Source organism: Bombyx mandarina, chromosome 03 (genome assembly GCF_030267445.1).
Source record: "Bombyx mandarina strain Sakado chromosome 03, ASM3026744v2".
Lineage (NCBI taxonomy): Eukaryota > Metazoa > Arthropoda > Insecta > Lepidoptera > Bombycidae > Bombyx > Bombyx mandarina.
Window position 1 is genome coordinate 5,571,733 of NC_143210.1, and position 848,659 is coordinate 6,420,391.

At 36.8% G+C, this 848,659-nt stretch overlaps 15 protein-coding genes, 3 long non-coding RNA genes and 1 pseudogene across 38 annotated transcripts; 10 read left to right on the top strand and 9 right to left on the bottom strand.

The window, feature by feature from the left end:
• Positions 1–4,214: 4,214 nt before the first annotated feature.
• AGO3 (Argonaute 3) lies at positions 4,215–19,624 on the bottom strand. The gene is made up of 17 exons (XM_028186005.2): positions 19,359–19,624; positions 18,709–18,892; positions 18,142–18,226; positions 17,505–17,580; positions 16,454–16,598; positions 15,867–16,038; positions 15,327–15,454; positions 13,085–13,248; positions 12,197–12,394; positions 11,894–12,043; positions 11,600–11,777; positions 10,798–11,055; positions 9,689–9,916; positions 9,177–9,360; positions 8,025–8,190; positions 7,258–7,476; positions 4,215–5,389 (listed from the first exon to the last, which is right to left on the bottom strand). Exons 2-17 carry the CDS (start codon positions 18,871–18,873, stop codon positions 5,125–5,127), a joined length of 2,781 nt encoding a protein of 926 aa, XP_028041806.2. The 5' UTR covers positions 18,874–18,892; positions 19,359–19,624; the 3' UTR covers positions 4,215–5,124.
• Positions 19,625–20,655: 1,031 nt separating this feature from the next.
• LOC114251062 (NFU1 iron-sulfur cluster scaffold homolog, mitochondrial) lies at positions 20,656–25,192 on the top strand. The gene is made up of 5 exons (XM_028185244.2): positions 20,656–20,986; positions 21,127–21,341; positions 22,003–22,188; positions 23,570–23,757; positions 24,978–25,192. Exons 1-5 carry the CDS (start codon positions 20,910–20,912, stop codon positions 25,113–25,115), a joined length of 804 nt encoding a protein of 267 aa, XP_028041045.1. The 5' UTR covers positions 20,656–20,909; the 3' UTR covers positions 25,116–25,192.
• Positions 25,193–25,603: 411 nt separating this feature from the next.
• spz3 (Spaetzle domain-containing protein 3) lies at positions 25,604–68,589 on the bottom strand. The gene is made up of 7 exons (XM_028186535.2): positions 68,369–68,589; positions 49,835–50,782; positions 36,484–36,599; positions 29,059–29,183; positions 28,238–28,444; positions 27,410–27,535; positions 25,604–26,604 (listed from the first exon to the last, which is right to left on the bottom strand). The coding sequence occupies exons 2-7, from the start codon at positions 50,586–50,588 to the stop codon at positions 26,448–26,450; spliced, it is 1,485 nt and encodes a 494-aa protein (XP_028042336.2). The 5' UTR covers positions 50,589–50,782; positions 68,369–68,589; the 3' UTR covers positions 25,604–26,447.
• A 50,694-nt stretch (positions 68,590–119,283) lies between these two features.
• Positions 119,284–132,574, top strand: LOC114250825 (UPAR/Ly6 domain-containing protein CG9338). The gene is made up of 4 exons (XM_028184865.2): positions 119,284–119,445; positions 128,100–128,182; positions 130,289–130,406; positions 131,639–132,574. Exons 1-4 carry the CDS (start codon positions 119,391–119,393, stop codon positions 131,863–131,865), a joined length of 483 nt encoding a protein of 160 aa, XP_028040666.2. The 5' UTR covers positions 119,284–119,390; the 3' UTR covers positions 131,866–132,574.
• Positions 132,575–146,708: 14,134 nt separating this feature from the next.
• On the top strand, positions 146,709–153,830 carry LOC114252270 (uncharacterized). The gene is made up of 4 exons (XM_028186775.2): positions 146,709–146,851; positions 149,281–150,554; positions 151,683–151,770; positions 151,982–153,830. The coding sequence occupies exons 1-4, from the start codon at positions 146,785–146,787 to the stop codon at positions 152,188–152,190; spliced, it is 1,638 nt and encodes a 545-aa protein (XP_028042576.2). The 5' UTR covers positions 146,709–146,784; the 3' UTR covers positions 152,191–153,830.
• Positions 153,831–165,174: 11,344 nt separating this feature from the next.
• LOC114251250 (uncharacterized) lies at positions 165,175–166,395 on the bottom strand (annotated as a pseudogene).
• Positions 166,396–167,400: 1,005 nt separating this feature from the next.
• Positions 167,401–170,846, top strand: LOC114251784 (uncharacterized). Its single transcript, XM_028186174.2, has 3 exons — positions 167,401–167,607; positions 168,557–168,763; positions 170,532–170,846. Exons 1-3 carry the CDS (start codon positions 167,538–167,540, stop codon positions 170,744–170,746), a joined length of 492 nt encoding a protein of 163 aa, XP_028041975.2. The 5' UTR covers positions 167,401–167,537; the 3' UTR covers positions 170,747–170,846.
• An 8,901-nt stretch (positions 170,847–179,747) lies between these two features.
• LOC114250462 (UPAR/Ly6 domain-containing protein crok) lies at positions 179,748–197,982 on the top strand. Its single transcript, XM_028184345.2, has 3 exons — positions 179,748–179,969; positions 193,750–193,935; positions 196,721–197,982. The coding sequence occupies exons 1-3, from the start codon at positions 179,912–179,914 to the stop codon at positions 196,924–196,926; spliced, it is 450 nt and encodes a 149-aa protein (XP_028040146.2). The 5' UTR covers positions 179,748–179,911; the 3' UTR covers positions 196,927–197,982.
• A 1,169-nt stretch (positions 197,983–199,151) lies between these two features.
• On the bottom strand, positions 199,152–202,284 carry crok (crooked). Its single transcript, XM_028186416.2, has 3 exons — positions 202,115–202,284; positions 201,860–202,021; positions 199,152–201,451 (listed from the first exon to the last, which is right to left on the bottom strand). Exons 1-3 carry the CDS (start codon positions 202,176–202,178, stop codon positions 201,228–201,230), a joined length of 450 nt encoding a protein of 149 aa, XP_028042217.2. The 5' UTR covers positions 202,179–202,284; the 3' UTR covers positions 199,152–201,227.
• Positions 202,285–204,895: 2,611 nt separating this feature from the next.
• Positions 204,896–207,298, bottom strand: LOC149503270 (uncharacterized). The gene is made up of 3 exons (XR_016325369.1): positions 207,057–207,298; positions 206,480–206,600; positions 204,896–206,388 (listed from the first exon to the last, which is right to left on the bottom strand). It is a non-coding gene; the product is annotated as an uncharacterized LOC149503270 (long non-coding RNA).
• A 367-nt stretch (positions 207,299–207,665) lies between these two features.
• On the bottom strand, positions 207,666–210,204 carry LOC149503271 (uncharacterized). The gene is made up of 4 exons (XR_016325648.1): positions 210,089–210,204; positions 209,841–209,912; positions 209,264–209,384; positions 207,666–209,172 (listed from the first exon to the last, which is right to left on the bottom strand). It is a non-coding gene; the product is annotated as an uncharacterized LOC149503271 (long non-coding RNA).
• A 3,231-nt stretch (positions 210,205–213,435) lies between these two features.
• On the top strand, positions 213,436–216,576 carry LOC114251775 (UPAR/Ly6 domain-containing protein crok). The gene is made up of 3 exons (XM_028186161.2): positions 213,436–213,674; positions 213,764–213,946; positions 214,399–216,576. The coding sequence occupies exons 1-3, from the start codon at positions 213,626–213,628 to the stop codon at positions 214,611–214,613; spliced, it is 447 nt and encodes a 148-aa protein (XP_028041962.2). The 5' UTR covers positions 213,436–213,625; the 3' UTR covers positions 214,614–216,576.
• Positions 216,577–222,751: 6,175 nt separating this feature from the next.
• LOC114250646 (putative G protein-coupled receptor CG31760) lies at positions 222,752–296,804 on the top strand. 2 transcript variants are annotated; one of them, XM_089739637.1, is made up of 18 exons: positions 222,752–223,758; positions 247,214–247,239; positions 262,862–262,986; positions 277,270–277,453; positions 279,999–280,194; positions 281,462–281,620; positions 285,443–285,581; positions 285,952–286,084; positions 286,643–286,775; positions 287,325–287,478; positions 287,771–287,880; positions 288,596–288,740; positions 289,286–289,355; positions 289,878–290,016; positions 290,219–290,324; positions 290,851–290,994; positions 291,875–292,027; positions 293,347–296,804. In XM_089739637.1, the coding sequence occupies exons 3-18, from the start codon at positions 262,891–262,893 to the stop codon at positions 293,374–293,376; spliced, it is 2,091 nt and encodes a 696-aa protein (XP_089595763.1). In that variant the 5' UTR covers positions 222,752–223,758; positions 247,214–247,239; positions 262,862–262,890; the 3' UTR covers positions 293,377–296,804. The 2 variants fall into 2 exon arrangements, with proteins under 2 accessions (XP_089595763.1, XP_028040414.1); XM_028184613.2 differs by having other exon boundaries at positions 222,754–223,758; positions 262,859–262,986.
• LOC114250661 (uncharacterized) lies at positions 238,051–239,856 on the bottom strand. The gene has a single exon (XM_028184632.2). It carries the CDS (start codon positions 239,285–239,287, stop codon positions 238,505–238,507), a length of 783 nt encoding a protein of 260 aa, XP_028040433.2. The 5' UTR covers positions 239,288–239,856; the 3' UTR covers positions 238,051–238,504.
• On the bottom strand, positions 295,507–297,733 carry LOC114251792 (uncharacterized). Its single transcript, XM_028186185.2, has one exon. It carries the CDS (start codon positions 297,731–297,733, stop codon positions 297,119–297,121), a length of 615 nt encoding a protein of 204 aa, XP_028041986.2. The 3' UTR covers positions 295,507–297,118.
• A 3,162-nt stretch (positions 297,734–300,895) lies between these two features.
• Pde11 (Phosphodiesterase 11) lies at positions 300,896–588,055 on the top strand. Of its 7 annotated transcripts, none has more exons than XM_089739681.1 (20): positions 300,896–301,207; positions 358,957–359,037; positions 429,362–429,683; positions 483,687–483,828; positions 495,699–495,815; positions 502,351–502,528; positions 509,537–509,682; positions 525,558–525,708; positions 540,808–540,915; positions 543,891–544,139; positions 567,566–567,724; positions 570,386–570,520; positions 577,563–577,712; positions 579,128–579,178; positions 581,058–581,324; positions 581,838–581,947; positions 582,515–582,703; positions 583,381–583,609; positions 584,692–584,775; positions 585,554–588,055. In XM_089739681.1, exons 3-20 carry the CDS (start codon positions 429,548–429,550, stop codon positions 585,890–585,892), a joined length of 2,940 nt encoding a protein of 979 aa, XP_089595807.1. In that variant the 5' UTR covers positions 300,896–301,207; positions 358,957–359,037; positions 429,362–429,547; the 3' UTR covers positions 585,893–588,055. The 7 variants fall into 7 exon arrangements, with proteins under 7 accessions (XP_089595807.1, XP_089595815.1, XP_028040026.1 ...); XM_089739689.1 differs by having other exon boundaries at positions 581,070–581,324; XM_028184225.2 differs by lacking the exon at positions 429,362–429,683.
• LOC149503272 (uncharacterized) lies at positions 329,279–723,367 on the bottom strand. Its single transcript, XR_016325692.1, has 2 exons — positions 723,175–723,367; positions 329,279–329,406 (listed from the first exon to the last, which is right to left on the bottom strand). It is a non-coding gene; the product is annotated as an uncharacterized LOC149503272 (long non-coding RNA).
• Positions 592,806–666,461, top strand: LOC114250692 (long-chain-fatty-acid--CoA ligase 5). Of its 8 annotated transcripts, none has more exons than XM_028184683.2 (15): positions 592,806–593,046; positions 598,212–598,264; positions 639,955–640,109; positions 649,669–649,792; positions 650,528–650,671; positions 650,745–650,870; positions 651,117–651,316; positions 652,917–653,117; positions 653,623–653,840; positions 653,914–654,064; positions 656,820–656,930; positions 659,284–659,451; positions 660,583–660,726; positions 661,209–661,382; positions 664,589–666,461. In XM_028184683.2, the coding sequence occupies exons 2-15, from the start codon at positions 598,252–598,254 to the stop codon at positions 664,724–664,726; spliced, it is 2,067 nt and encodes a 688-aa protein (XP_028040484.2). In that variant the 5' UTR covers positions 592,806–593,046; positions 598,212–598,251; the 3' UTR covers positions 664,727–666,461. The 8 variants fall into 8 exon arrangements, with proteins under 8 accessions (XP_028040484.2, XP_028040475.2, XP_089595713.1 ...); XM_028184674.2 differs by lacking the exons at positions 592,806–593,046; positions 598,212–598,264 and adding exons at positions 627,693–627,846; positions 636,443–636,714; XM_089739587.1 differs by lacking the exons at positions 592,806–593,046; positions 598,212–598,264 and adding exons at positions 627,698–627,850; positions 636,435–636,714.
• On the top strand, positions 676,884–837,603 carry for (cGMP-dependent protein kinase for). Of its 7 annotated transcripts, none has more exons than XM_028184743.2 (12): positions 676,884–677,271; positions 732,903–733,648; positions 779,478–779,644; positions 810,505–810,724; positions 819,022–819,163; positions 825,811–825,905; positions 828,455–828,601; positions 830,987–831,306; positions 832,033–832,120; positions 833,165–833,349; positions 834,634–834,850; positions 835,451–837,603. In XM_028184743.2, the coding sequence occupies exons 2-12, from the start codon at positions 733,161–733,163 to the stop codon at positions 835,614–835,616; spliced, it is 2,235 nt and encodes a 744-aa protein (XP_028040544.2). In that variant the 5' UTR covers positions 676,884–677,271; positions 732,903–733,160; the 3' UTR covers positions 835,617–837,603. The 7 variants fall into 7 exon arrangements, with proteins under 7 accessions (XP_028040544.2, XP_028040550.2, XP_089595786.1 ...); XM_028184749.2 differs by lacking the exon at positions 676,884–677,271 and adding an exon at positions 704,678–704,916; XM_089739660.1 differs by lacking the exons at positions 676,884–677,271; positions 732,903–733,648 and adding exons at positions 763,862–763,987; positions 777,187–777,743.
• Positions 837,604–848,659: the final 11,056 nt, after the last annotated feature.

An 848,659-nucleotide genomic window follows, 5' to 3' on the forward strand; every position in this document is an offset into this window, starting at 1 on the left:
TTATTACTTTGTTTACAATGACGCAAACTATGTAGATACATAAATAGATGTTAAATGCCCAGACAAAGAAACATGCACTGTTCAAAACACGTATGTTGCCTGCAGTGCGAGTCGAATTCACGACTCTCGATCCAAAAATCAAGGGGCGCGGGGAAAGCAGGCGTATAGAAGATATTCCAAACTATTTAAGTTTAAAAGATATATAATTATCTTCAAACATACAATTCGATCGATTAGTTCATTGTTAAAGTTCGTATCTGTGAAATTTTCTGCAGTGATAACTTGTTATGAGAAGTAAAGCGCATCGTTACGTAACGCGTTACGGCGCCAGTCTATCTAGCTTCCCTTTCTCTCACGCATACGACATCGGTAGGCATTGAGAACGTATGTAACTCCTAATTATTGATATATATCTTGCAATTTATGTTACTTTCCTTACATTATCATTTGATATGTGCAAAATGAAGGTAAGTAAAAATCTAAGCTTTTCTCAAGTTAAACAATTCCAATATTAAATAGTAATTTAAGTTATCACTTCACACTTCTGTCGGTGCATCCCGAGACGCACATGTTTTTTTTTTAATTGACTCACGCAATTCTTTCCATATCTCTGTTCTTTCTCGTTTCAATAAATGCCTCAAGTAGGTATACCTGTTAGGGATTTCATTTTCTTTGGTCAATACAAAGCGTTGGAGGTAGACCTTATTGGGACAGTACGCGACCGAGCCAAGTTCTTACTCGGTCGACTGTCCCATTAGTGTCCCATGATTTACAAGCGAAGTAAATTGTCCCTTCATAGCAAGGTGACACTTTACAGGACTTGCATACGTTCCGTCATGACCTATGCAAGTGTAGTGTTCGCTTACGCGACTCGTACACATCTTAACTCTCTCCACGTCATCCAATCCAGTTTCTGCGGGATAGCCGCCAGAGCAAAATGGTATGTGAGGAATGTAGATCTTGACGACGACCTAAATCTAAAACCGATACAAAAGTATCTTATGGAAGCGTCAGAACGCTACTTTTAAAAAGCGACGCGACTCGATAACCCTCTTATTGTGGCTATCGCTAATTACATATCCGACCCAAGCGACGGAGTAAAGCAAAGCTGCCGTCGTCCAATATATGTCTGGTCGCATCCCCCGGATCCATTCTCGGTGCTTTTAAGCTTCTCAAGCACCGGTCATCGTCCTCGTCGAACTCGTCGATTAGAGTTCGAAGTACGAACTAGACCATAGACACAACCCACTGAATTTCTCACCGGATCTTCTCAATGAGCCGTAATTCCGATCCGGTGGTAGATTCAGCGAAGCACTGCTCTTGCTAGGGCTAGTGTTAGCAATTCTCGCAGATTGAGCCCATGAACGCACCTATTGGTCCGTTCGAAGTTGGAATAGCCCCTTAGGCTAACAACGATTAGGTAGGAAAAAAAGTCGAAGATCGACCGTGAGATCTCCCGTCATTTCACCGAACAAAATAAGAATTCCTAGTTTATATATTTACGTGATACATAATATCAATACTAAAGTAATAACGTAAACGATATCATAGGTAGTATATTTCACGTATAGCCTCGGAGTGGGTACCGATTTCTCTAAGTTAATACGTGCCTACTTAGAATTGGTCCCGAAAAATTATAACCATAAAAAGATTAACGTTTTCGTTTATATTCGTCGTCATCAGGAATAAAATTTAATTAATATAATGGAAAGTAGAAATGTGTGTGTTTTGTAATTAATAATAACGATGTGCAAATAAATAATGTGATAAAGAGGAAATTAACGGCGAAATGGAAGACAAACAATTGGCTTTGCGAGAGGGAGACGACAGCGGTAGGCAGCGGCTTGGCTCTGCCCCTGGCATTGCTGAAGTCCATGGGCGACGGTAACCACTCACCATCAGGTGGGCCGTATGCTCGTCTGCCTACAAGGGCAATAAAAAATTAAAAAAAAGACATTTCGCATCTAACAATGAATATTTTTAACTCTGTGAGGAGAAACTAGACTAAACTTCTTCCGAATACCCTATTTCAGAATAAAAATAGATAATAGCTTAATATTTTATAGGACGTTTGACTAATTTTACAACACTTTACGGTAAAGGCATGTAATATAAAACTTCTTTTTGCTATTTTTCAATACGTTTGTCCGATAATGCTAAATACCCGGGATGTCTTGTAAGCTTGAAATAACTTGACTTTGTTAATACTCTACTAGACTCCTAGTTTCAGAATACTGATAAGAGATGTCGCTACACGAACATAAAGTACCTACCCAGTTTCGTTGTACTAAACCCGGGATTCTTAAACGGGTCCATGTCGACGATGACGTAACCTATTTTTTTTTAATTATAAACTATTTTGTATCAATATGAATCTTATCTATTATTTAGGAATCCCCGTGCTATCCTAAATTTGTTGAAAAAAAAAAGAAAAAACTACAAACAGAACAGCTTATCGACTAAAACGTCAGACGGCTGCGCGTGCACGTACTGTCCCACTAGATACGACAGTTAGGATTTTTAAAGAAATATCATTTCAGAGGTAAGTATCTTGTCTATTATTTGGGAATCCCCGTGCTAAATTAACTTAGTTGAGAAAAAAAAAACTACAAAAAGAACAGCTTATCGACTAAAACGTCAAGACGGCTGCGCGTGCACGCACTGTCCCACTAGATACGACAGTTAGGATTTTTAAAGAAATATCACTTTCGTACCTTGTCTATTATTTGGGAATCCCCGTGCTAAACTAATTTAGTTGAGAAAAAAAAAAACTACAAGAAGAACAGCTTATCGACTAAAACGTCAAGACGGCTGCGCGTGCACGCACTGTCCCACTAGATACGACAGTTAGGATTTTTAAAGAAATATCATTTCAGAGGTAAGTATCTTGTCTATTATTTGGGAATCCCCGTGCTAAATTAACTTAGTTGAGAAAAAAAAAACTACAAAAAGAACAGCTTATCGACTAAAACGTCAAGACGGCTGCGCGTGCACGCACTGTCCCACTAGATACGACAGTTAGGATTTTTAAAGAAATATCACTTTCGTACCTTGTCTATTATTTGGGAATCCCCGTGCTAAACTAATTTAGTTGAGAAAAAAAAAAACTACAAGAAGAACAGCTTATCGACTAAAACGTCAAGACGGCTGCGCGTGCACGCACTGTCCCACTAGATACGACAGTTAGGATTTTTAAAGAAATATCATTTCAGAGGTAAGTATCTTGTCTATTATTTGGGAATCCCCGTGCTAAATTAACTTAGTTGAGAAAAAAAAAACTACAAAAAGAACAGCTTATCGACTAAAACGTCAAGACGGCTGCGCGTGCACGCACTGTCCCACTAGATACGACAGTTAGGATTTTTAAAGAAATATCACTTTCGTACCTTGTCTATTATTTGGGAATCCCCGTGCTAAACTAATTTAGTTGAGAAAAAAAAAAACTACAAGAAGAACAGCTTATCGACTAAAACGTCAAGACGGCTGCGCGTGCACGCACTGTCCCACTAGATACGACAGTTAGGATTTTTAAAGAAATATCATTTCAGAGGTAAGTATCTTGTCTATTATTTGGGAATCCCCGTGCTAAATTAACTTAGTTGAGAAAAAAAAAACTACAAAAAGAACAGCTTATCGACTAAAACGTCAAGACGGCTGCGCGTGCACGCACTGTCCCACTAGATACGACAGTTAGGATTTTTGAAGAAATATCACTTTCGTACCTTGTCTATTATTTGGGAATCCCCGTGCTAAACTAATTTAGTTGAGAGAAAAAAAAAACTACAAGAAGAACAGCTTATCGACTAAAACGTCAAGACGGCTGCGCGTGCACGCACTGTCCCACTAGATACGACAGTTAGGATTTTTAAAGAAATATCATTTCAGAGGTAAGTATCTTGTCTATTATTTGGGAATCCCCGTGCTAAATTAACTTAGTTGAGAAAAAAAAACTACAAAAAGAACAGCTTATCGACTAAAACGTCAAGACGGCTGCGCGTGCACGCACTGTCCCACTAGATACGACAGTTAGGATTTTTAAAGAAATATCACTTTCGTACCTTGTCTATTATTTGGGAACCCCCGTGCTAAACTAATTTAGTTGAGAAAAAAAAAAACTACAAGAAGAACAGATTATCGACTAAAACGTCAAGACGGCTGCGCGTGCACGCACTGTCCCACTAGATACGACAGTTAGGATTTTTAAAGAAATATCATTTCAGAGGTAAGTATCTTGTCTATTATTTGGGAATCCCCGTGCTAAATTAACTTAGTTGAGAAAAAAAAAAACTACAAAAAGAACAGCTTATCGACTAAAACGTCAAGACGGCTGCGCGTGCACGCACTGTCCCACTAGATACGACAGTTAGGATTTTTAAAGAAATATCACTTTCGTACCTTGTCTATTATTTGGGAATCCCCGTGCTAAACTAATTTAGTTGAGAAAAAAAAAAACTACAAGAAGAACAGCTTATCGACTAAAACGTCAAGACGGCTGCGCGTGCACGCACTGTCCCACTAGATACGACAGTTAGGATTTTTAAAGAAATATCACTTTCGTACCTTGTCTATTATTTGGGAATCCCCGTGCTAAACTAATTTAGTTGAGAAAAAAAAAAACTACAAGAAGAACAGCTTATCGACTAAAACGTCAAGACGGCTGCGCGTGCACGCACTGTCCCACTAGATACGACAGTTAGGATTTTTAAAGAAATATCACTTTCGTACCTTGTCTATTATTTGGGAATCCCCGTGCTAAACTAATTTAGTTGAGAAAAAAAAAAAACTACAAGAAGAACAGCTTATCGACTAAAACGTCAAGACGGCTGCGCGTGCACGCACTGTCCCACTAGATACGACAGTTAGGATTTTTAAAGAAATATCACTTTCGTACCTTGTCTATTATTTGGGAATCCCCGTGCTAAACTAACTTAGTTGAGAAAAAAAAAAAAACTACAAAAAGAACAGCTTATCGACTAAAACGTCAAGACGGCTGCGCGTGCACGCACTGTCCCACTAGATACGACAGTTAGGATTTTTAAAGAAATATCATTTTCAGAGGTATCTATCTTGTCTATTATTTTGGAAATCCCCTGTGCTAAACTAATTTAGATGAGAAAAAAAAAACTACAAAAAGAACAGCTTATCGACTAAAACGTCAGACGGCTGCGCGTGCACGCACTGTCCTACTAGATACGACAGCTTGTGCGCGTACTGACATGGCGCCGGCACGCGCACCGTCCCCGGCCAGTTGTAGTACAAGTGACACATCTTGTACGTCAAACGCTGACACTGGTCCGGGGTGATCCCGCTGTCGTCGTAGACCACCACGTAATGGGTCGGGGTGACAGTGCCCTGGGTCACTTTCTGCGAGACGATCAGGAAATCGTACCTGGAATCGAACGAATACGACTTAGATTATTTTTTAACTTTTATTTGTCTACTAGCGACCCGCCCTCTCTTCGCTTCGGAAACTGTGATTTATTATTGATTTCTCCACTATTTAATGGGTGTTATTATACATATAAACCTTCCTCTTCAATCACTCTATTTATTAAAAAAACCGCATCAAAATCCGTTGCGTAGTTTTAAAGATTTAAGCATACATAGGGACAGAGAAAGCTTTTTACCTCTTTTTAAGAAAATTGCGCGGACGGTGGAGTATAAAAAGACAATGCCCAAAAGTGGGCCAACTTTATGTCTAAACTATTTGTACTTGAAAATGCCTTATTTTTTCACGTTGTTTAGTTTATGTATCAACATTTTTTTCAACCTGGCATTGTTTTACATAAAAATAACTACTTATTTACATAATTACTTTTTGATAACATCCCAAAACTGAGTGCCATAGTTTTTTAATTCGCCAATAGGCAAATGGCTTAGCCCATAGAGCCTTATAGTAAACCTTTAAGCTGCCAAACGAAAGAGTTGTCTGTGACTTGAACAACAAATTAAAAAAAAATAGCTAATGGTTATAATTCAGACTTTTTAGTTTATTTTTGTTCAATTCAATACTTATATATTGTAATAATAATTATTACTTAAAACCATGAATTATTTAATATTTTTAGATATTATTGATTCCATTAGTAAAAATCTCAATGGCCTACCATTACTCTATTCTTATTATATATGATCAGAGAGTTTTGGCAGCAACTGTGGCTAACATAGCAGTGAGTGTTTTTTTTTTTTTCTTTCAAAATAAAAGGTCTGCCGAAATTCACGCTCACTCAATGTGCTATTCATCGAGTTGACGTCAAACTCCCAAAAAGCAATAAAAAGAGATACACTGGCTTTTTATTGACATAAAAAAATATAACTACGACAGACTAGGCTGTATAGGCTACGCTCTTTGCCTGCTTGTTGGCGGCTTCCGGATTTAATTTCATTTTACTATTATTATGAGGATATAATAACAATAAAATGTACGTAAGGGCTTATTTCTAGCAACATTAACCACAATTAACTTATTTAATACTGTAAATAATGATGAGAACGATTATTGATTTCGAAGAAAACAATTAACAACTTAATTTTAGCTGCAGAAAAAAACAGATTTCTCTTAAACCTGGGTGAGAATATAAAAATCGTTTTCTGAATATGAAACGATATTTCTTTGTCTATCAAATTAAGTTAAAACCATCATGACCCGACAACTTTTTTTAGGGGCCCAAACGCCCTTAGAAAATGGGCATTGTCCTTTCCCACACTTATAGAGAACATAGAGAAGAAGTGCAGATGCTAATATTTTTTTAAATTATGCACCAAAAATATGTACATTAAATCAATAAAAAAAACATTACACACACTGTATTTGACACAACACTAGATATTTTATACTCTGCGCTTATTGCCAAACTTTTGTTATTCTTTAAGGTCTGTTGTCAAATTGAGAATATATTAATATTGTTTGTCTTTAATATTATTTGTCTAGAGTGTAGCCTTGGCAATATCTGTGATTAGAAATATAAATCTTTGACAATAAAACCATGACATGTGATGAGACGAAATGAAAATGAGGTTGGTAAGAGAGTGTTGACTATGAATATGTAAGGAAATAAAGGAAGAGGTAGGCCTAAGAAGAAATGGATGGATTGCGTGAAAGACGATATGTGTAAGAGGGGAGTCAGCAAAGAAATGGTATATGATAGAGGAGTATGGAAGGAGAAAACATGTTGCACCGACCCCAGGTGACTGGGAGAAGGGCAGGAGAATGATGAATTAGCATGAAGTGTAAACAATATGAATAATAAAACTGACCAGTCCCGTCTCGTTATACAGTGATCGACCACGGTCCCGGGGTTCGGATTGTCGTAGCCGTCTCTCGACTTCAGGAAGATCCTTGTGTTGATACGTTTTTGTACGACAACATAGGTCAGGGTGGGCTGGTAGTTCGATCCCAATATCGTGAAGCAAATCTTCATTTGAGGTATCTCGTACTGCTGCAATAACTTCAGCTGCCCGTCGCCTACACCGTCTCTGTTGAAGAATCATTGTAAAAATCAATGGAATTCAATCCAATACATTAGTCTTACATCTGTTTTCGCAATCTGTCTTCCCCCGCCTATTTCTGCCGTGAAGCAGTAATGCGTTTCGGTTTGAAGGGTGGGGCAGCCGTTGTAATTATACTTGAGAACTTATATCTCAAGGTGGGAGGCGCATTTACGTTGTAGATGTCTATAGGTTCCGGTAACCACTTAACACCAGGTGGGATGTGAGCTCGTCCAACGACTCAGCAACAAAAAAAAATTTTTTTTTAAAGTGTTATAAGCTGGAACACCAATGGGTAGTGATCAATGGATTTCAACAAAACATTTATCATAACATGTCAGATTCATTAAAAATAACTATTTCTATATAGCACAAAGCATTGTTTTATATTAGAAATATGCAGAATTGGCTCACACTATACTTATTAACTTTGCCAACATAATATAATTCCAGTGAATCACCACAAATCACAATTATACTCAAACTACAGTTTCTTCAGTAAATATTACTGTCGAAGACTAGCCCCAACCGATTACCTGTATATGATGATCCTGTCCGGAAGCTGTCCGTTTGATCTCAAATAATGCGTTAACGCATCAACGAGACAACATTTCAAGCCATCAACTATTTCTTGACCCTTCTCTTGGAAGATCACCTTCGAATACCAAAGCGTCATGCTTTGATTATACGATGCTACAAAACCTGTAATAATTAAAAATTACAAGTTTTTGAATGAATAAATGAAGATTTTTGTTTTTGGAACAAAGTTCCTTATGGGACAATGCGGAGGGGTACCCTAACCGGGAAAAAACGTCCGTAACGTAAGATTTTTATTAGTAATGCACACATTGTACGACTTAACTTTTAATAACGTTCCAAAAATAGAATATCTTTTTAACATTCATTGACCACGATCTCAGAGGGTTCGTTTGCGCAATACACTAACTCTTATGCAAACAACCGTGAATGAAGTGTATCACAATAAGTTCGCACGTTACCGAATGACCGTGGGTTGTTGCGAAACCTCCAGTTTTATTTTCTTTATACCTCGAATAGAACTTAAAATTAAGATTTTTATAATAAGGAACTTCGTTCCTATCCGGTGTCCCACGACACCACAAATCTTTTTTTATTCTAGTTTTAATGAGACTTCGATCACCTTAAGTGACTATACCAGCCTGTAAGATAACAGACATTTTATAGAGAAGAACAAAGAAAACAATATATGTAAAGGTATTGGCCTGTACAGTTCAATACAAGTTCAGCCAACCAGCAGTTCATCGGATCGCCACAGACACTTACTGTGCCCATATATCTGGATCTCAGGTCTGCGTTCCTGTCACGCTCTAACATCACCAGATGAAACTTAAAGTAAACTTTACAAGTAAACACTGAGTACTTCAAATTTATATAAATATACAAACCGTACTCGCCCGCTTCGCTGGGCATTTGAAATTAACATTATTATTTACTGTCATTATTATTAGGGAGTCCCAACACTCAGATAAATATTAGCCTATCCATTAAGTACATGTATTTTCTACATGGATACCGAGTTTCAAGTCAATCGGATGCACGGTTCAGTAGTTATAACGGAACATCCGTAAAAACCACTGTAGATTTATATACATATTAGTATAGATAACTCAGTTTTCAGAAGGACAGCTTAGCGTTTATAGTGCACTCACTGCAAACGCTCCGGTTCCTCCTGGACGGGTCGTGATACGAATCGATGCCAACAATCATTGCGCTTTTAAACGGTATACTGATGCTCCAAAGCGTGCCGCCCAGTTTGCAATTCAACTGAAGCAAAATCTTCTGCGTAATCGATCTGATCTTGTTCGTGTTCATTAACGTACGTGCGTTTATAACCTGTTGAAAATCATTTTTTTTTATTAATCTTCTAATAATAAAAAAATATTACTGGAGTCCGCGCGGGTAGGTGCCACCACCCTGCCTATTTCTGCCGTGAAGCAGTAATGCGTTTCGGTTTGAAGGGTGGGGCAGCCGTTGTTACTATACTGAGACCTTAGAACTTAAATCTAAAGGTTGGTGGCGCATTTACGTTGTAGATGTCTATGGGCTCCAGTAACCACTTAACACCAGATGGGCTATGAGTTAACCACCATGTAAGCAATAAAAAAAAACTCAAATATTCATTACTACTGAGATTTCGCAAAAAAAGTGTTGCCAGCATTACCTGTGAAGGCACGGGGTTGTCAGCACAACAAACTTTCTTTATGGCCGCATATCTGTCGTCTCTCTTCGTAGAACATATTGCAACGACTAATTGTACAGACGACGTTATGCACTTCTTCAATGCCAGTACGTACGTATCTGTTCTATCATTGGCGAGGGGTACCAATTCAGCGTCAGAAACCATAATACCCATTGGACGACAATTTCGTTTGAGTGTACTAAGAAAGTCCTGTGAATCAATACAAAAAAATGACTTCAAAAGTAGTATATTTAAAAAATTATTTAAACAATTCGGCTTAGACTGACAAAAGTGTGCTTAATGTTGTTATGACTCAAACCAGAAAAGAAACAAAAACCGATTAATCTATTTATTATAACTAGTAGTCCCACTATAGTTGAAATTATAAGTTTAGACATTATTACGGTTCTATTATATTTATATTATCTCTATTATACTTCTGTTATCACAGATTTCGCCAAGACTACAATATGGACAAATTACATTAAAGACAAACAATATTAATCTATTCTCAATTTGACCAGATTTTCAAAATAAACACAGTATATGTGTGTATATGTGTTGTGTCAAATACATGATAGTGTGAGTAATGTTTTTTTTATTGATTTAATATAATATTATTAAAACATAATTTTAAAAAATATTAGCACTATGCACTCCTTCTCTATATTCTCTATAAGTGTGGGAAATTTCATACTCCTCCGTCCGCGCAATTTTCGTAAAAAGGGGTACAAAGTTTTTGCTTCACATATTAATATATAGATAGTTGTGTGTTCGAGTTTCCTCTAACTTTGATATGAAAAACAGACAGCAGTCTAGCTTATCTGGGGTTTTTTTTTTAAAAAATAATCATATATAGATTTAGAAATCGGTAAAGGCAATTGCATACATTTGCATGCATGCAAAAATGCATACATTTCAATATCTTTTTCTAATATTGGTCAAGCAATTTTCTTCATTTTAACATGCTTTTATTAGGTCGACCTGTATCCATCAATCTAACATTACAGAATCTTTTGTATTTCAAATGGATTTACATAGCTAAGAACAAGTAGTTCCAACATTGCCTACCAATATTTCAATTCACTCACCATAGCAACCTGCTTATCCCTCTGAGTGAACAACAGAACCCATCTCATGATATCCACAGCTTGCATCACACTGTGTTTAGTCACCTCAGAGTTCCACTCTGCATTCGGTTTGCCGGGAACTCTAACATTGTCTCCAAAATACAGTGTCTCTGGTGGCAGGGTACGAGCTGTTAGGTTCACAGTTTCCGGTGCTATACTGAGACCCCAACCCGCTAGACGACTCTTGGCAGTTTCGTTTTTCATTACACTTTCTATGTACTAAGGTTTAATAAAAAAAAACATACTATTAAATAATCTCACTTGGTAGGTAGGGATAGGTTTTTTAAAATAGCAACCTCTATTAAGATAGAAACCTCTAATAACATCCTCTATTAAGAAGTAATTGAAGACATGAGTGGATGAAGGGGTTAAGTACAATTTTTTAGATTTTTGAGGTTTTACACTGAATGAAGGTGTTATGTGCCTATAAGCCATATTAGACCTTAAAACTCCGGGTTTAAAGGCTATTTTTAAAAACTGCATGTGATGAAACTCCTTCAGAGAATTTAGGAAGAAAAGTACAAGAACAAAAGTTTGTTGCCCGTTTTCTCAAAATTAACAAATTGTATCATACCCCCCTCATCCACTCATGTCTTCAATTGTGTATTACAGCTAAATACAGGCACAATACTTTTTGTACTTTTAAATATCTAAATAACAATTTATCCATTAAGACTGAATCAACCCAATCAAATATGTTTGAAGAAATTTTTGTTTTAGATACTTTTTAAAAGTCAATCAATTTAAGATATCAAGATAATACCTTCTTAAAAGCGGCATGACGCTGATTTGGAGTGATCCTCGTGTAAGTAGCTACATCTTTCATTAATCTAAAGTTACTGCGTTGATCATCTGTTAAACCAGTCAATTGACATAACTCCGGAATGAGGCATATCATGAAATCCGTTGGAGTGTCTGATCCGGGCATACGTTTTGTGTCTCTGTAAAATTATCACAAATCGATGATTACTTTACTTCATTTTGGTTTAACTAATTATGATTTGATTTAAAGATTAGCGAATGTCTAAATAGGCCGAAAATTCAAAAAAAAAACTACCTTGAAATGAGTAAGGGTTGATCCCAGTCCATTATCTCGATACCATAATTCTTCTTATAATAATCTATAAAACTAATCTGTACAGTTTCGCCTTTCTCTGTTTTCTCAAATGTTGATCTCGGACTCATTTTATCGTCAATTGTATCAACTCTGAAAAAATGATTAATCAATGATATTTATAAAAATTGAATTGCTGTTCGTTAGTCTCGCTAAAACTCGAGAATGTTATGTCTGTGCATCTGCATAAATCAAAATAAATGCCTTGAACGCTTCCTCATCATTTTGACTAAGCCAACAACTCACCTAAACAATTTCTTGTTATAAGTAGTCATAACAGAGGCTCCTATTAGTATATCTGTCATCTTACGTTTCCAATTAGCTCCTTCAGTTTGCACAACCTCTTTGATCAGAGAGAGAACGGTTTGCGTTCGTAATACACGATGCGTCGAATCTAATGTTAACATCAGACCGCCTTCGTATTCGTCTACTGCTGTTACGTATCTAAAATAAAATTATTATATTTTGTATCATTAATTAAATTAGATTTTTTTCAACCTCTATTGCACCTTTTTCATATCGATGGGTCATTATTTAAGTGTTATTGTTTACAGGGTGGTATTAGTTTAAGCGACATTTTTTGAAACTTTACAGGAGGACGATTTAATGTTTAAAATTTAGAAAAAATATCATAACAAAAAATTTAGAGAAAAATATCTTAACAAAAAACTTCAAAAAACTTAATTGAAGTTTAATTAAAACATCGAATTGTTGATACTAATACCAAATAAAATGTGCCTTTAATTACAAAGATAAGTGTCGTGTATTAAGCGAAATGTCGCCTTTCACCCCTTGATAATAATTAAATAAATAAGAAATTTTCCAAATAGAAAAAATAAATTTGAACACACTAATATTTTAATCCAAACAAATTTGCAATGAAAAATATAGTTCTCGCATTGATCAAATTAGAAAATGCTTAAAACACATAGCAAAACAGAAAGAAAATCTTTAGGGAATGGATGGTAAGCAATGACTCTTTTAAGATGTTTCGGTAAGCATTTTGAAAGTTTCAATTTCTTTTATAAAATTTAATTGTTTCACATCAAAATATGAATTTTGCCTTCGTGAAATATACGTAATATTTTATTATTATTTATCATATTAATTTATATAAAATTAATAATCGATTACCCAGGCCAAACTTCTAATTTATGCTGAGGTATCTGTATGGCTGCGTGCTCATTGTAATGTTGGCGTCCGAAGCGAATCAATTTCAAATCCTTCATTATACATTTGAACATCACATTGTATATGTGAATCATTTCGCTCAAACGACGTGTGCGACGAAATATAATCTAGATGAAAAGAGAAATTAATAAAATTTAATAATGATTTTATAACACTGCTATCTCGAAGCCACGCCACATTAGTATCTAATTCATCATAATGAAATACATGATGATAATTTACGAAATACATCATTTTATCTATTTTATTTACTATATTATAATTTATATAAAAAATAAAAGAATGAAGTGAACTATCTACTGATATTTCAGACTATTTGTCATTCAAAACAACCAAAGAATGAAGTTTTTTAGTATAGTTTTGGTGTTAACTAAAATTTCATGGCAGTGTGGAATATTTTCATATGTATTTATAACCATGTGAGAGCATTCCCCTTTTTTATTATTGCCCTTGTAGGCAGACAAACATACGGCCCACCTGATGGTGAGTGGTTACCGTCGCCCATGTACTTCAGCAATGCCAGGGGCAGAGCCAAGCCGCTGCCTACATTATTTATATTAACGTAATAAACATTACAATAATTGCATTTATCTAAAACAGTGACAGATGTCTAAAATAATGAGAGTAATAGGAAACATCAAAAAAGTAAATTAACCCTTTTCACTCGAGTGATGATTGCAAGAATCATCACCATTTTGTTTGGTGTGAAAATTAAATGCACAATGTTGCAAACTTTATTATACAGGGTGGCCCATAAGTCCTTTGATATGAAAAAAAAATTATTAAAATAAAACTAATTACATTATGAATTAAATTTTTATTTACATAAAAAGCTTAAAAAACGGGAATTATTTTTTGAAAATAACATCTCCTAAATGTAATCCGTTGCGATCACGGCACTCTTGCAAACGACGTCTAAAATTGTCGATGACTGCGCGGCACGTCACTGCTGAAATGCTTGTCATTTCTCTGCGGATGTTTTCTTTTAGGGCCTCAATTGACCGCGGGTTTGTGTCGTATACTTTAGCCTTAAGGTAGCCCCACAAAAAAAATTCCATCGGGGTCAGATCTGGACTACGTGGAGGCCAGGAAATGTCTCCTCTCTTAGAGATAACTTTGCCAGGAAAAAGTTGACGGATAACGGGCATAGCAGTGTTAGAGGTGTGAGAAGTGGCCCCATCCTGTTGAAACCACGTCCTGGCATTAAAGCCTGAAAAGTTTTGCAATTCTGGTATGAAAAACTCTTCGATCATAGCCACATATCGCTCCGACGTAACAGTAACTGCGCGCCCTCTGCCATCCTCAAAGAAGTAAGGCCCTAGGATACCATGGGCTGACATAGCGGCCCAAACAGTCACTTTCGGACTATGTAAGGGCTTCTGATGCTTAAGTTTTGGATTGATGGGGCTCCAATAGCGGCAATTTTGTTTACTAACATGCCCGTTAAGATGGAAATGAGCCTCGTCAGAGAACATTATGTTATTGAAGGAAGTAAACCGATTCAACATTTCATTCGCATAATTTTGTCTTTGAATACCGTCAGTTTCCTTTAATTCTTGAACCAACTGAATTTTGTAAGGGTGCATATGTAAATCTTTCTTCAAATTCCGTTGTAACGATGTCCTGGATACGTTTAATGCTCTGGCGCGCTTACGAGTTGACTGTGTCGGATTTTCGCGAATAGACTGTGTCACTGTGTCTATGTTTTGTTCCGTACGTGACGTCCTTGGGCGACCCAACCGCGGTTTATCTAACGTCGAACCGGTCTCCTCGAACTTAGCAACCCAGTTCTTAATCGTTTGAAGAGTTGGAGTGTCGTCAAAGTTGTGTAAACCTTTGTGTTCTCGAAATTTACGCCGCGCAACGGTTGCCGAATTGTCGTTTTTATAAAACTCGCGCACACAAAACGCACGGTCCGCTCCGGTAAAACGCTCCATCGCGACTAAATTCCCAGAAACCGAAGTTACTCCCCCCGCTTCCCCTGCACCGCTCACGCGCGCCCTGTTCGTTTTATTCAAATTTTACTTTTCAAAGGACTTATGGGCCACCCTGTATTTATGTTATTTTATTTGATGATTGATATTTTTGTTTTTAATATCTGTTCTTGTTGTTTGTAATTAAATCATATGGTGAGCGATACTTCACTCACCTCTCGAGTGCAAAGGGTTAATCTATAAATACTTACAGAAACGTTTACTTTGCTTTGGTCATATGGGTTTGTAGATACTAAATTACGGACTGCATCGGGCAGTTCGTGTGGCACGTAGAGGGTGGTACCATCGAATGTTTTCTCCTTAAAGTATTCAATGTGCTCTGAAAAAAAAGACAAAAGAATATTCAATTTCTCTGCAGTAATTTCTTCAGTTTTATTTTTTTTATTTCCCAGACGGGCGAACGAGCTCGTAGTCCGCCGGTTTGTAAGCAGTTACTCATAGATATTATAGATCACTATAGGAGCTCATAGATATTAACAACATGAATGCCACCTCCCATCATGAAACATGATGTCTAAACCTCAATTACGTAGTACAATAACATTGTCCCAGTGTTTAATACTATATTTAAAATAAATCTTTCCCAATGGTAAAATTTTTGAACATTTTGTCTGTTATTGCATGTAGCTTCGTTGTTTGTGTGATAAAGAAATAACAATATGTTTATTCATTAATCAATTTTGCTCAATGTAAAGAGATTTTAGACAACCAAAAACAGATAATATAATTACCATTGAGCAATTTGAATCGCAAATGCTTATAGTCTTGATCTGGTTCAAACTTCACTTCATACTCAAAAACAATGTTCTCTTTGAAATTGAGATAAATGTAGTTACAGGTCACTTCTATAGGCACACCCGTTTCACCTTTCTTTACGACTGGAGGAGTGTCTTTCACCTCCCTCTGGAAAATATGGTTTTTTTAATTACTGCTTACAATTTTTTTTTATTGCTTAGATGGGTGGACGAGCTCACACCCCACCCGGTGTTAAGTGGTTACTGGAACCCATAGACATCCACAACGTAAATGCGCCACCCACCTTGAGATATAAGTTCTAAGGTCTCAAGTATAGTTACAAGGGCTACCCCACCCTTCAAACCGAAACGCATTACTGCTTCACGGCAGAAATAGGCAGGGTGATGGTAGCCACCCGCGCAGACTCACAAGAGGTCCTACCACCAGTAAAAGCTAACAAGCTAAATGAAATAAAGTACATATATAATTTTAATCACAAAAATCATGTTCTAACTTGTTTTAAAAAAAATAAGGATAGATTTTTGTATTTAGAGCATTTTGTTTATCAGTCAATTATGCTTACGAAATACTTGTTCTTGGCAACTGAAGATGTCTGTGCTGAAACTGAAGTTTCAGACATTTTTTCAGTCAAATCTTTAATATCGCTTTGTGCACTGCTCGTTACTTGACTGCTTGCTACTTGACTGCTTGCTTTTTGACTGGCTTGCCTGAAATAATAAATTGCGATTTTTCTACAATAAAAAACACTCAAAAAATATATATACCTAATACATTACAATTCAGTTTTACAAGGAGTTATATTCTAGATAATTTTTTTTAAAGACAATTCTTCATTTTTTGATTATTAACAATAGAATTTGATTAAAAGCTTACAAATATTTATGTGACATATACATATTATTATGATAAATAATGCATATTTTACTGCAAATTCGGGGCTTGCGAGATAAGGTGCCCGGTACATTCTAGAGATGCGACTGTGCTGGTATTCAAACCCCAGAGATAGGTATCATTTTTTCTGATGAAATGCATAAATAGCAAATGTGCACAAATAACTTCCACCAAGGAATGACATTATGTAATAAGAATCAAACCCAGAAAAATTATAATTTCGTAATTACTGATGATAGAACGTTTTTTGAGCTTTCACAGTTGGTTACCACCACCCTCCCTATTTCTACCATGAAACAGTACTGCGGTCCAATTTAAAGGGTGGGGCAGTTATTGAACTATAAACTGAGTCTTAGTAGTTAGATGAGTGTCGGCATTTGCGTTGTTGATATCTATAGGCTCCAGTGACCATATAATACCAGGTGGGACATGAGCTTGACTGCGAATCTCAGCAAGGCATCAGGTATTGAAAGATTAAGGTTTAACTTTTGAGATTATTACTTTCATAGGACTATCGAAATAAGTACAAGATGTTTATTGGTTTTTCAATACAATCATTATAATTTGACACTATGCTATTAATTTCATTTTTAATAGTAAGAATTGATAGGTATGGTGCGAAATTATTAACATAAATACATACATATACCAAGGCATATTTGTGATTTTAATGTTTTTTTTTAATAATATTTATGATATAAAAATGTATTAATTAAACTCACAAGTTCTGAAGCAATTTGAATCCACGTCCAGTTCCAGCTGTTGGTGCAGAAGTTGATGAAGGTGGCACAAAAATTGCTGAAATAAGGAAATGATAATTAGTTCACTTTCATATCCCATACCCTCATGGATGAAATTGAGACGGCTTGTATTTGGAAAAAAATACATATTTGACTAGATGTAGATCACTCATCTGGTGAATTGAACACTTGGACATGAGATAGGAGTTAATTACATAGACTAGCTAGCGACAAAAAAAAAGTATCTTCACATCATGTCTGGATAGGTAATTTTCTAACTCTTATTTCATGTTTGGTAATGCTAACAAGTGTGTTATTTTATTTATTTATATAATATATTTTGTACACACAGCTGTTAGGAGAAAAACGACAATAAGGATAAAGAGTACAAGGGCACTACTTATTTCATATTGAAATCTCTTCCAGTAGGCCCGCAAAAGGAAAGAAGAATTAGGAACACAAACCTAGTGCATACAGTAAACATTACATATAATAATATATACATATTACAAGATACAAAACAATTTATATACATAAAAATACACACACACACACATATATATATATATTTTACTACAAAGGATGCTGTGAGTACTTAATTGAAATTTCCGCTATATACCTGGAGTTGTGGAGCCTGGTTTCTGCTGCATTTTAGCCAGCATCAATGCTGCTGCGCGTCCTCTACCGCCTATACTCACTCCTGACTAAAAATATTTTAAGTATCTTTTTATTTTTTATCAACGCTAATAATTGGAGCATATCGTTAGCAACAAATCAAAGTTGATTACAATCATTAATAGTTTTTCTATAAACTATATAAAAATAAAAATATCACAGGACTAAAATTTTATCAGAAAGAGAGAACATATAAAAATGGAAAACAGATATGACTATTCCTGTTGAGTTCAAACTTTGACCATATATATATAGAATTGAAGCTAATGAGTTTGTCCCTATTAGAAGACATTATTTTTCAGTGAATATATTGAATTCTTTAATGAAATTTACTTAACCATATTTTTAGAGAATCACACATAAAGAGCATTTAATTGATAACTTTTCAGTAAAGATTTCAAATCAATCATAACCCTGACAGAGCATTTTTAAAGTAATTTCTTATTCACTGCAGTCAGAGCTGTAAATAAGAAATTACTATTAAAAAGGCACCTAAAATATTACTACTTACAGTACTAGGAGTTGCACTTGCAATGGTACTTGGAGCTGTACTCTGTTCTGGTGTACTTTCAGGAGACTGACTCTCAGATTGTGAGGGAGAGTCCATCATTTGTGACTTCTTCAGTGCCTGTAAAAGGGCTAAGCTTCGCCCCCGGCCTTTGCCTGGGTCTGCCATCGCTAACAATCTCCAATAGCTACAAATAAATCATAACATTAAACAAATATCTCAATAATTGTTCATTAATAAAATTATTAAACAGCTTGCTTCGTTTTTAATGTTATTGATATTGTTTTATAAGTATGGTTATGTTAAATATTGTAAAAGTATACAATATTATTTGTGTACGCTTTCCAATTGATAAAATACAAAATGTCATGTGCAATACATCTTGATAAGTTGGGTAGTTATACGCAATTTAATTCACTTAATGCAATCCATTGTTAGGTTAAAACGTTATTTGTTATTGTTTTAATTGAAAAAATCAGTGGAGACATTTAGAAAACGTATTTTACTTTGCAACGAACCCACTAATGTTTTATGCTAAATAAGCGATTTCTAAGTTCGACTAAGGGCGCGCAATCATTCAGAGTATTTTTGAATAATATAATAACTTGAAGGCTTATATTTCTATACACCTACGGCTTTTAAAGTATACCTACCGGGATCACCTAAAAATACGGCTAGCAGACGTATCTGAATGTGGTAAAATTATTTAAATATCGATGAAGAAATGTTTGAAACTTCTTGGTTGCTAATAATATTTCAGCTTGCGCGAAGTTGTTTGACATTTTTTATTTAATTCGTCAAGTGGACAGGCAAAGGGCTATTATAGGGTTTCTTCGGGCTTAAACGTGTAATAAAAGTGGTTTAATAACTGTTTATCACGTGTAAAAGTACTTAATTGTGGGAAAATGAAACAGTCACTGGTTCCATGTGTTTTTCCAAAATGTCCAGCAAAGTCTTTGTAAGTAGCCACTATTTTATTAAGACTTTATTTTATCCTATATCATCTCTTACATATAACTTCATCCCTATTAATGTCTCAAATTCAATAACTTTCTTTCATTTCGTTCCAAATAATTTTGCATAAAACAGCACAAATAAAAGAAGTCTGTATGGTGCGATACTTTCGCCTTTCCAGTTGAAAAAATGAAGCTACTGCTACCTTGAATTTGACAAAGCATGTGTTAACTGTAGCGATGTGAACCGATTACAATTTCTGGCTCCGGTTTATTACCGGTTTTTTTCTCAAAAAACCGGTTTTTTAAAGGTATTTTTAGGTTTTTTCCATAAAGGCTAAATAATCACTAAATTTACGTGCAAACGAAGAGTTTTCTTCATACAATTAATTAGGTGAGCATATTTTATATGGGCTTTTAACGATCATATTAAATTATCCAATAATAAAAAGCTTTTTATTTTTGATCTAATACTATTGTATTAAATCAAAATTGTGATGCCAGAAGCATAGTTGGCCAACTGCGTCATCCAGAAGCCTGCTCCTACTGGATGTTAGCACGTACCCCGACGTCGAAAACAAACGTTGGGAAGGCACAGAAGTTGCTGGGACTGATAGGTATTTAAATGCTATTTTGTTTAAAGGCCTTAAATGACTATTGCTCATCCAAAAAGTGCCAGCAATTTCGGTGTGGTTTCCTATGGCGGCTTCAGTCTCAATATACATTCGCACTATATTCACTGCGGCCGCCGCGCCGTGGCGTTCGGAATAATGTAATGTACTGTTTTGTCAATGTAATGCACGGTAATTTGAGTCTGAAACACGGTTTTTAGGTAGCTTGTATATTTGATCTGGTAGCACTGGTATGAACTGTGAATGTCACACGTAATTAAAAACCGGTATTCTTAAATAAAAACCGGTGTTTATCGGTATGTTTCAAAACCGGTTTTTCTCCGGTTTTCTTCGAACCGGTTTACATCCCTAGTTGACTGTTGTTGACAATTGATAATTTCATCTTAAAATTTTATTTGTGATTTCACCAACTACTTAAATTCAAACACATTAACCATACTTGATTAATTTAAATAATTGATAATTAAAGGCAGATTTAATTTTTAAAATTTTTACTTGGCAACGTATTTTAATTACTATATTTCTTACTCTTACCAATTTACTTTGAAACAATAACATTAATATTGAATCGTTGCTGATAACAGTTTGATAACTTCAAATAACTTAAACAATTGAAACTATGCTACGAACGCCACTACGCTTTTTAAAAAGTAGTAAACAGTGCAACCGTGTACTATTCGCATCAACTTTACAAAGGTGAAATAAAAAAGTTATGCAATTGTACATAAATCATTAACTCCTTAATGTTTAATTAGCAGCGTTTATTATTTAAAAAGAAAATAGTTAAAAATCCAAAGGAAATGTAGTCTAGACTGAAACTGTGTCTTATCTTTCAGGCAGACAAGAAAGTACCATGGACTATCAGGTATTTTAAAGTCTGACATTCCACAAAAGAGTCCAGCTATTTTTGCATGCTTCCGTACGATGTTCATACAAACTCAAGACACACCAAATCCAAATAGCTTGAAGTTTTTACCTGGTACTAAAGTTCTGGAGCCGGGTCAAACTTTGGACTTTCCTAATATTGGAGCTGCACACTGCAGTCCACTTGGTAAGTCATTATTGTGTATTTGAATATAGGCTGGTTACACACCAGTATATCTTACTGGTGGTATGACATCTTGTGAGTCCGCAGGGGTAGGTACCACCACCCTGCCTATTTCTGCCATGAAGCAGTAATGCGTTTCGGTTTGAAGGCTGAGGCAGCCGTTGTAACTATACTGAGACCTTAGAACTCATATCTCAAGGATGTTGGTGACATTTACTTTGTACATGTCTAAGGGCTTTGGTAATCACTTAACACCAGGTGGGCTGTGAGCTCGTCCACCAATCTAAGCAATAAATAAAAAAGGCTTAAACTGAAAAGTGAAAAGTTTGCTAGTGGCAATAAGTTTTAAATCTATGCTCAAATATGTGTTTTGCACTAAAAGTTTCATTAAGAATGCACTGAGTAATTCTTGAGATTATCTTGGCCTCTCTGCCAAATCACCAATTGGTTTTAAAGAATGCAACAACATAAATGGCTGTGGCTCTATCTAGAACCCTGGATACTGAAATTTAGCCTTAAGAATGTTACTCCTAACGAGGTTCTTATTACAGTACAATTTTTTTTATCTTGTACTATAAAAACGAAACTACTATTTCTAAATACAAAAGACACTTAGCACCACATTATAGAAGAGACTAGTGAAAACTTTGAAATTTTGTTTCAGCCAAAATGTTATTCCGCATTGATGGAGTGAAAGCAGTCTTCTTTGGACCAGAATTCATTACTGTAACAAAACAGGACGATGATGTTGATTGGAAGCTATTAAAACCTGAAATATTTGGTACAATAATGGATTTCTTTGCCAGCGGACTGCCTGTGGTAACAGATGCTAAACCTTCGGGTGATACTCGTAAGTACTTTCATTCAAGTTATTTTAAAAACAAAGTGTAATTTTAATTCATGAAACTGTCCAATACTATATGTATAATTTTGTAGAATTCAAAATGCCTTGCCTTCCTTTTATAAGTTGAAGCCTTTTGAATCCATTTTGTAAGGAATAAATGTACTGAATTGGCTTTAATGTTCAATAGACTGCAGCGTAATTGATTTCTGAAGGTCGCTTGTTTATGTCTATGTTCTCCAGTTATTAACCACACACTCACCAGTTGTTGATCTTAAATTCTTCACCAGTGGAAACCAAAATAATTCAGAAGGATAATATCAAAAGCTGTCCAAACACTGACACATTTTTTTTTATTTCCATTGAAGGCAAGCAAGTTTATAGCCCATTGAATGGTGAGTGGTTTCTGCCACTTATGGGAATATGCGTAAGCAATGTCAGGGCTAAATACTCCAACACAAGTCCTGAGGTTAAATCGAATTGAACTAGTCTTACATGTCAATCTGTTAACTGATGAACAATACAGACTACAAGATGATGATAATGTCGTGAGAAAATAAATACAGAAATAGACATTGGGAGAAACAAGAAAGTGTGTAGGCTTATAGAGAAGGTTTTCACCCTTAAAAGGATAATTCTAAAATGACCAACAGCCTAACTCTTAATTTTAAATGTATTTATTACTCATCTATAAGCAAATAAAGCAGCATCCATCCAGTTATTTAATGGTAATGTCACTTGTGTATCATCACTACATAGTATAAAACAGTCGCTTTCTCTGACCCCATATCCCTATTAATGCTTAAATCTTTAAAACTACGCAACGGATTTTGTTGCGGTTTTTTTAATAGATAGAGTGATTGAAGAGGAAGGTTTATATGTATAATAACATCCATTAAATAGTGAAAAATCAATAATAAATTACAGTTTCCGAAGCGAAACGAGGGCGGGTCGCTAGTATATAAGTCAACAACACCTATTATAATTGTTATTATTTGGAATAATATAATTAAATGTCTACTAAATATGTAGGTAATAATTTTGGGGGAATGTTACATACAAATATGTTTAATTAAATAAAATAAAATAAAATAAAAGGAAACTGACATTGAAGTAACCACATTAAAGCATGAGGTAGAAGTCTTTATAGGAATGTAATACAGATACCACAATCTTCATACCAGAACACCAATATTTTGCAGCACAAATATTCAGGATGATGATGGCGATGTGAGATGTTTGTAGAAGTATTTACGTCTATGTATCTGGGCAGACAAGTCAAGCGAAACAGTACCAAGAATTAGGCAAATAAAAAATTAAAAAATACCATGTACTAAGTATATTGTTTCACTTACTTTTTGCTTTATTTGCATACTTTTCTAATTAACAGAGATAAACGAAGATGATGATGAAATAGTTCAGATGATAAAAGAATTGCTAGACACAAGGATTCGTCCTACTGTACAAGAAGATGGTGGCGATGTACTGTTTGTTGATTTTAAAGATGGAATCCTGAGGTTAAAGATGCAAGGATCATGCTCTTCTTGTCCAAGCTCTATTGTAACTTTAAAAAATGGGGTAAGGATCAGTTTTCACTATTTATTAATTAACAACAATAATAAAAAATTTAATATAAAAAGTCTACTAATCATATACCTAGTTCGTCTTATATGTATACATTTTTTTTTTAATATTACCCCTAAAGCTAACAATTAGTTTAAAAAAACAAAAAGAAAATCTAAAATGTCCTATGTGATTCATACAAATATTTTTAAAGGGTGTCTGACAAAGAGCGCTCTATTTATGATGAAGCACGGAATAATATATCCAAAAAATGACCATTGCGTCTTTGATAACAGCTCAATGACCTTTTCATGACAGTTTGGTAATATGATGACGTTTTCACAAAGACACAATATGTCACCAGTTGGATCTCGGCAGTTCGTTCACTTCGTAATGGTACAAAGAGAAGTGAAAGCCATTTTTTTCCCACAAATTTTTCTTCACCAATGAAATATACATATTTCCTCACGCGAACCTTTTCTTTTTCTCCTTACTCCTACCACCTTATCCGACTAGGGTTGCCACAGCTAATTTTTCTATTCCATTCTCTTCTATCAGCCGTCATCTCAATACTCACTCATATCTCTCTCTCTCTTCTCCTTCCACCTTGCATTACTATTTCCATACATCTTCTAGTCCCCGTCCATCATTCCTCACGCGATCTGGCGTTTACTGGTAGTAGGACCTCTTGTGAGTCCGCACGGGTAGGTACCACCACCCTGCCTATTTCTGCCGTGAAGCAGTAATGCGTTTCGGTTTGAAGGGTGAGGCAGCCGTCGTAACTATACTGAGACCTTAGAACTTATATCTCAAGGTGGGTGGCGCATTTACGTCGTAGATGTCTATGGGCTCCAGTAACCACTTAGCACCAGGTGGGCTGTGGGCTCGTTCGCCCATTTAAGCAATAAAAAAAACGATATATAATATCCATAACGAGCATCACGCGTTTCGGTTTAAAGGCCTTGAGAACTTGGTACAGTACTAATGACACTTCGTCTTTATATCTCAAGGAGGGTGGTGTCAATCACGTTGTTGGCTTTGGACTCCTCAGCACCAGTTGGGCCGTGATATCATGGACATTTCTATACAATAATAAAAATTTAAAAAAATCGTGCGTTGTTTGTACTGTTATAAAAATCTGTAGTGTCAACTGTGTAAACTTCAAACAGATATTTTTATTACTAGATTAAGAGAATTATAGGTAATAATTTTGAGAGAATTTACGTGAATTACAGGTACAGAATATGATGCAATTTTACATACCAGAAGTTTTGGCTGTCGAACAAATAGACGATGAAGGCGAAAAGCTAAGCGAAAAAATCTTCCGGGAATTCGAGCAAAGTAAAGCCAAGGATGCAAACAAAGATACATAAATGTGTTATTTAAATTTTAATGTAATTAGATTTAAGTGTTTGTGATCGTTTTTAGTTCAATAAATTTTGTAATTAAATTGTTTTTGTATGTTGTTTGATGTTTCTCTGTTGCGTCCTAGAGAAGACCCATCACTTCAATAGGTCGTATTTAGCGCGTATGGGTAGCGTTTTCCTGTCATTTTTTTTGCGAAGCAGTCGCACGTTTCAATATATTTTCGGACAGCTATTATTGAGACTTTAAACCCATGTAAATAAACGGGCAGTTACGTTGTGATATCTTGATAAGTACTTAACAACAGGTAACCCTTGAACTTATCAACCTGTCTAAACTAAACACGGCAGCTTCCTACGGCCTAACCTGGCAACACATCTTGTCTAATACGTGTAATGGTTTCGAAAATGAAAACATAAATAATACGCATAATATTTAAGAAATTAACATTCGAACGCCATTAAACTTTTATGATGATTGAAATAAAAGATGAAACTAAATTTTATTGCACGTTTAATATCGAGAAATACTTATTTGAGTATCGACACAGTTGAATTAAGAATATATTCCGTCAAGGGAATGAAAATTACAAATCTGGTATTAACATTAACATCGTTCTATTACGAAAACATTAAACAATTATTAATTAACCTATACAAAAAAAAAAATTAAATACGAATTGACTCGAACACTAGTTTTTTCTTCTTCATAACTTTAAATTACTCAAATTTTGCTGTACATTTTAGTTTATGATTAAAATTCGAACATATGAAATACATTGATTATAAAGACGATTTTATGAACCTTAACTAGCTTATAAATAGATATATGTTCCTTGTTCGTAACAATACAATGGCAGTGTTCTATATAAATCTAATAGAATGAAACGACATAATAATCTGACTTTAGAATAATAGTTAAAAAGAAATAGCTTCTAAATTTACGAGCTTGATTTGCTCGCTAATACAAAATAATGATAAATTAATACGTTAATTTCACTTTTAATTTGGGAGTTTTTTTGTTAATGCTTTGATTTGCGGAGAGTGAAGTGAGTTTAAGTGAGTTTTTAAATAACATTAGTTTAATAAAATAATGTTAGCCGAATTAATTTTTGGCCTCCAACAAGTTTTGGTACTGATTTGATATTCGATTTTCGCGAATCGTAGGCTTATTTGCAAGTATTTTTACGGTTGAATCCGAGGTTTCGGATAATTTACAGTTTTGTGGTCACGTCCGTAAACGAGGTCAATGAACGAGTACGTACTCTCAAATTCTACTTCTAATAATTCTACAATAACTCCCAGTGAAATTCTATATAGTTGAGGATGGAACAAAAATTATCAAGGCTTACACCTGCAAACGCAGCAGGACGGAAATAGGAACCAGTCCATGAAGATTCCGGCGCAGTCGTCTGACGGATCGTAGGCGAGCAGCCGGTGCCATTTGTATTTTTGCTCGCAACCACAGTCTCTGTTGCAACGGCCGGTCGTGGTTTTGCTGCAAAAAAGGTTTTTGTTGAGTCGAAATATATTTTAAAAAAGATGTGTGGGCAACAACCTACGGTCATTCGGTAACGTGCGAACTTATTGTGGTACACTTCATTCACGGTTGTTTGCTTAAGAGTTAGTGTATTGTGCAAACGAACGCTCTGAGATCGTGGTCAATCAATGATAAAAAAATATGTCATTTTTTGTACGTTATTACAAAGTTAAGTCGTACACTGTGTGCATTATTAATAAAAATCTTACGTTACGGACGGTTTTTCCCGGTTAGGGTACCCCTCCGCATCGTCCCATAAGGAACTTCGTTCCAAAAAAACACAATCTACGCGGGAAATCGTTTATTGGGCAAATCAAATAGTGGATTAATCGCATGAAAATCTACCTTCGGATGACTATTCCGAGTCGAGTTTAAATAGTTGACCCCTTGTCACAGATTACCACGATGAAGGAATAATAGAAAAAATACAACCTGCGATGGAGTGTACTACTATAAACCCCCCTACAGGCCACTATTCTGCGTATTTCTGAAGATAGCCGTTATATTAAACAATTAAGACTTAGGCTTCGTGTCTCATAGCTTGTGACTGCATTTCCATTATGGGGTCAACTAGTTCCGATAATAGCACCAGATGGACTGTGATTTTGTTCATCCGTCTATGAAATTAAAACAGTTCGACTTCTGGTCAGAGACCGTTTCTTTGTAAAATCTATCAACCAATGTGGGTATAGGTATTCCTTCTGTTTGTGAGCTGATTTTTGTTTTGGATTCCTAAAGGAAATTTTATCTAATTCATAATCACCTGCAAGTTTCCTGATGTATGGCCTGTTCAAAGTGCATAGTGTTCACAATAGCACGGAGTTTCCTTGCCGAGTTGAGGGCCCAGTATGGTGTCATGATTTCCGTTTTGCTCTCGCACGCATCCACCCTGAAATTAAGTCAGTTACTTTAAGGATTTGTTTGTTACACACAGAAGTTAAACAATAGTTCGTTAAATTATATTTTTTAGGCAGACGAGCATACGGCCCGCCTGATGGTAAGAGGTTACCGTCGCTCATGGTCGTCAGCAATTCCAGGGGCAGAGCCAAGCGGCTGTCGAAAATATTTTTTATTTTTATTGCTTAGATGGGTGGACGATCTCACAACCCACCTGTTAAGTGGTGACTAGAGCCCATAGACATCTACAACGTTAATGCGCCACCCACCTTGAGATATACCACTATAAGTTCTAAGGTATCAGTATAGTTACAATGGCTGCCCCGCCCTTCAAACCGAAACGCATTACTGCTTCACGACAGAAATAGGCGGAGTGGTGGTACCTACCCGTGCGGACTCACAACAGATCCTACCACCAGTAATTATGCAAATTATAATTTGGCGGGTTCGAATTTTACTACACGATGTTATTCCTTCCCCGTGGAAGTCAATCGTGAACATTTGTTAAGTACGTATTCCATTAGAAAAATTGGTACCCGCCTGCGAGATTCGAACACCGTTGCATCGTTGGATACGAATGCACCGGACGTCTTATCCTTTAGGCCACGACGACTTATAAAATTCAAAATTCAAAATTCAAAATTTCAAAAATACTCGTGGAATGTGTTCCAATCTATCAATCAATAAGTCGCACCTGCCGGTACTGTTGACGGCCTGCGCGTCAGGCAATTGTGTGTTCGAGGCCTGTCTGGCGTGACGGAAGTACGAATCCCCAGATGCGTCATGCATATCCGGAACTCCGGGTGCTCTCTTCACTCGGCTGCCGGGCGGCGTCGAAAACGAACCGTACATCCGTTTTATCAACGCTTTGTTCTCGTCTATGAAGGTTTCGATTTGTTCCCTGTAATACGAAATCGTAGTTAATGGATTTTTTTTCTTTATTGCCTAGATGGGTTGACGATCTCACAGCCCATATGTTGTTAAGTGGTTACTGGAGCCCATAGACATCTACAACGTTAATGCGCCACCCACCTTGAGATATAAGTTCTCAAGTATAATTACAACGGCTGCCCCACCCTTCAAACCGAAACACATTACTGCTTCACGGCAAAAATAGGCAGGGTGGTGGTACCTACCCGCGCGGACTCACAAAAGGTCTTTACCACCAGTAAAATGATGAATGAGCTCGGACTGGCAAATTGTGGATAACGTTGGTTAAAGTTTCATGAGAGAGAGAGAGAGCGAGAGAGAGAGAGAGAGAGAGAGAGAGAGAAAGCGAGAGCGAGAGCGAGAGAATATACTTTATTACACACCAAAACATTTAAAAAACAATCAACAAGCAGATATTGTTATAATAGGATAGGTCTTATACCTAAAAGCGATCACTTCCCGACAACCGTATTATCTAAAGAAATTCTGAAAAGATAAAGATACAGCAAGGTATGTTGCGGTATAGTATAATTCATTATTAAATAAATGAAATTACACAAACGAAAATTCGTTGCTTCAACTTACAAAGGATATGAGTTTCCAGCCGTTGGGCAATACAACTGGTAGTTTCTCTTAACGCACGGCACACCTCTGATTATTTGACCCTGGAGCTCGTATCCGAGAGCTAAAGATAGTGCTGTCCATAAAATCTGGAAAGAGGTTATAACGATTTAGTTCATACTCAAGATTTTCACTCCCACCTCCCTAGCCTAAAGTCTCTGTCAAAAAAAAATACTGTGGCTGGTCAGAATTTGTTTTTCATATAGATATTATGTTTTAACTATTTCGAAATAACCAATGCGGTTTAACCAAAGAACTTTACGTTAAATTTTTCTTAAAGAATGAAAGGATTACAAATGCTATTTTTGGTTCATTTAATTTCATTTTAGGTATAATATAAATAACGTTTGAAAACTATAAAACCTGTAAAATGAAAAGGAACTCTAGAACACTTAATAAATTATTAAAAACAGTCCAACACGTTTTTTCCTACACTAATCATACGGCAGTTTGGAAATCCCCTGTTGTATTGTGGTGTAGAAAATCTGAAATTCAATTTTCATAATTTGATGCTAACAAAAACATAACCTCTCCTTTTGCGTTTTCTGAGAGATTAACGTAATAAATGCATTCCGTTTTAGTTTATATCATGACATTTATTCAAAATCCTTATTTTTTATTTTTTTTATTGCTTAGATGGGTGGACGAGCTCACAGTCCACCTGGTGTTAAGTGGTTACTGGAGCCCATAGACATCTACAACGTTAACCCGCCACCCACCTTGAGATACAAGTTCTAAGGTCTCAGTGTAGTTACAGCGGCTGCCCCACCCTTCAAACCAAAACGCATTACTGCTTCACGGCAGAAATAGGCAGGGCGGTGGTACCTACCCGTGCGGACTCACAAGAGGTCCTACCACCAGTAATTACGCTAATTATAATTTTGCGGGTTTGATTACGTATTGGATCCGGGGCTTCATAGTCATGAGTATAGGAAGACATAAAACACCGGCACAATTTGTTACAGTTACGTGATGTTAACGTGATGATGACGAACCAAAAGGAAGTACCTTTCTGACAATGCACAATGAAACAATAGATGTACACAGCTAAACTAACAAGTAATTAACTTACACGGTTATTGAGTTGGATCGACAATAAACGGGTTTTGATTAAGATCTCTCATTATGTTAAGTGAGAAGTTTAAAAAAAGTGGGTTAATTTTAATACTATATATTCTGTGCAAATTTTTTTAAACTGTAGTGCAACCTTGTGGCTTCGTGGCTTCTCTATATTCAACAAGGTACACTACTAGAAACTAAAGACTGTGCTTAAAATAGTACCGACTATTTTAACTAGATATTTTACATCAAGACTTTCAGTTATGTTCAGCATAAGAACAAATATTCTCCAAATAAAAAGCTTTCGAAGATCTACTTTTTAAAATTTTGTTGTAACTGTATAATATACTAGCGACCCGCCCTCGCTTCGCTTCGGAAACATTAAAACACACATGAAACCAAAAAAAATAAATAAAAAAAAGTAGCCTATGTTCATCAGGGACAATGTCGGCTTTTAATGGAAAAAGAATTTTTCAAATCAGTCCAGTAGTTTCGGAGCCTATTCAAAACAAACAAACAAACAAATCTTTCCTCTTTATAATATTATTATAGTATAGACTAGGCAATTTTCAATAAAGTTTTTGCAAAGTTTTTTTTTTTATTATATTAAATGTAATCTTATCATGTATGTAACCTATACATACTTACACTGAAGCGACTCAATCCAAACAATATATCCGACAAAAACCGAAATTAACTATTATTAATCCACTCACGTTAAACCAGAACAAATCCATGTCCGCCAAACAATTTGCTTAATTAACACGTCCTGCTTCTCAAAGGTGCGCTAATTAACTGAATGTTCACAAAACAAAAACAATTGACTACCGAAATGAGAGAAAAAAAAAACACTTAACGCAACTCTGACGCACGACGATTTTATATTAGCTGGATAACCGCTGTGAGGGACAAACTTTTTCAGTATACACATTTATTATAATGTAATTCGTATTTAAAGCCTTAGGCCTTGCATAGATAAAAATAAATAAAATCTTTGCTCATATAGCTGAGGGAAACGCAAAACGACAATTGCGATTCATAATGGCATACACTACAAAACATATACTCGTTTTGAATATAGAATCTTAAGGTGGAGGGAACGCTTTATCATTTTTTTTTTATTGCCCTTGTAGGCAGACGAGCATACGGCCCACCTGATGGTGAGTGGTTACCGTTGCCCATGGACTTCAGCAATGCCAGGGGCAGAGCCAAGCCGCTGCCTACCGCTAAAATATTTAAACGTTGTTAGCTCGTAAGTGTATTTCAAGTGAATTAAAAGAGGATTTACGTTACGCAATGCCAAACGGAAAACTGGATCGGGTCATTAATAATTTAGCAAGCGCTTGTTATTTAGCAATACAAAAGCCATACAGTATATTTTAGAGGCAACTGTGTCAATAACCTTGCATGAAACGAAACATATTTACATATTTTTGTCGACAAAAAAATATAATTGAGAAGCGTGAAGGCGTCCGCAGTTGACTCCTGGCGCCGTATCTTGATAATGTGATTTATGAACTTCGATGTTGATAATATGATATTTGATATTATGCACATTTCAATTCTCGATTTGCAATAACAATTCCAGTGAGTAACTTGAAATTGCTGAAGGCTTATTGCGATTCTGATGATAATTGATTTATTTTATTAAGTCGTTTTATCGATCTCTTACCCCATCTGGGTCAGTTAAGATATTTTTTCGCGTTAACGATCGTAAGGACAAAACCAATTAAATTCTTCTTTTCTTTTTCTCCACCTTATCCTACTAGGTGGGGTTGGCATAGCTAATTTTTCTCTTTCATTCTCTTCTATCAGCTGTTATCTCAACACTCCTCTCTCTCTCATATCGTCATTCACACACTCCATCCATGTCTTCTTCGGTCGACCTCTTCCCCCTCTACCTCTAAACCTCTAAAACCAATTAAATTATCAACAAACATTACTTTATTGCCATTAATATTACTATATTTATTAAAATCTTATTAATCAAATATACATATATTTAAATATGGATTGAAAATATTATTTTTCAAAAACTTATAAAAAAATAGATTGCTGCCGGTGGCGGTGTCTACTACACAAGCCACCAGTGGTTAGGGATCCAGGGTGAAAAGCCTCCTCACAATACGCGACCTATCAAGGATAGCTACTTTCTGTACAACACACATATCCCAGATGGATAACGAAAGTTTCTGAGGTGTTGGTTGAAATCTTTCGCTATCAAACCTTTCACGGACACGACTGTCGGAACAATGATGGTTGAATCAGCATACCAGACGGCGGTATTATCGTAGGCCAGGCTGAAGTTCTCGTCATTGGTGACATCAACCAATACTGCTCGACGCGCAGATCGTTTTATGTATTATAATTACAATAACAGACTTATTGCCAACAGTAGACGTATCCTTAATTTGTTTATTACTAATATTTGTAATGTAGATAAATGTTATATAAATAATTGATTTAAATTACAATTATTAGTTCCTTGGCAACATTAATGTTACAACATCAATAGACGCGATCACGTATATTTGCGGTTTTCGCTCACTTATTTATTGGCAAGCGTACGAACCGATAAGTGAATCGTTAAGAATCATTTTACATATTTACATAACGTGTTCATGGTTTGACCGAAATTCATGCGATGCGATGCTCTCTTTCCTTTTCGCAATAAGAGGATCAGATTCCAAATACCAACAAACCTCGTCTTGTCTTGTAATACATATTAGCATACACGCAAACAACCATTATCAATTCACACGTTTTAGGTTCCACACTTAGCAACTGCGAAATTTATAAGTATTGCAAATGCGTTTATGAACTGAGATCTTTAAAAGCTCAGCACAGTTTGTACCTACAAAATCTGCAGAATTATATTTTCAATAAATCATTGGCTTGCTCGAATTAGGTTCTAAAATATCGAGATGCACTTAGGAGCAATCGGCAACAAGGTGTAAAATTAAAATGGAGTGGGAAAATTAAATTACTGGTGGTAGGTAGAAAAAAAAACCTCGAGACGAGAGTTCTAAGTCTCAGTATTAAACCCTTCAAACCGTTATGCATGATTGCTTCGCGATCGAAATAGGCAGGAAGGATTGTACAATAAATACATCTTATCCGTAAACACAATTAGTTCCCCTCTAAGACGTACATAATGAAACGCTATTTTGACTATCCGATTATGTAAATATTTGATTTTACGAAACTGTATCTCAAAGTTCCTAAAATTATTATTGGTTAATATAAATTGTTGACAAGTTAAAAGATCGCGCTTCAGTCCTGACAGCAACCACGAATTTTAATGAATCTGCGTAGAAACCAGTCGTTCTGCGGCTAATTGGTTACTTCGAATGCAGTGGGCGAAACCGCGAATGCTCTGTATCGACCGTCTGTTACAAATTATGCGTCGATTCACTCCACGTAGTCGTAAAACGTGACATTTTCTGAGTTGAGAACTTAGCTTTAGCCGAACTCGTAATCTCCACGTGTACACTGCAGTGTCACTGTTTATTTATTTATTTTTTTGACAATTTGTTTGTACCGCGATATTAGTAGATCGTTTTGTAACCTTTTTACAGCAATTTCACAATTAATGATCGAGAATCCTATCGAAAATGTTTATGCACACAGAATAAAAAATTATAATGCATTGCAATTCCCGGTTCCCACAATACGCTCATAATGGAATAACTAAACAGCGTCACGAACGTCCAACTTCATGTGAAAGAGAAATTTTAATAATATTAAAATTCTAAACCTACGTGTGCATTTACCTAACAATCGAGGTGAATGTTCGGAGACTTCACGGCAGTTAGAATTATAAGGCGCAGTGACAGCGAGAATCTTAAAATTCGATCACGTTCAGAATCATCTGGCCTACGCGTGTGAGTCAGTTAAGTTTGATCGGGCGTTTCCTGCGGGCCTACGCTGTCGCAATGCTAATCAGGCTTCGATTCTATGATAATACTAGCTGTCGGAAATGTAGTGCGAATTATACGGCCATTATCGTTGTACGTTTTAACAGTTGACAAAATTAAGAATCATCACATTTAAAGTTGGTTATTTGAAATTATTAAACAAAAATGTCTATACTGTTTTCAATGTTTTTGAGACCGGTTGTGGGAAGTTTTACACTCCGATTTTTATATTCGAAACTTTTATGTTGATTCGTTTTGATTGGTGGCTTTGAGTTAAACATACCTAAAATGGTAGACTATCATACTTAGAGTGGCCATAAGGAAAAACGCGGTGTCGCGAAATATGGAACTTGAAAGAAAAATATTTCTTCTCGTAGACAATGCTGATATTTTTTGAGGTGTTTTATGTAAATTTAATGATATTCCAGTTTGAAGTAAAATGTGGGATAATTATGATGAAGTAATCAATTTCGCAAGCGAATGAAATTGTCAAAGTCGCGACGTATAAACAAAAAATCGTAAACGCTTATTTGTCGATGATTTGTACAGAATGTCATAAATACGCTTTGATCGCGGCGCTGGCTACGTTGTGTAATTCATCAACACTACTTTACTTGCAATCAAAGATAATATTATTATAATCACGGCGTTCTACCTACAATGAATACTATGACTTAAGAAATAATATATTTTTGTTGGTTATATGAGCATTCTAAATTTGAAAATATTAAAATATATTCTTACTTAACCTATTTGTTTCGTCCACAGCCTTACTAGTAAATCAAGTTAAATTGAACACAGGCTTTGTTCATTTTGGTAAATCTCGAGCCTACGCATTATTTTAAAGTGGCAACAGCACTTAAGTTTTGTGAATTCCTAAACCGACTTGCTGACCTGTTTGGTCCTTTATCCATATTTGACATTTCGTAGAATTAATGACATTTGATTTCATAGTAATCGGCTTAGCATCGATCGCATCAGGAAGTTGTAATTCAAATGTACATTTGACACAAACGACTCGGGGTCAGAATGTTTTAAAAAAATATATAAATAAATACATTTGAATACGAATGCACACCTGGTGTTTTAATTAGGAAAAATCTTGATTTAATATTAAAATAGCCGAGCAATAAATACTTTGATTTTGCCGGTATATGAATTTGCGAAATAAAGTTACGTTTGTTTTGTTTCTGTATTTAACTATTGCTCGCGAAAAATAGGATTACATAAACAAATTAATAGATAAAAATTATTAACCATTTTACCCTGTTTTTGCCGCAAAGTAACACTGCTCTCGAATTTGATCGGAGAGAGGCTATATGTCACACAAGTGAGTGGTCGTATTCACATTTTTATGTCTATGGTTTCCGATAACGACTTAAGCACCAGGTGGGCAGTGAATTAGTGCCCATCAACAATATATAGAGCATAAAAAACAATTCTGTTTCGTAATCTAATAGTGTCTACCTAGTATATCAATTTTGAATGTGGCGGTCGCCATTATATAACGCAAGATATTTGACAGATGCCTGAATTTCGCTTACGACATTTTCAAGATAAGCTTGCATGTACATACATATGTATGCGATTTCCGAATAACAACATTTGGACCGTCGATCTACTGAGCAATATCACCCACTTGGCGGAAGATCTTCCCTTTGTCATAAAAACTACCACATTGAATTTAATTTATATCAGTGATTAGTTATTAGCTTAATTATAGGTATTTAGGGTTAGACTTGTTTTGCATGAAACCGTATCGTTATTTGTTTTCTATATTACTGAAAATTATTTTATAACTATACTTAACTACGGGCTCATTTATATCTACTCGTACATATAAGCTAATCATTTGTATGTATGTGTAGAGTATATAATGGAAGACATTTTCAGCTTACATAACAATAATATGTTTAGTAGGTATTTCATTAAAAAAAGGAATATCTGCCTGCGGGATTCGAACACCGGTACAGTCAAATCGTTTGATACGAATGCACCGGGTCTCTTATCTTTGAAGTCACTTTTTTTCCTTTTTTTTTTTCTGCCTAAGCTGATGGTCTAGAGAGACCATGTCAGCGTCACCGGGCTAGTCAGAGCCGTGCTTCGCAGAATCTACCACTAGATCGGAAACCTGGCCCACTTAGAAGATCAGGCGAGAAACTCAGTGGGCTAATGTAAGTCACGAAGATTTCACACGACTCACTACGTTGTAAGCTGTTATCAGAATTAATAAATAGCATCGGCTGATCTACCAATGGCATAACAATACGAAGCCAGACGCAGGCCTATACAGTTTTGCGTCCCCGTTCCTATCGATTCATCATCATCATCATTATCTCAGCCTGTCTACTGTCCTCCAACTGATGTCCAGTGCGGCCGGTCCTATCGATTAATGATATGAATATAATCTCACCGGTATTTGGTAGAAGGATCCATTGTTGACTGTCTTATAGGAGGTTAGGGGAACAACCGGCACTGATCCGTTTCGTAGAAGTATCGGACCTTGCAGCGGCGTCACAGCAGGTTGACCTGAAATAGAAAATATAATTTTATTGCCACCGAATTTCTGGTAAGTGGTTTTTTACTGGTAGCAGGACCTCTTGTGAGTCCGCACGGGTAGGTACCACCGCCCTGCCTATTTCTGCCGTGAAGCAGTAATGCGTTTCGGTTTGAAGGGTGGGGCAGCCGTTGTAACTATAGTTGAGACCTTAGAACTTATATCTCAGGGTGGGTGGCGGCATTTACTATAAAGATGTCTATGAGCTTCAGTAGCCACTTAACACTAGGTGGGCTGTGAGCTCGTCCGTCCATCTAAGCAATAAAAAAAAACTGAAAACATTTAACCCGAGAGAGAGATTTGACTGGCTAGCAATCATATGACTCCAACTCTTCAGGCCGACTGGTATTACATTCTCGTGATAGATAGTACACCTCAGTCTTCTCTTTGTTTTACAATAAAATACGTCCTCCTCAAACTCATTGAGTTTCACGTCAGATGCTCTCAGTGAGTCGTGATTTCGATTGAGTGGTAGATTCAGCACTGCTATTACTAGGGCAGATGCTAACACATTCTTTCAGGCTTAGTCTCGTGAACTCGCCCATCAGTCTTTGAGAAACCAGAATAGCCTCTCGAGGCTCCTCGACAGAGGCAATGACGTTGTTTTGTCAGTTGGCAGTATCATAACAACAGATTAATTATGATCTTGCCCGCCATTCTAGACTACGACTAATACAAGAAAAAAACAACTGCCCTTAGTTCTGTTCTTTAGTAAAGGTTGTCAATAATCACGAATGTTCATATCCTTTCTACGGCAGTGTGATCCTTCTTGTCGTTCTAAAGGCGTGAAGGCGGCTATTCCGGTGTAACTAAGGATTCGACCCAACAGTGTGGTTTGTGTGAGTTTTTTAACGTACTCCATAGCGTAAAAGTTAAATTGGTATGCAGTTGCAATAGCGCCCCTAGCGGCAAACCTATGCAAACGTTCCAACTGCATACAAATTTGAGTTAACTTTTACGCTATCGAGAACGTTTAAAAAAAGCTCGCACTAAGCAAACAGAGAGTCTTTTTTACTTTCATTTATCTATAGTTAACCAAACGTCAGTCTTGAGCACGTCAGTCTGTTTGTCGAAACTAATAATGAAAACGTAAGTGATTCAAGAAACGCACGTCGGCTTTCTGATTTGAATATTTTTGCACTCCGCAGTGAGAACGCTGCAGTATTATCAACGAGTCTGTTACCTTTATCTCACCTACATAACGTTACGCAATACGTTCAACTCGAAACACAATGCGTCACCCTTAAGAAGCCGATTGCGAAATCGCTTGTCTCCCAAGCTGATAGGTGAAACCTTTTTTATATTCTGCGACATACCCACGCAAGTTACGGCCCTACCATTTGTTTATTAGCTTTCGAGTTTATTTTTGCATCAAATAATCGTGCTTATCTTTCCAGGTGTCACAATACAATGTTTTAAGCTTCGAAAATTCTCCAGTCGATACCTAGTGTCGTTCCTACTAGGAAATGTTGGTCCGGTTGCATCGGAATAGAACAAATTCCTATTCCGACTCAGACTCAAAAGTCAAGATATAATGGCGGAGACGGCGAGCCAATCGATACATCGTTACTGCTAGTTGCCGTCAAAGATTCCGTAATATTTAAAAAAAATGGTATTTAGAATTTAAATAAAAAATAATGCTATATTCAAATAAAAAGTTTAGAAATTATCTACGTTTTTCTCTTCGTTTTTATTTGAAGTCGTCGTGGCTTAAGGGATAAGACGTCCGGTGCATTCGTGTTGAGCGATGCACCGGTGTTCGAATCTCAGGCGGGTACCAATTTTTCTAATGAAATAGGTACTCAACAAATGTTCACGATAGATTTCCACGGTGAAGGAATAACATCGTGTAATAAAAATCAAACCCGCAAAAATTCTAATTTGCGTAACTACTGGTGGTAGGACCTCTTGTGAGTCCGCGCGGGTGGGTACCACCACCCTGCCTATTTCTGCCGTGAAGCAGTAATGCGTTTCGGTTTGAAGGGTGGGGCAGCCGTTGTAACTTACTTGAGACCTTAGAACTTATATCTCAAGGTGGGTGGCGCATTTACGTTGTGGATGTCTATGGGTTCCAGTAACCACTTAACTTCAGGTGGGCTGTGAGCTCGTCCACCCATCTAAGCAATAAAAAAAAAAGATTCAACTGCATCACATATTTTAAACTAATTTCGCAAATATTTGCATTTTGTTTTAAAACTATTTAAAAAATACAAATGAGCTTTGTACGTAGCATTCCATAGCAATTAGATTTGTTATAGATTTTATGGTAGCATTATGCTAAAATTACTTTGTTGTTATGATATGGAAGTTGGAAATAAAATCGACAAACAAACGGTAGGGGTAAGTTCAACGCACTATTTGCAGCTGTGAACTGACATTGACATAATAACTATGATTAAAATCTTTTTGGGTTAAGTCGTGAATTTAAATTTAATGCCATGTCAGTAATTTAGCCTGAAACATTAAAGTGTTTAGAGCAAGATCTTGTTATTTAATTTGCATAGCAAAATTCGCAATTGGCTACCAATTTTACGAATAACTGTTTAATCACTTTTTTTCTAGTTAGTTAGTTGGGAAAGGAGCTGGGATTCGCCTAATGAAAAGTGGTTATCGCCACCGTGGACATTGGAATTTTGAATACCACCTCTTAAGTCTCGTTAAGGGAAAGCTATGCCATGGCATGCACTAAGTGTCAAAAAAAAAACACCAGTTCACATCAGTTTTATTGACGTGGAAGAAAATACCTCTGGAATTAACATATAGTCATAATAATATACCTAATAATTATATTCTTTTTATTATTTCCGACTTTTTGAACTCTTCAGTTTTTGCGGCCACGGAAGTGTAAGGGTATGTAAACATTTGTTTATTGTGTTAGCTACCCTCAAAATTTTACAAAATTATTTATTTACACAGAAACATAGCATTGAGGTCTGGCATTTTGTTTTATTGGCGCTTCATCTTCACGATCAGAGGATCCCAGTGGCAAATAAGAGCTAACCATTTTAGAATCTTTTTAATTCATTTCAATGGCCTCTCATACCATACGCGGAATTAGTTTAAGTGAGCATTTGGATTTTGTGAAATCATACAAACATATTGGCGCCACTGTGAGTTTTTGTTAGTCGCATTGCCTAAGGCCATAGGTTAGCTGTTGAACCAAGGTTTAACCAGCATGATTACCGTATAATCCATTTTTCATCGCAAGTGGTCATCGCAAGTGGCAATGCGGTTCAATAACCCCTTTGCCTCTGAAGCATTCTAAGTATACCTTAACACGTTTTATTTTTGATAGAGCAAGCATTGAACGATTGATACTATTCAAAGAACACATAAAAGAGCATAACGTGGTCTTTAAAATCGTACCTGTGATTGTACAGTGCATTTTATTATTAGATCATAGTATGAGGCTGCACGATAAGATACCATGATCCTTCACATTTCCGAAAAGCAGACATGTTTTAGAATTAGACGAATCATTCGAATCGTCGAATAAACGCTTCGTCAAACAGAACGCTCTGTCGCGGCGTTAGGACGCTTTGACGTCAGGCGTTGTAATGTTTTTACAAATTTTATTTTAGCGTCCGAGTGAATGTGTATTAAAATACTGGATAATGCCCGAAAATCTGAATTACTCGACATCTTAATACTTTTAAATTTTCACACTGCTATCGAAAGGCACTATGATTTGGCGTTACGTTGCGTCAAGGAGCATTGGACTCGTCTAGTCAATTTGTGTGACATGTACCTAAAGAGCGCGACGTTAAAACGCAGCGCTAAGTACGCGTTCTGTTTGACGAAGCCTTTAAAGATTTTATGATCACAGCCGAACGCCGACCTCGTTTCTGCTAATGACTCAATTTATTTAATATTTACTCATCGCGCTCATTAAAATTTAAATCTAAATACGTGTTCTTTTAGTAGTCACGTATATTAATCCTTGATTTAAATAAATTCGCATTACAGACACTCGGTCTAATGTTCATGTTTTTGATGCATACGTAAAGTTGGAGTAATGATTAAAAATCCTATTCTGTCCCGTGAGCCCATTTTTAAATAAAAGACGTATGAAATGGTCTCTCTTATAACCACATCATTTTTTTTTTCTCAAGGAAAATATCTAGAATTCACCACGAGAACTACAAATAGTTACATATTTAAATGCTTTCGGAAATACATACATACGAAACACGAGCGAGTATACCCGACGATCGAATTCCGAACGGAAATGAAATCCTGATATAAATATAAACACGGTATTATATATACTTCATAATATTATAACTTATGCTTGTCGTGCGTTTTTTTAATTTTATTTATTGCTTAGATGTTTGGACGAGCTCGCAGCCCACCTGGCGTTAAGTGGTTACCGGTGCCCATAGTCATCTACAAATCCGCCACCCCTCTCGAGATATAAGTTCTAAGGTCTCAGTATAGTTGCCTCACCCTTCAAACCAAAACGCATTACTGCTTCACGGCAAAAATGGGCACGTTGGTGGTACCTACCCGTGCGGACTCACAAGAGATCCTACCATCAGTAAAAAGTGTTTTAATGTTGTATAAAGTTAATAAAATAACCGGACATCTCCTCGTCGAACACGTCGTAGTTCGACGAAGAGTTCGACGAGCGACTTAGGTTCGACTCATAGACATAGCCCACTTAGTTTCTTGTGGGATATTCTCTGTGGGTCGCGATTCCGATCCGGTGGTAGATTCTGCAAAACATTGTTCTTGCTAGGGCTAATGTTAACAAATTCTCTCAGGCTGAGCCCGTGAGGTCACTTACCCGTCCGGGCGTAGCTAGATTAGGCTACTAGCGACTAGCTAGGAAAAAAAATACGATTGTATTAACACAGTATGTAACGAAAGAGCATGATCAATGTTAAAGTTAAAAATAAAGTAACCATAATGCGATGCGATGATGATATTCTAGAAAAATAAGATAATTAGTCGTGTAATCCACAGTTTAAAAGCTGTAATGGAAATGAATGAATAGAAAAAAGATAAGGTTGTACTTGTTGATTTTCATCATATTCTTAACTTCCAAAAAAAAAAAATTGGATCTTTAAATAAATCTCGTCAAATTTCAATACACCACAAACCAATGTTGTATTAAATATTACGCAACATTAATTCCGACTTTTAGTCTAGACCGGAAGATGAGAAAGACACATTTACATGTGCTTACGACATTAGGTGTTTTTGTAATTAATTACGTAATGTCTCGCAAACCAAAACCGTATATGGGTCAATTGTTTAATACAAAAACTTTTAGTCATGTTGTTTTTAAAATCTAAGCGTTGTTTGATATACTACAGGACGCTTATCCTGAACAATAGAATATCGAGGCGTACTGGTAAGCGCTCTATCCACACATTTTGTATTGGACCCATTCCTAAGCCGCTCCGAGCTTCACAGATCTTTAGAGGTTTTTATAAAGTACACAAGTTACAAGGCATCTACTTCTAATTTAATCTAAAGTACTTTTTCCCTCTAATTTTTTTTTTTTCTGAAATGCTATGATATTTTTTGTATTAATCAAAACGAATCAGAACTGGCTGTACAAAACACATAGTATTATTTTCTTAATAAACCTTTTATTTATTATAACAATAAAAATCAACGGAATGACTCGGACGGAACTCTCTTAATATTTTGTAACCAATTCGGAAGTGACGAAAAATATTTAAATTGAAATGTGTCATTTAATATGTAAATGCGTGACGGCACATTGACCTATTTCACGGGAGGGGTTAATGTCTTAAATCCAATTTTTGTAATGAAATAGGTACTTAACAAATGTTCACGATTGACTTCCACGGTGAAGGAATAACATCGTGTAATAAAAATCAAATCTGCAAAATTATAATTTGCGTAATTACTGGTGGTAGGACCTCTTGAGAGTCCGCACGGGTAGGTACCACCACCCTGCCTATTTTTGCCGTGAAGCAGCAATGCGTTTCTGTTTGAAGGGTGAGGCAGCCGTTGTAACTATACTGAGACCTTAGAACTCATATCTCAAGGTGGGTGGTGGCATTTACGTTCTATATGTCTATGGGCTCCGATAACCACTTAACACCAGGTGGGGCGTGAGTTCGTCCACAAACCTAAGCAATAAAAAAAGAGAGGCAATTATTTTTGCATATAATAAAACAATTTATACGGCTGAATTCAACTTTTATTATAATTATTTGATACAATCTGTTGATGTGGTTATACTTTGTACTTTGGTCGCCGATGAACCAACATAATACCGTCACGTGTTCAAAAAAAGCCTATCGATACTGTCGGGAGTCAGAACCTACTAAAATATTTCAACCCCTACCAATTGGGACTCTTTTATGACGTCACATAGTTCAAAAACTGAGAAAACAACTACCGGAATTTTCCCGGAACGAAAGAGTCTCCTTCTTCGATTTTAGCGGATACCATATCTATATTTATTTTAATTTACAGCACACGGCGGGTGACGACATTGACGTTGTGGTGTCTATAGTTTCTGGTATTCACTTATGCACACCACTACGTAGATCGTACGTTATCTACTTAAATATGGTGAAATAGATATTTTTCTTAATATTAAAATTTTTTGATTTTCGACTCACCACAGCAGACAATAGCACACATTATCACGATAACACAAAAATGAAATGAAACTAATTTTTAAATCACGAAGTTACACTAACTATAAATAATACATTATTAATTTGTACGTAAAACGGGACACTTTTCGTTCACTTTCCGATAAGTTTTTCTTATTTTTTTTCTCTTCGAAAATGATGATATTATATTATCGCACAAGAATCGTATAGGTCCGACTGCAAATAAACGATCGGCTGTGGCCCCTCTTACGTGCGTTGCGATATTTTACAATTTCTACAGTTCGTTGCAAAACAAGCACGCTTACATAAACAAAGTCAACAGCTCGATGAGATGATTTTTATTCGTCGCTCGAGACGGCTGTCGATTGCTAATACACATTTACCAAACCCGTCGGACATTAGTGTGTGCTTAAAACGAAAGAAAGCGACAATCTTGATATATCTGTAGCAATTAACATTTAGTTGTCGACCCGCTTGAAGAAAAGCCACAATCCATAGAACACAGAAGGTATAGACTATGCATTTTTTTTTTATGTGAAACATCTATAGCCGCACGTAAAACCGACTTCTGGCGTGGCGACGCATGCCGTGGCGACTCGTCGCCATGTGCAATCGACTGTGCGATTCTTTCCCACTCGATCCGGCGTTAAGCCATCTCTCTCGCTTCACTGAGCTCGGATACCTATAGTGTATACTCCGTAGTGTATACAGTGTTGTTTACTACAGTACACATAGCTTGTGTTTTACTTGAAAACAAATAATTTTTTCGTAATATTTTATTTAATCATTATGACATATTTAGTTCCTATCACAATCTTTTCTTTTCTGCATATTACTTTTACAAAATAATGTCGATGTTTCACATCTGCCAGGCGTCCCGTGACGGCTCACATTTTTTTTTTGTTAAAGTTTTATCACGTTCTCTGTGTTAGCCGCGACCCGGAATACTGAACGCTGACAATGAGACCATGTAAAGACTACAACAGTACTTTTGCAAAATAATTTGTGGAGTCAATAAGGTGTCATAAATTTCCAATACGTCCGCTTCTTGAGTAGCATTCTTGAAGCTTAACTATTAATAATATAATTATCGTGTCTCAACGCTTGTTAAACAGTGAATACCTTGCTAATTTAGTATCTAACAATAAAGTGACTGTTAATACACACTAAATTTAACACTGAGTTTTATTATAGTATTTTATTTGAAACACGTGAACCACGCGTTTTTTATACTCACTATATTATTTCCGACGTATTTTTTTATTGCTTAAATGGGTGGACAATCTCATAGCCCACCTGGTGTTAAATGGTTACTGGAGCCCATAGACATCTACAACGTAAATGCGCCACCCACCTTCAGATATAAGTTCTAATATCTCAATATAGTTACAACGGCTGCCTTACCCTTCAAACCGAAACGCATTACTACTTCACGGCAGAAATAGGCAGGGTGGCGGTACCTACCCGTGCGGACTCAAAAAACATCCTGCCACCAGTAATTACGTAAATTATAATTTTGCGGGTTTGATTTTTATCACACGGTGTTATTCCTTCACGGTGATGTTATGTTCTTTAACGTCATGTTAAGTAGAGATTTGAGAAGACTTTTATGGATAAAATTTATATTGAGAAAAAAACAATTTATGAATTTCTAAAGGCTGTCTTAAATAACGTAAGACCATACGTGAATCTCAAAAAGATCCACGTGGGCTTCGTTTTATTAATACTCTCCGTGACAACAGAACGGGTTATTTAAAACACGAACTACACAAGTTATGTGGTGCTAGGCTATTTTTATTGCCCTATATGGGCTGATGATCTGATATTAAGTGGTTTCGGAAGCCCTTAGACATCTTAACATGATTGCCGGCACCGACCTTGAGAAATTAGACTGAGATTGCTTCTGAAGCTGTTTAGCCTTTTTGCCATCCAGAAATTCAAGTCAGATTTTTGTTGAAATAAATAAGAAAACTTCCAAAGAACTTTTTTTTCTAAACTTAATAGTTTAGTTATACTACTAATTTAGTTAATATTAATAATTATGTAATATGTCATTCGAAGGTTTGGTTGAAAAATAAAAATCAAAATTTATATTTTCACCGGACTTATGATATATGTATGTAAATACTATATCTCAGTCTCTTGACTAAGTGCGGTTTGTATCACAGAACACTTACAATTAGGTTTTCTAATATAGGCGCATAAAATTTGCGATATACAGTTCAACTTAGAAACATGTACCTACATATTATCATATTATAATATCAATTTTATAGGAAACCATGTATAAGACTAGTCTCAAATGAGTATATTAAAAGTCCTGTAGTATATTTGTTTAAAATCAATTTGCTAAAATTATTAAATTACATAATAAGTCTTCACAAACATATCACAAAAATCAGATACATTAATTTAAAAATACGATTTAAAAAATGGTCTCAATTGGCAATAAAAATAAAGGTGCGGCTACCTAATTTTTCTGAGCCGTTTTGTTTGTCATTATGTAGGCTTTATCAAGCTATGTTTAAAAAATTAAATTTGATTTTAGAGAAGAGAGAGAGAGAGAACATAATTTATTGCACACGTTTTTTCCCGCTACTTATGCTGGATAGCCTTGAAAGGCTATTTTAGCTTCTCCTTGACGTGTACGTGAGCTCACGCGGCTCAAGCCGGGAGTGTTGCTAACAGTAGCCCTAGCAAAAGCAGTGCTTCGCAGAATCTACCACCGGTCGGAAACGCAACCAACTGAGAACATCCGGCGGTGGGCAGTGTCTGTGGGTTTATTTACTCGCCGAACCCTTCGTCGCAAGCGACGGGTTTGACGGGAACGGTGACCGGTGCTTGGGTACCTAAAAGCACTGCTAGTGGATCGGGAGGATCCGAAATGACGTGCATTGCACATCAAAACACAATTAACATTAAAAAACAGTCTACAAGCAGATACATTTGCACAATAGGCGGTCTTATCACTAAAAACGATCTCTTCCAGACAGCCATTTAATTAACAGAAATTCTGGAAGAGATAAAAATATAGCAGGTATGTTGCGGTGTACTATTAACAATATATTATTAAATAGAATACATACAATAAACCTCAAAATGAATAGATATTTATTAAGTTTAAAATTTGTAAACGTGAGGAAATAAAAAAGAAACTAACTTTAAAAAAGTAAGTAGGCTCGTTTTCATTACAGGTTCTCTCATTCGAGCCACGAAACGAAGGTATCTGAGAAAAACGCTGTACACAAAGGAAATAAATCCAAAGCCGTCATTTGGAGTTTCTCTTCCGTTCCAACGTGACAATGGCGATAATGACGTCAGAGATGATGACGTCATTATTTTAAAACACACCTGCTCTCGTTATGTCAAATAAAGGCACCGTTACACAGCTTGAGATACGAGTTTTTTTTTATATTATTACTAGCTGACCCGGCAGACTTCTTAGTGCCTCAATCGATAAATAAAAGCCCTTAACTTTTGTATAAAATAAACTTACAACAAACAAAAAGAATCCGTCCGACGGGGGCCACAACAAAGGGAAAACAAAATTGTTATTTTTATTTGATTCCGAGCATTTTCTTAATTATCTATCTTTTAAACCTTCTCTGGATTTCCACAAATAATTCAAGACCAAAATTAGCCAAATCGGTCCAGCCGTTCTCGTGTTTTAGCGAGACTAACGAACAGCAATTCATTTATATATATATATAGATTACAAAGGGCAATATAAAGAATTACTCTTACCAATTGTGATATATGAGTGTGAAGACAGATTCACTATAATAATGTTTATTCTTCCTTTCAGTGCAGAATTAACAGGTATTCAAATCACACGACGACTTTGGAACTTGTTTTATTTGTTAAAATTTTCATAGGGTCTTAAAATAGCTGCAATTTTTTTTTTGTAAAACAATTGTCAATTGCGGGTAGGCTCTTAATCTAATCTATACTAATATAATATATAAATCTGTAGTGGTTTTTACGGATGTTCCGTTATAACTACTGAACCATGCATCCGATTGACTTGAAACTTGGTATCCATGTAGAAAATACATGTACTTTATGGATAGGCTAATATTTATATGAGTGTTGGACTCCCTACACCAGTTGCGGGGGCGTTTATGATGAGAATCTTTGTGGGGGTGAGAAATAATAATGTTTATTTTAAATGCCAGCGAAGCGGACGGGTACAGCTAGTAAATGATAATATTAAAATTTCTTATTCTTTATGATAACGAAAGTAAAAGGAAACGTAATGCCGACGTAACCAGCCGATTCGAGACGAGTGCTCCGACCTCTGTGGCTACGAAAGCGAAACCAAGGTTAGGCCAATAGCCATGTTTACGGGCGCATATTGTCCTTCCGGTAATGACCGGCAAATACGTTTTTCTGACGCGATCATTATTTTTTCACAGCCCACCTGGTGTTAGGTGGTTATTGGAGCCCATAGACGTCTACGGCGTAAATGCGCCACCCACCTTGAGATATAAGTTCTAAGGTTCTCAAGTATAGTTACAACGGCTGCCTTAATTTCACTTAAATTCACAGCATTAATTTTTAACACGATTTTATTAGCTTGACCGGTATTGAACTGGGAATCCTTCATCGTAATTTTCATTAACCCGAAAGCGTTGTTACTTAGGTCGAATGTTCAGGATCGCTATTCAGTTCATCTTTATGTAGTTTTTGTCTATATTCGCTTGTTTTATATTTTATATATCTACTTACATAGCGAAGGCTATTTGGCTAAAGCGACATTTTTGCAAATTAACAGAAGAGCCATTTAATGTTTAAATTTAGGAAAAAATATATACAAAAAAAGCTTCTTCAGCTATTTGAATGGAGTAAACTTAATTGAAGTTCAATTAAAAACATCGAAATGTTGACGCCAATACCAAATAAAACGCACCTTTAATTACAAAGATAAATGTCGTGAAGCGAAATGTCCCTTAAACCAAATAGCCTGACACCGTTCGATAAATGACTAACTGACGTCTCAGCCGGTGGTAAAACGTTTTTCTTTTTGGGCAGTAGAAAATCGCATGGAATCGAACATGCTCCGCCCGCCCTCCACAGGGGATGGCGGGCGGAGCATGTCGGAGTCGAACCGACTAAAATCTCCTGTTGCTCAACAACCAACGTCCAAATATCCGCATGAGACAGAACTCATGTAAAGGGAAAGGGGGGAAAGTGAAGCGTTTAGTGCGGAGCACATCTCTCCCATCACCCTCCCCCTCGGGACGCTGGACGGGCGGTCGTTGGCGCCACGACCACTAGTCCTCTCGGTCGGCGTAAAATGGCTATCCTGTATACGCAACAACGCAACAACCTGAAACCTCTCTTGAAACTTTGTAAAACAAGATCAACCTTCAATACAGTCGAGTCGTGTATATTTTACGACTCAAACTCGAACGTTAAAATTGCTTCAGACCAGAAATAGACTGGAATAGAAGGGTATTAGTCAGAAATAATCCTAACTCGACCTATTACCAACGTTTACAATTGCAAATTGTATTGTTAATGTATTTGTAAATTAGAAAAAACTTTGACAAAAATGTAACAAACAAAAAGTAATTCCGCATATAATAACAGCTTAAATATATTATTGTAACACATGTTATTATGCTACCATTCAATTCTAATTTTAATTCGTGTTCTACGTGCAAAACGACTGTCTATTACAATTTCAACAAAAGGTTTGACTGAGACTGCTAAATCCCTCACCTTAACACTGAACGCAGTTGGCATTGCGATAATGACATGCTACAAAGTCAGATAGTAATATTTATTGTCGGTTTCGACCACGTTTTAGTACGAAAATGGTCGTCTTCGCCATTAAATTTTAATGTAAGTGAAACCTTTTTCTAGGACGCTACATGCAGGTAGACCAAGCATTATCCGTTGGCATTGGCGATTAGTCAGTACCGACAGCTTTACGGCCATTGTTTGGTATGTGTTTTAGCATACAGCGCTATGAAAGAAGAGAATAAGTTATTAATAACTAAGTATAGAAATTGATTATGTTATTAAGTTAAAAATTCCATGACAGCAGGTAATTTGGTACGCAGCGGCTTGGCTCTGCTCCTGGCATTGCTGAAGTCCATAGGCGACGGTAACCACTCACTATCAGGTGGGCCGTATGCTGCTCATTTGCCTACAAGGGAAATAAAAAAAGACAGTAGCAAAAATTCACGGTTTATTTTCATGAGATTAAAGAAGGGCTTTAATAATATATTTTTCGCTCTCAATATAAAACTCTACATAAAAGCCAAGGCTATGACTGTCTGCTGTCGACTGATAATGGATGTAATTGGTTCGAACGTGCACCTCAGAACTGCGTCGTATGTATTGAGTTGGGTCGATAATGATCTACTTGAGCTTTTGTCTGTCTCGATTACTAAATATTGTACACGAATCTGGGTGAATGTTACCCAGGATTACTGGTGTGGCCTTTGTAGTACTGTAATGTTTACTCATTGCTCGATCTGCGACAATGAACGTCCATCTGATGAAGTTAAATTATGAGATGAACGCCACCACCCTTAACACATAAGATTGAGGCCTGAAATATATACCTAAAAGAATAAAAGTAACAAATAAATTACCTGCTCCGGAGAGATCATCGTAATATTCATCGTCGTCGTCATAGTCCAGTACCGCATGGAGCTGTGTTTTGCCTCCCGGACTTCCTTGTTCCACTTTGGTGAAGCCGCGCGGTCGATCTGTGGGAGGCTGTCCGCTCGTGCTAACACCAATATTCTTTACTTCATTAGGAGAATGAGTCGAAACAGGTCTGTTTAAAAAGTTGAAATTGTGCACGTTCTGATTCGAATTTCCATCGAACTTACGACTAGAAGAGCTTGGCGTCGAAGCCGGGCTGAAGCCTTCCGCGTATCCAGGATTGTATGCGGGAGGTTGACCGTTCTGACCTAATCTTCGCTGTTCATAGTCATAATCCCCTGTGGGATCATGAACATATTGGCCAGTATTATCAAACTGTGTATTCACTTCTTGTACCCGTTGATGGTCTATTTGTATATCTAGCCTCGAATTCTGCTGGTATAACTGTGTGTGCATCTGCGCGCCGTAAGGATTATGAGGCATGCTCGGGTAGCGTGTGTATTGATTTGGCGGTGGCAGATATGTAGAGCCTGCCCGTTTTCTAATCTTAGATCGTTTTTGATTCGAAGGGGGACTAAAGGGTTCATTGCTTCCTTCCTGTGCTACGTAGTCTGGCTGTTGGCCCTCCGGAGAGTAGAGCAGGTCGTCGAGGTCAACGCGCAGTGGTGATGGTGACGTTGCATCAAGCACTGGCGCCACCGCCTCGGGTGCGGCGAGCGTAAAATTTACCAAAGCCATTGCCTACACGCTCGGCATTGGAACGAAATGTCAACGCTCTATGTCAATACGACAGGCAAGATGATTAAAGTCGCTTGCATAACACCGAGTGGCGTGGGATCGTCTACACCGAACGGGTTTTCATGGTACAACTTTTTAAATCGCACCGATGCCACATACACTCTGCTTTAACACTTTCCGCTCGTGACGTCCGTCTGTAACAATGAAAGGAGTTTTTTTTTAGTTTTACATCGAGAGTTTTATCTTATGAACACTGAAACTGAACCAGTCGTATCGTATTGTCGTGGCATCGTTTATGGACGGATTTCCCCCAGTTTCGTGATATCCTTGCCACTTTACAAATGGCATCGATTTGAAAGGCGAATCGTGATTCCATTCGACAAACGACTCGAGTCACTTTGGAGCTAAAACAGGGGAAATCCAACACCAAACTCGAAGGTGTGTTGCTCAAAAGATTTTATCTTACATCAATTGTGATTATGCTCATAATAACAATGATATGAATTACAAATAATAATGACGAGCGTTATTTATGTGATCGCTCTATTTTTACTGAAATTGAAGGTTCTGATTGTAGCTCACACGCTTTTGTAATACCGTCCAGTTTATTTCTGCCGCGAAATAATGATGTTTTTAGTTTGAAGTTACTTATAATTCCAATGCAATTACAACTGCCATCACAAAGATAGATGAAAGCAATAAGGCTGTAGTATCTTTATGCTCCGGTGACCACTTAAAACCAGATGATACGCACGAAAAAATGTAACTACCAGTTGGAAGGGTGGGGCAGACATTGTACTGTAGAACTAAGACATAAATCACTTATGTTTCCAAGTAGATGTGGTAACCGCCTAAAACCAAGTGGGTCATGAGCTCGTTCAGCCGTATTAGAACTAATCTGCCTAACTACATCAAAAGACAAAAGTTCCAACTATAGTCTGTGATCGTCAATCACAACAAAGTCAAGTAAGATCCAACTGAATTAAATGGTGAAAACTTAGAAGATAACATATTATGCCTCTTGCTATCATCGGCCTTACCATTACAAACATACAGCCACATTTTAAAAACAGTATAACCAATTTTTTTTTAAACAAGACATCGTCTAAGGTAATTTCGTGCTATTATACGAATTACCAGTTTAAAAACCTGCTTGCTTATACTATTTGTTAGTTTATATTTATACTGTTGCTTTATGCCTTTTATAGAGATGGTGAATCACTAGTATTCGACTAATCTTTATTAAAAATAAATATATAAAATTTATTTGTAAAGAAAAAGAGAGATTTTTATCATTGTATGTTTTATTTGGTTCGACATTTACTGTCACAATTATTTGGCACGTTGCTCATCCCTGATCTAAACAACACTACAATTAATGATTTCCTTGATTTAGCTTGTCACTAGAGTTTTGTTATTTTTATTGCTTAGATAGATGAACGAGCTCAGAGCCCACCTCGTGTTAAGTGGTTACGGGTGCCCATGGACATCTACAACGTAAATGTGCCACCCACCTTGAGATATAAGTTCTAAGATCTCAGTATAGTTACAACGGCTGCCCTACCCTTCAAACCGAAATGCATTATTGCTTCACGGCAGAAATAGACAGGGTGGTGGTACCTACAAGCGCATACTCACAAGGCGTCCTACCACCAGTAAATCCCATCACAGTTAGATGATGTTTCTCACATACTGTTTCCCATCACAGTTAAATTACTAACTATATACAAGCTCTGTGCATATTTCTAGGGATATGACAACTGCTTAAAATTAAGCGGGTTGCCGATAATCATGTCAATGCACGGTTTGATAGCGAAAAGTTTCGATCAGCACCTTAAAAATGTTCGTTATCCGGGGATTCGAGGATAAGGTTATTTTACAGAAAGAAGTTTTCTTTGATACGGCGCGTATCGTGAGGAAGTTTCTCACTCTGGAGTCCTAACCACTGGTGGCTTGTGACTACGCAATTATATTTTTTATATAGTGTTTTAAATACATTTTCTTAAATCTATATATATATAAATGAAATGCTGTTCGTTAGTCTCGCTAAAACTCGAGAACGGCTGGAACGATTTGGCTAATTTTGGTCTTGAACTATTTGTCGAAGTCCAGAGAAGGTTTAAAAGGTAGATAAATATAAAAATTCTCGGAATGAAATAAAGTTTAGGTCTTTTATTTATCGGTTGAGGCACTACGAAATTTGCCGGGTCAGCTAGTATTAGATATTTTATATGAATTTAACAAATTTAGTATAAAAAGGAACTAAAAGTAAAATACCTGCAGACCCTTCTCCACAATTTTAATGTCGGCCTTTATTAATTGGTTTGTTTTACGCTGAAGTTTATAATAATATTATGCACTCAAAAGTCCAAGTTACCGAAACGTGCAAAATCTTGGCCCTTCACTCTAAGAATTTCCACGAAATGTGAACGGAGTACAGATTTAATATTTCCTTAACGACAATTTATGCTAATGCTGCAACATAGTAAAGCAAAGCCGCTTTTGTTCCATACAAATAGGTATAAAGTTAATCAATGCAAAACATGACTTATTTCTTGTTCGAAACATTCAGTGTATTATTAAACGTTTGAATGTGTTAAGTAAAGTTTAATCTAAATCTATATATTAATACGTGAAGCAAAAACTTTGTCTCCCTTTTTACGAAAATTGCGCGGACAGAGTAGTAGTAAAATTTCCACACTTATAGAGAAGAAGTGCACAATGCTAATATTTTTTAAGATAATGCATAAAAGATACATTAAATCAATAAAGAAAACATTACACACACTACCATGTATTTGACACAACACATACGTATAAATATACTCTTTGTAAATAGTCAATTGTGAAACTTTTTTTATTCTTTAAAGTCTGTGGTCAAATTGAGATTAAATTAATATTGTTTGTCTTTAAAAATATTTATCTATAGTGTAGTCTTGGCGAAATCTGTGAATATAGAAGTATAATATATAGTCTTTAACAATAGAACCAATATGAATGTTCAAACTTATAATTTCAATTAAATAAAGACGAATTTCGACTACTGCGGGGACCACTAGTAAACCGTATTGGTTAATAGCTGTAACGTTACGGAATTCTATCGACATTACAAGTTGAACGGAGTCAGTTTCCATTGTATAAAAACTATCCCATCATCCTAGTGCAGTCGGCATCCCGCGGTTCGCTGTTTGACTCCTCGGCTACGGTTCTTCTGTGAAATATTACCTATTATCTTGCCTTTTAAGAGACTAATCTATACTAATATATAAATCTACAGTGCTTTTTAGGGATGTTCCGTTATAACCACTGAACTGTGCATCCGATTGACTTGAAACTTGGTATCCATGTAGAAAATACATGTACTTAATAGATAGGCTAATATTTATATGAGTGTTGGACTCCCTAATAATAATGACAATAAATAATGATGTTAATTTTAAATGAGCAGCGTAGCGGGTTAGTACGGCTAGTATACATTTTCCAAGCACCAGCCTCAAAATGTTAAAGAAAATAAATGGCTCATTGAATAAATTTCATGTGTGTGTTATCTATATTTGGCTCTTTTGGTTGACAAGGTTGCCGACCACTGGAACGCTGGACTGTTTCGCCTTAGAAATAGTAGAACGGTGGTATTATACATACCAATTGGTTCTCACGATAATTATGTAAATTTATCAATATCGAGTGTTTTAATTTGTTCTACATGTGTGTATCATTTCATGTGTATTTAAACAGGGAAATACGGTATTCGGTACCTTTAATCTGTAGTGTTTTGGAGTATGTCAAAATAAAAAAAGAACTAATACAACAAATGAATCTAAGCCTTAAGGCGACAGTGATTACAGTCGAATTTCGTTCACTGACCGAACTAGTTCTTACAACACGATCGACCATCTGCTAAGATATGCACGATTATTAAAATTTGTCACTTACTCTTCTGACGCAACTCCATTTTTTTTTCCTACCTAAGCTGATAGCCTTTAGAGGCTATATCAGCGAAACCTTAACTAGTAGGTGAGCTCACGGGGCTCAAACCTGTCGACGTTGCTAACACAAACCCTAGCAAGAGCCGTGCTTCGCAGAATCTACCACCGGATCGGAAAAGCGACCCACTGAGAAGATCCGGCGAGAAACTCAGTGGGCTGTGTCTGAGGGTTAACTTACTCGTCGAGTCCTTCGTCGCAAGCGACGGGTCCGACAAGAACGGTGACCGGTGCTTGAGGTACCTAAAAGCACCGTTAGTGGATCGGGAGGATCCGAAATGACCGCAACTCCACTCGCGCGGTCTACAATTTTTATATTTATATTGCGTGGGCAGAAACCCGTTCGAATCGCTTCCATACCGAATTACGTCACAATCGGTTCATTGATTTCGGCGCGAAAACGTACCAGACAGATACTGTAGATCTACTGAATATTTGTATATGACAACGATCGCAAGATATGAATTTCAAAATGTTTTTAATATATTTAGTATTTGTTACAGGTGTAACTCGTTTAATAAGAATCTAAAAAAATAATATATATAAGACCCCGAAAACGGTTACCAATTAGTCTCAGTATAATCATAATCAGAATATTATATTTTGAATAGTAATGAAGCTTATTTAAATGCCTATGACTCACTGAATGCTATAAAGGAATATAGCAATCATATAAATGCTATTATAACTATCAAATAGTGCACGCAAGCAGGTTTTTAAAGTAGTAATTTGTATAATAATATGAAATTGCCTAACACAGATGTTTTATTTCAATAATTATTAATTATAGTTTTTTTTTTATTGCTTAGATGGGTGGATGAGCTCACGGCCCACCTGCTGTTGAGTATTTACCGAAGCCCATAGACATCTACAACGTAAATTCCGCCACCCACCTTGAGATATGAGTTGTAAGGACTCACTTTTAATAGTACAATACAGTACAGTAACTCACTTTTAATAGTACAATACAGTACAGTAACTCACTTTTAATAGTACAATACAGTACAGTAAATTTGTTTATATCAATATAGAAGGAAAGCTCATTGAAATGAGGCTTGAAAAGCCTAATATGGGTCACCCACAAACTGCATGTTTTCAACGAAGCTTAAAGACATCAAAACGTGAAAGATATTGACGGTTTCAAGAGATGAGGTCGTAATCTCGATTGCATTGTAATAAAGCCTGTTCCACACTTTAAATCGTAATACATAATCGCTTCTCAGCAGATATAAGCAGAAAAGCAGTCCTATGTTTGTAACCATACGTATTTTCACGGATCTCCAAATTGACTTGTAATTTATTGATCAAAGAATGACATAAGCAACTCTTTATTCCTAAAAATTTGTTTAATTCCTCGTTAAATCAAAATTTGCCACGAATAAAATGCCCGCCACGACTTGTCGAAGTCATAAGCTACAGATTTTATTATGATTAATTAAGAATGTTTTCAGTTATTCATCAGAAGACCTAGTGAGGTGAGTTTTTTGCAGCTAAAAATGTATATTAGTTTTTTTGTCTGAATTGATAGTTTTAACATGCACAAATTAACAGAAGGACTCTAATTTTTATGTGTGTGGGGGCATAAGTTTCCTCCTATTTTCTTCAATGCTTTCCGGTCAGCTGTTACTCTCGTCCAGTAATGTTAAAAAGTCCTCCCATCTTTTTATCGATTTCAACTTCTGTTGCCATTTCTGAGATTTAAGTGTGTCACTCTTTCCTTTGATTTTTCTTTGCTACAGCGAAACAAGTGACTAGTAAACTACTTTCCAATTGGTAAATACACATTAGAACATCAATCACTTTTATTCTCTGTATGTAATATTGATGTTTCTGATTTTGTCTTTTAGTTTTACTTCCAAGATGTCCCATCATTTGGTATTTTCTTAATTTGTCTGTGATACTTTATCAGTAACTATAACCCAACAGTAAATTATAAAGGGGAGGACATAGGTGTCAAAAGTATTTTTCTTATATTCGAATTTTTTTTTTGGTTTTTACTGTTTCTTTCAGAAATCACCGCCAGGCAAGAACCCCGTGAGCTCACCTACTTACCCGGTGAATATATTAGGACCCTTGAGGTCCATATTTAGATCAATTTCTATCTTGACTCCGTATTTTACAACTAAAATAAAAGTTCTGTTGTAAATTCAAAAGCTTTTAAAAATCATCGATCAAAAGAGACTTTCCTATCTAGCATGTATTGCCGGCGTAGGTGAACTTGTACAAAAAAAAATTCATTTGTCTCATCTTATGGTTTCGCGATCGAGGGTCATTAGCATATTGCGGAGCATCACAGTATTAACCGGAACTCGAATTAGTAAGGTTTTCTTCTATTTACTTGGTTGATTGGTTAATGAGAAATTGGATCTGAGGTACAGCATAATCAACTGACATCCGACGGATTAGGTATATTAAAGTGAAACGCAATCTACATGCTAGATGAGCTTAAAGCCCATAACCGAAATACCCCTAAATAAAATGTTTTTACATGTAAGTTAAGTTTTACACGAATGTACAAGTAAGTTACCAGCCGATAGGAACTTAGCTCATACGTAGTATATGCCTAAAGGATTGTTCATCCAATTCGTAGAACTAGGGGGGACTTCCGGGGGGGACTTCCGGACTTCGACTATAATTAATTTAAATTATAAGTTTGTACATTGTTATGATTCTATTGTCAAAGACTATTATACTTCTATAATCACAAATTACGGCAAGACTATACTTTAGAGAAATATCAATAAAGACAAACATATGTAATTAATCTATTCTCAATTTGCCATAGGCTATAAGCAATAAGAAAAGTTTGAAATAAACAAATAATATGCATGCGTGTGTGTCAAATACATGGTAGTGTGTTTAATGTTTTTTATTGATTTAACGTATTTTTTATGCATAATTTAAAAAATATTAACATTCTGCACTCCTTCACTATATTCTCTATAAGTGTGGGAAATGTCATACTCCTCCGTCCGCGCAATTTTCGTAAAAAAGGGGTACAAAGTTTTTGCTTCACGTATTCATTTAAAGTTATGCCCCCAAGTTAGGGCTGTAGGCTGTAGTCAATACCGTCTTTACCATAAGGGCACATGGGGCCCGTGCCCAGGGCCCCCATTCTCAGGGGGCCCCGAAAGACCGACAATTTCTCTCACACGCTTATTCTCAAAGCATTTTTGTCGGGCACATTACACTTTTTTTCACAAATCAGTAATCAGAAGGTATCTACAAGGCATATACTATGCCTATAATAGAAGATTTTGCTCAACAGACATCCCGAAAGAAACCGTTATCGAAATCGTAACCAAAAAACCAGCAGCGTTCTAATATCATTATGACATATTATATCATACTGTATTTGATTACCTATAAATGGTCACACTCAGTAAAAAATGTTATTATAATTCCCTTTTTTTTCTTTTTTTTTTTATTGCTGAGATAATGGACGAGCTCACAGCCCACCTGGTGTTAAGTGGTTACTGGAGCCCACAGACATCCACAACGTAAATGCGCCACCCACCTCGAGATATAAGTTCTAAGATCTCAGTATAGTTACAACGGCTACCCCACCCTTCGAACCGAAACGCCTTACTGCTTCACGGCGGAAATAGGCGGGGTGGTGGTACCTACCCGTGCGGACTCCCAAGAGGTCCTACCACCAGTGATAACGCAAATTATAATTTTACGGGTTTGATTTTTACTACACGATGTTATTCCTTCACCGTGGAAGTCAATTGTGAACATTTGTTGAGTACGTATTTCATTAGAAAAATTGGTACCCGCCTGCGGGATTCGAACACCGGTGCATCGCTACACACGAATGCACCGGATGTCTTATCCTTTAGGCCACAACGACGATAATCCGACTTTCCAAAAGGGCCTCAAATTCTTGTGTGCCCAAGGGCCCCATCCTAGTTTAAGACGACCCTGGCTGTAGTACTAGACCTAGATCCTTTGGGAGCCCAGTGCTTACTATTAAACGGATTTGTTCAAAGTTCGAAATCAAATTACATAATGTAAACGGTTTGCGCTAAATCTTTACAAGCCCACGTCTGGCGACCTTGCCGGCCACAATTCGAGCAGTCCAATGGAATGTAAGTGGCCGTGAATGCGTATCAGTTGCTCCAATTTTTTTTTTACCTATAAAATATAAATGTAAATACATAAAGGATTCCGTAATAGGTCGTTATTTATGATTTTTTTAATTTAACTAATTTATGACTATAATAAAATCTTATCGTGGGCATTGATGGTGTTGTCGATTATTTACGATTTCGATGTTATTTAGTAAAATATTGATCAGTACTGGGCAAGTGTTATGTATCTTAATACCAAAATCAGACATGTGTTAAATAACGATTAATATTGTTCACCGACTTTTCGCACTTCTGTTAATTCTTAACAAATTAGATGAGAAGATACTTAGAAGTTTTTAAATTTGGAATAGGAGAAAATTAACGAAATCATCGAGATTTTAATTTGAAAATACAAAATCGTTTTAAGTGTCAGATGTCGGATGACATATAACTTGACATTTCAGTTCATTTAGAGCAGGGCTGTCAAAACTACATACCTTTGCGGGCTAATTAAATTTACCACAAGAGCCAGAGGGCCGCATAAAATATAATTTTCAAAAACAAAATACTTTTCTGACAAAAATATTTTCATAAAAACAATAGTAAAAGATAGCTTCACTTTTAAATGATGTCATGGGAATGGAATGTTACAAGAATAAAGATAAATTATACCAAATATTGATTATATGTTTGTATAAGAATTCTATACTCCAAACTATGTATTAATATCTAAAACTATTCTCTGACGAAAACAAGCCGCGGGCCGCTTTTCTGGATAGTCCTGAGTTAGAGTATACCATACTATATGGTAGAGAGTAAATTATAGTATATTCCGGTCACCGTCCTCGTCGAACCCGTCGCTTGCGACGAAGGGCTCGACGAGCGAATTAACCCACAGACACAGCCCACTGAGTTTCTCGTCGGATCTTCTCAGTGGATCGCGTTTCCAATCCGGTGGTAGATTCTGCGAAGCACTGCTCTTGCCAGGGCCAGTGCTAGCAGCACTCCGGTTTGAGCCCCGTGAGCTCACCTACACGTTAGGGCGAAGCTGAAATAAAAACAGTATATCCTATTTCCATCGTTTTAGAAAGCTGATTCTTTATAGAATGTTACGAGTTTATTACTAATTAAGTTTCAAATTTTTTGCTGACTTATCAAATGTTATGTCAAGAAACCAATCAGATATTATTTTCAAAAAGAAATATTTTGGTGTTGAAATGAACTTATTATATTACTCCGAAATCTAAACAAAAAGTATTATTTAATTTAAGCCGACCTTTACAGACGCTATTTAAGAGTCACATTACCACCGCTACGGAATGTAGTTTTACCACTGAAAAGAATCGTAAATCTTAATTTAATATATAAAAGAACGTTTCAGTACATTAAACCAACTTATGTTATTTAGTTGGCTACTGGTTTATACCATGGTTGATAAAATCAACTCGAGTAATATTCAATTTATTTGAAACAATTATAATATTAAATCAGTTTATATTCCGGAACACTGTATAACAAAGCGCAGCCGCTCATACAATACCGTATTATCTAATAGTTGGCTGCAACTTTAAATACACTATTTATGTTTATGTTTTATAATATGAATACGTATAAATGAATACTCTAACACTAATATTATATAAAAGGTTCATGTATTGTATTTCACTTTCAATGATCGCCCTGTTGCCATGATCGCGGGTAAACTGAAGACCGCAGGTAGAATGTTAGGACTAGAAAAATCTGTTTTTTTATGCTTCGATTCGTGGACGAGCTCACAGCCCACCTGGTGTTAAGTGGTTACTGGAGCGTATAGACATTTACAACGTAAATGCGCCACCCACCTTGAGATATAAGTTCTAAGGTCTCAAGTATAGTTACAATGGCTGTCCCACCCTTCAAGCCGAAACGCATTACTGCTTCACGGCAGAAATAGGCTGAGTGATGGTACCTACCCGTGCGGACTCACAAAAGTCCTACCTCCAGTCATTACGCAAATTATAATTTTATTTTGTCTCCACGCATCAGACAGTAAAATATTCATGTCGTCAATTACGTGTCGCGGTATAAGTCTGCGTGGGTAGTTATTACATAGATTTATTAAACGTTTGTTTGTATTTTTAAACGTCATTTTAAATAAGGATTTTGTTGTAAAAATGTTGTGTTTCGAAATTCAGTTACATCTAAAAGCGGTCAAGAACTCTTTTGCACTAGAATCATTCAAAGTCAATCGAATAAGTGAGATGAGATTATACCCTAATAATATTATGACTTACGTCTACAACTTGCCAAATCCTCTAAAGCTCTAGAAAATATGTACTATCATTGTAGTGCGCGCAAGTATATCATAAAACTCGAAAAATCTTTAAAAATAAAATAATATCTATTATTAGGTATCATCATTATCCTGCGCTTTTCCCAGTCACCTGGGGTCGGCGCAACATGTTTTCTCCTTCCATACTCTTCTATCATATACCATTTCTTCGCTCACTCCCCTCTTACCCATATCGTCTTTCACACAATCTATCCATTTCTTCTTAGGTCTACCTCTTCCTCTATATCCTTCCACATTCATAGTTAACCCTCTCTTACCAACCTCATTTTCATTTCGTCTCATCACATGTCCATACCATCCCAAACGCGCACTCCTCAGCTTCTCTGTCACAGGTGCCACTTTCAGACTTCCTCTAACATATTCATTCCGTATTCTATCCATTTTCGTTACTCCACACATCCATCGCAACATTCGCATCTCTGCTGCATGCAATCGCCTTTAGGTATATGGATTAATTTCAGAATTTTGGTTATGTTCATAAAGCTTATATGGTTGACAGAAGCGTAATTGCTAAAGCATCAAAGTCTCTACCTGTCAGCTGTGAACAGCACCACCATCGAAACAAGTACGTTAATGACTACAACATCCGTTTGCGACGATGGGGTTCAATCGAAATCGTACGACCGTAGACTACATCCACAGCCTTCATTAAAACTTCGAATTTCACAGTACTTTTTTAACACAATTCCTTCAGTCTACTTTGAATAACAAATTTTGGACGAAGTCTGGGTGGTTGTTGGATTCTTTCAGAATATTTTTTAGATTTTGAGTGAACCCTAATTTGGAGCTAATTTATTTTTATTTCTTGTTGGTTTCTATCAATTTTAATACTTTATGAGATAGAACATCTCATGATCATCGGTCTGCATAATGGTTATAGCCACAAAGAGTCAGAATTTTTAAATAATTTACTAATTTGACTTGGTCACGTGGATAAACTGGTTTACACTAATTAAATTTTTAAGTTTTATGATCGAAAATTTGAGTTTAAAACATAACAATACCTTAATATCGCTGCATTTCACCACAAAATCTCCATAACTGTGCATATTTAGTTGACTTATTAGCATGTTTGGTTTATAAAGCTGTTGATGAAACACGCTAATCGATTTTACGTCATTTGCGAAAAAAGAAACAGGCTGAGGCGCTTAGGTAAGCGAATAATTTGAAACGTACTCAAGACGCCAAATTTAATTAGGTATATTCCTGTAGGAAGATCTCCAAATTCACAGAGAAACAAATGTGTAGCTTAATCCAGGATTTAAAACCATTGAGTTAATTATGAAAATTAAAAAGTGACTAGTACTTTGGACTCTGAATTCCTGCATTAATCCGTGATATCTGCACTTTTACACAATAAACTCTAAATACATAGAAGAAATCGAGAAAGAGAAAGAGATAATTAAATAAATAAATATTTTTACTAACGATCACGCCACGTTAACTGGTCCCGTGCTAAGTTCGTAAAGAACTTGTGTTACAGGTACTAGATAACGGAAATAAATGTAAGATTTTATTATACACATACATGTGTTTAATATTTAATATAATATACATCCATAACCCTGGAAAAGACATATATATTTATCATACAAATATCTTCCCTTGGTGGGATTCGAACCCGCGACCCCCTTGTGTAGTGACCATGTCACTTACCACTACACCAGACGGCCCTAGAAACGAGAACAAGAGAGATGTTTTTTTTTAATATTGTCTCAGGCATGTGGTGTTAAGGAAAAAAGAGCTTCAATGTTTTGATAAGATAAAACTACTGAACCTACCTATATATTACCAAATAACATTTTATTTTTCAATTCAGATAATTAACAGTACTTACAACAGTTGTGAATAAGTCATCTACGAACAAAGGCCAAGAAACACAAAAGTCAGTGTTTTTGTTTCAATAAAGTTCAACGTGTTCGTAACCTTATCAAATTTCTATTACCATTCTAATGTTGTTGATGCTCACTGCACTAGATTTATTACGACTCGGAGTTATTAGCACTTCGATCATCGTAATACCATAAACGTTGAGATATACTAATGGCGCATTAAGAGAGCCATAAAGCGATATTTCCACATGAGTTTTTAGACCCGATCTGACCTGCTTCTGTCAATCACAGATCTGGTTTCGTAATGTGAATGAATAAATTCATAGTTATCTTGATCGTTAGCTAAAGAAGTATACGTAAATCTAAAAATTGTTGTAAGTTCAAAGACTCTCTGAAGTTAAGCGTCTACTGAAGTCCCCGGACGTCACTAGGAAACAAAAACTCAATTATCTTGCAATACTGTTTGTCTTGGCCTTGAAAAAGGAAGGCATGATTGTTTTATGGTAGAAATGGGTATATTGGACTTTCGGCAAAGAATAAGGAATACCTCGAGACTAAAACAGTTTCTTCAGCCTTCAAATCAATTATTGTATTCAATTTAAAATACGCCGTTTGATAACTCTAAGCATTTTGCGAGTTAGGCTAATTGGCAGTGTAAATTATTACATGAATATGTATATTGAAATTGTTAATTTTTGGCTTGAAAATTGAGAAAAAACACCCTTTTATTGTAAATAACTCGATAACTCATTTTCTGAAGAAAAAAAAATTCTTACTACAAATTACTTATTCCCGTGTCAACGACTTGACAAGGCCACCCGGAAAAATGTACACGTAACGATATATGTATTATTCTCCCCTATTAAAACTCGTTTTAATTGATTGCGGACTTTCGATTTGAGGTCGTTGATAAGAAAAAAAAATGTATCGTATTTCCGGGTAGGGCAAAAAGAATTAAAGCACTGTCTTGCTCTGTTGTATCAAATATTCATATCTAGCGATTTTTATAAAATAACTGGAAAAACCTATTTTCACAAATGAACCAAATTTTATTTTCAAATCACCGAATGATAAAATTTCAGTTTTATTATCATTTGCAATATGTATCTGATTGAATATAAAAGGTAATTTGAAATGTTCAATGTCAAAATTAGTAACAGGATTGTTACAAAAAAAAAATCAGTATTCCTTAATGTTGTTTATTTTAAAATATCGTTTTTAACATTCCGACTAAAATGAAATTAACTGTTTTATCGTTTATCGTGGAACGACACCTTTAATTCGGTATTTGCGCTTAAACAAAGACCTTTAGTGACAATTCCGAGTACCGCTTGTGGACATTTGCTAATTACATTCAAAGTACTGACTACATTACATGTTGATTATATTATCGTTTGTTATAAATCGATTAATTGGCTTTTAGCACGCGATCTAGGCACGACGTATTTCAATATAAGACAGATTAATATAATTATAGAAGAAAAAAAAATTGATTAGCGACTTTTCTTTTACCTTAATATCGTGTTGAAAATTTAAAGTTTGTCCATTATTATTAAAAAGGTTTCATAAATATTATATAACATAACACGAAAAAATGACATCGGAGAAAATAATAGACTTCTTATCACCAACGGTTTTTTTTTATGATTGAAAGATTACTGCTGGACCGAAGGCCTTTCCAATTTCACCAGGACAGATGGGCGAGCAAATGCTCAGCCAGGAGGGGTGGGATTTTCTAACAACTGCCCGAGCGCCTCCGAAGGAGACCTAACAGGTCAAGAGCAATTGCTTCGCGAATTAATCTACTGCCGGATCCAGCGAGAAGATCCAGCGAGAAACTCAGTGGGCTGATGCATGGGTTAGGTTGCACGTCGACCTCTTTGCCGAGTTCGACGAGTACGGTTACCGAGGTCCCTAAGCCTGCTCCTAGAGCTGAAGGCGTCTAGTGCAAACGTTATTGGATCTGAGGGATCCGTAAGGACGTGTCTAGGGCGTCGACGGTGACTGGCTCCTGCATGATCAGGATTCGGGGAGTAGTCAGCGGCGGCTACGATAAGGCGATTATCATGACGCATAGCCTTATCGAAGTACCGTTCCGACGCTGACTTCATGTATTTCTGGATAGATTCGAGGCCCAGGTCGTCGTGTAGGTCAACGTTCCTCACGAACCACGGAGCTCCGACGGCTAACCTGCAAAAGCGGGATTGTAGAGATTGAAGGGTGTCTATGTGTGTGCGGGCCGCGTGAGCGAACACCACACTCGCGTAAGTCATGACGGGCCTTATGCAAGTTTTGTAAAGTGTCACCTTGTTCCGAAGGGACATTTTACTCCGCTTACAGATCATGGGGTAGAGTCTACCGAGAATAAACGCGGCACGGTCACGGACTGATTTTATATGCGGGCGGAATGTCATCGATGCATCCAGGGTAACGCCCAGGTACTTGACCTTCCTGGCCCAGGGTATGGATTGACTAAAGAGAGTAATCGGGGGTGTGAGATTCCTCCTCCTAATACGGGAGGAAATCCGTGTGGAGCTTCCCCTCTGAAATAGCACCGCAGTACTTTTCGCTGGGTTGATGTCTATGCGCCATTTTCGGAACCACTGTCCTAGGGCTAGGGCTGCGCTCTGAAGCTTCTTCGCGATTAGGGACTTGTTTCTACTGGAATAGTAAACAGTCGTGTCGTCGGCGAATAAAGCTAAATGGGTCGGCGGCGACCGGGGAATATCGTTAACGAATAAGCTAAATAGGAGGGGTGAGAGGACAGAGCCTTGCGGGACTCCAGCTGTGAGAGGTCGTGGGGAGGAGCGGGTTCCCTCGACTCGATATCGAAAAGAGCGGTTCGACAAGAAGTCCCGTATGATGAGCACGAGACTATCCGGCACGCCCATGTTGAATAGTTTGAAAATCAAACCGTTGTGCCAGGAGGACGTATCTAGGGCGTCGACGGTGACTAACAGATGCTGAAGAACTTGTGACCTACTAATATAACTAAGTAGTGTTCATTACCCTCCAAAGACGGAGTAATGTTGGCAGGAGCATAACACAGCAACAATACAACATCTATATTAACTCTTTATAAAGAAGCCATATATCCCGGAAGAGTGAGAGATAATTCATTTTACGAATGTAAGTTAGATTATTAAAAGATTTCATCTGGAAATTTACTAAAGTAAAGAAAAATGATTCGCTCTAGCTAGAGAGTGTATTCTTCTTACTTTTTCGGAATACTCCCAATGGTAGAGATTGGAGAACGTATATATGTATTCCCAAACGTTATATTTCACCGTGCACGGTGAGACAGCATCCATGTTAGGATGCCTAAGGACTTGGATCCATCGGTCGCGTGTTCAGCACGTCAAAGGAATTTAAAAAAAAACTATTTTATGGAACTAATAAAAGTAATATTCACATAACGTCAATTTCAAGATGACATCAACACTGTTTGCTATTGTATGTGTGAATTTGTTACTTTTTTTTTATCATTACCTTTATGTCACAACTCGTTGATGATACAGTAATAACGAAATCTATGAGCAAATCGAGTTCATAGCCCGGTTTTTTTGCTAGGAAACCTCATCTAATGATTCATTAGATGTGTAATACAAATAATCGTTGTTGAGAAACATTTGAGAAAAATATTTGCAATGTTTGTATAAGCACAAAAAAAAGCAAATAACTTAATACTTTCAAATGTTGTGTTATGTCTGACAGGTAAACATTTATAAAACGCCATTAAGATGTTACTAACATTTTTATCACTACATGTAATTTATCAACATAAGAGATTGCGCTAGATCTTCATTATTATTTTAAGAAAGAAGAAGTCTTTCTTTTTCAAGTTACATATATCTGTTATTGTTATTAAGTATTATTTCGTGGTGTTCGAGTGAGAATCGTGTCAGCATAAATGGATTGACTTCTTCTTTGAATCTCAAATTAAATATATGATATAATAGAATAAATTATCGGTAGAAGAGTGGTCACTTTTGACCAACTTGTATCAAACCAAGCAACGGAATTTGCATAAAGATGTTAAAGGCTCCGATAACAACTTAAATACAAGACGTGACAAGATCGGCGACAAACACTTCTTGCATTTTACAAAATGAAATTAGTGACAATACATTATTCCATAATTTCGATAATTTTACACTTTTCTACTTGTTTTTTCTACCTAAACTCCTTAGCCTTGAGAACCTATGTCAGCGTAACCTATCAATCAAGTAGGTGAGCTCACGGGGCTCAAACCTGACGACGTTGCTAACACTAACCTTAGCAAGAGCAGTGCTTCGCAGAATCTACCAACGGATCGGAAACGCGACCCACTGAGAAGATCCGGCAAGAAACTCACTAGGCTGTCTGTGCGTTTCTTTTCAAATATGGGCAAAATCAGGAATGAGTATATCAGGGGAAGTGTGAAAGTAACAACAGATAACGTAGAGACAAAGAAGAATATTACGTGTCAATCAACTTTACATCCTATTATATCAAGTCACAGATATGTTAATATCTTTTAACAAAATTGAGTTATTGTTGACGACAAATTAGATACTTTATACATTTACCTATTCATAAATAATTCGAAATATTTTTTGGATTATCATCTGTATGATCGTTTTATTCGTATGTTATTTGAATTCGGGAGATCATGCTTCCTTTGTTACACTCATATATGTATCATATAGTACCGTATAGTACATATAGTACCGTAAATTTTGAATTGTATATGTTTCAATCGCTTTATTCATCATTAACATAGAACCTCATTCCAATACCGGTTCGTTTCCCGTTAACACAATAATAATAAGCCCGCCCTATATTAAATCTACGTCACATTCGCCCTAGTTATATTTTGTATGATCAGTATAATCAATCTATTAACTTTAAAAAAAACTTACTTATCAGGAAGTGTGAATTAATTAATGGAAGCGACGTTTATTTTCACACATTACCAGCTCCACATTTAGTGAATTCAAATTCTATCTATCGTAAACATAATATAATATCTACTCGCACTTTCTAAAACTTAACAAACATTAAATACAGATTATACTGACAACACACCATACAAACTTAACACGGCAAAATAACTTTTAGATTACGAACTCATTTGAATATTTAAATGAGATTATATGCACATACTTATGAACATTTGTATTATTTAATCCGTATTACGGCGACAAATTCGCGTAAATAAACCTCAAGGTTGTCCCAATCCCAATAGGCCTGCCACAAATAAAAGAAGAATAATAAACAAGACAAGCGCAGAATCTTAATTATATTACGGAAATCCAAATGTGTTCATTAGGTACACCGATAATAAATAAATAAATTTATAAAAGACAAACTCAATTTAACGGAATTCAGACAATAATTACGAGAAACCCAGGCGAAACTATTGTCAATAAAGTAATTAAATTACAATTGTTTCACAAATTTAATGTTATAAACTCACGCGTGCTGTGTTTTGATTAGCAATAAAAACATATTATATTCGAAGAAGAATTAAAAAAATGGTTTTTATTTTCACAAATTCAAAATAATTTGTAAGATTTACCTTGTTCTACGATTACACGAAACAAGAGTCCACAGATAAAATATAACTGTCACGTTTCAATTTCAATAACACATGAAAACTTTTTTTAATAATGGCGGGTTAATTTTGTTTGTTATGGCGGCAAGACATGACATGCGCACACGCCGCCGTACTCGCGCGCGACCACTACTGACTGAATGAAGTTGAAACTTGAAGTGGCCATTCCCTTTACTCGACAGACCTCAGCTGTCACTATGGGCACTCTAGAATAAATCAATGTAAACTTCCGATGATGTATGTGTTCCGGTTGGACTTTCATTGGGTATTGTGTGCTGGTAAAAAGAAATACGGTTTTGTGTTTAACTTTTTAGAATTCGATCATTATCACTTGATCTGAATCCTGATTCATTTCTCGGTAGGTAAACGGCAAATAGAAGGAACTAACGGTAATCCCCATCTAAGGTCTCTTCGGCCGAGCGATGTATGCCGATACTATGATAAAAGTTTCTCAGAGTAAATAATTATCTTTTTAGTACTTTTAATCAAATCAATCATTACCAAAATTTCGAAGGCGAAATAATGGACTACATTTAATAATCATTTTTCGGGCTAAAACATTGTACATTACCTTTATTATACTAGAAAATATTCAACTTTCTACTGCAATATTAATTTCGAATATTACAATTGTCTTGATGTTATGCCATCAATAAATAATTATTATATTAATGCAATTTTAAAATCTACAATATAAGAGTACACTGCAATTTACATAATTATCTTTATTCTAGTTCATACAACGGTTGTCTAGTACTAATCGTATTAAACTATAGGTACTGATACAATTTTGGATATGTTCTTTTTATGAATTACTTTGGTATACCTACAACTAAACATGCTCTATCTCTATTATGTCTAAATAACTATGATTTTATTTGCACTCTATTTCAATCATATTGTTTTACATTATTTACGTAAGCTTTTTTGTAGGGTTGCCGTTTTATCAAAATTTAATTTCACAGATGGATATTTTTCCTTACGTAAAATTTTTAATAGCCACGATTTGAGATTTGTGTAAGTTGTTGTCGTTCCCATATGAGTATAGATCAACTATCAAATAATAGATTTGAAGATAGAATTGAAGCTTCGATCTGATGACCCAAGATGGGTACATTTACATCGTGATAATTACTATAGACTCTAATTAATACTAATATAAAAGTAAATTAAAAAGTACATAACAGATAGGTCGGAGCTTGCCTCCTTTCGCCTCATTGGTGTTACTTAATGACAGTAATGACTCTAGACAGTAAGTAAATTAAAACTTTACAACACAATTCCGTCAGTCTACTTTGATTACAAAATGTTGGACAAGGTCTGGTTGGTTGTTGGATTCTTTCAGATTTTTTTTTTTTAAATTTGATTGAACCCTATTTTTGGGCTACAATTTTTTTTTCTTGATGGTTTCTATTAGTTTTAATACTTTATGAGATAGAACATCTCATGATCGTCAGTCTTGACTCTAGTTTTTTTTTTCATTCTTACTCGTTGGTAAGCTAAAGAGTCTATTCCAGCTACACGAACGCCTATGGTAGACGGGTAGGCCCTAGTCCTAGCAAGAGCAGTGCTTCACAGAATTTACCACCGGACCAGAATCACGACCCACTGAGAATATCCGTCGAGAAACTGAGTGGGTTAGACTCTAATTGAGGCTGTCAGCGCAAAGGTGGCCTAAGTCTACCATAATGTAGAGATAATAAGGTATGAATTTACTTTTACACTGCTTCGTGGAAAAAAATAATACGTGAAAAAATAATGTTTACAAAGCCATCTGTTATCTATGGGTGATACTAGGGATAGGCCGCTTTTGCATCAACATTTATTACTTACATTTTAAATAAATTGCAATATATAAGCACGAATATGAAAAATTGTCGGTTAGGTCACTTTTGCGCTGACGGCCTCAATTATCTTTGTGGATAGCCATTCGAGGTTTGGCTGTAGCTGTTCTCGTTTCGTAGGTATGTGGAAATTTATGCTAGTCAATATGAAATGACAGGTGAACGACGTCAGGATCAGTACAGGCATTTTATTCAAAACTGAATCTATTTAATTAATATCAGTAAAACATTTTATTTTATCCAATTATTCAACCCTAAGTGGTTAGCCCGCGCTATTCGCCTTATAAATTATGAACACACTATTTTAAGGTTTTGCTAATATGCATATATTAAAGAATCTCTTTTAGATTTTCAATGAAAAAAATACGGAGCTTCTGATTTTGTTTGCAAATTTGAGACAAAGCTTAAATCGTGTTAACCAAAGTTCGGACTTGGCAACTGACAACTGGCAAGAACGACGGTTATATTCGCAAAAAATCAAATCATATAGTACAAATAGCCCGCGAAGTGAATGAAATAGTTTATTTACACTTCAGTTTTTAAACCTTATACAACGAGACCGAACAAAAGTAACGATTTTTCGTATAATTATCATGAGCGAGAATAAGCTAATTTTTTTTTTCGACGACGGCTAGTTTTATTGCCTAGACAATGCTTGATTACTTACTAACGTCGTGTCATCTCTGCAACGCTTTTATAGTCGATACGACATCTCCACAATTATCGAGAACATTCTTGACAGGTCCAGTAGCTTCGATATGTGTTTCCGCTATCTGACAATAGACGGCGTTGTACTTCTCGAGCGTTCTCGATTTTACTAGTTCCTTTGATATTCGATTCCGCCATTCGACGACAGATGGTGTTGCTCTTACAGGCGTAACCATAATAAGCTTATACAATTTCTAGCCATAATAGTTTCTTGGTTCGAGAGTACGTACTACATAGACGACCTTACCCTGCTATAGAGACTTCAACATCATTTCTCCAGGTGAGTCTCAGAGAGCAGTAGAAAAGGACGTTATAGCAGCCTTTATAAATCCGCATCACTGTTCTGGCTCGTTCCTGGCGAGCTAGTCACGTTCCAATGCAATTGAGATACATAAAATGCTTAGTCAATAGTTAATCTTTGGGCTTTGCAAGTCTAATAAAAACAGATGAGACCGATTTCGTTCTATGTCGATAAAATAGCGAATTAATCAATTGATCATAAATTTTTTGTCGTTATGAGATCGAAATGTGTTAAAATCGTAATTAAGATTTTTTATAATTGTGAAAATATGTAAATGTCGATGAAGGCAAATTAAAAGTTGGTCACACTCAAGGTTGTCGTTTTTATGTTTTGCATGTCATAATATTATGACATGCAAAACATAAAAAAATAGTATTTACTATGTAAAGAGATATCGGAGGTAAGCGTTGGTAAAAGTTCAACTTCAACGCTAATTTTTAACAGCATTATCTTGTGAGTCCGCATGGTTAAGTACCACCACTACCACCACTTATTTCTACCGCGAATCAGTAATGCGTTTTGGTTTGAGCGTGGAAGCCATTGTACTGTTAAAATTGAGACCTTAGAACTCTTGTTTTAAGGTAGGTGAAAGAATTTACGTTGTAGATTTCTATGGGCCCCGGTAACCACTTAGCACCAGGTTAGCCGTGAGCTCATCCACACATGTAAGTAATAAATTTTTTAAAAGTAGACTAAAAATGATGTGTTAATCGAAAAACAAAAGTTCAATGAAATGCGAACGCTTAAAAACAGTAGACTAGCACGATAGAAGGGATTATAAGGTATTCTATGAATATTTGGTTCCACAATAGAGGCTTACGCTCATACAAAACAACACAACAACTCGTACGCAAAAACACCAAAAACCACATAATAAGTGTTGCATTATTTATCACTTTTTGCCCCTACCTATTCGCGAGTAACCTAAGAGGCTATCCCAGCTACGCCCAAATGGGTAGGTGAGCTCACGGACCCAACCTAATAGAATTTGCTGACACTAGCCCTAGTAAGACGACCGAGAGGGCTGGTGGTCGTGGCGCCGACGACCGCCAGTCCGGCGTCCCGAGGGGGAGGGTGATGGGAGAGATGTGCTCCGCACTAAACGCTTCACTTTCCCCCCTTTGCCTTTTCATGAGTTTTGTCTCATGCGAGGTTTGGACGTTGGTTGTTGAGAGACAGGAGGTTTTAGTCGGTTCGACTCCGACATGCCCCGCCCTCCATCCCCAGTGAAGGGCGGAAGTCCGGCGATTTCCTCCTGACAAAAAAAAAAAGCCCTAGTAAGAGCAGAATCTACCACCGGATCGAAATCGCGGCTCACTGAGAAGATCCGGCGAGAAACTCAGTGGGCGTTTATCACTGTTAAATAAGTCTACAAAGATAATCGATTTGTCAGATTTCATTTATAAATAATTTAATATACTTTATTATCTTTCATTGTATACCACGATTTTATTAGTTATTCTTTAAATATTTATTAAACATACTTGCTTTTATACAGAATCAAAACAGACATATATTTTCAATTTAAATGTATCTAAATTACTTAAGATACGAAAACTACCTTGACAATACACTTGTAAGTATGGCAACCCTGTGCTGTGCGTATTTGGTGAAACTTAATTTAAACGACTTATTTGGTAACTTGCTGTACTTAAGAAACGATAAAAGTCGTCTGAGCGATGGCTTTGAAATTTCCAAACAACTTAAATATATTTATCGCTTTTTAGGCTTTTTGAGTTTAAAATTAATTTTTATAGAGAATATTCAACAAGACATTTTGATATAAGAATTTTCTTATATTCAAACAAAAATATTATTAATGTATATAGCTTCTTCTCCACACGTTTTAAGTTAATACTCTCTTTTCTGAGCCTAACTATTATAACTATACAATAAGTTTAAAAAGTTTCCGAATGGTATTTTAGACTGTTTCTGTTACTTTTTTTTATTGCTTAATTGGGTGGTCGAGCTCACAGCCCACCTGGTGTTAAGTGGTTACTCGAGCCCATAGACATCTACAACGTAAAAGCGCCACCCACCTTGAGATATAAGTTCTAAGGTCTCAAGTATAGTTACAAACTGATCCCAATGCCTACCCGAAGGCTACAGGCGCTCTGAGTCATAGTAGAACTCTTTAGAATTTTTATAGGTTGATGGAAATTTCAGTGTATGTTTATTGATCACGACATCCCTTCGATAAGGATTGTTCTCGACCTCGAGACATAAAGGACATCAATACGTGAAGAACAACATTAAACAAAATTATTATTTCCCGAATCCGTATTTTCCGAAATGGTACCATGATATCAAAACGAATCCCTTTATTCGTTTTCTCTGTTGCTACGTCCTAGTCCTTATTACATGATTAGAGATTAGCACTAGATCTCAATTTACGGTAACATGTTCAGGGAAATATTTTGTGTAACAGTTTCCTTTAAAAATGAATATTACACGTGGTTACCAAATTATATCATTAAGAACTTGTATATGTATTTAGGTGTCACGATTCTTTTTAACTATTATTTGTTTGACCAGATTCCGTCAGACTTGTTTTGTTTTGGCAGTAAATACAGGATACATTAACTAAAAACATAATGAAATCTAGAATAACTTGATGTAAATTGATGTGTGTTTAATGATTGCCCATTAAAAAACTGAATGAGCAGGAAAAGAAAAGTTCAGATGCATTAAAAAATATCCACGCATCGTAAGATGAAACCTGAAGCCCATTTCAGTATTTAAGTGTCGCCAACCAAGAGTCCTTTTCGTTTCCATTCAAAATTTTCAAAATTCGCCGTATATTTTACTTCATGTAATGGTAATATCAAATGATATGATTTTTTTATGAATGAGGGATTACCGGAGGCCGAGTTTCATTAGGATAGGTGGGCGAGCAAAGGCTCAGGTAGGCGCCAAGAGGGGTGGGATTTGCTAACAGCTACCCGAGATCCTCCAAAGGAGACCTAACAACTCAAGAGCAGCTGCTTCGCAAATGAATCTACCGCCGGATCGGAATCGCGACCCGCCGAGAAGATCCGGCGAGAAACTCAGCGATGACACGACATACGAAACGATGCGGTGTCGTCATTGAGAAAAATGAGTCATTCCGTTACATGTGTCGGTCAACACATTTTTATTTACCCAAATACTAAACCTTAAAAGTGACAACACAGTTTTTGTGTGGTTATATGTTTGCGTGAATGTCCAATACCAGTTTTTTGATACCGTCCTTATTACTGCTACACTATCAATCCCTACTCTGGAACAATATGTTCATAAGACAGCAAACTCCCTGCTCGAATGAATTTCCTACTACGTCCAACTTCAGGGAGGCGGGGGTGTGGTGAGGAGTGGGGGATAGTAAGCGTTCTTCAGATTAGGCTAGCCTTTATCCCGGCATGATGACCATACACCATCAGTTAGAGCGCATGCTTGTCTGGAGAAAAAGATGAACAAATTTAACATTTAACATTGTAATTATTGTGTAATTATTCTAAGTTATTATTATACTTAAGTCCGTTCTAAAAGTGATTTTAAATTGGCCATTGAAATCGCGGACAGACGCTTTTTGGGTGTAACGTTGCGGTTGTCTAGGTGTTGTAAATTAAAACAACTTAATTATAACAAAATAAATTATATATGTAATATATTATGCAAATTAAATTTGATTTATATATTTTGAATACTAATTTAAGTTGAGTTTGAATTTTAGATTGACTTGTGGGAATTTTGAGATTCTTAATTAAACTGATATAAGCTTTTTAACTTTTTTTCTCTCTCTCTCTCTCTCTTCAATCGGTCCCTCATTGCTGAGGATCGTGATTCCGTCCGATTCCGTCAACGAGCTGTCTCCATCGATCCCGTTCTGTAGCTTGGTGGAGTGCGTCGCTGACAGGCATTTTCAGTTCCTTCGCTATTTGGTCCTTTTTTTTATTGCCCTTGTAGGCAGACGAGCACACGGCCCACCTGATGGTGAGTGGTTGTAGTTGCCCATGGACGTCCGCAATGCCAGGGGCAGAGCCAAGCCGCTGCCAGTAGCTAGCCAGTAGGGCCGGAACGGATAGTCACTGTTATCCTGCCTATTTCTGCCGCAAAGCACTGCATGGCTGCATTCCAGTTGGAAAATTATAATTAACTATATAATAAATGGACATTAATCCATTTTATATTTCGATCTCATATTTTTTGTGGGTATCGTTATTTAAATTTTGTTATCTAAAGACTCCGATATCCAATTAGCAATAGGTTCGTTGCCTATTCCCAGAAATATCAATATTTATATAAATAATAAATTTTAAAAATAACATAACATAAAGTTAAAACTTCACTTCTCATTTGTAGGACTTTACGGTTGACTATTTTATTTAATTAATATTTATATTTAATTAATTTAATATTTAAATAGCATATTATATTTCAAATAAGCCCAGCCAAAAATAGTGTTTTGACTGAAATATTGACACATAGGAAACTATCATAAATCTTTAACGAATCAGGCTAATAACTCGTGACAAACATGTAATATATGCAAATCTATGGCTTCTATTAGTAAACGTCGAAAGTATTGGATGCTTTTTACGCCCGAAGCCTCTGTTTTGAAACAATAAATGAACCATGGATTTTTTTTTATAACTGTATAAAATAAAATAAACTCACCGTAGAGGTATTATTTTCTTATTATAATTTTGGAAATACCAAATGTGTTCATAGTTATTCCTAATAGGATCTAATGTCGCGTGATTATGATCACAACGTGTCCTGGCTGAGCTCTTGAGTTCGTTGTCCTAGTCAAACGGTGTTCGGGTTTAAAAGTCGTCGTGACCTAAAGAATAAGCAGACCGATATACTCGTATCGAGCGATGCGACTTTGCCAGTAAAAAAAAAACAAGCAGACGACAGCACGGCGCCAGTGGGAGCTTGCTGCCGGGCGTCACTCCTGGCAGGATTCGAGCCATCGTATTATGTATGTCAATGTAGGTGTGCTGAGCGCGCTACGAACTTCCCCCCCCCTCCCCCCATCTCACCATTCACACACTTCACCCCTGCCCTAAGTGGTAGGGAGCGTCTGCCCGGGTAATGGGGTTTGCCCCGAGGCCCGTTCCGTGCCCCCGTAACGGGGTACGACGGCCCCTCTTGTCTTGTTTTCACTTCGCCAGTGATCTATTCGCAGGCAGGCATTTCTTATTATTATTAAATACGTATTTAACTTATGTACAAAAAATAGCTTTCACGGCGAAGGAATAACATCGTGTAATAAAAATCAACGCACAAAATATGATTTGCGTAATTAACTACTCTACAACCGAGACGTAGTACTCAAGTGTCAAGGTAGGTGGCGACATTCACGTTGTGATGTCTATAAGCTCTGAATTTACACTAGCTGGGCTATAAGCTGGTTTTTTTTCCGCAGGGGTAGTGACCACCACCCTGCCTATTTCTGCCGCGTAATGCGTTTGGGTATGAAGGGTGGGGCAGTCGTTCTAACTATACTTGAAACTTTAGAGCTTATATCTCAAGGTGGGTGGCGCATTTACGTTGTAGAGGTCTTTGGGCTCCAGTAACCACTTAACACCAGGTGGGCTGTGAGCTTGTAGATTGGGAGAGGCCTATGTCCAGCAGTGGACGACTGTGGGCTGTTGATGATGATGATGATGATGGGCTGTGAGCTCGTCCACCCATCTAAGCAATAATTAAAAAAAAGCAAAAAAAAAGCGGGGAGGTCTCTGGAATTGCGCGATCCTTCCCACAACAAATGAACATAAAGCGAAACTTATTGGTTCCATTCCTGTTTCTAAAATTACAAGCTGTCCCAATAAATGACTGTCAAATCTGTCAAATGATGTCATAGGTCATGCATACAATTGATTCGCACTTCATCAGTAAGTAAGATGTACAGTCATTAAGCCTTCAGTAGCATACGTATTCTGGGAAACGAGAAAAACGCAATTATTTTGTAACCACGTAAATATGTATGCGTAATATTTAAAGTCAGTCAACTGAACAGACGGCGTTCGAAAAAATAAATGAGACCGTGTAATGAGTTCGGACACGCCAATATAAAGCTTTTGAATGTATCCTACTTTGAAATGCGATGTGCTGAAGTGTAGGGTTAGCAAATCAAAAAAATTTTTTTTTTTCTAACTAATAAATCAAATCTGTTTATTGAATTCGGTCTTTTTATTTTGATAGATCCAGTTCGTCTAAGCATGTGTGTTGTCATCTTAAGTTACATTATTTCCAGTCGTTTTCACAGTTAATTTTTACTTAAACAGAAAATCGTTGATTTAAAATGTTGTTTTTTATAAATTATCTCATAATTTTTTTTTCACAATGATTTACCAAGCTATGAAACACTAAGCTCAGTATTTTCACACATAAACAGATTTTTAATTAACGTTAAAAAATATATATATTTTAATAATAAATTTTAGTTAACGTTTCAACCCTACAAACATCGAGTCTACGCAGTATTAACATCCGCGAAGCACTACACACAGCTCTGTACCAGACTTGGGAAATCCGTAGCGAAATAAAAGTCATTGTTTGGTCTCGTCGTCGACGCATTCTGTACACTTGACCTTTAAGTTGTGTAATTTTATGTGGATCGATCGAAATTTAATATAACTTTTTCTGTTGATGCGCAATTCAAATTCTTTTGTTCTAATTTCTTCTTCTTTTTCTCCACCTTATCCCACTAGCCGGGGTCGGCACAGCTAATTTTTCTCTTCCATTCTCTTCTATCAGCCGTTATTTCAACATTCACTCCTCTCTCTCATATCGTCATTCACACACTCCATCCATGTCTTCTTCGTTCGACCTCTTCCCATTCTACCTTGCATTACCATTTCCGTACATCTCCTAGTCACAAGCATCTCCTCTCTACGCATCATATGTTCTTCAAGCTAACCTTATCTTGTCCATTCTAATTTAATATTACAAATAGGCCTGCAAGTGAGTAGCAAGTTACCATTGTCCACCCATCTTCTACGTCTTCCGTATTTACTTTAGTCTCGGAAAATATCGAAGTAGGAAGAGCTCGTTCGATTCAACTGAACCCATTCCCGAAGCCATATACATTAGAATTTAAAACACCGTCAACGTGTCGTCACGAGACCTGGAAATATTGATACTGCCACATGATTTAAGTCCGGAGAGAAGTTAAGTAAATTGCATCACTCCTTACGAATACATCGGGCGTTTTATTCCTCTTTTCCCATGAACACTATGATGAGTGAAAATATTCATTTTTAGAACACAAAATACTTCAAGTGCGTGATTATAGTGTTGCACATTAATTCTGCAGACTATCCTAAATATCACCCAGCGATAGATACCTTAAAATATTAAAATATTTTAAGCCAAATAATTTTAAATTTTCTTGAAATAGTTGTGTAAAAATGGTGGTGTCGCACGAACTGAATGATCGCCATCGTGACGAACGCGTTAAGTTATGCCTTGCGTTGCTAAACAGATACAGAAACAAAGGAATTTGGAGCCGCATCGTCACTTGCAATGAAAACAAGATTCTTTTCATAATCATAAGCGGTCAACGTGTTGGTTGACCCTGATTCAGTACCTAGACAATGCCCCAAACGAAAACTTACCCATAAAAAAACCATGGTCACTGTTTGGCGGTCTATTACCGGTATAATCATTACAGGCTCTTACCAAATGGCACCAGCATTACTGTGATAGTGTGTATTGTGAGGAATTGGACACAATGATGTAAAAGCAGGCGAATCTCCGGCCATCCATGGTTAATCATTCATCTACTCTATTCCTACACGACAACGTAGGTCTTCATATGGCACAATAGACGGTCTCTAAGCTGCAAGAGCTAGGGTTTAAAGTATTGCTTTATCTACTGTGATCACCAGACATTGCGTCGACAGACTTCTACTTTTTCAAGTATAGAGAATTTCTTGGTAGGGAAAAAATCAATACCCCGAGAGGCGTTTGAGGAGTTTGTTGCCTCACGTACACTTCTTCACACAGGGCCTTGGAATATTATCACTGCGCTGGCATCAATAAATATACATCCTTAGCATCAGGGCATATTTGAATTGACACAAATAAAAAAGATTTATAAAAAATGACTTTAATTTTCGGTATACCAAACGACATTTATTCAGATTAATATCTAATATTTAATTCATTCAACTCACGATAGTAGTATATATTTTATAATAAATAATAAAATAGTGTAATATTTTTTTTACTAGGTAATATTCCAGAAATTTATCTGCAATACCAATTCCATTTGCATTTATTCACATTTTTAATTTAATTATTCAAATTCCCTCCTACTATTTAGACGCTTACGGCCCACCTGATGTTAAGTGGTACCGGAACCCATAGACGTCACCAACGTAAATGCCGCCGCCTCCCATAGGAAATGGGTTCTAAGTCTCAGTTCTACAGTACAAGACCTGCCTTCAAACTGCTTCTCAGAAGAAATAGGCGGATTGGCAGTACCTACCCGTGTGTATCAATTAATTTAGTGTAGGCCTAAGTGAAGCGTGATTCATTCTGCAACTATTAAGGACAATATTCAATTAGTTCACAGCTGAATTATAATGAGACCGACAATCGGAATCCATTCAATATCTGTTTCACGCAAGAATTTACGACATGTTCTAACAAATTCAATCTATTAATCAATCATAGTTAACGTAAGAACATTGGACGCTTTATAAAGTCACTATTACGACAATATCAGTCTCAGTCTTAACAATATTTTATTTTCATATCTTTAAAGGGAGTTACCTCAGTAGTTGCAGTACCATACTTTATACCACATTAATAGCGCGGTAGACTAATTACGTAGTCAAATGTAGTTTTTTTTTTTTGCTTAAATTATGTAAACTCCTCTGACCTCAAGTGATTCAATTAAACTTCAATATTTCAAATTACGTCATGCCTCTGAAGATAAATCAAACGCTGAGTGGCGGTTTATAAATCTATTTAATTGTAACAAAAAAAAAAAACAAAAAAAAATGAGTATCCGGCTTCAGAAATCGGACGTCTCATAAAAAATCCGTGTATGTCATTTAGGGAGTTGGAAAAGCCCGTACTGATGATATAATGTAAAATTTCACAGTTCAATGTGTCTAATTGTCACCATAGCGAGATAATGAAAAACTAGTGATTGTTGAACTCTTTTGTTCTCCAAGAACCGGTTATACGCTGTTTACTTTTTTTATCCTAGTACATATTAACATTAGTAGAGTATTTTGAGTGTTCTATTTTTATCCCAAATGTACTCTTAATATAATTATGTTTGTAAAGAGAACTTATCATGTTCGGTTGGAAGAAAGAATGTGAACTGATAAATAAATAATACATAAATTAGAGGTTGGTATGCCGGTACGTGGCAAAAAGATCTCTGGAAATGCACTGTGGATGAACGAAGTTGCTCCAGGTAGTATGGATGAACTCTACTCCGATGGCGGGCGGTGCGATAGTAAAAACGAGATGAGGGTATCATCTCAATCAATTCCTCAGAGCGCTCCATCATAATCAATTGATATGCTAGATAGCATCATAATTCAATAAAGTTTAAAAAAATAATTCTTTCATCAGAATTTGTCAGCAAAAAAAAATGTTTTATGTTTTAAATAATTATATTATGTTATAGTTCAGTCAGTGTTTTGTTTTCTACAATGACTCAATCTATGACTGACAACAAGTCGACTCACTATACCCACGCCTTTCTAAAGAAAATTAAAACTCAGCAAGGTTAAGTATGTTATGATTCACTACTGAAATATCCAAAGGACTGTATTGTGTTGAATTTATTTTCAAACTAGTATTCGACTTAAGTATTCTTCGACAGCAAGTTAAGGCAATCTTAAGGTGATTTGACTGCTCAATTTTTATTTATTTATTGCATTGATGTTGTGTATTGCTCCCAAAATTTATTTTATTGCATTTTTGGGCGAGCTCACAGCCCACCTGGTATTAAGTGATTACATCTACGTGGTGTTAAGTGGTTATATCTGACATCTACAACGTAAATGCACCACCCACCTTGAGATATAAGTTCTAAGGTCTCAAGTATAGTTACAGCGGCTGCCCCACCCTTCAAACCGAAACGCATTACTGCTTCACGGCAGATATAGGCAGGGCGGTGGTACCTACCCGCGCGGACTCACAAGAGGTCCTGCCATTAGTAAATAACTCAAATGGCTGGACTAGCCCACGTTCAATCTGATAATAAATAATAACTAAAGATCATAAATTTCACATTATGAATTGAAGTCCATTACCTTCAGAAAGCGGCGCGAGACAGCGGCTTCGCTGTGCCTCATGCATTATTGATGTCCACGTGACCACTCACCATCTGGTGGGCTGTTAGCTCGTCCACCCATCTAAGCAATATAAAAAATAAAAAAACTTCTTCAGCTACGTTACTGAGGCAAACTTAATTGAAGTTTAATTAAAAACATCGAATTTTTGATGCTAAAATCAAATAAAACGGACCTTTAATTACAAAAGATAAATGTCGCGTATTCATTGAAATATCGCCTAAACTAAATAGCCTTTCACCATTCGAATTATTGAATCTTACGTCTAAAATTTAGTCAAGTAAAAGCAACGCAGGTTTTTTCTGTGACGGCGTGACAATATTAGAATTACGCGTCTCTGGTCACTCTTATTTCATAAGTAGACGTCCGCGTCAATACTTAGCAACTATTTATCTATTAATCAACAGGCCAAAAAAAATTTAACTGAATATGCAATTTCGAAAAGGGCACATCTCTGAAAATGTAAAATGTTTAGGAAATGAAAAAAAATCTGATTATTTTCTAAAGCAGTGTAAAATTTAAAATATTAACTTTTGAGATATATTTTAGTGTTAATTAGCAATTGAAAATTACTGGAATTATTATAAAATGGCTGTAGGTAAGCCTCAAAACTACATTTTTTCACTGGTGGTAGGACCTCTTGTGAGTCCGCACGGGTAGTTACCACCACCCCGCCTATTTCTGCCGTGAAGTAGTAATGCGTTTCGGTTCGAAGGGTGGGGTAGCCGTTGTAACTATACTGAGACCTTAGAACTTATATCTCGAGGTGGGTGGCGCATTTACGTTGTAGATGCCTACGGGCTCCAGTAACCACTTAACACCAGGTGGGCTGTGAGCTCGTCCATTCATCTAAGCAATAAAAAAAAAAAAAAGGACATGTATATGAAAAAACGTATTTGACAAAATATGCGACATGTGCCCTTTTCGAAATTGCATACCTATTCAATTATAATAGAAGTTCCTGTCGGATGGTCCAGTCTCCAGCTTAATACCAATTTCAATGACCGCCACATTACCTCGTTTGCCAGACAACGTCAAAAAAAAAACCTCCACGTGCCTCATAAGTCGCCAAAGTCGTGAACAAAGCACCAGTCATAATTCAGAACAATGTTTTCGTTAACATTTCACGTCGACTTTTGTCGACAGTTGTAATCCATTGATCACGAAGTTGCGTATCCGGCTCTGATTATGTTAATAATTATTGGTTTATAAATAAGTGCTCAATAAAACTTGACCAGTGTACGTGAGGCTTGTAGCTTGCATTGCAGATAAGGTAACGCTCTAACCAAAGTATCTTGAAATATAGATCGTACATGGTATCAAGAATATTGGAGGTCACGGAATTTGTACAGACCAGTGCTATCCTTATGCTTTCCGAGCTCTTTCACGGCTCTGAGATGATCGGGCGATAAGGTTGTATGGTAAGGTGAGTCTTGAACTAAGACAACTCTCTCCGACAAACCACTCCACAGTCGCAAAATGTAGTAGGATAGCTGAATATTCCGTCAAAAAAAGTATTTAAAGCAATTGTTTTATGACCAAAAATGCACTGTCTACGTTTTCGTTTTTATTGCTTAGATGGGTGGAAGAGCTCACAGCCCACCTGGGGTTAAGTGGTCACTGGAGCCCATAGACATCTACAACGTATATACGCCACCCACCTTGAGATATAAATTCTAAGGTCTCAGTATACAACAGTTATAGTTTACATAAAACAATATTAATGCGCTAAACTGAGCGTAAATAAAAATAAAAAAGTAATAATTCATGAATCTGAAATCTCAAGTAAAGAAGGTGGACGTTTGGTTAGCAAATTGTATTTCATTGCGTTAAAAAAATATTTTGTAATATACCTAGTAAGTATTCTTCAAGCAGATTGCTTTAATGTATGTACATTTATTTACCATTCTTTTTTAAAGTCGGGTTAAAAATACAACATCATATTAAGTAACATGGTTTTTTTGTAACTTCTTCAGTTTTTGTTAGTCTTCCGTAACCGTAAAGTATCTGAAACGTCGAAAATAATAAAATGAAAAGAACAAACTCGAGCAAAAAAATATTTGTATGTATAATTAAGATTTTTTTTTCAAAATTGTGACAATAAACTAAACTAGGCAAATCAATTAATGTCCGATATCTTTGTATGCAAATGGCATTTACAATTTATAAAGCTGATGAACATAATCCGGCACTTGATAACGCAGTCTTGTTTCTTATAGTTAAAGTTCTTATAGTTTATGAAGTCGGCGCCGCGGCGTGGCCTAACAGATAAGACGTGCATTCATGTTGAGCGATGCACCGGTGTTCGAATCTCAGGCGGGTACCAATTTTTCTAATGAAATACGTACTCAACAAATGCTCACGATTGATTTCCACGGTGAAGGAATAACATCGTGTAATAAAAATTAAACCCGCAAAATTATAATTTGCGTAATTACTGGTGGTAGGACCTCTTGTGAGTCCGCGCGGGTGGGTACCACCACTCCGCCTATTTCTGCCGTGAAGCAATAATGCGTTTCGGTTTGAAGGGTGGGGCAGTCGTTGTAACTTACTTGAGACCTTAGAACTTATATCTCAAGGTAGGTGGCGTATTTACGTTGTGGATGTATATGGGCTCCAGTAACCACTTAACACCAGGTGGGCGGTGAGGTCGTCCACCCATCTAAGCAATAAAAAAAAAGTTCTCTTTATCATAAAACAAATATTAGCTTTGCAATTATGAAAGAATTGCACATTTTCCTATTAATGCTAATAATTAACAACTATTAGCGTTAACAAAAAGCACATTATCATTAAAATTTATTTATTTATAAATAAAAAAACAAATCAAGTTTCTGCTAGCTGTACTTGCTTTCGAAAACCAATAAAATTTAAGTGACCAACTTCGATTCTATAAATCAAATGCGACTTAGCTTGAACCACGCCTTAACGACAACCGGCAGGTCTCTGTAAGGGCGGGGCTGCACGATCACATTGTCGACCTGTTCAGGAATTCGTTGTCCACCACACAAACGGATTATCGAACGCTGGACATTGCTTTGTTCGAATGAATCGAGTTGGCACAGAAATGCCGACGTAATATAGCGAACAAATCGCCTTAACACCGTTGAATTAATTGACAAAACAAAAACAAACAAATAAATAGTAGGCAGCGGCTTGGCTCTGCCCCTGGCATTGCTGAAGTCCATGGGCGACGGTAACCACTCACTATCAGGTGGGCCATGTGCTCGTCTGCCTACAAGGGCAATAAAATACAGTACATATTTTTCTTTAAAAAAATCTAGTCCAGACTTTGGCCGTATTTGCTCCGGCACTCTGACATATAATGACATGGTGACACGCAGCCGATAAACGCAGAATGCTCCTTATTCCTATTTTCGTAAAGAAAAATAAAGTAAAACTTTCGTTACCTACTGGAAGATGTTCTACCCGTATGAGTGTGTTAAATTTTTCTGTCTAGAAATCAATTATGCAACGTTATCTAAAGAATTTTAGACAAAGAAATCATGGCTACTACTGCCTAAAAGGAGACACTCATCAAAATCGTCATGATCCGCCATCGGCAATTGGTCTAGACATGTAGGTATGGGTATTCGGTAGCCACTTTAAGCCGTAGACACTCCTCGTGTACTCATAGTGCTATGATGACCTTTATATGCTATAGCTATAACAAATAATAGTTTTAAAAAACTAACAAAATACGCTTTTATAGAAAATCCAACTAAAAAATAGAAAATAAATATTAATAAATTAGAATAAAAAATAGTGTAAGAAAAAATGATTTTATTGTAAAAAAAAGCGTGGTTTGCGTGGTGTCAGTAGTTATGAACAGATAAGAGTAAAATGGTTAATTTGATAATATCCTGAAAAGCACCTCACGCTTTTCACCATAAAATATTTTTTTATAAATTCTTAGTGTTTTGTTTCAAACATTAGCCAATTGTGTTCGTTGACATATCGACTCACTAACTAGTGCTATGAATAAGCAGTAGCGCCTCGGGGTAAACTAGTCAAAGCATGACTATTCGTACAAAGGAATTCTATGTTGTAACAATTAACGAGAAGTCAACTTAGTCAACAAAGCGGCGTGGCATTAGGAAATGGCGTCTTTTAATCATTAAATTTATGAACCTTTTCGGTACCACGTTTTCTTCCTTCCTTATTATGCTGATTTTTAGTGCTGATTTAGCTCACAGGTTATTAAATGTATTATTAGTTACTGATTTAGCTCGAACGCACAATGTACGTGGAAACTTTCGGGTACATTTTGTCTCTTTCTTATACGAAGATTAAAAGAGGACGGAGCATTAGTAAAATTTGCAGCAATTTATGGGATAGAGTGTAAAAGTTTGCACAATGTCATCCGGCGCATTTGGAGAACTTACTCTAAACTTAATTTTACTCTAAAATTATCGAGTACGAGAATTATAGAGAATGAAAGAACCATCAAATTTTTTTATGGGTTGCAATTTTTTATTTTTATTATTTACATGCCCATATAGGCTTTTGTTTTGAAACACACTAATAAGAAGCTGTATAATGAATTATTTTAATCGTAGTATACGAATAAGCTTTTTGGACAGGCATGTTCAGTAATGTTTCACGCTCAATTACTCGATTCCACCTCAACGGTTCAATGAACAATGTATTGGTAATTGTCAAAATAAATTAATACCTAATATTAAATCTGATTAGTTTTCCTGTCAGAAAATAATTTCACTAACACTACCGGCGTGTATTATAAACTAACCTTGATTGTGTTCGAATATTTTTTATCTTTTGATGAACGGAAAGCGTTTAATATCCATGTCACTTTGAACGGATTAATTATAAACACGACTAGTCTAAGAAAGGGATACCTTTTCAAAACATATCACCGTATAAAACATATCGTATATTTATCAGACGAGAATTCTATCTTGCTGTGGTACTAGTGGTGTGTTTTTTTTTTATTGAAGGATTACTGGTGGTCCTGAGGCCTTTCCAGTTTCACCAGGACAGGTGAGCGAACAAACGCTCAGCCAGAAGGGGTGGGATTTGCTAACAGCTGCCCGAGCGCCTCCGAAGGAGACCTAACAGCTCAAGAGCAGCTGCTTCGCGAATGAATCTACTACCAGATCGGAATCGCGACCCGCTGAGAAGATCCGGCGAGAAACTCAGCGAGCCGATTCATGGGTTAGATTGCACGTCGAACTCTTTGTCGAGTTCGACGAGTACGGTTACCGGGGTCCCTAAGCCTGCTCCTAGTGTTAGAGCTGAAGGTGTCTAGTGCAAAGGTTATTGAATCTGATGGATCCGTAAGCACGTGTGGTGTTTGATGGCTTGTGTTGAAGTATGATAATTCGAGATGGATGTTAATCGACGTTGTGAGGTACTCATCATATGAATATGGGCCTAGTACAATTGTTCCGTTCTGAGTTAGCAGTTTACAGTTTGAAGATCTTCGCAGTTTCAAGAACTTTGAAGATACCCCACAGACACAACGCACTGAGTTTCTCGCCGAATATTCTCAGTTGGACGCGATTCTGATCCGGTAATAGATTATTCTTTTGCTTAGATGGGTGGACGAACTCACAGCCCACCTGATGTCAAGTGGTTACCGGAGCCCATAGACATCTACAACACAAATGCGCCACCACCATGAGATATAAGTTCTGAGGTCTCAATATAGTTACAACGGCGACCCAACCCTTCAAACCGTAACGCATTACTGCTTTACGGTAGAAATAAGTAGGGCGGTGGTACCTACCCGTGCGGACTCACAAATGGTCCTACCACCAGTAAAAGCAGAGCACTTACTAAAGCAGATGTTAGCGTATTCTTTCATACTGGGCTCCGTGAGTTCGTCCATCAATCATAATGAGGCTAGCACAACTTTTCGGGGCTACAGGCCGATAGGTAGACAAAAAAGACAAGCAAGTCATATGGACCGGAACTAGTTTACACAAAAACTTATTTTGTAAATATCATTAGATTTTTTGTCACATATCTCATAGTCTATGAAACCACAACAAATATATCCAAATATATCTTACCGATGGTAGGACCTCTTCTGGGTCAGCACGGGTAGGTACGCAATCCATCCTGCCTATTTCTGCCGTGGAGCAGTAATGCGTTTCGGTTTGAAGGGCGAAGCAGCCGTTGTAACTATACCGAGACCTTAGTACTCATATGCCATGGTGGGTGGCGCATGTGCGCTGTAGATGTCTATGGGCTCCAGTAACCACTAAGCACCAAGTAAGCTGTGAACTCTTCCACTAATATAAGCGAGAAAAAAAATTTTTTTTTCGTTGAAGCAATTGTACTCTGTTCAGTACCTACATATTAAAACAAAAAATAGAAAGTCCATAAACAAACAAAGGATAAAATCGTAATTAACTCTTTTGTATCTGCCTGTTCATATAATTATAGATATTAGAGTGGAGCGTGAGTGGTTCGCGATTATATAGTTCGTTTGCGGGCCGCGTGAACCGAAATGATTAATCGCTCTCAGATCTAGATTTAAATGATTAAAACGAAGTATTTCTTACTGTCGCATGCTTTATTAAATTAATTAAAGTATAGTAAGTTGTAACGTAAAACATTAGTGCTGTGACAAATTAAATGCCGCTTACATTTTTAGCGGTAGGCAGCGGTTTGGCTCTGCGCCTGGCATTGCTGAAGTCCATGGGCAACGGTAACCACTCACCATCAGGTGGGCCGTATGCTCATCTGCCTACAAGGGCAATAATAAAAAAAAAAAAAACATAGATTCAATGTACTCGTAATTTTTGCGTATTTTTTTTAACAAATTTATTAACTCTTATGTTAGTAATCTTATTTCCGATATAAACGAATACCAGAAAAACTTTTTTTTTTAATTTGTGGACAGACGAATAGACGTGATGAGTGATGTCGATCGGTCACGGATATCGGCAATATCAGGAGCACCACCAAGTCGTAGCCCACTGAGTTTATAGCCGGATCTTCTCAATGGGTCGCGTTTCCGATCCGGCGGTAGATTCTGCGAAGCACTGCTCTTGCTAGGGTCAGTGTTAGCAACACTCCGGCTTGAGTCCCGTGAGCTTAACTACACACGTTAGGGTGAAGCTGAAATAGCCTCTCAAGGCTATCAGCATAGGTAGGGAAAAAAAAACCAAGTCGCTGTCTGCCGAATATTGCTTAATACTTGCAATAATTACGTAAGCGCACCATACTGAGGGTCCGCACGAACAGGCACCACGATCTTGCATTCCGATTTGAAGGATAGGACAGTCGTTATAGAATACAATTGAGACATCGACCTCATGTCTCAAGGCGGGTCCACGTTGTGCTTTGTGTGGCTTTCTAATATACCTCTCCGACGGTACGCCAGTCTTACTATCCTTAGTTAATTCAATTTGTAATTTCCGACATTGCGTCGATAGTTCCTATTGACTTCCTTGATTCGGCGTTCCTCCTTTATTTATAATTTCAAAACTTTATTTCTTATAAACTTCCGTGACAATGAAAACCGTGTATAACATTCTAAACGTAAGGGAAAAGTTTTGAAATTATTATTACCGTTATTTTCTCTTTCAGTTATATAGAACTTATTTTTTGGTGTTTGTACACCGCTAACGTAATGCAAAATGCTATTTTTTCTATCGCGGTGACCGAATTGAGGGTCTATCTAATGTAAAGATTTTACTGGAGCCCATAGACAATAACCACGTGAATGCCTCCGCCCACCCACACGGTTTCATTTTACCGAAATAGTTGAAGAAGTAACTTGGCTCTGCATCTACCACACATAATCCATTCTCATAAACATACGATAGTGTAACAGTGTGTTAGTGCGAGCTTTTTAACGTTCTCTTTTTTTTCCTTTTTTTTCCTACCTATGCTGATAGCCTTGAGAGGCTATTTCCGCTTCGCCCTAACGTTTGTAGGTGAGCTCACGGGGCTCAAACCGGAGAGTTGCTAACACTGACCCTAGCAAGAGCAGTGCTTCGCAGAATCTACCACCGGATCGGAAACGCGACCCACTGAGAAGATCCGGCGAGAAACTCAGTGGGCGAACATTCTCGATAAACGTAAAAGTTGACTCAAATTTGTATGCAGTTGGAACAGCGCCTCTAGCGGCAAACGTAGGCAAACATTCCAACTCCATACAAATTTGATTTAACTTATACATTATCGAGAACGTTACAAAACTCGCACTAAGCACACTGAACTTAGACTTTGGCCACTCAAGTATTCGCTACGAATGTAACTATGCTCACTTTCCGGTTAGTCCTATTCAATTTAATTATCAATAGATCAAACAAAACCGTATTGTGGTCACTACACATCAAGTTCAAGAAGTTGTAATACAATAGAATAGGCCTCCAGGCTGCGAAAAGTTATCGCTGGCCGGATCAAAATAGTTATGATAGCGTACCGGTATTAATTACATTTAATAATTCTGAATCGAGACGGAACCTCGGACGCTGGCCTGCCTCATATGCATATCTGAGTTCCATTGTCATTGGTCTGTTTAAATTATTACTGTTTAAACTGACAATTGTAATTTATGGCGTGCTAGACGTGTTCATTCAAGATACAAAAGTAAATAAGTTTTATCTTAATGACCGTTTTGATTTCCTTAGTCTTGGTCAATAAGGATAACCTAATGGAAAGGAAGAAGACCACGAAGTAAAAGCCCGACAATTTGGACTGACCAGATCCGCACTACTCTCGACACCACAGCACACGATGCTCTACACTTGGTGGCAGATAGGAGCAAATAGCGTAGAATGACCCTGAATAAGCTCTTGTTGCGGGGAGGGGGTCACGACTCTCATTATTGAGGAAACTGAAGCGAGAAGAAGAAAAATGGAACGGAATGAGGAATTGATCGAAAATTCTGATAAGTGTGATGGACCACATGGTCCATACGAATTGAACAAACACTGCCTATATGGCTCTCGCTTTTCTTCTTGAGATTACTTCTCCTACTGGAGACAGCTTAAGATGATTACTATATTTTTCCTAAGGAAATTATTGCACGTAACATGCATTTCCGGCTTTAGGCAAGTCACATTTCTTCCTCCTCTTACCTTCCACTATGTGTAGTTTTTTTTTCCTACCTACGCTGATTGCCTTGAGAGTCTATTTCAGTTTCACCCTAATGTGTGGGTGACCTCACGGGGCGCACACCGGGAGAGTTGCTAACACTGGCCCTAGCAAGAGTGCTTCACAGAATCTACCACCGGATCGGAAACGCGATCCACTGAGAAGATCCGGCGAGAAACTTTTTGGGCTGTGTCTATAGGTTAATTCATTCGTCGAGCCCTTCGTCGCAAGCGCCGGGTTCGACGAGGACGGTGACCGGTGCTTGTAGTGCCTAAAAGCACCGTTAATGGATCGGGAGAATCCCTAATGACGTGTTTAGGGCGACGTCAACTATATTATGTAGTAGTGCACAGTAGTAATACACGGTGTTTGGAGTAAAAGTCAAATTTAAGTGCACTACACTGAACTATTAAGTGAACTATTAAACAAAAACCTACCTTAATGAGTCTGAAGTAGGTCTAAACTCAACCAGATAAAATAATTAATAAATGCAGTATTAAACTGGTAGACGTACTTTTAAATACTGGAGTTCATACAATCACAGTGTTGTCTCCTTATTACCGTTATCTAGAGCAGGGTAAAATATAATTGGTCAGTTCTTAATTTGTTTTATGAGAAATATATCTTGTTTTTTGGATTACAAAAAAACAACAACAAGAAAACAGTTTTTAGATTGATTATTATGTACGGTTCTAATAATACGAGGAGTAGTACTGTGTAATAAAAATTACGCAATTACCTAATAGTTCTTACAGAATAAAACTGTCTATGATAATTAGAGATATTTCTTAACAAACATTTGATTTGTGGTTTTTCTTAAATTCAAATTAATAGTCCTTTTAAAAGCAGAAATAAATGTTAGAGATCACCCGTTCTAACTTTGATTAAGTCAATATAGCATCTCAAAATCTACCTATTTAGAAGTTCGATTTGTCAAAACAATAACTTGAATGAAATTCCTGACCAAATATTTTTGGAATCAAACAGAGTCCATATCGATCATTAAATATATTTATATTTTTCTCTCAACGCAAAAACAAGGTTTCAAGGCTATCACAGAAAAAAGACAATCCTTTTAATTATCATAAAATCACGTACATTTAATTAAATTTAATTACGTCTCGGATAATGGCAGTCCTTGCAAAATAAAAATCACTTCATACAACAGCATTCCCGGCTCGTTCGACTACCTAAATCCTTTCACTGTTTGACATTTAATAGTCCTAAACTTATTCTTGGAACAATATCAAGGCTTATGCAGGCAATCTGAAATGTGCGACCATGAAGATTCTCAATATGAAAATGTTCTTGATATCTCTATTGTTTCCTGCTATTAATTTACATATTAGATAAATAATACTTATATCTCGTGTTATGAAACCGCAGGGGTACCTTTTAGATGCATTTTCAAATATATATATTTTTTTATTTTTTTATTACACTTCATGTAAAATTTACATTGGCGGACTTAATGCCTAAGGCATTCTCTACCAGTCAACCAAAGGTAGTGCAGAGTAAATAGTGGTAGGTGCAATGAAATTTATATTAGGTTACGAATACATACAAAAAAAAGTATATCTACATTATATACAAAATCACATATAGATATACATATACATACATACATATATACACACATACATACATATAATAGTTTATACAGTATTAAAAGGAATATATTAATAAATTTCCTTAACAAATAACTTCATCTTAATAAGTTCATGACGATTCCGCTAATTTTTCCAACAGCATTCGCCGAACCCTTAACTTGAACGTGTAGCGGTTAGTAATAGTCCTGATCTCGAGAGGAAGCGCATTCCATAGCAGAACAGATTGCACGACGAAAGAGTTACGAACATAACTACAACTATGTGTGGGACAACGAATTAATAGGCTATTGGGAGAACGTAGTGCCCGCTCATGGCTGGAGTGAAGATATTGAAAATAGGAAGTTAGATAGGAAGGAGGTTAAATATCAATTTAACAATACAATAATTACTTCTGCTTCGTGTTTTAATGTGGAACTCATTCATGTTGCTATAGACTACTTTAAGCTAGTAAAAAATACATTATATCTAAAGTAATATATTACTCGTATTTACAAATTATTGGACGGTATTTTGCAAGATGTACGAATTTTTCGGCGCACTATCAAGTACTAGAACTATCTATAGGATATTGTAATATGAATATCATAAACTCAATAATAAAAGTAGCTTAAACTATATGGCGACTTGAAAATACTTAATGCGGATTTATGTTGACAGCCAAGTGCACTTATTAGTGTTTGTAAATTTTTCTTAATATTTTTATTAGATTTTTTTCCATATTTTTTTTGTCACATAATTAAAAATCGTAAAAATTTACACTAAAATTGGAAAATAAATTTAGTCGTTCCACAGATAAAAGCTTGTCTGTGTCTGTTCAATCATAATATATATAAGCAATAATGACGGCCTATGATTAGGGACAATGATATTATATTACCTATATTACTATTTTGGTAACGTAGAATGTTTTTTTATTGCTTAGATGGGTGGACGAGCTCACAGCTCACCTGGTGTTAAGTGGTTACTGGAGCCCATAGACATCTATAACGTAAATACGCCACCCACCTTGAGATATAAGTTCGAAGGTCTCAAGTATAGTTGCAACGGCTGCCCCACCCTTCAAACCGAAACGCATTACTGCTTCATGGCAGAAATAGGCAGGGTGGTGGTACCTACCCGCGCGGACTCACAAGGGGTCTTACCACCATTAAAAAATATAGAAAATATAGAGGTAGAAAATATTTTAAAAAGTTATATATTCGAAAACATGTTAGTTAGTCATTTCACGAAACAGATCCGAGACGATCGGCGCGGCGTTCTGTCGCTGTAGATATTTCGAAATGCCTTCGTAAAGGTCGTCAGAATACCGAACGCGAACGACTCATATTCAAACCGCTAACAGCAACCATGAACTTTCCACGGCGCATTAGAGCACGACTCTCCAAAAAAACTATTAGGTGTCCTCTCTAAAAAAAAACGACTCATATTGACATAAAGATAAAGAAGCCTTTATTAACAACCTTAATTCATATTTAGGTACATTTTTCTTTTCATTTGACATCGGCTAAGATTGTTTTGCTTTCGCATAGGCCTCCCCCAATTCCTGCCATAAGTTCCGGTCGTGGCATTTCCTCTTCCACGTAGAGCCTGCAACAGCTTTTATATCGTCTACCCACCTTTGGAACGGTCGTCCTTTTAATCTTTTCCCTTTCGACATGCCAACATAGTATGGAGAGAAGCATGCTACATGCTAAAAGAAAATTAAAAGATATCCGTATGAAAACAAAAGTAACGGATGTATCATACACAATTAAAAAATTAAAGTGGAAATGGATAGGTCATTTAATAAGAAGCAAAACAGAAAAATGGGCTAAATTAGTAACTGAATGGTACCCTCGAGAGGGGAAAAGACATATTGACATAATATGTCTTAAATATGTCATGTCATGATTAACGTATCAACTGTTATGTAAATTAAGTATACTTTTTTTTATTGCTTAGATGGGTGGACGAGCTCACAACTCACCCGGTGTTAAGTGGTCACTGGAGCCCATAGACATCTACAACGTAAATGCGCCACCCACCTTGAGATATAATTTCTAAGGTCTCAGTATAGTTACAACGGCTACCCCACCCTTCAAACCGAAATGCATTGCTGCTTCACGGCAGAAATAGGCAGGGTGGTGGTACCTACCCGTGCAGACTCACAAGAGGTCCTACCACCAGTAATTACGCAAATTAAAAATTTTGCGGGTTTGATTTTTATTACACGATGTTATTCCTTCACCGTGGAAGTCAATCGTGAACATTTGTTGAGTACGTATTTCATTAGAAAAATTGGTACCCGCCTGAGATTCGAACACCGGTGCATCGCTCCACACGTATGCACCGGGCGTCTTATCCTTTAGGCCACGACGACACTAAACGCCACAAGGTGGATGGCAGAATTCAGATGTGATGTCTACGTGCTCCAGTAACCACTTAAGTAAAAATGTTAACTTTGAGGACGACAGACCTTGTTGAATATACCTAAAACGTTTTTCGAACTAGGATTTTCTTCTGTGTTATGGTTGTAAGAACCATACTTGACAAGAAGAAGTTAATGGAATCGTTAACAAGGCACTCTGATCGGAAATTAAAAAGTAATGGTAAACAAATCAGGCCCACTAGATAAACGATGAAATTGTTGAAGTGTTTTCCAGAAGCCAAGTCCGTCTTCCTGGCTCTTAGAATCCTTGGCGCTAAAAATCATTTTTCTGCATCCCTACTACCTATTGTCGAAGTCCTAAAGCGAATTACGAAATGCTATAGTAGTTCAATGTTTCCGATACTCATAAAGCACATCAAAATGTTTCTACTTAAAAAAATCTCGACGGCATCATGTCGCGACAAATTACTTGCCGTATTAAAAACGAAACGTGTTGCTGATTAACCACTAGTTTTTTGTGTGTGTGTGTTTTTTTCCTGGCTATGGGAAATTTGGCGAACCCAATTATGTTGATTGAATTTGCAAACACGAATTAGTTCGGTATTACGTGCGTGACTGTACATTTGTGCGACAGTTAAATACAGAAGATCTTGTTTCTATTTGAGTTTCGAAAAATTTTGATATTTTTAATTCAATCGTAAAGATGAAGGAAGGGCTTAGAAATGCGACACCTTACCTCACCTCACCTCACCTGACGAGGGCGTTATTAAAGGCTGAAGGGTTAAGCAGCGATCGACATCCGGCTTTATAGTGGTAACCATTCGGCATAGATTTGTATAAGCTCGTATGCTCATCTTAGCTGATTGAGATGCCAAACCCTCCAGTCGCCGTGGTCGGTATTAAAAATGATTTTCATTTTAACAGGTTCTCTAGATATTCTTATCTCTTATGATGACTGTCGCTGTAATAATTTCGAATTTACAATTTACCCTAACCTGCCAACCTATGATACAGATTAAAATTTCGACTTCTGCGAGCTCAAGGTGGGTGGCGCATTTACGTTGTGGATGTCTATGGGCTCCAGTAACCACTTAACACCAGGAGGGCTTTCTTAGTATGAGTCGTTCCTATGTTAGAGGAAGTCTGAAAGTGGCACCTGTCACAGAGAAGTTGAGAAGTGCGCGTTTGGGATGGTATGGACATGTGATTAGGCGAAATGAAAATGAGGTTGGTAAGTGTTAACTATGAATGTAGAAGGATATAGAGGAAGAGGTAGACCTAATAAGAAATGGATGGATTGCGTGAAAGACGATATGTGTAAAAGGGGAGTGAGTGAAGAAATGGTATATGATAAAGGAGTGTGGAAGGAGAAAACATGTTACGCCGACCCCAGGTGACTGGGAGAAGTATAGGAGAGTTTTGATGAGTATGAGCCGTTCCTCAGTTTCTTCGAGTGGTTTTCTTCACTAATGTGTAATGATGCGACAAGGTCAATGAACGCAAATCCACAAACGCATATTCTATGCGAGTGGAACACTGCCTTAGTTTAATCTTGTGAACTGAATATGGGTCGATGGTTGGATGCATAGATCTACTCTTAAATAGTGTGTTATGACTTTCGTAACTACCCTCCGTCGATTTAACAAAAGTATTAAAATCCCCCTTGAACTACAGCCTACAAATAAGTGTTGCACATTACAAGCTTCATGACGATGAACCTGATGATTTTTATTCCTGTTAGAAATCGTGTTGGCTTATTATATGACTTCGATAAATTAAGTCTAAAGCAGGCTCGCGGAATCCACAACACCACACGAATTATCATATTAGTTGATAAATAATATGATTAATTGAGCAAAATTTATTTCTCAAACGATCATGTCTACTGTCGCTAGTTTTCTAAAGAAAGTTAACAAGGCAGTAGGTATTTCATTGGTCTTAAAGAAAATAAGATGTGTGATGTGGTGGGACACCGGATAGCAACGAAGTTCCTTATTATAAAAATAATAAGTTCTGTTCGAAAAATAAAGAAAATAATTATTCGGGTATACATTTATTATTATGATTTTTTTATTGATAAAAATAAAATAAAAAAGATATTCCAAAACAAATTAATATACACTAAAAACAATAATCATCGAAATCGGTTGGCGTGATAGTGAGTTATTTATCTATTTGTCGCGCACGTACTTAATGCAAATTTAAGGCTTATATGGTTTTCTCATGGATACCATTATCAGAACTGGACTAAATTGAGACCACACGGAAAGCTTTCTAATAAAAAAGTATCATCAAAATCGATTAACCTAGTCAAAAGGTAACAAACCTAGGTAACAAACATAAAATCTTACGTTACGGACGTTTTTTCCCGGTTAGGGTACCCTTCCGCATCGTCGTTAGGAACTTTGTTCCAAAAAGTAAGTAATGGATTACTTCTGTTCCACTGACGCCACAATTATAACAATAAAGAAAAAATTACTACTCACATTTGCCGATTTCTATATCAGTCAACTTAAAAGAAAAATAAGCCGTTAATACAATGTCAATTCTGTACAAACACTTTCCAACGCAACTGTATGCAAAATTGCCTTACGGGAACTTATTACCGATCATTATGAATTAATTAGAAAGGCAATTGCTGAATAATGTACATTTTATTGTCGCATTATTGATTCGGATCTAATTTTGTGTCCTTGATTTCTCGGTATTTGTACAGAAAGAACTGAATTTGTGCTCCGACCGTTCCTTAAATGATGCAGACGCTAGTGCCACGTACCTTTTTAAGTAAATAATTGGCTTGATTAATTTGATCAAGGAGACCTCGTTACGGAGCTCGGTAAATTTAATTCTATTCTCGATACAGCTTTTTGTGTAATCACTCTAATTAATTTATTATTATTATTATAATACAAATCTACGTGACATTCGTTATGTATGATACGTGTACAAATGTTTTTTTGCTATTTTAAAATTCAAAGGTTCGAACCAGAGTGAAGTACGATATACAATTCATTTGAATATGATATAAATTCAGTATAATTAAACACACAAAAAACATTAGACGTCTTTTGAAAGCATGATGAATTTGTTATGTTAAATTTGTGTGTGACGTAAAATTGTAATTCATTATACTTCACTTCAAACTATTATTTGTAGGAAAATAAATTAAGTTAAAAAAAGGTCAAATCATTTCAGACTTATTTTAATATAAATGCACTTGAATACTGATGGTAAGTTAATTAAGTATAGTCTATGATTTAATAAATTGTGCTTTTAAAATCTTAGAAAAAAGAGATTTCATAAGAGATAGATTTACGATTCGATGATGTTCTTTATCGTCAAGTTTCAATATTTTAGAATTTTCATGAAGCATCACTGACCTTCTTTATCCAATATTCCGTGTTTTTTTCGATCGCCTCATGTGCCTCATTTGGAGGAAATATGAATTAAAGTTTTCCTTTTTTAATTTATCGAAAGCAAAAACATTTCAGTATACCTAGTCAGGTCATAAATTCTGTCACATGTTTAATGTAAAATAATTGAAACAAGTTTATTCATTATGTAACCATTCATATATCAAAATGAACTTAACAAAACATAGATTCTTATGACACTAAAGTTTATTCAAAATGACCTCCGTGATTTTGAATACAGGCCTTCAATCTGCGCGGCCAGTCGTCTATCGCAGCACGAACGAGGTCCATGTCAATATCGGCGGCTGCCTTAATCAAGGATGTCTTGAGTGACTCCAAATTGGGATGAGGCTTTGAGCACGCCTTTTCCTCCAATTGTTGCCATATCTTGTAATCTAACGGATTCAAATCTGGACTGGAGGAGGGCCAGTCTTCGTGCCGGATGAAGTCGATTTCACGGGCCGCCAGACAGTCTTGTGTGCTCTTCGCTCTATGAGCTGGCGCCGAATCTTGTTGGAATACCCAGTGCCTGTTATTGAACATGGTATGAGAAACAGGTTCCACAAGGCTCGTCAGGACTGTATTTTGATACACAACTGCATTCGTTTTTACACCTTTCTCACAAAAATGTACCTCTGTTAAGCCCCAATAAGAAACTCCCAACCATACCATGAGCGAGGATGGAAAATGACCTCGTTGGACACGCGGAATACGGTTGCTCGCTTCTTCACTACTGTGTGCGTACACCTTATCATTTTGTTTGTTGTAGCTCTCTTCTACGGTAAAAATTTTTTCATCCGAAAAAAGAATTTCCCGATATTTTTTTCCCGCGTACCGCTTCAACAAAGCGCGGCATCTCTTCAGTCTCAGGTCCATTAGACGAGCATTCAAACGATGTCCTGTTTTTCTTCGATATGCCCGAAGCCCTAAGTCTTCATTAACACCCTTTTCACCGTGGTTCTGCTTAACCCCATCTGAAGGGCCAACAGTTTCTGCTTACGTTTGGGATTTCTTTGAATTCGCGCCTTCACAGCTTATATCACAGCTGGAGTCCTAACAGACAGAGGGCGACCACTTCTTGACCTGTCATCTACACTAGAGTCTTCATTGTATCGTTTGATGGTACGATAAACGAATCTTTTGGTTATATTCAAATTTTTCAGTATGTTAAAAATTTGAATTGGCGCGTAACCGCAACGATGCAACGCAATAACTGCAACACGGTCTTCTTTAAGCGTCCACTCCATATTTAAAAATGAGTAAAATTCTAAAAGTATACATTTTTTCTTTCATGAACAATTCGACATTCGAATTCAATAAACTTTTTTGTGGCCAGCATTCTAAAAGAAAAGTTTTTACTGTGTGACAATACTTATGACCTGACTAGTTATATTACAATAGTTTTGCAACTTCGATAAAGACATTCTTTTTAAAATGCGTATGTAATATTTAGAACCTCTTGTCAATTCATTTACTGTTCTGCCTTTCTTCTAATGCATTGGGTTCGCTGTCGCATGCAAAAGGGAAGAACAAAGGATATTGTAGCAGATTTGGACTTTTATTTTACTATTTAACGACGAACTCACGGCCCATAAAAAACTAAATGGCTACCCAAGTCATAATTATTACAATGTCAATGTCCTTCCACCTTAAGATATGAGAACAGAGTCTCCAATCTATTCAAGCTGGAAAGTATGACTACACCGCGTCAGAAAGATGGTTGATGGGGCCTACTCATGCACCCTTCGTGGCTGAGCCTCGGCTCGCCCACCTATCCTGGTGAAACTGGAAAGGCCCCTGGACCACCAATAACCGATTTGTACCACCGATTTGAAGGCTTAAAGAGGCATCTGTTGTACTGTAAAACTGAGACTTAAATATCAAAATGAGTAGTGGCGTTGTCGATTTATATGGGCTCCGGTAATCATTAATATCAGGTGGGCTGTGTGATCATCCACCCAGCTAAGTAAAAAAAAACCTCACGACTGAGATAAACCAATGTGAATAGTATTTATTATCTATTCAGTCATTGATTAGTTTTCGGCTTTTCTCGCGGCAACAATGGTGATTGACCTCGTTCTAAGCAGGAAGCGAGTGAAATGATCAATGAGCTTGACCTCGGGACCACCGTCCACTTCCGGTCTCGAACGAATGAACTGGATGTGTAACGCCATGCTCTTTGTTAACGTTGTGACAATGGTAAACGCTTGTAAATTTAATATGTCCACTTTATACTACTAGAGTATAAGGGCTATTAAAAGAAACCCAAATTGAATTATTTTTTTTGCTATAAAATATAGAGGAGAGAGTGCCGCCACGTTTTTTTTATCCGATTACTTTGTTACTAAATGTTTTAGAGTCACAAATCGGAAAAAGGCCTTGAAGTCGTCGTGGCCTAACAGATAAGACGTCCGGTGCATTTGTGTTGAGCGATGCACCGGTGTTCGAATCTCAGGCGGGTACCAATTTTTCTAATGAAATACGTACTCAACAAATGTTCACGATTGATTCGTCTTGATTGAGCTCGTCCACTCACCTAGCAATAAAAAAAAAAAAAAAAAAATTCTTCGGTGAAGGAATAACATCGTGTAATAAAAATGAAACCCGCAAAATTATAATTTGCGTAATTACTGGTGGTAGGACCTCTTGTAAGTCCGCGCGGGTGGGTACCACCACTCTGCCTATTTCTGCCGTGAAACAATAATGCGTTTCGGTTTGAAGGGTGGGGCACCCGTTGTAACTTAAGTACTTGAGACCTTAGAACTTATATCTCAAGATGGGTGGCGCATTTACGTTGTGGATGTCTATGGGCTCCAGTAACCACTAAACACCAGGGGGCTCGTCCACCCATCTAAGCAATAAAAAAAAAGGGCTTCCCAAAACAGATAGGTACGCAATAATTTAATTGAGGAAAGCGACGTAATCCTGTCCTCGAAGAAATGCATTAAATATTTATTACCTATAGCTATTAATTTGTAACAAACTGGACCACTTATTTCATCAGCGTGGCCTGCATTTTAATCCTAATCTCAGTTACTATTAAACGCGATATCATATAGAGACGTTATTCGCTAAAGAAATTATGTAACATTGCGAAGATGTTGATTGCATATTATATTTCTAAAAAGGGTGTTTATTTTATTTTTATTGTATGCTAGTGTTGAAATATTAGTTTGTGCATAAAAGATAATTAAAGCTGAATTCAGCGCCATCTATTAAAATCATCAATTACTACTATGAAATAAACTAAATGTAGAAAATACGTGTATTCTCGGAAATTACTCCCTCTAGCGATCAATAATCTACTCTATTTTCGAGTTGATCAATTGTGGTAAGAGATGGCAGCACTTTCATGAAACTTTTATTTAAAGATTAAAGAAACGACAAATAATGCGGCACATATCTATGTTTAGGAATTTATGAATAATGTTTAGAATCATCGTGTTACCATATTTAATATACAATACTAAAACAGGTTTTGCCCTCTTAATATAATGTCAATGTCGGTTTATACTTGTTTTGTTACAAGCAGGTGACGATACGACGGTGACATCATAATGTCGGTTGGGCTGGGCTTGAGGTTGAGACAAGGCTGTATTCCACGTGATTAAAATAATAAAACATTATATTGCTTTAGTAACACGTGCAATGGTTACTAAAACTAGAAGACCAACGACATAACCCTAATATATCTGCACAGTTAGACACACGTCAACATTAGTTCAAACAATATTATTATGTCCCGTATACATTTTGCTTTCCCTACCTCCGGGTCGGAATGGCGACCCGCTGAAAAGATCCAGCGAGAAAATCAGTAGGTTTTTCGTGGGTAAAGGTAAAGTCGAATTCTTGAACCTTCGAAGAGTTCGACGAGAACTGTAACCGGTGCTTGAAATGCCTAAAAGCACTGACAGTGGATCATGAGGATCCGACCTAACATGTTTAGGGCAGCGGCGCTTTGTGCCTTGCTTTGCCCGTACACCTGATCGGAAAAGCTATTTGAGGCGGCCACGATAAGAGGGCTATCGTGCCGCGCCGCTTTCTCAAAGTAGCGTGCTGACGCAGTCTTCAGTTACTTAGTTAACAATTCTAGTTCTAAGTCGTGAAGATCTACATTCCTCGTTGCTTCGATGGCTGTCCTGAAGCAACGGGATTCGATGACCTGGTACCTAATTAATTTAAGTGCGGGCCGCGTGCGCGAACACCGTTCTTGCACACATACATATATGCAAGTTTTGTATACAATAGTGACATCTTGTCACGAAGAGTCTGCGTATAAGAAAAGGACAACAATACAATCTAGATTACATAGTACATACACAACATTCAATGGAGACCTACAAAATTTAACGTATTATTTAATTCAAACCTTTGTCGTGTAATAAATAATATTATGTATTTTATCATGTTGAAAATGTAATTTCAAAACTATTGTATTTAGTAGGTTTCCTGGTATGCGTAAGTCTTGGTTTTTCCGGTTTTTCCTTGTTGTTGTAAAATAATTGATGTGTATTTTATTAGCGCTATTGTCTCAATTCGTAGGCTTCAATGAGTTGAATATCATTCAGTACCTCTTAATTTTTTTTTTATTGCCCTTGTAGGCAGACGTGCATACGACCCACCTAATGGTGAATGGTTACCGTCGCCCATGGACTTCAACAATGCCAGGGGCAGAGCCAAGCCGCTGCCTACCGTTAAAAAGTACATATCTAGCCATTGGATCTGCTACATATATACCGATTTAAATGTTGCAGGCCATCTAAACGGAATCGAAGGATCTGTTGTACTGGTAAGTATTCCAGGCCCATGGTCCGTCGACAAGGTACCCCAAGTTTTCGGGAACTGTGTGAATCGCATCCGAAGATGCTTCATCCTCTGGCTGGTTCGCTGACGTAAGCACGGATCGTTCACTGATATGAACAGCGGAAAGGGTCGAACTTGTTTGACCACCTATTAATGAACTATGGCGTTCTGTATTTCAGATTGGTGGTGATTTTGCATTCAACTAGTCTATACTAATATTATAAAGAGGAAAGATTTGTTTGTTTGTTTGTTTCGAATAGGCTCCGAAACTACTGGACCGATTTGAAAAATTATTTTTCCATTAGAAGCCGACATTGTCCCTCATGAACATAGGATAATTTTTTAAATTTTTTTTTTTTTTGGTTTCATGTGTGTTTTAATGTTTCCGAAGCGAAGCGAGGGCGGGTCGCTAGTACTTTTATATTTTCTTTTCCATCTAGTCAGGGACTGGGATAGGGATCTGATCTGACCCAGATCGTGAACCCGTTCTGGGTTACATGCGAGGCAATGATAAGATAGAAAGAACTAAGAAGACGAATTGTAAGCTGCTAGACACGCGTTTTGTAACAGGGCATCCCGGTGATGAAAGACCTGACTCTGCGAACCACGTTGGTTCAAACTCAGTAGGATATCTATCACATTTGGCATTGCCATCCAGGCGGACCCATCGACCGAGAAGCCTTTGGTCGTGATCGACCTGTCGTCTTGTGGGAGCTCTGTGGGGGAAGAAATATTTATTCTTAATCTTACTTACTCTTTACTCTTAATCTTTACTGGTGGTAGGACGCTTTGTGAGTCCGCACGGGTAGGTATCACCACCCTGACTATTTCTGCCGTGAAGCAGCTTGCGTTTCGGATTGAAGGGTGGGGTAGTCGCTGTACTGTAAAAACGGAGACCTTAGAACTATTATCTCAAGATAGGTCGCGGCATTTACGTTGCAGATGTCATGGGCTCCGGTAACCACTTAACATCAGTTGAGCCGTGAGCTCGTCCACCCACCAAAACAATACGAATAAAAACCACTCTTCGCATTGGCAGAAGTTTAGCCACTTTCTCCAGATTAAAAAAATAATCTTGCTATCCTAGTCACTAACCCAAAATATTTGACATTTGCGAAGTTTCGACATTTTCTATAAGGTTAAAACGGTACGGTCACTATGCGGAAATGGGGTCGTTTCCTACGCTGTACATATTATTATTTTGTTCCATTAACAGAGTGACTAATGGGCACAACAATGACACATTTAACGGAAACTTAAGGAATAATGGTTGAAACCGTCGAAGCGATAATTTGTCAAGAGGCTTCGATCAACAATGTTACTATTGTTGATCGAAGTCAAGAGGTAAGCCAATTATAATTATTTCGTTTAAACTATAAACACAATAATCACCAGCACAGTAAACATGAAACACGGAAATTCACGAATTTATTTAATAATGGTTCGATTATAATTAAAATTATTTTTAGGCTCTAATCTCGCGTTTTAATAAAGTATTTAAAAGTTGGAAATATTGTAGGTAATAAAAATAAATATAAAACGCGAAATTAAGCCGTAAAAGTATAAGTATAATAACATCGTCTGTCGTCAGATAGCATAAAAGGATATTGAAAAAACTAGAAGATTCTCGAATGTTCCAGCTGTATCTATCTAAGCAATAAAAAAATAAATAAATAAAAAGTTGTATGGGGTGTTCTAATAGCCTCGAGAATTTTCTCAACATTCTAGTAGGGGACCCCAGGGGGGGATTTCGGGATTTACTAAAGCGAAGCAGATTAATATACAGGGGGATACCTTTTACCCGGTTAAGTACCTCGACCAAATATGAACCTCATAAATAAGGTCCCGCGTCCAGGATAAAGGATCAGATTAGTAAAAAAAATTGATCATCTGAAATTTTCGCGCGTCAGGTTAAAGTAGGGTGAGTTAATTACCGTGCCGCCGCCGTCGGGCCGGGGGGTCGGAGGAGGGCGTTTGTCCAGCTCCAGCCCCTATGAGGAGGCAGTCTCCTCCCGGTGATGGTCACGGGGCGACCTAAGGGGGTTGAGGCTGCGCCGCACGCTACCGTCACTCTAGCGCGCTGGCACCAGGAGGACGGGACGGCGCGTCGGCAGCTGCGGACTGCGATGCGGTCCGCATTTTCGTCGTCGCTGTCGTCGCCGAGCATACTGTTGAAGAGCAACCCGGTCGGCGGTGTATCGCGTTCCGACCCGGCAGGCTGGTTCTGGCCCAGCGGGGTATCCCAGAACACTAGCGGCACCGCCCGGGCGGCCTGGTAGGGCCGCCGTACCGCGGAGACCGACGTCGTTGGTCGTCGACTATCGCCTCGACGACCCGTCGGTCGGGCGTCCTTGGGGTGGCGCCGCGTGTCTGGTTGTAGTGTTGACCGCGGGAACCCCCCTACTCTGACCGGGTTTTGACCCCGGACGGAGATCGGACGTCGGGTGTAAGAGTGCAGGGGAGTCGTTTAGTGGGTGGGCCCTAAAATCCTTGGACCCGCGGTCTGCTCTCAACACCTGCAGACCGTTAAGTCTCACATACCCCGCGCGCCCCCTAGGCGCGGGGACCTCGTAGGAGGTTCGGCCCCCGGCCCGAAAAAAAAAAGGGTGAGTTAATTAAGTACATGCTAAAAAGTGTATATTCCACTAATCTGACAATTTGAGAGTGACGTAAAGAAAGGGGAGGGCTACAAAGTTGTAAAAAAAACGTCATCTGGACATTCTCGACCGTGGCTCAAATTTTTTTTATTTTGAAGGAAATAATTCAAGGATAACGATAAATATATAATTTAACGATTTCCACAAGCCGCAATAACAAAAATTCGTCGATAAAGTTGAATGTGTGCAGCTGCGTAATGCCTATGTTCCCAAATTCAAATTCAAAATCATTTATTTCAACTTGGATGTCAGCATAACACACTTGTTGAATGTCAAAATATAAATGAAAATGTTAACTCTACCACCGGTTCCAAAAAAAGCCACAGTCCTGAGAAGAGCCGGCGAAACAAACTCAGCGGGCTTTTTTCTTGTTTTTCTCAAATTTTTTTTTTTAATAATTAAAAATATTTACAGTATACGAAAAAACAAGTCAAAAATACAATTTAAAAAAAATAATAATGAAAAATTGAAATGAAAATGAAAAGGCCAGGAGCTAACGCCTTATTCCCACGTAGTGCCATCTAGTAAAAAATCCTTAACTTTATAATATGCCTTGTTGCACAAACGTTCCTTGACAGTTTTCTTAAGTCTATGAACAGGTAGTAGTTGAACGTTTTGTGGGATCTTGTTGAAAAGTTGTACACCCAGCCCCCTATCCGCGTTTCTATTCCTCTCTCACTATTTCTCTATTAAAAAAAATATATAAATATAAATATATATTTAATTAAATTAAATTTCATATAAATAATATAAATAGTTATTTATTATTTAAGGTTCACTTACCCGCGGTACGACAATAACCGCGGGTAACACCGCAGGACTCAGCTAGTTATAAATAAAGTTGCCTACATAATTAGTAAAATAATGACAAACATTAAATATAAATATTTCATTCTGATAGTATTGTTTTTAATTGTATGATAAGTCTTAGGCTTATTAAATGTGTTAAATTTGTATAATACAGTTCCTTCTATGACCAATTTTGCTTAGTATTGGGAATTTCATAAATGAAAACTCAAGGATCTCAATATCTGAGCGCACGCAAAACTGAAATTTATTTAAAATAAGATGACAGAGTAGGCTGAGAGCCCATTTATCGGACCTCAATTTTTTTTTCAACTGTACAACACACTCTTTAATTGTAAATATTGATTTAGGGCATTTTCTGGTCATCGACAGACGAAGTGTTGTGGTATCTGTTGATGGTACGATATACGAACATACGGCTGATACCAAACTTTTGAAGTAGAAGCGTAATTACTGGTGGTAGGACCTCTCGTGAGTCCGCGCGGGTAGGTACCACCATCCTGCCTATTTCTGCCATGAAGCAGTAATGCGTTTCGGCTTGAAGGGTAGGGCAACCGTTGCAACTATACTTAAGACCTTAGAACTTATATCTCAAGATGTGTGGCGCATTTACGTTGTAGATGTCTATGGGCTCCAGTAACCACTTAACACCAGGTGGGCTGTGAGCTCGTCCACCCATCTAAGCAATAAAAAAAAGGGTCTGGAATATAACCGACGGCTTCATACCCACTTTGTACAAGGCGATCGCTGCAATCCTATTTTCTTTAACACCCCATTCACGAAAAAATATGTGAAATGGCGCAAAATCGAAAGAAGTTTTTAAAATAATATTTTATACTTGTTCCAAATTCACAATAATAAAAAACTTGAAAAAAAGAAAAGTTTTTATTTAACAGTATTTTATTTTATGGCCAGACTAGTTATATACATTATTTTAATTATTTTACAAATGCTAATTCGGATGACGCAATATCTGAAGAATATAGCCGGTGGGGTAGAACGGCCCGTTTGAGCGTTTCCATGAAGATTGTAAAGGGCTTGGCAACGTGAAGCCGAGCATTGGCTTCGACTCATAAGAAAGCCAAGAACTTTTCCTTAGATCATTCCCAATGGCTTGGCGAGTTACTCCTAATCCTCATCCTCCTCCCAAGTTGATCTTACGTTTTACACGGATCCGCATCAAACAATGCCTCCAATTCATCGTCTTCGAAGGATTTCGTATCAACCGGGGCGCGTTGTTTCGCTTAGAACAGCATCGCCGTAATTTGGGGGTTGGTGCTTCCCGCTTTCGTAGGTTTAACCCGCGATTCCCTACAAGTGACCCCTGGGTGGTGCAAAACGGGAGCCGAATACATAATCGGTGGTAGGACTTGTCCGACTGGCTGGCGACCACCCTCCAACTAGAGTCCGCCGCCAAATAGCCTAGCTGTGTTCCGGCGTGTGGGTTGGAGAGCCAGTTCTATTCCTTCCCTTTCCCCTTCCTTGCTGGGGGTGAGTCTTGGTGACGCCTGGAACATGCGGAGCAGACGTGCGTGCGAGCTCACGGGGCGTGATTGTTTGACAGGGGTATAGGGAGACCTAGTGAAACGGTATCCGCTGCCGCCCGCCGGTCAGTAGGGGACCTGAACCCGGGTGTCTCTACTAAACTCCGCCCCGGGAAGCTGTCCCGCCAACCGGTGTAAAATCCTGTCGTGCGGTCGTCGTGCCGGAGTCGGAGACCGGAGTGGATCCCGGCGATCGTACGCAGGGTGGACTGGGGGCCCTTCCATGCCCTGCGTCAGTCTCTCACGCAACCCGTGGTCGAGCACGTACTATGTTCCGCGCTTCATTCACGTGTTGCCTCGATCTCACCTCCAACATCCTACCTCTCCTAATCCTACTCTCCAGAAATATAATTTATGAAGTCGAAAAAAAAGAAAAGGGTTTTACAGGCGGTTCCCCATTCCACATTTAATGTGGATTTCAGCAATGTCAGGGGCCTACATAGCAACCTTGACGCCGTACACCATCACCTTGAGACGGCGCAGCCTGCCCTGCTTTTTTTAACGGAGACGCAGATATCTGCTCCGGACGATACCTCATACCTTGAATACCCCGGCTACGTATTGGAGCACAACTTCCTACGTAAAGCCGGGGTGTGCGTCTTCGTCCGGGCGGATGTCTGTTGTCGCCGTCTTCGGGGCCTCGAACAACGGGACCTGTCCCTATTGTGGCTGCGCGTGGATCACGGGGGCTGTATCCTAATCTACGCGTGCCTGTACAGGTCCCACAGCAGTGATGCAGGTTCAGCTCTGTTTGAGCATGTGCAAGAGGGGACTAACCGCGTGCTTGAGCAGTACCCATCTGCGGAGGTGGTGGTTCTTGGAGACTTTAACGCTCACCACCAAGAGTGGTTGGGGTCCAGAACCACTGACCTCCCGGGTCGGACTGCCTACGATTTCGCCTTGGCCTACGGCTTCTCCCAGCTGGTTACACAGCCCACCCGTGTCCCAGATATCGAGGGGCACGAACCTTCTTTGTTGGACCTTCTGCTGACCACAGATCCGGCCGGATACAGTGTGGTGGTCGACGCTCCGCTTGGATCGTCTGATCACTGCCTTATTCGTGCTGCCGTACCACTCTCTCGTAGAGTTTGGCGGTATATGTCAGCAGATTGGGATGGATTGCGTGAATTTTACGCATCCTACCCATGGGGGCGGTTCTGCTTTTCCTCTGCTGATCCTGACGTCTGTGCGGACCGGACCGTCTTAAAGACGTGGTGCTCCGGGGGATGGAATTGTTTATTCCCTCCTCTGAAGTGCCCGTTGGGGGTCGCAGCAGACCCTGGTATAACAATGCCAGTAGGGATGCTGCACACCTAAAGCGGTCCGCATACGTGGCATGGGATAATGCCAGGAGACGTCGGGATCCTAACATCTCAGAGGAAAGGCGGAAATATAACGCCGCTTCCAGGTCCTACAAGAAGGTAATTGCCAAGGCGAAGTCGGAGCACGTTGCTAGAGTTGGCGAGCGATTAAAGAGCTATGCCTCTGGGAGCCGTGCTTTTTGGTCGCTCGCCAAAGCTGCAGAAGGAAACTTTTGCAGGTCTAGTCTCCCACCACTGCGCAAGTCCGATGACACTCTGGCCCACAGCGCGAAAGAGAAGGCTGACCTTCTGGTCAAACTCTTCGCCTCGAACTCGACTGTGGACGACGGGGGTGCCATACCACCGAACATCCCCCGGTGTGATAGCTCCCTGCCGGATATCTGCTTCACACAATGTGCAGTTAGGCGGGAGCTCCGACTCCTGGACGTCCATAAGTCGAGTGGGCCAGACGGCATCCCCGCAGTGGTTCTGAAAACGTGCGCCCCTGAGCTGACACCTGCGCTAACGCGTTTGTATCGCCTCTCTTATTGCGCTAACAGGGTTCCGTCTTCATGGAAGACCGCCCACGTCCACCCTATCCCCAAGAAGGGTGACCGGTCGGACCCGTCGAGCTATAGGCCTATCGCGAGAACTTCCTTGCTTTCCAAGGTGATGGAGCGAATAATAAATACACAACTACTGAAGTATCTTGAGGATCGCCAGCTGATCAGTGACCGACAGTACGGTTTCCGTCACGGTCGCTCAGCTGGCGATCTTCTTGTATACCTTACTCACAGGTGGGCTGAAGCCTTGGAGAGCAAGGGCGAGGCTCTTGCTGTGAGCCTTGATATCGCGAAGGCCTTCGACAGGGTCTGGCATAGGGCACTTCTATCGAAGCTACCATCTTACGGAATCCCCGAGGGTCTCTGCAAGTGGATCGCTAGCTTTTTGGATGGGCGGAGCATCACGGTCGTTGTAGACGGTGACTGTTCTGATACCATGACCATTAACGCTGGCGTTCCACAAGGTTCGGTGCTCTCCCCCACGCTTTTCATCCTGTATATCAATGACATGCTGTCTATTGATGGCATGCATTGCTATGCGGATGACAGCACGGGGGATGCGCGATATATCAGCCATCAGAGTCTCTCTCGGAGCGCTGTGCAAGAGAGACGATCAAAACGTGTGTCTGAAGTGGAGAACTCTCTGGGGCGAGTCTCCGAATGGGGTGAATTGAACTTGGTTCAATTCAACCCGATAAAGACACAAGTTTGCGCGTTCACTGCGAAGAAGAACCCCTTTGTCATGGCGCCGCAATTCCAAGGAGTATCCCTGCAACCTTCCGAGAGTATCGGGATACTTGGGGTCGACATTTCGAGCGATGTCCAGTTTCGGAGTCATTTGGAAGGTAAAGCCAAGTTGGCGTCCAAAATGCTGGGAGTCCTCAACAGAGCAAAGCGGTACTTCACGCCTGGACAAAGACTTTTGCTTTATAAAGCACAAGTCCGGCCTCGCGTGGAGTACTGCTCCCATCTCTGGGCCGGGGCTCCCAAATACCAGCTTCTTCCATTTGACTCCATACAGAGGAGGGCCGTTCGGATTGTCGATAATCCCATTCTCACGGATCGTTTGGAGCCTCTGGGTCTGCGGAGGGACTTCGGTTCCCTCTGTATTTTGTACCGTATGTTCCATGGGGAGTGCTCTGAGGAATTGTTCGAGATAATACCGGCATCTCGTTTTTACCATCGCACCGCCCGCCACCGGAGTAGAGTTCATCCATACTACCTGGAGCCACTCCGGTCATCCACAGTGCGTTTCCAGAGATCTTTTTTGCCACGTACCATCCGGCTATGGAATGAGCTCCCCTCCACGGTGTTTCCCGAGCGCTATGACATGTCCTTCTTCAAACGAGGCTTGTGAAGAGTATTAAGCAGTAGGCAGCGGCTTGGCTCTGCCCCTGGCATTGCTGAAGTCCATGGGCGACGGTAACCACTCACCATCAGGTGGGCCGTATGCTCGTCTGCCTACAAGGGCAATAAAAAAAAAAAAAAGCTTTTCGAAGCTCTCGATGCGTTTTAGCCACCGTTTTCTTTTCAAATAATGGTTTTCTGTTATCAGCTAGCCTATTCCTCGAAATGATTTTTTAAACAAAGAAAAAGGATCAGTATATCTTAAAACCTGTCTATTTCAGCCACTGTGGAGTTCTGCGTTCTGGTTTGAAGGGAGGAACAGGCGTTAGCAAAAGCAAATAAGCAGAGGCGTTAGCAAATACAACGGAGAAACTGACCTCATGCCCGTGAGTGGTGTGGCATTCACGATATAAAGTCTATGAGCTCCAATAACCCTATACAGTATATGGGCCGTAATTTCTTTCACTTATACATACAATAAAATAAATAAAAACAGTGAAGAGTCGATTCAAACTTTTAGTAAAAAATAAAATTATTCAGCTATTTCCGTAGTTTCAAAATAGGCTCGAACACGTCATTCTTGCTCGTCCTGATGTCTTCAAAGCACGCAAAGTACTTTTGAAGTTATTTACATCATTTCTCCCCCGACAGAATCGCCATAAAAACCATAAAATATACGCCTTATCTGACTACGGAACCGTTAATTAATAACGGAGTCACGGGAGCCTTAGAGGTCAAAGTTCGTAGTTCCCCTTACTAGCAGTGACGTCAGCATGTCTGGAGGAGTAGAAGAACAACAAGACTATAAATAATTTGAGGATACATTTATGTCAACTTCGGAAACGGAACTTCTGTATCGTAACAAGGCTAGTTTAGATCCATGCTTTCACTGAATTAAAATCAGCCATTGTATATATCTTATACCTTTAAACGAGCAATTCTTGTATATTAAAATATATATTTATAATCTGAATCTCGGTAACGGCTCCAACGATTTTCATAAACTTTGGTATACAGGGGATTTCGGGGGCGATAAATCGATCTAGCTACAATTTATTTTCAGAAAATGTTGTTTTATTCGTGTTTTCAATAATCAACTCTTCCCGACATCTATTGGCGAATAATAATACTATTTTTCTTAATTGAGGGCAACTAACCGCTTTAAAGACACAACAAGATGGCGTTATCAAAAAAAAACCATAATCGTCTAGTATTATTTAAGAATCATCCATCGTGCGGTCAAAAGCCACTCGTAACGTAAGAACGATTTTCTTCGGAAATTTTGTCAACAATATAAATTTAATTAATTGGACAGCAGTGAAACGTTGCCACACCTTACTGAGACCAACGCTCAGTATTTGAGTTACACTAATTTTGTTAAAACCATTGGTGCGTCACCGTTTTTTATCTCGATAGAACTGTATGAAAAACCTTCCTTGTACTGCCGAATGTTTAAGTAAAAAGTTTGAACTCAACCGAGAAAACACTAACATTTATTAAGCGGTTTCTTTGTGGCCCTGGTATGACCGACTTCACGAGCGTGGAGGCCACTCATGATGTGGGCTGCATGCTCGTCTGCCTTGGAAAGCTATAAAAGAGATAATACAACAAACAAACCCATGTATACAGCTATTATTTTTTAATGTACGTAAGTAATATCGTAGCATATATGTACATATATTGACGCAAAAGCTCCCAAAATGCGAAGACCGACTTAAATTTATGTCACTTATTATAATTTTGTTATGATTTTGGTTTTCCTCAACATAAAATAATTAATTATGTTGTTTTCATGTAACTGGTTATAGGCAGTAATTAGTAGAGCAAATCTATGACGCAGTATTTGAAAAACAATAGACGATTAAATAGAACAATACATCTGCCTTCGCGCACATAATTCAGGGACAGTATTAAATATAATAAAGTCGTGCATGGAGCAACAGTGAAATTGATACCTGATTGTATATAGGTAGGTATATGTAGATTCGCCATCGGATAGACTGCCGGGAAAGACTTTTACTGATGTTAGGGCTTGTAAGCCCGCACTGGTGGTAAAACCATCTTGCTTATTACTTGTCGGGAAACAGTCGCATTCCGGCTTAGAGGAGGCAGCAGTTATACCATAAAACTTAGATTTGGAACTCAGGTCTCGAAGTGGGTGGCGGCATTTACGTTGTCAATATCGTAATTGGTACCGTAGTTGGTACCCGTAATTGAAGAAAGAAAACAAAGGTTACGGTTTTTTGCAATAATTATCTAAAGTAATTATAGTTTTTTTTTCCTTTTTTTTTCTTGTTTTCCTGATTAACTGTGTGCAAAAATCGATGTGAGTGATAAACCAACCATTATACTTCTCTGTGTTACCCGTATGCTTGTAATTTATTTCTTTTGGTGTGCACATGCTTCAAACGAGGCTTGCGGAGAGTACTTTATGATAGGCAGCGGCTTGGCTCTGCCCCTGGCATTGCTGACATCCATGAGCGACGGTAACCACTTACCATTAGGTGGGCCGTATGCTCGTCTACCTAAAAAGGCAAAAAAAAAAAGCATAAAGAATCTTATACTCAACGCTCTTGAAATTGAATCCTAGCATAGTATTTCAGACAAAAAGGCGAAAGACACTGGAAATACTGATAACATTAAACTGTATAATATGAAAACAATAAAAACACGCGAGATTGAAATATAAAAGTAGATTTAATTATGTCTATGACTAGCAAAAACCGAAGACAGTATAGTATATTACGAAAAAACTTCTATCAAGAATTAGAGTCGAAAAGTCTGTTCGTCCAACATATTTTGATAATACAACTTAAATTTCTCCCTGGTAGTCTACGTGTGATAGTTTCAGGTTAAAAAAATATGCTGTAAATGACTTGAAATTTTCGTGCTATTTTATTTTTATTTTTATTAATTAGATGGGTGGACGAGCTCACAGCCCACCTGGTGTTAAGCGGTAACTGGAGTCCAGACAAATCTACAACGTAAATGTGCCACCCACCTTGAGATATAAGTTCTAAGGTCTCAGTACAGTTACAACGGCTGCCCCACCCTTCAAACCGAAACGCATTACTGCTTCACTTTAGAAATAGGCAGGGCGGTGGTACCTACCCGTGCGGACTCACAAGAGGTCTTACCACCAGTAAATAAATAGGTAGATATGGATCAAGCTAATAAAAAATGATAACAATAATTTTAGATTTACAATTTATAACCTCATAGTAGGTATTCATGATCTAAACCGTCTTTCGAATACTGAGATACTACTTCTTATACTACTTCCAATTTCGTATACGCCAGTCGAATGAGGCCATTGCTGTGCTATTAGCGAAGTGTCGTAAAAGTAACTGACGGCAAACATATTAACAGGCTACGGGAGGTCGACCTAGTTTCTTTATACTCCGATATCTGGGGTCAACTATAGAATCAATGTGAAGAGACCAACCCTATTTTGTTAGTTTTTTTTACGTAGTAGACGTAATTAGAATTACCTAGATATACCATAAAATAAATTCGAAATTTCCCTTGAAAACGGAACGGAAGAAATGGGCTGGGGCTCACAATAAAATTAACAGATTTAATTTATAAGACACAATAGATATATCATGAAAGCTCGTTCCAGTGCATTTCATGTACGTTTTTATTTCTTCATATCTATATATATAATTCAACTGTACGTGTATATGTCACTGAACTCCTCCTAAACGGCTGGACCGATTTGAATGAATTTTTGTGTGTGCCTTCCTGTGACGTCTGTCTGGTCCGCTGGTTTTATATAATTATTTAGGATTTGAAACGTCATATACGAACACAAGAAGTTTTTTTTTTTCTTAGATGGTTGGATGAGCTCACAGCCCACCTGGTGTTAAGTGTTTACTGGAGCCCATAGACATCTACAACGAAATGCGCCACCCACCTTGAGATATAGGTTCTAAGGGTCTCAGTATAGTTACAACGGCTGCCCCGCCCTTCAAACCGAAACGCATTACTGCTTCACGGCAGAAATAGGCAGGGCGGTGGTACCTATCCGCGCGGACTCACAATAGGTCCTACCACCAGTAATTACGCAAATTATAATTTGTTCGATAATAATGCCTATTCTTGTATTTTAAACAGTTCAAATAGTTCGTTCACTCCTGAACATCTGGATGGGCAAGTTTTTCCTATCAATTTTACAAATACGGGTACAAATTAAATGTATTTAAGTTATAGTGAGTATCGTATATAATGTATTAGGTAAAACTGCCACGAAAATGACAACTTTGAAAACTGCCCACTAAGTATCATTATTGATGATTTGTCGCCGTTCCAAACGACTAAGGGCACAGTTCAGTGCACAGTTGGAGAGCAAGTTTTTGTCGTACATTAAAGTAATACTTACCATTGGCAGTACTAATCATACCCAGTACTCATACTTCACGGTTGAGCGGAATACGTACTTATTAACCACCTATGTCGTGGCGCTGTTTTCCACTAACCCCCGCGTGCATTGACCTTTGAATCTCGTTCGATGTAGACTGCGGGCTCTCGAAAGACGAAACTATTATATTAAAATATGTACTACTACTTAAATTTTCATTAACTCTTCTTAACTCAAATTCAAAGTAAACAATCTAAATAGACGACATTGTCGTGACAGATAAGTTCACCAGCTCAACCAGATCACGAACGATGCGCTCAAGCGGACAAATAATTATGTGGCAGCAAACAAACAAAATGACATTAATTGTGCATATGTATAGAGTTCATTATTTTCAAATCATATTTCAAAGTTTTGATAAATAAGTTGATAAATAAAAAAATGTACTCCTATCGAGCATACGAGATACGTTTTTATATTGATAACGGCCACAATTGTTCGAACTAATGACAAATGGGAAAGTATTATGAATAATTTATTTGTAGATCAGGTTGTGATCTGGCGATTGATCAGAAATATGAGAACTTGGGACACTTGTATGTTGACGCCACTCCACGGATATTTCTGTCATAGGGACAACTCGCAACATAAGAAATGAGGGCGCTGAAGATGAAGAGAGAGACATTATACTTTATAGCACACTAAAATAAATTAACATATAAGAGCCAGTCCACACAGCCCTGTAGACTGGTTCTAAGATCACCCAACAGACAGGTATAATTATATAGACAGTAGAAGCAAATAGCAATATCTTTGCACACAGCCGTTTTTATCCCTAGAAATTTTGAAAAAAACACGGCACGTGTGTTGCCCTGTATTATTACTAAGAATATTCAGAGTGATCTATTCAAATGGATGATCAAAGTTTTATATACTTTATTAAATAAGTAAAAAAATAATGATACATAAATACCTGCAATACACATTTAATATTAAATCACTTTATCACTTACATACCAACGTACTATACATGAATTTGTTGACTTAAATCTTTGCTTGCGATAGAAAATTTTATTCCAAAGAGGCGATGTGACGCCACAAGCGTCTAAACTCTAAATTCAAAACTGTGTTAAAGAAAAGATGGCGCTCAGCCATTATTATTATGCATTAATATGTAGTATTTAGTAATAATTATAGCAAAATTATGTACTAGTAGTATAAACCATTGAGGATTTTAGTGCCACAGAGAATGAAAACGCAAATCCCACCCCTCCTGGGCAAATTCCGCCCCTCCTGTCTGAGCCTTTGCTCGCCCACCTATCCTGGTGAAACTGGAAAGGCCTACGGGCCACCAGTAATCTTTCAATCATAAAAAAAAGAATGAAAACTTGGAGAACTTCAGGTGAGTCACAAATCTAACTAACACATGATGTTGTACCTCTTTACATGTCACACCTAATTATTTCAATATTAATTTTATCTACTTGTAGAGGGTAATGTCAAGATTTTAAGATATCTCCGATTCTCTTTTTTTGCTCTAATGAATGTAATACCTAGTTAAACATTTTATGTAGGTATATAACACGCGTGATATCATTAGAGTAGATCGGACATACATCGCGGCTCGAGTCCCTTGCTAGTTGGATGATAGGGTGACCACAAAAAAAATTATAACAATAATTTACCAACACAAATATGTATTATAATTCTATTTGTTTTTTTTTATTGCTCTTGTAGACAGAATTGATGGTGGCTATCGACACCCACATACGTCAACAATGCCGGGGGCACAGCCAAGTCGCTGCCTACCGTTAAGTACCCGTCACCAGTCTTGTTTCAAGAAGGATATGTCATAGCGCTCGGGAAACACCGTGGAGGAGAACTCAGTCTAAAGCCGGATAATACGTGGCAAAAATATCTCTAAAAACGCACTGTCCGAAGGTCTGTCCGAAAGAGATCCGAAGTCCCTCCGAAGACCCAGAGGCTCCAAATGTTTGTAGTCCCTACAAGGTGAAATTAATGAAAATTGTCCCTAAATACGGTTATAATACGAATGTTTGTGGAAACTTAGTAACACCCGGTATTGAGGGTATTCTAATCGAAAATGAAGACAAATGGTAGTGCACTGTATAGAAACGAAGTACTATGTATGATAATTACAGACTATAGATTAGGAAGTATTCTTATATTGGTGATGATGAATACCATATTATGACGAGAGACAAGTGACAGTGACAGGACGGGGCCGCCTCGCAAAAATTTTAACCCATGTTGCAAATCATGTGACAATAAAAACCAGCAGCGTAACGACAAGTTCTTTTATTTGTGCGAGAATGTAGAAAAGCAGGTAGAAATGGCTGGCACGGCTTGTTTTATTAACACTATCCCCCCTTCGTTGGCTTTGGCTGGCGGCGGCGGCGGTGGCTGTGGCGGAAGGGGGCGTGTTAACATGGCTTGGCGGCTTGGCTGGCGGCAGGGCATGACAGCTGACGTCACATCCGTTACACCCAGGACTCAACTAGCGTGAATCGTCACAAATAAAGCAGAGGTCCGGGAGGAGAGCTTGTTTCGTACCAAGGAAAAAATATACAGTAAAAATATTATACAATATGAGTAATTGTGTTTACTGGTGGGTAAGATGTATTGTGAGTCCGCACGGGTAGGTACCACCACCCTCCCTATTTCTGCCGTAAAGCATTATTAAGCTATTGCAAAGCTTTTATCGCGGGCTTTGAGCGCGGCGACCGAATCAAGTAATTCCGTAACGAACATAAAACCTAACACCCCCACTCCGTCTACTTTGTAGCTGGCGTTCAACACATTCACACGTTGCGCTTGTGTAGTGTTTGTGAATAAGCGCGTGGCGTGACGTCGTACTGCATGCGCATTATGAAAAGTCTGCAATTTATAATTTTGTGAGTTTGATTTTTATTACACGGTGTTATTTCTTCACCGTGGAAGTCAATCGTGAACATTCGTTAAGTACATATTTCATTACGAAAATTGGTACCCGCCTGCGGGATTCGAACACCGGTGCATCGCTAATGCACCAGACGTCTTATAATTTAGCCCACGACGACTTCGCAGTAATGCGTTTCGGTTTGAAGAGTGGGGCAGCCATTGTACTGTAAAAACTGAGACCTTAGAAGGTCTTGTCTCAAGGTAGGTGGCGGAATTTACTTTGTAAATGTCTATGGGCTCCGATAACCGCTTAAGATCAGGTGGGCCGTGAGCTCGACCACCCACCTAAGCAATAAAAAAATAATTAAGATATATGTTCTAAAACATGATCCGATAATTAGATCATATTATTATGTATAGACTAAAACATAATTATGTCGATTTACAAATGTTCACAATTCACACATCCATTTGTTACTGAGCAAAACATTTGACAAGTGTGCAAAAAACTGAAGTGTGCTTATCAGTAAAACGGTGTGACATTGAAATAGCCTTTAAAGAAACATGGAGTGCAGTGACTCACGGTTAGTTTTGATCGAGCAATGTAAACATGTATTATTGTTTTCCTACCTTAACTATGCTGATAGCCTTGAGAGGCTATTTCAGCTTCTCCTTGACGTGTAGGTGAGCTCACGGGGCTCAAACCGGGAGTGCTGCTAACACTGGCCCTAGCAAGGGCAGTGCTTCGCATAATCTACCACCGGATCGGAATCGCGACCCCCTGAGAAGATCCGCCGAGAAACTCAACGGGCTGATGTTTAGGTTAGGTTGCACGTCGAACTCTTTGCCGAGTTTGACGAGTACGGTTACCGGGTTCTCTACTCTCCTACTGTTAGAGCGGAAGACGTCTGCTTTATGTTATTGAAACATGGTCACCCTATATGTGTGCGTTGGTCGGCGTCGGGGTGTCGGGCGGGCGCGTAGTTTGCTTTGCTCGACTCGACTCAGTATCGCCTTGCCTTGTCGAGCACGAAGCACGCCTGTACACGACGACTGAAAAATAATTATAAAATAAACATGGCAAAAAGTGTAGCATTCGCCTTCGCTGTTCTACTGGCGCTGTTCGAAACAGGTATGTTTGTTTTTAAATCACTTATACGATGTATTTTGTTTTCGATAATGTAGGTGTAGCGTTTTTAAAGAAAGATTTCTTAGCCGACTAATTGAAATGATTCTTTGTTTGCATTAATCGAAAAATGGGATTTCGTAATGTGGGTATTTCTGATTAGCGCTGTTTCTGCTTTTTTTCTCTCTCTCTCGGAACGGGAACAACAGGTTAACACGTTTTCAGAGTATAGTTTTTAACTAGCTATTCCGTTACCTGTCAACTTCGCGTCGACTATAAAAACAATTTTAAAGCAATGGCTATCACATAACCTTGATCGTTCATGAAGGCATTGAACCGTAATGTTTGTGTTAAAAATATTGTACTTTTCCTCAATCACGGGACAATGTTAGCAGATTATAATGTTCTTATTTATTAAATTGGGATAACAGCTTTAGTTTTAGTTAAATGAGAATTCAATTGGAATATTAAACACAACGAGAAGTTTTTTTTTTTCCTACCTAAGCTGGTAGCTTTGAGAGGTTATTCAACCGTAACCTTAACTAGTAGGTGAGCTCATGGGGCTCAAACCTGACGACGTTGCTAACACGAACCCTAGCAAAATAACGAGAACAAGAAACACGCAATGAACGTAAAATTATATGTCTACCCGCTGAAAATGGCGCTTGCATGTATCCAGCAACAATAGGCTTGTTAATTGATATTGCCGGATCTTCTCAGTGGGTCGCGATTCCGATCTGGTAGTAGATTCATTCGCGAAGCAATTGCTCTTGAGTTGTTAGGTCTCCTTCGGAGGCGCTCGAGCAGTTGTTAGCAAATCCCACCCCTCCTGGCTAAGCCTATGTTCGCTCACCTGACTTGGTGAAGCTGGAAAGGCCTACGGGCCACCAGTAATCGTTCAATAAAAAAAAAAAAATTGATATTGATAAAAAGTGATAATTGTGGAACGTGTTCACTAGGTATGGGAGGCAAGTTTGTGTCAGTCCGGCAGTTTAGGATCTACTTAGTACAAGACTAAGCAACCTTACAGAAACGTTCCAGATAGTTGAACACATTCTAACGCACGCGTTAGAGAGAGACAGACACACATTCCGGAACTTAATAGTATATCACAGAGACCAGTGTGCTTAGTGCGAGTTTTTTAACGTTCTCGATACCGTAAAAGTTAACTCGTATGCAGTTTGAACAGCGCCCCTAGCGGCAAATGTTCCAACTGCATACAAATTTAAATTAACTTTTACACTATCGAGAACGTTAAAAAAAGCTCGCACTAAGCACACAGAGCTTATACCATTAGGCATATTATTCCATAATAGATACATTATATGTACAGTCTATACTTGAGTCGTCTATTATCAAAGGTGGCAATCTGTGCATTTGGACAAAAAAAATATTATTGATATGTCAATACAGATTGATTTGAATATAATCGTCTCCTTCAAAGAATACGGTTCAAAACCTGCATTAAATAAAGGTTAATACTTAACCTGTTATTTATCTAAGATGTCGTTCAGAACAGTTTTGTGACTGCCAATGGAATACAAAGTCAATAATTCGTTTTTCTGATTTACCACTAATTGTCCACAAGTCACATTGCCGGCTTTGATAATAGTCGACTCACTTAGTCGCCTATTTCGAAAATATCAAACCAAAGTTAATAGTTTACGCAGTCAATTTCCACCTTTAAATAAGGTGGTTTCATTTAATTAAACCTCTAATACGTAGTTTTGTAACTTAGTTATTTTAGTTCTTGCTTAACCGTCTCGCCTTATGCTTAGTGGCTTTTGGCCTAAAGACATTACAACGTGCGAGGCAGCAGCAGTTGAGATTGAGGTATCAATCGTAATGGCTGTCCATGGACCCTTCAAATTGGAACACATGCTGAAATGAGCAGATTCTTATGATTTTAAAAATACAAAGAGAGAGTTAAATGATACTAAGCAAAGAACATTCGCTTGCTATAATAAATAAAATTACATACAAATGATTTAATCTAAACGAAAAAAATTGCAATTAACTTCTCATTATACGATATCCGTTTAAAAACAAGAAACCAAAACTATAGTCTATTAGTTAACTATTGAAATATTTAATGCAATATAGAACTTATTGTTTTACCAATAAGTAAGGTTCTTCCGTAAAAGTATTCGAATTTATTTATACCTATTCTTCTTTTATTTAGTTTCAAAATGTTGTATCTCTTGCACATTAATGTGGACGTTTTGTTGAAGGTTGTTTGCCGTCATTACTACGTGAGTTTTATAGTTTCTAACTGACGACCGACCATACATTGTGTTAGGTGTTGTTCCATTTTTCCCGTTACAATATCATATCTGCTCGGCAAAGACACTTTCTGAATGCTCTCAAGCCTTTACGCTTTTGCCCGCATTTAATTACACCAAAAAAAATTTGTATGTCGGATTGTGAGTCATCGCTTAACGATATATCTGACGCGAAGCGTTAATCCAGCTTAAAAGGCGAAACAGCGATCATGCAATACAACTAAGATTTCAACCTCATATCTCCAGTGGATACCTAGCAGCATTTATATGCAATCTCTCCCTCTACAATAAACATAATATATATTATACTGATGTAAACTTTAAGCCAGCTAGGTGTCATCATCTTGCCCGTTTCTACGGTATAGCTGTTATATGTTGAGTTCGTCCGCCACGCGTCTGAAATCTATACTAATATTATAAAGAGGAAAGATTTGTTTGTTTGTTTGTTTCGAATAGGCTCCGAAACTACTGGACCGATTTGAAAAATTCTTTTTCCATTAGAAGCCGAAACTGTCCCTGATGAACATAGGCTACTTTTTTTTAATTTTTTTTTTTTGGTTTCATGTGTATGTTTCCGAAGCGAAGCGAGGGCGGGTCGCTAGTTAAACAATAAAGTCGTAATTTTCGATGTAAGATACCTTATTTTCATCGATATTAATTCCTGGAGTGCGCCTGACTTGCCACGCCTTGTGTACCCACACAGCAGCTGGGTTTACTATTTTCGCTAGCTCCTCGATAACTGTGAGAAATTTTGCTCTTTCTGTAATATGTATTCGACGGAGTAGAAAACAGTTTTCTTTAAAAAAATAATTACTGTATTACAATTATTCCTTTACTAAAATCATAGAAATGCCTCTAGACCTACATCAAATACTTTAGCAGTAAAACAACAGTGGGGCATAAAGAATGTTTTCTGAAACTTTTGTTTGTTTAATAATCGCTAACTTGGAACCAGACCCGGAGTGTTAAAAACAAATAACTTAATGTCATCTATACTAATATTATAAAGAGGAAAGATTTGTTTGTTTGTTTGTTTCGAATAGGCTCCGAAACTACGGGACCGATTTGAAAAATTCTTTTTCCATTAGAAGCCGACATTGTCCCTGATGAACATAGGCTACTTTTTTTAAATATTTTTTTTTGGTTTCATGTGTGTTTTAATGTTTCCGAAGCGAAGCGAGGGCGGGTCGCTAGTTAGTGATAATGATATAAATCCACACACCTACAACTCTATGTATATTAAGAAAGCAAAAGAAAACAATTTAATACTTTATGTTGTTATTCCTAAGAAGACATTCTTGTTTCTCGCGTTTTGTACAAACACACATATAAGGTCTCGTAAAAACAATGACATTGTATGTAAGAGATAAAACATTACAACCTTAAAATAGTTGGAAGAATGCCAAAGAAGCTACAAATTAAGTTGAAAAAAAAGACCTAAAACCACCTAATATGGAAGCAATATTTCTATTGCTGTAAACTCGTATATAATCATTAGACATTTTAATATTTCTGTCGATTATACCAAATAAGAAATTCACTTTTCCACGTTCCTATTTACAATCGATTGACAAAATTATATTAAAACTGGTCTCTTCCTTAGTCAGATAATACAATATGAATTTAACGTAGCTGTGTGCTGCGTACTAATTGAAACCGGTTTCATTCGTCGCGTCCAAGGTTGTTTGTGTTCGTAGTGCTCATGGCCTAAATATGTAAATGGCAATGGGTGACATCATCAACGCTACAAGTACTCGTTAAATCTGATAGTTCATATTTACGCTTGTTTTGGTTTTCAAATGACGTGATGTGACAAATCGGTAAGTAGCGGCTTGGCTCTGCCCCTGGCATTGTTGAAGTCCATGGGCGACGGTAACCACTCACCATCAGGTGGGCCGTATGCTCGTCTGCCTACAAGGGCAATCAAAAATATATTTATATATATATAACATAAAAACATTAGCATTAGCAGCTGACGTAATTATGGATAGGACTGGTGCCGCATGAAGCTACCCGTCCTCTGTTTTTCATTTGATAGAATTGGAATTCTATTGATGGAAACTTACTGACATTACTTCATTTGATAGAATTCAATGGAGCGGAATTTTATTGATGGAAACTTACTGTTGCTAACTATATCATAAGACGGTAATATTTTCCAATTGATTCCCATAAAATTGCTACTAACGATTTGGAACTAAGGCGAAAATATCACTCTGGGCTTAGTGGGTTTTCGCTGGACAAATAATATGTTTTATAGTACGTAATTATTCTTCATCTCTCAATTAACTGAATTCAAAAGTTTTTTACCAGTGTAATATCAAACAACTTCAACATTTCAGACTGATCTACATGTCTTATGCTAGTGTTTCAAAAGATTCTATCTTGAAGGACAAAAAGAAGTAACATATCTGAATTATTTTTCCCTAATATTCGAAAATCCCATCGGCAATGCTTATGAAAACAACTTACGTAAGCATAATCAGTATTCGTCGTTATTATATACCATGTAGCTGTTGGTATATAGCCTTTGTTTCCTGGCTCCAATGATATTCGATCCGCAAAAACATTCCCATAAATATCTTCGGAGTTGTAATAAAATTGTTTTTGTCCGCCCGAGCGAGAGACATCCTTAAATACGCAATAAAACTCTCCCTAAGAAGTATTTTTCCTTGAAACTACGTATATCTTATATCTGAGGGTGTGGAGATTTTTCATTTTTACGATTTAACAATTGTTATCTTGATTTTATAGTTCGATTGATCGAGTCTTCTGCATCATTTTATGTTTAAATGAAGCTCAACAACACTAAATTATATTTGGACGTGAGTCAGAGTTGTGATATGATTTTAAAGGTCATTCATTTAACATAACAAACGTTTTATTATCGGACATATTATTCTGAAATAAAAAAAAAAAAAAACTTCAAAGAATTAACCTATCCCTATCTATAAAATATGTTATATCTATGTTTTTGCAAGATATATTGTGTCGATTTTGGATTCAAAAATGTAGATAATATTATTAAAATTATATTATTTTATAGTACGGCTTCATGGATGCAAAATACGGAACAGTGTCATTATCGTACCTCTAAAGGTCAAATGCGAACTTCAATGTAAATCAGAATTTATTTTCTAATCGGACTGGACGCAACGGGCCAAAACTGAACCTACACTTTATTTATTTAAAAGTTAAATTCAAACAGAAGATGGTACTCAATTTATCTAGGCTAATCATTTTTATATTAACGACGTAATAATGACTTATTCAGTTACAGTCCATAAAATGTTTAATATACGATAATGACATAGTTGTTTACCTATGAGGGAATTTTGGATTTTCCGAACTCGATATTACTTTTTTCATGTGAGTTCGACTCTCTGTATCGTCATTATTTTGAAAGGAATTTTATTTCAACTGCTCCATGTCATTGTGTCACTTAACTCTGCCGCCTCGTGAATTAATCCAATTTGCCACTTGTCAGCTATTAAGATGTGTGTATGACTTGTTTGTTGAGTAATAAAGGAAACTGGGATAGGAATGGGTTTTTTTAATACATTTATTTCTTAAACTGCTCAGCTTATAACCTTATCAACCGCTGATCCTTTAAAAAACTGTTTGCTATACAAAAGAAAAGTTATAGATCCTCACTAATATTATGTTAAAATTTTCTTTTACTTCGAAGTTTTATTTGCATGTTTCAAGATCATTTTAGATGAATATAATGGTTGTGAATGAATCAAATCGAAGTTACGTAATACATACAATGAACAATGAATACAATTACAATTACTGAGAATTCTCGTTTCACATTGTCAGGTGTTATCCTACTTTGACTAAGCGATTGTTTCGCTTGTTTCTGCTATAGTGATTTAGTAGAATAACAATTCGATTCTTAACTCAGCGGCTGACTGCAGATCAGCACATGGTTTGGTTGGCATGAGTATAATGAATGTGTGCAACAACGCAGACTTCGTTAATTGAATGAAACTTAGCTGCAGCAACGTTTGAAATCCTTCCTTTAACAAACTTGTCGAATCAATTTCAAGAATGTTTTTACACGCTTTATATTAGCTTCACTTGTATGTTCGTATGTTTGTAACTGCATCCTTTAGACGCGATTTTGACCGATTTTAAACGGCCAGATTTCATTCAAACTTTGTAGATTTATCGAGGATCGACGACAATTCAAAATTAAAAAAAAAATGAAAAATTGCAATTCAACTAAAAAATGAAAGATAAATAATAGTTTAAAAAAAAAACAAAAAAATAGAAAATAAATTTTAATAAATTTAAATTGAAAATAGTGTAAAAAAAATATATATTTTATTGTAAAAAAAGCGTGGGGTGCATGGTGTTATTAGTTATAAATATTTTTCTGACAGATATGAGTAGAAGAATTATTATTTCAATAATATCTTAAAAAGCTTAATTTTAATTTTATTATCTTAATTTTATATAAAGCGTGTTTTTTAATATTTTTTTACTATAATTTTTTCGTTCCAAGTTTAAACCGGTCTGATAATATTCTGTTATCTAATTCGAGCAAAAAAAACACTATATGTTTCCGCCAGCTTATCTGAATGCATATTGAAAATAATTGGTAACGGCATAAAATTATTCAATCTTTGCACGGAATTTTTCGTGTGCATTTAATATGAAAAAACGCTCAAACAAATAGATCAAAACTGTTTACGATTCTATTTAAGAATAGGTAGAAGACTAGATACTCTGTTAACTACAGAGCAAGCGGCTTTGTTTGCTGTGTAAATCCAATCTATAAATACTCGTATAGCTTTATCTCGCTTCATAGATGACGTAAGACTTCGCCCAGAATTTTCGAATATTTTTACACTGTAATTCATTTCTACAATATGTTGACTGTTTTAATTATCAACGTAATTTATAAATGGCCAATCGTGATCATACATACATACAAGATATATTCAATAGGATTAATTTCCAAAAACGGAGGAGACTATATTAATGGGGATTCCTGATACCTAACCCTCGGTCGTAAAACAATATGATACCAAAATATTTAAAACGCCATATATTTCGACTTAATTACTCGTAGATATGATTTAGTCTCCTTTCTTTCATATTGCGGGTACAAAGATGAACTCTCTTATGCTATAGGTGTAAATAAATGAAACTAAGTTCGTAAACTAACTATCGTAAATATTGACACCTAGATTAACATTCCTACTACGTGTTAAGGTTTCCCTTTTTTTATATAATACTATTGATGTTTTGTGAACATGGAAATAAGTGAACTGTTTAGCTTTTTTTAATCAATAACGCTAAAGCTCATCGAAGAAAGAAATATAAGTGAAACCCGTTGACAAAATGTTACAAGACAAGACTAAAATGTTTCAAGACAAACAAGGATATTTCAATGCTGAACTTAAAATACTGGATACGCAACAATCATCTATATAACTCGCACATACGGTGCTATAAAGTCACTTAAGCAATTTTTTTACTGGTGGTAGGACCTCTTGTGAGTCCGCACCGGTAGGTACCACCGCCCCGCCTATTTCTGCCGTGAAGCAGTAATGCGTTTCGGTTTGAAGGGTGTGGCAGCCGTTGCAACTATACTGAGACCTTAGAACTTATATCTCAAGGTGTGTGGCGCATTTACGTTGTAGATGCCTATGGGTTCCAGTAACCACTTAACACCAGGTGGGCTGTGAGCTCGTACATCCATCTAAGCAATAAAATAAAAAAATTTTTTTTGTTAAAACTGAACTAAGTATGAGAAAATACATTTTTTAATAGTTATCAGCGAGATGTTTGCTTTTACTGATGAAGTTTAAAGTTTTAGTTTAAATATTATCGTTTTTTATTTCTTTAGTCTAGCAAAAATATATAAGAACTACATATAATAAAATGTCGAATTTTCTAACGTTTCTCCTGAAAAATTACATAATTTGCATAAGTGACGTTATCGCACCGTCTGTGCGTATGTACATATTCTACGCGAACACTAGAAACTATGCTTCTATTGACATTAACAATATTTTCGATCAATGTATACGAATAGCAGTTGCAGCATCTATATATTAATACGTGAAGCAAAAACTTTGTATCCCTTTTTACGAAAATTGCGTGGACGGAGGAGTATGAAATTTTCCACACTTATAGAGAATATAGAGAAGAAGTACACAATGCAAATATTACACACACTACATACCATGTATTTGACGCACACACGCATGCATACTATTTATTGTCAAACTTTTGTTCTTGACGTCTGTTGTCAAATTGAGAATAGATTAAATATTGTTTGTCTTTGTTAATATCTTTAAAATTGTAGTCGAATTTCGACTACTGCGGGACCTCTAGTATTGATAAACCTACTTTCGATTTCAGGTTATTGCATCAAGTGCTACCAATGTAACAGTGAACAGGATAAGAACTGCGGGGACCCGTTCAAGAGCGCCAAACCCCCAGTAGTAAGTATTCTGAAATAAGACCTTACAGTCATAGAGAAATACCAGAGCGTGGTAAAAAATTATGATATTGATGCTGGGACAGAATGCTATGCGAGTTGAGATGAGGTTGTTACTACCGTAGATGATGGGACAGCGGTTGATGTGCAGTAAAGCTTGCGGTTGTTTCCGCTGATCATTATTCGTCGAAAGCCTAAAAAAGCGAAAGGAATTTCAAACTTTTAATAGAAAAAAAGCAAACGAATTATTCAATGAAAAAAAAAGTACGCTGAATTACTTCTACTAGACGATGTCATCTTGTTGTGTCTTTAAAGCGCTTAGTTACCCTCAATTAAGAAAAATAGTTTTATTATTCGCCAATAGGTGTCGGGAAGAGTTGATTATTGAAAACACGAATAAAGCAACATTTTCTGAAAATAAATCGTAGCTAGATCGATTTATCGCCCCCAAAATCCCCTGTACACTAAATTTTATGAAAATCGTTGGAGCCGTTTCCGAGATTCAGATTATATATATATTAATATACAAGAATTGCTCGCTTAAAGGTATAAGATAAGATAAGATAAATCGTGTTATTATGCATTTTTCATAACCGGAAGTAATGGAAAATTTCATCATAAAGTATTGAAAATCTGCATTTACTAATTCTCTAGAAAATTAATATATCGTGAAACCGCTATCAAATTATGCGGTTGGAAATTTGACGGTAGCTAGTACATTATTAAATTTACAACGAAATTATATTAAATGTGGTATTTAACCCACAATCACGACCCGGTGAGTTTCTCGTGTGATCTTCTCAGTTGGTCACTATTCGGAACCGGTGTTAAAATTCAGCGAAGGATTGCTATTGCTAGGGTAGAAGCTAGCAACCTCTCTCAGACTAAGCCCCGTGAGCTTTTTTTAAATATGTTTAAATGGCTCAACGAGCTGATAAGCACCTCTTGTTAAGTAGTTAGCGGAAACCATAGACATCAAATAAGTCCATCGACCATCAACAAGGGACACTTAACCGTGCGGGCTCACAAGACGTCCTACTATCTATATCTTCTATATATGTATATATAAATGAATTGCTGTTCGTTAGTATCGCTAAAACTCGAGAACGGCTCGACCGATTTAGCTAATTTTGGTCTTGAATTATTTGTGGAAGTCCAGAGAAGGTTTAAAAGGTACATAAATATGAAAATGCTCAAAATTGAAAAAAAAAATGTTTTTCCTTTGATGTGTCTCCCATCGGACGGATTTCTTTTGTTTGTTTTAAGTTTATTTTATAAAAAAGTTTAGGTCTTTCATTTATCGATTAGGGCACTACGAAGTCTGCCGGGTCAGCTAATCAGTAATAAAAGTCTCTCCCACCAACCAAAGGCAAGGCCAGAATAGGCCGACAAAGCGACCAACAGTAAGGTAGGCAAAAAAATAAGCGTCCTACAAGTACTTTGACCTCGCACAGAAAATCAGTTTTACTTAAATAATATTTTTCATTTTCGCTTGCATTGGTCACACCAATCTATATTGTGATTGACAAATTAAAGAGCGTGGTATGGAGATGTATGGAAATGGTAGTGCAAGGGTAGGTAGGGAGGAAGAGGTCGACCGAAGCTGACATGGATAGAGTGTGTGAATGACGATATGAGAGAGAGAGAAGTGAGTGTTGAGATTACGGCTGATAGAAGAGAATGGAATAGAAAAGTCGTCGTGGCCTAAAGGATAAGATGTCCGGTGCATTCATATCCAGCGATGCAACGGTGTTCTAATCCCGCAGACAAGTACCAATTTTTCTAATGAAATACGTACTTGACAAATGTTCACGATTGACTTCCACGGTGAAGGAATAACATCGTGTAATAAAAATCAAACCCGCAAAATTATAATTTGCGTAATTACTGGTGGTAGGAGTGGTGTGAGTCCGCACGGGCAGGTACCACCACCCCGCCTATTTCTGCCGTAAAGCAGTAATGCGTTTCAGTTTGAAGGGTGGGGCAGGGGTGGGCTGTGAGCTCGTCCTCGAAAATTCGCTGTTCCGACACCACCTAATGGGATAAAGTGGGGACAAAGAAGAAGAATCAATATTGAGGACCAGCTACATTTTTATGAATACCTTTTCAGGAATGCAACACCCAGGATTCGATTAACTTCAACACGCTCTACCTGCGCAACATTCTGCCTGTCGAAGTCTTGAACAGCGTTACGGGAGCTCCTAGATACTGTCACAAGATCGTCATGAGTGAGTTTTTTGAACTGAATTTTTTTTAAACCATTTTGATTTGAAACTCTTTACTAAAAGGAGACATTAAAAAGTAACATATGTACCTATATGTGTTCAGGATTTGGTCTGTAAGAGAACCTCTTAACTTTTCGCTTCTATCCCTTGTAAGCAGTGCTGTTTTTTTCATAGTACCAGTTGGGGTACCGGAAACTTAATACAAGAACGTCTTCCTATTTTTAAGCTCTAGAAAGGCATTCTACCAACTGATAGACATCGCAATCTGAATAGCGTCACACATCTTGAAACGTGTGGTCGAAGTTAGAATTAAATACATATTGCATGACGGCTGTTAATTCATCCCAACGGCGGATCCAGGGGGGGTCATGGGGGTCATGACCCCCCCTGAGCTAGTTCCAGGACTTGAACTAACTTGGACTAATTGAAGAACATCATGATGTATTTATTATCTATTGTTATCAAAATTAAATTATAAGTTCTTAATTTGCCCACGACTATGTGACCCCCTCCTGGCGCCAAAGCTGGATCCGCCCTTGATTCATCCCTTGGTTGACGAAACTACGTACGAAATACACACTACATCGTCTCGTACGGAATAACAATACTACCAATAGGTTGGCATACTTAACTGTCGATGCGGGCTTTTATATTTTAACGTGTTGTTTATGTTAGATATAAAGAAATATGTGACCAGTATATAAACGTTGGTTTTTAAAAGTAAACGGAACTATGCATGCTTTCTAATAAAAGAAATGACGAACAAGAAATATACTGCCGTGAAGCAGTAATGCGTTTCGGTTTGAAGGGTGGGGCAACCGTTGTAACTATACTTGAGACATTAAAACTGATATCTCAAGGTGGGTGACAGCATTTACGTTCTAGATGTCTATGGTCTCCAGTAATCACTTAACGCCAGTGGGCTGTGAACTAGTGCACGTAAAATTTCTCGACGTCGCTTAACATTATTTTTTGTTAATAATAGAATATTCCTAAAGAAATAATGATTTATAGTATATAATTACGTACTTCATTAATGTACTCATTTTACTCTATAAATTCTTGATCAATATACGCTTTAATAGATAGAAGACTTATAATAGTAATTATATACGAAGGGTTTTTATAATCGCCGATTTCAAATCATGCGTATTTTGGGGTTCCGACCCTTTTTTCCGAGTCGAACGGTGTTCAAAGATTCAAGGTTAAATTCGAATAACTGTTCACTTTTACAGAGAGCGGAACTGTTGTCCGTACTTGCTTGGATGTCAACCCCAACGATTCCCAGCACACCTGCCGAGTTGTCGAGCTCGCCTCCAACACCGCGATCGCCGACAGCGCGAAGGTCAAGTCCTGCGCTGTGTGCAACAAGGACAACTGTAACGGAGCTGGATCTATTTCCTTCTCTCTCCCACTGGCCACATTCGCTCTGATCGCTACGTATTTCGTTTTCAAACAATAATTTCGATTCTATATATATTTTTACTTTTAATTTAACGCACCAAAACATAGGTAATGAATGTCGGTTTGGGCGTGCCAAACAGCGTTCTCTCAGCCTCTAATCTAGTACTCACTGAAAAGAATTCTAAAGAATTTATTGTGAATCTCAGTTCATTTTCATACATCTGTCCCCGTCTACACGAACGAAAATGTTGTTCATTAAAGAACTGATTTAAAAAAAAACCTGGTAGAATTCGCAGTATTGTTTGAAACAGTAACGAAAATTCCATTTTAATTTACGAATAAAAAATGTTTCATAAATTTATCCAATATACCAAATAAACCTAAAAAAGTTGTTAACAGTTTTTTTTGTTTATGTAAAATACTTTTTAAAACAGTGTACTTGTACTAAAGTAATTTTACGTGTTTACGTATTGTTATATAATATATACTTGTTGTATTAATGTATCGGGCTTATTCTTAGATGACAGAGTGCCTAAGTATTTCATATTAAATTGTTATAAAAGTTGTTGTTAGTACTTACTTCTTTTGTAGGTGCATTGGAAGATATTAAGAGAATCATTAGATACAAGAATACTATCAACGTGCACATTTAATTTGTTAAAAATAATGAGAATGGTTTATTTACTTTTAAAGCATTTATTTGTGTATTCATATTTATGTGAACTCTTTGAGTTGTAAGTTTTATTTGTAATAAAAAATAATGAAAATTGTGTTTTTTTTTTTTTCAGAATTATATCGGCAGTAATGTTATTTATCCTCTAACCTAGCGTCGATCTAATTAGGATTGATAACTCTTAAATAATTAGATTCGTAGGAATTTGCTGTTTAAACGATATCAAATTCCTTTTCACGATGCATCAAAATTCGTACCCATATGAATTAACTACATTAAAATATAACTTACGGCATAAACATAATGTTGCTGTATAGTTTGGTGGCGACACTTTCGATTTTACTGTGACACTTTCCTTCCACTAGATTCATCTAACATGTAGGCGAGTTCACGGACTCTCATTCTGGTGAATTTGCTACAGTAGCTCTTGCTTAGGCAGTGCTTTGCTGAAACTATCACCGGATCGGAATCGCGATCTACTGAAAAGATCCGGCGAGAAACTCTGGGGCCCAACCGTGACACCTTTTTTTTTTTTTATTGCTTAGATGGGTGGACGAGCTCACAGCCCACCTGGTTTTAAGTGTTTACTGGAGCCCATAGATATCCACAACGTAAATGCGCCACCCACCTTGAGATATAAGTTCTAAAGTCTCAAGTATAGTTACAACGGCTGCCGCACCCTTCAAACCGAAACGCATTACTGATCCGTGGCGTGATCTCGCAAGGTCTCACCAGTCTTACAAAGTAGAGGCGTTGTAGTTACTGGCCTTGGTTTGTTGCTGATACAAGGAACGATCCAGTCATAGTAAGTGAATCTTTAGTCTTCGATTCTTGACATTAACCCAAACCACTGGTGGCAGTCTTGGATACAAGTAACAAGGTCAACAATATTTATTGGTAGTCTGTATTTTGTATTTTTAATTGTTTCTATATCATCTACTTAATTGATCAATTTAAGTTTTTATTTTATTTTATTTATTACCTTTGTAGGCAGACGAGCGTACGGCCCACCTGATGGTAAGTGGTTACCGTCGTCCATAGACTTCAGCAATGCCAGGAGCAGAGCCAAGCCGCTGCCTACTGCTTAATACTCTCCACAAGCCTCGTTTGAAGCAGGACATGTCATAGCGCTCGGGAAACACCGTGGAGGGGAGCTCATTCCATAGCCGGATGGTACGTGGCAAAAAAGATCTCTGGAAACGCACTGTGGATGACCGCAGTGGCTCCAGGTAGTATGGATGAACTCTACTCCGGTGGCGGGCGGTGCGATGGTAAAAACGAGACGTTGGTATCATCTCGAACAATTCCTCAGAGCACTCCCTATGGAACATGCGGTACAAAATACAGAGGGAACCGAAATATATGTTTTCGTAAATAATAATAATGCCTGTGCAGTGGTGTATTTACACTAAGGGCAGTCGTTTTACTGGTGGTAGGACCTCTTGTGAGTCCGCGAGGCTGGGTACCACAACCTTACCTATTTCTGCCGTGAAGCAGTAATGCGTTTCGGTTTGAAGGGCGGGGCAGCCGTTGTAAATATACTTGAGACCTTAGAACTTATATCTCAAGGTGGGTGGCGCATTTACATTGTAGATGTCTATGGGCTCCAGTAACCACTTAACACCAGGTGGGCTGTGAGCTCGTCCACCCATCTAAGCAATAAAAAAAAATTAATTCTAATAATTCATGATTTTCTTTTTTATTGATAATTCAAGAAATTCAATTCATCCATTATTTGTGAATTATAATTTTGGCACTTTTGGTAAATATTTATAATCAAAATGATTTAATCAATTTATTTCCTTGGAGATTTAAAATAATAATTGTTTTTCTATTTTCTGTAATTAAAGAAATTTAATTAAGTATAATTATGAGTCACCCTTAGTCAAAATTTATAATTGTTAGAAAAAAAAAACAATTTTTATTTATGTTTTTTGGAATATATGACATAATATGATAGTTTCCGCAATAGATTAGTTATTTTAATTTTGAAAAATAAAATACATAAACTATAAGTTTAGATAAAATTCCAGTATTGGGGCGGATTAGTTCCGGTGCCCAGAAGCGGCATTAAGCTTAAATCCGGCCCTGTGCCTGTGTCACAAACTTTAATGTGTGCAACGAAAGGTCTTCTATTACAAAGTAAGATTATGTCTCTGACAGCTATGCTTCGTTTCTAAGAATGCACATGCGTTTTGTACTGGTGGTAGGACCTCTTGTGAGTCCGCACGGGTAGGTACCACCGCCCTCACTATTTTTGCCATGAAGCAGTAATGCGTTTCGGTTTGAAGGATGGGGCAGCCGTTGTAACTATATTGAGACCTTAGAACTTATATCTCAAGGTGGGTTTACGTTGTAGATGTCTATGTGCTCCAGTAACCACTTAAAACCAGGTGGGCTGTGAGCTCGTCCACCCAGATAAACAAAAAAAAAAGTACTCATTATAATCATTATCCTGCCCTTCTCCCAGTCACCCGCGGGTCGGCGCAACATGTTTTCTCCTTCCATACTCTTTTATCATATACCATTTCTTCGCTCACTCCCCTCTTACTCATATCGTCTTTCACGCAATCCATCCATTTCTTATTAGGTCTACCTCTTCCTCTATATCCTTCCACATTCATAGTTAACATTCTCTTACCAACCTCATTTTCATTTCGTCTCATCACATGTCCATACCATCCCAAACGCGCACTTCTCAGCTTCTCTGTCACAGGTGCCACCCTCAGACTTCCTCTAACATATTCATTCCGTATTCTATCCATTCTCGGTACTCCACTCATCCATCGCAACATTCGCATCTCTGCTCCATGCAATGGCCTTTCTATTATGTACTTTAAAAAAAAAAATTTACAATTATTGGGTATTTCTTTGCTATCTAGCCTAGATTCATTCGCGATGCAGCTGCTCTTGAGTTGTTAGGTCTTCGAAGGCGCTCGAACAGCTGTTAGCTAATCCCATCGCTCCTAGGAAAAAAAACACAAAAATAGAAAACATTGAAAAAAAATCCAAAACGGTCACCAAAAAAGTAAATCATTCACGAGTAATATTGAGAGGAATTACTTCATCGAGAAGAGTGAATTTTGCAAATTAACTTTACTATTGATTTTCTAATATTCATTCATCACATTCTCAATCATATTGTACATTGGATTATAATATGTTAGTGGATTTCATTAGTGTAAATGATTTTTTTTTATTGCCCGAGCAGGCAGACGAGCATACGGCCCACCTGATGGTAAGTGGTTACCGTCGCTCATGGACGTCAGCAATGCCAGGGGCAGAGCCAAGCCGCTGCCTACCAAAATGAGCTCACAGTCCAGCTGGATGGGTATCGTCGATAAAACAAATCAAATGGCGACAATCACTTTGAAACATGCCGAGGAAGTCTCAAAAGAATTGTAAAACGACTATCCTAAATCCCAACCCCTCAAAAATTAGGAGTATAAACCATTGTGCACTAAAATATACCAAAACAGTTTGGCACAAAACGACTTTCTGCACAAAAATACATGTTTACAATTTACGATGCCAAAAAATTTAAGTTAAACGCCTCAATCTCGCATTTTTTTTAATTACATTTTCCGAGGTTTACGGTTTTCGTAGTCACATACTAATTCCATGGACGCAGAAGAAAATACTCGATGGACAGAATTACAGTTGGACTTCCGGCTACGCGTTGGGGACAATAGGGCATGTCGGAGTTTAAGGAAACTAAAACTCGACGTCGCTTAACAACCGACGTCTGAGCCTCAGACGAGGCAGAACCCATCCAAGACAGACAGAAGCAAGAAGTTTCGTGAAGAACGCATGTATGGAAAGGCTCAAAAATATTGAAAAAAAGTCGGATGCAATGCAATTAAATTAGGTCTAACTTATTGCGATAACAACGAATCAACTATTATTAGGTTTTTAACAAATAAGTTCTCAACGTTGGCACCGATTCCTCGAAATAAATACGTATCAGTGTGGATGATTGTTTACTTAGGTATTCAAAATATATAGTATGCGATGCACAGTTCTTGCTAGAGACAGATGCGAGAGACCTAATCGCCAGTCAGGTTCATTTCGCGAATAAAACTGCTAAATGAACTTGTCATAAATAATGAAATCTAGAAAAGTCCGCGATGCTCGTAAAATTGAGTTCACCGATTCAATCGGCATGACGTTATAAAAAACGACCTCAACCTCGATCCATCGAGTTGTTTGTTGCGATGTTTACGGTGTGACAAAAACCATTTTAATGTCGGCTTCATTTGATAATTGCTATTGACCGGTAATATCAAAATACGCTAGATTGTTTTAGTAACTTGTAAAAAATAAGTAGTTTAGTAGCAATAATAGGCAAACGGACACAAATATGAAAATGACTAGAACGATTATGTAACATCTTGTTTACATAACGTGTTCTTCTCGTAATGTATGACGTCATAAGTGGCTATTTTTTGGGGTTTAGTATCTATTCTATATCAATACATAGTATAAAGTAAAGCTTTCTTTCTTTCTCTGTCCCTATATCTGTCTGTCCCTATGTATGCTTAAATCTTTAAAACTACGCAACGGATTTTGATGGGGTTTTTTTTAATAGATAAAGTGATGATTGAAGAGGATGATTTATGTGTATAATAACATCCATTAAATAGTGGAGAAATCAATAATAAATTACAGTTTCCGAAGCGAAGCGAGGGCGGGTCGCTAGTTTATTTTTATATTGTATAGGCATCATTAATCACTTATTAGCGAAGAAGGTCGCCGTTGTCAAAGCTTCAACGGAATGCAGAATCATCATCATTCTATCTGTAATAATTAGTCAATCGTTGTATATTTTGACGTCACACCTTTCTTTGGACAGGTTGAAATCGTCGGGTTTCTGCCGCCCGTTGGCATTGATAGGCGGAGCATGACAGAATTGAGCCGACTGAGACCCCTGTAGCTTAATAAGCGACCTTGAATAAGATAGAACTCGACCGAAGCAGGCGGTAGGCTAAATGACGCGTTTCACATACATTTGACGGCCGTCTGGTGTAGTGGTAAGTGACATGGTCACTACACAAGGGGGTCGCGGGTTCGAATCCCGCCAAGGGGAGATATTTGTATGATAAATATAAATGTCTTTTCCAGGGTTATGGATGTTTATTAAATATATGTATGTATATAACAAAAATCTTACATTTATTTCCGTTATCTGGTACCTGTAACACAAGTTATTTACGAACTTACCACGGGACCAGTTAACGTGGCGTGATTGTTTGTAAATATTTATTTACTATTTATTATTTATATTTATTTTATTAAACGTTACTTTCAAACAAATATTTTAGTAAACGCCCTAGACTAAATCACCCTAGTCAATTATAACGCATTATCGTAATGCAACTGAACATAATCATTTGAAAAAATGTGTGCGTAAGGTAACTATTCCAAAATAACTGTACATAGAGAATTGAGAATTTTTTCAAGTACAGTGCTCCAAATAAAATTTCTTATGTTGTCAGTGTTACAATAGCATTATTGTCAATGTAATTTCGAAGTACCTATGTCATCACTTCACTGCTATCTGCTACTATCACTTCATCACTACTTAGTTAAAGTAAATACGATGCGGCAACATATCGACAATTGCCATGAGAAAAGTGGGTCGAAGTAGGTACCATTTGTACTGAATAACCCAATTTAGAATCAAGAACCCATGACCACTTTGCGACTGAATTTGGTAGGATGTTACCTATCCATGCCGACATGTGGCTCAGCACCTGTTATATTTTTTGATGCGATGATGAATTAAGGCGATGAAAGTTTTTTTTTTCCTACCTATTCGCTTCGGTAGTTTAAGGTGCTATTTCAGCTACGTTCGTACGGGTAGGTGAGTTCACGGGCTGAATCTGAAATAATTTGCTAGCACTAGCCCTAACAAGAGCAGTGCTTGCTAAATCTACCACCGGATTGGAGTCGCGACCCACTGAGAGCATCCGGCGAGAAACTCAGTGGGCTGTGTCTATGGGTTAGAATCGGTTAGATGAAAGAATCATCTCGGATACTACCTCAACTCGTCAGATGCAAATTCTTAAATTCACTACGCATGATTACAAATATTAACAACGTTTCAGGCATTGCATAGAATAAGCGAATAGTTTAAAACATAAATAAAAATCAGTTTTAAAAAGTTTGACTCAAACATTAAATTTTTTACTTAATGCACATTTATCAATTTTCAATATTATTGTGCAATTATTAAATTCATTTTGCTGCGTTCATAAAATTGTATCGCGATAAAAGCCATGTAATAGGAATCGCGGTGAATGAAGTGGAATACAATAATATAAATTAAATTGAATTTTACAATTGTTTATAACCAAAAGTATGTCAGGTATATGTGTTACATAAAAATATTCTGTCCGGCTTTTAATCAGGACTAGTGGCCCGCCGGTAGTCGAAATTCGACTATAATGAATTGAGCTTAATTATTATAAGTTTTTACACTTTAATGATTCTATTGTCAAATACTATATATTCACTTCTATAATCACGGATTTCGGCAAGTCTGCACTTTAGACAAATACTCGAATTAATAAAGACAGTAGTGTTTTTCTCGAAGATTAATAAAGACAAACAATATAGTAGCAATAGTAGTGGTACGAGGGCGGCACTGAAATTTTCGGAAATTAACGAAGTGACACAACATTACTATTTAAAAATGTATTTATTGCTTTTCGAAGTATTCTCCGCGAAATTTGACACATTTTTCCATACGATGGAACCAATCATTGAAGCAACCATTCCATTCGGAAGTTGGGGTCTCCAAAATGGCCGTTTTGTAGGCGTCCACAGCTTCTTCAGGTGATGAAAATCTCTGTCCACGCAATTTATTCTTTATTTTAGGGAAAGTATAGAAATCATTAGGGCTTAGGTCGGGACTGTACGGCGGATGGTCTAATAATTCTATGTTTTCCTACTCTAAAAACTCTTTTGTTCTGTGCGCGGTGTGAGAACTCGCATTGTCGTGATGGAGGATGATGCGGCGGTTGCAGTTCTCTTTACGGAGTTCAGAAACGACCTGTGGCAAACAAATGCTAGCATACCATTCTGCATTAACCGTTCTTTGTCCCTCAGGAGGAATAGTCGTAACGTGGCCGGTTTTGGAGACAAACGTGGCCACCATTTTTTTTGCAACACTCCGTGAACGAACAATTTTTGTTGGCTTTAACTCATTTTCGAACACCCAAACTCGTGACTGTTTTTTTGTTTCGGGTTCGTACGCGTATATCCAGGATTCGGCACCTGATACAATGTTTTATACACAGCATTTGAGGATCCTGCGTGGAATCTTTCGAGAGTTCTGACGCACCAAGTAACGCGAGCCGCTTTTTGCTCTTCACAGAGCGAATGCGGTATCCATCGGGAAAACAACTTTTTTACACCTAATTGTTCATGCAAGATTATTTGTATTTGACTCATGCCAATGTCTAAAGTTGCCTGAATTTCGCGGTATGTCACAAGTCAATCTTCCTCAATCAGCTTACGCACAGCATCAACGTTTTCTTGGGTGACTGCAGTTTTTGGACGACCTTGACGGGGATCATCACCGAGCTTGACACGTTCACGTTGAAACTAAGCAAACCAGCGATAAATTGTGGTTTTGGATGGGGCTTCATCACCAAATGCAGAAATCATCCGGTCAACACACTGTTTTTGTGTTAAACCACTTCGAAAGTCATAATAAATCATCGCTCTTGAATTTTCTCGAGTCAATTCCATTTTCTCAACGACTAAACAAGTTTGACAAAACCTCGTGACAAGACCGAGAATCTTTTTTTAAATAAATAAATGGTATTCGATTTTTAAAACCAAGGAGTTTTCAATTAAAAAGATTTTAATATGACAGGAACAGTGGAAATATTCCATTCCCGATACTTTTAGTGCAGCCTATGTAGTAGGTGAGCTTTGAGCAGGTGAACTTTCCGAACCGTACCGAGAATTACCGAATTTATACGATGTCAAGAAAAGGGATGTCCAATATGCGTGTTTGAGGATGTTGCTTAATCGATTTTTTTCAAATTGATTAAAATTTAAATAAAAAAAAAGAAATTAATTTAATAAAAATAAAGTATAACTTCTTACGCGCGTACATAAGTACACGCAACCTTTTTTTTTAATTTTTATGCCTAATTATAAAAATATTAGCATTCTGCACTCCTTTTCTATATTCTCTAGTTCACAAGTGTGGAAAATTTCATACTCCGCCGACGGCGCAATATTCGTAAAAAAAAGGATACAAAATTTTTGTTTCACATATTAATATATAGATATACTAGTATGTTGCCTAATTAATTTTATTTATATTCAAATAATTTTCTATGTTTCTTCCTCTCGACTGCTCTGGTATTGCTTACATCCATGAATGACGGTAGGAACTGCCTGCAGAAGCAATATCGACTAAAAAAATAATAAGATTATAATATTTTAAACTAGTTTTGTGTTTTGTTACATAGCTTAAGTAATACAGTGTAAGCAAGATGTCATGTATGTCAGCTTCGGTATATAACATCTTAATAATAGGTATTATTAAATTCCAGAGATGTGGCATTGTAATTCAGTATGAATACTGAAAAGTATTTTTTTTTTTATTGCTTAGATGGATGGACGAGCTCACAGCCCACCTGGTGTTAAGTGGTTACTGGAGCCCATAGACATCTACAACGTAAATGCGCCAACCACCTCGAGATATAAGTTCTAAGTTCTCTGTATAGTTACAACGGCTACCCCACCCTTCGAACCGAAACGCATTACTGCTTCACGGCGGAAATAGGCGGGGTGGTGATACCTACCCGTGCGGACTCCCAAGAGGTCCTACCACCAGTGATTACGCAAATTATAATTTTGCAGGTTTGGTTTTTATTACACGATGTTATTCCTTCACCGTGGAAGTCAATCGTGAACATTTGTTGAGTACGTATTTTATTATAAAAATTGGTACCCGCCTGCGGGATTCGAACATCGGTGCATCGCTACACACGAATGCACCGGACGTCTTATCCTTTAGGCCATGACGACTTCAAAGTGTTATTAGTTGTATGTGACGATTTTCTTACACTATTGTAATTACAATTTCTTTTTTATATCATGTAGGTGATTATGGTATCAATCTTACTCAATATTTACTTACATTATTTACAGTACACATTCACCCAGATTATCAATACAATTGAGTGATTGCAATATTTACCGCACTGCATATTTTTAATAAAGAGGATTGTAAGCTATGTTCAGTAATTTATTACTCCGTGGCTCCGTGGGATTTTTTCAACGGCTGACTGATCGTCAGTGGTTATGGACAATAGCAATAGGAGAGGAATACTCAAGCAGTTGTCTACCGAAACGGTAGGCAGCGGCTTGACTCTGCCCCTGGCATTGCTGAAGCCCATGGCGACGGTAACAACTCACCATCAGGTGGGCGATATGCTCGTCTCAAATAAAAAAAAAACCAATGCGATTGTCTGATTATTGTGCGAATCTGTGTTTTGTTATATTTTGTAATGGAATAAACCAAAATATCAAGTGCATTCAAAAAACAACATTTAGAATATTTCTCTAGTGTACTCTATGTATGATTTGAATGCTATTCAAGGTACATATTCCATTACAAACACCGATCAGCGTTCTCATTGAAATAGTTGAATACTATGAAGAAGTTCTATGTGAAACTTAACCAAAAGGCACAATCCACCGAGTTTCTCGCCGGATTCTCTCAGTGGGATGCGATTCCCGGCCAGTGGTAGATTCAGGAAACACTGCTATTGCTAGGGCTAGTGTTAGTGAATTCTTACAGGCTCCCCCGTGAGCTCGCCTACTAAACCGGTAAGCTGGAATAGCCTCTCGAATCTACTAGTGATTATGTAAAAAAAAGGTTATTACAACTTTAAATTACATACAAGTATGTTTTAATTATTATTATGTATTTATTATTATTAATTAATTATTACTTCACCAACTGAAACGAATTTAACGATACCTCATTGCCTGAATCCATTAAAAGATTTAGGCTGTAGAGCGTGCCGAATTTTTTTTTGTATGAAGGAAGGATTTCTTGTGGCCCGGAGTTATTTCCAGTTTCACCGGGACAGGTGGGCGAGCAAAGGCTCAGCCAGGAAGGGTGGAATTTGCTAACAGCTGCCCGAGCGCCTTCGAAAGAGACCTAACAGCTCAAGGACAGCTGCTTCGCAAATGCATCTACTACCAGATCGGAATCGCGACCCGCTGAGAAGATCCGCCGAGAAACTGTGCGGGCTGATTTATGGATTAAGTTGCATGTCGAACCCTTTGCCGAGTTCGATGGGTACGGCTACCAAAGCTCCTAAGTCTGCTCCTAGTGTTAGAGCCGAAGCCGTCTAACGCCAGGGTTATTGAATCTGATGTATCCGTAAGGACTAGTCTAGGGCGCCGACGGTGACTGGCTCCTGCGTGGTCAGGATTCGGAAAGTAGTCAGCGGCGCCAACGGTAAGGCGATTATCATGACGCATATCCCGACGCATTCGTACACTCAAAAAACATTTTGTTTGTACACTTGGGTAAAAAGTAGCTCGTTATTATTAAACAGTGATTTTAAATAACACAAATGCCCTTTGGCTAGAATATAATGTAGGATAATAAAAAAAGGCCGACGCAATCTCAACGGCTTCACGGATCCAACTCAGTTTTATGAACTAGGTAGGTATGTATGTACGTGTTATTCTAACAACGTCAATACTTTTCATTTTCATTACGAAATTAAAAATAATAAGTCTATAATACAATATACATAATACTCCAAAATAGAGTGCTAGAACTTGGTGTAAGTCCACATGTATTCAAGGGCGGATCCAGCTTTGGCGCCAGGAGGGGGTCACATAGTCGTGGGCAAGTTAAGAACTTATTATTTAATTTTGAAAACAATAGATAATAAATAAATCATGATGTTCTTCAATTAGTCCAAGTTAGTTCAAGTCCTGGAACTAGCTCAGGGGGGGGGGGGGGTCATGACCCCCATGACCCCCCTGGATCCACCGTTGCATGTATTAGAATGTCTATCTGGCCCATTTACTGTCATGAATCTGTAGCAAGCGGTACAGTCGTTGTTCTTCTTGCCCTGGATTCCATTGGAAACGCGAATGCAGCTCTCAGATATACCCACCCGCGCGCCATGCAACCGTTTTATTTGCGTCACATTACTAAACTTTCGCTAAAATTTAAAATTTGCATACTATCAATGATACCATATCAAGAATCACAGCTCCACACCTGTCATTTTTGAGACCAAAGCCTTATAATACTAGATAGTTATAAATCCACATACCCGTCGAGTACGTGTGTAAATTAGATTTTAATACAAACTGATTAGAGACCTTCGTCAGCAGTCATGTTTTATACATTATCGGTTCGTTATCCTGCCCTATCGATTAGAAATGACGCCGCAACGCCAAATTAATTAAATTGTGCACGTGGGCCTTTTTTTGTCCGGTTTTTTAGATAATAAAATAATAAACTTATAAATATTGAAAACAAACAAAAAATGATCTAAAATTTCAGTGCAACTAGAATTTGTTTATAATAATAATTAAATACTTAAGATAGGGGTGAAATATTTTTTGTTTAACTTTCCTTTCGTATTGGTATTAAAACGTGTTTTTTAAGTTTATTTTTTGTATTTTACTCTTGGAAAAGATATTGATGCGTCCATTTATTCTAGTTACTCTGATTTTAATATAAAAGTAAATTACGGTAGGTAATAATGGTAACGACAGTTGTAAGTTAAAAAAATATATTAAGTAGATTTGCATATTTAAATAGACAAAACGACGTAGTTAAATAGATAGCCGAGTCTAGTTGTCATCTGTATTTCTAGAGACTGTCAAGTTATGTACCAAGGTTGCCTTTGTCGCCTTTTTTCAATAAGATGGTATGAAAAGTATTGGAATCAACCATGGTTTTGGTGGCTTTTTTGTCTAGTATAACGAGACCCCGCAGATGTGACTTACCAGGCCCATTATTCTTAAATGTCGATAGACAAACTTGTCTTGATGGTTTTGACGATCTTAATATTGAACACATCTGATTAGGGTATCTATATATTAATACGTGAAGCAAAAACTTTGTATATCTTTTTACGAAAATTGCGCGGACGGAGGAGTATGAAATTTTCCAAACTTATAGAGAATATAGAGAAGAAGTGCACAATGCTAATATTTTTTTTAAATAATGCATAAAAGATACATTAAATCAATAAAGAAAACATTACACACACTACATACCATGTATTTGACGCACACACGCATGCATACTATTTATTGTCAAACTTTTGTTCTTGACGTCTGGGGTCAAATTGAGAATACATAGATTAAATATTGTTTGTCATATTAATATTTTTTTAAAGTGTAGCCTTGGCGAAATTTGTGGTTATAGAAGTATAAAATACAATCATAATAGTGTACAAGCTTACAATTCCAATTATAGTCGAATTTCAACTTCTGCGGGACCTCTAGTTTATAAGTAATTATGTCATAATGTATTTGTATTTATGAAATGAACGATTTCAGCTTTAAATTAGCTTGTAATAAACAAGTTTCCATTTTGTGCTCATACTTTCATCTTTAATGAACTTACGATGCGAATAACAAGTGCAGCCTGATCAGATCTCAGGAGTCGGACGTCGGGCGAGAGTGTACAATAACCGTTTAGTGGGTTTCCCTTTAACATCTTCGGACTGAGTCTCACACACATCCCGCGGGAACCTCGAAGGTGGTTCGGCCCTCGGCAACGTCGTCAGGTTCTAGCCCCGTGAGCTCACCTACTAATTTGGCGACTCTAGTATAACCTCTCGAGGTTACTACGAGTAGAATAGGTTTTTTTTTTGGTATAAAAGCTAATAGATACTTTTATTAAATTTCGACGCTTTCGACTTCGAAATTTAACAAGATGCATAGGTATTTTAATATTTCAATATAATTATTATAATGAGAGGTAAAATAATAAATGATAAGGGGGTTTTGAGTAAAACAGTATATAAATATAATATATAACTTTATATGTAAATGAAAGTAACTAAGATGTCATGTAAATTTGTAAATGGTTAATATAATGCTTTGTAAAATAGTAAATACAATATAAATGTGTTAAAAAAATAATTGTATAATAAATGTAAAACACAGTGCATTAAATTATATTTAAGTGATATTAAATTTTTTGAGGCTATAAATAATTTCATTTAAATGTATCATTATTCAATGTTTCCTCTTTTTTATAATTTCATTGCAAGAGTAGAATAACAAGGTAAAACAACGGCCCTCGGCCCAAAAAAAATGCTGGTCAGACTTGATCAGATCTTATGCTCTAGAGCTTGGTTTCGTTTGCAATTTTTTTCAACAATTTTTTTTTTAAACTTGCCTAATTTAAAATTTATACATTTCGCCTATAGATTCAGTTAAGTAACTTTTTATTTTAGCTGTTGCACAATAATTCTTGCGAGTTTATACATTTTATTACTTTCGATCCGCTTCTAAAGCTACAAGACAATCACAATAAACAGTTCTTAGTTTAAGATAAACTTAATACCTAGTTGACGGTATAATTCTCGGCACGGAAATCCCCTTAATTTGAAAATTTTATATTTTTTGTACGATCACTTTGTGTGTGTTTATTTATTTTATTGCATTATACATGTATAATCTGGCTAACTAGCTTAGCCACATCTGATGTTAAATAAGTCGACTATTATCAAAGCCGGCAATGTGACTTTTGGACAATTATTGGTAAATCAAAAAAACGAATTATTGACTTTGTATTCCATTGGCAGTCACAAAACTCTTCTGAACGACATCTTAAATAAATAATAGGTTAAGTATTAACCTTTATTTAATGCAGGTTTTGAACCGTATTCTTTGAAGGAGACGATTATATTCAAATCAATCTGTATTGACATATCAATAACATTTTTTTGTCCAAATGCACAGATTGCCACCTTTGATAATAGACGACTCAAATGTTTACTAGAGCCCATAGGCATCACCACATGATCACGACCTCGCACATTAGGACATGAGGTCGGAAAATCAATTGTATTTTATAACAGCCATCTCATTCTTCAAACGGGAACTTATGACCGCTCCGTGATAGCGACATTCAGTGGTTTCCCGAACTACGACCATCCTTTATCAGCATTTTCTTTCACAGATAATCAACTGGTATAAAATTACTATCGAAATGCTCTGTCGGCATTTCGTTCAGTGGAGTGACGGCGCTTGCGGCTTGCGACAAAAAAGTTAATCAAAAAAATGTTCGGTCCGCGCCGATACAGTTCTGTGTTAGTGTTATTTGTAGTGATTTTTCTAAACGTGAAATGTGAGTAATGTTCTTAATAAAAATAATATGTAAATGTAAGTTGGGCAATTTTATATATTAGTCGGGAATATCGGCAATAAACATTTTCTAAGATTTTTCATTATTCACTTCTGTCTGCCATGTCACCGTACACATATTTATCGAACACCTGTGTCTACAATATATATACTTTTTTTATTTAAAATTAATAATAAGTTAAAAATAAATATTCAATATTATTAGAATTAAAACAACAAGGTAATTTGATAAAATAGAAAATAAAATTAAGTAAGTGTTTCAAAATAATGAAAATTAATAAAATTTACTTATATGAGCGTACTTTACAATTGAGTGATTGGATTTATTTTAGCAGTTTCTCGAGTTCAGAATATAATCTGCATCTATAAACAAACAAACAAACGCAAAGCCGAATTTGCTGGATAATTTGAATTATAATTAGCAATTAAAATGCCCCAAACTACAAAAAAAAACGTATCAAATCTGAATGAATAGACAGCCCTAATCGATATTAATATCATTTTGAACTTTAATAGTTTATTACTAAGTGAACAAAATTTGATTGCAATATTTATATACTTTATGTACCGAAAACAATGTAAACCAAGAAAATGATTAAGTGATTTGCAATTTCCGATAGTAGTAATCAAATAGTACTGTTAATAACGCGTATTGTGAAATCGCATGAGTAGGTACCACCACTCCACCTACTCCTGCCGCTAAGCATTTAATTCTTCTATTTAAAGGACAACCGCTAGTGTCTACATTAAAATTCATACTTCACGTCTCAAGGTAGATGGCAGAATTCAGATGTGATGTCTACGTCCTCCAGTTACCACTTAACACAAGATAGATCGTGAGCTTGTTAATCCTATGCATCAAAAAAAAAAAAACCGCTACTATAACTTTTTTTTCTTCATTTTATTGCTTAGATGGGTGGTCAAGCTCACAGCCCACCTGGTATTAAGTGGCTACTGGAGCCCATAGACATCTACAACGTAAATGCACCACCCACCTTGAGATATAAGTTCTAAGGTACCAAGTATAGTTACAACGGCTACCCCACCCTTCAAACCAAAACGCATTACTGCTTCACGCCGGAAATAGGCAAGGTGGTGGTACCTAACCGCGCGGACTCACAAGAGGTCCTACCACCAGAATGTTAGGGACTTATTTTAAGTTGTATGTGTTCTTTACTTTTTATTGGCGTTAACAGATATCAATTTCTCGAGATGTTAATTTTCTTTCTTGCTAGGCCGCAACATTGACAGGGTACATATGCGATGCACAGCTCTTGCTAGAGACAGATGCGGGAGACTTAATCGTCAGTCAGGTTCATTTCACGAATAAAACTGCTACCAGCTAAACCAGTAATTACGCAAATTATAATTTTGCGGGTGTTGCGCTAGTAATACATATATGCATATGCATGCATATACATATGCATATATGTTTGTATGCATGCATACTTGTAGTTTTTATTATTTTAAGACGCGATATGTGATAAATTCTTGAAATCAATATTGATTATTTGCATGTACCGAAAACTGTTTATAACATTACAATTAGATATAGCTCAAAAGTACAATTCGAGTTGAATGTTAAGTGAAGAAAATTAACAGTCTCATGGGGGTTTCACCGAGCGCGTACAGCCTTCAATAATAACACCAGAAAACTGGAAAAATAAAATAAAGATACAGTCGAGCGATATATGACGTATTCACGTAGCGATAATCCACTATCTATTGTGGTACATGCTTAAACGGCACTATGTAATTTTGCAATGCGTTTAGGTACTCCGTTTGGGCCTGATAATTTTCAGCTTATCGTATGTAAAAACTATATGGTATAATTATAAAATCGTGATTATCCAGAATATTAGTTACACTGGCAAAACTAAACGATAGGGCTTTAAGATAGAACTTTTTTTTGCATTACCAGCCAACACATACAAAATATTTCATAAAAATGGCCCTAAGCAAAAAATATGATATGAGGTTTCATTTACGAAAGAGTGGCTTACTAGTTGAATTGTAGAATATCGTAAGCTATATGAAATGGGATTTTTTTTAATTCAGTTTGCTCTAGATGAAAAATGCAGTCATCTACCTTGAGATACGTGATCAGTATCAAATCTTTCGTATTACAGCTAACCTACCCTTTGTGAAAAGAAACATTTACTTCACAGCAAATTTGCTGCTAATATTCACAATCATACATGTCAGTTGTAGTATTTAAATCAACAAAGTAATAAAAAAGAATTCAACAAATTCGAGATCGCTTGCAGCAACAGTGAAAACAGCTCAGTAGAATGCGTCTGAGGTAGCCTTGAATGTCTGCTTCACAATCTGTTACAGCGAACTAGGGTTGACATTTGTTCATTTCCTAAGTTATTTTGTTTGACTATAGTGTATATATATTTTAATCCTCAGCCTATGCACAGCAGTGCTACGTGTGTCGGGACTGCAACGTGGTCTCATCAGAACACATTCAAACCTGTAGTCCCAGAACGACAAACTCCCCACAAGAAACAGATGCAACTTCTACCCTAAAAGCTGAAACAACCACTAACAGCTATAATACAGCAGATCCTGTTACAACATCTACAACGGCTTCTCCTACTGAACCTACACAATCCACAACACCACCAAATATTTACACCGTTATTACTTCTTTGCCAGAATTTACAACAACTACCTCAGAACAATCTCCAACAAAAATTACTGTACCAACTGACACATTATCAACTGATGTCTCTCAAACTATAACGGAAAGCCTGCCTGTAATAACAAATACTATTTCATTGCAAACGACGTCTCAGTTACCTATTGAAACAACTTCAGCAGTATCTCAAACAACAACGAATTCAGCAAGCGAAATAACGGCTGCTACAACTGCTATGCCGTCCGAAGCGACAACATCAGCACCACCTCAAACAACTAATAATATCCAAACTGAAAGAACAACAACTGATGTGCCTCAAACAACTTCTGATATACCAATCGATATAACAACTACTATAGCACCTCAAACAACTACTGATGCACCAAACGAAATAGTAACAACTGAACCGTCTGAAACTACCACTAATGTGCCAAGGGAAGCAACGACAATTGCAACCCAAACACCTACTGATGTTCCAACCGAGATAGTAACTGAACAGCAACCAATAACAACCGCTGCAATTTCGGCAGAAACTACCATCGCACCGAATACAATTATTTCGGTTGATACTACGATAATTCCGGCAGAATCTACACAATCTGAAATGACAACATCAGAATCTATTAACATTAGTCCCGAAACAACAACTTTATCATATCCAGAAATAACGATTGACGTAACAAGCAGTACACTTTTGCCTGAAGAAACAACAGCTAACTCAGCGCTTCCATCCACAATACCACCAGCGACAATTGCACCTATTGTAACCACGACTACTGCACCAATTGAGTTCACAAGCACAGTCATTTCAGCTTCAACAACCAACCCCCCACCCATAACAACGGACGGCAATACAGAAATATCAACAAATTTACCAACAACAGTAATTCCACAAACTACAGATTTGCCTACGACGGAATTTAGTGTAACAACAGGTTCTCCCAATCACATAGTAACTGAAAGAAATCCTGAGACTCGCAGTGGGCCACTAATAACTAGGGATGATTCAGATATTCAAACGACCGAATCACAATTACCTCAAGTACGTATACTTATTTAAGTTATATAATTCTCCATGTACATCATCTTTAAAATTTCTAATATCTTTAAAAGCAACTCGAAACAAATTCAATTTCATTAGGCATTTACGATCTAATAAGATAATAAACAAATCAATGATATAAAGAATCGTAAAATTTATTTTCATATAAAACTTATGAATGAATACGTGATAATAAAATTAATTAATAATAGTCATTGTTTTATGTGCTTGCCATCGAAAAAACGTAATGAGATTAGATTATGTGTTGATTAGCTGGGTAGATGAACAAATACATCTTAAGGAAGTGGTTACTGGCATTATTATTTAAAAAGCATCCGTAGTTAATCTAGGTGAATTTGACACCCCATTCTGAGGTTTAACCTGTGTACAAAATTCTTCTAACCAAGCGCATACAAAGGAATGGTTCACGAACGAATTCAACCCTCAGACACAGCGCACTGAGTTTCTCGCCGGATCTTCTCAGTGGGTGGCGTTTCCGATCCGGTGGTAGATTCTGCGAAGCACGGCTCTTGCTAGGGTTCGTGTTAGCAAAGTCGTCAGGTTTGAGCCCCGTGAGCTTACCTACTAGTTAAGGCTACGCTGATACAGCCTCTCAAGGCTCTCAACATAGGTAGGAAAAAAAAACAAAAAAAAAGAACGAATTCCATGAAAAAATGCGAAATTACTGTTGATCGGATATATTGTGAGATCGCGCCGGTCGATACCATCATGTCTATTTCCAGCTTAAAGCTTTGGTTTGAAGAATGGAACAGCCGTAAAATATTACATGAATTATATTGTACATTGTTACATATTATTGTATTGTATAAAAGCTCGTGGCAGAACTTACTTTGCTGTGCATATGCAATATGGGTTCCTGTAACTATTTCACACTAGATCAAATCGTAGCCCATTTAGAAGTATAGAAAGAAGAAAACCGAGATCGCATATACCGATCAAAAGCTGAAAAAATTATCTGTAATTATGGATAAACAGTATATTTAATATGTAGTGTAGTGTATGTAGTGTAGTATGACGTGATAATAAAAATATATTTTAATTAAATACAAAGATAATTCAGCTTCTATATCTTTCTTCGTCTTTAACTATATAATTGGTTTGGTGCAGGATACGAATGCTCGTGTTGGATTTTTGAGAACCATTAGATCCTTGAAAAGTGGTTCAGAAATTGGCTGCGTCACGACAACGTATGAAGGTAAAATGGACTTGGTATTCATCTATCATCCAACGGTTTAACTCAGCATTATTTTAAACACATCGATGTTACTTGATAATTATGTTTCAGCGAAGGCTTATTTATTTCAATGTACAAATTGTTTGGTATCACCTATTATTCATAATTACATGTTTGATCAACCATAAACAAGGCCGCATAAACAATATTCATAATAAAGTTTCTTATACAGAAAACGGAAGATTGACTACTGTTAGAGGTTGTACCCACACCAGTGACGATCCTGAGGTCAGCTGCCGTGAGGTCATCGGCGACAATTTCAGTGGAGCATTATCGTCTTGTAAAGTATGCACTGGCAACTTATGCAACTCCTCCAACAAATCTACAGTAACTGTTATATTACTGATAGCTAGCTTAAGCTTAGTTAAGTTTAATGTGTAGAACCGTCCTTTTTAAAGAGGACCACAATATTTATCAGTATACAAACTGTGAACAAAAAGTACGTATTTACGTATTCGAAAACTGACTTTTTATAAACTGTTATTGGCAACGATATTTTTGAAAAACTTAATGTTGGGACTTCCTTTTCCTTATTCCTTCCTCAATCACCTATCCACGCCATCTGTTGACACTACAAGAAAAACTACGCGCGTATGAAAATGGCGCGAAGAAGTGAGTAAAAAAAACTAAAACATAGTGCCGGTGCAAAAACAATAAAATTGTGATTTGTTGATCAATTAGCACATAATAATATAACTCTCGCCAGTGAGAAAATGGAATAGTGCATCAACGAAATACAGAGTGAGTCCTAAAACTTATCCTTTTCTCAGTCCCAAACATATCTAAATACAAAACACTTAAAAAGTGATCAATGATTTTAATAGGATCAAATTAGAGGTGCATAATTTTTACGTGATATAATTTGTTTCTGCTAAAACTTTAAAAGATATATAATATTTAATATAAAAGTAAATTAATTCAGCTTCGCACACTAAGTTATGACAATAAGAAAAGAATGGAGTTTTTATAAAAACCCATAAATGAGTTAAAAATATGATGTAAAATATTATGTAACGAATTGTTTGATAGTTCACGGTCGTTATATATAGTTTATTTTGATGCAATTTCGAATGATTGGCACTTACTTCTCAAGTGCGTTTGCAGCGGTCTTAGCTTCCACGTAGTAGTTTGAAGTAATAATAATAATTATAACACTTTATTTAACACCATATGTATATACAGAGTGAGCAAATAAAACAAATAATAGTCGGTGACATAAATTGGCGGTGAAGTAATTATATTACTGGCTACGTCAAATTACAGAATGCTAATATCAGTTTTCCTATAAACAAAGGTGAAGAAGATTATAACATTGACATAGCTGAAACTTTCGAGTCACATCACATATTAAGGCGGCAACTTTGAAAAAAAAACTGACAACCGTTTGAGTGAAATAAATATAAACACATTGTAATCTTATTATAACACTAAATCCAAATTGAAGAATAGCTCACAAAAAACATAGAGAGGATTCTCTGTTTTCACTGTTTTTCAATTAGCGATTTGATTATCTCCAATGAAAAGGCTAAAACGGCAACAAAGTGTTAACCTGACGTAAATGAAACAAGATTCACTGGTTAAGTTAAGCATAAATATTTGTCGTTCAATTACGTTCATATTTCGTGAATCCGCAATGTAATGTGTCCGCTCTCATAATTCAAACGGGAACATTGACGCCTTCTTCATGCATACGTCAGCTTATTTCCAAGTGTGATACATTGCGTGTAATGCAAGAGCATTGGAATAAAAAAATATTAGCGCGATTGCTATTTTGTACGTGATTCCGCCTTCCAATTGTCAGGTTTTGCATACAGTTTCTTAAATAGTAAATTTAGCTGGGTTTTTTTTTCTGTTGTACTGTAAATCAACACGCACAGCTCTTTATGACAGAGGGTATAAAATAAATATATTTATTGAAAAAAGTTAGTATGCATTATTATTTCGTGCGATATTTATGAATTGTGTTTGAATGTCTCTTAAGTAACTTTTGTATAAATTCATTAAAAATAATTTTCCCCAAATTTTTCGTTTCATTAGTACTTTAAAGATTCCCAGCATTGTATACTTTCAGATTTTTATCAAATCATATTTACTTGTGAAAGCCGGTCAAATTTTTTTAACACCATCATTGAATATAAGACGTACGACCGTTTATTGAAACGATTCAGTTATATAATGTTGTTGGTAATATACCATTTATACCAAAACCAACCAAAGTTCTAAGAGCTGGTGAAAGGCTAGCAGCGACTTGACTGAACGCTACCATGCTGACGTGCACGGTTGACGGTGACTTCGCACCATCAGGCGGGCGGTATGCTGATCAGCTTATAGTGACAATGAAAAAAACTATCCTTACAATCAGTTGATACTAATGTACGAGTTTTATTTTACCAATGACACCACTAGCGTAACCCAGCGTGAAGGTATATTATACGAAGCTAGAGCCTTTTTTTTTTTTTGCAGTTTACTTTTTTTTATTGCTTAGGTGGGTAGACGAGCTCACGGCCCACTTGATGTTAAGTGGTTACCGGATAGACATCTACAACGTAAATGCCGCCACCCACCTTGAGACATGAGTTGTAAGGTCTCACTTTTACAGTACAACGGCTGCCCCGCCCTTCAAATCAAAACGCATTACTGCTTCACTTCAGAAATAGGCAGGGTGGTGGTACCTACCCGTGCGGACTCACAAAACATCCTACCACCAGTCATTACGCAGATTATAATTTTTTCGGGTTTGATTTTTATTACACGATGTTATTCCTTCACCGTGGAAGTAAATCGTGAACATTTGTTAAGTACGTATTTCATTGGAAAAATTGATACCCACCGGCGGGAATCGAATACCGATGCATCGCTACATACGAATGCACCAGATGTCTTATGCTTTAGGCTACGACGACTTTTACCTGGATTATGTACGCACTTAAAGTGATAGAGTAAGATCCCAGGGCCACCAGACGTCACGTATTCTCTGACGAACGAAATATGGCCGATTGCGTAGTGTTAGTATGTACTAAGAACGCATGCCTACCTGCTAGCTTGCTTAGACGGCCAATTTTCAGGTAGGCATGCGTTCTTAGTACATACTAACACTACGCAATCGGCCACATTTCGTTCGTCAGAAAATACGTGACGTCTGGTGGCCCTGGGATCTTGGACTATGAGTATATTCACAAATGTATGTTTTTGAATGCTCAAGATTGTCAATAGCATAGGCGTGAAGCACTATTACTATCTTAACTTCTCGTTTCTTAGGAATATTTTGTGTCACGTCCCTCAAACTAATATTTTTTGCTTTAATTTCGTGACAATGAGGAGGAATATGATTTCGTAAATATTTGGTTGACCGGCATCTAAATTGCTGTTAGGCTAGCAACGCTCTTTAAAAATTAGTGTTTATAGATAAATAATGAATTAAGGATGATAGATTTTTTTTTCAAAGTGTTTGGCTTTTCTCTTTCTTTTTCTTTTCTTTTTTTTCCTCTTTTCCTCTTTGGAAATTGTTCAATCCGCTGAATAATCAATGGTATGTACCATTTTTATATGACTTTCAATGAATTTTGTTTCTTTGGAATATACGACATATTCGACAACGATTATTATATTACAGATATGCTTTTTTTTCTGTCAATGTAACTGAAATGTGCATGAAAATGTTATGCAATCTTGATTGATATTTTCGTTAACTTTTTTATTGATTTCGATCATTATTAATAAAACAAAGAGATACCAAACTGAAATAAATTGATAAAAAAGAAATTGGAATACCTACGTAAAATAAGTTGATTCAATTATTGAATTATGAGTTAGATGAATGAGGAAATGGTATCATATGTGGTGGAAGCCAACATACAATACAAGATATTTGACAGATGCCTCAATCTCGCAAACGATATTTTCAGGGTAAGCTTCCATATATTTTAGTTCCGAATAACAACATTCGGGCTTCTATCTGATGATTTGAAAGCGAAGTAAATTTTCCCATCGTAATAAGGTGACACTCTACAAAACTAGCATACGCCCGGTCATGACCTATGCAAGTGTAATCTTCGCTCACGCGGCCCGCGCTATTTTGAAACCCCTTCAAATCAGCAGGATAGCCGTCGGAGCACCGTGGTTTGTGATTAACGTGGATCTCCCCGACGACATGGACCTAGACTCCATCAGTATGTATTTTCAGTCGGAATCAGTGCGCCATTGACACGAAAGCGCTATTGTCGTGGCCGCCCGAAACTACATACCTGATTCTGTAGATCTAATTTACAATTTATGTTTTATTTTTGCAGAATTCGATTCAATGGATGATGAAGACGAGTCACTTTTTTTTTCTTTTTTTCCTACCTATGCTGATAGCCTTGAGAGGCTATTTCAGCTTTGTAGATTTAATGGTAAACAGTCGACGCGACGTCGCCCTTAGCACGTCATTTCGGATCCTCCCGATCCATTATCGGTGCTGAGGGACCTAACCTCGAGCACCCGTCACCGTTCTCGTCGAACCCGTCGTTTGCGACGAAGAGTTCGGCGAGTTAATTAACCCACCGACACAGCCCACTGAAAAAAAAACCATTGGGCCGCCGGTCTACCGAGCAATTTCACTCGTTCGGTGGAACATTTTCCCTTTGTCGTTAACCCCAAACGTATTATCGCTTCGCGTCGAAACATATGAGAAAGATGACGGTACCCATGTGGACTACCGAACTATCGAAACCAGAGATTAGGTTACCGGTAGCAGGGCGTATACTGATCCCGCACGCGTAGATACTACCGTCGCGTCCGTTGCAATTGACAACACTTAAAAAAATTAACATGCATAAAATAAAAATACCGTTTCTTTATTTTTCAATTCTGTGCTAAAATATGTAATTCTTATAATTTTATATTACTTAATTTGGGAGTAAATAATTAAAAACTAAAAATGTTGTGGTGACGTCATGTTTACGACTGTCTGAAAATATTCTTTTGCCTTTCCGACATTGCTGATACTCTGTGGCGAAAATGTCAAAATATGTCATTATGATTACAAAACAAATGCGTCAGGGTTCCAAATAACAAACAAAAATAAACAAAGAAACTTAATGAAACCATAGACCTATATAGTAGGGACACGACATATTGTTCTATACGTACAATTGCTTATATAAATAGCACCCATTTTGAAGGCACACACATAAACATATACCTATCTCGTTCTTACTCAGCACTTTAACTCGCAGGAAAACAATATAACAGTATTTCAGTGCGTACATAAAATGAAACATGAATATACGTAAATGTCTCCGTCTCCGTCTAATGAGGCCGAAAATCCGCCATGTTTAGCGCGCCAAATGTCATTGTCACGTCAGTTCGGCCGTCTGTTTTGGGTTGTACATTATTTATTGACTTTGATATCGATTTAATATGATTGCTTATATAAAATTTCTAATTTTATCATGCTTAAAACATACAAAAATAATAATTAAAACATATTTTATAGGATCTCAAGAAGGTCGATGCCCCAAAACTATTATCTATATATATTTAAATTCATTATGGAGCCCTCATCCGAAACATAGATTATACACTTAATAATATATTTGAATCCGAAATATCGGACACCATTTTTCGGTCGGAATCTATTCATCATGACACTAATCATAAAAACCTCTTTAAAATATGTCATCAAAACATATTTAGACATTCTGTTTAGATATTTCGGGAAAAAGGCTACCGACAAAATCTCTTCGGAACTATTTAAATAAAATAGTTTTATTCCGTAGTGAGTAAAACACTATTGTAAATTCGTTAAATATTTAATAATTAAGTGATTTTAGAGAGGAAGTCACAAGGAATTACGTTTTTAATAATGAATAAATGTTCTGTAGGTGTTTTTTTTTCACGCGGTCCCTTGATAAGTTTAAAATTTGAATCACTCTCAAGTGAGAGTGATTCAAATGGTGCGGTGCACCTTCCTTGAGGTGCACTGCGGTAGTCTGTTACGGACTTTAGAGTCAGCAAAACAATTAAAATAGATTGTAATAGTTTAAGAAAAACACGTACTCAAAATACGATAACATTCAGCATGCTAAAAATGGGCCGATGGCACTGTACTATGCCATATCTTTTTTTTATTTTTTTTTTATTGCTTAGATGGGTGGATGAGCTCACAGCCCACCTGGTGTTAAGTGGTTACTGGAGCCCATAGACATCCACAACGTAAATGCGCCACCTACCTTGAGATACAAGTTCTAAAGTTTCCCGTATAGTTACAACGGCTGCCCCACCCTTCAAACCGAAACGCATTACTGCTTCACGGCAGAAATAGGCAGGGTGGTGGTACCCACCCGCGCGGACTCACAAGAGGTCCTACCACCAGTAATTACGCAAATTATAATTTTGCGGGTTTCATTTTTATTACACGATGTTATTCCTTCACCGTGGAAGTCAATCGTGAACATTTGTTGAGTACGTATTTCATTAGAAAAATTGGTACCCGCCTGCGGGATTCGAACGCCGGTGCATCGCTCAACACGAATGCACCGGACGTCTTATCCGTTAGGCCACGACGACTTATGTTTTGCGGCAAACGACAACTTTATAAAATCAGTGTAGCAAATTTAAAAAATCGTCATATCGTTTACTTGGAAAATTTGAAGCACGAACTCGTCTTAGATTTCATATAATATCTAAATCACATCATCTTTGCAAATAACAATATACTTAATTAATTCCTATTAAAGTATAAATTCTACAAATACATTCATACTCAACAATATTTAAAATAAAATAAGCCAAGAACGTTTATCGATAAAACCTACTAACATTAAAATCTTCTGGGCAGCACTAAAACCGCCATGTTTTGTGGCCAGATGACGTCATAGTGGCACGAATTTTTTGTGACGTTTCATTTCCATAGGTTTCCTACTTCAGTGAATGAAACAGTGAATATCAACAAGTATACATGACAACATTGACAACGCTATATTGAATGACGCTAATCGTGAATGTCATGTCAGCTGTCAAGTATTTTTTAATTTAAAAGCAAAGTTTTTTTTTTTTATGTTTGTAGGATTACTGGTGGCCCGGAGACCTTTCCAGTTTCACCAGGACAGGTGGGCGAGCAAAGGCTCAGCCAGGAGGGGTGGGATTTGCTAACAGCTACCCGAGCGCCTCCGAAGGAGACCTAACAGCTCAAGAGTAGCTGCTTCGCGAATGAATCTACTACCGGATCGAATTCGCGACCCGCTGGGAAGATCCGGCGAGAAACTCAGCGAGCTGATTCATGGGTTAGGTTGCACGGCGAACTTTTTGTCGAGTTCGACGAGTACGGTTACCGAAGCAAATTTGTCGAAGGCAGCGCAGTGTTCCGTAATCGTGACGTCACTCACTTGGCGCTTACGTCTATTTAGAATAAAACGAAATTCAAAACCAAATTCATGAATGAAAACTATCGAATTTCCAAAATATCTATACTAATACTAATACTAATCTATACTAATATTATAAAGAGGAAAGATTTGTTTGTTTGTTTCGAATAGGCTCCGAAACTACTGGACCGATTTGAAAAATTCTTTTTCCATTAGAAGCCGACATTGTCCCTGATGAACATAGGCTACTTTTTTTAAAAAAAAATTAAATTTTTTTTGGTTTCATGTGTGTTTTAATGTTTCCGAAGCGAAGCGAGGGCGGGTCGTAATAATAATATTATAAAGAGGAAAGATTTGTTTGTTTGTTTGTTTCGAATAGGCTCTGAAACTACTGGACCGATTTGAAAAATTCTTTTTCCATTAGAAGCCGACATTGTCCTTGATGAACATAGGCTACTTTTTTAATTTTTTTTTTAAATATTTTTTTTGTTTCATGTGTGATTTAATGTTTCCGAAGCGAAGCGAGGGCGGGTCGCTAGTAAATTATAAGGGTCTGCTTATTTTGCATCTACATAGTATCAATTAAGATAATAATATGAGTATGTCAAAAAATAATAATGAAATGTTGTCAATTTACATAGGAGGGTCGTTATACGATCAATTAAAAATAAATAAAACCCATCAAAACCCTTAGCTTCGCCTCATATTAAGACGGTACGCGATCGTGCCGCCTTCATTCTAGGACGTCTCTACCCGATGATATGCAGGCGAAGTAAAATGTCCCTTAGAAATAAGGTGACACTCTACAAAACTTGCATACGCCCCGTCATGACCTATGCAAGTGTAGTGTTCGCTCACGCGGCCCGCACTCACTTAAAATCCTTCCAAGTTATTCAATCCCGTTTTTGCAGGATAGCCGTCGGAGCCCCGTGGTTCGTCAGGAACGTCGACCTCCATGACGACCTGGACTTAGAGTCCACCAGTAAGTATATGCAGTCGGCGTCGATGCGCCACTTCGATAAAGCGGCACGACACGAGAACCCTCTCATCGTGGCCCCCGGTAACTACATTCCCGATCCTGCGGACAGAATGGAAAGCAGTCGACGTCTCCCAAAACACGTCATCTCGGATCCTCCCGATCCACTAACGGTGCTTCTAAGAGTAGGTACTTCAAGCACCGGTCACCGTTCTCGTCGAACCCGTCGCTTGCGACGAAGGGCTCGACGAGTAAATTAACTCTCAGACACAGCCCACTGAGTTTCTCGCCGGATCTTCTCAGTGGGTCGCGATTCCGATCCGGTGGTAGATTCTGCAAAGCACGACTCTTGCTAGGGTTCGTGTTAGCATCGTCGTCAGGTTTGAGCCCCGTGAGCTCACCTACTAGTTACGGTTACGCTGGAATAGCCGCTCCAGGCTACCAGCTTAGGTAGGAAAAAAAAAAACCTTAGCTTCGACTGTTTTTGACTGATTTGTCTTTGAAGTGGACAGTGTTGTTTAGGCATAGCTCTGTCTAATAAAATTCGCTTTAGCCACAGATTAGTGAGAACTAATTGAGAACTTGTCGCGACCACAACTAAGTAATTACGCTAGATCCTGAGCTTAAGATCAATTGTCAACTGTGTACGTTATCTGCCTTTCTTCATTATATTTCTCAAACAGTCTGATTTTTCGAATGTACCAAAATCCGTTCGAAAAGGCTTAAGAAATAAGTTTAATTGTCAAACTAAAACAATTGCTTATAATGCCGCTGTATAAATTGTAATATACTAAAGGGATTGGCAAAACCCTATTTACCAAAAATCAGGAAAATCCATCTTAAAAAATGTCACGTTATTTTAAAACTGTTTCCGTACGGCTTAAACAAAACCGTTTCTACTTAAGCACCATCTATACTAATATTATAAAGCTGAAGAGTTTGTTTGTTTGAACGCGCTAATCTCAGGAACTACTGGTCTGATTTGAAAAATTATTTCAGTTTTAGATAGCCCATTTATCTAGGAAGGCTATATAACATCACGCTAAGACCAATACAAGCGGAGCACCAACAAAGAATGTTTCAAAATCGGGATTTTTTTCCCTTTTGAGAGCTTCCACTGCGTGCGCTGCGGAAACGGTTAAAGTTTCGCTAAAATAATGTATGAGAGAATTGTTCGCCTTCAAAGGATCTAAAAAAAAGTCCACGACAGCCTATGTCTATATATTAAGGTTGGAAGGTATATATTAAGGTTGGATTAAGGTAAGGAATTATCAGAATCGGTTCAATTATTCTCGAGAAATCGGTGAACATACATATATAAAAAATTATGGTCGAATTGATAACTTCCTCTTTTGAAGTCGGTTAAAAAGCGTGATTTTGGTACCTTAAATAACTCCTTAACATTCTATTATTCAAAAATATTTTCACTTTCTACGTAAATGAAGAGGCGAGTAAAATTTAGCGTTATGCCAAAGTAACTATTCCACGCGGACGAAGTCGCGGGCAAAAGTTAATCACATATAAAATAGTACACGGAATCGATCATAGGAAATAAGCATTATAAATTAAGAAAAACATTAATTATAGTGGATCAAATGGATCAAAAGATAAAAACTTCCATGGAATTTTGGAACGGTCTATACTTTATGAATTTATTGGGTTGGTTGATTATCCTATTAGCCCTTTTCCGCTATAATATAAACATTATGATAATTAATTTGGGTGAACAAATACATTTTCAGAAACTAAAGAATACGCCGTTGTCGGAAACTATAGAACTAATCAATAGTGTTATCGTGGTTATAAATGTGTGATAAGCAACTCAAACCTAATCCTCATCTCTATAATTGCATATTGTTTGATCGTAAAACAAATGTATCAGGGAAATAGTACGTGGAAACACATCAAGTTGTAGTAGTTGCCTTGAGGAGGGGTCACAAAACCGTATTTAGGGTCAGGAGATCATATAAGGATAAAACTATAAAAACTCAAGTGAACCAAAATTTGCAAGTCACACAATTAATTAGGATGGTGCACTAAGACCGTATTTCATCAGATACCTATTATCTTACTTTGACATTGCGCTCTGTTGATAATTATCTATGGATATTAATCGATTTGTTAATTGTTTATTGTCATCGACCCTGATTTGAATATTTATTTTATAATTGAGGTCAGATTATTTTTACTGTATGCACTTATAGGTAAACTTATTACTACCAGAGCAATAATATGTACCAGATTAGTGATTATTCATTGTATTCGTGGTCCAGGATACGACATCATGTATAAGTCGTATCGGGCAAGGCGACTTTCTAACGTGTCACAAAAACAGAACATATACCTAACACATTTTCAGAAAGGTGTTGTAATAAAACCAGCATTTTATGAATTGCTTTTCCGTTTTTATTAAAAACTAGCTGACCCGGCAGACTTCATAGTGCCCCGATCAATAAATAAAAGACCTAAACTTTTGTATAAAATAAACTTAAAACAAACAAAAGGAATCCGTCCGACGTGGGACACATCAGAGGAAAAACAAAATTGTTATTTTTATTTAATTCCAAGCATTTTCATATTTATCTACCTTTCAAATCTTCTCTGGACTTCCACAAATAATTCTAGACCAAAATTAGCCAAATCGATCCAGCCGTTCTCGAGTTTTAGCGAGACTAACGAACAGCAATTCATTTATATATATATATAGATAATAGGGTGCAACAATGGTACCACCATCCTGTCTCATCATCATTCTCCTGCCCTTCTCCCAGTCACCTGGGGTGGGCGCAACATGTTTTCTCCATCAATTTCTACGCTCACTTCCCTCTTACATATATCGTCTTTCACGCAATCCATCCATTTCTTCTTAGGTCTACCTCTTCCTCCTCCACCAGCCTGTCTATTTCTGCTCTAATGCAGTCCCAATTACAGTTTATAAGGGCTAAAACAATACAATAGAGACTTCAATCTCGTGGCCCGAAGGAAACACGTAGCACGACGTGTTCATTATATTGACATCTACATATTAGTAAAGTCCTCTATTTTCTTTTCAATGAATTAATTCCTAATTGGTGTTATAATATCAGAAATTTTTGTTCGCGTCAGAATAACATGAGCACAAAAATGAATCTTACGACCTAGATAAAAAAAAAATAGAAGTCATAACTACGACTTATTGGTCCCATCGAACTGAAGGTGAATTTCAAATATATATTAACTGTATCTTTAAGCGTTCAAATAACGCTTGGTACCAATGCTATTAATTAAAATAATCAACTTTAATGACGCACTTATCACTTAAACAATTTTATGTTTATCACAAAATATAGGTACCACGTTAGAGCGATGTAGATAAAAATTATTTTTGTTTACTTAACAGGTCTAATTGACTTCTCCCATAGGTTTACCTAATCGTACTCTAGAGCGACTATTGCCTGGTTTGTAGACTGAGGCTAAGTACCATTTTATCTGTATAAATGTTTTTTTTTTTAAGAGGCCTGTTAAAAGGTTATTGGAGTCCGTAGTAATTACGTGAATACCGCTACGCACTTTAAGACGTGGGGTTGAAATCCCAAATTTAAATGTAAAACGAATGTGCCACCCTTCAAATCGTAATGCACGATTGCTTCTTATCTGTTGAAATAGGCACAATGGTGATAAGCAGCTGTGCGGACTCACCATATCCCCTACCACCAGAAGATGCTGATTTGCGATCGCTGTAAGCTTGTATGGTAGTGTGAAACCGGTGCTGCCCATTATTTGGTACGCAACCCAAGAATACGTGGTACTGTTATGGACCACCCTACACAGCCAAAGAATGCATCTAGCACGTGTTCTAAGGCGTCACACTTTTTAATACGCTTTTATTAGTTTCAGATGTATGTATGTTAGTATGTAACGGAATCTTTGAACATGATTTTGACCCCTTCAAAACATCGGATTAACTCGAAATTTGTTATACTTATTAAGGTCCGATGACAATTCAACATAAAAAAAAAAAAAAAAATATTGAAAAAATTGAAATTCAGCTAAAAAATGAAAAATAGTTTAAAAAAACTAAATATAAATATAAATAAAATATAAACGTAAAAATAGAAAAAAAAAATTAAAAAAATTTGACGGTAATATTTTATGAACAGATATGAGTAGAAGGGTTATTTTGATAATATCCTGAAAAGCACCCCACGCTTTTTTTTACAATAAAATCATTTTTTCTTACACTATTTTTAATTCAAATTTATTGAAATTTATTTTCTATTTTTTAGTTGAATTTTCTATAAAAGCGTATTTTGTTAGTTTTTTAAACTATTATTTATTTCTTTACAGTACAACGCCTGCGCCGACCTTAAACTGAAACGCATTACTGCTTCACGGCAGAAATAAGCGGGGGGGTTCCCATAGGTACGTCCTATCAGCAGTAATTACACAAATTATAATTTTGCGGGTTTGATTTTTTTTTTTTCCTGCATAAGCTGATAGCCTTGAGAGGCTATTTCAGCGTAACCGTGGCTAGTAGGTGAGCTCACGGGGCTCAAACCTGACGACGATGCTAACACGAACCCTAGCAAGAGCCGTGCTTCGCAGAATCTACCACCGGATCGGAAACACGACCCACTGAGAAGATCCGGCGAGAAACTCAGTGGGCTGTGTCTGAGAATTAATTTACTCGTCGAGCCCTTCGTCGCAAGCGACGGGTTCGACGGGAACGGTGACCGGTGCTTGAAGTACCTAAAAGCACCAATGATTTTTAATACACGATATTTCCTTTATACTCCGTACCACGAGTCGTGTCTCGCAGACGGGGCGCTACAGGCGCGCCATAGAGTGTTGCCAGCTTGCACTATTAGATTCTTTATAATTTAATTTCCAAGAAATTTAAAATTGAACTGATTTTATAGTAACAGGTAATAGTAATAATATTTAAACACAATAAAAATTATTATTTTTTGATATCGGCCTAACCTATCTATATCTATACTAATATTATATTTCCAAACGCTATGGTACTAAATAAAGAAAAAAAAAAAAATTGTCTAATTATGGTCATATTGGGGTTATTCCAGACATACTGCAAGGACTATTCGGATCATCTACATTCATATCACTATCGTTATCAGATTCTGTTTCGCTATCACTTGCTGTAAATATTATAAATCGGTCCATTTCTTCGTCTATAAGACCGTCGTTTTTAAAATATTCATCTTCTAGATGCTCCACGTGCTTACATTGAATAGACCAATCTTCTGGTGTTACACTTGCAAACGCATCTTCTGTAAGTTTCACAATGTTTTTTTTGGGTTTTGTTCCAAATTTTTCTCTGCCACACGTCTTTTAACAAGGCTCCATATCTTTGCAATTAGGTTTAGATCGCAATGATACGGTGGAAGTTTTAAATCTTCGTTATTGTGACTTTTTAAAAGTTCATTTACAGCATAAGTAGGCGGTCCTTTATTTTGTATTATAAGTTTATATAATACCGGTTTTGTCCAGTCTCTTCAAAATAAATACCCATTTCTCGTAACCACCTACGCATTTCGTCTTTTAAAGTTGACATGGTTGGAGCTTTATTTATTTGGGTACAGTGGTATGGAACATTATTCATAACCACAAGAGACCTTGCTGGCAAACTTGGAATTAATTTTTCATTCATCCACTTGAGGAAATTGGTTGAACTCATGTGATCATGGTAATCAGAAGACTTTGATTGAAATTTAAAGATAAGTAAAGCATTACTAATAAAACCATTTTCTGTACTAGCATGTGCGATTATCTATCTACTTCCAACAGAATGTGAAGTGAAAAGTCCTGGCTCTTCCTCACTTTGCCAACAACTTTTAGAATGGTATGTGCTGTGGATATGAGTCTCATCTACGAATATGACGGGTCTTTTTTCGTTGGTTCGATTCTTGCGCATTTTTTCTATATATTTAGCGCGCCAACCAATGATGTCAGAGCGCTCCATTAATATTTTTCTTTTGGACTGGCACCGTTTGTATTTAAATCCAATTTTTTTCAATATTCTATGCAATGTGGTACGACTTCCTTTAAAGTTAATGTCTTGTTTCAACACTGCAAGTAATTTGTTTAATGTCAGCAGTTCCTTTTTTACAGCATAAAATTGGTGAATTTTATGGCGAATAGCACAAATATCAAAATCATCTATAATGATCTTATTTGGACGTGGACGACTCTTCCCTGGTGTGACAATGTTTTTTGAAGTACTTGCAGCAGTCTTTCCTTCTTGTACTATTCTTGATACGGTTTTCTCAGACACACCTGGATTTTTTTTAAACCATATTAGTCTTTATTTAGTAAACTAACTTAGTTTTTATCGGTGGTAGTTAGCTGTATATGCCGTTTGTATGTCGTGTATGTCGTCTGCTCGTTTGTCTTCCTTTGCTCAATAAAAAGTCTAGTGTCCTAGATTAATGATAAAATTTAAGAAACAAATGATAAAATTTGAATAAATAAAATCCTAAGATCATCATTTGTGTAGTAAAATAGTATACAAAGTGATGATTGTAATAGCAAGAAATCTAAATTTCAAAAATCAAAATTTTAAATATTCTTACAAAATAAAATCCAAACCGAATGGCAAAACACTTCGATCAACAATTGTACTATTGTTGATCGAAGGCAAAACACATTAACTAGCAACACTAAATATGTACCTGTAATGGCAGCAACTCTCTTGCGTACATTGTCTAATGGTATCAAAAGTCCTTGATTATGCTGTTCTGCTTCACAAAACGCCATTTATGTAGTATGCAGTATCATTTCTCGGCCACCACTTTTTATCACTTTAGACATTGTATAGAACACTTTATATCAAGGAAATAAATAGAAATCTTGACAACAACCGAACACAGTAACAGCATTTGACAGTAACAACAACAAACAACATGGCAGACCAAAATAATTGGTTCTATTTTTGGCCGCGGGACAGGACTCGTGGTACGGAGTATACCGTGGAAGTCAATCGTGAACATTAATTGTTAAGTACGTATTTCATTGGAAAAAATTGTATCTGCCGGTAGGATTCGAACACTGTTGCATCGTTACATACGAATGCACCGACGAATGAATCCTTTAGGCCATGACGACTTAGATTGTGATGTCTTTTTCGGTATATCTGGTAATCATTTAATGTCAAAAATACTATAATTGCCTTTAATTAAAGGTCCGATGTTTGTAGCTTACGTCGCTGCATTAGCACGAATAGATATAGGTACTTGGATATCAAAATAATTAGTATTGAAGCGCAGTGAGCATCGCTTCGCTGAATGCATACAATTCAAGGGAACTTGCAAAACGTATTGTTTTCCTCCGATTATATGCGATTATACTGCATTTTGCATAGCGAACTTTCAGTTTTATTTCAGTGTTTGATAAATGCTTGAAACAGCATGATTAGACTTATTCTGTTCGTTGGTCGTGTAGTAGCTGTGGTATTCATTGCCGGTGTCGAATCAAATGGTATTTCTTATTTATTTCTTCTTCTTTTTTATTGCTTAGATGGGTGGACGAGCTCACAGCCCACCTGGTGTTTAATGGTTACTGGAGCCCATAGACGACAACGTAAATGCCGCCACCCACCTTGAGACATGACATGTAAGGTATCACTTTTAACAGTATAACAGCTGCCCCGCCCTTCAAACCAAAACGCATTACTGCTTCACTTCAGAAATAGACAGGGTGGTGGTACTTATCCGTGCGAACTCACAAGACATCCTACCACCAGTAATTACGCAAATTATAATTTTTGCGGGTTTGTGTTTTATTACACGATGTTATTCCTTCACCGTGGAAGTCACATTTGTCGAGTACGTATTTCATTAGAAAAATTGGTACCCGCCTAAGATTCGAACACCGGTGCATCGCTCAACACGAATGCACCGGACGTCTTATCCGTTAGGCCACGACGACTTCATTCCTTAACTTATTTCCAATTATTTAATTGAATGCAGTTTATTCATTATACACAATTGTGATATGTGTCTGTCGATACATACTTAAAACAAAAGGCTGAAGTCTATGTTGTATGACAGCAGACTATTGCTCAAATAGCATTAGCATCAAAACTCATTAGGTCATCCTGATGTTTTTGCCTAATGAGGCAGGATGGTGGTACCTATGTTTGTTAAAGCTTCATGTACGTGTTCATGCCAGGCCCTGTTAATCTGTTAGCTATTTTATAAATACGAGTATGCAACCCATCCATAATGGCCTGCTAGATAGATCCCAATAAATGTTAGCTTTGTCAAGCTCAGGTTTTTCGGTACTCTTTTCGAGTTTTGACACGACCAGCAGCTTGTTTGATCAGCAGCTTAGTTATCGTAAGAATGGCGTAGTAAATGAACAAGAACATCGCCAAATTAAAATTGTAAGAGTTTCCTTCATCAAAATACGTATACTGCTTCTGTAGATGATATCCAGGATCCAGGTGTACAAAATAAAAATTGGAGTCAACGTTCAGAGGTTTACTCTTCGGAAGGCCGTGTACGGGTAAACCAATGTTATTCGTGTATTGACTGCCCAGTGGTCTTTAGAAACACAACATTCAAGACCTGCCTTTCAACAAATGACAGATGGAAGAACAAAAAATGCATTGTGTATTCGGAACTTTATAGTGGTACGTAGCTACGGGGTCGAATTTATGTCGAAAAACTTCCTGTGTGCTTAGTCCGAGTTTTTAACGTTCTCGATAGCGTAAAAGTTAGGTCATATTTGTATGGAATGGAATCGTTACCGCTAAGGGCGCTGTTTCAACTGCATACAAAATTGGGCTAACTTTTACGCTATCGAGAACGTTAAAAAACACGCACTAAGCACACGGCTTAATTCAATTTAAGTATGTTTTAAAAATGAATTCTCTTTTTTTCAAGTTATTTTAACGTGTAATTTTATTCTCTCAAACGGCTTTGTCTTTTTAACGCGGTACTAGTGTCGTCTCTGAATTCTATATTGTTACTTCGGAACGACGCGAAAGCAGTGTCGATTCAAACGATACAATATCTCCCTTTATTTTTTAAACTCGTGCCCAATTCCAACAAAAAAAAATGTTGATTTTTAAAACTTAACACTGTGTTATGTTTTTTTGTTATAGTTCAAAAAGCATTTAAATTATTCAAATCAAGATTTTTAATTATTTCGTTTTTTTAAATAATGGACAATTTTATTGACAGCATAACAAAGAGCCATGAAGGTTATGACCTTAGCGTTTTTACGTACAATATCCGAGTTATAACTTCTTTTGAAGATCGAACAATAGCTTTTCGTATTTTATTACCAATTTGAAATTGGAACCTGAAAACGTATGACAATAAAAGAGAGATAAATAATTTAACGTTTTTTTAGCTGGCATTATTTCTAGAATAATTTCGTGAGTTGAAACAACAAGAAGATTGAAACAGAAATTTACAACTCGACCAAGCTAAGTTTGCGCCTCGCTGGAATGCGGCGCCCCGCCCGCTTCTCCGCTGATCTTCCCGCGATCGCCCTGCCGCGTCAGTACGGTTAGCATCTTTGTCGCCGACACGCGTCATACATGTTTTCGTCTCCCTATACGTTGAATTTAAATTTTTTTAGCTGTTCTTGTTAGGTTTTTTGTTGAAGTTTAGTTATATTATTGGACTATTTTTGTCAAGATTTGTTGAATTGTTGTTACTGAACGCTTAACGTTGATTTTTTTTTACTTCGAGAGGATTGTTGTGGGCAACAAAAATGAAAGGAAAGGTGATACGCAGCGAAGGGAGAAACATAATCCTGAAAAAGAAACATAAAGAAAAATTATTACAGAGCAATTGGGATACAAATTTAAAAAGTGCAAGAACGCCCGTGTGGTCTTAATACAAAAACCCGATATCGCTATATTCTAATGTACCTATGTATAATATATTGTTAAAAACAATAAATCCAAAGTAAAATCTAACAAACATTTGTTTACATTTTTAAAGTCATAGTGAATCCTTTTTTCAGACCATACTTAAGCGGCAGTGTGACGTAATCGGTGCATGATGCAAACTTAGCTTGGTCGAGTTGTACATTTAAAATAAATTGTCTTCTCAAGGACTTGTTCACTGTTAGAGTTTGATTGTTGATTGAACTTGTCTATTATATCAAGCCAATCAACTTCCGTACCTACTCTGCAGATTTTTATCCAATTTCTGATATTACTTAGGCACGATTCGTCACATCTTCCACTTGTCTCTTGTTTCTTTAACTCTGCCCACCATGATCAGTTATATTGTAGGTTCGCTTGCACTTGCTAGTCGACCAGAGTAGATTATAAAATGTTTAAACCAGAAGAAAATATTTTGCGATGCTTTTATAAACAATTAAGAAAAGCAGAATGTAATTTTGTACTCTTAAAGCAGTAAAAATCCACATTTTCGTTTCAGATATGAAAATGCCTTGGTACATTCGTGACTGCGTTTCCGAACGTGGTACTTGTGCTGATTTAAAGAGCGTGCACGACGCTTACAACAACATAGTGAAGCTCGACTTTTGCTTCGAGTGCGACGGAGACAGATGCAATAGGGTGTCCCGTTCTCTTACCGTCACCTTCTTTGTCGTATTTGTTGTACCGGTGGTTACGAAACATACACTCTCATAGTTACGCAACGCCGCCAAAACATTCTAATTTCACTTCGGAACACGTTAGCAATAACCAAGTTTATTGAATTGATTTCTAAAAGAATAAAATTAACGACGAAGCGCCATCCGTTTGTTTTGTAGTTTTCTATTAGCCTACATTTCAATATCATCGAATTTGGTACCTACCATCGAGATATTACATACTAATATAATCTCGATGGTACCTACTCAATTAATACAAAATTTCCACAGATTCAACCAGAATTTTTTTAAAGCATCTGCCATAATTCATTAGTTCTGTCCATCTACGCCAAAATATAGACTAATATATTATTAACTTTGTGACCCCCTGTTGTACCTATAGCGATAAAAATCCCATTACACTCGGATATGAGAATTGTCTAGAGGTATGATCGATTCAAGTCGCTTGAAATAAACGGTTTATTGTAATGACCTCACTTCACTTCAAATTTTGGATAAGTTTCACTCAAGCTTATCCAAAATTTGTCAAAGTTTAAATTTAGGACGACTCTAAATTTGGAATCTCATCATTGCGTCATTTAATTACACGTGCCTGCTATTAACTCACAATTTCAATATTCCTAGATTCTTAATTCTTACCTACGTATGCAATGTAATAAGTTTAATACATCCAATGAAATACAATAATCCTAATAGGTGAGTAGAAGGTAGGTACACGTTTAAATTTGATATAGGTATTACAACAAAGAAATGGTGTGGGATTTCAAAACAAAGGTATGAAAATTATTAAATACCATGATGGAGACGAAATTATTAAACTGTTTTATTTAAAGACATAATTGGGACACAATTCTGTCGTAATTGCCCACAACCAGGAAGTAGTCGATGAGTCAGAATCACTGTCATTCTTCAACTAAAATAGAATAGTTTACGTATTATATACTACTTCTTTTATACGCTGTCCGTAATAAAATTGGAATATTTATAGGTACAGTAGTATATTTCTAGGTAGAATAGGTTTATAGGTATTTATAGGTAGATTCTACCTATATTCATTAAATTCTCTAGTTTCTTATCTTCTTCATATATTCTATATTATCATTCTACTTCATCTAATTCATTAAATATTCCTTTATAGGTAGGTATGTAGAATTGGTAAGAATGGAACGTATGAAAAGAGTGTGGAACGGAGCGGTAAGATGCAAGTGAGGGAAAGCGGTAAGAAAGGGAAAAGAGAATGACAGAGAAAAGAAAGATGACGAAAGCGGTTGAATGAGCAAGGCGTAAAAAGTGTCAGTTGATTTTTAATTTTAATTAATTATATTATAGAAGATTTTAGAAAAGACGAATAAAAGCTTAGTTAAGAGTAGAAAGAAATTTTCGTATCAGGAAATCCAAATCGCAATTTACATTTCACATTTCTTTCGAGATCTAGGAACATATTTACATACAGCATGTGCGCTATGTAGGTCATTTTATATGAAATTTAATGTTTGGGTTGCCGAAACATATCTCTGATACCCAAAACTTATTTAGTGTCATTTATTGCAACTATCATCGTGTTTTGTCCCCTTCGATAATGTTTGGACTTGTATATCGATCCAAATCTAAAATCTAAAAAACATTATTAAAATAAAATTAAAATTAAATTATTATTTTTAAGATTAGAGAAGATAAGATTAGATTTAATGTAAAATTTTAAATTAAATCATTATTAATGGGGTTTATGAACATAGTATTATTTAATGACCTCTTACCACGATTATTAGTTTGATCATGATCACGGGTAGACTGGACTAGGACTTCGGGTAGGGTATTTGTGGTAAATGGCAATTGGCATACAGCGCCAAAATATCGAAAACTCATTAATACTACAAATTATGTTAAGAACCCGTAATATTAGTACGAGTATTCATAGTATAAATATGCGCGATGATAAAATAATTAATAGGGTTTTCTTCTTAGCTTGTAGCCCATTAAAATTACCCGTCACCAATCCTAACCACTAATGAAGGTAACGCTTAAGGAAATTTCGAGAATCATAAGTGGCTAACAACTTGTCTTTGTTCTACAATGAATTAAGGTACGCATTTAACACACTTTTAAAACATTTCAATTAAGAGAACATTAAACTTTAACGATCTAACCTATATTACATTTTATATTAGTGTGAGAAGCGAAATCAAAAATTAAATTTATGACAAATTTTTAGGTTCCTCAGAGCAACTAAAATCTACTTTTACCAAAATACTTTTCGACTTCTAATTTTATCAATAATCTGTTTTTAAAGAAAAATATTTATTCGATTTAAAATTTAAATCATTCAACATTGCATTATTAAAAGCAATTACAATTTGAATGGATATACGATCTCATGCTTTTTTTTTGTTTGCACACGTAGGAACAACTGTAGGTGGTAAGCTTTGTAAAGCCTAGCATAGCCATAGATAACAATTTTGGCCAGTGAATAATTCGAAATGTTACCTTTTTTTTTTTTTTTTGTATCGGTGGGGAATCCTAGTCTTTACGGATACCCTGCCGACGGGGGTCGGATCGGGTTATGTTGGACTCCGCGCCTCCGGTGGAAGAAAGAGGAAGAAGTCGCGAACCGAGGTCCGCGCCCTCAATCAATTCTCCTCCCGCAGAGCAAGAGGTACCCTCCTGGGGTAATAACTTTTTCAGGCTGGATATGCTCATGCTTTTTTATTTTTATTTACCTAGGGTGCGGTCCCCTGGAACGCCCTCGCGACTGGTCTCCCACCAGCCATTCGTCCCGTTGCCGGGCGTCAAAACTTGGGATTGGGTGAGAATAAAGAAAGAAAGAAGTGGAAAATATAACAAAATCTAACATAAAAATGTAACCAACAGTACAAGAGTGAAGATAGTAAACAAACAAAACACAAAGAACAAAATAATAACGAAGATAAGGACAGACAAACTCAACATAAATAAAATCAAAAATATAAAGAAAACAAAAAGACAGTAAAAACAAACTCAAAATAAAAAGGAAGAAGTCGGAGTCGCATCCCCGGAAGAAACACCCTTCAACTAGGTGAAGGGCGCAGAGAGCCCAGAACCCCCCCTGCTGGTTTTGGTCCACATCGCTCAATCTCTCCAGCCATAACACGACGAGAGAGAAGGAGCGAACATGGTCAGGAACAACAGGCTCTCTGCTCGTGGTGGTGGTACCGTCATTTACTATAGAAGAGCCCTGCATTGCGTCCCGCTCGATCCACCCGCGCTCGCTAATATCGAAGCATCAGTGTGCCGAATCTCACTGACGGGACACGCGCCGATCGTTATCGCGTCCGTTTATCTTCCACCGGATAAGATCGTTCTAAGCAGTGATATCGAGGCGCTGCTCGGCATGGGGAGCTCTGTGATTCTGGCGGGCGACCTAAATTGTAAACACATCAGGTGAAACTCACACACCACAACCCCGAATGGCAGGCGGCTTGACGCGTTAGTCGATGATCTCGCCTTCGATATCGTCGCTCCGCTAACACCGACTCACTACCCGCTAAATATCGCGCATCGCCCGTATATACTCGACATAGCGTTATTAAAAAACGTAACTCTGAGCTTACACTCGATCGAAGTAGTTTCAGAGTTAGATTCAGACCACCGTCCCGTCGTTATGAAGCTCGGTCGCGCTCCCGACTCCGTTCCCGTCACGAGGACTGTGGTGGATTGGCACACGCTGGGCATCAGCCTGGCTGAATCTGATCCACCATCGCTCCCGTTTAACCCGGACTCTACCCCGTCTCCTCAGGATACCGCTGAAGCCATAGACATCTTAACGTCACACATCACCTCAACATTAGATAGATCATCGAAACAAGTTGTAGCGGAGGACTTCCTTCACCGCTTCAAATTGTCCGATGATATTAGGGAACTCCTTAGAGCTAAGAACGCCTCGATACGCGCCTACGACAGGTATCATACCGCGGAAAATCGTATTCGAATGCGTGCCCTACAACGCGACGTAAAGTCTCGCATCGCCGAAGTCCGAGATGCCAGATGGTCTGATTTCTTAGAAGGACTCGCGCCCTCCCAAAGGTCTTACTACCGCTTAGCTCGTACTCTCAAATCGGATACGGTAGTAACTATGCCCCCCCTCGTAGACCCCTCAGGCCGACTCGCGGCGTTTGATGATGACGAAAAAGCAGAGTTGCTGGCCGATACATTGCAAACCCAGTGCACGCCCAGCACTCAATCCGTGGACCCTGTTCATGTAGAATTAGTAGACAGTGAGGTAGAACGCAGAGTCTCCTTGCCACCCTCGGATGCGTTACCACCCGTCACCCCGATGGAAGTTAAAGACTTGATCAAAGACCTACGTCCTCGCAAGGCTCCCGGTTCCGACGGTATATCTAACCGCGTTATTAAACTTCTACCCGTCCAACTCATCGTGATGTTGGCATCTATTTTCAATGCCGCTATGGCGAACTGTATCTTTTCCGCGGTGTGGAAAGAAGCGGACGTTATCGGCATACATAAACCCGGTAAACCAAAAAATCATCCGACGAGCTACCGCCCGATTAGCCTCCTCATGTCTCTAGGCAAACTGTATGAGCGTCTGCTCTACAACCGCCTCAGAGACTTCGTCTCATCCAAGGGCATTCTCATCGATGAACAATTCGGATTCCGTACAAATCACTCATGCGTTCAACAGGTGCACCGCCTCACGGAGCACATTCTTGTGGGGCTTAATCGACCAAAACCGTTATACACGGGAGCTCTTTTCTTCGACGTCGCAAAGCGTTCGACAAAGTCTGGCACAACGGTTTGATTTTCAAACTATTCAACATGGGTGTGCCGGATAGTCTCGTGCTCATCATACGGGACTTCTTGTCGAACCGCTCTTTTCGATATCGAGTCGAGGGAACCCGCTCCTCCCCACGACCTCTCACAGCTGGAGTCCCGCAAGGCTCTGTTCTTTCACCCCTCCTATTTAGCTTATTCGTTAACGATATTCCCCGGTCGCCGCCGACCCATTTAGCTTTATTCGCCGACGACACGACTGTTTACTATTCCAGTAGAAACAAGTCCCTAATCGCGAAGAAGCTTCAGAGCGCAGCCCTAGCCCTAGGACAGTGGTTCCGAAAATGGCGCATAGACATCAACCCAGCGAAAAGTACTGCAGTGCTATTTCAGAGGGGAAGCTCCACACGGATTTCCTCCCGTATTAGGAGGAGGAATCTCACACCCCCGATTACTCTCTTTAGTCAATCCATACCCTGGGCCAGGAAGGTCAAGTACCTGGGCGTTACCCTGGATGCATCGATGACATTCCGCCCGCATATAAAATCAGTTCGTGACCGTGCCGCGTTTATTCTCGGTAGACTCTACCCCATGATCTGTAAGCGGAGTAAAATGTCCCTTCGGAACAAGGTGACACTTTACAAAACTTGCATAAGGCCCGTCATGACTTACGCGAGTGTGGTGTTCGCTCACGCGGCCCGCACACACATAGACACCCTTCAATCTCTACAATCCCGCTTTTGCAGGTTAGCCGTCGGAGCTCCGTGGTTCGTGAGGAACTTTGACCTACACGACGACCTGGGCCTCGAATCTATACAGAAATACATGAAATCAGCGTCGGAACGGTACTTCGATAAGGCTATGCGTCATGATAATCGCCTTATCGTAGCCGCCGCTGACTACTGCCCGAATCCTGATCATGCAGGAGCCAGTCACCGTCGACGCCCTAGACACGTCCTTACGGATCCATCAGATCCAATAACCTTTACACTAGACGCCTTCAGCTCTAGGAGCAGGCTTAGGGACCTCGGTAACCGTACTCGTCGAACTCGACAAAGAGTTCGCCGTGCAACCTAACCCATGAATCAGCTCGCTGAGTTTCTCGCCGGATCTTCTCAGCGGGTGGCGATTCCGATCCGGTAGTAGATTCATTCGCGAAGCAGCTACTCTTGAGTTGTTAGGTCTCCTTCGGAGGCGCTCGGGCAGCTGTTAGCAAATCCCACCCCTCCTGGCTGAGCCTTTGCTCGCCCACCTGTCCTGGTGAAACTGGAAAGGTCTCCGGGCCACCAGTAATCCTTCAATAATAAAAAAAAAAAAAAAAGAAGGAGCGATACCCCTGGGAGTATGACTGCTCCCAGAGGCCCGTTATCCGCCACCTACGGACGCGCCCGGTGGAAGTCCAGCAAAACTCCCCCACCAACGGAACCCACGGCACGCAGAGTGCGCATTGGGGGCCCGCCCAGGTCCCGGGCAACCAGTGAATAATTCTAAATGTTACCTGCGAAACATTAACATTTACTTTGACTTTCAGAGATCCTGAATATTTAGAAATACGGATAAAATGTAACATTAATTATTAAAAACAGTAATATTAGATTCGATAGAACTTAAATTGTTATATTCAGTTTGCAGTTTGAAGCGTTATTTTCAACTTTCTTATGATCATGGGCTGTGATGAATACCTAATCTGCCGTTTATTATTTATCAATAATAAATAGCTGGATGATAATAGTAATAACTACTTTTGTGTTGTCCAGCTGGAGCACTGGGCATAAATACTCCAGAGGGTCCCACTAACAAGTTCGAAAAGGAATGGTAGCGAACGAGGTGCGGACGTATTCTCGTGGGTATGCTTCGGTGGTTGCGGGTGAACCCGGTGAACTGTCGGCAGTGTCGGCGCCCGAAAAAGCGCGCGCGCGGCTTGCCGAAGGGAAAGCCCTTCGGTCGCTACTCTTTGAGTCGCGCCGGGAGCCGACAACGAGAGTCCCTGATTGGTCGCGGCGCGCGATCAGACGCGGCCGGCGTTTGGGTTGCTATACTACCTAGGTACCTATATTTTTTAGGAAACTAAGTTATGCTACTAAAATATATTGAATGACAACAACATAGCGGCTTTAGGTCGTTGACTGTTGAAAATCGGCCAGTTACAATGTGATGTACATACATATGCATATGCTGAAACCATAAAACTACGTCCCTGACAAATATTAGTAAACCAAACCCGCCCAAATTCTATCTCGTCATAGATTAAAATAGACTGTATACATCAATGCTTTTTGTTGATGGTACATTTTTAAATAAATTAATTCGGTCAGTATTTTTCTGGCCTCGTAATAAGCATTTACCGAACCCTGGGGACATGATGAATATATTGATTTTTTTTATTCCTTAGATGGATGGACGAGCTCACAGCCCACCTGGTGTTAAGTGGTTACTGGAGCCCATAGACATCTACAACGTCAATGCGCATCCCACCTTGAGATATAAGTTGTAAGGTCTCGGTATACAACAGCTGCCCCACCCTTCAATCCGAAACGCATTCACGGCACTACTGCTTCACGGCTGAGATAAGCAAGGCGGTGGTGGTAACCTACCCATGCGGACTCACAAGAGGTCCTACCACCAGTAAAAAAATTCTCATTCTCATTTTAGTGCTATTGAAGACCGATGGTTCTACGGCCTACCACTCCCTCGGTCGTAGCCAACTCCTTTCGGCGTTTAATTAAAACAATTTAATTTCAATAAATAGTAATTGATTCGGTGTTAAAGAATATCCTTAATATTTACTATTTTTAATTGTTTAGTTTCTCATAATATCGTTCTGTCGCTCTGTGTACAGGTCAAGGAAACATAATATAGTTCATAGTGTTCATACAATGAAATCTTGTATCAATATTGTCTTGTGCGGGCGTGTTTGTTTTTGGTACAAGCATATAGCAAGCAAGCAAGCATATATAAGCAATACATGAACAAAATTCAACAAAATAAGAGAAAAGATTAGCTTACACCAGAAAACCTTAAGGCGCTAGTTTTATTCTTGCTTATATATTATTATCTTACAGATAGTGACTTTGAACGTTGGCTATCTATTATAAAGACTTTGTAATCTTTGACATAAACATACACAAGTACCACAACATTACCGTACCTCAATAGTATTGAGGACAGCCAAAAGACGCGGCATAGGATGGCCACACGCGTGCGTTTTAACCGCTGTGTACCTTATATGTACAAATTGCAAACCACTGTGTTTGTGTGGGAGTGCAGTAGTTGATAATTTTATTGATAATAATTAGGTTGTACTCGCATGTCTGAATTGTGCTCAGATCAATGATTACTGTAAATTAATACCGTCAAAAGCCGCGAGAGTTAGGCCGTCCAAGTTTAACAAAACTATTTATTGTCAAACTTTTGTTCTTGACGTCTGTGGTCAAATTGAGAATAGATTAAATATTGTTTGTCTTTAATATATTTTTATAGTGTAGCCTTGGCGAAATTTGTGATAGAAGTATAAAATACAATCATAATAGTGTACAAACTTACAATTCCAATTATAGTCGAATTTCGACTACTGCGGGACCTCTAGTTTTTCTAATAAATACTGTCAAAAGAGCCACGCTCTTTTTTTTAGTTTTAATTTTTTTTTAGTTTACCTATGTTTTGACTACTACTAACAAAATTAATACATAATTTTATCTTACTTTAAAAGACAGAAAATATAACTGGTAAAAAAAAGTGTGTGTGTCCGCTCCGACGCACGACTGGAGTTTACTGGATATAAAAAATTAAACGAAACAATACGAGAAATAGTTCTATATTACGACAACACGATACACTACAGATTATTAACAAATTAACGAGACACAAAACAAACGACTAACAAATATATGAAAATACAATAATGAGAGAAACGCGCGATCAGTACGAGGCTTTGTGGCGGACTGCCGGCGCATGTACTAGCATGTCACACGAAATGCGCATAACGCATTTCGTGTGACATGCTAGTACGATTTTGGTCCCCATAATTTTCATACCCCGGGCCTATATATGTAAATCGATTCTAAAGGAGTAAACTCCAATAAAAAAATAACGTTGCAGAGATGATTACTATTAAAAATATCACATGTTAAACCTTTAACTCCTTTAAAATAGTAAGTTTTGAGATTATACAGTTCTAATGCGAGAAGACGATATTATGTAACGCAGCGTTTTTGCCGCTAAATAGTGGAATATTTACGCACTGGCTGAAAGCGCGATGCTATGCACCGAGTCACTATCACTACCAACGATAGCGAACCAAAGCGATTGAAGCGACTGCGGTCGGCATTCAGACTCAGCCAACTGGATCACTCGTTTCGGTCATTCGTTCGCAATTTCGTGCAAACGATAGACGTCTTTCGTGTTTTCAGATAACCTAGTGAGTTTATTGTGCATCATAATGGCAAAACTATCGTTTCTTGTGCCCGTTTTACTTCTTGCGCTATTCGTGAAGGACAGTAAGTAATGAATTAAAGTATTTTAATTAATATTTACGTATTTTTTGGTCTGCACTTTAAAAGTATTTTTTTTATTTTGCTTGTTTGTGAACTGGTTTTTGATACAAAAATAAACATTACACCACTTCACTTTTTTTAAATAACAATATGCATAGATGTGTGATTAAAAGTGAATGAATATATTAGCTAATTGTTAAATACCTAGATATTATATCGTTTTGACAAAATGTAGTAGTATTAATAACAGTGTTGACTTTTTACGTCACTCTAAGGTATTATTGACTTTTGCTATTTACCCAAAACCAGTTTCCTCTGGTAAACTTGCAACTAAATGATGATAGTACACTTAATGTTAACCGTTAATTACAATAAAAATTAAAATCTCCACGCCTACTAAATTCCGGTTCTAAAATAATTCCGTTTTGGCGGGCTCCACGATTACTCGGGGGAGGTGAAGAGGGCTACATATTAGTGATTTTAAATTTATGGCGGGAAAATAATAATCAAAATCGTACAATAGTTATGGTAATGTAACGTCTGCTAGTAATTTTTTTTAAGTTTCTTTTGCAGAATAATATAATAAATGGAGTAATAATATTAACATCCAGCCAGCGTTCAATTAAAAAAATGATTTGGTAGAGAAGGACCAATGAAAGTTATGTTTATTCAAATAAGACAACAGTAATCATTGTAACTATCTTAAACGGAAACATAATCTTCAGTTGAAAAGCGTGATTTAAGCCTATTATGTAAAAAACTACAGGTCCTTGAACATAACTAAACAATTGTCTGCGCGTTGTCAATGCGTGTTGCACGTCAATATTTCTCTCACTCATCTACGATTCTGATTTCAAATAATGAAAAATTACGTAGCGCGACTAGCAACGTCCATCCATTATTTTGGAACCAGTTTAAAATGGATTCTTAGTATTTCGTTTGAAAAAAGAAAATATTCACAGAGCTGTGGCGGGTAGCCATCATACAACGCAAGATATTTGACAGATGCCTGAATCTCAATTACATTTTCAAGACAAGCTTGCATATTATTCCGAACAACAACATACGGACCGTCGGTCTACCGAGCAAATATCACCCGCTCGGTGGATGATCTTCCTTCCGTCGTTAAGCCTCCCCAAATTAATAATAATATATTTATGATGTTATTACACGAGTCGAAGAGTTTAAGAATTTTGTTTAGAAAGAAAAACGTCTTACGTATCTAGTTTAAAGTTTTTATTGCCTATTCGATATTAGGATGTAATTATTGCCAAAATATAAAATAAAATATTCTACATTCGTATTTGTTTAAATTTTAATGTGAACGAAACTTTCATTCCAGCCAGCACGACGTGCGTTCACAAATAGCTTAGATTATGTATGTATGTTGTTTCCGCTTTCACTTTTCACTTTATAGTTTGACACACTTTTAAATGCCCTTTAGATTATGTACCCAAGTACAAAATTTCGTGCAGCTTTCGAATGTTACTAAAAATACGATTAATAATAATAAGTTTGCTAGTTTTTTTTACGTTACGTTATAGATACACGCGTTTATTATAATCATTAAAGTGTACATCGAAAATAGGCACTTGTAATGTCTAATCATAGACAATCAACATGTATTTATGTTACAATAGCTAGGAGTGAAATTTATTTTCTTACGTGAAAACGCAGATGTGAATTGTAAAATAATTATTTTATTTATGTCCAGTATTTTGTTTCTCTAGGTGATTAATCAATTATTTTAAAGTATATCGTAAAATCATCACGAAAGGCAAAAAAATGTTTTAAATACCTATGTAATTTCTTTTTTTAGTTTGTTTAAATGAAAAAATAGCTTTATTAGCATTACAAAACATATCCAGAAATTTCCTTGACGTCTTATTATTAGGCAATCATTTATACTCTAAAACCGGCTTTGCAACAATAGAATGTTATAGTTTCATCTCGAATATATTAAAATTGTAATAAAGTAGGTAGGTATATATTATTATATTTTAACTCAGGTATTTTATTTTTATTTCGGCGAGTCGTAGACATTAAGAAACTGCTCTTTGCGATTTAATTTGAATATCGTCTGTCGTCAAAGTCCAGTGACCACGGAAACTGTAAAGTATTTAAAACTTATGTAATGATAGTAAAAAACATGAGATTAAAACGTAAAAAGAGTTTTAATTAGATTAAATTTTAGGCAATAATGTATTTATAAGTTGTTAAAAATTTATATTACTTGATTAGATTCATTGATTCAGCGAGTATACTTCATTGTACACTAATTAAAAAAACATCAAATTTAAAATTGTACACAAAGCGGTCTAATCGATAAGAGCGATCTTTTCCGGACAACCATCAGCTGCACAAGATTCATCTAAGGAAAAGTAATGGATGCATTTCACATAAATATCAACATTCAAAAAAATGCTGACTTAAATGAATAGATATTATTATTTTATGTATAAAAATAATAATATCTATTTTATTCTAATATATATTTTAACGGCCGTCTGGTGTAGTGGTAAGTGACATGGTCATTACACAAGGGGGTCGCGGGTTCGAATCCCGTCAAGGGAAGATATTTGTATGATAAATATAAAATGTCTTTTCCAGGGTTATGGATGTATATTAAATATGTGTATAATAAAAATCTTACATTTATTTCCGTTATCTGGTACCTGTAACACAAGTTCTTTACGAACTTACCACGGGACCAGTTAACGTGGAGTGATTGTTAGTAAATATTTATTATTCATTTATTATTATAAAAATAAATGAATATACACGTAACAACAAAAATTCATGAAGGAAAACGTTTTTGATCAGTTCTGTTCGACCAATCTGTAATTTGTCTGAAAATGCTTGCATGACACGTTATTACCAATTTACGGTCGTGGATGAGTGTCCCAAAACGGACCAAAATTTTAATGTTTTCATGATTGCTCACTGTTAAGACGCTATGAATTAGCCACGGCTCATCCCAGTTAGGTTAAGTTTAAGTCGTTTTCATACTAGCCAGCGTCAAATATAAGACTCCAATTATAAGTTACGAAATATCAACTTACATGAATTACAACATTGAATTAATTTAATAAGCAAGCATTCAACCCCTATAATGTGTCCGAGAATTGATAGTCATCGAAGACCCGCATGTTATATTGAGAAACTATTGATAGAAAAAAAACTCCCCAGGATGACCACAGCTATTGTATTCGTGACGAAGCGATGGCAAATCACGCCATTAGTAGTTATTGATAGATTTATATGAGAATTTGGTTCCATTTACAGGACAATGACCTTGTTGGCCCTTGTCATCAATTTCGAGTGTACGGTCTGTTATGATAATTTCTTCAAATGTTATCACTTGAACCACTAGTTCAGTAGTTTGGGGATTTATTTATTATACCTACATCCACTCCACTGCCGAAGAGTTTCTGTGTTATAAGAAGTTTTCGGAGATGTCATTATCGATTTTATTTTATTACTGGTGGTAGGACCTCTTGTGAGTCCGCACGGGTAGGTACCACCACCCCGTCTATTTCTGTCGTGAAGCAGTAATGCGTTTCGGCTTGAAAGGTGGGGTAGCCGTTGTAACTATACTAAGACCTTAGAACTTATATCTCAAGGCGGGTGGCGCATTTACGTTGTAGATGTCTATGGGCTCCAGTAACCACTTAACACCATGTGGGCTGTGAGCACGTCCACGCGTGGAAGCGATAAAGAAAAAAAATCGAATTGTTATGATTAAACATAAAAATACAATAACGGGCTTCGAAATTTTCGTACCTAAGGAGGTTCGTGAGTAAAATAACAAAACTAAAAACTCAATTGTTATTAAAGAACAATTCGCAGTTTGTAACATTTGATGCGTAATGTTTGCCTTAATTTAAATTTTTATTTCTTACAACGATTTTAATGTTCAAAGAGCCCAATCAAACTAATTTACCGAATCATCCGTATAGTTAATAGGGTAGATTAAGTGGGCTGGTTCTCTAGATCCCTGACCTTAGTTAGTAATGTCAATAGGCCACAAGGATCCTAGTCACCTAACTCTACTGTCCAGGCGTTAAGGTTAAATAATATTTATTACTCATAAGAACATACAATTCACTCATAATAGGATACATTGAAATTATACTTAAATACTTAAAGTTATATTATTCAAAGTTCTTGCTAGTAATCTTGTTCATATCTATTCTATTACCGGTGGTTAAGAGTATAATTAAATGTTTAGCTCAGTTGTGTGGATGTCTTAAAAAGAAACAAATGTCATATATTAAAAAGTTTTGGTCATATTTGATTTTAAAAGCGGGTTTAGGTGATGATTTAGTCTTTTTTTCTGCTTCATAAGCTGACCTTGTTCTAAAAGATTCGAATATTGAAAATACTTTTGCTTCATCAACGCTATTTCATTGTATATACAAGCGATCTTTTCTTTGGAACGATGACGCGTATTTTTCGCGTTGCAAACAAATTTCGTGAGGTAGTCTGCCAAACTCCGGTACAATATTATAAAGGTACCGACGGGTCCGATTGTTGTGGGCAATGAGTTCACGTGATTAATAGTGCTATACGAAGCTAACCTTATCTAAATACATAGGTACGGTGAGTCAGTCAATACAATGACAAATTATGGAAAAACAAATAAGACCTGACACGTGAACGGGTGATGAAATAAAAATTTACTTGATTTTTGCCAACAATTTATATTGCTCAAGTTTGGTAAAAGAACTTGCTGGTCATCTGGTGCTAAGATGTTGTGTTACTGAAAGTCATAATATGTCTATCTCGAAAAATTAAGTAGAACGATAAAGTGAATAAAATAGTATAAATCTTTTACAGATACCTTCAAAACAGTATTTAAAGTTCAAATACTTTAGATCACCACACAAACTGACATGACGTGAAAGACATTGTTGTGATATAATAAAGTAGAACGTTGCCAAAATTTTAATTTTTATTACAATCGGTAGGCAGCGGCTTGGCTCTGCCCCTGGCATTGCTGAAGTCCATGGGCGACGGTAACGACTCAACATCAGGTGGGCCGTATGATCGTCTGCAAACAAATGAAAAAAAAAAATAGTTATAAGAATGCACATTTGTCCATATAAAAACTAATGAAAGTATTTAATATCGGAACTAGGTTTCCGTTCATTATATCTATATATACGAACGCACGTATAAAATGATGTCATGGTTTATGGTGGTCCCTAAATACTAAAGGAAACAGCGATGACATCACAACCCCGTCAACTGTACAGCAAATTCAACCGTATTTTGTGCGCAACACAGACTATTTGCGTATTCATTGCGACCATGGCGAGAGGCACTAAGGTCACTGGGTGTGCTCACAAGATTGTTTTTATAGATGATTTACGGCCTTCCTAGACATTGTTACACCGTGTAAATCTCTTGCACTGACTTTGCTATCAATAGAAAAAAAATCGGTGTGAGCTAAGCTTAGTTCGCTCGGCTTGAAGATAAAAAAAAAATACGGCTTAATCACGTTTTTTTTTTTATATTTTTATTGCTTTGATGTGTGGACGAGCTCACAGCCCACCTGGTGTTAAGTGGTAACTGGAGCCCATAGACATCTACAACGTAAATGCACCACGCACCTTGAAATATAAGTTCTAAGGTCTCAGTATAGTTACAACGGCTGCCCCACCCTTCAAACCGAAACGCATTACTGCTTCACGGCTGAAATTGGCAGGGAGGTGGTACCTACCCGTGCGGACTCACAAGAGGTCCTACCACCAGTAATTACACAATTTATAATTTTGCGGGTTTGATTTTTATTACACGATGTTATTCCTTCACCGTGGAAGTCAATCGTGAACATTTGTTAAGTACGTATTTCATTACAAAAATTGGTACCCGGTGCATCGCTACATACGAATGCACCGGACTTCTTATCCTTTAGGCCACGACGACTTTGTCACTAAACTATTTCCGAAGTATCGAATGCTTTACAGTTATTGTGGTGAGGTTAAAAGTAGTCTAAGGCTCAAGGAAATCGATGAAAATACGATAAGCATAAGTACTATCAATTATTTTCCTTCATACTTAGCTTCGCAATTCCAACAGGGCGTCGATCCGACCTGGTGACCCATTTCCGAACACAACGCCACGAAATCTACACGACTAATAAATTTGATATAAAAGTATCTTTACCTGTGTAGGTACTATAGGTACATTGTACAGGGTGGCCCATAAGTCCTTTGAAAAGTAAAATTTGAATAAAACGAACAGGGCGCGCGTGAGCGGTGCAGGGGAAACGGGGGGAGTAACTTCGGTTTCTGGGAATTTAGTCGCGATGGAGCGTTTTACCGGAGCGGACCGTGCGTTTTGTGTGCGCGAGTTTTATAAAAACGACAATTCGGCAACCGTTGCGCATCGTAAATTTCGAGAACACAAAGGTTTACACAACTTTGACGACACTCCAACTCTTCAAACGATTAAGAACTGGGTTGCTAAGTTCGAGGAGACCGGTTCGACGTTAGATAAACCGCGGTTGGGTCGCCCAAGGACGTCACGTACGGAACAAAACATAGACACAGTGACACAGTCTATTCGCGAAAATCCGACACAGTCAACTCGTAAGCGATATGTGGCTATGATCGAAGAGTTTTTCATACCAGAATTGCAAAACTTTTCAGGCTTTAATGCCAGGACGTGGTTTCAACAGGATGGGGCCACTTCTCACACCTCTAACACTGCTATGCCCGTTATCCGTCAACTTTTTCCTGGCAAAGTTATCTCTAAGAGAGGAGACATTTCCTGGCCTCCACGTAGTCCAGATCTGACCCCGATGGATTTTTTTTTGTGGGGCTACCTTAAGGCTAAAGTATACGACACAAACCCGCGGTCAATTAAGGCCCTAAAAGAAAACATCCGCAGAGAAATGACAAGCATTTCAGCAGTGACGTGCCGCGCAGTCATCGACAATTTTAGACGTCGTTTGCAAGAGTGCCGTGATCGCAACGGATTACATTTAGGAGATGTTATTTTCAAAAAATAATTCCCGTTTTTTAAGCTTTTTATGTAAATAAAAATTTAATTCATAATGTAATTAGTTTTATTTTAATAATTTTTTTTCATATCAAAGGACTTATGGGCCACCCGTTATATCAAACAATAAAAAGAAAATTGATCTCTAAAGATCTAAAAAGACAATTCATGAAATATTGCGATAGATATTTACACAGTGGTCGATGTACTCCATGATGTACCCTACTAAACCTCAATATGAATTGAGGTTTGTTGTGAGACCGCACGTCTTGAAAATTTTTGCCGCAAAGGCGTCCTGTATTTCGGCTCGAGTGGTGATGTAACCGATATGCAAATATGTAGGATTTCGAACTCAATATTCTCAATATCTTATATCACTTAACACCAGACCGTGAACAATTTGTCTTTCTCAAGGCGTAGTCTTGTAGGATGAATTCGAGGACGAAGAGGAGAACTTCTTCCTCTTGCTCTTATTTTTATTTGAAGGCACCGGAGTCCGACATAACTCGGCCCGTAAGTACTTCTCATAGCCGGGTGTCCGTAAAGTGAGATTCCCCGGCGTTAAAAAAAAGACCATGAACTCTCCTACATATTTACGGAGATACAAAAAATCGAACAATTGACACATTTAAAGATAACCGAGAAACTCATTAACTTAAAATTAACAACTTCTGTTTTAATTGACTATAGTCTTTGAGTTAGCATTAATTGATGGTCATGCATGAAATTAAAGTAAGTACATTGACCATGAATAAAGAATTATTATTTGGCTTCATGAATGTACTTCGTACATACAGTTGACGGCTAAGACAAACGTAACGTTATACTCGTATAGTTTATAGTATGATGACAGTCACATGAAGGTCAAAAAAATATTGTACTTTATGTTATCTTAACTTAATGGTTTGTTTTCCATTACACTCATTTGCTAAGTTAAACATAATCACTTGATGGTTTAGTATGTAGAGATTTTTGAACGATCCTTGTAAAGCGAATATGAGTCACACGAGTCCGAGGAACTAGGATTTTAAATGTGATACATTGCGGCGCACCCAGTGAAAAATCATCAGTTTTAGGGTTGTCGTATAATGAGTGCCTATATTTTTGGTATTTCTACTAAATCATTTATAAACATTTTTATTTTTAGCCCAAGCACGACAAGGATACTTGAATGATTACAGGAATTAGTGTTTTATGTGTGGGCATACCTTGATAAAACGAAATTGTAATGTAACTGTACACGCTCATCTCTATTATGATTGTAGCAATTCAGATGAATCGTTTGCAAAATAAACTATACCTATATTTTTTAAGATCATCATTTGACTCAACGCATGTATAAATTGACAAAAAGGCTTCGGACTTGGAAACGACGGCAATCATTGCACCACGAAATCCTATAATGTTTTCATTCATTGATCCAGTAGTAGTAAACAATAGCATATAATAGTATGTTAACCTTTTAATAATTTTAATATAATCCATGTTATTTGATTATTAGATAGTTATTCTTCTATGGTGTTGAACCGAAATGAATTGACTTTATTTTTTATAAAATCTACGCGTCTCTAATAGTCTCCACAGCTCGTATTTACTTAAGATAATAAAAATAAATGCTTGTGGCTTTTTACATCATAATAACCTGTGTGTAGCTACGTGGCACGAGAACAGTTTGATAAATTCGTGTATTTCATATAAACGCGATAGTCGGAGCGAACAGCGATTATTAGTTAGTGTTTATATCTATCTATATTAAAACAAACCTTCATAGTTTTGAAGGTTTGTTTTTACTTGTTCGATGCGTTCGCGTGAATAAATGGCGTCCGTATTATTTAAACAAATGGGTGGTATATACCTACCTACCCACATTTTTTTACGAAAATTGCGCGGACGGAGGAGTATGTAAGAGAGGGAGTGCAGAATGCCATTTTTTTTTATTATGCCTAAAAATACATTAAATCAATAAAAGAAACATGACACACACACACGCTTAAATACTCTTCGTTTATAGTTAAACTTTGTTATTCTTTAAAATCTGTGGTCAAATTGAGAATAGATTATATTGTATACATTTATATTACTATATTTTGATAATATTGTTTATCTTTAATTATATTTATCTATAATATTGTCTTGGCGAAATCTGTGAATATAAGAAGTAAAATAATAGTATTTGACAATAGAACCATGATAATGTTCAAACTTATAATTTCAATTAATTATAGTCGAATTTCGACTACCGGCGACCACATGTTTAATGAAATTTCGCTTTTGGTAATCTGAGTGACGACATTCCTCTTAACTTCGTTCTCATTATTTACGATGATCGTACAAAACAACCTTGGATCCAGCAGTACACAATGCAATGTTCAATGAATAATTATAACAGAATTCATGTCGATATACCTAAGACTCTTAGCATAATATGACTACGTGTAACATAATAAATGCAAAAAATTATTAATAAATAATATCGTGTTTGTTTTCCTGTTTGAATTTAGTGATAGCTTTAACAGCGTGGTATATAATACTAGTATATATAATACTACTGCTATAATGTAGTAGTGTTTGATATAATTGCTCCACATGGGTGGGTAGTCGATCATACGGTCCACCCAAGTTGAAGTGGTTACCTGAGTCGATAGACATCTCAACGTGAATGCCACACCTAGGGGCATGAAGTCGAAAAATCTCAACTGGATTATAAAAGACCTACCCTTCAAGCCCAAACCCAGTAATAACGTCCAGGGACTACATCCTTATGGGCTTGCAATACGGCCTAGTACCGGTTATCACGCAAATTTATTTTAATTAGATATACGATGTTATTACATCATCGTCGAAGTCGCACACTAGAATGTGTACAACTCGTTTTTAACTTATGACATAGTAATACCCTTATTGGTAAAATCGATTCAACATTTTTTTTATCTATGTCTTAATCGTCGGTAGATGCATCGAACATGGAAGCGTCACGTGAGTGGTCAGATCCACCACGTGAATAGGTATATCTGTTTTCAATATAAGTGAATTTGTAATTTAAATTTTAATTTGCGTAATTACTGGTGGTAGAAACTCTTGAGAGGCCGCGCGGTTAGGTAACACCACCCCGCCTATTTTGCTGTCAAGCAGTAATAATGCGTTTCGGTTCGAAGGTTTGGGCAGCCGTTGTAATTATACTTGAGACCTTAGAACTTACATCTCAAGGTGGGTGGCGCATTTATTTATTTATTTATTTATAACTTCTTATACTAGAAAGTATAAAGGTATAAATGCCTATGGCATTAAGTGCGCCGCATTTACGTCGTAGATGTCCTATGGGCTCTAGTAACCACTTAACACCAGGTGGGCTGTGAGCTCGTCCACCCATCTAAGCAATAAAAAAAATAAAAAAGTGGCCAGTAAAATTTAAATATATCAAAGATGAAAAGTTTCTTGGGAGAATTAATAGAATCGATAAGGACGGTAAGCAAAGAGCTTAAAATGTGTTATTCTTTGACGCTATTATAGTTTGGAAAGATGATCATTTTGAAGAATCCTTTATTTAGCGTAACATGTGGATACTGCGGACCATTTAGCTAATAAATGTAAAGTTTCCACTATTTGAATTTTTCATCATAAAAGCAAGCAAATGCTTAATACAGTTTAGAAGTGCGCAACTGCGTAGTAGATTCTGTGTAGAACCGGCTTTGAGTATAACATTTTCCTTTGCTCAATGCACGAATGTTGTGTAAGCTGGTACCATCGAAGGTCAGCATATACTCGCTGAGCGATCTCAACGATTTAAAACTTTAAATATTTTGAAAGTTTAAATTGAGTAGTATACATAACAAAGTCTTTAAAATTAACTAAATTAACTAATAAAACTTAATTAATAAGAAAACTTTTTCGCCATAATAACCATTATCTATTTTAATGTTTTTTTTTTAACATTATAATGATCGAACAAAAAATAACTAAAATTCACAAAAAACAGTTTTGACTCGATACGTTTTTTTAAATCATTACTGAAGCGTTATTACATGCTAGACGCACACGTGCCTCGTGCGCAATTGACAATAACAATGCCAATTAATAAGTAGATAGTTCTAGAATAAGCACGCCTACTTTACCTACCGTGGGACGAACGTTTCATGTTAATTGTTATCATTGCCATTCATTGTAGGAACTACTTACGACTAATATACAGTTAGTATTCCCAGGATGTTATCGTGAAGAATTGTGATATTGTTTTTGAAATTAATTGACTGACTGATCAATTTTTCTACACAAATACGTTTAGAATGATTAGTTTTTTATTGGTATCAACGCATTTTTAACCGACTTCAAAAAAGGAAAAGGTTCTCAATTCGACTGTATGTTTTTTTATGTTTGTTACCTCATAACTTTTGAGTGGGTGAATCGATTTTTAAGGTTTTTTTTTATTAGAAAGCTGACGCTTCCCGTGTCGTCCCATTTCAATTTAGTCCAGTTCTGATAATGGTATCCGTGAGAAAACCACATAAGTCTTAAATCTGCATTAAGTACGTGCTCGACAAATAAATAAATAACTCAATATCACGCCAACCGATTTCGATGATTATTGGTTTTAGTGCATATTAATTTGTTTTGGAATATCTTTTTTTTTTCTATTTGAAGTCAGTTTTTGTTAAAGCATGTCTATTTACAATTATAATTGGATAACTATTAGGAATTTGGAAATTTATTGAGACCAATGGAGTTTTTAGGAAAACCCGAGTCGTATCATGCCTTAATTTTCTTAATTTATTCTACACTTGTATGCGTTCGCAGATAACAAATGCTTCATTATACCCGTCATTGTACGTTCTGATGAAACACTAAATATGCAAATTAAAACAATTCACACAATCTTATTCTTCCGGATTCCGCAAAAAGTACTATGTTTTTAAAAGGTAGCTGTCCACGTCACGGCGTCGGTTGACATAAGCCAGTGTATTGATGTGATACATGTAATCTGTATCTGAGTAATCAAATATAACCATTTAGATGTATATTTTGAAGGTATGTGTGGCTTGAGTGTGATTGTTTGATTGTGTAATTTACTACACCGTCCTAATCTTATTGTAAGTACATAAATAAAACAGAATTCTAACTTAGTATTTTATTGGCTTTTCACGAGTCGTAGGCTTGTCAAACACGTAAGTGAGAACCTTCATTCAGTGTGCTTAGTGCGAGTTTTTATTAACTTTCTCGATAGCGTAAAAGTTAACTCAAATTTGTATGGACTTGGAGCGTTTGCCTAGGTTTGCCGCTACGGGCGATGTTCCAACTGCATAAAAAATCGAGTAAACTTTTACGCTATCGAGAACATTAAAAAACACAACACTTTTCCTGGTTCCGACCAAACCTCTGTCGAGGTAGGCCGTGCAAAAAATGTTATCGTTATTAAGGAAAAAAAAAAACATTTCCTCAATCAATAAATTGAACACAATGCAATGATTTGTTCATTTTTCTCAATCCTTTAATATCTTAGAATAGACGCGTGAAGATATGCATAAATATCAAAATCCATACAACAAACTGGAGTTATCTTCGTTAGGTACGGACTCATTTCTAAAGTACACTTTCAATAAAATTATTTCACATTTTTCTAAGAAGCTTGGAAAAAACGTTTCTACGCTACATGCATCGTTCGATTACTCATTCCAGTATTAGTAAACAATTGAACGACTTAATGGTTACCGTACGAATAATACGTGTTCTTTGTGACTATTATTGTGACAAACGTGTAACGTTACTGTGAAACATTAGTTGACACCAATTTAAATAAGATATGTGAAAAAACAAACACGAAAACTACATTCAAATGCGCCAAAATTGTTTTGTGGTCGATTCCCAATCCTTCAGCTACGTCTTAACTACGGATATGCCGATCTTGCTCCACTTTTTCAAAAATGGCATCCATTTTATCCGTAATACCGGGCGACCAGAGCGACGTGCATCTTTGACATCAAAATTTCCGGATTGAAACCGCTTAAACTAAATTTGTGCTACTCTCACAGACACTGCACTATAAACATCGCAAAGTTTTTTGGCGACTTGCGTTGCATTTTTAACTTTTTTGTAGTAAAATTTTAAAATGTATCGAATTTCTTCATTAGATTCACTCATCTTGACAGTATGTACGAAAAATGAATAAAAATCACACATTTTCCTAATTTGAATTTGAAATTATCTACTTTAAAATTTAAACTTTTAATGATACCAAAACCAGCCAGATACAAATAGTATAGCCAAAGAGATTTTATTACAAGTTCATACATACTCTAATGCGAAAAGACTTTTTCCCCAACCTATTATTTGTAGTAACTGTTCGCGTGGCGGTAGGGTGTTCTGCCTGATCTTCTCGGTAGGTCGCGATTGCGATCCAGTGGTAGATTCTGAGAAGGTCAGCTCTTGCTAGGGCTAGTGTTAGCAAATACTCTCAGGTTGAGCCCGTGAGCTCACCTACCTGAACGGGCGTAGCTGGAATAGCCCCTTAGGCAACTAACCAATAGGAAGGACAAAAAAAAGTTCGGCCGCATAGCAGTCATCCGTTCGGGCTTGAAATGTCATGTTTTTTGGTGGGAATGGGGAGGTATTCATCTAGTCGTCTAGACATATTTTATGTCTCTCGTACCCACTTAAGGCCAGATCGTAAGCTTATTCATCCATGTATACCTAATAAAAAATATCTCCTCTTACGAACACAAAACCCGGGTTTTTTGTCTGTTTCATAAATAAAAAATTAAATCAAAATTTTCACTTATTTCAGGTGAACCAGTGAATTGTTGGGCGTGTTCGTCTAACCTGAATCCGCTGTGCAACGATCCTTTTAATGTCCGTATCGACACCGGGAATTCTTATTTGTTCCGCCTCGAAAACTGCGACAAGAATGCTGGAGCTACCTTTCCTTATTTGACAGCTTCGAAGTCTGTATGCAAGAAAGAAAAGAAATACGGTAAGTAGATAGCATTGCATTCAGATACTGCCGACATTATGTGTCTTGAGAGTCGTCGTGGCCTAAAGGATAAGACGTCCGGTGCATTCATGTTGAGCGATGCACCGGTGTTCGAATCTCAGGCGGGTACCAATTTTTCTAATGAAATATGTACTCAACAAATGTTCACGATTGACTTCCACGGTGAAGGAATAACATCGTGTAATAAAAATCAAACCCGCAAAATTATAATTTGCGTAATTACTGGTGGCAGGACCTCTTGAGAGTCCGCGCGGGTAGGTACCACCACCCTGCCTATTTCTGCCGTGAAGCAATAATGCGTTTCAGTTTGAAGGGTGGGGCAGCCTTTGTAACTATACTTGAGACCTTAGAACTTATATCTCAAGGTGGGTGGCGCATTTACGTTGTAGATGTCTATGGGCTCCAGTAACCACTTAACACCAGGTGGGCTGTTAGCTCGTCCAACTACCTAAGCAATAAAAAAAATTTATCTATGACTGCCGATAAAAAGATAAATGTGTATTTTCTGGTCAAACGTTATACGTAGATAAATTATACTCAATGATTGAAGTAAATTATGACTTAAATTTAAAAGAGGCGCGTAGTAATAGTAGATTAAATTCCAAATCATTTATTATTCGCCTAACAAAATATCGATTATGAATTAATAACCCTAGTACAGTTGCGAAGAAAAGTTAAGCATTAAAAATATAATTTTTATTTAAAAAGCTATTTCAAACAAATTAATGCAACGGTTTTATTTAAATATGACCAGTAAGTAGTCTTGAAGGGCGTATAAAAAAGAAAGATTATCAAATTATTTACGAATTGACCCCATTCATTTACACAATAAAATGTGGTCAAATAAAACAGTAATTGCGGATATTTGTGAGTTTTGTGTTCATTTAAAGTAATGCATCTGCTTAATTAGTGATTACTACAAAAAGCAAATGAGGCGCATAGACGACCCATATAAACAAACAACCAGTTTATGAAACTTATGCTTGTTAATAAATGACCTTACATCATAATTTCCAATTAGTAAGTAGTATAGTAAGTAAAGTAGTAGTAATTATAAGTAGTAAAGTTATTAGTAGTAGTATTATGGTAGTCTGTACCATGCGGTCCATGCCACCCATGACCGAACATAGTGGAAGAACGTCACATGTGGTCAAGATCCTCACTAGTGAGGGAACGATATAGAAGAAGTATCCGCACACGATTTTCTATCTTAAGCCCTTCTCTTAAGTTTTGAGTTAACAGGGAAATTCAAAGCCTACCTTTCCTACTGAGGGGTCCATAGGAAAGGTAGGCTTTGAATTTCCCTAACCTTTAATCAGATAGGCCGTCGGCCGTATACCAAAGTCAAATCAAACTGTAGCATGGATATAGTATAATATTGTGTCAGCCCTGTAGATTGATGTCAGGACCTAATAAAGAATTGCACTCCGAAAATTAGAATAGTCAGGGCAAAAACTCACAATGTGAATCTTAGGTAAATTGCAACGCTCAGAGTCGAGATTGGTTGTATAGTATTTAAAATGAGTGTCTAGAAGCGCATATAAATGAAAATAGTTGAATAAACATTCACTATTCAACTCTTGAATTTCACCTCACTATTGTTGTTGAACAATAATGTTTACGAAGATAAGCCAGAAACGCTAATCATAATGGCTTGACATACATATTATTATCCAACGTCTAGCAATAGTAGCTAGTTATCTATGTTCCCCCTTATTGTTCTATTGTACCATTATTCAACGTGCGCTAATTAGTGACGTAATTACAATTTGTTACACATCCCACGCCCTTTTAACTCCGTATCTACCTAACGTATATTCATAATAAGGTCTTCTGCGATGCGTTTAATTTTTATGTAGATTTTTTCTTTCTTCTTCGTTTTTTTTTTATTGCTTAGATGGGTGGCGACCTCACAGCCAACCTGGTGTTAAGTGGTTACCGGAGCCCATAGACATCTACAACGTAAATGCACCACCCACCTTGAAATATAAGTTCTATAGTCTCAGTTACAACGGCTGCCACACCCTTCAATCCGAAACGCATTACTGCTTCACGGCAGAAATAGGCAGGGTGGTGGTATGAACCCGTGCGAACTCACAAGAGGTCCTACCACCAGTAATTACGCAAATTATAATTTTATCTTCTTCTATATATATAAAAATGAATTGCTGTTCGTTAGTCTCGCTAAAACTCGAGAACGGCTGGACCGATTTGGCTAATTTTGGTCTTGAATGATTTATGGAAGTCCAGAGAAGGTTTAAAAGGTAGATAAATATGAAGATGCTCCAAATTAAATAAAAATAACAATTTTGATTTTCCTTTGATGTGTCCCCGTCGGACGGATTCCTTTTGTTTGTTTTAAGTTTATTTTATACAAAAGTTTAGGTCTTTTATTTATCGATTGAGGCACTACGAAGGGGTCAGCTAGTATATATACATATATAAAAATGAATTGCTGTTCGTTAGTCTCGCTAAAACTCGAGAACGGCTGGACCGATTTGGCTAATTTTGGTCTTGAATTATTTGTGGAAATCCAGAGAAGGTTTAAAAGGTTGATAAATATGAAAATGTTCGGAATTAAATAAAAATAACAATTTTGTTTTCCCTTTGATGTGTCTCCCGTCGGACGGTTTCCTTTGTTTGTTTTAAGTTTATTTTATACAAAAGCTTAGGTCTTTTATTTATCGATTGAGGCACTACGAAGTCTGCCGGGTCAGCTAGTTTTATATAAATTTAGCAATGTTAAGCTACTTTTCCTTTTCAGTTGATGGTGAATTAGTTGTGAGTCGTGGTTGCACCTGGAAACGCCAGGATGACTTCGAAGTCGGTTGCCCTACTTCCACAAACGAAGCAAACGAAGTGAATCTCTTCTGTCAGACCTGTGACTACGACGGATGCAACGGAGCCGCCACCATCGGCAGGACGATCGCTCTATTGCTCGCACCTCTCAGCCTCCTCCTGTTGAAGTAAATCCAACTCCTTATCACCACCGTACATTTTAAATTTCGTTTCAAATAAAACATTAAAAATAAAAATTGTTCATATCACTATTCTAACATTGTTAACGTAATCAGCTGTTTGAAAAAACTCATCATACCTGAACCTTATTGAAGCAAATCATTTACAAAACGACCAGTCTCCTAAAAGTCAACTAACTTTAGAATTGTTTCGCTACATTAATACTTTACGGTTTGGTTTTGAAGATATGTATCTGGAATAGTACAAAGTATTTTATAATATTGTATTTAGCTATAACGTGGGACAAAAACCCATCTAGATGTGCCCACCGCAATTAATAATGCATAATAATTGACAACAGCAATAGCCTACGAAATACAAATTTGTAGATACTAAAGATGTACATTTCATTAATAGATAATCATTCTTTTAACGGTAACTTTCATTTCAAATAATTTACTGTTAACGTAAATGTAAGTAGGCATAGATAATAAGCAAAAAAATAACCTTTATTAAATTTCCTCTTTTCACTTCTTTATAACTAAATAAATGCACATACTTTTTTCTTCATCTATTTTAATTGTTAACGATTTTAGAGCTTTTGGTATTTCTCTTTATTTTAATTTTATATTCATAGAAATCCTTCAGTAACTTAAACTTAGTTTTTTTTTTGTAGTAAGTACCTAGTTACTTTTAACAACAGCACTTTCTTAGTGTAGTTATCGACTAAGCTTCTCAGAGAAAACCGGATAAGCACTCCGCATTAAATCACACAAAGATAGGATTTTCTCCTGTATGTGCATTACAGTATCGGAAACGCGCACAAGCAGCAAAAACTTTAACAAAAATCCTGAATTTGACCGGGACAAAGTCACTAACCATTGAATTTGACCGGGACAAAGTCACTAACCATTCGAGCAACGAAGCCACCAAAACTTAGAATGTTGTCATTAAATTTATTAAATACTTAGGTACATGATATTCTGTGAAAAAATACGTTCACCCACCTCATTTATGAAAATGTTAATTAAATGCATCTAATCTCGAATAAAGATATTTACGAAATAATGTGGTGTTTATTCTATGAAATGTATAATATCCATTCCTGCTTAATGAAATTGTCTTCGTTTTTCGATATATTTTTTTTTATTGCTTTTGTAGGCAGACGAGCATACGGCCCACCTGATGGTGAGTGGTTACCGTCGCCCATGGACTTCAGCAATGCCAAGGGCAGAACCAAGCCGCTGCCTACCGCTTAATACTCTCCACAAGCCTCGTTTGAAGAAGGACATGTCATAGCGCTCGGGAAACACCGTGGAGGGGAGCTCATTCCATAGCCGGATGGTACGTGGCAAAAAAGATCTCTGGAAACGCACTGTGGATGACCGCAGTGGCTCCAGGTAGTATGGATGAACTCTACTCCGGTGGCGGGCGGTGCGATGGTAAAAACGAGACGTTGGTATCATCTCGAACAATTCCTCAGAGCACTCCCCATGGAACATGCGGTACAAAATACAGAGGGAACCGAAGGCCATCCGCAAACCCAGAGGCTCCAAACGCAGCTGTAGTTTTAATTATATACGTTATAGAAATTAGCGCAACAAAACAGTTAAGCACCATTTCTTTGCCCTGTTTTTGAAATAGTAGCCTAAAGGATATGACGCTCGATGTAGGTACTAGTATCGATCGATGCTAGTTTGCTGGTTTTCAAATCCCGCAGGCAAGTATCACTTTTAATAGTGAAATATGTTTTTATTTTTTAGATGGAGCTCACGACCCACCTGCAGTTAAGTGGCAACCGGAGCTCATAGACATCTACAACGTAAATGCCGTCACCTACCTTGAGATACGAATTCTAAGATCTCAGTTTTTACAGTACAACGGCTGTCCTAGCCTTTGAACCGAAACGCATTTCTGCTTCACGGCAGAAATAGGCAGAGCAGTGGTACATACCCGTGCGAATTCACAAAGCGTCCTACCACCAGTAATTACGCAGTATTTTACGGGTTTGATTTTTATTACACGATGTCATTCCTTCACCGTGGAAATCAGCATTTGTTAGGTACGTATATCATTTAAAAAATTGATATCTGATTCGAACACCGGCACAATCACCTGGCATCTTATCCTTTAGGCCACGACGAGTTCATCTATATGTAGATAAAACAAGTCTAAGAATTACTTTCAACTTTGAATATCCAATTTTAAGTCGTACCTACGCAAATAAAACACAACGGTAAATTCTAAGTACTTTATTTCATTAAAAAGAGTCATATAAGATTTGATTTAATCATAAAATATATAAAAATTAATTACATGGACGGATTTCATTCAGTCTTTAATATTAAATCAATACGGTTATCAATGTTTAACAATATTTATGAATTCTATTTCGAAGATACAACTATCTTTAGTTTTGATTCAGAGCTCCAGAGTTGGCAGTGTCATCTTTCCGTTACTATATGAAAGCTCTTACAACGGCTTAAACTCATCACTTTTTCGCATCAAAAAACAACAAAAATGTAGCCTGTGCTTTTTACATTCATTCATTATGTACAAAGAACAAACGTCTTAAAACCCAGCTCGGGTTCAGAAATGGTAAATAACTATATGCTGCTCAAGTCTTGTAAATCTCTTGTCTTCGTCATAAAAAGACGAATTTCTCAAACAAAAATCAGGAAAACGCATTTTTTTTTACTTGATTTTCCAATTGTTATTGTGTATTAAGATATAAGCAATATCTAATTGTTTTCGTAACTACAACTAGTATTTTAATCTCTCGTTTATTATTTTAGTTATTACTAGTGACTATTAGATTTCGAATGAAATAATTTCGTTCGCACTTGATTAATATCCTATCGTGCCTAACCCTCGTTTTTTCACACAGAAAGAACAACTAGTAGGTACCTTGAAGTCTGGTCGTTTTTTTGACTTACGACTTCCAACTTTATGACGAGAGGACCTCAAATATTTGATCCAATGCAAATGATGCACCAATCATTTGCTGTATTCAAATTAGCGTATTTTGTTTTTCATACCTACTCTATACGAACCACACGTGTAATTAACTTGTTTTCTTCAGTATTACGATTTTATCAAATCTAAAAATATGTTTCACAAACAAATTTCAAACAAAATTGACTTAGTTTTCTACTGTAATTTAATAAAGTTTATTTTATTCTAATAAAATTAAAATAAGAAACGCGAGATTAAAACGACTCGTGAAAACAAAAATCCAGGACATCAGTTTAAATTTCTGAAATTGTATTACGAGGGAATTGTTTATCATTCAGTAACATGCGTACAAAATACAAGTAAATTATTTTATCATCTATTTCGACCTATTATTTAGTTTTAAGCAATAGTTCTGCTTCTTATCAGTTTAGGTTATTATTGTTTAGGGTTGTATAAGTTCATGGCCTGTCGTATCGGATAGGTGGTCACTAGAGCTTATAAATATCACAACATAAATGCTGCTAGTCACTTGATATGAGTATGAAGCCTCAATAATAATGGCTGCCCCTCCTTTTTAACTGGAACATAGAACTGCTTAACAGCGAAAATAATTAATTTAGGGACGTAACAATACTAGTTTACAATTAATATAGCCTACCAATAAGTATTTGCTATTAGTATGAAAAAATCTGCATTCTCCAATCAAATTAAATTTTAGTGCACAAAGTAAAATTAATATAAAATAGACATAGAACTGCTTAACAGCGAAAATAAGTAATTTAGGGACGTAACAATACTGGTTTACAATTAATATATCCTACCAATAAGTATTTGCTATTAGTATGAAAAAATCTGCATTCTCCGATCAAATTAAATTTTAGTGCACAAAGTAAAATTAATATAAAATAGACAGCATTGACTTAGGTGATAGGTAGTAAGCATATTATATTAATCTCTTTTAGCCTCACACCCTTCTGAAACTACCCTTAAACTGTTTTAGTGTAGAATTAGATGAAATAAAATGTGTGCCTGTCATTATTGCTTTACCTGAATTTTCTAAAGACCCTTTAAAACTGAAATGTACATTATTTCGAGGTAAGGAATTGATGTATGTATTTAATGAATTGTATCTTTATTTATTTTCCATAATTAATCTACTATTTTGAGAGCTAACTGATGTTCAATGAAAATTGTAGTTTATATACATCACTTTAACTTATTAACATTATTTTTAGTTTAATTTGTGCCAAGTATTATTTAACAAACACCTAGTGATTTGCATGCTTATTATTGTCAAAAAAATACATATTTACCCACTTTCCCTTAACCCTTTACCACTTTCAACAACCAATTTTTTTTTAGAGCCCTATCTTAAAAGAGCTTAACGCAACTAATACAACTAGAAATATAGGTAAAGGACTGATGACTGAAGAAGAATTACAACCATCTTTACTGTTACAAGTACAGTATTCTACAAATATATTGTATGTACCAGTCCTCATGAGACAAAACCTTTCATCTCCTTGAATGCCAACTTCACCCAAATAAGCACAGTCACGGAAGTACCTCCATTCACCATTAACTGTAATAAAAACACATTTTTACAATGCAATTTATTTATACTCATAATTAATGGTAAATTTTAAGATATTGTTAGAAAAATTTCATAGCAAAGGATGTTTTGGTGAATTTGTGATAATAGCTCAATATCTTTCGCGAGTAAGTAACGTATCATGGAGATAATCGATTTTCAAAAACTTTTTCCATATATTTTTGGGTGTTTGATATGATAAAGTTTAAAAGTATTCGTGTTGTTAGAAGTATTTAAGTGGTTTAAGCAGTAACTACGTCTTTGTTTTCCAAGGTCACATGCTTTAAAGTTATAGACATACTTGTAGCCAACATAATACAATTTATGAACATTAATGTTTTTTCTATTCAATGTGGTTTTCAATACTTTTCGTACTATCAAAGTAATATTTTCATTTACCTTTTTGTCTTATTTTGCGGCACATGCTTGGTTTCATTCCCGGCAAATGCGAAAGTCCCTTTTCTTGATTGCAATCAGTTATCGGTACTGTACTATTATCGAAAGGATCTGCGCATTTGGGATCGGTGCTGGATCTGCAGTTCCAACATTTTATACTTAGAGCTAAAATAAACGGTTGAAATAAATTAAAAGTTTTTAAAGTACCTATACCGATAAGGGCGTGACCAAGTTTTGTGAATGAAATAGTAATCTTACCGAGAGGTATTAAACTAAAAATAATAAAAAAACCAACAAAATTACTAAGTTTGTTAATTTCCATGATATAATTGGCTTGAAAATGTCGTAAACAATTTACAAAAATATTTGATGATGATTAGTTCCGTAAAATTATGTTTGAAATTCATCGAGAGAGTTTTTTTTGTTCAATCATCCCATAACAGGCAAAGGTATTTTAGTCCATACGTTACCAAAACTAAACAAAAACTGCTGTACATACGGAAAGTAAAATGTAACGAAAGACTTTGATAATGCATTAAAATTAGGGGAGATGTAATAACATTAAGTAAGCATTGGATGGAGTTAAATGAAATTACCTCTTAATAAAATGGTGTAAATTTATTTAGTTCTATAACCTATTTGGCAGAATCCCAGTAGTAAACTCCAGAGATTCTGATCTAACAGATCGAAATTTATATATTACACTTCGGAAACTATTTACATTGGCAGACTTAATGCCTAACGTATTCTCTACTAGTGAACCAAAAGTAGTGCAGAGTAAATAATGGTAGGTGCATTAAGTAATGGTAGGTGCATTAGGTAGTGGTATGTGCATTAAACATAAACAAATATATATATATATATATATATATTTCTTTTCATTTTTTCCCTACCTAAGCTGATAGCCTTGAGAGGCTATTTCAGCGTAACCTTAACTAGTAGGTGAGCTCGCGGGGCTCAAACCTGACGACGTTGCTAACACGAACCCTAGTAAAAGCCGTGCTTCGCAGAATCTACCACCGGATCGGAAACGCGACAGTGGGCTGTGTCTGAAGGTTAATTTACTCGTCGAGCCCTTCGTCGCAAGCGACGGGTTCGACGAGAACGGTGACCGGTGCTTGAGGTACCTAAAAGCACCGTTAGTGGATCGGGAGGATCCGAGACGACGTGTTTGGGGCGACGTCGACTGCTTTCCATTCTGTCCGCAGAATCGGGAATGTAGTTACCGACGGCCACGATGAGAGGGTTCTCGTGTCGTGCCGCTTTATCGAAGTGGCGCATCGACGCCGACTGCATATACTTACTGATGGGCTCTAAGTCCAGGTCGTCATGGAGGTCGACTTTCCTGACGACTCCGACGGCTATCCTGCAAAAACGGGATTGAATAACTTGAAATGATTTTAGGTGAGTACGGGCCGCGTGAGCGAACACTACACTTGCATAGGTCATGACGGGGCGTATGCAAGTTTCGTAGAGTGTCACCTTATTTCTAAGGGATATTTTACTGCAGTTTTTGGACGACCTTGACGGGGATCATCACTGAGCTTGACACGTCCACGTTGAAACTCAGCAAACCAGCGATAAATTGTGGTTTTGGATGGGGCTTCATCACCAAATGCAGAAATCATCCGGTCAACACACTGTTTTTGTGTTTAACCACTTCGAAAGTCATAATAAATCATCGCTCTTGAATTTTCTCAAGTCAATTCCATTTTCTCAACGACTAAACAAGTTTGACAAAACCTCGTGACAAGACCGAGAATATTTTTTTAAATAAATAAATGGTATTCGATTTTTAAAACCAAGGAGTTTTCAATTAAAAAGATTTTAATATGACAGGAACAGTGTAAATATTCCATTCCCGATACTTTTAGTGCAGCCCTCGTATAAGGAATATATTAACAAACATTTCAATTCATGACGATACGGTTAACTTCTCCAATAACATTCCCTGAACTTGAACACGCAGCAGTCAGTAATGGATAATACCGAGAGGGAGTGTAATTGAGTGCATTCCATAGCAGAACAGACTGCACAACAAAAGAATTACAAACATAACTAGAACTATGTGTGGGACAACGAATTAATAGGCTATAGGGAACCTAGGGCCCGCTCATAGCTGGAGCTGGCTCATATTGAAAATAGGAAGTTATATAGGAATCGAAATCACGTACAAAATCGACGAAATCATGTACCTACGAAAAGCAATAAGGAACGGATGGGGGAGAGATTTTTTTTGAAATAATGAAATAAAGTAAGGTGATATGAAATTACCTCTTTTTTAACTTAAGGACAACGAGGTCTAGTGAAAAACTAAGCAAGCTGCTGCCATGGCCTAAATATACGTTGGTCGCTGCTAGTGTTAGAAATAATAGCATCCAACAGCACTGTGATTAAATCAGGCAAATCCGTAAGTAGTTCTAGGTGTTGCACTCATTCCCGCTCGACCACAAAGTCTTACAAAAAATGTAAATAAATATATTATGGCTCAAAGTCCCTTATACCAGGACTTAAAATGAAATAAAAAATAATTACGTAAATTAAATTATTTTTCTATCACGAATTTGAAAAAGACAAATGAAGAATATTAAAGAATTGGCTTTTTTGCCTTAAAATGTAAAATTATATATCAAAATATAAAACTTAAGAATTGGCTGTATGGCTAACTTTCATTGCCTTTCTCTTCGAGAAAAACCCTACTATTACTAAATTACTATTCTTGTCATAGATTATACACTTAATATATTTGAGATAGATGCGCAACTCTCATTTTTATTTTTGCTTTAGTTAGAGCCCAGGACAGCAGACGTCGCTGCTGTCGATTATTAATCTCCCTACCCCCCACCAGGTGGCTTTTTTAGTAATTTTAATATTTTTTATAATTAACTCTCTTTATGAAAAAATCTTATCGTTTAGAATCGCTGAAATTCCCGGTAGTACTTATGAAATATTAAAGAACGTTTGATTGTGTTCAGCATTCTAATCGATAAGACCTTTTCATACAGAGAGAAAACAGTTTTTTTAAATAAAAAGCTGTAATTCTCTGTAAGCTATTTAATTTCCCTATATTACAAACAATTTACTGTTAAAAGATAGTATGAACGTACAATTGTATAAAATTTCGAATAACAATAACTCCTCTAGATTAATCCTACTAGAGTACTTAATAACATTAAATCGAAAGTTATCTAAAAGTTAATTAAGTCTAGATAATCAAATCATTCAATGTCACTTAAGTCATTTGTGCGAAATATAAACATGTCAGCTTTCCATTACAAACATAGTAGACAATTTGAATTAAATTTAATATATTTGTTTCTTAACTATAGCAGTTCTTGCTTAAAGTTGATCGTGACAGATCATGACCTTGTATGAAAATATTACATCTATAAACACTACCTATGCTTCGTCATACAATAATTGTCATTTATACTAGCATTGTAGAGATAATACACACACTAAAGTGAATACTAAATTATTCTTAGCATTCTTATAAACATTTAGAAATTTAAGAAACGATTAACCCACAATCATGTTCATAACATGTGACATTTTGTTCTGCACAAACGTTTTATTACATGATTTGAAAAACAAAAAATGTTTAAAAAATGTAATGATGATTTAAAGTACTCTTAAATATTGATAGTTTGTACTTAATGACGCTTATAGTAATCTTAGACATGATTACATTAGTTATACTTTTATTCCCTATCTAAATTATTTCTATTCTGACGTTTCTGATGCTTTAGCTTTGGTAATACTAGATGAAACAAACAGCAGATTGAAAGAAAATCATCTTAAAGTTAATTACATTCATTACAAACCATTAGTTTACATTTTGTTAAAAAAGAAACTGGTGTACGTTACATGCAAATGAATTATAAACATAAAATGTAAATTTATCTTTTAATCCAAATTAAATGTACACTAATATTACATCTAAATAATAGAAAGGGTTTCGAAAATTTTTATTGCACTCAACAGCAGACGAGCACGCAACCCGGCCCGTGATAAGTGGTCACCAGTGCTTATAAACTTCAGCAGTGCCATAGGGGTTGCTGTATATCACTTAAGTTTTAATAAATTATTAATATACTCAGTCACAAGCATATTGATTTCACATAATGAAAATGTAAGAAACATAATCATGTTTGGGCATTTTCATTTATATCTGCTCATACAGAAAACACAACTTAGCAAATATATTCCACAGTAAATCTAAATAATTGCAAATAATGCTTTTAAAGACCGTTGACTTTTGATCATTAATTAAAATCATCTTCTCGTAGAATTTACAAAAGGTTATTTACAAAAATTTATATCAGTATTTTCATATATCACTAACTTACTAATTACAACTATTCAAACGTAATACTATAACTATAAGAACTAAACAACCTATTTTAAAACAAAATTGGCATCAATTTAGTTCTTATGAACTATTTCAATTATTAATTTATCAATTATAAACATATTTAAAAAAAATTAAGATCCCTTGAGAGTTCACGTTCCTTGCTGAATCAGTTTCTCTTCTGAAACGGAGAAACAAAGTATCTTAAGTATGTAACAAATATTGAAAAAATACGACCATGAAAAATTTAGTGTTAATGTAATCTTACTTACAAATTAATATATTACATAACACGTTCTGGTTCAAATATAGTGCATCAATATTTTCATGTTTCAGACATTTTAGTGCTCCTTATAATTTTTCCATAAAATTTTGTCATTATCAAACCTTTGTCTACAAAAATAAAAACATTATTTTATATTGGGTAGAAGGATGAACGTGGTCACAGGCCACTTGGTGTAACTTAGTTATCAAACACCAGGAAACAAAACGTGAATGCCATCATCTAACTTTGGATGTGAGATCAATTGTGCTGTATTTTATTTAAACAGGAAAGCATGACTGATTGATCATTCCAAAAAACTAGTTCGGGCCCACTTGACAATAAGCATATAATACGCTGAGTTGCAAAACATAAATACTTCCACCCACTCGAGACAATTTTATTATCTGAGGTGTGTGTGTGATAGTACGAGAATTAATACCGACTGTTTTGATCAAAACTTAACATATATGATAGCTAGGCAGCAGAAATAGGAAGGACCATTAGTTGGTGCTAATTCATTTAATTATATTATGAATAATAATTATGTTAGCAAATAATATACCGGGAAAATAGTGTCAACTCACCGTTATCAAGGCATCCGAAATAGCATTTCATTTTCGATCTTCGAGGCATGCTGATTTTTAATAATAAACATTCTGTAAGAAATGAAAATAGTTACACAGGCTTACGAAACGCTAACGAAGAAAAAAGTATTGGAGCCAAGTTATGTCTAAAGAGAATTCAAAACAGAGTTTCTCAATGTCTAATCGTCTAATATTCTCATAAAGCTAAAAGTTGCTCTAAATTAATACTACAACGTAAAATAACTCACACCAAGACCAAAAAAAAACGATTTAAAAAATTAAATCGTTACGACCATAGATTATACACTTAATATATTTGAGATAGATGCGCAACTCTCATTTTTATTTTTGCTTTAGTTAGAGCCCAGGACAGCAGGCGTCGCTGCTGTCGATTATTAATCTCCCTACCCCCCACCAGGTGGCTTTTTTAGTAATTTTAATATTTTTTATAATTAACTCTCTTTATGAAAAAATCTTATCGTTTAGAATCGCTGAAATTCCCGGTAGTACTTATGAAATATTAAAGAACGTTTGATTGTGTTCAGCATTCTAATCGATAAGACCTTTTCATACAGAGAGAAAACAGTTTTTTTAAATAAAAAGCTGTAATTCTCTGTAAGCTATTTAATTTCCCTATATTACAAACAATTTACTGTTAAAAGATAGTATGAACGTACAATTGTATAAAATTTCGAATAACAATAACTCCTCTAGATTAATCCTACTAGAGTACTTAATAACATTAAATCGAAAGTTATCTAAAAGTTAATTAAGTCTAGATAATCAAATCATTCAATGTCACTTAAGTCATTTGTGCGAAATATAAACATGTCAGCTTTCCATTACAAACATAGTAGACAATTTGAATTAAATTTAATAAATTTGTTTCTTAACTATAGCAGTTCTTGCTTAAAGTTGATCGTGACAGATCATGACCTTGTATGAAAATATTACATCTATAAACACTACCTATGCTTCGTCATACAATAATTGTCATTTATACTAGCATTGTAGAGATAATACACACACTAAAGTGAATACTAAATTATTCTTAGCATTCTTATAAACATTTAGAAATTTAAGAAACGATTAACCCACAATCATGTTCATAACATGTGACATTTTGTTCTGCACAAACGTTTTATTACATGATTTGAAAAACAAAAAATGTTTAAAAAATGTAATGATGATTTAAAGTACTCTTAAATATTGATAGTTTGTACTTAATGACGCTTATAGTAATCTTAGACATGATTACATTAGTTATACTTTTATTCCCTATCTAAATTATTTCTATTCTGACGTTTCTGATGCTTTAGCTTTGGTAATACTAGATGAAACAAACAGCAGATTGAAAGAAAATCATCTTAAAGTTAATTACATTCATTACAAACCAATAGTTTACATTTTGTTAAAAAAGAAACTGGTGTTCGTTACATGCAAATGAATTATAAACATACACATGCAAACATAAAACGTAAATTTATCTTTTAATCCAAATTAAATGTACACTAATATTACATCTAAATAATAGAAAGGGTTTCGAAAATTTTTATTGCACTCAACAGCAGACGAGCACGCAACCCGGCCTGTGATAAGTGGTCACCAGTGCTTATAAACTTCAGCAGTGCCATAGGGGTTGCTGTCTATCACTTAAGTTTTAATAAATTATTAATATACTCAGTCACAAGCATATTGATTTCACATAATGAAAATGTAAGAAACATAATCATGTTTGGGCATTTTCATTTATATCTGCTCATACAGAAAACACAACTTAGCAAATATATTCCACAGTAAATCTAAATAATTGCAAATAATGCTTTTAAAGACCGTTGACTTTTGATCATTAATTAAAATCATCTTCTCGTAGAATTTACAAAAGGTTATTTACAAAAATTTATATCAGTATTTTCATATATTACTAACTTACTAATTACAACTATTCAAACGTAATACTATAACTATAAGAACTAAACAACCTATTTTAAAACAAAATTGGCATCAATTTAGTTCTTATGAACTATTTCAATTATTAATTTATCAATTATAAACATATTTAAAAAAAATTAAGATCCCTTGAGAGTTCACGTTCCTTGCTGAATCAGTTTCTCTTCTGAAACGGAGAAACAAAGTATCTTAAGTATGTAACAAATATTGAAAAAATACGACCATGAAAAATTTAGTGTTAATGTAATCTTACTTACAAATTAATATATTACATAACACGTTCTGGTTCAAATATAGTGCATCAATATTTTCATGTTTCAGACATTTTAGTGCTCCTTATAATTTTTCCATAAAATTTTGTCATTATCAAACCTTTGTCTACAAAAATAAAAACATTATTTTATATTGGGTAGAAGGATGAACGTGGTCACAGGCCACTTGGTGTAACTTAGTTATCAAACACCAGGAAACAAAACGTGAATGCCATCATCTAACTTTGGATGTGAGATCAATTGTGCTGTATTTTATTTAAACAGGAAAGCATGACTGATTGATCATTCCAAAAAACTAGTTCGGGCCCACTTGACAATAAGCATATAATACGCTGAGTTGCAAAACATAAATACTTCCACCCACTCGAGACAATTTTATTATCTGAGGTGTGTGTGTGATAGTACGAGACTTAATACCGACTGTTTTGATCAAAACTTAACATATATGATAGCTAGGCAGCAGAAATAGGAAGGACCATTAGTTGGTGCTAATTCATTTAATTATATTATGAATAATAATTATGTTAGCAAATAATATACCGGGAAAATAGTGTAAACTCACCGTTATCAAGGCATCCGAAATAGCATTTCATTTTCGATCTTCGAGGCATGCTGATTTTTAATAATAAACATTCTGTAAGAAATGAAAATAGTTACACAGGCTTACGAAACGCTAACGAAGAAAAAAGTATTGGAGCCAAGTTATGTCTAAAGAGAATTCAAAACAGAATTTCTCAATGTCTAATCGTCTAATATTCTCATAAAGCTAAAAGTTGCTCTAAATTAATACTACAACGTAAAATAACTCACACCAAGACCAAAAAAAAACGATTTAAAAAATTAAATCGTTACGACATTTTGAAAACTTTTTTTTTTTTTTGAGATTGTTTTACGGCCCTGGAATTTTGAAAACTTCAAAGCAGTGTTTCCACTTACGTTTTTTTTAACACATTTTACCCTAGTTTCTTTTGAATTTACCCTAAAATTTCCTAGACAACTTTCATAAATCCTTTATATGAGTCGACTATTATCAAAGCCGGCAATCTGACTTTTGGACAATGATTGGTAAATCAGAAAAACGAATTATTGACTTTATATTCCATTGGCAGTCACAAAACTCTTCGGAACGACATCTTAGATAAATAACAGGTTAACTATTAACCTTTATTTAATGCAGGTTTTGAACCGTATTCTTTGAAGGAGACGATTATATTCAAATAAATCTGTATTGACATATCAATAAATTTTTTTTGTCCAAATGCACAGATTGCCACCTTTGATAATAGACGACTCATATAGAAAGCGTAAATAAAATACAGAAAATAAACCACAGCATATTATTTAATGTAGGTATATATAATATAAACGCCCCCAGAAGATCATAGATCTATAGGATTAGAATTTTCAAGGAAGTCGACGCATTGCTTTTATATTCTTTTGCTGCACAACCTAACACTGTTCGGTTCTAAAATTGAGCAATTGTTTGCTGGCAAAGTTGGGAACTTTCTATGAAGCAAGCCGTTCAGGGTTTCATTAGAAAGCCTGTTTCTTTTGTCAGTTTTTAAATTTGAGAACACTGAATAATCTTTCCACCTCAGTCTTTGAAGAAGGAACTGCTAGCAAAAGTGAAATGACAATTACAAGGTTTTCGTAAATGAAATTACCATGATAATCTTTCATGGTACATGAAGTACCTGTATATTACAATACAAGTAAGTTCTGGTGACATCAACGAAAATAGGTAAATAAAAATTTGGCGGATTATACTTATTGGGATTCTGGGGAATCCCTAAGAAAAAGCAGTGGCTTAATCTATGATTTACTTTACTAGAGGGTTACTGTTGAATCAAACCTTTATAGTTTTTATACACAACTCTGTTTTATTCTTTTACTTGTCAACTCGACTTAATGTCATTCTCTCTCCATAAAATAAAATGTTCATTGTTTTACTTTAATTATCGTTTATTTTAAAATTCACAACAGTTACTAGTATAGGCTTTGCTTTTTACCCCGAAATATCCTAAATCCTGGTATTTTTTAAATTGTCTTTATCATCCAAAATATCAGCTATTTTTCCCTAAAAAAGGGAGAATTCCCTAAAAGTGGAAGCACTGCTTCAAAGTACGCTATAGTCGGATTTTTAATTAGACGAAGCCAGCTGACAGTAGCTAATGTCACTTTGTGAAATAATGTTGCTATATTTAAAGTAATAGTGATGCGTTCAGTTCTCGTTCAATCACATAAATGAACAATGAGTGTGAAGAGTTAATCATTAATTTCAAACTATAAAAGAATATTATTTATATTTTACAATAAAATTGTATTAAAGTGATCCAATATAATAATATGTTACTAGTAGTATGTAACTACAATCAGTTTTTTTTATTTTCATTACCTATGTACCTATAATTGTTATATTTTATACATCTATAGTTTCAACTATATGATGCATTGGAAATAGGACAGTCTTACAAACTTCCTCGCAATGTTTTTCTTAATGTTTAAAACACTCGGTATTTAGTACAGGTAGATACCATAGGAACATAATGTTTCGTCGAAAACTCGTTGGTATGTACAAAACACGGCTAAAATTCGAACCCCGTGCCCGATATCGGCAGTTCGGCACACTAACTATTCACTAGACAATCGAGGCAATTTCATTAATTCAGGAGTTTTTTCAATCGTTCACTTTGTTACAACACTATTTTTATTTCATCAAAAACTGACAACACAGTAAACGTCAGTTTACTTCGTCTAATAAAAAATCCGACTATACATTTTTTATTGAGTCAGAACTCATATCTGCCATCTAGTGAGTTTATTAGATCATTAATGCCTAAAAGTTACAAAAATGACGTCGCCACAGGAGTAAGATGACGCTAGTTGTATGTTATTTTCCTTTGTATGGGAGTTGAGGTGACTGAAGTTAGCCCCTCAAAAAAATTTTTCTTTCCTGTTTTCTACTTATTTTCTATTAATTCGTTTGTTCATAATTTGTTCTTGATTGTTCACTGTTAATAATTGTTTGTTCTGCATTTATTTATTTTAAAAAAATTATAAAAAATATATGTACAAGTTAGCCCCTCTAATGCAATTTTTAATATTTTTTCGTCCTTAATGACTCGTAAATATTCATTTTCGATTGTTCTTAAATAAAACACGTTTGTTCTCTTTCGAAATTATTCGTTTTTTGTTTAATTTACTATTTTTATTAGTTGAATAAATGTATGCAAAATATGTGTACTGCGCATGCGTCAATTATAATGCCTAAACTTTCTACACGGTTTTAATCGTGAAAAAAAAACAAATATAAATCCTGAAGGAGCAATTAATTGGTATACAGTTTAATTAAAAAAATTAAAAAATAAATAAATGAAGTAATGTGCATTGGCGTTAAGTTAGACCAAATACATTTTTTCCATCCTCTTACCTATCGTATTAAAATGTTATTTTCCTAATGTTAGGAATATAATTTCGACTGTGTAAAAAAGTTATTATAATGTATACCTATATTATCTCTTGAAAGATAAATAATGAACATATTTACTTATTTGTTTATATTACCTATGTGAACTCCCTATCTTTTTTATACCTTCATAACAATAAGTAGGAGGATGGAAAAAATATATTTGGTCTAACTTAACGCCAATGCACATTACTTCATTTATTTATTTTTAATTTTTTTTAATTAAACTGTATACCAACTAATTGCTCCTTCAGGATTTATATTTGTTTTTTTTTCACGATTAAAACCGTGTAGAAAGTTTAGGCATTATAGTTAACGCATGCGCAGTACACATATTTTGCATACATTTATTCAACTAATAAAAATAGTAAATTAAACAAAAAACGAGTAATTTCGAAAGAGAACAAACATGTTTTATATAAGAACAATCGAAAATGAATATTTACGAGTCATTAAGGATCAAAAAGTATTAAAAATTGCATTAGAGGGGCTAACTTGTAGGTATATTTTTAAATATTTTTTTTAAATAAATAAATGCAGAACAAACAATTATTAACAGTGAACAATCATGAACAAATGATGAACAAACGAATTAATAGAAAATAAGTATAAAATAGGAAAAAAAAATTATTTTGAGGGGCTAACTTCATTCACCTTGGGAGTTGCACCCCCCTGATTCTTGTGTTTGTTTGCTTGTTTGAAAAAGAAACGGCGGATGGGTGTGTAGTTGTGTGTACCTACTTACTGTATACAGATAACTAAATAACTAATATTACTGTGTATTCTGAACGTTGAAACATTAATTGTATGTCACACCCAAAATATTCGATTTAATTCCAAGTTGGGTTCATATCTTTTATGAAAAATTACAAACCGTCACAATGTATGTAAAACTAATGTTTGTTTCCCTTTTATGTACCTTTCAAACAGGTAAGATCGTAAATCAAATCTGGTATTTAAACGCATAAATATATATACATCAATATGTACATTTCTAAAGATTGTTACATTAATTTTAGTTGTTTCGATAAAATGCTACCAATGCGCGTCTTCTCAAGATCACAAGGGGGAAGATACATGCGGAGCATACAGGAAATTCGATAGAGAAAGTCACATAGCTGTAGACTGTGGTAGCGATGAATCTCACATGCCAGGAGCATTTTGTATGAAGTTAACTCAACAAGGACCCAAAGGGTTCATTTGTAAGTACATGCTATATCCTTTCAAATTAATACTAAATTAATATTTACACAAAACAGGCCCTGTCTGCTCAAACAAGTAAATCAAATAAATTGTAACTACCTAATTGTATAAATTGTATCTGGTTTGTTATAAAAATATAATTTATTTTTGAAAGAATCCATTAAAATCATTGTCAGTATATTATTTTCTATATTTTATGTCTTGAAATCATGCATTTATATCTGACTCTTAATAAAGTGTTTCATAAGTCCAATCACATGCATGTCATTCTTTCACCGAAGCTTAATAAAATTAACGATGTCAGTAAGCAATAGTGACCACTACTATAGCATATGCCAACATTTGAAGCCAAAAAAAATAAACCAAAGAGAAATGTTGATCATTTGGTATTTTCATTTTTATATTATAAGTGAATGTTTATTAAGATTAATAAAATAAATAATGCTTTCAGGGGATGGCAGATGGCGTCAAGTTATAAGACGATGCGCATCTGTAGCTGAGACTGGAGTGACCGGTGTCTGTAACTGGGGTGTCTATGACAATGGTGTGTACTGGGAAGAATGTTACTGTACCTCAGATGAATGCAATGGTTCTACGAGTGTATCTCTCTCAATTGCATTATTCGTGGGCTCATTGAGCATATTCTTTGGCTTGTATAAGGTCTAGAATATATTTTTTTATCTACGTTTTCAATTAAAGGAGGCAGTATGTACTATGGTAGATTTTGCGTTCGAAAGTTTAACAGTACTCTTTTATTATTAATACTGAATCCCCGCTCTATATAATATCATGTAAAAAAGGCATACTTATATCGAGTCATACTCTTATTGTTTTTAAATAAATTCCAAAAATTTAGAACAACAAAATGAACATTTCTAGGTAAACTATTAACAAAACAAATGCAATTACAGTATAAAATTCCATAAATGTCAAGATCTCTCTATTAAATCTGTGGAGCTATTATTTAGTATAAAATTACATAAATAGACTCAATAATTGAGGAACTAATATTTTTAACTTGCTCAGTTATACAAGTTAAGCATTTTTTTTAAATAACTTAGTTAAAGCCTATATTTTAAAAAAAAGAACCTCCTTTATTTTAAATTTACTTGAATCTATTTGTTTTTAAATACCTATTATTATTATATATTATTATCACATGATATATTTTGCATTTTTAAGATTTAAGTAACATATTGCCTAATAAAGTGTCTTACATAATTTCTCTAGTGTAGTATGAATCATATAAGTGAATCACAAAGAGACTATTGTCCAACTTATTATGATAAGTATGTTAGTTTTAATTATATCAGTTCTAACAAAATGTTATACGTCCATTATAAGACATAATTATTTCTTTATTTTTGTGGCATATATAATAAAACTCTTTAAAATATGAAATAGTATATCAGGGTATAAGAGAATCACAAATAACAGAAAAAAATTATTGGAGATTAAAACATTCATTATCTTTTGCACTGTAATATTCAATAATTAGAAATTAGCTAATGCTTGAGGTCGACGAACCTGTGTGATCTGAAGTGAAATCATTACTTAGATTACAGATTACAAAATCCAATGTTGCTAAAAGAAAATTGTTTATGTTCAAATTAGATTTTTTTTTCCATTTAAATTGAGATAGTTACCATTATGACAATAGTTCTTATGCTCTGTATGTTGAGTTTAATTATAATTATACTATTTGCATTGTAAGGGATATTGTCAGTACTTTCTTGTACGATAACCGTTTTTTAGCTATGTAAAGAACATAGATTTTTTTAAGCACAAAAAATGTAGGTTCTAAATTGTAACCAAGTCCGTCCAGTATAGTATAAGATAAAATTAATTGAGAAACACCTTATCAATTGTAATTAAGCATATGTTAGGGTCTTTTGTGAAAGGATATTTTTTTCTAATATGAGCGTGTGAATAAAGTTGTGTGTGATTATTAGGCATCACACATGTCGTCTTCTCGCATTAAAACTGTATAATCTTAAAAATCTTACTACTTTTACAGGAGAGTGTTTTAAAGGTTTAACATGTAATATTTTTCATATTAATTTTATTTGGAACATTTATTTTTTATTTTTTACCAGTTACATTATCTGTCTTAAAGTAACATAAAATAATGTATTAATTTTGTTAATAGTAGTCAAAACATAGGTAGACTAAAAAAAAACTCAAAACTAAACTACGCTCTTTTGACAGTATTTATTAGAAAAATACGTACTCATATTAACTCAATATCGCATATTTTTGGAAATTGTAAATTTTTAATGCGAAAAGGCGATATAATATATAATTACATAAATAATATGGAAAGTAGAGATAAAGAGCACACTCTTTGTCTATGAAAAAGTGTCTGCCGAAAAACAACCAAAGGTATTGGCACCATAGCAAGTGGTGTAATTTAGTGATAGATAGTGCCAAAACTGGTATTAATTTTTTCAACTTTGCACACTACTCCTTTTACAACTGCTACCTTCATGTCACACCACTTGCTTTGCTTACACTATGTTGAAGAATTTTTGAGTTGTAATTTTCTACTCACAACTCTATATTTTTTTCAATTTGTCCCCTCATTTAAGATGGTTCTCCTTACCTCTACCCTCCATTATTCATAACATAATAATCATCATAATTAAATTAGTATATTAATATTGTTGTGAAAGGTAATCTAGGGCGCACGTGATTGCAATTTCTTCCATCTTTCATGGATAAAACCGCAATGGCAGCTAAATACTTCGAGTGTTAACATTCTATATATATATGTATATCGACGCTTGAAAGGCAAACGTGACTAAGCGACAATGCGTGAACTTTACAGTAGACTAATTGAAAGTTGGAATACCTGAAAAAAAAACTATTTTAACGAATCTAGCTGTAGGATTGAAATGATTTTAATAGACCTAGAAATAAATTTTTTTTGCGCCTCGAATATGGTTATTGCCTATCATTTATGTACAAAGCAGTTATTGTCGCTTAGTCACGTTTGCCTTTCAAGCGTCGATACAGAACTTAGTATACGGAATACAATGATTATAAATTATCGACGATCGGAATGGCGGTCTTATGTGCGGAGTCAAGTAGGGTATTCCAGAACACGTGGTCGAGCCTCGCTGTGCTGTGTATCACGAGTCTGGCCAGGCGTGAAGTCCTAGCCTATGTTGAATGCTCCGGACTTTTTTTATTTATTTTGATTTGTTTTTGTTTTTTTTTTTATTGCTTAGATGGGTGGGCGAGCTCACAGCCCACCTGGTGTTAAGTGGTTACTGGAGCCCATAGACTTCTAAAACGTAAATGCGTCACCCACCTTGAGATATCAGTTCTAAGGTCTCAGTATAGTTACAACGGCTGCCCCACCCTTCAAACCGAAACGCATTACTGCTTCACGGCAGAAATAGGCAGGGTGGTGGTACCTACCCGTGCGGATTCCTAAGAAGTCCTACCACCAGTAATACAGTTGTGTAAACAGTTGAAGGTGGTCTAGAGTGCTTTCCACCACTAAATCGCTCACGACAATCACGTCTGATCGTATTCAAGAAACTAACTATACTTACTATCCTTGAGACCTTAGAACTTATATCTCAAGGTGGGTGGCGCATTTACGTCGTAGATGTCTATGGGCTCCAATAACCTCTTAACACCAGGTGGGCTGTGAGCTCGTCCACACATCTAAGCAATAAAAAAAAACTCATTAATATTTGTAACGCAATAAATTTTATTATATAGGAATCTCTTAAGCTGACTGCATTCTAAATTGACGAATTAATGAATGAATATTGTAATTTTGTAATCATCATCAATAACAACAAATAAACATTCTATTTTGTACACAAATTGAAGGTAGTTTTTTTAGCTAATTCTAATTTAGACCACAGAAATTTCAATTTTTTTTTTCTTTAAGAATTCCGTTCGTTCTGTAAGTTCGGGATTCAGTCGATCGAGCCCGTGTAAATTTTGGTCGAAATTCAGCGGCTGATTTAGTTGAGTAATTTCTGTCTCATAAAACAGCGAAACATAGACACAGCCGATTAATAAAAACATACTTCAAAAATGAGAAATTTAATTGTTTCAAAGAACTCACGATTAGAAATGAGACCTCATCCGATTTCAACTCCACAAAAACTTAAAGCACTGTCTTTGGGAAAAAAAAAACATTTCCCCAAACTGCTAGTCGTAGCATGATATGACGCCGGAGTACTCGTACCGAGTGATGCGATTGCTTATGTTAAAAAAGTAGAAGCAGGTGCCAATGTTTTATATCATTATGGATCCTCCCGATCTATTAACGGTGTTGTTAGGTACCACAAGCACCGGTCACTGTCCTCGTCGAACCCGTCGCTCGACCAGCGATTTAACCCATAGCCACAACCCACTGAGTTTCTCGCCGGATCTTCTCAGTGGGTCGCGTTTCCGATCCGGTGGTAGGTTCTGCGAAGCACTGCTCTTGTTAGGGCCAATGTTAGTAACACTCCAGTTTGCGCCCCGTGAGCTCACCTACATGTTAGGGCGAAGCTGAAATAGCCTCTCAAGGCTATCAGTATAGGTATTGAATATATAAATATATATAGAATAGAATTTATATTTATATGATATATATTCACGAATGGCATATGTCATCGTTCTTGTTGAACTTGTGGAAGAGTTCAACGTACAACCTAGCCCATAGATACAGTCCATTGAGTTTCTCGCCGGTACTTTTCAGTAAGTCGCAATTCCGTTTTGGTGGTAGATTCAGCGAAGCACTGCTCTTGCTAGGGCTAGTGTTAGCAAGGTATTTCAGGTTGAGGCTGGTCGTTGGAATAGCCCTTTAGGCTGCTAACGATTAGGTAGGAGAAAAAAGGAACTAGTTTTACACAGATAGAATATTAAATTTAATTTACATAGGTACTAGTCAAACACGGCCCGCCGTGCTAGTCGATCTTTTATTTTACTTTGATTCGATCTCCACCAAACTTCACAAGATTATCCGCTCCGGCCGGTTCGGGGTCCCTAAGGAACATATGTATGTACGTACAATCGGCTTTTAGATACATACATGTGTAGGTACATATGGAATCTTACAGGGGTTAACAAATTTTCTGCTCCCGATAAGTTAGGTAGTATATTCCGCGTGTTTCTACTAATACGTTATGTTTTTAAGAGTACAATAGTCGCTATACAATTGAGATCTAGTCCTCGCGTCTCAAGCTTGGCAGCAGTGATATCCACGGCCTCAGTCAATCACTATACCAAGCCTCTGCATTTTTACAATTTTTAGTTAATTATCTGTATAGTTCGAAACAAGTTCCTTTGCAAGACTGTTATTTTCGAAAACACTCACCCACTCACACTCACTCACTTATCACTGGTGGTAGGACCTCTTGTGAGTCCGCACGGGTAGGTACCACCGCCCTGCCTATTTCTGCCGTGAAGCAGTAATGCGTTTCGGTTTGAAGGGTGGGGTAGCCGTTGTAACTATACTGAGACCTAAGAACTTATATCTCAAGGTGGGTGGCGCATTTACGTTGTAGATATCTATGGGCTCCAGTAACCACTTAACACCAGGTGGGCTGTGAGCTCGTCCACCCATCTAAGCAATAAAAAAAAAAAAAAAAACACTCGACTGTTTTGACTCAAGTTGCGTAAATGTCGAATTTTGTGCTCACGTCGAGCTAAATATTTTAATAAAAATAAGTTGTCCGTTAAAAACCATACAAAGATACAGACTTGCAATTTAATTATGTCCATATGAGACATCTAAATTATCGGTAGTACCTACCAAGACCCTTAATGTGACTTCTGATTTTAGAATAAAATTATTAAGAGTTTAAGTAAAAATAGAAACACGCACCTACCTATGTAATGAATGAGCAGGCTACTCGTGTGTTATAATGTACATATAAGCTATAAATGTTTAGATCTGTCCCGCTAACGCTTCAATAAAGAAACGACCTTCTTCAATTAACACGTGAACATTTATTGATTTATAAGAACAAACGAACTGGTTATATTTTTCACGGAATTTCTGAAGCTGCTGAACATAGCTATTTTAAACAGAATTGCTTATTGTAGGTTCCTACTTAAGTAACCTACATCAAACTTTCATAAAATTATATTCAATGACCTACATATTGCAAACACGTGTATTGGCAGCAATTATATTTTCCTCTATTCTGAATAGCATAGCTTTGATTGGCCATTCATCCATTTCAAATAATACGATCATGTTCATAATTGTAAAACGTCGGTCTATAAATTAAGTTGTTTAATTGTCTCTATTAATAGTTTCAGGTTTAGAATTGGCTATCTCCGTGTTGCAGTCGCATCGATAATTATCGAAACCACCGAACGGTAATAGCTCTTCTAACTAACATAGTTGGTAAACGACGGGTGCCAGGGCCGCCATTAAAGGAGTCTAATATACTAAAAAGTACAACTAAAGATTAGAGATAAAAACATGTTAATTCTGTCTTCTAACTTTAAACATAGATTAATAAAATATAAATAAAATAAATACTCCTAAATACGATTGGCAATCGAAATAATTGTTTTAAAACATAAATAAAGAACAAAATTAGTTTAATTTTGCATTTCAATAAGTTAAAACCTACAACATGCTTTGGATGCTTGGAAAGGCCATCCCGCTCGGGTTTACTTACACCACCTCGTGCCTACCTGTACTATCGATTAAATTAAAAATAACACTATGGTTATCCCGAACATTAAGATCATAGTAGACGTGACTTTTTTTTTAATAACACATATATTTGCACATATTACTTTAAATACATTAAAACAAATAAACGATAGAGTGTTAGCACGTTTAATCGCGCACCCTTGCTAAATTAAATCGAATTAATTTTCGTGGTTTTAATCTTATCTTATTTTTATTTCATAATCTCCCAAACAAGTCACTGAAAAAATCAACTCATACAGTTGTGAAAGTTTTTACTTGAAGTTTTCAATTTAAGAAAATTAATAAGTCTAAAATCGTAACCCGCGATCTTATGTCATCAATCAAATTAATGGTTTCAAGGAAGCAATTTGATTCTGGTTGCGCTCCTGTCACTTTGGTTATACATTAATTATTCAATACGGACTCAGCCCTGCCGGAGGCTACATATTTCAATGAAATTCTCTTTCGGCCTTCGAGCGTGAATAGCGGAATATATGTTTAATTGGGCGTATAAATTTAACATGTACCTAAGTACATAAAGCAATGATATGTAAAAATTTTTTGGGTACTTCGTAGACAGCTGCAGGCAGCGGCTTGGCTCTGCTCCTGGTATTGCTGAAGTCCATGGGCGACGGTAACCACTCACCATCAGGGTGCCGTATGCTCGTCTGCCTACAAGAGCAATAAAAAAAAAGACCAGCGTAGGTACTGCCCACCTCATAGTCCGTGGTCACGGCCTCTCGGAATAACTTACTACAAAATAACTGACTTTGGAATGAAATTCCAACCACGGTGTTTCCTGAGGACTATATTTTTATTATGTGCTTCTTCAAACGAGGTTTAAGCAGTTGTCTGTGTTCTAAGCAGCGGCTTGACTGTCCCTGTGACATTGACGATGAGGTTCACTGTATACCTACTATTATACCTACAAGAGAAAAACATATTTGGGCACGTGACTAATATTATAACTTCTTTGTTATTTGAACTATTCCTGGCTCTCGTATTAGTAGCAATCGTCTAAATCCCCGACGCCAAGAATCCTCCCCTTCCTTCTACTTCGGCTCGTAACAGTTACGTTTTTCTATTTAAATGGTAGCAGAGCTATTTATTGTACCATTGCCATTGAAACTTTAATTTATGTAAACGCTTAACATTAGATGGACCGCTAACTCTCCTAATGATCGACGAAAAGGGTCATTTTAGCTGTTAAGTAGGGTCAATTTTAAAACCCTTTTTTTTTCATAACATTGATGTTAATTTTGGGGCGGCCTTTGTACTGTATTACTGTAGGTAAAATTGACAGCTAGAACTCATGTTTCAAGGGGGGATGAGGCATAGGGATGAGACATGGGGATGAAACATATAATGTCAATTGCTTAAATAGTCAAATAGTTGTGTTAGGTTTTTAACTTAACATAGATTATAATTAATTAATACTTACTAACAAAATGATATGGTTTATTTACTGAAATAAAGATACAATATAATAATAATAAACACTCTTGATGTCACAGTTAACATTAGGTGGGTCGTGAGTCCGAACATTAAATATCTAAAAATACTATCGGGCTACTTAGAAAGAAAACTGCCGAGTATTTTAAAGTTTTGTTTATGATATTTAAACAATATATTGTTCAGCCAACAACATTAATTTGTTGTACCGACAGATTATTTTTAAATACCAGTTGACATCGATATTATTGTGTTCACTAAGTACTAATAAGCCGTTAACAAATTTAGAATGAATTCCGTGTACTTTCCAATCAACCTACATTCGTGTTTAGTTAAGTACAACACTCAATTAATTAGCTTTAATTACCAACGAAGTACTATTATAATTGTGGATCGTCATCATGTTGGAAATAACCACAAGAAACTGTTTCGTGATAAAAGGTCTGGTTGTCTAAAAACAACTATCTAAAGCAAAATTTATTTAAAATACACTGGTGGTAGGACCTCTTGTGAGTCCGCGCGGGTAGGTACCACGGCCCTGCCTATTTCTGCCGTGAAGCAGTAATGCGTTTCGGTTTGAAGGGTGGGGTAGCCGTTGTAACTATACTGAGATCTTAGAACTTATATCTCAAGGTGGGTGGCGCATTTACGTCGTAGATGTCTATGGGCTCCAGTAATCACTTAACACCAGCTGGGCTGTGAGTTCGTCCATTCATCTGTCTCATTGCAATAAAAAAAAAATACAAAACACACTGGAGTGTGATGAAATCAAGGAAAAGGTTTTTGATACAAACAATAAAATTATATAGGCGCTAATAAATAGTAGAGGAGTAGTAATAATATTGTTTTTAATAAAACAGGAAAACAGTTTCGTTTGCTGCTTTAGATGGCATTCGAATTATAAGCCACCATCCTCAAAGCAATTTGTAGTTTCTTATAAAGTTTACCTCAATTTGTTATTCAGTTTGGTTTTTGATAAATAAAAACAGCTAAGAATTGAAACGTAAAAAAATACGTTCTAATTTAAGGACCGCGCAATTTCTTAATTAAATAACTACACAGTTTCGCTAAATATTCATTGCACAGGAATTATATTCGTCTAATCTAACCATAAGAATTGCGGCAAATATCTGAGGAACCTTAGGCTTGTGGAAATTGGAAAATGTTATTTTTTTGCAATTATCATCGTTGCTCGTTGAGCTTTCAGCGGTGATCGTCGCGTCGTCTGTCCTCGACAGCCATCGGGAGAGCTCGCCTGGACCCGAGTAAATGTGACAACAGCGACAATGATCTCACCTACCCTTTCTGACTCAACCGTGAATCATAGTCGAGAAAGAGAAGGAAGATCTCCGCCGCCTCTCTCGATCGCATTATTTCCATCCAAATCCCGGTCGAGGCTTGATATTTTCCCGTAGGCTTCAGGCTTCAGTCCCTTGAATAGCGCAGGGGGAATTTCACATTTCACGTCGCGCACTCGTACAGATAACGACTTTCTCAGGAATGATTGAGTAACCATTTGTTAGTGGCCTCGCGTTACGCGCTATTTTCAATTAACACGATGCGGAAATTTTAGTACGTGCATCTCTTGTGCTAATGTGAAGTTCATTTCATTCAGTAAATACAAAATTGTAAATTGATCGTGAGTATTGACTCAAGGTGAAGTGGTCGTCGGTCGAATGGCCGTAACAGGTTGATCTGGTGAGTATATAGTTTGTTTTTTGCTTAAATTTATTATTGATTTGCGTTTCATTTGTTTACGAAGGACGCGAGAAAGTGGTTAAAGGTTATGACCCCTCGCGCGTATTCAGAGGCTGGAGGGAGGGAACTCGTCATGTTACCTAACTATACTCCAGGATTGAAATACCTATATTCAACTATTAATAACGCAAGCCAATTTTTTTTAATAGTATGTTTAAAGTAAGTAAACATTTAAAAGACTTAGAACGAATCTGTTTACAAAATAACTACAACAGCATTTTTAATATTTAAATTATTTAATACATGTTTAATTCGTAAATAGTAAGGTACATGTCTAAAAAAATAATCAATGTAAATCCAATAGATATTAAATCTAATTCTTTCAAAATAATTAAAATATCTATATTATGAAATTTTTATTTAAACATATACAGACAATATGCAAGAAAGCTGTATTTCAACTTAAAGATTACAATTCAGATAAATGTTTGTGTTTATTTTTTTTGCATAAATTTGTTAGAACATCTTACGTGATTCTAATACTACAGATATGTCATTCCGATTACCTAGAAATACTATTATAGTTTGGCATCTATCCGTCTGTAGTTGTACTTTCCAGATCATATCTTTCTACGCAGCTGTATTTTACATATTGATTGCTGGTGAAATGTTTTATATGGGTTTGTATTTTATTTTTGCCACCGGGTTGCACTTGCAATACGTATTCACTATAACCGTTTTCTAATGGAACTAAGACCTCAATGAAATGTTTCAATGCATTTAGCGGATTTGTTGTTCTGATTTCAACAGCTTATCGTCGTTTGGCCCTCAAAAGCATCTACCTAAATTCTACGTTGATTAATAAAATGTTAACTGATCGATTGGGTTTGCATTAATATTTTCTAACAAAAGATTCATGTTAAGTTTTTCGCCTTTTCCGATAAATCGTCTTAAGCGGCTTTACTAACAATGAAATTGTATTTCAGCCCGTCCCTACGGGGATATAAAAATATACCTACATAGGTAACTGCAAAGTTCCTTGAAGTTTATATAATTAAATTTAATGTAAATATTGAATTTCGTAACAATTAGAACCTTTGAACAATAAATTAAGCATAAATAAAGACCGATATTCACTATATTTAGTTCTACATTTTATCTTTATTTATCAAGACTAGATAATTGAAAAGAAATAATCTGATCACTATGACGAATGAAATAATAACTAATAATAATAATAATAATTCATTTTGAATTTGAAGGTGCCCGGTATGAGCTATAACTGAACCCAATGATCCATTCCTCATATTTACGGTAGGCGATGATTCATGCTTAAGACTATGAGCCTTAATGAAGACTTAGCACCAGATGGGCCGTGGAAATTATTTACCATAAAGCGCTGTAAGCGTCGTGTTCTTGTGCTCATTCGTGCTCAAATAATTAAAGCACGTATTATCGGTCGCTAAGGGTTCAATATCAAAGTGTTTATTGGGTGGTTAGAAAGAGTTCACAATCCGATAACTCTCTAAGGAGCAGACGGGTCTCTTCAGATGGAATGACACGGCTAAGCCGTCTTTAAAAATAGGGGACAAGTGCCGATTAATAAAAAAAAACTCAGCTTTCATAGTATGGTATGACAACGTAAATTCCGCGGTGTTATTATTAAGTTCTCGTTTGGCGACTGCTCAGTGCTAAGTAAGTGATTTTCGCGGCAGAAATGCCCAGGAGGTAGACATCAATAGGCGTGACTTTAAAACCCAGATGAAACTAAGTCAAAACCCCGATCAAATATTTATTTGAAACGTTTCAGTTTTCATGTAGGTATTTCGTTTCAGTTGGTAGGTTGTCCCTAAGGTTTTTAACAGCGAATTAGCAACCGGTTACGGTCACTGGAAAAGATATTTGTTGAGTAAATTGTGACGCAATTAACTTAATTCGTCCGTATAGCGTATTTCAAATGAAGATATGAATTTATATCGATCAAAATAATTTTTCATTGCCCTTGTAGGCAGCCCACCTGATGGTGAGTGGTTACCGTCGCTCACGGACGTCAGCAATGCCAGGGGCAGAGCCAAGCCACTGCCTACCGTTTAATACCCTCCACAAGACTCGTTTGAAGAAGGACATGTCATAGCGGTGCTCGGGAAACACTATAGAGGGGAGCTTATTCAAGCCGGATGGTGCGTGGCAAAAAGATCTCTGGAGCCGCACTGTGGATGAACGCAGTGGCTCCGGGTTGTAAGGATGAACTCTGCTCCGGTGGCGGGCGGCGCGATGGTAACAACGAGATGATGGAATCATCTCAAATAATTCCTCAGAGCACTCCCTATGGAATATCCGGTACAAAATGCAAAGAGAAGCGAAGTCCTTCCGCAGACCCAGAGGTTCCAAATGATTCGTGAGAATAGGATTATCAACAATCCGAACGGATCGAATCAAATGGAAGTAGCTGGTATTTGGGAGCCCGGTCTAGAGGTGAGAGCAACATTCTACGCGAGGCCAGACTTGTGGTTTGTAAAGCAAATTTCTTTGCCTATTTTGGACGCCAACTTTGTTTTGCCCTCCAAATGACTCCAAAATTGGACATCGCTCAAAATGTCGACCCCAATTATCCCAATACTAGTGGAAGGTTGCAGGGGAACTCCTTGGAATTTTAGCACCATAACAAAGGGGTCCTTCTTGGCAGTGAACGCACAACCTTGTATCTTCAACGGGCTCATCTCCAAACACCGGCCGCCTGAGTTTTGTAGCGCTTAAACAACAGACGTTGATCCGGGTAGCCATTCCATTCCATCTTGTCATTGCTAGAGCGTCTCACTCACCAAGCTTGTGACTTAGAATTACACCTTCGTCCATACAAAGTCTGTAGATTACGTCGTCAAGTTCATCTTAGATAGGAGCCGAAATGTCCTGAGGAACGCTCCAAGTAAATGTCTGATCTGACTTCTACAGACTTCTTTTTTAGTCTTTTAAAGTCCATGCGGGTGTAATTCGGCTATGAAGTATTCTCTCAATGAATTATGGACGTTAGGATAGTGCTAAGCAAATGTTAGCCAAGTCTCTCAGACTGCGCCCCGTGAAACTCGCCTACACTTTCGATGAAACTAGGTTAACCCCTTGAGGTTACTAGCAGCAGGCAAGCAAAAAAAAGTAGTGCTCAATTTATTCCAGCAACGCTTTTTAATATCCTTTGTAATTGAAATGATATCAATGGGAGATCCTTTTTCTTCGGTTTTCGTAATTAATTAAAACGGTAACATACCTATTTTTACGTAAAAATAGGTATTAAAAATAGGTATGTTACCGTTTACAATTATAAACTTGAGGATTACCTACCTCATAATTGTCAGTATATTATTTCCGAGGTTTCGACCACTTTACGGTATTCATGGTCACGAGCGGCTGGCCGTTTTAATTACTCTTTTACATACTTAAGAATGCACCGTTTTTTTCTGTATTATTGAGAATTCAGCTTGACTGAAACAAGATTTATAATTAATTAATTAATTAATTGGTGCGTAATTATTTCTATCTGTGAATATATAACGTTCTTTTTTATCGTCTTTTACAGCAATAAAATTGATACGTATATATAAATTTTTATACTATCAGCCCACTGACATCCACTGTTGGACTTGGGCCTCCCCCAGGCCCCGCCGCAAATGTCGGTCCAGCGCCATATATCAATAGGCAAAGACAAAACAACTACGTACCATTTTCTCCGCTATTTGTCATTCAAATTTTTTTTTGTTTTTGCTCAATAACTGTGATCGAATTTAAGGGTTACCAAAAATAAAATTGGGTATGACTATTCAGTTAATTTTTTTCATTTTTATGTCAATAGCGAAGCTTTTTTTCTTTGTAAACCTAAGCTGATAGCCTTGAGAGGCTATATCAGCGTAACCTTAACTAGTAGGTGAGCTCACGGGGCTCAAACCTGACGACGTTGCTTACACGAACCCTAGCAAGAGCCGTGCTTCGCAGAATCTACCACCGGATCGGAAACGCGACCCACTGAGAAGGTCCGGCGAGAAACTCAGTGGGCTGTGTCTGAGGGTTAATTTACTCGTCGAGCCCTTCGTCGCAAGCGACGGATTCGACGAGAACGATGACAGGGCGAAGCTGTAAGAGAACATGTATTACATAAAATGAATTAAATTTTTCAAGGATGAGCAATTTTGATGGAATTTCGATGATTGAGTGAACACAAATAAAATCAAAAGGATTGTGGTAGTTATTTTTTAGACATTTGGTCCCGTATCGGATGTTTCATTTGCACCAAAATAACAATATCCTATATTTAAAATACAATTCTTATTTATTATTTAACTACTTCAGTAGGTACTATTGTGGATCGGACATTATTGGTACCAACAAGAGATAGGCAATAGGGGCAGGTATCAGATGTGGCAATATTGTGACCCCAAAATAAGTACTATTATTCTGCCTAAATATTATGCTAGTCAGATATTTCGGTTTCATGGTAAGAATACAACTGAAATGAATTTTCAAGTTCATCATTCATGACGGGCTTATCCATACACACTGTGATGTCCATGGACTCTGTAACCGCTTAACAACAAGAGTGCAATAGATAGGTGCAATAGATATCGGTATAAATCTTTAGAACGCGGATACTAAGTTATAAGAATACTTATTATGATCCAAGAACGTTTATATTTTACGTGTAGAAGAAGACAGCGCCGCGCCGCTTCTTTGAAGACTCTCACGTAACCGTTGCTAAGCACACTAGTTATCTGATCCCCTACGAGTCTGACGCGTCCATTACTAACTCTCGACTATATTTTACATGAATATTAGGCATTAAACGTTGTTTGAGACGCGTTAAATGTAATTCTTATAATATAATATCGAGGGGGGAAAGGTGGTGTTTAAGCGCTTAATACGCAAAAGCTATCTTTGTAATTAAAGGAAAAAAATATTTGGTATTAGCATCAACAATTCGATGTTTTTAACCGAACTTCAATTATATTTACCCCATTTAAACAGTCGAAGAATATTTTTTTTGTCATGGTTTGTTTTTTCAAATTTTAAACTTTAAATGGCTCTCCTGTAAAGTTGCAAAAATGTCACTCAAACGAAATACCTTTCACCCTTCGATATACTCTATGACCCGTAAACTTATTTAAATTCTATATTCTAAGCACCGCAGTAGTTGTCATCATAAAGATTTACTATATGCCGTGTGTATTGTAATGACTATTCTGTGACTATCAAACTGAATAAAAATTCGGAAAATTCTTGAAATTCGTCCAAAGGAATAGGAAATCGAAGCTCAACCCTTGAAACACTTCGAGGCACGGACAATATTAATTTCAGTCGAGCCCCTACAAATACCATTAATAAACAGAAAGAAATTCTCAATTTTCCGCTCTGTAGAATATTTTAATTTAAAATTCCGTTAGTGCACACCCGTTCATCACTGTCAACAGATGTTCGGTGCCAATGAAATCCACCGTATCGATATCTCGAACATAAAGAAAGAAGGGTTTATGTAAATAATGTTTGTACTCTGACGCGCCGGTTTTGCGATTCTTGAAGGCTTTCGATTTTACATTCTGATACTAAAATGTATTATTGAAATACTAGATATGTATGTAGTATGTATGTAGCTCGCGAATAGATACGCTTATTTGTTTCTTCGTTGTTTGTGAGTATTTATTGCTTACTGTTTTTTTTTGACGTAAATACGTGTATCCCACCAAACAGTAAAATAGATATTATTAAACAAAAAACTACATTTTTTTTTTATAATTATGAATTATTTAATTTAAATGAATAAATTGGAACATCCAGCTGCTTAGTGGCTAGTGAACTTTATTGATGTCCAAGTTCGGCCGGCTACGGTACCCGGCCGGAATCAACCTTTGTTAAAAATGTCTGGTGAAACATTCAAAAATTTAAATCAACAAAGGTCACGTCTGCTAAACATAATCAGTAAAATTCAATATTGTTAACACCCACAGCATTCACGCTGAGACTGATATTATTAGGCATGTGTTACTATACTTATTGCGAATATTCAAATATACGGTGCTCTGAACAATATTTAATAGGTACAAGGATCTAACGGAGCTAATAATTAAATATTCAACGGCTCAATGGACATCTAAGCTTGTGTTAAACAAGCCACTGAAATGTTATGGAACAAGAGAAATGAAAGAATGAAGTTTATATAAATTTTAGGCTTTATATTCGCCCTTTAATTTTTAGTCTTGGAACAATTCCTGAAATCTGTGTAGAATAATGATGTATTCAAATTGTAATTCGTGGCGTATGCCAGGAATTGGCACGGGCCCTGTCAATATTGGATGATTGGAGGTAGTGCAATGGGAATGGTGGGCTCTCACGGATATGAAATGACTCCTTTATCTATGCCACGAAAAGTTCGCGCGTTCCAGTTTGAAGCTTACAAGAGCCTTAGAACAATGCAACTCAGACTTCGACATCACGTGAACACAGTACAGCTTTTGGGCTCTAGTAACGTCTGTGTCGTGAACACGTTTGCTTATGAAAACTGAAAAAAGTAAAAGCTGAAAAAAGAAGAAAAAAAAGTAATAAAACGGTATTCTCAAATCACCGCAAAATTATAATTTGCGTAATTACTGGTGGTAGGAACTCTTGTGAGTACGCACGGGTAGGTACCACCACCTCGCCTATTTCTGCCGTGAAGCAGTAATGTGTTTCGGTTTGAAGGGTGGGGTAGCCGTTGTAATTATACTTGAGACCTTAGAACTTATATCTCAAGGTGGGTGGCGCATTTACGTTGTAGATGTCTATGGGCTCCAGTAACCACTTAACACCGGGTGGGCTGTGAGTTCGTCCACCCATCTAAGCAATAAAAAAAATAATTAAGTTGTATAAATACTTAATAAACTGCTGCGAACAGTCTACACTAATTGTTATTGCGTAACATCGACTTACCAGGAAAAATCGACTTTCTAGGCAAAACAAACGTACAGAATAAACAAACTAATCAAAACATCCTAAAGTGCTGAGCCGTGCTTACTCGCCAACGTCCATTTTAGTTGATTCTACTAGAGGCACATAAACAATAATGGAAACATTCGTGTTAACGCCGCTTTGTCATGGACAAATTGTATTTGATTGTTTATAGCGAACATAATCGGTGTATTCGGTACAACGACGGGCTATTCTTATTCTGTCCATGTCATAAACTCTCAACCACCGCGGTTGTTAGTTGACCATTTCTCGACTACAACTCTTCCTAGTTTTTGGCTAGGCGCCATTACAGTATTATCATCTGCTTTATCGGAAGGGAAGTCGTAACCATATTCCTATGCCGCGTTAGAATAATTTTCGAAAGGTATCGGTGAGAATGAGAGAATAACCTAATCAAAAATTCTTATTTTGTGGACTGTATGTATGTACAGTTATTAAAATTAATTAATAAAAAGATTTTCTATATTGAATATAGTTTTAATTCTGGCATGTTTATTTATCACAACAAGATATATGAGTCGTCTATTATATCAAAGGTGGCAATCTGTGCATTTGGACAAAAAAATGTTATTGATATGTCAATACAGATTGATTTGAATATAATCGTCTCCTTCAAAGAATACGGTTCAAAACCTGCATTAAATAAAGGTTAATAGTTAACCTGTTATTTATCTAAGATGTCGTTCCGAAGAGTTTTGTGACTGCCAATGGAATACAAAGTCAATAATTCGTTTTTCTGATTTACCAATAATTGTCCAAAAGTCAGATTGCCGGCTTTGATAATAGTCGACTCATATATTGTTGTAAGTTTTAATAAAATCGTTAAATCGATTTCAGGGTAATTACCGTGCCAGATAAAGTAAATAAGTACAATGTTGAAAATAAAAACTTATTCATTAAATACTCATCTAGGACTTTTTTCCTTTACATTAACAATGACAAGAAATTGGCGGCTTCTTACGTAGTCGCCTTCGAGGATCTTCGAGTTGCAAGTGCAAAGACTACAAAACGTCATCTTGTCACTTCATCTTGGCTTGAGATATTTCAACTCCACCATGTTTCTGCCTAATTCCAGCGCGAGCCAATAATACTTTATTGTACGAAGTGTATAAAGACAAGGCGGCTAGCGATATTTTCATTGTAGTGTGTATGGGATAGGATAACAGCTTAATAACGGGTAAATGGTCTTAGCGAATCGAAAATAAAGTTCCTAAAATCGATACGTGACCTCTGACATATTCTAGAATAGCGGTCACGGAGGGATTATTAGCGTCCGAATCATTAGAAGGTGTCTTTGTTGAGATCTCCACTAGTACATTCAATTGTACTTAGCGTCATTGGAACTCTTGGTGTACTTTCCACTGATTAATCCCAGATATTGTATATATATTAAATTATCCACATTCTGTGTTTACAGGGGTGGCATTAATTATTTACATAGGTGTTTTATTTATTTCAAGGAGTAACAACTGTCAAAGATTTTATAAAACTCTTACACTGCAACATATTAAAGCAATGGTGTTGATAGATTAACAATCTGTTAAAAACGTAAAGTGGACAGGGAGTTCGTGGGTGTAGACATCGTACCTCAAAGGCTAAGACGTCAGGTATACTTGTATTGAACGATGCGACTGTGCCGCAGTTCAAACCTCGCAGGCGGGTACTAATTTTTCATTAAAACATAATATATTCACGAATACTTTCTCGACGAAGGAACTATATTGTATAAGTAAAAATTATATCAGCAAAAATTATAATTTGCATAATTACTGGTGGTAATTATTATGAATAGTAATAATAATTTATTGCTGAATTAGTATGAAAATTCAAAGCAGGAACTATTCTTTTAGAAGAACATATTTTGACCTATTTTTTTCATCTTCATAAATTTATTAGAAAAACGTAGTGACTTTAAGAACATTTTCATTAACATAAATCAAATTAAAATGATTATCAAGAAGATTATTCTATACCCATCTCGGTTTCAAAGGTAATGTGAGAGAGCCAGCCAATTATGTCGTTTATTCAACCCGCCTGTCAACCAGTCGTGTATCAAAAGGAAATGTTTAAGACAGGTATTCAAACGCACCTTATACTAAGGATCGTATAGTCTTTAGCACCCTTCAAGTTAAAGTTAAACACACGTACGTGCCGTGATATCGGTTGAATACCCCAAGTATTCCGCTCAAGTCGACTAACAATGCAAAACTTTTGACTATCATGTTATTCTGTGACTGACAGCTAATAATAAGTGCGTTTTTGCGACACCAGTACACAATCACCGACAATGGGGCAGAGAAGTGAAATGAAATTAATATTGATGTATACATCAAAAGTTATAACTTTTTTGACTCTCTTTTTTTTATTGCTTTAATGGGTGAACGAGATCACAGTCCATCTGGTGGTAAGTGGTTACTGGAGCCCATAGAAATCTACAATCTAAATACCGCCACTCACGTTGAGATATGCGTTCTAAGGCTGCCTCACCCTTCATATCGAAACGCATTACTATTTCACAGCAGAAATAGGCAGGGTGCTGGTACCTACACGTGCGAACTCACAAGACGTCCTACCACCAGTACCTCGTCTAATCGTTGCCAGATATATCGTTCTCGAAACGTTCAAGAACTAACATGACTACATAGTATAAAACAAAGGCGCTTTCTCTGTCCCTATATCCCTATGTATGCTTAAATCTTTAAAACTATGCTACGGATTTTGATGCAGTTTTTTTAATAGATAGAGTGATTGAAGAGGAAGTTTTATATGTATAATAACATCCATTAAATAGCGGAGAAATCAATAATAAATTACAGTTTCCGAAGCGAAGCGAGGGCGGGTCGCTAGTAACGTATATTAAACAGAATAGGAATTTGACCCATTTTCAATAAAAAACCGTGAGTTGACGAGTTTTATAATGAGTAATATTTTACAACCCATTAAAATATGTATACATACCATATGGCCCTTCCTATTTACCACTTTTGAGGGAATTTCGATGGGATGTCGCCTTGGGACAGGTGAATTTGAATATCGAAGCGACCAATTCATGTTAGTTGGCTAAGTGACGCAGACGCGTAGACGGGTACTGGCGTACACCTAGTTGCTGTAAGGGAGCCAGTGGCGGAATGCTTCCTTGGCAGCACACAATCACTGTTTGCCTCGCATAAAAGAACAATACGTAGCATCCCAACAAAGTAGCATCTACACGTTGACCTCTCACTGCTGGTCATGTTTGTCAACAACGAAAGCGTGATGGGCTTTACAACACACTGGATTTTTTCCAAGTACCGTCCGGTTCTGGAATAATTTCCTTTGTATAGTGCTTCCTGGGTGCTATGACATATTATTTATCGAATTAGTTTTGAAAAAAGTTATCGGGATGGGATTCAGCAGTGTCCTTAGCGTTGCTGATGTCTTGCGATGAAGGGCTCGACGAGTGAATTAACCCATAGACACAGCCCACTGAGTTTTTGCCGGGTCTTCTCAGTGGGTCCCGTTTCCGATCCAGTGGTAGATTCTGCGAATCACTGCTCTTGTTAGGGTCAGTGTTAGCAACACATCCGGTTTGAGCCCCGTAAGCTCACCTACACGTCAAGGAGGAGCTGAAATAGCCTTTCAAGGCTATCAGCATAGGTAGGGAAAAAAAAAGGGTGCGTGTACTTATGTACGCGCGTAAGAAGTTATACTTTATTTTTATTAAATTTATTTCTTTTTTATTTAAATTTTAATCAATTTGAAAAAAAATCGATTAAACAACATCCTCAAACACGCATATTGGACATTCCTTTTCGTCGTATCGTATAAATTCGGTAATTCTCGGTACGGTTCGGAAAATTCACCTGCGGCTATAGGTATTCAGACTCGCCAAGTTACGTCGGTCGTATTGTAATGAGCGATTTAGTGGGCAACTTCATTCTGTTAATTTTAATTGTCACGGTGCGCGCGCATCGTAAAATTTCACTCTCATCACTTTTTCATAACGCGCCTAAAAAAGTATAACTTCAAAAAGTGACATTAATTCCCACATATCTACGCGCCAATGCCTGACATAATCATGTCATAAACACTTATCTTACTAAAAATAATAAGAAAAAATATGTATCTATTCAGAAATTAAATCTAAATATAAATTAAAATGTAATAACAGTCGTCGTGGCCTAAAGGATAAGGCGTCCGGTGCATTCGTATCGAGCGATGCACTGGTGTTCGAATCTCTCTGGCGGGTACCAATTTTTCTAATGAAATACGTACTCAACAAATGTTCACGATTGACTTCCACGGTGAAGGAATAACACCGTGCAATAAAAATCAAAAACCCGCAACAAATTATAATTTGCGTAATTACTGGTGGTAGGACCTCTTGAGAGTCCGCGCGGGTAGGTACCACCGCCCCGCCTATTTCTGCCGTGAAGCAGTAATGCGTTTCGGTTTGAAGGGTGGGGCAGCCGTTGTGACTATACTGAGACCTTAGAACTATATCTCAAGGTGTGTGGCGCATTTACGTTGTAGATGTCTATGGGCTCCAGTAACCACTTAACACCAGGTGGGCTGTGAGCTCGTCCACCCATATAAGCAATAAAAAAAAAGAACAACCTTCGCAATTCAAGCAATAGCTTCATTGTACTTTCCCAAAATCCAAAATATTGGGATTGTCAAAGTTTATATTCAAACGATGTTCAACATACAATCAGTTGCATTGTAAAGCTAAATTCGCTTGTAAATCGGTTGGTTTCGAAGCGGCACTTCACGCCTGGCTTAAAAATAATTATGAAAAAGATATAATTTTTTTTTTTTTATTGCTTAGATAAGAAAAAAAAAATTACAAAGTACAGGTATCGCGTACTGCTCCGATATCTGAACCGGGGCTTCGAATTAGATAAATCTATTAAATTTTTTACCTTAAAAAAAAGAGCTCAGGTTTGTGATTTTTTTTTATTGCCCTTGTAGGCAGACGAGTATACGGCTCACCTGATGGTGAGTGGTTACCGTCGCGCATGGACTTCAGCGATGCCAGGGGCAGAGCCAAGCCGCTGCCTACCATTAAGTACTCTCCACAAGCCTCGTTTGAAGAAGGACAAGTCAAAGCGCTCGGGAAACACCGTGGAGGGGAACTCATTCCAAAGCCGGATGGCAAAAAAGATCTCTGGAAACGCACTTTGGATGACCGCGGTGGCTCCAGGTAGTATGGATGAACTCTACTCCGGTGGCGGGCGGTGTGATAGTAAAAACGAGCTGATGGAATCATCTCAAACAATTCCTCAGAGCACTCACTTGTGTACATGTCATTTGCCAATTATTTATGAAATTTAAATTGATTTCTATCATATATTCTAGAACGTGTTAGTTTATACATACTGGTTCTAGTCTATACTATATTAGTAGACAGCGGCTTGGCTCTGCCCCTGGCATTGCTGAAGTCCATGGGCGACGGTAACCACTCACCATCAGGTGAGCCGTATGCTCGTCTGTCTACAACACGGAATAGATAAATAAGGTTATTTATCTTATTTATCTAATCCGTGGTCTACAATATTGCCCTTGTAAAAAAAATCGTTTATTACAGAATTATATGCTATAATGCTTTTGTTTTTTTTATGTATAAATACGAATATGCGATGCCTTGGTGGCTCTAGTAAGAGCAATACCGCGCTGAATCTATCACCGGATTGGAATCGCGACCCACTGAGAAGATCCGGCTTAAAACTCAATGTATTGTATGTTATGGATTAAGTTGCACTCAATGGATTGTATATTATGGGCTAAGTTGCCCGTCGAATTCTCGAGTTCGATAAGACCAAAGAACTAAAGTCGCCTAAAATATCGAGAGCAGATCGAAAGGATCCGAGAGGGCTTGTTTGGGGAAGCGGCGGTTGTTTTCTATCCCGTCGTCTGGGTCAAAGATATAACTTACTCTCTTATCCGCCGTCGGACGGCAGTATTTTTACTACAACTAAAGTCCGTACAAATAATGTTCTGAAATGTCACTAGCAGTTATTTGTGGGAAGCTCGAGTTTTACGTTTAACAGCTTACCCTCCAATAGTCCAGACATTAACGTACCATTTAAATAATTTAACCTTTCGTCTTTTTTTCCTACCCATGCTGATAGCCTTGAGAGGCTATTTTAGCTTCTCCTTGACGTGTAGGTGAGCTCACGGGGCTCAAACCGGGAGTGTTACTAACACTGGCCCTAGCAAGAGCAGTGCTTCGCAGAATCTACCACCGGATCGGAAACTCGACCCACTGAGAAGATACGGCGAGAAACTCAGTGGGCTGTGTCTATGGATTAATTCACCTGTCGAGCCCTTCGTCGCAAGCGACGGTTTCGACGAGGACAGTGACGGACCTTTCGTCGTCACGTCGACATATGTACATAAATCATGATTCTATCAAAAATTATAGTTATAAACCAAAACAGTTTTATTTTTAAAATAAATAAAAAGAGTGCAGTTTCTGCAGCTTTGAAATCGATTTATGACAAACGATTGTATAGTTTCCTATAATATTATTATCTACTATATTTACTTACTACCTGTTATCTAATTCAGCCATCCATCTAGAACAGTAAGTACCATTTAGCCATTATTTCGAGAAAAAAACAATTTCACTGGTGGTAGAACGTCTTGGGAGTCCGCACGGATAGGTTTCACCGCCCTGCCTATTTCCGCCGTGAAGCAGTAATGCGTTTCGGTTCGAAGGGTGGGGTAGCCGTTGTAACTATACTGAGATCTTATATCCCGAGGTGGGTGGCGCATTTACGTTGTAGATGTCTATGGGCTCCAGTAACCACTTAACACCAGGTGGGCTGTGAGCTCGTCCATCCATCTAAGCAATACAAAAAAAAAATTAACTTGTAAGTAATTAATCAACCTGTCTTTTATGACTATGTTCCAGCGCTTGAATGAAAAAAGTAGACGATATAAGGTTTATTAAGGACGTACTTACTTCATTATATTTCCGATAGAAAATAACTATCATTGAGGTAATGTAGTTTTAGCTTAGTTTAGTGACTAAGCAAACAAGCGTTAATCTGATTGATGCAACTTGGTTTTCATCGCACCATTCCCAAACGGTAATCACATCTACTTCCTGAGACAAAATCTGAAAAAGTCTGAACGGAAAGCGTTAAGGTTAGAGAGAGAAAGAGAGAGGGAGAGGGAGAGAAAGAGAGAGAAAGAGAAAGCTTAACATGCAGGTTTCATTTTCTTTGCAGATCGACATCACTCAAAAGCTTAATATAGTCTCATATTTGTTCGATTACAATGACAACCGTTCAAGGTTAAATAAGTAGCCAAAGTTAAATAAGTAGTATTAATTGTATTTATTTATCTTTTTACACAATAATGTTATCGTCCATTATCTAAGGCGATTCCTTGATTGGAGATTACTAAATGATTCCGGGTTTTATTTAAATTTCTGTCTTGTATTAATTATGAACGGTAGCTAGATAATATTTTTAGTAAACTATGTATATAGGGATGGGTAGCATACATCGTTCCTAAAGTCATCAAAGAAATTGCTTAATTGTTTTTATAGATTCAATGAGAGGTGAAATATATTTATACTACCGTAGAAAATAGTCAGCTAAAATGTTAATACATTTATTAAATTATACTAAAGCTATCTGAATTTAAAGATAGGAACATTTATTAAACCTAAAATATAATACAGTATATTATTTGCATAAACTGTAGGACAATAAATTCTTAAAATAACACATGTAATTGTAGTTGAATCATGAAAAAAGAATCATATAATTGCTTATTCTGCAGGCATCAAACCTTTCAAAAGGGCTCCATTATCAGAAACATATATCGATCCCGTAATACTTCTAGCTTTGTCACTTGCTAAAAACAAAACAATATCAGCAATTTCCTCGGGTTCAGCAATTCTGTCAAGAGCCGTTCCTTTCTTCATGATATTCCAAATCTTTTCTTGGTACGATTCTGATACTCCCATATTAGATATTATATCTGTTTTAACAGGTCCAGGGTTCACGGAATTGACTCGTACTCCTTTTCCTGCTAATTCCAGTGCTATGCATCTAGTAAAGTGATCCAAGCCGGCTTTTGATGCTCCGTAAATAAAATTATTTGGTGATAGCACACCCAAGCTTGCTATACTAGAAATGTTAATGATATTACCTTTAGTTTTCACAAGATGGGGTGCAGCTAAGTTTGTTATACACACGGCGGATCGGAGGTTCGTAGATATAACCTTATCGAATATTTCCAAAGCATTTTCAGCTAGGATGCTTGCAGATGCCCCAATACCAGCATTGTTCACTAAGACATCAATTTTTCCGAAACGGTTAATGGTTTCATCTACAATTCTCTTGATGTCCTCGTCTTTGTTCATATCAGCTGTGACACTCAAGGTCTGGTTTCCATGTTTCTCGCATTGCCCGAAAACTGTTTTAAGTTTCACTTCATTTCTACCAACAATAACCACTTTAGCTCCTTCAGCTGCGAACTGTATGGCAATCGATGCTCCTATCCCAGAACTAGATCCTGTCACAACAACCACTTTCTCGTTGAAACTCATGTCTAAATTTGATGTTCACCTCTTCAAATTCGAACACTGAATACAAATTTCAACCATGTAGGTAACTTATACTGAGTTGTGCGATTAGATAATGTTATCCAATTTAGTTACGCTAGAACTATAGGCACAGTGGACAAAAAAACAATAAAATAATTTAAATTTGATTTATCATTCAGATAGGTAGTATAAATCGCGATTTTGATATTTTTAAACATTTATTATTATTATTCTGGTGTATTCTCGCTACGTGATGTAAATATGCGATAGTTTTAATCCTGGTGCTAGTAGTAGGTGATATACTTGGTTCCGCATTTATTTGATGTAGAGCGTTCGCTGAGAGATTCCAGCACTGGCTTCTGACTGAATTTGTGTTACAGTTCAGTGACGCACAAACAAAGGAAAAATCGTATATAAATAGGCATTCTTACTTATAAAAGTTTATAAATATCGGATGGATAATTATTAGAGATTTATTAATTACATAAAACTCTAAATGTACATTCATCGATATTCAATCTGAAAAAAATATTGAGTAATTTTTGAGATAATGAATACATTTAATTTTGTGATAACACCCTATTTATTATTTACTTTTTGTTTTAACGTTGCACGTTCTTCGTGACTACGGAAAACTTTAAGTATCCTTTAGTCATGGTTTATTTTGCATGTTAACGGTACTAGCTTAATTACATTGAATAGTCGTCAGCATGATAACATCACATTTTTGTTTACAAGTATCTCGGATAGACTTTGATTCCATTAAGTGGTAGCTTTGTTATTACTTGTTGTTATGTAACCATGAATAAAAATAATATGACTTAAGGGTGACGTAATCGAAACAGGTTTAAGTAATGTACAATAGGAAGCGTTTCTGAAATTCTTTGGTCAATTGATACAAATTACACACAAGAAATTTAAGCACAAGTACCATTCCATATCCATACCAATAGAACAACAAAAGATAGATTGTTAAGGTCTAATTTCGAATGATGGAGCGTTTTTTTTTATTGTCCTTGCAAGCAGACGAGTATACGGCCAACCTGATGACGAGTACTCACTGTCAGGCGTCACTCATGGACGTCAGAGGTACAACCAAGCTGCTGCTTACCGCTGGGTACTTTCTGCAAGCCTCGTTTGAAGAAAGACATGTCATAACGATCAGGAAACACCGGTGAGAGGGAATTCATACCGGAAGGTATAAGATAAAAAATTATTCTCGAATCATACTACGGATCAACGCAGTCATTCTAGGTAGTATGCATTTTACTCCGGTGCGGTAATAAAAACAAGATGACAGTATCATCTCGAACAATTCCTCAGAGCATTCGCCATGGAACATACGGTACAAAGCAGAGAGAGAACCGAAATTAATCGTAGACCCAGAGGCTCCTAACCAAATATTTAAGTTTCTAGTACTGACAGTATAGTAAATTGAGTCGCTACGATGAATCTACGAGAAGGATGCTGCTGTAAGTAATTTTAGGAGTACGCGATGAAAATTCCTTAATTTTTACAATACGATATCCACTATCGTATAAGCCGATTACAAAAATGATTATTTTTACAAAATCGATAATTTATCTATAGTTTTATTTCGGCTTAGAGTCGCATTTATGCAGACCGACGGCACGACATTAAGAATGGATTTTTATGCGTTTGATCTCGTTAAAAATTTCGTTAATTTCTCGTTTAACGGAACTATTTCCTTAATGACTTTTCATTAACGTAGGAAACTTTGGATTATGTTCGTCACCGCCAAAAGTGTTTTCACTTAAAAAACTTGGCGGCAAGAAGTGTTTTCAGTCTAAAAGCTTTTAATTAAAGTTGGAAAATCCTGAAAATTTTAATGTGGGCGAACAATTAAAAAATTTCCTCGGCGCGTATTTAGCTCGTGTCTGGAGTTTTAGTTTTCAATTAGTACGATATTATGAAAGGCTTCTGAAGGTTTGAAATTGGAAGGTAGCAAATACAAATATTTAATGTAATTTAACATAATTCTAGTCTCAAAAGGTGTCACCTAGAGCTTAAGTAATAAGGTCATGTCTATTTAATTTATGCCTTCCCATTGAGCATTACAACCAGGGACGTGTTAAACTAGGATGGGGCCCTTGGGCACACAAGAATTTGAGGCTCTTTTGGAAAGTAAAAAAAATGAATTATAATAACATTTTTTTACTGAGATGACCATTTATTATAGGTAATCAAATACAGTATGATATAATATGTCATTAATGATATTAGAATGCTGCTGGTTTTTTGGTTACGATTTCGATAACGGTTTCTTTCGGGATGTCTGTTGAGCAAAATCTTCTATTATAGGCATAGTATATCTTGTAATTCTGATTACTGATTCTGATTACTAATTTGTGAAAAAAGTGTAATGTGCCCGAGAAAAATGTTTTGAGAATAAGCGTGTGAGATAAATTTTCTGTCTTTCAGGGCCCACTGAGAATGGGGGCCCTGGGCACGGGCCCCGTGTGCCCTTATGGTAAAGACGGTATTGATTACAACAATTCTAGCCACATGAATATTTCGTTACACTATTTTAAAATTCTAGCTTCAGTTAACAATTTTCGAATATCGAACACTCATAAATCACCTTGGAATTTTGAAAACGATACTAATGTCCACAACGTCTTTTAAGAAAAAAAAACAAAATGTCAAATGTGCAATTCACACGTGGTAGAAGTGAAACCTTCCAAAATTAAAATACAATTATCCTAAACGTCTTAAAATTTTGTCATTAGTAAATAATTGTAAGGTAGCGCCCTCTGTGAATTGATATTTTAATTTCACGTATAATCCTAAATTAAAATTCACTACAAGAGCTTTCATACACACGTTAGTATTAAAAAATCTCACAGATGGCGCTGTATTAAATAGTATGTATATTTCTGTCTCATTCTTTTGTATTTGTGTCTCTTACCTGTCGTTTTTTCCGTTGCATCCGGTTTGAAATCACAACGATTCTAAAGAAGTTTTCACTTCAAAAACTAGCATCGTCGCCTCCTAAAGTTCAAACGTCGTTTGCGTCTTTACTTATACAAATTGCTCAAAATTAAATAGCTCTGTAGTTCATCAAAACATTACACACCAAACCGTTATACGAAAACTTAACTATCTCGCATGCAGAATCAAATCGCTAACCAATTCAGTTAGGGGCGCGGCGCGGAAAACACGATTTGTACTCAATTTCTGGTTATTTTTTCCGTTTTCGTTTGTAAGTGATTTTCGCTTTAGGAATATTGATTTAACGACAATGAATTCAGCACGTGAGCATCAAATAATGAAACGTGCTCCGTATTAATTAAACAAGTGATCTACAATGCGAAATAGTGATTTATGAGGAGGTCCTTAATATTTAATGACAAACATAAAACGTATGAAAAGTTTTGAATAATATAATTTACTAAGCTATCGTGTACTAGATGTAAGCTAGGATAGACGAGCTCACGACTTGCCTGGTGTTAAGTGGAAACCGGAGTCAAACACCCAGCACGAGGTTGTAATCTAAAGAGTATCGCCATTGTCAAACTCAAGCTAACGAAACTGAGTTAAAAAGTAAAATTCAATTTATCGTAATGTGTTGTTTGTCTCAAGGAACAGCACTGGAATTAAATTTTATTGTAAGCTCCTTTGCTTTACTTAAACCACATATTCTACGATACAGTTTAAAATTCTTCAGAACTCATACCTCAAAATGAATTGTAAATGAGCTAGTCTATAACGCAGCGAGTGAGTTTGCTTTTTACGTTTTACCCTGCATGAGTAAAAAGCATTTACATAATAATAGGTTTTGAATAATGCATGGAGACTTTGAAGACTAGCAGGCTGTGTGAGGTGTGCTCTGACGAATTGTTTGAGATGATACCATCATCTCGTTTTTACCATCGCACCGCCCGCCACCGGAGTAAAGTTCATCCATGGAACCTACTCCATGGAACTACCTGGAACCACTGCGGTCATACACAGTGCGTTTCCAGAGATATTTTTTGTTACGTACCATCCGGCTTTGGAATGAGCTCCCCTCCACGGTGTTTCCCGAGCGCTATGACATATCCATCTTTAAACGAGGCTTGTGGAGAGTACTTAACGGTAGGCAGCAGCTTGGCTCTGCTCCTGGCATTGCGACGGTAACCACTCACCATCAGGTGGGCCGTATGATCGTCTGCTTACAAGAGCAAAAAAAAGGTGTTAGTGCATTGCGAAGCATACCTTTACTATGATTAGAGGACTAAACATTCGAAAACTGTTAATTCGATAATTCGATGTAATCTCGTGGTAGACAACACTGTGAGGAACCCTAATTCAGTCTATTCATGCCGCAGAGCATTCATGAAGGCATGATTTCCGTTTTGAAGGGTCTGGGACAGACGTCAATAAAACAATTGAGTCTTCGACTTCAAGTCTCGAGGTGAGTGGCAGTAATTAAGTTATGCTGTCTGGGCTGTGGGTTACAGTACTTATAAACAACAAGTCTAGAGCAGTGGTCTTTAACCATGTCAATCAAAAGAGCAAAATATAGAAAACACAGCAGAAATGTATTATAAAACTAGCTGAGTCGGCAGACTTCGTAGTACCTCAATCGACAAATAAAAGACCTAAACTTTTGTATTAAATTAACTTAAAACTAACAAAAGGAATCCGTCCGACGTGACGGGGGACACATCAAAGGAAAAACAAAATTGTTCTTTTTATTTAATTCCGAGCATTTTCATATTTATCTACCTTTTAAACCTTCTCTGGACTTCCACAAATAATTCAAGACCAAAATTAGCCAAATCGGTCCAGCCGTTCTCAAGTTTTAGCGAGACTAACGGACAGCAATTAATTTTTATATATAAGTATATATATAGAAGATAGAAGATAACAATTTTTTAACATTTATTTATGTAGCCTTGTCTTTCAAAAATGTTTAATCGTGTTTTATAAGGCATGATAATAAGTAATATTCCGTGCCTGAACTAAACATGTCGGACAAGCCGTAGCCGAGAAGTCAAAGAGCCGCATGCGGCTCGTGAGCCGTATTTTGTCAACCGCTGATCTAGAGCAATTTACAACAACGCGCGAGGCATGACCTTTTTAAGGACTTTTTCCACATGTTGCCTTGAATTATTTAACAATTTTATGAAAAAGCACGTTAATTATGAATTATTTAACATCCGTCTACCCTCATAACTGCATTGTTACATAACTATTAAATTATAAAACATATTTTCTGTAAAATAACATCACTATGTAAGATCTAAACAGGCAATTTGTCGGTGCGAACAAATTACTCGAGAAGGAAATATTAAACAGATGTTTTGGAACTTTAGCCGCTCGTGATCACAATTTGTGAGCGAGAACGCGCAGTAAATTCACTTTATTGTTAGTTGTAAATAAAGTTTCTTTTAAAAATATTGAACTTCGTCCAGACCTCGAAGAATAATTCAGATTTCGAACGTTAAGTTTTTCAGTATCATCAACAAAAGCTTAAAGGCATTAATTTAGACCATTAAAGGGAATAAATCTTTATGATCGCAGTTCGATTAAACTCCACGATAGTTAAAGTAAGATCAAATACGGAAAGTGTTATGATTAAGTATTATAATACAAAAAATGTATCTACTTATATCGCCGTTTTGTAGGCGTCCACAGCTTCTGCAGGTGATGAAAATCTCTGTCCACGCAATTTATTCTTTATTTTAGGGAAAGTATAGAAATCATTAGGGCTTAGGTCGGGGCTGTACGGCGGATGGTCTAATAATTCTATGTTTACTTGCTCTAAAAACTCTTTTGTTCTGTGCGCGGTGTGAGAACTCGCATTGTCGTGATGGAGGATGATGGGGCGGTTGCAGTTCTCTTTACGGAGTTCAGAAACGACCTGTGGCAAACAAATGCTAGCATACCATTCTGCATTAACCGTTTTTTGTCCCTCAAGAGGAATAGTCGTAACATGGCCGGTTTTGGAGACAAACGTGGCCACCATTTTTTTTGAAACACTCCGTGAACGAACAATTTTTGTTGGCTTTAACTCATTTTCGAACACCCAAACTCGTGACTGGTTTTTTTGTTTCGGGTTCGTACGCGTATATCCAGGATTCGTCACCTGATACAATGTTGTATACAGCATTTAAGGATCCTGCGTGGAATCTTTCGAGAGTTCTGACGCACCAAGTAACGCGAGCCGCTTTTTGCTCTTCACAGAGCGAATGCGCTATCCATCGGGAAAACAACTTTTTTACACCTAATTGTTCATGCAAGATTATTTGTATTTGACTCATGCCAATGTCTAAAGTTGCCTGAATTTCGCGGTATGTCACATGTCGATCTTCCTCAATAAGCTTTCGCACAGCATCAACGTTTTCTTGGGTGACTGCAGTTTTTGGACGACCTTGACGGGGATCATCACTGAGCTTGACACGTCCACGTTGAAACTCAGCAAACCAGCGATAAATTGTGGTTTTGGATGGGGCTTCATCACCAAATGCAGAAATCATCCGGTCAACACACTGTTTTAGTGTTAAACCACTTCGAAAGTCATAATAAATCATCGCTCTTGAATTTTCTCGAATCAATTCCATTTTCTCAACGACTAAACAAGTTTGACAAAACCTCGTGACAAGACCGAGAATCTTTTTTTAAATAAATAAATGGTATTCGATTTTTAAAACCAAGGAGTTTTCAATTAAAAAGATTTTAATATGACAGGAACAGTGGAAATATTCCATTCCCGATACTTTTAGTGCAGCCCTCGTACCCAAAAAAATTCAAGTTCATCTTTTTATTTATTTATTGCTTAGATGGGTGGACGAGCTCACAGCCTGATGTTAAGTGGTTACTGGAGCCCATAGACATCTACAACGTAGACGCGCCACCGACCTTGGGATACAAGTTCTAAAGTCTCATTATAGTTACAACGGCTGCCCCACCCTTCAAACCGAAACGCATTACTCCTTCACGGCAGAAATAGGCAGGGCGGTGGTACGTATCCGCGCGGACTCACAAGTGGTCCTACAACCACTTATATATGCAATAAAAAAAAGTTGTGTATGTATTTAAACGTATATAATTAACTATGTAAATGTGGTATGTATCTGGTTCCCATTACACGGGGACTCATAATTTCGGGACGAATGACTATTTTGTGTGACTTGCACCCGGTTTTTATTGTATGCAAATGGAAATCAACTTTAGAAAGGTATAATTTAAAAAAGACTAAGTACATTAAATAAGCTTACTCTGAAACATTGGCCATCTGTTTGTCGTCTATTTACCGTTTCAATATATTCTTCAACTATTTAATGTGGTACAATTGAATCTCTCTTTGTCTCTCTTTGAAGAGGGAGTCTCTCTCAATTTGTGTATCGTTTCAGACGATTTACATGTAGCGTTCTTTCTTTTCATTCTATTTCAATAACTATTGAACTTATTGTTAGACAGTGTGCAGAATTTCGACAGTTCATATAAAAAAAATATATTTTATTTTTTATAATTATTTTATGTTTTCATTTCTACTTGGTACTTTGTTTACAATAATAAAACTTTGGTAACGAAGTTTTGATGACATTTATTCGACAAGCTTTCCCTTTTAAATATTACGACGTAGCTTAAAGTTACAAATGCAAATAAAATAAATTGGAAAGTGTACTAAATTCTTACTACCGACTTAAGTTTACTAAATAAACTTGTAGTTTTTAGAAGTATGTACATTAAAATTTAGTGATGAACAGATAAATTCTAATTGACAGTATTACGATCTGCAGGGTGTAAAGTTTAATTCTTGGTATCGACAGAAAAATGAAACAAAACCCGCTGAAAAAATTTATATCTATATTTTTTATCTAACTACAGTAGAAAGAATTTTCCTTTTCAACTCGTATATTTTATTCCTAAGATATGCAGACAACGAGCTCTTATTAATTAAGCACGTCTTTGTTTCAGGTCTAAGCATGATTTGAATTAATCAGGTGAGTTAAAATGGTTTAGTAATTTCTTTATTTCTTATTAAAGAAGGGGTGTACTGGTAGCCCTGAGGCCTTTCTAGTTTCACCAGGACAGGCGGGCGAGCAAAGGCTCAGCCTGGAAGGGTGGGATTTGCTCACAGCTGCCCGAGCGCCTCGCCTTCGCGAATGCATCTACTGCCGGATCGCGACCCGCTAAGAAGATCCGGCGAGAAACTCAGCGGGCTGATGTATGGATTACTTATACATCGCGCCTTTCTCAAGGCGTAGTCTCCCGGTAAGAATTGGAAGAAGAGGAGGACTTTGGTCTTCCTCTTCTCCCTCTTCTTCTCTGGAGGCGCCGGAGTCCGACATAACCCGGTCTGTTACCCCTCTCGGCCGGGTATCCGTAAACGGATTACTTATACATGGTTGCACTCTTGTCAAGTTCGATGAGTACGGCTCACTAATTTCTTAATGATTGAGGATGCCAGCAGTTTAATATTGCGTTTATTATGTGATATGAAATTAACAGACGCAAAATCAAACAGTCCTAAAAGATTTCAACGTATTTTTTTTCAAATTACACCCTATTGCATACAGTTATCTTTACGTAAATAAAATAATCAAACTTTGTGAATGATGGTTCAGAAAGGAAAATAACATTAGGTCTAAAAGTTTTTCTCTGAAGTCTTTTGTTTGAAATTCATAACAAATAATTGAATCTATAAAAATTTTAGAGAACGCGAATCAAAGAAGGCTTTTTAAGCACTTGAACATTATTATGATCTGTCGAAGTAAAAACAGTTCTCTGCCTACCCAAAATCCTAATGAATAAATGCGTGAATTATATAAAATTTAATTTATATTCATGAAAGGCAGAGATATAACCAACCTACCGACTGTTCTTATAGCCCTTTGATGTATTCACGATCTCAAACACAACTCTAGTTATAACGAAGTATGGGAATGTGAAAGCGAACCTTTGCTCCCATTTTCGTTGGTTCCGAAGTTGATAACAGCTTTCCGAACAAAAAAAGAGGTCGGATCCGCGTGTGCGTAGGATATGCAATATCCATTGAGATTGATAGTGACTTCATATTATTTTGTCATTGTTTCGCACGCACACACAAAGTCAACGACGAGATAGAAATATGGAAACGAATGCTTATCAATCGCAATTGCTTAAAAGTCGACTGTTAAACACCCTCAATGAAAGTAGGTATCTTATACCCAGATATTATGAATGTAAAAAGGCATCGTTTAGCTGTTTACGGCATTTGCCGAATACATATCGACTTCATGAAATAAATGTGTTTTATTTTCACTTGTTCTTGATTTGAATACTTCCCGGTATTTATTGTCATGGATAACTGGATACATTAAGTACCGATTCAGTGACTGCACTAACCATTAGAAGCAAATAGTGGGTGCGGAGCGCTCATGACTTGAACATGAAAAATAATGAGTGGCTTTGAGTAATGCCTCTATCAACGCACCACACCTCACGGCAAGACTTTTGCACCACTTGTGTATACTCTATGTTTGCGACGCACACAAGCATCACAGAGAACAGCAGGGGTCACTACTTAACCTCAATTAATGCAAACCGATTCTTTAACATTTAATAATCGATTATCTTCTAATAATCGATTCTATTCTAGCGAATGTTCATTTTCGGGTTCTTCGTGATCTAATTTTCTTATCTTCCATTAAAATAAAAATAAACGTCGTCACTATCAATTCAAATTCAAATACAAGTTACACTAGGACCTTAAATGAAATCAAATGAGATTTAAAATAATATAGCGAAAAAGAATCGATTTGACGTTACTGAGTAAAATCTGAAAACAAAAGAGGTCGACATTTCTGATAAAATGAATTCGAGTGAGATCTGACAACATCCGCATTATCAACCATTCGAATATTCCCAGATCCTATTTGCATAACGAGATTATGTCTTATGGAATTTTGTAACGGTTGACATCCGAACATGCTCCTGCAAATGCAGAGTAATGAGGTTGTTATGTGCGTGGGTCAGACCGCAAATGGAAGGGTTCGCGTTTCAAAACCAGTAAAACGACAGTACGATGTGAATGCCTATTTTACGGTTTACGAACCTCTGGAATAGGCCAAAACAGATCGCACTCTTCAAACTATACCTCTGTTAAAAATGATTAAGTATGGCAAATCATTTATTAATTGATAGCTCTATGGCACTTTGCCTTTGGCACGCTACCTGTCAATAAAAAGAATACATCGGAAACAGATTTCACAATCAAAATAAGTAGCTGTATTGTAGAAATTATGTTGCGAGGTGGCCTTATTCGATTGGTCGGGATTGGTTCCTTTTGACCCTCTAAGAGTTGAAGCTTTTATTGATAAGACTGAAAGATTTTTATTGGAAAACGAATTTAATTTGAATAGTTTTAAACGCTAGATTTACAGTCTAATAATTTTCTAATACTATTACATACACTAGCAACTCTGAGAATCTTGTGATGTAATTCCCAATTTATTGAAAAATACGATTTAAAATCGGTCAAGGAGCTTATAAATACTCATTAGCTTGTTCAGGTCAAACACAGTAGGCTATAAAATAATAGCTTCGCTCTAAGGTCAGAGGAACCATGACCCTGGTGACTTCCGCTCGTCTCCGTCCTCGTTAACATACATAACAATTGTTATATCTCTAAAGTAAAACTATATAAAGATATTTAGATAGACAAACTGTGGTTCGTTAAAGTTACCTTCGTTGACAATCTATACTAATATTATAAAGCTGAAAAGTTTATTTGTTTGAACGCGCTAATCTCAGAAACTACTGGTCCGATTTGAAAAATTATTTCTGTGTTAGATAGCCCATTTATCGAGGAAGACTATAAGCTATATAACATCACGCTAAGACTAATACAAGCGGAGCACCAATAAAGGGTGTTTCAAAATCGGGGTTTTTTTCCCTTTTGAGAGCTTCCGCTGCGTGCGCTGTAGAAACGGTTAAAGTTTCGCTAAAATAATGTATGACAGAATTGTTTAAAAGATCTAAAAAAAAGTCCGCGACAGCATATGTCTATATGTTAAAGTTGGCTCACTATAACGTTTTTTATGCTAACCAAATTTGTTCTAAAATTAAGCATAATTTGTGAACTATTCCACGCGGACGAAGTCGCGGGCAAAAGCTGGTCCTTTTATATTTGAAGCCCGCTTTTCTATTACGTAAGAAAAGCGTACGTAAGTTATTAAAGTAAGCAAATACATTAATTTTAATCCACTATGTAATTAAGAAACCTTATGATCTAATAATTTAAAGGTAGTTTTTAATTATATCGTTACAAGATGTCTAGCCTTTGATTTACAGATGATAAGGCATATTAAGAGCCCATTCGAATCCGAACTGCCATACTGCCTGTTACTGCAGAGCGCTTCAGAAACAACAGAGCTCATTGCAGAGTTTGATGCTAGGTAGTGGTTCTGTCATGAAGGTTTTTTTATTGTTCTAGTAGGCAAATGAACATACCGTCCTGATGATGAGTGGTTTCCGTGGAGTCAAGCCGCTATCTACCGCAGCTGTTGCGTCATAATATACTTATTGCATAGGTAAACAAGCTCACGGCCCAGCAAGTTTTAAGTAGTAACCAGAACCAATTGACCTCATGATGTAGATGCCACCTCTCACTTCAATACATTGGGTCAAAGGGCCAATTGTATATAACGGCTGTCTAAAACATTAACGCCTATAACAGTATCATTGTACCATTTGTAATAAACCAAATTAGAAAATTTCTGGGTTCTTTTTTATTAAACTGTGTGATTACATCACCATCGAAGTCTTTCCGTATTTCTTTAGAAAAATTGCTACCTACCTGCTGGGTTCTAAGACCGACATTGTCAGATCGCTTATCACGGGTACACCGGGCGTATTATCTTTTAGCGATGACATCGAAAAGGAAATGACGGGATTGTCTCGAATTAATTGAGCAATTTTATGGAAACCGTTGGTCAGACCAGGTAACTGCGCTCACTGGACTCTCTGTTGCGACCGCCCTGAGAGAAGCCGAAAATCGAAGGAAATGGTGGCTGATGGTGCAAAGAGCCACCAAGGGCTTTCAGGGACTCGACCTTCAGCAATGAAGTAAGCGACTAAGAAGAAGAAGAAGGGAATATACAACACCCAAAAATCACAAATTAACTGTGACATTAGAATTTTTGGTAATCCCATCGGTTCTTCTATCTATAAAGTCAAATAGAAGTAGCCGAAATTGGGAACTATTCTCGATTCGAATAATAATAGTTTTTATAAAATAAGTATTTCACCAAAGCATGAAGTATCACAAGTCAAACTGGAAATTTTCCATAACATTTTATACAATTAGTCTTCTTATTCAGAAAGGCAATTTGTTAAAACAAAATAACGATATTCATGGAAGTCATCCAGTGTTCTTGTTAACAACGTTATCTGCTTCGCTGGATAGTGGAAATGTGCGGAGGAAATTGAGTTATACCACTCCCGGAACTAGCTTTCATGAGGAATAACTAAAACTAGACTACAGGTCTACGTAAAGTTTCGATATTTTTGTGAATATTCTTTTATGAAACTTTTCCACCTAAATTCCAAATACATTTTAATTTTTTTTGATAATATTATTATTATTACATTAAAGGTGCATTAACTTAGGATAGCATTTTTTTGTCTCTTATAATAAATTGTCTGATATTATGTGTTTAACCAGACGTGGTACAATCTCAATTCCGTCATCTACTTTATGAGATGAGGCTGTCGTCTCAATTGTGTTGTAAGAACGGATGCTCTACCCTTCAAGCCGAGACCGCTTCACGGGAGATATAATAATGACATAGTATTAACTTCGCGGCAACGTTGTCGATTATTCAACAGTTTTTAATTGCTTAAACTTATGATTGAGTGAATGAATGAACAGCCCACCTTGTGTTACGCTAAATAACGCAATATCAAGCTTAGTGTTTCAGAACATAGTTTCAGTCTCAGTTACGTGGCAACTAAAGTTGGATTATTCTAAGTGTGTTGTTACTTAATCACCTCTCCGTGTCAACTTACTCAGAAATCGTAGTTATTAGTTGAATATCCAACTCATTAGAATATCAAACTAGTAGTAGTAGTAGTAACTAGTAGTAGTTAGTTATATTTAAAAATCTCTTGCTTTGATTTTGTTATGTGAACGCTTGGAATCCCTCAATCAACCAAAGGTTTTCATTCCAACAAACCTTTGTCACTTTTGAAATGATGATTAGTAAAAGCCAAAAAAAATCTAAGCCGAAAAATTACTGTGACCTACGCATTGAAAATTCGTAGAAAAACATTTATGGGTTGCGAAGACATAACCCAAATAAAGTAAAAAAGATTGTATTTTGAACTAGCTTTTGCCCGCGACTTCGTCCGCGTGGAACAGTTAGTTTGGGCATAACGCTAAATTTTACACGTCTCTTCATTTACGTAGAATATCATTTTTATAAAAACACCTTCACAAATAATGCTTTATTTTAGAACAAATTTGGTTAGCATAAAAAACGTTATAGAGAGCCAACCTTAACATATAGACATATGCTGTCGCGGACTTATTTTTGGATCTTTTGATGGGGAACAATTCAATGGGAAACAAACTGTTCAGCTTTATACTATTAGTATAGATTTCAGCCCTACAGAAATTTCAGATCCAACAGGAGAAATGTCACGAGGCGTATGATATCTGCGAATAACGCTTACTTGCGACGACTACGAGCGATCTGAGCACAATGACAAATTAGAAACTACATTATATTAAATTAGATAAAGTACAAGTATCCGTTTAATGCTGTCACACAAAGCAATTATACGACTTGAGGAATAGTACTGCCGTACAGTGCAACCAGGACTTACATTTTGCCTTTCTACAAAAGTAGAGAGTTTCAAGTTGTCTTGTATACTGGCTGTGGTTTTTGCCGGGAGCTTCTGCGCCGATAATACTTGGAAAAAAGTTGGCATTTTTCATGAATTTCCGTATGTAGTACGGTATCAGCCTCGGATAGTTCACCGGTCACCGTTCTCGTCGAACCCACCACTTGTCAAATTAAAACACGTTTCTCGCTGGATCTTCTCAGTGGGTCGCATTTCCGATCCGGTGGTTGATTCTGCGAAGCATTTCTTTTGCTAAGGCCAGTGTTAGCAACACACCCGGTTTGACTCACTCACCACTACCCGTTTTTGTCATAAAAGGTGATTTCATCCAATGAGCAGCAGCGTTCTCTGAGCAATTTTTTAGCGGACTGCGCTCATCCAACTGAAATTGACTGGTGGTAGACGTGTTATCATCTACATTGTCAAAGATACTGTTACTGACTCGGACTAGTCACGCGTTTCAGTCTGAAGGGTGGGACAACCGTTATTACTTATGTTCTTACGTACAATGTGGATTGCAGAATTCCCGTTTTGATGTTATGAGCTAGTTTAAATATGTTAGGATTTAAAAAAAGAGGAAATATATAACAGAACTCGACTGAGAATCAAACACAGAAATAATAAACGAGGCAATCATACCAACACTTCTAAGTAGAAAATTTAACACGCTATGATTCCGAGACGATATACCATTAAAAACAAATTAGCTTGAACTAAGTAACAAGAGAGTTAACTTAAAGGAAACTTAATAATATAAAGTTATCCGACGTAGAGGATAATTAATTATTAAACTTAAAAAAAGAACAAACAAACTTAACCCAACAGAAATCAAGTTAATGGAGTTATGAATTTGCATGGAATAAAACTTAGATCTGAATGAGATATAGATCTCAGGTAAGCAACATTAGGTCAAAAGGTGAAGAGAGACAGATAAAATTCTAAATGGACTCTATCAAAATTCTGTAACATTTGATGTTACTAAAGTTGCAAGTTTCGATAGCATTATTTCTTCAACTTCTTATTCCTTTAACGATATCCTAAGTAGTGGGGTTAGTTAATTTCTTCTTTTTTTTTTATTGCTTAGATGGGTGGACGAGCTCACAGCCCACCTGGTGTTAAGTGGTTACTGGAGCCCATGGACGTCTACAACGTAAATGCGCCACCCACCTTGAGATATAAGTTCTAAGATCTCAGTATAGTTACAATGGCTGCCCCACCCTTCAAACCGAAACGCATTACTGCTTCACGGAAGAAATAGGCAGGGCGGTGGTACCTACCTACCCGCGCGGACTCACAAGCGGTCCTACCACCAGTCTTCTCTGAGATAGTATCGTCATGCCGGTTAGACGGGCATGCAGACAGCTTATAACGCGATGCAATCGTTCGTTTGAAGTAAAAAAAGTTAAAATATTGGAAAAGTTCAGACAACTATTTTAATAATATAATTTATACTTCACATCTTACGTCTTAGGATGGATTGCGGTAAACATGCACATGATACCTCATTGTCTATGTACTCCAATGACAGTTTAACATCATTTATTATCTACTCACCATATTGCCATTTCATTTAAGAATTATCTTTTACTTTATGACATTTTGGAAATATGTTTTCTTTACTATCCCACATACTCTATCTACCTCGTATACCACCAATTAAGATAGGCACGTTTTGATTGATTTTAAGGTTGGATCCACTGATATTTATCTCACATAGACTGAAATCTAAAAAAATTTCGAAAATAATAAAGTCTTACTAACTATCTAAAGTCAGAATAGTTCGTTGTATAGAATAACAGTTAAAATTTGTTTCATAGATACTCCGAATCTCGTAAGATTCGTAATCTCGTAAGATCGTAATCTTATTATTACGACCATGATTTTGTTGACAACAATAAGATTACGTTGTCGTTGACAACAAAAGAATGATATTGTTGTCAACAAAAGAAATTCGTAATTTTTGAGGGTCTATTTTTAATTTCCATCGAAACACGACGAGCTTATAAATGTATAAATATAATGAATACAATGAAAATATAGGAAAAGCCCTTATTTACTAAAACTTTCAGGATTGAACGAAGGGCGTTTGTTCCACATCAAATGTCGCTTTACCCCAAATATTGTAACTATACTTGAGAACTTAGAACTTATATCTCAAGGTGGGTGGCGGGCTTACCTTGTAGCTGTCTATGGGCTCCAGTAACCACTTAACAGCAGGTGGGCTGTGAGCTCGTTCACCCATCTAAGAAAAAGAAAAAATAATAGCAATAGGAGTCATCAATGAAAATACTATTTGTAGTTCTAAATCTCGTTATTTCAAATAAATACATTTCTGCATTGAACAGTGCCTTTTTTTTTTCCTGCCTAAGCTGGTAGCCTGGAGCGGCTATTCCAGCGTAACCGTGGCTAGTAGGTGAGCTCACGGGGCTCAAACCTGACGACGATGCTAACACGAACCCTAGCAAGAGCCGTGCTTCGCAGAATCTACCACCGAATCGGAGACGCGACCCACTGAGAAGATCCGGTGAGAAACTCAGTGGGCTGTGTCTGAGAGTTAATTTACTCGTCGAGCCCTTCGTCGCAAGCGACGGGTTCGACGAGAACGGTGACCGGTGCTTGAAGTACCTAAAAGCATCGTTAGTGGATCCTGAGGATCCGAGATGACGTGTTTTGGGCGACGTCGACTGCTTTCCATTCTGTCCGCAGGATCGGGAATGTAGTTACCGGCGGCCACGATGAGAGGGTTCTCGTGTCGTGCCGCTTTATCGAAGTGGAAACAGTGCCAAGCTAGCTTCTATGTATGCCGTAAATACACACGAGGCTAACACAAAAAATCTTACCCGAAATATCAAATTTAAGAGTGTATTATAAAAGGTGACCCCGGAAAACCAGTCCATAACTTGTAGTATAGTAAGTAGTCAGTAATCCTCCGAACAGCGGTTGAGACAGATAAATTTCCTAAGTGTATCGGTGAAAGGAATCGTGGAAAATTCATTTTTACGACTTCATGGTCGATATAAACTGCGTCATTATAGTTAGATGCCTGTCAATAGCACCGTAAAGGCTCTATAAACCTTACCGCAAGCAAGGTTTCGTTACATTGAAAAAGGTAATAAATTTATTTATTGAAAAGGAAACTAAACAGACTGATAAAAGAATATATAAATGAAGATAACGTTAAGATAAAAAATCCTTTCTTTGTTTTAATTAAAACACACTAACAACTCTCATTTTTTGTGTTTTCATAGTAATTAACAATAATGATTAACATGCAATGCAAAAAAAGCTTTGGTTTTTTTATTTATTAAACATCATTTTCGTTTTTATTATCTCTGTATTTAGAATTTTCAACAAACAGCGACAAAAATAGTCGTTTTAATTTTTCCTCCTCATTTCAAGAAGGCATTTCGTTAAATTCTGACTTAAGAAATTATGGCAATTATATTGAAAACAAGGACGTGTCAGGCAGCGTATCTCATGAAATTACTGAGATGTCGCGCACTCTTATTTAAACAAAAAGGTACGATAAAAATTGGCCTTCAAAAATTTCTTTATTTATTTTTATTGCCTAGTTGTGTGTACGAGCTCACCTGGTGTTAAGTGGTTACTGGAACCCATAGACATCTAGAACGTAAATGCGCCATCCACCTTGAGATATAAGTTCTAAGGTCTCAGTATAGTTACAACTGCTGCCCCACCCTTCAAACCGAAACGCATTACTGCTTCACGGCAGAAATAGGCGGGGTGGTGGTACCTACCCGTGCAGACTCACAAGAGGTCCTACCACCACTAATTACGCAAATCATAATTTTGCAGGTTCATTTTTATTACACGATGTTATATCCTTCACCGTGGAAGTCAATCGTGAACAATTGTTAAGTACGTATTTGATTAGAAAAATTGGTACCTGCCTGAGATTCGAACACCGCTGCATCGCTCAACACGAATGCACCGGACGTCTTATCCTTTAGGCCACGACGACGACTTACAAGACATTTAAACAATATGATTAGAAATTGAAAAATTTTATCGGATAAGAGAATCTTTTAAAATCTCGCAGGCCTCGTACAGTTATACTTTGCTTTGTCTAGTTTCGGGCAGTCTTCCAACAAAGTTGAATAAAGTGCCGTTCTAGATACATCCGTCGTTGCACGCCGCAAACTTAATGCGATCCGACATTCGATAAAGCGCGGGAGTTGAGAGAGTTTACAGATTTATTTAACGAGTTCTTCTCGTATAGAAATTCACAAAGTTGCTTTGAAGTTGAAATTATATTATTATTCGCAAAGATTAGATTGCGGGTCCTACGCACATATACGACTTTGTCGGCATAAAATAAGATGCTTATTTTTTTATTTATTTTTTTATTGCTTAGATGGGTGGACGAGCTCACAGCCCACCTGGTGTTAAGTGGTTACTGTAGCCCATAGACATCCACAACGTAAATGTGCCACCCACCTTGAGATATAAGTTCTAAGGTCTCAAGTATAGTTACATGTTTCCCCTGAAATTTTAGGTACATTTTTTTTTTGTTATTGTTTAGATGTGTGGGCGAGCTCACAGCCCACCTGGTGTTAAGTGGTTACTGGAGCCCATAGACATCTACAACGTAAATGCGCCACACACCTTGAGATCTAGTTCTAAGGTCTCAGTATAGTCACAACGGCTGCCCCACCCTACAAACCGAAACGCATTACTGCTTCACGGCAGAAATAGGCGGGGCGGTGGTACCTACCCGTGCGGACTTACATTACATGCATTGACGACTTCAAACATATAAGTTATTAGTTATCACGGGTCGTGGATGTAATCAAGAGCACTTTTAGCGTTAACTCGAGGTTAAACCGTAAAAGCAGTTTTAACTGTACTTTTATTTGCGTTTCTTTGCCCTTGGAAAGAACTAACAGTATCTTCAAATCCGGCAGTTTCTTTGACTTATAGCTTCATTATCACTATAAGAAAATCTCAGATGATAGATAAACAGTGTTTTATATTTATTTATGAGACAATTTCTTTAATCAAATCGCACTTAACATAATGCTTTCTGTTGTTGTTAAAGCTGTAAAGATCTCTCCAGTCTCTTCTAATCGGCTTTAACTATAAGCTCAAGTCAGAAGATTCATTTTGAAAATTTGCAACCGCTTTTCCTTGCTCTCATGGTCGGCGCAACATGTTCTCTTATGATGCTGTATAGGGAATTGGAATGAGTTTTACGACCTGGCACCAGCTTGGCGTCAACCTCCTTAGGTTTTATCTCCACTAGTAGGTATATCAACGTTTCTCCTGTGTCTTCTCAACGTGTTCTGTTTCTCCTTTTTTCTTTCTTTTCATTAATCTGTTTTTGGTTTTATGAATTGCATTGTGAAACATAAAATAAAACTTATCGCGTTATCTATAACATTCTAGTGCATGACGTCATCCGAAATTTACATCCAATGACACATCCTTGGATGACAAGCCCAAGTATTATTGGTGGCCTGGAGGCCTTTCATGGAGGGTTAGCATCGATGCGCCATTTCCGGAGCCATTATCCAAGGGTTATGGCTGCGGTCGAGAATTTATTCGTGACTAGCTGACCCGGCAGACTTCGTAGTGCTTCAATCGATAAATAAAGGACCTAAACGTTTGTATAAAATAAACTTAAAACAAACAAAAGGAATCCGTCTGACGGGGGACATATCAAAAGAAAAACAAAATTGTATTTTTTTTCCCTTGTAAACCTTCTCTGGACTTCCACAAATAATTCAAGACCAAAGTTAGCCAAATCGGTCCAGCCGTTCTCGTGTTTTAGCGTGACTAACGGACAGCAATTCATTTTTATATATACTTAGTCTGGCCATACTTAAATACTGTTACAATTAAAAATAAAAATAAAATCTATTGCTAATAACATTTATTACTTTTACAGTGTGTTAGTTTAATACATAAATATAAAACAATTTAAAGTATAAAAAGCTTATTCGAAGTGGTCTCCATTGGTTGCAATACAGTCCTTTAAACGTTGAGGCCAGTTATCAATAGAAGCACGCACTCTTTCCATGGAAAAATTCTTCACTGCCATTCGTACGGATTGTTTTAGGGACTCCAAATTATCATGGCGTTTAGAGCAAGCCGTACTCTCTAAAACTGACCATAAATCATAATCCAGCGGATTAAGATCGGGACTAGACGACGGCCAGTCTTCAGCTCTGATGAAGTCCGAAGCGTTCGTTTCCAACCAAGACTGCGTAGACCGAGCTTTATGACCTGGCGCCGAGTCTTGCTGGAAGGACCATTCTTGATTATTGAACATGGTGTTGTTAAGGGGCTTCACTACCTTCTCAAGAATGGTATCTTGATACACTTGTGCCGATGTTTTGATACCTTTTTCACAAAAGTATGGCTCAGTCACTCCTTCATAGACCCCACCAAACCATCACTGAAGTCGGATAGTGCCCACGTTGCACTCTGTCGACTAATTGGGAAGCTTCCTTAGAGCTTTGAGCATAAATACGGTTTTGTTTGTTAAAATGTTGCTCAATTGTAAAAATTTTCTCATCCGTAAAGAAAATTTTTCTATGACCTCCCTTTGCGTACCGCTTCAGTAGTTTTTTCGATTTTACCACCCTATTCTCTTTTAAATTATCAGTTAAGAAATGACTAGTACGTCTCTTATAGGCTGCAAGTCCTAAGTCATCTTTTAAAATACGCGACATGGTTCTAGGTGCTATCTTCATCTCCCGAGATAAAATCTTTTGCTATCGGTCAGGATTTCTTCGAATTCTTTCCCTTACTGCTTTGACCACCTTTTTCGTACGAACACTACGTGGACGGCCAGATCTTTTTCTGTCACCAACAGAAGAGGTCTCATTGCACCTATTAATAGCCCGGTACACAAACATTTTACTAATACCAAGCGTATGGAGTTTTATAAATTGCATTTGGCTCCATACCTACTTTGTCGAATGCAATCACAGCGGTTCGGTTCTCTTTATCTCCCCACTCCATTTTAATATCGCAAAATATTGTACAAAGTATTGGCGGCAAAATGAGAAAACTCAATGAGCAATCATATAAAAATGACAGATTCCAAATTCAAATGTAATATTTTGTTTATTTTTAATTGTAACAGTATTTATGGCCAGACTAAGTATAGATTTGTTGATATTGCTTCTACTCGATTAACAAACAAGCGTATCATCGTCAAAGAGGACTAGACTAGGACTAGAATAAATCCGGTACGCCCAAGTCGTACAGTTTGAAAATTCAAACCGTACTACCAGTTCGTCGAATTTTAACAAAAATGAAAATTGACTTTAGTAAAGTCGAATGAGCGAAAATTGATGATTTAAAATACTTTTTCACCTTACCATATTATTACGTTTTTTGTATTCTCGTGAAATAAGGAATGAACTGATTTTACATGTATACATAATAATATAATTATTTAGTTTCTAGATATTAATACCCACTTACAAGTGATGCGAATATTTATAACCACCCTTATACGCTTGCATGACACTCGGCATAAATTTGATTTTTGACTTACATTATTCTTTCAATAAATTGCCTGTCAGATGAAAACCTAACATGCCTGTTGCCTAACCCTACTCATATGATCCCCTGAGCCGATACCGCTCTGTTACTGAACAAGGTCGCACTAGTTGAAATGCAAACATTTTATTTCTTATTCCAACGGAGCGAGACAGAAAATCTGGTCAAATTTTCTAACCAATTCAAATTCGGTGTAATTAAATACATAATTCCGCCAAAACATCTAAAACATAGGTAGACGTCGCGCATATTAGTTATTTTACTGTAATTTAATATTTGTTATCGGATATTGAAAGAACAAATCCACATATAAAATGAATATATGTTTAAATATGCAGCTCAGTGCCTTTTTATCTTTTGTGTTTGAAGACAATCTCTTTTTAGCAAACTTTAGTGTTTCAAATAATAAAAATTCTATGTAAAAATTCTCCAACCTATTACAAGAAAAAATCAATAACAAAATCATAGCGAAAATGGTTGTGGTCGAATTCCGATCTCACCAGTATGAAATAAATTGTTTAAAACTAATAATTGTTCATAATATACTTTCCGTGGAATCCAGATAATAAAGAGAATTTATAAAATTCTAATAGCTATCGTAATTTTATAACATCAAACTCGAACGACAGCTTCCGTAAAAGTTCAGGAAGGAAAGCTGTGAGTGCCTATAATAGTGAGCGGTCCGCTTCTACAGCGTGACCTGGAAACCTGTAACCTCTTCGCCTCAGGGCATTGCCATTTTCTTTATTTAACGTGTTTCCTCTCCCATATTGTTTACTTTCTTTGATTACTATTCAGTATTATCTTGAGGCGAGCATCCGGTTGCCGTAATGATAAGTTAGACTTTCATATACTGAATTCATTTAAGCAGGGTTCGCGATTCCCAATTCTAGTGATATATATAACCGCCAATTATAAAAATTTATGATATTATACATTATTAATAAAAATCATAATAGTAAGTTTTTTTCAAATTGCCACTAATAATATAATACATATATAGTTAGTTAATAAATTGCATCCCAGAAGATTCAGTTAAAAGAAACACGACTTCTTTTAAGTATTAATGATGCTGTAAACATTGGTAAATGTGCCGAATAGAAAAAAATCTTTCCTTTAAACAGTTTTGATCAAATAACCCTAACAATGTAACTATTTGAAACGGTATTTCAGCAACCAGCTAAGTATGAGACTTCTATGGGTTTCTGTACTTTGATTGTTGCTTGTATAAAACCTAGTAGCGTCCAACAATACAACAGTACCGTCCTTCAGGACAAGTCTAGGGTGTCGACATTCGTCGATTGCTTCGTGAGCAGGTTTAGCGGCGAATACGACCCTATTGCTGGTGCAAAATAGCGGTCTACGCTGTATTTAAAATGTTATGATACCTAAATGAATAGGATAGGATGAGTTTAACACCTAAATCATCGTGAAAATCTGCATTCCTTACGTACTTCAACGGCTAAGCTAAGAAAGCTGGGTTGTAATATTTAACGAAAACTTTGGTTACGGGCCACATGAGCTCATTCTAAACTCGCATACGGCACGATGTGGCGAATGGAAGATTTGTAAATTGTCACCTCATTACGTAGGTAGCACTTACTCCAATTACATGTGATAGGGGAGAGCATGCCCAGATTAAAAGCGATCGCGGACGGGATTTACATTAGGGAAGTCGACTAAGTGAAATTATTATTATTATTTTTTATTCATTTTTTATGCTTAGATGGGTGAACGAGCTCCCAGCCCACCTGGTGTTAAGTGGTTACTGGAGCCCATAGACATCTGCGACGTGCGCCACCCACCTTGAGATATAAGTTCTAAGGTTTCAAGTATAGTTACAACGGCTGCCACACCCTTCAAACCGAAACGCATTACTGCTTCACGGCAGAAATAGGCAGGGTGGTGAAATAAGAAATAAGAAAGAAATGAGAAATGAGAAATTAAATAACTGGGAATGAATCACGCACGGTCATCCGGCCCCAATTTAGGATCCCCTGTGTTATGGGTACCAGAGACTGCCATATATACATTTAAATATATACATAATATAAAGATATTAACACCCAGACGAAGAGCAAACAAACCTGTTCATCACACGAATGTTTGCCCGATGCGGGAATCGAACCCACGACCCTAGGCGCAACAGTCAGGGCCGCTAACTACCGCACCACCGAGTCAGTCAGTCTGTTTTCTCTCCAGAAGGCGCCTTCGCAGACGCATGGTGCGCGATAATGGGGGGGCCGCGGCGCATGTCAAGTGCGCTGCTGCTACCCTTTGCGTTGCTGTCGCTACCGCACACGAACGCCGCAAATGCAACCTCCTATCGGGTGAGTTTACTAGTTTCAGTACTAAATTAAAAACACCAATGTTCCCTGTAAGAGTTATGTTCAAAATCTTATTTTTATGAGCATTGTAGCAGATTTTTACTGATGGTAGGACCTCTTGTGAGTCCGCACGGGTAGGTACCACCGCCCTGCCTATTTCTGCCGTGAAGCAGTAATGCGTTTCGGTCTGAAGGGCAGCCGTTGTAACTATACTGAGATCTTAGAACTTCTATCTCAAGGTGGATGACGCATTTACGTTGTAGATGTCTATGGGCTTCAGTAATCACTTAAGACTAGGTGGGCTGTGAGATCGTCCATCCATCTAAGAACAAAAAAAAAAGACGAGCTTGCTGCATGTATGATTGTGAGTGGTTACGGTCGCTTATGGGCGCTAATATTGCTAAGAGCATAGTTATGTCGCTGCCTACCGCTGAATGCTCCCTAGCTTCCGCTGAAGAAGGATGTGTTATACCGCTCAGGATATGTTGTAGAAGGGGAGTTCATGCCAGAGCCTCATGTACATGGCAAAAAAATCTGGCAACGAACTATCGATGAACGCAGCGGCTCTTAATAATATGAATGAACTCTGCTCCGGTAGCGGACGGTGTGATGGAAAAAAAAGAAGATGAAAGAATCATCTCGAATAATTCTTAAATGTGACGTAGTCGTAAATGAAATAAGGGATGAATGGTGAACTAAGAAATGATGGTTTTTTTACTGGTGGTAGGACGTCTTGTGAGTTCGCACGGGTAGGTACCACCACTCTGGCGGCATTTACAATGTGGATGTCGATGGGCTCCGGTAACACTGAACACCAGGTTAGCCGTGAGCTCGATTAACAATATTAGCAATAAAAACGTTTTTTTTTTTATTGCTTAGGTGGGTGGACGAGCTCACAGCCCACCTGGTGTTAAGTGGTTACTGGAGCCCATGGACATTTACAACGTAAATACGCCACCCGCCTTGAGATGTAAGTTCTAAGATCTCAGTATAGTTACAACGCCTGCCCCACCCTTCAGACCGAAACGCATTACTGCTTCACAGCAGAAATAGGCAGGGCGGTGGTACCTACCCGCACGGACTCACAAGAGGTCCTACCACCAGTAATTACGCAAATAATAATTTCAGGGTTTCACTTTTATTACACGATGTTATTTTTTCACCGTGGAAGTCAATCGTGAACATTTGTTGAGTACGTAATTCATTAGAAAAATTGGTACCTGCCTGGGAGTCGAACACAGGTGCATCGCTCAACACGAATGCACCGGACGTCTTATCTCTTAGGCCACGACGACTTCAATAAAAAAAGTCACAAAACCGGGTAATTTCATGTATATGTACATTGTACATGCTAAAATGTAAACGAAACAACTGAACTTATTTAAGAGGTACTTAAAATAAATTCATCATATTAGTAAGCTGAATTCATTGATGAAATTTAGGAGTGAACTTAGAGAAAGCACTCACACAAAAATACCCATTTACCAATGCGATGAACGGAATTGATTTCCTAGTCTCAGTATAATGTTACAAACAATTGACAACTAAACTCCAAATGCATAAGGATGTTTAATAAGTTTATCGATTTTAAACAACCATTGTTGATTAGAAAATTTTTCTACATAATATATTACTAAAATTTATTTTCATTGCACCTCCACCTAAATTAACTCCGCTGAATCCGCTGAAATATGCTTTGAGTAGCTGGTACTGAAAATTTAATCTATCCTTATTTATCCTCACTCGAATATTCCATTCCGTTGCCTTAAGTTTCAATATTACATGTTGTGGTATGTTGTAGTTATTGTTGTAGACAAATAACAAATAATGAAAATAATTACACTCCGAAACACAAAGGATAGAACACTTTTAGTGCATGTCGGCGAGTAGTGAGTTTCTTTATAGCAATAATAAAAAAAACTTCAACCTTAAGCTTTTCAATGCTGAAAGATGTCTCTTCGCCATATTTCCGGCTTTTAAGGTCTTGGGCTATACTCCGCTGGTTATCCATCGTAGCTCTGACCTAATTATAATTCCATCTTATCTGTTCCACGATAAACAGAGTAAATTGATTTGCGTAGACACGGAGTTCGACTTTGTAGATATATTTATAATCTACTAGCCGTACTCGCCCGCTTCGCTGGGCATTTAAAATTAACATTATTATTTATTGTCATTATTATTACGGAGTCCAACACTCATATAAATATTAGCCTATCCATTAAGTACATGTATTTTCTACATGGATACCAAGTTTCAAGTCAATCGGATGCATGGTTCAGTAGTTATAACGGAACATCCGTAAAAACCACTGTAGATTTATAAATTACTAGCTGTACCCGTCCGCTTCGCTGGGCATTTAAAATTAACATTATTATTTCTCATCCCCACAAAGATTCTCATCATTATCATAGTTTTATTATAATATATTATAATATAATATATTTAAATTAAGGCATATTAATACGCTTTTATTAGCTTCAGACGTATGTATGTTTGTAACGGAATCTCTGAGCATGATTTTGACCACCTTCAAAACGTCGGATTAACTCGAAATTTGGTATACTTATTAAGGGCCTATGACAATTCAATATTAAAAAAAAGATTGAAAAAAATAATTTAAAAAATTGAAATTCAATTGAAAAATGAAACACAAATAACAGTTAAAAAAACTAACAAAATACGCTTTTATACAACTAAAAAAACAGAAAATAAATTTTAATAAATTTGAATTAAAAATAGTGTAAGAAAAAATTATTTTATTGTAAAAAAGCGTGGGGTGCTTTTCAGGATATAATCAAAATAGGACTTTACACAATTTTTAATTCAAATTTATTAAAATTTATTTTATTCCTAACAACGGAATACCGTTATATTACTTAGACCTCGTTAAATATGTTTATTTATTCTAGTAATAATGGATGAAGTAAAAGGAATCCATCACGGACGGATCCCACGCAAGGTCAAGGGTACTCAAGGACTTATCGGTAATTTGTATGCAGCTCAAACCGGAATTTGTGCTCCATGGCGAGGCAACGAGGAAATTATCCTGTCAACTTTGGAATTCCGCTGTAGTTTATTATCTAGCTTTATAGATAGTCTCTCACGCGGAGGTTATTGTTTTATTAAACTTCTATTCTAATTAACTTACTTAAACTGAAGTAAATGCCCAACACAATATTTCTAAAACTATCAAACATGAAATATCTATAAATAATTACAAAAACAAAATTGTGTGAATATCTTTAGAGCATAATAATCGTTTATTATTTTCATTGCTTCATCATCTTTTATACCAATAAAAATTTTATAACTATGTACATTTACGTTTTAATCTTGCGTACGAGTGCTTTGAAATTTTTGTTATAGTCGTCCGTGACCACGTCGTAGGATCGATTATGTCTATGACTCGCAAAAAACCGAAGAATATCTTATACCTTGAAACGAGCCATTCTTGTATATATAATCTGAATCTCGGAAATGGCTCCAACGATTTTCATAAAATTTTGTATACAGAGTATTTCGGGGGCGATAAATCGATCTAGCTACGATTTATTTTCAGAAAATGTTGTTTTATTCGTGTTTTCACTAACCTACTTTATCGATAATCAACTTTATGACTCTTCCCGACATCTATTGGCGAATAATAATACTATTTTTCTTAATTGAGAGCAACTAACTGCTTTAAAGACACAACAAGATGGCGTTATCAAAAAAATCATCATCTATTTATTCTTTAACATAATAACTAATTTTAATGAATAACAAACTTGTGTAATAGTTTAAGTTCACCCATATTCTACGGTTTCACATACAATAACGCCGCCTATTTCTGCCACGATTGTTGTTTGTACATACAAATTGGACTTAGGATTCGTGCCTCTGAGCACTCACATACAGCGTCATTTGCGTTGTTGATGTATCAATCTGTTCTTAAGTGGTCCGATGCCACTTAAGAACAGATGGGTCGCTCGTTCAGCCGACTAAGCAATAATAACATACACAAGAAAAAAAAGATGCAAAAGTAAACTCAGTATCTAATTGCAATGAATGCAACCTAAAGAAAATAATTACGTAGTAAACATATTCAGCCACAAAAATATACATGTATAGGCAACAAGGAAGGAAATGGAAGAAAATAACGATGCTACTCCTACAAACTTATGATCGGTGATGTATTTATAAAGAGTAGGTACATATGTAATTTTGTAAAGTTTTGTTTGTCATTGTTGTAAATTTGTGATGACGAAAATAGGAATAGCAGCACGACCCTTATGTTTAGACAGACTATATTATTCATTATGCTATTATATATTATATACCTGTTACTACGAGTATTTTACTAGTGAATTCTAATAACTATATATATTAACACTTTTTAATTACTACAAAAATTATGTATGTTCTATAAAGTCTTTACATTTTATAGTGAGATAATTATATTCGGATAGTACATTAAAACTTAAAACCAATCATTTTTCTTTTTCTGAATGAAACATACGATCATGTTTTTCTTGAGCAGCAGATACTAAGTTCGCTTCTCCCGGAATAGGGTCCTATCGTGTACCTATTTAGGTCGATTGCTTTCAATGTTCTACAGGATACGTCAATAATTATCCTTCGTCATGGAAGGGCGAGTACATCAAAATATACGCCATCATTTGTCTTATATATAAAAGATCCCGTGTTAGAAAACAATGTAAAACAAAATTAATGTTGGTTCTACATCTGAATATAATCTGAATTGGTTGAGCAAATATTTTTGGCGTAGCTTCTTCAGGGATAATAAACTATATGCATTGTCTTTTTTTTTCAATATTTAATATAATATCAGTCCTTAATGTAATCTATAATCCTTTAGACAAATAATTAATTGAATTTAAGAAAATTTTAACACAGTAAAAAAATTTAGTAGCGATATTAGAAAATCGCATTTTTCTTGGGTTCATCTCTGAACTACATTCTTAGAATATTTATTGTACTTAGCAAAATCTTATCCTGAAAGTATTCACATAGAAGGTATTCGTGTAATAAATCCAAAAATGGGCCCGACAGACGTTGTCCTGGTCTAACAAAACTTGCTTTTTGATCGTGGGGACACCTACCAGGTCGAATCGTAGATCCAGTATATTCAAAAGCATAGAGTCCGCTTCTAACGCTAGCCACAGGTCCTAACCCATACATCAGTCCGCTGAGTTTCTCGCCGGATCTTCTCAGCGGGACGCGATTCCGATACGGCAGTAGATTCATTCGCGAAGTTGTTAGGTCTCCTTCGGAGGCGCTCGGGCAGCTGTTAGCAAATATCTCTCCTCCTGGCTGAACCTTTGCTCGCCCACCTGCCCTGTGTAGCTGGAAAGGCCACACGGGCAGCAGTAATCCTTCAATCATAAAAAACAGCCACAGGTTCGAATTGTAAGACTAATCCTACCCAAGGACCCACTCAAACACATAAATTTATCAAATTCTCCGGTGAATCCCTTAGTCGCCTTTTACGATTCCACAAGAGATGGGTTTGTGCTATTAATATATTGATATTATATTATTAATTACAATTTGGAACGAACATTTGGAATTATGTATATCATAATTTTGCTATGATTCCGAGATTAATTTAATCTAATACATACTTTTGGTTATAAATCAGTGTTGTAATTCTGAGATTTATATGCATATGTCTTTCTAGGCCAAGGTATCTAGACCAACGTTGCACTAACACAGATATATTTCAATTTAAAATTCAATCTCCACAAAGCAAAGGCTTCATTTCAATCAGTGATCAAACAATTTTCTTTCATACTATTTTCTTCGGTTTTCGCAGATCGTAGACTAATTAAAACTATTTTACTGTTTAAGTCTTGCCTTTTCACTGTTATTTATCGATTTTTTTCAACATAAAATAAACAATAATGACGCAATCGCAATAAGAACAGCGTCGGTAAACAAAATAAAATGGCAAAGGGTTCTTGTGACAACACATAAAGCCAGTTGTGCAAACTAAGGATCGTATCCAAATATCATTTCGAACGTTAGGAGACATCTGTGGTCTTACAATTACAGAACTATACATTGAAATTTACATATTCATATCATCAATAATCTTATTCTAATGTTTCGAAATGTTAAGGTGTCGGTTATTACGATTGACTTTCAATAATTCGTCAAATTAATAATTAGAAGTTTCATCGAAGTCCCTACCTGAAAACCCGATGTATTCAATCCCAAGTAATGCTTGAAAAAACTTACATAATTTTCACCACCAAATTTCCTTAGATTCAGGGAAATATTTTTTCTCTTATTTTACGAATTATCACAACGTGACCTGATTTAATAAAATTAGGTCAGGTGTCGTAAATTGTACGTTTGTTTCGTATTACACGATATTTACGATAGAAGTAACGCACTTTCGTCTTGGATATTGTTATGAAAATATACTACAGATAACTAAAGGAAAATTTCGTTTTTTTTATATATACAAAATATAGCCAGCCCGCAAAAGCGATTACAACCTTTTTGTACAACGTAGGTATTGGTACGAGCTAGGCCTCGTTATAGATAAACTCGTAACTGAAATACTAATTAAAACTCATTCTAATTATTACGACAACTAAAATAGATTTTACTATCACAATTCACTTCTCGCTTCGCTTCTGTCTGACTTTCCTCTGAACTGCTTTCATCAGTCACCTATATCACGCTTTTATTTCAAAATTTGGGAACATTCTCGATAGAACATTTAGAACATTCTAGAATATTTAAGAATCGTCTTGTGAACATTCGGGAGACGTTCTAGTTTCGATACCAATTTCTGCTACCTGATGACGGTTAGCTTTAAACATTCCGGAAGAACACTGATAGCATTAACACAAATCTTAAAAATACAAACAAATCTTACGTCTAGTTTAAACGTAACACATGGCCCAGAATACAGCACCTAAAATCCTTCTGTGGGTTGGATAGGCGAAAGCGGGATTCACCGCAGGCTGGGAAGCAGGGTATGCATTATAACAGCAAACAATGTTAACCAAGTAGGGCTAACTAGTAGGACATATTATGCAATCATATGAATGCGTAAAATAATGCATATCTCTTCAGTTTTTTTCTTCCTACCAATGCTGATAGCCTTAAGAGGCTGTATCAGTGTTACCATAGCGTGTAGGTGAGCTCTCGGGGCTCAACCCGGAGGTGTTGCTAACACCGGCCCTAGCAAGAGCGGTGCTTCGCAGAATCTACCACCGGATCGGAAACGAGACCCACTGAGAAGATCCGGCGAGAAACTCAGTGGGCTGTGTCTAGTGACCTAGTGGTTAATTTACTCGTGGAAGCATTCGTCGCGAGCGGTGGGTTCGCGAGGAAGGTGACCGGAACTTCTTCAGTGAAGGAATCATACGTTTTGTTTTGAAGGGTGAAACAATCGTTATGCAACACAATTTGGACTTCGACACTCTAAAAATGTGTCGCGGAATACCTATTGTGATCTAAGGTACATACTCCGTTAATCATATGAACCAAGCAGGTCATTCATCTATAGCAGTACAAAATTAATTGAAATTATTGATGCATATTCCTAATAGTACTAGTGAATATAATCATTGAATCGAATATGCGAAAATATAAGCGCATCCTTTGAGAGCAAAGGGTTACTTTGAGTGTCTCCCTTGATATACAGCCAGGAACTTAACAAAGAATACCATAAAGTACTCTTGTTTTAAATTAAGATATTCCTCTCGCATATTTTAGTTTCTCTTATTAAGTCATACCTTGAAAGATCTTTTAGGTCAAGGAAAGTGACGTTTATTACGCCTTCGACGAAATTCTTGCTGAAGTTTCGCAGAGTTTGGTGCTTGGTCCCGATCCGTATTATTTTTTCACTTTTGAGGTTCCACGAACAGAAGACGTTGTAATAGCTAGATATGCCGAAAATACACAAATCCTTACGACTTCAAGAAAGAATTATTAAGTAAAATATTATACGGAATTGTTTCAATACCTTGTGCATTAAAGTTAGTCGTTCCAAACCCAATCTGATAGGGGAACTGCGCTCCGGTGATTCTTGCAGTTGATATTCTGATTCGGTTATATATTATTATATTTGGGCATGCGTTTGAATTACGATTCGTTTAATGAATGTTTCAAGTTAACTTTACTTGTTATCGCTGCAAAAATTGTAGGTCATGGACATTGCAAATATAGAGTACCTATTCTTCCCGTTAATATCGATATTTACGCCTCATTGGAAAATGACATTACTGAGGGGACTTTATTTTATGCCTTTTGTGCAATGAAGTAAAAAAATTATTAAATATGCTGATGTTACTTTAACCTTTTAGTGCCTGGCTTATTTTTTCATATTTCACAGATATTGCTAAACGAATTTTGTAAAAAAGCACTGTAAAACATACTAATAGATAAAAATTAATGCCTAATTCATAGCTAAATAATCTTAAATAGTTATTCAATAATGTTATTAACTTATTCAATACGTTATAAATACGCGCGCTAAGATTCGTCTGTACAGCATACCTAATACGTATTATCAAACTGTGCAAATAATCAGTATTCCGACGCTCCGCACTTTATACGCATTAACAGAGAGTCAATCTATCGACGGTTCGCGCTCAAAAGGATAAGGAGACCGGTACTCGTTGTCTGGTAGGTGCCTTTAGTCGCCTTTACGACACACGCCGGATAATATGGGGTATTCTTGCTTTGATGGTGGCATTGCTATTCTAGCCAAAAAGTACACCCAAATGAGTACCACGATGTAATAATAAGTTGATGTTGATTGATGATGTAAATTGAAAATGTAATAACCACCAAGATTTAATTACATTTATTTGCTTTATAACCCGTTCTTTGTTTTGAAATTTAAATTCATAATTCAAATGTACCTATCATTGTTGTTACCTAACCAGTGACCCATTTACAGCCACAACAGCACAGCAGGCAGTTTGCGACCTACAACGCAATTCATACATTTGAGAATTTCTGTTATTTTAACGATCGTGGTGTCCATAACAACGGTTGCAAAATTCAATTTGTTAATTAAATTTGAGTTCTATTTCGAACGAGATTACTAATAATAAAGGTATAAGTAATAAAACACGCTTAAATAGCAAACCGAGGTAACCATACATCACATTTTTGGAACGAAGTTCCTTATGGGACGATGCGGAGGGATACCCTAACCGGGAAAAAACGTCCGTAACGTAAGATTTTTATTAGTAATGCACACAGTGTACAACTTAACTTTGTAATAATGTACAAAAAATACTATATTTTTTTATCATTAATTGACCACGATCCCAGAGCGTTCGTTTGCGCAATACGCTGACTCTTATGCAAACAACCGTGAATGAAGTGTACCACAATAAGTTCGCACGTTACCGAATGACCGTGTGTTGTTGCGAAACCTCCAGTTTTATTTTCTTTATACTTCGAATATAACTTAAAATTAATATTTTTATAATAAGGAACTTAGTTCCGATCCGGTGTACCACAACACCACACATCTTTTTTTAACCTGTTGACACTGGTCAGTAAATTAGAGCGAAATTATAATATTGCATTGTCATCAGCTATTAATCCATGTGTGTAATTTTCACTTTAATCTGACATTTGCAGTCAGTAAAAATTAAGTCTAAGTATTAGTTAATCTTACTTAATTTAAGTTACTTACAAACAAATATGCGTCTATACCAAGCTACTAAAAGCGTGCAAAAAAATCAGGACATTTCTAAAAGTATGGTCGTATCAAGTATCATTAGATACAAGACGTGCCTCGCGATTTCAATCGCGTATTAAAAATTGATATTTTGTATTTTCGGAATAATAAAACACGTTGCATTTTCCCGGGATAAAGAGTTGCTGGTGTCATTATCAAACCAGGGAACATTATGCCATATCTATTACTGTGCTACCATACAGATAAGTATTTTAATGCCATAATTTATTATAAATAAAGTTTCCGTCGTAATAACTTTTAATTTCTTAAATTAATGCATCGATGGTACTTGAAAACCCAAATTTATTGCGCAATAATTTGATATGAAAAAATAATTTGACCACTCTAACTATATTTAATGAAAATTCAATTTAAGAACTTACTTAAGACTACAATAATTTGGACTCTCAGATTATTGAGCCAAGCAGTTTTATAATGAAAATGTAATCGAGTTCCTTGGTTACTTAACAGGCCTGTCTACGAGTCAGCAGTGTAAGTATATTTACTCGTCCTTGTCATTTTAAATCATAACGATACCACATTTTATATAGCGGTTTCGTTAATGTACAAAAAACTTCAATTCCCGGGAAGAGCACTTTATTAGATGAGAGCTTCTATGTCCTTTTCTATACCCCTTGCAACGTGACTTCAGTTTCATGATGATCTACTGAGTAGTTAAAACGTAAAAGCGTTATAAAAAAATAACATACTCACTTTCACATATATTTTATTACCACATATTTATTCTGGAAAGGCTTTGGATAAAATTCGTTCTAATTGAACTACTTTTGAACAGGAGTAACTATCTCAAATTCAAAGTCTGTTGGAGAGATCGTTTCGGAGATTTGATGATAAGTGAGTGGTATTTCGCATGTTTATATAGAATATATAAATTTTGTATAGGCTTCTCGACATTCATGCCGACCCCACAAAATGGGATAAGGGCAAAATTAAGACATGCTTATATTATTATTATAACTTGAAGCTACGCAAACGAATATCATCTTATATCACGTTTTCCTGATATTATCGAACAATTGTACAATTATGTAGCAGTGGCAAACAAATAACCATAGATACAATTGGCTACGATTATCCACCAAAAACTTACCCTGAGATGTGGTCTCGTCGATTGTACCTTATAACCCGTAACCGAGCATTACAAGTTCATGGAAATTGTCATATCGTCGCTGTCAAACCAAAATTTGCTATGTGCAAAAACTCTATTTTGAATTAACGAGTAAAAACATTTTCGTATAAAATTTTACATGAAGGTGATTTTTTAAGAACTATATCAAATGAAAGCTATAGATAAATATTAAAGCTATAGACACAACAGTTTTTTTATACGATAGATAGGGCTGTGAACTATACGAAAAGGTCAAAAAGTAAAAATCTCAAAAAATGCACATAATAGATTTTGGTTTGACAACGACGATATGCTCTACTGAGACCGATTTATCATTATAGGACTATTACTATAGTCGCCGATAAGTCTCATATCGTGATAATGGACCGGTTTACACGTTGAATAGTTGTTGGTTAATTTCACAATTTCTCAGGAGGAGAACTTCGTTCAAGCAGAAAAGGATTAACTAAAAAAATATTTAAAATATCTGGCCCACGAGATTACCGCCAAGCGTCATATTGATACAACTATTATTGGGCCGGTAATTATACCGGTTGAAGGCTTGATAATAAAAAACTTCGACCAACACCTCAAGAAAATTTCGCTATAGAGTTTGTTAAAGAGTCTGATACAGAAAGCGGTAATTCTTGACACATCCCGTATCGTGAGGAGGCTTCTTATTTTGAAGCCACAACATTAGTAGTTCGAGTCGCTGATACCGCTATTAATGGCAACTTATACTTAGTATGATGTTTTTTTTAAATTACATTTTCATATCCATATTATTGTAACTAACAAGCTATTTAATTAATATATTGTTAACAAATAAAATATATAGACGCTAAGATCGTCTTGCGATTTTCATTTCACATAAAGTTTTGCTGCTCGTGCTATTTATAGCGTTTAACTCTGAGAATCATTCAGACTGAAAATGTTAATGACCCATCTCGTGTTGCGTATTAACTGGAGCCCACAGATCTCACAATTCGAATGGCACGTTCTACCTTAGAACAAAAGGTTGAAGTCTCATTTCTATTGTATACCTCCTATCACAATATGTTTCCTGCACATACATATACATATTTATTGTAACTATTGAACTGTTTAGTGTTGGTTTAAGGTCTTTTGATTTAGTAATTGTTGTGAATATAGTTTCCAGCTATCATGCTATGCTATCAGCTATCATGTCATTTTGTCAACAAGTTAGTACGAGGTCTGTGTCTTCACATTGCAATATTGGCCAAAATCCATAAGCGAGTTAGGACTCTTTACCTAAAACATTTTCCAACACTGTTGAAGTTTTTCGCTGTGCACATTCCTTAAAGATTCGACTAGAACCATTGTAAAATAGAATTTCGAATGTTGGATATAGATTTTCGTGACAAAAAATTCAAGCGCGTTCCTTGAACATCTTAGGACTTTGCTTTTTTTCGGTTAAAAGAAGCCGCTGCATTAAATCGGTAACTTTATGCTTCAGATCCTTTTCACATATGCACAACCAAGGTGATTTAAGCATATCAGTAATGTCTAATAACATACGTAGCTAAGCGATGCTATGACCGAAAATCACAAAAATTTTGTTATATGATCGCGTAACAAAATCACGCAAATTTGTAACAAAACTGCAATCTAATAAACATTCCGCGAGTACCCTTTTGTGTAGTGGACGGATAACGCACACAAAGGCTTTGCGTTTGTCAATTTGGAGGACAGCCTGTGAATTTCAACTACGAATTTCAATTGTTTACATTGGCTATTCGAACCGAATACGAAGCATTATAGAATGAAGCTTTGAAATAATAGTTCAACATTAATCTATACTAATAATATAAAGCTGAAGAGCTTGTTTGTTTGAACGCGCTAATCTCAGGAACTACTGGTCCGATTTGAAAAATTATTTCAGTGTTAGATAGACCATTTATTGAGGAAGGTTAAAGGCTATATAACATCATCATTAACGGTAAGATACAAGTGGAGTTCCAATAAAGAATGTTTCAAAATAGGGGTTTAAATAGCTCTTTAACATTTTATAATTCAAAAATATTTTCACTTTCTACGTAAATTAAGCGGGGGGGTAAAACTTAGCATTATGCCAAAGTAATTATTCCACGCGGACGGAGTCGCGGGCAAAAGCTAGTATAATATATCACCAAAACAGAAAACAACTTTTGGGAAGAAAACAGTTTTTTATTCTTAATTAATTAAAAAATTATTTAATAATACAAAATTACGAAATCATAAATTTTCAAACTCGTTAAAGTTTTACATTGTTTTCTGATTAGCCACGACGATCTAAATTGGTTTCATTGGTACGATTACATAATTCGCCTCGAACTTTAATATCGTTTGTATTTCAAAACTCGAATCAAATCCAATCAATACTTTATCGACTCTCAGATGGATGGCCGCTTACGAATTATTAATAGGAAAATTTTCCGTCGTCATAAATGTATCAGGGACAAATTTAAGAGTAATCGTTATGTTTATGATGAAATAAACCTTCAAATATTTGCGGTTTTATTTGTTTCTTTTCGTTCTATTCTTACACGCGTTGCTTATCTATTAATTAAAATGTTAAGTTAAATTGTCACTTCGAGGAAATTTTTCTCATAGTTCCATCACAACGTGAATTCAATCTATACTAATATACATATAAATCTACAGTGGTTTTTACGGATGTTCCGTTATAACTACTGAACCATGCATCCGATTCACTTGAAACTTGGTATCCATGTAGAAAATACATGTATTTAAAGGATAGGCTAATATTTATATAATTGTTGGCCTTCCTAATAATAATTACAATAAATAATAATGTTATTTTAAATGCCCAGCGAAGCGGGAGAGTACGACTAGTACATTATACAATTACTGAAAGTTACAACAAAGGATGATAGACGTTTAGAAGTTATCAATAAAGTATAGTTGAAGTCGTCGTGGCCTAAAGGATAAGAGGTCCGGTGCATTCGTATCTAGCGATGCACTGGTGTTCGAATCCCGCAGGCGGGTACCAATTTTTCTAATGAAATACGTACTTAACAGAATGTTCACGATTGACTTCCACGGTGAAGGAATAACATCGTGTAATAAAAATCAAACCCGCAAAATTATAATTTGCGTAATTACTGGTGGTAGGACCTCTTGTGAGTCCGCACGGGTAGGTACCACCGCGCCTATTTCTGCCGTGATTCAGCAGTAATGCGTTTCGGTTTGAAGGGTGGGGCAGCCGTTATAACTATACTGAGACCTTAGAACTTATATCTCAAGGTGTGTGGCGCATTTACGCTGTAGATGTCTATGGGCTCCAGTAACCACTTAACACCAGGTAGGCTGTGAGCTCGTCCACAAATCTAAGTAATAAAAAATAAAAGAATAAAAATAGTTCAGGTTGTTGGCGTATGTCCTTGTTGGATATTAAATCTATTTATTTTTACAGGAAGAGGTAGAATCATCATTGCGACTTGTGCACGCGGTGGCTACAGGAGCGACCGGCGCGCTTTGCGTGACACACCGCTACGGTCGTCTACGAGCACCGCTACACACGACACGATGGGACACGGCGCGGGCCCGAGCCGACTTGGCTGCCAGTTTATTGCATCAGCTCGGATTGGAAACGGCTGGTACGCGTGATCTTTATTTCATTTTATTTTTAATTCCATTTTCAAATTATGTCGATGGTTGATTTAGAAACGTTTACATAAAACCTGATGTTAGGATTCTATAGTAAAACATTATCTTGCATTAATATGCCGTGCGACATTTAACACACACAGAAACGAAGGGATTCTGAATCCCATTATAACTTGCGTTAAAAAATAGATTATTTTTGATAATCAATTATCCAAAATAATCCATTTTTCAACGCAAGTGATAATCGATTAACAAAAATAATCCATTTTTCATCATTCATCTTCGTTTCTGTGTGTGTTAAATGTCGCCGCATTTGAATGCGGTCATCGTGTTGGTTAACATGATCGTTTTTGGCTTGGAAGTATTGCTTAATCCACCGTAGTACTTGCCAGACCGTGTGCCGACAGACTTCTTCTTTTTCCAAAGTTTGGATAACTTCTTGGCAGGGTAATATCCGAGAGGCAGAACAAAATACCTTTAAATAATTGTAGGCTCCGGTACACTTGACTTATTTAAGAAGAGCATTGAAAAGCTACCATTGTACTGGCAGAAATGTATCGATACCATGGGTGCATATTTTTATTAATAGAAATAAAAAATGTTTCTAAAAAAATATTTTAACGTTCTGTGTACTAAACGGCAATTTCGTAGCTAAAGCGTAGGTAAACCTAATATCGAACATCGCACATCGAACGCTTGATAAAATCTTCACTCAAAACGGTTTGATAAGATGCGAAAGTTGAAACTCTGTTTTACATAATTATTTATTGACCTAGATCGTAGTTCTTTAGAAAAAACTCAGCAAATCTTCATTATTATTACATACTTAGCTTTTGAGTCGAAAGAAATGAAGCTTATTTATATGAAATTTATTCTAGGACGAAATTTAATCAAGTGAAGTACAATAAAATGAGACGAGATAAAATTAAAAATGTCTTAATAAAATTTACTTGGACGTTAATTTATGACGTCCAGCGGTTTTGTTCCGTTTTCCCACATTAGTGTACTTTTAAAATAATAAATTAAAAAAAAACGTATGCGAAACAGTACTCTTCCCGTAAGGCCCCTAATCATCCCGAAAAGAGAAGATGGGAAACACCAAGACACATGTTAATACGCGTGCCGTCGCTAAAGACTTTTTAGGAGATTCAGGCCCCTCTCGAAAAAATAATGGGCTCAAACACTCCGCATATCGTTATTTGTGATTCCGCTGATAGACAAACTACATGAACCCGGGATAGCATACTCGTATCTGCTAATTTTAAATTAACAGTTAATTAACTAATTAATATAAAAATAACTAATTAAATAAAAATTAACAGATTTTCATTTCTACAAATGAAATTTTAGATACGGACGTGACATAAAATTTCCAAAAAAGAAATTTCGATTGTAAACCTCCAATTCGATTCACACATCTTTCAACTGCCATTCTAACGTGTTACATTTAAAGAGTTTTTATAATATTTTATGGGGGATTGTTGTTTGCTGTGTATTGAATAAAATTTGTTTTCGTTTCAAAATGTATACACAGTATGTATATAATATTGCGCAAACCTGTTGAAATAGCTGTAATCATATGGTACAGCTATCATATGAAATACTTTAAGCCGACTTTCATTCGTTTCTTACCTAATCAAACTTCTCCGTTTCAACTTACAGCTTTATTTAAACTTTTACGTGTAAACGTGCATCAACATCTTTTAACATTATATTAAAAAACAGAACCCAAGACTCTGTAAAAAAATTCTTTCGGATTAACAACTTGGTTAATTAGTATATTTTAGCCTTTGTTGTGGTTGATATTTTTAGAAATGTTTGTTAGAGAACCATTTGTTAGAGAAGTAAGAGAGCGTTCGCACGATTACATTTTTAATAATTCAATTATAAGTTGTAGGGCTTTTTTTTTCTGGCAAAATTTTTCATTATTAATCAGTTCTTGCTATTAAAGTCGTGGTGTACTTTGTATGACTGTGTAGTTGAACTAATTTTAAATTAAATGACTTTTTTTCCTTTTGATTTACCTTTAATTCCGGTTAAAAGTAAAATGAGTTAATTGTATTAATAAAAAAATAATTAAAATTCCACCATTGAAGGTCGTGGGAATCATCTGGATGCAGGCAGCGCAGGAAACCGGGCATTGTGGCGAGACTTGAAAATTTATTAAAGTTACACTGTACCCTGTAATTTATAAATAATCAGAATTAATGATAAAGTACACTGATAATTCATTAGTGGTGGTAGGACCTCTTGTGAGTCCGCACGGGTGGGTACCACCACCCTATTTCTGCCGTGAAGCAGTAATGCGTTTCGGTTTGAAGGGCGGGGTAGCCGTTGTAACTATACTGAGAACTTAGACCTTATATCTCAAGGTAGGTGGCGCATTTACATTGTAGATGTCTATGGGCTCCAGTAACCACTTAGCATCAGGTTGGCTGTGAACTTGTCCAACCATCTAAGCAATAAATAAATAAATATTAAGGCTAAAAATAACTAAAATATGACTTTGACTTTCAAAAAAATGTTTTTTTTTAGAAGTACTCATGGCGGTTTCAAAAGGCTTAGTTTTGGGAGCTAGCCCGACCGAACGTGCTGTTGGATCGAGGGCATTAGCTCTGAGAAGCGATGGTGTTGTAAACAGTGCGGTCGCTTGGGAAAGATATGGAACCGCTGAGCCTGTTGCAGTTGTTTCACCGCAGTTGGAGAAGCCTCCGGACCCTGAATATCCATGGTAATTGTCGATTAAATATGACGTAAATAATTTAATATTATTCTAATGTGAAGAAGAATCGATCTTCTAGCTTTTCTTGGCATTGATTCGGCAGTTTCTTTTACAATCCGAATCTCACTAGACTTTTGGCTCTAATCTTTAAAGGTCTGATAACGTGTAGTAAAGACCAGATTCTGTAAAGAACCAGTAGGTAGGCAGCGGCTTGGCTCGGTAGGCAGCGGCTTGGCTCGGTAGGCAGCGGCTTGGCTCTGCCCCTGGCATTGCTGAAGTCCATGGGCAACAATAACCACTCACCATCAGGTGGGCCGTATGCTCATCTGCCTACAAGGGCAATAAAAAAAATGGTAGGTATATCTATGTTGAATTGCTGAATCTTTAATCTTTCCTGTGCGAGTTCTGAGCCTAGGCTACAAGGCTTCCACCTCATCACATAGACATTATTCCATTTGGCAATACGCAGAAGAAGAAAGTGGGAAAAGTAAATAATCTTCCTTTTTTTTTTTCCTACCTAAGCTGATAGCCTTGAGAGGCCATTTCAGCGTAACCGTGGCTAGTAGGTGAGCTCACGGGGCTCAAACCTGACGACGATGCTAACACGAACCCTAGCAAGAGCCGTGCTTCGCATAATCTACCACCGGATCGGAAACGCGACCCACTGAGAAGATCCGGCGAGAAACTCAGTGGGCTGTGTCTGAGAGTTAATTTACTCGTCGAGCCCTTCGTCGCAGGCGACGGGTTCGACGAGAACGGTGACCGGTGCTTCAAGTACGTAAAAGCACCGTTAGTGGATCGGGAAATAATCTTGCCAAATGTCAGTAGAGCAATTAGCATTGTTATACTGATAGACGTCGGCAACGACTTTTATGCTTCGACCATCAACAAGGCTGATCCACTTGCAAAGTCCCATAGGGTTTCCATACAGTAGTAGATTTGATAGAAAAGCCTCGTCATTTTAACAATATTAATGCTTAACATAACGACAGTTAAAACCGCAAAATTAAACCGTAAATTAGTTTTAGTTACGACTATCAAAAACCAAAGGAAGTACTTTAACGCATAACATTTATTAGGTACATCATAATCGCATATAATTAACGAAAGTGATATAATATTCATCATCATCATCATCATCATCATCGGCCTTTATCTGCCCACTGCTGGACATAGGCCTTCCCCAATGCCTTCCACATAATGCGGTCCTGATAGTGATATAACTAAAAGTAATATAATAGTGATAATTAGTGATGAAAAATTGGCGCATTACCAGGTATGTCTCAGCACACGAGAGCGAATCTCTTCGCTCGCCAAAGTTCATGCCTTCTTCTCCCGGTGCCACAATGGAAGGATGGTGGACTTATCCATACTACAGTTGCGGGGCGAAACGGTGGCTCTTATCTTATACCGTACCCGTCTCCACTATACGAGGGTGAGTCATTGCATCCAGACGTTCAATGGACAACCAGACAGCAATAAATATCAATCATATAAAATAGATTTTTTTTATTTTTTATAAAGCCTTGTTCAGACAGAGTACTTAAATTTTACATGCACAATTAATATTTCATTTGATTAATTATTTAATGTTTATATTATACGTTTAAAACAGTGGTATTAATATTAATTGAATCTCAACATTTTTCTTCATAAATTAATTTTTGAATTAGTTAAATTACTAATATTTATGTCTGTTTGTCTATTATAAACATACGCCTCCCCCACCTGCCTCCATAGACTCCTGTTTTCAGCTGTGTAAAATAGCTATAAGGACTACATATTAATTATAATAAAAATACCTGATTTTAGTTCTAATGGAAATCATCATAATTTTATGATTAGCTCATCGCAAATTTTGATATCGAAATAGTCACACGTAATTACGACAATTAAAAAAACTAAGAGTTGTCTGTCTAACTTGCTGCGGCATTATTATTTTTTTCATTTTGTAAAAATATATATTTGATAAAATTGCGCGGTAGTACAAAAAAGTAGGCAATATTAAGCATAACTGCTATGAATTGTAACAGGCTACTGTATCATTTCTCTTCTTCAGCTCGTTTCCACCCAATGCTGAGTGTAAGTCTCTCCTGCACACCATTTCCTTCGGTCTCTTGTCTTTCGCATCCAGTCCTTACCAGCTATTTTGATCAGGTCGTCGGTCCACCTCATTGGTTGTCTGCCCAGGTCACCATATCCAGTACCAGGTCTCCACTCCAATACTTTTACCATCTAAGCAATAAAAAAATAAAAATAAAACTTTTATGTCCCATCGACAGCCACATTGTTATATTTTAAAAGAAATTAGTTAATGACTTGTTTCAGCAACTACAGACCAACTGCGTTTGGCATGATAATCAATCCCGCATTACTCTTATGTAATAAAATTCACACACATCAAACACCTAGAGTTTGTTTGAAATCCGCGAAAACATATTTACGATGCCGGAAGCGTTACATCGCTGGTTGAGAAAGCACTTTGTGTTTCGAACATCTAATTAAATTAAGTGCCGGTAACATCTGCTATTATCAGAACAATAATTTCAGTTGTGCCCTTAGCGGTTTGGATTTGTATTTATTATTCAATTCATATCAGACGCTTATAGTTGGATGTCCATGATTTCTAATTTGCAAACTGTAATTCGTTCTAATGAGGTATCATAAATATCGTAGCGATAATTTTTAGGATAATGTTTAAAACTATGAATCTAAACAATTAAATTACAAGTTAAGGTCCTTAGTATAAAAAATATATACAAAACCATATACGATTTTTGAAAAAAAAATCGTACTTAAATAATTCTGACTTCAATTTTTTTTATTTCTATTGCATAATAATAAATAATTATACCGGGAAAGTTAAAAATATATTACATAAACAGTGAAAAATGTTTATCGGTTTCATTTACAATTAATGCCTTTGTGCCAATAACCTTAAGTCGACTAATTGTTTTTAAGCTTTTTGCCTTTGAATATTTTGCCAAAAGAATAAAACTACGTATTTCACGTCGCATCACGAGAGCATCGGTATCGCAGGATCCGACTGATGCATGACCACGACCACTCTGTCAAGGGTGTACGAATAGGAAGAAGAAGACGTATTTCACTGTCATCGATTATGATAACAGTGCAAATTTTCAAGTTAATCGGATTTCTTGAATTAATAAAAAATGCATTAAAAGTTTCCATTAATACCTATCCTGTGTATCATGGCAAAAAAAAAGATGTTTTCCTTGTTATAATATAGGCAGGACTATTCGATCTAAAAATAATCGCAGAAACCGTTCTTTAATATTGGATTTTTAAAGGTACACTCTTTCTAATGTGAATTCAATCGACAGTATCAAAAGAACAGTTATGTTGCAATAAATTGTACATAAATCTTGTCGCAATCGACAATACACAACTCATATATAGGTACATACGTATTTATATTCGGGTCTCAAATAAAATTTTAGGATTATTAGGTAGACATTTTTGGCGAAAACCTAAACCCTCATAACTTCTTAAGTTCGCATTCCACAGACATTTTAGTCGAAAAATATTACCGCTTAATATGGCATAAACTGTTGAACTAAGCATAGATGAAGTTGAGAAGCTATATTTATTTTATAGACCTTATCGAACTGAAAACCGAAATATGAAACCACAAACTGAGATTTAGCATGTAGGATGTCTTAAGATGACTTTTGACTAAAAATGTCTTAATCCATAGCTGTTAATCGTTGAAGTCCGTTGAACCCGTTCCCATTATCTGTATTTTCTAACAGGAACAATGCAATTTTAGTAGTTCAAGTAAACTTTCAACAAAAATCATTAGTTAATCTTGTTTATTTGAGAAAGTCTCCAGTTCGCGATCGGAAAGTCGATCGGAAAGATGTGAAGAAGCGGTGGTGGTCTCAAGCAAGGACTCCGATGGTAGATGCGAAGCACGGCTCTTGCTAGGGTTCGTGTTAGCAACGTTGTCAGGTTTGAGCCCCGTGAGCTCACCTACTAGTTAAGGTTACGTTGAAATAGCCTCTTATGTAGAAAAAAAAAAGCAAGGGCAGACGAGGGCTCCAGACCTGTGAGTCAGATATTTAGCATGGAGCCGATTTCCCGCATGATTAGCTACAAGCATCGCTCCTCTTCCTCGTCCCGGGACGGGATGATAGCAGACGACACTCGTCGACACGAACACTGCGCCAAGTGTGACATTTCCGCTCGCACCTTTCTGAGCTGCAGGATCTCGGCCTCCTGCCTCTCGCTGAGAGCCTGCAGTCTGAGGTTTTCGTCGATGAATTCTGGTCGCCAGCTCTTCAGTCGCCTTGTGAATAATGGCCAGCATTTAAGGGCGGGCTGGTAAGTGCCCTTAAGTTTGCTGGATTTAGCGGCTATCATGAGTGTCATTTTGTTGCTTTCGTCGTATCTACGGGGGAAGTCTGTTGATGTGTACTCTTGTGTATTTTTAGACGTCGTCCTTTTATCGTTTAGGCGTTTAGTTTAGGCGTTAAGTTAGTTAGTTAGTCTTCCTTAGCGACCGCCAGGCCAACGTATTGGCCGGAGGTGGGCGATCGCCCGCGATCTCTCTTCGAGGGTGTCTTAGTCTTAGTTTTTCCTGGATTACACCGCAAAGCCTTCCGAGTCTGAACTGCTCGATGCATTGGTGCTCGATTCTTTGACCTGCTTGCGTAGTCTGCGCGTCAGCGACGAACAAGCGGAACCAACAGTGACTATACTGTCATCCGACATAGGGTTATCCGCCTCATCTCCGCTGTTCTTCATGGACCCTCCTCGGCCTCTGAACACTCCTCCTCCGGCATTCACGGACCTTCCGTTCGAATAGAGACTAATTTTGGTCCACGTCGCTCGGTCTCTCTTGCCATGAAAACGACGAGAGAAACTGTGCGATACCCCTAAGTATGGTGCCCAGGATGGGCCCTTATCCCTTATCCGCCCGCTACAGACGTGGTCGGTGAAAGTTCGACAACTCTCCTAAAAGGAAACCTATGGCAACGTAAAGATTGCGCGCTGAATATCCGTTTAAGAAGGGTTCTCATTTTCCCTACACTCCACTTTTCTTGTACCGTCCTAAAGACACTTACAAACGATAATTAGTCTGAAATATAGCCGTGGTCACGGTACACTTGGTGTAATGTGGTTTCCGGTTCCTTAGACATCACAAATAGGCAAAGTTAATATATATTATAACTGACATTTTATGTAAAGATGTTTTATTGAAGTTATTGACATATTTTGTTTTTATTTGTTTAAGGTTGAAAGGTATTGTTTCACTGGACATAGACATATCCAATTTGGAAATAAACCAGTGCGAGACAGATATATTTGATGAAAATGATAACCAAATATATTCCTTTCACGGAACTCATAAATGTCCCAATGAAACTACATACGTAAGTAATGAACTACTTTTAAAACCGACAATTATATTATTATTACCTACCTTTATTTTAAACTATCTCAAATGGACTAACAATATCGCTCATTCATCAAATCCCAAGACAAAGCCACATGATTTTAAAATGTCATGGACGACAGAAGTTCCACCCAGACCCTTTTACTTTTAAACTTTTTTTAATATTTCATTAAGCATTTGCAATATGATGGGTAACTACAATGCTTGATAGTTAACGGTGTATCGGGTACCTATACCGTTATTTAAATAAAAAGTATTCCTATATAAATAGTGAGAGAAACTATCAACAACTATATACCTATCTAGTATTTTTTTAACTTATTTATCATGAATCTTTGCTCTACCAGTGCGAATACAAACAGAGTCGTGAAATGAACGTTCGTCACACTGGTTGGGCGAGAGGATCATATGTTTGTAGATGCAGACCTGGCTTCTATTCAATTCATCATCCCGAAGGGTACAATGGATCTGTCATTGAAGGTATTTAACAATTTGATAATCAGGGTGCTTGCATATAATCCCGAAAGCATTTTGATACGTCTCGTCTGACATTATTCGATTTTATTTCATTCCATTAATTTCATTTTAATAACATGATATAAGTTCCATTTCACTTTTTTTATTACACTTCTTGTATTCGACTTATATCGACATCTGCGGACTTAATGCCTAAGGCATTCTCTAACAGTCAACCAAAGATATATAAGAGTAAATAATGATAATAAAAGATAGCATTTTTCATAGGAAAGACATAGCTTCAGGCTTTTGTCACAAAAATTTGGCTGTATGAGTTTTGGTCTCATTACCTATCCAATAAACGAAACAAAAAGTGTAAACAAAAACACGCAAGTCCTTACGATTCTTACGAAAATATCAATAAATTTGTATAGATCTTCCTAATGCAGCTTAGTTACGTGAACGTTTAATTACATGCATTTATGTTTTAGTTTTACTATAGGTAGTCTAACGTCCAGTTGATAAATTTATATTATATCCAATCGTTTCAAACTGTAACAAAATATATTTGTTTATACTCAGTCGCTTACCAAGAATACGAAGAGAACGGATTAGAGAACTGGAGTGCACCATACGAATGCCTGAAATGTCAACCAGGATGTATTACATGCCGAGGCCCCGAACCATGCCTTGCCACCTACAACTGGCCATTTCGGTAAGTCTACTATGCTTTTCACACTCAAAAAACTAATATTAGAAAACCACGACATCTAAATCATGTTTAAGCAAAAAAAAAAACTGACCATAACAATCAAAACTTCATTAGAATAAAGGTATTATATTTGGTTGTTTGGGTTTAAAAATCAATTTTATTCAGAAGATGTAAAAACTATGTAAAAATAATATAAAATCGAGATATTATATAGATATACATAGTGAAAAATCACCAATAACTTTCATGTTTGAAAAGGGTACTCTGTCAGTATTCAAATTATAATTCTTTGCAAAGAGTACTATTATTACTTTTCAAAATTTTTATTATTAATTTTGTAGTTATTTTTGTATTATTATCTGACATGTATGGGCTAATGCGACTACAATGGATTCATAGATTAGTTTAAAATCTCAATTGCTTTAGATCAATACCCTCTTATACCCTGAGCCTGAGCCTGAGCTCGTGATCTGTGATTGGTAGTGTAACCCTATTGGGTGATGCCCTTGATACCAGTAACCTTTTCAGCAAATTGATTTTATTATGTTTCAGGATATCTTTGCTAGTAATATCAATGAGCTGTGTAGTGATGACTGTATGTCTTACAATATACACACGTCACCATCGCCGAGTAAAGGTGTTCCGAGTAGCCAGTCCTGTTTTTCTCTCAATTACTCTTCTTGGATGTGCCATTATGTACATGGAGGTAATATCTGAAATTGAAATACATCATAATGATTAAATTATAATATAAGAAGTTCTTGGAATATAAGTTATGTAGTTAACTACATAACTGTTAAGATATTCCTAACAGATCCATACTTATATGTAACCTCCAGTGATTAAAATTTATGATAAGTTTCTGAGAAATGAATAAAATAACGAAAATGAGAAATGAATACAATCATGAATAAGGAATAATATTTCTATACTCTTGTCAAGATTAATAATACACAAGTGTCATTTTTATATTTATACAGTGTGTGCTCTTTTTATAGATGGCTGCTATTTTCCCAGTTCTTGATAGGTACTCCTGTATTGCAACAAAATGGACTCGACACATGGGATTTTGTATTACATACACAGCACTTCTCATGAAGACTTGGAGGTACTCATTATGTGAAATCAATTTATTGAAACACATTTTCAAAAATAATATTTTTGTATTTGCAATTTCCTGCAAATTATGTAATACAATTGATTTGATAAAAAAAATGTTCCAAAAATTTTTATTTTTATTTTATTAATTTATTTCAATTGTGGATTTAGTTAAATAATCAAAAATGTTCTAGATTCATCCTATTATATTTAAGTGCATTATATCCCACACTACCCAATAAAAGTATCAGTTCATCTTTCAATAACAAAATATATTTCAGTATTACGAAGATATCGTGAAAAACAAACAATATTTGAAAAAATCAATCAATCTTTAAAAATAAGCACTCTGATCACCTAATACTATATGAGTAGTTATAAATATTATGACTATCATGTAGCTGCTTACTAAGAACACTGGTGGTAGGACCACTTGTGAGTCCGCGCGGGTAGGTACCACCGCCCTGCCTATTTCTGCCGTGAAGCAGTAATGCGTTTCGGTTTGAAGGGTGGGGCACCTGTTGTAACTATACTGAGACTTTAGAACTTGTATCTCAAGGTGGGTGGCGCGTCTACGTTGTAGATGTCTATGGGCTCCAGTAACCACCTAACACCAGGTGGGCTGTGAGCTCGTCCACCCATATAAGCAATAAAAAAAAAACTATAAATTTTAAAAATAAAATGTAATTATTTGAATATATGCCAATGTCAAAATATCTTTGCAGAGTATCCCTCACATATCGGGTGAAATCAGCACACAAGTTGAAATTAACGGATAAACAATTATTGCAATGGATGGCTCCTATATTACTTATCATGTTGGTATACCTTTGTACATGGACATTGTCTTCGCCGCCTGATGCCGAAGTCGTAAGTTAATGTAATTTGCTGTTTCCATGCCATAAAAATCAAATACAATATGTTGTGTAAGGCCACTAGATCCAAAGTACTAACAATAATAAATAATTTAAATATAAACGGAATGGAGTGGAGGATTTATTTTTAAGCTGATATTAAGATTTACTATATATACAATGTTTATTTTTAAAATTGTTTGGGGCCTAAAAACACCCAGTATAATTTCAACTAAGTTATTCAAATCCCAGAAGCAATATCTAACTGTACGTAAATTCGATATGGAAATTGGAAATCCTGCTGAACTTTGAACTGAGGGAAAAAATATAGACCCACCCCACAAGTGTTCACTACTGATCAAATGTAAAAAAATCTAAACATTTAAACTCTCAATTTAATGCAAAGGCAGTCCTGTTAATGTAATTACGAGAAGTAGGTACACAAAAAAAAGAAAATTTACCAAAAAGTTTCTTATTTTTTCGATTGCGGTTTATCAAATATCATATATCAATAACAGTATACTAATTGTCTTAGTGTTTCAAGATTTATTTATTTTTTAGATAATGGACAATAAAGGATTGAAATTCAAGCAGTGTGTATATAATTGGTGGGATCATAGTTTAGCTATAGGTAAGAATGTACATATGTACTTAATATTAAAATTTATATGTACTAGAGGTATTCATGGTAACATTTAGTTTTACTACCAATGTCAATGTCAACCAGTCGCAGCCAATGCCGAAAAATTCATAAACTGAGTAGGTATTGTCGCTCGTGGACATCAAAAATTCTGGGGGTACTGCTTACCTCTGATGATTGAGATGACCCAAGAGGGAATTGTAGATTCTTATCACTTAGATCAACAAAGTTATTACAGGTGATTAGGGCTTATGTCTGCACCATTAAAATTAAACTGACAGAATCATTTCAAATAATATCCACGTGCAGTGTGCTTAGTGCGAGTTTTTTAACGTTCTCGATAGCGTAAAAGTTAACTCAAATTTGTATGCAGTTGGAACGTTTGCCTACGTTTGCCGCTAGGGGCGTTGTTCCAACTGCATACAAATTTGAGTTAACTTTTACACTATCGAGAACGTTAAAAAACTCTCACTGGTCACACAGGACCAGCATGAACGTTGTTAATAATTACAGGTGAAATCCTTTTCCTGCTATGGGGTGTTCGTGTTTGTTACCGTGTACGTCACGCGGAGAGCTTGTACAATGAAGCTAAGCTAATCTCCTTTGCAATCTACAACATATTCACTGTAAATTCCTTGATGATTGCCTTCCAGTAAGTTTAATTCATTGTTGTCATTTAAAAAAATTATAGGGTACACCTTTTTTTCTATTGATTAACAAGTGTGCCTGTAATGTAAGTATTTATTTTATCAATCTTCGGAACTGACAGTTTAGTAAGGAATTAATGATACTTTTAAGTAGCTTTTAGTAAGAGATATGGAGCTGTCGCAGCAAAATTCTTTCTTTTTTTTTAGTTTACTGATACTACCACAAGCCGGTCCTGACATAAAATATTTGCTGGGATTCATAAGAACGCAACTGTCGACTTCGACTACGGTTTTGCTCGTATTTCTACCAAAAGTGAGTTCATTAATTTCGTAAAATTTGTTTAGGGCGATATTAAAAATATGTTTCGTGATGTAATCGCCGCGCTTTCTCGTAATGATCTATTTTTAAACGAAGATTAAAAATATGTTATGTATTATCATCGACACGTTTTCTTGTGATCAATTTTTTTTAAAACGAATTTTGAATGATATACTGTCCACTATTTCATACTTGATGATGAGCGGTCACACTCGCTCATGGACATAAAGGTCGCTTTTTTCCCCTAAGCTGATAGTCTTGAGAGGCTATTTCAGCGTACCCTTAACTAGTAGGTGTGCTCACGGGGCTCAAACCTGATGACGTTGCTAACACGTACCCTAGCAAGAGCCGTACTTCGCAGAATCTACCACCGGATCGGGAAACGCGACCCACTGAAAAGATCCGGTGAGAAACTCAGCGGGCTGAAGGTCGCTATGACGCAGCCAAGCTGCCATTTTCAGTATGATGTGCAAAGCAGTTTTCAGGACCAAATAACTGACGATAACATAAATATCTACAGGTTTTACGCGTAGTTCGTGGTACGGGCGATACGTGGGATAGCAGGGCTCGCGCCCGAGGTGCTCCGGCTTCCTCGTCTCTAAATGGCATCGGGCTGGTGCCAGACGAACCCCCGGATTTGTACCAGGAGAATGAAGAACTTAAGGTGAGAAACTATGGTGTTTATTCTTTCAGGCATGGATGTTCAAGCAGCATGGATGCCAAGCCAAGCATCGATGTTCCACTAACAATATCTAGCTAATCGAAATAACTTTCAATTGATTTCACCTCTTCTCCTCCCGGTTGACACTGGTGGTAGGACCTCTTGTGAGTCCACGCGGGTAGGTATCACCACCCTCCCTATTTCTGTCGTGAAGAAGTAATGCGTTTCGGTATCAAAGGTGGGGCAGCCGTTGTAACTTGAGACCTTAGAACTTATATCTCAAGGTGAGTGGCGCATTTACGTAGTAGATGTCTATGGGCTCCAGTAACCACTTAACACTAGGTAGACCGTGAGCTCGTCCACTCATCTAAGCAATAAAAAATAAAAAAATATTAAAGCGAAATAATAAAATAAATTATTAAATACAGATTTATATTGTCATCGGTCCTTGATGCGTGTGTTAATTTTCAAGATAATTGAAATTGTTGAATTCGGTGAAAATGAGGTTCAGAGATTTCGTTACGTATAAGCTAATAAAAGCATGTTAGAAATACCTTGATTTTATTTTATATCATTTTATATTTTATATCAACTAACAATATTGAAAACAAGATCCTAAATAGTTGATCAGTGTAGCAAATGTGTATAAACAACGACTACATTACCTTTCAAACCAGTGTGCTTAGTGCGAGGCTTTTAACATCAAATTTGTATGGAGTTGGAACAGCGCCCCTATGTTTGCCGCTACTAACTCCATACAAATTTGAGTTGACTTTTACGCAATCGAGAAGTTAAAAAACTCGCACTAAGCTCACTGAACACGTGCTCACATGTTCGGCAAATACTGGATATGGATTTAACACAATACTTTAATTACTTTCAGGAGGAAGTACAGAAACTGGCAGCCCAAATTGAATACATGAAAATAGTACAAATGGAGAAGAACAATCGACATCTGAGACCGCGGCCCGGCGGCTACTTCACGTCCAATACCCAAGCGCCGCAGAGCCCCATGCACCCAAAGACCGTTTCTCAGGTGTGTGGTCAACATCAGACATTCTCTTCTCCTTGCCCTTATTCGACTATGTGGGGTCAGCGCAGCATGTCGTCTTTTTACATTCAGGCCTATCATTTTCTCAGTCAACACACATTTACTGAAACTTTTTCAGTGGACTTTTTGGAGGATCCCAAGAAGTTACGTTCAGCGGCTTTCGTTGATTTTCCCACATTTGCGCACTTTCAAAGATACTAAACAGTTATTCATGTATATTAATATAAATAAATAAATAAATATTTACTCACAATCACGCCACGTTAACTGGTCCCGTGATAAGTTCGTAAAGAACTTGTGTTACAGGTACCAGATAACTGAAATAAATGTAAGATTTTTATTATACACATACATATATTTAATATATATCCATAACCCTGGAAAAGACATTTATATTTATCATACTATTTATATTTATCATTTTCCCTTGGCGGGGTTCGAACCCGCGACCCCCTTGTGTAGTGACTATGCCACTTACCACTACTCCAGGCGGCCGTTATATAATCTGAATCTCGGAAACGGCTCCAACGATTTTCATAAAATTTAGTATACAGGGGATTTCGGGGGCGATAAATCGATCTAGCTACGATTTATTTTCAGAAAATGTTGTTTTATTCGTGTTTTCAATAATCAACTCTTCCCGACATCTATTGGCGAATAATAATACTATTTTTCTTAATTGAGGGCAACTAACCAAGATGGCGTTATCAAAAAAAAAACCGAGCAAGGCTCGATCATCGTCTAGTTACACATTTAAACCTGAACTTACATTAAATAGACAAAATAAAGCAAATCACACAACTTCGTTCCTCGCGTTCCCGCCAAAAAGTCCGTTAATTTCTTGTTTTTTTTAAAGGGATTTTATGACCTGTTAACTAAGACCTTTAAGTCATATCTTATTTTAATTTATATTCTTATTTTTATGAAAAATGATAATATGGAGTGAAATTAAATGAAAGGAGATGATATGGGATGAAATATAATCTCGGTAAAATGATGGTCATCTACTGAGACTTTTTCAGTGGACTTTTTCAGTGGACTTTTTGGAGGATCCCGAGAAGTTACGTTCAGCGGCTTTGGTTGATTTTCCCACATTTGCGCACTTTCACAGATACTAAACAGTTAATAAACCACCGTTATTACACATTTAAACCTGAACAAACACTAAATACACAAAATAAAACAAATCATACAACTTCACTGCTCGCGTTCCCGCCAAAAAGTCCGTTAGTTTGTTGTTTTTTTTTTTAATTTGTGGCCTGGTATCTAGACCTTTAGGCCAATTAGTTTCTTGTTATTTCCAGGACAGTACAGAATACCCGGGACCGGTGTGACGTGTGGCTCTGAGCGAGAGCGGCTGGCTGTGGCCCGGGCCCGCGGCGCACAACGTGCTCACTGCACTCGACTGCCGTCCGCCCGCGTTTGTTTGAACACGCAACACTCCACCGCCGCAACATGAACACACGCACGAACATCACGAAATGAGGGATTCACTCACTGTAAAATACCAACCCGAATAGTGGTGCCTGTAAGGACGTAAATTCACTTTTGTTTTATGCATCGGTACACTTTGCTCCATTTTCCATACCAGAAATTTTCGGAATTATTGGGCCAGCCATTCGACGGATTTCGCATCACGTCTACAACATACGGCTACCGATTAATAATCATTTGATCTAAACTATAAGCAAACGGAATAATTAACTAAAAGTGGTACCGTGGTACCTGTAAGTACGTAAATTCACTTTTGTTTTAAGCATCGGTACACTTGGCTCCATTTTCCATGCCGGAAATTTGCGGAATTATTGGGCCAGCCATTCGCGAATCCGATTTCGGATCACGTCTACAACATACGGCTACCGATTGATAATCATTTGATATAAACTTTAAGCAAACGGAATAACTAACTAAAAGATATAATATGTCATGTACAAAGACGAGCCTAGCTCACATGTATCTTTCCAATAAACATATAGTATATTCTTAATGAAACAAAAACCATGTAAAGCATACAAAATTAATAATAAATAGATTAGACAAAACAAACGTACATAAACAATTAAATATCAGGATAATTTTGTAAACCATATCAAAAAAAGGTCAGTGTTATTGAATAATTAAAATAATGTTAAATTAAAATAACAATTATCGTCGTATTGCCGTCTACAAAAATAAGTCACCTCATTTCTTCAAATCATTGAGTGAAATTATTTTGCGTGTAAAAACTTTGATTGTTGTAATGCCGATCTCGCCTGCGCTTTCTTTTTATTGGCGAATATTTTGCTTGTAAAAAAAACCTGTATAACTATTAAACAGTGTAATTTACGCTAATTATGTTAATTGAATATACATATCGTCTTCAACGTACTAATCTTGTTGTTAATATTGTATTTTGTACTATAGCCAATCATTATTTAAATTTTCTGCTAGTCACAAAATCAAAGATTAATTAAGTAAGTGTTCAGTAGTTGTCAGTAAATATAACCAGTATGCTTAATTATGATATTATTATTAATCAATAGGTATATTTGATGCAGTGCATCAAAATTAGAAAAGTTAATTTATTCTATAGGACCATCAGTGTGGGTTGTTTGTTCTGGTTTTTGTCAGTTGAGTCACTATATAAAATGGTTTGTTACGTGCTTTTTTTTATTGCTTAGATGGGTGGACGAGCTCCCAGCCCACCTGTTGTTAAGTGGTTATTGGAGCCCATAGACATCTACAACGTAAATGCGCCACCCACCTTGAGATATGAGTTCTAAGGTCTTAGTTTTCACAGTACAACGGCTGCCTCAAACCGAAACGCATTACTGCTTCACGGCAGAAATAGGCAGTGTGGTGGTACCTACCCGCGCGGACTCACAATACCACCAGTAATTACGCAAATTATAATTTTACGGGTTTGATTTTTATTACAAGATGTTATTCCTTCACCGTGGAAGCCAATCGTGAACATTTGTTGAGTACGTATTTCATTAGAAAAATTGGTATCCGCCTGAGATTCGAACACCGATGCATTGCTCAACACGAATGCACCGGATGTCTTATCCTTTAGACCACGACTTCAAATCTTAAATGTTATCGGAAACTTTAAATTTCTAATAGATCATACACATGAAATGAGAAAAAATAGTATAATTACCCTTTTCTTAGGAATGTTGCATTTTTACTTTTAAAAAATCTGTCAGTATTATTGATTTCTTTTAAATGATGTTTTAAATTACTCTAATGAATTTGTAATTGGAAAATATATGAATTCTTAAGCAATTTGATTACCTATATTTAATATTATGAATGTTTAGTTAAATAGAAAAAAATAAGAAAAATAGTTATTATTTTTGCTATATTAATCTATTTAATATGGGGAATGGCTAGTGTACGTTATTAGAACAGACAATAAGGTTAAAAATATTTAATGTATTGATAAAATTTATTTGGAGTGTTATTAACAAAGTCATTTGGAATATTTTTTAAGGACTTTATTAATGAATGAAATACAAATTGAGTCTTAATTAACTAGGAAAATATAATATTCACCTAAATCATAAATTATAAACTAATTAATTAGCAGACAAGGATGTAAATATAAGAAAAAAACATATAAAGCAGCAATTCTAAAGCATTGTATATAATATCTCAATTTTTCTTTGTTAATCAATGCATAATGTGTTTGTAAAGTAATCTGTATTAGCAATATTAAATATGTATCATATTTATTAGTAAAACTAATAATTTTGTTATATGTCTTAAACTATTAACATTATTGTGTGTTTTGAAGTGTGGTTGCATTCATTTCCAATTGACTTAAAAGAACAAAATGGTTTGTCGTATTGTTTTTTGGGCCTGGTTTTTTATTTACTATAAAACATCATCTTACGTATTAGAACCATAGAGTGGAATAGGCTCCAAAACATTTACGAGGGCTAGCTAGAACATGAATCTGCTTCCTCATGGTAAATCACTGCTCAGAGTAAGGAATTCACACTCGATCACCTGTTGTGAACTTGTGAGATAGCAGACTTATATAAGTATTGAATCACCTACAAGCTGTCATTTTCAATCCTCATAGTCAGCATGGTAGGCAATCAATCAAATGCTATTTGTGTGATTGCCTATGCCCATAGGCAGCAGTGGCAGCTTATTATAACCTAATCTGCTATTGTTGACAATAAAAAATGTTCTCATTCTCATTATATATAAGATTATATTTAAAAATTCAAATAAGTAATATAAAAGATGAAAATAAACAAGGTGCTTAGAAAGTACACCGTTTGTTATAAATGCTATTTAATGATATATCATAAGTAAACCTGGTGTAGTAATATCTGTTAAATTTGTTATAATAACAATAAAACAGTCCAACACTGTAGCCCATAAACTATCTCCGCAAAAAGATTTTCCATTGCTTCATTTCTATGTGATAAAAAGAAAAACAATAAAAGATAATATTGTTATAATTTTAACCAGTAACTTCTATAAAAAGTTTTAGTGAAAACAAGCTGTGTCATAGACGTGTTGTATTTAAAATTTTGTTTATTAAATTATATTAATGTGATAATTAAATTTTAGTGTTGTGTGCAAGATTATTTCATTGAATTATTGTAAAAAATATTATTATATTTTTCAGTAGTCTATATCTGAATTATATTATTATAACAGCTTAAAACGTATTTTTAGTCTGTAATACTCAAATTGTAATTATTAATTTTACGTAATTTTTGTTTTTACAATTAAATAAACCTGACTGTTGTGTGCTATTTTATTTTAACATATTTTCTATAATATATACCTACTATACATATGTAGCATAAATCAGTTTCTATATTATCCGTACGTAAGAATATCCATACCTACTTTAAACATAATATTTACTGACAATAACCACAAAAAATTCTGTGTTCTTATATTTCTCCACATAGTATAATAAATTGGTAAAATTTGGTCAAAACAAATATTTTTTAGATCTTGCATTAGTCTTTTCTTCATCAAAAAGGATGAAGTTGTGGAATAGCAAAGTTCAAGCAAACCTTGACAACATAGCCACACAAGTTAATGACAGCATGCTTTATTAACACATCATTTAAAAATATTATTATCGTTTTCTTTCATAAACGATGTACTTGCACACAGAAATCGTGTTTCATTTTGAATTTGTTTCAACGACTCACTATTATCCGCATTTTTAAATACAAGATCCAATGCTTCCATGTCTTTTTTTGCTGATTCACAAACCTTTTCCACAGTACATAATTCTTCTTCTTCTGCAGTTAATAAAGCTTCCATTAATGCTCCTCTTTCTACACGTTTTCTAAGCAATGCAACTTCGTCTTTTAATTGTGCATAATTTGCGTCTGTCATTTGTTCGACCTGACATTCATCGCCCGGTAAGAGTACATTTTCAGGCACTTTTAAAATTCGTTCAATTTCACTATCTATTACTTCTAATGAAGGACTAGCCCTTTCACAATAAAGGCGCACCAATTTATCACACGCTTTTGTTAATGTTGATTTATCAGTTTCATTCAAATCTAAGGACTCGCGCAAGTAAGCCTCCATATCCTTTATTCCTAATGTTATTTTCTGTTCTATCATTTGTCGTGTTGCAATTTTCAATCTTTGTGCTCCAAAACTAAAGAGCTGTGTTTCATATTCCTCATCCGTTCCCCCGCTCCATGGAAGTGTTCTGATCATTTTCAATCTGGGATTTTTACAAATCAAATAAAAATTCTAATTTCCCAAACCGATTACTGAAAAACTCACATTTATTGATATTAATTACTGAATAAATTGAATATTGTTCATTTAATAGTAAGATATTAACAGCACTTTGTTATTTTTAGCTGTTATGAATTTCAAAATTGGTTTTGGTTTGCTAGGTCCAACTCTTTTGGAAAGGCAAAGGGAACTTGGCTCGTGGAGCCATTATTTTATTACAAGAAGTAAAAGCCATTTGTGTTAAAAACGAAAGATAATGAATTAAACTTATTATTATGAAATGGATGAATACATAAAGTGAACTGGAATGAGAAAAGATTAGATGAGATGAGCTGAACCAAAGCTTAGGACTCCTGTTCTCTGTGTCCGGACTATCTTGATTAATTAATTTTGATTATGGCTGGAAAAATTCCCTGTTAACCTATGGCTAAATCTTCAAAGCAATCAGCAAAAGACTTTTTGGCGGGAACGTGAGGAGTGAAGTTATGTGATTTGTTTTATTTTGTCTATTTAGTGTTTCTTCGGGTATAAATGTGTAATAATGGTGGTTTATTAACTGTTTAATATCTGTGAAAGTGCACAAAGGTGGGAAAATGAAACAAAGCAGCTGGACGTAACTTCTCGGGACCCTCAAAAAAACCACTGAAAAAATCTTAGTAAATGACCACCATTTTATTGAGATTATATTTCATCCCATTTCGTTTCATTTCATTTCATTCCAGTTGATTAATGTCTCAAATTAATCATCTTCATATCATTTCACTCCATAATATCATTTTTCATAAAAATATGAATATAAATTCAAATAAGACATGACTTAAAGGTCTCAGTTACCAGGTCATAAAATCCCTTAAAAAATAGTATTTATGAATCATAGGGATGCACCGTAGGTGAGTGAATCATTCTAGAAAATGAAAGAAATGAACTTTTCATGACAACTTCAAATTTCTAACTAGTTTAAAATAAAATAAACATTTTACTGTGCTTTTGGAAGTTTTAACTGAATAAAACGTCTCTATTATAAAGGTTTGTATAGGCAATGCCATACCGTAATAACACTAAGTAAATGAAATATTGAAATGCACTACGTGTGAATATTCAACTTATTATACATAAACTAAAAGATGTTGCAAACAATCAAAAGCTCATATCATCATTTTTATAAAAAAATTATTACTCAGCGAACACGTTTACTTTTATTAACATAAATTATATAATAAAATATGTTTCAAAATCTCGATATCAAAGAGTCAATAGCCCCCAAATATTAATTTATCGAATCAGTCAAACCGGTTTTCACATTATTTTGAGTATTTCAACATACATGTTATTAAGAGTGGATAATAGCGCTTTTGCCGCGTATGAAATCGAAACTATATATTGATTTCGGGTATTTGATTTACAAACCATATATTTTCTGAAACCATATATTTCTGCATTCATATATTGACTGATACAAATTGCTATAGACACTCCAGCCCAGAGTGTCTTAATACATGTATTCGAATCTGAAAGTGATTCCCAAAGAACAAATATTTTCTTCAAAAATCAGTTAAATGATCCATAGACACAATGGCCGACAATCGAAGCCAAAAAAACGCTTTGCCCAATCAGTATTTTTACTATTTTAATATCTGCAAAAACACATACATTTATATTACCTCTTATGGTACCACTGTCTACATTATATATATTGATGATATTGTCTTCTTTGGTTAAGATAATAATTTACTTACTGAGCTAAAGAATAAATTTTATAATGGGAAAAATATATTTTATAATGGGAACTAGTTCATTATTTTACATTTGCGGCCTATCCTAGCCATTCATTTGGTCATTCTATGATTTCCCAACACTATACACTGTCTTTGGTTACTTGTCGGCCATTGTTGTTTACTACTACATAATTACAATAAACTACTATGATTGGAAAACATAGATACTACACAAAGACCATTAATTAATATTAATAAAAATGAGAAATTTGTAGGATAAAGTTTGACGTGGCCGCTTAAATTGAATAAATGATCCCTTTTCGGTAAATAGTATTGTCTGTAACGTTTACCAATAGTACAAAATAAATATAGTTGTATTCTGAAGTCCTATTTCATAAGTATAACGAAAAACAAGTTTTCCTTAAATTAAAGTTCCGATTTTCATGTGAGTCTCCGTTTTAATTTTGTAAGGATCATTTTATATCTAAGATGAACAGGCGTTCTCGCGATTCACTTGATGTCATATTTAAACAAGTTTACAAGAGACACAAGTTTTGAAGCCTCCATTGCAATATAGTTCTACTCTTTTAACCGAAGCTTATGATTGCTTCACAGCTGGAATAAATAGGACGGTAGATTTACGCAGACTGTGTGCATTAGCGTCACGGCCTTCTTCCTGTGCGTAGTTAAAAAAGGAATTTGAAATTTAGGTGTTAAAAATATGAAGATACTGATGCTACTCTTCTAAGAAAACGGCCTCGCGTTTATGTGTAGGTGTCAGATTCCTATTCTGGCCATTTTTGGCTTATTGTCGGACCTAATTAGCACTTTTTATATTTTTTGTTTTTAAAACTAAAACACTTATTTGGGGGATGCAGTCCCTAAACGTTTTTCGAATATTACCTGATGTAATAATTTCTAAAATATATATTAATATAAAGCAGTTGCCAAATTATTGAAATGTATACAATGCAGAATAGTGTATTCTATTATGAATGAAGCTAATATAAAGCGTGTAAAATAAGAATGATGATGCTAAGGCGCCTTCTAGATTGTATTAAGAATCATCTTCATGAATTTCGGTTTTTCAAAAAGTTTTCAAAAAGCTTTTCTTTTGAGAAATAACAATAGTGATTGAATATAGTGACCAAACAATAACTTTCTGTAATAAAAAAAATCAAACATTGTTTATCATTTATAAAGTACCTATAAATATGTTTAAAATACACATTTGCTCCTGTAAACGTCGATATGCCGATTCCTATTGTAAACTAGATTGTAAACAGAATTTACTAAAAACAAAGACACCATGCAACCAACTGAACTAACACGAATTACACGATTCACGATCCGTTTTGTTCACTACTTTCAGTTCACTCAGCGGCAGTACTCAGTCAGTCAGTCGCTTATTCAGTTCAAGTCAGTTCAGTAACTTCGCAGAGTCCACGTTGTGTTGACGTTTCGCGCTATCACAACAATAACATAACCTCCCGATTGTTAATGAAATTAATTTGTCAACGTTTTAACTTTTTTAGATTTCGTACAAAATTAAGGTGTAATGTTTTATGCTTCGCAATTGCAGTCTGATTAAATATTACTCCAAGTTTTCAGTGTGTGTCGTGTATGCAACTTGTTTTTCAGTGTTTATAAAGTTAGCTTGTTGAATGGTGGTGTTGAGTTCATAGTTTTTTTTCTTGGTCTTGACCGTGAACTTGTTGCTCGCCGACTGACTGAGGTAATGATATTCTGGATTGCTATGTTACACATACCTACTTTTAAAACCTTTAACCTTGAATAATGCTAATTACCAAATACTTTTGTTTTGTTGCTCTATATCCGTATCATTTTATTATCTACAGTCATTTCATAACAAATACTTTGCCTAAAATGTAGTCAAGGTTGTATCTGGATGTGATAATTAAAAACCTACGAAAAAATAACGTGCTACTAAACTATTTTTAGAAGCAATCTCATTTAAACTATCACGTAAATTTAAAATATTGTATTTATTTGAAAATACGGGAGTAATTTCTTTACCACATTTTAAATTAGCGTCTGAAGACAGAATTCCCGTTACTATTTTTTACTACCTATACCCGTTAATAGCTATTCGCTGTTAGCCTAAAGGACTATTCCTGCTACTCCCGGACGTTGGTGAGCTCACAGGCTCAACCTGAGAGAATAGGTTAACACTAGCCCTAAGCCACTGGCTAACAAGAGCAGTGCCTCGCAGAATCTACCATCGAATCGGAATCGCGACCCACCGAGAAGATCCGGCGTTCTTGTACCAGTTAAGCGGATATGTTACGTGAAGCCGCCGCCCGCCTTGTGGCCTGAGATCAATCTTACTTGCCAATTGCCGATAGCTTCTTTGCTAACCCTCAAATCGGAACGTATGATTGATTTACAGCAGTTATGGTTAGGAAGATGCGTTAGTCTCAACAAGTGAGGATTCTTGGCGCCATAATAAGCATCACTACCGGCGAACTGCAAGAACACTTCAAGAATTTTGTGATATGGAGGTTTTAATTAATTAAGTAAAACATTATTTTGAACGACATTAAAATTCATTACAATCTGGTTTATTTGCATAACTAGATGTGGATCGTTGTTTTGGCCGAGTTAAAGTTAGAATTTGGAAATCGAAATAAAAAAAATAGCACGTTTTATAAATAGGATCAAAAGTTTGCGCTTTATTTTACCTGTTTTTATCAGCATCAATATATATATGTATTTATATATATATATATATATTTTTTTTTATTGCTTAGATGGGTGGACGAGCTCACAGCCCACCTGGTGTTAAGTGGTTACTGGAGCCCATAGACATCCATAACGCAAATGCGCCACCCACCCTGAGATATAAGTTCTAAGGTCTCAAGTGTAGTTACAACGGCTGCCCCACCCTTCAAACCGAAACGCATTACTGCTTCACGGTAGAAATAGGCAGCGCGGACTCACAAGAGGTCCTACCACCAGTAATTACGCAAATTATAATTTTGCGGGTTTCATTTTTATTACACGATGTTATTCCTTCACCGTGGAAGTCAATCGTGAACATTTTGTTAAGTACGTATTTCATTAGAAAAATTGGTACCCGCCTGAGATTCGAACACCGGTGCATCGCTCAACACGAATGCACCGGACGTCTTATCTGTTAGGCCACGACGACTTCAATGATATATGTATTGTGGATAAAAAGTGGATTCTGTGATCAAACTAACGTATCATCAGAATCGGTTCAATCATTTCGGACATGCAAGAAGACAGACAGAAAATAATGTATTCTAGAAATGCGGGTTTTAAATCTGAGCGAATAATCAACCGACCGTATTTTGAAACCAGAGACAAAGCGAACGCTTCCTTTTTATTTGAGTCGTCTATTATCAAAGGTGGCAATCTGTGCATTTGGACAAAAAATTTTTATTGATATGTCAATACAGATTTATTTGAATATAATCGTCTCCTTCAAAGAATACGGTTCAAAACCTGCATTAAATAAAGGTTAATAGTTAACCTGTTATTTATCTAAGATGTCGTTCCGAAGAGTTTTGTGACTGCCAATGGAATACAAAGTCAATAATTCGTTTTTCTGATTTACCAATCATTGTCCAAAAGTCAGATTGCCGCCTTTGATAATAGTCGACTCATTTATTTGTATAGATTTTAGTATTTACACGTGTTTCGATAAACATTTGTAATGATAAAGAATTTCTACTTACGTATCGTGTATCGAAGTAAAGGGGTTAATGACCACAATAGCCTGTGTAATGAGTAGTTACTGAGATTTGTAAATTCATTATGATGCTAATGTTCTATAATATATTTTCTGTTTGAAGGAAGTACAAATTGTGTATACGCTTTGTTAGTGTGACGGTTTAGCGATGTCAAGAATGAACATCTTAGCCACAATTCAAACGTAGTTAAAACCTTCGAACTCATGTCTCAAGTTGGGTGGCGGCATTTACGTTATAGATGTCTATGGGCTCCGGTAACCACTTAACGTCAGATAGGTCGTGAGCTCGTCCACCCAACTAAGCAATAAAAAAATAAAAAACCAAGATGCCCATAAGCTTCTACTTCCAAAAACTATTACAAAACTCACACGGAAGGTAGGTAGAAGAATAACACAAAAAAATCCCAAGAGTCGATTTTTTTGGTAACTTTTTCCTTAGCTCTTAATAAACTTACATACCATGGATCTTCGAATAAAAATATATATGAGAAAAATAGATATCAGATGGGTTGTAAACTAGGCGAGCTTAACTTATACATGAGTTTTTTCTAGCAAACCAAAGTCAGAGTAAATTAACTAGTAGGTAGGTGTTGATAAAGTGTCCAATAAAACAAAATAAATATATCTTAAACAACTAAACAGACAAACCGAATTATTTGAACAGATTATATTGAAAATATAAGCAAACAGATAAATTAGTAATAAACATAATAATTATCTAAAGTAACTTTAACAAAGTGACAGAAAATCATAGTTCGCATCTTGAAATAAAATTTGAATGGCTGGAATGGCCGCGTATAGAATGGTGAAGAAAGAGTAACATAAGTAAACGAACGACTTATAATATCGTCTAGAAAAATGCATAGGAGTCTTCAGGTAAAGAATAGAGGCGAGCAGAGGTAGTTTGTCTTTACAGTTGGCAATCAAATACTGAAGGCTCAAAGATAAATTACCAAATGCTTTACGACGATCTGTTTTGTCTTGTTATTTACCAGTATTCGTTTAAAACATTTAAAGCAGAAAAACTACGTATCCTAGTACAGAATATTCCCGTAAGTGGTCTAGCGAAAGGTTATTTCCAATAGCAGAATAGTGATGAGAAAATTTTGTGAATCAAATAAATAACAAGTCACGGGTTTTTTTCAATGACTAGTGCGTGCGTTGTTGAAAAAATGATCGATGTGTTTTTGAAATGATGTATTGTAATTCTTAATTCTTCAAATTATTCATAAACTTATGACCATTTTGAAAACGTTTTTAGTATGACGTTCATCATCATCAGCCTGCGGCAGTCCACTGTTGGACATAGGCCTACCCCAAAGCTCGCCACTGAACCCGATTTTCGGTTCCACGCATCCAGTTACTGCCAGCTGCCTTGCGCAGGTCGTCGCTCCATCTAGCAGGGGGGCAGGAGGTATGACGTTAATCACACAAGATAAGAAATACTCTGCAGTCTTTGCAAAGAAATAACTTCGCGACTGATCGGTCGCCTGATTTATAAGACGCTCTTTCTATTCGTATCGATGCGAACGTGCCTGAATTCAAATCATGAAGACAGGTACCAATTGTTCACGATTTCTGCAAAGAAAGCGTTCGTGTAAAACAAAAATATGTTTTTCTTGTTTCATATAGGCCTTTATTAATGCTTTCAAACGAGTGTTTCGAGCGCGCAAGGATAGGCCACCAACCTATCGATTTCTTCCGCAAAGTTTTCTTGCGTTCCTGTTTGTAGGATAGGGAGTCGCTAAGCAAAACAATTCCACTTCAGATCGAGTTGGCTGCTGCAAATAACTTTCTAATATCTATAAGCTCAGAGAGTTACCTAATATCTCTTAGTGCGTACCTAATACTTATGGTTACTAAGCTCAGATTCAAAGCTCAAATTCGTATGCCCTTCTAGAGATATGAAAAAAAAACAACTGAACTAGTTCATTCCAGATATTGTATTAACTTTCTACCTTGTACCTCGTCGTTATGATATTATGTGACCAATCGTGAATATGTACGTGACCACAGTCGTATCCCGTTTTGTCGTCATAAGATTTACAGTGCGACGTTAAAATCTGAGGAAATAGTGCGCCTCAGAAGTTCCCTGGTAGGAACAACATCGTTAAACAAATTTTATGTGCATATTTAAAACTAATGACGTATAATAATATATTGAAAACATCTGGACTAACTAAGCCATATTTAAAAAAAAAACAAATAATTTATCAAACTTCTCAGTTTCTTAAACGAAACTCATATGGCTTCTTTACGATTCTCCGAAGTACTTAATATCGCTCTTTTATGTTGCTTAGCACAACCCTTTGCATTATCTCTGACTCTTACTCATCGAGGCCATCACAGAATCTTAACCTCAGATTATAGCACAGTTTTTATGATAGCTCATTAAGCTGCCTGCATTAAGATAAAACTTCATCTTTCAGTAATCTGCTCAAAACGAAATAGTTTTGCTGTGATAAATGTTTGAAAGGTCAGCAAATAGACAATCAGCAACAAGTTTCAATGAACGTTAACTTTATTTCTGCATTTGTAGTATTTTATTTATAGGTTGGTACATATAAGTCTGCAATGCATTTAATTTATCCTCGACAGTAATGACTAAAAAAGCTATTCCAGCTACTCTCAGCCTGATGGGCGAGCTCACGGACTCAACATGAGAGATTTTGGTAACACTAGCCCTAGCAAGAGGATTGGTTCGCTGAATCTACCACCGGATCGGAATCGCGACACACTGAGAAACTCATTGGGCTGTGTGTAATAGGAATGTTTTCCAGTGCATCATGTATTACATGTTAAAAGCACTAGTTTTGGTAGTGAGTGTCTTGTTTTGATGTGAGTGATGTGTGGATCAGCTTCGCATCCGAGTCAGGCTCTCAACAATCTGTTACCAGAGGATCCTCAGCTACTTCGGTCATATTGCCCGCCGACAGTCAGATAACTTGGACAAAGTGATTGTGACGGGCAAAGTAGAAGGAAAGAGACCCCGCGGCCGATTACCTAGCCGTTGGTGTGATCAAGTAACCGCTCTAACTGGGTTGCCAGTCGCAACCGCCATTCGAGCAGCTGAGGACCGGACGAGATGGAAACAGCTCACGAGACAGGCAACGGTCGAGTTTCAGGGACACGACCTTCAGCAATGAAGAAAGCGACGAAGAAGAAGAAGAAGATGTGAATTTACATAAATGTGTGTTGTTTGTGAAGTTGTCGGAAAATCGAAGCATTCCTCAGAGCCCAGCTTATAATTATGATCGCTCAACTGTTTTCCCTTGAGTGCTTGAGTTTGAAACCGGATGTCTCCCTAAACTATAGTCTCGACAGTTTTCGGTTCCCTACTAATCGGATGGGCCATTACAGCGTGATTAATAACTACAATTTACGTACGTATCTGTTTAAACGTATATTTGTGAAGAGCTTATACCTGATAAGAGTTGTAATTTACGAATTTTGTCAAAACATATGCTTAGATCATCCATAAAGTCGTGTTCTTACTAAGGCGGTATGAATAACCACGATATCTTAATACTGTATAAACTATTATATGTATGTATGTATGTATATGTGATTGTGTATATATGTATGTATATACCTACTTTTGTATGTATTTGTAAATTAATATAAATTTCTTTGCACCTACCACTATTTACTCTACACTACATTTGGTTGACTGGTAGAAAATGCTTTAGGCGTTAAGTCCGCCAATGTAAAAAATGCTTTAGGCGTTAAGTCCGCCAATGTAAATTTTATATGAAGTGTAATGAATAAATAAATAAATATCTTGTGAAATTGTTGATTACATCGCGCTGTTTAAAAACCAAGTTTACATCGCGATAGGAGCACTATTTGTATTGAACCAGTCAAAATAAATACTTTCATTACTGTTTACAATAACTGACATTGTCGATTTGCCTCGGTCAACAGTCAAGTTCATTAACAACAGCTAGTATTACTCAAGAACTTGTTAAACTAGAATATCGTGGAAATCGTGATCGCTTGCGTAGGCAGGCGTGCATCGGTATGTCAATATACACACGCGATAACACATTCAGTTGCTATAAAAGATAATGCGCTGTTAATACAGACAAATAAAAATTAAGATTCATACAGTTTTTGAAGTCGTCGTGGCCTAAAAGATAAGACGTCAGGTGCATTCGTGTCGAGCGATGTAACGATGTTCGAATCCCGCAGGCGGGTATGAATTTTTCTAATGAAATACGTGCTTAACAAATGTTTTCGATTGACTTCCACGGTGAAGGAATAGCAAAGTCAAACCCGCAAAATTATAATTTGCGTAATTAGTAATTACTTATGGTAGGACATCTTGTGAGTCCGCACGGGTAGGTACCACCACCCTGCCTATTTCTGCTGTGAGCAGTAATGCGTTTCGGTTTGAAGGGTGGGGCAGACGTTGTAACTATACTGAGACCTTAGAACTTATATCTCAAGGTGGGTGGCGCATTTACGTTGTAGATGTCTATGGGCTCCAGTAAACACTTAACACTAAGTGGACCGTGAGCTCGTCCACCCATCTAAGCAATAAAAAAAAACTGTGGGATATTATTATTATATTTCCTACTAGACAACACTTAATTAACTTGATCTAAAGCCAAAACGGCTTGTTTTATTATCAAACCACAGATTCACAACCGTATCAACAAACTCTGGACTTTTGTATTTCCTAATCAATTAAATCAGCTAATTTCAACATGAAAGAATATAAAAAAAAAAAAACCAAAGTACCTATTGTAAATGACAAAATTTCGTGTAATTTCTCAAATACCAACAGAATATTCCACTGTAGTAATAAATCATGTTTATGTGCAAACACTTGTTTATAGCGTCCACGTGTATTGTCGTGACGCATTCATTTGCTGCGTATAACTTCAAACTTTTTTTCTCTATTAAAAAAAAAACCTTTTAGGTTTATTAAAGGATTGAACTTTTTATGTCATCGTTCTATAAATGCGTTCGCGCGAGCCGTAGATTTGTTTTGTGTTAAGAATGTAAATAAACACTGGATACGTAATAGGGACTGTGCCAATTTCAAGTTTACTACGATGTTTTCTATACGCGTAACCGGGTTTTAGTCACATCGTAGTAACCTGATTATCTTCACGAGGTATGACGAAAAACGATTGAAACTCGAGACTATTTTAAGAGGTTTCGAAATGTTATTTTTAAATCGTTTATTAAAATGGAACTTTAATGAAAACTTTAACACTGGCTGGAATAGAAGATTATTTCTTGCCTAACAATGCATAAAGGTTCTTGAAATGTGATTAGACATAGAGAATGCTCCTTTGCTCGCCCACCTGTCCTGGTGAAACTGGAAAGGCCACCAGTAATCCTTCAATTCTAAAAAAAATAAATAGAGAATATCACGGAGCAGAAAAGGGCATCGGCTTTGACTGGCCGAATCTTATGTCTCGTCTTTTGGCTTCATGCCAGAGATGGCATTGTCCATTTTGAATGACGAGATTGATTTGAAAAATGTAGGCGTCCAAAAATTACGTAAACTCTGCTCTAATAAGTATCACTATAAAAAGGTCGTATCTCTAAAAGTATTTACGGAACTCATAAAAGACCGTCGTAATAAAACCTCTTTGGTTCCTCATATTAGGATAATGTTACGTTTACTGCTAGCTGCAAATGGGTTGGTCAAGCTAGTGGAGATGTATAGAGTGTTCATTTATATCGTTTTATAGTAAACCTACAGGGTAAACCTTTATTTTCTTACAATTACAACTATTTATAAACGTTTTGTGGGTGGTTTTGTGGTCATAAAAGGCTCTTAAAACATTTTGCTGTCGCTTAGGCAAACGTTTCTGCTACCGAAGATATTCCAAATGTATGTACTGTATAAATGTGGTGGTAGCTGTTATAAAACAGAAAATATTTGACAGACGCCTGAATCCCGCTAATGATATTTTCAAGAAAAGTTTGCATACATACAAGTTCGAAGCAATAACATTCGGACCGACGGTCTCCCGAGTAATTTCACCGGCTTGGTGGATGATCATTCCTTGTCGTTAACCCCCAAATAACTATTCAACCACTTACTCTATATAACTAACTGGTTTGAACTTGTTTGAACCAGGTAGTCCGATAACTTTAAAATTTGTATCCCTAAAAGAATTAAGGACTAAAGACTTATTTTTGATATTAATCTTTTTTGACGGAAGAACCATTTAATTCAGTACCAAAGCTTCTAATATGAAGATATATGCTGATTCATTCTAGTGTATCTGGGGCGGACTCCTATTTCTAAAATGGGGTATATCATTGGATATGATCATTCGTTATAAATAATTTTGACACCTAAACCAATAAAATGGTTCTCAAAACACTTATATTTAATCCAAACAGTGCCAAATCTCCGAATAAAATGGCTTCGAGGGTGACATATTGATAGAGTGATCGAAATTATAATGGTTGGTTCGTATTTGTTTGTTTTCAATTGGAATCTTAAAAACGATAGTAGTGAAATACGTTTTGTTACTTTTATATCAAGTCGATTTAATTTAACATAAAGAGATCCTTATACATTATAATATTACACATTTAGTTAGAAAACTTTTATATTATGGTTCTCTATCTCTTCTCGAATCAAATTATTAATCTGACTTCGTTACACTTCTTACACTAATCGTTTTTATCATACACTTTGATAACCTTGTCTCGGTTTATTCAGCTGATAAGCCTTCGGACGCTTCCCTATCTGAAATTTGATTTCATCTATGTTATTATACATATAACATGGTGCGACATAACATCTATAAGAACAAGTTAAATTTGTACTGAAAAGGCATGAAGATAAAAACATTTAAATGGCAAGTTTATCATGCACTTCGTTATTAAATAAAGATTAAATTTTAAATATTTACAAGTAGACCATAAATTTTAAATATTTACAAGTAGACCAATGGATTGGGTTTAATACACCAATATAGAATATAAAATCGCATAAATACGATATAATATTTTGGAATTTTGTTGATGGCAGTACTTATGTTGTTGAGATTTTTTTGGTGATAAAAATGCTCTTATTGCTTAATGCGTAAAGTATTGGAAATGTCGGAAATATTTAAAGAACAAACGCGAGATTAAATCGACAATTACTTTTAATTAGAATACAATATAATATATGTCTACAACTCGGAAATACTGCAACCAAATAAAACTGAGGTATCTAATTTTCAGTGATAGGCAATCATTAATTTTTCGAATTAAAACGACACAGATAAATTTGAAATTAGATGGCAAGTAATAAGGGCTATTTTCAATTTCCTTTGGATTATGATTAAAACCAAATAATGACGTTTTGTCTAAAGGGTAGATTTTGTTAATTCTAGTATATAAGAAAAAAGTTACAAGATAAAAGACAAATAAGTTAATGAATGCAGTTGTGTGAAGTAAAGAATAATTAAGTTTCTCCCCTTTCATATTCAGGCCAGTGAATTTACTGGATACCTTTTATCTGATGATTGAAAAGTCTTAAAAACTCGAGAAATGATCTGTCGTAGCAATTCAATTAAAAGTTATAACGCAATCAGCAGAGTATCGAGAAATCATGAAAAGTTTCATTTATCCTATTCCTTAATTGACTCTAAATCTTTGATTAACACCGATAACACACAATGAAATTAATTCTTTTTAAATATTTTTTTAGATAATTAAATCTTCCATTGCACTTGAAGGAGGCACAGCTGCCAAGATACTGGCTGCTTTACCTCGTTGGACAGTCAGACTCTGGCTGTATATTAATGGTGGTAGGACCTCTTGTGAGTCCGCGCGGATAGGTACCACCATCCTGCCTATTTCTGCCGTGAAGCAGTAATGCGTTTCGTTTTGAAGGCTGGGGCAGCCGTTGTAACTACACCTGAGCCCTTAGAACTTATATCTCAAGGTGGGTGGCGCATCTACGTTGTAGATGTCTATGGGCTCCACTGTCCCACTTCGATAAAGCGGCACGACACGAGAACCCTCTCATCGTGGCCGCCGGTAACTACATTCCCGATCCTGCGGACAGAATGGAAAGCAGTCGACGTCGCCCAAAACACGTCATCTCGGATCCTCCCGATCCACTAACGGTGCTTTTAGGTACTTCAAGCACCGGTCACCGTTCTCGTCGAACCCGTCGCTTGCGACGAAGGGCTCGACGAGTAAATTAACTCTCAGACACAGCCCACTGAGTTTCTCGCCGGATCTTCTCAGTGGGTCGCGTTTCCGATCCGGTGGTAGATTCTGCGAAGCACGACTCTTGCTAGGGTTCGTGTTAGCAACATCGTCAGGTTTGAGCCCCGTGAGCTCACCTACTAAAGTTAGGGTTACGCTGATATAGCCTCTCAAGGCTCTCAGCTTAGGTAGGAAAAAAAAAAAAAAAAAAAAGGGCTCCAGTAACCACTTAACACCAGGTGGGCTATGATCTCGTCCACCCATCTAAGCTATAAAAAAGACACTCTGCGCAAAGTACCAGCCAGCCTTAGCATCACGTGTCACCTCCTTCAAGCGTTTGGAGATTTCTGATAATAATTAATTCTTTATTATTGTGCATGAATATTTTGTGTCAGCAAAATTTAGTTGAGGTTATGTCTTATTAAATTTCAGAACTTAAAACGTTACGACTTCGGTGAATATGTAATAATGCATTTAGCACAAGGTAAAACAATTTGAAACCTTGCCAATTTTGATTTGGTGTACCCACAATCACGATCATTTAAGCTAATTACGTTATACTGATCACATAAAGGCTGACAGACGACGCACAGATGCGTTTGAGATATAATGCTGATGGCGCGTGATGCCCATTCTTTGGACGTCCTTCCGTATGAACACATCTATCCTCAACGAGCTAAGAGTGGCCCAGAGGCTATCCACCATACGCCTACATAGATTGCTCCAGTATTTTGGTAATATAGCAAGAAAACACTCTGTTATCTGTAGAGACTCACAGTGACAGGTAAAGTGGATCGAAATCGATCCAGGGGTCGAATCCCGAAAAGATGGAGGTGATCAAGTGTTTGAGTACCTGGACACGGGTTTTGAGCTACGCACTTCATTGCTCTATTGACCGATGTTTTTTTCCTGCCTAAGCTGATAGCCTTGAGAGGCTATTTCAGCGTAACCTTAACTAGTAGGTGAGCTCACGGGGCTCAAACCGGAGTGATGGTAACACTGACCCTAGCAAGAGCAGTGCTTCGCAGAATTAGGTGGTAGCTAATCGGAAACGCGACCCACTGAGAAGATCCGGCGAGTAACTCAGTGGGCTGTGTCTATGGGTTGATTCGCTCGTAGACCCCTTCGTCGCAAGCGACGGGTTCCACGAGGACGGTGACCAGTGCTTGTGGTAAACCAACATATTAGCTACAAATCACAAGAAAAGGTCTCAAGTGGGCGAATCACGATGCTCAGCGATGAGCGAACGATTAAAAGGAGGTACACAATAAATCGAAAGCGAAAATATTTAGGTTTTTTTAGCATAACTTTTACACATTTTTTTTTATAATTTCAAAAATTTACGGTTCAAAAATTAACGTAAATAGTATACATAATGTTATTGACCCTACTAATAATAGTGATATATTCTCTGGATGGCTTTATAAACATATATTATACATTAACAGCGAGCTTTGTTTCAACACCTTTGTAGTTTCACATTCATCATCTTAGGCCTTACAGCCCAGGGTGGGCCTTAGCCTGGTCCAGTATGACTCTTCAGGCTGCTCTGTTCAGGGCTTTCTCCTTCCAGTTCCTGACACCGGTAACTTTGAGGTCGCGCTCTACGCCATCTATCCATCGGAGTTTGGGTCTACCACGACTTCTGCGGCCCTCTAGTTTGCCATAGAGCAGTTGTCTTGGCATTCTGGTCTCCTCCATTCGAACTACATGTCCTACATGTCCTGCCCATCGTAGGCGTCCAATTTTTGTAGTTTAATCTAATCATATAATCAAATGGTAAACAGGCAGACCGATGATGGAACTAGGACGTAGTTTTCAGTGCTGAACCGAGATAAGCTTGAGTTAATGATACGTTAATTTCATTTTCTTAAATAACGCAGATTGGCACAAGAGCTCACGGCCATGTTGCGGCAAGATGTTAGCGGAGCTCGTAGATGTCACAATATGAATACTGTTGTTCCGTCTTCGAGATTCAAGGTCCATTGCATTGGGATAATGGTCATTTTATGCGTCGGATCGAAACGCATGACTGGTGACTTGACTTACCAATATTTCTAAGTGCTTTTTTTTTGCACGCGTTCTTTGTGAGGTTTGCGGCAAGTTCGAAGATAAATCGCTGCTCGGCTTCTTTATCTAGGTGCCGCAATGGAATCTAAAAATGTATTCTCGCTTTGTGTGTTTAATTAGTGACCGATGTGAGTGCAGTGATATTAAAATGACATCAATGGTATGTCCATTAGGCGACGACTATAAGGACTCAGAAGTCTAAACCAATATGTTCGCGAGACTTGTACAGAATGGCGGTGGCGTTTGGAACCTTTGGGGAAGAAACAAAAAAATTAGAATAAATGCCCAAACTCACAAGCTATAGATAACAGGATTGTGACTCGTATTGCTTTCGTAGTCACTATCCGGTGACGTAACGCCTTCTTTAGTGATCCTAAGCATCATGTAATGGATCAAGTTTGGAACGTAAATGCGGACGGATTTCCTCTGGTCAAATGGAGTTCTGACTTCTGGAACGGTAAAGATAACGATCATTTGTTCCACGTCACGGTCATCTTTCATGGGAATGCGGTCGAAAACAAAGAACAGTGGAAAGTTTGATCTAATACCTAGTTCTTTTGTTTCACGCTATTTACACAAATTTATGTAAATAGGTATGGAACTATTGAGATGCACAGCTACATTTTAGCATTGAGATACATTTTAGCGTAAAGATCATAAGTTTTGTAACGTTTGAAAAATTATGCCTAAACTCGTTGATACTACTAATTAAATAAGCGAGAGTTTTTTTCAATATGTTTATCAAATAGCCAACTTGGCTTATTATATTTCAAGCTATTTAATTAAAATCGGCCTCAAATATTTGAAGCTGATTCGATTTAATGTGCTTTGTCTGAAAACTTATGGATCTATTAAAACTAAAATTAACTCCGTTGTAAATAAACAAGAATAATTTGGGTTAGCCAAAATATTTAACATGTTCGTAAATGTTTTCATACTCAAATAAATTTCGGTTAATATTTGATAACTTTCGTTCGTTTTCGATAATTTACTTAACATTAATATTTCATAACATCCTGATATTATTTCATATGAAATATCTTGGGCTATTTGCGAAAACGATTTGGGAGCTATTTAAACATAATATAACTTTAATGATTTGATAAAGAACGAAAGACAAAAATTGTTGCGTGGTTTCATTATCGAGATGAAGTTGAAGGTGAAGACATTCAAGGTTCGTGTTGAAAATCAAGTAACGAAACTATACTAAAACGTGTAAAATACATTTGTTTATTATGCCCTTGAACAAAATCAAACGAAATATAAAGAACAAAACAGATTGTATTCTATTTTAATAACTTTTGATGTGTGTGTGTGTGTGATGTGAGTGATTTTTTAGCACAAGATTTTATATTCGTACGATATTTTTCTATATCTCTATATATAAAAATGAATTGCTGTTCGTTAGTCTCGCTAAAACTCGAGAACTGCTGGACCGATTTGGCTAATTTTGGTCTTGAATTATTTGTGGAAGTCCAGAGAAGGTTTAAAAAGTAAAAAATAAATATGAAAATGCTCGGAAATAACAATTTTGTTTTTCCTTTGATGTGTTCCCCGTCGAACGGAATCCTTTTGTTTGTTTTAAGTTTATTTTATACAAAAGCTTAGTATCGATTGAGGTACCACGAAGTCTGCCGGGTCAGCTAGTATTTAATAAGAACAATATTTTCAATTCTACTGTATGTATTCTTCTTTGCCTTCTTTTTCCTCCGTATTTCCTCTGCTCCTCGCAGTAATTTTAAAATTGAAATCTGCCGCGAAGACTGGTCTAATATCTCAAGGTTATCCAGGAGCTTCGGATAGCCACTTAAGATACACAAACTTGTCTGCTTTTTATAAATATACCAGTGTACTTGTAAGATAATACATCGAATGAAAACTAAAATCATATATTTCAGTATTAGTTTAGTAAGTAACCTTCCATTAGTAATTATGATGGAATTCGATTCTTCCCAACGCAAACGTCTCTGTGTTTATCTGTTAGTTTAAAATTTTCCGAAGTCTATTCACATTAATGACAGGAAGGTCGGCCTCCTTATGTATGTTTTCCATTACATTCTCATAATAAAACTGCTCTGTAAATACAATTGAATTTTTGATGTTTTCACACACAGCTTAACAAAACAGAAACTTTTTTTTATTCGGCATCGACAATATACGGTTTCACAGACTGGATATATTTTGCTTTTAGGGCTTTTTATGTTATTGAAGACAAACAAATACGTTTCGCAGTCGACGGCCCTACGCTAACGTTTCCTCAAACAATAGTGTCAAAAAGCCATACGAGACAAGAACACGTGTATCGAATATAAGAAATATCCAAGAATTTAAGCACAGGCTGCCAACGAAGCCATAAAATTAAAAAAGATTTTGTTGTTCGATATTAGTTAAATGTACCCAAAAATAATGTGGAACTAATTTATTTCTGGAAAAAAATAAATCGTAATTTGGACAAAACGAAATTTTATCACCTAGTCCAAGCGTCACTATAACAGTCGCTAAATAATTAATTAAAAACAATATTTAAGGGACATCTTCCTTTAATTTTCAATAATTGTACGATCTTTAAACTTAATCGATATGGTAAAAACATTGAAATCACTACAAGAACTAACATTACTCGGAACAACACTACAGGTGACATCTCTCTCTCTCTCTCTTTCTCTATCAGTCCACAGACGTCCACTGCTGGACATAGGCTTCCCTCAAGCCCCGCCACAAAAATCGGTCCTACGCTGCTTGCGTCCGGGGCCGAAAAGCTCTTGAGTGGCGACCACGTACCGGAAGACGTAGTGTAAGTAGGCCTCCCACAAGATGACATCCAATAGTTAAATATTTTTTCCAATTGACCTTAAATGTTCTACAGAGCTCACTAAGGATTTTGATTCTGTCGTCTCTAACATATTTCACAATCGAACCATTCGCAATAGGACCAAAGTTCATGCCCACATCCTGGATATACTACACTTCAGAGGGGTTTCTAGATAACATTATTGTAGTATCTGATATGTGTCACGTATCGACTCCGAAATTAATTCCTTCCCATGGTGTTTCAAAAGTTACTAAACTTGTGTCAAGTAACAAAAAAAAAACAAACGAAATATAAAAAAAAAAATACAAGTACACCAACAGTACCTACCTACAATAAATGCAAATATAATTTGGTCACATGTCTTAATAGTACTGTCCAGATCACGGTGTCGTTTACTTAACGGTACCAAAGTACACAAACCGGTTATCAAGAATGCTTCACGGTAATTGTTTGTATTACGCTCTCAGCCTGGATCTACAAAAGGCTTTTTGATTGCTCTTATTAAACTGTGGTAACGGTATTCCGGATTTAGTCTTTTTTTAATCTTGTTATTATTCCTAAAGTCACAAAGAATTTGAGATGCTGCAACTTTCTCGGAAATGTTATATTTTGGTAGCACATGACGCACGTATGCAAGAATTTCTTGAACAGATCTCATAAGAATCGATTTTGGTATCTTTTAAATAATCACCAATGGTCAAATAGTGCATAAAACCGTGTCGAAAATGCCCTTGTTTATTTTAAGACTGCATTGTCACACTATGTACGCATGTTAGATATAACGGCTGTCATACCCTTCAAAACTATTGACAAGGATATGTCGGAGAATATAGTTGGGTTCTTCTTGACACTGTTTTCTATTGTAAGAACCAGTAATGACGTGAAGACTTCTGCGAATACACCATCATGCAGAAGTAACTGGCAGGTCTTGATAGAGTTTTCTTCTCTCTCCTCCAATCTGTCGTCGGGGTTCGGGATAGGGATCTCGCTCAATTACTAGCCTTAAGTATTTTGAGTCATCCGTACGTCAATTTAAGGACCGGTGAAAGAGGCTTAAGAGGATGAGGTGTAAGAGATCTGCAGAGTCTTGTGAAAGAGAAATTACATGACAAATAACCATAATCCTTGATTCACGCTCTTTTTAACCTAGAGGGGTTTCCCGGGTGATATAAGTTTGCAGCGTCGTGTGGCAGACTTCGGATATCCCACAGACCGAGAGACTCGGTCTTCCTAGAGCTGATCAACGCCGTTCCTTGTTGGTAGCAAAAATTTTGTCACTGATATAAGTAGGTTCGCACTGTGATATTTAACAAGAGGTTTTTTTTTAAACTATGTTCAGTAATTTACGAAAATATTTCTGACGCGAGTGAAAAATTAAATAAACGTTAAGCATCTCAAATCATCACACACTTTACTACCGCAAGTATATTTCAAGGTAATTGAATAAAATTTAAATATTTGTCTAGAGTCGGATAATCGACGCATAAAAAAAAATGTATTATGTATGTACAGAGCTAAAAATGTTGGTTCATCGTAATGTAACTTGAAGCGTATAAGCGAAACGTTTCGGCATAAGTATGTTTGGCATTGATGATCTCATGCAACTGGTGCCGATAAGCCATGAACATTCGCAATTGATAATTTGAATTGATTTGATTCGCAAATCACTCCCGACACCATGTAGATTAGCTTCTGGAATTCTAGTAGTTTTTTCTATTTCTTGAGACGTTCGTGACGATGACAACTGTGAAGTATCCGAAATGTTGGAAGCAGAATTATGTAGAACCGGTAATTCAGTATTATAATACATATAATAATAAATTCGGTAACCATCGACCATTGACCGACTACACCGTGATCCAGTTAATGAAGCCGGCACTTTTTTTTTGGGGTAAAGGCATTTAGTAAAATACAACACAAGATTCGAAAAGGAAAGCATTATACTTCTACGGATGGAACAGGTACGCCAGTTCTACGGGTCCCGAAAGGTTTGAAGATCTAGCTGTGACAGATGTCAAAATCCGGTGTTCCCTTACCGAGTTAGAAGATAATCAGACAGATTATCTTTACATATAAATAAAATTGGAGTGTGTCTGTAATATTGAAACAACTAATTTTTACTACATGCATATGAATATATTGTTTACAGTACATACACCAAAATAACATTTTTTGTCTGTCTGTCTGTTTGTTGCTGTTAATCTCTGGAACGGCTGGACCGATTTTGACAAGACTTTCACTGATAGGTAGCTGATGATATAAGGAGTAACTTAGGCTACGTTTTTTAGACTAGCTTCGCTCCGGGGCGTTACCCGCGGTACGACAATAACCGCGGGTAACATCGCAGGACTCAGGTATCAACAATAAAATTTAATGTTTCAGAAGCGAAGCGAGAGCGGGTCGCTAGTTTTTTTTTTAATTTTTTTTTTATTGCCGCATAGGCAGACGAGCATACGGCCCACCTGATGGTGAGTGGTTACCGTCGCTCATGGACGTCAGCAATACCAGGGGCAGAGTCAAGCCGCTGCCTACCGTTTAATACTCTCCACAAACCTCGTTTGAAGAAGGACATGTCATAGCGCTCGGGAAACACCGTGGAGGGGAGCTCATTCCATGGCAAAAAAGATCTCTGGAAACGCACTGTGGATGAACGTAGTGGCTCCAGGTAGTATGGATGAACTCTACTTCAGTGGCGGGCGGTGCGATGGTAAAAACTAAGGTTGTCTTGTAACATATTGATATATTTTGACCAAGATATATTATTGGAAACCAACTGGCAGTAGTTTTTTGACGTAATTCTAGTCTATTGTTTAATGTTTATTAATGTATGTCTGGCGTCGTCTTTACTTAACGTTTTGTTCAAATACATATAAGGCGATTCATTCGGTCCATGTGCATAGGTTTCTTAAATGGTTTGTCTTTCCTGTGACCAATGATTAATATGCAAGCTAAGAAACTGCGAAGTATTTTTTTGGCTCGTAATTTTGAACGAATGAATTTTGTTCGAATGAATACATATTTGAAGTTGAACCACGTCTGCGATGTCATGTATTGTGTTTGAAACATTTAAAACAGAACGGTCTTATTGACAACACGTGTTGCTTAGTGCTTTTGATTGTCTGTTAACCTGTTGTTGAATTGTACAAAGTAAGACTGGTTAAAGATTAAAAGAAGGTTCTACCGGATTTGCTCAACTTTCAACACCAAGCTACATGATTTTTCCATGAAGCCAAGAACATGTACGTAAAGGGCTTAGGTCAGCAGGAATTAAATAGTACGTCACTTTACACTAACTTGTATTTATTTCCACTTTTCACTTACAGGGTAATTTACAGTGATCGTGTTTACAGTTTCAACTCTCTGCGGGGAATGAATGCAATTTTTTTTTTCCTACCTATGTTGATAGCCTTGAGAGGCTATTTCAGCTTCGCCCTAACGTTTGTAGGTGAGCTCGCGGGGCTCAAACCGGAGAGTTGCTAACACTGACCCTAGCAAGAGCAGTGCTTCGCAGAATCTACCACCGGATCGGAAACGCGACCCACTGAGAAGATCCGGCGAGAAACTCAGTGGGCTGTGTCTGTGGGTTAATTCGCTCGTCGAGCCTTTCGTCGCAAGCGACGGGTTCGACGAGGACGGTGATCGGTGAGAATGAATGGTACCCCGATGCGCTCGAATATATTGCCTGATCGCCCCACCACAACGGAATGGTGATGCGATCGGCAACGTTAATAGATGGGTGGAGCCAACCGAATCAATTGAATAGTTATTTAAAATTATTATTAAAATAAATTCAGCTAATTATATCCGAGGTACTATTATCTATTTCCAGGAATAATTAGATTAGTTTTACACATATGCGCGATTTAGTTAGGTATCTCACATATTATTAAGATTTAATATAATACAATTGAGACCATCATCGGATATGCGTAGCAACTAAGTCTACACGATAGCAGACTTTATTATAATTTATGTAATATCCTCGCAACTTGTACTATGTACTTTTAAATACCTAACATACGGATTAAAGAACATCATTCAAGAGAAATTAATCTCAACGAATCATGAGGAAGACGACGCGAGGAGAGAAGTATAAATGCTGCCAGTTTTTTTTAAACATTAATAAAAAGATTCATCCGCGAAGCAGTTGCCGTTGAGTTGTTAGGTCTCCTTTGTAGGCGCTCGGGCAGCTGTTAGCAAATTCCATCCTCTCCTGGCTAAGGCTTTGTTCGAAAAATAATTATTAATAAAGAGCATTTACGTCACGCTAAACTATCCGTTACACTCCAATATACATACATATTATTATGTTGATCATCACAATGTTTTATGGTCGACAGTCACACAATAACGATAATAGGCGTTAATTTACAATAACGAGGTTATTCACGCATTCTTGATTTTAGAAGTGGTTGTTTCGCAAGTAATTTTACTTGTTTTTTTTTTAGCTAAACCGTGCGCGTTTTTCTCTTCGACATCAGTTACTCGTATTTGATCTATAAAATTTTGTTAGTAAAATTTGTGAGATATAAATTCGTAATGTACATCAAGTATAGTAATTTAATAATATCCGGCAACTAATTAAATTGAGTTCGATGTGCTTTCCGCTGCATCTTCCTGCTAATATCCGAAGGAAATCAATAAAGATTCATGTACCTGTATACGTCTAGATGTATTCTCTATTTTGTAAATTTGATGTAAGAAGGAAATCTGCTGGAGTTGATAAATGACTTAGGTTGCAGTGTTGGAGGAAATGGATGAAGTGATCGATCGTTTTGGAGGTGTGTTTACCGATCCCCTGATTTCACGTTCTCAGCATATTTCTAAAATAAACAAGACGATGATATGTTTGATGACAATTAATCTATTACATTACACAATATCTTTCGAACTTCACAGACTATATTTTAGACATTAGAACTTAACAGATTAACTTAATGGTAAACTAACAGAATCGGAATAAGATAATGATTAATAAAATAAGTTATAAGAATAAGTTAAATAAAACTAATGAAGTGTTAAATAATGAACGAGTCCAATAAGTTATTTATTGTGACTGATATTGTAGAATCTTAAAAACATTTAATTATGACAAACCGTTTAGTCTATTATTAAAAACAAAAATGCTCATTTTCGGATTACATTATCAAGAGTATAATAGGCATATAAACCCTTGTTAAATAATTGCACGATCTTATTGTTCCCAACTTTATCAAGATGATCCCGGACACTGTTTGGGCGTTCCCGGAAAATATCGTCCAGGATCAATTTGACACGAAGTCAACGGTGACACGGGTTCCTTTTATTGTTCTACATATTTTTCCATATGCTTTTCCTATTTGCATAAGCCGGTTGAGTGACGTAACATTCAAAGTCCGAAATGATGTTCATTGTACTAGAAAATTCTAAACTTATATATTCCAAATTTAGAAGGTACGCTTTGAAATGGCACAGAAACATATTTTTTTAAATAATAGTTGTGTAAAGAAACCGTTCTAAAAGACTGGTGGAACTCAGATATGCTAATATTAAGAAACAACTTTGGAAATTACATTTTATTAATAACTAGCTGACCCGGCAGATTTCGTAGTGCCTTAATCGATAAATAAAATACCTAAACTTTTGTATAAAATAAACTTAAAACAAACAAGAGAAATCCGTCCGACGGGACATACATCAAAGGTAAAACAAAATTGTTATTTTTATTTAATTCCGAGCATTATCATATTTATTTTAAACCTTTTAAACTTTCTCTGGACTTCCACAAATCATTCAAGACCAAAATTGGCCAAATCAGTCCAGCCGTTCTCGAGTTTTAGCGAGACTAACGAACAGCAATTCATTTATATATATATAGATACGCAATGTAAAAAATATAATTCGTTTGCCGTACGAGGTTAACGGTTGGGAACGATAAAGTACCTCGAGTGAGGTCCCTTATCTACCCCCGCTTCAGAGTACGAGCTCATGAAAATTAACACGATACCATTAAAATTACAATAAGTTATGTTTGCAAAGGAGCCTAGTTTTCCGCTGACGCCCCAATCTGCTTCGAGAATTGTTGGCGGATTGTTGTGACGCAACGGTCAATGTGGAACCCAAAACAACTACAAGATAAGCATTCGGAAAAACTTGAAAACTCATCCGGATTAATAAAATAAAAAAACATCAAGACGAAAAGGTTTTTTTACGTAACTAAGAAGATAACATAATTAATTTTAATCAGCATTAGATTCTCATTATAAATTCACGTGACTTGGTCACCTTTAGACTTTGTTAATGGGGCAAATTCAATATTTAGGAAGTAAAGGATAAGCCCGTGTCAAAGTAAAGAGGCTTTTTAGATAACGTTAGAATACTAGTGGAATCTGATCGTGGTTGATTGATGAACATTATGATTTGTTAAAACATTTTCATGCTCCGAGATAAGAGCCTACCTGGAGTTAAGTGATAATCCGAGCTCATAGAATCAACTAATTCCCTTATGAGCACCTGTAGTGGCGCCGAAATAGGCAACCTATTCCGGAATCCGTCCTTGAAGTGCTAACGTGCACGTGAAGCAGACGTTACAAACAAACAGACTGACAGACAGCTATGAGTTTATTAATATGAAATACATAGATTAGCGAAAACCGTGTGGTTCAATATTTGATATGTTTATCTTAATCACGACTTCAGCCGGCTTAATACTCTTGTACACAAATCTTATCTAAGTGCGTGTACTAAGGTATTATCCACGTTATATATCATGATATTGGATAGGTTGTCTGATTTCCATCGTATGTATCTAACTAATGAAGTACTGAAATGAAGCCCACAGAAAAACAAAACACGAACGCCACTGTCCGTTTGGCTTCAAATAAAATATTAATGTTTCATTTGCATTTATATAATGGCGTATATTTGGTCGTTCTATCATTACGCAAGAAGTACCGGACTGTTTTGACGAAATGTGGTAAACCTATGTCAGCCTTTCCCAAAGTGGGCGATAACGCCCCTTGTGGGCGCTGCAGGCCTAAAGGGGGGCGTTAAGTGACCCAGAAAAAAGGGGGGGCGTTGTATAGAGGCTTCAGAGGCGATTTGCAATTTCATCTAGGACTCTTAGACACCGACTGAGCTCTCGCTATAGTGATTTTTATGTAAGTGAAAAAATGGGGCGCTATAAAATAATTTATTCTCAAAGTGGGCAGTAGACAAAATAAGTTTGGGAGCCCCTGACACCTATGTTTATGTTAAAAACTTGATTGCAACTCGTAACGATGATAAACACCCATGATATAGTTATTAAAAAAAATATCTGAAGATTATTTGGTTTATCAAAATTCATGACCTTTACTACACATTTACGCGGTCGGTAACTCCCACTGGAAACCTCTATTTAATTATAATACTATTGTACAATCAGTAACTGGTGTTGAACATTTACGATTCACATTATTTGATTTATAGATCAATGAATCACAACCACACTACGCCGCATATATAATATCGTTTTACACGACCGAAATACACCTAATTATTAAAAGAAAATTGACACCGCCTACGTTGTGAATATATTGGGAAAAACGTTCTATTCGAGATATGTTTCTAAGTAGTCGTCGTGGCCTAAAGGATAAGACATCCGGTGTTTTCGTCTGTAGCGATGCCCCGATGGTCGAATCTCGCAGACCGGTACCAATTCTAATGATATACGTACTTAACAAATGTTCACAATTGACTTCCACGGTGAAGGAATAACATCGTGCAATAAAAATCAAACCCGCAAAATTATATTTTGCCTAATTACTAGTGGTTGGATCTCGTGTGAGTCCGCACTGGTATGTGCCTATGTTTGCCGTGAAGCAGTAATGCGTTTCGGTTTGAAGGGTGGGGTAGGCGTTGTGATCTCAGAACTTATATCTCAAGGTGAGTGGCGCATTTAAGTTGTAGATGTGTATGGGCTTCATTAACCACTTAACACCAGGTGAGCTGTGAGTTCGTCCACCCATCTAAGCAATAAAAAATAAAAAATAAACATTGGAAATAAATTCTATTCGAGAGATACAATACAAAACGATCTCTTACACTAACCATTTATGACACGAAACAACCTACAAATCGATGCCTCCAATGAACACTACGCTAACTCCAAATTCGTAGATTTGCAGGAGGAGCGTTTAAACGAAAAAAGTTGATAAATTCTTTATTATTGCAGATATATTTATGGTTTTTTTGTGTAACTAGCTGATTTACTTTTGCTCCGAACCCCATCAATAATGATTAATTATAATACTTTTAACATAATGAAGCGATTTGCGTGAAAAACGATAATTTCAAAATTTTGAGTTAGAGTAGTGTTCATTGGAGGCATCGAAATATACTACTACTGTTTAATATCGCGTCTATTATTTTCGTTTTATGATTTCCGACGTTACGTGTTCCAAGTTTTCGTGTGCATGATCACGTTCGTCCACGTGGCAATAAATAAATTCGAAACCGTAAAATTTGTTTTGATTGTGCCCACGACTCGCGAAGACCGAAGCTAAACTAAATACTAAATCACACAAATGTATTCTTATGAATCAAATAAAATCAAATAAAAAAAAAAATCAACATAAATGAAAGTACATACTTGTTGAACGTCAAAAAGAACTAGCGCCTATTCACAAAAACTAGCCTCCGTCCTGAGAAGAACTGGCAAGAAACTCAGCGAGCATGTCTTTTTTTTTTTAATATTAGATTTTTTTTAAATATTCATTTTACAATGAGTATTATAACGTAACAATTATTGCAATATTGAAATGCCCGGAGCGAGCAACTCATTCCCACTTTGTGCAATCTTCTAGACAATCATTGACTTTATAGTAAGCTTTATTGCACAGATGTTCTTTAATAGTTTTCTTAAACCTATGTATATGTAGGTTCTGAACATCTTGTGGGATTTTGTTGTACAGGAATGCTTTCCCAATCAGCTTCGTACTGTATGATCACGAATTGTTTAATATTACATTACTTAAATATACACAATAATATTGCGCGTCGGAATGTTTTAGTTTGTTTTGAACATAAACATTTGAAGTAGCCGTAATTACGATATGAACATTCTTGTGCCTATACTAAACATTACGAGTATGATCGTATATATTATGATTCAGCTTAATGAAGGAGACTAACAACCGTGAGCGATAGAGATGAGTAAATAAATTAGATTAGTGGTGGGTACGTTATCTAAATAATAATAAAACACTACAAATGATATGTTTTAAAACAGAAGTACGTCTTACATTGATTTGCGCGCAATTCATTAAATCAATTTGTTTTTCTACTAACGAATTGTGATATTATTTGGTTAATAATAATCTAAGCGATTTTAATTTGAGAACAACACACCAACTTTTCATGAAATTCTCTTCGGTCTCATCCATAATTTTAATAAATTTGCACGGGCAACAAAGTTTTGTACAATGCTTAGTTTGATTTAGCATAGAAGGCCGGATTGCATTTTTTACCTTGCTACATCTACTCAATATATTTATGTAAGTAGATGCAAACGTAAATGTTTTTATATTGTTTTAAGATACGAGGGCTGCACTAAAAGTATCGGGAATGGAATATTTCCACTGTTCCTGTCATATTAAAATCTTTTTAATTGAAAACTCCTTGGTTTTAAAAATCGAATACCATTTATTTATTTAAAAAAGATTCTCGGTCTTGTCACGAGGTTTTGTCAAACTTGTTTAGTCGTTGAGAAAATGGAATTGACTCGAGAAAATTCAAGAGCGATGATTTATTATGACTTTCGAAGTGGTTTAACACAAAAACAGTGTGTTGACCGGATGATTTCTGCATTTGGTGATGAAGCCCCATCCAAAACCACAATTTATCGCTGGTTTGCTGAGTTTCAATGTGGACGTGTCAAGCTCAGTGATGATCCCCGTCAAGGTCGTCCAAAAACTGCAGTCACCCAAGAAAACGTTGATGCTGTGCGTAAGTTGATTGAGGAAGATCGACATGTGACATACCGCGAAATTCAGGCAATTTTAGGCATTGGCCTGAGTCAAATACAAATAATCTTGCATGAACAATTAGGTGTAAAAAAGTTGTTTTCCCGGTGGATACCGCATTCGCTCTGTGAAGAGCAAAAAGCGGCTCGCGTTACTTGGTGCCTCAGAACTCTCGAAAGATTTCACGCAGGATCCTCAAATGCTGTATACAACATTGTATCAGGTGACGAATCCTGGATATACGCGTACGAACCCGAAACAAAAAACCAGTCACGAGTTTGGGTGTTCGAAAATGAGTTAAAGCCAACAAAAATTGTTCGTTCACGGAGTGTTGCAAAAAAAATGGTGGCCACGTTTGTCTCCAAAACCGGCCATGTTACGACTATTCCTCTTGAGCAGGGGTGGGCAAATACTTTAAAGCGCGGGCCAAAATGAAATTTTCAAAATGTCTCCCGGGCCGGAGGACTATACCGCATATGCTTTGCACAAGCGGATGTTTTGGATGGAGTTTTTTCCCTGCCAATTTTTTTTTGACAAAGACACTAAGTATCATTTCAATTTGAATAAAATATGTCACGTAATTTTTAAAGAAATATTTTTATAAATAAATGCCTATTAGATAAACCAGTCAATGAAACATTTTATTTTGTTACTTATTTATGTCTTAATGATACAAATTATTTTATATTGACACATAGTTATTACAATTTAACATTTATATTGCATTTCGTAAATATAATAGTAAATAGAATTCAAAAAAGAAAAGAATAACATCAAACGGTAAAATAAATATTTAAAGTTAATGCGAAACGTGAAATCTCGAATGTTCATCTGACATTATTTCTTCAAAATTGGGTTCCAAATCACTTGCAGCAATCCTTAATACCGAGTGTAGATTTTCGTCAGTAATTTGTGATCGATATTTATTTTTCGTGGAAACCATTAAAGAAAAAGTTCTTTCACAAATATATGTCGAACCAAATAAAACAAGGTATTTTTGAACATAGTTCAAAAAATGTTTGAAATGTTCATCATTCAAAGCGCCATAGAAAGCACTCAATTCGTTTGAGTGAAAATTTTCTTTTAGTAAAATATTTGATTGTAAGTCAATTAGTTCTAGTTGAATTTCAACAGGGGCTTCTTGCACATCGAAATTGAAAGGTTGGCTAATTAATGATTAAGGTTTTTCAATAGCTTTGAAATCTTGAAATCTTCTTTGGAATTCAGAATGCAGGTCTTGTGTTATTGTACTATATTTAAAAAAATCTGTATTTTTCAATGATTCTCCCCGTGCTTGCAATGAGGGGAAATGATTTAATAATTTATTATTAAAGTTTTCAGCAAATAAACTTAGTTTTGTCATAAATGCTTTGACGTTTGAGTGCATATTGAAAGCGAATTGTTTTTTCCCTTGTAGATTTATATTTAGTTCATTCAAATATTTTACGATATCTACTAAAAATGAGAAATCGTTTAGCCAATCTCTATTTTGCAATTCAGGAAAATCATGTAGTTTTTCTTTTATCGACAAGAAGGATACTATTTCATCAAGCAAATATTGAAATCTGTCCAAAACTTTACCAATGCTAAGCCATCTCACTTCAGTGTAATAAGGAATTTTATAGAAGTCACTTTCAATTTCTTTCAAAAATTCAACAAACTGTCGATGGTTTACGGCACGTCCTCGAATAAAATTCACAACTTTGGTCACAACAGTAACGACGTGATTCAGTTTTAAAACCTTTCTGCATAGCACTTCTTGATGAATAATGCAGTGCAAAAATAATATATCGTGTTCTGGTTGTAACTTTTTTACTTTGTCGCGAATTCGTTTAAGTAAGCCTACATTTTTCCCTGTTAAACTAGGACAACCATCCGTAGTGACGCTTACTATTTTATTCCAAGTTAAACTTACTTTAACTAAACACTCTTCAAGAGCGAGAAAAAAGTCTTCACCAGTAGTTGTATCTTTCATTGGATGCACACTAAGAAGTTCCTCGCTAATTTCGCATTTCTTGTTAATGCCGCGAATAAATATTAATAATTGACTTGTATCAGTAATATCGCAGGACTCATCTAAAGCCAGAGAACAATAGGTAAAATCAGCAATTTTTGTTCTTAGCTGGTCAAGTAAGTTTCCTGAAATATTTTCAATCCGTCGTACTATTGTTCTTCTTGAAAGGCTTACATTTTCAAAAATATGTTTCTTTTCAGGACAACATATCTCCGACACTTGTACCATGCATTGTTTAACAAATTCTGCTTCAGAAAACGGCTTACATAACTTAGCAATTTTGTGTGCGACAACATAACTTGCTTTTGTTGTAGATTTCTCTATATTACGTTGTTTGGTAAATATATTTTGTTGCTTATTCAAGTTTTTTGCTAAGTTTTCTGCTACAGTTTGAAGTTCTTTTAATGAATGTAATGCATATTTTGGATGTTTTGTTGTAAAGTGCCTGTTTAAATTGTATTCTTTAAAAACAGCAATTGTTTCCTGACAAACTAAACAAATTGCTTTCTTATTTATGTTTGTAAAAAGATATTTTACCGTCCAAGCTTCATTGAAGTTTCTGCATTCCAAATCAACTTTTCTTTTTTTAGATTGACTCATTTTACAAAGGTCTACAAACCTATAATTTAATTAATACAATAAAATAAAACCAATGTTTTAAAATTTTACTTACAAAAAGTCCACTTTTTCAATTTTATATTTGCAAACTAATATTAGACTCGAACAAAAAAGAGTATGCGATCAGTACTAAATCAAAATTAACAATACACGTGGTGCGACCTGTCGTCCCTCGAAAAGTGAGAGGAGTGCAGCATATGCCGTACTCACAGGCATTTCGAACCTAGCGCGATCTCCTTTGTGTTTGACGAAAAAACCGCCCTGAGAGCGATCGTCGCGAGCGACCCGTGTGAAACACACGAGGATTGTTTCAAGCTCACGACATCGTCCACACTAGTGTAGTTAGCCGACCGCCCATTTTATTAAGACTATTATATATACAGTACGCACACTAATAATGCTGATGTCAACAAAATCTCATAAAAGAGTTTAAAAAAATTTATGTGCGGAATTTTTCAACGGGCCGGATAAAATTAGCAAAAGGGCCGGATCCGGCCCGCGGGCCGGCTTTTGCCCACCCCTGCTCTTGAGGGACAAAGAACGGTTAATGCGGAATGGTATGCTAGCATTTGTTTGCCACAGGTCGTTTCTGAACTCCGTAAAGAGAACTGCAACCGCCGCATCATCCTCCATCACGACAATGCGAGTTCTCATACCGCGCACAGAACAAAAAATTTTTTAGAGCAAGAAAACATAGAATTATTAGACCATCCGCCGTAGAGCCCCGACCTAAGCCCTAATGATTTCTATACTTTCCCTAAAGGCCTAAAATAAAGAATAAATTGCGTGGACAGGGATTTTCATCACCTGAAGAAGCTGTGGACGCCTACAAAACGGCCATTTTGGAGACCCCAACTTCCGAATGGAATGGTTGCTTCAATGATTGGTTCCATCGTATGGAAAAATGTGTCAAATTTCGCGGAGAATACTTCGAAAAGCAATAAATACATTTTTAAATAGTAATGTTGTGTCACTTCGTTAATTCCCGAAATTTTCAGTGCCGCCTAGGTATACCTACATATGTAGTTACATAGATATTTTTTTATTTGTTTACGGCTTTTTATTTACTGGTGGTAGGACCTCTTGTGAGTCCACACGGGTAGGTACCACCGCCCTTCCTATTGCTGTCGTGAAGCAGTAATGCGTTTCAGTTTGAAGGGCGGGGCAGCCGTCGTAACTATACTGAGACCTTAGAACTGATGTCTCAAGGTGGGTGGCGTATTTACGTTGTTGATGTCTATGGGCTCCGGTAACCTTTTAACACCAGGAGGGCTGTGAGCTCGTCCACCCATCTAAGCAATAAAAAAATATTACTAGACTTTTTGGCAAATCTAAATTTTTATATATGTATTATGAATAAACTCTTCATAATTCTATCCGAAATGGAAAGTGATCCAGAGGATAAATATATTTTTTAGAATTTTTGTGGCCACTGTCACAGTAATACACTGTCTTGTGAAATGTATTCAATTTTCTTTTATCCTTTTAACCTTTAATCCGGGTAAAGAGAGATGTACAATAATTGACAAAAAAAACTCGCTGTGGTTGTTGGAAATGAGGTCGAAGCAATCTAAAAAATGTATATTCTATAACGGCAAAGAGATGTTGCCTCTAATATAGAGTACCCAAAGACACAATGAAATACAATATTACGCACACAAGCATAAATAACGTCTAGTAATATTATGTAAAAATTTATGGTTGTGTGATTGGGTGATGTGTGACTAAAAATACATAGACACACAAAGATCTTTAAAATGTAGGTTCATGAGTTTTGTAATGCGAAGGTTATAGTAACCTATTTTGAATTACAAATTTGTTGGAAATGACATATAATAATTTAATGTTTAAATTGTATTTCATAATGGTAGTGTAATCATTTCACTTATCCGGCTATGGAATGAGCTCCCCTCCACGGTGTTTCCCGAGCGCTATGACATGCCCTTCTTCAAACGAGGCTTGTGGAGAGTATTAAGCGGTAGGCAGCGGCTTGGCTCTGCCCCTGGCATTGCTGAAGTCCATGGGCGACGGTAACCACTCACCATCAGGTGGGCCGTATGCTCGTCTGCCTACAAGGGCAATAAAAAAAAGAAAAAGCTTATCCTCTTACTTAATTGAATTATGCACAAAAAATTGTAACTGATTTAGAATGCCTTATAAATTTCTGTAAGGCATATATTAATATGTATATTTGACAAAAACCCCTTTGGTGACTGTTTGAAAGTGCCAGTCAAAAAAACTTATGTTTGTTCAAATTTGAGTTAATACCTGTTACAAGATATCGCATTTAGCGATGAAACCATTTATGGTACGTTTGTCCTCTCATATTATTATAGTATATATATATATATATATATATATATTTAACAACAGTCTAAAAATCAAGAGCTCAAGAACAATAAAAAAATACATACTAATGCAACGGCCTGTGCTTTTCATCTGTCGAGATTTATAAAATTTCTGTTTTCCTCTGCAGATAATATAGCATACTCTGTTCTAAGATTTCTTTGCCGTAATCTGTCATGATAAGTGACGTCAGTGAGTCAATAACCAAATGTAAATGAATGAATAAATAAACCTTGGACCAGGGGGGTGCAACTCCCATACAAAGGAAAATAACATACAACTAGCGTCATCTTTAGGAACCGGCGAGGTCATTTTTGAAACGTTTTGGCCTTAATGAACTAATAAACTCACTAGATGGCAGATACGAGTTCTGACTCAATAAAAAAGGTTAGCGTACTTTGAAGCAGTGCTTCCATTTTTAGGGAATTCTCCCTTTTTTAGGGAAAAATAGCTGATATTTTGGATGATAAAGACAATTTAAAAAATATAAAAAGCAAAGCCTATACTAGTAACTGTTGTGAATTTTAAAATAAACGGTTTTTAAAGTAAAACAATGAACATTTTATTTTATGGAGAGAGAATGACATTAAGTCGAGTTGACAAGTAAAAGAATAAAACAGAGTTGTGTATAAAAACTATTAAGAAGGTTTGATTCAACAGTAACCCTCTAGTAAAGTAAATCATAGATTAAGCCACTGCTTTTTTCTTAGGGATTCCCCAGAATCCCAATAAGTATAATCCGCCAAACTTTTATTTACCTATTTTCGTTGATGTCACCAGAACTTACTTGTATTGTAATATACAGGTACTTCATGTACCATGAAAGATTATCATGGTAATTTCATTTACGAAAACCTTGTAATTGTCATTTCACTTTTGCTAGCAGTTCCTTCTTCAAAGACTGAGGTGGAAAGATTATTCAGTGTTCTCAAATGTAAAAACTGACAAAAGAAACAGGCTTTCTAATGAAACCCTGAACGGCTTGCTTCATAGAAAGTTCCCAACTTTGCCAGCAAACAATTGCTCAATTTTAGAACCGAACAGTGTTAGGTTGCGTGCAGCAAAAGAATATAAAAGAAATGCGTCGACTTCCTTGAAAATTCTAATCCTATAGATCTATGATCTTCTGGGGGCGTTTATATTATATATACCTACATTAAATAATATGCTGTGGTTTATTTTCTGTATTTTATTTATGCTTTCTATATAAAGGATTTATGAAAGTTGTCTAGGAAATTTTAGGGATAAATTCAAAAGAAACTAGGGTAAAATGTGTTAAAAAAAACTTAAGTGGAAACACTGCTTTGAAGTTTTCAAAATTCCAGGGCCGTAAAACAATCTCAAAAAAAAAAAAAAAAGTTTTTTAACTAAAGCAAAAATAAAAACGAGAGTTGCGCATCTATCTCTAATATATTAAGTGTATAATCTATGCCTTGGACGTTACTACGTTATATTCCTGTTTTTATATACATTGATGGGACACGTACATTGTAGTAATTTATTTTACCGCGTACACATTTATCTTATTGCTAGCTATCCTGACTACTGTGACATGTAGTCTGAGATTTAATTTCGTAATCATTGAGCTCATTCATAGTGTATTTTCAGAGATATTTTTTGCCCCATACCATCCGGTTCTGGATTAAATTCTGTTCGGTTTTTCCTGAGCGTTATGAGGTTCTCCAAAAGCGAAATTTGAACAGAGCTCTGTATACCAGGCAGCGTATACTTTGGGCTTCTGAGCCACATTTTATTTTACTAGAAGGCAAATGAGTTCTACACAATGCTTGGGTGCTTGCAAACCGCAACACATGTCTTTGTTAAAAAAAAACGAAAATACTAAGTTTATAATAAAAAATATTTAACTGTAATTAAATGCGAACTTAAACTGTAAAAGAATAATAGTAGTACATAATTGTGTCTTCAAAAATATTATGTCAATGCTCTTTTATGATGCATTACTTAAAATAAAAGTACTCTGTGTATTTCTGCCGCGGATCAGTCGTGCGCTTTATCAATAGAGATAGTAATGAGTTTTCGATTATATGTCTCAACGTCAGAGGCGGTGTTCACTTTGTTATTTCTGTAGGTTCCACTGACTTATTACCAGGACGGTAATTAGCGTTTCGACCGAGCGAATCAAGTAAAAGTTTCAGTTAAATAGGAGTAGCTCGCTGTCTCGGAACTAATTTACGCCAGAATAGGACAGTATTGTGGTACCAACTGTGGAAACGCAAAGGACATTTGGTACTTAAAACGTCTTGTATTAAATTATATTTTCCCTTATTACTTCTCAATTTAGTAGCATAAAAAATCTAACTACGACGCAAAGGGTCAGACGTGCGTTTAATAAATAAATAGCTCTAACGGAATTCGATTCAAGTGTTTTAAGAACAACAAAAAAAACGATATTTAGCTCAGGGAGAGAGAGTGTAAAGTGCTGCTATTTTTAGAGAAAACGAAAGTAGCTCTTAAAAATAAGGACACCTGAAGGTCCTTCAATCGGTAATTTCACTATATTTGTAGATCAATACGCAATTAGATAAGCGGTTACCGTTCCCTATGGACGTAATAGCAATGTGACGTGTACAACATAGATGCTGTTTTTGGGAAATATTATTTTTAAGGCCGGTTTGAAGAGGACGTATGAGGAAAAAGCATGTCATTTCGGATCCTCCTGATCCACTAACGGTGCTTCTAGGTACCCCAAGCGCCGGTCATCATTCTCACACAGCCCACTGAGTTTCTCGCCGGATCTTCTCAGTGAGTCGCGTTTCCGGTCCGGTGGTAGATTCTGCGAAGCACAGCTTTTGCTAGGGTTCGTGATAGCAACATCGTCAGGTTTGAGTCCCGTGAGCTCACTTACTAGTTAAGGTTACGCTGATATGGTCTCTCTAGACCATCAGCTAGGGTAGGAAAAAAAGAAGAAGGAAAAAGTAATAAAAAAGAAGCTATTATTTTGTCCCGTCCGTCCACAAATGAGCTACTTTACTCGGAGACTACTAGTAGTCTTTAGTATTGCGCCAACGCCTTAATAAAATCTGAAGCTACATGAACATGTTTTCTAGATTTTCGCTAGAGACAAGTAAGTTTTACTGGTAGGACCTCTTGGGAGTTCGCGCGGGTAGGTACCACCACCCTGCCTATTTTTGCCGTGAAGCAGTAATGCGTTTCGGTTTGAAGGGTGGGGCAGCCGTTGTAACTATACTGAGACCTTAGAACTTACATCTCAAGGTGGATGGGTGGCTGGATAACGTTGTAAATGTCTATGGGCTCCAGTAACCACTTAAAGGCAAGTGGGCTGTGAGCTCGTCCACACATCTAAGCAATAAAAAAAGAAGTCGCTTTCTCTGTCCCTATGTATGCTTAAATCTTTAAAAATACGCAACGGATTTTGATGCGGTTTTTTTAATAGATAGAGTGATTGAAGAGGAAGGTTTAAATGTATAATAACATCCATTAAATAGTGAAGAAATCAATAATAAATTACAGTTTCCGAAGCGAAGCGAGGGCGGGTCGCTAGTAAACATGAAAAAAATATGTATACTGAACAGTCATACCCAATTTTTTTGGTAACCCTTAAATTCCATCACAGTTATTGAGCGAATACCAAAAAAAAATTTGAATGACAAATAGCGGAAAAAATGGTACGTAGTTGTTTTATCTTATCCTATTGATGTATAGCGCAGGACCGATCTTTGTCGCGAGGCCTGGGGGAGGCCCATTTCCAGCAGTGGATGTCTGTGGGCTGATAGTATAAAAATTGATATATATGTATCAATTTTAGTATTGAAATACTTTCAACGTTCCAGTTTCACAATAGGCCGTGCCGCCAGTAAGCCTACGCATAAACTGAGAATCATGAAAATCGTAGCGGAATTCAGGCTACATACGTTCCGATCTTGGATACAAGTCACATGACGTCACAATTCGACTGTTGTTTGCATTGTTGCCCAAAATGAAGGCTGTATCAGAGTGGCGCGAACGCTTATGTTCAAGTATCGCAGGTTCACCGAAGGTCAGTCTATGCAAGCGGATAAACATCCGCACCGACGCGACGGAACTTGTTTCAGCTTAATGAAACAAAACATTGGAAATTAACCGCACTCACTTTCATTGGAGTACGTTTTTTTGGATAGGTACGTTTTCAGAGGGTAATTTGCATTTTGTTAACGCGTTAATAGAGGAAAGAGCTCACGGTCAACCTCAAAAATCCTCACAGCGTGTATTCCACCACCCGCCTCAAGATCTTAAGGTCGAAGGCTCAGTTGTATTGTCTAACGACTGTCATACCCTTCAAATGGAAATACATGACTGTTTCGCATCAGAAATGGCCACGACAGTGGTACTCACACGTGCAATTTTATAACGGGTTTTACCACCAGCAAATTGCGCGTTGGCGATCACAGTATACTTTAAAAATTCTGTTGCCGATTCTCGGACGATTCCCTTAAATTGCCATTCTAGGCCATCACCATGGAGTCATAAAGACAGGCCACATATTTCATTCAAGGAAAATCATTTTCATTTGGCGTTATTAATGTTTACTGTAATTGGAACGCATTTTATAGACCTTAAAATGTTCATGAAATTATAATTGCGTAAGTTATAAATAACTTTTTAACAACATTATAAATATCTGTGTGCTTATCACTACATAGTATAAAACAAAGTCGCCTTCTCTGTCCCTATGTATGCTTAAATCTTTAAAATTACGCAACGGATTTTGATGCGGTTTTTTTAATAGATAGAGTGATTGAAGAGGGAGGTTTATACAGGGTGGCCCATAAGTCCTTTGAAAAGTAAAATTTGAATAAAACGAACAGGGCGCGCGTGAGCGGTGCAGGGGAAGCGGGGGGAGTAACTTCGGTTTCTGGGAATTTAGTCGCGATGGAGCGTTTTACCGGAGCGGACCGTGCGTTTTGTGTGCGCGAGTTTTATAAAAACGACAATTCGGCAACCGTTGCGCGGCGTAAATTTCGAGAACACAAAGGTTTACACAACTTTGACTACACTCCAACTCTTCAAACGATTAAGAACTGGGTTGCTAAGTTCGAGGAGACCGGTTCGACGTTAGATAAACCGCGGTTGGGTCGCCCAAGGACGTCACGTACGGAACAAAACATAGACACAGTGACACAGTCTATTCGCGAAAATCCGACACAGTCAACTCGTAAGCGCGCCAGAGCATTAAACGTATCCAGGATATCGTTACAACGGATTTTGAAGAAAGATTTACATATGCACCCTTACAAAATTCAGTTGGTTCAAGAATTAAAGGAAACTGACGGTATTCAAAGACAAAATTATGCGAATGAAATGTTGAATCGGTTTACTTCCTTCAATAACATAATGTTCTCTGACGAGGCTCATTTCCATCTTAACGGGCATGTTAGTAAACAAAATTGCCGCTATTGGAGCCCCATCAATCCAAAACTTAAGCATCAGAAGCCCTTACATAGTCCGAAAGTGACTGTTTGGGCCGCTATGTCAGCCCATGGTATCCTAGGGCCTTACTTCTTTGAGGATGGCAGAGGGCGCGCAGTTACTGTTACGTCGGAGCGATATGTGGCTATGATCGAAGAGTTTTTCATACCAGAATTGCAAAACTTTTCAGGCTTTAATGCCAGGACGTGGTTTCAACAGGATGGGGCCACTTCTCACACCTCTAACACTGCTATGCCCGTTATCCGTCAACTTTTTCCTGGCAAAGTTATCTCTAAGAGAGGAGACATTTCCTGGCCTCCACGTAGTCCAGATCTGACCCCGATGGATTTTTTTTTGTGGGGCTACCTTAAGGCTAAAGTATACGACACAAACCCGCGGTCAATTGAGGCCCTAAAAGAAAACATCCGCAGAGAAATGACAAGCATTTCAGCAGTGACGTGCCGCGCAGTCATCGACAATTTTAGACGTCGTTTGCAAGAGTGCCGTGATCGCAACGGATTACATTTAGGAGATGTTATTTTCAAAAAATAATTCCCGTTTTTTAAGCTTTTATGTAAATAAAAATTTAATTCATAATGTAATTAGTTTTATTTTAATAAATTTTTTTTCATATCAAAGGACTTATGGGCCACCCTGTATATGTATAATAAAAATAAAAAAATAAAAAAGCCTGTATTTCCTTATCCTGAACTTTCATTTGCAATGTGGTATTTATTTGTTAGTGTTTAGTTAGTTATTAATGCTTATTGTCTAAATGTTAGTACGAGTTAATTTTTGTTATTGGATATGGACCCCTCCTCGGGTGAAGGCCTCCTCCGGTCCTTTCCACTGATCTCTGTCCTTGCCGATCGTTTGCCAGTCCTTTCCTATTATTTCGGTTATGTCGTCAGCCCATCGTCTTTTCGGTCTCTCCCTACCCTTCTTTTGCCAATTGGCCCTTTCCAGATTGTAGTGTTGACTGTCCACCTGGTGTCTGTGTATCTCAATACGTGACCTGCCCACTGCCATTTCAATTTTAGAGCTTGTGTGAGGGCATCTGTTATCTTTGTTTTCTGTCTTATTACTTTGCTCCTGACTTTTTGAATTTTTCTTATGTTTAGGATACTTCTCTCCATAGCTCTTTGTGTTGTTGTGATTCTTTGTTTTGCTCTTGTCGTGTATACCCAAGTTTGGCAGCCATACAGTAGACAAGGCAGTATACAGGTGTCTAATACAGTTTTCTTAAGGTTTATTGAGTAGTCTCCTTTTAAAATTTCTCTGAGTGACCAAAATTTCTTCCAGGCTATGTTTGTTCTTCTTTCAATTTCGTCTTCATTGTGCGTTTTTAAAAAATGATATTTGTTTGCCTAGGTAGATGTAACTGTAGACATATTCTATAGTTTTTCCTTTTACATTGATGGGTCGTTCTATGCTGTTTGTCATGATTTTGGTTTTTGTAGCATTCATCTCTAATCCTACTTGTGAGCTCGCTTGAACAAGAGAGCGGAGCATATCTTGTAATTCATTTGCTGTTTCAGACAGCATAACTATGTCGTCCGCAAATCTGAGATGGTTTAGATACCTGTTGTTTATTTTTATACCTCTATTTTTCCAGTCTGTGTTTCGAAATACATCTTCTAGAACCGCGATAAACAGCTTAGGTGACAGGGGGTCCCCCTGTCTGACTCCTCTTTCAATATTAATTGCATCACCTCTAGATTCTAGCTTCACATAACTTATGCTATTGTTGTATATATATTTTATAATATTTATATATTTCGAATTTATGTTTAATTTCTTTAGTGATTTCCATATAGAGTTGTGGCTTATGCTGTCAAAGGCTTTGCTGTAGTCGATAAAACCTAGATAGAGTGGCTTATTAAACTCTTCGTATTTTTCTATAACTTGTTCTAGTGCCTGTATATGGTCTAGTGTGCTAAACCCAGAACGAAAGCCAGCTTGTTCTATTGGTTGTGCCTTTTCAATCTCTTGTGTTATGCGTTTAAGAATTATAGATGAGAAGATTTTGTATATATTTGCCAGTAAGCTAATTGGTCTATAGTTGTTGATATCGAGGGGGTTTCCTTTTTTATATAGTAATATGATGTCCGACGTGCACCATTGGATTGGTACGATTTCAGCTTCTAGTATGAGATTGAATAATTCTGTGAGAGGCTTAAGTAAAACTGGTGCGCCTATTTTCAGAGCTTCATTGGTTATTGCGTCGGGACCAGGACTTTTATCTGATTTTAGATGCTTCAGCTATATGTATAATAACATCCATTAAATAGTGGAGAAATCAATAATAAATTACAGTTTCCGAAGCGAAGTAAGGGCGGGTCGCTAGTGTGTGTATAAAACTCTCTTAGACTCTAGTGAAGAATCACTAAGATATTTAAACTAAATCACTTCGACTATGCCGGCTAAGTAATAATGCGACAGCTTTTGTTTCTCAGTGATATGAATAAAGAAAGACGCAGACATTTACCAAACTACAAGGTCTGAAACGGGTCCCGGTTGAAGTGTAAGTGTATTGACTGAAGCCTCTGTCAATCCATTATAACAATAGAGACCCGGACGCCCCGTAATTAAACACAGATTGTGCGCAGTCATGAAGTGAACAGGGAACTTAATGGGATTCCTGTAATTAATGGCAAATTGATTTTGTAGCGCGTGGGACGGCTAAATGTGCGTCGTCTGTATAGTAATTTAAGAGCTATTGTTTCACGAACAATACCGTCCCCGTAATGAAGTCGATTGAGTTTATTGAAGGATTAACAGTAAAATTCGGGGCTTGTTGCGAATTGGAATTTAGATGTAATTATAAACAGAAAATTTGAATGTTTTGTTCGAATCGTATATTTTAATAAGGTATTTTTAAAGAAAACATGGATTTTATTAGTTTTGTGAGATAGGCAAAAATGTCTTGATGTATACTTTGTATAATCAAACAAACATATACATTTATGTTTTCCCCTCTCTAATCTATGTTAGCCGAAAAGGCTATTGTAGCTACATTAAGGGTAGGTGAGCTCACGGGCTCACGGGCTCAACCTGATAGAACTAACAAGAGCAAGTGCTTCACTGAATCTACCACCGAATCGGAATCGCGACCCACTGAGAAGACCCGACGAGAAACTCGGTGTGCTGTTACGTATACAGATTAATACGCTAAAATGATTCGCGTTGAAAGGCGATTTAAGTATCTTCCTTGTTGAAGTTAATAAAACTAGACTGATTTAAGACGTTTTTCCATTCTCTCGAAATAAAACTAAATATTCGTCAATTCGCGTCACGTTGAACAGCTAAAACTTTACATCCGACTGCTTAACTGGGTCAATCCATATCGGATTTCATGGTGCTAACTACGATGATTGATGCCGCGATAAATTGTTGTTTGATTCTTTTCAACGTTATTGAATGTTAGAGATATTTAAAGAAAGGAGTGTATCAGACTTTGGAAAATGAAAAGTACAATCGTTAGACGAACATTAATATTAAGCAGCGCTTAAAGTTCAAAATGTCTAATTAGGCCTCTATACATATATTTTTATTTATTTCATATATGGGTGGACGAGCTCACAGCCTATCTGGTGGTAAGTGGTTACCGAAGCCCATAGACATCTACAACGTAAATGCTGTCACCCACCTTGAGATATGAGCTTGAGCGGTAGGCAGCGGCTTGGCTCTGCCCCTGGCATTGCTGAAGTCCATGGGCGACGGTAACCACTCACCATCAGGTGGGCCGTATGCCCGTCTGCCTACAAAGGCAATAAAAAAAAAAAAAAAATGTGAGTTCTAAGGTCTCAGTATAGTTAAAACGGCTGCCCAACCCTTCAAACTGAAACACATTACTATTTCACGGCAGAAATAGGCAAGGTGGTGGTACCGACCCGTGCGGATTCTCAAGAGGTCCTACCACCAGTATCTTTGCCTCCGACAATAAACGTCGCCATTCGTCACGCCGCTGCGCAGCACCTCGCCAGTCCGGCACTTGGAGTTCATGTAGATCACCTTTCCACAGCGTCAGTCCAGCAGTACTTGGGCCTCCTTACGGAGCAGCGTCCCTCCGGTACACCCGCGCATATCCGTGTCACAGCCCGATCCTGCTCCGTCCAAACTACATGTCTAAGTCACCTAAGCCTCCGTGCCTTCATCTTCGTCTTCTTCTTCCGTCCCTATTCCCGTTATCTGGGGTCACTCTACGGCGCCAGGTTGATCTGTCCTGAGTTATCGGTTTTGGCGATTGGGTTTTCTTAAGGGCTCTTTCGATGTTTGACCACCAGGTCGATGGCGGGCGGCCTCTACCTTTCTTTTATTCTGGCAAGTTTAATGCGATTTTCACTACATGCCTTCATCTGCCACAAAATATTTGGAAGTCATTCGGTAACATGCCTTACGGCCTGGCCACGGGGATCGGCGGTGCGAACAGCGAAGCGGTGGACGAGGCGACCATTCGCGCAGCACCGTTTGCAGGCCACGGGTACTCACGTTCGCCGCCGCGACTAGTAAGGAAGTCCGACAGCGAAATGTCTATATCGAAATTATCTCGATATTGCTTACAAATTAATAGTTTTTTGGTTCAGGACCTATTATTTGGAAAAGATTGTGAAGTACATAATTTGAATAAGAATCGGAGTATACCTATAGATGGAGAATTCCACAAGAAGTACGAGAAATACTTTGGGTGGCTAGACTTCCAAATAGCTGGTCTAGCTAGTATTTCAGCTATATATTTTTTTTATTGCTTAGATGGGTGGATGAGCTCACAGTCCACCTTGTGTTAAGTGGTTACTGAAGCCAACGTAAATGCGCCACCCACCATGAGATATAAGTTCTAAGGTCTCAAGTATAGTTACATTGGCTGCCCCACCCTTCAAACCGAAACGCATTACTACTTCACGGCAGAAACAGGCAGGGTGGTGGTACCCACCCGCGCGGACTCACAAGAGGTCCTACCCCCAGTAATTACGCAAATTATAATTTTGAGGGTTTCATTTTTATTACACGATGTTATTCCTTCACCGTGGAAATCAATCGTGAACATTAAAATTTGTTGAGTACGTATTTCATTACAAAAATTGGTACCCGCCTGATATTCGACTACCGGTGCATCGCTCAACACCGGACGTCTTATCCGTTCGGCCACGACGAGCTTAAAAAAAAAAAAAAATTAATAAAAAATATAAAATATAAAAATTTCGGCGTTCATTTTTCGCGGCGAAAACAACTAAACAGCCTGGCCACGGGACATTCGCCGATACGAATATTCGCGCGGTGCGAACGGCGAAGCGTCTAGCGACTAAAACAAGCGCATAGAAGTGTACCTAACAAGCCACGCGCACCGGCGACCGGCGAAGCGACCGGCGGAATGTACCGAGCGAATCGCGCGGGCGACTTACGATGCGGCGGGCGAGCAAAACAAATGCATGAATAAGGACGGCGCAAGCCACGGAGTCGAGCGGTAGTCGCGGCGAATAGTGCAGTGATTAAATGAGTTTAGTTGTTTTCGCCGCGAAAAATGAACGCCGAAATTTTTATATTTTATATTTTTTATTAATTTTTTTTTTTATATTTTTAAACTCGTCGTGGCCGAACGGATAAGACGTCCGGTGTTGAGCGATGCACCGGTAGTCGAATATCAGGCGGGTACCAATTTTTGTAATGAAATACGTACTCAACAAATTTTAATGTTCACGATTGATTTCCACGGTGAAGGAATAACATCGTGTAATAAAAAGGAAACCCTCAAAATTATAATTTGCGTAATTACTGGGGGTATGACCTCTTGTGAGTCCGCGCGGGTGGGTACCACCACCCTGCCTGTTTCTGCCGTGAAGTAGTAATGCGTTTCGGTTTGAAGGGTGAGGCAGCCATTATAACTATACTTGAGACCTTAGAACTTATATCTCAAGGTGGGTGGCGCATTTACGTTGTGGATGTCTATGAGCTCCAGTAACCACTTAACACAAGGTGGGCTGTGAGCTCGTCCACCCATCTAAGCAATAAAAAAAAAATAGTTGAAATACTAGCTAGACCAGCTATTTGGAAGTCTAGCCACCCAAAGTATTTCTCGTACTTCTTGTGGAATAATAATTCTCCATCTATAGGTATATTCAAATCATGTACTTCACAATCTTTTCCAAATAATAGGTCCTGAACCAAAAAACTATTAATTTGTAAGCAATATCGAGATAATTTCGATATAGACATTTCGCTGTCGGACTTCCTTACTAGTCGCGGCGGCGAACGTGAGTACCCGTGGCCTGCAAACGGTGCTGCGCGAATGGTCGCCTCGCCCACCGCTTCGCTGTTCGCACCGCCGATCCCCGTGGCCAGGCCGAAACTCATTTAATCACTGCACTATTCGCCGCGACTACCGCTCGACTCCGTGGCTTGCGCCGTCCTTATTCATGCATTTGTTTTGCTCGCCCGCCGCATCGTAAGTCGCCCGCGCGATTCGCTCGGTACATTTCGCCGGTCGCTTCGCCGGTCGCCGGTGCGCGTGGCTTGTTAGGTACATTTCTATGCTCTTATTTTAGTCGCTAGACGCTTCGCCGTTCGCACCGCGCGAATATTCGTATCGGCGAATGTCCCGTGGCCAGGCTGTTAATCACTGTACTATTCGCCGCGACTACCGCTCGACTCCGTGGCTCGCGCCGTCCGTATTCATGCATTTGTTTTGCTCGCCCGCCGCATCGCGCGATTCGCTCGGTACATTTCGCCGGTCGCTTCGCCGGTCGCCCGTGCGCGTGGCTTTTTAAGTACATTTCTATGCTCTTATTTTAGTCGCTAGACGCTTCGCCGTTCGCACCGCGCGAATATTCGTATCGGCGAATGTCCCGTGGCCAGGCTGTTAAGTATATTTCATTAGAAGTATTTGGTACCTGTCTGAAAGTTTCGAACACCAACATAATCGCATCGAACGATACAAGTACACCACGCGTCTTATGTTATACGCCATGTTGACTTCACCTGTGTGTCACCCGAATACCATGAGTTTTCGAATAAAATCGTATTTATATTACATCTGTATGTATGGAACAAGGAATTTAACCGAGAGTATAAATCGTTATCGAATTCTTAATATAATATGTAAACAAGGAATGCTTAATCGAAATACACGACATTCGAAATCTGATACCGGAATTTTAATTTAGATTTTTTTCGTGTCCTTTTATTTTCAAGAGATTTTATCTTGTCACAATACGTTTATCTTGAAACATGATGTTTGAGATTCCTGCTTGTTTCGAATACTCGTGGTCGTGACCACCTTGTATTCGTCGACATTTTAATGTTTTGCTAACCACCGTCACTATTTTTCGATAGAAAGTTTTTTCATTTCATTTTTAATTATGTCTATGTGTAGTTTCAATTAGTTTTAATTATGTCTACGACTCGCGGAAATCGAAGAAAATACCATCTATGGTCAAATAAATTTACTATGTATTTTCCTACCACCATTGTTTACTACGACCTGTTGTGATTTAATTACATTCGTTTATTTCAATGGCTTCTAGTGGTAGGATGTGCTGTTGGCTTTTAGCTCGCCGAACCAATAATGTGTTCTGGGAAGTGAAGGGTGGGAATAATGAAATGTCAATGCAACTTCTGGGAGTTCCACTACGGCATTGTCATGATAATGGGTGGGGAACAATATTATCATTGTGATGCTTATATACTCCGATAATAGTTGCCAAGCTGTGAACTCATCTACTGGGTTACGCTAAACAAGTTAGTTAAGACGGTTTTAGGATTAAAATAATACCTACTGAAACCGGTAATAAAAAACAGCGCACGATTCACGTGATATTAAGTCGTTACAGGCCACTAATGATCAATAAATGCGGACATTTTGATACACCAACCCACAATAATTGTTGCAACCATGCTGCCGTATCAGTAAACACTACTTAAGTAGACCTTCTTAAATCTTCTTTCATTTTTTCCTTCACTTGGCTTGGCACTTTGGCTTCAATTTATTAGCGATCAAATAAGCTTGGTACTTGAATGGAAACTAATACATATTCGTATTGTGATTATATGACCATTCGAAAGAGTTGTCGCGTACATTTTAGAGGCATATTTAAGTTTATTTTTATTTAAGCATACGAGAGGATCTTTTAATCTATATACATAAAAGTGAGTTGCTGTTCGTTAGTCTCGCTAAAACTCGAGAACGGCTGAACCGATTTGGCTAATTTTGGTCTTGAATTATTTGTGGAAGTCTAGAGGAGGTTTAAAAGGTAGATAAATATGAAAATGCTCGGAATTAAATAAAAATAACAATTTTGTTTTTCCTTTTATGTGTCTCCCGTCGGACGGATTCCTTTTGTTTGTTTTAAGTTTATTTTATACAAAAGTTTAGGTCTTTTATTTATCGATTGAGGCACTACGAAGTCTGCCGGGTCAGCTAGTAAAGAATAAAGATTATTAGTTTTACATCACCATTTTCTGAGCCGATGCTCTTTCCATCATTTCTTATCAGGAAAAGATGCGTTCTTCTACTGGAGCGTATTTTGTACTCACCTTTTTTTTTTGATTTTTTCATTACCGTATTCCACTCTTTTTTATTTTAACGCTGGGGAATCCGTTTACTGATACCCGGTCACGGGGAACTGACCGTGTTATGTCGGACTCCGACGGCCTTAGAGAAGAAGAGGGGAAGAGGAAGACCGAGGTCCTTCTCTTACGAAGACCGAGGTCCGGATCAATTCCTGCCGGGAGACATGGCATTGCAACCTATCCGACCCCGGCGACGAGGCAACTCAAAGCCGCAGTCGCTCAAAACATGTCCTGTCGGATCCCCGGATCCTCTCTCGGTGCTTTTAGGCCACTCAAGCACCAGTCACCGTCCTCGTCGAACTCGCCGATTACGACGTGAACTAACCTAAAGACACAGCCCAATGAGTTTCTCGCCGGATCTTCTCAATGGGTCGCGATATCGTTCCGGTGGTAGATTCTGTGAAGCACTGCTCTTGCTAGGGGTAGTGTTAATAATTCGTTCAGGTTGAGCCACTGAGCTCACCTACCCGTCCGGGCGTAGCTGGCATAGCCCCCTAGGCTACCAGTGAATAGATAAGAAAAAAACATTGCATGTACGTGTGCATTGAACTGCATAAATGGAATAAATATATAAAATTTTAAAGCAATTGCCAAACGATGACCGTTTTTTTATTAACCGAATTTTAAATATAACTACTCAATTTAAGATTTTTTTTTTTTTTATGATTGAAGGATTACTGGTGGCCCGGAGGCCTTTCCAGTTTCACCAGGACAGGTGGGCGAGCAAAGGCTCAGCCAGGAGGGGTGGGATTTGCTAGCAGCTACCCGAGCGCCTCCGAAGGAGACCTAACAGCTCAAGAGCAGCTGCTTCGCGAATGAATCTACTACCGGATCGGAATCGCGACCCGCTGAAAAGATCCGGCGAGAAACTCAGCGAGCTGATTCATGGGTTAGGTTGCACGGCGAACTCTTTGTCGAGTTCGACGAGTACGGTTACCGGGGTCCCTAAGCCTGCTCCTAGTGTTAGAGCTGAAGGCGTCTAATGCAAAGGTTATTGGATCTGATGGATCCGTAAGGATGTGTCTAGGGCGTCGACGGTGACTGGCTCCTGCATGATCAGGATTCGGGGATCAATTTAAGATAAAAATTTATCCAAGATATATTGAAAATCTTTTAAAAATAACTACTCAATTTAAGATAAAACTATATCCAAGATATATTGCAAATCTTTTAAAATTGACATGAAATGCTATGAGACAATTTACCGATTAAGTGAAATATGTACCTATAATTATGTGAGTTCGGTGTGTGGTTAGGGTACATATCCAAATAAAAAAGGGAACACATAATATCGATAATTTTATAAAGTCCTACGCTATTTACATCCGTCCGTATGTTACACCGTCTAATTTGCAATATAATTATCGTAATTATAATAATCATTAATATAATGATCATAACACAGTTTTATCAATGTACGTTAATTATTAACGCATGACGATTAAAACGTAAATGCATAACAAAACATAAATTCTACGCAGCACAGTAAAAAACAATTACTGATTACGTAAAATGTGTTTTTCCCGCAGCCGTCGTCATCTGATATAATCGGCCATTCATGAGAAATATTCTATGAAGCAGTATTGTTTTTATGTACGTATAACAATCAAAGGACTTTTTTCTACGACATAAACTCATAACGATGAAGGAAGGGCGTGATCAAAGATATTAGAAAATTATTTTCCGGGGAAATTTATTTTTAGTCGTTTAGATTGGTTGCGAAGAGACAGTCCCTCACATTTTTATATTTAACTAGCTTTTGCCCACGACTTCGTCCGCGTGGAATAGTTCACAAATAAATATGCAAAATTAAATGTATATTTTTCAATATTTGTGAGAGATTTTCTTAATATTTGTTTCCGTAAGAACCTTGTACAGAGTATTAGAAAACTAAAAAAAAAAATAAGCCAAATCGGTCAAGCCGTTTTCATGTTATGTCGTGACAACGGAAAACGGGTTTCATTTTTATATATATAGATTTCAATTGATGATTAAATACCTGTTAATTTGAAAGTAAGTTAAGTTATTTGTAATAATGTCTTCTTCCTCTTCTGTCTTACCTATTACCCTCTGCTGGGTTGCAAGGCTCGAATCAAATTCTTTCTCCACTTGCATCTGTAATAATATACATCTGTAAAATTTATCTATTCGGAAGTGTTTTCCAGAAATAATATAATGTATTGAGTACGAAAAAAAAATATCATTCAATAGTAATACCTTAATAAATGTTTGATAATCGCTTGATTACTTTTATTAGTTACGTCTGATTGTGCCAATTATTTTTACGTAGTATATTTACTTATATTATGTATTTTTTCAATTGTGAATAACACTCTTATTGTTTTCAAAATACCACAAGAAATACAACCTCATTTTTTTCACTTAAATGAAAATTTGGAACTCAAGCCTTATCACGCTTTTGGATCGGAATCTTGGAACGTAATTTTCACCAATGTTCGATCAACATAAAATACTTCACACAGGGACCGATGATGATACATAATTTTATTAAATTATTTCATACAATAACTCGGTAAAACTAGCTATTTAGGTTATAAACTATAATAAATATATTTTTTTGTGTTCGAAAAAAAACACTAATGCATAATAAACAGAGTTCGCAAACGGTACCTACATCCAGCCTGATGCTTCTCATATTGAGAACGTTATTTGCTGATACTTTGTTCGAACGTTGTAGGTTTTCACAAAGATAACGACTCCATTGTTCCGTAAGTAGCTTTGCAAAAATGTCAATACCTATCTTTCTGGATAATAAGACTGATAAGTAGTTGAGCTGGGACATTTTTTTACAGTTGTCCTTGGTTATTTTTCCGAATAGTTACGGTAGGACGTATTTACTGACGATAGAACTCGTTACAGACTCGAATGAGTAGATATATCACCATTCAGTCTAATTCTGCCATTTACCGACCGAGTTCACGGAAAGAGTTTTCGAATCACTTAACGCTAAATTATTACTCGAGCTCATAAACCTGAATGTCGGTGTAAGTACTTATGAGACGACATGGGTACTAAACTTAAAGTTCTGTACTGGATTTACAACACGATGATGCTTACCAAGCTCAGTGCTCGGCGACATGCAAAGCGGTTTTAAGGAAATTACGAAGACTGGGTTTGCATCACTGTAATCGACGGCTTTAGGATAGCTCCAACTATTGCAATCGTGCGCCTAATGGCCCTTAAACCGCTAAATGTAGTAAGAAGCTAGGAACATACAGCATAGGTAGCACATAGGCTGTGTTTGAAACTAGGCATATACGCGGAAATAACCAAAGATTTTGACAAAGAACATTGCATATAGTCTGTGATAAAATTCAGCCTATTAATTCATACACATATCATTACAGTTTTCTGAATGTACATCTACACTAAGATGAAATGGCAGAAGAGATTTCTCTACCCGAGGAAAATTATTGTTGAAAATCTGGTACATCGATGATCCTAAAACCGGTTCAGAAGCGGGTGCTGGTATAATATATAGTCTTAGACAATTTGCAAATGCAATGAATACGCTATGAAAGCTTGTGTGGCTGAAATTGTAGGGTAATATATTTAATAATAAAACAATTGACATTCTCAGTGATCTCATGGCCCTTAAGACACTGGTGGCCTATTAAATACACTCCGAGTTGTCGCTAGAGTGCATATGATTCCTTTAAAAACTGAAGACTTACCAATGGCTTACAATATATTAAAGAGTTTCTGAGGGAAACTAATACAGAGAAAGCCACGTGGTAAAAGTCAGCTAACGTCGTGTCTCGGGCCCTTACACACCATTCCGACACTATTCAACACTTTGTTTTGTTGTCATTGTCATGTCATCAATTCTAAAGGCACAGCCAGTCGCTGCCTATCGGAATATTACTGGCTAATCAACTTGCCGATTCTTAATGGAAACGAATAAACATCTTTGAACATGGTTTCCCTGACCAAGACCCAAGTCTTTGATCTTCAAATGCTATTTTAGCACTTATGCGGGCTTTCAAATTAGAAGATAAGGAATAGAAAATTATTCTTAAGCTAGCTAGCTTAGTACATAGTAGTAGTTTTAGGCCAAATTCATACTTGACAAACGTCATAACAAACATTCTTGTCACACAGTCCACATAATATCAGAACATGAGGATTACGTTTAAGTATGACAAAAATCTTTTGTCATGTGCCACCGGCGTATCGCTATGGACACGTTCTGAATATTCAGGGCAAGTCGCGATCCATAAATGTTTTGTATTGGAAAACGTATAAACAAAACCCTCACGCGTCGAGGAACGCGGACTGAAACCCATTCGAGATCATCAGTTCCGCTTTATGGATTCCCTTTGTTTGCCGGGTACACAATGAGGATTCTATGAACATATATGCGTGTTTTGACGTCATGATGTGTGTGCGAGTTTTTTCCGGTATCGAATTTTGAAAACAAAAATATCAAACGAATTAGACAAAGAATCTGACATTATAATGCTCTTTAGAGAACAGTCTATGTGGTTTTTGCATAGTGTTGGTTTTTTTTTTTTTAAGTGCGGGTAGGTTGTCCCGCTGTCTATAAAAAGCAGTACGGAAAAGGTTCATGGCGCTCTTATATTACCAGAAAATGTACGCGTTCGCGTACGGAAGCTCTGTCTGTTTGACTAGGTGTGATTTGTGAGTCCGTTCTATTTTACTATTTGATTGGATCCTTGAGCTTAACTTTAATTGTCATAAAAATGTACTTATTAGCATAGGATCCGTGTGTAAATAAATCTCATTGTTAAAGATTGCTTACTTAAGATCCCTTTAGGATTATTGTTATTTTTTTACAATGTTTCACATTTGTTTCCTAAAAATAGTTATTTAAACTATTATAAACCTTAGAGAATTAAAATTACGGGACTTTACTGAAAACTTAAACAATTTTGAACCAGAAAGTGCCTTGTTTCACTAATTATCAGTGATGTCAAGTGCACACCATTCACGTCAGTGTTCTGCCGCCCACGGCCCTTGTCAATTCTAGGCGTACAAGAAGAGTAATAGGAAATTTTAAAAACACTAAATTAACATTTTTCGAATCTGTTCTCTCTGTCCATCTCGTTAGCTTTAGACTTAGCTCAAGACATGATGCTAACCTGTTGAATTAAGTATGGTTTCTTATTAGCTGTAAATTAACTTCTAGATGTTAACATTTTGTTTTTTTATTTTTGTAAAGGAAACTAAACGTATAATAACTGTATTTTCATCTATTTATGGTAATTTTTTTATGACTTTTGAATCATTAAATAGATAATGTGTAACTTATGCGTTTTTATTTATATGTATAATATAATACGCGTTCGAACACAATATTAGCGTAACGTTCTAATCCACGTTGCCTACACAAATTTTGTGGTCCCCGCTACAGGTGTGGTAACCACACACAAGCTGGCTACGTAAAAAAAACCGTATTGTTGACTTTTGACGTCACAGTCACGTTTCGTTTGCCAAGTCACGTGACATTCGTGCAGCGGTTTATATTAAAGTTATTTTAGTGACGCGTTAGATTTACGTTGCTTAATCGCACACTGCCACAGTACTTTCTGGGGGTTATTCTGGTGAACGAGCTCAATGGGCTCATTCTGAAAGAGCTTGCTAGCATCTGCCCTAGAAATAAGAGTTCTTCGGTGTATCTAGCGAAGTAAACTCAGTGAGTAATATTCTACTAGTAAGGCAATAATAAGTTCCGTGCCACTTACATTGTTCTAGGAGATCGAAACTGATACCGTGCCTCAATCGTAAAATCAGATAACTGTTATTCTGGTTTTCAATTCGTACTTGGTGCGTTTCGTTAGACACATAAAATGCGTTTCCAAACATAAACCAATTAGCGTCAGCTATTTCGGCATTTATAAGTTAAATCACTGTAAACGATCATTCTATTTCAGTGGCTTCTATTTATACCGAAACGACTATGAAGGCTTGCTTTTCATATCCATCACACAAATGCGCAATATGAGAAAACAAAAGCAAACGAATTGCACTTACGTACCGCATTAAAACCGATATTACAGAAACTATTTCAATATAGCTCCCGTAACCATCGCTACGTTGCATTTGCTTGCATATAGGGTTGTCAGATTTCGATAACAAGAATTGAATCGTTTATTTCTTAATTTTTTTATTTTTTATTTATTTATTGCTTAGTTGGATGGACGAGCTCACAGCCTACCTGGTGCTAAGTGGTTACTGGAGTCCATAGACATCTACAACGTAAATGCGCCACCCACCTTGAGATAAGTTCTAAGGTCTCAGTATAGTTACAACGGCTGCCCCACCCTTTAAACCGAAACGCATTACTGCTTCACGGCAGAAATAGGCAGAGTGGTGGTACCTACCCGTGCGGACTCACAAGAGGTCCTACCACCAGTAAAACATTTCTAGATCCAATACAATTTTTCCGTTTAAAACGATCGCATGACGCAATTGCACAATTTCGACGTTGATATTCAAAAACCCCTCACTGTGTAAATTGGTCGTTCGTGATCTAATAGGTATTCTTGTAGCGAAATGTGTACGCGACTGTGCGTAATGCTAATCCTGAGTCCAGCTACCAATTATTTAGTAAATATCGACGTGGTATGGCTAATAGTATATTTTGTTAAGGAACAACTTCCACAGTGTGTTACTTACTGTAATCAAAATCTACAAATAAAAACGTACGTACTTCTACCATGGAGCATTCAGTCGTTCTGAATTGAATGAGGGCTGAAATGAATGGCCTGTAGGTTCCAGTTACATTTTCCCGTGCCCTACATCAAGTAAACGATTGTTGTTAAGAAGTATTCATTAGGAATAATATTTATTGCTATTTTTGTCTGCCAACCCTACATCTTACGCTAGTTACGCGTGCGCTTGTGTTCTCCTCATCCGATGTTTAATTAAATTGGAAATTACACTGGATTCAACAATAAGTTTCACTGAATTAACTTCACGCAGTTATTAAATAAACAGTTCATAGCTCTTTTGAGTTGAGGCATTTTGAAAATAAAATTCTTGTTTTTTCTTTGAAATATATGCTGTCACATTAAAATTAGTAGAGCTTTTCTGGGATTTGCTAATACTTGTTTTTAATTAAGCATAGACATATTCTGAAAGGCGATTGCATGCAGCAGAGATGCGAATGTTGCGATGGATGTGTAATGTAACGAGAATGGATAGAATACGGAATGAATATGTTAGAGGAAGTCTGACAGTGGCACCTGTGACAGAGAAGCTGAGAAGTGCGCGTTTGGGATGGTATGGACATGTGATGAGACGAAATGAAAATGAGGTTGGTAAGAGAATGTTAACTATGAATGTGGAGGGATATAGAGGAAGAGGTAGACCTAAGAAGAAATGGATGGATTGCGTGAAAGAGTGAAGAATATGGGTAAGAGGGGAGTGGGCGAAGAAATGGTATATGATAGAAGAGTATGGAAGGAGAAAACATGTTGCGCCGACCCCAGGTGACTGGGAGAAGGGCAGGATAATTATGAGACATATTCTGGCTCATACTCTTCTGATGTTGAATCGGTTAGTGGATGCCATAAGAATCGCAATTTAAGTTTTGATTTCTAAAATTTTCTCTAAATTGATGATAGTCCCTTTCGTACCAAAGTCATTTATGTCACAAAGATAACAACGGGAAAATCAAGTTATGACTCACGTTGTGTTGTTTATAGAAGCTACAACCATTTTTTTGCACTAGTTGAACATATCAGTTGATCCTACGTATGGAGTTAAGTTACCTACCTAAATTCGTGTATCAGAAATTGAATACCGCCGTCTCAAATCGGAATTTACGTGCGCTTTCTCGGCGGCAGAAATAAGGAGGTCAGTAAACTTCGAGGGATATAGGTCCCGCGCATCTGAAATAATTGGGACGGAGTCTTCTATTTATGAGATACCACTGTTACTCTGAAGGCATGAAGGGAATGTAGCTAGGTAAGGCTGAGATGTCGTACATGAATTTTGAATTTAAAAGTCACATAGCGGTAGGCAGCGGTTTGGTAAGCGGTAGGCAGCGGCTTGGCTCTGTCCCTGGCATTGCTGACGTCCATGAGCGAAGGTAACCACTTACCATCAGATAGGCCGTATGCTCGTCTGCCTGCACGGGCAACATAAAAAAAGGCGTCGTACGTACTCGTAGGTACTACGCAACTGTACTACCAGATGTCAGGGTATCATAGCATCATGTAACTCTAATCGTTGGGTTTTACTGATGTGGTCATGTTTTTATACGAGCAAACATTTATCTTAATAATTAAAAATAGATATAGTTTTAATTCGTTAACAGATTTTGATTAATTAAAAAATCGCCCTAGTATATCTCACTTCTCAATATACATGTGTAAACTCCGGGGCTTAAATGTTTATGGGAGATTTACGATAAACGGAAGATCTTCCACCGAGCGGGTGTTGTAACCGGTAACCGAATGTTGTTGTTCGGAACTTGTATATATGAAAACTTATCTTGAATATGTCGTAAGCGGGATTCAGGCATCTGTCAAATATCTTGTGTTCTGTGATGACTTTGCTTAGATAGATGGACGAGCTCACAGCCCGCCCACATGGTGTTAAGTGGTTACTGGAGCCCATAGACATCTACAACGTAAATGCGCCATCCACCTTGAGATATAAGTTCGAAGGTCTCAAGTATAGTTATAACGGCTGCCGCGCCCTTCAAACCGACACGCATTACTGTTTCACGGCAGAAATAGGCAGGGTGGTGGTACCTACCCGTGCGGACTCACAAGAGGTCCTACCACCAGTGAAAAACTACTGCCACATGTTTTTATTGCAGTGTTAAATGGTTACCGGACTCCGTAGAAATTACGATGTACTCGTATACATAGGCGGCACTGAAAATTTCGAAATAAAGGAAAGGCATACGGGACCGTTTGATTGATTATTTCTGTCATTTTACGCACTTTTTCTTCGCAATTGCCCCAGAACTGTCTGAACTGTAACATCGGGTAATAAAACTCAAACCCGCAAAATTATAATTTGCGTAATTAATGATGGTAGGACCTCTCTGTGAGTCCGCGAGGGTAGGTACCACCACCTCGCCAATTTCTGCCGTAAAACAGTAATGCGTTTCGGTTCGAAGGGCGGGGCAGCCGTTGTAACTATACGAGGGCGGCACTGAAAATTTCGGGAATTAACGAAGTGACACAACATTACTATTTAAAAATGTATTCGAAAAGCATCGAAGTATTCTCCGCGAAATTTGACACATTTTTCCATACGATGGAACCAATCATTGAAGCAACCATTCCATTCGGAAGTTGGGGTCTCCAAAATGGCCGTTTTGTAGGCATCCACAGCTTCTTCAGGTGATGAAAATCTTTGTCCACGCAATTTATTCTTTATTTTAGGGAAAGTATAGAAATCATTAGGGCTTAGGTCGGGGCTGTACGGCGGATGGTCTAATAATTCTATGTTTTCTTGCTCCAAAAACTCTTTTGTTCTGTGCGCGGTGTGAGAACTCGCATTGTCGTGATGGAGGATGATGCGGCGGTTGCAGTTCTCTTTACGGAGTTCAGAAACGACCTGTGGCAAACAAATGCTAGCATACCATTCTGCATTAACCGTTCTTTGTCCCTCAAGAGGAATAGTCGTAACATGGCCGGTTTTGGAGACAAACGTGGCCACCATTTTTTTTGCAACACTCCGTGAACGAACAATTTTTGTTGGCTTTAACTCATTTTCGAACACCCAAACTCGTGACTGGTTTTTTGTTTCGGGTTCGTACGCGTATATCCAGGATTCGTCACCTGATACAATGTTGTATACAGCATTTGAGGTACTGAGTGGAATCTTTCGAGAGTTCTGACGCGCCAAGTAACGCGAGCCGTTTTTTGCTCTTCACAGAGAGAATGCGGTATCCATCGGGAAAACAACTTTTTTACACCTAATTGTTCATGCAAGATTATTTGTATTTGACTCATGCCAATGTCTAAAGTTGCCTGAATTTCGTGGTATGTCACATGTCGATCTTCCTCAATAAGCTTTCGCACAGCATCAACGTTTTCTTGGGTGACTGCAATTTTTGGACGACCTTGACGGGGATCATCACTGAGCTTGACACGTCCACGTTGAAACTCAGCAAACCAGCGATAAATTGTGGTTTTGGATGGGGCTTCATCACCAAATGCAGAAATCATCCGGTCAACACACTGTTTTTGTGTTAAACCACTTCGAAAGTCATAATAAATCATCGCTCTTGAATTTTCTCGAGTCAATTCCATTTTCTCAACGACTAAAAAAGTTTGACAAAACCTCGTGACAAGACCGAGAATCTTTTTTTAAATAAATAAATGGTATTCGATTTTTAAAACCAAGGAGTTTTCAATTAAAAATATTTTAATATGACAGGAACAGTGGAAATATTCCATTCCCGATATTTTTAGTGCAGCCTAGTATGCCGCTGGCAATCCTGAGATGTGAGTTATAAGTCTCGATTATAAAGTACAACGGCATGGTTAGTCAGTCATTGGGTGAATCTGTAAAACACATAGACCAAAACAAGAATCTATTTACGATTTTAAATGTACCTACTGGTTAGGCCGACATATTACCTGTCGAATTTCAATGAATTTGCTTAGTGATCGATTCTCAGTAATTCACGCAACTATTTTCATTTTGTTAATCTTTAATTTCGATTAGAAGATTTACAAATTATAAATAACTTGATTCAATTTGTTCATTTATGTTAAAATTATATTAAAATAAATTTATTTTCTATTAAAATTCTATGTTATACAAAACGGTATTTTGTGTAGATTTTAATTTTATTTCGCATATAAATATATTTGTATAGTTTTATGATGTATATTATTATGCATGTACTAGCCGTACTCGCCCGCTTCACTCGGCATTTAAAATTAACATTATTATTTTTGTAATTATTATTAGGGAGTCCAACACTCATATAAATATTAGCCTATCCATTAAGTACATGTATTTTCTACATGGATACCAAGTTTCAAGTCAATCGGATGCATGGTTCAGTAGTTATAACAGAACATCCTTAAAAATCACTGTAGATTTATATATTAGTATAGATATATCTAATAAATAAAAGCTTAATGAATTAAATTAATTAAATTTAATTAAAAAATATTAAAAATTTATTTAACTTCATTAATAAATAAAAATTAAATTAAAATAAAAAACTTAATTAATAAACGTAAGCGAATTTATATTGTGATGTATTTTATACATATAGCAAATAGACGTCACAAGTCCATTTTAAGACACGAGGTCGCAACAATTAGTTTTGTGTAAGTAACGGCTGTCCAAACCTTCAAACGGGAACTTGGGACAGTTCGGCAGAAATAAGCAGAACAGTGGCACATACCCGCTCGTTACATATCTACAGTGTAGCAAAAAATATACTACATCAAACATAAAACTATCAAGTATGAAGTAAAATATGATGTGAAGAACTTCATAGTTTACTTACGTGGTTAAATACAAACCTTATTTCATATCGGCAAATTAATAACTTAGAAATCGATTTGCCGAACGAAAAGGGTTCAAAATGGTCTTTTGAAAGGAGTTTGATAGAAATAAATAAGGACAAGACTAAATACTTTCACCCTAAGGACAGAAACATTGTTTCAGAAAGTTCAACGCCTTTGGCTGAAATCACAAAACTTGGGCTATTAATTACGAAGGACTTTAAGATATTAATCCTTTCATGAAAATATAAAATTCATTTTCAGTGATGTAACTTAATTGTGCTGACTTCATAAATTTGATTTCAATTTTAATTAAAATTTTCGTGAGACTAAAATACTTGTAGAGGCCGTTTTCGGTATTGACTTACAGCGATGTGTATTATTCAGATTGGATTGTAGATCTTTAGAAACTTGAACGCCTTCTCAGTAACTACTTTTCGTTTATTTTGAACTATCAATTTCTTCCTTTCGCAATTGGCTCAAAATAAATTAGTTTTGGGTGTTGTAATATACATAAATGTATTCTTATAATACTTCACTCTAGCCGCATATTCCCTATTCCTTCTTTTTATCAAACTCCCTGCTTATAATACCGTAACTCCAGAAGACAAACAATTTTATAATCCCTTAAAAATTTAGTATTAATATATCTAATATATAAAATTCTCGTGTCACAATGTTCGTTCCCATACTCCTCAGAAACCGCTTGACCGATTCTCATGAAATTTTTTATGCATATTCAGTAAGCCTGAGAATCGGCTACTATCTATTTTTCATACCCCTAAGTGATTAGGGTTGTCCACCCCTAACATATTTTTTTTTATTTGGACTTTTTTTTTTGTTATTATGAGGTATTATGTGGTTGAATGAGGTTTTGTTATTTTTATTATATATTCCCTCATCGTTCACAGCACTACATACCTCTTTCACTCATTTACCACATCCTTACACACTTACAATAAGTTAGTTTTTTTTTCTACACTAGAAATTCCCTAGAAATCTTATTTAAGGTAAAACAATGTTTGCCGGGTCAGCTAGTATTATATATAATTCTTCTAACTCTGATTTGCCCATCTTGTTCTCATACATTCTGTTTTCTCTGGAATTGACTCGCTTTGCGATTAACCCTGGAGAACAAATAGTGATCTTTCTGTGCTCAAAGTAAGATTTCGGCAAACGATTTTGGATACGAATTGTTTTAAAATTGCGACGCCATCTTCTTTTTAGATATTATTATTTATTTCGTTCTTAACAGGATTTTCATTTCATTTAATAAGTTCCTTAATGAGTACCGTGATAGTCGATATATCGGGAACTAATAGTAGATTAGTATAAGATGGTACATTTGGATTTAAAAAAAATCCTTACAATTTGACAATTACAAATTACAAATTGACATTTATTTTGTTTCTTATAAGAAATAATTCAATCATCGCGTAAACAATGATATGCCCAAACACAATCTAGTTTCTAATTTAGTTCATCTTTGAATATGCACGCCATCTGCCGACAAATAGTCTTACTATTACAACGCGCCGTTAAACCTGAGCTCGAATAAGCCAAGGATTGATTTTCTTCGAATGGATGCGCTTACAATATTACAACACGAGTATTCTTAGTTTATAATATGATCAATAGATGTCGCGCTCTTGAAAATGATTGTAATCATTTCGTTAAGCTTAGATGATTTTGTTAATACGCTTTTATTAGCTTCAGACGTATGTATGTATTATGTTAGTATGTAACGGAATCTTTGAACATGATTTTGACCCCCTTCAAAACTTCGGATTAACTCGAAATTTGGTATACTTATTAAGGACCGATGACAATTCAAAATTAAAAAAATATTGAAATATTCAGATTCAACTAAAAAACGAAAAATAAATAATAGTTTAAAAAAAACGAACAAAATACGCTTTTATAAAAAATCCAACTAAAAAATAGACAGTAAATTTTAATAAATTTGAATTAAAATTAGTGTAAGAAAAAATGATTTTATTGTAAAAAAGCGTGGGGTGCATGGTATCAGTAGTTATAAATATTTTATGAACAGATATGAGTAGAAGGGTCATTTTGATAATATCCTGAAAAGCACCCCTATAAATTTTCTATAAAAGCGTATCTTGTTAGTTTTTTAATCTTTATTTTTTTTATATTATTCTGTATGAAAACGTGTAATGAAAGTTTTTTCTTATGGGATTGTATGTTATTTATGTTTGGTATGGTTTGATACAAGTTTCATTGTGGGTCTTTATTTTTAGGTGACGGCTTCAAGCTGGCGTTGTCGGGCTCCGGCAGCCCGGCGCCGCTGCCGGTGCAGTGGCGAATGCGCAGGAAGCCAGGTACGTACCCAGTTATGTATGATAAGATACCAATATATTATTGATCATCTACGGACTCGTACCGCCCAAGGATGGCATATGATAATGCCTCTGTTAAAAATCAATTATAATTCATTTGAGTCTCGAATCTTGTGACCCAATGTGGGTAGTGATTCTCCAGCTGTGATTTATATAGGCGATGGTGGTATCAACGAAGACATTACATGGATCGCGATTTATTATAATTCGACTACTAAGAATCTACAGTTTTGATAAAAATTACGCTATATAATACATTAAAAGCCACGAAGAAAGCTCTGTTAACCAGTGACTAACAATTTTAAATGTATCCTTAATTATATTTAAATTTTATGATCGTTTAGAAATTACATTCTTGATAAATATGTGGTCTTAAACTTTTGACCTGCAGTGTATAATCTATTATGGATCGAAGAGTATAATACATACATATACCTATAGGATCGATTGACGAATGATATTCTCTAGAAACTTTTCATGAACCATAAATATTCTATTTATATGCTGATATCATGCATTTTGGTACGAGATTGATGACGAGAATACTGTTTCAATTCAATATTATGTTATAGGTTTCAAAGTCTGGATTAATGTTAAATTATAATACCTATATTTTGCGTTATTGATTTATATTAACAACTTGTATTATATTATTCAATGCCGTTAAGCTACTTTTCGAAAACTAAAGAGAACTGTTTATAATCAATTTTCTGAAAGAGTGCGGGCAGCGAAAGCATTGTGGCGAACCTTGGAAGGGACCTGTCTACCAGCGGACGTTTTTATAGTCTAACTAGCTTTACCTGTCCGCTTCGCTGGGCATTTAAAATTAACATTATTATTTCTCACCCCATAAAGATTCTCATCATTAACGCCACCGCAACTGGCGTAGGGAGTCCAACACTCATATAAATATTAGCCTATCCATTAAGTACATGTATTTTCTAAATGGATACCAAGTTTCAAGTCAATCGGATGCACGGTTCAGTAGTTACAACGGAACATCCGTAAAAACTACTGTAGATTTATATATTAGTATAGATAATGATGATGATGATGATGCCGTTGTTGTTCTTTGTTGTTGGAACGTACTTTGAGATATTATGGAATATTTGGAAACCTGGTTATTTATATTAGTTTGATTCTTTTTATAATTAGCCGTGTTTAGATCTCGTTTGACCAAGTTCTAATCGGCACCGTCAGCATCATGAATATCATCATTAGACTATAGACGTCCATTGCTAGGCAAATCCACTCCAAGGCTCGCCACAATGCTTTCGGTGCCCGCATTCGTTCAGAGAAAACTGTTTGTCGCAAGAATATTGTTGAATAGACTGCGAAACAATATGTTTGTGTTAATCCTTATCACTGGATCCTAAATATCGTTAGAATACAAGAAACCCCAAAGAACTGTGTTTTTATAAAAGCTAAGAACATTAAGTAGTAAATAAAATTGATTCTCATTAATGCAACTGTTCGATATTCGATTTAATTCGAAACAGCCTTTAGGCACATTTGTATTTTCGGTTCATTTCATACCTGGAATTGAGGTGTAAATTAATACTGTGCTCAGATCGTTGTTGTGAGACTATTTGTGAATCAGTTTATTCAATGATATACTATATCCTCTACTGAAGTACTTGTTATCATTGATGCAGTGAATAAGTGCTCTCCATCAAGTTGACACTGATGTGTACAATGAGACAATGATGCGCTGAGGATGTTTCTTGCAAACAATGATGACGATTAAGACGAAGAATAAGAAACTGCAAATGATATTAATTAATATTTTACTGCTCAATGCATACTACAGTTTTAGAGGTATAACTTTTAGTTCTGTGCTATAATTTTCATATATATATTTTTGATTCTTTTCAAGAAAGCGCTTACTATAACAGTGTTTTCAATTCAATTTGGCGTTCATGGAACCAGTTTTGGACAATCTTTGATCTTAACACCATTGGCGTAGTTAGGTCATTTTTCGTGGGAGTTTGACGCTGATCAGCCTCTATACGTTAAGATACATGTGGTCGCTCGTGAGAATGAAGTTCATTTGCTGGCCCTTGTCAGGCTATAGTCACGTACCTACGTCGATGTCTATCATCTTAAATACGTATTACAAGAGGAACTAAAGTGATTTATCTTATTTTCTTACTCAGACGATCAGACTACATCTTGGTCCACTTGAAGTTGCCGGATCTGTGGTCATCACCACTGCAGAATCTATAAGATGATGACTTGTTTACATTATGGTATCCTGTACCCCCGACTGGAGCGCGTGACTCCTGCTTACCCGCCCACATGTATTTGAAACTTTATAAACTTACAAGTACTATTAAATAGTAATCAGTAATTAAGCAGTAATGCGTTTCGGTTTGAAGGGTAGGGCAGCCGTTGTAACTATACTGAGATCTTAGAACTTATATCTCAAGGTGGGTGGCGCATTTACGTTGCAGATGTCTATGGGCTCCAGTAACCACTTAACACCAGGTGGGCTGTGAGCTCGTCCACCCATCTATGCAATAAAAATAAAAAACTTTAAAATGGAAAGTGTTAAATATTTTCAACCAATGTCTTAGAAGATTCGAATTGTATGTAGTTTTGAATAGTACAATATCGAGTACATTATATACTATTAATATATTATATACTATTAATATAGGTACATAGATAAGCGATTTCGTGAAAATAACCACAATCCAAGTAAGCTAAGTAATAAAGGCGAATCAACTGGATTTTGCAAATAGCACAATCAACATAACGTCTTGTAATTACATTTGAGTAAACTTGTAGCCATTCCCTTGGGTATATTATTAACGGTAACATTTTCGTCGTTTTGGATCTCCTTATTGCCTTGTGTACGACACGAATGAGGGTGTAAAAGAATTATATTTGCTATATATAGGTACGATTCTCTTGAATTAGGAAATGACACGATAGTTGGAACAATTCAACGGCAAACTGAAAAACGTAAGTTGTGAGACGTAATCTTGCAGAATCTTTAAATTATGAGCGATCGTAAAATTGAGACTTTAAAGTATTTGTGAAATTTAAAAGTAATTAGAATAATTCCGTAAAACATTTAGACGTGCAGTAACGCAATTGTACAATGATTGCAGCTAGAAGTACCTACGCTTGCCATTGATTGTCAGATGTCACAAATATAAAATTTATGTACGCCTATTTATAATTTAAATTTATGCTAGGTTCCAAAATTTTGTAATTTTTCCACAAAGCTCTCCAAAATAATTTCCATAAGTAATCGAAATGTAAAAGCAAACAAATATACACATACTAAATGCTCATTTTGAAATCAGACGAAGACTATTTATTTGCTGTGTATAATCTATGGTAATGAGACTTGAATTCTTCATTGGTTTTTTCTTCGTACTTCAGTATTGGGTTCGTAACAACGAAACTGTATATCTATATATTAATACGTGAAGCAAAAACTTTGTATCCCTTTTTACGAAAATTGCGCGGACGGAGGAGTATGAAATTTTCCACACTTATAGAGAATATAGAGAAGCAGTGCACAATGCTAATATTTTTTTAAAATAATGCATAAAAGATACATTAAATCAATAAAGAAAACATTACACACACTACATACCATGTATTTGACGCACACACGCATGCATACTATTTATTGTCAAACTTTTGTTCTTGACGTCTGTTGTCAAATTGAGAATAGATGAAATATTGTTTGTCTTTATTAATATTTTTTATAGTGTAGTCTTGGCGAAATTTGTGTTTATAGAAGTATAAAATACAATCATAATAGTGTACAAACTTACAATTCCAATTAATTAAAGTCGAATTTCGACTACTGCGGGACCTCTAGTTTTGGTCAAATGCAAAGAAGAAGTGTTACATTGATAGAATACACGCTACATTAAACCGTAAATTTGTTCTTAATGACATAAAATAGAAAAAAAAGTGTGTGTGTCCGCTCCGACGCACGACTGGAGTTTACTGGATATAAAAAATTAAACGAAACAATACGAGAAATAGTTCTATATTACGACAACACGATACACTACAGATTATTAACAAATTAACGAGACACAAAACAAACGACTAACAAATATATGAAAATACAATAATGAGAGAAACGCGCGATCAGTACGAGGCTTTGTGGCGGACTGCCGGCGCATGTACTAGCATGTCACACGAAATGCGCATAACGCATTTCGTGTGACATGCTAGTACGATTTTGGTCCCCATAATTTTCATACCCCAGGCCTATATATGTAAATCGATTCTAAAGGAGTAAACTCCAAAAAAGTGTGTGTGTCCGCTCCGACGCACGACTGGAGTTTACTGGATATAAAAAATTAAACGAAACAATACGAGAAATAGTTCTATATTACGACAACACGATACACTACAGATTATTAACAAATTAACGAGACACAAAACAAACGACTAACAAATATATGAAAATACAATAATGAGAGAAACGCGCGATCAGTACGAGGCTTTGTGGCGGACTGCCGGCGCATGTACTAGCATGTCACACGAAATGCGCATAACGCATTTCGTGTGACATGCTAGTACGATTTTGGTCCCCATAATTTTCATACCCCAGGCCTATATATGTAAATCGATTCTAAAGGAGTAAACTCCAAAAAGTACAATCATACATTATGATTAAAACAAAAAAATTCTTAACTAAGGATATATATATGTCTACAATTTTCTTTTCGTCGGCAATTTGTATTTAAATTCTCAATGAAATTCATGTACATGCTTACTAAAGACAACTGAGATTTGTAAACTCCGTGAACTTTTCCCGGTATAAGTATAATAATACCCTGAAATTATTTAATGAACTATTTGTGAGCAATTCGCGCCCGTTTCACACCACCACTTGATTGTAATTAATTGGATCTGTTATGATTGATGTTAGCACCTTAATGCAGACTTCGGCGGGAACGTCTCCAGCGACCGCAAATGATGAATTATTTGTGGAACAGTATCAGTGGGAGCGGTGTAAATATTCACAAATTTTCGTAATAAGTTTTTTTCGACTTCTGTTGATGTTTTGGAGTTTCATTTTTATATTGGAACGAAGTTCCTTATGGGACGATGCGGAGGAATACCCTAACCGGCAAAAAACGTCCGTAACGTAAGATTTTTATTATTTATGTTATAGTCTTAGTATGATGGCTATACAATGTCTAATGTATAGTCTACGTGATGACGGTTATTATTATTCATATAAATAGCTGTTTCTTTTTACATTATTATTATATATTTTTTATAAATCATTGTGAATAAAATAAAGTTGATACCTTTGTAAAGTAGTTTTTTTTTGCAATAAAAAATCATAATAAAAATTGTATACCCGAATAATTATTTTCTTTATACCTCGATTAGAACTTAAAAAAATAAATATTTTTATAATAAGGAACTTCGTTCCTATCCGGTGTCCCACGACACCATACCTTTTTTATATTTGAGTACACTGGTGAAAATGATCTCGCTCTACCTAGTATTAAATGGTAATTGGAGATAAAATACCTCAGAATCACAACATAGTAATTTATCCTGAGTCCTGAAGTGTGAATTTTGTTTTATAATAACTCTTGACAAATGGGACCTGTTGTGAGTCCGCACAAGGAGGTACCACCACCCCACCTGTTTCTGCCGTGAAGCAGTAATGCGTTTCGATTTGAAGAGTGGGGCAGCTGTTATAACTAACTACACTGAGACCATAGAACTCATATCTCAAGGTGAGTGACGGCATTTATGTTGTAGATATCTATGGGCTCCGGTAACCGCTTAACACCAGGTGGGCTGTGAGCTCGTCCATCCATATAAGCAAAAAAAATGTATATACGTACAACACCATCTAGAAGAGATCGTGTTGTACTACTATCCTAGGCACCACGCAGACAATTGTGGTATTTCCTTGTAAAAATGTAGAAATTACATTAAAGTGCCAAACAATGTACATCCCAGTTCGAACCAATTTACAGTTTCCTAAACTTTCATTAGATTGATTGATTCTTGTTTAAGTTAGGTTAATGTCTATGCGCCATTTTCGGAACCACTATCCTTACGTTACGGCTTCGCTCTGGAGTTTCCTCGCAATTAGGGAATTTTTTCTACTCGAGTAGTAAACGGTCGTGTCGTCGGCGAATAAGGCCAAATGGGTCGGCGCGGCGGCGACCGGAGAATGTCGTTAGTAAACAAATCAAAGAGGACCGGAGAGCGGACGGACCCTTGCGGGACTCCGGGCGTGAGAGTTCGCGAGTAGGAGCGGGATCCCTCGACCCGATATCGAAAAGAGCGGTTCGACAAGAAGTCCCGTACTATGAACACGAGAATGTCCGGCACGCCCATGTTGAATAGTTTGAAAATCAAAGCGTTGTCAGACTTTGTCGAATGCTTTTGCGACGTCGAAGAAGAGAGTTCATGTGTAGATTGGCTTTGGTCGGTTAAGTCTTACGAGAATGTCCTCCGTGAGAGGGTGCACCTGTTGTACGCATGAGTGATTTGCGCGGAATCCGCATTGTTCATCGAAAACAATGCCCTTGGATGAAATGAAGTCTGAGGCGTTTGTAGAGCAGGCGCTCATACAGTTTGCCTAGAGCCATAAGGAGGCTAATCGGGCGGTAGGCGGTGGTAGTGACAAGGCGTATTGTAAGCACGCACGGGTAGGTTACACACATCTTGCCTATTTTTGAAGCGAAACAGTAATGCGTTCGAGTAACGGTAGGCAGTTGCTTGGCTCTGTCCCTGGCGTTGCTGATGTCCATGGGCGACGGTAACCACTCATCATCAGGTGGGTCGTATTCTCGTATGCCTACAAGGGTAATAAAAAAATCTTATAAGAAGACAAACCTCGAACAATACAATTGAGACTTCGGTATTCGGTACCATGGTATAACGTGGGTGGCGGCATTCACCTTGTGATCTCTGTGAGCCCCGACAACCAATTAAAGCCATAGGTATGCGCCGTGAGCTAATTCCTACATCTGTGCAAAAAATAAATAAATAAAAACCTTTTTCTTGAAAATCTTGAGTCGTTTCTACACATGAATTAAATTTATTTCACTAATCTTTCTTTGTATACTTACTTTGACTGTCATCAGCTCAGACAATTTTCAAAACATTCGTTTCGTAACACAAAACTCGTTATAATGTTGCCACTAAGAAAAATAAATGTTTTCCGATCAAAAAAGATATTTACGGGTCAAAAGTACGTTTTATCTCTTAAATACATATTTGGAATTACCAGTACGTAAGTCTTTATACTAATGTTGTTTGCGACTTGTGATAATCTTAATAGTTGTAAATGGAAAATTTTGAAGTCATCGTGGCCTAACAGATAAGACGTCCGGTGCATTCGTGTTGAGCGATGCACCGGTGTTCGAATCCCGCAGGTGGGTACCAATTTTTCTAATGAAATACGTACTCAACAAATGTTCACGATTGATTTCCACGGTGAAGGAATAACATCGTGTAATAAAAATGAAACCCGCAAAATTATAATTTGCGTAATTACTGGTGGTAGGACCTCTTGTGAGTCCGCACGGGTAGGTACCACCACCCTGCCTATTTCTGCCGTGAAGCAGTAATGCGTTTCGGTTTGAAGGGTGGGGCAGCCGTTGTAACTATAATTGAGACCTTAGAACTTATATCTCAAGGTGGGTGGCGCATTTACGTTGTAGATTTCTATGGGCTCCAGTAACCACTTAACACCAGGTGGGCTGTGAGCTCGTCCACTCATCTAAGCAATAAAAAAAAAAAAAAAAAATACTTATTTTGTGGTCATTTTAGGGCCATTGCTAGGATCAACAACTAGATTTTAGTATTTATTCTACGGTTAGCCCCTCGCATTTTCTACGATCTCAGTTTTGAAGCTATCTTTTACTTGTCTAGCCGGTGGACAACACCATAAAATTTGTACGGCTTTGTTGTTATTACCATATCTTAAACATTGTGAAGAATTGTGAAGAAATTGTGAAGAAAAAGAGCCTCTGGGTTTGCGGAGGGACTTCAGTTCCCTCTGTATTTTATACCGTATGTTCCATGGGGAGTGCTCTGAGGAATTGTTCGAGATGATACCAGCATCTCGTTTTTACCATCGCACCGCCCGCCACCTTAGTAGAGTTCATCCATACTACCTGGAGCCACTGTGTTCGCACGGGTAGGTACCACCACCCTGCCTAACTCATAACTCATGGTGGGTGGCGGCATTTACGTTGTAGATGTCTATGGGCTTTACAACAGGTGGGCCGTGAGCTCATCCACCCATCTAAGCAATAAATGAATAAATAAAAAATGTACGTAGTGTAAGTGAACCTTGACAATATTTGGCATCAATATACAAGTCATTTTTCTTCGGATTAATCATATGTTTCGGTTCGTAGGGTATTTCGATTTCGTGTCTATGGACCCGGAAGACACCTGATCAGACGTAAATTCGTCCGCTCATCAATAAAAAAAACAAAGATCGAGACTTAAACAGATACATGAAAAAATTAACCAGTAAGTATGATCGTTATCAAATTGGTATTTTTTTCTAAAGCCCAAGAAAAGAAAAGAAGTCGTTTTGATAGAGAAAAAAATCCTGTGATTTATTGCGGCGTCACTCGTGAGACGATGACAAATCGTAACGGCGAAATAATAGGCTGTGGATATTAATTAAATTGTTGTCGACGATATTTTGTTCGGTTCGAAGAAGTACTGTATTTCTTTGTTCTTTTTCTTTTTATCGTAAATCTTTTTTTTTTCATCCGGTCTAATACAAGATTATCACTGCTGTCACTCGCTGATGAAATGTTCATAAACCTCGCTTAAAAAACCACATACGTAGCGTTCGGATATTCGGAATAAATATAAACTGAGACCTTAGAATTCATGTCTCGAGGTGGCGGCTTTTACGTTGTTGATATCTATGGACTTCGGTCACCAGGTGGACCGTGAGCTAATCCAACCATCTCAACAATAAATAATAATTAAGACAACGAATTTCAGAGCTCTGTCATTTGTTGAAGTGAAACTTCTTTAGGTGCGTTGAAAGTATAATTTAACTCGCGACAGATTCGTTATGGCTAGAGAGAAAAGATACAATTCAGGAAGAGCGAGAGTGAGAAAATAGACAGCGTCTCGCGAACCACTCGACCTTGGCGAAAGGAAAAGGACAAAGCAAGCTAGGTCGTTTCTCTTACACACAGCATTCCCTATTACAAGAGGATTTTGATTTAAAGATGAAAAATAAAGAAAACCACAATACTGCACGCCGCAAAAGAAGTTTCACTTCTTTCACGTGGGCCAAGATGCACGCGCGCCATCTTTTGAAGAAAATTACCACTACCACTGTTTCAAAATTGAATAGTTCTGTATTAAACTGGTCGACCACACTCAGGCGATGAGTGGTGCGTAAAATGAAGATTAAAAAAAAAATTTGCCTATGAAATGTAATTGTCATATTAGATCCTTGGAGAACCACAGAATACGTCACAGAATGGAACACTAGAAAACTACAGAGACTGAACCGAATTCAGAATGTACAGCTTTTAATTAAGTTACGCTATTTTAGGACTTGGTTTATTTAATTGATTTAACTGGTGAAACGGGCTCACCTCACTTGGACGATTTAAATGTGGATATTTTAACTAATTTCTGTTCCCTAAAAGACTATTCATGATTGAAATCCTTTGAATCTGGCAACCACACACGACCGGTTTAAATATTCATAAAATTTAAATGTTTTTCCTTAAACCACAGTGTTTTTTAAAAGAGATTTTTTTCTTAAAAATGTTTGTATTCTATCAAGGTCATTAGCAGATTTAAATTCATTCTTGAAGGATTAAAGTAATAAAAGTAAAGTATTCATTTTATTTTTTATTTTTCTCGTAAATGCCGATACGGCTAGTTAATTGTTTAATAAAAAAAAAAAAAAATTTTGAATATAAAAATGCAAGCACGCCGAGTTCTTTGCACCAGTTTTTCTCAAGACTCTCTTTGCAACCGTTGGTAGAGATTATCTCGACATTGAATCGGTATGTAAATTAGAAATTAAAGCTGAATTAAACGTTTTTTTTAATAGATCATAGAAAGTAATCTGACTAGAAAGTAAGCTAGTAAAGATCTTATCGTGTAGATAAGAAGATTTTGAAATACTTACTACACATGCGCATCGTTTTGCTCTACATTCGAAATACCTGTAGATCAATTAGACGAATTTCGAATTTATTTCCCCTTTTTTTAGGCAAAGTACAATCCTTCAATATAACAATGATGCTCATTTTTTCTTTTCATTATCGAAATATTTTTCAAATCGAATTTAATTTATCCTAATTACAATGTTTTTTGTAGGCACACTTAAGTTCGTTGTGTAATATTTATTATTACTAGAGGTCCCGCAGTAGTCGAAATTCGACTATAATTAATTGGAATTGTAAGTTTGTACACTATTATGATTGTATTTTATACTTCTATAATCACAAATTTCGCCAAGGCTACACTATAAAAAATATTAACAAAGACAAACAATGTTTAATCTATTCTCAATTTGACAACAGACGCCAAGAACAAAAGTTTGACAATAAATAGTATGCATGCGTGCGTGCGTCAAATACATGGTATGTAGTGTGTGTAATGTTTTCTTTATTGATTTAATGTATCTTTTATGCATTATTTAAAAAAAATATTAGCATTGTGCACTTCTTCTCTATATTCTCTATAAGTGTGGAAAATTTCATACTCCTCCGTCCGAGCAATTTTCGTAAAAAGGGATACAAAGTTTTTGCTTCACGTATTAATATATAGATTTTTTCGTATTTGTCCATACAAATTGAGAACAGTTATCAAAATCTCGGAGGTATTACATTAAAAAGCTTCGGACAGGTTTCATCGAGCACGCGGTGAGCATGTGCTCGGACGGCATGGCCGTAACACGTTTGTTTGTTACGGTTTATTCCAGATGACGTAGCGTGGGTCGGCGACGAGTCCAACCCAAACACAAGATTTTCGACGCATTCATATTTAGACGCTTTGGATCGTTAGTTCCACACGGCCCTCGCTTCCATTCATGCTTTTCGTATTAATAATATGTGATTACTGCGAATTCCGATTTCAGTGTTCGACTATAATTATTTGAGAACAGGAAGTTCCTACTGAATGCTTGCGTTATGAATGTGTCTTTACTAAACTGATTGGCGATTTGCGATGAGAATTCTTGAGATGTTCAAAGTTGGTATTTATTATTTCATTTTGTTTATCTTGCTTTTTACGAATATACACATTTCAACTATGAAGTAACTGTTTCTATTTTTCCTGTCAATGATAACTATCCCAACATAGTATATTTTATAGATTTATTACATTTATGGCCCGGCGCCTCCTCTGGAAAGTTCTAGTCTGGATTCGTAATACTATATTCGATCTAGATAGTATGAAATTACGAACTTATAGTATGCGAATTATAGTATTAAAAATACAAAAAGTTAGACAGGAAAAATAGTTGTCGTGCATGTGCATGGCTGTTATTGTGAAAATTAAGCTACAACTAACAAACCTCAAAATACTGTTAGCTCTTGTTGTGTATACACAGAAACTTAAACGTCAATAAATATTTATTTTTATGACGTTGTTTCATTTACTGCCACGTTGTATCCCAGATTATTATTAATAAAAACAAAAAGTGGTAAATTTAACAATCGGAAAATTACGATTTTATTGTTTTCTTTCTCCAATTAGGATTTTTATTAAAGTTTTGTACACTATGCAGTCGAAGTGAACAAAATGAATACATACATACATATGTATATATTCCTAGTTTTAAAATCAACAAAAGTAATTAGAGTTCATTCGATTATACTCGTAGTGTACAACAAGTTATATCGTTTATATCATGTTTATTTTATCGAATTAGTCTGTTCTTGTCTACATTACGGACCGATTGAAAATTAAATTCAATTTTACGTTCATTTACATGCAAATTTATAATTAAACAGCAGTTTAATAGATCCTTGGATTTTATAGAGTGGGATAATAAGTGAATCGCAATTTTATCTACAACAAGACTTGTTTCGTGCCTACCGCTACGCGCGTTAATTTTGTAATTCAGAAGAAATAAAACACATTGGGTTTTCCCGGGATAACGAGTCGATGATAAAATAACGTCAAGATATGTCACTCTGGTCCATTCAATACCAATCGATTTGCAACAGTTTTGTTACGTAAAATCAGTAATTGGTGAACACACATTTTTTTTTGTTTGGATGTGTATACGATCTCACGGCTCACCTTGTGTTGACTGGTTATCGGAGTCCATAAACATCTAGAATGTAAATGCCGCCACCCACCTTGAGACATGAGTTCTAAGGTTTCACTTGTAACAGTACAACTGCTGCCCCGCCCTTCAAACCGAAACGCATTACTGTTTCACGGCAGAAACAGACAGGGTGGTGGTACCTACCCGTGTGGACTCACAAGACGTCCTACCGCCAGTGAGGCCGTATTTACTATAGTAGGTATTCTCGGCGGTTCGCGGGTCATAATACCATTTACTAAGATAATAAGTTTCCTGTGTGTTTATCCAAGCATCTATATATTAATACGTGAAGCAAAAACTTTGTATCCCTTTTTACGAAAATTGCGCGGACGGAGGAGTATGAAATTTTCCACACTTATAGAGAATATAGAGAAGAAGTGCACAATGCTAATATTTTTTTTAAATAATGCATAAAAGATACATTAAATCAATAAAGAAAACATTACACACACTACATATCATGTATTTAACGCACACACGCATGCATACTATTTATTGTTAAACTTTTGTTCTTGACGTCTGTTGTCAAATTGAGAATAGATTAAATATTGTTTGTCTTTGTTAATATTTTTTTATAGTGTAGTCTTGGCGAAATTTGTGATTATAGAAGTATAAAATACAATTATAATATTGTACAAACTTACAATTCCAATTAATTATAGTCGAATCTCGACTACTGCGGGACCTCTAGTTAAATAATATTTCATCAAAATCGTTCAATCATTTTACGCACTAACAAACATCCAAACGTATAACCATTCATGTTTGTAATTTTTATGCCGTTTCCTGTTTGAAGGTTGAGACTGTCAGTTAAATGTAATTAAAATTCAGACCTTAAGGCCTCGCCGTATCATCTCAGTGGGTCGCCATTACGATCCGATGGTAGATTCAGCGAAGCTCTGCCCCTGCTAGGGCTAGCTTGGGCGTGCTGTGAGCTCGCCTACACTTTAGATGAACCTAGTACAGGGTGGCCCATAAGTCCTTTGATATGAAAAAAAAATTATTAAAATAAAACTAATTACATTATGAATTAAATTTTTATTTACATAAAAAGCTTAAAAAACGGGAATTATTTTTTGAAAATAACATCTCCTAAATGTAATCCGTTGCGATCACGGCACTCTTGCAAACGACGTCTAAAATTGTCGATGACTGCGCGGCACGTCACTGCTGAAATGCTTGTCATTTCTCTGCGGATGTTTTCTTTTAGGGCCTCAATTGACCGCGGGTTTGTGTCGTATACTTTAGCCTTAAGGTAGCCCCACAAAAAAAAATCCATCGGGGTCAGATCTGGACTACGTGGAGGCCAGGAAATGTCTCCTCTCTTAGAGATAACTTTGCCAGGAAAAAGTTGACGGATAACGGGCATAGCAGTGTTAGAGGTGTGAGAAGTGGCCCCATCCTGTTGAAACCACGTCCTGGCATTAAAGCCTGAAAAGTTTTGCAATTCTGGTATGAAAAACTCTTCGATCATAGCCACATATCGCTCCGACGTAACAGTAACTGCGCGCCCTCTGCCATCCTCAAAGAAGTAAGGCCCTAGGATACCATGGGCTGACATAGCGGCCCAAACAGTCACTTTCGGACTATGTAAGGGCTTCTGATGCTTAAGTTTTGGATTGATGGGGCTCCAATAGCGGCAATTTTGTTTACTAACATGCCCGTTAAGATGGAAATGAGCCTCGTCAGAGAACATTATGTTATTGAAGGAAGTAAACCGATTCAACATTTCATTCGCATAATTTTGTCTTTGAATACCGTCAGTTTCCTTTAATTCTTGAACCAACTGAATTTTGTAAGGGTGCATATGTAAATCTTTCTTCAAAATCCGTTGTAACGATGTCCTGGATACGTTTAATGCTCTGGCGCGCTTACGAGTTGACTGTGTCGGATTTTCGCGAATAGACTGTGTCACTGTGTCTATGTTTTGTTCCGTACGTGACGTCCTTGGGCGACCCAACCGCGGTTTATCTAACGTCGAACCGGTCTCCTCGAACTTAGCAACCCAGTTCTTAATCGTTTGAAGAGTTGGAGTGTCGTCAAAGTTGTGTAAACCTTTGTGTTCTCGAAATTTACGCCGCGCAACGGTTGCCGAATTGTCGTTTTTATAAAACTCGCGCACACAAAACGCACGGTCCGCTCCGGTAAAACGCTCCATCGCGACTAAATTCCCAGAAACCGAAGTTACTCCCCCCGCTTCCCCTGCACCGCTCACGCGCGCCCTGTTCGTTTTATTCAAATTTTACTTTTCAAAGGACTTATGGGCCACCCTGTATAACCGAGGTTACTAGGATAGGAGGGAAAAAAACCAATTAAATCTGAGGTATGCTTCTTATAACAATCAGATAATTGGCAAAGGTACAATGAAAGACATTTTACATCAAAGTTCGAACAGATTCGTCCAAGATCGTAAGGTTTTTCACTGGTGGTAGGATCTCTTGGGAGTCCGCACGGGTAGGTACCACCACCCCGCCTATTTCCGCCGTGAAGCAGTAATGAGTTTCGGTTTGAAGGGTGGGGCAGCCGTTGTAACTATACTGAGATCTTAGAACTTATATCTCGAGGTGGGTGGCGCATCTACGTTGTAGATGTCTATGGGCTCCAGTAACCACTTAAAACCAGGTGGCCTGTGAGCTCGTCCATCCATCTAAGCAATAAAAAATAAATAAATAAAAAAGGTAGGAAAAGTTATATTCCAACGTTCACATACATACAGATTTCTTCAAACAATCCTCACAATACAATAAAAAATTAAATTTGTTTAAAGTTAAATACATAGTAGCAAATGAACTTACAAAACCAAGTAACTAAATAAACCACTGTATTCAAAGGTTTAATAAATTATTTTCATTTAATTTAATCACCCCACTACCGACTAAAACAAGAATGGAGGATTGAACACCTCATCGGCGAAGAGGGCCGCGGGCGAACCATTCCTCGCAAATTACGGGCATTTGCGGTCCGGTCCGGCCAGCGCCTAAATTACTCAGCCCCACAGTCACACGGATCCGTGAGCGGAACTTATGCAAATGGAGTTCTTATGAAGCATAATTATTATTATTGGTGTTTTACGTTTACCTACAGAGGGAGACGTGCGATTAAAATACACACGACAATTGGTTTTTTTGTCTAATTGCGAGGCTTATATTTGGAATTAAGTTTCTTAACGAATGAATTGTTGGAATGTGTGATGAACTGAATATTGTGTATCATTGAAAAAAAAAGTGTAATAGATCATATTCTTATTTCGTCGAAGTTTAACATATGATACATTTATGTGGGAATAATTTTTGTGAGCTGACGATTAAATAATAAAAAACAAATTCGCTAATTTCATTGTGCACTGCGATCCCACATATACTCGTATAATATCAATTTTTTTTGTAGTCAAAGGGAATGTCAGAACCATCTGCCTTAGACTCAAAAGACTCGCTAAAGCTTCTTAAGTAAGTGTGACAACGATTTGTCTTGACAATTTCTCCAAAAATAAATTCAAAGGTTTTTAAATAAGAGGTAATCACGACCTTGAAAAGTTAGATTTATATCTAATGTAACGTGCAAGACGCATTAGATAAATATAAACAACGAAATATACAATGTAGGCAAAACTTTTGGCAAAGACGTGAATTTTATTTGGATCTAAATCGCAATTGTTTCGAACTGCAACGGGTTTCGTATTACTCATGAATATTGGATGGCTTTGATGGGCTTGCTTGTTGTTGTGTATTGGGTACATACAGACAGAGTAACTTAATTTGGTATTTATCTCTTTACCATGACAAATCAGGGCCGAAATACGTTTGCTAGTTGCATCCAATGGAAAAATTTCCACGCTACCTTCAAATCGTTGCTCTTGGGATATGTTCATTCACGAAAGTATTTTAGGCCTACGAACGGAATGGTGTCATCGGCACGCATGTGGGCCCGGGTTACTGACCTCAGTGGCGCAATCCAAACAAACAGCTGATCGATATCTGACACCATGTGTACATACGCGTATCGATATCAGTAATTGTAAAATTTATATTATTATATTAATACCTGAAGCAAAAACTTTGCACCCATTTTTACGAAAATTGCGCGCACGGAGGAGTATTAGATTTCCCACACTTATAGAGAATATAGAGAAGGAGTGCAGAATGCTATCTTTTTTTAAATTACGCATAAAATATACATTAAATCAATAAAAAATATATTACACGCACTACAATGTATTTGACACACACGCACACGCATATATACTCTTTTGTTTATTGTCAAACTTTTGTTATTGCTTAAAGTCTGTGGTAAAAATTGAGAATAGATTAATATTGTTTGTCTTTAATATTATTTGTCTATAGTGAAGCCTTGACGAAATCTGTGAATAAAAAAGTATAGTCTTTGACAATAGAGTCATAATAATGTTCAAACGTATTATTTTTTTATTAATTATAGTCGAATTTCGACTACAGAGGGACCACTAGTATTATTGAAAGTACTTAAATAATTATAATATTTCAGGAGACATCAGTTTGAATACCGAATCTATGTAAATTCTACGATGAAAAAGTATTAGTATCATTTTTTATTTTTTAGGCTTGCTCACCTCTTGTATAACATTAGCTTTACTGCAACCACTTCCTGTATTTATGAACTCAAAAACTTGAATTTATGAAGTCTTCTTTCAACTCAATGTATATCGTTGTTGAACGAACGTCGAAATTGCATATTCAGTTGTAACTTGAGTATAAAAAGTAATCGCTCAAGAAAAAAAAATGATTCTAATGTGTGGCATGACACTCGTGAGCTTCTTCTTTCCTCGCGTTTACCCGGTCTAATGTTAGGTAGGATCTGCTTTCCTACTTAAACTCCTTCACTTTGCCCGGACTTTGCTTCGGCATCCTTCTGGGTGAGGTTATTCCCTCCACACCCGCCTTTACCACATCCAACCAGCGTTTCTTGGGCCATAAAATGGTACGTAGAGGTTGAGGCATCTCTTTGCGACTGGAGACCAATTTAATAAAAACTAAAGTTAACATGATGATGATTTCGCGCGTGCAATCCCTACAAAACCGGAAAACTCAATAAATCGCATTAGAATATGTGGGACTGTACTGGGCACGCTAGTAGAATTTCGTGTAAAGAAAGCAACAACATCTTATACGTCGATGACTTAAAAAAAACCCGTTAACTATTCGAAACATCGGAAATTATCGAACAGACGCGACCTTGAACTAGAAAAACAGTTCAAATTGAGAAAAATTACGCGCTAGATATAAAAGCGTGGCTTTCGCGAGAAATGAACATTTCAACTTTACATTTTCCGTTGTCCGGCTACCACGAAACTGCTAACTGTTAAGTGCTAAGTGTGAAACGTCAGAAATAATTAAATTAAAATAAGAATCGGCTTAGATTAAATTAATAATTTGTAAAATATTTTCAATTACCTATACCTTGAATGCTAATTGGAATCAGAGTGGTAGGTCAAAAAAAAAGAAAAACATGCATAAAATTACCATATTTTCTGCGCTATTAATAATCTCATATTTTAATATGGAAAACGCAAACAACAATCATCTATATATTAATACGTGAAAAAAAAACTTTGTATCCTTTTTTACGAAAATTGCGCAGACGGAGGAGTATGAAATTTTCCACACTTATAGAGAATATAGAGAAAAAGTGCACAATGCTAATATTTTTTAAAAATAATGCGTAAAAGATACATTAAATCAATAAAGAAAACATTACACACACTACAGACCATGTATTTGACGCACACACGCATGCATACTATTTATTGTCAAACTTTTGTTCTTGTCGTCTGTGGTCAAATTAAGAATAGATTAAATATTGTTTGTCTTTATTAATATATTTTTTTGTGTAGCCTTGGCGAAATTTGTGATTATAGAAGTATAAATTACAATCATAATAGTGTACAAACTTACAATTCCACTTAATTATAGTCGAATTTCGACTACTACGGGACCTCTAGTTACCATAATTTTATAAATGTGAACTGCTGTTAATTACAATATGTACAAGGGAATTTTAAGCTTGAGTATCAAGAAAGGTAAGCTAAGATAGACACCACGACAATATTGCTGTTTTTGATAGCAATTCTGAGATACGAGACTTAACTTCACCAACAGCTGGTATTTTGCCACGCAAGAATCATGCACTCCAACATAAAGGATGGGATAACACTTATATCAACGTTTTTGAAACTCCAGTCCGCTGCCTCAAAGTGTGCAGCAACATTTACCTTGTGTTATTAATTGACTGCGCTAACCACTTAACACCTGTCGAGCTGTGAGGTTGTCACCTACACCTATTAATAACATATTCAGATTAAAATTTTAGATAAACTCTAGATTTGTTCATGACGAGTTATTCTATCGCTGAAAAAAAAAACAGTGCAGGAAATGTCTTTGTATTTATTAAAGTCTTTGAGAAAGACGCGTGTAACCGAGAATAAACGAGGCTAATATATTTAAACGTTATTATTTCTAAAGGCTTTTCGGGATCTTGTGAAATGACTTGTCCGAGGCACTCGTTATTTATTTCGTCCCCTTATTAAACGTCTCCTTTGGAACACAACTCTGAATTTATTATGAAATCCTATCCCGCAACGCAAAACCCTAAATATTTTGAGGATGAATATAAATCATCGTTAATGCTCGTGTATAATAAGGTACGTTGCTCGTATTAATTACAGCGCAATTCATTATTTTTTATGGCGACAAAGATTTTTATTCTAATACTAGCTGACCCGGCAGACTTCGTAGTGCCTCAATCGATAAATAAAAGACCTAAAGTTTTGTGTAAAATAAACTTAAAACAAAAAAAAAAAGGAATCCGTCCAACGGGGGACACATCAAAGGAAAAACAAAATTGTTATTTTTATTAAATTCCGAGCATTTTCATATTTATCTATATTCATATTTCATATTATCCTTTTAAACTTTCTCTGGACTTCCACAAGTAATTCAAGACCAAAATTAGCCAAATCGATCCAGCCGTTCTCGAGTTTTAGCGAGACTAACGAACAGCAATTCATTTTTATTTATATAGATTATTAAAAGAGATTATTAAGAGATATATTAAAACCTTTTTTTTCTTCGTTTATAACGAGTATTGAAATTTGTTAGTCCGGTTTGATCAATGACCAACGCCACTCATACATAATAATCAATCATGCTTTGTACAAACAACCGCACGTACCTAATGTTTTTCGGATAGTTTGATTCATTGAAAGCGAAAGGCAAACTTGATGTTACTTTCAGGGTTCCGCAACTCAAAACGAAACAACGGAACCTCTTTAGTGTGTCTGTGTGTTTTGCACTTAAGGTAGTTTTTCTCATGTACGGGTCGAGATATTAAGTTGAAATTGTTACATACTGGAAGGAAATCAATAAAATCTAAAGAAGTCGGAAATCGCAATTACAAGATATAAAACATATGGACTTATTGTTGTCTGAAATAAAATAAATCATTCATTCATTCATAACAAAATTTTGTAACTTTTAAATCCAATAAGGCACTTATCGTTGACGTCAAATCTAGAATTTTGAAAGGAAAAAAGACAAAAAGAAAAAGCAAGCCAGATTTAACAGCACAAGTACAGAAATAAGTTTGGAGATAGTAAGAATATTTTATATGTAATATTGATGATCATGAATTATTTATTTAGCATTTGTAAAAGTAAACTAAAACAACTAAGCAAACACAACAAAAATCTAGAACATAGCTTTTCTCTTCCAAAAATCGAAAGTTATCTGTGTAGTTTCCGTGAATTCCGAAAAATTTACTACGAGACACTACACACACAGACGCATGACGAAATAGACATTAGTAAATAATAACATTAGAATGGATCTTTGTCTATGAAAAAGCTTTGTTTTTTTTTTATTTATTGCTTAGATGGGTGGACGAGCTCACAGCCCACTTGGTGTTAAATGGTAACTGGAGCCCATAGACATCTACAACGTAAATGCGCCACCCACCTTGAGATATAAGTTCTAAGGTCTCAGTATAGTTACAACGGCTGCGCCACCCTTTAAACCGAAACGCATTACTGCTTCACAGTAGAAATAGGCAGGGTGGTGGTGCGGACGCACAAGAGGTCCTACCACCAGTAATTACGCAAATTATAATTTTGCCAGTTTGATTTTTTTTATTGCACGAAGTTATTCCTTCACCGTGGAAGTCAATCGTGAACATTTGTCAAGTACGTATTTCATTATAAAAATTGGTACCCGCCTGCGGGATTCGAACACCGTTGCATCGCTAGATACTAATGCAGTGGATGTCTTACCCTTTAGACTACGACGACTTAAACTTGCTTGCACACGGAACTCTCGGGTAACCAGTTGATCGTACTTGCCCGGCTTTTCATTAAGAAATATTTGTACATGCTGAACGTCACGTTAAGAGATTTTGCTATTAGTTACATGTTGTGTTTTAAAAAATCGGAAAGTTGTTACTTTCTAATAAATCATACTTTCTACTAGGAAAGAAGAAGCTCTAACACATAAGTAAGATAAGGAGAACTAAAAGTTCAGAGCTATTCAATTCCATTGTAAATAAACTATTCACTTGTATGACACGTTTTTTATTTAAGCACATTTTATATCTTAAGTATATATATATATACATATATATAAATGAATTGCTGCTCGTTAGTCTCGCTAAAACTCGATAACGGCTGGACCGATTTGGCTAATTTTCTTATCTTGAATTACTTGTGGAAGTCCAGAGAAGGAATTAAATAAAAATAACAATTTTGTTTTCCCTTTGATGTGTCCCCCGTCGGACGGATTCTTTTTGTTTGTTTTAAGTTTATTTTATACAAAAGTTTAGGTCTTTTATTTATCGATTGAGGCACTACGAAGTCTGCCGGGTCAGCTTTCAATAATAATTTTCAGACCTGTACAAAATAAGTTTTCTAAAACTGCCAGAAAATAATACATTAAAATATTTCCAAGAAATACGTGAACATGTATGTATTTGGTTAGTAAACGTGTAGGATAAAACAAAAAGCAAGATAGAACTGAAAATATTACTTTACGTATACGATCTTACTAAATTATCCTCTCTAATATACGCTTAGTAGAAGAAAATATTTATTTTTTATAAAGCAGCATGAAAATATGAATTTTATAATAATTTTTCGTTACCTTTTCTTTTTGGCAACGAAACTGGCTTCAAATCAGAATTATTGAGTTATAAATGTGGGTCAGTTTTGTCTGAAATTTATTTTCTTTTTTAACGTTGCGATATGAGAGTTCCAGTAGCTATGCCAAAAATACACGGGACACAAGCGAAGTTTCTTGCCTCTGTTGGCAATGCTTAAATCATTTATCATGTCTGATCCAGAGATACACCAAGCTTGCTTTTGATTATTATCTGAGGACAACGATACGATGAAGCATTTGAATATCAGAAATACATTTCACTACCACGTAAATGCTATAAATAGATAATGGAGATTCAATATTTATACTGTTGATTTGGTATGGATGTATAAATGGTGATAAAAGATTGAAATGGTCCTAATGTATTAGTTACTATTTCTGTCAAAGGAAACGTGTAATGTTGTTGAACATGTTGCTTAGTGTAGTAGGATTATGGATTTCACAGTACTAATTTAAAAAAATATTCCAATAGTTTTGTTTGATAGAAGCTATTCTATCGTCACACGAGCTCATGTCTGGTCGTTGTTGGTATTGAATCTAAATTCAACTACTATTCTAAATTAGAAAATGTTTGAATTGTCTTCGAATCGAATTGTTACTTTAGTTAAAATTTCTTTGGTTTCGCTTCAGAAACTGACCTTCGTAGCTAAATGATCTCTTGGAAATGTAGGTCCGTATTAAAATTCAGATCGTGTTTAAGAGTTGGAGAAAAATATTCCAAGTCGGGTCAATCTATTTACAGGAAAACTTTTTATTTTTACGTGTGTCGAAATAAAAATATCTGTTTGCGAGTGATCAAATTGGATTCGCTGTAATCGACATTGTAAATGGAAACGTTCCTCACAGGAGATTCTTGCGAGGCACTCCGGTACCTGATGCTTGGCGTGGCCAACGTCTGAAGTTGATTTATGGCTTCGGAAGGAAAACGTTCTCATTTACTTTACATCGAATACTATCAAACGAGTTTATTTGTGTGTGTCACGAAATAAGAAGGCAATGTTTCCTCAAATTTAATACCCGACGGCAATCTCGGAAAATTAGGGACATTACAAATTTGGTTTAAGCGTTTTCAATCCGGAAATTTTGATGTCAAAGATGCACGTCGCTCTGGTCGCCCTATTAAGGATAAAATGGATGCCATTTTTTAAAAAAAGTGTAGCAAGATCGGCATATTAGTAGTTACGAGGTAGCTGAAGAACTGGGAATTGACCGCAAAACAGTTTTGGCGCATTTGAAAAAAACTGGGTACACAAAAAAGCTCGATATTTGGGTACCTCATGAGCTCACTGAAAGAAACCTAATGAACCGTGTACTTATTTGTGATTCTTTATTATGACGTAATGAAACCGAACCGTTTTTGAAGTTTTTGAAGAAGAAGAAGAACTGGTGAAGAAAAGGTGATAAAACGGATCACGTACGACAAGAACGTGCGAAAAAGGTCGTGGTCAAAGGCCGGTCAGGCTTCACAGACTGTGGCGAAACCCGAGTTAACTCGCAACAAGGTGATGCTGTGTGTGTCGTGGGATTGAAAGGGCATTATTCATTATGAGCTGTTACCACCAGGCAGGACCATCGATTCTGAACTCTACCGCGAACAACTGATGAGATTAAAGCAAGAAGTTGAGAGAAAGCGGTCGGAATTAATGAACAGAAGGGGTGTGGTTTTTCATGTTTTTTTTTTCTTTTCTTTTTCCTACTTAAACTGGTAGCCTTGAGAGGCTATTCCAGCGTAACCTTAACTAGTAGGTGAGCTTACGGGGCTCAAACCTGATGACGTTGCTAACACGAACCCTAGCAAGAGCCGTGCTTCGCAGAATATACCACCGGATCGGAAACGCGACCCACTGAGAAGATCCGGCGAGAAACTCAGTGGGCTGTGTCTGAGGGTTAATTTACTCGTCGAGCCCTTCGTCGCAAGCGACGGGTTTGACGAGAACGGTGTCCGGGTGGTTTTTCATCATGATAACGCTAGACCTCACACATTTTAGCCACTCAGCAAAAATTAAGAGAACTTGGCTGGGAGGTGTTAATGCATCCGCCGTATAGTCCTGACCTTGCTCCTTCAGATTTCCACCTGTTTCGGTCCCTTTAGAATTCTTTAGCCAGTGTCAGGTTAACATCACGAGAGGACTGCCAAAACCAATTGTCGCGGTATTTTGATCAGAAGCCCCGAAATGTCTGTAGCAATGGGATCATGTCCCTACCTACAAGATTTCAAAAAGTTATCAAACAAAATGGTACCTACATACTTTAGTTAAATATAAATAAACTATATTAAAAAATGTTGTGAATTTTCTTAAAAAATGCAAAAAAACTTTTTCCCCGACCTATTATTATTTTACATAATTACAATAAATCATTATAAAATAGTGAAATAAATAATTTTTGCTTCGCCAACTTTATTCAAATTTTATGATTGCTTTAATTGTTTTATACTGACTCATAATTTTTTTTGGTAATGATTAATAACAAACGCAAAAAAGAAATTGCAAACGGGATTTCGTTCCAACTGTGTTTCAATAAGACACGTTCTCCCTTTTTTTACTAATAAACGTGTTCTGGGTGTGTCTTTTTGTCTAAAATTATGTCTTTCATAAATTAATCGACTGAAAGGTAGGGCAGCCGTTGTAACTATACTTGAGACCTTAGAACTTATATCTTACCTAAGCAATAAAAATAATAATAATCGACTTGGATGTCAATGAAAATTACCTGTGTTTTAGTATTCAATCTATACAAATAAATAAAAATGGAGTGTCTGTTTGTAATAATATAATAAAATAACCACTTTTTACTAAATGCGTAAGTATGTGACCACAGTGCATATTCCAATTATTATTTTTTATATTTTTCTGTCTGTTTGTCTGTCTGTGTGTTTGTTCCGGCTAATCTCTAGAACGGCTGGACCGATTTTGCTTTCACTGATAGGTAGTTGATGATATAAAGAGTAACTTAGGCTACTTTTTTAGATTAGCTTCGCCCCGTGGCGTCACCCGCGGTACGATAATAACCGCGGGTAACATCGCGGGACTCAGCAATCAATAATAAAATTTAATGTTTCTCAAGCGAAGCGAGGGCGGGTCGCTATATTATTAAAAATAAATTCACATCGTATCCGGCTACTTAAATCTAATATTGAAAATACATGTGTCATCAAGTGCATAATGCAATTTAATTACTGACAATACAATCAGCAACAAACTTTGCTATCGTAAAACTTTTACAAAGGTGTCTGTCAAAAAGATTTGCAAAACGGTGTTAATAGACTTATGTGACTTTGATGCAAGACACCGATGACTTTGTATATTTGTTTCTTTTCGTATTTTGTTTTGCCATTTAGATGATTTTAGTTGGACTTCCATAGTTTTAGAGGTATAGAAGTCGATTTATTGTCAATTGATCAGTGGAGTCCATAGACATTTTGAAGGAAAATCTGCCGTTCACCGTGAGTCGGAATAGCTTATAATTATAATGTCTTGATAAACGTTGTTATTCATATGGACCTTATAAGAAGATATCGACAACCATCAACCAAATGTAGCTTAATTTATTCTAAAATTTTTCGCAAATTCATCTAGCTTTAAATGAGATCTCATACATATATGTATATAATTTTTTTAATGAACTCCAAACAGCCTTGAAATTTGAACAAGGGCAATGAATAAACATATGTAGATTTTATTGGTCCTATTAGAAAAACAAAACATTGAAACCTTTTAAAATCGGAAATTAGGTAATTCAATAATTAAATATCTACACGCAGAATGAAGCAGTGATGCGTTTCAGTTTGAAGGGTGGGGCAGCCGTTGTAACTATACTGAGACCTTAGAACGTATATCTCAAAGTGGGTGGCGCATTTACGTTGTAGATGTCTATGGGCTCCAGTAACCATTTAACACCTTGGGCTGTGAGCTCCTCCACCCATCTAAGCAATAAAAAAAATAAAAAAATACTTGTCACTCTTGATTGTTGAGTGTACATTGTAACCGATGATAGCGCTAAATGAACTGAATTTAAGAGCCCGCATTCCCGCCACGTAATGCTTATATATACCACACGTGGCTTTAAATCGTTCCTTAAGAAGGTACTAGAAGTTTTATAAAACTGTTTGCATTAGTAACGAAATTATTTTTGTGAAAGAGTATGTAAATTGATCAAACAAAAACAATCTCAACAAAATCAAACAATCAACAAGATAATGTTAAACTGTTAGTGGTGATAATTTACATGCGGAAAATATCGATTGGATAATAATTAATAATCAATTCTTCGATAAAAAAATTACGTAGCGTTTCATTTCAGGTAATTAATCTTTGAACGGTGAATATATATTCGGACCCTAAAATGTGAGTTTGTTAACGTTGTTGATGTAATGTACTGAAAAAAAATCGGTTGTCTTTAAAGTCGGCTTACTGACAATAGTTAAACGTGACAACGTCATAAGAAAATATTGATGGAATGGTTTCATTTTTCAAAAGAAAATTTTAATTTTATTTGTTTGATAGATATTTTGTATGGACAATTGACACCACATTCACTTTTCACTGAACTTCATACTTGACGAAAACATGTAAATGTATTATTGTATAGCAGCTGTCCACGCGGATGCATCGCTCACTCAAGTAGGAGAGAGACAGATGTCGAACGCTGCCGAACGCGGAGACCGATTGTGCCTCTTTGTCGCTCGTTGCGCGCTCTCGCTTGCACTTCAAGCCTTAAATGGAACGCCTCAATGAGTCGTGTTTTACCGTGCGTGCAGCTGGCTCCATCGAAATATAAGACGTTGTTACGTCAAATTTTTTCAATAAAACTAATATAATTATTTACATTCAGTATTCACAGAATTTTTGGGCATGATAGGGCATTTCGCTGCGCTTCTAATGAAACTCATGGTCTCACAATGAAAATGCGTCGTCGTTCTTGAGATGAGAGGTATAAATCTCAATTGTATTCGTAAACGTCACGTTCCGGCTCTGGAATAAACTACCTTTCACGGTGTTTCCTGAGCACTAGAACATACCCTTCTTCAAACTTCTACAAACGGCAGCACGAACCTAAATAAACATAATTAAAACTATTTTTACGGCTTAATCCCTGACTGGTGACGGAGTTTTCCGCGAGCACGAAAACTCTGAAGTATTCGAAAACCGTAGAAAGTACTATAATATACCGTAATATAATATACCATAATATAATATACCCAATATTGTAGTACTTACTTATCCTAAGCACTAAAAAGCACCATAAGCATAAGCTTTATACAGTATTTGGAGGAGAGCTGGTTAGAAAGGTGAGTTAAGAATAGTTGTACCATGTATGTAAGAATAGTTGCACCCGTGACATACGATTAATAGCTGGACAAATTTTCAAGTAAGATTGGAGCCACCGGATTGATAATAAAACAACACATTTTTTCTTTGTGGATCGTGATTTTGATACGAACTTCTTATCGTATCTCATAAATATTTTAATCAATTTCATAATATTGTAATCAGTTAAATGACATTATGGTCAATGTCAGACATTGCATAATGGAAGAAATTGAATACCACGTAGAATTTATCATCATGAACACAACGCGACCATGGACTTTTATCTAATTTACACAGCCACGTTGGAAATGTCGAATTACCGGAGTACCTGAGTACGTTTCGGTGTGTTCGTTAAATAACCACAATGGCATGTACAAATACGAATGAACATAATTTTATATTGATGTATGAATTCTTCATTCATTACAAACGTTGTTTTGTCTCCAATTGCGTCTACTATAGATAATAGTCGCGGTCTGACAACGTGCTCCACTTAAATATGATGGAACTAGTATGTAGCGTGTCTCGTCACTCGACCTCTGCGTATCAATTGCTCGTTTTCCAACAATCACTGTGCTCACGCATCTTTTGCGTACGCTAAATGCTTTGCAGCATCGTCTTTTCTCAAAAAAGCTTATTTTCAAATTGTTTTATCATCACTATTAATCGCTTGTAGATTAGTCATCAACTAACACAATTTCTCGACAGATTGCTATGATAATGTTTCCCGAAGACGTTCGCTTACGCTCACCGTTGTTGAAGACATACGTATAGGAAATCAACTTTTGTTTATGTGCAGCGCGGAGTGATGTTGTGTTTTACTGTTTATCAGTTCAGGGGTTAGTGTGTGTATGTGAGCTGTCAGAGTATCGTGTTGGAGTGTTTCGTGTGTGTGTTGTGTATATTCTGTTTCATTGGTGTGGGTGTTCCTGCCGACGGGAGGCGCGGCGGACGGCGGAGCGTGGACGATCGGCGCCGCCAGTTGGATTCTGAGCGCCACGAGGCCGCCGCGTTCTCGCCGCGTCGAATCCTAACTCGCGATTCCAGTAACTTTGTGTGCATTGGAAACTTTTCGAAGCGGGCTCGAGCGCATTCGTCGGTCGTTTTACGTTTCGTTAATATTTCGAGTCGCGTAGTGAAGTAAAACGTGGTAGCGATCGAAGTTATGCATAGACGCGATACTGTCGGGTCTATTTTTGAATATTCTCTAAACGCTTCGTCGTCGTGAAGTTTTTGAAACGCAGCCCGCCGCAGCCGGGTTAACGTCCGCATCGTGTGCACCAATACTGCAACACGTCTTGTGTGGTTCTGTTGACGGATTTTTTGTTGTTCGCCTCCCTCCGCTGTCGTTACCGAGAAACGTTATCTGTAAGTATGACCCCGGTTGATTCACGATACTAGTTTAGCGATCTAACCGTCTCGAGTGTGAGTTTTTTTCTTTGTCGAATAAAAGTAACGTTTCCCTAATTATAACCGAGCACTTAATCCGTAGTTGATGATGTTGTAAAGTAAAAACAAATTGTACGCGAGTACATACGCTTACATGTATAGAGTGAGACATCGTATGTATACAATGTGTTCACGCACACAAACGCACAACCATGTACATACATACATGCGTTGTGTTGTGCTGTGTTACGTACCGCGTTCCATACAAATATAATTTGACGTATCTGAACATTACGCGTGAATGCAGTGGTTGATGTGTATTAAGAGTACTAGGATGTATTCATATACATAAAAATAACAACATTGAAACGCATACACACAAAATGTTAGTTAACAATTCTAACCGAAGTTTGCAATGCATGAGCTGCGTGCGAGTATACTAAAACGAGTTAATTTCTGACTCTACCACGACTCGCACCGCACTGCGCGGCATAACTTGAAGTTGATTAAGATTTGCATATCTTAACATACTTGTAATGAATTTTTAGGGGTTAATATGTCATTCGGAAAGCTCTCGATTTCGTTTTTATGTTATTGTCCTAATGAGTAGACGTGCTCATTCTGAATCAATGGCCTCTACTATGAAACAGAGGGTCGTAGATTCGTTTCCCGTATCGGGATAGCATACATATGAGTACACCCATTAACAGTGCTTTTAGGTCACCGTCCTCTCCAAGCCCGTCGCTTGCGACGAAGGGCTCGACGTGTAAATTAACCCATAGACACAGCCCTCTGAGTTTCTCGCCGGATCTTCTTAGTGGGTCGTGGATCCGATCCGGTGGTAGATTCTGCGAAGCGCTGCTCTCGTTAGGGCCAGTGTTAGCAACACTTCCGATTTGAGCCCCGTGAGCTCACCTACACGTTAGGGTGAAGCTGAAATAGCCTCTCAAGGCTATCAGCATAGGTAGGGAAAAAAAAGAGTACATTTGGTTGCTCTATGCCTTGCATAAGTATGGATGCAGTCTTTGGTTCCCATAGTACGGCGAATCCTAATTCGGTGTCAGGTCACCGTGTGTAATTTATCCTTGATTATTTATTTATTACAGTAATTACTTTCTGAAATGTTAAAGATGCGTGTTAGGAGTTTTTTTTTAATTGGTTCCCATGTACTGTCCAATATATTTTAAACAAGAAAGCATTTTTTTAATTTTCTTATTTAAATGTTTTCCAAAACGTATTACCGTATAGGTACTACATATCGTGAAAGAAACTAATGAATAATAAATAATGTCGTTAAATAGTGTTACAACCAAAAGGTCATTAGCGAAGTTCGCATATAAAAGAAAGAAAATGTTTTGAAGATAGCATTTAATTATGTATTCGCCGAATGTAAAAAAAAAACTATATAGTGATAACGTAAAAACTTGACTACATAAAAAATATTTAAACGAGAATCAAATGTATTTCAAATACGAACATTTTTGGATTTGGAACAATAATTTCGTTTCTTTGAAATCAACTAGCAACAATAGGCGTTTCTCAGAAGACGAGTATTTATCTTCATCCGCTCCCGATTTGTCCTTATAAGTAAATACAATACAAACAATACTAATAAAAATAATGTTGGATTTTTTGGAAACCAAATATAATGGATTAACGATGAAAAATGTTGTTTGCATATTATTTTTTTTCGTAGCACGCAAAAATTTATACATTCAGATAAACAACAACAACAGGTTCCGAAAAAGAGTCGTTGTCGTCAAGAGCTTACGAAGAAATTAAAGCTGGAATGTTTCGATACAATGACGCATTTCAACTAAACAGCATATTTAAATAGAAAGATAATTTAAAAATATTTTTCGGAGGACGTGTATATTTAGCATTTCATTCTTTGAACGTACAAAAATTAAATTTACGAAAATTAGACAATTATTTTGCTAAACGAAGTGGAAAAAGGTATAAATTATAAACAATGTGAACACGAACGCGTTACAGACCCAACAGTCGTGTATACGGTTGTGAATTTAAAAAAAAAAAAACACTGGATTTAATCCGTAAAGCCTTGTTCGGACTAGGCGAGTATTTTAGTCGAGTACCGAGTAATTTAGTAGCTAAATGTGTCTGAGCACCAAACATTTAGTCGAGTAGGTTAGTAAATAATTTAGTCAAGTCAATACATTTTGTTCTGTTTTTTTGGGCGAGTAGCGAGTAGTTTAGCCACTAAATTATTCGGTACTCGACTAAAAGACTCGCCTAGTCCGAACAAGGCTTTAGTGTTAGACATTCGCACGAACACGGCATAAAATATCCCCTTCCCCTTTGCAATTAAGAAGCCGGGGGAGTTTTAACCGAGCTAAACACGCGCACGCGAATAGTAAACGTTAACATTTTATCAGTTCCATCGTTTTTACACCTACAACGAAATGTAAATTAACCATCCGACTGTCATACTGAAAAGGTTAGATTGGACACTGACAGGGCTGCGAAACATTTTGAATTGTAACTTAAGGTATTTTAATATAACATGGTTTTGATTTTTTCTGCTAATCATTAGTGTTGTTTGATTTGGCCCATTTGATTGCTTATATTTGATACACCGCTCTGAATATCATTATCTACAATGCCATACACACCGTCGAGAATAGAGGAAGGTGGCCAAACTTCCAGAGAAAAATAATGGAAGGAGATCGTCAAGGAGAAAGGATTCGATTATTTCGAAAGTACAGTACTATTTTCCTCTAAATCTCTCATAAACCATAGCAACAAACTATATTATACCATAATGATCTGTTTATTTGACATTAGCAAGAACAACGTGTCTACGACTCCTCGGTCCTAGAACCATAACTACGACTTGGCCTTTTTCTGCTCATTATTATAGTATCCTAACTCTTCTTCTTTCGTAAATGAAACCTCCGATTACTCTTCTACTACCAGCAGAACTTGTCAATATAAACTCAAAGACGCAGCCGATCGTAGGTCAATACGGAGAATAAAGGCTACGTCCTATGTTAATCCTAACTGCGGGGATAATGGGCATGGTTTCGTTTAGAAAATGACTCTAATTATTTTCTTCACATTGTCGATGGGGACAACCCTAAATGAAGCAAAAGGGGTGGGCAGCGGGATAATCAAGTTTTGTTGCCACGAGAGCTTAATTATGTGGTTTTTTAGAGGATGCCCTATCACGAGACCTGTATAATTCTTCCTAAACCGTTTATTTTATTTGTTAACAGTTATTCTTTTGTTCATTGTAATTTCAAAATTCTTTCGACTATTTTTAGTTAGTAATTTCTTAGAGTAAATTATCTTTAACCAAAGCCAATTAATACAAATAGGCATGATATGACTGTCGTTTGAAATAATAAAAATTTATTTGAACCGTTCCGCTTTTTGTGTTAAAATCGTCGATTGTCACTCAAAAGTTTCTTTGATTTGCGATTTTTAAGAGTTTGTTGGCCCTTGTATAACACCTGAATACTCTTAATATGAAGACCAAACGTCAAGTCAACCAACTGCCTGTACGATAACTCAGTCATATTGAATTATAAAGCTTAAAAAAAATATGAGGGTCGCCGCCAATTACCTTTTTGAAACGTTGCGCACACTGCGGTAACGCGTAGGGCTAGTATCGCGCTTACTTGATTGCGTTACCGATCTGTGTACTTAGTGCGAGTTTTTTAACGTTCTCAATAGCATAAAAGTTAACTAAAATTTGTATACAGTTGGAACAGCGCCCTAGCGGCAACAAATTTGGGTTAACTTTTACGCTATCGAGAAAGTTAAAAAACTCGTACTTCCAAAATTGAAACCCCAAAATCGAACACCACCAGTCCCCGAAATACTGATAGTTCTTTCTACGTATTAATATGGAAAATGTCAGTAAATATTTTACAGAAAACTAGTAGGTAGTTTAACTTAATAATCAAATTTCACGTATATATTTTTACAACATTGTCTATCCCGTTACAAAAAATACCAAGCTACCTAAGTCAAGATGAAGTCACTGCTCAGATTATGATGCCATTGTTTTTCGTTATTCCTCATAACTCCTGGTATATTATATAACACAGCGATCGTTCATGACCACGAAAACTATAAATTATTAGGAATAATATGAAAGAAAATAATCAAACGAGATTAAACGCGTGAAACTAGTTTTAATTTATTAAATAATTTTATTTAATCAGGCCTTTGTGGGTGGTTTCAGAGAATCATATATAACACAGCGGTCGTTCATGACCAAGAAAACTGTAAATTATTAGGAATAATATGAAAGGAAAATAATGAAACGAGATTAAATGCGTAAAAGTAGTTTTAATTTTTAAAATAATTTTATTTAATCAGGCCTTTGTGGTTTCAGAGAGTTTTTACTCTATCCGCTTGTAAGTAAGTGCGCAGTAAATTCTCATTGCAATGTTAATGTAACATTGTCTTAGAACTAAGTTATTTACTACAAACAACTGAAAACCGATATGACAATACAGACCGTCCTTCGGTGAGCTTCAGTACATTCTAGTTACAATTCAGAACTTGAAGGCAACGAGCAACTAGTTAATTCGAAAAGGTAACAAATACACCGATAATAATCGATACTTTAAGTGTGTTCTCTAAGAAAACGTAGTAATATTAGTTTAGAGAATAAGAATTTTGAAATTTTTAAGAAATAGTAAACTATAATAAAGGGCACGTTGCGTACAGACAAGAAGGAACTATGATTTTGCATTTTACTGTCAAAAAGCAACCATGGATGCTGTTTGAAGCGTAGGTAGGTCAGCCATTCCACAGGCATTGAGAAATTCGATATTATGAGACACGTTAGGCGACAGCAGTATCGTGATGTCTATAGATTCGGTAACCGTATAACACCCGGTCGAAGGCAACAAATAAAAACTAAGAATGCTGGTCTTGGCGAAGCAAATTTTAAACAGCAATAAAATATAAACACGTTTAGGTGGTAGGCAGCGGCTTGGCTCGGTAGGCAGCGGCTTGGCTCGGTAGGCAGCGGCTTGGCTTTCGGTAGGCAGCGGCTTGGCTTTCGGTAGGCAGCGGCTTGGCTTTCGGTAGGCAGCGGCTTGGCTCTGCCCCTGGCATTGCTGAAGTCCATGGGCGACGGTAACCACTCACCATGAGGTGGGCCGTCTGCTCGTCTGCCTACAAGGGCAATAAAAAAAATGTATTTTATTGCTGAAACGATGTAATAGCTGACGTTTTCGAATAAAGCTAAGATCAAATGCGCCCCTGTAATGCTCTTTGAAATTGCATATAAATCTAGTTTTGTCATTAAAGATATAATCCTTCTGTACTCGTGTTTATCGCTGAAGTTCAACGCGGGCTCTATCCGGGTATTTTGGATCCGTTACGTTTCTCTGTCATTCAGTTCCAGACCAGGACAACTACCGGGCAAGCGTAAATAAATATTATATAAAAAACGATATGCTATATCTTTGGAAATAAAGTTAAAGTATTTCATTTTTCGGGTTTCAAAGGAAAATCAATAGCAGTATTAATTACGTAGTATATTACAAACGTATAGCAATAAATACGCAAGTGCCTGGCACGTGTTACACGATGAAGGAATAACATGTTATTACGTGTTATTACTGTGGTTTCCGGAGAATGATCGCACGGATTATTTTTCAGTCTAAATATCTACAGACGAATTATAATTACAAAAAAATATATCTTCTTACAAAATATTTCTCTAAGCTACCAATAAAAAATAAATAGAATTTTCTTTGTAATACCTATCGCATCGCAATACCTATGAACTTGCCCTTTAGTATACAGAAAATTAGTATTGTAATTCTATCAATCAAAATATGCACACATAGTATCGATGGGTCTCTGCCAACACAGTGGTAATTTTTCAATGCCCTTTTTGAAGAAGTTAACTGTACCGCATTGAAAAATAATCAAAGCTCATCAAATCCGTTTTTCCCTGCCAAGAAGTTGTCAAAAACTTTGTTAAAAGTAGAAGAAGTCTGTTGGCGCAAATACTGGTGGGTACGGTGGATGACGTATTTAAAATATCAAATTCTGGCTTTTGTAGCCTAGAGACCAATATTGTTTTAAAGCTAACGTTGGAAGCTGCTGTTGCTAATTCAGTTTGAGTCTTATCAGCTTCACTTATTTTTTATTTTTTTATTGCCCTTGTAGACAGACGAGTGTAAAGCCCACCTGATGGTGAGTGGTTACCGTCGCCCATGGACTTCAGCAATGCCAGGGGCAGAGCCAAGCCGCTGCCTACCGCTAAAAACTGTAGCCTTTAATTCCTCGTTGTTTAGTATTCGGACGACCACAGGACCATTTTTTAGATCAAAATTTTCATGTCGGAAGCATTCAAACCAATAACGAGTGCGTTGGTTTGTAGTGTTCACTCTGTACACATCATTCATGCTGTGAGCCATTTGTGGGGTATTGCTTGCTGCGGCTGAACTTGTACTCCATTCTTTTTCTTCTCCATCGCTCCCTGATTGCTGAGGATCGTGACTCCGTTTCAGCTTGTCGACTGTCAGTCTCCATCGGTTCCGGTCAGTAGCCTGGTGTAGTGCAGCGCTAAGTAGTCTGCTGGTTTGCTCGGAGATCTGGTCGGACCAACGTTTGGGGCTCCGGCCTCTAGGACGTTTTCTTTTTACTTTTCCAGTGACCATCAGACGTTCCAAGTTATCTACACCTTTGCGGGCAACGTGGCCAAAGTAGGGCATTATGCGTTGCAGACAGGTGGTAGACAGGAGTTGAGCGTTCTCCATTTTAAGCTGTTGTAGCAAAAATATGTGTACTCCATAATTACACATATTTTTAACGTGTCCATATTGATGAAAAAGATACGAATATAGTGAAAACAAAATACTAATCAATAAACAGATTACTGTATTTCAAAACTAGCTTTTGCCTGCGACTTCCTCCGCGTGGAATAATTACTTTGGCATAACGCTAAATTTTACTCGCCTCTTCATTTACGTAGAAAGTGAAAATATTTTTCAATAATAGAAAGCTAACGAGTTGTTTAAGGTACCAAAATCACGCTTTTTAACCGACTTGCATTGGTCTTAGCGTGATGTTATATAGCCTTCCTCGATAAATGGGCTATCTAACACTGAAAGAATTCGTACCAGTAGTTCCTGAGATTAGCGCGTTCAAACAAATAAACTCTTCAGCTTTATAATATTAATATGGATAAGTATAGATACAATTTCATACTTTTAAAATAAAATTCATTTGTATTTAATATTTATTGCCAGCCATACCTAAATTACGTTTCAAATGGTCACTACTGTAAAACGGCAACTACGTAGCTAAATGCCTATTTTTTATCATAGTATGGGTAATCATTGCATACAAACAATGTAGGTTATTCTCTACATAAATAGTATTTTCATTGCTTTCAAACGGAGACGAGTTTATGGCCATACGGTGCCAGGGGCATAGCCAAGAACACCGCATAATCATCTGTTGTTGTAACATTACTATTAAACGGCTGATATCAGAAGATACGCGTCTGTTACCAGCCCATTGCTGCTTCTAGTCAATCGTTCGTAATAATATTAGATTTTTATTGATTTCTCCTTTTTTTTTATTGCTGAGATGTGTGGACGAGCTCACAGCCCACCTGGTGTTAAGTGGTTACTGGAGCCCATAGACATCTACAACGTAAATGCACCACTCACCTTGAGATTTAAGTTCTAAGGTCTCAGTATAGTTACAACGGCTGCCCCACCCTTCGAACCGAAACGCATTACTGCTTCACGGCAGAATTAGGAGAGGTGGTGGTACGTACCCGCGCGAACTCTCAAGAGGCCCTCAGAATTTTCAAATCCCATGCGAACTTTTTGGAAGGACTGCCGTTGATAATGCTCGTATAGGTAATAATTATGAAGTAAAAAAAATGAGAAATTATGTGGCAACCACCACATTTAACATAAAGATTGTCAAATCAAAAGAAAATCAAACAATAAATGCGACGTTCAGTAAAAGAGTTAAGTTAAAATACGCTAAAAAGTATATTAAAATGTAATAAATAAATTTAGTGATTTGCTATCATTCGCGCTTGTGAAATGTGACAACAAAACAAATCACACATTGTATATTTAAAAAAAAAAACGGCAACTATTCAATTCGAACATATTAATAAGACATAAAACGCAATTTATCAACAGTGACGTCACCGTACACTATTTAAATATTACGATGTTAAGAACAACGAAGCAACCCAAACAATTCCATTCTAGCTGCCTTCGTATCGTGGTTTATCAATCGTGTACCCACACATATTACGGATATACAATATACATATAAACAAAGTTGTGTGAACGTTACGATTGCCGAGGTCATACGTGTCACATACTATATGAATGAACCGTTGCGATCGTCTCTATGAAAACGCTTGGACGTTTTCAGTTTTTTTTTTTGTTATTATGAGTTCTTAGGAATAAATCTTGCGAATAATAAACTTGCTCGTGAAACCAGCTACATTGTAAGCGTTTTTACTTAGTTGTTGTAGTAGTTTTCTGTAATTAAACTATGTGTACATAAAGCAGATACAGATAACTTCACTATTGCTCGTAGCAACATTTCTGTACAATAAAAGTAGTTTTTTTTTTTTTTTTTTTTTGTTGGCTGTACGAGCTCACAGCCCACCTGGTGTTAAGTAGTTACTGGAGCCCATAAACAACTACAACGTAAATGCGCCACCCACCTTGAAATATAAGTTCTAAGATCTCAGTATAGTTACAACGGCTGCCCCGCCCTTCAAACCGAAAGGCATTACTGCTTCACGGCAGAAATAGGCAGGGTGGTGGTACCTATCCGTGTGGACTCACATGAGGTCCTACTACCAGTAAAAAGTGTAGTGTACAAAATTTCATATGGTATGCTGAAATATTCGAATTTCAATTGTAATATTTATCCAAACTGTATAACTTAATCACAGTGTATCCGGTTTTTAAACTAAAATTTACGTAATACATTGAAAATTTGTAAATATCTTCGATCTGGAATATAGCAGCGTTACAAGCAGCTATTGATTCACATGATAATCGGATGGATCAGCTGGATGGATCGGCCTACGGAATAAACAAATGTCTGTGGAAATATCCAACGCTGATGGTTTCTTTTAACGATATAACATATACTAAATGACAAATTTAAGCTGCAGAATCTTGCTCTAAAATAAAATTGACCTCTGACCTCAAGTTGGGCGGTGGCATTCATATACTTCGATAACCACTAAACACAAAGTGAGTTCGTCTACTCCACACAAACAGTGAAGACTATAATTAATTGAAGTCGCCGTGGCCTAAGGTGAAGTCGTCGTGGCCTAAGGGATAAGACGTCCGGTGCATTCGTGTTTAGCGATGCATCGGTGTTCGAATTCCAGGTGGGTACCAAATTTTTCTAATGAAATACGTACTCAACAAATGTTCACGATTGATTTCCACGGTGAAGGAATAACATTTGTGTAATAAAAATCAAACTCGCAAAATTATAATTTGCGTAATTACTGGTGGTAGGACCTCTTGTGAGTCCGCGCGGGTGGGTGCCACCACCCTGCCTGTTTCTGCTATGAGGCAGTAATATGTTTCGGTTTGAAGGATGGGGCAGCCGTTGCAACTATACTTGAGACCTTAGAACTTATATCTCAAGGTGGGTGGAGCATTTACGTCGTAAATGTCTATGGGCTCCAGTAACCACTTAACACCAGGTGGGCTGTGAGCTCGTCCATTTAAGCAACAACAAAAAAAAATTGTAACAAAATTCCCAGTGTCGAACGTGCTGCCTTTTCTTTGAGATAGACGCTTAATATCGCTTCGACGCGAGCGCGGAGTGAACAAATAATCTTATTTGATGTTAATAAATGAAACCACTTCGACATAAATATATGCAAACTATTTTATGTAGGCACATTTCGCAGGAATCGAGTAATTTCCATAAATCATTAATATTTTATCATTCGCATGTAGAAGTGATGACGACATAAAGTAGTTTACATTCATTAGCTTTGAAATGTGATTCACAAACGAATGTTTTTCGAAAAGTATTTTCTCAGAGAAATATTGTGTTCTGCATTCAAGTAAGTAATAAAAAAAATTCAATACAAACAAAAAAGTCAGTAGTAGGTACATTTTTAAATTTGTAATGTACAGTGTTTCGTGTTCAGTATGAAACTTTGCAAAAAATATTTAATACACGAATATCTACTATAGAAAATAATATATAGTAGAATATTTACTACTAATAAACTAAACCACTACTAAACTACTATCACAAAATGTTTACGTAATACTTTATAATAGGGTTGTTGACTGCGTACTAAAGAATCTTCGATTTTATGTATTGTGTTATGCGGAACAGTTAATAACAATAAAAATAAATAAACTTTCTCTGAAGAAACAGTGTCTTAATGGGGACGACTTGATAAACCAACATGAGCATTTTTTTTATTGGAAAATAACCTCGTCCTGTCATCCTGACATTTCAAAAGCTTCTAACTTGTAATAAAATAGATCCTAAATTTCTTTCGATTTAGATTTAAAATGATTTTAACCACTAAAACGTTCGGGAAAACAAAATTCAAAGTATTCAATATTCCAAGAAACGAACTGAAAATAAATGTTCTTGAAGACAACTTCGTACAATAAAGGCGAAAATTTTCATATCAATGAAGATTAATCAAGCCGGATTGGGCAATCAAGCCGTTTGTGAGGAGTGCTATTCCAGGAAGAACTCCATTTTGTCGGAGAGTTATCGACTCGCGCGGAAAACATTCAATAATTTTCTATACATAAATAAAAATAAACTAACTTCATTTCCGCTATGAATACATTAAAACTGTATTACGGAAGAATGTTTTTTGTGTTTTGTTATTCAGTATTATCATATTATGTTATTAACACGCAAGTGTCTTGATGACACATCTTGAATTGTTTTTTTTTTCTTAAGTAAATCGCTTAAGGCATTTCAACCTTTAATCAGTTCACATGTTTCTTATTTACTTAAAATATTTTTACAATCACTTGTTAATTCTGTTTGGACAGTGCTCGAATATTGAATTGAAATGGAAAAATTCTGGCTATGTCACAAAAATTTAAGGTAGTAAGATATTTTGCAAGTTGTTAACGTAATGTACAATGCCTACAAACCAAAGAAACTTTATTTTTCCCCTACTTAATTGCTGGTAGCCTAATGGACTATTCCAGCTACGCTCGGACTTAACAACCCACCCACTCAACTACGCATGGACGAACGCACCTTGCATCGCCTGCGACCTTTGACACAGGCGTCCTCAGAGTTTTTAATTAAGTGTAATTTTGGTGGTAGGACCTCTTGTGAGTCCGCGCGGGTAGGTACCACCGCCCTGCCTATTTCTGCAGTGAAGCAGTAATGCGTTTCGGTTTGAAGGGTAGGGCAGCCATTGTAAATATACTGAGATCTTAGAATTTATATCTCAAGGTGGGTGGCGCATTTACGTTGTAGATGTCTATGGGCTCTAGTAACCACTTAACAGCAGGTGTCTTGTGAGCTCGTCCAACCATCTAAGCAATAAAAAAAACCATAATATAGAGATATAGAGAATAATAAAATAATTAAAATATAATTGTTTGATCTTGTCACAGACTAATACTACAACCATCACCATTTTCGGTATCAGTTCCCTCATAACCTGTTTCAAACATGCTTAAAATCCATAGTTCGTGTTTCAATGACCAAGTTAAGCACGCTTTAACATTTGAGGCAATATTAATTAAAAACAAATAGCCAACGCCTCCCTCGACTGTCCAAGCGATTGTAATGGAATCCCAAATTAATCCGTTCTGAACCGAAATCCAATCAATGGTAACAGATAAGATGCTTCCGATTTACATAATACTGCCTAACACCGATATCTGAAAGACAATATTAGCTACCCGTGAATTATTAGCGTGGAAATATGATAATATAAGTTATATAGTTACATTCCTTTTGGAATCTAATTCAACTAGTAGTCCCCCAGTAGTCGAAATTCGACTATAATATTTGAAATTATGAGTTTGAACATTATTATGGCTCTATTGTCAAAGACTATTTATTTTACTTCCTATAATCACAGATTTCGCTAAGACTACATTATAGACAAATATAAAACAATATTAATCTATTCTCAATTTTAAACAATAACAAAAGTTTGACAATAAACGAAAAGTATATATGCGTGTGTGTGTCAAATACGTGGTAGTGTGGGCAATGTTTTATTTATTGATTTAATGTATTTTTTATGCATTAATTTAAAAAAATATTAGCATTGTGCATTTCTTTTTATATTCTCTATAAGTGTGGAAAATTTTATACTCCTCCATAAAGGGATACAAAGTTTTTGCTTCACGTATTAATATATAGATGAACGTTTGCGTTTCCATAGTACTCGACATGTTTTTTTTTTTGTAATAAGTGTAAAAAGGGTTCGTCCAATTGACCGAGCGAACATAACATGAAATCCCTTTCATTGTGGTTGTATATCCTAATAATGGTTGTTAAGAATTAGTGCAAAAATCGTTAAGCGGCTTCCACTGCACTCTTCCAAAATACTCTGATTCTTGCCAACATAAAATATTATATGCATGATTTGCCTCGAAATTGTGTTCTGTAAAATTAATTTTATTTCGACAGCATTTTTATATCAAACTACGCTCATGACTACCCATGCAAAGTGAATTGTTCTAAAAATTGTCGATGATTGGCTAAAGGAAATCCTTACTGCACGTTCTAAATATCTATTGAATTAAAAAATATTATAAAATATTGTTTATTAAATATAATTAGCGCAGACCAGAGGTTCCCCGACTTTTATTCTCATATAGCCATTTCAAAATTTGACTGGTTCCGATCCACCCCTCATAGCTACATATATACCATACTCCCAAAACTTGACTAAAACTGTAAAGTATTATTGATCTATGGGAACTAATAGTTTTCGAAAAAAAAAAACGGTGATTATTAATTATTTATTCAGTATTTAGCGGGGACGTCAAAATAAAATAAAAAAATTCAAACATATGTACATACCCAAATCCTTTTTAAAAAGGCTAACTAATCAAACAACGAATAATATTTTTATTTCTTAATTTTCGTGTGTGATTAGATTTTTACTCTTTTATTGATATAACTGTAGTAAAAACCCTCTACGCAACTACAAGACGAACAAAAAATATTCAAGTCAATTGAAACAAAGATGTAAGAACATACTGTACACAAACGAATAGACCAATATTAAACGGAACATGCTGTATAAGATTGAGTTACGATGTTCTTAAAATTTTTATTAATACAATTCATTGTTCCCACTTAACCGATAGGATGATTAATAATCAATGCTTGAAATAAGTGTCCTTTGTGACCTAAAACGTCTACTATTGTTTTCGTTGGCAATTGAATATTTAAAGAAGACTGAATTATGTTTTATTACATGGCTCTATGGTTATAATTTGCAGTACGATAGTGTACATTATCGAGATATTGGTTATAAACTCGTTTTACAACAGACTTATACTTTACAAATTTACAATACTTTACAAATTTAGCATTGTAATAATTGTAAATGGTACTCTTAATATGTGTTAGATAACTAGGTGGACATTTTTAGAAAGAAAAAAACATGAAATTATTAATCTAAACATTTGTTAAAGCCAAGCTATAACCAGGCTGAAAAGAAAGACTTCAGGTAAAGAAAAACCAAACTTTATACGAATTTGTGATCTAAATAATAGACACGAAAATTACCCTTTATCGAGATGTTAGTAGCTGTTTAAATTTTCGAGGTTACGTGTTTTTACGTAGGTTGTTTGAACGAGCTCATAGCCTGTCTGGTGGTAAGTGATTAGGGCAGCCCATAGACATCACAACTTCAATGCCGGCGCACATCCTGTCCAGGCTGCTTCACCCTTCATACTGGAATGCTGACTAGTTCGTGGCAGTAATACTGTTTTTTTTATGATTGAAGTATTACTGGTGGCCCGGAGGCCTTTCCAGTTTCACCAGGACAGGTGGGCGAGCAAAGGCTCAGCCAGAAGGGGTGGGATTTGCTAACAGTTGCCCGAGCGCCTCCGAAGGAGACCTAACAATTCAAGAGCAACTGCTTCGCGAATGAATCTACTACCGGATCGGAATCGCGACCCGCTGAGAAGATTCGGCGAGAAGTCAAAAGTAATACTGTGTGGGCTTGTTGTGGAGTGTATCCACTACCAGTGCCGGTTGGCGCTCGCAGTACGATTCGCCTTTTACGACACCCACAGAAGGAGATATGGTGGGACTATTTAAGCATTAAGCCCTCCTGGTGTTAAGCAGTTACTAGAGCCCATAGACATCTACGACGTAAATGCGCCATCCACCTTGAGATATAAGGTCTATGGTCTCAGTATAGTTAGAACGGCTGTCCCACCCTTCAAATCGAAACGCATTACTGCTTCACGCCAGAAATAGACAGGGTAGTGGTACATACATACCCGTGCGGACCACCAGTACAAATTCGTTAAACTAAAAATCGTAAAAAAAAAACAAATTGTGAATGTGTGTGTTAATAACACGTTCAGTAATACAAACCGATTCGAAATAACGAATTTCTATATTTATGCCCCTGACCCTCTATTTGTCGAGACCAAGACAACAAGCGCAAACAATAATAATTATTCCGCTCCAAATTGTCAATTATAGACAATTTAGACCAGATCCCTGTTTAATTGAGCGAACGATTAAGTTTCATTACTCAGGACAGCAGCAAATATTGATACAGATATAATGGCAACGTACCAAGGAAGCGTACCGTTTGCACTGTTACAGCTCTCGGAATTGGCTCTAAGCGATTTCTGATGACGGTGTTGCGTTTTGCGCTAACTGATCTCCGTAAGTGCCGGTTTTATAGTAACCAGGTACATTACTATTGATGTTTAAGTATATACAAAATTACGATTGGTTTCCCAAAAGTTCCGTTTTATGTCAAGCGTCCACCAGGCTTGATGTAATTTCACGATGACATGAGTCTGAAGACTCAATTGCATAAAAAGAACTCCTATTTAACACAGGCTTTACGATCGATGATGAAATAACAATTATAGCTTGAGATAATTTTTGATAAGAGAATATTTTTGTGGCTTCTGATTGGATTTGGACAAATTATTTCCATATAACATTAAAATTATAATAATTTATAAGTTACTATAAAACTATTGAACAAATACATACATACATAATTATAAATTCGTGAACTTGAAGCATAACAAGTTGAAGAAGAAAACGTGACTTGATTAGATCAAATTGAGTAATTTGCTGATAAGGAAACGATGTTGATTTCCATCGTCAAACAAGAAACATAAACAACGATTATCATAACATAGGTACATATAAAACTTTCCCTTCGTTAAACGAGAATGCTTCGTCAACGAGTTGTGTTTTAATAACAGAAAATTCTTGTAATGCCGAGTTTAGCACCCGCTGTAATGTTTGCAGTCACGCGAATACTATGTAGCTGACTGTTGACAATGCTTAGCTGTAAATTTTCCACAGAAAGTAAATTGTTTACATCGTCTTCAAGCGCTGCGGAGAGCACTCAGCCTAATGAATCTAAAGGCTCGATGCCTCCATAGAAGCTGTAAGTTTCGTAACAATACGCACGCTTTTTTAGTCTTTCAGAACAAATTTATTTAAGCACACTTACGCATTGCGTCTAATGGTGTTAACCAATTTAAAGAATCTCGTTTCTTAAAATAAAAATATACAATTGATCCATTTGTATATAGTATCGCACTTCAATAATTTATAACTCAATCTCCTTTCATCATTTGATTTTTAATTAATTAAATTTGGTTTTTACCCGAATACCCTCATATCAAGCAAGAAATAATTAATGTTTCGTATAAATTTTAAATGAATGTCATAATTGCTTTTTTATTGCGTAGACTGGTGAATAAACGTAGGCCCGCCTGGTCGTTCAGTGATTACGGGAGACCATAGACATCATCACATCATTAACGCCGCCACCCACCTTAATACTTGAGGTAGATATATATATCTCAATTGTATAGTAATACGTAATTTATAATTTTTACGGGTTTGGTTTTAACTAGCGACCCGCCCTCGCTTCGCTTCGGAAACTGTAATTTATTATTGATTTTTCCACTATTTAATGGATGTTATTATATATATAAACCTTCCTCTTCAATCGCTCTATCTATTAAAAAAACCGCATCAAAATCCGTTGCGTAGTTTTAAAGATTTAAGCATACATAGGGACAGAGAAAGCGACTTTGTTTTATACTATGTAGTGATAATACATACAGTATTTCAATAGAAAAATTGGTAACTGCCTACGAGATTGAACACCGCCCTAGTCGTATCGCTCGACACGAGTATACCAGGCATGTTATCCAATAAGCCACGATTATTTAGCCTTAAAAACAAATTATATATAGTCTTAATTTAATAACCTTGGATTGGAGCAATAACCACGTTTTTTCAAGCATTTCAATCATCATAAACTTCAACCGTATTCGAAGTTGATTTTCGTACGATTACCACTTTCGGAAAAGAATACCAAGCGCACGACAAGGTATGATCAAATTGACAGATGATGAATTTCATACATCTCTTCACTGTTCGACAGCGATGTGTTCGTTGTCAGTGAACTCTGTTCGCTATCTTCTCCATGGCATGGCGTACGTCTGGCGCCTCTTAATTGCTACAGTCTAATAATTATCAGTTTGCGTGCCCGACACTGTCCCTCTGCGTACAGCAGTACGCAATAACGACAGTCTATTACGCGGATTGTAGACATGTAACACGTGCTTAACTAAATATTGGCGTCCTTAACATGTATTTTAGTTAGCGTTTGGAATAATGGACTCCGTCACCGAAGGGAGCAATAGTTTTATAAGCAGAATTCAAAATGGCCAAGTTACGTCAGTTGTTTTTTGTACGAGTTAGTAAAAGTATTAAAATTTTGTTGATACAGTTCTAGCTTGTAAAGACGTTGCACAACGTCCATTGGAAATCCAACTTAAAGAAAAGTGAGTTATTCACAATATTATGTAGGTACATGGAGATTCTTCAAATTAATCGCAATAAAATTGTGAATTTGAATTATGAATAGTCAGTCTAATAGCGAAAATAAAAGTCCACAATAATATAGTCTACGCGCAGCCGTTGAGGAAACCAAGATTAAGTACCTAAGGCTTTAGTACGACGCGCCATTAATTCTTTAACGGTTGAATGACCTTCACTGTGTCGGAGGCATCTTGTCTGGAATAGTAATTATTATTGTTGCTCTGAAAACTTTGCGAAGTTCCTCGGTTTTAGTGCGAATGACCACGTAAATCAATATGAACGCAGGAAACTTGGAAAAATTCAAACAAACGAGCCATGTGTTTCCATTAACTAAACTTAGCATTGTTTAAAAAGTGTAATTAAAAATGAGGGTATAAATGAAACAGTGGCGGCTGTGTCAATTCGATAAAACCACGTGACCTTTAACATCTTTTTAAATGCAAAGTCTGTTAATGCTAATCTTTTTAATGGTCCGCGGAAAAATCCGAAGTCGTTATCATAAACAAGACATTTCACAATAAGATCGTTAAAAACGATATAGCAACATTATTTCCCTTAACAAAATTAAAGTGATACGAAGACCAGCTGTCTATTTGTAACATCAAAAATAATGATTAACAATATTCGAATTGATGAAAAATTTTAAAACGAAATCACTAAACGCCAGATTGGACTGTTATTAGAGTAGTTTAATTTTGAATGAAACAGTGTGACGTAATGAGAATTGAATAAAGCGTTCGTTTGCTGTACATCGAACGTTATCTTGTGTCTGTCTGTTGCTTGTAGTCCTGTTTATGACCCGTGAATAAGTACGACGTCCCCTGGTTTTAGCCGCAAAACCATTATCGTTCGGCGAAATGTAGCAATAAAAGCCAGCAGACACCAGTAGGCACGCAGATAAAATAACATAACACCAAAACATAATAGAAGGTAAACCGTTTGAATGTTGCCACATTATTTAACAGTTACATTTTTATGGATTAATATTTTCAACCGATAAAAAAAAACAATCATCATTAATCGTTATAAATTGTATTCTTGTAGTTGAATTGATTAGATAACTGAAACCGTAACACTTAGTGGACGATGTCATCAAATTAAATTTGTTAATGGGGATTGAGTGAATATTATACCTCTCACTTTCCCATAAAACGAGTATTGGTAAAGAAGTTGTATGTCATGAGCATTGTCTCTCTGTCTAACACGGGATAAAAACCGTTAAGAATAGGCTGCTAACTTTTGCTAGTACTACGAGTACAAGATTTCTTAGCTCATCTTCCGGCTCTACTAAACTAGTTCACGTCCTTTAGATACCTCCTTATTCCTAAATCTTTCCTGCCCTCCGCCCGAATTTGCACGAATTGCAGCGAATCATGAATTTCAAATAAGTTGAATACGAATCAATCGAATCAGCCCATGGAGTCTGTTCGAATCTTACTGGAAACAATAGAAAGTAGTTTGAATTTTCTGTAACTTTTTTAGTTTGTAAATTTTTTTAAGTTCTTAAACTTTTAAAGTTAGTTTTAAGTCGTTTTCAATAGTAGTCAAATCCTTTATTGTAGTTTAATACAATGAATATGAAAAAGCGCTTGTGTCCGTTATTTTCATTTTCCAATCATTGTAGATCCAAGCTAGTTTAGCTTAGCTAGCTGAATATATCACAGAAAACCGCAATCAAATTGGTTCAGCGATTGTGGCGATTAGCGAGCACAAACAAACAGTAATACAAAGAGAGCCGGTTACGTTTCCACCATTTATATGGATAATTGTAAATTAATTTGATGCACTAGATGCGATCCTCGGCTTTACATTATAAAAGTTAATTAAAAAGTAAATAAATGTATTTAAATAGTAAATAGACATGCTTTAACAAAAACCGACTTCAAATAGAAAAATAAAAGATATTCCAAAACAAATGAACATACACTAAAAACAATAATCATCGAAATCGGTTGGCGTGATATTGAGTTATTCATCTATTTGTCGCGCACGTACTCAATGCATATTTAAGACTTATATGGTTTTCTCATGGATACCATTATCAGAACTTGACTAAATTTAAATGGGACCACACGGGAAGCATCAGCTTATTTCAAATAAAAAAGAATCATCAAAATCGATTCACCCAGTCAAAAGTTATGAGGCTACAAAAAAAAACATACAGTCGAATTGAGGACCTCCTCCTTTTTTGAAGTCGGTTAAAAATCTACCTATAAGTCATGGTGGTGGATAGTAAATGTTAGAGACACTATTCACGTTTTAAATAATCTCATCTGGAATCTTTCGTTTAAAATCATATTTGATTTCCTTTAAATTTAATTATAATCCAGTAATTTTTGAGAAAAAGCTGTAACGTGAGTTTTGCGTTAAAAAAAAAACAGTAACACAAAGAAAAGGCTTTTGTTGCATTGTGGACACAAAGTAAAAAATTTGTTCAATTCTTACGGGTATTACGTCTCTCCTTTGTCTTGTCGAGACGAGCATTTGTTACAGAACACAATCACTTTCAAGCGGTTGAGAAATGCTTATATTTGGTATATAGTCGAGATCCTTTATGATGTTTTTCTTTTCAATGGATCTTGCGGTCTTTTCTCCAATGTAAAATATTGAAAACCAGTTTAAAGAGTTGTAATTAAATTAAAATTCTTTTGCTTTATTTATATCTATTTCTTTAAAATGTACGTATCATCGGGACTGATTAAACTTACCTGCACAAATAAATAAATAAATATAAGCTAATCTTATTTGATACATTACTATAATACGTATAATCCATTCAATTATTCCTTCGTGAAAAAAGAACTAATATATTTTTATTTTAAGAAGAAAAAACATTATTTGAAAAGTAGCCGAATTAAAAATTACTTTTTAATCCGGTGATTCCGACGAGAGTTTTTTTTTTTTTTTTTTTTTCTTCCTACCTAAGCTGAGAGCCTTGAGAGGCTATGTCAGCGTAACCCTAACTTTTGTAGGTGAGCTCACGGGGCTCAAACCTGACGTTGCTAACACGAACCCTAGCAAGAGTCGTGCTTCGCAGAATCTACCACCGGATCGGAAACGCGACCCACTGAGAAGATCCGGCGAGAAACTCAGTGGGCTGTGTCTGAGAGTTAATTTACTCGTCGAGCCCTTCGTCGCAAGCGACGGGTTCGACGAGGACGGTGACCGGTGCTTGAATTACCTAAAAGCACCGTTAGTGGATCGGGCGGATCCGAGATGACGTGTTTTGGGCGACGTCGACTGCTTTCCATTCTGTCCGCAGGATCGGGAATGTAGTTACCGGCGGCCACGATGAGAGGGTTCTCGTGTCGTGCCGCTTTATCGAAGTGGCGCATGGACGCCGACTGCAGATACTTACTGATGGACTCTAAGTCCAGGTCGTCATGGAGGTCGACGTTCCTGACGAACCACGGGGCTCCGACGGCTATCCTGCAAAAACGGGATTGAATAATTTGGAATGATTTCAAGTGTATGCGGGCCGCGTGAGCGAACACTACACTTGCATAGGTCATGACGGGGCGTATGCAAGTTTTGTAGAGTGTCACCTTATTTCTAAGGGACATTTTACTTCGCCTACATATCATCGGGTAGAGACGTCCTAGAATGAAGGCGGCACGATCGCGTACCGTCTTGATGTGGGGGCGGAATGTCATCCTACTGTCGAGGGTGACGCCTAAATATTTGACCTTCGGGGCCCACGGTATGGGCTGGTCGAACATCGTGATCGGGCGAACGGCGGGGGCGGGGGTATTGACGCGCCTAGTCGGGAGGGGGATGCTCAGCGTGGTGTTCGGAGGGCGACCCCTTTTGAAGAGCACCGCTGTGCTTTTCGTGGGGTTAATGTCGATGCGCCACTTCCGGAACCACTGTCCCATGGTGGTAGCTGCGGTCTGAAGTCGTCGATGAAGCAACGCCTTCTTCCTACACGAGTAGTAGATGGCGGTGTCATCGGCGAAGAGCGCCAGATGGGTCTCCGGAGACCGGGGTATATCGTTGATATACAAACTGAATAGTAACGGGGAGAGGGCGGAGCCTTGCGGGACTCCGGCTGTGACGTGACGGGGCCGGGAACGCGTTCCCTCGACTCGATATCGGAACGTCCGACGAGAGAATATTAGGCCATAATAATAAAGTAATTCCATTATCATTAATCATTACTGTCTTCAATTTAATGAAAACTATTCTGATAATTTGCATAATAAATATATATGTCAAGGTTCTGGTGTTCAATAAGCATTTATTTATTACTGTGTTGCCAAGTCATCTTACCCTTGAAGTTAAATTTCCCTGTAAATTTTACTTTGGGAGAACAATAACATCTCTGAATTTATTTTAGGTCGTAGATTTAATTTAACATTTCGTAATTAATTGTAGCCGTTTCAATAAATAAATAAAAATCAAAACGAAAGACTATATTGTTCATTCATGATCCAGTGCCTTCTTCATTGCTGTTTTACGATGAGGTAAATATACGAGATATTTACCTCAAAATTTTCTCGAGTAAGGTGCTCCAGGCGTTATCGCGAGCTGACCAACAGCCTATCTGCTATTCCTTTTCAATCACCTTTTTTTTTTTTTTTTTTTTCTCGGGCCGGGGGCCGAACCTCCTACGAGGTCCCCGCGCCTAGGGGGCGCGCGGGGTATGTGAGACTCAACGATCTGCAGGTGTTGAGAGCAGATCGCGGGCCCAAGGATTTTAGGGCCCACCCACTAAACGACTCCCCTGCACTCTTACACCCGACGTCCGATCTCCGTCCGGGGTCAGAACCCGTTCAGAGTAGGGGGGTTCCCGCGGTCAACACTACAACCAGACACGCGGCGCCACCCCGAGGACGCCCGACCGACGGGTCGTCGAGGCGATAGTCGACGACCAACGACGTCGGTCTCCGCGGTACGGCGGCCCTACCAGGCCGCCCGGGCGGTGCCGCTGGTGTTCCGGGATACCCCGCTGGGCCAGAACCAGCCTGCCGGGTCGGAACGCGATACACCGCCGACCGGGTTGCTCTTCAACAGTATGTTCGGCGACGACAGCGACGACGAAAATGCGGACCGCATCGCAGTCCGCAGCCGCCGACGCGCCGTCCCGTCCTCCTGGTGCCAGCGCGCTAGAGTGACGGTAGCGTGCGGCGCAGCCTCAACCCCCTTAGGTCGCCCCGTGACCATCACTGGGAGGAGACTGCCTCCTCATAGGGGCTGGAGCTGGACAAACGCCCTCCTCCGAACCCCGGCTCGACGGCGGCGGCACGGCGCCGAGAGGGAAGAAGAGCTCTCCCTCTCCCGTTCCGCCGCCTCCTTCTGCGAGATGGTGGACTCGCAGAAGTCGAGCATCGCCTGCCAGGACTCGTCGCTGCCGAGCATCGCAGCCACGATGGTCGGAAGCGACAAGTCCGGTCCTATTTTTGCAACGAGGACGCGGCGCTGCTCCGCGAAAGCGGTGCAGTACGCGAGCGTGTGCTCCACCGTGTCCTCGTTGCAGCCACTGCAGTGGTGGCACTTCGGCGTCGGCTCCCTCCGGGCGACGAGGTGCAGGTAGCGACCGAAACAGCCGTGTCCCGTGAGCACCTGTGTCGCTCGGAAGGTGAGACGTCCTCGGTCGCGATTCACCCATTCCGAGAGGACCGGGCGGATCGCCTCGACGGTCCGTCGCCCGTAGGCGGGGTCCGCCAGGCGGCGAGACCACGCCTCGAGCACGGCACGCCGAGATTGAAGCTTCCGCGCTCGAACTTCCGCCGCGCCGGGACGCGGCTCCCCCCTGGAGCGGAGATCGCATCGCCACGCGTAATCCGCAGCGAGCGCCTCCGCTTCCAGGTCCCAGGGAGGCGTCCCAGCTAGCACGCACGCCGCCTCAAACGAGACGGTGCGGTATCCACGAACCGCCCTGACCGCAATCGCGCGCTGCGGACGTCGCAACGCCGCAACGTTGTCGCGGGTCAGGGCGTGGCACCACACGGGAGCCCCGTACAGTGCCATCGACCGCACCACCCCCGTGTAGAGGCGGCGCACCACCAAGTCAGGCCCCCCGACGTTCGGCAACAGCCGACTCAGCGAGCCGGCAGCCGCCATCAGTCGGGGACCTAATCTTTCAAAGTGAGCGCGGAAGCTCCAACGACCGTCCAGTACGAGACCGAGGTACCGCAACCCGGTTGCCTCGATCTCGACGCGAACGCCTCCGATCACGAGGTGGGCCCCCTGAGGCGGCGCTCTCCGGGCCCTGTGAAACAACAGGGCCTGGGATTTATCGAGCGCCACCTCCAGACCCAGCCTTCGGATCCTGCCGATGACGAAGGCCACCCCCGCGCAGGAAAGACGGGCAGACTCTCGCAAGTCCCTCCCCCGGGCCACGACCAAAGTGTCGTCCGCGTAACAAACTACGCTCAGACCCGGAAGAGGAGCACTTAGGGCGCTACGCAGGACCCAGTCGTAGCCGATGTTCCACAAGAGAGGGCCAAGGACCGACCCCTGTGGAACACCGCGCTGGACGGGGAAGCGGAGCACCGCCCCACCGTGCCCGGTGCACACGACCGACCTGTCCTCGAGGTAGGACCCGATCAGCCGACGGAGATACGCAGGGACGCCGTGATACTCCAGCGCCCCCGCGATCACCGACCAGGGCAAGGTGTTGAACGCGTTGGCGATGTCAAGGGACACCGCCAGTGCAACCCCGCCCTGGCCGACAGCCTCATCAGAGAGGGCACGCACGCGCATCACCGCGTCGATGGTCGAGCGGCCCTCCCTGAATCCGAACTGCTCCGCTGACAGATCGGGACCCACCCCCGTCAGATGCTGGACGATGCGGGCGGCCACCACCCGCTCGAGCAATTTCCCAGCCTCGTCCAGCAGCACGATGGGACGATATCCCGCAGGTGAGTCCGCGGGGCGTCCCTCCTTCCTTAGCAGAACAAGTCTGCCCGTCTTCCACTGCTTCGGAAACCGTCCCGACTCGAGGCAGGCTTCATAGAGCCGCACGAGTCGGTCCCCAAGGGCACCGAAGGCCAAATCCCAGACCCGGCCGTGAACACCGTCAGGGCCGGGGGCCGCGTCCTTCCTCCGCATCCTCGACACGGCCGCACGAATCTCCTCCTCCGAGATGCTCGGAGGGACCACCTCAGCAGGGGCATCACCGCTCACGCTACTGCGTGGTGGCGCGCCCATGGAAGGGGGCTCGAAGCCCCTCTCCATCCGCGGGAACAGCCCGGAGACAATCTCCCGCAGCTGCTGAGGCTGGAGACGTTCCGTCACCGGGAGCGCCCATGGCCGCAATTTCTTGCGGACCGTTTGGTACGGGCGCCCCCAAGGATCTTGGTCAAGCGTCTCCAGGAGCGTCTTCATGCTCTGAGACTTGGCCTCGCCGATGGCCCGCCGCAGTGCCTCCTGCTTCTGACGGCAGTCGGCATGCAGGCGGGTCGCCACCTCCGCGAAGTCCGCATCGCGAAGGCGGCGACGGCGGTGGCGGGCGCTTCGGCGGCGCGCCCGCACGCACTCCTCTCGGAGGAGCGCGATCTCGGGCGTCCACCAATACGCACCGCCACGCGGAGCGCGACCGCTGACCCGGGGCATCGCAGCATCGCAGACGCGACGCATCGTACCCCGGAACCATTCGGCCTCCAACTCCACGTCCACTAGACGCGCGGGCATCGGCGCCCACGCGGCCACTGTGGCCGCCTCCACCGCAAGCACCTTGTTCAGGCGCTTCAGTGCCCATCGCGGGAATGACCGGGGAGCACTACGCGGGAGCTCCTCCTCGCCGCGGGCGTCTTCGGCCGGCGCGTTCAACGAGGTGGAAACGGAGAGCTCAAATCGGACGAACCGATGATCCGAGAGCGTCTCCGCCCCCTCGAGGACACGCCAACCACAGACACGGCGCGCGGCGGACGGAGACGCGAACGATACGTCCACGTGTGATTCCCCGTTCCACCGCACGCAGGTCGCGACCGAACCTCTGTTTAGGAGACAGAGGCCGGTCGCGAAAGCCCACTCCGACAGGAACTCGCCACGCGAGTCCGTGCGGGGGGATCCCCACGCCGTACATTTAGCGTTGAGGTCCCCCGCTAGTATCACTGGGCGAGACTCGAAGCGATGAACCAACGCCTCGAGCCCACCCAGGAACTGCTCGAACTCGGCGAGACTCCTGTTCGGAGAGAAGTACACCCCGATCACGACGGTTTCGTCGACCCTAACTACGACGTACCCAGATCCCCTGGCCACCATTCCAAGGGGGGTAACGCCGCCGACTGTCGCATCACGATCGCCACGGAGCCATCGACATCTCCGGCCCAGGAGTCCTCCCGGTCGGAAGGTACGAAGTATGGCTCCGCGACGATCGCGATGTCGATGAACCACTCCGCCATGGTATGGACGAGGAGATCCTGCGCCCTGGCGGAGTGGTTCACGTTCGCTTGAAGGAAGCGATGGACGTGATCCATTAATGAGGTATCACGTCCATCGCTCCCTCGTCTTCCGTCCCGCCTTGCGGCCCGACGGCCGCGGCGGGAACTGACGGGCCGGCTGTTTCACACGCAGCCGGCTCTTCCTCTGACTTCTTCTTCTTTTTCCCGCCACGCCTCCTCTTTGTGGAGGAGGGTGCGGAAAGACAGGCCGGACCCCCGGCCCGATGATCGGCCCGCCGTTTCGCTGCATCACACAACACGCAGTGCGGTGTTGCAGCGGTGCAGGAGGCTGCCTTGTGTCCGGGCTGACAGCAACGGAAGCAAAGTCCGCTGCGATCCACAGCCGACGGGCACTTGGCGAGGCCGTGCCCGGTGCCAAAGCACCGGAGGCATCGCCATGGACGTGCCTCCTGCAGCTGCACGTGGGCTATCACCCAACCCACGCGCAGCCTCCCCGGCGAGTCGGCAGGCCGACCTTGTGGAGACGTGGCCAAGAGGGTGGCCGCCTGCACGGGGCAACGCGCCCACACGGTGAAAGCCCCAGAGTAACAACTCCGGAGCTCTCCCACCTTCACTTGTGCGAGGGCGCAGTTGCCCTGCGATGCAATAGCGGCGGCCACTTCCATCTGAGTAGCGCACTCATCCAGGCCCGTCACCTTAATCTCTGCCATCTTGACGGGCCTCTCGATTCGCACGACTTCCGGGTCCGGCAGGACTTCGCGAAGCCGGGCCGCCAGTCTGTCCGCAGCCGCGCCGGAGTCGGCACCGGGACATTCAAGCAGCCGAGCCCCGTTAGCTGTGTGCCGGACTCGGATGCCACCCTCTACGCCTATAGCGTCTACATCAACGCTACAGCGCGCCCGGGCCATCACCTCCCCGTAAGTGAAGCCTTTTTCCTTCGCAGCCGGCAGCAGCTCTAAAACTACTGCCGCCGACCGTGGAGCGCGCGGTTTCCTTGACTTCCGCCCCTTCTTTTTTGTCCTAGCTGCCTCTCGACCCATAGTCTGGGGAGCGGCGGCCACAAGGACGGGCCGAGGGTCAAGCGAGGTTTGTGTTTTCCTTCCACCCCGCCTCATCACTGTGGTCCACGCCTCGTTCATGTTGGACGGGGCGGATGGTAGCGGACGGGGCTGGGGGGTCTGCGCCTGCTTGGCGGCGTTCAGGCCCTTCTTCTGCTTAGCGCGACTCCTTCCAGGCCCCGCTTTTGCTGGCTGGAGTGGGGCAGGAGCGGCGGTCGGCGGCCTTGCGGGCTGAGCATGCACTCGCCTGCTAGCAGACTTGACCGGTGCGGCCAAGTTAGCCAAAGCGCGCGTCGCGGGTGCTGCACCCACTTTGGTCACTGTGGCCTTTGAAGGCGCTGGTGCCACCACTGTTCCACGTGACGATGACATAGGCGCGGGGCGCTCGTGTGCCAGCAATGGCCTCGCGCGCTCAACTTTGGAGGTGCGAGCCTCCAGGATCGTGATTTGCCGCTTCAGCTCCTCGATCTCCTTATCCTTTTCTTGTATAATGTCTTCTAGCGGGGGTGGCGGAATTGTCAAATTGCTTTGGCATCCAACAACCCCATCGAGGGTCGCACGCATATCAGTCAACTCCTCTCTCGCACGCACGCTCTCCATCCGTAGCTCCCCATTTTCTGAGTGCAACCGCTCCAGTTGCGACCGCAGGTTGGCTACCTCCTCCGTGCTTGTGCGCTGAAGGAAAGCCTCCAGATATACTTCCAGGGTAGCGGCTACACACTTCAGGGCCCGGACGTACGTGCCCTTTAAAGAGCCTGACTTGGACGCCACTGAGGAGACAATTTCCTTCAGCACATGAAACTTTCCTCCGGGGTCATCTGGATCTATCTCCATGAGGGAGCGGGTCAGCCGCTCAACCTCACCTTCTCGGGTCCGTTCCGCTGTCCGACAGCGGGGGGCATCGGTTCGCACCGAAGGGGTAGCAGCTGGTATGCTGTAAGTCAGCCTCAGCTCCTGACTACGTTCCATGGCCGAACACACCACAACGTTTACCGGCCCTTCCTCAACCGCCATGAATTTGGCGGGCGCGGGTTCAACCTCCGATGAGTCGGAAGGAGCGGTGGTCGCCGGTCGTTGGACCGTCTTCCGCTTCCTCCGAGTCCTTGGTTCAGCCTGGTTCCGGCTGATAGATCGCCCAACGCTGTCTTGCAGGAACAGCGGCGACTCTCGACCGCTTGACGCGTATCCCCTTGCGGAGCTTCGCGTTGAGCGTAGTGAGAGCGCGCTGTCACAGCGCTCAGGTTGCACGAACGGGATCCTCTCCCTTTCGCGGTTCGTGCTACCGCCTCCTACATCTTGGCAATTGTTGCCCCCCCCAGAATACGAGGGGCTGCGTGCCTCCGATTGCTCGGAGGCACGGAGGGATTCTCCTCCCGCTGAGCGGGAGGTACCCTCCTGGGGTAATTTCTCTTTACAATTGTCCATTATTCATAATTGTCCTTTCTTATTTAACCAGGGGTGAGGTCCCCTGGGATCAGGTGATGCCCTCGGGACTGGACTCCCTCCAGCCATTCATCCCATCGCCGGGCATCGGAGCTTAGGATTGGGGCATTTTTATAGAGGTTTACGTCCTCGCGACCCCATGCCTTACGGCAGCGGCCACCGTCCCCCACCCAGTGGGGATTACGGGTTGGCCGGAAGGCTACCGAGTGCACAGGGCAACCCAGCAGACAACCGCCCGACGCTCGATACGAGCAACCACGGAGCCACGCCGGCGAACCGGTGCCTCCCATATCTGGGGGGCGTTCCCCTGTAGCCGAAGCCGGGGACATGGCAACCAGCGGCAAGCAGTCGCAGAAATGCAACGCCAGCTCACTTTCACCACAATGGGGCACAGGGTGCCACCGCTCACGGCACGCCGGCGAACCGGTGCCATCGGAAGCTGCGTTCTCCAGAAGAAGCACTCTTCACTTAGTGAAGAGTGTGGAGGGCGCAGTCCTTCCGCTCTTCCTAGTGCTGGTTTGGTCCGCGTCATCCGATCTCTTTCGTTGCAAAGCCTAACTAAGCTATCCTAAACCTAAACCTATACCTAATCCTACACCTAGGACTTCAAACTGCATCTAAACCTAATCCTAAACCTAGGACCTACACCCACAGAATCCTTGCAACGAAAAAGATCGGACGATACCTCTGGGAATGTCGCCCAGAGGATCCCGTGATCCGCCACCTACGGACGCGCCCGGTGGAAGTCCAGCCTCCCTCGCAGACGAGGCCCACAGCACGCAATCATTGCGTGCTGTGGGCCTCGTCCAGATCCCGGGTCCTTTTCAATCACCTGCCCCTTCTCTAATCAACCTACCTGTATAATATACGAACTGGATTGTAAACATAACTTAAAATAGATAGTTCTTTTAACTAAAAAGGTTAGACTTTTGATCATTTTCGGTATTTTTTATTATCCTAATTCTTGTAAAAAATCTTGTGTTTCCGCATGGGTAGTAGGTACCACCACTCTGCTTATTTCTGCCGTGAAGCAGTAATGAGTTTCGGTCTGAAGAATGGAACAGTCGTTGTACTGTGAAAGTAAGGCTTAGTACGCAGGTCTCAAGATGTTCCGGTAATCACTTAACCCTGCATGAGCCCTGAGTCCGTTCAACCGTTTAACCAAATAAGCAATTAAAACAGCACATATAACAGTATTGCAACAATGATCTCTAAGTTGCTAAATTATAACATAAAAACATAATTATAATCTGTAAATGAAAATAATCTTTCTGGTTTTGTTTTACGGTCTAATTTCGTATGTACAGGAAAGCATATAACATAGAGACCCAATAATAAACATCTTGCACAAGGTCAAATACAGTGGCCACTCCGACTATTAGCCTGTTGCACACATCGGATTTCCTAGTGAAGTTTCCTTATCAAGATTCTCATATTAATACTCTCGAATACACATACGGTTCTTCAATTCTTTCGAGATAATATTTACTTTCGAACAATTTCTGGGTTGTGACTGTGACTGAGTGTTTTCTAAGCTTACGCTTCAAAAGTTGCTTGAAGAGAGCGCTTTGTGTTAGACGAAGTTGTGTCCTTGGCATTGCTTAAGTCAATAAGCAACTTGGGCTCTTCGCCATCAGGTGAGCTGGAAATCTCTCTACCTTTGAAGACAAATAAAAGAAACGGCTTCGAATTAGTAATCGCGCCGTGGTCAGAACACCAGCCAGATGGTCAGATCTAGTAAGAGAAGCACTTGGCGGTAGTCTGTACCATGCGGTCCATGCCACCCAAGATCGAACGCAGTGGAAGAACATCACATGTGATCGCGATCCTCAGTAGTGAGGGAACGATATAGAAGAGAGAGAAATCTAATATAAAACAATTTCATTAAGCTTAGCCTCCATGGTTCAGGTCTTGTCACTGCTATCTCTCATCAAATGCTATGTTATGTGTGTGCAGATATCCTGAAAACAATCATTTATACGGTTAATTATTACATTTCACATCAACATGCTAATCTTCTTACCCTATTCAAAAATTGCATACAGCGTATTCTCATATTTCGAACGCTATAAAATATTTTCCAATTAGTAATGGTTTCGTGTAACATCGTGCCTGGTCCTAATTGTTAAAACAGACTGATTCATTTATCTGGAATGCTCGATTATTTTTAAATTTGGAATTTCAAACAATACGAATACAAAGTGTGAACGCAATATTTTATCATTACCGTGAATTGATCGATCGATATTTGCCTGTCAGTTATATTGATGGACACTTTCCGAAAAACGGCTTACCGGAAAAATACATAGTAACCAGACACGAGAGGATAATCCGTTTCTCCGAAAGAAAAAAAAATGTCCAGGGAAAATAAATTGTTCTCCCTCGTATAGGGATTTGTTTCTGTGACGGCCCTATTTACCTGCGGTATTAAATCCCCTGAGGATCAAGGGAGGACAGCGGGGCCCGTCAACACCGTGTAAGGATAAAACCAACGCCCGCATAGTTAAAATACAATTTATTCCCTCAACGCAATAGCAAAAATATTCGTGAAATTATATTGCGTCGCAGAAACTGTTACGAGTCGACCATAAAAAATTACAAAAGACTAAGCAACTATTGTTTGTAAATTATAAAGGGCCATTAGACGTCCTTAAACGATAAGCGTTTGATACCTCACCTACTGTGTCCACACGCGGACCACACGTGCGCTCACATCTCATTAATGCAATCGATACGCCTTCACTAAATATTATATTGCTAATTCTTTAGCTTCGCCTCGCCGGGTGTAAACTATCAACTTTAGATGTCATGTCTCAATGTGAACAGGAATGGATAAAACCAGCTTTTAATGTGTTACGTTCGTGTGCTTAAGCGGAAAGCCATTTAAATATTTCTTATTTAATTTTGGAAAATGCTAATTCGGAGTACTTTCTGATTTTTTTTCTTCGTATACCGATGATCGATATCATGGCCCACCTAGTGTTAAGTGGTTACCGGAGCCCGTGAATATCACTACGTGAATGCCGCCACCGACTTTGTGATATGAGATCCACGCCTCAACGGTATAACGGCTATCCCAACCTTTAAATCGAAATGCATTACTGCTTCCCAGCAAAAATAGGTAGGGTAGTGATTTCTACCTGTGCGGTCTAACAAGATGCCAGCAGTAATGTAGTGCGCAAAACCCTCAGTATCAACAGAGAAACCGGATAGACTAATCATCTGAGTTGGTATTAGTTCAGTTATAAAAATACACAAACGGTAAGCAGCGGCTCGGCTCTGCCCCTAGCATTGCTGAAGTCCATGGGCGACGGTAACCACTCATCATCAGTTGGGCCGTATGGTCGTCTGCCTACAAGGGCAAAAAAAACCTTAATTTACAATCACCTAATATACAACAATGAACATTTCAAGACTCGATTTATATATAATATTGTGTACGTTGGTCAAGTTTGGTGTATCCAATTGATTATAAATTAAAACTTTTCATGATATACCTAAGTGTACTATCAAGTTACGGGAAGCATAAAGAAATGGCTGGATATCAATGTATTTAGCGAAGCTGCAGGAATGCCTGACTGTTGTATTCTAGTCTATTAAAGATATCTATAGCAGTAGCATTTCGCGATTCAAATAAACCCGTGATGAAATTCTTATATTTTATTTCGATTATATTTAAAACAAAGCCATTTTTGTCGTGTGTTGTTAGATTTTACACTCTGAGGCTTTTAAAACGCTATAAGCAGTGGTCGCAACATAGGTGAAACCACAAAGTCAACTGTAACAGAAAGGTCATGTTGATATTCGAATTTCATCGTTTGTTCTCGCGAGGGCGTGACCTTATGTGTGACGTCACGACACAGATGGAGGGACATCACCCTCAGTCCCTTGCACCACCCACTGTCCAATAATAATTTCACTGAAACACTTCTAATGCTATGAAGTCTTTGTCTTCATGAAGTCAACATATGACCCAAGTAACGAACTTATCATCTTTTTTTATTTGAGGGAATTAAAAATCAAAATAATATAAAACTGGTGGTGGACCTTTTGTGAGTCCGCGCGGGTAGGTACCACCTCCCCGCCTATTTCTGCCGTGAAGCAGTAATGCGTTTCGGTTTGAAGGGTGGGGCAGCCGTTGTAACTATACTTGAGACCTTAGAACTTATCTCAAGGTGGATGGCGCATTTACGTCGTAGATGTCTATGGGCTCCAGTAACCACTTAACACCAGGTGGTCTGTGAGCTCGTCCACCCATCTAAGCAATAAAAAACAAATAAAATAAAAACTAAATTTTGTTAAAAAGTACTGAGATTTTTTTTGAAGAAATTTTACTTAATATGTATTATAATATACATGTTATAATTGTTTTTTATTTGTTCAATTTAATTTTTCAAAACCGACAGACAGCCAGTTGGTTTGTGTTTTATTGTTTAAATGCAATAAAACCTTTACAAGATTCTTTTCAACTGGTTCTCTTCGGATTATGTTAAACTAGTAATTACAAAAAGATACTCTAAGGCTTAACACCGCATTAGGGCTGACCACTAAAGGGTCAACGTTACTCCGCCGGTCCGGTTCCTTATTTGGTCGTCCGAGTGAGTCATTGGTACTCGCACACAAGGAATAGTCTCAGACTTGGGACATTGCAAACTGAAAGCAGCTTACGGAATGCAATTAAGATATAAAACCGCGTCTATACAAGACACGCTTTGTTAGAGTAAATATTAATTCATACAATTCGTACTTATCAAAGTTTTAGCAGATAAACGGATGTTCAATATGCATCTTTGTCTTCGTAATATATTGTGACTCAAAATATTTGTGTTTTAATTATATCTAAGTCTCAGATCCAAAAGGTAACAACTCTTAACAATCATAAGTTAAATGACTCGTGATTTTACCTGGGTATATCTTTTAATAATTATTTTATTATTATTTTGTTCTAGTGACATACGGTTGTCTTCTAAGTTTTCTTCATTATTTCTTAATGGAACAAAAATGCACTGTATTTAATAAAAAAAGTTATTAATCAAATTATTATTAAAGTTATTAATATTAATTGAACTGGATTTTTGTTCTTTTTTAAACTGAGCTATTAATATACATGTGAACTACGAAGTTTATTTAAACTAGTTTAGTAACTACTTTAGAAAACTTGTACGACTATAAGTAAAGCATTGTTTGAAAATATAAAATCTAGCAAAAATCCAAATGCCGAAGAGCACTCGGATTTATAAACTACTAGCTGACCCGGCAGACTTCGTAGTGCCTCAATCGATAAATAAAAGACCTAAACTTTTGTTTAAGATAAACTTAAAACAAACAAAAGGAATCCGTCCGACGGGGGACACATCAAAGGAAAAACAAAATTGTTATTTTTATTTAATTCCGAATATTTTTATATTTATCTAACCTTTTAAACCTTCTCTGGACTTCAACAAATAATTCAAGACCAAAATTAGCCAAATCGGTCAAGCCGTTTTCATGTTATGTCGTGACAACGGAAAACGGGTTTCATTTTTATATATATAGATTCTACATTTTCGAGTCCGTAATCCCAAAACATATATCCGTGTTGAAGCTTGACGTAGCTAGCTTATGGTTTATGAATAATCGCTAGTCTGGCAAATAAATAGTGGGTACGTTTGGCAAGGCAATTCCAAACAGCGATTAGGGCTTAAAATTTCTTTACTAGGCATTGGATGAGACGGAATTGAGCAGTCAGAAAAGGTTTGAGCGCATCCATATTTTCTGAAATTCATATCCAGATCATAGAGTATAAGTAAATGTTAAATTGAAACATTATTACACATAAAGAAGAAACAAACTAATTTGAGAAATTACTGAACTAATTGATGAGAACAACGATATCTAAATTCAATCGTATAGCCCGCAAAGTATCTGAACAACAGTAAAACCGAATAAAGGATTCAAGTACAACGTGTAAGTGGCGCTAAAAGAAATAAAATCGATGGGGGTCGAGGAAACATTGATAGATGATCGTTCTCTAACCTCGTACTTTCCCATTTGTCATTCGGTTAGAGGAATAGTTGCTTACTTTGTTCATATGGCGATATATTATCTGGTTTTGCTATTGTCTAGACTGTTCATTATTATTCTGTTGGTTTTGTTCTTTATAAACTAAAGTGGATGTCCAAAACATTAATTGATCGTATATCGAAATTAAAAATTCAGGATCTAAAACGTTAATGTTGCAAACTTACCTTCAACCATAGTATGCGCATCGGTTACCCCATCCATAAAACAGTAACTCATCATAGCTTCGTAGCAACAATAAGTAGATTGTTGGTATAACGTGCGATCACATAAGATCACCAGAATACAACTGTTATTTATTTATTTAGTACCGATTTAACTGGTTGTAACCCGCATACAGGGAATGGTCAGATACGAATTTTATATTTATTTTACTATTAGAAATCAATGATTTAATAAAAATATTCCAAAAACAGACTTCCACTGTAACTCTCATCGAATCTTCGTTTAGTAGAATAATTGTAAATAGACATGCTTTAACAAAAACCGACTTCAAATAGAAAAATAAAAGATATTCCAAAACAAATGAACATACACAAAAATCAATAATCATCGAAATCGGTTGGCGTGATATTGAGTTATTCATCTATTTGTCGCGCACGTACTCAATGCATATTTAAGACTTATATGGTTTTCTCATGGATACCATTATCAGAACTGGACTATTGAAATGGGACAACAAGGGAAGCTAAAGCTTTCTAATAAAAAAAGAATCATCGAAATCGATTCACCCAATCAAAAGTTATGAGGTAACAAACATAAAAAAGCAACATACAGTCGAATTGAGAACCTCCTCCTTTTTTAAGTCGGTTAAAAAGGGGTAAAGCTGGAATTATGACATCGTAAAGCCCTCGTGGAAACCGTACCATATTAGTTCTTCATACCGACGATTCTGCGAACCGGACGTAACTGTCCGCTTAACAGATTCGCCGTAAAGGTCCGTAGCCAAAGAATGAATATTCATTGGGCTTTGATCCTGAATTATGGAAAACTAAGATTAAACCTAGTATTCCAGTAAATCACTGTCTCCATGAATTAAGCTCTAAAGGATTATATATTTGTGGTCATTTTGATATGTTACAAAAACGAATATACTGAACTAATTATTTACGAAAATATTGGAGCTAGCGTAGGGAATCTTTCAAAGAAATAGAAATCATAATACTATAATATATAACTATAGTCGGATTTTTTATTAGACGAAGTAAACTGACGTTTACTGTGTTGTCAGTTTTTGATGAAATAAAAATAGTGTTGTGACAAAGTGAACGATTGAAAAAACTCCTGAATTAATGAAATTGCCTCGATTGTCTAGTGAATAGTTAGTGTGCCGAACTGCCGATATCGGGCACGGGGTTCGAATTTTAGCCGTGCTTTGTACATACCAACGAGTTTTCGACGAAACATTATGTTCCTATGGTATCTACCTGTACTGAATACCGAGTGTTTTAAACATTAAGAAAAACATTGCGAGGAAGCTTGTAAGACTGTCCTATTTCCAATGCATCATATAGTTGAAACTATAGATGTATAAAATATAACAATTATAGGTACATAGGTAATGAAAATAAAAAAAACTGATTGTAGTTACATACTACTAGTAACATATTATTATATTGGATCACTTTAATACAATTTTATTGTAAAATATAAATAATATTCTTTTATAGTTTGAAATTAATGAGTAACTCTTCACACTCATTGTTCATTTATGTGATTGAACGAGAACTGAACGCATCACTATTACTTTAAATATAGCAACATTATTTCACAAAGTGACATTAGCTACTGTCAGCTGGCTTCGTCTAATTAAAAATCCGACTATAGTCAGGTCATAAGTATTGTCACACAGTAAAAACTTTTCTTTTAGAATGCTGGCCACAAAAAAGTTTATTGAATTCGAATTTCGAATTGTTCATGAAAATAAAAATGTATACTTTTAGAATTTTACTCATTTTTAAATATGGAGTGGACGCTTAAAGAAGACCGTGTTGCAGTTATTGCGTTGCATCGTTGCGGTTACGCGCCAATTCAAATTTTTAACATACTGAAAAATTTGAATATAACCAAAAGATTCGTTTATCGTACCATCAAACGATACAATGAAGACTCTAGTGTAGATGACAGGTCAAGAAGTGGTCGCCCTCGGTCTGTTAGGACTCCAGCAGTGATAAAAGCTGTGAAGGCGCGAATTCAAAGAAATCCCAAACGTAAGCAGAAACTGTTGGCCCTTCAGATGGGGTTAAGCAGAACCACGGTGAAAAGGGTGTTAAATGAAGACTTAGGGCTTCGGGCATATCGAAGAAAAACAGGACATCGTTTGAATGCTCGTCTAATGGACCTGAGACTGAAGAGATGCCGCGCTTTGTTGAAGCGGTACGCGGGAAAAAAATATCGGGAAATTCTTTTTTCGGATGAAAAAATTTTTGCCGTAGAAGAGAGCTACAACAAACAAAATGATAAGGTGTACGTACACAGTAGTGAAGAAGCCAGCAACCGTATTCCGCGTGTCCAACGAGGTCATTTTCCATCCTCGCTCATGGTATGGTTGGGAGTTTCTTATTGGGGCTTAACAGAGGTACATTTTTGTGAGAAAGGTGTAAAAACGAATGCAGTTGTGCATCAAAATACAGTCCTGACGAACCTTGTGGAACCTGTTTCTCATACCATGTTCAATAACAGGCACTGGATATTCCAACAAGATTCGGCGCCAGCTCATAGAGCGAAGAGCACACAAGACTGGCTGGCGGCGCGTGAAATCGACTTCATCCGGCACGAAGACTGGCCCTCCTCCAGTCCAGATTTAAATCCGTTAGATTACAAGATATGGCAACACTTGGAGGAAAAGGCGTGCTCAAAGCCTCATCCCAATTTGGAGTCACTCAAGACATCCTTGATTAAAGCAGCCGCCGATATTGACATGGACCTCGTTCGTGCTGCGATAGACGACTGGCCGCGCAGATTGAAGGCCTGTATTCAAAATCACAGAGGTCATTTTGAATAAACTTTAGTGTCATAAGAATCTATGTTTTGTTAAGTTCATTTTGGTATATGAATGGTTACATAATGAATAAACTTGTTTCAATTATTTTACATTAAACATGTGACAGAATTTATGACCTGACTAGGTATATATTGGGAATCGCGTTTTTTACAATACAGTTTTTTGTAGTGCTTGGGTAACGTAATTAATTGCTGATCGGCGAGGTCAGCGATCTCGTGCTGAGACGTGGACTTTGTTTTGGATTTAATTTCGCTCACTATTGATTTTCTAATTATGAAATTGATATTGTTTTGAATTTACGTTGAGCTAAATGTACTTCTGGTAATTTCGCCGGTTTGTGTTAGTTGAATGATGGATATTTTTTTGTTACTTAGAGGTGTGCACGAGTTCACAGTTCACCTGGTGTTAAGTGATTACTGGAGCCCATAGACATCTACAACGTGAATGTGCCACCCACCTTGAGATATAAGTTCTAAGGTCTCAGTATAGTTACAACGGCTACCCCACCTCTCAAACCGAAACGCATTACTGCTTCACGGCGGAAATAGGCGGGGTGGTGGTACCTACCCGTGCGGAATCACAAGAGGTACTACCACCAGTAATTACGCAGATTATAATTCGACAAATTGTGTACTTAAATATATTGGTGAAATGCAGAGGTCTAGTTAAAGTTGCGGTATTAGTAAAATGAGTACTTTTTAATGAATATTCACTTATTTCCTTAGTGGTTACGACGGAAGCTGCATAAAACATTTTAGTAGTTGTGTTTACCCAGCTCGACCATCGAAGTTTGTGTGTTTAAGTTGATGACTAATTCAATACGATTACTCGGTTTCCGTTTTTTATGCTTAAGATATGCGTATGTTATGATAGTAATTTTCGATTAATACCTAGTATTATATGAGTATACTATCATTTTTCAATGTTATTTAAGATGAATATATGTATAGTGGAAAGATTTATATTGTTTTGGTTTCTTAATTTAGGATAACAATCTAACCTTCGTCAAGGTAATTTATAATCCAGTATGAGTTAAAAAAAACTAAAATAAAAATGGTTTTAAATGGTAATAACCATTTAATGGTAAAAACCATTTAAGTGAATCTTATACATTAATTCCTAAAATTTTTGATTAGCCGATTTTTTTTTTCGAATTTTGTACTTTGCCATACAATTATTTGAATTTGAATAATATATAATATATTATTAAAATTTACAATATTTTATAGAAGACAATGTTTGGAAAAAAATAATGTATAGTTGATCGTATTCGATTGACTCAAATTTTGGTACAGTTTTGGTTGACAGAAAGTTTTTGTCATAGTATCACAATATTGCACGAAATTAAACAAAGGGGCTAATAGTCAGTTAGTAATAGCATTTAATTTGTGAAGTTAATTAAATTGTATTTTCCATCGGCCTTGTTTTAGCAGGAAAATGAAATTCAAGGTTTTATTATAAGTACATTATTTTAAAGGGTTTTCAATGAAGAATGGTTAAATACTCTGAGGAATTTTTTGAGATGATAACCTCATTTCGTTTAGTTCATCAAGATATTTGCCGCCAGAGAAGAGCATTAATCTTAACAGCTGGATATGTTACGTATATCTGCAGTGTGTTTTAGGAGGTTTTTTTACCACGTGACATCCGTGTGATGAATGAACTCCCTTCACAATTTCCTTCTTCACACGAGTCTTCAAAAGCTCGCTGCAATACGCAATGTTTTAGTTGTGCAACTGGCATTATGGATGTCCATGTAAAGTGCTTAAAATAAAGACCAAATATTTCGTGATTAAAAATTAAGCAAAATGAAAAATTTGTTGATTGACACCTTTTAAATCCATTCATTATATTGGATCTATCAATGTTGCTATGTCTATACTAATATTATAAAGCTGAAGAGTTTGTTTGTTTGAACGCGTTAATCTCAGGAACTATTGGTCCGATTTGAAAAATTATTTCAGTGTTAGATAACCCATTTATTGAGGAAGGCTATAGGCTACATAACATCACGGTAAGACCACGGTTTAAATATCTCGTTGACATTCTATAGTTCAAAAATATTTTTCACTTTCTACGTAAATGAAATTGGGGGTAAAATTTAACGTTATGCCAAAGTAACTATTCCACGCGAACGGCGTCGCGGGCAAAAGCTAGTATTTAATATAAACGAACCGATACCATACGATACTATCATAATGGAGCCGCCAAACAAACAGATCGTTCATAGTTACGCGGCAAACTTCTCTAGTAATAGAGGTGGATCGTAATTGTAGAATGAAGCGCAATAAAACACATTTAGCTTTCATAATGTAAACGGAAGAGCGATAAGGGCGCCCTTGTTCGGACATGCCCACGTTTGTGTCGTTTAATGTATGGATGTGTAATGGATATTGTATGTTCGCGAGCACCTTGACCTTACACCGTCGGTCTGTGACCGCGGAGTATACTATCTAAGTACACTCAGTACATAGACTCGAATAGATTGATGGTCTTAATTCGATACTGATCTATGTCCTTTATAAACTACTAGCGACCCGCCCTCGCTTCGCTTCGGAAACTGGAATTTATTATTGATTTCTCCACTATTTAATGAATGTTTTTTTTTTTTTTTTTTTTTTATTGCTTAGATGAGTAGACGAGCTCACAGCCCACCTGGTGTTAAGTGGTAACTGGAGCCCATAGACATCTACAACGTAAATGCGCCACGCACCTTGAGATATAAGTTCTAAGGTCTCAGTATAGTTACAACGGCTGCCCCACCCTTCAAACCGAAACGCATTACTGCTTCACGGCTGAAATAGGCAGGGAGGTGGTACCTACCCGTGCGGACTCACAAGAGGTCCTACCACCAGTAATTACGCAATTTATAATTTTGCGGGGTTGATTTTTATTACACGATGTTATTCCTTCACCGTGGAAGTCAATCGTGAACATTTGTTAAGTACGTATTTCATTAGAAAAATTGGTACCCGCCTGCGGGATTCGAACACCGGTGCATCGCTACATACGAATGCATCGGACGTCTTATCCTTTAGGCCACGACGACTTCAAAACATATAATCATAACAAAATATAAACATATATATCATACATATAAACCTTCCTCTTCAATAACTTGTAGACTCATACTCCAGAGCCAGTAAATAAATACACAGATTGCAATAGTTCACTTAATACTGCTTTATATGTAACTCCACTTGTACAATCTTTAGATATCTGCTCACTACTCAATACACTGATTTCTGTGTCGTTTTTTCAGACTACCGCCTTTTTTATTATGTCACGTCCCCACTACTGCCATTGCTCCCACTAACAGTGTTGCTATTTGACAATCCGATAATTGCCTTAAGTTTAACATGATACATTTTATTATTTTTGTTTTAATTATTTTACAATAAACCTTACAAACTATCTATTAAAAAAACCGCATCAAAATCTGTTGCGTAGTTTGCATACATAGGGACATAGGGACAGAGAAAGCGACTTTGTTTTATACTATGTAGTGAAGAGCCGTAGGATCATAGTAATCTTTAATATGCATGGAATCATGTTGCTATACGAGTCTTCAAGTTGATTTGGTGATTTAAATATGTTTTGTTTTATTTGTTGGCGTTTGACAATGCATTTCCTGTCGCCAAGATTGATGATGTTCATACAATGCGGCTTATGTAATACATGTATGTTTGTCTATGCTTGTGTTGATGATGTCAAAAGAATAACGTGTTGAGCACATAATTTTCCACTTGTCTGGAGAATGCATGTTTATAAGATAATTAATTACGGAATTTGTACATCGACTAGTTTACATAAACATTAGTAATTTATTCCTCAATGTTATTGTGATAACTTCGACTAGTAAAAAAACATTTTCTTACGAAACATATTTAATAAATTAACTTTAACAACTTAACGATAAAATTAACTTTATATGATATTTTGAAAAAATAAACCGGTCGTCAAAAACTCGAAATCTCTGTGTATTGGCATTTTATTGTGGAAAATTTTTCTTGTTCGTATTTCATTAGTATTATATTTTTCAAATTCAAATCCGGTAACTAGTGTATTAATTACCATATTATGTTCTTTTTAAATTTTTTTTAATATGAATATCAATTATTAATTTAAATTTTATAATTTATTGTGAGACGGAGTAAGTTTTTGAAATAACTAGTATTTTTTGTGAATGAAATAAGAACAATGCGCTGCGATGTCGGAAATTTCTTTTGATAAACACGGGTATTAGCGTAATTTTTACGTATAATTCTAGAAGATAATTCTAGAACAGAGAACGAAATGAGATTTTAGTATGGTAACGGTATTTTTATTGGGGGAACGAGCTTACGGCGCTCTTAGTGTAAAGTGGTTGGTTACCCACCCGAGTCCATGGATAATAAATACCGCCATTCATATTGAAACGTGAAATCAAAGTAGTAAGTAGTATCTAAAGTAGCAACACTATCTAAAATCTGTATACAGTTAAATACTGTTTTAACAGATAGTTAAGTAGAAACCGCGTCACGTGCCAACTTATGATTAACAGTCAAACAAATTATTATCGTGCATTTTTTTTAACTAGTCAATTGTCAGGGTGAACATATTTGGGAAAAGTTAAGTGCTTTTTTTTTCTTAATCTATATCAAGTATATAAATAATATTAAAAATATTCTAGTATGTTACAAATATTGATTTGAAATTGAATAGGACGTACCGGTCTGTCGTACGTCCTATTAAATTATAGATCGAACGTTAATGTCACGTTAGACCGGTTGTGTAAACTCTGTGGCCTCGATTCTATCGAACTGGCGGTACTTGTTATGTTTTTATGGCGTATCAATTAAAACGATAAGACACAATCTAGTCCTGTCAATGTAAATGATCGCGCAGCATCGAACGCTAACTTCCACTTTCATAACGTAATGCCGAAGTGGCCAGCGGGCTTACTACTCGTGTGTGTGTGTGTTTTTTAATTTGTCGCGACAACTAAACGGAAAGTACCGTACACAATGATGCGCTCAGTTCGAACTACTCACGTGTCTCTGCTCCACTTTGGCAGCGATCGTATCTGATTTCATTTTTATATCTGTTTTGTTATTGCCGCGAAGACGGGACGGGGATTTTTAAATTACAGTTTTTCTTTTTTTTTCTTTTCAGTTGGTTATGCGAGAGGTCAGCTCAATGTAGTGTTTGACTCAGAGTGTGATGGCTGCGGATGACGTAGTTTGTAGTGGTATTTTGTTACGGTGCTCGGTGTTAGTGAGTGGTCGGCGGTGAGTGTTTCGTGGCCAGTGCTGACGGTGATGTGACGGTCTATGGAAACGCCACGTTGAATGACGCGGAATGTTCACAAAGCACGGCAAGGCCGCAGAGCGGTGCCAACACCCCCACTCGCACAGGTGCCGTAAGAGAAAGAAGCAGGCGCCCCACACGCCCTGGAAATACTTGATGAATTGTCCACTCGTTAGGAAATGTTTTGGTATAGTATTTTTTGTTTATTTTTTATTTTTTAACAACGTATTCCAACATCCGGTTTTTTTTTTTTGGAACGAAGTTCCTTATGGGACGATGCGGAGGGGTACCCTAACCGGGAAAAAACGTCCGTAACGTAAGATTTTTATTAGTAATGCACACAGTGTACGACTTAACTTTTTAATAACGTACAAAAAATAACATATTTTTTATCATTCATTGACCACGATCTCAGAGGGTTCGTTTGCGCAATACACTAACTCTTATGCAAACAACCGTGAATGAAGTGTACCACAATAAGTTCGCACGTTACCAAATGACCGTGGGTTGTTGCGAAACCTCCAGTTTTATTTTCTTTATACCTCGAATAGAACTTAAAATTAATATTTTTATAATAAGAAACTTCGTTCCTATCCGGTGTCCCACGACACCACACATCTTTTTTTTACAATAACGACGTAGGTAGTTCGGATGTTATTAATATCGAAATCAACACAACATCTAATTAATACAATCTTATCTGTGTTTGTGTGTAAAATCATAGCAAACAGCTAGCACATCGATAAGATAACAAGAAATACTAGCTACTTGAAGAAGAAAAAAACTAGAATTTGCTAATAGAGTTGCTAAGTAAACGAATGAAATGTTCGTAGTTTCGCTTTGGTTCATTGTTCAGAGCTTGCAAATAAACGGTTATCTAAAATACATAAGAAAATCAACTTAACATTGAAAACATAGCCGAGACACATAATATATAAAAAAAAACACACACAAAGTCTTTGTAGCCTAGCTTACGAATACAACTAATTAAAAAAAATATCTAAATAATTCAAATGATTCAAAATTTAACAACTCTAAACATAAATTCAACTCAGTAATTTTATTCTTAAAATTTCAATTTTCATTTCTCGTTTTTTCACTTTAGACGGATACCAGGATCTGGTTTTAAACTCAAAAGCGTTTCCAAATTCATATTGAATACCATAAAAAACAAGTTAGCAAAGTTTGTTTTGGCAAGTTGATTTTTTTTTAACTTTACTATAATGGCGATTAGTAAAATGATGGTTTGCCTTCACTTTGTAAATAAGTTGGTGAAGTTTATATAACAGCAAATCTTAACTGAACTATTTCATCATTAAGCATTGTTTGGAACGCTTCCATCATTATCAGCCCACAGAGTATAATTATTACTAGTGGTTCCGCAGTAGTCGAAATTCGACTATAATTAATTGAAATTATAAGTTTGAACATTATTATGGTTCTATTGTCAAAGACAATTTATTATACTTCTATAATCACAGATTTCGCCAAGACTACACTTTAGACAAATATTAACAAAGACAAACAATATTTAATCTATTCTCAATTTGACCATAGACTTTATGCAATAAGAAAAGTTTGACAATAAACAAATATGTAGTATGTATGCGTGTGTGTGTCAAATACATGGTAGTGTGTGTAATGCTTTCTTTATTGATTCAATGTATCTTTTATGCATTATTTAAAAAATATATTAGCATTATGCACTCCTCTATATTGTCTATAAGTGTGGGAAATTTCATACTCCTCCGTCCACGCAATTTTCGTAAAAAGGGGTACAAAGTTTTTGCTTCACATATAGATATAGATAAGTATGAAATATTGTGAGACCTTGTGCATTAGTGTCACTGTCTTATCTATTTCTGCTGCGAAGTAATTGTGCATTAGGGCTGAAAGGATAGACGATAGTCCGATGTAATTGAGACTCCGATCTCATTTCTCCAGCTGGTTTCATTCACGTTTATCTGTTGTCTTCGGTAACAGCTGAACACCAGTTGCGTAAACTATTGTTCCACACGTGCGTCAAAGAAAATTATAGCACTTTAAATATTAAACGAATGTATAATTTTTGTTTGATTTTTTTTTTATTTTTTTTTTATTGCTTAGATGGATGGACGAGCTCACAGCCCACCTGATGTTAAGTGGTTACTGGAGCCCATAGACATCTACAACGTAAATGCGCCACCCACCTCGAGATATAAGTTCTAAGGTCTCAGTATAGTTACAACGGCTACCCCTCCCTTCGAACCGAAACGCATTACTGCTTCACGGCGGAAATAGGCGGGGTGGTGGTACCTACCCGTGCGGACTCCCAAGAGGTCCTACCACCAGTATAAATTAATTGATTAAAAAGAAAGGATATTTACAATAAAACTGTGTATTTTTGTGAACTTTAGAGAGCAGACAACAAAGGCAGTCAGACGCATACATCGTTTCGAAAAATTTGCATAATTCTTTCGTATTACACGGGTCATGTACCGTGCGGGATCATCATACATTCGACGCAAAAAGGCTATTAGTGATTTTCATTTTAGGTCTGTAGATAGGTACTTAATAAAAACACAACTAAATCCTAATTTTTAAGGCATTGTCTGTAAAAATAGCTAATATATCAAATCTACTAAATCTACAGTGGTTTTTACGGATGTCCGTTATAACTACGGAACCATGCACCCGATTGACTTGAAACTTGGTATCCATGTAGAAAATACATGTACTTAATGGATAGGCTAATATTTATATGAGTGTTGGACTCTCTAATAATGATGACGATAATAATGTTAATTTTAAATGCCCAGTGAAGCGGGCGAGTACGGCTAGTCTATATCTATATCTATACTAATATTATAAAGAGGAAAGATTTGTTTGTTTGTTTGTTTCGAATAGGCTCCGAAACTACTGGACCGATTTGAAAAAATCTTTTTCCATTAGAAGCCGACATTGTCCCTGATGAACATAGGCTACTTTTTAAAAAAAAAAAATTTTTTTTTTTTGTTTCATTGTGTTTTAATGTTTCCGAAGCGAAGCGAGGGCGGGTCGCTAGTATATTTATAAATCTATAGAAAAAACGACGAAAGCGTAATTTCTAAAAAATTTATCGATAATTTAATTTGGTCACCAAATTTCATTTTTACAATTTCTTTTTTATATCTAACAATCGAAAATTTAGAAAGACTTACCATACAATTGATTTCTTTATCGTGGAAACTTGATTTAGTTCCTAAATAAATCGGCAGTCATTTGGCAGATTGTAAAATTTAATTGAAAGTCTGAATTTATGACTCCGTCTGGATGGCGAGAAGTTTTCATTGAGTTTCTAATATTTTAGTAATAAAATTTTAAACTGTATGAATTGGGTGAATATTACCATGATTTGTTCAGAGAAAATTAAAAGTTCAAAGAAAATAAAAAAGCGGACAATTCGCTGAGGGTAATGTGCATTAAACTACAGCCACCGATTCACGTTTTTTCTTTTTAACAACTTGGTTACCAGACGTACGTTCTGTACACAATTAAATAAATTTATCTGAGATTTTTTCAATCTTTCTTCTAATTTTATTTTTCCTTTAATGCTTAATTCTAACTATTAACATGAGTAAAAATAATATCATTTCGGTTCAGATATTTCTCTATTGGCCTCGAATTTTTTATCCCATCCAACTTGCGTTTCTAACCTACCCTTATTGACGTACATATCTCTGAACGGATTTAAATATTCTTTCTAATTCATGTTAATAGTTACTGTTATTCTGTTTGAACTGAATTACAACTTTACAATCTAATGTCACGAAGCTCAAGCGAATGTTTTTGTAATTGCCTTTGAGTTGAACTGTGCTAATGGAACGGATACATAGTCATTTAAATTGTAATTTGGTACAGTCGCGACAGAATAATCCTTGCAATCATAATTTCCTTATAATGAAACACTTATTTTTATCGTTTTGAAAACATTTAAGATGTATATAATAGAAATAATGTTACTAGTTTAATAATGCTTGGTAATAGAGTACTTGTTTAGTGGCTTTGGATTTTATTAATAAGGTTGAAACAATAACTGTTTGTTACCTCAGGAAAGGACCTTGTATTGTAAAACATCATAATTCTGGTTTACACAATGATGACTGATGACTTAACGCACCAAGATAATTTATGTCAGTGGATCAATGACTTTAACTAGGCGCTTGTAATTGATTTTGTGGGTGGGTGTCTAATTAATTCGTGTACCGTAATATCCTCTGCCATTAAACTTGTAAATACTTTTTGATTCTTGTTCAATTTGGGTCTATAGTATTGAGTATTAAAAGGTGTTGTGCACCCACAGACACAGCCCACTGAGTTTTTCGCCGGATCTTCTCAGTGGGTCACGTTTCCGATCCGGTGGTAGATTCGGCGAAGTTCTGCTCTTGCTAGGGTTAATGTTAGGAACGACGTCAGGTTTGAGCCCCGTGAGCTCAAATGCTAGTTAAGGTTACGCTGAAATGGTCTCTCAAGAGTATTAGATTAGGTAGGAAAAAAAAGGTGTTATGCATTTATTCACTTATCTTTTGTCTGTCTATCTATCTATGTAATGGATTTATTAACGACATTTTCACGAATTTCAAGACGTCTAACTTTAATATTTGCACTGTTTTCGAGGGCCAATGACGAAATTATCGTTTTCAGTTGGGCTTCTTGCTTGGAAATAGAATTCAGCTTGCTATTTAAGTTTATTTCTTAAACTACGTATTTCTATGGAAATGTTGAAATAGCTTCAACTAAAATCTCTATTTATTCCTTTTTTTATTTATTTCTTAATGACTATTTTTTTTATTGCTTAGATAGTTGGATGAGCTCATGGCCCACCTCGTATTAAATGGTTTCCAGAGCCCATAGACATCAACAACCTAAATATTACAAACCACCTTGAGACACGACTTCACAATTTTACAGTACAAGATTACAAATTAGGCTACCTTTAGGCTCACCCTTCAAACTGAAACGTATTTTTGGTTCGAGGCAGAACAGTTGGGATAGTGATAACTACTCGTGTGGGCTCACAATACGCCCGACCACCAGTAGTGGCAGTAGTAGACAAATCAGTATATACTTTGCGTGTTTCATATTTATTCCACTACGTTTCTCCTTGATCGTGGAGGTCTTCATGAACATTTGATAAGAATGTGTTTTCTTTGAAAATTTGGTCTTATACGATTACAAAGTTTTACACTATAAAGCTAGTGTCACACACACTGTAAACACTACATTTATACACGTGTTACACTTTAAAACTAGTATCTTCAAACTTTAAGCTTAACAGTGTCACTCTCCGGTTTTGAAAGGGATGGAATACACATTGTCTGGTTTTTAGTTTTCATCAAGCTCAATGCAAACAAAACAGTTTATTTTCTATTCAGTCAACGGACTCACTACAGCTATCTGATACAGACAAAAACTAAGGTAAAATCCGGTCTCCCTAGCTGTGACTCATGACTTGTACTGCCAAGTTCCGCATTGGTATGCGAAAACATTAACGCAACCACGATTTTCCTTTGATTTATTTAACCGTGTAAAGAATTTTGTTTCTACTTCGACAAAGGGAATTTGATTAAAAACGATTAAGTTATTTTTACCATTTCGAAACCTACAAACATTGACAGGAAAAAATATTGTACATCTTCTATATATTAATACGTGAAGCAAAAACTTTGTATCCCTTTTTACGAAAATTGCGCGGACGGAGGAGTATGAAATTTTCCACACTTATAGAGAATATAGAGAAGAAGTGCACAAAGCTAATATTTTTTTAAATAATGCATAAAAGATGCGTTAAATCAATAAAGAAAACATTACACACACTACATACCATGTATTTGACGCACACACGCATGCATACTATTTATTGTCAAACTTTTGTATGACGTCTGTGGTCAAATTGAGAAAAGATTAAATATTGTTTGTCTTTATTAATATTTTTTTATAGTGTAGCCTTGGCGAAATTTGTGATTATAGAAGTATACAATACAATCTTAATAGTGTACAAACTTGCAATTCCAATTAATTATAGTCGAATTTCGTCTTTTTTTTTTTTTTTTTTTTTTTTTCCTACCTAAGCTGATAGCCCTAGCGGCTATGTCAGCGTAACCCTAACTTTAGTAGGTGAGCTCACGGGGCTCAAACCTGACGATGTTGCTAACACGAACCCTAGCAAGAGTCGTGCTTCGCAGAATCTACCACCGGATCGGAAACGCGACCCACTGAGAAGATCCGGCGAGAAACTCAGTGGGCTGTGTCTGAGAGTTAATTTACTCGTCGAGCCCTTCGTCGCAAGCGACGGGTTCGACGAGAACGGTGACCGGTGCTTGAAGTACCTAAAAGCACCGTTAGTGGATCGGGAGGATCCGAGATAATGTGTTTTGGGCGACGTCGACTGCTTTCCATTCTGTCCGCAGGATCGGGAATGTAGTTACCGGCGGCCACGATGAGAGGGTTCTCGTGTCGTGCCGCTTTATCGAAGTGGCGCATGGACGCCGACTGAAGATACTTACTGATGGACTCTAAGTCCAGGTCGTCATGGAGGTCGACGTTCCTGACGAACCACGGGGCTCCGACGGCTATCCTGCAAAAACGGGATTGAATAATTTGAAATGTTTTTAGGTGTATGCGGGCCGCGTGAGCGAACACTACACTTGCATAGGTCATGACGGGGCGTATGCAAGTTTTGTAGAGTGTCACCTTATTTCTAAGGGACATTTTACTTCGCCTACATATCATCGGGTAGAGACGTCCTAGAATGAAGGCGGCACGGTCGCGTACCGTCTTAATGTGGGGGCGGAATGTCATCCTACTGTCGAGGGTGACGCCTAAGTACTTGACCTTCGGGGCCCACGGTATGGGCTGGTCGAACATCGTGATTGGGCGAACGGCGGGGGCGGGGGTGTTGACGCGCCTAGTCGGGAGAGGGATGCTCAGCGTGGTGTTCGGAGGGCGACCCCTTTTGAAGAGCACCGCTGTGCTTTTCGTGGGGTTGATGTCGATGCGCCACTTCCGGAACCACTGTCCCATGGTGGTAGCTGCGGTCTGAAGTCGTCGATGAAGCAACGCCTTCTTCCTACACGAGTAGTAGATGGCGGTGTCATCGGCGAAGAGCGCCAGATGGGTCTCCGGAGACCGGGGTATATCATTGATATACAAACTGAATAGTAACGGGGAGAGGGCGGAGCCTTGCGGGACTCCGGCTGTGACGTGACGGGGCCGGGAACGCGTTCCCTCGACTCGATATCGGAACGAACGGTTCGACAAGTAGTCTCGTATGATGAGCACGAGTCTGTCTGGCACTCCCATGTTATACAGTTTGTATATCAAACCGTTGTGCCAGACTTTGTCGAACGCCTTCGCTATATCGAAGAAGAGGGCTCCTGTCGGAATGGGTTTCCGCCTGTTCAGCCCTAGTAAGATGTGCTCCGTGAGGCGGTGCACTTGATGGACGCACGAGTGTCTGGCGCGGAATCCAAACTGCTCGTCTATAAGAATTTTATTCGCGGATACGAAATCCCAGAGGCGTTTACGAAGGAGCCGTTCGTATAATTTGCCTATCGCCGGGAGGAGACTGATGGGGCGGTAACTCGCGGTTTCGTTATTCGGTTTGCCCGGCTTGTGTATGCCGATAACGTCCGCTTCTTTCCACGCCGCGGGAAAGATGCAGTTCGTCATAGCAGCATTTAATATCGTGGCCAACATCGTTATCAGTTGGGCTGGTAACAGTTTTAGCGCGCGGTTGCGGATGCCGTCGGAGCCGGGAGCTTTCCGTGGTTGTAGGCTATCGATCGCCTCCTTAACCTCGGAAGTGGTAATGGGGGGTAACGCGTCCGAGGGCGGCAGGGAAGCTCTGCGCTCGACCTCCCTGTCGACGAACTCGGTGTGTTCGGGGTCCGCGTGTTGAGTGCTGGTGGTGCACTGCTCTTGCAGTGCATCGGCCAGCAACTCTGCCTTGTCATCGTCATCGTAAGCCGGTGGTTGGCCTGAGGGGCGTACGAGAGGCGGCATAGTGACGATAGTTTCGGACTTGAGGGTCCTAGCTAGTCGCCAGTATGCTTGGTGAGTGGGCGCGAGTTCTTCTAAATAACTATCCCAGTTTTCGTTTCGGGCGTCGCTTAAGCGGGATTTGACCTCCCGCTGTAAGCGACGCATCCGAGTCCGGTTTGAATCCGTGGGATATCGATCGTAGGCCCGGATTGCCGCGTTCCTAACTCTTACGAGGTCCCTAAGATCGGGGGAAAGTCTGATGCGGTGGAAGCAGTCCTCCACATCGACTTGTTTCGAGGATCTTATGATCGCCGTCGAGACGTGATCAGTGAAGATGTTTATGGATTCGACGGTATCCTCGGGGGATGGAGTTGAATCCGGGCCGCAAGGGAGGATTGGTGGAGCGGTGTCAGCTAAGCACGTGCCCAGCTTCTTCCAATCCACCATGGTCCTCGTATCTGGTTCGCGGTTGAGTGGGCGACCGAGCTGCATGACTACAGGTCGGTGGTCTGAGTCGAGTTCTGACATTGCCTCGATGGAGCGCAAGCGCAGAGTTACGTTCCTCAGCAGTGCCAGATCTATTGTGCTCGGACGACGCGCGGCGTTGTACGGATAGCACGTGGGGGTCGGGGGGTTGAATATTTCGAATGTGAGGTCGTCTATGAACGCGTCGAGACGCCTACCGTTCACATTCGTGCGATGGCAGTTCCACCTAGTGTGGTGGCAATTTAAATCGCCTGCCAGGATGACCGCGTCCCCCATACCGAGCAGTGTCTCGAGGTCACTGCTCAGGAGGGGTTTGTCAGGGGGGAGATAGACGGATGCGATGACGATCGGCTGGTGTCCCGTCAGCGCGATGCGGCACACTGACGCCTCGATATGTAAGAGCGAGGGAGTATCGAGAGGGACGCAGTGCAGGGCCCTCCTATAGTAAATGACAGTCCCGCCCTTGCGGGTGGAGAGTCTGTCATTCCTAACCATGACGTAATTCGCGACTTTGGGGTCGCGACGCGAGGGCTTTAGGAAGGTCTCCTGCACCAGAAGGATGTCGATGAGATTGTCACGGAGAAACTCATATACTTGGTCGCGCTGACGCGCGAGTCCGTTAGCATTATAAAATGCTAACTTTAAGGAACGCGGTTTTACCCTACCGTTGTTGGCCATTGATTACCGGTAATCAAGCCAGCGTACGCTGGACGGACTCGATGACGTCCATATGGTCGAACGTCGCGTATAGGCGGTCATCGGCCGTGACCGCCCTGCGCATGGCGTCGGCGAACGAGCGCATGCGATCTATATTTATCGCGGCGATATAATCCCGCACGATTGAAAAATCGTTTACGGCAGGCCGCGCGGGGCCGGGGCGAGGCGCGGGACCGGGCGCGAGGGCGGGGCGCGGCGCGAGCAGGGGCTGGGGTGCCGGTGGTTTCCCTGCCAACGTGAGCGGCAGCGGTTTTGCCCACGCGGAGACGGTGGGCACCGGTGCCGGCACGAAGGCAGGTTTCGGCGCGCGGGGCGCCGAAGTCTTTGGGCCGACGGTTTTCAGTGGCGCGTTGGCCAGACGCTTCCGCGGGGCCTTGGGGCATCCGCGGTAGTTGGCCGTGTGACCCTGCTTTTGGCAGAGCACACAGCTCGGCGGTTCGGTCGCGGTCTCCTTGACCCGCGAGCAGTCGGCTGTCGCGTGGTCACCGAGGCACTTTACGCACCGCGGACGCGCGTGGCAATTGCGCGCGGAGTGGCCATAAAGTTGGCACCTATGGCACTGCCCGGGAGTGCCTTTTTTGTGTGGGGCCTCGACGGTGACCCCTGATAAACCGCAAACGGTGCGGAGACTTGAGGCGATCCGTTTGCCTTCCGGAGTAGGTTCTAGCGCGACGAGAACCATGTTATACGGGAACTTGTCCCGACCGCTGTGCATACGGTGCACACTTACTATCGGGTACGCCTGCCCGATTAGGTTTTCCTTAATTAGCTCGACGTCGAGCTCCTTTGGTACTCCGCGTATTACTACGCGGAGCTCGCGGTCCTCCTGGAGTGCATAGGTGTGGTAACCTATGCTTTCTTTTCGGAGGTAAGATGTGAGGGCCCTATGGTCGCCCGGCGTTGCGACCTTAATTTGAATCCCGTGCGCGAGATTACGCGCTTGGGAGTAATTTATTTTATTGGCCGTAAGGGCCTGGGATACCCGGTTCCACGCTGATTTTTCCCGTAGGATTACGGGCGGGGGCGCGGTAATTTTATTGACGGGCGCGGGTTTCGGCGACGGGGTTGCGCGGCGAGGGGAGTCGGGTGAGACCACGACTTTAGGTCGCGACGCGTTCGCGGCCTTGGGCTGTTTTGGCGCTGTGGACGGTTCCACGGCACGGGCGCGTTTTTTGCCGCGCGTGACGGTTTTGAACCCATCGGAGGTTCCGGGCTGCGGGCTCGTCGCGGACTCGAAGTCCATCTCCGATCCGGTATCGGAGTCTGAACCGGAGTTGGCGATTGACGACGCGACGGACGAGATCGGTGTAAACGTCGCGGGTGCGTTAGGCGCCTCGCTGGCGCTAGGCGCTTCATGAGTCGCTACGTGAATACGTGCGCTCGAAATGGATTTGGGGGCGGGGCATGTTTGTGCGGCTCTGAACGACGCGGCGAGGGACGCGGGCGGGGGGGAACTTGCGCGGGCGGCCCTGTAGGCCGCGAATTCGGCCGTGAGGTTAGATAGGACCGGGTACTTCTCGGCAAGTAACCCGAGAAACCCTAATAACTCTTCTTCCATGGTTTCTTTTGCCCGGGGGGGGCGTCCCCGGGACTTAAGGCACACTCGCCGAAAGGCGAGTCCCCTGAGTAGGAGTTCACCCCCTGAGCTTTACCAGCTCCAAGGGGGGGGAGTGCCTTTGCCGTGAAAACGGCAGTCGGCTGGGAATTGGGGTGGAAAGTTGGGAAGGTAGGGCTCCACTGGGTTGTGAGAATGCCACAACAAGCGGTGATCTCAGTGGAGTTTTAGTCTCGAAAGAGACTGTTTTTCACGCCGAATAAATAATTAAATTTAATAAATGAGATGAGTGAAATGATAGTGTGAAGTTGTCGTTGCGAGTGCACAATCAACAAGCTCGAATCGCTTTTACGACACAAGGTCGCGACGCCAGCGATAGTGCGTCAAGAATTCGCAACAATGCCGCGATCGGTGCGACAACGACAATGCAACGAAACTCGAGACACAAGATCGCGACGGCAGCGACAATTTTTCGCAAAAACGCGTCCGGACTGTACGGCGATGCAATCGGAACTGTGAGGGACCTCTAGTTTAATGTAATTCTTCGAATGATTTCTTGTAGGTGACAAGATAAGTTTTCTACTATTTAGGTTCCTGGTAATGCTAACACTTAAAGTCCTTCGTGAATGAATTCCAATGATCAACTTGTGTATTATATATAGTAAAAAATGCGTAGAAATGTCTACCTATACTTAACCAAATTATACAAATTAGATACCGAATAGGGTTGCCTCTATGCGAGTCGGGGTGTTTACTTGTTGCGTAGTGAGTTCTGCAGTGACGTATATCGTTCAAACTAGTTCGTCCATCACGTCATATTAAGTGCAGCCCTGATCATGTTCTGCGTATCCGCCGTTATCTGTAGGTAGCACCAAAACAGGATTTAAAATACAGTCAAACCTGGATAAGCGAGAGTTCAAGGGAGCACAATCTCATTCTCGCTTATAGAGGTTTCTCACTAACCCGAGTTTCTCGCTAATGCTGCCTCTGAATTTCATTTCGCGACTTTCCGTATTCAAACGCATTCACTATTTTAAGTTTATCACTTAATGACAGTACTTTAATTTTCCGTTTTGACATGATGCAGAACAGAACTTTCCTTCGCAATTGATTAACGATAAACTGAGTAAGGCCGACAAACAGGACGGTCCACAGGCACACGTGTCCAGTCGAAAAGAATGCGATAAAATAACAATTTTATTTAGTTCCACGAAATCGAATAGGTTCAATATTGACGAGAAGAAAATACAAAAACAATGGTAGGAAGTTCCACGAAAGTTAAGAATGAGTCATAAAATAGCAGATGTTAAATTTGTAATTTGTTTTGTCATTTGTTCCTCCTAAATAATATAAATAAATAAAGCTCGACTGTCGCTTATAGAGGTATAGATAAGTAGCACTCTCACTTACGGAGGTCCATGAGGGAAAAATGACTCTCTCTTACACAGGTTTCTGTTTCTCGCTAATAGAGGTTTTGGGAGCTTAAAATGACGGGTCCTGGCTATTACTCTCACTTATAGAGTTTTCTCACTTATCCAGTTCTCGCTTATCCAGGTTTGACTGTATATCTATACTAATATACCTAGTCAGGTCATAAATTCTGTCACATGTTTAATGTAAAATAATTGAAACAAGTTTATTCATTATGTAACCATTCATATGCCAAAATGAACTTAACAAAACATAGATTCTTATGACACTAAAGTTTATTCAAAATGACCTCCGTGATTTTGAATACAGGCCTTCAATCTGCGCGGCCAGTCGTCTATCGCAGCACGAACGAGGTCCATGACAATATCGGCGGCTGCCTTAATCAAGGATGTCTTGAGTGACTCCAAATTGGAATGAGGCTTTGAGCACGCCTTTTCCTCCAAGTGTTGCCATATCTTGTAATCTAATGGATTCAAATCTGGACTGGAGGAGGGCCAGTCTTCGTGCCGGATGAAGTCGAATTCACGCGCCGCCAGCCAGTCTTGTGTGCTCTTCGCTCTATGAGCTGGCGCAGAATCTTGTTGGAATACCCAGTGCCTGTTATTGAACATGGTATGAGAAACAGGTTCCACAAGGTTCGTCAGGACTGTATTTTGATACACAACTGCATTCGTTTTTACACCTTTCTCACAAAAATGTACCTCTGTTAAGCCCCAATAAGAAACTCCCAACTATACCATGAGCGAGGATGGAAAATGACCTCGTTGGACACGCGGAATACGGTTGCTCGCTTCTTCACTACTGTGTGCGTACACCTTATCATTTTGTTTGTTGTAGCTCTCTTCTACGGTAAAAATTTTTTCATCCGAAAAAATAATTTCCCGATATTTTTTTCCCGCGTACCGCTTCAGCAAAGCGCGGCATCTCTTCAGTCTCAGGTTCATTAGACGAGCATTCAAACGATGTCCTGTTTTTCTTCGATATGCCCGAAGCCCTAAGTCTTCATTTAACACCCTTTTCACCGTGGTTCTGCTTAACCCCATCTGAAGGGCCAACAGTTTCTGCTTACGTTTGGGATTACTTTGAATTCGCGCCTTCACAGCTTTGATCACTGCTGGATTCCTAACAGACCGAGAGCGACCACTTCTTGACCTGTCATCTACACTAGAGTCTTCATTGTATCGATTGATGGTACGATAAACGATTCTTTTGGTTATATTCAAATTTTTCAGTATGTTAAAAATTTGAATTGGCGCGTAACCGCAACAATGCAACGCAATAACTACAACACCGTCTTCTTTAAGCGTCCACTCCATATTTAAAAATGAGTAAAATTCTAAAAAGTATAGATTTTTATTTTCATGAACAATTCGAAATTCGAATTCAATAAACTTTTTTGTGGCCAGCATTCTAAAAGAAAAGTTTTTACTGTGTGACAATACTTATGACCTAACTAGTTATAAATCTACAGTGGTTTTTACGGATGTTTCGTAATAACTACTGAACCATGCATCCGATTGACTTGAAACTTAGTATTCGTGTAGAAAATACATGTACTTAATGGATAGGCTAATATTTATATGAGTGTTGGACACTAATAATAATGTCAATTTTACATGCCCAGCGAAGAGGGCGAGTACGGCTAGTACTGTATAACAACGTGCAGAAAAGTTAAATTATTATGTGTTCAATTATTACTCAGAAAATTAATGTTCGTCTCCGCGTTGATTTTTTGTTTGTTTACAATAGCCGTCATTAATGGAGTTGCTAGCTCACCACTTAAATATACAAAATACAAATAATCCATATTTGCAGGTACCTAATATGCAAGTATTATAACGAAAAATTTACATTAGTCAGATTTGATCGATTTCAAATTACATAAATCAAATTGGATCAGAAAAAAAAAACTTCAACTATACCGGGCCCAATTCCTAATCCCGACCTGTTGGAAAGGTATTTGGTATTCGAGTATCATGCTTCTTGCATAGGCTTCTTTAAAGAAGCTACAAAAGAATTCATTTAAAAAAGTACTGAACATTTTAAGTCTTAAAACAGTTCCAAGGTCCAAATACATTACCTAATTAGTAAAGAAATTAACAAAATGCTCCAATAAAGTTTCATCGGACAATAACATTGCATCAACCCCGAGCAAACTTAATACAACGCTGGTAATGAAACCCAACTGAGAGACCTCACTTAGTGACATTTTATTGTTCTACCTGTTGTTTGCCTACATCTAGAAATCCCGTCTTGAATGGATTTAATTCAATTTACCTAGATACTTTGAGACACGTTTGCGAGATCTCAGAGATTTGTTGAGAAATAGTGGTAACGTACACCTTTAGAAATAGTTATGTGCTATAAAAGAGCAACAGAATAAAAACAGAAAAAAGATATAATGAGTAACACTAATAACCTATAAAATTCCAATATTTGCGCGTCAGCTCATTCCATACCTAAAGCCATATCAATTTATTACTAAAACATCCTTGCTTTTAACCGAAAATAAATTTCGCTTTTAAAGGGATTTTAATGTTTGATCTAGCAAAAATTATCACTGACGCTGCCAATAGTGTTCTTCTACAATTTGCAATGTTATTTTCTCGCCTCAAACGTATTTGCACATAGCAAATTACAAAAGTCTTTGCTTTTTGTGGTCAAAGCATGGTAGAAACTCTATTTAAAACAAGGCTTTGGCGAAAACCGTTTTCAAAACCCACAACATCCTTGTAATCAAGTAGTTCTTGTTCCATAATTCTATTTGTAACACATAATAATCTGTACAGAATTGTTATGTACAACACAACACATGTACAACATACACGTTACAAATTTTTTGGGTACTTTATGTAAATTTTGTGTGAAAACCTTTTTTGTCTTCAAAAAGCCCGCATAAGCTCCTTATCCCGTAATATTTGTTCATAAAATGAGTATGTATCTGACCGTTGGCAGGCAAACAAGGTTGAAAATTGGTTTCCCCTGACTCTATCAGATTAGGTGTATTATGTACGTAAAATTGAGGTTCGATTTGAACATTTTCTGCAGCCTTATTAAAAGATACAAAAACGAAATAAAATATGAAAAATGATCGAAAATTGCGTACTACATTTTTATAAATGGCACTGTTAAATGTACTATTCAGTGGTGCCGTCTTCGACTTTGACTCGGAACCAGGGTACAATCAGTATCACTAACAATTAAACAAACAAAGTTATCAAATAAGACCCTATTTAATACAAACTATACTTAGTTTTGTTTCACAAAATTCATTTAGACTTTTTATTAATACGCTAGATATAATAATTGCTAGATCAGATATTGAAATCTCTTTAAAAGCCAAAGTGAAAAAAAAGTGTAGGGTTTCCAATCTATATATATAAAAATGAATTGCTGTTCGTTAGTCTCGCTAAAACTCGAGAACGGCTGAACCGATTTGGCTAATTTGATCTTGAATTATTTGTGGAAGTCCAGAGAAGGTTTAAAAGGTAGATAAATATGAAAATGCTCGGAATTATTAACATAACAATTTTAACATACATAACATAACAAAAATAACAATTTTGTTTTTCCTTTGATGTGTCCCCCGTCGGTCTTTTATTTATCGATTGAGGCACTACGAAGTCTGCCGGGTCAGCCAGTTTAATATATAATATAATACTAATAATATACATAACATGTTTTTTTTTCAAATACATCTTAATACAATTTAGATCAAATTGATTTTATTGATTTATTTAACCCATTCTTTAAGAAAACGTAAATAATCGCTTACCATTCAGCATACGAAGCCTTGGAAAATGATAAAAACAGTAAGATGAAATAATTCGGAGTCACAATGTTGACGAGGCTGAATCGACGTTTTGCTTTGTATAATTTGTATTCATAACAGCTTATGTTTGTCCTTCATCAAAATATTAAGTAATTTAACTTCCTTATCCGGGCTTGTTCGCTACAAATCGGAATGTCAGTTCCGTAAGCTACATAAATCTTCAATTTTAAATAAAATGAGCTCACGGAAAAAAATTGTTAAATTAAACTTATATTTATGTTGTGGATTATAAAAAAAATTGATAGATAGTTAGTTACAGATAAAGATTTTTAAGCAGGATGGTAAACGTGTTCTTGGCCTACAAACTATTGGGTGGTTATTGCATCCATTTTTTAACGGCTACCCGACCCATCAAAACGAAACGCATTACTGCTTGACGACAGAAATAGGCAGTGCGGTGGTGCCTACCCGTGCGAACTCAGAGACCCTACCACCAGTTTATTCATATGCGTAAATGAGATAATAAGTGCACAACTGCGTTATGAGTTTTAAAATTATATTGCTGTTTTCCCTCAAACCTTACCGAAGAAAGCACAAACGCGACTGCAGATACGTTCCCAGTTTAGTTTTTAAAAAAAATATATATATATTTTCGAGGCTCTTTGTCCTTAACGATTCCTGTTATAACTGAATCAACACACGGCCGAATCCCTAGCATTCACGATAAAACGAGGTACAAAAATTACCCAAAGAAGTATGTTTCAGTTACGAAGAGGCCAACTGTTAAATCTCGATATAAGAGGCATAAAATTCGTACACATTTTAACATTTTCAAAGTGAAAATTCTAGGGCAAAATTGAACTTAGTCTTTGGTCTGGTTTGGTCTTAGATGGGTATCTAAGCAAATAAAAAAAAATTCGCAGTTTATTCTTAGTACAACCAACCTTCGATGGGTCAAGGGCGATAGGTATCAAGAAATCTATGTTCTTCATACAATTAGCGATAGTCATAGTGGAGCGTGACCGGCTTCCATCAGTCTAAAATAAAGAATAATATGCAAAACGTGTTCCTCGAGCGGACGGTGCACGATTTTTCCTGGACGAATACATTAAGTTCGCTTAATATTCTATCCTGGGCTTACAGATTGCGTTACCGCGTCGCCTCTCACTGCATATTGCAACACCCGAGGGTGAAATACTATTTCGCACTGAGTCGCCTATACATAAAACGCCTTAACTTTTAAGCGGCAACACTGTAATAAAAGTTCCGGCGTTACTATCTAGAAAATGCTGGCTGTTTTACGATGGCTGGCTAGGAATCGTTAGACATTTCGCCTTTTCGCATTAAAAGTGAACAATTTCCAAAAAAATATTCGAAATTGAGTTGATATGTGTAAACGTTTGGTATGACCAGTATTTTTCTCATAAATACTGTGAAAAGAGCTTAGTTTAGTTTTAGTTTTGTTTTTATTTTACCTATGTTTTGACTACTATTAACAAAAGGAATACATAATTTTATCTTACTTTAAAAGACAGATAATGTAAATGGTAAAAAAAATTACATGTTAAACCTTTAAAACACTCTCCTGTAAAATTAGTAAGTGTTGAGGTTATACAGTTTTAATGCGAGAATACTTGCTTATTCTTTGAAGTATTCAGTACAAAGTATACTGTAAATAAATGCTTGGTGTTAATTTGTAAAGTCTACAGTCATATTGGATATTTCGAATTTATTTCGATTCATTGCAAACATTGCATTTAAAGTTTGATTTTTGAATCGGTAAGATTCATGTTCCGCCGTCAGCTACTTTATGTGGAAATTGTATACGCATGCTCAAGTCTTTGGCGGTTGCAACTTGAGACGAGAGTTGGCTAAGTTCTTTGCCTAGTAAACAGACCGAGACTTGTGTTTAGTAACATTATTATTCTACCTAGTGTTTCTCGTTTAAAACACCAGGTTTTTTGAGTTTTATGAAAATTAAGTAAATAGTAATTATTTAGAATTTTTGTTTTAAGTTTCGAATTATTTAAGATTTAAATAACGTATTTAAAGAACGAAGGTTGCTGACATAGCCCGTAGAATTAGTGAACTGAAGTGGCAATGGGCCGGCCACATAGCACGAAGAGAGGACGGTCGATGGGGCAGAAAAATCCTGGAGTGGCGACCACGTACTGGCAAACGCAGTGTGGGACGGCCACCTACTATGATGGACCGACGACCTAGTAAAAAGCGCTGGGTCTCGTTGGATGCAGGTGGCAATGGACCGGTCGCACTGGAAATCTATTGGAGAGGCCTATGTTCAGCAGTGGACGGCCATAGGCTGAAATGATGATGATGATGATGATGAAATAACGTATATTAAAATAATTACAATGATAAATGTAATACGTATCTTCCATTCGAAAAAAAAAAATATTCTAAATATTTTATGATAATCCGTCGATTTTAAGGATAATCACATCGTAATGTTTCGGATTATTTTTAAAATAAAGATTTAAAAATTAAATAAATTACTCGTATAAGCAGTCCAAGTAGCGTGAATAACATTGCACGTGGACATGTCGCGACCTCTGCTCTGTGAATTGAGAGTCGTTTGATGATTCGATCAATCAATCAATTTATAGAACGCATATTGTGCCGCAGACATGCTGCATCGTTTGAACATTAAGCGATGTTGTTGGAACATTCTTTTTAATACGCTTTTATTAGCTTCATACGTAGGTTAGTAGTATGTAACGGAATCTTTGGACATGATTTTGACCCCCTTCAAAACGTCGGATTAACTCGAAATTTGGCATACTTATTAATGACCGATGACAATTCAAATATTTTAAACAGTTTGACTTACTAGCATAATCAGGATTAGCGATTTTTTGTTTTCCTGAGACCCGGAGTGTCTGCGTCAAGACCAAGAAGGGAAACTACCAGGCGCGCCGATCACCTATTTCTCGGACAAGTTACCGACTGACTCAGATGATATTTTTGAAAAATTGAAAAAAAACGAATCCAACTAAAATATGAAAAATATATAATAGTTTAAAAAAACCAAAAAAATACACTTTTATTGAAAATCCAACAAAAAAATAGAAAAACAAAATTCAATTAAAAATAGTTGGTATCAATAGTTATAAATATTTTGATAATATCCTGAAAAGCACCCCACGCTATTTTTACTTCAAATTTATAAACATTTATTTTCTGTTTTTTAGTTGGAGTTTCTATAAAAGCGTAATTTGTTAGTTTTTTTTAACTTTTTTTTTTTTTATAAAACATCTTTAAAACTTCAATTTAATTAAGTTATCAGGTTTAAAGTCGACATGAATATTATTTTGTCATCAATTTTAAGTTTTAAATTCCGCGCGCTCTGACAGTACACGGAAGTTTTCCGTGATCACGAAGTAATGCGGTAGGCGATTTAAAAACAAAAAAAAAACCCAATTGATTTTGATAGTTATGTAAAAACATTGAATATAATAATATTTTATTATACGTACTTGCTTAAACATCACAAATGTTAGATTATCTCATTTAAACAATTACAACAACTCTAACGATACATTTTTCTGGATTTATCTTCACCGGCCTTTCAAAAACATTAATTATAATAAAATAACAAAACACACTATCGATATACATACATATCGACGCTTGAAAGTCAAACGTGACTAAGCGACAATAACTGCTTTGTACATAAATGATATCCAATAACCATATTCGATGTGCAAAAAAAATATATTTCTAGGTCTATTAAAATCATTACAATCCTACAGCTACTAGCTAGATTCTACTACAGCTAGATTCGGTAAAATAAATTTTGTTTTCAGGTATTTCAACTTTAAATTAGTCTACTGTAAAGTTCAAGCATTGTCGCTTAGTCATGTTTTCCTTTCAAGCGTCGATATGTATTGTATGAACATTAGACAGTAGCGAGTGATAAAAAAAACAAAAAACATTTGAAAGACTTTGATTTCAACTTCGGACCACAATTCTCGATTTGAACAGTCTCTGTAAAATTCATAATCGTGAAATTCGATAGGCCCGTGCACAGCGCTCTCTACATCGTCAGTTTTTCTGAATAATGCATGACTTTGATTCCATCTTGAATAATGATTTGCTAGTCGATACCTACAACTTACGTTGCGCACTATTTATCGAGTTCGAAAACAGCCAATTCAAACTGAAATAACCGATTAAGATTTGTCAAAAATATTACATATTGAAAGTTTGACATTTCGTTTAATGGTTTAGGTAAACCTATTCTAAGATGTCATATGTAATTACTATTTTCGATTCCTTAAACATACCTAAGTATTTAGTCTATTAATATAATAAAAGATATACTTATTGTTCTTTTTAAAAGACGAGTCTTTTTAAGGTATTTTAGATTAAACATTGTAATTATCTGGAGAAAATAAATCTTCATTAACAAAACTACTTACGAACGTAATTGAGACGTGCCCACGCATTTCTAAATGTGCAGTTTGTCCCAAACGCCCCGGCTTTGTGGAGATCAATCGTTCTTACTAATGGCCTTGTCACTGTTATTATTTACATTGCAATCATAATCAAGCACGTCTGCTAACGCTGATCTAGTCTTATTAGTTGGTCAAGACTTCGAAAACATGCTGACTTCTAAATAATAATAAAATTGTAGCGTACTCGTGGTCTTTGTGCCTCATCCGAAGAATTGTTCGAGGCTAGATACCATACCCCACATGCTTTCGGTGTATCTGGTATGTAACGTTCACGAGTGATTGGCGCCTGTCAGCAATTTATTGACGATGCTCATGAAACGGGCAAAAGGTATTGGAATATACTTTCTTGGTCCCTTGTCATGAGTTAAGTTGTTAAGTTGTATTTTGTTAAGTTGATAACTTTAATTCCACTCTAGCTGTAACCGAAATACTACTTAGTAATCAAGTCAATACAAAATATTCCATACCAATTCAAAATGTTTAAAGGAATCAAAAAGGTAATGTACTAACCGATGTTGTTTTATTCTATAAGTCAAAATAGATTCACGTTTTGCGTCTAAGAAGCTTAATAAATGACATTGGTGTAATTTAAAAGTCAGTAACAGTATTTGAGTAATTTCTTAGAAACGTGATTTTACAAAGAGCCAAATAACAAATTTAAATGAGTAGATTGTGTTCAACGAGACAAGCCTAATCTTTTAGGTAAATAAATTAGTCTTAGTTCAGAATTAAGTAATGGGAATCATAAGATGCGTAATAATGTTTATAGATTCAGCTAAGTAGAATACAGCCATACATAAAGACGTTATATATTTTTTATGTTTTTTATAGCTTAGATGGATGGACGCGCTCACGGCCCACCTGGTGCTAAGTGGTAACTGGAGCCCATAGATATCTATAGCATAAATGCCGCCACCCACCTTGAGAAAAGCTCTCACTTTTAACAGTACAACGGCTGCCCAGCCCTTCAAACCGAAACGCATTACTGCTTCACGGCAGCATTGGCAGGGTGGTACCTAACCATGCAGACTCACAAGCTCTCCTACCGCCAGTAATAGTATCAGTTTGAAATTAATAAAAAATAATGGGTTTGGTTTTGGAAGCAACCCTCTTCTCAACCTCCTCCACCCTTTAACATCTGCGTACCAGTCCCACATATTCCACGCGCCCCCTATGGATGGGTATCTCGTTGAAAGTTCGATCCCCGGCCCCAAAAAAATATTGCAAGCGCCTGTGAAAATGAAATAACTGTCGTAAATAAATAAAATCAAAGTTAAAGGGTAAACTATTATGTTTCCCACCCGTAATCTGATCAGTATATTAAAATATCCTATCAATGATCATGATGCTGGCAACAGAGCTGTCAGAGAGTACTAAGTGGCAGGCAGCGGGTTACCTGTACCCCTGATATGGCCGTAGACCACGAGCTACGGTAAATACTCACCACCGATGGGTCGTATGCTAGTCTTTTTTATTTATTGCTTAGATCGGTGGATGAGCTCACAGCCCACCTGGTGTTAAGTGGTTACTGGAAGCCATAGACATCTACAACGAGAGATATAAGTTCTAAGGTCTCAAGTATAGTTACAACGGCTGCCCCACCTTTCAAACCGAAATTCATTACTGCTTCACGGCTGAAATAGGCAGAGTGGTGGTATCTACCCGTGCGGACTCACAAGAGGTCCTACCACAAGTAAGTGCTTGCTTACAAAGACAATAAATAAAGAAATCTGAAAGAAAGATAAATCCCTTAAATCGTGGTAAGAATCCATCTGAAATAGGCATTTATGTCCCAATTTCACGAAGAATAAATATTGACCTCGTTCGTGGTCTCATTATCTTTTCTGTGTTAGGGCTTCTAGCAGATAATGGTTTTTTGAAATCATATTGCGTTTGCTTTATTGCTTTCATGGGTTGACGAGCTCACGGCTCACCTGGTTTTCAGTGGTTACCGGAATCCATAAACATCTACAACATAAGTGCCACCACCCACCGTGAAACATGTTTTTTTTTCCCTTCCTAAGGTGATAGCCTTCAGAGGCTATTTTAGCGTAACCTTAACTAGTCGGTGAGCTCACGGGGCTCAAACCTGACAACGTTGCTAACACGAACCCTAGCAAGAGCCGTGTTTCGCAGAATCTACCATCGGATCGGAAACGCGACCCACTGAGAAGATCTGGCGAGAAACTCAGTGGGCTGGAAACATAAGTTCTAAGATCACAGTTCAACGGCTGCCCTATCTTTCAAATCGCGTGTTGTCTTATTGTAGAATTATCGACGAGTGCTCAGAATTAGCAATATTTTATTAGCTTTAAATTTAGCAGACGCATCCACGACGTACCTAAGCGTTTACAGGGGCTGGTAACCACCCCAAAACGTTGCAGTTATTTTAACACTTCGCATTGGAACGTTTGATATATAACTTCGTAGTAGAAATAAATATGATAATTGTACCCTTTTGTACAGGTTTGCAACGTGTTAATTTTTTTTTTAAGATTAGGGACCTTTGTGTCAATGCCCTAAACACATCATTACGGATCCTCCCGATCCATTAACGCTGCTTTTAAGTACCTCAAGCACCGGTCACCATCCTCGTCGAACCCGTCGCTTGCGACGTAAGGCTCGACGAGTAAATTCACCAATTGACACAGCCTACTGAGTTTCGCCGGATCTTCTGTTGGTCGCGTTCCGTATCGATGGTAGATTCTGCGAAGCACTTTTCTTGCTAGGGCCAGTGCTAGCAACACTCCCGGTTTGAGCTCACCTACTAGTTCAATGAATCTAGAAAACCCCCTCGAGGTTACAAGAATAGGTAGAAAAAAAAGGGTCAATGTATTTGGGGTTATTATTATTATAAAAGGATGACAAGATAGCAGGTGGCCTATCATAACTAGGTAACCAGAGAGTATACCCGTAGAGTTGATAGATCATAATTCTTCGTTATTTTGTGTAGAATGTATTTAATTTCAACAAACGACTTTTGACATGAGATCGTTCTCAAACGAAAGGTGATTGTACTGTGAATGTCAGTGATATCTTTCGTTGTTGATAACAACGTAAACATTGAACTAAAAAATGCGATTACAATGTTAAACATTTGAGTTGGAATGTTATGTATTTTAAAATTATTATAAGCAGCTTCAAATTTCATAATTCGAATTCGAGAAATATAATACGCGATGCAAATGTTCACGATTGACTACCACGGTGAAGGAATAACATCGTGTAATAAAAATTAAACCCGCAATATTAAAATTTGCGTAATCACTGGTGGTAGGACCTCTTGGGAGTCCACACGGGTAGGTACCACCACCCCGCCTATTTCCGCCGTGAAGCAGTAATGCGTTTCGGTTCGAAGGGTGGGGTAGCCGTTGTAACTATACTGAGACCTTAGAACTTATATCTTAAGGTGGGTGGCGCATTTAAGTTGTAGATGTCTATGGGCTCCAGTAACCACTTAACACCAGGTGGGCTGTAAGCTCGTCCACCCATATAAGCAATAAAAAAAATATATATGCAATTTTAATAATTATGAACTTAATTGCTGATTTAAACTTGTTTTGTCGTATATATAGGTATATATAAATATGGATTTCCATACTGAAGTCTGTACAGTATAAGTATTTGTATTTCCAAATTTTAGTCTCTGCACTCGTTCTCATTAAACAACGTAACATTTGAATTAAAAAGTCAATATTCAAGTCAAATCATCTAATAAGATTACCTTGATCAAACGTTTAATTTTTTATTTACTTAAATACGTGTATATATACGTAATTACGTATTTACGTATATAATTACGTAAATTTGAAGCGTTCTAGCGCGTATTCTAAGTTTAAAATTAGAATATAATGGTTTGGTTTCAATTTTGAAAATTTGATTTAAAAAAAACCATTATCGTGACGTATGAGATCTACTAATCCATCACCTTAATCGCGCTTGAGTCCATGACGTCACATCGTGAATACACCCACACATTTTGAGGCGTGAAGTTAAAATCTCGATTGTATTTTACAACGGCTGACCTTTAGACCTTCGGGTCTTTCGGACGAATTCGATTGCCTCGTTAATCACGAGTAAAATTGACGATACTAAAAACATAAGATAATATTTATTAATTTCAAACAGTTCCGCGTGTTAAATCCCTTGCGCACAGTTAATGCCCACAAGATTTACTAGTCCAAAAAAATATAACAGTTCCTTTGTCGTATATCTCAATTCCGTTTCTATTCCGTGTCCAGAGTGTTTATTCGGGGAATCACTAGTGAATCTTGCTGACTAAATACAGGTTTGGCAAGGATCGGTTTCGTCCAAAAAAAACTCAAGAGCTTACCCAAGGACATACAATTATGGCGGCGGCCTTTCGTAGTTCCAGACATTTCTCGTCTAAAAGCTTTATGGTTCTACAATGTTTTTTAACATACATTGAAATTTCTGAGAAACAGGGTCATGCCTAACCGATTATCTATACTTCTATACTAATATTATAAGGAGGAAAGATTTGTTTGTTTGTTTGTATTGAAGAGGCTCCGAAACTACTGAACCGATTTGAAAAATTCTTTCACTGTTTGGAAGCTCCACTATTCCTGAGTGACATAGACTATATTTTAAAAAAATTAGGCATTATTACTAAAACTCCAATAATGTAACCCAAAGTGTAAAAAAATTACCTAAAATATTCTTTACATTAATTTCTTCTTTCCTGCGAAAACTATTGATGATAGAATAAAATAATGTACTACGACTTTGTAGAACACATTATTATTTACAAAAAGTGTCGCGACAGCATATGTCTAACTATTATAGTTATGCCTCAATAAGTGTTCTTTTATGTAAAAAAATAAAACAACGTCAAATATCGTTGAAAACCCGAGCGGAGCCGGAGCGGGCCGCTAGTAACCGTATAATTCAGAAAACTACGAATTTCGCTTTACATACTAAATTATAACTAAAACCCTAACGAACCTAAAACTCGCCTAATATAATTATCGCAAATTCATTTATATACATAATAATATGTCGAGTATGAACACACAAAGGGAAGAGTTCTGCGTACGTATGAATGTTTACGGTTTAAACTTTAAAACAAAATAATAGAGACGAAAACTTGTCTTTATTAAAATTTTAAAACATGTAAAATGATGGAAATGAATATATTATAGTTTGTATGTATTTTGTGGCATGGTAGGACGAAATATAACGCATTTACTTTAAGACCAAAATCTTTCTTTTCCCGAAAAAAAAAAACACTTGGAACATCGTCATTTCAATCGATGACTGACATTGATATTACTTTTATTTTAAAACAAATCTAGTGCGCCAGTGTAATCTAATGAAAAAATACCGATCTTCCTAAATAAAATATTGTATAAGCCAAAAAAACTACAATCAACACGTTTACTTTCAAACGAAGACCCTTACGAATGTTGAATAGTTACCATCGCTCATATTACATCAATAATACCACAATACAAACCCCTGCTCATATCAGGATTCTCCTTATATCTCATTTGTAGATCAATAGGACACAGCGCTCGCTGTATTTAAAAAATCATCTTTGGAAACGCACTATGGGTAAATACAGAGGTTGCAGAAAATAGGATTAAGAAACATTGTGTAAGTAAGGTATTTTTTTTATTGCTTAGATCAGTGGACAAGCTCACAGCCCACCTGGTGTTAAGTGGTTACTAGAGCCCATAGGCATCTACAACGTAAAACGCCACTCACCTTAAGATATAAGTTCTAAGGCCTCAGTATAGTTACAACGTCTGCCCCGCTTGTCCACCCTTCAAACCGAAACGCATTCTGTTCACGGCAGAAATAGGTAAGGCGGTGGTACCTACCCGCGCGGACTCACAAAAGGTCCTACCACCGTAATAAGTAAGACTCTGTTCTTAACAATTGGCGATAACGAAAAACAGAGATGATGGATTCATCTCAAACAATACCTTAAATAACAATTGCGATTTCTAATGTAAGCTGGCCTTGCGGTACTCACTTTTTTGTGTATGTTGGCCTTGATGACCACTTAACGCCACATAGGCCGTAAAATTTGCCTTACGATCTAGAACAATTAAAAAAATGATTATAAAAGATCTTATAAAGATGTAATGTAAAATTATTTGTTTAGTTTATATATATAGGTCTAATTGAAACATTGAATGGGTATCGACGTTTATTCCTAGACTGGCAATTAATCAATGACACATTCTGTAAATAAAATATAATTAAACTAATTTATAATCGATCTTTGAGATAATCAAAACAAATTTTAAAGCAGGTTGCTTACAATAACTTCTTTACCAGATTACATTGTTTGCATTGTACTGGCGATAGAGCTTGTAATCTAATTCCGGATTAAATAAATTAAATCCTGGATTAATAAATAAAAAAATCGAATCGAATTCTCGATTAAACGGATGGATAAATCATGCATCGTGCTTCAATAGGTATAATAATCATTAAGTAAAGATATTTTTTTTCATATTCTGTTTTGTAATATCAGCTGTTATGTTATGCATACGCCAAAATACTTGAGGCTAGCTAGCTGTAGCACTATTTTTACACTTTTTAATTACATTTCTCATCATACAAGTGCTCTCTTGGTTAAGCAATATCTGAAAAAGTGTTTTAAACGATCAATAAATCTATACTAATATTATAAAGAGGAAAGATTTGTTTGTTTGTTTGTTTCGAATAGGCTCCGAAACTACTGGACCGATTTGAAAAATTCTTTTTCCATTAGAAGCCGACATTGTCCCTGATGAACATAGGCTACTTTTTTTAATTTTATTTTTTTGGTTTCATGTGTTTTAATGTTTCCGAAGCGAAGCGAGAGCGGGTCGCTAGTTTAATAATAAAGTTACAGCAAAAAAGTAATTGCTAATTTAATCGTAAGTATAAAATTGAATGAGCACTAAAATTAATGTGCTTTATAATGTTATAGCTATAAAATAATAAAATTACTAATGTGAATGCTCAAAATGGAAAGGTTTGATAAATTTTATCACTACACTTACGATTCTGATGTGAAAAAAATAATGAATTACAGGTAAATTACAGACAAGAACAAATTGCTTCGATATTTAAAATTAGTGGTTTTATTGCCTAGAAGTATGATAACCGCTAAATTAGACTAGTACCCTTTTACATATAGAACATTAGGCTATCTTTCGATTTAACCAATTATAAGTAATTTTGTTCAATTTGTATCATAACATAACGATAAAACTTAAAAAAACACTCTTCACTATTAACTTATTATGTTTTTTTTGGAATTTGTTGCTTTTTATCACTCATTCGATCTAAGTATCAATGTCGCTTAATTAATGTTAACATTCGTAAGACTCGTATCGTTATCTGATTAAGTGCGATATTTGCACTGTACTTGTACACCGTTCCGTTAATTTTGATAGCAAACCAAGGATCAAAATCAATCGTTCCATTTTCAAATGTACATAAACATGTGTACAGTATACTAAAACTTCTTATAATAACAAAAACAAACCACCAACTGTTATAGTTGAAGTAAATTTCATATTTAAAACTACATACTCTATATAATGTAATACATATTATTATATATAATATAGTAATATTTTCTTTCTGCTCTTGCTAGGGCCAGTGTTAGAAACACTCCCGGTTTGAGCCGGGGTTTGATTTTTATGTTATTCCTTCACCGTGGGAGTCAATCGTGAACATTTGATAAGTACATATTTCATTAGAAAAATTGGTACCTGCCGGCGGGATTCGAACACCGTTGCGTCGCTAGATACCAGTGAACCGAACGTCTTATCCTTTAGGCTACGACGACTTCAAAAAATATATTATAAATTATATAATAAAATTATATTATAAAAGTTATATTATTAATTTGTGTATGTACAGAACGCCACGCGGCAAATGAACATTAAGCGCAGTACAACATTGAAGACGTCACATTAGCTTTTACGAATATTAAAATCTGTACTCCTAACGCTTTTGTCGTGTACTTTTAAAGTATAATAGTACTTACTGCTTTCTTTCTATTAAAATTATTGTTAATATGTATTTGGTGTAATAAGAATTAATGAAAAGAAAATGATTCCACAGAATTTACAATAAAACAGGGCGCTTTTTACATTGTACAAACATTTTTGAATGTCTAAAAATATTCATACAGGATTTAGGTAATTTAATTTTGTAAAACAGTAAATAAAGTTTTAATTTCTGAAGCCGTTCCCTGTTTTTCGTATAATACACTATTATAAAACATTACTTACGGGATAGGTAAAGGAATATGAATTATTATTTTTACTGCTGGTAAGACGTCTTTTTTTTTTTTTTTTTTTCCTACCTAAGCTGAGAGCCTTGAGAGGCTATGTCAGCGTAACCCTAACTTTTGTAGGTGAGCTCACGGGGCTCAAACCTGATGACGTTGCTAACACGAACCCTAGCAAGAGTCGTGCTTCGCAGAATCTACCACCGGATCGGAAACGCGACCCACTGAGAAGATCCGGCGAGAAACTCAGTGGGCTGTGTCTGAGAGTTAATTTACTCGTCGAGCCCTTCGTCGCAAGCGACGGGTTCGACGAGAACGGTGACCGGTGCTTGAAGTACCTAGAAGCACCGTTAGTGGATCGGGAGGATCCGAGATGACGTGTTTTGGGCGACGTCGACTGCTTTCCATTCTGTCCGCAGGATCGGGAATGGAAGACGTCTTATGAGACCGCATGGGAGGTACCAGCACCCTGCCTGTTTCTGTCATATGTAGCAGGGACGCCATAGATATATATATTTAAGTATATAATAAATATATTTAGCTATAAATGCAATTAATATTTAAACGTGGTTACTTATTGTGTTTATGTAGTTTTGATCGCTATTTTACTTATATTAATGTCTAAATATTAATGATAGCTTTCCGGTCACCGTCCTCGTCGAACCCGTCGCTTGCGAAGGGCTCGACGAGCGAACTAACCCATAGACACAGCCCACTGAGTTTTTCGCCGGATCTTCTCAGTGGGTCGCGTTTCCGATCCGGTGGTAGATACTGCGAAGCACTGCTCTTGCTAGGGTCAGTGTTAGCAACTCTCCGGTTGAGCCCCACGAGCTCACCTACAAACGTTAGGGCGAAGCTGAAATAGCCTCTCAAGGCTATCAGCATAGGTATGAAAAAAAAAAAATTATAGCTTGAAATAGCCGAACTAATACTGTTTTGATTGAATACAACATTGTCTGTCGTTATCCCTTAGAAGTCTTTTTTCGGAAATATTATATAATTACTATTAAAATTAATTATTACTAATACTTAAAGGCTTTTTAAAAGGTCTTGATGTGGTTCAACAATGTAAGCACAATTGATAATTCATTTCATAAGACACAAATGACACTTTACAAATTAATAGTATCATTTACTCGATGATGTCTAGGTGATGATATGTACTTCGAACCGACTGATTAACATTTCAAGATAAGATATTATTTATTTGTTTGTTAAGCGCTTAAGGAAATATGAATCTGTTGATAAAAGTAAGTTTCGACTTATGATTTTGACAGTATTTAATTTATTTTTAAAGTAAACATTTATTGAAAAATACTAAAGTTTCAAATAGAAGTTTTTAATTAATATTTCAATTAAAAATTAATTTAATGAGGTAAATTAAGTGAATGCAGTAGAAATGACTGTTATTTGGTAGATAACATAAATAATAATATTACGCGTGAATCCCTTAAATATAGTGTGGTTTTTTTATTTCTTAGATGGGTGGACAAGCTCACGGCCCACCTGGTGTTAAGTGGTTACCGGAGCCCATAGACATCTCTACAAGGCAAATGCCGGCACCCACCTTGAGATATGAGTTCTCAGTTTTTTTTAGAGTATACAGTAGTACAAGATAATAAAAGTAATATTGGTCAGTATTGAACTGACCTTCTTCTTCTATATAATGTTTCTTTATGATTACTTATTTCTACACTAACTGAAAAGAAGACATAATGACACCGAATTAAGAATCGAACACTAATTGAAATTTAAAATAATCTTATAATACGGTACTTGATATGTCAGTGTGCATGGCCACTTTACAACTGAGGAAATATAAATTAAATATTCAATAAAATGACTTATGCATGTAAGCGTATGGAATTATGCTATCTGTTTTGGTAACACGTATCTGTTTAGTACGGTACGGTACGGCAGCGGCTTGGCTCTGCCCCTAGCATTGCTGAAGTCCATGGGCGACGGTAAACACTCACCATCAGGGGAGCCGTAGGCTCGTCTGCCTACAAGGGCAATAAAAAATAAATAAAAAAAACTTCTTGAAAATAGTTTAATATTTCTAATAAGTTCAAAAACAAATTTTAATATGTGTTTTATTTTTTGTTTTTACTTTAATATTTTGTTTAGATTTCAATTCGCGTGTGCGAAACATTAATTATAACAAAAATCAACATCGTAATCTATCTATATATATAAAAATGAATTGCTGTTCGTTAGTCTCGCTAAAACTCGAGAACGGCTGGACCGATTTGGCTAATTTTGGTCTTGAATTACTTGTGGAAGTCCAGAGGTTTAACATGTAGATAAATATGAAAATGCATGTAATTAAATAAAAATAACAATAGTGTTTTCCCTTTGATGTGTCCCCCGTCAGACGGATTCCTTTTATTTGTTGTAAGTTTATTTTATACAAAAGTTTAGGTCTTTTATTTATCGATTGAGGCACTACGAAGTCTGCCGGGTCGGCTAGTACCTAACACAGTATTCGAAAAAAAAAAAAAAAAACAAAGTATCGTAAATCAACCGAATCAACGGAGAGTGATGCCAGTGTTACATTTGGTAGTGAGGTGGAAAACCGATGGAGTTTCAAAGTACGACAGTGAAGTAAAGCGCCGGTGGCGGCGTGTACTGGCGCTGATGGGGCCCAGAGCGAGGTAGCGCCCGTATGGGGCAAACGGCGAGCATGTGTCGCCTGCACGGATCATGTCTTCACCACAAGAAAAGTACGTATCGTAGTAACTTAGCTTCCGTAATGGATTACTTACTGGTGGTAGGACCTCTTGTGAGTCCGCGCGGGTGGGTACCACGACCTTGCCTATTTCTGCCGTGAAGCAGTAATGCGTTTCGGTTTGAAGGGCGGGGCAGCCGTTGTAACTATATTTGAGACCTTAGAACTTATATCTCAAGGTGGGTGGCGCATTTACGTCGTGGATGTCCATGGGCTCCAGTAACCACTTAACACCAGATGGGCTGTGAGCTCATCCAACCATCTAAGCAATAAATAAAAAAAATCGGTAGTCTCATTTCTTTTGAGTAATTTTTGGAACAAAGTTCCTTATGGGACGATGCGATAACCCTAACCGGGAAAAAACCTCCGTAACGTAAGATTTTTTTCTACTTAGTTTGATATCAACAGATGTCGCTGCACATAAATTCAACAATTCCTGAATAGCGGTGACGAGATATTACACAGTTGATAGACGTTTTCATATTTCTCTTGCTTAACCATATTTACCTGGCGTAGGGGTTACCGTGATCATGCAGGTGGTTCCCACAGGGCCAGGCTGCTCCATTGCACTGCGGACTGGTTGACCCTTGCGATTATTTTATTTTTATCAATAAGAAAATCATAATAAAAAATGTATACTCGAATAATTATTTTATTTATGATACCTCGAATAGAACTTAACATTAATATTTTTATAATATGGAACTTCGTTCCTACTTGTCCCACGACACCACACATATTTTTTTACTTGCTACTAATAAATAACTCTGTTCAATCTCGTGTGTGCCGCGCTTTAATTGAATCAAATGGACGAAACCGCATAGACGATGAACAAACAGACAAACCTAATATTAAAGTTATATATAAAATTATAATGTAGTCCCGAATTCTAATACTATACAAATTTTTTTTTTTTTTTTGCCTTTGCATGCAGACGTTCATACGGCCCACCTGATGGTAAGCGGTTACCGTCGCTCATGGACGTCAGCAATACCAGGGGCAGAGCCAAGCCGCTGCCTACCAAAATTTATTAAATTGCTTTTCAATACACTGAATTCCAAAGCCACTCAAATAACATTGGGTTGTATCTCCTAGCCTAGTTATTAGATTGTAGTTATTTGTAAATTTATTGTTAGGACGGATAGGTATAGTGAACAGAATTACAAATTGTCGAAGTCTTTAAAACAATTGTTAAAAAAATACACTGAATTAATTTCTTCTATAACCGTTACAATGACCGAGAGATTGCATAACGTTTACGTTGTATCGCGTGCTCTCTCAATATTAAATAAAATCCCACTTAAGTAATACATCGTAAGGAATATTCCATTTGGCAAGACCGAGGCCAATCAAGGCTAAGTTTACGTTGACAAGCGTGTTATGTATTTGTTCTTTGTTTGACGTTTTTATGTAAATATAATTTTTGCTTTAAAAAAAAGAAACTAAAAACTTGAAATAACTCATGTCACAAAACAACATACGACTTTTGAATAAGTCAAGAAAAACGAAAAACAATAAGTATATTCAATGTTACTGCTATACCAATGCACTTTTATGTTATTGTTTACGACATATATTATGTTCAAAATATAAAGTGGATTTATGTAAATGGTTGAAATCCTTCTACAAGATCATAAATCTATGGTTTTACGAGTAGTTGGTCTACGGGCGGGACAGGAATGATCCGCAAGACGTGGTCCTTACTTACTTACACTCTTTGAAGAACAAAGACAGAAGCTTTATTGAATCGTTCATAAAGCAAGTATGTGCCACTTCATTTACGACACGCACAAAAACAGTCAAAGACAAAAATGAGATGCAAAGCAAGTCTGTATGTAAACTAAAGAAAACTTTATAGCTGTTTACACAATAAACGAGCAACAAGGAAATGTTACTGAACGCTTTGATGGCTCCTACAATTCATTTGATTTTTTTTATATATTATAACGTTTTTGTTTTATTTTCTATTGAATTTGCGGAATATGTGTAAGCAACTATTTTTTTTTATATTTGCCAACAATCCGGTTTGGGTTTTAAAAAATATATATTAATCTTAATATCAAACAACAACAACAAAAAGACAAAGATTGTATCTACGAATAACCTAAAAAAAAACAAATTATACCTACAAGCACATCTCGACTTAATTGTAAAAAATAAAGAAACTGGTACCTACCGTAATTATTTATTTATCAGGTGGGCTGTGAGCTCGTCCACTCATCTAAGCAATAAAAAAAAATAGAGTACCGTAAGTTTGATGATCTGTTGATCTACAATAGCTACTCTTCGATCAAAGACAAACGTTTTATTCGCGCTTCGCTGAAAATTAGGGCGACTCCTGATATACGTATAAGTAAACGATCAATCACAGTTAATTTATGTCATATTAATTATCAGAAATGAGATTTCGAACACATTCGGCCACTTACCGAATTACTGTATCATTAATCACGACTGTCCTAATCTCCATATAAATTTTTCTCAGGAATAGAGAAGGGTTATTTTTTATTAATTATTCTATTAAATACTAATAAAAAAATCTGTTCACTGTATAGTTATGCTCTTAGGATCTTTTTTTAAATGTTATAATTGTTGTTAGATAAATATATTTTAGTTTGATTAAAATTAATTCTATTCTTAACTTTATGCAGTTATCACATATAAATCGATTTCTAATTCTCACAATTTTTATATACTCTTAAAAATTATTTATGTCTGACGATCGTGACTTTGCTTTGAAAATTAGCATTGCGGTAGGCAGCGGCTTGGCTCTGCCCCTGGCATTGCTGAAGTCCATGGGCGACGGTAACCACTCACCATCAGGTGGGCCGTATGCCCGTATGCCTACAAAGGCAATAAAAAAAAAAAATTAAGATGTTCAGCACTAAAATGTTTGTTTCCGTTTATTTTATTTTAAATTAAAGTGAATATATCCGACATTGAAGTTAAACTAGTCTAACATTATTTAGAGTTTCTGAACAACAGTTTGCTGTTGTGTCAATATTTGGAGCGGTGAAAATTAAAAAGGTAAGGAGGAACCCGAAGCTAAAGTACTTTGAAAAACTGAAAAAGGCCAATCTCATTTCGTTTTATCATATTGTAATATTTCTTGTTCGAAATGTTTCACCAGATCAAGAAATAAAAATGGAATTTCGCTACCAAAAAACGGAAAACTAATATACTTTTGGGAACGTTCGCTATACACACGTATAGCGTAACCTACGTGTACACCGCGGAGAGAGGAGGTCGGAAAAAGTTTCACCACTACACAAAGGATAGACGGTGACGTCATAAGACATATGGTTCTCCCTCATTCTCTATTGTTGGATAATCTTTTAGGAATCGCAGTTGCGGGACTTGCCACACAGAATGGGTTATATTTAGGAGAATATCTGTAATATCTTTTATATGTGAACTATAGACTTTTATATGAAAATTAGTCTTGCGTTTGATAAATAGGTAAGTCTTGCTTTGTAATTTTGTATTAAAAAATGCGATCTGTTTGTTGTTGAAATTATTCAAAACGTTAAATTAAAATATACTGTTGCAGTAAGACTGAATCCTATTCGATCCTGCGGACCGAATTGTAAACAATCGACATCGCCCAAAACACATCATTTCGGATCCTCCCGATCCACTAAAGGTGTTTTTAGGTACCCCCAGCACCGGTCATCGTTCGATCGTTCATCGAGTAAATTAACCCACAGACACAGCCCACTGAGTTTCTCGTCGGATATTCTCAGTGAGTCGCGATTCCGATCCGGTGGTAGATTCTGCGAAGCACTGCTCTTGCTGAGGTTAGTGTTAGCAACGACATCAGATGTGAGCTCACCTAGTTGTTAGGGTTACGCTGAAATGGCCTCCCAAGGCCATCAGCTTGGGTAAGAAAAAAAAAGACTTTAGTGATAAAAAATATAATTCAGAAATAAAAAATAGACACGTTCTAAAAACACAAAATATATTGATGGATTTTCTTACACCTAATATTTTTTTTAAAGTAATAGACTTTTTCAGCTCCGCATGGCTTGATAGGTGAGCTCAGGAGGCTCAACCTGGGAGGACTTGTTAACACTAGTCCTAACAAGGCCGGGCTTCGCTGGACTTACCACCGCATCGCAATCGTGATCCTCTGACAAAATCCGGCGTGAAACTCAACGGGTTGTTTCTACGTGAAAAACATTACTGCGCTTTAAACACGTTACGGTCTTCTGTAAAGTTATGATATCGACGTAGTGAGCCACTACAACGGGTTTACGGTTAAACGTTGGTCATTCTGGGTTGTATTGTATATTTGTCACGTCCTTGTCGTAGACCAGAACGTTCATAACTTACCCGGTTCTCGTGGCGTCTTCCTCTGTTATACATATTTATAATCGACACAGTATTACGTTATTTATGTTCTTGGGATGGTTTTACTAAAATTATTGATACACTATTTCGTTCTACGATGTAGTTTTCGTAGTCATTGTCAATATGTTTATCCAACCGAAAATAATATTGTAGTGTAAATACGCTGTCGTCTAATGTTATATATCTCTTTATATCTTATTCTTACTGGTTTTAGTACGTATTGTGAGTCCGCACGGGTACGTACCACTACCCTGCCTATTTCTGCCGTGAAGCAGTAATGCGTTTTGGTTTGAAGGGTGGCCGTTGTACTGTAAAAACAGAAATCTTAAAACTATTATCTCAATGGCCAAATATGAGGCGGCATTTACGTTGTAGATATCTATGGGCTCCGGTAACCACTTAACATCAGGTGAGCCGTGAGCTCGTCCGCCCATCTATGCAATAAAAAAACTGAATATAATACAAAGTATATTAATACAGGGTGGCCCATAAGTCCTTTGAAAAGTAAAATTTGAATAAAACGAACAGGGCGCGCGTGAGCGGTGCAGGGGAAGCGGGGGGAGTAACTTCGGTTTCTGGGAATTTAGTCGCGATGGAGCGTTTTACCGGAGCGGACCGTGCGTTTTGTGTGCGCGAGTTTTATAAAAACGACAATTCGGCAACCGTTGCGCGGCGTAAATTTCGAGAACACAAAGGTTTACACAACTTTGACGACACTCCAACTCTTCAAACGATTAAGAACTGGGTTGCTAAGTTCGAGGAGACCGGTTCGACGTTAGATAAACCGCGGTTGGGTCGCCCAAGGACGTCACGTACGGAACAAAACATAGACACAGTGACACAGTCTATTCGCGAAAATCCGACACAGTCAACTCGTAAGCGCGCCAGAGCATTAAACGTATCCAGGACATCGTTACAACGGATTTTGAAGAAAGATTTACATATGCACCCTTACAAAATTCAGTTGGTTCAAGAATTAAAGGAAACTGACGGTATTCAAAGACAAAATTATGCGAATGAAATGTTGAATCGGTTTACTTCCTTCAATAACATAATGTTCTCTGACGAGGCTCATTTCCATCTTAACGGGCATGTTAGTAAACAAAATTGCCGCTATTGGAGCCCCATCAATCCAAAACTTAAGCATCAGAAGCCCTTACATAGTCCGAAAGTGACTGTTTGGGCCGCTATGTCAGCCCATGGTATCCTAGGGCCTTACTTCTTTGAGGATGGCAGAGGGCGCGCAGTTACTGTTACGTCGGAGCGATATGTGGCTATGATCGAAGAGTTTTTCATACCAGAATTGCAAAACTTTTCAGGCTTTAATGCCAGGACGTGGTTTCAACAGGATGGGGCCACTTCTCACACCTCTAACACTGCTATGCCCGTTATCCGTCAACTTTTTCCTGGCAAAGTTATCTCTAAGAGAGGAGACATTTCCTGACCTCCACGTAGTCCAGATCTGACCCCGATGGATTTTTTTTTGTGGGGCTACCTTAAGGCTAAAGTATACGACACAAACCCGCGGTCAATTGAGGCCCTAAAAGAAAACATCCGCAGAGAAATGACAAGCATTTCAGCAGTGACGTGCCGCGCAGTCATCGACAATTTTAGACGTCGTTTGCAAGAGTGCCGTGATCGCAACGGATTACATTTAGGAGATGTTATTTTCAAAAAATAATTCCCGTTTTTTAAGCTTTTTATGTAAATAAAAATTTAATTCATAATGTAATTAGTTTTATTTTAATAAATTTTTTTTCATATCAAAGGACTTATGGGCCACCCTGTATGTGCGTAATAATAAATCAAAATTTATGATTATGATTAATTTGAATTTGCTTCGCCTATTAGAACTTCCTGAACTATTGCTTTTTTTTTTAATTCAGAACCACTGTTTTCCCCCTCTTAGCATTAATGGCTGTTTATTTTAGGTTTATTTGTATTCAAAGCGTTTACTTCAATCATTGAAGAAGAACCAAAATTTCCGCTCCTCTGTCTTAATGTCTCGGCAATATTGAAGTCTGAAGGCACGGAATTTACTAGGGTTTTATGTCTTTCTCATAAAAGACTTACACGACGTTCTGTGTTCCATGTCTTTGTGGTTGTTTAAATTCATCTTAAATATAGTTTCATTATATTTTTGAGTCTTTTATTTGGCTTTTATACATATAATAAATGGGATATAAAATGTTGTTAAACAAAAATGTAATGACTGACAACATGTGTATAGTTTTGAATGTTTAAAAGACTTGAGCTTGATACAAGCTATAAATAAATAAAATCTAATCCACGTTTTAAACGAACTGCATGAGAACAATGAGAAGCACTGATTGGGATTATAGCAGCATGATTAATTAAAATAATTAATTGTATTAAACTAATGTATATTTCTACTAAAAACTTCGCTGAAACAGCTATTGCAATTGTACAAAAGACGAAAAAGACAGTCAATTGTTTTTATTGTACAGTTTAAATCTGATTGTTGCGTTACAGTTCATTGACTATGTCAATGCTCTGTAAAAACGATAATCCAATAGATGGAAATTTCTAAAATCTAGAGGCTAATAAATGATAAATGACATTACGTTCTTTATAAGGGCATAAAGTTCTTTTTTGTCCAAACTAAAAAGCAACCTTGGCCTTTAGACCGCCTCAGATAGTCATTTAGGGACTGTGTCACGTTTTAGATGTCTGTCTGGTTTATGATCTAGACTCGACAGCTGACAAATGAGGATAATATTACATTGATAAAGTTTTAGTTAAAAACAAAAATCGATTTCGAATTTAAGCCCTTTTTATTCTTTCTATCTGCCTACAATGCTTTCATTCATTTCTTATATTATTTGACTTTGAATAAAAGTATCATAATGTGCCAAGGCCATTTTACGGAACTTAGAAATATCTACATATTTATTGTCGCTAATACGAATCGTCATCATACATTTAAATGCATATATTTTTTGTGGCGATAATTTCCAAAATATACTTTTCAAGATAGTGTCAACGTCAAACTGCAGGGTATTAAAAGAGAAATCCGGTGTCGAGAAATTTAATCAATACAATACACTAAATAAAAATGTCTTCGCGAATGTATCACTGATAGACTTTAAGAATGGTGTATATACGCTTGCGCTCACTAATCTTAATTAAGGCAAATACTATCCAGAATAGATTTTTCATGGTATTTTTATTTGCCTTTATAGGAAGACGAGTATACGGCCCACTTGATGATAATGTTGATAATGAGGTTAATGTATGCCACGGATGTAAGCAATGCCATGTGCGTAGCCAAGCTGCTGGCTACCTTTTTTTTAATTCTGCCTGTGCTGATATAGCCTTGAGAGGTTATTTTAGCGTAACCTTAACTAGTAGGTGAGCTCACGGGGCTCAAACCTGACGACGTTGCTAACACGTACCCTACCAAGAGCCGTGCTTCGCTGAATCTACCACCGGATCGGAAACGCGACTCACTGAGAAGATCCGGCGAGAAATTCAGTGGGCTGGCTACCGCTGTCTGAGTATCAATATGTAAAAAGACAACTTTTAAAATTGTTATCGTTGAAACTTTTGACTGGCGTAGTTGGACGTGAGCGACCTTGTAGTTGGGGTGGGAGTGAATTCTAATTATAATGGGTGTGAACATATCCGTATAGTTTAAAATGATTAAAATTGTATTATTCAAGAAAAACAAACAGGGGGATGGATTGGCCGTGCTATTATATACTTAAATGAATATCTTTTTTTTGTTTTTTTTTATTGCTTGGGTGGGTGGACGAGCTCACGGCCTGGTGTTAAGTGGTTACCGGAGCCCATAGACATCTACAACGTAAATGCCGCCCACCTTGAGATATGAGTTGTAAGGTCTCAGTATAGTTACAACGGCTGCCCCACCCTTCAAACCGAAGCGCATTACTTCACGGCAGAAATAGGCAGGGTGGTGGTACCTACTGGTGCGGACTCACAAGAGGTCCTACCACTACCATTCATTACGCTATTAACGGAAACTGTCATATCATTGAAAAAATATTTGACACAAGTATTTACGTAGACATTTACTTCAGATGAAAATGCTACAAAATCTTATTGAATATTACAGATACAGCTAGTAACTAATATAAGAATAAAACCTATATAGTGAAATGGCATCGTTAAATATAAAACATGTAATATAAATTGGTCTAAAATGGGTCTGCGGAGGGACTTCGGTTCCCTCTGTATTTTGTACCGTATGTTCCATGGGGAGTGCTCTGAGGAATTATTCGAGATGATACCAGCATCTCGTTTTTACCATCGCACCGCCCGCGACCGGAGTAGAGTTCATCCATACTACCTGGAGCCACTGCGGTCATCCACAGTGCGTTTCCAGAGATCTTTTTTGCCACGTACCATCCGGCTATGGAATGAGCTCCCCTCCACGGTGTTTCCCGAGCGCTATGACATGTCCTTCTTCAAACGAGGCTTATGGAGAGTATTAAGCGGTAGGCAGCGGCTTGGCTCTGCCCCTGGCATTGCTGAAGTCCATGGGCGACGGTAACCACTCACCATCAGGTGGGCCGTATGTCCGTCTGCCTACAAAGGCAATAAAAAAAAATACAAAAAAAATTAATTGCCCCTATTTCACTATCCAGGGAGACAAACAGTTATTTTCTTTTTGCTTATCTATTATTCTACAGTATTAAGTGTAAATTGCTGTATCTAAAGTAATAAAATCCGATACTATAAAATATAAACACGAAAAGTGAGATTTGACATAGCTCGAATTTGATGACTGAAAAGTCTGTTCATAACTATTTTGTACTTTTGTGTGACTCAAGAAATGCATTCACAACTTTCAATGCTTTGAGATCCACAAAACTATAATGAAGAAGAAACGCCAACTTCTAGTAGTATAATATTACATATAATAGAACATTTGTTGAGTACGTATTTCATTAGAAAAATTGGTACCCGCCAGCGAGATTCGAACACCGGTGCATCGCTCGATACGAATGCACCGGATGTCTTATCCTTTAGGCCACGACGACTTCAGTTGTTATCTTATCTTCTTCTTTGTCATTTTATCTTTTTTTATTAAGTATCTTTTGTTTTTCTATACTATATCGGTAAGTAGTACGTTCAATGTGAATGAGGATGTCGGATACGATAATTCTGATTCTGTTTTTGAACAAGAAGTTCAAAGCAAATTCGAAACGACAGCTTATCTTAAGATTTTGGGATAATTTTAATTAATGTATGCATTATGTAAAAATTATGTGTATTGAAATAATATTATTAATATTATGACAAATTTAATGTTAAAGTTGCCAAAACCTGTATTGATTTTTATCATTCAATCATGCACAAAGTACCAACATATTTATTGTGACCAAGAAGATGCAAGAAATGTCTTATACATATAATACTTTCGGGCTATCTACATTATAAACACTATTGTTTAACAAGTTCCTACCACAATATTCATATTTAATGTGTAGCCAATATTTCGGGATTGCTGCAAGCGTTTAGATAACAAACAGGCTCGATACATGTGAAAATCGTGGCCAGAACCCATTAAAACGTTTATAACTAAATAATTTGTTGCGTATACTCGACCTATATAGAGATTTGGAAGAGCCAGACGCCATTTTCCCAAAAGTACATCTTTCAAATAGATAAATTCACTTCAAATATCAGTTAAAACTAAGTCGCAATATTTATGATCCCATACATGCCCGGTTTCCAGCTATAAATCTTAAGACCATCTCGTTTAGTGCGTCATACATTTTTTACGGTCAGCTTAATTTCCTCAATGAACGTTTTTTTTTTTTTATTATATATAAAAACGATACAGTTTACGATGTCATATATTCGGGCATGGGGTTATCGGTACCACAGTCTTCTTGGTAAACCGATAACCCATCGTTGGCTCACGTGCCATACGCTATAGGCAGATTACGTAGTACGTACATAATCGTTATATTCGAATGTTAGAACAATAAAACCGGTTGATAGATGATAATATGTAATGTTTGCATAATATCTTATCATATTGTTATTATTGTATACGATACGCTAATTGGACGTCGTAAAACATTGCGGGCAGTGATATTTTATGTTGAATTGATTTATCGTTTTACAATATTATAATGACTTTAAATATGAATTTGTTAACAGAATTTCGCGAGAATCATCACGATTTTTTATAGAAATGGATAAATATATTCTTCCTCGACGTATAATCTTCGTAGCCTGAATGATAAGGCGCCCGAAGTACTCGTATCAAGTGATTATGGCGATTTTCAAATCCCATTTATAAATCTTTCTAAGGCAATACATACTTATGACATATTTACAATTGACTTCTGCGACGAAGGAATTACGTCGTGTAACCAAATTCAAAGGCTTTAAAAACAAATATACACGTTTACCGGTGGTAGGGTGTATTGACAGCTCGAACGGTTAGGTACCGCCATCTTGTCTATTTGCATCTAGACTTCCGGTTCGATAATACAGTTAAGACTACAACAACATATTTCAAGGTGAATGACGGTGTTCACATCTTGAACTCTATGAGTTCCGGTAACCACTTAACACCAGCAGAGACGTGAGATTATTCGTCTATCTAAGCAATAAATAAAATTATTATCTTAATTTATATTTTCATAAAGATTCCTGTTTTACCACCAACAACATTATGTTAACTCTTCGTAGTAATCGTAGTTCTGGTCTTGGAAAATTCTAATAGGAATTAAACCCTCCTAGGGTTGGGTTACAAAACATTGTAAGGATGTTACTATTACGTTGTGGCGAAGCTTGAGGTAGGGCTACATCCAGCAGTGGACGTCTGTGGGCTGAAAGATAAATAAAAAGACGACTACTGACAAATTATTAGAAAGCTTTGTTTTGGTTGGAGCAGGAAATGGTCGCATTCCCTTAAAATCTGATTCGTAACTACTAAATAGATTATTGTCGTGTAAGATCCTGTGTGAAATCCACGAAAACCGTGGTATATGTCAGAAATGTTAATAAAAAATGATTGAAAAGTATTACAAGTTTAGTTGTCACAACTTTTGATTAAAAATACTACTACAGTTGCAATGATGTAAATCACAGTTATATAGACGTCAGTGAGTAGGCGTGAGGACGGTACAGTCGCGTCACAAGGCTCATAAAATTTATTTATGTCATGTCTCGACGATCATCTGATAAGGTATGTACAGCAAACATACCGAGACACGTCCTTGCTTGTGTGTGTGTGTTTCGAAATTGAAGAATACTCGTGAAAAAGGTACGCTATTAAATTGAATTTAATACAAAAATGATATAGCATAATGGTGCACACGTTACAAATTAAAGACGCCTGTCAGAAATTGGATTCTTGGAGCTGAAATTCTCCATGCTATCGAAGAGGTCAGTGTGTAATTCAATGCTTAGATCTGTGAACGAGTTCAGGGCCCATTTCAACTAAAACGAAGTTTAAAAATTAGTTCAAGTAAGGATGAGTTAGAATCTGAAGTTGTATTCTCTCTGGCACTTTTGCCATCTATCAATTTACAAAATTTTACTATTATTTTTTACTAAGTTCTATTTACAAATTTTGCTAAATGTTTGATGGTGCTGATAGATTAAATTTTAAATCGGTAAACAATTCGTTTACACTTTGTCTTCATTTAACGTTGTATTTTTTACTATTCACCATAACTTACTTGAATTCTAATTTTTTTTTAATTTATTATATTCTTATTGCAATGGAATTTCATTTTACAGTGTCCATCCTATCTTGACTTTTTCAGTTAAATTATCGTACATAAATGTAGTTTTATAACAAACTTCAGTGCTACTCAACAGAATCAAATAACAGTCCAGAAAGCTATAGATAACAGACTTTGTGAAAATATCCGAAAAAATTTAAACACGAAATTGGATAATATATGTATTATTATACAGATTTCAATTTATAAAAGTTTTAGTAGCGACGATTATGAACATGTGAATGAACGTAATGATTATAGATTAAATTATAAACGAAATTCTATATCTTGCTGACCATTGCTTAATATTATTGAAACAGTAAATATCGTTCTGGCATTACCGATGACCGCTGACAACGCAGAGCATTTATCATTTCGTTGGGCTTAAAAGTCGTCTGATCACGATGGGTTTTTTTTCTTTTTCGCAGCAATATAAAATGAAATATTTAACAATTTTTTAATTCATAATTCTTTAATATACGTTCAGATACAAAATAATGTCTGGCAGACGTACAAAGGCCTTTGATTAAAGCTTGAATAGAAAATAAATTACTTCTTTCATATTCCTGCCTTATGAATGGACCAGTAATAGGATCTAAAAGGCTATTACCGTTGAAAGTACATTAGCCTGTCTAACCCACTCCTCCGTTATTGAGACAACTGAAGTCCTGACCTGCCTTTGATCTATTATAGAAAAGATATTTTACGATTATTTCTACTTCGCACACGAAACGTTTTGACGTAGTTACGTGAAGTTTATTTTTGGACGTTTTTACAAAGTGCCGAAAGTAGTTTTATTAGTTCACGTAAACTGTCCGCCTACGTTTGTGTTAACAAGAAATTGACGTATCCTAGATTGTTTCTCACGTGTTTGTGGAATTCGGATTTACGTTTTGCTTTAGATGAAAGCTAGAGAAGGATAGAGAATGTGTTCTTTGTGAACTTTAATAAGAATTTGCTTGAACTTTAATAATAATATTAATTAAACTTTAATAATAAAATAATTTAATTATAATTTGCGTAATTGCTGGTGGTAGGACGTCTTCTGAATCCGCACGGGTAGCTACAATCACCCTGCCTATTTCTGCCGTGAAGCAGTAATGCGTTTCGGTTTGAAAGGTAAAGCCGTTGTAACTATACTGAGACTTTAGAAATTATATCTCAAGGTGGGTGGCGCATTTCGTTGTAGATGTCTATGGGCTCCAGTAACCACTTAACTCCAGGTGGGCTGTGAGCTCGTCGAGCTAAGAAATAAAAAAATAAATAATAATAATGGATTTTTAAATATTGAAAATGAATTTTTTTTAATGTATGATGTGATGATTTGTTAAATAATATATTTTTCGTGATTAATGGAAGCAGCTGGAAACAAATTCATTTTAATTAAACAGTAGTTTTATACTATCAAATAATCGAAGAAATTTTATGACTTTTACTTTGCTTGTTAACTTTATTTTGGATTTGGATTTTACTTTACCAATTACGAGATTTATTATTTTAATATTTTTTAACAGGTACATAGTTCGGATGCAATTGTACAAAATTTGAACTCCCTTACCGCGTTCTTATTGGTATATATATTTTGACTAAATTCCCAAAAGATATTATACTAAAAATAGAGAGAGGAGAACTAAACACAATTATGTAGTGGATGCATGTAATGTGTTTCAATTTAATGTCACTCTTAATGCAAAAAGTTGTGCTATGTCGATTTCAGTTATATTTGTGTTGGTTTTTTAACGATTCTAATATCATAAAAACTATAAAAATTCAACGCCTACGATAGAAAGGACATGTAAATTCGAACGGAGGAGACCAGAGTGCCAAGACAACTGCTCTATGGCAAACCAGAGGGCCGCAGAAATTGTGGCAGACCCAAAGTCCGATGGTTAGATGGCGTAGAGCACGATCTCAAAGTTATCGGTGCTAGGAACTGGAAGGAGAAAGCCCTGAACATAGCAGTCTAGAGAGACATACTGGACTAGGCTATGGTCCGCTCTGGGCTGTAAGGTCTAAGATGATGATGATGATGTGAGGTTTTTTTTTTATTTATTTTTTATTGCCTTTGTTGGCAGACGAGCATACGGCCCACCTGATGGTAAGTGGTCACCGTCGCTCATGCACGTCAGCAATGGCAGGGGCAGAGCCAAGCCGCTGCCTACCATAAAAGTTTTCAGTTAAACAAGCACCAAATAAACCTAACTTTAAATTACATCACGTCATCAAAGTGAAATAAATACACTGCGTGCACAACGCAGTTGTTGGTTTAGTTTGGAATTACTTAGATGACACCTCGGCAGTAAATGAACAACAAGAAACATTTAGATAGAACGTATAGTTTCTGAGGTATTTTAACTGAAACTCCGCCTCACAGAAATACTCGTGTTGTTACAAGTAAGCTGCTAAGTTATTTATGGAACTCGAAGATAAATAGACACGTACGAGGAATTCTCGGCTTAAGATGTCTATTCAAATTAATATAATTTAGAATGTGTCTCGCGCGGTACGAGAAAATACTTGTAACTAGATGCCATATATGTGATTCAAAGAACTACAAGAGGTCCCGCAGTAGTCGAAATTCGACTATAATTAATTGGAATTGTAAGTTTGTGCACTATTATGATTGTATTTTATACTTCTATAATCACAAATTTCACCAAGGCTACACTATAAAAAAATATTAACAAAGACAAACAATATTTAATCTATTCTCAATTTGACCACAGACGTCAAGAACAAAAGTTTGACAATAAATAGTATGCATGCGTGTGTGCCTCAAATACATGGTATGTAGTGTGTGTAATGTTTTCTTTATTGATTTAATGTATCTTTTATGCATTATTTAAAAAAAAAATATTAGCATTTTGTACTTCTTCTCTATATTCTCTAAGTGTGGAAAATTTCATACTCCTTCGTTCGCGCAATTTTCGTAAAAAGGGATACAAAGTTTTTGCTTCACGTATTAATATATAGATACAGTGAGAGTTTCATGCAAATTGAAGTGAATATTTATTCTTTCTTTCATTGGTGAACCGTACTGTGAATAGTATCAATAAAAGGTTCAACAAAATGCATTGGAGCAAATTACAGAAAATGCTTTCGGATTCTTAATAGTATGTAAAAAAACTTGACTTTCAATTTTAAACTATTTTTTTACTTGATTTGTTCCATAGTTCTGAATGTTCTGATATGTTGTCAATGCTTCTTGAGGAGAATGAATTGTATAATACAAAATGATAAACCAGTGAAATCGTATTCAAGATCAATTATTTTAAAATCTGTGAAATAATGAAAATCACAAACAAAATTATAATGAAAAGGACATTTAGATTTAGAAATGTACTGAATGTTCAATATGTTAACAATCATTAGTTTTGTATTGAAGGATAGAATTATTTTTATCCCATTGATGCGTTTACGAGTTCACAGCTTCCCTGATGTTAATCTATAACGTAAATGCCGCCACCCACCCTGAGATATGAGTTCTAAGGTCTCAGTATAGTTACAACGGCTGCCCCACCCTTTAAACCGAAACACATTACTCTTTTATGGCTGAAATAGGCAGGGCGGCGGTACCTATCCGTTCGGACTTACAAGAGGTCCTACCACCAGTAATTACGCAAATTATAATTTTTATTACACGATGTTATTCCTTTACCTTGGAAGTCAATCGTGAACATTTTTTAAGTATGTATTTCATTGGAAAAATTGGTACCCGCCTGCGGGATTCGAATACCGGTGCATCGCTAGATACGAATGCACCGCACGTCTTATCCTTTAGGCCACGACGACTTCAAACAGCTGTCGTTTTAGTACAAAAATATATCTGGTAACCGCTTCTCACCATATAGGGAAAAAGTTCGTTCACCCCTTTCTTTCAATTAACTAAAAACTTATTCAACTTAATGAAACCGTAGAATTCGACAAGAAAGCTTTTTTGTTTGGTGCTATGTTTAAAATATGAGGGACTCCTTGAAGATATCTCGATATACAGTCTGATTGTAAAATCATATCTCACAAATTACATTAATTTTACATTACGAAATATAAAAAATATATATGATAATTATCACTTAACATTATAGTAGAATAATAATGAATAATAATCATATCTGAACTCTACGTGTTTAGTGGTTATAGGACATTTTGCACACGAGTGGGTACGTTACTGCCCTGAAGCAATCCAACTTTCCGATTTGAATTACATTGGCCCTATTAAACCCCACCCTGTGTAATAGCGTCAGAAGGATACGCGGCCGTAACTATCTATGTCTTAGACCATCCACTATAATAGAGATTATAATATTTATGTTTATATTATAATCTCTATTATAGTGGGTGGTAGAGATATCTGAATACATGGAATTACAATGCGATACGAATTATTATTTATTAACTTATCGTCAAAATTACTTATTTTTCTACAAAACTTAAACAAAATACTTAAAATAAATACTTACAAAATTTTCTACAAATTGATTTGACATATATTATGTTGTTTCGGTACTTTGCGGTAGGCAGCGGCTTGGCTCTGCCCCTGGCATTGCTGAAGTCCATGGGCGACGGTAACCACCATCAGGTGGGTCGTATGCTCGTCGGCCTAAAAAGGCAATTAAAAAAAAAACTTGAAAATCAATAGTTGGAATGATAAAAAAATAGCCTTTCCTTGATTGATTAAAACGAAATGGTAATTTAATTTTTTTATTATGTTAATTTAGATTTACCATCATATATTTTTTCTTGTAATACTCGTACTTATTACAATATTTTCATTAGCTTTTTTTGAGACTTGGCTATATTTATTGGGATTGAGACATTAGTTAAATCTCTTAATTTATTTGGAACAATAAACAGCTTTCAACCTTCAACCCGGTTTATTGAATGTTGTTTTTGTTATTGTTATGAAGTAGCTTTTGAAATGTGTGATTATTGTATATCATACATATGTCCATGTGTGTGTACAGCCTACGTATCTATATCTATACTAATATTATAAAGAGGAAAGATTTGTTTGTTTGTTTGTTTCGAATAGGCTCCGAAACTACTGGATCGATTTGAAAAATTCTTTTTCCATTAGAAGCCGACATTGTCCCTGATGAACATAGGCTACTTTTTTTAAATTTTTTTTTTTTTTTTTTGGTTTCATGTGTGTTTTAATGTTTCCGAAGCGAAGCGAGGGCGGGTCGCTAGTTATATTATAATTAAGTATGATTATCTTACCTTACATTTATTTCCGTTATCTGGTATCTGTAACACAAGCTATTTACGAACTTATCACGGGACCAGTTAACGTGGCGTGATTGTTAGTAAAAATTTATATATTTATTTATATTTATATATTTATTGTCAGCAATTTCTTAATATAAACAGATTTAGAGTAATGCTTATAGTGGAAGAGAATCTTCATAAACTAATCTATATTGAAAGGTTTTGATGTCTGTAGTCTTTAAATCGATACGTTGAGAGTTTTCTGCCGCAGATGAAGAAGCCATTTTTAAATTTACTTAGTCACATAGCAAAAGAAAAATGTGTTAAATTGTTTATTTTGAGATTGGAAAGCCAACGCAATACATTCAGATTTAATTGAGATTTTAATAGACACAGGAGCGTTGACGATGTCATAAACATGCAAATGTTATGCAGAACGTAAAAAAAGCGAATTGCGAAGCATGTTATGTGAGCTTCTCGAATAAAAGTTGAACAAATTTCTAATTAGCATACAGAAAACTACTAAGTTGTACGCAATAAATAAAAACAAATGACCGTTTCACCCTAATGAATTTAATTAATTAAGCTTTTATATATATTCTCAAGGTTATCTCGCTAGATGCTATCTCGCGCGTGGTACATTGGTTTAGTGTTAATAATCTGTTATTAAATAACAAAAAAACAAAATGTATAAAATTTACTACACCTAATGTTAGACAAGTTGACACTAATATTACTGTAAGTGGAGAGACACTGGAGCTTGTGGATTCGACAGTTTTTCTTGGTATAACAGTTGATTCTAAGCTGCAGTGGGGTCCTCACATATGCAAGTTAGCGAGTAGGCTTAGTTCTGCAGCGTTTGCGGTAAAAAAAATACGAATGTATATTAATGAAGATACGGCACGCTTGGTTTATTTTAGTTATTTTCATAGTGTTATGTCCTATGGCATTTTGCTATGGGGCAATGCTGCCGATGTCGAAACGATTTTCATCCTGCAGAAGAGGGCTATTCGTGCTATTTATAATATGCACCCGAGGGAATCCTTGAGGGACAAGTTTAAGGAAATCAAAATTCTAACTTTAGCGTCCCAATACATTTTTGAAAATTTATTGTACGTGCGTAAAAACATTGGAGAATTCCCCAGAGTCTGCGATTTGCACAATGTGAACACTAGGAACAAACATAGGCTTGCGTTGCCGGCGGCTCGAATTAAGAAAATAAGCAACTCTTTTAGGGGGCTGGGTGTACAGCTTTTCAACAAGATCCCACTAAACGTTCAACTACTACCTGTTCATAGATTTAAGAAAACTGTTAAGGAACGTTTGTGCAACAAGGCATATTATAAAGTTAAGGATTATTTACTAGATGGCACTACGTGGGAATGAGGCGCTCGCTCCTGGCCTTTTCATTTTTCATTATTATTATTATTTTTTTAGACTTGTTTTTTCTTTTATTGTGAATATTTCTATTTATTTAAAAAAAAGAATATATTTGAGAAAAAACAAAAAGAAAAAAAAGCCCGCTGAGTTTGTTTCGCCGGTTCTTCTCAGGACTGTGGCTTTTTTTGGAACCGGTGGTAGAGTTAACATTGTTATTTGTATTTTGACATTCAACAAGTGTGTCATACCGACATCTAAGTTGAAATAAATGATTTTGAATTTGAATTTGAATTTGAATTTGTTAATTGGTCGTCTTGAAAAGCGTTTGTAGACATTTAATTAGGGATTTATATGAAAAATGGATCACTTGTTTCGTGTACAAAATGCGATATTAATATTAAACCACAAACGCTTTCACAATGATCAACGAACCCGTAAATATTAGTATCATATGCCACATCTATCACTAACTATATTATATAACTAGGAGTTTGGCTAAGGTTTTCTGCCCTGAAAAAATTACCTACAGTCTATCGACCGTTTAGCGGCCTTTGAAACACACACAAAAACCATTTTTTTACTGGTGGTAGGACCTCTTGTGAGTCCGCGTGGGTAGGTACCACCACCCTGCCTATTTCTGCCGTGAAGCAGTAATGCGTTTCGGTTTGAGGGGTGGAGCAGCCGTTGTAACTATACTGAAACCTTAGAGCTTATACCTCAAGGTGGGTGGCGCATTTACGTTGTAGATATCTATGGTTTCCAGTAACTACTTAATATCAGGTGGGCTATGAGCTCGTCAACAAATCTAAGCAATAAAAAAGTTAGAGTTGATCCAGACGTCTCGGAATTCAGTTTCTAACATGCATCAAAGAACATCACATTCTGTTATTATGATAATTTTAGTCCGTTACCTACCACCAACTACGAATTAACTGACAAAAATAAAATGATCCTGAATATTATAGGCCTAAAATCGCAAACCTATGATTAAAGTGCTAACGACGACGCGGCTACGACTGTGTATATCTAGCCCGCCTTTGTATAGTAGAGATATTTTAGAAAGGATCAAAAAATTTTCAAGATTGAAAAAATTCTGTTTGAGCGGAATTTGATTTTCTAATTCGAAAAAATTTAATACTACCAGTTTTTTGAAGACATTAACTCGAGAAAGCTTGTATAAATTTAAATGTTACCAACAAAATAGGACCAAAATATTGCGGATCTAAAAATGTAATAAAGTAGTATTTGTATGTCAATTTTTTTTTCAAAATTGAATTTGAGGCTAGTCTGTTTTTTTTTCTATTGCTTGTTCTTATTTCTGTTGTTGTTAAGATGAAAAAGGAAAACTTTGAATAACCTATAGAACTCAAAAGGCGGGAAATGCCATAGAAAACGAATCGAATGAAAATCACATTAATTTTAGTAAGCCGGAAGTAAACATTTCTCCTTTTAGGATTTAAAAAAAAAATAGATAGTGTTGTTAATGGCGATAGCCATTGGACGTGGCCAACAAGACCACACAGGCCACACAGGCCAAAAGGGTTTTACCGATTTAGCGTTTACGTTGATAATTACGGGGAATCGTGTCGATGTGAAGTTCAATTACCTAAGATTTGGTTATATTTCTCAGTCTAAGTTTTGTTTCAGATGTAGGTACATGATAAAATTATATAGATTTTTTTTATTTAATTCATATATCAATTCTTACATTTTATCATCTGAAAAATTTATAAAACAATATAAATAAAAATAATGAAAGAGGTGCATGCTATCAATGACAACTGGAAAAAAGTCATAATGGCATCATTAAAACTCAAAAAGGTATTGTCAATATTATAATAATTACTGGCCACTTAACTGTTTAATTGCAATTGCTTAATGTGTAATAATTTATTGTAATTGACGAACAAACTCTCCAAAGACAGATAATACCGTTTTTTCCTACCTATTCTTTTAACGACGAGGAGTTCTTTCTTTCTGGTCGTTCCCTCAATGCGAGGATCGTGACTGTATGTCAATCTTCTCCACTCGGTCCGGTTCTGCGCCATATATACCGCTCCCTGTATCTGGCCTCCAGTCACCTCCTTGAGTTGTGACTGAAGGCCAGTCTTACTTACTTAGTTAGGAGGTTAGAATTAGTGGGTGAGCTCGGGGGACTCAAATCTGACAACGTTGCTAACACTAACCCTAGCAAGAGCAGTGCTTCGCAGAATCTACCATCGGATCTCAAACGCAACCAACTGAGTAGATCCGGCGAGAAACTCAGTGGTCTGTGGGTTAATTCACTCGCCGAGCCCTTCGTTACAAAAGACGGGTCCAACGATAACAATGACCGGTGCTTGAGGTACCTAAAAGCACCGTTTGTGGATCGGGAGGATCCGAAATGACGTGTTAGGGCCTTATCCCGTGCTAAAGTGGTGTGGTACTGCAGTTGAGTAACGATTGGACTCTGTAATTACATGTTCGCATTTCAGTAACACTCTCAACGTCAATAACGCGAAGTTATTATAAGGAACGGAAGGCTGTGGGCCTTTGTTTATAATGTGATTAATATGTGATGTCTAACTATAGATAAGGTCGTGTTACAAGACACGTGATTTTAAAATATATCATCATTTCGATCACGTTCAACCAGTTTGAAGGAAAGTCGAACGGAAGGTCGACTTAGTATTTCTTTTTAATTAAGTTCTAATTCTAATTCTAGTTTCAGTTTTTGCATTGTATCGAAATAAATATCAGGTTTTAGTGTAGGTCGAATGTAAAGTAAACCAAAATGAAAAAAAAATAGAAAATCTTCACAGTTTTTATTTTCCGTACTCTATGACTTATTTTTGTACGTAACTTTTTCGACGGTTTTATTAGCTGTTTGTCATTACGAGATTGACACTAGTTTTTGACATTTGAAGTATGTAAGTCGTTTATTTTATGTATTTTCTATGGGCAATGCTAACAAAAAAATGGATTATTTGTTGTGCGATTACTGTGGTTGGTGGAACACAGTCCCGAGTTAGTTGCACTTTTTTATAACTGTGTTTTATATAGAATTTAGAATAAAAGTAAAGTTAAGTCGGCCTCAATTAAAACAAAAGTTATACTAAGAACAAAGGATTTAATATACGCTTTGTTTTTTAACTTTGCATTGTTTATACTATCGATATGTCTGCTACTGGAAATTTTTCGATATCAATATTAGGCTTTTGTTTTCTATCTAACCGATGGTTTAGAGAGACCATATCAGCGTAACCTTAAGTAGTAGGTGAGCTCACGGGGCTCAAGCCTGATGATGTTACTAACACGAACCCTAGCAAGAGCCGTGCTTCGCAGAATCTACCACCAGATCGGAAACGCGACCCACTGAGTAGATCCGGCGAGAAACTCAGTGGGCTAAAATTGCCCATTGAATTTTCAATGTTCACTTATTTTGATACTGAAAACCATAAACTATACTGTATCATCATCATTAAACATGAATGTATATGAAACACCATATGTATCTATATATTAATACGTGAAGCAAAAACTTTGTGCACTTTTTTACGAAAATTGCGTGGACGGAGGAGCATGAAATTTCCCTGACTTATAGAGAATATAGAGAAGGAGTGCAGAATGTTAATATTTTATTAAATTATGCATAAAAAATGGATTAAATAAAAAACAAACATTACACAACTACAATGTATTTGACACACACACACACACACACACACACGCATGCATACTATTTGTTGATTGTCAAACTTATCTTATTGCTTGTAGTCTGTGGTCAAATTGAGTATAGATTAAACATTGTTTATCTTTATAAATATTGCTAAGTCTAAAGTGTAGTGTTAGCGAAATCTGTGACTAAAATTTTTAATAGTCTTTTTTTTTATTGCCCTTGTAGGCAGACGAGCATACGGCCCACCTGATGGTGAGTGGTTACCGTCGCCCATGGACCTCAGCAGCCAAGCCGCTGCCTACTAGTCTTTGACAATAGAATCGTAATAGTGTACAAACTTATAATTTCAATTAATTATAGTCGAGTTTCGACTACCGGGAGACCACTAGTATCATTAAACGTGAATGCTAGTTCTAAAGTAGTGCTTCTATTGTTCCAGGTCTACATTTGCAGAGCATAGAAGAGCCGGTGGGTGGGGCGGGCGGTGGCATGCCCGCGCCCACCTGCTACGACGCGGAGTGTGCCCGCACGGAAGCCTGGCTCGATGAAAACCAGGAGTTCGTGCATGACTACTTCTTGAGGTACCTGCATTACTTACTTACTCAGTAGCATGGTTGTTAGCAATTGAGTTTGTATTTTTTTATTGCTTAGATGGGTGGACGTGCTCACAGCCCACCTGGTGTTATGTGGTTACTGGAGCCCATAGACATCTACAACGTAAATGCGCCACCCACCTTGAGATATAAGTTCTAAGGTCTCAGTATAGTTACAACGGCTGCCCCAACCTTCAGACCGAAACGCATTACTGCTTCACGGCAGAAATAGGCGGGGCGGTGGTACCCACCCATGCGGACTCACAAGAGGTCCTATATCTATTGAGTATGCAATAATATCTATATACTTGCTGACCCAGTGGACTTCGTAGTGCTTCAATCGATAAATAAAAGACCTAAACTTTTGTATGAAATAAACTTAAAACAAACAAAAGGAATCCGTCCGACGGGGGACACCATTAGGCCCAGGTCTGCCCATCAACGCCAATACGTAAATCCACGTAACAAATAATGAATTAATACTTTTACCAGCAATTCGTAGCCAGCACCAATAGCGCATTAAAAATAAAGGTCAACTATTGAGTGGGTGTATAGGAATAAAATATATAAGTTCTTGTTTTAGTGCTGCTTCGCAAGTAGGTACTAACCGTGATTGTGGTTGTAGTAAACGTATTTCCGTAATTAAATCGAAACATAAAGCGTTGATTTTAAATTAGAAAGAACGTTCCTAACGGAAATGAGTAATTCGTGTGGATTGCTCTAATTTCTTCGGTACGTTATCGTAAACTGGGTTAAAGAAACAATACGATTCATCATCATCATCTCAGCCTGTCCATTGTCCACTGCTGAACATAGGACTCTCCAAGTGATCTCCAGTGCGGCCGGTCCGTTGCCACCTGCATCCAACGTGACCCAGCGGTTCTTACCAGGTCGTCGGTCCATCTCGTAGGTGGCCGTCCCACACTGCGCTTGCCAGTACGTGGTCTCCACTCGAGGATCTTTCCGCCCCATCGGCCGTCCGATCTTCGCGCTATGTGGCCTGCCCACTGCCACTTCAGCGTGCTAATCCTACGGGCTATGTCAGTAACTTTGGTTCTTCTACGGATCTCCTCATTTCTGATTCGGTCCCGTAGAGAAATACCAAGCATAGCCCTCTCCATAGCTCGCTGCGCGACGATTAATACGATTAAAGATATAATAATCATCACAAATTATAGATATTTATTCGAAGTGGTGTTTTTAGCAATATTATTGCTTTTTTTTCTTCCTAAATTAAATTAAATTAAATTAAATTAAACGGTCTGGTATCAAAGGTTGCTTATTTTTCACGATGAACATTCCCTTTGTGTTACGATGATGACGTTATCTGATTAGGTTATAAATAAATAAAGACTAATAAATTGGGGACAAATCGCACACAGCTACTGAGCCCCATACTAGGATATTCTGTATAATGGAACCACATAACGGTGTATATATTATTATGTTTTTTTTTGTTGCTTAGATGAGTGGACGAGCTGACAGCCCCCCTGGTATTAAGTGGTTACTAGAGCCCATAGACATCTACAACGTAAAAGTTTCTTTTAATACTCTCCTCTTTGCCTTGTAAATTCTCAATGCTGAGGGTCGTGACCTCTGTGGGATTTCAGAATCTGCTGGCGGACTATATCATGCCGCGTCGATCTGTCCTCGATGGCATAGACCGCCTTACATACGGTGGTGTTCAGTGCGATAAGGATTTGGTCTGACCAACTCATGGGGGACATGTCCTTCTGTCTTTTGCCTTTAACCTTCCCAGTCAACAAATATTTTTTCTATGTTGTCGCCACTGCGGTAGGCAGCGGCTTGGCTCTCCCCTTGGCATTGCTGAAGTCCATAGGCGACGGTAACCACTCACCATCAGGTGGGCCGTGTGCTCGTCTGCCTACAAGGACAATAAATAAATAAAACTCTTTTAATACTAGAAAGTACTTATTATGAATAGTTGTCATATCGGCTATAAAAGTACTTTCTAAATTAGAATCTGCTTTAACAATTGTGCTTTTAAAAGGTCAAAACGATATGCATTGTAAGCACTTAATACATACATACACATAACATTATCTAGAAATCAAAGCGTTTGCAAAAAATAATTCTAACGATTTGGTGCGTCTAGACATTCTGTTTCAGTCAAAGAAAATGTTACGTGAATTCCTTCTGCTACGTAAATTATTTTCAGCTAATGCGATACGTAAAATACATATAAAATAATAGGAATTAATATATGTTAAAGAATTAACTACGCACAAAATACTACTCAACTTTAATTAAAGTCTTAATTTACTGATTTCCTTTAATTAAAACGATATCTTAGTTTTATGAAGTCGTAACGTTTTGTGATGCTGAATTTCGAGAGGCTTGAAAATAATTACAGACTTTCAGATTATTTTGTACTGACGCAAATTACCTTTGCCGGTTTTGATATTTGAGAACTCCTTTACATCAGATACCTTTGACCGGATCGGATGTTATCCTTTTTGTTAAAACGACACTTTATTGTTGTGTTCATAAGTTTTAATAAATCAAGATGGCGTCGCTATTAAAGTTTTGAGAAATAGAAGAATTGTTTATATTACAAAGTAAGTAATGATTTCATTGATACGATACTAACATCTAAGTTTGAAATCTACAAATAAGATGTATATTTCGTATATCTTATACATATTTTGGGAGGCTGAACGACAAAGGGAAGATCTTCCACCGAGCGGGTGATATTGCTCGGTAGACCGACGGTCCGAATGTTGTTGTTCGGAACTTGTATATATGCGTTTTATCTTGAAAATGTCGTAAGCGAGATTCAGGCATCTGTCAATTATCTTGCGTTGTATGATGGCTACCCGCCACATCACTCCCCTCCGAGACTGGAGGTCGTGTCATTTTTAATTAGCGTTGTCCGTGCTGAGATTAGCTTGCAAGGGCCAGTACTGCTCGAAGCCTGCGGTGAGTCGAGGCTGAGCTTGAATGCTGCGTGCGTGTCGCCAGTGCTGCTCGAAGTCTGCGGTGAGTCGAGACTGAGCTTGAATGTTGCGTGCGTGTCGTGCGTAGTCCATGTGATGCAGAGCTGCCACGCCGGAGATGTGTGACCCCAAGCGTTGATGATCCGGTCGTGGGCTGCGATGAACTGTAGCGGCGTGATGAGGCAGTGAAGTTGCGTGCCGTAGGACCAGGAAGCGCGGTGAGTCGGCTGCGATGGTCCTGTTGAGGCTGCGATGCTGGCTTGCTGTGGGACGACTGTCAATGACGTGCTTTTATCTGCGAGAATGTGGGGATTGTGGTAGCCGAAATTCTTGATGCGCTGATGATGAATCAGAAGGTTGCGTGTTCCGTCGGGGTCACCAGTTTGGGAAGATATATACGACAAAGGGAAGATCTTCCACCGAGCGGATGATATTGCTCGGTAGACCGACGGTCCATATGTTGTTGTTCGGAACTTGTATATATGCGTTTTATCTTGAAAATGTCGTAAGCGAGATTCAGGCATCTGTCAATTATCTTGCGTTGTATGATGGCTACCCGCCACACATATTACCATCTTCCGTACATACTGCACATAAAACCTTATAAAAAATATAATAAAAATTATCGATATTAAAATCGCGAAAATTTTATATTATACTAGCTGTACCCGTCCACTTCGCTAGGCATTTAAAATTAACATTATTATTTCTCACCCCTACAAAGCTTCTCATCATTAACACCCTCGCAACTGGTGTAGGGAGTCCAACGCTCATATAAATATTAGCCTATGCATTAAGTACATGAATGTTCTACATGGATACAAACTTTCAAGTCAATCGGATCCATGGTTCAGTAGTTATAACGGAACATCCGTAAAAACCACTGTAGATTTATATATTAGTATAGATTTCACCATAGTAACCATTGGAATTGGAAATTTTGTACATGTAGTTACTATAATCTATATTATACTAATAAAGTAACATGGTTATGAATACCAAAATGTGCGATGATTTATTCTTTAACGCAGTGAATTTTTGTTTGAAATAAATGACAAATTATATTTTTTTCGAATTTTAAATAAATGATCCATAATGAAATTGATAGTAAATCCTTGTAGTATATACAAAAAATTGACTAAATCCAGTAGTTTATTTATTACCATAACTTAAACCGCTGCAGTAAATGGCTATAATACGTGCATTCGTATATTATAACTGGTCGAAAATAATTTGCTAAGCCGATCATCAATGCTTACCCTTTTTATAATTCCAAATATCGTTAACCCGTAATGAGCGCGTACTAAACTTCAACGCGTACTAATAATAACAATTGTGTAACCGTCATAATTATTGCAATGGGTTAAAAGTAAATACAATACAAACAATGAACGAAAAATAATAATCATAATACCAAAATCAATCAGTATATCATAATTTATTATTGTGTTTGAGAGTTACAAAACTCAATATATTGATATTGAGGAAGGTTATCTGCGTACTCTCTACGAAATTTGCACAGTAAAAGGGACATTAAAATTGTACCAGTAATTTGTTTTATGTTTAGATCGATTTTAATTCTCAGCGGTGGGGTGTTCGTATATGCGTAATATCAGCAGATTTCATCGCATACATTATGTGCTCGTATATTTTATGTGGAGATAAAAGGTTTTTAATTTTGTCGCAATGCTGAATATGTCGTTTTAACATCAGAACCCATTATGACGTTCAGGAAAATTTTAGGCGATGTTTATTTTTATATTTTTTTATCAGTAGACCAGCCCTCGGCTTATCTGGTATCAAAGCCGGTGCCTCACAACGTGCACGGCGTCACTCGCCTTGAGACATGAGGTCGATGTCTCATTATGTATAACGGCTAGGCGATCTTTAGAACGCAGGATTGCTTAGCAGCAGAATAACAAGGATCGTGGTCTATCTGTTTCGGCTCATTATACCCCATCTAGAAGTAAAAAGTGAAGTAAAGGAGTGTGAGGTGCTCCCCGTTTTTTTTATTGCTTATATGGGTGGACGAGTTCACGGCCCACCTGGTGTTAAGTGGTTACTGCAGCCCATAGACATCTACAACGTAAATGCGCCACCCATCTTGAGATGTAAGTTCTAAGGCCTTAACGGCTGCCCCACCCTTCAAAACGAAACGCATTACTGCTTCACGGCAGAAATAGGCAGGGTCGTCGTGGTACCTACCCGCGCGGACTTACAAGAGTTCACAAAGAGAGTAGTAGTAGTAGTAGTAGTAGTAGTATATACAAATGACATAAGTCTATCGGGCGCCATAACTATTAAGCGACGAAAGTGGAATGTTGGATTTAGTTATTTCGATTCTGAAGGCAGTAAATGTTTTTTGCGTTGGAGACAGTTGATTATCGTCATGGAAAATTTAGGTTAGTCTCTAGAATTTATTGCGTGCGTACGTACGTGTTCATTGACCCCAATTTTCACTCAAATAATTTATCAATAATATAATAAATACGGTATCATACGAAAGTAATTATTACTATGATTGTCGCAGCCATTCAAGTTGTTACTTAAAATCATATTGTTCGTTAGTCGATCTATTTTATACTTTATAATTGACACATTTGGAGCTAATTAATGTATTGTTATGGTATAGTTTTTGGTTCTTTTAAATTTAAATAAAAAAAAACATATATTGAAGTCGCATCAATCACAGACAAAATGACGGAAAATCGCCTTAGATTGTATGGCCAAATTATGAGACGGGACGAAAGCCGTGTAGTGAAAATCGCATTAAGCTTGCCAGAACAAAAGAAAGATAGAGGCCGCCCGCCATCGACCTGGTGATCAAATATCAAAAGAGACCTTAAGAAAGCCCAATTGTCAAAACCGACAACCCAGGACAGATCAACCTGGCGCCGTAGAGTGAGGAGACCCGACCTTGGATAACGGTAACAGGGACGGAAGAAGAAGAAGAAAAAAAAACATATATTGATGCGATTTAAAACGAAAATAAATTTAGTAAAATTTCGATTGGATGACTTGGTCATTATTCGTCATAGAATATTTACATAGCAACAGTTGAAAAGAATAACGTAACTCTAACTAAAATAATAAATCGTTCACAGGGCTTCCTCAGTCTCATAAAAATGCAATAAACGTTGACTTTTTGAGTCAAAAATAAATGTGAACTGTAGGGATGTAACAACGATTGTAAATTTACCGATACTCGTAACTGTCACACATAAACCTCAGTTATAAAATTATGATTCGCAGAAACCGCTTCCATCCAAATCTAGCTAGAAAAATCGACCCTAATCTACAGCTCGATAAAAACCGACTTGTTCTAGAATTGTTTAACACATACCAATAACAGATTGCCAATTCTTTTCTACTTTAGATCGGCAATAAAACGATCAAGACGTTAACGCGGTGATTAGTTTCACGAATAAATTAACAGACTCGAGAACATATGGAGTTGTTAACGTTAATAAGCGACCGACGTAAATTATTTAGGTACTCATCGTGTTGCGCTGTTTGTTACAAACGATTGATTTTTTTTAATACGCTTTTATTAGCTTCAGACTTATGTATGTATGTTTGTAAAGGAATCTTTGAACACGAAATTGTCCCCCTTCAAAATGTCGGATTAACTCGAAATTTGGCATACTTATTAAGCACAGATAACAATTCAATAATAAAAAAAATAAAAAATAAAATTCAACTAAAAATGAAAAATAAATAATAGTTTAAAAAAACTAAAAAAATACGCTTTTATCGAAAATCCCACTAAAATATAGAAAGTAAATTTTAATAAATTTGGATTAAAAATAGTGTAAGAAAAATGATTTTATTGTAAAAAAGCATGGGGTGCTTTTCAGGATATTATCAAAAAAACCCTTCTACTCATATCTTTTCATAAAATATTTATAACTGCTGATACCATACACTCCACGCTTTTTTACAATAATATCATTTTTTCTTACACTATTTTTAATTCAAGTTTATTTTCTATATTTTAGTTGGATTTTCTATAAAAGCGTACTTTTTTAGTTTTTGTAAACTATTATTTTGTTTTTTTTTTTTCACAAAAATTCTACGTAGTTTTAGTTTTTGTCTCTATTACGTATTACTTTGTTTGAGAAATATTTTTAGCCTTACTTAACTTCTTCTGAGTCGGTCTCTTCATTGCTGAAGGTCGTGTCTAGTTTGAAACGTTGGTTGACCACTCGATGCACAAGGCTTCTCCACGTCTTCCTGTCCTCGGCGGTCTTTATAGCCTCGGTTATTTACAGGCCGATGAGCGTCTTTACTAGATCAGATCAGCGGCTAGGTGAGCGTCCGCGTGATCCTCTCCCGTCAACCTGACCAACTACCATCAGCTTCTCTAAGTTATCGGGGCCTCTACGAGCGATGTGACCGAAGTACGTGAGGAATACGTTGGAAGCAGATAGCGGACAGCCTTGTGGCAGCCTTACATATAATTAGAGTTTACAAATATTTTCTGATAATGTTATAATAATACAAAATCTTATCCCATTTCACGTGCGGTGGCAGGGCGAGTCTATTGTGGACGTTACGTTCGCGAGCCCGGCCATCGCGCGCCGTACCCGCGACTGGAGGGTTTTGGAGGGGGCGGAGACGTTGTCAGATCACCGATATATTCGGTTTGATCTCTCCGCCCGCTCCGCAGTCGCGGACGCCCTCGGGGCCCACCCCCGTGGTGCGTCCCGGTCATTCCCCAAGTGGGCACTGAAGCGCCTGAATAAGGAGCTCTTGATGGAAGCCTCTACAGTGGCGGCGTGGGCGCCCATGCGTCCACACCCGGTCGAGGTCGAGGGCGAGGCAGGGTGGTTTCGGGACACGATGCGTCGCATCTGTGATGTGTCGATGCCCCGGATCGGCCCTCGACTTCCTAATCGCCAGGCGTACTGGTGGTCGCCCGAAATTGCGCAACTCCGCGTGGAGTGCGTTCGGGCGAGGCGTGTGGCCGTGCGCAAAATGTGCGCGAAGGACACTGCACCCGGCCCGGACGGCGTCCATGGCCGGGTTTGGGCCTTGGCTCTTGGTGCCCTGGGGGACCGACTCTTGAGGCTTTACAACTCCTGCCTCGAGTCGGGACGGTTTCCTTCATCGTGGAGGACGGGCAGACTCGTGCTGTTGAGAAAGGAGGGTACCCGGCGGATACTGCCGCCGGGTACCGTCCCATCGTGTTGCTGGATGAGGTGGGCAAGCTGCTGGAACGCATTCTGGCAGCCCGCATCATCCAGCATCTGGTCAGGGTGGGACCCGATCTGTCGGCGGAGCAGTATGGCTCCCGAGAGGGCCGCTCAACGGTAGACGCGATCCTTCGCTTGCGGGCCCTCTCGGATGAGGCCGTTTCCGGGGGTGGGGTGGCTTTGGCGGTGTCACTCGATATCGCCAATGCGTTCAACACCCTGCCCTGGTCCGTGATAGGGGGGGCGCTGGAACGACACGGAGTGCCCCCTACCTTCGCCGGCTGGTGGGTTCCTACTTGGAGGACAGATCGGTCACGTGTACCGGACACGGTGGGATCGTGCACCGGTTCCCGGTCGTGCGCGGTGTTCCACAGGGGTCGGTGCTCGGCCCTCTTTTGTGGAATATCGGGTATGACTGGGTGCTGAGGGGTGCCCTCCTCCCGGGCCTGAGCGTAATCTGTTACGCAGACGACACGTTTGGTCGTGGCCCGGGGGTGAGTTTTTCTGAGTCTGCCCGTCTTGCTACGGCTGGGGTGGCGCATGTCGTCGGCAAAATCAGGAGATTGGGCCTCGACGTGGCGCTCAGTAAATCCGAGGTCATGTGGTTCCACAGGTCCCGGAGAGTGCCACCTCTCGATACCCATATCGTGGTTGGAGGCGTCCTTATCGGGGTCGGGGTGCAGTTGAAGTACCTCGGCCTCATTCTAGACAGTCGTTGGACCTTCCGTGCTTACTTTCAGAATCTGGTCCCTCGTTTGTTGGGGGTGGCCGGCGCGTTAAGCCGGCTCCTTCCCAATGTTGGGGGGCCTGACCAGGTGACGCGCCGTCTCTATACAGGGGTGGTGCGATCAATGGCCCTATACGGGGCGCCCGTGTGGGGCCAGTCCCTGGCCGTGGGGGTAGCGAAGCTGCTGCAACGGCCGCAACGCACCATCGCGGTCAGGGTCATCCGTGGTTATCGCACCATCTCTTTCGAGGCGGCGTGTGTACTGGCTGGGACGCCGCCTTGGGTCCTGGAGGCGGAGGCGCTCGCTGCTGACTATCAGTGTCGGGCTGACCTTCGTGTCCGGGGCGTGGCGCGTCCCAGCCCCAGTGTGGTCAGAGCGCGGAGGGCCCAATCTTGGCGGTCCGTGCTGGAGTCATGGTCCAGACGGCTGGCCGATCCTTCGGCTGGTCGTAGGACCGTCGAGGCGATTCGCCCGGTTCTTGTGAACTGGGTGAATCGTGACAGAGGATGCCTCACTTTCCGGCTCACGCAGGTGCTCACTGGGCATGGTTGCTTCGGTGATTTCCTGCACCGGATCGGAGTCGAGCCGACGGCAGAGTGCCACCATTGTGGTTGCGACTTGGACACGGCGGAGCACACGCTCGTCGCCTGCCCCGCATGGGAGGGGTGGCGCCGTGTCCTCGTCGCAAAAATAGGAAACGACTTGTCGTTGCCGAGTGTTGTGGCATCGATGCTCGGTGACGACGAGTCGTGGAAGGCGATGCTCGACTTCTGCGAGTGCACCATCTCGCAGAAGGAGGCGGCGGGGCGCGTGAGAGACGCACAGGCCCGCCGCCGTCGAGCAGGGGCCAGGGAGGCGGATATCGCCGAAGCCCTGGCCCTCTAAGTGTTTCGGGTCCCCTCACATGTCGGCCTGGGGACCGGCGAAGGGGTCCTAAGAAGACGACGTGCAAGCTGCTCTGCACGCGTTTTATGCATGAGCATCCGGGTGATGGAAGGCCGGCTATCCTCAACCCACGCTGGTTCTGACCCAGCGGGGTATTCCGTAGGATAGACCATTCTAACCGGCGCCATCTAGGCGGGCTTCGGATAGCCTGCCGACCGAGAGGGCTGGTGGTCGTGGCGCCGACGACCGCCAGTCCGGCGTCCCGAGGGGGAGGGTGATGGGAGAGATGTGCTCCGCACTAAATGCTTCACTTTCCCCCCTTTTCCTTTTCATGAGTTTTGTCTCATGCGAGGTTTGGACGTTGGTTGTTGAGAGACAGGAGGTTTTAGTCGGTTCGACTCCGACATGCCCCGCCCTGCATCCCCAGTGAAGGGCGGAAGTCCGGCGATTTCATCCTGACAAAAAAAAAAAAACCCATTTCACGCTACAAACGTTAAATAAGGAACTCCGAAATTTAGTTCTATTTTCCAACTGAAATAACGCGAGTTTGTATTGGTATCGTATCTAAGCGAACACGTGCATCGGTTTTGAAATTAAATATATTGATTTTCTGTATATAATGCCTGCGTATTCGCCGGAGTTTCAGTATGTGCCTTTATATTTTCGTCTATATTTAGAACGTGATGATATAAAGATACATTTTATTTGCTGCATAATAACCCTTACGTTGCGATAAAAATTACTAGTCGCAATTCAAAAACCTTGAGTTTGTACTTATGTTACCGTTGACATAGTTAGGTTTTTTTTTTGTTTTTGTTTTATTGCCGTATAGGTAGACGAGCACACGCCCCCCCTGGTGTTGAGAGGTTACCGTCGCTAATGGACGTCAGCAATGGGAGGGGAAGAGCCAAGCCGCTGCCTACGGTTTAATACTCTCCACAAGCCTCGTTTGAAGAAGGACATGGTCATAGCGCTCGAGAAACACCGTGGAGAGGAGCTCATCCCAAAGCCGGATGGTACGTGGCAAAAAAGATCTCTGAAAACGCACTGTGGATGAACGCGGTGGCTCTAGGTAGTATGGATGAACTCTACTCCGATAGCTACTTTACTTGTTGCCTACATAATAAATTATATGTGGCAGGACTTCTTGTGAGCCCGCACGAGTAGGTCCTACTATCCGGCCTATTGCTGCCGTGTAGCAGTAATGCGTTTCGGTTTAAAAGGCGTGGCAGGCGTTGTACTGAACTACTGAGACTTAGAAGTCATGTCTCAAAGTGGGTGACAGTATTAAATTTGTTACTAAACACCAGGTGGGCCAATAAAATAAAATAAAACTAGATAATAAGGTAATAAAATCTAAAAATTACAATCGATCTTTATTCAAAACTCTTTTGACTTGTTACTTAAACAAAACCAAATTTGTTTTAACAATGAATAGTTACTTTGACCCCGACATGAAAACTATCATTTGTCTACAAATTATGTGATCTCAGCATTACCATTCGCCATGTAATGTTGGTTCAATGTCCTCTAAATGAAAGTGGTATAAACACTTTTACAGTACTCCATAAAGAAGCGAATGAGTCAACTGAATATTTATTTGTAGTATATTTGCTTTACACCCTTTTATCTCGGAAGGTTTCACATTTTATACCGTCGTGTCGTAAGTCGTACAAGTTTGAAGTATGATTTTTTATTATTTATTATTGATCGATGTCATTATGAAATCTTTCGACTCTAGAGTTGTAAGACCACTTCAAGTGGATGTGGCTTATCGGGTAGGGGAGACAGTATTTCGATAAAATAACAATGTCAATAATTACTCCACTTATAATTTTCACAAAATAATTATAGATCAAATTGAATTAAAAAGTAACGTCCTTCGAGCGCGTAGTTGTGTGTGTATTTTTATGACAGTTTTCAAACTGTCAGTTGTACATGATGGCCGCGATCAACAGTGCTCTGGGCATTGACATTTGTATAAAGTGACAACTGACGTATCGAGAATCGGCTGCGCTGTCATGAATTTTGATAATTCATTCGAATAACCAAAATAGAACAAACGAGATGTAATTATTGTTTGTTTGTTACAGGAAAGCGACGCGGCAAGTGGTGGACGCGTGGTTGGTTTCGCACGCGACCCCTCCCAGCGCTGAGCTAGCGTCGCCGTCGAGGGCTGGCTCTGGATCTGGAGCGACAACACCTGTCAGGTAAAAGAAATGTTCAAAAGCATTAATATAATTATTATTTTGAATATAATAATTCGTTCAAGTCCTCCCACGTGAATTAAATTCCTTTTTTTACGATCGCGTAGCAAAATTGTTGCCCTGCTAAAAAGGTAGGTCCTCTTAATATGGCCACTGTCATCTGCTTCGTCACACATTAGCTTATAAAGAAGACTATCGCTAAAACTGGACGAGAAAATTATAATTTACAACTATATCTACATAAATAAAATTAACGCAGTATCGAATGTGGACAGTATTATTATGCAAAAAAATAATCTACTTGCGTATTAATTAAAATCTGTAATTTTTGACCTTTGTTCCGCTAAGGTTCCAAAAAGTTCACCACTCTTAATACTGCTGAACTATCATTGATAATATAATTTGTAACTACAAAATCTTTCATGTCTGATGTTCGACATGCACTTGCCAAATCTTTTTCGAATGTAACATGACGTTTAGATGTTATTGTATTAAAAAAAAATCACGGTAAATTCCCCAACAATTAAATGATCGAATACCTCCAAGTATTATGTAAAATATACCTAAACAAAACAATGATTTGCAAAAGATGAAATGTAAATTTGATAACAGTTTTGCCGCGTGATAAAACCAAGCCGGTTCGAGATTTTATGTAGTATTGCGTGAAAGATATACTCGTTATCAAAGCGACCTTGATGCAAATTGCAACTGTTTGAATAATTCAAAGATCATCAATCATTAAAATGTAAATATTTTTATCACAGTACGTTTGTAGATAAAACGCATGCAATTTATTTATTTGTTTGAAGTATACTATGCTACTTCACAATACCTATAAAAATCTGCATTTCCTTTGTTCCAAAAGAGGAAACATTATTATAAGACAGTTTTGCTTACTGTCGTATTTAATACTAGCTGACCCGGCAGACTTCGTAGTGCCTCAATCGATAAATAAAATACATAAACTTTTGGGGGACACATTAAAGGAAAAACAAAATTGATTTTTTATTTATTTAATTCCGAGCATTTTCATATTTATCTGAACCTTTTAAACCTTCCCTGGACTTCCACAATTAATTCAAGACCAAAATTAGCCCAATCGGTCCAGCCATTCTCGAGTTTTAGCAAGACTAACGAACAGCAATTCTTTTTTATATATATAGGTATTAGCAGTATACCGTGCTACGAAAACTGGAATGTATTTGAATTGTGGAATTAAAAGTCTGTAAAATAGCAAAGCTGAGTACCTTTTAATAATCCGTAAGAAGTGCAGGCAACGATAAAATAACATAGGTAACATACAACAATGCCTTTTTGTTTTATATCAAAAACATCTAATCTTATGTGCGATATTGTTTGGAAAATAGTCATAAGCGATGAAGTCCTTATTATCGTCAACATGAAACATAAAATTTTATTCATATTTCAACTTAAATTTTATTTTTAAGTCTGCATAACCAAATGAACTCTGGTTGAATGAGGGTCGACGACATTTCACAGCTTGGCTTAATAAATTTTGTTTGGGTTCGCGTTTTCTTCGTGAATAGAATTTATAGTTCGTAGACTTTTTTATTTTGTTTACTTTGAATATTCGGGACAACAAACTCTTTCATTGTCATTCCATCCTAACACGTGGGCTAATAATTTACAGAATCAAGCTGCTGGCCTCAACGAAAAGTCAAGTAAAAGATTGTGTCATAAATGTATCATTTTTACAATTTTCAAATGCTTAAATGAATTTTTTATAGTATTGAAAGTATTGTCACTAACATTTTTATCGGGAGTTCAGTGATTTTCGCTACGAAATAACAAGATCGTGGCACCTTCGATTTTATTATCGTGTCGTTTCGAGACGTACCACTTCAGCATAAACTCGTTAAAGCTACAGTCTGTATATGAAACGGCAGGTTCATTTAAATAAATGAATGTTGAAAAGCATAGGAAGATATCAACTTAATTGTTGACTAGATGATGACCGAGCCTTGCTTGGTTTTATTTGTTTGATAACGTCATCTTGTTGTGTCTTTAAAGCGGTTAGTTGCCCTCAATTAAGAAAAATAGTATTATTATTCGCCAATAGGTGTCGGGAAGAGTTGATTATTGAAAACACGAATAAAACAACATTTTCTGAAAATAAATCGTAACTAGATCGATTTATCGCCCCCGAAATATCCCCTGCATACTAAATTTTATGAAAATCGTTGGAGCCGTTTCCGAGATTCAGATTATATATGTTACCGGAAATGTATATAATCCGTCATTGTATACAATTCCTAGGAAATGTATGTAATTCCTAAAATCGCACGGAAATGTGTGAAATAAATTATATTATACTTACACATTACACATTTCCTAGGAAATCTATACATTTCCTAAATAGCAATCGGAAATGTAAAACATTTAAGATATTGGTGGGTACGCGGGGACAGCGGGACGAGTCTTGCACTACGGTCAGTTGCCAACTTGCAATCCACTGGAACCGGCCAGGGATTTAAGAAGTGCCTTTGCAAGAAAAACTGTGCTACATCAAGATGTCTGTGTTTTAAAAATAAAGTATTATGTACTTCCAAATGCCATTCGAGCTTACCCTGCAAAAATAAATAGCTATATGGACTGACAAAGTATTATAATATAAAGATTTACTTTTATACTTTGACATTTATAATTACTTAATTATCAGACTGATTACTTGCCAAATGAAAATTTGATTTTATAAGAATAATTATAAGTTGATTTTGTGATACGTTAAAAGTTAATAGATAGTTGATTTTAGAAGTTTTAATTAGTAAGATAATATGAATATATTATTTATTATTATTTTACGGTATGACTGCTACCCGATTGTCTCAATAGTGTTATAATAAAAAAATATTATTAACAACGTGTTTTATTACAAAAAGCATTTACTTTATACATTTCCTAATACGATATTGGAATTATATACAATTCCGAGGAAATTTATACATTTCCTAGGATATCTATGCATTAAATAGTTTTTCAAACAATATTTTATACATTTCCTAAATAGTATCGGAATTGTACACATTTCCTAGGATTTGTATACAATTCCTTGATTTCATACATTTCCGGTAACATATACATATAATATATATTAATATACAAGAATTGCTCGTTTAAAGGTATTTTTTTTTTCTTTTGGTCAGGAGGAAATCGAAGGGACTTCCGCCCTCCACTGGGGACGGCGGGCGGAGCATGTCGGAGTCGAACCGACTAAAACCTCCTGTCGCTCAACAACCAACGTCCAAACCTCACATGAGACAGAACTCATGAAAAGGCAAAGGGGGGAAAGTGAAGTGTTTAGTGCGGAGCACATCTCTCCCATCACCCTCCCCCTCGGGACGCCGGACTGGCGGTCGTCGGCGCCACGACCACCAGCCCTCTCGGTCGGCAGGCTATCCGGAGCCCGCCTAGATGGCGCCGGTTAGAGTGAGCTATCCTACGGAATACCCCGCTGGGTCAGAACCAGCGTGGGTCGAGGATAGCCGGCCTTCCATCACCCGGATGCTCTTGCGTAAAACGCGTGCAGAGCAGCTTGCACGACGTCTTCTTAGGTCCCCCTCGCCGGTCCCCAGACCGACATATGAGGGGGACCCGAAACACTTAGAGGGCCAGGGCTTGGGCGATATCCGCCTCCCTGGTCCCCGCTCGACGGCGGCGGGCTTGCGCGTCTCTAACGCGCCCCGCCGCCTCCTTCTGCGAGATGGTGCACTCGCAGAAGTCGAGCATCGCCTTCCACGACTCGTCGTCGCCGAGCATCGATGCCACAACACTCGGCAACGACAAGTCGTTTCCTATTTTTGCGACGAGGACACAGCGCCACCCCTCCCATGCGGGGCAGGCGACGAGCGTATGCTCTGCCGTGTCCAAGTCGCAATCACAATGTTGGCACTCTGCCGTCGGCTCGGCTCTGATCCGGTGCAGGAACTCACCGAAGCAACCATGCCCAGTGAGAACCTGCGTGAGCCGGAAAGTGAGGCGTCCTCTGTCACGATTCACCCAATCCACAAGGACTGGGCGAATCGCCTCGACGGTCCTACGATCAGCCGAAGGATCGGCCAGCCGCCTGGACCATGATTCCAGCACGGACCGCCGAGATTGGGCCCTCCGCGCTCTGACCACACTGGGGCTGGGACGCGCCACGCCCCGGGCACGAAGGTCAGCCCGCCACTGATAGTCAGCGGCGAGCGCCTCCGCTTCCAGAACCCAAGGCGGCGTCCCAGCCAGTACACACGCCGCCTCGAAGGAGATGGTGCGATAACCACGAATGACCCTGACCGCGATGGTGCGTTGCGGCTTTTGCAGCAGCCTCGCCACCCCCTCGGCCAGGGACTGGCCCCACACGGGCGCCCCGTATAGGGCCATTGATCGCACCACTCCTGTATAGAGACGGCGCGTCACCTGGTCAGGCCCCCCGATGTTGGGCAGAAGCCGGCTTAACGCGCCGGCCACCCCCAATAAACGAGGGACCAGGTTCTGAAAGTGAGCACGGAAGGTCCAACGACTGTCCAGAATGAGGCCGAGATACTTCAGCTGCACCCCGACCCCGATACGGACGCCTCCAACCACGATATGGGCATCGACAGGTGGCACTCTCCGGGGCCTGTGAAACCACATGGCCTCGGATTTACTGAGCGCCACGTCGAGGCCCAATCTCCTGATTTTGCCGACGACATGCGCCACCCCAGCGGTGGCAAGACGGGCAGACTCAGCCGTTTAAAGGTATAAGATTTATTTACTGAACTACTGGGATTTTACTGAGCTGTAACAAAACATTGTCCACTTAGTCCCGAATTTTAACATTCCGATAACGATGTCTATAGACAAGACTCGGCTGCTGTATTAAAATGTTATTTTGTAAATTTTTCTTCACTTTCTACCTTAAATAGAAGTGGATAAGTGGTTTTTTTTGGGTATGTGCACGTTCCTTCTAAACTCGGATGTTTAAATTGCAAATTAAGTAGTGTATTTCAATTGAACATTATTGATCTAGATTTGCTAAAGCGAATGAGCTCCTGCTTCAATATTGGTGAAAACTTAAACGAATATATTCCGAAAAGATGTATTACAAGAACAAAGTCCCGTTAGGTGTCGAGGTTCGATAAATTCCTCTTATCCAAGACGCGGAAAGCTTGTGTGTGCCTCCATCAATCTTGAGTCGTCTTTCACATAGAACACACATATATCTTTGCGAGAGGGACGACTACCCTTCTTTGAATAGATTAGGAGGAGTTTCCTTCGCGTCTCTCCGTCTGCAATACTTCAGCGCTCCCCTACATGCATAGTAATGAACTGTTTGTAAAACGGAGTATACAGAAACAAGGAGATACGAAGAGGTTTTGAAATACGACACACGTAAAATGAACGATCATGATGTTTCAAAACTATTTAATGTTAATTGTTTTGTTTCTAACGTTTCTTAACTGTAGTACGCCTCTGATAGCAACTTAAGTTATTCAAGGCATTCATCGTAAAACGGATTAAGGTATACAGTTTAAAAAGGCTGAACAACTGCGTAATGTCAAAAAAAAAAACTCCCGGTATCTCTCGACTTTGTATAAATTTTGACCTCGACTTAAATGGTTCCGTATTTTAAAAGCATAAAACGTTTTCTAAATGGAGGTCACAGAGATGACAACTCAACGTTTTAATAACGTTAGAAACCGACAGTATAAAGCTTGAAATATTTGAGGTAGTATAAAAAAACAGCCTCGAGTCAAGTTTAAGCCTCCCCTTCATTATCTTGGAAAGTTGCCCGTCTGTTGAAAGAAGTTTTCTTCACAGGCACCCACTTTTGTTCGATAAGAACGAAATTTGTATTCAACTAATACAGGGCTACTTCGGAATGACTTCTAAACTCCATTGATGACCTTACTCGAAGTTTGTGGTTCGAAAAATTGCCCTTCCGTCAAACTTACATAAGAAAACAAACCTAAATTTGCTTAGGAAGTGAAGCAGGAAACGAAGCTGCATCTTTGAGTGCACGTAGCTTATCAGTAAAACCTGCATTTTATATACAAACGGTAGAAACTTTGGGGTCGCAGATGATTATATTAACGACTGTCTCTATTGATTTTCTTTTGATCTGTAGACACAACTAATACATTCGCTAAGGTCAATAGTGAAACTTTGTACGTGTTAAATTCGTTTGATGTTCCCAAGTTACAACTAAAAGATTGTTATTAGATGGCGAAAAATAATATCGGTCTAGAGCAGCGGTCGGGGAACTTTTTTAATTATTACCCTAAAATATTTTTGTGTAAGTTGATATTACCCCATGACGAAGAACAAAAAAAAAAAACGAAAATATATAGCTTTTTACAAAAGTTTCATTTTTACCCCCAAAATTTCATTTTATCCCATTTGTGGTAATTTACCCCGGTTCCTCGACCATTGGTCTAGAGGTTTGGCCTTATTTTCGTCACTAAGAAAATTGGTTAGTCAACTGTAAGTTGTGGGTACAGTTTAAAAGTTGACGCAGCTAAGCTAAATAATGCTTTAACTTCAAATTATATCGCAGGAAGATCTCGGCGCATGAGTTCGAGCGCGGTGGTCTCCTGAAGCCGCTGGTTACCACCGTGGATGGCACGCCAACTTTCCTCGGAGACCAGCCGCCGCATGCCACTCCGACACGACCGCAGCGTCGCTCCAGGCATGAGCTGAGGCAGCTAGATGAGAAGGAGCTTATATTTGAGCTAGTAAGTAATCTGTTTTTTCCCCTACCTATGCTGATAGCTTTGAGAGGCTATATCAGCGTTACCCTAGCGTGTAGGTGAGCTCTCGGGGCTTAAACCGGAGGTAATCGGTAATGAAAATTACTAAACATAGCTTAACCTATTATATCGTCAGCGGTGAGTGACAGGTGTGCATTTTTTTAAGCTAATCAGATTTAAGTTAACAGATATGAGTCAAATTAAATCGTATTAATTAATCTGTGATTTACGCTGCTTTTGATAAGTATTGAACTTAACTAATTGACCAAAATCACAATATCTGTATCACCGTACAGCAATTATTATTAATTTACACACACACACACATTATTGCGCACATTATTTTTACCATAATACTCACATTCAATGAATTCCCGATACGATTATCTACGACTTTCATTCACGAACTCATGTGTTTTGGCGGCCGTAGGCGTCCACGCTCAGGAATCTACGGCTCGCTAACTCTGTGAACTGTATTATATCCATTTGTTTTGATTTTTTGTTGGACAACCTTAAAGGTAATACTACGAAAGACTGAAGCCGCAAAGAAAAACACCATTCGTTTAGACGAAAAACACCGAATACTGGACTCTATTACCAGTGTACGAACGTGAACTGATCATGATGTTCATGAATTACCCTATATATGATGGATTAATTATGCTATTATTATAAATACGTATTGTACTCTGTTGTTTTTTTTTACATTTTTTTTATTGCTTAGATCCGTGGACGAGCTCACAGCCCACCTGGTGTTAAGTGGTAACCGGAGTCCATAGACATCTACAACGTGAATGCGCCACCCACCTTGAGATCCTTGAGATATAAGTTTTAAGGTCTCAGTATAGTTACAACGGCTGCCCCACCCTTCAAGCCGAAATGCATTACTGCTTCACGGCAGAAATAGGCGGGGTGATGATACCAACCGTGCGGACTCACAAGAGGTCCTACCACTAGTAAAAACCTCGGACCATACGTAAGGGCTTTTTATAAACCGAGCCACAAATTTGTCGTCAAGCACTCCGGGATCAAAAACAAACGTAACATAATTAAAAGTCAATTTACGAAACGGGATTCGCTGTCGGTTCTCGTTGTTGTTCCTAAATTAGGCCTCTGTCGGTCCTCACTCGAGCAGAGGTCAGTACCGATAAAACAACCCGGCCTGATAATTACATGTAAACACACCGGACGGCCCTCCGACCTAAATAAGTGGAAAAGCTCGCAATTAATTTAATATGACTGTACTGTACTCTCATCTTTTTACTTCGCTTTTCTTTTATCGGATTACGTTGGAGTTGCGGAATACAATCGAAGTCTTTATACAGCCCCACCTCTTATCTTATAATACCGTACACTTTGTAAAAAAGCATTTAATTAATTATTATGTGGGCTTCCTCTTCAAGACAATAATCACCATTACTTTGCTAAAAAAAAAAAGCGAATATCTGTTATATTTAGTGACTTTGATAGGCTAATGAACGGTCAAGCCACTACTTGAATCAATTTATACCACATTCATCAATTTCGGCGATTCTTCTTCTTCTTCTTAGTCGCATACGTCATTGCTGAAGGTCGTGTCCCTGAAAGCCCTTCGTGGCTCTTTGTACCATCAGCTTCCATTTCCTTCTGTTTTTGGCTTCTCTCAGGGCGGTCGCAACAGAGAGTCCAGTGAACGCAGTTACCGAACCTGACAAACGGCTTGGCAGCCGGCCGGCGGGTCTTTTCCCTTCTACCTTGCCCACTACAGCCAATTTTTCAAGATTGTCTGGTGGTCGCCGAGCAATGTGACCAAAGTAACCAAGAACCTTCTGGTAGCAAATCGTTGACAGTCTCGTTTCTATGCGAAGTTGCTCGAGGACAGATTTGTTTGTTCTCTTGGCGGTCCACGGTATGCGGAACATTCTTCGCCAACACCACATCTCGAACGCTTCTATTTTTTTCCGCTCTGTTGTTCGATACGTCCACGACTCCGTAATTCTCTCGGCGATTCTACACATAATAAATACAAAGAACATAATAAAATCTGAAACAAAGAACAAAGGTGACGTCTGAGAACGATATATAGGTATCAAGTAACGCGCCAAGATTTAAAGTTGCAACAAAGAGGAGTACAGTCATAATGGTAGCTTAATGGCGTCTACTCGTAGTCTGAGCATTAAATGTAATTGATATTGATGCCCTCATATAACCGAAGCATGTACGTAACGGTGGGTAAAAATCGATTTACGTTATCAAACAGTTTGAATTTCGACACTAAAACCTCTAAAACTAACGTCGAACGTAAAATATGATCCTTTATGTCAAGGTTACGTATTATATCGGAGAATTGGCATCGGTTTGCTGTCATTATCTTTCTTTGGCTCTGGTCCGACGAATGGTGTACATTTATCTTGATCTACACTTACTTCTGGTTGCTTTTGTGTTCTATTGTCGGCTACAATGTTGAACCGGTCATTATTTTTCTTGATATATACGCATCACGTAACAGTTCTTGAATTAATTTAACGTTTAAGAGTAGCCGAACATGGATTAATGCAGGGCACGTCACGGTTTCGGAAAAACGAAATGAGCCGGCGGCGTACGCAGGCGTACATGGTACAAGATGACATTTCCAGTAGCGGTGTATCGTTGTTTTTGTCGGTTGTCGATTCGTTCGCATTTGATAAACAAGCTTCAGTACACTTGCACTGATTTTGTGGGACAATTAAATACACCCGATGATTAATATTATTAAATTCTTATCTATACTTCTATATCTATACTTCTATACTAATATTATAAAGAGGAAACATTTGTTTGTTTGTTTGTATTGAATAGGCTCCGAAACTATTGAACTGATTTGAAAAAATCTGTCACTGTTTCGAAGCTACACTATTCCCGAGTAACATAGGCTATAATCTTTTTTGAAAAAAATTAGGGATCCTTACTAAAACTCCAATAATTTAACCCAAGGTGTAATAAAATTACCTAAAATATTCTTTACATTCGTTTCTTCTTTCCTGCGACAACTATTGATGGTAGAATAAAATAATGTACTACGACTTTGTAGAACACATTATTATTTACAAAAAGGGTCACAGCATATGTCTAACTATTATAGTTATGCCGCAATAAGCGTTCTTTTATTTTATAAAATAAAACGACGTCAAATATCCTTGAAATTTTTGTTAAAGAACCGAGTGGAGCCGGAGCGGGCCGCTAGTTGTTAATATACTAAGCTTTCTTATAACGTCATCGTAGTCTTTGTTTCTGTTCAGATTGAAAAAGAAAATAGCTGTTGTATTATATGACAACGAATAAAAAAAGTTCTATTATATATTCAATCTATTAGTTTTCATTGAAGTAGTAATGTTTATTTAAGCAATCACGCATGCCAATGAAATGGGAAGGACAGCGTTTGTTTTGATTCAATTGAGACAGCATTCTCGTTAGATAAACGCGATGTTATAGTGAGTACCTGGGCTTTAAAAATTACCACCACCTAGACCGCTGATTCATCCACGTGACCAATTAAATAAAACACTACATAAATGGATATAAATTTAGATTTAGATTTGCTTACCGCAATCAAACGAAAAATATTGAAAGCGTCTTCTTTCATTCTTCAATTTTGTCATCTGAATAAATGAAAATACTTTTATTCCTGTTTTGAAATTTGTAACTGAAGCTTTGTCCGTAACGAGGTTTCGCTACTAGCTGCGGCCAAATTCGATTGGTTGAGTTATTAAATAACGTTTCCACGTAGTCGAACCTTTCCGAAGGCTTCCTGGTTCAGTGGGGCGTCACGATCGGCCCGGATCGTCGATAATTAATCATTTCGTGTAGGTGGCGTACTGCTAATATAAATTGATGCGGGAAGCTAAATTAATGTCAAGCTCGTGTTCTGGATAAATCTTAATCACTAAGGCTAGTTCATTTGTTTGTCAAAACATTTGTCGTTAGCCCATAATTTAATTCTCGTAAGGTCATCATTGATTGGCTTAGATTGCTATTTTCTTTTCATTTTGATTTAGAGGTCATGCGCCGCCAGCCACATTGAGATATGAGGTTGAAGTTTTAATTGCATTATACAATGATTGTCCTCCTCCTTTCCTCTAAGCGGATTCGATTGCTTCCCCGCAGATATACTAAGGTAACGTTGATGCTAAGTCTCCAATGGACCCGTTAGTCGCCTATTATAACACCGATGGGAAGAGATAGGGTGGTGCTATCGTAGGTCGTACACGTGAAGCGATGCTTTAAGGGATTGTTGATTTTTCAGAGAGCTCTTTACTTTTTCACTTAGAGTTTGATTCCTCCTTGCATCGTATTCCTCACTGCTGAGGGTCGTGACCATCCTTTTGTATCACCTTCGCACGCACGATCTTTCTCCATTTATTCTTGTCTCTGGCGGTGTGGAGGGCGTTGTGAAATGTCGAATCAAGAGCGGTGCGGATCTGGTCGGAACAACGTATTTGGCTGCGCCCCCGAGGTCTTTTCCCATCCACCTTACCGGTCACGATGAGCCTCTCGAGATTGCTACCATCCTTCCGTGCAATGTGACAGAAGTATTCAAGGACTCTGCGTTGACACTCGGATGACAGCCGCGAGGAGATTTTGAGTTCTTGCCAAATTGATACGTTAGTCCGAAATGCTATCCACGGAATACGGAGCATCTTTCTCCAGCACCACATCTCAAGAGTTTTGAAAATTTTTTTTATTGCTTAGATGGTTGGACAAACTCACGGCCCACCTGTTGTTAAGGTGTTTACCGGAGCCCATAGATATTTACAACATAAATGCCGCCACCGACCTTGAGATAAGAGTTCTAAGCTCTCAGTATAGTTACAACGGCTGCCGCACCCTTCAAACCGAAACGCATTACTGCTTCATGGCAGAAATAGCCAGGGTGGTGGTGCCTACCCGTGCAGACTGACAAGAGATTCTACCACCAGTAGATACGCAAATTATAATTTTGCGGATTTGGTTTTTATTACACGATCTTATTTCCTTTACCGTGGAAGTCAATCGTGAACATTTTTAAGTACGTATTTCATTAGATAAATTGGTACCCGCCGGCGGGATTCGAACACCGGTGCATTATTGCTAGATACGAATGCACCGGGACGTCTTATCCTTTAGACCACGACGACTATGTAAAAGTTTGGTTAAATGTTAGTAATATACAGCTTAGAATAAATATAAATCTGTCTATTTCGCATTATCGATTGTGTGTTGCATCGATTAAATAAATAACGAATACGCAAACGGTAACGTGAAACACCACGATTACAAACGGTATGTTTTTTTATTTTTTTTTTATTGCTTACATGGTTGGACGAGCTCACAGCCCACCTGGTGTGAAGTGGTTACTGGAGCCCATAGACATCCACAACGTAAATGCGCCACCCACCTTGAGATATAAGTTCTAAGGTCTCACGTATAGTTACACATAGTCGGTTATGTTTGACGTTGTTTAGCGTAACCGACAAGAGAAAATTTGCGAATACCGATTGTTTATTTAATATACTAACGTAGTCTCGATGTGTTCGCACGTGTTATTCACATGTCGATTATTCGATTTGTGCGTTGCGAATTATATTTCTTTTATGATAAATATTCGGCGTGAAAGATCGGCGCCGGAAATTAGTTCGGATATCATATTTAGGTCGAGATACATACGTCCCTACGTGAATAGACTGTTTCCTAACAACTACAATGGACCACGTAAATAATTCGTTGCGAAATAAGAATAGTATATTAGTACCTTTTTTATTGTAATAGATGAACTTGCGGCCGTAAAATGCTTGAGACATGAGGTCGAAATCTCAATTATGTTGTATGATGACTGCCTCACCTTTCAAATAAAAAAACACGATTGCTTGGCGGCAAAAATAGGCAAGGTAGTATTACATGGCTTACCACCAATACTTCCGGTCGAAATTATTAATCATAAATCTTATTCAACAAAGGCTTGTGGAGAGTACTTAACGGTAGGCAGCGGCTTGGCTCTGCCCCTTGCATTGCTGAAGTCAATGGGCGACGGTAACCACTCACTATCAGGTGGGCCGTATGCTCGTCTGCCTACAAGGGCAATCAAAAAATAATTAAGGAGTTTCCGTAGGAAATAAGTTTTTTTTTTATTGTTTATGTGTGGACGAGCTCACAGCCCACCTGGTGTTAAGCGGTTACTGGAGCCCATAGACATCCACAACGTAAATGCGCTACCCACCTTGAGATATAAGTTCTAAGGTCTCAAGTAAGTTACAACGGCTGCCCCACCCTTCAAACCGAAACGCATTACTGCTTCACGGCAGAAATAGGCGGGGTGGTACCCACCCGGACGTACTCACAAGAGGTCCTACCACCAGTAAAGTTTAAGTTAAGTTACGTACAAGTAGGAGATAACCTGCTTAGGTGATTCGGTTCGGGGCGATCGGAGAGGCGGCGGCCGCACGGCGCGCTGTGCTTGGGAAGAATGACTTATATGATGAAGGAATAATAACATTGAAACCTACAAAGAAAAATTGGTTCACGTAATTACTATACAACTGATACATAGACTACGGCATTCGCGTTCTGATGTATACGGGTTCGACTAAGACTTCTTGTGTGGTTCAAGCTTGGTTTTGCTTTTCACGTAATGATTCTGGTATTTTTTTTTATTGCCTAGATATGTGGACGAGCTCACAGCCCACCTGGTGTTAAGTGGTTACTGGAACCCATAGACATCTACAACGTAAATGCGCCACACACCTTGAGATATAAGTTCTAAGGTCTCAGTATAGTTACAACGGCTGCCCCACCCTTCTAACCGAAACGCATTACTGCTTCACGACAGAAATAGGCGAGGTAGTGGTACCTACCCGTGCGGACTCACAAGAGGTCCTACCACCAGTGGTAACCATTTAACACTCGGTTAACTGGTCCTAGGTCGTCTTTTGAACGACAAAAGAAAAACGCGAGATTAAACCTTAAAAGCACTTTCAATTATGCTCAATTCTGTTGTCATAGGTGAAGGACATCTGTAACGAGCTCGAAGTACGTGTATTGTGCCACAAGATTCTACAGAACGTGTCAATTTTACTCGACGCCGACAGGGGTTCGCTTTTCCTTGTACAGGGAGAAAGGGCCTCGTCTCCACACCCGCAAAATGGAAGGTAAGCGTTAATTGGTTAATTATCATCCACCTATGTTACCTATGAAATGTAATCTCAGAAAATTTGGGCCTGTTTCAAGAGCCATTGATCTCTGTACATTGCTTTTATTAACCGACTACCATTGTAAAAAACTAGCTCTGTGTGCTTAGTGCGAGTTTTTTAGCGTTATCGATAGCGTAAAAGTTAACGCAATTTGGTATGCAGTTGGAACAGCGCCCCTAGCGGCAAACGTACGCAAACGATCCCGTTCCATACAAATATGAGCTAACTTTTACGCTATCGAGAACGTTAAAAAACTCTCACTAAGCACACTGATGCTTTCACAGACGTTGGCGCGCTCTGTTCCACAGTGCGGTTTGTAATCGTCTGGTTTTGAGCGCATTTGTAACTTGAAAATGCTGCTCATTTCACCATCTATATGACTTTCAATAATTAATGTATTTATTCCAACTTTAAATTGCCGATTATCTGTCCAGGTGTGGCCACTCATACGGCTTATGTCGGTCTTCGATGCTGTAGTGTTGTTAACATTATGTGATGTATTATAGCAGAAGTACAAGTTTTTGCATGTAACAACACACCAACTCATCCAAAGCGACGATATGTCTGACAGTTCCGAATAAAGTTTCCTCCAGGGTCTCGTGTTCGTGGAATGCGCAAGAACTTTATTTCGCGTCTAAGTCTGACGTCAGTCGTCTCATGATAACTGAATTTCTCTAATTTTATTAATCTAAACACGACCGAATTCAAAGGTAGGGAACATTGATATTATTCTTAAATGTTTTTCAGTCAAATAATTCGAAATATAAAACTTTAATGCGTTTACTTTAAACTAAATTAGCGTTTACAGATATATTAAACTTCGAGGGTATTTTAAAATAAAAGAAACGACCCTACTAATAAAACATGGAAATCTAGATGAGAATTCTCACTTGAATGCAACTCGGATGGTTCGTAATCAGAATTTATAGCCTGAGGAACGGGTTTTTACGTCTGAGATGAATTCTATCATCATTTTGAACGTCTGAACCGCAGAAGCCGTATTGTATGTTATATCTTTTCTTAGGTACATACTTAAGTTTAATTTTATTGTCGTCCTACTGTCAAGCTTCTCCTAGACTTAAGTGATAACTATATGTAACCTACGCTTCTCAAACCTCGTTTGCATAAGGACATCATTCAAAACATAATCTTTCATACAAACATCTATATAATTATTAACTCCAGAGTAATTAATAAAGAATACTATTAAGAAAATAATTTTATGAAAAACATTAACAACACGAAAAATGCAAAAGGTCAAAAAAATAATAATGCAGATATCTTGAAACGTTTTAATTCCACCTATTGGTGGTGAATTTGTCACGGTTCATAATTCAATTATCGCGAGAAAGTTAAAATTAATGACCATTAACTCTATTAGGTTATGGATCTGCCAGGCTACAAATATTGATTTTATCTGCGCTCAGATGTGATTAGCATCGTAAAAATATGATTACGGCAAGGAAACGAACCTCATTCGCCAATTAGACGTCTGTAGCCAGTACCCACGTAAAACATAATTACACCTAAAGTGTCGAGACTGACTATAAAATCTATAAACGGGCTTGGCTGTTTGGTTGGTTCTTGTGATTTATTTCGCTATCCAGTGAGTGCGAATACGAATTTTTGTTTTTTTTATTATTTAATTTTAAATCAGTTTACAAGTGCATTTGGAAATTTCCAATTTAGATAAGTGAAAGTTATTTAAATTTTGTAAAGAAAAAATATTTCTGATATCCGAAGTATAAAGATTATCGCAAAGTTTGTGTTTAAAATAAAATGCAAGGGAACACAGTAGAAGATCGTTAAAATTACATTGAAAAAAAATAATATTTACAGCCCGCTTATGTTATTTTTTAAACGATTAACTTGAAGAATAATGTATAAAAGCGTAATATATATGTAAAATGAGTGAGAGTGAGAGCGAAAGTGCAGCTGTTGAAAAAAAATACATTTATGATAACTAGTGGTCCCTTGGTAGTCGAAATTCGACTATAATTAATTGAAATTATAACTTTGTACATTATTATGATTCTATTGTCAAAGACTATTATACTTTGAGATTTCACCAATACTACACTTTCATCATCATCATCATCATCATCAACAGCCCACACAGTCGTCCACTGCTGGACATAGGCCTCTCCCAATCTACACTACTGAGCCCGGTCTGCGGCTCTCCTCATCCACTTCTTGCCGGTCACCGTGCGGAGGTCATCGCGCCATCTAGCCAGGCGGCGTCCCACGTTACGTCTTCCGCTGCGCGGTCTCCACTCGAGAACCCGTCTGCTCCAGCGATTGTCAGTCCTACGGCATATATGGCCAGCCCACTGCCACTTCAGCTTCCTGACTCTTTGAGCTATGTCGATGACTTTAGTTCTCTGTCGAATAATCTCATTCCGGATTTTATCCTTCAGAGAAACTCCGAGCATGGCTCTTTCCATGGCTCGCTGAGCGACTTTGAGCTGACGGACCAACCGTACTGTGAGTGTCCACGTTTCGGCTCCGTAAGTCATTACCGGTAGGACGCACTGGTTAAAAACTTTCGTTTTCAGGCACTGTGGTATGTGCGATGTAAAGACTCCACGCAGTTTGCCGAACACTTTAGACAAATATTAATAAAGGCAAACAATATTAATCTATTGTCAAACAAAGTTTTTGCTTCACGTATCTATTTTATATTTCTATTTCTTCTTTATTGTACACCAAAAAACAAATAAACAGTGCGATACATTAAACACAAAAAAGTACAATTGGCGTATACACGTATTAATATATAGTTTACATAAATGCCATATATTCCTGGATTGTCGAAACATTTTCAGTTTTATTTTCGTACGCCATTCAAGGTAATGGGAATTAAAGCTCGCTGAACGCTAGATGCATGACACTCTAACAAATCCAGCATCCGCCCAAAGCACAAAAGCACTCGCAATATTTCCTCGTCATTGCGCGTTCTTTTTTTCTCTCGAGTTTCGTTCATCACAACTGCCACCGCTATGAGGTTTCTGCGAAATGGAATTTCAACATCGGAATTCATTTTTTAACGTATACAGTCGAGCGTTGCCTTCCTGCCACGACCGCAGGGCATACATTGCGATGCCACATTTTATGTAAAATGTCGTGTCTACTCCAGACAAAGTGAATTCAAAGTTGACGCGAGTGAACTGGCTACACAAAGGTTCATAACTTGTAAAGGTTAATGCGCTCGAAGCTAAACTTAATCTATACATATAAATAAAATTAGAGTGTCTGTTTGTAGTATTGAAATAACCGCTTTTTACTACATGCATAATATGAATATGTCTACGGTACATACACCAAAATAACATTAATGTCTGTTTGTTTGTTCCGGCTAATCTCTGGAACGACTGGACCGATTTTGATGATACTTTCACTAATAGGTAGCTGATGATATAAGTTGTAACTTAGGCTACTTTTTTTTAGACTAGCTTCGCCCCGCGGCGTCACCCGCAGTTATTGTCGTACCGCGCGAAACATGGCGTGCTTCGCCTATCAATAATAATATTTAATGTTTCCGAAGCGAAGCGAAGGCGGGTCGCTAGTACTTTAATAAGTTGCTGTCACATGCAGAAGCAATCTATGTTTTTGTATGCGACAACCAAAAAAACTAGTTTTAATGTTCCTCTTATACAACGATATTGATCAGTTTTTGACATTCATTATTATTTATTGTATATTGTTTCCTAAGTATAAGGATATCTTAATATCAAAGTCATTTTTCGAACGCTTTTGGATAAAGAGTTGAGGCTTGAAGTCCTCATGTCTCAAGGAGGATGGCGATTCACGTTGTCTCGATGTCTATGGGTACAGATGATCATAATGAGGACGGTGTTCTCTTTCACGTATTTATACAAAGTCCACAACGCCGCTTATACTGATGTCTAATATTTCTTTGGGGTTTCGCGCATTGTACACATATTTAATACTTGTGGCGGTAGCTATGATACTACACAATATATTTGACATAATATGCCTGAATCTCGCTTACGAAATTTTCAAGATAAGCTTGCATTATATATACAAGTTCCGAACAACAAAATTAGGACCCACTGAGTTTCTCGTCGGATCTTCTCAGTGGGTCGCGTTTCCGATCCGGTGGTAGATTCTGCGAAGCACTGCTCTTGCTAGGGTCAGTGTTAGCAACACTCTGGTTTGAGTTCCGTGAGCTCGCCTACACACGTTAGGGTGAAGATGAAATAGCCTCTCAAGGTTATCAGTACAGGTAGGAAAAAAAAACATTAGGATTGGCAGTATACTGAGCAAGATCACCCGCTCTCTAGAAGATCTTCCCTTAGTCTTCATCCCCAAATATTTAAAGATCAAATATTTTAAACTGTTGGTACTAATGGACGACTAGAAAACTCCGTAGTAGTTACGAGCAATAATAAAAGCGAGATGGAACCTAAAAATTGTTTTAATTATTTCTGATGTCTGTTTTAATGTCAGTATTTAACCGTCGGTTTGGTCATAAGCTCTATCACAAACACTAAGAGCAATAGATACAAAAAGAGACTTATATAACTGAAACATGGAATATAAACAGAAACTATTAGTCGGGAATAGGAAATAAAGTTTTTACACACCATACCCATAGGATTTTTTCTCTGATTGTAATGGCCAGCCCGGCATTTTGTCTTCCTGTCTTAGTAGACCGTAACGGCAGGAATAAAACAAGAAATACACAGGACATCGTAAACAATGGACATTGTTAGGATTTCCGACCTGCTGACGTTTGTAAAGCATTTTGTAAACGTTAATTCTTCTTTTATTTGTTTTTGTTTTTTTTTTTGTACCTTTGTGAATCATAGCTACCTTGCGGAGAATTTTGTGGATGCGAAAAATCTTGACCTAATCCATTTACAAACTACTTACCTATAACACTTATGTTTATAATGCAAGATTGTTTATATATCGTTGATACAAAATCCAATAAACAACAGTAACAATGTCGGTATTTTACGGGCTTAATAGTTTTACGTACAAAATTTCAAATAAAATCAATTAGCTACTTACTGACTACTGCGTTCAAGAATGAATTTGCTCTTTTTTTACATTTTGGTTTGCTCGAGTTGTTCACACCTAAGCACTACGCGAGTTCGATCGCATTTGTTTTGTTTAACGTCTATCTCGCTTTTAAAATCGAAACCGTATGCTTAGTGCGAGTTTCTTAACGTTCTCGACACCGTAAAAGTTAAGCCAATTTCGTATGCAATTGGAACAGCGCCCCTAGCGGCAAACGTACGCAAACGATCCCGTTCCATACAAATATGAGCTAACTTTTACGCTATCGAGAAAGTTAAAAAACTCGCACTAAGCACACAGCGCGCTAATAGACAAAATATTAGTGCACTCTGGTAGAGGCGCTCACAGTACGTCTTATCACTTATTAAATTTAATGATACGGTGGACGAGCTCACGGCTCACTGGTATTAAGTGGTTACCGGAGCTCATAGATATCTACAACTTAAATGTCGTCACCTTGAGATATGAGTTGTATGGTCTCAGTTTTTACAGTACAACGGCTGTGCTACCCTTCATATCGAAACGCATTACTGCTTCATGGTAGAAATAGGCAGGGTGGTGGTACCTATATGTACGCGCTCACAAGACGTCCTACCATCAGTAATTACGCAAGTTGCCATCAGTAATTTTGCGGGTTTTTTATTTTTACTACACGATGTTATTCCTTCACCATGGAATTCAATCCTGAACATTTGTTAAGTACGTATTTCATTAGAAAAATAAGTACCTACCTATCTGCTTGATTCGAACACAGGTGCATCGCAAGATACGAATGCACCGGACGACTTATTAACTATATTAAGGGCTTTCTTACATGCCATCGTTTCTTCATGCTGAATATTCGGCCATGGCCCACCCGTTAATAAGAGGTCACCCACAGTCGTGTAATACGAAACTTGTCGAAATTCTGGAATTTGAAAGCCAACATAGTCGTGTCATGCGTTTCAAATATATCAGACATCTTGGCTTGCTTAAATCACTTCGGCGTGTCCTACTTTAATTGGTTGTACCGTTATATTTCAACTCTCTGGTTGTACCAGTAAAAAACATAGAGTCCAGCTAGAGTGTACTAAGGCTAATTTAAATTTGTTAAGTTTGATACCAAAAATAGCTCAAGTAACTTGAAGTACGATCCAAGTTTAAATTAATTTGCGTCTGTACAAATTTGAAGTCTACTTGGCAGCAAACAGTGATGTCCAAAGTAAGTCTTTTTTGTTATTCCACGGTGAAGGGTACTGAGAAATTTGGAAAATCCCTCTTTTTTTTTACTAATCCGTTTTGCACAAAGGTTGGCAAAATTTACGATTCAACGAAGGTATTTTATTTTTATTTTTTTAGTCTCTATTCGTTTTGTTGAAAGGTAGAAATGTATTTCGAAATACAAACAAAATTCACTTTTATATGTGCGAATGCTTTTCACATGTTAATGGCCTACGCGACGTTTCGGGGTAGTTTATTCTTTATTACTGCAGAGTTTTTAACTACAGTGAATGAGTTTTAAATTCTAAATTCTTTTAAAACAGTACCAAACTGACTTACTTTTTTTCCTACCTATTGCAAGTTGGTAATGAGAGCTATACCCATAAGCTTCATCACATAACTAATCATTAACTAATTTCTTGGTGTGTAAGTTGCTACTAAAATATATAGTAAATAGGCTGTTATCCGTGCCTTCGTCAACGTGGTCAAAGAAAAGCGTCAGTTTAGTTTCCCTTGGGAATTAGATGTATGTTCGGGATAAAAGGTAGCCTACGTCACTCTCTTGACATAACACTATCACTTAAACAATATGTCAACCCTTTGCTTCGTTTCGATGTGAAAGAACAACAAACAAAACAAAAACCGCTTTCACACGTATAATGTTAGTGTAAAAGTATGGATATGGATATCCCCCTGAAGATTCTGTTGGAATTGGTTGAAGATCAAATCTATACTAATATATAAATCTACAGTGGTTTTTACGGATGTTCCGTTATAACTACTAAACCATGAATCCGATTGACTTGAAACTTGGTATCTATGTAGAAAATACATGTACTTAATGGATAGGCTAATATTTATGTGAGTGTTGGACTCCCTACACGGGCATTAATGATGAGAATCTTTTTGGTGATAAAAAATAATAATGTTAATTTTAAATGCCCAGCGAAGCGGACGGGTACAGCTAGTAAATAATAAACTAGTTAGGCTGAGTGTTCAACTAAATGCGCTAGTACTTCCGACTGACACATAAATTCTATTTGTTTCCCAACAGAACTGTCAACGAACTAAAACACATTCGAGAACATTCGATGCTTGGAATATTTCATGAACTACCCGGCCCTATCTTCTTTAAACAGAGACTGTTCAGTAATGCACACAAATGGTTTAGCTAAGTCCCTTGAGGTTGGCTCCCGAAGATAAATTTGTTTTCCCTTTGGGCTGGCGACAAAACGTCCCCGACGGCTACTTGCAATGTCAATGTAAGATTTAATATACGCTTTCGATCTTTGAGAGCTAGTCCATGTGTATTTTATTTACAAGAGAATAAATAATGTTAGGGATATCGTACTTTTTTGGTATTTGAATGCCGTGCTCATTATTTTTTTTGGATTGTCTATAATTTAATACAGCTATAGAAAGATGACATAGGAACGCACATACGCAAATTTTTAACAATGTCTATGAACCCAGATTAATCGATTACCATAAATTTTAATTGCCTACTAAACCTTCGTTCTTTTTTTAATTGAATAAAAAAATAAAAACACAATTTAAAGATGAAGTTTGCTATAAATTATACATCAAAATACACGGCTTTTACTCCGAGAAACATAGAAAATGCTCGGATTTATTTCATGGCAATATTCCTTTTACCATGCGGCTTAGCATATTGCATCGTGACTTCAACAAGTGCTTACAACGTTAAATGTTTTGGACATGTTGTTTATGTACCTATATAATGTAGTAATTTGGATTTTGAGACTATGTACGCCGTGTATTGGAGATTTCTATACAAAACGTGTTAAATGCGTGTCATCTCTAGAATGTTCTAACAAGGAGACCTTACCTAATTTGTTAATAGCTAGCATACGGCGGTTTTATTAATAAATTCTTATTACACAATTTTTAACTGACATAATTCCTTAGGTGAGCACTAAATAGATTTTTTCTATCTTCTATTCTATCGAAAACGAAATCTCAATAGTAAAGGAACCTTCACTCTCAATTATATTATTAGAGGTGCGTACAATTAGTGCTCGTGCTATGCTTTCTATATTAAATTTGTATTATTATCTCACTTGTAGGGTTTGCAGTCTTAAAGATGTCAGTATCTAAACATGTTCAGCTTATTATGCTGACTGGCACTTATGCTGAACTCGAATTAATTGATCCAAAAGCTCATTAGTTTTTGTCATTGGTGCATTGGCGGCACATTTACTGGTGGTAGAACCTCTTGTGAGTCCGCACGGGTAGGTACCACTACCCCGCCTATTTCTGCCGTAAAGCAGTTATGCGTTTCGGTTTGAAGGGTGGGGCAGCCGTTTTAACTATACTTGAGACCCTAGAACTCATATCTCAAGGTGGGTGGCGCATTTACGTCGTAGATGTCTATGGGCTCCAGTAACCACTTAACACCAGGTGGGCTGTGAGCTCGTCCACCCATCTAAGCAATAAAAAAAAAAAAATCTAATGTTTCTGAATTTTAATGTATTAGTCTACAAATCCGTTTTCAAAGAAAATTCATTATTCATTCGTTCCCACAGCAGTAACGCAACAAAATACGCTTACGTTTTTAAAGAAAATAACTAAGTTCAAACTTTAAGTTTTAATTAAATACTGCGGCTTCCGTCGGTCTAACAACTATTTGAGTCGAAGTATGTACAAAGTTGTTTAGCTCTGTGGTGCGTTTAAAGTTCTTGACCGCGTCGGTGCGGCGGCGTCGGTAAGAATGTTCTAGAAATAATCTCATGAAACCTTTTAATTGAAACTGGTTTGTATCGTGTTTTGGATATGTTGGCCCTTTTATGTCCCAGTTACAGGATCGCATGGTAATTTGGGTACATAATACGTATTATTATATTGAAGTTTTTTTTTTGCAGCCTAAATTGGCTTCTTTTGTACTAAATGGTATGAATTTAAATAGAAAACATGTTATGGTATACTGCGTCTCTTGAAGAATTTTAAGTATCTGTTTTCGGGTACTAGTATTATTTGGGTTTCTGAAATATGCATAGTAATTTTTTCATAGTTTCTCGCCGGATCTTTTCAGTGGGTCGCGTTTCCGATCCGGTGGTAGATTCTGCGAAGCACTGCTCTTGCTAGGGTTAGTGTTAGCCACGACGTCAGGTTTAAGCTCTGTGAGCTCATCTACTAGGTAAGGTTAGGCTGAAATGGTTTGTAAATACTATAAGCTTAGGTAGGAAAAAAAGGCTCGGAATTCAGCTTATACTTACTACTACTATACTGTTACTATAGTTGAGGATCTGAAACATAGGTAATTTACAATGATGCCTTTTGAAAACTTCTATTATATTCAATACAGGACTGCGCAGTAACAAAATTAGAGATTTATTAACATTGTAAGTGTTTAACTATTCAGGTGATATATAGTAGGCTAAGTCCCTACCAAATTCTGTATGCATATTTAAAAACATTTGGAATTGTACCTCACAGTACTACAGTTTACACAAGTACCAAATATACCATTCATAACAACAGTTCCTGAATGTATTAGTTCCATATTAATTATTCATAGTATTTTGATCGTTATCGTATAGTTTTGGTGAGTCTTATATGTACTTTTTTTTGTGGGAATAAACAATAACATAATCCTACAAGCTGCTTAAGTTTACACATTCGATTTAATTATTTAGCAACTTGTCTCGAGTCGTGGAATTGGCGAATCCTTAGCCTGTTTTCACGATCGGAATTGCTGTGATAAAACATGTATGATAAAAAATGATATTCTTAAAAAATTGTACGTCTTTAAATCGCCATCGGGAATTGGAATCGATTTGAGCAAATGAACTGCAATTATTTTATGTTGATACAGGTCTTTGTTTTGTCAAATTTATTTAATACTAGCTGACCCGGCTGACTTCGTAGTGCCTCAGTCGATAAATAAAAGAACTAAGCTTTTGTATAAAATAAACTTAAAAAAGGAAAAACAAATTTGTTATTTGTTATTTAATTCCGAGCATTTTCATATTTATCTACCTTTTAAACCTTCTCTGGACTTCCACAAATAATACAAGACCAAAATTAGCCAAATCGGTCCAGCCGTTCTCGAGTTTTAGCGAGACTAACAAACAGCAATTCATTTTTATATATATAGATTACATAGAACAAATTACTTTTCTTTTTGATAATCGAATTTTACTGGTATTGTTGTAGTCCTAGGGTACCCCGCTGGTACATAGGGCCCTCACAAGTTGTCTCCACTTTACTCTGTCTTGCGCTTGCTCCTTGACATCACTCCAGGTCACGTTGGCAGTCCTCATCTCACTCTCTACGGTGCGTCGCCAAGTGTGTACAGGGCGACCAGGTCTTCTCCTGCCAAGCGGTTGCCACTCAAACGCGATTGATGCTGCGTTGACTCCGCTGCGCCGTAGAGTGTGTCCTATCCAACGCCATTTCCGATGAGCAATGTCTTGCGCGATGGGATTTTGGTCGCATTTAGTCCAAAAGTCTTTATTAGAGATAGTGACTGGCCAGAATATGCGGAGTATCGACCTCAAGCACTTATTTACAAATACCTGCAGTCGGTTCGTGAGTGTCTTGGTCACTCTCCAGGTCTCACATCCGAACAGGAGAACACTCTTGACAATGGAGTCGAACAGGGTCAGCTTGATCCGACGAGTCATGACGCTTGACTCCCAGATTGGTTTCAACTGCGCGAAAGCACCCCTGGCTTTCCTAATTCGTATCTCTATCTATTTTACTGGTATTAATTATGATAAATTTTAAACACATACACACCGCTTTTTTGCTTGTTGAATTCGTTATCTTCATTGTATTATTGCACATTCATACGATTTATTGTTCGGTTGGCCTTTCGTGAATATGTTACACGGATGAAATCTCTAAAACGTTTGTGCCGGGGTAATACAAATTACTCTGTCAAGCCGGGGACAAGGCCAAGGGCTTTATATCAAGGGAGAAGTCAAACATTTTATGTTCGCTTTCAGAATGTATTGCCTAACGTTTGGTACATGAATAACACATAATCAATGTGTAATAAAACGATACTAGTAGTCCCGCAGTAGTCGAAACTCGACTATAATTAATTGGAATTGTAAGTTTGCACACTATTATGTTTGTATTTTATACTTCTATAATCACAAATTTCGCCAAGACTACACTATAAAAAATATTAACCAAGACAAACAATTTATTCTCAATTTGACAACAGACGTCAAGAACAAAAGTTTGACAATAAATAGTATGCATGCGTGTGTGCATCAAATACATGGTATGTAGTGTGTGTAATGTTTTCTTTATTGATTTAATGTGTCTTTTATGCATTATTTAAAAAAAATATTAACATTATGCACTTCTTCTCTATATTCTCTAGAAGAGTGGAAAATTTCATACTCCTCCGTCCGCGCAATTTTCGTAAAAAGGGGTACAAAGTTTTTGCTCCACGTATTAATATATAGATAACTGAAGCAAGATCCCTAGGATGTCAATGTAAACTTGTCAGTATTTGTTGTATAATGTAGTTTATAGTTTTTAACGGTGTGTTTGTGAGACTTTAATACACGATTATAGATATTTATGTCCCGTCCTGGGGCTTAATGGTTGTTTGGAACGACATTCAGGCATATTTAAACCTAATTTTACGGTTTAATCTCTTTAAATATTTTCATTCTATCATTTCTGATGTTTCTTAAAATGAATATGTTCGATTTTTTTATTAAACCATTGAAATAAGTCGCCCAGATACCGTCATTAAATTGAGATCTTGATTTTTGTATTGGGTTTTATTACTCGATTTATCACTAAAAAGAATCAATTACACGCATAACAAGTGAAAAAGACCCAATTTTCTCGGAACCATCCTTTAAAAACATCCGTTTGAAGTCAGCTGTGTATACAACAACGAACAGATGCTCGCTTGGCACGCTAAACCCTTATATTTACGCCCAATGTAAATGAAGAATGTCACTAAAAAAAAATCTCGTTTTATATACCGAGTACGTATTTTACGATTATATTCATTACGGCCAGGATGAGAGCCGAGCGGGCTATTGTTAATAAAATTGCACCTTGATAATTTACGATTATTGGCTAGTACTAGGAGTGGTCCGCGGCTTTACCCTTTAATTTTGTATCATTAACACGTTGAAAGCTTTTCGACTCACCGGTGGGCTGAGCGTACTATATATACCATTCGGACCAAGCCAAAATCAGGGAATCATTCTAAAATTTATAAAATGCGATAATTTGCACGCTAGATAAAAATTAACGGCTTTTCCTGTCTAGGTTTTGAAATATTCTAAAAGGCTATATTATATAATCTTGGTAAAAACAAGTTGGTTTCTATTTGATTTAAAAACCACGCCGTTCGGTTCGGCTAAAGGACCACGCGTAAAATAAGGCTCACCGGTGACCACCGTGGAATAAATGAAAATACTCGACTTTTCATATGGCGTTCAACATGTTAAGATATTGATACTTATCTTCTTTCACGTAGCGACTGTTCGAAATGATGGGATAAACTATGGGCCGAAGAGTGACGAGGAGTGTAAAATGATATAGAATAGAAAGCTCATTTTAAAACTAATTAATGCACACAACACTATTTAACGGGTTCTTACCTCGTTTTTTACATGAATTGGGGATATTTCGGCGTTGTTCCAAGCGCTATTGTTACGGGTACACTAATACCACAAAAGTTGTGTAATGTAGATAGCCGAGAAAGTTTAAAATAGAAATTCCCGCTATTGAACATCACAATCCAAACGCAAGCATTTGTTGTACTTGACCATATCCGAAAAAAACGGAGGTTAATTTCAAGTCATAAATTTATCGCGAGTAATTTTGTCGGAACATCTAATGCGTTACAAATCTTAACGAAAAACAACTGTGTTAACAGTTTTAACATTAAAAAGACTACGAAACCTTACGAACTTTATCCATACGTTTGCTATTCCTGTCGTTTGCCACACATTTCACGAAGAAAGAAAAAAAGCACATAATACTTTATTATCGCCTCTTACTTTACAACATTTTATTTAAAAACAAGCCTCCATCGTTATTGTAAGCATTTTTCTGTAAATTGAATTCCTTTGGTGTATTTCCTTCGTATATGCTAATCTGATCGATTGTGGAACTAAGGATTTTTTTGAATGAATGTAATTTTCCTGAAAATCCAGTGCAACACCCGTAACTAAAAGCTTTTAGAGATCTTTTCTATTTAAGAATTTCGAAAAATTCTACTTTGCCGAATAAAATGAAGCGTACACAACTATACGACACTTAAGTACTTGCCGGAGGCATTTTCTTGAGTTTCATTGGTACTGAATAATGTACGTCGAATTTCTACTTAAGTCAAGGTTTCGTGACGGAAATCTTTGATATCATCGCCCACAAAAATGTTGTCGTCGTTACTTTGTAGCGTATCAGCAGCCATACATATTATATGTATGTACATGTAAAAACTTTTGTTTTTAAAATCTACTTGTAGAATGGGCCCCTAATTGCTCTTTTTAAATTTTTGATTTGATTTTAATTTGATCGTTACAAAATTTCATAGGATCCAAGGCTGAATTAATGTTTTTTTATTGCCCTTGTAGGCAGAATTGTTTGAGATGATACCATCATCTCGTTTTTATCATCACAACGCCTGCCACCGGAGTAGAGTTCATCCATACTACCTATAACCACTGCGGTCATTCACAGTGCGTTTCCAGAGATTTTTTTGCCACGTACCATCCAGCTTTTGAATGAGCTCCGCTCCACAGTGATCCCGGGCGCTATGACATGTCCTTCTTCAAACGAGCCTTGTGGAGAGTATTACACGGTAGGCAGCGGCTTAGCTCTACCCCTGACATTGCTGTAGGGGCGACGGTAACCACTCACCATCAGGTGGGCCGTATGCACGTCTACCTACAAGGTCATTAAAAAAAAACATATTCGGTTCAGCCATTTCGGGAATTTGGAACATACACACGTCGAGGTTATACATACATTATTTAATAGGTTAAAATGAAAGGCTACGGTAGGCGACTACGAAATCCTTGGATTGACAATTTGGGTAATGTTCTATGCTTCGTAATCCATAATTAAGTTCATAATTCGGGTAAGCTTGATAAGGGAATGAAAAATTTACAATTTTTCTAACTGACATGGTGGTGCCCCTCACTAGGTCATGATCATGAGTTCGATTCCCATCCCACTTCGTGCTATCATTCGTGGGACGAACAACAAAATTTTTAAGATTTATTTAATACCTTTATATTTAAACATATTTAAGTAAGTACATCTTTGGTTCCTAGGAAAGGGAATCGTTCCCAAGTGACCGTGTCCTATTAAATCTTTTCTTAAATTGATTTCAAATAATCACATAATTTATTTTATATCAATTTAATCATATTATACTTTTAAGATTCAAACACACCCTGTATGTTAGACCTTATGTACTGGTAAACATATTGATCATATTAAATAGCGAGGCTTCAATTGTATACAGAGAGAGAGTAAGTAACAAGGAATTCTGAATATTGATACGCAATATCAGGTGACCCAAATACACAGCACCTTTCCTGTGTCCCAAAAAATTTGAATAATAATAAATCTTCGGGAATCTCGTGTGATCGAAAACGGTCCCCTATCCTGTAGGACATCGACATTATTGCGCTTATTTCCAATGATAAATTCATGTGCCTATACATATGTACGACTTGTAATAATTTCTCATTTTGTATGCATCAGGATTGATTTGTGTTCCATTGTTGTTGTTGTTAGCATTGAATTTATGACTCTTTATGCAATAAGATGAGTCATAACTAAACACTATTTGTCATGCAATAAATTTACATTGCTATTGGTTTATGTAATGTCTAATCGTGGGAATGTGACACGTCTGTTATTTTCTCATTCGTATTATTGGATTTGGTTTAATGAACATGTTGACATTAATTATTATAATTGAGAAAACATCCACGTTGATATTTTATAATTGTAAGTACGTCTACATACACTGCCGGATATATTAATTTACTAGAATTCCGAATACGTATGAGCGCGGTTTGGATTTAAGCTTTAGAAGGTGATATTTATTACTTTAAAATTAATATCTTTTAGTACCCATATTAAAACCCAGTGTGGATTCTCTTTCGTGTATAATTGAAAACCTTATTTAAATTATAGTTCAACATTATGCAGATAAACATGCACAAACCGTCAAACAAATAGGTAGACAGACTGTTTCCGATATTGTTGTATTTCAACAGTCCATTATTTCACTAAGCATTTGCTGCTATCAATTCTGTTAACGCATTATCAGATGATCGGATAGGTGGCTTATTAAACGGATTCGTATTACTCCGATTGGAAAATTTCTCGACAGCTTTGAAAATTCTACGTATTTTTCGTATGGCTGTTTTGTTTTGTATCACGCTTTGATAACAATAAAAATGTGGTTCGACGCGTGACCACCGCTATCTTGTCACGATTAAAATACACATTGACGTTTCAGTACTTTTTTTTTGCATGAAAAACTGACATAAAATATTCTCTTTGAAAATTATGAGTGTTATAATATTACATTTCAGCTTACAGCAAATTTACGTTGTTCTCAGATGTCTAGTGTCGAAGCTGTTCGACGTTTGTTCCAAATCGACACCGGAACAAATGGAGCAACTCGAAGAGATCAGGATTCCTTGGGGCAGCGGTATCGTGGGATACGTCGCCGAAAGTGGAGAGCCTGTCAACATACCTGATGCGTATAAGGTTTGTGGTTTTCTAATACACAGATAGGTTACGAACATTGATTGATATTTATAAAAAAAAATAGAAAATGGATGTTAAAATTGGTTTTCTTAAATGACGCTAATGCTTAATAATGTTACGCGCTGGGGTTCGGGATGAATAAAAGCGTTCCACCAAAGTACAACTTAAAACTGTATTAGCACTTAGAACACTTAAAAACTCTTAATTCACTTCTTTTGCTTCGCTTCAGGTGATCCGCTCACTGTTTCGCTTCGAATAGTTTTGCTACGTGCCATCTCTACAACGCTTTTATAGTCGATACGACATCCCTACAATTACCGAGAACATTCCTCACAAATCGAGTATTTTCGATGTGTGTTTCCTCTATCCTATAATAGATGGCGTTGTATTTCTCGAGCGTTCTAGATGTTACTAAATCCTTTGATATTAGTTTCGGCTATTCGGCGATAGATGGCGTTACTCTTACCGGCGTAACAATAATAAAAAATAAGTAACTGGAAACAAATCATGCACGGTCACCTGGCCCCAAATTAGGATTTTCTGTGTTATGGTTATCAGAGACTGACATGTACATACGTTTCAAAATGACCTATAAAACTATTCATCACCTGTTTGCCCGATGTGGTTATCGAACTCACGACCCTCGGCGGAACAATCAAGGGCTCTTACTACTGCACCATCGAGTCAGTAATATCGATGTTTGACATTAACTTTATGCTGCTGTTTTTGTGAAAAGATTTTCGTGTAAAGATATATTAAAACAGAATTGTATTTTCTTTAGTATGGTAATATGCTGGCTCGACATTCCTCAGCTTTCAGTTTGACTTACACACGACGTACAGCCTTAATTAGAAAGGAATTCCTCACAGGAAGTTTTAAGACACCATTTCGTTCCGAATTTACTTCGTTAGACGTGTTATATGGGTGAGCTTTGAAGATTTCTTTTAAAAGGCACGCCAAGTACTTGGTTTACTCGGTTAATGAGAATTTTAGTACATTCCTACAAGAATTCGTTGTAGGTATGAGCTAAAAAAAAACAATTAATATCGGGGAATTTAGGTGAACTCGATTTTGAGAGGTAAATTGAATTAATTTCGCTGCTCTAGATACGATTCCTTTGTATAACCCGCGGAATCTAGTCCAATTATGATTTACAGTAAATTATATTAGATTCCAATATTCCGAAAGATGTGTTTCGGAGGAGAAAATTTCCAAATAAATATCACTTTAAAAGTTGTTATTAATATGATGACAAAAGTGGGATCTCTAATAATAACATACACAGTTGTTGTACTGATCGTAGGCACAAAATATGTTTACGATCAACATGAAGTTGTAAAGTGAGATTGAAATTTAATCTATACCTATATATGTATACTAGTTGTATGAAAGAATAACAATCCAACAAAAGCAAAAATATTTCAGGAACATGTGTTTAGTACTGTCCGAAGACTTAAAAACCCTGAATAATGATTACCGATTACAAAATGTGTATTGAGTAATAATGCTTATATATCTTACTGGAAGTGTGTACGTGGAGAGCATTGTTACATATTTAACTCTGAGCGCAAATGGTATGTATATCTGCTCGGCAAGTTAACAATTTAAAAAAAAAGACAAATATACAACTCGTTTAAAGTATTTCCGGTCGAATAGTATTCGGTGAAGATCGTTGGTCAGAACGTGGCGTAGTAAATCTTTTACGAACTATTTTATTCATTACACGCAGGCGAGGTTTTTAAGATTTTGTGCTTCTCAAATTGTATGTGGTATGCCTTGTTATGAAAATTCCGATCACGCGATTCTCACTTTGGATCTTGTTCGTTTATAAGAGATCCTTCACACTTGAATTTTTTATTTTTATTTAGGCTAATAGGAAGAGCTCGGCACGAATCTGCAAAGTTCTCGAATAAATTAGTAATCGCTTTTTCCTAAAATAACATAAACAATGATCTACCTGGTGTTGAGCGTTTTGCGGGATCCATTGACATAATGGATTCCAATGTAAATTTCAACACTCACTTTGAGGTCGTAATATCAATCAGTACAAGTAGAGTTGGGAACAACATGGTAGACGTATATACCATAGACTGGAATAAAATCTCTTTGGTTTTCACAAAGTCGAAATTTTGGGAATTTCTTTGGTAAATTACAGGTTTGATTATTTAGTTTACCTTTAAAATTCGTATTATCCGTACGACATTTTAAATATCCACCCATCTCATGTATAGTCTTTATATGGTATCTATCAGTGCTACAAAGTTTTTGAGTTTAATAGTAATTTTTACATCATCAACAAAAATATAAAGACAGGGTAATTAATTATACCTACACTGCGGAACCTAAATTTTTACTGTGAAGAATTATTAAATTCAAGAACACTCTAAGCATGTTAAAATGATAACGAGTTTTAAATTAAAAATACACAATATTACTTACAGAATAAAACTTGTAAAATCGTATCAAAATTCATTCAATAGCTTAAACACTTAGATTAGCTTGTTGTTATTGGGATTTTTGGAAGAGGTTTTTATCGATTCGAATTAAGCTTGTCGAATTCTCTGGGTCGGAGTCAAAAGGAATCTTTACCAGTTATCGATCGTTGAGTGGGTAAAAATGTTTTGGGTCTAACCTGCTCGACCCAAATAATGGCACCATCTAACACGAAATGGACCTAACGGGATTCTCTAATGTGGCCACTTAGTAAAAAAATTGTTGTTGAATTACCAATGTGCGATTGGCGTAAAAGCTTTTTTAATATTATTTGGTTCATTTTGCTTGATGGAATTGTTTGAATCTTCTTGGATACGTTTTTTATGTTATTAAATATAGTTTTTGATTGGTATTGTATTTTTAAATATTACTAAGTATATCGAGGTAACTTTATCAGTCGAACATTAACCGTCATCCATGAATTTGTAATATATCTTGAACGTCTTACATTAGACTCTTTATCGGACAAATTATGTTAAATCGAGTATAAAGTTTGCTCGTAGATCAATTTCAGACTCGTACCTGTCAAAACTTTGCCTTTTGCCCTGTCCGTAATTGTTTGAAACGTTTCCTCTTTAATGTTGCCAAGCTACTGTTTAATGTCCTTAACGTGGTCTCGGAAATTTTCAATTCCCAAAAGTCCCTAATTTCACGGTTTACGTTTTCGATTTGAATCGTCACCGTCTCTAAAAGTTGTAATAATGTCAATTGACGTTCTTTAATTATTAATATTTTTAATAAAATAATTATGAATTATAATTACAACAGACAACATTATTAAATGCCAGTCGTTTTTAACTCGTAGAATACTGATGGTAATATTGATAGCAAAATGTAAATATGCAGATGAAAAATACTTTAAACAGCATTTTGTGACATCTACACGTATATTTTATCTTTTAGAAATATTTGTTAATATTATTATCAACTATTAATCAAAGTATAGCACATTACATTTTATATAATGACCAGGGTATTAATAGTAATTTAGAGTTACTGTTGTAGCATTCAATACATAGTCTCACTTTGATAAATTTAAATGTTGCTGATTTATAATGTTTCGTATCAACTCTTGACCTTACTTTGCATTGACAGAACGTTTTTACTTATTGTGGTAGATTAGTAGACTACCTACAGAAAGAATAAATTTTGCGATTTAAAAACAAAGTTTCATTTTAAAATAAATAATTTTAACATTTGGATCATGAAGTTCCGAAGAAAACGGAATATTTACCATTTTGGTCGTGGTGTCTTTTGAAATTCTAAAAGTTTAGAGTTGTCTTTTATTACACAACGTTGTTCTTTTAATATAAAGATCATTCGTGAACACGTGCTAGAGACGACTGGAAAAATTATAAAAATGTGTTTGTTTAAAGATGCAAAGTCGCTCTTAAAATTAATCCGGTGTTCTTAATTATTAAACAACGAGAAAGCTCACGTTGTAAAAAATAATCATTCACCGTCTAAAGAGACGTCCAAAGGGTCAAGTTGATGTTATACCTTTGACTGTGGCCCTGATTAGTATATTCGTGAAAGATCACAAACGTGCCTCGCGGCTTTCCATTGCTTTAAAATAGTAATTCATTAAGAATTAAGACTACGTTGCCATTTCCTAGGAATATTTTCTTATCCGAAACTCTAGTCTATAAAATACCACTAGATTTCTCTATACATTAGTACCTAAAATCATGGACCATGTAATTTACTGGCGTATTTGCTACATCAAAGCATAGAAATTTTCACATTTAGGATAAACTTGGTATTAGGAATCTGGCTGTTGTTCTTGTCACCAAAAACCAATCTTAAATGTGGAATGATTTTTTGAAAATGAAAAGTTCTTTAGTGTGTCTTGTTATTTGAAACTTGACGAAACTAAAAGGCAAAAGTAAAAATAGATATAGAATAAGATAAAATAAAATACTTCAGAAGGTTTCATTTCTACGGCGTGTGAATTGCACACATGTCCTTTTTAATAGTCTGTACAGTCTATTGATATAAGCTACTGTTTAATGGGAGTCCTTTAATGTCACCCAATCGAAAATTCTTTTTCTCAATAACAAGGATAATTATTCTATAATGATTTTCAAAACATAGTAAATCATAATATTACGGTATCAAATCGCGCGGTCTTTAGAATTAAACAACAAGAATACTAGATTCATGAAAAGTATACACAAAAAGTTCTCTCTAAATAATACCTCTCTATGTTTAGGTATTCTGTTTGAATTCATATTCAAGTTGGAGGATTAAAGATTTATAGACTAGAATGTTCTAAATGAGTGGTTTAGAATCGGAGTGCGGAACGACCCTAGTGAATGAAAGATAAACAGAATCACATGTTAAATATCTTTGTCTCCAAACATTCCAATATCTCTTCAAATAATAAACAGTGTTTATGGAACATTTATTGCTTTTTACATATTATATTTTTTTGTTCTATTTAATTAATTTACGAATGGATTCTACGATGTAGGAACAACGTTTAATAATACTAAAATTATAACCCATTTACAAAAGTTAAGCAGTTTTTTGTATTTTAATTTTTTACATACTACCATTCTACTTCATTTCTGCCGAGATGCTTCGTCTTTAATACAAGAACCATTCCTACTTCGTCTTTAATACAAGCACTATTCATACTTCGTTTTTATATCTCAATGTCGCCCACATGGTATTTTTTATTTATTTAGAAACTGACAGCCAGCTAGCATAAAAGTGTAATTTTAAGTTTTAAACTGGACTTTTTGGCGGGAACGCGAGGAGTGAAGTTGTGTGATTTGTTTTATTTTGTCTATTTAGTGTTTCTTCAGGTTGAAATGTGTAATAACGGTGGTTTATTAACTGTTTAGAATCTGTGCAAGTGCACAATTGTGGGAAAATGAAACAGAGCCGCTTGACGTAGCTTCTCGGAATCCTCCAAAAATTCCACTGAAAAAGTCTCAGTAAATGACCACCATTTTACTGAGATTATATTTCATCATATATCATCTCATTTGTAAATTTAATTCGTTTTTAATAATTTATGTTATGTCGCGACTAGTTTCCTTCGTTTTTTATTATTCATAAACTGTTAAAAATTAAAACGGCGAATTATAAAAATCTTATTACTTCACGCTGGCTATTGCACAAACCGTGCCGGAGCCAAAAATAAAGAAGAAGAAGTTTTAAACTGAACAGGGTGTCTTGTGGTAACATTCGCGCTGTTAAATTTTGAATTATAAATACATAAATGCACAGATGCGCTCTTTATTTGGTCGTGAAAAACTATCGATTTCACTCACGCGTCTATAAGTACGTAATTTTATTTTCAGAAATTTTTATTTGGTAACGTAATGTTATCCTAACAGCAAACAAAATACCGCCAATTTTCTGAAACTTTGGTTCTTTAACGAAAAAGAAAAAAAAAACTTCTCCCGTCTAAAAAAATATTCTACGAACCACATTAAAAATTAATTTCGGGTTAACTTTGCAGTGCTCTAAGGAGTTCGTTTATTTTTCTTTTGGGAATACTTTCGAGAGTATATTTTAATATTATACCGTAAAGAAATAGGATATTACACCGCACTAAAAGGAATAAATGTTTCGGGGTCGAATTCAAAGACCTAATTATCTTTTAAAAGAAACACCTGGCTCGTTCGTAATCCGGGATTGCCTCGAATCTCGGGCATAGTGCCGAGCTGAGATTTGTATGTACGAGTGCACATAAATTATTCGGTAGAACACGACCCCACGACTGAATAAATGGTGTGCTTAAAAATGCTATCCCTCTTTAGTCACTTCATGAATTTGCTGATGCGAACCGGATTTATCGTTCGCACTTACGCCCCTTTGGATACACACCAACGACAATTCGACATTTGAATTTTTGGGCTAAAATATCTTAATTTAATCGAATAAAATAGTTATTGGGTGGGTCATTAAAACTCATTATAACTTACAGAAGTTGAACTTCTAGTGACCTTCCAAACCAAAAATCTATCGAAAGTGGCATTGTTGTTTTCGTGTCGGCCAAATTATAAATATAGGAGACACGTTGAACGTGAGTCATTGTATTTTGCCTGTTGCTTTTCCTTTAAATAACGTTCTGTTCCCAGTCAACAGTTCCCCTTTATCGTAGTTTGCCGAAAATTTGCTATGAAAATAATGAATGGGATACATTTCTACTCCTCGTAATGGACTGTAAATATTACTTGTTCTCTGATGTCCCATTTTCCGACAATATCTTTGGTACAATTAATGATCACCCGTCGCCACTCGGGCACAAGTTCAAGGCTTTGTAGTATTCATATTATTATTTTTTACATTCTCGATAGTATCTTGAATATTCTGGCCTCACTCCAAAACCCCGTGACCTTGTAGATATCGACGATTCATATTTATTCATGTATTCTTTGGATATGAAAATAATTTGCATACCAATAGTACAGTAAGATCGCACTGTTTATATAAGTGTACTACATAGTGGAACGCTAATCTTAATCTTGTTCATCGTTCTCTGGATGTATATCTGTAACTAGAACAGACTGTTTGTTTATTTTCGCTCGGGCGCGTTTTCTGTTTTGGTATATTATTGGCATTGTTGATGTAACCCTCGACACAGCCACTTGACTTATAAATTGTTCGCTTCGAACATTGTGTTCTATTTCATGCAAAATTTCGTCACATGATTGACGAAAGAGCTTGTCTGTTCAAGCTAATATAATTAATATTTCTGTATCAGTTTTCGATGAATCTATACAGTGATATCGATTCAAGGAAACTGGGTTTGTTAAATAGGCACATGTAGCTATACATGTAAAGTAATTGTAGCTAAATCGAATAGTGCTGTGACATGTCTTTATTCAAACTGGGCTTGAGGATAGTGCTCCGTGATAGCAATGGACTATGTCCCTGACTTTGCTGATATCCAAGAGCGATAGTGATCAGTTGTCATCTCGTCGACCATTTATGTACCTTAACCACCGGTCATCACTCTCGCTGAGCCCGTCTCTTGCGACGAAGGGCTCGACGAGTAAATTAACCCATAGACACAGCCCACTGAGTTTCTCGCCGGATCTTCTCAGTGGGTCGCGTTTCCGATCCGGCGATAGATTCTGCGAAGCACTGCTCTTGCTAGGGCCAGTGTTAGCAACACTCCCGGTTTGAGTCCCGTGAGCTTATCTACATATTAGGGTGAAGCTGAAATAGCCTCTCAAGGCTATCGGCATAGATAGTGAATAGATGAAGTCGTCGTGGCCTAAAGGATAAGACATCCGGTGCATTCGTATCGAGCGATGCACCGGTGTTCGAATCCCGCAGGCGGGTACCAATTTTTCTAATGAAATACGTACATAACACATGTTCACGATTGATTTCCACGGTGAAGGAATAACATCGTGCATTAAAAATCAAACCCGCAAAATTATAATTTGCGTAATTACTGGTGGTAGGTCTTGTGAGTCCGCACGGGTAGGTACCATCGCTCCGCCTATTTCTGCCGTGAAGCAGTAATGCGTTTCGGTTTGAAGGGTGGGGCAGCCGTTGTGACTATACTGAGACCTTAGAACTATATCTCAAGGTGTGTGGCGCATTTACGTTGTAGATGTCTATGGGCTCCAGTAACCACTTAACAACCAGGTGGGCTGTGAGCTCGTCCACACATCGAAGAAAAAAAAAAGGTATGAAAAAAAAAACCTCGTCCGTGTGTCGGTCAGATTTCAAGAAAAACAAATATATCGAAAGCTCCTGAACTGACTACTATTCAGTCGACTCATTCGTAAACAAGAAATGAAAACGTTAAGTTTAATGTTTCGTTTCTGTATATTGCTGATATGTACTCCGTGTTGCCCGCTTAGGTCTTGAATGCTCCTGTTATAGCAGTTCCGGGGGCAAAACTTAACTTAGAATTGCACTTGTTTCTTTATTGAAGACTCTGTACGTGTTTCGATTTTCGATTTTACGTCTTAAAGTGATTTTGTTTTCTATATAGTTGAGTTTCTGTAACCGATTTGGTTTCGTTTGCTTTCATACATTTACTGTTTGTAGGACAAATTGCGAGCCCGCATAGCTTTTTTTTTATTGCCCCTGTTGGCGAGTGGTTACCGTCGCCCATGGACCTCAGCAATGCCAGGGGCAAAGTCATCCCGCTGCCTACCATAGCTGTGTTTTATTTTTTATTGCTTACACGGTGAAACGAGCTCACGGCTCACTTGTTGTTAAGTAGTTACCAGTGCATCATTAACAACATAAATGCCGCCACCCACCTTGAGAAATTAGTTCTACGTCTCAGTTTTATTGTCCAGCAACTGCCTCACCCTTTAAACCGAAACGCATTACTGCTTCACGGTGGTAATAATAAACAGGTAGTGGGACCTACCCGCGCGAGGTCACTAGACACCATTCCACAAGCAGTTACGCAAATTAATTTTTTTCCGGGTTTCATATTTATTTATTTTTATGGCTAGATGAGTGGACGAGTTCACGGCCCACCCGATGTTAAGTGGTTACTGGAACCCATAGACATCCACGACGTAAATGCGCCACCCACCTTGAGATATAAGTTCTAAGGTCTCAAGTATAGTTACAACGGCTGCCCCACCCTTCAAACCGAAACGCATTACTGCTTCACGGCAGAAATAGGCAGGGCGGTGGTACCTACCCGCGCGGACTCACAAGAGGTCCTACCACCAGTAAAAATGGACCAGTCTATGGACTTCGGTAACTACTTGACACCAGGTGGGCCGTGAACTCGTCCACCCGTCTAAGCAATAAATAAAAACAATATAGTACATCTTAGTCTATATAGTAATCAATTATACTAAATTATTATATTTAAAACAAGTTTTGAAGAACAAGTTAACGATGAAGTGTGCCGAAATATCTCTCAAAAGTTACAAATGCTCTCTTGTTAAGATGGGCAAGGAACGTCTTCGGAATTTGTTTTCACATCTATTTTATGGTTTGTCATTATTGTGTACTATTCCTGTATTTATACACTTCGAGAGATAGGATTGTGGTTTATTCGAAAAGTTTACGTCTCGCGATTAAACCGTTGAGATAAACTTCGATCAGAAGGTCGTACAACATGGGTATACTATATATAATATAACATAAAACGGCCGTCTGGTGTAGTGGTAAGTGACATGGTCACTACACAAGGGGGTCGCGGGTTCGAATCCCGCCAAGGGAAGATATTTATATGATAAATATAAATGTCTTTTCCAGGGTTATGGATATATATTAAATATATGTATGTGTATAATAAAAATCTTACATTTATATCCGTTATCTGGTACCTGTAACACAAGTTCTTTACGAACTTATCACGGGACCAGTTAAGGCGGCGTGATTGTTTTAAAAAAAAAAAAAAACAGTTCAGTAAGTTTGTCCTCTCTGTTGGTCAATCGATTCTTTTATTACTAACAAACAGTCGATTCAAACATACTAATGAACTTTATTGTTGTGATTATTTATCAAATAGTTCTACTATATATCAATAATAAGACAAATGCTTTATCGATAATAAATGCTTATGCTTTATTGAATTTCAATTATCTGGTGAGCAATAGTTTATGAAAATTAACTTGAACATGTCGCGTAAAAAATTAATATCAACATTTTGTATTAAATGTGAGAGCTCTCCCAAATTTCAAAATGTAATTTGGAACATTCTTGCCAAAGAGTATCGTTACGCCAAAAATCAATGAAGAGGTATATAGATTTGAATTGGGTAGGTACATACATATGTTTTTACTCTCTTTTTTCCTTGCTTTTTATAATTAAGTTTATTGGAAAAAAACATCCACAAGCCAACCTTTGTGGATGCAGTTTAAAATATAATGTTTCTGTTATTCTTTCTTCCGTGTAATAATGTAAATTTAATATAAATTTCATTGCACCTACCACTATTTACTCTGCACTACCTTTGGTTGACTGGTAGAGAATGTCTTAGGCATTAAGTCCCCCAATGTAAATTTTACATGAAGTATAGTAAAAAATAAAATAAATAAATAAATAAAAAATATGGAATTAAAGTTAATCAAATTTCATCACTTGCACTAAAGAATGTAAAACCGGTTCGGAAAATTTGTTTACGTGCTACAATGTTGAATGCAAAGTCGACAGTGAACTTGACATTTCAACGAAATTACAATGCCGGTCCTTGGCAATGAACTGACACTCAATTTACATTTACAGGATATTCGACAATCAAATTGTCAAAAGAGTTGAAAGTCAGGTCTTCAATTATTATTCGACGCTTTCACGTTAATAAAAAAGTTCTTGGTTGCTATAAATAAAACTGGGCGTCGAAGCGATTCGCTGACAATGTAATTTTTTGATTTCAACAAAGTGTGGCGCTCGAAATTTCGATGCTCGGTATTGTTCAGATGAGATATTTTACTTCGTCCCGAAAGGGCATAAAGATTTTCCCGCTGGGAAACTTGGTCGGATCGAATCTTGTTCAGCGGTTTACGGGTAACCGTTTTGCAGAAGTGACATCACCTTTAAACAATTCTCCGATCGCATGAATTTACATTGTCATAGTCGTTGTATTTTTTTTATTCACTAGCGACCCGCCCTCGTTTCGCTTCGGAAACTGTAATTTATTATTGATTTCTCGACTATTTAATGGATCTTATTATACGTATAAACTTTCCTCTTCAATCACTCTATCTATTAAAAAAAACCGCATTAAAATCCGTTGCGTAGTTTTAAAGATTTAAGCATACATAGGGATATAGGGACAGAGAAAGCGACTTTGTTTTATACTATGTAGTGATAGAATAACAGCTTGACATGTTGATCTGTAGTATTGAGGCGGAATGCTGACCGAGCGTTCTTACTTTGAGAAGTACGTTCATCGGATCGGTGCTGAGCTGTGGATTAGACTCGATATAGCAGACCACGCTTGTGGTTTGCCCCACATGAAAGGAGCGAACCGTGTCTTCTTACTACAAATCGGTAACTACTTGCTGCTATCGAGCGTTGGGGCTAGGATGATCGTCAGCGACGGGTAGTGACGGGCGATGCTTGACTTTTGCGAGCACATCAACTTGCAAAAACAAGCGGGCGGACCTGAGCCTTACTGGTGGTAGGACCTCTTGTGAGTCCGCAAGGGTAGATACCACCACTCTGTCTATTTCTGCCGTGAAGCAGTAATGCGTTTTGGTTTGAAGGATGGGGCAGCCGTTGGAACTATACTGAGACCTTAGAACTTATATGTCAAGGTGAGTGGCGCATTTACGTTATAGATGTCTATGGGCTTCAGTAACCACTTAACACCAAGTGGGCTGTGAGCTCGTCCACCCATCTAAGCAATAAAAAAAACCGCTCCAACGCCGTCGAACTGGGTCTCGGGATAGCGAACTGGACCGAAATTTGAAGACCTTAGTATTTTATGATCCGTCCACTTGCCAGCTTAGAAATACGTAAACCCTAGCACGAGCTTTGCGTAAGAGCAACCGGATGACGCATAACCACGTCCCGGACTCACACTCGTTCTGACGCGGTGGCCTAGCCCGGGGGTACGATTTAGCCGTTTAAGGGTATTGGGATAACATTCCGACCAAAAGGGTCGCTGGTCGTGGCTTCGCCTATCAACGGCTTAACTCCCCGTGGAGATATTCTCGCGGCATTGAATTCTCTGGTTGAATTCCGAGTAGAATGCATTATATTGGCCTCTCCCTGCTTGAGATAGAACTCAACCGAATTTCGGACCCGGTTGTTAAAATAGGTTTTAAAAATAGTTAAAAATAAAGGACAATTTTCTATTACAGTTACCAAATATTACCGTAGGTAGTTACATAGCGTATTGAAATACATGTAGATTATAAATTAAAGTTATTTAATTCAACGTCGAATTTAAACCAATTTAAAGCGATATACGACAAATTACATCATAATTAATATTTATTTACACCGTAGTTAATATAAATAATAGTTTAAAAAAATTCACAAAATACGCTTTTATAGAAAATCCAACTATAAAAAAAAGAAAATAAATTTTAATAAATTTGAATTAAAAATAGTGTAAGATAAAACTATTTTACTGTAAAAAAGCGTAGGGTGCTTTTCAGGATATTATCTAAATAAACCTTCTACTCTTATCTGTTCATGAAATATTTATAACTACTGAACCGTGCTTATACGTCTGAAGCTAATAAAAGCTTATTAATAAAGTAGTGTATTTTTATGTTCGAACACTTCTGGACCACCGACGATTATCGAAATGACAAGGAGGTCAGATAAAGCTCATTACTTCAATTATGACTTCCAATTGGGTTAAAAGGCGATATTCCAGACAATGAGTGCATCCAAGATTGCGTCACCGAGAGACTGCGTAAACTGTGCTCCGTAATCTCATTTATATTACGCAGCTAGCGTAAACGAAACGAAAAATACTGATTTGAATAAAATTAAATGACTATGGAAATTGCGTTTGAAACTTTTCTTGCAATATTTCTTGTATTTAATATTTGTTACGCTCAGAGAATTCTCCAAATTGAATTCGAGTTGAAACGGCGAACTCGATATTATTTTCTGTACAGTTAAATATTTACTCTCAACTATTTCACATTACTGAATGCTTAGATAAATATAACAAATTTTAGCTTATGACATTAATAGCATATTAAAATATAATGCTCAATTCTTAATTTACAATTGATATCATTATTTTAACGTGTATTTTATTTGTCTTTTTCAATGAAATTCATCCAGAGCATTTAAATACGAAAGGCATTTTCTTTGTAATTTTCTTTATACTATTCACTCTTTAAACATTTATATAACCTTATACAATGTTTAATGATTATGACGCTCTGTTTAATAATATAACCAATAAAGAGTTTCCATGAATGTACGTTAAAAAAATTAACTCGCAATATAATAAAAAAAACTGATAGACTGATAAGTAGGCGTTTAGGAGGTACAGATGTTGTAGAAGTTTACATTATCATGCACCTTCGTAATTAATTACTAATTAAATTAATAACTATTTTTTACTCCTTAAATTAATTACTAATTAAATTAATTAATAATTAATCTTAAATACAATACAATTGTCATGTAGATTTTCATAAAATAATTACTAATTAATTACTAGAATCGGTTCTGATCAAGTAGAAACCAATTTTAAGAAATGTCAGCGTATGGTGTGAATACAGCGCGGGGTGTCCATATTATGCCGTATATATCAATCTGGTTTAATGACAGCAGTGTAACGAGTGATAGCTCTCCGGAGCTCCCCTTTGGCATTCAGCCACACGTTGGAGTGCTATTCGCACGAATGGCAATATTCGTTATGTCGTTGCGTGGAACTGTGAGTCCGTGTGTTGAGAGGTAAATTATATGCAATAAGCATTCTGATTTCGCAAACGCATTTGTTATAATAAAATTACGACTATAGTATTCGGAAGATTTAAACACAGCTGATTTTGTATTTTATTAAAGTGAAACTTTTTATTACATCGTCTCAAACTTTTTCGTCTGTGTGTTGCATGTCGCGTGACGGTCGGCCGCGGAGTAGGGTAAAAGTAAAGGCGCTCGTCAGAGCAGCCCAGGCCAATATGGCGGCGCCTATAGTTCGCAGCAGCTGACCGTGTAGTGTATAGACTATTACTCATTTGTGCCGGTGCTCCACCACTATTTATTTGTTTTTGTCAGTGTTTAATGTAAATGTTGTTTGTCAGAGTTAAATGTCTATAATGTGAAAAAAAGTTTTACTTTTACTGTGGTTTTATAAAACCAAACAATCCTTTTATTTTTATCGGGCCCAGGTTTTACTTGATGTTAATAGGTCAAGTGCTTTTAAGTCGTTTGTTCGTCTTCCGATATGTGCTGATAAATAAATTGAATTAAGAACAAATATAGCGAAACCCGAGTAATCACCAGTAAGCACTCTGGTTTTTCAATATTGAGTGTGTCGTTCAAGAAGCAATAACATACGAGAGGCGCCCCTCATCCCCGTGAGGAGGACAGTTGCGGTTTTCTGTCCCCACTCTCGCTCCGATTACACTCCGACACACTTCCTATTAAGTACTTCATTTAGACGTACCGTTGTCCTCTAATGTATTAACTGTATTAGAGTCCCCATCTATATAAAAGAAAGTACCGTACGATCGGCTATTGTTATTGAAAGTTTTTTGTGTACTTTATGAATTTTTTCTGTAACAGACGTATGTTGTCTTGGGTGAAAAAAAAGGTATGTGGTGTCGTGGGACACCGGATAGGAATGAAGTTTCTGATTATAAAAATATTATTTTAAGTTCTATTCGAGGTATAAAGAAAATAAAACTGGAAGTTTCGCAACAACCCACGGTCATTCGGGTAACGTGCGAACTTATTGTGGTACACTTCATTCACGGTTGTTTGCTTAAGAGTTAGTGTATTGCGCAAACGAACGCTCTGAGATCGTGGTCAATGAATGATAAAAAAGATGTTATTTTTTGTACGTTATTACAAAGTTAAGTCGTACACTGTGTGCATTACTAATAAAAATCTTACGTTACGGACGTTTTTTCCCGGTTAGGGTACCCCTCCGCATCGTCCCATAAGGAACTTCGTTCCAAAAAATTTTGACTTGATATAAAGTACGACAGTTCTAAATGCTTTTTTCTTTTGTTTTAGGATGAAAGGTTTAATCACGACATTGACCAGCAGACGGGCTACAAAACAAGATCTCTCCTCTGCATGCCGATCAAGGATACGAACGGAGAGGTTATCGGTGTTGCTCAGGTAAAAAACAAAATTTTCACATGTTTTTCTTATATTATCACGAACCAATCAATCTCACTCGTTCATATTGAAAGACGATAATGTCGACGAAATCGTTTCTTAAAACGTAATCGATAAGAACGCATCACAGCAAATAAATTGAACCTTAAATTCTTACTAAGGCCGCAATAATTGAGAATCGTATTTTCATATTAATGGTCCTACGCAAAATTGAACAAAGATAAACGTTCTTCGGCCTAAACTGACGATCAATCTTGTGGGGTTATGGGTTTATTAGAGCCGAGACAAACGATTCTCGTTAGAACGGGTGTCAGGAAGAAAATGTTGTACCTACAACTGAATTAAGATGAAGGAAAACTGAAGACGGTTAAATCGTTTTTTTTTCTTATTGCTTCGATGGGTGGACGAGCTCACAGCCTGGTATTAAGTGGTTACTGGAGCCCATAGATATCCACAACGTAAATGCGCCACCCACCTTGAGATATAACTTGTAAGATCTCAAGTTTAGTTACAACGGCTGCCCCACCCTTCAAACCGAAACGCATTACTGCGTCACGGCTGAAATAGGCAGGATGGTGTTACCCACCCGCGCGGACTCACAAGAGGTCCTACCACCAGTAATTACGCAAATTATAATTTTGCGGGTTTGATTTTGATTACACGATAGTATCGTTAAGTAAAGAGTATTTGAGTAAAATCTTGAATAATCGGTCTTAACGGTAAGACGCATTTTGAACTCCCACGAGTAGGTACTGCTGTCTTGCCTTAAAGCAATCAGGGTGTTCAGTGTGAACGATGGGATAATCGTTATTAAAATATGATAGAGAGTATTAAGTTAGTATTAAGTATTATTAGTAGTAAGTATTAAGTAGGGTTAGTATTAAGAGTATTAATTTAAGAGTTAAGTACATGTCCTTCTTCAAACTAGGCGTGTGGAGAGTATTAAGCGGTAGGCAGCGGCTTGCTGAAGGCCATGGGCGACGCTAACCACTCACCATCAGGTGGGCCGTGTGCTCGTCTGCCTACAAGGGCAATAAAAAAAAATGTTGAATTTATGACGCCACGTTAGTGGAAAGCCTTCATATTGTGGTGACTATATGAGTCGTCTATTATCAAAGGCGGCAATCTGTACATTTGGACAAAAATTTTTTATTGATATGTCAATACAGATTGATTTGAATATAATCGTCTCCTTCAAAGAATACGGTTCAAAACCTGCATTAAATAAAGGTTAATAGTTAACCTGTTATTTATCTAAGATGTCGTTCCGAAGAGTTTTGTGACTGCCAATGGAATACAAAGTCAATAATTCGTTTTTCTGATTTACCAATCATTGTCCAAAAGTCAGATTGCCGCCTTTGATAATAGTCGACTCATATGCGATAACATCCTTAGTCCGTCTACTTACTGTCCGGTACTGTTTTATTTTCCAAAATTGTTTTTTTTTTTTAAATCGGTCTTAGTACATAATTATACAATATTGAAATAATTCTTTTTTTATTTTCGAATTTATCCTGTAAGAAATCACGCGGAAAGATAAAAAAAACGTTGACGAAAAATGGAAGGCTTAAGAAAAAATGTCTATTTAAAAAGTTTCCAAAGTCTTGTGTTGTTAATATTTCAAGGTGAAAAATGAAATTGCTTTGTGAATTTCTAATAAACTTGGAATTGTTCAAGGCATCTAACTGCCTTCTCGATAAGCCGGCTCCGGCGACGGCTCCGTGGCCTTTGAAGAAACTTATTTTGTTTTTATTAAATTACTAGTTGACCCGGCAGACTTCGTACTGCTTCAATCGATAAATAAAAGACCTAAACTTTTGTATAAAATAAATTTAAAACAAACAAAAGGAATCCGTCCGACGTGGGACACATCAAAGGAAAAACAAAATTGTTATTTTTATTTAATTCCGAGTATTTTCATATTTATCTGCCTTTTAAACCTTCTCTGGACTTCCACAAATAATACAAGACCAAAGTTAGCCAAATCGGTCCAACCGTTCTCGAGTTTTAGCGAGACTAACGAACAGCAATTCATTTTTATATATATAGATTGAGGAATTTATACCTGTTACAAAACTGTCCAAAAGCGTTTAACTTTAAAAGGAAGACATCTGCCAAATAATGATTTTTAGGTGTCCCTTTTTGTTAACTTGTCGGTTTTTACGATACGAAATGACATAACGTAAAACTGAACTGTTTATGAAGTTTTATTTTGATTATAATATTTGATGATAGTATTGAAACACAAAAAACAACTAATTACGGCTGCGCGAGCCTTATAAAAAATTGTTTAAATTTAAAAAATATTTCATATACATATAACTAGATACATGGTAGATAAAGCCAATGATTACAGAGCACACTTTAAATACATATTATAAAAGAAAATAAGCATGGGCTTCCTGTGGCAACAATTTTCTATCAATGTTATCTATAAGGATATTTTTTTATGGTTTAAATGGGTGGACGAGCTCACAGCCTACCTGGTGTTAAGTGGTTACTGGAGCCCATAAACATCTATATCGTAAACGCGCCAACCACCTTGAGATATAAGTTCTAAGGTCTCAAGTATAGTTACAACGGCTGCCCCACCCTTCTTCAAACCGAAACGCATTACTGTTTCACGGCAGAAACAGGCAAGGTTGTGGTACCCACTCGCGCGGACTCACAAGAGGTCCTACCACCATTAATTACGCAAATTATAATTTTGCGGGTTTGATTTTTATTACACGATGTTATTCCTTCAATGTGGTGGAAGTCAATCGTGAACATTTGTTGAGCGCGTATTTCATTAGACAAATTGGTACCCGCCTGGGATTCGAACACCGGTGCATTGCTCAACACGAATGCACCGGACGTCTTATCCTTTAGGCCACGACGACGTACAGAAATAGGTCAGCAATAGTTATAGCGAAGCATGGAAGGGTTTTACCAGGGCATTTACCAGTGATAAATACTAAAAATCTTGTACACAGGTGATAAACAAACAGAGTGACGGCCCGTTCACTGTCAACGATGAGAAGGTGTTCGCATCGTACCTCCAGTTTTGCGGGATCGGTCTAAGGAACGCGCAGCTGTATGAACGATCGCAGTTGGAGGTGAAGAGGAATCAGGTTCTGCTGGACCTCGCCAGGATGGTGTTCGAGGAACAGAGCACGATCGAGCACATGGTGCTGAGGATATTGACGCACACGCAGAGTCTGATACGCTGTCAGCGAGTACAAGTAAGTGTGTGTTGACGATATATTTATTGATTTTTTCCCCTCCGGGCGGAAAGTTGCAACTTTCGTCCCGCTGCGCTAAACAAAGTTTCCGCTTTCCGCCTTTGTCGGACAAATAAAATAGTATACAGCCCTTGGAAAGTAAAAAAGTAAACCTCAGACCACATGTAATTGTTGGCCGAGGCGAACAATTACATGTGATATGAGGCTTTTCTTATTTTCCTTCCCAAGGGGTGTAATATACTATTATTATTTGGGAAACCAACAGTACAATAAAAACATATAATATTTAAAAAATAGCTAAACCAATAACCAAACATGCTTCCACCATCAAAATTACATATAAGTGGAAAGTTAAGAAATTTAACTTTACCCAAAAAAACTAAAGCAACACAGTACGCACATATTATTATGTACATCAACTTACACTATAAAAATATATCAGTAGGTCATGACAAATAGCTGAGTTTACATCTTGTTTCTCGTCGAAAGCTCGTCGATGCAATAACGAATGCTCACAGTTGATACTCAGTTTATAATATATAGCGGCCCAAACCGGCTACGCTCGGGTCTTTAAAAAAAATTTCAACGATGTTTGACGTTGTTTTATTAAAAGCGGTCGCCGCGCTCGCGATAAAAGCTATACAATAGCTTAAAAAATCACAAGCATGCCTTTTTTGCATTGCATTGTTTTAGATCGTTAGTTAGAGTATCGGTCTTCTAGATGTTGATTTTTTTTTTTTTTTTTTTTTTTTTATGATTGAAAGTTTACTGGTGGCCCGAAGGCCTTTCCAGTTTCACCAGGACAGGTGGGCGAGCAAAGGCTCAGCCAAGAGGGGTGGGATTTGCTAACAACTGCCCGAGCGCCTCCGAAGGAGACCTAACAACTCAAGAGCAATTGTTTCGCGAATGAATCTACTACCGGATCGGAATCGCGACCCGCTGAGAAGATCCGGCGAGAAACTCAGCGGGCTGATGCATGGGTTAGGTTGCACGTCGACCTCTTTGTCGAGTTCGACGAGTACGGTTACCGGGGTCCCTAAGCCTGCCCCTAGTATTAGAGCTGAAGGCATCTAATGCAAAGGTTATTGGATCTGATGGATCCGTAAGGACGTGTCTAGGGCGTCGACGGTGACTGGCTCCTGCATGATCAGGATTCGGAGAGTAGTCAGCGGCGGCAACGATAAGGCGATTATCATGACGCATAGCCTTATCGAAGTATCGTTCCGACGCTGACTTCATGTATTTCCGAATTGATTCGAGGCCCAGGTCGTCGTGTAGGTCAACGTTCCTCACGAACCACGGAGCGCCGACAGCTAACCTGCAAAAGCGGGATTGTAGGGATTGGAGGGTGTCTATGTGTGTGCGGGCCGCGTGAGCGAACACCACACTCGCGTAAGTCATGACGGGCCTTATGCAAGTTTTGTAAAGTGTCACCTTGTTCCGAAGGGACATTTTACTCCGCTTACAGATCATGGGGTAGAGTCTACCGAGAATAAACGCGGCACGGTCACGGACTGATTTTATATGCGGGCGGAATGTCATCGATGCATCCAGGGTAACGCCCAGGTACTTGACCTTCCTGGCCCAGGGTATGGGTTGTCTAAAGAGAGTAATCGGGGGTGTGAGATTCCTCCTCCTAATCCGGGAGGAAATCCGTGTGGAGCTTCCCCTCTGAAATAGCACCGCAGTACTTTTCGCTGGGTTGATGTCTATGCGCCATTTTCGGAACCACTGTCCTAGGGCTAGGGCTGCGCTCTGAAGCTTCTTCGCGATTAGGGACTTATTTCTACTAGAATAGTAAACAGTCGTGTCGTCGGCGAATAAAGCTAAATGGGTCGGCGGCGACCGGGGAATATCGTTGACGAATAAGCTAAATAGGAGGGGTGAGAGGACAGAGCCTTGCGGGACTCCAGCTGTGAGAGGTCGTGGGGAGGAGCGGGTTCCCTCGACTCGATATCGAAAAGAGCGGTTCGACAAGAAGTCCCGTATGATGAGCACGAGACTATCCGGCACGCCCATGTTGAATAGTTTGAAAATCAAACCATTGTGCCAGACTTTGTCGAACGCTTTTGCGACGTCGAAGAAGAGAGCTCCCGTGTATAACGGTTTTGGTCGATTAAGCCCCACAAGAATGTGCTCCGTGAGGCGGTGCACCTGTTGAACGCATGAGTGATTTGTACGGAATCCGAATTGTTCATCGATGAGAATGCCCTTGGATGAGACGAAATCTCTGAGGCGCTTGTAGAGCAGACGCTCATACAGTTTGCCTAGAGACATGAGGAGGCTAATCGGGCGGTAGCTCGTCGGATGATTTTTTGGTTTACCGGGTTTATGTATGCCGATAACGTCCGCTTCTTTCCACACCGCGGGAAAGATACAGTTCGCCATAGCGGCATTGAAAATAGATGCCAACATCACGATGAGTTGGACGGGTAGAAGTTTAATAACGCGGTTAGATATACCGTCGGAACCGGGAGCCTTGCGAGGACGTAGGTCTTTGATCAAGTCTTTAACTTCCATCGGGGTGACGGGTGGTAACGCATCCGAGGGTGGCAAGGAGGCTCTGCGTTCTACCTCACTGTCTACTAATTCTACATGAACAGGGTCCACGGATTGAGTGCTGGGCGTGCACTGGGTTTGCAATGTATCGGCCAGCAGCTCTGCTTTTTCGTCATCATCAAAGGCCGCGAGTCGGCCTGAGGGGCCTACGAGGGGGGGCATAGTTACTACCGTATCCGATTTGAGAGTACGAGCTAAGCGGTAGTAAGACCTTTGGGAGGGCGCGAGTCCTTCTAAGAAATCAGACCATCTGGCATCTCGGACTTCGGCGATGCGAGACTTTACGTCGCGTTGTAGGGCACGCATTCGACTACGATTTTCCGCGGTAGGATACCTGTCGTAGGCGCGTATCGAGGCGTTCTTAGCTCTAAGGAGTTCCCTAATATCGTCGGACAATTTGAAGCGGTGAAGGAAGTCCTCCGCTACAACTTGTTTCGATGACCTATCTAATGTCGAGGTGATGTGTGACGTTAAGATGTCTATGGCTTCAGCGGTATCCTGAGGAGACGGGGTAGAGTCCGGGTTAAACGGGAGCGATGGTGGATCAGATTCAGCCAGGCTGATGCCCAGCGTGTGCCAATCCACCACAGTCCTCGTGACGGGAACGGAATCGGGAGCGCGACCGAGCTTCATGACGACGGGACGGTGGTCTGAATCTAACTCTGAAACTACTTCGATCGAGTGTAAGCGCAGAGTTACGTTTTTTAATAACGCTATGTCGAGTATATCCGGGCGATGCGCGATATTTAGCGGGTAGTGAGTCGGGGTTAACGGAGCGACGATATCGAAGGCGAGATCATCGACTAACGCGTCAAGCCGCCTGCCATTCGGGGTTGTGGTGTGTGAGTTCCACCTGATGTGTTTACAATTTAGGTCGCCCGCCAGAATGACAGAGCTCCCCATACCGAGCAGCGCCTCAATATCACTGCTTAGAACGATCTTATCCGGTGGAAGATAAACGGACGCGATAACGATCGGCGCGTGTCCCGTCAGTGAGATTCGGCACACTGATGCTTCGATATTAGCGAGCGCGGGAGGATCGAGCGGGACGCAATGCAGGGCTCTTCTATAGTAAATAACGGTACCACCACCACGGGCAGAGAGCCTGTCGTTCCTGACCATGTTATAGTTCGCGATTTTAGGGTCACGGCGCGCGGGCTTAAGTAGGGTCTCCTGCACTAAGAAAATGTCAATTTGATGGTCACGCAAAAAATCACAAACCTGATCACGTTGATTTGCGAGACCGTAAGCGTTAAAAAATCCTATTGTTACGGATAAGGGTTTTATTCTACTAATGTACGCCATTGATTACCGGCGGACTGAGGGGAGGACGTACGTATTTAACGACGCGTATACGTCAGCGTATTCTTGCACAACGGCGATGAAATGTTGTGCAGTGGAGGCGGCGCGAATGGCGTCACCCAAAGCATTAACACGCTCAAAGTTGATCGACTGAAAAAAGTCAATCGCTAGAGCGAGATTTTCGGACGCGGTCGGAGGGCAGGTCGCGGGGGAGGGACGTATCGCGGGGGTGGGACGAGTCGCGGGGGAGAGAGTTGTAGCCGTGATCGTGTACGGCAACGGTTTAGCCCAAGCCGAGACGCTGGGCACCGACGCCGGCACGAAAGCAGGCTTAGCCTTCGGCACAGAGGGTACCGTGGCTTTGATGTCTGGGCCGGAAGCTTGGAGGCGGTTTTGACGGGCGACGCGGCGATTTATTTTTGGAGCTCGGGGGCATCCACGGTAGTTCGCGGGGTGACCTTGTGTTCGGCACAGGACACAGCTAGGCGGTTCCGTCGCGGTTTTTTGGTCGCGAGCGCAGAGGGCCGTGGCGTGATCGCCCAAACACTTAACACATCGGGGGCGCGCGTGACAGTTACGGGAAGAGTGCCCGTACAGTTGGCAGTTATGGCACTGACTAGGAGTGCCTTTTTTATGGGGGACTTCGACGGCAATACCGGAGAGCCTACAGACGGTCCGAATATTAAAAATTTGCTTACCCTCGGGGGTAGGCTGGAGGGCGACTAAAACCATATTGTATGGCTCCCTACCGCGGCCGGTGTGCATGCGGTGCACGGAATTTACTGGTAGGCCTTGTTCTATCAGATCTGCCTTGACGAGATCGGCATCTAGCTCCTTCGGGATTCCACGTATGACAACGCGGAGTTCGCGCTCCTCCTGGAGCGTATAAGTGTGGAAACTTATACGCTCCTTTCGGAGGTAACTTGAGAGGGCCCTATGGTCGTCGGGTGTCGTTACTTTTATTTGAATCCCGTTGGCGAGATTACGGGCGCTGGCAAAATTAATATTTTTGGCCTTAAGGGCCAGGGAAACTCGGTCCCAAGCTGCCTTCTCTTGAAGGATAACCGGGGGAGGGGTCTGAGTTTTAGATTGCGCCACCGGTCGCGGCGACGGAGTGGCACGGGCTGGAGGCGCAACGGGAGTCTGAGGGCGGGGGCGCGACGCGTTCGCGGCTTTGCTAATTTTAGCGGCCGCGAGAGCTCGAGACTCCGCGGCACGCTTCTTACCCTTTTGTACCAGGGTGAATCCATCCGTCGATGAGGCGGGGGCGAGGTCGACCTCCATCTCCGAGTCAGAGTCGGAGGACGAGGAGGCGGGCGCAGGTGACCTACAAGCAGGAGTTTTGGAGGGCGCGACGGAGGCCGCGGATGATCGCGCTGCTGGAACGGTGGCCACGGCGGACGACGCAGTAGTTTTACTCGCCAGTATAGGCGACGCGGGAACGGCAGGCACGACGGAGGCTGCGGTGCTCGATGTAGACGCTTTGCACGCAGGTACAGGCGACGCAGGAGCAGCGAGCACGGCGGAGTCTTCGAGAGAGCTCGCAGTGTGATTGGCCTTGAAAGCCAGAAACTCTGAGGCGAGCTGTGGGTGACGAAGTCGGAGGAATTCCACGAATACAGCGTCCATGATCGCTGAGTACCCAGGTGGGGCGGCCCCGGGTCTTGAAAACACTCGCCTTGCGGCGAGGCCCCAACTTCTCGGACCTGAGCGGTTCTATTGAACACAGGTGGCAATGCGGCGCGATTACTACAGGACAAAGAAAAAGCACAACAAAACAGAAATTACAAAAAGAAGCAAAACAAATAAATACTTGCAGGAAAACACTTTGTCGGCAAATGTTCCACGAACACAAAAATAACTAAAACAAAACAAATAAAAGCTTCCAGGAAACACACTTGGTCGGCAGATGTATCACGAACACAGGCCGCGCGAACAATGGCCGGGCTAACAAAAGCCGGGCGAACAAAGACCGGGCGATCGAGTGGACGATGAGCACGTCCGCACGTGACGGGTGCCTCTATCGGAATGACGAGATGTTGATTGTAAATGACGCTCCATATTAGACAACATAGACACTGACATTGTTGAGCACGCTATTATACATAATTGATATATGATCACAATACGTGCCCTTGCATAAGTATATTAAAAGTACATTTAATTTTATACCCGATTTCGTTTCTCCAAAGGCGTCAAGGGTATATTCTGCTTCGCTTTATAACGAAATTAATCCAATAAACGAGACGGAATGTCGAAAGAATCTAAAAATACAACCAACTGAAGGTCCTTAATTCGTAGAATTAAGTCAACGTTAAGAAAATGTACGTAATTTATTTCTACAATATGAAAATTCGAGTTCGTACTCAATGCGAAGGTATAATTCAATATTCCTTTGTTCTAACGAACGTGAAGCGTTTTCGACAATTTTCTCTCACACGGTAGACTCCGTATAATAATCAAATGTGTACATTTATGTGTGTATTTTATAGAAAACTAGCGACCCGCCCTCGCTTCGCTTCGGAAACTGTAATTTATTATAGATTTCTCCACTATTTAATGGATGTTATTATACATATAAACCTTCCTCTTCAATCACTCTATCTATTAAAAAAACCGCATCAAAATCCGTTGCGTAGTTTTAAAGATTTAAGCATACATAGGGACAGACAGATATAGGGACAGAGAAAGCGACTTTGTTTTATACTATGTAGTGATTCTTCTAACCGGCGCCAACTAGGCGAGCTCCGGGTAGCCTGCCGACCGAGAGGGCTGGTGGTCGTGGCGCCGACGACCGCCGCTCCGGCGTCCCGAGGGGGAGGGTGATGGGAGAGATGTGCTCCGCACTAAACGCTTCACTTTCCCCCCTTTGCCTTTTTATGGGTTCTGTCTCATGCAAGGTTCGGACGCGGGTTGTTGAGCGACAGGAGGTTTTAGTCAGTTCGACTCCGACATGCCCCGCCCTCCATCCCCAGGGGAGGGCGGAAGTCCGGCGATTTCATCCTGACCAAAAAAAAATTTAGTGATTCTACGTTCCAAAATAATTTTTACTCGGTGAATTGTTGAAAAGTTTAGTTTGTTCGAAAATTATCCTAAGTGTGTTCTTGGAGCTCGGCCATTGTTGTCTAAGGCTTAGCCAAACTATTTTTCAATATTTAGGTTACCCGAGATGCGCTAGTCTCAAAAGGACAAATAAAATTATTCGAGTAATAAAAGATTAAGATTCGTATATTGTTTACTTTATGCTTTTGTCACTTCTAGTACTATAAGTATATGTAGTTTTATGTATTTGACTTGACAATCAGCGTTCATCCTTTTTTCTAAGCTTATAACTGGGATATAATAAAAAAAAGATCCAAACAATAACGACAATTATATAGAGACTAGCCGTACTGGCCCGCTTTGCTGGGCATTTAAAATTAACATTATTATTTATTGTCATTATTATTAGGGAGTCCAACACTCATATCAATATTAGCCTATCCATTTAGTACATGTATTTTCTACATGGATACTAAGTTTCAAGTCAATCGGATGCATGATTCAGTAGTTATAACGGAACATCCGTAAAAACCATTGTAGTTTTATATATTGGTATAGATTGTTTCTATTTAATTTTTATATTATATTTATTTTCAACATTTGCGCTGAGGAAATCGCTTATTTTAATTATCTGTATCGAGAACCATCGAATCGATTCTCATCCGCTTTCTAATTTTCGTAGGCTTCAGTAGCGTTTTAATAATTTTGCTTGTTTTCGTTCGCCTTCTGTACGAAATTGATTTTGAGAAGTGAAATTAGTTTTTTGTTCGATTGGTTCGATTTGTACAATTCAAGGGAATTACTAATTTTACTTAGGATTTCAATCGATCGATTCTTTAGAAAGAAATAAGCGTTGCAATTTTGCTTTATTATTCATTTTCGGTCGCATCATTATTCATTTTGAGCTTATCATCCATTATTGCTGCGTGTACATCTATTTGAGTATGCCACTCATCTCAGTTTTGAATCAATCTAATTGTAAACGAAATTCGTCGACCCCTCGAGATGATTGGCGTCTGATGTTTCTTTCACCTGAGCGACGTACCCATTCGTTTACGTATTTCTGCAATGGCCTGTCATGTTATGTTCAGCTTAGCTATCTTTTTTTATTTTTTTTTATTGCTTAGATGGGTGGACGAGCTCACAGCCCACCTGGTGTTAAGTGGTTACTCGAGCCCATGGACATCTACAACGTAAATGCGCCACCCACCTTGAGATATAAGTTCTAAGATCTCAGTATAGTTACAACGGCTGCCTCACCCTTCAAACCGAAACGCATTACTGCTTCACGGCAGAAATAGGCAGGGTGGTGGTACCTACCAGCGCGGACTCTCAAGAGGTCCTACCACCAGTAAGTCTTGTATCACATGTAAATAGATAGAATATAAGAAGAGACTGAAGCGAGAGTAAGGTTCTTCTAGAATCACATTAACCCGAGATAGTTCGAAGGATTGTGGGATGAATTACCAGTCAGCATGTCACACAGAACTATAGGAAAAACACAACTTGGATATACCTCCTGTAAGGTGGAATGATGACCTGTCGAGGGTCGCGGGAATCCACTGGATGTCAGCAGTGCTGGACCGCTTATTGTGGCGAAACCTTGGACAGGCTATAACAGTCGTCGATGATAATGATGATGATTGCCGATAGATAGAGAGTATAGAAAACGCTTTGAAACATCTATATATTAATACGTGAAGCAAAAACTTTGTATCCCTTTTCACGAAAATTGCGCGGACGGAGGAGTATGAAATTTTCCACACTTATAGAGAATATAGACAAGAAGTACACAATGCTATTTTTTTTTAAATAATGCATAAAAGATACATTAAATCAATAAAGAATGTTTTTTAAATTTGTTTTGTAAATTACACACACTACATACCATGTATTTGACGCACACACGCATGTATACTATTTATTGTCAAACTTTTGTTCTTGACGTCTGTTGTCAAATTGAGAATAGATTATAAATTGTTTGTCTTGGTTAATATTTTTTATAGTGTAGTCTTGGCGAAATTTGTCATTATAGAAGTATAAAATACAATCATAATAGTGAACAAACTTACAATTCCAATTAATTATAGTCGAATTTCGACTACTGCGGGACCTCTAGTAAAATAAAATCCACCAAAAATACATAAATTTATTTCGATGAAAAGCATTCATTTAATCCCTTACTGTTAGACAGGTTGGTAATAATTCAATGTCGATTAATCCCTTTTCGATATAATGAATTTTGCCAGAAGGTTAGAGCCGTTATAAAATTACATCACAAACATATTTTTTTCGATTTATCGGACAATGACACCAAGAATATACGGTAATAAATTTTGTAAAGAATAAGCGCGTGCTGAATTGATTGATCGAATAAAAATTAAATTTGCACAATTTCTAAAATAATTACCTTACATTAGTTAGTTGCCACAACTTCACATAAGGTGATGAACTTATTTACCCACATAAGTACATTGAAATTCGTCCATTTTAATTTTTTTATACATTATTAGCTTTTGTCCGCGGCTCCGTCCTCGTGGAATTGTTACAGTGGCATAACGCTAAATTTTACTCCCCACTTCATTTACGTAGGAATTGTTCGAGATGATACCGGCATCTCGTTTTTACCATCGCACCGCCCGCCACCGGAGTAGAGTTCATCCATACTACCTGGAGCCACTGCGGTCATCCACAGTGCGATTCCAGAGGTATTTTTTGCCACGTACCATCCGGCTATGGAATGAGCTCCCCTCTACGGTGTTTCCCGAGCGCTATGACATGTCCTTCTTCAAACGAGGCTTGTGGAGAGTATTAAACGGTAGGCAGCGGCTTGGCTCTGCCCCTCGCATTGCTGAAGTCCATTAGCGACGGTAACCTCTCACCACCAGGAAGGCCGTATACTCGTCTGCCTATACGGCAATAAAAAAAAAAAAAAACGTAAAATGTGAAAATATTTTTCAATTATAGATTGTTAAGGAGCTATTTTAACCCCTATTTTGACACATTCTTTATTGATGCTCTACTTGTATTGGTTTTACCGTGATGTTATAGTCTATAGCCTATATCCTTCCTCAATAAATGGGCAATCTGACACTCAAATAATTTTTCAAATCGGACCAGTACTTCCTGAGATTAGCGCGTTCAAACAAACAAACTCTTCAGCTTTATAATATCTACTAGCTGACCCGGCAAACATTGTTTTGCCATATATAAGATTTCTAGGGAATTTCTAGTGTAGAAAAAAAAACTAACTTATTGTAAGTGTGTAAGGATGTGGTCAATGAGTGAAAGAGGTATGTAGTGCTGTGAATGATGAGGGAATATATAATAAAAATAACAAAACCTCATTCAACCACATAATACCAAATAAAAAAAAATATGTTAAGGGTGGACAACCCTAATCACTTAGGGGTATGAAAAATAGATAGTAGCCGATTCTCAGGCTTACTGAATATGCATAAAAAATTTCATGAGAATCGGTCAAGCGGCTTCGGAGGAGTATGGAAACGAACATTGTGACACGAGAATTTTATATATTAGATAAATTAATACGTGAAGTAAAAACTTTGTATCCCTTTTTACGAAAATTGCGCGGACGGAGGAGAATGAAATTTCCCACACTTATACAGAAGATATTTATATACTTATACAGAATATAGAGAAGAAGTGCACAATGTTAATATTTTTTTAAAATAATTCCTAAAAGATACATTAAATCAATAAAGAATAACTTACACACACTACATACCATGTATTTGACGCACACACGCATGCACATACTATTTATTGTCAAACTTTGGTTCTTGGCGACTGTTGTCAAATTGAGAATAGATTAAATATTGTTTGCCTTTGTTAATATTTTTTATAGTGTAGTCTTGGCGAAATTTGTGATTATAGAAGTACAAAATACAATCATAATAGTGTACAAACTTACAATTCCAATTAATTATAGTCGAATTTCGACTACTGCGGGACCTCTAGTTAGTATAGATTTGCTTGTAATATAACTTTTTAACATGATAATAAAAAAGTTTTGCAACTGTTCTTATACTCACGGATATCTATTAATGAAACATATCTAAAATTGATTAAACATAGATATCGCAAATACAAATTTAATTTTAATTTACAATAATATCCTATCTATTAAGTATGTTTCTCTTCAAATATTATCTCTTATAACGATAAAGAGAGATACTGGCACTTACTTATAATAATATTTCGCGAGCTCGGCTGCTCGTAAATGTTAGCTATGTTATTTCATTTTCCATTGAGGTGAAAATTCCTTGGGAGCAGATATGAAAATGTACGTTAACCGTTTATGTTTATGATCACGTGAAAATCTTTATTCTGATTAAATCGTTTATGATTTTTGACGTGACAACGTCTTATAATTCGATGGAGCCGGCCGCCCGCACGAAAAAACATGACGCATGCGGCGTTACCTCGCTCTGAGGCGTATTTTCTTATGACGTTGTCAAACGTTCAACTATCGTCAGTAAACCGACTTTACAGACAACCGATTTTTTATTTATTGTTCTTTTTATAACTGTTTATAAATAATTCGATATTCGATAAAATGTTGTCGTTATTTCTATCAATCCAAATATGCACTTGTGGTATTGATGCGGATCTACGCAATGGTAATTTTTTAATGTCCTTCTTGAAGAAGCCTGGTGTACGAAGAACCGACAAAGGCTTCAAAGCCATTTTGTACTGCATACACATTATATACTTACTATGCATACTACACATCGTCGTCGTGGCCTAAAGGATAAGACGTCCGGTGCATTCGAGTTGAGCGATGCACCGGTGTTCGAATCTCAGGCGGGTACCAATTTTTCTAATGAAATACGTACTCAACAAATGTTGACTTCGCGGTGAAGGAATAACATGTGTAATAAAAATCAAACCCGCAAAATTATAATTTGCGTAATTACTGGTGGTAGGACCTCTTGAGAGTCCGCCCGGGTAGGTACCACCGCCCTGCCTATTTCTGCCGTGAAGCAGTAATGCGTTTCGGTTTTAAGGGTGAGGCAGCCGTTTTAACTATACTTGAGACTTTCTCAAGTTGGGTGGCACATTTACGTTCTAGATGTCTATGGGCTCCAGTAACTATTTAACACCATGTGGGCTGTGAGCTCGTCCACCCATCTAAGCAATAAAAAAAAATACTATATATACTACACATACTATATATACCATACATACGACACCTACTATACATACTAAACATACTACACTATACATAAATACTATCTGGAACAGCTGCGTTTGTCCACGATGCGTTTCCATAGATATTTTATGCCAAGTATCATCCGTTCTGAATGAACTCCTCTCCAAGCTGTTTCTCGAGATCTATGATATGTCCTTCTTAAAGCAAGGCAGGCGGAGAGTTATCAGGGGTAGCCAGCGGTTGGGCCCAGCCCCTGAAATTGCTAACGTCCATAAGCAACGCTAACCACTCATCATCAGGTGGGCCGTATGCTTGAGTAAAGGCAATAAAAATGCCTTTGTTTTTGGTTTGTTAATCAATGCAAGGCATACCTTAACGCGTTTGTCGCGATGGCGATCGTATAGGTTCATGCGCCCTCCACACTTAGGTACTGGTGGCAGGACCTCTTGTGAGTCCGCGCGGGTAGGTACCACCACCCAGCCTATTTCTGCCGTGAAGCAGTAATGCGTTTGGTTTGTAGGGTAGGGCAGCCGTTGTAACTATACCTACTTGAAATCTTAGAACTTATATCTAAACATGCGTGGCGTAGTTACGTCGTAGATTTCTATAGGCTCCAGTAACCACCTAACACCACGTAGGCTGTGAGCTCGTCCATCCATGTAAGCAATAAAATAAAGAAAAAACCTAAGCCTAGTAAAACTATACATATAATATGTATCTCTTCGTCAATTCTCAAGTAGCAAGCTTCGTTTCGATTTACGCTATCTTATGATGATTGAATCGTCGGCTGTTTGTGGCGCCGTTGGCCGGCTTATCGCGGTCATCACACAGACAGCTTGAATGTTAATTGTGATTTATCTCTGTTATTACTATGCTAATGATTGTCTCTTGGAACGATAACGAAATGCCCTCACTGTGTTACAAAACTTTACGATGAATCTCATTTTTATGAGATCACATATACATACTCGTATAAGATAAATGTACGATTTCAATGATAGGATTATTTTTTTAAATTTTCCGTTGTCATCTCATTTTGTTCTGTATATGCAGTGGTTTTGAAAAGGAACGTTTTGGCTCTTATTAGTAAATAAATTATAAACGGAGTTTAAGTGATTATTTATTATATGAAGGTTAAACAACAATATGTGTACGTGCTACTCTGACGTAAATGAAAATCAATATTCGTTTGGTAAGTCAAATTTTAAAAATGTTTTTTTTAAGCGATTGCATAGCTTTTATCGCGGGCTTTGAGCGCGGCGACAGAATCAAGAAATTCCGTAACGAAAGTAAAACTTAACACCCCCACTCCGCCTACCATATAGCTCATCGCGTTCAACACGTTCACACGTTGCGCTCGTGTAGTGTTTGTGAATAAGCGCGCGGCGTCACGTCGCGCTGCATGCGCATCATGAAAAGTCTGCCCATCTCTCTTTGGTCTAGCTTATGAGTGTGAAGGGGACAGTTAATGTTTTGCTTCTGTTAATGTTTATAAATATAGCGTGGTCCTGTTTTATTATTGTTTTAATATTAAATTATTATTGTCTAATTATAATTGCATAAGTTGTTAAAAAATGCTATGCAATAGCTTTACCACGGCAGACCCCGAGTGCCACACATGTTTTTTTTATTAACGTGTGTGACCTCCAGCCGTCATCTAGTTTAGCGTTGTGTTACATTGCTTGCGAAAATCGTAACTATAGTTTTGGTGAACCATTTCAAGATTAGATTGTTGTGGTATGCACTGTGTGAATTTTGCGCGCCCCCCTCCCTCTACGGCTCACCTCATGCCTCTTTACAGTATGTTTTGAAATATATTCTGGTCTCTTTAAATTGTTTCTCAATCAGCAACGCCAGGAATACTTCTGTAGAAGTCAAGTTCAAGCTACTGCTTACCACTACCAACTTTATTAGCTTAAGTAGACAGACGTTACGGCACACCTGATATTAAGCAACTATCCGAACATATAGCATAATTTTAATGGCACGATCCCACTCTGAAATCAAAATCCTAATTCCTTCGAAAAAATAATTCTACAATACTCAATTTTTATTCATAATAGTTTTTCGCTTCAGTGTGTACCAATTTGTGGTGGTTCATAGCTCGCCCTACTACTATACTTAGGTAGGAATTGGGCGGAGAAGATCCTCTGAGCTAAAACTTGTTTGGATGGATATCCAATAAAAAAGGGGCATTTACCAAAATCTCGAAACAACCCTGTCGTTGTGGTTAAAGTATATCTGAAACTTTTCCGAAACAGTCTTTTTCTAATACAATTACGTGTTTTTGGCACATTCCTTTTTCGTATCGCCTGATACGAGCTTGCGGCATGTGACAGCACTAGACGATATATCGGCTTATTGGAATAGTTCCAACGTTTCTTAAACGACAATGAATCTAGTCGGATTCATTCAAGAATATTTGTGTTCTTTCATGTATGTAATAAGTGCGATATTTATTTCCGATTTTTTAAATTTTATGTTATATGTATTTATCGGATTATAAAAAAAAACAATGCGTTTTACTCAATGAATATACTCGTATTTATATAAAATGAAAATATTTAAAATCGTTTTTTTGTCGAGTTGCATAAATAATACGAATAATCAATCAAATTAAATTTTAATTAAATTATTAAAATAATGAAAGCCAGATTTACATAATACTAGCTGTACCCGTCCGCTTTGCTGGGCATTTAAAATTAACATTATTATTTCTCACCTTCACAAAGATTCTCATCATCAACTCCCCCGCAACTGGTGTAGGGAGTCCAACACTCATATAAATATTAGCCTATCCATTAATTACATGTATTTTCTACATGGATACCAAGTTTCAAGTCAATCAGATGCATGGTTCAATAGTTTTAACCGAACATCCGTAAAAACCACTGTAGATTTATATATTAGTATTGATTATGTTAAAACCACTATGATTTCTATTTCAATCTTATAGCTATTTTCTATATTCGTTTTGCTTGTGCTATCTCGATTCAATTTTAATAGTACCTATTTTATCTGATGTGTGTTTCTGAACAATCTTCAATATAGGAAAAAACACAAGAGAAAGATAATTCCTGTTCACATAAGTATAAAAATAGCAGCTGGTTTGGTATTATACAAACAAATCAAATCGTCGATGCGCTGCCTGACTTTTACTAAGTAACATAATAAAATATGTTTCATACGAAAACAAACAAGAGGAATATCAAATAGAATATTGTCAGATTTGTCGATCGAAGTTATTTACGGAATATAAGGGATATTCTAATATGATTGTGCCTCGCAGCGTCGAAGTTTCAAATTTGATCCATTGGGTTCGTCAGATCCAATTGCTTTTTTTTTTCATGGAAGCGAAAATTTTGTAGACGATACTTTTGTATTAAGTACTTTTGAAATTAATTTTAATTATTAAGACATCGTTAAATAAGTTTTGTCAACTTCTTGTCACAATAAATAGGCTGTCAAACTTTTGAACTTTTTTTAATATTTGTTCAAATATGTTCTATGAGGTTGTGTGAATGAAAAGTTAGTAAATATGTATATTTAAATTCATTTTAAGACATACAACTGTCCTGCTTGTTAGGTGTCAGTATAACTAATATTAAAAAGTCCGTAGTTATAATAAGTGACTACAGCGGGTGCCTTACATGCACATGCATGACGCTTATTGATTGTGAACGAGGATGATTGTCGAAAACAAAATTACTTTAATAAACAAAAAAGCACCTTGTCTGAGTAAAAGCATGGCGCGGGGGTCTAATGACAATTGAAAACGATAAGAGTGGACTTTTACACCCTCGGGAAATATTCCCGAAAAGGTTTTCAGCACTTCAACCATCACGGTTTATGTGCCACGTGTAAAAGATAGACGTCGAAGAAATATTTTGCGTGTAGATAGACATTGCCTTAAAATATTGCGTATTTGATGATATTATTTTTATTTTTAGAAAAAATACGATATTATTTGCTTTTCGGTTTTAGATGTAAGCTTATGTTATTTACAGGTTGTAATATTGTTGTTTATTTGAATACAACGCTCGTAACGGAATATTATAACATAAAAAGTCACAGCTTTTTTGGGTACGCACCACGAGTATTGTACTAAAGAGAGGAACCGTTTTGTATATTATACCGCTTGACACTGTTAACACTGACACTGATAACTATAATTTTACATTAATGTCTTATAAATACACATTTGTATAAACGAATCGCGCGCCATCTATTTTACATGGATAAACTCATACCTACCCACCTAACTATATACCTAAATACCTACACAGCCCACTTAGTTTCTTGCCGGATCCTCTCAGTGGGTCCCGTTTCCGATCCGGTAGTTGATTCTGCGAAGCACTGCTCTTGCTAGGCAGGGCCAGTGTTAGCAACACTCCCGGCTTGAGCCCCGTGAGCTCACCTACTCGCCCGGTTACGCTGACATAGCCTCTCAAAGCTATCATCAGCTTAGGTAGGAAAAAAATATGGCTCTAGCGCCCTTTGTCTCGTGTGTCGTCGTGAGACTTAAAAAAAATTGTTTTCCATCAGACCACATCAAGCGCACTCTGCACGTCTGTATTCAATTCTTGAATCATAATTTAATGCAATAATCTGTATTTCTCAATAAATAATTCTCTAACATGTGTATTGACCATAACTGTACCGAATTTCGACACGATCGGACGAGCCATGTCCGAAAGCTTTGACGGCGAACAAAGGAATCGACATGCTAAAGCTTTTTGTTTTATTACGTTCCTCGTAAAACTTTGTCAGACAGCCAAACTATTTAAACACACTGATTTGATGAAATGATTCATCATTCAGTATGTCAGTCACTGACCGTTGCCTCGGTGCTTTGCGCTGCCGACTGCAGGACCAAGAATCGTGGGTTCGATTCCCACATCAGGCAAACTTTTACGAACAGGATTGATTGAGCTGTACATGGGTGTTTAATATGTAATAAATATATTTAAACGTAAATAAATATGCAAATCAGTCTCTCACTCCCGTAGTATATCTCTACTATATCTATACTCTATACTAATATTATAAAGAGGAAAGATTTGTTTGTTTGTTTGTTTCGAATAGGCTCAGAAACTACTGGACCGATTTGAAAAATTCTTTTTCCATTAGAAGCCGACATTGTCCCTGATGAACATAGGCTTTTTTTTTTTTTTTGGTTTCATGTGTGTTTTAATGTTTCCGAAGCGAAGCGAGGGCGGGTCGCTAGTTATATTATAAAGAGGAAATATTTATTTGTTTGTTTGTATTGAATAGGCTCCAAAACTACTGAAAAATTCTTTCACTGTTTGGAAGCTACACTATTCCCGAGTGACATAGGCTATAATTTTTTGAATAAAATTAGGGATCCTTACTAAAACTCCAATAATGTAACCCAAGGTGTCAAAAATCACCTAAAATATTCTTTACATCGCGTGCCCTGCGAAAACTATTGATAGAGTAAAATAATGTACTACTTTGTAGAACACATTATTATTTACAAAAAGCGTCGCGACAGCATATGTCTAACTATTATAGTTATGCCGCAATAAGTGTTCTTTTATTTAAAAAAATAATACAACGTCAAAATTAAATATTGTTGAAATTTTTGTTAAAGACCCGAGCGGTGCCGGAGCGGGCCGCTAGTAATAGTATAATTTTACTACACACTAGCACACTCATTGTAGAAACATTCACGCACATACCAACGTTGACTACGAAGTTTCAACTCAATCAGAAGAACGTTGTCTGATGATCATGTGCATATATTAATTACGAGTATGCCAGTTTTTCAGTCATCGGAGGATGCAATGAGAACTGTGTTATGCTGTCAATAATTTTTTTAACGTCATTTAGGATTCTCCCGATCCACTCTGCGCTTTTACGCATTTCAACCATCGGTCACCGTTCTTGCCGAATCTGACGAAAGGATTCGATGGGTTCGATTGAGGAATCGACCTACAGACACATAACCCAACTGAGTTTCTCGTCAGATCTTTTCAGAGGGTCGCGGTTCCGGTGGTAGATTCAGCTAAACACTGCCACCCCAAGGACTAGTGTTAGCAAATTCCCTCAGGCTGAGCTCCGTGAATTCGCCTACATATTCAGTGAATAGCCCCATTACTAGCAGTGGGTAGGAATAAAAAAAAAAGATACTATTTTTTGTTTGCAGTATGTTAGGGAAATGAAGAAAAGTTAATTCAAAAGATCATCACCAGTCAAGCAACGCGCGGCGTATTTTCACACCATCCCAACCCTCGAACGATGTTTATTGGATAATGTCCAAAGAAAACTCAATTATGTTAGGACGATGTGCAAGAAATAACGGCGCCTCCTATAATGGGTGTTTGACTTGTTCTTCCGAAATAGGGCCGGATGTTCGAAAATAGGGTTTATCGGATATTAAAACACGGAAGTTCCATTAAAGCTTCGAATGTTCTGGTGTTTCGTAACTCAATGTTGTTGTTCTATATCGCTGACGAGTTTTTTTTTTTTAAACCTTAATTACCTAAAATGATTATTTATTGTGGAAAAAAAGAACAACCCTTCTAAATTTTATGTGAGGATTTTTAAAAATCCTCACATCCACTCCTCAAACAAAAATATTAAGCGAATTATTTCCTCAGTCGTACTCTTAGTAACCTTGTGTTGGACATTTTCAAGAGCTTACTAAATCGTAAAAGCTCTAAACAAGTGTTTTCAATATCGTAAAGTTTAGGTACTGAAGTGTTTCACCCACGAAACAATCTACAGTTAAATTAGCATGGAAATCGAGTAGCCGAAATCACTTTAAATCGGCTAAGGTCAGCATTGAGTGTAAACATTCCTGTAATAGGCCTTACGAGTCCTCCCATCCATTATTGTTGTTTGTGAGGCAATATTGATTTTTAATTTCATTTTGTTAACTTTGAACCTTTCAGGAATGTCATGTAAATCTATACTAATATTATAAAGAGGAAAGATTTATTTGTTTGTTTGTATTGAATAGGCGCCGAAACTACTGAACCGATTTGAAAATTCTTTCACTGTTTGGAAGTTACACTATTACCGAGTGACATAGGCTATAATCTTTTTTGAAAAAAAAAAATAGGAATCCTTACTAAAACTCCAATAATGTAACCCAAGGTGTAAAAAAATTACCTAAAATATTCTTTACATCGGGTGCCCTGCGAAAACTATTGATGATAGAATAAAATAATGTACTACGACTTTGTAGAACACACTATTATTAACAAAAAGTGTCGCGACAGCATATGTCTAACTATTATAGTTATGCCGCAATAAGTGTTCTTTTATTTTAAAAAATAAGACAACTTCAAATATCGTTGAAATTTTTGTTAAATACCGGAGCGGAGCCGGAGCGGGCCGCTAGTTTATAATAAAATGATTTATCTAGAACGTAATAAAATTGAAAGTCAACAAAGAGGCGATCGTTATGATTGTTGTACGTTTACCGTACCTTTTGTAATATTTTTCCCCTATTTACGGAAATCGATCAATTTTTTATCGTAAAATTTGGTTTTAAATTTGTAATGTTATTATTACTATCCAGGACTGTCAAATTGTAGTGTTATTAAGAGACATTGTTCTAAATAGCTATTATTGCAAACGAAATAATTTCATCGTACATAACATGTAGTGTGTCATTGTAAATTTATGGATTTTTAAGCTCTTAATTAATATGTTCACGTAACGTACGTTTGGACTGTTTGTAATATAAATACCGAATCAGTTACTTTTGTTAAATAAAATGTATAATTAAATTTCGACTGTATACGAAATTTAGAATAAATAAGAAAATGCAGTCAGTCAGTCCAACGTTTTCCCGAGTTGATTCATAAAAGGAACGAACAATAACGTAAAACTCAAAAGTCAGATTCAGACAAAAGATTTTATGAGTACAAAACCCTCGGGAAACTACTTCAAGTAAAAGTAACAATTTTATCACAAAACAACAAAGTCTGTATGTTGAAAGTTGAACAAATTTTTGGCTACTTTAGATCTAAAAAGTTTGTGATTAGAAACACTACATCTAGTTTATTACATTCTTTTTACAATTTCTGAAGTTTCAAAAGAAACGTATCAGAAGTTAGGAATCGTGTTTATTTGCAAAAGTTCAAAATGAATATATGTATCTAAATTCTGATAAAGAATAACAATGTAGCTAACATTTTGACGTGAAAACATTTGTGATAAAGGCAATTTATAAAACAAATCGGAGCCTGCCCCCCAAGCGTTCACTTCTAATAAAAATTGTGTTGGAGTGTGTAATCATTGTGTATTACGAACAACGGCAAAATGAACTATAAGAAAGATGTAAGCGGAAGGAAAAGTGATGATAAATGATTAAAGGGATGCTCAGATGGTTCTTTCACGTCGGAAAGATGAATGAAATAGGATTACAAGGGGTGCGAGTAAAGGCGAAGTCGGATAGGAGTGTCTGCGAGGGTCGGGCTCATAGAAAATTCTTCGGTCAAATAGCAAAAATTTTGAGTTTCAGTTGTACGAAGTACATACTACGAATAGAAATGTCTGAATTCGATGCAAACAAAGTGATAGAGAAGGAATCACAAAAAGTGTACATAAGTGTATCCAATGATAAACAAGTTTGCGAAATGAAGATTTTAATACGCTTTTATTAGCTTCAGACATACGTATGTTAGTATGTAACGGAATCTTTGAGCATGATTTTGACCCCCTTCAAAACGTCGGATTAACTCGAAATTTGGTATACTTATTAAGGAACGATGACAATTTCAAAATTTTAAAAAAAATTGAAAAAATTTCAGTTCAGCTAAAAAATGAAAAATAAATAATAGTCAAAAAAAACAAAAAAATACGCTTTTATAGAAAATCTACCTAAAAAATAGAAAATAAATTTTAATAAATTTGAATTAAAAATAGTGTAATAATAAATAGATAAATTGTAGTATTAACGTGTATTTAGTATATATCTCACTGCTTTTAAATTCTAAAGGGTGGATAACTCATTTTCGAACTTAAAGAACATCTTGAAGGCACTTAACTGACTTGAAAGATAAACGTCTCTTATCTTCAGATTTACATAACTTTGGCTTTCGAATTATATTTTAAACTCGATTTACATTTAAACGAGTGAACTTGGCGGGGTATTGCATCCAATCTGCATTTACTTCTCGAATATACGTCCGAAACTCGTCTCTGGTTGTTTAACTCTCTCTACCTCTGTTAATAATACCTTTTGTTAATAAAATTACTTGTATTATAATTGTTAATTTTAACATCAAAGCAATTGCAGATTGTAAATAAATTGGGAAATTTAAACATATACTTAAAATAATTCGATGTTTATGTTAAAAAAATGATTTTTTTTTATTGCCCGAGCATGCAGACGAGCATACGGCCCACCTGATGGTAAGTGGTTACCATCGCCCATGGACGTCAGCAATGCCAAGCCGCTGCCTACCGCTTACCGCTTAGGCGCTAAAAGCAATTTTTTTTTTTGGTTTTGTACATCATATCCTTTTTTAGTTTTGTACATTATACTCTTGTTGCTGTATGCTGCTTTTGTTAAACAAACCGAAACCTAAAGCAGATGCTTTGCTCCGTAAATGCTACGCGGTTGAACTGGACAACATACATATCTAAAAACAAGCTTAGCGTATTTTTGGCGATTGACCAAATACGCGTCGTCGGACTTGCATTATCATGTTGGAAAACAACGACCTTACGATTTGCCAATTCTGACTGTTCGCTCTGGATCGCCCTTGTTGTTTCTCCCGAGATCTCGTACGATTAAGCTATTTCTTTTTTTTTTCTCCAGTAACGGGTCCTTTCACAAATGAACCAGCTTTGGGAAAGATGTGTAGATGTATTAGCATTATCCTCCGTGCGTCGTATTCCTCAGTTCTGAGGGTCGTGACCTTTACTGAGCACTTTTGTCAGGACTATGTTCTTCCATTCACTTCTGTCCTCCGCGCAGTGGATAGCGACATTGATGCTGGATTCCAAAGTCGTCTTAATCTGATCGGACCAGCGCATGGGACTACGCCCCCTAGGCCTCTTTCCTTCCACTTTGCCGGTGATGAGAAGTCTTTCGAGATTGTCATTATATCAGATGAACTTTGAAGTCAACGTGTATGCTACCGGCGCTATTCCTTTGATTTGGAAATAAATATTTCGTAACTTGTACAAGATTACTTATTAATCAATATGAATTTTGCTATTCACTTTTTTTACGATGCGATCGCGACTTTGTATGTTGCGTAGCCGTTTTTCTAATGCAATTAAAGCTTACGGTCTCATGTTTTTTTTTTTTTTATGATTGAAGGATTACTGGTGGCCCGGAGGCCTTTCCAGTTTCACCAGGGCAGGTGGGCGAGCAAAGGCTCAGCCAGGAGGGGTGGGTTTTGCTAACAGCTACCCGAGCGCCTCCGAAGGAGACCTAACAGCTCAAGAGCAGCTCCTTCGCGAATGAATCTACTACCGGATCGGAATCGCGACCCGCTGAGAAGATCCGGCGAGAAATTCAGCGAGCTGATTCATGGGTTAGGTTGCACGGCGAACTCTTTGTCGAGTTCGACGAGTACGGTTACCGGGGTCCCTAAGCCTGCTCCTAGTGTTAGAGCTGAAGACGTCTAATGCAAAGGTTATTGGATCTGATGGATCCGTAAGGAATGTCTTAAGTAGCCGCTGGTATGGGCGCTGAACAACAAAACTAAAGAGTCGTCGGTTTTTTTAAATACATGTAACCTCTATACGATTCATGACATAAATCTTAAAAGTGGTTAATATGTTATAAAGATGACACAAATGGTAATTTGAATATTTTAACATTAGAAGAAGGAACATTAGAAATATTAAATCATTTTTTGAATATTGAAATATAAAATAACTGACTGTTGTTGCTTGATATTATATTGACATTTCTTCTCTTGTTTTTACTTGTTAAATTTGAATTTCAAAGTATGTTTTCATTAGGTATCCTTTTTATTTTTATAATTGTATTCCATCTACGGGCCGATGAATTGCCAATGTTATGTACGCCATTATTGTCACATGCATCAGGCCATAAATGAAATAGTTTTATTTTCAATGTTAAATGTTTGTGATGTGGCAGTACTTTTTTAAATTAAATAAATAAATAAACTAAAAAAACATAAAAACTGGTGAAGCAATAGCTTTAAATATTGTTTCTCTTTATAGACCAACTCAGTTTGTGCTATAGTTTTACTAGGCTAAACTTTATTTTAATCTGAATAAAATAATACATTTTAATATACATATTATAAAACTTTTTTAAATGATTTGATTTTTTTTTTAAACGATCTTGCTTAATTTTATTTAAATGATTTTTTTATGTTTTCTTCAGGTACTTCTAGTCCATGAAGCATCGAAAGGTAGTTTCTCTCGAGTCTTCGATCTCGAAGCTGGCGACGATTCCGATCCCGGTTCTCCGCGAACTTCACCCTACGAGAGCCGATTTCCTATTAATATAGGTATTACGGGCTACGTGGCTACTACGGGAGAAGTAAGTCGATAACATTATCTTGAAAAAAAAAACAGATATTGAAACTCGCAACACTGACTTTTTGGTTTTTTTTTTATTACTTAGATGGGTGGACGAGCTCACAGCCTACCTGGTGTTAAGTGGTTACTGGAGCCCATAGACATCTACAACGTAAATGCGCCACCCATCTTGAGATATAAGTTCTAAGGTCTTAAGTATAGTTACAACGGCTGCCCTAACCTTCAAACCGAAACGCATTACTGCTTCACCGCAGAAATAGGCACGGTGGTGATACCTACCCACGCGGACTCACAAGAGGTCCTACCACCAATTAACCACCATGTAACGTAAATAAATAAATAAATGGAAAACAACTGCTTAGAATAATATTTTGTAAGTGTTAAGTTTCTTTTGTTATGCTTTTATGTTGTTTATGTTTATGTATTGTGTGTGTTCGTCTTCTCAAAGTCGACATTAACATAGTGATTATATTCAGTAATAATAAAGGGTTCGTTGTGATAAACATCATCGAAAGCACGTTCTGTGTATTGAAAATAAACAAGACATTTTGGCGGCTGATGAACAATCAAATTTCTTTACTTCTCGCCCAAAGCATAAGTTCAGCAAATTTTGAAAAAAAAAAATTTTAAAACACACACACACGTGCACATTAAATATTAAATAAAACACCAGTACTTGAAAATCCCCGAGTCGCAACTTCTGTTCGTATTTATTTTTGTTACAAGATTAGTTTTATCACAGCCTATGTATATATATACAAAGCCCTGAATAACAAGTAAAATAGTCTACCTGAGCCCATAGACATCTACAACGTAAATGCGCCACCCACCTTGAGATATAAGTTCTAAGGTCTCAAGTATGGTTACAACGGCTACCCCGCCCTTCAAACCGAAACGCATTACTGCTTCACGGCGGAAATAGGCATGGTGGTGGTACCTACCCGTGCGGAATCACAAGAGGTCCTACAACCAGTAATATCTACGATATAGGTGATGGACTAAGGAAATGCTGCATCAGTAAATGTCGAAACATGAAGCGAATTATTTCTGTTAAAAGCCAAGAAACTCGACTCGAGAATCCTTCAAACTGTCATGGTACAAGTTAAAGTTATAGAAATGTTCGACGGAAACGAAAACTTTTCCAATACAGGAAACGATTCCTTTATCCATTTATACTCCGAGCGCACTTAATGAGATCGATCATGACACGTGTTAAAACTTTCCCAAACGCCGAATGTTATCAACTATAGTTGTTGCAAAGTACGAGCGCGCGTGGCCTTTATTTGTAGTTGTAATCGTAAATACACATTAACGTTAGTGTGTGTAGTCGACGGAGCGGTACACTAGGTACATATAGATCGTTTTCCAATTACAGCACAAGAGCGCATTATGCGGCATAGTGCTCAACTAAGCTTCAGCATAATTCGGCATTGTGCGTCACTGAGTCGCATTATGCTCTGTAATTGGAAAATTACCATTAAGTAATGGTTAATGCTGAAGCTTAGTTGAGCATTATGCCGCATAATGCGCTCTTGTGCTGTAATTAGAAAACGGCCAGAGTCTACATTGACGCGTATACAGATTGGTCACTCACACAACAAAGGGCCGCGCGCAGTCGTACTTTGCAACAGCTGGTGGTACCGCCACCCTGCTTATTTCTACCGTGAAGCAGTAATGCGTTTCGGTTTGAAGGGTGGGGCAACCGTGTACTTGAGACCTTAGAACTTGTATCTCAAGGTGGGTGGCGCATTTACGTTGTAGATGTCTATGGGCTCCAGTAACCGCTTAACACCAGGTGGGCTGTGAGCTCGTCGACCCATCTAAGCAATAAAAAGAATAATATATGTATATTATAAAAAAACTATTTTTCGCGTTTTTTAGGTACTGTCTATTAAATTATGTTATCTTCATGTTCTGTTATTACATGTTAGTCAAGTTAATAGAGACCTTGTTACGATGAAGGCAACGGTTTTGTGAAACTTCAGAAATAATATAATGATAATAATAAGAAAAGCGAGGTTTTACCGTAAAATTACTTTTAATTGTATCTCTATACTTATTATTGAGTTTACGAATGACATAATACAAGTGCTCCCTATTAACTTGTACGTAATCTATCAATTCAATTTTCATCTAATTCTGATTGTTGTATTATATTATTATGGAACATGGCAAATGTTTGTAAGTTGTGATGAAAATTACAAACAAATCGAAATCCATCGATTTTGTTTTGTGATGAACCTTAATGGTGGAAAACGGAATTCATCCATGCATAGTCAACTCATTAATTTTGAGCTCATTATATTTGTCTTCTCTAGTACTACATTATTATTGGCAGTACTGTGCTGGTAGTATATACCAACACTAGTCAATATCATCATACCTGTATGGTATCAATGAACTGTTAGCGATTATTTTAATCTTTTTTGTTCTACTAGCTCATTCAGTTTTTTCTACTTAAGTTAACAAATACGTGTTATATTATTAAACGCTTATTAAGTTTCAAATAATGTGCAGGTGTAATGAATCTTCAACGTAAGTTAAAAGATTAAGTTAAGTCAATCGTAAAATAAAATTGTATTTAACCCCAAATCGTATTCTCGTCTATCACATTAAAAGAAGAGATGACATCTTAATATTTAAATTTATATATAATTGACAGACTGTGAACATCGCGGATGCTTATTTGGATGCCCGTTTTGATCCCGCCGTCGATGAAGGAACCGGCTTCAAGCACAATACGATCCTCTGCATGGCCATTAAGAATTCAGAGGGGAGGATAATCGGCGTTATTCAGGTGAGCGTGAAATCTTTAGCTTTCGCTAAGAAATTTTTCTTTTTTATAAATAAAATTTTCGAACGCCGATTCTGTTGACTCTCTTGTGAGTAGATGATTTAGGACTGTCGTAAAAGGCGCGTGACGACCTTCACTTTTTTAAATACTAGCGATTCGCCCTCGCTTCCCTTCGAAAATTGTAGTTTATTATTGATTTTTCCACTATTTAATGGAAGTTATTATACATATAAACCTTCCTCTTCAATCACTCTATCTATTAAAAAAACCGCATCAAAATCCGTTGCGTAGTTTTAAAGATTTAAGCATACATAGGGATATAGGGACAGAGAAAGCGACTTTGTTTAGATACTATGTAGTGATGAACAAATTTTGATTTGTTCAATATTCTTTAGCGCGTGCGGTAAATGTATTTTTCTATCTATTCACAATTTAAATTTATCTTTATAAACAAGATTTCTAAAATCCTTGCGATAACATTACATTTTGTAACACAATTTGCAACCAATAGAATTCGACAAGCGACAATTTCGCTGCAGTTAATCTGGCCCGGTTGTTCAAATATTAAAATAAACAAATTATGTTACGGACGTGCCGCTTCGAGAGGCAGATGGTATTAATAAAAAATTCAAAACATATTTGCACACATTTATGTTACAGTACCGAAGCGCAATGCGGTCGTACGCGGCCGGACTATCATAACGTTTTCATTTTGTAAAATTTAGCTGAAATCAAAATATGAATTGAGAAACGAATAAGAATAATAAATACACAATAACATTTTTAGATCAATTCATTTCTCTGTCTTGTACTGAATTAAAAAAGTAAGAGATTAAATTAGAGCAACTTTATATAATAATATCGGTTAACATTTAATAGCTTTGTTGTAATAATCATTATATTTTAATGATCTATTAAGAAGGGTACTTCAAAAAAAAAGTTTGTTTTTTAAGGTCTTCATTACACATAATAATTCTCTCATTAACTCCAATTACACAGATAACACGTGAAAAGTTTTACTTAAAATTGTAGTATAAATAACATTTAATAATCATGTGTTTAGTGACTAATTATCTAGTCTAAGCTAAGATGGAAGAGATTTGATTCCTAGTCAACAATTCGAGTCAGCAATCTTGTGATAAATACATCTGGAATACTATGTATATGAACTCGTTGGAATACTGTATATGTACTTGTTCTCGTCTCGTATCTGTTACCGGCACTCATAAAACAGAGGAAATTCTTAATTAGAGGAGATTGAAAGCGAGACGCTCATATTTTGATTTAGCTGAAAGTGTAACGACATTACATTCAAAACCATCAGCAATACGCTAACATATTTTATATATAGTAAGGTGATTTTAATCTTTCATCGATTTAAAAAACGATTTTTGAAAAGAAAATCGATTACTATTAATTTTCATAGTTTTTTTTATGTAATTTTCTTAAGCCTGTCATTGTTTGTTAAGCTATTGCCTAGCTTTGAGGGCTTTGAGCGCGGCGACCGAATCAAGAAATTCCGTAACAAAAATAAAACCTAACATCCCCACTCCGCCTACCATGTATCTCGCGTTCAACACATTCACACGTTGCGCTTTTTTTTTTTTTTTTTTTTTTCCACAGTACAAAATCGCCGGATCCCCACCCGCGCGGCAGGTGGGGTATGTGGGAGTTGAACCTCACTAAAAACTCCTGCCGCTCACAACCGGCGCCCTACCTCGGACCGGGCCGGAGCCCAGTCGGGGTTATTGAAACGGCGGGACAGGGTTGACGCAGAGCACATTACATCCATCCCACCGTCCCACGGACGCCGGACCGGTGGCCGCCAGCGACACGACCACCGGTTCCCTCGTTCAGCGGGCCGAGAGCCCGCTTTGATGGCGCCGCGTTACACCTTCCCCCAGAGCGGTCGGGGGAACGCGGTCTACCATCACCCGGCTTCCTATTGCGGGTGAGCGTGCAGAGCACGCCACCCCACGTCTGGGTCCCTCCCCGCACAAAACGGGTGGGACCCCTAGCTCTTAGGGGGCCAGGTCACGGATACGACCCCGGTCCCGACCCCCTGCTCGGCGGCGGCGGGTTTCTGCGTAGTGAGGAGAGCTTTCCCTCACTCGCCCCGCCGCCTCCTTCTGCGAGATGGTGCACTCGCAGAAGTCGAGCATAGCCTTCCATGACTCATCGCTGCCAAGCATCGACGCCACGACGCCAGGCAGCGACAAGTCAGGTCCTATCTTTGCGACCAGGACACGGCGCTGCACCTCCCAAGCGGGGCAGACAGCGAGCGTATGCTCCGCCGTGTCCAGGTCGTGTCCACAATGGTGACACCTCGTCGTCGGCTCAGCCCCTATCCGGCGCAGGTACTTCCCGAAGCATCCGTGCCCGGTCAGCACCTGCACCAGACGAAAGGTGAGACGTCCTTCGCCACGATTCACCCAGTCATCAAAGACCGGGTAAACCGCCTCGACGGTCCGTAGCCCCCACGTGGGGTTGGCCAATCGCCTCGACCACGACTCGAGCACGGACCGCCGAGAATGGGCCTTCCGCGCCCGCAGCTCACTTTCGGGGAGACGCGCCACGCCCCGAGCTCGAAGCTCGCTGCGCCACCGATAGTCGGCAGCGAGCGACTCCGCCTCCAGCTCCCATGGCGGCGTCCCCGCCAAAACACACGCCGCTTCGAAGGAGACGGTGCGATATCCGCGAATGACCCTGATGGCAACGGTGCGCTGCGGCCGGCGCAGGAACCGAGCCATAGTGGCCCGGTTACGCGGCTCAGCCCACACAGGTGCACCGTACAGGGCCATCGATCGCACCACCCCCGCGTAGAGGCGGCGCACAACCTGATCCGGTCCCCCAACATTCGGGAGCAGCCGGCTCAAAGAACCGGCCGTCCCCATCAATCGGGGGACCAGCTCCGCAAAGTGAGCACGAAAAGCCCACCGGCTGTCCAACACGAGGCCGAGGTACTTCAACTGCACCCCGACCCCTATCCGGACGCCTCCAACCACGATGTGGGTGTCAACGGGTGGCGCCCCCCGCGGCCCGTGGAACCACAGAGCCTCGGATTTATTGAGCGCCACGTCGAGACCCAGCCTCCTTATCCTTCCGACGACGAGGGCCACTCCCGCTGTGGCGAGACGGGCAGACTCCCTATAATCATCCCCCCGGGCCACGACCAACGTGTCGTCCGCGTAACAAATAACGCGGAGGCCCGGGAGGAGGGCGCCCCTCAGCACCCAGTCGTACCCGATATTCCACAAGAGGGGGCCGAGAACCGACCCCTGTGGAACACCACGCACGAACGGAAAACGATGAAGGGTCCCACCGTACCCGGTACATACGACCGACCTGGCCCCCAAATAGGACCCAACCAGCCGGCGGAGGTAGAGGGGCACTCCATGCCTCTCCAGTGCCCCCCCTATCACGGTCCAGGGCAGAGTGTTAAATGCGTTGGCGATGTCAAGAGACACCGCCAGCGCCACCCCACCTCGAGAAACGGCCTCGTCCGAGAGGGACCGCACGCGAAGAATTGCATCCACGGTCGAACGGCCCTCCCGGAAGCCGTACTGCTCCGCCGACAGGTCAGGCCCCACCCCGACCAGGTGCCGAACGATGTGGGCAGCCAGAATACGTTCCAGCAATTTTCCCGCCTCGTCCAGCAGCACGATAGGACGATACCCGGCGGCTGTATCCACCGGGCGCCCCTCCTTCCTCAACAACACAAGTCTACCCGTCCGCCAGAGCGACGGAAACCGTCCCGACTCCAAGCAGCCATTATATAGCTCAAGGAGCCGGTCCCCCAGGGCACCGAGGGCCAAGGCCAATACCCGGCCGTGGACTCCGTCCGGGCCGGGGGCCGTGTCTTTCGCAGTCCTCTTGACAACGGCCACCCGGAGCTCTGCCTCGGTAATACGGGGCACCTCAGCAGGAGCTTGGCCGTCGACGGTGTCAGACGGCCCGCCCATAGCGGGAGGGACAAAACCCTCCCGCTCCTGCGGGAACAACGCCGAAACGATGTCCCGCAGCTGCTGGGGCTGGAGACGCTCAGTCATAGAGGGGGCCCACGGGCGCAACTTGCCGCGTACCAATTTGTATGGGCTCCCCCACGGATCCGCTTCGAGCGCCTCCAAGAGTCTCTCCATGTTCTGCTCCTTGGCTCGCCTGATGGCCAGCCGCAGGGCGTCCTTCGCAGCGCGATATTCGCGGTGCAGCCGAGCTTCCTCCTCCGCGAACGCGACGGGCTCGTCGCGCCGCAGGCGGCGGCGACGGCGGTGTCTAGTGCACCGGCGGCTCGCCCGAATGGAGACCGCACGCAGTCTTGCAATTTCGGGCGACCACCAGGGCCACTGTCGCCGTCCAGAGTGCCGAGAGCCGACCCGGGGCATCGAGGCATCACATATGCGGTGCATCGCGCCCCGGAACCATTCGGCCTCGGTCTCCACATCGACAGGTTGTGGGCGCTTGGGCGCCCACGCCGCCACCATAGAGGCCTCCACCAGGAGCTCCCTGTTCAGGAGCTTCAGTGCCCACCTAGGGAATGACCGGGATGCGGGGGGTCAACCCCGCGGGCACCTGCAGCCGGCGTCGGCGCAGAGGCAGAAAGATCGTACCGGATATACCGGTGATCGGACAACGATTCCGCCCCCACCACCACTCTCCAGCCGAGGATGCGCCGTGCGACGGGCGAGCTCGCGAACGTCAAGTCCACGATAGACTCGCCCGTCCACCGCACGCAAGTCGCGATCGAGCCCCTATTAACGATACAGAGACCGACCGCGACCGCCCACTCCTCCAGCAGCCTACCACGAGCGTCCGTGAATGGGGAACCCCAAGCGACAGACTTCGCATTGAAGTCCCCCGCCAGTATCACTGAACGGGGAGCGAGGTGACGAGCGATCACCTCTAGCCCGTCCAGGAACCGCTCGAACTCGACGGTAGGCCGATTCGAAGAAAAGTACACCCCGACCACGACGACATTTTCTAACTGTACCGCGACGATCCCGGGGCCCCTGGTCACCATCGCCAGGGGGGGAACCATCGCGGTTCTTCTGATATGTATGGCCGCCAAGCCATCAGCGTCCCCAAACCAACAGTCATCCGCTGGGGGAACGAAGTATGGCTCGGCGACCACAGCCACGTCAATTGACCACTCCGCCATGGTCTGGAGCAACATGTCCTGAGCCCCAGCGGAGTGGTTCAAGTTTTCCTGCAGGAAGCGATAGGTGTGATCCATTAAGGCTGAACCACATCCATCGCTCCCTCCCCTACTCCATTGCCCCCGCTATCGGGCGCGAACGCCTCAGCGGGGGACAAAGTGCCGGCCGGTGCTCCCCCGGCCAACCGCTTCTTTTGACGCCGCTTAGCTTGGCGGCGCCGATTTCGTTCTGCATTCTTGCTGGCCGGAGGGCAGGCCTTGCCCCCGGCCCGGTGGTCAGCCTTGCGCCCGGCCGCCGCACATAATAAGCAATGCGGCGCAGCCGAGCACACGGCCGCCTTGTGTCCCGGCTGACCACAGCGAAAGCACAATCCGCTGCGGTCAACCGCACTCGCGCATTTAGCGAGGCAGTGCCCAGTGCTGAAGCATCTGAGGCACCGCCAGGCGCGTGGCTCGAGAAGGCGCACGCGGGCCGCTATCCAGCCCACGCGTAACCTGCCCGGTTCCCCCGACGACACGTTGCGCTTGTGTAGTGTTTGTGAATAAGCGCACGGCGTGACGTCGCATTGCATGCGCATCATGAAAAGTCTGCCCATCTCTCTCTCGCGCGGTCTAGCTTATGAGTGTGAAGGGGACAGTTAATGTTTTGCTTTTGTTAATGTTTTAAATATAGCGTGGTCTTATTTTATTATTGTTTTAATATTAAATTATTATTGTCTAATTATAATTGCATAAGTTGATTAAAAATGCTATGCAATAGCTTTACCGCGGCAGTCCTCCAGTGCCACAAGTGTTTTTTAGTTTTTTCTAAAACTGTATTAAGAGCCTGGAATTGGGAGGCTGAATTCTGAATACATACATACAATGAAAAGCAGGGCTCACGCACAAAGCTTACGTAACATGTACGTTATATTAATTAACTAGCGCGTTAACGTTCAGATGTGATTATAATTCACAATGTGTGTTTTTGGTCTTGCCTTAATTGAATACGTGTTTCTAAGCTAACCTTAAACAATTCTGTTTATGTTTAATATATTTTTTATTGTCATTATATATTAATAGTAACATTTATCATTCAAGGTATATTATTTATAAGAACCAATAAGAAAGTTACATTACTTATAAGTAGTATGTAGTTTACATGACAAATATAACCTTTGAACAGGGACGTAGTATTTAATTTTTCAAAGATTCAAATACACACGACAAGCTCGTTCATTCATTTGAAAAAAGTACAAGCTATGTTGAAATTCGTCGCTCGGTCCGTAATTGGATATCGTTTGCATGTACAACGTCAACTGAACGAGGACAAGTGAATAGTGCAAAAAAGAAACACGAATAACATTCGTAACAATGTCTGTGACTGAAACTAGTTCAGAATAGGATTAAAAGCTGGCAACTCTGTGATTTAATTTCAAACTTTGACGAGACTGTTTGTTCGTTTCAATGAATGTTTCACTACTTTTGCTTTGTATTTAATTTTCTTAATTAATATTGAAGTGAAAACTTTTTATCAACGTTGTATTTTGAAACTCGATGAAACGAAAAAGCGACACTAAAAAGAGACAAACATATGCATCAATAGATTTAGCCTGCGTGAGAATGATGTTATAATATTTTTGAAGCTTTCGCGTATGCCGCGTTTAAATTGCCTACAATTTTTATTAAGGGGATGGCTGGCTATGTATACCCACCATGAGACATGAGGTCGAATTCTCGACTGTATAATTGCAATCCCATCCTTCAAACCGGACGTTTCAATGATGTTTATAGCGTCTTTAACCGCTTAATTACAGATCGTGATAATAAAGTAAATGAGATTGAGATTAATAAAACAAATCGCCACGAAAATATTAGATCGGTTCATGCACGTAAACAATATTTCCTTTCCAGTTGATCAACAAGTTTGATGACTTGTTGTTCACGAAGAACGACGAGAACTTCGTCGAAGCTTTTGCCATTTTTTGCGGAATGGGCATCCACAATACGCACATGTACGAGAAGGCGATCACGGCTATGGCGAAGCAAAGCGTCACGCTTGACGTGAGTATCGATTTTGTACCTTAACTAAAGGCCACTAAGTAATCGAACCGTTTGACATGGAGGCGATGAACTATTCCCTCGAACGGGACGAAGTTTTGTGAGTTATTATAGGAGTTAAACATAGGGAAAAGGGGAAGAGAATAATGTTTTTTTTTTCGATAGTGCTAATTTACAGTAAGTATAGAAGTAACTCAGTTGTTTTTTTTTTTAGAATTATTATTATTGGTATATTAATTATGTTAGATATTTTGAAAGAACGTATTACGTAAACGGATTAACGGAACGCGTCAAAATTTGTAAATGGAATCTTTACTTTTTTTTGTTTTTTTTTTTTTATTCTTACGTTTTGTTTTAAATAAAGTTTCGTAAATTATTAATAAGAGTTAACCTACGTGCGGCCCGATAAAAAAAAAAATTGGCCCGTTGATTAAAAAGGTTGCTCACACCTGTTATAAGCGAATACTTGAGCTTATAGACGCTATTCGTAAATTTCACTGTCCACCTCGAGAAATTGATGCCAGTAAACATGGAAGTATTATAATTCCCCGGATTGTTCAATGCAATAAGAACTTTCAATGTCAGAAGCATAAGTTCGTTTTTGTTTCATTCAATACAGTATAGTACGGATTCGTGTAGTTTTCGAAACGAAACTCCTTGATGCAACTCGCTTTAGGAAGTTGACTCGTAGCCCGTAGCTCTTGCCTTAAATATAAACAAATGTGACCTTTAAATACTACTTAGTAAAGACTAAACTTCCATATGCTATTTACTACGAGTATAACCTTATGTTTATGAATCTAGATCATATAAGGGTGTTGTTGAAGACGAAATTGAAAAATCGCTATCGAAAATCATTTTGTCGAGGGACCCTGGATAGTAGTACATTTCCTTTTTGTATTTTTTTTTCTTCTATTTTGAAATTTTTAAATCAACGATTTAAAATAAAGTTTTATTCTAAAAATTATCGCCTCCTTTGTTACGTATGACGCATATCGTGTTTTCGCATTAAAAGTGTACAATTTCCAAAAATATTCGAAATTCAATTAATATCCATAAACATTTGGTATCACCAGTATTTTTCTCTGTGAAAAAAGCTTAGTTTAGTTTTAGTTTTGTTTTTAGTTTACCTATATTTTGACTACCATTAAAAAAATTAGCACATAATTTGATCTTACTTTAAAAGACAAATAATGTAACTGGTAAAAAATAAAAAATAAATGTTGCAAAGATGATTAATATTAAAAGTATCACATGTTAAACTTTTAAACACTCTCCTGTAAAATTAGTAAGTTTTGTGATTATACAGTTTTAATGCGAGAAGACGATATGGATGAAATGCTCAATTCGATGGTCCGTCTCTATGTCCGGACATGTCACAGTATAATTAAATAGCCCAAAAACTCATTGAATTTCAGGTGTTGAGCTACCACGCATCAGCTTCGTTGGACGATGCTCAGCGATTACGGGTGAGTATAATGAAAATAATATATAAAAGTGAAATTCCTAACGCGTAAAAAACGTCCGGTGTATGTACTCGTACTGTGTATAACTTTATTAATGCAACGATATAATTCTCATTACACAGATAGGTACAATATTTTGTTAATCAACATGTACCTAATACATCCAATACAATAGATTATTTTTTCCTCCTACCTAGGCTGATGGTCTAGAGTGGCCATATCAGCGTAACCTTAACTAGTAGGTGAGCTCACAGGGCTCAAACCTGACGATGTTGCTAACACGAACCCTAGCAAGAGCATCTACCACCGGATCTGAAACGCGACCCACTGAGAAGATCCGGCGAGAAACTCAGTGGGCTGTGTTTGTGGGTTAATTTACTCGCCGAGCCCTTCATCGCAAGCGACGGGCTCGACGAGAACGATGAGCGGTGCTTGGGGTACCTAAAAGCACCGTTAGTGGACCGAGAGGATCCGAAATGACGTGTTTTTTTTTTAATTTTAGAGAATTTGCTAACACTAACCCTAGCAAGAGCAGTGCTTAACAGAATCTACCACCGGATCGAAATCGCGACCCACTGAGAAGATCCAGTAAGAAACTCAGTGGGCTGTGTCTATGAGGCATTTGCATCGTGATCTGGTTTCCGGTTGACACTTAAAACCATGTGTGCGGCCGTGACCCCGACTATCCATCTACAGAAAGAAGAAGGCGATAAATAATTATTCGTCTCTTCCTCATCGGGGGTCAACTGATTTTAAATTGTGTATCATTGCGTGCCTCACAAAAAACAAAGATAGCAATCTATCGCGGTTTTTTTTTACAATCGAATCCGAAATCCTTAGCTAAGTCCTAAACTAGTTTTCGGGGATTATTCCCTTAAATCTGGCACAGAACATATCTAGTAGACATTCAAAGGCCATACAATTCCTTCCACGTTAAATTCATAATATCTAGTCAAAGCAAAAAAAAAGCTTAACGTCAAACAACGCATACGAAATCTCTCTGGGTTATTTCTGAGAACGACAGAAACCTATAAAGTGCTTAGTTAACGCATTAGTTGAACCCTCGAAGCGAACAGTATACCGGACAAACTTGGAGCTGTTAAAACATTGTGCTGTTGACATTTCATTCGAGTAGAAACAAAGTTTCGGGATTAATTGTTGAACCATATGAGTTTATTAAAGTTCACCTATTTTAATATTAATGGGTGGCTCTTAGTTTTCATTGGGTGGGCTGATTGCATTATGCTATGACCTTTTGTTAATTTTATTAATTGCTATTGAAGTCTCGAATCAGTTAATCTTTTTAATAGTTTGTTTACGGCCATTAGTCCCTCGACCTTTTAGTGTGACTTGTTTTAATTATTTTGAGTACTTTTATTTTTAGTTTTTTTAGTACAATACTATCACGCAATGGTGGCAAAAATTGCAAGTGGATGATAGTTAGCTCGACCATTACCTTGTATGCTCGTCTACATTAATTAAGCAAATGAAATTGGCATTGAATCTTTAATATAATATCTTTTATAAATGTACCTCATATCAGTCTGAATGGAATAAATAATAAATAAATAAATAATAATAAATATTTACTAACAATCACGCCACGTTAACTGGTCCCGTGCTAATGTCTTAAAGAACTTGTGAAATAAATATAAGTTTTTTATTATACACATACATATATTTAATATACATCCATAACTCTGGAAAAGACATTTTATATTTATCATACAAATATCTTGCCGTGGCGGGATTCGAACCCGCGACCCCCTTGTGTAGTGACCGTGTCACTTACCACTACACCAAACGGCCGTTTAAAATTTTCCGCCTTTGTCAATCGCACGAATGAAAATAACGTAATCAGATAGTACAATCAATCTATCAGTCCTTGTTCCAGTCATTGAGGATACCGTCATCGGCTCACTTCAGCCTCCACGAGTTGGCCTTCGACGACATCAATATGACGGACGACGACACGTTGAGAGCGTGTCTCCGGATGTTTCTGGACATGGACTTTGTCGAGAGATTTCACATAGACTACGCGGTCTTGTGCCGGTGGTTGCTGAGCGTGAAGAAAAACTATCGGAACGTCACTTACCACAATTGGAGGCATGCTTTCAATGTGGCCCAAATGATGTTCGCAATATTAACGGTAAGTTGTTTTTTTTTTGTTGTTAATTTTTTTATTTCAGAATGCACTATCGTATTGCTAAAGGTGCTCTTTAAGAATAGCAGTGAACGAATTATTAAAAAAAATAATGTGCGTGCAACTTTGTGCACGTGAAAGAAGTGAAATTTTTAGCCGTGTATAGTACTATTGTTTTCATCAAATTTCATTCTTAAATCATATCTTATAATAGGGAATGCTGTATATAAGAGAAACGACCTAGTTCGCTTTGTCATTTCCCTCTCACCAAGGTCGAGTGGTTCGCGAGACGCTGTCTATTTTCTCACTCTTTCTCTTACTAAATTGTATCTTTTCTCTCTAGCCGTAACTAATTTGTCGCGAGTTAAATTTTACTCTCAACGCGCCTAAAGAGGTTTCATTTCAAAAAACAAGCATTTTGACTTTGTTACATGTAAAACTATTTGTCCGTATATTCTAAGGTTAAAATTGAAATATGCATTTCGTTCACTGATCGATTCAACGCTGTAAATATTTCAGGAGACTCAGTGGTGGAAGATATTCGGCGAGCTGGAATGCTTAGCTTTAATTATTGGCTGTCTGTGTCACGACCTTGATCACCGAGGGACCAATAACTCTTTCCAAATAAAGTAAGTTTTATCTGAAGGCAATTCGATTTAAATTTTCATACGCCTTGGAAAATAGTTTTTGTTGATGTCCGACTTAAGGTTCCCTTATGAAGCCTTATTTATATTGCATCGGTGTTGGACCAAAATTTTTATTTATTTTGTTTCGACAAACCGTCATGAGCCATATGGAATAAATAGAAGTTGTTTTTTTTTTGGTAAAATTACAGGCAATGAAATTTTGGTACATATTTCAAAATAGATCTGACGTTATTATACGAAAAGGTAGATTTTTATTCGTATTGTTGTTTGAGACAACATTCTAGAGATTTTCTCACATTTCTAATATATTAATTAGCCTAATATAAGTAATTAATATTTGTATTTTGGTTTTCTATAGTGTTCTATCAGTAGATATTGGGTAATCATTGGTAACATTTCTGAATGTTTGAAATTATCGTAACATGGGATGGTTTAACTATTATAAAGTTAGCGTTAATTAAAGCAAAGATTGGGATTAAATTGATTAAATTAAAGAATCTATAAACTTTTTTTTTTGTTATCAATATAGTATGTGTTAAACTTCCGCAGGGCGTCGTCGCCATTAGCGCAGCTGTATTCGACATCCACAATGGAGCATCATCACTTCGATCAGTGTCTGATGATCCTGAACTCTCCCGGGAACCAGATCCTGCTGAATCTGTCTTCAGACGATTACGAGAAGGTCGTCAAGGTACTCGAGGACGCTATACTCTCCACCGACTTGGCTGTTTATTTCAGGTATAGATATTATTCATTTCGGACAAATTTAGTAGACTTAAGGGAATTGAGGCTTTTGAAATTTGGTTTTTTGTAAGGTAACATAAAAATTAATAAATTATAACAATGTGGGCAATTCACACGTGCTAGAAATTAAAACCTTTGAAAATTTTGGCTTCAAGAAAATGAGTCGAATGTGAAATTTCGGGAAGAGGATAATTGTAGGTTTTAGTAATGATCATAGTGATATAAAGTTTGATAATTGTTTTAAATTTTATTTGTATATATTACAGAACAGAATGTATTAAGTACGAATATTAGGTACGAAGCAGATCACAAAGAGAACCACGAATATAAGACACACTGTAGAATGCTTTCTATCTCATTTTCTCCCACGTTAAATCTTATGAATTTATGTGTTTGTCTCTTTTTACTGTCGCTTTTTCGTTTCATCTACTTTTGAATCTCAAAGGATGCTAAAGAAGCATCCTTTGAGATTCGATTCCATCCATCCAATCGGTAAGGGCAGCCGTTGTAACTATACTAAGATCTTAGAACTTATACCTCAAGGTGGGCGGCGCATTTACGTTGTAGATGGGCTCCAGTAAGCACTTAACAGCAGGTGGGCTATAAGCCCGTCCACCCATCTAAGAAATAAAAAAAATAAACGCATTGTGATTTTTCTTTTTGCTTTACAGCAAAAGGAAAGCCTTCATAGAGCTGGTGAACTCTGATCGGACGGTGACTCCGTTGTGGGGCGAGTGCGTGGAGAGGCGTGGGCTGCTACGCGCCATGCTCATGACGGCCTGTGACCTCGCCGCCATCACCAAGCCCTGGCCCATAGAGCGACGCGTGGCTGGACTGGTCGCTGGAGAGTTCTTCAGACAGGGCGACCTGGAGAGACAGAACCTGAACTTGACCCCTATTGTGAGTATATCTTTTTTTTGGAACGAAGTTTCGTTATGGGACGATGCGGAGGGGTAACGTAACCGGGAAAAAACGTTCGTAACGTAAGATTTTTGTTAGTAATGCACACAGTGTACGACTTAACTTTGTAATAACGTACAAAAAATAACATATCGTTTTATCATTCATTGACCACGATCTCAGAGCGTTCGTTTGCGCAATACACTAACTCTTACGCAAACAACCGTGAATAAAGTGTACCACAATAAGTTCGCACGTTACCGAATGATCGTGGGTTGTTGCGAAACCTTCAGTTTTATTTTCTTTAAAGAACTTAAAATTAATATTTTTATAATAAGGAACTTCGTTCCTATCCGGTGTCCCACGACACCACACATCTTTTTTTTTGTTCAAACGAGTCAACGAACTCGCGGCCCAACTAGCTTAGTGCTTACCGGAGCCCGTAGGCATCAACAAGGTAGACGCTACATACCTTGAGAGATGAATTTCGAGTATCAGTTCGGTATACACAGACCCTTTCCATTCTTTAGACTAACGTATTACAGCTGGCGTTCACAAACGTATTTCGTCTACTGCCCGCTTTGAGAATAAATTGTTTTTTAGCGCCTCAATTTTTTCACTTACTTAAAAACCACTATTGCGAGAGCTCAGTCAATGTCTAAGAGTCCTCCTAGATGAAATTACAAATCGCCTCCCAAGCCTTTACACAACGCCCCCTTTTTTCTGAGTCTTTTACTGCACCCCTTTAGGTCTGCAGCGCCCACAAGGGGGCGATATCACCCACTTTTGGAAAGGCTGCATTAGAGCATCGCCGCAAAAACAAGCAAGGTGGTGGTGGTATCTACCCGTGCGGGCCCACAAGACGTTCTACTACCAGTTTTTGTATCTTTCCATTAAATTGAAGTACTCCGGTGGAAACTGAATGACAAAACGCTTTGAGACACGTTTGTTTGAATTATAAAGGGTTTTTCATTAAGAGCGTTCGAAATTAAAAATAAACTAAAAAATTCTGTTTAAGTGATATTGCCTAACTTGTGTTAATATGTTCGAATTTTAAAGTTTAAGTTTGAATATTGTTTCAGGACATAATGAATAGAGACAAAGAGGACCAGCTCCCGGCCATGCAAGTCAAGTTCATTGATACGATCTGCCTTCCGATATACGAGGTGAGATGCCATCTTGTCTCTTATTTGTTTATTGTTACCGTAAAAAGTTCCTTATTAGGCGCTTCCTTCATTAGCGCTTTCACTATTCGCGGATTAAAAAAATGCGACCCAATTCCTGTATTTGCGACTAAATATTTCTTTATTCGCGGATCGATCTAATCGGTACATATAAATTGATAAAAATGATTCCAATATGTAGGGCTTTTCCATATTCGTTCTCCATTTTATATATCTAACTCCATTTTATAAACTAGCAACATCTTGTAGAGAGTGCTAAGCTAGTTAGCGAATGCTAAACTTATATATTAAACACAGAAAATAATAAATCATACAAGTATTTATTTGTTATAGACAAATTGATTAAATTTTATCAATTTGTGGTATCTGAAAATTTACAAAATCCTTCATTAAAAATAAAATATAGGATAGTTAATATGTTACTGCCATCTACAGGATCAATAATAAACTAATCGAAGCGAAGCCATCTAGTGATTGACGCCCGCAAACATTTTTGTTGAGTGATTGAGTTGCTTTTCTATAAATAATTTAAGTGTATTTATTTATTTATTTATAACTTTATATACTAGACAGTATAAAGGCGGACTTAAGGCCATAGGCATTCTCTAACAGTATTAGGGGAGTGCAGAGATGAACCTTGGTAGGTGTAGTGTGAAGGTGATGTTACTTATACATATGTGTTTATATAACATACATAATATTTATAGATACAAATACTCGTTTATTATTTATTTACTTATAATTTATTTATGGTTTTAAGGCATTCGCGCGTCTATCGCCGGCCCTGCAGCCGATGCTCGATCGCGTCGAGAGCAATCGCGCGCACTGGATCGAGATGTCGAACAACGACGAGAAAATCGATTACGGACTCGAACGGGAAGCGATCGATAAAAACGACAAGTCCAGCGTCAGCTCGCAGAATGTCGACGACACCGAGAATACGTACGAAGGGGACAGCAGCGGCGCCGTCAGTCTGTCCTCCGAGACGAACTCGAAGTATGAGAACCTCGAGAATCCGGTCGTCGGGCTGTTGTGTAACAACGCGCTCGCCATCCCGAGGGACGCGACCAAGTTCTGTCACATTAACGACGTCAACTAGGTAATACGATAATTACTAATAATTTATATATCAATTTTTATGCTGACGTTACCTTTTAAATGGCTTATTCGTTTTGTCCATAAAGCCTTGTTCGGACTAGGCGAGTATTGTAGTCGAGTACCGAGTAATCGTAATGGCTATTTTAGAAGAGGTGGATGAGGAAATTTCTGTGATTAAGAAAAATAAGTTATGGGTACGAAAATCGATCGATAGAAGAAATAAACTAGGAGCTACTAAATGTCTTCTGAAGGAATTAGCATTGGAAGAGATCCCAAAGAATACTTCGATAGGTTGAGAATGTCCGAAAAATGTGTGAATTTTCTTTTAACGAAAATACACTCTCAAATTCAGCGCAAAGATACCCATTTGAGAAGTGTCACTAATGAACTCGACTAATCAACAGGTTCGGACTTGCTTAGTCAGTGAGCCAGTGAGCAAGGACGCGTGGCGGGAGGCGCTACTCGCCCGAAAAAATAGAACAAAATGGATCGACTTGACTAAATTATTTACTAACCTACTCGACTAAAATTTTGGTGTTCAGACACATTTAGCTACTAAATTACTCGGTACTCGACTAAAATACTCGCCTAGTCCGAACCAGGCTTAACAGTGTCTTACGCGATTTGCGTAACACATTTTTTTGTTGTTGTTGTTGTTGTGTATGCATTTTGATTATTTTTTTTACGAATAGACACGACGAATCAGACGGGAGGGGGCGGGAGAGGCTCTCGTTCTGATTGGTCGGAACACGATGACGTCACTGTTGTGCGAATGTGTGTGCGCGCGATATATCCGTATTGAGTATAATTAGATGTTTTAGTCGAATTTGAAATTAATACTAGATGATATAACGCATGGCGGTCTACACGTTAAGTTGTCATGTTCATTGCACTATTTTTCTGAGATAATTTATCATTGAGCTTTACTTCGAGTACCTACAGTTGAGTAAATGTAATATAGGTATGTATGTAATGTTTGTAATTTACCTCATTTGTCTATTCCTATTAACTAACGTGTTTACGAGAACTGAGTATTCCGCGAGTCATTAGTGTCATTCGAGATACGTTTTTAAGAGTAAAGTTAATGATTTTGAGAAAAAATTACAAAAAAAAATTACCTTTCTCATAGATCGTAATTTAATGCTTAGAATAAAAAAAAATCTAAACACTGATTATATACGAAAGCAGGGCCTAACCGTATTATCATAGATATGATGTGACCAAATAAAGAATGAATTTAAATAAAACTTTCCGATTTTCTTAGTTACGAAATGAATTAAAAAAAAATACCGTAAAACTTGAACTTTGCTTTGGACCGGATTTTCATAAAAAAGTTTTTGTTTGTAAATGAAACAAAAACTTTTCTTAAATTATTGTGAGAACTTATTTACTTAGGTTGCATGGTTTCAATGTTTTTTTTTTTCATTCGGGAACCACAGCCTCGCATTGTTTGATATAAAGTTATAATACACTAGTGCCCATCCATTCCAATATTTATTTAACTCGATTAAAATGTATTGTCCTATTAGAAAAGTCAATTAAAACCGTTACATTTTTTGTTGAATATCGAAGTGTTTTGCATACATATATTCGATTTTGGTATAAAAATTATAATCGATAAGTCGTAAGCAGAGTATGGCAACATTGTTAGGCCGTACGTTAAATTAGCGGAGAATTTAATTGTAGATGTAGATGCTTATGTATAGATAATCTCGATTACAAAATTAATCTGTACTTATTTTAAAAAAATAGTTTGAAATCTTCCGAATGTGCTTGATCAATTGATTGTTATCGTATTATCGACTATTCTATTTAGAAATTCAATATTTTTTTTTAAATTTCGATAATGAATAGTTTTTCCATTAATACGACCAACGCGCCAAGAGCACGATATAAAAATATATATTTTGTAATTGGAATAATTCTCTCTATATAAATTAGATGTTTACATGAAAAAAAAAATCTCAAATTATTTGTGTTAATGAAATATTGTACAACGTTTAATTTCTAAGATTGCTGTAAGTATTATTAGAATGTAATTAGTAAATTAATAATTGTAATTCAATAAATGATGAGCTGCATGGTGTGTGAATAATAATGAGGTTGTTTTTTTTTTTTTCAAACGAAAATGTTATTTATTTATGATTAAACAAATTTTGAAATAGTTTGTGTTTAATTTTTTACTCGTGATCACACACGATAAATGTCGATTTTTGAATAAAGATGAGATAAAAATCGGGAACAGTTCTTTGATCACATCTCCAGAAAAGAGCACTCGATGGAGAGATTGTAGTCCAAACTCGGGTGGAAGGCAGGAGATCACGCGGCCGATCACCAACCCGCTGGAATCTATACTAATATATAAATCTACAGTGGTTTTTACGGATGTTCAGTTATAATTACTGAAACATGCCTCCGATTGAATTGAAACTTGGTATCCATGTAGAAAATACATGTACTTAGTGGATAGGCTAATATTTATATGAGTGTTGGACTCCCTACACCAGTTGCGGGGGCGTTAATGATGAGAATCTTTGTGGGGGTGAGAAATAACAATGTTAATTTTAAATGCCCAGCGAAGCAGACGGGTACAGCTAGTGGCCTAATAAAGAAGGGTATAGTCCACTATGGTCGAATGTACTCGAAACGCCAGACCTGGTAGCGCATTGACTAGAGGGCGGTCTTCCGGAGTATGGGCGACCTAGCGGGTGTTTCGCACATACAGCCTCAGCGCAACCACGTCGACTCTGACAAGAGTGTCTGACTGAGAAGAAGAAAAATTTGAGAAACATTGGCAAATTTCCGTGACAAATTTGTTAAACTTGATAACCTTGTTTCACTGGTGGTAGGACCTCTTGTCGGACTCACAGTAATGCGTTTCGGTTTGAAGGGTAGGGTAGCCGTTGTAACTCTACTGAGACCTTAGAACTTATATCTCAAGGTGGGTGGCGCATTTACGTTGTAGATGTCTATGGGCTCCAGTAACCACTTACCACAAGGTGGGCTGTGAGCTCATCCCCCCATCTAAGCAATGAGGATGGTAGCTGATACTTGGAATAGCTAAAAGCACAGAGTGGGTCGGGAGGAAGAGGTGCTTAGGGCGATGAGCTATGCGCGCGTTGCCCTGTCGTGTGGGTCGGGTATTTTATCGCTTAGATGGGTGGACGAGCTCACAGCCCACCTGGTGTTTAGTGGTTACTGGAGCCCATTGACATCTACAACGTAAATGCCGGCACTCACCTTGAGATATCAGTTCTAAGGTCTCAGTATAGTTACAACGGCTGCCCCACCCTTCAAACCGAAACGCATTACTGCTTCACGGCAGAAATAGGCAGGGTGGTGGTACCTACCCATGCGGACTCACAAGAGGTCCTACCATCAATAATTACGCAAATTAAATTATGTAATTAGAAGCGACCATTACAAGAGGGTTGTCATCTTGCGCAAATTTTTCGTAGACAGCAATAATCACGCTTTAGCTTGAAGGTCGGGATAGCCGTCATTATCGACCATTGCGACATTTTAAATGAAATAAGAAATAAAGTTAAATTCTGATAAAATTTCCACATTCAACTTTGTCGTTCACCCACGAAAAAAATAACGGTGTATCCAGAGACCTGATCCCGGGAATAAGATCCGGTTCCCATGATAAGATGATTGGCGGCAGTAATCATTAGACAAATGATGATATACCCATTTGTTGTAATTACTTGTTCGCCAACGCTGATAGGGCCCTGAAACTGCGATACTTTAAGACAATTTTTTTTTGTATGGAAACTAGCGTCATCTTGTAGCGGATGACCCTAAACTTATGTTTATTAAAGTTAAGGCATTTAATTATTGTACAGCTAAACACAGAAAATTAAAATAAAAAAATAATAAATTATACAAGCTGAAAAATTTACAAAATCCTTCACTAAAAATAAAATTTAAGATAAGTAATTATCTTACTGCCATCTACAGGAGCAATGAGAAAGAAACTATTCAAAGTGAAGCCATCTAGTGTCCGACGCCCGTTAACATTTTTGTTGAGTGCTTGTGTTGCTTATTTATAACTAATTTATGTGTATTATCTATGCTGATGGAGTTAGAAATCGTCCACAAAGCGCCAACTTAGTTTCAAGGTAATCGGACAGGCGATGCAGCATAGATCACGAACAAACAAATATAAATTAACTCATTTTCATTTATCGAAGTCATAATAAAAATGGGCCGTGAGCTCCTCGAGCATTGTGGTAAATTTAATTTAATTTCAATTTAAATTCAAAATTCCAAATGGACTAAACTGGATAGCAACAATGATGTGCTGCCATCTATTGGTTATTTTATTAAAATATGATAGTCCTTGAATGCGTGACATACAAACAGATGGCTCTGTGATTTAAAAAATAGAGCAGAAACATGCTAAGCTGCAGTCTGTACCTTTTCCAACTCGATTTCGACGATTTTAATATTGAAAAATGGGTTTTAATAAAGTAGTCGACGGAAAAACTGAATACAACGATTATCCTTTGTAAATGAGATTATACACGTACTGAGACCGAACTACACCTCTATTTTATTTTCTTGTAAAACACGACATAAATACGCTGACAATCGTCGAGGTCTCAAGAATAAAGCGTCAGGTGCATACTCTCTGGGCGGTGCGTCTATGCTGAAATTCAAATCGCGAAAAAAATCGCCCCTCGATACTCAACAAAAACTTTTAACACATACTTCAAAGTTTCATTAGTCAATATAGATTAGTTCTGCAATACGAGTAAGTATAATGTACTTTCACTTATCACTGTCGATTTTAGATCGAAATATGTCTTACTGCGCATTTTGATTTATATAATATATATTAAAAAATGTTGTGAAGTTTCTTAAAAAATGCGAAGAAACTTTTTTCCCAACCTTATATGTTTATATATGTGTATATATGTTTCTTCTTACTACGAAATATTACGAGTTGATTTGAAGTGTCTCGACGTATGCAAGATAAAGAGCTAACAGAAATATTTCTCATATTATTCATCTCATTTATTCGGGATGCACTAGTTACTGGTAATAAATTTCCCATTATGACATGAGATTTTATGCCGGATTTAATGCTTTTTGGCAAAAAGATCCAACTCGGCGTCCAGAAGTGAATAGCGTTTTAAAAGTAGAAAGTAGCTGGCAGCTAGGACCCAAGCGGGGAGCATTACTCCACGCGAGGCAGAACCAGTGAAATATCACTTCGCTCTATTACGGACTCTTTACATTCCAAAAGTCAACTGGGAGAATATATGCAGAAATGCATACCTACGCCATGACGATGATGACGAAATGAATTTAAGTACCTACTTTTTAACCATCTTATCTGTATATTAATACGTGAAGAAAAAGCTTTGTTCCCCCTTTTAAGAAAATTTCGCGGACAGAGGAGTATTAATTTATTAGTATTAATTTCCCATACTTATAGAGAATATAGAGGAGTGCAGAAAGTTAATATTTTTTTTTTAATTATCCATAAAAAATACATTTTAAATCAATAAAAAAAAACATTACACATACTACATATTTGACACAACACGCAGGCATGCTATTTGTTATTGTCCAACTTTTCTTATTGCTTATATAAAGTCTGTGGTCAAATTGAGTATAGATTGAATATTGTTTCTCTTTATTAATATTTATCTAAAGTGTAGTCTTAGCGATACCTGTGAAGTATAATAGTATAATAACCTGAAGTATAATAAATAGTCTTTAACAATAGAATCATAATAGCGTACAAACTTATAATTTTAATTAATTATAGTCGAAATTCGACTACCAGGGGACCACTTGTATATAAAAATGAATCTGTATAATGTATGTACGCGCATAGCTTCAAACGCAAATAGAAATTTTCAAATGATTTTTTAATATAAAACCTTATGGCGTTTGACATAACATTGACAGAATACGTGCTGTAAATATTGTAAAAAAAGGATGTAATCTCTTTTAAAACAAATGTATAAAAGAAAATTCAATAAAATTAATAATAAATTAAAGTCCCCGAAGCGAAGCGAGGGCGGGTTGCTAGTTTCCTATATTATTGGCACATTAGTATCGAGCATAAACCTTTTTTTATGGCCCTACAGAACCGAGAGTAAAAACATCAAATTATATTCTAAAATCTTATGATGCTTACACGAAGTGTGGTCATGAATAATCACGCTTGGCCGCTTGTTAGCAATAAATTGAGTTTAATAGTGGCGTGGGTTACGTTTAAGCCGGTTTGACCGTTTGCCAACGTCAAAGTTTAAAGTTTACTTCGGATTCGACAAATAATGTTAGGGAACAAATGACAACGCTTCGAATCAAACAAAACAGTAGATGAAATCAGTGAAATTATCGCAAAACCACATATTGTACGATTTGCGAAAACAAACTTATTGTGTTATACAAATATCTAAAACAGAATTACATTTCGTTCATTGAATACTAATAGACCGCAGAGAAGTTCACGCTCAGTAATAAGTTGTTATAGTAGTATAGAAACCAGAACGTGAGTGTCGCCGCCCGCTTTGAGATACGAGCTGGTAATCACAATAGTACCTACTTTACCAACGATTGTTGTGTCCTTTAAACTCGTGAAGTTAGATGTATGCATTAAGTGATATAGGAAAATGTTTCATCCGATCTGATTTTGAAAGTTCCCTCTCGATACAACGATCGCGCGACCAATACCAAAGCCGCACGTTCTAAAAATACTGCAGACGCATTTCAACCCCAGTTCCCGTGAATTTCCCGCCAACCCCCCATCAATAACACTACGCATGTTTCTCTTGGCTATACCTGTCACTTTCTTTTATTAACAAATTAGAAAAAGAAAGTAGATAACCTAGTGAAATTTCCACGCATGCGTATTGCGTCCAACGATTACGGCTTTGCGTTTTCACGTGAACTTGATATAGAAATGCGGCTTTCGTAAGCTGCGCAGTTACTTTTATAATAACTGCAAGATGCCGTATGTTTCTTAAGCAAATATTTAAATAATGCTAGTCTAATAACTACCTTAGTACAAATTTGTAAATATTTAGAAGTAATTTTTTAGTTTAAATTTTAAACGTTTGAAAAGTAATTTTTAGTCTTAACGCTAAGTTAAATTGTGATATTAAAATTGGAGAAACTGTTACGTATATTTAGGTAAGTAATTTACTTTTATCGTAAAAGTCAAACGAATGAGCACGGATGCATGGTTTCTACGTCTGTCAATCTAATTTAAAATCCGAGAAATCTGCGTCTGTTCAAATGCTAAATCTACAAAGATATTGATTAATTCATCATTAAATCAAATCAGACATAATGAAACTTTAAATTGACCTTTGAAATTGAACTTTGAATTGTATTTTAAAAATATTGTAACGCGCCCGTGTTTGGTCTTACATGTACACAGATACCTAAATTTAGGCCACTATTAATTTCGAATCAATCGACGGCCTCTCCTAACACGCGTTTTACGTTGTCAAAACTGTTTACGTGTTCAAAAATTTATGACACAATGCTTTATAAAATCTAACAATAGCTGTATCGAGTTAGATTCGAGGGCTGTCCTAACGAAACCAGATCGATAAGTTCAATGAAATTTTTAATGCTCGGCACAAGTTTAGTAGGACTTTTATCGCTTTACATTTAGTTATAGTAAAAAAAACAAGGTACTAAAAGTTGTTTCGTATTTACGTAGACATTTTTATGTTTCTATGATCATGCTATAATATCAAATGTTACATAATTTTTTATAAGGTTAGGTGCTGTTTTGACGCATACTTCCTACAAATCTTGCGTGTATTACCGTTTTTTTTTGTAATAATTCGTCTAACGATTTTGACTCGATTTTTGTGTTTACCAAACGACGACACCGTTCTATAGATTATCATGTGTTTACAAGCTACCATTATAAATTCTCTAAATGTGCACAGGTTTTTTTTTCGCGATTGAAGATTCTTCTAGATTTTCAGAATAAAAACTTTACGGCCTTCTTTTTATAGTTCAAAATTCGACTTCCTTTTTTTTTAATATTTTCTGACCCTTTAACGAGACCTTTAAGCAATTAGATTTCCCTTGTCAGTTTCGACCATTCCATCAAACTTTATCAATCTTCACCAAAAAGTATTTATGTCATTAAATCTAGCATTACATTTAAAAAAACAACAATTAAGATGTGACAGAAGATTGACAGAATCTAGTTTTCCGCAAAGTTTTACAATGACAATATTATGCGAGAATTGAAATAAATGTTGTGCAGATATTCTAAGCGATAGAACTCTCTAATATATAGTGTATTTCTTATATGTGAGATTACAGTGTTAGCTATGTGAATAACGCATGTAATGCGTGGCCCATTAATAAAATGGAAATAGATGCAGTAAAATTAAACCAAACTTACACTTAACTTGAAACCCACAGGTAATTTTAGGGCTAGGGTGAGTGGTAGACCACGACCCCACCTCTTATAGTCAGCAATCAATAGGCAACCAACCGAATATCAATAACATAATAATCCAGAAAGTAATTAAAAGAAATCTCAGTTAAGTTAAAACGTTTATTGAATTACCATTTCTTGTGAGATATTAATGTTAAGATTTTATTAGAGTTAATCAAATTTAATAAAATCTCGTCATATAACCATACATGATGTCACATATGGCTAAACGCTTAGTGTATGATCCAAGGTTTTATTGTCGTTCGGTTTTGGCCCCAAATGACGTCACTTGTAATGAAGTTGTGTCTAGCTGGGCCCGGTGAACTTTGCACACAGTTTCTAAGGTTTCCTAATTGTGTTTTTGAATTCCCAATTTGAAGGTTGAAATAGTTGGTTAATGCAATTCACACCCTAAGCCTTCAAGTTGCAAGCGCCATTTGTTATATCTGTGAGCTGCTGTTTCTCAACTCCAGTTGGCTAGTTAGGTTAGCTCGGGCAATAAAATTAGCTTGAGCAATAAAAATATCATGACTTAAATAGTAATAACAGACATTCGATTCTTGCGTGCTACGGATCAACCCTCGACTTCAAACTTTCGAACGTGTCGTAACTTTTGTTGCCCATCTTGGCCGCATCAGACGTTAATATCAAGAATTCTGCACGAAATTGAAATAACGGATACTAAACCTTATGTCTAGAAACATTAGACAAAATATTATCTGCCGATACTGTGTAAGGGGTATATACATATATGGCTTCTTATCAATATTAAAGGCATTTGGAATCTTTTAGCATCTTTAGTAGAACTTTATTGCCATCTGTCCGAAAGAATAGTATTTACGCTCTATTTTTTTAATTAACTTATAAATTTGGCAATCTCAGTCATAAGTACTATTGTGCTTACACTCAGCTAGTGTTGAAGCCGGCAGCCGGGCAGGATAGGTATCAATGTTAAGCACGGATTTTTGGAACGAAGTTCCTTATGGGACGATGCGGAGGGGTAGCCTAACCGGGAAAAAACGTCCGTAACGTAAGATTTTTATTAGTAATGCACACAGTGTACGACTTAACTTTGTAAAAAAAATAACATATTTTTTTATCATTCATTGACCACGATCTCAGAGCGTTCGTTTGCGCAATACACTAACTCTTAAGCAAACAACCGTGAATGAAGTGTACAACAATAAGTTCGCACGTTACCGAATGACCGTAGTTTGTTGCGAAACCTCCAGTTTTATTTTCTTTAAACTTCGAATAGAACTTAAAATTAATATTTTTATAATAAGGAACTTCGTTCCTATCCGGTGTCCCACGACACCACACATCTCTTTTTAAGAATATTCCTATTTTCAACAGTTCATAACATAGTTCGTATATTTACAATATTTTTTTTTATACTAGAAATTGTGAAGAGTCCTATTCTTCAACAAGTAAGGTACCCTGTACTTTGCTCCCAGCTAAGCTAGCAGTGCTACAGTACCGAGAGTGGATCTAGGCTGGACTAGTACCTAATAGTGATCTCTACGATTTTCTATTACATGATATTTCTGAAAAAATACCGTTCATTCTAAATAACAAAATTTAAAATGAGTGAATTCGCCTGTGTCTAGTTTAATAAAAATAATTTATATTATATAACATTTTTTTGTGTGGGATCGTAATTTAAATAATGACAATGGATAATAATAGGCACTGATAACGATCGGGTTTTTATATATTTACGTGGGACATAATTTTATTTCGATTGTGCAACCGGCTATCTAAATATTTATTTGATTGTTTGTTGTTTAAATTTGTTTTGTAATAATGCAACGAATATTTCTGCGTTCTGGGTTCTGCGAATTCAGCAAATCTTTGTTCTGTTAATGATTGGGTCGGCTATATGTAGCGGCTTGACTGCGCTCATTGCACTCCTGAAGTCCATGAGTGACGATGACCGTTCAACAGGATGCTGTCATATGCTCGTTTATTTACAAAACCAAAAAATGTTTTTTTTTTCATTTAATTTACTAGTATTATTTAATATCCACCTCTTCACTAGATTCCGAAATAATTAATATATTTTTTTAATAATAAAGTTTAAATGAGTAATTAAGTAACAGCTAAAGATTATTTTTTATGTCACATAATTATTGTAAAATCTTTAGAATCTGTTTTGGGTCATAATTTGCGTAGTTCAAAAATAATAGATTTTAAGAGGGTATTTAAGAAATCAATGCATTTTATAATGTATATTATATAATTTTATAATGTATATTATCGAATTTATTACAAACTATTAATGTAGCAACTGGACGCTTTTAGGTACCCCAAGCACCGGTCATCGTTCTCGTCGAACCCGTCGCTTGCGACGAAGGGCTCAGCGATTAATTAAACCCGCAGATACAGCCCACTGAGTTTCTCGCCGGATCTTCTCAGTGGGTCACGTTTCCGATCCGGTGGTAGGTTCTGCAAAGCAAGGCTCTTGCTAGGGTTCGTGTTAGCAACATCGTCAGGTTTGAGCTCTGCGAGCTTCACCCAATAGTTCGATGAATCTAGAATAACCTCTCGATGTTAGTAGAAAAGGTAGGAAAAAAGCAACATTTGAGTATGACTCAAAAGAGTAGTGATAGTAAGAGTAATGATTTTGGTAAAAACTAATTAATTATCTGGCAGTATAATCTATAATCCATACTAATATATAAGTCTTCAGTGGTTTTTACGGATGTTCCGTTATAACTACTGAACCATACATCCGATTGACTTGAAACTTGGTATCCATGTTGAAAATACATGAACTTAATGGATAGACTATTAAATATATGAGTGTTGGACTCTCTACACCAGTTGTGGGGGTGTTAATGATGAGAATCTTTGTGGAGGTGAGGAATAATAATGTTAATTTTAAATGCCCAGCAAAGCGGACGGGTACAGCTAGTTTTTGTACATAATTCGAAATTCTATAACGTATTAAAAAAACAGACATTATTCAAACAAATAAAACACTGCCAAAATGTATCGTTTAGGCTTGGATCATTTTCGGCGTCACGGCCTTTCGGTAATTAGACTATTGGATACAAAATCGCGTGCAGTGACACAGCCCGAACACGTCTTATTACTTTACCTTTTGGATTTCAAAGGGTGAACCTAGCTTCCAGTGCCATTATTACGCTACTTCGCTTTGCTAGAGTTTTCTTTCAGTCTCGTGACCAATGCTCATTTTGTATTAATCGAATTAAGATCAAACATATAATCTCGATTAAAAAAAAATAGGTCGCTCGCTGCATATACATATATTTTACCGATAGTATCTTTTAATACAATCAGCCCATTTTTTAAAAGTAACCTTGATTGATATTAGTACTGGTTTTTAAACGGCACTTATTTTTTAAAGAAAGCAAACGAAAATGGTGAAATAAGTAAAAAGTTTAAGTATTAAGGTTTTTTTACAATAAAACCTTATGTCCAATAAAAGCTTACTGGTGGGAGGACCTCATGTGAGTCCGCGCGAGTAAGTACCACCGCCCTGCCTATTTCTGCCGTGAAGCAGTAACGCGTTTCGGTTTGAAGGGCGCGGCAGCCGTTATAACTATACTTGAGACCTTAGAACTTATATCTCAAGATGGGTGGCGCATTTACTTTGTAGATGTCTATGGGCTCCAACACCAGGTGGGCTGTGAGTTCGTCTACCCATCTAAGCAATAAAAAAAAATTACCTTTTTTTTATAATAAAATCTTATGTCCATCAAAACGTGAAATAATTACGACATTATATTCCGAACGAGAAATAATTATTTGAAGTCATTACAATACGAGCGGTCACTAGTCAAACAATGTTATCTAACTCACAACGTACGGAGGAACATTTTAACAATAAAAATCAAAGTTCATAGATGTGTTTCTGTTGTAGGTTTTAAATCAGTTTATTTTGGCGTGGAATATCGACGAACATGATGTCTAAACGTGAGTATTAATTATATTTTTTAAATTAAACTTTTAATCAGCTTTAGAATAAGGAATTGTGCTCTTAATTTTTTGCTTTCAATATACATTTACGCTACCCTACAAATATTAGACGGTAAAATAGAAATGACTGAGCAAATGTAATTAATAGGGTCATAGTCTGATTTACTAATACCGTGGCATATTACTAACACAGCACGAATTCTGCTATCCACCTCAAGATATCAAGGCTTTATACTCTATTCCAATTACGAAGTCCCTTTTAATACTTCTTAGAACGTAACTCTTCACGCTTCACATCATTTGAAATAATAATCATTTTTTGTTCATTGTTGTAAACATCATTTAAAAAATACACAATCAATCTAATCATTATACAATTAATTCACACACACACACACAATAATATAATAATAACATCTGTCAAATTGAATTGGAATAGAGTATAGTAATTGTATTGTAGAAGAACTGATCTACCTACCATTCAAACTGGAAGTCATAGGTTGCTGCGGGGCAGAATAACCAAGATGGTGGTAACCATTGCAGGCGCACCGCCACTACGCATTGTTATTTATTTATTGTCCGAGTTTGATTATGACTAAACGATATCATATTTGTGTATCATAGTGAATCTTGTTTGATTTACATTACAAAGATTGGTTCTTTGCATTAGTCTACCAATTACATCGATAGAGAAATAAAATAGTTAAATTATCATCTTCCACTCTGTTTTTCAACCGATTTTTTTTAAAGTAATTATTGACTAATTTTATTGTTATGAAATCATTTTTTGGTATTACGTATCTTATTCAAAATATGAATATCCTAATAGAAAATGTAATTATTGAAATTTATAATATACTAGCGACCCGCCCTCGCTTCGCTTCGGAAACTGTAATATATTATTGATTTCTCCACTATTTAATGGATGTGATTATACATATAAACCTTCCTCTTCAATCACTCTATCTATTAAAAAAAACCGCATCAAAATCCGTTGCGTAGTTTTAAGATTTAAGCATACACAGGGACAGACAGATATAGGGACAGAGAAAGCGACTTTGTTTTATACTACGTAGTCATTAATCTTTTATCCGTGGTTACGGTCGAATTTAGATCAGTCATACACTAGTATCAATAATTTGTTCCAAGAACGAATGGAAATATAATTAAAATAATGGCATATTGATCGTTGCAGTATTTATTATCTATGCACCCCGTTTGTTACAGAATTGTTGATGTGTTGTAGTTTTAGTAGTCATGGTTATTCGAAATATTGGTTCAGTAATAATTGCAATGAATTAGTTTTATGTTAGTATCATTTAGAATTTAAATGATGGAAAAGCATAGTTTTTACTTTATACGTTCTCTTTATGTACTGATAATTTACGTTATATTCAAAATATAAAGTAATTTTTTGTGATTTAACACGTTTTCTGATACTTCAAAGATTTCTGGCCGCTAATAAACAATTTGACAGTCGTCGTGGCCTAAAGGATAAGACGTCCGGTGCATTCGTATCGAGCGATGCACTGGTGTTCGAATCTCGCTGGCGGGTACCAATTTTTCTAATGAAATACGTACTCAACAAATGTTCACGATTGACTTCCACGGTGAAGGAATAACATCGTGCAATAAAAATCAAACCCGCAAAATTTTAATTTGCGTAATTATTGGTGGTAGGACCTCTTGTGAGTCCGCACGGGTAGGTACCACCGCCCCGCCTATTTCTGCCGTGAAGCAGTAATGCGTTTCGGCTTGAAGGGTGGGGCAGCCGTTGTGACTATACTGAGACCTTAGAACTATATCTCAATGTGTGTGGCGCGTTTACGTTGTAGATGTCTATGGGCTCCAGTAACCACTTAACACCAGGTGGGCTGTGAGCTCGTCCACACATTTAAGCAATAAAAAAAAAAAAAAAAAAAAAAAAAAAAAAAAAAAAAAAAAAAAAAAAAAAAAAAAAAAAAAAATTACTTTGTGTTTGACTTTTAAATTACATAGTTGTTTAAAGTAATTCGTACATTAATAAAGAAAATACGAATAATCCTATGAATTAAATTGTTGCACTTTTATTTTCAATAAGTATAGAATTTCTAGAAAAAAAAAATACATTTACTCAAATTCCTTTTTTTATTGTAAACAATTTTTGATTAAAATACATTTTGGATGTGTTACCTAATGGCAACCAATATCGTTATTATTAGGTGCTGATAGGTAAGTTCGCATATGACAAATTGACTTGTTATCGAAATAATAATAACACAAATATGGAATAGGGGAGCTTAAAAAGGTAATAAAAATGCTTATCATCGTATCAGTCATCAATAATAGTTATAATATCAGATTGCTTGTCTATGTATACTCAAGGATTTATGGTCAGATTTTGTTTTTTTTTCGCAATAGAATATATTTTGATATGATTCGATATAGATAGACAGATGAGCTTCACGGTCCATATTGTATTAGTGGTCGTTTGAGCCCATAAAAATCAGCATGCACGTCGCTACTCATTTTGAGGCATGAGGTCATGAAGTCGTCGTGGCTTAAAGGATAAGACGTCAGTTGCATTCGTGTTGAGCGATGTGTTCAAATCCCAGGCGGGTACCAAATTTTGTAATGAAATGCGTACTCAACAAATGTTCACGATTGACTTCCACACTGAAGGAATAGCATCGTGTAATAAAAATGAAAGATAAGCAATAAAAAAAAGGCAAATTCCGTTGTAGAACGGCTGTATCACCATTCAAATCAGACCCCCTGATTGCTTCTCGGAAAAAATATACAGGAACTTCGGCAGCTACCCGTACTTACAATACACCCATAATTACTAAAGTACATGAATTTACAAAAAACGGCTTGTATTTGGCAATTAGAGGGCGCTTAAAAAAAAAACTAATATAATTTTATGATTGTGGGAAGCTCGGTATTTTTTAAGTTAGTTAACACAGTGGTGCATAGTTGTTTTAAAAAAGGCGTCAATGTCAGTGATCGATTAAGATTACGATTGTACCAAATTTTTTTTAATTAAAGATTTTGGTGTTAATATAAAAATCCACTAGATTTCGGCCTACAGTCCTATGTAAATATTTAGTCAATGGAACTTAGTACATACGATTGCTAAAGATAATTGTATCGAAAACCTGTCATCACAGTGAGTAGTCTGTTGTCGGAACCAGTGACCGAATGAAATAAATTTTTCAAAAAAACCGGCACGCACGTAATTGACAGGATGGGTAGGTACCACGATGGGCTTGTCACTTGTCCTACCCTAAATATATTTTATCGATTTAACATTAAAAAAATACAACAGACAATTTATTATCATTAAGACTTCTAAACTCTTTCGAAATATGTATTTCAATACACCGAAAAAGCTTAGATAATATCAACGTTCTAATGGTAATTTTTAATTTACTCTTAATAATGGTAAATTAGTAGTAGTAGTATTGTTAGTAATTTTAATTTACTATTAAAAATTTCAATAAATTTTTAAGTGATCATAGTGTAAAGACAAACTTCTGTATCTTAACTAAAGTATTTATTTAAAGTCGGTAGTATAGTGTTCAGTATTATAATAAATAAATAAATAAATTCACATTGTTTACTTGAGAGGGTTCTCAAACTTTTAAACAACTTTAAACTTTTTCTTTTATTGTTTTTGTTTATATTTGTATAATTTAACACATTTTTGTAGACTACTTTTTATTACGAGCTCAGCGTTGTATAACAACAACATTGTAGATCACCACTTTGATAATATCGCTTTGAGATTACCTCTTGAGGTAATGATTTCTTTTTTACCACATCACGTCACATTATGAGGTGCATAAGTGTGCATTTGTTTGAGGGTAAAACCGTTGATAGTTCGAACAAGGGTTGCAGTGAAATCGATAAATATATGAGGGCGATGCGAAGAAGCTTAGGGTCGATGCGGAAAACGAACGATTTATTTTAAGGAGGGGCTCGTCTCGATTTATTGTTCATCCGTAAATGAGTCGACTTAGTACGTTATTCAATTACATAATATAATACATACATTTACAAACCGATAAAGGTAAATAAATACATAATATTATTATATTACGTGTGATATATTATTACTCATAAATAATATGTTGTTATATGGTTAAATGTGTTACTCTAATTAACTTAAAGATTTATTCTGTTCTTGTTAGTACTTCAGGGCCCATTATTAACGTAGCATCGCCAGTTTAGGTAATATTCAGATCGCAGCCACCAACTTAGGACAGTGGTTTCGGAAGTGGCGCATTGACATCAACCACACGAAAAGCACAGCCGTGCTCTTCAAAAGGGATCGCCTTCCCAACACTACTGCTACTAACTACTAACTGCATTCCCGTTAAAATCTTTGGCCAGCCCATACAGTGGGCTTCGAAGGCTAAGTACTTTGGCGTCACTGAGGGATGATATTCGGGCTCCACATTAAGTCAGTACGAGACGGCTCCGCGTTCCTACTCGATCGGCTTTACCACATGATCTGTAAGCGAAGTAAATTGTCCCTTCATAACAAAGTGACACTCTACAAAACTTGCATACGTTCTGTCATGACCTATACAAGTGTAGTGTTCACTCATGCGGCCTGTACACACATTAACTCTCTCCAGGTTATCCAATCCCGTTTTTGCAGGATAGCCGTCGGACCATGGTATGTGAGGAATGTAGATCTTCACGACGACCTAAATCTCGTACCGATACGCAAGGAAGCGTCAAAACGCTACTTCGACAAAGCGGTGAGACACGAAAACCCTCATATCGTGGCCGCCGCTAATTACTTATCCGACCGCAACGGGGCAACGCAAAGCCGCCATCGCCCGAAATATGTCTTGTCGGATCCCCTGGATATACACTCTTGATGCTTTTAGGACCGATAACAGTCCTCGTCAAACTCGTCGATTATGACGAAGACTTCGACAAGCGAAGTAACCCATAGACACAGCCCATTTAGTTTCTCGCTGGATCTTCTCAGTGGGTCGCGATTCCGATCTAGCGGTAGATTCTGCGAAGCACTGCTTTTGCTAGGGCTGGTGTTAGCAAATTCTCTCAGGTTGAACCCGTGAGCTCACGTACTCTAGGCTACCAGCGAATAGTTATGAAAAATAGGTGATATGAAATGGCTAACAATATCCAAAAATCATCTATGATTCTTATTAAATTTTATGCCGAACCAGGCAAAACGTAAATAGTTGCAGTGACGTATTTGTATTAAGTATTCCTCGATAGAAAGTGGCATTCGACAACCTAATTCCAGGGGCACAGCTGCATCCCGATTTACCGTAAAGTAATTTAGTTGGTTCTTTAATAAAATTGTTCTCAAAAGTAACTCAATTTCCTCATCGCTATAGGTAGACTACGTCCGATAAATTGAATATTTAATATTTTTTAAATTGTGATTTCTGCGAACAGACTAACCGATGGTTTTTAAAAGCTTTTTTTTTTCTCATTCCTTGATTTGCTTGTTTAACGTTTTAAAACCGTCATAATATAAACACAAAACTCGTTTAACGTTTGTGTCAAACAGAATAATAAGTGGGTTTTTATTAAAAGTACAATCTAGATAAAATTCCGTTCAAGATTTATCTCAACCACTACCTTATATTTAGACTTAAGTTGCCTACATACGTAGGTGATGTTTGTTTTCGTGATTGTCCGAAAGAGATTGTGGGTCGTTGCACTTTGTGCAATTACAGTGAGAGCGCATCGGCTCTTGCTTACTCGAGGTTTGTGTGTCACACGAACCGGACTTGCGGCCACTGGGTTTAGTTAACTAAGCTTTTGAAACTATTTTAGATATAGACACGACATATTGTAAATATGGGGTCATTTTGATTACGGAGATGTGTAACCGAGCTCAGTCGACTTGGTGTTGAAAGGTCTCCATCTCCTCTTTGCGTCGATAATCCTCAATACTGGTGGTGGGACCTCTTGTGAGTCCGCACGGGTAGGTACCACCACCCCGCTAATTTCTGCCGTGAAGCAGTAATGCGCTTCGGTTTGAGGGGTGAGGTAGCCGTTGTAATTATACTGAGACCTTAGAACTTATATCTCAAGGTGTGTGGCGCATTTACGTTGTAGATGTCTATGGGCTCCAGTAACCACTTAACACCAGGTGAGCTGTGAGCTCGACCACACATCTAAGCAATAAAAAAAAAACTGAAGGTCGTGGCTTCTCCGAACAAATATCTCTTGTAATATTTTGGGCCAGCTCAGTCTATCCACAGCTGCGTGAATGACATCGCAGACTGGCTGAGGTTGGACTGGTTGAGATGCTATCGGAGCCCATAGTATGAAAGTGGATATTTAGGCCACAAGTCGGAAAGCACGACCACTTGGCGGCTGATATAGGTGAGATGGTGGTAGCTGACCGTGCGGGGGCCTACTGTATGTTTTACAACCAAGAAATCCTGGTCGGCGATTGCAAAAAACTGATAAAACACACAGAGAACGCTGCAGCCGATTCTCCGTTGAATCCTTTAATTGCCTTTGACTACACCCACGGAAAGAAAGATGCTGGTGCTGCCAAGGCCTACGTAACTTGAATCGCAAACGTAACTTTTATGATCGTATTAAATGAGACATTACAGAGATAATGCTTCTTGGGAAAAATGTGACAATTTATGGTGCTGTGACTGACGATCGGTGGGGCACAAAATTACTGGAGTGGAGACCTCGTACTGGAAGTCGTAATCGATGACCTGGTCAAAGTGGTTGGTAGGGACTGGATGCGATAGGCAAGAGGCAGAAGAGAATGGGGTGCATTCGAAGAGACCTACACTCAGCATTGGGTGGACACGGATTGAAGAAGAGAGAGAAAAGTGCTGTTATGAGTGTAGGATCATCTCGTGTTGCACAGAACCGACACTTACTGTTCTTGTTATCGGTTTGCTTGACGATTCCCTCACAAGCTAGTCGGCATGTTAATAAATAGAGATTCATTGAATTTCTGTTTTATATTTTCACAGAACACAGACAGAAGAAACACAGAAGTGAATTACAAATAGGGTTGGTGCCCTTAGGTTTTAGGAGTTGATGCGTTTGCACCCAGTTTATACGACTTAAATTTTTTTTTTTACTAGAATTGTTTTTCTTATTTCGCACGAGATTTGGGGTTACCATATTGGTCGGATTTCACTAATTGCATGATTTTAATTGTCTTGAGTTCGGACGCATTTGCCGTGTTTCTCAGATAACTTTAATGAGGTATATTGGAAAGTACATTGAAATGATGTGAAACACATATTTCGCGGCCGACATCAAAAGTTATGAAGTAGCTATAAAATTTCAAAATGTACTATTTAAGTCCACTTTGCACTGTAAAATGTACGATCGTGTAAATTGGTTTGTAAAGTGTGCATGATTATTTTAGTGTCGTTTATTATTGAATTTTTTTTTATTGCTTAGATGGGTGGACGAGCTCACAGCTCACCTGGTGTTAAGTGGTTACTGGAGCCCATGGACATCTACAACGTAAATGCGCTACCCACCTTGAGATATAAGTTCTAAAGATCTCAGTATAGTTACAACGACTGCCCCACCCTTCAAACCGAAACGCACTACTGCTTCACGGCAGAAATAGGTAGGGCGGTGGTACCTACCCGCGCGGACTCACAAGAAGTCCTACCACCAGTAATAATGCGAACCAAAAAAAATATATTATGGATAATCAGCTAAATTTACAAGCTTTAAATATAGTAATATAATTAGGCTGTTTATTTTAAGAATACTTTGAATTGGCGGTTATTGATATATTGATTTATTTTTCATATGTTTCTATGATGACCGCGAATCCATTTAAAAACATGCAAATTAATAATAGGAAGAAAAAAAACTATAAAATAGCAACCTACGCGTTATTTTGATGAACTTAATTGAACTTTTTTCTTTTTAAATGTCCTGCGAACTCTCAATCAAAGTTAAGATTTGGAAATTGTATGATAATGATAAGACTATTCTAATTTTGGTTAATTTTTACTCGTATTTTGTATGGTAATAAAGCATTCGCTAAAATCTCTTTGCTATTAAATTTATAGGAGAATAATTTAAACTCGTATCTCTGACACATCGAAGCCTCTTCTTAGTAGTAAGCTAAAATGGTGAGATGCAGAGTTCATTGAACCAAACCGTACGGTCCTGCTTCACAACCAAATATTATTGGATAGATAACTGTATAGATTTTTTTATTGCCAACGTAACTAGGTTACGTATCTGAGTCGTGATCAAATGTTTTTTATCTAATTTTAATATGAATCTAGCTTCCGCACATGATTTGGTGGATTTGCTTAGCTTTTTACTAGCTTACGAATAAGCTATAAAAGATGGTTGGAATCGGAGAGAGAATCACGGCAGGAACAAAGATAGGAGACAAAAAAAAATCGACTCCAATTAAATATGAGATTAATCATCAATGTGTAGTTGAAGTCATATCGAATATGCATTATGAAGCATAATTGAAAAAGTACTGGTCAAATCTTGGATAAAATTTAAATAGGACCACATAAGTAGCAGTAGGTATCTGAATACGCTGTTTTTGGATTAAAAATGCTATATAATTATCTTTCAAGCATCATCTCAGATTGCTCGTTCAACATGTACATTAATAATATCCTTCCACTGAATCTATCTAGTTCAAAATTTTTGTGTTCGTAAAAATTTAACCATCAGGTCAAAGTTCCAATTTTATCGGAATAACAGTTGTCTCACCCTCTAAACCAGAGACTCCCAATCTTATTTTGTCTCCTGTCCACTTTGAGAGTAAATTATTTTTTAGCGCCCCCATTTTTTCACCTACCTAAAAACGACTATAGTGAAAGCTCAGTTGGTATTTAAAAGTCCTAAGCCTCTACACAACGCCCCCATATTTTTTTTGAGTCTTTTACCGCCTCCCTTTAGGCCTGTAGCACCCACAAGGGCCGCTTTGGGAAAGGCTGCTCTAAACCAACACATGGCTGCTTCACGGCAGGATTAGGCAATCGTTTGTTGGGTGCGTGCTAATAATGCGGCGTACTACATGTAACAGTAAAGTCAAAATACTATTTGCTAATTTTTTTATTTACAATGTGGTAACCCTCTCTAATGTTAACAGTTATAAAGCTCGCATCCGTTTGAAATCGAAGTTAATTTTATTGCAAATTGTAATTACAAGTTATTACTTGACTTTAATGATGGATTATTTAGTTGAAGATTGGTTTGTATTTGAAATTTCAATCATTGATATGTATGTATATATGTGCTTTTTATGAGTATGTACAGCTTGTTGCCGTGCTGTCAAATAAATTATTTAAATGCGTATTATTATATTTAAATATAAAAGTTTGTGTAAATAAATGTATGTTCCGATGATTTCGATGATATTTTCAGGAAGACTGTGCTAAGACTATTAACTATACTGAAACCTTAGAACTTGTATCTCAAGGTGGGTGGCGCATTGACGTGGTAGATGTCTATGGGCTACAATAGCCTCATAAGCCCAGGTGGGCTGTGAGCTCGTCAACCCATCTAAGCAATAAAAAAAAAGGTTTTCACATTACGCCTAATGAATGATGATGAAACAAAAGCCCAATAAAACGTATCTGGTTGACTAGTTCATTTAATAAGCGTTGCCGTAGAAATTCGCGTTTAACTGTTAATTTATGTGTTTACAGAGCTAAACATAGGTACCTATAGATGTTTTAAATTATCTCAAGAATCTAATGTGTGTGCAATGAAGTAACAGTTGACAATGTCATTTCGGATCCTGCCGATCCACCAACGGTGCTTTTAGGTACCTCAAGCACCGGTCATTGTTCTCGTCGAAACCGTCGCTTGCGATGAAGGGCTCGACGAGTAAATCAACCCTTAAACACAGCCCACTGAGTTTCTCGCTGAATCTTCTTAGTGGGTCGCGTTTCCGATCCGGTGGTAGATTCTGCGAAGCACGGCTCTTGCTAGGGTTCGTGTTAGCATCGTCGTCCGGTTTGAGCCCCGTGAGCTCACCTACATGTTAGGTTGAAGCTGAAATAGCCTCTCAAGTCTATCAGCATAAGTAGGTAAAAAAAAAGTTGACAATATTACATGCGACGTGATTGTGTCCTATATTTTTGACAACATCGGAATTAGAGACGAAGGCTTTCACACGACTTGTTCGCGTTGCTAATAGATTGGGCGTTGGTACCTGCCGACGCCGCGCCCGCAATGCTTTCTGCCATCAATACTGAGACAGTTTTACCGATAATACGAACAGTACGAAATATGATATTTAATTAGATTGTTTCATAGTTCCGGAGTGAATGGTCGTAATAAGGCGTAATAAAATTTTATTAAATCATATAGGTAACGTTAATTTACAATCACGTCGTAATTAATCATCGTGGAAACTATAAAATTGTTATTGCGGGGGCAACTTGTACGGTGGATTCTGGAGATGCAATTTTTTTAAATTTCTTTTCAAATAACGTTCTGTAATTTGTTTATATACTGTAAGACAATCCCAAAAAGTTCATAATTTGTTGCTATAACCTAAAATAAATACAAAATTGTTTATGGTGTTTTTATTTTATTTTTGTGTTCTATGTGAAGTGTTATTTTTAATGTAATACGTATGTAATATCTAAAGTAAATCAAAAAAATAGAAAAATAAATAATGTATGGTATAGGTAAGCAGAGTAGTTGTCGGTTTAGTAATTAAAATATTCGTGAGCTTGTAACTAAGTTGTGTTAAGTCTGGGGTGTTCTCCCGCGTGTTAAAGATGACAGGCACCGCGCCTAAGGTGATTTTATTTAATATACATACATCGCGTCTGGTTCTCATGTGCGGTAATGCCATTAAAATGTAACGATTTTAACAAACGGTTTATAAATGCTTAATATAAAAAGATTCGGGTTAATAATGTGCTTAATTAGATATCACCAAACATTAAAGGAAATGCAACGTGAAATTTTTGGTAATTTTTTTGAAAAATATATTAAAACGGACGATCGGATAATAACGCATTTAAAGCTTACGTCTTGTAATAAAAACGATATCACTTATTCGTTCTAGAGAGACTATCACATACACCGCTTAGTTCGACAATCAAAGAACGTACAATGGTCAATAATGCTGCTTTTGTTCATTCAGCGTGATGTAGGTCAGAAGCCATCAAATAACTGCTCATGACATAAAACAACGTGCAAGTTCAATCAATACTTTGGCATCGCGTGTCCATTACACAGACTAAAAGCTTTATTAGCAGACGGGACACTTAGTTGTTAATTGATTCTTTGTGTAACGAACGCTTTCAAGTTTCATTAAATGATTTTATTTATCATCTTTATTTGCATTTTTGGAAATGTATAATATATTTAATTAAGGAACAAAAATGTTTTTTTATGAATATTTTTTAGTTCCTTTATATTATCAACGTTCTGTTATAATTTAAAGTAAGTTTTGTTTTTAACTTTTTTTAAAATCATGCATGACAAGACGCTTTACGTCTTTTGTTAAAATGTTTTTCTTTTTTACCTACCTGATTAATTGCTAGAAGCCTCGAGGGTCTATTCTGAATTCGTCGTATTTGATGGGCGAGCTTATGGGGCCAAGTCCGATATAGGTTGCAACATATATAATACACATAAATTATTTATAGATAAGCAACTCAAGCACTCAACAAAAATGTTTACGGGCGTCGGCCACTAGATGGCTTCACATCGATTAGGTTCTAATTGCACATTTAGATGGCAGTAACATATTACCTATCCTATATTTTATTTTTAATGAAGGATTTTGTTAATTTTCCGAAATCACAAATTGATAAAAAATTATTAAATTTGTCTATAAATAATAAATACTTATATGATTTATTAATTTTTTACTTTCTGTATTTAGTTAAACAATAATAAAATTTCTTAACTTTAACATTTATGTTTAGGGGCATCCAATACAAGATGTCGCTAGTTTCCATACAAAAAAATGTTTTGTCTTAAAGTATCGCAGTTTCAGCGCCCTGGGTTGCAAATTACTAGCCCTAGCTTGGAAGTGCTTCTCTGAATCTACCATTGGATCGGAATCGTATGTTGAATTCGGAAAGTTTTCCATTCAACCTTATCTAGTGTGCCTATGATGTAGGGTATCGTCGAAAAGGATCACGCTTCAAAACTACGATAGCGATAATTTTTGGTATAAAACAGTACATACTCAATGGTAATAGATTGATTTAAGCAGAAGAAGAATATAAGTGCTCACGATTTGTTTCAATTTTCCTCGTGAGCTGTGCCCAGTCTTCGAAATCCTAAATCAATGACGGAGCGTAGGCGCAGCTGGCTTCATCTGCTGTTGTACCGTTAGTCGACACAGTAACCCCAAACAGGAGATTAATATAACCTGAGTGTACAACTCGCACGAGACAGATGCAGGAGGGCACGAATTCAAATGTCATACTATGCGTTAAATTAATAATTATTTTACCCAAGTTAAAAAAATGTAGTTCCTTATTTGATTTATTTAATCCTAATACCTATGAAATATTGATGATATTTATGTTTACGATTCAAACTGTTACACAAAGCAATATGTGAAATAGTTTTATGTACGGGAATGAAGGAAAACATTTGCAATTGTGTTCATATTTCATGCGTTTTTTTATTTGAATATTAACAGCGTTAATAATCGGGAACCGAAGTTAGAACTTTTTCTATAAGTTTATTATTATATTTTTTTAAACACTTGGAAATATAATAATTTTATAGGTTAGTAAAACATACATAGTATTTTTTGTTTGATATATTCTTATACATGTATTATCGTATATTTATTAAATCGTGCTTTTAATTGCTTCTGTATCTATAATATCTTTCTATGTGGACCTGTAAAGCTTTAAGCACGACCGGTTGCCGAGGTCGATGACCCGGCAACCTACTGCCTCACCCTGAGCTTAGTTGGGAAACTATTGACAGGATAAAAGGGCAGCCATGGGTCGTTTGATTAAATTAAGCCATCATTGAAATAGTATCTTACAAAAGCTCTAAAATAAACGTGTATTGTGTTTGATTTAAGACTGCGAATATATATTTTCGAAACCGTTATATCTATATATATAAAAATGAATTGCTGTTCGTTAGTCTCGCTAAAACTCGAGAACGGCTGTACCGATTTGGCAAATTTTTGTCTTGAATTATTTGTGGAAGTCCAGAGAAGGTTTAAAAGGTAGATAAATATGAAAATGCTCGGAATTAAATAAAAAAATAACAATTTTGTTTTTCCTTTGATGTGTCCCCCGTCGGACGGATTCCTTTTGTTTGTTTTAAGTTTATTTTATTATACAAAAGTTTAAGTCTTTTATTTATCGATTGAGGCATTACGAAGTCTGCCGGGTCAGCTAGTTTATTTATAAAATTTTGATAGATAAACGCTTTTCAACTTCGCTACACCTACCTTTTGCGCAACGTTTTATGTCAATTTATAAACATGACCTGAATAACGAACTATTATTATTATATGGATTATTATACTTAGTCTGGCCATAAATACTGTTACAATTAAAAATAAACAAAATATTACATTTGAATTTGGAATCTGTATTTTTTATATGATTGCTCATTGAGTTTTCTCATTTTGGCGCCAATACATTGTACAATATTTGGCGATATTAAAATGGAGTGGGGTGATAAAGAGAACCGAATCGCTGTGATTGCATTACACAAAGTAGGTATGGAGCCAAATGCAATTTTTAAAACTCTCCATAGGCTTGGTATTAGTAAAATGTTTGTGTACCGGGCTATTAATAGGTGCAATGAGACCTCCTCTGTTTGTGACAGAAAAAGATCTGGCCGTCCACATAGTGTTCGAACAAAAAAGGTGGTCAAAGCATTAAGGGAAAGAACTTATTAAATCTTATTTATCCGGAAGAATCCAAAAGGTAGACGTTAAAGGAACGAGATCTTCCGGTGTCTTACTTAATATGGGTGTTCCTCAGGGTTCCATATTGGGTCCCTTCCTATTTCTTGTATATATCAATGATTTACCTAAGTTTATTGAAACCCGTCACGAGGTCGTATTATTCGCTGATGATACATCATTATTGTTTAAAATTAAACGACATTTGGAAGATTATGACGATGTGAATGATGCTATCTCGCGCGTGGTACATTGGTTTAGTGTTAATAATCTGTTATTAAATAACAAAAAAACAAAATGTATAAAATTTACTACACCTAATGTTAGACAAGTTGACACTAATATTACTGTAAGTGGAGAGACACTGGAGCTTGTGGATTCGACAGTTTTTCTTGGTATAACAGTTGATTCTAAGCTGCAGTGGGGTCCTCACATATGCAAGTTAGCGAGTAGGCTTAGTTCTGCAGCGTTTGCGGTAAAAAAAATACGAATGTATATTAATGAAGATACGGCACGCTTGGTTTATTTTAGTTATTTTCATAGTGTTATGTCCTATGGCATTTTGCTATGGGGCAATGCTGCCGATGTCGAAACGATTTTCATCCTGCAGAAGAGGGCTATTCGTGCTATTTATAATATGCACCCGAGGGAATCCTTGAGGGACAAGTTTAAGGAAATCAAAATTCTAACTTTAGCGTCCCAATACATTTTTGAAAATTTATTGTACGTGCGTAAAAACATTGAAGAATTCCCCAGAGTCTGCGATTTGCACAATGTGAACACTAGGAACAAACATAGGCTTGCGTTGCCGGCGGCTCGAATTAAGAAAATAAGCAACTCTTTTAGGGGGCTGGGTGTACAGCTTTTCAACAAGATCCCACTAAACGTTCAACTACTACCTGTTCATAGATTTAAGAAAACTGTTAAGGAACGTTTGTGCAACAAGGCATATTATAAAGTTAAGGATTATTTACTAGATGGCACTACGTGGGAATGAGGCGCTCGCTCCTGGCCTTTCCATTTTTCATTATTATTATTATTTTTTTAGACTTGTTTTTTCTTTTATTGTGAATATTTCTATTTATTTAAAAAAAAGAATATATTTGAGAAAAAACAAAAAGAAAAAAAAGCCCGCTGAGTTTGTTTCGCCGGTTCTTCTCAGGACTGTGGCTTTTTTTGGAACCGGTGGTAGAGTTAACATTGTTATTTGTATTTTGACATTCAACAAGTGTGTCATACTGACATCTAAGTTGAAATAAATGATTTTGAATTTGAATTTGAATTTGAATTTGAATTGAATTTGAAAGAATTCGAAGAAATCCTGTCTGAAAGCAAAAGATTTTATCTCGGTAGTTGAAGATAGCACCTAGAACCATGTCGCATATTTTAAAAGATGACTTAGGACTTGCAGCCTATAAGAGACGTACTGGTAATTTCTTAACTGATAATTTAAAAGAGAATAGGGTGGTAAAATCGAAACAACTACTGAAGCGGTACGCAAAGGGAGGTCATAGAAAAATTTTGTTTACGGATGAGACATTTTTTACAATTGAGCAACATTTTAACAAACAAAATGACCGTATTTATGCTCAAAGCTCTAAGGAAGCTTCCCAATTAGTCGACAGAGTGCAAAGTGGGCACTATTCGACTTCAGTGATGGTTTGGTGGGGTTAGGCTATGAAGGAGTGACTGAGCCATACTTTTGTGAAAAAGGTATCAAAACATCGGCACAAGTGTATCAAGATACCATTCTTGAGAAGGTAGTGAAGCCTCTTAACAATACCATGTTCAATAATCAAGAATGGTCCTTCCAGCAAGACTCGGCGCCAGGTCATAAAGCTCGGTCTACGCAGTCTTGGTTGGAAACGAACGTTTTGACTTAATCAGAGCTGAAGACTGGCCGTCGTCTAGTCCCGATCTTAATCCGCTGGATTATGATTTATGGTCAGTTTTAGAGAGTACGGCTTGCTCTAAGCGCCATAATAATTTGGAGTCCCTAAAACAACCCGTACGATTGGCAGTGATAAATTTTCCCATGGAAAGAGTGCGTGCTTCTATTGATAACTGGCCTCAACGTTTAAAGGACTGTATTGCAGCCAATGGAGACCACTTTGAATAAGCTTTGTCTACTTTAAATTGTTTTATATTTATGTATTAAACTAACACACTGTAAAAGTATTAATGTTATTTGCAATAGATTTTTTTTCCCTTTGTAACAGTATTTATGGCCAGACTAAGTATATATGTTTATTCTAATGAGATGCGTCAAGTTTAAAGCTGACCAGCGCTACGCGTCAGTGAGCACGTTTCACAAAACTTAACCGTATGTAGGTAGATACGTACTAAATAATAAATGCAAGACACGATCGCGCGCTTATATTGCATAGGGGAGATTAATTAAATCGTGTATGTAATTAAAGAAACTTTCTAATGACTATTTTTCTGTTTATTATAAGCCGCAATCCTTTGACCTTTCTTTGCTTAAGCCTTGCTCAAGCAAAATTATTATTTGTGTAATTACTGGTGGTAGAACCTCTTGTGAGTCCGCGCGGCTAGGTAGGTACCATCACCCTGTCTATTTCTGCCGTGAAGCAGTAATGCGTTTCGGTTTGAAAGGTGGGGCAGCCGTTGTAGCTATAGTGACAGACCTTAGAACTCCTATCTCAAGGTGGGTGGCGGCATTTACGCTGTAGATGTCTATTGGCTCCGGTAATCACTTAACACCAAGTGGGCTTTGAGATCGTCCATCTATCTATGCAATAAAAAAAAAGAAGGTTCGTGATTTCGATTACCGCATCGATTTTATTAACTACGTATGTATTTATTTAACCACTTATACATATGTACATAAATCAGTCTCTGTGTACTTATAGTACAGGCAACCCTAGTTTGGGGCCAGGTGATCATGTGTGACTTGTCACCTGTTATTATTATTATTATTATAATAGGTATGTTTCTTACGTTTATTTGGGCACTTTTGTTGTTTTCTTAAAATTTGCTCACGGCTCACTTCCTTGTTAGTAGTTATCGGAGCCCATAGAAGTTGCAAGTCCCGCCACCCGGTTATGTGGAATAAATAGGGCCGAAGTCTCAATTGAATTGGATAGCTCCCCACTTCCCACCCTCCAAATCGGAACGCACATCTGCTTAGTGGGAGAAATAGCCAAGAGAGGTATAGGAGGTGGAGGAGAGATAGCCTTTCTCCTCCTCCTCGCGTCGTTTCCTCACTGCTGAGGGTCGTGACCATTATAATTCGACATGATTTTACTCCTTGTAATGTCCCGCCAGCGCCTCCGATCATTGGCCGCATGAAGGGCGTCGTGGAATGGGATCTCTAGTGTGGTGCGGATTTGGTCGAACCACCTTGTCGGACTGCGCCCGCGCGGTCTTTTTCCCTCGATCTTCCCTGTCACGAATAGTCTTTCTAAGCTATCCGGTGTTTTCCGAGCAATATGACCGAAGTACTCGAGTGCGCGGTGAAGACAGAGTGTGGACAGTCTAGTCTTGATCTGCAGTTGATCAGACATAGCCTTTAAAGGGTTACAATACGTCCTAACACTGTAAAATAACGTCTCAATCAACATTCGTAAAATGCGTATCAAAGAATATTTGTTGGTAGTTCGTGAGGTATGCATTACTGTGTTTTTATCTGATTGAATAGAAAATTTTTATTATTATTATTGTCGGTAATTCAGTAAAAAGCGCGAGTTTTTTGTTTATTTATTGCTTAGATAGGTGGACGAGCTCACAGCCCACCAGGTGTTAAGTGGTTACTGGAGCCCATAGACATCTACAACGTAAATGCGCTACCCACCTTTAACAAAGTGTACGTTTTCTATGCGTTTAGTCTCCAGAACTTGGACGGTTTTATCTGTAAGCTCTAATAAATTTGTATTTGAAAAGATGGGTGTACTAGTGAGGACTTTTCTCAATTCTCCTGACTGAATGCACGCCTCAAATTGCCAGTGACGCCATAAATCGTCATAAACGTTTTTACTGGTGGTAGGACCTCTTGTGAGTCCGCGCGGGTGGGTACCACCACCCTGCCTATTTCTGCCGTGAAGCAGTAATGCGTTTCGGTTTGAAGGGTGGGGCAGCCGTTGTAACTATACTTGAGACCTTAGAACTTGTATCTCAAGGTGGGTGGCGCATTTACGTTGTGGATGTCTATGGGCTCCAGTTACCACTTGACACCAGGTGGGCTGTGAGCTCATCCACCCATCTAAGCAAAAAATAAAAAAATAAAAAAAAACACTATTTGCTAGCATTCTACTCTTTGACATTTCCCCTACCATAGATTTTAGGGGTTGATAAATGCTATCTTTTTAGGTAAGTCGCTTTTTCATTTTGAATCTTGTTATTAATAAAAATAGAACTTCTATTTTCCTGTTAAGAATATATGTACCACTTGCACCGTCAATTCATAGAAATATCTAGAATGTTTCTAATTAGTTTATTGTGGCAATGAAGACAGTTGTTTCACTCTAATAACTAATCAAATCGTTTACAAAGTAGCAGAATGCCTAGCGGGAGCTCCTCAAAATGATTTCAATAATGTCATCCGTGCCAAGAATGTTTCAACTCAAAATCTAAATTATTTAATTCGATGGATATCTATTGACATTTTATGTTATTGTCACTAGATGGCGTTGTTCGTGTAGTCATTAAGCACTCATACGTAGTTAACGATAACACAACTAAACAGGTGAGAAATAATATCAATAAGTACAGTACCTACACAGCACTCCGATTTAAAATGATGGACTATTTAAAATTCAAGATGTGACGTTTCACTTCGAAGATTATTTTCATCACAAAATAATTATTAACATTAAATTTAAATCTAATCATACGAGTGCATCGAGATTTACCTTGATAGCCGTATCACATAGTTAATTTGCATTTATCCTCTTCTTAACAAGTCACCGGTCGCCACAGGAATATAGGTGCGTTAAAAAAACGATCGCACAGCCCATGAAATTGGTTATAGTCAGTGTGCTTAGTGCGAGTTTTTTAACTTTCTCAATAGCGTGAAAGTTAGCTCATATTTGTATGGAATAGGATCGTTTACCTACGTTTGCCGCTAGGGGCGCTGTTCCAACTGCATACAAAATTGGATTAACTTTTACGATATCGAGAACGTTTAAAAACTCGCACTAAGCACACAGATGATTGTCGGAAAACGAGTGTCGGAGTTACTTTAGCGTACGCGTAGCATGACGTGCGTTGCCGACTAGAAATGGCGACTGCTTTCGCATTCAGCGTGTTTGTAAGGAGCTGCATGTGCAAGTTCAAGGCTGGTCGAGACCCGCTTCCCATTACATTTGCGCAGGCACGAAATTGGGAGTTTGGTCGATTCCTAGATTTATTTAAATTTAAACGAACTTAGTTTTCTACGTTTCTATTTTATTTTTTACAAGAGGCCCGCTCCGACTCCGCTCGGGTCTTTAACAAAAATTTTAACGATATTTGACGTTGTTCTATTTTTTAAAATAAAAGAACACTTATTGCGGCATTACTATAATAGTTAGAAATATGCTGTCGCTACACTTTTTGTATATAATAATATGTTCTACATAGTCGTAGTACATTATTTTATACTATCATCAATAGTTTTCGCAGGGCACGCGATGTAAAAAATATTTTAGGTAATTTTTTTACACCTTGGGGTTACATTATTGGAGGTTTAGTAAGGATCCCTATTTTTTTTTCAAAAAAGATTATAGCCTATGTCACTCGGGAGTAGTGTAGCTTCCAAACAGTGAAAGAAATTTTCAAATCGGTTCAGTAGTTTCGGAGCCTATTCAATACAAACAAACAAACAAATCTTTCCTCTTTATAATATTAGTATAGAAGTATAGATTGCTTAGATGAGTGGACGAGCTCACAGTCCACCTGGTGTTAAATTGTTACTGGAGCCCATAGACATCTACAACGTAAATGCGCCACCCACCTTGAGATATAAGTTCTAGACTAGATTAAGTCATTGTCCGAATTAAATACTTATTATAAGGAGGATTAAATTGTTTGTTGGCACGCAAAACGTCGTCAGTACGGTCACTAGTCATGCTGCAATGCCTTTACTTCAAGATGGGCGGCTATATCCAGGTCGTGTCTACGTTCATTGTTGACATAACATGAATTAGGCCGTGAACTCGCTGTCGTAATTCGGGAGTGATCAACGACATCGTGAATTCATATCACCCGTACTGGCCTAAAAGATAACAAGCCCGGTGGACTCGTTAGAAATAATTATGCCTATGTTCAAATCCCACAGGAAGGTTTTTTTTTTTTAATTTTCTAAAGAAATTCTTTATAGGTGCGTGTTGAAAAACAATTGAGACGATAAAAGAATAACATCGTATAATAGAAATCAAAAGTACAATATTCTTAAACTTGCGTAATTACCAGTAGTAAGATGTATTGTAAGCTCGCTCCGGCAGATATCGTCATTCTAACTATTTCTACTGCAATTAACTGCGACTTATCTATTTATACATTTTTCTTTGAAAAGGGAGGAGTACCGTTATATCGTCCTATTGAAAATTTGGCCTCATGTCTCAAGGTGGATGGTGGAAATTGATAAGCGCATTAGTTTTTTATTGTTATTGCTAAGACAGCCCATCCCGTGTTAAATGGCTTCCTTAGACATCAACGATGTAAATGCCACGACCCACTTTGAGACACGAGTTTGAGGTCTCAATTAATAAGTGGATTGGCTGCTCTGTCCTTTAAACTGCTGCTCAACTTTCCACTACTACTACGCGGCGGAAGGTATTACATAATAATTGTAAATACACATGCTTTAACAAAAACCGACTTCAAATAGAAAAAAAAAAGATATTCCTAAACAAATTAATATACACTAAAAACAATAATCATCGAAATAGGTTGGCGTGATAGTGAGCTATTGAGTTATTCATCTATTTGTCGCGCACGTATTTAATGCAAATTTAAGACTTATATGGTTTCCTCATGGATAACATAATCAGAACTGGACTAAATTGAAATGGGACCACACGGGAAACGTTAGCTTTCTAATAAAAAAAGAATCATCAATATCGATTCAACCAGTCAAAGGTTATGAGGTAACAAACATAAAAAAAACATACAGTCGAATTGAGAAACTCCTCCTTTTTTGAAGTCGGTTAAAAAGGAGATGACCTAAGCATCGCAATACTCACAGCACTATCGATGGAACATGTGATAAAAATACAGAAGAAGACCCGAAGCCAATCCGCTAGCCCAGGATTCCAAGATCCCTTGGGAATATATTATGTACTAGCTTTTATTTATTATTAATTTCTCCACTATTTAATGGATGTTATTATACATATAAACCTTCCTCTTCAATCACTCTATCTATTTAAAAAAACCGCATCAAAATCCGTTGCGTAGTTTTAAAGATTTAAGCATACATAGGTATATAGGGACAGAGAAAGCGACTTTGTTTTATACTATGTAATGATTATAATCTTTTCTTTATAGAATTTATTATTCTTACTTTACTTACTCAGTACTGAGTTTGCACCAAATTACATACTTCAAATTACACTCATTAATCTGAACTGAATTAAATAATAGTATAATTTTAATATGTGAAGCTCTCGATCTCAATACTAATTCCAGGTCTGCTCTTGTATACGTTTTAATTCAGCTCACAAACACGACTACCACCATTGTCTATCACCCGAGAACTTGGGGGTCGAAGCACCCATAAAGGATTAATGACGCCATTGTGGGGGAGTACTGGTCGTATCTTTCATTTTTGCTCCACCGGCATGCGCTCGTTTCCATCTCGTGACGGTTTTATGGCTTTCGATAGTTTTCTCTGAAGTTGCAATTTATGTTAAGAAAGCAAATAGTACAGTGACCGAAACATAAAAATGACTTAGAACTTTCAACGTCATTTTTTTTTTATTGCTTATTTGGGAGGTCGAGCTCACAGCCCACCTGGTGTGAAGTGGTTACTGGAGCCCATAGACATCTACAATGTAAATGCGCCACCCATCTTGAGATATAAGTTCTAAGGCCTCAGTATAGTTACAACCGCTGCCCCGCCCTTCAAACCGAAACGCATTACTGCTTCACGGCAGAAATAGGCAGGGTGGTAGTACCTACCCGTGCGGACTCATAAGACGTCCTACCACCAGTAAAAATAACAAATGTTTGTATATTTTTTCCTATTACGCTTCAAGCGTGTAACGATGTGTGAAAATCTGAGTCTAAGGATTCAATTAAAACTTTCAGAGTCTGACTGCTTAATTAAATATCTGTCCATTGTAGGTATTATTACAGTGATGAAGATAAATTTCATTACGTAATGTAGTTTGTTTTATTCTGCAACAAAGTCCGTGAGTGAATACGTTGAGCGTGTGTGCGATGCGTTAACATTAAAATCATCCGTATAGTATAGTCACAATCATACTGTGTACTAAATGATTTCTTTGAGTATCCACCTTGGGATTTAGATAGTCAAACACGAGGCGGTGCCGCTGCGTTGTGCCAAATAGACGGTTTGTTTAGTTAGTGCATATGCAGAATATTTACTCGAAATGACCCCGAACTAAAGATCGGTACTGATTTAGGGATGGCGTTCGCTGATTTAGTACATAAAGTGTTTCTAAATTTTGGCATTTAAATTGGTCTATGTATTGTTGAAATGTCGTGCGATATTTTCCAACCTAACTGTGTAGTATATTTTATTTAGTTAAATGTCCTTTAACGGATTCCAAGGGAATACCTTTCTGGAAGAAGATCGGTGATTGATAGTGCTGAGCTAGTTCCTTATTTTTACTGGTGTTAGGAACTCTTGTACGAGTTAGTACCACCACCCTGCCAATTTCTGCCGTGAAGCAGTAATGCGGTTTGAAATGTGGGGCAGCCGATCTAGCTATGCTGAGACCTTAGAACTTATATCTCAAGGTGGGTGGCGGCATTTACGTTGTAGATGTCTATGGGCTCCGTTAACAACTTAACACCAGGTGGGCTGTGAGCTCATCCACCCATCTATGCAACAAATAAATAAAAGAAGAATAATGCGATGGCAAACCTAAACATTTAACAAAACAGAGATTTATCGTGAAAATTGAAATTGTTGTTTTAAACCAACCGTCGCGCAGATTCCGTTTTCCAACCAACTTATCATAATTTGATATTATATTTAAGATATTATTTGCTACTAATGAGTTTAGTACATTATCCTATAATCGGCTTCTAGAAAATACGCCATGACATGCCAAATGTATGATTTCGAATAACAAAATGTTTGTTTATCAGCATTTTAATTTCTGTTGACGTTATCAAAGTTGTCTCGTCAAATGTACATTTTATACACAATGACCGCATTCGAAAATTATCAACAAGCAAATCGAATGCTTGTAATATTCTTATGAACTTCTTATGAAACGTATTACTGTATTTTTTTTCCGGTTTAGCGTACGTGGTGGTCCCGGGTAATTATTTTTTTAAATGTTTGTTTCACCGAAAGGCCAAAATGTCGAAATGTCAAAGCTGTATCTAATAATAAAATTTATCGTTTATAATAATACTCTTGCTGATTTAGTATTTTCTTAGATTTTCGCGATTAGTAAATGTAATTAAAACTAAGTTTACTTTTTAGTCTCGCGTTGATCATTTTGATACTTACTGATTTTAAAATAGAGAGACTTATCTGCTTTCATCTATATATTAATACGTGAAGCAAAAACTTTGTATCCCTTTTTACGAAAATTGCGCGGACGGAGGAGTATGAAATTTTCCACACTTATAGAGAATATAGAGAAGAAGTGCACAATGCTAAAATTTTTATCAAATAATGCATAAAAGATACATTAAATCAATAAGAAAACATTACACACACTACATACCATGTATTTGACGCACACACGCATGCATACTATTTATTGTCAAACTTTTGTTCTTGGCGTCTGTAGTCAAATTGAGAATAGATTAAATATTGTTTGTCTTTTTTAATATTTTTTATAGTGTAGTCTTGGCGATATTTGTGATTATAGAAGTATAAAATACAATCATAATAGTGTACAAACTTACAATTCCAATTAAGTATAGTCGAATTTCGACTACTGCGGGACCTCTAGTTCTTGTTAAATTAGCAACTATATACTAACAAATAAAAGCTCTTCTATCTTCTATCAGTTGATTTAAATCATAAATCTATATTGTAGCGGAAAACATATTTGATGCTCCAATGAACAAATGTTAAACCGAACATAGACAAAAAATGTTAATTTGATGTCATGATTTTTTACGTAACATTTTTTGTAAACGTCTTCAGACACTTCTGTAGATTAGTCACAATCATTTAAGCGATATAAAATAATTAATTGTAAGCGGAAGCATTTCCTTTTTATTATTGCTATTATATTTGAAAATATTACTTACACCATTATGACTTTTCATGGATATTAGGTTAAATTTTTTTAAATGAAGACCATGGTTTTATTATTTCGATTCAAAAATATATAGCATGTTCATTACTTTTTAATGGCTCAAAATATTAAAAGAACATAATTTACAAACGCTCTTCGAGCTTTGAGCTAGATTATTTTTTTTTATACAGAAAAAATATTGGATCACAACCGCAGCCTTTATGAAAGTCGTCATTAATGATACATTTTTTGAGACTAATCACTACCACCAATTGTTCGTTGATGGTCATTAAAAAGTTCCTTGAAGTACCAGCAACCACTGTACAAAATTACAACTCACTCAGATAAAAGACACACAACCGCTTACATCATTTGGAACAGCGATGACTACAGTCCCATAGTTGACTACAGCTACGACCCGGCTCCAGTAGCAGTCAACAACCTTTGTCGCTCTAGGCATCACTTCGTGGATCCACCTGATATATTCTCAGTTCTATGTGGTGTGTGGCATCGGTCTAGAATAACACCACCCCGTTTCTTCCCATTTGTGTCGTAAAAGGCAACTAAAATAATTACTATAAAAATGGGCAATAGCGTTCTCTTTTTTTTTTTTTCCCTACCTATGCTGACAGCCTTGAGAGGCTATTTCAGCTTCACCCTAACGTGTAGGTGAGCTCAAGGAGCTCAAACTGGAAGCGTTGCTAACACTAGCCCTAGCAAGAGCAGTGCTTTGCAGAATCTACCATCGGATCGGAAACGCGACCCACTGAGACGATCCGGCGAGAAACTCAGTGGGCTGGAGTTCTCTAAGTATTATACCAGTGTACTAAGATTATATTACCAATTAGCGTTTACTGGTGGTACTGTAGACACGAACACGTATGCACCACTGTGCTATCTATTTCGGCGTCGAAGCTAATGCATTTTTCGTCTTCGATTTTGTCTCAAAGTGATTGGCGACGTTCGCGTTGTTGTGATGAATATGGGCTTCGATAACCACTTAATACATTTACACTAAGTCCATAGTGGTATGATGACCGCTGAGTTTTTTGGTCGGACTTACTCAGCGGATCACGATTCTAAGTCGGTGATAAATTCATTTTCGAAGCAGCTGGTGATAGGCCTCCTTCGGATGCGCTCGGTTAGCAAATCCCTTCGAATTTTGAGACTTCGAGACAAGAAAAAGAGACAAGCGTATTTAAAATATATTATTTTTATTTATTTATATTCGATTCACTGATTGACGCTGCAAAACACGGATCCCCCAATTCTAATACCGTTGTGTATCATTATGTTAAAAAAACAAAACGTTTTTATTATTATTCATTGTATAATTTCCTGATTGATACTTTGAATACTTTATATAGTTTTCGTGGTCACGAACATCGATCAACAATACTACTGTTACTGTTGATTGAAGGTCACGGATAACTGATATAGGCGCGACATCAAAGCGCATTTCTAACGATCACCCTCAACTGTAATTGAATTTCGAAAAGGGCACATGTCGCATATTTTGTCAAATACGTTTTTTCATATACATGTAGTTTTGAGTACTTACCTACACTCATTTTATAATAATTTCAGTAATTTTCATTTGCTAATTAACACTAAAATATATCTCAAAAGCTAATATTTTACACTGCTTTAGAAAATAATCATTTTTGTTCATTTCCTGAACATTTTGCATTTTCAGAGATGCGCCCTTTTCGAAATTGCATATTCAATTGTTTCTACGATTTTCGATAACGTTAGAATTAATTTCGCAACCCTATCATTTTATCTTTCACAGTAAGTTTTTGCGTTATACTCGTGAACACGTTAGTCATAGCTTTTATCCGTTTGAATGGATTGAAGCGCTGTTTTTATTAGCATTATTAGGATATTTTATATGTAAGCTATCGTTGTACATTTTAAGATTACAAATGCTTAAAACAAATCCTTTTTTAAGAAAGTCGTTGGTCGATAATAATTTTCGTTAAACATTATAATGAATCCTAGTTGAAACCCCTGTAATATGTGTCCGGCTTATTTACTGCACTCATACGAGTCGTGTTTATCATGTCAACACGAACGTGGGATTTCGTAACGTTTGCTTGTTCATATGGCAAAGGAAACATTCGTCATGTGTATAATCTGTTTGTGCGGTACTTAAAAGTGCTTTCGCTCGTCCTAATTTCGGTTTAGTGTACATGTTTTGGTTGAGCTTTGAATTGTGTCATATAAGTATGAGTCGACTATTATCAAAGCCGGCAATGTGACTTTTGGACAATTATTGGTAAATCAGAAAAACGAATTATTGACTTTGTATTCCATTGGCAGTCACAAAACTCTTCTGAACGACATCTTAGATAAATAACAGGTTAAGTATTAACCTTTATTTAATGCAGGTTTTGAACCGAATTCTTTGAAGGAGACGATTATATTCAAATAAATCTGTACTGACATATCAATAACATTTTTTTGTCCAAATGCACAGATTGCCACCTTTGATAATAGACGACTCATATTAGGTATACTAGTATTGTATTTCTGACAATTGTTTTAAGTTAGATTCGGCTGATTCGTTAGAATAAAACAACGAATCTCAGACCAGAGCTATTTGTTAAATTGATACACATAAAAATCATAATTGGCCTTCTTTATTATCTTAAACGTTTTTTTTTTGTTTTTAATCCCGATTTAATACGTTTTGTTGTAAGGATTGTTATATTTTTTTTTATTTCGACAGCTTTGTCATGCCACTTTTAAAATATACAATAGCCGAGGGGATTGAGATAAAAATTTCAATAACTATTCGTTTTAGCGTTGTTTCTTCTTACCACATAGACTTGATACTTGGATAACAATAGAATAAATTAATGGCGTTTATGAATTGCCATTATAAAATGATATCCCGGTCAAGCTGTTTTCATAGAATAATGATTTAAGTTTTGCAGTCTAGTCTAGTGCTTATTATATTTTAATTCGGCTCGTACAATTTACAGTTTTAGTAATTGGTTTACAGCGGATCGGACAGTTATAGGTCGTTAGACTGACCGGCCTTTTTATCATTCAAGTTTGAAATGAAAACAAAACAAAATCTTATTTTACGTAAGTACGTTTTCAGGATCCGCTTCTAAAGCGCATTTTGTTTTTTTATTTAAAAGCTTAGCTTTTAGAGATTTTCTTTTTTTTTAAATGAAATTTCGGAAAAAATATCACAGTTGTATAGTGAGTTTTTTTGTTTGTTTGGAATAGATGAACAGATGAACTCACGGCTCTCTAAATGTTAAATGGTTACCAGAGCCCTTAGGTATGACGTCAACCTTAAGACTAGAGTTGATGTCGCAGTAATTATCATGTAATAGCCGCTTTTGTATTATTCAAAACTGTATAAGTATTGCTAAAACATAATATGGTTTTTTTTTTTTCCTACCTATGCTGATAGCCTTGAGAGGCTATTTCAGCTTCGTCCTAACGTTTGTAGGTGAGCTCAACCGGAGAGTTGCTAACACTGACCCTAGCAAGAGCAGTGCTTCGCAGAATCTACCACCGGATCGGAAACGCGACCCACTGAGAAGATCCGGCGGGAAACTCAGTGGGCTGTGTCTATGGGTTAGAGGACGGTGACCGGTGCTTGTGGTGCCTAAAAGCACCGTTAATGGATCAGGAGGATCCGTAATGACGTGCTTTGGGCGACGTCGACGGTTTACCATTCGGTCTACTGGGTCGGGTATATAGTTTCCAGCGGCTACGATGAGAGGGTGCGCATGTCGTGTCGCCTTCTCAAAATGGCGCACCGACTGCAGATATTTACTAACTGAATCGAGCTCCAGGTCATCGTGGAGATCCACGTTGAATAGGCTCTGAAACTACTGAACCGATTTGAAAAATTCATGCACTGTTTGGAAGCTACACTATTCCCGAGTGACATAGGCTATAATCTTTGTTGAAAAAAATTAGGGAACCTTACTAAAACTAAAATAACGTAATCCAAGATGTAAAAAAATTACCTAAAATAACGCGTGCCCTGCGAAAACTATTGATGATACAATAAAATAATGTACTACGACTTTGTAGAACACATTATTATTAACAAAAAGTATCGCGACAGCATATATCTCTAACTATTATAGTTATGCCGCAATAAGTGTTATTTTATTTAAAAAAATAAAACAACGTCAAATATCGTTGAAGTTTTTGTTAACGACCCGAGCGGAGCCGGAGCGGGCGGCTTGTTTATTATATTTGAAATTGTATAAAACACTTATAAAACAGTTGCAAGTAACTGTACAGAATTATGTGTAATAGTTTCGCTTCCGTTTCGAAACCAGATAATGCCTTTGCCCATTGTTTGCGGTAAAATCTACGTTTACAGCGATTAAGCTGCTCGGCCGTAGCGCAAATTTCGTTTACGATATCACAGCCCACTCACTGCAAGAACAGATTTACAAAAAAAACATGTTTAGTTATGATTTGTTGTGTTCTTTTTTCTTTGTGAAATCACTCTTGTCAGAGCGGTCGTGGTTGTCATTTAGTATCATTGCTGTGGGCCTCACGAGCAATGGCCGCTTCTCCCGGTTTGTGGTGAGCCTGGTAACTGCGTGTTCTAGTGAATCCGTAATCAATGATTCGGTCGAGATAGCTGTTGGCAAAATCTTCCACTGCTGTTTGAGAATTCGAGTTCACTGACCTGTCTCGGGCCAAGGTGGAAAAGCCTGGGGACCAAAAGAAATGCACCTCTCCAAAAAAAAAACAAAAATCGGTGTCGTTTTTTGTTAGTATACCTATTTAGTATGGTACCACGGGGTCTGAGTACGATTATCGATCGAAGGCGGTATCTTTGCGAATAATGTTTGATTTTTCAGTCCCGTTCGTATCCAGAATTTAAGACACAGGATTCTTCTAGTCTCGTCACAGAATTACTTTCTTATTCGTAGCATTCATTTCTCTAGCAATCTCCTATTAGAAAAAATGTCGATGGTTGACAACAATATAAGTTTTAAATAGCGATATACTTAATCTTTACGGAAGCGAGCCAGTTAGTCATTTGCTTTTCATTTCTTACATTTAGCGCAAATTATTTAACCATTAGTGAAAACAGCATTGCAAACTTAAAGCCAACTTAAGCCGCGATTCCCAATAGTGCGAACTCAAAAGAGAGAGGTGGCTGCAGAATGGGGGAGGCATATACGGTTTTAACATGGTTTGGCATTGTCGCCACAGTCGGCTAGCACAGCGGCCGCGCAGAACTTGCGCACGCGCACTCGCGAAGTAGCCCGCCCGGTGGTTTTCAAAACGTGATAACGTATAAGTGTTTACAAATACAGTTGCTGACTGCAGTGCGTAAGACACATTTTGCCACTCGCGTTACGTAGCTTACGTGGGGTTCATCAATGTTTTTTTGTTTTTTTTTTTTTTGGGCGAACTTGTCGTGGTTCCCGGTCGCTTTGGTCACGCGTTTCGCGTTGTTTTGTTTTTTAATTTTATGGCAGCTTTAATGGTGTTTTGAGCGATTTTTATGGGCTCTGTACTGTTTTTCGTTCGTTTTCGCATTCGCGATTTGTACGTTGCGCGTCGATTGTATTTCGTGTATATATGTTGATAAAGATTTTTGGTATGCGTATGTTATGGAAAAGTTCAGTGTTCATAAAAGCTTATTTTATTGTGCCTTCATAAGGATTTTAACACATTTTGCTTACCCAATATCTTATGATAGTTTTAAAATTTGTTTTAAATTGCTAGATCCATTTTCAATAAATTAAATGTATTTCAAATCAAACGTCATTTAATGAATCGATATCAAAACGTTAATTTGTCAAATTGCGGTTATAGTTGAAACGATCGTATCGTCTTCTCGAAGTGTTTCGGTATGCTTATTCGGTTGAGTGAGATCAAAGGGACACGCACCGTTATAGCCTAGATATTCGAATGTCCACACGCCGTGATATGCTTCTATGGATGGATATAGGCTTTGAATATTTTGATTTCTACGTTTAAAACGAAAACGCTGTAAATAATTGATATATTTCTAATGTAAATGCGGATTTTATAACCAAACTGGAATCTTTTCTTCAATAGCTATAAAATTTTGGGCACACAAAAAAAAATGGGGTATACTCCACGTTCCTTGAAACTTAATTAATACTTGGATTACATGATAACCTCAAAATGCTCATCTATCGACAGAAAGAACTCGAGAAGTAAGGCACAATGACTTCAATGGAGCAATTTTTTTTTATTGCCCCTGTAGGCAGACGAGCTCACAGCCCACCTGATGGTGAGTGGTTACCTGGCATTGGTGGACTTCAGCAATGCCAGGAGCAGAGCCAAGCCGCTGCCTACCGAAATTAGACGATTGTGTTTTAGGGCATTCGAAAACTGCCTCTGGTCTCGATTTGACCGATATTCGATATCCATTGTGCCTTTGTGGGTCATAACGACGTCCTAAAGGGGTTCTTTGTGTATAATCAAACTATGATCACGCAACACGCGTAAGCATATGGATTACAGACATAGTCTGGTCTTTGAGCATGATTCAAATCGTAAAATGTCATCGGCTTCAATGCAGTTGAATCGTTTTGAACTATGAATGGACAGTTCTCAGGCCGTATTTTGCATTACAAAGAATTTAATATTTGCAATACGTTTTGCATCACTGGAAACGTGCTTAAGATTATTAGATTTTTTTTATTACATTTCATTTGTTTTCACCCTACCCCCTGTAATGGCAACATTCTTTAGATAACAGATATATACCTACTTGTCGATCGATCGGTTTTAAAACGTAAAGAGTCAAACCATAGAACGTTTGAGGATATTTGTTCAATTACCAGTTTTTTTTTATTGCTTAGTTGGGTGGCCGAGCTCACAGCCCGCCTGGTGTTAAGTGGTTACTGGAGCCCATAGACATCCACAACGTAAATGCGCCACCCACCTTGAGATATAAGTTCAAAGGTATAGTTACCATTTTTTTACTGCTAGCCGAACTTATAGACGAAGCAGGCTATTGATTTTAACATTCTAGAATGTAAACTAAGCAATGTATTAAATACTACGATTAACTTTTATCTGACAATTCGAACACCCTGTGTAATTGATTTGAACGTTTTGTTTATTTTCTGTTTCCTAAGCGTTTATAAAGCAGGCAAGCGGTTCCGTTCGAAGTGGAATCATGCTTTCCCTTCGTACACCTCATTCTGTTTGTCAGAGCGAGCGAGAGGTGAAATGGTATCATATACATACATACTTACACACATATGTACTGAGGATGCACCACGCACCATTATTAGGTACTAGATGCACAAATCGCACAAGGAAAATGTGGTTTAAAATCGCAATCGGTTTTTATAATGTTTGACATTTTGTCATGATTTTTCTCTCAATCCCTTCAGTATAAATAATTTAAGCATTGCGGTAAAGTTTTTATCCTGAATACTCGTATATTTTATATGAACCCTTTATAGCTTAGTACGAATTATATGTTAACATATTTTATTATTGTTTGATCGGGTCACTGTAATCCAATTTTAAATAATTTCTTGTACTGTTTGTTCCGTGAAGTTAGCTTTAACTCATTAGTTTTCTCCTATGACACTATGAGATAATCTCACAAATTTTTGAACCTATTTAATGTCTTGAATTGCTTCTTGGTACTTTAGCATAAGCTTATATAACTGAAACTGCGTAACCTATTCATACACGACGCACAACTCAAAACAATGAACTATTTTTTTTTGTTTGATGTATTTCCATAAAAATGTATGGAGTAGGGAATATTTTGAAATTCCTCATGGAAATGAGAAACTTAGGTGTTAGATACAGTTTGAAAGACGCGTGTATTCGCAAATTTAACGCAAAAAGTCTTCGGTGTTATTACGTAACGAAATACCTAACACAAAACAATCTATGTATGTATTGTTGCTAAACTCAATTTTTCGCTCATCAAAACGTCAATTCGGACTAAGATAAATGATACCACGTTACCTTGATGTTGGCAAGGTTACGTACGAATCGAAGGGGAGCCGTGTACAAAAGATCAAAGCCCTTTTTAAGAGTGGCCCGGCAAGTGTGACCTTAACCTTTCAGAGCATCTGGCCGTTGATAGACCCTTCAAAACGTTATTCTTAGTTATTTTATTGCGTTCACGTTACAGACGTCAACCTATTTTAATAAAAATAAGATGTTATTACAATAAAGTTGAATGTGTAATCTGAGATACATATTTATTGTTATTATAAATAAACCGGATTGAATTGAAGAAATTGAAGAATTTAAATGTTCGTCATGCGGGTATTTTAATAGGCCGTTTTCGAGTAGTCAAATTTTTTTAAAACATCTTGAGTGTCGCTGTCGTATAAAATCTATAAAAAGCTAGTTTCGAATTTTCATTGTAATTTTAATAATTTTTATGTTAGATTAATGTAAACAACGCCTTTGTTTTCGATAAAAATCAAATTTAATGCGTTCCGAATTACACGGTTGCATTTTCAAATGTCTCTTATTTCTTGGAATCGGAGCGAATACTTTCTGAATGAGAATACTAAGTAAACAGTGCCTAGTTGAGAACGCGTACTTGTAACACACTGCCTCAGAATCGTCGATGCTCGAGCTCTGAATGCAAAACAATTCTACGAAACAGTAAAGACATCCTGTAGCTTAATCCGATTTACGATGTGACATGTTGTTGTAATATTATTACATCTTTTTAATGCAATTCAAACTCGCAATTGAATTTTAAAAAGGCTGTTGGGAAATTATTATCATTATTTTTATTGTTCTCATTATTAAATAAATTAGTTAATTCTGTAGGCATATAAGAGGTTATTACTGTTTATATACCTATACCCGACCTATCCGTACGTGACTTCAAAATTAAATAGTCTTACTCGTAATCAATTCTCGAGTTAGTGTACCGTACCTTGTCTATATAAATTATAAGTGATGGAATTATGTGCAGCAATGAATAGGTACCTACTTACATACTTACCTCTCTGTCGTGTCGTGACGAACCCGTGACTCACTAAGTGTAGGCGTTTCGTTTTGTATGCGCGTTCGTAACCGCTAGGAAGTGCATTGGCGGTAGGTAGGTACGTAATAATTATAGCGCGTAATTCGTTGCCAAATGATTCCTGTCCACCTGATGGTTATCTGGAAGAGATTGCTCTTACGATAAGACCGCCATTTGTACTTTTTTGTATTTAATATATCGCATTGCTTATTTTTTTTGGTGTACAATAAAGAATACTCTCTTAAGAACACTTTCTCTCTCTCTCCCTCTCTCTCTCTCTCTCTCTCTCTAATAAGTTTATGTGTAACATCATCAAAAATATTTTTTATGAATTAAATTTCGTGAAATTAAATTCAAATTTAATCTGTTTACGAAATTTGTGAAAAGTTAACATGTAGTATACATTTTTTCTCGAACCAAGCATTCCAAATTTTAAATTTATTACGATTCACCATTGTAACTGAAGTTGTGAAGGGATTAGAAATAGTGTAAGAGAAAAATTAAGACTCCATGTGAATATTCCGCTTTATTGCACCATTGTGCGCTTTGAATACGCGAAACCAGAATCGCTATAATATTTAAGTATGCAACTGCCTTCTTAAATATTATAGTGATCCTCGGGGGTATTTAATTAATATTCTCGCGTATTAAAACGGTCCAATAAAACGCGTTTAAATTCAAATTGATCGTCTTTTTCTTATTGCTAAGATAAGTATAGGAATTGACGGCCAAAAGTCCGGAGCCCATAGACATCAACAACGTAAATGGCGCCGCTCAACTTAAGACTTATTTTTAATTATATTTGGAGCAACTAATTATATGTAGTAAAGCTATATTAGGTCTAAATAATTGTTTGAAAATGCTGTTTAATAAATCACACACTCGGGCCTCCATTTTAGAAAAATAAAGGTATTTTATATATATTCATAATAATATGCGTATAGCATGTAATATTTTTTTTATTGCCCTTGTAGGCAGACGAGCGCACAGCCCACCTGATGGTGAGTGGTTACCGTCGCCCATGGACTTCAGCAATGCCAGGGGCAGAACCAAGCCGCTGCCTACCGCGTAAATAGATATGTTTTATTTGCAAAAGTCGAAATACCTCTAGTATCGTGAAATATTAGTTTTATCTTTACACGAAAGTGAAAATAAATTATATTTGACGCAAGCTGATTTTACACTCGACTGTACGCAAACCGTGCCACAGACAGAATAACGATAGTTTAATTCACATCAAGACTGTACTGAACGATATATTCAATTTAACGTTCCACAATCAAAATTCCGTAGCTCTACTATGCCATCCGCGCCATTGCAAGTTGAAAATAACGGTCACGATTTTCGAGAAAGACAAAAAAAAAATGTGCAGCTCAAATAAGGAATCTGGTCGAGCTCGTCATATCACTTTCCATCAACGGTAAATTTTTACTACAACTACGCGTCTATGAAGTAATTAAAACGGTTCGCGTTTGGCCGTGCTGCTTTTTAACTGTAACCGCGTCTCGCTGGGAGAGAAAAAAAAAAAATTCGCGAATAGTGAATTGGCGACTTTATCAAAACACGCTGCGCTCGGAGTTCGGTGACCTCGCGTTTTGTTACTGCCCGATATAATGGCACGGAGCTATATACATCGAATAAACACAATCTACAATTGGTAGCACTGTGCAATCTACAATGGTCACGAAACGCTGGCTCTTTGTGGAATTTCGTTCGACAAAAAAAAAAAAAAACTATACTGGCGCTGACATCAATTAGGAGGATGCATTCAAAAGAGGCTACTGACATTTGAATAGGCCTACCTACGGTGGAACGAGTTTCCGTGGTAGCGGCGTAATTTTATTGTTTCGCGAACCAGATCAAAAAGTCTAAGCGTTACTACCGTTAGGTGTGAATGTGCCGATAGCGGAAACGCTCGTCAATTTTATAAGTCCCTACTGGACGTCGATTCTGGTTGAGCAGTGGTCAGTGACGTATAACCGTAGCCGACGTTTGCTTATACGAATTTAAAAATCGAAATTACAGAGTACCTTCTCCGAAATTCTTTATAATTTCGTACTGGTATTTCCGCGTATTTTTTGTTAGTTAAAAATAATACGTTTGATATGCTTTCGGCAATGTAAGTTTGAAACAATTTATTTTAATTCGTAGCCTAGCCGTTGATAACGCCGTTTTCTATACTTTGTACTGAGAACTTGATTGATATGAGTTTTTTTAAATTATTGATATGAATTTAATATGACGTATGGACGCAATATCTTACATTTGGAATGATCATGAGTTTTGTTATTTTAATTACTTGAAGGACGGTGTAGTCTTACAATTTCTAGTTAGATCTTCAGACGCAAGACATTTTTTAGTAATTATGAATACCTACCTAATAGAAATAATAGCTATATCCAAAATTGTATCGCTTTAATTAGGTAATCCATTCTTTTGTGAGTTTGGTTTTTTAACTAAGGACGATTCACTTTATGAAGTTATGGGCATAAGTTCAATATGTATTAAAAAATCAAATAAATAAAGTTTTTTTTTTTGTTATTGCCCTTGTAGGCAGACTAGCATACGGCCCACCTGATGGTGAGTGATTACCGTCGCCCATGGACTTCAGCAATGGGCCAGGGACAGAGCCAAGCCGCTGCCTACGAAAGATAATTGGAAGCGACGACAAACAATACAAAATTAAAGTTCGGCCAGATAACTACTACTCTGTAAATGAAATGGTCATTATTATAATAATACAATATTTGCGATCAATTTATCAAACTTGCAATCAAAACAATATAATTTATTGTTCCGAAACAGTCTCGTAGTACGAAAACCGAGCCCAATAACTTACATGATTGATCTACAAAATAAATCGTGCGGGGCTCATTGCGAATTCTAGTTTCTCTATGGTTTGTGCCTGGCTTTATGAAATTATGTTCGCTTCAAGACGGCATTATTCAATATCAGAATTAATATTAAATGCTTATCGGTACTGCCTACAAGTTTAGTTTCAATCCTTTAAGATTGTGATTAGTGAAGATATCAGTTAAATAATAGATAAATTGACAAAAATGGGTATTTGATGATAGCTTAAAAAAATCAAAATTTGTGGACTTATTGAAGGTTTTTTTTTCTCGGTTGATAGATGATTGTAAGCGTGCTGGCCAACGTACTTACTTCTAAGGGAAATTAGCTACCTGCTGCTAGAGTTCGAAAAACGCTATAGTTTATGTAAAAATCATAGATCAGACTAGAACGGTTCCGAAATCAGAAACCAAAAAAAATCATTTTTTCTGCTTCAGTAATGTTCTTGTTTTAATCAATAATAATATAAATGCCTTGCGTCGATAATCTGAGGGTCGTGGCCTCATGAGGCTTTCTTGGGAAAATACACATAGTGAGGTCCCGGGTCCTTCCTTTCACAGCAGTGCTTTTGGAAGAGATTTAGTTCTTCGAGGCCGCTGAAGCCTTATTTGGGTCCGAATAATTAACCGCCGCCAGACATTCGGCGTTGACTGTTTTATGGTGGAAAGGTCAAACTCCAATTCAACCCTCCTCTTTTCTCATCCGGGCTTGAGAACCGGCATTAGCAGAGTTGATATAAATATAAACGAACAGTGTAATTATTTTGTAAAAACAAAAAAGTTAACTAAAAGAGATTCTAAGTAAGTGACATAAGTAAATAATTCAGCTACTAAACAATCAAAAGAAATTCACGAACACGTTTTGAAATTTCAAAAAAGATAAGAAAATGTTTGATCATAAATGTTCTCTGTAATAAATCATCCGAGCAGTGAATACATACAGAACTTCTAAATTACGCTAGATCCAACTGTTTAATCACTAAATACATACAAATTGAGGCGATTAATAACAACAGCTCGTCATTAACGTGAACAAGTTTTTTTATTTTTTATTGCTTAAATAGGTGGACGAGCTCATAACCCACCTGGTGTTAGTTAAGTGGCTACTAGAGCCCATAGACATCTACAATGTAAATGCGCCACCCACCTTGAGATATAAGTTCTAAGGTCTCAGTATAGTTACAACGGCTACCCCACTCTTCAAACCGAAACGCATTACTGCTTCACGGCAGAAATAGGCGGGGTGATGGTACCTACCCGTGCGGACTCACAAGAGGTCCACCGGTGAAGGAGTGAGTGAGTTGTTAGGTTTTTTTTGAACGGCTTCATTCGCGGTTCTGTTTTTGACGATCAATTATTCAGGCTGTCTGTCTGTCTGTCTGTCTGGCTACGGACTAATTAATTTACGGCGAGATAAAATCTTGGAGTTTTTAAACGCATTTTTCCGTATCGCATATCGGTGTTTAAGTAATTACCACTCAGCTGCTCACTTGACTGGGGCCACTTCATAAATTACATTACATTAACAAATGTTTTTTTTGCTTTTTTACTGGTTTACAATGTTGACTGTGTTAAGAACGGATACAAGTAATGCGCTGCTCTTCGAACTAGGAAATATCAATACTAAAAGCTTAATTTATTCATTAAATTAAATGGGAACATTTAGTAGATAAAGAATTCGCTTAGGAATGGCGTGTATTGAAATCCTTGTAAATCCTTATAAAGGCAAATGAGCTGCGAGGACTTGTAATTAGACCTGAACAGTGTCAAATTTTGTTGACAATATTTGTCAGGTTACATGTTAATATTAATCATAATAATCAGTTCGACGAATAAGTTAGTAAAGATAAGCGACCCGTTGGAATCAGACACTAGATTACGTTTCAGCTATCGACACCGGCGATGTTAATGAACCCCACAAGGCCAAAGCCTCCTCGAGATAACTCTATAAAACCTTTTAGTTTTATGGATTCCGTTTCATTCCGCAACAAAATAATTCGATATCGAATATCTATACGACGGCCGAGTGGCAAGCGTGTGCTCGTAGAGAAAATAAGCTTAGTTTAAGTTGTGCAGGCGGATCGAACCATGCCCTAGACACGGATGGGAATGCTAATGCAGCAGTAAAGCTGCCTGTTTGGAAAACATGTGCAAAAACAACAAAATGGGAAGCGGTAGATTTGGTTTTGCCGTTAACAAGAAAGACAAAGTGAATGTTACGAATGAAGTGAAGACTGAGTTTAGTGTTAAGGAAAAATGTCAGAAAATACAGAAGAAACTAAAGACTGAAAAGAAGAAGACTGAAGACGCGCAGGAGAAAACGATCTGGTGGAATCAATGTAGCAGTCGTAAGTTTTTGATATTAATTTAAAAATAAATAAATATCTCGTTTGTAATAGGTAATTAGTGTCTACTGGTTTGGGTTTTTGCGTAGCTATTTCAAGACAAATTGGATGTTTGATGGCATTTCGTGAAAAATTTCTTAGCATAAAGGAGATATTCGATCTATTACGATCATGTAATTAGGTAATTACGTAGCTTTGGGCAAAGTTAAAAAACTTATTCTACGAAACGTAGATTGGAATCGTTGAAGATTATTCGCTTCCATTGTTAAAGGCTGAGAGGCCCTTCAAGGGCCGTCATGCTCGTTACGCCCTTTGAATGCACAATGAGGGGAAATTAGAGCACCAAGGTTCTAACTTTTGAAATCAACAAGTACCACGAGTTATTCAAGCGACAAGGTATCGAGGCCAACAATGCGACCTTAAACGTTGCCTTCAAATTATATTTGAGCCCTTCTAATGATTAAAACGTTGGTTGCGACATTGACTTTTGCGATTCATGCATGCATCTAATTGAGATTATTCATTATGTTGATAGCTACAATGTTATTTTAGGCAAAATTGTATTTATCTGACTAATTAAGGTAGCTATTTTAAACAAAGTTATAATTATTTAACTAAAGTAAGGAAGCTATTGTATTTAAATGTGACCGTGGCCATATGGACCATTACAAACTATTTGCTCGTAAGTAAGATAACATGTTTGCTTTTCCCCTTACAGTAAATTACGTGACTTTTATTAAGAATTTATACATTATATATACTAGCTGACCCGGCAGACTTCGTAGTGCCTCAATCGATAAATAAAAGACCTAAACTTTATTTAATTCCGAGAATTTTTATATTTATCTACCTTTTAAACCTTCCTTGGACTTCCACAAATAGTTCAAGACCAAAATTAGTCAAATCGGTCCAGCCGCTCTCGAGTTTTAGCGAGACTAACGAACAGCAATTCATTTTTATATACTATATAGAAGATAAAAGATAATGTATAAGTTTATCGCCCATTTAGTTGCAAAGTTGCTTGAATTTGAATTGTTAAATGTTGTAATAATTTCTACGTTAAAGTGTGTCATTGGAAAGCGCAAGAGAATCCCGTGAAATCTATGCGTTAATACGATGCGGATCGCGCGCGTGTTCCCCGTTTCCACTTTCTAAACTGGCCAGACATTGCTGTGTTTATAGTTCAGGAACTGGTCGTTTGTTCGCATGAAAGTTGTCTTGCTGACATTTTCCTGCACAGGGCATTGTATTGTCTTCTTTGCTAATGCTTAGAGCTTTGCCTATAATGTGAAGAAAATATATAAATATGATTGTAAGGATTTACTGTAAAGATGAAGAAAAGATTTACTGGTAGTAGGGCGTCTTGTGAGCCCGCACTGATAGGTACCACAACCCTGCCTGTTTCTGCCGTGAAGCAACCGAAACAACGTGTCTCCAACCGTTGTGCTGTAAAAACGGAGACTTAGAACTCTAGTCTCAAAGTGAATAGCGGCATTAAAATGGTTGATGTCTATGAATTCCGGTGGTAACTCAACACAACGTGGGCCGTGAGCTCATCAATCGATTTTAGCAAAAAAACAAACTCAAACTTTAAATAAACCAATTTTGCTTCACTTCAAAATTACACCCAATTAATCTCATTACTATTCGGTTTTTATTTTATCGTATTTTATTGTTGGTGATTTTTATTCGATCGCATTCAAAGAGCATAAACTTTTCTTTTTTTAGTCACGTTAATCTTTATTAAGGGCGTGGAGATTGACAGTTAAGGTTGATGGAAGGCAGGTTGTGGAAAGTACCAGGTACATACAGACATCGATCTTTTGTAAAGCACTTATTGAACCTCCATTATTGCGTTACCATATTCGGAATTAAACGATTTATTAATCATCACACAAACCGATTGTTTTAAATTTACAAAGTTTAGCTGTTAATAATAACTAGAGGTCCCGCAGTAGTCGAAATTCGACTATAATTAATTGGAATTGTAATTCTTGTACACTATTATGATTGTATTTTATACTTCTGTAATCACAAATTTCGCCAAGACTACACTATAAAAAACATTAACAAAGACAAACAATATTTAATCTCGATTTGACAACAGACGTCAAGAACAAAAGTTTTACAATAAATAGTATGCATGCGTGTGTGCGTCAAATAGCTGGTATGTAGTGTGTGTAATGTTTTCTGTATTGATTTAAGGTATCTTTTATGCATTATTTTAAAAAAAATATTAGCATTGTGCACTTCTTCTCTATATTCTCTATAAGTGTGGAAAATTTCATACTCCTCCGTCCGCACAATTTTCGTAAAAAGGGATACAAAGTTTTTGCTTCACGTATTAATACATAATAATAATAGGTGTCACGTACGGAACATATAATAATAAAATTCGTCGAACAGAGTAATGATTTAATCTGCTCATTTTTAATACCTGTAATTTAATTTATAATGCACTTGAACAACTAAAACAGACACGATATATCATTTACACAAGATTGTCACGTCAAACGACTTTATTACGAAAAACATGCGAAAAACATACCTACCGCGTATATTGCTGAGCTTTTTATGTCAGATGAGATAGGTCAAGGTTTTTATGTTCCAAATTAAGGAATTTGTTTTTGAATTGAAGATTGCTAATTTGTATTAAATTTAAAATTTTAATCAGTTTAATATATTTAGTGCTTAATAATGCAGTACTTCGCTTATAAAATTTGTTATGAAGTATTTGATGAAACGAATCATGAACGACTGTTTTTAAAAGCAGCGTTTGAGCTCAAGTTAAAGATTTTGGCTTTCAGCAAGTGTGGTGTTTGGGCCTTTGTGAGCCCACACGGGTAGCTATCACCGTCTGCGTGTTTGTGCCGTGAAGCAGTAATGCGTTTCGGTTTGAAGGGTTGGAGAGCAGGCGTTGTGATGTAAAACTGACACTTTGAACTCATCTCTCAAGTTAGATTGGTAAATTACACCATTTACATTGTTAATGTCTATGGGCTCTGGTAAACAGTGTGCTTAGTGCGAGTTTCTTAACGTTCTCGATAGCGTAAAAGTTAAGCCAATTTTGTATGCAATTGGAACAGCGCCCCTAGCGGCATACGTACGTAAACGATCTCATTCCATACAAATATGAGCTAACTTTTACGATATCGAGAACGTTTAAAAAACTCGCACTAAGCACACTGTCCACACCACGATTCTTTAATAGAAAATAAATAATTTAATTTTGTTTGTCAACAGTAAGCGAGATCGATCAGTATCTGTGGATGGTGGGGGGCTCAGCTGGTGCTCTGGCTTTGACCGGGGTCGCAGCCGCATCGGCCTTCTATCTAAGTACACGACCGAAACCAGAGAAACCACTCGTGACGCTACACGAACAGAGCCTCCTGGAGTCTGTAAGTCATTTTAATTCTTTTTATTTTATTTTATTTTTTAATAATAATTATTATATTATAATACATTGTATATTAATTGTATGTATATTTACGGATATATGTATGTGTATATGTATTTCACTGGATTGGTACACCGCGCGTAGTTCGTTTCCAAATGATTCTTGTCCACCTGATGGTTGTCTGGAAGAGATCGCTCTTAGCGATAAGACCGCCAATTGTACTTTTTTGTGTTTAATGTATCGCACAGTTTATTTGTTTGTTGGTGTACAATAAAGAATACCCTCTCTCTTTCTCTCTCTCTAATTTTCAGTTTACAACTTTGGTGCATAGTTTACAACTAGGGCATGCATGGTGTTATTGCATAAAATTTAATGAGTAAAATACGTCATTTGCATGTAGGTAATGATAGCGATCATCCGGTCACCGTCCTCGCCGAACCCGTCGCTTGCGACGAAGGGCTCGACGAGCGAATTAACCCATAGACACAGCCCACTGAGTTTCTCGCCGGATCATTTCGGTGGGTCGCGTTTCCGATCCGTTGGTAGATTCTGCGAAACACTGCTCTTGCTAGGATCAGTGTTAGCACCACTCCGGCTTGAGCCCCGTGAACTCACGTACTAGTTACGGTTACGCTGAAATAGCCTCTCAAAGCTATCAGCTTAGGTAGAAAAAAAAGAAAAAAATATATAGCGAAAATTATACCAAGGTCATCAACATGTTTAGTTTTTCTTCAAGCGAAAACAGAGGATTTTATTTTTTCGATAATATTTCTTTTCTACATAAACCACCAAAATATTAACTGTTAAAAACAATTCGAGATTTTCAATTTATTCTTGATCACTTCGATCAACATTCTCAATATACAAACACAGTATTCGTTGATTTTTATATTTATAATTTGCTAATATAATTTTAAACTAATTAACATTACCAAAGGATTATCTTAAAGTAAATGTTAATTATTTTATGTTTACTTGATTTTTAGATCGCAATTAGAAAAGTAACGCATTCCTGTTATAAGACAAGTTTAAAAAGTAGATACAAGTTTTTATTGATTTCGATATGCTAATAACCAATAACGGGATATATGTAATTCATTAGAATAACCAAATTTTAAATATGGGGTTGATGTACGATAAGTGTCTTAACGACACAAATGCACGCAAATAAATTGTGAATCGATTTGTAAATAAATATTATTGTTTGCACAATGTTTTCAATTTTAGCATACTGTTGAACTGTATGTTACACATTACGCAACATTAAGGCAATGAACCCGAATAATGCTGCACTAAATGAAATTTGATTCCAACGGTTGGGAATGTTTTGTAAAGTTTTAGTTATGCTTGTGTGAGTTCATGATCATTCAGTTTATGTGTTATAGTTAAATCGATTTTTTTTAAACAACACCTTTCTCCTTAATCGTTTAGTGCGACAGTAAAATTCGTTCGCATTGCGGTATCAAAGTTCGAATTATCCTATTACCAACATTCAAGAACGCAGAAGTTGGCAGAGCGCATCTTCGAGCGGTATTTTTAACTCATTGTGCCAACGGCAGCCCTGGCCGAAACTCTCTTGCCAGACACCAATAGATAGCAGCGAAAGTGAAGAGGCTAACCGCTTAGCCTTAGCTTCAACAAAATCTTGTTTCAAATCTAAGAACGTCTGGGTTATATTGAGTGAATGTGAATCTTGAAAAGTATCATCGTAAAGGACAGTTATGATTGCGCAATGTGATAAAGCTTGAAGTTTGAAGAGGAACGGTGCATTTTGTGTTTTGTGTAACCGTTACTTTAAAACAATGGCCTGCTGTGATTGCTGTGTCGGAGTTCCTCCGATTCGACCTCCGATTAATCTTAATGACCAATCCGAGGCCCTCAAAGTGAGTGATAAGCTTTACAAGACCGTTTGCAGGGCAACAAGACAATTGAAAAATTATTCAATATAAAATCTTAATTGTCAGTCAGTTCAATGTCGGATCGGATCGGAGTTATTGAAGATTTTAAACTTGTTTTTAACGGTGTTTGTTACTTTGTCTCGATTTAGAAGAGATGTTTTTTTTTCTATCCGTACTATTGCGTAAATTAATATAATTAGCATTCGAAGAGGTCAAAACATTGTTGGATGTAGCCGTCTCAATAGTTGGCAAAGCTTCGTAACATTTAGATACGGATCATTTAAAAGTCTCACTGTATGTGTCCACTGATTACAAATAGAATTTCTAGATGTTTCTTTTTTATTTCATAAAGCTCGTTAAGTGTAAATCGCGTAGGTACAAGTAAGAACTTTTTAGAATTTCATTATCATACTCGAAGAATTATTTTGGAACTACGAAATTCGAAATTTGTTTGTAGTATTAAGAATTGTAGATACATGTTTAGTTAGAAGTCGTCTTTGGTAGAAATTTCTTTTTATAATACATTTTCAAATCTGTTTTTGTTACCTTGAAATTAAAAGTGTTATAACTAATATCGTACTTTTAACACGAATCGTCAATTTTATTTACTAAATTTTTATTTTTTATTTTTGCAGTTTTATAATGCGAGGCAGTTTAATAACCTAAAAGTAAAAATACTTCGTCAAAAAGTACAATACTTACTTTCAGCTACAAGCATCGTTTGGTAGAAATACATAAAATATTGTATACAGTTGCTGCATTTATAAGACCAAAGTCAGAGGACACATCTCAAGAATAAGCGACTTTTAAATCCCATAGACTCCCATATCGGGCTTGACACCACCAACTAGTACCAGATTCCCACGGCTAGGTCCTATTTCTGCCGCGAAGCAGAATTGCGTTCCAGTATGAAGTGTGAGAGATATTTTCAAAAAATATTCAGATTTCGACATTGGTAATCTCTATGCGATGCCTATAATGTATACCCTATTAACTAGCTAACTCTAATAATCAATTTAAAAACCTCTCTTGGCACACTATACACAATAATATTGCGTTAGAGTAAACGCTTTTCGATCATTTCTCTCAAAAGTTTTGATTATCTCGCGGAAAAATAAATAGACCTGCAACCTTTACCAAAAGTACTTGAGAGAAGAATTAGGAAGAACTAGACGAATTGAGGTAGGAAAATTTATTACTTACTATCACGGATGGGTCGTGATTGCAAGACAAAGACAGGGTCATATACCAATTTCTTCTAATTTATGCCAAATAAAAATATGGAATAACATTCGGAGGCTATGAAATTATGATTTTTATTTTGAAAAAAAAATTACAAGTATGTAGTCGCTTCATGTCATAACCACAGCTTTGCCGTAAAAGGTTCCAGGTTTTAGTATTGTTAAAGTTACTGAAAATAAGTATTAAAGGTTGTTGTGTACCGTGTAACAAATTAATAGGTACAAGCCCTTTTCGAGATCTCTATTTGGATCAAAATAACCAGATGTTAAATTTTAACATTTGACTGAACGTGGAATCTAAATCAAATCTTTAATGTATTCCCCAAATAAATTCTTAACAATTTTCGTCTCTATAGGCAAATGCCAAAAAACAGAAGCCTTATAATTTTTTGTCCTTAGGTCAAATCAAATCCAAACAGTGAAACTGCTATGAAAATAGTTTAAATTAACTAGGGCATTCCGTGCACAATGTGACGCAAAAAGGGAAAAAAAAATTTTTAGATTACATATCTGTTTCCTTTTAATTTTTTAAATGTAAAGGCTAACAATCTACATATTTTTTCTAAGTTTGGTGAAGTTGGAGAATAAAAATTATGCTGTTAATAATTAAACGAATTAATTGGAGTCTGAAGCACCTCAAATAATAATTTAATGGTACAACCACAAAAACGAAAGTAAGCTAACTACTATCCAATCTACACTAAGTTGAATAATTTAAAGTCAAAGTCACACTTCTTGGAAAACAAAAAAAATACAATGAACCAATACCTAAGTTCAATGATTCCGAAGCAGAAGAAAAGATAATTACATTTAGCATAGCAGCTGTTCTAAAATTACGAAATCTTGACCCATAATGATTATGTCATTGTCATTTTTTATAAAGCTTGGCAAAGAGTCCAGACGAGTCACGGGACGTTATTGAATATATTGAGACAGGCACACAAAATCGCTAATCTCTGTTGCACGTCATTGCTGTTTAAAATAATAATAAAAAACTGTTAAAAAGAATTCGCGTGACATTCACGTTTTGTGTTTTGAATCGTTTCGTATATGAGTCGACTATTATCAAAGCCGGCAATCTGACTTTTGGACAATGATTGGTAAATCAGAAAAACGAATTATTGACTTTGTATTCCATTGGCAGTCACAAAACTCTTCGGAACGACATCTTAGATAAATAACAGGTTTATATATTGCAGGTTTTGAACCGTATTCTTTGAAGGAGACGATTATATTCAAATCAATCTGTATTGTCATATCAATAATTTTTTTTTGTCCATATGCACAGATTGCCACCTTTGATAATAGACGACTCATATGTCTAGTAACCGATTCCCGTGATTTACGCAAACAATGCCAACTTTTCTTGGATATAAAAAATGAATTGGGAATAAATTGGATTCCTATATTCTATGTCTTTCAATGTTTAAATCGATTTCGATAGCAAGAATTTTTTATTTGCGATATTCTCTTTCAATCTACTGCATGGTACAGGTTTTGTTATAGTTTTAAAAGGAGCACTGAACGCCCATAATATAGCTTGATAATCAGAGAGCTGCTAAGGCTATCTATGTAATTAAGTTCGTCATGAGCGGTGGCCAACTATGCTTTTAATCATGAGTTAACCAGACACGTTTTTTATCTTATTAAATGAGTGATGGTTAAATTATTAATTGTAATTATTAAGTTACTGGTATAATGTGAGCTAAGCTATATTTTTTGTGGTATATTATTATTAAATGCGCAAATTAATCTGAGTACTTGGTTTGGTTTTTTTGTTGGTTCGTGTTCTTTGCGTCCGCGGTTCCATTAATCGGTTGAGTTCAAACTCTTTGCTGTTGGCTATCTTTATTTGATGATAAACCTTCATGGCTGAGTGTATTATGTTGTGTTATATAAAGAATGCCCACCGGACCGGATCATCCATATGAAATTGAGCAGATAACATCATGAAAACATTTTTTTTACCTTAAATGGATACGGTTGGAAATTTGTCAGCAAAACGGGGTAACAAACTTGATTGGAACCTAATGAACCGGCTCTAAAACGTTCTAAACTAAACCACGACACTAAATACTTTAATTTTTCGAAATTTCATTGTAATCGAGAATGAAACGCTGGCTTCAAGTTGAACAGAAGCGAAGGCCATCCATCAAATGCCTACCCGAATCGAGATACCGATTCGATATATTACTTCATTCGAATGGCACGTTTCGAGAAATGTTGATCCAAATATCGATTTGTTAATGTTATATAGCACGACTCACGTGAGAGCAACGCAAATGATTTACCGTATAATTTGGCAAACAACGCACTAGTAATTTGTACCGGCCCGATAACCCGTAAAGGGTGCAATCTTGTAACAGATTTGATAGTCAGCCAATAATTGTCGGCGCTCGTAATTGTTGCTGACTGATATGTGTCAGTAGTTTATTAAGTGTGTTACAACGAGGTTGCCATGTATTCACTTTGTATATAGATTTTATTTCTAGGTTAGGGCAGAGTTGTTGAGGATTAAAATTAGGGGCAGTTACAAGGTTTAATACATGTATAATATGTTTTTTGGTGGCAATATCAGATAACCCATATTTAGGTATAATGCCCAAGACTTAGACCTAGTGATGTTTATGTATTCGGGTAATCACTTAACGCCAAGTGATCGCAGACCCGTTCACCGACCGGTTTATGAAAAAAAAAACGCAGTGACGTTCCGCTGTGACTATTGCCGATTGAGACAACAACGACGTACCAAGTTTCATTTCGCTCGGAAGAAGGATTCGTGCACGCATAGTGGATAAGCAATTGTTTTTTTTATTTACAAAAAATAAAAAGAAGCGTAATTTGTTCGAATCTTCCATGGCCTTATAGGTAAAATGCTCGGTTTACGTAAATACAAGTTGCAGAGCGTGCCACAAACCAGTATAGGAATGTATTACCGTAATGTTTATTTAGTGCACGAAGCTATCACGGGTTTCTCTTTACAGAAAAGTTTTGAAGCAATTGAGACGCGACCTCATGTTTTAAGATGGGCATCCATATGCACGTTTTGTGTCAATCGCTTAATACCAGATGGATCTTTTACCTGTGTGCGTGAAAGTTTTATCAAACCTCACAGACACAGACACACACAACCTCAAATTACCAAAATCATTTACACCCATTTAGCTTGTGACTTAATTACTTAAGGTTTATTCTTGTGTGCCAGTATATGTCAAATCACAATTGGAAGAGTGCAAAGAAATTCGACAATAATATACTCATAAATTCACTATTTTTAAAATATACCCTCGAAAATACTTATCAATGTTGAAGACGTCAAATCATCACGAGATCTTGACACACTATTCTATAATAGCCAGAACATTTATGAAAACAAGTTAATTTTCTTTATGTTTATCTCCTAATCCTCACTAAATAATATTGTCGAAAACGAAGCGTACATTTTGTAAACACATAGCTAACATTAAACAGAAGTTACGCGGAAATAGACGCTAGCGTACCGACAATGTCAACTATTCGGAGACATTATTTTCGTTTGCCAAGAACCCGCTTCGTATCAAAGCCCCCTTCAGGGATTTCCTGTCGAGCTTATAGAAAATTCCCGTGACGCATCACGAGTATCCACGGTGCCCTTTAGAGAGAGAGAGAGAGAGAGAGAAAGTATTCTTTATTGTACACCAAAAAACAAATAAACAGTGCGATACATTAAACACAAAAAAGTACAATTGGCGGTCTTATCGCTAAGAGCGATCTCTTCCAGACAACCATCTTTACCTCTCAATAACTGGGTAGCTGATACAATATTCGTTGCTACGTTGCGTCAATATAGGATTCACAATAGGTTCGAGATTTTTCGTATAACGTATCAATGAACATGATTCGATTTATAGCTTGTTTCTATTACGAATTCGTATTTGAATAGACCGTTCTATATTTATCAGAGTTCGGTCAATTCAAAAATAACCGACAGAGACGTACGTACACATGTCGCATCGTTTTGTTATAAGCACGTCACAAATCTTTGAAATTTTTCACTTGGCACCGGATGACCAATTTCCTTCTGGCCTTGCATTATAAATTCAAGATCGTATTCCTTGACGCTTCACACATTTCGCCTTTCAACATTTTTCGTAATTGCGCTTATTCAAAAGATCGGTTTACTATCTATATATTAATACGTAAAGCAAAAACTTTGTATCCCTTTTTACGAAAATTGCGCGGACGGAGGAGTATGAAATTTTCCACACTTATACAGAATATAGAGAAGAAGTGCACAACGCTAATATATTTTTTAAATAATCCATAAAACATACATTAAATCAATAAATAAAACATTACACTCACTACATACCATGTATTTGACGCACACACGCATGCATACTATTTATTGTCAAACTTTTGTTCTTGACGTCTGTGGTCAAATTGAGAATAGATTAAATATTGTTTGTCTTTGTTAATATTTTTAAAATTGTAGTCTTGGCGAAATTTGTGATTATAGAAGTGCAAAATACAATCATAATAGTGTACAAACTTACAAGTCCAATTAATTATAGTCGAATTTCGACTACTGCGGGACCTCTAGTTTGTTTGTTGTAATTGCGTAAAGATTTGAAATTAGGATTTCGCGTTCAATTTCAACTGTTTCGTCATTTAAATTTATTAAATCGTTCGCTCGCTTCTCAATCGTTTGAATAAACATTAATAAATCAAATGGGTGCTCGCGTTGATCTACATATATCATCTGATAACGTAAAACTGTCGTCGTCGGAAATGTATTTGAATAAATGCCATGAAAAACAAAAATTAATGGAGCTAATTTAGAGATAATACTAATAGCTAGCTTTGCCACGGACAATGCTCTTAATTAATACAAGATCCATCACAGAGTGCTCACCGTTAAAATGTGTTTTGTTGCTAAGATTGTGTGATTAATAATACTAGTGGTCCCGCAGTAGTCGAAATTCGACTATAATTAATTGGAATTGTAAGTTTGTACACTATTAAGATTGTATTTTATACTTCTATAATCACAAATTTCGCCGCTATAAAAAATATTAACAAAGACAAACAATATTTTATGTATTCTCAATTTGACAACAGACGCCAAGAACAAAAGTTTGACAATAATTAATATGCATGCGTGTGTGCGTCAAATACATGGTATGTAGTGTGTGTAATGTTTTCTTTATTGATTTAATGTATTTTTTATGCATTATTTTAAAAAAATATTAGCATTGTGCACTTCTTCTCTATATTCTCTATAAGTGTGCAAAATTTCATACTCCTCCGTCCGCGCTATTTTCGTAAAAAGGGATACAAAGTTTTTGCTTCACGTATTAATATATAGATGCCAGGTCTCATTTAAAGCCAAAATTTCTCCTGTTTTGTATACCTGTATTTTATTATGCCGAAATAGACGAAATATCTTCAAAGACCTACAGTAACATCACTCTTTCTGAATACGATATCACATTAAAGCTACAATTTGAGGTTTTATAGACTTTTTGAAGTCAAAATATACAGACATAAAACAAAGTATCTTATAATTCAAACAGTATCAAAGATGACAATTTAATTATGTATCACCACTAAATCTCGACACAAAGAGCTTAGATTGCTCTATTCATTACTTTATAATGACATAACATTTCATGGTATGATCATCGGACCGCAAAAATGTTCTCTGACTTTGACCCGTTCATCGTTCCATATTATCATTGTGCAAACTGTAATAATAATATACCGTAATGTGTAAGAGTGCTTCATGTCGAAGCCAAGATAGTGAGTTAGTGGGCCAACTATGTCATTAGGTTAACGGAGAGTTTTATTTGTATAAACTTTTAGTAATTGTGGACAATAATTTTTCAAATTTATACTTTAGAATTACTTTTTTTTATTGCTTATATGGGCGGACGAGCTGTTAAATGGTTACTGGAACTCATAGACATCTACAACGTAAATGCGCCACCCACCTTGAGATATAAGTTCTAAAGCATCAAGTATATTTCAAATGGCTGCCCCACCCTTCAAACCGAAACGCATTACTGCTTCACGGCAGAAATAGGCAGGGCGGTGGTACCTATCCGCGCGGACTCACAAGAGGTCCTACCATCAGTTTTTTTAAATACATCATTACTATGGCTATATTAGACACTCATTATAGTTATTATAGTTCTGTTCGTATAGGTTAATAAGATTACGACTGATTAGTTCTGCGCACGTTGAAAGGATTCAGTGCAATAACCCCGAAAGAATTTATTAGCGATAAATTGTAACATGAATGGACACGTCAACTTCATGAGTCACTTCATAAATCTATGATATAATTTTGCATTGATACGATAGTATATTGTTACATTGAGAGATCAAGGATGTATCTAAATGTTTTTTATATATGTGCTTCAATGTGTTTGATTTACAGGGACCTGAGATGGTTCGTGTTTCGAAATTCTACAAAGACGCGAAGAACGGACGTTTCCTACGATATCTTCACGAGGATACACGCACACTTTACGACACTTTCCGACGAGGCGTAAAAGAGTCGAGTATGTGCAATTATTTTATTTAAACCACCACTATAATATTTTAAACGTAATTTAATGAAGTCGTAAGTTTCTCGAGGGTCGCTCGCTGTAAATAGCCCAAAGGTTTAATTATACTCGGTAGTTATAGCTTCGCGAGTCGGTGTTAAGTCCATTATTAACATGCCTTCTTATTCGATTGCCCTGCAGCTGTACCTACGAATGATTCACAGACAATTGTGATTCTGGGCCGGCCGTAAGGTACAATTCTGAGCCCGCTTCGTTTCCCCCACATTTCCGTTCGTTAATGATAACTACGATAATACCCTTGTATTACAAAATATCATTACCATCAACCGCGAACCGGTTTACAGGATACAGTTAAATGTAATTTGTGCCACTGGAGCTAGGCCTCTGTTTTTTGTTGTTCGTTCCACAGAAACAAGCGTCGTTATTGCGTCGCGAAAAATAAAAGTTGCTTTATTTACTCAGAGGAAGTTCGTGTAAGGAATCGTTCGACATTGGCGGCTGTCAGTAATTTAACGAGATTGACGGTTTAATTTTATTTTATTTATTTAGCATTGGCAACGCGGCCATCGGCTTAAACAGATTTTACAAAAAAAAATTATAATGAACTAGGACTAACAATAAATAAAAGAAACAAACCAAACCAAGAAACAATCACAAATAATTGAGAACAACAAAATTTGACTGTTTAAATTATTGAAGTATAAATGACACGTGTTAAATTAATTTCAGACAATGGCAACTGTTTGGGTTGGCGCGAGGGTCCGAACAAGCCTTATGTTTGGCAGACATATAATGAGACTCTACTGCGCGCAAAGAATTTTGGTTCCGGTCTGCTCTGTCAAGGTCTCGTTCCCGGTCAGACTACATTTGTCGGTAGGTATTTTACAATTTGTTTTCGTGTAATGCCTTGATGGAATTCGAATAATGCAAATATTATTCTTTTCAGGTATTTATTCGCAGAATTGTCCTGAATGGATTATGACCGAACAGGCGGCGTATTGTTATTCGATGGTTATAGTTCCGTTGTATGATACGCTAGGAGCGAACGCTTGTGCCTTCATTGTTAACCAAAGTACGTATGCTTCATATATCCATGCTACATATTTAATTTTAGAAATTCTGTATTCAAATCATCTTGATCATTCTCCTCAGACACAACCTGGATATTCCCTATATGTTAAGATCACTCTTTTGGTGATTCGCATATAGTTTTTGTTACCTCACTCAAAGCGATAAATCTCAATAACTATTTATGAAAATAGTTCTAAGATAGTTGATAAATTGAGTATTTTATTTGAATTTTTGGGGAACGTTTTAGCTGAAATGGCTGTAGTAATTTGTGAAGACGACAAAAAAGCCAATCTCCTACTGGATCAGTCGCCTCGATGCCTCAGAAAACTGATTACAATTAAGGAAGTTTCGCCGTCTACATTTCAACGCGCCAAGAGCCGTGGTGTTGAGATTTTGAAGTTCTCTGACGTCGAAATACAGGGAGCTCAAAAGGACCATCCTTTTGTCGTAAGTATCGAGCTATATATACCACACTTAAATCTTAAGTGAATATCTGTTTGGCTACTACCGCATTTCCTTTCTAATATCTTATTGTTCATTTTTATGACGCTAGAAGTCAACTGATTTATGTATTAATACGTGAAGCAAAAACTTTGTATCCCTTTTTACGAAATTTGCGCGGACGGATGAGTATGAAAATTTCCATACACTTTTTCCACACATACTATTTATTGTCAAACTTTTGTTCTTGACGTCTGTGGTCAAATTGAGAATAGATTAAATATTGTTTGTCTTTATTAATATTTTTTTATAGTGTAGCCTTGGCGAAATTTGTGATTCTAGAAGTATAAAATACAATCATAATAGTGTACAAACTTACAATTCCAATTAATTATAGGCGAATTTCGACTACTGCGGGACCTTTAGTATATATAAAGACGGGACTACTCCCAAAATTGAAACTGCTATAATCTACTGCTATACCTAATTTTATGAATGGGTAATTTAAAGTTAAGGTAAATGTACCCCACGCTAAAAGACAACCTCGATCCGTGCGTCGTCTGAATTTTTATTGTCATAAATTGCCTTTACATTGGCAGTTGTTAGTGAGCGGGTATTATTCGATTGCAGTTTTAGGTGTATTGTGTTAGAAATCAACAATACCGTCTTCGTTTTCAAGGATGTTTTCTTTCAACACGTCCTGTATGTCACAAAAAGTAACCATTCCTATTAGTTAACAGATTTGTGAGTGTTGCTGTTTAATTTTGAATTCCGTTTTTAACAACATCATAGTTTGTTGTTATAATGTTCTCAAAGAAATGAATGAATTTCTATTTAGATTAACTTGTACGTTGATCGTAGTACGTGTTAATATTGAAATTGCTCAATGAAATTTTTAAATATTTTTTTGCAAATATAATTAAATCTTTACGTCATTTCCTTTCATTGCTTCATCCGTGTCAATAAATTAGTTGCGGGTAAACACATAAATTGCACATCATCTTGAATTTGCTATTAAACACCTGAAGCTTTAAATTTTGTAATATATTTTATTTCAACACTGCATCGTAATAAAACTGCTGTTAATAAAGTAGATGCTAACATTTTCGTGTAAATATTATTCGAATGTATGCCGCATGTAGTTGATCGACTAAGATAAACTAAGAATAAGATGGTTTCTTTATTATTTTCTTTTTACAATAGGTTGTACCGTTTTTGTCTTTTTATTTACTAATTTTTATTGCAAAGATGGGTGGACGAGCTCACAGCCCACCTGGTGTTAAGTGGTTACCGGAGCCGATAGACTTCTACAACGTAATGCCGCCACCGACCTTGAGATATGAGTTCTAAGGTCTCAGTATAATCACAACGGCCTTCAACCCTTCAAACTGAAACGCATTACTGCTTCACGGCTGAAATAGGCAGGGTGGTGGTACTTACCAGTGCGGACTCACAAGAGATCCTACCATCATTATAAATTATATTATTGTCTCCCATAGATTAGGTTTTTGTTAAGTTTTCAGTTTAGGTCTGGCCTTTCGTTTAACTTGGGTTTTAATCTTAGCTAAGTATCATAATATTAATTACTTATCTGCTTTTATTACAGCCACCGAAACCGGAAAACCTTTGTACAATATGTTATACGTCCGGAACGACTGGGATGCCTAAAGGCGTTATGCTGACTCACGAGAACGTTGTAGCTTCGATGTGCAGCGTCACGATGCAACTCGGCGAGCATCGACCCACCAAGAACGACATCATGATCTCCTTCCTGCCTTTAGCTCACATGCTGGAGCGATGCTGCGAGGTCAGTATTGTGTCTTTCTCATAGGCATACGGCATCGGATGCTTCTGGTAGGACCTCTTGTGAGTCCGCTCGGGTAGGTACCACCACCCTGCCTATTTCAGCAGTGAACCAGTAATGCGTTTCGGTTTGAAGGGTGGGACAGCTGTTGTAACTATACTTGAGACCTTAGAACTTATATCTCGAGGTGGGTGGCACATTTACATTGTAGATGTCTATGGGCTCCAGTAAACACTTAACACCAGGTGGGCTGTGAGCTCGTCTACCCATCTACGCAATAAAAATAAAAAGCCCTAAGTTACCACACACATAAGGCCCGTTTGCTATTAAGACCATACAACATGGATATTCCTCACTTGGCGACATGATGTTGCAATCAATGTTATTATATTATAACGTTTGTCGAATGGTCCAGTCTCTCCGATGCGATAAAAATAATGATTGAACGTTAAGTTTTTGTTACATTTTTATAATTCAGTTTACTTCAAGTGTGTCTGACTCTTTTCAGAATGCTCTCTACATGGTGGGAGGAGCCGTTGGTTTCTACAGTGGCGATATAAGGAGGCTGGGCGATGACCTCACCGCTCTTAAGCCGACCATGATGCCGGCTGTTCCACGTCTCTTGAACAGACTGTACGACAAAGCCCAGACTGAGATCGCCAACTCTAAAATCAAGAAATTACTTTTCAACATGGCGCTATCCGCAAAAGAATCGGAGTTGAAAAGGTAAAAATACCAATCGAGCATCGTGATTACAGAGAAAAATGAAAAGGAGTTTTTATTCCGTGTTAATTTTCAGAGGAATAGTTCGTGCTGACTCGATATGGGACAAGTTAGTTTTCCGCAAGGTTCGAGAAGGTATGGGAGGACGGCTTCGGATAATGGTCGTCGGATCAGCGCCTTTAGCAGGAAACGTACTGACGTTCGCGAGATGCGCCCTCGGTTGTTTGGTGAGGTCAACTAAAATTATGTAGATTACTAACTACCATTGTGCTAATAACTAATCTTTCACGACTTTTGAGAGAAAATATTTGACATCCATGCCTTAATTTAGTATTTCAAATTGTCATTGATATTTTTAGTACACTAGCTTAGCGAAAGGCCTCAGAGACTTTCTGATATGTAGTTTGGTCCTGGAGTCCACAGATATCGCAATGTGATGCAGCGCCATTACTCTAGACAAAGTTGATGTCTCAATTTCATTGCATAATGCCCCTTTCAAATCAGATTGCATAAGTGCTATGTGTCAGGAATAGACAGGATTCTATCCGTGCGGGCTTATAGAAAATTACGCAATCATCTTAATATAAGATTATTTTAAATATCTAAATATCATAGTCGTCAATCATACTATTGTCATTTTCCTTAAAATAGATACAATCTGTAGATTCAGATTATGAAATTTCAAGCTTACCAAAAACAATTTCACTTCGTCTAAGCCTGTGGGTTTCTGTAAGAATTATATTTAGAAAATTCTTGACAAATTTTCATGGTGTTCACGCAATGACAGTAACGGAAAGATGTTTTGACGAAATGATCAAAGCGAAAATCATATACATATTTATTTAATACACCAGTTACAAAATTTAGCGATAGGTAAAAGGAAATTATTTTTAGTGCTAAATTCATCGAGAAGAAAAGTCAAATAAAGCGTATTCTTTATTATGCTGTTTATCGTTTGACATGATTGCCTGAATGTCCTTCGTTACTTTTACAAATTTTATATTCGGTTTTAAAGAATAAGGAAATAATTCAAGAGATTCATAGTGTAAATATGCATTAGGAATCGTTATATATGAACACATCAATAATTTTGAACGTATCCGTTCGCTGAGTATGGAATAACGCCAAAAAGCTCTCGACTATTTTAAGAAATGTTCCGCAGTCGAAATCAAGATCTCGTAAATCAGATTTCGTAATATCACCGTTGGATAGGTGAAATATAATAGATAAGTGAAAACGAATTCGTATGTATTTGTTTTTAGGAGAAATCGTAACATTTCTCAATAAAATAATATAAACTTTTTTTTGGGTGCAAGTCGTTACGTTAGATGGTATTTTGATATTTATTATACGCGAAATCATTGTTAGTCTATTTTGATAATATTGAATCCGTACTGCTTAGTATCATAGCCTGCTTATTTTTCCCGCAAAGTAGTGGTGAATTTTATTTTGAAGTCATTACTATAATGTAATTGAGAGACCTAATGTGTTAAGGTGGGCGATGACCGTGAGTCGTCTGCTCATCTAGGCCAATTAAATTGAGGGAATGGAAGTTAGGAAACATTATTTTTTCACATTCAAACAAATTTTTGCGTGTTGGTAAAGTTCTAAATATGCTTACCGGGATTTGTTAACCTATCATATTTACCGATCACGGGCTAACTATAACGGTAGTTCTGTGATAGACAATAACGAAATACAAATAAAAAAGTTGACTTGGACGTACACAGCCCACCTGGTGTTGTTAAGTGATTACTGGAGCCCATAGACCTTTACAACGTAAATGTGCCACCCACCTTGAGATTTACGTTTTAGGGTCTCAGTACAGTTACAACGGCTGCCCCAACCTTCAAACCGAAACGCATTACTGCTTCCCGGCAGAAATAGGCAGGGTCGTGTTCGTCGTATGTACGTCTTCTAGTTCGATGAATCTAGAATAAGCCCTCGACGTTACTATAATAGGTAGGCAAAAAATTATGTACGTCTTTAAACATAATTTCCGAACGCACAAACCGTTGTTGTATTAAAAAGATAATTATTTATTCGTCTAGAAAAGGCACCCGAAGATTAATTCTATTGTTGCGAGTGAGTGTGTATCATAAAAAACTCATTACTGGTCACTCTTAATCACTACACCCACAATAAAGTGAACGACCTAAAATTGCAGTAGTCGTTTGGCACAAGTCGCCAATCAACCAGATTGTTTCTAAATTGGTTTACGAGTTTCATTAAATTCTCGGGGGCTATCTTCGTTGCCGCGAATTCTGATAAGAATTTTATAGGAGAATAAAATTTAGTTAATTCTCTTTCTATGTAGTTTAGTATTTGTTGACATGTACTATTTAATTATATCGATTTGTGTTTTGAACTTGATATTATTTATTGTCTTTGGCTATCAACAATAAAGAGAATTGTGTAGGCAGGAACGAAAAATATTACGTATTTTCGTATTATATTATTATACATCGTACATTATGACTTTTTGGCGGGAACGCGACGAGTGAAGTTGTGTGGTTTGTTTTATTTTGTCTATTTAGTGTTTCTTAAGGTTTAAATATGTAATAACGGTGGTTTATTAACTGTTTAGTATCTGTGAAAGTGCACAAATGTGGGAAAATCAAACAAAGCCGCTGAACGTAACTTCTCGGGATCCTCCAAAAAAGTCCATTTCATCCCATATTATCTCATTTAATTTCATCCCAGTTGATTAATGTTTCAAATTAATAATCTTCATTTCAGTTCATTTCACTCAATATTATCATTTTTCATAAAAATAAGAATTAAAATTAAAATAAGACATTATGACTTAAAGGTCTTAGATACCGGGTCATAAAATGCCTTAAAAAATTTTTAAAAGCAACGGCATATTTATATCATAGCGTACCGTCAAAAAGAAAAGTCTAATCCGTGTGGCTTCTGTCAATCGCTGTTTGATTCGTAATGTGTGTTTTGTTTTAGAGACGCATTAATTTGTATTCTCAGATCGTGGAAGGCTACGGTCAGACAGAGTGCACTGCGCCGGTGACGCTAACAGTTCAGGGAGATCATGTTCCTGAACACGTAGGCCCTCCCGTCGCTTGTTGTAAAGTGAAGGTTGGTATCATTGCATCGTAATATATAAAACGTATTTAATAAAACATATCAACGTGTTTAATGTAACATGAAAAAAAAAGTCGTCGTGGCCTAAAGGATAAGACGTCCGGTGCATTCGTGTTGAGTGATGCACCGGTGTTCGAATCTTAGGCGGGTACCAATTTTTCTAATGAAATACGTACTCAACGAATGTTTACGATTGACTTCCGCGGTGAAGAAATAACATCGTGTAATAAAAATCAAACCCGAAAAATTATAATTTGCGTAATTACTGGTGGTAGGACCTCTTGTGAGTCCGCGCGGGTAGTTAGTTACCACCATTCTGCCTATTCCTGCCGTGAAGCAGTAATGCGTTTCGGTTTGAAGGGTCGGGCAGCCGTTGTAACTATACTGAGACCTTAGAACTTATATCTCAAGGTGGGTGGCGCATTTACGTCGTAGATGTCTATGGGCTCCAGTAACTATTTAACACCAGGTGGGCTGTGAGCTCGTCCACCCATCTAAGCAATAAAAAAAAATGTTTTGTTGTTGTTTTTATGTTCATAACAATTATAAGAAAGACATGAATTTGTTTGCCGGGGTACCATACAAGCTTGCTTCTGCCCACTATTTGGAAGCCACTGTCCGGTTTAAGATACCTCTTAAACCGGACAGTGGCTACTGGAGCCCGTAGACATCCAGCATTTCATGCCCGGTAGGGCTTTAGAATAAGGGCTTTTTTTTTCCTGGAAACGAGACGCGCGTTCGTTTTGTGGTAAAGGCAGACTTTACCATTAAAAGAAAACAGTCTGATCGCAAAAAACAAAAATGCCTTGAAATATTGCGTGAAATAACCGCATTTAAAATAAAAACAATCTTGAATTTGAATGCTAAATATTGGTTTGATCATTTGTCTGTAGAAATTTACGTTTGTTATTATTTTCATTAAAAACAGATTGATTTAAAGCCGGCGATATAGTTTTATCTGTTCTACCGTAGAATAATGTCGATAAGTGCCAAAATAAACATTGACAAACAACCATGAAAAATAACCCGGATTCTGTGGGATCTCAGTGTTTAAGCTTTACAATTTTATCGTCTCACTTTATTGCTTCTTAAACTTCCATATATCATTACATCGTATAAACATATTACATTAAATTCTCCACCTGCAGTCGCTACATTTCTCGAAGACTTTTTTGTAGTCCGTGTAAAATCTCTCAACCAGGTTGCAGCAAGTTGAGTTTTTGCAGAAACTTCATCTATTAAATACGATTAAATTACTCTTGTGTGTTTTAAGATGATTATAGCTCCTATTCTAATTCAGTTAATATTCGTCCTTATGTCTGGAGGTGAATAAATCTATTTGCCTACACATCCCACTAAACCAATACTTAGTTACTTTAAAATCACATTTGAGACTTTTATTATTAATTAAGGAGGTACCATCTGATATTCATTGTAATTGATTTATTTTGAAGGATGGATATATTTTGTATTTTTTTATTATATGACTTTTATTTCTATTAATGCTTTTACGAAAACGGAAATGGTTGACAGTGACCTCATTGTATCATAGTCATTAAATTTTATACTACACGTCTCTCACGTATATCAAAGTTTAAAAGAGCATCTTAATTAACCCGTCTAGTGCTTTATCAAAGGGTTATAAAACTTTGACATTTCCGGCGTTTTTTATTCAAGAAATGAAGGCCACTTTTCTGTTTAATTTCTAGGTCACATTTTAAAATAAAATTTTAATAAACGAGATGACCTTCACATATATTTAATAAAAACGATGTTAGTATAGGTCTAATCATTGATCACAGGGAAATCGTTTCGTCTCTCGAAAATGTTTTTGGTAAATAAACTTTGAGGACCGATGTTTATTTAAGTGGGTTCTGATTTTTTACGTTTTCACTCTTCAACCACTGGAGGTATAGCAACTTGTGGACGTAATACCTCGAAGCTCAGCGAGTCTTTAAGCTTTCGTTCCCTATTAGTCACGAAAATTCACACGTGTCGCTACTAAATATTTTTATGAGGTGCTTATGATGCATTTCAATGTATTTTAAGCATTTACGACTTGATTGTCAGACGTTGGATATTAGCGCTTGTGAAAAATAGAATATTGTAAAAGGCCCTTGACAAACTTCTAGTAAAAAACCTTTGTGAAATTCCATATTAATCAAAATTAGGATTTAATATCAAAGTAGTAAGATATATTTTTCTGATTATATAGCTGGACATAATTCGTCATCTAGATGGCTTTAGACAGTTATAACTCTGATTATAACTGATCAAGAAAATTTTGGCTAAAGTAGTTAATACAGAAAAGTTTAATTAAAATTAATCAATTCTTATTACATCACAGCTAGTGGACGTGCCCGAAATGGAGTACTATGCGGCGCAGGGCCAGGGTGAGGTTTGCGTGCAGGGAGCTAATGTCTTCAAAGGATACTTCAAGGACGCGGAGAAAACCAGAGAAGTCATCGACCAAGACGGATGGCATCACACCGGCGATGTCGGCAAGTGGTTACCTGTAAGTAATCGTTATAATCATTTGTTATATTTAGTTTCAAAGGTATATGTTATACTGATGACACGTGTCCAGAAAACTTTTACCAGACGAATTTGAGATATAATATAGTGCTGTAATGTGCTTTTTTGAAGGTGATAGGACCTCTTGTGAGTCCGCGCGGATAGGTACCACCACCCCGCATATTTCTGCCGTGAAGCAGTAATGCGTTTCGATTTGAAGGGTGGGGTAGCCGTTGTAACTATACTTGAGACCGTAGAACTTGTGTCTCAAGGTGGGTGGCGCATTTACGTTGTAGATGTCTATGGGCTCCAGTAACCACTTAACACCAGGTGGGCTGTGAGATCGTCTACCCATATAAGCAATAAATAAAAAAAATCTGATATAAGATTAATGTGTATTATCGAGGAAGGGTAAAGCCCTTATCCCACTTACGTAACCGTTTTGAGTGGCTATCGAATCGCATTTTCAGATTTTCTAATTAATAACTGGACAAATTAACATTTTGTAAAATTATCTGAGCTGGCCATATAAATGTTATTATCAAAAAATATTTTAACAAAAAACAAAACTGACTTCCAGTAAAATGAGAATATTATCAATGTATTCGAAGTGAATTAAATATGCATTATTGACGATAACTCCAAAACTATCAATCAGATCTTGATAAACGGAACCACTTAAGAAGCACTAGCTTTGAAATAAAAAATAAAAAAATTTCGAAATTGGTTCACATTGAAAAAAGTTCTGACGTATAAGTATAAAAAAGTTTAATTGAATTGAAAATACCTTCATAGTTTTGTAGTCGGTTAAAAACAATAATTCAAAATAATAATCTAATTCACAACGTAGAGTGCCGTCCTGGCCTGGTGGACTAATGATTTACGAAGGGTGACGGACAGAAAATGGATGAGGAGGGCAGAAGGCCGGGCTCAGTGGCTTAAGCTGGGAGAGACTTAAGTTCAGCAGTGGACGATTTCGGGCTGATGATGATAACGATGATGTTAAATTTCTTAGAAACTTACGTAACAATTTAATTTCCTTTGCAACTGGGAAGAGAAACAGAATTCACACATATAATTGGCTCTTTTTTTATTTATCTGTGTAAACGAAACATATTTCTCCTATTTTCAGAACGGTACCCTGAAAATAATCGACAGAAGAAAACACATTTTCAAATTGTCACAAGGCGAATATATAGTTCCTGAGAAAATTGAAAACATTTACATTAGAAGCCAGTACGTTGAGCAAGTCTTTGTTCACGGTGAATCATTGAAGGTAATTGTGTGAAATTTATATGAAAACAATTGAAACCCAATGATCGTTTGTTTTTATTTTTATTATACACGTGACGTCATCTATGTTTCAATTTTACATGGACGTGAATTCTGTTATTTTGGAAGAAATTTTAATTTTATTTTGTTTGGCTTAACTTAACTTTTTACAATACTATAATATTTTTTAATACTAATCTAGTTAATTTTTTAAATTCCTGTAACGTGCTGCAGTAGTCTATAGTGATTTTCCTATTTTATATAACCCGACCTTGGGCTCTATTTTGGGCTAGATTGGGTCGTAGCTTATTTTTGGATACTGGTGATATCCTGCCCTGCCTATTTCTGCCATGAAGCAGTAATACGTTTCGGTTTGAAGGATGGGGCAGCCGATGTAACTATACATCTAAGCAATAAAAAAAGGACTTACTTTTTCGAACCTTTTAATGTGGTGTGTTTAACTGAAATGCTTAACATTTTTTTTAGTCCTGCGTGGTCGCTATCGTTGTACCGGACGTGGATGTCGTTAAATGCTGGGCTTTAGAATACGGAATCAAAGGAACCTTCTCGTCTCTCTGCGAGGACGAACGAGTCAAGAAGGTCATCATGGAGGACATGCTTCAGTGGGGCAGGAACGCTGGCCTGAAAACTTTTGAACAGGTATATACTTTGTAATTTTGTATTAGACGTTGCATCCGACTCACATTTGGGAATGGGATACTGGTAACTCGAAATGGGACCTATATTTTCAAAGGTTCTAAATGGAAGAATGCGGTTCTATTTATAAAAGTATCTGGCTTCATTTATAATAAAACATTCATAATAACAAAAAAATTGTAAATACTTACATATATTTATATCAAGATGATGCAAAATGAAAAGGTGGCTAATAGTTAATCCGTGAAATATTTCAATTTTATATGCTTATCCTTAAACATTTACTATTTTACAAACACACAGTAACAGAACTCTGTTACAGTTTTGTTTCCAATATATGAGGTAATAAGTTGAATAAATGGATTTAAAATTATTAATTGGTGATGTAAACAGTGTTTGATATTTGGTTTTGGTCGTTGTATTGTACTTATCATAACCTTAGGCCTTACAGACCAGGGTAGGCCTTAGCCATTCCAGATTCTTCTATTCATGGCTTTCTCCTTCCAGTTTTTGACTCTAAGCCCTTTGAAGTCCTACTCTACGCCATCTAATAATTACGAGCTTAGGTCTGCCACGACTTACTGCCATATAGCAATTTCCTTGGCATTCTAGTCTCTTTTATTCTAACCACGTGCCCATCTTAGGAGTCCGATTTTAATAGTTTTTGTTATACGAGTATAAAGAATCCATTCTTTGTATATATAAAACAAATAATGAATTTAGCGCGTCCTCCATATGCTGTTTTCCTGCACAACACCGAAAATTCGTCAAAGAACCATATACTCGAATGCTAGTAGTCGGTTTTCGTCTTTATTGCTGAGTACCCAAGTTAGTATGGGTGTCAGAAGGATTTTATTAAGGAGCATTTTGATATTTCATGACATAATTTTAGAATAGAAATATTAAAACAGCTCGAAGTAGGTTTTGTTCGCCGACAATTTATTTTATGTTGTATTGATTTATTCTTCTTATTTATACACTCTTGTTGAAGATCGTATCCAGGAAAATCCTTTGTTGGCTAATCTAATTATTCATTTTTAATGCTAAGTTGTCTCAATGTGTAATATTATAGGTGTTGTCCAAAATTCATGTGCGCTATGAGTTAACGAAAGAGCAATATTTGCTCCTGAGTCCTAATTAGTGGTAGTGAGTATTGTGAGCCCGCTGTTTAAGAAGAAACACTGTTTGCGTATTATCCATACAAATCCCTTTACCCTGTTCGGTTTTTGTTCAATGTTTTTATACAAAACGGTGCTATAGCTGTTCTGATGGAAAAAACTGGTTAATACGAAAAGTTAGCTTTCTACATTGGTATTTTCATCAGTATGTCGTTACGTGCGTGTCATTCTTGTTCAGGAATGTCTTGGGGAGGTATAAGTATATTTTTTTATATGGACTCTCCAAATTATTGAATTATTGTGTCTCATAATCACGTTTTAATTTATCATTTTGTAAACCAAAAGCTCCTTTACCTGTGTCTACGGAAAAAAAAGATTTTTGAAGATTTGTTGTGATGAGACGCTTTTTTAATTGATCTCACACTAAGCCCGTTTTAATTTTCTCACTTTTATCTTAAATTTTTTACTATTAACTTCACGATTTTAAGTTACATTCTTCTGATATTGTTTTTCATTTTCTATTTTCTTATTTTTTTTGTAGGTTTTACCCTTGTAGGCAGATGGACATATGACTCACCTGACGTTGAGTGGTTACCGTCGCCCATGGACGTCAGCAATGCCAGGGGCAAAACTAAGTCGTTGCCTACCGTTAAAGCCCCTGTCACTATTTTATAGCAACGAAACTCTTGTCATAAAATTTTACAACAGTAAAAACTTCAACTTCTTTCTTTTCAACTGTGACTATAACAAAATATAAATTATAGCATTAATTTATTGGTAACGAAAACGTAAAAAAAAACTTGAATCGCGTTTCGTCTCATTACAGACGATGTTTTACAACAAAGCATCGAATACGACACAAGCTTAAGTTTAAAAGTAAGCGCAAACCGTGCATAGTGCGTCCAACCTACATACATATTATATATAAAATAGGGGGATATTTCTTCACCCATAAAAGATACTAGATGTTTTAATATAAGGCTACTTATTTCCAGAACCGGATAAAAAAAATTAAAAAAAAATCAACAAATTGTATGAGTTAAAACTTGGATAGTACAGTCAGTTACAAGCCTGTATCGGTGTTATCATTCAAGGTTATTTGAACTTAAAATAACTTGACACAATCAATCTTCGTTCGTGTAAATGCATATTCTATTTACGTACCAATTAATTAATTTACTGATAATTCATATTGGAACGAAGATTAAATATCGTAAACGGTATTCTTTAATATACAACTTTAATGATCTGGAAATTTCCGTGCTATTTCGATAAACGCAATAAATATTGATAGCACTCGTGCGGGCTTTTTCAAATTAATTGATTGCTCTATGATTTTATTTTCAAGATTTAGATTCGTTTTATGTGTTACTTAATCTTTTATCGTTATTTAGTTAACTATTTGAAATAAAATTACTAGATATTTAAAAAGGATAATCTATATATTAATACGTGAAGCAAAAACTTTGTATCCCTTTTTACGAAAATTGCGCGGACGGAGGAGTATGAAATTTTCCATACGTATAGAGAATATAGAGAAGAAGTGCACAATGCTAATATTTTTTTAACTTAATGCATAACAGATACATTAAATCAATAAATAAAACATTACCCACACTACCATGTATTTCACACACAGGCATATATACTTTTCGTGTATTGTCAAACTTTTGTTGTTGTTTAAAATTGAGAATAGATTAATATTGTTTGTCTTTAATATTATTTGTCTATAATGTAGTCTTAGCGAAATCTGTGATTATAGGAAGTAAAATAAATAGTCTTTGACAATAGCACCTTAATAATGTTCAAACTCATAATTTCAATTATTACAGTCGAATTTCGACTACCGGGGGACCACTAGTAATGATAAAAGCTTATCAGTAGTTACTAAACAAATAATAAAATGAAACAAAAGTCAATTGACAAACAGAGAAATTGGTACTTAATTTTTCGTCTCGCCTATTACCTATGTATATTTATAAATATTTACACATTTTTTTAAAGAATAACAATAGTTTATATACTTTTTGGTTTATCTGTATTGCTCTAACACATTTTTAATTGACATACTCAAACCTTATTTATTTACAGGTAAAAGATATATACTTGCATCCGGATCCGTTTTCGGTACAGAACGGCCTACTGACGCCAACGATGAAGGCGAAGAGACCAGAAATACGAAGTTATTTCAAACCGCAAATAGAGGACATGTACAAGCAACTTGAATAACGGTAGCGAGCACAATGCACTAATTAAACTGTAGAGGCATGCTGTTTGACGGAGACGAACTTTAGTGGATGGCTGTAATATTGTAATTGTTGATGAATACTCCTACATACTTTGAATTCGATGGAAAAAGTAAATTCGATAACACAATGTAATTTGTAATGAATGATGAGTGAATAAGTTGGGAATTTGTGATTTAAAAAAAAAAACGAAGCTTGAGCAATGTGGGGTTGTTTATCTTATTTCGTTGTATGTTTATACGTGAGTCGACTATTATCAAAGCCGGCAATGTGACTTTTGGACAATTATTGGTAAATCAGAAAAACGAATTATTGACTTGGTATTCCATTGGCAGTCATAAAACTCTTCTGAACGACTTCTTAGATAAATAACAGGTTAAGTATTAACCTTTATTTAATGCAGGTTTTGAACCGTATTCTTTGAAGGAGACGAATATATTCAAATCAATCTGTATCGACATATCAATAACATTTTTTTGTCCAAATGCACAGATTGCCACCTTTGATAATAGACGACTCACGTAACAGCAAATACCATTCAAAAGAAACCATTTTGAGGAAAACGCATCGAAACTAGTCCTAAGATGGCGTAGCAATTTAAATTTTAGAGATGAGTGTAAAGAAGAGTGAGTGAGAAAATCTCGCTATCACTGTTGCACGCCAGCGATTATATGGTAGTGACGTCATGAACTATTTTGTGCATTCTTTTGTTATTCAGCTACCGTAACCACCAAGATTTAAAATATTTCGAACTTACTCATTTTTGAACTTGATTGATTGACTGATTTAATTTTTTGATTGATTTGTTCAATTTTGGATAACATGAGTTTTGAGTATAATTAAAATCCTCTTTCAAATTTTTTTTCGAAATCGTTTGGATTGCGTATTATCAATTAAATGTAATGTGGACAATAATATTGAGTTCGTGAATGACGTTAATTTTACTGAAACCTAATATTAATATAATTTGTAGAATTAAAATGTGACTGAAGATTGGTTATGTAACGCTTACATTTTTTGTTTCATCACTTTTGCAGATTGAGGTCATTATTTCGCTTACATTCTGCTTATTATTACATATTTATTGATACAACTTATTTGTTGATAATAATTTCAATAAGAGGCTAATTTATTCGAATGTTATATCGAAAGTGATGAAATAAATAACGAACTAACATTAAGTACAACCGTTTTATACTATTCATCACTTTTCACTCAATTAAGCTGATGCGGAATTTAAACTCTCTATATTGTAAATCATAGAAGCTAAATTGTAAATAGGAATAATGATAATAATGTCTATTAGAAAGGCAATAAGTAAACTAAAAATTCGAAACGGAAACTTCGTTTCTTGTACGGTCAATTAAATTTGATTGGATTTTTAATCTTAAAATGCATTTTGACTATACGCATATAACAGACATTTCTAGATTAAACTTTAAGATCATCATTTTTTGGGATATTTGTCTCTTTGCTTTCATTTACTATTGTTCGACACTTACAGTCGATTACGATAAAATAAGATCCACTGAAGAGCTTGAGCTACAATCGTTGAAAACAAAGTAATTAGGTAATTATATGCTATGATGCAGCAAATTATTACCAAACGCATTGATAAAAATAATAAATATTCCTCGGAGCAGCGATTTCGTAATTAACTTATTTAATTACAGAAGTCAAATGCAGTGTTGTTTCTTTTCAAACAAACAAAAACAAAATTACATAATATTTCACGTATATTTAAGGAGAATCGGCACTTTTTTCTCGGTAGGGCATGTTTTTGATTCGTGTGCCTGTGGATAATGTGCGTCGCGATTAAAACTGGATTCTCATCAATAGCAGAAGCTACATCGATATCACTTAATTTTTTGGTTACATAATGGAGAATGGTATTTTGAAATTGTTTAGCACAATAATGTGGAGTTCTAGAATAATGTTCACGTATTAACAACGAATGGTCCTTTGTGTTTCATGAATCAACTGGTATAGATTCCGAATTAATCTTAACTATGTTAAGGGAGATTCGTTGTACCTAACCCGTGCATCAGCCCGCTGAGTTTGCGATTCGGATTCGGTAGTAGATTCATTCGCGAAGCAGCTCTTGAGCCGTTATGTCTCCTTTGGAGACGCTCGGGCAGCTGTTAGCAAATCCCACCCCTCCTGGCTGAGCCCTTACTCGCCCACCTGTCCTGGTGAAACTAAAAAACCCTCCGGGCCACCAGTAATCCTTTAATCATAAAAAAAGATTCGTTGTGACCAGCGTTTCCATCTGTGCTCAATTTGGAATTTGGAAATTTGGAGATATTTTTTTTCAATTCCTTTTGAACGTTTGATGTTATGGATACCGAATCATCTAAAAATGACTCCCACCCTATTTAGAGATGAGATCTTAAGCCGTTTACCTTTTTGCATCTCTTGAATTTCCATTAAATATTTCCTCCTACTTTTAAATTTCTTTGTTGTCTTCAATTGGTGAGATTTCAGTTTTGATTCAGAAGTATGAATCTCCAATATTATTATGACTACTTTCATGATTTTTACACGGTGTGAGTACGCATATGTTTAGGATCACCTAAAGCACCATGTAGTGGATTTTTTTTGTAAACTCTTAGTATTAAGTAAGTCGATCCTTGCTTTGAGCATAAGTCGAGAGGTTTCATGTTGTTCAAACCAAAATTTTGTTGTTATCGGTGCAAGTTGTACTATGATAATTTATTTTTAAATAAAATTAAAAAAAATTTATAATAATGTTTTCATTTATTCTGTTTATTTGTTCTATAATAAATTTACCTTCCGCATTGGTTACATTGTTGCATATCAGATGTGAATGTAACATATCCATTAATATTGAAGGTTTAACGTTTATATGTTTATGTTCAATTACTTAATGTTGTTGAATTTTCGGAAAATCATTAACCTGATTTTAAAGAAATAACTTATTTGGTTTTGTACAAGTGTACATATTTTGTCGTGTCTAAAGCTTAAGACGTCTGGTATAGTCGTGTCAATGGTACTGTTTTTAAGATAAGGTAAGACGTCTTCTCTAATGTCTTTCACGATTGTGATGATAACGGGTACTGGCGTTGGAGCGTGCTGTAAAGCTGCATCAGTAAATAGTTCTATCACACCTATTTCCGCTGCAAAATGATTGGAATTGATGGACTGAGAAGCTGTTGTACGATACAGTTGACATTTCGTCTTCATGTCTCAATTGGCTTATGCGCTCAATCAATCACCTAGCACTAGGTGGGTCATGATCTCCTTCATCCATCTTGGCAAACATATCTATACTAATATTATAAAGCTGAAGAGGTTGGTTGTTTGAACGCGCTAATCTCAGGAACTACGGGTTCGATTTGAAAAATTATTTCAGTGTTAGATAGTCCATTTATTAAGGAAGGCTATAGGCTATATAACATCACGCTAAGATAAGATCACCAATAAATAATGTTTCAAAATCTGAGCTTAAACAGCTCCTTAGCATTCTATAATTCGAAAATATTTTCTTTCTGCGTAAATGAAGTGGGGTATAAAATTTAGCGTTATGCCAAAGTAACTATTCCACGCGGACAGGGTCGCGGGCAAAAACTAGTTATATAATAAAAACTAAAGCTTTGACTACACACGTATGAAACAGTTCCATATATCCATCCATTCCAGAACTTGATGGAAATGATACAGTTGATACATGTAAGGCTTTTTAAAAATACAATTACTTCACATTTGCTCTGAGTGATTGTTCGAGATGATACCGGCATCTCGTTTTTACCATCGCAAAGCCCGCCACCGGAGTAGAGTTCATCCATACTACCTGGAGCCACTGCGGTCATCCACAGTGCGTTTCCAGAGGTCTTTTTTGCCACGTACCATCCGTCTATGGAATGAGCTTCCCTCCACGGTGTTTCCCGAGCGCTTTGACATGTCCTTCTTCAAACGAGGCTTGCGGAGAGTACTTAGCGGTAGGCAGCGGCTTGGCTCTGCCCCTGGCATTGCTGACGTCCATGAGCGATGGTAACCATTTACCATCAGGTGGGCCGTATGCTTCGTCTCCCTACAAAGGCAATAAAGAAAACCTAAACCGTCGAGTCTACGAAAAAAAGGCCAGATTGAGATTTATTAAAAAATCAAACTTACGTTCTATGTGGCCTTTTAGTGGGAAAGAAATTGATGGAAATGATACAGCTGATACATGTAAGGCTTTTTTAAAATTCAATTACCAATACCTTCTCTTCCATAATATCGTTTTATTTTCCCACAAAGCCCCTTCTAATTTTTATCTTATAATAATATAGCGTGCTGTAAGACCATACGGCTCGGCCCGTCATCCTCTTTAGTACTATCGCAAAGCTACGGCTTTATCTAGTTGGAAGGGCTTAAAAAGCCTCTGAGGATGCTAAGACGACTTTCTAAATTAAGTTTCAATTGCATTGAATTTTATTGCGTTATTATACTGTAAGGTTACTTTTACTACTGGTACGATAGACATATGCCAGTTGTAATAGCTCAAGGAGACTAAGCTCGCAAATTTAATTAATGGCCGAACAGACATATATCACCATCTGATTGATAGCTAAAAAGGACTAAAATAAATAATGAAATATAAGACAAAATTCGTTTAGGTTCAAATAAAGTACGTATTGTGTTAAAAATGTTACATATAGTCATAAATAAAATATAATAATAGACTGCAACGTCAATTACGAGTATTATAATATCAACCATGACGAGACATAAAATTTTCAACACTTTTTTTATGTTCAGTTCAAGTGAGTTCCAGTTTTGATTTAATTGGTTGTTACGAGCAATATCTTCTGAGAATCCATTTTGATAAGTAGTAACCAGCAGCGGAAATGACACTTGGGTAAGTGAATAAAATTGAAATCCAATTATCTATCTATCTCTTAGGTTTATGGAAAATCCAATTAATCATGTCACCCAAAATGATGTCATAGTGATTGACAGATCCCAGAATGTTGACATTAAAATAATAATGTTATGCCATACCTTATTTAAATTATCATTAGCATTATATTGTGATACAGCACAAATTGTATTAGGTTATCATCTAGCATTGTAGTAGGCTAATAGAAGAAGAGCCGTAATACATCGCCGATGATTTTAACATCCATTATTCCGTTCTAAGAAATATTTAGTAACCGTAACTACTACTAAATAGTTCTTAGAACTGATTTTATAAGTAGCTTTGTCGATCCAGTTAATTAATTGTAAATGATAGCCGTCACTTTTAATAAAAAGACGTATAAAGTTGTAAACCTTGCAATGATTCTTGTGCAACTGTGTAATGTTATTGTGTAGGTGTAAATTATTGTTGATAATTAGTGCCTGGTTTAAAAAAAACGTGTGGCACTCGGGAGCTGCCACGGTAAAGCTATTGCATAGGATTTTTTATCAACTTTTGCAATTATAATTAGACAATGATAATTTAATATTAAAACAATAATAAAACAAGACTACGCTATATTAAACATGAATAAAAGCAAAACCTTAACTGTCCCCTTCACACTCATAATCTAGACCGCGCGAGAGAGAAATGGGCAGACTTTTCATGATGCGCATGCAGTATGACGTCACGCCATGCGCTTATTCGCAAACACTACACAAGCGCAACGTGTGAATGTGTTGAACGCGAGCTACATGGTAGGCGGAGTGAGGGGTGTTAGGTTTTTTTCGTTACGGAATTTCATGATTCGGTCGCCGCGCTCAAGGCCCGCGATAAAACCTATGCAATAGCTTAAAAATGGACAGTTTTAGTTTTCACAGTCTACACTGTTCAGATGAGTGGGCGACTTAAACAGAACAATCAATCATATTCACTATTTCTCTATCTTCTACTCTTATCCTAATTTTCATGTAGTTACGAGGGCGGCACTGAAAATTTCGGGAATTAACGAAGTGACACAACATTACTATTTAAAAATGTATTTATTGCTTTTCGAAGTATTCTCCGCGAAATTTGACACATTTTTCCATACGATGGAACCAATCATTGAAGCAACCATTCCATTCGGAAGTTGGGGTCTCCAAAATGGCCGTTTTGTAGGCGTCCACAGCTTCTTCAGGTGATGAAAATCTCTGTCCACGCAATTTATTCTTTATTTTAGGGAAAGGATAGAAATCATTAGGGCTTAGGTCGGGGCTGTACGGCGGATGGTCTAATAATTATATGTTTTCTTGCTCTAAAAACTCTTTTGTTCTGTGCGCGGTGTGAGAACTCGCATTGTCGTGATGGAGGATGATGCGGCGGTTGCAGTTCTCTTTACGGAGTTCAGAAACGACCTGTGGCAAACAAATGCTAGCATACCATTCTGCATTAACCGTTCTTTGTCCCTCAAGAGGAATAGTCGTAACATGGCCGGTTTTGGAGACAAACGTGGCCACCTTTTTTTTTTGGCAACACTCCGTGAACGAACAATTTTTGTTGGCTTTAACTCATTTTCGAACACCCAAACTCGTGACTGGTTTTTTGTTTCGGGTTCGTACGCGTATATCCAGGATTCGTCACCTGATACAATGTTGTATACAGCATTTGAGGATCCTGCGTAGAATCCTTCGAGAATTCTGACGCACCAAGTAACGCGAGCCGCTTTTTGCTCTTCACAGAGCGAATGCGGTATCCATCGGGAAAACAACTTTTTTACACCTAATTGTTCATGCAAGATTATTTGTATTTGATTCATGCCAATGTCTAAAGTTGCCTGAATTTCGCGGTATGTCACATGTCGATATTCCTCAATCAGCTTACGCACAGCATCAACGTTTTCTTGGGTGACTGCAGTTTTTGGACGACCTTGACGGGGATCATCACTGAGCTTGACACGTCCACGTTGAAACTCAGCAAACCAGCGATAAATTGTGGTTTTGGATGGGGCTTCATCACCAAATGCAGAAATCATCCGGTCAACACACTGTTTTTGTGTTAAACCACTTCGAAAGTCATAATAAATCATCGCTCTTGAATTTTCTCGAGTCAATTCCATTTTCTCAACGACTAAACAAGTTTGACAAAACCTCGTGACAAGACCGAGAATCTTTTTTTTAAATAAATAAATGGTATTCGATTTTTAAAACCAATGAGTTTTCAATTAAAAATATTTTAATATGACAGGAACAGTGGAAATATTCCATTCCCGATACTTTTAGTGCAGCCTAGGTAATCCGTAAGTACAGGTTAGTATAGGTAGACTTCCTTCTTATTATTGTCACGTAGTTTTATTTCTGTTTGATTGACTGCATAGCCGTTATTCCAATCAAATCGTACCCTATGTATCAAGGTAGACCGCAATTATATTACCACGCCAATAAACCAAAACCTGAATACAGGAAAAATAACATGCATTCTCAGTATCTGTGAATCATCTCGAATCCGTCACCTTTTGATTTAGAAACTTCATCAGCTTTTTGTTTTATTAGTTAGATAGGTGAATGAGCCTACATTCAACCTCTGTTAAGTGGCTACCGCACCTCAAAGACATCAACAATGTAAATTCCGCCACCCGTTAAATAGTGATTTACCGCTGGTATTTATATTAGTGTAGGACTATATTATTAATATCAGTAAGTATTTGACTACTTGACCGTGTGTCAGATACCGTGTATATTGACTAGGTATTAGAAACGGATTGAAAGTGAGTTAGGTACTAGTACATTATATTGGTCGTTTAATACTTCGAAAGTCCGCAACATACGACGGATAATCAAGTTCCATCTTGCTAATTATAATATAGGAAAGTCAGTTCAGCGCGTTTTTTGCTGGCGAGTAAGGAACGTAATAAAATATTCTTATAATACTACAATCTAGTCTTAATGAATCGCGTGGAAGATCCAGCGAAGCACTCCTTTTGCTAGAGCAGATGTTAGTAAAGTCTCCCAGGCTGAGCCCCGCGAGCTCGCATACACATTCGGTGAAACTAGCGTAACCCCTCGAAGTTAATAGCAATAGGTAGGCAAACACAATAACATAATAATTACTAGAACTAGAAAATAGACTCGAAAATAGAATAGAATTTTTTTAGAATACTATTATTATATATATATATATATATATATATATATATATATATACTATTTACTAGAATAGAAACAGAATCTAGAATAGATAGACTAGAAAACAGCTCGAACGTTATGTAATTTTAGCGATAAACAATCAACAACAGAAGAAATCTGACCAAAACTTAAATAGTATCAATAATATTTTTAAGAAACCTTTCATTAAAGACGTTCTGAATACAAAGTTTGAGAAGCGTAATTTGTAGATATTCGCTCTGTAGAAGATATTTTATTACTGCTATGAATTAACAATAACCAAATTGATTATCAACTGGTGACCTGCGACGGAAAATTGTTGCCTTCAGACCTAACCAGCGTTCTCATAGACTCTGCACAAGTCAGCAATATAGGATGAAGAAATAGCAAGGGAAAGGACGACGGAGGAGAACACTTCTTGGAAATCTTCGAAGTTGTTCTCTGCAAATTGAATAACTGGAATTAACGGTACTTGGAGTGTTTCTTTTCTTTTACTACTCTATCTAGTAATGATGCAAAGATGTCAATACTATAGATGATTTATTTACCTATGAAATTTCTCATTTAATATTATACGGAAAGTTAAAGTTATTTTTTAAAAATAGTTTTTATATCTATCAATCAAAACATGCACCCATGGTATCTATGCATATTTAAGAGCGCAGGGTAATTTTTAAATGCCCTTGTTGAAAAAGTCGACTATACGGGAGCCAAAAACTTGAAAAGCATAACAATATTGTACGCCTCTCGTGTATTGATTTTTTTCCCCGTGAAGAAGTTGTCCAAAGACTTTCAATAAAGTAGAAGTTTATCGGCGCAAGGTTTGGTGAGTATAGTGGATGAAGCAATACTTCCGACTCAAAATTTTTGTGTAGCTTAGAGACTCTCTGTTATATAAGGACGAGAGTAGCTGTGTAGCAGAAGTGGGGACGTGCGATTATTGTAAAACAGAACCTTCATAGGTAAAGCTTTATTATTTACTTGTAATTTATCTCACGGTATTTTGATACCGTACTGGTTCCCAAGTTCTGCGTAATTTGATCGCGTAGAAAGAAAATATATTTTATATGGGGTAAAATGAAGTATTTTTTGTGAGGCAGGGATTGCTCGAAGGGCTTTCCAATTTCATCGGGACAGGTGGGCGAGCACGGACTCAAGAAAAGAGAGGTGAAATTTGCTTACAGCGTTTAGGTGACGAATACCTAACAGCTCAAGAGTGGATGCTTCGCGAATGCATCTACTACCGGACCGGAATCGCGACTTGCGCGAGAAACTCAGCGGGCTAATGTATGAGTTAGGTTGCACGTCGAACTTTTTAGCGAGTTCGACGATTCCCTCCCTGTATCTGCTTAGTGCTACAGCTGCCAGCGTCTAGTAACAGAGTTAGTGGCTCGAATGTATTCGTAAGAACGTCTCTAGGGCGTCGACGGTGACTGGCTCCTGCGTGAATACTGAGCGACGGCAACGATGAGGCGATTATCGATGGATATGATCGATCAAAAGTAAATTACTTTTTGGGTCTACACTAAACTTTCTGCCATAACATGTTTTGAAAGTAATAGATTATTCATCAAGTTATTAATTCGATTTAAATTTTCCCTATACACAGCTATGAAATTCTATCAACCTCCAATCGAGGGTCATTTTTCTGCAAGACAAATAAAAAATCGACTACGCAGTATTATAATTATACATTTTGTTTGTTTATGACACCAGATAACATTAGGTACATGTAGTATGTATGTCACCACCGGTTACACTAACACCAACACTACCGGTGATAAGAAGCCATGTTAACTTAACACAATACGTCAAGAGGTTAGTGGATTTCGTGGTTAACTCACACTCAATTACGAAATGATAGAAATGCCATTGTCTGAAAAAGGGCGGAAGTATTACCGAAATGTCTTTGTCTTTTTACTTATCATTCGATTTGAGCATTTTTACAATTTTATAGTCTAGGTTTTTAGGACCTTTGATAAGTAATATAGAGAAAGCAGTGCATGAAGAAATGAGTAGTTTAGACTACTTAGCAGTTCGATGCCTCCAATGAACACTACTCTAACTCCAGATTGGTAGGTTTACAGGAGGAGAGTTTAAACGAAAAAAGTTGATAAATATATCTGCAATAATAAAGATTTTATGGTTTTTTCTTGTGTGACTAGCTGATTTACTCTTGCTTCGAACCCCATTAATAATGAATTTGTAATACTTTTAAAATAGTGAATCGATTTGTGTGAAAAACGAAAATTTCAAAATTTTGAGTTAGATTAGTGTTCATTGGAGGCAACGAGTTATTGGTGTTTGTATACTATTATATTAATGTCGGACTGAGTGTAAAGCATTCGAAGGAAGTAAATATCTCTTCAATTTCCTTAAAAGGCAACACAGTTCTCATTTATACCAATTATCATACCTAACAATTTTCATTTGTTTTTTTTATTTTTATTGCTTAGATGTGTGAACGAGCTCACAGCCCACCTGGTGTTAAGTGGTTACTGGAGCCCATAGACATCTACAACGTAAATGCGCCACACACCTTGAGATATAGTTCTAAGGTCTCAGTATAGTCACAACGGCTGCCCCACCCTTCAAACCGAAACGCATTACTGCTTCACGGCAGAAATAGGCAGGGCGGTGGTACCCACCCGTGCGGACTCACAAGAGGTCCTACCACCAGTAATTACGCAAATTATAATTCATATTTGTTTTCTGATTAATATTAATGTATTCTTTTTATAACGCTACATTCACCGCCTACGCTTTCTTTGAACTTGTTCACCTAAAATAAACCAGTAATTTTGGAATTTTATAGATACACAGGTAATTCTTATTCGAATCTCACAATGGTGTCAAAAGACGTAATATCACTATATCTATACTAATATTATAAAGTTGAAGAGTTTGTTTGTTTGAACGCGCTAATCTCAGGAGCTACTGGTCCGGTTTGAAAATTTCTTTCAGTGTCAGATAGCTCATTTATTGAGGAAGGCTATATAACATCACGCTAAGACCAATAGGACCAAGCGGAGAACCGATAAAGAATATTTCAAAATCGGGGTATTTTCCCATAAGAGAGCTTACGCTATATATTATGTAGAAGAGATATATGCCAAAGTAACTATTCCACGCAGAAAAAGTCGCAGGCAAAAACTAGTATTATGATATTGTAATCGAATTTTAATGGATAACTACGACGTTTTAATTTTATTACTTTGTGTTAGAAACATTCTTCATTCTACTTAAGCTTTTTCTATTTTTTCTTGCCGTTTGAATGTATTTTCCAATATCGTTTTAAACTTATTCTATTATTTTGGGGATTTTCAAAGTACAGTGGCTTAAAGATTACAGAACGGACGGACGGTTAGCGTGGTATGGACATGTGATGCGTAGAGAGAAGATGCATGTGACTAGAAGATGTATGGAAATGGTAGTGCAAGGTAGAGGGGAAGAGGTCAACCGAAAAAGACATGGATAGAGTGTGTGAATGAGGATATGAGAGAGAGTGGAGTGAGTGTTGAGATGGCGGCTGATAGAAGAGAATGGAAGAGAAAAATTAGCTGTGCCGACCCCACCTACTGGGATAAAGTGGAGAAAAAGAAGAATACATAGTACAGTGACTATACATATTTGCGGGGTCTTAATCCTAAAAAGCCATGGCATTTTGCGAAGTATTATTTTTAAAATCCATAATAGTACGTCTATATCATCAACTCAAAATTATGCATATTTTTATTCAATAGCTTCAATTTTCTTATTAAATATTCCTCTCAAATAACATTTGAGAAATTTACAAAATGTTACCGTCTATTTCTCTGAGTAACTCGTTTTTTCTATATAGCTTACATGAATATGTACTTTGAAACTGGAATATCTAGTGAATATATTAGAACTCATATCAAATTTTCGTTATTAGTTCAAGAATTTTGTATTACTAAACTCACAAATGAAATACAGCGAGATAAATGACGTAAAGTTAGCATTTATTAATAAAACGTTCATTCATTATTCATGTCGCGTCTCGTTTTTATTTATTCCATAATACCGCTTATCGGCGCATCATGCCGAAGCGTACTTGCTTACCTACGAGTTTCTGTTTAGACTTTAGTTGCCATACGGGCAGCCAGCTAGCTGCTCGTGTACTTGTCGTGTCGCGTGCTGCCCTCTGCCGGCGTCGGCTGCCGGCTTCGCTTCTAGTGACCTTGGGGCATCGGCTCATACCGTTCATTGGCCGCGTAAAGCAAGACAAGTGGCATTCTGTTAACTTCGTTCCCTAAAGCTTGCCTTCTAGTGACAAAACATGCCTCAAAAGTCCTTTTGAACGTCCCTAACCGTGAAACATCGGCGACACCACACGTCACCTGTCAAAATGACATGACGTTAACAAAAAAATTGTGTTTATAACCTCTTCGTGGCTAACAAACTTGTTAAATAGGTAGTTAAAGTATGAATAATTCAAAATGAGGGCGAAAGAAAAGCGAATCGGTGAGTAGAATTGATAATATATATTTTTTATAGGTTATTAACTGCATTGTTTTGATTGGTGACGCCTAAACGTTCAAGCGGAGAGAGACATGGGCCGTTGATATTCATTTACATTACAGCAGACAAAGACGTGATCTCTCAACAGATTCTATAAATAGCCCGCGTAGTGGCGGCGTTTAATCAGTAGTTTACATTTGTTGTAATTCCTGTTGTTACTAACATTACGGTGTGGCGTGTTTTTGTTACGCTATGCATTGAGAACGCACTAGGATAGAACGAACGAGTAAAGTATTGTAAACAGACCGGTACATAAATATAATAAATCAACTATAACTGTCCGATACATGATTAATAATTAATTGATGATTTGCATAGCTTAACAAATTGCTATTCTATTAACGTAATCCGTTACCTACCAGTAATAACTGAACTATTGTTTGCTTCTACCGTCATACTGGACAATCTATACTAATATTATAAAGAGGAAAGATTTGTTTGTTTGTTTGTTTCGAATAGGCTCCGAAACTACTGGACCGATTTGAAAAATTCTTTTTCCATTAGAAGCCGACATTGTCCCTGATGAACATAGGCTACTTTTTTTTTTTTATTTTTTTTTTTTGGTTTCATGTGTGTTTTAATGTTTCCGAAGCGAAGCGAGGGCGGGTCGCTAGTATCTACTAAATTGCTTAATTCAACTACAATGATTGTACTGTAGAAAGAATCTTACATTGTAATTAATTTGTAAGTAGGACGGTTGTAATTTTTGTTTGGTTAATAGGCGTATTGTTAGTACGTAGTGCTTGTACCAAAATCTGGCAGTATTTCAGCTGTGAAGCAATCGACCGTTTCAGTTCTGAGTGCAGTATAGTAGACATTTCAACACGATCGATACTAGATCTAGTAACTGCTTCACATCAATTAAAATAAAGTTCACATCCATAATTAAATAACGGGGCACAATTAACAATGTACCGTCGAAAAATTTAGGTCATACCGAAACAAAGAAATTTTCCCCTTAAAACGAGTAGGTAAAATACCTTTGATATTGCCAAAATAGATTAATGTTGTATAAAAATACAGCGTATCGGTATTAGATAATCGTTGGACCTTGGTATTAGTAAATTTCAATAGATAAAGCTGACGGGCACCGTTGATAATAATAAATACGTACGTACGTATCTAAATTAATCAAGTGCAAAGATTTATATGGCAAACTATCAGTTCTCTAACAAAGATCGATACGCCCAGTGTTTTAGCGTTTATGTTTTCCTCGAAAAAATTTAATAATCATCTAATTGAGAAGTCGTCGTGGCCTAAAGGATAAGACGTCCAGTGCATTTGTATCTTGCGATGCACCGGTGTACGAAACCCGCAGGCGGGTACTAATTTTTCCAATGAAATACGTACATAACAAATGTTCACGGTTGACTTCCACGGTGAAGGAATAACATCGTGTATTAAAAATCAAACCCGCAAAATTATAATTTGCGTAATTACTGGTGGTGGAACCTGTTGTGAGTCCGAACGGGTAAGTACCATCACCCCGCCTATTTCTGCCGTGAAGCAGTAATGCGTTTCGGTTTGAAGGGTGGTGCAGCCGTTGTAACTATACTTGAGACCTTAGAACTTATATCTCAAGGTGGGTAGCGTATTTACCTTGTAGAGGTCTATGGACTCCAGTAACAACTTTACACCAGGTGGGCTGTGAGATCGTCCACCCATCTATGCAAAAAAAAATCATGCCGCCTACTGTGTGAATGAATCTACAGCAAAATTCGTCCAGCAAAATTTTATTTTAGTGCTGAAATAAATACTCGTAGTATGAAAGCAAGGCCGATAGATCAAAATCAAATTAACGATGTTGCAACCAATTCCAAAATCGGTACGTCTAAATGGCGCGTACTCATATTTTGCTTCATTTTCTCATCGAAAAAAATAAGCATCAATGTTTCGGAAGATAATCTGTACGGTACATATCTGACATGGTGTACGGTAAATCAATAAAAGTTTGATATTATATCGTCCTCTCCATTTTATCAAACGCTTGCTTTGATGTGCATAATTTGATATTTGTACTTATTTATCAGACCGAAAAAAATATATTTGTGTTATACAGTGTGTATCAACTAGAATTCATCTCGTGCTCACTTTTCTGTCTGTCAGTCTACAGCTGCAATATTATCTTAAGATATGAAATTCGTTTTGTCAGCACAACACGTTTAATCTTCGTATGGTTGACAGGAATTTTTTAAATATTCTGTATCTTAATACAGAAAAATGTCTCGCTTTATCGCAATCATCCATGTCTGAATTTTTTTGGTATTCATTCAACTAGTCTACTTCACAAATACAACACCATTCGCACATCATCACCATCATTATCCTGCCCTTCTCCCAGTCACCTAGGGTCGGCGCAACATGTTTTCTCCTTCCATACTCTTCTATCATATACCATTTCTTCGCTCACTCCCCTCCTACCCATATCGTCTTTCACACAATCCATCCATTTCTTCTTAGGTCTACCTCTTCCTCTAAATTCTTCCACATTCATAGTTCACACTATCTTAACAACCTCATTTTCATTTCGTCTCATCACATGTCCATACCATCCCAAACGTGCACTCCTCAGCTTCTCTGTCACAGGTGCCACTTTCAGCACCATTCGCACGCTTAACGTTATTAAAAGATATAGAATACATAAGGAATAATTAAAACTTTAAAAGACTAATGCGGCTTACACAAGCCCCTAAAATCAGTGGCGATATCCAGACGACAATCGTACCTAAATCGTGAGCTTGCCCGAAGCGATTTTAGTGTTTAGGGTAAACAATAAAAAGCGGGTAATGATTTGCGCCTATATACAAGGTGATTTAGGGCATGATTTAGGATTCTACCCACCATTATCCCGACATCGCAACTGATTTTAGGTTTGTGTGTAGGCCGCATTTAGTATTTATTGTACACGCTATAAACACGATTGAGTATGAAGGGCGCAATGCGCGACGACACTTCATATTTGAAATTTAGAACAACTTTAAAAATACATTCACAGAACCACAATATAATAGACAATTTTATATTTTTGTACATTTTTAAATTACTATTTTAAGTTAATAGATAAGTTCTAGTTCTAAATGTGCTAACCTATTACATAATTCAATCAAGCAAAAGACGTCATAGAAAGATAACTTAATTTTAGATATCAATTAGAATTCCAACGATACCAAATGTTTGTTATTTATGTATTATAAGTGGAACAAAACAAAATTATGATTTAATTTAATTTTCGTTTATTAGTGCAAAGTTGCAGATTTATTCATTTCCCGCCTGTTGTTCGGTTGATGCTGGAGTCTACGGACCTAAGCTTTGAGACACAGTCTTCATTGTATCTAGATTATCCTCCTTTCAACCCAAAGCGCATAATCAATTGGATGGCAGCGGCTTGGCTCTGCCCCTGGCATTGCTGACGTCCATGAGTGACGGTGACCACTTACCATCAGGTTGACCGTATGCTCGTCTGCCTACAAAGGCAATAAAAAAAAACAGTTCCCGGCGAAACTAAGCATGGTAGTTGTATGAAACATTTCGAAAACAAATATTCTTGTTATCATTAGAAAACTGTGCAATTACAAAATAATGTACGGAAAAATTATCTTATATCTCTGAAAAAAGTAAATGAATACTAAAATTATTTTTTTTGTTTTATCCCAAAGTTTTATTCAAAGTATCCCATAGTATTTACGTAAATAACGTTTGTGGTATATATTTTATTACTCCACACCTTCCAGTAATAATAATATACTTATACTCTTATAGTAGTAATAAAACTACCACATTATCCTCTCAATCTTCCACGAACAACACCGTTAACATTAAATTTAGTATCCCCATTAAACGGAACTCGATCTTAAATAATAAACACTAATAAAAGGTTAAGACAATAAAAATATATTTATATTTACACGATTAGAAACAACCGCAATATTCGTCTTCTACAAGAGTACTTCTACCAGAACACAGTTACAGAATATGTCAGTCTAATATAATTCATGATAATCACCAGATAGGAAGAACTGACGAAAATTTTCTCGTGAATTTCAGATATATTTTTGCAAATCATGTGGACATGCAAAATTTATTAATAACAGCAGCTTATGCCTAATGTCAAACCTTATATTTTACACTACTCATAACTATTTTCCGTCAAATCTGATATTAATACCTCGACGTATTATGAATGGTTTTGGTAGTTGGTAAATGGCTTTTGACGTTATGGCGTTGGTTGAAATGGATTTGAGCCAACAGTAACTAGGAAGTGCATGATATGACGGACCAGGATAAAAGTGATAATTAACTTAGTGTCTATATACATTTTGTTTTACTTTATAGAGATTATCATGTATTCCTAATGCAGCGGTCGGGGATCCGGGGTAAATTACCCCAAATGGGGTAAAATGAAATTTTGGGGGATTAAAATGAAACTTTTGTGAGTAAAAAGAATATATCGAAGTGAAACTTCTTTAGAATCGTTGTGATATTTTCAAACTCGATGAAACGAAACGAAAAAATAAGTCCAATAAAAGCGATTTTTTTCCCCGACAAAATCATTTAAATTAAAAAATATTTTTATGGGGCTATATATAAAATTTAAACTAGTTTTTTCGTCTAATAAAACAAGAAAAATATCATATTAGGAATTATAAAATAACAAGAAATTATCATTTACTTATATTTTCTGTGGGGGCGATTTTTTTTTCCTCAAATGTATATTATATATTATTACCGTTATGTATTACTAGGTATTACATTGATAAATTGAAAAAATTATATTTAAATGAAATTTTTAGTTATTGTTTTCTTTTCAAAATTATCATGGGAGCTATATTATGAAAGATGCTAAAAAGAAGCGATTTCGTTTTTCTTTTGGTCTTCGCCATGAGGTAAAATCAACTTATACAAAAATGTTTTGGGGTAATAATTAAAAAAGTTCCCCGACCGCTGTCCTAATGTACAAACCATCAACACTATTTAATAGTCCACAGAAACTAAAGGGCTCATATTTCATTCGAATTCTATTATTATTTGTCTTGCAGTCATATGAAGTACATGCGATCCCAATGGAAGAAGTAGTATTGACCGCAAGGCGTTTTTTTATTGCTTAGATGGGTGGACCAGCTACAGCCCACCTGGTGTTAAGTGGTTACTGGAGCCCATAGACATCTACAACTTAAACGCGCCACCCACCTTGAGATACAAGTTCTAAGTTCTCAAGTACCTATATAGTTACAACGGCTGCCCCACCCTTCAAACCGTCCTTAATGCTTTGAAGTAAAATGTCAAAAATGTCTCTGGCGCTTGTTTTGTGGAAGAAGTATTTTATCGAAAAGCTATCAAACAGTTATAAACACCAATGAGATGAAATATAATATCCAAATCACAACACAGAGCCCTTATAACACAATAAATAATTGAAAATGTGCCATGCCTACGTTACTTTTGAGCTCACTTTCTTGTTGTATTCATCTGTCGTAATAATTCTATTTGTTGTAAAAGGTCAGCAGCGCTTCTTTGACCGCTGATATTGAAATTAAAAATAGATGAGCGTGTCCAACTGGCGTCAAGGTCTGTTTGCTTGGTGATGCGTTAAAATTAGACTCGAAACCATTGTTATGACTTAAGCAGTTGTTTTATATCATTATGTCCTTCAGTTTGTTGTGCCATTAAAATATCTTGAAATGAATTTTAAAATATTAAAAGCATTAATATTTATTTGTTATAATAAACGATAGAAAAAGCGAACAGTACATTACATTAGCAACGGTTAGTGTATTTGCTAGGAAAATCCTATTTACTTTATTAAATGCATTTTTGTGTGGCAAATGAAGCCGATCTACATTGTAGCGGTTTGTGACCTTTGTGCAGTGTACTATCGTAAATACGATAATAATATGGTCTCTTAACAAGCTGTCTGTATTGATTTTATTTTATTTAATTCAATGTTTAACCTGGTGAGAGTGATAATATATAGTACAGCATAATCTCTCAGTTTTTTTCCCAATGTTGAGCACATACTAATTCACTTACTACACGCAACTGTGGTCATGATTTTGTTCAAAACAATCGTCTGTACTCCATTTTTAGTATAGTGAATCTTTATTCATATCTAATCGACTCATCAAGATCAAGAGATTTTACAGCTTGTATTATGTCTTGTCGGCGCTACTGATACTTGTATCAAAGCGCCGAGTCTCTCTACTTTATAATAATACTAGCGACCCGCCCTCGCTTCGCTTCGGAAACTGTAATTTATTATTGACTTCTCCACTATTTAATGGATTTTATTATACATATAAACCTTCCTCTTCAATCACTCTATCTATTAAAAAGATCCGCATCAAAATACGTTGCGTAGTTTTAAAGATTTAAGCATACATAGGGACAGAGAAAGCGACTTTGTTTTATACTATGTAGTGATTATAATAAAATGCGTTTATGTTAGTGACATTTTCTAATATCCAAGTACTATATAAATTCTTATAACTGTAATCTCTATGACAAAGGAGGTTTTGTTCAGTTAATCATAATAAGGAAAACAAATAAAAGACATAGATGAAGTACCCAATCTATAAAATATAAAATAAAAACGATAACATTACTTTATAATTTGGAAATTCTCAATTTCGCGCTAATCTTTTTAAATGTTCTATGAAAACGGCGCAGTTAAATAGGATAGTCGATGTGACAGTATGGAATAAAAGAGTTATTTTGCCAAATGCAATTTTATAATCTTTTTATCCACTTTGTATTAGTTAAAAGTTTGTACTGGGCTTATTAATAAGTATAATGAAACGTCTTCTGCTATGCCAAAAATACCTGACCGTTCTCGTGGTGTTAGGAAAAAAATCCGACCCAGAAGCAAAGGATCTATCTTATTTAGGGAGATTAATATAACATATTTCAGAAGCTTCCTTAGAGCTTTGAGCATAAATACGGTCATTTTGTTTGTTAAAATGTTGCTCAATTGTAAAAATTTTCTCATCCGTAAACAAAATTTTTCTATGACCTCCCTTCGCGTACCGCTTCAGTAGTTGTTTCGATTTTACCACCCTATTCTCTTTAAAATTATCAGTTAAGAAATGACCAGTACGTCTCTTATAGGCTGCAAGTCCTAAGTAATATTTTAAAATACGCGAAATGGTTCTAGGTGCAATCTTCATATCCCGAGATAAAATCTTTTGCTTTCGGACAGATTTCTTCGAATTCTTTCCATTACTGCTTTGACCACTTTTTTCGTACGAACACTACGTGGACGGCCAGATCTTTTTCTGTCACAAACAGAGGAGGTCTCATTGCACCTATTAATAGCCCGGTACACAAATATTTTACTAAAACCAAGCTTATGGAGAATTTTAAAAATTACATTTGGCTCCATACCTTCTTTGTGTAATGCAATCACAGCGATTCGGTTCTCTTTATCATCCCACTCCATTTTAATATCGCAAAATATTGTACAATGAATAATGTATTGGCGCCAAAATGAGAAAACTCAATGAGCAATCATGTAAAAATGACAGATTCCAAATTCAAATTTTGTTTATTTTTATTTGTAACAGTATTTATGGCCAGACTAAGTATTAATGTACAATTCAATGCATACTGCAGCAATGTAGGTGCCATGTACTCTTTATTTTCATTGCATAAACTTCTTAAATGATTGTCAGAGCCTATAAACATTACGATGTAAATACCGCCATCCACTTAGCGACATAAGATTGAAGTCTTAATAGTATACTTTAATGGTATCCCACTCTCTAAGTCTGTAGGCATTACTGCTTCACGCTACAAATAGACAGGGTAATAAAAGATAGAAGTAATTTTTTTTAATATTTCTACTATGCTTTATAGCAGAAATAGAAAAAAGTTGTAATAATATTTATGGCAGGACTAGCTACTTATTAAATTATAATTTTGGAATTTGATTAGATGATAAAGTTATATCTATCGATTCCTTTCTAAATAAATCCACTGTACGTATGTACAAGTGATATAACGAAGTTAGGCAATCAATTCACGTCGGACTTTTCGCTGTAATATTCTGTTAAGTCCGTCTGAATGTACTTGATAAAGGTACATATTAATAAGTAATTTAATTTCATTTTTGCTTATCACAAAAATTTCGTTTTGTTCGTGCAGTCGGCCCTTTCTCGTACATTTTAATTTTTTTTTGTTGCTTAGATAGGTGGACGAGCTCACAGCCCACTTGGTGTTAAGTGGTTACTGGAGTCCATAGATATCTATGACGTAAATGCGCCACCCACCTTCAGATATAAGTTCTAAGGTCTCAAGCATAGTTACAGCGGCTGCCCCACCCTTCAAACCGAAACGCATTGCTGCTTCACGGCAGAAATAGGTAGGGTGGCGGTACCTACCTGCGCGGACTCACAAGAGGTCCTACCACCAGTAAAAAATATGGATAATTTTCGCGAAAATTCATTTAGAATTCTTTAGGGATTCATCTAAAAAGAAGGCTTCATTTATATCTCCCATAACATAAAATTGGATATGTCAAGTATGGAACTGATAATACAAATACGGATATTATAATAAACTAGCTGACCCGGCAAACATTGTTTTGCCATATATAAGATTTCTAGGGAATTTGTAGTGTAGAAAAAAAAACTAACTTATTGTAAGTGTGTATGGATGTGGTAAATGAGTGAAAGAGGTATGTAGTGCTGTGAACGATGAGGGAATATATAATAAAAATAACAAAACCTCATTCAAAAATCAAAAATGTCCAAATAAAAAAAAAATTGTTAAGGGTGGACAACCCTAATCACTTAGGGGTATGAAAAATAGATTGTAGCCGATTCTCAGGCTTACTGAATATGCATAAAAAATTTCATGAGAATCGGTCAAGCGGTTTCGGAGGAGTATGGGAACGAACATTGTGACACGAGAATTTTATATATTAGATTTATAGGTGCGATGGTATAGCGCGTCTTTTTTCTGTGAAAAACCCCCCTAAATCCGTACAGTGTATGAATAATGCAGTATGTTAAACATGTAATGTATTACTGTGTTTCACGTGACCCGCGTGAATGATTAAGTACGAAATACGTACGTGTATCGATTTTTAAGGTTCTGCGATAAAATACTTTCAAACGGCATTTGATATTAGGTAACTCGTCGGTTCCCGCGAGTCACAAGCCTGAGTTATTTCAATTTGGATTTTAGAACGGCTCATTGATATAATCGCGTAGCTATTTTATAATATGCTGCAATAAGCTAACCTAAAAACAATAAGCACGCGAATCGAATTAATAAACACACACACATCGATAAATCACGTCAACTATTATTCACCTAAAATGAAAATGATTAGTCACTAACATATTATTAATTTATTTATGAAGTTTAATTTTTAAAACGAAACTACAGGAAAATTTTCTTATCATGTGTTGCCAGATCAATGTAAACTTTAAAATTTTCCTAATAGTTTAAAAATAAAACACGTGGAAGACTAATGCGGTATTGAAATGCACGATTGAGAAACATTAGATAGCACTAGTTCATTTGTTAAACCAAGCGAATACTAATACCGTTATTGCTACTAATCGCACTCAATTCGAATCCAATTAAAATTTAGATGACGCTCAGTGAATATATATTTTTCAAATGTACCCAATGATTACGAATACTTTTGCAATTCGTAACGAACTCGCGATGCACGACGCGAATGAATTGAACTTTTGTAGTCCTATTTCACCTGTGGTTACGTAACAACAGAATTTCGGACACGTCCTTCTATGAAATTTCACGTAATGACCAGTTCTAATGCCCGAGGTATTGTAATTTGCATTCAATTCACGAATTTACAAATCCTTGTGGAAATATGTACGAGGCATAGTTGTGAAAATCATCAACGCAAACTTACCAGTAGATTGTTCGGCTGGTTTATAGTTAGCTTTGTTTACACGACTTATGAATAAATATACTTATTATTGTTATTATATAGTAATATATTCATTGAATGATATTCTATAGTTGGCAAAACATTATGCAGAATGGTTCCTGGAACAAGCAAGCTAGGTTTATTTTCATTTTACGTGGGTATTTGTCATTTTTTCCGTTGACTGTGCTTTTGAGATGAGTGATATATAACCAATGTTTTTTATTTCTAATGTAAATCCGTTAGCTTCTGAATATTCACTGTTTGCTTCTGACATCATATTTATAAATCGGAGTAAAAAGGATGTGTTCATTGGTACGTGTGGCTCAAAGCCAGATTCGATAGGAGATTTCCTTGGCTCGGCGGCGAAAACATCAAATGTAAATGGGGAAATCAAAGTTATTATACGTGCCCGTTATTTCCGAAACTGTTTGTTAGCTTCAAACGTTAACATCCTGGTTATTTGCGAATTTATTTCAACCATCATTCGAACTTCGAATATTATAGGCGCGAAATTACCAGACTGAGAGTTTTATGCAACATAAAAAATAAAAATAAAAACATTTGCGTTTTATTTTTCACAGCACACGCACAGAAAGTGGCAAATTGCCAATTAAATAGACTTTAGTTTATCTACCTGTAGGTTTTGGCTAAAGTACTGTTTTGTCTTCGATTGAGCTATTCATTCCTATAATACATATATTATGGCTAAAAATATCAATACTCGATTGATTTATGTTTTATATAAATAGTTTGATGAGAGTGTCGTTGAGAAAACAATTACTAAGACGGAAGTCGGTGAGGAAAAGTAATTGTCATGTTTATTTGTTTGTTGTTATATCGGTTATCGTTTAATGGAAAAATACAATATATACATCACTTCCATTAGATACAAACTGCATCTTCACAAAGCTAAGTAGGATGAGGATTTGTTCAGTGATTTCAATTATATTTATAACCTGGTTTTGTTCGTATCCTAACAAAGATATTACCTAATAAAAATGAAGTCTCAGATCGATGCAAATGCAGAGTTTATTTCCATAGAGTTACAACGCGCATACGTTGTTCATAATTTGCATAAACAATACATTGTATTAGTGGCAACGGATAGTCGTTGTATTTATACGCGATAACTATTCAAATTTTGTTCCACATAACTGTGAATATTAATTTTTTTGCAATAATACAGACCTAAAAAGAAAAACAAGCGAATAAATTATTTGCGAATAGATGCGTCGAATGAAACTATATTTTCCTGTGAACTTGAAATTTATTCAGAGCGAATGGTTGCGTCAGTAGAGATGTATGAGTCGCCATCATCGTTTATTATGCAATTGAAATCAATTTTGCTTCGTAGTTTCATTCTCAAACTAAAAAAAGAAGAGAAAATTATTAAAAAAAAAAAGATTGAAGAAGTTGTTATTTCAGTGTGGTCTTTGTAGGTACGTGGATAATCCGATCCAATTTTCGTTATTCTCTTAGATGATCAGAAGAGCTCATGATCTACCCGGTATTCACTGGTACCTGAATCCAATAGACACAATAATATGATAACCGACAGATAGATGATCCTGAGATATATCGCAACCACAATTATTATGGTATATAATGGCTACCTCACTCAAATCGGGAAACATCACTGGCTCGCGTTAGAAATAGGCAGGTCAATGATGGCTTTGCATTCGCACTTTTAATATGTAGATGCCATCAAAGTGTATTGTGTGTTTTATAGAAACATGTATCAAACATCTATCAAGAAAAAAACTAAAATATTCTGTTAAATATAGCATGGAATAGTAAAACAGAACAACATACGTTAGTAAAATGTTAAATTCCACTTGTAATACTCAATTAAAGGACGGAATAGTTACAATTAATATTTTCGAATGACGATGATGAATTCGAATGATAATGTTGTTTCTCCTGTGAAAGCTCGACAGATGGAAAAATCTCAATCTCATATTTTTTGTTCAAGATTACTGAGTTAACTCCAGATGGGTTATGAGGTTGTTCAGTTTATAGTCGGATTTTTTATTAGACGAAGTAAACTGACGTTTACTGTGTTGTCAGTTTTTGATGAAATAAAAATAGTGTTGTGACAAAGTGAACGATTGAAAAAACTCCTGAATTAATGAAATTGCCTCGATTGTCTAGTGAATAGTTAGTGTGCCGAACTGCCGATATCGGGCACGGGGTTCGAATTTTAGCCGTGCTTTGTACATACCAACGAGTTTTCGACGAAACATTATGTTCCTATGGTATCTACCTGTACTGAATACCGAGTGTTTTAAACATTAAGAAAAACATTGCGAGGAAGCTTGTAAGACTGTCCTATTTCCAATGCATCATATAGTTGAAACTATAGATGTATAAAATATAACAATTATAGGTACATAGGTAATGAAAATAAAAAAACTGATTGTAGTTACATACTACTAGTAACATATTATTATATTGGATCACTTTAATACAATTTTATTGTAAAATATAAATAATATTCTTTTATAGTTTGAAATTAATGATTAACTCTTCACACTCATTGTTCATTTATGTGATTGAACGAGAACTGAACGCATCACTATTACTTTAAATATAGCAACATTATTTTACAAAGTGACATTAGCTACTGTCAGCTGGCTTCGTCTAATTAAAAATCCGACTATAGTTCAATAAGTAAGTTTGAAGTCGTCTTGGCCTAAAGGATAAGACGTTCGGTGCATTCGTGTTGAGCGATGCACATATGTTCGAATCCCGGAGGCGGGTACCAATTTTTCTAATGAAATACGTACTTAACAAATGTTTACGATTGACTTCCACGGTGAAGGAATAACATCGTGTAATAAGAATCAAACCCGCAAAATTATAATTTGCGTAATTACTGATGATAGAACCTCTTATGAGACCGGACGGGTGGGTACCACCGCCTTGCCTATTTCTGCCGTGAAGCAGTGATGCGTTCCTGTTTGAAGGGTGGAGGCAGCCGTTGTAACTATACTGAGACCTTAGAACTTATATCTCAAGGTGGGTGGCGCATTTACGTTTTAGATGTCTATGGGCTCCAGTAACCACTTAACAATAGGGCTCTGAGCTCCTCCACCCATCTAAGCAATAAAAAAAAATGGCAAGGAAACATACCCGTCTCTTATTAATCGCAAAGAGTATTTTCATTAACATCGTCTGACCATATTGCATTTTATTTATATATAATGGCCATGTGTACATCATGAGATCATCATGTTTATCTAACATAATCAACACGACTCGGGACTTTGTTGACCCCGATATTAGAAGATGGTTAAACGTTAATTCATTGTAAATGTTTTTTAGTCTTAGCCCATTTCTATATGAGATAAAATTGAATTGAATTTTTAATTTGTTCAATAAGATATGTCTGTTATTTTTTTAAACCATTTGCTTTGTGTATATTATTTTCAATTTGGTACAAATACAATTCATTATGTTTAATAATGTAAATTATCAATTTTCCCGTATGAATACACGCGTCTTTGACAATTTGGTAATTTAATGAAACAAAAAATCCGCGTTTTTTTTTTAAAGATTTAAATGACTACATGACTGAAATTAGTTACAAAATAAAGTCACGTTTCATTGTGAAGGGGTCCGATAATGTCTTAAAGCGAGATGAGTCGTGAGTTTGTCTGCGTCTGCTGTGAACAAAACTGTAAAATCGTATAAGAAATAAGAGTTTTTTTTTTATTGCCTAGATGTGTGGACACAGCCCACCTGGTGTTAAGTGGTTACTGGAGCCCATAGACATCTATAACGTAAATGCGCCACACACCTTGAGGTATAGTTCCAAGGTCTCAGTATAGTCACAACAGCTGCCCCACCCTTAAAACCGAAACGCATTACTGCTTCACGGCAGAAATAGGCGGGCGGTGGTACCTACCCGTGCGGACTCACAAGAGGTCCTACCACCAGTTATTTTGGTAAGTTATTTAGAGGATATTTTATAGCATTGCATTATCAATCGTTGTTAATTTAAAAACGATATCGCCGCAGGCCTTTTGTGGTAGGTATCCTTAAGATATATCTTAACCTCCTTTGTATTTAAATTGGAATGTTAACAAATTTAAGCACAAGCGTAAAAAGCTTTTCGCACTGCGAGGATTGAGGTCGAAACGTTTCGATTGTCGAGCCGGAGAGGATTCCGCAAATGACGTAATTATTTACTGAGTTATGTCGGTCAAAACCATTCAAGAACGAAACAAGTTTCTAAAATGCATTAGTGATTGATACAGATTACCCCATGGTAACTTCCATAAGTTCTAGCACCTCGTTTATTTCTGATGAAGTCATGTGTTTCGATTTGAAGGACTTGATTACCAGGCTACAGTACAATTCAGACTTCATGCCTCAAGGCAAGTGGCGGAATTCGTATTCTGATGTCTATGGACTCCTGTAAACGCCAGATGCGAATCATTTAACCATCGTTAGCGCGATAAATAAAGAATAAAAAGAAAGTTCTAGCATCTCGTTTATTTCTGACGAAGTCTTGCGCTTCGATTTGAAGGACTTGATTACCAGGCTACAGTACAATTCAGACTTCACGCCTTAAGCATTCGTAATCTGATGTCTATGGACTCCTGTAAACGCCAGATGCGAATAATTTAACCATCGTTAGCGCGATAAATAAAGAATAAAAATAGATTCGAATCTACGTGTATTTCCACAATGTCAGACTATAAATAAAGCAAACGATGCGCTGTATACGAACATAATACGTGATTTATTTGAAATTTGTCGTTGTTACAACACAACCTATTCTATATTTGGATTCGTAGATACGAACGATTCGTTCGAGTTAGTCCAGTTATCGCTACCACATCCCCGACACCGGGCTATTTTTAGAACGGCTTTAGTCATACGTGACCATTAACATGGAGACATTGAGATGCAATGCGTGCGCGTTCGATGTTTACAGAAAGCACTGAACTGGATTTAAAAATTGTGTGGATAACGGATCTTTTTCAATTGGATGCGGAACACAAATACATCTTTACATACGTCCAAAATATGCACTATTATTGACTATTACTAGCGACCGGTTTCGGGTTCGTAGTGCGCTTTTGGATAATACGTTTCAATGTTATATATATTTATATTATTAAGCAGCTCTGTGTACTATAATATAAAAATTCACATCTGAATGTGAAACACTTCTTAATCACCTAAATTACATTGAAAACCGCATTAATAATCGTCAAATAGCTTTGAAGTTTTGAATAAACAGACGCAATCGATTTGTGTGTTTTTTTTAAAAGGGATTTTAAGACCTGGTAACTAAGACCTTTAAGTCATGTCTTATTTTAATTTATATTCTTAATTTTATGAAAAATGATATTATGGAGTGAAATGAAATGAAGATGATTAATTTGAGACATTAATCAACTGGGATGAAATGAAATGAAATGAAATGAGATGAGATGATATGGGATGAAATATAATCTCAGTAAAACAGTGGTCATTTACTGAGATTTTTTCAGTGGACTTTTTGGAGGATCCCGAGAAGGTACACCCAGCAGTTTTTTTTCATTTTCCTACATTTGTGCACTTTCACAGATATTAAACAATTAATAAACCACCGTTATTACACATTTAAATCTGAAGGAACACTAAATAGACAAAATAAAACAAATCTCACAACTTCACTCCTCGCGTTCCCGCCAAAAAGTAATTTGTGTTTAATTTTTTATCTTTGCATAGATTATACTGCGATTGAAAGATACAAAATAATATTAATAATACGTTGACGCGGTCATCTCACTCAGTAATGTCAATGTCACTCAAGAAAAAGAGTATTTAATCAAAATGAAAAAAATAAGATTTTTGTTTGTTTTAAAATGTATTATCGATTGCATATATTATTATGTGATTAGTATAATCTTTAGCGTTGGCGGGAAACGTGCATTGTGTAGGGATGTGTCATGTTCCAAGTATACGGGAACTTGTTAATGACTAGTAACCGTTCGGACAGCATACTCGTTTTAACATTAATAATAAATCATCGTTGCGTTCTGTTTTACGAAGCTAATTGAGTATGCAATTTGGTTTTTGTTGATATACAATTTCCGTCGACCACTATTGTAATTTATTGACATTTGTCTTTATTACTCTATAATTAACGCCGTGAATCACAAATCATTGAGAATTCACCGATATATAACCAAAGGTGTTAATTAGGCAAGGACAGAACAGAAAAGCACCATTTCCATCTCTGTTTTTTTTTTTGGTTAGTAATGTTATAAAAAAATTTACTAAATCTTGAGGTGTTAGTCATTATGGTCGAATTTAGATTATTATGCAGCTAGTTTATATAAATTAAGCCTAGAAAAACAAAATATAGCAAGTATTTGTAAATTATTTTTATAAAAAAATATCGCTCTAATATCTGAAGTCGTCGTGGCCTAAAGGATAAGACGTCCGGTGCATTCGTATAGAGCGATGCACTGGTGTTCGAATCTCGCTGGCGGGTACCAATTTTTCTAATGAAATACGTACTCAACAAATGTTCACGATTGACTTCCACGGTGAAGGAATAACATCGTGCAATAAAAATTAACCCGCAAAATTATAATTTGCGTAATTACTGGTGGTAGGACCTCTTGTGAGTCCGCACGGGTAGGTACCACCGCCCCGCCTATTTCTGCCGTGAAGCAGTAATGCGTTTCGGTTTGAAGGGTGGGGCAGCCGTTGTGACTATACTGAGACCTTAGAACTATATCTCAAGGTGTGTGGCGCATTTACGTTGTAGATGTCTATGGGCTCCAGTAACCACTTAACACCAGGTGGGCTGTGAGCTCGTCCACACATATAAGCAATAAAAAAAAAAATCTGAACACATATTAATAAAGTTTGAATTTTAATTTATAAATTCTCCATTGGTTGTCGAAAAATCCATTAAAATTGAAAATATATTATATTATACTTTATATTATTTACACAAGCATTTATATTTATAAAAAAGCTTTTTTTTATATTATCTCTTAATTTACGCCACAATGTGTTAAAATTAGAAACTGTTTTTTTTTTCCTTCTTTCACATGGTATCGTGCAGGGCGTTTAGAACGTTCCCAAATTCGAATATTCTCGTAAATAAACGAATCCCCACATTTAAAAGTAAAGCCAATTTTCATTTTGTCATTACAAATACGTTTATTATATCTACTATTGTTTTACTATTTCCAATCGAATATGTATCTTACAGTTTTTGTGGTCACGGACGACTGTTTTAAGTCAACGTTTGAATATTGTATAAGGTTTGTTGTTAAATAATTAAAATAAAATTTATCATGTAAAAATTAAGACAATTTTTGGATTGCCAAATAGCAACACTGTTGGTAGGAGCAATGGCACTAGTGGGGACGTGACATAACAAAGAAAGCGGTAGTCTGAAAAAACAGGAGAAAAAGCGGTGTATTCTGTGGTGAGCACATATCTAAAGATTTTACAGGACTTTTTGGCGGGAACGCGCGGAGTGAAGTTGTGTGATTTGTTTTATTTTGTCTATTTAGTGTTTCTTCAGGTTTAAATATGTAATAACGGTGGTTTATTAACTGTTTAATATCTGTGAAGATGCACAAATGTGGGAAAATGAAACAAAGCCGCTGGACGTAACTTATCGGGATCCTCCAAAAAGTCCACTGAAAAAATCTCAGTAAATGACCACCATTTTACTGAGAATACTTCATCCCATATCATCTCATCTCATCTCATTTCATTTCATTTCATCCCAGTTGATTAATGTCTCAAATTAATCATCTTCATTTCATTTCATTTCACTCCACATGATCGTTTTTCATAATAATAAGAATATAAATTAAAATAAGAAATGACTTAAAGGTCTTAGTTACCAGGTCATAAAATCCTTTAAAAAAAGATTGTACAAGTGGAGTTATAAATAAAGCAATACAGATTTTTTTTTTTTATTGCCTATATGTGTGGACGAGCTCACAGCCCACCTGGTGTTAAGTGGTTACTGGAACCCATAGACATCTACAACATAAATGCGCCACACACCTTGAGATATAAGTTCTAAGGTCTCAGTATAGTTACAACGGCTACCCCACCCTTCAAACCGAAACGCATTACTGCTTCACGGCAGAAATAGGCGGGGCGGTGGTACCTACCAAAAATGGGCTAGATGACGTTAATGGTTTTGTTGACTCCATCACACTTCATGCGCAGTTAATAACGACGCGCCATATAGAAATTTATTTTCGTTTTTCTGAAAAAAAGACATAATAAACTAGGTAAAGACGTAATAAATTGTCCAAGGGTAGTTATAATTTGTGAAAATGTTTTTGTTGCATAATATCTTATAGATATTAAAACATACTGATAATAAATAGCGTAATAACAAGACAGATATGGTAGTTAATGTCTTAAACGATATGCTTTCGTTTTTATGGACGCTTTTGATTAGATCACAATTATTTTTTACAGATAATCAATTAATGATCGGCAAAACACTGAGGAACGACTTGTGCGATTTATTGATTTTTTTTAATTAGGTACACGGTTTATATGGCTGCTCCACCCTTCAAACCGAAACGCATTACTGATTCACGGCAGAAATAGGCGGGGTGGTGGTACCTACCCGTGCGGACTCACAAGACGTCCTACCATCAGTAAAGAAAACAGAATTTTTCTGTTATCAGTAAGCGGGGTCTTCAAAAACGATATCTTTTATGTCTTCTTATATGTTTCATTTTCTATTGTAAATATATATATACAAATTAAAACAAATATCTGTTCAATAGACAGGAATCAATCCATACAAATGACTTCTTGGTTTTTCAATAATTATCTCAAAAATTATATAAGAATTCAGAGTAAAACGTAAAGCACTAATATTATATAGATTGGTTCGTAACATTACTGCGTCCACCACTACAGATAAAAATAAAAAATAGATTTTTATAGAAATTTGAATAACTATGTTTTTTATAAATTTGAATATAATTGCTAGCTTATAATAGCTGCTTATAATAGCTAAGATACTTGAATGTATGAAAAGAGTTTTTTTATAGGAAAATAGACGGTAGTTAGCAAAATATTCAAATGTCGATGAATAACACTGCCCGTGGACAACGAAAACTGTGAAGTACAATTTGTACTAGACGATGCTCGGTATTTTTTTTTGTTTGATAAATTGTGTTTTTTAGAAATTATAATTAAATACGAATTACATATTGATAAAATTATGAAATATTCGAAGATCGTTTAGGTATTTTTAAGTGGCTTCGGGTGGCTTAACAACGCCATCTGTTGAAATAGCATTAGTGTTATTGTGTCTTTAAAGAAGTTATTATTCGCCAATAGATGTCGGGAAGAGTCATAAAGTTGATTATCGATAAAGTTGATTATTGAAAACACGAATAAAACAACATTTTCTGAAAATAAATCGTACCTAGATCGATTTATCGCCCCGAAATCCCCTGTATACTAAATTTTATAAAAATCGTTGGAGCCGTTTCCGAGCATACAAGAATTGCTCGTTTAAAAGTATAAAATTTGAAACGTGGAAAGTAATAAACGAGAGTTTTAACCGTAGATGTAGTTTAGATTATGACTTCGACTCACCTAGAACCCGAAGACTGGTATTACTGGCGGTATTATTAAAATAATATGTACTTTCGTTTTATTATTTCAAATAGAATATGTGAGTCGACTATTATCAAAGCCGGCAATGTGACTTTTGGAAAATTATTGGTAAATCAGAAAAACGAATTATTGACTTTGTATTCCATTGGCAGTCACAAAACTCTTCTGAACGACATCTTAGATAAATAACAGGTTAAGTATTAACCTTTATTTAATTCAGGTTTTGAACCGTATTCTTTGAAGGAGACGATTATATTCCGTTCAATCTGTATTGACATATCAATAACATTTTTTTGTCCAAATGCACAGATTGCCACCTTTGATAATAGACGACTCATGTATCTTACAGTTTTTGTGGTAACGGACGAATGTTTTAACTCAATGTTTGAATATTGTAACAACTAGCGTCTAATTTTCAATACTAAAATCAATGATATTCACGTTTCTTTGCAGTTTTAATTGTTAATTTTATTTTAAAGCGCGACTATCAGACAAAAATTACTTGTAACATTTTATTTTACTGGTGGTAGGACATTTTGTGAATCCGCACAGGTAGGTACCACCACCTCGCCTATTTCTGCCGTGAAGTAGTAATGCGTTTCGGTTTGAAGGGCGGGGCAGCCGTTGTAACTTAGAACTTATATCTTTTTTTATTTTTTTACTGCCCAAACAGCCAGACGAGCATACGGCCCACCTGATGGTGAGTGGTAACCGTCGACCATGGATTTCAGTAATGCCAGGGGCAGAGCCAAGCCGCTGCCTACCGAAGATGGGTGGCGCATTTACGTTCACTTAACACCAGGTGGAGTGTGAGCTCGTTCACCCATCTAAGCTATAAAAAAAGAGAATAGATAAAAACACAAACGAAACTTACTATGTTTTGTATAGAGCCTTATCCAAAGACAAACAAAATATGGCTGGTAGAGATAACGCCCTGAGACTGTTTTTTGAGTTTTGAAAAACGCTTACATAACTGATATGACCTTGGATGGAATTTTAATCCATTATTTCCATGGTTAGTAAAAACTGCTACAAAAATTTGGCTACGCCTTAAACGAGGCTTAGGTACCTACCTTAAGCTTATGATTTTTTTAAAGTATTATAATTATTGCCGGAGTGTAGGTATTCATTGCGACCGGTTTTTGAGAATCTGAACTCTGTCCGTATTAGATTTTAAGTATTAGTCAAAAAGGATCCAAGAAATATAATATTTTGGAATAATATATTATTATTATTATCTTTAGCGTGGTATGGACATGTGATGCATAGAGAGAAGATGCATGTGACTAGGAGATGTATGGAAATGGTAGTGCAAGGTAGAGGGGGAAGAGGTCGACCGAAGAAGACGTGGATGGAGTGAGCGAATGACAATATGAGAGAGAGAGGAGTGAGTGTTGAGATGACGGCTGGTAGAAGAGAATGGAAGAGAAAAATTAGCTGTGCCGACCCCACCTAGTGAGATAAGGTGAAGAAAAAGAAGAAGAATATATTATCGTCTAGTTTTAGTCGGCTTCAAAGAGAAAGATGCTTCATTCGACTACCATGGTCGTTTTTGTATCGTGATTATGAGATATTTTAGCCAATTAAAAAAAGTCTATTATTAAAGTAATCTAAATAATAAGCCTCCGGATATTAAGAAGATCCGTTGCCTTCAGATGAAGTCATAATTAATTTAGGTTTCCATGAGCATCTGATACGTGAGCATGCGGTGGTCGTCAAAACCCCTCCGTATATATTCGGTATACTCTTGCTTAGCTTGAGTTTCTGATGTTTCAGCGCTGTTGTAAATCCAAAAATCACAGACTGAAGACTATGGTAGGATAGAGCAAACAATTCCATCTACCCTCGTTCTGATCGTTTTATTGATATTTCCATTGAAACTCGTAACGACAATAAATACTCTGTGTCGTCAGTTTTCCCTTTAAATCATTGAATTAACCCGTTACATAAATAGTAGTATTTATAATGTAGTTAACCACGAAGACTTAAAACAATTCGTAAACGAATATTCATTTTTCGACTTCATAGACTACATTAAGGAATTGGTTCTTTTTCGCATTACCTCTTTATTTAAAATCAAAATTTTAATAGAAGATCTCACTTCACTTGAAGGTCAAAGGAAGTTAGATTGTTATTATTATTTTATTTTTGCTCAAATAGGCAAACGAGTTTACAGACGACCTGCGGGAAATGGTTTCAAAAGCTCACATACAACACAAAGCTAATAACTAAGCTTTTCTATTGAAATGTGGCTGTGCTTTTTAAATTCCCTAAAAATACAAGTACTCCATAAATTTATGGTTTGATACTTTTTATTAGGGAACTATTTGAAAACGTCCAGTCGTACAGGTAATTGTAATAAATACAAATAATTATACAGGGGCTTTATGGCTAGTAATAGGATTGATGGTAGTATCCGCTTCTTGTGAGCTTAAATCCCAACCTGCTTGACGCAAAATTCGTAAGTTTCATAAGTTCAAGAGGAAGATTCATTGGATTCCAAAGAGGCGGCGTCACAAAAATTTACGCTAAATTGAAAATGAAAAAGGCTTTCATCTTTTTTTATTGCTTAGATAGGTGGACCAGCTCACAGCCCACCTGGTGCTGAATGGTTACTGGAGCCCATAGACATCTACAACGTAAATACCGCCACTTACCCCGAGACATAAGTTCTAAGGTCTAGGCCACGGCGACTTAAAATCTAATAATCGTTGTGTATTATTCTATGATATATGATTGTCCTACATACCTATTGTCATGTATGTAGGTCCCAATATAAATCGCTTTCAGTTAAGTGCGTTCGGTTGAGGTTCGCCGTCTCACCACTGTATGCTATTTTTGCCTTTATCTAATCTAAAGATACAAAAAAAATTCAGAGTGAAAATGTAAATAACAATAAATCAATATAAATCATTGATGAAATCACGTCACATAACATCGTAATTCCTAATTACCTTTCCGATAGCAAAAACGAACGGACATTTGGAATAACATACTCAATTTTATTACATCTACGTTTAATATCATGTGATAGCATTTTTCGTTTCGTACGCATTTACGCTAATAGATAATTAAATTAGCATAATGCGGAAAATGGGTAAATATCGGACAATTTAAGCACCGTATAATCTTGGTTGAGGTGTGGAGCAAAGTTTTGAGGCTCGAATCAAATTTCTTTTATGATTTGGCCGTGATGAAAAAGTATAAAACACATTTTAAAAGTAATGAATTTTTTAAACACATTTTTTTTAAAGTGAAACTTCTTTATCGACATAGGGAGGAAAAACGTTTGTAACGTTTTTCGGTTACGCGCCATCTTAATTTCTTCCGTTACGCACCATGTTTATTTTATTTCTATTCAATTGGTTATCAGCAGATGTCGCTGCACGTAGATTCAACAATTCCTGAATCGCGGTTTAGAGACAGTTGATAGACGCTCTCGTATTTCTCTTGCTAAACGATACCTACCTGGCGTCGGGATACCGTGATCATGCAGGCGGTTCCCCCGGGGTGCGGCTGCTCCATTGCACTGCGCACTTGCGATTATTTTGATATTTTATAAGTTTCATTTCTACCGTGTGTGACTTGCACACGCACACACATTTTTTTCTATTAAACCTAACGCACACAACACACAGCACATACACTTAAAACACAACAAGTAAAAAATCTGTCTTATAACATAAGCCATCTAATGCACGATTATTTAAAATAAATGTGCTAAGTACAAAATTTTCAGAGGAATTTAAATTCTCAACCAGAGGAAGTTAAAAAAAGAAAAGAAATTACACAGAACTAGAACACATTATCTATATATTAATACGTGAAGCAAAAACTTTGTATCCCTTTTTACGAAAATTGCGCGGACGGGGGAGTATGAAATTTTCCACACTTATAGTATTACTACATTACCACACTAGTATTTTAGTAAATTAACCAAAACGTCTAACAAAATGTTATGAAAGTAATTCTACTAGAGGTCCCGCAGTGGTCGAAATTCGACTATAATTAATTGGAATTGTAAGTTTGTACACTATTATGATTGTATTTTATACTTCTCTAATCACAAATTTCGCCAAGACTACACTATAAAAAATATTAACAAAGACAAACAATATTTAATCTATTCTCAATTTGACAACAGACGCCAAGAACAAAAGTTTGACAATAAATAGTATGCATGCGTGTGTGCGTCAAATACATGGTATGTAGGTGTGTGATGTTTTCTTTATTGATTTAATGTATATTTTATGCATTATTTGAAAAAAAAATTAGCATTCTACACTTCTTCTCTATATTCTCTATAAGTGTGAGAAATTTCATACTCCTCCGTCCGCGCAATTTTCATAAAAAGGGATACAAAGTTTTTGCTTCACGTATTAATTTATAGATAATTCTAATTACATTAACATGCAAAAGTATTTTTAATTTTAACAATTTAATGTAATACCTACGTTTCTTCCTCGACAAAGTCAGCTGATGCTCATGAATATTGATATGCGCGAAATTAACGTGTGCTGCAAAACGAAACGACCATTTTAGTTTGTTAATAACAATACATAGTTTGTTGAGTCACGCATTCTATTTTCCTTTGGTTTTGTTTTGGTATGATTACGTTACATTATGTTGATGTAAACTACACAATGACTCTTTAACATTCCGGCGCAATTATCGATACTCATAATATAAACGTGAATTTATTTGTTACGGTTTCACATCTTAAAGAAAATTTAACGATGACCATGAAACTTTACATGCATTTGGTTAGAGGCACAGAAAAGGACATTGGGTACATTTAACCAGAAACATAACATACCTACTATTATTCCCCAACTCACTCTAACTGGCGCCATCTAGGCTGACTTCGGATAGCCTGCCAACCGAGAGGGCTGATGGTCGTCGCGCCGACTACCACCGGTCCGGCGTCCCGAGGGGGAGGGTAATGGGAGAGATGTGCTCCGCACTAAGTGCTTTACTTTCCCCCCTTTGCCTTTTCATGAGTTCTGTCTATGTGAGGCTTAGACGTTGGTTGTTGAGCGACAGGAGGTTTTAGTCGGTTCGACTCCGTCATGCTCCGCCCGCCATTCCCAGTGGAGGGTGGAAGGCCGGTGATTGCCTCCTGACAAAAAAAAAAACTACTATTATTCCCCAGAGGTGTTTTTTTTAAATATTAACATGAGTGAATCTTCGCTAAAAACTACATATTTAATGAAATGCTGACATGAATTCGGATTCTAATCAAATACTAGGTTTTAGCTTTTTGTTCAGCTGCCTCTTTATGCCGTGAAGCAGTAATGCGTTTCGGTGGGGCAGCAGTTGTACTGTAAAAACGGAGACTAGAACTCATCTTTCGAAGTGAGTGGCAGCATTTATATTGTAGATGTCCACGGGCTCCGGTAACCACTCAACACCAGACGGGCCGTAAGCTCGTCCACCTATCTAAGCAACAAAAAACATAACAGAGATCATTATGAAATAATAGTGTTTTTCATATCGAAATAAACCTTAGAAGACGTCTTCGCGGAATACCCGTAGTAGGTACACGAATGGTAAACTTTCCGTCATGTTATTCGAATTGTTATTGAGCGATAAGGAGTTGAATATTTTCTTGTTAGTTGTCGACTCGGCTGCGTATGCTTAGCATACACGCCCAGTCTAAATGCAGAGCGTGTGGTATTTGAAATTTTAGTCCAGTAATTTAGTTTCAAAATACAAAGTAATTTCAGCACGTTCCGCATAGAATTTGCGTGAGATTGTTTGAATTAAAATACAAACGGATTTGTATGTGCAGCTTGAAGTAACTAAATTCTTGAGAAAGAAGCATTCAAGTCATATTTAATCCGGTTCCCCATTTATTATTGTTTTTAATAGGTGCTTATTATCTACTTAATTAATTTTTAATTGTTTTTAATAGGTGCTTATTACTTACCAACTTAATTAATTAGTAATTCATTACTTATGTAGGTACTAATAAGTCTGTACTTAATTGTTTACAAGGTAATTGAAAATGCTTATAAAAATATATTCATAGACCCCTGAATTAAATATGATAAGTTTAACATAAAGATTTTCGAACTGACAGGAGTTTCCTTTTTTTTTTTGGCAACCGATATAATAATCGTTATACAAAATCACAACATAATTAAATAGTGCCATCTATTAATATTTTTGAAGTTATATTAATGTTTTTGTTAATTTGCTATTCACCAATAGATGGCGGTTTGTGTAACGTTTTTTTATATAACGATAGATGGCGGTACGACTCTAAAACAACGATGTTCTATTAAGTTTTCTAGTTTGCTATAAAAATATTCACTTGAATATTGCTACAAATTACAACTATAAAATAGAAATGAACAAGGTCGAATGTGACTAATGCAGAATGTGTCAGCTTCAAGAAATGAAATGCTCTATCTATCCAATAAATCTAATTTTGATGTTTCAGTCATCTTTAAGCACGTGTTACAATTATTACCTAAAGCTTTTTAGATATTATCCAAAATCAAACATTACCGCCAAAAAGAACGTCAAACTATGTATCAGTTTTGAAATTTTTTTTTACTAAAAATATTCGAATCTGGAATCTGGCATTTCGATTTAAAATATGGTAACAAAAGTGACGAGTTTATATTAAATAATTATAATACTGAAGAATATTGCGATTAACGAATACCTTTTATTTCTGTTAAACCAGATGTTGGATACTTTTTTTAAATATTTCTTTATTTTTTTATTACTTTAAATATTTTATAACAAAAGAAAACACTAAATGAAGAAAACACTAAAACATGTAAAGCTACAGATAAGAGAAGCATCTATCAGCTTAAAGTATCCACTTGTTGAAATTTTCCTTCGAAACAATACTGTTATAGATAACAGTCAATTACTTCACATTTAAATCATAAACAAACATATGAAAAAGTACTTTTAGATTTCCGTATAATGTTTATTCCTCGAAAGTTTACTTAAGATATATCATTAGATGTCGCTTGCCTAACTTGTGCGCTTATCGTTCATTACTCGATTCACAGAGTTGCCAGACTCGATGTGAATGCTTCAGATAACCAATTTTCTTTAACAGATTTCTTTGAAATATTTCCCGCATAAGATCTCTAATATAATGCTATTAGACTAATGTTCTATTTTTATTATTAACTAGCTGATCCGGCAGACTTCGTTTATTTAATCCCGAGAATTTTCATATTTAGTTACCTTTTAAACCTTCTCTAGACTTCGACAAATAATTCAAGACCAAAATTAGCCAAATCGGTCCAGCCGTTCTCGAGTTTTAGCGAGACTAACGAACAGCAATTCATTTATATTTATATATATTATAGATAATATAGATAATATTGAATGTTCGTTTTATGTTAAATAATACTGGATAATAGATAATACCTGTGTGACGCATTGTTTTGATTTTTTTTAACGGAATAAATGCCTTTTTCCGAATCACATCAGGTGTTATTACACCACAGTCGACTGTGTGAATATTTTTGTGAGGAAAAGCCAGAGAGGCTTCTCATAGTTATAGCAACATACAGAACAGTCCATACTGAGTAATGAAAACGAATAACCATGGTCCAATATAATTATTTTTCATAAGAATTGGTCGCTCAGAAGATGATGAATCCGCTGAGATTTCTTTCTCAATATATCAACTCGACGGTAATTTAAATACGAACATATAAAACGTTGACAGAGAACAAGTTCAACGTACAACCAAACCAAAAAAATATGTTTTTGTCAGGAGAAATTTCCAGAATTTTCGTTTCCCTGAATTGGCAACCGTACTGTTTGTTAGCTGCATCGCATCTCGTAGACTACGGCCAGCAAATATTATATGTCCACACGTCTCTCCTCTGTCCTCCGCTATCAATTTAAATTTATTGTGAACTAGACTAGATCACGCGCTCCCGCCTCTGTGACATCCGATAAAAAAAAAACTAGTGCCGCAATCAGTGCCGATAAAGAGATTAATCGATTGGCGAAATCAGTGAATACGTGAATATAGTGTTGTGACGTTTGACGATATTGATAAAATATTGTTAGATTTATATCGATTGGTAAGTGCGGTTATTTTGGGTATTGTATTGTCGTAAAGCATACAAGAGTATATCGAATAAAGTATTATGATAAGTTCAATTGCCACTGTTCGGGTGTTTTGCTTAGTGATACAAACATCGATAAAACAGATGTCCGAATTTTCAAAATTATTGATTTTCATAATAAAAAATTCAATATGATATTAATTTCAAGTAATTTGTCTCCTGTAATTACTTCCACCCAGTATTATGTATTATGTAATTAATTATATGTAACTAAATGTAATTAAAAAAAATATTTTTCCTGTACGTAACTTAAATACGAGATGCAACACCCTCAACACATGTTAGATTCGTTTAGCTTAGGAAAAATGGTACCGTATGATTTAAGCTCAGGTTTCTTACATGGACCACGGATATTTCGAATATAATTTTTTGATCCTTTCTCGACAGTAAATAGCCCAAAAATAAGCAACCTTTTTGCTGTTGATTTTTGTTTGTTCAGTATGAGCAAATGTGCCGGATTGACATTACAGCAAAATCTCTTCAAATCACGTCACAGTATCATGTATTGACATTAAGTGTCCAAATGAAATGATTCAGGAAATAAATCGTTTTTTGAAGTTGCACTTCTTTTGGGGCGTTTGCTTAAACAGATCGTACTGTGTTTTTAGCGTATGACGAAAACATCAGCGTGATAACATATCGAGGGGTGAAAAGCTCTTTGGTTTAAGCGCTATTTCTCTTAATACGCGACATTTTTGGCTATGGAATGAGCTCCCCTCCACGGTGTTTCCCGAGCGCTATGACATGCCCATTCTTCAAACGAGGCTTGTGGAGAGTATTAAGCGGTAGGCAGCGGCTTGGCTCTGCCCCTGGCATTGCTGAAGTCCATGGGCGACGGTAACCACTCACCATCAGGTGGGCCGTATGCTCGTCTGCCTACAAGGGCAATAAAAAAAAAATATTACTTTGTAATTAAAGGTGCGTTTTATTTGGTATTACCATCAACAGTTCGATGTTTTAAATAGAAGTTTAATCAAGTTTGCTACACTAAAATAGCTGAAGAAGTCTTTTTGTTATGATATTTTTTACAAAGATCATTGGGCGTTTTTTACCCGCTTTTTTTAAAGTCGCGAACATAAACCAAAACACTTTTAAATCATAGTGCTTCCAATCATATTTAATATTATGTGGTTATTTTAATTCATAACAATGGGAAAATGGAAATAAAAGTAAAATGAAATTCATATTTTAAGTTGACTATTTGTCCTAATTACTAAATATGACCGCTCAGTAAGTTAAAATATCACTCCGTGGTATTTCGTAAAGTCAACCTGACTGATATCCATGCCATGAACACATGCGGCCAAACGGAGTGTATATAATGGAATTATACCATCGCAGAGAGTTGGTAGAAAATAAAATATTAATACGAGGCAGAATACAGTCTCGTCACATAAGAGCAAAACGCTATTATACATATATACTAATAAATCCGGCATTGCAAGGAAGACAAAGCCTCGAAGGGTATTACTGTTCCTGTATACACGGCCGCCGCACTGTAGGGAGTTGCGCGCACATCGCCAGTGTGGTATACTTTTTATCTTGGGCTATAAAATATATCAAGAAGAATTTCACGCACCTGCGACGTTTTTAGACGAAACTCTTGTAGATTTGGATGCGGCAGAATAAAAGTAAAGAGAAAAACATGTTTTTTTTATTCCTTTTTTCCTCTTGAATTATTGCACAAAAAAGTAAAAAAAAATATATTTTTTTAATGTCCAGTTTCTCCTTATTCCCACGGCTCACAGATATGGGACCTATACCATTGTAAACTAGATTCAATTGCCTATCCACCAGACCTAATTTCATTTTTGTTCGCTGTAGGTAAGTGTCCCATACAAAGGTGCCCGATGTCCTTTAAAAACCTTTAAATGGCTGTCCTGTAAATTTGCAAAAATGTCGCTTAAACAAAATAGCCTTATTACACCCCTCGATATTATTCTTAACATTATATCTGAATAAATCTATATATATACTAATATATAAATCTACAGTGGTTTTTACGGATGCTCCGTTATAACTAACTGAACTATGCATCCGATTGACTTGAAACTTGGTATCCATGTAAAATACATGTACTTAATGGATAGGCTAATATTTATATGAGTGTTGGACTCTACACCAGTTGCGGGGGCGTTAATGATCGTATCATTGTGGGGGCGCTAATGTTCAAAAGCGATAAATTTTTAAATTTTAACTGTTATCAACTTATTATTGATTATTATGATTATCATGTACATTAATTACTATTATTATTAATTTTAATAAATTAAACTACTAAATTCTTTTTTTTTTTCTGTAGCATTAAAACTTTGTTTGTTTAAAAGTAAAAAAAAAATAGTTGATTTATTAATTAAAGAAAAGATTGATTTAAGACGAGAAGAGAAACTTAAATTTTTTTTATAAAGAAACTGTAATAATGACAATAATTATGTTCATTTGAAATGTCCAGCGAAGCGGGCGGGTACAGCTAGTATTTTTTATTTATTGCCGATTTGGGCAGACGAGCACACGGCCCACCTTATGGTAAGTGGTCACCGTCGCTCATGGACGTCAGCAATGCCAGGGGCAGAGCCAAGCCGCTGCCTACCATAAAAATAAATAAATAAGCAAATTATAATTACGAATGGTGAGTTGGCAAATAATTCAAATACAACAAAGATTTTTTTGATTTCTTTCGCATGCACATAAGGAAACACATTTATATCTTTTTTTTTGTTTAACAAAGATGAACTATTCGGTAAATGGCCGTTCGCGTACATTAACTAAATTGAGTTTATACTGTCATTCTATAAACCTGTTCTTTTGTTGATACAAACAGACTATCAAGTGTTTGAACCAGTTCTTGTAATGTCTCTATTGATATTTTAATGTAATGCAATTAGAACGTTTCGTGTCTTATGACTTTTTCTGATAGCACGTTCACTTTTGTATGATGTCGACGTAGGTATGTACCGAGAATTAAAAATATTGTCTGCTTTTGTCGCTAAGTTATCACGCGTTTTGTTTTTGCACGATATGACCATCCATCCAGAATCATAGTGATTTAAAAATCGATGTAACGACACAGCGATACTAGAAAAAGACAGTGAGTGAGTGGGATAAGATACTTTTGCACGTGAGATTATCGTCGTTGTCAAACCAAAATCTGCTATGTGGACTTTTTGAGATTTTTACTTTTTGACCTTTTCGTATAGTTCACAGCCCTATCTACCGTATAAAAAAACTGTTATGTGTCTATAGCTTTAATATTTATCTATAGCTTTCATTTGATATAGTTCTTAAAAATTCACTTTCATATCAAATTTTATACGAAAATGTTTTTACTCGTTAATTCAAAATAGAGTTTTTGCACATAGCAGATTTTGGTTTGACAGCGACGTTATGCTTTATTGCACACTTTAAAATAGATACTAATTCGAATCGTATTATTATTAGTGGTATGTTGTATCCTGGCAATGCCTGGATGATTTCTCTGGGCGACGGTTTCCACTCATCGTCAGCTGTGTCGTATATACAAACTGCGGTCTGTCAGCGGTCTGTAAACAGAGATAACAAAAAAAAATCGGGCCTAAAGGTGACAAAGGTGATATACTCCCAAAAGTATATACCAACATCTATACTTCTATACTAATCTATAATCTATACTAATATTATAAAGAGGAAAGATTTGTTTGTTTGTTTGTTTCGAATAGGCTCCGAAACTACTGGACCGATTTGAAAAATTATTTTTCCATTAGAAGCCGACATTGTCCCTGATGAACATAGGCTACTTTTTTTAAATTTTTTTTTTTTGGTTCCATATGTTTTTTAATGTTTCCGAAGCGAAGCGAGGGCGGGTCGCTAGTAATATATAAATCTACAGTGGTTTTTACGGATGTTCCGTTATAACTACTGAAACATGCATCCGATTGACTTGAAACTTGGTATCCATGTAGAAAATACATGTACTTAATGGATAGGCTAATATTGATATGAGTGTTAGACTTCCTAATAATAATGACAATACATAATGACGTTAATTTTAAATGCGAAACGGGCGAGTACGTCTAGTGCTGTCTATTTTTTGTCACTCACAGTCATTCATGAGCCTCAGCAATCTCATTGGCAATGCCAAGCCACTGCCTACTATGACAGTGCTTTACATGCATTTCACACGTCCGCGCGAAACTTGAATAGCCTTTTTCTTTGTTTTTCGACCTATGCTGATATCCTTGAGAGGCTATATCAGTAATACCCTAGCGTTGCTGAGTTCTCGGGGCTCAAACCGGAGGGTGTTGCTAACACTGGCACTAGCAAGAGCAGTGCTTCGCAGAATCTATCACCGGATCGGAAACACGACCCACTGAGAAGATCCCGCGAGAAACTCACTAGGCTGTGTCTGTGGGAGAATAGCCCCTTGTTTACTTGCAAATAGGTAGGGGGAAAAAATTATGATTTGAAATAGCAAGATGAGCACGGCCCACCGGGTGGGTGTTAAGTGGTTACCGGATATATGTAATAAGGCATTAGTTATTCCAGTACTGACTAATTTTTCATAAAGTTTCGATAACTTATATTAGCATTCTATCTTATTTGTACGCCCGTTATTAAAACATTTTCACTTCTAATAACCAACTTGCTATGACATTTATAGTATCTGCGTACAAAAAATTTGCCAATATAATACATCACTAAAATCTCTGATGATTAGTGATTTAACAAACAGATTTATGATATTTAGTTATGTACAATACATTAAATGTGTTATTGTTGTGTGGGAAATTAGTCACCGTAAAATATGTATATTACAATTTGCTGTGCTTCAACCTTGTCTACTAAAGTAGGTAATTGGTGTAGAATTACTCTGTCACGGAGCCTGGCTATTTATAAATTGTGTTCAAGTGATATCCACATTATTGTAATGCATTCCTACGGTAATTTAGGAAGTGTAATAGTGATTAAAATAAGAAACAGGGCGCTTTTGATCCAGCACTGTGTTCAAAAACGTCAATTTGAAAATTGCTTATGGAAAAAAACAAAACCAGATTAAATGGGTGTCGTCGTGGTCTAACGGATAAGACGTCCGGTGCATTCGTGTTGAAGCGATGCACCGGTGTTCGAATCCCGCAGGCGGGTACCAATTTTTCTAATGAAATACGTACTCAACAAATGTTCACGATTGACTTCCACGGTGAAGGAATAACATCGTGTAATAAAAATGAAAACCCGCAAAATTATAATTTGCGTAATTACTGGTGGTAGGACCTCTTGTGAGTCCGCACGGGTAGGTACCACCGCCCCGCCTATTTCTGCCGTGAAGCAGTAATGCGTTTCGGTTTGAAGGGTGGGGCAGCCGTTGTGACTATACTGAGACCTTAGAACTATATCTCAAGGTGTGTGGCGCATTTACGTTGTAGATGTCTATGGGCTCCAGTAACCACTTAACATCAGGTGGGCTGTGAGCTCGTCCACACAGCTAAGCAATAAAAAAAAAAAAAAAAAAAAAAAAAAATATGCCTTTTTGATTATTTTAAGATGTTCCTTGGAAACTTTTTATTGTGATATTGTAAAAATATATTGATAATATATAGCTATTTTAATTCGATTTCATAGATTTTGAATGAGTATCGAATTTTGGTTTGGGTAAAAAAAAATGGTAATGAAAATTTTACCGGAAAATCTACTCACAGAAACAAATCACCTTACAAACCTACAAATATAATTATTTAAGATCATATGAAGCAAAACGTTGATAATATTTTATGTCCGCATATTGCTTTTACTGAAATCCAAAAATAAATGGCATCTAATATTAAAAATGTTACGGAAACTAAAAGATACGTACTCTAAAACAAAAATTAAATAATAACCATAATAATAATATAAGCGCCACCAATAACATAGAAGATTTTTTAATTATTTTTGTTTGTAATTTTGATGGGCCATCGAGCTTTTTTGTTCTAGGGTCGCTGGTATTTTGATTTTATGAAATCACTGTATTTTATATAATTTAGTAAATGGCTAAATGAGCTGTGGCTGTGCGAAGTAGGGAAAGAAGAAAAAAAGGTATAAGACAGAGAGAGAGGGAGAGGGAGAGAGAGAGAGCCCTATTGTCACTTTGACATCAGCTGTCAGTTGCGTTCTGAAGTTTAACGATGTTTCATTTTGAACAATTTACTTAATTAGATTCTTAATTGCGCATACATTTAAGGTGGTCCCATATTCTTAGAATATTTGTCCATCACGTACATAGGGCAGCACCTGTAAGATCATCATCTGCTCATCTAGTGAATGACAAACGTTCGAAAATCAACTAACACACGTCATATAACAACTAATTTCGCATTACGCTGCGGGTATACAAATATGAGCATAGTAAAACTGTTTCAATTGCGAACTATGCGTAATAGATGTAGTTATGTATTCTGCCTGTTTAAAGTTAATATATCGATATCACGAGATTTCAATTACGTTGGGGACGCTAAACTGCGCGCCCGGACTTAGTGTCGCGACGACAATGCGCAATCATTAATAATAATTTTTATGTTTCAAATTTATTCTTTTTTTTTTTTTTTATTGTGTTGCTGGGTGGACGAGCTCACAACCCACCAGGTGTTAAGTGGTTACTGGAGCCCATAGACATTTACAACGTAAATGCGCCACCTACCTGCTAAACGCATTACTGCTTCACGGCTGAAATAGGCAGGGTGGTGGAACCTATCCGTGCGGACTCACAAGAGGTTCTACCACTAGTAATTACGCAAATTATATAATAATTTTGCGGGTTTGATTTTTATTATACGATGTTATTCCTTCACTGTGGAAGTCAATCGTGAACATTTGTTGAGTACGTATTTCATTAGAAAAATTGGTACCAGCCTGCGGAATTCGAACACCGTTGCATCGCTATATACGAATGCACCGAACGTCTTATCCTTTAGGCCACGACGAATTCGTTTTATTATTGTTTCGAATTTGACATTATACTACTAAGACATCTGACATTATACTACAATTATACTACTAAGTAAATTTAACACAGATCAGCTTGCATTTCTCACTAAATCACATTTCGTAGCGGAAGTGAGACATTCTACTCTGTATGTCCTAATTGTATCATAACCATAAGTGATCTATCTTACAAAACGGAAGGGATGACTGTTTCTATTCTTTTTTTTTATTTATTGCTTGTATGGGTGGACGAGCTCACAGCCCACCTGGTGTTAAGTGGTTACTGGAGCCCATAGACATCTACAATGTGAATGCGCCACCCACCTTGAGATATGTTCTAAGATCTCAGTATAGTTACAACGGCTGCCCTACCCTTCAGACCGAAACGCATTATTGCTTCACGGCAGAAATAGGCGGGGCGGTGGTACCTACCCGCGCGGTCTCACAAGAGGTCCTACCACCAGTACTCCTATGGGCTTTCAATCCACTTCAGCACCGATACAACTTATAGATACTTTTTTTTTTCATTCAACAAATTCTCAATCAACGTTTTGTTTGAACTCACTTAACGGTTATATATCTGAACAAATGTCAGTGATAAATCTATGAAACACGATATATTATTAGTACCCTCACTGTAATTGTTATTATTGACACTACTAAAAGCGGGCCATTAATATAGTTCCGTGTGTAAATGTTGATCTTTTGTTTTAGTATAAGAACTACAAAAAAAACTGTAACAAGAAAAAGACCGTATTACGCTTTAAGCGAACAAAATAATATAAAATGTCTCTTTAACTTATTATTAATTCCGGTAAATTAGAGGGTATTTAATGTTTAATATTCAAAGAAATTAATCTTCAAGCCAACGTGAATGCTTAGATTCCAAATTTAACAATTAATATTCCCTTTTAAAAAAAAAATGCTTTAAATAAGTCCATGTTTTAGCGAATTGATTTTTCATCTTAATTTAGAAAGCTTCACTATAATCTATATATGTATATAAAAGAAAGTCGTGTTAGTTACACTATTTATAACTCAAGAATGGCTGAACTGATTTGGCTGAAAATTGGTGAGGAGGTAACTTAGAAGAGAAGGACATAGGACACTTTTTAACACGTTCCCGTGGGACGTGACATAAAACGTGGTATAACAAAACGCAACTGATATGCAATAACAAAACGCAACTGATATAGAATAACAAAACGCAACTGACAGCTAAACGTAATATATTCTATGGTTAATTAAAGTAGAATTTTGAAGTTGACGTGATTAAAACAAACAGCGTGGCGGAACAAAGTTCGTCCGGGTCCGCTAGTATAACAATATAGTACTAATCAACTAACAAAGAAATTTATAATTCGATATTTAATTCACAAGCTAGTTGTATAAAGGTGTTTCGTTATCGACATTAACGTTTTTGAAATATTTCTTATAGCAACACGTTCCAACTGTTTTCAAACCACTTTGTCCTTTTCAATACGATTAATCACGATCACAAAATTAGGCAACCAAGTTTATGATAGTTAATCTATACATTATTTATCAGCATATCGATCGTGGTCATTGTTCACCCAGTATTCGGCGCTTACCAAAATATATAGACATCGTACAACCAGACCTATCAAACAAGATTACAACAGCTATATAATCCTTCAACGCAGTAGGAAAGATCGGTTTGCTAAAATATTCCTATTCTCAATTCTCGAATGAAGTTTGTATTAAATTAATTCGGCCCTAATCATTGATAACTCAAGGCATACATTGCAACCATATAGTCAATTTTTATGTAGCTCATCTAAGAAAGTTACAACATAAAAAAATATTCCCCAGAAATCACATTGATTTTAACCATTTATGTTATATTTTATTTAGGTTTTGATTATCTACTCACAATTCTAGTTCTTTATGGCATATTTAATTTATTATTTGAATATTAAAACAATTACTAGTGGTAGAACGTCTTGTGAATCCGCACGGGTAGGTACCACCACTCTGCCTATTTCTGCCGTTTCGGTTTGAAGGGTGGGGCAGCCGTTGTACTGCTAAAAGTGAGACCTTACAACTCATGTCTCAAGGTGGGTGGCAACATTTACGTTGTAGATGTCTATCGGCTCCAGTAACCATTAAACACCATGTGGGTTACGAGCTCGTCCAACCATCTAGGCAATAAAAAAAACATGTTACACATTTCTTCATTTTACTAACATCCTGACGAGATCTCGGCCCACCTGGTGCAAGTGGCTAAAAGAAAGGGAATCCATAGACATTACAGCGTGAATCACCTTAATCAAGGACTTAATGTAATGTAGGTATACGCCAGAAGCGCGTGGGGTATTTCGGGCTCAATGGCCGAATGTGGTAAAGGCCGATGCCGAAGATTTTAAAGGCCCATTAATTAAAGGAATCCCCTGTACTCCCCACGCCCGATTCCAGTCAGAGGCAGTACCCGGGTAATGGTAGTGGGGATTCCGCGCAGCCCTGCCAATGGACGCCCGGCCAACGAAGTCGTAGAGGCGATAGTCGACTATACGGCATAGTCTACGTCGGCCAACAGTTTTTTTTAGGATTGACGGATTACCAGTGTCTCGGATGCTTTTCCAGTTTCACCAGGACAGGTGGGCGAGCAAAGGCTCAGCCAGGAGGGGTGGGATTTGCTAACAGCTGCCCGAGCGCCTCCGAAGGAGACCTAAGAACTCAAGAACAGCTGCTTCGCGAATGAATCTACTATAGGATCGGAATCGCGACACGATGAGAAGATCCGGTGAGAAACTCAGCGAGCTGATTTAGGTTGGTTAGGCTGGGTTAGGTTGCACGTGGTACTCTTTATCGAGTTCGACGAGTACGGTTACCGGGGTCCCTAAACATGCTTCTAGTGTTAGAGCTGAAGGCGTCAGGCCAACAGATATTTTCGTACCTGCGGGATCACTATACGCCATAATATCATAAGTAGTAATTTCTGCTCCGAAGCAGTAATTCATTTAATCAATTATATAAACTTAATGTGGATATGACTGGACTCGACTTCACGTTTCAAGGTGAGCCGTGTACTCGGGTGCTCATCTACGCTAATTAAGAAAAATCTATTCAAAAATACATAACTAATGAAACGTTTTATTGGTTTGACAGTAAATTAATTTAAATTAAAAATTACAGCGTCGTAAAACTAAATGTACATTTCCGTAATCAAATCATTATCCAAAACTATCAGACGCGCTAATACTCACGTAGTTCGAACACTCAAATAGGAAGTGCACATTAAAAATAATATTAGTATTTTGACAAGCTAAGAATGATCAATGAAATTTCGTACGCAATGTACTGATCTATTAATTATTCGAAATTAAGGAATAATCGACCTTAAACTATAGGTATTTCAGTACGCTTTCGATTGTTATTGTGACAGTACAGACCTTCTGTCTAACTCAATTCAATAAAGCCTATCTTGTAACGGCAAATTTTAGTCATTAAGTATTACTATTTTATATTTGAATAATGTTTTATAACACAACGGAATACAGCTTAGATTTCTTTGGCAATCGCTAATGTCGACGGTAGGCAATAAATAATCAAGTACCTGCACTGAACAAGTGTCTAACAGGTGATACTTGGGTTTATGAAGGCATATATTACAACCTGTCTCGTTCTTGATTCAGGATACAAAACAACTAAATATTCATTCACCTTGTAAAACTATTGTACGTATCTCATTATTCAGTGCAACAATCATAGGCATATTTTTGCATTATAGATCCTGAAGGGCTTGTTATTCTAAACCAGGGGCTCCCAAACTTATTTTGTCTACTGCCCATTTTGAGAATAAATTATTTGTTAGTTCCCCCATTTTTTCACCTACTTAAAAACCACTATAGTGAGAGTTTAGTCGGTGTCTAAGAGTCCTCCTGGGTCTCTTACCGCCCTCCTTTAGACCTGCAGCACCCACAAGGGGGCGTTATCGCCAACCTTGGGAAAAGCTGTTCTAAACTTATGCTGTGGCAGCGCTAAATCAGCGCTGTGCTGGTTTTCGGAAGTAATTTGCTGTATTTCTTCGATTATATAATATTAGCAATGATTTCGTGAAGCGGCTGTTTAGAAAAGCATAGATCGATTTATTAAAATTAGACGATAGACGATATGAATTTATCAAAATAACAGATGCATTTAAAAACACAACATTGTAAGCAACATTGCTCACTTCATGTACTTTTAATAAATTTACCTGAATCTCAATGTCAAACCGATCTGAATGCACTGAATGCTTTATGATTTGACTGCACTCGAGAATACATCTGACTTGTATTTACATTTAAATGTGGTTGTTGACAACCGTATCTGGGGGGCTGTCGAACATCACAACGTTACATAACGAATTGTCTATATTTACTTTGGTCACGCGCTTTAAACCTCCGTATTGACAGTAGATTGTATGTCCATTGTATTGCAGACGTATGTCCTAAATACGAGTGATAAATGTACCGAAGCTGACGCATTCAATGCAAGCGATTGTATCAATTTTATTATGAGGTCCTTAAAATCATTTTACTTTATATAGATTTGATTTGGAATAAAAACGATTCCTTTTTTAATTATGAACAAAAAAAGGGTGCGTGTACTTATGTACGCGCGTAAGAAGTTATACTTTATTTTTATTAAACTTATTTCTTTTTTTTTTATTAAAATTTTAATCAATTTGAAAAAAAATCGATTAAACAACATCCTCAAACACGCATATTGAACATACCTTTTCTTGACATCGTATAAATTCGGTAATTCTCGGTACGGTTCGGAAAATTCACCTGCGGCTATATTCAGACTCGCCAAGTTACGTCGGTCGTATTGTAATGAGTGGTTTAGTGGGCAACTTCATTCTGTTAATTTTGTGTCACGGTGCGCGCGCATCGTAAAATTTCACTCTCATCAATTTTTCATAACGCGCCTAAAGAAGTATAACTTCAAAAATATCGTATTTTGGGGGCTATTATCTGATATTTTATATCAAAGTATAAGTGTATCTTAAAATTTCTATGGTACGATATCTCGTTCCGTCTACTAATCGATGTAAAGGTGTTTCGTTTTTTATATAAACGTTCACAGAAACATAAATAATTCTCGCATAGAGATTTACACAGATCTAAATCTAAAAAGTGTTTATTTATTTTTTCTTTAAATAACAAGGACACAGGCTACTCGTCGTTTTGTTTACTGCTACAAAACGCGCACGTCTCACATATGTAAAGTTTAACGGATAATTAATGTGATTTGTAACATTGATTGTGTATCGGAAAAAAAAACGATCGGGGTATCTGATGCAATCATTCGTGAAACAAATAAATTCGGTTAAAAATAACCGTTTTATTTTACTTCTCGTTTGATTGCCGCTACGCCGTGTTTAGTTTACTAATTTGTTTCTGGAAGTTTCTTCGGATTTGCACGTTTTAAAATAAAAATTGATGTTGATGGAGGATTAATATTTATATCAGCGGGATCTTATATTTGTCTTCTGCCTTTTAAGGCGATGTATATAAATGTTATTAGAACTATTACCCGTAGTTTCTGTGAATGCGATGAAGTTAAGCGTTATTCAAATTCAACTTTTAATACAGCGCAGCCATTTGCAGATACCTGAATTACTAAAAATTAGGCTTCACTCTAAACTTAAAAAAATATTGCATTTTTATACATGAACAATAATTGGTGAGGAATTTTCCATAAATCAAAAATTAAAACTGGAATTTCTATAATATATTATATCATCACGTAAATATAAAAAAAAGATGTGCGGTGTCGTGGGACACCGGATAGGAACGAAGTTCCTTATTATAAAAATATAATTATTCGGGTATACATTTTTTATTATGATTTATTTATTGATAAAAATAAAAATAAAAATAAAAACTACTTTACAAAGTTATCAATTTTATTTTATTCACATTGATTTATAAAAAATATATAATAATAATTTACAAAGAAACAACTATTTATATGAATAATAATAATAACCGTCATCACGTAGATTATACATTAGATACTGTATAGCCATCATACTAAGACTAAACATTAATAACAAAAATCTTACGTTACGGACGTTTTTTCCCGGTTAGGGTACCCGTCCGCATCGTCCCATAAGCAGTTAAAAACACATAACGTGGTCACTTCATTGTTCGACAACGTTGCGATGTTTTTGGGACGTCATTTTTAAGCCGCCCTAGATATAAAATTACGCTTAGACGCTGTTTCAATTAAATAATGACGCATGCCGCGGAAGTCCCTTGTTCAGCTCCGAGCACGTCTTAGAGATTTCGGTGTCCAAATGTGCTATCGTTTAGTTTTATTATACGCACAGCGGAATTCCATCCCAATGGAATTCGACTGATCAAAATATGCTAGGGAAATTATTAGAACCAGACTTAAAAAAAATATCTATTTGTAGGACCTTTTGTGAGCCCGCACGGGTAGGTACCACCACCTTGCCTATCTTTGCCGTGAAGCAGTAATGCGTTTCGGTTTGAAAGGCCGGGCAGTCGTTATACTGTACAAACTGAGACCTTAGAGCTCTTGTCTCAAGGCGGGTGGCGGCATCTACTTTGTAGATGTCTATGAACTCTGGTAACCACTTAACAGCAGGTGGGCCAGGAGTTCGTCACGCCTATATCAGGAATAAATAAAAAAAAGACGTGTGGCGGGGACTGCCGCGGTAAAGCTATTGCAAAGCATTTTTTATCAACTTATGCAATTATAATTAGACAATAATAATTTAATATTAAAACAATAATAAAAATAAGACCACGCTATATTTATAAACATCAACAAAAGCAAAACATTAACTGTCCCCTTCAAACTCATAAGCTAGACCGCGCGAGAGAGAGATAGGCAGACTTTCATGATGCTCATGCAGTGCGACGTCACGCCGCGCGCTTATTCACAAACACTACACCAGCGCAACGTGTGAATGTGTTGAACGCGAGCTAAATGGTAGGCGGAGTGGGGGTGTCAGGTTATTTTCGCTACGGAATTTCTTGATTTAGTCGCCGCGCTCAAGGCCCGCGATTGAAGCTATACAATAGCTTAAAAAGTTTTTTGTTCTACATTTATGTTTACTTTCTATCAGCTAAAATGGACGAACTTACGGTTCACTTGAGATTGAACAGTCACGGAAGCCATGAAATGTGAGATAAGTCTCTAATTTTTTTGCATTTACTGTCAGATTAGTTAATGGCCTAGCCTCGGACATAGTCAAGCCACTACCTACTAATGGCGATAACTCAATTCCTGATACAGCGGCTATCGTACCCTTTGAACCAGATCGCATTCTTGCTTTGCGGTAAACATGGACAGCATCATATGGGATGTTTCTAGCCATGAGAGCTAGCAACTTGCTTCGCAAATAAATAGAAATTAGGGGTTCAAGAAGCAAGGGACTTATTTGCAAATAAAAACGAGTTCAATGTTACATATGCATTAATAACCGAAAGTCTATTTGGTCTTTATATCTGAATTCAATACGTAACATAGCCGCTTACAATGAACCGAGCTCCACCTGTCCTGGTGAAACTGGAAAGGCCTCTGGGCCACCAGTAATCCCACATTCATAAAAATAAATAAATAAAAACAATAAATCGAAACGATCACTTAAATTTAATGAATAACGACTTAAAAATTGTTAACATTTACAGACAGATCACAGCCACAACAAGACCACCGGGCACACGCGTTACTCAATCAATAAGCGACACTTATTTAGTTAAATAGCAAATAAAACGCGTTTTCACTAAAACGCCACGTCATCCAGTTCGTTGGTTACTCGTAAATCACGTGATTGTACTTGTGACAACCCTCGGCACACTGGAATTGAATTTAATTGGCTCCGATCTAAAAATAGTAAGACTGCACAGCTTATACAATGTTGTACAGTTAAATTAATGGTCCTCGCTCTTTGTACCTCGTAAAGTAAAGTGTATCAATTGATAGCCTTTTGTTATAACGTCTTTAAGTTAGTTGACTACATTTAATCGTAATTCAGTGGCATATGAAATTTGATTGGGCGTTTATGTGTGTTTCTGATTTCTAGGGATTGTTGAAGGCCTATTTTTCAAATCATATGGTGCAATGAAGGTTTTGAAGTGTAACCCAACCTTCAACTATAGAGTTTAGTCTTCGACTGCCTTGTTTGGAAGTTTGGTAAATACTTAATACTAAGTCAGCTCTGGTTCGTCTAAAACAAAACAAAAAAGATGTGTGATGTCGTGGGACACTGGATAGGAACGAAGTTCCTTATTATAAAAATATTAAGTAGGTAAGTATTAAGTACTTTATCTATTTAAAAGTTTCGGAGGAAGAAACGGTATACAAGAATGTGACTTTAAAAACGTATCAAAGTTACTTTTATTTTGTTGGTCCTTATTCTTTTTATCACGTTTTTAAACTCTAGTGAGTTCCCATGGAAATTAAATGACATGGTCGTAAGGCCGATTAAATAAAAATATTTGTTGATTAGATAACCACGAAAGTATCAAACAGCATGTGAATAGATATTTTTCAAAAATTTTGTCCACCGATATTTACGTTGCCTTTATTGAGAAAAGTTTAACGTTTTTACAGAACATTTTAAATTCGTTCATAATTTTAACAAAACTGGACTTGAGCGCACAATGAGCTGTACAAAATTCTGGAAAATTCCAGAAAGAATTTACAATGAACCACTACTAAATTAAAGTTTCACTTGTAAATCGTTTTTCGACCTTTAGTGTTCGCGTTTCGTTGTGAAGTAAATTTTAATGAGATGTGGTTCTGATAACACTGCGTTCCGAAATAATATTATTACGCAACTTACTCGTAATAAGGCATTGTAAATCTCGATTTCAGATCAATTAACGAATGAATACGGCAACTAATTGTAATATAACATCAACATCGTCATCATCATCAGCCTTTATCTGCCCACTGCTGGACATAGGCCTTCCCCAATGCCTTCCACATAATGCGGTCCTCCGCCTTCCGCATCCAACGACTTCCCGCCGTGCGTAGTAAGTCGTCAGTCCACCTGGTTGGAGGACGCCTCACGCTCCTGGTACCCATCCGTGGCCTCCATTCGAGGACTTTCCTCCCCCACCTGGCGTCGCCGGCTCGACAGATGTGACTGGCCCATTGCTACTTCAGCCTGCTAACTTTGAGAGCTATGTTGTCGACTTTGGTTCTCCGTCGAATTTCTTCGTTCCGGATTTTGTCCCTTGGAGAAATACCGAGCATAGCTCTCTCCATCGCCCGCTGTGCGACTAATAATATAACATGTTCATTCAATATTCTTGAAAACTAAATGAAATCATATTTCGAAATAGTCACTTTTTATAAGTCGTGTAGGGCAGAACATTACGGCCTATGTGGAACTATGCTTGGCATGAGATTTTAGTCTTTATTGCATTGGAAGAAGTGCTGTCTGTGTCATCCTATGCTTAAAATTGGATCGCGTGATAGCTTCCAAATCGAACTAGGCAGGACGGTATAGTTAGTTAACGCCCGCGCTCAGAAACAGTTTTATCACCTGTAAAAAAGTTTTCGACGATGTATATTGGGAAAGCCAAGACGCGTAACCATTATGCCTTGATCTATGTCCTGATCGTATTTCCTGCACGGTACAGTTTTTGGACACGTGACGCGGGATGGATGGGGATTCGATCGAGCGCCCGGTGAAAATGAGCGAGCTAGAGGGCGTTACGCCGAGTGACAGGACCTCGTAGATGGATTCACCAGATGGGGATTGTAACAAATTGCCTCATGCACGTTTCACCAGATGTGCCGGAAGAAGTGGCGCGTAAAACTCGTCACTAAGCACGCGACCCCGTTCATTCTGTCAAGTATACAGTGAAGAAGAAGAAGAATGTTTGTATGGTCTTACAGACAGTTTACTGGTGGTAGGACCTCTTGTGAGTCCACGCAGGTAGGTACCACCACCCTGCCTATTTCTGCCGTGAAGCAGTAGTGCGTTTCGGTTTGAAGGGTGGGGCAGCCGTTGTAACTATACTTGAGACCTTAGAACTTATATCTCAAGGTGGGTGGCGCATTTACGTTGTGCATGTCTATGGGCTCCAGTAACCACTTGACACCAGGTGGGCTGTGAGCCCGTCCACCCATCTAAGCAATAAAAAAAAAGTTTGAAATCTTTGACACCGGATTATCTCGAGCCTTTTCCCATGGAACCAATGGTTCAATTTCTGATAAAAGGGTCAGATTAAATTTATTTTATATAATTAAGTAAAAAATTAGAATAATAATCGATTAACAAACAATAATTAAAATTTTATACCTGAACTGTTAAATGAAACAAGGGACCACTAAACAGCCAGATTATTTATTTCTGTAAAAATCATTAATCACGGTAATGTAACCTTTTGTACATACCTACACTTCTCAAATAGTTTACGAGAGGTCCAGTCAAACTTGCAATTAACGTTGTGACATGAAGTCGCGTGACATTTTAAAAGTAAAATAATGTATGTAAATAATAAAGTCAAGTGGAAATTACTCAGAACGTTCGCGAATAATTGAGGGGTTGAATAATGATTAATGTTTAGATTGAAACTTGATAAAGTATTTAATAGACTTTCGTAAAATCTCGGTGTTAAGTGCTTACCCCGAGCCCTAGAACATCAAGATTTGTGAGATGAGTTCAAAGTAAAGTCTCAATTTTACGGTACAACAGCTGCCCCAAACCGAAACGCATTACTGTTTCACCTTCCCGTACCCGTACCGTATAACCTACCCGTGGGCACTCAAGAGCTCCTACCACCAGTAAAAAATATTATATAAGGGATCCACATAAATACAATCCCCGACTCCTTATCCTTGGGATTTTAGAATTTGCAAACGAACTAAAGATACAATTGCAAACTTTGAACCTCACTAGACCTATGTTCCTAGTTTTTCGCAGAGCTACGTAGGAACGCGACTATACATTGTAACAGACAAGATTGAAATAAATAATGATGATCACTCAGTAATAAAAAATAAGAATGCATTGCACGCAAGATTATTGCGAATAAATAACACAAAATTGACAAGTGAGTTAGTTGCCCTTGACGAGTAACGTTAAAAATTACTTCCGAAACATTTTATTACGTTACTAACACTTTTTTAGTTGTTTAACATGAAATGTAACATTCATAAATAAAAACAAGTGACGCGCAAAACCGGCGTACCTACTAAACAGAACGCTGGGGACGGCGGCAGGTTATTTTTTTTTGCGAAACATTGCTAATTCACAAAACAGGAAGCTATAATCTATACTTCTATACTAATATTATAAAGAGGAAAGATTTGTTTGTTTGTTTGTTTCGAATAGGCTCCGAAACTACTGGACCGATTTGAAAAATTATTTTTCCATTAGAAGCCGACATTGTCCCTGATGAACATAGGCTACTTTTTGAATTTTTTTTTTTTTGTTTTTGTTTCATGTGTGTTTTAATGTTTCCGAAGCGAAGCGAGGGCGGGTCGCTATTGTAACAAATAAATAAGTATCTACCTTTATTACGAAGTAAAAATTGTTATGCGATTTGCAGTTTATGCCCAATAGTATCGACTTTGGAATCGTTCCCACTGAGTTTCTGGCCGGATCTTCTCAGTGGGTCGCGTTTCCGATCCGGTAGTAGATTCTGCGAAGCACTGCTCTTGCTAGGGCCAATGTTAGCAACGTCCTCAGGGTAAAGCCCCGTGAGGTCTCCTATTTTCCCGGTTACGCTGGCATAATCCGCTAGGTTACCAACTTTGGTAGGAAAAAAAAAATCTTCAGAAAAAATCTTTTTACACCCTCAGCTGTGCTCATGATTGTACAACGCAAATAGTAATTGTTTGCAAATAATAAGTCAAAACGTAATTACACACCGTTTTACAATACTCGATTTGTGTATTAATTATCCACAACAGACTACTTGTAGTTATTACAAAATAAATTACGTTAATTTATGTTTTTGCGGAGGATTGAAGATATTTTATTACTTAAGACTCATGACACAAGAGGTCTCATGTCAGGTTATTTGTTTACAATGTTAAATTGATGACTAAGTTTTTGGTGATCAGATTTTTTTTGATAGCTTTAAATTCCGGTTAAGATGAAATTATTTGAGTGGAATCGATTAGTGAATATTTCACATATATCGCTATCACATGCACTTCATTTATCATTTGTTACTGGTGGCTGGGCATTTTAGAAATCACATCGGGTAGGTACCACCTCCTTGCCTACGAATACCGCAAAGCAATATTGCGTTCTGGTTAGAGGTGGAGTGGCTGTTATAAGATACAATTCTCTAAATAGGTGGCAAAATTGAAGTTGTGAAGTCCATAGGTGGTGGTAATCATTTAATAATAGGAGAATGAGTCGTGAGCCGATGAGTAGTCCGTGTAATAAAAAATATAAAAAAACTAAAGGATGCTATGTGGTGTGAATAATCTATCCCAGATGATACTTTAGTTCCTTAGATACTTAAGTTAATCCTTGCCCTGATTTCTATTTTTAGTTCTAATAGTTCTATAAAGCGTTTCGTGAGCTCGCAAGTAACATCTTCCTGCCTATTTTATCCAAGAACCAATCAATAATTCGTTCCTGTCTCGAAAACGGGATAGTCGTTCCAATTCAACTTTGACTTTGACACTTTGACCCCGAGTCGCAAGCCCAAACCTATGGAATAAATTGGTATCCTCAACGCACTAACTTGAGTCTTTGATCGGCAAGATTATTTGGTATCATCGTGAGCTTCACTTGACTATATATGCCTTAGCTCGATTGGCATCAATTACTTCGTACAAATTGACTTCTTTCTTAATTATTTAGATTGTCCCACGTAAACCCTACATACACCCTATCTTGTGGTCATTATAAAATGAATACACACATAAATTACAGAACTTTTAAACTGCATTGAAAAAACAGCTAATTCCTGTACATCCTATATAATTTTATCTCGTGCCTTGAATGAAAATTGAACGCTGATTTGAAGAAGCTCGGTGACAGATATTTCACATGGAAACATGTAAGGGGTTATCTATAACGATAAGTTGCGTCTGGTGCTAGATCAATATTACAATCGTTTTACAAATCTAATATTCATCATTCAATGCCAAAATAAGTGACAGGGTACAGAAAAAGATCAGAATTTGTGACAGGTTTTTATAAGCCTACACAGCGACATTAGCAAACAAAAGGGAGCGTACGAATTTTGCACACTGTAGCAGACCTTGTTGTCCACCTAATGGAGTGAGGCAATCCTAAAAGCACAACCATGTCACTACTTAACTTGGAACTTCATTAGTCTTCTCGAGGTCCCTTTGAAAAGAAATACGTCATAGCCACGAGAAAACCGAAGGAGAGAGTTTTTGGAGGGAATTTAGAGGACATTCTCTGTTTTTTTCCGCTAAACTAGAGCCGGTATAAAATATGCATAGCATAACTTTCGCGATAGAGCGTTCTCTGTCTAGCATAAAGGCACTAGTGGGCCGACTCGTCTGCCTTGTGTCTAAACATAAGTGTTGTCTAGATGAATGGGTACTTAGATATTATAATGAAGCAGTAATTACTAGACCAACCAACAAGATACACGAAATGTGATCATGATTAGAAAATCTCGACACAAACGATGAAATCGATGCACATTCAGTTCACAAATGTGAAGGTATTTGTTAGAAATGAAAATTAAATTTGACATGTAACAATGTGAGTTCATGAAAGCCTTTACGGATATCAACTGTGCTGCTTATTTTTGCCTCAATGACCTTAATTGAAGGGTGGGACAGCCCTAATACGATATAATGAAGATTTAGACTTTATGTCTCAGACGGGTATCGGAATTCACGTCGTGACGTCTCCGAACTCCGACTAAATAAAGCTAACAAAAATATTTTTTCAACTGACACGGTTGAACGTGTTTTCAAAATAGTAAAGTGCCGTTATGATGAGCGCTTAGTAAAAAAATATATCGTGCAACAAACCGTCTAATCACGTATCATATATGAATGTTATAGAAAACGATACGCCTAAGGGTTTCTACCAATTTCTGGTTAAATACCGTTGATCGCATACCAATTAACGGCCGTCTGGTGTAGTGGTCAGTGACATGGTCACTACACAAGGGGGTCGCGGGTTCGAATCCCGCCAAGGGAAGATATTTGTATGATAAATACAAATGTATTTTCCAGGGTTATGGATGTATATTAAATATGTGTAGGTATGTGTATAATAAAAATCTTATATTTATTTCCGTTATCTGGTACATGTAATACAAGTTCTTTACGAACTTATCACGGGACTAGTTAACGTGGCGTGACTGTTAGTAAATATTTATTTATTTACTTAAAAAAATAATAATTGCATAATTACTGTTTATAACTGAAATGATTTTGTTCTTATAAAAAACTATCTTGAGCATTGAGATTTAAAGATAAATGACTTGCGCCGTTTAGACAATGTGCGATGATAAATTTGTTATCAGTCTACAAACCACACATACATATAAATGGAATATAAATCAATTAGCTAATGAAGCTTATCAAAGACATCATCGATTGCCAAATACTAATAACTTTTCTTAAAAATCTAAAGCGATATATTTATTGAAAACTAGCTGACCCGGCAGACTTCGCAGTGCCTCAATCGATAAATAAAAGACCTAAACTTTTGTATAAAATAAACTTAAAACAAACAAAAGGAATCCGTCCGACGGAGGACACATCAAAGGAAAAACAAAATTATTATTTTTATTTAATTCCGAGCATTTTCATATTTATCTACCTTTTAAACCTTCTCTGGACTTCCACTTCTCTGGACAAATAATTCAACACCAAAATTTGCCAAATCGGTCCAACCGCTCTCGAGTTTTAACGAGACTAACGAACAGCAATTCATTTTTATATATATATAGATAACTAATTTTCATTCTTAATTTTTAAATCAATAAGGAAATCGTTCAGCTATAGAAACTGCCACAAGTGGTTGTTGTTTTTCAATGCGTCCCTAAACTTGTTGAAAGAAAATAAGGGCTTATACAAACGCAAGGCCATAATCAAGTGCCTTTTTCAAGAGCCCTTTGTACAGTACTATATTGTTGTCTATGACGTGCTTAATAAGTGCCCTTTAAATTAATATATGTACACCTACCGGAACTGCATAATCAAAACGGGACAAGTACACCTACAAACTGGAGTAAGGCTGTTCTCTTTAGAACATTATCTTATGAATTATGTATTAATCCGGAATAATGAATCAGTATTAACGATGATTTATGTTAGAATAAAAGAGCGCGGACAGAAGAGAATATTGAGCCTAAGTTGATAAGTTGATGGGATAAGGTAGCGCAAGAGGAATAAAAATACCTAAATTATACTTAGATTCTCAAGTAATTGGAAAATTTGGTGGTCGTGGTTGTAACCAAGTTGAACGTATGCAATCTGACATTTGGTACATCCCTATATACAATTCTTCTTTCTGCTAAGAAAAACAATACATTTTTAGATTCTAATAAATCTAAAATATCATGAAAATATTCAAAATTACCAAATCAGTCCCACACACCATTACGATTGTGTTACGATACATTGTCATAGACATAATATATTTTTTTTTTTTTTTATGATTGAAAATTTACTTGTGGCCCGAAGGCCTTTCCAGTTTCACCAGGACAGGTGGGCGAGCAAAGGCTCAGCCAAGAGGGGTAGACATAATAATCATTAGTCATTGACATCTACTAACTCAAAATCGTTATTAAGGTCATTTTAGACATTTTGGATAAAAAGTATAGAATACCACCATCCCATTTCCTTTGGTGGGTGCCGTATAAACGCTACCAAGGTGTTGAAATTCTTGGAGTATTATAACAGCATAGTGATATCGTTAGACTTTAGGCATTCGTTATAATTCTGCCTTTTTTGGCGCAAATATGTCATGCATTTCGGTTTGAAATCTGGGAAAGCCATAACTCAATGCCATTGAGTGTGACTGCGTTTGCTTCAAGTGGGGGATTCGAATTAAAAAAAATATCCAATGTTTTTATTTATTTATTTATTTATTACATTTCATGTAAAATTTACATTGGCGGACTTAATGCCTAAAGCATTCTCTACCAGTCAACCAAAGGTAGTGCAGAGTGGATAGTGGTAGGTGCAATGAAATTTATATTAAGTTACAAAAAGTATAATATACATACATACATACATAACAATGTTGTCTTTTCTATACTTAATATAATATTATAAAGAGGAAAGATTTGTTTGTTTGTTTGTATTGAATAGGCTCCGAAACTACTGAACCGATTCGAAAAATTCTTTCACTGTTGGAAAGCTACGCTATCCCCGGGTGACATAGGCTATATTTATTATATTTTCAAAAAAATTAGGGATCCTTACTGAAACTCCAATAATGTAACCCAACGTGTAAAAAATTACATATTTTTTTTTACATCGCGTGCGCTACTACCCATGCGAAGCCGGGGCGGGCCGCTAGTAGTAAATAAACTTGTTCTCCTAGTTAGTATACTTTTATTAATTCATATTAAGCTAAGATTATCTTTGAATAAGACACAAAGATTTGGTGAATTGATGTACAGCGAATCCTTTGAAATACTCGAAACGTTTTATTTATTAACCTCTCTTGGATTTAGCGTGAATAATTCACGTTATTATTGGCTTGGTGCCCTGACTTAGTTTAGTAATGGCACAACGTGTTTTTTCAGTTGAGAGCTTTTAAAATGATTTCTTTTATTGTGTTTATTTTCTATTTTTATCATAATTACGTGTTTTTAACTACCCGCTGGTTTCGGATTACGGTAATGGAACGTGGTTTCTGATTTCAAAAACCATCTCCGATCTTTGTGTTTACTATTTAATGTGATTGCAATTTTTTTTTATTGCTTAGATGGGTGGACGAGCTTACAGCCCACCTGGTGTTAAGTGGTTACTGGAGCCCATAGACATCTACGACGTAAATGCGCCACCCGCCTTGAGATATCAGTTCTAAGGTCTCAGTATAGTAACAACGGCTGCCCCGCCGTTCAAATCGAAACGCATTACTGCTTCGTGGTAGAAATAGGCAGGGTGGTGGTACCTATCCGTGCGGACTCACAAAAGGTCCTACCATCAGTAAAAATTGGCATCTGGTTTCATAGTTTTTATCTACATTCTTTTTTAAGTGTGAAAGTTTTAATGACTGCTACTCAATCACGGTAAAATGGCTGAACGAATATAATGGACTGAGATTGATAAAATGACAATTTTTGCATACTAAATGAGATAAGCCGTGCAACGTCAGGTATATCCGATAAACGAATGCGGCCATGTGTTCGCAGCTTATAGACCAGTGCATGAAACAAGCAACTACTAAACATTGCATTTCTTAATTGCAACGTTAAAAAAAATCAGATAAATTAGTGAAACTGTTGATATAATACTTAAGTTAGTCTGCAAATTCTTCTTTACAATGTGGCCCTTCACTGCTGCCATGTGATTTTACCCAAATTTAAAGACTTTTACTGGCGGTAGGACCTCTTGTGAGTCCGCGCGGGTAGGTACCACCATCCTGCCTATTTCTGCCGTGAAGCAGTAATGCGTTTTGGTTTGAAGGGTGGGGAAGCCGTTGTAAATATACTTGAGACCTTAGAACTGATATCTCAAGGTGGGTGGCGCATTTACGTCGTAGATGTCAATGGGCTCCAGTAACCATTTAACACCAGGTGGGCTATGAGCTCGTCCACCCATCTAAGCAATAAAAAAAAATCATAAACCATAATAGATTATCAATAGCGTAGAAAAGCAATCAAGTTCATAGCTCAATAGGTGTTAAGTGGTTACATGAATATTACCGTCCACCTTGAGACACGGTGTCAATCTGAATTGTTTTGGAATAACTATTATAACATCATTTTAATCACGTAATGGTCAACATGTTTATGGGTCATCTGGTGTTAAATTATTATCACTACATACCATGAGACACGTAGTCAAGCCTCAATTGCATTGTCAAACATGGTGGTCGGATTGCACAAAACAGACCACACACTTCAAACAGGAACCTTATAATTTGCAAAAAAGAGCGTGCCACTAATAATACCTCCTTTCAAAACAATTCTAGAACTCGGTAAATTAAATAATATAGAGCACTCATTACTGTCAGCTATAATAGGTTATTTATAGAAAATAAATACATCGGGTTTCCTTTTGTATAGAATGTTCAAACGGAAAATTTGTGTCACGTGCATTAATATCGTATATAACTATTAGCTTTGAGGTCATCCGCATCGTTGACGTTGACACGTTATCAAAAGTATTAAGTACTCGATGTTCCCGTCGACTTTGCTCGCTCTACCAACGAAAAATAATCTATATATTAATACGTGAAGCAAAAACTTTGTATCCCTTTTTACGAAAATTGCGCGGACGGAGGAGTATGAAATTTTCCACACTTATAGAGAATATAAAGAAGAAATGCACAATGCTAATTTTTTTTTTAAATAATGCATAAAAGATACATTAAATCAATGAAGAAAACATTACACACACTACATACCATGTATTTGACGCACACACGCATGCATACTATTTATTGTCAAACTTTTGTTCTTGACGTCTGTTGTCAAATTGAGAATAGATTAAATATTGTTTGTCTTTGTTAATATTTTTTTAGTGTAGTCTTGGCGAAATTTGTGATTATAGAAGTATAAAATACATCATAATAGTGTACAAACTTACAATTCCAATTAATTATAGTCGAATTTCGACTACTGCGGGACCTCTAGTAATAGTGAATTTCATAAACAATGTTCAACGGACTAGCGTACGTAGCTATTGACGTTAGGTCCATGAAAATGGGACATCGGTACCTATAGGGAAATTTGTGAATCGATTTATAGAAGTACAATTGAGATTTATGGTTCAGTTTTCAAGAAAGGCGACGGAATTCTCGCTGTGATGTTGCTTTTAAGTGGGCCGTCAGCTCGTCCAATAATCTAGCGCAATAAAGAAAATACATCTTTTAACGTAACATCAAAACAATTAGATTTAATCTTCGCTTTGTTAAAATTAATTTTTATATGGAACCGTTTGTTATTGTTTGTCTAATTCTTAAGATCCTTGACACTCATAGAGAATATTATGTAGGGTAGCACAAAATTGATACAAATTGAACATTTATGCAAATTGCATTTATGGATATCCTGCAAAATACTATTCTAATCTACATTTAATTTTGATTTAGAGATGAAATATATGTTTGCATGAATGTAAAGGATCAAATGTAAATTTAAATTATTCTATCATCATAAAACTTAGCAATTGTGAGTACACATCTAACGCAAAATCTAATAGAACAATAATTGAATTAGGATAAGGCGTCCGACATTATTTCTTACTGTTGGTACTGGTAGGTCCGTAGGAACAATTTAACACCAGGTAGACCTTGGGCTCGTTTGTCCATCTAAAAACCTGATGGTGCTGCTGATGAGTTGATTTGATAATGTATCAGTAAGCTGGTTAGTGGAAGTCTTGGCTAAAATCATCGACTACGGTTTCATTAGATTCGTCTTAAAGATTACTACTCACAAAGCGTGTTCCTTTAGTTTAATCTATATTTACGTTATCTATATAGACCTCGCGTAATGTCAAACAGCAGTTGAAAAATGCTGATTAGATAGAACGGTCATGTGGAAACATTATCGCAACGAAATCAGGTGATCACAGATCTTTCTTACGTATGGAAAAATGTTATTGATACACTATTTATCGTGGTGTAAAAGCGCGAGATAGCAACTGTTAAATTGTTACGGCAACCTCGAATTACAAAATAGGTATGTCGGCGTAAAAAGGTTTCAAAGTTTCCTTCAATATCGATCTTCGGTTGCACGAACTAATCAATGTGAACGATTATCGTTTCACAACACTTGACTTTACTGGTGGTAGGACCTCTTGTGAGTCCGCGTACCACCACCCTGCCTATTTCTGCCGTGATCTGCAGTAATGCGTTTCGGTTTGAAGGATGGGGCAGCCGTTGTAACTACGCTGCGACCTTAGAACTGATATCTCAAGGTGGGTGGCGCATTTACGTTGTAGATGTCCAAGGGCTCCAGTAACCACTTAACACCAGTGGGCTGTGAGCTCGTCCACCCATCTAAGCAATAAAAAAAAACATGTTGTTTTAAAGGTTTTCAAGAGACGTCGTCCGATATGTTTCGGGTGTTTTGAGAATACCGCGACCCGACCTATTTCCACTATTTAAATATTTGTTCAGTTGAGACTGCTTTATTAAATCTCGTTGAATTCTCGTAATGTCTAAATTCTACAACATCGGTTAGGTTGTTAGCAGTTTGTCCATATACGATAATAAATGACGATGTTACAAACTACAAATATATATCTGAATTACATATTTTCTGAATTAAAAAAAAAATGTTTTTGTATAAATAAACATAATTATTGAATAAAGCTCCTGTGTTGTCTCGGTCTAAAGTAGCATCGCCCGATTTCTTACCGTGGATGTCGGAAATGGTGAATATCGAAGTCATCAGAGAATAGGACCCATAGACACAGCCCACTGAGTTTCTCGCCGGATTTTCTCAGTTGGTCGCGATTCCGATCCGGTGGTAGATTCTGCGAAGCACTGCTCTTGCTAGGGCCAGTGTTAGCAACACTCCCGGTTTGGGCCCCGTGAGCTCACCTACTCGCCTGATCACTCTAACATAACCTCTCAAGGCTATCAGCTTAGGTAGTATTATACAAAAGTACCAGTGTACTGTTATCAACAACCGAAGGGTGTAATGTAAGCCCGCAGATCCATACCACCCTGACTATTTCTGTCGCTGAACGGAGAGAAAATACGTTATACAAAACAATTGAGACTTCGACCTCATGTCTCAAGATAAGTACCGGCATCAAGTTGTCTATTGGCTACACTTAAAAACCATGTGGACCGTGAAAAAAAGATCCACGCACGGCGCCTACTATCAGCTGTTTATTTAAATGTGAAAAAAAATTCGTTTCAGATCGAGGCGGTGGCACGCACGGCTGAGAGCCACGATTGTGAGCAGCCGGCGCGCGAGTATATCTATACACTACATCGCTCGTCCGCGATCGCGCCGCACGGCTCGCACACACGCTACCCACACACATCCTGCGCTTCCCCTGTGAACTCTGACCGCGAACTGTTACCGAACTATAAGTGCATCAACGCAACAACTAAACGTTTCCTTAAACCTAACGTGATCCCTAGTGGTTACTCTCAGTGCTCGGTAGCCGAGTGAATGCGCGTGTGCTTCGACAACCTCTGCTTTGGATCGTCACAGCGCGGAGCTGCTGACGATGAGCCGAGGGCCTTAGTGAATACTGGTGGAGGAGCGCTTACCGTGGCGCCTACAGTCAACGGCGAAAGACGCGCGTTAGACGAAACGTATAGAGAGATCGAGTTAAATGGTATAATGGGGACTCCTACAGCTATGAATGCGGAGTCGGAGAATTGCGTTGCCAATGCAACGATGGCGAATGACATGCAGCCCTTAATCGAACGGATCAGGGAGCTTGAGGCGTTGCTTAAGCAACGTGATCAGGAAATGTTGGAACTGCGCTCGCAGCTGGACAAGCTGCAGAGCGTGTTCCCGTACCAGCAGTACGCTCGAGGATCGAGAGGTCCCAGAAAGCAGAGAGCTCAGGGTATATCTGCTGAGCCGCAGAACAGCGCATCGCTTCAGGATCTGACTCATCAGACCTTCCCTGTTTACGACAAAAGCGAAACGTGAGTACCTACTTTTAATTATTATCTATCTACTCTAAACACTTAACATACTTCGTATTTTAGTCATGGTTTCGCTAAACACATAACAATGATAATATCGCTCATAGTCAAAACACGACTAATTTGTGTGGAAAACCATTCGCTTTTTTTTTATTACACCGATATTTTTTATATGTTCAAATATAAAAATCTCCTCCCTTTAAAATGAGCGCTAAAGTTGTACTTAAATTTTCGATGTACACATATCAATATATTTCGAACTGATATATGTATGTAGTTGTGAATGAAATGTTCGGTGTGATAATAAATAGCACTGCATAAATCTGTCGGGCCGTGTTCGCATCTAATAAGAACGATTGAGGTACTATTCATACGTTCTATTTAAATGCCCATTCTGTCGTTTACATGAAGACGGATTGCGGTTTAATGAACAGTCTGCGAGAGTTGATCTGGAATAACAACTATAAATCAGTGTTACGTAACAAAAACTTTTTATAATTTAATTGAACTTTTTTTTGATTGTTCGTGGCGTAGGTAGTTCTAAATTTTTAAACATAACAAAAGTCACAAATATTCAAAATGTCCTCGTTCGAATTAGTAAAGTAGGTAGCTATAAAACTCGTTCTATTCAATTGTCTGTTATTACATCGACATGTAAATTGTACGAATCCAGATAAACATGGCAACGACCATGTTTATAATAGTAATAATTCGATAGACAAACGAAAAACCATTTTTACCCGTATTTTTATGGTTTTTGTTGGAAAATAACTTCACGATCTCAATTCGAGGCATCGAAAAAGGATTTTGTTTCTTCAGCTCAACAACTTGTAGAAACTAAATTTAATAATAAATTTAATTTTTTAATTGGCATCATCAAAGACCTCGAAATATGATAAACAACAAAACAAATTTTATGGCGATCATAAACTTAAAAAATAATAATTGAAACTTTTGCTCAATAAAATACGTATCATATGGACATTAAAAATGTTGTAATGTCATAATATCCGAGTACAACTTACATGTATAGTATTTCGTTTGTACATATTCTATGTATCAATGCTTTACTGGTGGCAGGACCTCTTGTGAGTCCGCGCGGGTAGGTACCACAACCCTGCCTATTTCTGCCGTGAAGCCGTAATGCGGTTCGGTTTGAAGGGTGGGGCAGCTGTGGTAACTATACTTGAGACCTGAGAACTTATATCTCGAGGTGGGTGGCGCATTTACGTTGTAGATGTCTATGGGCTCCAGTAACCACTTAACACCAGGTGGGCTGTGAGCTCGTCCACCCATCTAAGCTATAAAAAAAGCCTTGTTGTTTTAAAGATTTTCAAGAGACGTCGTCCGAGATGGTTCGGGTGTTTGGAGAATACCGCACACCCGACCTATTTCCGCTAAACCATTTAAATATCTGTTCAGTTGAGACTGATTTATTAAATCGCATTTACGTTATAGATGTCTATGGGCTCCAATAACCATTTAACACCAGGTGGGCTGTGAGCTCGTCCACCCATCTCAGCAATAAAAAAAAATACTTAAAGACATTTCAAACTCAGAATTTCAAAGATTAATGTTATCAATTACTTAGGGCTCAAAAAAAAGTTAATATTTTTATTTTGTCTAAAGTTGATTTTTATTAATGTTAACTCAACTGAGTTATGTATGGCTCTCTTTCCATCTGGCACTGGGTGGTTACCCCCATAGATATCGCAACTAGAATAGGTAATAGTAGGAATAGGAATAATAGTAGGAATCTGGTAAAAGCAAGGAATGCATAATTGCTTTGCGCCAGAAAGAAGCATGCGGGACCCACCACGCTTTTAAATAGGTGGGATCTAGCTTCGCCTAAACCAGTACTTTCCGCGACTCCCCCATAAACTCAATTATAGATTAACCCTTTTGTTAAAGACGCCTCCTTTTGTCTTCACTCTCTTTGCCCAGTTATCAGCAACAGAGGCATTGGGCCACTGATTTGGTCTCTTATCTTTTTGGGTTGTTTCGAGTAAGCTGAGCGTGTGGGAACTGGCATATTTAGATAGATACTGTCGCGTATAATATAGAGGGGATTAAAAACTCCCTCGACCCTCTCAAATTTGCAACCACTGATTTATAAACCAACAAATTATTGTCCTTGAGTTCATCTGACGTTTATGTGTTCATAAAATTACACCAGCTCTTTTCAGTATGAAAATCAAATTAAGAAAATGGAAATGTTTGTTTTTCTCCTTGTAACTCAGATTTGCGTGTTCAATAATGTACGTAACCTACATAATTATACTTTTGAAGTGGCAACGTTTTTTGAGTTTCCAGTAAATCTAAGATATTTACACTGAAGATAGCGTTAATGGAATATTCGTGACCGTAATATTTAAAATACATATTATACAAAAATTACTACAATACCTTGTATCTAGACAAGGGCTCTGCGAAATCATACAACAAATTCATGATTTAAAAGAATCTAAAAAAGCATGATTAAATTTCATTTAGCGGAAACACAAAAATAGTGATTGAATAATTAATTAAATTATTATTCGCTATCGGCTTTGGATTGTTTTGTGAATGATTTTTATGCTGTCTATTGGTGGAAAAGCATATTTTTGTAAAATAACACTGAAATATCAGTCTGAAGCTATTTTGATTTTCATATATTCCTTCTATCAAATGTAAATGACGATTTTTGTGATACGAACTATCAGATTGACATTTAAGATAAATCAGAAGAAAAAAAACTGCCCTAATCTTGTTTATCTAAGGCGATAACTGTATTTATTTTACTATGTCACTCGGGTTTTGTATCAAACAAAACATTGCGCACACCATTCTTCTGCGGTTGAATTACGAATTGTTTAAATAAGATTTTGTTCACTTATATAATAAAAAATATAATTCACAGTGACACATCTTAATGAACCGCGCAAAAACTATTACAGTCTTTGTTTGACTATGATAAAGAAATGCAAGGACCAGTTACAAAAATAGCTCTTAATTTTAACTGACGGGAAAGCTGTAATTAAATCTTTTATCATAATGAGGTTTGTTTAATATCATGCTGTAATAATTTTCGTTTGTAGAATTTAAGTGGACTTAAATAGCGTAATTTTAAGGTGAAACATGAAATAATTTTCTCATTTATTTTTCAATTAATTGTGTGGTTAGTCAATTGATGAATACCTAAATAGTAATCATCAGTTTACTCTCAAGATAATCCACTTACAGAAATTCACTCTGTTATTATTATTATATTATAAAGGATTAATTTAGTTTTGTTAATCCTTTTTTTTATCCTAGTATTTCTAGAATAGCCCAAAATCATCAATGCATTAAATGAATCGAGTGCTAAACAGAATTAAAGTAACTTAAGTTACACAAAGTGTGTTGTTTAATAGCGTGCTTGGGACATTTAAACTATATGATATACAAACTTGGAAAACGTTTTGATAATCTAAAATGTGTATTTTCTTACCCGTAGAGTGACACAGAGGATGCCGCCATTAGGCTGGCTACTTTTGCCGAATATTTTGTCAATCCTCGTTATAGGATTTTTATTGCACTATATTATAGCTTCTGAACTTCTTATTTTCTTTCATATTTACCCTAAAATCTAGCTTCTCTTCGACAATGTAAAATGCCGTTACACGTTGCTTTGAAGATTAACGAAGATAGAACATAAGCACATAATACTAATAGCACATTTAGGATTATAAAAGACATACACAATTGGTTTTTTTTGCGGGTTGCTTTGTCAAATACTCATAATCTGAAACCAGATAATGAAATTTCACGACGAAACAAAGCCTTATTTAAGTAATGAGATAACCTTATAGTTGATATTAAAAACGCTAACATTCCTTTATTTTGATAGTGTAAGAGATTAGATTATTTCTTGGTCCATCTGGTGTTAATCGTGCACCGGAGCCCATAAAGTTAATGGAGCCATTTATTTCAGTTTGAAATCTCAATTATATTAGAACGAGGAGACTCAGAATAAAATAAAAGAATATACTACATTGTTGTTAGATTTTTTTCTGTCAAATCAAAATTTTCAAGCAAGAGCATTCAGATTCAGAATATCAAACATATTTAACAAAAACTCAGACATGGAATCGAACACCTACTATTTTGTCATACAATGGTCTTACCACCACTTCTGATGTTAATTGATTATTAGTAAGTTTATTTATGTAATTATCTTAAATGAAACGGACAACGGAAACTTTCTTTCTTATTTTTTGGATCTCTTCTCGTCTGACCATTCACAGTAGCTTTGCAGAGAAATCCGATATTTCAAACTATTCCGGTATATTAATAACTGGATACTTTCATTTTCTTTACCACATGATTATGTACGACTAGTCTTGCATTATGCTTATCATTTAGTCTGACACCTTTAGTTGTACTCACCGCGCTCGTAACAGGATTTATGTAGATTTCATTAGTGATTCAACATAATTCTATTAGCATGCATAAGATTTATTTCCCCTCAATGTGTTATTTATTGCTCGTTTACTTAACCATAAATATTCAGGTGTTCTGTTTTGATTATATATTCCTATAATGATATAGGTATGCTATGCATCAGTAAGGGATACACAGAAATTATTCAATTGGCCCAACTACTGACATATCAGGAAAAACTTTCCCCGAATTTTGTAAGTCGCTTTCAGAAAACTGTTATGGTTTATACTTTGCCTTATTATTATTATATTCCATTTCTGGCGTTTCTAATACTTTTTAGTTTAGCTTGTTGACGGACGTACTTAACCACGAACATTAAAGTGAGATTAAAACCTAAAAATACTTTTAAATTAAATCTACTCTGTTTAAGGAATCTTAGAATTTTCTGTACTATTTTCATTTGAATTTTTTGTCATAACCAAATGATGAATTTTAAATCATGGCTATCACGTAGTTTAATTAATTATAATCCTCAATAAAACACATTAAGCTTCATTAGTGCCGTAAACGAGACTATAGATTAGAAAATTAAATTGAGATTACGTGTGTTAATAAATGTTGCAACGGGTACTGAACTTTTATTTTAAAGATGTTCCTAAATTTGCCTTTCATCTGTTTGTATATTTATAGACCAAATTTTAGGCTAAGTACTAAGATGAGCCAGATAGGATGATACGGGTAATTCATTAACATTTAATTCCAATTTAGAAGTTCCATCAAAATTATTGGTTCAAGGTGAAAAGATAACCTTAATGATTGTCCTTATCGTGATGGGACAAACTCGTTTTATTCTTACTACGTTCTTGTTCCGCAATGTCATTATTGAAATTAGGATGTTTCGGCTCACAATTAGGGTATTTATACGGCAATCTTCAAAGCTTTACCTCAATTATACTAAATTTAGCTGTTTGTCTTTCTCTTCAGTATTTCCTTAGGTCTATATTTACTTTAGTTTGTGTTTATCCTCATTCCATCTTAGAAGTTTGTTTATGAGAATTTGAACTTGAATTGAGAAACATGAACAAACGTTTAGAGATTAAAATTGGAATTCAAATAATTTAGTTTTCATATCTAAGAATAAAGTTATTTTATTTGAATTAAATGTTGCCAGCATAAAGTAAAAAGTACTTTTTTTAGTAAGCATTTTATCAATTGATCAATTGACCAATTGACTTTATCTTCTTTATGCCACTTACTATCATTTAAATGGTCACCGAATATCTTCTCCATATCATAGGCTTCTGTCAAACATGTCCCGATACTAATATTTATCTACTAACCTTATTCATTTACGCATGTAGCTATAATTTCCTACCGTCAAGCTAAAATGAACATTATGGAAAGTTCTTTTTTTATTTTATTGCCTAGATGTGTGGACGAGCTCACAGCCCACCTAGTGTTAAGTGGTTACTGGAACCCATAGACATCTACAACGAAAATGCGACACACACCTTGAGATATAAGTTCTAAGGTCTCAGTATAGTTACAACGGCTGCCCCACCCTTCAAACCGAAACGCATTACTGCTTCACGGTAGAAATAGGCGGGGCGGTGGTATCTACCCGTGCGGACTCCACAAGAGGTCCTACCACCAATAAAAAAACTACATTTTCTCGTTAGTTGGAAATAAACCGTTGAAATAATCTCCTGATTCAAATGCGTTATCAATATACGATGGTTTTGATGCGATATTTGCACGAACAATAATAAAAGTAATTTCTTTAGTGTGATCGTACACGTTTTAATCCGACATTGTAATTTTCCTGACTTGCATTTTAGTCGCTAATGGGATTACAGCATGAATTTTAAAAAGAAATACACTCATGACCGACCCTGTAGAGTTTTACGAATAATACATAGGTACGTATTTGAAACTCGTATATAAGTTTCGCAACGTTATACGCAATATTGTCACAATCTAGTTGCATTCTCACTGCGATGTTTCGATTTAGGAATAGCTGTCCCGTGAGGTCAATAAACTTTAACAGATCATAAGAGGTAACAACCTAGACGTACATTTAATAAATTAATTGCGTGAATCCTTTAAGCATATATCATTGTATCCAAAATTGGAATATATCGTACACTGTTGCTTTATTGTTACAGTGTAACGAGAGAAAGAAGTTGAAAATATTCCATTTCTAAATTTGAATTTAGGAAACGGGATGTTAAAAATAAATCACATTCTGGATATGGCTTCAACAGTCGCGTGAGAATCTATTTTCTAACACGGGGAGAGATCATGTAAGGGTGAGCTCGTTTGGGAAATTCTGTACTGAGTGAAACTCACGCACAATCTAGTGGGTACTTGAATATTTATATTAATACGTGAAGCAAAAAATTTGTAGCCCTTTTTACGAAAATTGCGAGGACGGAGGAGTATGAAATTTTCCACACTTATAGATAATATAGAAAAGAAGTGCACAATGCTAATATTATTTTAAAATAATGCATAAAAGATACATTAAATCAATAAAGAAAACATTACACACATTACATACCATGTATTTGATGCACACACGCATGCATACTACATATTTATTGTCAAATTTTTGTTCTTGACGTCTGTGGTCAAATTGAGAATAGATTAAATATTGTTTGTCTTTATTAATATTTTTTTAAAGTATAGCTTTGGTGAAATTTGTGATTAGAGAAGTATAAAATACAATCATAATAGTGCACAAACTACCAATTCCAATTAATTATAGTCGAATTTCGACTACTGCGGGACCTCTAGTATTTATTTCTTTGTCGCAGTTACTGTGTAAGTAAATCGTCACGGACGATCAAACTTGGAAAGGTCGTTCAATACTACCTTGTATGATGTTTGTACTTCGTGATCGTATTGCATATTTTAGTTGTATTTTTTTTTTGTGTAAACTTTATTTCATTTGATGACGAGGTTATTCATATTCGTTCAGTTATGTTTTGATATTTATTTCACGTTATTTCGTTTGTCCTCTGACTGAAAATAAGGTAAAACTTTATCTAATATTTTTTTTTAATTGTTTGCTTATTATCCTTAATGTTTATTTTGCGAGGAATTGTTGTGTTCCGCTTTGAAAGGAGACAAATTCGTGAATATTGTAATTGATTGTAATTTCGTAGTCAGCGGCTTGGCTCAGCGCCTGGCATTGCTAGAGTCCATGGGCGACGGTAACCAATCATTATCAGGTGGACCGTATGCCCGTCCGAAAAGGAAATTAAAAAAAAGAGACTAACATCGTGTTACAAGGGGGGTTTGAACTTCTGGTGTGCTGTCCATGGGCATGTAGCCCTTTAACGGCAAGTAAGCCGTGAGGTCGCCCACCCGTCTAGTCCTTATTTCTATCTTCCATAATCCTCACGATATTCTTTAATTTCTTAAAAAAGTTTTATTGTAAATCATATTCGGTCGTAACTTTAATTAAGATCAATGAGTGATATTTTTTTTTCGAATTCTTGCGATTTCTCCTCTTGATGTGTGTCAAGCGAGTATCTGTGTTGATTTTATTGTTCAAGTGTCACTTGAAAAACTGAGTAAGGACATCGCGTTTGTTACTTTTGATTTTAAGGATATAAACAGTAATACTTGTTTATTGCTTATGTAATAATACCAGCTATTCGCAAATATAACGCAAAAACGATCTGTCCATGTTTTGAATCTTGTTATTGTCTTTAAGCTGTATTTAAAGCAAATATTGCTGTGTATTAGAAATTGTCATTAATTTAAATTTAGAAAATTTATCTAATCGCTGCCGTTAGGCGCATTTTCTTCTTTTTTTTCCCTGTCTATGCTGGTAGCCTTAGACTTAGAGGGTTATGCCAGCGTTATCGAACGAGGAGGCGTATGAAGAGCTCGCCTATATCCTGCCTGCCTATGTCTTGCGTATTATGGTCTTCATTCAGTCTACAGTCTACAGGAGTTCATTCCCATTCTCGTTATAATATGCATTGTGTCTGGTAACCATTTGGCTCTGGGTGAATCGTGACTTCGTTATCCCATGTAGCTCCGTAAAATATGCCTATTCATTAAAGTAATAACAACAAATACCATCAATATGTATGTGTTGAAAATTGTGATTTTTAACGACCCTTGATAAGTCTTCGGAAGAAAAAACCCTTGACCACTCTGGCGTTGGTGACAAGCATCACAGCACGCCCGCTTCGTGCATTCGAGTAATGATGATGAACCATTCACTACCGCTTTTATATGGCCAGTCCAATTTGACTATATTGACGATATTATTATTTTTTTGTATGTCAAAGTCGGGTTTGTTTTTGTTAAAATTTTCATGATATCTGTAATCAACCGGTATCTTAATAATGAATTCGAATGGACCCTAGCCGTGGTCTGCGGACGGACTAAGGACCAGTTAACATCGGCCAACGTTACGAGGCTACCAACACATCGGCCAACATAAGGCACGGCTGGTTAGCCTTCATTCTCACTGGAAAACGGAAAAAAATATTCGCTCTAATTTATCGTAAAGTAATCGCTATTTATTTCTTTCGTGACACTAATTATCCGTTATTATCTTGCGAGAATTCACGCTCATTAGTAATAATTTTTTTTTATTGCTTTGATGGGTGGACGAGCTCACAGCCCACCTGATGTTAAGTGGTTACTGGAGCCCATAGATATCTACAGCGTAAATGCACCACCCACCTTGAGATTTAAGTTCTAAGGTCTCAGTATAGTTACGACGGCTGCCCTGCCCTTCAAACCAAAACGCATTACTGCTTCACGGCAGAAATAGGCAGGGTGGTGGTACCTACCCGTACGGATTCACAAGATGTCCTACCACCAGTAAAAAAATAATATATTTATATATTCTGTTTAGGTAGGTATGGCATATTTGAATTTTTACTTACCCAGCAAGAATGTCGATGTGGCCCCATTCTGAAAAAAGGTATATATGACTGTTTCCGACAGAAATAGGCACGATGTGTTGGACAATAAATCCATAGTAAAGGCCTATTGGCCGTCACCTTAAACACATCCTATCGGATCTTCTCGTTCCACTATCGACGCTTTTAGGCACTCCAAGCACCGGTCACCGTTCTCGTCGAACTATTCGAATGCGACGTAGATTTCGACATGTAACCTAGTCCATAGACACTTCGCCAGATCTTCTCAGTGGGTCGCCATTTCAGTTCGGTGGTAGATTCAGCGAAGCAGTGCTCTTGCTAGGGCCAGTGCTAGTAAGTGCTCCTAATTCACCAAAGTGCTAAGTGTACTAAATATACCAAATAGTGCGCAGCTAGAATATCCCCTCAAGCCTATCAGAGATTAGGTAGGGAAAAAAGGTATAATACTCAGAGAATGCTTATGTACCTGATATCCGGTAATTCCCTGAATCGCCTTTTACAACACTGTAAAATATTGGGTCGTTCAGTTTTAGAATGATATCATATGTACATCCAAAACTGAGACTTCAATTCTTAAGGTGGATAGTGGTATTTGCATTGTGAATTGTAAGGGTCCAGTCTCCCTTTTACATCATATAAGCCATGAAGCTAGTCTGTTCAACTAGATCACCAAAAAATGTATAAGTTTTTACCCATAATTGGACTGTATTTAAAAGTATTCATGTGATTTTATTAATACATTAATACTTAGAATTAAAAGTGCGACGTAATACTTTAACTTAGTAGAAATTCAAATTAAAAAAATAACTACAATTTTACAATCAGTACAGTAAGTACCAAGAATTAACAGTAGGTATTTGTCACTTATCTTTAAAGTTGCTCAATAATTTAGATCGATACAATCATAACAAACACAATCTCGTACACGACAATGAATTATGAAAGAACTTGTTAAAGACACGTCGAACTCGTAAGGTTTCGAAAATCTAATGAACGCCCATAAGTTACGCTTGTGCAATTGTGGCTGAGGCGTGTCTGCTTGAATTGCTTGTCAATCAATAATAAATAGCTTAGGTTATGGATTCCCGCAACGTGTTTTGTTGCATATTTTTGGACGACGAAACTATAAGCCTTTGAAGTTTTCTGAAAGGTATTTTCACTAATAAGTAGTTGTCTATCTCTGCGGCGAATCAGTCTTGAGTCCCGATTTGGGTGGGAGTTTCCGGTTGAGACACGAGGGCCCGATAGACCTTATCTCTCAAGCTGAGTGAACCAGAGCTCTTTCCTGCATCCAGGCAATGAAAAGTAACGAATTGTTTTAAGGTTTATTTACAACCTATTTTTCCAGTGCGCTCTTAACCCGGCGTGAGTGAGGTGGGGTCTGTCATACCCGCGAAGTTTTTAAACGGGAATTATTTAATGTTTTATTGCTATACGAGTCCCGCCTTTGCAGTTGCAGTAGCTGGAGGTAAGGGTGCGGGGACAGAGGTGCGGCATCGAGTTCAGTGTTGGGCCGGCGCCGCAGCGGCGACTAGCGTATATATCTAATCTATAAAAAATGCGAATTACACAATTATATTTAAAAAAAATTAACATTTAAGATTCGGGTATCTCATACCCACCTCGCGGCGGGTGTAACAACTTCTCACCTCATTCACGCTGGGTTAAGCGCCTGCAGGAATTCAATGTATGATTATAACTGCCACTGTTCTTGAAAACGAAACGCATCACTGATTCACAGCTACAGGGTGCAAGATATTATGGACGAACATCAGAATAATAATAGGACTAGTAATTGTGGAAGTATTAACAGTAGTTAAATGTGGAGTTGCAGGAGGCTGGCATTCTGGCATATCTGTATCCTTTGATCCCTACAGACTATAATGATAAATCAACAAATTACTATTTCTGTTAGTTGAATTTACTATCCACGCAATATCCTTTTTTTTATCCTCAGTCGATTGAATTCTAATTCAATAACCGAATGATTAGCTAATTGTTCCTTTTAAATCGACCAGCGACATACGTGGCGCGAAACGCAATGTCTACATTTTTTAAACTAGTTTTCGTATCAGCATATCGATTGCTGCTGGTTTTGGTCAGGTCGATCTCGGAGTGGCATAGGTATAGTCTTGTGATTGACATGACAGAGCCATTGGATGCGGATTTCATTGTAAATACCACGAAGGCCCATCAGCTTTGTGGCGATGCAATCGAGTCCACAAGTTTGTCTTGATTTCAAAGTTTGAATGTTTTGCGATGTTTTTTTGAAGATTCGTTCTCTGATTCTAGATTTGGATTAAACCGTTAACGTCCATGAATATGAGTGTTGGTATAAAGGTAAGTTAGTGCTAATATAAATATCTATATTGGAGAGAATTAGCGAACCATTTCCCTATTCCTTTTGTCATCGACGGCGACATTCACGTTGCGATATCTATGGGTATTAGTAATAATGTAACACCACGCAGAACATTATTTCGTCTATCTGTCCGTGTCTAGAAATACAATTTGAGTTTTTCCTACTATACCCGAAGAAAACTATTTACTAAACAATAAAAATAATGATGAAAGGAAATGTTTGATAACAATAATGTATCAAAAATACCAGTACGAGTGTACTGCCATTTTGAGGTCTAATTTAAATTTTAAATGATAAAACGTATTTTCGAATTCCTTACAACGTAAATTGAAGGAAATGATAAAGAATTTCGATGTAAATTTCCAGAAATAATGACTATCTACATTTAAAAAAAAAAACTTGTTTTCAACAATATCTATGCGAAAATAAAAATATATCAAGTTTGTCGTTCAGAGGTGTCTAGAAAATGGGCTGCAGTATTCAAAACAATACCGATAATATTAATTAAGAAGAAAAAAAAACGCCCTAACCGTTAAAATTTAAGAAACATCCTCCTAATCTATTTGGTAACAGAGATTAAATGTAGTAATGTAACAATGTTGTAATGTAATAATCTTGCTCTCTCTTACTGCTATTTATTTTCAACACCGCATCACCCATCGAAGCTGCATATTCTTTCTACCTGGAACCTCTGAATTGGCAATATAGGATATCTTATGCTCGATAGTTAAAAAAATTGATAATTTGCCACAAGACAATGAAATATTTGTTGGGTATTGATTCCCGGAATTCACCATAACCAAGATCGATAGACATGTATTATACAAATAATTGCATACTGGCTTAACACTTGGACACGCTCATTTGTTGTTGTTATTGTTCTACAAATAGATACGAGTGTTACTGTGTTACTTATAATATTTTGTACTCAAGTTTAACAATATTTGGTATGTGTATGTGCATTACTATAATTCTCATGTTGTATTTGTTGTTTTAGTTATGTGTTATTTGTTCTACACACACTTATCACTTTTTATTATTATTCTCATTATCCTCTCGCAGGTCTGCTGGAAGAGATTTCTTAAAGAAATAAGCATAACCTTTGTACATAATTTTCCTATTACTCTGTACTATGTCTTTTTTTCTGTGTGTACATAAATAAATAAATAAAATACGACATACAAAAATACGGCCTATAACCAGAGCAACCAACGCGTTAAGTTATGCACAAAAACTCAAACTAGAAATGGGCTGGCCACATCGCGAGGCTTAAGGATGAGAGATGGACAATAAAAATAACATTTTGGACAGGCCCACTAGCTAAAAGGAACAAGGTAGATAGATCATTGACTCGTTGGGACGATGAGATTATAAGGACAGCCGGTCCAAACTGGAAAAAGATCGCACAGGACAGAGGCAACTGGTCATCTTTGGAGGAGGCCTTTACCCAATACGGGATTTCTCCATAAAACTACCAAAGTGTATTAAATTAGTTAAGTGATCATACTTATTAATAACTGTTAAAGTATTTAGTAGGAAATAAAAGGCTTATTATTATTATTGTTCTACAAGTACCGAAAATGATCGTACAAATAAACTTACTGAAATATAGAATTCGAACGAATCAATAAACCTACCTTAATACAGAATAGATAATCAATACGCAGTAAATTAACATAAAAAACAGACTTTCAGAATAGGCTAAACGATAATGCAGATATATCAAACTTCCAAATAATGTCCCTAAAACTGGCGATATAACTTTAATTGGAAGCGGAAGCGAGGTACCGAGAAACAAGTTACTTCCGACGACGTATCTACAAGTGTAGACGATAAAAGACCTTCAAGCGATACAATTATGTTCGATGACGTTTTATTTAAATGTATTCGTTATCGTGTGAAAGTGAACTTGTAATATTTACATGTAAATTTGTGTTAAAATTCATTGAAATTGAGTTCTTTCTTAAATTGTTAATTGGTAGGACCTCTTGTGAGCGCGGGTAGGTACCACCGCGCTGTCTATTTCTGCCGTGAAGCAATAATGCGTTTCGGCTTGAAGGGTGGGGTAGCCGTTGTAACTATACTTGAGACCTTTGAACTTATATCTTAATAAATGTGTTTGATTTATGTAATTGTTGAGACTTTATTTGGAACATGACAACACTGAGTAAATACAAATCGCAGGCTCCATGTACTCTGTACACTCATTTTCAATAATTATACCCACATTTCATGTAGTAACATAATTATAGTATTATTTTGAATTTCTTTGAATAATCTATATTATCTATTCTAATATTATAAAGCTAAAGGGTTTGTTTGTTTGGTTGACCACGCTAATCTCGGGAAATACTGGTCCAATCTGAAAAATTCTTTCAGTGTTAGATAGGCCATTTATTGAGGAAGGCTATAGGCTATATAACATCACGGTAAGACCAATACAAGCGGAGCACCAATAAAGAATGTTTCAAAATCGGGTTTTTCCCCCTTTTGAGAGCTTCCGCTGCATGCGCTGCGGAAACGGTTAAAGTTTCGCTAAAATAATGTACGACAGAATTGTTTCCCTTTAATAGTTCTAAAAAAGGTCCGCGACAGCATGTGTCTATATTTTAAGGCTAGCTCACTATAACCTTTTTTATGCTAACCAAAGTTGTTATAAAATAAAGCATTATTTATGAAGGTGTTTTTATAAAAATTATATTAATCCCTATCCAAATAAAAAAATTATTCATTACAAGTATTTAATTTAAAGAAATTTGCCCTTTACATCATTTGATTTCAATGAGTATGCGGGTATACGACAAAGGGAAGATCTTCCACTGAGCAGGTAATATTGCTCGGTAGACCGACGGTCCGAATGTTGTTGTTCGGAACTTTGTATATCTGCAAGCTTATCTTGAAAATTTCGTAAGCGAGATTCAAGCGTCAGTCAAATATCTTGCGCCTGTATGATGCTATCCGCAACAAGTATCTTAGAAGATATCGCAGTTTTAAAATAACATCGCATCAAAATAATGGTCAAGCGCGTAATAATGGTGTACAAGGCGCCGGACGACCGGTGCGCGGCGGCGCAGAATAAGAAGAATAACAAGAAACACCCAAATCACTTCAAGATGATAGGCTTTGAAAATTGTAGATTTTTCGGGATTTCTGCAGGATCCCATCATCAGATCTTAATCCTGCTGATAACAGGACCATTCGAGAAGTCTTCCACAGTGCGTTTCCAGAGATCTTTTCTGCTACGTACCATCTGGCTTTGGAATGAGCTCCCCTCCACGGTGTTTCCAGAGCGCTATCCTTCTTCAATCGAGGCTTGTGGAGAGTACTTAACGGTAGGCAGCGGCTTGGCTCTGCCCCTGGCATTGCTCAAGTCCATGGGCGACGGTAACCACTCACCATCATGTGGGCCGTATGGTCGTCTGCCTACAAGGGCAATAAAATAAATAAAAAAAGTCTACACAATCGAAAAACAAAAAACAAAAAAGTTAACAGAATCGGTTGACATACATACGTAAAAAATGGTGGTCGAATTGATAGCCTCCTCTTTGTAGTCGGTAAAAAAGCGTGCTTTTAGTACCTTATATAGCTCTTTAACTAAAATTAATAATAAAAAATATTTTCACCTTCTACGCAAATGAAGTTGCGGCTAAAATTTAGCGTTATCCCAAAGCGACTATTCCACGCGGACGAAGTCGCGGGCAAAAGCTGGTGTAGGATAATTTCTTTTAAACTTGCCCATTAAGCCCCATTTTTAGTGGATAGACTCAACGTACACAAGACGGAAAGAAAATTGGACATAATTAAAAATGAACTTTAGTAGTATTTATTCAAAGAAAAAAAAGAAAAATTTCATTCGGTCAATTAATTATAAATATCTGCATACTACTGTCGAGAATAAAATATGAGTTCGTGTACTTTTAAGACAAATTAACGCACAAAAATGTTTCGTGAAAATACGATAAAGACAAAATGAACCGTATCTTTTCAAGTATAAGAAACAATTTCATAGAAATATCCAAAGACAAATTAACACACTAAGCTGATACCAGATCAAATAACTATAAATCACTTTACGACAATAAAATACAACTTTATAAAACTGATAATATCCGCAGTCAACAAAAATACTTTGACAGGCATCACTAGAAAGTGTCACGCAATTTTAGCCTTTATTTTCGAGGAAATAATTGCTTTGTTAATAAAAGTTAAAAAGCACATCGCATTGGTTGAGAAAACATTAAAACAAGAGACCACCAAATAAGTGCAGTACGAGATTGCCGCGCGCTTTTAAAATAAAATTGCCGGTAATTACCGTGAAAAAATCGCGTTTCACCTCCAAATTGCGAATCTTGGGCATTATTGAATTCTTTAATTGAGCGAAAAACACCCAACTTTCGGTTAACGAAACATACAAAGTGGGCAGTCGGTTAATAGCAGATGGCGGTCGAGTTTTGAAGGAGTCAGAAGTTAATGCTTTTGGTATATTATGTTTTTACACGCTTTATATTAGCTTCACTTGTATGTATGTTTGTAAGTGACTCCTTTAGACGCGATTTTGACCCACTTTAAACGGCCAGATTTCATTCAAACTTTGTAGATTTATCGAGGACGGATAAGAAATCAATGTTAAAAAAAATTTTAAAAAAAAAGCGTGGGGTGCATAATGTTATTAGTTATAAATATTTTTCTGACAGATATGAGTAGAAGAATTATTTTTTTACACTATTTTCAATTAAAATTTATTAAAATGTATCTTCTATTTTTTAGTTAAATTTTATATAAAGCGTGTCTTACGCTTTAAATAATAATTTATTAGACTTCGATTCTCATATCTCAAGATCGGTGACCGAATTCAAATATTGCGATGTCCACAAGCTTCCCTAATCATAATATGTCGAACGTTCGAGTGCTTAATACAATTAAATAAATTATTTACTATTTTAAGGACAAATACTGTTTTAAGTAAGTTATAATTTATCACATTTCTGATTACAATAACGTTCTGTGTACACCAAACAAACTGGGTTTGTTCGTTTTACACGATTATTTATCGATCGTAAATAAAGTTTTAACTGTGCAGTACCGTCGGCATCGAAGATAAATATTTATTGTATTCAAGAAAATTTCGATTTACGTAAATTTCGTAATTTTGTAAATATCTTGTACAAATCCATTTTATGCGGTAGGCAGCGGCTTGGCTCTGCCCCCGGCATTGCTGAAGTCCATGGGCGACGGTAACCACTCACCATCAGATGGGCCGTATGCCCGTCTGCCTACAAAGACAATAAAAAAAATAAAAAAATGTGGTACATATTATTAACTGAAGCCATATTATTATGGATACCTATTATTAACTGAAGCCATAAGTATTCCTAACAGCGTGTTTATATACGACAACATCAAATCAAGGAGAAGTCTTGATGTGACTCACAAGTCACCTTACCAGTAATTACGCAAATTATAATTTTTGTCCATTAAATTTTTATTACACCATGTTGTTTTTTCGTTTTGAAAGTTAACCGCTTAAATCTGTTAAGTTTTCTTTTTATTGCTTAGATGGGTGGACGAGCTCACAGCTCACCTGGAGCCCATAGACATCTACGACGTAAATGCGCCACCCACCTTGAGATATCAGCTCTAAGGTCTCAAGTATATAGTTAGTTACAACGGCTGCCCCGCCCTTCAAACCGAAACGCATTACTGCTTCACGGCAGAAATAGGCAGGGTGGTGGTACCTACCCGCGTGGACTCATAAGAGGTCCTACCACCAGTAATTACGCAAATTATAATTTTGCGGGTTTGATTTTTATTACACGATGTTATTCCTTCACCGTGGAAGTCAATCGTGAACATTTGTTGAGTACGTATTTCATTAGAAAAATTGGTACCCGCCTGCGGGATTCGAACATCGATGCATCGCTCAACACGAATGCATCGGACGTCTTTATTCTTTAGACCACGAAGACTTCAAAGTTCGTCTTACTTTACAAAAATTCGTACCTGCCTGCGGGATTCGAACACCGGCACAGTCGCATTGCTCATTACGAATGTACCGGGCGTTTTATCTATTAGACCGCGACAACTACTGTTTACCCAATATTTAAGTCGAAGTTTGAATAATTTTTTCTAAAACCCAATTTTCTTCGGTTTTCGCGTGTTATAGATATATTTAAAACTAATTTTACGTTTTATTCACGTGTTTACGTTTTACGACAAGGCCATACGCCACTCGAGAACCGTAAAGCATTCCTAACGTTCAATTCAATAAAATAGCAATAACAAAAACGATATTAAAAAACGTAAAAGTTTTTTTTTTAATTATAAAAAACAATTATATTTACGTATTTGTAATGAAGCTGCAAATTGTGTTAGTTTTTAGAAAGAAAGAAAGAAAATCTTTATTCGCCAGAAATATAGTTTACAAGATATAGGACATAGCTTCATATATTTCGCCTGTTTAGGCATGCGAAAATTTAATTTATTTTTATATTAATTATAAGACAAAATATACTTAGATATTATAATATACTTAGACAGTAGTGTGGAACTCTTTTCACGATGATACATGGCACGGAACAACAAATTTATTTTCCATAGTCTGACAAACTTTTCAACGTAAATAACTTCTGGGATAAACATGAATGTGTTGACCCAAACACAACAAAAAAAAAACTAGTTTCTAATGAAGCTATTTCTATGCTTATTATTCTACAAATAGGGAACCGGTTTCCTTACAAATAGGGCAAAATTAACTTCTCGTGTTACTTATTTATATTCTGGCAGGGACGTGACTCTAATTATGGTAATGAAGAAACAGGATATGAAATCAAATCAAATCAAAAAAAATTTATTCAACATAAATGAAAGTACATACTTGTTGAACGTCAAAAGAACTACCGCCAATTCACAAGAACTAGCCTCCGTCCTGAGAAGAATTGGCAAGAAACTCAGCGGGCATGTTTTTTTTTTTTAAATATGTAATTATTATTTATTTAATTTTTAATATTAGATTTTTTTTTTAATATGGTTTTTTTACAATGAGTATTATAACGTAACAATTACTACAATATTGAAATGCCCGGAGCGAGCAACTCATTCCCACTTTGTGCAATCTTCTAGATAATCATTGACTTTATAGTAAGCTTTATTGCACAGATGTTCTTTAATAGTTTTCTTAAACCTATGTATATGTAGGTTCTGAACATCTTGTGGGATTTTGTTGTACAGGCGCACAGATATACACCCGAATGTATTTCGTATCTTATGTAACCTACTCATCGGCACAACGAGCTTGTGTTTGTTCCTAGTATTTCTATTATGTATGTCCGACTTTTTAGGAAACTCCTCAATATATTTACGAACATACATCAATTTTTCAAAAATGTACTGGGATGGCATTAGTGAGAACTTTAATTTGTTTAAATTTCTCCCTCAGGGATTCCCTTGAGTGCATGTATAAATAGCACGTATAGCTCTTTTATGGTAGATAGGTAGTTCGGTTTGATCTGTATGTGGATGGCCCGACTTGAGATTGTTAATTACAAGAGAGCTCGGAGATTTTAGTTTGTGGGGAGCCAGGCGTGATATAATTGCAGAATAACTTTGATTTTTCCCTACTAGTGGACGAATCACGGCCTGACGATGCGTCCTCAGAGATTTTTGGACGGCTAATTGCTATTGCGGTTATGTGCATAGAATAAAAAAAATAAAAATCGGGATGGAAAAATAGGGGATGATCGTATAAGAGTGAAAATTGAGAGCAATATGATTTTTTTTATTTTAGGTCATGACAAAATAAAAATAAAAAATTGCCAAAAAAATTAAAGCTTATAATTAACAAATAAAAAATAGGGGTTGATCGTGGAGGGATGAAAAATTGAGAATAAGGTCAGTTTTTTTTATTTTAATTCATGACAATATAAAAATAAAAATGAAAATCTTGCCAAAAAAATGAAAGTTTATAACTAACAAATAAAAAATTGGGGTTGATCGTAGAGGGGTGAAAAATTCAGAGTAATATGAAATTTTTTATTCTGTCATGACAAAATAAAAAGAAAATTCTTGCAAAAAAAGTAAAGTTTTTAATTAACAAATAAAAAATAAGGGTTGATCGTAGATGGGTGAAAATTTAGGGTTGTATGTATTTTTGTATGCTGCATCATAAAAAAAATAAAAACAAAGTTTTTTGTCTAAAAAATTAAATAAAAATTAAGGGGTGGACCCTTAAGATTTAGGGGGATGAAAAATATATTTTGTTTGATTCTCCACCCTGGCCGATATGCACGCTAAGATACACGAAAATCGGTCGAGCCGTTTCGGAGTAGTTCAATCACGCACCCCGTGACACGAGAATTTTATATAACTAGTCAGGTCATAAATATTGTCACACAGTAAAAACTTTTCTTTTAGAATGCTGGCCACAAAAAAGTTTATTGAATTCGAATTTCGAATTGTTTTCAGAAAATAAAAATGTATACTTTTAGAATTTTACTCATTTTTAAATATGGAGTGGACGCTTAAAGAAGACCGTGTTGCAGTTATTGCGTTGCATCGTTGCGGTTACGCGCCAATTCAAATTTTTAACATACTGAAAAATTTGAATATAACCAAAAGATTCGTTTATCGTACCATCAAACGATACAATGAAGACTCTAGTGTAGATGACAGGTCAAGAAGTGGTCGCCCTCGGTCTGTTAGGACTCCAGCAGTGATAAAAGCTGTGAAGGCGCGAATTCAAAGAAATCCCAAACGTAAGCAGAAACTGTTGGCCCTTCAGATGGGGTTAAGCAGAACCACGGTGAAAAGGATGTTAAATGAAGACTTAGGGCTTCGGGCATATCGAAGAAAAACAGGACATCGTTTGAATGCTCGACTAATGGACCTGAGACTGAAGAGATGCCGCGTTTTGTTGAAGCGGTACGCGGGAAAAAAATATCGGGAAATTCTTTTTTCGGATGAAAAATTTTTTACCGTAGAAGAGAGCTACAACAAACAAAATGATAAGGTGTACGCACACAGTAGTGAAGAAGCGAGCAACCGTATTCCGCGTGTCCAAAGAGGTCATTTTCCATCCTCGCTCATGGTATGGTTGGGAGTTTCTTATTGGGCCTTAACAGAGGTACATTTTTGTGAGAAAGGTGTAAAAATGAATGCAGTTGTGTATCAAAATACAGTCCTGACGAACCTTGTGGAACCTGTTTCTCATACCATGTTCAATAACAGGCACTGGGTATTCCAACAAGATTCGGCGCCAGCTCATAGAGCGAAGAGCACACAAGACTGGCTGGCGGCGCGTGAAATCGACTTCATCCGGCACGAAGACTGGCCCTCCTCCAGTCCAGATTTGAATCCGTTAGATTACAAGATATGGCAACACTTGGAGGAAAAGGCGTGCTCAAAGCCTCATCCCAATTTGGAGTCACTCAAGACATTCTTGATTAAGGCAGCCGCCAATATTGACATGGACCTCGTTCGTGTTGCGATAAACGACTGGCCGCGCAGATTGAAGGCCTGTATTCAAAATCACGGAGGTCATTTTGAATAAACTTTAGTGTCATAAGAATCTATGTTTTGTTAAGTTCATTTCGGTATATGAATGGTTACATAATGAATAAACTTGTTTCAATTATTTTACATTAAACATGTGACAGAATTTATGACCTGACTAGGTATAAGATGTATTTCGGTCTCTGGTACCCATAACACAGGGAACTCTAATTTCGGACTGGATGACCGCGCCTAATTTATTCCCAGTTATACATATATTATTAATATGATAAATGTTTTGTTGAACTGTGTACACGATTGTAATGATCGAATCAAACGGTAACACAGTTTTCATGGCATTTAACTGAGAGGTAATTGCTTCAAATTATTGTGTTGTTGAAACATTGACTAATCACAATACTAGAGGACAATAATAATGAATTAGCTCAAGTTACGTTTCTAAACTCATAGACATAGGGTCGATTTTTAAACGAATTTATAATCTGTCGTGTGTCGGTTTTGCGTTAATTTTGTATTGAAACTCATACGACTTGCCGCGCCTTCGAATGATCGTAATCTTGAAATACTAAGAAAAATGAACAAGATTTATAAATTAATTTAATTATACTAGTGGTCCATCCATGTAGATCGATGTAGTGGTCCCTATGTAGTCGAAATTCGACTATCATTAATTGAAATTGTAAATTTGGACATTATTATGGTTCTATTGTCAATGCTTCTATAATCACAGTTGTTGCCAAGGCTGCGACGGTGGAGTGGACGGAGTGGTTACCGTCGCCCATGGACCTCAGCAATGCCAAGGGCAGAGCCAAGCCGCTGCTTACCGCTTAATACTCTCCACAAGCCTCGTTTGAAGAAGGACATGTCATAGCACCCAGGAAACACCGTGGAGGGGAGCTCATTCCATAGCCGCATGGTACGTGGCAAAAAAGACCTCTGGAAACGCACTGTGGATGACCGCAGTGACTCCAGGTAGTATGGATGAGCTCTACTCCGGTGGCCGGCGGTGCGATGGTAAAAACGAGATGACGGTATCATCTCGAACAATTCCTCGGAGCACTTCTTTGCTACGTACGTATTTCCTGAAAGCCATGACATCACATGACATGCATGATAATACATATTATGTTGGTGTTGACCGCGGTATGCCCCTACCTTGCGTAGGTTCTATCTCGGGCGCAGACCGGCCTTTGGGTGAGCCTTTACCATTTTCAGCAACCTGGTAACCGCGTAGATACTCCTACCTTCGCGTTCTTTTAACCGCGGCAACCTAGTAGGAGGTACGGCGCCGGTCCATAAGAAAAAAGGCGGGACATGTGCTCCTCTAGGTAGATATAGGCTTGTAGGTACAAAGTCAGTAAAAATGTCTCAATTGTACCATATAAGAACAGGTCTTCCATTCATCAAATAGTGGCACATGATTGTCAGCAAATATAGGCTGTACCCTTTTTTTTTTTTTTTTTTCCTAGCAGCAAACGTAGGCCATTTTTCGAACTTCATACAAATTTGAGTTAACTTTCACGCGATTGAGAAGCTAAAAAACTCGAACTAGTGTACTTAGTAGACGTCCCAGCCATGCGGGTTCATACTTAAACATACCAGTTGTAACTGCCTCTGATCACACGATTGTCTTCGTTCGCAAGTCCCTCCTATCCATGTTTTAAAACGTATTCTCTTATGAAGTCTTACTTATTAGGATTGAGTGGTTTGTGAAAGAAAAAAAAACTGCTTAATCAGCCATCGAAATATATAAATCTACAGTGTCTATACTAATATATAAATCTACAGTGATTTTTACGGATGTTCCGTTATAACTACTGAACCATGCATCCGATTGACTTGAAACCCGGTATCCATGTAGAAAATACATGTACTTAATGGATAGGCTAATATTTATATGAGTGTTTTGGACTCCCTAATAATAATGACAATAATTAATAATGTTAATTTTAAATGCGCAGCGAAGCGGGCGAGTGCGGCTAGTACCTATATGAATTGTTCATCATAGTAATGAGAAAACATGTAAAATCGATCCTAAAGACGTACGTGATGAGTTGGTTATATTAAATCTCTGCAATGTAAATTAACAATGTCTGATAAATATACGTAATATCTTACATATAGTGTTATCGAATGCAACACAACTACCAACTGTGACCAATCTGATCAAATTACATACATACAAATATGTTTATTTGTATCCAATTTCATACCTGTATTTTGATGTCAAAAACCCTTTGTCTAACTTCTCATATAGGTGTAACCTCTATACGAATTATCTTAAAAGAGTTTAATTTGTTATAAAGATGACATAAATAAAAATTTGAATATTGAAAGATTAGCAAGAAATATAAAAATCTTTTAGAATTGTAAGATATAAAAAAAACATAAAAAACGTGGTGAAGCAAGTCTTAAATGTGTTTCTCTTTATAGAGCAACTCAATGTGTACTATAGTTTTTCCCATAGTAAACTTTGTTTTTATGTGAATAAAATAATACATTAAATAGGTATTAATATTTTGTGAATAAAAACGGGTAATCGAGACAGCCCTACGATTGGAACTAGGTGCGTCGCGTTATCGGATTAAATCGCCATCAAACCTGTTGACATTAATTAAAGTATGTCCATCTATTTACATATGCATCCACGTTACTGCTATGTTAATACCGAATGTGTAATATGGCATAATATGCACTGCATACAGCTGTTCTTTATGATGAAACGTTAAATCTAAATAGGGCCTTCGTTACTTTGTTGATATACTGATGTACTTACTCCTTAGTACTTAGTGCACTAGCTTCAAGTGCTCTGGGATTTATCGTATTATTATCTATCGATTCTTACATCTTGCCTTTAGTTTCATAGAATAAGACGTCCATCGCATTCGTGTATAGCGATGTACCGGTGTTCGAATCTCAGGCGGGTACCAATTTTTCTAATGAAATACGTACTTAACAAATGTTCACGATTGACTGCCACGGTGAAGGAATAACATCGTGTAATAAAAATCAAACCTGCAAAATTATAATTTGCGTATTACTCGTGGTAGGACCTCTTGTGAGTCCGCACTGGTAGGTACCACCACCCGGCCAATTTCTGCCGTGAAGCAGTAATGCGTTTCAGTTTGAAGGGTGGGGCTGCCGTTGTAACTATACTTGAGACCTTAGAACTTATATCTGAAAGTTGGTGGCGCATTTACGTTGTAGATGTCGATAGGCTCCAGTAACAACTTAACACCAGGTGGGCTATGAGCTCGTCCAGACATTTAAGCGATAACAAAAAAATAGTGCTCGTAGTTTTCCTATGTTTATGACATTTGCATGGCTTGTCAAGTGTAAGCCCTTTACGATTACGATTACTAATACTTCCAGTGTTGCTATATTCATTTCCTGATTTTTTTACCTTGCACCGGTTTCACTCATTAGAACACGTTTTCTAATGTTTTTTTTCCTTCTCTTTAACTATGAAGCATCAAATCTAACGTTCAATCTATATATTAATACGTGAATCAAAAACTTTGTATCCCTTTTTACGAAAATTGCGCGGACGGAGGAGTATGATGTTTTCCACACTTATAGAGGATATAGAAAAGAAGTGCACAATGCTAATATTTTTTTTAAATAATGCATAAAAGATACATTAAATCAATAAAGAAAACATTACACACACTACATACCATGTATTTGACGCACACACGCATGCATACTATTTATTGTCAAACTTTTGTTCTTGGCGTCTGTTGTCAAATTGAGAATAGATTAAATATTGTTTGCCTTTGTTAATATTTTTTATAGTGTAGTCTTGGCGAAATTTGTGATTATAGAAGTATAAAATACAATCATAATAGTGTACAAACTTACAATTCCAATTAATTATAGTCGAATTTCGACTACTGCGGGACCTCTAGTTAGTGTTAAAACGACAAAGTTGTCGTCTTCAATTCGGTAAATTACAATGAATTGTCAATTGAGTGATCTATTTTTAGTGGCGGCCAGTGAGGCGCTGCGAGCCGATCTTTGCCGACGCAATCAATTTAACCGATTCCGGACATCGTTATTGGAATCGGTGACCGCTTTTGTGAACGAATTGCCAATTAATAGATTAATGTCAGTTTGCCATGTTTGGTACCTTTGGGTATTTTGTTTATTATCAAAAATGTAAAATCTTCGATGCATTCTGTTTATTACAAAATACGGCCCACTGAGTTTCTCGCCGGATCTTCTCAGTGGGTCGCGTTTCCGATCCGGTGGTAGATTCTGCGAAGCACTGCTCTTGCTAGGGTCAGTGTTAGCAACTCTCCGGTTAGAGCCCCGTGAGCTCACCTACACACGCTAGGGTAAGCTGGCATAGCCTCTCAAGGCTATCAGCATAGGTAGGAAAAAAAAAAACGATTTCCTGATACAGTTGGTTGATTAAATAAATATTTTTTAAACTTTTACTGTATTTGTAATAAAATACTTTAAAATTGCAGTTCACCCGCTTGGTATCGTATATTTAAATTAGTGAATTTTTGCGTGATTCTGGTAAACATTTTGACAAGACAATTGAAATAAAATCAACCTAAGATAATGTTGTTAGATTCATTGGAATCTTTAAGAAGCGCCATCTATGAGAAAAATCTGTAAATTTTACAGCGCCACCATTTATTGAGTAGATGAACTCTGGTTGCCAATTTTCGCCACTAGATGGCAGAATCATAAATTATTTTTAAAGTAAATGGATTCTCATTTTAAATTAGATTACTGTTATTGTTTGTTGTATTTTGTTATTGTTGTTCTTCATTCAGTTTTTTTTTTAAGCTTTTGATTTTATTGTTTATACAATGAATAAGCTCGTTTGATAATTGAAACATAAATTAAAACAGGATATAGCGTCTATTTATATTTAACTTTGCTATTTTATATTCATCGAAAAACCAAAGCCGATATAGATTATTGCTGAAAATAGTTGAAGCCTAGCACAATAGTTGTACGCGCCCTACGATAATTAATGTTCGTGTCCAAAATTTTAACCAGAAAAAACTCGGGTAGGTATTATTAACAACACCTACGGTGTCGACTTTGCAATTAAACTTCAATAGTTTCAAATCTCCTTGTGTAAACCTCTCGTGCCGAGGTCTCGCCAAAGTGTTTGTTAAAATAACATTATCTTTTTATTATATGTATGAGGATATACAAGAGGATAGCATCCGTAATGTGTTTTGAAATTCCGCCTCATCGATTCAAATGTACGTTAGTCTTTTATTAAGTAGTTTCTTTATGTTTTATCTTTAAGTTTTATCGCTTTAGCACAGACTTGGTACCCGAAAATGCCATACAGAAATATTCAAAACGAAAATCTGAACAATGTCTTTTGAAAAATGGCTTTTTACTACGGTTAAGTATTTTTTTTATGTTTAATCTTTAAGGTCTTTTGAAAAATGGCTTTTTACTACGGTTAAGTATTTTTTTTATGTTTAATCTTTAAGTTTTATCGCTTTAGGACAGACTTGGTGCCCGAAAATACCATACAGAAATATACAAAACAAAAATCTGAACAATGTCTTTTGAAAAACGGCTTTTCACTAGGTACATATTCCTTCTTGCGTCGATAATCCTCAATGCTGAGGTTCGTGGCCATCTTTAATAACTTTCCCCTGGATAATCCTGCCTCAGCCCTGCCTAACCTCGGCTGCGCGTATGGGATCGTGGACTGAAGCTTTGTGTTTATGATTGATGTATGATAGCCCGGGGGCCTTTCCAGTTTCACCAGGACAGGTGGGCGAGCAAAGGCTCAGCCAGGAGGGGTGGGATTTGCTAATTTGTAGCTACAGAAATACTACCAATAACTATTTGTAAATAATCTATATATCTATATATATATATATATAAATGAATTGCTGTTCGTTAGTCTCGCTAAAACTCGAGAACGGCTGGACCGATTTGGCTAGTCTTGAATTATTTGTGGAAGTCCAGAGAAGGTTTAAAAAGTAGATAAAAATAAAAATGCTCGGAATTAAATAAAAATAACAATTTTGTTTTCCCTTTGGTGTGTCCCCCGTCGGACGGATTCCTTTTGTTTGTTTTAAGTTTATTTTATACAAATGTTTAAGTCTTTTATTTATCCATTGAGGCACCACGAAGTCTGACGGTTCCGCTAGTAAAATATAAATAATTGTGGTGTTCGCTAGTGCCTTGACTATTAAGCCTATGCCTGGAATCACGACGCAAAATAATCATTACGCTATTGTTTTTTTGTCTGTCACCAATGTAGATTAACCTCGGCCCAAATTCGTCCAGCTGTAGGTCATAAAAACGTATGCTTTCATTTAACGGCGAATTTACGGGGAAATCAATTTATCTCACGTGTTTTTAAGAAAAAAATGTTACATTTATTTATTTATTAATACGCTTTTATTAGCTTCAGACGTATGTATGTTTGTAACGGAATCTTTGAACATGATTTTGACCCCCTTCAAAACGTCGGATTAACTTGAAATTTGGTATACTTATTAAGGACCGGTGATAATTCAATATTAAAAAAAATATTGAAAAAATTTAAATTCAGCTAAAAAATTAAAAATAAATAATAGTTTAAAAAAACTAACAAAATACGCTTTTATAGAAAATCCAAGTAAAAAATAGAAAATAAATTTTAATAAATTTGAATTTAAAATAGTGTAAGAAAAAAATATTTTATTGTAAAACATGGGGTGCATGGTATCAGTAGTTGTAAATATTTTATGAACAGATATTAGTATAAGGGTTGTTATTTGATAATAATATCCTTATTTATTTAAGACATTTATTCCGCAAAAATGAAGTAAAGTTCAATTCGCCATTATCTCGTTATTATTCAACAAACTGTCAATTGTTTCGCTCTTAATGATTTTATTGAAAAACTTTTACTGGTGGTAGGACCTCTTGTGAGTCCGCGCGGGTAGGTACCACCGCCCCCTGCCTATTTCTACCGTGAAGCAGTAATGCGTTTCGGTTTGAAGGGCGGGGCAGCCGTTGTAACTATATGGGTGGCACATTTACGTTGTAGATGTCTATGGGCTCCAGTAACCACTTAACACCAGGTGCGCTGTGAGGTCGTCCAACCATCTAAGCAATAAAAAAAACATTAATATAGTTATAAGCACGTAAACTTTTATGTCCGATCATCTAATGGCTCGCAACCATTTTCAATTGACCAAAACAGCTGGTCAACTTGTATGTTAATTAATTCATCAGCGCCAATCAAGGCTCGGTATGCTGACAACGAATAAGGAACCGTTCACATTCAAAAATAAAACCATCGCGTAAATCTACAGTGCATTTCTAGATAAGTTTTTTTTTTCTCCTACCTACGCCGAAAGTTCGGTTTTCCTCCCGCTGTACAGGGAAGAAAGTGTAACTATTCCTCCCTGGGTACTGACAAGTGCGCATGCGCGTTAGTGTCTACGTCTGCACCTAAAATTCTCCGCCATTGTTGTGCTCGGGTAATTTGCAATATAGTGCTTAGTGTAAAAGTGAAATAAACAAAAGGCAATAAAATGTAATAGTGAAGTATTAAACAAAGATGAGTTCATTAGACAGCTCTTATTCAATTCGTAGTAGTTTACTTAAAAATTACAAAACAGTTAAATTGTTTTTTTATGAGTATGGGGGGGCTCCGCTCCCCTACCCCCGCCAGGGCTTCGCCCCTGGACCCCGGCTCGGTACTCCCCGAACTTACGGCCTAGTAGGAGAAAAAAATTTATGTACACCAAGGGAGAAAAGTAGGACATTTCCTCCCGCGTGTAAAAAAAAATACATGGGATGAGTATGTAGGTACTATTGTTGCCATGCACTATGAGGATTTGCATTCTACGGTATTTCGTGAGCGTTATGGCATGTGCTTTTTTAAATCAAGCTTTGTGAGGGTACTCACCAGGAAGCAGCTACTTGTCTGTGCCTCTGGTAAATAAGAGAGGTAGCCTTAAAATTTTTGCACAGAATTATTACAATAGTTGAATAAAAAAATATCACCATTATATCATTCAAATCAATCAAATTAAAATCATATCATATCATACAAAATATCATTCTAATGCACGATGGACATTGATCATTAACGCAATCCTATTATTAATCAAAGCTTAAAAAAAATTTGGGGATAGTTTAATAAATTCAATAAGCTTAAGATTAAATGCAAAAATAAATAGTTAAGGAAGAAGCAAATACTCGAATTAAATTAGATTCCTCGTGAACCATTTCGCGAGAATCTAAACAAAACTTCGCGTAGGTTTGTTTACGTGTCACATTTTCGCCGTGTGATTTTTCCGGGAAAGCGTTAAGTAAATTTTGAATGTGTTCGATTTACGTAATGATTGAGCAAAATAGCGCAGCAGTTTAAACGCCTTATTGTTTTTTTTTAAGAGATTTTATGACCTGTTAACTTAGACCTTTAGGTCATGTCTTATTTTATTTTATATTCTTATTTTTATGAAAAATGATAATTAAGGAGTGAAATGAAGTGAAGATGATTAATTTGAGATATTAATCAACTGTGATGAAATGAGATGAGATGAGATGATATGGGATGAAATATAATCTAAGTAAAATGGTGGTCATTTACTGAGATTTTTTCAGGGGACTTTTTGGAGAGAAGAAGAATCCCAAGAAGTTACGTCCAGCGGCTTTGTTTCATTTTCCCACACTTGTGCACTTAGATATTAAACAGTTAATAAACCACCGTTATTACACATTTAAACCTAAAGAAATACTAAATAGACAAAATATAACAAATCACACGACTTCACTCCTCGCGTTCCCGCCGAAAATTTAAACGTCTTATTGTGGAACGAGCTTTAGAGACGCGATTCGCTGACAGGAATCGCAACACTTCGTCTTCGTACCGATTCAACGGCCTCTAGTCAAATCGCGTCAGTCGCCACAGACAACGTCGCTCATATAAAATTTGACCGCCAATATTGTTGAAAATAAATTTTGAATGTGTTCGATTTACGTAATAACTGAGCAAAATAGCGCGGCTGCTTAAACGCCTTATTGTGGAACGAGCTTTAGGACGCGATTCGCTGACAGGAATCGCAACACTTCGTCTTCGCACCGATTCAACGGCCTCTAGTCAAATCGCGTCCGTCGGCACAGCACGACGTCGCTCATATATAAATTTGACCGCGAATATTGTTGAACGTAATTTTTTTAACCTTTTACGCAAAAGTCGAGTGTGCGTTCGTGGGTTTATGCTCTTTTGAATTTTTAATTATCGACGCTTGCCAGTGTCCAGAAGTTTGATTTGATTTTTTTTTTGTTTTTGTTTTGTGATACGAAAAATTTGCGGTGCATTGTTGTTTTTTTTTTTTTTGTATGCGATTTTTTTAATTGTAATCATTCCGATGATTGTGTACCGCGACATGTAAAGACGATTGTATACAACAACTAAATTAACTCAATTTGCATGACAGGAGCTCTCAAATTTTAAGTTATTTTTAATTTTGTATTTCCTTTTGTTTTATTTTTACTTTTGACGAGTAAAGGATTCGTCTGGCCAGTAGAGAAAACAATTAGAATTAAATCGATAGAAGTAACCAAACTCTATTCGCGGTGCCTTATTTCATTATCATTATTATTACTTAGTTATCATTTTTTGTCAAGGTGGCGGTTTGGAATATTTTTTTTCTTCGTCATTCGGCAACCCATAGAATTCTCAGACGGTTCTATAGTTTATTTTTAGGCTCTTTTCTAAGTTGTGCCTGTGCTTAAATGTTTACCATTATTTTCTATCATTGTTGTAATAATGGAAGGACGAAAGAATTTTACTCACCTGCTTTTTGTTGTTATCAAAGTCAGAAATTGAAAACTGTCACTCCTACCTTACTGTATGGGATCAAAGTTCATAATATATTATAAAACGCCTCCCTTCAAACCGAATCATAACACAATCTAATGGATAAATATCACAATAATAGATTATCCACTATGTAAACATCTTAAATGTTGAATTGATTATAAACAGTCGATAACTTCCAACGTCCCGCGCAAGCTACCGTAAAGCAGTCATTTACTCCAATGATAATGGTAGGAAAAACTTTACTAGAGTAAAGAAAATATTGTCTGAAAATTTAAATTTACTGGTGGTAGGACCTCTTGTGAGTCCGCACGGGTATGTACCACCTCTCTGCCTATTTCTGCCGTGAAGCAGTAATGCGTTTCGGTTTGAAAGGTGGGGCAGCCGTTGTAACTATACTGAGACCTTAGAACTCATATCTCAAGGTGGGTGGGGGCTTTTACGTTATAGATGTCTATGGGCTCCGGTAAACACTTAACACCAGGTGGGCTGTGAGCTTGTCCAATCATCTGCACAATAAAAAAATAAAAAAAATGGAATGCTAATAGTTCAGCTATTTTATAATTATCTATTAAGTGGAAGAGTAATTGCAGGAACAAGAACGATATGAATAACAGCTATCATTTTAAATACTGAGTATATTATGAAATGATTTTCATACATAAATCAAATCAAATCAAATCAAAAAAAAAACATCATAAATGAAAGGACATACTTGTTGAACGTCAAAAAGAACTACCGCCAATTCAAAAAAACTAGCCTCCGTCCTGAGAAGAATTGGCAAGAAACTCAGCGGGCATGTCTTTTTTTTTTAATATTAGATTTTTTTAAATATTCATTTTTACAAGATGTATTATAACGTAACAATTATTGCAATATTGAAATGCCCGGAGCGAGCAACTCATTTCAAAAAGAAGGCCTGTTTGAAAAAACGTGCTAGCAATCGTCACAAGTTTCTGAGTCCCGATCGGATAAGTACGAAAATGATTTAGTAAAGATCTCGATCTAGGAAAGCGTTTAAACAAAAAAAAAAAATTTTTATTGCTTAGATGGGTGGACGAGCTCACAGCCCACCTGGTGTTAATCGGTTACTGGAGCCCATAGACATCTACAACGTAAATGCGCCACCCACCTTGAGATATAAGTTCTAAGGTCTCAAGTATAGTTACAACGGCTGCTCCACCCTTCAAAGAGGCAGGGTGGTGGTACCTACCCGCGCGGACTCACAAGAGGTTCTACCACCAGTAAAATCACTCTTATTTGCAGTACTTCAATTTTTTGTAGGTAAAAACCATACGGACTCGTGAATACTCTTAGTTTTATCACGTTTAATTATTGACGTTAACATTTACAACTTTGTATTCCAACGCGGAGTCATTGCGAAAACTGACATTTGAAGGATATATTAAAAAATTAAAATGTTAATTGCACAAATTTATCATCCAAATGTTACTGTTTTTAAAGCATAAGCAATGTCTTGTTGGTTTAATGTTTCACAGTAGCTAAGGATATTTCCGATAAAAAAAAATCGCGAATTTCTTTGGGAACGTGAAAATTCAAAATCCTAAATGATAGTAACTAAAACAGGAGGTACTAGTAAAATCTGGTTTTGCGATAACTTAAATATTCAACAAGATTAATTTGAAACTATACATGGAACAGATGAATTCTATGATGTCGATAACATCTACAATTACTTTCACAATCACGTATTTATTTTACGTGATCTGGTAATCTAATAGGTTCGGATACGCATCGACGGCTTCCGATACATAAATACAGCCTTCAATGCACGCCTTCCGGAGTGATTTTTTGTTCTCTATCGACTTGTCAAGCTATTGTCGCTTGCATTTTGAATTTAAATATAGCTACGGCCTGAGTTAGCTTAATCTTAGTTTCAATAAAGAGCACTTAAATCTTTATAATGGGTTAATTCTAAAGCGGGCAGCTCGAGAAATAAAATGGAAACATCAAACGGGAATACAATTCTGTTTGACAACGGTTTTGAACAGAATCCAAAAATTTAGATTCGCTTCAAAGAGTTGTTTATATTATCACTATCACTACATACTATAAAACAAAGTCGCTTTCTCTGTCCCTATATCTGTCCCTATGTATGCTTAAATCTTCAAAACTACGCAACGGATTTTGATGCGATTTTAATAGATAGAGTGATTGAAGAGGAAGGTTTATATGTATAATAACATCCATTAAATAGTGGAGAAATCAATAATAAATTACAGTTTCCGAAGCGAAGCGAGCGGGGGTCGCTAGTCTCTTATAATAATAATAATAACTGGGTACAAACCACGCATGGTCATGCGTCCCCAATTTAGGATACCCTGTCTTATGGGTACCAGAGAATGATAAACATACTTAAATATGTTTAAATATATACAAACTTAGAGAATAAGCTCCAAGGCAAAGAGCAAACAAACCTGTTCATCACATAATGTTTCCCGATGTGGGAATCGAACCCACGACCCTTGGCGCAACAGTCAAGGCCGCTAACTTCTGCACCACCGAGTCAATCAAGATTAAAAAAATATAAAATGAAAATTATGAAATGAAAATTTATCCTTATGAAAATATAACCCAACTTCGATATTCATCTATGCAGCATTTAAGGCCTAATATTTCTGGGTACACTTGTACTGATATAAGCTAACGAATATGTATCACTTTACACTTTCCTCGCTCTGATTTAGATACTAGAATAGAGCCTCGGGTTTCAGGATTAGTTTTAACCGGCAGATCCTCAGAACACTACACCCTTTAATGCGTAAGATCCAAAATTTCTGATCAATACAAATATAAGGTACTTCAATTTAATTACGGGTTATAAAATGCTCTAGTATGTGTAGTAAATGTGAAAAATATTATACGATTTTGATTACAAAAAAGAAGACTAGTATGACAATAGATGATAGGCTCTCATTTCTCAAACGTAAATGACATCTTAGTTTAACTTTAGCTGAATTGCCACAAGAATACATTTAGTTGCATCTGCTTTTGGATATTTTGCGATTGTTTATAAAATAATAATAACGATAACAAAACGGTGTTTCTTATGAACATTAACGTCGCAAGCGGATCGAAATACAAACAAAAAAAAGAACAGTTTTTGGTATGATTGAATTTGCATTGACGCTGTTGACGCTAATAAAAAAGTACTGATTAATGTCGATCGAGAAGTGGTCATTGAAATGCTATAAAGTTTTTTTTTTATAAAACCGCTACACGTATCCATTTAATATTTCACAACATTTTCCACGGTGATTCGTTCGTCCAATTCGCTGGCGTTGAGGAAACTTACGGATGCTTTAAATAGAGATGACAGTTCAGTTTACAAACGGACACGTCTGATCAATAATTTAATAGTGTTGATCCCATTCGCGTTATTGTGATAATTTCCGCGAATTTACACTCTTATTTATTTATCAGTAAGAAGGTAATAGGTAAAACAAACACGGTGTTGTTAATTCTAAAAGATTTGGGGTTAAAAATTGCGATAAATAAAATAAAAACCTTCCCTACATAATTATATGGTAGATACAAAGGTTCGAAATCCGAAAAAAGTTTGAAAAGCAGGGTTTGAATGGGCATCTAATTAAAAGTAACTAAAGAACACTTTACGAAAACTTAATTAGGTTTTGAAAACTAATTGTTACCCATTTAAATTGATCTAACATTCCGTATTCTGAGAAATGTTGTTTTTTTTTTTTACAAAATTTAATTATTTCATGTATTTCCTAGCATTATTTATTATTAGTTCGTATGCTTTTTTTTAAATTGCATTGCAGGCGATTGCATGCAACAGAGATGCGAATGTTGCGATGGATGTGTGTAGTAACGGGAATGGATAGAATACGGAATGAATATCTTAGAGGAAGTCTGAAAGTGGCACTTGTGACTGAGAAGCTGAGAAGTACGTGTTTGGGATGGTATGGACATGTGATGAGACGAAATGAAAATGAGGTTGGTAAGAGAATGTTAACTATGAATGTGGAAGGATATAGAGGAAGAGGTAGACCTAAGAAGAAATGGATGGATTGCGTGAAAGACGATATGGGTAAGAGGGGAGTGAGTGAAGAAATGGTATATGACCGAAGAGTATGTGGAAGGAGAAAACATGTTGCGCCGACCCCAGGTGACCGGGAGAAGGGCAGGATAATAATGAATGATGATGCTTTTTTTTTTCAAAGTTTCGAAATATAAGCTGTTTGTTAATGACATTGCATGTAAATTAACAAACGTCAAGCTTAGAATCGCAACACGCGATGTGGAACGAACATAAATCGCGTGAAAATTTCGGGAGAACAAAAACTAAAGAAAATATTAGTAGTTTTTCGTTTTTTTTTTTCTCAATCATCGTTTCTGCGAAACCGAACTGTGTCAAGGTTCTCGTGAAAAATGTTTTTTTAAAAGCGCCATCACTAATTGGATAGCATATAAAACTTACATTCTAATTTGTGACGGTTTCAAATGTAATGAGTCAAATAACGAACCTCGCGACCTTAAGATTTATTCCAGAAACGTATCCTGTTTAATAAATACACCGCTAGCATAAATATTTGTTCAGAATGATCCCGAATATATATATAGGAAGTGTCGACGCTCTCTGTTTTCCTTGGATCTTTTCATTCGAACTCCGAAAGCCAAATTCGATGATAGATTTGAGTCTTCAAAAACAAGTCGGGTCTTTAGCCTCTGTCTTGGCGTTATACTCCGAAATCGACCTTTGAGGAATAAAACTTGATTTTAGGAACAAAAAGTCGATTAATTGAATTTCCTAAGATATTATTTACCTGTATATGTACCTGTATGTTCATACATAAATTATGTGGAAAGTAAATTAAAATTTATAAAATGTTGTTATGTGATTAAGAGATAAATACCTACATGGTGGGTAAGGATTAGACCTATCTTAAAAATATACAAAGGAATCCTAAGGTTCTATTGAAATCGGAAAAGCTACATTCTTCTCCAACTTTTCAACTTATATCTAGAACATTCTGAACAAATTAAAGATGATAACGCTAAAGCGAAACTTTCAACAAAAATCGGCTTGAACAAGTTAGAGTTAGGCTTCGTAGTTTTTTTAGATTTGGGATTTTTTCATTATATTTAGAATTGTTTATATAAAGTATAAACTTCCAATTGCAACGAATACTGTCAAAGGTCTAGAAGAGTGCGTGGGCGCACTGAGTTTCTCGCCGGCTCTTCTCAGTGTGTCCCGATTCCAATCCAGAGATAGATTCTGCGAAGCACTACTCTTGCTAGGGCTAGTGCTAGCAAACTCTCTCAGGTTGAGCCCTTGTGCTCACATCTACCCGTCCGCGAGAAGCTGGATAGCCTCTTAAGCTACCAGCGAATAGGTACGGAATATAATTCGTGACCAAAAAGATAAGATACCTATTGTAGTCCTCAAGACTGAAGCGATCGTCCTGAGGTTAAAAGATACGCACTTAAAACGTGTTTACTAATGACTTTCACGATAAAAGTCCAAAAAATAAAATTTGACGAGAATATTGGTACACATGATGAGCACTATCTTACCTGTTTTGGTACTTGCATATTCGCCATCCTTGATATTATGTGTGCCGCTATTTTTGTCTTGCCTCGGGATTTGAGGGGTGAAGTCATAATACAATAAAATCGAGATCTCATGATGGGCATTGAGGTTTGTTTATAGTATATATTGCGTTCAGTGCATCTGGAATACAAGCCGATTATTTTGGCAAAAGGGACTTGGAAGATATTAGAGGAGGAAGGAATACATACAATCACACGCTACGCATTACTAAGCAGTCAAATATATTACTTGTTATCCCTCCCGAAAAGATTGAGGGCATCTGTCCAAAGAAAGTGCGTGTTGTACTTTTTTTTTTTTTTTTTTTTTTTTTTTTATTGCTTAGATGGGTGGACGAGCTCACAGCCCACCTGGTGTTAAGTGGTTACTGGAGCCCATAGACATCTACAACGTAAATGCGCCACCCACCTTGAGATATAAGTTCTAAGGTCTCAGTATAGTTACAACGGCTACTCCACCCTTCGAACCGAAACGCATTACTGCTTCACGGCGGAAATAGGCGGGGTGGTGGTACCTACCCGTGCGGACTCCCAAGAGGTCCTACCACCAGTGATTACGCAAATTATAATTCTGCGGGTTTGATTTTTATTACACGATGTTATTCCTTCACCGTGGAAGTCAATCGTGAACATTTGTTGAGTACGTATTTCATTAGAAAAATTGGTACCCGCCTGCGGGATTCGAACACCGGTGCATCGCTACACACGAATGCACCGGATGTCTTATCCTTTAGGCCACGACGACTTTTGGATCTGAACAAAGATATCTGATAGGACCTATATAAAATGACCTTAAAAATCCACCAATAAGTTCTGACTATGCCCTGGATATTATTTTATTATGAAAATCGAAAGAAAGTTTTTCAAAATTATATAACTCGTCTTCTCTTCTTAACTTCGTTATAATCTATTTTTCCATTGCTATCTTTTAAATAAGCCCACGTAACGAATAGCTATAAATAAATCGAGTTACGCCACTGAGAGTGGAGTTCATGCCTCGTACTAATGGTTTCAGCGGTTTGGTCTGTCTAGATAACGTCAATCCTCGCGCACGCGGCTCTGTCAACTTTGGTTAGGGCTTAGCCTATGACGTCAGAGATAACCGGATTATAGATGTTTTGTGATTTAACAAACAAATTTAACCGGGGATAAGAGATACAAAGTTCATTATTTACACGTTGTTTGTTCAATGACACTTTGGACGCATGTAGCAATAAATAGTCTCAGGGTATTTGTTACGTTTTGGTCTATGAAGACTTAGTTCTCTCTGTCATGCCATTTGTATCATGCGCTTGGTTTTCCGGAATCCAAAGCCGTATTCATCATTACGTTAATGCATAGTGCTTTTTTGCCACGTCCACTCAAGCTTTGGAGGAAATTACACATTTTCCAATCGCTATTCTGTTCGATTTAACGCAAAATATGCAAGGTTGTATGTAGCTTCTCTGTACCACACTCTTACATTTACTCTCCATTTCTATCTCTAGTAATCACTTACCATAGCAATAAAATATATTTAAATGCTTCGAATATAAACAGTAGTAATTGAATAGAAATTGAATCCGCATGAATTATTTCAGCCATAAATAATATTTACTGATCCAGATGCGAGTGGTTACTAGAATTGATCAGAGAAATCAAATGCGTGCTGACAAGCATAAACAGCTTCCATTATTCTAGTTATTTCTGTAGAAGATAAATGTTTACAGTGAATATATTTGAAAAATAATGGATTGTTTCGAATCACGGTGTGACCGAGGTTTGAGCGCGTTGCGTGTAACAATGAAAAAGAAATCGAAGAAAAGTAAGAATTTTATTTCGTCCTATGTTTAATTGAAAGTTCGGTACTTGGCGGTGTGGGAAAAAAATGGTTATCTGTAAAGTCGATTTACGGACGATAGTTTTGCGTGTTAAAGTCATAAAGAAACATTCCTGTAAAATTGCATACTTTTATGAATTTAATTGAATTATTATTACTGAATTATCATTATTTTGTATAATAAAAAGAAGGTGTTAATTGAAAATTATATTTTTTTCGGATAAATTAACGCTTGGGCCGATCTTGCCTCTCTATCGCTTGTACCGCACTCTCGCTTGCGCGCTCATTCTCAGGCGGAACGTGACACTTTTTCGTGCGTGCAGCCGGTGTTCATTGATTTATAAAACGTTATCTCGTCAAAATCGCGCACGGTTATCCAATTTAGGAGCCCTAAATTGGCTTTAGGGCATTAGGATTGTTGTAGGTACCAGAGACTGATAAACATACTTATATATCTTTAAATGCCACTAACTAGTGCACCACAAAGTCAGTCAGTATGATCGTTCCACTACAAAGGCTCCGGTGAAATATATTAAAATCATCAGGAAACTTAAGAAGTTCAGTGCAGACGAGCACTCTCTTAGATGTTACGGAGCAAACCTAAAATTACACGATCCAATAAACATACATCATTCGCATCCATAATTCATTAGCAGCGATCAAAGTATCCAAAGGATTTATTTCAGAGAAAATTGATTTATATTTATATTTAATTCTAATTATGTGATTACATGCGTCGTTATTTATGTTACGTTGTATGCCCGCTCGGCTAATTGTCTTCTTAGAACATTTGTGATTTACTAGACTTCACTGATTGATGGTAGCAGCCAACAATTTGTTTTGAATCATGCTAAACGGTCATAAGTGATCATACTTGATTAACGAATGTGGAATCTAGGAACATTTACGACACGATGTCTATTTGATTGACGTATTTAAAGACAATACGGCCATATACAATTGGAATTGATTAGTAGCTTTAGATGGGACTGACGTAAAATAATGTTTATCTTGGAACAGGTAAAGCTCCCATTATCTTTCGCGATCACAAACAGATTCATACACGATTAGAACCTGACATAAATATGTAAGGTCCAAATGAAAATCTTCGCTTCAAATCGGTTAAAAATATACTATAAGTACCTACTAATAAGGCGCTTAACAGATTTATTTTCGATATCTTATAGTTGCATAGGACATAAGTTGATTAAAACAGCACTTACATCTTCTTTATCATTTAACGTTATTGTTTCGTAAAATATATCTTTATTCTTTTTTGCCATCTCTCCGGGTTGTGACGATTTAATTTTTGAGTTCAAGTTACGTATTCCAGTTTAGATTTTAATAAAGTACAATCTGCTATATATAATTGAAGATAAGGCACTGAATACAAATTCGTATGATCCGTTATCAGTTCACGGCACGTCATTTGAACATTTTGGGAAATTAACCTATATTCAACAGTATAATTGATCAATAGATTATTAATCTGAAATTATATTTAAAAAAAAAACCATTTCATTCATCAATACTCATTCAATAATTAAATACAAAATAAACGCTTAAGACTTTTCAATACTAAAGCATAATAACAGGAGACAAGTTACACACGGTGGTAATTCAGCTACAAACTACGTAACTCCTGTACTACGGAAATTAGAGAATGATATTACATACTAAAATACGTTCCAAAATCTATATATATAAAAATGAATTGCTGTTCGTTAGTCTCGCTAAAACTCGAAAACGGCTGGACCGATGTGGCTAATTTTGGTCTTGAATTATTTGTGGAAGTCCAGAGAAGGTTTAAAAGGTAGATAAATATGAAAATGCTCGGAATTAAATAAAAATAACAATTTTGTTTTTCCTTTGATGTGTCTCCCGTCGGACGGATTCAGTTTGTTTATTTTATACAAAAGTTTAGGTCTTTTATTTATCGATTGAGGCACTACGAAGTCTGCCGGATCAGCTAGTACTATATAAATATCAATTTGCCCGATGTGGCAAATGAACCCACAACTGTAGGCCCGGCAATCAATGGCACTACTGCGCCACCGAGTCAGAAAAATTTATATAATCGCTTCTCTAAGCACACTTACAATGAAACGGCTTTAAGAAAATTTATTTTAATAAATAATTATAATGTGGTCATATTATTAATCCACGCTATTAGGTTTAACGCATCTAAAGCAATTTGGGCTTCCGTCCAAAACATAGAAAACAGGTCTAGGCCGTATCTATACGCATCTGATGTGCAGTTTGAAAACTATTTATAATAAAAAAAGTAATATCGTTTTCAGTGTTAATCTATGTCAATTAATCGCTTTTGGATTCTTTTATTGTTTTGATTGCTATCTAGTGTTTAGTGATTTTAAGCATTTTACGACGAATTGCAATTTCTTTAAAGATATTTCGCATTCGCTCTTACAATTTTATAATATCACTACATAGTATAAAACAAAGTCGGTTTCTCTGTCCCTATATCCCTATGTATGCTTAAATCTTTAAAACTACGCAACGGATTTTGATGCGGTTTTTTTTAATAGATAGAGTGATTGAAGAGGAAGGTTTATATGTATAATAAAATCCATTAAATAGTGGAGAAATCAATAATAAATTACAGTTCCAAAGCGAAGCGAGGGCGGGTCGTTAGTTTATCTATAAATTTCATTAAAATCATCGATCTTGTTCTATTTTTAATTTTCAGTAAATAAAATTTAACGACGCTGCAAATTTGTAATAATTTCGCGTTTAGATATTATAAATTTATTATTTTATTACAGTTGTTACCGTTGAAATTCGAATCAGATCGAAATAACAGAAGGTCAAAATTTAGTCGCCTTTAAAGAACACAGATCGATTTAATTAAATAGTATTATTTATGCACTAATTCGGACCAATGTCGTGCTGTAATAATTATTAGTGAATTAATCAAAACGTTTTTGATACTTTTAAATCACATTATGACAGGTCATGAGTTTTGATTAACGTTTTACGAATTAACTATACACGATTAAAATTATTTCGTTAATTAAAATTATCACATGGACCTTAAATAAAATGCGTCGGGCTCGCTTCGATTACTTATCTAGCAGTGACCTTTATTCATACTTAGAAAGGGACAAGTTTGTATGTTGGGACAATGATATTATGAAATCTCTCCTACGCATAGCGACTGTGAGATATAAGGCTGTAACATTCTTCAGTTACTATGAGTTACACAAGCTATTCAATTGCTAATTAGTTAAAAGATACTGTGTTCTGAACGATGAATGAACATGAATGAGGTAGACAGTGTCAAGTCGCGCCTAAGGCTGATGTCAAATAAATGCATGACAAAGCGAGTCTAGAAGGGACTCGTTATTTACCAATGCCAAATGCATTTTTTATTGTTGCGCCACTCACCTTGGGATATAAGTTCTAAGGTCTCAAGTATAGTTACAACGGCTGCCCCACCCTTCAAACCGAAACGCATTACTGCTTCCCGGCAGAAATAGGCAGGATGGTGGGTGGTACCTACCCGCGCGGACTCACAAGAGGTTCTACCACCGGTAATTATGGAATTTATAATTTTGCGGGTTTGATGTTTATTACATGATGTTATTCCTTTACCCCGGAAGTCAATCGTGAACATTTGTTGAGTGCGTATTTCATTAGAAAAATTGGTACCCGCCAGCGGGATTCGAACACCGGTGCATCGCTCAACACGCATGCACCGAACGTGTTATCTTTTAGGCCACGACGACTTCGGTTAGACGACGACTTGTGATTAGAACCTACAGCAGGTGAAAGACATTAGTTTGTGAACGCTGCCACCCACATCGAAATGTGAGGTCGAATTATCGTAATATCCGTCGCATTATATCCTACTTATCAAAATGCATTGCATGACTGCGTCGCGGTAAAAATAAACAAGGTATTAGCACTTCGACGTGTTAACACAAAATGTTCTACCCCCGGTGATTACGTAAATTATTAGACCTGTTCTTTTTATACTTAGTACATTGGTGAAAACGTCTTAAACGTCATCTATATATTAATACGTGAAGCAAAAACTTTGTACCCCTTTTTACGAAAATTGCGCGGACGGAGAAATATGAAATTTCTCACACTGATAGAGAATATAGAGTAGGAGTGCACAATGCTAATATTTTTTTTAAATAATGCATAAAAGATACTTTAAATCAATAAAGAAAACATTATACAGACTACCATTTATTTGACACAACACATATATAAAAACATACTCTTTGTTTACTGCCAATTGGGAAACTTTTGTTATTGTTTAAAGTCTGTGGTCGAATTGAAAATAGATTAATATTATTTGTCGTTAAGATTATTGATCTATGGTGCAGTTTTGGCGAATACTGTGATTATATTATCGAATTATAATAGTGTTTGACAATAGAACCATAGTAATGTTTAAACTAATTTCATTTAATTATAGTCGAATTTCGACTACTGCGGGGCCACTAGTAATCAATAAACATTTGAAGTTCCGCATAAGCCAATTATTTGATATGAGTGCACCGGGCTTCTTATCTTGTATTTGTAATTATTGTAACAATATTTTTTATTTTATTTTTAGATACCGGAACATTCTAATAGATAACAACACAAGTTGACACCGAATATCTTACGCAAAAGTATTGTCACCGGGAATTTAACTTGAGTCCCGTAGTTGATTATTCTGAATGCTTTGCACGGTCGCCCGCGGCATACAACCATTTGTTTATTGATCTAAAAACATTAATCAACTTTAATAAAAACCAATTTAAACCAACCGCTGTGATGAAATGAACATTGCTCATATGTACATGCTAAACCACATTTCATTTCATTGGTATGTCGCACGTTTTTCAATGGTTTGACTCATGACAATCAGGGCTCGGCTCCTTTAAACAAATCGTATACAATCAATCGTCATAATATCTTTAAGGACACAATAGCACCCAAACACGTCACAACTGATTTGATACTTGTCATTCTGGATACTGGTTCGCCTTCAACTAATAACCGTTTTATGATTCGTTTATTTAGATAATATGAATGCGTTTTGATAAAACTCATTGGGTTATATAGTATAAAAATATACGAATCCATCGAAGCATTATCTATTATTTTCCATGATAGGTTTATGATAACACCAAGCCAATAGCGGCTGTATTCATGAAACGTTTTTACTAAGCAAACGTGTTGTATGAAGTGAGTTAAAATTGTCAGTTTAATTATGATTTGTTTGCGTGATGCTGAAAGGTGTTAAACAAAATGTCGCACACGCACACGAAACAGTGTCAAATGGAGCACAATTACAAATTAGAGAAGAAATATTTAGAAATGAAGCGAATGGTTTACGAACGTACCGAAGAACTAAAACGAAGGGATAAAATTATTACACTATTGGAAAACGAGATTGACGAGAAAGACGCTCAAATAAGATATCTCAAGAACGAGATTGACAAATATAGGCAAGTCGTAAAACCATTGACGCGTCAGATTATTGACAGCCACAAAAACGGAATCGATACCGACGAGGAATGCTTCACGATGAAAACTCCGGGCGTTGAGAATACTCGAGTTTATTCATTAAATGAACCGCGACTCAAAAGGACTGCGATATCAGCGGAGCCCCTATCGTCGCTGACTCAAGAGCATGAGTTGAAGTTACTGAAAATACCGAAAAGCCACAGGTTTGTTACATACACGACAAGCAACCTTTTATTTGTCTGCATCACACGAATTAAGAATTCGTTGGACCTCTTGTTGTAATAATAAATCTCGCATTTGCATCTCACGTAATTCAAACAGGCAGGTCACGAACTTCACGAACGCATTCCTCTATGTCGCCACCATCCTTGTATGTGGTTATTGTCTGGGCAGATCTAATTTATCGCTTTAGTCATCCATCCAATCAGTCAAGGTGGCGACTGAATTTCTTCTAAGAACAGGCATTAGCAATGGCTGCATTGGTCCGAGGTCGACATGTGTTAGCCGGTGTGCCTTCGAATGGACCCATTTGGTATAATTACGTTCGAACTTTATGCGATGCCTGTCCTCGCCATCGGCTGTGTCGTGATAAAGCTTATGATTTCGAACGAAATCCATTTTTTCATTGTCACGTTAAAAACGTAGGGCTTTCGTTTTGTTAATACATAAGAAGCCTATAATTTTATTGACTTCAAAGCTGATTATGTGCTGCTATTTAGACACATTAAAATTAAGTATTGAAAAAAATGTCTGAAGTTAAATCGCGGAATTTGCGTTTTGTTATCTATAGAATCGCGTACCAGCTAATACTGGATGAGTCCATCTATAGCTTTAAAACTTTAGTAGGTTCAGTAGATGTAGATTATAGGCAATATAAATCACTACACATATAACTTACGGTCTGTTAAGGTATTTAAATACAAATTACACTCCGCTGCAGCTACAGACGGCGTATTATGAACCTAATTTACTGTAATATTTCAAAGGTTACTGTCATAATACAGACAGATTATGTCGTTAGGAACAATACCTTGAGGTTCGCAAGACATTTATTGTTTCCTTAATAACATCGTGATAAACTGCTCGTATTTCTCTTTAAACTTTATTTAAGATATGTCGGGTATTTTTTAGAGTAATAACTGATACAGATGAACATGTGTATGTGTAGAAATAGAGCTTTCCCAAAAAAAAACGCAAGCTATGAAACTGTATACCTAGTGTATTGGAATCTTTTTGGAAGCCGTAATGCGAATAAACTACTAGTCTAAAGTAAACCAAAAAAGTTGTACACTTTCCTACTTAAAAAAATAAATGGATTTAGATTTTAGAACAAGAAACCTTAATCTTATAATTTTAGGTTAGCCAAATTTACTTCGGTTTCGAGAGCGATTGCAATTTACTTCGAGAGCGATTGCAGTACACCCTGTATATGGTATAGCAGCAAGATATTACTGTACGCCACTCCGTTCACTTGCAGTTTCTTTTATTGTTCCCACATCAAGTGTACTAATAGTAACTTCCTTCCTTGGAAATTTATTTTGTACCCAACTGCCCTGATCTTTTATAGCTCAAGCACTAGTCGCATGTAGTATCTTGCCAACGATCAATCCTATCTTGGGTTCGATAGCCAATATTAGGAGAAACTGAATCTTGCTCATATAATTTGAGTCTTCCTCATATATACATGCTTGAAACCGTTTGTCTAGTATCTACTGCATGTTAGACAGGTATTTATCTGTATTTGTTTTTTTACTATGTTATAACTAAAGCATTGAATATGATTCTTAGATTTTGTGAAACTAGTCATTCTTCGTAAATAGGTTGAGAGTCATAAATAACCATAATTTTCTTGGCAAGGACAAAGCGACAATGGCAGAGCTGTGTAAGTAAAGGTTGTTTCTAAGAACTTACTAATGGCGTGTACTTGTTACTTGCAGATCTCGCGAGCTGATTAAGACTGCGATCCTCGACAACGACTTCATGAAGAATCTAGAAATGACACAGATCAGAGAAATAGTGGATTGCATGTATCCCGTTGAATATGCGGCCGGCAGCATTATTATCAAAGAAGGCGACGTTGGAAGCATAGTTTATGTTATGGAAGGTAAGTGTAGATATTTGATCGTTACTATAAAAAGCATTTCGCATGTTAATCGCGAATAAATTGATTTGAAACTGTTTTCGCTTTATTGAAAAGAGCGCCATCTATTATCGAATAGCAATACAGCGCCCGCCAACTATTGATTAGGTTCACTTCTACTTCATGCATATACATTTCAATAGATGGCGCTTTAGCAGAAATTTAAGAGTGCTTTTAGAATTTGCGTCTTTTCAAAATTTCTGCCCATCACTATTATAGTTAAATTAAAGATCTAATTTTTTTTACTTAACTTTTTATTTTTAAGTAAAACAATTTAAACTTTAATTACAACCTATATACACATCAGTTACACGTGTGTTATATTTACAAGAAGTAAATAATTTAAAATCAGAAATGCTTGGAATTACATTTATTTATTTATTTTTTTATTGCTTAGATGGGTGGACGAGCTCACAGCCCACCTTGTGTTAAGTGGTTACTGGAGCCCATAGACATCCACAACGTAAATGCGCCACCCACCTTGAGATACAAGTTCTAAGGTCTCAAGTATAGTTACAACGGCTGCCCAACCCTTCAAACCGAAACGCATTACTGCTTCACGGCAGAAATAGCCGAGGTGGTGGTACCTACCCGCGCGGACTCACAAGAGGTCCTACCACCATACGAGCATAGTACCTATATTTTATTACCAACTATTACTACAAGAGACTATTCGTAGTTTTTGCTTAATTTAATCCTTACTCTATGTATTAATTGTGTCAACAATGAAATGCAAATACGATATAAAATAAACAAAGTCACTATAAAACCTAAGCAAGAAGACTATCTTTATGGCTTACACTAAGCCTAAAGAAAACTGATACGTAAGTTTTCCACTTTCTCTAACGACGAATAGGGAAAGTCGGCCTAGAAGCTAGCTCAGGAGCTGCCGTTTATGTTATTTACCAATTAACTTAATAATAATTATCTTACTTACATACATAGGTGTGTGTGAAAATGATGTTTTTATTCCAATGGAATAATTTTTATCCGTTTTCTATAACAATAATAGACCAACTAAACAGTAAACATGGTGAGGCAGTGAAAAATGTCCTTTAAAAATCATATCTGTTGGTGATGATAGACTATCAGAATGAAAATAAATCTATATTCAAATAGTTCCGTAGAAATTTTTTTTTTCAAGCAGAAATAGTTTTTAAAAATAAGTAGGTATGCGATATCGAATAAATTGGTATCGGCAAAACTCTGTCGGCTACTAAACAAACAAAAAAAACGGTTGACAAACAGATGAGAAAATGGTACTTGGTCTGTTTGTATGAATGAATATGCTATGGACATACAACTGCTGTCGGGCTTAACTATACTTCATCTTAATTGTTTAGTGCCACCACTTTACCGTCCTGCTTATTTCTACTCTAAAGAAATCTTGTCTTCTAATTTTAAGAGAAGTGTTTTCAAAGTCGCCCTAATACAGTTCAGATTTCGACGTAATGTTTATTTATGTTAATTAGAACAAAAAAATACTGGAAAAGCCTGATAGCTGATAGCCTTGAGAGGCTTATTCAGCGTAACCTTAACTAGTAGGTGAGCTCACGGGGCTCAAACCTGACGACGTTGTTAACACGAACCCTTGCAAGAGCAGTGCTTCGCTGAATCTACCACCGAATCGGAAACGCGACCCACTGAGAAGATCCGGCGAGAAACTCAGTGGGCTGTGTCTGAGTGACGGCATCAAATGTAATTTTTGTACTAATGGGTGCGGCAACAGAATCATAATCCAATCGTAAATATAATTATGTTACATAATAACGATTATTATGGTTTTATTATGCAGGCTATTACACAGTTATGACTGACCTGACTCATAAATCCGTGTTTGCCAATAACATTATTTTTTTAAAGGATTTTGACTTTCGCATTGAGAGATCAAAGATTAATCATTCGGTTGCTTCAAAATATTTAGTTCCTATTCTTGTCCCTGTTTTTGGTGCAAGTGTAAGACGGCTTGTATACTTGTCTGTGTAAAATAGTAATTAAAGCCAGTTGTTCATTTTCACTGATTGTAGGATGCATGTGCACTGATTTATTTTTATTTTTTATTGCTTGGATAGGTGGACGAGCTCACAGCCCACCTGGTGTTAAGTGGTTACTGGAGCCCATAGACATCTAGAACGTAGATGCGCCACCCACGTTGAAATATAAGTTCTAAGGTCTCAGTATAGTTACAACGGCTGCCCCACCCTTCAAACCGAAACGCATTACTGCTTCACGACAGAAATAGGCGGGGTGATGGTACCTACCCGTGCGGACTTCCAAGAGGTCCTACTACCAGTAATTACGCAAATTATGTTATTCCTTCACCGTGGAAGTCAATCGTGAACATTTGTTAAGTACGTATTTCATTAGAAAAATTGGTACCCGCCTGCGGGATTCGAACACCGTTGCATCGCTTGATACGAATTCACCGGACGTGTTATCCTTTAGGCCACGACGACTTTATTTTTACGACGACTAATTACTTCACTATCTTCCGGCCTATTTCTGCTGGGAAGCGATTCCACGTTCCTATTTCAGAAGTGGAACAGCAACATAATCCACGGTCCGACTTTTTGTTTCTAGTTTTTGTATCGACTAGGAAAAGCGCTTACCAAATTGTGAACCCCTTTCTCAGTGATGGAAAAAATCTAGTTATTGTGACGGTAACCATGATATAACACAAAATATTTGATAGATGCCGGAATCGCGCTTACGATATTGTCAAGATAAGCTTGCATATATCGTCATCTCGCATTAAAACTGTATAATCTCAAAACTTACTAATTTTACACGAGAGTGTTTTAAAGGTTTAACATGTAATATTATGTTTGATATTAATCATATTTGCAACATTAATTTTTTATATTTTTACCAGTTACATTATCTGTCTTTTAGTAGTAGTAGTAGTAGTAGTGGTAGTAGAAGTAAGATAAAATTATTTACCGTATTAATTTTGTTAATAGTAATCAAAACATAGGTAAACTAAAAAAAAAACAAAAACTAAACTACGCTCTTTTGGACAGTATTTATGAGAAAATAACTGGTGATACCAAATTATTCCGCATATTAACTCAATTTCGAATATTTTTGGAACTTGTACACTTTTAATGCGAAAAGGCGATATGTACAATTTCGAACAACTAAATTCGGACCGTCGGTCTACCAAGTCTTTGTCATAAACCTCCCACAGTGATCATACATTACTACAAATAATACTAGTAATTAAATCGGATGAAACCACCATTAAAGGAGACACAAGTTGGCGAACAGAAAAGTAAGTAATTGTCTCGAGAGTATCGATCGATTGATTTGCGCAATAAACGTCGTTCGATTCCGATACATTCAGGTCTTTGCTATGATATCTAGTTAAGTGTTAGATTTGCGTAACTGAAGAACTTTTACTGGTGGTATGGCGAGTGAGTGAGTCCACACGGGAAGGACCACCACCCTCTATATTAATTAATTAAAATTATTATTATATTAGTAGGCAGCGGCTTGGCTCTGCCCCTGGCATTGCTGAAGTCCATGGGCGACGGTAACCACTCTCCATCAGGTGGGCCGTATGCTCGTCTGCATACAAGGGCAATAAAAAAAAAAAACCTCTATTTTACCCACGAGGAATTTTTTGTACCGGTCTGAAAACCGGAATATCCGTTGTTAAAATACAATTGTGATTTAGAAGTCCTATTTTAAAGTAAATATAGACGGGTTTCGGTAACTACTTTCGTTCATATGTATATGCAAAAAAAGAAGAAGATAAAATACAAAATAACTTGGAATTAATACAGTATTTACAATATTTAAAAACGCAATTCAAATATCTATTATAAAAGCATTTTTGAGTAGAGAATAAAATAAATTTGTAAATTAATTTACTTACTTAATTTTTTTTTTTTACACTATTCTAAATTTATAATAGATTATAATTAATGAATTTACCTTGAAACGATATTAAGATGTTGCAAGCTTCACTACAATCTCGCTCTGTCGTGTTAATAATTTTCGGGATCGGCACTATATTATACTACTAGCGACCCGCCCTCGCTTCGCTTCGGAAACATTAAAACACACATGAAACCAAAAAAAAAAATTAAAAAAAAAATTAAAAAAAGTAGCCTATGTTCATCAGGGACAATGTCGGCTTCTAATGGAAAAAGAATTTTTCAAATCGGTCCAGTAGTTTCGGAGCCTATTCGAAACAAACAAACAAACAAATCTTTCCTCTTTATAATATTAGTATAGATATAGATGTAATCAATTCAAAATAATTATTCATCGGTATGATCTTCATGACCGTGTTGAAATTATAGTCATACATTAAATTAAAATACGCTTTTTTTTTCGACCTGTGTCTCATTACAAATCTTTCGTGCGCGTAGCCAAAGCTACCGATAAAAAATTATTTCCCACAATCTTTAAGCCTTTCATGAGAAACGGTTGCTTAAACTTCTCAAATAATCCATACAAAGCAGGCTGATGTACACATTATTAATTATAAAATATTTAGAGAAAATAATAAAAAATTACAAACATAATAAAAAATCACAAAAAATATTATACTGCCGCTGGTGGCGGTGTCTATGACAAGCTACTAGTGTTTTGGGCTCCAGAATTAGATTTTCTCCTCGCGCTACATATGTGCCGTTTTTCTTATTATTTGGCTAAATAAGTAAGATTTTTTTATGTTAGTTTGTTTACTCTAGTAATGCGCGCTCACGTGTCGTTTAAACATTTCTTTTAAAGCCGAATACAGTGTGGCCATTAACAATTCTGTAAAGGTTTTAGGCATTGTTTTTTTTTATGATTGTAAGATTACTGGTGGCCCGGAGGCCTTTCCAGTTTCACCAGGACAGATGGGTGAGCAAAGGCTCAGCCAGGAGAGCTTTAGGCATTGTACTTAAGTCCTTAAGGTATGATGATGTATTTTTAATGTTTTTATATGAAGAGCAGCATAGGGCCGACCTGGTGGTGAGTGGTCAACATCGCTCATTAAGGTCAGCATACTAGGGACACAGTCAAGCTGCTGTCTATCATAAATTATTATCTATATATTAATACGTGAAGCAAAAACTTTGTACCCCTTTTTACGAAAATCTCGCGGACGGAGCACTATGAAATTTCCCAAACTTAAAGAGAATATAGTGAAGGAGTCCAGAAAATCAATATTTTTTTAAATGATGCATAAAAAATACAATAAATCAATAAAAAAAACATTTCACACACTACCATGTATTTGACACAACACGCATGGATACTATTTGTTTATTGTCAAACTTTTCTTATTGCTTATAGTCTTTGGTCAAATCGAGAATAGATTAAATATTGTTTGCCTTTATTAATATTTGTCGAAAGTGTAATCTTGGCGAAATCTGTGATTATAGAATTTTATTAGTCTTTGACAATAGAATCGTAATAGTGTACAAACTTATAATTGCAATTAAAAAAAAGTCAAATTCCGACTACCGGGGGACCACTAGTGTTATTAATAATGCTTCTTTATTATATTAATTTTAATGTACTTTTGTGTAATGTTCGTTATGAAATTGGTCTGAAACTTTTTACTACAATACATTTTCGTATTGATGAATAGATCGATAGTAACAATTAAGTGATTATTGTGTAAGACGCGTGACGTTTTTGTTACTGTAACATAAATTGTTTCCGGAAGATTACTCAGTATTTACCAATTAGACTTATAAAGGTGTAATAACCACCTATTAAAATTGTGTAATGATTTAGTTGACGACTAACGAGCTAGATATCGAGGGTTGCAACATCAGAATCTTCTAAGATTAGAACTGATTCAAGGTTTTATGTGTAGAGCATTATTTAGAAGAGACGGTAAGGTCATGTAAGCTGGAAACGAAATCGGAGGTATGAAACTTAAGAAACATCTACAAAGTATAGTCCCGCAGTAGTCGAAATTCGACTATAATTAATTGGAATTGTAAGTTTGTACACTATTATGATTGTATTTTATAGTCACACTATAAAAATGATTAACAAAGACAAACCATATTCTATTCTCAATTTGACAACAAACGTCAAGAACAAAAGTTTGACAATAAATAGTTTGCATGTGTGTGTGCGTGAAATACATGGTATGTAGTGTGTGTAATGTTTTCTTTATTGATTTAATGTATCTTTTATGCATTATTTAAAAAAATATATATTAGCATTGTGGACTCCTTCTCTATATTCTCTATAAGTGTGGGAAATTTCATACTCCTTCGTCCGCGCAATTTTCGTAAAAAGGGATACAAAGTTTTTGCTTCACGTATTAATATATAGATAATTCATGAATTCCATTTTTACGATAGAAATCCGTTTAGATGGTGATTTGCATTAAATGATGCGCTTCCAAAACTTTCATCTGAGGCTGGTGAATTATGGCATAAAATAAAGTACCAATCAATTATTCATAGTTTTTTTTTTCTAAATGAAACTCGGTTGTGTAATAGCTTGGCAATATGAATATTTAGAAGTCAATTTAAGAATACATTACTGGTAACAGTATATGGATGGAATGGTTGACCCTTGCTTAAGATTGTAAAGGAAATTTTCGATTCAAAGTTTTAGAAATGTTATTATTTTATTGCCTGTTGAATATACTTTTTGTTCTTCCTTTATCTAATTAGAGCGTATGAAGAGTAGTTTTTTTTACATAACAAAATAATACAGCAATTTTATTGAGGGATGTGTTGAGTGAAAGTTAGTATGTATTAATTATAAAATTAGTATAAACTAGACAAAATTATAACTCCATATTGAATAATGTTGTAATCTACCATTTAAATAATATACCAAAACTTGGTGGAACAGACACGAATCCCAGAAAATTGCTTTTCAGTTCCAAACAAAAACTTTAAAAACGTTTGCTCCAATATTATATATTATTCATAATTAATATAAAATAATAGAATTGTACTCTTGAAGCCTATGATTTTAACGAACAGGACAACCTATATTAAACAACTCAATTATAATTTTAATGGCCACGAACCGGCCACTGTAATGACACTTTAAACTCTGTCTTCATTACGTTACATTAGCCGATAACTATACATATACCTGGAGAGTTCCGTGGTTACACTTTCTTTAAATTTATAGTACCTATATGTGACGTGAATATAATGTCTAAAATAAGAGACCATTTAAAATATTTACCCTTTATTATAGCAGCTGAAAAGTGGAGGCGTTTTATTTTATAGATTCAATAAGTAGCTTATATAGCATCCCATAAAATTACCATCTTTATAGCAACACAATATAAAAGTACCAATTTGTTTAGGATTTCGTGCAGCATTAAAAAAAAAACAAAAAACTCTTCACTCCAATATCAATTTAGAGATTCTTTTTAGTGACAATTAATTCCGAAGAAAAGATACCTAAGATTGGAAGCAGATCATTTGGGGTTAGGTACAATCAAAAATTATTTTTTTTACCCTGGTAGCCCCCGAGCACGGCCCACCTGATGGTGAGCGGTTACCATCGCCCATGGACTTCAGCAATGCCAGGGCCAAAGCCAAGCCGCTGCCTACCGTGTCAAGCTGCTGCCTACTTCTTCCGCCAACCTGCTTCTTTTATGTCACACTTTTATTTCAAGTGTAAATAGATTGTTCAAAGAACCGTTCCAAATAAATGTCCATTTTGTTATTGTGTGTATTGTGAACGAATCGTGACTTGTATTAAAGACGTTGTTCATATGAAAAACTTATTATGGGGCATAAAACATAACCGTGCCTCACAGAGGCTTAGTGTCGAACACTAAAATTTATGTTTGTTGTAAATAGATAGATAGGTATTGTATAGTTTCTTCTATATAATATGTTTTCTCCTTAGATCAATGGTAAAACTAAAGGCAATCAAAGCCTTTCGTTCTAAAAGGGACATGTGTATAATAAAATGTTTTATTGACATTTAATCTATACTAATATTATAAAGCTGAAGAGTTTGTTTGTTTGTACGTGCTAATCTCAGGAACTACTTGTCCGATTTGAAAATTATTTCAGTGTTAGATAGCCCATTTATTGAGGAAGACTATAGGCTATATAACAACGCTAAGACCAATAAAGAATGTTTCAAAATCAGGTTTTTTCCCCTTTTGAGAGCTTCCGCTGCGTGCGCTGTAGAAACGGTTAAAGTTTCGCTAAAATAGTGTATGACAGAATTGTTCCCTTTTAAAAGGTCTAAAAAACTATCACTATAAAGTTTTTTATGCTAACCAAATTTGTTCTAAAATAAAGCGTTATTTGTGAACTATTCCACGCGGACGAAGTCGCGGACAAAAGCTAGTGTGTAATATTTTGTAGTGTCTCGGAAGTAAAATAATAAACTGAAGAATTTTTTTATGGCAATGAAAGATTAATTTATTCTTGTCCTATTATATTTCGATTATACTAAAGTAATTAGAAAATTTATTTCTTTTTTGAGATACATATTTGATAGCGCATACAAGTTTCGTCATTCGGTTTTTGCTTTCAATTTTATCGTAAATAGTTGAAATGTCGAGCTATATTTACGCGCGACACTCGTATAAGCCTATGACATACACTTTGATAACGAAACACAAGTCAATTATCACATCTCGGTTACGTATTAATGTTCTGAGGAGTTGAGATATGTATAATAACTAGTGGTCCCGCAGTAGTCGAAATTCGACTATAATTAATTGGAATTGTAAGTTTGTACACTATTATGATTGTATTTTATAATTCTATAATCACAAATTTCGCCAAGACTACACTATAAAAAATATTAACAAAGACAAACAATATTTAATCTATTCTTAATTTGACAACAGACGTCAAAAACATAAGTTTGACAATAAATAGTATGCATGCGTGTGTGCGTCAAATACATGGTCTGTAGTGTGTGTAATGTTTTCTTTATTGATTTAATGTATCTTTTATGCATTATTTTAAAAAAATATTAGCATTGTGCACTTCTTCTCTATATTCTCTATAAGTGTAGAAAATTTCATACTCCTCCGTCCCCGCAATTTTCGTAAAAAGGGATACAAAGTTTTTGCTTCACGTATTAATATATATTGTATAATAATTAATTAGAATGAAATCTAGTTTTATTGCTTCGCAGCTTTTAAGTGCAATGTATAATGATCTGTTAGATTATAGGTAAAACTGAGTAGTATAATATTTGTTGCGATATCACAACACATAAAATTTCTTGTCAAATTTTGTTGACTATTTCATTTATAAATGTATTTTTTTTCAATTGATAAAATTTCTCCATAATAAGTCATAGTCATAGTAAAACAATCATTTATATTTGATTCAAACTGGCATCATTGTGAAAGGAAACGAAAGTAGAATACAATGAATATGAAAACAAACAATCGACTATACTGTAAAAAACGTAGAAATTACATTAAAAGTTAAAATAAATTAAAATTACATTAGCGAGATGACGTAAATAAGATGAAACCGAAACTATAACATTTCAGTTTTACATCCTTTACTCAACATAAAATCCAATTCTCGCAGTATTCTTCTAACCACCATGAAAGATTTTACTGAGAAATACATCGACTCGTAAACCACGTGTGACCTTGGCTCTTTCGATCCTGTCTCTCGACCTTCAGCCGCGGAGGTCAACACAGAAGACAATTCCATAACAACAATATGTGATTTACCATCACGGCTACCGTCTTACAAGAGATTCAACTTACTTTCTCTGTACCCGGAGCTAAATGACGTCATCCATAATGCGAGGTATAAACCAACCAAAATATCGGTGTCCGTATACCAAGGTCGACCACGCATTGTCAGCCGAGTCACTTTTTGTACAATTTTGTAATGGACCAATCGTTATAACTTTATAGCAATTTACGTATATTTTTTCTTCATGCTCAATAAACACTTTGAATGGAACATTGTTCTGTTTCGTTTTTTTTTTATGATCGACGCTACCTAGCGTGGACTTGTTGATTCTACGGCTTATGATTTCATATTTAATATTAAAATTTTTTTTAACAAAGCTTGACGTAAATATTTAATTTCATATTTAATGTTTTTACAAAGCTTAACGTAATTAAACTTACTGTTCATTATGAAGATAAGCATAGACTACCTGATTTTTTATTAATAGATATATCTCTAGATTCCTATCTCAAGATTCTAGGGACTTTTTGGCGGGAACGCGAGTGAAGTTGTGTGATTTGTTTTATTTTGTCTATTTAGTGTTTCTTCAGATTTAAATGTGTTATAATAATGGTGGTTTATTAAATGTTTAATATCTGTGAACGTGCACAAATGTTGGAAAATGAAACAAAGCCGCTGGACGTAACTTCTCGGGATTCTCCAAAAAGTCCATTGTAAAAATCTTAGTAAATGACCACCATTTTACTGAGGTTATATTTCATCCCATATCATATCATTTAATTTAATTTAATTTCATTTCATCCCAGTTGATTAATGTCTCAAATTAATCATCTTCATTTCATTTCACTCCATAATATCATTTTTCATAAAAATATGAATATAAATTAAAATAAGACATGACTTAAAGGTCTTAGTTACCAGGTCATAAAATCCCTTAAAAAATCAAGATTCTAGCTGAAGCTATTATTTATAGAAGTTATAGGAATACAGGAGCTCATCTACCAGAGCAAACTGGCCCTAACAGGAGTGCTTCGTCGAATCTACCAACGGATCGGATTATTTGACCTACTGAGACGATGCAGCGAGAAACTCACACAAAGTCGCACGTGAAAGGAACACAAACCTACTAGTCTATATATTAATACGTGAAGCAAAAACTTTGTATCCCTTTTTACGAAAATTGCGCGGACGGAGGAGTATGAAATTTTTCACACTTATAGAGAATATAGAGAAGAAGTCCACAATGCTAATTTTTTTTTTTAAATAATGCATAAAAGATACATTAAATCAATAAAGAAAACATTACACACACTACATACCATGTATTTCACGCACACACACATGCATACTATTTATTGTCAAACTTTTGTTCTTGACGTTTGTTGTCAAATTGAGAATAGATTAAATATTGTTTGTCTTTGTTAATTTGTTATAGTGTTGTCTTGGCGAAATTTGTGATTATAGAAGTATAAAATACAATCATAATAGTGTACAAACTTACAATTCCAATTAATTATAGTCGAATTTCGACTACTGCCGGACCTGTAGTACTATTAAAACTATCCGACGTATTTATTAGTTACCTCGCTCTAGTTCTTTGTTTAATTAATAAATTATAAGTCGATAAATGAGATGGTTCATTGTTTTCTCTTTACTATGCAAAGTGAACTGTGCTTCTTTATTTAGATGCGTTGTATGTCGCATGCATTCTAACGATGCGACCATCCATATCTCGCGATTTCTCTTAGCTGGAAGAGATCTTCGAGACCACTTGTTGCTGATCGTTGTCGTGACCTAATTGTTCCATTAACGCATCATGCTCATGCTTATCTTAAGATTCAAGGTCGTTTTACAACTGAATATAACAAAGCGTTTCATGTGTTATCTCAGTTTGTCCCGCTCTTTTTTACTGGTATTTGAGTATGTGTGATAGTGCCAAAAGATAAATCCATTAGGTGAGTACTTTGCTGTAATAAAAAAAAGTAAGAACATTATACATTATTATGATAAATTAATGTTATTATTGACGAGTTATTCGAACGTGACAGTGAACCAAGGAAGCGTATTCTTTTGTTTATTTATTTATCTTATTGTAGTATTGTTGTATTTCCTTAGTATTAAATGTTTGCGTCATCTATAAGCAATAAGAAATAATAATGTAAATGTTTTTTTACTGCTTAGATAGCTGGACGAGCTCACGGCCCGCTTGGCGTTAAGTGGTTACCGGAGCCCATGAACATCTACAACGTAAATGCTACCACCTACCTTGAGGTATGAGCTCTGAGGTCTCACTATAGTTACAACGGCTGCCCCACGCTTCAAACCGAAACGCATTACTGCTTCACGGCAGAAATAGGCAGGGTGGTGGTACCTACCCGTGGGGACTCGCGTGAGGTCTTACCACCAGTCTCTTCGACTTCGTATCTCCAAGTGGATGGAAGAACTCATGTAATCTTAAAGCTATCGAACGATCTATACCAACTGAAAAGTTAAATTTTACATAAATCTGTCAGAATACAGCTGACAACATAGGTCGCCGGAATGACTCACTCCCTTAGAGTACACATAAGCAAGCTGTATAGTATGTATACTCTAAGCTCACTCCCCATTCAATTTATTTGTCTCGTTTATTTCCGAATGACACATTTATAAACAGTAAGGTTATATTTAAACAGGGGAGTAGAATGCTCGCCTGCCGTCTGTGCATTGTTCATATAAACGAAATTTACGTAACATTGCTATTAATTGTTCCATAACATTGACTGATTGTTAACGAATGTTGCATCTCGGAGATGTTTAGCTCAGATAAAAGATATTGTAGTAATGATTTGTTAGAGCGTGTTCGACGAAGCACGTAAAATAAATTGCATCTACTCTAATATTATAAATTTTTATCAAAATATATTCGTCATTGTCTTGATTGATGTAGTTGCTGGCAAATATTGTAATTGCTTGTAATAACACATCCATTATTTAGATAGTAAGAATATTTGTTTAACCGTTGCCGATTTTAGATTTCGCTATCGTGTCATTAAACAAGATTACTTTGCGATTTATTCTTTTTAAGTACCTTTCTGGTGAGACGTGCATACGGCTCACTTGATGAAGAGTGATTACCAAGTTAAGATCGTCAGCGATGTTAGTGGTACAGCGAAGCCCTTTCCAACCGATCCTAACCACAAATTTGTTTTAGAACTAGAATCATCTCATAACCGACTTTCGACCATTGACATTGACTTCCTGTTCAAATTCAATTCAAATTAATTTATTTCAACTTAGATGTCAGTATAAAACACTTGTTGAATGTCAAAATATAAATAACAATGTTAACTCTACCACCGGTTCCAAAAAAAGCCACAGTCCTGGGAAGAACCGGCGAAACAAACTCAGCGGGTATTTTTTTTTCTCAAATATTTTCTTTTTTTGAAAAGAATACTAAAATTCCTAGTTCTTTTTTTGAATTTTTTGCTTCCAATACGGACAAAGTATTAAAATTAGCATTTCGTCTTTTAAGAATTAAACTTTCGTTCATTTGATCTTTATCCTAAAGCTTTTTGTTATGTACATTACCGCTTTTTAAACGCATTTAGTTGATTCGTCATTTTTACATTCGGTTCGTGAATCTCCATTTCATTGCTCGACGTTACATTTGAAAGTATCGACGAGTAGACTTTCCATTTCGAGAATGAATACTAAATGTGCTTAACCCTGGTCTTGTGGATTTTATAGTTTCAGCTTTTTATTTATTTATTTGATATTGAATTACACTAATTTTTAGAAGTATGATTTGTTGCTTCTTTGATTTATGAGAATACATCAGTTTCCTACACAATTTTGAATGTTTGTTTTATTTTGTTATCCGAATGTGTCTCTTTTGCGAGATTTATTATTTGTCAAACTGGTTTATTGTGTTTGGTTTTTTTAGATTTTATTTAGTTAAAAATATTGCTTTCCTCATAGTTATGAAAATTAATGAGTATCTATTGTTTTCGTACTAATTACTCAATTAAATACTAATTTCTGAAAGAAACATCACAAAGTTAGTTCTTTATTTTTAATTTTCTTATTAGTATTTATTTTATGTGTTCAAATAAATTAACTTAATCAATAAATACACCTTTGAATGTGTTCATAGGGGTGTGTTATGCCTCCGTAGGTTAAATCTATTGGTAATTTTGTGGATCTTTTGCGATACAGTCTTGACCTAGGGCTAAGGATCCTTTTGCAGAATATCACATTGTTTACTTTTTCTATAATTCAATAGCAATAAACACTTTATTTATCTTTGTTTTTTTAGATTGAATTGTTTTGAAACTTTATAAAAAAATTCAATACAGTATGGCACGAATAACCAGTGAATCCAAAACACTTCAACATTAATATCCAGCCGAGCGATTTTTCTGCACCCATTACTGCACGTAAAGCCAAGTTATGGGTACTTAAATTCATTACGGGACATAAACATGGTTATTACGAAATCTCCAGGCGAGAGTAATCTTTACCTTGTTCAGTCTTTGTGAAGAGATATGTACATAATCTTCATCTCCTAGTTGTTGTTTTTTTGCAAAACTTTGCTTGTGATTACTGTGCTGTTGTTTGGTCCAAGCGCAATTATATAAATAATTATATAAAACAAATGCTTTTTTTATTTGGCATTTTTTTGGTTTTTTTTTATTGCTTAGATGGGTGGACGAGCTCACAGCCCACCTGGTGCTAAGTGGTTACTGGAGCCCATAGACATCGACAACGTAAATGCGCCACCCACCTTGAGATATCAGTTCTAAGGTCTCAAGTATAGTTACAACGGCTGTCCCACCCTTCAAACAGAAACGCATTACTGCTTCACGGCAGAAATAGGCAGGGTGGTGGTACCCACCCGCGCGGACTCACAAGAGGTTCTACCACCAGTAAAAAGCTTATAAGATCCTTTACCAGAAAATGATTAGTTGCGAACTAGGACTAGCTTATCGAATCCATTCAGTAAGCAGCTCGTTTTAATACAAGAAAACTTTTTTTTTTTTTTTTAACAATTACAAGACAGTCTATTGAAGACTTTTTTGATTTTAATTTCAGTCTTGTTAATTAAAATAAAAATGATGAAAATTTAAAATTGCTTTGTTTACTCTATGTTAGATGAATGTTGTTATAATAATGTTTGGAAAACAATAACATTAAAATGCTAGCTCACCTTGGATATATGTCTTTTTTTACATATCCGACTACGTCAGTGTAGTAAATGTAGGCAGCGGCTTGGTTCTGCCCCTGGCATTGCTGAAGTCCATGGGCAACGGTAACCACTCACCATCAGGTGGGCCGTATGCTCGTCTGCCTACAAGGGCAATAAAAAAAAAATAAAAAAAAAAAAAAATGTATGGGCAGGTTTGGGTGCAAAGCGAACGCCAGATTTACGTTGAGCTGGTCCCTAGATTATGTAACCCCACCCTTCAAACCGAAACCATTACTACTTTACGGTAAAAATAGGCAGGGTGGTGGTACCCCCCGCGCGAACTCACAAGAGGTCCTCCCACCATTATCTTCAATGTACAGATATACTTCTGTTAAATGTACATTATTATAGAGATAAGTTAGCATCATATAACTGTGTAAAGCTATAACTGAGTTTCACAGTAACAAAATGGCTTACAGACGAAGAGAATGGATAGAATTTCATAATGATAAATTTGACGCTTTGCTCGGAATCACTTTTTTTCTTTTTTTTTTTCAAATATACTCATCGCTTTCACGTAGTATTTCCAATGATTGAAAATTGATATTCACTATCGTTTGATATTTTACATCATCATCCGCTCCATTGAATTCTTATCTGTAATTTTCAACTCTTGCCATTTCTCTATTTAATGTTTCACCAATTGATCTATTAACGCTTTCGCCTTTAGATCTATGTTATTTAATTTCTTTTTCGTGAAAATAACGTTACGAAAATGCAATCGCTTTCTTGTTTTGTAACGACATTAATTTCAAATCATTGAAACGAATGTCTTTTAATAAAATGTAATCTTTTTAAACATGATCTTACTTTATTTGTTTGTTGATAAGTTAATTCTGTGCTATGTTTGACAAAGAATTTATCGTTTGGCTTTTGATTTAAATTTTCTTCTATACTAATATTATAAAGAGGAAAGATTTGTTTGTTTGTTTGTTTCGAATAGACTCCGAAACTACTGGACCGATTTGAAAAATTCTTTTTCCATTAGAAGCCGACATTGTCCCTGATGAACATAGGCTACTTTTTAAAAAAAAATTTTTTTTTTTTTTTGTTTCATGTGTGTTTTAATGTTTCCGAAGCGAAGCGAGGGCGGGTCGCTAGTATTATATAATTTTGGAAATAGTATTTAAGCTGTGTGATTGTTGGACTGTTATTACTAAAACAATTCCAATTTGAGCAGATCTCTATGATCGACTAGTGTTAAAAATAAATTATTCACACTCACTGATTCAGCTATTGTATTAATATAATCGTTCTTAAACGCAGTTCGGTTAATATTTAGAGGTCTTAGCCTTCAGTGGATAGCATTTTGATAGGTACTCGGTCACGGTCATCGCCTTGCTTCCATTCAGCTCGTTTTTAATATGCCTTCACTAATTATATTAACTCAAGCATTTTCATTAGAGCATTCGTTCGTTCAAACCGTTACAATTGACAAAGCATTTTAAGAAATCCATTCTAAGTTAAAAATAATAATAATGTGGTTGCGCGAATCGAATTTTTGCTTCTTACTCTGTTTTACTTCGTCTGTTGGCCATTGCCAATGTACCTAAAGTTATGATAACTTACGTAGGTACGTATTTATCCGCCGTTAACAGAATACTGTGAATAATTGATTACATCTGTTCAAATATTCTTGGTTTATAATAGTTCATAGTTTGTTTAATTTTATAAGATATTACTATTTTAAAATTTTCAAGAGTGACGAGAATCAAACAAAATAGTGTTACTTGGGCATGTTAAGGAATTGTTCCGAGAGATGACCTCCCTAGGATCAAAATTGAAAGAGAACCGTTTCGTACTTTTTTGATATGAGCTTACAGCTTTTATTGCTCAGGTAGCTGTGTATGTGTCTTTGTTACTCATATGGATGCGTCTCATTCGTGCGCGTCGCCGCAGTGTTGTGCAGGAGTTGATAGGATCGTTGTGTAGACCAGTACAGCGTTCGGCAGTAAGCGCAGCGGCGCTGTCGTGATTGGTCGTTGCCGTTTCGATGTCTTGCGTTCCGAATTTAAATTAGTCGCGATCGTGTTTGTAAGAAAGAAAAATATTTTTTGTTTACAATAATTTTCATTGTTTTCCGCACGAATATTTAATTCGGAAAACGATTTTTGTTCGTCAGTGTCCGTTTTGTGTTTATGTTAAGGTGTGAAATTGTGTTTATATACAGCGATGCAGCTTGCGGCTGTTGCTTTTGATGGATTTTTAAAGGATTCCCCTATTCATCGAAAAATAAAGTGTTTATTTTCGTACTACAACAAAACCTATACTTGTTATTGCGGTTTAATTTATGACGAAAATTAACAAAGAGCTATACAGTTGTTTGAAAATTAAGTGTTGTTAGTCGATTGTTATTTATTGTGTCTGTCTGTGGTTCGTCGTTCGGAGTTATATAATAGTTTTAGGTCCTTCGATCGAGTTGCAAATTGAAAGTATAGTTTCCGAAGGCTCTAGGCACAAGGTTACTGCAAGCCTCTCGCATTTGCGTGCGCTACTCGTGTGCCGTGAAAGTATTTTGGAGCGTTCTCTTCACGGCTAAGATATTTTTGCATATTAATGCTCAAGCGCCCGGAGCTTTCTATGTCTTTGGATAAACAACAAAATCTTTTATATCCAATAAATTCTGCATAGTAATACATCACTATCAATCTTCTTTTGGAAATTTGACCAATATTATGGTAAGCCCTTCTATTGCGCAACCCGGGGCCTAATCGGCTGTTTTATCACAGCAGCTTATTATAATTATCTCAAGGAAAATGTTTCCGAGTTTTGCATATCCCATTACAAAATTAATAGACTATATCGTTCTTATACCAGTTTCGTAATTATCGATAAGTATATAGCAATACATGTTCACGGTTCGTTAGGTTATTGAAATCATTGTTGCACTCATACGAGTTATTACCAATTTATCAGTTCTATTAATTTATTAAACTAGTACACATTGTAACTATTGAAGATTAGAAAGTACTATTGTTAGCATTTTAAATCAGCCGTAATTGATTGTTTACTTTCAATAGTTCACATGTCTCATTTCGTTACGATCTTATCATACTATTATAAAGGTCGACAGACCGTAGAAAGTTTGCATTACAAAGCACGTTATAATATTTACTAGCCGTACAATATACAATGACCAGGAAACACGAACAATTTTGTCAAGCCTTATCAAGCATAAGTGACCTTTTGGTTCAATGTCTTTGTTATAAAGTCGTTTTGTGTATAGTTGCTGCCAAACAAAGACATTTTGGGATACCAGTATTGTCACTCGCATTTTACTACAACTTTTCTATCATTTTCAATTGTTAACTCATTTCAACATTCATTATGAAGATAGAATATAGTTTAAATAGTTTGGTTTTGTAAATCAAAATATATTTCGTTCAATAAACAGATTAGCGTTATCACTGAAATCCTTTATAATCGTGTTTTAGTTTGTGAAATCGCATTAGTTTTTTTCCTACGGATTTCGGAAGTCTGTATTATTAAAAATGGTAGTTATTGTAAATGGTTTTCATTCTGTAAATAACGAGATTTCATCAAAGCTGTATCGCTTGTCGTGTTACACAGGGGATATTGTCATCTTAGTCCACTTTTAGCACATTGAATAGTTGTTCGAGAAAGTCGCCAACTAGCTTTTAAGAGACTCTAGGAAATTGCTATTATTAGCGAATAGCGAAATATTCTTGTATTTGTACCGGCCATATTCTATTCGCTAAAAATAGTATCGATGATTTCATGTCCAAATCTTTAGGTAATAGGGTTTCTATTCGTCTATTGTATACGATAGTTTTGGCCTCTTTTATGTTTATATTGCATTTCTATAAACATTACCGATCTGTTGTGTTCCTGAATATGTTTCTCATCACGTATCATCGTTGACCAGGCGAGTGGATATGTGGATCAATGACCGCTTTCAACCCGTTGCGTTGTCTTAGAAATCGTTTCCTACAAACTCGATCAAGTGTTTAATCATTGCACGTTAATTATCTTAAGCGTATCGTTAAACTTTGTACCGTCTTCGTTTTCTCCGAATCCAATATTATTAAAAGTCAGTGAAAGTGAATTAATATGAACGAGCGAGTTTTGCTTCTGTTTAGTTAGCGGTGCACAGCCAGTCGGACCCCATTATCTAATTATTACGTAATATGATTCTATTAGCATTGGCTGGTGGAGTCTTGAACCGTGCTGACCGCTTCCTTGTGTTTGTGGGTGTATGTTTGTGTGATTGTGTAAGAACTATAGTTGAGTCCCGTGACGCATCCGCTTTCGTAAAGGGTCTTGTTATTTGAAGTTAATTCTCTGCTCTGTTTGCATTTGGATTGGTGTTATAGTTTAAACAAACAAAAAAAAACAATCGAACAGTTTTAATTTTGAATTATATGTTTAACTTGTACAATTCAATATTTGAATAAACAATAATGAAACACTACTTAATAGATACAACATTGAAACAAATTGATACTTTAACTATTGTTTCAAGTTTAAATAATCCTAAGCCACTTAAGTTATTATTTTGTGCATGGCTTAATATCATGTCTCGGTTTATGGAACAAGCATATCGATTGCAAAACGATTTCATTGTTTTAATTCGAACAAGTCGACGAAACGTGACAATATTACTGCAATCATTTTAACTGTAAACACGACCGGCTATAAGGGGTATAGGAATTCTGTTGTAGTATGAATTTATAATTTCCACAGATCGCCACGAGAATGATCAAAATATAAGCAAATCAAATAAAGTGACGTAATATAAATTGTGTTTTAAAAAACATGGAGTTTGTTTCACCGCACCGGTCCCTTAAATTGAAGACACTAAATATTTATAATGACACACGGTCTGAAGGTTTGAAGTCAAGATGAAAATCAAACATTATCCAGGAAAAGCGGTCATGGAGGACCCGTGGCTATCCCTCGGGGATAGAACTATGGACCTTGTCTATGCGGCAAACTGGGTCGGTGCTAAGAATCTTAATAAATGCAATTCTAACGACGATCAATCAAGTTCAAAATGTAATTCTATATCGAGGAGCAAATCATGTAGAGATGTCGGCCGTTCGGAAGAAAACGAATACAGCCAAAAAAAATATTCACAAGAAGATAGTGGGTGTTACTTTGATGTTCCTAATGAAAACATATCTCAATTAGCCAAATATCAACAAAATATAGAAGAAAAAGCTAGGACGAGTGATAATTACATTGTTCAAAATAAATTAAAGCACAGTTATAGTTTTAAAGATATGCCAAATGGCTATAAGCCTTCGACTCTGCGACGCGTGAAACGAAGAAATTTCACAGAATGGGACATCGAAGCATTTGGTTCGAATAGTAAACAGCCACCCATTCCGCCACAACGTAAAGATTCTTTGAAATACGCACATCGACAGAGAAAAGTTGATTCAAAGAAAAATTACTATCCGTTACCTGATCCTGGTCCAGTACCTCCTGATCCATCATCAGAATCATATTATGAATATTATTCTAGAGTCAGTCAACAAAACAATGACACCGATAGCGATAAGCTAAAGCAGATCCAAAAAAGTGGTAGGAATGATAGAAATTCGCCAAATGAATACCCCAAACAAAACGGTAATACCGTGTACAAAATTATACATTCAATGGCCACCTTAGATCTGAACCCGATGAAAGTCAGAAACGGTAAACAAACTTTGGAATTGGATAGTGAACCGGAAGATTTGGGTCTATACATGCGGCCTATTAAACAGTCGTTATCTACATGCGATCAACTTCCGAACCACACTACGCAACCGGCGAACGAACGAAACGGACGCATCGAAGACGCTAAACCTAGCTTTCGTTCTAAATCATTAAGAGTTAAAAGCGAAGGTAGAGTACCACTTCGAGCGTACCTTGACACGGTCCAGCACAACAATGCGCAGTACAACGGTGTCACTGTCACGCAACCGAAAAGAAATCTGTCGCCGAGCGAACAGTTGACGCTAATGCAGTACGAAATGTTCAACGGAAGTAAGAACCAACTCGCACCGCCGATCAGCAACGGGTTCCACGCTGTTGATCCGTCTAAAGAAAGTGATTATCGGACTATAAATAGTGTTACAAAACAAATCAAACCCGATAAATATGGTAAGTTATATAACACCGTGAGAGTGAAAAGTGACGATAGATACGAAAGGTACAATGACATTACAAAATTCGCACCTCCGAAAGACCATATCAATGAGGAACGTGCAACTAATGGAAACGGTGTGTTTACGAGAAGTGCTAAAAGTTCATCTAGTGGTTCGGACTCTGATTTTTCAATACCACGGCCGAAATTAATAGTACCTGTTCATACCTATGGAACACGCAAGAGACGAACTGGGAATGTACAGCGTGATAGCACCGCAACGGAAGCTTCATTGGATGCGGGGATTGTGTTAGACGTGACACGATTGGAAGATTCGAGTCATAAGTTTAAGAAAAATGAAGAATCAGGTAACGCATTCTTCTATTCCACAATGTAACAAGTTTATTTTGTGCAATCTGTAATTTAACCTCCAGTATATTTTATCAGATATCGTGCTATTTTGATCTCATGTGTACACGTGTTGATCGATGTTCATATGTATATATTCGGTGAGACAGTTGTAGGTCGCGAAACGGATAGCAGTTAGATGATGTCACTAAAACGATACAACTACTTACATGATTCAACCATTGTCAACTTGAATACTAAAGAGACAACTCGTATTCACTATATTAATTTTTTTAACAGATATAATGTTGGTTTTTTTTTTATTGCTTAGATGAGTGGACGAGCTCACAGCCCACCTGGTGTTAAGTGGTTACTGGAGCCCATAGACATCTACAACGTAAATGCGCCACGCACCTTGAGATATAAGTTCTAAGGTCTCAGTATAGTTACAACGGCTGCCCCACCCTTCAAACCGAAACGCATTACTGCTTCACGGCTGAAATAGGCAGGGAGGTGGTACCTACCCGTGCGGACTCACAAGAGGTCCTACCACCAGTAAAGGTTCCTTCAGATTGGCATCGTTTTTGTACAGATGCGATACACATTAAAAATAATGATTTAATTTAGGTTTTGATTTTTCTATGCCAATGAAACACCAATCTAATTTATTGGTGCACACAAATCCGGTATGTAAAATACATAAAAAAAAATGACCCGTACAACGCATACGTTAATTATTCATTCGTAACCGAACGCGTTTGTCTGTTTTACGGGCTAAATGTAAATTTTCTTAAACAATTAACATAAACCTTTGTTAACTTTGAAACCTATACATTAACCTTTTAGTTTTCAAATTGAATATTTCATTTTAAATACAAAGTATTTTTCGCTTCAAGTCGTGTATTGGAATTATGAAATAATTCATTGTTAATCTGTTATAAGATCTATTATCTGCTTTTGAAACATTGAGAGCGAATCAAAAGATCAAGAAACATAATATTTTATTCGTGAAAACAAATTAGCTTGCTGTCAGTCAGTAATCGTTTCCACTTACGACACACACCGACGATTTAGAACTGTGACCACTAAGGTTCAGCCACGTCGCGGGCCACTCAAAGGTTGCTAAATCCACCGAGGCTGGCATATCAATTAAATTTTGCTTCGTTTTGTCCCACTTTCCGACCAAATGATGCATGTATATTTGCATAGATTCAAACGTGCTTTAGTTGAGTATTATTATTCAGGTCGGGCCAATTAAATCGGTTTACCGATTCGGAATATTATGTTTTAGAGCAATTGAAATCAAATCAAAATCAAGGTGACATAATTATTCATAACATATTTATACAAATCCTAAAGTTGTTTTATAAAATACAAGCGGCCCGCTCCGGCTCCGCTCGGGTCTTTAACAAAAATTTCAAGGAAGTATATTTGATGTTGTTTTGTTTTTAAAATAAAAGAACACTTATTGTTTCATAACTAAAATATAATAATAATAGTAGACATTTGCTGTCCCGACAGTTTTTGTAAATTATATTGTGTTCTACAAAGTCGTAGTACATTATTATATTCTATCATCAATAGTTGTCGCAGGGCATGCAATATAAAGAATATTTTAGGTAATTGTTTTTACACCTTGGGTTACATTATTGGAGTTTCAGTAAGGATCCCTAATTTTTTTCAAAAAAGATTATTTCCTATGTCACTCGGGAATAGTGTAGCTTCCAAACATTGAAAGAATTTTTCAAATCGGTTCAGTAGTTTTGGAGCCTATTCAATACAAACAAAAATCTTTCCTCTTTATAACATTAAGTAAAGTATAGATTTTTATTATTATTATATAATATGGGCAGAAAAACTCACGGCTCTACTGGAATTAAGTGGTTACATAGTCATTTATTTTAAAACCTGGAGTTGAAAGTCTCAATATAATTGCTTCTTGGAATAAATAGTTTTTTTTTGTTGGCATGCATGGTGCGAACTTGTGTAAAAATTCAGAGAACACTTCTGCCTATTATTCGGTCAATTTTTTAGACACCTTCTACAACACCCATTTGAGTGTGAACAATTTAAATCGACTTCTTTACTACGAAAATATGTAAATGAGCCGAATTGCTTGAGGCTTTTAATACCAAATTTGTTTTACGATATTTATTTTCTCTCTAGTCTATTGAAAGTATCATAGTTTTATAATGTTGAAAAACTTAATACTACAGTGTAGTCGTAATACAAAAAAGCCCACTGAGTTTCTCGCCGAATCTTCTCAGTTGGTCGGGTTTCCGATCCGGCGGTAGATTCTGCGAAGCACGGCTCTTGCTAGAGTTCGTGTTGGCAACAACGTCAGGCTTGAGCCCCGTGAGCTCACCTACTGGCCCGGTGACGCTGATATGATCTCTCAAGACTATCAGCTTAGGAAAAAAAAAGAGAAAAAAAAATACAAAAATGTAAAAAATTGGACTTTGATTAATTTGATAACATTTAAACATTAAAGTCGCTGTGTTAATTACACGTATTTACAAAATTGAGATCAAAGTAAAATATTTATAAGACCTATATCAATAAAGATCACGCAACCGAACTCATAACCTACCGTTAAATTGTCCGGAGCGAGTCACCTTGAAACACTTTCGTGATATTAATTTGCTTCTATGTACCTAGTCTGTACTATGGACTCCATCGACTCTATGTATTAATACGTGAAGCAAAAACTTTGTATCCCTTTTTACGAAAATTGCGCGGACGGAAGAGTATGAAATTTTCCACAGTTATAGAAAATATAGAGAAGAAGTGCACAATGCTAATATTTTTTTAAAATAATGCATAACAGATACATTAAATCAATAAAGAAAACATTACACACACTACATACCATATATTTGACGCACACACGCATGCATACTATTTATTGTCAAACTTTTGTTCTTGACGTGAGCTGTGGTCAAATTGAGAATAGATTAAATATTGTTTGTATTTATTAATATTTTTTTATAGTGTAGCCTTGGCGAAATTTGTGATTATAGAAATATAAAATACAATTATAACAGTGTACAAACTTACAATTCCATTTAATTATAGTCGAATTTCGACTACTGCGGGACCTCTAGTACATATTATTAGACATTCTCATTCACCGATCTGTGAACATACATCACTAAATATTTGCGTACTCACATTGTATCGTTGCGTAAAAAAAACTGTGCATGGCGATTGTGACATACAATAAATAACGAATTTTGATATTTGTAAATATTACTGTGGCAGGTAGCCATCATGCAACAAAAGGTATTTGACAGATGCCTGAATCTTGCTTACGACAGTTTCGTGATAAGCTTGCATATATAAAAATTCTGCATATATAAAAGCTCGACGAGTTACCAGACACAGACCATATTAACCCACAGACACAGCCCACTGAGTTTCTCGCTGGATCTTCTCAGTGGGTGGCGTTTCCGATCCGGTTGTAGATTCTGCGAAGCCACAGCTCTTGCTAGGTTTCGTGTTAGCAACGTTGACAGGTTTGTGCCCCGTGAGCTCACCTACTAGTTAAGGTTACGCTGAAATAGGCTATCAGCTTAGGTAAGTAGGAAAAAATATCGGAGCGTCGGTCTACCGAGCAATACCAGCCGCTCGGTTGAAGATCTTCCCTTTCCCTTTGAGCTACGATAACTAGCAAGTACTCAAAATGTACCCGTCACATGGAAAAAATAAAACATACATCAATAAAATCTATACTAATATTATAAAGAGGAAAGATTTGTTTGTTTGGTTGTTTCGAATAGGCTCCGAAACTACTGGACCGATTTGAAAAATTCTTTTTCCATTAGAAGCCGACATTGTCCCTGATGAACATAGGCTACTTTTTTTTAATTTTTTTTTTTTTTTGGTTTAATGTGTGTTTTAATGTTTCCGAAGCGAAGCGAGGGCGGGTCGCTAGTCATTAATATAATTGTTGCTTGATACTAAATGTTACGTGATGATGAAAAAAAGGGGAGAAATGCAGCTTACAGAATAATAATAAAGAAGTTTGTTACGAAGTGAGCACAAATCAAAAATATTTTCCAAGTACTGTCTGTCATGCATCTGAAGAAGTCTGTATATATTTGGACAGCGACAGTCCTTTAGACCGCGTTACTTTGGTTGTGTTACACGTATGCTAATAAAAGGTAGACCAGGTGCTACCAGTTTGGGTTATTGTTCCCGTTTAAGTAATAATATAATGAATAGAATTGATTTAAGTTCAGTTTAGTACAGTTCGAGGTGGCCAGGGTGGTTTTGATTTATAGGACAGCATAGCTAGAATTACATAGCTCTTGTTTTTTTTTTTAATTGCTTAGATGGGTGAACGAGCTCACAGCCCACCTGGTGTTAAGTGGTTACTGGAGCCCATAAACATCTACGACGTAAATGCGCAACCCGCCTTGAGATATAAGTTCTAAGGTCTCAAGTGTAGTTACAACGGCTACAAATAGGCAGGGTAGTGGTAACTACCCGCGCGGGCTTACAAGAGGCCCTACCACCAGTAATTTAGACTTTAAATAGCTGGGCAGATTATACATAATTGGGTAGGATAGTGTTTAAATCATTTTTAAAAGGTTTTTTTTTTTAAATTGGATAACATTTTCTATTCGTTAACACTAAAATCTCGCTTTCTATACGGTTCTTTCTCTTCGTATTTTCTTAATTAATGCAGTATAAATATTGATGAATGTCGACTGTCTTATTTGTTTATTTCGTATTTGATTGTTTGCTTTCAGATTTAAATAAATGTTTTATTGTAAATTCATATTTAATTTAGTCTTATTTAACAATTCTTAAGGTATTAGATTTCCAGATAAAGCTTATTATAAATGAAAAAACGATTCTGTAGAGAATCATATACGCATCTACTATTTTTTTGTGATCATATGAAATTTTGCATATAATTAACAAAGTCGATTTATTGTTATTGCCATGGCCATGTCTTTTGAAAATAAAAAAGGAATAATAATAATTGGACACGACTCGTTTATAAACTATTATAAAGTGACATTATCCATATACGTGCCTAGCGATAGCCATACTTTTTTTTCCTACCTATGCTGATAGCCTTGAGAGGCTATTTCAGCTCCACCCTAACGTGTAGGTGAGCTCACGGGGTTCAAGCCGGAGTGTTGCTAACACTGGCCCTAGCAAGAGCAGTGCTTCGCAGAGTCTACCACCTGATCGGAAACGCGACACACTGAGAAGATCCGGCGAGTAACTCAGTGGGCTGTGTCTATGGGTTAATTCGCTCGACGAGTCCTTCGTCGCAAGCGACGGGTTCGACGACTACGGTGACCGGTGCTTGTGGTACCTAAAAGCACCGTTAATGGATCGGGAGGGTCCGTAATATCGGTGTGTCTCCCGAGACGAGGTTCTACGGGATTTTCCCGGGGATGAAATCCCGTCTTAACATAAGTACGGGTACCGCCTAAGGCGAGACTTTCGGCGCGCATTGCGGTACCGTAAGTTTCGTGTAGTCGGTGTGGTGGAGCTCGATGGGGTTTAGTCGGTAGTCGTTCTGCGGGGCAAGTGCTTCGCGCGCCTTTTTCAAGGCGTAGTCTCCTGTGAGAAATTGGGGGAGGTGAAGGACCTCGGCCCTTCTCTTCTCCCCTTCTTCCCCTCAGGAGGCGCCGGAGTCCGACATAACCCGGTCCGTTACCCCCCTCGACCGGGTATCCGTAAATGGATTCCCCAGCGTTAAAAAAAAAAAGGTTCCGTAATATCGTGTTGACAGCCATACCGGAATGCGACCGAATTCAAATATTAACTACATATCTTTATTTATTATTATTAGCCAATCACATAGAACAATTCTAAAATATCTAAAAATATAAAATAAAAACAGCTGAAAGCTGCTTACAAAAACTACATTTTTTTTTTATTTCCTACCTAAGCTGAGAGCCTTGAGAGGCTATGTCAGCGTAACCCTAACTTTAGTAGGTGAGCTCACGGGGCTCAAACCTGACGATGTTGCTAACACGAACCCTAGCAAGAGTCGTGCTTCGCAGAATCTACCACCGGATCGGAAACGCGACCCACTGAGAAGATCCGGCGAGAAACTCAGTGGGCTGTGTCTGAGAGTTAATTTACTCGTCGAGCCCTTCGTCGCAAGCGACGGGTTCGACGAGAACGGTGACCGGTGCTTGAAGTACCTAAAAGCACCGTTAGTGGATCGGGAGGATCCGAGATAACGTGTTTTGGGCGACGTCGACTGCTTTCCATTCTGTCCGCAGGATCGGGAATGTAGTTACCGGCGGCCACGATGAGAGGGTTCTCGTGTCGTGCCGCTTTATCGAAGTAGCGCATGGACGCCGACTGAAGATACTTACTAATGGACTCTAAGTCCAGGTCGTCATGGAGGTCGACGTTCCTGACGAACCACGGGGCTCCGACGGCTATCCTGCAAAAACGGGATTGAATAATTTGAAATGTTTTTAGGTGTATGCGGGCCGCGTGAGCGAACACTACACTTGCATAGGTCATGACGGGGCGTATGCAAGTTTTGTAGAGTGTCACCTTATTTCTAAGGGACATTTTACTTCGCCTACATATCATCGGGTAGAGACGTCCTAGAATGAAGGCGGCACGATCGCGTACCGTCTTGATGTGGGGGCGGAATGTCATCCTACTGTCGAGGGTGACGCCTAAATATTTGACCTTCGGGGCCCACGGTATGGGCTGGTCGAACATCGTGATTGGGCGAACGGCGGGGGCGGGGTTATTGACGCGCCTAGTCGGGAGGGGGATGCTCAGCGTGGTGTTCGGAGGGCGACCCCTTTTGAAGAGCACCGCTGTGCTTTTCGTGGGGTTAATGTCGATGCGCCACTTCCGGAACCACTGTCCCATGGTGGTAGCTGCGGTCTGAAGTCGTCGATGAAGCAACGCCTTCTTCCTACACGAGTAGTAGATGGCGGTGTCATCGGCGAAGAGCGCCAGATGGGTCTCCGGAGACCGGGGTATATCGTTGATATACAAACTGAATAGTAACGGGGAGAGGGCGGAGCCTTGCGGGACTCCGGCTGTGACGTGAAAAACTACAATTAACAACTATTTGCACTAACTTTAAACATTTCACCTATGCAGCACAACGCCCGTGAAATCTCCTGTTAACAACGCGTAGTGATTTTAAATGGAATACAGTTTTATATGAATTTACGGATGAGCGATCCTTTATGTCGATGCTAGTTAAGTTCACGTGCTGGCGTGAAAATAACGGTGGTGATAAATAATGGTTTTTGTTGTTTCCGATAGTTAGTAACATGCGTTCGGGGGTAAACACAATAGTGAATAACGGAATTCTGTTTTTTTTTATTGCTTAGATGGGTGGATGAGTTCTCAGCCCACCTGGTGTTAAGTGGTTACTGGAGCCCATAGACATCTACAACGTAAATGCGCCACCCACCTTGAGATGTAAGTTCTAAGGTCTCAGTCTATAGTTACAACGGCTGCCCCACCCTTCAAGCCGAAACGCATTACTGCTTCACGGTAGAAATATGCGGCGTGGTGGTACTTACCCGTGCGGACTCACAAGAGGTCCTACCACCAGTAACAGATTTATAGATTCTGTGTTAATTTTAGTTGTTTGAAAATGAATAGAGAATCTAAATGTCCATTTGAATAATTAAAAGAAACGAATGTGTAATAATACGAGCCGACCTTCACGCTTTAGCATCTCTTCATGTCAATTATTCCCAAGTCCTATTCATACCTTAAAAAAAAGTAAAGTATGAGCCCGCAGGGGTTACCGTTATAATTAGTTTTAAAATTTTACTGCAACTGTTAAAAAACAGCAGTGGATACTTAATTTTATGTCCAAATGTAACAAGCTAAAATCCTAAAATATCTGACATAACAAAAGTCGTAGCAAGCGGACAACATATGCCGTGGGGACTGGTGGTAGGACCACTTGTGAGTACGCGCGGGCAGATACCACCATTCTACCTATTTCTGCCGTGAAGAAGTAATGCGTTTCGGTTTGAAGGGTGGGGCAGCCGTTGTAACTATACTGAGATCTTAGAACTTATATCTCAAGGGTGGTGGCGCATTTACGTTGTAGATGTCTATGGAGTAGATGTAGAGGAGTGGAGTAGATGTCTCCAGTAACCACTTAACACCAGGTGGGCTTTGAGCTCGTCCACCCATATAAGCAATAAAAAAAACTCTATACGTGAAATAACTGGACATAGAAACGTAGACGGCAACAAATGAGATGAACAAATGACTAAAAGACAACAAAATGTCTGTAAAAACCTTACACTCAGCATTGGGTGGTATATATGTGGAAGATTTTTCCTAAGTGTAGGCCGAAATTATCATTTAGTTATTGGTAGGTAATTTCGTATTCAATATTTTTAGCACACTCATCGTGTCGAGATTATTAATAAAAAATACCCATGAATCACACTATTATTTATTAGATCATTTCTTTCCACCACAAGGCCAAACATATGTGCATACATATGTAGGTATGTGCAGAAACAGTCAATCTTTAAAAGTACTCTGAATTATTAATAGCTGATGAAATTGAGCTGCTTGCCAACGTCCTGTAATCATATTATTAATACAAACATACAACAACCTTTAAAGAAATTAACATTCGATATTTCCTCTATAAAATATTTAAATGTTACCAAACAAGATTGCCTTCAATAATATCGTAATGGATTTCGAATTTTTGCAAAATTATTTAATTTCCAATTTAATTCTGAAGCAAAACACGTAATGTAAAATTTAAATATTTTTAAATATTATTGCATTTGAATAAATTAACTTTTGGCGTTGGTTATATTTTAAAACACGAATACAGGTTTCAACTCAATACTACTAAAATTTATCTAACTTTAACGTGAACTATATTACATATGTATATTATAAAAGCGGTAGGCAGCGGCTTGGCTCTGCCCCTGGCATTGCTGAAGTCCATGGGCGACGGTAACCACTCACCATCAGGGCCGTATGCTCGTATGCCTACAAGGGCAATAAAAAAAAAAAAAATGAAATAAATATTTGCCTATTTCTGCCGTGAAGCAGAATGCGTTTCGATTTGAAGGGCACGGCAGCCGTTGTACTGTTAAAAGTGGGACCTTACAACTCATGTCTCAAGGTGGGTGGCGGCAGTTCGTTGTAGATGTCTATGGGCTCCGGTAACCACTTAACACCAGGTGGGCCGTGAGCTAGTCCAACCATCTAAGCAATAAAATATAAAAAATAGTTTAAAAAAACTAGTATTTATTTAACTTTTTTACAATAAAATAATTTTTTCATACACTATTTTTAATTCAAATTTATTAAAAAAAAAATTCTATTTTTTAGTTGTATTTTCTTAAAAGCGTATTTTGTTAGTTTTTTTGAATTGTCATTGGTCCTTAATGAGTATACCAAATTTCGAGTTAATCCGACGTTTTGAAGGGGTCCAAATCAAAGATTCCGTTACATACTAACATACATACGTCTGAAGCTAATAAAAGCGTATTAAAAATAACAGAATAATACTAAAGGCACTATCACTGTTTCTCTACAGAAGGCCGAGTCGAAGTGTCGAGGGAGAACAAATACCTGAGCACGATGGCGCCAGGCAAGGTCTTCGGGGAACTGGCAATCCTGTACAACTGCAAGCGTACAGCTACCATCAAAGCCGCTACGGACTGCAGGCTTTGGGCCATCGAACGACAATGCTTCCAAACGATTATGATGAGAACTGGCCTTATCAGACAGGCTGAATACACAGACTTCTTGAAGAGGTAAGTCACACTCAAGCTGTTTTCGAAAATAAGAAAGTTAAAATTTTTTAAGAGTCATCGTCATAGGGAATGTTCAATTTGAAAACGTTTCTCGAAGTTTCTATTTGCGAAGTAAAAATCGAAACTGGATTTGAACTTGAAACTTGATATAAATTGGAAGAGTTAAAATTTTACTATGTAATAAAACTAATTTTAATTTCCAATAGTTTTAATTTAAAATTAGTAATAGAGAGAGAGAATGGTGTTTTTATAAGATTGACCTAAGTTTTGTAAATGCTGTTATATTTTTTTGTCTTTTGGGTTTTCTTTAATCAATCAAAAACATATTTGCTTTAAAAAAGTTACTAAAATAACATTAATAAAACAAATACGTGACATTACTGAACTCATATTATGATTAATAAAAAACAAAAATACTCCAAATAAAGAAACTTTCTTCAGAAGTGGTACTGATTAATTAGTTAATTAGAAAAGAAATCTACAAAAATCAGGGTTAATAGAGAGGATCCTTTCTTAAAATATCAATGAATTTATATGTTAAGATAACATTAATGTCTATCCGCTGTGGCGACTCATAGCCGTATTGTAGGTAGGTACTAGATTCGATTTTGAAACGACTACATTTTGCAAATCATTGAACTTCATTCTGGCACGAAATCCAAATATATTTTCGTCGGACTCTTTTCATGAATTTATTTGAAAAAGTTATTTTAATACATCCTTCCGAACTCGTTGCTTATATTAATCAGGACAATGACCTCGATAGGGTGTATATTAATGTCGATCTTGTTTTCGATGCCGCATTTTAAGAACCATGCATATGGATGTATTGAAACACATGGCTCGGTTAAATCTATTTCAATTTTGACACGACCTACATCCAAAAGCATTACGTATTTTGGATCAACTATTCAATATTTCGATAAAACAGTGGCATCATTGTGAAAATTTATGAAAGATCTGAAACCAATAATTTAATCATTGGAAATTCTACAAATTGATCTGTTTTAATAACATAATGTAACATTTGATTTTATAATATTTAACTGACTGACGACATAATAGTAATAGGGTTTACGTCAAGAATTAAAGTATTTGCGTCTATTTGCGTATGTAGTTTATGGAAATTGCGATAAGGAAGATCTATCAACTTACGACGTAAGAACAAACGCTTCATGTATGTGATTACGGAAGGTACAGATAGGGAAGTTAAATTACCTTTTATATTGTGCACAACTTTTTGTCGTCCATTAATACTGTACAACTCCATATTCAGTAAAAACAAACACTAAAACAACTGACTTATGTAATCATTTGGATCACATCCCTAATTATCACTGGATAATAATTATATTGTCTATTTTATCTAACAAGTATCTGTGACGATAAGTTTTTTGGACACGATATAGATGAAAAATAATCCGTAGGTCATTCGAATAAAATCATGTTACTGTATGTGTATCAGGAAAACGATCACAATAGTGTTCTTAAAGGAATCTTTTGTGTACCAATTGAGCTCACGCATCAGTGTATTATCCATATCAAGGGACGTTGACCTCAAAGACACTTATGCAAATGCAATAGGCGTGTAAGGGCCCATTCTTCTGCTTTCATCAAGTCGTGCCTGCATTTCAATCGAATACTTATTATATCTTTGAGTACATTTCATAGAATATCGCTCTTTATCATAATCGAATTAAAAACTAAATTCGCTTAACCTACGTTTTATATTGACGGAACATCGAAAACAATAAAACAATGAACGCGTTTTGAAGATTCGCGATTACGCTACGCTTCAAACAATTACATGGTGAATGACGTAAGCATTGTTTACGAATTTCAATATAAACTACACAGATACGTTAACAAAGATTCAAATTCTTAAATTTCAATGCCATTATTATGGAAATACACGTATACTGGTTTAGTCAATATTACTTAGAACGGCGCATGAAGATTATTTTAAAGTCAAACGAAAATTTTTATTTCGACCAAAATGTTCTACATATTTGTTTGTGTTCGTGTATGTGTCTGTTTGTAAAAATTCCGTAATGGCGTATGCTATTTCCCACTGCAATTATCGCTGGATTCTATTATAATATCCATTATACGACATTACGTATTAAATAAATAAAAAAACTCGTTTATAAAACTCCAAATTTTTTATCCGTGAGAGTTGACCAATAAATATTTGGTAAGACAACAAAAAGTCTTCATTCAAAATAAGTCTGAAAAAAATAATTTATAAAGATTCACTCTTGTATCGTCTTAGATTCCTACCGAATCTAGGAATAGACATGACCCCAAGGACTGGACTGATATTGACGAACAGCTAAGAATGACTAAGAACCATCTCAATCAGCTAAGCCTGACATTTAAACTGGATGACAAAGATATTAAATTCGTTCCGTCCGCTTGGGATGCCACAGATTGATATTAAAACATACAGATAGATAGAAAAACACACAGACAAACAGAAACAGACTTAGTTTGGCATCGAGGATTAAAAAAAAACATTACGTAATGTGTAAATAGCCATTGAAAAACTGTTATTGTATTTTGCGTGTAATATCTATTGATCTAATTAAACAATAGGCGAATATAATAATAACAGCATTATGTTCGAACCAATACTCCATTTGTATTTATGTTTAAATAATGAATAGAAAATATCATTTATTGTACAACTTATGATTAAGTCATTTTGCACTTCTGTGATCCAATTACTTCGGGTTAACTAAATATATTTATATTATACTAGCTGACCCGGCAGACTTCGTAGTGCCTTAATCGATAAATAAAAGACCTAAACTTTTATAAAAAATAAACTTAAAACAAACAAAAGGAATCCATCCGACGGGGGACACATCAAAGGGAAAACATATTTATTTTTATTTAATTCCGAGCATTTTCATATTTATCTACCTTTTAAACCTTCTCTGGACTTCCACAAATAATTCAAGAGCAAAATTAGCCAAATCGGTCCAGCCGTTCTCGAGTTTTAGCGAGACTAACGAACAGCAATTCATTTTTATATATATAGATTTATACCTGGAAGAGAAATGATGAGATTGCTTTTCTTTTTCGTATACATGTTGCACAGAGGTAAATTTAAAAAGCTATTCACTTCGCAATACTGCGACTTATATCCCTCATTAATGTGGCGTACGTGTGTGCATGATTTTGGAACATAAATCGCTGTATGGTCAATTTATTTTGTATTATGCTAGGGCTAAAATAAACTTTACGCCATTAAATATTCATTTAAAGTTACATAACCATTCAAAGTAAACGTTTTACAAGATGTAAACTTGCAAATAACCTAAACCTTGGAATAATAAAACACAAATTGAGATTGTCATCAACTTTACAATTTGCAAAAGTGATGTCAAAAACGCTGAACTAATAATCTGAATTTAGATGTGATTGTAACCAGTTCTCGGGATTTCTTTATAGAGAGTCTTGCAACTCCGGGCTCTTGTGGTTCCCGATAATATAAATAAGGTAACCTACATTACGAATTTGGTTTTGTAAATCGGTCGTGCGCACTTTCTGGCTCGGTAAACGTACTGAACTATATCGCATTGTATTTGTTTTCGAATGCGTTATTTATGCCTTTGATGTTTTATTTATTTCTCTTGGCACTTTCAATTTTTCAAGTCGTTTTAAGATCGACAATGCCTTTGGTTTCTTTCTGATTAATGTTTTGATCGGAAAACGTTTGTAAATATTTGATTTTCATTTTTAACACGAACGAATTTTATTCCAGCAATGGACGTCTGTGGGTTTATAGAATAGAATAGAATAGAATTGTAATTTGTGTGTCATGAATTTTAAATCATTTTTTACCGTCTACTGCAATTAACTTAAAATATATAAAATCTATACAAATGCATAGAGCTTAAACTATAAAGAAAAAAATACCCGTGAACGCATAGAATAGGAGTCAGTTTTTATAGGAGGATAAGACCAAAAATTTTTATTTCACTAGATGGGTGCTATTGGAGCTCATAGACATCACAACGTCAATGTTTCCACTCACCTTGAGAATGAGACCTCTTCTCGGCCTCTTTATTTTATTGTACTAGCGACCCGCCCTCGCTTCGCTTCGGAAACTGTAATTTATTATTGATTTCTCTACTATTTAATGGATGTTATTATACATATAAACATTCCTCTTCAATCACTCTATCTATTAAAAAAAACCGCATCAAAATGCGTTGCGTTGTTTTAAAGATTTAAGCATACATAGGGATATTGGGACAGAGAAAGCGTCTTTGTTTTATACTATGTAGTAATTGATATTTTACACTTGAAACCGGAATGAATAAATGTTTTGCTATAGAAATAAGCAGAAAGTTGGTACCTACCCTAATGGGCTTAAAATACCTCCAATACATATAAAAATTACCATCTCTTGGTTCATCATTAACGATTCTAGTCTTTCTCATGTCCTTGTTTTTTTTTTCTGACTCATTCCGTTCAAAGAAGCGATGCACCGAATATTTTATTTAAACTATACTTTATTTAGAGCTTGATGTTCTTGTTTTGTTATCTGTACTGGTATCGAGTACAAAAACAATTTTCGTAACCGGTGTCGCATTGCTCAAACACTCGTGCGCACATTTACGAAACTAACTTGTCACGTTTGCAATTCTCTAGACGTTCAGCGATTACAATCCTTTCACTGGACCACAGGCCAGTCTTATCCTGTTCCAAGAAAAGGACTAAGGAAACGCGACTTGTAATGAACTTCACAACGGTGCGAGACTTCACTGTCTATGTTAATTGTTGCCTTTGTTTGAATACCCAAGTCAATGAACTTTTAACATGCGCTTCTTTGAACTTTCTACATGCCGAATACAGATATGGTTTTTATATAAGTAAACATAAGAAATTGACTTTCTTTGTAACGCTAGCGATACTCAGCTTAATTCGTGTTTAAATGCTTAAAAAGAAAAACATGTTCTAGATTTATGTAGGGAATTAGGCGCCGCGATTTATTTTATCGCGTTTTTATTTACACAATCCGTGATTACAATTTAAATGTTTGTCTACGGCTTTCTGACTGTATAACGTCACAGTATTTATTGTTTGATTACAAATGTGTCGAAGTCTGATTTTAATTTCTTACCGATTTTCTGGCAGTCTGGCAGACCATAATATGAAATTCCTCTGGTAGATTCAGCAAGGATAGTTACCCTTGCTAGGGCTAGTGTTAGGAAGTCCTCCTAGCTCTAGACTAAGCCTCTAGACCTCTTCTACCAGTTCACCCAGTAGGTTGAAACAATCATTACACAATCTAATTGAAATTTCAACAACACGCCCTAAAACGTTTGGTATTCACGCTGTGACGTCTATCAATTTACAACCTTTCATCTGCCCATTAAATTTTTTTTTAAAGCAGGGTAATGTCACCTGGTACTTACCCATGCGGGTTTATTATACGTCCTACTACCAGGAAAAGCCGGTTTTACGACACCCACTGAAACAAATTAAATATGGAAGCTATTGTGGACGTAGTAGAAGTTACTCGAGATAGTTGAGGTCCGTTAAAAGAGCTATTACTCATCTCAGCCTGTCCACTGTCCACTGCTAAACATAGGCCTCTCCAACTGATGTCCAGTCGGAGAGGCCTATGGCACCTGCATCCAATGTGACCCAGCGATTCTCACTAGGTCGTCGGTCCATCTGGTAGGTGGCCGACCCAAACTGCGCTTGCTAGTACGTGGTCTCCAATTGAGGATCTTTCTGCCTCATCGGCCGTCCGATCTTCGCGCTTGTGGCTTTCACACTGCTAATTCAGTTTGCTAATCCTACGGGGTATGTCAGCAACTTTGGTTCGTCATCTACGAATCTCCCCATTTCTGGTTCGGTCTCATAGAGAAATATCACGCATAGCCCTCTCAGTCTCAATAGCTAGCTGCGCGACACTAAGCCTCGTAAAAAGATCTTTTGTGAAGCATCACATTCCGGAACCGTAAGTCATCACTGGTAACACGCATTGGTTTTACACTTTTGTCATAAGGCACTGAGGGATTTTGGAGAAGAAGGAGAACACATTTTTTAATTTACCAAAATTACTATTAGGCTATTATATCAAAATAGTAAATCCTGAATTCCAAACTATCCAATTCGAATTCCAACATTACATGGAGAACTGGAATCTTTTATATTACATTAATAATTAACTACAAATGTAACCACTCATTAAGAATTACAATCAACTAGTATTAGAATTATTAAGTACAAATTTATAGCTCGACATACTTTAAATATCAATTATAGGTACTTATAGGTACTATAAGTAACTTATAATCGTGTAACAAGAGTTTTCGTAACAATGCGTACGAATTTGGTCTTGCTGCTTTGTTGGACTTTGGCTTATCAAGGATTTCATTAAGACCTCACGTCGGTCCGCTCGTATTGCATCACTAAAACGATAAGTGTCATATGGCTAATTTTTCTAGAACCGAGGTAGGGAAAACATAAACATCGGAGCGTCTAAAGATCTGGTGTTTACGCTTAGGTCTACTACGGTACTGGCTAATTATGCTGTATAGTCAACATTTTGTTTTAATTATATTTCTAAATGATTAATTGTTTTTGGCATCAACAAAATTCACTGCATTGTTAATTGATTTTGTATTAGTCATTCTTTCATGCGTTTGAAAAAAATTAAAGTTAATCGTATCATAAGCGGGGCAATTTCAAATCGCACGTCGGTGAGAATAAGCAAGGTCCTTGGATTTCATTAAGTGATTTCTTACTCAATAGTTACTGGCGTATATAAATAAGTGTGTAATGATTCAGTAAATATAAATTATGGAAATAAACCAAATGAAATCGAGTAGCAAAGATTAATAGTGTATAGTTGTATCATTAACGTTTATTGCTAGAGTATTGCTTCAGAAAGATAACAAACATACAAAGAAACATTATTCTCTTTATGAATCACGCAAAAGTAGTTACTTTTGAAAATTAATGCTAAAAAGCTCCGAGAGTCGATGGGATTTGTACAGTTTTTGGGTTAAGCCAGTAATTTTTTTTCATAAAAGTCGTGGATCATAGCCGCTAACCTATCACTCGTCCGTAGTAATGAAGAAGATCATGTTTATCTATAGCACTGAGGTTGTGTCGGCATAGGCCCCCGTTTTAGATTTTACTTCGCGAAATATTCATTGATTGTTTGTTGCTTGAGATACAGGTTTTATTACCTAGTTCAAGCACAAATGCAAATCAGGATTGTGTTTCTACTTCTATGTTAACAATAAATAAATAACTAAATAAATAAATAAAATATGATTTACAACTTGAAGGGTTAGCGATTGTGACGTAAAATAATGAATAAACCTGCTAAATCAAATCAACCTGTTTGCTAAATCAAAATCACATAAATAATGATTATTCAAGACTAACACAAAATTATAAAGTTCACCCAAAATTGACAAAATTATTTATTTCTCAATGTATCATCATTTATCAGTAGGGTATTTAAATAGTATTTTTTTTATTAAAATCTCAATTTCCCGCCCCAGAGCAAGATCGCCTGCTCAACCATAGCCCGCCAGGAACGCATTCTTTCAGTGGTCGGATAATAGTCATATTTTCCTAGAAATGTGTCGCTGACCTCGCTGCAAAGTACAAAGTATAATTAAATTGATAGCTCTATTTCATGTCGCAAGGTAGTTGGTGGTGATCACGCTACTGTATCTCTCGTAAAACCACGAGTACCCCCCACTCTTTGGTGGTGATCACGCTACTGTATCTCTTGTAAAACCACGAGTACCCCCCACTCTTTACTAGGTTTGTGTGTGTTAAATTTGGAAATTTAAAAAATGTAACATGACAGTATTTTAGGGCAAAAAGTAGGTTAAGTCACTCCACCGAACAAACTATCTCTTCGTAAAAATTCGCTTGTCGATCCGTTGGTCTATTGCCGGGGGAAAAAAAGAAGTTCTAGCAAGTATGCAAATAGCACGCTGTACCGCTTTTGTAATATTTAAAAGCACACTGTACCGATTTTGTAATATTTAAAAATCAAAATTACATTACAAAAAAGATACGTCCAAAATTTAATGCATTATGTAAAACCAATTCGGTACCGGCATGCGGCATCACAAATCGAAGTATCCAAAAGTATTTGGTAACAAAGCAAAATCCGCTCTATACGGATTTAGTTTTACAATTCAAACTCCAGATTGTTCACTTTCTATAGCAACGTAACATTATGGCGGGTTTATTGATGTAATTACGTCATTGAATAACGAAATTAACGATCTTTTATTTTTTTACAGTGTACCAATCTTCAAGAACTTCCCTGAAGATACGTTGATTAAAATCTCCGATGTGTTGGAAGAGACTCATTACCAGAATGGAGACTATATTATTAGACAGGGTGCGAGAGGTGACACGTTCTTCATCATATCCAAAGGACAGGTAACTACTGTTTTTATTCGTCATCTTTGTCATCTTCGATTTGCCTTTTTTATCGGGTGATCAACTACATAACTCAATAGAGTGGACTTAAATCTATCAGCATAAAATTGATAAGTAATTAATCAATGCGTCCAACCATTCCCAGTGCCCAAAAAGAGAAAATAGCCAATGTTCACCTCACTACAAAGATTTTTGTAACTAAAATCATTGCTATTGATATGCTAAATTTAAATAATTTATTTATTTTATTATATTATAGTTTATGGTAATTTTTAGACATGAAAGTCTACAATTAATGTATTTTATTAGCAATAAAATGAACCTCTTAAACACACGAAAAAAAATTGAAATCGGTATTTAGCAAAGAATTAGCAAGTTGAAGTGGCAGTGGATAGGATACAGCGCACATCAGATGGACGATAAGGATCTAAAGCTAAATGATGGATACCTATAGACAAGAGGCAGAGATTATCTCCCAATTCGAGTGCTTAAAATTTGCTTAAATGAATGAGGAATGCCTATATTTAGCAATTGACATCGAAAGGAAAGATAGGGAAGAGAGCATATTATTATGAACATAAACATAATTTTATTTCATCATTTAAAGTATAATATCAATCAATATAGAGTTCAATAAAGAAAATCAAATTTACCTTGAAGTACAACTTAGTTTCATTGTTATCGGCTAATTGATAAGCTAATACCCCATTTATGGGCGGTATGTCATTTTATATTATTTTCTTGTGGTACATTACAATGAAACCCTAATAAACATAATACAACAATATTTTCTCATTCACATACACGAACGTTTCGATTAAAAATACAATTAAAATGTAGCCACAACCGCATGCCGACTTTCTAATTTTGTGGTTTAAACATCACTTTTTAAGCGTTCAAGACTTGTTGTGCTAATAATGACGTTTGTCATCAGCTTAAGCGTTCCAAGTACGACATTTACTTATTTGTTTCAATGACGTCGCATTCACTAGAAATTATTCCGTTTCATACGAAGATGTTCTCTCTAATCAGTTTAGAGTTTCACTTTCGTTGGGTTCAACTTTCGAGACATCACGCTAGTCGAAGGAACGTGTCTTCTGTACCCTTGACCACACCTCAGTGAGATGTTTTGTAAATATAATTCGTGGATGGTTTATAATTTGAAATTTTCTTTATCTGTCTTCATCGCATTTCGGCTTTCCAACCATTTAATACATAACAAATTAAATCGTCTCTTTTTTATAATATTTGCAGCTCTTATACTCATTGTTATGATCTAGCTATTGACGTGTTTGAGAATTTTCACAAACCGCATTATAATTATCTACACGATATTTTGTATAGACGCGGTGACTGTACAAGAGGTTCACCTTGGCATTTAATGTCTGCAAGCTGTGATTGTTGCTTTTGACCAATGTAAATTGTATGCGTTTGTTAACTCAACACATTTCGATGTAACTAAATTACCGAAATACAGTTCTAATGGAAAAATGCGTAGAATAAAATACGCGAGTTTTGAAAGACACGTTGTTTTGGTGGGTCTTAATAAAAAAAATATTCCTTCGGTGCGTTGCATCACTGGTACTGGTAACACAACATTCTAATTTGGTAATGTCATAATTAAAATGTGACTTTAGAATACATAATATGGAAGTTAGAGGCCAGAAACGCAGGCTATTGTGACTACAAGGTCAGCGCACTGACTGCGGGCGAAAGGGTTATGCGCACGGTATTTTGAGGCCGGATTTTTATATTACACTGTGGGAAATTATGTTTTATCTCTTACTGAAAGATGTTTTAATGTTTGAACTATTTTGTTTGGACATTCCTTTGCCAAAGAGCTTATTTAGAACATTTTATGATAAAGTTTGGCGTAACGATATTTAGTAAAGATTTTTTTCTGTGTATAAGCAAGGAATTTAAACTTGATCGATATTTTTCTACCTTCACTGATATTTTTGGTGATTTTATTTAAATCTAGAATATTTGAGCATACAAGTTTTATATTTTTGTCTTTTGAAATGCAAATTTTTCGTTCATCGCAAAAACAATACTGCTTAGTTACTAATCTATGGATACGTGGCTCATTGATTACATTTAGTTGAAACTCTGTAAATTGTAGGCACTTGATGCAAGACCACCAATATGGTGCGACAAAAAATTTATGAAAAAAAAAAGTGTATTTTTAAGCGATAAACGCAGCATATCAGCCCGCTGAGTTTCTCACCGGATCTTCTCAGCAGGTCGCGATTCCGATCCGGTAGTAGATTCATTTGCGAAGCAGCTACTCTAGAGTTGTTAGGTCTCCTTTGGAGGCGCTCGGGTAGCTGTTAGCAAATTCCACCCCTCTAGGCTGAGCCCTTGCTCGCCCACCTGCCCTGGTAAAACTGGAAAGGCCTCCGGGCCACCAGTAATCTCTCAAACATAAAAAAGTATCACGGTTTGCCTAGTAATAATTACTTAACATTAATTACTCAATTAAAGCAAATTTGACATTTAAAACTACATACTATTTATAGAAATAACATGACATCATGCCGATCAAAAGTGTACGTGACCAAATCGATTCATTTTGCTCAAATATGAAGGAAAACAACATTGTATTGTAAAATACATTTAAATGTTTTTTCGTCACTTTGTCTTATTGTTCAGAGAAATATAAACTTCAAACGTCTCCTTGCCATGAAGTAATCGCACTGTTCATTCAAACTCTGCGGTAATGACACAATCGTTACGAAAACTATTATTTCTCTATGCCGTGAGTAATCATTTTGAAACCCGTATATATAAATGATTTAACGACTTCGTCTTACTTCTTGTTGTTTCTCTAGCCCGGTGACGCTGACATGGTCTCTCTAGGTCTAGACCATCAGCTTAGGTTGGGGAAAAAAAATTGTTTTTGTTTCCCATCTAGATTATTGTTTTTGTCCTTAGGACTTTTTTGATCGCCAATTTGGTCGAGAAGCGTAGGGCCTTACTGTGAGAACACTATGAAGACAATGCTTAGTGTGAGAGGAAATATTTGCCTTGGAAAAAATGGCCGAACTTGCTGATACTTTAATCGGGAACGAGCGTTAGCCTCGGATTAGATGGTGTATGAAATTTCGTTATAGACAGACACATTCCAAATTTTAAGCTTCAGAGAATCTTAAGAGAGAATTTTAAGAGAGCCAAAGACAATATCAAAACCTAGCCCATAGAAATAAATCTCAATTGCTTTGAAATAGCTGATGTCATGTCTTTAAAACGTGAAGTATGACTTTTTTTAAGAAGAAATAAGCTAAAGAAAGCGAGATTTTTGTGGAGGTAATTTTCGATTATTTTCCCATCTGTTGCACTTGGTACTTCCAGGGAATACTAATATGTATGTTCACAATTAATTTGAAATAAGGAGAAAAATGACTAAACCTTTTGTAATGGAAACGAATTTATTTATGGAAAGCACATAATTTATCCTTTTTACACGCTTTATATTAGCTTCACTTGTATGTATGTTTGTATGTTTGTAACTGACTCCTTTAGACGCAATTTTGACCCACATTGAACGGCCAGATTTCATTCAAACCTTGTAGACTATCGAGGACCGATGACAATACACTAATTTGATAAAATTATTCCATTATTCAATTTGCAAAATAAGATTTTTGCCAATTTATATAATTTTTATCTATAGTCGATAAAGCAGGAATTGATGTTAAAGTACTTAATAGTTTTAAAAACACACTTTATAAAAAAATCAACAAAAAAATAGAAAATAAATTTTAATAAATTTAAATTTTGAATATAATATAAAATAGTTGATTTTTTTACAAAGCGTGTTTTTTTATTTTAGTTTTTTATACTATTATCTATTTTAATACCACAGGCCACTAATTTCATGATCTATTATTTGTATCGAATAAATTAGTCACATTTAGTTTTCCAAGAAAACAAATCCACCATTTGAAACGTCGACCAACTGTAACAAAGTTACCGTTTAGTAGTTTTTGTGAAATTATGTAGATCACTTCGCCTCTAGCTTCTACGTTTTCAAGGTGTATTATTATCTCATTCATTTCCGTCGTTATATCAGAGAAGTTTTTTTTTTTATCCGTTTTTGATTTACATTCGTTAAGCCGGTTTTTGTTTAGGACCGTTTTGATGAGAATAAGAATGGATTCAGTGATGTGATAAATTTTTTGTAAGCTAAGAGTAAATGGTGGTAGGGCGTATTAGGCCCGAGTGGATATCTATACAGATAATGTCGTTATACTACTATAACTATTTTGCCGCGAAATTAATTGCATTGTTCCCATTTTAAGGGTGGCATTGCCGTTGAATGTTGTTGATTTGTCAGTTCGTTCATTTGTACTTTGTGGAACCGGTGGCTTACCAGTGACCCGGAGACCTCTTTAGCTTCATACGAGCTTGGAAACATATTTGATAATAAATCATGTAACATAATCATACTGTGATACAGAAAAAGCAATAACGCCGTCTACTGAGTTCTGCTGTGTATTATTATTTAAACTATGCATATTGTGATAAGGAAACTTAAATGGAAGTGAACGGGACATACTATAAAAGGACAGGAGAAATGGTGTATAACTTTAATGTACTGGTTTCCGATAGATAGAAAAAGAAACCGAGGTAGATAATTTAGAAGATGGGTGGACGACATTAAAGCAGTTGCGGCAACACATTAACGAGAACAGTTGAAAATAGGAGCTTATGGAGACAGTTGGACAGGCCTATGTCTATAATAGACAAACAAACAAAAAATGATAATAATTTAAGTACAAAAAAATGCATTCTGTCTGAATAAAGGCTTTATTATTTATTGTTATTATTATATTGTAATAAATTTTAAGGATCAAGTATCTAAGAAGTAAAAATTAGAAAAAAAGGTCGAATTATATTCGGTACTTTTTGTGCACAACGGCACACATCTAACATTTTATTTATACAGTTGTGAAATTTCGACTACGTATCTCGAAGTGAGTCGAAACATCTCGTTGCGATGTCCATGTCTGTGATCGGCGCTGGATTTGCAATTCAGATAAGATATTAGGTAGGGATGAGTAACTCGGAAAACATAGTCAAGTTCCGTTAACGGGGAAGATACGAAAGAATCTTATTGAGATATGGGGCTAATTAACATTGTTGCGTTGTCTTCGAGATATTTATTAGTCCTTATGTGACAAATTAAAGATTGAATTTAACAGAAATATGAAATCGCGATGCGTCGCCCTTGGCGGCTGGAATTGAAAGGAAAAAAGTGTCATGGCGGACGTCGCTCGACAATTTTGACGTTCCGAAATCAAACATCTTCTAATGATTATTTGAACAGATTGTTATCATTTGAAATAAACGGACCTCGTTGTTATTGTTGTGTGTTCTATATTTCAATACTAAGTGCAGATCTATTAATAATTTAACGAACAGACTTTGTTCCCTGCTAATAGGTATTGTAATAAGACGCTTCGTATTAAATACATTGAAGAATACCGTGCATTGTCATCAAAATGTTAAAGAATTGTCTATTCGGTATATATTTATAATATTAATACTTGAGTTAAAAAAATTACAAGCGAAATAATGTTCAGAATTATTAAATCACGTTCACATTTCAAATTTTACTCAGTTCTTAACCTTTCTGCTGTCATTATTATTAACTCATTATCTTTTTTTTTATTGCTTAGGTGGGTGGACGAGCTCACAGCCCACCTGGTGCTAAGTGGTTACTAGAGCCCATAGACATCTACGACGTAAATCCGCCACCCACCTTGAAATATAAGTTCTAAAGTCTCAAGTATAGTTACTAGTTATAAGTATAGTTCTAGTCTTTTTAAATATGAATGCTTAGAGTCTGTCTTCCCGCCATTACTGGCTGTAAGGTCTGTTTTGATTACGAACTGGCGATATTCATGCTCTGATTTCTGTGGGCTCCAGTAACCAGTTAACACCAGATTAGCTGTGAGCTTGTACAACATATGAACAATAAAAAATACGTCATAATTATTTTCCTGCGATTCAAGTCGACTGACATTAAAATGATTTTTTCCCAGATGAGTAAGCTCTACTTGCTATGTGATATATTAACTCGGAGGCTGTTAATTTAATACACGTCGATAAACCATTTTTTTTATTGCTTTGATGGGTGGACGAGCTCACAGCCCAACTGGTGTTAAGTGGTTACTGGAGCCCATAGACATCAACAATGTAAATGCGCCACCCACCTTGAAATATAAGCTCTATGATCTCAGTATACATAGTTACAACGGCTGTCCCACCCTTCAAACCGAAACGCATTACTGCTTCACGGCAGAAATAGGCAGGATGGTGGTACCTACCCGCGCAGACTCACAAGAGGTCCTACCACCAGTAAAAAAGTATTATCGTACAGAAATAAGATCTATACCTGTATATCTAAATAAAGACGCATTTCTTCATTTTATTTCAATTCGGACACCTGTATTTGTCAAATCTAATATCGTGTTATTAAGTTCATTCGATTATGATTTATTATAATAGTTATTCGTCAATCCATATATTATGACAATTTAATGTGGCAGTAAGGCGTTTCTTAAAACGCCCAGTGGCAGTGTTGGAGATAATCGCCGCTTATTATCTACGGTTTTTTGTGAAGTACCACTTTTTGTTTTCAGGTTAAAGTTACACAAAAACTACCGAATAGTAACGACGAGAAATTCATCAGAACCCTCACGAAAGGAGACTTCTTCGGAGAGAAGGCCTTACAAGGGTAAGTACATTCAGTGATAATTTTTCATGGCGTTGATCATTTTACATTTAACTTCTAGATTAAGAATTCTTGGTAATTAATGCGGTTGTTACTACCAGCGTACTAATTATTATTTTTGGCACTAAAGGTGTACTGACATAATATCGTGAAGATTATCGTTCACTGATACATAAGGGTGTCTAACCCGAATTATATTGTTGAACATCCGTCCGGTTTTGGTTGGAAGAGCGTCAAACCGGAACACGTGATTGCTTCGCGAAAAAAATAAGCAGGATTCTGCTGTCGGCCTTTCCGGTAACATCTTCCACAAAACCGTTTCTCAAGAGGATAAGAACAGGACAAACTATATTTGAATACAAATAAAATTGTAATTATATGCCTTAAGATGAACGAGCGTATTTACGTTTAGATGTCAATCGTCTCCGGTAACAATTCGATTTCAGATAAATCACTAGCTCGTTTGCCATTCTACACGGTTTGTCTATGCGCACAAAACTACCAAAAAAAAAAAGAAATCGGTCACCGAGCACTACTGCAACCGCACTGACACTTCTCTGTGTGTACCTGTATATTGTCACGGCCGTTATTTCAAATATAATTTGGAAGGAAAAGTAAAACAATCATTTCTTTCGCACACCACTTGCTTGCCTCCTCTTCCTCGCTAACACGGTTAAATCTTTGTGTAGCGATAACTAACATATTATAATAGATGGAATCGGTCCAAAACTTGAATCCCGTTAACGATAATTTCAAAATAACCATGCATATATACTCGTATGAGTTTCGGAAACTTTCATGCTTTCGGCACTTTAGTGACTTTGGCCTTAGAAGTCTTTTGTCGTTACCAATAAACGCAAATAACAACTTTAAGTACTTTGCATTGTTACTGTATAAGGAGTAATAGTCATTCGATGTATGAAAATTAAAATGTGATAGTGATTTTCGATTCGATAGCAGACTTTAACAAGGTTAGTTTAACTGGTTCAGTGTAATTTTATAGAGTACTAGCGGCCCGCTCCGGCTCCGCTCGGATCTTTAACAAAAATTTCAACGACATTTGACGTTTTTTTTAAAATAAAAGAGCACTTATTGCGGCATAACTATAATAGTTAGACATATGCTGTAGCGACACTTTTTGTAAATAATAATGTATTCTACAAAGTCGTAGTACATTCTTTTATTCTATCATCAATAGTTTTCGCGGCGCACGCGATGTAAAGAATATTTTAGGTAATTTTTTTACCCCTTGGGTTACATTATTGGAGTTTTAGTAAGGATACCTATTTTTTTTTCAAAAGAGATTATAGCCTATGTCACTCGGGGATAGTGTAGCTTCCAAACATTGAAAGAATTTTTCAAATCGGTTCAGTAGTATCGTAACCTATTCAATACAAACAAACAAATCTTTCCTCTTTATAATATTAGTATAGATTTCTTGTGATTGCTTTCCACAATTTCATACTAAAGTTAAGAATCAATGGAGCTGTGTTAAAATTATATTTAATGTTAATGGCATTAGAAACGGAGAACGAATACAATAATTATTTGGTAAATGAGTTAAATTATTATTAACACATTTGACTTGTACTGACTCGCTAGTTCACTCCGAATCCTGTTTATCGTCTTGTTCAAATTGTTTGTGCGACAAAAAAATACTTTAATTAGAAGCCTTCAACGTCAGAGTTTGATGTTTAGTGACATTACAATGGTCACTTATAAATCAAGTTCGTGATCGTGTAAGAACTAATTGGAAATAATTTCTTTCAACACAATTATTGCTTAAGAACTTTTTGGGTTTTGATAAATTATTTAATAAGTGTGTGTGTAAGTGTTAATAAGACTAAATGAGGGTACTTACTTTGTTGTATGTACCCTTATTGAAATTCATAAGCATTTATGTTTTATTTCTGTGAAGGGTGAGACGTTATTAGTTAAAGTGCTTAGCATTTCCCATAGACGTCACAATGAGAATGTTGCCACTACCTTGAGACATGAGGTCGTAGTCTCAATTGTATACACACTTATATATAAAAATGTGATAAGTTTCTGTGACAATTTAGTAATCATATTTGAAATAATTTGGGCCGATTTCTATATTAATAAAACTCTTATATATTTTAGTCATAGATACACAGATATGTCACAGTATTCAAGTTACAGACCAAACTAATGACTCTGAAAGGTTATGTAAATCAAGGGAGCTATTTCGGGTACATCATTATTAGTGGCTCTGCTCTGCGTATTAAATTCAATTGTCTATACTAATATATAAATCTACAGTGTTTTTTACGGATGTTCCGTTATAACTGCTGAATCATGCATCCGATTAACTTGAAACTTGGTATCCATGTAGAAAATACACGTACTTAATGGATAGGCTATATATTTATATGAGTGTTGAACTCCCTACATCAGTTGCGGGTGATGAGGATCTTTGTGGGGGTGAGAAATAATAATGTTAATTTTAAATGCCCAGCGAAGCGGACGGGTACAGCTAGTTTATTTATAAAACTAAACTAAACTCGTTTGTTTATCGTTTGGCGTTACAGGGACGACCTCCGAACGGCGAATATCGTCTGTGACTCACCAGACGGCACGACTTGTCTCGTTATAGACAGGGAAACATTCAATCAGCTGATATCCACACTGGACGAGATCCGAACCAAGTACAAGGATCTGGGCGACGACAGACAACGGTAAGCGTTAAAGCGTTTATTTATTTATTTAATATAAATTTTGTACACACAGCTGTTAGAAAAAACACGACAATAGGAATAAAGAATACAATGGCACTACTTATTTCATGTTGAAATCTCTTCCGGTAGGCTCGCAGAAGGAAAGAAGAATTAGGTACACAAACCTAGTGCATACAGTAAACATTACATATAATAATATATACGTATTACAAGATACAAAACAATATGTAATATATAAATACAAATAAACACACATACATGTGGGATTTATGAATGGTAGGGTGCAGATTACCGCAGAAATTCACACAAAATAATTAAAACAATCTTAACGTTGTACGATCCTTTACTTCTTCTTTTGACAACCCTTTTCTCATCTCATTTTACTTGACAGTGACATCTATCAATATTATAAATTGACATAAAAAAAATAAGAACAATCAGAATCCCACATACATATACTTACTTTATATTATAATACATTATACAAATATATATATACTTTTGTTTAATAGCGTTTATTTCTATCTACAGTTAGTATGTTGCATAATCATTCAACGTTTTCGTATCTATAATAGCCATCCTTTCGTTCTGGTTTTGCATTTATTGAAGGGTGTAGCGAAGTCAGTGTTTTTCCATGTTCGATCGATTTGCCTTCATTAAAAAGGTTTTCTATGCGAGTTAATATTGGGAAGAGCTAATATTGATTAATGCTACTATTCATAATACTATATAAACTGTTATATAGTATTATGAATAGTACATATTTAAGTGCTAAATTAATTATGTATTTTTCGACGATTTGTTGCAATAACCTGGGATAGTGCAGCCGCATATGTTGCGCTTTGAATACAACTTAATCTTATAGTGAATTACGCAATCATGTCGTAATGTCGTTTAATTTACTAACTTATTATTGGGTGGGACGAAAGTTAGTCTGCCCTTTTACGGGAAAAAACGACCAACTAGTACAGTTTATTGAACAAAATATTTGGCTATTAAGAAAAGAAGTTTAACTTAAGCTAAGAAGAGTCAAAATATTGCAAAAGTTCATATTCGATTGATTCTGTTTTGAGTAACCTCGATTCGATATCTTATATCTGCTATATATTACTTACCTTCTTTGACTATTTCACTAAATTGATAAGGTACACTAAATTGGATCATAATATTTTTAAATGTCAGTAAAGTGCCGTGTAGATTTTGTTATTTATAAATGTTCTTTGTTAATGCTTCTGAACTTGGAACTTTGATGGTAAGTATACGATTAGAATTTTTTGTTGTATTCATGCAAAAACCTATGGACGTTATTTTTTTTTGCAATTATGTATACTGAATTTTATGGTATAAAATACTGTAATCGTATCGAACTATGCGACAAAGCCTTCCGGTTTAGAAGGTGATCAAACTGTATGTATATCATACAAATTTGGTATCTTCGATCTAAAAAGTGTAATAATGCTTGTCAGTTTACAAACATTAAATTATCTGCATAGGACAAATAAATATAACTAGATGATGAGCTTTGCTCGGCTTTTTTTTTTATAACGCCATCTTGTTGTGTCTTTAAAGCAGAAAAAATAGTATTATTATTCGCCAATAGATGTCTGAAAGAGTCATAAAGTTGATTATGTTATTGAAATCACGAATAAAACAACATTTTCTGAAAATAAATCAGAGCTAGATCGATTTATCGCCTCCGAAATCCCCTGTATACTACATTTTATGAAAATCGTTGAAGCTGTTTCCGAGATTCAGGTTATATATATACAAGAATTGCTCGTTTAAAGGTATAAGATAAGCTATCCGCGGCATTGTAAAAATATTTAAAAATACCACCACATAATTTCAAATTGATGTAAAATAATTTACTCGAGCTTTCTATAAAATCAATGTCAAATTTTATTGTTAAGTGCAAGTTTGTAGATATTACCTGTAATTAATTTTTCTTGTGAACGAAGAAAATTCTTCAACAACCACACGACGATAACAATTAGCGTGTTTCCCGCGGTTTTGTTACGTGTATCGTGAAGGTTGAATAGCACAATGGATCCGTAATACAAAGATCAATTAATAAAGCAGCGACACGGCTCACGAGCTGATTGGGCATATCGTTATTTTTTTGTTAGACCATTGCAGGACTTACAATCCGGTACTTGTTTTAGACAAATTTTAAAGCAAATTTACGGGGGAATTTTAAAAACGGAATTGTATATATTTTTGTTTGCTGTTTTGCGATGGAATATTTTTGTTTTCACACAAAATATTTAGATTTGTGAGTTAAATGAGAAATTAATTTATGATCATAAATACTATAGTTTCTCCGATTATTTTACGAGGTTCTGCGGGTAGTTCTAATTGTATGTGATTTTTTTTTTTAATTTACAGATTGAACGAAGAATTCGCCAACCTGCGTCTCTCGGATCTCCGCATTATCGCTACATTGGGTATCGGAGGCTTTGGTCGAGTGGAATTAGTGCAAATCCAAGGCGATTCGAGTCGGTCCTTCGCCTTAAAGCAGATGAAGAAGGCCCAGATCGTTGAGACGAGACAACAACAACACATAATGTCTGAAAAGGAGATAATGTCCGAAATGAACTGCGAATTCATAGTGAAGCTATACAAGACTTTCAAAGATCGCAAGTACTTGTACATGTTGATGGAGACTTGCCTCGGTGGAGAGCTATGGACCATTTTAAGAGATCGAGGTCAGTGCAAAAAAATTTCAATGCCATTCTTATCTACTTTTTTTTTATTGCTTAGATGGGTGGACGACCTCACAGCCCACCTAGTGTTAAGTGGTTACTGGAGCCCATAGACATCCACGACGTAAATGCGCCACCCATCTTGAGATATAAAATAATTCTAAGGTCTCAAGTATAGTTATAACGGCTGCCCCACCCTTCAAACCGAAACGCATTACTGCTTCACAACAGAAATAGGTAGGGTGGTGGTACCAACCCGCGCGGACTCACAAGAGGTCCAACCACCAGTAATTACGCAAATTATAATTTTGCAGATTTGATTTTTATTACACGATGTTATTTCCTCACCGTGGAAGTCAATCGTGAACATTTGTTGAGAACGTATTTCATTAGAAAAATTGGTAGCCGCCTGACCTAACGTAGTAACGTAGTTTAAACAATTGACTGAGCAGGGCAGTAGTTAGCGCACCCGACTGGCTTGACCAAGGATCGTGGGTTCGATTCCCACATAGGTAAATGTTCGTGTGATGAACAAACTTGTCTGCTTTTTGCCTGGGTGTTTCATATACATATATTTATTTAAACGTATATAAGTATGTATGCCACTGGTTTCCATAGTATCTTCTTAGTTTGAAGCCAAATGACCGTATGCTAGACTTGAACTTAATTATTATAATTATTTTAATAACTGTCATTAAGGCTTTACAATATCATTACGTATGTTCTTAGGACAATTTGACGATGCAACGACAAGATTCTACACGGCCTGTGTAGTTGAAGCCTTCCACTATCTACATTCTAGAAATATAATTTACAGGTAACAACAGTTCGTTTGATAACTATTTAAAACTATACTATTAAAATTTGTGAAAAGAGTCTTAGGTTGTTGACAGCTCTTGCTAGCTAGTAGCTAGTATTTTTTTTATTGCTTAGATGGGTGGATGAGCTCACAGCCCCCTTATTGTTAAGTGGTTACTGGAGCTCATAAGCCTTGAGATATGAGTTCTAAAGTCTCAGTATAGTTACAACGGCTGCCCCACCCTCCAAATCGAAACGCATTACTGCTTAACGGCAATAATAGGCCGAGTGTTGGTACCTATCCATACGCCACACGGACCACAAAAGGTCCTACCACCAGTAATTACGCAAATTAAAATTAGTATTATCGACTTATTTCCGGTGGAAACCGTGAACTCACCTACCCATCCAGGCGTAGCTTAAATAGCTTCTTAGACTACCAGCGAATAGGCAGAAGAAAAAACGCGCCTTACCACTGTCACTGACCTTGTTAATGTTCGTGAACGCCGTGAACGTGATCTCACTACGCGCGTTGTACGAAGTCCGTGTAGCGGGCGTGACGCGTTCTACGCGTTAATCCGCTACAACGCGAGTTCAGATAACGCGATATCATGACCCAACACCGCGTTGTCTTCACGTACCTTTTAATAGCTTCTAAATAATTGAATATGCAATTTCGAAAAGGGCACATCTTTGAAAATGTAAAATGTTCAGGAAATGAAAAAAAATGATTATTTTCTAAAGCAGTGTAAATTTTAAAATATTAACTTTTGAGATATATTTTAGTGTTAATTAGCAATTGAAAATTACTGGAATTATTATAAAATGGGTTTAGGTAAGCCTCAAAAATACATGTATATTAAAAAAACGTATTTGACAAAATATGCGACATGTGCCCTTTTCGAAATTGCATTTTTTTTAATTGCCCTTGTAGGCAGACGAGCATACGACTCACCTGATAGTGTGTGGTTACCGTCGCCCATGGACTTCAGCAATGCCAGGGACAGAGCCAAGCCGCTGCCGACCTACTATTCAATTAGAATGTTATATTTTTTGTTTTTAGGGATCTCAAACCAGAGAATCTACTGCTAGACTCTAAGGGTTACGTGAAACTGGTCGACTTCGGTTTCTCAAAGAAGCTGCAGGCGAGCCGAAAGACCTGGACGTTCTGCGGCACGCCAGAGTACGTCGCGCCCGAGGTCATCATGAACCGGGGCCACGATATCAGTGCGGACTATTGGTCTTTAGGTAAGACTAGCTGACCCGGCAGACTTCGTAGTGCCTCAATCGATAAATAAAAAAACCTAAACTTTTGTATAAAATAAACTTAAAACAAACAAAAGGAATCCGTCCGACGGGGGACACATCAAAGGAAAAACAAAATTGTTATTTTTATTTAATTCCGAGCATTTTCATATTTATCTACCTTTTAAACCTCTGGACTTCCACAAATAATTCAAGACCAAAATTAGCCAAATCGGTCCAGCCGTTCTCGAGTTTTAGCGAGACTAACGAACAGCAATTCATTTTTATATATATATATAAATGAATTGCTGTGAATATATATATATATATATATATATATTACGGAATATATATATATATATATATATATATATAGGTATATATATAGATTTCTAATCTACCATTTTTTTTATTGCTTAGATGGGTGAACGAGCTCACAGCCCACCTAGTGTTAAGTACTTACTAAAGCCCATAGACATCTACAACATAAATGCGCCACCCACCTTTAGTTCTAAGGTCTCAGTATAGTTACAACGGCTGCCCCGCCCTTCAAACCGAAACGCATTACTGCTTCACGGCAGAAATAGGTGGGGTGGTGGTACCTACCCATTCGGACTCACAAGAGGTCCTACCACCAGTAAAAACCCTCTTCCAAAATTTAGTTATATCTGGTCTTTGGAATTTTATCAAAACATTTTTTTTTTCAAATGAACTCAAATTTTTATGATCTGGTTTTTACGTCGTAACAATTCTGAGTTGACAACCTTTTCAAACTTTATATTCGTTTAATTGTTTACTGATGCAAATGAAGAGATACGCTTAAGTACTTTTAGATATTTGATGGGTCCAATAACCTACAGACATCAATTTTCTGACACTAACGATAACATTTACAATTAACATTATTATTTATTGTCATTATTATTAGTGTCCAACACTCATATAAATATTAGCCTATCCATTAAGTACCTGTATTTTCTACACGGATACCAAGTTTACTATTCTTTTTTTTTATTACTTAGATGGGTGGACGAGCTCACAGCCCACCTGGTGTTAAGTGGTTACTGGAGCCCATAGACATCCACAACGTAAATGCGCCACCCACCTTGAGAATAAGTTCTAAGGTCTCAAGTATAGTTACAACGGCTGCCCCACCCTTCCAACAGACACGCATTACTGCTTACATTACTAGTGGTTAGCTTACATTACTATTACCCGCGCGGACTCACAAGAGGTCCTACCACCAGTAAAAGCCAAAATGTTTTCATAGTAACCACGTTTTACCAGGTGTTCTCATGTTTGAACTGCTGACCGGGTCGCCGCCCTTCACGGGCTCGGATCCTATGAAGACGTACAACAAAATCCTGAAGGGCATCGATGCGGTCGAGTTCCCGCGCTGCATCACGCGCAACGCCGCTAATCTGATCAAGAAACTCTGCCGCGACAACCCTGCGGAGCGGCTCGGCTATCAACGAGGCGGCATAACTGAGATACAGAAGCACAAGTAAGATGAAATACTCAAACTGTCGTAGGGGTAGCTCGTTTTGAAAATCGTAGCTATTTATAGTTGTAGTAGAGAATCGTTTTTTTTAGAACGTAGTTTGAATTGACACACCGAGAAGATTTGTTGGTTTGTCGTGTATATCTTTTACACGATTTTTATTTAGCTTACATTACTAAGTTTCTCGTCCGATCTTCTCAGATTCTAGATTCAGTATTGCTCTTGCTAGGGTCAGTGTTAATAAATTTTCTCAGGTTGAGCCCGTGAACTCACCTACCCAACCGAGCGTGATAGACAGTAATAGACAGGGTGATGATACTTATCCGTATGTGCTTACAACACGCCTCACGCGTGCCGTCTTTTTCTCATCTCATTTCATTCTAGATTCACCGAGCTAGTAGGTGAGCTAACGGGGCTCAAACCGGGAGTCTCGCTAACACTGGCCCTATCAAGAGCTGTGTTTCGCAGAATATACCACCGAATCGGAAACGCGACCCACTGAGAAGATCCGGCGAGAAACTCAGTGGGCTCGCATGCCAAGATTCTGGACAAACTGTATATATTTATCAGTATTTTGTTAATATTTGGATTTCCTATTTTCAGATGGTTCGATGGCTTTAACTGGGAAGGCCTAGCGCAACGTTCTCTAGAGCCACCTATTGTACCGACCGTCAATTCGGCCATAGACACGCACAACTTCGACCAATACCCGGCAGATGCAGACGAACCTCCCCCCGACGATCTCTCTGGTTGGGATGCAAACTTTTAATTCGGCCGTACTATATGTGTGCAAAGGTGACAAATATTGACACGGCTGTATTGCTGTATGACCGCGTTCGAAATATGCTGCGTCCCTTTCTGTTCTCAAAGACATGATAGAGATGCAATGTAGATTTTTACATAACGCGAGCCTAGTACGACTTGTTAACGTTATACGTTTATTTTATTTTATTTAAAATCGATTAATTTGACAATATCTCACTTGTGTAGTTAGAAATCATTAAAATATGCCATTAGTTAATCTCTTGCCGGTTGTTATTCAACTGATATAATGGAATAGTATTGTTTATCGGTGTGATTCGATGACATCGGCCATTTCTATTACACATTTAATGAATATAGTTATTGTTTTTTTTAGTAATCGTTTATTTTTTAATGTTGATCAATTTTTTGAAAATTTTCACTCTCTTAATGTGAAAATTGCAAATTATAGAATTTATATGTAAAATGTGTTTGTTATTACTAAACGTATTTAGTTTTATATTGTATCGTTTTTTTTCATGGTTCGACAATATTGCCCAAAGCTATCTAGAAAATAAAAAAAAATATTTTATAATATTTCTTTTAAAAATAATTACGACATACATATTATAATGACTGAAATAAAAATATTGAACTAATCAAACAAAAAATTATGGAATAGCGCTCAAAATATTTGACTAACAAAATGTAAATGTTTGGAAATACATGGAGATATGATTTAATTTTATTTTTACTTCCCTTTATTTACTACAATATTTTATTGGACCTTATTACTTATATTAATTATGTAAAAAATATAATAGTACAGAAATGTAAAATATTTCTTACGTTTTCAAGTTGTTTTGCGAAACTCCTTTTTAGCTAACTAAAAATTTTTATATCAGTACTTATAGTTCTAATTAGATATAAAACTACAAACTTTACTCCATTAGCTTTGTTTTGTATAGTCCAAATATTTACACTATCAAAAAACGAGTACAGATAACACACAACTTTTTGGCGGGAAGGCGTGGAGCATAGTTGTGTGAATTGTTTTTAAATGTGTAAATTAATAACGGTAGCTTATTAACTGTTTAGCATCTGTGAAAGTTCATAAAGTATGGGAAAATGAAACGAAACCGCCAGACGTAGCTTCTTGAGTTCTTCGAAAAAAATCATTGAAAAAGGCTATATATACCCATCATTTTACTAAGGCTTTGTTTTATCCCATCTCATGTCGTTTCATTTAAGTTCGTCCCGTTTGATTAAAGTCTCAAATTAATCAACATCTTATTTCGCTTCATATCATTTTTCAAATGGATATAAGAAGAAAATGTAAGACTTGGCTTAAAGGTACTGTTACCGGGCTTTAAAAAAATAATATGGATTTCACATAATTAAAAAAACATATTTAGAGCGCTATTCTTACAGATTAGAGAATCATTAAAATCAATTAAATTTAGAGAATAATTTTGCTGGTACTTTAGAATTTTTAGATAAAACACTTTTTGTTAAAGCGAGTAAGTAAAAATGTAAAACTGTAGACATGTTCTAATTACCTTTTTTTTTTTTTTTTTTTAACGCTCGGTAATCCATTTACGGATACCCGGTCGAGGGGGATGTTCTAATTACCTACCTATGCAAGTTTAGTTCGTCATGATCTAAAGTTCAATGTTTCAAAAGTTTTGAAAAAACATGACGTAAAATTTAAGACTTTCCATTTCGAATTGTTACAGTCAATTTTAATTGTAAGTCTCTCGTATAGGTACTAGCATTGTAAATATCTTCGTTGTTATATTATATGAAATGAATGTTACGTAGATTCATTTGGGTAATGCAATGTAATAATTTACGACGTGTATGCAATTAATTTGTGTTTTTTAAAATAAATATATTAATAATTATTATATTAATTATATAAGAGACGTTATTTTTGTAACCGTTTAGTGTTAAATATTAATATTTTAATGAATTTGTGAAATATAAAAAAAAAGAATATACATACATTATTTCAATTGTAGTAAGTTATTTTACATCTATTTTATCCTTATTAACAAAGTAAGTACAAGAAGTAATTTGACATGTCGCAAATGTAAACTTGGCTTGACCATTTCAATAACGCTTGTCTTATCAGCCAACTTTCTGCTGTGGTTTTTGGAGGAATGTCCTGGGAAACCTCAATCCAACATAATTGGGGGTCTAGTAATATTTGAATTGGAACTATCTGCATCCAGTGCAAGTACGTTTTTATTGCTTAAACAGTTAAACCCTGGTAAATCAATTACACAAATACCCACAAAATCCACCTTAAGACATGAGTTCTAAGACCCAGTTTTATTGTACAACGGCTACCTACCCTTCAAATCGAAATGCTTTATTGATTCACGGCAGAAATAGGGCTCAAAAGACGCATTACCATAAGTACCACCAGTATTGCATATATTGCACCTATCGACAACAAAATGTCGTGACCTTTGCTGAAATCACCAATATAGTTTCCTCGTTAACTTGTTCTGCTCAATGCTAAGGTCGTGACCCCCATCAAACACTTTTCTTGATTTTAAGCTTGAGCCTTGGCAGCGTGGAAAGCTTCTTAGACTGAAAATTCAACATTGGCCCTGACCTCGTGATGAGGTTCTCTTCTGCATCTTTTGCATTTATGTACTATTATATTAGCAGCCACAATATTTTTTCCTAATATGAAGGTTACGAGAATCCACTCTATGCTGGCTGGGCAAGATCTTGATGGAAGTGTATTTTCAGAAGTGTATGTAGATGTGATGATTAACCTGATAATGGGTACAATATTTTTTTGAAAATTATTAACTTCATTCTTTGTAACGTGTTCAAAGTATTCAGAAGTCCTGTTGAGACAGATGCCCCTAAACACGTCATTACGGATCCTCCCGATCCATTAACCTCCTTGGTCCTCGCCGAACCCGTCGCTTGCGACGAAGGGCTTAACGAGTAAATTAATCCATAGACACAGCGCACTGAGTATGTCGCCGGATCTTCTCAGTGGGTCGCGTTTCCGATCCGGTGGTAGATTCTGCGAAGCACTGCTCTTTCTAAGGCCAGTGTTAGCAAGGTCCGGTTTGAGCCCCGTGAGCTCACCTACACGTCAAGGAGAAGCTGAAATAGCCTCTCAAGGCTATCAGCATAAGTCATATCTCACATACATAAGCTGTCAACCTTCTTGTGAGTCGATGTCTGTGAGTCATACAAGAATATCGAGAAAATGGGGGACATTACCAATCTATACCGTACGTCGTGAGGAAAATGTTCCTATCCCGCCAAAAGGGTTCTAAATTGCAGACAACGCCAAAAGCAGCGTGAGATATCAACAAAAACATTTTATTGTAAAATTAGCAGAAACCTCCTCCTTTGTAACTCTTACTGTTTACCTATTTATGAAAAGGTGAATCTTCAAACGTGAAACTAAAACAATTATACTGCAACACTATACTGCAATGACTTTGTATTTATCGGTGCGTTAACTTGGCAATAATATTAGTTAAACTGAGAATTAAGGAACTTCATTTCAAATTTCATTCAACGTAGCAAAGTTCAGTTCCCGTAACCGCTTGATGTTTGGTTCAAAGTAGAAACTTATGAGCAATCCATACCAATTGCACGCCGTACTCGTCGAACTCGACAAAGAGTTCTCCGTGCAACCTAACCCATGAATCAGCTCACTGAGTTTCTCGCCGGATCTTCTCAGCGGGTCGCGATTCCGATCCGGTAGTAGATTCATTCGCGAAGCAGCTACTCTTGAGCTGTTATGTCTCCTTCGTAGGCGCTCGGGTAGCTGTTAGCAAATCCCACCCCTCCTGGCTGAGCCTTTGCTCGCCCACCTGTCCTGGTGAAATTGGAAAGGCCTCCGGGCCACCAGTAATCCTTCAATCATAAAAAATAAAATAAAACCAATTGCACTATAAAATTGAGACTTAAAACTCATGTCTGCTGGGTGTAAAATTGCGTAAAGACATTTACGTTGTTTATATTTATTATTTTAGCCATTTAATATTAGACAAGCCGTGTGCTCATCCACCCATCTGTGTAATAAAAAAAACAGAAGCTTGCAGCGACACAATTATGTCCTTGGGCAACAATTTTAGCATTTGTGTATGCATTTTGCATATACAAGATCGCATCGTTTTGTCTGCTTAGATTCAGTTTCAATTTTGATAATTATGGTTTAATTCAACCTTTAACATTTAATCGATTGACAAAAGAACTTTCATGGTTCTCCCTCGGTTTCGGTGCACAATGCGCAAGCGAGATGGGAATTGCGGTACCGCTTCGAGTTGAGTGAGTCATTGGATAGACGTAAATTAGTCTGCTATTGTATTATAATGAAATACAATAATGACTGCATATGTTTATTAAATACGCGTACACAAATATAGTTTCTTTATCAAGAGCAGAGAGTTTGAAAACTTATTAGTTAATCTGGGTAGAAGAGTATAACGATACATCTACTTAAAATAAGGTGTAATGAGGGACGCAATTTCGATTTTGTATGCTGACTTTTTTACAAGCCCAAGCGTGCTAAATTTCTCGCCAGATCTCCTCTAGTAAGCTTATGGTTTGTACCAAAGGTCAACTACATCCTTAGCCCGGAATTCCGCGCGGGAGTCGCTATCGCCAACTTGTCCTGCTCAACTCGCTCGTACAATAAAGCTGTGACACAGTTATTGCAAATATGGAGCATTTTACAAACTATTGTACAGCAGACGTTTATTAGTTCTTTATGGAGAATGAATTCCTCAATAAATAAATACATAACGTAGGCGAAATTCATGTTTTAAGATAGAATGAATATGAAATAGCTTTTGCAAATGTTCGTTTGAATCCATTACCATAAGTATTGCATTTTCAATCGCAGCTTACTTTATCATTTATCGTGATGCTACTCAAAATGTTTGTAAGTTTATAGGCGTGGGTACTAATAATAATATCGAGAGTACAACTTGAGCGAATATTTTGCGATAAGCGAACTAAAATATAAACTGAAAAATGTTTAACAATGTATTTAAACTATTTTCGTTAATAATAAATAATAATAATCCATAAATCAGAGCCATAGAATGTCAATAGTCGAGGGTCGGACCCCTTCGTAACCGCACCGAATTATTCTATTATGAACAGGAATTTAGTAATCGGCGCGCGAAAACGCTTAGCTTCCTCCACTCACGGTAAATGCAACAGTGAGATGAGAAGCGTATGTCTTCATAAGAGTATTTACTAAGTATCTAACCATCCATTTCAACTTAACGTAAGTTTTGATATTACTATATTTCCTCTATATATACATTTTTCTAAGATTATTGAGACATTGAAATAGTTGGTAACATTTTCGATGATGTAGCTCCGGTATACAAGTTTAGCTCAGCGTTCTTCTACATACCACTGCTAATAAAAATTATCCATAACGTATCAGTTCTGTTTACACATAAAGTCCAGAAATAATAGGTTTTTTTTTTAAAAAAAAGGCCTTGTAGGCAGACAGACAAGCATACGGTCCAACTGATGCTGAGTGGTTACTGTCGTTCTTGAACGTCAGGAGTGCCAGGGGCAGAACTAAACCGTTGCCCATGGAAATAACATTTAAATAGGCAGAGACAAAATGGTTCAGTACAGTATCCTTTCTGTTAGTTTAGTTATTTTTAGTGCACATTAATTGTAAACATAAGTGGCTTAAAAACAAAGAAAATCACGCTTTTAAGTATTAAAAAAAAACAAATTAACAACTCATTTTATCTATTTTCGATCCTGTTGATACCAGTCAATAATTTAGACCGAAGTTATCAATTTATTCTATGTATTATCATTGGACCTTGAGGCCTTAGAACTTGTATCTCGGGGTGGGTGGCACATTTGCGTCGTGGATGTCTATGGGCTCCAGTAACCACTTAACGCCAGGTGGGCTGTGAGCTCGTCCACCCATAATAGCAATTAAAAAAAACCTTGATATTCAAGTAAATCGGACATCTTTAAGTTGATTGGAAAATGATGTAAAATGGCCAGGCTCTGTTAAATACGAATACTAGTAAAATTAATATTGCTTAATAAACACTAAATTACAACTAGATGAGAGCAGTAAAAAGGTTAGGTAAGAATAATAAAAAGTCATTCTGTCTGAAAGACCAATTTGATTTCGATCATCTTCCGTTTGAGTTACGTCTTTGAGTTTTATTCATAAAGTATTCGATTGGACATGAATTCAACATTCAAAGAAATTTCAGCAGTTATATATCTATACAAAAATTATTATGGTTCCAATATTATCAGACATTTTAATCTCAAAAGAATTTTCAAAATTTCTTCGTATTAACAATTTATTATATTATATTATTATTTTATTAAATATAGTTATTTATTCAGCAATTTATAAGGTAATTGTCAAAACAATAAACTTTTAAAATACTGCGTCATCGGTGTACTCATTATATAACTTTTTTTAATTCTTCTGACCTTTTTTTGTTCAAGGCTGTTCGTAATAAAATTATCCTCTGGGATCTGAGAGCAATTGAATTTGACAGTGCCCTCTTTAATTTCCCAGATAATTCCCAGGTTAACAATTCAATTTAAAGAAGAGCTGAATTATGTTATTGAATTTTTATTAAAAAACCATCATCACACGCAATCTTCATCAATCAAGTGCTTTTCTTAATATTTCATGGAAGTGACTGAATAAGACAAAAAAAAACATACATAATTTTGAAACTCAACAGCGCTTTCTCTCTACAATATCAACAGTGACACCAGTATATTGACTGTTTCTTTGATAAAATCTTCAAGATAATTGTTATTGGGTAACCCAAGACATAGACGCAGCCCACTGAGTTTCTCGCCGGATCTTCTCAGTGAATCGCGATTGCGACCCAATGGTAGATTTTGAGAAGCACTGCTCTTGCTAGGGCCGGTGCTAGAAAACTTCTCAAGGTGAGCCCGTGATCCCACATAGCCATCCGCATAAGCTGGAGTAGCTCCATAGCGAGTAGGCAGGGAATAAAAATACCCAATCCACCACGAATACCCCAGTAGGTAGCGAAATCAATAATTATCACATAAAGCATCAATTCTACTGTCTTTAAACTAGTCGTTGTATTTAAATTTATTGTTGTCTGTAGGTAATTTTACCTAAAAATAATGTACACAGTCATGGATAAGTAATACCCTATTCTCATACCAGTCACATTGTAAAAGTTGGTTAAACACACAGGTCTCTTGCAAGTCACATTAACCGCTCTACATGGTCTAACCGCGAACCACCGTAAATAATTCGTGACGAGAGTAGAGTCGTGCGCTTTACCTTTCATCAAAATCTACAAAAGGGTTTCTCGTCAGAAACAGGAAAGTTTATAAAAGGACTCTTTCTTTTTTTCTTTGCCGAATAAATTGATAATTTAGTTACGAAGTTATCAGGTTTTTTTATCAAAGCAAAAGTTTCGGGATCGTCAAATAACGAGTCACTTTGAACATGAAAAGTAATCGAAGATTGCTCGGAATGTTTTTGTCTTAACTGAATTTTTTTACTTGATGCTCTAAAACCAAATGCAGTATTAAATTTATAAAGCAACATTAAAAAATATTTGATTGTTTTTTTCTATTATTGCACGCAAATATAACGGAATTTACCGAAAGACAAAATGTTAAACATCGATAAATCTAAGGATTAATACCATTATTAAATTAAACCTACTTTTGCGGTTTCATCTCGGGATTGTTTTTTACATAAATCGTAGGTAATTTGACGGCAGTAACCACTATATTCATATGTCGACAGTCATATACAGAATAACACCACACTGGTCAATGACCACGAAAAATCACACAAATACTATTCGAAACGTCTCAAATAATGAAATAAAAATAATAAACGCGAAATGAAACCGTGAACATAGCTTAAAATATGATTTAATCGAAGAACATACTAACTTCGTTAAATATACAACAATATAACAACAATCTTTCTCAACTCTCGATAATATTTGTTGTTATTTAAAGTTCGAAGTACCATTTTTAATTACGACAATTGTAAAGTAATTGCTCTGTCCGAATATCAAATAAAACAGAACCTCGAATAAATCCAGGAACGCTAATATATTGTAAGCCGTTAATTATATTTATTATATTTCACACGAATACCCCATCGGTACGCTCTCACACGTCTGGGTGACAGGCTATTTAAATTTCACAGAGAGCCGTGGATGTTTTGGTAATTAATTATTAACAATGTACACACGACTGTCCGTATTCGTATTTCGCAGGGCTGTCGCGCACTAGTTCTGTAAATAAATTTTATAGATTTGTGATGTTTTTAAATTGAAACGAATTATCATTTTTTTTTTTATTGCTTAGATGTGTGGATGAGCTCACAACCCACAAGGTGCTAGGTGGTTACTGGAGCCCATAGACATCTATAACGTAAATGCGCCACCCACATTGAGATATAAGTTCTAAGGTCTCAGTATAGTTATAACGGTTACCCCACCCTTCAAACCGAAACGCATTACTGCTTCACGGCAGAAATAGGCGGAGTGGTGGTACTTACCCGTGCGGACTCACAAGAGGTCCCACCACAAATAATAAAGAGTTTGAAAAGAACTGCTAATAACGTGAGGGTATATTTCAAGCGAGTTCTCAGCAGTAGGCAGAGGCTTTAGAGTCAAACGCTTTAGCTAAAGCCAAGGTAAACATATTAAGATGACTATAATACTAAATATGTAACATAGTGAAATTTAAAATGGTATTACGAATCCAGTTTATACAAGGTAAGCCGGGCCGCATTCATCCATTTTCGAATAAATAAAAAAATATGTACATAATGAATCCAAGAATGTAGTTACCGTATGAAGTGACGTTAGCATTGTCACGGTGAGTACCATCGCTACACACCGTAACATAATCGGTAGCGAAATTAACTTACGTGATGTTGTTCTCTAAAGCCCTCTCTATTACGATTTAAATTGAGTTATATGTGGATTATGTTATATAAATATATTTTATACATTTAAGCAAAATAACACTCACTAATCACGAGGTCTCCATAAATATCCTTAAGTTAGACTCAAAATTTTACGTAGACACTCCTTTTATGTTGTAAGCGTTGATGAATTTTCCGTAAATCATATCCAGATTGGATGCTTCCACTATCATTGTATGCCTAATAGTGGCGTATACGCAAAGCAACAGGAGTTGCCATGGTAACCGTTTGCAATAGGACTCCTGTATACATGGACTGGAATGAAACAAGCAACTTTAAAAACTTGACAGGGGTGAAAGGACAGAGCACGGCTAGTAATGATATTAAAAATCACGATTTTTTTCGGTATCGGTAGCATACGTACGAGACGATCTTGGTAGCGTAGGGGTAGAAATTTGGATTCCGTAATGTATGAGCATTTCCCAAAAAATTTACCGTAATTTTAAAAATCATCTTAAAATATAATATGTATATTTAGGGCATATTATGTTAAATACAGCAAGCTAAATCTAGACAGATTCTGAATATCCGATTGGTTTTTTGTTTTAATAGAGTTTTTGTATACTACCTACGTGTTTATTTACGTAATGAAGTCGGCCGACAATATAACAGTTTTGAAGGGTGACAGATCCGTTATGCAAAAAAAAAATTAAGGCTTCGTTCTATTTCTATAGCTTTCGAAGTAATTGGACAAACGACGCACGAATGCGTGAAACAAAATCTCAAATGCTGATTTATTACGTCAAGAGTTTTAAGACAATAAAGAATTTTAAAAACTAATGTTTTTTTAAAGAGCATATATAGTTACATATGTCGCTTCTTTTCATTCAAGTTCTTGTTTGTGAAAATCTAATATCTTCAATTCAATCCAAAACCGAAACTTCTTTTAACAAGTTTATTTAACAAACGCCTTGTATGCTTAGGATCTATTTCGAATTATCGATTATATTTGAGTATCTCGGCTAGAAAATCTCTAAATTGAATGTAAGCACCATTTCTATAAGTTTAAAAGTGAAACGAATTCAAAGTACTCAGTAAAATATTTGATGTAATTTAGAAACTTAGCAGTCTCGCCTTCCAAATCGAATGAAAAGAGGATGATGTAAATATTTGTAGCATATTATACATTTCTTTCTCGAACCACGTCATCTCGCATTAAAGCCGCTAAGAGATACCGCTACTCTACGAGACAATCTAATTTATTACACTCATTTTTAATTATTTATTTTGGCAGACGCGCTCAATCCTGATAGTAAGTGAGAGAAGATTCTGCGGACAATAGTTGACAATAGAGAAATCGTTGCCTCTAGTATAGTTCTTTCTGGTACGTATGAGCTTAATACATAATCAACCTAACATACGATAGGTTAATATGGATAAAACAGAATATAATAAATTAGTTCGACAACCCTATTTGTTAAATGTCAGCGATGAACCCTAGACTGCAAAGTGAGGGTACTAAAACCAATTTTCTACTTTCTCCGATGCACCTAAAGTTGAAATTTCTCTAAAACCGCAATATAGTCATGCATCAAAGAGTTTAAGGACGAAGGTGTTAAATATATATGAAAACCTATTTAAATCTATTTTTAGCAATATGATCATTTTAAATAATAAGCTACTTGACTAAAACTAATTGTAGTTTGCTGATGTTGTGTTTGTAAATGGGACTAGTGCTTTTGTTTTATGAAATAAACTTAATCATAATACATGTTTCGAAGAATTTATTGATCCAAAATTTTTTGTCCAAATAAAAGCAATCAAGGTTGTCTGACCTCCGCAGCGCCGTACGGTAAAGTGGTCGGACCTGGAGCGATGTTAAGGATCAAGCGCAAGACATGATGAAGTGGAGACAACTTGTGAGGTCTTTATGTACCAGCGGGGTACCCTAGTACTACAACAATAACAACGTTCAATGAATTACAAATTTCAATGAATTCTCTCTCTCTCTCTCTGTTTTCAATGAATTACAAATTTCAATAAATTCTATCACCCCAACTCCTTTTCTTTTTGGGTCGGAGTCCAACAATCTTACGATTTCTACAATAAAAGGTTGTAGATGAGACTGCCCTCCGCCTAAGCCAAAAAGGAGTCGCCGAAGATGGCTTATGCGACACTTAACGACTGTCCTGGACTCTTCGTTCGTGTCTTAGTTTTGGGGCAGTTTTTACTATAAACTCTATATATCACGCTGTAATGAGCTGCCCGTTTCTGTTCTCAACGGTCGTGTCGCATTGCAAAGAGAGAGGCCACTTTCGAAAAGGTTGGCCGTAAGCACTCCTCCTGCCCCCAGCCCGGCTATTGGGGATTGGTGTGCAGAAAGAGCTCTCTTGATCTCTTACCTCTGCGAGATTATTGACATGCAGAGATTCAGCATCGGATACTAGGACTCGTTGCTGCCAAACTAAATTGCAGTCACGACAATTAGCAGCTTTTAACCCGGTCCCAGAATGACGAAAATAGGATGCTTCTTCTAAGCGCAAGATGATGTGAGCGTATGCTCCGCCGTCTTGAGGAATTTTGCTCCAATAAAAATACAATGCTTATTTAGCTTATTAAACGATTTATTGCTGTTGACGTAGCGATAGTAGTTTGTATCGGTTCCGGGAATAGTCCCCTTACACCCGAGACAATCACGCGCTGCCCTCATGTCATTCGATTCATTAAATTGCAACTGCTTCTGATGAATTGTATTTTTCCAACGTACGGAAACCTCATTCGGGGTCAGTACGCGAACGGATGACAGCACTCTCATTATTATAAAGATTTGCTTCAATTGATTATGTTACGAAGTATGTCCGTCGGTTTTGCCTTAATTTGGATGGTTTTCATCTTTTATAAATAGGTACTGCAGATATTAATCGATCGAGAATCGATGACCACTCGTTATCAAGTGGGCCATATCCTCGTCTGCCTATGGACTAATTAGAATTGCTTTGAGTACATTTATTTTGGTAACTCTAAATTAATAGTAACATCGGAAGTGACTTTTTAATATTGTGTCTCAAAATAAGTGCACCACCCGTATGATGGTGAAGGTACACTGGTATCCGTACGCAATTAAAGCAATTCTAGAGGTTTACAGAATTGTTGTTATAGAGTTGAAGATTTGTTGTTAATTTACTGACTCAGTGGTGCAGTACTTAGCAGACCCTGATTGTTGCGACGAGGGTCGTGGGTTCGATTCCCACATCTAGCCAACATTATGTGACGAACAGATTTGTTTGCTCTTTGTCTGGATGTTTATTATCTACACATGTATGTATATTATCTATATTATAAGTCTCTGGTACCTATAGCACAGGGAATCCTTAGTTGGAGCCGGATGTCCGTGCGTGATTTGTTCCTAGTTATTTATTTATTTTATTTAGTCCAAGTAGTAGTCACCGAAGATTTAGTGCCAGCGATTAAAAAAATATAAAGACGTGATTTTTTTTTAACTAAACACAATGCGTGTTTGTTGTTAATATAGCATCCTACTTAAAAACAAGTCATTCGTTTTCCGGTAAACATTTACCGACATTTAATAGCATAAATAAATTTAAAACTGCGTTTATTGTGTTATTATTTTTTTATAGTCGTCTAGGATAATAAAAAAGTGTAAACTGTAGATGTATAATACTATATTCTCAGTATTCTCTACTTTTATTTCAAGAATGTTTTGCCACATAATTGAAATACTTGTCGTGGTACATCACTATTTAGAGATAAATAATTTCAGATGTTGTAAAATAACGTATAACACAATGAGGAGTAACGTTGTTTTAAAATGGTTTTGTAAAATCTTGCTATTTTAATAGGAATACGTTTTTATTCAATATCTCAAACTTTTTGTACCTAACTGAGATTTGGTTTGACAGAGTAACTAACCTAAGCAGCATATTTTAATGAATTGCAGTTTCATTATTTATTTATTTTCCACCTATGCTGATAGCCTTGAGAGGCTATTTCAGCTTCGCCCTAACGTTTGTAGGTGAGCTCGCGGGGCTCAACCGGAGAGTTGCTAACACTGACCCTAGCAAGAGCAGTGCTTCGCAGAATCTACTACAAACGCGACCCACTGAGAAGATCCGGCGAGA

Bases quoted from the DNA above. Each gene is read 5' to 3' on its own strand.
- AGO3 (XM_028186005.2), bottom strand. From the start codon at position 18,873: ATGGCAGACCCAGGCAAAGGCCGGGGGCGAAGCTTAGCCCTTTTACAG. The intron at 9,917-10,797 runs GTGAGTGAATTG...ATTGATTCACAG, and splicing joins GGGATAAGCAGGTTGCTATG to GACTTTCTTAGTACACTCAA. The intron at 5,390-7,257 runs GTCAGTTTTATT...GTTCGATTCCAG, and splicing joins TGTATAACGAGACGGGACTG to GTACGATTTCCTGATCGTCT.
- LOC114251062 (XM_028185244.2), top strand. From the start codon at position 20,910: ATGCTACGAACGCCACTACGCTTTTTAAAAAGTAGTAAACAGTGCAAC. The intron at 20,987-21,126 runs GTGAAATAAAAA...CTTATCTTTCAG, and splicing joins TTCGCATCAACTTTACAAAG to GCAGACAAGAAAGTACCATG. The intron at 22,189-23,569 runs GTAAGTACTTTC...TCTAATTAACAG, and splicing joins TAAACCTTCGGGTGATACTC to AGATAAACGAAGATGATGAT.
- spz3 (XM_028186535.2), bottom strand. From the start codon at position 50,588: ATGGCTTTGGTAAATTTTACGCTCGCCGCACCCGAGGCGGTGGCGCCA. The intron at 28,445-29,058 runs GTAAGTTGAAGC...TTCGTATTACAG, and splicing joins GCTGGAAACTCATATCCTTT to GGAACAAATCGAAACCTTCA. The intron at 26,605-27,409 runs GTGATTATGAAT...CCTTTTTTGCAG, and splicing joins ATACATCAGGAAACTTGCAG to CAAAACCACGACCGGCCGTT.
- LOC114250825 (XM_028184865.2), top strand. From the start codon at position 119,391: ATGGCAAAAAGTGTAGCATTCGCCTTCGCTGTTCTACTGGCGCTGTTC. The intron at 119,446-128,099 runs GTATGTTTGTTT...TTTCGATTTCAG, and splicing joins ACTGGCGCTGTTCGAAACAG to GTTATTGCATCAAGTGCTAC. The intron at 128,183-130,288 runs GTAAGTATTCTG...ATACCTTTTCAG, and splicing joins AGAGCGCCAAACCCCCAGTA to GAATGCAACACCCAGGATTC.
- LOC114252270 (XM_028186775.2), top strand. From the start codon at position 146,785: ATGTTCGGTCCGCGCCGATACAGTTCTGTGTTAGTGTTATTTGTAGTG. The intron at 146,852-149,280 runs GTGAGTAATGTT...TTTAATCCTCAG, and splicing joins GATTTTTCTAAACGTGAAAT to CCTATGCACAGCAGTGCTAC. The intron at 150,555-151,682 runs GTACGTATACTT...GGTTTGGTGCAG, and splicing joins CCGAATCACAATTACCTCAA to GATACGAATGCTCGTGTTGG.
- LOC114251784 (XM_028186174.2), top strand. From the start codon at position 167,538: ATGATTAGACTTATTCTGTTCGTTGGTCGTGTAGTAGCTGTGGTATTC. The intron at 167,608-168,556 runs GTATTTCTTATT...CTGCTTCTGTAG, and splicing joins TGCCGGTGTCGAATCAAATG to ATGATATCCAGGATCCAGGT. The intron at 168,764-170,531 runs GTACGTAGCTAC...TTTTCGTTTCAG, and splicing joins GTATTCGGAACTTTATAGTG to ATATGAAAATGCCTTGGTAC.
- LOC114250462 (XM_028184345.2), top strand. From the start codon at position 179,912: ATGGCAAAACTATCGTTTCTTGTGCCCGTTTTACTTCTTGCGCTATTC. The intron at 179,970-193,749 runs GTAAGTAATGAA...CACTTATTTCAG, and splicing joins TGCGCTATTCGTGAAGGACA to GTGAACCAGTGAATTGTTGG. The intron at 193,936-196,720 runs GTAAGTAGATAG...TTTCCTTTTCAG, and splicing joins CAAGAAAGAAAAGAAATACG to TTGATGGTGAATTAGTTGTG.
- crok (XM_028186416.2), bottom strand. From the start codon at position 202,178: ATGGAAATTAACAAACTTAGTAATTTTGTTGGTTTTTTTATTATTTTT. The intron at 202,022-202,114 runs GTAAGATTACTA...CGTTTATTTTAG, and splicing joins TTTTAGTTTAATACCTCTCG to CTCTAAGTATAAAATGTTGG. The intron at 201,452-201,859 runs GTAAATGAAAAT...TTTTTATTACAG, and splicing joins CCGCAAAATAAGACAAAAAG to TTAATGGTGAATGGAGGTAC.
- LOC114251775 (XM_028186161.2), top strand. From the start codon at position 213,626: ATGTATGTAAAACTAATGTTTGTTTCCCTTTTATGTACCTTTCAAACA. The intron at 213,675-213,763 runs GTAAGATCGTAA...CATTAATTTTAG, and splicing joins TTTATGTACCTTTCAAACAG to TTGTTTCGATAAAATGCTAC. The intron at 213,947-214,398 runs GTAAGTACATGC...TAATGCTTTCAG, and splicing joins AGGACCCAAAGGGTTCATTT to GGGATGGCAGATGGCGTCAA.
- LOC114250661 (XM_028184632.2), bottom strand. From the start codon at position 239,287: ATGAGTTTCAACGAGAAAGTGGTTGTTGTGACAGGATCTAGTTCTGGG.
- LOC114250646 (XM_089739637.1), top strand. From the start codon at position 262,891: ATGGGGGGGCCGCGGCGCATGTCAAGTGCGCTGCTGCTACCCTTTGCG. The intron at 287,881-288,595 runs GTACTCATTATG...ATATCTTTGCAG, and splicing joins CTTCTCATGAAGACTTGGAG to AGTATCCCTCACATATCGGG. The intron at 290,325-290,850 runs GTGAGTTCATTA...AAATATCTACAG, and splicing joins TGCTCGTATTTCTACCAAAA to GTTTTACGCGTAGTTCGTGG.
- LOC114251792 (XM_028186185.2), bottom strand. From the start codon at position 297,733: ATGATCAGAACACTTCCATGGAGCGGGGGAACGGATGAGGAATATGAA.
- Pde11 (XM_089739681.1), top strand. From the start codon at position 429,548: ATGTTCACAAAGCACGGCAAGGCCGCAGAGCGGTGCCAACACCCCCAC. The intron at 483,829-495,698 runs GTACCTGCATTA...TGTTTGTTACAG, and splicing joins GTGCATGACTACTTCTTGAG to GAAAGCGACGCGGCAAGTGG. The intron at 579,179-581,057 runs GTGAGTATAATG...TCAATCTATCAG, and splicing joins ACGATGCTCAGCGATTACGG to TCCTTGTTCCAGTCATTGAG.
- LOC114250692 (XM_028184674.2), top strand. From the start codon at position 636,513: ATGTGCAAAAACAACAAAATGGGAAGCGGTAGATTTGGTTTTGCCGTT. The intron at 656,931-659,283 runs GTTGGTATCATT...ATTACATCACAG, and splicing joins TCGCTTGTTGTAAAGTGAAG to CTAGTGGACGTGCCCGAAAT. The intron at 660,727-661,208 runs GTAATTGTGTGA...CATTTTTTTTAG, and splicing joins TTCACGGTGAATCATTGAAG to TCCTGCGTGGTCGCTATCGT.
- for (XM_028184735.2), top strand. From the start codon at position 799,387: ATGAAAATCAAACATTATCCAGGAAAAGCGGTCATGGAGGACCCGTGG. The intron at 825,906-828,454 runs GTAAGTACATTC...TTGGCGTTACAG, and splicing joins GGAGAGAAGGCCTTACAAGG to GGACGACCTCCGAACGGCGA. The intron at 832,121-833,164 runs GTAACAACAGTT...TTTTGTTTTTAG, and splicing joins TCTAGAAATATAATTTACAG to GGATCTCAAACCAGAGAATC.